Below are 1,144,701 nucleotides of genomic sequence, written 5' to 3' on the forward strand. Positions count from 1 at the left end.
ATTTCGAGAAAAATTTTAGTAAATTTGGCACTGAAACGGGAAAGGTACAAACAGGAAGTCTGCCTTTCCGGTCTTGTAAATAGATCAAAGCAAAGAGACTGTAAAGCTGCAACTTTGAAAGACGTCAATTAAAGGCTTAAAATCCAGCACCAAAAATGCGATCTCCCCCCTGTTTGCAGGAACAGAGGGGTGAAATTTGAGCAATATTTATCCTGCAAGAAAAGAGGAGTAAAGGTATATCTGCTGTCTTTAAAACCTGGGAACGGACTGCCTATGACAGGGAAGCCGATTACCGGGATGAACTGTCAACACTTTAAGGGTAAAGAGTTTTGACTTAACTCTGCGAAAGATACAGTGTCTCTAGAACTGCTATTGAAAGTAACTTTTAAGGACATTGAAATTGTGGCTTTTAAGAGATATTGGGGACTTATAAAGACCATATTTGTTTTAAAAGTTGCAAAGTGAAGTTGGAAGTGTGTCCCCCTAGAGGAGACTATGTTGCAATAACAACTAAGCCACTAAGTAACTAAGCTGTGGAAAATTCCTCTTCAAAACAAAATTTTCAGGCGTGAGACTGACCTTGGGCTGTGCATGAGAGTGTTATGGCAGATGGAAAAGGGAAGATAGAGCTGACACAGGAAAAAATCACCAGGTCTGGCAGACAATACAAGACTGATATTACACACCAGAGAAGGGCTTCAACATCCGGAGCAGCAGGCACAGCAGGAGCTGCTGCTTCGCAAGTAAAACCAAAAGCTATGTCATCTGAAGAGTTATTGGCTCAAGCACTTGGCAAGATTGATGTATCTTTGGAAAAATTAGCTAAACAGGTTGCAGAGACAAATAAACAAGTAGCTGAGGCCTCAGCAAAAATTGATTTGAACACTACAAGTATTAATGAACTGGGAAAGAAGGTAAATTCTAATACACAGTCCATTGAAAAACTATTGGAGGAATCGGCCTCGACTCGAAAGTTAGCAGAGGAAGCTAAGGAAATTGCAACCGTCGTTCAAGAGAAGATACCACCGGTATATAAGAAATTAGAAGAACACGACCTGACACTGTCTATGATAGAATTACAAAGAAAGGAGAGAAATTTAAGAATCAGAGGAGTACCTGAAAGTGAGAAAGACAATCTGGTAGACTTCCTTCCAAAGGAACTAATAGATTTTTGGCAACAGGACCTGGGGAAAGAAGAATTCAAGATAGTGAGTGCATTTAGACTTGGCAAAAGACAAGGAAAGAATAAAGCAAGAGATTGTTTGATCACCTTAAGAACAAAAGAAGAGATAAAATTTTGAATTTGCACTACCAAAGAACTCTGGAAATTGAAGACTCATTTGTGGAGATCTTTAAGGATATACCTAAACATATCTTGGATGTAAGGGCCTATTACAGAGATCTGGTTGTTCTATTGAGAAGAAATAGAATACTCTTCAAGTGGGAATTTCCCCAAGGTCTGTCTTTCAAATACAGAGGAAAGAAAATAAGAATAAGGACAGTAAATGATAAAGACAAGTTCTTGAAAGATCACGAGGAGGACTTACAGAAGGAAGCGGAGTCTGGCGAGGAGCCATACGCATCAGGAAAAGGAATTCTAGACATAGCAAACTTATCATTTGGACTCCCTGGCCCAGGGAAAGACAAACCACCGCCAGAAGAAGAACAACAACTTGGTGCAGTTGGAGGGAAAACTAAGTAATTTACCATGGTGCTGCAACTTTTAAGTTGGAATTGTAATGGACTTAACTCCCCTCGAAAGAGAAAAGGTGTTTTTCATATTTTAAGAAAAGAACAATTGGACTTGATATGTTTACAGGAAACACATGTAATGAGGCTACACAGGAAAATACTTACTAACAAGAGATTGGGACAAGAGTTTATTTCGTCTGACAAGGTCAAAAAGAGAGGAGTGGTGATATACGCAAAGGAGAAACTTTTACCGAAATTAATTTTCAAAGATGAACAAGGAAGATATTTGGCAATTGAAATTCAACTTCAAGGAGAGAAATTTTTGATTGTAGGGGTGTATGCACCGAACGAGGGGAAATCTGAATTTTTTAAGAAGTTACATGAGACCCTTTTGGACTATTTGGACTATAATATAATCCTGATGGGGGATATGAATGGAGTCGTATCTACAAACATGGACAAGGCACAAAAACAGGTAGTCACCAAAGATGGTAGACTACCAAAAACTTTCTTTGAAATGACTGACAATATGGACTTGATTGACATCTGGAGAACTAAGAACCCCCTGGGGAGAGAGGGAACTTTTTTCTCTGAAGCTAAGATGACATGGACTAGAATTGACCAAATTTGGATTACTAGAGGAATGGCACCAAAGATAAAAAAAAGTGGAAATCTGCCCTAAAACTTGCTCTGACCATAACGCTGTAAAGATGGAGATGAAGCAAACAACAACCAGCACCTTTAGATGGAGGATGAATGACACCCTATTTAGAGATGAAGAAGTATATAAGAAGGCCCAAAAAACTTTGAGAGACTATTTTGAAATAAATATGTCAACAAATGTTGAAAAAAGAGTAATCTGGGACGCAAGTAAAGCTGTGATGAGAGGGTTCTTGATACAACAAAATGCAATACAGAAGAGAAGTCGAAATGAGAAAAAAGATAAAATTTTGGAGAAAATAAAAGAAGGGGAGAAAAAATTGAGAGTAAAGCCAAAATCGCAGGAGATCTTGAGAGAAATAAAACTTTATCAAGTACAATATATGGAATTGATGAAATAGAATGGAAAATTAAACAAATGAGACAGAAGACATTTGAATCAGCGAATAAATGTGGGAAACTATTGGCTTGGCAACTGAAAAAAAGACAAAAATTAAATACCATCACAAATTTGGAAGTAGAAGGAAAAGACATACATAATCCAAATGAGATTAGAAATTGCTTCCAGAAGTACTTCAAACAACTATATGCACAAGGGCCACAGAATGAAATGGACATTGATTGTTTTTTGAAAACAAATGGATTGCAAAAAATCTCACAAGAAAGCAAACTAATGTTGAATTGCAAAATATCTGACCAGGAGATAGAAGGTGCCATTCAAAATATGCAACTAGGCAAGTCTCCAGGACCGGATGGGCTGACTTCCAGATATTATAGATCTTTGAAAGAGTGGTTATTACAACCTTTGAAGGAAGTCTGCAATGAAATTTTGGAAGGGAAAAGGGCACCAGAATCGTGGAAAGAGGCGTATATTACACTAATACCGAAAACGGAAACTGAAAAGACTCAACTTAAGAACTACCGTCCCATATCCTTATTAAATGTGGATTACAAAATTTTTCCTGACATTTTGGCTAAGAGACTGAGAAAAGTATTGATTGAAGAGATTCATAAGGACCAAGTGGGCTTTCTACCGGGAAGACATTTATCTGATAATTTGAGGAACATAATTGACATTTTGGAAAAGTTAGAAGTGAATATAAACACTAAAGCAGTCCTGATATTTGTGGATGCGGAGAAAGCTTTTGACAATATTTCTTGGAGTTTTATGAAAAAGAACTTACAGGGTATGGGGGTAGGCCAAGGTTTTGAGAATGGTATAGGTGCAATATATTCTGAACAAAATCCTAAATTAATTGTAAATAATGTGGTTAAGGAACAATTTAAGATAGAAAAAGGGACACGACAGGGATGCCCAATTTCCCCATTGCTTTTTATATTGGTCCTGGAGGTCCTGCTGAACATGATTAGAAGGGACCGGTTGGTTAAAGGTATACAGGTCGGAGCTAAACAGTATAAACTGAGAGCATTTGCAGATGACCTAGTTTTGACGTTACAGGAGCCAGAATCTAGTACCAAAAGAGTTTTAGAACTAATTCAAGAATTTGGTCAGGTTGCAGGATTTAAATTGAACAAGTCAAAAACTAAGGTTTTAGAGAAAAACTTAACATTGACTGAAAGAGAGAAGTTTCAGAATGAAACAGGTTTAACTGTTGTGAAGAAAGTGAAATACCTGGGGATTAACATGACAGCTAAAAATGGGAATTTGTTTAAAGATAACTATGAAAAATGTTGGATGGAAGTGAAAAAAGATTTAGAAATTTGGTCAAATTTGAAGCTTTCCTTGTTGGGTCGAATAGCAGCTATAAAGATGAATGTATTGCCTAGAATGTTGTTTTTGTTTCAAACATTGCAAATTGTGGACAAGATGGACTGTTTCAAGAAGTGGCAGAAAGACATTTATAAATTTGTCTGGCAGGGCAAGAAGCCCAGAATAAAATTCAAGATATTAACTGATGCAAAAGAAAGGGGTGGATTTGCCCTGCCAGACTTTAAACTTTATTATGAATCAGCAGCGTTCTGCTGGCTGAAAGACTGGCTGCTTCTGGAGAACACAGACATTTTGGATTTAGAAGGTTTTAACAACGTTTTTGGGTGGCATGCATATTTGTGGTATGACAAGGTTAAAGCACATAAAGCATTTAAAAATCATATTGTTAGGAAAACTTTGTTTAATGTTTGGGTTAGATACAAGGATTTACTGGAAAATAAAACCCCAAGGTGGTTGTCGCCAATGGAAGCGAAAGCTCAGAAAAAGCTCAATATGGAGGCCAAATGGCCGAAATATTGGGATATTTTGGAACAAGAAGGAGATAGATTGAAACTGCAGAGTTTTGAGAAACTAAAAAACAAAGTGCAAGACTGGCTTCATTACTTTCAGATAATGGAGGCTTATAATTTTGACAAGAAAATTGGCTTCCAGGTGGAAAAATCTAAATTAGAAACAGAACTGTTAGAACCCAAAACTAAGATTTTGTCAAAAATGTATAACTTGCTGTTGAAATGGGACTCTCAGGATGAGACTGTTAAATCTGCTATGATTAAATGGGCACAAGATGTTGGACATAACATTATGTTTGCTGACTGGGAACAGTTATGGACCACTGGGATGAAATTTACGGCATGTAATGCCTTAAAATATTATGAAAATGATATACAGGTGGTACATGACCCCAGTCAAGCTTGCAAAAATTTACCATTTGCCCGATAATAAATGTTGGAAATGTAAAGAAAATGAAGGTACATTTTTTCACCTTTGGTGGACGTGCCCTAGGATTAAGGCTTTCTGGGAAATGATTTATAATGAATTGAAAAAGGTATTTAAATATACCTTTGTGAAGAAACCAGAGGCCTTTCTCTTGGGCATGGTCGGCCAATTGGTGTTAAAAAAGGATAGAACTTTCTTTATGTACACTACAACAGCAGCAAGAATACTCATTGCAAAGTATTGGAAGACGCAAGATTTACCCACTCTGGAAGAATGGCAGATGAAGTTGATTGACTTTATGGGATTGGCAGAAATGACTGGCAGAATCCGCGACCAGGGAGAAGAGTCGGCAGAAGAAGATTGGAAGAAATTTAAGGACTATTTACAGAAATACTGCAATATTAATGAATGTTGAATGATGTTGGATTGAAATCAAGTGGTTTCTAGCTGTAATGGTATAAAAGAATATGAAAAAATGGTGTGTGTTTTATAAGTAAAAGTCTAAGCTACAATAATTTAAGATGTTGGAGAGAAAATAAGGTGTTTTTTAGCTGTAATGCTATGAGATAAGGATTTGCTGGACAAATAATTTGAACTGGAATACAAGAAGGGGAGGTATGAGGAGGTCAGGGAAATATGTTACTGAAAAATAAGTTGTGAACTTTATGTGTTTTTATTATTTTTTCTTTTTACTTTTTTCTCTTTGTTTGTATAAAATGGAAAACTCTAATAAATATTTTATATATAAAAAAAGATATGGACCACGATTTATGTGGTGTCATGAGACTCAGGGTCTCTGTGATTGTTACACTTCAGTTTGAAGGGATCCCCTGCAAAAAAACAGAGGATCCATAACTGGTGGTGCCCAGATTCATGCATGTTTTTGCACCACGATGACATCAAGTAACAACATAAGGAGAGTCCTCCTGAATCAGGCCAGTCAGTGGCCACTCCAAGGGCTTCAGCAAACAGAAAGCAAGTCCACTCAAGTAGAAGAGAGTCCCACTCAGAGAAGATCCATTGAAAGTCATGGCCATGACAAACAGGTCCATTAATTTCAGTGACTCTATCTACGTACTTTGTGTAGAGCATAGCTGGATAGGGCCCAGTGTCAGGTGGGACAAGGGTTAAGCACACCTCTTCATTCATTCCCTGCTGAAACTTCCCTCCTTCCCAAAGCTGTTAAGAATTAAAGGAAAGGGCCATAACTCAGTGGCAGAACATCTGCCTTGCATCCAGGAGATCCCAGGTTCACCATTAGCATCTCCAGGTTATGCTGAGAATGAACCCTGCCTGAAACCCCCGAGTGTTGCTGGAAGTCAGTGTGGACAATATTGAGGAAGATTAACCATTCACCTGTATTATGTGTTTTACAAAACATACCATTAGAAATTCTGCAAAGCAAAGTGTCATCATAAAAAATACCATCCCATGTTCTCCCCCACATGGGGACCCCCATTTTCTCCTCTTTTAATAAAGATTCACTGTTTCTGCATATGTTTTCTTTCCTTATTGGATTTTCCATGGAAGCCATAATCTGGATTAAGTGGGGAAATAATACAGGCCAGCATTTGGATGAGGATGTCATCATGCAGACATGGAGCAGCATAGAGTCCAGCGATAGACCCATGCATGGTGGAAGTGCCAATTATTTCCAAAAAACCAGGCATTGTAACAGTGTGGCAGTGAACATGTCAAAACACAGCTGCTTCCTCTTTCATTTCAATCTTCCAAAAGATTTCAGTCTTTCATGATACATTCCTTTTGGGTGCTTCATGGGTTTTTTTTAGCAGCTGAGGACTAGAGACTTGCACAGGCCGCTAGTGCATCCATTCCTACATGATGTGGCCAACATGATTGTAACTGAGGTGGCACGAAGAGTGTTGCAAGTGTTTATAGGGTCTAATTTTATTCCACAAGGAGCCCAGGAGGAGAGGGCACATTTTACTTCAACTCTCCTGCAGAGTCTGTTAGGAAAATTAAACCCCACAATTTGGTTTTCAGCTTGCATCCTGCTGCCTCCCCGCTCCAGGAAAGTTTCCTGTGTATGTATATCTTACCCTCTGCTCTGAGGCATTTTACAGGTGTGCAGGGTTATGCAAATGATCCCAGGTGATTCAGGGACACTGGCCTCAGTATTCCTCCTCCCCAAAAGGCAGAGTGCCCTTGTGGCTGCAACAGTGACTTCCCCTGGTCTGTTCAGGATGAGTCTCTCTCCCCCACCCTTTTCGTATTTGCTGCTTTGGGGCTTCTGTTGCTGTGCCAGTGGGAGCTTAAACCAGGGGATTTCTTCCCCGCTGAGGCTGGATGGAGATTATACCCTTGCAGGGCTGTTTCAGATTCACCGGAGTAACATCACCAAACCCCAGAAAACTAAGCCAGAAGTTGCCATCTGTGACAGGTAAGTGAGAGGAGCCAGAAATATTGCAAGTGCCATAGCTCAGTGCTTTGCGTGTAGAGGGTCTCAGGCTCAATTCCCAATAGCATCTCCAAGTAGGACGGGGAGAGACCCCTGCCTGAAACCCTGGAGAGTTTCTGCCAGTCAGTGTAAACCACACTGAGCTAGGTGGTCTGATGGGCCAGTGATCTGATAAGTCATCTTCCTATGTAGGATGCAGGTATCTGTGTTTGGGAAGCATGTGGTCCCAAGCTATGTTTTATCCTGGCAAAAGAGCAAATGAAAACGGCAAATACCAAAGTAACCTCTCCACGGTCAAGTACTTGAAGGAACATCTCCCATAGGCTCCTCTACTTGCTATCCCACCATTCTGCACAAGCAGAAGCAGCATTACAGGCAGCAGAGCCTTGTGTGTGGTGGCATCCGTCCTCTAGACTTTTTTTTTAAGGAGCTGCAGACAGGCCCATTCCAATGTGGACTCACAGTCAGCTTAAGACCATTTCTCCCCATCCCCCAACACACACACCAGGCTTGTATTGGCAACAGACAGGCATCCTACTTATTTGCAATCAGCTATTGTGTTTCGCATGATGGTTAATCAGTTCTGATATTTTCTAGGCTGTCATTTTTTCTTTTGTCCCTCTGAGAGGCAGTTCAGCTGAAAACCCATTAAGAAGTGCCATGCTGTGTCTGCTCCAAGGTAGCCAGGACTATTTCCCTTTGGAATATGGAGGATTCCATGCAGCCATCATGACTCACGGCCACTGATCGACCTCACCTCTTCCATGGATTTTATCCAATCTCCTTTGAAACAGTGTCTTGTGTCAACAAGTAACATACATGGGACAAAGTTATGTGTAGTGTATCCCTGACCCTCCAGCTTCCTCCAGTTTTATAAAAGATGAAGGGGGCTGGAAATTCCTATTCAATTTTTCCCAAAGAAGCTGCGTAAACAAATCAATAGCTCCAAAGTTGGAGGCTATGAGTGCCATTGCTCATGCAATCAAAACAGTGCCACCAGGGCACAAAAAGGGCTGTGGCTCAGGGGCACAGTAGAAGGTCCTCCAGGTTCAATCCTCACCATCTCAAGGGCTGGGAGAGACCCCCATCTGCAGCCCCAGAGAGCTGCTGCCACACCTTGCGGGGAATCTTGAAGCAGGTGGACCAATGACTGGACTAAAGCAGTTTCCAGAGATCACAATAAGACAAGTATCAGCAGGCAAGGAGGAGGAGGGAACTAAGGGGGGCAACTCTCCAAGCAGCCCAGTGAGAACTAAACACTTGTCCATTTGTTTGCAACCAATCTATGTTTCGTTTTATTTGTTCGACCATTTTATTTTACAGTTCAGTATTGTTTTTAGTTTGTGTTTTATAATCATTATTAAAAGTTTTAGAATGCAGTAAAAGCAAAACCGAGAGTAAAAATAAGAAAGAGCGAGCATAAGAAAAGGAAAGAAAATGGAGGAGGAGGAGGATGAGAAGAAGAACAAAACCTCTATAAAGGTTATATATTTACTCTTAATGCACACCATGGGATATAAATCATCCCAGCTCTCACCTGGGCGCTTCCCCCAGCCTTCCACCCTGGGAGATTCTCTCTCCCTTGCCTCTCACACAGAGCCTTTCCTCTTCCATCCCTCACAGAACATGAGTATAGAGTTAGCCAAAAGAAATGAGAGAGAGAGAGAGAGAGAGAGAGAGAGAGAGAGAGAGAGAGAGAGAGAAAGAAAAAAAGAAAAAGATGCTGACAAATTCAGGGTTGCAGGGCAGGAAACAAGGAGGGAGGGCATGGAATGGAGTATCATAATGGAGCCTGTTGCATAGGAGCAGTCTACCATGCAATATTTTGCTGCTGTCCTATTTGGGATCCACCCCCCCACCTGTCCTTTAGTTCCTCCTTCTCCTGTGGCTTTTCCCTGTTTCTGCAGCATGTACGACGTGAGTCACCACGGCTACTACCTGGTCCAGGCCATGCGGCTGGGGGTGGAGGAAATCAACAACTCCAGCCACCTCCTGCCCAACGTCACTCTGGGGTACGAGATCTATGACACCTGCTCGGCATCCTCCAACATGTACGCCACGCTGAGTGTCCTCTCCCAGGGTGGCGGAGAGGGCTGCTGCGGTGCCCGGCAGCTGGTGGTGGCTGCCAACTACACCCACTCCCTGCCCAAGGTTGTGGGCGTCATCGGGCCAGACACCAGTGAGAATGCTTTCACGACAGCCAGTCTGCTGGGCGTCTTCTGCATGCCAGAGGTAAGCCCCCGAAGGGCGGTGGGACTTCGTGGATTGGGAGAGCCGTCTCCTACTCTCTGCTTTCTCCAGCTTCCCCACCAGCCACAGTCAGCATAGCCAGGCCCAGGAATGAAGAAAATTATTGGGGGGTGGGCAGAACAGGCACCAGCAGCTGCCCAGAGATGTCAGTGGGTTGGTTTGGTGCCAGACTGCCCTTCCTGGTCTCTGTTTTAGGCTGTTGATAGCATGTTTCACAACTGTCTCGTTGAGATTCCTGCATCGCAGAGCCAGCTGAGCCTTTTGAGTCCCTTCCAATTCTGTGATTCTGCCTTATTTTTCTCACACGTCTTCCCCCAAACCAAATTACCCTCTTTGCTGGTGCAGGAGAGATCACTGCAAAGTAAAAGCGACGCAGTCCACTGGGAAGTTGTGTTGGGGAGAGGTTCCTGCCGGATCATGTCCATGAAAGCGTAGATTAGGCAGAAGAGAGCCTTCAGGAAATGTTGGGGAGGGCAAGGGCTGTGAATTGAAGCAGAGGGAGCCTCGGACTGACGATAAAAGACGTCTGAGGAGTCCTGAGGTGGCTGCTAGCTAGGAGACACGTCCCACCGGTGGCTCTGTTTCCGCCAGTGATGTACCTGGAGCAAGCTTGTTTTCTGCTGCTCCAGAGGGCAGGACCTGAACTCATGGATTCAAATGACAAGGAAGGAGGTGCCAGCTGAAAATTAGGAAGAACTTTCCGAGGGCGAGAGCTGTTTGACGAAGGAACAGACACCCTTGGAAGGTGGCGGACTCTCCTTCCTTGTAGCTTTTCAAACAGAAGGTGGATGGCCAATTGTCAAGGGAGCTGCTGTTCCTGGTTTGCAGGGGGTTGGACTAGATGAGCCTGGGGGGGGGTCCCTTCCAACTCACAGAACTGTTTCCATCTCCCCATCCAGCTGCATCAGGGGTGAGGGGATGTCTGTGGCCCTGCAGCTGTTGCTCCCATCATCTCTGGCCATGCTGGGAACAGAGAAGGGGTTGCTGTTGGGAGTTAAACTTCAGCAACATCTGGAGGACCCGATGTATGTCAAGAGCAGTTGCCTCCTTCCTGCCTTCCTCCCAGGTCAGCTACGAAGCCTCCAGTAAGATGCTCAGCAACAAGAGGGTCTTCCCTTCCTTCCTGCGCACCATCCCCACTGACCAGCTGCAGGTGGACGCCATGGTGCGCCTGCTGAAGACTTTCGGGTGGACCTGGGTCGCAGTGGTGGGCAGCGACAACAACTACGGACTCCAGGGCCTGCAGATGCTGCACGAAGCGGCCCCCCAGGAGGGCATCTGCTTCGCGTACCAGGGCATCATCCCCGCCAGCAGTGCAGAGGTGGCCCGCATGGTCCTGGAGGTGGTGGCTTCTGCCGCCAACGTGGTGACCGTCTTCGCCAACAAGCGCAGTGCCCTCCTGTTCCTCTGGGAGGCCACCCGGCAGAACGTGACCGGGAAGGTGTGGCTGGGCACGGAAGACTGGTCCTTGGCCACGGAAATCTGGAAGATCCCCGGCATTCAGGGCATCGGCACGGTCCTCGGGGTAACCATCCCCCAGGCACGCCTCTCGGGGATGAAGGCGTTTGAAGCAGCTTTTGCCGTATCAGAGGAAGCGGGTCCCCACAGGGGCGACGCTGGCTCATGTCGGAATTGCAAGGAAAGGTGCGGCCAGCGATTCTCCCGGTTCCGCAAGCTGCCCGACAGGCAGACGCCGTCGCCCTACGACACACAAGGAGCGTTTAGTGTGTACTCGGCGGTGTATGTCATGGCGCATGCCCTCCACCGTCTGCTGGGCTGCCAAACTGGTGTGTGCCGAAAGGGCACCGTCTATCCATGGCAGGTAAACCTCCCCATCTCTCTCTGTCTCTGTCTCTGGGCATTTATCCGGCAGGGACAGTGCCAAAATGGCATTCCTGCTGCAGTAAGAGTGGGGTCTCTCCATGGAAAAAGCAGGTGCCAGCCAGGGGTGGCTAACCTGTGGCTTTACAGATATTGCTCAGCTCTCATCAGTCCCAGCCAGCAGGATTCATGGAAGATGGAGGCTGCAACATCTGTAGGGTGCCACGGTGCTTATGCCTGCTCTGTGTTTTGTTGGGATTCCAGGATGCCGAAGAAAACAGAATAACAGCTGAGATTTCTCTGCATACTCTTAGCGCCTATGCCACACCATCTCTCCAGCTGAGCATGCTCTGATGGGCATTTGGGGTATGTGAGCTGGGATAGCTCACTTGGTAGAGCATGAGACTCTTAGTCTCGTGGGCATGGGTTTGAGCCCCATGTTGGGCAAAATATTCCTTCATTGCAGGGGGTTGGACTAGATGAACCTCAAGAGTCCCTTCCAACTCTATGATTCATCTTGTTAGAGGGCGACCCAGGAGACAGCAGCCCCCAAGTCGCTTGCACTGGGCACTGGATCTCTCGCCCTTTCCCCTCCCTTTTCCTGCTCACAAACCCTGCCTAATTAAAGAGTTCGGGTTTGGAGTGTGGAAAATTGCAGAATCCATGGGGAGTTTCCAGGATCAAAAAATGGAAGGGGAGTTCTTCCAGGGAATGGGACCGTTTGGTTCAGCCAGCTTGGGGATCTTCCAGCAAAACAAGGCCTCGTGCATTTAATTTTAAACATGGGGCGTTTCCACACTGCAGACTTAAAACTGGTTTAGCAGTTAATTCCTTCTCCCCAGAGAAACTCTGGAAAATACCTCCAAGCCCACAGTTTGGTAATATCTTTGGACCAACCCACAAGAACGTGGCAAGCTCTAGAGTCCTCCAGAACGCTTCACCAGATGAGATGTACTGGGGCTGACATGAGTTGTAGTCCAGAACATCTGAAGGATATCAGGTTAGGGTTGGCTGGATTAGTCTGTCTGTCTGTCTGTCTGTCTCTCTGCTGCAGCTCCTGAAGGAAGTGAAGCGGGTGAACTTCAGCCTGAACCACAGACAGATTTATTTTGATACCAATGGGGACCCCTTGGTTGGCTACGACCTGGTCTTGTGGACATGGGCTGGGCAGGAATGGAACTACACCGTGGTGGGCTCCTTTGACAGGAACCCGGACCGCCTGAGCATCCACAAGGACAGGCTCCTGTGGCACACAGAGGATAATCAGGTAAGGAGGCACACACGGAGGAGTGGGAGGCTCATACACCCAGGGAAGATTCTTACTGTTGAGATCTAGCCACCAGCCATGACGTTGGTCTGCCTGGAATTCCCCTTGGCAGGGAAAAATGGGAGCGAGTAACCCATTCTACTACAGGGGGGTTGTAGCATCGGCTCATGGGGCACTTTGGTCTACCTACACCCCTTGACACCAACGCTCCTCCTCCCGCCCAGGTCCCTGACTCCGTGTGCTCCAAGGAATGCGGCACGGGGGAGCAGAAGGTGCAGCAGGGCATGCACCAGTGCTGTTTCCACTGCGTGGGCTGCTCTCCAGGAACCTTCCTGAACAGAAGCGGTGAGTGAACTGTCAGCAGGAGGGCAAGGCCAGGCCAGCACCAGAGTCAGAAGCAGGCGGGCAGAGCCGATTCAACTCTTCTGCTTCCTGCCTCTTTAAACCCATGGCCTCCATGGCTTCAGGCTGGCTCGGCCCCCTTGCTGTCTGCCCACAGGGCCAACGCCTCTGAGGTCACATGGCTTCCTAATCCCGAAGCCCAAGCCTTGCATGATGTTCCTGAGCTTTTGAGGTTTGGGGGCAGGGTTTGTGGCCTCACCTGCATCCTCTAGGAGGAAGGCATGGCCAAGTGGCCCGTGACCAGAAGCAGGAAGCTCTCTTGCAAAGCATTCGGAGGGATGGAGAAACATGGAAATGTGCTGGAGCCACAGAGGGTTCACTCATGCTAGCCCGGGGGGTGATGGCAGTGGCAAAAAAAGGAGAGTTTTGTACCTGGTATACCTTTAAAGCACATTCTTTCCCTCGGGAAATACTGGGCACCTTAGTTCACCCCTTCACAAAGATACAATGTCCAGCAGACCTATAAAAAAACCTACAGGCCTCAGGGAGAGAATGTGCTTCAGATGCGTTTTTATTTAGAAGCAGGTGCACTTTTAGGACCCTGAGCGAACTAAGACGGTGGGTAGGCGAGGTCTAGAAGTTGGGCTGGGGAGGAAGGGGACGGGTTCAAGAGATGCAGGGATGAGTGCCAAAGACCCAGGACCTCCCCCTAATAACACTCTTGCACGCTGTAATATTAGGAGAGCAGTTCCAGAGTGCAACACACACAGACGGCGAGGCACCGCAGCAGATAGGTGCACTAAGGCTGAGCTGTGTTGATGGGAGGAAAGGCAACGTTCTTGCAGTCGGGAATCCAGGATTAATTATTTCATAGAATCATAGAACTGGAAGGGGACGCGAGGATCATCTAGTCCAACCCCCTGCAATGCAGGAATCTTTTGCCTGGCATGGGGCTCAGACCCACAACGCTGACATTAAGAGTCTTGTGTTCTTCCAGCTGAGCTATCCCAGGTGGTTATTGCATATGTATCCTAGGCTTTTCTCCAAGCACCTCAAGGTGGTGTACACATTATTCTGCTCCTCCTCCTCCTCCTCCTTTAACCCCCACAACAACCCTGTGAGGGAGGTTAGGCTGAGAGGCAGCGGCTGGCTCAAGGTTGCACCCAGCTGGCCCAGCGGAGATTTGAACCCTGGTCTCATAGGTCCTCGTAGTCAGACTCTCTAACCACTACACTGCAGTGACTCTCCTGTTGGCTGCCCCCCGGAGATCCCAGGGGTGGGGGAAAAGTGGCTTCCAGTTGCCTCCGCTGACTAGCCCTGCCGCCCCACAGATCCGTACACCTGCCAGAAGTGCCGGAAGGATCAGTGGGCGCCTGACAGAAGCGAAGCCTGCTTCGACCGCACCGTCGTCTTCATGCTGTGGGACGACCCCATCTCCGTTGCCCTGTTGGCAGCCAACACCCTCCTGCTGCTGCTGGTGGCCGGGACCACGGGCGTCTTCGTGCGGAACCGCCACACGCCCGTCGTGAAGTCAGCCGGCGGTTGGATGTGCTTCGCCATGCTGGGCGCCCTGGCCTGCGCCGGCCTCAGCCTCTACTGCTTCTTCGGGGCCCCAGGGCACTTTGTCTGCCTTCTGAGGTTGTCGGTGTACAGCACCTGCCTCACCGGGTGCCTCTCGTGCATGGCGGCGCGCTCGGTGCAGATCGTCATTGTCTTCAAGATGGTGGCCAGGGCTCCGGGCCTGTATGGGGCCTGGCGGAAGTACCACGGCTCCGGCCTGCTCATAGGAGCCATCACTGGGCTGCAGGGCACAATGGTCCTCACCTCCCTCACCATCAGCCCACCAGCCCCCTACAAGAACTACGAGGCCTTTGAGGAGCTGATTCTCCTGGAGTGCAGCCAGGGCAACACGGTGATCCCCGTTTTCTGGATGATCTTCAACAGCCTGCTGGGCGTGGCTTGCTTCACCATCAGCTACATGGGGAAGGACCTTCCCAACAGCTACAATGAAGCCAAGTGCATCACATTCAGCAACCTCATCTACTTCGTCTCCTTCATCACGTACAGCACTGCCGCGAGCATCTACAAGGGCAAGTACCTGGCGGCTATCCACATCGCCACCCTCCTCTGCACCCTCGCCGGGATCTTTGGGGGCTACTTCGCTCCCAAGGCCTACGTCATCCTCTTCCACTCCCATCTCAACACCAACCAACACTTCCAGATGTCCATTCAGAGCTACACAAAGAGGGTGAACGCAGCAGGCTGAGCGGCAGGAAGGTCAGGCGACCAAGGCGAGATGGGCTTTGCCGTCTCGGTTTCACATTTTTCCGGTCTCACGTTCCGTTCCGTACAATTCCACACCAATTTTTTCTTATTATTTACACAAAAGGAATCCTCGTGAATTCTAGGGCCATTTGCCTTCATACGGTACAATTGTGTGCAATTAACTTGCACAATTTGAAAGCCGGCTGGTTGAAATCCCACAGATTAAGCACAGGGAAGGCGGAGAGCTTAAAAGGTTTTCCTGGAGCAGAAAGTTTTTAAAAGCCTTGCTTACCAGGTTCTGGGATGTTCTCAGGAGATTTTCTGGGAATCCATTTGCCCCCACAGGAGCACCCCAGAGCTCTCTGCTTTGCTTGAAAGGTAAAGATGGTTGCATGAGGTTGGTTTGGGAATACAATGGAACCTTGGTTCTTGGTCGGCTTAGTTAACGAACAAATCGGCTCCCAAACGCAGAAAACCCCAAAGTAAGTGTTCCAGTTTCCAAACATTTTTTGGAAGTTGAATGTCTGATGCAGCTGTCGGCTATTGTTTCCAGGACACCTGCGCCAATTGGAAGCCGCACCTTGGTTTTCGAACATCTTGGGAGTTGAACGGATTACATTTGAGAACCAAGGTTCCACTGTACGTGTTTTTGCACATGCGAACTATCCCCAGAATGTAATCCCGGCATAAGACGCAAAACACTACAAATTCTATGATTCTGTTCTATGATTCATACCGTGTACACTTCTTTGTATGCAAGTTTGCTAAGAAACATACCGTATTTTTCGGCCCATAGGGCGCACCTAGATTTTGGGGGGGAAATAAAGGAAAAAAAATTCTTTCCCCCGACCCCAGCCCCCAGAACAGGCAGCTCTCCGCAAGCCATGGGAGAGCTGCGCGACTTCGTGCAGCCCTCTCACGGTTTGCAGAGAGATGTGCGAAGCCCGAAGCCTGGGGGGCGCTGAGCTCAGCGCGCCCCCAGGCTTCGGGGTGCAGGCAGCTCTCCCACGGCTTGCGGATAGCTTCCTGAAGCCTGGAGAGCGAGAGGGGTTGGTGCGCACCGACCCCTCTTGCTCTCCAGGCTTCAGCGAAAGCCTGCATTCGCCCCATAGGACACACACACATTTCCCCTTCATTTTTGGAGGGGAAAAAGTGTGTCCTATAGGGCGAAAAATACGGTATTTTCCTGCAAAAGAATTTCCCTTATATAATGCACTTTTGCAAGTTATTTTCATGGATATACACATTTATATGCATTTTTTAACACACTGCTTGCCTGGAGAACTGCATTGCAAGATTTGGAGGAGTGGGAATATCCAAGGCCGGCTGGGTTTCAGTTTCTGTATCGTTTCATAAAGTACAGATCAGATTAGTGTGAACTGAATCAAATTTCTCCTCCATCCCTTGATGGTATTAAGGCCAGAGTAACCTAATCCACACACAAAGAACTCCAGGGGCTCATGGCTGATGAGGAAATAACACCCCACCACCACCATTTCCCCGTCCCAGGCAATTGGATCAACAATGGTTCGAACTGTGGGGGTGACCGATTCTTTTTCACTCCACTCCAGTGAAAGAAGGGAGTAGAAGTTCTGTCAGCTGAGCAAGGGAAGGTCCTAGCATAGAAATTTTAGCGGCACCTGGGCTATTATTACACACTGCATTATGTTCAGAGTACGGATGTAATTGAAGTTCGGGTTTTCTTTTTTAATTACTCTCCTTTATTGGGGATGGGGCTTTACAATAGGGGCACAACGCTACGTCTCACAGTCATCTGGGATGGTAATGATCAGCGACTGTTCGATCACATCCGGGGGACCAAAGTTCTCGTTCGAAGAGAGTCTCTGTACAGGGAGCTCCTCGCTCAGGGAGCCGTGGCCGAGTGACTCCGCCACGACTTCCTCGGCAGAGCCTCCCTCCAGAGTGTGAGGGGGCTGCAGGGCCACCACCACGGCCTTCTCGTCCTCGATGATCAGGTTCCGCAGCTTCCTCTGGCGGGGGTTGTAGTTCTCCACCCGGTCGTGGATCTCCATGTGGCGTCTCAAGTGGGCCTTCGAGAGAGAGCAAGAGACGGTTGGCATGTTGGAATCCAGAGCCCACAAACGGAAGCGGGGAAGAGCAGCTAAGGGCCCTTTCTGGCGGTAACAGATGCACTGCTGGGCAAGGAGGCAAGGCAGGGGCTGAGCTGGGTTCCCTCAGGCAGGTCTGCCTCAGCCGTGCATCTGCAACAGAGGGAGACCTTACGGGTTTGGGGTGAGGATGACAAAATGTGTGAAGGTCTCTGGACAACTGAGAGTGCTTTATGGAGGGCCAGTGGCTCTCAAGGGGGTCACTTTTGAAAGTGTTTAGTCATCCTAAGGCAGAGGAGAATTCTCTTTTATTCTTCCTGTTGAGGGCCACACTCCATGAAGGATAATCTCTTGGGGGCAGCATTTAAGTGTTGGGAAGGGACCCAAGAGAAAAGTGAACAGAGCCACCCTCTTGTCTCTCTCACCTCCTGCCCCAGTTCCCACCCCAAGTTTCCCCTCTGCTAGGCACTTGCAGATGTCGAGGGCCACATGAAAATAGACAGAGGGCCACAGGTTGGCCACCCCTTTCCTCAGATGAAGGGGGGAATCAATGCAGGTACTGTAGGGAGAGGGAAGAAGGAAGGAAGAATTGCAAGAATGAGAAAGAAAAGGCATTGAGAGGGGATTTGAAGAGCCTGGGAGTCAGCTATGCACACACAAACACAAAATTCCTATTTCTTAAATGTGCCGTAAGCCAGACCACGAGTGCCGCATCGTACCTGCCGTGTGAACTTGTAGCCACATTCCGTGCATTCGAACTTCCTCACCCCTTTGTGCCGACGGACGTGGACACGCAGTTGCTCCACAGCTGGAAAAGCAAGACCGGGGGCCCATTAAGTGGCTGCCTAAGGACAGCATCCAGCCCAGCGCTGCCCGCTCCTCCAGATGTTTCTGACAACTTCTCCCAGGGGCTGTGCTGGCCATGTCCAAAACTTCTGGAGGGCAGAAGCCTGGCCAACTTGGACAGTAGCTCTACCAAGATTTATGCCCAGCCGTCCCGCCCTAGGTGGCCTCTTTAACTTGGCTTAAGTCTGGGGTCTCCCTGAATACAAAAGCTCAGTCCTCTGCCACTAAGCCAGGTGCAGACAATCTGGTGCCCCGATCCTAATCCCTGACCAAACCAGACCCTGGGGCTGGTGGGAGCTGTAGTCCAACAGTACCTGGAGGGCACCAGATTGGCAAAAGCCAAGCTGCAGGATCCGTGCTCCTCAACTGTGTAGTTCCATCTTACACAAAAGCCTTCGCACTGCGCGTTTTGAGACAGCAAGGCTTCGCCCCTCTTAACAAGCATTTCACTCATTCACTCAGTTGTTTCGGCACTCCCTCCCCTTACCTTTGAAAGTCTTCCCACAGATCTGGCAGAAGTGGGGCCTCCCTTCCTGGTGCCGGCTGGCAATGTGCCTCAGCAGGGGGCCTCTCTCGGTGAACTTTTGGTCACAAAACTCGCAGCTGAAGGGACGCTCGCCTGTGTGGGTCCGGTTGTGCTTGTCCAGGCTTGCTGATGTGTGCACACAGAAGAGAAAACCAGTCAAACAGGAGAAGAGGCCTTCTTTATATTTCTATATACACACCAGACTGTATTACAAAAGTGATGGGAATGGAAACATAGCTTTAAAAGCACCCACTATTCCTTCCTGACTAATGACTAGAGCTGCAAGATGTATCGGTAATTTGTCCGAAACCTGTATGAAGTTCACACTGCAATACTGGTTTCAGACTTTTTGAGGTGGCGATACATCACGGCTCCACGGCTCCAGCCAGCACAGTGCACCTCACTCCAGTCTGCCTGCAGCTTGTTCCTCCCCATTTCAACATCGTGGTGCATCGCCAGATTGTGTTGTTTGGCTGGTGATACATCACGGTGCTGAAAACCTGATATTGCCCAGGCCTCCTGCTGACTGAGAGGTTCTCTAGGTTCCCAGAGAGCTTGGGTGGGACAGGCCCAAAAGTCCTAAGCAGATGCCCTGTGCCAACTCTGCCCTTCAGTGGGAACGGCCCCAAGGGCCAGGCTGTACCCATACCTTGTGTGCGAAAGGTTTTGCCGCAGAGGTGGCACTGGAAGGGCTTCTCCCCTGTGTGGGTGCGCAAGTGCATGTTGAGGTTGGCCTTCTGGGTGAAGGCGTGCTGGCAGAACTCGCAGACATAGGGGCGCTCGTTCCTGCAGAGACAGGAGGAGGAAGGGCAATGCTAGAGCATACTGGGGCATGGAAGCTCCCCGTGGAAAGGGACAAAGCAGGCCACTTCTGCACACCTATGCTTAGCTTTGATGTGCATCTGCAACCCGTTGCGACTCGAAGCCCTGTGGCCGCACTCCTCGCAGACAAACAGCTTCTCCCCGCGGTGCTTGAAGGCCTCGTGGAGGTGTAGCTCCGTCCGCGACAGGAAGCACTTGGAGCAGGCAGAGCACTGAAGAAGGAAGAAGAGGAAGGATGGATTGGGGTCAGGGGGCTAAGCGGGCTAAGCAGTCTTGCGGAGGAGGCCTCAGGCTCAACCAATTCCTCGCAGACTTCCCCTTTCCCCCCATTAACATCCCTGGAGGTCGGCCTTCCCTTCATTCTCGCATGTTAAGGAAAGGTGCCATCTCCCAAGCAAACCACATTCCCTGTCTCCACTGGGCTTGCTGTAACAAACAGGTTTCAGAAAAAATAAGGTTGTGTTTTTTTAAAAAAAGATGACAAGTCGTAATCGCCAGTAACGAAGTATTGTATGCAGCTGTGTGATTTACTGGGTCAATAATACAAACATAGCAAAAAGGGAAAGGAAGTGTGGGTTGTGATGACAGAAACAAAGCAATTGCAAGTTTTTGTTTTAACAAAGAAGATGAAAAAGTAACCTTGGAGTGTACTAAACCCAGACACTTACATACTCCCTGTGAGGCCTGATTCTCCTGAGCTGCTGTGTTTCCATATAAAATAAAAATTAGACTCAATGGCGAAGAAACCATCTCAAGCACTTTGTCCCCTGGACAGTTTCAGCTTAGGTGAGATTTTCCCAAGAAGGGCGATTTGCCAAGTCTTGGCCAACACCGATACTCACCGCGTGCGGCTTGGGGGCCCCATGTAGCTTGATGAGGTGGCTCTGCAGGTCCTTCTTCTGCATGAACTGCTGGATGCAGGAAGAGCACTAGAACACAAGGGGACACAAGAGCCGCAGGTCAGTGGCGGATGAGGGTTGCTATTGTTGTTTGTTTTCATTTGAAAAGAAAACCCATTTCTCACACTGAACCACACCTTACAAAACCAACCTTCCCTCCATACAGTTATCTGAACAACATCCCACATATTACAAAGGATGTTAAAAACAAAAATGGAGATTCCGAAAACAAAGGATAATCCCTCGTATTTATAGGGTGAGGTGCAGAGCTGGAATAATTCTGAAGGTCTACTTTCTTCTCTTTTCCCCTTTTGTCAAGGCTGGAGGCTTCCCAAGTTCATTACTGTAGCATCCTTAAGGTTTTGTGGGAATCTGATAAAGAGGCGTTGCAGGGACGCAATGGCCCTCGGGGTCCCTTCCAACTCTACAATTTTGGATACATACACATTGTACTGAAAGCACCTGTCAATATTACTGTATAAAACGAAGTATTGCTGTGCTGAGACTTTTTTTTCATTTGGCCTCTACTTAAAACAACTTTTCCGTCAACCTTTCACCTTACTTGGTTAAACCATTCTTCTTAGGAACCCCCTCAAAACGCTTCCAAATCTTTCCAATAATCATCCCTGTAACTTTTAAGTATTCTGTTAACCCTTTTACAGGCTGCTCCTTCATTAGGGCTGTTCCCAGAAGTCCTACAGTAGCCATTGATAACAAAGGATACAGCACCATCCATAGAGCGGATCTGAGCCTAGAAGGGCGAGGGGAATGTCAACTCCAAGCCTCTGTGCTTAGCTGAGCACCTGGCCAGGGTAGCTCAGGTACAGCTTCTGTTCCCGATGCCAGCTTTCCCCTCCCTCCAAAAGTTCGGGCCCTCCATATGTTTTGGACCACAACTCCCATCAGCCCCAGCTGGCAGGGCTGCCTTGTAGCTTTGAAAGGAAGGTTGAGGATATGTGAATCGCTCCCCTTCCCCAAAGTAAAATGTCCTGTCACAAGGCAGCCAGCAAGACTCAGGGGCAAGGCAGGCTGACCTTATAAGGCATCTCTCCTGTATGGGACACCATGTGCACACGGAGCTCCATCCGCCTCTTGAACATCTCTTGACAGACAGAGCAGGTGAAAACCTAGACAGAAAAGGGAAAAGGACATTCAGGGAGCTGGGAGGAGGGGGGGGGAGCCCTGCATAGAACTGCCAGCTCCAAGGAGAGCGAGCAAACCTACAAGTTCGAGAAATGCAGCCAGAGACTCTGCTGCTTCAGGAAGCAGGCAGAGAAATTTAATAACAGCCCTGCTGGATCAGGCCACTCACCCATCTAGTCCAGCATCCTGTTTTCACAGGGAGCAACTAGATGCCCCAGGGGGGAAACCATAAGCAGGATTCAAACCCAAGGGCAGCACTCTCCCTTCCTGTGGCTTCCAGCCTCTGTGTCTTTTGAGCAGACAGCCACATGAGCCTGCACTGTAGGAGAAGGCAGCTGCATTGCTCCTCTTCTAGACATCACCCAACCCCAAACAGCCCCTTTTTGTCCTGACTCAATGCAGGCACAAATCCTTAAGTCACCCCTCTGCGGACGGGGCCTAGGGCTGCCATCTCTGTGGCTGGTGCGTTTGGAGCTCAATGCTGACAGGCTGTGTCAGGGACAGCTCCCTGGTGGGCGAGACAGGATTTGAACCCGGGTCTTCTACATCTCAACTCAGCCCTCTCTCTTGGGCACCACAGCAGCCTCCACCCACCCAGTACTTCACAGCTGTTCCTCCAACAGCACTGCAAGAGTGTCTGTGTGTGTTTTCCAGCTGTAACCCCCTCCTTCCCATAATACCTGCTCTGAACGGTTCATGCAGTTCCTGGCTTCGTGCTCCAGCAGGTTCTCCTTCCGGAAGTAGCATTTCCCACACTTTGAACATTCAAAGGGCTTCTCACCAGTGTGCTTCCTGCAGGTTACAAGGATATATTTTCAATTGCTGGTTCTAAACGTGTTTTGATGTATTTTAGCTATCGTTTTTAACTAGTTAGTTTTTATTACTTTGTATTTTGTAACGATGCTTCTAAATGTTGGAAGCTGCTTTCAGAAAGGCAGGATATAAATACATTAAAATAAAATAACATAAAACAGCAGCAACAGCAGCAGTTGACTGTCAGGAGTTTGTGACTCCCAATTGTTTAACAATACCAACAGATATCTTCCTTCCCCATTCCACAGCTAAATCTGGCTGCTGAAACAAAGAAAGTCTGGAGTAACCAGAAGTAGACTTCTGTCTGAGATGAATGAGTTCAGTCCAGTTCTGGTCCTGAAAACAAATCCCTCCATGCAGAATGTGCTCAAAGGCACCTGTCCTGGACTCCTAACTTTTGCACCTGGGCTCTCTGGCTTCTAATAAGAAACCAAGTTTGGAGTCTGCCCATTCCTGCTCCAAATGCTGAGCGCAGAGCCAACCGTGCCTCAATTCACAAGCTGGTTCTTGGGGCAAAACAGGCAGCCCGTATCAGCAAGGCATGTGAACTTGCCTGTTGTGCACCTTGAGATAGTACTTGCTGAGAAAGGACTTGTGGCAAGTGGGGCATTCAACTGGTCCCGTCGCACCCCTGCGGCTTCCCAGCACCCCGGCTTCCAGCATGCCGCTGTTCCCAGCAGTCTTGGAGCTGCTGGGCTTCCTGGACAGGTGAGTTCGCCTTTTGGTCCTCACGCTCTTCTTCCCAGGAATGTAATCCTCATCCCTTTCCTTGCTCCCTCCTCCTTCATCTTCGGCGGTCAGGTCATTTGAGCCGGGAGCCTCCTGCGTTTCCCGCTGTGAGAAAAACAGGGCAGTAACTTCTACACACCCACCCAAACACAACTTTGTGTACTACGATAAACAGAATCCATCACAAAGGCTAGCCACTTGACCAGTTAAAAAATAATAATACTTGGCCATATATGATGGTCAAGTATTTAAAACGTTCATTTAGTACAACTGTAAGAAAGGAACTAACTATAGGCTAATTTCAATCCTGCCAATTAGTTAAGCGTTCTAGGTAAAAGTTCTATTGTCATCAAGTGTTATTTTGTAGCCTAATCACATAGTGCAAATAAGAGGCGCAGGTGAAACAAGTTCAGGAGATTCAACCGTTCTCCTTTACTTGATCCCAGGACCTGAGGAATAGCCCAAACCATTGTAAATGTTGTTTAAAATGAAATTTTAAACTCACACAGCAGCTCTAAGACAAAGCTACTTTGATGCTTTCTGGGTGTTTTGGACCACACCACCGGGACAGATGGGAGTTGTAGCCCAAAAATTCTGGAGAGCATGAAGCTGGGGGAAGCTGCTATACAAACATAGTGAGACTATTTCACCCTTTACACAGGTCAAACCTGGTTTAGCAATGGAGCGTAGACTTGAGAAGGAGCTGCTGAAGTTGATAGTGGCCCCTTACACATTTTCAGGTGTACAATTCAAATATGCAGAGGGGTCCCCAAGACCCCTGTGAGCACACAGTCCTCATATCACCAGCTCTATCAGTTCCATTAAATAGACTGGCTGCCACCCACACAAATACATTTTCACCATCCCTGAAATTATCTGGACTGTTACTATCAGACTGTGGACTGTTAACTGGCGGTATCTGATGAGTGACCTCTGAGTTTCCCAATATTTAGACTAAGCTCCACCTTTTTCAAGTACACAACACACAACCAAACTACTATGGGATGGATGAACTGGCCTTGTCTCTCCCCTGGCCTCCCCCAAAATCCAAGGCAGCCCCCCCCCCATTTCCTGACAAGATGCTTATTCTGTTCAGTTTCTCAGAACAACAGCTGCCTGAACCTAGATCCCCAACAGGCAGCTCCCAATCTTGCAGAGGCAGCTTGACTGAGTAGGCCAAACCAATCCTTCCACCATTCTACACGGAACTACAGTTAGGTTTCTTCTCTAATATCCCGCTACCCATTGGGACTTTCAGCTGCAGTAAAACATTTTTAGCATTTTGTTAGAGAGACCTGGCCTTTGGGACAAACAAGAACGCAAACTGGACTTAGAAGATTCAGAAGCTCTTTGTTTACAAAGACTCACAGCTCAAACCTGCACTGTGTGTATGTGAGTGAGAGGGAACTTGCTACTGCAGTATGACCCCATCTGCAGGTTTTGGAGCACTAACAGCAGCCAGGCCTTGAAATCAGAGCTGTTAAGTTATTTCTGAGTTGCTTTTATTAGTCCGTGCTGTACTGGGACAAAGTGCACAGTTTTGTTGATGCCTGTTGACATATGTGATATTTCTGCATTCCCTGGATTTGCTGTACATGGATGTGTGCTGCTTTGGAAACAAGAGGCCTGCGTAGATCTGATGTTAAAACATGTGAATCTGCACCATGCCTCATTGGATTTATTTGGTGCTTTAACAAAAAGAAAGGTAAATGAAATGAGGATTCTGCAATTTAAATTCTGCATCATAAAAACTGCAACATGCACGAATCACTGATTCTAGCAAAGCTCTAAGTACAAGCTGGGATGAATTTGTGACTCATCCATCTTGCGTGTTTTTGTCATTGTTCAATATTATTAAAATTAGCAGATGGGAAACAAGGAAATAATAGTTTACCTACAGCCACTACGCCTATTTATACATACAGCAAAAAATACTATGAAAGATCCCACCCATCCAGAAACACTGTGTATAGCCCGATTCAAAATCCCCATGAATCAGGTCAAGGATGTTTAATGTACACAACTTTCAGGCTCTTGTAAATCTCAAAAACTTGCATTTTTGAATAGTTAAGTCTCTAGTCCTCGTGATTTCTCAGATAAGCTGGAGAGCTGCACAAAGACCAGACTAACTGAACACCTGTGGTTGCTAACTACAAACTTTCTGAGCCATTCCAGGTTGTTGGAAGATAGTCTACCATAGTAAAGCGTCTTGAATTTTTCAACTTTCAATTTCCAAAAATGAGGGGTGCTAAAAAGTTGTAATATCAAGAAGTTTTGGTTAAATTAATACAAATTAGTTTTGCTTGTTAAGTAAAAAGTGTGTAAAATTCCAAGGAAATCATTAAAAATGACTGCCAAGTACTTGCAGTTACATTATATATTAATATATATATATATTAGCATTATGACATTTTCGGAAGGTAGAATTAAACTTCTTTAGTTTTCCAAAAGCAGTTTATGTGCTTCTTCATTAGGCATGGACTTATCAAGCTCAATGTTGTCCAATCACAAAAACATCAGATTTGAATTCTTCACACCCAAAAACATATTTTTAAGACCCTTCACTGAAGAGATTTGCAATAATTGAAGAAACACTCCCTAAACTGACATGCCCTACCACCATAGGCATTTCTGATCTGACTAACCACATATGTACATTTGGGTTCACTGCAGTATAAACCAGATTCCTCAGCTGCTTTCTGGAGGTGCAGAAGTTTGGCAATTTGAATTACGGGAAACATCTATGGAAGCTTATTAGCAGTTCCATGCCTTAAAAACTGGCAATGATGGACAAACTGACTGGAACAGTTTACCAATCCTCCTGTAACATGTACAAGTGCAAGACAGACTTGACTACCTTCCTGAACATACTCCTGCCCTGAGGCCCTCTGAAAACTGAACATGCATGCCAGGGCGTATCCTAGGATCCTCTGCAAAGTTGTTCTGCACACCAGGAAAGGCTTCCCCAAGGACCCCAAGTTGCTTCCCCACAGCTGCGAGTCCCTAAATGCCAGGACATGCAGTAACCCCAGAGATTTTGAATTCCCCCACCCCAGAGACACCCAGCCCCTTGGTGCAGGTCCCCACAAATCCTCCCCCTGCTCCCACATTAAGACAAGCAGCAAAGGCGTTCTGCTGCTTTGTCCCCACCAACATTGCTCGCTGCTTTAAGGCGCCTTTATTCTCAAACCGGGACGGGGTTTGTCGCGGACAAAGGCAACCCCTTTCTGTTAGCACATGACTCCACACGCCACCTCATGATTGGCGCCCGCATCCTCGGCGGCTCCTCTTTTCAGTGGCCTTTTTAGGAGCTCCTTACATTCCGGGGCGCTCTTTACTTCACCTGCATTGCTCAGTGCTATTATTTTGGGGGACCTTTTCAGCCTTCCCCGAAGGAGACAGGGGCTCTCTCTTTGGCCCTGGGCCACTTTGCTGCCCCGGATGCAGGGGCTCGGGCTGGCTTCTCGAGCAGTGTCACCTGGGGGCACAGCGCCACCAAGGGCCGGCTCTCCCTGCGTCTCGGCTAGCGCTTGGGAGCGACCCCCAAGGTCCTTTGCGAGCAGAAACGGGCCATTCTGGTCGCCGCCGTCCAAGCTCCCAGGCTTGAACTCCTGGCAAAGCCTGACTGCCTCTGGGATGCAGAGTTCCTTGGCTGCCTCGAGAAGTTTCTCCCAGTTGTCCGCGGTGATGGCCAAGTGGCCTGTGTAGAAGAAGTCGAGGAGGAGCGTAAAGATCTCCACAAAGGTCTCTGGCAGGATGATTCTGCTGGAAGCTCCGTCGTACATGCTCCGGAAGAAGGAGCTGCAGCACGCCAAGACACTCCAGTGAGCCTTGAACACCAAGCTGCCCACTGCCAGGGTGGCATCGCAGTACTGTCCACTCTCCCGCTGCTTGTTGAGTTCCTGCAGGACACGCACACTGTGCTGGACAAAGGAGCCCTCCATGGTCTGCTGTGGGAGAGAAACAAAGTGCAGGAGTAGAAGGGTCAGGGATTCTTTAGCTAGGATTCCTGCATTGTGGAGTGTTGGACTCGATCAGGGTTTCCCAAACTTGGGTCTCCAGCTGGTTTTTTGGACTACAACTCCCATCAACCCTACCTAGTAGAACCAGCTGTCAGGGGTGATGGGAATTGTAGTCCAAAACAGCTGGAGACTCAAGTTTGGGAAACCTTGGACTAGATGAACCCTTTGGGTAATTGTAACATTCTGTGATTGTAAGTGGATGGAAACCCCATTGAAATCCAAGCTACGTACAATGAGAGGTAGGCTGCTCATCTTGGCAATCAGGCAGGGGTAGAGAACAAAACACTTATGTATTCCTTATTATAATTGTATTTATGTAATTGCTTTTTTCCCAAGTTCCACAGATACTGCTTTATGACATTTGTGTTGTATGTTGTAAACAGCCCTGTGGTCTACTGATGAAGGGCTGGGGCAGTATATGAATTTAATAAAGAGCAATAATATTTATTTATTTATTTATTAATAAATAACAAATAATAATGCAGAGGGGTGTTGCTTTAATTGTGTAAGGAGCCTCAAGTCCTGGTCTGGGAAAAGAGTGGGAAATAAATATAATAAAGATAATAATAATAATAATTAGAGGGTGTGGGCTCTGGGCACAAACTGAATTATTTAGCCAACTGCAATAACATCTGAAAAAATTGGTTCCTTCATACCCCAGACCCAAACAACAGCATAAAAATAGATGAAATGAGCAGCACTGTGACTGTCTGTCTTTCCTCCCATAACTTTTCAGCTAAAAATGAAAACAAAGCAAATTATGTGTCCACAGCAAAACTTCAATGTTCATTTGCAGGGAAGATAATTGGTGAGCAGAGCCCAACCAGTGTTAATATTATACCAATTATTAACACTCCCCTCTCTCAAAACATCAGGGGGCAGAACGCAAATAGCAAAGCCAAATCACTCCCCAAATGAAAAGGTCCCTGCAAGCCTGATCATAAGAAGAAAAACAAAAAAGCAACATCTCTGAGCAGGAGTAAGGCGTCCCCCCTTCTTCTGTGTAAAAACGCTTGGAGATAAACTAGTGCAGGGGGCGGGGGAGGGGCTGTCAGACTACAACTCCCACCATCCTTATCCACTGGCCTTATCCACTGCAGAGCACCCCAAAAAAATATCATGGGGGGGGGGAATGGGCTGTATTGGAGGGCTAATGACTGAAATGAAAGGAAGGCGTGGGGGAGCGGTATTGACATTCAGGCTAAAGGAAGGCTGCAGATGGCAAACTGCCAGTTCAGTTTAATTAATAAGCAAGCGACCAACAAGGAAGGGGGTTTTCACTGCCTCTTCCCCCACCCCCAATAGCCCGTGGTCTCCCTTTTATTATGGGATAGCGGAAACTTGGGGAAACATACCACAACTGGGGAAGCACTACTTTCCCCCACCCCGCCAACAACGGGCACTTTTAAATACCCCTCATCCGCTTACCTCGGCTCTGCGCTCCTCCCTCCCCTCTTATATCGCGCCCAGCCCAGGCACAGGAGGGGCAGAGAGGAGCCAAAGCACCGCCATCTTGGTCCGAGCAGGGACGTCGTGACGTCAGCGCGGCGGCTGCGGGATGGGACGGGCGTGAGATATGCTAATAAAGAAGGCGGGGCGACTGGTGACGCCCCGCCCCTCTCCTTCAGCTCCAAAGCGGCGCTGCCCAAGCGGCTCATCCGGCGCAGCACCCGATTCGAATTAAGGGGGGGTCATCGAATCACAGAGCTGTAGAGCTGGGAGGGATCTCAAGGTCCCTCACCCAGCTTGAAACCATACCGGACCCTGTTTAGTTTAGCAGTTTTATTGCTACACCTCCCTGCTTTTTTTTTAATCGATACGGTTATCAGCTACTTAGATCAATACTATTTAAATAATCATCATAATTTAATAATACGATGTAAAGCAAATGCAGCAATAGCGGTAAGAAAACCACACTCAGATCCCACTGAGGCGCAGCGCCTTTGTTTGCAATATGAAAGTATCATTGTTTCCAGAGTGATGGGTGCATAGCAGGCAGTTGGCAAAAGAAAGAAAGTTTCTTTCTTGCAGCAGCAGGATTAACAAAGCTGCCCTAGCCCACAGTAAAGCTGTCAGTCCCACTAGCACCATCACATGCCTTCCTTCTTCCTGCTGTCAGCCGTCCCATCAAATCAAGAGACCGCAGTCGCTGGTACCGAGTTTCCAACGTATTGGGGGGGACGGGACAGGCAGGGCAAGAGCAAACCAACAGATTATGCCAAGCCCACAAATGGCACTGCTTTCCATATTCGGTGAAGAAAAATCTTGGTCTATTGTAGAAAGAATACCTTACAATTTTAAATTTACTGCTGCAAGATGCCTTGCAAAAAAAGGGGGGAGCCCCGTTTCTAAAGAATAATAATTGCCCGTTAGCCTTGGTTGATTAGTTACCGTATTTTTTGCTCTCTAAGACTCACTTTTTCCCTCCTAAAAAGTTAGGGGAAATGTGTGTGCATCTTATGGAGCAAATGCAGGCTGCGCATCTATCCCAGAAGCCAGAACAGCAAGAGGAATCGCTGCTTTCGCTGCACAGTGATCCCTCTTGCTGTTCTGGCTTCTGGGATTCAGAATATTTTTTTTCTTGTTTTCCTCCTCCAAAAACTAGGTGCGTCTTATGGTCTGGTGCGTCTTGCAGAGCGAAAAATACGATATTTTGGGTGCCACATAGCTCTTCAACAACAGGGCAGGTGAAGTCCCACAAAGCAAAGTTGAGGTGAAGGAGAAAAACAAGCAATAGCTCAAAAGTTAAAAATGAGGCTAAGAGTTGCAGCTTTAAGAATGGCAAACTGGGGAGGCTGAAAATTATCGGGCAAGGAGGTTCTTGCTGAGCCAGGGATTCCCTCCCGCAACGTGTGAAGCTGCGATTCCTCTTCACCCTCCACCCCCCATAAAATGCGCCTGAAGTTTGGTGGGATGCCCCTGGGAGCCGCCTTTTATTCATTTAACAATGTATTATATACCATTTGACTGTTTTAAAAAAACACCTCTGGTCTGTGACATTTAAGTGAGGGGTGGGGCGTTGTTTCCTTGGCAACCCACCTACCTGGTCTCTGGGCATTGCTCCTCCTTGTTCTTTTTTTTTTTGTAGTATTTTTATTAAAGATTTTATTGATTTACAGAAGTATGTGTAATGTCTCTCTCTTGTATTTTTGCGTGTAACATTTTTACAAATCAGTTTCATTTCTTGAGACATTAGGAAGAAAAGGGGGAGAGGGGTGGAGGATGGGTGGGGGTGGCGATGTTTCTATTTTGCTTAATGTATGCAGGGTTTGGGGTCAGCATTGCTTGTGCAGGTTCTCTGCTGTTCACCTGTATTCCTTTGGTGATGAGAGAGGTTGGGGTTGGCCTTGTTTGTTTGTTTGTGACTGGCTGTGGTGATCTTTGTTTTCATGTGTGAGTGGGGTGGGTGGGTGTTTTGGATGAGGTAAGCCATATTGATTTGGATGCTGTTGGTGGATTGTTGTCATTGTCTTGTTGGGCTGTGTATGTGATAAAGGGGAGTCTTCTGTTTGTCCCCGTGTCAGTTTCAGTTTATTGGTTAATTTTTCTAGTAAGGCAGTTTCCCATACTATTTGGTACCATTGGTCCATGCTTACTCCTGACAGGTCTCTCCAGTGTCTGGTTATGGGGTTCCTCCTTATTCTTGATAGAATGTTGAGACACCTTGCTGCTCTCTCTGCTGCCTGGCTCAAACACCTCTCTCTTCAGGTTCAACTTTCCGTTTCTCTCATGAATCAGGTTGTTCTCCATTAAGCCACGTTTGCAAAGGGAGACCATCTCCATCTCCTTTTAAATACAGTAGAAAACTCCTACATCCCAAGTTGAGGGGGTGTGTGTAGCACAGTATTAGAAGATCTGCTTTTAATGCTGAGGGTGGGGCTGGGAATCTCCCCCACCAGAAAACCTGAAGAGCTGCTGTCAGTCTGTGTGGGCAATACTGAGCTAGATGGGATCAATGGTCTGGCTGGGTATAAGGCTGCTTCCTGTGTATATCCCATAATAATAATTCCACCCAAGCAACAGATGAGGAGGTGACATGAACCTGAAGGAATGGAGGTTACTTGTGTAAGGAATGCCTCTGAATACCAGGTGCAGAGGACCCCATTCATGCCCTGCTTGTGAGTTCTCTGTAACAAAACCCTAACTGCAATTCCCTCCAGTTGATTGCACCACCCTTCTCAACTGGATACAAGCAGCAGGGCTCCCACCGTCCTTCAGAAAACTCGGCTCTCCCCGGGGAAGCTTGCCTGATGTCATCATTACAAATAAAAGCATTCCATTTTAACCAGGCCTTTGGCTTGGGACTACTGCCTATGGCCTTTTTGAGGGGGTGCAATGTTTTAATACTTTTTTGGTGTGTATTAAGGCATGCATTTGTTCTTTGTTTCAAAGAAGAAAGAGCCACCACTGAAAAGGCCCATTCTCATGTTGCTACTCTCTGGATCTCTTGTGGAGGGGGCACATGAAGAAGGGCCTTGGATTACGATTGCAAGGTTCAGATTGGTTCATATGGGTGGTCCATGGTCTTTTTAGTGCAGCTGTGCAAGTTTTCCAGGTGGGGCCAGTAAAGACCTGAGTGACCCCCCCCCATCAGAAGCGCTGCCAGTCAGTGTACGCAATACTGTGGGATGCCAAGGACAGACTTTTTGTTCTACCCGAATCTGATCCCTGTTCTGCATTACTACTCTTAGTTGGATACCATGCGTTAACCTCCCGTGCATATCCTAACTTTAGCTGCAGATTTAGGTTCACAAGAGGCAAAAAAGCAATTGCGACTGTCAAAATCCTGCAATGTGAGAGAATGTGATGCTGGGACTGTTTGTTAGAAGCAGCCCAGAGTCAGGCTACCTTTTCCTTCAACGTCAATTTCAGGTTGTTGCTCAGGCCACTGCTACTATGAAAAATTCACTGGAACAGTCATGGTGTCTGGGGTTGATGGAAGTGGTAGTCTAAACAGCTAGAGGCACCCAGCTGGGATAGCTCAGCCAGCAAGAGTACGAGGCTCTTAATCTCAAGGCCACAGGTTTGAGTCCCATGCTGGGCAAAAGATTCCTGCATTGCAGGGAGTTGAACTAGACAACCCTTTGTGGCACCTCCCAGTTCTGTAATTCTATAATTCAGGCTTCCCCAACCTCGGCCCTCCAAATGTTTTGAAACTACAATTCCCATCATCCCTGACCGCTGGTCCTGCTAGCTAGGGATCATGGGAGTTGTAGGCCAAAAACTAGGAGGGCCAAGGTTGAGAAAGCCTGACGTGGTCTTCTTTCCAATTTTATGGCTAAGAAGTGTGTAATCAAGCAAAATGGCACCCCATATGTCCCCTGGCATAGAACAAGTCTCCTTAACACACACACACACCTTTACTTAACATTCAGCTTTCAAGTTTAAAAGAAAACAATAAAAAATATAAGAAATATCTTTGCTTCCAAGAGCATTATCATACAGTACTCTAGGTTAAACACAAGTATCTACATTAAAGTTAAAAATAAATAGGATGAAGGCAAATTCATCTGGTTCTAGAGATGGCACAGAGATCTTGGCTGTGAGTATAACAAAGTATCATGAAATCTATTAATAGACTTTAAAACAGCCCGGCACAAAATACTTAAACCTTACTCATCAAGTGAGACCAAAAGAAGATGTCGTAAGCGTAAGCAGCAGCAGCAACAGCAGGTCTGTAAACAGCTGGCAGAGTTGAAAAGGAGCCTCTCTTGCAAGTGTGTCTTTTCCTGGCTTAAAGAGGGTATATATAGGGGGGGAGGGACTTCAGTGTTTACTTGTGGAAAGCAGGGGGTTGCAAAAGAACCCCTGACTAAGTCTGAAGGAAGAGAAAACAACAGCTGACCTTAGTTGGAAAAGGGGAGGGAGGGTAAGAAATGAGAAACTGAAGCAGCATCACAGAATCTGGAACATGACACACGCGCACACCCACCCCGCAAGCAATGATGTCCCCACTTCCCCCAGGCAGCTCAGATGGAGGACCTCACTCGCCGTTCCTGCAGCAGATTTCCCCCCCCCAAGGGGTGGGGTACCAACTGAATCTTCTAAATTAGCGGCCATTCTACCTGCACAATCCAGAAACAGCCATGCTTTGCCACGCCTAGGGCAACCATACAGCAGCAGAGGCAGCCACCGTGGGCAAGGCCCTCTAAAATAACCTCCTGTTTCTATCTTTGCTAGTGCTGTGCCTTGGCAGCAACAGAGTCTCCTTCCAAATTGCACTGTGATTAAGGCACCGACCGTGAAGAGCACCTCAAAACAATCTACTGGAGGGCAGGCCCCCCTAGGTCACTAAACTGGCGATGCTCCCCTGCCCAAAGCTGGCCACTCAGACTAAGGATACTAAGATTGAGTAGACAAGAGCTCTTCTGTCTTGGGTCCCCCAGATCTGGGCAGACTATAACTCCCATCATCCACAGATAGCTTAGTCCAGGGGTCAAGGATGATGGGTGTTGCTGTCCACCTACATCTGGGGACCCAAGGTTGAAGAACTCTGTGCTGATAGAAACAATGATTCTGATGGGAGCTCCTGCAACAGGAATCAATGGATGATATTCCAGCAGCAACATGCAACTGAATAAATGGGCATCATTCAGGTTGCCGGGGGGGGGGGAGGAAGAGCAGCCCCCCCATAGGACTTTTCCCCTAGTAGGACTTGGTAGCAGACCCAAGGCACCAGCTAGTGACAGCAAAGATGTCCGGCTTATTCTTAGCCACACAGGAAGAGCCTTGCTGGATGCAGCGAAGGGTCCGTCTAACCCAACACCCCCATTTCTGACAGTGGTTAGCCAGAAGCTTCTGGCAAGCACAAGAGCTCTCTCTTGCCAACTAGCATTTAGTGGCACTCTAGTCTCCCACACAAGGACGTTTCACTGAGCTAACCTGAATAAAAACGGCCGCTGGGTGTCTCCTGCAGAAACGCTACAAGGGGACATCACATCTTGTGGCAAGGAGTACCATAAATAAATTCTCCTGAACCTACTGTCTTTCGATTTCATGGGGAGACCTCAAATTCTAGTGTTGAGCGAGGGGAAGGAAAGCCTTTGCTCTATCTGTGTTCTCCTCTCCATGCATAATGACTTTACGTGAACTGTGCTCATGCCTTCGTTTGGCTATTTTTAAGCAAAACAACACCAGATCATGTTAGCCTAAGGGGAAGTTTTCTGATCAGCTATTTTCAAACTCCTTGGGAACTGCCAGGAAGGAACCGGAGGAGAATTGGACACCTCCCTTTTCAGGGATTCCCCCGAAGACAGCACTGTTGATCTCAAAGAGCCCGCTCCTTGCCCTCCTCGCCACCCATGCAGTCCTCGCAGCCGAGGACACCCGCCTCCCAATCCTCTCCCAGCTTGCCTCCCCAAGAAGCGGCGCCACAGATTTCCTCCAAGCCCCAGAGACAAGCTGTCTGACTGCTAGCGCAACTCGTTCAGGTTCAGGTTGTGGAGGTTCTGGCGCTGGCGGTTCAGGCTGATGGCGTTGTCCAAGGGGCGCTCCTCGCCCTCTTCCAGCGTCTCGGGCATGAACTGGCGGAAAATGCTGACGCTGCTGTGCCAGAAAATCGGTTCGGGCAGCTGGCCAGCCAAGCTCCACTTGCGGGTCTCCGGATCGTAGGACTCCAGCATCGCCGAGAGTTCAAAGGTGTTGTCGTAGCCGCCGGAGACGTAGAGCTTTCCTCCCAGGACGGCCAAGCTCCCTCCAACGTGCACCTGGAAGAAAAGAAGAGCGGTGTACAAACCAAGCAATCTCTTATCTACTCTGCATTTTGGGAGGCTGGTCGCCTGCTTGCTATGCTTCCGGAAGCCTTTTAAGATATCGTAAACCAAATGGTGCAGCGTCGTTCCCGAGATCAAGGACCAGGTTTTTGTCTGTGTTCGGATGCAATTGGATGCCCTTTCAAATTGAAATGGTGGGCTGGACTTTAAAAAAGGCTTTTCTATTCTAATGAAAATGATCGGGGATTTGGTAGTGCTGCATTGTATTATTTATGCAAATTGATTTTCTCTGGAGTTAAAGATATGACTGGGACAAACCTTGTTATGTTGAGTTCGTATTTTGCACAATTTGTATACGGTGTCTGTTTGATAATGTGTGGTTTGCTATGCCTAATAAAGGATCTTGATTGACTATTCTAATAGTGGCGCCTTGAACTGGCAGCAAATGGGCACAGGCGTAACAGGAGAGTCTCTCTCCTGACAGCAACCATGCTGCAGCAATCTGCACTAACTGCGGCTCCCAGATCACGTGCAAGGGATTCCCCACAAAAAGCACATTGCAGTAATCCAACCCTCTCTTGCTAAGACTTTTCTCCATTGCCACCTTTGGTCTGGACTCTTCAATCTCCTCTCCCTTCAGTTCCAATTACCGCTCTTTAAAGACGCGAGACCCTCACCTGGAGCATTGGAGGGATCTTGTCCCATTCGTTCTTTGCTGGGTTGTAGACGTCAACTTCAGCAGAGTCATCCCTGCAGAAGGAAATCAAGTAGAGGTGACCAAGAAGAAGACCCAAACACCCCCTAGCCTTGTCGTGCTGATGGGAGGGAAGACACGGTCCCTGAGCGTCTACTTTATTCCTTAACGGGGCACGGGGACCCAATCTACTTGGACCTCATAGCGCTTGGCGCACACACGCAAAGTCTCAAGATTTCCAGGGCCTTTTGTGAACAACTTAGAAAATAAAGATTCTGGTTGGTAGGATTGATGGAAAGGAAGGTGAGGAGGAGGAGGTCTTTGTGCAAACACACCAAACCTGCAAAAAATGTTCCTTTCTCTGTCCTCTGCTTGCCTCCAACCTTCCAGAGATTTGCAATCTGCTCTTTCCGTAGCCTCTCTAAAAGCAGCATTCCTCCAGATGTTTTAGACTATCAAGACTTTGAAAAGCTGGTATCACTGGATCAAGTCTATCAGCTATGTGGAATTAATGAAGCTCAATCGTTTTAACTGGAACATGAATAAATGTGCAATTAATGGCTACTGTTTTGAATGCTATTTTGCTATATTACCTTCCTTAGTGGAGCATGAATAATGCTACTTATAGGGTGGGGCGCACAGGGGTGAGTTTATGGAGCCAAGGCGATGGTGGCCTGAACCACTGAGCTAGACTTTGGAAGAGGAGGAGATGCCTGCCATTTCCACCCATCTTTTTTTGGAGGAGGGGAAGGAGATAAAAGGAGAAACCCTAGAAGCTTCCTGAGCCGTTGCCTAACGCCCGTCTCCTTGCTCTGTTCATGAAACAGGGAGCCTGACAGCAACAGGTGAGGGGTGTCAATGACAAAAAGAAATGTGCTTTTTCTGACCCTCAGAATGGCAGCCTGGGAGCCCACCACGGCTATCACAAAACTCCCAGCCAAAATGAAAGGGAAAGGCTCAGAACCTTCTCCTGGGCTGCTTCCTCCTCCCATCCCAGCAAATGCCGAATGCCAATTGAATTCGTTTAACTTTGATGGGTAACCGTGTTTACAATGAAATGTGGCACTTAGCAGAAAAGTTTGGGGAGGTGGGTGCAAAGTGAAAGGGTGTGTGTGAGAGGGTCACTGTCCTGTCGGCTTTGGGAGCTGCAAAATGTTTCTGGAGCCTCTGCAGGAATCTGAACTATTTCTCAAGCCAAGCTCTGGAGGGTTGCAGAATGCACAATTGCTGCTGGGGAGTAGAGCAGCCAAACGCTTTAGCAAGCAACTGTTAAATCTCACTGGGGCTGGCAGAGACGGGGGGTGGGGGGTGGAATGGGCCAGAATGAATCTCAGCAGCAGGAATTCCAAGCTTCCCGTTCTTTGCCTGCACCAGCGGATTGAAGCCCCTTAAGATTCATTTCAAGCATCAGGATCAAGGGGCAATTCCTGCTTTCAAAAAAGGATTTTCTTTACGTCTGGGGAAGCGGGTTGCATGTCCTGCCCCCAGATTAGGCAGAAGCTAGCACTGCAGGAGAGAAAAGAGCCTTGCAGGGACCAAGTGGCTATAGTAAGCCGGACAGGGGTGCGAAAGCGAGTTTCACCATCCTGGTACCCTCTGACTGAGCCCTGATTGAGCCAAGAATCAGGAAATTGGACCCCAGAGCCATAAAGTCACTGGGGCCCCATGATGCAGCTGTTCATTCATTCGGAAGAGCATGCTGTACCTCCCCAACCCGCCCCCCGCAAAAAAAAACAAGATTGTCTGGCTTCTAGATGAAGGATGAAACTGAAGGTCACAAGGAAGCTCCCCACAGCCCCTGTTTACACAGGAGGAACTGAATGAGCCTTCACACCAGAGGAAGCCTCTTGGTGACTGTAGGGGCCACAGTTGTAGCAGTCCCTGGCCCCTGCCTGAGCAAGTGAATGGGTGACCGATGGCTGCAAGTGGGCTGTGGCAGCTACAGTCACATGGAGGCTCCTCAACCGATGGGAGTTTCCTGGAACAGCAAAGATCTGCCAGGTCTTTGGAACCCATTTCTGAAGTCTACAGAGCGTGAACTGCAACCTGAACAGAGCAGGTGCCCAAATCCCAACAAGGAAAGGGGCAGCTGATGCCTTCTCCTTCCTCCCCCCTCCTCGCCACTCCCCTTGGCCAACTTGAAAGATAACAAGCTTATCCGAACTATTTTCAGACCTTGCTCGATCACGAGCTCAGCCCATCACTGGCTGAAGGGCTCGAGTGCCTTTCAGATAGCAGGAACCTGACCTATGACAGCCCCTCTCGGTGAAGGGCACCAGGGAGCCGCCTCTGGGAAGCAACAGGCACTTGGAAGCTCCCGTCCCTAAGCTTTGCCAACTTAATCTGCAGAAAGAGCTTTGGAGGTATGAAGCAAAGCTCCTTCCAGGGGGATGTGGGGAGGGGGCAGGAGTTCCTTCCCACCCCCTGCCCAGTCTGGGATGTTGCACAACTGGACCAGCATCCCACAACCCTTCACCAGCATCCCACATTCACAAAGAAGTTTGTAAAAACTCCTATGCAGACACATCCCTGTTTGTGAACTAGTGGGGCTATTGTGTGGGTGGGACGAGTGGTTTTTTTTTACAATTCTAGGTCGCACGCTCCCACCCTCACCCCATCTCAAGAGGAGATGGCAGCGGCAACGGCAGCCCTTACCTGACAAAATACATCAGCCCGCTGAGAGTGACGGTCTTGGGTGCGAACGACCAGGGGGGCAGCTGCCCGCAGTTCACCAGGGACCACAGGTCCGACTCGGGGTCATAGCACTGCATGACCATGGACTCCTTGCCGGACAAGGAGCCGGTGGCATAGAGCTTTCCGCGGCAGGCGGTGGTGGAGCAATTGTCCATGGGGTAGAGCATTGGCTGCAGGGGCTCCCAGGAGTCCAGCGTGTGGTCGTAGCGCTCGGTGCTGTCGGAAGCTACCACATAGAGCAGCCCGTCCAGGACCACGGAGCTGTGGTATTCGCGGGCTTTCAGCATGGGAGACACCTCCGTCCACTCGTTCACGCTGGAGTTGTAGCGCCAGACGCAGTCGTAGAGCCTCGAGCCATCAGAACCTCCTAGGGGCAGAGCACCGCGTCCCATTAGCATGGAATCATAGACCTGTAGAGTTGGAAGGGACCCCAGGGGTCATCTGGCCTGACCCCAAAAAATGCAGGACTCGCACACAAGACTGTGGCTCAGGGCACATGGTTCACCCTAACAGTTCACTTACGTACAGCAACAGCTCCATCTAATTGAGCTCCTTTGTACTGTGTTAAACTGTGCCTTCTCACAAGCAGCAGCAAATCTCCTAAGATTTGGGGCAGAGATATTTCCCCTGGAGAATGCAGAACATGACTTTGGTCCGTGAAGGCTCTTCGCTACACACCAATGAATGCATTTCTTAATTGGGGGAGAACTGCCCGCGTCCCATGTTTGCTTGCAAGCCCAAATGCCCCTCGCTGAGACACCTCAGCATCCCTTCAAGCAAAACCAGGCTCTGATCAAACCCAGAAACAAAAAAGGGGTGCGCTAATTTCCTTAGGAAAAATGGGGTACACGGCCACTATCATCTGTGGCAAAGAGAATCGGCTTCAGGCCTGTGTCCAATGCTCTCAGACTCTGACAAGAACCAACCTGTAGCTTGGGGGGAGCCGATGGCCCTCCTGTGGCACAATGGGTCAGTGCGCCTGGCCGTTAACCAGAAGGTTGGTGGTTCGAGACCACCCAGGGATGGCTGTGGGCAGGATTTGGGCCAGATGATCGTCATGATCCCTCCCAACTCTACAATTCTATTCTATGATGGAGATGTGGTACCCGTCAGGTGTTTGTAGACTACAGCACCCATCAATCCCTCACCTTTAGCTGTTTTGGTTGGGGTGGATAGGAATAGCTGGAATGGGAGTATAGGCGACCCACCTGTGCTGTACACAGACTTCAGCTGCATCCTTAGTCTTAACCACACTCGCAAAACCTCAGCCTGGCTGATGGGGCAAACTTCATGGCTTCTCCCCACCAAGAGGAAGACTCTGTTCCTCTGCACATCCCAATGATCAGCTGTGGGCACGGGACTGGGGCCGCCAGCTACCCTTACAAACGCTCCTTTCTGGGCTCTGCACTTGTGTGTTTGAAGGGTTGTGGTGGTCCCCAAAGCTCTCTGGGGGAGGCTTTGCCGAGGGAGAAAACGTCTGCCCCAAGGGCAGCCGCTCGGTGGGAATGAGAGAAAATCCTCCTAATGTCCTTTGACAGCTGTATGGCGAACTCCCGCGGGGAGGATTCCCAGGAGGGCGGCTGGTGCTGGGGCAGAGCACAGGGGCGTCTCGGCTCAGGTGTCTCCCTCGCTGGCTCCTAGCACCCGCTCTATAAATAACTTGCAAAGCAACGAACAGGAAGGGGGCGTGGAGACTCCCACAGAGCCCCTTGTTCAGCCTCCTCTCTCCAGCTTCCCAGGAGGAAGGTCAAAACAAGCTGGCAGCTCCCCACAAGCTCAAAGGCAGATGCTGCTGCTGACACAGATCATCATCTCTGAGCATCAGCCACACACGCTGGGGCTAAAGAAGGCATGTAAGATTGTCAGAAGAGCCCTGCAGCTGGATCAGGCCCACTTAGCCCAGCACAGTGACCAGTCAGATGTTTATAGGAAGCCACAAGCTTCCCAAAAGTGATATGCCTGCAGTCTAACACAGTACAACGCATTCAGCCATAGGGCATTATTGACAAGAGGGAAAAGAGAGAGTGGATGGGGCCTGTGACCCTGGAGAAGAGCTGCCTGTAAGGTTTGGGAAGGAGGGTAGCTAGATCCTTAGGGCACAGACCCATGATGCAAACTGGCAGGTGCTGATATGCATGGGTCCCCTTAAGATAATAAGAGCTGAACAATACGGCTGTATCAGATCAATGGCCTATCTAGTTGCAACTCCTGCTTTCACAGGGGCCAACCAGATGCCCTAATGGGAAGCCTGCAAGCAGGACCCAAGTGAAAACTGCTACTCTCCCCACTTGTTATTGGCCAGCAACTGGAATTCGGAAGCATTGCTGCCTCTGTCCCCGAAGGCAGAGCCTAGCCAGGGTTGCTAGTAGCCATGGATACCCTTGTTTCACCATGAACCTGTCCAATCCTCTTTTAAAGCCGTCCAAGTTGGTGGCCATCACCGCCTCCTGCGGGAGTTCCGTCGTTTAGGCGCTGTTCGCGCACCTTTTAGATGGCACCCCTGTGGCAAACCCCTTCAAGCAGGGCTAGGGACCCTCCAGCAACTGGCAGCCCTCCCGTCCCGGCTCACCAGTAACATAGATGTCGTTGCCCAGGGCGGCGGCGCTGTAGCCTCCTCCGAGGTGCTCGGGGAACTCGGCCAGGTAGCGCCAGTGTCCCGTGCGGGGGTTGAAGCAGTCGACGGTGACGAGCTCGTCGCAGTCGCGGTCGCAGCCGCCGAGGAGGACGAGGATCTCGGCCAGGCCGGTGGAAGGGCGCGGGCGGAGACGGGCGCAGGGCGCGCGGTCGTGGCGGTCCAGGCGGCCGGCCTGGAAGAGGCGCGCCTCGGCTACCAGGCGCAGGCAGGCCTCGGAGCGCGCCACCAGCGGCTCGCCCTCGACGTGGGCCAGGAGGGCGAAGCGGCGCACAAAGGGCAGCCGGACGTGCGCCAGGAGCTGGGGCAGGAGCGGAGCGCGGGCTGCCGGCTCGGCGCGCACCCAGCGCAGCGCCAGCTCGAAGGCCGCCTCCTCCTTGGGCACGCGGAGCGCGTCGTCGCGCAGGTACGAGAGCAGCCGCGGCAGCGGGAGGCGCTCCATCTGCGCCGCCAGCTCGCCCTCGCTCTCGGCGGCGTGGCGCAGGACGCAGCGGCGGGCGGCGGCGGCCAGCGGGGCGCACGCGAAGGCCTCGCCGAACTCCTGCATCTCCAGGGCGGCGGCCGGCTCCAGGCGCGCCGCTAGCCAGGCCCCGCACGCCGCCTTGACGGCCGGGAATTGGAGCAGGTCGGCGGCGCGCAGCAGGCGCTCGGCCAGCTCCGGCCCGCCGGGAGACGCCACTCGGCCCGTGTAGGCGAAGTCGAGCAGCAGGGCCAGGCACTCGGGCTCCACGCCGTGCAGCCGCACCCGCGCCGCGCGCGCCTCCCGCAGCCCGCCGCCGAACATGGCGCGGAAGTAGCCCGAGGCCGCCGCCAGCACTGCCCGGTGGGCGCCGAACTCCCCGCCGCCCGCCAGCAGCGTCACGTCCAGCAGCGCCCGCTCCGCCCGTAGCGCGCACAGGCCCCGGAGCAGCGCCGACGCGTGCGCCGCCTCCTCCGCCGTCGCCTCTTCGCCCGTCGTCGGCTCCATTCTCGCCCGCCGCTGAGTCTGACTGCTGCCCGACGCCTCCGCGCACCCCTCGGCCGGCTCCTCCCTCGCCTGGGCTGGCGCCGGTCCCGCGCGCGCTCCGCCTCCTCCGAAGGGCGACGACGGCACGCCTGGCTGGCTGGCTGGCTGCTGCGAGGGCGCCGCTCTCAGTCGCCAAGCAGCTTTGGAGAACGCCAGGCTCCTAGCTGCGGCCCTCCTGCCTCCAAGGGGAGCCGGGGGGGGGGCTCTCTCGCTTCAGCCGCGGGAAAAGGGCAAGCCTGGGCTCTGGAGAGGAAGCGTCCGCTAGCTCCAAGCGAAAGGCCACAGACGCTCGGCTGGACGTAAAAGGCAAATTGCTTGGAGCCTTCCCAAGGCAGTGGCGGCGCCTTTCAGCCTCCACCTGAACCTTCGCTAACTCTTTGCCAGCGAACTCTGAAAGGCTCGTGGGTGCGCAGGAAGAAGGCCCAGGGGAAAGGCTAGCGGGATGCGCCTGGCGATAGCCCTTCTTGCATAGCTGCTCGGGACATCATAGCTACCTGCTGCGTGGCTACTAGTCACGATGGCTCTAATACTCCTAAGGCTGTAATGTTTCTGAATGCTTCCTGCTGGAAACTGCAGGAGGGGAGAGTGACTTTGTGCTGGGGTTTCCAAGAAGGCGACATCTTGGTGGCCCCTGCCAGAACAGAATCCTGGACTAGATGGGCCACTGGTCTCATCCAGCTGGCTTCTTTAATATTATGTTCACTGTCTGCACAACTCACTTCCTAGTGAACATGCATAAGGTCAGGCTTCGTGGTAACAGCTACAATTCCCTCTTGACATTTAATTCTGTTGAATTTATTTTACTGTATTTTATTTTATATATTGTAGATTTTTAGTATATTTAGTTTTTGCTTATAAACGTTCCAAAGCAGAGGTTAGCAACCTTTTTCAGCCATGTGCCGGTTCACCGTCCCTCAGACCATGTGGTGGGCCGGGCTATATTTTTGAAAAAAAATATGAACGAATTCCTATGCCCTACAAATAACTCAGAGATGCATTTTAAATAAAAGGACACATTCTACTCATGTAAAAACACACTGATTCCAGGATCATCCATGGGCTGGATTTAGAAAGTGATTGGGCCGCATCCGGCCCCCAGGCCTTAGGTTGCCTACCCCTGTTCTAAAGAAACAAGGCACTGAGTGAGCAGGGGTTGGGCCAGTCTTGTTTGGGGAGTAACTCCCTTTGAACTCAGTAAGGCGGACTCCCAAATAAACGTGAGGCAAGACCTTGTGGACTTTCCCAGGAAAGGGCCCGTTTCACCACTCTTTCACGTTCTGATGCATGCAGAAGATTATGATGCAATAAAGAATTAGTCACTAACACCCCTGTTCTAAATATAGTGGTTGATGCCAAGTAAGTCATACCCAGAGAGTGACTTAGCTGGATATCCCCTGTCATGGGGAATTAGTGGATCTGGCTCCTAAGCTTAGGACTTCACAGCTCCATAGTCTAGTGGTCCAATAACTCAAGTGCATCTCATTCTAGGTGCACTCAGGTGGGCCATTTCCAAAAAGCAACAACTTAAGCAGTCAAGTTCTTCTTTATAGTGCCAAAAGAAAGGGGGATAAACAAATCCTGTTCACACGCATGCATCCATTATTATTTGACAGACTAGGACACTCGCACACTTACAGAGGCTGCGAAACCCCTCTCCTAAGAACTAAAAACAAATGCAAATTGTTAATGGGTTTTCCCAATACCCCCACCCACTGTAACAACACTGCTTTATTAAGATCTGGTACCTTTTCTACCCAGCACCAAATATGGGGTTACAATCTAAAATTCACCCCAGCAAGTGGGAAGATTGCAGTAGGATAAATGGCAAAACATGACTTATTATTTCAGTTACACAAACTTGGTGACCTCTTGGTCCTAAGCAGGGCACGCCTTTGCCACGGAGCTTCCAAAGACGCCTGGTTTGAGTTGGAGCCTCAGCATCCGAGCAGCGCACTGCAAGAATGTTGTGCTGAAGCTCTCCAGTCATAGCCTGAGTGTTTTCTCTCACAAAGGCCTCCTCTGTTGCAAGGACACTGCTTCTCTCGGATCTGCAACTGCTGATCAGTACATAACCATGTCAGCTGCTTATATAAAGCACACCAGGCCAGATCCCGTGGCTGTAAACATCCCAGAAAAACTTAGCAGCAGAGACGTTTGCTTTCCTTAGCTGGGCAGTTTCCATTTGCTGTGCTGTTAGTACTACCAGTATTTGCCTCCCCGCCCCTCACACCAAAAGAAATACAGTATTTGGTTTTTTAAAATAATTTTATTTATAGTTTTCATTTATATACATTTCAATAGTTTAACAATAGTTGTAACATTTCAAACCTCGACTTCCTCCTCTTTCTGCAGTTCCTTAAATTTATTTTTATTTTATGTATTTTTATTATTTCCAGCATATTCTAAATTAACTTATTCTAAAATATTTGTTTTATTTTTTTAATTGGGCAGTATCCAATGTCACTCACACTCAGACGAGACCCATGGATAGGCAGAGGCCGCTTTTTGCAGTATCTGCATTTATTTACAGATTCCCCAATGGCTGGCATTAACATAGCAGACCCTGGATCTGTAGTCTCCCACTGGGAGAGGGGAATTAAATCCAGTGGTCCAGGGATTGAGAGGAATCTCCTTAACAAAGGGAAGGTGCTTGGCCACACTGCCAGGGCCTTTAAGGCAATCGCTGGCACTGCTGCTGGGTCCCATTAATGTAACAATCAGGAGTCACTTGTTGGCAGATGCCCTGCATTGACACCATCAAAAACCCATAAAAGCATAAGGTTCAATTAACTCTATATCTGCTGGTCTCCTCTACTGATCTCTCAAGGATGGAAGAACCCATCTTGTTATTCTTTGGATCCATGTTTTTAAAAAGGCATGCTTATTGCTGCTTCTGAAAAACTGAACCACCTTGTGTGCCACCAGAGGCTATGCAACCCCCTCAGGCTTTGCATCAGTCTGGGAACTGTTCTGTGATTTTTATGACCAATCTCATGGTTGGCACATTCATACTAAATATGATTTTATCTAGCAACGTCTATGAACAGCTGATATATTTTGGTATAAACACTGTATGAACTGTGCATCCTACCATGGAACATATTTTAGGCTATTCAGTCTTTGCAAAGCGTTTTTTAAATTTTACCTTGCATTTTTACCCCTTTTGTTTTTATGACTGTGTTTATGATTTAGTTTGATGTTTTGTTTGTTGCATTTGCAAATCTTATTTTTAAAAGTTTATAGACACACACACACCAATTACAGGGACCTCTGAAAGGGCTTCCGTTATTGCGGAGTGTCCTGAAACTTAATGAATTGCGACCTCAATTGTAAAAAACAAAAAAATTGCAAGACTTCCTGCGAACTTCCAGTGCCTCCCAAACCCCGACTGGGAAATTGCCCACCAGGATCCCTTAAAAGGTGCCAAGCTTCCGGGTGAGTGTCACAAGGCAGAAGCGAGCCAAGGGACTGACGCGCGTCTACCAGTCCTCTCCCTTCTTCTCCGCCTCCTTGCTCTCCAGTGGGCGATCGCTCGGTGGAGAGCTAGGACTACGATTCCCGGCTTGCCATGCGAGCTGCGCAGGCGCAGTGCTGCCGCCAGACAAGGAGGCTCCTCCCCACTCGGGCGGGCGGGGCGTGGCTTCGGCTCCCTCCCCCGTTGCCGGTCCCGGGAGGCGCCGCCGCCGCCGCTGCTGTTGGCTTGCCGCCTCCTCCTCCTCCACCTCCTCGCTCGGTCCTCTGATCCCACCCAGCCTGCCAGCCATGGATTCGGACTCCTGCGCTTCCCCGCCGCCCCCCGAGGTGAGAAGAAGCCCCCCTTGCCCTCCCATCTTCTGGGGGTACAAGGAGTCCCGCCCCCTCCCAACCCCCCTACCCCATATATACCCCCCCAGAAGCCCCACTTTCTCCTCTCTCCCCTCCATCTCAGTTTCGTGTCCCCCCCCGCTTTCTCTTCATCCTTCTCCAAGCCTTCTACCCGCCCCCAGCCCCAGTTCAGGACACCCCCATCCACCGCCCCCCCCCGCGCAGAACTGGGTCTCTCGCTTGAGGTTGGATGTACGTGGGTGGGAGAGGGGGAAGGCGTGGCAGAGTTGAGGGGGTGTCCGGAGCTTCTTTTTTCTCCATTTAAATCTCACCCCCCTCCTCCTCCAGCACACCTTTTCAAGCCTTCCTCGGCCACTGTTCTCCCCTCCTATCTTTTAAGGGTGCGATCCTTCTCTGGTCCTTCACCAGCAACCTGGGGTGTGATTGCCCCCGCCGCCCAGGGCCGGTTGGGATCCGGCTTGCTGGGCAGCCGGTTGCCCCCTCCCCATGCCTGACCCTCACTCCTAATCCCAACAAAGAAGCAGGCTCCCCTCCAGAAGAAACCTCCCCGCCCCCCCCTCCACCGGGCATTGCCCACTTATTGTGATGGCAGGGGGTGGGGAATGGGCAAAAGTCTGCAGTGTGGCGCGGCGCTTTAAGGGGGTGCTTGCAAAAGTGGGGGTCCCCTCCCCTGCAGCTCCTCAGCCAGTCACCCCTCCCTTTAGCAAAGTTTTTCTCAACGGGCCCCCCCCCCGCTTTTTCGCTCTCCGAGTGGCACCTCGCTGGCCCTGCCCACTTCGAGTCCGTGGCTGACGCCCCTAGTGATTACGCCCGCCTCTTCCTCCCTCCTTGCAGGATTTTTCTCCCGGATCCAAACGATGCCGCACGGTGGAGGACTTCAACAAGTTTTGCACATTCGTCTTGGCCTACGCGGGGTACATCCCCTACCCGCAAGAGGTATGGACGTCGGAGTGCGAGGTGGAGGCTGCCTTCGGTGCAGCTGGATAATCAGGGCGGGGGAGGGGAGGGGAGGGGCGGGCTCTGCTTCCCAAGATGCGGCTACACTCCGTGCAAGAGTGGGTGTTCTCTCCCCCAAAGGCTTTCTGGGTTTCGGGGCCCTGGCAGGCTCCGGTTCATTGAGGCAGGGGAGGGGAGGGGAGGGGAGAATCGTCTCCGGAGGGCGACGATCGGGGGAGCATGCAGTGAGTCAGGGAAAGGTAGTTATGCTGCCTGGGGATAAGGATGCGTTTGTGGGATGTAATGTCAGGAGGTGCTTTTTTGTTCTTGTGCAGATTGGCAGCCTTCGCCAACCTGGTGCCCTCCAGGCATTTTACACTACAATTCCCATCAGCCCCCATGGGCCATCATGTAGCTCTACTGCTGAGAGTTGTGGTCCGAAACCCCTGATTAGCCCCATGTTGGCTACACCTGCATTGATAGGGAAGTGGGAAAGGCTGATCTACAGCCCTTCTGTTCTGTCCACCCTGAATGTCCAAACGGACCAGCTGTAGTGTCAAAATGCAGGCAAAACAGATTCCTGCATTGCAGGGGGCTGGACTAGATGGCCCTTGGGGGTCCCTTCCAACTTTGCAGTTTTGTGAAATGGTACAGGTGCAATTTAAAACAATGGTTTGGGTGCTGGGCCCAGTTGCACCTTCCACTTAAAAGGCAGCCTCTGTGAAACTGATTTCTCTTTCTGCAGGACCCTTCTGTGCGGAGCACCCCCAGCCCCCCCAACAGCACTGGGGGCACCATCGACAGCGACAGTGGGGATGTGGGTGAAGCGAGGCTCCCCTCTGCCCTCTCCTTGTCAGGGAAAGCACAGAAGAGCTTCAGCCAGCTGACACATCGGAAAGCTTACACCTCCCTCTACCAGTGGGCAAAGCCACAGGGCTTCCTGCTGGGCAGGAAGAAAATGGGGCTCAGGAGGAAGAGGAAGCTGAAGCGGAGGGAGGTGCTGGGAGGGGAGGAGTCCTATGCGCAGGCGCCCACGAGCCCCTCCTCGGAAGGCGATGCCCACTCCTCCACAGGCCGCTGCTCGGCATGGGACTCGGACTCGCTCTCCAGTGCCTCGTGCCCGCCAGCGGCCCCACCAGAGGCTCCGCGCCTGGTTCAGACGGTGGGCAAGCGCACCATCATCCGGCAGGGGAAACAGGTGGTGTTCCGCGACGAGGACGGCAGTGCAGATGACGAGGACATCATGGTGGATTCAGGTATGGAGCAGAGAGGCTCTCAAACAAAGCACTGTCTTTCTGCATCAGGCGGAAGGTTAAAAGCAGGGGAGCCATGAAGGCTGGATGGCATGTGCTGAGAGCTCCAGCCAAAACTTGCAGAAAACATCTGAAGGGCACTAGCCTAGTGACTGCAATGCTGGTGGCACCACATGGGAGAGCTTTCTTGGTGGTGGCTCCCTTTATGTGGAACGCTTTGCCCAGTTCCCCTCTTGATTTGTGTTCTACTAGCAACCGAAAACTTTTTAAATGAGCTTTTTGATTCTCTTGCTGTTTCACGACCTGATTGCAAATATTGCCTTTTAACTACTTCAATCATTTGAGATTTTAATGGCTGGCTCACTTCCAGCTTCATATTTGTAAAACCACAAGAGCAATACCCTTGTGGAGGGGGAAAGCAGGGGTATAATTTTAAATAAGAATGTATATATATACCGTATATATATATATATTAAAAGGTTAGTGTATTAACAGTCCATTGTTGACAGAACTCTCACTATTAAAAAAACCAAACCAGTATTTTGAAATCATTATTGTGGTGTGACCAGTTGATGGCAACAAATTCTCTTGCCACAACAGATGAACTCCTTGGAGAGCCTGTGGGGGCCCTGCAGTTATTGCTGCCCTCCATCATCAAAGCAGCAGCAAGGGATGATGGGAGTTGTAGTCCAGAACAGCTGGAGAACTACAAAAGAGTAGCCAGGCCCTTTTCTGTGTCACCAGCAGCAAGTGTGTTGGGCTCACAAATAAGGCTTGCTCCTTGGAGGGAGCATCCACCTACAAACAGGCTTCCCAGGTAGATGAATGCGGTTGTATCTGAGGACTGGTGATGTATCTGATGAGGGTCTCTTACCTGGAACATGTTTCTCTCTCTTCCTTCCTGCCGCACAGATGACGATTCCTGGGACCTTGTGACCTGTTTCTGCATGAAACCCTTTGCCGGGCGCCCCATGATTGAGTGCAACGAGTGCCACACCTGGATCCACCTCTCCTGCGCAAAGATCCGCAAGTCCAACGTCCCAGAGATCTACGTTTGCCAGAAGTGTCGGGACTCCAAGTTCGACATCCGCCGCTCCAGCCGCTCCCGGATGGGGTCGCGCCGACACTTCCTGGATTAGCAGGGTGGGATTCTCCCCTAGCGCGTTTGACACAAGTGGACTTGTCATGTGAAACATGAGACTCTGGTTGGTGGGGGACAAACCCAGCTACAAGCAGGGAACATCCTCTCTGTGGTGAAGGGAAGCGTCTCAAAGCAACCTCAAGGGCCTAAATCGCCACTGGAGAAGGACCCGATTCCGTGCCCCAAAGCAAGTCGAGGAAAAAGGGCATCATTAGGATGATAAGAGGAAGTGGGGGGTGCTGCCTGGTGTGCACCTCACTTTCCTTTCTTTCTGTTGTCCCAGGTATGAAAGTATGGCAGGATGAACTGCCTGATGGGTGCTGAGCGACTCCACCATCAGGGAAGGGGATGCAGCAGTTTGAGAGCTGGAGATGCCAGCAGCTGTTGCACCTCCACAGCGCAGCAGCAGCAGCAGCAGCTCCAGGATCTCTCTTAAGGGTTGTGTGAAAAAGGGTCGCCTTCCCCATCCAGTGGAGAGCCAATCCGAGGTCGCCTCAAAGTGAGACAGCCCGTGGCTGCTTCTTTAAAAGCCACCGTCAGTGGAGGAAGCCATCTGCTTGTGCAGGCAGGGAGAGGGAAGGGCAGCCATTTCTCTCCCTTCGGAGGATGGGCTCAATTCCTACTCTGACGGGCTCCTCCTTCTCTCAGGTCCAGGATGGGCTTCCCTTCACATTGGCTGGCTCTGTGTTTGTAAAGTGGGAAGCATGTAAAACGCTTCTTCTGAGCTGATGGGGGTGGTAAGTCTTGGCACCTGGGGATGCTTCTATGCATTCAGCACAGAAGAGTCTTGCAAGCTGGGAAATGGGCGCAGAGATCTCAGGTTTAACAAGCCCAGTGGATTCCTGCCACCAGAGAGCTGATGCCTCCTTTGCAGGGACCAAATTGGCTTATTGCACAGATGTGAATCCTCAAGTAGATTCTCCCTTTGCATCGCTCCAAGCTGTCGACAGCGAGGAAATGTAGTTTTTGTGGGGAAGGAAGAGCAGCAGGCTCGATGGCGTGAGCAGCGCACCAAGACAGTTGTCTTACCCGAGTCTCAGCGTGGACAAGTATTCCTTTGGGCACCTAATGTGCGATGACCCAGGCTCTCATATGGTGGACTTGTGTTACAAGTGGTAATGGATGGGGGATTGAAACCCCTTAAGTCATTTACCCAGTTGGTTTGGTAGGGTTCCCATACTGCATTCTTCTGCCATGACTTTGTCCATTTATTAGAAGCAAGTATGAAGAATTTGATTCCTCTACACAGCAGGGTCTGCTTTCCCTCAGGCTCCCCCATTTGCCAAAGACAGTTCTTCTACAGAATGCCCCAGGCTGATGCTGTGATTACTTGGCAGCTTCAGCTACCATCTTGGGTTTTTGTTTTTTAAAAAAATGTCTGCAGAGTGAGACAAATCAGTGTAGGACATCTTGCGGTGGAGGAAACAACCAAGGAAGAAGTTTCCTGTTGAGCAAGCTTTCACTTGTATTTTGGCATTGAGCTCTAGGACCCAGTTTCAACCATTCTGCAATCAGGTGGTGTCTGGCAAGCCCAGTTAATTGGATTTTTCAGCAGAAGAATAAACATCTTGCATGTCTGTGAGTTCATCTTTGTGCAATCTCAGTTTGAGAGCTTTATTTTTTTTAATTAAAATTATTTGTATTATTGGATGAGGCTCCTTGTCTGTCTTTCTAGAAAAGAAGTAAAATCTTTAAATGGTGCATGGGTGACCTGTTTCGCTGCTCAGTAAGAGTGGAGGCAAAATCACTACAAAGCACTGGGAGAAGGAGCTGGGAGGTGATGGGGTGGTGGCGGCAGCTTGAACATAGATAGCATCCTTTGGGCATGACTTGTGTAATAAATGGGAAAAATGCACTTCCCTTTACTGGGGACGGGTGGTAGTTCAGTGGTAGAGTGCTTGCTTTGCATGTAGAAAGTCCTCAGTTCAATCCCTGGCATCTCAGGTAGGGCTGGGTGCAGACAATACTGAGCAAGCTGGACCAAGGTTCTGACTGGGCACACAGTTGCTTCTTGTTTTCTGAGTCTGGAGGAGCAATTCTACGTCAACACCATTGAATTTCTATTCATTTAGCTCACCCAGGTTTCCACTACAATGCTCAAACCAGCAGAGAGCTTTGAATGCAGGGGATCAGGAATGTCTGGGGATCATGAACACCTTGTTGGCAAATGGGCTCCTAGACAAGATGCCCCCCTTGGTCTAATCCTGCAACCAAGATCTCATTTTAGTGCTTAAGGCCCCAACTTTGGGGCTTCATCTCCAGTTACAAAAGGACCAGTCAGCCAAAGTCACAGCCATGGCTGATCAAGGTGCACCAACTGTCCGATGACAGGATGTGGCTTTGTAGGTTTAAGTGTAGGTCAGTGCCAGGAACAACCAATAGGAATCAGGTCCGTCCCCCCCCCCCCAACACTTCATTCCAAACACTGTTAATATTTCTGCTTGATTTAAATGTGATTACAGGCAGAGCTGTTGGGTGAGAGGACAGTAGTCTTCACTCCGATCACACTTCAGCCTCAGAACTTCTAGTGGCCTGAGATGAGTCCCTATTGTTTTGGTATTTCCCTAACACACACACACTCCCTCTCACCCATATAAAGTATGATAATATTGTCCCACCAGAGAGTGTTGTTGAGAAGCTAAGAGAATATGGGCAAAGTGAAACTGCTTTGCATCTGCAGAATGCTGGAAGTCCCCAATCTTGAGTTTCTTGAGTGGCGAAGCCACTCTTGAGGTAATAACTCACCTTGCAGGCTCACAAACCTCCAAAAAAGGGGCTTGGGAGTAAGGAGGCGGGGCGGGCAGAGACCCACCGCAGTTAGGTAAGAGAGGGGTCATCCCCAAGCCAAAGGGCAACATCCCCCACAGCTGCCACCTTTCTTGAGGCTGATGGGATGGGGGCACATGACTAAAGGATTCCCTTAGGTAACAGGCTCAATTTATGGGCATGACCATGAATGCCAATAGCTATTAAGTTAAGCTTGTCACCAAATTCAGCTGAATTAAAGAGGGGGAGAGCACTGGTATGCCAGCTAAGAGCTATGAGCACCTGGAACACGAATGAGAAGAGCATCAAGCACCTGGGTGGCTCTTACAGCCACTTCCTCTCTAGTCTATGGGAGCGGAAGGAGCAGAGGAAATAGAAAATACACACATTTCCAGACACCAACCATGGCTTCATCACCCTGATGGTGCCCTCTAGCTGCTGTTGGACTCCAACTCCCATCATCCCTTAGCTCTGGCCATGCTAGCTGATGGGAGCTGAGAACCTAACAGCAGCTGGAAAGTAACAGGTTAGGGAAGATTGACCCCTTGTACAAAGCCTGTTGCAAGAAAGAATGACTGATTAAGTCACCAGAAGGCACTATGTTTAGCCTCCCTGAAGGATCAGAGTAAGCATGTCTGGCTGTATCTTTTGCCTCCTTGCCCGTTGGGAGGCTTCTGTGCCCCTGCTTTAAGTAGCCAACAGTCTGGAGAAAATGGGTCTCTTTTATTGTCCTTATTTGTTACAGGAGAAACCAGAGGCTCTGTCCTCATCAGCGGCTCATGCACTTTGCAAAATTCCCAGTCACACGAGGCAGGGGCTTTGGAAAGCGGGGAAGGATTGAAGCGGAGGGGTGCTCAGGCTGAGCTGGGTTCAAAAAGCAGAAGGTTCAAGTGGTTATTGTCAGTGTTAATTACCAGTGTTAATTCTAGCCCGATTCTGGTTCTTGAAGAGGCCAGGTCACAGATTTCTGAAACCAGAACTCACTGCGATCCAGGAATAAATACTATGACCATACAGTGTATTTCTCATTCCATCAGCTCTGAAGGAAGTTGGGATAACTGGCATGCGGAAAAAGGAATGGGGCAGTCGGGTAGGGGTGTCAACATGAATAAGGATATTTACTTGAAGGTACCAAGGGTTAACCAAGGAGATGGATATTACTAGACCAGAACTTGGTTCAATGGAAGATGCGAGAGAAAAATATTTGTCCAACTAAACAACTGAGGAGCAGCAACACCTAATTTCAAGAGGTAAAGGGGGCAGGAGGGATGTAACAGGCTTCATGGAGTCAGTTATTATTTCACTTAGGGTAAGAGCTGAGGTGGGGACAGATTGGGGGGGGGGTATGATCTGGATCCAAAGGAGTGGGGTGAACCCAGTTATACAAACGAATAAAGTGGCACAGGGGATGCACCACACTGTGTGTTTCAGGAACCAGCAGTTACGACGAAAGGCTTGTTTTGGCATTCAACACCCCCAGGGATCCTACATAAATGTCATCAAGGAAGGTGTTCCAAGGACTAACAGAGAGGCAACTCCAGCCTCCTCTCTTCGTGTTTGTAAAAGGAGCTCTACACTGCCACCAGGGACAGAGGGCCAAAAATGGGACTCCTGCAACCTCTCCGTTGCTTTCTTGCAGCACAAGAACACCCCTGGTCTGCGGTGGGAGCAATCTTCCATCGAGAATGCTATTGCCTCTGATTTGGCACTCACTTGGCCCTCCCACTCCTAACTCCCCACCCTGCCTCCATCCGCATGACGCCTTTTGTGTACATCAAAACGCTTATGGCGACTTTTACTCCTTTTCCGGGCCAGCTTCTTGCTGTGCTTGGAACAAAGACAAGCTGACAGGGAAGCAGTTCCTCTTAGTGTATCATATTATATCAGCTGCTAGAGAGAGAGAGATGATGATGGACAGGAAGATTCAAACGTGTTAAAAGAAAGGCTTACAAATTTCCCAAAGTGCATTTTGATTTCGGAACGTGGATATGAGCACCGTGTTCTTTGCATTGCCAAATAGCCGCAAGGAGGAGGCCGTGAATGTGGCCGTTTGCTCCTTCACCTGAAGTAGCCCGCGCCCCCTCCACTTCCTGCAAGAATAAAATCGACACCTCCCCCGCCCTGCCCCCCCCTGGCCACCTGCCCCAAGGTTCCCCCCGCTGAAGAGGACACTGGTTGCTGCAGGGGAAAGGGGGGCTCCTAGTCTGCAGCCCGCCCCCTTGCGTTGACAGGGGCAGGCTGGAAATGCTGGCCATCGTCAGCTGTGCCAGTCAAGCAACGGCCCCCAGCTGCAGGGTCTGGGTGCCACTGTCTCGTTAGAGCAGATTCCTCTCATTTTGTCCCACAATGTTACGTTGGGTGTCAAACCACCTTCCGCGCCGATCAGGAAATAAGTTGCATCCCCACTCATCTGAAGACATCACCAAATCCAGGGAGGAAAGATGGTGCCATATCTGCTGGCTCCTGGGCACAGAACTCAGCACCTGCCCTCTTCCCCACCAGATTAGCTGTCTGCATCAATCCGGTGAGCTGTGCGGGTAGCAAAAAAAGGGGTGGGTGGGGAGAGGAGAGACTGTTTTATAGAGGCTGAGGTCAAGGCAAACTTGCAAAAGAGCCACCACTGAGGGAGGTGTAAAGGCAGTTTTTTTAATTAGCAGTGGGCAACAGTGGGTTCACCCCCAGGAGACCCACACTGTGCTCCTCCCATCCCTGTAAAGTACCTCCTGCAAAATGGCAAAGGAGAGCAGGAAGCAGTCAGGCCTCCATCCCTACGCAGCATGCCACATCCACAGGGGAAACTGGCAGGGAGGCCCCCAATCCAAATCCTGACACGGAAATCAATTTTATGGGCCATGGCTTTAAGCTATAATAGCTGCAAAGTTGGGGATTCTGAAAATCTGGGTTTACCCTGCCCTGCTGCAGCCGTGTACACAGGGGCATGAAGCAGCCTCCAGAGGGGCAGGGCAGGGAAATGCTGCCATTCCTTTAGGAGCCAGAAGCTGCTCCCCAAACCAGCAGGAGTCACACTGCATGGAGCTGGCCGGCCATCTCTGGGCACTCAGGACAGGCCTCATCCTGAAGATGTGCAATATTTCTGCCGCCTTGGGGATTGGAAGCTTCCTCTCTACTTTGTTGATTTTACCAACTTTAAATTATTATTAACTTTAATTTGCTACTCAAGCTATTACTTGTCCTCCACCAGCAGGCCCCACGGTGAGTTACAACAATTTCATTTTTAAAAAAGAGTTAAATCAGTCCCAGCAATATCTCCAGTGTCAAAGACCAAGGTACAAGAAGTAGGTTATTTGACAATGAAGTCAGGTTTAAGGGGTTCTCTGTGCATCCTCATAAAAGGTAAAGGGACCCCTGACCATTAGGTCCAGTCGTGGCTGACTCTGGGGTTGCGGTGCTCATCTCACTTTATTGGCCGAGGGAGACTGCATACAGCTTCCGGGTCATGTGGCCAGCATGACTAAGCTGCTTCTGGGGAGCCAGAGCAGCACACGGAAACACCATTTACCTTCCCACCGGAGCGGTACCTATTTATCTACTTGCACTTTGACATGCTTTCGAACTGCTAGGTTGAAAGGAGGTGCATCCTCATAGTCATGCTTAAATTGCTGGAGGAAAGTCTTGAGATTCATGCCTTGGCTCCATGCAACAGAGTGTGCTGTGGCCACAACCCTCTCAAACTCACAGCCTCTGTCAGCGGGCTGAAAGAACATGAAGGCAAAGGAGGCGGGAGTGATTTTGGAGAGGTGTGTGTGGTCGTCATCCCCCTGACCCCATGAGTCCTTGCAAATGCAATCTTCCCATCCCCTGCCAATGTGGCAGCTCCTCAGTGGAAGGCCAACGGATGCCTTTACCAGGCCTGTAGAGGGGCTGGAAGCGGAAGCAGCAGACCAGGGCTTTGCTACTTACACTGCTTTGGTATCCGAAGGGCCTCGTTGTCACCAGACATCACTTGATGCAGGACTCCTCGGAACTGGTAGAGGACTTTCAGGCTCTTATCTTCCCCGACACAAGGGTCGTAGAACCCAGGCAGGCCGGCCTGCAAGAGAGGAACAGTCACACGCTGAGTCAAGCAGAAGGGCGGTTATAGAGATCTGATCATTAAGTGACTGGTTGGGCCCATCTTGAAACCTCCTGCCATTGGAAAACTCTGGATGGAAAAGTTTAACACTCGGATATGGCCCCCAGCTTTGAATGATAAATTGACTCAGGAATGCAAGAGGGCCAGGGAGAAACACATGAAGGCAACTTTGCAGCAGTCTGGTGCCAGTTTATCTCTTCTAGAAACCTTAACAATACATCAATTTTACCGCCATCTAATCACCTAATCACCTAATTCCTTGAGTTCAGTTGATTCTTTTGATGCAGCTTAGTTTGCAGTTCTTCCTCTACAGTGGTACCTCGCAAGACGAATGCCTCGCAAGACGGAAAACTCGCAAGAAGAAAGAGTTTTCCGTTTTTCGAGGTGCTTCGCCAGACGAATTTCCCTATGGGCTTGCTTCGCAAGAAGAAAGCCCATAGGGAAATCTCTGGGGACCTCTTTTAAAATGCTGGCGGTCGGGAGCAAAGACTTTCGCCCACCGCCGGCCTTCAGAAGAGGTCCTGGACCTCTTCTGAAGGCCGGCGGCGGCCAAAAGTCTTTGCCCCCCCCCCCGCCTGCCTTCCCGGGACAGCGGAGACTTCTCTGCTGTCCCGGGGCGATTTTAAAATGCTGGCGGGCGGCAGCGAAGTCTCCGCTGTCCCGGGGGCTTTTAAAATGCTGGGGGTCGGAACGAATTAATTTCGTCTTGCGAGGTACCACTGTACTTGGTATTTGCTGTGTTTGGTGCTGTTTTTAACCCCCTTATGTTAAAAAATCCAATAAAAATGTGATTACAAAAAAAGGAAGAGATGATGGTGGTTGTGCAGAAGTATGCACAGTGTGTAAGGGCTAGTGAACTTGTGTGCGCGCACACACACCACAGAACCATTGTGAAGCTTGGCTTCTGTACCCTACTGGAAGTCCAATCAAAGGTTTACAAATCTCACCTCATGATTGCCCGGCTTGGGCTGACAACCACCCCAAGGCGCCCTCAGAAATGGAACAGGTGAGTTGTGTGGGCTTATCTGCTTCCCCACCTCCCTGCACACTGGCCGCCTCCTTACCTTGGATGCTTCTGTAAGGATGAGCTTGGAGTCTTTCACCAGGCACTGCAAGGGCACAGTCACGTCTATGACCTTCACCTTCTCGTTCCTCCTGCTCTGGTCATTGACGAATTTCCCGTACCAAGCATTCACCACAATCAGGCCTGCATTGTTAACGAGAAGAAGCTGTTGGTGCAGAGGACACTTTCAGGAAACAGGGGAGCACTCCCCCCCTTCCAGGCAAGAAGAGAGGGAGGTCTGCCCAGGCCGCTCACTACATAAAATCAAAACAGATGAGCACACAAATCCCTCCACCGGGATAGAGGCTCCGCTTTTGAGATGCCATATATTCTTCCACCTTAGAGGCTAGGACCTTGATTTATTTCTTAAAGAACTACTGAGGTTCTTGGGTTGCTGATTTCTGCAACTAGTACCAAACCCTGAGCTAGCACAGTACAATAAGAGGAGGTGCCTTACACTGAGCAAGCTCAAGCTCAGCTTCATCCATGCCAATGGGAATAGGCTCTCCAGGGATTCAGACGCTGGTCTTTTTTCTGGCCCTACCCCAGAGATGTCAAAGTATGAACCTGAGACCTTCTGCATGCAAAGCAGGTGCTCCACCACGGACCTACGGCTCACCCGCCACCCATATGGGAAGGATATGCCCTTGCAGATAAACTAGAACCAACTGGGCATTCCAGAATCATTAAAGCAAATGTTCTGGGGCACAACCTCTTCCCACTTAGTGTTTCCTGTTCCAATAAGAGCAGTAAGCAACACAGTAGCATTTATGAAGCCAAACAGAAGTGTGCAACCACCTCAAATGCCTGCAGGGCAGACTTGGGTGGAAGAAAAGGGAAATCAGCACTCCTTACCCATCCTGGCTTCTTCAGCCTCAATAATTCTCCGGACAGATTCCTGCATCAACCGCACCTAAGCAAGGGGACAGACCAGGATTCAGCATCAAAAGAAGAAGGCTTATTTATTGTGTTTGCAAATATTCTTAAAGGGAAAAAGGAGGAAGAGGCCGCCTTTATAGGGACTGCACTTGTGTAAAACCAACATGTGAACCAGGAATGGTCTAAGCTCTGCCTCTTCCATCACAGGAGGCTGCAGAAGGTTGCCCTCCAACTCGTGGAAAGCAACAGGGATGGCGGATCTTTGGGCATTTTGGGGTTGGTTTTCTGTGTGAGAACACCTGATAGGATTGCCCCGGGACTGTGTTGCTCAGAGGCACAGAGGCGAAGTGGGAGCTGAAGCAGTAGGACAATCAAGCGCAAGACCCAACTCCTCTCTGGGAATCTCATAAAAACAAGACCGGAGGGAAGGGCCAAGGCTTGGGGGTGTGTTCTCCTTCAACACACTATGCTACAAGGGGCACGAGGTGGAATAGGATGTCAGCAAGAGCAAGGCTTGCTCAGCAGCTGCAGAGGTTGGGCTGCCTACATGCTCCCAAGCATAACTTTGCAAGCACTAGAAACATGTTTCACAGAGAGAGGTGAATTTCTGCACTTGTGTGTGGAACTGCGTCACACTCGTTTCTCCAGGGTAGAAGGATGAGGTGTTCTCCAAAAAGCGGTGCCAGGTTCTCTCGCCTGCCTCTGATCTGGAAGGCCTCCTTACCACATGCGATTGGAGCCTGTCATTGTAACTCAGCCAGGAGGGATGCACACTCTGCAGCCTGCCCAGAGGCACTTAGATCGATTCTCCCTACACTCCTGAATGGATGCTGGCACTGCCCAGAGGTGACCAGGCAAAGTCTCTCTCTCTCTCTCTCTCTCTCTCTCTCTCTCTCTCTCTCTTAGCCTCGATAATGAAGATTTGATGTAACAATAATTACATTAGCAAGGGCTAGATTTACTAGTGGCCTTGTGGATGCTTGTCATCAAGAGGCAGGGTCAAAATATCTGAAATAAGTGAGAACCTTAGACGCTGAATGGGACCAAGGTGGAAACATCTAGCCCAGTACTGTGCATCTCATAAGACATCACTTGGAAGTGCACATACCAGGTGTGAAGCAGACAAATGACAAATAAAAAGAAGTCAGGGACTAAACCTAGGACATGTAAAGCATATGATATATGAGAGACATGGCCCTGGCCCCCAAAACTGGCTACAGTCACACTCTTGCACGTGTTCTATTTTTGAAAACACACACATTCTCTCTCTCCAGTAAAGGCAGGCGATGAGGCAATTAAAACAGACTCAATTACATAAAAACCTGATTAAAAACAAAATAAACCCAATGCTTTAAAAAATGAAGACAGCCAAGAGCGACAGTGAAAATTTGTGAGAGGGCTACGCAAAACTCACAAGGGTGAGTTAGGAAGCAGCAACTCACCAGACCTCCTCAAACACCCACCCACATTGTATTCTCAGCTGTCAGAGTGATTTCTGAAGGGAAGAAAAACCCTTGAGATGAAGCCTGGATCAATTATTCCAAGGAGAAAGTGCGCAGAGAACCCTAAATTATCCAGGAATGGGGAAGGAAGCAAGACTTGAGACTCACTGCGGCTTCTGCTTCCTGTTTCTTCTGGAAAGTGTCGCTGGCCGTGCTCTCTCGCTGCTTCTCCAATTCTCTAACGTTCGGACAGGGGAGAGGAAGGAAGAGGGTTTCATTGTCGTCTGGGCACCTGCCTCCCTTCCCACTTTCCCCCAACCAATTCCCTGAGAGAAGCAGCCATGCCGCACGAAGGCTGGGCCAGCTAGTGCATTAAGGATGGCAGAGAGACAGAACAACCTGACTCATGCAAGTCAAGGCCAGTGAAACGAGCAGGAGCTAGACAGGAAAGCTGCTTACTTCTCTGCTGCTCTTGCAAGTATCAAGGGCCCCCAAAGCAGGAGGGCTTCCTAATGATGATGGATTGCATCTCATGTTAATTGGCGAGAGCAGGAAGGTATCCTTTGGACTGTTTTCTATGCAAGTCACAGAAATACCCCCTTTGCAGCCCAGAGTCTGGCTCCTTCTTCTCTATCCAAAAATCCCTCCACCCTCACAGGAGAGCTCTGTGGAAAAGAGCAGGAGGGTGTTCCCCCCACCCTCTGCCAAACCACCACCCCTGCTTCCCCCACAGGGCTGGCCAGAAACTTCCAGAAGGACCACAAGCAGGCCGGAATGCTACAAACCTCGCTTGCTGCCCCGGCACCCCGGCAGCTTGTTTCCAAAGATGTACTACCTCTGATGTACACATGGGGCAGCCCTCACCTGCATCACCAGCTGCCTTTGCTGTGCTGTGCCCTGCAGCTCAGTCCCACCTCTATCCTCCCCCAGTGCATGCTGGGAGTGCTTTCGGGGCACTCACTTCTCCTTCTGCGCCCTCAGGTAGGGCCTGATGATGAGCCTGTGCATGGCGAAGTAGATGACGAGGGGCCCCGCCGTGGCGTAGAAGACCGCGCTGGGCAGCAGCTGGTCCGTCAAGTGGATGGGGAAGAAGTAGGTCTGGCTGGCTCGGTTCAGCCTGAGAGGCGGGGGAAAGAAGAGCAGTTAGCTGGCAAGGCAGGCCCAGAGAACCTGCAGGAGCCAATACACAAGGGGCCAGGGGAGGGAAAGAGTGTGCCCGACTCTCTGGTTCCTTGTCCTGCTCAATCATTTGCTGCCAGGTGGCAATGGGACTTTGGTGACCCTGGTGTGGCAAGGGATGCCTTGAGCGGCGGGAGGCCCACAGCCAGAACTCTAGAGCAGGAAGAGGAGGGCCCCAAACCTGCTGGGGCCCACCTAGATGACATACGTCTGCCCAGGCACACAAATTTAAGGCAATCCCTCCTCCATGTTTCATTACTCAAGGCTGCTGAGATTTTTCAGCAGGGGGCGGGAAGAGAGCGAGAGACAGGCTCTGAAGTCCGATCATTGATCTTCCCGCTTTTCCCAGGCCATTCTGCTGTGTTCTGGAGCCCTCTGCTGGCAAAACCGAAACATGCCACCCAGAATGACAGCGGCACACGTTGTGATCAGTGTCTCCAGCAGACACAGCTTTAACAGGTGTCTGGTTGTTAGACATACTGTGTTGCCCCGAAGGTGAACTTGCTCCAGAAGCTGTGCTGACACCATGTGAGTACTCAAAATAACCCTACAATTCATTGGAAGTAGCTATAGCTCATATATGTTTACAAATGCCTGCCTTGATAGCCTAACTGGCCTAGCTTTTATGGTACCCCTATCTGTGGGAACTGGGATGTTGGCCTCAGAACCCAGAAGAGGAACCCTGTAATGTCCTGGGTGCCTACCATCTGCACTCCTGGTCAGTTGGCTGACGTAAACTGCCTTAGTGTATAAACAATGCATGTGCTTTAGGCTGGGTGCAGACAGTCCATCGTCGGACAAGCCACCTCCTTGCTGTGGAGGCTACTTGCTGTAGCGTCCATCCCACATCTGCAAGGGCAAGGGGAACTGACAGGTTGCTTCTTGCTGTAGGTCTATTTCTCTTCTTTAATAAGGCATTAGAACTGATCTTCCCTGGCACTTCTGCAAATCTTGAACTCCTAGAGCCCTCTTCTGGCTCTACGGCCTGAGTGCAGGTCAACACACAAACATAGTGTGTTCATTCTGAACTACTAGTCCCGTGGAGGAGCAAGGCCCAGGGGCTTGAAGAGGTCACAGTGGGCATCGTGTTGAGAAGTGGGACTTGGCAAGGGGTCCCAAGCATGCCAACCCTTACATGCAGCTCGGTCCAGTGGCTTTCCATGAAGTCCCTCGGCAAGTAATAATAATAATAATAATAATTTATTATTTATACCCCGCCCATCTGGCTGGGCCTCCCCAGCCACTCTGGGCGGCTTCCATAGAAACAAAAAATACACTAAAGTACCAGCAGCAAAATGCAAGACCAGAGGCAGGAGGAGCAATTCCCTAGAGCAACCTTCCTCAACCTGGTGCTGATGACTGCTGCTGTCCAGGGCAGCCAGAGCGCACCAGTCTGTGAAAAGCAGCCCCAGAACTCAGACTGCCAACTCACTTGATTTTCAGAGAGACTCCCTGGGGTACACCCACACTGACGGTGGCTCCAAGGACGCTGTGCCGGGAGATTTTCCGCTCCGCCCCATATTCCACGATGGTCCCAAAGAAACCAGCTCTGAAATAAAAGCATTTGGGAACAGTAAGCAGAGGGACAGGCTCTGCCTCTCGGGATCCCCGGATCTCATCTTCTGCATACCTCGCCAACTCACCCCCTTGCCTGATGGGTCTCCCTTCCCCTCTAGAAAGAAAGAGGCACTGAGGCAGCACCTGGCATGTCTGCTACATCTGGTTTCCAGATGGTGAGCACTGCAGCTGCAGAAGGATGCCAACCTCTTGCCCATGCATCCTTAAAGCAACCGTTGCAAGAGGCTGACTCCCTTGCACAAACCCCTATGCCTCCTGCCTCCTAGTTATACCTGCCAGGGGCAACCCTCTGGGCTGGGACTTACTTGAGAGATCCTTTTACTCGCGTCTGATCCTCGTCCTGAAACTTGTGCTGGTAACTGACCATCATGAAGGAGTGAGGGATGCCCAGCTGTGGCATGAAAGAAATGGGAAGGTCAGTCAACCCTCTTCCTTCCTTTGCTTCCGTCTCCCTGGCTTTCACCCACATATGCCAACACACTTCCTGTCCCTTGCCTACTGGCGGTAGATCCCAGATGGACGAAAGGGAGCCACTTCTCCATACTATGCCTAATTCATTCATGCAACTCACTGTCAAGAGACGCAGTCGTGGTTTAGGTAACTTTATAGGCAGACTGGTCCATTTCATGCAGTAGGGTAGGGTTGTTCACAATAGCTATACATGGCCATGTTCAGAAACCATGCTCTGGAGCATGGCTCAGTTGGGTGGCTCACACAGATTCCTCGGGAGTGGATGAAGCTTCATTCTCCTCTTAACCCCCAGAATCACAGGCCAGCCACTAGATCCAAAGAGGTGATTTATCAATTCAAGTTGCTCCACTTCAACTCAAAAGACTCCCTGAGTTGCCAGCACAGGTCTCCCCCAGCCTCAAAGAGTGGACAGTCATTGCAAAGAACAGTTGGAGCCAAAGGAAGGAGGGCCACCCTACCTGAAACGCCATTGTGAAGTGGCTGGTTTTGGTGTCCCGGACGATGCTCGTATTCATTGCCGACTGAATGCCCCAGCGCCACTGCAAGTAGCCCATGGTGTTCTTGTCCAGGTTCCTTGCCAGGACGGTCGTAAGGCCTGGGCGGATTCCTCGGGAGGAGAACTGCAGTGCACAGTTTGTCGTGACAAAGCTGCAAACAAGGGGATGGCAGGAAGAGGCTTAGAAGGAAAATCCTCTCAGTGAAACTGAAAGGTTTTCCCCTCTCCTGGGAAACTGCTGCTCTCCTTTAGGCAACTGCTGCTCACGAGGAGCCTCTCTCCCCAGCTACACCCTGCTCCCTAGCTACAGCCACATCCATTTCCTTTTTAAGGCCAGGAGAGCTTGAGGTATGCAGCAGACAAGTTATCCCAGCTTCAATTAGAGCCTCCGACTTACAGATGGACATGAACGCCTCCTCCTCCTCCAGCAAAATCTCTTGGGAGTTGGGAAAGGAGAAGAGGAGGATTATCAGCTTGGGATTCTGGAAGCTGCTCAAAGCTCCGTCATGCTCTGATGTGTACATAGATCCCCACATACCAAACCAAGCTGCCCTGTTGTCTTCAGGGGCAAAACGCCAACCAACAGCACACTCTCTACCTCTGCTCTCTAGGAAATGTGCTGGGCCTGAATGGAGTCAGCTGCATGCTATGCCAAGGACAAGTCAACACAGGGGCCAGCTCAAGGGTCTCGGTTGGCTCTGCCAGAGTCAACCCACAGGGCGACTGGGCTCTATCCATTCCTACTGTTGCATGCCCACACAACAGATGCCAGGAATGAAACAGGAACGAGCGGCAGTTACTGGCCCCCATGTTGCAGTTCACTATTGTGCTGCCCTTCCTTCTCCTAGCCCAGGCATGTACTGTCATCTCTGCTGACACCTGTAGATCTAGGAAATGTGTGGAGTCAGTTATCAGCTTCTGTGGCAGAGCACAGGTGTTGCAGGCCAGTCCCTGGTGTTATAAGAATTCTAAGGTCTCAAATATAGAATAAATGTTCATAAATGTACAAGGCAAACATGCATACTTAAGTATATAAACCACGGGTCTGAAATAGTACAGGAGAGCAATCCTGAAGCCATTTTGACTGTCCCAAATTGACCTCAAATATTTCTCTGCAAGGAGGAAGGTAATGGGAAAAGCTTTCCAATTGTCTTTGGACTGTAGGGGCTTACACCTCCCTGAAAATACAGTCTGGCAAGTATCCGTTAGGCTGAGCAAACTATATCTGTAAGAAATTCAAGATTCAATATTTGTAAGAGATAAAGGAACTAAAGTATTTACCATCTCAAAGGAATGGCCAGGCTACTCAGAAAATGCAATCAAGTAAGGCATTATCAGGTATCCTGGCAGACAGGAGTGAAGCAACACACTCAAATTTCTGCTGGAGACTGCCTCCTTCTGTGATGTATGTATGATGTTTAGGAGGGTGGTCTTGGGCTTTCAAGAGGCTTTGAGAAGTCTTTACAGGGGCTTGTACACCATTGTTTAGGGTTCTCCTCCCTCCTGCATGTGGTGAGTGGTGACCCTGTTGTAACAGTTTATTTCCTTTAATAAAGATCAGGCTTACTAACCGCCTTTCCTTTCAATATTCTCTGGTTGGCCTCTGCTTTCTCTCTGACCGATAGAGATCTCCTGAGGGACTCTCTATGGGCTCTAGATACCCCATAAGGGAATTAAGAGGTATTTTCTTATAACACTGGCAGCTCCAGGCCAAAGACCCCAGACGGCTGCTGCCCCATCAATGATGACAGCACTGGGCAGCTTTGGATCAGCGGGATAGCTGGCCCTGCCCTTGCTGCCCACTAGGAACTGAACTGGAAGCTGTCAAAAGTGGCAACTTTACCAATATTTCCTTTTGGAAAGATCTGAGCTAAGGCAGAAGCAAAGGCCATCTTCTGGCCACAGAGGGATATTGCACCCCAGTAAAGAAGAGGCTCTTTACGATGGACAAGCGGGATTCAAGGGCAAGCACACTCTCCCCTCCTGCTGTTTCCAGCAACTGGCATTCAGAAGCATTTATTGTCTCCAACCGTGGAGGCAGAGCAGAGCCATCGATCCAAGTTTAGGCCTAACCTGCAACCCACTTTGAATATTTTAAACTTCCTGTGTAAGCTTTTCTCTTTCCCATACTACACTCCCTTCTTTTTGCATTTTCCTCTCTCTCACCTCTAACAAGCAAAATGACAACTGGAGGGTCAAGGAAAATGCAGCCGGAACAGAAATACAGCGGAATAAACGTGGGTGAGAAATTCAGGGATCCCTCTCTTTAGTAGTTGGCACTAACTCCCAGGGGTTGCCAGAGTAGATCCCTTACACCTGGCAGGGGAAATAGGGCTGGGGCTCAAGCAACACAAGGGGCAACATGGTGACCCCTGTTGTCTCTCCCAAGTTCAATTTGTTCATGCAGCCGGGGGGTGGGGGAGGTTTCCCTACTAATATTGACTTGTCCTTTTGAAAGAGAGAATGAAAGAAGAGGGAGACACTTGATCCTCTTTCCTGCCCTTTCCAAAATGTAGGGCCTACGAGAGGCAGCTGTTTGTCTCACTGGAAGGCCAGGGACACTTTGCAGGCACCTGCTCCTGTTTCAAGACTATACTTTGCGGCATCGGCTGAAAAGCACCTTCATATGGAGATGCTAGATGGACCTTGGCTCCACCATGGGCCTCTTTCATAAGAAAGAACTTAATACAGTGGTACCTCAGGTTACAGACGCTTCAGGTTACAGACTCTGCTAACCCAGAAATAGTACCTCGGGTTAAGAACTTTGCTTCAGGATGAGAACAGAAATCGCGCAGCAGCGGAGCAGCGGCAGTGGGAGGCCCCATTAGCTAAAGTGGTGCTTCAGGTTAAGAACAGTTTCAGGTTAAGAATGGACCTCCAGAAAGAATTAAGTTCTTAACCCGAGGTACCACTGTACAGCAAACAATTCTACATCTCTGAATCCATAGGTTTGGCATGGTTACATTATTTACATTTCAGCCTGCCATGTATTTTCTGAGAGAGACGCCAGGGCCCTGAAAGAAAAGGTAACCATAAGATGGAAAACTGGCTTCCTACTGGTTTCAGACTCTAAATGGCACTGTGGGTGGTTAATATCAGTGCCACTGTGTATGTTGGCTGGTTGCCTGTAGATGCAAGAGACACATAGAGATAGTGATGAATAACTGGTTGCATATTCTGTTTTTTAAGGTTTGATGTTTGGTTGTATTTTTATATATGCTGTAAGCTGCCCAAAGTGGCTGGGAAAAACCAGCCAGATGGGTGGGATATAAATGAAATAAAAAAATAATAATAACATCACAAAACAGTCCTGTTGTTTCTAGTGTTGGGAGGGTGTCCTCCGCCCCTTTTTAAGTCTTACCATCTTTGTGTAAGATTCCGAAACACCTTCAGGCCAAACAAAGGCCCCTGGAGGTCTCCAGCTCCGAACTCTATCTGCACAAAAAGAAGACGGACAAGAGTTAGGAAGCAACAGCTACAGAGGTGAGATCAGCGTGACTCCGTTAAGCTCTGGGGCTGGTCAGAGAGCTCAATGTCGTGAGCTGCTCACAGCCCTTCACCGGTACAAGCTGCCTTTAACTATTCCTCTATGGCAGCTACTTGGACACATGGATAGGCCAGGGAGAGGAGGCAGGTGGTGCTTCCTCCCCTGGAACACGGCAGTGCTCACAGCAGGAAATTAACTGTGCAAGTCCACATGGTAGCCTAGTCCAGCACAGTGACATTGCCCAGCTTCGAGAGAGTGAAAAAAAAGGGGCCCTGGGTGCCCTAAAAAAAGGAAAACCAGTGACCTCCCACCAACAGGGAAGGAATAGGTGCAGCAGCAGCCCAGAAGGCTCAAAACACAGCAAGAAACAGGGTGAAAACTGGGAGAAACCAGTCCTCTTACCTCTCCCCAGCCTTTGGCAGACGTCACACGCCTCAGAGCCAAGTTCACAGAGCCGCCTCCATTCCCGTTCTGCGTTGAGAGGTTTCCTGACAATATCGCAGTGTCTGTGGCCGTCAGTGGAGCCTGCAAGAGAAAGGCAGCTGTCTTGTTGCAGCTCATAGGAGTCCTGCACAAATCTACAGCAGGCCTAACTCTCAGTGGCAGGTGTCACCAAAAGCAGACCCACCTGGATGGCACCCCTTTACATTCTCCCATATAAATGAATACTTAAGATCCTGCCTCAACACCAGGTGGCCTCACCTGAGTGGGTACAGGGAGAGTGTAACGTAACTCTGTGTGCACTGATGCTCTCTGCACACAGGAGACAAGTTCATGGAGGAGAAAGCTATTGATGGCAAGCCATGACAGCTGTGCTCCACCTCCACACTTAAGAGGCAGCAATGCTTCTGAATACCAGTTGTTAGAAACCACAGGACAGGAGAGTGTTCTTGTGCTTGGTTCCTGCTTGCAGGTTCCCTGCAGGCATTTGGTTGGCCACAATGAGAACTAAACTCTATGCCCCAACACTGTGTGGCCTCATCTACGTGGGTAGAATGTGTGGTGCATGGATGCTCTCTGCATGTAGGAGGGGTGGACATACATGCCCAAGACGTGGAATCAGATTAACCAGTGAATTTGAGGGCAATCATCTGCTGCAGATACACACTTAGCCAAGACTCGAGGTGTGATGATTCAACCAAACTACTGAATAAGTCCACCATATGCTCTTTTTACACTCAGCCTCCTGGCATTCGACCCCTCTCAGAAACTGCGCTGTTGACTAGTTTTATGAATGCCCCTCTGCCGCTTGCTGTCCTTGGCGTGTCCCGGAATGTTCCATCATATTGCAGCTCAACTAACAGTGGGCAGGGGATGCTGACCAAGTGTGCAGAAGAAGAAGAAGAGTCTTTGGGCTTCCCCACTACTACTAACAGCGGGACGCAGGTGGCGCTGTGGTCTAAACCACTGAGCCTCTTGGGCTTGCCGTTCAGAAGGTCGGCGGCTCGAATCTGTGCGTTGGGGTGAGCTCCCGTTGCTCTGTCCCAGCTTCTTTCAACCTAGCTGTTCAAAAGCATGCCAGTGCAAGTAGATAAATAGGTACTGCTGCGAGGGGAAGGTAAACAGCGTTTCCGTGCGCTCTGGTTTCCGTCACGGTGTTCTGTTGCGCCCAAAGCGGTTTAGTCATGCTGGCCACGAAAGCTGTCTGTGGACAAACACTGGCTCCCTCAGCCTGAAATGAGCGCCACACCCCATAGTCACCTTTGACTGGACTTAACCACCCAGGGGTCCTTTACCATACCTTTCTTTTTACTACTACTAACACCCTCTGCCTGGGAAACAGCGTTTGAGCAACACACGCAGAGCCTGTGAAGACTCTCTGCTTCCAGAGATGGGAGGTGTGTGGCATACAAATGGGGTGCCCGAGCACAGCACTTGAGCGCATGAGAGACCCTGACAGCACATGGGCTCAGCCGCAAGTGAACCTTCCCTTCCCCACTTCCTCCAGTGCCATTTCGAAACAGATAATTGCATCCCTGAGCCAGATTTCATTTCCCGTTGCTCTGTGCTGAGGTGCCTCATTAACAGAGAAACCCTTTTCAATTTCTCTCTCTCTCTCTCTCTCTCTCTCTCTCTCTCTCACACACACACACACACACACACACACTTTACCTCAATGGACTGCGATATGTGCATTTTGTTAATTTCAACATGGGGAAAGCTGCTCCCTGGCACTTCTTCGTACTCCTCATCGTACCGATCAAAGAGGTCAGTGGCGTCTATTCCAACGCTAATTGTCCCCTGGAGAAACAAAGAAACAAGCCCTTGGTGTTAAATGGCATTGTGCTCAGCTGTTTCAGTGCCTTGCTCTTTTTGGCGCCCAGTCTTCTTCTGCCTGGAACAGCAAGAAAAACCTTTGCTCTGCCATTGCCTTTGCAAGCCCTTCTGAAAACCCACTCCCCTAGAAGAGGAAGAAGAAGAGTTTGGATTTGATATCCCGCTTTATCACTACCCTAAGGAGTCTCAAAGCGGCTAACAACCTCCTTTCCCTTCCTCCCCCACAACAAACACTCTGTGAGGTGAGTGAGGCTGAGAGACTTCAGAGAAGTGTGACTAGCCCAAGGTCACCCAGCAGCTCCATGTGGAGGAGCGGGGAAGCGAACCCGGCTCACCAGATTACAAATCCATTGCTCCTATTTTGGCTTAACCTCCCAATGCTCACTCGCAGCTGCAGTTCCTTACATTCATCCCTATCCCTCGTTGGGGAAAACCTTAGTTCGTTACCAGAGACCTTAACGCTGAAAGACATGGGCCAGTTTTAAGCACCTTCAAATGGTCATCCCTACATTTGTTCACCCCATGTAAGGGAAGCCTGCTGGATCAGTCTGGTGGCCCATCCAAGTCCAGCATCCTGTTGTCACAGTGGCCAATCAGATGCCCCTACGAGAAACCCTGTCTCCTCCTGTGGCTTCCAGCAACTGGCATTTAGAAGCATTACTTCCAGCTGTGAAGGTATGGCATAGCCGTCACAGCCAGCTGCCACTGATAGCCTTAAGTATTCGTCCAACCCTCTTTCCAAGGCATCCCAGCTAGTGGCTGTTGCTGACTCCTGTGGCAGTGAGTTCTGTAGTCTAACTACGTGCCCACCCTTATCTTCTCTGTCAAATTCAGCCTGTAAACTCCAAGCAGGAAAGTCTTGCCTCCTTGCTACGTTGCTCTAGAAATGATGGCTCTATAACGGATAGGAAAGTGCAAATGATGTTCACTATTACGAATGCATGAGCTGCATGCTCCTGTACCACCATCTATTTCAGAGAGTGGCCTGTGCAGATTAAAATACAAACCCTGTCCCTCCATCCCATTTTTAAACATCTCAGAAAGACCTGCTCACTTGGATATCTAGGGGGAATCCAGAAAAGCTCAGAGATGGCTGATTTGTGCAGCTGCACCCCTAATGCTGGCGCGCAATCAAAACGTCAATTAGGACCTCAGGATGTAGGCAAGGCCTGGATAAAATTAAACCCTGCACATGGCACTACTGTCAGAATGCGCGCAAGGGAAGACTGATTTGCATCTGACCCTCGAGAGACCAAAAATAAAACAAAATCCGCCTTAAGGCTCTTCTCCCCTACCATGCCAACCACCACCTGCAGAAATACTGCACTACAAAATGGAAGATGTCAACAAGAGGCAAACAGAACCACTTGGAACAGAAAGGGCTGATCGTTATGATGGGTGGGTCTGTTTGCATGAGCTTGGGAGTCCATTTGGCTTTTCAGCCCTGAAAATCATTTTATGAAGTGATGCATTTTTACAGCTCTTAGTAAGCGCTGTGCAAAAAATGAAGACATAACAGTCTCCACTAGTAGGCCTACAACAGGCTTCCTGAACCTCGACCCTCCAGATGTTTTTGGCCTACAACTCCCATGATCCCTAGCTAGCAGGACCAGTGGTCAGGGATAATGGGAATGGTAGTCTCAAAACATCTGGAGGGCCGAGGTTGAGGAAGCCTGGCCTACAATCTAAGAGACACAGTGCAAAACTGAAAGAGGGGCAGGAGAAGGAAGACAAGGCTAGGGGTGAGCAATGAGGCAACCGAGTTTTACTGGTGGTACCAAATTGTTCTGGGACAGAAGGGGAGCCTGTGTTAATGGCACCTCCAACCCAACCAGCCACTGTACAGAAAGGGTAGTAGGACCCTATCAAAGCATTTTTGCAGTTTCAAGTCCAGACCTGACCAAAGCTATCTAAAGACATCAGGGACATCTGTCTCAGAACCTCAACACCTTAAGGTCTGCCTCTCCCATACAAACGGACCCAGACCGTGCGCTTGGTGCCCAAGGCCCTTCTCTATGTCCTCCCTCCCAGAAAGGTTCGGGAGGCTGCAACAAGAGAACTGGCCTTTTCTGTGGTGGCTTCCCATCTGTGGAATGTTCTCCCCAGAGAGGCTCACTTGGCACCATCATTAAATGTCTTCAGGTGCCAGGCAAAAACATTCTTCTTTACCCAGGCCTTTGGCCATTAAATATTCTATGGCCTGTTAAAGGGGGGTGTGCTGCTACTACAGTTATTTTATTACCATGCTGTCTATTATTATGCTATTTATTATGTTTTCATTATTGTGCTCCGTAAAATGTGTTCTTAAATGTTGTTCACCACCCTGGGATCTTTTGACAAAAGGCGGTATATCAATTGAATAAATAATAACTTTTCCCCACTGCTTAGGAATGTCCACCTCTAACAGGGTGCTGTTTTGTGCTGGAAAAAAACCTAAGATGTGTCAACATTTTATTCGCTACGTTGCTCCCTGGAAGTGTGCCAGAGTGGCGCCCCCAAATCCATGCCTCTGAGAAGCAACTGAAGAGGAAAGGAGGAGCTAGGAGACCACTGAGCTCCTCTTGGGTGCCAAAGACACTTGATGGGAGTTAAACAGATGTTTGTTGGAGAGCAACTGATCTAGGGATAAGAGGGATCACTCTTTTTTAGCAGGTCTAGAGGCTTTCCCACTGTGCTCCTCTGCGGAGGAGAAAGATGCCAGCCATCTCTTGATCGCACATCATAATCCTATGGGAGCACATAATCTCACAGCCGCATCCAGCTCCCCGAGAGTCTCAGCCTGGGTTTCACTTGCTGTTCTTTTTTAAACTAAGCAAGTATCCAAGTTAAACAAAGCTGTAAAGAAACACCAGAAGGAATAGATTGTGATGGTCAAATAGTTGGAGGCAATGGTGCTTTTCTGCCTTGTGTGGACTGCTCCCTGCCCCACTCCCCACAAGTGGCAAGCCAGAATAAATGATATGAGATAAGAGATGCTTATGCAAAAATAATTGAATTGAACGGAATTCAGCTCTCCTTGGCACCAGCCCCCAGCAAAACTGGCCAATTCTACCCAGAGTGACTTTGCGAGGGGTATGTGAGCCACTTTCCCCTTCAGCTGAAGACGCTCTGGTGATATTTAAATGGGGGAGAGAGAACCAAACCAGGAAGCACCCCACCCCAAACTCCAGTAATGAGCAAGCAGAAACGCTCTTGGCTGATGATTGGGAATGAAGGCTGAAAGCTGCAGTCCCTGCAGAGGGAGAACACAAAGTGAGATGCCATAAATTAAGCCTTGGCGCTTGCCAAACGAGACATGTTTTTCGCTGCCTCAGTCAGTCCTGTCCGCTATTCAGGCCGCTATATACTCAGACGGCTGGCGGAGCTTAGATCCTGATTTGCTTCCCCCCACACCCAGCCTGCTTGCTCAAGAAATCTCCCTTATGGAGTGGGGTGTGTTTGTGTGTGTGTAAACCTGAGCCTTCGGAAAGTAATTCACTATAAACACTTTATTTCTTGCCACAAAGGGAGGAAAGGGATAAAAGGAGAGCTCAGAAATCTCTTCTGTGGTCGAGCAAATTCATCACTTTGAAAAGTCTCAGGACTGAGACCATCTTGTTGTTGATACTTTCAAGCTCCTCTGGAAGCCCTTTTCTTGCAGGAACGGGGGCCGGAGAGCAAGGCAAAAAATGCTTCAAATAAATAAGTAACTTCACTCCACACTCATTTGCATGGATGGAAGCAAATTGCTTTAAAATTTGCAATCTACATGCTCCCCCTTCTCTCTGATTTTAATGAGTCTTAGTGGGCTATAGACACCTCCGCAAGGTTAAGTCAACCTTACAACTTGCAAAAAAACCCAAACAAACCCCAAACTACATTTCTTTGTGATCTTCAGCAGAAATTTCTCTCTCACCTTGTCCTTATCCAGCTAGGCTGGACCTTCCATTCACACCTGGTGCCTGTGGTGCGAACTATTCTGAATAAGAGACACAGGTTATTTTTTAAAAAGAAAACCAGTGTGGTGTAGTGGCTAGAGAGCTGGACTAGGACTTGGGAGACTGGGGTTCAAATCCCCATTCTGCCACGAAGCTTGCTCATTGACCCTGGGCTAACTCTCTCAGCCTAACCTACCTCACAGGGCTGTTTTGAGGATGAAATGAGGAGAGGGAAAATTGGGTATGCCACCTTGAACTTCCTTGGAGGAAAGATGGGATATAAATGTAATCACCATCGTCATCGTCATCATCATCACAGGTCAGTGTGGTATAGTGACTAGTGTGGAGTCCCAGGTTCAAAATCCCCACTCGGGCATGAAGCTCTCTGGGCGACCTTGGGCCATCTCTCAGCCTAACCTACCACAAAGGACTATTGTGAAGATAAAAAGCAGGTACTGTCCTTGGAGGAAAACTAAGATATAAGCATAATAAATAAGATCAGCTGCAAGCCCTGTTTATGCAGGAAAGGCACCTCTCTCTCGCTCACAAAGACACAATTACATTAAATCCCTTTTCTTTCTTTCTTTCTTTCTTTCTTTCTTTCTTTCTTTCTTTCTTAAAAACAAACCAACCAGAAGGGTTGGGCTTTTTTCCTCAAAGGAAGACCTGCTTCACCCACCCATTCCCACAGCTCTTTTTCCAACCCAGATGAGAGAAAAGACCCACAGATACGTCCACAAGTTGGTCTGAAATGAAAAAAAGAACCAGTTCTCTCCCCAAATGATTAAAAAATCTCCATGCTTGGTCTTCTGGAACCAATTCTCACTCACCACAGGCTTCCTGGGAAATGGCTATTATTAAGCCTTCCCATGGCCTTGGGTGCTGGCACAGTTTAAGTGTCTGAGCAGCAGGAATGTTCATAGATATTCTGCAATATCTCCAGCAGTGGAGTCAGTAGCGAGGCAGATGCTAATTTCAATCCACAGAAGCCAGGGTTCAAACCAAGCGTGTTTTTAATTCAGTATTTCTCTCCAGTTGTGTTTCTTTGATTTGGAGGCAAATAATAATAATAATAATAATAATAATAATAATAATAATAATAAAAAATATAAATAAAATAAACAAAAACACACTACTGTTTCCCTGCACACCCAGATAATCTGTATGGGTATATTAGATATCTCATTAATCTCTCATTGGCCAAAAAATTGTCCAACATGGCTTTGACTTTGCAGAGTTAACACAGATTATTATTTGTTTTAACCCAAGCTCGACCTCACACTGTTTGACTATGTTCAAAGACCACCAAGGAGGGTGGCTGCTTTTTGCCCAGCGTTTGTGGGTGCAATAGATGGCTGCTTGTCTCCTCAGAGAAACAGCACAATTCCTCCAGGACTGAACAACCTTCACCAACAAATCTGAACGAAAGCATAAAAAGTCCCACCGATCTCATTCTACCAGCTCCTCTGGGACAAGTAGGTGGCAGGCTGTTTTTTTAAGCCCTGCTGTATTTGCTTGCCTTTCTCCGTAAGGATGCCTTTTGCCAGCTACAGGCCAGGCAAGCCCATCTAAGGGAGGTGCAGCTGGTGAGGTCACGTGTCAGAGTCCATGCCACACTGGCAAGGGAATTTGGCTTAAATGGAAGGAATTGGTGGGTGGGGGTCAGACTAGCAGATGGTAGGGGTTAAATATAGCACCCGGAAGATGAGAACACACCTCCTGTCACTGTATGAGATGCTGGGGGCGGGGCTGGCTCTTGCTAGCCACTCCAAATAGAGCAAACTTAAATCCTAAACTGGGGGTTGGGGAATAAACATGGGGGGATGAGACAGGGAGTAGCGGTGAGGTGATTATGGACCAGCAATGGGAAAACAAACCATGAAAGATAACTAGCCTGGCATAGTTCCTGCAGAATACATTAACTCTCTATGGAACACTGAAGTGCCAACCTGAAGCAAGACAAGTGCAGGTATAGTTACCTAGAGCTATATATTAAAAAAAAACCCAGGTCACCAGAGTGCCAAACAAGAGGCTCACACCGCTGTTTTGAGATGCATTTCCTTTAACCTATCTCTTGCACCATGAGTGCGTGCACACAGGATTCAGAATCCCTCTGGTTCAGAATCTAAAGGACTCCAGAAAGACTTGGAACCGGCGTCTCTTTTTACGGGTTGCTGGAGACTGAAAAATGCCAGCACAAGAACTACAACCTTCATAAGCTAGTAAAGCAATTTATTACGCCAAAGGAAGGAGATCATTCCAGGGTGGCAAATGGCGAGGCGTCCTTTCTGTGCTGAAGGGGGAAGACGCCCAGATACGTTCAAGCAATGTAATGTATGCAGTAAATGGGCTTCTCATGCCCTGGACATCCCTCAAGCTAAACAACCGTTCGATTGGAATACATGCACTACAGCAAAGAGGCTGCCTTTAGCACATTAGAAATGCTGGCTTCCAAAGAATAAAGTTGTCCAGCGCAGCAGGTCTGGGGTAGTTGGGAGAAAGGTGGGCATCTTGCCATTTGGCTTGGTGAATGATCTCTCTTCAGGTGTGCTGGCAGCCATGGGCTCTATACTTCCCCAGCCTCAAGAAAGCCAGAAAGCACACCCCATGGCCATCAAAGGCATTTTCAAGAGGAACAGGCTTTGAGATCATAACCCAAATGTAAGGTCTTTACTGTGATCAGCGTCCCATCCATCGAAAAACCAAACAGTAAATATTTTCAAATAAGACTGCTTGCTATAGTTTTCAGAAGTTTTGTTCTAATGACAATTTCTTTAAAAAATAAACCTTTTTACAAAGAACACAGATTTCAAACATGCAACAACTGGTTTCTATGTGTTTTCTCTCCCTCTGTAGAATACAAGACGACAGTCAAGCAACCCAGACAAGCCCTGGCTAGGGATAAAGTGGAAGGCCACGGACCAGGCTAATCGTGGAGGAAAGTCGAGAAAGAACCAGACAGCTAGGGCTGAAACACAGGCAGAGAGGGGGACAGTCCTTGCTCCAAGGTCACAGACGTACAGCGGAGACATGCTGGAGAGAGGCGGCAGCGGCAGCAGTGGCTGGGTTGGTGGAGGAAAAATCAAAGCAGAAAGAAAGCAGCCCTAAATTAAACACATTATTCCTCAAGGGCCAAGAGCAGGGTAATTATGAGTAGAGTGATGAAATTGGAGGACCCTAAGCTTAGGCTACAGCGACTCCACACCAGGTTTAGCCATATGGTCTAAATTAAAAGCAAAATTAGGTATTTTCACAGGTGAAATATTGTCAGAATAGGCAAGGGTTTGTGGTTCGTGAATCACCATGGGGTCCATTCAAGTGGCCTGTGGCATGTCTGTGGATGTGTGGGGTGAAGACAGGTGGTGCCACATTCATCACATTAAATATCCATATTGATTTTTAACTGTATTTTCATTGCTTCTTTTATTTCTTACAATGCATTTTATTGTGCTACCATGTGAATTCTATGGAATAAAATGCAACGTGTAATAAACAAAAGGAGAAATAAAAATACACTTAATACTGTACAGCATCTAGCACAGCACATTGCAATCAATGCAGCATGCAGAAGAGACATTAAGTGGACTGCCAAGATGCCTGGCGATGTTCAGGAGGAGGTTTGTGGGAGGCAAGAGCAGGGGGGAGCTTGGGGGACTCCTGAAATAAGCTAAACCCAGGAAGCAGAGGGAGCTGGCTATGGTAACTGCACTTATATCCCAATGACTAACTTGTACCACTAACAGTTACAGATAGGTAGCCGTGTTGGTCTGCCATAGTCAAAACAAAACAAAAATTTCCCTTCCAGTAGCACCTTAAAGACCAACTAAGTTAGTTCTTGGTATGAGCTTTCGTGTGCATGCACACTTCTTCAGATACCAATTGGAATTGTACCACTAATTCCAGCGGGGGCTTAACCTGCATCCCAGCCCAATATCTAATTATACAAGGAGGAACCAGTTTGGAACATAGGATGCTGTCACATTCTGTCACCCTTCAGAATGACCAGTCAACTGGTCTTGGGGCAATACAATGCAGAGGAACATAGGATGTTGCCTTACACTGAGTCAGACCACTGGCCCACCTGGATAGCTCAGTTGGTTAGAGCATGCTGCTGAAAACGCCAAGGTTTCAGGTTCGATCCCTGTATGGGACGACTGCATATTCCTGCATTACAGGGGTTGGGCTAGATAATCCTCAGAGTTCCTTCCAACTCTACGATTCTATGGATCAGTAATGTCTATTATAGACATCAGGCTTGAGAGATCTAGTGTGTTTCACCTGGTACAAAAGATAAATATCTTTCAGAGCCCAAGAATTTATTTTGGGCTCCAAAATTGAACAGAGCTCACAGGTTTTCCTCTCCTGGAAACTGCCCCCCCCTTTTATTTTCTTTTGTTAAGAGTTTCCTGAAGTCAGTTTTGCTGGTATTGCTGAACAACTGAGAATCAGAAATCCTTGCTGATTTACTTCACAGCACCCAGATAACCACCAATAGATCCTGATCCATCTTCTGGCCACCCCTGATCTATACTGACTGGGAGCTGTTCTCCAGGGGTTCAGGCAGGAGTCCCTCCCAGCCCTTCCTAGAGAAGCCAGGGATTGAATTTGGGACCTTTTGTATGCAAAACCTTGTGCTCTGCTCCTGAGCCATGGCCCTTGGATCACAACTGGTCCCCAAAGATCACCCCCCCTTTATTGCCCAAAATACACAAGAGAATTTCTACCATGGCTAAAGGCAATTTCACACATGCGTGTTGATCATTTGATGACTGCCAAATTATGGGGTGGGGGGAGGGGAGACATGGACTGATGGCTTGCCTGAGAGAATGGGCTGCCTTGCATTGCCTCCTACCATTTCAAAAGCACTGCTTTTCAAGAGTCGGTTTACACATCCAGTTGAGAGTCATCCAGCGACAAAAGGAGCCTGCCTCAACTAGCAGAACAGAACCCACGGCTGCAACCCAGAGAGAGGCTGAAAAGCATGCAAAGGCACACACAATTAATTTCTGCAGGACAGAGCCTGATGGAGCGCAGCCAGCAAGCAACACCAGAGAGGCGCCTCTGGGAAACTTAATTCAGGAGAAGAACATCTTTCTGCTAAACTAAATCCACCATTCATGGCAAAGGTGATATGAGAAAGGCAGGTCAAGGCATATTTTTCACACCGATATAGAACAAGGTCACTGTGCAATCTTCTGCCGCTTTGAGGTGACAGTCGAAGACGTGCTTTCAGAATCCCCAGGCCAACCTTTCTGCGTGCACCCTGCAATCTTATTTTAGAATTCTCTCTTTCGGGAAATATAGCTCTGCTCGTCACAACTCCCCTTTCATTTGCACCAGCCTGAAACTGAGAATGTGCGGTGTTACCCAAGATGGGTCCTGGCACACGAGGAGGAGAGGGAGGCTGCGCTTGCATCCAGAATATAACACGGGCTGCCGACGGCACACCACTGAGCATAACTCTGCTCACAGAAGCATGGAGTGGAAATAAACAAGGTTGCAATAGGCGCCTTTTTGCCAAGTGAAGATGCTCACAGCTGTGCAACCACAATGAGCTGTGTGCAAGTGTTAGAGGCTTTCCGAACCTCATGGGATTTTCGGCAACGGCCGCTCTAGGGAAAAGGAGGAGGACACAGTCCAATGCTCAGATGACACCCTCAGCCACTTTGTGGCATTTCAAGAAGAAACCATTTGAGCTACTGATGCAAATGGGGCCAGAGAGCGTGAAACTGAATTCATGTACTCTGTTGCTGCTCTCCTCTTCTCATTTTAAATGCCAGGCATGGAAGCATCTGTACTGAAGAAGGCCAAATGAACTACAAACTCAAACAAGTGGCCACACGATCCCTTGATCATGAGGGCATGGCAGGCGATCTGCAACCCATCCCAGATATTTAACAATTACAGTGTTTTGCTTTTCTTTTGCTCATGCACTTCATTTATGCTGTGCCCCCTCCCCCTCCCCCCTGAGAACACCTCAGGAGGTCCCCAGGTGCCTCCCCATTTAGATGCTGACGAAACTCAGAACGGCTGGGCTTCCACACTGCTTCTGCTGCATCATCAAAGATCTTCAGGCCATGTTCTAATAAAAAGAGCTGCCAGGCCAGTGCTTCACAAGGACCATATTTTGAACTGAGATAAGGGACAAGAGACCTGCAGCTTTGGCTCTGACCCACTTTCGGCTCCAACCCATTCCTGAATTGCAGGAGGTTGGACTAGACGGCCCTTTGGGTCCCTTCCAACTCTATAATTCTATGCACTAGAGCAGTCTTTGGTGTTCTCCAGATGTTGCTGGAGTCCAGCTACTATAATCCCTTACCACTCGCTGGGGTTGATGGGAATTGTAGTCCAAACAGCACCAGGAGGACTCCAGGTTTACGTCTGGCACACTCCTATTTCCATGTACTGGGGTGGGGAGGGGTGCAAGATCCTGTGGCCTCAAGGTATTTCACCAGCTGAGATGGAGCTGCCCTATGCCTGGTAAAAGTAATAATTGCAAAAACGACTAGTTTCCTCCACCATAGCCTGACCCTCCAAAGGCACCACCTCAGCTCATCCCTTGGCAAAGCTGCACCGCTTCTGCACATGGCTGCTACCTGCAACCCATGAAAACTGCTGTGGGAAACCCCCACCTACAGTCATCAAGCCAAATGGAGAACAGGCACAAACCACTGGACAGCCTGCAAGCCCCCTGCCCTCTCAGATGTTGGCTGTGATGCTCCTGCTCCTGCAAAAGGAGGCAGAAGTACCCTTCCTCTCGTACGCTGGAATTACCATTCAACTCACAGCAGGTCACTGACATCCTCCAACCCTCCAGTGCAGTGTCTTGAAACAGAGAAAGAAAAAGCCAGCAGAAAAAGAAAGGAAAAACACACGAGCAGACAACTTGCAGCCTGCCAAGCTGCCCGCATCTGCTTATTGCTCCCTATTTCTGGTTAGAAATGCTTACTTATTTGAAGCCCATTTTATAGAACTAATAAACCGTCGGAAATTTTAAAATAACTCGCGTTCTTGTATGAAACGATCACAGCTGTGCTACCTAATTCCACAGGACGCTGCCTGGAGAGACATTTCCATAGAATGCCAATAAGCAATTGCTGTAAACACCCAGATGGCTGATTTTTATCACCGGATGCAGAGGCTTCGGCTCACAATGCGGCTCTCCTCTTTATCGCTCAGCAGCCGCGGCAAAACGCAGCCGCCTCCTCACTGGAAATGTCAGGCTCCTGAAGTCAAGGGGAAGGAGTGCAGGGTGACAAGTGCCGCCCCTCACTTGCTCACCTACCCCCTTCCCTGGACTGTCCTCTCCCCATAAAGTCCCATGACCCAGTCCCAGGGATAATGGAAATCACAAAACATCTAGGTTTTCATGTGCCATGACCCTATGTATGTGTAAACTGCTGCATGGGGTGAACGAGATGATCGTTGTGGGATCCTTTCAACTTTACAATTCTGTGATTCTATGCAAGAGACAGTAGGAGCAGGTAAGAGTGTACAGGGTTGAAAAGAAAAACAAAACAGGCCAAGGTGGTCCCTTTTGGCAATGCACTTAACTCTTTGTTGCCATTCCAGACATACAGGGCTTATACCAAGGAGATGCAGGGACAGGATAACATCTCTGCCTTTGTGCACAGAACACCAGGGCCGTGAGAGCTTTCCAACATCAAACCTCAAGCTTAGGTTGCATGCCCTACTATCCACCCCACCCCACCCCACCCGCAAATCTCCATGAAATGGGTTCAAAGTAGGTGTGAAGTAGAGGCATCTGACCTAGGGCAAAGCAGGGTGATTCACAAGGAGTCGCTTCCAAGAGACACCCCCCCCCCCACCTCCATGTACATTTTAATATGTAATTTAGAAACATGGAAAGTGAGTAGAATGTTTGGTTGAGGCAAGGAAGCTGGGACTTCTCTGCACCTGCCTGTCTGCTTCATCCTGCCCTCTCTCTCTCACACAAACTCTTGTCTTTCAGCTTCCACTCATCTCCACGGCCTCAGACGGCCAACTCCCATATCCCAAGAGGAGGTGTAACTGGCAGAGTGCACTGGGACCACTTCCCCCTCAAAACAACCACCACCGCCAACAACAAGTGGTGAGTCTCCATTAATTAGTTGGTAAGGTACTATGCCATTTTGGAGCATTTATAACCAGGCATAGTACTAAAGGCAAAAACACACACACATCACACCCATATATTATGAGGATTACTGTTTAACATGCTTATATGCCGCTTTTTGTCAGAAGTGGCCTCAAAGTAGTTTACAAAATAAAAATAAATAAATAATGTTGTAAATTACATAATACAGTTAAGATAACAGTGAAATATCAGCAGCACCCACATCAAGAATAAAACCACAGAATTAAGCCACACATGTGACCTGTACATGGCTGGTTCCTGACCCCTGACCCCAACTTCACAAAAGAGCCTGTATGCAAGAAAAAGGGAGGAATCCACCCAGCTTGGCAATTCCGCGGCTGCGTTCCTTTCAATTGTTCTCGTGCCTCGGCAGAGCCTGGTGGATTGCTCCCTTAACAGTTTTAATTTAATTTTCCAGCGATAACACTGTTGGAGCAGAAGAGAGAAAGGCTGCCATAAAAGAAAAGAATTAAATTATATACTGTAAAACGGTTTGCATCCCCGGGGAGCGAGCAGGGAACAAAGAGTTGTTTGGAAGAAAGAGAGATGTCGATAGATAAACCTTTGTGTTCTTAGAACGAGTAGCCTCTCATTACCATTGCTGTGCTGTTGACACAGGAAGGGAAAAAATATTTAAATCTGGGCCTTGAGGAAGGTCTGGAGGCCATGAGGCAGGCCACTGGGGCTGATGGAAGCACAATCATGCTGGTGGCAACTGATGGGATTCCCAGTCCAAAACCATCTGGAAGGCATCAGGCTGATGATGGCCAATATCAGCTTTGCCCACATCAGCCAAACTATGGCTTGGTGTTAAGAGGACAAGCCTTCACAGAGACTTCATCTACTTCTATTACCTACGTCCTAGTTTGATCAAACCACAGTTTCTTGCTACATTTGAAACAATTTTTTGAAACTGTCCTCCAAACAGTTTGAAGCTGGCTGGGCCACCCTGCTCAGGAGGCAAGCACAAATCTTGCTTGCTGGTGAAGGTGGAATGTGCAGCTAGAGTCTGATCGTACCAGAAAGCAGCAGAAGATGAACGCTCATGAGGAGGAGGGGAGGGGAAGGGCATGCTCATGGGGCTTGCCCCCAAAGCACCACGGTTTGGCTAAACTGAACCATTGCTTTGGTTAAATGTTTGCTTGCCTTCTGATGCTGACCTCAGCAGACGCAAGACAAAAGGTACCCTGGACAGCTACTTGAGTTCTGCATGAGAGCAGAGCTTCAGGTGCAGTGAATTCTCAACTTGCAGCTTTGTTCCTCCTTCACTTAGAGCAGGCATCCCCAAACTCGCCCCTCCAGATGTTTGGGGGCTACAATTCCCATCATCCCTGACCACTGGTCCTGTTAGCTAGTGATGATGGGAGTTGTAGTCCCAAAACATCTGGAGGGCTGAGTTTGGGGATGCCTGACTTACGAGGTACTCTTTTTGCCAAAAGGGCACCAGCCTCTCTCTTCCAGTGGTCATTTACTCCAGTAGAGAGGGGAGACTTTAGTTGCACGGAGCCTTCTGAGATGGACTGCTCTGAGTCAGAGGTGGGCAATGTCTTTGGGTCAGAGGTGTACTGGCTCCTTGGGCTCTCCTTGCCTACCTCCAGCATGACACAAGCAGTGCCTGGCAAGTTCTTAGTTGGAACAGCACCTAGAAAAGTCACCATCATATCCACCTCTTAACTGTGCAACGAGTCAGACAGGAAGATGAAAGGGCAGCTACCCCATGCTGGGCTAGGTGACAAAAGGTATTTTGAGATATGTTTTATTTTTGGAGTCAGGAAGTGGGGTGGGGTGGGGAAATAAAACGCTCAGCTGTTTCTTTGTTGGAACTGCTTGGAACCTGAGACAAGTAAGTTTGCTCTCTACAAACCCTGGACCCCAAAACATGGTTTGGGACTCATGCACTAGTGCAGCCCATTAAAGGTGCCTTCTATTTAGTTGCAGAGTTAAAACCAGACACTTGCAGAGCACACCACCTGGTGAATTAGATGCCCTCGGGCCTTTCACCCTTCTACAATTCTACATAAGAGTTTAAGAATATGATAAATGTGGAAAAGTAAGGAGTTTTCAGCTACCTGGGAATCTCAGCTTGTATCGTAAGAAAAGGAAATTGCAAAGACAGCTTGGGAAACAAGGGAGAACTGCCTGCTAAAACCTCAAAAGCCAGTGGGGTAGAGGCCAAAGGTGGTCCCCAAGGATTCCAGCTTCTGCACACAAACTAGCAGAAACCAATATGCAAAATTAAGTGGAGTGATTTATGTGGGTCACAGAATCCAAAATTTGGGGTCAACAGCACACAGGTTACTTTTTGTTTGTTCAAATAATGTTTAACCCATCTTCAACACCCAAGGGAGAGAGAGCACAAGGAGGAAAAGAAAAAAACAAGGATATGTTGCAGTGTCACTGCCAGCAGCTGCCTGCTCCATGGTTCAGAATGCCAGGGGGGAAAGGGCACATGTGTGACACTGGCAAAAATGCACTTCAGGTTCTTTGGGGCAGGGATCATCCAGGAAAAGTGAAACCATGAACGGGTCCCAATACTAGCAGTTGCCTTGCAGTTTACCCAAATATGATGGTCCCAGCATTAGCTTTTTCTCCTCCTCTGACTGGTTGCTTTGCTACAGGGCACAGGCAGTGGGAGTCTTTACCAGACTTCCTACCCAGAGCCATCTAACCCAAGCCCTTCTGCATCCAAAGCATGTGTCCTTCCACTGAACTATGGCTGCTCCCCCAGGACAGGGTACCTTTCCAAGGATGCCAACCAAGGAGTGCTGTCTTACTCTATTTACACAAGAGAAGGTGTGCTCATTCATATTGGCCAGAAACAAATGCTCCCTGCATGTGATTTATACCACTCAAGAGGGATGGGGCTAGAGATAAAAGGACAAGCATATCCAACTCAGCCAAGGATGAACAAAAGTTGTCAAAAACAGCTGGGCAAGAATTCCTCTGCAAAGGTCCCACCTACATCAGCCACACCCAGGGTAGATCTGACCACCCTACTGTCAGTCTTGACACCAGATTCCTTAGGCCCAAAAGGAAATGGCTTTTAGGCTGCCCTAGAATCCAGACAGCCTCTTTGCTCTGCAAGTTCTGGGTGCTAAAATAAGGCATAGAAACTTCTATTGGACAGCAACAATGGAGCAGGTTTGGAAGTGCTTTTAAGTACCTAATAGGGAAAACAACCCGACACATCATTTTAGTGTACACAAAAACGATGCACGAAGTTCATAACCAATTCACCACACCACAACTAGAGTTAAAAAAAATAAAAATAAAAGAGCAGAACGCTTACGACAATGATGGATATAAAGCACCAGCTGTTCAGGGGGAAGAGGGGGGCAGATAATGAAAAGGAAAGGAAAGCCACATCTGAAAGACACTTTTTATTTGGGCAAGCTTTTAGCCGCAGGGAATCCGCATTGGTGTTGTGTTATTTCAGCTGCGTGTTTATATCGGCAATATATTTGGCATTTTATACAACTGTTATCTTTTAGGATGCTGTACAATGTTCCGACTTGAAGATACGACCAAATATGAATATAAAAATACATTCCATAGTTTGAAAGAAGACTTTGAAGAGAGGAAATGCCGCTGTGTTCATCAGCCCAGGCTGACTTCACCCGCCTGAGAAAGCTCAGGAATCTTTGCACCAGGCCACTGTCCAAAACATGTGACAATCGTTTAAAAAGCCAGGCAGTTACTGATCTGTAGCCATCCTGATCCAAGGAGGCTCAAGGTAAAGCTCAGCCCAGGGGCTTTAGAAGGTTAGAGATGTTTGGCACCGATTTGAGTCTTAATGCTGGAGCGCTTCGAGACACATTAGTGCACCTAGATGCTGCAACTAATTGTGAGCACAGCTGTGAGGCTAGATCAAGGAATCTGGGCCTTGAAACAAGGGCATATCAGGGTCTGAGACTAGATCCGGCTCAGTGAACTATTGCGGGCCTGGAAGCCTGACTCTCTGCTCTTCCTTGGCCAACATAGGAGTTTCTTTGTGCCTGCTGCGTGCCACGATCCAGCTCCTGCCACTGGACTTTGAAGTCCTGAACTAAAAGCTGCATGCCCCCCGCTGTCTCAGTAGTGCCAACCATGACCCTACATACCACAAGAAGGACTGGGGTGATGGGGATGCAAGCCCCAGCTCTGTACCACACACACTCCACTACTGTCTATTCTAATTGGCAGCAGCCCCTCCAGAGGTCTGGTGTGTTCTGCTGAAGATGCTAGGGAATGAATTTGGGGCCTCTGGCATAGAAAGCAGGTCCTCCGTCACCAAGCTAGGTGCCATCCAAGACCCAGTTAAGCCAGTACGCCAAGAGACTGGCCCAAGGGATGCAACTACAGCTCTGCAGCATGTGACTAGGGGCTGACTCTGCAGCATGTGACTAGGTATGTCCCATGGCACACCTGGGAAAGGGTTTCCCTGCATTGCTGCTTCTGGCTGACATTTTGACAGCTTTAAAATACACAAGCCTGAAAGACGAAAGTGCCTGGGTTTATTGGTTCTTGAGCTGGGAGCAGCTTCATCGATGACGGCCGTTTGCCTGAGAGCATGATTAAGTTATTTCGAAAACGGGCCCTCACTGTGCCTCTGGAGAGATTCCAAAGTTTCAGCACTTCTTTTGAAATTTTGAGTTGCTGCTGGAAGGTTCCTGTGACTTGGCACGGCTGGGTACTTCTCCTGCTTTGACACCTCCCAGCTCAACTTGGGGGGCATCCTGGGCTGCAACACTACTGCAGAGCAGCAGGCAGTGGAGAATGCTGATCCAAGAACCGTGAGGTTTCACTCAAAAGCTCTCAATGCACGTGCATCATTCTGTCCTCCACCCTTAATGCCCAAGCATTCCTGCCTGTGGCCTCTATGCTTCCAGCTCTGCCCCTCTTCATACAGTTCTGGCTCCTACACCTGGAACTCCAGAGCCAGTGTGGTGTAGTGGTTAAGAGCGGTAGTCACGTAATCTGGGGAACCGGGTTCGTGTCTCCGCTCCTCCACATGCAGCTGCTGGGTGACCTTAGGCTAGTCACACTTCTTTGAAGTCTCTCAGCCCCACTCACCTCACAGAGTGTTTGTTGTGGGGGAGGAAGAGAGATTGTTAGCTGCTTTGAGACTCCTGAAGGGGAGTGAAAGGCGGGATATCAAATCCAAACTCTTCTTCTTCAACACCTAACTGCATGGTGTGATCCCCATCTCACAGTCTCAAAACCTACATTGTCTGTAACTTAACCTTTTTTCTTTTTGGCCTAACTGCTTCATCCTTATCCCCAACCAAAAATGCATTGGCTTACTCACATTTAAACCTTGGTGCTCCAAACCTTCCCTTCTGTTGTTTTCCTTTGCTTCTGGACACTTACTAGAGAGCAGGCATGTGGTGCTACTTGGGGAGGAATATGAAGGCCGTGCTGCAGAGTCAGGAGGCAGCATTCACATCATGATGGTTGAGCTTCTCCAGGACCAAGTGTGTGCCCTTCTGGAAGCCTCATCTCACCTTTCATGCATTAAGGAAGTACCATAACTATGACCACAACATCAACCTACACACACACACACACACACACACACACACAAGCACAAGCTCCCAGCACCTGCTATCTCAGGAACACTTCCTCCAGGCCAAGAGGGCACTCTAGCCTTTTACCTTGGGGTTAGTCCGCTGCTGAAGCCTCCTCTCTTCCCTCTCTCTCTGCAAACGCTCAAATTCCTCCCTGATCTCAGCAGGTGTCCTCCTCCTTTCCACCACCTGCGGGAGAAGGAATCAAGCATTTAGAGGTTATTTGGCAGCAGGACAGCCAGCAAACAAACAAACAAACAAACAAACAACTGTGGGGCGTTTAATCAGAGATGCAACTGGAAACGCTCGAGGGCTTTTAATTCTCTATAGACAGGCAGGCTCGGAAGGGCTTTCTGTTTCCTTTCTTCACGCTGCAACATTCTCTCTCTTTCTGTGTCGTTCCCTCCTAGACAAAAGCACAGAGCTTTTATTGTTTTATTTAGAGTTACCAGTTACACTCCTGGCGCCCGGCTTCGTAAAAACAAATGCACGCAATATGAGACCCTGGCAACCCTAGTAGGGAGCCCACACAAAACATGACGTCCATTGAACTGACAGTGTACCAGGATAATATAACAAAACAAGGAGCACCATTCCAAAGAGAGACAACTGCTCAGTGCAGGATATGCTGGCACCCAGATAAATGAATTGCAAGCAGTAAGCTGAGGTTCTTTAGTTTCCTGAGAATCCATCTTACACCAGCAATTTTTTTTTGTTTTTCAGGCCATAAATGGCAAAGCAGGCACAAATTATAATAATGGCAGCACACAAGTGCATTCAAACATGAGGTTGCTTTGCTGAAGCTCAACAGGTCTGGATCCAGTAAGTTCCTGTATGGGAAACCACCACATGTCCCCAAATGCACCACCTTATGTTCTAGCATGGAAGGTAGGTAGGATATAAATGTAAGTGAATCTAAGGCCAGCAGCACAAGGCCAATTTCACAGGCACTGGGGGTTTTGCCCTTGTGATAACAATCCTCACTTTTTAGAGTATTTTAAAGAGGAAAGTATCATAACTCAGTGGCAGAGCATCTGCTTTGCATGCAGAATGTCCCAGGTTTAACCCCTGGCATCTCCAGGTAGGGCTGGGGGGAAAACCCTGCCTGAAACTCTGGAGAGCTGCTGCCAGTTGGTGTAGACAATACTGAGCTACATATACATACTGTCTAAGGCAGTTTCCAATGTTCAAAGTGCTTCATCTACATTTTCTCAGGAATCTGTACAACCCCACAAGTGACATCAATACTATCTTCCCCTATAATGCAGATGTGGCATGCCTGTGGCTGCGGCTGCTGCTGCTGCTGCTGGTGGGGCTTGTCTAAAGGGACCAAGTGAGTTCATGGCAAAGGTTAAATTGGGTTAGCCCTACACAGAGGAGGCCCATTGCATACAACTGAGCTTAGGTCCATTAATTTCAATGCCCTACTCTGAGTAGAATTTGGTTGGCTACAACCCTTAGTCACTACACAAGGTTAACTCTCCAAACATGTACCTATAAGACTGCCTAAGCTAGCCGTTTCTTAAGACAGCAACCCAGGCCACAACAGCTTTATTTGACAGGTGGAGATTTGCCTTTCCTAAGGAAGGAGCTGCATTCTGAGTGCCATGGAAATGTAATTTCCCCCGGAACAGAAACATTTCCTTGGCTGCAGAGGCCACCAACTCTGAAGACAGATTGTAGCAGAAACTTTAAGAGGCCTGAGTTTGGGGAAGAAATCACATCCATTCTCCCTACCCCCCAATACCAGGTTCTAAAACTATTTGATGGAAACGAGGGGATTAAATCAGCTGAGTCTGGCAAGGCCAGAAGGGGTGAGATTTGTTGTGGAGAATCCGAACCGCTTAACCTCTGCAAACCTGAATTAATGACTTTAAATTACTTTATCTCTGACATTCCTTGTGGCAGGAGGAAGCAAAAGAATGGCTCCAAGGGTCTCCATTCACTCAATTTCTAGGCATCAGATTATAGAGCAAGTTGCGCATTCCAAACACATCTGACAGGGCTAACTGCAAGGTCAAGAACACCTGCCCCTTGGCATCCCAATGAGGCCAGCAAGAGTTTGATCCATCTTCCGTGTTCAATGCAGTGGTTTTACTTGATACTTTTTAAAAACAGGCTTTCAATTTGTTCTTATTTGTTACATGTTGTATCTGGGTCCGTTCTCCAAAAATGGCTTTTTTACCTCTCAGACACCATGTGAGCTAAGCAAGCCTGGGAGGGAGGTTTGCTGTAAGCCGAACAGACACAACCTGGGTTATCTGCACACAAACCGGGGGCCACATCCTTTGTCTTTCATCACCATTGTTTACAGCCTCAACAGCTAGGCATAGATTCAAGTCTGTCCCCTAGCTTACAATCTAAATGGCAGCAGACTGGGAGCGGGGGCTGTTAGTATGCTACTGAAAACTAGCGAGGGAAAAATGCCAGATTATAATTGCAAGTTTTTAAAGGGTGAGGAAATGTAAAGACAACTTAACAAAGCTTTGAAACTGTTACACGCAATATTTAAGAAACACTTCCAGTATTCTGAGTGTGACTATTTTTGCTGCTGCTACTGTTCTGTCATTTTATGATAAATCATATTATCAGTGTAGCTTTCTTTTTGGTGTATTATTGTTGCAGTTTCCCCCCCATACATACGTATTCTCTATTCTGGAACCTTGAGGGGAAGGGTAGATTGCAAATGCTTCAAATAAAATGGAAGGATAAATAGAATTTTATGGAAATAATAAGATCCAGATTTTGCTCCCACAAGGTGCAGTGCTAGCCACTAACATGGATGCTCTTAAAAGGGGGTTAGACAAATCTGTGGAGGATAAGGACTAGATGGGCCCTTAGCCTTATTCAGCAGCAAGGCTCTTCTTAGGTTCTCATGACATTTCCTGCTCATTGTTTAGATGGTATTGCCACCCAAGTTTTGTTCCAGCAACTACATTCCCCTCTCTTCACGCCTCCACTTTAAGCTCCTTGTACTGTATGTACTTTCCAGTGTCTCCACATCCAATGCTCATCTAGAGCAACCTTCTCTCTCTGTTGGATCCTCTCTGGGGCCTTTGCTATACAGGGCCCAAACTTCTTGTCCAGACTAAAACAGCACTCTCAACTCTCCCTGTGCCCTTTTCTCTCTCCCTGATAGATGCTCCCTCCCTTTGCTCCCCCAAAGCTGCTAATCTTAAATAGTTAACTTTCAAATTCTGTACGACACTTAGCAATTTCAGGAACTTAGTCCATAATAACCAGCCCAAATGCTCTTGAAGGTACCAGCCCAAATGCTCTTGAAGGCAGGGGGATCAAGAGTGAGTGGCTAAGAATTTGCACTGCATAACAAATAAGCCATAATAGAGAAGATTACCACCCCAGGCCCCTCACACGCAGCCCTGGTGCTGCTCCACGCAGACCCCTTCCTCACCACTTCCCTTTCACCAGCAACTATACCAACATTGACAGGAAAGAAGCAAAAGGCAAGAAAGCTTGAGGGCTCTGAGCACAGGAGCACAGGAAGCTGCCTTATACTGAATCAGATCACTGGTCCACCTAGCTCAGTATTGTCTACACCAATTGGCAGCGGTTTTCCAAAGTTTCAGGCAGCAGTCTCTCCTAACCTTATCTGGAGATGCCAGGGATTGAACCTGGGCCCTTCTGCATGCAAGGCAGATTCTCTACCCCTGAGCTCCATCCCTTCCCCATGGAGAATATTGGTAGATGTTTTAAAAAGTAACACCAACTGACTCCCCAGAGTGAAAGCTATTACTGAAGTAGGGCAGGATCTATATTAAACAATTCATCCTGCAGCTGCAGGAACACAGAACCAGCCTTGATGGTGGCTCCATAAAACAAGCTCTGCTGGTTAGGTTTGGCATCAGAGTATGAGTCATGCAATGAAGCTTGTTTTTATCTATGGGGCACTATTCCTATACAGTATAACATCTCTGAGTAAATATGGAGGGGGGGCACTTTGTGTACCTAACAATGAAGGTAGTGAAGTCAACAGATGTTCTTATCACCATTAGATGTTAGGCTACGACCCTGCTGAATGAGAACCCAAGCAGCCAACTCTGCCTTTAACCATGCTTCCAGTTTCTTAAAATGCTTGGTTTTGTATCAATTTTCCATCACACAGCTGAGGGAATATAGGCTGTTTAGGATGCGTTTGCACATAGGTGTGTAAAGTTGCCTCTTTGCACTCCTAACCAATGGCCAACTTCCTAGGATAAATGAGGATGGGGTAGGATTGATGCACTCTGTGACCAAACTCCTCTTCAGGGAGTTGGGAGCCTCTCTATCCACAGCACCGCATTTCCAGGCTCAGAGTGACTGTACCCCCAAACCAAGGGTAAAACAAACATTGCTTCAACACATTGGGCAGAGGGAAAGAATGAACAATTAAGCAGTGGTGGGTTTTGATTTCTTCTGTTGTTTAAACACCACAGCACTGCCACACTGAAGAAACTCAAAAGTCACTTCTCAGTTAATGTTGGATCAGCTTGATGTCCAAGCTGGAGAGCAGGAAAGGATTTTCCACTGGATAGAGAAGGTCATCAGCTGTCAGAGGTGACAGCCTGAGCTTGTCCTGAGTAACATGGGCACAGGAGTCTTCGCTTGCACCTGCAGTTTGTCACGTATAGCCCAGACAACACCAATGAAAGTGGCTGAGAGGATTCCGAGACTGAACAACTTGCAGGTTCTATCTGGCTGCAATGGTCTTACCTCCCATCCTTCCATTTCGAGGCCTCTCTTTCCATATATGTCATAGATGGCTCTCGTCTGTGGGTCACTGAGCACTGAAAATCAAAACCAAAACATGTTCAGAGCATGAAGCAGTCAAAGCAGAGTTCAGACAGAAGTACATGCACGCGCACACGCGCACACATATACATACTCTCCAGCACCTTCCAAATACATTTTCAGGAAACCTAAAACCAAGCCACCAAGCACACATTCCACAAAGACAACGTGGCCACCTCAAGCTCACTGCCAAATATGCCTATGTGACACACCTCTTTGCAAACCTAGATTTACATTTTTAAATGCATGCACCTAGAAAACAAGCTGGGAGGCAGGACCTCTTTGCAGGAGAATGCCAAGCGCGTTTCTAGAACAGATTTTTCAAAGCACAACTCTTGGAATGCAAAGGGTTGAGGATTTCCCCCTATACAGACATCACCCATTTCAAGGTCTCTGCTGGATTTCCCTCCCGCTCTTCAAGCGTGTTCCCATGCATCACAAGGCCTAATTAAGAACGCTGTAAACGATTCCGCCCACGTCCAAGCCTAATGGGAGGAAAGGAATGCTGACCATTCAGAAAACACCAGAACCAAATTTCTTTAGCTAATCTCTGGGATTTAATAAGAAATCATTTATTCACCATTTCACTTTAGCTTCCCTTTGGGCCAAACCGCTGGGCGACGAGGACTGCCGGTGCTGCAGTTTTTCTACTGGGGTGGGGGTAGAATCCTGCAAGCTCCTAATTCACTTAAGTTTCAGTTACTTCTCCCCAAATTTCAAAAAATGCTGCAAACAAACTATCAATAATTCAGACGCATGCAAGATTCATTCAACCAAACCCAGATAACAGAATATAATCAAAAGGGCAACAGTTTCGATGAAAGACGGAGCGGAAACACACACAGCCCATCTGCCTGTGACTGCAGAGCTGAGAATCTGGAGAGATTGCATTATCTTGACTATGCAGATTTATCACCCAACACACTCCAGAGTTTCCTGATGGCTATTAACATCTAATTTTTTTGGCAACAACCCCCACCCCCGGCAAACTGAGATAAGAGATAAGCTTTTACAGCAGATTGGGGAAAGTCTTTATTTCGGAGAGGAACATCTTCTTCTATACTTAGTTAAGTCTAATTATAGGAGAATTGCATGCCAAGCATAGCAAACAGCATCTCGAGTGAATTATAGCCCATACTTTCGCTGGTGGAAGAAATTCTCATCTCCCCTGTAATCCTTCATGGGAAGCAAAACCAGCCTGATGAGAAGCACTTACAGTTACGACTGCTTCAGATGACTATTTCAGTGCTGACACAGTTGGATTTTTTTACATTTCCTTTCCACATCATGAACTTCTGTCTATTTTTTGCGCCGAGCAAAATAAGAAACAAAAACTAAAGAAAAAACCTCCAATGCCCCTATTCTGCAATTACACATCATCCCTGCATCTGCCACCAAAAAGGCTCACCAAGGAATCTGGTACTCACAAGGCAGCTCTAAATAAGGAAAGAAGGATGCGGCTGCAGTTGCACACAACAGGGAGTCAGTGGGGTGGGCAGACTATGTTCTAACGCTAAGTGGAAATCTGGGTAACCTTGGAGGCCTCCCCCAACCTCAGTTCTGTTGCCTGTCTAACAGAAAGATCTCACCTTGCAAAGGGTTCTGAGGTCCTTGCTGAGCATGCTCGGCTGACCGCTTACAACAGGGGTGTGGAATTGGATCTGAACAGGGGACCAGAGCATTATTTCCCCTATCCCCTTGCAGACCACACTTCAGCAGGAGCGTGCGGCCACCCAACTGGCAACCACTGGCATGACATCAGGTGGCCCATTTTAGCTCAAGTGGTTTGAAATCAAACCATTGCACTCTGCAAGACCTGACCATGAGCAGATAGCCAAAGCCTGCGAAGTACTGTGTGTGATAGTGGGTGCTGCTAACAGGCAGTGCCTGCAATCCCCTTTCTGGTCCACCTGTCGGAAATCACACAGGTTGCCAAGTTTAGGGCAGGTAGCAGTCATTCAGCCAGAACAACCTCATGGACCATGTTCAATTTATGGACCAGAGCCTCCCTGCCAGTGGCTTGCAGCAAATCCCAGAAGAGCAGATGTACTAGTCCTGTTACAGTCAGCACAAACTTGAATTCTGCAGCACCTCAAAGACTTCAAGAGATCCACCGAGGCACCAGCTTTTGTGGAATAGAGTCTGCTTGCCCTTGCAAGGCTGCCATCAGCACCTATTGAACTGATCTCCAATTGGTGCCGAGACATGGAAGGGTGTAACAAGAAAACCAGTGTGGTGCAGCTGACAAAAGCACTGGACTTTAACCTTGCAATAGCCCTATAGCACATTTACCATATTTTTCGCACTATAGGACGCACCCAACCATAGGACGCACCTAGTTTTAGAGGGGGAGAGCAAGAAAAAAATATATCTCCCTCTCTGCGCAGTGCCCCTTCAGCGAAGCGGCAGAAGAAACGGAGCCCTTTCCATTTCTCCTCCCGCTTCGCTGAACGGGCACTGCGCAGAGAGGGAAAGGTGTGCAGTGCCTCTCCAGTGAAGCGAAGCCTCCGGAGCACAGCAGGAACTCCCACTGCGCTTCGGAGGCTTCGCGTTGCTTTCGCTGAAGCCATGGAGCCTGCATTCGCTCCATAAGGCGCACACACATTTCCCCTTAATTTTTGGAGGGGAAAAAGTGTGTCTTATAGAGTGAAAAATAAGGTATGTCCTCTGCACCAAGCTGCTGGAAGGAAAGTGGGGTGCCGAAGAATATATAAATATACCTGTCTTTGGACTATACTCGTCCAGGGTTATAATCTTTAAACAGTGCTTTCGGCTTTATAAAAACTGTCCCAGGACCTCAGAAGGAGGTTTGAGACATGAAGCCTCCCTTGGACCAGGGAGATATACTTTTGGTGCATAAACACACAGTTCTGGGGTGGTCAAGAGAAAACCACATGATTTGAAGGGTGGTGTCCCTAGGAATCTGTCAAGCAAAAGAGGGATTAGAACAGGCAGCAACCATTTTGTGTGTGTTTGACTGGCACGTAACAGCCAATGTACATGCTTTTTCTGGCCCTTGAAGGGGGCGGACTTATGCGCGCTCCACCAACGTGCACAAAGACCCGGAATAAAACCCCTGTGCAAATGGGGAGTTGCCCATATAGCAAGGGAACAAGGATGAAAGACCTCTGGGGAAAGTTGATGTTTCCTCACCCTGCTTACTCCACGCTCTTGAGATTCAGCTGAAGATCTCATGGGAGATGCTGCTCCCTGGCCCACAGAGCAAAAAGTCCTCCACCGACTTGATGCAAGCATTCTGACACAGCCTGCCTCCTATCAACCATGTGTGTTGAGATTCTGTCCCATAATGACCAAATGCTGGCTTCATGTGCTGTGGAGGATCGCTAATCCTACATATGGAAGCCTCAGAGCTGCTGAATTGGTGAGTGGTATGAGGAAGGCAACTGACTGTGCAAGTTAGCAGCACCTCTTTTTTTTTTTTAATGTATTAACAAAGATTCCAGTTTATTGTGAATGCAAACAAGTTTTAAATACTTTGAAACACTGTACTCCGGTTCACTCTCTCTGCCTCCCCTCATCTCTAACTCACTCTGATTCCTATGCCTCCCACCCACAAAAAACCAATTGAACTAACTGCCAAAACCCCTGTGTTGAGCCTTAAACACAGTTAGGCTCCGCCCCTGGGCTTTCTTATTGGTCAGCCTATTAACCCTTTCTCTCTCTCCCCTAGTACAATGTCTCCATAATTAGTGAGCAAATGCCACACCCAGCAACTCCAATTTAAAGGATCTCAGGCAGCAGGCAGTGGGGAAGACTAAACAATTCTATTTTAAATTTTTTATTGATTTACAAATAAAAGATAAACAAAAAATAAGAAGAAAATAAAAAGAAAAGAAGAAAAAAAAATACACGTTACATATTTCACATCAAAAATTTCACATTTCCATCTCTTATAAGACTTCCTTCAGCTTGTCCGTAAATCATTCGTGGTAATAATTAAAATTACGCATTTCCTAGCTTGTATTGACAATATATATCTCTCTCTCTTCTATTCCCTTTAGTCAATAACTCTTCGTCTTTCACAATGCTTCTTTAAATCCCCTTAACGTTGTTTGTCCCTCACTTATATATTCTAGGTAATCTACATATTTTCCCCAATCCTTAATGAACTTTTGGTCTCTTAAATATCTAATCTTTCCTGTCAATTTATCCAACTCCGCGTAATCTAATAATTTTGCTCTCCACTCATCCACCGTTGGTATTTCCTGCTGTTTCCACTTCTGGGCTAGCGTTACCCTTGCTGCTGTAACCGCGTAGTACACAAATTTACAATCCTTCTTTTGTATCTCGTTCCCTAGTATCCCCAATAGGAAGATTTCTGGTTTCTTTAAAAACGTATATTTTAGAATCTTCTTGAGTTCAATATATATTTTTTCCCAGAATTCTTTCACTTTTCTGCACTCCCACCACATGTGGTAAAATGTCTGGTCGCGCCGGGAACCGGACCTTCTGGACACCCTCCAGAAGTGTTTTTTGGGGGCCTCCACGCCCTGAAGCCCCCCTAATCCTTCAAAATAGCCCGGGATCTCCCTCTCGGTAAGATCCCCACTTGCGGTGAGATCGCGCTACGCCGGAAGTCCCCGGAAGTTAGCAGCACCTCTGTTCAAGCACTGCATGGCCCTACCAAGCTGAAAGCTAAAACCTGGTGTCGGCTGCTGCACAGAGAGGTTAGACTGGAAGTTGCCTAGAGAAGCATGATTCATCAGGCAACTTCCAGCTTTCTAGTCTAGTTTGCCACTAGAAAAGAGGATTGGCTTGCTGGCATTAAGAGGTGGTCACTTCAAAATCCTTCCGTGTCATACTCATAGAATGAGACTCCGTGGTCAGAATCTTTATTGGCTTGTTAGTGTATATCCTTGGGACCCCCCAAAACCACATATCTGTTCACTCATAGGAACATACTGAATTGGGCCAATGCTTCATCTAGCTCAGTATGGGCTACACTGAGTGGCAGCAGCTCTCTGGGGTTTCAGGCAGGTTTCTCTCCCAGCCCGACCTGGAGATGCCAGGAACCAAACCTGAGACCCACCACATGTAGTAGATGCTCTACCACTGAGCTACAGCCCTTCCAACGACTCATTTGTCAAAAACTGATCGTCTAGGTATTGATTCTCTCATATGAAAACAGCAAAAACCAGCTACTGCCTTTAACAGCAAAAAGACTCGCTGTCTGGATTCCAAGCTAGAAAATCCATTGGCAGCTGCTGAGCCGAGGATGGCTGTGAATCTCTGGCATCCACTGACCTTCATAAGCCTGATGGAGAAGGTTGAAGAGCTGCTCGGCCTGCCTCTTGAGCTCTGGGTCCCTGTGCTTGTCAGGATGGTACAGCATACACAGCCTACGGTAGGCGGCTTTCAGCTCTTCCTGAGAGGCCTGTGAGAAGAAAAGAAATCCAATTATAGCACAATCAATGCAGTTAAGCTGCTATCATCTCAAAAATCTGCCCAGAAACGGGAACCCATCAGACGCACTCCGGCGCGTTCTGTTCTGCAGATCGGGAAGCATAATGAAGCTGTGATTTGCTAGGACCGCTTCTCTTGGCATGGTGCAAGAAACCACCAGTCTGGGGCATTAATAATCATAATTTATCTAGCACAGTTCGAGCATTCAAAGCACTTACAATTATCTCAGTATTCCTTACAACAGCCTCCTGGAAGCTCAGCCAGCCAGTATTCTGGATAAGAGTGCCATCAGCATGTATAGGGCTTTACAAAGCACAAGACAACAGGGCTCTGCCCCGGGAAACATAAAATCTAAAATAATTAACTATAATGCTGTTCTTTTGTTTTATTCTAGTTTATAATTTAAAACTGGTTTTATATCTTTGCAAGCCATTTTGCATGCACCTTGTTCTAAAAAAGCAGGCTATAATTAACAAAGATTTTGTTGCAAGCAGCAATGAAGATTCAGAAGTTGTGCTGGTTCAGGGGCCTAATAACCTTTATGTCCCTTGTTGCCACAGAAGGGGACACTGGAGGGGTAAGGGCCCTGCTCAAGACATGCTTGTGCACAGTCTCTTGCCTGTGGCAACTAAGAGTCAGCTCCAAAACTCCTAATGGCTGCACCCAAGAGGCTTCATATAAATGTAAAACAGAATTGGGGACACGGGGACAAGATTGTACCTTGTAGTGCATCACAGCATGAAGACTGTGGAGCTGAAACACAGTCTCTCAGTGCTACTCTCTGGAAAAGACCCTCTAGGTAGGAGTGGAACCAGTGTAAAACAGTGTCCCCTGATACTCATCCCACAGAGCCAGTCCAGCAGGATGCCTTGGTCTAGTATCAAAACCCGTGGAGAGAGACAAAGAAGCAGAAGCAGAAATGCATTCCCCCTGTCCCACTCTCTATACAGGTTATCCATCCAGGCGACCAAGGCTGATTCAATTCCAAAACAGCACCTGAATGCAGAATGAAGTGGATTCAGGTACCATATTTTTCCGTGTGTAAGACGATCCTTTTTACTATAAATAAATTAGGCAAAAATTGGGTGTCGTCTTATACACGGATAGTGAATGCAGAGAGAGGATGTGCAATTAATGGCAGCAGCAAGCAGGAGATTGGCAGCGGCGATTGGGCGGCTAACTGGTGGCTGTGGCAAGGCCTGTTGGTGATCGGCTGTGGCAACTGGGCAGGCGACTGGAGGCTGTGGCGAGGTGGGCAGGTGATTGGCGGCTGTGGTGAGGTGTGTGATCAGCAGTGGCTGTGGCAAGCAATCAGCAGTGGTGGGCAGGCGGGTGAGTGATTGGCGGAAGTGACCTCCCCCACTCCCCAAAAGAGCTAAACAACTTAATTTCTTAATTTTGAGTTTAAAAAAATAGGGGTCATCTTATACATGGGGGCATCTTATACATGGGAAAATATGGTAATTCCTGCAGGAACTCACTGCTTGGCCAGCACTTTACCCAAGAAAGGGGTATTTTTTATGGGTAGTAATTGTTATAAACCACAGGATCCAGGGTGGGTTTCTTCAGAAGCGGGTGCACCACCCACCGCCTGCTTAAGGGGAGCGGCACCACTCCCTCATGTCAATAAGCCTTCACCATACCCTGGGCCCATCTGGTCAACCCTTCCTGACAGGCTTTTATTAGCCTGGATGGGAAGGGAACAAGAGAGCAGGAAGCCGGTCATTGCAAGAACGCTGCATACATTATTAGGCCAAGTAAAGTGACACTGATTCCTTGGTGAAGGCACTGCATTGGACACTTCAACTGGAGTTGCAACAACACTAACATCTAAGGCACTATGGGGATGGGAGGAACTCAGCCGAAGCACATTTGCTAGCCTTCAAGGTGAAGGCAAGGGTGCAAACTCTGGAACTATAAAGAATGCCTATTTGTTACAAAAGACCAAGCCAAATTCCTTGAAATTCACCATGATTACCCACATGGAGGTACAGGAGCAAAAGAGAGGCTTACAAGGTTGAATGATTAACTTTCAAAGATGGGGGCAGATCTTTTTTCAACACACAAATGCATTCTAACAATATACTTCCAAAGGCCTTCTGCCTGCTCCTTTTGATCAATGCAGAGCTGTTTAGCTCGGAAACAGAAGGTCAGGGTGCTTCACATATAAGGCTAATCCTCTCGCTCATGAACAAACACAGCGTATCAGCAAAAAACTGCAGTTTTTAATACATAAAGTGGGATTTGAGCCATTTCTGGTGACAAACAGGAATTGAGAGATTTCTTCTGTTTCTTATTCATACGTCTTGGTTCAATGACAAAGGAATTGGACAGACCTGCCTGGCTCCTGAGAACGCATTGCCCGGTGAAGGAGTCATCCTTCCTGAGCAACTGCTGTCTCTTTCCACTCTCTTGGTTATTAGAATTAAAGTAGATGAGAAGGGAGTGGAATTTCGAGCTCGGCAATGACCTTCTTTAATCAAATTAGTGATAAATGGCTTAATGTGCTATTGATTAAGTAATAGAAACGAGCAGTTCCATTTTTCACAAATATCATGTTCAATAAAATGTTAGATTGGGCCTTTCATCATAAGTGAATCACTAAGGTCATTGGTTCAATATTTCAAGAGTGATAACCTCTCTCCAGCCACCGCAGAAAATACTGACAACATTTCAAATTCTAATGAGATACATAAGTCACTAATGATGATATTTTAAGTTACATTCTTATTACTTAAACTTGGGGCAAAATTAAGAGGCACGCCATCATGCTATTCGGGGGATTAAACTCATTCATTTCACATCTCAATCATCCAGTTACATCTTCGCAGCATGTAAATCTATTACAGATTAAATGGCCATATACTAGCAAATTGCCAGAGACAGGTTTTAGACGTCCTTCTCTTCCTCTTCCCCAGGCCCATAAAGTTTAGTGACCTATTATTCTCAGATTAGCTAGTGCTCTGAAGAGCTGAATTTGCCCTATAAGAAGCTGGGTACAAAATATGGAAACAAAGGCCTACAAAGGCAATGGAGAATTTCTCAATTTCAGCCCCAAAGTAAATTTAGTTATCTAGCAGAACTGGCTTTTGAAAGCCTCCAGAGAGCTCTGCTGAGAGTCCCTCAAGCCCTTAAGGGGACAGGAAAAGGACATCTGGGTACGGCTTGCTGCAACTAGAATAACCCTGCAACTTACATGCATTTAACTTGTGCACATTCAGCTCTACAGACTTGGCAAAAAAATAGTAAAAGCAGTGGAAACGAGGCAAGAAAAAAGACTTTGGCAATCCCACCCACCACTGAACCTATTAACGTTTTGACTATATGTGATTTTTGCTTCAGTCGTGATCCTGGGAACGTAACCTCCGTGTAAGTTGTAGACCTACTGCAAGATAGCTGAAAATTCATCTAAAGAGCAGCCTTCCCAACCTGACACCTTTTGGAAAACAACTCCAATCAGAATGGCCTTGCTACCTAGGGATGATGGGAGTTGTAGTCCAAAGCATCTGTTGGCTTCAGGTTGAGGAAGACTTTTTAGAAGTATATGTATCAGCCAGTTTTTCAGTTCCACTAGGGCAAGATTTGAGGGAGGAAGAAGCAGGGCTATGTTGAGTCTGGGTCACCTAAGTGGCTCCCACTGGGATCTATGGAGAAAATGGTTGCATTCTGAGACATAGTCAAAACAGAGCACTGGACCAAACACAGCTTCAACGACAATGGCATTTCAAGCACATTCACATCATGCAATAATAAGAGGGGAAATAAAGTGCTATACTACTTAGAGACACTGTTACAGGACAGGAGGGGAATCAAATCACAGGTACTCCATTGTAGAGGGAGTCATACATCACAAGCACCTCTGAAGGTCATTTTGCTAGCATATGTTCTGCTCAATTTTGGAGGGGAACAAAAAAACCCTTTAACTCTATTTTAGTGAGCAATACAGAATTACCCCTAAAACTCATATATAGCTGGTACCTAACCTCTAGGAAGCTGGCAATAATCCATCTTGGTGCTTCACCACATTGCTGGAGGGGCTGCCCTACACCTGGTACTCCTCTGCTCTCAGCATTTCTCCTGCAGAATCAAGTTGACTCGACCTCTGAGATCTAAAGCCACATTGTGACTCAAGATAGACCTTGTCAGCAAGTGGCTGTAATCTGTTGAGTACTACATGGTACTGCTGAGTACTGTGAAGAAGGCTGTCTTCACAGTACTGTACACAGCAGGGAGATTCCACAGTAGTTGTTGCAGTCATGGTAGTCACTTTTGTTCTTGTAGAAGGTCACAATGTTGGAGTCATGCATGTTTTGTGGCATGGATCCCAATTCCTAACATTGCAAGAGAAGACCGTAGAGGTGTATCATGAGAGAAGATGGCTTTCAGCAGTTCTGTTGGGATTCCATCCTGTCCTGGGACTTTCCCACATGCCAGAGAGTTGATGGCATTCTTCAGCTCATTGAAGGAGGGGCACCCAGCTCTTCCAAGACAGGCAGAGATTGGATACTGTCTATTACGATGTCAGAGACCATGTTTTCCCAGCTCTTGGTAGTGCTCTGCCCATCACTTCATCTGCTTGCTGCGGTCTGTGATGATCTCTCCCAAGAAGGTTTTCAATTTTTTTCCAGTTTTTATCTGATTGTTGGTCCAAAGGCTTTCTTCATGCCTTTGTACATTTTGCGAGTATTGCCGCTGTCAGAAGCAAGTTGAATGCTCTGACACAGCTTTAGCCAACAGTCATTGGCAAACTATGTGGCAAATCACTGGGCATTGCTCCCTGCCTTTCTCAGTGCAGCAAGCATCTTCTTGCAGGGCTCATGCTTGTAGTTCAAAACAGCCTCGTGCTTTGCAGGAATAACAGGCTCCATGTCCTTAATGCCAGCCTCAAACCAGTCAGGGATCTGCTGCTCTCTTTTGCCAAGAGGACATAGCTGTGTTGTAGGTTGCCTCTTTGATGTGGTTCCACCTTACGTCAATGCTATCTCTAGAGTAGTTCAGTAGTGCTTGTTCAACAGAATCAGAGCAGCACTCACAAAGTTCGGGTATGACTGTTCTGGCAATGCAGTATAGGTCCTCTTCGGCTGAATAAGAATCTTCTTGCCAGGAGGGAGTGAATCCGTGACCCTGTTGACACTCTGGTAGCTCCATGTGACACCAACAAAGCTTAGTGCCAATTACCTGGTGACAATCAAGTCCAGCTGGTGCCAGTGGCCTGACCTTGGAGGTCTCCAGAGAGCCAGTGTGGTGTAGTGGTTAAGACCGATAGACTCATAATCTGGTGAACTGGGTTCGCGTCTCCGCTCCTCCACATGCAGCTGCTGGGTGACCTTGGGCTAGTCACACTTCTTTGAAGTCTCTCAGCCCCACTCACCTCACAGAGTGTTTGTTGTAGGGGAGGAAGGGAAAGGAGAATGTTAGCCGCTTTGAGACTCCTTCGGGTAGTGATAAAGCGGGATATCAAATCCAAACGCTGCTGCTTCTTCTTCTTCTTCCAGGACGCTCACTGTTTTCCCTTGGTAGAGAAGAATGTGTTTGTGAAGCAGAGGCTATGGTACGAGCACAGCTCAAGCAGCCTTTCTCAGTTCACATTCATACCAAAGTGGCCTATGCAGTTGTCCTGTGTGTGACCTTCGTTTCCAATTCTGGCATTAAAATCTCCCAGCAGAAATAGGTGTTCTCAGGCTGGGACCCGCCTGGCAGCTTGGTCTAGTGCCTCATAGAACTTGTCCTTGATATGTATATCAGAGCATATAGTGGAAGCGTAAATGCTTGAGAAGTTAACTGGACCAGGGTAGTTGAGAGACAGAGAGGAAGCCCTCAGTCGGCAATTCTATCATAGACAAAAGTGAGTTTCTCACAGCAATGCTTATAGCTTGAATTTGTGGTTTTTCTGAGGCCTCCTTCCCAGAAGGGGTGTTTCTTCTCTGCCATTAAACATGAGTATGGTCTCCTGTAGAGTGGCAATGTTAATGTTGAGTGTTTTCAGCTCACAGTCAATGATGGTCATCTTCCATGAGTCATTGACCTGCAGATCGGTGGGCAAGCTAGGACACATGGCCATGACGTTCCAGCTTGCTAGGCACAAGGGGGGTTGTTTCTTTTCTTTGTTGTCTGGTGCAGTGGTTTGATCCGCTCACCGAGTGATACTCTGAGCTCTGAGCACCCATTGATGCAGGCAGACAGTAGTGGGTGAGCACCTTATTGACCAGAGGCTGCCCAGCTTAAGGTGGGCAAAGTGTTAGAAACTGAGATATGAAAGCTAAGAGCTAAATGGTACCTTAATCCTAGGTTATGGGCATAACAAGGGAATGTCTAGGCGCACTTTTTTATAACAGAAAATGAACTGCAGCTAAAATATTATGCTCATTTTTCACATGGTCTATCTAGTTCTTCCCCTGCCCACCCCCTAATAGTCTTAAGAGGGTCTCTTCTCCAGTCTTCAGAGAGAAGCTGGAAGTGGGGAGAGAAAGGGCCTCCTTTCCTTCCACTCTGAAGTTTTAATCTGAAATCTTAGGCGCAATATTGCACCCAGAGCTCAGAAACTGCTCACGCTAATGAAATTCCGTCGCAAAATGCGCCTAGAACAATGGGAGTTTCGAATGCTGGATGAGCAGTAGCTGACCAGTGAGACACGATAATTTCTCCCACTGAAGAAAGCAACACCCGCGCCCACCACACTCCTTAGACTACAAAAGAGAATGATGGCTCCTAAACTGAGGCCTATTAAGCCCCCAGAAGTTACTTGAGAGGCTGATGTCGAATAACTGGTTTGCAAAAATGCTACAAATTAACAAAATGATCACTTGGAATGTGGACTGTTTTCTTTTTAAGGCTTTCAGGGAAAGAGAAGCAATTACCTTCTTAAATCCCTTCCCCAAAGTCATCCTTCTGAGCTGGAATCACCTGGAAGTTGTACCTTGGTTCAGCTTTGATTTATGAGCTACCCAATTAAATGATCTGTCATAACACTCTTACATTTTGAAAGGACAATGACAAGTCCCATTTCTCAGTTCACATATATTTCACGTTTTCATCTCTGTTGGCAAATCACCTGGGAATCATGGAAATGAGTCCTCCCCGCTTCACTACCACCACCACTGCCTTTTCCATTTAATAAATGTGGTTTGTGTTCTAGTGTTCTAAATGGAAACAAAATTAACAACTATATGAAACATAACATTGACAAAATGTTTTGCCTATAAATCATCATGAATACAGACAGCATTCTGGGAATTGGCATTTTTTTTGGTATTTATAAAAAGGTTTTTAAACTGGCCTTTTAGGGTACAGTCCTTCTAAAGTGAATCAGAAATATTTGTTCATAAAAATCACTTTTTGTTTGTATACCAAGCTATTCACCAGTTAATGAGCAGACACAAGTAAAGTTCAAGGAAGCGCTAGCCCTGTCGCCTGAAGCAACGGAGAACGTCCTGAAGACCACTATCACCTCTCCCTGCCCTTCATCTTTTCTTCCCAAAGCTCTTTCATCCAAACCCGTCAGCATCCAGTTCACCCTCCCTCTGACATCCTCTACTTTGTCAAGTGCAGAACAGAGCTGAACTATTATTTCTCATGATCTAGACACTCTGCTTCTGTTATCACAGCTTAAGGATGCATTGGCTATTTCAGCAGCCATGCTTCACTGCTGATTCATGTTCAGCTTGTGATCAACTAAAGACATCAAGATGCTTTTCACGTATACCACTGCAAAGCCAGGTCCCCCTATTCTGTACCTTTGCCTTTGATACTCTGCACCTAGTTGCAGGACTTGACATCTACCTCTGCTGAGTTTCATCTTGCTGGTTTCTGCACAAGTGTTCCAGCCTGCCAAGATCATTTTGAATCTTGATTTTGTCTTCTGCAGTGTTATCTATTCCTCCTGTTTTTGTGTCACTTGCAAATATGATAAGCATTCTCTGCTCCTTCAGCCAAGTTTATAAAAAATGTTCAACAGAACAACGCCTAGGACAGAGTCTTATGGCCTCACTTAACTTGCATGACAGCCCCAACAATGAATGCTGTTGTGAAAGCAAAGTAGAAAACAGTTTAAGTATTGTATATAATAGGCAGCACCCTTGCCAAGCACTGTTTTAGTCTCAATGCAAGTTAAGCATAAAAAAAAAAACAATTGCCAAAGTTTAGGCAGGGAGAAGGGAGTTTTTCCTACTGCCACTGAAACCTATCAATATATACCCAAGAAAAGAATTGGTGGCTAATAGGCACCATGGAATAATAATGGCACAAGAACAAAACCATTAAGTGAGATTTGGCAACAACATTAAGTTTTCCTTTAAAACAAGCTTCTAGTGCATCTTTATCAACGACATGATTAAGTCGGATCTGACCTATGAACCACAGCATCACATTGTGTCAGTCTTTAAAGTGCTATGGCTGCTATTTTTCTTGCAATCTGGGTACAACTTTGGAATCAACCCATATTAGATGGCTACACTATCAAAATAGCTTGAGAGAGAAGAGAGCAATCTTACAAAAAAATAATAATGGAAAGCAGCCTAACAGCCGTCTTACACACTCAACTCTATGATTGTTTTCATTTTTGCTTCCACAGCACCAGGGAGTCACTCTGGTCCGTGGCACTGGATTCTCCAACCCACCCCTTTCCCCACTCCAACTTCCATGTGCTCAGCATAATCACCTGTTGTTTCTTGGCCATTTCCTCACCTGGCAAAATCTCATAAATGATACTGAGGGATGGATACAAGCAGCTACTAAAGGACACCACACTGGCATGGTACATTGCCCTACCAGCGCTGTCCCTCTACAGTGTTAAAGGCCCCGTCCACAAGGAAATGCTGATAGCTTAGGAGGGAGATGCCAACATCCATCATTCTCTTGTCACCATTCTAAGTAAATCCTGCAAACCTTTTACTCTGGTAGCAGTCTCATGGCAGAGAATATGGAAGCACACAGAGTACTAAAAATAAAATAATGTAAGTTATGCACAACAACAGAAATCAAAGAGATATTCTGGGACAATATAGCTAGGCTCATGCCAAACCCAAAGGCAAGGTATGCTATAAACCAGTGTGTGGGTGCTGAAGTATTCCTCCAGTTTTCCTAGTGAGACTGAATAGAGGTGGTGGCACTGAACATGTATGGTCGTACGACCTAGCAGCCCAAGGTCACACCAGCACTGTACTTCTGATACTCTTCAAAATTGTGAGGAGCTACCATAAAATATGAAGGAAACAAAAGCATCCCTTTGAACAAGAGCCAATCTAGGAAATGGTTGCTGTAGAGGCTGTGTTGGGGCTTGAGCGTGCAGCAGATGGTCAAAGGAAATTCACTGAAAGTGGCTGTTTAGACAGTTTGCTTGAGCTGCTCAGTTCATAAATGTTTATTACCTTCTCCTATGGTTTTCTGGAACACTGCCTGTGATAATATCTGGATGGCTGAAAGACCATGGTTTTATTGCATCCAGCGAACCCAACCTCAGGCCATTTCTGTCTACATTCTATCCTCTTTCCAAGGTAGTACATTCAGGGCAATGTAAACTTTCCAGAGTTCTGTAGAAGCTGACCCTTATAGCTTTCCCGGAGAAGCAAGCTAACACATAGACTGGGTTCTGAGATGTGAGGTTCTCATTTATGCAGTTTTCAAAAACAAAGGGGCAATGATGAAAGGGAGCCGCAAGCTTGGGCTTTTCATCACTTCTTTCTTCTTTCCAAAAGACTGCAGTGGTCTTTGGGGAATATTTATCAAAGTCAAGATCCCTGCCATTATCAACTTTATTGTGGTGAAAATGCAAATGACACGAAGTTGCCTCCCCACTGTGTAGGGAGAAGAGGGAGGGGATGGACAGGGATATTTCCTTCTCTTTGAAAGAAATCCTCTAAGATTTTTACTAGTTTTACAAACCTCTATGAAGCTTTTCAGCTGTTTACGGCTCAGATACAATAAGCCCTTAATTTAAATCCCAGACTACAGTATGAACCATCCCTCAGTGCTGTTGATGAAAAACTAAAGATGTTGAAGCCTCTCCAGTGATATAATGAATGTTTGTGCTAAGGTGGGGGAATGCTTAAAATTAGCAAGAAATCCTAGACATGTTCACACATTTCAACTTGAAAAGTATTTCTGAATTGCCCAAATTAAGTCCCATTCCCCAGTGGGAAGGAGAGACTCCTAGTGTTACCTGGGATGCCTGCAGTGGTAGCAGTTCCCGTTACCCCATTGCTCTTATTTTTCTTGTAATCTCGGGCTGTTTGCCTTGTAATTTCCTGCCTGGCTGATCTCCACCTCACCTTCATATTCTCTATTGGGTGAGTTAGAAATAGGAAATCCCTTGAAATTGGATCATTTCTATTTAAATAAATACAAATCTTAACACCAGCAAGCACATGTGATAATTAACAGATCTGAGGTCATAGTGGGGAACACAATGAAAATGGCAAATAGGGTAACCATAAGATGAAGGAGCTGCAATAACTCCACTGCTAAGGTTCCAACATTTGGGACATTTGGTCTGGTGAAAAAATGTGAGTTAAGAAGGAACATGATAGAGGTGTAAAAGAACAGAGAGAAAAATAAACCATTCCTCTCTCATAACACTAGAACTCATGAATATCCAATGAAGCTGAATGCTGGAAGATTTGGGAAAGATAAAATACTTTTTCATGCAGCACATAGTTAAACTATGCAATTGACATTCAGAGGAGAAAGTGATGGCCACCAACCTGGATGGCTTTAAAAGATGGACTGGACAAATTCATTTAGGAGAAGACTATCAATGGCTACTAGCCATGATGTCTATGCTCTCCCTTCTCAGTTGGAAGGCAGAAAGCCACAGGAGGTGAGAATGCTCTTGTGCTTGAGTCCTGCTTGATGGCTTCCTATTGGGGAATCTGGTTGGCCACTGTGAGAACAGGATGCTGGACTCAATGGGCCACTGGCCTGATCTATTTTCAGAAGGACTTTAACAAAGTGGAGGAGGTGACTGTCAGGTGGAGGGATGTCCAACAAATCCTATGAAGAACTGTTTAAAGACTGGAGAACAGAAGATGAGACATGACAGTGCTTCACATATCTGTCATAGAGCAGATGGAGCAGGCTTGCTTACTGTTACCTTTAGAGGCCAGGACTAGAACCAAGGGGTGGAAATTGGCTACTAGACAGGATGGTTCTACTCTGCCTCTGTGGCTGGACGTAGCATGCTGGGAATTACAAAGGAGAGTGCTCTCATTGTACTCAGGTCTTGCTTGTGACCTTGCTATAGGCATGGTATGAGTTACTAACCCTGATGGTTATGTTCTACCTCCACTGTTGGAGGCAGTAATGCTTCTGAGTAGCAATTGCTGGAAACCACAGGCAGAAAGAGTTTTCTTGTGCTCGGGTCCTGCTTATGGGCTTCTCACATTCATCTGGTTAGCATTGGTGAGAACAGGATGCTAGACTACATGGGCCATTGTGTGATTTTGGAGCATTCAGAGTCATATGCCATGGACTCTGAATTTCCCCCTATAAATGCACACAGCAGCTTTGTAAAATAGGCTGGTGTGATTATCCCCATGTTGCAGTGAGTTGACTGTGGACAAGCATGGCTTGTCTTGGGTCATGTAGTAACTTCATGGCTGAGAAATTGATGAAGGCTAAGGCTATCAATGGCTACTAGACACAATGACTATGCTCAGCCTCCATAGTCAGAAGTAGTAATACAGTGGTGCCCCGCAAGACGAATGCCTCGCAAGACGGAAAACTCGCAAGAAGAAAGAGTTTTCCATTTTTCGAGGTGCTTCGCCAGACGAATTTCCCTATGGGCTTGCTTCGCAAGAAGAAAGCCCATAGGGAAATCTCCGGGGACCTCTTTTAAATGCTGGCGGTGGGGAGCAAAGCCTTTCGCCCCCCGCCGGCCTTCAGAAGAGGTCCAGGAAGGCCGGCGGGGGCCGAAAGGCTTTGCTCCCCACCGCCAGCATTTTAAAAGCGGTCAGGGATAGCAGGGAGGCGCGCTGCGCTTTCCCGCTATCCCGGACCGCTTTTAAAATGCTGGCCGTCGGGAGCAAAGACTTTTGCCCACCGCCGGCCTTCAGAAGAGGTCCTGGACCTCTTCTGAAGGCCGGCGGGGAGCAAAAGTCTTTGCTCCCCCCGCCGGCCTTCCCGGGATAGTCTCCGCTGTCCCGGGGGCTTTTAAAATGCTGGTGGTCGGGAGGAAAGCCCTCCTGTCCCCGGAGCTTGCGGGGCGGGAGGTGGGGAGAAGGGCTTTTCTTCCCACCGCCAACCTTCAGAACAGCCTTCTGAAGGCTGGCGGTGGGAAGAAAAGCCCTTGTCCCCCCCCCCAGCCTTCAGAAGAGGTCGGGGGACAGACTGTCCCCGGACCTGGTCTGAAGGCGGTTTCCATAGGAACGCATTGATTGATTTTCAATGCATTCCTATGGGAAACCGTGCTTCGCAAGACAAAAAACTCGCAAGAAGAAAAAACTCGCGGAACGAATTAATTTCGTCTTGCGAGGTACCACTGTACTTCTTAACACCACTTTATGGGAATCACAGGTGCCGAGAATTCTGCTGAAACTGCTTTGACTAACAATGTTAATATAACATACACTGTTTAAATTCTTAACTCATATTTACAACCTCTCCTTGTTGTTTTTAAAAATAAATTTTAATAGCAAACAAAGGTAGAAATTGCATTCATGTCTCTCCTTTGAGGAAAGCTTGCCGTGTCTGGGACTCTTCAGCTTAGATAAAAGGCAAGTAAGAGGAGACATAAAATTTTGGAGAAAGTAGATAAAAGTTTTTCCTCCTCTCTCATGACACTAGAACATGAGGACTTCCAATGAAGCTGAATGTGGGAAGAAGATGCACGACAGATACAACAAATGACTTCTTTACGCAGTGCACAGTTTTACTATGGAGCTGCCTCCTACAGAAGGGGATAATGGCCAGCTTGGATGGCTTTCATAGAGGATCCGACAAATGCATGGAGGAGAGGGCTGTCACTGACTACTAGCCACGATGGCTATGCTCTGCCTTTGTGGAGCTGCAATGCTTCTGAATACCAGTTGCTGGAAGCCACACGAGGGGGAGAGTTGCTCCTGTTGCATTCAGGTCCTGCTGGCAGGTTTCCCACCGGGGCATTTGGTTGTCCACTGCGGGAACAGGACTATGGGATACATGGCCGGCCCTACGCCGCCGTGGCCTGGCGCTCCTGCTCCTGGACCTCTCCTGCGTCCTTCGCAGGTGCCCATTCTGTGACCCGCCCCTCCCCCGCTTCCCCCCTCAGTGACTCAACCGCTCCGCCTCTCCTACCCAGGCCTCTCCTTCCCCCCGAGCGGCTTATGAAGGCCGGCCGCCTCCGCCACCGACACCACCGCCCCCACCGCCGGAGCCTCACCTCCCGCCGCACGTTCAGCAGCGAGTAATAGTCCTCGTTGTCCGGCGCCTCATCCACTGACGAGGCCGCCGCCATCTTGCCGACCTCTCACCCGCACTCGCGCATGCGCCGGCGGGTGGCGGCAGCCGGCCGGCCGGCCGCCGTCCTGGTCGCTCTAGGAAAGAGCAAAGCTTAAGGAGGCCTCTTGGCTGCAGCGCCCCCTGCAGGCACGCCTTTAGAAAAAAGTGGCAGGGAATGGAAAGGGGGAAACGCAAGACAGCGGCGGGAGGGCACAAGGTCGGGCGAGGAGGACCGCATGCGCAGAAGCGGGAAACGCGGAGGGTGGGGGGAACGAGCGGCTCCTGAGAGACCTTTTGAAGAGGCCACCGCGTGGATCTCGGCGCGCATGCGCATCTCCCCTATTGCTTTCTCTGGCTTCTAGGGGAAAGCGACGCACCGCCCTCTGGTGGGCGGGGATATTTGTAGCCCCGCCTCCCTCAGACTCAAACTGCAAGGAGGGTGTTAAGTACAGTATTGAGCAGTTTGGGAAAACATTCTAGCAAAATACATTAATCGGTTTTGGAAAATGAAGCATCAGTGATGCAGCCCAGTCAGTAACCGGGGATCTCTACTGTAGCAGTTAATTAATGTGAATAATAATCTTCATGATTTAAAAGATTTAAAATATACTAATAATAATTATAGGGGATGCGGGTGGTGCTGTGGGTTAAACCACAGAGCTTAGGACTTGCCAATCAGAAGGTCGGTGGTTCGAATCCCCGTGACGGGGTGAGCTCCCGTTGCTCGGTCCCAGCTCCTGCCAACCTAGCAGTTTGAAAGCACGTCAAAGTGCAAGTAGATAAATAGGTACCGCTCCGGTGGGAAGGTAAACGGCGTTTCCGTGCGCTGCTCTGGTTCGCCAGAAGCGGCTTAGTCATGCTGGCCACATGACCCGGAAGCTGTATGCCAGCTCCCTCGGCCAATAAAGCTAGATGAGCACCGCAACCCCAGAGTCGGCCACGACTGGACCTAATGGTCAGGGGTCCCTTTACGTTTACCTTTAATAATTATTATAATCAGGATCCTTTCCACTTTGGTGGTAGGATGCAGCCCTGTGTTGGGGAGAGGATAGTCTGATGTGCACAATGTTGTAACATTCTCAAGAAACCCACACACTTTGTTCCGTATTGATAAATCCCTTGAAACTACCCGTGCCTGTTCTATACACATCCCTAACAATTTACACCATCTACAATCACTACTTCAACTGTCTAGAAAGGGGTGGGGGGGTTGGCGGCATCGGCATAAATCCGTCTCTTTGCCATCCTTTTAAACGCTGAATATCGTATACATTTCAAAAGGTGGTTAAAGTGTTTTAGGGTATATCTACACTGCAAACTGACCAGGTTTATATCAATTTCACTGTTATGGCTTGCTGTAAAGAGCCCTGAAGTTTGTTGAGATCCGTGATATAGATCTTTTGCAGATCCCGTCGGAAGAAGATATGTGATGGACCAGGATCAGACTAAAGGGAGCCCATCTACCAAGCATCTATCCTGTTACCAGGAGTGGGTGTAGTCTGGGATGCCCGCAAACAAGTCTGGCTGCTGTCCCTCAGTGATGGGCATTGCAAAGTGTTCTGGCTCAGAGAAGTCTTTAGGCTTGCCATCCCCACTGCTGGACACTTTCAGGCAACTTTTATTCTGATTGGTTTGTGCAAAGGTTATACAACAAGGGTTTGCGTTGCAGGAAGGAGGAGAGGGAGGGAGAAACCCTGTTACACAAGCAGAAGTCCTTGTGCAGGGCTTCTGCCAATGAACTCCTTAGCTCCATGCCACCCAAAATTATTTAAATACATTACTAGCAGAAAAGTAGCTTGGGAGGCAGTTGGAGCTTTGGATGACAAGGGATTCAAAGGTGTGCTAAAGTAGGAAAAGGGGACTGCAGAGAAGCTGAAAAGGAATAAAAGAACTACCAGGCTCTTAGCAACAATTGCTATCTTCTTCCTCCATAGGTCAGAGGCATCCTCTGAATACCGCTGGCTGGGAGAGTGCTGTGTTGCACACATGCCCTGCTTGCTGACTTCCCAGAAGAGGCCATTGTGATGGCTTTAAAAGAGGATTAGAGAAATTCATGGAGGAGAAGGCGATCAGCAGCTACTAGCCAGGATGGCTGTGCTTTGCTTCCAGGGTTGGAGGCAGCAATGTTTCTGAATATCAGTTGCTGAAAACCGCAGGAGGGGCCGTGGTGGGAACAGGATGCTGGACTCAATGACCATTGGCCTGATCCAACAGGCTTGTCTTACGTTCTTAACTTTGCTTCAAGCAATTGCTATCCCGTATTTTTCACTTCATTTCCCCATTACTTTCCTTACTGCAAAAAGCCCAAGGGTGTTTTTTTTTGTCCTCGCGGTATTATTATTATTATTATTTTGGAAGCAGGTTTGTTGGGCAAGAGCAGCAAATCTGCTCTAATTGCAAAACCTGGATTTATTGCCTCATGCTTGAATCTCACTTGCAAGAGAGCACCAATCTGGCAACAGCCTAATCTCCTTTTAAAGCCAGCTAAGCTCCTGCCCGCTGCCATCACCTGGCGGAAGAGACCTCCATAAATTAAGCATGCATTGTGGAAATAGGCCCTTCCTCCTCCCCGTATTTCCCGCCAATCAGTTTCAAATATCTACAGTTCCCAGAATTCTCAGGAGAGATGGAGCTGCTAGGAAGCCAATTCAAACTGATAGCATGTTACATGTGCCTAGATTCCTAGAGCAAGGGAACAGAACATAGCAGTCCTCCGATTGTTGCTGGTCTGGAGCTCCCATCATCTCTGACCATTGCCCACATTGGCTGGGGCTGATGGGAGCTGGAGTCCAGCAACATCTGGAGGGCCACAGTTTCCCCATTACTGCCTCTATACCTGTGTACACACTGCACCTTTGAAGCACATTTCCCCCCTCAAAGAATTATGGGATAGAGAGACTCACCTGCGTGGAAAGCTTGCATCAGTTGGGACTTTTTAGCTTAGAGAAAAGGTGAGTAAAAGAAGACATGAGAGAAGTTTATGAAATTATTCAGGGCTTGGAGAAAATGACTGGAGAATTATTGTTCTTTCCTCTTTCTCTCATCACACCAGAACTCGATGTGGACATCCAACGAAGCTGAACATTGGAAGATTCAAAACGGAAGAAATAAGGTACTTCTTCACACAGTGCATAGTTAAACTATGGAACTCACTGCCACAGGAGGCAGTGGTGGCTTTGAAAGAGGATTAGTCAAAGAGAAAGCAGTCAGTGGCCAAGATGGCTGTGCTTTGCTTCCAGCCTGGGTTGGAGGCAGCAATGCTTCTGAGTATCAGTCGCTGGAAGCCACAGGAAGGGAAGGTTGCAGTCGGAATACAGTGGTACCTCGTGTTACAGACACTTCAGGTTACAGACGCTTCAGGTTACAGACTCCGCTAACCCAGAAATAGTACCTCAGGTTAGGAACTTTGCTTCAGGATGAGAACAGAAATTGTGTGCCGGTGGTGCAGCAGCAGCGGGAGGCCCCATTAGCTAAAGTGGTACCTCAGGTTAAGAACAGTTTCAGGTTAAGAACAGACCTCCAGAACGAATTAAGTTCTTAACCCGAGGTACCAGTGTACTGCAATTGGAAGCAGTGTCTGGGCAGAAATCGCGGTGAAACGTCTGGGAAAACCTGGACATATGGCAATCGATGTTGGAAGTCTAGATTTTGGCAAATTTCCTTTAAAATAGCTCAAAAACTTCATTTATTTTTGAGATTTTGCAAAAAACATTGGCCTGGTCCAGCAAGCTGTTAGAGGTAAACTACAGAGCCCAGAATTCTTTGAGCGGGGAGGGAATGTGTTTGGAATGTGCTTTTAAGGTATCATGTGTACTCACAAACCCTTCACTGCCCTTTTTTTGGGTGGTGGGGTTTTATCATTGTTATTATTTATTGATTTTATATATCGCCCTATACCTGGAGGTCTCAGGGCAGTTCACAGAACAAAGGTTGAGTAGAGAAGAGTTGTTACCTCCCGGCAGCAGAAACCCTGAGTGAACAAGCATTGAAAGGAACATGGCTGTGTAAACAACTGCTTGCAGCCACCGCAGTTATGTAGCTCATAACATCCTCCGCTCCCCTTCAGGCTTGACCCTGCCATTCCTCATGTCCCTCCTCCCCTCTCCTTTCTCTGCCAATGGTGAAAGGTCCTCCTCATTACCACTGTGCCTTTTACAAGCACCTTTCTCGTTAGTTGTGCATGCTGAGGCAGCACCCGTTTTGTCTCCCTTCCTTAATTGCTTGGCGTACGCCGGCGTACCTACAGTCCTATATTTGGAAAGGTAATTTTCATGTAAATTTCTGCCTCTGGTATATATTGCATTGCGAGATCTAATTAATTAGATTGGGTGCCCTTCCTCGGGAAGATTACTTAAAAATCTGTCTGTTCTATAATTTAAACGTTCGGGGAAATTGCAGAGTTCTGAAGAGGGGGGTGGGGTTTGGCAGGGCTGGCCAACAGTCTGACCTTACAGAAGCATAGTAGTAAGTTTCAGGGGGACTTACGCCCAGGTAGGCGGAGATAAGATTGCACGTTCCAAAACCTGGCGTTTCTGAAAGGAGATCGGCTCTGCTCCTGCCCCCTTCCACATCTGTTTTCCATGCGCAAATCCTGGATCCCAATTCGGTCTCTGAGATATTTCCTTCCCAAGATCCCTATCTTTCCATTTACAGTGGTACCTCTGGTTAAGAACTTAATTCGTTCTGTAGGTCTGTTCTTAACCTGAAACTGTTCTTAACCTGAAGCACCACTTTAGCTAATGGGGCCTCCTGCTGCTGCTACGCCGCTGGAGCACAATTTCTGTTCTCATCCTGAAGCAAAGTTCTTAACCTGAGGTACTATTTCTGGGTTAGTGGAGTCTGTAACCTGAAGCATCTGTAACCTGAAGTGTCTGTAACACGAGGTACCACTGTATAACAGGTTTTTGTTTTGTTTTGTTTTAAAGGGACTGTAAGTCTCGCATTTGTAAGAAATCGATTTTTTGCTTGGTCAGACCACACCTGGAATACTGTGTCCAGTTCTGGGCACCACAATTTAAGAAGGATGATAGCCATCTTCAAATATCTACAGGGCTGTCACAAGGAAGATGGGCCAAGCTTGTTTTCTCCTGCTCCAGAGTGGAGGACGCCAGCCAATGGATGCAAATTAGAAGAAATTCTTAGGAAACATCAGGAAGAACTTTCTGACAGTAAAAGCTGTTTCATGGTGGAACAGTTTCCCTCGGGAGGTTGTGGACTCTCCTTCCTTGGAGGTTTTTAAGCAGAGGTTGGATGGCCATCTGTCATAGATGCTTTAGTTGAGATTCCTGCATTGAAGGGGGCTGGACTAGATGACCCTTGGGGTACGATCCAACTCTGTGATTCTGATTTCCCCCTTACAGGCAGGTTTGGGTAAGGGGATTGCGGAACTTTCTGCAATCCAGGAACTGCATCTCTTCCTGAGCACAGCTCGGGCCCAAGACATGTTTCTTCGCTTCCTTTATCTCCTGCAGAAAGAGAAAAAGCCAACCGTATCATTAAATGAGGGAGGAAAGGGCTAGCCATATACAATTTTGTCATGCACCTTCGTGGGGACGGCCAGCCGCATATTTCAGCGGGGGAGGGCCCTCGCCTTGCCCGACTTTCCGCGGTGCCTGCGCACTTTCCTCCCCACCCAAAGTGAAGTGGCAAAACAATTTATACTGCAGCAGTGAAGTCTGAAATCCATTATTGCCGGCGCTTATCTTCAAAACAGAAGTCAATTTATCCCAGCTGTTCCCCCACCTCCTCCTCTGCAATAGATCTGGGCTGCATGCTCATCTAGGGCAGGAGAAGCTGTGGGTGCTTTTGCGTTTTGCGTGGGACCTTCCCCCCCACCCCCGTGCTATCCCAGGGGATAGATGTTGGCCCCAAACAAAGGTCACCACCCGTCTCCATTTGAACGAGGGCTGCGCTAGCCGGGAGAGGAACATTGCAGAGTGCCACTGCCGAATCTAAGCCGCCCTCTATAATTCATAAGGAGAAATTACCTATAATCTTTTTATTATTCTCTTGTCATTGAGCCGGGATGGGGATTTAAGGCTATTTTTGTCGTTTTCTCCACTCCTTTGCCTCCGCACACTTGGAAAGCAGGCTGAGTTAGGAGGGAGTCGAGGATGGTTGGGATGCCCAGAGGAGCTCCCCACCCCGCTCCCTGCAAGCTGGAAACTGCTGAACAGGGATATTTCCAGTTCAGCCACCTCAGGGGTGTCCTGGATAATCATGCAGCTTGCAGGATATTAACCATGGAGGGGTGAAGCAGGGGTCCCGGTTTAGAATGCGGAGGGAGAAAAAAAGAAGAAGCAAAGTCTCCAGAAATATATTTGAGCAAAGGGCACCCAAGGTGCTCAGCAGCCGTTCATCAAAGGCTGGCTCTTGGGTTTATTCAAGATTCAGTGGGAAACACACAACCAGGCTGAAGTGACACCCGTCTCCATGACACCCCGAGGTGGCTGAGCTAGGAATAAGAGCACAACACAAGAACAGAAGCAGAAACCGCAGGATCAGGCCAGTGGCCCATTTAGTTCAGCGCAGCAACCAACCAGATGTCTTGGTGGGAAATCTGCAAGCAGGGTTCAAGCTCAAGCGCCCTCTCCTGTCCAACATCTGGTACCTAAGGGACCGCCTCTCCTGGTATGCCCCACGGAGGACCTTAAGGTCCACAAATGACAACATTTTGGAGGTCCCAGGTTGCACGGTGGTTAGATTGGTCTCAACTAGGGCCAGGGCCTTTTCAGTACTGGCCCCGACTTCGTGGAACGCTCTGTCATGAGACTAGGGCCCTGCGGGACTTGACATCTTTCCACAGGGCCTGCAAGACAGAGCTGTTCCGCCTGGCCTTTGGTTTGGACTCAGTCTGACCCTTATGTTTCCCTCCCCTTATGGTTTTGATCTATGGGCTACTTTTAAAATGAGGCTGCATTTTAAATTGCATTTTAACCTGTATTTTAAATTGGTTTTTTTCCCTTTCCCTGTTATGTTTTTACTGTAATTTTACTGGTGTTAGCTGCCTTGAGCCCGGCTCTGGCCGGGGAGGGTGGGGTATAAATTATTATTATTATTATTATTATTATTATTATTCAGAACCGTTACACTTTCTGACTGCGGAGGCACAACGTAGCCCTCATGGCTAGCAGCCATTGGTAGCCTCCTCCTCCACGAATTTGTCCCATCCTCTTTTAAAGCGATCTAAATTGGTGGCCATCCCTGCCTCCTGAGGGAGTGAGTTCCGCAGTTTAAGTGTGTTCTGCGTGAAGAAGGGCTTTCTTTTAGCTGCCCCTGAATCTTCTGCCGCTGCTGCTTTATGCCTCTAAATAACTAGCTATCAACATTATCAATGCGGGCCTAATAGCCGCTTTGTTTTATGCAAATAGATGGGCATGCTTTGCTGCCCAATGCAGGCTCAGCAGGGTCCAATCAGGATAGGACTGGCAGCTTTCAACCAGCTCTGGGAGCAGCTGCCTTTCCTGAACCACAGTTTAAAGCATCTCTCTGACCGCCAACGTGTCCACAGGCCTGGCTCCGCCCACTCAAGCTGACCATTGGGCCCTCCTGGATGGGAAAAGCTGTCAAGAGCTTCCTGTTGGGATTTCTGCCTTCCCGGCTTCTGTGTGTGTGTGTGTGTGTGTGTGTGTGTGTTGGTTCTGCATCCTGGCTTGCATTTACCGAAAACATTTTTTCCTTGCCTTTCGCCCCCCCCCCCCAGGTTCCCAGAACTGCTTAGAAATGTTAGCTTAAGACAGTCCCTGCCTTCAGGCTTAAAATCTGAAAGGCATGGCACAAAAGGAAAAGGGACTGGGAGGGAAAAGGAAAAAGGCAAGCTCTGGCAGTAGTGTTTAGTCACTTCTTGTGCTTGGGAAGGTTTCAAGGAAAACATTGCTGGATTTTAGCACAGCTGGTGGAGAAGCTCTGCACTCCCATCTCAAACCATTCTCCTATAGGAAGCTAGTTATTATATTCTTTTTTTTCTGTCATGGAGCTGATGATGGTGGTGTCTCAGCAGCCCTGATCCAAGAGCAGCAGTAGATCAATTGATGAGTACCTGCTTTGCATGTAGAGAGTCTCATATTCCATCTTTTGCCCCTTGAGAGATCTCACGTAGCTAGACCAGGAAAGAAGAAGAGAAGAAGAGGAGTTTGGATTTGATATCCCGCTTTATCACTACCCAAAGGAGACTCAAAGCGGCTAACATTCTCCTTTCCCTTCCTCCCCCACAACAAACACTCTGTGAGGCGAGTGGGGCTGAGAGACTTCAGAGAAGTGTGACTGGCCCAAGGTCACCCAGCAGCTGCATGTGGAGGAGCGGAGACGCGAACCCGGTTCCCCAGATTACGAGTCTATCGCTCTTAACCACTACACCACACTGGCTCTCCCTCTGAATCCTTGAAGAGCTGCTGGCAGTCAGTCACAGCAGCCTCTTCCTTAGTGCTGTCCCAGTGCTCTGGACTCTAGTATTCAGGGACCTGAAGTTCAGCAGAGCCTCGAAGCCGTCCGGCTGAGGAAGGCTCTGGCCTGGGTGGGCCAAACTCAACAGGAAGAGGCTTCGTACATTCAGCAGCAGATGTGCAGCCCTTTAAATGGTGCTCAGATCTTGATCACATGGTGGGTTAAGGGACACAGAAGGACTGGATCCTCCTCGATGCACCCCTCTGAAACAAGGGAGCAATGGGGCAGCAGCCTTCTTGAAGGGGCTGCAGAAATCATGACTTGGGCAGAAACTCAGGGGGGGTGGCTGTTTGTGGTGGGGTGGTGGGGAGAAGCTGCATTGTAGGGGGTTGGACCAGATGACCCTTAGGGCCCCCTAAGTTCTGGGCATCTATGATGCTAATGCCACTTTCCTTGCAGAGTAGAGGTTTGCAACACGGCTTGCAGACCCACTCCTCATTCTAACCCAGCCTTCCTCTGCCTCTGTCCGGCAACATCTGGAGGGCTGCCCAGATGCCTTCCAGATGTTTCTCACCCGCCCCCGTCTCCGTGCCAGCTGCTCTGCTGTGCCCAGACTCTTCTTTTCCACCCACCACCACAGTGTGATACTCGACCCTTTGCGAGATAACTGAAGAAAGAGACAAGGATGAGAGTTCAGAGGTCTGGAATTGCCATGGCAATGTGTCCTAGATTTCCCAAGAAGCCTGCAGTGTGAAAGGACGAACCATCCCTTTTGCGGTGGGGTGGAGGGGGGGGCTGCATCGTCCCCTGGCAAGAGGTAGCAAAAAAAATCACAGCACGTCCCCTCGCCCTCCAGACACCCCTCAACACACACACACACACACACGTGTTGCAATTAAGCGACGGCGAAGCAGACCCACAAACACACAACTGCTTGGTTGCTCTAGGAGACAGGGAGATTGTGATGCTTGCAAAGACTGGTTCTTGGAATATTTGCAGCCATGGGCAAGAAATGCATGATTTACCACAGGTGGAGGCAGCAATGCTTTTGCATACCACTTGCTGGAAACCACAAGAAGAGTGTATTGCTCTTGCACTCTGGCCTTGCATGCAGTCTTCCCATTGGGGCATCTGATTGGCCACTGTGAGAACAGGATGTAGGGCTAGATGGGGTCCCTTTGGCCTGATCCAGCAGGCTCTTCTTACATTCTGATGCCCAAGGAGCCTTCCAGTGTGGCTGTGATGGCCTGGGAATCTGATTCAGAAGCTGAACCTGAGGAGTCCCAGCCTGCGCAGGAGTCCCTGCCTCCAGGGCCGGCTGAGCTGGGGCAGGGCCTTGATTCTGAAGCGCCTGCACCTGTACCAGATCCTCAGGAGCAGGCACCAGGTGAATCCACTCTGGCTCCGGAGGTGATTGAGGACACATTGCCTACAGATGCGCCTCTCCCAGCCCTGTCAGGGGAAGGTGAGTCTCCCGCTGGGTCCAGTAACCCTCCAGCCTCTCCTGAGCTGCAGAGGCTCAGGGCAGAGAGGCGGAGGGAACTGGTTTCTCCCAGGAGGAGTGCTCGCCTTAAGGCCAGGAGAGGCGGGTCACCTGGGGGCCGGGACCGCCCCTGGCCTCAGAGAAGATAAAGGCCAGTCAGCCCGGTCCCAGGTTGCGGGAGCAACGTCGTTGAAGAGCTGTTTCGGCCAGCACCAAGACCTGTTCCTCCAGAGTTCCCATCCTTGCCCGGCTCCTCGCTTTGGACCCCACTTCGCCCGTGGAGGACAGTCTACAGACCCTCGACCCAGGTCCCTGACCTCGCCTCATGGTAACCTCCCCCCGGGACCAGCACAGTGGCTGACGTTGGCCTCTGGCTTGCCTGGATGGAAGAGGGACAGAGGGACAGGACAATCGTTCCCTCTGTGCAGTAAACCCTACCATCCATTGCTCCGCCCACTTTTGCTTCTGGCCCCGCCCACCACTGCCACATGGCCCTCAGGAGGTGGCCTGGGAGACAAGGCGAGCTGGAAATGGTTCTCCACACCTGCCCCTGGCGTAGGGTTTCCCGTTTGTTCCTATGCAGAATGCCTTTGGGATTCCTTGACTTTTCCTGTCACGGCTGTGAACAGGATGGTGCCTCCTGCCTCATACTTCCTGCCGTCCCCAAATGGACAATCTTGCCTTCGTTATAAAGATAATTTCTGTGAATGAAACTGCCAATAAGAAACGAGTCCCTTGGGTGGATATAAAGTGTTTATGCAAAATGTTAAAGAGAAAGAGGGAGAGAAGGAGGTAGAGAGAGAGGGGGGGAGGGAGGGAGGGAGGGAGAAGTGGAGTCTTGAACATAAAAGCTTGCAAGCCAGCCCGCTCTAACTCTCAGGTTGCAATCTAACAGAGAATCAGGTGCTATAATAAGGATATAATAATAATTTTATTATTTGTAAGCCCCCCCATCTGACTGGTTTGCCCCAGCCTCTCTGGGCGGCTTCCAACATATATAAAAACATAATAAAGCATTAAACATTAAAAGATTCCCTATGCAGGGTGTCTTCTAAAGGTTGTATAGCTACTTATCTCCTTGACATCTAATCCTTCTACCTCCAGGAACCAAAAGGGGGATAGCAGCCTGGGAGGGTTAGCTGGTTATTTTTCTAGGATGCTATTTCCTGAAAGAGGGGACAACATAAGATGAAGGGATATGGTTGTAAACATCAGCCCAGGTAGCAACATGGTAGCTGGCTGAAGATCTTTGGGTGCCCTGAGCAAAGGTCGAGAGGATGCCCCTCCAGGTCTGTGTACAGAAGTCCAACAAGCTGGCAGCTGAAGCCTACATCAGCAATGGGGTATTTTTTGCTTTTTATAACAACAACAACAACAACAACAACAACAACAACAACAACAACAACAACAGCTTATTTATACCCCACCCATCTGGCTGGGCTTCCCCCTCTTTATTTTTTTTAATTTCACCCCTTTTTTATAAAAAAAACCAAACTTCATTAACATTATTAATAACCCAAAAGCGCAGTAGCAGGCTATTACATCACACAATATACAAAATCAACAAACAATAAATGGATTCTGTTAGGAGATACTGCTTCCAAAAATGTGTACATTAGTCAAAATGGCCTGCAAAATATATATTTACAAGGAGGAATCTGCAGTGAAACGCTACTGAATTTTCAGGAGGATTTTTAAAAGAAAAAATTTCAAACTGGTGCAGAAGTGTGGAGAAGCGAATTTTAGATGGTAAAGCAACGAGAAACAGAGAAAACCAAAATGGAAAGGTCCTTCCATCCCTACTCACAGCCTGGGTTTGTTGGTTTATTTATTTATTTGGTCAACAGAAATGAAGACCACCATAGGGTTGCAAAGGGGAAGACTGAGAGACCATCTCATAGAATCACAGAATTGTAGAGTTGGAAGGGATCTCTAAGGGGCATCTAGCCAAACCTCCCTGAAATGCAGGAAATCTCATCCGTGAGCTTCCTCTGGGAGCAATGAAATGGTGGCCCAGTTCCCAGATGCCTTTGGCAACTGGCTAGTGGCAGTGAGAGAAAAGGATGGCGGAAAGGTCAGGCTTTTAATTATTTTGCGAAACTTTGACATCATGCGACTTATTGCTTTGAGCACTTGACATAGTGTGGGCTGTTGTGCAAAGAAGCAGACTTCTATTTTAGACCTATTGATATGCTTTTATAAAACACAGAAACCACTAAAAACAGAACAAAGTAATCATTACAACAACTGACCAGTCGAAAGGCTTGAAAGAACAGGAGAGGTCTGTCTGCATAGACAAGAGATGCCTGGAAGTCTATGAGGGAGGATGACCACGGGATCTCTGCCAGAAGAGTTTCCCATGGCATGGGACCAGTGACCATCAATGCCCAGCTTCCAACATGTTGCCATGGAAAAACAGGGCATGCATCTTCCAGGACACACTCCCGTATGAGCCGTGTGACCAGCATGAGATCACAGTCCCAAACATCACTTTCTTGGGTGCCACAATCTCTCATGACATCGCACCCTGAATATCTTTTGGGGCTGTGGCACCCCAAAACAAGATGTCCCGATTTAATCAGAGCAGCTGAGGCCAGTTGACACCGGTCAGGCATCTGTAACACTGAGTGGGCAACTAATAGAGCTCCTCTGGCCAAATCTCATAGCATAGGGAATATTGTGCTGAGGGTGTATTTTGGTGATTTACTTAAAAATATGCACCGCAAATGTGCACACTGATTTCAGAGTCCAGCTTTTGTGGGTGCAGATATTTTTTACTTCCTTCCTTTCCTTTCCTTTCCTTTTAAGCAAGGGGGTTGCACACAGCCGTTATGGCCCCTCCTGTATTAAGTCCATACAGAAAGATGCCCCTTCCTCTTCTGGAGCAGAGGGGCTTGGGCTGGAATACTCCAGGGTTCCAAAGGAAAAACATTTTTGCTCTTCCTTTTTAATGTTTTCCCTGCATGCTGCTGCTGATTTTATAACCTTGCTCACTGCATAGGAAATGAGGCTGCTGCTTTATTGCTGGAGTCCGAAGGCCTCCTCGTTTTCTATCGGCAGGGGAAAAAACCAACAACCCGCAGATCTTCAGAAAGGGAATTTTGAAACGCAAACGCTTTGTCTCCCTCCCATTCCGCCTCATTTTCCTGGCCCTGCTTTGGCTATTGCATCGTCCAGGAGAGCCACATTTCCTCAGGGGGAACCTTCCGGGGGCCACATGCCAGGAATGTGTGCGCAGTTAGGGCCGGAGGTAAATGGCAAAGCAATGGGCAAGGCTAGAGACCAAATTGGGAGGGGCTGGAACTCTGACTTTTGTACAGTGGGCTGCATTCCAGCCCTTAGTGTCAGGAGCGAGCCAGAAATAAATCACACAGACTAGGTGAAGAAACAGGATCTGCACAGGAGCTCCAGGCCTCATGAGCACAGCAACTCTTCTCCGGTAGGTCTTGCCCCTATGAGAGAGATTGAAGGTCCCTGCCTTCCCACAGCTGCTTAAGTCTCCTTCTCTGCCAGGTCTTTCCCAAGCAATCTGAGACTGTGCCAGCGTTCCTTTTTCTTGCTCTTCCCACTTCATGCCTCTGCTGGTCCTGGGGGACCACATGGAGGGGAGCTTGTTGCAGCAGGAAGGGGAGACACCCGTGCTTCTTCACCAGCCTGCCTCGTCTCTGCCTCTTGGTCCCCCTCATCTCCAGCCTCCGCTTCTGCCTCTGATTCTGGACTTCTCTCTCCCACAGACTCTCCCCGCTCACTAAACCCTGTTACCTCTTTCGACTCACAACTTCCGGCACCTCTTCTTCACAGTCTTCTCCCTCTTCTCTCTCTGACCACTCATCGTCGTCCCATCACCAGTCCCCAGGCTCTGAGCCTTCTTCCCTCGGGGCTTCCCCAGCTGGTTCCTCCCACCATTCCTTTGCGCCCAAGCAGCCCATGACACCCAGGCAAGCAAGTGCAAGGACATGTTCCAGCCAGGCACTTGAGGGCAGGTTGGAGTAGGACTGGTGTGAGGTGTGGCCTAGGAAGAGGGTGTGTGGCTTGGGGAGAGTCCTGAGGTCCTGATACAGAGGTCTGGCAGGCCAAATTTGCCCCCAACACCTTTGAATCTCTGCTCCTAGTGTAGCCCCTCACTTGAGAGTTCAGCAGCGCTTTCTGATAACCTCCACTGGGCAGATTTTCCCATATTCACCTGTATTTTACCAGCAGCTAGAAAAGCCTGATGAAAATCCTATGAGATCATTCTGGGACCCATCAGGCCTTGTGACACTGTGCCGTTAAATGACATCAGGAGTCACACACATGTCTTTTTTAAAAAAAAGAAAAGAAAGGCCCTAATATGTGAAAATCACCGCTTTATTTTTAACCGAGGCAGGAGCTCTAAGAATAACTCTGAAAGCCAGGCTTAAATGTGAGAAAAGATTCCATTGCTCAGTATAGATGACACACAATTAAAAATAACATTGGGGTGGGGGAATGCAAAAGAAGAAAATAAATCCATGAGCGTGAGGTAGGAAGGTCCATTTGTTCAGACCGATTTATTGTGGGAGATTCCTGAGAGGCTTAGCAAATTTTGGAAGAGAAAAAGAGATTATATTTTATGGGAAAGGATTCAATAACCATTTTTCCCCATAAAGCCAGTGATGGAAGATTGTCTTTGCTCCGCATAACCGTAACAGGAAATCAATAGCATCTTTTATGTGGGAAGAGACATCATCTCCGCGGACTTCTAAGACCAGCAGATATGACCAAATCATGACTTCACAAAAATTTAGCACTCGGCATTCTTAGCAGAGTGGGCAGGAGAGAATTCGGGACTTGCAAGTGCTTTTGGAGGTTCCCCCACCCCAATTAAAAGCAGATATGCCTGGCCTTCGTTGAGCATAAGAACATAAGAATAGGGTGCAGGATGAGGCCAGTGGTCCAGCTAGTTCCCGTTTCACAGTGCTTGACACTGGGTTTGCACTTTTGTGTGCAAACAGAAATTGTGCGGCTGTGCCGTGCTCCTGTCTTGAAACGCGATGAAAGCATCTCTTAGTTGAGAGTAAGGGAAAGCTCTTTGTTTAGGCTGATAATGGTACAGTGGTACCTTGGGTTACATACGCTTCAGGTTACATACTCTTCAGGTTACAGACTCTGCTAACCCAGAAATAGTACCTCAGGTTAAGAACTTTGCTTCAGGATGAGAACAGAAATCATGATCCGGCGGCACGGCAGCAGCGGGAGGCCCCATTAGCTAAAGTGGTGCTTCAGGTTAAGAACAGTTTCAGGTTAAGAACAGACCTCTGGAACGAATTAAGTACTTAACCCGAGGTGCCACTGTACAGGTTCAACAGGAAGTGCAGGATCCAGAAGCAGTGGCATGCGGTCAGTGGACTAGGGGGACTAGGCTAAGCTAGTCCCCTAAATGCTCCCAGTAAAGTACAATATTATAGCCTGGTGCCTCCTTCCCAAAGCCCAGAAAGCTTCTGCCCAGCTCAGGGAGGGAGGCACGATGCTCACGAGTGTGATGCTGGGACTTTGTGAGGTCCCGCACGCGACATCAGCCCCTCCAATCACCCTCACAATCTGGCGCCTCTGGCCCTAACTGTTCCCCTACGAAAGGTTTTTACCGCACGCCACTGCCGAGGCACGAAGGCAAGAGAAGAGTTGCAGGTCTGAACTGAACGGAGATACACACAGACCTCTCTCTCTTAGCCCAAGTGCATCTTTCTCCACCACACCCAGACACCCTTCACGAGGAGAAACAAGTGCCCACCATCAGCTGCACAAGTGGGCAAGAAACAAGCAAACAGGAGAGCAGGAAAGCCGTTTGTGCTGCTTCTCTTCTAGGGTTGCTACACTGGGTCGGGCAAAATAAAGGACAGATCAGGGTGAGGATTGGGGGGCACACACACTCTCATGACACCAAATCCTCCCCCCTTTTTGGAGGGGTGTTCCCCAGCAAGTGGGGAGGAAGGAGGGTCTTATGTACTGAAGTACTCACCCTGGGCCAGCAGGGGGATACTGTAGATAGTTTACACTCAGGTCCACATATGCAAATAAGGGATTGAAAGTGATGTTCAGTGATTGGATAGTAACAGAAAGTGGTTACAGTTGCGTTGTAGTGGAGCTCTATATAAGCAGGCTGGCTGAACCCTTCAGTTCAGTTCAGTTCTGGCCTGTGAATAAGCAAGAGCTGTTTGAAGAATCGCTGTGTCGTCTGATATGTTCGCCCACAACTTAACAAAGGGAGCAAATGAGAAAGAGGAGGTCTCTCCTTCCCCTTCTCTCTATTGCTGCTCGCGCCGGGCCAGGCTCCTTGTCAGCCACACCAACAGCGACACAACCCCCATTTTGTGCTGGATGAGTTCGACAATAAAGGGGAAAGGCATCCCGTTTGTAGTCCAAATGGGACAAGGGACACACTTGCCCAAAAAGAGGGCAATTCCATTTTTCTAGGGACGGGTGGCAACCTGGTTCTCCCCCCACAAAAAATGATTCCAAAGCAATCAGAATGTGAGGAGGCCATGCTCTTAGAGTTCTATCAACTGCTCTGCAACCTTCTGCCTTTGTTTGGGGGGGGGAGGGGAGAGTTAAACTATTGAGGATCACCAACCTGGTGCTCATGGGCATCATGGGGCCTGGGGGGTGCCAGGGAAGGCCTTTGCAGGTGTTAAGGCACCTATGGGCGCTTGGCTGGCTATCCCCATTGTAGGGAGTAAGAACCACCTGAGAATTCATGAGGGGGGTCAGATCTAAAGTGTGTCAGTGGGGACCAGTCCCTGAAGGAGCTGACTGGCTGGATGAAAAGTCTTTGCTGTACTAGGCAGTCTTTGATGTATGAGGAAATCAGCATCCTGTTGGAGTGTCAGGCTTCAGGGACTCGGCTTCCTCCCCCCCTTTGGCAGTAGATAAGCAGAACAAAGAGAATGAAGTCTCTTACCAGGTAGAAACTTTAATGATCACAGCAAGAGAACGAACAATCCATTTCCTAGGAATGAAGGTGCTCCCAATTAAGGTTTCCACCCACTTCCTCCCTAGTCACCTATGTCTTCTAACCTGATCTCGCAACCACTGTGCTTTCTGTGCTGCCACCTTATCTGCTCTTCTTGACCTTGAGCTGAGTGGATGAACACTTTCCAGTGGCAGTGAGTCTGTTAACTCCCTCTCTCTCTCCCAGTTCTCCTCCGCCTAGCTGTTCCCCATTCAGTACTTCCCAGCTTCTACCTTCTGAACTATGTCCTTCTACAAACCACCGTTCCAAATCTATACTGTCCTCCTGCTTCTGTGAAGATTCAGGATCCTGATCAGGAGCAGGGAGAGGCTCCCACCATTCCTCTTCAGTGCAGCCCTCCTCAGCACGGTCCCTGACATGGAGATGGGGGCAGGGGGGGGCAGGCTGGGGTGGGAGCATCCCCCCAAAGGTCTTGAAGGTTAACCCCCTGGGGGGGAGGCCGCCTGAGCCTCGTCTTCATTAGAGATCCCGCTCTCATCAGAGACCTTCCCTGTGCCCTGCTTTGCTTCATTGAGAGCCAGTGTGGTATAGTGGTTAAGAGCGGTAGACTCGTAATCTGGTGAACCAGGTTCGCTTCCCCGCTCCTCCACATGCAGCTGCTGGGTGACCTTGGGCTAGTCACACTTCTCTGAAGTCTCTCAGCCCCACTGTGATGGCCTGGGAATCTGATTCAGAAGCTGAACCTGAGGAGTCCCAGCCTGCACAGGAGTCCCCGCCTCCAGGGCCGGCTGAGCCGGGGCATGGGCTTGAATCTGAAGGGCCTGCACCTGTGCCGGATCCTCAGGAGCAGACACCAGATGTATCCACTCTGGCTCCAGAGGTGATTGAGGACCCATTGCCTGCAGGTGCTCCTCTCCCAGCCCTGTCAGGGGAAGGTGAAGCTGCCCCTGGGTCCAGTAACCCTCCAGCCTCTCCTGAGCTGCAGAGGCTCAGGGCAGAGAGGCGGAGGGAACTAAGTTCTCTCAGGAGGAGTGCTCGCCTTAAGGCCAGGAGAGGCGGGTCACCTGTGGGCCGGGACCGCCCCTGGCTTCAGAGGAGATAAAGGCTAGTCAGCCCAGTCCCAGGTGCGGGAGCAACGTCGTTGGAAACCTGTTTCTGCCAGCACCCAGACCTGTTTTTCCGGAGTTCCCGACCACGCCCGGCTTCTTGCTTTGGACCCCGCTTTGCCCCTGGTGGACAGTCTCCAGACCCTCAACCCAGGACCGGACTCTGGCCACGCTTCTCGGTAACCCCCCCCCCGGGTCCAGCACACCCACTCATGTCCCAGAGTGTTTGTTGTGGGGGAGGAAGGGAAAGGAGATTGTTAGCCGCTTTGAGACTCCTTCCGGTAGTGATAAAGCGGGATATCAAATCCAAACTCTTCTTCTTCATGCCCAGCTTGCCTCCAAACCTCCAGCTGACATGCCCTTCTTCCCCCTAGAGGCCCTGACTCCAAGGTGGGAGATGGGGACATCTCCCTAGTGCACCAGGGACCTCCCCTTTCCATGCCATCCCAGAGAGCCTGGGGCAGGAGGCTGTGAGCCAAGGGCCTGAGAGCAGGAAAGACAGCAGCCCACAGTGCGGAAAAGTCAGGCGCTTCCCCACAAATGCCACAGCACCAATTATTCCTGCCAGGGGACCCGCAGCCTCTTCAGCGTTTGTTAATCATGGTTGCCAGTGTAGATCTTGCTTTTAATGGGAGCGCAGACATGAGCTTTGGGGATGGCGGAGGGAGGGGGAAGCCCTTCCTTCGGTGTCGGGATAATGGCCCCGCGATTCGAGTTCCGTAAACAGAGGGTTGCGGTTGCCTTGCGCTTTCCTGACGAAGAGCACACTCTGGGATTAATTAAACTCTCTGCTTTCTGCTCGCCAGCGTAACCTTTCCCTTTATGCATTTTAGTGGGTGTACGGTGGAAAAAGTCAAGTCTATTATCTGCATGGCTCCGAGGAAGAGAGTTATGCACATCTTTGGAGCGAACGAGGCATTTAATGCTGCACAAGCGCCGTCGCTCCATGAGCGCCGTCGCTCCATGAGCGGCTCTCAAACATGCGCCGCTTAGAGAATCAAGTTTCAAGCTGGTGCCAAGCAGACCCTGGCCTGCTCCTTTTTGGGGGTATGGAGTAGAGTGTCTGGAAGCACCCTAAGAGCCTCCTGGGTCAGGATGGAGGAGCCCTGCATTCTACAAGATGTTGCCAAGCTCTGCCCCGAGAACAAAGTCCCAAACTGTTCGCCTGCTCTCAGGGCCAGATTAAGACCTTTAGACTCCCAAGGGCAGAAAAGGTTGTGGGGCGCTTGCCCCATATGAGATTCAAAACCATGGCAACATTAAACCATCAAATAAAATTTTGGGTGGTTTTTTACATGCTTGCTGGAATTAAGGTTCTAGGATTCCTGATGGCAAAATTCTGGATAAGTTGGTTGATTGAAAAAAAATAAAAGAATTAAAGTATCAAATGTCAAATTCTTTCAAAAAACGGAACCCAACTCCCTCTTTTGTATGTGTGTTTTCTGGAAAAGTCCCTGCTTTGCTGGTGCCCTAAACAGTCTGGCTATTAGGTGGTCCAGCACCATCCATCCTCACTGTGAAGTGGCAATGGCAGTGGTAGATGCCCCCTGGAACAAAGGCTGGCAGAGAGGGCCCTGCCTCCCTATGTCATTGGGGTGACAGTGGAGGGCGTACCTGAGGGAACAAGGCCTTCTTAGAAGTGGCACCAAAGTTATCAAACTCATGGATCTGCAATGCATTATACATAGGGCTGCCTTTGAAGACGGTTCGGAAACTTCAGCTGGTGCAGAATTCAGCGACCAGGTTGCTCACCGGAGCAAGACAGTTTGAGCATATTACACCAATCCTGGTCTAACTGCACTGGCTACCGATTAGTTTCCAGGCCCAATTCAAAGTGCTGGTTTTCACCTATAAAGCCTTAAATGGCTCAGGACCACAATACCTCAAGGCCCGCCTCTTCCCATATGAACTTACCCAGACCCTGAAATCATCTTTTGAGGTCCTTCTTCGTGTGCCTCCTCCGCGAGAGGTCAGGAGGGTGGCAACATGAAAACGGGCCTTTTCTGCAGTGGCTCCCTGTCTGTAGAATGCTCTCCCCAGGAAAGTTCACTGGGCGCCTTCACACCTTTAGGCGCCAGACAAAAACGTTCCTTTTCAACCAGGCCTTTGCCTGACTTCATCTACACATCCTATACCAGGCATAGACAACCTTAGCCCTCCAGATGTTTTGGGACTACAACTCCCATGATCCTTAGCTAACAGGACCAGTGGTCAAGGATGATGGAAATTGTAGTCCCAAAACATCTGGAGGGCCGAGGTTGCCTATGGCTGTCCTATACCCTTTTAAAAAATACTGGCTCTTTGGGGCTTTTTTTAATATTGGGTTGTTGGTTTTGTTTTGATTTTATGTATTTTATATTTTATGTGGACCACCCTGAGACCTTCAGGTATAGGGTGGTATAGAAATCAAATAAATAAATACATAAATAATGATGGATCTCTGATTTCATATTTTGTTGCTTTGCTGTTCCTGTTGGTTAATTCCTGAGTAGCTATTTGCTTCTTGTTGTCTTCTGCTGTTTAATTTTATTGCTTTTTAATATAGTGGTACCTCGGGTTACATACGCTTCAGGTTACATACGCGTCAGGTTACAGACTCTGCTAACCCAGAAATATTACCTCGGGTTAAGAACTTTGCTTCAGGATGAGAACAGAAATCGTGCAGCGGCGGCGCAGCGGCAGCAGGAGGCCCCATTAGCTAAAGTGGTGCTTCAGGTTAAGAACAGTTTCAGGTTAAGAACGGACCTCCAGAACGAATTAAGTTCTTAACCCGAGGTACCACTGTATTCGTTTCTGGTTGTTGTCCTGGCAATGATGGAAGTTGTAGTTCCAAACATTAGGAGAGTGCCAGTTTGGCCAAGGCTGACCTAATTATTATGGCAACATTTTGGACGGCCCTTTTGCCTCCGCTATTTAGTGGTTAGTTACGTATCGCCTTTCAAATAATCATGTATAAAGATGCTACAAAATTAGCTTTTGGTTTATTTGAAACAAGGGAGCCTATGGCCACACATATGTGTTGCTCCAGCTCCCATCAACCTGCACCAGCACGGTCAGCGATGGTAGTCCAACAACATCTTCAGGGCTTTAGCTTTCAAATCTCTGGTTTCAACCCTTTAATTGTCTTAGCAAAGGGAGGAGGGAGAAATGAACTCCTTAATTCTGGGAGGCGATGGGTGGTTATTACAATTCATCAATCAACAGCATATTTTTCTTCTGGCAGGAGATGGAGACCTGCCACAGTTTTTTGGTTTGCCAAGTAATCGTAGAAGAAGAGAAAAAGAATCAAAGCAGTTTTGGTTTTTGTTACTTTTCCCTCACTGGAGAAGGGATCCAGAAAAAGCTCCCCCTGCCTACCTTTCGGAGAAGGCTATTTTCTAAAGGATCCCATTTGCTTTCTCCCCATCAATATTTGATCGGGATATATTTCTTCCTAAATTGGAACGTTGAACTCTGAGAGGAGGCCATGCTGCAATGGAAATATTTTTCCAGAGGGAAGAACCTGAGAGGCGGAGGGGGGGAAACGGACCCTGAAGAGGGATGCAGAGAGGAACCTGGAAATGTCATATACGCCTCTGGGCGGCTGAAGGGAAAGATCAAGGAGGAACGATGGAGGGCATCTCTCCTCCGCTCTTCCCCACACCAAGGGTGTGTGAAACTATTTCTTGCCTCTCCAACAACCCAGTCTGCCTGAGGTAAATCTTCGGTCTCCTTCCTAGATGTTCCCATTCCTTATAGTTCACCTTATATCACAATACAGTGGTACCTCGGGTTACATACGCTTCAGGTTACAGACGCTTCAGGTTACAGACTCCGCTAACCCAAAAATATTACCTCGGGTTAAGAACTTTGCTTCAGGATGAGAACAGAAATCATGCAGCAGCGGCGCAGCAGCAGCAGCAGGAGGCCCCATTAGCTAAAGTGGTGCTTCAGGTTAAGAACAGTTTCAGGTTAAGAACACACCTCCAGAACGAATTAAGTTCTTAACCCAAGGTACCACTGTAGTTTTTTTTAAAAAAACTTATTTATCCTTAATCATCAGCTATCCCCTTGCCAATTCTTTCCTTATTTTTAAAAATAAGTTTATTTATCATTTTTCTTTATAACAAATAAGCATTCCAACAATAAAAAAGCGATTTAAACAATTCTCACATATCAAATCTCAACATCCCTCCCCCTCTTTCAGTGGTTCCATGAATTTAACCTCTTTTCTTTTTCTTCTGCATATCCCAATTAACTCAATTTATTCTTTTCTTCATCTATTTCATATATGTTTTAGAAATTGCAGGTTTTTACAATAATCCTGCTAATGTCTTAATTTGTTTACAAATTGTTTGTAAACATTCAATACACGATTCCCATTCCTTAATAAAACATTTGTTGTCTTGATTTCTTATTCTTCCAGTAAGCTTTGCCATTTCTGCATAGTCCATTCATTTCTGTAGCCATTCCTCTTTTGTCGGGACTCCCCTTGGCAATTTTTTGCACGTACAATGTTTTAACATTTGTAATATCTACAAGCAGTGCTATTTTTCTGGAAAAAGAGGTGCTGGAACACACCACGAACACCTCCCTTGTTCCCTTAGTATGGAAATGGTGCCCACCTGAGAGGTGCCAGAACTGAGTTCCAGCAAGTTCTGGCTGAAAAAGAGCCCTATCTGTTGTATAGTGGGAAGTCTCTCTGAACAAGAGTGAAGCTGGCTGCCTTATATAATGCTCAATTACTTGTAACAGTAACAAATTCCAACTAACTACCCAATCGGTGAAAGCAACTCTCAGTCCTCTCAATTTGCATACTGGTGGTCCAGAGTGAGAACTGCAGGACTTCCGGGTTAGCGCCATCGCCTAATGGCGGATTCCCTCCGAGTCGGGTCCTGAGTTGGGGTCGGGTCGCCTGCCGCGGCGGCGACACGGGGACCCTCAGAAACCTCAGGCGCTGAAGCCTGTGGACCTGGTGACTCGGCGGGCACCATTTGCGCCCCCCGACCCGCGAAGGAGCCTTTTTAAAGGCTCCGGAACGGGGGACGGAGAGCGGTGCGGTGCTGAGAGTTGACTGCTTCCCCTACTGAGTGAAGCCGCATGCCATGGACGGAGAGCGCTGACTTCTTTCTCTGAACATTTGGACTAAAAGTAACAACCCGTGAGTAATACGGAAATTGGACTTAAAAAGGGAAATTTTTCTTGGGAATTAGGCACGACCGGGTAAGGTGCAAAGAGGAAGTCCGCCTACCCGCCTTGTAAACATCTTAAAGCAAGGATTTTATAACTAAGGTTGAGAGAACACCTTTCTCTTTTGTGGATAAAAGCAATTAACTCCACGTTTTGGCAATATAAGTGATTGTGCTGGAGGATAAGAGCTAATATTGAGAGCGGAATTGACACCCCTCCCCCAGGACCCGGGAACGATCGGTGAGAGAGCCTGCTGAAGAGATATAGAAGACTTTGACAGTTGTCAAACTAGCTGTCAAAGTTGGGAAAAAAGGAGAACTTTGTTTCTGTTGTCTTTGCTGGTTATATTTGTTACAATTTGGTAATAAATTGTTAAAAATAAAGAAGAAAAGGCTAATTTGACTTTTGGGTGGGAACTGGAAGATACTAAGAAACCAGAACCCCTCTAGAGGGGGTTCAGGACATTACAAGAATGGCTGTAAGTGGAAAAACACTGGCTGAACTGGAGAGGACTTTTTTTCTCTTGGGAAAGTTACAAGAACAAAGTGATGTTTTGGCTATAAATGTTACAATATTGAATGAATCAGTAGATAAAACTACTGAGCCTGGAAGGGATTTGACTCAAGTTTTTGCAGCTGAACAAAAAGGTTTTGCAGCTGAACTAAAAATCTCTGCAGCTGAACAAGAAAAGAAATCTGAGAAATTTGAGAATGTGAGGAAAGAGATACATGATGATTTGAAGGAAAAGGAAGGAGGAGCTATAATGCCACAGATGATTAAGGAGAGCCAGAGGCCAGTTAAGATGGATACAAAGGAAAATAAGATCAGGATGATGAAAATTTGGTTTGAATTGAAGAATGGAGAATGGAGAGATCTCCTTGTGTGGAGATCTGAAGACCTATGGATTACAAACCTGGCTAAAGTGGAAACTGGAGCTTTTGGGACATTTGGACTTAAGAGAAGCAAGAAACAAGATTTCGGCTCCACTGTTAAATATGGAGGCCTGGCTGGAAGAAACATGGACCTTATTGGGACAGAGCTTCTTCGAGATTTGGTGTTCAATATAAAGGACTATCAAAAAAACCGGCAGAGAGGAATTGAGAGAGAATTAAGAGCCTCGGACGTGAGGTCGCCAGGCTGACAGTAGATAGACTGATGGACATTTGCTGGGGTTCGAAACCGGGAAAGGGGGGGTGGGGCTTTGGGAATCCAAAGGGTGTACAATTATACTCTGTTTTTCTTAATTTTGTTTTGCTACTAATATAAAAATGGGGAATTCGTGGAAGGGAATTGGGGTCGACCTTAGAAAAAGATTTTTAAGAATAAGTACTGATGTATAAAGACTGAGGTTTATAAGTTAAAATTGGTTAACTAAAATGAATTAAAGAAAATAAGGTAAAGTTTGGGGATAAGAACTTGCTGAGCTAAAAATTGGAACTGGAATACAAGAAGGGGAGGTGTGGGGAAGTCAAGGAAATTGGTTATTGATAGTAAGGAATGTAAATTTTATGTGTTTTTAATTGTTTTTTTGTTTTTTCTTTATTTTTTGAAAATTTCAATAAATATTTATATATATAAAAAAACAGAGTGAGAACTGCAGCCAGTCTGAATACATAACACTACAGTGGTACCTCTGGTTGAGAATGGGATCTGTTGTGGAGCCCTGTCCGCAACCTGAAAGGAATGCAACCCGCGCGATTCGCCGCTTCTGTGCATGACATCATTTTGCGCATCTGCGCATGTGCGAGCGGCGAAACCCAGAAGTAACCCTGTCCAGTACTTCCGGGTCGCTGCGGGACGCAACCTGAACAGACATAACCTGAACCAAATGTAACAAGAGGTATGACTGAATCTACAAAGGAGGTAACTCCACAAAATTATCAGCCCCCATAAACTAATGCGAACCAGGCAGGGAGGGTGGATGATGTGGAAGAGGAGTAGAAAGGCAGAAATAGTCAGCCATTACCTGGCCTTAGTCTCTTGCATCAGGGAAATTGTGTTTTTCCTGGGAAAAATAGAACAATTGATATTAGAGACTTGCAGGCCAGGGACGTGGGTGGCGCTGTGGGTTAAACCACAGAGCCTAGGACTTGCCGATCAGAAGGTTGGCGATTCGAATCCCCGCGACGGGGTGAGCTCACGTTGCTCGGTCCCTGCTCCTGCCAACCTAGCTGTTCGAAAGCACACCAAAGTGCAAGTAGATAAATAGGTACCACTCTGGCGGGAAGGTAAACGGTGTTTCCGTGCGCTGCTCTGGTTCACCAGAAGCGGCTTAGTCATGCTGGCCACATGACCTGGAAGCTGTACGCCGGCTCCCTCTGCCAATAAAGCGAGGTGAGCTCCGCAACCCCAGAGTCGGTCACAACTAGACCTGATCGTCAGGGGTCCCTTTACCTTAACCTACCTGGCCTTAGTCTCTTGCATCAGGGAAATTGTGTTTTTCCTGGGAAAAATAGAAAAATTGATATTAGAGACTTGCAGGCCAGGATAGGTCTCTGGCTTTCGGACGTTGCTTCAGAGCTGCAGTCTGCAGAAAAGGGTGAGATGCTGAAAGACCAGAGGTGGGCGAATGCTGCCCCTGTCTTCAAAAGGAGGCAGGGGAGGCAGATCTGGGAAACTTTAAACCAGGCAACTTGACATTGATACTGGGCAAAATTATTGAGCAGATTATTAAGTGGTCGGTCCGTGGGCCTCTAGAGAAGAATGCTTACTAGGAGTAGCCAGTCTGGACATATCAAAAGTAGGTTATGCCAGACAATTCTTGTCCGGTTTTTTTTTTTTTTTTGACAGGCTTGCTCGTCTGATGGATCATGGGAATGCTGAAGACATCGTGCATCTTGATTTCAGCGAAGCATTTTGCGAGCTGCCCTATTATGCCATTGACAAGAAGACAAAATGCGGGCTGAACGGAGCAACTGCTTGGTGGATCCGCAGTGGGCTGAAGAGCTGTTTCCAGCAAATGATCATGAATGGCTCTGCATCAGCCTTGATGGAGGTCTTGAAGGGAGGGCCATAGGGATCCATCATAAGCCCTGCACTGCTCAACATTTTATAAATGTGGGGTGCTTATCCAATTTGCAGGTGATGTTAAACTGGGGCTGATGAACGCCACACTAGACAGACTCAGGATTCAAGATTATCTTGACAGGCTGGAGAGCTGGGCCGAAACCTACAAGAAGAAATTCAGCAGAGATAAATGCAGTGCATTTTTTTTCTAGAAAAAGAGGTGCTGGAGCTCACCACGATATTCTCCCTCGCTCTCTTACAGTGGCAATGGCACCCACCTGAGACGTGCTTGGAGCTGAACTCTGGTGAGCTCCGGCTGAAAAAAAGCCCCGAATAAATGTAAAGTTTTTAAAATATATATAAAGGTAAAGGGACCACTGACCATTAAGTCGAGCAGTGGCCAACTCTGGGGTTGCAGCGCTCATCTTGCTTTATTGGCTGAGGGAGCCGGCGTACAGCTTCCGGGTCATGTGGCTAGCATGACTAAGCCACTTCTGGCAAACCAGAGCAGCGCACGGAAACGCCATTTACCTTCCCACCGGAGCGGTGCTTATTTATCCACTTGCACTTTGACGTGCTTTCGAACTGCTAGGTGGGCAGGAGCAGGGACCAAGCAACAGGAGCTCACCCCGTCGTGGGGATTCGAACCGCCAACCTTCTGATTGGCAAGCCCTAGGCTCTGTGGTTTAACCCACAGCGCCACCCGCGTCCCTTAAAATATATAAAACAAACAAACAAAGGCATGATGAACATTGGATGGGGTTCAGTAGTACCTGTGAGTAGGATCGTAGGCCACTTGAGCAGGAACAGAGACCACAAGAAGTGACTGCTCTCTTCTGCACCGGTCAGCAGGGTGCCCTTAGAGTCCTGTGTCCAGTTCTGCGTGCCACATTTCAAGAAGGACATTGACAAATTGGACTGCATCTAGGGAAGGGTGACAAGGATGGACTGGGGTCTAGGAACCAAATTAGAATACAAGAAACGGTTGAAAGCGTTTGGAGAAGAGACAATTAAGGGGAGACATGATAGCAGCCTTCAAATATCTGTTACACGAGAGATGGAGATGATATTCTCTTTGCTCCAGAGGGCAGGAGGACTAGAATGGATGTTTGAGAACTGCAGGGAAGCAGATTTCAGCTAAGCAACAGAATCTTATCAGTAATAAGGCAAGAATTAACCAGCAGTGGGACAATCTACCAGCTGCTCTCCCTCGCTAAGGGTATTGAGTCAAAGCCTAAGAAAGTAAGAAGAGTCTGCAGGATCAGGCCGATGGCCCTTCTAGTCCAGCATCCTGTTCTCACAGTGGCCAACCAGATGCCTGCGGGAAGCCTGTAAACAGGACTCGAGCACAACAGTACTCTTCCCTCCAGTGACTTTCAGCAACAGGTATTCAGAAGTACAGTAGTACCTCGGGTTACAGACGCTTCAGGTTACAGACTCCGCTAACCCAGAAATAGTACCTCAGGTTAAGAACTTTGCTTCAGGATGAGAACAGAAATTGTGCAGCGGCAGTGGGAGGCCCCATTAGCTAAAGTGGTACCTCAGGTTAAGAACAGTTTCAGGATAAGAATGGACTTCCAGAATGAATTAAGTTCTTAACCTGAGGTACCAATGTATTTATTGCCTCTGACTCTGGAGGCATCCCACAGGCATCATGACTAGTAGCTGTTGATAGCCTCCTCCTCCTCCTCCATGAATCTGTCCAATTCTCTTTTAAAGACATCCGAATTGGTGGTCATCAACTCACTGCAGAATTAAATTCCATAGTTTATGCACTTCATGAAGGACTTTCTTTTGTCTGCCACTCTATTCTGCCTTGCTCAGACCACACCTGGAATACTGTGTCTGATTCTGGACACCACAATTTAAGAAGGATGTTGACAAGCTGGATGGTGTGCAGAGGAGGGCAGCCAAGATGATCAAGGGTCTGGAAACTAAGCCTGATGAGGAGCGCTTGAAGGAGCTGGGTATGTTTAGCCTGGAAAAGAGGAGACGGAGAGGAGGTATAATGGCCATCTTCAAATACCTTAAGGGCTGTCACATGGAAGAGGGAACAAGGTTGTTTTCTCCTGTCTGGAGGGTAGGACTCGAATCAATGGCTTTAAGTTATAAGAAAGGAGATTCTGGAAAAACTTTCTGACAGTAAGAGCTGTTTGACAGCAGAACAGTCTCTCTCGGGAGGTTGTGGACTTCCTTTCCTTGGAGGTCTTTAAGAAGAGGTTGGATGTCCATCTGTCATGGATGCTTCAGCTGAGATTCATGCATTGCAGGGGGTTGGACTAGATGAGCCTTGGGGGTCCCTTCCAACTCTACCCTTCTATGATCTGTCCTGAATCTCCCAAAATCCAACATCATTGGACGCTCATGAGTTGTAGTGCAGCAAAAGAGGGGAGGGGAAAGCTTTTTATATCCGCTTCCTTGATGCTTTTATTGTATGCTGCATTGCGGACTCTACTTTGAGCAGGGGTTGGTCATGATGATCTCCAGATGTCTCTTCCAGTTCCATAACATGATTCCGTGCCCTGCTCCGCCAGCTGCCTGCTGGTCTCCTCGGCTTGGCCCAGCTTCTTTTTCTGCATTACTGTTTCTTCCTGCGAGGCTCCGGGGCAGTTGAGTAATGGTCCCCCATGTAATGTGGGCAAGCGGAAGCTGTAAAAATGGGTGTCGGAGTATTACCTGTCATCAGAGCCCATCGCATCTTGCAGCCTCTCCTAATGGGCTGACATATATCTTAAATAAGAGGATGCAGGAGAGCGCTGAGAGCCGCAGAGCTCACTATCGCAGAGCCTCAGTCTCTTGGCACGGCTGATGCATAAACAAGGCCCCTCCACTAAACAGTCTGTATTTTCAAGGTCTTTTAGCAACGTGGGGAAGAAATCGTCCCTCCTGCCCACCCATCACTCTCGTTTCTCCTATTTAAGCAGATGAATTGCACCAAGTACTTGGACTGTGACCCTCTGCATGGAACGATGGAGGGACTTTGGAAAGGAACCTGCTCACATTTCTGCTCAAAATGTGGGGCTCCTTTTAAACATTTCCTCACCCCCCACTCTTTGGTTTCATTTCAGATTTTCTCCGTTTGCTTATTTGCTGCATTTATAGACAATCTTTCTGCTATGGCACCTGGTGTGGTTCTTTTGAGTTATTCTTTTTTTGTAGTGCCAAAGACTAGATAGATAGATAGATAGATGATAGATAGATAGATAGATAGATAGATAGATGATAGATAGACAGACAGACAGATTCAAACAGCCGCACATGCTGTCTACATTGCAGATTTGTGCACAGGAAAAATTTTAAAAGTTGTGTACAAATAATAATTGTTATTATTATTAATAATACTACAACAATGACAATAATAATCATAATTGCATACAAATAAATTGTGTACAATAAAAAGGAAACTAATTAGGTGCCAGTTGTGTAGTGGTTGGGGGTGGGGGTGGGTGGCTGAACTTTGGGGTTCTTGGAGGGACCCCTCCCCCCAATTCTCCAGGCATTACACTCAGATCATGCACACCTAGTTCAAGAGATGCCTGGCATCTCAACTTGAGGCTGGCTGCTTTCCCAGAGGTCCGACTCAGGACACTTTGCCCCCTTCCATACAGAAGCTGGCTGGGCTGGTAGCTGACTCTCACATCAACATTGGCACGTGGGCTAGAATTTCAGAAGGCAGAAGTTTTTTTATGCTTCTCTTGACTAGGAAGTCAGCACAGCTTCCGTTCTTGATGGAGACTCAACTCTGGTGCTAGCTTGGTAACTGAGAAACTTCCTTTGCCAAGGCTGTAACCCTCAATCAGCCACTGACTAGGGTGAAGTCCTGTTGTTCTTAAAAGGAGCTCCCCCCCCCAACTTCCTTCTACAGAATTCCAATTGTTTCCTCCAGCCCCTTCAGCTGCACAAGAACATTCCAATTTGTGGTTCAACTTATCCCAGCAGGGTGGCCTGTCAGGGCTGGTCAGCTTGCAAAGGAACAGCAACACTCCATCCATTTCTTCGATTTTTACTCTGCTGCTTGGCTGAAGCCCTCAAAGGGGCTCACAAACAAATAATCAGTAATGGAAGCAGTGATGGCCACCAACCTAGATGACTTTAAAAGAGGATGAGACAAATTCATGGAGGAGAGGGCTGTCTATGGCTACTAGCCAGGACAGCTATGCTCTGCCTCCACGGTTGAAGGCGGCCATGCTTCTGGATGCCAATTGCTGGAAACCACAGGAGGGGAGAGCAAGTATTGCTCTTGAACTTTGGTCCTGCTTGTGGGCTTCCCATGGGGGCATCAGGTCGGCCTCTGTGAGAACAGGATGCTGGACTAGATGAGCCATTGGCCTGATCCAGCAGGGCTTTTCTTGTGTTCTTATGTCCACCAAACAAAACACCCAATGGAATAAAAAGACATGTTTTCAATCAGCTTTTCATAGTGACAACACACCCCCGTAAGGCAGGAATCCAGAAACCAAGCTCCTATAACCTTGATCCAAAATTTCCCAATAAAAACTCAATTGGGGAGCTTGTAGATCTTCTGTGCTTTAGTTTAGCATTGCAGAGGCTCAGACTGGATGGCCCTTGGGGTCCCTTCCAACTCTACAATTCTATACCAAGGAATGCGGGTGGCGCTGTGGTCTGAACCACCAAGCTTCTTGGGCTTGCCCATTGTAAGGTTGGCAGTTGGAATCCGCAGGAGTGAGCTCTTGTTGCTTTGTCCCAGCTCCTGCCAATTTAGCAGTTTGAAACCAGTGGGAGTAGATAAATATGTACCACTGCGGCGGGAAGATAAATGATATTTTCATGGGCTCTGGCAGTTGTCATGGTGCTCCGTGCACCAGAAGCGGCTTAGTCATGCTGACCACATGACCTGGAAAGATTTCTGCGGACAAGTTCTGGCTCCCTTGCTGGAGATGAGCCCTGCACCCCATAGTAGAATTCAACTGGACCTAACTGTGAGGGGGTCCTTTACTTTTACCAATTCTATGATTCTATGATACAGGAGCTCCAGAAGTCTGAAGAGAACACAGTGTTAAGAGTGAGTCCAGGATGGGTGGGTGGGTGGCGCTGTGGTCTAAACTACTGAGCCTCTTGGGCTTGCCGATTGGAAGGTAGGCGGTTCAAATCCCTGCAACAGAGTGAGCTCCCATTTCTCTGTTCCAGCTCCTGCCAACCTAGCAGTTCGAAAGCACACCGGTGCAAGTAGATAAGTAGGTACTGCAGCGGTGGGAAGGTAAACGGCATTTCTGTGCGCTCTGGCTTCCGTCACGGTGTTTCCATTGCGCCAGAAGCAGTTTAGTCATGCTGGCCACATGACCCGGAAAGCTGGACAAATGCCAGCTCCCTTGGCCTGAAAGCGAGATGAGAGCCACAACGCCATAGTCCCCTTTGACTGGACTTAACTGTCCAGGGGTCATTTACCTCTACCTTTACCAGGATGAGTGGGATGTTCTTGACCTGTTCTCAGTTGCTTCCTGTTTCTGGGACTTTTTCGCCAGCTGCCTAGGAAATAACACAGGTTTTCCTTGGATGACTCACAGGCTACATCAACCTTCTCCAATTGGGTGCCCTCCAGATATTTTGGACTAAAACTCCCACTGGCCCCTGGCCAAAACTGCTGTCAAATGACCTAGAGGGCACCAGGTTGCGAAAGTCTAGCCTCCAGGGAATGGTCAAGAACTATTGGTTGGAAGGCTGGTGGGGAAGGTTACATGCTGGCAAGGAGCAAAGAGAGTGAGGAGAAGAAATCGAAGGTGCTGTGTTTACTGAAATGTCAGCTGTGTCAGAAAGTACATGCCACATACAAAGAAAGATCACAGAGGAGATTCTTGCCAAGGTATTGCCTCTTCATCTCTGCAGCTAATAGTTGACCAATCCACCTGCCCCTCCATGTCTTTGTAAACAATCCCCACACCTGCCGCTCCAACAAGGTTTTCTACCCTTGCTCTGTCCCAGGCTGCGATATTTAATATTTAACCATCTTTATTCAGTAAATAATTGATGCGCTTGTCTCAGCAACCTCAGATCAGCAGCCGGCTTTATTGTTGACAACAGGGAAATGTTCTCCTGCTGTCCTTAACTGTTTGTTACATATGAACTTTGGGTCTCTGGATATATGAGAGCATCTCTTCCCGGTCCCAAGGCCACACACCTGGCTGCCCCAGCTCTGGGAGACGTGGGTGCTGGGAGGATGAGTGCCTGGCCCTGGAGGAAACACAAGAGGAGAAGCAGGTGGGCAGCCCAGCAGGTGGAGAGGGGAGGAGCTCGGCCTACACCTGAGTCTTGAGGAATCAGCAGATCTGTAGTGCAAAGCAGAATCCTATGGGCAGCCTGCAGTACTCCCCTCTGGCCACTTTCGGCTGTGGCACTGAAGAGCAGGCAGAGAACAAACAAGCAGGCTTCTCCTGTTTGTGCCCAGGCTGATACCACAGTGGTGCAGACTCCCCCATTCAAAACCTTTAATTTATTATTGGGAGGCAGAGAAGCAGTTGCAAAGGAGTGTGGGGCTTGGGCTGATACCAAGGGGTCTCTCTCTATTTGCCATTCCTTTCTGCCCCGCCATTTTTTTTAAAGATAGAGATGCATACCCTTCAACATTTCTCTGATGAAAATAGGGGCATCCTATTCTATTATTTGGGGACGTGGGTGGCGCTGTGGGTTAAACCACAGAGCCTAGGACTTGCCGATCAGAAGGTCAGCGGTTCGAATCCCCGCGATGGGGTGAGCTCCTGTTGCTCAGTCCCTGCTCCTGCCCACCTAGCAGTTCGAAAGCATGTCAAAGTGCAAGTAGATAAATAGGTACTTCTCTGTGGGAAGGTAAACAGTGTTTCCGTGTGCTGCTCTGGTTCGCCAGAAGCGGCTTAGTCATGCTGGCCACATGACCTGGAAGCTGTACGCCGGCTCCCCCGGCCAATAAAGTGAGATGAGTGTTGCAACCCCATAGTTGGTCACGACTGGACCTAATGGTCAGGGGTCCCTTTACCTTTATTCTATTATTATTACTATACCCCGCCCATCTGACTGGGTTGACCCAGCCACTCTGGGTGGCTTCCAACATATCTAAAAACATAATAAAACATTAAACCTTTAAAAACCTTCCCTATACAGGGATGCCCTCAGATGTCATCTAAAGGTTGCATTGGTACTTCTCGGCTCGGGGGGTCGCATAACTCCATATCTTCCAACATTTCTCTGATAGAAACAGGGACATCTTAAGGAATAGCGAGACGTTCCAGGATCAAATCAGAAACCAGGACGGCTTTTGTAAATCCGGGACTGTCCCTGGAAAATAGGGACACTTGGAGGGTCTGGAGATGTCTCCTATGAAAGAGTAAGAACACAGTGCAGACTTGGGGACCTTGAGAGGCAACAAAGGCTCATTCCCAGCACCCTGTGATATATAAAAGCACCTGCTGCTTTCCACTCCACTTTGAGTGATAGGCAATTCCAGGGTGGCCTTTTATATGGACATATCAGCACTTGTTTTTAAACCCAATGCAAACCGCTGCTTATCTGCTGTTGCCTGAATGGCCATATCTCCTGCCTCCCCGCCACCCACCAACACGGCTTGACAGGCATCCTTCCCACAAAACTATCACCTCAAAGGGAAGCAAGTTTTCTGGGCTGGGCTGAAAATGAGCAGCAAGCCTGCATTTACATTGGACTAAGAATGGAATGTGAGGAGCAGCTGAAAGCGTTCGGCCTTGGCACTAAAAATCTTGCTTTTGAGCGGTGAGAGGGAAATGCACTTTTTTTGAAAGTAACATCTGAACTGCAGCTCCTTTGAGATGGCACCCACATCCCCCCCCCCCAAGTCTGACATGCCTGCCTTGGGAGAGGGATTTGTTGTGCAAACGGCAACAGATGGATAAGCCAAAAAGTGTGAGTGGAGACTCCCAACTTTGTCATTGCACCTTTTAAATGGAATCCTTTTTGTTTTGTTTTCCTCGTGGATGTTCAGTTTACTAAACCTCCATAGCAAGTCTCTGAGAAGCACCCACTCTTCCCTTCTCATTTCTGCCATATCATCACATTAACCCAATTAACCAAGCTTATCCTACAGCTGCAACAGAATGGCAATGAGGAACAGGGGGTGGCGGGGGGGGGGATATCTTTAAAATTTTAACCTTTCCAAGAAAAGAAACTGAACAAGGAAACTAACACAAACATCCCCTCCTCTTAATTACTCATCCAATGAAACACCAGAGTCCTTCCTTTTTGGGCACCAGGATGCAGGCAGGTATTTAACCAGTTGCCTACATACCGTAAGCTCACGACAAAGTGGAGCCATCACAAACTTGCAGGCAAATTCTAGATCCTGGTGCAAACCAGTCCATGCATGGAACCAGAATGAAACAAGACCTTCTCTCCTGCCCTTGAAGAACCTCAGGACTGGCCTCAGCACATGGTGGGGCAGATCCCCCAATGCATCCCATTTAGAGAGTCTGCAGAGTTAGGAAATCTGATGCCTGCCCCCAAACTGGTCACCCCTCACTCTAGACCCTCTTTCACCAGACCTCAGCAGCAAAAGGGCCAATGAGCTGAGCTAAGACCTGGGAAGGGCCAGGGTTCAAGTCCTCAAGCGGCCATGAAGCACACTGGGTGTCCTTGGGCCAGTCGCTGTCTCTCTCAGCTTGACCTACCCCACAGGGTTATTGTGATGATTAAATGAGGAGGTGGGGGGGAGAACCATATATTGAGCCCCTTGGAGAAAAAGGTGGGATATAGAGTGGTACCTCGGGTTACATACGCTTCAGGTTACAGACACCGCTAACCCAGAAATAGTGCCTCAGGTTAAGAGCTTTGCTTCAGGATGAGAACAGAAATCGCATGGCGGTGGCGCGGCAGTAGCGGGAGGCCCCATTAGCTAAAGTGGTGCTTCAGGTTAAGAACAGTTTCAGGTTAAGAATGGACCTCCGGAACGAATTAAGTACTTAACCCGAGGTACCACTGTAAAAACGATAAAATAAATAAAAACAAACTGTGGGAGACTCCCTGCAAAAAGAAAGCGAATATAGAAGGCAAAGGGCAGGTTTTTAATGTTAGTTCTCTACTGGCAAGGTATTTATTTTTGCAAAGGAAATTTATATGGTCTCATTTTTCCTACCACCACCTCCTCCTGAGTTCAACTCACTGAGCTCCCAATTGCTTTGTGAGCAGATTTTCCAGACTGAGTCCACCGCCGTCTCTGGGCGCAGTTCTGACTGTCACTTCAAACAGGGGAAGCGAATTCTCGTTTGATCTCCTGACAAACAAGCTGGACGATTTCCATCTCCGACTGTCTGTCTTCCCTCCCTCTCTTCACCCCTCCCCAAATTTGCTTCAGTCATCAGCACAAATAATAATTTAAAAAAGCCATGAAAACCAACAGGTCGTTGAGAAAGGGAAGCTCGTTCTCCAGAGGCGCAGAAGGGAAGCGATCCCTTTTGAGCGTTTAGTCACACACATCAAAGGAAACAAGCGTTTCCATCTTCATTTGCATTGTGAAGGCATTTGATGTGGTCCAGTTCCAAAGGCACCGCTTGAGGAGGCAGCGAGTGCCTTTGACGGCGCTGGGGAGCAAAAAGCAGCCAGGCAAGGAAAAGGAGGAGAAGTGGGAGATGGCCCAGCAGTGCCAAGGCACTCTGCATCTCCAGAAAAGGACAGAGCAATTTGCTTCGTTACCGGGGGGGACTCATTGAAGCACGGATTCCTTGACATCTGCGATGGGAATGCTGGATTGGCACTGATTCTTCAGCTCTCGAAACGAAGGCAGTTTTAATCGCTGTCCTAAAAAATAAAATTAAAAATGCATCTGACTGTTTTCTACTCTGGAACAAGCTCTGTAAAACGTGGCTCCTTACTAGGGAACGCTGGTATGTTGGGTTTTTTATTTTATTTAAAATAGGATAGATAAAAGAAAGCCATTCTTCACACAGCACATAGTGAAACCATGGTTGTGAGTCGAGGACGCTCCACCCGCATAGGATTATAAGAAGACACACAGACACATTATTTTAGGTTAATGGGCAAAATCAGGCCACAACTTTTATTGGTTACAGCATGTGAGTAGTATTGGCTTTGGCACTGGATGAAACAGCAAGACAAGACTCCACCCTGGACAGCCGGGAGTCTTATCAGGGTTAACAACCAATGGGAGGAGCTTGTTGATGCAAATACAACTGGAAGCTCCCCCATGACGTCACCGGAGGTCGTGCCATGGCCCTAGCCACCAGCAGGGCATTGGAAAGGATCCATGACCACTGGATTCCTTTAATGGAATACCCAAAAGAGGAGGGGTAGATGATGGAGCATACCCAATCCTCCAACACAGCACGCTCCCACAGGTGGCAGTGATGGCCACCAACCTGGATGGCTTTTAAAGAGGATTGGACAAATTCATGGAGGAGAGGGCTGTTGACGGCTGCTAGCCATGATATCTATGCTGCGTCTCCATGGTCAGAGGCTGTAATGGTCCTGAGTGCCAGTTGCTGGAAACTGCAGGAGGGGAGAGGGCTCTTGGGCCCTGCTTGTGTTCTTCCCAGAAGAAGCGTCTGGTTGGCCATGTGAGAAAAGGAGGGTGGGACCAAATGGGTCTTTGGTCCAACAGGTCTCTTCTTACATTTTTTTGAAGTCCCACATGCCCCCAATTGGATGGCTCAGCCTTAGGCAGAGGAGAGGGACCATGGCAAGATGTGGCACATGTACATGCTTGGGATTCTGGGAAGTGTTGTTCATCTAGGCCAGGGGTCAGCAACCTTTTTCAGCCATGGGCCGGTCCACCGTCCCTCAGACCATGTGGTGGGCTGGAGTATATTTTTTTGGGGGAAATTCCTATGCCCCACAAATAACTCAGAGATGCATTTTAAATAAAAGCACACATTCTACTCATGTAAAAACATGCTGATTCCCAGGCTGTCTGTGGGCCAGATTGAGAAGGCGATTGGGCCGCATCTGGCCCACAGGCCTTAGGTTGCCTACCCATGATCTAGGCACACACAACCTCTTCAGGTGAGGTGTTGACTTCACCATGACTCTCTCTGAACAGAATGTGCCCCAGAAGAACTCCATACCCTCCAACATTTCTCCAAAGAAAGTAGGGACGTCCTATTCCATAATGATGATAATGATGATGATAATAATAATAATAATAATAATAATAATAATAATACCCTGGGCAGTTTCCAACACATATAAAAGCATAATAAAACTATATAGGGCTGCCTTCAGGTGTCTTCTAAGGTTGTATAGTTACTTTTCTTCTTGGCTCAGGGGTCACAGAACTCCATACCTTCCAACATTTCTCCAGTGGAAACAGGGACGTCCTAAGGAAAAGCGGGTCCTTCTGGGATCAAATAAAAAACTTTACAGCTTCTGTAAAATTAGGGTGGCCCTGGAAAATTGGGACACTTGGAGGGTATGGAAGTCAGCAGGAACTGTTCTGCCATGAAGGTGTAAAGCCATCATGGCAGAACAGCTGAACTTTTGTCAGCTGGCCTATCATTAGTGATCTCTCAGGGAACCCCAGTTAAAGATGCCCCTTAATACAAGAGACATTGAAAACATGAACTTTGAAAGCTTTGAAACAGAAGGTTCATGATTAAATAGATTCCCCAGCCTTCTCAACTTCCCCAGCAAAGAGATTCAGACAAAGCAGGAATGGCAAAGAGATTAAAATTTGCTTCCTCACAAGAGACATGACCAGCTTCCCTATTCTTTTAATTTTTTTTAGCCCTATTAGAAACTAAGATGTCAAAGAGGAGGCTGTAGAACAAATTAATACAGTAAACTGCAATTAATCACCTGCGCTAGATTGTATGCATTCAAGAATTCAGCAAGATTTTAAGAATTAAACAGCTGCGCGGCTTGAAGGGGAAAAAAGTAGAAAGTTAATCTATCATTAAAATCAGTTCTCATCCTGGAGTGTAGCCAGGGTTTTGCCGATCTGTTTGAAAAAGGCCTGAGGGTAATCTTGGGAATGGCAGACCAGTAAGCCTGACTTTAGAACCAGGTAAATTAGCTGCAAAAAATAATTAAAGATGGCATGGTATGATAGGGGCAAAGCAGCAGGGCTTCTGCAAAGGGAAAAGCTTTGCCTCTCCAGCCTAATAAGATTCTTTGAGGGAGCCAACAACACAGCGGATAAAGGGCTGCTGGCAGATAAAATTTATTAGACTTTTCAAAAGTCTTTGATAAAGTTCCTCACAAGAGGCTATTAAGAAAACTAGGTAGTCATGGGGTGAGAGGTAAAGATCTGTTATGGATTAGAAACTGGCTAGGAGATCGCTAGAAACAAAGCAGGAATAAATCTTCGATGGGCAGCAAAAGGAAGAGATTAATAATGAGGTACTCCAAGTATCCGGAGTCTGACGGCTGGTTCTAAATATATGAATATGTTATGAAAGCAAGTTGTTAAAATCTCATCAGCTTTGCAATGAAGAGTATTCTGCTGGTGCCTAGCCAAGCTATTCCTAAGTTTATGAAATAAAGTATATGGGGATGTTATTAGGCAAATTTCTGTTTGTGTATAAAGGTGCAAGCTATGGTATTACACAGGGTTCTTCAGCAGGGAGATGGTATCGCTCCAGGTGCCCTACTTTCACAGTCACTTTCCTGGTGAGGAGAGCAAACTGGGGCTTTATAATGTTAGGTGCCACCCCAATTTCTGGGGAATGAGAGATTCTAGGGGTTCCAAGTGGTTTTTCCCAGGGTTTGGTTTCCTTGGAATGAAGGTCAGTGGAGTCTGTGGTGTTTTTAGAATGTATGGATTTATTTACACAACCTGTGCAGAGGATGGAGGGGCTCACAGCATTAATGCCACAGCAGAACTTGCTTTTCTTTTAGGTTTCCAGAGAAGTACCAAACCCAGCTTTGGATCCAGCACGGAGCAAGATAAGGCTGTGTCTCCTGCTTCCAGCATCAGCCCAGCTCTCTCTCACATATTCCCATGCACAGCCCCTTGGGTTTTTCTTTTTTTCCATTCTAGGATAAGGTGGCATCCCACCCGGTGAGGTGAAAAAGACCCACCCATTTATCTCTATAAAAACTGAGCAACCTCTTTGGCTATATTCAATTGCCATACTTAAATTGCCAGCCAAAGCCTAAATTACCTTGACAAAGGAATTGGTTTGGCAGGCTTCCTCTTATACATTCTATGTGTTGGCAGCTTCAAGACTGCAGGTTTGGAAGGAACCCATGGTATCATCAATACTGACCCCTCCAAACTCGTAACGATAATATTTCCTTTCTTACACATAAGGTTTTTCCTCTCCCTCCCTCTTTGGCCATGCAGCTAAGACTATTATGAGGGGGGGAAATCAGCCTATGAGAGAAGAGGAAACCAAGAGGCAACAAGAGTTTATGTTGAGCGAGGGGATACAGCAGGGCTCAGCAGTATATATACATATATATATATCTATATCCCCATTTGGCCATGAGGTTCCCTGGGTGACCTTGGGCCGGTCACAGCCTCTCACGCACCTGTGGAGGCGTGCCTTGGATTTCACCTGGCATGCAATGAAATGTGGTCATGTTCAATGTAGGAGAGACTGAGCCAGGTCAAACTGAGCGGGAAAAACAAAAAAGCCTCTGGTGCACTGTGGATTTTGGAGGGGATATTCACTGAGACCTTGCACAAGCACCAGAGGAGAAAATGGCAGGGAACCCTGGGATAGAGATAAGTTTCTTTCACTCTTCCATAGAACCCCATGGGCTCATACAATGAAGCTGAATGAGGAAAGACAAAAAGAAGGACTTATTCACATATTGCAGAGTTACAGCTATGGAGTTATCTATGCAAGATGGATGTTACAATGAATATGATTTCCCAGCTTTTGAAGTACAGAAAACTGAAAAACATCTGTTGCAACTATGCATCCATTCCTGTGGCATAAAATATGAACATATTAGGGCTGCAACTTTAATAAATAGGGCAGATTTATCTATTAAAATATGTTTTGAGCCACTAAAAAGGTACTTGGGTTTAAAAAATCCAAAACTTTAATTTGAAAGTTTCCTATACAGTATAAAGCTAGCAGGACCAGGAGGTGCTTGGCAGCGGGTTGGAGGGCTCCTGAAATTAATAATGGTTGTACAGTATTACCACTACCACTGTCTGTCCTAAATGTATGCTTTTAAATTAAATTAATCTTTGCAACAATTATAATGGTGATAATACTAACAGCCGTCCTAACATTATCATTTTTAAATGGAATAGTTGCTATAACAATAAAAAAATATAATTGCATCAATAAAAAATTATAATTGCAACAATGAAATTAATCAGCGCAGTAATAAGAAAAACAGGCACAGTAATAAACAGATAATGCAATTAACACAAAGCATAATTAATTAATTAATTAATTAATGGATTAATAACGATCTTTTTATTTGCTTTTTGCAAATAAGGACCCATGCAGACACAAGCCCCTCCAGAACCCAGCAGAACAGCCAGTGATGGCAGGGACCAAGGGATATCCTCCAATCGGACAGAGATCTAGACACTTTCAACCATTGAAGTAAACCACTGAGAGGACCCCTTGGTCAATCAGAACTGCGGATTCGCTCCGCACCCCCTCCATTGGTCACAGTGCCCCTTTTGCGCCTCCGCCAATCAGAGCCTTTGTTTAGGGTTAACAAGGCGAGCAGGGGCGTGGCTGCCTGTCAATGCCAGCTGACCAATAGGAGCGCGCATCGGATTCCAGCCCCCGCCTTCATTCTCCCTCTCTGCTCCCTTCTCTCCCTTTGGGACGCGGCTCCCTCCCTCCCTCCGGCGTCGCGCTTCCTCGCCCTATTCGCTGCCTCGCATTTGCGTCACGGTTTTTCCCCGCCGCATCTATCCTAACGCCCTCATTTGGCACGGCTATTGGCTGAACCACCTGCTATCAACCCTCTCCGCACCTTTCTAGAGTCTGATTGGCTACTCTCCCCAGTCTAGAGAGTCCCTCTGCCTCTCCCCGCTCCTTTCATCATGGCCGCACTAGCGCCTCTGATGCGCCTCCCTCCTCTTCTCCCGCCCACTCGCCGACTTAGTCGCCCATAGGCCGGCGACGGTGCCAGTCAGGCCCATCCTCCCTTCCGGCTCGCCTCTGCTCAGCGAGGGTTGGTGGAGACAGGCATCAGTCCGCGAAAGGCCCAATGGGAGCGCCGCACTGCCTGTGAGGCGGCGGCTGGGGGGGTCGGTTGGCTGGTCCGGTGTCGGAGGCGGCGGCGGCGAGGGGACGCAGGCAGGCAGGCAACAACGGCGGCAGGGGCTGGAGGTGGACGGCAGGGGGGTAACAACAGCGGCGACAGCAGGGGAAACTGGTGGGGGGGCCTGAGAGAGAGGGAGCGGAACCGGAAATAGGTCGGCAGGAGGAAGGGGCGGGGGCAGCAGGCGGTGGCGGCAACGGCAGCGGCGCGCGCGCCTGCCTGGATCCCGGTCGCGAGGAGGAGGCGGCGGAGGAGGATGTGGCGCGCGGAGGGGAAATGGCCGCCGAAAACAAGCCGGAAGGTGAGCTGTGAGGGATGGGAGGGAGGGAACCGAAGCGCCGGCAGGACAGACCCGGCTGGTTTCACTGACTGATGGAGGGGACGGCGGGAGGGTGGCCGGGAGGGCTGAGGGGACACGCGGCGGGGGCGCGCAGGCGGGAACGCGCGCGCGCGCGCAAGGGGGGACAGCCCCCACTCTCGAATTCCGCTCCCTCCCCGCCGCCTCGCGCGCGCTTCCTCCAAAATTCTTCCAAACCAGCCCAACGAGGCGGTGTCTCGGCTCGGCGTCTCGGCTCGGTCTCCCGGCCCGAAAGTTTCGAGGAGCTGCTGCCGCTGCTGAGGGGAGGGGTCGGCGGAGAGGGCAGCCTGGGGGCGGGGAATGGCCGGCCAATGGGAGAGGGGGGGCGAGGAGAGAGGGGGCGCGCGCGCGCGCGCAAACCCCTCCCCCGCCTCCGCTCCTGGCGACCCTCCGGAATAGGATTCCGCCTCTCATTGCCTTGCATGACAAGTGAGGCGGGGGGTGGGGTGGGAAGAGAGAGAATTGGGGGGGGTCTTCCCTAGGCGAACGGGGGGTTTGTCCCTGGGGTGGTGGTGATGGAATGGGTGTCCGTCTTGAGCTGCAAGGAGAATGCTGGAGGGGCGCAAAAAGAGAAGAGTTCGGCGTGGGAACACAAAACACACATACACACGTCTGTGCCTCTTGTTTGTTAGGCTGGGGGGTGGGGTAGGAAGCAGCACTTTTAGGCAGAAATCAAAAATATTTGCCTTTAGGTGCTGAATACCTAAAAGAAAGAAAAGAAACCCCTAGAGGTGACGTCTGCCTGCTCCGTGGAGCGTGTTGGAGTTGGCATGTCCCGCGATTTGGGCTGGCTGGCCAGTTCTGTCAGTGCACTGTGATGACGTCCAAGTGGGGAGGGTTGGGTGGGTTAAGGTCCTGTGTGCTAAGAGAGTGGCTGTCTGGCAGCTGTGACATGCTCATACACCCCTGTGAGCACCAAAGGCATAAGCAGCATCTTTCTCTGTGTGAGGATTGCAAGCGGACAAGCCCTGCCTTTGAACACATGGTTCACCTGCCAGGGTTTGCCAGGCAAAGGAGCGACAGAGCCACCTGTTCTCCTTGTCAGTGGAAAGGTCTGTCAAAGTCACTCTTTGCATACTGGGGAAAGAGCACTGGCACTTTCTCTCCAGTCTCTGGCACTGGAAGGTTGCGATTGCCCTCACTTCCTTTCGTATATTTAAGCAGGACATGGGATTGGTGCCTTTTCGTGTTGGGATATTGCTGACCCACACAGTAATCTGCCAATGGCAAATGCAGCTGAAAGTGGGCATTTACTTGTCAGTTTGGAAGATCCGTGTCTGATTGCATACAAGGACACAGGCACTCTGCTGTACAGTGTTGGTGGGACAGGCCTGCTTACTGAAGGCAGGGTAAGGTTTGAGCCATAGTGAGGTCACAGCAGGCGTTGCTATTTGTGCAATTGGAGGGAAGGGATGTTTGACTTCTCCAGATGTAGGGAAAGAGAGGCATAATTTTGCCAGCTCTTTTGCTGGGCTGTGGTAAGATGTGGTGGAGTAAGGGGCAGGGGAAATACATACATCCAGCCTTTTTATGTGGGGATCTGGTTTGCTGTTGTCACTGACAAGGGCAAGGCCTTGGAACATTAAAAAATATAACCCTGTTGATCCTTGGTAGCTAGCATGGGCAGAGAAAAGTGCTGTGGTACGTGCATGATTAATATGTGCGTGAAAAAAACATCAGTGTTGTGGACCAGAGAAAGAGGCAATGTTCTGGGCAGCCAAGGGCATGCCTTAAAAAGTAAGCTGGAGGCCAGGTCATCCTTTCTGTTGGTGGGGGTGGGTGGGAAACTGAATAAATTGAGTGGAGGACAGGGCCTTGCATCTCATGGCAGCTGAGGCATTACCATATTGCTCCAAATAGTCTATCCTCTGCTGTTGTTCAAGGAGAAGGTATGGTAGTGCTGCTTGGAGGTGCAAGTGGAGGCTACAGCAGTGTCATGCACGTAGGTATTTGGCATGCACAAGTAGAGAGGTAGCCGTTTGTATAGAATAATGAATATGTGTGATTTAAATGTGTGCATGATAGCATTTTCACCCTTATGTATGCTCCACGGGCCATCTCTGGGTAGTACAGGCACACCTGTATGGCTGGACATTCGTCTCTCCCTCTCCGTATAGAGAAGTAAATAAATTTGATGGCATTTACCCAACTTTATGCTTAGGTTTGTAATTGACCCACATCTGCTTGTTTCCTTATGATGCTGCCCCTTGTTGCTTCCTCTCTGTGTTGTGGGCCTAGTGGGGCATGGGCTGGCTATTCAACCCTTGGTTTACTACCTCTTCTGCATCACGCTGTAAGACATCTGAGAGGGGACATGTTTTTAATGGGGTTGATTGACTGCTTTCAAATCAACTTCACCTCTTGGCACCATTTTGTTTCTCCTGTATATACTTCAGTCACAGGTGCAATATGGCCTAATTGATGCTGAGCCCTAACAATCTTAATATGCCTCCCTCACCTGTAGGCAGGTGTGTTGGTGCTATCCATTTAGGAACATTGGAAGCTGCCTTCTGTTGAATCAGACGCTTGATCCATTGAGCTCACTGACTGGCAGTGGCTCTCCATGCCTGGAGATGCTAGGGATTAAACATGGGACCTTTCACATGCAAAGCAGGTGCTCTATCACTGAGCTACAGCTTTTTTTTTGGCCTTGCATTATGGGAAGGGCTGATCCTGCCAGTGTGTGTTCATTATAGGACAGACAACCACAGTGGCCCATGCAAAGTGAAAGCTGGGGCACATGCACCCAACCGTACCAGTGTTTCTTAGGGAAAGGGGCTAGGCATTCTAGGTGTGACTTTTCAAAATGGGGATTGGTAACCATCTACTACAGAGTAGTACTAGCTCATTAGTAAAGCACATGCTTTGCAGCAGGCATCTCTGGTTAAATAATCTTAAGTAAGAAGGTTTGGGAAAAACCTCTGTCTGCTGGAGACCTTGGAGAGCCCTTGTCAGTTGGAAATGGTGTAGATCATATTGAGCTAGATGGACCAGTGGGCTGTGGTTCAGTGTAAGGCAGTTTGAGATGTGGGAATTGCCATTCATAATAATATGCCCACTCAATAAGCATACCCAATGTGTGATGTTATCAAACATTCTTTTCTAGTAGTACAGTATTTTGCCTTAGTGGCATGATCTTCCTTCCTTCTTTCCTTCCATCCTGTTGTTGTTTATTAAATTTGTATACTGGGCTTCAGCTGAAGATCCCAGGGCTGTTCACATGTGTGATGTGTGTACTTTTTTCTTGTGCAAATCAATCAATCTGTTCTAATGCTTCAAATATGTAAATGTGCATAACTTGTGTCTACATATCTCCATCAGAAGGAATTGCTCAATGCATATCTTCCTTGCATATGTCCTTATGTGCCTGTCTGTTAAAATATTTAGGCAATAATCCATGTGCATGCCATTTTCTTGGTCTAGGTTAGAATTATTTTGGTCCCACAAAATATTTGGAATGTCCAGTAAGCAGAGGAGTTTCCCTTGTTTTGAGTCAGTGGGTTTAGAGTTTGCTTTGGGGCATGTTGGTGCAGGTGAGATACTGGTGTCAAAGGCCTAATATTCAAAGTAGTCTAAAAATGAGAATGGAAAAAAAAAACCACCTGTGATTGGGATATGGTATCTGAGGTGCTACAAATCAATCTCAGGTGGCTCGTTTTATGTATTACAAATTAGCATTCAACTTCTTTTTTGATCGAGAGCTAAAACTTTTAGCTGAACTAAAATAAAGTTGGTATGGTGCATGTCTATGCTTTAAACATTACTGCACAATGGGAGTGGTGTAGTAATTGAAATGGTGGCAGTAGTAATCAAGGACTCTAGCCAGGGATAAAATGAGGGATCAAATTGTTTGTTGTTTACAGAATTTTAAAGCAATAAATTTTATATTAAAATCAAATTGATTTTGTTAATGAATTCTCCACAAGTGTTTGAACCTTTTGTGTGATGTACAAAAGTCTTATTGAGATGTCACCTTGGTCTTGGAATTAATTAAAGCTCAATAGGTAAAAAAAGATTACTTGTGACGGGAAGAGGTAAAGCCTGTAACTTTTTGGTGAAGTTGCATGAAGAGAATACGGTTTTGAAAATCGGAACACGAGGCTTTTATTGCATAGCCACAAGGGGGTAGTGATGTACTGTCAAAGAAATTTGTAGTGTATTGGCTGATCCCTTTAAGAACATTTTAAATATACACATTGGGCTGGTATATATGAATGCTAACTCTGTGAGATATTTAATTTTTTTTGCAAGTAAAGGTTTTCAAGGGTTAAACATGTCCTGTCTTTATATAGGCTGTGTAATGCTGGATGGTTAAATGTTCTTTTCTGTGCTTCTGTAGTCGTACCTGCGTACACTTGCCAAGGCATCGGTTGCAATCAAAGTTGTTGTTTTGCATATTGCATTTAGAACTTCAAAAGTACTAAGGTGGCATGAGGTGAGGTGGGAAGCTGTGCCCAAACCTTAATCATACAGATATGACAAGTAGGGGATGTTTACTCTTGAGATTAAAAAGCAGGTTCCAAACAGCAAAAAAACCCCAAAAACCCAAAACCCATATGTGAATAGTTTTCTTTTTGTTCAAGGCTTTCATTCATTTGCATAACTTTGTCAGAAACATGCAACATTGCCTTTATTTGTACAGTGCTAGCAGGGCTGGAAAGCAACTTGAAATTTCTAGATGTAGTCAATGGCTTTTCAGTTGGTAGTAGTATCAGATGTCACAGAGGACTTGCATCCAATCAAACTGTTGTGGCTGGGTACTTGGGGCCCTGCATGCTGGAATGGACTTTGGGGGTCTGAGGGAGTGAAATGGCACTTGTTCTCTTTCCTTATGGAGATGCTGCTGAAACAATATAGAAAGGGATGTTAATATGTGTTTGCCTTAATAGAGAAGGTGAAGAGTCTTTTGTTAACATAGTAGGTCAAAGGATGCCATTCAAAATCTTCCACCAGTTTTATAACTCTTGTGCTTTAAAATACCCCATTTGCAACTGCACATATTCAGCTAAACATGTACTGTAGTTATACAGTGAGCCACATCTTTCCCCCCATTCACAAAATCACTGACTTGAGCTCCCAAATTCATGGCTTCTGCACGTCCATTTGCTGTGCGCCGTGGAAGTTTCGGGATAATCGAGCTTGCGTGGGTGAGTAAATGGAGAGGAAGATGCTGGCTTTGCCTTCTAAGATGCGAATAAGCATTTTCCTCATGTAAAAGGTTGTTGATGTCCTGTTTTGGTACAGGCATTACTTGAGGTGAATGAATTTCATGTGGGCTAGTAGTTATAAGCCATAAAGTTGCTTGAATAGCGCTTAAAGCTTCATTCTTGTACAATGTTCAGGAAGTCTAGTTCTTTGGGGACTGCAACAGCTGTTAGTGTGTTGAGACGATTAACCTGCAAGGTCACTTGTTTCTCTGCTGCAGAAGGTCTGCTGTAAGCCTTGACTTGCACCCTGTTTAAGCAGGAAGGTGTCATGTAGTCTTGCCATGCCATGTGATAGTAGTGTTGTCATGTGATATTCATGCATTGGTGTTTAGAAATGTCTCTTCATGTATTGCCCTTCCTCAACTACATTCCTGGTCCTTGTAGATAGTAGATGTGAATGCTGGCATTTAAATTAACATCCAGAAAACTCTTGCTCATCATCAAACTCCTGTGAGCTCTCTGAGATTGCCATATTCCAAACTGCTTGATCCCCACCCAAAAAGAACATTTTACCTCCATTACTTTGTGTTTACTTTGTCTGTAAATTATTACATAATTTTAAAATGGGTTACACTGTCCTTTACAGTTGCTCAGATTGTTCTAAACATCCTGACATTAACTTGTTTTCCACTTAGTAAATATTTATTGTTATTTTAGTGAGCTGGCCTGTGGGTGGCCTTTCTCTCTTTCTTGGGGGGGGGGGATGGCAAAAATTCTTTTTTGCTTTGCTTAATCACATGATACTTAACCTCTGTCAAAAGTATAAAGGGAGCCATTTCTCTCCTTTAATGATTGTACAAAGACAAGTATTTCACTAGTGGTTTATAATTGCAGATGCTGTTCCGGTTAACTTATAAAACTTAATGTTTAATAATCTCTGGACTTAACTGCGTGTGAAATCAAGTGGGCTGACCATTCTCAGGTCTGAGAATCTGACTGTATTTTGTAAGCCATTGATGCACTCCCTAAGGCACCATGGATGAAGTGGAAAGCGCTGGTGCTAAGAAGGAAGTCATGTTTATCCATTTGTATTGAAGGGTGGCTGCCTCTTAACTGTTCTCTGCCACCCACAACAGGGGGGAATAAATGACAAGGGAAGGGTGTCATTATCAGTGGAGGGTTTTAGGGATGTTCTTGTAGTACTTGCCCCTGTTGTGAGAATGGTTTGAAATTATGGTTGTTAAATTGTTTTCACCCCTTAGTATTTCAGTCCAGAGTGCTGTACTGGTGGCTCACTTGGGGTGATGATGTACTTCCTGGGGGTGATAATGTTACCAGAACATAAGCATGGAGAAATAGTCGTCTCCACCAGGGCAGATAATTCAGCATTTAAAACTCATTTCTCAAACTGCCAGCCATATTTCTGGAGACAAAAAAGTGTGTGTGGATTTTGAAGTGTTAAGTATTCAAGTGAATATTTATAGCAAGGCATAGAATGGGGTTTTGGGGGGGGGACCATGAACAGATTAGTTAACAGGTGAACGCAGATAGCTGTGCTAAGTGGATTCTCTATTGTATAGATTTGAAATAGCTTCTTGCTGAGCTGCTTCTTGGTAAAATCGAGCATTTAATTTGAAAAATGAAGACCTTTGTGGAGTGTTAAAGCTAAGGGAAAATGTAGCCTGTGCCTATAGTTTAGGACTGGCAGTTATAAAACTTAATCTTCAGCGGGCTGGGGATTGGAACGGCATCTGATGACGTCTCTTGCAGAACATAGGCATGTTATGATCTGGTTTTTTAAAAAAGCATGTTGTTGTTGTTGTTGTTTGTGTAAAAAAAACCTCTCTGTCCAAAGGTCTTGCTCATGTTGGAGTTTGGACTTTGAAGGGCATTTCCTGTGGCCATCTACTTTGATTCTCTTGCTTGTAAAATGTACTGCATGACAGCGGTAGCTGCTGTTGAAGAACTGTTCTGGTTTTATTGACCAACCATAGGCTGGGGGCAGCAAATCATCAACAGAAAGATCTCTGCTGTGGAATTTGCTATTAGTTCAGCTGGAAGCCTTAGCTGCCCCTGAGGTTTTCATACATGACTGGAATGGGAGCAGGGCTTTCAGCGTTTAAGCAACAAATGGCTGTTCTGGAATAGGGTTCACTTTAAAAATGAAATTGTGCCCCCTCTTAAATTTACAGATTTTCGTCACTTGTAGAAATATTAAGTAACATCTAACTTTAAACTGATGGCTTCATCTAGAAGTGGACACAGATCAATTTTTGAGTATATTTAGAAATGTTACAAAATTAAAGGTTTAGTAAATAGGGTAGGAAACTTGGACTGGCAACTTTCCCCCAGGTTTTTTTTAATGGAATGTGACTTTCGCTTTGCATTTTGATGCCTAGGAACCTGGGAAATACTGTAGTTGATAGTCCAGTCAGGTTTTGTCTTTTGGCTCCAGGCCCCGACAAAGATGCAAGGAAGCTTCTTGGTTCCAAAAGGTCACTGTAGGGAAAAGAACTGGAGAATTTCTGTGACCCATTGATTTCTTCCAATATATCATTTTGAAATAACTGCAAGTGTATGGATGTGTATGTTTGTGTGGAAAGGACAAGTTCTTTGCTAGTGATTATCAGGAATCAAATGGGAATGAAAATAAGAGGGTACAGGTCTGTAAGGCTATTCTCTCCCGAGACCGGTATTATTTGGCCTAGTGCAGCTGCATTTGAAATATGGGTTACTGTTCTGGTTGCTTCATCTCAAAAATGATAACTGCTCTTTCCCATTTTTTCAAAAGGCAACCAATGCAATCAAAAGGTTTCAAGCACCTTTACTATGGGCAAAATATCGGGGGCTTTTTAGTTTAGAAGAAAAATGACTAAAAGGGGAATAATGGTTTTTAAAACTATGTAAAATGTAGAGAAAGTGCAGGTATATTTTTGTTCTAACTTGTAATACTAGAGCTTTGGGTTATCTAATAACTCAATGGCAGGAGATTCAAAACAGTCACAGGAAAAGCAGTTCACACAAACAGGAAGGCATAATAATGGTATGAAATTCAGTTGTGTGAGCCAGAAGATGTGGTGATGGCCATGGACTGATAATGTAGAAAAAGGCATGGGGTTGGAGAAATTCTGGGAGATGAAAGATGGTCTTAATGGTTCTTCAGAGTGAAATTTTGAATCATATAATCTACCAAAAATGCGTCAAATACCCTTAATTAATTGGCACCTAGTTTCCCATCTTCATTTGATGCTTTTTAAAGTTTAGTTTATTAAATATAGATGTGCAATCTAAATTTTATCTGTTCTATAATAATCTAAAGTTTCCTATAGCTAAATATATTTGGAGTGAAATATTTGATTAGGAAAAACATTTGAAGCACAATTACAGTGCAATCCTAGACAAGTGTACTTGGACAGAAGTCTCACTGAATTCTTGGGACTTAGTCCAAGCTAAGTATGTATAGGTTTGCAACCTTAATGTGGTTTCAGTGTTTAAACAAATCCAAAGCTTTCCCTGGAAATTATTTTTATTGCCATTCTTGTAAAGACATGACTATTCAGCAGCATGCACTTCCCTTGTATCATTTAAGAAGAAAATAACAAGGCATTTAAACCTATTAATAAGCTAGTTTCAATCTGCCCAAAGACCCACATATTGAATATTTTCCAGGTAAAGTCATCTGAGAAAGTAATTAAAATGTTGAAATTGCCCAAATGCAGTGGCATTCTATCTACTCATTAGATTAATCATTAAGAAACTATGCATTTCTAGAACTGGGAAAAAATTGTGTGGAAATAAAAATGGACATTTTCCTGCTCTGCTTCACTGGTTATTCTCTCTAACTGTTGAATGGAGTCTCCAGGATTGGAAACAATGGGCTTCTGAATACCAGTTGCTAAAGATACATAATATTGTACAGTGGTACCTCTGGATGCGAACGGGATCCATTCCGGAGCCCCGTTCGCATCCTGAAGCGAACACAACCCACGTTTGCAGGTCGCGATTAGCCTCTTCTGCGCATGCGCGTGACATCATTTTGAGTGCCTGCGCGAGCGGCGAAACCCAGAAGTAATGGACTCCATTACTTCCGGGTCATTGTGGAGCGCAGTGGCGTAGCGTGGGGGGTGCAGGGGGGGCCGGCCGCACCGAGTGCAACATCTGGGGTTAGGGCAAATCCACGGGTTAGGGGGCGCAAATCCACGGGTTAGGGGGCGCAAATTACTTGCCTTGCCCAGGGTGCTGACAACCCACGCTACGCCACTGGTGGAGCGCAACCCGAAAATGCTTAACCCGAAGCTACTTCAACCCAAGGTATGACTGTAGTTGATCTTGTGTGTTGCTTAGTGACTTCCTGGAAGCAGGAGGTTGGTTTGCTGGAAAGCCATTGGGGAATGAGGGTGTTGTCCCTGGGCTTCTCCCCCTCACATCTTCTTTTCATGCTATGTGTAGTTATCTTCTTCCTGCTCTTTTCTTGAAATTGACTACAGCTGCTGTTTATATCTTGGTTATGAAGAAGTCTTTCCTAAACATGCTGACATGCTGCCTGATGCAAGGGAGTTGTAGTCCAAAACATCTATGGGCACCAGCTTGGGGAAGCATTGGCAGAGTTTCTTGGTAGGGTGTCTACTACCTTACAATGTGAAAGTCGTACCTTAGAAGTTGAATGGAGTCATTCAACTTCCAAAACGTTTGGAAACTGAAGTGCGTTTTCTGATTGGCTGCAGGAAGCTCCTGCAGCCAATCGGAAGCCACGGAAGCCCCGTTGGACGTTCGGGTTCCAAAGAACGTTCGCAAACCAGAACACTCACTTCTGGGTTTGCGGCGTTCGGGAGCCAAAATGTTCGACTTGCAAGGCGTTTGGGATCCAAGGTACAACTGTACAGAGGTTGTTTTTTTTAATTTCAGTACAGGTAACTACTTTTTCTTGTTGCAGTTTTGTTCCTACACTTGTAGATTCTTATCTCTTACTACTTTAGCTTTTACAATAATTATGGAAAAGACAAGTGCCCTGTAAAAGGCGAGAAAACAATTTTGCAGGCTTTGAAAAACGACTGCCTGGAAGCAAACCTAAATGGTACAAATGCAGCCGCTCCAGGGCTTGTACAAAAAAGGCCAGCTAGGCTGCGTGGAGCTGGAAACTGCCCTGGTGTGTATTGCTGCTTTGTTCAGTTTTCAAGCACATGTTGAGCTTGCAGTCTGTCACCCAGATGGCTATTTTTAGCACTACTACTGCCGCTTTCAGAATTTCTCCCTCCCTCCCCCCTTTCCACTAAACCTTCTTGTTAAATAATATTCTTAGATGTATTTGATCTTACTTGGCGATTTGAGCTGGGCTTCAAACCTGTGCTATTCATTTTATGCATTTCGTCTTCACTCTGCTTTCTCATGCATAAACTCAACGGGACTTAAGAGATAGCAGCTTGAGAATGTACATCATCATCATCATCATCATCATCATCATCATCTGGATTTCTTACACACCCTTCACCCTGAGGTCTCAGGGTTGTATGGCAGTGCAACATTAGAAGCAGTTAAAACAGCTGAAAAGCAAAAGAATTTGGTGAGATATATATGTCGAAGGCCGGGGCAAAGAGGTGAATTTTCAGCATACGGTAAAACCTATATACTGAAGTGCAATAGAGACGCGGGTGACGCTGTGGGTTAAACCACAGAGCCTAGGACTTGCCGATCAGAAGGTTGGTGGTTTGAATCCCCGCGACGGGGTGAGCTCCTGTTGCTCGGTCCCTGCTCCTGCCAACCTAGCAGTTCAAAAGCACGTCAAAGTGCAAGTAGATAAATAGGTACCGCTCCGACGGGAAGGTAAATGGCGTTTCCGTGCACTGCTCTGGTTCGCCAGTAGCGGCTTAGTCATGCTGGCCACATGACCCGGAAGCTGTATGCCAGCTCCCTTGGCCAATAAAGTGAGATGAGCACCGCAACCCCAGAGTCAGCCATGACTGGACCTAATGGTCAGGGGTCCCTTTACCTTTACTGAAGATGCACCTCTGTGGGGAGGGAATTCTACAACTTAGGGGATGCCACAGGGATGTTCTCTCTTGGGCCAGCACCCCTCAAACATTTGTGGGTGGTATGACTACCCAAGAGGGCCCACACTCTCGAGATGGTCTATATAGGAAAGGAGGTAGCCTATTCAGATATTTGTGGCCTGTAGTGTTCGGTGAAGTATGGTGCTGCTGTGATCTCTCTCCCCGCCTCCCCCCCGCCTCGTACATATCCACCTAAGTCAGCTGGGAGACGAAAGTGAACAGAGAAGTAGCATAGTTTGAATAGGTAGTAGCAGTTAGCTGCATGAGAGTAATTGCATTGAGGAGTTCTGTCATCACATTATTATGTAGTGAGAACTTGATGGGAGTAATCAGCTTGTTTGTGATCCAGAAGAACTGTGTGCAGGGTAAATAAATGACAAGATGTTCAGTCCAAAATATTACTTTTCCAGGCTTCAGGAGAAATGTCTTGAATTGGATAATCATACTGCAGTATGTCTCCAATGACATCTTTATTTCCTCTCTCAAAAATATTTCCCTGAACTCTAAAATTGCTTAGAGGCATAATCTAGTGATTCTGCCAAAGAGCAGTAACATCATTAAATACTTTTCACTGTTTGCATTCATATCCTGGCTGTTGAATTTGTTGGGAGTATACCTGCCCATGCAGTGGCTTCCTGCCCACCGCCTGATCTTGTGTAGCAGATTGTTTAGTTCTAAAACAGAGGTTTTCTGCAAGCCTCGTTCTGGTTGTTCACAGTATGCCTGTATTAAATAATTGTATTGAACTTTAATTGTATTTTTATTGCTGCTTTTAATTCTTATTGTGTATATTATTGTATTACAATATGTATTCTTCGGAAGGTATACAGTAAAATACAACATAAGAAATAAAAGAAGCTGTAAAATACACTTGGAAATAATCCAGCACAGTGCATTACAATTGCTGCAATAGGCAGAAAAATCATTTAAGTAGTCCTCCAATACAATCAGCAATTTTTAAGTGGAGAAAAAGTTTGAGAACAACTGTTCTAAAACATAACGATTACCTTTTTGTGACCTAATCTTGAGTGTGTTGAAATTACAAGGGCAGGAAAAGACTTGACCTGACACAGCTGTTTGTCAGTGTTGGGAGGAACAGCCAAGCAGTGCAAGCGTGTTGCTTTTGTATAGTTGGAATAGACTGTAGGTAGAACAAGACTGCATGTTCTGTGCATTTGTTTTATATTTGTAAACCAGTTAGAAGCCATTTTGGCATATAAGTGGTATATAAATTAATAAATGATGATGATATTATAAACATGTGTAAATATCTGCAGTCACAGTGGCCAGTATAATGTTCTTAGGGATTTGTTCTTGTGTCCTTGGCTCTTTGTAGGATGGAGAGGTGGAATATAAATACAGTATGTTAAATGAAGCATTTTGAACCCGAATGGAAGGTCTGTTTTATGGGACCCTTTGGTGGGGGATGTACATTGCAAACAGTAAAAAGTTATTTGCACCAAAGCTTTGATAGTTAAAGGCCTACAGTTCCAAATCTATTGGATCACCAAATATGTAAGAACTGGTAAAAAAAAGAGAGAGAGGGGTATGTGTATGTGTATATAGAGGGAGGGAGGCATGTTGTATGTTTCAAATTTTTGTCTATGTTGCCTCCTTTGGGAGGATGAAGTGCAAGGAATGTGAATGAGGCTATAAAACCACCAAGACTTTATAGAGTGTAATTAATTCAGAATCCTTTATGGACTTTTATTGGTTGGCCTTCTCTCCCTTCCCTCACTTACCTTTTAGACTTTTAAGACTTTTAAGATTTTTGTACCATGGAGTTTGGATGATTGCTTTGCAGAACTTGGACTGCTGTCCAGTCCAATTTTCCAATTTTTAAGTCCCACTGAGTTCAGTTAGTAATTCCTAAGTTTTGGCTTAGTGTACTACACCCAAGACACTTACGAACGATGCCTTACCTGAATATGTAGCCGCTTTGTTATTTTGTCACGGGGAATTTTTTTCTGCTTCAGCTGTATTATTTTTTTTTTTAAAATGACGTGGAGCTCTTGTTCCTAATATTGAATTCAGTTGTGGTCTGCCACTTGCTGCTCCATGTTCTTGCCTCCTTTGCCCCAATTTTTGCATTTGTCCACTGTGCACATGAAATGAATAGTTCAGTGTATAAAGTGTGACAGTTTGGTTCTTAGCTCCATTTTACCCTTCCAGTCAATGTGAAGTTTGTATGGGTTCAAGAAATGGATAAGAGGCCTTCACCGGTTTGGTCCTTCATGAGGGTTGTTGGCTGTGCAGGACTCAAGAGAAGACTCAGGATTCACCAGCTGACCATTGGTTCTTTCTGAAAGCCCTGTGATAAGCTTTGAAGCTCTGACAATCAGCTGGCCAGCAGTGCCTGCAATCCCCCTTTTGGCCTAGTGCAACTTCAGCTGCCCACAGCTGATGCACATGGCTTTTTTCAAAATGGCCTTGTGGGTCAGATGAGGAAGCCTGGCTGGTCTAATTAATTCTGCAAGCTGGAGGTTCCCTGCCCCTTCCTGAAGCGATAAAAAGTTGATAGTTCTTGTAGGGACACGGATCCCGTTCGCATCCAGAGGTACCATTGTATATCCAGACCAAAGGCTCCATATTTTGGTTTGTACTAAGCAGTGACTCCAGTTGCCGAAAGTTGATAAGAATAAAATGACGCATGATCTCCATGTCTTAACAGTTTCTTTACTCTGGCATCAGAACATGTGTAACCCAACAGTACTTCCTTTTCTCTCCCTTTTTATGCTACGTAGATGCTTCAAAGAGGAGCAGCTTTGCTTGATGTTCTGTCATGCAAGTAGCAACTTAGTGTGAATTTGAAAGAATGAAAAGACAGTTTAGATCTGAATGCCAGATCTTTGCTTTAAATAAGGAGAATGATAAAATCGAGAGGCTTCATTTCTGTAATTTTGGTGTTCACTGTAGACTTAGTTCATCAAGGCAGCATGCATAGTCCTTCCCTCTCCCTCCCCACCCCTATTTTATCCTCATAACAACCCTCTGAGGTAGGTTAGGCTTAGAGTTGGTGACTGGTCCGAGTCACCCAGTGAGCTTTCATGGCTTAAAGGGGATTTCAACTTGGGTCTCCCCAGTTCTAGACTGACAACCGCTATACCACACTGATCCCTGAGTAAAGCTTCCCTGTCTGTCTTGACCTGGGTCTGCTTCGTGTCTGAGCTTAAACATTTTATAGTACTTTTTTGTCTGGTGAAGCTGATAGATGCTTATAATACAAGTCTTTCTTGAGGACTGTATTTTAGGCCATGCACATTATTCCTTGTGTAAGACTGAAAGTAGAAAAACATTTGGAAATGTCAGTGGAAGATAATCTACTTTTCAGTGGGATAAGATGTTATTTCTATGTCTGTCTGCCCCCCTCTTTTCTGCAAATTAAATGCAGCCTATATGAATAGCCGCTTGTTAAAAAGGTAAAGGTACCCCTGCCCGTACGGGCCAGTCTTGACAGACTCTAGGGTTGTGCGCTCATCTCACTCTAGAGGCCGGGGGCCAGCGCTGTCCGCAGACACTTCCGGGTCACGTGGCCAGTGTGACGAAGCTGCTCTAGCGAACCGGCACCAGAGCAGCACACGGAAACGCCGTTTACCTTTCCGCTATAAAGCGGTACCTATTTATCTACTTGCACTTAAGGGTGCTTTCGAACTGCTAGGTGGGCAGGAGCTGGGACCGAACGACGGGAGCTCACCCCGCTGCGGGGATTCGAACCGCCGACCATGCGATCGGCAAGTCCTAGGCACTGAGGTTTTACCCACAGCGCCAGCCGCTTGTTACCTACACCTTATTTTAGGCCCGGATGTGGTATTCTAACAAATCCTCAAATGTGCTCAATGCACACAACTAAGGCTGATAGTACAGTAATTCACTCCTAGGTTGCTTGTACTGCATTTATGTTTTCCTTTTTGCTATCCAAACTTCTTTTGCTTTTGCTTTCAGATCTTTGATTATACAAACATACATGCTGAAAAATCTGGAGAGAGGGCCATATTTATTTTTAACTGGTATAAGCTTTTTTTTTACAGCACCTTGGACAGTACATGCTGTAGAGTAATCATAAGAATTTAAGTTGAGAAGAACAAACCCTCCCCACAGCTGTGCAGTCTTCCTGTCCATCATGACTTGGGTTTGGTCTCCATGTAGGCGGTCATGCTCCAGCTCACTCTAGACATCTGGGAGACTTTGTGGTTTAGTAGCCGTTCAATAGCTATTGTGTTGCTTCAGGAGACTATAGCAGTTTGCAATGGCCAGGCCTCTGTCCTTTTGTATGTGAGGATTGGGATGCTATGGTTATATGGTTCATGCAGTGATCCAGAGGAGGAAAAAAATTCTGGTACTGTGCTTTCCCATGGAAACGTATTCATTTCTCAAAATGTGCTGTTGAATAAAATGAATAAGTAGCACAGTGGCCTGGGTCACATGTCACTTTAAAGCATAGTTAAAAACAAGCTGTTGCTTAATGAAGGCAAGCAATGTGCTGGTGCATTTACTCCCCCTATTCCTGCCTTCGTTGCATTGGGAGGGAAATAAACCAGAAGCTGGCTCAGTGTTACTTGCAAACAAGCGCTCATGATCTGTTTCTCTCAAAACATACCACAAGCAGTAAGCCAAGAGCAAACCTTGGCTAATGAGATTCCAGTTGAATTTTCCAATTCAGATTCTGTTTTTCAAGTAACCTGTGACTGCTCCAATCATTTGCAGAAGTGTCAAGAGTTGTTGTGGTATTACTGAACCATACATGATCTCTTATACTGACCTGACACTCTCAGCACTATTGAACTTGCTCTTCAACTGTCATACCTGATTTTTGTGTGTGTGTGGAGATAGTGAATAGAGAACATTATTTTGCATTATTTTCCAGTCTAGAACTGGAAGTTATTTGTTGTACTCTTTCTGGTTTGTGGTCAACCCTACACCAAACCCAGGACTCAGACTCTATTGCTGTAATCTAGGACTATTCATGATTTAAAAAATAAATAAATCCCCAAAGGGATTGTAGTTTAAAATTACCTCTTTAGCTCTCCCTTGTATAGAAGGCATACTGGGGTACTGGGAATGTCTTCTGTAGAAGTGGCAGCAGAGATTGGATTTGCTGTTCTGACACTTCATTTAGTACCACTTGGGAACAAAGCTGCTGGCAGCTTGTGTGGTTGGTTTGGAAAGATGTCAGCTCATAAACTTAGTCTCCGCTTGTGAGATCAAGGGACTATTATGTCTGTGGTACAAGCTTAGTTTTGTAGTGGCTCATAGCCTTATGGTCACAAGTGGTATTCGTAATGCGACAAGTTATGGAGATGAATTCTCTCTCTCTCTCTCTCTCTCTCTGTGTGTGTGTGTGTGTGTGTGTGTGTGTGTGTGAGAGAGAGAGAGAGAGAGAGAGAGAGAGAGAGAGAGAGAGAGAACTTGAACCTTTTGCATCAGAGAGGAGGAATAAGTTCTAAGTCTTGTTTTCTGATGTATTGTATTTACTTTTTTCCTCTTTGTAGATGATCATGGAAACAGCAATGGAAGTCATGTAAAAATCTTTTTACCGAAAAAGCTGCTTGAATGTCTACCAAAATGTTCCAGTTTACCAAAAGAGAGGCACCGTTGGAACACTAACGAGGTAGATACATCCAATTTCTGTGTTTTTCACTGGCTGGATTGTTTAAATCATAGCACATTGGAATCAAAATCTTGTTCAAAAAGGCTCTGCCACCATCAGTGTAAAGCCACTCCCCCTCCCCCAGCAAGAATTGTCAATCAAGTCATTGGAAACTTAGCACGAAGTTTGAATTGTTTGTGTTTTTAAAAACAAACAGGCAGAATTTGTGGGCTCTGCTGCATGTGGCAGGTGTTGGCATTTGTTTGCATGTCTTGCATTTTGCTTCTCTCCAAGGTATAGTTAAGATCTGTGTGAATCTGATGTAAATGCTCTTACACTTGTCAGGAATTAATGAAGACGTAGCTATGGTGCATCTTTGTCTCAAGTGTTAATTTGATAAAGACAGGAGGAAGATGATAAAACTTCCCAACAGCAGAACTGCTCTTGACCCTGCTTGCACAATAACTTGCCTGCTTTTCAAATTGCTTTAATATAGCATCCTCTTGACGGTATAAAGAATGAAATCTAGCCATGTATGAAACATTTGGTAATGTGCATAAAGGCTTTCAGAAATATTTAGTCTCTGAGGAATGTAGCATTCTCATGTCAATTTTAGAAAATCAAACCTTTTAAATTCCAAGATATAGTGGTCAAGTGTGGTGTGTTATAATGCAAAAATATGTGAAGAGATGTGAACTCTATCCAAGCTCTTCTAAGTTCTTTGTTGACTTCTACAGAGTTAAGCACAGGCTTAAATCTCTGCTGTTGAAATGGGTGGGTCTTTAAAGAACATAATCTTTGTTTGGATTGTTCCTTGCATATCAAGCATTTTGGTGTAACTTTGGGCTGAGCGCTGCGCTTAAGCAGTCACACTCTGCAAAGGTTCTACTTGCAGCTTGTAGAAAAGTATAGGTTTGTCAAGAATAAGTGGCTTGTAAGTAGTTGTGAATATATGCAACTAACAATCTGTGAGGGAAATGTATATTTGATAGTTAACTTGCTAGTTGTCAGAGTTTCTTCAATACCTTTACTGGTAACTTATTTCAGAAGGTTTCATCATAAATTGGGGGCACCATCTAGCTTAAGTTCAATGCTCTTAACATTCCATTTATTTTAGTGGAAATTTTTAAGCATGTGTGCAGTCAATGGGATTTACGGTACTTACCTTTGACAGGATTGTATCTGTGGTGTAGAACATGCACCTTCACAAGTTGGAAAAAGTGTTGATAGCAAAGTTATATTATCCTTGATTTCCCACTGCCTACCTTTGGTAACTTGTTTAGTATTTCATTGATTTTTTAAAAAAGCTTTTTGTGGTTCCTGAGTTCTGACATCTTAGGTGATAACTTCTGTTGGCTTTGTTGTAGCTTTTCTTGGCTATTTGTCTTGCAGCCATGCACAATTGGACTCTGTCTCGGTAATTAGTAAAGCTTTTCCACATAGTACTGTGATGCCATTTACAAACCATTTTGAATATAATTAGAAAGTTCTGCAGCTTTTAGCGGATAAGTAAGAAAGAGAAAAGTCAGTTCCTTCTAAAGGGAGTATCAAGCCTGTGGGCCAATATCTTTTGGTCTTTTTCAAAAGTGTTTTCTCTGATTTTAACCAAATCTCTGGTCTTTTCCGTTTCTGCTTTGAAGGATATGAAAATAGCCAAGTGCCATTCATAAAAACTTGTGGGACTGGCTGCCACAGATTAGTTATTCATGATATGTTGATTCCTTAGGCCTAGAACTTCTACATAGACTGGAGATTTGAATTCCTGTTTGGGTTTAGGCAAGAAGCAGCTGAGTGAGAAGCAACAATAGTACCTCAGTACAGTTAGATAGATATAGGGCAGGGATGGGAATGGGCCTGTGGTCCTCGATGTTGTTGGACTCTTTCCCCACATGAGCATCAGCCAGCATGGCGTAGTGGGTGTTGTAGACCAACAACATCTGAAGGGTCATAGCCTCCCTGTCCCTAATGTAAGGGCTGATCTTACTGTCATCCATACAGGATAGCAATGAGGACCCCCCACCCCCGAGTAAGATACAGAAATGCTCTTGCAGGTTAAAGATTTCTGAAAAATCCTTTTTAAAGAGTGCGAGGATGTTTGGAATAATCATAGAAACAAAAGGTGCCCAGATACATTGCCAGCTGTAGCTCTGAGATATAGCATGGTCCGTGTCAATCGGTTTGAAGAATGGCTTCCATTCATTCCGGGAGGGTGGGGCATGATGACAGAACAGCTTCTATTGGCTTGTGTACTGCTGGTCGGGGAGGGCTGGAGAAGGCCTCCAAGAGCCTGTGGACAGGAGTTGTATTAGCAGTTGTGTGGGAAAGATGACACATTATCTGTGTAAGCCATAGAACAAATTGCAATTGTGACCTATGCAGCAACTTGCTTTGTTCTTAGAATAGTGTTGATCACAAATGTGTGTTCTACTTTGAGTTATGCAGCATAAAGAGTTGTATGATCAGGCACGAAATAAATTGTTGACTTTGCAGATGGTGCTCTTGAAGTTGAAGATGTGTCTTTATGGAGAGATTAAAGCAAATGGTTTCAAGTTCTTCAGAGCTGCAGTTTCATTTTTACTGCACTCTTTCTCAAAAAAAGAGCAGTTGCTCTTTTATCATTGAGAATTCTTGGAGAACAGGTGAGGTCCCTACAGACTGGAGGTGGGCAAATGTTGTTCCCATCTTCAAAAGGGGGGGAAAGGAAGACCTAGGTAACTACCGGCTGGTGAGCTTGACATCAATACAAGGGAAGGTCCTAGTTAATTCAACAATCAGCCTGTGAGCATTTAGAAAAGGATGCTGTAAGTACTAAGACCCAGCATGGGTTCCCCAAAAATAAGTCATGCCAGACCAATCTGATTTCCTTTTTTGATGGAATTACAAACTTAGTGGATCAGGGAAATGCCGTGGACATAGTGTATCTTGATTTCAGTAAGGCTTTTGACAAAGTGCCCCATTATATTCTTGTGAGGAAGCTGGTAAAATGTGGGTTGAACGAGGCTTCAAGTTGCAAGAAAGAAGATTCCAACTAAACATTCAGAAAAACTTTCTGACAGTAAGAGCTGTTCAGCAGTGAAACAGACTCACTCCCACGAGAGGTGGTGGACTCTTCTTCCTTGGAGGTTTTTAAGAAGAGGTTGGGTGTTCATCTGTCAGGGATGCTTTAGCTGAGATTCCTGCATTGCAGGGGGTTGGACTAGATTCTATGGACTAGATCCAACTCGTAAGATTCTATGATTCTATGACCATACAGCACATTTTCTTATCTGTAAAATAGACAGGACAGCTGTAGCACAGGGTGGTTCAGATCAAGTCCTGGAAGGAAGAGGGAAACTTGGAGGAAGGATAGTCTCAAACCTTCCATTTAGTAAAGTAACATCTGAAGTTGTGGGTGATGGGAAAGGTATACAGCCTCCTGATGAGGGATTTGCTATTAGCTTGTGGAGATTCACTTAAAGTGTTTGGAAATATGTAGATACACAGTTGCCCAAATGCTGTCTCTTTTAAAATAAAAGTCATGATGTCTGTTCTTGTCAGAAAAAAACACTACTTGTTCATTTTTTCCCTTTGAAATTGGAGAAGGTAAATTATATCAGAAGTTAGTTTGATAATGTCATTGTGGCTTCACGTGGTTGAGACAGACTAATATACATTTGATGGTTGGGGGGAATAAAAGTTAAGGGTTTGTACAACCATCATTGCTTAAGTTCGCTACCAATTAACTTCTCCAGCAGTATATGATGCATATCAATTTATATGCCTTTTAAAGAATTCCTGTTTTACTCAGGCTAATACTGCTTTTATATGGCAGCGCCGCCTCTGGCTTTTTCAGGAAAGGAAGAGGGTGGTCGCTCCATTACTTGGGGTTGAAATTACAAACTACTCATACCACATTCTTGCGATTCCCTAACACTTGTTCATACCGCGGTGTGATTTTTGTCTGTACATGCAGTCTTTTTCTTGGAGTTGTGATTGGCTTCTATTGAGTGTTTGAGATTGGATTCAATTTTGATTTAATTTGTATGCTGCCCTTTCATTAAAAATTGTACTTAAAGCAACTTGTGATATATGCACATCTCTGGAGAAGATGTTGAAAGGAACCATTCCCATTTGACCATCAAAGCTGTAGTGGTAAACAATGATGTGGGACAGAACTTTATTCTTCCATGGAAAAAATTCCATTGCATAAGTTCATTAAGTAACAATGAATAAGTGTTAATAGCAAATACAATATTAGGCAATCATGGCTGTTTCAAAGCTATATTTAATGTCTTTGAGGTGATTATCCCTAGTAAGTATGTGAGAGAATATATATATTTGAAGTCAAATACTTGTGGTGTGTTGGGACGGAAGATTAACTTGGGGCACTTTTTAAGCTTTGTTCACTAAACTAAAGCGGATATGCTAAATGAGACCACCCTAGGGCATCAGAAAAAAATTCTGATGCAAATTACCCCAATCTTCAATAAAATAAAATAAAATCCTGGGAAACCCCTATCACTAATGCCAAGGATTCAGTTTTATAGCCACCAGCTAGGAGGGGAAAATGAAATGGTCAGACACCTTCACTTTACTAGCTGAAACTTTCCCTTGCATCAAATTGTATTTGTAGAGGCCCTGCAGCTCTGTGCAAGTACAGGTGTTTGCCAGCTGCTGGAAAACGTTTGGGGTTGGGCAGATGGGATGGACTTAAGTTGAAAATTAGGGTAAACAAAGTAAGATTTGGAAGAATTTGGATTCTTTGCTTGATTAAAAGGCAGCAGTAGCTGTTTCACTGATTTCACTGATATTCTTGAGAATTTTTTGAGAACAGGTAAGGTCCCTGCAAACCTGAAGTAGGCAAATGTAGATAACTACTGACCTGTCAACTTGATATTAATACCAGGAAAGGTTCTAGAACAGATTATTAATCAGCTGGTTTGTTAGCACTTAGAAAAGCATGCAGTGAATACTAAGAGCCAGCATGGGTTTCTTAAAAATAAGTCATGCCAGACTAATCTTATTACTTTTGAAATATTTATTTTTTATTTGATTTACTTTTTGACTTACAAGCATGTTGGATCAGTGGAATGCTATGGATGTAGTGTATCTTGATTTCAGTAAGGCTTTTGATAAAGTCTCACACAATATTCTTGCAAAGAAGCTGGTGAACTGTGGGCTAGATGATGTTGCTGTTGGATGGCCATCTGTCATGGATTCTTTAGTTTAGATTCCTGCATTGCAGAGGGTTGGATTGAATGACCCTTGGGGAATCCCTTCTATATCTCCAATTCTTTGACTTGCGGGTATAGGGTGGTATACAAAATTAATAATAATAATAATAATAATAATAATAATAATAATAATAATATGGTATTGGTAGCAAGTGAAAATGATGCCATGTTTCACAGGACAACATCAGTCAGGAACCTGACCTCTGTAAAGTGCAAGGTTCACAATGTTGTTCTTAATTGTAACCAGCAAGAGATTTGGTTTTTGGAATGTTTGCAGGAAACAAGGCTTCACCCTTACCTATAGTTAACTTGTAATATAGTTAATGATAGTTATAAGAGCGTTGGATGATTTGATTGGTTCATGAAATAGGGCATCTACAGTGGTTGGTGGACAATCTGTGCTGGCCAGGTTGGCTAACAAGCTTTCAGGGTGCATAGACATTTTTATTATGTGAGCTCACTCTTTTCAGGAACCAAATGCTAACATTTCTGAAATGCCCTTTTTGTGGGAGCAGCAAGACAAGCTTTGCAGTGATCTCCTAGCCAATATTTATGAAGGGCTATGTCCATAAGCTGGCCTTTATAAGGGAAGCCAGCAAAGCAAGGTGGATACTGCCCAGCTCTGTTGATTTCAAAGTTGCTTTCCCTGTCCTCACTGGAATGAGCAGATGCCTATTCCATTCTAGCAGCCTACATGGTTTGCTCCCTCTAAGTGTTGTATAATGTAATGCCATTGTGATAAAAAGATACAGAACATCAGTGCCAGAAGCTGTCAGTTTAATTGGGTCCCAATATTATTGTTTTTATTTGCAATGTAGTCCACACATTATTTTATATTGGAAGGAATTACTCTCATGAAGTTATACAGCGCAAACTCTTCCCTGGTGAAGTTTCCGAAATCTCTTTACACAGGGACTTCATGCCTCTTGGCTTCCACAGTGCCTTTCTGTCTTGGCAGAGTTCATTAAATTGACAGAAACTGAGGTTACCTGCTGTTAATCACAGGCGCAGCTGTCTGTTGTGAAGTTTAGAGCTGGAGTTACGGAATGTACTGTAGCAATCTCGTGTTCTCCAAGAAACATCAAAGCCACAGACTTATGTGTTTTAGGAATAGGTCGCGTAAGCAGGCACATTTGCACATCTTTAGTTCAGCAGTACAAAAGACACCCTCCTATCAGTGGGCTGAACACCAAGCCAATTTGTACTGCACATGATAGAAAATGTTTTGGTAAAAATACACAGCTTTGGTATTCTGAGAAACATTTGACTGCCAAGTTCATTTTCTCCTTTTAGTTTTCTTCATGAGAGCATCTTAGTTATGACCTATAAGTCTCTCTATAGTTTTCCATTGCCCTGTCTTGTAGCAACGTTCACACTTGCAGATTTCAGGCTTAATGTCCCCGGTCTGATATTTTGGTAAATTGCTTGTGCTGGTCATAGGGAGAAAGGAGAAAGTTCTTTCCCTTGCTACGGCTGTCACCAGAGAAAAGAGTATAGGGGAGGGATGAAGACAAAACATCTGGCATAGTGTAGAAATATTGGCGGTGCCCCCCCAAAAAAACAAAAGTGCATGTGCTTTTCTAGGAATCCAGGTTGATGAAGCCAGTTGCATCTAAATCCAAAGTTACTGTGCCAGTCTCCCCCACCCTGATGACTGTGAATGTCATTCTGCTTTCTAAGCAGCTATGCAGCAGCCACTGTGTGCGAGGAGCCAAGATACTGATAGATCAGGAACCCCAGAGGAATTCAGGAGGAGAATTCTGCAGCAATACAGAGAATCACAAGTGAAGGTCAATATCTGCCTACTGCAATTCTTCTGTTTGTGAGCACCTTGCAGCCAGCCTGTCACAGTAGCTTTAGGTATTAATCAGTAGCAACCTCCCTGTTACAGAAAGCTACTGGCAGAGTGGCTTTCTCCCCCTAAGCTATCCTATAAGGTAGGCTGGCTATGAAACATCAGTCCATTTTTTAAAATGGTGCCAACGCTGGTGTGTTCCAACTGCCCCTCAATGAGTCAGGTAAATAAAGTATTTTTCACATAGAAGGGTAGGTGAGTGGAAAGAGAAGCAATAGGCTGTCATGCTTGACTACTAATCTTAGTGAAACTAATTTGGTATATTCTGTAGTATCAAAATCAACTATTTCTACTTGGCTGAATGCGCTGGGGTTGTCCCCACCCCCAAAAATGTGAAAGTAGTGATAACGTCTTAGGCCACAGTACAAAAATATGTTGTGAACAATCCTCTGATGTCCTTTGTATGGAATGTAAATGCAATGAGTTGAGTGCTTTGTGGTCAAGTAAGTTGCTTGTAATGTTTTGGCAGCCTATATAAGGAGGTCATCAAAATACATTTTCCTCTTGGGCCTGAGCCTTTGTATTACAAAGTGCTGTGCAGACATTATGAGGGTCAAACTGCCATTGAAAGCATAGCACTCTAGCTTGAACATAGTACTTTTGCTTGGAATGGACTGTTGAGGTAATAGGTTCAAATCCTGTGTTTTGCTGTTCTCAGTATTTCACTAATCTGGGGTTTTGTTTCTGAGATAAGGTTGAGTTTTGGATGCCTCTGAAGCTCATTCCAACTGCAGGGGTAATTTTCTACCCTCCCCAAGTCAACTTTGCCAAAGAGGGTAGGCCTGTTTTCATAGTCAATGAATGTATGAACCTCAGTCTCACAAACTAGCACTGTACCCCTGAACACCTCATCTTTCACCTGAAATGTCAGCCAAAGCTTAGAGGTAGAGTTTATACTATGTATGTTCAAATCCTTGCATAGCTAATTAAAAGACAACAGAGTCCTACAATTTGGGTTTGGGGATATTAAGAATTACTGTTAGTCCAGTAGAGAACATATTCATAAATTCAGACCCAGGATCTGGGTGTCATCAACATATAGCTGATACTGAAATCTCTTCTGGGATATAATGAGGATATCTAAGGAAGGGAAAGAATAGCAGGATGGTAAGAATAAACATAAAGGGATCCCCAGCAAACAGCAGGAAAGCAGAGAAAGAGCTTTCCCTTTTGGAAACATTGAAAGAACAGGCAAGAGAATTGGCTGAGGACGGAATCGTGGAGAGCTGGGGCATAAAGGGAGACGAGGGGTGGGACAGGACTGAGGAGGGTATCAAAGTTGGAGAAGATGCTTCAAGAATTCCTGGTGTGGGTTAAAGAGGTGGTGTAGTCTTTTTTGGCTACACTATAAAACAGATGAGAAGATGCAAGGATGAATTGGTTGTGGATGAAATTGGTCAAGTCTTTTGTTTTCCTCCAGAGGGGTTCAGCCATGTGAGAACATGAATGGAGACAGCAGTGGGCCGGTCTGGGAATGAGAAGAGTTTGTAGTCTCCTGGAAAAGTGGGCAGATATGTCTAGCTGTGGGCAGGATGGAATGAATTGAAAGTGAAAACTGCAGAGTCTGAGAAGGAGGCAAAGACAGCAGATGGAGAAGATCAGTGGATTGGAGGTCTTGGGAGGAGCAAGAGGAAAAATGTGGGGAGGTGGATGAAGTAGATGAGGCATCAATCTGACAGAGGGAATTTCACTACAGAAGCATTTGAGATTGAGTGGTTTTTGGTGAAGAGAAACTCAAGAGTGCCCTAGGTAGTGAATGCGGAGTCTGTCCAAAGCTGAAGAAAGAAGAGGCCAGGAAGCAGTTGAGTCAGGGCAATAATCAACGTGAATGCTGAAGTCACCCAGGAGCAAAGTAAAAGTGTTGTCCCAAACTCAGGTCATGCAGGTCACATGCCTTTGAGCCTTCAGCTTCTATATCTGTGTAGGGACAGAGGGACAGTTGTGAAATTTTTGTTTGATTCTATACACATGCAATAAGACAAAGCAAGATCACTTACGGTAGTTGAAGACAAAATGGTCAGAACTTCCTAGAAGCAAAGGCTAGCAGTTATTCAGTGGAACGTTCTGCAGCATGTCAAGGACTTTAAATGTTCATACTTGATGGTTAACAGTTAATAGTTTACACAATAAGAAATGCCATGTATGCAACACCTTAGAGATTATGTCTAATTCTTGACCTTAAAATTCAGGTATTTTGACCTGGTTATCTCAGTTTTTGTCTATAAGCCAATGAGTTTAATTTTAAGAGATTTTCCACTGCTGGAAGCAGCTTATGTGGCCAATTGGCAACATAAAATAATCCAGAAAATGGGTGCATTAGGGAGATTCCTTTGGGAAAAAAATTTTTTTTGAGAGCTTGTTCACCTGTTCATGTATTTCACTTATGCTGCATTTGATGTCTGGCAGCTTTGTTGAGAAACATTTCTGCTTTTGAGAAAAGCGAAGGTTCTCTCTCTGATGTTATAGCAAGTCATTCCTTGATGTGCAGGGAAGCTTGAGTCATGCTTGTGAATATTGATGTGATGTTGACTTGCCCATAACAGACAACTATGTGTATATGTCCAGCGTGGAGGTGCAGTAGGTGCATCTGTAATGAAAGCAGACAGTTTCAGTCATGGCTGCGGTGCTCTTCTCCTCTTTCCTGAAATTCTGCTGAGTCATTTAGTACCCACTCCATGAGCTCAATCCACCTCATACTCAGTCCCCTGCATTGTGCAAAACTGACTTGGCTACTCCACATTTTGCCTTTAAAAGAACCTTGAGGCAGAATTGAAATTTCTTCGTGCTGTGTTAAATTTACATAGTGCAGAATTTGCTGTTAATGTTGTCCTGCTGTATGTTTCTGCTAATGTTTACCAAATTAGCAAACGTTCCGAGTAGGCACAGTAATTTCACACGATTGAAAGGTTATAATTCTGGCTGATTTTTAAACAAACACATCATACTAACTGTTGGGCTTCCAAAGAAGGTGATCAAAGCAGTGCTGTGTTTTCCTTAAACTGCTGCATGGAAGTAGCTTTCTTTTTTGCTGCTTTTTCCGGTCTTTATTATTATTATTATTTTAGCTATAGGTAATATCACCTAGTTACAGTTCCCATATAACTTACAACTTCTGCAGATCTTTAAATGTTTTTGAAAAATATTTAAAGGAGCTGTTGAACGAATGAATAAATTTGAAATGCACACTACCTAATTGTTATAAATGAATATTTCAGAGGAGTTTGGGATGAAACTATATTGTTGGGAACCATGAAAAATGCCTCTAGACAGACCTTCAGTTCATCATTATTTCAGTAAAAAGGGATTGGTGCCATGCAGAGTCAGTGAAGAAGAGAGAGGAAAAACCTGCCAGGCCATGTCTGAATTATCTCCCCCTAACCCAGTAGGAGGCAGGGCAGGGTTTGAAGTGAGCAAACAAACCCTTAAGCAACTTTGGAAATACTTCTGGGCCCTTTCATTGAAAGGGCAGTAGGGAGTGACTGGCAGATCCTAATGGACTCCTCTATTGTGCTTAAAGCCAATTAATAGCATAGTTTACGAAAAGTAGCCAAGGTTACCATTTGAAGTGCAGATTCCTTAGCTGATGGGGCCAATAAATCTTCCAATCAGTCTACTGTGATAGGCTTTCATCACTTTCTCTTTCTGGGAAAACTGGAAGACTAATTTTAGACTTGCCAGTGGCCTGGACTCAGAAGTGAGAGATGATTAAGTTCAGGACACTTTGCCTTTACGTACATGAAAAAAGAAGTGTTATTAACAAGGGCACCATAAAGTGCATGTGTGTGCACACTCCTGCCCCACAGCATTGTAAATTTAGTACAATTTACACAAAAGTTTGGGACTGCAGCTTTGGGCTGATGGTTGTCTGTTCATGGTTGCTCTATACAGTGACAATATGCCCCTCGGTTCTCTTTTCTGTGGCCCTGGGGTTCTTGGAACAGAACTCAGAAATAACTGACTGGTAGATCTGGCTGGATAGCCTCAGAGAGAGAGAGAGCATGTGGAAACTGGCCTATCTATTTGTATTAACATTGTTCCATAGCTGCTGCGAAGGACGTCCTCCTTTATTTTTTTGAGACTCAAGACTTCAACTGCTTCATTCCACTGGGTTTCTATACCATATGTGTCCCATTAATGGATTACTACAATCTCTTTAGTCTTGGGAAAATGACACCATATCATATACCCATGGTTTCCAGTAATTTGTGACTTTGTAGTACCTAGACCTTTTGAGGGACACATATGATTTTTGTGTGTGTGTGTGTGTGTGTGTGTTGGGATTTTTTCCTTTTTTGTTACATTATTCCAGTTCATTAAAATCCTTGTAAACGTTGAATAGAAGAGTGAAGAAATATTTGTGTCTACTGATTAACATCATCATCATCATTTTATTTGTATGTCACATTTCCATAGTTGCAACTATGCTCAAGGCGGCTTACAACATGACAAGATTTTCATAACTACAAAATTACATAATTACAAACATAGCAGAAGTCATAAATAATAAATAAAACACATCAAACATACACAACCAAATGGAAACAATTTCCACGTAAATCATAAGCTCTAAAACTAAAGATACAACAATGATATCAATAACAGGAACAACAACATGACATAAAAATGTGGTTGATCTCTGAAAGCATAGGTATTTGATTGTCAACCACTGCCAGTCCTTTCACTAGCAGTATCTGCCATTTGTTTGTGTCAAATATGTTGTGATAAGAAAGCTTGCTGGTGATTGTACCACAGACTCTAAAATTGTAGCCTTGCATTCTGAATAAGTTGACGGGAAAGAATAATTATTGAGCAATAGGATTCTGCGCAGAAAACTTTCAACTATGATTTTGGTTTTGCAGTATCTGTTGAACTGTATGGTACAATAGCCCACTTGGTGGCTTCTAGATGTTTTGGAACATCCATGACCATGTTGATTGGGACTGATTAGAGTCAGGCATCATTAAGAGAGTCGTTGGCTTCAGGATTGCTTTGTGAACTTGGATAAAGTGTCTATTTTTTCAGGGAATATTTCCTAAATTTTGAAGGGTGGAGGATTTGTTTTCTGTGGAGTGTGTGTCTGGTATGTGTGCACCGTAAAATTCATGTAACACTACCCCTTTGCTCAGTTTGGAGAGGGTTCTCTGTCCCGAATGGCACCTCTTTAACAGTATGTTTCCCTGACTGTATCCTTCTAAACAGGTTTCTTCCTTCTTTTCAGCTGGCATTGCTATAGTCTGTTATATCCATTTATTTGGTTCCAACAATTTCTCCACCAAGCTTTTAATTGTGCCCGTATTATCTTTTATGGCACTTTGTGCATAATATATGTGTTCCACAATATAGTTCACCAACTCTGATGCTTTAGACATCTCTCTCCCCAATTCATGTACCTTTTCCTGAACAGGCCAGCTAGAAAATTGACCTATCTCTGCTGAATGTCAGAGCACAGAATCTGACTGTTCTACCCATTATTATATTCCTATTCAGTTCCAGAAAGGGAGGGTCATTAATGTACTGAAACAGTGAAGAGACTTTCTACAACTAGAGGTTAGCCGCCTCATGAATAAATAAATAAATAATTCGGAGGGAGGCGTTTAAAGATGCTTGCTAAGAAGGTGAATTTGCTCTTCAGGTGCCTGAATATAGCTCCTGCTTTGCTTCACAGGTATCTTTCACCCTACCTGTCTTTTATGCTGCCCATTTTCCCCAAGGATTTTTTTTTCTGCCCACCAACATAACTTCAGTCTTAATTTCCTGCTGTACATTTTTTCACTCATTATATTTTCTCCCTCCTTGTTTTGCGGGCTGCATCATCTTCCCCCACATTCTCTACCAAAGACTCTTTCGAAGTCTTAGTTTCTCTTGACTTCCACCACTCTAATCCCCCACCCTCACCCCCATGGAATTGCTGTGCTGCCTTCCTACTGTAGAGGTCAGGAACTTTGTTCTCCAAATGCCATTATGTTGTAAATAATGGTCCACACCAGCCAAAGGTCATAAAAGTGGCTAGTGTTCTTAGAGCTAAGCTGCTGTATTCCTTATTCCTTTCTGCTCCCCACCTCAGCACTTAATGTGTGTGTGTCCTTTATCCTCAGGACTGTAACCTACTGAGTTCAATGAGATTTTCTAGTAGTTAGGCCTGGGGTTGCAGCCTTCCCAACTGTTTTGAGGGTAGCCATAAGTTGGAGGGTTGTATTCTACTAAGTAATACTTAAGTAAACCTATTGGGATGAATGCATCTAAGTGTGTCATGGCCATGAATTTTAGTGGGTCTACTCTGAGTCAGATTAGCATTGTATAGAACCTGACAAAAATGTATATATCAAAATACTTTATTTGAGCTTTCGTATACATCCATTAGCGTTTTTTTCATTGTTTGCTGATTGTTTGTATTTTGAAAAAATGCGAATAAAAACATTCTAAAAAGCACCCTAACACTGTATGCATCTGATACATTGCAAATCTCTCCCTGGCAGTAAATGAAAGACGATCTGCAGCCTTTTTAATGCTCTGCCAATTCCTTGTATCAGTAGGTACGTTTGCCTTTTTAAAATTCATCTCCTGCCCTAGCCATGTAATAGTGAATCTTGTGCTGACTAGTGGTTGTATGTGAAGCATCAAGGGTTGTATTAAATGATTCTTGAGTTTTGCACGTTTTCCAGTGGCCTCTTCCTTTAGGACTAATTCAACCCTCTTATGCTTTTATGGATGCAGGTAGTATTTTTTCAGCTTCCAGGTACACCAGCTTGTCTCTTGTTGCCCTGGGGACCTGTCCCGACTTCTCCTTTGCCACTCTCTGACCCATGCCCATTCCATAAGGATTAGTATTTCTCTAGGTGCTATTTACAGCACGTAATGGTAAGCAGGTAGTATTTCTGCTTCTTTCTTTCCTTTTCTCTCACTTTCAGCAGTGGCCACTCATTTTATGTGCAGCATTCTGTATCTGAAATATATTTAGAGCATCCACCCTTTCTCACTGAAATCAATTATTGAGTATTTTCTTGTATAGGCTTTTTTTCTATTTGGGCATCTCTATGCCCCACCCCCCTACTTCTCATGTTGCTTTTGTTTTCCATGTGAAATAACCCCCCTTGGAAGCATAGAAAGCGAGATTGAAAAGGCAGCATTTCAGCAACTTAGAAAATGTAATATTCTTCATTCCCAATTCATTTGATAAGTGAGCCAGTTCATCCGCCTCTTTTATTCTAGTGCCTTGCACAAAGATGTTTAAATCGACTCTGGAAAATAGTTTCTTTGTAAAATGCTGTGTAGAAGTACCAGGACCTGCAATACATATTGTAGAACATTTCCTTGAATGCTGATTTCCAGAGGCTGAGTGTTTTGTGATGCAGCAGCAGCTAATTGCTGCTTCTGCCCTCCAGATAAGCAGGATAAACACTTTGATAAAATTGAACAAATTACTGCATCTCTGCCAGGGTTTTGTGTGTGCGTTTATTTTTTTGCTAGCATGTTTTGAGATGTTTGGTTATTGCAGGAGGAATGGAATCATGGGTAATTTGTGATTACTTTTTCAGAAATAAGCAAATATTGGGAATTATTTCCAGAAATTTGAAGCAATGGGAAGGATGGATCCCCTCCATCCAGGGTATGTTCATTGCTGGACAGACTACCACCCCTCAAAACTTTATTGGCCATGGCTGCCCATGGGCTCTCTGGCAACCATGGAATGGTTTGTATCCCTTGACCTGCTTTAGGCCAATCTTCTCCATGGGTGTGGTAAGAACATGGCTGTCTGAAGTCAAGATACCTCTGGGTGTTGGAAAAAATGTAATAAATGCTTTAGGGCCAAGAAAAGTGAATACGAATCTTTTAAAAACTCTTGTATTCAATCAACAATTTAAAAACAGAATGTTGTTGTTGTAGCTCAAGTGTATTAACTTCAACGGGTTGTATTCAACATTGGTTCTACTCAGAGTAGACCCATTTAAATTAATAGACATGGTCTGTTAAATTCAGTGGGTCTACTGTCTGTTGGTCTAATGTTGGATACCACCCCAATTTTGTAGTTTGGATTTCAAGGACAATCTTTTTAAAAATTTCAAACTGCTCAGTTTCTACACACTTTAGAGTGAGCAAACGTGGCCCATACATTCCTTTTCATCTCCCCTCTCATGGAAAAGGACACAGTCTTTACATTTGTAGACATAATGGTGAAATTACTTACACTTATCATAAATATTTGTAACTCATATTGCTATAAAAAAGGAATTCATGGGTTTTAAATATATATATATAACAATAAAATAGAGATTGTCTACAACAGATAAAGATGAGATGACAAATACAATAATTCAGTGGTTTTAAAACTGCACAACAACGGGAGGATGTCAAAGATGAGGCAAGGGTGGGAAGCTCTATTGCTGGGCATGCAATCAAAGTGAAGCGCCCCCCCCCAAGCAATGTTCCAACCAAGTGCCACTCAAATGTTCATCACCCACACTTGAGTTTGATGGGAAAGAAAAGGTGTTGGGTGCCATTCTCATATGAGTTGCACCACACTACACATCCCCAGATGATCTCACCCAGTGGGTTTGCCAGCAGCCAAATTGTCAAATAGGAACCCCCCAGCCCAGCCTTCTGGAACTGTCTGTCCAGGAAGGGCTGAAACCAGAGTCCCATTCCAGTTGGATGGTCCAGAATGGTGCCATGTTCAGTGATATCAAATGCCATTGAATGGTCCAGTAGAACCAGCAGGTGGCGCTCTTACCGTTCTCTTCCCAGTGTGGTTTGCCCAACTGGGTAACAACAGCCATAACAGGACCTTAATCTATTTCATCTGGGAGAATGTGGACTGATGTCACTACCACATTTTCAAACACCTTGCTCAGAAAAGGAATATTAGTGATTACCTGGAACATGATGGGATTCAGTAAAGACTACGTTAGCAAAGTTCTTAACCACTATCTCATTTAATAAGGAAGTGTTTATCACTCTCCTCACCCACTTGGTCAGCCCACCCCTGGATATCTTTGTCCACCAGAAAGTATAAGGACAGAATATGTTCTTAGTTTATCTACTGACTCTGCCCTAACCATTATGGTTTAGGGACACCCTCCCCTAATGTAAGTTTGACACTGGGCCCTATTTAGTTAATTATTTTTTGTTATAATGTGAGAGGTCGAAACAGAAAGCTGCAATGATCTACAATGGTTCAGAACTCTGACAAACAAGAAGAAACATGGTGGTGTGTAGCCCTTGAGCCACATCACAACAGTGGTTGAATTCTTACCACACGATGTGAATAATGTTATGAATTAAGCTGAACATGTTTTCTGGAATGGTCTATACTCCAGTAGCTAATAAACTTCTGGCATTCTGGATTTTGTGTGTAAGCACAATTTTAATCATTGTGCCCCCGATCCCCACAAATCATTTTATTTTTTCAAGTTTTTTGTGGATTGTATCAAGTGTTGTCACTTTAAGGAGACTAATTGAAATCAATGGACATGCCTAACTCAGGTCCACTAATTTCAATTGGTCTATTCTGAGTGAAACTTAGTTCAGTGCAACCTTACATGTGAAATATTCAATATTTTGCAAAGTTTTGGAGGTGAATTTTTGTCAAAAGGCAACCAGCCATGTCCTATACCTTACATTGGGGCAATAGGGGGGGAAAGTTTAATTTAGTGAAGGTTAACTTAAGTTTAGTGAAGGTTAACTTAAGTTGTCGATTCGATAAGAACTATAGAAGGCTTTCAGTTTTACTCTGAAGCTCCTTAAAAAATGGGTGCATGTTGTTCTTAGACATTGCCTTGTAGCTCAGATGTTAAGACATTAATAAAGAAATGTTCTATGTATGCTTTGATATACTTGTTCTGAAACACCCCACGTAGGCATACGTTAAGCGCATTTGTGGCAGTTTCACAAGAAACCTTGCAGTTTCAGTTGTCAAAAGATTTAATTTGTCCTGTGTGAATTTGGCCTTAAGATATTCATCTTCAAATGACTCATCACAATAATCACCCAGCCCTTCACCAGCTAAATGTTCACCATCTTCTGAACCCAGTGCCAGTTTTGGACTGTGCACATATCAATGCATACGAATCCATTTTTCTGGCAGACACATTTTGGCTCATGGATGCAACCGCAGGCTAGATGATCAAGTACACCCTCAGTGTATTGTATACATATGTATGATTTGGGTGACTCAAAGCTTACTGTCGGGTGCATACCCCAGTTCCTTCATTAATCTGTTTGTGCATATTGAGTACTTTTAGCAAGTGAGTGCTGCATTTGAGTGTCTTGTGCACCAACAAAGTGTTGGCTTGGACAAGAGGCTGTGGTATCTGGTAGAGTTTGGTCTGTGTTTTCAGGGGGCTCAAAGTTTACTGTGGGGTGCACAAACCCAGTTCCCTATTAATTTATACATATTTTTCGCTGTTACTGGCAGTGCAGTATAGCTTGACTATGTTTGTTTCCTTTACAAAGCATTGGGTTGAATGTGATTCTGTGGCAAACTGTAGAAGATGCTGCACTGGAGATGTGAGTGAGTTTGCAAAGCACTCTGACTGTTGTAATTCCTTAACCAGATCGCTTCACCTTTCTGCATAATTTAAGTAATGATCACACACCAGCTGCATGATGCCTGCAGGTCTGCCGCCTATTTTCCATCTCTTAGGTTGTAGACCTTTCCAGGAATGATATACACAGTATTTTTAATCAGGTATGGTATGAATTTTCAGTGTGGTTTGTGGACTAATGTAGATAAATTCAGAGTGGGTGCTGTTTCATTAGCTGCCTGGACTAAGTCGTGTGGTGTTTCCTATGTAGCTTTTTATTACTTGGACTTAAATAGGGAAATGTTAAAAATGCCTTTTTAAGTTTAGCATGAATTTAGTTACATGGAATGTAATGTTTAGTTCTGGGGTCTGGATTTCTGTCTCCTTGAAGGATTCTTGATAGGATTGGATAAAAACAATGTATTGCTGAAATGTCACCTAAATGCTCTATTATAATAGTTAGGGATGCTTTTCAGCTTAGTTCTGTAAGGCCTCTTGTTCTTGGAGCTATGCAGCTGCTTCATTCTGGAGTTACCCATGTTACTTAATGATTTATCCCAGAAGTTATACTTGGGCTTTGAACTGGGCTTAGGGTTACTGAGGAAATGGTGCCAACTTAATCATACTGTTTTATCTGAAGTATGCGATCATTTCTCCCCTCCCCAAATAAATACAGATGAATCTGATTTCACCTTGCTTATATACTAGTTATCAGGCTGCTTAGCTCTTCCTCCCCCCTCTCCATTCAAAGACTAGAACAATACAAACAACAGTGCCTCTGAAGGATTGTGTGCCTCATACTGACATTGTGATGGGATATTGATTCTTGCTGTAACATTTAAAATGGCGTGCATGCCTCCCAGCAGTGAATACACATGACAGATGCAATATGAGATGAGAATTCTGGTAGAAATGAAATGATGTAGGGTTTATTTTCCTGTTCCAGTGGCATTGCTGAGTGGGGAGGGGAGAGATGGGTTGGGTTTATCTTTTGTTCTTTTTGTAGGCAGCAGCCCCAAGGAACTAAGACATTAGTTTCCAGTCCTGCAAGTGATTTTAATAAAAAAACTAATTTAAGGAGAGGATTGGGCTGACTCTGCTTTTGTTTGTGTGCATGTGTGTTGGTTGCTGCAGGATCATATTCCCAGAACATATTCTTATTTTGGCTCACTGTGTTTCCCAAGTAATTCCAGGGTTAACGGCTGGATGTAGAGGATGTGAGTAGGATGAAGATAGAAAAAGCAATACATGAATTGCAGTGAGAAACTTAAAAACTCTGGCTCAGCTTTCAGGTCCTGTGCAGATGTAGTGCTGCCCAGTTTCCTAATCATGATGCAGACTTTCATGCCACCTCTCTGCGTAGATCTTACCCTCTCCTTTTCGCCTCAGAGCAAAGTATGTCTAAGTGCTACCTTTTTGCCCATTCATTTCCTGACTATAGTTGGCACCAAGCCATAGTTTGCAACGATGGTCACAATTAGATTTGTAAAGCATGGTTTGGGCAAACTGTGAGTAGTGTGCTTGTGTAGACATTGCATGCTACTTGGCTTTGAAGTAGTAAGGTTTTTGTTTTATTTAATGCCTGCAAGAAAGGAATGGGTTGAGGAGTGACTATGGGGTGCTCCCCCTCCCAACCATGGTTGATCACCTGTTCAGAGTTGTATCTAAACTGAGCCTGGATCTGGTAAACTGACCTGTGATGCTTCTAAAACGTGAATGCCAAAAGCCTTTTATCCTGGTACCAGTTGGTGTCCTTATACTGGTACCATTTCGTGTAACTGGCTGTGTGGCAGAAACTAACGAATTCGTTTCTCTTTGCCTTAGCCCTGTTAGTGCTTACTTTTCATAGGCTACTGTGTTTTGGGATTGAGATGGAAAACCAGGAGCAAACAGCCACACTGACATCACCCAAGGGGGTTAGTGGAAATAGTATGCAAATACAGTGGTACCTCGGGTTAAGTACTTAATTCGTTCCGGAGGTCCGTTCTTAACCTGAAACTGTTCTTAACCTGAAGACCACTTTAGCTAATGGGGCCTGCTGCGCCGCTGATGCACGATTTCTGTTCTCATCCTGAAGCAAAGTTCTTAACCCGAGGTACTATTTCTGGGTTAGCGGAGTCTGTAACCTGAAGCGTATGTAACCTGAAGCGTAGGTAAAACCCGAGGTACCACTGTACATTGTATCTAAGACCAGCCGTCATAATTTCTGGTTGCCTGTTTGTGGGTCACTGTGTCCTTGCTGCATCCCAACATGAAGGACTGGTCTCTGATGTCATTGCTGAACTTTGGTGGTCAGCATGCAGCATGAGGTCAGGGATAATTCCCCCCTGCCCGCTCCAAGCCTTGGTGGGGGGATTTTCTTTGTTGTGTTATAAAAACATAGGATACTGTCTTATATAATGAGTCAGAACGTTGGTCCATCTAGTTCAATACTGTCTACACTGACTGGCAGTGGGCTCTCCAGGCTTTCAGGCAGAGAGGTCTTTCCCAGCCCTATCTGACAATTCTGGGGATTAAGATTGAGATCTTATTCATGCAAAACAGAAGCTCTATCACTGAGCTACAGTCATTTCCAAACTTGGGGTTGGGAGCTTGAGGTGCTTCTACAGTGAATTGTGACTTCAGGGGCAATCCCCATTTTTTGGTGTGTGTGTGTGTGGGGAGGTAGAGGTTTTTTGTGCTCACGAAAGGGGTGGGGTGCTTGCCATGACAAGAAAGTGATTGAGTTTCTTCCCCATTTGAGACTTAACTCTCTTTAATCTGTGTGGTGTAGTGGTTCGGACTTGGACGGAGGAGATGGTTTAAATCCCCACTCACTGATGATGCCCACTGGGTGATCTTGGGCCAGTCATAGTCTCCTAGTCAAACCTAGCTGGTTGTGAGGGTAAAATAGGAGGTGAGCAGGAAGAGAACGGAAAGTGAGGGACCATGTGTGCAGTCTTGAGCTCTTTGGAGAAAAGACGGGATATAATGTAATATATAAATTCATTCCCTTTTGCATTGGTAATCAGATTACTTTGTGTAGAGTCTCAGTTCTGAGAAGTCTGTAGCCTGTGGCTTGTTGTCCTGAACTTATACTTTTTACCCTCTCTGCCCCGTTCAAATATCTTACATTACCAATAAGCCAGGAAGCTGTAACATTTGCTTTTTAAATGCAGCTCTAGGTTGATCGGATGCTGCCTTTTAATATAATGTTAATCTGTACATTAAAACAAAACAAAACAGATTGAACGTAAAGTAAGTAGTAAGATGTGTTGTGCTTGGTGGTTGAGGGTTATGCAGTGTTTGTTTACCATATGAGACCAGCTGAACTCTTGAGGAGTCCTCCCCGCCACCCCCCCCTCCCCAGCAAAAGAAAAAATATTAAGTCTTAACAATTTGCTTTTTGTGGGGAATAAAATTTAGCAAAATGAGAAGAATCAACATAACATTCTTATTTCAGAATGACTTGGGAACTGCTCTGAGATGTGTTAGAATGTTTATCAAAGATTATTCACTTTATGTAGTGGAATTTCAATCACTTTAGATGTCTTTAGTACTAAACTTACTTTAGAAGACCTTTTTATTGAGTTAAAGAGCTACTTAAGTACTAACTTTAAACATGTGTGTTGGCTTTTATAATGTTTGCTAAATCAAGAGCAGCCAGATCAATAGTCCAACTGAGGTCAATATAGTGGGGTTACTGGGTTGAAATTGGAATCTGCTTCTTTAAAAATATATATGGGGGGAAGCATTTTTTTTGCAGTACAGTTAACAATATTATTTCCAAATAAATTGTTCATGCATTTCATCTATCACTGTGACAAAAACATAGTGTGGTTTTAACTTTTTTTATTTAAAAAATTAAGTAACTTGAGTCATCACTGGATATGTGCTGCATTCTTTTTATTGGATTTTAATAAATAAGCAACTACAAAACTAACTGCTAAGGCTGTGCAGAGCCCCTCCCCCCAAAAAGTAGTAGAAATATGTTTTGAAGTGAAGGTGACTGTAAATGTTGATTTGTAACTGATTGCAATGTGTTTGATTCATTTCAGTAAATGTGAATCTGTGCAACATACTTAGTTTTTTACTTACTGTAGCTCCTTTGTTTTGCAGAGATCTTGATGCAGCGCCATTTTGGATTTCTTTTTAATAATGTGTGACCCTTCACCTTTGATCCCTTGACCTGCATTATCTTGGTAACCATTTCATTTTTAATTTAATTTTCATTTTTTGATTTTTGGTGTGCAAGCTTGTAACATTTCACCTTCTTAAATTGTAACATTCTTTGATTTCTCTAAATATAAGTATTATGTTTACCTGTAAATGTTGTAAAATGTTAGTTTCATTTTCTGTATTAAAATTCATTTCAGTTTTAAAAATATGCAGTTCTCATTGTTTTTCTTTTGATGTGTAACAGTGTGCATGTTTTTATACAGTATGTTTTCTAGCCATGTGTTTAGAGCACTTATAAACTAACATTCTTTTTTTAAAATAATAATATGCAAGTTTTAAGCTTGCATATTCTTAAAACATTTTTCTTGCCCAAGTCATATGTTAGCAGTTTTGAGATCATAAGAGTATTATAGGGCTGAATTTTAAATCTATTTATCTGTCTGTTACACACCTTACTTCACAAGCCTCTTTTGCAAGTACAGTTTCATTTAAATGTATGTAAAGATGCACCTTTTAATTTTTGTTCAGCTAAGTTAATTCTCCTTTTTTCCTGTTCTGGAGAATATTTGTTTCTTTTATGAAGACTCCATAATTGTTGTTTTGCCTGATGATGCTGCCCATGCCTTGCTAGCTGACTTGTCCCTACTTGGTGTTTTTGGGACCTGCACTTCAAATTGTTGTTGGTATAGTGCAGCCTTCACCAATCTGGAGCCCTGTGGATGTTTTGGACTACAACTCCCATCAGGCCTAGCCAGCACAGCACCATGTTCCAGTTGCATTGAATTGCAGCCCAAAACATCCGGAAGGCATCAGATACATGCAAACGCTCCATTCTTAACTAAAATCTGATGTAAGAATTTACTATCACTAGACAGCAGATTTGTTGGACAAAATGAAGTGATCAGTACAGATTCAGATTACTTCTTGTCCTCATAACTGAAGTGGATGGACAATCGCTTGTCCTCCATATTACAGTTTTAATTTCAAGGGAACATGTTTAGCAGCAACATTCTTGACATGCACTGGGTCAGACTTCACGGAAGAGTTGACATGTTAAAATCTGAAAGGAACTGAGCTTGCAGATTCTTCTGAAACAGGTAGTTTTAGAAGGTTGGAGCATGCTCACAAATCACATTGTTTTCAGTGAAGTTTTCTTCCAAGTGCATAAGAATTATGGCACCAGTGGCACTGTTATGATCTAATGCTATTGGAATAATTCACGTCAAGAGTGAGTATCATTTGACTGTAGAGCTCCAGCATGTTTTTATGTATTAAAAAAGGAAAAGGTGTTGACACTTAAAGCAGTCAGCTAACTTAGGACAATGACTGTGACTTTGATAGGAATCTATTTTTGTCTTACAAATGATCTGATGAAATCTGTGCTGAGCATGGCCCAGTGGAGCACAGATTATTTTTTAAGTGCCTCATTATTTTATTCTCTAACATTTAATACTGAAGTTTTAATTGCACACAGCTGAAGCTGCTAAATGAATGCTGAAATGGGTTTAGGGCCTCTTGGAGCTGCCTTTGTCTATGAAACTGTTTTGTTCATTACAGTCACAAATTACAATTTGGGTTTGGTACTAGGGATCTTGAGCTCTTGCTGTCCACCTCTCCCTCATTTAGGATAATATCTTTGCCCTCTCAGCATTAACAAACTGCAGACTCCAGGATTATTTGGGGGAAGCCAAGTGATACGATGCTGTTTTAAATGGATAGTGCAGACGGGGCCTTTTCTCCTAGGAGTTATGGAAGCCATTCGAGGCTGTGAGAATGCACCCAAGGCTCCTGAGGCCTTAATGCTTGGAGTTAAGGAATCAGGAGTTGGCTATGGTATTGCACAGACCACCACCTCCTCAACCCATGTGCTAATTTTACTCACCATTACATCTGGCTGTTAATCAGGGTCTACGATTTTTGCTGGCCAACCCCCAAATTCTGGTTGTCTGGTTCCTCCCCGCACTGTCTGGCTGGCTTTGGCACCTCTGCCAAAGAAATCCCCCCCCCCCAACATTTCTTGTGGGAAAAGCAGGATGGAAGAAGCATTCTTCCTTCAGCTGGCGCTTGGCAATGTGGTTTGGAATCTTGCTGCTCAGCAGAGGCTAAGAGAGCTTCCCTACCTGTTTTCCTCTCCACGTGAAGAGCGAGGTGAGGAGCTTGCTTCTAACTCTCAGCCAGCTTTCCTTCCAGGATTGGGGTGGGTGGGAATTGCAGTGAAGTTGCTGTGACAGTCCCAACCCCACTCTGTAGCTTCAAAAGTGGGCGCAAGCTCGTCATGTTTGCCAGAGGGTGATATACTCATCATGGAACAGCACAGAGGACAAAGCCTGCTGTTACCATTGGTTTAAAATGCAAGTTAGAATCCACCTGACAGAACCACGACCATATTCCATTCACTTACCTCCAGGGAGCATTGTGTATACACCCCAGTGGATTCCACTGCTGCATAAATGAAGTGGGTTTTCTGCATTTGAACCTAGCACAATTCCTACCCCCCTTCTTTTAGTGGTTATAGCTGAATACTTTGCCCTGCCAAAGCAACCCCATTGCCTTGAGCTGCCAGCTGCAGCCCTAAGCACTTTGTGAGTTGGCTTCTTTGAAGTCAGCAGCGTTTTCTTAAGTAAATGTGCTTAGGAGCAGAGCATCAGGCTGTGAACCTGCCCAGTTAGCTGTTCAAGAGCCCTTATGGGAGTTGAAGGGACTTTCTGAGCAGGGAGCCAAAGGATGAATCCCGGAGGCATGTAGCTGGGGAAATGTAGGCCTTCCGCATGATGGGGGCACATGCTTTTGCAGGTTCTCATCATCAGATTTGCAAGAAGTCCGGAGGGTTTCAATATTTTAGAACAGTTTTTAAACAAGCCTTGTGGCGTGGCAAGCAATGAGATAGTCATGCTTTTTCTAAGTGCAGAATGAGCTTGCAAACACTATAGGTCCAAAGGGTTGTTTTTACTTGCAAATGAGAAGTCTTGATTATCTTGTTTGCAGCACTTTTAAAAGGCAGGGTTGAGAAGTGCTTTCTGCTGTTTTAGGGGACATTTGTTATTGAACAGCTATGTCACCCCCTGCCCCCCCAGCTGGTTTAGAGAACTCAAGGCCCTGAAAGTTGTCTGGGTTTCCTGCCTCCTTTCCAGATGCTGCTGTAGCTGGAGTTGGTCAGTACTTTTAAAAACTCAAACTGATTAGGGGCTTTTGCCCTGTTTTCAGCTCTTGGCAAACTCTTGGTTACCAGGAGCTCCTAATTATGAACATACCAACAAGAAAGACCAACAGCTCATACACACACACACACACACACACACACACACACACACACTAGTAGCAGAACCTCATTTAAACATGACTTGAATATACCCCCCTCCCCCTTTCCTTTAAGAGTCATGCATAAAAGCAGTTGTTATGCATTTGAAATGGAACCTTTTAAAACACATTTTTCTTCTTTTAGGTTGCTGCTAACATGACAGCATTAAAAGCTTGCTTGTGAAATAAAGCGGATTGTCTCTGTAAGCCCCCTCCATCCTACTTCAAATAATTGTGTGGGAAGACAAACGAAATAAGTAATGGAGGACATAGAAGTACACCAGATTTTTCACCTAGTGCTCCCTGGAAGTTTGCTGAAGAGATTTAATAAATGGCAAAATGTAATACAATGCTTGGAGAGAGCTGACATTCCTCTTTCAGAGGGGCATATTGTAGGTCCCTTGCAGGGCAAAGTTGGCACTCTTGTTGGGATCAGCCTATGGAAGTGAATCCTGCTAAAATTATTACTATTACTATTACTATTATATACAAATTACCGTAATTTATTTGATTTATATTTCACCTTTCCTCTAAGGAGCTCAAAGTGGTATGCATGATTCCCCCCCTCCCCATTTGATCCTCACAACAACCCTGTGAAGTAGGTTAGGCTGAGAGATGGGTGAATGGCCCAGGGTCATCCAGTGAGCTGCGTGGCCAAGCGGGAATTTGAACCTTGGTCTCCCAGGTCCACTACACCACAGTGGCTATGATTGTGGTACATGAACAAAAACTCCATTCTCTAGTTCATTTCAGTGATACCTGGCCTCGGCAACATATGGCTGATGAAGCCAAATAGTTTCCTCCAATATGGATTGGAGCCAAAATGGATTCCTCCAATTTGGAAATTCATTGCTTCTTCTCCATCTCCTTCCCCATGCAAAAACTGGCATGTTTGCCATTTCCATATCCGGGGTAGCACCAGGCAGCATAGTTAGTGATCGGGAATGATGGGAGTTGTAGTCCAATAATATCTGTAGGGCACCACATTGGCTTCCCTTATTCAATACCATAATAATGTTTACAGTAGTTGAACTGTCTGCTGAACCTCATATTCTCTCCAGGAAACCGGGGTTGAATGGCTCTTGGATCCCTCCGTTGGTACAATAACTTGGTCGATTACATTTTTATCCCCTGCTTCCTTCAAGGAGCTTGGGGTGGGCCTTCTGTCCCCCTCTCCATTTTATCATGTGCTCAACTCTGCTGATTTACTTTCCAAAGGAGTAGCTGTGTTAGTCTTTTGCAGGAAAACATCAAAGTGTATTCTGCCACCTTAAAGACTAACACATTTTATGATGGCATAAGTTTTTTTGTGGACTAAAGCTTGTGGTGTAATAAAATGTGTTGGTCTTTTAAGTGCCAGAGGACCTTAACGTTGTTTTTTCCTGTGAGGTGGGTTAGGCTGAGAGGCAGTGACTGGCCCAAGGTCACACAGTGATCTGAATGGGGATTTGAACCTAAGTCTTCACAGTTGCAATCAATATTTTATCCACCATACCAGGGTCTACTTAGGTGGTGGTGGTGTTTAACTAGAACTGCAAGATCTACCAATCAGATCCAGCTTGTAAATGCATAACCAGTTAAGGAACAGGCTGCCTCTATGTGCATTCTTCGCTGAGACATTTGTTTCTTGAACCAGAGAAATGAAGTGAGCCCAGAGTTCTTTCACCTAAAAATGCATTCCAGATTACTCCCAAGTTTTCAGAATTCTCATTTAAGGAGGAAAAGTCCTATTTTTTCATTGCTATGGTTCATGCATAGGGAACTTGTTTATGACTCTTCAAATGTTACAGAACTACAACTCCCATCATCCTTGGCCATAGGCCATGCTTGATGGGACTGATAGAAGTTGGGGTTCTGCAACATCTGGAGATCCAAAGGTTCACCACACCTGCCATAGTTGAAAGCTGAGGATAACCTACTTCAGCTCACCCGGAAATCTTCTGGTAGATCTTGGTCTACCTTCTCTCCCCACCTCAAGCCTGCACTGCAGCATACTGGATCTCTACTGAGAACACTGTGTGCAGTCTATAATGGTACATAAATTAACAGTTAAAACAAAGTAAGCATAGGGTATTAATCTCCATAGAAATCTTTTTTGCTTTCTCTCTCTGTCATGGCTAAGAAAACACAAAGAACAGAGACTGAATTGTGTGTGAGTCTCTTACTATTTCATGTATTGCCCATACTTGGCATCAGTTCCGATGCCAGGTTTTAATGGAGGCCATAAATTTAAAGCCAAGACCCTCATTTTCTTTCCTTGAGCGGGAAAATCTTCAGGTTGGCCCCAAAGATCTGGAAGTGTGTCCTTCACTCTTCATAGGACTGATGACCCAAGTGGTTGCAACTGGGTGGTGGCCATTATTGTCCAGTTTCCTTCTAGCTTGACCCTTGCCTCAGTGTTTGGACACCTTCTTTGGCCAGAAGCTTTGCCCTGGGGCCCACTGTTAAAGGTTGCTTTGGGAACCTTAGACCCTCTACCAATGCCTTGTTATGCTTCTACCCATGTCCCTCCATCCTTTCCTACCAGCTTTGAATCTTTGCTGCAACCAGCATATGGTTAAGGTTCTGCGCTTGGTTTGGAAGCTGATCAGTTCTCACTGTGTTTGGAAATCCTAATTAGCTGGTCTCACACGGGAGATTGGGGCGAAATTGGGAGGAGAGCTTGGGAATTCTTGCCTTGCATTGTGTGCAATAACTGCACCATCATTCTTGCTTGCACCAAAAGGGAACTGGTTAGCCACAATAGCTCTAGGGTTTAAAATGCCACATGAACAAGATTCATTCAGCTAATAAGCTTTGAGCCTTCTCCTTGGGTATCAATATTAAGGGGGTGGGGAAAACTATTTTCTTCACTAATGCAGTATTAAAATGGGTGGGAGCATAAATGAAGAGCTCTTTCCCTCCAAGCCAGTTTTGAGAAAGCCATTACGAGGTAACCAATGGCTCTTGTAGGTTGCTGTTCATACATGCCTCTGCATAGTCATAAGGTCTGCCTGCATCAGCAGCATGTTGTCTTGGCACATTGTATCCCAGTGTTTTTCAAGAGGGGGCTTCACATTCTGCATCCACTTCCAGCTCCTGTCACAGACAAGCTTTTTACTTCTGTGGCTCCTTTGTAAAGTAAGTGTCTTCGCATATTCTTATGCTGTGAACTGGCCTGAGATCTTTAGGTGAAGGGTGGTATACAAATTCTAATAATAATAATAATAATAATAATAATAATAATAATAATAATAATAATAGCAGCTCCACATGGCATTATATCATTACATTACATAAGCCTGCAACCTGTGCAGGGATTACGTTCCGGGAACCACACCTAAAGCCAGAATCGTCAAAACACATTGGGGACAGTAGTGGGTCGGATTGTTTAAGTATTTTTTCCCCTGGGCACCCGCCCCCCTTTTTGCTTTTTTTTTTGCCAAGCGCATTAAGCTCAATGCGCACAAGTTAAATATGCCATAAGTTGCGGGCTTACTGCATATATATTTAATGGGGTGTGAATCTTTTTGCCTTACAACATTTTTATATACTGCCTTTCCCCAGGCAGTTTATAATTTATAATAAAGGTCTTGCAATTTCAGAAGAGCCATGATACGAAAAGAAAGGGTATTGAGACAGGAGGAAGAAAATAAGCATGTTCAGGTGCCAGTTCTTTCACATGGTTGGTTCCAGAAGGATTGGGTTCAGTGTTCATGCCTGGAGGCAGTTCTGGGAGTGGAGAACCCCAAATCACAGTTGGTCCCAGGAAGCTAGGCTAGATGGGCCTTCAGGGTCTGTCTTCTTCCTCTGGTGCAGCCAGTTGGAATGACCACAGATGAAATCCAGGTCAAGCAATCAGTAGGTTGGTCTATTTGGGGCTTCATGTGGTACAACATTTTGCTTCCTGAAGAAGTCTTCTTCAGACAGAGGAAGGCAGCATGAGTGACACCATGTTGAGTATGGTGCTCTGTTTTCAGGACCCAGGCTGTGGATGCATAGCCCCCCCCCCCATGCCAGTGGATATGAGCCATGCTGAATGCAAGATGGTGGCACTTGTGGGACACACGGCCACTGCTGTTTTGGATGCTCAGCATGTGTAAATCTAGGTGCTTTACCGCACACACAAGTTGCATCAGAATGGGGAAGAGTGTGCTTTTACAATGTGGTTAGCTCAAGCAACGATATGAAATGTCAGTGCATGGAATGAGTTGCTAGACGACAGAGACAAGCAAGCAAAAGATGAAGGGTACAAACTCAACCCCCACGGGCTCTATGAAGTGAGGAATTTGGGTAGTGTCATATAGAAATAGACCTTTTTTTTAAGCACTGTTCATCTGTATTTTAAATATTTTGTTGATGGGTGAGAGAGAGATTCCCGCCCACTAAATACGGTACAGTAGCAGCTTCTCAAGCACTGCAAAAATCAAGACAGCAGTACCCAAACTTTTTAGCCATCTTGGTCACCTTGGATCACTTGTTGAGCAAAGCTTATTGTAGTTCCTGTGGGGGGAGGTATTGGGAGAAACCCCAAGAATACAGCTCACTCGTGTACATTTTTCAGATGAATGCTCCTAAGTTCCTTGTGTGCTGGGAAATGCTAAGTAACTTCTCCCTTTCAGTTGCATTTAATATTCTGTCCCTCATAAAATTCCATGCAGGGTCATTGTGGGTAGGGGTCACTGTTACAGCCTTCACCCTGGGCACAGGTCTCTTGAGTGCATTGCCTTTACAGCTGGTGAATGAGAACCATTCAATTATACAGCAGGGAGTAGAGTACTACACTTGAAAACAACATCAGAGACTGCATTTAGTGGAGAAATTGCCCTGTTTGAAAGCTTGTGTTTCCAAGGAGCTGGTGTTCATACACACAATGCACATATCTACAGACCTCAGATTCATATGCACACATTTTAGGCAACCCTATAGAGATTCTGAATGGAGGGAAGAGCTTTTCTTTCCTATCCTCAGGGCCTAGAGGCAGGCTTCGGTTTAGGACAGATACAGCACAAGCTGGAGTTTGCAGAATCAGCCCCCATCTTGCGTACTGCCTGGGGACTGTGGTCTCAGTGACAGGTGGAATGATGAAGTGTTGGGGCAAAGTAGGTGCCTCTGTAGGGGGTAAACAACCGGGCCTCTTCCCCTACTCGGTTTCCCACTGGTTCGTTGCATTGGCTGACACACACAGTTGGGCTTAGGAATTAATATATCCCACGCGAATCTGCACATTCATTGAGATCCTCTAGATGACCCTCGTTGGACGCAGGTGGCGCTGTGGGTTAAACCACAGAGCCTAGGACTTACCTATCAGAAGGTTGGCGGTTCGAATCCCCACGACAGGGTGAGCTCCTGTTGCGCGGTCCCTGCTCCTGCCCACCTAGCAGTTCGAAAGCACGTCAAAGTGCAAGTAGATAAATAGGTACCGCTCTGGCGGGAAGGTAAATGGCGTTTCCGTGCACTGCTCTGGTTCGCCAGAAGCGGCTTAGTCATGCTGGCCACACGACCTGGAAGCTGTACACCGGCTCCCTCGGCCAATAAAGTGAGATGAGCGCTGCAACCCCAGAGTCGTCCGCGACTGCACCTAATGATTAGGGGTACCTTTAACTTTACCATGGATGGGGAAAATGTTAGGGAGCAGCAGGGATAACATCATGGTCTCATCTGTGTGAAGTAGCTTTATAAGGAAGGAGCCTGCTAACAGTTCCTTTTTCACCATCTCTTCCTGTGCGGAGATGGTGATGAAACTCTAATCTGCCCAGAGTGAGCTGTTCTGCAGAGCAAACAGCACCGAAAGGAGGTGCCTTCCTCTTCTCTCACTACTACTGCTTCCGAATTCACTGTTTTTGTTTCACGGGGCCTTTTGATATATCCATATAAGCAAAAATCCAATAAACAATTTCAAAAAGCTTGCTCGTTAGGCTGATTTCCTCATTCTTTCACAATTCTAATTATCTGATGTGGAGGAAGTAACATAATACACCGAAAATCAAATGAGGAATTAAAATGGCAATAGCTTTATTGCTGGAGGTTTTTCCCCCCTCTTAAAAAAAAATCCTAATGAAGGTTTAACTATTATGGGTGGTGGGAAGTGGGGGAGAACTTGTACCCACATTAGAAAGGCAGTTTCAGAATCTAGTTTCACACTTGAGTCATACTTGTCATTTGTAACCAGAGGCTGACAAGATGATGGCTCATTTTACCGAGGCTGGATGTGTTTTGTGTGTTGGCAAAGCCATATAATTTCTCTCTTCTCTGGCATAGGCTTCTTCCTGGGAATTACCTTGGGGAAAGGAGACGAACACTAGAAGAGCCCTGCAGCTGAATCAGGCCAAAGGGGGCCCATCTACTCCAGCATCCACTTCTCACAGTGGCCAGCCAGATGCCCAAATAGGAAGCCCCCAAAGCAGGACTCTCCCCTTTTGTAATTCCCAGCAATTAGATACCACCTCTTTCTCTGGAGGTTCTGCACAGCCATGGACAGCTTTATCCTCAGTGGATTGGTCTCATCTTTTCATAGAATTGAAGAGATGGAAGGGACTACGAGGGTCTTTTAGTCCAACCCCCTGCAATGCAGGAAACTTTTGCCCAACGTGGGGCTTGAACCCATGACCCTGAGACAAACCCGTCCAAGTTGGTGGTCCTCAACTACCGCTGGTCAAAGCAAATTCCAAAATTTAACTGGGTGAAGAAGTTTCTTTTGTCTGTCCAGCAACCCGCTTCATTGGTTGACTCCAGGTTCTAGTATTCTGAGAGTGAGAAAATAATAATAATAATAATAATTCATTATTTATACCCTGCCCATCTGGCTGGGTTTCCCCAGCCACTCTGGGCGGCTTCCCAAAAAATATATTAAAATACTGTAATACATCAAACATTAAAAGCTTCCCTAAACAGGGCTGCCTTCAGATGTCTTCTAAAAGTCTGGTAGTTGTTGTTCTCTTTGACATCTGGTGGGAGGGCATTCCACAGGGAGGGCGCCACTACTGAGAAGGCCCTCTGCCTGGTTCCCTGTAACTTGGCTTCTCACAGTGAGGGAACTGCCAGAAGGCCCTTGGTGCTGGACCTCAGTGTCCGGGTAGAATGATGGGGGTGGAGATGCTCCTTCAGATATACTGGACCGAGGCCAGAAAATTCTGTATCCACTTTCTCCAAGCATGCATAATCTTATATACCTGCATCATATCCAAAGGTTAAAAGCTGCTTTGAATTATGCCCTGAAATAGGTAGCCCACTTTAAAACTGATGCATTGTGTTTTGAATGACCAGTCCCACACAGAAATCTAGCTTTTGAGGTGATTGTAGCTTGTCCGTAGTCTTTTGAAAGTCAGCCCCATGTATAACGGAAAGCTGTTGCCTCAGTCTGGATGTTACCAGGGCATGGATGACTGTGGCAAGGTTATCTCCATCTGTGAGTTGCTACAGTGGAACCTGGTCCTGAAAAGTATTTTGTAGAACCAAAAGTGCAACTCACATAGTGGTAGAGCATATGCTTTGTACTTCTAGGATCCTAACTTCCATCCTCTGGAAATGCAGACAGAAAGATCTGAGATGGCAGATTTAACCTTGTAGAGCTGCTGCTTCTAGTTAGACAGTGCTGGGTTTGCTTGATCTTAGTGGTTCTAACTCTGTGTCATCGGCAGCTTCACAGACTCACACATAAGTACTGAAGGAAATTAGTTCTGTAAATTATCCCGTATTGATGAGAACTAGAAACTTCAGTGAACTGAGGAAGGAATAAATTGCTTCAAACTTGTTCTCTTCCTACAGAAGCGCTGGCTCTTAAAAGTCATTAATTGATGCGTGTGACTGCCTTTGAAGATGAAAACTTGCTATATAAATGCTAAGTATTATTATTATAATACGTTGCGCAAATCAATTGATGCTCCTGCGTTTCTGGAACTCTACTATGTCAAGGCACAGATAAATTACTGCCCAATCTAAAGCACGATCAATAATTTAGACCTGAGATTTATTCAGCTTCAATTTAAAAATGATCTGAAAACCCGAGGATAAAGTATGGATCACATCTATTGAACTTCTTCAGTTCTGTGCTTCTGCTGTGAAACACTATGAGGGTATAAATAATTGCATTGCTATTATTCACAAACAGTTTTAATATTTAATAATTTGATAATTATAAGCTTTTAAAACATCCATTAAATTCCTGAGCCTTTGCTGTAGAATTGGGTGGTACACTCCGTTTTGTAAATAAAAATGAAAAAGAACAGGGCCCCATACAGAACATGGAGTTGTGCCAAAGATAAAACAATCCTTTATATATTTAGGCAGGGGTAACCCTATGAGTTCACCCTTCATCCCATGTTTACTGGATATAGGACTTCAGTATACAATGGTTCCAAGGATCTGTGAGCATGTAATACACCCTCTCTGGTCTCTCCTTCCCTGCACAAATATTCCTCACTGCCTTAGCCATGGTTATGATATGCTTCAATGTAACCTTAAGCTCCATGGTTAACATTAAGTAGGTAACTAATAGCCAGGGTTTTGCAACCAGCGTTAGACTCACAGACCTGGTTCAGCTGACACACTAAACCATTCCATGGCATAGTTTGAACACATGGGTTCCTAGGGAGGAAATGGTGGACACTTGCTCCTCTGGTGCTGCTGCGCTACTATGAAGTAAACCCATGGTTTGGCTTAGTGTGTTGACTGAATGCAGGCTGGTGCTTTGGCATTCCTCCAGAAAAACCATGAACTGTAACCATGGTTTTTCAGCTTGTGATTTCAGTAGAGGGAACAAACCACAAGCCTGGGTTTGGACAACTTACTGAACTTAACTGTGGACTAGCTCACACAGCAGCAACAGGATTAGGAAGAGCAAAGTGAGAGTAATCTCTCTGGCAGCCTGCATGTTTGTGTGTGGTTTAGTGTTACATAACACCTGTACCATCATTTCAACTGCTGGTTTATCAAATCATGGTTTGCCTTAATGTCAACCTTTGTTATTGTATGTGCCAATCTAAAGGGGGAAGGGCATTACATCACTGCCTATTCTTGATCCCTTAATCATGGTGCATCATTGTCTCAACAAACATATGATTGTACAATATATATTTGATTTATGGTGCAAAATAATAAGCCATCATGACAATTTTACCTATAGAACTCCCCTGTGAATTCAAGGATTGACATCCAAAACTGGTATACCATATATTAAGAGTCTGACTATGGTGTGAAAATGTTTGACTAGGAAATCTAGGGCAAGAACTGCCTTTATAGGGAGACTATTAGTCTTGGCAGGAAAGGCAGCTTTGGAAGGAGTTCTTTGAGAGATATTATAATTAAAAGCTTTGTTTAAATGTAGGGTTCCCCCCCACCTTCTGAGGAGTTTAAAGAAATCCCCTCCCTTCCTAAATTGATTACCTCTCAACATCAGAACTCTTTGGCATTAAATACAAACTAAGCAGCCGCCTTGCTGATTTGACTGTTCCTTTCTGTAAAAATGCAAAGTAGGTTTTTAATCTTCTGATTTAGATGTTTTAATAGAAAGGAAATGTTTAACTTGCTTTTGGTTGCAGCTGAACCTGAGTTTAATCCACAAGAAAATTATTAGAGGAAGAGAGAGAGAGAAAGAATGAATGAAACTGAATAGAAATATGTTATTTGCTGGACTAGCTGTTTTAAGTCTCTTGGAATATAATAAATTCCAAGCAGGGTTACTGTTTTTAATAGAAATGACAGCTTGCATTTACACACTTCCTATAATTTTAACTGATGGCTTATATGTGGCAATTTAGTAGTATATTTGTGAACTGGGGCAAAACCACTTGAGTGACGAGCTGGATTTCTTGGCCCATTCAGCTTGCCCAGTATCTCCTTAAAGAGTTGATCCTCTTGGAGTTTTCAAACTCCCTGTGTTCAGTTGGTCCTTCCTATCCTTTTTCCTTTGTGAATCTACCATGGACCCTCTGTGTCAGACCTGGAGTTTCCGAAGTGTATTTATCCAAAGTGCACCTTCAGCAGATGCTGGTTTCTGACCAAGCCTGTTAGAATACCCTCCAGAACAGCCTCTGCTAGTTTGGTGTTGTCAAATGGGGCTGTTGTAATCCAAAGCATCTTGGGAAGGCACCAGAGTTACAAAGGCTACTCTAGAATTTGCCTGACACTCATCCATTGGCTATCCACTATAAGAAATATTGGGACGCGGGTGGCGCTGTGGGTTAAACCACAGAGCCTAGGACTTGCCGATCAGAAGGTCGGCGGTTCGAATCCCTGTGATGGGGTGAGCTCCCATTGCTCGGTCCCAGCTCCTGCCAACCTAGCAGTTCGAAAGCACATCAAAGTGCAAGTAGATAAATAGGAACTGCTCCAGTGGGAAGGTAAACGGCGTTTCCGTGTGCTGCTCTCGTTCGCTAGAAGCGACTTAGTCCTGCTGGCCATATGACCTGGAAGCTGTACGCTGGCTCCCTCGGCCAATAAAGCGAGATGAGCGCCGCAACCCCAGAGTCTGTCACGACTGGACCTAATGGTCAGGGGTGCCTTTACCTATAAGAAATATTTGGTAACAATGGACAAAATGCTGGGCTTCCTGGGAAGCCTAATGCCATCATTATAATCTGCAGAGTTCAGATTTTTAAAGCCTGTAACCCACTTTTAACCTTAAGCCAGAAATGGGGAGCCTGCGTCCCTCCAGATATGATTGGACTCCCACTCCCATCACCCCCGACCCTTTGACACGTTGGCTGGGGCTGACTGGAGTTTGTAGCCATGGTGTCAGGTGCTGGCAGGATGCTGATGAGTGAGGACTGGATGGCGATGAGTCAGTGCCAGGAGAAGTGGGGCTTGAGGCTGACTTGGAAGAAGAGATGATCTGGGGTAGCCTGTAGCAGCCAGGAGATGAGAGTCAGAGGCAGAGAGTCAGAAAAGCTGCAGGATTGGAGAGTGAAGAACAGGTGCAGAAGGAGAGAAAGAGAGAGAGAGAGAGAGAGAGAGAGAGAGAGAGAGAGAGAGAGAGAGAGAGAGAGAGATCAGGCTGGCATAGAGTCAGGGGCTTTCACCTCTCCGCTGTCTCCCAGGAACAGGTGAGGTTTCGAGCTGCAGGAGTAGAAACAGGTTGCATGCAGGCACAGCTTGGGTTGGGGAGGTATATAGGCCAAAGTCAGGGGCAGGGCCTCTGTGCAACAACTTCCTCATCGGGTGCACACCTAGGAGTAGCTGGTGGGCATGCCTTTTCCTAAGTTGCAAGAGTACTTTTGACAATGAAGAGTCAACTGTTCGCTCTGGCAGCGCCGTGACACATGGTGGCTGAAGGTGATGGCCCCCCACCTCTGCCTTAACTTGCCACAGGGAACCCACTTTTAAAAAGCAAATGTTCGTCTTTCCCCTCTCTTCCAAGGAACAGGGCTGTGTGTGTGTGTGTGTGTGTGTGTACTTTTCAGCCCTGAAGGCTGTGTATGCTTCCCGCGAGTCACATTGCAATGGTGGATGGGGCCAGAGAGAAAAGTGGGCAGAGCAGCGATTGCAAATTTTATTTTTGTACAGGGGGCCAATTTCTAGGTACGCTCACACTCTCCTATCTGTCCTCCATTTAGAAACAGAGATACTTTAATCCTTTTTAATTATTTAAAAAAAAAATTTAAATATTATTTTAATATTTCTAGTAAACTGCTTAAGAGGTTCTGCTACCATCAAGCAGGATATTACTTTTGTTAAGTGAATAAAGATCATGGCAAGCAAGAAGGGTTTTTAGAGTTCAAGGACATACCTCTCCCAGGTGAAACTGCTCAAGGTGGGCTCAAAGTATAGGTGTGGCTTGAGAAAGTCCTGAGGGCCAGAGAGAGAGAGCGAGCAGTAAATGACTTCATTTAGCCCTTTGTTTCCCCATCTCTCCCCTGATGATGGAGCCATGGACATGATCCAGTTGAGTTGGATCAATGTGAAACGGCAATGCATTAAATCATGCCTGTAGGTCTCTTTCCCTTCTTTCTATCTCTCCCATCTGTTGCCCACCCCATGGACAATCATGTTCTCCCAAGGGCCATGGTTCCTAATGCAAAGTGGCCCTTCCTGGCATCTGGAATGTGGAGATGAAATGCCAAACCACCTTCATCTCCAGTCTAAGTGGTGATCTGCTAACGGACACTCTCACAGGCTTAAGTGTACAGATTTAGAATTTCTTGATGTTACCGTCTCTCCCCACCCCACCCCCCGGTTATAATACACACTGCATTGACTCCAGCTGGTTGAACTTCATTCCTATTGAAACGAATGGCATGCCGAGCTAGTCCCATTGATTTCAACGAGACCTAAGTTCAAGTAATAACTCAGTCTGGATCCAGCTCACAGGCTAGGGATCCTTCACATGAAACCCCAGAAGCTTATTATGGTGCTGATATGAAAAATCTTAAAATAAGGGAGAACAAGACGGCGGGTGAAAATCCTCCCCCTCTTCCTCCTCCTTCTTGCCAAACTAAAGGGAAAGAAAACATGTAATCAGGACAGTCATCTGATGGATGAAATCTTAGCTGGCTGCTTATATGATGATTAAGTGATTTGGAATCTGCATGCATTTTGCTTTTGAATGAAACAAGAATTCTGGGAGAAGGAGGGCAAAAAACCCAACAACTTACTTTGTGTTTAGGGGGTCTATTTGTCTGCCTCCACAGGTACCATCTTAGAAGGGTCATTTCTGTAGAGAAAAGGGGATGGCTCTTCTAAGTTAGCACACACTATTTGCCTTTTTCATTGTTGATTTTTTAAAAATCCAGTTAATAAGCAACACCTTTTCTAGCCAATGAATAAACGTAGAACTGCAGCCCTATGGTAAAGGACATCCCCTCTTCATTCAGCTTGGTTTGGGGGGAAGTCTGCAGGTGGGAAGGAGGCTTCAGAGTTCTAGTAGCCATTAAAAACACCTCCCTGAACCTTTTCTCTGCTTGCGTTCACCATATGGATGAAGTACTCAGGAATTCCCAGTGCATTTAAGGTACCACAATGGGATATAGGGAAGGAGGCAATCTTTTAGGTATGCCCAACCCAGACACATCAGCACCACATGGCCTTGTTAGCCTCCAGAAAATGGCACGTTTTGTCTGGCAGGTTTAGAGTTGCTCTGCAGAGAATACTTAAGGATTTCAATGATTTGTCATGCTCATAGGAGAATTCCAAATATTCCCTATATAGCAGCGGTTTTAGATTCATTACTGAAGGCAAAATCTCTCTTCAGCATTTATTGCGTTTGCTGTTGAAGTTGCAAAGTGCTCTGGCTCTGGATATTGCCTGGAAAAAAAAGAAGTACTGCTGTTTTTCTCTTCTCTGCCGAAAGATGATTGATCAGGCACTCAAACCATCTTGGATTACTCCGATACTTCGCTGGACATGCATTAATTACATGCAGTTCATGGCTGGATTGGGTGAATTGGCCGGCTGTAAAACTGAGCTCCACAGGCCTTCATGAGAAGCTCAAATGTTCAGAAAGTTTCTTCCAAAGCAGCTTCCCCAGCTTGGTGACTTCTAGATGCTTTGGACTACAACTCCTATCAGCCCCAGCAGGAAGGTTTGCGCAGGGAGGGAACAACACACTGGGTTTTAATTCAGGCCACATAGAATGGCTAAGTCGTAACTCCGAGTGTTGGAGGTAGTTTGTCATAAATACCACTTGCTAGGGGAGGCAAGAGTGGAGAGTGCTGTTGCACTCAGGTCCTGCTTGTGGGCTTTCCTGTGCAGCAGCTGGCTGACCACTGTGCAAAACAAGATGCTGGACTAAAGGAGCCTTTTGGTCTGATCCAGCTGCAGGGCTCTTATTTATGTATTGAATAGCCTTGCATTTTCCCCCAAGGTGCTCACGGTGGTGCGCTTGGTTCTCTCCTCCTGTAATCCCCACAGCAACCCTGTGAGGTAGGTTAGGCTGAGAGGCAGTGTAACTGGCCCAAGGTCACCCAGCCAAGGTTTCATGACTGAGTAGGGATTTGAACCCTGGTCTCCCATGTCTTAGTCCGGCACTCCAACCACTACACCACACTGGCTCTTCTTGGGTCCTGGAGGATCCCATAGGCAAATGTGAGTGGAGAGAACCATTCTGTCGCTGCATCCTGGCTTGGCACATGTGAGCAAATGCAGTCTGACCCAAAGGCAACCAGCTTGAGGCCTGGCAGTTGCTTCTCTGGGCTGGCAATGGGGAAATCTTATTTGGCTGGAGCGCCTTCTGGGTGAGGTTCAGAAGGCCTCCCACCAGTGGTGGGTGGGTAGGTGGGGCCATAGGGAGAAAGAGGATGGAGCAATGAATTTAAATTTGCACAGTAGGCTGGTTTCTACACCGATACACCCACTCACACCCTTTGGTATGCTTCACCTAGAAAAGCAAGAGGCGTATTCACAGTTCAAGGACATATTCCCGCCAGGCAAAGGAGCTCAATCAGGTCCAGAGAGGGGAGTGTTCTGGGGGCCAAAGGAAGAGGTGGGGGGCACATTCAGCCCCATACCTGAAATTCCTCCACCACTGCACTAGTCACTGCTGTCGATTCAGCCTTCTGCACCACCCTTAAACCTCCCAGGACTCCTGCCTTGGCGTGACCTTGGCTGGAGTGGACATTCCCAGTCACACTGCCCGCCTTTAATCTGGTGAGCACTGGGCTGTGGTGGGAAATGATAAGCAGCACTCAGACATCCTTCCTTGCAAGATTTCTGGGTTGAAGTTGACCCTCTGCAGCCTTGAGTTTGCAGCAGTGTGAAGTTGCCCCCCCCAGCTCCCCCCCTCTCCTTCAGGTTGGCTTAACCCAAGTTTTCTCGATGCTGTTCTTTCCAAATCTGCCTCCCACCTCCCTGCCTAAATCCGCTCTTGTTATCTAAGCAGAGTGATTAGGTTCTTTACTCCCCTCCTGTGGATGTTGTCAAATAACATGCAGATCCCCCCCAACCTGCTGGGATTACCCTGCAGGCACATTTTAAATGACCCAACAAAGATTGCAGCTGGAAGTGACTTTTCTTTGCCCTTGTTTCCTTCCCCAGATGATTTAGGAAACTTTTTTTTTTTTTTTGTATACATAAATACTTCTGGGAAACATTTTGCCTACGTTTATAGAAGTGCAAAAATTGGTTTGGAGTCTGTGGAAATCTATGACTCCCCCTCTCAAATTTTTCTAGTGGTCCTTGAAATTGTTCAGCCATTATTGGAAACTCTCAATGATACTTGACCCATTTAGGGTTTTATTCCCTACCCCAAGTATGCCGGTGTGTGTGTGTGTGTGTGTGTGAGAGAGAGAGAGAGAGAGACACCTTTCCAAGTGACATAACTATACATTGTAAAACTAAATGTTAGCATGTAGTCATTCTCCAGTTGACATTGAGGTCAATGTTGTCAGAGGAGACTGGACTTCTAGCACTGTATAAATTGCTGAAATATCTGGAGATGCAAAGCGCTCATTTCCCTCTCTCACTTGAGTGTAGTAACCAGGGGTGTTGCTAGGTGCTTAAAAAGACTCTGGGCGCAGGCCCATGGCACACATTTGCATAACATTTGCATATGCTAAGATAGATGTAAATTTAGACTGACTTTTACAGGGGAAAAACAAATTGTGCCTCTTGCTGTCAGGGCTTACTGTAGTCTATGGAGTGCAAACAGAATTTCCCTCTGGGCAAATTAAGTTGGTTGTTGATGGGGTCTCAATAGCCCTGGCTTTGTAGCACATCCAGCTCCCTGTAAGCACTTTATTTTAAAAATGTGACCACAAGTAAAGGAAAAAAATAGGGTGAGAATTGCAACCATGCATGTTGGCCAAGACCATGTCTCCGACCCTTTCACATGCAACTCATGCCTTAACCTGTAAAGGAAAAGAAGAGAAAGTCATAACAACATTTTACTGTTTCAACATTCTCATAGACCCTACCTGTTCCTGGAAAATAATAAGAAACTTGACATATACTGAGTTTCAATATTTAATGTATTAATGTGCTGCAAATGTATGGTTGCAAATATAAGCATTTTTTAAAAAGCTTTTTAAGCTTTGAAAATGGGAGGGGCAGGAGATCTGGGTCCGAGTGCAAAAGATTCTGAACCAACCCCCTACTGATGCTTCTGGTGGCCACAAGTTCAGGGGATATCTCCATGGGTCCATGGTTCTGTGTCACTTTACTTTTGGAAATGTTGGTTGCAACATGCTACTTCTGCGCTTTGAAGGAGCGGAATGCAGATGCCCCCTGCGACTTGCTACACACTTGTTCCAACCTGTTCTTTGTTAAGCTTGTTGGTTGTTCTTGTGTAGGCAAGTCAAAGTATCTGGCCAGCCAGAGGTGGAGGGAGGTTCAAGGTGCCAGTCTCTCTTGAGGTCCACCCACACCACCCACCTGTCCCTTGACCCAAACACTCACTCTGCCTACATTTGTACTATTTATTTACAAGGCTTGCAATCGTTTGCACTATTCATTTCCAAGTTATTTACTATTTGTTCACAATAATTTGTACTGTAGTTGGGATCTGTCTATCTCGAGACAATGGAGTGTGCCTCCTGGGGTGAAATCAAACCATTGTGTTAAGAGCACTGAAGTGACCTCCCCGGGGTACAAGCCTGGGTGCAGTGTGTGTGGAAGTCCTGGGCTGCCCACATGACAAGAGCCCCGTCTCGGCCTCGCTGATGTCGTCCAAAGGAAAGCAGAGCAATACATTTGACACCGGCTTGGCTGCAGGAATTGCCGGAAGGAGGCCTACAAGGTGCCATCCAGCCACCTTAGGGACTCCACTTCAGATTTGTGTAGGGTTTTCTCCTTGGTTTGTACTATTTATTTACTATTTGTATGCTCATCATTTGCTATTTATTTGCAATCGTTTGTGCTCTTTATTTCCTGTTTGTTTGCGCAAGGGAAGTCTCCTTGTTCATGGTGTGAGCCGGGGCCAAGCAGGGATTTTGCTGCCCTCCCAACTCACAGCTGCTTGGTGGAAAGTGTGTCTGAATTGCATATAACTGAACGGAGAGAAGGGGGGGGAGAGAGCAGTTTCTGCTATGCCCGAGCCCTTCCTCCTTGGGCCAGGGACATTCCCTTCAGGGGTTCCCCAGTTCTTCCTTGGGCTTCTTCCATCCTGATCTGTAAAAGCAGCCACCATCTCTGCTTCCTGCCTATTTGCTGGAGGGGCTGGTTGTGAGGCAAACTCTGCAATAGCTGCTGGGGCAAGGGGCTGGGGGACTGGGGAGAAAGCCGAAATCAGCAGTTTTATTTTTAAACCAAAGCACCTGTCAAAGCCCTGTGACAAATTGACTGGCCTTTCTCTCTCCCCCCGCCCACCCTCGAGGCTTCAGTAATTGAATCATAAACTTGGTGAAGTTTGTAATGTCATTGTTTCAAATGAAGATTTTTTTTAAAAAAAAAAGTTAGTTCATTTAAATCTCAAATGTGGGCTTCCCTTCCTTTTGTTTTCGTTTTGTGGGTGCTTAGCTATAATTGAGATCTTTTCCTGAGCCTGCCCACTCCCTCCGGCCTCCAAGGCTGAACACTGTTGGGCAAACAACGAATCCCTGAAGTCTGTTAAGAAAGAAAACAGAGAACTTTGCAATTTAAGCTTTGCACACCTATTTCCAAGTTAATTGTTTTCCAATCTGATGTATAGCAGCTACATTTTCTCTGCCTTTTGATTAATAGCTTTGCTAATTATGTGGCAAGGAGAGATGGCTGGATAGATTTTAGACTTCTCTTGATAATGTCCAAAGGGTCAGCCATGCTAGTGTCTTGCAGCAAAAAGATCAAATGATCTTGTGGCACTTGAAATGACTAGGGAATTTATGAAGGCATAAACTTTTGTGGGCAGCAGTCTCCTTCATCAGATGCATGGAGTGTTACCTGAGTTGTGTGTGTGTGTGTGTGTGTGTGTGTGTGTGTGTACACACCAGGAGGAATTGTAAAAAGTGAGGCCAGAGGAAGATTGACTGCCCAAGGTGCTCTGCCATGGACCTTTAAGTGGCCGTCTTAGGCTGAAGGAACCTCAAAGGGAGACTGTGGTGCCAATCTGCTGAATTAAAAGTCTATGTCAATAGATTCAATGTTAAAACTTGTAGCCTGAGCTGGGAGAAGGGTGTTTTAGCACATAGAATCATACAGTTGTAGAGTTGGAAGGGACCCTGAGAGTCAACTAGTTCAACTCCCTGCAATGCAGGAATCTCAGCTAAAGCATCCATGACAGATGGCCATCCAGCCTCTGCTGAAAAACCTCCAAGGAAGGAGAGCCCACAACGTCCCGAGGGAGATCATTCTACTGTCAAACAGCTCTTACTGTCAAAAAGTTATTCCTGATGTTTAGTTGGAATCTCCTTTCATGTAACTTGGAAGTCATTGGCTTGAGTCCTACCCTCCAGAGCAAGAGCAAACAAGCTTGTTCTCTCTTCCATGTGACAGCCCTTGAGATATTTAAAGATGGCTATCCTATCCCCTCTCAGTCTCCTCTTTTCCAGGCTAGGCATACCCAGCTCCTTCAACTGCTCCTCATAAGGCTGGGTTTCCCTTCTTGTGGTTTCTAGCAACTGGTATTCAAGAAGCATTACTGCCTCTTTCTGTTCCTGTTCAACATTTGCAAGTTGCATGTTAGTTTAGAGCAGGGGTCACCAACCTAAGGTCCATGGGCCGGAAGTGGCCTGTGGAGGTTTCTTTGAGTGGCCCACGAGCTCCCCCCAAACTGAGATGCCCGCCCGTGCGCTGCGCTAAACCAGCGCAACGCGGGGACTCGCTTCCGTGGTGCCAGAAATTGTGTCTATGCATGTGCAGAAGCTGAAAAATGCAGCTGTGCACGTGGTCTCTTGTGCGATCTGGCCCACAGAGGGATCTCTGTGGGACGGATCCAGCCCAGGCAAGATAAACCTTACTGACCCCTGGTTTAGAGAAAAGTTGAGAAAGAGGCAATATGATAGATGGGCCAATGGTCTGACTGCATCTGAGACAACTTATTTGTTGCTAATAGTCACATGGGAACAGGGTGGGGAAAGAGGCAGGTACAACCATCATTTTATTTGTATGATGTCTATTCACACACACATAAAGGGCAGCCAAAATGATTAAGGGGGTGAGGCGACTTCCCTAGGAAGGAAGGGGGAACATTTGGGACTTTTTAGTTTAAAGAAAAGGTGAGTAAGAGATGACATGATGGAGCTTTATAAAACTTTGCATGAAAGTGGATAGAGGAAAGTTGTTCCTTCCCTTCTCATAGCACTAGACGTCATAGAAATTCAAGGAAGCTGAATGCTGGAAGATTCAGAACAGGTCAAAGAAAGTACTTCTTCGCCCATCTGACTGGGTCGCTCCAGCCACTCTGGGCGGCTTCCGACACATATAAAAACATAATAAAACATCAAACATCAAAAACTTCCTATACAGGACTTCAGATGTCTTCTAAAGCTTGCATAGTTAGTTATTTCCTTGACATCTGCTGGAAGGTCGTTCCACAGTGCAACACTACCGAGAAGGCCCTCTGCCTGGTTCCCTGTAACCACACTTCTTGCAGTGAGGGAACCACCAGCAAGGCCCTCGAAGCTGGACCTCAGTGTCCAGGCTGATTGACAGGGGTGGAGACCAGTTCATAGAAGGCTATCAGTACTTTGCCTTCACGCTTGGAAGCAGTAATAGTTCTGATTACAAATTGCTGGAAACTGCACAAGGGGAGAGCACTCTGCTGCTTGAATCTTGCTTGTGGGTTTCCAATGGGCATCTAGATGGCCGCAGTAAGAACAGGACTCTGGGCTAGATGAGCTCCCTTTTGCCTGATGCAGCAGGGCTCGTATGTTCTTAGCGGTGGCAGTGATGTGTATCTGTGTGCGTGAGAGTGAGTGAGGGAACAAGCAGCTATTGCAGCAGTCAGAGTGCAACTCCTGTAATCTGAGAAACCAATTTTACTCTGGTATATGAAGTCCCAGAAGGTCAATCAACCAGGTAACACACTTTCTAGGTATAAATGTGACATATCTGTCCTTGCGGTCCGGCCTGTTGCTAATTTGGGTGCGCAGTCCGCAGGAATGGTTAGGAAAGTCGGTGATTGGTGCGTGGGGAATTCTTTTATTTTCAGCTTGCTTTTCATTACTGCCATGTAACAGGTGAAATCCTGTAGGTTCTCTCTCTCTCTCTCTCCCTCCCACACACACACCTTAAATAAAATGACACGTAGCTGTAGGGTGCAGCTCAGAGAACAAAATAAAATGGTTCAATTTTAGACTTGTTCTACCCCACTGATACAGAAAATGAGGTTAGGCTGGAGTTACTGCGGGCGGTGAAATAACCTTGCCGGTAATCTTTGTCATATATACATTAAGAGGTTATGCATTTTTAATTGATATACTTTAAATGGAGGCAGGTAAAACAAGATGATTATTTAAAGAGAGAGAGAGAGAGAGGAGGAGGAGGAGGGGAACATTTCATCATACATTAAGGGACACAGGGCGATTCTCTTTGGGGATTTCTTGCAGTTCATCAACTTGTGACATAAATATTCAGATGCCTCCAGCTTTTAATTTAACAAGCCCAAAGCAGCCTCCTGTGCTCTTTCCCTCATTAAAAGCAAGCAAACAAAAACAAACAAATAATGAACTGGCCACGGTTATAAAGCACAGGTGTTTTCCCTCTCTCTTTTTCAATGGATGTGAAAATGTCCACCAGGACCATATCAAGTTAAGGGTTCACATTAATCAGGACTCTTTGTGTTTGGTCGTTTAAAAAATAATTGCATGGAGGTAGCCTGAATATTTTGCCCAGGGAAAAAAACAACAACCTGAGCATATGCAGTTAACAAACAGAGAAGAGATTTGTGTCCAAGGCTGATGAGTATGAGAGATAACTGAACAAGCCACCAAGGAGGAAGCACAAAAGTTGCTTTTCTCTTGGGGGGTCTTGGGTGCTGACTCCATCACTGGGGAGGTGTTTTCCCAGTCTTTCCCACACAGTCATGATGGTCTCTCATGGTGGGATTGAAGGAAGATAAATCAGCAAATATCTTTGCGTATATGCGTCTGATGATTCCAAGTACAAAACTGAATAAACATGCAAGGCCACCAAAAGCATGTGGACCAAAATAATGTTGGCATTTCAAAGGTCATTTATTCAATTTATGGCATCCCACCTTTTTTTTAACCCAAAGAGCTCAAGGTGGCACATATGGTTCTCTGCCTTCTCATTTAATCCACACAACCACCCTACGAGGTAGGTTAGGCTGAAAGAGCTAGTGCCTGGCCCAACGTCACCCAGTGAACTTAGTGAGCGAGTGAGAATCTTAACTTTGGTTTGGCAGGTCCTATTCCAACATTCTAATCACTGCCCCACAGTGGCTCTTCCTTGAGGTAGCTTGGAAAGGACCACAACTTTCATATGAGAAGGGCTACTCAATAAACAGCCATGCATGTGAAACATAACCTCCTTGTCAAGATGCAGTGCACCTCTGTAAAATAGGTGCAGGGGCAACAAAGGCAGCTGGAGTGTTGGCTTCAGGCTGTTCTCGAGAGCTCCTCCAGGATTTAAACACTCACAGAAGCCCAGCTATGTGACAAAAGCCCAATCTGCATCTTTCAGCAACCACAGAGGTGGTGGCAAGCCTTTTATCCCGAGGCATATGCAGAGAAGGCCTTAGTCATGCTTTCCCTCTCGCCTTGTGGCCAGCGGGAACTTTAGAAGAGGGATGGAGAACTTGTGGCCCAGAAGATGTTGTTGGATTCCAATGTCAGTGTGGCAGAGAGTAGGGCCAAAATATTTTGGGGAGAGTGTTGGGATGCCCTGGTAGATTCAGGGCAGCTTGAGGCTTACAAGGGAAGCAGGCAGTGCCCAAATGGAAGCAAAGAGGACCAGCACCTTGGACAGCTCCAGAGGCCAAGCAGTCCTATAGCAGGGATGTCCCAACTTCCAAGAGACTGCCGTCTACTCCCACTAAGAAAAAACCTGGGAGTAATCTACCCATTGTATTGACCTAAGTTGTTGAGCTTTTTTGGGGGAGCATTGATCAGAGTTGGAATGGCAGGGGCTTCCTCTCTGGAGTTGCCTGGCTGGCTAAAGAGCTCTCTGCTTATTTCACAGTCTTCAGCTTCTGGGTAGCAGGAAAGATGATGTTGTTCCCTACTGCATATGGCAGGGATGTAACTGCCAGCTGAAAGGGACCCAGACAAAGTGCTTACAAATATTTGGAGCCGTGCCGTTTGGATTGTCCACCTTGGGGCCCAAAATGTTTTTGTGCTGAACTGGCATAGAGGAGGAACTTGCACCAACTCAGTAGCTTAGCGAGACCAGCACGGGGTCTTATTGAATTGTTGAGATCCTAGCCCCACCAGTCTCAGAAATTATGTTACAGTGGCTCTAGAATGGCTCAGTGTCCGGTAGGAAAAGGACCCCTGGACGGTTAAGTTCAGTCAAAGGCGACTCATCTCGCTTCAGGCCGAGGAAGCCGGCATATGTCCACAGACAGCTTTCCAGGTCCAGTGGCCAGCATGACTAAACTGCTTCTGGCGCAACGGAACACCGTGACAGAAGGCAGAGCGCACGGAAATGCTGTTTACCTTCCAGCCACTGTGGTACCTCTTAATCTACTTGCACTGGTGTGCTTTTGAACTGCTAGGTTGGCAAAAGCTGGGACAGAGCAACGGGAGCTCACCTCCCTGTGCAGATTTGAGCTGCTGACTTTCTGATTGGCAAGCCTAAGAGGCACTATCTGCATCCTGCTCATATGTCTCTCCCCACATTAAAATGCCCCATCTTCCACTTCCTTTCCTGCCCTGCTTAGGAATTTTTCTGGAGCACCAAGGAAGTGCTGTGCTGTTTTTTTTGGGGGGGGAGGGGTGGATGATCCCTGGTCACCCACTCCTCACTTCCTTTCTGCTCTTGGCCTCTGAGCTGCCTGGATCATTAGTTGCCCAAATCCCTCAACTCCCACCCTCCCTATTTTTCATTGTAAGCTTTTATATTGACAGCTGAACGTGCAGTACTAATTCGGCCGTGTTCAGCCTTCTTAAAAATAGCCCAACTATTGAAGTCAATGCCAAGAAGGCTCGGTCAATTTCAATTTAATTTAAAAGGCATCAGATCAAAGGATAACATAGCAAAGCCCAATAATAGCCCAGGGTATGGGGATCGATGCATAACGATGAGTGATTCGGATCTGAACCTCACTGAAGGACAGTTGAATGGAGCAGTGGGAATGGGCTACCCACAGCATGCTTGGAGCCTGAACCGTTTGGCAGCTGCTCCCATCTGAGCTGGTTTTGGAGGAAGCAGAAAGGAAGTGAGGGTCATAGCCCAGGATTCTCCCAACCCCTGTCTTTGTTGCTTTGCCTTCTTGCTCTCTACCTCCCCCTGCACCAATGGTTGTGTTGCAGGGAACTGTTTCCAGGTGAAATGCATGTTGCAAGACAGGCCCAGAGGGCTGCATTCAACCCCTGGGTCGGAGGCTTGCCACCCTTGCTGTAGAGGAGACACGTGTGTGCATTTGGGTATAAGAAAAGGGTTCGGCTCTGGAATATGCGGAAGCTACAGAGCAAGGCTTCTCCTGCAATGTTTACCTCTAATGGTGCTGAAACACCTGATCTGTTGTGACATCTTTTGAAAATCCATTTGGGGAATCAAACATATGTTTAAATGGCGTCAAAGCCGGGATTGATATGTGGTGGGATGTTTTCATTTGTGTGTGTGTGTGTGTGTGTGTGTGTGTGTGTGTGTGTGTGTGAATGAAATAGAAATCTGTTCTGAACTAGCACCAAGCGGTGCAATGAAACTTCTTTGTGCGAGTCTCTCTGTCTCTCTTTTTTTATTGGAAACTTGTCACTGTCAAGAAAGGTCACACCATTCCCTCAATCCGTCTCATGCTATCTGTGTTTTGCAAAATGCTGCAAAACAGGGTCATAAACCCAGATGGAATATTTTAATACTGACATTGACTCGCTCACCCACCAAAGGATTTCAAGCTTTTATTCCCTTGTATTCCTGACAAGGGGCGGGTGGCGCTGTGGGTAAAACCTCAGTGCCTAGGACTTGCCGACCGCATGGTCGGCGGTTCAAATCCCCGTGGCGGGGTGAGCTCCCGTCTTTCGGTCCCAGCTCCTGCCAACCTAGCAGTTCGAAAGCACCCCTAAGTGCAAGTAGATAAATAGGTACCGCTTTCTAGCGGGAAGGTAAACGGCGTTTCCGTGTGCGGCGCTGGTGCTGGCTCGCCAGAGCAGCTTCGTCACGCTGGCCACGTGACCCGGAAGTGTCTCCGGACAGCGCTGGCCCCCGGCCTCTTAAGTGAGATGGGCGCACAACCCTAGAGTCGGACACGACTGGCCCGTACGGGCAGGGGTGCCTTTACCTTTACCTTTACCTATTCCTGACAAAAGGCCAGAGTAGGTGTAGTGCTGCCCACCCATTGCAAAATACCCCCCCCCAACACAGCACTCCTCCTCCTGTGGACCATTTTCACCTGTGAAGGCCCCAGCTTTCCGAAAGTGGCTTTTCCTGCGTGAGTGACTCAGACATGTGGCAAAGGCTGCACGGATGAGTCATGCTTCTGAGGACAGGTGTGAGTCCCTCCCTCCCCCGTTCCCACAAGACACCAGAAACTCAGAAGGAAGGATTCTGCAGCTCATTTGCATTGCTCCTGTGCAATGTGGAAAGAGAAAGAAGTTGTCAGCTGTCCAAAAAGTTGTCTGTTTTAGGTGCAGTTGCTAAAATAAACATTGCTGGGGAGGGGGGAGATTTTCTTCTTTCTCAACCATTTTTAGAAAACTGACTTTATGCCCTCCAGATGCTTCAGACTGCAATTCCCATCAGCCCCAGCATGGCCATATGAGCTCTAGGTAACTTTGGCTCTGCTAATAGACCCTGAACCCTCCATGGGAGGGGTGGAAAGAGATTCGCACCACCACCACATGTGACAGTGGATGCTGGACATGCCAAGCCAGACTTGCTTGCAGTCTTGCTGCCTGTTGTGGACTTGGTAGACTCAGCGCTTTTAAGAACTTTTCCCTTTCCGCAAGGCTTGTACCACCCCTCCTTATTCCAATGTGGCACGGCGAAACTGCTACCTGGGTCCCAACCCATGTTTTAAACCTTCTGGGCTGCAGAGTTCATCTTCTCAAGACTCCAAGGTTACATTTTGCTATAAGCTTCCAGGCCTGGCAGCAAAGAAATTTCCAAAGCGAGTGAAGGGTGGTGCCTGCTGAAATCTCAGAAGCTGCAGGAGGGAGACGCTGGGTAATATTTCTGTGGGATCAGAAGGACAATAGAGCAGCCTCTTGGATCAGGCCAAAGGGAGCCCCATCTAGTCCAGCATCCTGTTCTCACAGTGGCCAACCAGGTGCCCCAGCGGGAAACCTGCAAGCAGGACCTGAGGCTTCCAGCAGCTAGTATTCAGAACCATACCTCCTCTAACCATGGATGCTTAGCATAGGCATTGCGGTTAGTAACCGCCGATAGACTTTTCCTCCTCCATGAATTAGTCCAGTCCATCTGTTAAAGCCATCCAATTCAGTGGTCATCCCTGCCTCCTGTGGGAGCAAGTGCCCTAGTTTCACTGTGTGAAGGACTATCTTATCTGTCCTGAGTCTTCACTGTTTCATTCAGTGACTGTATGAGGAGCAAACAGGTTTTGCCCAGTGCCATGCACCATAAGCCAAGGTTGGCCACGCACCTTGGTGGGCTGTCTAATCAGCATTTGTTTAGGATCTACACGTACACAGGGCTTCCCAGTTTCATGGAGTGGCATGCTCTCCCCTCCTGTGTTTTCCAACAACTGTTTTTCAGAAGTATTTCTGCCTTCAACTATCTAATCCTTTTTTTCAAGCCATCCAAGGTTGGTGGCCATCCAGTGGCAGTGAGTTCCATAGTTTAACAATGCCTTGTGTGAAGAAGGAATCTTTTTTCATGGGGGACTTGCTCCACTCGCTTGATTTTTTGGTTGCTCTTTCCTCCCCCAACCTTTCCCAACTCTATGATATCCTTTTGGAGGCGAGGTAACAAGAACTGTACAACCTGTGTTCTCCGAGGAGTGGAACGAACTGTGCCAAATGAGCAGTTTTCATGCAGGTTGCAGAATTCTTCTGGATGCTGAAAGTAGTCCGGGAGCTGCGGTTGAAAGGAAGTCCTTCGCTGGAACCTGGATTTTTGGCAAGGTCAAGGGCACACAACTGCCGTCTGTTTCTGTGTGGCAAGTGGCATTCACATGGCACTCTGCTGAAGCTTCTTCTGCTTTCCTCACCAATAAGCCCCCACCCAGTGCCCCTGCAAGCTTGCACTGAAAGGCCTAGAATGCTGCCCCCTGGCAAAGTCTTACACTCCAGGCTTGGATGCAAACTGCAGATTACCAGCCCTCTTCTTTGGCTGGTCCTTGCTTCAGTGGCTCTGTGCTTCTGTTTTGTTTAAGGTCAAGGTATGTAACCCACACAGCTGCTGGAAATGTAACTTTGCAAATGTCGCCTCGCGTTCGTAAAATGTGAATGTTCGGCTGAGCGGCAATTGCGAGCCGAGCCATAAAGTTCTGGGAAGTGGTGACTTTGTGTGAATAGCGTGAACTGGGTGGGTCGGGTCGTCTTTGCAGAACAGCTTTTCAAAGGGCTTTGGATTAAAAAATGTCCTTCTTTGTTTGAGATGTTATCTGATTGGCTTCTCCTTTTGTAGTTTTCTCATCATTGACAGGTGAGAAATGCCTGACCAGGTCACTTAGCCTGGTATTCTGCTTCCAGCGCTAGGCAGCCTGGTGCTTCCAAGCAAGGTATGAAAAGGATGTCCTTCCTTTATGACTATTTCTTTGCTTCTCTACAGCATCTTGTATTCAGGGATACTGCCTCTGTAAAGAGAGGTTTCATTCGACTTCTGTGGCTTATAGCTGCTGTTAGTCCCCCTCCTCTACAAATCTGCCACATTCTGGCAGAGATTTCCACAAGTCACTTATTTTGTATTTGATGCTGAACCCATTGGTTGGGGCTCACAGCTGCTTCAAGCAAGCCTCCAAGACAACCAGGTGAACCCACCCTTACCTCTGTGTGGGGCTGCCCTTGAAGACTGCTCACACACTTCTGCTAGATGTGACTGTAGAGAAGGCTTGCTATGGTGTTCCTGCCAGACATGGGCCTGGTAGAGTCTGCAGGAAAGCCTTCTCGGCTGATCTTAAAGGATGAGTGAAGATCATATGTGAGAGAGGCACTGCATCATGTCAGGGTTCTGGGATGGGCATTCCAGGCATCCATTGGACAGCAACAGAGGAACGGTGGAGACTTTTGAAGGAGCAGAGCTGGAGAAGAAATAGTTGTAGGCTGGAATACTAGGTGGAGGAAGTTCTTGGAGAACATGTAGCGGGAGAAGCCTTCTTTGAGGATGGGGCGCCCATCGCTGAAACCTCTGGTCTGCCCAAGAATGCACAGCAATTTATGCTGAGCTGAAACATAAAGACTACAAAGTATTTAATGCGTCAAATGGCATTCTCTCTCTTTCTCTCTCACACCCACTAATAGTTATTAGCCACGTTGAGTAGGAGTCCTGAGATATTAGAGGTGGATTCCCCCCCTTTTTCATTCGTGTAAATCAAGTGCTGTGTTTGCTTTGGGACTCTTCCTCTCCCTCTCCTGCTACTGGTCCTGAAATATCCTTTAGATTAAATTTTTATATTTGCCAGGAAAGGGCCTTCATAAAGATGATCAGATTAAGATAACACCAGATGCCAGGAACTTGTTGCCCCTGTGAGGAGGGATGTTACAAGAAGTTTCCCCCCTCCTTGTTATCACACAAATTGCGAACAATTTGCATACAACTGTGCTGGGGGGGGTTATGCTAATTTGCTACACAATCAGTCCAGTAGCAATTATTTCTTTTGTTTAATGGTGAGTTAAACTTACTAGATGCCTCCGTAAATAAATATATATATATATAATCCCTATAAATTAACTGCCCTGTGACCTCCGGGTATAGGGCGGTATATAAATTCTAACAACAACAACAACAACAGCTGTTTGAGGATCTTGCACCATCATTATTATTTGTTATTTATCAGATTTATAGATTTAATACAACCATTGTCAACAATGCTGTTTTCTGGGGCTGCAACCTCTAATTTGGGCAAGGGAGCTGTAGCTCAGTGGGTGAGCATCAGCTTTGCATGCAGAAGGTCACAGGTTCAATCCCCAATGACAGCTCAAGATAGGGCTGGGGGAAAATCTCACTGTAAACCTGCAGAGCTGCTGCCAGTCAGTGTGGACAGTACTGAGCAAGATGGACCAAACTTTCTGACTTGGTTTAAGGCTGCTTCCTCTTTCCCTATTTAAACCAGCCCTTCGCTCAGAACCATGAGGACTGAGATCTTGCTGTAGCTCAGAAGAAGAAGAAGAAGAGTTTGGATTTGATATCCCGCCTTTCACTCCCTTTAAGGAGTCTCAAAGCGGCTAACATTCTCCTTTCCCTTCCTCCCCCACAGCAAACACTCTGTGAGGTGAGTGGGGCTGAGAGACTTCAAAGAGGAGTGACTGGCCCAAGGTCACCCAGCAGCTGCATGTGGAGGAGCGGAGACTCGAACCCGGTTCCCCAGATTACAAGACTACCGCTCTTAACCACTACACCACACTGGCTCAGTGGCAAAGTGCCATCAGTTTCCTTGGTTCATGGCTGAATCTCCAATGGTATCTCCAAGTAGGGCTAAGAACTCTTGCCAGGCATAAATACGCTGCAAAACAAAAAAATAAACAACTCCTAGTTGCGCTTGATTTACAACATGGAATGCAACTACTTTATAATATGATCATGGGGCATCCAGAAAGTTTAAAACAATGCAGCTACATAAGACCACCAATCATTCCCAAGATATAATTATAAGCAAGCCTCTTACATATGTACCTTAAGTAAGTATACCAATTCAGTGAGAGGTGGGAACTTGATTTTGCTGGGTAATCTCATTTATATTAGGTCTAATTTGAGACAAACAAACTCTCATCTTCTCATCAACGCAAAGAAGCCTTTATCTCTTTTGATCCTTCTTAGGGATGCGGGTGGCGCTGTGGGTTAAACCACAGAGCCTAGGACTTGCCGATCATAAGGTTGGCAGTTCGAATCCCCGTGATGGGGTGAGCTCCCGTTGCTCGGTCCCTGCTCCTGCCAACCTAGCAGTTCGAAAGCACCGCAAAGTGCAAGTAGATAAATAGGTACCACTCCGGTGGGAAGATAAACGGCGTTTCCGTGCACTGCTCTGGTTTGCCAGAAGCGGCTTAGTCCTGCTGGCCACATGCCCCGGAAGCTGTACGCTGGCTCCCTTGGCCAATAAAGCGAGATGAGCGCCGCAACCCCAGAGTCGGTCACGACTGGACCTAATGGTCCCTTTACCTTTTTATTGGTCAGAGTTGAAAAATCTCTGTTCTCAGCGATCTCGTGGAGAACTGTAGAAGACCAGCCAAGGCTCTTGCTCTCATTTTGAAAAGATATCTATCCATATTCTGTAAATATAAAACATTCTTTTGATACTATATTACTATACTATACTAGACTGAAATGTTGAAATGTTTCTTCGATTGTCCTTGAATCTTCCTGCCACATTTGCCACCCTCTCCTGCCGCATCCTTTGAGAACCACTGGTGTTTTTATATAACAAGACCTTTCCTTCTAACTGGGAGCAGTAGCATTTAACCCCCACCCCCAATCAAATCATAAACAATCTACACCAGGGTCCCCTGGCATTTTTAGGAGTTAATGGGCACATTTAAAATTTTGAGAGATGTGGAAAGGCACCTTCATCAGTCACTGCTGCACTTGCTCAGAGAGAGAAGCTCTCGCCTGTTCAGTATGGATGGAAGTATTGATGTGTGGTCCTGGCATCCAGTGCAATGTGGGCTTGTGGTGTGTGTGTGTGTGTGTGTGTGTGTGTGTGTGTTTTCAGAACAGGAGAGGCTGGGGCAGTGCAAATGGGAATGGAGCTAGAAGAGCAAACAGCCTCGCACATGTTTTATTTATTTATAAAAAATATTTACATACCACTAAATCATTTACAAAAAGATAAAAACCATGCAATTTTTGAGGGAATATATGCAGAGATGCGTTGCAGGCACCATAGGGCATCCTGGCACCAGCTGGGTACCAGCACCTTAGTGACCCCTAAAATTCTGCACCACCCCCACCACCTCCCAAATCTTATGTATTGATGTTTTGCTGCTATGCAAAATTCTTTTTAAAAACCCATCTCACTGACATTGTATCCCATGTCAGTCTTACTCAGAGCAGGCCAGTTGAAATTTACAGACGTGGCTAACTTAGGTCCATGAATTCCAGTGGGTCTACTCTGAACACCACTTACGGTAGTTGGGTATCGCTCAATGTACGTAAAGGATAAATCAATGCAGCTCTTTAATTGACTGATAGGACTGGCTTTTGCTAACTTGTCAAAAGGCATTTCTGCCTGATTGGGGCGGGGGGGGGGTTCACCAAAAAGAGATGGCGTTTCTGCTGCTCACAATCGTACTCTGAGCCCAAATGCCTTTGTGTAATTTCACCAATGAAATTGGTGCCAGCCAGCTTTGCTGCTGGATGAATTACCCCAATTGACTGATAAATGAATAATTCTCCAGCCAATCAGATTTGCTTACTCCTGGTTGTACAGTGATTTTTGACTGAGGCACTGGGCATGCCAATTCTCCCCCCGCCCCAAACAAGCCAATAAAAATGTGCTGTTTTAAAAATAACGAGCCCAGTTGCCACTCTGGTCTACTACCATCCATCACGGGAAAATGACAAAAATTTGCATCGTTAATCTCCGGCTGCCACAACAAAAATGCAGAAAGCACCAAGAGAGAATTGCTCTGGGCGGCCAGGGTTTGGGTGCGGGGAATGAATGTCTCCCCACTGCAAATAAATGCTTTGCGCTCCCCCCCCTGTGGTGTTTTCAATGTTTGAAAAATGCCCCGGCTTCACAATGGCACTTACCTGGCACCAGGAGACCATTATCCTGACACAATGTTCTATTCTATTGACATAGGCTCTTAACTGCTTGCCTGCCAGCTTTTAAGTGGGCAGCTTTCGCCCTCCCTGGGGCAGGCAATGTTGAGGCAGGAAGCACAAGTGTGTGTGTGTGTGTGTGTGTGTGTGTGTGTGTGTGTGATTGTTACGGGTAAGCGATTAGCTGCCCGCCAGAAAATATTATGGGGGTAATATTTTGTAAATCACGTTGATTGTTTGCTTCAAACGAAGTTCACAGATGAATTAAATCTCCCCGTTTCCCAAGTTTCACCCACACCTGTAAATGTGTGGTGGGGAATTGACTTACTTATATTTATCTTATCATTGCATTTACAGTGGTACCTCGGGTTAAGTACTTAATTCGTTCCGGAGGTCCGTACTTAACCTGAAACTGTTCTTAACCTGAAGCACCACTTTAGCTAATGGGGCCTCCTGCTGCTGCCGCGCCGCCGGAGCACAATTTCTGTTCTCATCCAGAAGCAAAGTTCTTAACCTGAAGCAATATTTATGGGTTAGCGGAGTCTGTAACCTGAAGCGTATGTAACCTGAAGCGTATGTAACCCAAGGTACCACTGTATATCCCACCTTTCCTCCCAAGGAACGCAAAGTGGCTGATGAGCTTCTCCCACTCCCCATTTTATCCTCAAAACAACCTTATGAGGTAAGTCAGGCTAAGAGACAGTGACTGGCCCAAGGTCATTGCAGCTGATGGGGATTTGAACCCTGGTCTCTTGCTAGTGCAGCACTCTAATCCATTTGCTGTCTTACCTTGGAAGGAAGACACCAACCAAGGAATGCTGGAACTGCTATAAATCACAGTGAAGCCTTCCTGTGGACTGGTCTCTTTTGCCAAAAGAGGTGCAGGTGACTTGATTCCTCCTGTGTTTATGGTGTTGTGCCCCCAGCCTCTGAGCCTGTGCCCTTAGCTGGTTTTTTCTGGTGTGCTGCTTCAGCCTAAGGTGTTGATGGACTGTCCTACTGCACATGTTTAACTTCGGTGGCACACGTTCATGGCACTCTTTCGCAGGTGGAATAAAGCTGAGATTGCCTTTAGGTACAAAACCCCCAACTTCAGGAAACGTCTTGCTGTAGCTCAGTGGCAAAAAGTGTCATCAGTTTTCTTGGTTCATGGCTGAATCTCCAATGGTATCTCCCAGTAGGGCTAAGAACTCTTGCCAGGCATAAATATGCTGCAAAACAAAACAAAAATAAACATGTCTTTGCCATCAAGCCTCTGAGTGGGCTAATATATGTACCATCCGGAAAGTGTGTCAAATTCCTGCGCCCCCGCCCCAAACTGAAGAGAAACCATGGATTAGTAGCCCAATTAAGGCATGCTCAAGTTCATTAATTTCAATGGATTGACTTTGACTAAGACTAGCATTTGATACAACCCCATGCCACAATTAAACTTAAGAGCATAAGAAGAAGAAGAAGAGTTTGGATTTGATATCCCGCTTTATCACTACCCGAAGGAGTCTCAAAGCGGCTAACATTCTCCTTTCCCTTCCTCCCCCACAACAAACACTCTGTGAGGTGAGTGAGGCCGAGAGACTTCAAAGAAGTGTGACTGGCCCAAGGTCACCCAGCAGCTGCATGTGGAGGAGCGGAGACGCGAACCCGGTTCACCAGATTATGAGTCTATCGCTCCTAACCACAACACCACACTGACCCATTGGTCCAGCATCCTGCTCTCACAGTGGCCAACCAGATGCCCCAATGGGAAACTTGCAAGCAGGACCGGAGCACAAGAGAACTCTTCCTTCCTGTGTTTTCTAGCAACTGGCATTTCACAGCATTACTGCTTGTGGAGGTGGAATGTGACCAACACTGTAGCCATCAAACAGCCCTTTCCTCTGTGAATCTGTGCAAACCTCTTAAAGTCATCTAAGCTTGTGGCCGTCACTACTGCCTCCTGCAGAAACGAGTTTAATAATAATAATAATAATAATAATAATAATAATAATAATAATAATAATTTTATTATTTATTTTCGCTGACCATCTGACTGGGTTGCCTCAGCCACTCTGAGCTCCCAAACAGAATATTAGAAACCACAATAAAACATCAGACATTAGAAACTTCCCTATCTATACAGGGCTGCCTTCAGATGTCTTCTAGAAGCCAGAGAGTTATTTTTATCTTTGACATCTGATGGGAGGGCATTCCACAGGGAGGACACCGCTACCGAGAAGGCCCTCTGCCTGGTTCTCTGTATAACTTCACCTCTTGCAGTAAGGGAACAGCTGGAAGGTCCTCGGTGCCGGATCATAACATCTGGGCTGAACGATGAGGGTGGAGATGCTCCTTCAGGTATACAGGGCCAAGACCATCTAGGGCTTTAAAGATCAGCACCGACACTTTGAATTGTGCTCAGAAATGTACCGGGAGCCAATGTAGATCTGTTAGGACCAGTTTTATATGGTCCTGGCAGCCGCATTCTGGATTAGTTGTAGTTTCTGAGTTACCTTCAAAGGTAGCCCCACGGAGAGTGTATTGCAGTAGTCCAAGCAGGAGATAACCAGAGCATGTACCACTCTGGAGAAACAGTGCTCAGGCAGGTAGGATCTCAGTCAGCGTACCACATGGAGCTGGTAGACAGCTGCCCTTCACAGCCAGTAGACAGCCGCTTATAGTTTAACTAGGCGCTGAGCGAAAGAGGACTTCCTTTTGGTTTTAAATGAATGCATTGCAAAATGTCACACCGTTTTGGATGCCCCTTTAACACCTTGATCTGGGCCTGCTTCTTCTCCCATCCTAGTCCCTTCATGTGACCGAGCAAGACAGTTTCTTCCATTCTCAAAACCGATGCTTGACTGTGAATTACACAGCTGGGGGAAAAAAAGACCTCTGAAAATATAAATACCTTCCCCCCCAAAAAAACCTTCCTATATCCTTGAGATCCAGCGAGGTTACCCTGATAAGGGCAGGCTCATCTGGCGTCGTGCTGCTATATTAACTTGCGTGGCAGACATTTCCTTTGCAAAAGGCTACAAACTCCATTCCGCCAGGTCAGGCAAAAGGCTAAGCTAGCTTGGAGGAGGAACGTCTCCCATTACAAGCAGCTGACCTCATAGGAGAGAGGGAGCCAGCCCATCAATTGTCAGCTAGGAGAATTATCTCAGGTACTACGGTGGGAGGGAGGAGGGGGTGGGTTTGGCTAGAGGAGGGAGGGAGATGGCAAAGTTAAGTAATATTTCACAATGGAAATGTAATCACATCCTGGCAGCCCTTCTCTCTCTCCCCTCCTCCACATTTCCCTGGATATTTTAGCTTGAAATAATTAAAGTTATTGCCCAGATACTATTTTTACAGCTTGCAGGAGTAACATATGGTGAGACAACCAGCCTGGGTTTATTTAGGCAAGTGCCGGAGTTTTAACAAAATTAAAAAGAATAAAAATTCCTCCAAAAATATATATTTAAAAAGAGACTGAGAAGAACAGGCGCCGTTCTTATATATATAGCAAGTGTTTCTCAAAAAATAAAGTATGGCAAGCTCCCTCCGCATCTTCCTCCATGTGAGATGTGCTTTTGGTACTTTCGAGGAGTAGCAGCTGCACATTTCTCCTGCAGAGGAAGGAAAATGGGTCAGCGCCAGTTCTGATGCTGGAGGGAGGGGCCAGGAAAGGTGTTCAAAGAGCTGGCCTTCCCTAAACAAGAGGAGGGGGAGTTTGTAAACACCCCCTGGCCTGGTAGCCTGTAGCCAATGAGAATCGCCTTCCAGTAAATGATAGAACTGTAGAGTTGGATGGGATCCTGAGAGTCATCCAATCCAGTCCCCTGCGATGTGTGTTCAAGATCTCCTTTGCCACAGCATAAGGACGTTTGTTTACAACGAAGAAAGAGAGAAGACAGGTACAGTCAAGGCTGCGCCTATAACCCCTTCTGGCTTCAGGATTCAGAATGCTGCGTATCTCGGCTGTCAGTAAGAAGCAAAAGAATCAGCAATCTTCTAGTCGTCATGGGCTTGAATGTGCATGTTTGCGTGTGTGTGTTTGCCTGCTGCAGTCCTTGAAGCTGTCAAGAGGGGTCATTAATTGGACCGTTGTGTTCTGCAAAACCTCATGGCCATGCTCTATGGCAGGCACCCCCAAACTCAGCCCTCTAGATATTTTTGGGACTACAACTCCCATCATCCCTGACCACTGGTCCTGTTAGCTAGGGATGATGGGAGTTGTAGTCCCAAAACATCTAGAGGGCCGAGTTTGGGGATGCCTGCTCTATGGCTAGCAGGAATCCGGTAAGTTACACAAACTGAATAATTATAAGCAAATGCATTTAGTTTGCATAGTGTATACAAGTTGTTGGCACTTAGAGAGCGAGGAAAGAGCATGCTGTGTACAAACAGCTCTGAATGTGATTCTGAGGTCTGTAACTTGACATAAGAAGAGCCTTTTGGAGCAGCCCAACGGCTCACCTAGCCCACCCCACACTGCTGGTCTTTCAGCAACTGATATTCCGAAACGCCAAGGCTCCTCTTGCTAGGAATCCAAACCTGGATTTAAACCTCCGGCAGCCGACTCCTATTTCCCCAGCTTTGATTTATTTAAACTTATTTGACTTATTGCTTTTTCTGACCCTGGAGGCAGAGCATAGTCATCATGGCTCTTAGCCACTGATAGCTTTCTCCTCTGTGAATTTTGTCCAGTCCTCTTTTAAACCCATCCAAGGATAGCTCAGTCGAGCATGAGACTCTTAATGTCAGGGTCCTGGGTTCCAGTCCTAAGTTGGTCAAAAGACCCCTGCATTGCAGGGGGTTGGACTGGATGACTCTTGTGGTCCCTTCCAACACTACAATTCTGTGATTCTAAGTTGGTGGCCATCACTGCCTCCTGTGGAAGGGAGTTCCATAGTCTATGCGCTGTGTGAAATCTTTTCTTTTTATCTGTTCTAAATCAGCCTGGATAGCTCAGTTGGTTAGAGCGTGATGCTGATAACACCAAGGTTGCAGGTTCAATCCCCGGATCCGGAACTCAGGCAGATGGGTGGGGTATAAATAAATAAATAAATTATTATTATTATTAGGGCTTAAATGATCCTCAGGGTCCTTTCTGACTCTACAATTGTATGATAAATCACCCAGTTTTCAGTTTCATTGGCTGCCCGTGAGTTCTAATCTTAACTCATGCTGGCACCAGGTCAAAAAGACAGGGCAGTTTGCTCTTTGCACGTGCCCAAACCTGAATTTGCTTTTGCCTAAAACACAAAACTGCAGGAAGGTCCCTTTCTGCTTCCACTTGCTGCACAAAACACACTCTTCTCTTCAGACCACCAGACTATCAGCTGTTCTTCCTTTTGAGTTTCTGGGTCTCTAAATGTCTGATACTTGTCTTTCTCTTTCTCTCTCTTTTTTTTAAAGGAGATTTTTGCATGTTCTCGGCTTCCCCTCTTACTCCTCGGCTTTGAAATGTGTCTCCTGCGCTCCCCGCTCCCTCCCAAATAGGAGTGTGCTGGGCTTCCTCTGCGCTGTTGCCCTCTCTTTGAAATTTAAATTTCACCCCTAGCTCAGCTTTCTGCTGCCTTCGCTTTACTTTGAAGTATTCATGAGCGCAGTTATTTGAGGAAACCCTGGCGCTATGATTAGTGATAAAGTAAACCGGGAACCTCGGAGGTGAAAGCGGCAGCGACGGCGTCGTCGTCGTCGTTTGCTTCGGCAGCTTTTTCAACCTGCAATTTCTAATTATAAAGCTCTGCCACGTTAATCCAATGCAGTCTTGCAAGGAGTTCCAACCATGAAACGCTCGGCGGTGTCGGCGGCAGGGGACGCAATCTCTCACGCAAAGTCCATATCCTCGAACATTTCTCCAATGAAAATAGGGATGTCCTATTCTAATAATAATAATAATAATAATAATAATAATAATAATAATAATAATAATAATTTATACTCCACCCATCTGACTGGGTTGCCCCAGCCACTCTGGGCGGCTTCCAACATATATAAAAACATAATAAAACATTACACATTTAAAAGAGAGCCAGTGTGGTGTAGTGGTTAAGAGCGGTAGTCACGTAATCTGGGGAACCGGGTTCTTGTCTCTGCTCCTCCACATGCAGCTGCTGGGTGACCTTAGGCCAGTCACACTTCTTTGAAGTCCCTCAGCCCCACTCACCTCACAGAGTGTTTGTTGTGGGGGAGGAAGGGAAAGGAGAATGTTAGCCGCTTTGAGACTCCTTAAAGGGAGTGAAAGGCGGGATATCAAATCCAAACTCTTCTTCTTCTAAAAAAACTTCCCTATACAGGGCTGCCTTCAAGATGTTGTATAGTTACTTATCTCTTGGGGGTCGCATAACCACATTTGTTGTTGTTTAGTCTTTTAGTCGTGTCTGACTCTTCGTGACCCCATGGACCAGAGCACGCCAGGCACTCCTGTCTTCCACTGCCTCCCGCAGTTTGGTCAAACCCATGCTGGTAGCTTCGAAAACACTGTCCAACCATCTCGTCCTCTGTCGTCCCCTTCTCCTTGTGCCCTCCGTCTTTCCCAACATCAGGGTCTTTTTCCAGGGAGTCTTCTCTTCTCATGAGGTGGCCAAAGTATTGGAGCCTCAGCTTCACGATCTGTCCTTCCAGTGAGCACTCAGGGCTGATTTCCTTAAGAATGGAGAGGTTTGATCTTCTTGCAGTCCATGGGACTCTCAAGAGTCTCCTCCAACGCCATAATTCAAACTTCATAATTCAAACCACATACCCTCCAATATTTCTCAGATGAAAAGAGGGACGTCCTAGGGAAAAGTGGGATATTCCGAGATGAAACCAGTAACCAGGAATAGACCGCCCCTGGGAAATAGGGACACTTCTGAAAAATCCCGGCTCCGGGTTGTCCGCACAGTTGGTTTTACTCAGAGTAGACCCATTGAAATACAGTGGTACCTTGGGTTACATACGCTTCAGGTTACAGATGCTTCAGGTTACAGACTCCGCTAACCCAGAAATAGTACCTTGGGTTAAGAACTTTGCTTCAGGATGAGAACAGAAATCGTGCGGTGGCGGTGCTGCGGCAGCGGGAGGCCCCATTAGCTAAAGTGGTGCTTCAGGTTAAGAACAGTTTCAAGTTAAGAACGGATCTCCAGAACGAATTAAGTTCTTAACCCGAGGTACCACTGTAAATGGAAAGGGCTAACGTACATCCACGCACATCGGAACATAACAAGATGCCCCAATGGGAATCCCACAAGTAGGATCCAAACGCAAGAGCAACTCTCCCCTCCTGCAGCTTCCAGCAACTGGTATTCAGAAGCATTACTGTCTTCTGACCGTGGAGGCAGAGCATACCCACCATGGGAGTAGCCATTGATGGCCTTCTCCATAAGTTGGTCCCATCCTCTTTTAAAGCCATCTAAGTTGGTGCCAATCACTGCCTCCTGTGGGAGTGAGTCCCACAGGTTAACTCCGTGCTGCATGACGAAGGCCTTTCTTTTATCTGTCCTGAATCTCCCAACACTCAGCTTCACGAGCTTCATTGGCTGTCCACGAGTTCTAGGGTTATGGGAGAGGGAGGAAAACTGCCCCCGTCTTCTTTTTCCCTGCCAAGCTTCATTTTATAAACTCCTATCATGTCCTCTCCAACTCGCCTTTTCTCTAAATTAGCCCCTGTAGAAGGTACTCCCAGTCTAAGCAGAGAATATACTTGCAGATGGCCGTGTGGTTTGAATGGGTATAAGGTAGATTCATTTCGCTGTAGATTTTGCTGGCGTTCAAAGAGGATTGGGTAGGTTCACGGAGGACAAAGCTACCAATGGCTACTAAACCCAGATGGCTATGCTCTCCCAGCTGTAACTACAGATACCAACAGCTGCTGAACCTCCAGACCTTTCTGCATGCTGAGCCAGGGCTCTGAGCCGAAAGATGGGTCAGCCGCGGGATAAAGTCTTAAGAACCTAGTTGCCACGTGGCTCCCCACTTTGGCAGGTTCAGCAAATATTAGCAGCCTAGCAGTTCCCCCCCCCTCCCCTTACTGCGAGGCCCATTGGAGTTGACGCCTTCTTAATTCCGCCCCGGAGACCCTGCATTCAGCTGCCGGGTGCCATGAAGGAGGCGATTTACGACGCCGGCACCTGCAGTGGGAAAATGACGGATGAAGAAAATGCCTTTAATTATCATTCCGTGCCACGTCCCTGTCTGCTCTCGTCTCGGGCGCTGCAGCTGTTGGCGCGCACTTTATTTTAAAGCCAATGTGCTTATCTGGAGGAGAGGCTGATCTCCCTGGGCAAATTGACTTGTGGGAGACGGGGGAAATGGCGCAGGCGGCAGCGAGGCAGGAGCAGCGGCAGCTGAGCAAATGCAGATTTGGGGCTGCGTTTGCTCCTCTTAATTGTCTGATCCGTTTGACTTCCCAGCAACTTCCCCCCACTCCCCGCCGCCACCGGCTTCTGTAAATAAAACATTGGTGGGGACACCGAATCGAACACCTACGACCAAATTGCTTTGCAGAGGAGACTCCGTGCCAGATTCCTTCCCCCCCTCTTTGCTGCTATCCCCACCTCCCTCCCCCCCACCCGCGGCACAAAATGCATTCTCTGAATAAATAAGATTTATGTAAGTTTGCTTGCGTTGTGGCTGCCTTCTCCGCTGACGTGTGCTGCTGCTGTGATAAAACACATTTGTTTGGTTGAATTTGGGATTCTGTTGGCGAGGGGCGGTGGAGTGGGCCACAGAGGATGTGTTTTTCAGAGTGGAGGAAGAGCCTCCGCTGGATCAGGCCTGCACCCTGTGCCGCCCACAGTGCTTGACCAGATCCACTGAGGAAGCTCGCAAGCAGGACATGAGGGCATCAGCCTTCCCTCTCTCTTTGCAAGGGAATCCTGAAGTTGGAAGGGATCTTACAGGCCACCTAGTCCGTCCCGTCCCATTGCAAAGGAGAGCCCACCTCCTCCAGAAGCTGTCTCTACCCATGTCCAAACTGCTCCTTACCTTTAGGATCTTCCCGCTAATGTTTAGCTGAAATCTACTTCCTTGCCATTTCCACCCAATGGTCCTAGCCCACAGTGGGCAGGAGGGCTCCTCACTTCCAATGCAAGGCCTCTTCCTGTGGCTCTTAGCCTTTCTGCTGAGTCTCACCCACGTCTCTCAACGTCCAGCTCCCTGCTCACCAGGAATTTGATTCCAGAAACTTGGCTGCTCATAAAGTGTCAAGCACTGAGAGTCCCGGACCAGAAGCTCTTTAACAGAGAGGCCCAAATGCCTGGTCACCTGCACCACTCGGGCAGGGGAATCATAGAAATGTAGAGTTGGAAGGCTCTCTGAGCATCATCTAAAATCCTGTCTCGAATTCTTCATTGGATGTCCACAAGTTTGAGTGTTATATCGCTGCTGACTCTGGTCTGGATCCTGGGCTCTGAGCAGCTTGTTTTTCAGGCAAAGGCTGCCCATCTTGACGTGTCCCTTTTGCTGCTGCTGCTGCCCTCTTGTGCTGCCAGCTTGCCTCCATGCTGTGAGATGATGAGAAGAAGGGCAGTCCTGGCCCCTGGATCACTCTGCCGTCTGCACAGGTGTCCACTTCTTCCTTCGCTTCCCTCATCCCAAACGGGGAGCCCTTTACAGAGCAGAACTAGGCCCTGCCTGTTCTGTCTCCTCCTTTAGTGCTTGAGAGTCCCAGGCCCTGTCAAGGAAAACAAAACAGCTACTCAGCTCCAATTATCTCGAGAAACATCCCCCTTTTATCTGGTAATCATCGCGTGACATCCGAGTAATACCAACAGCAATTGTGATGATGTGGAGGCAAATATAATTAAACAATCATGTGGCAATAATTGACTGGAGCTGCTTAAAAAGAGAGGCACAGAAGCAGTTTTTTTAAGAAGGAGCCTTACAGATTGCATCAAGGTCAGGAAGAGATGGCAGCACTGTTACGATGCTCATCAGAGGAGCTGCACCACGAAAGAATTAGCACGTCTTTTTTTTCTGAGGGAACGCACCACGTACACAGCCCTCCTGCATTAATTTTTATTAAGCGTTTTATGTTTTAATACAAAGCCTCCTCACGGCGTTCTCCGAGCCTCGTATGCTTTATATGTGCCATATATTTCGGCGAAGGTTTCGCTTAGTGGAAATGTGAGATTTAGCACTGCACGAAGCCAAACGCCCTCTAGGAGGGCTGACTCGCTCCTTGACCTCTAAACGCAGTTGGTGGTTAAGGTGCCACGATCTTACCTGCTGATAGTTGTTGTTTTTTTACAGGGAGGCAGGGAGACGGAGATCTGTACTGGAAGCTGTACTGAGCCGCTATTGGCTGAGTTGTTCTGATGTCAGAGGGTGGAGTAGCAGGCAGCTAGGAAGCTAGAAGGAGCGTCTAGGAGAAGTGGATGCAGGGGTGGCCCAGAAAAACAGGAGAGCAAATAAGACAGGCTGGGTGGGTTGCACTGCAATGCTGCCTTCTACCCACAGACCATAAGCTGCTATTTCAAGGCCGTCTGCTGACTGGTGAAAAGGAAGAATAATCCTCATGAATAGCGGCTGTTTCCTCTATCGAGCATTGGATCCAAGTGAGATATAGACGCTTACATCCTTTTCCCCAAAGAGCAAGTCGGTGTGTTTGCCCAGCAGCAAAGCTCTCTCCCCTAGTCTCCCCACCTTCTCCTTTATTTTCCCAACTCCTGGTGCAGGATGAGGCACAGACAACCCTGGCCCCCACCGGGGAATGGCTCAGGTTCTCATGCTGTTTTTCTGACAACAAACATGCTTATCTCCTTTTCCTGGTTTTGGGTTGTCTGTGCTGTTTGGTTGGGTTGGGGAAGTTTCTCTCTCTCCAAGCGATGCAACAATACAGGCCTTTTGGCTGAATGAAAACCCCCTAATTACATGTGTGTCCCCCCCACAATTCTATGTCCCACAATATGGTGGCAATCACTTATGGCGATTTCAAAACACGCTCTGAAGATTGTTTTTGGTAGTGGCTGTTCAAATAGTGGCTTATTTCTTCTCCAGAGGGGGAGTCCCCAGCCTGGATGGACAGCAGCTCTGCCACAGAATTATGGTGCTTCTGGGTCAGGCCATCCCAGGGCATTCCTGCTGAATGAAGCAAAGGAGAAGATGACAGGGCCCAACCCCACACCCCAGTCCACATACAGAAGCTGACCTGGCTGGTAGCTGAAACAGTCTCCAGCACTGGAGATGAACCAGGGCAGTGGTGTAATGTGGGTTGCCAGTGCCCGGGGCCTAGTAGGAGGAAAATGGATGGAGTACACATGAGCATTCAACTCCTTAACGGCATCCAAGTCACCCAGGAGATTGCAGCTGCAGAGATAAGAAAAGAAGAGTTGTTCCATTGTCTGGAAATGTCACTTCCTGCTTTCATGGAGAAGTCCTTTTCAACGCAGCCCAGCAACGGAAGCGCACAGCTGTATTGAGGCAACACTGGGTGTTGAAATTTTGCACTCCCTACAAATTCTGCGCCTGAGGCAACCGCCCCTGTGGCCCTCTCCATGCTATGCCACTAAGTCAGAGTCCTCTGCTGGCCCTGGAACTAGCTTGAGGGGGTTCAAGGCAAGCCCCTGGCATAGTAACACCCCTATCCTCCAATGCCCTGGAACTACTCCCCAACATCCACCGCCTGAGGCAGTTGCCTCAACCTGCCTAATGATAGGGCCGGCCTGGTTGCTGCTGCTGGTTGATGGCATCAAGCCCTTTTGCCTCACTGTGGTCTCCTGCCTCTGGCTGATGCATGGAGCCTTACTTTTTCCCCACTGGAGAAAGGTGAGGTCTGCAGGTCTGCTGTAGTTTGATGCTGCTCTGTGTATGTCTGCTTGTAGTGCAGTATTCTGCTTCCCGAGAAAGTGGGCACCCAGTGAAGCTGAATGTTGGAAGGTACAGGACAGCTAAAAGAAAATCCTTCCACACACAGCACAAACTATGGAACTCGCTTCCACAGGAGGCAGGGACGGCCACCAACCTGGAGGAGAAGGCTATCTATGATTCCTAGCCACGGTGGTTCTGCTCTGCCTCCAGAGTTGGATGCAGAAAGGCTTCTGAGTACCACTCTCTAGAAACCACAGGTTTGGGTCCTGTTGTGGGCTTCCCATTGGGACATCTGTCTGGCCACTATGAGAACAGGATGCTGGACTTAGTCAGGCCTGAACAAGGGTCAGACGAAATCTCTGAAACGGGTGGCCAAATAAGAGTGTCAAACTTGGGTGGCTCATGCAGCTCTTTGCCCCTCCCCCCGACTAGCAGAATAAATTATGCAAATTTGCAGGGTGAATGCAAAATGGATTTGGGGCAATAGGAGAGCTGTGGTTTCGTTTGCAGTGTGGAGGTATTTTGGTGGAGCCTCTGGCTGCTTCTGCTACTGACCTAAGCTGGCAGCCTCCCCCCACCCTAAGCCGGGATAGGGGGACAGCGGGTGGCTCTATGCAGCTTTCAGAAAGCTTTCTGGGCTGCTGTGTCGTACAACAGCGTCTCGTGTTCCTACATCTGCAGTAGGGATTTTTAATGTGTGAAGCTGAATTTTAATCACTGCCTCAATTGACTATTAAAATACAGCACCGCACCGTAAAATCACTGTTGCTCTGCTGCGGGGATGCGTCCCAGAGCAGCAGAGTGGCGCTCATGCGGGTGGCGAGCTGATGATTCTGATGAGGGCTGCAGCTTCTGTCATCTGTCTTCTTCCCTAGCTTGGCTCCTGTCCCTGCTTCCTTTTGCAAGTGGGGACCAGGGGGGTGGGACGGGGTGAGTTGAAGGGCCATTGGAGCCCCAGGGCAGAGCATCTTCTGTGCATACACAAGGTCCCAGGGTCAACCCCCAAAGGCCTCTCCAGGGAGTTCTGGGGAAAGAACCCTGGTCCGAAATCATGGAGAGCCGCTGCTGCCAGTCAGTGTAGACAGTGCTAGATGGACCATTGGTCTAACTCAGCCTTCCTATGTTCTTAGGAAGAAATCCCCCACCAATCACTGAAACTGAAATGGCTTGGTAAGAAAGCAGCAGTGGGAGGGACCACCCACATTGCAGGAAGAAGGCCCCAGGTCCAGCCCTTGGCATCCTCAGTCCAAAAGGGACCAGGAAGGAGCAGGTGATGTGTAAGAGAAGCTCTACCCTCCTCTATGAACTCGCCCCCTTTTAAAGCTCCCTCTTTACCCCTTTGACTCAGGACTCATTACTGCAACTGGAGGTTTTGAGAGCTTTCCTGATGAAATGAGCACAGCATCCCAGCATTGGGTTACAGGTTACAAACAGGCAGAGAACTATGAGATAAGGGTAGGCTTAGCTAAGATGTTGATTCAACCATTGAGACATACACCCCCCACTCTCCTTCCTATGTGCCCAGATCTCCACCTCCCAATCCGCTGGGACCCTACCCCAGATTGAGCTCTTCCAGGGGTCCCAGCCCACCGGTGCTTTCCCTGCGGTCCACCTCCTCCAGCTCTCCAAGCTCCTTCCCTCCTTCCATGTCATCTGACTATTGTCTCCTCTATGTCTCCATGGGACTCACGACACCACGAGTAAGTTGGTGGCCATTACTATACGTCCTGAGGCAACAAGTCCCACATTTTTACCATGCCATTGTGGAGAAGTCCTTCCTTCTGCCAACATTCCAAGAATGGTGCTCAAAGGGTTTGCGGGGCAGACGGCCGCAGCCACAAATTCGCATAAATCGGCACATGCTCATTTATAGATGCTTCTGGGCAAATGAAGATGGCAGTTGGGCCTGGGGGTCTCACCTGTGCTGTGTTTTGCAAACTGTGCACCCAACCCTGCAAGCAAGCAGACATATTATTTATTTATAGTGGTACCTCGGGTTAAGAACTTAATTCGTTCTGGAGGTCTGTTCTTAACCTGAGCCTCCAGCTGCCGCTGCACGATTTCTGTTCTCATCCTGAAGCAAAGTTCTTAACCTGAGGTAATATTTCTGGGTTAGCGGAGTCTGTAACCTGAAGCGTATGCAACCTGAAGCGTATGTAACCCGAGGTACCACTGTATTGCATTTATAGCCTGCCTTTTCCTCCAAGTATCTCAAGGTGGCGTACATGGTTCTTCCCACTTCACTGTTGTTCTTTTTATCCTTGCAACAACCCTGTCAAGTAGGTTAGGCCAGGCATGAGGGACTGGCCTAAGGTCACTGCAGTAAGCTGAGCCAAGTGGGGATTTGAACCCTGAACTGTCCCAGCTCCTAGTCTGGCATTCTAACCACTAGGCCACCCTGGCTTTCTAATTTAATACATGAGAGAGTTTGAAAATAGGGTGGGAAGAGGTTCCGGGGTCCATACACTTGGGACTCGGCCACTCTTGGCCTCTGGCTAGCAATGTTCTGCCCCGTCCGTGCTGAGGAAGCCTTGAGCCTGGTCCATTTGCCTCTGAAGCGGTGACACAGCGGACTTGCCAGGGACGGCCATCTGATTCACGGTTTGTTGGCACAGACTTTGGCTGTGTCGTATTTACTTTTTTGTTTACTGTTGGCTGTTAACAACGGTAATTACCGTATAGTTGTGAGATGAAAACATGACTAAATTATGACAGCGCTTGTGTAACAATCTCTTTGAACGGGCTCGGAAGGCAACAGCTGTACAATTAGGCTATAAATTCTCTTAAATGAACTTGTCTCTGCCAATGGTACCTGGGTGGCAGTGCTTTGGAAGAGATAACTAGGCTTAATGGGCTCGGCGAAGGAGCCCCGTGAATCGCAGGAGAAAAGAAGGGGAGAGAGGGGAAACTTTGGTTTCTCTCTGCAAACCATCTTGCTCTCTCCGGAAAGCAAAATAACCTGGACCGGTTGGTTTCCTCGCTTTCGTTGTGGGATAACTGAGAAAGCCAAGAGTTACACCTTCTCTCCGCCTCGCTCTCTCCGGCGTGATATTTGCTTCAAAGCCCGGCTGGAGTCTCAACACAGGTTCTCTCTACAGATGGCAGAAGGGAAGTTGGGAGAGAGAAAGGAGGCCTTGCACTGGATTTGTGTCGGTGCCAAATTCCGCGTGGGCAACTGCCTTCGTCTGATCGTCTCTTGAAGCTGTGAGGCAAAAGCCAAAACGATCAAGCAGTGCAAAGAGACGAGTTTCCGCTGCACTCCCTGTATTGATGTGTATTTTGCTAATTAAAAAGAAGCTGCTCCAGTTTGAATTAGACTGCATTTCAGGCAGCAGTTGGGGAGCTTCAAAGCGGTATTTCTCGTGTTTGGAAAATAACAGCCGTCCGAGACTAGCTTCGTGTATCTTTCCTAGTCTGAAGCAGACAAGGGTAAGACCATGAGGGTGGAGAGGGTGATGGGTAGCTGTAGTCAGGGCTGCTTTCTCCAGTTCAGGTTTCCACCCCTGCACTCTGGCTTAGCATTGCCTACAGAAGATAGTCTTCTGTGTTATATCACTCATCAGCCCAGCGCTGCTGTCCTGGAGTCTCTTTCTCTGAAGCTTGCAAGCAGGGCATTGGTGCAATCGCATCATAGCATCATAGAAGTGTAGAAGTGTAGAATCGTAGAATCATAGCATCATAGAATCTTATGAGTTGAAAGGGACCACAAGGATCATCTAGTCCAACCCCTGCAATGTTGGAACCTCAGCAACAGCATCCATGACAGATGGCCACCCAACTTCTTCTGAACCTTCCATGGGAGTCTGTTTCACTGCTGAACAGCTCTTACTGTCAGAAAGTTTTTTCTGAATGTTTAGTCCTTTTTTCCAACTTGAAGCCACTGGTTCAAGCCCTACCCTCCAGAGCAGGAGCAGCTTGCTCCATCTTCCATGGGACAGCCCTTGAGATGTTTGAAGTTGGCTATCATATCTTCTCTCAGCCTCCTCTTTTCATGTAGGTGAAAGGAAGTGAGTGTGGCATTGGCAGTCCTAAGCAGGCCCCAAATTGGGGCTCTTCCCAGAGGGGGCAGCAAATCTCCCCATTGCCAAGGAGACCTTGGAGCTGGGCATCCTTGCCCCAGGGTGGTGGTGGTGTTTCCCCATACCAGCTTCCTGGCTTCCTGGCTGGCTCTCACCCAGGAAGACAGGAGGAGAGAATATGGAGAGACAGGCAGGAGATTCAGAGCTGCCATGGAAGTCCCCTGCCTGTGAGGCTACTCGGGAGGAGCATGAAGTACATGAAAGCACTGGCTCAGATCAGGACCCAGCTGAGAGCCAGGAAGGCCTCCAGGTCCTCTGAAAGCTCCTTATCTGAGTGGCTTCATTGCTGAAGCACTCGGGACAGGAGTGCAGGACATTGCCCTGGGTTGCCACTCCAGTTGCAACATCTTCAAAGGAGTCTTTTCAGTGTGGTGCAGCACTGCACATCGCTCCTGGCTGGAAGCTGAATGTTGGAAGATTCAGGACAGATAAAAGAAACTCGCTTCCACACACAACCGAACTATGGAAGTCATTCCCACGAGAGGCAGGGATAGGCACTAACTTGGATGGCTATAAAAGACGGTTAGCAAATTCATGGAGGAGGAGGCTATCTGTGGCTTCCAGCCATGATTGCTATGCTCTGCCTCCACAGTAGTAGTGATGCTTCTGAATAGCATTGTTGAATCACATGTGAAGGAAAGAGTTGTTCATGTGCTTAGGTTCTGCTTGAGGGTTTCCCATTGAGGCATCTGGTTGTCCACTGATGCTGGCCAGATCCAGCAGGCTCTTCTTATGTCCCCCCATTGAGTAACATGGTTGGTCACTGTGGAAACAGGATGCTGGATTAGATGGGTTAATCCAACAGGCTCTTCTCATGGTCTTATGAACTAGCTGCCCATAATAGTGGCTGCCTCAACTATCCTAAAGAACATGTGCATCCTTGCTAATATGACACACAACTGTGGGCTACACAAGGTTGAGGGATGAGTCGATGCTGTGTGTTGTATTGAGACACCCCCCCACCCACCCCATGAATGTGTTTAGTACAAAGAGAATATTGGTACATGTAATCCCAATCTCTGAGAGACTCCTGGGATCCTAGCACTTACCCAGGGTTTGGTTGGGTTGGAAGGTCTGTGGAGACTGTGGTGACTTACAGACATATGTTGCTAGGAACAACAGCGGGCAGAGTTTTCTCTTCTGCGCGGGTCCTGCTTACGGGTTTCCCATTGATGGATCTGTTTGGCCACTGTGGGAACAGGATGGTGGACTAGATTGGGCCGCTGGTCAGATCCCCATGTTATTAGAGGGAGCCATTCTCAAGTGCACTGGAGCAAGCTGGTTTTTGCATCAGCGTCCCGTTTCTTAACTTATGGATATTGTTATCTTTCTTGGAAAGCTGCTGTTTTCAATTCCAGTTACTCTGATCCCTGTAGTAAGGAGGGGCTGAAAATGTATTGGCAGAACGGAATGGAATTGGGTTTGGTCATAAGCTGAATTTCCTCCCACCCCCCGCCCCCGCCCAGCTGCTCCTCGTAGCTCTTTCATTCAAGTTATCTGATGGATGTCTGTTTCTTAGGGGTTTTTTGTGAATGGATGTAGAAGCACATTAGAGAAACCGGAGACGGTGAAATGGTGGGGGTGTCCCCTGAGGGTGTAGCCTTTCCTGAACGAAGATATTTTGTGTGTGTGTGTGTGTGTGTGTGTGTGTCTGAGCATGTGCTGAATTTTCAAGCGGCTTTGCTGATTTGACAGTTTTGCTGAAAGTTTCATTGAAAACCTCCTGATGTTCTGAATTGTGTGTGTGTGTGTGTGTATACACACATTCTGATTGCTGTGACCTGTGGTTGAACAATGGATGATGATGAAGACGGACATGTCAAACTCAAGCAGCAATTTCTCTGTGAAAGCACTTAGTTTGGAAATCTCTTGTGCTTTGATCAGAGTGCCTCTTTTCATTGAGCTCGGGAAATGTTGCAAAATTCGAGTACATTTCATTAATCTGCATTTTTATGTGATGTGTGGGTTTGTTTGTTTTCTTGTTTGCAATGCACTGCATTTTCTTGTCAAATGTTGAATAATTTTTTTTTTACTGTTTGTAAGTCGCGGGCCAGAGCAAAGATGGGCGAAATTAATCAAATCTCTTAAGTCAGGTGCAAGGCTAAAGGCCCAATCCACCTGTCTCCCCACCCTGGGGGTGCTTAGTTTTCTTTGCTCCTTCCCACACGGCAAGTGGATTGTAGGAGAGGTATCAGGTAACTGAGACTGGCATTGACAGATTGGAACACAGAAAGTTGCCTTCTATGCCAAATCAGACCCAGCTTTTTACTGACTGGCAGTGGCGCTCTGCGATTTCAGACCAGGAGTCCTTCCTGGTCTTACCTGGAGATGCCAGGGCCTTCTGCATGCAAAGGAGATGCTCTGCCACCTAGGTACAAGCCTTATCTTATAAGTAAAGCAAGATTCCAGTCATCATGGTTCTGAATGGAGGATCATCTCAGTATTGCCTGCACTGCCTCCAGAATTTCAGACCGAGAGTCTTTCCCAGACCGTCCTGGAGATACCATTCAGGATTGAACATGGGACCTTCTACAAGCAAACAGTTGAGCTTGGGCTCTTTCCCTTTTCTTACGGGCAAATACACTTGCCGATTGAAACCTTCCTTCTCCCTAGCCAGGTATGATCTGAGTTGACTTGGGGGCTCATTTGGTTCGTCATCCACTCATCCTGGCCATTTTCACACCCCACCACCCGCCGCATTCTCCGGCGAGAGAGCTCCTGCTTGCTTCTTGGAATAAATTGCCCAGCAATGCGTTTGTCCAGATTTATTCCCTCTTTATTTTGCTAAATCGAGATTTTCTACAGCGTTTCGTGGTTCAGGAGGAGCTCAGCTTCGTGGGGCCGTGGGCAGGCGCTGCCTGTTCCTGATCCAGCCTCCGAAATGGATTGGCTTTTGCTGCCACTGTTCCGGCACTGTCTTTCTAAGTCCTGGTTATTAATGGGGCTCTGCAGCTCCCCATGGAAAGATTCAGGCTGTAAATAGCAAGGCCAGGAAAATATGGCACCTGCAATCAGGCTCGCTTGTCTGCTCTCGGAAAGAGAAAGCTCTCCACGTCCCGCCATATATTGCTCCGGACTTCCCCTTGGAGCCACCTGATTGCTGGCAGGATGCTAATTTATGGGAGCATAACTCAAAAGAAACTACACGAGAAAAGTTCTCTTCTGCGTTTGGAGATAATCCACTTAAATCTCAGGGAATGAAGAATTAAGAGGGCGTCTATGGAGCAGTGATAATTCTTTCCCACAACCTCTCCTTTTTCAGAACCAAGTGAATTGAAAAGAAAAAGAAAAGGACAAGGGGACAAGGAAAACACACAAACTTTGCAATGTTTGAGAGGAGGTCTGTGGGATCTGCCTGGCTTTCCTTTTGGACTCTGGTGTTGCAGCCCAGTCCCTTGTCTTCATTGATAATGACCATGACCATTGCACTTTATTTAGAAACTGCAGTAATAACAAGTGGTGGGAACCAGGTTGATAGGCAACTGACCAATAATAATAATAATAATAATAATAATAATAATAATAATAGGCCTGCATTAGGGTGTGGCAGCTTCCCCTGTTCTTAGGTGCTGTTCAGAACCTGATCATTTCAGCTTATGGTTTACTGGTCCTCTTGCTAGGGTTTGGGATTATAGAGATAAACGTGAAACTCCGTGCAGGCTTGAATACAGTGCCCAGGAGAGCTTGGGGGTAAAGGTGCCAAGCTTTGGAAACTGAAATCTCGAGGAACATGTGCCAGTGCATGGTATGATTCTGAACATTATTTTGCATGCCAAAGGTATTTATTAAGGGTCCCTGAAGGGGCTACTATTGGCAGAGACAGAAAACATATGATTCTTAAACATAAACCATTAAGAATGTTTTATCTAAATCCCATGTACGAGGATTTTTTCATGCACAGCCCAGTTGGCACCACTGTCAAAAAACCCTGAAGTAAAGCCAGTGAAAACTTGGGCACATTATTATTTTTTAGTATTTGGTTACTGCCCTTCAGCTGTTGATCTCAGGGCTGTTCTTGGCTAAAGCCACCCGGTCTCTGTTCACCTGGGTCTTGCTGGATCTAGCTGCGTTTTTTCTTCCACTGTGATCTTCTTCAAATGGATTCCTGGAAATTAATGACCAGGGCCTCATAACAGCAGGGCATATCTCTTGAGTTGGGAAAGGGTTGCTCTTGTGCTCAGCTTATGCTTGAGAGTTTCCCATTGAGGCATCTGGTTGTCCACTGATGCTGGACCAGATGGGCTACTGGCCTGATCCAGCAGGCACTTCTTATGTCCCCCCCATTGAGTAACGTGGTTGGTCACCGTGGAAACAGGATGCAGGATTAGATGGGGTAATCCAGCAGGCTCTTCTCAAGTTCTTATGATCTAGCTGCCCGTAATGGTGCCTGCCTCAACTCTCCCACAGACTCTCTCCTTGCTAACATGATGCACAACTGTGGGCTACACCAGGTTGAGAGATGAGTCAATGCTGTGTGTTGTATTGAGACACACGCACACACCCCATGAATGTGTTTCATACGGGGTGCCCAACTTCTTTCAAAGAGGGCCGGATTTGATGAAGTGAACATGTGTGAGGGCTGACCAAAGTTGTTGAGCTTTGGACATGCCTGATTTAATACAAAGAGAATATGCAACCCCAATCTCTGAGAGACTCCTGGGATCCCAGCACTTACTTGGGGTTTGGTTGGAGTGAAGGTCCATGGAGACTGTGGTGACTTACGGATATATGCTTTTATCTGCACATATATACAACTTAGCAGAGGATGGAGGGGCTCACAGCATTAACACTTCAACAGATATCGGTTCCCCATTAGGAGTCCAGGGGAGCCCCAACTCACAGCTTTTGGTCCAGCGTAGAGTAAGATGTATCTCTGTTTTTGCAGCTTCCCGCATCAGCCAAACTCTCACACGCAGTACACGCACCCTTGGCCTATTGTTCTCCATCCTAGAATGATGTGGAATTCAGCCAGAGGAGGTGGGAAAAGGCCCGCCCATTTGTCTCCATGGCAACCTTTTTCCAACATGTAAATGGGAGTACTTAACCGGTCCACCAAGGCTATTGCCTTAACTAAAGAACTGGATTGGCTGGTTCAGCAGCCTCTTCTACTACATTCAAAACATCATTGGATACAGGATCCAGACCTGGAAGGTACCCATAGATGCCATCCAGACTGACCCCCCTCTCAAACCTATAACTCTATGAATTTCAAAACCCAGTAGCCATCAAGTAGAGAGTACTTGTCCTGCTTCCTTGAGTCTTGGGACTTGGTCCCTGACACCAGCTTGCCCTTCCCTGTAGGCGATTTGTCTCCAGTGGATGCTGGCCACTCCATTCTCCCCAGTTAGGAGGGCCACAGCTCAGTGGGAGAGTGTAAGAAAATTTCCCTGGAATTCCTGTTGTAGTTGGGCTGGGTAAGACTCCTGCCCAAGAAACTGGAGAACCACTTGCCAGTCCGAGGAGACAGCATAAATGGCTTCATGCATTTCTCAGAAGATCTTGTGGGTATGTTGTAGATACTAGGAGAGGATATATTGATTTAATAGTATCCTTCCTAACTCACACTTGTGAGTCAGCAGCAGAGCGACATCCCCCAATATATAGCAGGAAGTTAGTTGGTAGATTCATTTGAATCTCTTAAACAATCCAATCTGGCTTTGTTCAGATTGGAGTATATTCCTGGTAAGACCCCTTTTATCCCTCCCAAAAAGAATAAAGACACAAGAAGCTTCTTTTAAAAGTTATAAGAAGTTTACTCACATTCAGTTCACATTTGGATCCCTGAAGGCAGGCTTTAGCTTAGAGTTACAGAAGAGGGTTTGCGTTCATCCCATATGGGAATGAGCCCATGTCCTGGTGGCTGAGCATCAGCAGACAGCAAAATACATCAGTATCAGGAGAGCATGGCATGAAGAGAAAGAAGAAGAAGAGTCAAGAGAAGGAAGGTGGCTGCATGACTGGACCTTTTGTGTAACAGGAAGTTCAACTGACTGGATCATCCTCCTCCTGTCTGTGTCCACTCTAGGCAGACAAGGAATGTTGTACTTGACTGCTGCCATGGATTACATCCCACAGATCTCTCACTTAGAAGATCTGTCAGCTACAAAGTTCTCCATTAGCACAAGGGTGGAGGACTCTGCATATAGAATAGTAAGCTATTGAGAAGAAAGGGAGTCAGTTAACTCCTTTGCAACCTTGGGGGAATGCTGTACCCCATAACTCCAGTTCTCTTCTATTTGACCCTCTTGGGCAACCAGGCCTTACATTCTTGTCCTTCAGCTCAGTGGCAGGATTTAACCCCTTAAGGAATCCTGGCATTGCTTTCGAAAGCTCAAGGAAACGTCCTTCTCCCCCCCTCTCTCTCCCCACCCCCCCGTAATCCTTTGTTTCTTTCTCTTAAAAAAATAAATTATAGTAAAATTAAGCAGTTATTAGTATTCACGAAAAACGGCTTGTAGCAGCCGCCATGGAAGTAACGAGAAGCCACCTGCAGTTCAAAGCAGTACTTGATAATGCTGTAATTAGATTTGAGATGCAAAAAAGCTCATTAAAATTAAATAACATATTTGTCACTGTTTTAAGAGGTACAGATTGCCTCGAATCACGCTGGTCTCCTGACCTTGATGTCTCCCGCGCTGTCGTGGCTGTCAGAATTCAAAATGAATGCTGGCAATTTTACGCGAGGATTTCTGGGGGTGCCGTGGGGTGGGGTGGGGTGGAGAATATTTGAATGCAATGTAAGCTGTAAGATGAAACAGCCAATAAAAGCTCCCGTCTCAGTAGCTGGATTGTGTCCCCCCCTTTTTTTTTTTGAGGAGAGGGGAAGGGAAAGGGATGTAGCATGGAGTGAATTTACCTGGCCATTTGGTGAGGTCAGGTATTGGGGTTTTGGTTTTTTTTGCTTGCCTCTGCTTGGGAGCAGACAACTGGGGACTCTCTTCTCAAATGTGCTTCCGGGATGAAGTGAGTGGATGGGTCTCCATTCAACCACCAACACAGATGCTGACTCTCTGGGGCCCTGGGTGCCTGAGCACCCACAAAATTTGCCATGAATGGGCTGGGCAACCACAAATTTTGGCACCAGGGCCATGCACGGCCACGGGGCCAAGCTGGCACTCCTGACCACCAACAAGTGTATGCAGACCATGCTTGTGGGGATGCTGAAGATGTAGCCAATGGTGGCACTTAACCCATTGCTCACGAGGCTGCCATACTGCTGCTCTCCTTAGCTTTCTGGGCTGTAGTGGAGTGGGGAGACCCTAGCTCAGTGGCCATCTTCTTTGCATGTAGAGGGTCCTCAATTCAATTCCCAGCATCTCCAGGTGAGTCTGGGAATGTCCCCCACCTGTAACCCAGGAGGGCAGCTGCTGTAGACAACACTGAGTTAGATGAACCAAGCATGGCAGGTTCCTCTGTTTCTGTGATGCTTTGATTCTAGAGATAGCCGTTAAGTGAGGTGTTGCGTGGAAACGTAACATTAACAAATGTCCGATACCTGAATGGAAAGAAAAAGGTGCTTGTGAGGAAAATGAGCTCGGTCGTTTGAGCATGAGACTCTTGCTGTCAGAGTCATGGCTTCGAACCCCACACTGGACAAAAGATTCCTGCATTGCAGGGGGTTGGGCTAGATGACCCATGGGGTCCCTTCCAACTCTACAATTCTGTGAAGCAAACCTTTCAAGGTGGGGCCAGGGAGTCTATAGGTGGAGTGTTTGTCAGTGTGTATGTCTATCCCCACACTGCTGTGCAACCTAGTTGGCAGAAAAGAGAGCTCGTCAGTGCCTCCTCTTCAGGTGGCCAAAAGTTATCTACACAAAGGGGATGGGACGCGGGTGGTGCTGTGGGTTAAACCACAGAGCCTAGGACTTGCCGATTAAAAGGTTGGCGGTTCGAATCTCCATGATGGGGTGAGCTCCCGTTGCTTGGTCCCTGCTCCTGCCTACCTAGCAGTTCGAAAGCACATCAAAGTGCAAGTAGATAAATAGGTACCGCTCTGGCGGGAAGGTAAACAGTGTTTCTGTGAGCTGCTCTGGTTTGCTTAGTCATGCTGGCCACATGACCCGGAAGCTGTACGCCGGCTCCCTTGGCCAGTAAAACGAGATGAGCGCCGCACGACTGGACCTAATGGTCAGGGGTCCCTTTACCTTTGTCTTACACAAAGGGGATTTAGGTATCTCCCACTGGATTTCCCCCAGGCTCTCTGGGACTTTCTTAGCCTGGCTTCTTGGGCAGAGAGCAATGTACTCTCACAAGGCCAGACTCTCCCATTTCCCCTGCACCCCTGAGTCCCTGTTCCACTCCCAGCCTGGTTGCTCAGGCTTCCAGCTTTTCCAGAGCTATTGCTGGCTGTTGTAAAGATGGCTTATGCAGTGTTTTGTTTTAAAACGGGCCACCCTTTCATTATTTTGCTCCGGATGCCACGAAAAGCTAAACATGCTCTTAAAAACTCGATAAAACTATAATTTCATAAAAATCACCGCAAGAAATCATTCTGACGGCGGCAAATAAACTCAAGCAGTCGTTAAAACGCTTTCCTTGGGTGGGTTGGGGGTAAGGGGGTAGAGCTTCTGGGCTTTTTTTTGCTAGCTTGTGGAAAGAATATAAAGATGGCACATGACGGACACCCCCTGGGGAGAGGATGCCCCAAATTCTTCCTCTGTCTTCCTACGACGTTGGAGGACGTGACGGCCACTGTCCTGTTTATCTGCAAAGCAAGGTAGCAGGAGCCGAGCATTGGAGGTGAAGTCAAGGAGCCTGAATTTGATATGGAAGGCAATTTGGAGCTAGCGGCAAGGGGACGAGGACTAATTGTCTGGCTGGATTTGCAACTTGCTGAAATCCATACCATGACCATCACGGCAGGGGAAGGGCGGAGTGGAGTTTTGTCCGAAGGGCCCAGGGGTGTGTGTAGGGGGTATGGGGGCTGCCTTCTTTTTTTTGGGGGGTGCCACTCGGTGGGTGCTGCGTTTCCAGCTTCCCAAGGTCCTCGGAGAAAGGGGAGAGAATTGCTCTCCGAAATCTGTGGCCTCCCCCTCAATTGGTGCAGGACTCTGAGCTTTCCCTCTAGGTCACCCTCTCGCCACACGGCACGGTCCGTGAGCACCAGAGACATTACTTTCATTACAAATCTAAATATGATCCATATTAAACTCAATTGGCAATGCAGTTTTGGCCTCGGCAGTCAATTAAAATCATTTGCATTTATTACTAAACTACTTGTTTGCTTTCTTTGCCCCTTTCCACGCACACACAATCTCCAGCTGCTGTAGAAAATGTCCCTGAAGGTGACTGCTGTGATTGTGGGGGGCGGGCAAAAGCATCTGTTGAGCCCTCAAGTCCACGTGGACCTTTGAGGAGTGCCCTGTGTGTGTGTGTGTGTGTGTGTGTGTGTGTGTGTGTGTGTGTGTGTGTAGGAGTGAACTTGGCTGGGTTTGCTTGCAGCGATGTCAGAAAACAGTGCCTAGAACGAGCCAAAGTGTCCAGAGAGCTGAGAAGCTTCTGCAGGCAACCCCTCCTCTCCCTGTTCCAGGAAAGGGAGCACTTTGGGGCTGACGCCATTCACAATTTTAGCATTTCAGGCTGGTCAGTGAAATTGATCAAAGCAGGTTTCCAGCTTTCCAAGGGACTTGAGGCTTTGGAGATGTGGCATGGTTTATAGACTGGGCGGTGGTGGTACATGGAGGGGGCAGGAATTAATCTTAAGGGGTTGAGGATCCCAGGAAGAGAGGGGCTTGAGGTTGGCTTAAATATGAAATGTGCTGGCCACAGCATAAAACCCCGAGAAATCCCTTGGCCGGTTTCCTCTGCCCTGGATCGAGGGGCTCAGAAATGGTCTTCCAAACTGGAGAGCTAGTGTGGTGTAGTGGTTAAGAGCGGTAGACTCGTAATCTGGGGAACCAGGTTCGCGTCCCTGCTCCTCCACATGCAGCTGCTGGGTGACCTTGGGCCAGTCACACTTCTCTGAAGTCTCTCAGCCTCACTCACCTCACAGAGTGTTTGTTGTGGGGGAGGAAGGGAAAGGAGAATGTTAGCCGCTTTGAGACTCCTTCGGGTAGTGATAAAGTGGGATATCAAATCCAAACTCCTCCTCCTCCTCCTCCTCCTCCTCCTCCTCCTCCTCCTCCTCCTCCTCTTCTTCTTCTTCTTCCAAACACACACTGTTGTGGCATTGTCTGGGACTGACGGGAGTTCTAGTCCAAAATATCTGGAGGATGCTACTGTCATGTGCAATGAGAGTGGCTCTTGGAGGGCTTTTCCAGCCTTGCTACATGAGATCCTTTTAACCAGAAGGTGCTAGGGTGCAAACCATACCAGATTCACACTGCACCACAGTGCTGTGGTCCTCCTCTGATTGATGTTGTCTTCTAATCATTGCAGTGTTGTATCCATGCAGCTGTGTGCTTTTTATTGATGTGTTCTGCGTCTATCACATTGCTTTGTTTGGGAAGGGGTCTGGGGTCTTCTGGTTGAAGGGTGTTGTAGAAGGGCCCATATCCCTCAGTGGCAGACCAGCTGTTGGGCATGCAGAAGGTTGCGAAATCTCTAAGCCGGGCTGGGAAAGATTCCTGCCAGGAACCCTAGAGATCTGCTGTTGCCAGTAGATGTACTTGGTGAACCAGCAATCTCAGTATCTAAGGCAGCTCCCTATGACTCTCCAAAACTGCTAAACTAGCACACCTAAAAAAAGCCCCTTTTGGCTTTTGGTACCCACCATGGCTTCCTTCACAGCACCTCCTTTCTTTCTTCTGTCTTAGAGGGACAAGCAAAAGAACATAGGAATATAGAAATCTGCCTTCTAATGTCAGACCATTGGTCCATTTAGCACACTATTGTCTTCACTGACTGGCAGTAGCTCTCCAGGGTTTGGGGCAGGGGATATTCCCAGCCCTACCTGGGGAATCCAGGGGTTAACCTGGGCCTTTGGCATGCAATGTAAGTCTTTATCATCTGTCACCACAGGATTTGAGCTGGGCATGTAAGAAGATTCCTTGGCTGTTTGGGGGCTGCTGGCCTCTGATATCCTTGCCTCCAAACACTGGCTTGCTTGTGAACATGGTGTCCAAAAACAAGTGCAAAGACGACCTTGAAAGCCCAGATGAGACAGGGACGGCTGGAATAATTATGGGGGCCAGAACTGTGTTCTCATCTGCCTTGCCTTTGCATACCTTTCTGCAGCTTTATTTTAGGTACTTACTCCTTGTAAACCACTTAGAGCTTTTATTGCAATCCAGCGGTATATAAATTTTGTTAAACAAATAATTATGTTGCTGCGCTTTTCCTTGACTACCCCAAAGAGGGCTGGGGAGCCCCGGAATCTAATGACTTTTGCTGCAGCCAAAGTTCTCGCACCTCCTGTGAGTGCCATGTAGCTCTGATTCCCCTCCCCCCCCAATTTTTAAATATACAGTATATAAAATTCTTCTTCTTCTTTAAAAAATAGTTTTAATTTCATTTGAAGCAAATTATAAACCGCCTATCCTCACCAAAAAACAACATTGAGGCGGTTTGCAGCCCACTAAAATACAAGTTCATTAAAATCAATACAACAAGCAGCAATCAATAATGGTGGCAGCAGCGCCCGCAGAACTGGCTAAAGTGCAGTGAGATGGGCTAATGGACCCCAAAAGCCAAAGCAAGCAAGCATGTTTCTGACGAGTGCCAGGAGCACATCACCACTGGCAGGCTGTAGAGCAACTTACTGAAACGAAACTGAAGACTCCATGCATGGCTCTTAAAATATGACCCAGAAAAATAGCTCATTCTAGACATTACGTAAAGAGCACTTTAATGATTAAAGTGAGGCTGATGTTTCCACCCCCACCCCCTCGCCAATTGGCTTGATATTATTCCAGTAATCAGCAAAGAGCCTCCACGTTGCAGGAAACAGCTGACTTGAATGAAGAGTTTGTGTCTCAACGTTCCCTTTGGCATAAAACTCCCAGGGTGGAGGGCACCGTAGGCCAAGCTTTCCTTCACCCGGATGTTTTGGACTACAACTCCCAGCAGGCCTAGGCAGCATGGCCATATGATGTAAGGGCTGATGGGAGTTGCAGTCCAGAATCTCTAGAGGGCACTAGGTTGCAGAAGGCTGTCATATCCATCCCTCCACGACAGGCGTCACCTTTTCAATATTTCGCAAGCATCATGCATTTCAACTTCCCTGTCCATTGTCTGTGCCTCCTTCCACACCATTCTCAAAAGAGCCCAAGTTAATTACTTGTGCATGGAATGGTACCTTGTTACGGCTTACTGCCCTTGGGTGTCATATATTTTGCCAATATTTTTTAAAGACGATTTTCAGTTCCACAAGAGTCTGTGTTGGCCTCATAACAACAAAAGCAGCATCTTTCAGAGTTGTGTGGGTACATTAAAGGAAGAAAAACCCAAGGTGGTGCTTAACATGGTATCTTACAACTGCTGTCTTTCAAGGCCATTGCTGAAGAAAGCCTTGGGTCCATTTTACAGGCCTGTTTGCCCCATGAAACCGGGATTGCAGTTTGGAGATCTCTTCCCCTAATTCCTCTTCTATTTTGTTTGCAAGTACTTTTCTTTCAATATTTACAGATTAGAAGTGTGATTGCAAGGACACAAGGAAATTATAACCACAAATCTAATGAAGTTTGAGCAGTTCTTTTAAAGGGTTTCCTCTCTCAAATAGACAGTGTTCTTTGTCTCACCTCATTATGCCTGTTAAACTCTATGGTGGGGAGATGCCATAAATCTTGTTTTCCCAACCTACCAAAACCACTTATTTCCCTAAGTACTGCAAACTCTTTACTATGTATTGCTGATGCCAATGGTGTTTATGTGGCTTTGAAAGAGGTTATTAGACAAAAGGGAACAGTTGTTCCATCAGCCTGCTGGAGAGCAGGGAAGAGATGCAACTGCAGATCATCAACTTTTGGTGCCTCTTATACTTGAAATCTTTCCATTCTAGCTGGCCATTATAAGAATTCTGTAACTACAAAATAGTGCCTGAGTTTGCTTTTCTCCTCCACCCATCCAATTCCTTTTCCTTTTGTGTCATGTCTTTTCAACTGATATTTGCAAGCTGTTTGGGGAGTCTTTCCTCGCTGCCTTCACGGAAGAGTGGATTAAATCTGAGACTCCATTCCCGTGCCTGTCTTTGCTCCTTCCGCATCATGCCAGAGGCAGAAGAGGGAGCAGACGGGGGGAGAAGGAGGTCTCTGAAGCTGAAGAGGCAATAGGGTTTAGTGAGCAGGAAGAGGCTATGGCAGAGAGCAGTCCAGAAGAGTGGCTGGAGAGGAGAAGGGGCCAAGAGGCAGAGATGAGTCTGGCTGGTGAAGATGCCAGGGGGTCTTCCCCTCCAACTGACCAGCTCCCCTCCTGACTGGTCTTCTTCCTCTGGCCACTCATCATCATCCCACCACCAGCCGCCTGGCTCTGAGTCTTCTTTCCCTGCAGGTTCTCTTTGGGGTTCCCCAGCTGGCGCCTCCCACCACTCCTGGGTATCTAGCCAGTCCATGACAATTGAGGAGGTTAGGTTGATCAATATGAGCCATCACCTCTAAACAGAACCTCCTGGTTTAGAAGCAATGAGCCTCTGTAAATGTGTGTGTGTGTGTGTTTGCTTTCATTCCTTGTTTACAAGACACCAGGAAGGATCTGCCATTGTTGGAGTCAAGGCAATGGACTTGATCTTAACCAGCCAGGCTTGGTTATTTCTGTGTCAGTTTGGGAATTAGTGATACAATTAGTCAGAGGAAACACCCACACGCAGATGCAAGGGAAAGCTGTTCCACTGGCTGCCAGCTCCATCCGTTGATTCAAAGCTGTGAGGCACATCGCCACATCTGTTACCGGAATCAGCTGATTCTGCTTCCATCCCCAGGAGGGAGATAAGTCTACCGTGCCCTTTGGAAACTGGTCCTGCTCTGAGCTTGTTGCTTTCGTTTCAGTTGCACATCTGCCCGATTGCCATTTTGTGGAGGCCAAGGGAGCTCTCTGGCAGGCGCACACCTTGGACTACCTCCTTGGGTGGCATAGCTGCACAGAGAGCCACTATTTGCCTAATGGATTTTGCTCACATGCCCAGCATGGTGCGTCAGCAGAAGCTAGAAATAGTTTCTACCCTGAGACATGACTGAAGGAATGTCTCTGTTTTGAGATGGAGAAGGCTCTATGGCACGGCTTGTGACTGACCTACATTGCTTTTTCCTTCTGAAAATGTATCCCCCCAGGTTTGGCATTCTGCTGTTTGGGGTGCTTGTAGTAGCATCTGCTGGGCACTGACCTCCGAGACTGGTCAAATCTGTCCCTTGTTGGTTTTCATGAGAACCTAAGCAGAGCTTGCTGAATCGTGCCAGTGGCCCATCTCGTCCAGCCTCCTGTTCTCATCGTGGCCAACCAGCTTCTTCAATGGGAGACCCATAAGCGGGATTTAGGCACAAGATCAGCATTTCCCATGCACCCTGTGGTTTCTGGCAACTGGTATTCAGAAGCATTGCTGCCTCCAGTTGTGGTGGCAGAGCATAGCCACCAAACATTTCATTGCCCATTTGTCTTCAGGTTTAAGCTTTGTAGACGCTGGACATGTTCTAACGGGATTGTCCTTCACAGCGATGCCATAAGATGTTGAGGAAACACAGCTATTCCCTGGGCAGATGATGCCCACAGGAGAGATTGTGTGCTTGGTGGTGGGACAAATCTCTCAAGGACAGCCCAGCTCAGTATTTATGTTTGGAAATGTTGACATCTTTACACCTCTCTCATGAGAACACTGACGCTACCCGTTTGGCAAATCCTATGAGATCTCTGAATAGGGTGGTTACTGTATGAACTTTTAAAATGTCATTGGTTGCATAAAAGAACTTGCTGTTAAGACTTGCAATTGCACAATGTTCATTCATCTCAGGAGGGCCTCTAGAGCTGTGTTTCCAACCTAGTGCATCCTTAGATGTTTCTGGACTACAACTCCCATCAGCCCCTGCTCGCCTCAGCTTCAGCATTATATGGTGGTGCTGGCTGGGCCTGATGGTGGGGTGGCAGCCTGAAACATCTGGAAGGCATCTGGTTGTGAAAGCTGCTCCGGATATTTTCAGCAGAAAGGTTCTCCAATACCAGAAGTATTACCAGAAGCAAACGGCAATGATCAAGAGGTCTCGCCGAATATATTGTTTTATAAATATAAGATAAAGGAGTTGTTATAAGTAATGAGCAAATAACCCTGCTTTTCTGCAAAATATATTGCACAACTATGTGCTTCACATCTTTTCTCCACTCTGTTCCCACACTGGGTACTTTGGGAATCAACTTAAACCAAAGATTAATGCCATCAATTTGCACCAAGTCAGATTGTGATCTCAGTGCTCATGAAATCATGTCACAGCCTGCATTGCACCTTTCCCAGCCTCCAGGAAAATGGATACGGGTGGTGGTGTCAAGCTGGTGTTCAAATTTGTTCTGTGAAACTGGATACCTAACAAGCACACCAACATCCATTCTGTTTTTTCAGTCCAGGACAGACAGCCCTGGACAATGTATTTTGCATCTTTAATTGAAAATGGGTGTTGGGAGTTGGTGGTGGTGGGGTTCAACCTGGTGTTTCAACTGAAAACATGGAATCATAACAAATGTGGAATGCTAAAGACGCTGCTCTGCCCAGCCAGCAATGTACTGAGGGGCTGCTGAGAGAACAGATTGGCAGGAAATTGGGCTCTTCTGAGGATTCCTCTGTAAGACATCCAAGCTCTCTGAGAAAATCACCTTCCCTCCCTCTTCACTCCACAAACTTGGTCCTGCGTCTAGAAGCTTTGCTGAAAATAATGAGAGCTGGGGAAACATTTGCAGCAATTGTGCGGAGGACCCAGTTTGCAGTCAGGTGAGCATAAGCGAGGCTGGTTCCTGATGCAGTTGCTACAAGTGGGCTTTGCTCTTTTCAATATATAAAAGAGGTGAGCAGACTTTAGGCTCATCAGGTTTACTTTGCTCTTATACTTGAACCCTAAGATCTACTCACCAGAGCCAGTTCGCAAAAGACATGAAGATACAATTAAGAGCTGGGTGCCTCGGAGCACATTCTGAGCCAAGGAATTTTGTTTTTGGGCACTGGTGTCTGGTTTGGCAAAGGAGCCCACTTACCACAGCAAGGCAGCAATTGCAGCACCACGGTCAGCTCCAAGCAAGCCCTTTGCTCTGACAAAGCCAGAGGTGGACTGAGGGTTTTGAGTCTGTGGTCACATCCACCCCTTACGTTTAAAGCAGTATCCTGCCACTTTACACAGTCAGGGTTCCCCCCCAATTAATCCTGGGAACTGTAGTTTGTTAAACATGCTGAGAGTTGTTCGCAGACCACTGTTCCCCTCACAGAACTACAGTTCCCTGGAAAGAGGGATTTACTGTTAAACTCCTTTGGGAATTGCAGCTCTGTGAGGTTTGGAGGGAAGGAAGGAGGATGGCTCTGCCTTGTGCCCTGTGAATTGGGAAGGTCTGAGCAAGCAATAAGAAGACAGGAGCTTTAGACAACCAGGAATGACATTGTACTAAGTAACAGAAATGCATTAAAAAAATAAAGGCTGCTGCTGTGCCAGGGGGTGAGGGGTGGAATGGGACTTAAAGGGTCAACCTGTGACAAGTTGACAAGACCAGCTAAGGCAGCATCTCCTGTTCATCCATCACCTTCCATGCTTGGTTTGGATCCCAAGCTTTGTATCTAGCCAGGGCGCGAATCGATGCTGAGCAGAAACACATGCACACACTCATCTCCGTCTTTCCAGGCTTTGATGAAATGGAAGAAGACATGCTTGAAATGGCCACCCTTGCTTCTGCCTCCGAAGAAGCGGGAATCGGGAGTGCGAAGTGGCCTCCATTAGCGAAGCGTCGTAATTTTCCAAATTAATTTTTAATGGCTAATTTGTCTTGTTTCCCCCCCAAACATTTCAGAAAACATCTTCTCGTTTTTAAAGCAGTGCTTTCCTCTCTCCACAATGTCATCCTGAAGGAGAATCGGATTATCTCAGGATCTCCCAGTAAAGGCAGGCAGGCTGTTGAGCTCCTTCTCGTCTCTCTCGCAAAAGACTTTAAGCTGCAGAATAATTGCCAGTCACAATTAAATAGAAAGTGGTTGCGAAAGGGCCCTTGCAAAATGACAAGTGCAAACATGGGCACTGAAACAGCAACGCTCCCTTTGTGACATAAGCAAATGGGTTCTCCTCACTTAGATGGAAGGGAAAAGGCCACACACATCACCTCATTTCTTTAAAGGAAGTGACCAGCCGATCGTGCCTGGGCTGTGAGCCTGTGTGATAGACTGCCTCGGAGGAGAGTTCACAGGCTTCAGAGAACAGCAACAGGACCCTGGACAGCTCCCTCAATAGTCTCCCAAGGACGCTGCTCTGCCAACACTCAGCACCTCAGAAGTCAAGCCCTGTCTGGTACTTGAGGGCTTTGCAGCCCTGACTGACCACCTGGTTGCCTCCCCTGACTTGGCTGCTTGGCACTTCCAGGCTAATCCTTGGACAGCTGCAGAGTGGTGAAGCCTGACTCCTTGGTGGAAGAATCTGGGTCCCCAGTCCAGAGTCCAGGATCAAGCTCTCTCCCTGGCCTCTTCCTTGGGGCATGGAGCCTGTGTGATCTTTCAGGGAGACTCCAGTTGACTCACATCCCTCAAAGCCCCCACTGCCTCAGAAGTTGCATACAAAGCCCTATGAATATGGGATGAAACAGTCACACTCAACTGATCAGAAGGATACAAGAGTCTGGGATGGGTCATCCTGCTGCATCTTTTCAGGAAAATATCACTTCTTATGTCCACACAGAGCAGACTTATGCCCCTGAAATGTGCTGATGGGCTGTAGAGCCAGTACCATAGGCACTCCAAAGCACTGTGCTGCTCTTTGCAAGCCCTGTGGGGTGTGCTCTGAAGTCCTCTGGGACTTCAAAGTGCCCAATCACATAGTGCCAATCTGACATCAGTTGACTGATAAGCGGGCCACCCCACCCACCTGTCAAATTTGTCCTATGAGGCTAGGGTCTAATAAGGTTCTGGCTCACAAAGCCAAAAAGGTCTCCCCCTCCAGCATAAGGAATCCATAGACAACAAGGGTCAGTTCATCTCATCTTAAAGAAGACAGCCACTACAGCACCATCCACTTCAGCCTTTCTCAACCTCGGCCCTCTAGCTGTTTTTGGCCTACAACTCCCATGATCCCTAGCTAGCAGGACCAGTGGTCAGGGATGATGGGAATTGTAGTCTCAAAACATCTGGAGGGCCAAGGCTGACGAAGCTTGACCCACTTCCTCCAATGGTGTTTGCAGCCAATCCCATACACTGTGAAGCTTCAGGAGTCAGGGTGCTAAGGGGTGTGCTTAACACAACCGGCAGAGCACATCAATAAGAAGAGACTGAATTTCCTTCTGGTTCTGGGGTCTGCAGTGGGCTCCTCTTTTGAGAAGGTTCCATCTCAAAGGACTGTAGCTCAGCATCCCCAGGTGAAAGGCTCCCTCCCTGAAACCCCTAAAAGCTGCTGCCAGTCAGTGTAGACAGTATTGAAGGTTTGACTCAATATAAGGCAGCTTCCTATGTTCATCAGACTTGGCCTCCAGGAGCTGCCATTTCCTGCCACTGGGCTGCAAGTCTCTGCCTCTTGTTCCATCTCCCTGTCAACTGTTCCAGCCCCTGAAACCTGACTTTGCCAGTGCAGGGGAAAATGCCTGTCTTGGTGGACAAGGCTCCTTTTCGGAGTGTGCCGAGGCAACCCCAGACCGTCAGCGCCAGGCCACCTGCGCTGGCCACAGAGCCTTCTGTCCTGTGTTGCGGAGGCGTTTCAAGTCCACCCATGCAGCCCCCTTTTCCTGTAGAATTAATTGACTGCTGGTGATGCTAATCTGGGAGCCAGGCATAATCCTTTGCTGGGATGTGAAATTGACCAGAAAGTACATCCGAGAGATAAAGCCAGAGCCGACAGTCCCGCAAAGATGACTCATGGCCCTTTCCCCCCAATGTAAATATGTAAACATCACTTGCGGCATCCGGGTGACATTGCACGGCTATTAATTACAAATGCAGGCTTAAATATATGCGGAGTACTCTTACGTTAACCCAAAGAGCACCAATAAATTTCAAGATCTTTGCATTAAGCAGCCAGTGGCTAATGGACAGGCAGGCAGGAATTGTCTGTAATGAAATGCCAGGCAGCTGTTAAGCAAGCAGTGGGAATGAAAAGGGAGCCTGATGGATCGTCTCGGAGAGGCGCTCACCATGAAGTGCCCCCCCAGCAGTTTTATGCCCCAACTTCTTTCCTCTTGTGGCCTGCCTCTCCGCAGATCCTTCCGCTGCCTGCCCAGACTCTCCTGCGCGCAGCTTCTTACCTTTCCTGCCCATCAAACATCTCTCCATGGACTTACCTGCCCCCTTTCCTCTGTCTTGATTTCCTGCTTGCACCAGTGAGCTCCAATCCTCCAGCTCTGTTGTACTGGAAGTTTGCATGCAGCTCTACTTGCAGAAGTGGAATTTGCATGGATTAAAACAATAGAGTGAGGAACCTCCAGTTTTTCCAACTGTCCCTGTATCTCTAACCTCTTGAGCTGAGATTTCTATCCCTTTGTTGTTCAGATGGGTACCTCCTAGGTTTTATCCTGTTTCACAAATTCCTTCTCCGTCTCACATTTCTCTCTCTCTTGGGTTGGCCGCAAAATGACATGTCATCTTTAACTATCCCCAAGAGAACAAAAGAGAAAGTGTGGCTGCTTTGCTCTCCTCTAGACTAGTTAGTTAGACTGGAACTAGAAATTTTTGTATCCAAGTTATATATTTCCTACAACCATCAACTTCATTCTTTTTTACCTGTGTGTCTGCAACAGGTAAAGCCTGCCCTTTAAAACCATGATTCTCTAGCTAGAGGCTGCTGGTGCCAGCATCAGGTCTGTCTCTAGGGGTTTATCTACACACAGAAGGGAAAAAAGCTATAAATAAATCATAAATTAAATTGTTTTAACAAAAGGGGGGAGGGAAACCTCTATGTAAAATTGCATAGAAAAGTTTTCTGCTCCACATCGCCATCTGGTGTTGCATGTTTGTAACACATTTAAAACTGGTTTTTGACTAATGTAGCTGAATCGCTGATCTCTTTAACGCATCACCACTTTCCTCTCTGCCCTACCCTCCAAGTGCAGAACACCCACCCAAATACCCAGATATCAGTGGTGGTGATGGGGATTTTTTTTATTGATAAAAATGCTTGCACAGCGAAGTTTCATTTTTTAAAAGTCCAGCGATAATTACATATACACAGTAAAACCCACATACACATTTAAAATTACAGGTTGCCAACTAAGTATATATATATTTCAGCCAGAGCCCTGCATTTCCTTCCTGGGCAGCCTCCCGAGGGTCACATGCCAGCAATGGGCGGGGCCAGAGGCAAAAGTGGGTGGAGCAGCAAATTGTACCTTTGCTCTGTGGATTGGTTTCTTCACAGGCTCACCCACCAGTGGCTTTGGGCCTTCCTTGTTCACTTCCCAGAGGCATCTGCTTGGCCACTGCTGAAAACAGGATCTAGCAGGGTTCTATTTAACTTAGGATCTGGTGGGCAGGATCTGGCCCTTGGGGGTGGGGCTCAGTGCCCAGTCCGGATCAAGGCTGCTATTGCTGGCTGGTGGGAAGTCTAGTCTAAGGATACTCATCCAGCCACCTTACAAATCCTCTCCTTTGCTTAGTTGTCTGGGTGGCCTGGGGAATTAGGCCTTGCCTACAGGGCTCCTGGTTCAAGTCCTGACAGATCTCCTTTGTGGACGGTCTTCTGCTTTCTGTATGTCTTTTCATCACCAACATCAAAGATGTAGTGAAATGCTTGAGGAGCTCTTCATGTCTCCCTCCCTCTGCTGCCATAGGAAGTCCCCCCCCCCTCTGTGTGTGTGTGTCCCTTTTTTCAAGCATCTCCCCTTTAAGAAGAGTCAAATGCATGGCTGCAGCTGCTTTAGTCACAGAGGCAAGCACAGCTTGTAACACTTCTTGTTCCAGGGAGTGTCAAGGAGTGAAGAAAGGGAGGGAGTGGGGGAAAAAACCTTGGAAGTAATTAATGGAACTGGGGGCGGGTGGTGGGCCTCCAGGATAATAATAGCCCACTGGTCCCCCCCACCCCTATTTCCTCCCTCCTTCTTCATTCTGTGAGTGCAATTACCTAGAAGTTCCTTTGCTTTCCTCCCATTCCATCACTTGAAATAGGAAAAACTAACCAAGGGAAAGGTGATGTCAAGTCTCCAACTTTGGCCAGGATTAAACGGGTGCTGTGCCAAATTCTGTCCTCTGGTTTTTCGGAAGCTTGCTCCTTCCAGGAAAGTTGCTTCTTCCATTTTCCTGCTTGTTTTCAGGGCACTTCAGAATTCCTTGGAAATTTCAGAGAGAGTTTGGGGCCTTGCAGACCCTCCAAGTGTCCCTATTTTCCAGGGACGTCCCCGATTTAGAGAAACCATCCCAGTTTTTTGTTTGTTCCTGGAAGGTCCCATTGTTCCTTAGGATGTCCCTATTTTCACTGGAGAAATGTTGGAGGGTATGGAATTATCCGATCCCGGAGCAGTATGAAGGCAATCCAGAGGGAAGTGGTTTTTTTTTAAAAAAAAGCTTAATGTTTTATTATGCTTTTATATATGTTGAGAGCTGCCCAGAGTGACTGGAGCAACCCAGTATGATGTGTGGGGTATAAATACTAAAAATATCATTATGGAATGGGACGTCCCTATTTTCATTGGAGAAATGGTGGAGGGTATGGCCTTGGGAGGTGGCTGCGGGTGGAGCGAATGTGCTTCTTTCCAGAACACTTTTCTGTAGCCTCCCTCCCTGTCTGCCTTTTGTGGTCTGAAAAAGCCCCATGGGGAAGGAGTTCACCTCACCATTCCTCACCCCTAGGTAACTGGGGGAGGGGGGCTTTGAAGTGTAGCCCGCCAAAGAGATGATTTGTAGAATGAAAGAACAGAGCCCCACAAGCAACCCTTGGCCAATAAGGGGCACCCCACCCAGGAAAATTCCACCGAAACCTTCTTATCCCTTTAATAAAGAAATGCAATTTCATTTTTCATTAATTGGTGGAAAATGGTAAAAAAAAGGGGGGGGGGAATTATTTTGGATGCAAAATTAGGCAAAATCGCCATGTATTCCTAAAGGCCTTCCTGGACTATCATGGAACATTCTGCCACTCCACTTCCCAATGCACAGAGAGTATATTTGTATGAATTTAAGACACTATGCAGAACCATGGGTGCATAGGATCCCCAAGCTGGTGCTGCCCAGATGTTGTGGACTACAACTCCCACCAACCTCAGTCTCCTAGGACTAGGGAACTGTTGTACAAAGCATCTGCAGCTTATGGGAGGCTGGCTTAATCAGAGAGTGGCCGGCGAAGTGTCTCTGCGAAGCCCCAAAGTGGGTAAGGAGGTGACTCCACCTTTCTCCTCCGAAGAAGATGCAGAAGGACCCCTTTTGCGCTGGGGTCTCCAGGCTCCCCCGCCTCCTCCTCAGCTGATTCTTGTGAACCGAGAAAGCACCACACAGGAAAGGAACCCTATTTCTTTTCCTTGGTGCCTGGGAGAGGCCTCTACGCTGCTGCTGGTTTTTCCCTTGACTCCCTCCCAGGAGACTGGAGCTGTTTCGCAGTCCCTGGGGCACCCCGTTTCACAGGGAAAAAAAGTAATTTCACTTCTGAGAGAATCCTTTGATGTCCGTAGCCCAGTTTGTAGGCAGCTTCTTCCCCAAGCGGAGTTGCCTCATGTCATCTTCCTATGGGCTTCACTTGAAGTTGGGGAAACCAGGACACTTGGCTATGGGGAGCCTTCAATCAGGGTGCTTGCCAATTTTGTTTTTAAGGGAACCGTTCCTTTCCACCTTTTAAATCACCTCCCCACTTTTTAAATTTTTTTAGTCCTCACTTTTTAAAACTAGCAACAAGCAGCTGCCAGGACCATAAGAGGCAGCCTCCCAGCCTCTCTGTGATTACAGGGAAGCCCAGCTGAAAGTATTATGGGATTTTCAGGGAACGAGGGGCACCTGGGAGGGCTGCAGGATGCAGAGGACCGGAGGGATTATTTGTAGATTGAAAGGAAGGGTACTCACAGCCACCCTCCTTGAAAGTAAGGTAAGCACAACCAAACCCTGAATCCCACCCAAGGGACATTCATTAAGCACTTTCTTCTTCCTTTTGCTAGTTTTCAAATGGGTATTTTTGGAATTATTCATTGGTTGGAGAATCGTCAGAGGGAAAAGGAAGAAGGCTTCCCCCCCTCCCCTTCCCCTCCATAGTTGGTTTGGCGGCTGCCAGTTTTGTGTTTTGCTGCTATTTCCGTGCTTTCGTTTGGAAGGGCTTTTTGTTTTGTCAGGTTTTTAGAATGTACTTAACGATGACGCATTCGGTTGCTTTCATTTTTAAATGTTGACATTGAGTATCCTAGGACGGGGAAGTTTAAAATGTCTTTAGTAAACAAGAGTATTTGCCACCTTGCTAAGGTGCAGTGGGAAGGATGAATGGCGATGCAGACGTAGATGTCAAATACAGCTGTTCCTCCATCAATGTACTCATTTCACTCAGGCCCTCTTTGTGTGGGCTTCCCCTCTGGTGGCCTTCCTCTCTTTTTATTGCTTATCCCCACCAAAACCAGGCACCGTGGTACTCATGTAGATTGAAATAATGCAAGGAAATCGGATCCTGCCATGCGCTGCAATAAATCTCTTATTCGTTACTGAGATAATCTTCTGATCATGTGTACTGGATTTGTTTTTCTTCCTTCTTTCGTATGTGTGTAACACATATACATGTAAATAGTGTGCTGTGTAATTTGGTGTTGTTTTTAATTGTTGTTATTCTGAGTTATATATGGGAGCACCAGGGTGTTTTTTTCCTCAGCTAAAACTCACTGGAACTCAGTTCCGGCACCTCTCAGGTGGGCACCATTGCCATTCTAAGAGAACAAGAGAGCCATTCAGGATGAGCTGCAGCACTGGGGAGCACCATAATCTTCTCCATGCTTAGGGTCTCCACAGGTCTTAATCCAGCCTTGCTGGTTGGCCACTGTGAGATATTTAGGGCTGGGCTAGAGGGGTCTTCTGCCTGATCCAGCTGCAGAGCTCTCAGAGGTACATAGGAAGCTGCCTTATACTGATGAGTCAGGCCATTGATCCACTTAGTTTGGTATCATCACAGAATAATAGAATTGTAGAGTTGGAAGGGGCCCCGAGGGTCATCTAGTCCAACCCCTGCAACACAGGAATCTCGGCTAAAGCTTCCATGGTAGATGACCATCCAACACTGAATGGCAGCTTTCTGGGGTTTCCAGCAGATGACTCTTCCTGCCCTGCCTGGAGATGCTGTCTGCACTTGAACTCGGGACCTTCTGCACACAGTACAGGTGCTCGGCCGCTCTGCTATGTCACTTCCCTCTTTATGTTCTTAAGAAGCTGCACTGGGCCACTTGAGAGGGGTTTGCACTGGCCCAGTGCAGTTCCACCAGCTCTCTGCCCCTTTTGCACTGTAGGCTTCCTCTCTCCGCAATACCAACTCGCAAATAGTTTTCGGAACTGTTACAGTTACAGACAGCCCCAGCCTGTTGGACTCCAGCTCCCATCAGCCCTTGCAAGCAGCACTCCCAATGGTGAGGGATGATGGGAGTTGTAGTCCAACAACATCTGGAGGGCAGCAGGTTGGTTGGGAAAGCTGTGTCACATTTAGAGCCCTTTTGAGCTTGCTTGGCTAAGGCCCCTGCATCCTGGCTACGGAGGCTACTTCAGCGACCACCCTGAATATTGCATTTAGGGTGGGATTCCAAACCCCTCAATACTTGTCCTTTTGCAATCTGTAAATGAACAAGTCTGCATGTTTCCTGACAACACAGGGATTTGCCTCTGTGGAAGGACAGCCACTGGTGACTCAGGCCCCCTTGGCTATAATCTCTTAATTTGTATTTAACTTTGCAATCCGCCACCTGCCTTCTTCGCCATGTGGATGTCACCCGGGGTTAGGTCACTCCCAAAGGCAACTAGGCTAGAACAATTTTGGGGATTGAAAAAAATGCCTTCTGCCAGAGGGTTGATGAATTCTGTGTGACCTTGGAAGTCTGCATCCTTCTAAATCAGCAGTTTATGTCCCAGCCCAGGATTCTTCTCTTTGCATCTCTTGTTTGCCTTCCACTGAAGGAGGTGGAGGCAGGCCTCATCCTGTCAGGTGCACCTGCCTGTGGCCTAAATCCTAGGCTCTTAACCATCTTAGGAGGTCCAAGGAGCTGCAGACGGCGATACCCTTATGAACCACCTTCATCTCCTGTGACTTTAGAGCTCAGCTGCCTGGGGATAAAGATCTCACTCTACAGTTTTCCTTTTGCTGTAAGGGCCACATCCTGCCCTGGCAGAAGTCTTTTAGCTGGAGGTGCTGCCTGGGATTCCTAGCCCTCTTCTCATGCAGTAATAGGAAGCTGAAGGAGCTCTGCTAGAAGGACCAGCAGCATGCCAACTCAGGTTTGCAAAAGGGTTGAGCCACATAGCTGAAAGCAGCCACCCAACCAGTCTTGGGACATGATGGCCCGGGAAGGCCATAGCTTAGTGGTAGAGCATCTGCTTTGCATGCAGAAGGTGGCAGGTTCAATCCCCAGCACCTGCAGGTAGGACTGAGAAACGTCTCCATCCAAAAACCCTGGGGAGCTGCTGCCAGTCAGTGTGGGCAGCCCTCAGCTAGCTGGACCAAGGCAGTTTCCTCTGCTCCAAAATAATTCATTAGGATTTTGTGCCCAGCCTTTCATGGGGCTTCCCTCAAGGTGGCTTACAATAATTGACAGAAGTAACAGAATGCAGAGCTCCCAAACTCCCAACAGTAAAGCCATGGAGAAAAAGAAGAGCCAAGCCGGTATATGAAAATGGCAGCCAAAGACACTCAAAAGGGTCTTAAGAGAACAGGACAAATCTCTTCTGGCTCCTACAAGGGAACAAATGATGGCACCAAGCCCACACATCTAGGGTGAGGCTGGGTTTCTTCATTTGGGTGCCACTGCAGAGAAGGCACTGCTACCCTCCCATGACCCCAGAAAAGGGGGGGGCATTCAAGAAGACCCCTGGACAGATTGCTATTGGTAAAACTCAAACGGGGAAACTCAACCCAAGATGGGGCTGCTATTTTCCATGGCGCAGGCCTGTGTTGTCCTTTCCCTCAGGCAGTCTTTCTCAGCCTTGGGTTCGCAGACATTGTCAGACTACATCTCCCATCATTCCTCGCTAGCATGGCCAGTGGTGGGGGTGATGGGAGTTGTAGTTCAATAACACCTGCAAACCCAAGAATGAGAAAGGCTTCCCCTAAGACATCTCCAAATTTTCCCTCTTCCAAGCCTTCTGCTCTGCTCTTCATCCTTTGGCATTATAAAATAGGGTTGCCAACCCTGAAAGAAGTTGCTGCGCTTTTTTTAAGACAAACTCCCAAGTTGTTCAGATATATAAAAACACACATTTTTTTCGATTGACTTGCCTAAGATCCAGGACAAAGCACAGCCTTTCGGAATTTCGGAAATTCCCCCCAGACGTTAATTCTTCCTTTGAAATCCTGTAATATCTGGGAAAATCTGGACGTATGGCAGCCCTGTTATAAAAGGTGTCCCTTGCCACTTTCTGCTTTCTCTGTTCTTGGGGAAAACTGCAGCCGTTCTAGCTACTGGTATTTTACAGCGGGTGGCTTTACATGGGCATCTCCAGGGAGACAGAGAGAGATCCTATTGGAGCAGTGCACTTCTGCAGCGGGGGAGCAAGTCCTGAGTAAACAGCCTCTGTTTTGCAGCCGCTGGAAAACGAGAGTTGTTTCTCCCCCCCCCTCCGCTATCACCACCCCCAGCTTGGGAGCCCACAATTTGTATTCAGATGAAGGTCATCTGAAAGGTGTAACACAGTAAACAGCCATTATTTCATTTTGATGGTGGTAGTAAAATTATAGTGTTGGTTGAATTATTTTAGTGTGGGACCATTACCATCTCCCTAAAACACTTCTAAGGGGTTTTTTATATCGGCACTGCAGTCCTGAAATTAGAGGAAAATTAAAAATCACAAGGCTGAGGGAGCACCGGTAATTTTTTGAGAGCCTGCCTCGATTTTTATTAGGGTCCCTCTTGCAGCTGCTTCCACTCTTGTGCTGAGAAGGGAAGCGTCCTCCGTCCCTTGACAGGTTGCCATTGCTGGAGTCACCCAATGGCATTCCAGCTCCATCTTCAAGCCCTGCCCTTGTGTGGGGGGAGGGGGCTTCCATTCTGGCCCCCTCCACCTGCACCATAACTTGCAACAGCTTAACAGATGACTTGAGGGCTTCCACAAATATCTAGGTGGTGGTGATGGTGGTTGAGTTGACCCCCAAAGCAAGCAGAAGCAGCCCAGTGAAATAACAAGACCCTATCAGCCTTTCTCAACCTGCGGGTCCCCAGATGATGTTGAACTACATCTCCCATCACCCCTAGCTAGCAAGGCCAGAGCTCAGGGATGATGGGAGTTGTAGTCCAACAACATCTGGGGATCCACAGGTTGAGAACCACTGCGCCCTAAATCATGAACTTAGCAGAGCTGTGAAAAACTGAACCCACCATTTCTTGCAAAAGATGCTGGGAAATTCAGCCAGTCTCGCCAAATGAGGAGAAAGGGACAGTAGTTTGAGAAACTACCAGGAGTGGAGCTGTAGTCCTACTCAGAGTAGACCCATTGAGGCTAATGCATCTGACTTGGTCACATTCGTTACCTTTATAGCCGAGTGGAGGGGATTTGAACCCAGGTCTCTCCCAGGTCCTACTCTGGCACTCTAACTGTGCCAACCAGGCTGCCAGTCTCTATCCCTGGTACGTTAGGACTTCAAAGGTTGAAACCAGCACTTTGAATCCGGCCTGGAAGATCAGTTCAACTGGTCCGGAATCAGTGCCATGCACTCTGATCATCGTTGCCCGCATCAGAAACTGAGCAGTAGCACAGCCTGCGCCAGTTGGAGTTTCCAGACTGCCTGCAACAGCATGGTGCAGTGGTGAGAGTGTTGGACTAGGGACCTGGGAGAAACCAGGGTTCAAATCCTCCACTCAGTCATGAAGCTCCCTGGGTGGCGTTGGGCCAGTCACTGCTTGTCCTACCTCACTGGGTTGTTGATTAATTGAGATCAGGGAGAACCATGAACTCCTTGGAGGAAGGTAAAGGGTAAAGGGACCCCTGACCATTAGGTCCAGTTGTGACCGACTCTAGGGTTGCGGCACTCATCTCGCTTTATTGGCCGAGGGAGCCGGCATTCAGCTTCTGGGTCATGTGGCCAGCATGACTAAGCCGCTTTTGGTGAACCAGAGCAGCGCATGGAAATGCTGTTTACCTTCCCGCCGGAGCGGTACCTATTTATCTACTTGCATTTTGACGTGCTTTCGAACTGCTAGGTGGGCAGGAGCAGGGACCAAGCAATGGGAGCTCACCCCGCCGCGGGGATTTGAACCGCTGACCTTCTGATCGGCAAGTCCTAGCACCACCTTGGAGGAAAGGTCAGCCATAAATGCAATAAGGAAGTATCCAGGAACAATGCAGGTCAATATAAAGCCCGTCAGCATGGTGGCGGGTCGGGGAAGGCGAATGAATCTGAGCAGTGTACAGTATAGCAAACCGGCCAGCAGCTCTTAATCAGGGATGAGTGCTTAAGTTTGCTATACTTCTGTTATGGGGAGAGCTGACTGTTTGGAAAAATCCTACTCCTTGCAACAGTTACGAATCTGCCTTGTGGATAAACGTCCTGACGAGGTAATGCCACTTTTTATCAGGGCAGTTATAGGGAATAATAGCACAGGGCATTATACAGACCGCTTCACACATCCCCTGTTAACATTCATAGCAGCCTTCCTCAACCTGGTGCCCTTGGGGAATTCTGTCCACGGCTGCATTCGCAAGGCAGTTTATTTTGACATTTCCGTCTTAATTTCTGCATTATATTTGAGCTTTCAAACGACGTAAACACGGTTCAAGTTGAGCACTCCTTTCTGTTACTCCCCCCCCCCCAGGGGGCGGCTCCATTTGTACACAACACAGAAATGTGTGCTAAACTTGAGCTGTTTTTACGTCATGTGAAAGCTCAGATTAACAGTTAGAGAAACACCAGGAAAATAGAATAAGCTACTGTGTGAATGTAGGAAACAAGCAACGGGTGGAGGGGTGCAATACACCCAACCTGGGGTTAAAATGGCCCATTTACATACACCGCACTGGAAATGCACATTCTTGCACATTTTCAGATATGTGGACCTTATAGTACTAGCAAACAGTGCTGGAATTCTGCTAGTATTGATGGGATATTTTGAGAGGCTGGACTCTTGGGCATAGAGGGCAGTTTGCAGTCCCAAGCATCACGAACAGACATAAGCAAACTCCGGCCCTCCAGATGTTTGGGACTACAGTCCCATCATCCCTGGCCACTGGTCCTGTTAGCTAGGGGTGATGGGAATTGTAGTCCCAAACATCTGGAGGGCCGGAGTTTGCCTATGCCTGATCACGAAGGTACCAGCTTGGGGAAGGATAGGGATTCCATGCCTGAGATCATTAGGAAAAGGAACTGAAAGTTAAACTGATTATTTCGTGATACCGTTATATACTCCAATGGTGCAACTGTGTTTGGGCTACTGTGCACAGCTGTGGTTGCCTCACCTCCAAAAGGATATTGGAGAGTTTGGAAAGGTTCAGAAAGCGGGTGGAGTGACTTGCCTAGGAGGAAAGGTTGAGGCATTTGGGAAGTTTTGGTTTAGAGAAAAGGTGAGCAACGGGGGACATGATAGAAATTTACAAAATGATGCGTGGCATGGGGAAAGTGGACAGAGGAAAGTTTTCTCCCTTTCATAACACCAGAACTCGTGGGGTGGAGGATGTAAACGACGTGTTCATGTGGCACATAGACTATGGAACTCTCTCCCACAAGAGGCAGTGATGGCTACTTGGATGGTTTTAAATGAGGATCAGAGAAATTCGTGGAAAACCAGTCTCTCAGAGCCAGTGTGCTGTAGTGGTTAAGAGTGGTGGACTCGTAATCTGGTGAACCGGGTTCGCGTCTCCGCTCCTCCACATGCAGCTGGTGGGTGACCTTGGGCCAGTCACACTTCTCTGAAGTCTCTCAGCCCCACTCACCTCACAGAGTGTTAGTTGTGGGGGAGGAAGGGCAAGGAGAATGTTGGCCGCTTTGAGACTCCTTCGGGTAGTGATAAAGCGGGATATCAAATCCAAACTCTTCTTCTTCTTCTAGCCAGGATGGCGATGCTCTGCCTCCATGGTCAGACGTAGCAAATGCTTCTGAAAACTAGTTGTTCGAAACCCCAGGAGGGGAGAGGGCTTCTCTTGGGCTTGGCTCCTGCTTGCAGGCTTTCCTTTGGAGCATCTGGTTAGCCACTGTGAGAACAGGATGCTGGACTATGTGAGCCATTGGCCTGACCCAACAGACTCTTATTTTCTTATGTTCAGGGTGGCTGCAGTATCTGAAGGGGGGACTTACCTTCCAGCTCACAGTCCCTCCCAGCCACACCATTGCATCGGCCGTGTTTTCAGAAAGAGATCCCAGGAATGGTGTGATGTCCTCAATATAAGAAGAAAGTTGGTTAGATGGAAGAAGCAGGGCTTGAGAGGGAAATAAAAAAAGAGTGCTGAATGTTCCGAAATAAACAATCTTTTGGAAGCGGCTTTTCCCACCTGGAGAGGTAGCTTGGCATGGCTTGATTTCCATGACACAACAGTTTCCATCGCTGCAGATGACAGTACAAGTACAGTCAGACAGACAGCACCCTAATCCTACGCCATGAGCCAACATTGACTCACTCTTGGGAACTGAGTAATAGGGAGAAACAAATTTGACACTGCGCCAAGAGGACCAGGCATCTCTGTGAGTGAGTGTGTGTCTCTCTGTGTGTTGGGAAACAGAGTCAACTAGGCGTGGGGAATTCTCTTGGCAAAGGAGCTCATGAAAGCATTCGTTGCACAGCCATTTTCGGTTCAATTAGTGTTTTCTCACAAATGTTTGAATCGACCCCAACTGTTTGCTTGACGTTCCAACGTCGCAGGCGCAGCAGCTGAAAGGCAGATGAGAGGCCGCCGTGCTGTTTCAAGTAGCCGTCCAGAACAGGGGGATTAGTTGGGGGTGGAGAGAGGAACCACAGTTCATCGGACCTCTTTTCTCTGAATGCCGTAACCCCCAAAGCTTTCAGCTGCCTTCAAAACAGTGCACGCCTCTTTCTGTACAAAAAGAGGAAGCAAAATTGGATGGGCAAAATCTTTGCCAAGGCTCCCCGCACCCACTCTATTTGGAAGGTTGGGATGCTGGCTATTTGTGACGTTCAGCAAGAGGGGCAAGCAGTTGCAGCCCCCTCTCTTTTCCTTGCCTGCTGTTATACAAGGTCCCTTTTGTGTTTATATCCCCACCACCACCACCACACACACGCTTTCCTTTTCAGAACTCTTGCAATATAAATGCCAGCTTAGCGGAATGAAAATAAATTCCACCACCCCAGTTCTAGCGAATCTTGGGCATGCCAGGGTGGAGGTTGGCTAGACAGGCTCAGGCAATTACACCTATTATTAGGAGGACGTTGGAGGGGTTGATGTACTGTGGGCCAGGCGGAAACAGGCGTCTCTAGACGTGGGCTACATTTTAATAGTGGGATTCTCATAGATTATCGCTTCCTTCATTAACATTTTCACACCTCGCTGGCTAACAAACGAGGAGAAGGCCTCTCTGTACTGGTAGATTTATAATGCTTCAAATGCGCTCTCTCCTCCTGTGTGTGCCAGACTTTAATCTCCCCTAACCTGGAGCTGCCAGGGATTAACTCTCTCTCTGCTGAGCCTTTTGAGCAAGAGCCACACTCTGCATTTAAAGCGTACTCAGCACTACATTAAAATGACACGCACACACACCCTGCAAGAATCTTGGGAACTGTAGTTTCTCCTTCAGTTTCCAGCGCCTCTTAGTGAAGGACACTTCCCACCACGGTGCCTGGCACTTTCCAAAGTCCTTTAGGGTGGGTGACTGTGGCCTTGCGTGAGCCCCTTTTGGGGAATGAGTGGTTTCCTCTGCAGAGCCCTTCCCAGCCTCTTGATTCACCTGCCTCTTGAGCCTGAGCCCCTGGATGCACAGGTACTGTTTAACTGCTCTAGCACCAGCCCGAGATCGCTTTATGGCGCTTGCGGCAGTCCATAAATCTTGGGTGTACGTGTGTGAACCGCCTCCTCCAGTCTTCCTGTATCCAGTGTGCCTCCTCAGCACTGCCTTGACCCTGGACCATAGCAAGGAGCTGCATGAAGGGATGAGAGGTGATGCTTGTATAGTGCTGTGACTACAAATACCTGCTGCTCTCCGGAGGTTGCTGGACTACAACCCCCATGGGGTGTTAGGGGAGGGGTAGTGCCTCTGGTGGGGGACATGTCATGCTCCTCCTGGGGTAGCTTGTTCACCTTTGGTCCTCACCCTGCACTCAGCTCTCACCTGAGTCTCCTAGAGCCAGTGTGGTGTAGTGGTTAAGAGTGGTGGACTCTTAATCTGGTGAACTGGGTTTGATTCCCCGCTCCTCCACATGCAGCTGCTGGGTGACCTTGAGCTAGTCACACTTCTCTGAAGTCTCTCAGCCCCACTCACCTCACAGTGTTTGTTGTGGGGGAGGAAGGGAAAAGGAGATTGTTAGCCGCTTTGAGACTCCTTCGGGTAGTGATAAAGCAGGATATCAAATCCAAACTCTTCTTCTTCATCTAGGAAGAGGAGGAGGGGGCTACGAATAGCCGCTAGCACAATGAAGTCTATGCTTTGCCTGAACTGTCAGAGGCAGCAGTGCTTCTGAAAACCAGCTGCTGGAAGCCACAGCAGGGGAGAGGGCTCTTGTGCTCAGGTCCTGCTTGCAGGTTTCCCATGGGGCATCTGTTTGGCCTCCCTAGGTCTGATCCCCCAGGCTCCTCTTACAAAGGTTCTGTCTCTCTCTCTCTAGCTTTATCTCACCTCCTGGGTCTCTCTTGCATTCATCTCTCAATGGCTTTAAATCACTTTGGTATTTTAAGACCTGAGAGAGAGCTTGTACTCTCTTGCCAGTGTCATTATCTTAACAATGAATGGCAGGAGGTTTCTCGTATGTGTCAGGAGCTGTCCGCTAAGTTGCATGAATGCACACCTGTCCCTGAAATGACACCAGTGATACTCCACGAGGGGCAGACGGTGACACATACTGGCCCCACTAAATGTGTGGTTCAAGAGCCTTAGACCAGGACTCAGAATAGTTTCCTCATTGGAACATTTCCCCTGCCTCTGCTTTCTGCAAACTAAAAAAAAAATTGACTTGCGCGCAGTAACAGTTCTGTGATTGTGCAAAGCAAGACTTGTTGTTGTGCTTTAATATGATACGCTGCTCACGTGCCAAAATGGCTTCTAAGTGGTTTAAAACTGTAATATTTGTTTCCCCTCTCCATTTTATCCTCACAACAACCCTGTGAAGTAGACTAGGCTGAGAGACAGTGAGTGGCCTAAAGACACCACAGTGAGCGTCATTGCTGAGTGGGGATTTGAACGTTGGGGTCTCCCAGGTCCTAGTCCAACACTCTAACCCCTACTCCAACAATTCTCAGATGAAAATAGGGGTGTCCTATATAATAATAATAATAATAATAATAATAATAATAATAATAATAATAGTAATAATAATAATAATTCTCCGCCCATCTGACTGGGTTGCCCCAGCCACTCTGGGCGGCTTCAAACATATATCAAAACATAATAAAACATTAAACATAAAAACTTCCCTGTGCAGGGCTGCCTTTAGATATCTTCTAAAGGTTGTATAAGTTATATCTCCTTGGCTCAGGGGGTCACATAACTCCATACCCTCCAACATTAGGGACATCCTAAAGAAAAGCTTGTCCTTTAGAGCTTTCTGACTCCTCTTCCAAGACAGTCACCATCTAGCTCTCCAGAACAAATTGGCAGAGCAAAAACTGGCTGCTCCACCCCATGAGGGACTCAGGTCAATGAAGCACATGCAAAAAAGGGAAAAGAGAAAAGGAAACGGCCGGGGAGTAAACAGGACGTGTGCAAAATCTCAATGTAACCTGCACCCCTAGAGCACTGGCAAATATCTTGGGCCTCGGAGGTGCTGCGTGGCCGTGTGAAGGCAGGCTCAGTGAGGGAGGGGGGACACTGCGGTGCCTTGCTCATGCCCCCCACCAGAAGCTGGAGTTGACCCGGAAGCAGTTTCCTCCAAGGAGGTGGGGTGCTCGGGTTGATGAATTGCCCTCGGCATCGGCTGCCACTGGAGATAAGCATCACCACCTGTTCTGTATTTATTATGAGCCACAATTTGGCGAAGGGAGAATTTAGATTAATAACATTCAGCCCGAAGAAGTAATTTCCTTTGAGGAAAGCGATTTGCATGCTCTCTGCCCAAAAGAGCCGTCACTGTGCTCTCTCCTCGTGTCAGCTCAAATAATGAAGTTGAAAATAACATGGAAGGTTAATAGGTCCTACTTATCTCCTTAGAGCCAAGAAGGGAGATTTACAGCGTGGAACCTCTTTTGCATATTTCCTTCGGAAAGCAAGAGTGCTCTAACCCCCCACCCCCTGGACAAGATTTATGGGAACCCCTCTGGCAAAAGGGACCTGCTCTGTGATTACTCAGCAGTGAGGCTGTACGCCTCGCTATTTGCACAGACCAGCTGTCCCCAACCTGGTGCCCGCCAGATGTTTTGGCCTAGAACATCACAGCTGGAATGCACAAATTAGGCAAGGCTAAGAGCGTTTCACAAGGCAAAAAGACGTCTGTTTTATCTTCCAGTCACTGATTTGTGGTTTTGATTGCGAATCAAATTTTTGAAAGATAATGATAGCAATTTTGGGATGCTGATGGAATCACTCGATGGAGTGAGATCAATGGGTTGAAACACTCTCCATACTGAAAATGTGCTCTAATTCGTTTTTGGCTACAAAAAAAATAAATATCCCTGAGTTGATGGGCCTTATTTGCTGCAGATTAATGTCTTCTTCAGCTAGCCTATTGCCACAGTCTCTAGTCTAGCTGTTTGTAGCCTTCATAAAAAGTCTTGACTGTAAGATTTCTGTGTCTGTTCATCTGGAGGTGAGTATTATCTGCCACAGCTGACCAATGGCATGACTGTTTACAGGCCTGGGTACAGGTTCCTAATGTGCCATTGATAGCGCATGGAACACATGCAGAGGAGATGATCAACAGCTGGAAGCCAAGCCTTGTGAGGAACAGTTGAGGGAGTTGGGTATGTTTAGCCTGGAGAAGAGAAGACTGAAGGGGGGGGGGCATAAGATAGGCATCTTCAAATGTCTGAAATGTTGTCAACATGGAAGATGGAGCAAGCTTGCTTTCTGCTGCTCCAGAAGGGAGGATCCGAACCAATGGATTCAAATCACAAGGAAGGAGGTTGCAACTAAATGTTAGGAAGAACTTTGTGATGCTAAGAGATGTTTGACAGAGGAATGGACTCAGAAGCTGGTGGACCCTCTTTCACTGGAGGTTTTTAAGCAGAGGTTGGATGGCCATCTGTCAAGGGGGTCCCTTCCAACTATGCAACTCTACGATTCCATGAGTATTCAGGTGGAATCAGCTGGTGGTGCAGCAGGGGTCCATACCACTCCCAGGAAACCTCTTGGATACAGGAAAATGTGGAAAATGGAGCTCAGATGCTAAAAAAAGGTGTCCTCTTTCAGAACGGAGCAGTGTGGGAAGTCGTTCTGTACCTGTGTTTATGCGTGTGATAGACCATTTATCCAGCACTAACAGCATACCAAATTAAATGAAAATATGGCATATGTGGTATTTGAAGGTATTTAAAATCTATATAGGCTGGGGAGACATGACATAAGGAAAAGTAGGAAGGGGAAGTCCAATGGAACCATGAATGAGAATTGCAGATTCAACTTCAGCTGATCTGTTTTTCCCCACACATAAGTTCAATGGGATTTGGGCAAAGGGTGTAGGTGGGATTGTAGCCTGAGGCTTTGCCTTGCCTTGGGATGAGGTCAAAGGATTAAGCCAAAAGCTGGACAGGAAAGGTGAGGTTGGGAAGAGGGCAGAGAATGGGGGCCGACACACTGGAGTGACAGGCATGGGGCAGAGAGGGAGAAGGAGCAGAGCCATCATGCCTGGGGCTTCCCTGACCCAGAATACGAGACCCTGCTTTATGTGTTTGGATCCGCTGGATTTTTGTCTTCTTTGATTGCTTTTACATGTTTTTATTCTGCTGTTTTATTGGCTTTAGGATGTAATGTTTGCTTTAATAACATTGTTTGCTTTTTATCTTGCACAGCACTAAGAGATTTTTTTAAAAAAATATTAACACCATTTAGACATGCTTTTAAATAAATATATGCATTTATTTAAGAAGAGCAGGAAGCACTGGAGGGCATTGAAGCCGGGCGCAGGCTTGGGAATCCACGCAATGGGAAATAAGGGCAGATTTTTTGTATCCTCTTAAGCCCCTTGAATGTACCTGTAGAAGCTCCAATTTGTGATATGTCAGGTGCAGACAACTCTGACGGGGCACAAATACATTTGGGGAAGGGGTCTTTTACAGTTCTTCAACCGTGTTCTTTAACACGAGAAGGCTTCAGCCATAATTTCCAAAGTCTCTGATCTCTGAGGGACTAAAACAGGAGCCCACACTTTGCTTTTCAGCCCGAAGGGCTACATGTTGAGTGTGAAGAAGTAACCAAGCCTGCAGCTTTGCAGCCTCACGTGTTTTGGGATGCTTGGAGCAAAGACCGTGCAGAGGCACAACAGGCAAGCTCCTTTGAATGCAAGTGGTTCCCATCCAGATTGGTTGAATGAGCCAGTCCTGCTTTGGGGCGAGATTAACTCACCTGGGTAGCAGCAAGGCCAGATTGGCAACTCACACAGAGACATGACAAGTGCCCTCCTTTGTAGATGGGCATGTCAGTCTCATCGGGAGCCTTCCCTTATTTGGGGATTCCTGATCTAACCCAACACCCGATCCCTCTGCTTTCTAAAATGTGATGAGTGGGCCTGGTGGAACTGCCATGTCACCCAGAACCTCTCCTGTCCTCAGCAGGCAGCCCTGACCTTGCGGGAGCTGAGAGGAGGCCAATCTGTTATCTCAGCATAAAGGAGTATCTGGAGCTTGCTCGGCAATTGACCACTTTAAAAAAGAAATCCATCTTGCTTAAGCAGCAGATGATAACAGGCTGCGCAGGAGGGAGCACTTTCAGGACGTGCTCCCTGCTGTTCCAAATTATTAATTATTATTGGTGCTATTATTATTGGTGTTATCACTGCCCTTATTTTGATTAAATTCCAACGGGACCCAGGGCGCTTAGTTACGGACTTGAGCAGGCATAATTTCATTTTTAACAGCTAAGCTGTCCTTAGGTTATACAGACACAAATTACACAGAATTACCAGTTTCTGTGGTCCTCCCTCCACCACCCTACCCTCCCCCTCTGCCCGCTTCCACTTAACTTGAAAATGGCCAAGCATGGTTTTGTTTTGTTTTGTTATTGTTGATATTAAAAATGGAAGTCAGGGATTCTTGTAATTGGCTAGCAGAAAATACATTAATTTTCAAAAGAATCGCATTATGAAACGGCGTTCTGTTGCTCCAGATAATGACAAAGGGGGAAATGGATTAGTTGTTTTAGAAAGAAAGAAATTAACCAAGTAGGCAGGTCTCTACGGCACTTTGCCTGGCTTAACTTAACTCATCTTCCACTGCCACCTGGTTCCAATGTATTTTTGGTGTTTCTTTATTTATTATTATTTTTAAAAAGAGTTGCAGAAATTCACCTGTGTTGCAACACCTCCCCTGACCATTCCCCATTTGTTGCCTCATAAACAGGCACAATTTACTGGTGATAATACAGCTTTCTCAACAGCCCTTTCCTCCAACAACTCCTTCCGACCTTATGTGTTTATAGGGTCATACCCGCCAACATTTCTCCAGTGAAAATAGGGATGGCCCATTCCATAATGATCATTTTACTATTTATACCCCACACATCTTACCTGGTTGCCCCAGCCACTTTGGGCAGCTCCCAGCATATAGAAAAACATAATAAAACATTAAACATTAAAGAAAAAAACTTTCCAAAACAAGATGGCCTTCCGTCAGTTAGCTCAGGAGTTGAAAAATTCAACACCCTCCAACATTTCTCTAATGTAAATAGGGACGTCCTAAGGAAAAGAGGAACATTCCAAGATCAAATCAGAAACTGGGACAGCTTCTCTAAATCAGGGACTGTCCCTAGAAAACAGGGACACTTGGAGAGTCTGCTCACTTCTGAGCAGTTGGGGTTTCTGTGAATATTCTATAACGCCCCAGCGGCTGAGCCAATTGCTAGAAAGGGCTGGTTTCAGCCCGCAGAATCCCATAGCTGTGAAGGTTTTTGGTGGCTGTCACTTGCCTTTCCACGAAGTGTGTTTTTCTTTTGGTGAACTTCTCTAATTCGAGAGCAAGGCCCTGTTTCCCCGCAAATGTTCACGTTCTTGATTAATACATCTCTTCAGCTGTTAGAGCTCTTGACTACGTACCTCTCAAGCTTTGCTTGCTGGCGTTCCCTGCAGAGAAGGGTGGAGGGCGAAGGCAGAATTACCTTTGGAAGTGGGGCGAAGGGATCTTGAAGGCACCACCCTGACAATGAGCGTTGCGGGAGGCAGGATACAGAAATGCAAACTGCCTCCTTCTCACTTGAGAACATGCGTCTGCTGAGAAAATGTGTGTGTGAGTTGTGTGTGTGTGGAGGTTAATTCTCAAAGTCTTTCCCCTGTATTATTAAGGGGAAGGAAGTAGTGGTTTGGTTTTGCTGCGCTGCCTTTTTGCTTGAGGTGAAACCATTTGGGTTTTGCTAGATGAGGTTCACCCTAGACAGGATGGAGAAAATTGTGTTTCCAGTCACAAAGCACTTCCTTGGAGGTGAAATGGACCAGCAGTGCCATTTCTCCTTCAGGTGACTTCATTTACATGTTTTTAAGTTTAAGCCAAGTGTTACTGGCCACTCCAATCTCTGCCAAGATTCCAGCGGTCTTTGCACTTAACCAGGAGTTTGTGTTTTCTTCAGAAACGAGGCACAATGGAGGCTGTAATGTCTTTGTGAAATACGATTTATTTACACATATTTACACCTGAGCCTGCTGTTGAGCGGGTTAAAATTAAAAAAAAGAAACATGAGGAGCTCCAAAAGGAAGAACTTTCTGACGGCAAGAGCTGTTTAACAGCGGAATGGACTCCCTCAGAAGATGGTGGGCTCTCCTTCGTGGGAGGTTTTTAAACAGAGGTTGGATGGCCATCTGTCCGGGATGTGATTCCTGCATTGTAGGGGGCTGGACTAGATGACCCCTGGGTCCCACTCCAACTCCACAATTATATGATTCCTCGAGCTTTCCATGGGCAGTGAAATGGTAAATGCAACTCAAAGCAAACAAGCCATTAAGTGATGCACGTTGGTGCAGAAAGGTTCTTAATTTCACATATATTATAATAGGGTCTGAACTGGGGGCGGCTGGCCAGGAACGAGACCTAGGGGTGGTTGGTGAGGAGCTCGCGAAACTTGTTGAGCCCACGTGAGGGCATTATTGGAACAGCATGCTTTGCCTTTGATTCTCCCTGAATTCCACTCTTACCTGGGCATGGGCTCTGCCTCCCTTGCAAATCAACGCAGGAGAATATGTAGCCTTGGATTCGTCTTTTGCTGTGACATCTCATGTCTCTGAATGGCATGGAGCCTGCATTCTGCTGTTGTGAAACACATTTGACATAACCTTCACCCACCAGCAAATGTAGGGATGTTTCAAGCATCACGTTGACGGGAGAAGCATTTGCTCGGCGTGTTTACAAGGGATTAGGAGGACGCCGCGTTGAAATGGCAAGCACGTGGTCCTCCGCATGCAGCGTGATTTTCGAGAAGTGGAGAAAGGGGGTTGCAGCAGCGTGATCCTTTCTCTGCAGCTAAACAGAGACAGGTTCTGGTGAGATAAATCTGCTCGACCCCCACGCCCAACCCCAGTACTGTAACTGCCTCCTAGGGCAGGCCACAGGGCGGCCGTATATCAATCCAGCTCAGGCAAAGGCAGAAATCCAGTCTCTGTTTACATGCAGGCCTGGCCAACCCAGAGGCTTCCTGACATTTGCCAACATCATAGAGGACAAAGTGGTGCACCCCTTTTACTCAACCGAAGAGGGCCAGATGCATAATTCATACGAGCTCACTGGGCTGCAACAGCCTCAGACTCTTGAAATTTCAAAACAGAGAATGAACAACAGGCTTGTCTTATATAAATACCGACACCTAGGGACAGAAGCCAGGTATTACAATTGCCACCTCAACTTGGACAGCTTTGAAAGGGGATTAGACAAATTCATGGAGGAGAAAGCTGTCGATGACTAGTAATTCTGCCTCCTGGATTAGAGGCACCATCGTCTAAAACCCATTTGTTAGGGAACATGAAGAGGAGAGTGCTGTTGTGCTTGTGTCCTGCTTGCGGGCTTCCCATAGGCTGGCCATAGCGAGAACAGAAGTCTAGATGAGACGTGTGTTCCAATCTGGAGAGAACATGCATTTAGACTAGGACTTTGGCTGATAATTGAGGAAAAACAAAGCCCAAAACAGAATTGCACCCAGTATTGCAATTGCGGAAGGTTTTGGTGGCATTAATCAATTCCACAATGATTTAGATTTATTGACTATGTGTTCTCCTTGGATAGCGACATTTTCATTTTGTTAAAAATATCATGCTTATACTGGCAGGCAGTATTTTATGTATTTTTCATATTTATATCCCACTTGTGAGCCAAGAGTGGTTCCCCAAGGCAGCTCACAATTAAAAGCAACAACACTGATGGAACAGGAGGGATATATTTACAGTACTACCCTCTGGTCTCCAGCAATTGATGCCATAGTCCAGTTTCCAGCTTCTTTCCTCCAGAAAGAGGCAGCAGAAGTTGTAATTATGCTTGAGGGCTGAGGGTCCCCAACAAAGTCTCAAAGCAAACTATGGAGATGTGAAAACCCATGATGCAATGTGACTGTGGCAAAAATGTCCTGTCATTTCTGCAGTGTGAAGGCCAAAACATTACAATACTTTATACCAATGTCTGAATGTGTGTGAAAACATATGGACCAACCAGGAGCTGTCGAGATGTTTTGGACCCAATTGGTGCAGCCTTATGATGCTGGGGCTGATGGAAGTTTCATTTTTAAAAAAATAATATTTATTGAAATTTCAAATAATTACAAAAATAAGAAAATAATAATAATAATAAAACAAAAAATACAAAATACTGAAAAATAAAAACAATTAAAAACAAATCAATCCTCCCATTGCTTATCTTTCATTGGCTTATTTCCCTGACCTCCTCACACCTCCCTTTTTTGTATTCTAGGTCAATTATCCATTTCAGCAAATCCTTTCCCTCTTTTCAAATTATTGTCCTGTAAAATTATCTTGAAACTAATATAGTTTTACTTTCCCTCCTTTCACAAATTAGCAGTCTATTTTTCCTAAGTCTTTATAGCATATCTGCTAAAGTCACATAGATTCATTTCAACATCCTTCTAACATTCATTAATTTTACAATGTTTCTGTAAATAGTCTTTGAATTTCTTCCAATCTTCCTCCACCAACTCTTCTCCCTGGTCTCGGATTCTGCCAGTCATTTCCGCCAGTTCCATGTAGTCCATCACCTTCATCTGCCATTCTTCCAGGGTGGGTAAATCTTGTGTCTTCCAATACTTTGCGATGAGTATTCTTGCTGCTGTTGTAGCATACATAAAGAAAGTTCTATCCTTCTTTAGCACCAATTGGCCGACCATGCCCAGGAGAAAGGCCTCTGGTTTCTTCAGAAAGGTATATTTAAATACCTTTTTCATTTCATTATATATCATCTCCCAGAAAGCCTTAATCCTTGGGCATGTCCACCAGGGCTGATGGAAGTTTCAGCCCAAAATGTATTGAGGGCTCCAGGTTGGGAAAAGTTGTTCTGGAGAACAAATTCATTCCAATTTGCCTTTTCATTTTGCACTTATTGAACCAATACCTGAGCTGAAATACAGCTACCCTTGGAAATTCACACTGCTTTGAGTTTTGCAAGGCTGTTCTCTAACCAAAATATCCATGCAAAAAAAATGTATTTTAGGGAGAGGTGTACACATTGTTACTGGCGAAAACAATGCACAGGTATGCATTATGTTAGACGAAATTTCTTGTAAAATGTGTATATTAGGGTAGATTACATCAAAAAATGCACATTCAAAATGCAGATGGATTTCTGTGCAGGGTGTTTGTTTGTTTAATTGCAAACTAGTGTGGAAATGGAGAGGACCAAATTTAAGATTGGAAAAATGATCAACACAAAATGGACAGATTTCCCCCCGATTCCTGGGCTGACAGAAATGAATTTGAAAGCAACAACAGCACATTGACTGAAATAGGCTGGATACACAAGTGAATAAACTGTTATCCAGAAGGCAGTTAGTTCTCCATAGAAACTGCTTCCTCTGGCAATTGGTTTCACGTCTGACCTCCTGGGTTTTTTCTTTCCTTTTGCTCTGCTACACCTTGGAGATGATTCACTCCTTACTTTTGTAAAAAGAACGTACTTCTTCATGTGGCGAGAGTTAAATTACAGAACTCGCTCACACCAGCCAGTGACAGCCACCAAGTTGGACAGCTTTAGGAAGAGGGTAGGACAAATTCATGGAGGAAGAGAAGACTCTCCAGAATGCGGCAGCTAGACTGCTTACTGAGAGTGGCTGCCAGGACCATATAACACTGGTCCTAAAGATCTTCACTGGCTCCCGGTATGTTTCCGAGCACAATTCAAAGTGTTGGTGCTGACCTTTAAAGCCCTAAAGAGCCGTGGCCCGGTATACCTGAAGGAGTGTCTCCACCCCCATTGCTCAGCCTGGACACTGAGGTCCTCCTTCAAGGGTCTTCTCCTAGTTCCCTCATTGCAAGAAGCAGCAGGGAACCAGGCAGAGGGCCTTCTTGGTAGTGGCACCCTCCCTGTGGAACTCCTTCCCTTCAGATGTCAAGGAGATAAAGAATTGTACAACCTTTAGAAGACATCTGAAGGCAGCCCTGTATTGGGAAGTTTTTAATGCTTCTACAGTGGTACCTTGGGTTACAGATGCTTCAGGTTACAGACGCTTCAGGTTACAGACTCTGCTAACCCAGAAATAGTACCTTGGGTTTAGAACTTTGCTACAGCAGTGGCACGGCGGCAGCGGGAGGCCCCATTAGCTAAAGTGGTGCTTCAGGTTAAGAACAGTTTCAGGTTAAGAACGGACCTCCAGAACGAATTAAGTACTTAACCTGAGGTACCACTGTACTATGTTTTTATATATGCTGTAAGCTGCCCAGTGTGGCTGGGGAAACCCAGTTAGATGGGCGAGGTATAAATAATGCTGCTATTATTATTATTATTATTATTATTATTATTATTATTATTATATACAATTACTACTACTACTACTACTACTACTACTACTACTACTACTACTATTACTATTATTACTGGCTTTACCTCCAGGGTCAGAGACAGTAATTTGCCTGCATACCAGGTTCTGGAAGCCACAGCAGGGGAGAATGCTCTTGTGCTTGTGGGTCCTACTTCTGGGTCTCCTATTGGGGCATCTGGTCGGCCACTGTGAGAACAGGATGCTAGGTTAGTTAGGCCATTGGTCTGATCCAGCAGGCTCTTCTTATGTTCTGGATATTGGAAGTTAGTGAAAAGGCGCCTGTGCATTCAAAGGGCTATGCAAAACAAGCAGCTGCCAGCCTCTCACTTTTTGCTTAGCCACTTAAACTTCATTCGTTTGTCTCTGTTTTTCAGGCTTGTCTCTCACCCTTCATCCCAAGACCTCAAGGCAGGGGGCACAGCAAGTCTAAATACAGATAAAAACCACCCTGTGAAATTCAAAACTTAAAAAGCGCACCTTGGTGGTCTGTTAATATAGAAGTTAATTGCCAACACGTTAGCATTGAGGCAGGGGCTTTTTGGAGCCCAGGTTTGAAAAGAAAAGTGCAGATTAGCAGCCCACTTAAAAGACAGCTCTGGAAAAAAACACGGTGTGGTTGGAGGGGGGCATGAGGGCCTAATAAGCACCCCCTTGTCTCATGTGAAATGTAAAATATTAATTTAAGGTGGTGATTTCCCATTACCAGATAAGTGCAAAGAAAGGAATTAACTTTTCCAACTGCTTAAGGTATGATTCAATAATAACCGAAGCTTTTAAATGGATGAAATATTTAACATAATTTGCATACATTAAATGGCGGAATACTGGAATCTAACTGATGCATCGCTGGAATGAAAGGATAAAAACCCGGAGGGATAAATACGAAATTACCTGCAGAATAAGAGGCTTCCTTTCTTGGCAACAATGGCATTTGTTCCAGAAAGAGAGCTAGCCGAAGCTCTTTCTAGAACTTCTCCCTCCGGCAAAGGAAGGTGCAGGAAGATGCCTTGTACCAACCTAGACCTTTGGTCCATCTTTCAACAGTATCTGAATGGCACCACATTGACTATCCCTGGACTCTATGCTGGCTAGTAGAGGCTCTCCAGGTTTCATTCTTTCCTGGAGATGCTGAGGATTGAACCTTGGGCCTTTTGTGCTCAGAGCATGCCCTGCTCCTGAGCTGTGGCCTTTTCCGGGGTCTGAGAAGAAAATAAGCACCAGCAGGGTTGATGAGCAATGCATTGCAGAGATGGGGAGCGAATCCCAAATTTGTAGAATTGGAAAGGACCCTGAGGATCATCTCGTCCAACCCCTTGCAGTGCAGGAATACGTAACTGTCCCATGCGGGGATCGAACCTGAAACTTTGGTGTTATCAGCACCATGCTCTTACCAACTGAGCCATCCGGGTGGATTGAGCCACGTTGGGCGGAAGAAGACGTTCCTATTGGGTGGGCTCTCAACACAAGATGGCTTTGCTAGACAAGTGGAGGAGGAGCAGAGTTCAGTGCTGGTGTGTGACTACAGAAGGTGTCCATGGCATTTCCAGTGAGTCTTGCATAAGGCAGCGGATCTGTGCCTCTCCCTTGGGATGCCATGGTGGGTGGTTGAAAGAGGGCTTGAGTGCTACCCCTTTCTGAGGCCCATAAAGAGTGTTACGGCCACCCTCTTTTGGCAGCAGAGGCAGTATAAATTGGTGTTCTGGGAAACTGGTGCAGAGGGTGTGCTTTCGCTGAATCCTAGTAATGGACGGGATCCATTATGAATCCCCCTGTGAGGAAAGGCTGAAGCGTTTGGGGGCATTTTAGTTCAGAGAAAAAGTGAGCAAGAGGTCATGTGATAGAAGTTCATAAAACTACGCGTGGCACAGAGAAAGGGGATAGGAAATTTCTTCTCCCTCTTAACACTGGAGCCTGGTGAACATTCAATGAAGCTGAATGTTGGAAGATTCAGGACAGGTCAAAGAAAGTCCTTCATGTAGGGCAGGCTTCCTCAACATGGGCCCTCCAGATGTTTTTGGCCTACAGCTCCCATGATCCCTAGCTAGCAGGAACAGTGGTCAGGGATGATGGGAACTGTAGTCTCAAAACCTCTGGAGGGCTGAGGTTGAGGAAGCTTGATGTAGGGCAGCCTTTCTCAACCTGTGGGTCCCCAGATGTTGTTGAACTACAACTCCCATCACCCCTAGCTAGCAAGGCCAGAGCTCAGAGATGATGGGAGTTGTGGTCCAACAACATCTGGGGACCCACAGGTTGAGAACCACTGATGTAGGGCATAGTTAAACTATGGAACTCCCTCTCACAGGAGGCAGTGATGACCACCAACTTGGATGGTTTTAAAAGAGGACTGGAGAAATTAATGGGAAAGAATAAAGCTATTAATGGCTACACCTCCATTAATGCTTCTGAATACCAGTTGCTGGAAACCGCAGGAGGGGAGAGGGCTCTTATGCTTAGGTCCTGCTTGCAGGCTTCCCATAGGCACCTGGTTGGCCACTGTGAGAACAGGATCCTGGACTAGATGGGCCATTGGCCTTTTCCAGCAGGTTCTGCTTATGTTCTTGTTATGCAGCTTAACTGGCTGCTGGGGCCAGTTTCTCATCTCCCCCCACCCCGAAGAAGAGTGCCCACATGTTTGAAATGCGCTGGGAATTCCTTAAAAAACTTCATCCTTCAATAATTGGCTTTCTGGCACCGATTGCCTTTGCCCTCCTGCCTTTAGCTGCTGTCTTCTGCAGCTATATATGTATGTGTAAAAGAGAGGGAGAGGGAGCTCAGCTTTGCTTTGTTTCGGAAATTTCCCTGGTGTCTTCTTCTCCTCTTAGCACGATACCTTTCTTTAGCTGCCTAAGAGCAAAGGGAATTTCATGGTAAATACTTCATACTAAATATATTTTCGGAAATCTAATGAGCCCCGGTCCTCCCCACTCCCTGTGGGGTGCAAATCTTACACACACACACACACACACAGAGAGAGAGAGAGAGAGAGAGAGAGAGAGAGAGAGAGAGAGAGAGAAAGAAAAGAAAGAAAGAAAGAAAGAAAGAAAGAAAGAAAGAAAGAAAGAAAGAAAGAAAGAGAGTGCTTTAGTCTGAGTAGGTAGGAGAGAACCTTCATTTTTTCCAAGGATATCTAAGCTGCCCCATTTCAGAGGTTCAGTCTTGGTCATTATATAAACCCAAACTCAACATTCAAAGAAGAAATCATGCAACATTTCAGACCTTGCTCAGCCAAGAATAACATTTTCTAGGCTCCCAGTAGCCACCATGGCAAGGGCTTCCTAGTCCTTCTAAAATCCTGTTGCTTTCTTCCCATTGCTGGGGAGTAGCTGAAACTCAGGAGGTTGGGTAGTTTCTCCCCAGGCTTAAACTGGCTCAGTCATCATTCCTTTGGGCCTGGCTGTTTGGCCAACTGTGCATCACTCACCACCCAACCAGACTTCCTTAAGATAGCCAGGGTCACATACGACCGACTCTCTTTGCAACCGGTTAAGAGATGATCTAACAGAGGGATGAGCGACCTGGCCTCTAGCCCAAAGCAGACAGCATTGCAAGCCATCTGTATTTTACTAAGCTCATTAAAGGTAAAGGTACCCCTGCCCGTTCGGGCCAGTCTTGCCAGACTCTAGGGTTGTGCGCTCATCTCACTCTATAGGCCGGGAGCCAGCGCTGTCCACAGACACTTCCGGGTCACGTGGCCAGGGTGACAAGTTGCATCTGGCGAGCCAGCGCAGCACATGGAACGCTGTTTACCTTCCCGCTGGTAAGCAGTCCCTATTTATCTACTTGCACCCGGAGGTGCTTTCGAACTGCTAGGTTGGCAGGCGCTGGGACCGAACGACGGGAGCGCACCCCGCTGCGGGGATTCAAACCACCGACCATGTGATCGGCAAGTCCTAGGCGCTGAGGTTTTACCCACAGCGCCACCCGCGTCCCTACTAAGCTCATTAGTCTTGGCTTTATTCTCCCAGTACTGAGGCCTGGAAAACCAGCAAGCAACAGTTCTTTAGATTCTGCCCCACCTTCGCTCCTTATTTATTAGATTCTGTTTGGGCCCCATCCATAAGCCCTACCTAGCCTCACTCATCCTGGTATTTTCAAAAAACAAAACTTGGCAACCCCACAAGTGTGGGCTAGATGTCAACCAATCTGGCTACCAGCAGATGGAGGGAAGAAAGGACACTTGCCTTCTGCTGGTGCCTCTCCATCTTAGCGGGCATTTTTGGGGTTTGTCTGTAATCCTGACAGTTTGCTTGTGTATTGAAATACATTTCCTAGCTTTAAGGGAGCTTGGGGGAGGCCACAGCATGGAGGGAAAATTAAACACACCCAATTCCACACCACCATCAAATCTTTTAAAAAGCTTTTTTTTGTGGGGAGGGGTTAGGGGTTGCAGTTGAAGAACAGCCTTGTTGCGCATGCAAAGACTTTAGAATCACAGAACTGTAGAATTTGAAGGGTCGTCTAGTACAACCCCTGCAACGCATCCCTTGCCAAGAGCAGCCATTGCCCAGTGATGCTCTCTAGTCCCATTGCAATAGCAACAAGGCCGCAGAGGGGTTTAGATTGGGGAAACAGTACAGTGGTACCTTGGTTCTTGTACTTAATCCGTTCCGGGAGTCTGTTCGACTCCCGAAACCATTCAAAAACCAAGGTGTGGCTTCCGATTGGCTGCAGGAGCTTCCTGCACTCAAGCGGAAGCTGTGTTGGATGTTCGGCTTCCGAAAAATGTTAGCAAACCGGAACACTTACTTCCGGGTTTGCGCCATTCGGGAGCCGATTTGTTTAACAACTAAGCTGTTTGAGAACCAAGGTACCAGTGTATGGCCAGTGTATGGCCTAAACACACATGCACACACCAGCCAACCAACCCGGTGCCACCCTCCAATCTAATGAGGGTGCTTTGAACTAAGAATGAAATGCAGAAGACCCAGTCTCAATCCCCCTAGCATATTTTCTCATTTGGCTCTAAACGTTACTAGTTCCCATGTGACCATCAGGAATTATTTATCTCATTCAGAAGGTTCATTGGGGTGGGCCTCGGTTTGTTTGTTTTTCCTATACTGAAGAAGGTTTTATTTATTTATTTTATTTCCGATACACTGCCTAACATTCCAAATTTCTGAGTGGCGCCCCCTCAGGAGTTTTGAAAGTCCAGGATCATCCTCCTCTTCAAAACCGGGGTGCATTTCCATTGACTTCCCAGGTGCTCAAGCTGATCCCTGCAAGATGTTTTCTCCACTGGCAATGCCATCTCAGAACAAAGGCCACAAAGAAGCCCTTTGCCAAGCCTTGCTGCCTGCTGCCATCCCCGTTCCCCAAGACCCCAAGAGGGGCTCTCGGTGGCTTATTGCTCTGGTTCACCATGGGGCAAGGGCAAGAGACGCCACAGAAGTGCTCGGATGAGAGTGATTGCTGGCCGGTAGGAATTGGGAATGTTTGCTCCAAGGGTGCAGCTTACTCGAGTGAGGCAGGAGGTGTGTGAAAGGGCCTCTTTCCTTCCCTTGGGACAGTTTGTGCTCCTGGAGAGACAAGCGGGGCTGTTTCTCAGAAAGCCTGGCTGTTAAAGGAAGCCAAGAGGAAAGAAGATTAAGGGAGGAACTTGATAACAATCTTCAAATAGTCAAAAGTCTGCTGCAATATAGTTGCAACTCAATTGTTCTCTGCTGCCACAGATAATCAAGCAAAGAGGCTTATATTTCAGGAAGGCAGGATTAGGAAACACTCTGCATGTGTGTGCTTTGGCGGGCGGGCGGGCGGGAGGGAAACATCTCAGCCACCAGAACAAGCGCCAACAAAACAGGTTGTCAAATCTCTTTTATGGAGTTTTCAAAGCAGATTCTAACCAACGTGTGGGAAGCTTCAATCAGCCTGGCCAACAATCAGGGGTGATGGAATCCAGCAAAATCTGGAGGGAGCCTTGTTGCCTACCCCTGATATATCCCAACCTGATGACCAGCACTTTGCTGGGAGGCTGGACTTGAATTTGAGCCAGGAGGATTTCCACAGCTAGGAAAAGGGAGCTGTTAACACACCCAGCAAAAGCGCAAAGGAGACTGCTGCTGGAGTCTCTGCCATCTCCTCCTCTACTGAGTTGTTGCTTGCAGCTGGACATTCCCTCTCTTCTCAAGGTAGACCATCACTGGGTCTTCTCCCTTCCTCCTGAGTAGACCTCTGCCCAGCAACTCTTGGCTCCTGTTAGGTCCATTGCACCTTTGCTCCTGAGGCCTGGGGAAGGATGGGAATCAAGGCAGGGCTCATGGTGAAGTCAGAGAGGTCCTGGAGCTGGAGCTGTAGGTTCCTCCAGGTCTTAAGTTGGAATGAGGGTCCAATCACAAGGGTACAAGTCCCTCCTTCCCAGTAAGTATGGGATTGATGGGAGCACAGCCATGGTGGCTGGGGCAGACGGGAGCTGCCATCAAGAATGTTGGGCTGGCGTCAGGCTGAGGAAGGCTGCTCCAGAGGAATGTAGGCAGCGACTGTGTCTGGTCCTTTGAGTGATTGTTCCACACTTGTTGGTGCTGCAACCAAGAAGGCCCCGCTCAGTGCATCAGTGGACTGTCCTACTCCAAAAACATGACACAGGCTCTTGTCTCCCCAAATCTGCGAGCCCAGGGAGAAACACAGTGGCCGTCTCTCTCCCTAAGACAAAGCTGGGGAACTTGATGCCCTTCAGTTGCTACTGTACTCCAACTCCATTCATCCCTGACCTTGACTGTGTTAGCTGGAGTCTGACAGCATCTGAAGGGCGCCAAAGATTCCCCACCCCTACCCCTCACTGTATACTGAGCTTGAGAGGCAATAACCAGCACTTCAGTTGGGCTTACGTTCATTGAGGAGCAGGCTCCTAGCCACAATGGCTATTCAGGGAGGCAGCAGTGCTTCTGAATACCAGTTGCTGGAAGCCAGAGGAGGGGAGAGGGCTCTTGGCCTTGGAGTCATCTTGTGGGTTTCCCAATAGGGGCATCTGTCTGGGCACTGCGAATTCAGGAGAAGAGCAGGGGGAGCTAGTTTACTCTGAGTCAGTCCACCTTGGCAGAGTATTGCCTACCCTGACTGCCAGCAGTGGCTCCTCAGGGTTCCAGCCAGGGGGTCTCTCCCAGGCCTGCCTAGAGATGCGGCTGGGGATTGAACCCCCGGGACCTTCTGTATGCAAAACAGATGCTCTACTGCTCCTGGTGAGCTAGATGGGCCATTGGCCCAATCCAGCAGGCTCTTCTTCTGTTCTTAGGGCCCCAGGAACATAGGGGTACCTAGTGCAACTTGACCAACTGGAATTAGCACCAGGAGCCTCAGAAAGGGCTGTGTGTGTGAAATCCAGGAGGCAAATATAAGATCAGCGTTAACAAGCAGATAGTCACTGTGCAAGTGGTTCTCAACAGGTTTCTAGAAATTCCGTTTTGTTTCTACTTATAAATTGCAGTTCATCATCAAAACAGTGGTCAGGCTGGATTGTCAATTAGGCCCAATTAACATGAGATCCTCCCCCATCCCCCAGTTCTGAGTGAAATGCATTTTAGCAATTCATTATACTCTCTCTCTCTCTCTCTCTCTCTCTCTCTCTCTCTCTCTCTCTTTCTTTCTTTCTTTCTTTCTATAACCAGCTCTTTGCAAATCATATCCTGAAATTAAAAGAACGCCTGGGAGGAAAATGAATGTGGCTTTCCCAGTGGCTGGCTTTCGGTGCCTGATGGGGGGACGGGACAGGAAAGGCTTTTAACCTCCCAATAGCTTGGATGCAGAGCTAGAAAGGGGGAAGGACATGTGGGTGTTGGCTGACAGGAAAGGCTGCTGTTTGCTGAAACGGATCTATGCTTCTAACTGTGGGGAGTAAGAGCTGAAAGAGAGGTGTGCAGGTGTTTGAAACGGGCCAACATTTCTGATTTCCCCAAATGCTGAACCTGCAGCTTCAATTGTTAAAAATTACCTTATTTATTGAGACATGAACGCATCCAAAAATGAGAATCCTGCCTAATGGAACCGTAGAATTGCGGCATTGGGAAAGACTTCAGGGGTCATCTTCTAGTCCAGGAATCTCAGATGAAGAATCCCTGATAGGTGGCCATCCAACCTCAGCTTGGAAACCTCCAATGAAGGAGAGTCCACCACCTTCCAAAGGAGTCCATGCCACTGTCAAACAGCTCTTGCTCTTCCTAATGCTTAGCTGGGATTTCCTTTCTTGGAATTTGAATCCGTTGGTTCACGTCCTCCACTCTTGAGCAGCAGGAAGCAAGCTTGCTCCACTTCCCGTGTGACAGCCCAGGTATTCAAATATGGCCATCGTATTGCCTCTCAATCTTCTCTTCACTGACATACAAATACAATGAATAGAAACTGAAAGGGTTCTAGTAGATTAAAGACAGCATAAAGGTAAAGGTAAAGGGACCCCTGACCATTAGGTCCAGTCGTGGTCAACTCTGGGGTTGCGGCGTTCATCTCGCTTTATTGGCCGAGGGAGCTGGCGTATAGCTTCCGGGTCATGTGGCCAGCATGACTAAGCCGCTTCTGGCGAACCAGAGCAGTGCACGGAAACGCCGTTTACCTTCCCACCAGAGCAGTACCTATTTATCTACTTGCACTTGACGTGCTTTCAAACTGCTAGGTTGGCAGGAGCAGGGCAACGGGAGCTCACCCCATCGCGGGGATTCGAACCGCCGGCCTTCTGATCGGCAAGTCCTAGGCTCTGTGGTTTAACCCACAGCGCCACCCGTGTCCGTCAAAGACAGCATAACATTGACTATTAACAGTAGACTTCTTATTATGGCAAAACCTTACCAAAACCCACCCATTTTCCTATAGAATTATTGGTTTGATTTGCACATGCTGTTTTATGACAAGGGAACTTGATAAACATTACAATGGGCTAGATCTCTTCAATCCATTCAAATTCAGGAGGAGCTCTGCTTTTCTACCAGTTCTTTACAACTATTACCCTGACGGTGCAATTTCATATTTGAACATGGATGTTTTGGGGGCACCGTGAGAGCACAGCCCCTCCCCTCAAAAAAGCACATCTTTTGGGCTCTGTAATCTCACAGGGGTTACATAACTCACACAGCAGCGTGGACGGGAAGACGCGTACTCTGGTTTTGGGGCTCAAGATGTTGGAGGGTATGGCATTTTAGCTATTTAGCCCTCTATAGCCCTCTCTTCCATGAGTTTGTCTAATCTTATTTCAAAGCCATCTCAGTTGTGTTCTGTAGAATGTTAATGGCCATATCTCTCGAATCATCTGCAGCCATTACTTTGTAATGCACCTGGATCTCTCTGTGCAATTTAGATTATGTGTGTGGCTGGTTTGTCACCAGATCTTGCCTCGGGGTAGAAAGCTGGTTGATTTTGATGTCCCTTCTGCTTCTTTGCAAATTGCCATCTGGAACTGGGGAGAGAATCCTCAGGTACCCAAGGTAACTTGTGCTGACTTTATTGCTTTCAAAATCAATGGTTGTGTCACCTTTCGAGCTGGACAGAAGAGGGGGGGTGGAGGGGGATGAGAGAAACATTTTGCTTTCTTGCCTTGTGGCAAAGCCGACTTTTAAATTTTGAATGTCCCTGAAAATCCGATTTGAGATATTAAAAATACTTAAATCTCCTTTTGTTTCTTTTATGCAGTCGACACGCTGTGATCAGCACAAATTTGTGGCCTTTTCCAAAGTGACTTCCCACCTCTGGAAACAATTTTAAAAACAATGAGTTTGTTTTAAAATTGAATATCTCTTCCTAACATCTTCTGATGGCCATCGAGAAATGCCCCCTCACTTTTTTAACCCGAAAGCTAGAGGTGTTTTCTTGGTGGCTATTCATAGCTAGATGTTTTCTTAAATAGGTACTGGTGGCTTTTGACGATTCCGCTGTTGATATATGAATATAAACAGCAGTTCTTGCCAATAAATGTGTGGTGTGAGAGCCCAGGAAATCTGGTTACGGTCCCTGACCCAGAGCAAGTTCTGTCTCCATCGGGCTGCATTGGGAGCTTCTCCCAACTGAGACTGCTTTCAGTATATACAAGGGTAAAGGTAAAGGTAAAGGGATCCCTGACCATTAGGTCCAGGTGTGACCAACTCTGGGGTTGCGGCGCTCATCTCGCTTTATTGGCCGAGGCAGCGGGCGTACAGTTTCCGGGTCATGTGGCCAGCATGACTAAGCCGCTTCTGGTGAACCAGAGCAGTGCATGGAAATGCCGTTTACCTTTCCGCCAGAGTGGTACCTATTTATCTACTTGCACTTTGACGTGCTTTTGAACTGCTAGGTTGGCAGGAGCAGGGACCGAGCAACGGGAGCTCACCCCGTCACGGGGATTCGAACCGCCGACCTTCTGATCGGCAAGTCCTAGGCTCTGCGCCCCCCGCATCCCTATATACAAGGGAACCCCCCCAAAAGTGGTTTAGCACTTGGAGTGCTTGTGTTGCCAGAGCCTGTGCTTTAGTGGGTTGTGGGTGGGTGGGAGGTCAGCATCAGAGAGAGAAATCTCTGCAGGAGAGGGTCTCCCATTTCAATTCCATTATTATTATTTAAGGTTTTAAACATTTAAAAGTGCAGCCAGTCTGCACACAGGTCAGTGGAGCACAAGGCATGCTACTGAGTGTTTGCTATGATCACAGAGGAAGTTGAGGGGACAATTGGGCTAGTCTTTGCTGAAGCCTGAGAGATACTGAGGGTTTTGGACTGGGAATCCAAATCAGGCTCAGCACCACGCTGTTAACGGTGGACTATGTTGCGGTCTTCCAGCCTGCCTCAAACTTGGGTCCCCAGATATTGTTGGACTACATCTTCCACCATCCCTGATAATGGTCCTTGTAACACTTGCAAGAAGAAGAAGAGTTTGTATTTGATATCCCGCTTTATCACTACCCTAAGGAGTCTCAAAGCGGCTAAAGAATCTCCTTTCCCTTCTTCCCCCACAACAAGCACTCTGTGATGTGTGAGGCTGAGAGACTTCAAAGAAGCGTGACTAGCCCAAGGTCACCCAGCAGCGGCATGTGGAGGAGCGGGGAAGCGAACCCAGTTCACCAGATTACAAGACTGCCGCTCTTAACCACTACACCACACTGGCTGTTATACCCAATTTCACACTGGTTGTTATACCCAATTTCAGCCCAACAGTGGTCTCACAGCAGTGGGCAACAGCAAAAACACCCAGAGCCTGACCTTCAGTATTCAGTGTGAGCTATACTACAGGGCTGTGATAAGCCACTCTTTCTCAGCGCCAGCAGCAGTGTGGTTTTTTTGGGGGGGAGAATTGCATGTGCAGTTCTCCTTCTGCTACATTTGGGATTTGTTGGGGTGTGTTGGGAACCCCTCTGTCCCGTCTCAGCTTTATTAGAATGCTGGATTTCTCCATTAGTTTCTGTGGGCAGTTTACACTTCTGTCTTGCAGGATGCTTAAAAACAGCTCCCCAGTGTGAAACAGGAAATATCTTATCCAGACAATGAGATGGTCCTTTCTACCCTTTATATGCTGACTTGTCTCTTCCTTCCAGCCCCTTCAGTTCCCACTGAGTCTGTTCAGTCTTCATTGGGCTGATTTTGGTAGTTCTTGCGTCCCCCTCCCTTTAATTTTTCTGTAGTCCTGCAAATGTTGGGATCCTCCTGAGCCTGGTGACCCCCTCCCCATTTTCATGTGGGTGCAGCAGCTGTTTTGGCACTGGGTGCTGGATATTGGAAGTAAAATGTCCGAGGCTAGTTCTCCCTTAACTTTAGCCCAATTGAGCAAGAAAACATTAAGTAGCAGCTTTGTTAGATATACAATGCAGCTGGTCTCTTCTTAAACCAAAGATCTTTTTTTAACGCCACCATAAAGCATCCGAAGGTATTTCCGAGCCAGATTGCACCTGTATTCTTAGCAGACATTTTGATTGATCCATAAACCAACTTGCTGGTTTCTGAGAAGCCATGCAGTAGAATGTGATCTTAGGAGCACGGATACCTCCATCTGTTTTCCTGAGCACAAGTCATTTGTATCGGGATGCGAGGGAGTATACGGGAGGTGCATACGGATCTCCTAATCAGCTTAATGGCCCCTTGCGCAACCTGTGTGTGAATCTGTAAACAGGGGTAAAAAAAGGGATGCGGGTGGCGCTGTGCTCTAAAGCACTGAGCCTCTTGGGCTTTCTGATCGGAAGGTCGGCGGTTTGAATCCGCGTGGTGAGCTCCTGTTCCTCTATCCCAGCTTCTGCCAACCTATCAGCTTGAAAGCACACCAGTGCAAGGAGATAAATAGGTACCAGTGTGTCAGGAAAGTAAATGGTGTTTCTGTGCACTCTGGATTCCGTCACGGTGCCCCATTGCTCCAGTAGCGGTTTAGTCATGCTGGCCACATAACCCGGAAAAACTGTCTGTGGACAAACGCTGGCTCCCTTGGCCTGAAACGAGATGAGCGCCACAACCCCATAGTCACCTTTGACTGGACTCAACCATCCAGGGGTCCTTTACCTTTACCTTACCTTTTTAAACAGTTACCTCCCGTTCTTATACTGGGGCCTTTAATTGCAAAAACTTGGCTCTCTGGTTTCAACATGATTTGGAGTTCAGAACATATCCTCTAAAATGTTTGCAGTCCCTTCCAGTTTTGCATCACACATAAACTTGATGGGCCCATTCCTTCATTGGGAGGGTGATTTCATGCTCTCCAACATTTCTCTGATGAAAATAGGGATGTCCTATTTAACAACAGCAACAATTTGATTATTTATACCCTGCCCATCTGACTGGGTGGCTTCCAACGTATATAAAAACATAATAGAACATTAAACATTAAGCAGCTTCCCTATGCAGGGCTGCCTTCAGATGTCTTCTAAAGGTTGTCTAGTTACTTATCTCATTGGCTCAGGGGTTGCATAACTCCAGACCCTCCAACATTTCTCTGATAAAAATAGAGACATCCTAAGGAAAAGTGGGGCATTCTGGGATCAAATCAGAAACCAGGACGACTTCTGTAAATCCAGGACTGTCCCTGGAAAATAGGGACACTTGGAAGGTCTGGGATTTTAACATTAACACATTAAAAGAACAGCCAATCAAGGACCGGCCCTACAAAGAACTTTCCAGTTGGAGCGGGAATCCGCTAATTTTCAGCTTCTCTGCTGTTTTCAGGAGCGAGCCTTTCTGATTTAATTCTGTTTTTCAAGCTGAACAAGTAACCACAATAAAACAGAACGAAATCCAGGACAGTTACTGATGGAAGCAATTGATGAATTGCAAGCGGTTGGAGCATGGATATTAAATTGGCATCATCCTTATCCGATAGATGAAGAAGAATGACCCGGCTTAATAGTGATCAGAGGTAAACAGCTAGAGCCCTATTCATCTTGCTTGGAAACACACGACATTTCTCGATGCAAAATGATTCTATTCTTTGAGACACAGAAAAGATATGAGCTCAGAAAACTTGGGAGGGGGTGGGAGGTTGTTCTGCATTTGATCTGCCTCATCTTCGGAATTAACAAGCGCCCCAGGATGTTTCATGGCTGCACTTTCTCCTCCAACTCCCAGCAGCCCCAGTAGCCAGCATGACCAATGGTCAGGGATGATGGGCATTGTAGTCTGGCAACATTTGGAGGGCCTCCGCAGCCTCCTCGGTTTTGCCGTCCTGTCAGGGAATTCAGAGTATGGGGCTTTCAAAATGTTTTCCTTGTAGGCAGATGTTAGCCAGATCCTCAACCTCCTTAGCTTCAGAGGTGGACCACACAAGGTGGCCTTGCTATTTGTGTGTGTGTGTGTGTGTGTGTGTGTGTGTGTGTGTGTGTGTGTATGTGACGTTTTCCCTTTCCAAAGCAGGTAAGTTTTGAGAGAAACGACCATGTTTCCTCGGGATATGTTCTACAATGGAACAGGCTGATCAGACAGAGCTTAAGGACATAAGAAGTTACCTTGCTGGGTCAGAGGAAAGGTCTCCCTAGTCCAGGACTCTGTTTCCTACAGTGATGTTTCCAGGAAGCACACAGCTGAAGGCAAAGCCTCCAAGGAACTAGGATTCACAGGCTCACTGCCCAGCCCTGTCTCTCCATCCCATCTGAATCAGGAGAGGATGTTTTGGGGTAAGTGGAAGCAACCATTGGCTGAGTGACAGCTAATAAACTGAGACTGAATATGAAGGCACTGATGGTTGGGTTCCCAGATCTGAGAGGTGGCTAGGTGGCCTGTTCTGAACAGAGTCACATTCCCCCGAAGGAGCAAGTTTGTCAACTGAGAAAGCTTCTTCAGCAAACACAGCCATTAGAGGCCCAGGTGGCCTCAGGGGCATGGCACACCTAGTTCCCTCTCCAGCTGGTTTGCCAGCTGCAGCTCTTCCTGGACCAGGATAACCTAGCATAAGAAGATAAAAATAGCACGCTGGATCAGGCCAGTGGCCCATCTTGTCCAGCACCCTGCTCCCACAGCGGCCAACCTGACGCCACTCTAAATGCTCTGCTAACCTCCTGCTTAAATCACTGCAATGCACTCCGTGAGTCCTTGATGTCAGCCTGGAAACTGCAGCTGATGGAGAATGCAGCTGTCAGGCTATGTGGGATCATTTCACATTGATCACAAAAGAGCTTCTTTGGCTTCCCTGGCCAGATTCAAGGTGTTGACCTTAGTGTGTGAAGCTGTACACCTGTTGGGGACCCCTGCCCTGCCCACCAAGTATCTGAAGCAGCTCCTGGTCCATCATCTGCCTTGACATCTACCAGGGAGCTCTTACTGGAGCTTCCATTGATGACCATGGGACATTCTGCCATGCCATGGGACTGGGCCTTCTCTGTTAATGGTGTCTTGCTTGTGGAACTCCCATCCACTGGACCCACGACTGTCTCCATTTTACTGATGCCATTTCAGCATCTGCTGAAGACCCACCTGTTCCTATGGACTTCAGGGGAAAGCTGAGTCAGCTCTTCTTTTCGCTGTAGGAATGATGTATTGCCACATTTGTGGAAGACTCATCGGCGATTCCAAGGCATTAACGTAAAGCCTGTACACTCTCCTGGGTGGTTTGAAAATGTCAGAACATACGAAAGGCCCTGTTGGGTCGGTTTTCTGTTCCCACAGTGGCTCGAAGCAGGAGTGCAACAGCGAACTCTCCCCATTTACAGGCCACAGCAGCTGGCATTTGGAGGTATTTACTCCTAGGGACACCTAGGGACGCGGGTGGCGCTGTGGGTTAAACCACAAAGCCTAGGACTTGCAGGTCAGCGGTTCAAATCCCCGTGATGGGGTGAGCTCCCGTTGCTCGGTTCCTGCTCCTGCCAACCTAGCAGTTTGAAAGCACGTCAACTGCAAGTAGATAAATAGGTACCGCTCCGGTGGGAAGGTAAACGGCATTTCTGTGCGCTGCTCTGGTACGCCAGAAGCGGCTTAATCATGCTGGCCACATGATCTGGAAGCTGTACGCTGGCTCCCTTGGCCAATAGAGCGAGATGAGCGTCGCAACCCCAGAGTCGGCCACAACTGGACCTAATGGTCAGGGGTCCCTTTACCTTTACTCTGAGACAACTCAGTTGGCAGAGCATGAGACTCTTAATCTCAAGGTCGTGGGTTTGAGCCCCATGTTGGGCCAAAGATTCCTACGTTGCAGGGGGTTGGACTAGACGACTCTACAATTCTGCAGTTCAATGATTCTGCTGCCTACAACAGTGGAGGGAGAACCGAACTATCATACGATGATGATAATACATATAACTGTTCCTAGCGTTGTCTACCCACTGCCCTGCTTAATGAGGATTTTTATTTGTGTTGCATATGAACATGTAAGCAGTTAAGCTTGCAAATGGTGGGGATACTCTGCAGGAAGTTGCCTGTGTGTTTATGTGTGTTTAAAAGATGCATGAAAAGATATGTATCACTTAAAACAATCCTCATTTTGTTTTTGTTATGGCATTATTATTATTATTATTATTATTATTATTATTATTATTATTTGCATTTGTTGGGAATGCACTCTCTAAATTCTTAAAGTCATCCATTCTGGGACTGGTGGCTTAAATGGAAGGCGGTTAAGGCAACCTTCCCCAAAAGAAGCCCTTTCAAAGCCTCTCTCTCCCCCTCTTCAAATACCAAGAGCTTAAAGGTTCAGACCCAGTGAACTGTATGTAAAGAGGGATCATGTGAGTGAAGACTTTAAGATGAATGACGTGAAGGCGCCGTCAGAAATGCTTCAGCCTGCCTTGGCTTGTTCTAATGGAATCTCAAAAATAGCAGCGAGAGGGGCTTAAGGAAACCTGGCATTTCTCCAAGCACCCGTCTGCGGTGCTGATTTTAGTAGGCATGGCTTACTCCCCCAAAAGGACTGTGGGATCTGTAGTTTTGTGTCTAAGGTAAAGGTAAAGGGACCCCTGACCATTAGGTCCAGTTGTGGCCGACTCGGGGGTTGCGGCGCTCATCTCGCTTTATTGGCCGAGGGAGCCGGCGTACAGCTTCTGGGTCATGTGGCCAGCATGATTAAGTCACTTCTGGTGAACCAGAGCAGCACACGGAAACGCCATTTACCTTCCAGCTGGAGCGGTACCTATTTATGTACTTGCACTTTGACAAGCTTTCGAACTGCTAGGTTGGCAGGAGCAGGGACCAAGCAACGGGAGCTCACCCTGTCGCGGGGATTCGAACTGCCAACCTTCTGATCGACAAGTCCTAGGCTCTGTGGTTTAACCCACAGCGCCACCCACGTCCCTATGGCTTTGTGTGTAGTTGCCAGGAATTATCCATCTAACGGGTGAGGAACGGTCAACCTTTGAGGATCATGCCAGCAGTGAGAAGGGGCAGAGGCAAAAGTGGACAGGGTTAGACTCTTATTTTTTGGCGGTGCGCTGCATCCCACCCATGTGGAAACCAAGAGGTTGCTACAACCTCCTCTCTCCATCCAGCCCAGCAATAGGCATGATCACAACTCAGGGGCGCATTCTGAGCTGGTGTGGAGCAGGGCTGGTGCCAGGCTTGGCTTGGCAAGGGAGCCGAACAGAGAGATTGGGAAGGGAGGGCGCATCTGGCCCCTGCCTCTGTGGCTCCCCAACCCTGCATTAGATGGTTTCCACTTCTGCTCACAGCTATTGCTGTTGTTATCGTTTATTTATATAGTGCCATCAACGTATACGGCTCTGTACACAGTTAAAACAAGAAATGCTACCCTGAAGAGTTTGCAGTCTCAAACAGTTGTTATGCTACGGAAATGGCCGTTTGCCTCCGCAGTGCAGACAATGCGGAAACTGCAAGAGTCATGGGTCCAGCATGGCCATGCTTCATCCATGTAATTCTCCCCTTAGGGGAACTCATGTGCAGAAAGATGCTCAGGCGACATGAGCATATCCAAAAGCTGCTCGCACTGCAAGTTCCCCTTTGGGCTTTACAGGGAACATGCATGGAGCCTGTGTTGTTGTTGTTTGAAAGATTTTCATGGATAACAAGGGATAACCTACAACTTCTCTGTTTTCCATTCATAGAGTCCTTTCTACAGGTCAGTTATGTCGGCTTCTTCTTTGGCTATCACTCGTAGCCAAATAAGATTGTCTTCCATGAACACGGTTTTAACGAGTCCGTAAGTGACTGTGGAGGCCAATTCTGGATCTACACGTCCTTCCACAGTGTGGACATTGGTTTCTGGGTGGGAGTTGATCATGGTGTGGATTTGCCAAGCGTGCCTCCCTCTTAGCACGTTTCTCCCTTGCATCCTGAATTCGAGTGTCTTCAAAGCCCATGACACCTTTGGTAAAGGCTGTTCTCCAACTGGAGCGCTCGCAGGCCAGTGTTTCCCAGCTGTCAGTGTTTATACTACATTTTTTTTAGATTTGCCTTGATACTGCTGTCATAGACATTGTGAGCTTGAGGGGATGGGGTGGGAGAGAGAGAGTCAGGGTGAAAAAAGGGCAGGTAATGATCTTTCATTCTTTTGCTATGTTATGTGCAGAGTTTTTGAGTCAGCATCACCGGGGTAGGCTCTTTGTTTGCCTGTTTGTTTTTGTCAGTGGTGCGAGAGGTTGCAGAGCCCAGAGCAGGGTTGGTTGCATTCAGTTGACTGCAGGGATTTCGTTTGTGGGTGTGAGGGGATGAGGGGTGGTTGGGTCAAATCAGAAACAGCACTACTAGAAAAGCTAAGCAACAAATTGAAACTAGTGTGGAGACAAACAAAAGAGGATGCCTTCACCCCGGCGTGGCTCCCCATTATTTCCTAGACAACCCAACAAGACAACAACCTAACCTGTGTTCCAACAACATGGAACCTGTGTTCAAGAACCTCATGCCTCAGTGTGGGTGTGTTGGGAACATGGCACCCAAATCCGTTCTGAGGCCACCCATTTATTTGATTTATACCCTGCCTCTTCTCCAAGGAGCTTGTGGCTCTTTTCCTCCTCGTTTTATCCTTTCAACAACCCCTTGAGGTAGGTTAGGCTGAGAGAGAGCGCAACTGACTGAGCTGGAGGGATTTGAAACCTGGTTTCCCCCAGGGCCCTAGTCTGACTCTCTAACCACTACCAGGAGCCAGCAAACTTTTTCAGCAGGGGGCTGGTCCACTGTCCCTCAGACCTTGTGGGGGGCCGCACTATATTTTGAAGAGAAAAAAAAATGAACAAATTCCAATGCCCCACAAATAACCCAGAGATGCATTTAAATAAAAGCACACATTCTACTCATGTAAAAACACCAGGCAGGCCCCACAAATAACACAGAGATGCATTTAAATAAAAGGACACATTCTACTCATGTAAAAATAAGCTGATTCCTGGACCATCCACGGGCCGGATTTAGAAGGTGATTGGGCCGGATCCAGCCCCCGGGCCTTAGTTTGCCTACCCATGCACTACACTGCACTGATTCCTCGGTCTTGAAAAATTTTGCTTCCATAGTGGATGCATGGAAGCAGAGAACACCCCCCCCCCGCTCCCCTCTCAACCACCATCAACGCATGAGCAGCAGCAAGCCCCCAATCCCAAGTTGGAGTTATGACACATGGAGGGTACCAATGGGCTTAGCCTGGATTTGTGTTGGGGGAGAGCAGGCATTTTGTTGGGGGGGGGGGCAGAACCTCAGTTAGCTATGGATTTTTATTGATTTAGGGTGGCAGCTGCCCCTCCCTGCCCTCCTTGGCTATGCCCATGGAGGGCACCCTGAAACAGCTGGCTGATATGGGGAAAGTTGCCCAGGACCCATAGAGAGACATATTGCTAGTGTTGGACACGTGTGAACACCTTCCAGGGTACAGATATTCCCACCCGCCCCCGTCTAACATAATGATGCGTGCTTTGGTAGTGGTGGTTTCAGAGGGGCTGCATGCATTCAGTACCCCCAGTTTGAGACATCTGGTTCCCTTCAGTAATGACTGATTTCTATTCAGAAACAGCCCTTCCAATGAGCCACACTATGGCCACCTCCCTGCTGGGCTGCCCAGAGTTAAAAGCCCCAGCTGGATGGAACAGAGATCTGAATGCTGGTGGGGTTCCTTCCTTCCTTCTTTCTCTCTCTCTCTCTTCCCCCACCCCCTCGTCCTCTTTTTGGTAATGGTAATGATGAATGGTGTTTCAGCCCGGCCGCGACAGTGAAAAATGTGACAGCAGAATCCAGCAGGATGGAGCCGGGGTCCCCACTGAACTGGAACCAGATCAGCTGATTTGGAGACGGCTCTCGCCATGGGCACCTCTTTGAGTCTTGCCAGAAGCACTGGTGGACAGATGTTGGAGGCAGGCTTGGCTCCCCCCTCCCTCTCCCCCCTTTGCAATAATCAAAAGCAACCGTTTACGGAGTGTAGAGAACCTCAGAACATTTATCTAGTGCTTAACCTTTGGAAACTCTTCCTCTTGCATGAGCTGTTGTGTTGGGGATATACTGTGACAGCAGAAAGCTGGAAGCAAGGCCAATGATTATCTCGTAGTGTCTGTTGCCAGGAAGCAGGGGAGGCTGAACAGGACCAGGAATAAAGCCCATAGAAAATAGAGGGAAGCAGAACTTGGCTCCTTCCCACATGCTGGCAATGTATGCTGGGGAATTAGAGTTGTGCAGCTGCTGCTATTATTATTATTATTATTATTATTATTATTAATGTGCCCTTCACCAAAAGGCTCCAGGGCAGGTTACAGCCATACAAAATACAGCATTAAGACCAGTTTCAGACAAATCTCAAGAACAACTAGAGTGGGTCCAAATATATATACAATCTCATGTGTCAAAGGGCAGGGTAATGAGGTGCATCTTCATCATATGCAAAAAACTGTGTAATGAAATTGCAAGGCACACCTCTGTGGGGAGGAGGGGCTGCCTCAGGGATGCTGCGGTCCTGGGTCACTCCACCCTTCCTCTGAGGGCAGTGCAACCTCCAAGAGGGCCCATTTTATGCTGCTGTTATCACCCATGGGGATCTGTAGGGAAGGAGGTGGCCTTTGGGGGGCCTATTTGGGGCCTAAGGCATATTAAGCCCTTGAATTAAGCCCTGGTGATGGACTGGCAACCAGCGGGACTGTTTTTAAACTGGGTTTATACGATAACCCAGTCAGTAATCTGGTTGTTGCAATTTGGAGTGGTTGAAGGGTGGATCTACACACAGGAAAAAACTGCTATAAATGAGTCGGAAATTAAATTGTTATATGTGTGTGTGTGTGTGTGTGTGTGTGTGTGTGTATGGTTACGTGAAAATCTCATAGAATATTTTTTTTTGCTCTCCAGCGCTATCTGGTGTTGCATGTTTGTAACATGTTCAAAACATTGTCTTTTGACTAAGGGAGCTGAGTCCGAAGTTTCCAAGTCATCTTCAAGGGCAGTCCTACGTACAGTGCACTGCAGTAATCCTGTCTGGAAGTGTGGAGTACAATGCCCAAGTCATATTGATTGATTGATTGATTTAGTTAGTTAGTTTTATTTATTAAATTTGTATTCGACTCTTCAACCATAGATCTCAGGGCAGTTCACAACATAAAAATACAATATACATAATAAGAACAAGAACAAACCCATAACCCCCCTCGCCCCCACCCCTCCCACATCTCTGAGCTGCCTGAGGCCACCTGAACCTCCCATGAGAGTGCTGGGTATGGTAGCACCCACAAGCTAGAGACCTGCTCCTTCCAGAATAGGCTGTCTTCCTATCTCCCAGATGTAAGAACTTGGAACACCTCTGTCTTTTCAGGATTCAGCTTCAATTTTAGGGAAGTGAGGGGTCACACAGGCGGAGCTGAACCAAGGCTACTCTTCCATGCACCTTCCCATAACATTCAGCTCAGTAAGAGAGCAAATATCCACACATGCCCCTGCCCCCAGGCTTCCGAGAGCCAGTGTGGTGTAGTGGTTAAGAGCGGTGGACTCGTAATCTGGTGAACCGGGTTCGCTTCCCCGCTCCTCCACATGCAGCTGCTGGGTGACACTTCTTTGAAGTCTCTCAGCCCCACTCACCTCACAGAGTGTTTGTTGTGGGGGAGGAAGGGAAAGGAGAATGTTAGCAGCTTTGAGACTCCTTCAGGTAGTGATAAAGCGGGATATCAAATCCAAACTCTTTTCTTCTTCTTCTTCCACCGTTGTTGCTTGTGTGCGAATGTTGCAAGGTTTTGTTTGCAAAATCTCGAAACCATTCACAGGTTAGTAGGGCGAGCTTTCGGATTGGGGAATTCCAGATGGGGAAGGGCTGGTAAGCAGCGTTCCTTCCAGGGGAAGGAACGGGAAGGGAGCTTGGGGAAGGCGTTGCCTCCTCTGTGTCTCCTTAAAATGAATGGCATTGAATTAGTAATAGGGGCCTGCTTTAATATTCATAGCCTGCTACTTACGCAAGCCAAAAATATTTTCGCTTTCATGTCCTGCATGAAATTGTAAAGGAGAGGGCGATTTCATGGCAGCCGTGGGCGTAATGAGTTGCAGAGGAGCCTGATATTGTACATTAATCAGCATTTGTTAGCCACCTTCTTCCAACCTGACCTAGAAGAGCTCTCCCTGCCTTGAAAAAAAACAAAAGAAGACGACTTGCTCTTTTCTTAGGCTCAAAGATGGAGTTTGCCATTTATCCTCCCATGAGGATAAATGTGTTCCGCCCAAGTTCCTTGGTGTGTGTAGGCCTGCCAGATTGTCACCTAGGGGTCTCCCAAATAAAGTTGGGCATTTCAGTTGTGGAGAATAGCCTCCCTAGGGAGGCTCACCTGGCACCATCTTTGTCATCCTTTCAGTGGCTGGTGGAGAAGACCTCTATGTTCCACCAGGCCTTGGCCATCATTGGTCAAAGTCTGGGCAGCTCTGAATGAACAGATCTGCCTCTTCGATCTGAGGGTGCAGTGGGCTTTTTGCTTTCTTTGCATCTGTGCTCATGGCTTCATGCCTTACTTTGCATTTCAGTTTTTTAAAAAATACTTAATTATTGCAACTTTCCCAGAAAACTTAAGGTTATGGAACAGCCCGTCAATGAATAAATGAAGTAACAAATGCCTCTTGTGCTGAGGGGGTATTGTGTCGGCTGACATTCCTGGCTGCCCTCCTTGCCCAGAGACGACCCGATGAATTTGAAGCTGTATCTCTCTCTGTAGCCTTTTTTCACCACAGGAAAAAAGACAAGTTGTGGTGACGTGTGTGGAGGAGAGAGAGGGATGGGATCAGAAGAAGACCCGAAAGGGTTTGGCAAAGGGCAAAAGAGACCTGCTGGATGCTTTTCAGGGGAGCTGCAAGCACTTGAGAATATCCTTGCAGGCTGGTGCTTGGCTCTGTATTCCTTGAGAAAACTGCAAAGAGAAGGGCTGACGAAAGACAGAGGCCCTTTTTAGTTTTGCTTCACCATTTGGGACTGTCTGGTTGTTTCCTGACACAAGGCTCAGCAGCAAAAAGCCTCTGGATTCAACTCTGAGCCATAAAGTGTGGTGTGTTGTCATTACGGGAACGCGGAGGTTTTCCTTTCTCGCCTTAGTATTCACAGGGAATTTTGGCTTTTGCGTCTTTTCTTCAAGAAAAGCTCTTTCTGATTTTGTGAGCCTCCCCCCCCCCCGTTCCCTGTTGCCGCTCTGCAACTTGGTTGAATCCCCCCCTCCGACTTTCATCCTTTGTGCTGAAAGCAAGATGTATTTAATTGCCTTTGTAATGGACTTATTTATACTCTCTGTGTGTTGGGGATGGGGGGAGGTTATGAAGAAGGATTTTGCGAGGTTGTTGGCTCATATTATTCCACTGAGAGGGCAGCCAAGGGTCAAAAGATTATGGAGATAATGTATGTGAAAGGCTTTGATCTCTCCTGATGAAGCTGTAGGAAGGAGGAGGGGTGCTCCTCTTAATTTTGAGGCATTTGGAGGAAAAGGGAGTGGAAGGACGTGAGATGAGTCCTGCTGGATCAGGTCAGAGAGGAGCCCATCTAGTCCAGCATCCTGCTCTCACAGTGGCCAACCAGATCCCTTTTCTGAGAAAGCCTCAAGGAGGACCCGAACACAAGAGCTCTCTCTCCTCCTGTGGCTCCTTTAAGCAAACCTACTTCAAGGGTTTGGGACACTGGTGGCGCTGTGGGTTAAACCACAGAGCCTAGGGCTTGCCGATCAGAAGGTTGGCGGTTCGAATCCCCGCGACAGGGTGAGCTCCTGTTGCTCGGTCCCTGCTCCTGCCAACCTAGCAGTTCGAAAGCACGTCAAAGTGCAAGTAGCTAAATAGGTACCGCTCTGGCGGGAAGGTAAACAGCGTTTCTGTGCTGCTCTGGTTCGCCAGAAGTGGCTTAGTCATGCTGGCCACATGACCTGGAAGCTGTACACCGGCTCCCTTGGCTAATAAAGCGAGATGAGCACCACAATCCCAGAGCTGGCCACGACTGGACCTAATGGTCAGGGGTCCCTTTACCTTTACCTTACTTCAAGGGTTTACCCTATATAATCCTGATGCAGCATCCAGACTCTTCTGCTGATCTTCCAGCACCCAGTGCCTGGTTTTGCCCAGACTCCCCCCATTCCAATCCAGCAAGGTTCTGTTTATTTTTCTTACCCCCCCCCCCCATGAGGCTCTCTTGCCGAGATTTGCAATTTTGGGCTAGGCTTTGGAGTAACTTGCTCACTACAGAAAGCTGTTGCCCAACTTGTGGGAGTCAACACTAGCCTTCTCGCAAATGCTGATCCATTGCCATGATGGCTTTGCTCTGCCTCCATGGCCAGAGGCAATAGTGCTTCTAAATAACAGTTGCTGGAAACCACAGGAGGGGAGAGGGCTCTTGTGCTTGAGTCCTGCTTGAGGGTTTCGTTCTGGGGGCATCTAGGTGGAGGACAGGATGTTAGGCTTGATCAGGCATAGGCAAACTCCGGCCCTCCAGATGTTTGGGACTACAATTCCCATCATCCGTGACCACTGGTCCTGTTAGCTAGGGATGATGGGAATTGTAGTCCCGAACATGTAGAGGGCCAGAGTTTGCCTATGCCTGGGCAAGACGGGCCACTGGGTGATCCAGCAAGGCTCTTCTTGTGTTCTTAGGTTCTTACCTGGTCACTAAGCTTTATCCACCTGGCTGTGGTGTGATGGGCCCACTCCTGCTGTCTCTGGATTTTGGGTGCTCCAGTGCTTTTCACTGACCTCTGTCTGAGTCTGAATCCCAGGCAGCTGTGCTTCGTTGCACCTTCTCTGCCGTGGCTCCATTCAGCATACAATATTCCCCCAAGAAGAGTTGTTTTTAGCATCACCTGTGCTTGGGAGCACTTGGAAGTTCTTGCTTACGCATTTTTAGGGCGTGATCCCTGACCTTTGGTGATGCTCATGGGGAGCTGTAATCCATCAGCATCCAGACAGCACACCATTTGATGGACTCTTCTCTCTGTCGAAACACACCTTCCCCCACCCTCTTGCATTGGGGGGGGGCACGTTTCCTTTGGGATGCGTGGTTCTCTCCCTCAAACCATCCCATGCGCCGCCATACCAGGAGGCTTCATGCACTGGACAGAGCAGGATCTGGACCATGAAGATCCTCTCTCGGACTCAATGGCTTGGCCTTCCTTGTGACTCCTTGCCAGTTTTCAAATGGCATCTGCTCAGGAGAGATGGTAGCTGGCGGAATTGTATGGATCCGGGATTATATGAGTGTCTGGTTATAATGGCCCCTTCGGCGCCATTATGGTTTAGCCTTGTAAACAGCATACATTTTAAGAGCTGCTTTAATATGTGCTTATACAACGGCCGCTAATGGGCCCTCCATATTCATTAAATCTATCAAGAGCTTCGTGTAATAGTTTTCTTTTGAAAACAAGCGTAAAAACTGTTAACACCGAGGTTTTGTAGCCCTTGTGGTCAGGCTCCACCCAGGCCGCCTCCTTCCTGCCTTTTACCACCCTTCCCTTGAAACAAGCCAGTGCATTAGGGCGCATTAGGAGGGAAGCTAATGCTTGTGGCTTTGCAGGCAGAGAGCTGGGGACGAGAACAGCAAAGGAAGAGGCAGGTTTCCGTCACAGCAGAGAGAGCAGATGGTGCTTTTCCAGCATCTTGTTTGGATTTCATAGGGGTCAGTTCTTCTGGACGTGGGGCAGAACCAGGTCCAGCTGATCTAATGGAAGTTCTCAAGATGAAGCCTTCACCTCCCTCTCTCCTCCATTTCCTGCTGTTACAAGGCCCTTGTTTTGTGTGTGAGTCAGAGTGTGAGCTTAAGGCGAGATCCCTGCAGCTGGATGAAGCCAAAGGACAATCTAATATTTATTTATATTTATATTTATATTTATATTTATATTTATATTTATATTTATATTTATATTATTTATATTTATATTTATATTTATATTTATATTTATATTTATATTTATATTACACTGATATAGTATACCACCTTTCCCCCCAAGGGAACCAAGCTGGTGTAACATGGTTCTCTTCCTCCTTTTCATCCTCACAACAGCCCTGTGAGGTAGGTTAGGCTGAGAGATGGTGACTGGTCCAAGGTCGCTCACTGAGCTTTATAAAAAGAACCCTCAGAGTGCTTTATGAAAAAGTTAAAGCAACAAAAGCAAGAGAAATCGACAAGCAAGAGTTTAAAACATACACAAAGTTAAAATAGTAAAACAGGTTAAAGTTCCACATCAACTTTCTAAGCATCTGGGTGGGCTTGTCCAAACAGAAATGCTTTTAGCAGGTGCCAAAAATAATGCAGTGGAGGCGCCTGTCTGATATCAATAGGCAGGGAGTTCCAAAGTGCAGCTGCTGCCATACTAAAAGACTGAGTTCTTCCAAAATGTACGTCTGTATTCTCACAGGAAAAGAGAGACTGTCTTTAGTGCTTCTTGCTGAGTTAAGACACAACCCAACTTCTTCACACAACCCATCATGAATTTGCAGGATTTGCTGACACAAGATGCAGCGATGGCCACCAACTTGGATGGCTTTAGAAGGCAAATTCAAGAAGGATAATTCTAGCCCTGATGGCTGTGTTCCATCTCCAGGGTTGGTGAGCCTCTGAATGCCCATTGCTGCCAGAGATCACAAGCAGGATGAATGCTTGCGTCCTCATCCTCCTGCTTGCTAGTTTCCCATGGGCATCCAGTTAGCCTCTGCAGGGATGGATGAGATGCTGAAGCAGATCAAGTTATTACAAATGCAGAATGGGTATCATGCAGTGCCGGTAGTAGTGCAAATTCCACTAGTTGAAGTGGCCACATGTGGGGTAAGGCAGTCTCTTAGGTAAACTGGTCCCAAGTTGTTGACCTGTGAGATAAAGGGCCATCATAGTGTGTCAAGTTTATCTTTATTGTGTTTTAATATTGTAACCAGGCCTGGGACCTTATGGTTAAGGGTGGGACATTAACAACAACAACAACAACAACAACAACAACAACAACAACAACAACAACATGAATGGCAGGGGCACTGGAGGGGGGCATTTCACAGAGCTGGCCATCTTCAAAGGAACTGAGTTTCGGTCTCTTGTAGCTCTGATATGTCCCAGCACAATCACTCTTAACATAATTTTGGCAATGATTTAATGTGCATCCTCTTCTTCTTTTCTTTTTTCTTTTTTTCCAGAAAGCATTTTAATTCCCTGTTTGAAATGGGAAGGGGGGGATCCCTCTCCACCATAAATCAGAGGCTGAATCTTTTAACATTTACAGTTTTAAATGAATTCCTGCCGAGAGTCTCTTAAGCCAGATTTATATCTGATTTTGCATTGAACTGTGTCGTTATGAGGGCCTGGAAAAAAATCTCGTAGAAAATTAGGCGTAATGCGGAAACATGCTGAAGAGACAGTTCTTCAGAAATGTGGAACGTTATTATGTTTCAGGGATATTGGAGGAAGGATATGCAAAAAAGAACAATTACCATGGACATTTTCCTTTTAATGATCCTTGTACAATTCTTTGGCAGAAAGGTTTGCTGATGCCTCGTTATAGATAAAGGAAAATTGAGGGAGCGATGAGACTGGCCCCAAACGGTGTCCGAACAAAGAGGAGGGCATCGAGCAGAGCAAGACATGTGCGCTGAGCTCAACCAGTCGGATGAATGTTTGTTCCATGGACCAGGGATGGGTTGACGTCTCTTGCATGAGTCGCTCGTACATCTCGAGTTTACAAGGCTGTCTTGACAGTTGAGGCAGAGCTAATCTGCGCTGAGGGATCCTGAGTCTGCATTCTTGCTTCAGCAGATGGAGGAAGTGCCTTGCTGGATCCGGTTTTTACATTATTTTAAATATGTTTCTCCAGCATTCTTTGGAAGAATGCCAGATGGAAGTGAGGATCGACTTGGAAGCTGAATACTGGCCTAACCTTTGCTTATTTATCGCCTTCACATCCCACCTTTTTCTCTAGGGAGCTCAAGGCGGCATAATAATAATAATAATAATAATAATAATAATAATAATAATTATTTATTCCCCGCCCATCTGGCCGGGCCTCCCCAGCCACTCTGGGCAGCTTCCAACAAAATATTAAAATACAGTAATGCATCAAACATTAAAAGCTTCCCTAAACAGGGCTGCCTTCAGATGTCTTCTAAAAGTCTGGTAGTTGTTGTTCTCTTTGACATCTGGTGGGAGGGCGTTCCACAGGGTGGGTGCCACTACCGAGAAGGCCCTCTGCCTGGTTCCCTGTAACTTGGCTTCTTGCAGTGAGGGAACAGCCAGAAGGCCATTGGCACTGGACCTCAGTGTCCGGGTAGAACGATGGGGATGAAGACGCTCCTTCAGATATATTGGACCAAGGCCATTTAGGGCTTTAAAGGTATGCTGTTCTCTCCCCCCTCCCTCCTGTAATCCCCACAACAACCCTATGAGGTAGGTTAGGCTGAGAGACAGCAACTGGCCCCCAAGGTCACCCTGTAGGCTTCATGGCTGAACGGGGATTTGAACCCTGATTTACCACGTCCTAGTCTGATGCTCTAACCATTAATACACACTACATCTCCACCTTCTCTCCTCCCTGTCTGCAATATGCAAGGATCCCTTATGGCAGGGATGGGCAACAGGCCTTCTCAGGCCACACCCCCTCTCCACAGGCCACACCCCTTAACAGCCCTGTGTTCCACCTTCCCTGGATGTGTTTGCCTAGCTCGAATGCTTCCTTTTGACTTGGGATAAAGCCTCTTGCATGTCAGGATGGGGACAGAGATGTGCATAGGCATTTCTGACTGTCATGTGGTTGGAATGTGGCCTAATGTATTAATGTGGGTTGCTGCATCCCCTTTTGCCATCTGCGTCCACCCACACCCTTGTTGTTTTGGGATTGGAGAAAGGCACAGATTTTGCCCCCTATGATGACATTCCCCCCACATGTAGGTCCTCTGTCCTCCTTGGTTCTTCGCTGGAATGAATGGCAGCCCTTGAAGGCTCTGCTGGGAGGTGGTCTGGGATAAAACCCTCCACAGAGGTTTACTGGTGATTCCTCCCAGAGTGCTGGGATGGGCAGGGAAGCCAGCAGCCTTGAATCATGGAATTCATCCAATCCTTCCTGCATCCGGGATTACTTTCCTTTTGCCACACAGGTGCGTTACGGGGGAAATCCTTATAGCGGGAGCCTCGTTAGTCTCTAATACAGCCTTTCTCAACCTGTGGGTCCCCAGATGTTGTTGAACTACAACTCCCATCACCCCTAGCTAGCAAGGCCAGAGCTCAGGGATGATGGGAGTTGTAGTCCAACAACATCTGGGGACCCGCAGGTTGAGAACCGCTGCTCTAATAGACCTCATCACTGTACTAGTCTAATGAAGATTGCAATCCCATGCGAGGTGGGAGTAACTCCCATTGAACTTAATGGGTGTTCCTGAATAAACATGCCCTGGGATAGGCCTCAGAGCTTCCGATGCCATCTAAGGGCCATTTCGCCATTTATTGAAATACTGCTTTCTTTTTAAGCAAATGAAATGAGGAGTAGGCAGGGGGAATAATTCAGGGTTTCCCCATATTGAAAACACAGTCATTAATGATGTAGTTGATGCTGAGAGCGGGAGTCAGACAGGACTGGGAATTTCACACATTTCAACGAAAAGGGCGTAGGAAGAACAGTGGTCCATCTATCTCAGCATCCAGATACCTGTGGGAAACCTGTGAGCAGGATTCAAGCACAAGAACCATCTCCTCTCCTGTGGTTTCCAGCAACTGGTATTCAAAAGCATTGCTGCCTCTGACCATGAAGGCAGAGCATAGCCATTGTGGCTGGTAGCCATTGGCAGCTTTCTGCTCTATGAACTTGTCCAATCCTCTTTTGAAGCCATCCAAGATGGTGGCCATCACTGCCTCCTACAATCAACACCAAAAAAATCAAGGAAGGCAAAAACTGAAAATAATATAGATATAGCCTCCGAGCAATGGACACTCCAGGGAGTGTCTTTACTTTGCAGATAAATTCCATCACTGTCATGGTTATCCATAACTGTTTCCAAAGTGTACAAAGCATAGCAAGGGGAGGAGGAAGAGCTACAGTAATTTCTGGGCTGGGTTCAGATCGTGCTCTGTGTTTCGGATACCCAGCAAGCCAAATACATTGTGGGCATCACGAGGGTTTATAACTTTATTGACGCCAATATTTCCCATACATACACACATAATTAAATAAATAAATTCAGAACTCATCTAATACATTCTAGCCAAGTTGCAAACTCCAGTTTTCAGGAGAAAATATGACCCCCCCCCATCCAAGCTTGTTATTTAGAACACACACACACAGACACACACACACACCCTGCTGCTGAGCTGTAAATTAAGATTGTGAAATTAGCAATTAAAAAAAAAAAAGATAATTACAGCCACCGCGCAGTATCTCGATTCGACTAATTTAGAGTCACTCGCTTGTATTACACACTGAAAGTGATTTTGGACAGATGGTCCTTGCAGAAAGGTGACTGCCTCACCACGTCCTCCAGGGGGCTGTTTCTGCCGCTTTCTGAGCTGAGGAAGGGGCTGCCGTTTGCTCGGCTTTGGCTTTTCATTAGCCAGCATTTTTGAATTGGAAGCTGCTTTTTTTTTTTTTTTTTTTTGCTGGGGGTGAGGAGGGGATGTATTAAATTTCATTCTCGGGGATTCTCCGAGTGGAAGAATTTCTGCGATTTCTTAGCCAAATGGATTCAGCGACAGCTTGCGAGGCAGCAATAACAGCAAACGGGCTATTCCCACCTCTCCATCCTTCCTTGTGTTTCCAGACACTGAAAGTTGCTTGCAACGTGCTGGGGAGGTCTGTGCCTCGGCCCAAGTCAGGTGGAAGCCAGGTGCTCTTACCCTGTTTTGCAATTTGCCCGAGACAGATAGAGATTTACCTCCAGGAGAGTCGCAGCAAGATTCTGAGGACTTTAGTGGGGTTAAAGGGTGAGCTGGGGAGCCACAGAACCTGGATAACTCCTCGTTAAGGTAACATCCTTAACACAAAAAAGATAGTGTAGTAGGGAAAACTGCAGGAAAAGGAAGGCAAAACGAGGAAAGGTGGTAGCAATTGTGGTCCTTAAGTTTAGGAAAAGGGCAATTGAATAGGGGGCGTGGAAAAGGTGTAGAAAATTCTGCATGGGGTGGAGAGGATGGTTAAGGAAAACATCCTCTCTCCCAGGGCCAGAACCCAAAGGGACCGCCCACTGATGTTGAATGTTGGAAGTTGGAAATAAGTAGTGTGGCATAATGGTTAGAGCAGGGGTCAGCAAACTTTTTCAGCAGGGGGCCGGTCCACTGTTCCTCAGACCTTGTGGAGAGCCAGGCTATATTTTGAAGGGGGAAAAATGAATGAATTCCTATGCCCCACAAATAACTCAGAGATGCATTTTAAATAAAAGCACACATTCTACTCATATAAAAACACCAGGCAGGCCCCACAAATAACCCAGAGATGCATTTTAAATAAAAGGACACATTCTACTCATGTAAAAACACACTGATTCCTGGACCATCTACTGGCCGGATTTAGAAGGCGATTGGGCCAAATCCGGCCCCCGGGCCTTAGTTTGCCTACCCATGGGTTAGAGTGTTGGACTAGGCTGGGAGACGAGGGTTCCACTCCCCACTCAGCCATTGAGGTCCCACTGGGTGACTTTGGGACAGTCATCATCTCTCAACCTAACGAATCTCACAGGGTTGTTGTGAGCACGAACTGTGGAGGAGGAGAACCATGAGCTCCTTGGAGGAAAAGGTGGCATAAAGCGTAATAATTAAATAAGTTTTAGGACAGAAAAGAAAAAGTATGTTGGGAAAGACAAGTCGTGCAGAAAAGCCCTGCCAGATGGCTACTTGTGGTGCAGAAGTGAGCTTTCCTTGCTCCTCCTTGTGCTTCTCAGCAACTGAAGAAGAGTTTGGATTTGATATCCCGCTTTATCACTACCCGAAGGTTTGATATCCCGCTTTATCACCACCTGAAGGTTATCAAAGCAGCTAACATTCTCCTTTCCCTTCCTCCCCCACAACAAACACTCTGTGAGGTGAGTGGGGCTGAGAGACTTCAGAGAAGTGTGACTGGCCCAAGGTCACCCAGCAGCTGCATGTGGAGGAGTGGAGACGCGAACCCGGTTCCCCAGATTACGAGTCCACCGCTCTTAACCACTACACCAAACTGATATGAAGTTTCTAGCCAACATGCATGTTGACTGTCTGCACGTTGAACCATTTATGGATATTCACCACGTGTAAGAAAGGGAAGAGAACAACCCATCTTTTGGTGGTGAACCCAGGCATCTGACTTTCATCTTCCAGGTTCTTATAGTCCTTGAGAAACCTGATTTGGTCAGAGGGGACCACAAGTTATGAGAGATGAGTGAAGGTACCATGAGGAAACAATGGCTCTCCTCCTCAAAAGTAGGCCCTCTCACTCCAGCCTTGGTTACGAAGGATGGGGAAGCCCTTGTAACTCCCCTGTCACGAAAAATGGGGTCTCTCTCAATGTCAAAAGGGTCAGCCGAGGACTTGATGGGGCCGCGGAGAAGTGTCTTCACAGTCAGATGACTTCATTGGCTAATCGGAGCTCCAGATTCCTAAATGTCATTTTATAATGTCCAATTAAGGTATCAGTTTGAAGGCATCATGTTATTTTAATTGAAACCGGTAAGAGTAATCTGTTCAATTTTTCCAGCTAAATTAGCGGTACAGACCTTTTAATAGGACTTTGTTATTAATGGAAACTTCCTGCTGTGGGAAAAATCTAATGACTTGCCCTGTTACATAAATGGAAGTGGGTAGAAGGAGCCACCTATGAGTATGTAGTCCTCAGTGGAAGGTGGTTGGTGGACTCTGGAGCTGGTGTCCTATCTCCTTGAGAAGATCTAGACCAGGGTGTTTAACCAGAGACCCTCCATAGGACATTGAGCTCCATGTTCCATCAACACCAGCCAGCACGTCCAATGGGCACAGTGGTGAGCCCTGGTCACCCTTGATATAGACTTCACAACATTGAGGAATTCCGCCGCTCTGCATTGCCAACCCAGGGAGAGATCCAGTGTGGTGGTGTGGTTAGAGTGTTGGACTAGGACTTGGGAGACCTGGGTTCAAATCCCCAGGTGACCATGAAGCTCCCAGGGTCACCTTGGGCCAGTCACTACTTCTCTCAGGGTTGATACCTCAGCCTAGCTCACAGGGTTGTTAGGCAGATAAAATTGGGGGGAGGAGGACTATATACACTGCCTTGAGTTCCTTGCAGGAATGAAGGTGAGATATGGATGCAATAAAAGAGAAGGGGGAAAAAATAGGACTGCACGAACAAGCTAATTTGCCTAAGTGTGGCTAGAGGCTTTGGGTTCTGTGAAAATGAGGCCAGGGTGGATATTTCTGTGGTATAAGAGTGTTGGGAGACGTTTCAGATCTCCACTCAGCCATGAAGTGATCTTTCACCAGCCACGCCCTTGTTCAGCCCAGCATGGCATGTTCTGAGGTTAAAATGACTGCAGAATCATATGCACCGTCAGGAGTTCTGTTGGAGAAAAAGGTGAGATGCCAATGTACTAAGTAAGTGACTAAAATCTCTCTTAAGGGGCTGCTCCTGATCTGACTTGTTTTTGAGGCCTGCTTCTGTCCCGGCGGTATGGTAGGGGCTTTGTCCACACAAGACAGCACTGGGCTCCAGATCTGACTCTGCTAAGTTTTTTGGAGGGGAGCGGCACACCGGCTCTCAATGCACTTCTTCAGGATGAGGGAATCTTCCTGCACTCATGAGCAAAGAGCTGCTGCGTGGCTGTTCCTTTCGTAGCTTTTTTGCATGTTTTAGGATATCATGGTGAGAGAGAGAGAGGGAGAGAATGCACATTTAAATATGTACAGTGGTACCTCGGGTTACATATGCTTCAGGTTACAGACTCCGCTAACCCAGAAATAGTACCTCGGGTTAAGAACTTTGCTTCAGGATGAGAACAGAAATTGAGCAGCAGTAGCGCGGCGGCAGCAGGAGGCCCCATTAGCTAAAGTGGTGCTTCAGGTTAAGAACAGTTTCAGGTTAAGAACGGACCTCCGGAACGAATTAAGTACTTAACCCGAGGTACCACTGTATTTAATGATAAATTCATATTTAAGTATGACTCTTCCTATGCATTTAAGCAAAATTATCCTACTGATTTGGAAATGTATTGGGTTGGACTTACCAGCGAACCCAGGCAAAACTGCACATGAAAGTTAAATATGCAGGGTGAAATATGAGTGAGCTTGCTGATGACGTGTACGGCTTCCGTCCCCAAGGATTAAGCAGGATGGGCTCTCTCACATCCTGCCCTGCGTAGTGGGTGGGCTCAAAGCAAAAGGAGGTGCTGCCTTCCTTGTGGGTGGGTATTCTAGACCCCTTCCCTCCTAGAGAGCCAATATGGTGTAGTGATTAGAATGTCGGACTACTAGGACTTCGGAGGAGCAGGGTTCAAATCCCCACTTGGCTATGAAGCTCACTGCAGTGATCTTGGGCCTCTTACTCACTCTCAGCCCAAGCCACCTCACAAGGTTGTTGTGGGGAGAGGGGAGAGAACCATAAATGCCACTTTTTGGCTCCCAAATGCCAAAAACCCGGAAGTAAGTGTTCTGGTTTTCAAACGTTTTTCGGAAGCTGAATGTCCGACACAGCTTCCGCTTGAGTGCAGGAAGCTCCTGCAGCCAATTGGAAGCTGTGCCTTGGTTTTCAAATGGTTTTGGGAGTTGCATGGACTTCCAGAATGGATTACGTTCGAGAATCTTGGTACGACTGTGTGTGCCCTGTGTGGTGTAATGACAGGACGTCTCTGAATATTTAGTGCAGGGGACAAGGAACATGGAGGCTGCTATTGTCCTCATGACCTCCTTGCAGGGCTAGCTGGACCTTTGGATGGATCCAGCCTCAGGACTCCTTTTATGTTCTTACTGCTGGCTTAAAATCTTGATATTTATTTTTTTAAAAAAAATTCATTTTAATAGAAACTTGTCAAACAATAAAATCACTCTTATACGTGGATAAATTAATTTTTCTTTCTTCTTTCTTTTTCTTTTGGTCTTTTTAAAATTCTCCAGCCTACCCTTTCCTTCCAACACACACCTATTGAGATTGCAAATCCTCTGTGTAAAAAAAGAAAAGAAAAGAAAAAAATACCTCCTAATTCAAAATGATGGATTTTTATGAGCCGTTGGCACTTCCAGCAACGATTCATAATGACATGCACAGAACAAAGAAATATAATCAAATAAAGAGGAAAGCCCAAACGAGGGAGAGAAAGGGAAAGTAGTGGGGGTAGGGCAGGAAAAAATAAGAAAGAGAATTAGGAAAAGGTAAAATATATTTTCAGTAATGCAGTCCCTATAACCAGGTCCATCTCCTGCCTTGTGAGATGACCCCAACCCAGTTGTTGGTTGGTTGTTGTTATTTAACCACCCTTCACCCGGGTCAGGCTACAGCATCAAAACACATTAAAAACGCTTTAAAACAACTCAAAATCATGGAAATAAAGTGGGCCCCTGTTCTGTCTCTCAGCCTACCTTATGTCACAAGGCTGTTGTAGAGCATGAAGCTATGTGTGCTGCCCTGACTTTACTGGGGGGAAGGTTGGGTTAGAAATGTAAACGTGTGAATTTTCAGCTTTCAGCAGAACCCCACAGCAGCAGCAGAACCAGGCCAAAGAGGGCAGTTTCTGCAGTGGCCAATCTGGGAAGCCCACAAGCGGGACGTGAGATCTCTGCCTTAGGGAATTTGCTTATAGAGACCCAAGTTACTGCTGCTGCTTTATATCTTTATATCTTGGAAATAGGTGCAGGGACTGAAGCTTGAACTTCAAAGGGGGTCTTTTGGCCTTTAAGGAAGTCTCTGACACAAGATACAATGACATGGCGACTGGCTTAGACACATTCTAAAGGGGATTAGATAAGTTCACAGAGGAGAAACTCAATAAGGGAGGTGGTGGGTGGGACTATGGCGAGAGAACCCCTTCAAAGCTTGCTGGGAGCTCCCCAAAAGCATCTGGAGAAAGGTGGAGCCTTAGTCTGAGCCTTAGTCATGAAAGTGTGTTCAATCTTACATGCAGGTCTTGCTAGCAAACAGAGGAAAGAGGATGTGTTCTGTGGGAGCTTGAGGCTCCTAATGGAAGCAGATCAGGACCTTGGACAGCTCCCTAGGCCCTGCTGAGCAGGGAAACTGGAGTCCCTGAAGTCTTATGAAGGCTAACCAGTCTTGAGGGTTGGGAGGGTTAGAGTGCCAGGCTAGGACCTGGGAGACAAAGCTTAACAACAACAACAACAACAAACAACAACAACAACAACAATTTTATTATTTATACCCCGCCCATCTGGCTGGGTTTCCCCAGCCACTCTGGGAGGCTTACAACATATCTAAAAAAAACATCAATCCTTAAATACTTCCCTAAACAGGGCAGCCTTCAGATGTCTTCTAAAAGGCAGTTGTTTATTTCATTGACATTTGAAGAGAGGGTGCCAATATCGAGAAGGCCCTCTGCCTGGTTCCCTGCAACTTCGCTTTTCGCAGTGAGGGAACCAGCAGAAGACCCTCGGAGGAGGACCTCAGTGTCTGGGCTGATGTGATGGGGGTAGAGATGCTCCTTCAGGTATACTGAACCGCGGCTGTTTTGGGCTTTAAAGGTCAGCACCAGCACTTTGAATGGCCCTCGGAAACGTACTGGGAACCGGTGAAGATCCTTTAGGATGGGTTTGATTCCCACTCAGGTACAAAGCTCACTGTGTGACCTGGGGTGCTAGTCATTGCATTTCAGCCTAAACTACCTCACAGGGCTGTGGTGGGTATTAAATGGTGAGGGGGTGAACCACGTACGCCACCTCAAGCTCCTTGGAGGAAAAGGGGGGGGTAAGAAAGCAATAAATAAATAAATGAATACAGAGTCCATCTTCCAGAATCCAGGCCAATGACCAGAAAGACTCTGGGATGACTGGCAATCACTTTGACTCTTGGTACTTGCCCTTTTATTTTTCTTTGTTTTAATGAAATGTGTTATTTTCACAATGCAGTTGGCTTCTGCTCTTTCTGCATGCACGCTGATGCATGGCCATAAACTGAGCTGGCTGTGAGCCACGATGTTTGGGAGGGGAAATGTGGCTGCGGGGAATGTGTGTATATGTTTGTGCGCCATGGGGCTGTTTGCACCTGGATTGCTTTCCGTTTGCAAGGCAGTGGACCAAGGTCCGTGCTGAGCTTCCCTTTGCCCACCTGTGGCTCTCTGTCTCTCTCTCTTTTGCTGGCAGTGTGGGCCGGTTCCGGATGCTGCTGCAGAGCCTCTAAATGAGTCAATTAGGGATGGTTTCACATGTTGATAATAAAACCCCCGCTTCTGTCTAATTAGGTAGGACATTAGTCGGTGTATCCTTCTTCAATTAGGAAAAAAATACATTTTAAATGTAGTTTTAATTTATTTGTGCCTTTAATTCAGTCACAACAGGGGAAAGGGATGGCGGTAATTGCCTGGGCTTGCTCACGAGGTTGGCTGTGATGGGAGCCCCGTGTTTGGGCTGATGGAGCTGGATTTGCTGGGGATATTAAAAGTTGGTCTCGCATCTGGCATAAATGACCGTCAGCTTAGCCAGGAAGCACCTGTGCCATGCCAACCTGTGAAGGCACCTCCAGGATAATGATGGAGGGAGTGTTGTCGCCTGCAAATGCCGGACGGGCACCGTTCCTTGGCCATTGTGGGGTCTGGAGGCTTGTGTGGTACCCACTCAGGAGGTCTTTGGAAGCCAGGCCGTATCTTCAGGACAATGCATTGCAAAGGCATGTCCCAATTAACTCGGGACAGTTGAGGGGTATGCCAACATCTGGAAGGCCAAAGTGTACCCGCCCCATTAGAACTGAAGGGTTTTCCAGAGCTTGATGCTAGATCAATTTTGCATATTTTCCAGTCAGCACCTCTTACCCCCAGGGAAAGAAAGCTTCCTCCCAGCTTCGGAATCACAGTCCCCCCCCCCCTCTCTGTGTGTGTGTGTGATTCCAAAGCACTCCTGTGCTGCTTTATATTGTAAATGTCCAATGCAGTTTACAAACAGAAGAAGAAATACAACCAATAATGCAATTAGAACTGTGCAATAATGACACAATGTATGTTCACATAATGTCCCTGCTGATGTGAAAGACCTGTATCGGTGGTTATCATAGATGAGTTTGAGAAAGAAGTGTTCAGATGCAGAGGAGTGGGGGGGGATGACACCCACTTGTCCCCCAGCACAAACGCTGGATAAAGACATCTCCATTAATTGGAGGCGAGCTGGATGATGTCTCTTCGCATCAGTATTTATATTTCAAACTCGAATTTCCCAGATGCAGATGAGGGACACAGGTGAAGATTTTCCTCCTCTTCCTATGTTGTGGTTATTAAAAATGGGGAATTTAATTAAGAGAATTAGGAAAGGGGGAGGGGGACCTGCATGTCATTAAAGCTGTAGCAGAAAAGCAATGCCAATGCAGTCACAGTTCTCCTTCTGAAAATGGCTTTTTATTGCACAGAAAGGTGAAATTAATAAGACTTGGAGCTCAGAGTGGTTTCCAAGATCTCCTCTGTAGGTTTCTGGAGAGGCTGCTCTGCTTATGGCTTGGAATCCCTGTCCAACTCAGCAGTTGGTTCTTTATTGGGACAGTGTTTAGGGATGAGTGTTCCCTTCTTCTTTTCTGGGGATTTCTTGCTGTGCTTGGGTGGTGAGTGTAGCTGAAACCTACCAAGGGCAGCAGTAGTGGGAGAGTGGTGATGGCAGCCAAAGGGTTATTCATGACCTCAAGGAAAGCCAACAATAATCTCACAACGACTCCATCATTCCTAGTAGCCATCAATAGCCTTACCCTCCATGAATTTGTCCAGCCCTCTTTAAAAGCCATCTGAGTTGCTGGCCATCATTGACTCCTGTGGAAGTGAGTTCCACAGTTTAACTATGGGCTGTGTAAGGAAGTCCTTCCTTTGACGTGTTCAGCATTCAGGTCCAACATTCTGCTTCATGGGCTGTCCACAAGCCAAACAATATCGTCCCCTGTTCATCACTTAGCAGCTTGTGGTTATTATTTCTCTTTGATGCATCCAGACCAATCAACAAATGTAAGGAATGCAGAAATAATAAAAAGCAACAGATCTCTGCTGTCTAAAGTGCATCTCACCCACAGTGACAAAGTGTAAATTATCCCACTAAACGGGGTCCGCTGGGGAAGGAAGCGGTGGCGGCGAGTGTGTGTGTGTGTGTGTGTGAGAGAGAGCACCGTAAGCGAGGTTTTTCAACATAAATTATCTAATTGCTTTATACTGAGTTGCTATTAGCCAATTAAATGGAGCTGTCTGGTGGCAATATGTGGAAAGAGCCACAAAGGGGGGGGAGGGGCTTCTCTTTGAATTTACGTTGTACCATCTGCATAAGGGGCCCTGGACCCAGAAGCTCCCAAGTCACATTCAATCAGAGCAAGCACCCAGAATGAGATGGGCAGGTGCCATCTATCAGCCTTGAAACGTGGTAGAGCTTTTTTTTTGGGGGGGGTGATGTGGAGTTGCTTAGTTGGCACTTTCAGGGCTCTTCTTTCAGTAAAGTGCTTGGCAGGGGCTGGCGGAGAAGATGCGGGTGCAGCCGGCCCCCTCCATCCATCAACGGCCCTTGCCCGCCTCCTCGACAGCCGCGGCAAGTGGGCTCAGTGGCCTTGAATCATCAGCCAGCCTTGCTTTAATGCTGATGCCCTGAATAGCGAGCGAGCGAGCGGGTCCTCTTCAGCTGATGCTTGGAAACAATAACAACAACACAATCTGCGCTGTGCATATCGGGGGCTCGGATGGATCCATCTGCCAGCTGCATTTTGATTGCCTGGAATGAGGGCAAAAAATGGCAGATGACTAACCTCAAGCTGCTCCGAAAACGGGCCGAGAGAACACCTGCAATGACAGCCTCCTGAACTCCTCATTTTTAATGACTAATGGAAACGGCGGCGATGGCAAGAGGCGAATTACGTCGTGCTGTGTTCAGTCATATATACCTGCACAATCCTTTCAGCTGTCAGAACCCATCAGCGCTTGGAGTCGAGATGAAAGGATGCAATTTATTACAACCTGTTGCATGACCACCCTCGGCCTCTTGCTATTCGCTGGGGGATTCTTGTCTGCACACCGAAATACCACCCAGTGTGGCTGGAGGGAGTCGCGAGAGGGGTGGGGGGAGCCTTATTCTCAGCCCAGTGATGCTGCTCTCCCCCTCCCCAATGTTCATTGCCAAATGATTGATCTGTGCACTTGCATTCAATTCTCAGCGTACTTGGATCTCAGACACCCAAGATTCCAGCCCATAGTTCCTCTCTGCCCACTCTCCTCTTGGTTACTAGGGGTTGGGTGCTTCCTTAATCCTCCTCCATAGGCACTTCTCCCCTGGAGTTTGCAGTTCTGAATGGCCTGGGCTTGTTTCTGAAGCGGACGTGATGCATTAGGAATCCTCTGTTGTTTCATTCCATGCTGTGCACGCTTAGTTGGCCACAGGCTTTGGTTCGCTCATTCATGTCTGCCTCCCTCTCCTACAGCTGGGTGTGTGGAGGTGCCAGCAGGCATTGCTAAAATAACAGGGGGAAGGGGAACGCAAAAGGGGGGGAAGCTCAGCACCCTCTTTGACAAAAGGATCTTTGTGCCATGGGTTTTCGGGGGGACAGTCTGGATGACACCTGGGGGTCCCTTCTAAACCTGTGATCCTGTGTATGTGGAGATGGATTCTACGAACCAGTCCTTCTGAAGGGAATGGCCTTGGCAGGACAGTTAAGTACTGCTATTTGCATGCCTAAGAGGTTGCCATAGAGACAAATGGGGGTGTTTGTAATCCCCCCCTCCACCTAGTTGGAAGCCACATAACCTTGTAAGTTGGAAGGATAATACCCAGAGTTTTGGCTGATGCTGGAAGATGGAGAGACAGAGGCTTGCCTTGCTCTGTGCTGGACTCAAGAGCTGAGGTTAGGGGCGGTGTTAATGCTGTGAACCGCTCCATCCTATTTTCAAGTTGTATATATGTGCGAATAAAACCATATATTCCAGAGGCTCCAAAGTCCCCATCAACCGTCCTTCCAGGGAAAACAAACCCCTGGGTAAGAGATGGAACCTCTTGGGTTCTCTGGCTGCTCAGAGATGGGGGGTGCACATACCAATATATATAAAGGTAAAGGGGACCCCTGACCATTAGGTCCAGTCGTGGCCGACTCTGGGGTTGCGGTGCTCATCTTGCCTTATTGGCCGAGGGAGCCGGCATACAGCTTCCTGGTCATGTGGCCAGCATGACTAAGCCACTTCTGGTGAACCAGAGCAGTGCACGGAAATGCCGTTTACCTTCCTGCCGGAGTGGTACCTATTTATCTACTTGCACTTCGAGGTGCTTTCGAACTGCTAGGTTGGCAGGAGCAGGGACCGAGCAATGGGAGCTCACCCTGTCACGGGGATTCGAACCGCCAACCTTCTGATCAGCAAGCCCTAGGCTCTGCGGTTTAACTCACAGCGCCACCCATAGAGTCAAATTAAAGTGGCTTCTTTTGGGGACGGATAATATGTGGAAGTGTGCATCCCGATAACACTGAGAAGGGGAAAGATGCAGATGAAGTGATGGGACTGGAAGTTGGAGGGAAGTGTACAGTGGTACCTCGGGTTACAGATGCTTCAGGTTACAGACACTTCAGGTTACAGACTCCGCTAACCTAGAAATAGTACCTCAGGTTAAGAACTTTGCTTCAGGATGAGAACAGAATTCATGCGGTGGCAGCAGCGGTAGGCCACATTAGCTAAAGTGGTACCTCAGTTTAAGAACAGTTTCAGGTTAAGAACGGACCTCCAGAACGAATTAAGTTCTTAACCCGAGGTACCACTGTACACGCTTCAATGCCTTCTTTCAGTAAGTTCAGAAGTCCTCCTGGCTCAACAGGGGAAAGGGCCGTGGGTCAGTTGTAGAACATCTGCTGTGATTTGCTAAAGGCCCCTGGTCCTTGGCATCTCCGGGAAGGCCTGGGAGAGGCTTCTACTGCAAAACCTGAAGAGTCACTGCCAGTCCATGTGTTTGGTGGGTCAGTGCCTTGACTGGGTGTAAGTCAGCTTCTGGCATTCCTATGAACTCAGCAGGAGCAGGACACAGCACAGACCGCATCTCCAGAACCCCGAAATAACAGAATGAGCAAGCACATTCGTTCTGCACTCTTTTTTCCATAACATAGAAGGCTTATCCCGGCCCCTAGTGCTGCCCATCTCTTCCCCCAGGGAGATGCACATCAAAGGAGTTGCCCCTCCGGGCCAGGATTGCCTCCTACCTGATGGTTAGCTGCAAGTGGTATTCAGGAGAATATTGCCTGCCTAGGGAGGCTTCTCACAGCATAATGTAAACAGAGTTTGACTGTGTTTGTGGATAAGGACCTGGATGTTGTGCTGCAGTCCCAAAGAAAAAGGAAATTTGAAGGGATCCCCCGGAAGGTGGTAGACTCTCCTTGGAAGTTTTTTAATGGAGGTTGGATGGCCATCTGCCAGGGATTCTTCATTTGTGATTCCTGCATTGCAGGGGGTTAGACTAGATGACCTCTGCGATCCCTTCCGACTCTGCAATTCTGAGATTCTCTGAACAAGAGAGGTGGTAGTGGCACCTTCTGGAACTCAGGGCGAGGTATTCTGTAGCGGTTAGAGACCCAAGGGAGTGTGGAGAGAGGAATCCTGCAAGACTGATTTCTGAGGCGGCACTAAGACTTCTTTTTTGCCCTCTGTTTCTTATTTTCTTTCATTCTTCCATTCATGCTGCAGTTTCAGTGCAATCTTCACAGAGAGAGAGAGAGAGAGAGAGAGAGAGAGAGAGAGAGAGAGAGAGGAAGGAAGGAGGGGGGGTGTATAGCCACATTGTGCAGGAATTAGATCCGACTCTGGTGACCTTGGTACTGACATCCTGGCTTTTGTTTGCAAAATTGGGCAGAATGCAAGTGACAAATGGGGAGATAGGAGACAAACGCAAACAATGAGCCTCTCCTGGAAGGGACAATGGATGGGGCTTAATTGATTTTCCTTTTCTTCTTTTCCTTTTTTCTGCGAAGACATTGATTTGACCCTGTAAGACACACAGAGAGCCGATCATTAGGGGGCTTAATGCACATCGAAATGTGGTTTATTATCGCAAAAACCCTGACTGCACACGTGGCAGCTTTGTCTTTTAATTATTATTTTAATGACATCTTTGTTATCTCCAGGCCTGCAAAATCTTTCTCTTTCTCCTTCCCCTCCTCCTCCGCTCGCTCAGTCCTCTCTCCCTTGCCCCCCCCATAAGTACCATAAGCGATGGGACACTTTCGGAGACTGGGGAAGTTGAGGGTGGCGCAGCCAAATGAAAAGGGCCACCACTGCAGCTCTAAAGCCGGCGGGAAATTTCATTTCATTTTGCTGTTTCTACCCTGTGCAGTTTGTGAGAAGGAGAACACCCTCAGAGGTGCACAATGATATATTTTTAAAAAAGCACAAAATCCCCAAAGTTAACAATTGACAAAGCATGCAAACATCCAATTGCATTTATACTTGCAAAACACATATAATACGAGGATGGGTTGGGTTTTGCACAGAAAACCCAGATAACTTAGGGAAGGGCCGTAGCGCAGTTGCAGAGTATCTGCTTTGAGTGTAAAAAGTCCCAGGTTCAATCCTAGAAGGCGTTTTCAGGCAGGGCTGCAAAAGACTTCCTGCCTGAAACCTTGGAGACAATACAAAGTCAGTGTAGACAATTCAAAGCTAGGTGGCTTCCTCCAGTCCTATAATCTTCACTTTCTACAAGTTTCTAGACCTTATGGAAATTAATATCTTCATGCATGTTTAGGGGCACACTGCCTGTTTGCTGAAACTTATTTTATATGTTGCATTCATGTCCTACCTTTCCTCCAGGAAGCTCAAGGTGGCCTACGTACTTCTCCTACCTATTTTATCTTCACAACAATCCTGTGAGGTAGGTTAGCCTGAGAATGAGTGATTACCCCAAGGTCACCCAGTGAGCTTCATGGATGAGGGGGGATTTGAACCCTGGTCTCCCAGGTTCTAGTCCAGCACTCTAACCACTACACCACACTGGCTACCAGAAGGGGGACAGCAGCTGAGTCTTTGCAGTAGACAGCGGCTGTGAAGGTCTGGAGTGTGGCAACATGAGAACGGGTCTTTTCTGTGGTGGCTTCCTGCTTGTGGAATGCTCTCCCCAGCATGGCTCGCTTGACACCATCATTACATAGCTTTAAGTGCCAGGCGAAGCCATTTTTTCCCCTTAGGCCTAATTGGATTTTAATTATCTGTGTTCTCCATGAGTAGGTGGGATGTTCCAATACCTGCCTTTTTCTTTTTTGAAAAGGGCTGTGTTTTAGATTTTCCTTTGTTTTCTTTGATGCTGGTTTATTTTAGGTCACTTTGAGTTACCTGGGTTTAAAAGCAACTTATTGATGATGATGATCGTAATAATGCAATGTAGCATCAAGCAACTGTGACCCCACACTTTCCAGTGCATTTATGCATTAGAGTCGTACCATGGTTTTCGAACAGCTTAGTTCTCGAACGTTTTGGCTCCTGAACGCCGCAAAGCTGGAAGTGACTGTTCCGGTTTGCCAACTAATTTTGGAAGCCAAACATCTGACGGGGCTTCCACAGCTTCTGGTTGGCAGCAGGAGCCGTGCTTTGGTTTCCAAACGTTTTGGAAGTCGAATGGACTTCCGGAACGGATTCCGTTCGACTTCCAAGGTACGGCTGTACTTTCCTTCCTGCAAAATGTTGTGCGTGCGTGTGTGTGAGAGAGGGGTGGGGTGGGGTTTGATTTCACAAGACTTCCAAATCTACTTTAATTGTGCAACATGAATTTGCTGGTATATGACTGACACCTCCTGTCTTCAAAACAGTGGAAGCCTGGAAGCCACCATCGCTGTTAAAGTATTTTTATCCCACTCTCTCTTTTTATTTTTTAAAGCCTCCAGGAATGCAGACAGCCAGAGATTTGATTTGTCAAGTGAAAGAGAGGACATTCACAACCCTTCTCAAGATGCCAGTGCTAAGACAGCCCCTGTAAAACACACAACACAAAAGGAAAAGGGATATGGATGGAGGAGGGGGGGGGGAAGAAAAGAAAACTTACGCACTATTTCTTTGTTGGACCTTGTTCTGCATTTGAAGGCTGGAAAGCAAACTGATTCCCACAGGGAGCTCTTGCCATTGGTGTCAATCCTCCTGCAATGTCTGTCACGAAGGCAAATGGCGGGTTGCACCATAGACCTTGCACAGCAGACCTTTCTCATGGGAAACTTTGCTGGCCGCTTTTTATTTTCTTCTTAGAACACTTAGTAGGTTCCTTGCAGCTGATGGCATCTTGCACCCAGCATTGGCCATCACAATGGCCTTGTTGACTCATGCAGGAAGTGGGAAGGAGGTGGTCCTATGGGAGAATGGACAGCTACTCAATAAAGACTGCTGCTTTAGTCCCCAAACACAGAAGCACAGAGTTGGAAGGGACCCTGGGGATCATCTAGTCCAACTCCCTGCAATGCAGGAATAGGCAGCTGTCCCATACGGGGATCGAACCTGCAACCTCGGCGTTATCAGCACCACGCTCTAGCCAACTGAGCTATCCAGGATACGTGGCTCATGCCAAAAAAGATTACACCTTTTTTGTTTTTAAAAAAGAAAGATGTTCACTAAGGGTAGGGACCCTTAGTACATTTGGAGAGGAATCTGTTTATAGCCACTGAAATCCCAAGTGGGATTAGGCTGTAAATGTATACAGCGTGTTGAATGTGCTTGATCGAGGGGCCTCTTGTCTCGATTTCCTGGTTTTGAATCATAAAAAGCCACCCTGATTAAACAAATAAGGTAGAAAAACCATATCCGAGTTAATGACTTCCAAGGCTGACCATCAATTGGCCAAGCGTTAATCAAAAGGCCCCCATAAAGCCAGGCTTCAGAGGGGCTTTCACAGCCATTAATCTCTCTAAGCAGTTCATTTCTCTCCCCCCGCCCCGTTCCCCCTGCCATCCCCCCCTCCCTTGGTGTGTGCTTTTTTCTAATGTGGCAAAAAAGAACATAAATTTCTCTCTCATAACATTGATATCCCTTTATGGTAACCTCTCCAAGAGCGGGATCCCTTTATACGAGTTTGATAGAATATATAAATTGCATCGGAAGCAGCTCTGTAGGATTTCTGTGATTGACTACGGCACCAGGAGCGGATGCAGCGGTCCCAGCGCCGTAATAAGGCCATTACGCATTGCTCGGTTTTTATATTCTCCAGCAGAGCTTTGCTTGGCAAGGGAGGATGTGGTGGTGGGGAGGGAGAGGGGATCACACACTTTTTTTGCAAGCCAAGCTGTGCAGGGGACGGTTGCCGGAAGCTGGTCGCAGCCCTATAAGCCGCTTGTGAACTGTAACTCCTCTAACGTCTGTGCAGGGAGTAGGATCGCACCCGGGTAGGCTCTGTTCACACCTTTGTATCAGTGCATGGGATGTGGGGTGGTGCTGTGGGTTAAACCACAGAGCCTAGGACTTGCCGATCAGAAGGTCGGCATTTAGAATCCCCGTGAGTGAGCACCCATTGCTCGGTCCCTGCTCCTGCCCACCTAGCAGTTTGAAAGCACATCAAAGTGCAAGTAGATAAATAGGTACCGCTCCGGTGGGAAGGTTTCCGTGCACTGCTCTGGTTCGCCAGAAGCGGCTTAGTCCTGCTGGCCACATGACCCGGAAGCTGTACGCCAGCTCCCTCGGCCACTAAAGCGAGATGAGCGCCACAACCCCAGAGTCGGTCACGACTGGACCTAATGGTCAGGGGTCCCTTTTACCTTTACCTATCAGTGAATGGGGACTGTCCCATCACTCTCTGCCTTAAGAGGAGGACCCCAGCTGCTGGGTCAGACCAAAGGCCCATCCAGTCCACCAGCCCCAAATAGCTTTGGTCAAGTATATCTGAAGGAGCGTCTCCACCCCCATCGTTCTACCCGGACACTGAGGTCCAGCGCCGAAAGCCTTCTGGCGGTTCCCTCACTGCGAGAAGCCAAGTTACAGGGAACCAGGCAGAGGGCCTTCTCGGTAGTGGCACCCACCCTGTGGAACACCCTCCCACCAGATGTCAAAGAGAACAACAACTACCAAACTTTTAGAAGACATCTGAAGGCAGCCCTGTTTAGGGAAGCTTTTAATGTTTGATGCATCACTGTATTTTAATATTTGGTTGGAAGCCGCCCAGAGTGGCTGGGGAGGCCCAGCCAGATGGGTGGGGTATAAATATAATAATTATTATTATTATTATTATTATTATTATTATTATTATTATTATTATTATTATTTTGCTTCTCCCGATGGGCCAGCAGAGCCTGAGGGCAACAGCCCTCTCCTGCTTGTTTGCCCTTGAATTGAACATCTGATACCCAGAGGTAGACTGCTCCTGAAAGTGGAGGCTCTGTATAGCCCTCCTAGATTACAGTGCTGACCTGACTCTTTCTTCCCTCCCTTTAAAGCCCATGTACATCACCATGTCCTACGTACAGGAAATTCCATCAGATGCTCTAATTAGGTGTGTGCGGACTTGTCTTATGGCTTATATGTCAGACCTTGCTGATGAGCCTATCCAGTTGGCTCGGAATCGCCACCTCCATCAGCAATTCTTCAAGCAGCGTCTATCACCGCTGTGAAACTTTTTAATTTAGCCTTTCACATAAAAGTCTAATGAGAAGCCAGGAGTGTTTTTCATTTTCTTTCATAGAGGAGTGGAGAAACAGGCCTGACTTGGGTCATTCCTGCTCTTTACCTCTAGATTAGATTACTCTGATGCACTTTGTGCGGGGCTGCCCTTGAAGACTGCCCTGGTCCAGAAGGTGGCTGCAAAGGCTCTGAGAGGGTTGTCACTCCAGGCCACAACTCAAGCATTCCCTGTCAGAATGGAGATATCCAGGGAAGTCTTCCCAGTTTCTTCACTGCCTGCTCTCGGGGCGGCAAAGACCATTTTATTCAAGTGGGAGCATTTTAGAGAACATATGTTCTCTGCTGCCGTTTTAAATTGCTGTGAATTGGTATTATTCAATGCCGAAATCTATCTTGTCTTTTCTGCATCTTGACATTTCTGTAAGCCGCCTTGCAATATTTTGTTAAAAGGTTGGGGTGTAATAAAGCACAATTTTGCTGTTTCCAGGTTTTATCGAGTACCAAATAATTAAGTCGTATTGGAAGAGGAAACTTGTGCTGTCATAGTGTGCTGTTTTTAGTCGTGTTATTGTGTAATTTGAACTGCTAGGTCAATAATCTTCTAGAGGACCATCTCCTTTAAGAAAATATGTGCTTAGCCTTAATGAACTTTGGCTCTTTAAATTCCGAGGCCCTCCAGATGTCCTTTTCAGGGTGATTTGTTCTCATGATGCCATCAGAGTGCTTATAGGCAATACACCGTTCAATACTGTTTGCGTCTGCAAAAATGTCAGGGCGGACACATGCCTTTTTTCCAGTCAGTGTGCTCTCTGTTATCCTGTAACTTTTCAAGTTTGAGTTTCTCCAGAATGGGTTTAGATACGACAGACGGTAGACCCATTTTGTTTCTACGTGGATGGCAATTAAAGAAAATAATCTGCGTTCATTTAGGCTAACTTTGCTGAATCTACATCTTAACAAATTTGAAGTGGACTGTTGGAAAATCTCTCCAGGCCCCAGTAAGCTTTTAACTAGAGGGATTCCTCCCTCCCACCTAACACACAGTATTTTCTTAAACCATATGGTGTGTTCCACCTGGAATACGTTTCCCAAAAACTACAGAGGAAAAGCATAAGTAAGATTTTGATGTAAATTGATGTCATTTCCCCAAGAACCCTGAAGTAAACAAGTGTGAAATAATGCCCACTCTGGAGCAGATAAACCTGCTTATTACTATTTTGAAATCCTTTTTTGAGGTGATTTCTTGATTAGGTCAACCAAAATGTCACAAAACAGCATGGGAACTTGAGAGCCACCTGGAACTCTTCATCAGGCTAGGTGGTCAATAAAGTGGGAGACCTGGGAGCAGCAGTGGAACATGCCAATTGGGTGTCTGGGGTGGTGGGTGTGCCCTGGGCCCAGGGGCGAGGCCAGCTTCCCCTTGGGGGTGGGGCCAACTGGGGCAGGACACTCCGCGGGGCCTCTGAGGACTCAGCCACCCTACAGCTGAGGGGGAGGCAGCAGGAGGACCGTTTAGGGCAGTGTGGAGCCTGCGGGTGCCCAAGCCACTGCGTCACTCCCAGGAGAGATGTGTGGCTCGGGCGCACTGCAGGCCCCGTGGTGAGTGCTGCCCAGCATTTAGTCACCCCCCTCTGTGGTGACACCCGGGGTGGCCCGACCCCACTGCACCCCCTTCCTCCAACCCTGCCTGGGAGTGGCAGAACAAACCATGGGCTCCTGGTCAAGCCCTACATCTGCCCCTTGTGAACATTTTCAGGGAGAATGTAAAAGGAAGGGATGGGGCTCAGTCTCAGAAGCTTTGCAGGGTCCAGCTTTCTCCAAGGCCTGATGGACAGGAGAAATAACAACCACCTGATTCCTCCATCTCTGGAAATACAAATTCTAATGAGCCAACACAGTTACCTTTTTATTTAATTTTAAAGGCAACCACACGGTTGAAATGTGTTTAGCAATTTATTTTTATTTTTAGCTCACCTTTTCTCCCCAAGGAGCTCCCGGTGGTGTACATGGTTCTCCCTCCCTCTCCTCATTTAATCCCCACAACGACCTTGCGAGGTAGATTAGGCTGAGAGTGAGTGACAGGCCCAAGGTTGCTGCAGTAAGCTTCATGACTGAGTGGCGATTTGAACCCTGGTCTTTCCCAGGTCCTAGTCCGACGCTCCAACCACCATACCACTCTGGCTCTGGGGTATTGTTTATCTACCTCATGGTGCTTTTGAACATACTCTTGTCCTCTAGGCAATGTTTTATGGTGTCAAACGTCAATGCCAGGTGTCAAACGTAAGTTAATTATTATTATTGGGGGTGGGGGAAATGGCAGGGTCTTTTTTTAACGGTCCTAACTTTCCCATTATGTCTCAGTGTCAAGACGTCAGTAACTATTTCTGTCATTTGTGACTATTCAGGCTAATCAGAAAGCAAGGCCCCCCTTTGCCATTCACCATCCACTTACCTCCCAGGTGAGCTTGCTGAAGAATGGGTGGAATGATATCTTTAACCGTTGTTTTAATCGATGGCGCTAAATCATTCCTGCCATGTTGGAAGAGGGAAATGGCTTTGCCACCGTCTGGTATTTTTAAGTTGTATTGTTATTGATTGCATAACTGTGGAGCTGCTAGGTCAGTGAGCCTTTAAGAGGATTATCTCTTTTAAGAAAAAGTGATGTCGTGATGCCTTTAGGCTTTACGGAACTTAGGAGGCGCTGAAATAAATGTGCTGATGAATTGGCGGGATGACTTGGAAAAGCAAAATAAAATGAGGGGGGGGGGGTTTGAACCATTTCACGAAACCCTCCTTGAATTTCCTGTGTCACTTCTGCAAATGTTTAGGTCTGAATTTTGAGGTTTCCTGCCAGAGCCCAACTCCAGGATTAATTTAAGATGACTTGGTTTTGGTTCATCTGCCTTGGGACCCCTCTGCGCCATTCTTTTGTTGTGGGCGTCTCCTGCAACATGTTTTTTTTTATTCTGTCTTATTTGTTGTGCTGCCACGCTTTCCAAATTACTACCACATTACTGCTGTCTGGAGAGGCTGTAGAACAACAAAATCGGGACAAAAACAAGCTGGAACATCTTTAGCATCAAAAATTATGGGATTTCACCAGGAGGTTATGGGCAGACACTCCAAATGTCCCTATTTTCCAGGGACAGTCCTGGATTTACAGAAGCTATCCCAGTTTCTGATTTGATCCCAGAATGTCCCACTTTTCCTTAGGATGTCCCTATTTTCATCGGAGGTATGGAGTTGTGCGGCCCTGAGCCAAGGAGTCAAGTAACTATACAACCTTTAGGAGACATCTGAAGGCAGCCCTGTATAGGAAAGTTCTTTAATGTTTACTGCTTTATTATTATTATTTTAAATGTTGGAAGCCACCCAGATTGGCTGGGGAAACCCAGTCAGATGTGCAGGGTATAAAGAATAAAATTGTTGTTGTTGAATTCCTATTTTCATTGGAGAAATGTCGGAGGGTATTGAGGAATGTGCACTGATTGGCAGTGCAGCAGTGTGACCATCTCAAAAGCATTTGCAGACACAAGCAGTGTTGAGAGTGGGGTTGCGTGTGACTGCCCTGATAGCATCATGAGCCGAAAACCTTGTGGATGTGCAGTAAAGAGGCCATCTGGAGGTCCCCTTCAGCATCCGGTGACACAATCCCCTGGGAAACTGGCAGAACTCAAGACGTAGTTTCTGCTGCTGCTGGAGGTAGGGTTAAGGCTGCACCCTTTGGGTACATGATTCTTGTATTTTTCTCAATAGACATTTGCAGAATGGGGGGACTTCTCTGCTGGGTAACCATGTTGCTCAGAAGCCGTTCATTACGGCATCCACACAGCCCTAATAAAGCACAAAACACAGAGATCTGGCACCACGGGAATGCCCAGAGGATGTGAAGTATGAGCCTTAACACTAAGACTATTGGAAACAAGATATTTTTTGTGTCTCATTTGGGAATACTCTAATTGTATTTTGTGGCTCTGGCAGATGCCTGGGCCAGCTGGTTGGAGAAAAAAGTGTAGGGTTCTCTATCTGGAGTTGGTACACATAGGAAGCCTTTTGGATTTTTGTTTGAGAAAGACCGCTGCTTTTGAAACAAATCTGATCTCATGTTTCTGTTAGGCAGGTTCGGGAGCTTTTGGGTGGGCTCAAAAGAGACTCCAGTTGATAGTTGCAAGGGAAGGGAGGGATGCTGTTTCTATATCCAGCTCAGACTCTCTCTGGAACCTGCACTGGGATGTGATAAGAAGAGCTGTGGATCTTAAAAGGCAAGGTTCTCGTGGCACAAACTGTTCCTGGGTTGAAGCTGTTACTGGTGTCAGGCAGGTTTGGCCTGTGTGTGTCCCAGCTCCCTCATTCAGTTATCCCATGGCTGAATGCGATAGACTGTGTTAGGGCATAGCAGTGCTTGTATTCAGGGCCCGGTTGGCTGAGGTGGAGAGCGGGGAGCCTCCAGACCAAGAACAGACCCTACAAGTGTCACTATTTTCCAAGGATGTCCTTGATTTAGAGCAGCCGTCCCGCTTTCTGATTTGATCCCGGAACATCTCACTTTTCCTTAGGATGCCTCTATTTTCACTGGAGAAATGTTGGAGAGTATGGAGTTAACTGACCCCTGAGCTGTCTGAAGGCAATCCTGTATAGGGCAGGTTTTTTTTTTATAAAAAAAGTTTCTTGTTTTATTATGTTTTTGTATATGTTGGAAGCTGCGCAGAGTGGCTGGGGCAACCCAGTAAGATGTGTGGGGTATCAATAATAAAATTACCATTATGGAATGCGACGTCTCTATTTTCATCGGAGAAATGTTGGAGGGTATGCAAGAGCCCCCCAGGGAGAGCTCGGACTGGCTGGATGAAGAAGAGCAGTGGGTGCCTGCCTCCCAAAAGCCCCCCCCCCCCCCGGGAGGGCTCCACAGCTACCTTAGAGCCTGGAGCCTGGTGGTGGAACACTGAGGAGCAGTCAGCAGAAGGGGCGAGCTGGGAGCTCTTAGAAGCAGGAGATCTGAGCGATTGAGGGGTGTGTGCAGTGCTTTTTTCCTAAAAGAATGTTTAGGGGTACTCTCATTTTCCCACTCATATTGAAATACTGCCCCTCAATGAAGCCAAACTTAGATTCACAAAATGTTCAGGGCTCTGCATACCCCTGCGTCCTCCCAGAAAAAAAGGACTGTGTGTGTGTGCGCGCGCATTTCACCTGGTGCTGAAATGACTTCAGAGCAATCCAATACAATCTATTGCAGCCTAAATGGATGGCCCCTCCAGAATTTGACACACACACACACACACACACACACAGAGAGAGAGAGAGAGAGGGGGGGGGGATTTGTAAATCTCTTTGTGCTTTGCTGTTCAGAACTGAAATAGATGACCCTTCACACTCATGCAATACTGTACCATACAATACTTGCAGGCCTGGGGAAATAAATAAATAAACAGGGGGAATACAGTGGTACCTCAGGTTACATACGCTTCAGGTTACAAACTCTGCTAACCCAGAAATATTACCTCAGGTTAAGAACTTTGCTTCAGGATGAGAACAGAAATCGTGCTCCTGCGGCGCGGCAGCAGCAGGAAGCCCCATTAGCTAAAGTGGTGCTTCAGGTTAAGAACAGTTTCAGGTTAAGAACGGACCTCCGGAACGAATTAAGTTCTTAACCTGAGGTACCACTGTATTGTGGGGATGTGGGGATGAATTTTGTTCCACATGTCAAATTTATGAAGGAGAGGGAGAATACTGGGGGGGATGGGGACGGCAAGCCTTGTGGGGAGCTTCGCCTCCACCCACCCGCCTCTCTCAAATATTATGCAAGATAACTATGTTCAGAACTGGAGCTTCTGAGCTATACTGACATGAAACCACTTGTTTCCAGAGACTCAGACTCTGTTGCTCGTTGAGGGATGGGACCTGGCATTCCCAGGCTGCAGCCCTGTGCATGGTCACCTTAACCTAGCCGAAGCTGCAAGGCAGGGGTGAAACTAGGTTTTATTTCACCCGGGTCAAAGACACCCCTTCCCTGCATTTGTGTGCTCTCACACACAGGCTGAGAACCTCAGTGGCACCCCTCTGGAGGCTTCACCCGGGGCAAAAAACCTGGCTGCAGGGAAGTGGAAGGCACAACTGGAAAGCCTTACCCTGGTTGGCTCCTTCTTGGGGGCAGGATGAAGAGAGGGAGCAAGGAGGAAAAAGGAAAGGAAAGGAAAGAAGTGAGGATCAGGGAATGAGAGAGAAAGAGTTCAGCAGCAGAGTAGGAATAGGGGAAATACAGAACAAATTGTGTCCTGTATTGAATCAATACAGGATATAGCATTTTATACTGAAATAAGGGACAATCCTGTATTACACAGGTCAGGGGGTGGCGCTGTGGTCTAAACCTCAGAGCCTAGGACTTGCCGATCAGAAAGTCGGCCGTTCAAATCCCCGTGACGGGGTGAGCTCCTCTTGTTTGGTCCCAGCTCCTGCCAACTTAGCAGTTTGAAAGCACCTCAAAGTGCAAGTAGATAAATAGGTACCACTCCAGCAGGAAGGTAAACGGCATTTCCATGTGCTGTTCTGGTTCGCCAGAAGCTGCTTAGTCATGCTGGCCACATGACTCAGAAGCTGTATGCCGGCTCCCTTGGCCAATAAAGCGAGATGAGCGCTGCAACCCCAGAGTCAGTCACGACTGGACTTAACAGTCAGGGGTCCTTTTACCTTTAAGGGACAATCCTGTATTACACAGGTCAGGGGGCCGGGCAACCTGTCTTGGGGTCCACCTTGTGGAACACACTCCCTATGCACATAAGGCAGGCCCCGACTGTGGTGCGTATAGCTGCCACCCCAATGGATAGCTGGCCCTACAGAAATATTTTAATAAAACGAGTAAACAACATGACAATGCTGGCAATTCTATCTGTATGTCATCCAAGTCGGCGAACAGATACCCAATTAGCTTCAGAAAGGGGGCCGTGGGTTGCTGCTTCTCATTTTGGGTGTCCTGACTGGGATTGTTATCTGTGTGTGTGTGGGAGGGGGGAAGGGGAAGAGTCGCCTCTTGCCTTGCAAGGATGAAGGATTAAATCTCTTACAACACTTACCGGTGGCGATTTGTATTTTGTTCTCACGCCTGTTGACATGAAAATGTGTCTGTGGCTTCAGAGAAGCAGAGATGTCCATCAGCGTAATTGATGGATCACCGGCGTTTTAACCAAGCCGTTTAAATCTGCACATTATCCAAAAGTCTCAGCGCCTGCCCCCTTATTGAGATGTCGGAGGAAAGCTTAGCTCAGAGGCCCCTCTCACAGCTTCCCTTTTCGTTCCCGGTTACAGTAAGCCACCAGGAACGGCAGCCGCAAAGCACACTTATCGAGGGCGGCTTTCTGTTAGCTCTCTCAGCCCATTGATTAAAAATGGCACCGCTCACTCAGTCAACTGAAGTTTCAGTTGATTAAGCTGCTCGTTAGAGTTAGGAACCCTGCAAAGAAACAATTTGTCTTACTATAACCTTTCCCCGTCCTTGCAGTATTTTGCTTCTTCTGGCTGTTAATTATTCTCTCTAAACAAAAAAGGCTTTTCATTTCTGAGCAGCACAAAGGAAGTGTACAGAGCAGAGGATTGCACAGTTTAAATGTCAGCTGGGGCAGGTCTGGCTTGATTTATGTGGAGGGTGGGGGGCCAGGCAGGCGGAGGAAAGGCAGAGTCCCCATGGCATCTGGGGCGAGGAGCAAGCCATATACAGTGGTACCTTGGGTTAAGAACATAATTCGTTTTGGAGGTCCGTTCTTAACCTGAAGCACCACTTTAGCTAATGGGGCCTCCCGCTGCTGCCACACCACCGCACAATTACTGTTCTCATCCTGAAGCAAAGTTCTTAACCCAAGGTACTATTTCTGAGTTAGTGGAGTCCGTAACCTGAAGCATCTGTAACCTGAGGTACCACTGTACATGTGAATTAAAGGGATCAAAGGGGGTCGCATGATCTGCTTCAGAGGGGGCCCCTTGGATTCAGTTCCAGAATTGGAGTGCCCGTTTCGCCACTGCTCTCTGTTCCTCCTGTCCTCTTCCCTTTACCAATGGTAGCCAAGGTGTTGCCCCCCAGACGGTGTCCAGGAACAATTTCGGGGGAACCACATCGTCTTCCCCACTTGACATCATGGCAGCGCCTACCTGCAGGCTGCTCACCTGGCAGTGAGGGGAAAGACGCAGAGGAATGGAAGGAGCCTGTTCAGTCGTGACAAACCACACACCTGCAGTGCGCTCTGTTCAAAATTTGGAAATAGCAACTGAAATGACCGAGGTCTCGCTTCCACTTTGGAATGAAGATCAGATAATCCTGGGAGAAACCAATATGAGAGACCACGGCGCGCGCACACACACACACACACACACACCCCCTTCTTAGTCTGCTCTTTAGGCGAAACAATCAAACAAACATACCAGGTTTCCCTAGAACAGTTGTCAAATGTCAGCGATCAGACCATCGCCATCATCAGGTTCACAATCTAAAAGACATGACACGAAAGGAAAAGGTGTTGGGAAGCAGGAGGAAAGACTGCAGACTTGGGCGCCATTTCTTGGTTGACGGGATTATTTTATTTTCTCACAGAATTTTATTGGTCTGTGACTGTGATAAATAATTCTTCCCTCCCTGTCGTGACCAGCTGGAGCAGGAAAGACTTCAAGGACAGGAGGAGCCAAAGGTTGTCTGTTCAGAAGTTATTTTGAATATGTATTTTGAATACTTTATAGCCTGATTGGCCCCCAAAGGAGCTTACAATGGAAGTGTGTTCAAGGGTGTAACAAGAAGGCTACATGGGGAAGGTTGAATGTGGCCAACCCTTCTGGTGTCTGGTTGTTGATGTCCCAGTCCCCAGCTCTGGGCTCTGCTCTCTGGAGGGAGGGGGTAGAAGGGGCTGCGGAGGCTTTGGACTGGATTGGTGTGTGTGTGTGTGTGTGTGTGTGTGTAAGGCCTGGTGAATGATCAAGATGCAGAGTCATGATGCCCCACTCTTTGGTGATGTCAAAGTCCCCGACAGCTGATGATTTGCCGCGATCCCTGCTCTCATCAAGAGAAACGGTTTTTAGAGAAGTGAAAGCACTGATTTTTAATGGTTTTTCTTTTCATTTTCTCACCATTTGTGAGATGCTTGTGCGGTGCAATTAATAAGCTTCATTCACTCATTCATAATCTAACCCTCCCCTGTTTTTTCCTCTTTCAGGAAATTGCTGCATATCTAATAACATTTGAGAAACATGAAGAATGGCTAACAACCTCCCCTAAAACCAGGTAAGATTCTCCAAAAAGCCCTCCTTCTTGTGAAAATGCCCATTGATCTATTTTGCTCCTGATTTTACTTGACTGGCTAAATCAATTCATTGGTCACCCAGTGAAGGCAAAAGGCAGGGAGGGGCTCGATGGGGTGGGGGCCAGGCTGCAGAAGAACCAGCAGCCCACCAAGTCATGCTTGATAGCTTGTGACACCAAAGTCTCATTAATTGACTTAATGAGTATTTTATTGAATGAAATCAGACTGATTAAAACCAGGCCATCTGCAGTCTTGACAGGTGGGGAGGGGGGAGGCTGAAACCTGATGGCTTAACGTTTAATTGTTTCTGTTGAGAGGGATGGATTTCGAAGGCTTGGCTGAGCGAAGGGGTGTCGTCTGCTCAAGTCCGCGGCGTTCCCAATTGCTGCAAACCATTTTATACCAGACAGCAAAGGGAACCAGAACTGAAGGGAAAGTTGTGCGGGTGAATCTGAGATTGTCTGTTGTCCTGTTGGATTAAGCTTGCTGCGATAAGACCCTAACACCACCAGCCCCAGCCCGCTTTCCCAGGAAAGGCCACAACTGGAAGACCCGTTGTATACACTTTAGGTCGTAATTGCTACAAGGTCTTCCAGCTTTTAGGATTGTAGTAATTTTGCTCAGCCTCAGCTACAACAAATGAGAACAGAAGGTGTGTTTTCGTGCAGCGCAAAAATTGTGGACATTTTCAGTAGGGTTGAGAAGTATGTTGGGTTGGGTTTTTTTTAATCTGGTTGTTATTATTTTTCTTAACTCTATTCTCTGCAAAGTTTTGTGTTTCGGGAAGGCTGTTTTGGGTCATTTTCTTTGGGCCATAGATGTTACTGAATTACAGGCCTTCTTCAGAATGACAGGGACATAGGCTTATTGGAATTAAGGGTGACTTGAGAGCTCCTCTTGATAGCTCCACCACTTTCAGAAGTCCAGGAATGGTGGTGGCTCATGAGAGGGCCTTCTCTGCAGCAGCCCCTAAGTTGTGGAACTCCCTCCCCCCAGAGGTGCTCCTGTCAATGTCACTCTTTCCTTCTCGTGTTATGCTGAAGAGGCATCTCTTCACCCTGGCCTACGACATCTGAGATACGTATTTTAGGACCCATCCCATTCTCTTGATCATAATCTGTATTTTTTTTAATTGTTGTAACCTGCCCTGGTGCTTTGTGGTAAAGGGCCATCAAGAGATTGAAATAACAACAGATTAATGACACAATTTGGGAGGCGGGAGGTAGAACATCTCCCCTTCCATTTCTTTTTGCTCTGTAAGGAATTGCAGTGAGATTAACATTTGCAAATAGCTGACATTTCAGCAATATTCAGAGGTTGCCATTCAAAATGTGGAATTTAAGTTCCGTTTTGAATATGACGCTTTCATCTCGAAATGCGAATCTTTTCCCTAAGGTACATTCTGTTACATTCAGGGGGTCTTACGGCCAGGTAAGCATGTAATAAGAGTGTCATTTTAGAGGGACATCTCTGAGTGTATGTCAGATTCAGAAGTTCTGCGGCACTCCAGCTATCGCAAGGGGCCAAGCACAACTGCCTTCCAAACTCTTGAAGTGTTTTCAGGTATTGAAACTGGATATCTTCTGTCAAATAATCAGTGAATACGGTCAACGTGATTTGTTGCATATTAAAGTGTCAGAATTTGCAGTGGGGAGCATTGGATTTGCAGTGGGGAGCAAGGGATAGATTAATTTCAGCTGCAATGAGTTTAACCATAGGAGCTAACTCCTAGGAGCTGTGGGGGCTCCTGCCCCCACAATAAAATATTTGAGGGGGCCAGGCCGCCACAAAGTTGATAGGGATTCCCATTCAAATGCTGTGTGTGCACTGTGTCCTGTGACCAGTTATGTGGGGCAGGCCTTACCTTGGCCCCCGCAATATTTTATACAAGTTGGCACCTCTGAGTTCAGCATTTATTATTTGACACATTTTATAGCCAACTTTTCTTCCATGATAGAACTCAAAAGAGCTGGCGTGGGGCTCCCAGAAAGCTTCTCATGTAGCTGCTGACCAGGCCAATTTTTGAAGAAAAACAAAGAGAAAAAAATAGGGGTTACGGAGGGAGAACTTCCGCTCAAAGACACAATAATTGTGTTTGTGAAACCTCCCATTCCAAGCCCAGTTCTGAAACATCAGAAATTTTGGAAGCATCAGAAATTGGGGAAGAGGAGTGGACTGTCCAGATTGGAGCCTTGGGCAAGGCTTGGTCTTGCTGTCCTGAGAATGCCCTCATTTGTTGGGGTTTTGTACAGAGCAAAATAGTATTCCCAAATTCAGGGATAGGTGCAGAAGATCCCAGCTCGTAGGCAAACTTGTGCTGGGGTCCTGCTTGCAGGTTTCCCATTTCGGCACCTGGTTGGCCACTATGAAAACAGGATGTTGGGGTCCCCCCCAATTCTTTTTCTCTCTCCACTCCCGAACCCCATGACATGCAAAAGTGACGCAAGTCAAATTCCATTCTCTTTACTTGCCTGTTGCTTGGTTTGACATCTGATTCCTTGGCAATCAGTTAGTCAGGAGGACAAAATTTTAGCAAGACTCGAGAACTGCTGTTTGGAGTAACACATGGTTGTTGTTGTTGTTTAGTTGTTCAGTCGTGTCCGACTCTTTGTGACCCCATGGACCAGAGCACGCCAGGCACTCCTGTCTTCCACTGCCTCCCGCAGTTTGGTCAAACTCGTGCTGGTAGCTTCGAGAACACTGTCCAACCATCTCGTCCTCTGTTGTCCTCTTCTCCTTGTGCCTTCAATCTTTCCCAACATCAGGGTCTTTTCCCGGGAGTCTTCTCTTCTCATGAGGTGGCCAAAGTATTGGAGCCTCAGCTTCACGATCTGTCCTTCCAGTGAGCACTCAGGGCTGATTTCCTTAAGAATGGAGAGGTTTGATCTTCTTGCAGTCCATGGGACTCTCAAGAGTCTCCTCCAGCACCATAATTCAAAAGCATCAGTTCTTTGGCGATCAGCCTTCTTTATGGTCCAGCTCTCACTTCCATACATCACTACTGGGAAAACCATGGCTTTAACTATACAGACCTTTGTTGGCAAGGTGATGTCTCTGCTTTTTAAGATGCTGTCTAGGTTTGTCATCGCTTTTCTCCCAAGAAGCAGGCGTTCCTAAGGTTGCGTTGATGCCAAAAATAAAAGGAGACCCTGGCACAGTTCCTTCCAGTAGGCAAAATGGCCTCATGAGCCATTTACTTAAAACAAGGGGGTTATAGCTTATATATAAGTTTATGTCCCATTGTGTTTGATAACAAGGTTGGTGACAGGCTATGAAGTTGTGTCGGCCCCCTTTTCAAATCAGCAGGGATGTGTTGAGCTCACGCTTGGGAACCATGGCAGGCAGGGAGATGGGTGCTCCGGTCTTGCTACCTGGGAGACTTTAACTGGGGACTCTGTGGATATTCTTCATGCAAACCAGATGCTCTAACACTAATCACAGCCTCTCCCCCTGGCTGCTTGGGATAACTCAATGGCTGCAGGTGCTCTCTGCCCTGGGACCTTGGAGTGGAGTGCAAGCAACGAAGGCAAATTGTAAATAAATAGATTTTCAGCATAGCCCTTAATTCTCAACTCTGCAGCCTTGAGTTGCTCCTTGCCAGAGCACCAGTATACAAGGGAGGAAGCTGTCCGTGCAAGCATAGGATGGCCTGGGCCAGGATCAGACCCCAAGGGCTTCATGCATGGAGTCTGCCTTGCCGTTTTTCTTCCGACTGGTGAAGGATTTCCACCCTCTTTCTGTCTCCTCTCTCCCCTTCCCTTCCTTTCTGCTGAACAGCAGCCAAGGGTGGGAAATGCCGTTTCCTGACTTGAGAGTTATCGTGAAAGCGAAAGCAGATCATCCCGACCTGGTGCCGAGTCAACCTATTGAACGATCCAATGTTCTCTTTTGCAAAGTCGGGGGGTGGGGTGGAAACCAGCCGCAGCATTAAAATGTCTGATTATGGATGTATTTGCAGAAAGAGTTACTCCCCCTCCTCCCCGCAGCACCCCATAAAACTTTGAGGGTTTCTTTAGTCTGCTGAAGGCAAGGCACAAAAATAGCAGGATTTCTATTAATATTACAATATCCTGCTCCTTTGCGATTATACTTGAAAGCCCTGCTGTCCCGGGAGAAGGAGAAAAAAAGACTGAATGTGTGCGTTCGTGCCTGTGTGTGTGTGTGTGTGTGTGTGTTGTTGTGCGCACAATTGCTGTTCAAGGACCTTAAATTACTTGTTTGAATTTGCTTTGGAATTTATATAATATATTGAAATTAATTGCTGCAGTTTAGTGCTGAGTTCATACAAACAGGCCTCTTGGTATTAAAGAATTAATGACATTGATCCTGCACTGGACTGGAACATTCTTTTGGGTTGTTTCTCTCCCCCTCTCCCTGCCCCCACTACTAATTTTGTTTGAGAAAATTAATAAAAATGAATTGCACGGCCGTGACAGTTTCATAGAGTTTCTTAATAAAATGATGCATAATGTGAGCTGGAAGGATCCCTCTTGCAGCCGCTGTAGGTTCTGATATTATTATTATTTTAAAAAACCAAACATCCGCCCCCCCTTGCTGTTGGGGTGGCTCAAGAGACAATTAAAAACACAATCTATTAAAATGATTTCTAAATCAACACAACACCAATCAGCGGAGAAAATGATTGTGGCGGCAGAAACATCTACCAAAGCCTGTATGAGTAGCTATCCTCCAACAAACAGCAGCTGGATGGAGAATGAGAGAGCCTGTGTCTCCTTTAGAGCCCCATAAGGAGGACACCACCACTAAGAAGGCCCCGCTCCTTGCAGCCTTCTGCATGACTTTACAGAGTTTCCCCGATTTGTAAATGAAGTTTGCAACATTAAGAAATAAACAAACCGTCCATAGTTAAAGCTGTGGGATTCGCTTTCACAATATTAAGTGATGCCAACGACATCCAAGTGATGCCCACCAACTTGGATGGCTTTAAGAGAGGATTAGACAAGTCTACTGATGGCTACTAGTCACAATGGCTATGGTCTGCCTCCACAGCGGGAGACAGCAATGCTTTTGAATACCAGTTGTTGGAGACCATGGGAAGGGAGAGGGCTCTTGTGCTTGAATCCTGCTTGAGATTTCCCCGCAGCCATCTAGTTGACCCCTGTGAGAACAGGATGCTGGACTTGGTGGGCCATTGGGCTGATCAAGCAGGCTCTTCTTACATCTGTTTGTTAGTTTCTTCAATTCTGCATGTGACTTAGATTTTATTCACACTTTCTGTACCACCCTGGTATCTTTTGAAGGAGGCAGTTAACAAATATGTTATTGAACAAGCTAAGGAACAGCCTTGCTGGTGGGCCTCTTGGAAGCAATGGATCTTATGGATCATTGCAAGGAGGAGCATACTGAACTACACAGACCTTTGGTATGATCCCATAAAATAAGAATATATATATATTTATATATTTTTCACAAATAAAATACAATTAATCAAAGATTTTCCCATACACATTCACTTAAAAAGTCGACTTCCCTCCCTCCCTTCCATGGTTTTCTAATGGTTAACTTCTGCTGCTGCATATTATAGTTAATCTATACCTTCTTTTCTCAACTTTATTCCCAAAATAACTTTTACTGCTGTATTTACACTCCAAACCTGCTAGCAAACTTAGCTACTCTACAAGTCCACCACATATAAAATGTACTTTCTAGTTATTTGCATTGGGCCCTCCTAATGGATGGTGGAGGAGGGCGTTATTAGAGCACAAGACCAACAGGCTTAGAGGGTAGGCAGGAGACATTCCTCAGGAAGGTTCTGCAGAGGAAATTGATCTGAAACGTGACAGGCCGGATCTTGGGCTGCAGATCTTGTGCCAGAAACCCAACCATATTTCGGTGATAAATGACTGCTATTATGAGATTGCTATCCGAGATCTGCTATCTTAAATCCTTGCTTCTGATTGCATCAGCTTATTGCTGGAGTGAGAACTGCTCTGCTTGGGAAGTGGTAACTAAGCGGGGTGGGGTGGGAATCTATGAGAATAACTGCAGGCAAACAAGGTCATGTGACAGTGCTAGGACCATTATTGTGTGGAAAGCGACCTCCATGAAAATGAATGGCGCAAGGCATCCAGCCCCACACTGACAGCCATTGGGATTTCTGTTGATATCATCAGGATAACAAGAACACCAACACCACCACCACCAACAACAAATGGGTTTTCCACCAAGATATGGGAGGACTGTAGTGCCAGAAATTCCCATGGTGGTTCCTTTGGGGTTTTCCTTTTGGTTGTGGTTAGAAAATATGCTAATGCATTCAACTTGAGTATTATTAAAACTAATTAAAAACTAAATGCCACATCAAGATAGATCAACAAAGTACATTTCGCGATGCGTTCTCCTTGATGTTCCCTCCCTTGTAATCTCATTTGTTTGCTTGTTGTTGTGGTTGTTTTTTAATTGGCCAGCTAATCTACAGCAGAGCTGGCAGTCATTAGCATGGCTTGGGTGGGGGTGGGGGGCGGCGGCAGCAGCGAGGAAATAAATGAATACATGAAATGGTCGAGAAGTACAGTAGCATCACAGGAATCTGGAATACTTTGCAGTTTCTACACAAAATCGTGGAAATTAATTAGGCGTTCTTGCAGTGAACAAAAACGAGATTGGGGGGTGGGAGCCGTGGGGGGTGGGGGTGGAGATGTGCTTTGGGCCCCACCAGGTTCCTTGTCACGACTAATTTTGGGAAACATCAGACAGCTCCTCATTCTCCAGCTTCCATGGTGTATATTCTTCAAGGAAACAAACAAAAAGGCCTTCTGTTGTTGTTTTTTGGGGGGGAACTAAGTATGTGTGTGTGTTGTGTATGCACCCACACCCACTTGTAACATCCAGTAAGATGAGCCGCTTGTATAAGCCTTGTGTCATGCATAGCATTAATTAAAAGGCCATAATATTCTGAAATCTGCCACCCTCCATCATGCACTTCCTCTGGGAATAAGCTCCACAGAGCAAACTGAGTCTGCTCCTCCATGAATCTGCCTACCAACACCTACCAGCCAGGATGTCTAAACCACTGAGCCTCATGGGCTTGCTGATTGGAAGGTCGGTGGTTCAAATCCCCGTGATGGGGTGAGCTCCCATTGCTCTGTCCCAGCTTCTGCCAACCTAGCAGTTCGAAAGCACACCAGTACAAGTAGATAAATAGGTATCGCTCTGCCGGGAAGGTAAACGGTGTTTCTGTGTGCTCTGGTTTCCGACATGGTGTTCCATTGCGCCAGAAGTGGTTTAGTCATGCTGGCCACAGGACCTGGAAAAGCTGTCTGTGGACAAACACCTGAAGCGAGATGAGCGCTGCAACCCCATAGTCGCCTTTGACTGGACTTAACCATCCAGGGGCCTTTACCTTTTCCTCTTTTTTAAAACCTGTGTACTACTTCCACTGCTGAAGGTAGCAAATGGCTCCGAATACCAGTTACAAGGGGATATATGAGTGGGGAAAGTCCTGTTGTTGCACTCATGTCCTGATTGTGGTGGGCTCCACTTTGCAGCGTCTGGTTGGCCAGCGTGAGGACAGGGTGCTGGAGTAGATGGGTCTTTGGACTGATCCAGCTGCTGCAGAAATTTTCTGATGCTCCTTTTAGCAGCCGGGCAATATCAGTGTTATGGGACGCTGGTGGCACTGTGGTTTAAACCACAGAGCCTAGGGCTTGCCAATCAGAAGGTCAGCGGTTCGAATCCCCACAACGGGGTGAGCTCCCATTGTTCAGTCCCAGCTCCTGCCAACCTAGCAGTTCAAAAGCACACCAAAAAGTGCATGTAGATAAATAGGTACCACTCCTGCGGGAAGGTAAATGGCATTTCCGTGCGTTGCTCTGGTTTCGCCAGAGGCAGCTTAGTCATGCTGGCCACATGACCCAGAAGCTGTCTGTGGACAAACGCCGGCTCCCTCGGCCAATAAAGCAAGATGAGCGCCATAACCCCAGAGTCGTCCGCAACTGGACCTAACAGTCAGGGGTTCCTTTACCTTTACCTTTAAGATCAGTGTTGCACCGACACCAGCCTGCCAGCAATTCTTACAGCCAAACTTGCATCCCCAGCGAATTCCTGGTACACCAGTGGAGGGCCGTGATAAGATACCCTCCAATGTTACTTAGATGATAATAGGGATATTCTATTCTATGATAGTATCATGGTTGGTTAGTTATATTTATTGAAGTCCCCCCCTTCCCCACAACCCGGGCTTCCCTAATAACTTTTGTACTTTAAAAAAAATAATATTTCAGAGTATTTTATATTTAAAATGGTAGAGTGAGGAAAAAAAGAAAGTGAGTGAGTGAGTGAGTGAGTGAGAGAGAGATAATGAAAAAAAGAGAAAAAATAATGTTACATTACCATACATTAATATGCAGGTTTTTATATTCTTATTTTCCTAATACACAAATGATTGTGGGTAACTTAATATATTCTGTGTAAACCCATTCCAAATGTCATTGTATTGATCCAAAGAAAGTTTGCATATAACTTTCGTACTTGACCAGGAGGAAATGCTCAAGCAGTGATACTGATGTGGAATAGAATGTCCCTATGTTCATCTGAGGAATGTTGGAGAGTATGGGATCCTGGAGGTACTTAAGCCTAGGTCTTACTCTCAGTGGGTGAAGGAAGCCCCTGTGTTGTCCTTTTGACACAGCTTTTGATCTGCATCTGCTGCCGCCTTTGTTCTCGTGGCCCTGGGGGTGAACATTTGTGTGAGAGAGACAGAGTCTTGTGGCATAGTGGAAGCTCAGGCTGGGGTGCATTTCTGAGTCTCTGTTCTTAGTCTAAGGGCAGACATGCTACCTGGGTGCTGCCCTAGAGCTCTCCAGTAGTGTCTGCTGGCTCTTCCTGGTCCCGGCATGCACTAAGGGCTCTGTGTGGGGCAGGCTCTCTTCTTTTGAGGGGGGTGACACCCGGGAGTTAAGCATGCCAACTGTGTACCAACTCATGCAGATGGGTGCATGGGCACATTAGTAATCGGATCTGGGCCTTTGTTTACCCCACTTCATCCCTTGGGGAAGCAATTGTGGGCTTTTCATTGTGGGATGCCACTTCTGACACCACTTGTTGCACTCACATTACTACAGACAAACCCTCCTAGCCACTCTGTCCACACCCACCTTTTGGGCTTGTCTTGTCTCCACCTTGCAAAACTTCAGCTCAGGCAGGGCACAGCTGGCTGTTTGGCTAGAAAGAAAGGTAGACATGTGGAGGACTAGGAGCGATTTCCTTCACAATTCATATTTGCCCCCTTGCCATTCATTCGTTTGGGCCCACACAACTGCCTCCTGTCCTCGCTTCCTCTAAAACATACCTGTGTGTTTGGGGAGTCTGCACCAAGGAAGTTGCTGTGTAACATTTCTAGGCAGCAGGAGTTGGCAATGATTAATATTTCTGAAACCCCAAAGTTCTGCGGCACTGTACTCTGGCGAATCAATAGCAATTTACATGCGGTGTCAGTATCTATTTGTGGTAATTTAGTTTTACTTCGGCTACCTCCTGGTTTTATTTTTAGCATTTTAATTTCCCTCTGCCAGCTTTTAGGAAAACAAGAGTCACTTTCTTTCTCCCCCCCCCCCCGGCAGACAAGGGCTACTGGATGGGGGAGCCGCCTTTCTTCCTGTGATAAATTCTCACCTAATAAATCATGAAGCTTTTCGAATGGCCCGATTCCTAAGAAAGCAAATGTGCACCTCTCCCCACCTTCCAAAAACAACCGGCATCTTTTGTTGGTGGTCTCAGGGGAGACCTTTCCCTTTTGTGTCTTTTCTCTAACTGGTGCAAAAAATGGCTTTCTGAAATCCTTGCAGAGACAGGTGTATGAGCCCTGCTGGAATTATGATCTCTCCCCTAATCCCCTTCCTCTTCTTTTGCACTGGGGCAACTTGGAGACTTATCCTGTTTGATTGTGGGTAGCAGGTTGGTGGCTTTGCCGGCAAGGAAGAGATGTAGAAAAGAGACGGAAGAGAGCCAGTGTGGTTTGGTGGTTCGAGTGTTGGACTAAGACCTGGGTTCGAATCCACACTCAACCATGAAGCTCACTGGGTGACTTGGGGGCCAGTCACTGCCTCTCAGCCTAACCTCAGGGTTTGTAGATGGTCATAGAATCATGGTGTTGGAAGGGACCACGAGGGTCATCTACTCCAACCCCCTGCAATGCAGGAATCTTTTGCCCAATACAGGTCTCGAACCCACAACCCTGAGATGAAAAATCTCATGCTGTAACTGAGCTACCTCAGGTTGTCGTGGGGATTAAATGAGGAAGGGGGCGGGGAACCACGCACACCACCTAAAGCTCATTGGAGAAAAAAGTGGGACATAAATGCAATAAAGAAAGAGAGGAAAGGGATTTTGTGAGGTGGAGGGGGTGGTATTTTAGGGTCGTATGGGCTGTGGTCTAAACCACTGAGCCTCTTGGGCTTGCTGATCAGAAGGTTGGCGGTTCGAATCCCCACAACGGGGTGAGCTCCCGTTGCCCTGTCCCAGCTCCTGCCAACCTAGCAGTTTGAAAGCACGCCAGTGCAAGTAGATAAATAGGTATTTCCGTGCGCTGCTCTGGTTTCGGTGTCCTGTTGCACCAGAAGTGGCTTAGTCATGCTGGCCACATGACCTGGTAAACTGTCTGCGGACAAACGCCAGCTCCCTCGGCATGTAAAGCGAGATGAGCGCCACAACCCCATAGTCATCTGCGACTAGACTTAACTGTCAGGGGTCCTTTACCTTTTTATGGGTGTGAGGAGGAGGTTAACAAATGTGAACTGGATCCTGGAGGCAGGAGGTTGAGTCAGAGGCTCAGCTTGTGTGATACCTGGGGTGTTGTCTGAAAACACTGAAGCACTATTCATGAATTCTGTTTTCAGTGTTTGATGGTAGTTGTAACATCCAGGTGAGCCAGGAACCCACAGGCAGCAGTTATAATTTTGCAGATTATAATGGCGACACTTCTGACCTGATGTCAGTGTTCCTCTTGCACAGCGGTATCTGTTGCATTAGGGAACCGCGGCTTTTGGACTGACATGCCACCATGCTACACTAAATTTAAAATGTCAGGAAAGACCTGTATGCCGGGATACTGCTCCAAATTTTGTCACGTGAAATTACAGCGAAAAACTCCCATGATTTTCTGAGTCAACAGGGTTGCAGGTGGATTTTTTTTCTGGCAACAATGAACACGGAAATTATTGCTAAACTTCTACCAGACTCTAGTAGACTTCTAGAAATGGCTTTTATGTTGTGTGGAACATCACACATTTAACAGGTGAAGATGGAATAAAGTGCCATCTTAGTGCAGCCTAAGTCTCTCGGTTGTATAATAAATGCTACTTTTTAATTCCTCTATTTTTTGTTGATTGGATGAGAGTAGGGATGGAAGGCTCTGTCAGTTTTGGTTTGTTCCACTTTCTCAGTTTTTCAGTGTTAAATTTATTTCACATGTCTGTAGGAAGTTACGTTTGTTTTTGTTTTTTCAAATCCCCATGAAAATTCTTCAGAATTTCTATGCAGATTTCTCCTAATAAACACAGTTCTGACAAATAGACACATTTTTGAAACAATTTCTCTTAACATAATGCATTTTTGTATTCATTGTTATGCGTGCATTCCTCGAACACGTGCCTTTTTGTAAACTTTATTTGGTTGCAGAACTGCATCACATAGTTCAGATAAGTGCATTTCTTTTAATGCACTTAACTGGTTTTTCCCCCAATTCACATAATTTACCGTATTTTTCGCTCTATAAGACGCACCAGACCACAAGACGCACCTAGTTTTTGGAGGAGGAAAACAAGAAAAAAAATTCTGAATCTCAGAAGCCAAAACAGCAAGAGGGATCACTGCGCAGTGAAAGCAGCGATCCCTCTTGCTGTTCTGGCTTCTGTGATAGCTGCGCAGCCTGCATTCGCCCCATAAGACGCACACACATTTCCCCTTACTTTTTAGGAGGGAAAAAGTGAGTCTTATAGAGTAAAAAATACGGTAAATTTCTCCCCCATCCTTAGAAGGGAGCACCATCTTGCCTTTCTCCTCATGCAGCAAAACACCTTGGGGAGGCTGCATCTGTTGAGACATTATTTAATCAGCAGCCCCTTTGGGACAGTCACGGAATTGCAGAATTTGAAGGGACCCCAAGGGTTATCCAGTCCAACCCCCTGCAATACAGGAATCCTGCCCACAGCTGTCCCTGGGTGGGCTCGAACCACCAACCTTCTGGTTAACAGCCAGCTGAGAAAACAGCCGAACACTACCAGCGTCTTCGCCACCACCCCCATGACCAAAATTTGGTGTAGAATCATCACCCTTATGGAAACCCCATATGGACATTGACTCAATGCCTTTTGGAGAGATGGGTGTCTACTGGTATTCCAGAACCTTTGCAGTATATTAATTTTGCAGTATATAATTAATAGTAAAGTTAATTGATGAATTATTCATTTTTTTCATGTAAAAATAGGAGCAATAAATATTAATAACTTTTTTTTTTATTAAGGGACTTTCCATTTCCTGTGTCATTAAAGAGAGATTAACCAAAAGTTGGTTTTAAATGAAGATTGAAAACAATTGTGCTGTTGAATTAATTTACAGTGTTAAGGCCGTTATGCCGTGATCATAACTCCTTGCTTTGGAGAGATTCCCCTCCCATTGACTGGATTAGTAATATTGGAGGCGGGGAAAGAGAGCACTGTGAGGATCTACGGAGCATTCCACTAAACTACAGAGCATTCTTTGGGTGTTTCCAGATGCAGTTCTGCCTTAAATCAGTAGACGAGGCAAATGTGGCCATTTGAACAGGCCAGAAACTGTGGAAAGGGGAGAGAACCACTGAGATTGTTTGCTGAAGTGCAGCGCACACATCCTGGCATTGCAGGTGGTTGGACAAGACAACCCTTTAGGTCCCTTCCAAACCTATGATTCCGTGATTCGAAATCCCTTTCAAAACAGAGGGCCACTTGTGCTAACAATCTTGGGTGAGCAGTAGGGTGCTGCTGCAAATCCAACTTCTTGGACTGTCTAAGACAGATGTTGGATCTCCACTCTGTATTAGACTGGCTAAATTCTATTTCTCTTCCACGTTCACTCCTATACTAACAGGTTTTTTCTTTGTGAGTGGAGAGAAGTGGATCATAGCTGCTAACTAGCGGCAGCTAGACTGGTGACCAAGAGTGGCAGCCGGGACCATATAACACCGGTCCTAAAGGATCTTCATTGCTTCCCAGATCACAATTCAAAGTGTTGTTGCTGACCTTTGAAGCCCTAAATGGCCTCGGCCCAGTATACCTGAAGGAGCATTTCTACCCCCATTGTTCAGCCTGGGCACTGAAGTCCTCCTCCGAGGGTCTTCTGCAGGTTCCTTCACTGCGAGAAGCGAGGTTACGTACAGGGAACCAGGCAGAGGGTCTTCTCGATAGTGGCACCCTCCCTGTGGAACACCCTTCCTTCAGATGTCAAGGAAATAAACAACTCTCTGCCTTTTCGAAGACACCTGAAAGCAGCCCTGTATTGGGAAGTTTTTAATGCTTGATGTTTTAGTATGTTCTGATATATGCTGTTAGCTGCCCAGAGTGGCTGAGGAAACCCAGCCAGATGGGCGGGGTATAATTAATAAAGTTATTATTATCATTATAACCATACCCTACTAATAATAGCGTGGAGGTAAAAGGTAAAGGGACCCCTGACCATTAGGTCCAGTCGTGACCGACTCTGGGGTTGCGGAGCTCATCTCACTTTATTGGCCGAGGGAGCCGGCGTACAGCTTCCAGGTCATGTGGCCAGCATGACTAAGCCGCTTCTGGAGAACCAGAGCAGCACACGGAAACGCCATTTACCTTCCCGCCGCAGCGGTACCTATTTATCTACTTGCACTTTGTGCTTTCAAACTGCAAGGTTGGCAGGAGCTGGGACCGAGCAAAAGGCGCTCACCCCGTTGCGGGGATTCGAACCGCTGACCTACTGATTGGCAAGTCCTAGGTTCTGCGGTTTAACCCACAGCACCACCTGCATCCCAATAGCCTGGAAAATCCTCACATTTATGGGCTTCTGGGATAAGTAGCAAATGGCTCATTGAAGGCTGCCCGGAGGGAGCCTGATTCCTGTTGGTCTGTCGGTCCAATACCCCTTATAGCTTTGTTTCCAGAAGAGGATGAGCTGGACGGAAGTGGTATAATGGCCTTGGACTGAAAAGATTCCTGTCGCATGGAAGTCCAGTAGATTTGGAAAGCCAACAATGAATCCTTTCAGCAGCTCAACCCTCTTCCCACTTTGTTTTAAAAATGGCCTTAGAGCAGGCGCTCCTGAGCAGCCGAGATCCGTTCATTGTCTTAGACGATTTCATTTTGACTGTGTTTCCGATGAATTATTCAGCCAGGCGGCAGGTGAGAACGGGCTCCCCCGGACGGCTTGTTTTATTTAATATCTGGCTGGTAACCGAGGAGGAGAACAGCGTCGCAGTGATAGACAAGAGATCTGCTAACTTCGGCGTGGAAGGAGATATCCGTGTATCCTCATATGGGGATTTAATTGGTACAGATGTTGATATTTCGGTTCTGCTGTGTAAGACAGTTTGTTGAACTTAGGAGGCGGGCAAAGGAGGGGGGGAATTTCTGAATTGCTGTGGTTTTTGTTTTTTGAAGAGGTATATGCCTAGGTTGTCTTGGTTTGTGCATGAGAGAGAAAGAGTTATTTAGGAAGCAGGAAGTTACTACATATTTCTGGAGCAGCTGTCGGTTCCCTCTTCCCATTTCCAGTCATTTAACTTTTGAGTTGGCTCTGCCTTCTGCTCAGGTGGGTAATTTGATACTCCATACCCTCCAACATTTCTCTGATGAAAACATCTCTCCTCTTCCTCCATCAACATCATCATCATCCTACTTATACCCTGCACATCTGACTGGGTTGCCCCAGCCACTCTGGGTGGCTTCCAACACATATAAAAACACAAGGAAACATGAAACATTAAAAAACCATTCCCCAAACAGGGCTTCCTTGAGATGGTTTGAGGGTTGGATAACTCCATACCCTCCAACATTTCTCTGATGAAAATAGGGAGGTTCTAAGGAAAAGAGGATCAAATCAGAAACAAGGGCAGTTTCTGTAAACCCAGGAATGTTCCTGGAAAATAGGGACACTTGGAAGGTCTGGACTTAATAGTCTTACATAGGCCCCTCACTACCACCACCCTTACAGGTCGCCCTGTGTACCATTTCAGTTGGGTAGCACGCAAGTCATATTTCTCTACTTCCTCACCAACCACCACCATTTCAACCCTGTTGGCAAAGAAATGGAGGCCAAGGCTTTCAAAGGCTACTAGCCATGCTGGCTACCCTCTGTGTCTGCGGTCAGAGGCAAGCAATGCTTCTGAATACCAGATGCTGGGAGCCGCAGAAGCGTTGAGCATCCTGATGCTCAGGTACTGCTTGCAGGTGTCCCATTGTGGCATCTGGTTGGCCACTGTGAGAACAGGATGCTGGGCCAGAAGGGCCTTTGACTGGATCCAGCAGGGATCTTTGGATGTTCTTATCTGATCATCACAGGACCACCATAAGGACGACAGGAATAAAATGGGGTTTGCCTCTGCAGCCCTGATGGCAAGTAAATTTACTCAGGAAGAAACACTGGGTGGGTTTTTGTTGTTGTTGTTGTTTTGAGGAAAAGGATGACATGTGCTTCAAAAGTAGAACAGCGTGGGAACTGAGAGGCAGCCTTCCTTCGAAATTTGCACTCCTTCAGGTTTTGCAGGGCAGTTTTCTAGCTGAGTAATGGGTGCAAAACATGCACGCCCTAGTGTGGAGTGTGAATAAAAATGCATATATTAGTGAATACAAAAATGAATTCTATTGCGGCGGGGGGGGGGATATGCTTTTTCGAATGTGTATATTATACAAAATTGCATACAGGCAGTGTATATTAGGAAAAAATTACAGGGAAATGCTGGTAAATGTTCGCAATGACTTTTTTTTAATTGCAAGCTCAAAATGGGGAAAACTGAATTTCAGATTGAAAAAATTAGAAACTGAGAGAAACTGAAACACCTTTCAGTAACCCTGTACACACCCAGCTCCCCACCCTGTGTAAGATATTTGTTGTTGTTTTTTAAAATATATATGCCCATCTGGTGTTTTTTTTTTTTTTACATTTTAAAGAAAATGTCTGGGGTTGTTTGTTTGTTTGTTTGTTTTTTGGCTTGGGCGCATGCAGCTCAGGCTTAGAGTGCTCAGCATGCAGTGGCTGCTGCCAGCCCAAGTTGGGGAAAGAGGGGCACATGCATGGCATCCCTGTGTGCTTTCCCCCCCACCTCAGGCTGGCAGTGGCTCGGGCTGCCCTGTTTTATTGCTCTTCAAGATATGGCAACCCTATTTTATTGGGAAAGTCCAATTGAATGGCTGGTGACACTACTGCACCTAATGCTCTTTTATCAATGTATTATGAAGACAGGAGAATTGTCCACAACCCTATTATTATTATTATTATTATTATTATTATTATTATTATTATTTTGTACCCCGCCCTTCTGTCTGGCTTGCCCCAGCCACTCTGGGTGGCTTCCAATATAAAAACATCATAAAACATTAAACATGAAATAAAACAATTCAGCTTTGTTTTTATTTGGGGATTTTTTGTGGTGGTGGTCCGTGTTTGGAATTGATGGGCGCACCTCTTCTTCCTGGTGAAAAGTTGGAGCATTTCAGGGGGACCCAGCAAACTCATATTTATTCTTGATATTTAACGGGGGTAATAAAATTAAAGACTTCGTGGCATTTTAAATGCCTTACAGCTTAATTTATATTCTGGCATGCTAATGAAGAGCCAGCTTTTGTCCAGGAGGTGAGATATGCAAAAATAACCTTTAAGTTGCTCATAATTAACCTTTAATGATATTCCCTCCACTTTACCAGTTTTGTTTTTTTGCACATCAGGAAGTGAAATGTAAGAAGTTGGCCAGCCCTCTCTGCAGCCAGCAGAGCATGGCATTTTCTTTTTCTATTTTTTAAAAATCTTTTGTTTGGGGGTTTGTTTATTTATTTGCACAGTTTCTTCCTACATGAAACCTGGCACCAGAAGAGGGAATGCTGAAGAATAGGGGCAGCTTTCTCAGTTTCCTTCCAATCTCTCTCTTCTGAGGATGATAATTATTGACAGAGTTAGTAGGCATGAAATGGTGACTAAATGAACTTTCTCTCCCCCTGCCTCTCTTTCTCTGCAGGTTTTTATTTTGGGGGGACAGGGGGGGAAGGAGAATATGGACTGTAAACAGATAGGATTAGTGGCATCCCTGAGATCAGTGAACAACAGCAACTGAGCAGGAGGTGCCACTGTCACCAGAGACTTCCTGTGTGCTGCTGCCCTGCGACAGGGCCTTTTCGGTGGTGGCTCCCCGGTTGTGGAATGCCCTCCCTAGTGAGGTGCGCCTGTTCCCATCATTGTCAACTCTCAGGAGGAATCTGGAAACATTTCTCTTTAACCAGGCATTTGGTGGCTGGAGGGAGACTCTTCCCAGCAACCGTAAGATCCTTGCATAGAAGGATGCTTTGAATTGCTGTAAGGATGTTTTTCACTGTAGCCGACTTTAGATGTTACAAATTGTAATTGTTTTTAGAATGTCTTAATTGCTTTTAGAACAGGTTCTTTTTTTAATGTTCTCCAGGAGCAGGGCTGGGGGGTGGGCAGGAAAACCCACCTGGGCCTCTGGTGAGCTGGTGTCCGTCACAATAGACCATGCTCAGTTACATGGACCAGAGGCCTGACTCATAAGCCAGCTTCATACACACAGGAACCTGGGATGCATGAGACTCTTAATCTCATGGTTGTGGGTTCGAGCCCTATCTTGGACAGAAGATTCCTGCAATGCAGGGGGTTGGACTAGATGACCCTCGTGGTCCCTTCCAACTCTGCATTTCTGTGATAACACAGTGGATCATGCCAGTGGCCCATTTAGCCCAGCATCCTTTCTTACAGTGGCCACCCCAAAGCCCCAATGAGAAACTTGCAAGCAGGATCCGATCACAACAGCACTCCCCACCCCCTCCTGCTGTTTCCAGGAACTGGTATTTAGAAGCACAACTGAGTGTGAGAGCTAGTAGCCATCATTGGCCTTATCCTGCCTGAATTTGTACAATCCTCTTTTAAAGCCCTCTAAAGGTAGAGGTAAAGAACCCCTGGATGGTTAAGTCCAGTCAAAGGCGACTATGGGGTTGCAGCGCTTATCTCACTTTCAGGCTAAGGGAGCCGGTGTTTGTCCACAGACAGCTTGTGGTCAGCATGACTAAACTGCTTCTGATGCAACGGAACACCGTGACGGAAACCAGAGCGCACGGAAACACCGTTTACCTTCCCACCATGGTGGTACCTATTTATCTACTTGCACCAGCGTGCTTTCAAACTGCCAGGTTGGCAGGAGCTTGGACAGGGCAATGGGAGCTCACTCCATCGCAGGGATTTGAACCACTGACCTTCTGATCAGCAAGCAAGCCCAAGAGGATCAGTGTCTTAGACCACAGCACCACCTTTTAAAGCCCTCTGCATTGGTGACAATCACTACCTCTTGTGGGAGCGAGCTCCATAGTTTAACTAAGCTCTGCATGGAAAAAGAACTATATTTATCTGTCCTGAATCTTCTGACATTCAGCTTCATGAGATGCCCATGAGTTCCAGTCTTACGAGAGAGGAAGGCCCAGTGTCACCAGGACTCAGAGTAGCTGGGGTTGGAATCACTGGAAGCATAGAATTACAGGAAATCTGGTGAACTGAGGGAATGACAGGGCAGGAAAGAATGGTTTTTTTTATTAAAAATAAAATAAAAAAGGAGTTATTTTGAATTCTCGCCCTGTAACCTTCTGCAATGCTGTCATGCCATTTCCTCTGCTGCCTTCCTGCTGTGCCCCCCTTGCACCCCCCCAAACCCCATCATGTATTCTTTAAGCTACCAGGGAGGGTTGGGATGCTGAACGCCTCTGCCGGAGATGGATGTAACATTTGATCCGCTACCAGTTGTGACACTTGTAAGTCAGGCAAAACAGGGTGTTTTTAATTGGATTGAATATATTTCATGACCAAGAAAAGGCTTCATTGATTCCAGAGTCTTTTTGATGTTATCTGTAGGCACATTAACATCCCTGAAAGAGACTCGCCCCCAGCAGCAGCAGCAGCAGCAGCAACATCCGCCTCTCCCTGCCCCATTAAGGTGCCTGATAAACTCTGCTATGAGCTGCGCCTGGTGTTATTTACAAACACAAGGTGACCGCCTGGCTTCGGGAGAGGTGTCAGCCAGAGCCAAGGCCAGCTTCTTCTGCTGGGAGGAGGCTCTCGCACTCCACAAAGGGGTTTTCACGTCCCTCCATGTCAATCTGAGCCGTATCCACAATTGCAAAGACCTTCATTAACTGCAAAGGCTTCCTGATGGAGGTTGGGGATTTCAGAGCAGCCAGGCCAGCTTGCCAAGGGACAGAGTGGGGTGTCCTTGCCCTCGAAATGTTTGAAGCCGAATTGCAACAGGTGGGGGTAAGGCCGGGCCCAGGTGCTTCAAGGCGACAGTGCCCAGGAAAGGACTCAGGCTAAAAGAGACAACTGGCACCCCTAATTTCACTGCAGCTTTTAAAACTGTCATTGGGGTGACAGTTTCCTCCTTCTTTCCTCCCTCGTAACCCATCCACCCCCCATCCAAATAATAACACCCAGTGTCTTTTCATAAACCCATTATTCAAGCCCTATTTCAGAATGCGTTATCACTTAGAGCTACAGCATTTAAATATATTTAAATTGGTCAGGCCATTTACAAAAAAACAAAAACCTTTTAATTGACTTAAATAAACAAAAAACCTGATTAGTCTGAAAGCACTTTTGTGCTTGCATTTAATGTTTGTTTATTTTTTGACTTGTATCCAAAGTTAGCCCTGCTCAGAGCAGACCCAACTGAAGTTAATGGGCATGACTAACTCAGGCCCATTTATTTTAGTGGGTCTACTCTCAGCAGGATGGATGAGACCCGACGTTTGCAGAGAAAGCCCTCACACAAACTGAGGGTGTCGAGCGCAGTCGTAAGAGGCATTTTCCCTTCTCACCTATATAATGTTACTTTTCCCCCTTTTTAATTAATTCCCACTCAGCCCTATCATCCAAGGAGGTCAAGGTAACATATGTGATTCCCTGCACCCCATTCTATCCTCACAACAACCCTGTGAGGTCAGTCTGGCTGTGAGAGAGTGATTGACAGAAGGTCAACCAGTGAGCTTCATGGCCGAATGGAGATTTGACTCTTGGCCTCCCTAGTCTTAGTTCAACACTCTAACCCAGAACCTACCAAACTGTGTGTCACGATATGTTAGTGTGTTGGCTGCATTGCGTAGGTGTGTCACGCAAACACTCCCAGCGCTCTTCCCGGGGCTGATAAGGGGTTAGTTTAACCTCCAGTTTGCTAGCAAAACTGAATTACTGTGTCATGAAAATGACGCATGTCTAAGAAGTGCATCACCAACGTGAAAAGTTTGGAAAGTTCTGCTCTAGCCACTATGACACTATGGTGTCTCACAAGAGGAAATGATGTTTCTAAAATGCCTCCTCTGACGATGCATGCCTTGTTGGCAGCCATCAGTGGAATCCTGTGTTTCTCAAAGTAGCATAGGAGCATGTTCAGCAGAGAATAGGCCTGGCTCAACTCCCAGGAAGGCTCCTCTGGGATAGTTCAAACACTTCATAAGGCAATACAGGGCCAGGACCACTCCCCACCTGGAATTGGAGCTAAAAGACCAAGGAAAAGTGTTGGTGCATGGAGAGTAAGTTGTAAGCAAGCACAACTGACGACGTTAAACATCACTTCTGATCATGGGGATGTCTGCTGAGGCATCAGCCTTACTTTCCAGTTCCCTGGTTTTGTGGAGCAACATGGGGGAGCCTTAAATCTGATCTTAAACCACCAAGTCTCTTAAACCCTCTCACCGGACTGTTTTTACGCACGTGCAATTTATCTGTACAAACTTAACCAATCCATTGATTAATTGCCTAAAGCTCATGTGATCCATTAAGGAATGTTTAATTGGGTGTCAGTCCTGATTATTCGTGAGTTGGGCCCAAAGGTCCTGTTCCAGAATATGGAAATCACTTCTCCTTTTGAGCAAAAATCGTAAAAAGAACATCCCCTTGATGATCTCCTTCTGCTCAGTTGCAAGAACATGTCCTACGTAGTCTCTTTGGGACCCCATTTTCCTGCTGCTCAAGCTTCTTTTCATCCAACCCATTTTTTATTATTTATGCACCACCTTCAGCGGGCCTCTGCGTTGGACAGAGTCCTATCAGAAGAAGGCAGCTCCCTGTCTCAAGGAGTTTACATTCCTTTCTGTTTTGGTTTCACAGTGGATGGAAAATGGAGAGGGGAAAATGAGAGCTGCGAGTGACGGGTAGAACTTGAACAAGTGTTATTACATTGTCAGTTGCATGGACTTAGGTCTGTACCTAGAAAGCCAGCAGGGCCCAATCTGGCCCCTTGCAGATTGATGTTTTCGACTCCAGTCTCCCAAAAGGCTAGAGGACACCAGGTTGGGGAAAGCTGGGCTAAGCTAAGATCTGTATGGAAGGATGTCTGAAGGAGTTGGCACAGCCCAGGTGTCCTGGCATGGAGATCCAAGCATGAGGGGCAGGAGAGAGAGACTGTGTGTGTCAGAGACATCACTGAAGGAAGCAGGAGACCTTTTGGCAGATCATTTTCAGAGAGCTGGAGGAACAAGGGACAAGCTGGAGGGAGAACTCAGAAGAGAATGGGATGCTGTTGCTGGTCCCTCAGGAGCCACCACCATCCCTGGTCAACCTAGCAGCAAATGACCACCGTGCTTTTATTCAGAGAGCCCCTGTGGTTGGTTGGTGCACATGGTCCTGTGCCCCATGCTTGGGGGTCTCACTCTTGGGACTGCTGAGGTTTGAATTCACGGCAAAGCATTGATGGCATTGTCCTGTGAGGCTGCCGGCCTCTCTGATCCCCCACTTGGAGCAGCTTGTTCCACCGTTGAGGTGTGTCCTCTTGTTGTTCCTCCTTGCTGTGAGTTTTTTAGCTGCTGCGCTGGGGATCTCGGCGGGGCATTTGATGCTCCGAGTTCTAATGGCATGTGCTCTTTGGCTCCTGCTGGGGAGATGAATGTTTAATAAAGGCCTTCCACGGTGGTTTCCACCAGCCGCCTTTGCTGCCGCAGGATCACCTGTGCACATAAAAGTCTTCCTGCTCCTTGTTGGGAGTTCTGCCTCCCCTCTCTCCCTCCCCTCTTTATTTTAAGCATCTGATACTTGGGAACTTGTTACCGGAATGCTCCCGGCTGGAGATCCAAAGCCAATTTAAGCGGTGAGGGGGAAAAGCCGGCAAGGTAATTTTCGAGACCCATAAGCAAACAACTTGCGAGAGCAGCTGATGGGAAAGTGGGGAGCGAGATGTCGCCTACTGAGTTTACCTGGAGAGAAATCGTTCGTGCATCCCTTTATCTCGGCCTCTTAACTTATCGCATCCACTTTGCATTTAAATGGAAATATTCTCTCCACCCCCCCCAATGTTTTTAATACTCCACGTTGGACTTAAGCATTTCTTAAAGTGCAGTGAGTAAACAGACAGGGAAGCGCAGTGGGGTGGCTGCTGCTCGGAGGTCACAGGGAGGGGCAGGCTGTTCAATCTTTTTTGGAAGTCTATATATATCTGAGACCTCTGACTGTGTGCTGCCTTGGGTTGCCGGAAGGCCAGATGAAGCATTAGGCTCAGTATGTGGGCATCTTGATGGTGTCATCTACCGTATTCCACATCCGTTTCCAAGCTCTACTTTGAAGGCCTCTTTTCTTCATCTCTCCTGTCCTGATCCTCTTTGCGTGAGAATTTCCTCCCACCTTTGGTGAGGAGTGGAACGTGCCTCCCGCCCAACCTGAAGCCTTAAATGACACAAATTGGATGGCATGTGTAGTAGTCGATGCTAGTCCTACTCAATGTGGATTCATGGATGTTGACGGACATGACTAACTTCATTCATTCCAATGGGCCTACTTTCTCAGTAGGATTTAATTGAACACCACCTTATGCAATGGCCTGTTTGCCTTGGCTGGTCTTCTCCAATTGGAGCAAGCTGGCCTAGTCTGGGGTGTCTTCTGCACCTCCAAACCCTACACCACCTTGAAGATTGCCCAAAACCTAACTGTAAGAAGAAGGAGAAAAAATCTAGGCACCTTGTGGATTTGTTGTGGCTCCCTCAAGAGCTGACCAAAAAAGGAAGTGACCTGACATTTCCTTTTGGATATGGCCTTGGCTGTTTGAGAATTCACAGGTGTGGCTCTTCTTCTTTTTGAACACTTCACTTCCAATTTGCCCACCGCCTCTATTTGTTCCAGGCAATTGTGAACACAATCGGTAAAGTAAGCATCAACTAAGGCTTTAATTGTTCCGCTTAATGGACAATGACTGATGAGACGGAAGCTTTGGCCAGGCTGGTACCTTATACCACACTGACAAGCTGCTCTTGTGGCGATGGCAGCAGCTGCCTTCTGGCTCCGATCTCCTCTGGATTCAGAAGTCTTCTTTTACTTTGCTTTCCCAGAGAGTTAGTGGCTGTATCAGAGAATCCTGGGGTTGCGAAGTTGACTTCTCTGTCCACCCCAACCCAGAGACCCCTTTTGGGGCTCCCCTGGGGATAAGTGTGATGGTGAGATGGCTATGCCAACACCAACTTCATCTCCAGGGTTACAGAAGTGCCCAGCTGTAGCAGACTGTGCACGCCCAGCCTCCATGGAGGAGTCCCCATTTGCTTGCCAGGATCTGAGCCTCAGGGTGCCAGCTGTGCAAATAAGCTGTGGCCACCTGGCTCTTCAAAAGGAGTGCACAGGGGGTGTTCAAGTGTTGAGTCAACGCCTTATCAGTTTCCCAGACAGAAATGCATACAAAATTACATATATATGGGAAGGAAGGGGGAGTTTACAAAATACGCACAGTTCATTATACTGGGGAAATCAGCTTATTAAAATTCATACTTCAGGGGTAAACTGTGCACAAAAATGTGAACATTTAGAGAAATGTACATGGACATTCATACAAATTATTGTGTTGATTCATTCATTCATTCATTTACTGAGATCACAAACTGATGCAGGAATGCAGTGAACTAAGCCAAAGTTTGGACAAACAAGAAATGGACTGATTCTTCCATTCCTAGCAAGGCGGTATAAATGCCTCCCTCTTACCTGGGCAACAGCCCTGTGTGATGGGTTAGTGAGAGAGCTTCATGGCTGAGTCAGGATTCAAACCCAGTTTTCCTGGTCTTCACCTATCTACTCCACTGCACTGGCTCTCTTTCCTGTTGCCTCTTCGTCGAAACGTTTTGCCAGGCGTACAAACCAGAGAGAGACCTATTTGTGGCGGTTTCCATTTTGCAGTTGGGAAACTGAGTCAGGGTGCTGTTGAGCAGGTATCTGAACGCTGCAAGATCTAGGCTCTGGCTGGCTCGGAGCCACATGGTACGCTCAGCAATCTGAAGCACATCCCATTCTCTCCTCCTTCATGATCTGCCCTCTGCTTGCCCAAGCTGGATTTTTAGAACAATTAATAATAATGGAGGGGGATCAACAGTGCTGCTATTAATGATCTCTGCCCTTGCTGATTCTTTGGAGCCCCAAGCCTCTAGGGTTATTTCTGACTCTTATTATTAGAGAAGGGGTTTGGAGGCCACCAAAGGTGGAAGAAGGTGGGCCTGTCCAGAGACGTGGCGTTGGCATTGCTAATCGGGCTGCTTTAATTGAGGGCGAAGGCCTCCTTCAGGTCCCTGCCAAACCATCAAGCGTGAAGGTAATTTGGAAAGCTTTACAGTGCCTGCCTGCTTGCCTCCCTCCCTCCCTTCCTGCGGATGGTAAGCAGGTCAGCTCCTCTGCAACAAGGCCCTTGTTTTATGGCAGAGCCTCAAAACGATCAGCTGAACAGGAATGCCAAGGGCTGGGATGTGTAAAAATTCCCCGACCCCATCTTTAGGTTTCTTTCGCCGCTGCTGGCACTAACAAGTCCCAGGCTGTTTGCTAAAGACCGTAAAAAACACCTTGCCCTCCTCATCTATGGGCAGTGAGAGTGTCAAGCCTCTGTCGAAAGGATTTAGCTTCCTCCTGCTCACTAGAACCAGGCAGCCACCATCGAAATCAGATGCCTTCGGCAGCAGCATTTACATGCTCCTGGCTACTTTTATTTTACAACCTGCTGTAACTCTCTTTCCCCTCTCCTCCTCCTCAGTTCTTAGTGAATCTGAACACCCTTTCTTAATCTTGCGTTTTCTCTTTCTAATCCTCTCTTGCTGTTATCTGTCCCCAGTGATTAATTTTAGGTTGCAAGAGCCTTGAGGCAGGTTGAGGCAGTGACCTATGATTTCTCCCCTATTTTATTTTATTTTATTATTTTATTTTATTAATCTCCTGAAAAAAGGAGGAGTTTGGGGTGGTTTTTTTGCTGCCCCCAAAAACCAACAAATCACTGGGTCTGAATGTTCGCTACCCCAGAGTCCTAAAGGAACACAAATGTGAAATTGGTGATCTTCTTACAAAAAAATGTGTTACTTGTCCCTAAAATACCCAAGGACTGGAAAGTGGCCAATGTATCACCATTAAAAACAACAACCACCACCAGATCTAGGAGGGATCCTGGAGATTCTAGGCAGATTATTGTCTGCTCTTGGAAAACTGTTAGGAAGTATTGTTAAAGATAGGGTTAACTAGTATATAGAAGAACAAGCCTTGCTGAAGCAGAACCAGCATGGCTTCTGCAAGGACAAGTCTTGTCTCGCTAACCTTTCAGAATCATTTGGGAGTGACAACAAGCATATAGATGGAGGTGACCCAGTTGACATAGTGTACAGTGGTACCCCGGGTTACATACGCTTCAGGATACATACGCTTCAGGTTACACACTCCACTAAGCCAGAAATAGTGCTTTATAGAATCATAGAATCATAGAGTTGGAAGAGACCACAAGGGCCATCGAGTCCAAACCCCTGCCAAGCAGGAAACACCATCAGAGCACTCCTGACATATGGTTGTCAAGCCTCTGCTTAAAGACCTCCAAAGAAGGAGACTCCACCACACTCCTTGGCAGCAAATTCCACTGTCGAACAGCTCTTACTGTCAGGAAGTTCTTCCTAATGTTTAGGTGGAATCTTCTTTCTTATAGTTTGGAACCATTGCTCCGTGTCCGCTTCTCTGGAGCAGCAGAAAACAACCTTTCTCCCTCCTCTATGTGACATCCTTTTATATATTTGAACATGGCTATCATATCACCCCTTAACCTCCTCTTCTCCAGGCTAAACATGCCCAGCTCCCTTAGCCATTCCTCATAAGGCATCGTTTCCAGGCCTTTGACCATTTTGGTTGCCCTCCTCTGGACACGTTCCAGTTTGTCAGTGTCCTTCTTGAACTGTGGTGCCCAGAACTGGACACAGTATTCCAGGTGAGGTCTGACCAGAGCAGAATACAGTGGCACTATTACTTCCCTTGATCTAGATGCTATACTCCTATTGATGCAGCCCAGAATTGCATTGGCTTTTTTAGCTGCCGCGTCACACTGTTGGCTCATGTCAAGTTTGTGGTCAACCAAGACTCCTAGATCCTTTTCACATGTAGTGCTCTCAAGCCAGGTGTCACCCATCTTGTATTTGTGCCTCTCATTTTTTTTGCCCAAGTGCAATACTTTACATTTCTCCCTGTTAAAATTCATCTTGTTTGTTTTGGCCCAGTTCTCTAATCTGTCAAGGTCGTTTTGAAATGTGATCCTGTCCTCTGGGGTGTTAGCCACCCCTCCCAGTTTGGTGTCATCTGCAAATTTGATCAGGATGACCTTGAGTCTATCATCCAAGTCATTGATAAAGATGTTGAATAAGACTGGGCCCAAGACAGAACCCTGTGGCACCCCACTAGTCACTCTTCTCCAGGATGAAGAGGAACCTTTGGGTTCGGTCAGTCAGCCAGTTACAAATCCACTGAGTGGTAGCATAGTCAAGACTGCATTTTACCAGCTTCTTTACAAGAATATCATGGGGCACCTTGTCAAATGCCTTGCTGAGATCAAGGTAGGCTACATCCACTACGTTCCCTTCATCTACCAGGCTTGTAATTCTGTCAAAAAACGAGATCAGGTTAGTCTGACATGACTTATTTTTCAGAAATCCATGCTGACTATTGGTGATCACAGCATTCCTTTCTAGGTGCTCACAGACTGTTTGCTTAATGATCTGCTCCAGAATCTTCCCTGGTATTCATGTCAGACTGACTGGGCGGTAATTATTTGGGTCCTCTCTTTTCCCCTTTTTGAAAATAGGGACAACATTTGCCCTCCTCCAGTCTGCCGGGACTTCGCCTGTTCTCCAGGAATTCTCAAAGATGACTGCCAGTGGTTCTGAGATCACATCTGCCAGTTCTTTTTATACTCTTGGATGCAGTTCATCTGGCCCTGGAGACTTGAATACATCTAGACTAGCCAAGTATTCTTGTACTATCTCCTTAGTTATTCTGGGCTGTGTTTCCTCTGCTGAATCATTTGCTCCAAATTCTTCAGGTCGGGCATTGTTTTCTTTATCGGAGAAGACTGAGGCAAAGAAGGCATTGAGGAGTTCAGCCCTTTCTGTGTCCCCTGTTTGCATTTCACCATCTTCTCCTCTGAGTGACCCCACTGTTTCTTTGTTCTTCCTTTTGCTACGAACATACCCATAAAAGCCTTTTTTGTTGCTTTTAACCTCTCTAGCAAGCCTGAGTTCATTCTGTGCTTTAGCTTTTCTGACTTTGTGTCTACACGTGCTGGCTATTTGTTTGAATTCCTCTTTGGTGGTTTCCCCCCTTTTCCATTTTTTGTACACATCCTTTTTTAATCTTAACTCAGTTAAAAGTTCTTTAGATAGCCACCCTGGCTTCTTTAGGCACCTTCCATGTTTCCGTCTCGTTGGTATTGCCTGAAGTTGTGCTTTTACTATCTCCCTCTTAACAAACTCCCAGCCATCATGAACTCCCTTTCTTTTTAGTATTACTGTCCATGGGATCTCACCCAGCACTTCCCTAAGTTTTATGAAGTCGGCTTTCTTAAAGTCAAGAAATTGAGTCCTAGTATGCTTGGCTGCTCCTTTCCGCTGTATAGTAAACGTCAAGTTAAGAACTTTGCTTCAGGATAAGAAAATAATCGGGCTTCGGTGTCGCAGCGGCACCAGGAGGCCCCATTAGCTAAAGTGGTGCTTCAGGTTAAGAACAGTTTCAGGTTAAGTACGGACCTCCGGAACGAATTAAGTACTTAACCTGAGGTACCACTGTACTTGGATTTGGTATTGAAGTGTGACAAGACACTGAAGAGAAGAAGCAGTTGTGTGCTCTTCCTGTTTCCCTCCTTATAAAGGTTGTATTTCAGGGAAACCAGGACTGATTCAGTCCCAAACTTGGGTCTGAACACAGACTGAAATGGATATAGAAAATTGGTTTTCTCCAGAAACACCACAGCCCCCCCCCCTACCTCCCCAAAATCAGCAACTGATCATAGAATTGTAGTGTTGGAAGGGACCACAAGGGCCATCTAGTCCAACCCCCTTGCAATGCAGAAATCTTTTTGCCGGTGGTTGTTACATGCCATTGGCATCCAGCAACAGCACAGTGGATAGGGCCCCAGTCATATGAAGGTGAGAAGGTGGATCAGAAAGGAGCACAGAGCACAAGCAGTTCAAAACTCCACAATGAAATGTGTCCTTGGTGAAGCCAAGGAAATCCCGGAAGGCAACAATGCTAGAAAATCATGCTATACCTACCATTGGACAGAGTGAGCCAGTGAGGCCTCAGGCAGCAAAAGGTCTTGGGCTGGCTCTGCTGGGGCAGAATAGGGAGCATGCTTGAACCGGGACAGCTGGAATGTGTGCTCTTAGCCACAAACAACAACAACAACAACAACAACAACAACAACAACAACAACTTGTTGGGCTATGCTTTACATATTGTTTTGTATGTCTTGATTAACTTCTGGCTCTTAATATTGATTGTGGTCTCCCTCTTTTGCATGTCTTGGCAATATTTTGCTTGCCTTCAGCTCCCGTGAACACCCCTCTTTCAGGTCTAGTCCCTGCCCTTTGTGCTGCTAATGAGATTATGTTCCTTTTCTCTCCCTCCACCCACCTTTTGGCCTTGTTTTCTGCACAATCTCTGAGCTGAGGGTTTTTGAATTTGTGGGCAAAGATAAGATCCGGGAGCAGGGAGGGCTCATGCCAGCAAATGGCATACAAGTGGATAAACATTTTCAGGCCCAGGCTGGGTTGCTCGGTAATCGATAGATGGAGAGGGAGCCGTAGCATAAATCCACGTGTCAAAATGATTTTTCAGCCCCTGTGAGAGAAACGGATTTCAAAAGAGAGATTGACCCAAAGAAAAAAAGAAAGGAAAGGAAAGGACGGTTTTCTCCCAAGTTCCAGTTGGTTAGCATTCTTGCTAGGCACTCTGTAACAATACTTTAATATAATTAAATTTAAAATTCCATGTAGAATCTAGTGGGTAGGCAGATGTACTGGTATGTTAAACTTTATGTCGCTTGAAAATGGTTTTCAAGTACATCAGAGGGAGACCATCCAGCTGTAAAATTATCTGCTTTATGACGGTGCATCACAGCTTTGGTCTTTTCCCCCTCTTTTAATTAAAAAATATACCTTTAACAACCACACAGGCTGGCTTGACGGTAACTCCCACCACCCCTCCCTCCTTCCCTGCAACCCCCCTCACCCACCCACTATGCTTGTTTCTTCTTGGAACTGAGAGGTAGGTGTCCCATTCCAGGAGCCGCAGTGTGGGAATGGCAGGGAGGGAAGTTGTGGATGTGGCCTCTTGGCAGAAGAGGAGGAGGCCCCAGTGGTCTTTCCAGTGAGAGGGGCATGGTGGGGGCAGTGAAGGGTGCAGAGGGTGGCCGACACAGCACCAATTCCCATCCAGGCCATAGCTCAGAAAGTCCATGTTTGACCCAGGTAGGGCATCTTCAGGTAGGGCTGGGAGCAAATCCTACTGACCCACTTCCAGTCAGAGTGGACCATAGTGAGCTAAACTGACCAATGGATTGACTTGCTGTAAAGCCAGCTTCCTATTTTGGAAGGGACAAAGCTGATTGGCTGAGTGCCCACATTTCTTTCATTCAAAACGAGGAGGACTGGGATCAGGTGGGCAGGGTACAAGTAAAATCATCATCATTGTCTTGGGAGAAAGACTCAGTGGAGCAACTGCTTTGCATGCAGAAAGTCCCAAATTCAATCCCTGGTGGCACCTCTGGGTAGTGCTAAGGAGAGAACCTGGCCTGAAATCCCAGAGAGCCACTGCCAGTCAGTGTTGGCAGCACTGAGCGAGATGGACCAATGGCATCTGTCATTGACTGGCAGGGCATTGATGAGTGTGCACTGGGAGAAGGGGGGTTGGAGTCTGACTCGGGAAAGGGAAGCAGCGGTTTGTGGGGTACTGTACCCGCCAAGAGGCAAAGTCAGAGGCAGGGGTAGCTTTGGAGCTGGAGGAAGAGGCAGGCCCAGCAAGTGAAGGTCTGGGTGCCCCCCACCCTCTCCTGCACCACTGTGTCCCTGAACCAGGAGAGAGCTGAAGCGGGAAGAGCATAGGACGTTTCCATGCAGGCACAGTCTCTGGCTATGTGTGTGCAGCCCATCCAGGGAAAGTGCATAAACTGGTGGCAGGAGAGTTGTTGCCTGTTGCTGCAATTGCTCCAAAGAGCGCTGACCTGGGAATAGCTGCCTAGATGCCAGATTGGTGTCCGTAGATACCCAGAGCTGTAGAAGTGACTTTGAGTGTTATCTTTGACAGTAAGAAGGGTTTACCCTCTGCCATGTGCACTCCTTTGGCTGGCTAGGAAATGACCTTGATAGCATCTTCCTGTGTTCTGTCATCTCACTGGTACAAAGCCATAGACCAGGGGTCAGCAACCTTTTCCAGCTGTGGGTCGGTCCACCGTCCCTCAGACCATGTGGTGGGCCGGACTATTTTTTGGGGGGGGGGGGATGAATGAATTCCTGTGCCCCACAAATAACCCAGAGATGCATTTTAAATAAAAGGACACATTCTACTCATGTAAAAACACGTTGATCCCTGGATCGTCACAGGCCAGACTGAGAAGGTGATAGGGCTGCATCTGGCCCACGGGCCTTAGGTTGCCTACCCCTGCCATAGACTACTTCACTAGCAGCAGTTTTAAGCTACTGCACTTCATGCTGCCCAGGGATTCTGGATATGGAAAAGAAAGAACGGGTCTTTTTTGTGTTAGCCCCCCAGAGCTCACTTGCCTCAGGCAATTGTCATCTTTTCAGTACCAGGCAATACACACACACACACACACACACACACACACACACACACTGTATATATTTGCTGGCACTTGGACTGTATAAATGGCTAGGCTTCTAGCAGATGTTTCTGCTGGTTGGTCAGCAGATATAGATAATTCTTGTGTTAAATGGTTTTGGAAGAAAGCTTTTAGTATATCCGTTATTTGTTTTTATGGATATCTTACGACGCAATTTTCTCTCTCTCTTTCTAAAATTGATTTGGGGCTTCTTTGGATTACATGAGGTGATATATAAATTTAATAAACTGAGCTAAAACGGACTAAGTTCAGCAACCACCCTGAAATAACGAGGGCTATTCCAAAATGCTGTCGCACCATAGACTTGTTTAATGGCAGGACCATGCTAGTATTTTTAATTTCAAGTCATTTCCTAATGATTCCTTTCCTAATGCTTCTTGCCAGCTTGGCCTCTGAACCCTGCCCCACCCCTTGGTATGGGGCAGCCTGTGCCATCCGTATGTGCCGTCCCATATTCATCCCCACAGGGGAAACAGCTTGAGGATCGGGTAGTGCTGTAGAGCATCCACTTTGCTTTGCCTTGTGGTCATTCCTGTGGTCTGTCAGATCAGAAAAGAGAATAGTTGTTTCGTGTGTGTGTGTGTGTGTGTGTGTGTGTGTGTGTGTGATGGGCTGGACAGTCACATCCTGCTTTGGAAGAACCTTATCAGACCTTAGGTGTGCAAAGGAAAGAGGGAAGTTGGTTAATGGAGGCTGGTTGGAGCTGGGAAGAAGAGGAGACAGCAACAATGCAGCAGACGGATGAAGCTGAAGGCAGAAGAGGGAAGGAAGCAGATCAAGGCGAGGGCAGGAGAAGAACAAGCCGCGAGGGAGGGGCCCTCTTAACTAGCAACCGCTGACTGGCAATCATTTATTTATCCTTCAACAAATTCCCTGTTGCCAAGGAACCAGCAGCGGGTTGGTTTGGCAGGTATCATGGAGGGTTTGTTTTCGTGGACTTCTGGCTTACGGTTGCTCTGTATTTGGTAGTCCTTAAGCTGGCAAGATAAAAGGATAGTTTATCAGGGATGTGGGTGGCACTGTGGGTTAAACCACAGAGCCTAGGGCTTGCCGATCAGAAGGTCGGCGGTTCGAATCCCCACGACAGGGTGAGCTTCCATTGCTCAGTCCCTGCTCCTGCCCACATAGCAGTTCGAAAGCACATCAAAGTACAAGTAGATAAATAGGTAATGCTCTGGTGGGAAGGTAAACAGTGTTTTTGTGCGCTGCTCTGGTTCGCCAGAAGCAGCTTAGTCATGCTGGCCACATGACCCGGAAGCTGTACGCCAGCTCCCTCGGCCAGTAAAGTGAGATGAGTGCCACAACCCCAGAGTCGTCCATGACTGGACCTAATGGTCAGGGGTCCCTTTACCTTTAAGCTGGCATGATAAAAGGATATTGTTCCATTCAGGGTGCTTGCCAGCCTCCTGAGCACAGGACCTTGAGGCATCCTAGTCCCGACAAATGCCATGACTAGAAGGGAAAGAAGTTGGGGAGCTTTGATGGTTTTCAGGCTGGTTTATAAATTTGTGAAATAATCGCAACACCCGCCACCCCATGTTTTTGTCGAAACGAGCATGCGTAATTTTGATCCAAACAGTCCATGTAATGGTCTCAGACTGATGCAGGGTAAGCACATTTAAGTTCATTGATTTCCATGGGCTAATGAATCCTTCCGGTTCTCCTGCACTGCCAGGGTTTTGGTCAACAGGCCAGGAATCTTCCGTGCCCATTTTGGGAGACAGAGGACCTGACGGTTTCAATGTTCTGAGTCACATATTTCGAAACCTGAGTTATCTTAAACCTCACAGCTGTGCAGTGGGATCTATCACATCCTCGGCTGTCCCCATTTGCACTGGAAAAACTGGGGCAATTCCCTCTCACTGCTGCCTCCCCCCAAAAAAGAAAACTTTTTGAAAGTGGGTTCACCCTGTCCCATTACAAAACTTTGCAAGCCTCCCCCCTCCTTGGAAGAAACAAGGGCTAGTGACTTCTCCCCACGTGCCACAAGTAATGCTGATAGTTTGGCACATTAATTCTCCTGAGCTGTTGTTTGATGGGTTTAGGATTTGCCAAAGGGGTTTGCGAATGAACATCCAGAGAACCTTTGTGACATTTCCACATTTTAATTAACCTCCCGGCAGCAGGCGCAAATGTTATGAAGACGCAACCTGAATGTCAGTGACTATCTTCGAAATGCACAGAGGGAGAGGCAAGATTCTGACGGCCGCGGCCATGAGTGACAAGCCCAGGGTGCAGGAGGGGACCTCAGCTAGTGCCGGAAACCACCAGAGAGGATCTATTCCTTTGCCACATGCTGGGTTGGGACGAGTTCCAGCAAGGTGCATGGAGATGGCTTGCTCAACCACGAAGGGCCTTCTTTAGGGTGGGAAAAGTTTGTGGAAAGTACAGCCAGCCAAGATGATGGATCTGGAAATTGTGTCCCCTTCTCCCAACTTCCAGATCTGCCACCCAAGGACAGAGAGGAGATCCAGTGACAGCACCTTCCATTCCCAACAATGTGTATTGATGAGCAGCAACCCTGTTCCCACCCACCAGCTGTTGTCCTCCAAGCTCAGGCTCTCACTAAGAGATTGCTTGGCGCTTCCCATTTGAGTGGTTGCTGCTGTAGCAAGGTAGCTGAAGTCACAGAATCATATCATCAAAGAACTGCAGAGTTGGAAGGGATTCCCAAAGTCATCTAGTCCAACCCCGTTCAGTGCAGGAACCACAGCTAAAGAATCCCTGAGAGATGGTGATCCAACCTCTGCTTAAAAACCTCCAAGGGAGGAGTGTCCACTGCCTTCTGAGGTTCCAATTTTCCAACATCAGAAAATTCTTCCTAATGTTCCATCACAATCTCCTTTCTTGCAGTTTGAAGCCATTGATTTAGGTTCCACCATTTGGAGCAGCAGAAACAAGCTGGCTCCATCTCCCACATCACAGACCTATAGATATTTGAAGGTGGCTATCATATCTCCTTCTCAGCCTCCTCTTTTCCATGCTAAACTTTCCCAGCTCCCTGACCCATTCCTCATAAGGCTAGGTTCCCACAGCCTCGACCCTCTTGCTCATTCCAGCTTGTCAACATCCTTCTTAAACTGTGGTACCCAGAACTGGACACAGGACTCCAGCTGGGCTCTGACCAAGGAAGACTGGAGTGGCACTCCTACTTCCCTTGTTCTGGACCGTGTGCTTCTATTTAAGCAACCTAGAGTAGCATTAGCTTTTTTGCTGCTGCATCACACTGTTGACTTGTAGTATATTAAGCTTGTGGTCTACTAAGACCTCTAGATCCCCTAGTCATAGAGGAACTGTCCAGCCAAAGGGTCACATGGATCTGGAAACCGCACAGGAGATGCTTGTGCTCATAAATGCTGTACGGCCAACTGAGCACTTTTAATAATTGTCCCACCCCACCCTTGGGACATTGCCAGGACTTCTGCTCAGACATGCTCTTGGCTCTGTATCCTGCCGTGGCCTGGAGCTTGGTGTGTTATGTGTATGATCAATCAAAGTGCATCGTTCTTGGGTTCTCTGGATTCTGGGAGCTCTCCAAATGGGAGGTAGTTTCAAAGAGTTTGTTGGGATTATCTGACTCCCCAGGGAGGAGGAGTAGGGCTGGTCCTGATAGTAAAGTGGCAGTATATTTATTTTATTCCTAAAATCTATAGACCGTTTGATTGTAAAAGAAACCTCAAAGCAGTTTAGAAAAGGAATAAACCTTGAGAGGTCCAGAGGGTGGCAACAAGAGAACGGGCCTTCTCTGCAGTGGCTCCCCATCTGTGGAATGTTCTTCCCAGGGAAGTTCATACACCTTTAGGCACCAGGTAACAATGTTCCTTTTTAACCAGACCTTTGGTAGATTTGATTGACATCCTATGCCCTTTAAAAATGTGTGTTTTTGGGGGGGCGGTGTTATTCAGTTTTTATTTTGATTATATATTTTGTGGTTTTATATTTTGATTTTGTTCTGTAAACCTCCCTGAGACCTCTGGATATAGGGAGGTATATAAATTCAAATAACAACAATACTACTACTACTACTAATAATAGAATGAAATTGTCTGTAAAAGCAGTTAAAAACAACTGTTTAAAACACTCAAAAAATAATTAAAATCAATGATAAACTAAAAACAGATTCAGACATGTGCCATCATCCATTTGTTTGGATAGGATAGGTTTGACTAATCAAAGATGTTTTTAGCAGATGTCAAAAAGAGTACAGGGAAGTTGCCTGCCTGGTCTCAATAGGCAAGGAGTTCCAAAGTGTCGCTGCCACCACACTAAAACATTGATTTCTTAAACATGGGGAGTGAATATTATATGACCCTTGTAACAGTGCCGGTTCTGCGCATCCAAGCAGCCAAGTGGGCATTAGGGAGTTAAAGTGATCTCATAGGTACAACACCTTGATTGGTGAACTGATCTGTTGCCTCCAGCTCCTGACCCAGATCTGGAGAAAACAACACACAGAAACATCCCATCTGTATTTGGCCAGTGCTGCCCATGACTGCAGCCTGACGTTGGCTGCCCCTTTCCTCCTCTTCATTCTGATTGCTCTCTGATTGCTGTCAGTTCAGAGAAGCAACAGTAAAGTGAGGAGCAGCAGCAGTAGAAGCAGCAGCAGCAGCGTGAGGCTTTCTCTATCTGCTAGTAGGGAAAGTGACACTGAGTGATACAGATGGCAGGAGGACGGAGTGTTTACAAGGGAAATGAGGTTGTATATTTTAAGCCCTACTGTAAATACAAGTGACGGGCCAATGAATCAGAGTCCGTGGGTCAGGCAGAGAAAGTAGGATTCCCAGCGCTGATTTGTAGCCTGGTGTTCGGCCTTCCTATTGGCACGGGGAGAGAGGCTCTTCCTCCCCGCCCCCCCCCCGAATTCTGTACAAGTTGATGTACCAGCTAGATGCAGACTTTGCTGAATTAATATCTTGCTGACCTTTTGCATTCTCCTCATATTGGGTCCTTTCAGCCCTTGGAAACACTTGTTTCAGGGCCAGAGTGACCAGGGACCAGCTTGTAGGCTGGATCTCTCTCCCAAAAGCAATGTTTCTGTCTCTTGGTTGGTCTTACAAAATTTTAATTGAGGCCTGTTTGAGGTTTGTCCACCACCTGCCATTCAGAGGAGAAGAACGGCAATTTCAAGCTGTTGCAGATAGGTACATCGTACAGTTACTATACTTCAACCTTCCGTTCAATTTTGTACATGTGCACAATCTGGAAATGTCTACATTACAAAACGTTTTGAAGTTCTGTTGCGTTTTTTAAAATATAATTTTTTCTGGAAGATGCACAGAGTGGCCGGGGCAATCCAGTTTAGATGGGTGGCAGAGAAATAATAAAATTATTATTATTGCTGTGCAGTGTGGTGCCTGAATTTGTGCTCTGCGTTCTTCAAGCCACACTGTATCCACACTGAGCCACTTGGAGCCAGGGCTCAGAGCTGAGAGTTGGTTCCAAGAGTCAGAGTTGGGAGAAGAAAGCAGTTTTAAAATCAGAGGAGGTCCAGAAGCAGACCCAGGAAAGGCTCACCAGGAACCCTGACATAGAAGGGCTGACACATGTATTGATGGGGTATGTGCTGGTGGTGACTGACCAAGAATGAGACCTTGGGGTTCTAGTGAATAGCTCAATTAAAAAGGTCAGTCAAGTGTGCGGCTGGTAGCATAGGAAGGGGTGTGTGGTGGGTGTGGGTCGCCCTGGTGTAATTACTGAGAGGATGACCGCAGGATCTGGCCTGCAGTGCGCCCGAGCCACACGTCTCTCCTGGGGAGTGACGCAGTGGCTCAGGCACTTGCAGGCTCCGCGCTCCCCAAAATGGCAATGTGGGGCTTGAGGACTCTGTGGAGGTTCTGCACAGCATGCTCTGCCCCATCTTGCCCGGTCCCAGGTACAGGGCATTTGCGACACCCCGGGCGCCCGAGCAGCTAGCTACGCTGCTGTGTGCGGCAGCTATGAAAAAGCCAAATTCCAGACCCTCCAAGTGTCCCTATTTTCCAGGGACGTCCCTGATTTAGAGAAGCCATCCCGGTTTCTGATCTGATCCTGCAGTGTTCCACTTTTCCTTAGGATGTCCCTATTTTCACTGGAGAAGTGTTGGAGGGTATGGAGTAATCTGACTCCCAAGTCGTCTGAAGGCAATCTTGTAGAGGGAAGGATGGTTTTTTATGTTTAATGTTTGATTATGTTTTTATATATGTTGGAAGCTGCCCAGAGTGGCTGGGGCAACCCAGTAAGATGTGTGGGGTGTAAATAGTAAAATTATCATTATGGAATAGTCTGTATTTTCATTGGAGAAATGTTGGAGGGTATGACATGCCATGCTGGAGATTTGAGGGCCTTCTGGCAGTTCCCCTCATTGCAAGAAGTGGGGTTACAGAGAACCAGGCAGTGGGCCTTCAGTAGTGGCGCCCGCCCTGTAGAATGCCCTCCCATCAGATGTCAAGGAAATAAACAACTACCAGACTTTTAGAAGACACCTGAAGGCAGTCCTGTATAGGGAAGTTTGCAATGTTTGAGGTTGGAATTAGTTGGAAGCTGCCCAGAGTGGCTGGGGCAACCCAGTCAGATGGACATCATATAAATTATTATTATTAGTAGTAGTAGTAGTAGTAGGAAAGGGATTGAAAATAAAACTGGATGTTAAAGTTGAAATGCAACTGTATCTGTAGGGGGACATCTTCCCTGGCTCTGTTTCACCAGCAGGCAGTGTGCCTGCCTTGCTTTGATGAATGCTGTGCCGCCACCCCCACCCCCCAAAAGGGGGAAGCTTGGGTGCTCTGTGCCTCTACTCTCTCCCTGCTTGCCACATGCACCTCATGCTCAGCTTCCACCCCACCCAAAGTACACAGTGGCCTGGCCAAGTTTCTAGCCTGCTGTTCACAGTGTTGCCTTTCAGAAAGGTTTTACTGATCTGGCAGCATGTTAATTGACTATCTTTATGGGGAAATATATATATATGGGCATTTTTGAGCAGAGAGTTCGATTCAACATGCACAGGATGGTCATTATAGGAAAAAAGCACTGGTTAATAGAGCAAGGAAAACTGGGCTGTTTATCAATGGAGGGTAGTGATGGCTTTCACCTTGATTTGGGAAAGGACTGGAATGGGGTGGAGCATAGAGGGAGATCGACTCTTGGCTCTGCTGCCACCGATGGAATGCTACTGTCAGGGAGACTTTCAAAAGACTCGCCATCCAATTCCATCCCACATCCTGGAGTTCTTTATCTTCTTTCTGGAGTGAAATGAATGGAGTAGTCATTCTCCATTGCTTTGTTTCTTGTTTATTTATTTATTCCTACAGAGTAGTGAAGGGACACGAGTGGCACTGTGGGTTAAACCACAGAGCCTAGGACTTGTAGATCAAAAGGTCGCGGTTCGAATCCCCGCAATGGGTTGAGCTCCCGTTGCTCGGTCCCAGCTCCTGACAACCTAGAAGTTCGACAGCACGTCAAAGTGCAAGTAGATAAATAGGTACCACTCCAGCGGGAAGGTAAACGGCGTTTCCGTGCGCTGCTCTGGTTCGCTAGAAGCGGCTTAGTCACGCTGGCCACATGACCTGGAAGCTGTATGCCGGCTTGCTTGGCCAATAAAGCAAGATGAGTGCCGCAACCCCAGAGTTGGTCATGACTGGACCTAATGGTCAGGGGTCCCTTTACAGAGTAGTGAGCATTGACATATTCCTTACAGCATTTGGCTCTTTCCCCCCCCCCTCCCAAGCATCACTGAGCATTGGGGGGGAAAGAGCAGGTGTGGGGTGGGAAAAATCTATTTTGATGTGATTGTGCATATGTCTGTTTCAAAATCTTTGTGTGCGTGCGTTGGGTTTGGCCGTCGAGTTGCCTATGTGCATATCTGTTCAGAGAGCACTAAAAAAAAAAAGGAATTCAATGCAAAACCACACATTGATTCCTATCCGTGGCTTTCTTGGCAGGTGCCTAGAATTGTAGAGTCAGAAGAATAGACCCAGTCCTAAGTGTCTCCAGTTTTGAGTGCCTCAGCTTCTTAAAACTAGACCCTGCAGTTGTGTGGGGCATGTTGAAAGGGGAAAATTAAGTGAAAGCAGATGCACGGGAGCCAAGTCAGTCAGCAGAGAAGAACAATTTAATCTCCCGAGTATTTGTTTCTGTATGCTATTTAATGATACCTTTGCAGTGTTTGCCTGATGGCTCAACTGCTGAGGAAGGTTACTGTGTATTCTTCTTCTTCTTTTTATAAAAAATAATACTTGCTGCTGAGTGTGGCAAAAAGAAAAATTACACAACGAGAGGCTAAAAAGATTTGGGATTCTTTAACTCAGAAAGTGATGGCTAAGCGTCAGGGCAGCCCCCGACATCTCTACTTATAATGAACCTTTTGGAAGATAGGAATGGAAAAGAGATGTCTACTATTCACCCCCCACCCCCGCATCCTACTAGATTCGGAGGGTGCCCAACAAAAAGCTAATGAACCAGCGGAGAGATAAAAATTCGAAAAGTTGGTTTTTTTTAAAGAACTATTCTGGCTGCTCATCGCTTTCCAGGGCCACAATGCAAAATGCAAGGCTTTTTGATTTTATTTTTTAGACATAAATGCGGCCAGGGTACTTGGAAGCTCTGGGCCGGATTCAACTACAGTGGTACCTCGGGTTACAAACACCTCAGGTTACAAACACTTCGGGTTACAGACGCTACTAACCCGGAAGTAGTACCTCAGGTTAAGAACTTTACCTCAGGATGAGAACAGAAATCACACGTCGGCGGTGCAGCAGCAGTGGGAGGCCCCATTAGCTAAAGTGGTACCTCAGATTAAGAATGGTTTCAGGTTAAGAACGGACCTCCAGAACGAATTAAGTTTGTAACCAGAGGTACCACTGTATTTGGTTCCGTTAGTACAGGCTTCCTCAACCTCGGCCCTCCATGTGTTTTGAGACTACAATTCCCATCATCCCTGACCACTGGTCCTGCTAGCTAGGGATCATGGGAGTTGTAGGCCAAAAACATCTGGAGGGCCAAGGCTGAGGAAGCCTGCATTAGTAGAAGGTGGCAGAAGGACTCATGCTAATGCAGTGGGACTTCCCTCTCCCTAACGCACCTGGTATGTCTCCCCCAAATCCACTCTGGAGGGTTAGGGAGAACCTCAGAACAGCGAGGTGGGTGTGGCAAGGGAAGAACATAAGAAGAGCCTGCTGGATCAGGCCAGTCACCCATCTAGTACACCATCCTGTTCACACAGTGGCTAACCAGATGCCTTTACAAATGTGGCCATAGAATCACAGAATTGTAGAGTTTGAAGGGACCCTGAGGATCATCTAGTCCAACCCCCTGCAATGCAGGAATAGGCAGCTGTCCCATATGGGGATCGAACCTGCAACCTTGGCGTTATCAGCACCACGTTCTAACCCACTGAGCTGTACACACAACAGACTTGTATAATGGCATTATGGTGTTGACCTTCCCCCCCTCCCCCATTCCTTTCTTAGTGATCCCTAGCATAGAATTTGAAAGGGGAGCAGATGGTTCTCAGGTCTGGAAAACTGGCCCTTTTCCACTTCTGATTGGGGTTGCACCCCCCCGCAAAAGAGCAGCTGTACAGTCTGGAGCATGGGTAGGCAAACTAAGGCCCAGGGGCTGGATCCGGCCCAGTCGCCTTCTAAATCTGGCCCGCAGACAGTCTGGGAATCAGCGTGCTTTTACATGAGTAGAATGAGTCCTTTTATTTGAAATGCATCTCTGGGTTATTTGTGGGGCCTGCCTGGTGTTGTTACATGAGTAGAATGTGTGCTTTTATTTAAAATGCATCTCTGGGTTATTTGTGGGGCATAAGAATCCGTTCACCCCCCCCCCAAATATAGTCCGGCCCCCCACAAGGTCTGAGGGACAGTGGACCGGCCCCCTGCTGAAAAAGTTTGCTGACCCCTGGTCTGGAGTGTGCTCTTTGACCCAGCTGTGCTGCTGGAACATCAAGTAGCCTCATTGGCATGCAGTACGTTTTACCAGTGCTAGTTTGCCAGCAGTGGCTATTACTGGATAGGGATGGCTCACTCCCAGCTGGACTACTGCAGTGTATTGTATAAGGAGCTGCCCTCAGTACCTTCGATTACTTAGAATATGGCTGCAGGAATTCTGTCTGTTGAGGGTAGGCGGAGCCATGTTATACATTCCTCTGCTTCCGCCTGTGAGAATTTTAAAAGCCAATGGAATACATTGTTCATGGTTCCTTTCACATGGAAATTAGCACCTGAGCAGAGTGTGCATTTGTGAAATAAAACGTTGCCGTTTAAAAGAGGACTTAATATGTGGTTAAGTGGCAGGAGCAAGTCATACAATCTCAGGACACAAAGAGCAAAATATCAACAGGATGCTAAACTCTTCTTCCTAGATATGTGAGTGACAGAAAAGACGCAGAATGACAAGTTTATATTGTACTGTGAAATCAAGCTAGTGAGATAGGCTGCAATCCTAACTGCACTTACCTGGGAGTAAGCCCCACTGAATTCACTGGGATTTACTTTTGAGTAGACATGGTCAGGATTGCAGCTTCGTGATGGGTCGTTAGCTATTTCATTAACTTTGCCTTTAAGATGTCACAACAAGACTTTTGGGGTTTTGCTGCAAAAGGCCAATAGAGCAACACCTCTGGAAATTCATTAACTTTGAGAGGGAGCACACAGAGAAGGAGATTGCTTTGTAAATACCTGTCGAAGGCTGAGATGTGGATGTCTGGGTGCACTATGCTATACACATAAGATATACATTGCTTCCAGCAGGTGAAAGTTGCCCACAACTCAGAGAGAGGCTATAGCGGTCATTGCTGTAGCTGCCTTGCCCAATACACTTACCCAGTTCGGTGTCAATGGAAAGGTGGCTGGTTATGGTGGAGCCCAGGTAGACAAATTTGTCTACCACCTCAAGCATGTGCTCACCAATGTTGATGTGTAGAGCGCTTCCTCCGGCTGATGGTGAGGTTGAACTCCCTGCAGCCTTGGGCAAAAGCAGTTGATGAGTCTCTGTTGAGCTTCTCTGGAGTGTGCTGTCAAGGCTGCATCATCTGCAAACATTATCTGTTGCACATCACAGGTGCAACATATATATATAGAGAGAGAGAGAGGGAGAGGGAGAAATATATACAGGAATGAAAACAAACAACATCTTGCTTCCTATGGGAAATTAGGGACAGAGAGAGAGCTAAGCCAGAGCTCTTCTCCCTGATTGCCTAGCTGCCTGCTGGATGCAAGGACAGATCTGGTTGGTCTGAAGGATGCTTTTCTGCAGGTGTGACTATACCTTTCAGCCCCAACTAGCTGTGGGCGGAGCCAGATACCAAGGCAGGCAAAACATTGGATGTGATTCTTGCCTTTCTATAGTAGGGTGTGTGCCAGAGGTCCCCCCCACACACACACCCTCCACCCAGGAGAGCAAGAGAGACCTTCTGACAGGTCTAGAGCCCACTTCAGCCAGGCACCAGCATTCACTGATTGTCAGAGGTGTGGGCTGGGGAAAGGGGTACATCCTGGAATAGTCCCAAGGGGCCCTATAGAGAGTTCCTGGGGTCCACATTTGGCCCCTAGGCCTGAGGTCCCCCATGTGAATGTGCAGACCACACTTTAAAAGTCCTTTCCCTCCAATGACTGCAGCTGCACCCGACAAGCAGAGAACATCAGCCGTTGCCTCCCAATTGGACCGTTGTTTATTTTCATTTTTTATTTGTAATTTTCAGTTATATACATTTCAATAGTTTTACAGTCATTTTAACATTTCAAAACTCAGCTTCCTTCCTCCTCTTTCTGCGGTTCCTTCAATTTATATTCCCTGCATATTCTAAGTTAACTTATTCTTTTATTCATCTACTTTAATTATTTACTCTTATGAAACTGCAGGTTATTCCAATAATCCTGCCAATGTCCTTATCGGTTTGGACTGTTGTTTATTGGAAAGTGTATTTCAGACTGCAGTGCTCTTGAGTCATTCCTTTCCCTGCCCATCAAAAGTGGAAGCAGGGCCCTGGCCTTTCACTCTGCTGCTAGGGAAAAAGCTTTGAGATTTGAGTTCTAGGAGAGGCAGGGGAGGAGAGCCAGGGGCAAGCCATGCTTCTTCCTCTGCAGGGATATTTCAGCTGGACTTGGCCTGCCCCAAACATGACTGCTGGCCTGGTGGAAATGACCTTTGACAACCGGCTGTAGCTCAGCCGACGAGTTGGTCTTCAAGTTTGGCTTCCCAAAGGTCCAACCTCAGTTCTTCCTCTTCTGGGGAAATCCAGCAAATGGTTATGATGCTGCCGGTGAACTTATGCAGCTGAATCCCAGCAATCGGCTGCCACCTACACACACACACACACACACACACACACACACACACACCCTGCTTCTTGCAATTGTCTGCCTTCAGAGAAAACATTTTGTGCCTCTGCAGGCCGCAGTAATGGCTGAGAGCAAGGAGGAGATTACCATAGGAATGGCCCATTCATCTCCTGCCGTTGGTTTGGAATCAGCCTCCAGTGGAGAGCCTGCAGCCGAAAATGGCACACAGTATGGATCCCCTGTAAGAGAGGAGCCAAAAATAGCCCTTTCGGTGGAGTGGAATTTCAGGCCATGAGTCTCTCAAGCAGAGAGTCCAGGTAGAAATACAGGAGTTGATTTTCAAGAAAACGGCTCCCGTTAAGTTCTATGGGACAAGGTGTAAGGGCTGCCTCCTGAGGCCAAAGTGGCTCAACCGCTCCTACCACTTTGTACAGGTGTCTGGTTCATTTAAGGACAGGACAGAGCAGGGCCAGTCCCAGAACTTTAAAAGACCAGGTGGGGAGGTGATGTGGACGTACTGATTTTGTTTATTTTTATTTCACTGATGACCCACCTTCTTCTACAAGGAGCTCAAAGTGCCATAGATGGTTCTCCCTCCCCTCATTGTTTTCTTCAGAACAACCCGGTGAGGTAGGTTAGGCCCAGAGTGAATGACTGGCGCAAGGTCACCCAGTGAGTGGGGATTTGAACCCGTGTTCTGGTCTGAAATTCCAATCACTGCATCACACTGGCTCTCTCCTGTATGTATTGATGCAAATTTAGGCCAGCTTTAAGAGGGAAAGTTGCTCTATAAGTAAAGTTACAAATTGCGGTGTGTGTGTGTGTGTGTGTGTGTGTGTGTGTGTGTGTGCAGGAGAAATGCCTCTCCCAGGGCACCCTGGAGCAATGTTCCTGCGGACAAATTCACCCTCAGCCTCAGAGACATCTCCAGGAAACTGGTTGTTTTCTCCCATATAAGTGAATGGTTGTTACCATTCACCCCAGTGGAAAAAATTCCGTATTACTTTTATATATTAGGGGTGGGTGTGACCACCTGTCAGAGTTGACCCATGAATTCTTTGCTCATCAGGGGAGCTTAATCCCGCTTTTTGCAAGGTTTGGGTGCATCAGCAAATTACCTACGGGGAATTATCTCATGTACCTGAACCAAGCAGGATTGAAACAGCTGATGTGCAGGGAATTCTTTCAGTTCTGCATTTTTTGTATGGTAGGAAAAATGGGAACCCCAGAGTAGATCTTGCAAGTTTGAAGTTTGCTCACCTGGATGTACAACCTCTTTGGTGCAAATCTCAAAAAGCCGTCAAGAAATGCGACATAGCTGACCTGCACAGCTGTCACAACAGTGCTGACTGTGCAACCGTATTTCTAGATGCATAGATACCTGGGCAAGTATTCAGATATTCACCCCCACCTGCAGTCTTTGGTGTTACAGTCCAAAAACAGGTGCGTTACATTAGGCTGCTGTTCCCGTCTTCCAGCTTTGAGAGACGGCGTCATTTCCTTTCTTGACCCCACAAAGTCCTCTTGGCACTTTGCTACTTCAGGGATGACATGACTCAGGCATTCTCCTCTGTTGTTTTTTCCCCGCTTAGGAAAGTGGCACCTGCTTTTTGATGAGGAAACGTGGTACATCAGACTGGATGGGTGAGCCATGGGGGGGTGGGGAGCGGCGGAGGTTTGGTGCGTGCGTCGGCCTCTTTTCAAAACCAATTTCCCTTCCTTCACGGGATACACCAGCAAGGAGCTGCCATCCCTTGTCACCAGCTCCCAGGGAAAATTCATAGAGTTATAATTGAGAGAACAAACTGGGGATGGTGCTGCTAATATGCCCCGACAGCGCTAAGCTGAGTGAAGCCATATTATAGAGCTGGATGTCAAAATGGGTTATGTGTGTCACTCAGGTGGCTCTCTGGAAAGAGCAGAGCAGGGGATGCTGGCCTTTAACGGAGAGCTCCTCTTCTGCGTTCACTGCTGCAGCAACCCCCTCCCAGCAGGCTCTTTTGAGGAGGTCCTGTGGCACTCAACTCCTGTGCAAGCAGAGAGAGGGAGAGAGGTATGTACTCTGGTTTGTGATTAGCCATCTGCCCAGGAGGCAGATTATGGGAGAACTCAGCTGCAACTGGAGTGTGTAAAGCAGGTGAGACATGGAACGGCTTTTGCAATCTGTAGGACACCCTGGGAAATGGAGTCTTTTGTGTGTGTGTGGGGGGGGCTGCTCCTGTGACAAAGCCCTTGGCTGCAGAGATGTGCAGTCCTCCCTCCCTCTCTCTCTCTCTCTCTCTCTCTTTCTCTCCTGGCGATCTTGTCAAAATCTGTTGAACATCCCTCAAAATTCCCACAAGCACCTCACTTGTGACACTATCCAGTTTTCTCAGCTTCCAGTTCCAGGATTTGGGTCCATTATCATGCCTCCTGAGAGCTCCTGGACTAGATTCTGTTCTTTTCTAGCCCGCTGCATTTGCGCTGGCGGACTGCTGTAATAAATGTTTTCTTCTTTGCTTACATGTAAACACTTCTGTGGTTTGGTCTTGGGTGGGAGCCAGGGCAACATCACCACTCCTGGCAGGGTGTATCCCCAATTCCTGGCAGTGGTACCCCAGCACAGAGCAAATACGCTGTGTCAGAAACACCTCCCCCCTCGCCTGCCTGCAAGTATTTTTGTATGTTTAATTATACGTTATGAGGCAGGAAGAGGACTCAACTAGGGAAGGAATCATGCCTTTGTGAGCTGCTGGGGGGCTTCCCAGGAGACCCTGACTACCTCACTACTAGCAAAAAAGTGCTGGGCAAGATGCATCCACTTTGTTTGATAATAGCAGCCCTGCTGGACCGACCAATCAGTCAATCAGTCAATCAATATTATTGTTAGTGCTTCTACTGTTACAAGGTGGAACGCCACTTTTGGTAAGTTGTTTTCACAGTTGCACTTCCCTCCCTCTGCCCCCTCCCAGAGATGATGCTCTCTCCCTCTCTCTCTCTCTCTCTCTCTCTCTCTCTCTCTCTCTCTCTCTCTCTCTCTCCTTGACATCATTTGGGCTTGAATGACTTTCCTTTATCCTTCACACTAACATTGAACTCTCATTTCCAGGTCGTTTTGCCCAGCAGGGCAGCACAGCAGGTTGAATGAATTTGGAATGCAGATTTTGTTTGATAAAAAATTGCTTCTATGAATCAAGCCATCTAAATGATTTGCCTCAATTACCGGGTTTGTTTACCCTGGAACCGTTTCCTGCCAAGCAGCCTGGCACCGAGGCTCAGCAAGAAGGGGGTGCCAGTGGCTGGCCTGGTTATCAAGGCAAAAAGAGGTTTCGCTTCATTGACTGTCATCAGCTGCTTCAGCGAGGCGGCGATGCTGAGCCAAAACCGCAAGTCAGACGGAGTCACTCATTTTCCAGGTTCCAGCTGGGACAGGGAACCTGTGTTCCTCCATAAGAGCCTAGGAAGTAGCCTTTTGCTGAATCAGACCATTTGGTCTATCTAGCTCAGCATTGTCTGATTGGCAGCAGCTCTCTGAGTTTGCAGACAGATGTTCCAAAGTCCCCGTGGAGATGCCGGGGATTGGGACCTTCTGCATATGAAGCAGATGTTCTGCCAATGAGCTCTTACTCCAAATGTTGTTGGATAACAGCTCCAATTGCCAACCTAGCAGTTCGAAAGCGCATCAAAGTGCAAGTAGATAAATAGATACCGCTCCGGCGGGAAGGTAAACGGCGTTTCCGTGTGCTGCTCTGGTTCGCCAGAAGCGGCTTAGTCATGCTGGCCACATGACCTGGAAGATGTACGCCGGCTCCCTTGGCCAATAAAGCGAGATGAGCGCCACAACCCCAGAGTCGGTCACAACTGGACCTAATGGTCAGGGGTCCCTTTACCTTTAACAGCTCCAATAATCTTTGACCATCATCCTTCCTGGCTGGGGCTGATGGGAGTTTGGAGTTCACTAACACCTGCCATGCAGCAACACCCCACATGTTCACAAACCCCATTTTTGACAGTGACAAATGATGACCTCACTTTGATGTAGGCATGTAAGTAGCCACCAGCCATCAAAGGGCACGAAGCACTTCAAAAACCCAGAGAGGGTGTTTGGCATATCCAGGTATCTGGACTATTTCTGCAGATGCTGTATTTCATTGCTAATGGCCAAAGCCTCCTTCGCCATGCAGCAGCAAAGTTTACGGTAATCTGTTTCCTTTCCCAGAGAGCTCTGGTGCGATTCAGGCCACGGATTAACATTTTGCAGATTGTGGCTGTTTCTCCGCTCTCTTTCCACCGAACCTCGCTCCTGTGCACTTGGTAGCTATCCTGATAATACAGGAATTATTTCTCAGTCACTCCAGAAGACCTGCTTCATTAGGTTGGTGACTGTTTGGCAATTTGCAAAGTCACTTTCACAAGTCCCCCCCCCCTCTCCTTTTAATACTCTCTGGTTGAGAGTCACTGTAATAAATGTATTCGATCTTAAGAGTGTTATGATTCAGTTTGGAGTGAGAGGAGGGGAGAAGAAAAAAAATTAGTCTCCATAATTAGCTGTGACCTCAAGATAAGCTTGGCACTCTCTGGGAGATTGCGAAGATTTCCTGCTAGGAGCCTCCCCACCCCCGCTCTCTCTGGGTTGCAATTCCTGCAGATATCCTGCAGCTGCTGTGATTACATCTCCGTCAACCTGGAATTGGACCTGCACTGGCTAAGGTGGGCTTTCTGACTATATTGCTTAGCGGTAGTTCTTTCCCTCCAGCTTGAGCTGTGCAGACAAGTAAACAAAGGGGGGGGGAATAACACACAAGGACAAAGGAAATTAGGGACTTATGGGGAGGGTGGGTGGGTGGGCTCCTTGTATCTGTGGATGGACCACCTGGCTTCAATCCCAGGTCAGGGGGCTGCTAGGAGGACTTATGGAGATGTGGTCTTCCTCCCCATCACCTGCTTGGAGCCAGTGCACCATAGTTAGTGGGTGGCTTCAGGTGTTCAGCATCCTTTGACCAGTTGAAGCTGTGGGGTGAGGTGTAGGGACAAAACGGGAAGGAGCAGGTGGTGGCAGGTAGATGTTTGGCAACAGGGTGGCCAGCAGTTAGCCAGGTCTACGCTCTGCGGAGAACTTGCTTCAGGAACCTCCAGAGGAGGCCCAGAGGCTGTAACTCAACTGACGCACATCTTAGTGTCCTGAACCACAGGGTACCTGGCGGCCAGTCCTGCTGGAGGGCACGATCCCACAGCAGATGCTTGTGCGCAGTCCAACAGGCCAATGGGTCTAATGGGTCCAGGTTCCTGCCTCTGCAGCCGATCCAAGGGCCAGGATGCATGGAGATTAGTCCTGCACTAGCTCGGTCCCAAAGATCTCTCTGGACCATCCAAGCCGTGGTCCAACCAACGTGGGAAGTTAAGCAGACACAGCAGCTCAGCTCTGCTTCCCTTGTGTACTTTGCCTGCTGATGGCAACATCTGGGCTTGACGAGGCAGGTGACCCTCACCTGTCCTGAGCCTACTGCAGCTGAGGAATCACACCCTTCCTCTCAGAGCTAGCAAGCCCTACCTGAGCATCTAGGGAGCTGGGCTGGGTGCCCTTGTCTGTCTCAGCCTCCTGGAGCTTCCCTCCTGCTGCTCCCTATGCCTTAGACCCTGCCGTGTTTGGGGAGAAAGGAGCTCCTCTGGCTCAGGTGATGGGCCCTACTGCTCTGGTTCCTGTGCACTGACCCCCATCCCCTCTCCATCCTCCCATCACCCCATGAGTACTTCCTACACCAACCTCTCCTTTCCCACCCCCAGCTTGCCCCAGTGCGTCCCAGTCCTAGCTACACCCCTTGCAGGATCCTCCTCCTTCTCCCTGTCGTCAGTTTATGACACTTAAGGAGGAGTGGATCTCATAAAGAGATTGCTTTTGCTTTGGAGTCCAGAGCTCCTTGGCACCCCGTTTCCTTGTGGGGGATGTGGTGGGGCCTCAGTTGAAGGAGGATAAGGCTGGGCGGAGTGGACAACTGGTGACATAGCTCCACAGAGGGTTTAGCCTGGCTGCTTGGGAGGTCTGGGTTCCTTGGTCCCTGCACGGCAGAGGAGCAATTGCTGCTCATCCCCAGGTGGAGGGTTAGATCCTTGAAGCCCCATAGATACTTTCCCATGCCCATGTCTGAGGTCACTGCCATTGGTGATACTGTGGCACCTTTCTATGTATGGCTCACTAGTTCGAACCACAATGTCCATTTGATCTCCCCTTTATTGGTGCAATTCCCAGAAAGGATTAAGCTTCAAGAAACACCTAGTTAAACTAGGAAGCAGTGATGGCCACCAACTTGGATGGCTTTAAAAGAGGATTGGACAGCTTCAGATTGGAGAGCCAGTGTGGTGTAGTGGTTCAGAGCGGTGGACTCGTAATCTGGTGAACCGGGTTCGCTTCCCCGCTCCTCCACCTGCAGCTGCTGGGTGACCTTGGGCTAGTCACACTTCTTTGAAGTCTCTCAGCCTCACTCACCTCACAGAGTGTTTGTTGTGGGGGAGGAAGGGAAAGGAGAATGTTAGCCGCTTTGAGAGTCCTTAGGGTAGTGATAAAGTGGGATATCAAATCCAAACTCCTCCTCTTCTTCATTGAGGACAAAGAGGATTGTTGCTATTAGCCATAATTGCTGTGTTTTACGTCCACTAATAAAGGGTGTATGCCTCTGAATCCCTGTTGCTGAAAACTGCAGGGGCAGGGAGTGCTGTTGTGCTCAGGTCCTGTTTGCGGGTTTCCCATGGAGACATCTGGCTGGCCACTGTGAGAACAGGATGCTGTTCTAGATGGGACATTGGCCTGATCCAGCAGGCTCTTCTTGTGTTCTTAAGGTGAAGGCATGACTTGTGGCCTTTGGGGGTTCACCTAGACCTCTGGTCTTCAACTTGTGGGCTGGGACCCACTAGTGGCTCGTGGCCTGATCCCAGGTGGGTCACAACAGGAGCACTTGCTCCATGAAGATATATGGTCAAATGTTATGAAATGGATCCCCAAATGCATTTATGGGTTAAAAGTAGGTCCTGGCTCGGCAAAGTTTGAAGATAACCTGACCTACAACAATAGCATGCAGAAGATTTAGATGGGCTATTTTGTCTTATTCTGCTTTTTTATATTCTTGGAGGCTATTGGGTATGTTAATTGTTTCTGGGTTTTTTTAATGTTTTATTACTGGGCTTCTTTGATTGTGTAAACCATGTTGTGAAACAGTATTGCCTGAACCGAGTCCAGAAACTCTTGAAACAAAGGAAGGAATAATCTCTTTCATCCTCTGGGGCCAAATGGCCCTTCTCAGTTTCTTCCCCCCACCCCAAAGGGTTGTTTGTTTGCTCCGCAGAGACTTCCAGGCGTGCTCACAAAATCAAAAGAGGCTCTGGCTTGCCAAAACTGTCTTTTGCTTTTCTGCGTGTGAGTGGAATTCATACAATATTTTTGTCCTTTGCATAGATTTTTTTTTGGGGGGGGGTATTCTTTGTTGTTGTTGTTGCTGCCATAAATGGCGTTGCCTCCCTCGTCTGGAGCAAAGCTTAACAGCAAAATGGATTTTGACATTTTGATAAGGCTCGGAATCGTGATGCTGCTGATTTATGTTTTTTTTTCTTTTTTGGGGGAAAAATAATCTATTTTGAAAAGCTGGTTGCTTGATGTAAAAGAAGAGTGGAGAAGGAACCCTCCTGAGCTCAAAGGTCTCTCTAATATATGCTTGAAATGTATCATTTCTGGATAGATAATGAAATTTTGAGTTGCGGAGTTGATCGGGGGCAGGGAGGCAGCAGCGGCAGTGGTTTCATCAGGCTCAAGGAGAGGGAGGGAAGTGGGGCTGCAGCCCCCCTCCATCCCTTCTGCTGAAAGACCAGCAGCTTTTAGCTCTTCCTTTCCTTCTGCAGTCTTTCCATTCCAACTGCCCATAGCAAGAACTTTGCAACCAAGAACTGTTGCCTAAGTTTGCTTTCTGCCCTCCTTTTCCTTTCGTGTCGTGGACCGTGGCTGTCATCAGCGATATTTGCAAACTGTTCTGGGAGCTTCCTATGAATTTGGAGGCTTCATGGGAGTGGTGTTAATGCGCAGGAATCTGTCAAGAAATCGCCGCTGCTGCTGCTGCTGCTGCTGCTGCTGCTGCTTCTTCTTCTTCTTCTTCTTCTTCTTCTTCTTCTTCTTCTTCTTCTTCTTCTTCATCATCATCCAGCTGTTCAAGGCAGCTGTGAGCTGGATCTAAGCCAGTAATTATCACCACCTCTTGTGGCATGAGTTCCACAGATGAGGATGGAAGAGGGCACTAAAGTTTTCATCCTCCCATCCCAACCTCTGGAAATCTTAGTCAAGGTTTCCTTTGGCTCCCAACCACACCTCTGAAACACTTAAGGGTGAACAACTTACTTTAAAAATAAAAAATAAAAAAACTGAAGAAGCTGGATTTTGTAGCCAGTGCCACATTGAGGCAAAGGGAATGGGGGAGAATCAATGTCCAATGTGCCTTCTTTGTGTGCCTGCTCCACGATAGGTCTGGAGGGTGGCAACATGAGAACGGGCCTTTTCTGCAGCGGCTCCCTGTGGAATGCTCTCCCCAGGGAGGTTGACCTGGCGCCTTCATTATAAACCTTTAGGCACCAAGCAAAAACATTCCTCTTTAACAAGGCCTTTGGCTGATTGACATCCAATGCCCTTTTAAGAAGTGTTGCGGGGAGTGGGTTATTGGGTTGTTTTGTTCTTATATTGTGATTTTATCTTGTGAACTGCCCTGTGGGTATAGGACAGTATGCAAATCTTAAGGATAATAATAATAATAATAATAATAATAATAATAATAATAATGGAGCTGTCCCACTTGGAGGAGTCAAGAGTGCTGAATGCATCTAACATAGTGGCTTACTCTTTCAAGGCACATGCAATAACCTACATTCTATCCAACTGAGCTATCCAGGCTGACACCTCACAGCCCAGCCTAGTTTGCGAATTGCCTTGATAAGGGCTAGAAACCTGGTTTGTTGTTTTTTTAAATGAGAATTGTGAATCTTAGCTTGCTGAACAAGGTGGTGCGTTCTGAGAGTCCATTTCCATGGTACAATTTTGTAGCCATGGAATTCAGGACGACTGACCAGAACGCCATGGACCTTGCATAAATCACCTGCAATATTGCAACGTATGCTGGAAGCAAGAGACTGGGTTAGCCTGACCAGTTGGTCTGACAACATAAGGCTGCGTGGCTTCCCTCCCTCCTTCCCACCCCACTGCCGCCTTCCTTTTCTTGAGCTGATTGATGTTTTCCAGAGATTCTTTTACAATATATCAGCTTCTGCTGTAAGAGCGATGCAATTTATGAAGGAAATTACAGGGGGAACATGTCCTTCCTCTGACAGGTGTTTTCTTAACTGTTGCCTCCTGGATGACGGGGCTGATGTGGAGCTTCGATATGGAGAATTGCGGGGAAGGAAATGCGCAAGTGGTTAAAGAAAGTTCTTGCCATAACCTTGGAAGTGGCAGGGTGGTTTTTTGACAGGAGCCGCGGGGGCTCTGCAGTTGCCCCAGAGATCTGGGTTTCTTAGAAGCTGGCGCCTGACCAGTGCAATCAACCTGGTATGTTCTCGGATCGAGTATCATGCCATCAGTTTAATTTAATTTAATATTATTATTATTTTTTGCTAAAAAGGGTTATCTGCCCAACTCAGGGCCATGAATCATTTTGTCAGCTTTTTGTGCTGACTCTGCCTGTCTGCGTTCCGCTGTCAGAAATGGGACAAGCGGATTCAAGCCTGGGCTAAACGAGGAGAAGGAAGCGGTGACTCAAAAGAGCTCCCCTTGGATTTGGCTGTCCTGATCTGCTCTTGGCTCACTTTTACAAAATCGCCAGGGTGAGGGAGGGGGCAAGCTCGGGGCCGCTCCTTCTGCACTCCGCTAGGGACAAGATAACTTGTTCCGCTTCTGAATTTCCCACAGAGGAAACCTCTCAGGACAGACGTTGCCAGCCTCATGGTGAGGCCTGCAGCTGGGAACCCAACTGAATAAACTACCCAGGTGAGTGCACCAAGGAGACAAGGAATATTGGTGCCTGTGATTGGCAGGCAGTATGGAGCCTCTGGAATGGTCTGCTCTGGCATAAATGCAAAGAGCCATGCCTTCTGCCTAAGCTTGTTGACTACACCTTCTGCCTACTGATCTGGAAGGCTCCAGATTGTAGCTTTGCAATCTTTCTGTTCCACCAACTAGCCTTGGAGGACATTGGTCAGATTTGGTTGTGGGCTGACCTCCAAACACACCACTGCAACCACCACTTATTTCTCCTCCTCCTCCTCCTCCTCTTCCAGACAATGATGTATGTGCCCTATATCTTAAATAAATAAAATCTTGCAAGCCAAAAAGGAACCATGTTTTGGGGAGAACCTCCCCCTCGAAGGAGTTCAAGGTGACTTCCATGGTCCTCCCCTTCCCCATTTAATCCCCACAGCAAGCATGTGAGGAAGGTTAGACTGAGAGGCCCAAGGTCCCTCAGCAAGCTTCTTCATGCCCATGTGGGGATTTGAACCCCTTTCTCTCCCACATCCCAGTCCTGCTCAGTGACCACTATACCCACCCCTGTCCTGGTGGTGACTCAGCTTGCTGAATGATAATAAACTCTGAAAACATCAGGGAGGGAACTCCCCTGCCCTTCCTTTTCCACCAGGTGCTGGGGGTCCAGAAAGAAATGAACAAGGCAACTGTCAGGTCTGCTCTCTACAACTCTGCCTGAAAATGCTGCTTGGCAGTTCTAAATTGGAGTCAAAATGAATTTGGAGTTCAGTTAAGGGGGATTTTTTTGGGAGAGGAGAGCTACTCAAACTCACCTCTGCGCAGAAGTGTCTCATCTTATTGTGGGGCGGCAGAGGGGGACGGGTCCCCAAACTTGCCTCAACCTCTGATGAGATGCTGGCTGTGACCAAGGATAAGGCTTCCTCACTCCTCCACAGCCCTGTCTGCCCCCCTCCTCAGGTCTCTCCTTTCCACTGTGCCTTTGTCTCCGAGAACACCCTCTTCTGATGCAGGCTCCCCCTCCTCACTTTCGCATGGAAATGCAAAGTATCTGCTTTAAAAATAATCATAAAGGGAGTTATTTATAGCAGATGGCAGAAACCACCAGCAGAATGAATTCCCTGGTTGTCCTGCGTGCAAATTACTGACAAAAGTAAGAGGGAGACAGCGATAAAGCCTGGCTGTGTTAAATCACCACTTTCATGCCTTCCATAAGTACCACTCATGATCCAAATACGTTAGGCATCTCCTTTCTTGGTGCCCATCTCACCCCTTGCTCACCTTACAAGCCACCGTCTCTATTAAGGAGCCTTCAACATCAAAACTTCTGTCCAGATTCCCAGAGTCCTGAGTCACCTGTTCTTGTTTTTGAAGGGAGACAGGTCTATTTGGAATTCTCCAGTCTCCTGTTTGTTATTATTTCCAAACATCATGTTGTGAGAGCAGCACATGCACAGTTTCAGGGACTTCAGTTTTGTGAGATCCCCTTCTCTATTACCAATGTGCTCAATAAGGACCCTTAAGCAATGGGACCATTGCTTATCCTTACTTTGCTTCTTGGCTTCTGACTTATACATGGTCTAGAGTCTTTGGACACTTTGGCTAGAAACCTCCCCTCCCCCAGCCTTCTTGGGTAGAACTACTACTTGGGGCAAAACAGCCTGTTGAGGGAAAACAGCTGCAGGAACCTTGGCAGAGAATCCCTCAGGATTTAAGGAGAGTGCAGCTGCACTATGCCATCAGGGAGCAGATAGGCCCGAAAACTCTCCTTGCAACTCTGCGTCTGTTTCCTAGCAGAAAAGCCAGGAATGTTCCTTGCCTGAAGGAGCCTGCCAGCTTAACTGTCGGGGTGAAATATGCCATCTCTCTCTTTTGCATGGGATTTCTTGCCGCCTGCTCCAGGTAAGCAGCCCGTAGACAGTATCTTATTTGAACAGTTGGACGGGCTGTGCCTGATAACACAGTTCCATTAAGATGCTCCTATCTTTATCATAAAAAGGCAACTTGTAAAATAGGGCTGGTATTGTAGCAGAGTATAATCGGAATAAAAAATGCAGGGGGAGAGAATATTTGAAAGTGTTTATTTCCTGGGACGCTACTTTGGCAAATGTCAGCGGTGATGGATGCGGCATTCAGAAGTTTTGTCAGCTGGGTCTCCCCCCCCCCAAACGGAGTGCCATTGAAGGTTACATTTTCAGTATCTTTTCAGCACTGGAAGTATGCAGAATAAATCACTATTAAAAATGCTGGACATCCTGAATAAATATTCTGGCTTCATATTGGAATATTTTGATGGTGGCAATGCGTTTTATCTTACTCCTATCCAAGTGCAAGGAGAAGCAAAGGGAGGGAAGATAAAGCCATTTCTGATTTGAAATAACTTTAGAACAAGCCAGAGATATTGTACAATCTGTCAGTGGATGTGCCAGGGCCTGAGACAGGTTGAAGGGTTGCTCCTGAGCATGACTTCAGCCACACACGGATGACAAATGGAACAGGGAGAAGTGTGATACTCTCCAACTCAGTGGCAGGAACTGGACCAAACAGGTGCAGGGTGGGGGGAAAGTTAACCTGTTTCATCTCACAAGGTTCCCTTAAATCCTGTACAGACTTCCTCTCCATCGTGACACCTACCCTGTGGAATTGCTTCCTTCGAAAGAGATTTGAGGAATGCCTTCCACTTCATTCCGTATAGGTGGAATGCCTTCCGCTGCTGGCATTGATAGGAGGTGCTGTTGAGCAACTGTGTGGGTATCCCTGGTCAAGATACTTGAAGCTTTAAAGAACCTTGTTGGGTGATGTCAGGGAACTGCCATCAGTGCCGGAGGGAGAGAGCAAAATCCAAGGGATTCCAGAGAGCGTCCTGGGATTGGGAGAGGCAGCCCATCTTCTGGGGAAGAGAATCAGCGTAGCACCAGTGGAGAAGGGGGGCAGATGGGGGAAGTGGCAAGGCGTTCCCATGACTCCTTGCCGGGGACCAGCGGGGAGAGTAGAGGTCCTCCGCTGCCTACGCCCTCCTTACGCAGAAGGCTTTCGCGCAGAGAGAGTAGGAGGAGACTAGGTGTCAAAGAGCTTCTTTGCTGGAAGAAGTTTAAGAAACGCCCACTGACGGATTCTGCCAGCGATTGAGACAGCCACGGGTGAGTGGCTGTCCGGACAGAAAAGGTTCACTCAGGCAATACAGCCAGGTGTTTGCACTGGCTTACGCACGAGCAACCCCTAGAATCATCACAGCAATCCGTCAGTCACTGATGTTGCTTGTGCGCAGCACCGGAGAGGCAGCACGATGAGCCAAACAGGGCCGGCCAGAGAGACAGAGCAAGAAGCCATGGTGCGAGGTCTGGTCGAGAGGAACTGAGACCTGGAGGCGCATGTCGCTACCCTGTCTGCGCGGCTGGAGGAAAGACGGGCTCAGGATGCACAGGTTAGAGCCGATAGGGAGGAAGGTCCTGGGGCTGGTACACAAGTTTGGGAGAACGCCCCAAGACTACAATGCCTTCCGGAGGGAAATTCAATACACTTTGGAATTGCAGAAAAAAGACTTTGCGGATGATGGGGAGAGGGTGGCTTACATTATTGGACATCTGCAGGATGGGGCGCGCGAATGGATCAGGCCCTTGATGGCATCGGGGAATGACGCTTTGAAAGATCTTAAGAAATTCTACCTCGCGATGGATGCGATGTTCTCCAGTGAGATTGAGCAAAGCGTGACACGGAGGGAGCTGATGGGGTGCAAGCAGGGGAGCCTGACCGTCAGAAACTACTGGTCGCGTTTTGCGATGTTAGTCCACAAGCTCGGGTGGGATCTGGACTCTGAACCAGTACAAATGTTGTTTGAAGCGGGTCTGCCCCCAGAGTGAAAGACGAGCTGTCCCGAGCGCCCCGCCCGCGGTCGATGGATGAACTCACAAAGGCTGTGCTTGCGATTGGTGTACGCCAGGAAGCGCGGGCTCAGGAAAAGCGGGAGATAAGGGTGGAACGTTTCCATGACAACCGCATTCCGGAGATGCCAAGGGAGCCTTCCCAGGCGGCGGAGCCAATGGAAATTGATGGAGCGCGCGCGCGCGAAGTTTCAAATGCTGGGGAAGGTCAGAAAAGGGAGGGGAAAGAGTGGGAAACTACCAAGAAGTGTTTCCTCTGTCAGAGGCCGGGACATTTTGCAAAGGTCTGCCCTCAACCAAAAGCCTGGCAAGGCATGATGGGGGCTGCAGGCCACGACGATAAGGGGGAGGAAGAGCCGGTGCAGGGAAACGACAACGCCAGCAGGGGCAGCAGCCAGGCCAGCAACCAACAGAAGTGCCCCAGCCTGACCCCCCCAAGGCAGCTATCGCCATAGAGGTGGTGCTAGAACTCCCAAATGGGCACCCCATCAAAGTGGAGGGGCTGCTAGATTCTGGCAGCTCGTGTAATTTCTTCAGCAGAGACTTCGCTCTGGAGCACCAGCTCCACCTGTTGCCACTAGATTTTCCCTTGCAGGTGACCACCATTGATGGCAGGGAACTCCTGGGAGGGAAAGTGACACACCAGACACCGCCAATGCGAATGAGTGTCTCCAGACATATGGAGACCATTGCCTTTCACGTGGCCACGCTGGCAGGACCCCTGATAATACTGGGAATGAGCTGGCTGGCAATACATGACCCAGTGGTGTCATGGCATCAGCGGTCGGTCACCTTTGGGTCAGCTTACTGCTTGGAACACTGTCTGGGATGGAAGGAACCCAGAAGGACTGTGGCCAGGGGGGCTGGGGTGGCCCTGGAGCAAAAGAGGGAGGTGCCAACACAATATGCTGATTTGAAGGAGGTCTTCAGTGAGAGGGAGGCAGACAGACTGCCCCCCCACAGGCCATTTGACTGCCAAATCAACCTGCTTCCAGGGGCTCAGTTACCGGTGGGTAAGCTGTATGCCATGTCCGACTGGGAGATGCAGGAGTTGCGGCAGTTTATTGACAAGAACCTGAAGAGAGGTTTCATAAGGGAATCAAAGGCGGTGGGAGGCAGTCCAGTGTTCTTTGTGGACAAAAAAGAGACTAATCAGCCCAGACTAGTCGTGGATTACAGGGCCCTAAACCTGGTGTCAGAACCCGTGACTTTCCCAATGCCCAGGATTGACGATATTTTGACACGTGTGAGGCAGGGGAAGATTTTTACCAAGCTGGATCTCAGGGGAGCATACAATCTGATTAGGATAAGGGAGGGGGACGAATGGAAAACGACCAGCTTACGCACGAGCAACCCCTAGAACCATCACAGGTGCCTAGGGTTTCTGATTTTGAGAGATAGGTCTAGAAACAAGCTACCTTCTGCCTTGTAAATTATTCTTCCCCCTCCAAAATTGTTAAAGTAGCTGTCAGTCAGGGGGGGTTCAAACCGGTGCCTTCCGAATGCTGTTGGAACACACAAGTAAACAGCCCCCTTTGGCTGATGGTTCTCCTTCCTAGGGTGAGGTGTCATCTGGCTAAATGAGGTGGTTGGGGAAAATTCCTGCCTCCTTCCTGAAGAGCACCATCACTTAGTTGTAGCTCTTGCTGCAACCTAGCTCATTCTTTGAGATTCGGAAGGGAGCACTTGAGTGGCCAGCTAAGACCATTGTCTTAAAAGGAAAAGTGGCCAGTTCAGAAGGCTCTTCTACTGGATTCTAATCCTCACTGGAAACAGCATCATAGACCTGGAAGTGTTCCATGGAGACCACCCAAATGGCCACCCCCCAAAAAACATACAACAATATTATTCCTGATCTCCCATCTTGACTCACTCACTTCAGGGATGGGAGTGGGCTTTCTGGGCAATGGTGATGCTTTTGGGATTCCTGATGACACTGCTTCATTTGTATGTTTGTGGTTGGGGGTGGAGAATGAATGCTACCCAGGGCCTCCCCATTATAACTATGTGGACTGCTGGGAAGCATCCAAGCTGGTGGCTTAACTCCCCCCCCTCCCACTTGTCAGTCCCTCCTTTGGTGGCACTGCTGCTCTGGAAGACAAATAGAATTAATTTCTGCACCTCTCTTAGTCCTAAACTGAGTGTCATGTCCGGGCTCATTCCAGCGACCTTTGCATACAGCTTGATTGCTACATTTTGCTGGGATGCTTTGCACTAATGAAATCTGATTGGGAAGATAGAATAGATTTCCGCCCAAAGGAAAGGAAGAAAAAAGGGGGGGAAAGCCGCCTCCTGCTTGTTCTCCCTGCCTGGTGTCCCACTTTAATTGCCTTGTCATCATTAATTGATGTCTCAGAAGTGATATAAATAAATAAATGGCATTCCTGAGGTTCGTTTGGAGCCTGGGGCAGAGAGGAGGAAGGGGCCCTCTTTGGAGCCTGGATGCATAACAGAAGTAGCCCAGAGGCCAGGAAATGGGGCTCAAGGGAGGTAACATGGTCTTATTGCTGCGGCTGCTCTCCTTTGAATCCCTTTGTATCTTAGAAGGGCAGGACACGGGTGGCGTTGTGGGTTAAACCACTGAGCCTAGGACTTGCCAATCAGAAGGTCGGTGGTTCGAATCCCCGCGACGGGATGAGCTCCCGTTGCTCGGTCCCTGCTCCTGCCAACCTAGCAGTTCGAAAGCACGTCAAGTGCAAGTAGATAAATAGGTACCGCTCCGGCGGGAAGGTAAATGGCATTTTTGTGCACTGCTCTGGTTCGCCAGAAGCGGCTTAGTCATGCTGGCCACATGACCCGGAAGCAAGATGAGTGCCGCAACCCCAGAGTCAGCCACAACTGGACCTAATGGTTAGGGGTCCCTTTAACTTTATCTTAGAAGGGAGGGTGACAAAGTGAGGCACAATAGTGCTAAATATGGAGTTCACCACCCTGGCTGCATACTGAGCTCACACATCTCTTGGGGTGGGGGGTGGCGAGGGAGGGTGAAATGGAACAAATGGGTGCATGGTGATTGTGATCTGTAGGTAGCATGGAGGGCCAGAGCAGAGGGGCAGAGCAAGCAGAAGGTCCCAGGTTCAAACCCTGACATCTCCAATTCAAACGACAGAATCATAGAATTGTCATCTAGTCCAACCCCCTGCAATGCAGGAATCTCAGCTAAAGCATCCATGACAGATGGCCATCCAAGCTCTGCTTTAAAACCTCCAAGGAAGGAGAGTCCACCACCTTCCAAGGTAGTCTGTTCCACAGTTGGAACAGCTCTTATAGTCAGAAAGCTCTTCCTGATCTTTAGTTGGTTCTTGTAACTTGAAGCCATTGGTTTGGTTCCTACCCTCTGGAGGAGGAGAAAACAAGCTTGCTTCATCTTCCCTGTGACAGCCCTTCAGATGGCTGTCCTATCTCCTCTCAGTCTTCTCTTGTCCAGGCTAAACATATCCAACTCCCTCAACCGTTCCTCATAGGGCTTGGTTTCCAAGACCCTTGATCACCTTGGTCGCCCTCTTCTGCACATATCTCACATATCAGGGCATCTTCTGATAAATCTTGGATATCAGGGCTGGGAAAAAGTCTCTTTCCACCCAAGACGCTGGGGAGCTCCTGCCAGTGTGACTAATTGACTAGCCTTTGCCAACCTGTTGCCTTCCAGATATTTTGGACTGCAACTCCTATTAGCTCTAGACTGATTGGGGCTGATGCCAATGCAAGGACACAAGGAAAGCCTGGCTGCTGGATCAGGCCACAGGGAAGCCATCTAGTCCAGCATCCTGTTCTCACAATGGCCAGCCCCAATGGGAAGCCCCATAAGTAGAAACTATAGAACAGTGCAAGAGCACTGGCATTCAGAGGCATACTGCTTCACAGCACAGGAAGAACATAACCATTGTGGCTTGTAGCTATGGAGAGCTTTGTGTTTGTCTAATTGACTTTTAAAGTTTGTGGTCATCACTGCCTCATGCAGGAGCGGATTCCATAGTTTTAACTATGCACTGCAACAAGAAATGCTTTCTTTTAGCTGCCCTGAATCTTCCAACATTCAGCTTCATTGGAGGCCCGTGACTTTTAGTCTTAGGCATGGGTAGACAAACTAAGGCCCGGGGGCCAGATCCAGCCCAATCGCCTTCTCAATCTGGCCCACAGACAGTCCGGGAATCAGCATGTTTTTACATGGGTAGAATGTGTCCTTTTATTTAAAACGCATCTCTGGGTTATTTGTGGGCCATAAGAATTAGTTCACCCCCCAAAAAAAATATAGTCTGGCCCCCCACAAGGTTTGAGGGACAGTGGACTGGCCCCCTGCTGAAAAAGTTTGCTGACCCTTGGTCTTATGTTTCTCCATCATGTTTCCTGCCTACTCACTAAACAGTACACAATGCTGCAACTTTTCCTGATGGGGAGTTGCTCCACCCCCTTGATAATTTCGGTTGCTCTTTCCTGAACCTTTCCCCGACTCTACAATATCCTTTTTAACATGAGATGACCAGAACCATACATAGTATTCCAAATGTTTCCACACAATAGGCTTGTATTGTTGGCAATAGGAGGTTGGCAGTTTTATGCTTAATTCCTTTCCTAATGATCCCTAGCATGGACTTTGCCTTTCTCACAGTGGGTCAACAGTCCTGGGTTAGGCACAGGGTGTCATGGGCTTCAGACCAAGACATAGGGAAGTTGGGTGTAGGGGGGAAGCTCAACTCAACAGGAGGCAACTGTCTTGGGGTGGAGGTGGCAGCCCCACCTGCTTTGTAATGTGCAAACCCACCATGCACAACCCTTTCAATGCAATGGAATGCTGGCACCTGTGCACAGACTCTCAGAAATGTGGCTTCCCATTTCATCTGAGAAACTTCTCGCTGAGTTTCAAAGAGCGATAAATTGCTAGAATATGATGGAGAGGGGAGAGAGGAGAGGCTGTTGGCCCACCCCACCAGGGCTGATTTACATGTTGCACTGAACATCTCTCAGCCCTGGGTCAGCCTGGATTTATGTATATAATTAGTATTAATCAACAATCAAATGAGAGCTCTTGAGTAAATCAACGTTTTTTAATTAGATTGCTATGTTGCGTAAAATATTTTCTGACTGCGTGGAGAAAGGGAGCCCGCTGGAGCTCCTCCGTCGTGCCCTCTTCATTAGTGTTGGGGGCTCACATGTTTGCAGCCGCTCTTGGCTTCTGCTAATCAGGGGCTTTTGGTGGCTCTGCTGGGCTAGCAGTTGCATTCTGGGACAGCCTGGAGTGGAGTGTCTCGCTCTCCAAAGCAAGATTCCCAACAGCTGGATGTTGAAAAATCAGCAGGTGAATATAAAACCATGGGGCTCAGGCAAGCCATTAGCAAATGGAGCAGAGGGAGTTTCTTATTGATCTCAGAGCTGCCAGAGAGCCTGGATAACAAAAGACTCCTACTGGATCAGAACCAATGATCCTTCTAGGATTATGCTCATCGCAGTTGTCATGGTCTTGAGCCCTCAGAATCCCCAAGCAGTAGAAGCTTTACAAATGAGATGAACCCACCCACTCACTGGGCCATTCTGAGTAGACCTACTGGCATCCGATTCCAGAACAAACCAACCCCCAGTCCTCAAACCTGAGAATGTATGCTTGGCTATGGTCTTAGAGGAATGGATTCCTAATTGCTCCAAGGATCACAAAAGCCCTGCAGAGCACCAACAGCTCTGTTCTCCACTGCTCCAAGCCCTAGTGCCTAGAGCAGGGGTCAGCAACCTTTTTCAGCTGGTCCACCATCCCTCAGACCATGTGGTGGGCTGGACTATATTTTTTTGGGAAAATGAATGAATTCCTATACCCCACAAATAACCCAGAGATGTATTTTAAATAAAAGCACACATTCTACTCATGTAAAAACGTGCTGATTCCTGGACTGTCCGTGGGCCAGATTGAGAAGGCGATTGGGCCAAATCTGGCCCCTGGGTCTTAGGTTGCCTAGCCCTGGCCTAGAAGGGACCCTTTGCTTTCATAAGCAGCAGGCTGCAGCGCTCAGAACTCTCCATTCTGGAATTCTCCAGGTCAGACTACAAAGCTGTTGCCTGGGCAGTCACTGTCCATGGTGCTGAAATGCTTGCTGTTAAAATATGCGCTGCTGACGCTGTCCAGGGTCCTGACTTTGTGCCGCAGTGCGAAACTTACTTGGGAAGCCCTGAACCCATTACAGCTATCTTGACTGGGCCATCACCACCTCAGGAATCAGGACATGGGCGCAGATAGACCTCTCCTCCTCCAGCTGCATATGAATTTGCCAAGCCCACTTGAAAGTGTAGTCCAATCTAAAGGCCACCTAAGCCAGTAGTCTACGCTATATCTTGTGGCCGTGAGGCCCATACGTTTACCACACATTCCATGATGGAATCGGTTGAGTAGGCAGCCTTTGTGAAAATGTACTCAAGGTAGTTTTGAGAGAGCAGCTTCTGAGATGTGGGGCTGTTATGTTCCCAGACACAGACCTCAAAGGGATACGTCTGGGGATGCTCTGTGGCCTAGGATGAAGATCTGAGCAGTTCTAAATCAGGGATAGAGAGCCCTTTTCAGCCTGGGGGCCTCATTTCATCATGGAGGGCATTCCTGGGGCCACCTGCCAGCAGTGGGTGGCACCAGACGCAAAAGTTGACAGTGCAGCGGGGAACGGGGGACGGGACCTTCTACCTTTCTGCAGTAGGCTACATTCCAGCCAGAGGTTTCTATCTATTCTCTATCCGGGCAAGCAAGAGGCACCATCACAATGCAAGAAAACTTTCTAGCCACGGAAGAGCCTATGGAACAGGGCAAGTGATGAGTGTGGCCATGGGCAAAATTAACTAGGGCTGCATTTTACCTCTGGGCCTGAGGATTTCTTTTTCTGCTCTAAAGTAACACCCTGGAAGGATGTGTGAGCTGTACTGCCCTTGTCTAGCTGGGCAGGAAATAAACACCTCCCCGAAAATCAATGAGTAGTGGAGTGCCATCTACAACCTTCCCATAATGGGGTATAGTAGCGCTGAAGTGAGTCTTTTTCTTCTTCACCCTATGGGGTGCAGTGCTGTAGATGTCTGGATGACAGCAGCCAAGCAGGGTCTTTAAGTGGTGGTCTGAGTGGCAGTTCCTGAGTTTTCACTCTTTCCAGAGTGAAAGAGAGGAGTGGGGGTGGCAGGCCCGGATTGTTTCGGAGGCCCCTGTGATGCTCAGGGGGCAAATTGAGGTCTGTAATCTGTATCCATCCAGCCACTTTTTCTTTCTTTTCCTGGCTGTCATGCAGGAAGGAGTTTGCAGACTGTCAAAAATGTAATATTGGCTTGAAGTGCTTCTCAATTAAAATTTATAATTAACAAGTTATTATTCCATTTTCAAATATTTACTGACTTTATAATATCTCAAATCATCTGCCAGGCACGACACTTTGTTAGAGGGAGATCCAGGGACCTGGCGATGACAGCATTCCCTCGGTTGCTAAGCATGGAAGGTGTCTGAAAGTGTGGCGCTGGGGCTGTTTTCCCCCTTAAAAATTAGCTTATGTTACACAGCTCTCTGTCCCTATCCTTGTGTTTGTTGGGTCCCCCCCCGCACGTATTTTGCCCATGTTGCTACTATGGCAATGATTCTGGCATTTGTGAATGTAAGAACACAGACTCCTTTTCATCAGAATGCAGGAAAACTGAGTCAGACCACTGGTCTACCTCGCATAGCATTGTCTACACCAGATGAGTACTTCTCCTGTATTTCATTGCCTCCCCACAAGGTGCAATCCCTGCAGCTGAAAAGGTACTGCAGGAAACATTTAGTTTCTCAGGCCCTGGGAGAGGCACCCACAAGGCTCCTGGCTCAGGTTCTATGGACCGCGGAACTGTGGCATCTTCATTTCCAGGGGCCACTGATTACCTACATCAGCAGTGCATGTCCGACTGTTCAGCTTTTCCCCCCCTCAGTAGCAAACCTCCAGAATGACGTGGTTGCTTCCACCCAGTCTGCTAGCCACTTCCACCCCATTGGGCCTTTTTTTTCCCTGAGGATGGGTGAGCATCAAACCTGGGATAGCTGGTTCCCTTCCCTGGCTCTCCTCTCATCTTCTGGGAGACAAATTGGTCAAGGCAAGTAGGAATTGATGAGACCTTTAATCAGGTTAGTTGAAGCAGATGAAACCTCCCATTGCCCCCCGCCCCCCTGAGCTTGCATCTCTCCTTTTCCCAGCAAGGAACTCCAGAAGCAAAAGCAATTCTAAGTGCATTGTGTGTTAAACTCCTTAAAAAAAAAAACCACACACACAACCCAAAAACCAATTAGATTAATAATAAACCTCTCACAGCTCTCATTAGCTCCAAATTGGGTTAAACTTGGTTGTTAAGTTTCAGGGAACATGTAATTTTCTTCACATCTGCTGCAAAACGTAAGGGATAAGAATTGGAGGCTTGCAGGGGTTTTTTCCCCCCAGAATGATTGGTTTGGGCTTCCCTGGAATTAATGTGCTCTTTATTCTGGAGGTATTTGCCCCAGGCCTGCAAACGGCAATTTTTATCAGTGCCTGGGTCTTGGGTGGTTGTCCATCTTGGATGTTGAGAAGGCTCCTTTTCATTCTTTGCCATGAGGCTGGTAAGTTTTTTCACCCAGGGACTGCATTCCCTCATGGACCACCTTCTGGTAGGCGGAGCTAGAGGCAAAAGTGGGTGGAGTAATGGGTCCAGTTGTCACCTTTTTGCTGCTGTGCAAATGCACACCCACCCACCCAACCAACCACACCCATACCCCTTTTTGTCCTGAACCCCGGCAAGAAAGATGCATTATCTCAGTTCAAGGACACATTCCAGCTAGGCAGGAAAGATGTGCAGAGCATAACCCAGGGAGATAGAGAAGCCTAAAGGTAAAGGTACCCCTGCCCGCGCGGGCCAGTCGTGTCCGACTCTAGGGTTGTGCGCTCATCTCACTTAAGAGGCCAGGAGCCAGCGCTGTCCGAAGACACTTCCGGGTCACATGGCCAGCGTGACGAAGCTGCTCTGGCGAGCCAGCACCAGCGCAGCACACGGAAACGCCATTTACCTTCCCACTATAAAGTGGTACCTATTTATCTACTTGCACTTAGGGGTGCTTTCGAACTGCTAGGTGGGCAGGAGCTGGGACCAAAAGATGGGAGCTCACCCTGCCGCGGGGATTCGAACCGCCGACCATACGATTGGCAAGTCCTAGGCACTGAGGTTTTACCCACAGCGCCACTGTGCAAATTGGCTGCAATTTGGTCCCCTGGTCCTGAGATTCCAGTTCACTTAGAAAAACAACAACTTTAGTGTTAAGCATAGCATTTCTCTCTAGCCCAGAATTAACCTCTTTTAACACATCCACAACGGAAGGGATGTCCCTCATGCACAAGCCATCTGAAGTAAATAAGTCTCCAGAGCCTTTTTACATGTCTGGAGTGTGGTAGTGTTTTTTCCAAAGTGTCTGATTTCCTGTGCTGTGGGGGCCACCACAAAGAGGACCCTGTCCCTCATGCATGAGCCAACGCCACTCACTGAGGTGCTGAGCAGACAAGAGAAGCCATGATATTCACATGTGGGCAGCTCAGGTGGGTTCTTCAAATAACTCTGGCCCAAACCACTCAAGGTTTGAAAGAATAGAACCAATGTTTTGCAGTGGGCTTGGAAACCCCCTGCCCTTGCAACCATTGTAAGTGGTTTGGATTTGTCTAATGTGCTATTTTCAAAACTAATATCCAAATGTAAATATTTTGATGCACCTTTAATAACTCCCTCCTGCTAAATATTTGTGATGCTCTTAATGATGGGTTGTATCCAATGAAGTTCCGCTCAGAATAGACCCACTAAAACTAATAGACCCGAGTTAGTCATGTCTGTAACCTGCAATGGGTCTACCTTGAGTAGAATGAACTCTGGATACATCCCTATAAGTGTTTGTTTATTTATTAATTTGTTGCATTTATGGCTTGTTTTTCCCCCCTCCAAGAAGCTTGAGGTGGCATACACAGTTTCGCCCTCCTCTTTTAATCCCCCACAACAACCCTGCGAGGTAGGTTAGGCTGAGAGTGAATGACTGGCCCAAGGCCACCCAGTGGGCATCTCCTTGTCTGAGTAGAGATTTGAACATTTATGTCTCAGACCCTGGTCCAGCACTCTAACCACTGCACCACATTGTCTCTCTGGTGTATGTGTGTGTGTGCATCTATATCTATATATAGATATATGGGCAGGGGTAAATCTTAGCCCATTATTTCTTGGGAAGATGAATGGCCGTTGTCTTTCACAGCATATGCCGCTGCTGTCACAAATTTAAAAATGATTTCTGTATATGATCCTTCATAGACATTTATTAGTGTGGCAGGCATTGTTCCCTGCCGGGCGAGAGTGGCGTCTGGAGGATACCTCTCCAAAAACAAACCCAGGGATTTTTCCTTTTTTCCCTTTCCAGAATGAAATGTGAGAAAGGGGAAGACAGCAAGCAAAAGAGCACCTGCTGCATTTCATTTTACCGGTGGAACATTAAAAGGCCATAAAGAGAGGGGAGTGCCTCTCCTCGACAGCTCTCCTCGGAGCCCTTCTGTGGATTTGCCCACCACCAAATTGGGACCCAGGTAGCACTGTGGTCTAAACCACTGAGCCTCTTGGGCTTGCTGATCAGAAGGTCAGCGATTCAAATCCCCGCAGCAGGGTGAGCTCCTGCTGTTCGGTCCCAGCTCCTGCCAACCTAGCAGTTCGAAAGCACGTCAGTGCAAGTAGATAAATAGGGAAGGTAAACAGCGTTTCCGTGCACTGCTCTGGTTTGCCAGAAGTGGCTTAGTCATGCTGGCCACATGACCCGGAAGCTGTCTGCGGACAAACGCCGGCTCCCTCGGCCTATAGAGTGAGATGAGCGTGCAACCCCAGAGTCGTCTGCGACTGGACCTAACGGTCAGGGGTATCTTTACCTTTACCTTTTAAATTGGGCTAATGAAATCTATGCCAAGCAGAGGCACACCCCAGCAGAGGAAAGAGGACAACTTGCCATCTTCTTCAGCCCCCCCCCAATTCAGAGCCAGCTCTTAAGTTTTGGGGTTCTTGTGAGGGGGACACCCTCTACACCCTGCTCCCTTAGTGAGACTTCACCCTTAGCACCATGAATCTCCAGCTGCTGCTGCTGCTGCTGCTGCTGTTCCCCTTCCTCATTGATGCTCATCAAGCAGAGAGTCACTGAGCAAGCAGGCTATCTAGTATCTAGGCTCCCTTGCATGGCAAGGATCAGTTTGGCACCTCCAAAACCAGGAGAGACCATGGACCAGAAATTATTTTTGTTGCCTTTCACGCTCTGCCAGTGACTTCCTCTGTGGTCATTGGGGTCTGCTCTGCTCTGCTCTGTTCCACTTCCCCTCTTCCTCCTCTGACTGTCTGCCTGCCTGCCTTCTTCCCTCCCTCCCTCCTAGCCAAGGCAGAGTGGAGAGGCACAATTGTAGTGCCCAGAACTGGACACAGTACCCCACGTGTGGTCTGACCAAGGCAGATTTGAGTGGCACTCTTACTTCCCTTGATCTGGACACTATACAGTGGTACCTCAGGTTAAGTACTTAATTCATTCCGGAGGTCCATTCTTAACCTCAAACTGTTCTTAACCTGAAGCACCACTTTAGCTAATGGGGCCTCCTGCTGCTGCCACGCCGCCGGAGCATGATTTCTGTTCTCATCCTGAAGCAAAGTTCTTAACCTGAAGCACTATTTCTGGCTTAGTGGAGTGTGTAACCTGAAGCGTATGTAACCTGAAGCGTATGTAACCTGAGGTACCACTGTACTTTTGTTAATGCACACCAGATTCACATTAGCTTTTTTTTGCTGCTGCATCACACTATTGACTCATGTTCACCCTAAGGCCCTAGATCTTTTTCACATGACAGCAATCAGATTGTGCATTCCCCTGCACACACTCACACATAATCCAGGGCCTGCGTGTTATTTAATACAGGTCACATGATGATGTGAAAAGACACAAATGGAATTTTACAATGTGGTTTCAACTCATCCGTGCACCGCATGGTGATAAAGTTCTGGAAGGCAGATTTCTATGGCCAAATCCAAATTTCACAATGCGGATGTGTGCAGAAAATGTGCTCCTTTGCCTTGTTGTCTCTCCCTGTTTTCTCTTCTTTCCCACACCGTTTTTAAAAAAGTTTTTCAACAGTACATTTAGTCTGCCTAAAGGGATCAGTCTGGCAGGGTTTTATATAAAAGCTGTGTTTTTTCTTTCCATGGTTGTGGCAGCTAAAAACTCGGGTACTACAAGTGAAGTCTTGACGTTGCAGATTGACCTTTGCACCGTTTGCTCAGAACAGAAGTGTTCTTTTAAAGATTAAATCTTAGCTGTCATTTTCTGCAGGATTTTTTTTGTTTTAAAGGCAGGTGTGTTATTCTCTGAGTTCTTCATGTGTGTTTTCCAAAAAGGGGGAAACCTTTGTTTTCACTAATAAATAAAGCATTTATTTGGAATCCCACAAAGCCAGGATGATATGCAACATTTACGCTATGTTTAAAATAAGATTTGGTTTTCTTCTTTTCCTTTTTTTATTTCTGGAGGGTTTATCCCCCCCTACTTAAATTGGAACTTCAGGTTCTCAAGATAATGACTTGTTTCCGTGGAGAGAGCAATCAATAACTCAAAACGACAGTTAACACAAAGAACAGAAATCCTGTAGCTATATTTGAAAATATAGATCAAGCAGGCCCTCTCCTAGGTGCACTAACAGATATGTGAGTGATTTATACGAAAACAGTTTAAAACATTCACTTGCTGTAAGGACTAATTTTCAATAAATCAAACTGCATTCCCCATAGGAGTGTGAAATAAATGAGGGCAGGAGAAATTGCTGAAGGTTGTTCTGCAATAAAGAGATGGCTCCGAGTTCCCTTAAAATTATATTTAAATGGACAAAGTTGATTTAACTGTCTTTTCTCGTGTCTAGTACCAAGATTTAGGTCTATAGCACGTCATTAGAACCAGAAATTATTCATCAGCCGACTTTTAGTATTTCGTATGCATTCTACTTAATGGCAATTTTAATATTCCCATCTTCGGCCCTAAATCGTTATGGAGAGGATTCAAATTGCTTGGTATATGGAGCAGCCCATAAAATTCTTTCGGGAAAATTTTTCAAATTGAGTGGCAAAGATAGAATTATCAACATCTGATATTATCTGGTTGTTTGAAAACGGGAAAGGGGGTTTGGGAGGGGGGTTAGAGAAGAGGCCTTTTATTGTGTGTTTGCTGGTGGCAGTAAAATCTATATAACCCAGAAGTTAAATATCCCTGCAGTGGGTGAACGATTTGATATTTACAACAATCACAGTTAAAGTGAGAGTGGAACCCCATCCTTCCTCAGTGAGAGTGGTTGGCCCAGGGCCACACTGTGGCAGGCCACTGTCTGAGCTGAGTGGGGACCAGGGTTTAGGGCCAGAAGTGAAGAAACTGATGGTTTGAGTAAGCCAAGAGCCCGCAAAGGCCACCCAGGACCCCCCAAGTCCTTGCCTGTCTAGGAAAGCTGTATAGCCTTTCCTGTTCAGGAGAGCCAGTGGCCTCTTCCTCCTCTTCTCCCCCCCCCATTCCTCTCCCTCCTCCTCATTCCCTTCTTTTTAATTTTTTAAAAGAGCAATAATACAATTCTTCTTCTTCTTCTTCTTCTTCTTCTTCTTCTTCTTCTTCTTCTTCTTCTTCCTCCTCCTCCTCCTCCTCCTCCTCCTCCTCCTCCTAGACTAACACATCATTGGCATTCTATCTTGCAATGCAAAATAAATCTAAGCATTATAAAATGCATCACACCATGCTTTGGCCAAACTGGAAAGAATGGTCTTCATCTTTCCGCGTATAGTGAAGACCAAGAGCTGCCTGGGTGTTGTGAGAGTTTGTGCACTGTGCTTCTGAGTCACATAAGGGTATTTGAACCCTTGCTTGTAGGGATATCTGGGGGAATGGTAGCCATGAGGTCACTGCCGGCTGTGTCCTTGGGGTTGATGGATGGGGGGCGCTGGTGTTAACTTGTGTCTTGCGGTTAGTAATGCTGCTGCAAAGAGCTGAGCTGGGTCCATGTCTCCATTGGCATGAGAACCTAAGAAGAACCTGCTGGATCAGGGCATAGGGGGTCCACCATGTCTAACATCCTGTTCTCACAGTGGCCAAGCAGATGCTTGAAGGGAAAGTACAGGAAGACTCCTGCTTGTGATTCCCAGCGACTGGTTTTCAGAGGCAGGCTGCCTTGGCACGGGAGATGGTTGCATTGCCCTCAGGGCTAGTGGGTGTTGATGGACTTTCCCACCATGAATCTCTCCAGTCCTCTTTCAAAGCCATCCCAGTTGGTGACCATCCCTGCCTCTTGTGGGAGCAAAGGATACTGTATAGTTTAATTATGTGTGAAGGACTTAGGGAGAACATAGGTAGACCTTGCAGAATCAGGCCAATGGGCCATCTAGTCCAGGAGTTTAAGGCATGTCGTTTTAGGGGGCGAAACTTATTTTTTGCACATTTTTTTTCTCCAGTGAGGGGGGTCTTAAAAATATGCCTTTGGATGTAAGAAATTAAAATCTATCATTTTTGTGCCTGGACAACTTTTAGCTTAGTGAGTCTACATTTGATGAAGAAGCACCTAAACTGCTGTTGGAAAAACCAAAGAATTTTAATTTTGCTTTCTGAAAATATCAGGTAATGCTCAATAAGTGAATAATATATAATCTAGCTGCAAGTACTTGGCAATTATTTTTAATTATTTCTATGCAATTTTTTTACGTACGTTTCACTTACCAAGCAAAGCTAAATGATATCAATAGAACCAACAGATCTTTTGAATTCCCAAGGCATGTTGCAACTTTTTAGCAACCGCTCGTTTGGGGAGTTTGAAAGTTGACAAATTCGACTGGCCTGAGTCCAGCATCCTCTTCTCACTGTAGGTCCCCAGTGGGAACCCCCACCCCAAGCAGGACCCTGGCTCAAGAACCCTCTCCAGAGCCAGTGTGGTGTAGTGGTTAAGAGCGGTAGACTCGTAATCTGGTGAACCGGGTTCACGTCTCCGCTCCTCCACATGCAGCTGCTGGGTGACCTTGGACTAGTCACACTTCTCTGAAGTCTCTCAGCCCCACTCACTTCACAGAGTGTTTGTTGTGGGGGGAGGAAGGGAAAGGAGATTGTTAGCCGCTTTGAGACTCCTTCGGGTAGTGATAAAGCGGGATAGCAAATCCAAAATTCTTCTTCTTCTCCCCACCTGTGGTTCCCAACAACTGGTATTCAAAAGCATTGCTGCCTCTGACCAGTGACTACTGATAGCTTTCTCCACAAATTTGCCCAATCCTCTTTAATTTAAAGCCATCTGCCATGTGTTGCAGCTTCCTGCCCTTCTTATCTGGAAGCGGATCCAGCGCAGGCTCCCCTGCTCTGGCCAAGGCAGAGGTTGCCAGGATGCCCCACTTATTTTGGCACCCTTCTGTCTGTCATTGTGCCGGCCCCGATGAATGGCTGCCATTGTGTTGATGAAGCAGCCCTGGGTGTTTGCTGGAAGGAGGAGGTGGGGATTAAGTGCCGTGGCCCACCGCTGCTCCGCCAAGACACATCCAGGCTCCAATTAATGTGTCCTTGATGGGATTAGTCACTGCCTTGACTACGACTCCGGATAAAAATTGCCACGTCTGTTACTTTTAGGCTTTAACTTTCTCTAAAATATTGCAGATGCGATAGAGGCGCCCCGGCTTTCATCTGAAATGCAAATTGGTTTTAATATTGGCGACTCAGGGAAGGGTTGGCGTATTTACATTTCCGTGACGTGCCCGCGTGCGGGATTTATGTCGGTCCCTGCATGAGTGGAAGAGGATCTCATCGCTAGAATCTTAATTTCATTATACGGGGAGCCCAAAGAGCCAGGTGAGCGGCAGGCAGGCATAACTCAAGCTTCCTTCAGCCCCAACGCAGGCGCCGTGCTAACGAAAGGGAGCGGAGTCTTTAAGAGAGCGAGAGGCATATAACTCAGCTCCCCGCATAAGATGAAGCACCGCTAGGGCTCCAGCTCAGGCGTCAAATTCGGTGGATTTGTGTTCCGTTGCCGGAGCAGGTGGTGTGCTTTTGTTTTGTAGCTTTGCTACAAGAAGCTGAACGTAAACTAAGATATTTCTCTGCTCCCTGCCCCCACCACCTCCGCTAGCAGCTTGAACACAAACCATATCTCAAGGCCTAAAGGCAAGTGCTTATTTTGCAAAACAAACAGACAGCCGAGAAGTGATGGATTGCATGCTAGCCTGCAATGCCACAAGTTGCAAGCAGAAATCTTTTCAGATAGTGGTGTGTGTGTGTGTGTGTGTGTTTAAACTGACTGCAAGCTGTGTGTGACACGGTGGGCTGGATAGAGGTGGCCAGAACCAATTGCCTGCGTTAAGTTTTGAGTACAGTGGTACCTCGGGTTACAAACACCTTGGGTTACAAACACTTTGGGTTACAGACTCCGCTAACCCAGAAATAGTACCTCACGTTCAGAACTTTACCTCAGGATGAGAACAGAAATCGCATGGCGATGGCGTGGCGGCAGTGGGAGGTCCCATTACCTCAGGTTAAGAACTTTACCTCAGGATGAGAACAGAAACCATGCAGCGGCAGCAGGAGGCCCCATTAGCTAAAGTGGTACCTCAGGTTAACAACGGTTTCAGGACCTCCGGAACGAATTAAGTTTGTAACCAGAGGTACCACTGTAGATAGAAATGGCAGATAGCCATGCTGATGTGTTGAGGGAGGGGAACAGCAAGCAACAGTAGTGTAACAGGTGTGATAGCCTGTCTACAGTGACCCCATAACCTTCCACCTGGACTTCTGCAATCCACTGTATTGTGGGGCTGCCCCTGGAGACTGCAGCTGGTACAAAATACAACATTCATAGTGTTAACTACCCACACAGCATTCTGGGATTTGAGGCTGGATGAAAAGGTTATCTTGGCACCACCGCCAAGTTTTACTTTCAGACAACATGGAGAGTTTTCTTTTTCTCTGAGGCTTCTAGAGATTTTAGCCACATTGCCTTGAAGATTAGATGCACGACAGGTGAGTGAAACAGGTCAATGATCTTACACATGTCTTTGTTTTGCATGCTGTAAACATTTTGCAACCCGTTCTGAGTTCACTTGCGAGCAACAGTGAAATATAAATTCTATAAAACGAACAAACTTCACTGTTTATTAGCAACAGCGCCATGCCGTTTCTTAATTGCCCCTTGTTCTGAGCTGAGTAAGGTTGCCGAGACAGCAAAACAGGGACTTGAACCCCCTCCTTCTCCTTTTATCTGTCCCGAATCTTCCAGCATTTGACTTCATTGGATGCTTGCGAGTTCTAGTTCTATGACAGAGGCAGAAAAAAACTTTCCCCAAAATGTTATAAACTTATATCTTGTCACCTCTTACTCACCTTTCCTCTAAACTAAAAAAGTTTCATATGCTGCAACCTTTCCAAACAAGGGAGTTGCTCTATCTCCTTGATCATTTTGGGTGCCCTTTTCTGAACTCTACAATATCCTTTTTGAGTTGAGGCGACCAGATTTGCAGACAGTGCTCCAAGTGCAGTGGCACCATAGATTTGTATGACGGCATTAGGATATTGGCACGTCTTATTTTCCACCCTCTTCTTAATGATCCCTAGCATGGAATTTGCCCTTTTCGCAGCTGAGTTCCTTCAGTCCACTTTGACCTGTGTTTCACTCTTTCTGAATTCTGGTTTAAGCCAGGATGCAGTTTGCTTTCAGTTCCTTCTTGTAATTCCTCTCCCTGTGTTATTTAGCTTTGTAGCTTTCTTGGCTACATTTGTACCCTGACTTTCATATATATATATAGAGAGAGAGAGAGCGCTAGGTAGGCAACACCAGCACTATTCAGCTAACCCACCAGCAAGTAAAAATGGAGCAGATTAAATGGCAGCTTGTTGGTAACAAACATAACTGAATTAGAGAATTAGAGATACGGCTTAAAACACAAAGCAAAACATACTGGCCACTGACTGAACTCCTGTTTAAATAGAATAGATGTATAGAAACACATGTTTAGAAAAATAGAATTGGAGAGCTGGAAGGGACCCAATAATAATAATAATAATAATAATAATAATAATAATAATAATAATTTATTTATACCCTGCCCATCTGGCTGAGTTTCCCCAGCCACTCTGGGCGGCTTCCAATTGAGTCTTAAAAACAATACAGCACCAAATATTAAAAACTTCCCTAAACAGGGCTGCCTTCAGATGTCTTTTAAAGAGAAGATAGCTGCTTATTTCCTTCACATCTGAAGGGAGGGCGTTCCACAGGGCGGGCGCCACTACCGAGAAGGCCCTCTGTCTGGTTCCCTGTAACCTCACTTCTCGCAATGAGGGAACTGCCAGAAGGCCCTCGGTGCTGGATCTCAGTGTCCGGGCTGAACGATGGTGGAGACGCTGGACTTCTTCATCTGTCATCTAAAATACTTCACAGAAAACAACCTTGATGTGATCTTCCAGGCAGCTGCCTGTTTGGTGCAGAGCTCCATTCATGTCTTCTTACACATTGGCAAACTCTAGAAAAATTAGCATGATATGATCCTTTGGGGATGTGGGCCATAGCTCAGTGGGATTGCATCTGCTTTGCAGGCAGTTGCAGTCACCAGCAAGCATTTCGATATAGGGCTGGGAGAGGCCACCCCTGCCTGGAAACCCGGAGAGCGGCTGCCAATCAGTGTCGGCTATACTGAGTTGGGTGAACCAATGGTCTGACTCAGTATAAGGCAGATTCCTATGCACAATCACATCCAAATGGCTTTTCCACAGTGTTTCGCCAAGGCTCAAGCTGTGGGAAACTGCTAACACACACACACACGGATACCTCTCTGTGCTCAAAATTTGAAATATTTCTGCCTCTTCAGAAATCAGACCAATCACCGCAAAGTCCAAACTCCAGGGAAAGATTTGTCTGGGGAGGATTCCAGGAGTGCCTTCTGTTGAACATGGACAGGAGAGTTTTTGTCCTGGACTTCCAAACAGCAATGTCAGGAAAGTTTTACTGAGCCAAACTCTGAACCAGAGGTGAGCTTTTAATGGCTTCCTGGCTCGGGGAAGAGTCCTGGGCACTCATATCAGTTTTATGCTGATAAAAGCATATAATCCTTTGAATCCAATGCTTTGAAACTTGTTCCCCCCATACCCAGTCTTTTCAGATACTGGGAGATGATCAGAGGGATGCATTTTCCAACCTTCTCCTTCATCCTGATGTCCAAGATAAACATCTAGGAGCAGAATCCTGGGGGATTGTGGGCGATGTAGTTGTCCTGAGGGCTCTTGAGCCTACACTTCCCATGTTGTTGTTTAGCCGTTTAGTCGTGTCCGACTCTTCATGACCCCATGGACCAGAGCACGCCAGGCACTCCTGTCTTCCACTGCCTCATGTTGGTAGCTTCGAGAACACTATCCAACCATCTCGTCCTCTGTCGTCCCCTTCTCCTTGTGCCCTCCATCTTTCCCAGCATCAGGGTCTTTTCCAGGGAATCTTCTCTTCTCATGAGGTGGCCAAAGTATTGGAGTCTCAGCTTCAGGATCTGTCCTTCCAGTGAGCACTCAGGGCTGATTTCCTTAAGAATGGAGAGGTTTGATCTTCTTGCAGTCCATGGGACTCTCAAGAGTCTCCTCCAGCACCATAATTCAAAAGCATCAATTCTTCGGCAATCAGCCTTCTTTATGGACCATGTCAATAATCCAGGCTCCAAGTTGCTCCAAGTTGCAGGTGCCACAATAGTCCCCGAAGCCCCTGCTTCTGGCACAGTTCCCAAAGAAAGGTTGTTCTGTGGTTGCAATTGGCGGGACCCCTCCAGGCTGACAAAGCCTTGGAAGAAGCAGAGAGATGCCAATCCCTCACAGAGGATACGCCACCTTGAGTTTCTTGGAGGAAAGGTGAAATAGCAAATCAAATGAGTAAAGAGATTAATAAAGAGTTAGGGCCGGGGCTCCCAGGTTCCATGGTTGAGATATTCTCTCCCCTCCTCCTCCTCTCCCTGTCTTCCTAAAGCCGTTCTTAACCACAGCGGTGGAGAAATCAAGGCAGAGCACTTGGTGAGGCAAGAATGGCTCGTGCATTTGGTTTTTAATTTACAGCCAATCCTCAAAAGATTGATTCAGCTCTGGAAATAATGCCGGTTTCATTTGTTCTGCCGGTTAAAAAAAAAAAAAAGTGCCGCTATTGTGCTGTCTCGTAAATGCGCCTTGTTTCCAAAAACAGAAGCAGGCTCCCCTTCCTTTCTTCTCCGGGAGCTCGGGAGCTCTTGCCGTTGTAAATCTCCCAGAATGCATGATGGGCGCTGACATTTGCATTGTGCTGATATCCATGCGGGATGTTCCCTGGGAGTTTTTCTGCCACTGAGCAGCTTTGGACATTAATGATATGCACAAATGTAGGAAGCACCGGGGAGCCGCCCCTCCCTCTTCCCTGACAAATGCTTAACATAAAAACCGGGGGCCTGAAGATTGCTCTCTGCAGCCTTCAGAGCGGCCCCAGCGGTCACCAGGATTTCATCACTTGGAAACATGACTTGGAGCTGAATGAGAGTTGCGCAAGGTTTGGAGCAGGTTGGAGAATCTGTTTGGATCGTATTTTAGTGCAAAGCCTCTCTCATTTTCACTTTCTCGAACAGAAAGCAAGCCAAAATGCAGCTATTGGTGGCCCCTTCTTCACTGGAGATTGTTATGCAGAGGTTGTTAGATGGCCATCTGTCAGGGATGTTCTTTTAGCTGTGGTTCCTGCATTGCAGGGTTAGGGTTGGGGTGGGGTTGGACTAGAGGACCCTTGGGGTTCCCTTCCAACTGAACAGTTCTTTGAATCTGTGGTCCTTCAATATTCACACTTCTTTGAATTTTGTGCTGCTCTTCTCCAGCCAGAAAAATATCTCCAAAAGTGCATTAAGTTGGGGGAAAGTGTGTATAAATAGGTATATATATATATACAGTGGTACCTTGGGTTACAGACACTTCAGGTTACAGACTCCACTAACCCAGAAATAGTACCTTGGGTTAAGAACTTTGCTTCAGGATGAGAACAGAAATAGTGCGGCGGCGGTGCGTTGGCAGTGGGAGGCCCCATTAGCTAAAGTGGTACTTTAGGTTAAGAACAGTTTCAGGTTAAGAACGGACCTCCAGAACGAATTAAGTTCTTAACCCGAGGTACCACTGTATATATTAGTGAAAATAACTTGCACAAATTTATGGGGGAAATTGCATGCAAAAATATGCATATCCAGAGAAATCCGCACTAGACAATGGGAGATGCTTTGGGGGGACGACTTTTGGAAAAAAGGTAATTATCATGAACTGATGCAGAAATGTAGTGAACTTAAGACTGTAAAACCAACACATTTATCCATTTGTGGTGTTGTTTAGGGTGGCCATTTGCCTTTACTTTACAGAGGGCATTCTTTATTTGAAGGTGGCCAGTCCATGTTCTGGTGAAAGATAAAGAACCCCAAGAAGAAGGGAGAATTTGGGGTGGGTCTTGAAGTCACTCCTCAGCAAACCCCCTGCACAGGAGGCTTAAAAGAGCCACACTGGTCACATATAATGAGATGTGCTGCATTGCTATTTATTATCATAAAATCATGTCCAACACTAGTCCTCCTCAGAGTAGACCCGTAAAAATAATGGACATGACTAATTTTGGTCATTTCAGTGTGTTTACTATATGTAGGCATACAATCCAGGGTTATGATTTCCAAACTAGCATTTGATGTATGTAAATTAGCATACATGAATCTGCGTCTTATTTTGTTCACTTTTTTGGCTGATAGGTGAGGGCCACCCAAGTGTTGGGTTTAAGTTGGCAGAAGAATGTAGTCCCCTTCCTGCCCCTTCCCAGTAAAAAAAACCAAACCTCTCCTGTGGCTTTTTAACCTTATCCTGGCAGCACAAGGCTCCTGAACCTGGAGTCAACCCTACTTGTTTGTTACCATGATGATATTCGTGCTCCCTTAGAGAGAGGCAGCTTTCATAGCCTTGACTTTTCCTTCTCTGAAATGGAAATAACAGTAGAGCCGGTTATTTGTTTGGTTAGATCATTTCTATCCCATTTAATGTAAAGAAATCTCTAAGTAGGGCACAGAAAACTAAAGCAACAACAACAGAAAACTTCAACAAATGTTGCATTAATACAATTTAGAGAGAGAGAGAGAGAGAGAGAGAGAGAGAGAGAGAGAGATTCTTCTAACATGCTCAACACCTTTCTGCCTCCTGGCTCTCACCCAGGACTGCTCTCACCCAGGGCTCATACAAACTCACTGCTCGTCCCCCAAATCTCACAGAGAATAGGGTTCCTGGAAACCGCTGGCATCACCTTCATCTCTCCCCCCGAAGTTGTTATTATGGGCTGGCGCCCAGGTGGGATGGAGCATTTCAAGGCTTCCCACACCCAGGTCCTTTTCAACTGTTCTCTACTACACAGCCAGTTTCAGGCTGCAGCAAGCCGGGTGCCTTTTCCAGAAGGCATCAAGGCTGGCAGCTAACAGGACAGCCCCTCCACTTTGCAAAGGGAGATTAAAACACCTGCCGTGTTGTTTAGGAATGTTGTGCACAAATAAGGGCTGCAAACTTTAATTTGCTTTAATTAACCAAGATCTTAAAGTGGGGGGTGCGTCTTTATTTGATGCAACTGTGAGTTAACCGCATACGTGTTTGTATTTTTTGAGGCTCTAACACTGGTGTGTTTCTGTAATTGGGAAGGAAAACAGGAAAATATCTTAAGTTGGTTTATTAAATTCTGAATTATTAATTCCAAATTATATTGCACTTCAGTATCTCGGAGGGGGAAAAGGGGGTCCTGTGTTGAGGTTTCGATAATATGCATATTTAGTTTAAATTTAATCAAGTGATCAGCCAATTGACTGTCAGGTGATGACTCAACTAAAATTATTTTAATTAGTCAACTGCACCAGCATAAATCTAAATCTAAATCTAAATAAGTCAATGGAATCGAAGGGAAGCAAGGGGCCCCATACTCTTCCTTCCTCCTCTCTCCCCCCAACTGCTTCAGATGGCGTTTGAAGAGGATAATTCAGTGCAATGATTATGTTACAAAACCCATTTCTCCCTATCGAGCCCTCCTGTGGAGACTCCAGCTGCCAGGCTCTGCACCACAAGCTCTGGCCCCTGGGAATGGGAATGTAATTTCCTTTATGTTCTAAAGCCAAGAGTTCAGGTGAAAGGGGGACCTGCTTCCTCCCTCTTTCCCTTTACAGACCCACAACACCTTTGGCTTATAGGGACACTGGCCCCATGGGGTGGAGGGAGGAGGAAAGATTAGCGCCCAGAATGGTAAGATTACTGTTTCAATGTTTATTCCTTTGGTTTTGATGCAGTTTTAATTGCTGTGACCTGTACCGAGTGCATCCGTTCAAAGGAATACTTTTGCACCAATGTGATGGTGTGTGGGGTGCCTTTCCAAAGTGCTTGGACTTCACCAGTTGTTGTGAGCAGGCAAGTTGGCTCTGCTGTCACTTCTTCCCCTTTGAGTGTCTCCTGCCGCGCTCCTTATCACCCTGCTTTTCTGCCGGAAAACAGAAGGATGGACTTTTGACAATTTTGCAGGCACTCAAGGACACAAATTTCATACCCTTCAGCAATTCTTAGATGAAAATAGGGTAGTCTTGTCTAATAATTATTGTTATTGTTATTCTTATTATTATTTATACCCCATCTGACTGGGTGCTCCAGCCACTCTGGGCAGCTTCCAACATATATAAAAACACAATTAAACATTAAAAAATCTTCCCTATACAGGGCTGCCTTTAGATGTCTTCTAAAGGTTGTATAGTTACTTATCTCCTTGGCTTGGTGGTTGCATAACTCCATACCCTCCAACGTTTCTCTGATAAAAATAAGGACATCCTAAGGAAAAGCAGGATCAAGTCAGAAACTGGGATGTCTTCTGTAAATCCAGGACTGTCCCTGGAAAATAGGGACACTTGAAGGGTCTGATAATGATCAGAGGCTTCCTTCCTCCTAGGTTGCACATGAGACCACCAGGGATATGATCTATCTGACTCTCAAGACCCGGCGTTTCCGTTCTAATTGTAGCTACAGTTCTCCTTCGTTCTGTTTATTGATTTATTTCCATGCATTTGTTGTAGATGAAAAATAATATGAATGAAGTAACGGTGGGGAGAAGGAGTCGTGATTGGGGCAAGAGGCTTAAAACCAAGAAGGGTGTGTTGGGTGATCAGGCAGAGCTGAAGGAGAAAGCAACAAGTCTCTGAAGAATGGATCTTTTCTCAGGCTTGGCAGGTTGCCTGCCAAGAGGTTGTCCTCAGGCCTCCATACACAGGAAACATGGAGGTCTTCTTGAGGCTTGTTTGGTGCAGCTTGGCTTGAGTGGGCTAAAAGGTTCCTCCAGCAGTCTGTAGGCAAGGAGCCTGAGGGATGGAGGAGCAGGAACAAGACTCGCAAGGGGCTACGAGTTATGGCCTCAACCTGGATCTCAGATGTCTTCTGCTGCAGAGGAACAGCTGAGCCCTTCTAGAGAGCGGCAGGAGGATGTGGCCAGCCTTTCTTCATTGGTTTATTATTACTGTTCATTACCCAACCTTCACCTTTGGGTCCCAGTGTTAAATTACAACACTAACAACAATTTAAAACAACTTGCAGTCACAAAAGTCAGAAAGTAAGAGGAGCCTGTTGGATCGGGCCAATAGCCTGTCTAGTCCAACATCCTGTTCTCCTAGCAGATGGAAGGCTTTTCTGTGGGGCTGGGAAGCCTGTGACACTCCAACTCCCATCAGCTCCAGCTAGCATGGCCAATTGTCAGGAATGATGGGGCTTGGAGACTACCACCATCAACTTGAAGCAAGGACCCCATCAAAGAAAAGCAAGGAAGTACCCAGCCTGTGCTTGATTCTTTCCCTCATTTTCTGACATTGTCTATGCGGTGCCGTCATAAGCAAGCCTGAACAACTCATTATCACCTCATTCATTTGCCAAAGCGAGGGGATGCCGTCACTCTTGCTGTGTGTGTATGGGGGGGTTTGGGGTTGGGAAACATTCATGTTGCCGCTTCCCCTGCCATTTGCATGGTGTGCTTTGGAAGCTCGAAATTACTGTAAAATTGGAGGGCGGAAATAGCCGGTGGCCTGTTGACTTTGCTCCAGGCCTCCAGACAAGGGAAGTTTAGCCACATTAGCTCATTTTAAACAGCAGTATGGCCAGGTTAGTAGGTTTCAAAGTATACTCCCATCATCCCCGGTGTCATGCTTGTTGAGGCTGATGGGATTTGTAGTCCAATACATCAGGGGGTAGATCCAGACTTAGGAAGGCTGATGTATCGGCCAATAACTTTGTGACTAATTTGCAAGGTTGTTGCATTCACTTATTTAACAAAATGTATAAACAGATTATTAGAATGAAAAATCCCCCTATGCTGCTGACAGCAGACAGCCCTAAAATGTTCATTAAAAGTACCAATAAAAACATGCATTAAAAACAAGTTAAATAATGGACTTGCTGAAACAAAAGGGTTTACAGGTGCCAAAACCAATACAGTGATTGTGTCTGGCCTGATATCGGAGAATCTGGCTCAGTGTAGCATTTCGTTCTTTCCTGTGTCTGCATTCAGAAGACTTCCCACCACGTGAGACCTCTCTGTAACGTGTCTAAGATCCAGAGCATCTCATCCTGCTTTGGATATTCAGAAATGCTCTTTCCTCCAAAGACTGGATGGGAAAGGGGGATCCTAGCTAGTGGCCTGGGCTTGTTTTTGAAAAGCCTGCAGTGTTTTTTGTCCAAATGAGGAAATGATTGCTAATGCCTGCTGACCTTGGCCGTGTCTCCCTTTCAGAAGCTAATTTCTCGATTTTATGGCGATGGGGGCTGAGGCGTTCTGAGTTTCTTTCTCTGCAGACATCTGAAATAATTAGAAGGGTGGAATAGTAAAAAGGCGAAAGGGAGGGGGGCAGAAATCAATTTTAGAAAAAAGGACCTTCTCCAGGCAGGCTTTTGGATGACCTTACTCCTTTGTTCTAGAAAACTTTGAGTCACTGTTAGCTTTGCAATATTTACTGCGGACTCAGAGCTCCCTTGGCTGTAAAGCATAGATCCCGATTAAATTATACGCCTGACATTTACCAAATTTTTATGTGACAATTTAGAAGAAACTGGTTGCGTTAAACAGCCTTATTAATATTGCAGTAATGTGATTAGGGGGAATATTACGGTCATTTAGACCAAAGGGGCTTGTAATTTATGGCCTTGGCTAGCAAGATGCCTCTTGACCAAAATAGAATTTCTGCAGTGGCTGGTGGGCTGAGGGAAATAGGGTCTACCTTTTCTGGTTAACTTTGATCCTTATTAGTGTGTGCCATTTGCTCCTTAATACACAGACACCTGGCCCTTACTCTGGAAATCTCAGAGCAGCTTCTGGAGCAGGGTTTCCCAAACTTGGGCCTCCAGCTGGTTTAGGGCAACAATTCCCACCATCCCTGACCACTGGTCTTGCTAGCTAGGGATGATGGGAGTTGTAGTCCAACAACTGCTGGTGACCTTAGTTTGGAATAACCTGTTCTAAAGGTTCCCAGTGACTAAGCTGTCCATCTAAGCACTGGTGCTATTCACAACACCATGCACTGGAGGTGGTGGTGGCCACTCCCAGATCATTCCATGGCTTTTCACGCACTGGAGCAGCCCTGCTGAATCAGCATAAGGCGGGCGCATGGAATCCAGCATCCTGCTTCTTGCCAATGGCAGTTGCTCAGAGGCGCAAGCAGGGCTTTGAGACCATGCGCCTTCTCTGCTGTGGCTCGCTGGCATCTGGCATTCTGTAGCACAGCTGCCTCCAGGCGTGGAGACTTTGCGAAGTTCATCGGAATTCCCTCTGTGAATTTGTCTGGTCTGGTCTGGTCTGCCAGGGGTGTTGAATGCAGAAGAGTGGAGCAGATGTGCAGTTAAAGATAAAGAAAGCACGAATAACCAATGATGAAGCATCCCCCTTTAAAGCCACCCAAGTTGGTGGCCACCACAACATCTTCCAGAAGCAAATTCAGCAATCAGTCCCGTGATATTTTGTTGGGTGCAGGACGTGAGTGGAATTTCTACAGATGAAGTCATCGTCGGGCACATCATGGTGGCAAACGCAGTGCCCAGAAGAGGGGAGGTTGAGAGTATTGGCCCACAGCACACCTCTCCTCTCGGTTGTGTGCAGGACAAACAATTTCTCTGTTTGAAATTTCTCTCTCTCTCTCTCTCTCTCTCTCTCTCTCTCTCTCTCTCTGTGTGTGTCCCCTTCCCCCAGGCCCCAAATAAGACACCGGGAGATAGGAGCAAGCAGTTTTCCTTAAATGCCACGGAGCCATAAAAGGGAGGAAATTCAAAGTTGCTTTTGAAGTTGAAGCTTGCCCTGGAAATATCCTGTGCTGTCTTAAATAGGGAAAGCTATTTGATAGTGGGTAGAGAGATGGAGCTCACACCCAGGCCAGCTGACTGGCTGTGGCTAGGAGCTTCATTGATGGGAAGCATGCTGGAGGCTGGGGGGCAAATGGTGGGGTGCCCACTTCCTCTACTGCCAATGTGGCTACTCTGACTGACATTTGGGTTGACCCAGTGAAGCCAGTTCAGTTGTTCTATCTTTGTGCTATTTGAGTTTGGCAACGGCTGAGCTTGAAGATCCCACGCAGATCTTCCATGGGTGGTCCTTCCACTTTTATTATTTTATTTTAATGTCATGACTTGGTGGTTCTTCTCTCTTTCTCCTATGGAGTAGTTAGAGGCCATCCATTCTGAACCCCTGGCTCAATGCAGTGTCTGCAGTGCAGGAGACAATGACAGAGGCATTGCTAGTGGTCATCGATAGCCTTATCCTCCATGAATGTCCGTCACCCTGCCCTGGTCACCCTTTTCTGGAAATGCTCCCGTTTGACAATGTTCTCCTTAAAGTGTAGCATCCAGAATTGGACACAGCACTCTGGATGAAGCCCATAGAGCACTGAACAGAGTGGAACTATTACTTTTCACAATTTTCATTTCGCATGCCAACTTGTTACATGCAATGACTACTTCCTCTTCCTCTAATTATTAGTATCATCATCATTATTACAGTGGTACCTCGAGTTACATACGCTTCAGGTTACAGACTCTGCTAACCCAGAAATAGTGCTTCAGGTTAAGCACTTTGCTTCAGGATGAGAACAGAAATCGTGCTCTGGCGGCGTGGCAGCAGCAGGAGGCCCCATTAGCTAAAGTGGTGCTTCAGGTTAAGAACAGTTTCAGGTTAAATACAGACCTCCGGAATGAATTAAGTACTTAACCTGAGATACCACTGTATTAATAATATTTACATCCCACACTTACTCTAAAAGGACCTCAGGGTGGCAAACACATCCCCATTTTTTCCAAAATGAAGGGGGGGAAAAGAATCATTTTTAAAACAGTTAGAACATTCCAAAAACAGTCACAGTTAATAAAACATTCTTCCATCCAGTGATCTCAGGGTTGCCAGGAGCAGCGTTCCTCAATCACCAAATCCCTGGGTAAACAGGAATGTTTTCAAATTGCTCCTGGAGGAGCCGGTTCCAAGCTTTTGAACTGTTGCACTTATTGTTCATTTGAAATGCTGTGAGACATACAAATGAACAGATGCTGAGGATAATGAGAATAAACAAGGGGCTAGTACCGAGATCTGTAGGTTTGGCTCTTGGTTTTCCAGAAGACCAACGAAGTAAAAGACGCAAAATGAATACGATGTCAAAGGGCTAGTGAATTACAGAATGGTGAAACTGGAAAGGAACCCAAAGGGGCATCTAGTCCAACCCCCTGCAATATCTGTGTCTATATATCACATAGTATATTTACTAGCAAATCAAGTAACTGGAGATGTAAGCACCTGCATTCATAGGCAAAACCTCCTCCCTTTTTTTCGTCCCCAAGTCTGTGCTGTGTCTCCATGCTTGCTGAGGTCACTCGTCAAGAGTTCCAGAAATACACTCCAAATCTGTTGGAAGGTTGTGTCTTGTAGTTTATTTAAGGACATAAGAAAGGCCCTGCTGCTGGATCAGGCCATTTGCCCACCCAGTCCATCATCTTGTCCTCACAGTGGCCATTCAGATAATAGTAGTAATAATAATAATAATAATAATAATAATAATAATAATAATAATAATAATAATAAAAATTTGATTTATACCCCGCCCTCCCCAGCCAGAGCTGGGCTCAGGGCAGCTAACACCAGTAAAATTACAGTAAAATCATAATTGAAAAAAAACCAACCAATTTAAAATACAGGTTAAAATCCAATTTAAAATGCAGCCTCATTTTAAAAGTAGCCCATAGATCAAAACCATAAGGGGAGGAAAAACATAAGGGTCAGACTGAGTCCAAACCAAAGGCCAGGCGGAACAGCTCTGTCTTGCAGGTCCTGCAGAAAGATGTCAAGTCCCGCAGGGTCCTAGTCTCTTTTGACAGAGCGTTCCACCGAGTTGGGGCCAGTACTGAAAAGGCCCTGGCCCTAGTTGCAACCAATCTAACCACCTTGTGACCTGGGACCTCCAAAATGTTGTCAATTGTGGACCTTAAGGTTCTCCGTGGGGCATACCAGGTATGTGGGTCCTAGGCCGTATAGGGCCCCGTGGGGAACCTCAAGCAGGACCTAAACGCAACAGCACTCTCCCCTTCAGCAATCTGTTATGCAGAGGCATCACTGCCTCCAATTGTGGGTGGAAAATATTGTGACATGTTTTCACAGGTCTGTGCGCATTATCATAGAATTGTAGAGTTGGAAGGGACCCCAAGGAATCAATAATAGTAGTATGAACAGTTATATTTTTAAAAATCTGTTTGTTAAATATACATATAATTTCCAGCAGTTAGAATAAGCCCCCCCCCCCCCGATTTTGATCGGGGAGACACAGCTTGGGTTATGAAAGGGAAAGGGGTGCCTCTCTAATCTGTGATGTCTCTAAGCCCCCCGCAACCCAAGCTTCCCCATTCTGTGGAATAATATTTCTTTACCCCTCCCTGCAATATTCAAAGTGAATGGCCCGTGTGTCCCTTGGAGGGGTCCCCGGGGTAATAATTTGAGATAATTTTTGCTTCCGATAACGCTCTGCAGGCTGCCTCTCCATTTGCATATACTGTCCAGCTTCCTTGGTACTTCTGCTCTGCCCCTGAAGGGACACAATTAAATTACCTGATTCACCTCCTTCCCTTTTTGGATCTGTGGGGTTGATGAATGTCTTCAGCTGTGATGTTGTAAAAGCAAAAGCTGGTCTCTTTCTTGGCCTGTCTTCAAGGTGATTAATGAGCCGTTCCAGGACGGGGGCAAGGAAAGGGTGGGGGGGGAGAGATTTTCTCCAGCCTCCCCGTTTTTTATTAACTGCACATTGGGGAGAAAGAGCATTTAATATTCAATGATAAACAATTTAATAATTCAGTAGCAACAATGAGTCAATAATACATACCATTCCTTCTTGGCACCTGTTACTGAGAGGAGAGGCTGAAGTGTTCAGGTCTGCTGAGTCTGGAGGTGGCGGAAGAAGTTTAGAAAACTCATGAGTGGTTTGGAGGATGCGATGATGTCCCATTCCATCATTGCAGCATTCCCTGCCTGCGTTGTTCTCCACCTGTTTCCAGTTGAACGAGGAAAGTTCAGGATTGGTGTATGTCTAGTTTGCCACAGTGATTTAATCACAAAGCGAAAAGGGATCTTGGTGCAATCCTGGGGCTGCAGCAAGACTCACTATCTCATTTCATTTTATAACAATATGTGTCATGTGTGCCAACTCCTAGGGGCCGAGGCATTTTCGGCCCCCCCCCAATGCATTTTTTGAGGGGGCCAGCAACCTCCATGTTCAGAGGACATTTGGCCACACCCCCTGGTTTCTTGTGGTGATGTTGCACGTGTGACTTCAAGACGTTGTGGGATGTCACACATGTGGCATCAGAACGTCGCATGAGGCCCCCTCCATCAACTTGCGAAGATGGCGCCTCTGATATGAGTATCTCAATGTGCCCAGATGCTTGTCCACAGAAAAAATAGTGAAGTTGTGAGCCTTATGTTGTGGAACTCCCTCCCCATTGAGATGCGCTTGGCACCTTCATTACAGTGGCACCTCGCGTTAAGTACTTAATTCGTTCCGGAGGTCAGTTCTTAACCTGAAACTGTTCTTAACTTGAGGTACCACTTTAGCTAATGGGGCCTCCCACTGCCACCGCGCCACCGGAGCACGATTTCTGTTCTCATCCTGAAGCAAAGTTCTTAACCCAAGGTACTATTTCTGTGTTAGCGGAGTCTGTAAACTGAAGCGTATGTAACCTGAAGCGTATGTAACCTGAGGTACCACTGTATACAGCTTTAGTTGAATGCTGAACACACCTCTTTGTCCTGGCTTTTGACCCTTGTGGTGCATATTTGTAGAACCTGCCTTGCTTCTGTGATTGTTCCAAACTGATTTTAACATTGTGTTTTAATTGTTCTAACCCACTGTGGGACCTTCGGGTGAAGGGCAAGCAATTAATAATAATAATAATAATAATAATAATAATAATAATAGTTTTTACTTTTATTTGTTTAGAGCATTTGTGCCCTGCTTTTCAACCAGAAAATCTCCCAGAAAAGTTTGCATACAATCAAAATGAGACAGTCCCTACCCAAAGACTTAACACACAAACACGACAAACAAGGAAAAAGCGACAGGGAGGGAAGAGGAAAATCAAAACTCGGGCACCAATTTCTGAACAGTTGTTCTTATAATGACCAGCGGGCACAATCCAGGGGCAGGAGATGCCTGATGGAGCTGGACCCCCAGCAAAGCTGATGCAATGAGCCCTGCTGCTTTGCATCTCTCCCACTGAGACTGCCCTCAGATGACACTTGAGAGGAGGAGGAGGAGGAGGAGGAGGAGGAGGAGGAGGAGGAGGAGGAGGAGTTTGGATTTGATATCCCGCTTTATCACTACCCGAAGGAGTCTCAAAGCGGCTAACATTCTCCTTTCCCTTCCTCCCCCACAACAAACACTCTGTGAGGTGAGTGAGGCTGAGAGACTTCAGAGAAGTGTGACTAGCCCAAGGTCACCCAGCAGCTGCATGTGGAGGAGCAGGGAAGCAAACCCGGTTCACCAGATTACAAGTCCACTGCTCTTAACCACTACACCACACTGGCTCTCAGGAAGCCTGATGGAGCTGGCTTGTTGCAACAGAGCCCATGGAGGGAACCCAGCTTCACAGCTTTCTTACTGCTGGAATGACTACTCCTTGATGATGATGATGATGATGATGATGATGATGATATAATCCTGTGGCCAAAGGGAAATGACAGTTCTCAGCACCACTCAGCAAACAGAATTCGGTAGTTTGTAAACCCCAATTCCTGGGGAAAATTGACATGAGATGATTTTTTATAAAACATTTAATGAGAAGCTGGACAAGAAATATTTTCTACCTCCTCTGGCTGCACTAGATGGGCAAAGGTTGTGCAACGAAGCTGAATGTCAGTAGACAGGCAATAAAAAAGTTTTCTGCTCTCCCAATGTGGAATTTCTGGCACAGATTGTAGTGATGTTCACTGGCTTAAGTGGTTTGGACAAATTTATGAAATGGGAGAGGTCTACTCAAAAAAGTTGATTCACAGTGGAACCTTCCAAGCTCAGAGGTAATGTACCTTTAGTTACAGAGGCAGCTGGCTGGCCACTGTTGGCGACAGAACACTGGGCTAGCAAACCCAGGACATTTTTCTGAGTGAGCAGAAGCGGCCATTGCAAAAGCAGAGAAATACTAGGGGAAAGCACAGATTGGAAAGGCAGGAGAGCCTCAGCGCTCCCCCACCCCACCCCCAATCTCGACTGCGCATGGTATAAATTTGATGAGAGAAATCCCCAAAGGGAAGTTTACAGGCCGAACCTTTCGGTGTGATTAGTTTGCAGGGTTTGTGCGTGTGTGTGTTTTATTTTACTTTTTGGTAATGTAATGTAGCAACGGAGCCGTTTGTTTGCAGGATTTGTATCTGATCTTGATCTCGCCTTGCCTCCGCCATCAATTTATTACTCCTGGCCATGTTTGTGTTTGAGAGAGATAAGCGCGGGAGACATATTTTCTCAGCCTCCCTTTTCTCCCCCTGTCCCGGCCTCCCCTTCTTCGAAGCACAGAGAAAATCTGTAGGAATAATTCTGCAGCAGGCTGAATTTGACCCTTGTTTGTTATGACGCCAAAAACGAGTTGGCTTCTGCGAGGAACAGACTGACTTGGAGGGCTGTTGTTGAAATAGGCCATGGGGCTGATATCTGGAATTGGTTGCCTTCAATACCCTTCGGTCAAAGTTTGTTCATCATTGATTGCCAGGGAACAGCACCTGCAGGAAGCCTTGAGTAGGAGACCCAGGAATATGTAAAAATACTTATTAAGCAGCCGCAGGCAGCTCAAGCTCTTTGCCGAACAGCTGAAGGTCGTCTAAGAAGAGAAGGGAATCTGCTGGCAAAAGATAAAGGGAGTGAGACTTGCTGAAGGAAAGGGGCCTGAACCCACATCTCTGAGAGAGTTGGTGTGCCCAACTCAGTGTACCTCCTGCAAGCGATTTGGCCTAAAACTGTGATAAATGCTTCTTGCTTCGCAGGGTGGAGGTGTGTGTTTGGAAACCTCTAGCTTTGGAGTAGCTGGATTTGCGCCTGTTGCACAAAGCTAAGCACCATACCATACCCTCCAACGTTTCTCAGATGAAAATAGAAATGTCCCCATTCAACATTTCTCAGATGAAAATAGGGATGTCAAAAGCAGGACATTATGGGATCAAATCAGAAACTGGAGTGGCTTCTGTAAATCTGGGTCTGTCCCGGGAAAATAGGGACACCTGGAGGATCTGTCACGCCTGTTGCTCCACCCACATTTGCCTCTGGCCCCGCCTACCACTGACATCAGAAGGTTGCTCATGAGGGTATGCAGCTCTGAAAAGGGTGTACAGACTAGTCAGGTTCAAGAAGGATCATCCTTATGCGAAGGGTGGTCCACATCAAGACATTGGTCCCTCAAACCCAGCGTTGTCTGGTCCATATTTCTCTGTCCTGGTTGGCTCCAGATGTTTGGAATATAGGTTCCTATCACCTCTGAACATTGGTCATGCTGGCCAGGACTGACAGGAGTTGCAGCCCCAAGCCCACCATATCTGATGTAGGGACGTAGGCAAGGTGGTCACCGATGTGTGTGTGTATCTCCCTCTTTCCATTGACCTTTGTGACGGGGATTTCATGCAACAGGTCAAGCACTGCTGGCCTGGAGGAATCAAGGGTACAGATCATCCCACTCCACCTCACCCACAACTCTGCCACATTTAAGCTGTTCTGCTGGTGCATCTTCACACCAGAACAGGTGTGCCAGGGGTGTGTTCCACTCATATGCCTGGGGGTGTTCAGCTGCTATGTCCTGTGTGCTCACTATGCATCTCCTGTTAAGAAGATAAGAAGAACCTCCTGGATCAGGCCCATCTGGTCCAATGTCATGTTCTCGCAGTGGCCAACCAGATGCTCCCGAGGGAAGCCTGGAAGCACAAGAGCACAAGCACCACTTGCGATTCCCAGCAGTTGACATGCAGAAGCATTTGCTAGTTTAACTACTTGCTGCATGATGGAGGACTTTCTTTATCTGCCCTGAACCTTCCAGCATTTGGTTTCGTTGGATGCTCAGGAGTTCCAGTGTTAGGACAGAGGGAGGACAACTTTCACTGAGAGGGAAATGGATTATAGATTGGTCCCCTTCCCAGCCCCCTGTTGTGTGGCATGGTGCCTTGGGGAAAACATGGAGCTCTCTCTCTCTCTCTCTCTCTCTCTCTCTCTCTCTCTCTCGTAATCTCAATTTTGATCTCAGTGGGGGAGTAAAGCGATCAGCCTCCCTTTCCCGCCTGCTGCCTTCACAGCAAGACTTGGGCTGCCACACCTGTGTAATTACTCAAGGAGAGGAAAGATGGGGAACTGCCTGTGAGGTCCTTAAGCTTATGTCTTAGTGGGAGGCGAAGGAGGCCCTGGCCACGTTGCCAGCCATGGGGCAGCACAGCTGGGTTGCTTTTAGGTGGCTCTCGTCACCCCCCCATCTTTCTCAGTGGGGCAGCACCTTGAAACATCAGAGGGATGCAGGGATAGGGAAGAAATTCAATTCAGTTCACATTTAAAGGCAAACCTACCTATTGTGTACTTTCCCAAACAGTATGCAAATAGAAACATAAATCATCCTTCACATTTTGTGCTTCTCTGAATTTTGCAATGCAGTTCTTCTCCAGCCAAGTCTTGTCTGCAAAAAATTGCATATATTGGAATAAAGTGAATGCAGAAATGCACCGGTTAGTGAAAACAACATGCAAAATCGCTTTCCAGTTTGGAAAAAAATAATTGCAGTTCCAAAATTGTGTATATTAGACAAAATTGTGTACAGAATTAGGAGGAATTCACACTAAAATGCTGCCGAATTTCCACGAGGACTACATGAAAATGTGGAGAACTGAAGACTAGGAAAATGTGAAACTGAGAGAAGCTGAAATGGATAGATTCTTCCATCCCTACACTGACTCAAGGGGGCCTGGGATAGTCAGCTTTTCCTGGAGGTTCTGAGGGCCCCTTGATCTCAGCAATGAGTGGCTCGAGGCTGATGATGCCGAAAGCGCCTTTTAACTGGCACAACATTAAGATATGTGTTAGGAGGTGACGGTCAGAGAAGAGACTGGCACACTTACTGATCCAATGTGAAACCATGTTCCCATCCCCTAGCTTTGCTGGTGCCAGCTTTGAAGTCAGGGTCATGACTCAGACCTGTGAAAGTTAAAATCTATAAGACCATTAAAAAGAAAATAGAGAAAACAACAAAAGTTTCACAAATGTCCCGTTGTAAAAAATAAATAAAAATCTTGAGCAATCATCAGCAAGGCAGCAGGGACCAGACACACGAAGCTCTTGGGAGAGCCAGTGTGATGTGGTGGTTAAGAGAGGTGGACTTGTAATCTGGTGATCCAGGTTTGCTTCCCCGCTCCTCCACATGCAGCTGCTGGGTGACCTTGGGCCAGTCACACTTCTTTGAAGTCTCTCAGCCTCACTCACCTCACAGAGTGTTTGTTGTGGGGGAGGAAGGGAAAGGAGAATGTTAAGAGCGGTAGTCTCGTAATCTGGGGAACTGGGTTCACTTCCCCGCTCCTCCACATGCAGCTGCTGGGTGACCTTGGGCTCGTCACACTTCTCTGAAGTCTCTCAGCCCCACTCACCTCACAGAGTGGTTGTTGTGGGGGAGGAAGGGAAAGGAGATTGTTAGCTGCTTTGAGACTCCTTAGGGTAGTGATAAAGCGGGGTATCAAATCCAAACTCCTCTTCTTCTCTTGCAGGAGGGGTAACAGGAGAAGACCCCATTCCTCAGTAGGGAGATAGTTGGGCACTCATGCCAAGTGGGTTTGGAGGACTTGTTTGAGCAAAACTGAGAAAGTGCATGTACAATGCATGTAGCAATACAGCAATCATTTTATTTAGACAGCAATTGCTTTATTTTGCACTATTTGGACTTCCAGGGGAAAGGAATTGGGAGGCAGAGGAGCCCCATCTCACATGGCATCAGATGGTGGGCCAAGCCCTCTGAAGGGACAGTGTGAACAGCCCCCCCCCCACTGACCACAAAGTCTGGGGCAGATGGTATAGGACGATGCAGATCGGCAAACTTCTGGACCTCTTGGGGAAGGGCGTTGTGTAGGCTGGGTGCGATGTCTGACAAGACCCACCCACACCTCATGGGACGATGGTGTCATAAGAACATGGGAAGAGACTGCTGGGGTTATTTATACCTTTGAACACTGCTTTTGGATGCTAAACACCTAAACAAATGGACAAGAATATCTAAGGAGCCCTGCAGCTAGATCAGACCAGTGGCCCATCTAGTCCAGCACTGCGTTCTCAAAATGGCCGACCAGATGCCTTAAGGGGAATCCCACAAGCAGGATCTGAGCACAAGAGCTTTCTCCCCTCCACCAACTGCTTTTCTGAAGCATCACTTCCTTTTACTGTGGAGAGCAGAGCCTCCTCCATCATCTCTAGTAGCCATAACCCATGGATGGAGCTACAAGCAGTCCCCACCCCTCCCAACAGATCTCAAACCCGAAGTGGGTAGGTGCTCCTTCAGGCATCCCTCAAAGTACTTACCTTGCTACTTTTTGCTCCCTGAAAACAGCTGCCTGATCCTGAGCACAGAGAAAGTTTGGGGGTCTTTTACATTCTGGTTAATATATGTGTTTTGAGGTGTGCGGAGCAAGGAGAGAGTGACTTCCTTCCACCCTCAGTTCCTCGCGTAGATTTTGTTTCACTTCCACAACTTCAAGAGATTTACGTGCTCAAATGCCGCCAACTCCAGGTTTTTCCCCAGAAGTTGTTTATGGCGGCAACTGCTGCTAATGTTGTTGTATTTCTTTCTGTTCTTGGTGTTCCAAAGCCAAATTACTGTGACTAATGTACTTCTATAAATTTTTGCAGCCATCTCCATGGCTGCTGTCTGAAAATGATGCACAATCTCTTCTTTGTGAATTCTGGGTTTACTGAGGGCTGTTTTCTTTGTGTGGGGGGTGGGGGGGGAGAGGGAAGGATAGCTTGCACAAGAGTGGTATTTCTATTATATCAATTTGCCATATGGTAAAGCGATTGGGGGGTGGATATATAAACATAGGCTGAATGGACGGCGACAGATGTTTATTGGACAAATGGCTGCACCATCCCCTGTAGCTATGCCAAGAAGGACATTTCTGAAAGAGATCTGGGGGCTTCCCTGGAGCTGGAGAAGACAGAGCAAAAGCCAGATCTAACACCGACCTGTGTTGGGGGGCAGCAGTGATTCCTTTCTGTTCTGGGGGAAATTGATGCTGGGTTGTTGTTGTTTTAATCTGACTTCTTTATTACAAACTTCCTTTTTACCTAAATCATGAACGATGGGTTAAGAGAGAGAGAGACTCTTTTGAAAAGTATGAGATATTGTGTGGACCATAAACATAATTAGTATAACCCCCCCTTTTTCTGCTGCTTCCTCCCTACCACCACCCCTCCTGACCCCACCACAAGACTCTAGACAAGCTGAAGAGTCTTTGGACACATCACACAGAATGAGGCAGGAACATTTTTCACAGTTCCTTCTAAGATCACTGGTTAATGGACTGGTTACATTTTTGAATGTAAATAAAGTTATGTGTCTGCTTTAACTTAGCGTGTTAGGGAGAGAGGTTTTGTTCAGATCTAACAGTCAGGCTCCGGATCAAAACTCCCCCACTCAGAAATGCGTGTCCCTTTTCAAATGGGCTGCAGACCCCATTGAGACATCACTGGAAATGCTCTTTGCAGGCTGTGAGATTTTTTTTTACTGTTCTCTCTCTCTCTCTTCTGTAGGGATGGGAGACAAATTTGGTTTGGCCAACAACTTCTTGTAAATCTCCTTAATTTAATGCAAACCTGCCTAATTTGCACTTCCCAAAAACATATGCGGGGGGGGGGAGGGACAGCAGCTGTACTTTGAAGTTCGTTCATTCTTCCACATTTTGTGGTGGCCCGCTCCAGCCAAGAAATGTGTGCATGAAAATGCATGCAATTAGTGAAAATAACATCCAAAAACATTGTTGTTGTTGTTGTTGTTGTTGTTGTTGTTGTTGTTGTTGTTGTTGTTGTTGTTGTTGTTTAGTCGTTTAGTCGTGTCCGACTCTTCGTGACCCCATGGACCAGAGTATGCCAGGCACTGCCTCCCGCAGTTTGGTCAAACTCATGCTGGTAGCTTCGAGAACACTGTCCAACCATCTCGTCCTCTGTCGTCCCCTTCTCCTTGTGCCCTCCATCTTTCCCAACATCAGGGTCTTTTCCAGGGAGTCTTCTCTTCTCATGAGGTGGCCAAAGTATTGCAGCCTCAGCTTCCAAAAACATAGGAGGGGAAATTGCATGCAAAAAAATATGGATACTTGGGAAATGCACTTCAAAATGCTGACAAGTTTTTGTGAGGACTGTTTTTAATAAACTGGAATGAACTGACTAGAAAAATTAGAAGTGGAGAGAAAAACTGGAATGGGCAGATTCTTCCATGCCTGCTCCTCTGCCAGTGCCTGCCTTCCTTGACAGCAATCAGTCGCCAATCAATCAATCAATCAATCAATCAATCAGTTAGTCAATCAATCAATCAATCAATCAATCAACTCTGACTTTGCATAGTGGGAGGGGGAGGTAACCACCACCAGCAGGAAGTGCTTGGAGGCAGGTAGGCAGGTGCCCCTGTGGATGAATGGGTTGAAAATGATGTTCCTAATCATGATTTTCAATGTGAGTGGGAAGGTTGGTTGGTTGGTTGGGGAGGAGTGGGATGCGCAAAACCAGCTGGGGCCTTTTGAGCCCTTTGCTTGCTCAAAACCAAGTAAGCAACCCCTGGAATATTTCAAGAAGTTTGGGGGGATGCTCAAGCAGCCCAAATTGTTATTGAGACAAGCTGGGCAGGCATGGGAACATCGCTAAGTGCTAGTGCTACTTCATTGATAGGTGCAGGGAACACCTCCAAAATATGACCTCCCCACCCCACTGCAGTCCAGAATTCCCACACCTTCTGCAGCTCCTTCCTGGTTATGGGGAGGGGAGAAGGAGTTCTGCACAGCTTCCGTCTCCCCTTGGAAGGAGCTTTTGCTGTGTTGGCTTCCTGGGCTTTTAGGATCCCTCCAGCAAATTCTCCCAGATACCTCTTTGTAAAAAAAAGAAAGTGTGGCACTTTGGTTTAAATCCCTTTGCGTACATTGTCTGGGCAATCCAATTGTCTGGGTCAGCCTGTCCTCTTATTTGTAGATTGTGTGTGTATTGGGGGCGGGGGAGGACTTTGACAAAGGCCACTGAGCATCTCCATGGCTGTCCTGAGATTTGAACCGAGGGCATCCAGCTCGTAGCTCATGCTCTCTGTCACAATGCTATGCTGGCTTAGTGCGCTGCCTCCTCTGAACTCTCATTCTTAGCTGTTGCACTGCAAGAACTTTGATTGGCAGGTTTCATTCCTTAGGGAGAAATTTCCAGGTGGGTTTTGGGAGAGGCGCAGGGAGGAGGAATACTAGATAGGTGATAATTTTCTGCCGCACGGAGAATATTTCCTTTCTACAGTAACTGCCGTTGGTCACCATATAGGAGTGAGTTCTCTACCCCTGGTAATTGACGGCTGAACCTCCCTCTCTCTGTGCATGTGTGTGTATGGGACTCACTCACAGCTTTGAGGCAGCAGCATCCCAGGTGTTGAGTGTGAACACAGATTTGCTCGGCCTCCCTGATGAGCCACCTTCCTTTTGTTTTCCAGGCCTCAGAATGGCTCTATGATCCTATACAACAGGAAGAAGGTGAAATACAGGAAAGATGGATATTGCTGGAAGAAGCGGAAAGACGGGAAGACCACCCGAGAAGATCATATGAAGCTGAAGGTTCAGGGGGTGGAGGTAGGTGCACAAGGCGAGGGGGACTTTATTGCGGGGGCTGCCATGCCTCGTTGCATCAGCTGACCAAGTGGGATGTTGTTGTTTTTTTAAAAAATGTCGCGTCCATATATATGTATTTTAAAATGCTCTGCTCCACTTGTGAAAGGCTACCTTCATGTGTTACCATAATTCCTGTTATTGTAGGAGAGTCTCATATTGCTGTTAGGGTTTGGTTTGCGAGCAAGAGGTTGCTTCTGTTGGTGTAGGGCTAAACCCAGCACTCTGGAGCAGTGTTCGAAACTCCCATTGTTCTAGGCACATTTTGCGACAGGGAATTTCATTAGCGTGAGCAGTTTCTGAGCTCTGGGAGCGATACTGCGCCTAAGATTTCAGATTAAAACTGCAAAGTGAAAGGAAAGGACCTTTTCCTGCCTCCCCACTTCCAGCTACTCTCTGAAGACTGGAGAAGAGACCCTCTTAAGAATATTGGGGGGGGGGCAGGGGAAGGACTAGACCATACAAAAAATGAACATAATATTTTGGTTACAGTTCATTCATTTTCAGCTTTGTATTCTTGTTATATATATATAAAAAGTGGGCCTAGACTTCCTTTGTTGTGCCCTTAACCTAGGTTTAAGGTGCCATTTAGCTCCTAGCTTTCATATCTGAGTTTCTAACACTGCTCTGGAGAGTTCTTGGGACTTGGTTATGGGGCTAATGGAAGCCGCATTTAGGAATCTTAACTGGTTGGAGTTGGAAGGAGTTGTGACAGTTTGGAAGGGACTTGATTCTGTGCTTTTCTCTTGCTGAGCTTTTTGAGTTCTCTTACTCTGGTAAGGGGAGTGTGTGTGTTATCCTTGCGTCTTGAAAGATGAGTGATGCTTTGGGGAATTCTTGTCTCCCTGATGACAGTTTTTTTATGGAAGCTTTTGAAAGCTGTTTATTGCTTAACAGGTTAAAAAAAACCAACTACCCTTATTGTGATTGAGTTCATTTCTTCTTCTTCTTCATTATCATCATCCTTGCAATTGTGAATTACATCAATGGCGAAAAAGTTTCACAAGTGAGTTACTGGTGATACCAGGGTTGTGCATGCAAGCGAATTTCGATTCGTCCTGCTCTCGGTTTCCAAAATAAGTGCTTGAGAAGAAATGGCTTCTGGAGCCAGGGAAGAGCGACAGCTTTAAAAAACAAAACAGATTTGTTCAGATGTAAAAGAGAGTGTACAAAGTCCCATCAATATAGCAGAAGTTTATACGTTGCTGTATTTTATTATTCAGTTGCTTCACAAGGGACTGCATGTCGTGGTTGTGATTGATTCTCCTTGTATTTTAAAGTTTGAGCTTCTGCTACGTTGAGCTAGTTTTGACTTCTTCTTCTTCTTTTTTAAAGGATATAAATATAAAATAAAACATGTGCCTAATACATGTCAGGATTTTAAAGGGATATGGTGCCTGGTGGTACCTCTCATCCGCACTGAAATTGCTTTCCAGAATGCTAAGGAGCTGTAATGACCATTAGCCATTAGAGATGTGCTTTTCCCACTCAATACTTAATAATTAAACTGCCCCTAGAGGGATCTGTGGAAACACTGTGTGTGTCACCATCAGACCATCTTAAATTCTAACTCATCCCCCACCCCCGCTGGTGACGCGATTAATGACAGAGCTGAATCTAATTTGGAAAGAGGGTAGCCCCTTTTCATGGCACAAGTCAGATTGGGCGCTGCTGTGGTTTGTGGGGCGTACGGGGGGAGCATTTCCATTGCCACCCCCCCGGGTCCTTATTTGCATGTTGCTCCGCTGTGGATCTTGGCCCGAAGAAGTCTAAAGTCCTTTTCAGGCTGCAGATACTGCCTGGCCGTTTCTGAATCTTTGACAAAAGTGGCATTTGGGAAGCGATTGGGTGGGTTTTCTCAGCAGCAGAAGCACGAAGGACTGTGCTCTCTGTGTCTTTCTGCCTAATGACAAGGCAGTGACAAATCAATGGAAAACTCTTGCCGGGCACCCTTCTCTTGCAATTCACTTCGTTCTGGTGCCCATTAAGATGCAGATTATCCTGAGACTCCTCGTTGCCACAGACTCCCAGCTCCCAGACGCTGGGCATTGATTAGGCTGCTCATGAATATTGAAAGCTGCATGTCACTTGTCGGTTCCTCCTGACACAGGGCAACGAGGCGATGGCTGTGTCAGCCAGGCAAATACAACACCCAAGTGGAGAAGCGGGGAGCCCACTTGAGGCCAGAGCTGTAGCTGTCTGCTTTCATGACATACCAGTAGCCCACCCGCCATTTCCCTGTTTACTATGGTTTCCATTGCTGCTTCATCTTGTGGGAGAAGGACTTCTTACTTGACATTTTTTTTTGTGCTGGGGCAGACTGATATTATACCCTCCAACATTCCACTGATTAAAATTGGGGTGTGCATCTTTCATTGTTCTGTAATTCCAGGATGCCCTGGGAAATTGGGGGTGGTTGTCTGGTACGTGATACTACCCTGGCTCACGGCCACTTATCATTAGCACATACGTGCATGGTCGGATCCACTGCTTCCTCCAGGGTCTCAGCCCCCACTGCAGTGGGGTGCATAGCTTCTGCCAGCCTGTTTCCCTAGTAATGTGCAGAAAGAAAAACAAGTGCCTTCGTTGCACAACGCATATCTGAGTTACAAAATTCACTGTGGCAAGCTGTATTGCTGGCTGACTTCGATGGTTTTTAGAGGGGTTTAGACAAATTGCAACAGGGACGCGGGTGGCGCTGTGGGTTAAACCACAGAGTCTAGGACTTGCTGATCAGAAGGTTGGCGGTTCGAATCCCCACGACGGGGTGAGCTCCCATTGCTCGGTCCCAGCTCCTGCCAACCTAGCAGTTCGAAAGCACGTCAAAGTGCGAGTAGATAAATAGGTACTGCTCTGGTGGGAAGGTAAACGGCGTTTCCATGCACTCCTCTGGTTCAAGAAGCGGCTTAGTCATGCTGGTCACATGACCCAGAAGCTGTACGCCGGCTCCCTCAGCCAATAAAGCGAGATGAGTGCCGCAACCCCAGAGTCAGTCACGACTGGACCTAATGGTCAGGGGTCCCTTTACCTTAGACAAATTGCACTCATGCATCCGAATACCATTTGCAGCAAGCCATGGGGGGAAGTTCTTGTGCTCAGATCCCGCTTGCCGGTTTCCTACCGGCATCTGTCGAGAACAAGATGCTGGACTAGATGAGTCATTGGCCTCATCCAGCAGGCTCTTCTTAGGATCTTAATGGAGGGGATAAGGCTGTCTTCTGCCTCCACTGTAGAAGGCAGTGTGTCTCTGAATGCCAGTTTCTGGGGATCAAAGCTACCAAGACTGCAGTCGTGGTCAGGACCTGCTTCGCATCTGGGCATCTGGTTGGCCACTGTCAAAACAGGACGTTGGACCAGATGGGCCATTGGCCTGATCCAACAGGTTTTCCTTATGTTCTTAAGGGAGGGATCAGATACAATGGCTGTATTCGACCTGTAGCAGGCAGTATGTTTCTGAATGCCAATTGCTGGGGATCGCAACTGGGGAGAGCGCTACTGCATTCAAGTTCTGCTTGTGGAGCATCTGGTTGGCCACTATCAGGACAGAATATTGGTCCAGATCAGTGTTTCCCAGCCTTGGGTCTCCAGCTGTTTTTGGACCACGACTCCCATGATCCCTAGCTAGCAAGACCAGTGGTCAGGGATGATGGGAATTGTAGTCTCAAAACAGCTGGAGACAAAAGGTTGGGAAACACTGGTTCAGATGGACTATTGTGACCTCATCTCTCTGGGTATTCTTATTCATTTGTTCAAGTGTTTTTATGTAGCATCCTGAAGTGCGGTACAAAGGTATAAATAAATTAAACCATATTAACATTGCAAAAATACACAAAATGACAACCCTCCAAGTCATTGGCCACCCCATGCAGGGGGCACAGAAATACTTACCCTGATGATGTCTTTTGCTAAATGTTTTTTAGGAGGCATTTTGGGTGGGTTTCCCAAACTTGGGTCTTCGGCTGTTTGGGGATTATAGTTCCCATCATTCTCGACCACTGGTCCTGCTAACTAGGGATGGTTGTAGTTGTAGTCCAAAAACAGCTGGAGACCCAAGTTTGGGAAACCCTGATCTAGACTCTCAGGGTAATCAGGCCCTCTGCCACTCACACAAGTTCTCAGTCCCCCATCACATCGGGGCCACCAAGCCAGGGGAACCAGGCTGTTCAGTGCTCCTATGCTATTCGGAAAAGACATGATCCCCCCCCCGGTGGGGGGGGAGTATTTGCATGTGGGATATCTGTTAGCCTAGCATCACTCGGAAAGTGAGGAGCATCCTTGTGTATCAGCGGTGTTTGTCAGGTGGAATTTGCTCAGACTTTGGGTTGCCATTAGAGCTCTCTTGAAACGTCTGAGATGAAGGAGCGGAGGTATGCTTATTGAATTGTACAAGCCCGAAGGAGCTGAAAACACTCTGAGGGATTAGATTAAAAATCAAGCAAAGACGGATTTTGCATTGCTGCGGTTCCTTCCACATCGAGTTTACTTGTCGATTCAACAGGAGCAGACTGGTGGCGGATTCGACCGCCAGCTCCTTCTGCTCTCAGTCAACCTCTCAGTCAAAGAGGGACAGACATGAACTGGTGAGACCAGAGGAGAGTGTTTTTGCACTTAGTCCAACCTTTCCCAACCTGGTGCCCTCCAGGTCATCCCTGACCACTTGTCAGGAGGGCTGGCTAGGGATGCTGGAAGCTGGCGTCCCAACAACATCTGGAAGGGAGAAGGTTGGTCTAAGTGCTTGACATATAACCAGATTTAATAGTGAGGTGGAGTTGTTGTTGGGGTTTTTTAAGCACGTACATCAGTTGACATCTTTGAAGGGGTGGAGGGAGATATTGTCAGATTTCTGGATGACCAGAAAGTGTGTGTGTGTGTGTGAGAGAGAGAGAGAGAGGGGGGGGGCGCTGATTCTTTAGGAGGCAGAATGAATAAAATCCAGAATAACCTTGGACTGACTGGTAAGTGGGTTGGGACTAACCAAGTGGAATTCAAGGGAGACTGATGGAAAGCTCTGGATATAGGAAATCAAGAACCAAGGAGAGGAGAGCCCCGCCTTGGCAGTTTTCCCTGGGGCACTTGGGGCGGCAGCAGCGGCAAGGCGACCCAGAAGACTGTCTGTTGTCACTCTGCATGTGCTGTTTGAACGCCCCAGTAGATCTTCGTCAGAGGTCCATCTTCCTTGATGTGGAATAGGTTACCTGAAGGTAAAAACACCCTGAATGAAACAACGCCTTCAATTGCTTAGCAACTTGCCCTCCTCCCCACATTTACGCAGTCCCAGCAGTGACATTACGCCTTTTACGGCTTCATTCTCACTGTAATTGAATGAGATGGTCTTTATGTGGACTTTTACAGGGAGGACTAGCAGGGGAAAGGGGCTCCCATCTGCAGCAGGGCACTTGCCACATTAGGTATTAAGAGGGCTAGAAATAATGGCTCTGACAAACAACTCCGGCTCTGATTTGCTGCCAGAGGAGGAACTCTTTATTGGGGTTGCCAGAAGGCTCATAAAAAACACAGTGCTGAAGGGAGGCCAATGAGGAACATGGGAGAGGTGTCAGCTGATCCGAGGGGACCCCAAAGCTTTCAGAAGTACGACGTATCTTCTTTTCTAAAAAGATCTAAGGTGTGTCCCCTCAAGAAAAAGCATTACAATGAGGACTGAGCATGCTCAGTAGCCACGGAACGTTAAGCGTCAGTGGGAAAAGAAAACAGAAAACCCATGGAATGGAGGAGGGTGTCCCTGAACAAAACCACCCTTTGTTAGAGAGTCAGGGTGAAACACACACTACAATACTTTGTTGCAGGTCCCCGAAGAATTTCATACTGTGGGATAAATGCTCCAAGAAGACAGCAGGTTCACAAATACTAATGCCAGATTTGCAGGGGGTGGGGGAGCTATGCAAGCCAGTTGTGCATGTGATCCGTTGCGATGATTGAGACCGGCACTGCTTTGAATGGGGGAACACGATGTGCAATTAAAATAATTAATTGTGCCATGATGAACAACAACCATTTGTGTGCATGGTTGGGTTTGTGAACATGACGCGTGATTGCTGTTGTTTTACATTGCCTCGGGTGGTTTTATTTTTATTATTATTACAGAAAGGTGATTCATAAGCTTTACAAATAACGAAGTGCAGATTCTGCTCAAGTGATACATGAGAAGGAGCGGGATCAATCTTTTGACAACCACATCTCTGCGTTGGTGAAGAAATGCTCTAATTGTGTGATTGTCAGCCGTGTGTTGGGAGGTGGAGTTGCTCGTGAATAGACAGGGCCAAACTGCACCAATTGCTTTAAAGGTTTTGATTTGCTGTTGGAGGCAGGAGAGACGGCCAGAGCAAAGATCCCCAAAATTTGAAGTGGGCACTCAAGTGGCAGTTTGATGAGGCTTCTTCAAGTCAGACCATTGATCCATCTAACACTGGCAAGCGCTCTCCAGGGTTTCAAGACGATTCCCAGCCTTTCTGAGGCTGCCAGGCATTGAACCCGGGGTCTCCTGTGGTTGCAAAGCATGCTCTCTACCACAAGGAACAAATGGTTGCACACACCCCAATCTCTGAACAGTGAGAGCCTCCATGGGTGCCTGTACTTGCCCAGGGTTCGGTTTCCTTGGAAGGAAGGTCAATGGAGACTGTGGTGTCTTTAGGACATATGGTTTTATCTGCACATACATACAAGCTGAGCATCGGGTGGAGGGGCTCACAGCATGGCTCTCCCCATCTGGTTTCCAATGAAGCCACAAGTTTTGGGTCCAGCTTGGAGCAAGACAAGCCTTTGTGTCTCCCCAGCTTCCAGCATCAGCCAAACACACTCTCTCTCTCTCTCTCTCTCTCTCTCTCTCTCTCACACACACACACACACACACACACACACACAGCCCACCTTGCCTTATTCCCAGGTGGGGTGGGAAAAGCCCCCCCATTTGTCTCCATGGCAACAGAGCAACCTCCTTGGGTATGCAAGTGCCAGGTACTTAGCTAAGCAGTGAAGACTATTACCCCATCATTCAGCCCGGACACTGAGGTCCAGCGCCGAGGGCCTTCTGGCAGTTCCCTCGCTGCGAGAAGCCAAGTTACAGGGAACTAGGCAGAAGGCCTTCTCAGTAGTGGCGCCTGCCCTGTGGAACGCCCTCCCACCAGATGTCAAAGAGAACAACAACTACCAAACTTTTAGAAGACATCTGAAGGCAGCCCAGTTCAGGGAAGCTTTTAATGTTTGATGTATTACTGTATTTTAATATTTGGTTGGAAGCCACCCAGAGTGGCCGGGGAAGCCAAGCCAGATGGGTGGGGTATAAATAATAAATTATTATTATTATTATTATTATTATTTGTTTGACTTCTTTCCTGTTACAGCTTCTACCCCATGTAAACAGTACCATAGGCTTGGAAGGGGCCCATAGGTATCTTCCAGACTGATCCCCCGAATTCACAACACTGTGGAGCTGCCTTATAGTGAGTCAGGTCATCTTCTTCAGTTCTGCCTACACCAAGAATACCCAACATGCTTCCCTCTCCTTGTCCGTGGACCACAACTCCCATCATGCCTGACCATTGTCTGTGCTGACCAGGCCTGACCAGAGCTGCCGATTCTTCATCCTTGCTCTGCACTGATTGGCTCTGGTTCTGCAGGGTCTTTCCCATCCCTCCTTGGAGATGCCTTCTTCCTGCAAAGTAAGCATTCTACCCCTTCCCTTAAGGCGTTGGAAGCTGCCTTATACAGAGCCCCGGCTGCAGGTCCATGTAGCTTAGTGTTGTCTACACTGGCTGGCAGCAGCTCTCTGAGGTTTCAGACCGGGAGTTTTCCCAGTCCTTACCTAGGAGATGCTGGAATCTGGGAACTTCTCCATTCAGAGTAGGTACTCAAGCCCTGAGTTTTGACGCTGCTCAGTGAGTGTGTGTTGCTGTGGCCCAGGAGACTGGGAGATTCCAGGGGAAGGGTTCCTGTTCATTCCCTGTCTCCCTGTTGCTTTGCTAGCTTACATGGCCTGCAGTCCTATAAAACAAAACAAAAACAAAAAAAAGAGGAGAAAAGATTTTAGGCGGCAGCCCCATCCGTGAGGATTCACTTGGCCCTGCTGTATTTATATCTCTTGGCAGAAGCTGCCGAAGATTCCCCCAAATCATCGTCCTCCTTGAACTTCTAATTAGTTAGAATCCCTGGTGGTGTGTTCATAATCAATTTGCCATAATTAAAAAATTCAGCTAATAAATAGAGGTAAAGCTGAATGTTGGAAGGCGCACCGTCGTCTTTCTGGGCTGACACGGCGCTGAATTTACAGCTGGGTGGTTTAGTTAATGGGCCTGCCTTATTCTTTGTGCATAAAGTTCTATAAATATCCAGGAATGATGTGTTTTGAATGCAGAATGGACCTCCCCCTTCTTGTTTGGGGTGGGGGAAAAGAATAAAAGCATTGAGTGGTGGGTTGTTGTTTTTTAAATGTTAATGCTCGGTAAGAGATGCTTTTAATGTAGAAAACAACTAAAGAAATAAAGTAATAAGATGGATTTTGTCATTTAATTTGGATAAATGTTGGGGCCAGGCTTTCTGAAGGACCCTGCCTCACTATATGAGCCTGCCTGGGCTTCTGAGGTCTTCGTGGCAGGCTTTCTCTCAGTCCTGCCACCTGAGACAGGGCCTTCTTGGTGGTAGCTCCCAAATTATGCAACTCGCTTCCACAGGAGGCTAGGCTGGACCCCTCTCTGCTTTCCTTTAGCTGGCAGGCAAAAGTTGGAGAAGCAGGTGCCAATTCTGCAGAGAAAGAATGGTTTTGGGAAACTGGAGGGCAGGTTTAGCACAGCACTAGCTGGGGATTGTGAGTAGGGAAACTATTCTGGGGCGAGGAAGGAGGTTTTGCTAAGGAGAAAGCCTAGATGATGGCAGAGGAACACAACATCATGGCAATGTGTAACCTCCTTCCTTAGAGGCAGTGTACCACAAACTAAGCAGTTCTGTGAACATCAAATTGGTGCTGCTGCTGGTGAGCGTCCTGGAGGCAGTGCCGCAGCTACGAGGGGCGGGGTAGCCGGGTTTCTTGACCCGGGTGAAACCTCCAGAGGGGTGCCATTGAGACTCCTGGCCTGTGTGTGTGTGTGTGTGTGTGTGTGTGTGTGTGTACGCAAATCCGTGCAAGGTGTGTGTGCCAAACTGCGTCTTTGACCCAGGTGAAAAAAAAGCCTAGTTTTGCCCCTGCTGGAAGCATCAGGCTGATTGCCATGTGAAGAAATATATGGCACTAAAATGATCCTTTTGGCCTTACCAGCTGCAGAGCTCTTCTTGCATTTCTTTGGAATCTGGAACTAGAATCTGATCTCCTCCAAAGAGGCCAGACCAGGAACTTTCAGGTAGTAATTGCTTTTGCGGTTGTTGAATTGAATTGCTGGGTGTGTGTTGTGACCTGTCCTGGGAACGTTGATTGATGAAGGGCAGGCAAAATATACGAGAAATGTTGATGGATTCTGCCAGTGTCTAAACAGAAAATTCTCAGGGGGGAGGGGCTTCATCCCTCAAGTGGGACAGTTTGCCAATTTCTTATTCTTGCCTTCAGGGCACCCATGCAACTGGGAACCCACGTTTCTTTAAACGAGCTCTGGAGTCAGTATTTTGTGGCAGGTTCAGTACATTCTGCTTTTTTTATAGCTGCGCATACCTGTTTTGAACTTCATTAAAACAAAAAAATTCACTGAGATGGGGGGAAAGTGGCCACACGGTGTCAATTTTGCATGCAAGCCTTTCATTATTATTGTTACAATACAGATCTCACTGTATGGACGGATGCAAAAAAGAGAGAGAAGTTTTCTTATTGCTTGGTAAGCGCTAGAACATTTCTGTCAAAAAGGGGGTGGGGGGAGGGAGGAAACCAGCCCACAAAAGGCTTTTGTGGTGTTTCAGTCTAACTATTACATGCAGGCTGGATGTTGCATTGCCAGGATAACCTTGGTGATAATAGGATATTATTATTACCAACACAGCTTGGGAGCAAAGGAAGCCCTGCCTGAGAACACGCTGCCTTTTTATTTTATTTTCCAAAGCCACCCCCAGTTTGCAAGTGACCAGTGGGGCTTTTCTGGCATTCTGTATGTAAAGGATCCCCAGCTGGATCCAAAATTGCAGGAATATATGCTGGCATTACTCAGTTCCTTGCAGCTGTCGGCAAAACGCACTCCCGGGTTATTACCGGAGGACGAAGCAACTTGTGAGACCAGAGCTAATCTTGCAAAACTATTCCTAGGATGCTCTGATCTGCTTTAATTTAACATGGGTCTTTCTCTCCATCGGAGGTGAGCTGTGTAGTTTGCAAACTAATTAGGTTCATGTTGTTCAGACCGGCTGCTTAATGCATTTCAGCAAAATAGAATGAGGGCCACTTAGAGGAGGAGGCTGGGTGGCTGATTCGATGCAGCCACACTGAGCTGGCCTTTGCAAAAGATGGTGCTTGGCTCAACACCCAAAAGATTTTGTGTTAACGGAACAGCTTGGTCTCATTCCAAGACCACCTTCTGCCTCCCCCCACTAGGTTGCAGGCATTATGGCTGTGGTAACTGGACGTTTTTGTCCGGGGGGCTACGATCCCTCTGGGGGCCATGTGTGCTGCCTCCCCGTTCTTCCCCATTCTTAGCTCATAAGGATCCCTGCTAATCGAGTTATCAATCTAAAGATGGGGAGGAGGTGATTTGCGTCCCTATAAGGGCGCCAAGCAGGATGCGGGTGGCTCTGTGGGTTAAACCACAGAGCCTAGAGCTTGCTGATCAGAAGGTTGGTGGTTTGAATCCCCGTGACGGGGTGAGCTCCCGTTGCTCAGTCCCAGCTCCTGCCAACCTAGCAGTTCGAAAGCACATCAAAGTGCAAGTAGATGAATAGGTACCGCTCTGGCGGGAAGGTAAACGGCGTTTCCGTGCGCTGCTCTGGTTCGCCAGAAGCGGCTTAGTCATGCTGGCCACATGACCCAGAAGCTGTACGCCGGCTCCCTCGGCCAGTAAAGTGAGATGAGTGCTGCAACCCCAGAGTCATCTGCGACTGGACCCTAATGGTCAGGGGTCCCTCTACCTTTACCTTTAAGTGTGCCAAGCTGGCAGGAGAGTTTTAAACCTCTCTGGCTATCAACACGTCCCCCTTTCTGTCACCACCAACAAAAGCATTGGGGGGAGGGCGGTGGAAAAAACTGCTCTGTGTTTTATTTATTTTTTGGAGGGGCACATCATGCCTGTGGACTAGGAGTTAGCCACCCCATCATGGTAGAATATAGATTGCTGTCATCCAGTCCTAGGTAGGCTATAATCCATGGGGCACTGGTCAAGCACTGCAGGATACTGTCCTTGTGCAGGTAGTGATGGGACATTCCTTTCAGGACCAAGGACAGGTCCCAAAGGAAAGAGGTGTTGTCCTCCTGCAGACACTCAGGCACTAAAGCAAAGAGGCCAGCCTTGACCTGAAAGGTGTTGTGGCCTCCCGCTGAGCCCTCTAAGAGCTGCAGGGAGTCATCTAGGTGTGGACATGGCAGCCCACCTGACTCCAGTTGCCAGAGGACTCTTGAAGATGCTTCAAGTGCAAGGTCTCATATTGGTTTGGGGTCATTGCTCGCTCACATCTGGAGAGATCCCTCAACTCTGAAGGTGCTGTCATAGGAAGCTGAGGGATTGAGAGACATGACAACCAATGTACCTTTGTGGTAGCAGCAATGCTAGAGCCTGTGCCTGAACTTGTGCAGAGAGTTGTGGCATGACAGTTGAAATCGGGGTCTGGTCAGCTCCTCAAAATTCAGGCATCCCAGTTTCCTGTGAAGTATGTGGGTGGTATTCAACTACGTTTTACTGAGAGTAGACCTGTTGAAACTAACAGACCTAGCTAAGTTATTCTACTTAATCGCAGAGGGTCTACTTTGAGACAAAATTAGTTGAGTTCCACCCAATGTTTTCAGAGTCTCAGACCATGAACAAAGACCCTTCTCTCCGCATCACACACACACTGACAAGTTATGCAAATGTGAGGATAATAGTGCTGGCCTGCCTTAAAGGGTTATTTGTAAGGATTCCTCAGTTAACGCATGCAAAAGCTCTTAAAGTGCTCTCTAAATGCTAGGTGGTGTTATTACCCTATGCTCTGAATGTTCCTTTGGCCTGATGCAGATTTCAGTGAAATGCAAAAGCTTTCACATTAGTCTTGGTTAGCCAAATGCAGCAAACAAGTGGAATCCTGCCCATTTACGCAGGAGTAAGTCCTGCTGAACTCAGTGGAGCTTCAGGCTAGCCCAGGATTGTGCTGTAATTTCATTTACATTGTGCTCTTAATACACTGCTTTTCAAAATAGATGCATGAAGCAGTTTACAGTATAAAGACTCATAAGATGACAGGTGAAACCAGTAACAGTAGAAATAAGCAACTCAGATGAGGTTCGTCATTGGTATGATCTCAAAGAAGAGGTGGAGCAGGAGGGATTTTACCTGCATCTGAAAGCATCCAGTGAGGAGGATTCAGGTACACCTAACAGTGGAAAGCATCCCACATGTTGGGGCAATGACTAAGAAGGCTCTGCCTAGTAGATTTTGTGACCTTTCCCTGGAGATCTCAAAAAGGGAGTGGCTCTTAGGGTAGATTACACATTTAAAAATTGCACCTCAAATTAGGTTTGCAAACATAGTAATAAGCAACACTGTAGAAGAGACATAATGCACAGGTACTGTCTTGTCCAAGTCAAAAGATGAGCAGCAGTAATTTGAATAACTTGAATTTTACAAACAGCTTTCAAGGGCAGGCCTATATGGAAAGTGCTCTACAGTAGTCTAATCAGGACATTGCTAAAGTACCAGTGACAGTGACAAAGTTTTTGGTCAGCAGCTTTTGAGAGAAGTTGAGGGGAGGTGAAATGGTGGGAAAAATTATTATTATTATTTACTTAAACCATTTCCTCCCACTCTTCAGCCCAAAAAGGCTCCTGGAGTGGCTGACAGTCAGGTGTTGGTGGCAAGACATTCCTTGCCCACTGGCCTGCAGACATGGCACAAAAGGAAAGAGGACTGGGAGGGAGAAGGAGAAACTCAAGCTATTTGAAACTAAGAGCCTTTGTAGAGAGCAGACCAGCTGAAATAGAAAGTTTTCCAAGAGAGGAAGAGCAAAATGCCACACATATTTCCGAAAAGCTGATGGGGAGGCCCTGCCAGCTCCCTGCTCCCAAATTTTCTTCCCTCTCCTGTAGGGGCCCTCTGAAGTGAAGATGGGATTTAAAATTCCCAGGATTGGAGTTGAGAGGGGAGAGAGAAAGATAGAAGCCCCTTGCTTGCCAGTGCATTTATTAAGGAGAGAGTGCCTGCCCCTTAGGAAACATATATTAGTCTTTCCTGTTTTAAGCATTTACATGACAGTAGGAGAAAAGCCTCGGTCTGTTTTCTGTAATCTGCGTGGCCATAAATCCTGCACCCTCAGTGGTGATGGATGTGAGAGGCAAGGGTTTATTACAAGGAGTGTTTAAAAAATGTTGACTCTTCACAAATTGATTATTTGGGATTTATTTCAGAAAATATTTGCCACGGCGTGTGATATACTGAACTTACGGTCATTACGGCTCCTTAACGATTCACGCATCAAAGGGCACACCAGGGAAATCGGAGAGCTCCTTTTACAGTTTCTGAAGGGGGAATATGGATTATTATTAATTCTCAAATGGGCCTCCCGAGGATCTCTTCAGAAGGGGACGTGCATATCAATAATCCCCCTTTCTGTATTGGGGATCCTAATGTATTCATACATGGAAACATAAATTAAAAGCAAACACTTTTTCTCTTGTGGCAGGTTGATGCTCTAAGTGCTTGAGGGAGAATGTCTTTGAGCTTTGCCAAATACATAACACCCAAACTGTTTTAAACCACTTCACTTCCTTTTCTCGGAACTCATAATAACGTTTACGGAGACAAATTCCTGGGAGCTGGTGGTTTAAGGAGCCCTTTGAGCCAGTAAATGAGCTTCCAGGTTCAGGAGCAGTCTACCTCTGCTTGGCGCAAGCAGCAGGAAGAGGGCACTGCTTCTTTTTGCTGTTCTTCAGAGGATCTGCCCGGCGATGGTGGTGGGGGTGGTGGCGGTGGCGGTAGAGAGAAATGCTGAACTAGATGGGCCATTTTATTTCTATTGCAGAGCAGGGATTGCCTTTGAGGGACTGCTCTGTGTTTGTTTAGAAAATGAAAATACTTTCAATACCAGATGGAATTGCTTGATGGTTTTAAGCAGCCCCAGAAGGGTCGGAGATGGCAATAAATCCGCAAAGAAGTAAAGAGTCTATTTCTTTGTCTGTCTCTTTTCAACTAATTCCTCTTGAAACATATTGTGAATGGGCTGAGTTATAACAAAAGCCACAGAGGGAAAAGCCGAGAGGCAGGCAGAACCAGCCTCGACATGGGCTTTAACCGGGAGAAAGATGCAAAGCAACTTCTTTTTTGCCTTCCCCCACCCCACCCTTTTTACACTCAATTAGTTTCCACGCTGCGCCGGGTGCAAACTTCGATTGGAGAAGGTTTTTTTCTTCTTCTTCCCCCTGTTTGCTTTTTACATGATTAAGAGAGATGAGATGAAATAAATTGCATGAATTACCCACTGTGGTTGCTGCCTTCCAGCTTTCTTAAGGAAACCTTCCGGTGACTTTCTAATCTGAACTTTTGGAGCTTTTGGCGTTTTGCGTAGGGTTGGTTTTGCTATTGGTGGAGGAAGCGACAGCTGTTGAGTTCCAAAGAGGCATTATTGTCACAGACACCTACATAAGGACCGCATAAGCCACCAACTTAGATGGCTTTGGAAGACGATGGGACCAATTCGTGGAGGGGCAGGGCTATCAACAGCTGCCAGCCACAGTGGCTATGCTCTGCCACCACGGTCAGAGGCAGTAAAGGGTTATTCTTATGCTCTCACATTCTTAACTGCCTTGCTGAAGTCCAGCATCTGGCCAGTTTCCCCCAGATACTCATGAGCCAGGCATGAAGGCAGCATCCTGCCCCATTGTCCATCCCCTCTAAGGACTGGTGCCAGAGCCATGCAGCTTCTCTGGATGTTCCAGCAGACCTCTTTGCCTTGTCCTCCTCCATGAATCGGTTGAATCCCCATCCAAGTTAGCAACCATCATGGCATCTTCTGGCAGACAATTCCATTGAGTCTCTTTTCTCTTCCCTCTTCATCCCCCCCCCTTTGTCTATTAGATTGGCAAGAATGGTCTTGTTCTCTGTATAGCACTTAGAAAATTGTAGGGGTTTATTAAATGTGGTGTTGTTGTAGTCGATGATGATCTGCGGAATGCCTGCCAGTACCTATTGGCCAGTTCCAGTGCCACCACTGTTGACTAGGAACACAGTCATTTCCAACAAATGGTCCAGGTTGTTTTTGGTTGTTTTTGCGAGTTTCTTTTATTCTTAATAGTACTACTACTAATAAACCTTGGCTGATCCCTTCTTTGCCAAACTGTACAAGTGTTCCTGTTTGTCTTGTAAATGAAAACTAGAAAGCACTGTCTTCTCCCCCCCCCCATCCTTGGAAATGTGTCCTCCCTCTCACCCATTTTCTCTCTCTGCCTGTCCTGTTTCCTTCCAGAAAGTTTTCTTCTTCACTTAGCTGAGCTCCCCTGTAGCAACTTGACCTCATCTGCCCACCAGTTGCCGTGGGTTGAGGATGAAGCTGACATATGTCTGAAGTTGACATCAGGAGTGAGGGATTCACCCTGACTGAAAGCAGGACTTTGCTGGGAGTCAGCTCCTGAGTGGGTGGGTGGAAGCCAGACACAGATACCATCAGTTGCTGGAGACCTTGGGCATCTGAGTTAGCATCTTGCTCCAATGAAATCTGGAGTCCTACATAATGATGTAACCAGGTAGTTTTCACCAGCCACTCTGACTGTGATGGGTGTTAGGAATGTGGCTCTTAAGGGCATGCAGTGCCATGGGCGTAGCCAGGATTTTTGTGGGGGGGAGGGAACAGGCTTTTGTTGGGGGTGCAAAACCTCAGCTTTGCATTGATTTGTATTGATTTTGGGGGGACAGCCGCCCCTCTGCCCCCCTTTGGCTATGTCCATGCTTGCCTCTTGGTAGAATCCAGTTTTCCACAAACCATAGAGGTTCTTGTCTTGAGGATCTTGTATTCCTGTCTGGTGTGTCCTGGGGAGTGCTTGATTCAACTGGCGCCCAACCATTCCAGTCTCTGGGCTTCTTGTAGCTGAAATTGTGATAAAGGTGGAGAATCACCTGGTGACCTTGGAGGGTTTTTTGTTTTCTTGTTAATGGGTCTGCTTGTGCAAGAGCTGTTTTGATGGTGATGCTACAGTCCCCTGCTTTGATAACGAGCACGGTGGTGGCACACAAATGGATTCTGGGCTCAGGGCTCGTTTATACACCCCTGGCCCCCTCCCCATTGTGTTGATTTCCTGCTATGCAAGCAGGATGGAGGCTCAAGAAAACTGAGCACTCTGGAAAACATTCTCTCTGCAGCAATAAAGCAGAAAGGGGGGGATGAAGCCTCTGCACCCCAGTCCCACTCCCACGCTGGAAGAATTTGTCTCCTTGCTCTTGGGATGTTTTTTTGCTGCAGTAACATTTATGGAGGGATGTTAAGACCCAGCTCTAGTGCGCTTGGGCTGCTCAACATTTTGCCTTCTGAATTTCACTGAAGGATAAGCAAGCGAAGAGGCGAACATCTGCTGGAAAACATTTAAGCAGCAAAAAAGTGTTTGTCTTGCAGAATATTTCAGGAAGCGCATTTAATTTATTTTGCTTAATTATCTCTCCTTGCATTTTTAATGTCCTTTAATACAGTTACGTTAAGCACTGCAGTGTCAAGATACTTAGAGCCCCCTTCTAATACATCCCGAATGAGGTGATTAAATTGCTTCTCTAACATGGCTTTGCAAAAAATTTATATATCTGTATCTCTCTCTCTCTCTCTCTCTCTCTCTGTATATACGTTGTGCATCATCACAGGGAGTGGGGGAACTTGCATAACCCTTTGAATCGAAAGGTCACCGTAAGTTTATAGAAGACAAAAAGGGAAATGCTGTCCTCTTCCACTTAGGGATTTTTAAGCAATGAAATAATGCAATGAGTACATCTGCAAATTTGTGAAATAATTTTTTCAGTGCTGAGATCGATATATATTTTGTTAGTAATTTGTGTCTTGTAAATTTAAGTAATTTCTCTGGCAAATCCATTTTTAAACTTGTGAGCTCAATATTGAATGGATTTTCATTCTTTGCGGTAAATACTCGCCATGTGTCTCCCATCTGTGTTTTCAGAATTGCAAGAAAATTATTAATAGAAGGGGAAGAAGAAAAGAAGAACGCAGGAGTGTTGGGGAAAATATCCTGTCTCCCGTTTTATACTCCCTAATGCATCTCAAATAAATATTGCGCTTTCATGTTACATCTAGCAAATGTTTTAGGCAGCATAAATTATACAACTCATTATCTTTGCTTAGAAAACCCCCAGCAAAATTTTGGCTCTCAGATGCTGAAATTCCTGATAGGCTCCCTGTAATTTAGTTTATTACTGACTCACCTTTTTTATTATTAATTCCCAAGGAACTGCATCTCTGTTGCTCAAACCTCTGGGAATAGGGTTGTTTCCTAGAGAGAAATCTCACTTTTAAAAAAAATAAAAAAAAAATTTTGTTCTTTAGCACTAAGCATGGAACGGCACTCTCTGTGGCTCATTCTTCTTTGCAATATCCTTTTGCTGCTGTTCACTATTTATTGTTGGGTTGTTGTTGTTTTTTTGCAAATCTAGCATGCCTGTTAGATTTTTCTATTAACCGTCCATCCTTTTTGCTGCAAAGTTTTCCTGGTGGATTGTAGCAAGAGCAACAAAAGAGTTCTGTGGCATCTTAAAGCATAAGAAATTTTATTACAGCACAGGCTTTCCTAGACTACAGTCCACTTTATCAATCACATGAAGTGTTATGCTGTGTTCATAGCTGTACACAGATCCCCCCCTTTTTCCCCCTTTTTATCAGAGATGCAGTTGTAGAAAGTGAGATTAGAGGGAAACAAGTACAAACAGTGAAAAATAGCTCATTAACAGTGGTTAATTCAGAAACCCATTGTCAATGACACATACCTCCTGCCATTGGTAAACCAATTCACACATACAGGGTGCTAAAAATCCTTTCCCTTGACTCATTCCAGAAATGACAGCATCAAACTTCTTGCTGTCTTTCCATCCAGTTGTTTCCTTTCAATTTCCTTTGCCCTAGGGTGGTCTCTGCCAGGGTCTCAGGGTACTCTGGGAAGTTGAAATACCTCCCCCCACTTCCGATACATGGATACTGTCATTTCCGATGTCAGATTCATGTCCTTTCATTATTTTGTATCAGGCTGGCCCCTTTTGTGTGGAAGCTGCAAAGGGACACTGCTGGCAAACAATTCCGTATCCTAAAATATGACCTCTACTCCTTTCAGAATGGTTTAGATTCCTCAGTTGAGATTGGACTACCGTATTTTTTGCTCTATAAGACTCACTTTTTCCCTCCTAAAAAGTAAGGGGAAATGTGTGTGCGTCTTATGGAGCGAATGCAGGCTGCGCAGCTATCCCAGAAGCCAGAACAGCAAGAGGAATTGCTGCTTTCACTGCGCAGCGATTCCTCTTGCTGTTCTGGCTTCTGAGATTCAGAGTATTTTTTTTCTTGTTTTCCTCCTCCAAAAACTAGGTGCGTCTTGTGGTCTGGTGCGTCTTATAGAGCGAAAAATATGGTATATGGGTTAATAAAAAGGACTCCTGGCTTGTTTTGCTTTTAGGCTGAATTTTGTCCTGTTTTCTACCTGTGCGCTTTCATCTCTTTTGGTCCTCTTGTCAGTTTTGTGCAAGCTGTCTTCTGGCATTTGTCACTGTCAGTTGCCATGATGGCCACTCACTTAGGAGGAGTTTAAATGAAATCGCGGGGGGGGGGGAGGTCTATTAGTGGCCATTAGCCAAGAGAGCTAAAGTGGAACCTCCATGTTCAGCTGCAGGGCTACCTCTTCTCAGGGGAGAAACACAAGGAAATGCCCATATCCCCAGCCTAGAGCTTTTTGGAGGCCTGGCAGCCCCTCAGTCTCACATGACGTGGCTTTTCATATATTTCAGAGCTGCCTTCTCTATTCCTTGTGACGTATTTAAAATGAAGGACAAAGGGTGTTAACCCTTTGGCTTTTGAATGTTTAAAACTGCCTGGTACTGTGGTATCTCGGGTTACATATGCTTCAGGTTACATACGCTTCAGGTTATAGACTCTGCTAACCCAGAAATAGTACCTCGGCTTAAGAACTTTGCTTCAGGATGAGAACAGAAATCGTGCTCCGGCGGTGAGGTGGCAGCAGCAGGAGGCCCCATTGGCTAAAGTGGTGCTTCAGGTTAAGAACAGTTTCAGGTTAAGAACGGACCTCAAGAACGAATTAAGTACTTAACCCAAGGTACTACTGTAGTTCGTTTGCTAGCAGGATGCTGCAAGCTGGGGGAAATCCAAAATGCACCCCTTCTTCCATCTTCCTCCTCTCACTGATAATCATGGTGGAAGTAAGTCATGTCTTACTTCTGTAAAAGCCTTGTGCGCTCTCTAATAGTTGTGTGGAAAAGAATTCTTAATGAAGGAAGGTCAAAGGAAGCAGGTGTATTGAGCCTGGAGAAGAGAAGGTGGGGGTGGGGAACGTGAACCCCTGAAGGGCAGCCACACAGAAGAAGGCAGGCTTGTTTTCTGCTGCCCCCGAGAGAGGGGCAGGCCTAGAGCTTGTGGGCTGGAGTCAGAGGAAGGTAGATTGCAGTTGACTATTAGAAGAAATGTATGAGACGCAGGTGACGCTGTGGGTTAAACTGCAGAGCCTAGGACTTGCTGATCAGAAGGTCGGCGGTTCGAATCCCTGTGGCGGGGTGGGCTCCCGTTGCTCAGTCCCTGCTCCTGCCAACCTAGCAGTTTGAAAGCACGTCAAAGTGCAAGTAGATAAATAGGTACCACTCCGGCGGGAAGGTGAACGGCGTTTCACTGCTGGTTCCCTTCTGGTTTGCCAGAAGCGGCTTAGTCATGCTGGCCACATGACCTGGAAGCTGTACGCCGGCTTCCTCAGCCAATAAAGCAAGATAGGCGCTGCAACCCCAGAGTCGTCCACGACTGGACCTAATAGTCAGGGGTACCTTTACCTTTACCTTTATTAGAAGAAATGCATTGATAGCAAGAGGTTGAGAACAGAACTGATAATGCAGAGGGGTGTTGGGTGGGCTGTCTGCCTCACTGGGTGTGTCTTCAAGCAGAGGTGTCTCTTGCAGGGATGCTCTTAGCACTGGATCCTCTGACCCAAACAAGGGGTTGCACCTCAGGCCCTGTTGCATCTGGCAGCTGTGTGGCAGAGCCGGGATCTCCAGCCGGCCTCCTTCCGCTGGTGGCTCAGCGCTGGAGCCAGACCAACGGGGCTCTCACGCTCACAACCAGCAGGGCAATAAACAAATCTTGCATTATTTATAATTGTGGAGATTAATTATGAATTGTAACGGTAAGGAACGTTATAGTGATGGATCTGCAGAGACGAAATTGTTCTCATTAAAGGAGCAGGAGGAATAGATTAGGGGTCGGCAGTTGTCTGGGGAAGGTTTCTCCTTGGGTTCTGCTCCCCTTGTGGGTCTGGAATCCTGGTGTAGGGGGAGGGTGTTGCTCCCACTCCTGTGGATGTGGGTTGTGAAGGAAAGCCACCAAAAGGGGGCAGTTAAGAGGCGCCCACCCCAATGCAGCCTTCCCTCATCATCTGATTGCTATTGTGTACATTTATTTTCTGAATTAGAATTGAGTTCGCTGCTCAAACACCACTTCCTTGGTCTTGGGACCATCAGACAGCAGGGGCCGATGGTCCATTTTGGACCATTGATGGATGCTTCTTTATTCTTATTCTCCTTTAAGCCCTTGATGATTGAGCTCCTTGCATTGCTGGCTACCCGGTTTGCATTTGTAGATGGATGCCATCACCGTCATTGGGATTTATTCACACACCCCGGCTGCTTCTGCTTCACCATAATGTGCCAAAGTGGACCTTACAACAAAATAAAAATGCTAAATTAAATCAGTTAAAAGCAACTTACGACTGGAAGAATAGGCAGGGCAATATGGCGTCTTGGGGATCTGCTTCCATCTCTCCTCTGTGCTCATTAGGAGGCCAAACACCTAATGCTTTGCTGTCCTATCTGCAAATCTGCTATGTGGCCTTATCTTCCTCCCACGGTCCCCAGGGATAACCCTGGTGGCTGCAGTACTCCCCTGTCACTTGCCGGATTCTGTCACTCTTCCTGTTTCTGCACTGGAAATGTCAGGAAGACCTAAGGAATTATTTCAAGTAGACCTTGAAAGAGCATCTCTTCCTACCTGTCAAAACATCAAGTCCCAGAGTTCCTTGTGCAATCCCTCTCTCTTTTTCAAAGGGGGTCCTGGCCCAGCAGCCTCCTAGTTGGAATGTGGCTTCTGCTGTTCTGATGGTGTTTCTGATTGATGCATTGAGATCTTACATGTTCCAGGCATGCTCCTGTTAGAAAAGTAAACCAATGAACTTGCACTGGCACAAGCAAAGTAGGATGCCTTCATCCCATTGTTGTGTAGCACAGCAGGACAATGACCTACCCCCACTCCAAAAAAGTATACAAATCAGTATGGCTAATCTGACCCAAAACCACCACCCCCAAACCTCACACATACAAGCAAACCAGAATTCCACTCTCTCCCACCACATAGCAATTCCCTCCAGAAATAGAGGAGGAGTTAAAATTCAGATTGCGATGTGGCACGGGGCAAGGATATTTGTTGGTCAAGTGCAGGGGGTAAACCCAGATACAAAAATACTGTGTACTTCACACATGAACCTTGGGGGTGTTTAAAACAGGCTTAAGGATTCTAGCCCACATTTTTAAACCTGTAACATGTTAATAATACATTTTCCGGAGGGTGGGTGGATTCTGCGTTAAATCTGTTGCAGCAAAAGCGGCAGAATCTCATGGTGCCAGGAAGATTAACAAGCGGGTTCAAAATGGCTAAAGCTTATTCCAAAATAAAGGGGTTGGCCTTTCAAGTGCAACAAGAGGCTTTGATATTGTTTTTTACACGCACGTGCCAGAAGTAATGTGTGGCCCGTGACACACAGGCATGTGTCTCTTCCAAATCCGCCTTCCGGCAAGCTAGCCTTCGCTTGCGCTCCGTTGCATGCGCTGCAAATGCAGAGCAGGTACTTGAGAATTGGGAGCCTTGTCATCTGCTGGGAGTGTAAAATATGGATTTTCCAGCCTGGCTTTGAGGCTGCCTAATTCTGCCCGAAGCAAAATCTCAAGGGGAATTTGAAAGTCCCAGCTTGGATGAAATCGTCACAGCATTTTCAGGGATGGAAATGAATGTTTGGATAGCGAGAGGGTACCCGTTGCATCTCTCTGCCTGTCTCATGTCTCCAGGTTGGCCCCCTCCCAAGCAGCAGGCATGTCTTGAACCAAGTCACCCCCCCCCCGAGTTTTGCCAAAAGCATTTGAGGCCACTTTGGAGATTTCTTGCCCAGGTGAAGTAATGAATTCCTTGCAGCTTCTCGGCAGATACTCCCCACATGTTGATCCCCCTGACGGATCTCATTTTCCCATTCTGAGATATGGGTAGAGTAAGGATATGATGCTCCAAAAGCACCTCTGGCATGGCTTGAAGCCAGCCCAAGGGGAAAGAGAGGCTCCTAGCATCTCATTAGAATGTGGTCGAATCAAAATCAACCTGCTCTGCTTCCTGTGGCTTTTGCAACAGGCCAGGCTAGGGAAGGGGATAGGGGAGAGAAATTTGTTTTGCATTTTAAGGTGCAACCCCCCGTAATTTGCACCTTCTGAAATAACCCCTTGCAAAATCTCTGAAATGCACACTTTTTCTGAATGCAGTTCTCCAAACAAAAAAAGTATGCAAAAATGTTTCTTTTGGTTTTGAGAATAAAAAATGCATTTATTAGTAGACATAATATTTGGTCAGTTAGAAGGCAGAATAGGGAATAGGGATTCAGCCTGTGCTGGAGAGGGGTAATACTACCATTGAAGTTCACAGTTTGGGCATGCTGTCCTGGGCTCATACCTGAGCATGGATGCCCAGGTCTCTGCAGTAGCAAGGAGTGCATTTGCACAATTAAAGCTAGTGCACCAACTGCGCCCATTCCTTGTGATGTCTGATTTGGCCACAGTGATGCATGCCTTACTGTAGTTACAGCCTCTTTGGATTACTGTAACTACATGGGGCTGCCTTTGAGTAGGGCTCAGAAACTTCATCTGGCTCAAAGAACTGCAGCCAAATTGCTGGCCGTAGCTGGTTCTTGGGAGAATACTGACTCCCTTGCTAGAATAGCTGCACTGGCTTCCAGTCTGTTTCAGGGCACAATTCAAAGTGCTGGTTGTGATCTATAAAAACCCTACATGGTTTAGCCCCAAGTGATGTGAAATACCATATTCCCTCATTTGACCCTGCCTGGGTTTTCAGATCTTTTGGGAAAGCCCTTTTCTCGGTCCTGCTACCTTCACTGGCATGCTTGGTGGGAAAGTGGGAGAGGGCCTTCTCGGTGGCTGCACCCAGGCTTTGGAGAATTCCTTCCTGGAGAAGCTAGACTGGCTCCCTCCTTGTTGTCCTTCCACTAGCAGGGGGAGACCTTGTTCCAACTGGCTTTGGGGAACTGACTGCTTTTAGTTAAAAGGGCTGGTGCCGTGGTGTTTTTATTGTAATCATTGGTATGTTTTAAAAATACAGTGGTACCTTGGTTTGCATATGTTTTGGATTACAAACACGTCAAACCCGGAAGTGCATGTTCCAGTTTGCAACCTTTTTTTGGATGACAACCCCCTTTTTTAAAATTACGAACAATTTTTGGGGGGAGGTCCCATTGGCGAAAGCGCGCCTTGGGTTACAACCTGTTTTGGTTTACAAACGGACCTCCAGAACGGATTATGGTTGCAAACCAAGGTACCACTGTACTCTATGTTTGCATATAGTTTTGATTCTATCAATGTTTAATTATTTTTAAATGACTGATTCCCCCCCCCCCGTTTTTTTCACTGGCTCTTGTTTTTATCTGTAAACCACCTTGAGTCCCATGATTTTAATAGTAATATTTTTTAAAAATGCATAACATTATGAAACATGGATTGTTGAACTGTGTATATTGGACGAAGGTGTATGCAAAGATATCTCTTTTAGGAGAAACATGAACTAAAAAGCCAATGAATTTTTTTTGGGGGGGAACAGGAAATAAGAGAAATCAAAATGGAAGATTTGCGCCTCCCTTGCCTGGGCAGAAGGCTCTGAGCTGTTCCTGGGTGTCAGGCGACATCTGCTCCAGCCATAGGCTCCTCTCTCTACTTTGATTGGTCACCTGAAAATTCTCACCGGAGCCCTTGAGAAAGCCGCATCTTCCATTCATAAAACCTCGGGTCTCATTCAGCTGTTTCTTTTCCCAGGCCCATCCTTTCAGTACCTAGGTTTATAAGACAAGCATCTAGGAGGACAGATTGAATGTGCACCATCTGCACCCACACCAGGAACTGGATGCTCCTGACCTTGTTTTTAATTAATGTCCGTTTTCTTTGTTATTGGAACAATTCTGCGCTGCATTGTAAGAAGGAAAGCTAGCTCACCCAGGCACCTGTCTTTCACTGGGCCCACAAACCCCTTTGACCATCTCTTCCTCCCCCCCATTTTCTTTTTAACACAAGGTTGTTTTTTTTAAAAAAAATCCTCTTTATGCTTGTTCCGGGAGGCAAAGCATTTTGTCTGCCTGTCCTTTAATCGGAAGTGCCTGAGGGCTGCTAAAGCGACTCTGCCCAGATGGCTCAGGTCTCCTCTTTGCAAGATCGGCAAGGCCAAGGGTGCTTTGCGTCTCCTAAACCTGTCACCCGTCTTCCTGGCAAGGCTACAGCAGCATCCCAGGCAGAATACAAAGGATGCTTTTGTGCTGAGCGAAAGGTGAAGTGCTGCAGCTCTTCTCAAAGTCACGCAAACAAACACACGTTCGCCTTGTGGTGCATTTTCTTTCTGAACCATGGCTGCTTCTTGCTGTAGGACTACGGCAGACTCTTCTCCCCACAACCTGGTTCTTTGACACCTTGCAAGGTTTTATTTATTTATGATATCCTACACATAAGTCCTGACTTCCTTCCATCTTGCTGCACAGAGTCGTGCTATGTGTGGTTCCTAGGAGGTCTCTGACTTGGGCACTGACCAGACGCAGACCTGCTTAGCTCCAGGAAGGGGCCCACATTAAAGACCTTCACATCACCTGGTCCCATTTCCCAGTCACTCTCTCCATCTTGTCCGGGTTCAAAACACACCAAGCTTTCTTAAGTCAGGCCAGATGGTCCACATAGACCTCCAGTCGTGGCTCTCTGTGATCGTCTCGGAGAGAGTTTTGCTACTGAAAGTGTCCCTGGTGTTGGTGGGGGTACTGACCATGTACATGGTATCTTGCATAACCCTCCCCCTCCATATTACACCCTTTTCAATTTCCCATGAAAGTGGGGGAATTTGGGGCTGGCTTTTGGAAGGAAGATCAGGGAAACGCAACTGAGCTAGACGGACCTCGTAATGTGTGGGTGTGTGGGGAGAGTTGCATACCCTCCAACATTTCTCTGATGAAAATAGGAACATCCTATTCAATACTAGATAAAGGTAAAGGGACCCCTGACCATTAGATCCAGTCGTGGATGACTCTTGGGGTTGTGGCGCTCATCTCGCTTTATTGGCCGAGGGAGCCGGTGTACAGCTTCCGGGTCACGTGGCCAGCATGACTAAGCTGCTTCTGGCGAACCAGAGCAGTGCACGGAAACGCGTTTACCTTCCTGCCGGAGCGGTACCTATTTATCTACTTGCACTTTGACGGGCTTTCGAACTGCTAGGTTGGCAGGAGCTGGGACCGAGCAACGGGAGCTCACCCCGTCACGGGGATTCGAACCGCCAACCTTCTGATCGGCAAGCCCTAGGCTCTGTGGTTTAACCCACAGTGGTTTAACCCACAGTGCCACCCGTGTCCCTTATTCAATACTATGACTATTACTACTAATAATAATTAATATACCCCCACCCATCTAACTGGGTTGCCCCAGCCCCTCTGGGCAACTTTCAACATATATAAAAACACAATAAATCATTAAACATTAAAAAACTTCCCTATACAGGGCTGCCTTCAGATGCCTTCTGTAAGTTGTACAGTGACTTATCTCCTTGGCTTGGAGGTTGCATAACTCCATTCCCTCAACATTCCTCTGATGAAAATAGGGACGTCCTAATAGCAGGACCTCCCAGGATCAAATCAGAAACTGGGATAGCTTCTGTAAATCTGCGACTGTCCCTGGAAAATAGGGGCACTTGGAGGGTCTGGAGTTGCTTCCATAGTAGAACCACAGAACTGTGGGCAATGGAAGAGAAACCATGTGTCATCTAGTCCCGCTCCCTGCAATGCAGAAACCACAGCTAAAGAATCTCTGAGAGAAGACCATGCAACTTCTTTTTAAAAACCTCCAGTGAAGGAGAGTCTGCCACCTTTCATTTGAATTACGTCCCATTCCTAAGTTCAGAGAAATTTCAACCTTACTCTGTCTTTGGGGCCGTTTTTTACCCCTTCCATCACAAACAAACACCCTTGCGGAAAATATTGGGCCAGCTCTAAATTTTGCAGCTTTTTTTTTTTGCAGCCTGTCTGGCCAATGCTGGGGCTTCGCTCTGCATGCTGACGCTGCAGATCTCTGTTTCCTTCCGTACTTGTCTAGTCCCAGGCACCCCCTCCCCCTCCTCATGCAACAGGCCCCCTGCCATGAAGTTTCTGGTTTACTTGGCTGACCTTCCTGAGCACAGGCTCTGCGTGAATCAAGGCCGCGGCCCTCCCTCCTTCCTCTGCTGCAAGGCGTAATATTCCGTGTGCGGTATCAAGTTTGCAATAAAGGCATTGGTAATTGCTTTGTAATTGACTGCTTCACCTTTCCCCCCTCCCCCTCCCCCCATTTAATAAATAGCACGAATAAAGCCGAACCACATGTGGTAGGGATTGTAATTCAAATCCCATTCACTAAAAGCGGACCATTTTTCATTTAGCATGGAAAGGCGAGTTTCCTATGTAAATTATTCCAAAAGGATCTCGCTAGACTAATGACATTAGTGTCTGGATGGATTGAAGTTGTTTGAGTAATTGATGCTGGAGCACAGCTGCAAACTGTGCGAGGAGCCGAGGGCGGTAGCTGCGGGGCGGGAGACAGTGGGCGGAAGAGGAGAGTGCAGGGGGACACAGAAGTTCTAGCAGCTTTCACCAGACGGACTGCAAAAGCAGTAGAAGGCAGAAGCCGCCTGGAATGATCTGATGTATGGGGCAGTTGCCCCCTTTGCTACATGCAGAAGTGACCCCACAGCTCTAAACTTCAATTTGAACTTAGCCTGATCTTTTATTCCCCTTCCTTCCCTCCTCTTCCCCTTTTTATGAAGATTACCCGCTCTGGGATCCCACAGCTAATTCCCCCCTGGTCTCCTCGCTGGCCCAAATAGGACTAATTTAGCTAGCTAGCGCTGGTGAACATCTAATGTTTATTGGATGGATTGCCCCCCTAAATTGATTTTTGAATTCCGAATTTATTGTTATTCACATTTTATGCTGTTTTATGTTGCATCAATTAAGTATTTTAAATTTGTTGTTAGCCACCCTGAGCCCAGTTTTCTGAACCGGGAAGGGCGGGGTATAAATAAAATATTATTATTATTATTATTATTATTATTATTATTATTAACACATTAGCCCAGCAAGAACTAGGTCTCAGGGGCACAGATGGGCTGATGAAAAGCTGTGGCTGTGCCAGCGAACTCAACTTAAGAACATAATCAGGGCCCTGATGGATCAAGCCAGTGGGCCATCTTATCCAGCATACTGTTTTCACAGTAGCCAACCAACCATATGTCTTTAGGAAGCTTGAAAGCAGGATCTGAGCACAAGAGCATCCTCTCCTTTCTATGGCTTCCAGGGCAATGGGAAGTTGCACTATATAAGCCTTTGGTCTGGTCCACACTGAGTCTTCTTAGAGATGGAAAGTGGGGCTTTGGGAATTCCATTGCCTCTCCAGGCATGGGTTCAGTGGAGAGGGCCTTTCCAGCAACATTCAGGATGCAGGCTTCAAGATTACATGTGGGATCTGCAGCAAAATGTTAAGAACATAAGAAGAGCCTGTTGGGTCAGGCCAGCGGCCCATCTAGTCCAGCTTTGTATTCTCACACTGGCTGGCAAGCAGAATTTGAGCATAAGAACCCTCTCCCCACCCTGTGGCTTCCAACAGCTGGTATTCAGAAGCATTGCTTCCCCTGACCAATGAGGCAGAATATGACCATCATAGCAAGTAGCCTTTTCCTTCATGAATCTGTCCAATCCTCTCTTAAAGCCATCCAATGCATATCCCCAAACATTTCTCTGATGAAAATAGAGACGTCCTAGTCAATAATAATAATAATAATAATAATAATAATAATTATACCCCACCCATCTGACTGGGTTGCCCCAACCACTGGGCCGTTTCCAACATATATATAAGCATAATGAAACATTAAACATTAAAACACTTCCCTATATAGTGCTGCCAGGGACAAAGGTTGTATAATTACTTATCTCATTGGCTTGTGGAGTGGGGGGGGGGTGTTGCATAACTCCATACCGTCCAGCATTTCTCTGCTGGAAGTTGTCTACCTTACCCTCCAACATTTCTCCCATTAAAATAGGGACATCCTAAGAAAAGTGAGGGACGCGGGTTAAACCACAGAGCCTAGGACTTGCCGATCAGAAGGTTGGTGGTTCAGTCCCTACGATGAGGTGAGCTCCCGTTGCTCGGTCCCTGCTCCTGCCAATCTAGCAGCTTGAAAGCACGTCAAAGTGCAAGTAGATAAATAGATACCGCTCTGGCGGGAAGGTAAACGGCGTTTCCGTGCGCTGCTCTGCTTCGCCAGAAGCAGTTTAGTCATGCTGGCCACATGAACCAGAAGCTGTATGCCGGCTCCCTCGGCCTATAGAGCGAGATGAGCGCCACAACCCCAGAGTCGGCCACGACTGGACCTAATGGTCAGGGGTTCCTTTACCTTTAAGGAAAAGTGGGACAATCCAGGATCAAATCAGAAACCAGGACAGCTTCTGTAAATCCGGGACTGTCCCTGGAAAATAGGGACACTTTGGGGCCTGTTCTGAGGCAGGAGGCTATCACCCTCTCCTGTTTATGAGAGGAGGTGAACAGGTAGCTCGCCTGGGTCACATTGTATAGAGTTGGGGTGGGGAAAACTACCCTCCCCCCTCAAGCAAGCAGTCAGGGACACTCTTCACAGGGACTCCCCACCCCAATCATGGCGGAGACTCTCCGTCTTGTGTGCAAAGCATAGAGAGATGCTTAGCCAAGCCCCAGGAGCTGCTGCAATATTATTATCATTTATTACCATGGTTTAAAATATTTATATCCTGCCTACTAACTGTAGTTCTCGAGGTGGCTTCGCAGGACATTAAAAAGCGAGTAAGATAACAGGGAAAACAAACATCCACGTTAAAAGGGAATGGCCACCAGCCGATTAAAAACCAGAAGCTGAGTTGATTAATCAGTCACTTAAACTCACACAAAAGCCCGGGTAAATAATGGGTCGATCTGGCCCCTGTAGGCATGTGTGTTTGCACATTTATGTATGGGGTAGATTTATACCCTGACCCCCCTTCTCAGAAAGAGGGCATCGCGAGGGTTACAACAGCGATAATAAAAACAGCATAATCATAATAAACCAAGTTTTAAAACCAGCAAATAAAATAAAACACAACCGTAAAGCAGCAGCAGTAACATTCTGCATAGAACCACACTGCCACTGCCCGTCGCTTGAAAATGTCAGCAGTGGGGGGGGGGCAGGTTGGATATAATTTGGGAGGGGATTCCAGAGGTCTGGGGCTACCCCCAAGAAGGCCCTGCAGGCCGCCAGCAAAGGGAGAGACCATCCGCTCTAGAGAATGGGTACCATTGCTCAGCTGCCTTTCCCTGTCTAGAAGAGTCACCTATTGTTCAAGCATTGTCTTGGGACTTAACCTCTGGAGCAGCAGAAAGCTAGTTTGCACCATCTTCCATGTTAACAACCCTTCAGATATTTGAAAATGGATACCATGTCACACATAAACCAGTCTTCTCTTCTCCAGGCTAAACATACCCAGCTCCCTCAACTATTTGTCATAAGGCTTTGTTTCCAGAGTTCAGCCTCTCCCTTTCAGCTAGGACTCCTTCCTCCATCATGCCCATCCTTCCCAATATTTCTGTGATGAAAATAGGTAAACGTAAAGGCACCCCTGACCGTTAGGTCCAGTCGTGGACAACTCTGGGGTTGCAGCGCTCATCTCGCTTTATTGACTGAGAGAGCCTCCGGGTCATGTGGCCAGCATGACTAAGCTGCTTCTGGTGAACCAGAGCAGCGCACGGAAACACTGTTTACCTTCCCGCCAGAGCGATACCTATTTATCTACTTGCACTTTGTGCTTTTGAACTGCTAGGTTGGCAGGAGCAGGGACTGAGCAATGGGAGCTCACCCCGTCACGGGGAATCAAACCACCGACCTTCTGATCGGCAAGCCCTAGGCTCTGTGGTTTAACCCACAGCGCCAGACGTCCTATTCAGTAATAATAATTATTATAATAGCCAGCCATTCTGGGTGGCTTCCAATGTGTATATATGTGTGTGTGTGTGTGTGTGTATACACACACACACACACACACACACACACATATATATACACACATAATAAAACTATACAGGGCTGCCTTCAGGTGTCTTCTAAAGGTTATATGTCTCCTTGGTTCATGGGTTGCATAACTCCATACCCTCCAACATTTCTCCAATAAAAATAGGGACGTCCTAAAGAAAAGTTTGACATTCCGGGATCAACACAGAAACCAGAACAGCTTCTGTAAAACCAGGACTGTCCCTAGAAAATAGGGACAGTTGGAGGGTCTCGTCAGCCTGGTTTTAGATGTCCAAGGTGGGGGAGGATGTCCGATCCTAGCAAGTGCATGTGTGTGAGCTGAGTGGTTTCCCATTCAAGGCGATTCTCCAAGGAATACAAGGCCTCCTCCATCCCATCTCTACCTAGCCCAAGAAGGTCCAGGTGGGCCTCGTCTTTTTCACTTGGTCCAGGTAGGGAGAGACAATGAAGGGCCAGATTCATGCAGGGGAGGGAGTGTGGCCCAGGAGGTGGGGCTGCCCCCGCCCCTCAGAGGGCCCCATGTCCAGGGCCCCCTCCCAGCCAGCAGGGGGCACTGCACCCCGATGCCAAGAGGTCACCTTCGGCTTCTATCTCCCAGTTTAAACCTACCCGCAAAGAACATCTGTTTTGAGGCCAGCTTCTCTTTTCATCTCAGTGGTTTATCATTCTTTGCAGACATCTCCTGTCTGCAGCTATCAAAATAACCTGAGCAATCTTTTCAGGAAGTGGGAGCCTCTGGGAGGAGGGAGGGAAGGAGGGGAAAGGCAGGCTGCCCCTTGAGAATTGCTCTCCGCTTCTCCTCCTGCTCACTCTGGGGGAGCAGTTCTCTAGCTAGAATCGCCTGGGATTGTCACCAGCTCAAGAAACCTCCTGCAAGCAGCTCAGCCACACTTAAGAGATTCACCGCAACTCTCTCTCCCCCCCCCCCCGTCTTTTCCGGCCTCTTGAGAACCTGTCAGCGGGATAATGTAGAAATCAAAACTGCGGTGCAATTAAATACTTACTTACTCCTCTTCATGTCCCTTTAGACACAATCTCGCCTGGAAACTCTTGCTCCTTTCTATCTGATTACTTTGAGGCGGGGGGAAAGTGGTGGTTTTTAACTTGGGGGAGCAATAACTTCATTTCTGGAAGCAAAAAATACATGTTAATTCTTGGCGCGGCAGCCGCACACGTAACGCTCAGGGCACATCTTATTTGGGCTACTGTTTATGAGTCTCCTCTGACGACAATTAGAAAAAACCCTCCTACCCTGAACAAGAGTTCTAAACTGGGTCACAGGTGGTTGTTGGTCCCCCCCTCCCTTTTAAATATCTGGGTTGGGGGTTATTTTTGTCCTTGCAACTCAATCATTTCTGGGCCCAAAGATCTGGGTGAAGGCAGGAAAGGGCAGGGATTACGGAGAAGTGTTTATGAAACAGAACAACTGGGATATAAAATTGGTGGACACTCCTTTCTTGGAGGTTTTTAACCAGAGGCTGGATGGCCATCCGTCAGGCATCCTTTAGCTGTTATTCCCACATTGCAGAGGGTTGGACTAGATGACTCTAGGGCTCCCTTCCAACTCTGCAGTTTCTGTGATTCTGTGACTCCAACATTGAGCAGAAGTAGAGGCTCCATACTGCTCCACACAGCTGCAAGCATTATTTTGGCCCTTAATGGGTTTTTTTTTGGGGGGGGGGTTGCAGCTGGGTGTCCTTGCAGTGCAATGCTTGGGAACAAAGGTGTGGTTTGGAGCAGGTGAGCAGGACTCAGCACATGGTAGCAGGAGCAACTGCTGCTCTTCATGGTGTCTTATGCATTCCGAGCCCCCCAATTAGTTCCTTGAACTTTCAAAGTAAGGAGAAAGAGGTATCGGCCGCTGAGAACCTAAAAGAAGGCACCTGATCCAGCAGCCCCAGACCCTTCACTCTTTCCCTCATTCCCATATGGAAGAGATGCTTGATGCTGCAGATTGGTGAATGAGCAAGTAAGATGAAGAGGGCTGTATGAGTTTTCCCCACCCAAGCCACATGTGGCCTGGGGAACCAGCATTTTAGGGCATTTCCCCCCTAATATATTCAGTTTGGTATGCAGTTTCGTCCCCTCCCACCCCCAAATATACACAGTTCTGGTTGGATTTTTGCAAAATCCACAGAAGCGTGAATTCCAGAGGATCGGTGCTCTTCCGTTCATTATTGTTTCCAGAAGTGCGAATTAGGCAGGTTGGCTCGATGCAAAAACAGAACGGGGATTTCTCCCTCAACCCAGGTTGTGCGTTTGACGTCTGGAAAAACCGATGGCTTCCATGTGGCCAGAGACAGTCGAGCATCTCGAAAGGTTCCTTTGCTCGGGGTGAAGTGGCTCCTTAATCTGCTTGAATTGCTCACATTAATCAACAAGTCTCCTTCACTGCTAATGCTCCAAATGGCAGGCAGTTCACGTCCGTGACTCGGCCCAGGGATAGGCTGATAGTAAAAGCGCTGCCTTTAGCCCGGGGGGGGGGGGGCTGCTTCTGAAGACAGTTCGGAAACTTCACGTGCTGCAAAATGCTGCTGTCCAGAAGAATTTGCACTAGGATTGTAGTATTTAATTTATTTATTTGTTAAAATGTTTATACACCAGTACATCATGAGAAAAGGGACGCGGGTGGCGCTGTAGGTTAAACCACAGAGCCTAGGACTTTCTGATCAGAAGGTCGGTGGTTCAAATCCCTGTGACGGGGTGAGCTCCCATTGTTTGATCCCAGCTCCTGCCAACCTACCAATTCAAAAGGACGTCAAAAGTGCAAGTAGATAAATAGGTACCGCTCCAGCAGGAAGGTAAACAGCATTTCCGTGCACTGCTCTGGTTCGCCCGAAGCAGCTTAGTCATGCTGGCCACATGACCCGGAAGCTGTCTGCGGACAAATGCCGCTCCCTCGGCCAATAAAGTGAGATGAGCGCCACAACCCCAGAGTTGGTCACGACTGGACCTAATGGTCAGGGATCCCTTTACCTTTACCTTACATCACGAGAAACTGCATATTCAAATTTTGGTATGCAGTCCCGTCTCTCTCTCCCCCCCCCCCGAAATATATCAAGGTGGTTTGCAACAGTAAAATATAAAACTGTATAAGGAAACCATAAATCAAGTTAGAAACAGACATCAGTTTACCTGTGTGGAACAATGGAGTCTTAATTGCCTGCATGGGCCTGGCATTATAGAAAAGATTTCAGCAGGAGTTTAAAAGTTATAACAGAAGGCACCCACTGAATCTCTATTGGCAGGGTGTTCCACAGGACTGGACTGAAGACATAAAGCTCTGTTTCTTGCTGTTCTCAAATAAGCCTCACCAATTGGAGAATGACCAGCGATGCTCCTGCCAGTGAACTCAGTAACTGAGCTGGGATACAAGGCTTCTGGTGGCCCTCGAGGCATCCTGGACCTAATTTGTTCAGGGCTTTGTATGCAAGGACCTTGAAACTGGCCTTGTAGTAAATTCTGGTGCTTTAACAATGGTGTCCCACAAGCAGAAGCTCCCACCAGCAGTCTGGCCACCATCTTCTGCATCAGCTGGAGCTTCTGAACCAGACCAAGGGCATCCCCACATAGAACACACTGCAGGAATCCAGCCTCAAGGTTCCGAATGTATGGACTGCAGTGGTCAGTCTATTTCTGCCCAGGAATGGCCATAGTTGGCAAACCAAACACAGCTAGTAAAAGGCACTCCTAGCCACAGAGGACACTGCTTGGCACAGTGGTTCAGTGCTGGTAAAGGGTAAAGGAACCCCTGGGCATTAGGTCTAGTCACAGATGACTCTGGGGTTGCGGCGCTCATCTCGCTTTATTGGCTGAGGGAGCTGGCATACAGCTTCTGGGTCATGTGGTCAGCATGACTAAGCCGCTTCTGGCGAACCAGAGCTGTGCACGGAAATGCCGTTTGCCTTCCCGCCAGAGTGGTACCTATTTATCTACTTGCACTGCTGTGCTTTTGAATTGCTAGGTTGGCAGGAGCTGGGACAGAGCAACAGGAGCTCACCCCGTCATGGGGATTCAAACCACCGACCTTCTGATCAGCAAGCCCTAGGCTGGTAGTCATCTTAAAATCCCTCAATGGGTTGGGCCTAGGTTACCTGTAGGCCACCTGCACCAAGCTTCTGCTTGCACATAGCAATCTACTTCAGAGTCCCTGGCTGCTTTGGGGTTTCTCAATGGTGACATCACGTGGAATCCAACTCCTTGGGAGGCTAGACTGACTCCATCCCTCAATAGTTTCCAAGCTCTCCCAGAGCTTTCGGTGGAGTATCTTTGGGTGCTGAGTTTGTGCTGGGCTGGGCTGATGGCTTTTGTGCTGACTTCTTGGATCATCATGATAAAATGCTGCTGTTTCTAAATGCTATTTGTATCGGTCGTTTTCTTATTGTGCCCTACTTGGCAAAGAATGTTTTATTAAGAAGTGGTTTATAAACCCATTAAGCCAAACGAAACAGTGCAGCAAAGATGGTGATGGGGAGGTGGTTGGCAGCAAACTCAGTGGCGTTGGTTATCCTTTCGGGAAGTCACCCAAACTGTTCCTGTTTCGCCGGCAGCTAAAGATGAATAATTTCATAATGCTTTGGTTGTGTCCACAATTATATGATCTGTTGCTTAGGAAGGGATGGTGATTCCCTGAGCGTAGGCATCCCGAATCTAGGAAGCTGGCTGGTGCCATTGTACCCTTGGCCACCAGTGTGGTCTGCGCCATCCTGGTGCCCTGTGGGTGTTCTGGATTATTAATTCCCACCAGCTCCACCCAGCATGGCCAACAGTCAGGGATGATGGGTTTTGGAGGCAAAAACATTTGGAGGGCACCAAATACTGGGGAAACTGATCTCCTACACTGACTGGCAGCTGCTCTCCAAGGTACGCGACAGGGGTCTTTCCCAGCCTTACCTGGAGATGCTGGGGGTCAAAGCAGCCATAAAGTCAAAGCAGAAATTTTATTAATGAGCTACAACATCATTAGTGTGGAAATTGAACCCCCTCAGGACTACAATCCTAGGAGTCCTTGATGCCATATCTGAGATGAGCTCAGACAAAAGAACAAGCAGCAGGGTAGTCAACAGCCTGACATATACTCAATCCTGTCCGGATTGCCAAATACCAAGTAGCCAGCCCTTTTCAATTGGTCCAGGGTAAGGAAGAGCCTAAAGGGATGCGGGTGGCACTGTGGGTTAAACCACAGAGCCTAGGACTTGCTGATCAGAAGGTCGGTGGTTCGAGTCCCCACGATGGGGTGAGCTCCCGTTGCTCAGTCCCTGCTCCTGCCAACCTAGCAGTTTGAAAGTACATCAAAGTGCAAGTAGATAAATAGGTACCGCTCCAGCGGGAAGGTAAACGGCATTTCCATGCGCTGCTCTGGTTCGCCAGAAGGGGCTTAGTCATGCTGGCCACATGATCCGGAAGCTGTACACCGGCTGCCTTGGCCAATAAAGCGAGTTGAGCGCCACAACCCCAGAGTCGGCCATGAATGGACCTAATGGTCAGGGGTCCCTTTACCTTTACCTTTAAGGGAGAGCCTGTTTTCTTGGGCCACTGATATCCATTCTCCCCATCCACTGAGGCTACCACAAATACCACGAAGAGCCACTGGGCTGAGACATCCCTCTCTGTTGTCATCTGAATCAGGAAGGATTTTATTTTTTATTTTTACCAGAGGCAAATAGGGGAAAATACGGACTGTAATTTTCAGAATTTGAGTAATCCCATTTAAGTTAATGGGGCTGCTCCAAGCAGAAGCTGCTTGCTGCTTGTTGTCCTCCCATCTGTGTCTGAAGCCACAGACATTTTCCTACGGGCGAGTTTGCTCAAGCCTGCCCTTTATGCAATCGCTGCTGTGCCGGCAAACGCCAGTCAATTTTCTCCTGGAATTACTCTGCAATTAGGGATGTGGAGGCAACGGGAAGGTGGCATTCAGCTACGTGGCGCTGCGAAAGGCAGGCCAGGCATGTGCCAGCCACTGTCACTTGCAATCCAGGGAGACGTCTGCAGCTTGTCTCTTGGCAATCGGGACTGATTACAGCAGACACCAGGGAACAAATTAGTGCACTCTGTTAAGAACGAGGGACCCGGACAGCGTCTGATGGCACTTCTGAGCATCACTCAGGCTTGAGCTGGCAGAGCAGCTGTTTCCGCGCTTGGAGACCAGGGCTGTGGCTTCCACAGTTTCCTCACCCCATGACCCAGTCAGTCCTAGCCTGGAGCGCTGTAATCCTGTCCGCGTGCAACTGATCTTGAAGAAGAGTTGAGAGCGGCAATTGGTGCAGGGGTTTAGCTGTAGGACTCCTGCCCATGTCACACTGGGTAGCACAGTTGATTAGAGCATGGTGCTGGTCATGTCAAGGTTGCAAGTTCGATCCCTGTGTGGGACAGCTGCATATTTCTGCATTTCAGGGCGTTGAACTACATGATCCTCAGGGTCCCTTCCAGGGTTTTTTTTCCAGCTGGAACTCTCTGACGGGTGCCTTTGGCATTATAGGAGAACAAGGGAGGTGTTTCTGTTGAGTTCCTCTTTTTCTAGAAAAATAGCACTGGGACTCCCTTCTAACTCTACAATTCTATGACTCTGTGACTTGACTATGTTGAGTTGTCTCTTGCTCTATGACTCAATCCAAGGTGCTAGATTTACATCTCTGGACACCAGTTGCAGGAGATCACAGTAGAGCAGAGTGCTGTCATGCTCACGTCCAGCTTGCAGGCTTCTGCCACAGGGATCTGGTCAGCCGCCCCGATTCTGGCATTAATTTTGGAAATTCTGCTGCTCAAACCAGAACCCCGGAGGAACAGGATACAGAGCAGAGCAAACCCACAAAGCCACCCAGGGATGTTTTGGGTTACAACTCCCATCAGCCCGAGGGAGCGTGGCCCCGTCCTTTATCCAGCCTAAGGGAAGGCTTGGCCATGGGTGGTGTCAGAGGTGCACATGGGCAACCAACACATTTGTGAAACTGACCATAACTTCTGTATATCAAGCACTGTAGAAAAATTATTGTTGGGATATTCCAAAGCCTAGCAGCAAAAATAAAATAAAGCTGCAAGAGATTAATCCTATTAGGACAGTTCAAACAGGCTACAGCTGGGAAAGGTCATTCATCATCAGTGGTGGGTGAGGGCAGTTTCCAACTCTTGACAGTAGTCTTATTTGGCAGAGACATTGGCTGGCGTTTGCCTGAGTGAGGAGGCAGACCAGCGTGCTGCTGTTGGTTGCAGGAAGATACAGTGGTACCTTGGGTTACAGACGCTTCAGGTTACAGATGCTTCAGGTTACAGAGTCCGCTAACCCAGAAATAGTACCTCGGGTTAAGAACTTTGCTTCAGGATGAGAACAGAAATCGCGCGGTGGCAGCGGGAGGCTCCATTAGCTAAAATGGTACCTCAGGTTAAGAACAGTTTCAGGTTAAGAACGGACCTCCAGAACGAATTAAGTTCTTAACCCGAGGTACCACTGTATGTTTTTAGGACTTGGTCTGTGTTGATTTGAAGAATCACTTAAATATAACTCCCTGGGAAGGGCTGCTTTGGGCTCAGATGTTTTGACGGACATCTTTGTATGTAGGTGCAGAACTTCGGCCCCTACAATTCATCACACGTCCCGAAAGAGACCTAAAGGGCCAGGTATTAAGGGGAGCGGATTGTGTGGGAAGCGGGTTGTGGAGCAGAGGGAAGCGAACCGCAACCTTAGCTGACTTCAGATTGCAACGACGAGAGCAGCAGGGGCACTGACACACCACCCCAACATCTATATTGACTTTTTCACTTTGAACGGATTGGAAATGGGAAATCCTTTCCTTGCCGGCGCTCCAGGGGCTGGGATGGGGGGGGGCGCATTTCATAGAAACAAAATCCAATTGCAGATCTAAAGATTGAGGGCCTGAAATGAAATATCTCAGGAATAAATGATATGGAGATTGGACGGTTGGATCTGTAGCCAAGGATCGGATGAAGGGGAGCAAGGTTTATTGGCCGAACCTCTCGATAATTGTGTGAGCTGCTTTTCACAACTTGGCAATTTTAAAAGCGATTCTTTTGCTGTGAAATAAAAATGGGCTGTGGGGTGGAATGCTGGACCTCTCTCTCTTTCAATCTCTGTGTGTATACCTTAAGAAAACAACACCCTGAAGTATGTGGAATATGGAAAGTTAAACAGAGTTCCCTGTCTTTTCTGTTTCCTTTACAATTTGCTTCCAATTTAAACATGGGAGAATGCTTTGGTGTCCAGGGTTATGGGGCTTGAATTGTGGCCTTTATGGCAGAAAATGTGCTTTTAACTCATGGGCCTGCTCTAGAGGAGCCTTCCCCAGCTTGGTGCTCCCCCAGATGTTGTCAGACTACAACTCCCATCATCCCTCTGCTGGCTGGGCCTGATGGGAATTCTAGTCCAGAACCGTCAGCATGGCACCAGGTCGAGGAGAAGGTTGGTCTATGTGATTAATGGGTACTCTCCCAAAATTATTCTCATCTGGAATTCTGCTCTCCCTGCATTTTGAGATTTGAAAGGACCTGGCCTTGTTCCCAAAGTGGAAACTATGGTCCATTATTTTACCTCGAAGTGTTGTGCCCAGCACTGGGTGTGCAAAGTTTATGCAAAGTTATCAGCCTGCACATTTGATGAAGCACTACAAAAAAATTGATGAATACGATTTTTGAGAAGGGATTACTTTTGTGCTGTGCTTTACCATTACAAAGGAGCGTATAAACAAAATTACACAGAAGAAGAATACTGATGCAATTGTAATATACAGTCGTAAGCTTGGCTGTTAAACTTAATCCGTTCTGGGAGTACGTTCGACTCCCGGAACCGTTCGAAAACCAAGGCATGGATTCTGATTGGCTGCAGGAGTTTCCTGCACTCAAGCGGAAGCCATGGAAGCCACGTCAGACATTTGGCTTCAAAAAAACGTTCTCAAACCGGAACACTCACTTCTGGGTTTTCAGCGTTTGGGAGCCGAAACGTTTGGCGACTAAGCCATTTGACATCCAAGCCACGACTGTACTCAGAGCAACCTCATTCTCTCCCCCTGCCCCACTGTTCTGTCAGTACACAAGTGTGCACTGGTTAACTAAAGGCGGGGAGGAAAGTGGCAGCAAAGAGTTTGGATCAGACTTCCAATCCCAGAGTCCCAGAGGAGTGAGATGCAACGTGGAGCAAACCCACAGCAGGTACTAGGGAGAATGGGGAAGAAATTTGGTCCAGTTGGCATTTTAATACTAAACTCCCTCATTTGCACTTTTCATAAACAACCCATGATCCTTCAAAAGTCAGGCTTCTCTGAATTTTGCGGCGCAGGTCTCTCTAGTCAAGTAACTTGTACCAAAAAATAAATAAATCCATAAACTAAACTTTGCAAGAACAGGCATCCATTAGTGCCAATGACGTGTGAAAATACAGCGTATTAGGGAAGATTGTTCTGCAAATGTGTATTGGGCAGAACTGCTTAGGGGGAAAAAGTGTATTGTGCATTTGCACAAAAATGCTGATGAATTTTGATGAGGACTTCACAAAAATAAATCACAAACTGATGTGGAAATGTGAAGACTTGGAAAACAAGAACGTGAGAGAAGCTGAAATGGAGAGATTCTGCCATCCCAACTTGGTTTCCACCCCCTGTAACCCTCCCAATTTTTATTTTTATGCATTTTATTTGAGGGGGAGGTTTTTGGGATGGGGTGCTACCTGCTTTCTTGCTGGGTACCTGTTTTTATTCTTTGTTTTGTTTTAAAACAAAACCCATTTTTTCATTTGTTCTGGGGTACCTAATTGTTTTGCCTGTTTCTGGAGTTCTGAGCATCGCCTAGTTTTCTTCTGTGAAATGGGTACTAAGTTTCCTAGATTTCCAAACCTGTCCCAGGGATCAAAAAGTTTGTGGAGGCCTGTTCTAGTGGCACTGATGCATGTGTGTGTTTGGGGGTGGGGGGTTTCACATGGAAAAAACCCCAGCAACTCATGCAAATAACTTCCCAGAATCCCTGAAGGGTCTGGATTAGGCCTCTGGTTGCCCAGACTTTGCTCCATGTATCTGATTCCAATGGAGCTTTGAATTCTGGACACAAAACGGTGTTGGCCATTCCCAAGATTGTCATCCCCTCCTCCTTCCCCTTCCACCCTTTGCCTCTGGGGAGGATTTATAGGGGCAATATATTCTCTGTTTGCAGGCCTTCGCTGGCATTTAGGAAATATTCTTAAATCTTTTTGTCTTCAAAACGACGCGTCGAGTGGATGATGCACTGTCTGTGATTTTTGTGCAATTTGTCAGAAAACATGTAGCCATCTATATTACCAATGTCCAGCTGGGCAGAAAGATAGCTTTTTCTGTGGGGGGAAAATCTTGCACACCAAGAACATTTATGAACATCTGAAATATGAGCCTTAAGGCGGTCTTGGTGAGGAGGGAGGAAGCCTTTAAACTTTTGCCTCCTTTTCTTGGGAGCACACTAATCACCCATCAGAAATGAACACGTTACATGGATGGACCATTCTGATTTACGTACATAGCATGTACAATCCTTAGCAGAGCATCATGAGCAATGAAGAAAGGCCCTTGCCTGCAAGGAGCTTACAGTCAGTGAGGGGAATGGGTGGGCGTGAGCTGATGTCCTTTCAAGCGGCTGTATTCTGGCTTGATGAGCTTTTGGCTACAGTTTCAGAACCTCCAAAGGTCCCCAGGCCAACAATATCTGCCTGGAAAACTGGGAAGGGGGGAAAGAGATTTGATTTGACTCCCATATCAGTGCAGAGCTACCTAACATATTGAAGCAATCTTTGAACCAAAACACGGGCACCCTTTGAAGCAGCTCACCACAATGCGATGCAATTTTCCAACAGAAAAAGTGTTGAAAACGTCACAGTAGTTTATTGCTCCTTGGCCAACCAAGCCAAATGCATTGCACCCACACCCACCCCGCGGACACATGCATCACAAAGCAAAAAACAAGCTTGCATGAAATTAAGTGCATGCAGGATGCATTATCACGCAAAGCTGTTTAGAAACATTCCCTCACGAAAGCAGAGCTCCAAAGTTATTTTAATGCGTGTGATCTTCAGGTGCGGTCTGTAGCATGCGCCTCTCGTAGCCTGTTTGAAAAATCTGGGGGTTCTGTATGATGTGTCGTAACCTGTATCTGCTGCTAGGAATGAGTTTCTCTTAAAGGGAAGATTGCTAAGTGTACAGAAATGTGACTGTTGGAGGAAAGGGTGCGTGAAAACAAGTTTGTTCATGAAAATGACATAAAGGGTGCATTTTGTTAGGGAGAATTGCTTGCTAAAAGGTGCAAGGCAATAATTGCATACAAAAGTGTATCTTATTCTTATTCTTATTCTTAGAATTTATATACCACCCTATACCCGGAGATCTCAGGGCGGTTCACAGAATAAAATCAAAATATAAAACCACAAAATACATAATCAAAATAAAAACAGCAACCCAATAACACCCCCCAAACCCCACATTTTAAAAGGGCATAGGATGTCAATCAAATCAACCAAAGGCCTGGTAAAAAAAGGAATGTTTTTGCCTGGCGTCTAAAGGTGTATAATGAAGGCACCAGGTGAACTACCCTGGAGAGAGCATTGCACAGATGGGGAGCCACTGCAGAGAAGGCCTGTTCTCATGTTGCCACCTTCCAGACCTCTTGAGGAGGCGGCACACAAAGAAGAGCCTCAGAAGATGATCTGGGTAGGTTCATATGGAAAGAGGCAGTCCTTGAGGTATTGCGGTCCTGAGCCGTTTAAGGCTTTATAGGTCAAACCCAGCGTTACAGTGATTGAATGTCTTAGGAGAAGTGCACACTACAAAATGCTGATGACTTTTTTTGTCAGGATGCTTTTTTTGTTTTTTGTTTTATAATTGCAACTTGACATGGAAATGCGGAGAACTCAGCTGGAAAAGCGAGAGAAAAGCAAAGGGACAGATTTGCCCTTCTGTGCTGGGAAGATAGGAGCCACCACTGTCTGTATTCGAGTTGCCCCTCTGAAGTGTTTCTCTAAAGGCAGGTCCCTGCCCCAAAGTGCTTGCAGTCTAGAACTTGAAGCAGAGAGTGGGCAACAGAGAAAGGGATGGGAAACGGAGACTGTGGACAGGCAGGGGGAGAATCTAGACTCCTTCCCATTGCATGTACGTTGGCTTAGCAGCAATAGGGAAGTGAGGTGCTTCTGGTGGTTCCAGCTGCTGCTGCTGGATCTTCTCAGGATTGAATTCTGGGTTAACCTCTTCTGAAAGCAGCTGCTGGTGGGGAAATGCTTCTGCAAATCCTGCCCCCGGCCCCTTCCTTTCAAAGAGCCCTAGTTGGGAGATGCATTTCAAAGGAGGGCAGGATGACCAAGTGGCTATAGCTGTATCAGAGAAGTTCCCCCCCCTTCAAAACATAATCTCCCTTTAGTCATTTAAATGTTACGGCAAGATTTTTATTTTTATTCTTTTGTAAGTGACTCTCAGGCAGTTTCCAGAGAAGGGCTTTGCTGCGCAAGTGTTTGGATTTGGATTTGATATCCCGCTTTATCACTACCCGAAGGAGTCTCAAAGCGGCTAACATTCTCCTTTCCCTTCCTCCCCCACAACAAACACTCTGTGAGGTGAGTGGGGCTGAGAGACTTCAGAGAAGCGTGACTAACCAAGGTCACCCAGCAGCTGCATGTGGAGGAGCGGAGACGCAAACCCGGTTCCCCAGAGTACGAGTCCACCACTCTTAACCACTACACCACACTGGCTCAAGTGTTAAATCAGCAGCCTAAGCACAAATGATGGGGCTGTTTGACCAGTTTAACCAAGCTGACAGAACTGGTGGTGGGGAGATGAGGGCTGACAGGGTGAGGAGCGGAGATTTTACAGCCCTTGCATATTGAGCCTGCTGAGCCACAGGGAAAGAAGAGGCAGGGAGGACACCGTCTCCCTCTGAGAGCTGCAGCCAAAAGCATCTTGTTCACCACATAGCTCTTTCAAAAGCAGTCGGGCTTCCCTGGCAGGATCAGGCCACAATTGAGAAGGTCAGGGCCTGGGAACTCTTTTCAGCCTTCAGAATCGTAAGACCTGGAAGGGACCATGAGCGCCATCTAATCCAACCCCTTGCAGTGCAGGAATCTTTTGCCCAACGTGGGCCTTGAATTCACAACCCTGAGTCTCATGCTTTGCCAACTGAGCTATCCCAGCTGTCGTGTTGTGAGCTTGCTCCTTGCTGGTGCAAAGCAGAAGCAGCTCTGTGTGGCCCATCTGAAGAGGAGCTGCCAGCCGAGGCCAAGCAAGGAAGGGGCAGAGGAAGTAGGAAGTAGGGAGGAAGAAGAACCCAGCCAAGAGGTCCAGGGATCTGGAAGCCGGGGGGGGGGGGGGGCGGACCAGGTTGGTGCCGCAGATCTGCCTTTGGGGCTTGCCATGGTTTTGGATGTGCTTTGCGAATTGAGGAAGTGGAGCTCCAGGTGGAGTTAGGTAGATTTACAGTGATACCTCAGGTTAAGAACTTAATTTGTTCTGGAGGTCCGTTCTTAAGCTGAAACTGTTCTTAACCTGAGGTACCACTTTAGCTAATGGGGCCTCCCGCTGCCGCCGTGCGATTTCTGTTCTCATCCTGAAGCAAAGTTCTTAACCCGAGGTGCAATTTCTGAGTTAGCGGAGTCTGTAACCTGAAGCGTCTGCAACCCAAGGTAGCACTGTATGTATTTCCCTCTCTTGCCACTCTTTGCAGTCTTAAATGTTCCCCCTTCCCAAAAGCAAAAGAGATCTTCCTGCATCTCTCCCCCCCCCCCGCCCCTTGTAGATCTAATAGCATTTTGATTGAGGAAAGTGAAAGCAGGCACCCCCCCTTTAAAGCAACCACTTGGGGCGGATAATTAGGAAGGAAGAGAGAGCTGGAGTCGTGGGGGTTGCCAGCCTTTCTGGGGGCACGTTTGCAAGCCGGGCAAACTGCTGCACACACACAGCTCTGCAGCCAAGCACACAATGCAATCTCTTCTCTTGGCTGCAACAGAACGCTGCTTTCAAGCCAAACCTCCAGGAGGGGAAGGGGAGGGGGCCCTGTGGGTGTTGGGGAAGACGGGTGTACCAGTGAGAGCCAGGGGGACAACCTCTGACATAGATTATGAATTGCCCATGTTTTCAGCACCATGGATAGATCCCAGCAGATGCACCATTGGAGGGCAAAGCGAAGGCTGGGAATCTCCTGCTCCTCTCTGAGAGTTCACAGAATTATAGACCCACAGAATTGTAGGGTTGGAAGGGGTCCCAGCGCTCATCTAGTCCAACCCGCTGCAATGCAGTGCTGGTCCAGTGCAGTCCTGCTCCAGTGAAGGGTGTGTGGCTCAAAATCCCTGGGAAGGAGACTAAATAGAGCAGTTGTTCCCAAACTAACCCCAATGGACCACTTGGAAATTGCTGAGGAACTTGGCGGACCATGTAATGATTCTTTTAAAAATAAAATAAAAAATGCCTGCTTTAGCAATTGCAGTGTGCTGTGCTAGATGCTGTATGGTTTTTTAGCTGCGTTTTTAAAATTCCTGCTTTTCTTTCTTGCGCATTCTATCCTACTGCATTACAGTTTGAATTCCATAGGGTTCCAATTGTAACACAATAAAATGCAATGTAAGAAATAAACGAAGCAGTAAAAATACAATTAGAAATCAATACAGAAATTTAGTGCGAAGGATGCGCCGCCTCTCTCCTTCAACCACAAATCCACAAATCTATGCCGTGGACCACCTGAATGACCCTCATAGAGCTGTGGTGGACCACAGGCAGCAGTTTGGGAACCTGTGTCATAGATGAAATAAGCTGCACTCTGCCACCTCGGCCATGTGTCCCTGAGGGTCCACTGATCCCTCTGAGTATGGCCTGGATGTGGGCAGGTGGGGAGGTTTGCAGAGGATCCTGGAGAGGAATCTCTGGTATCTGAAGATGCCCAGAAGGTAATGGGTGGAGTGGAGGCTTAGTTGGGTGATCTGCCTCTTCCCCCTTTGTGATCTGCAGTGACTTTGTCTTAGGATCCCTGCCCCATACAAATCCTCTTCTGCAGGCAAGCTTCCTGAATTTATGTCCGGGTCCTGAGTCATGGCAGGACATTCCAGAGGCGATGCTTTTCTGGACACCAAAAGGCCTCTTAATAAAGATGGTGGGGAAGGACATTCCATGCGCTCTGTGCAGCAGAAGAAGCCATTTGTATGATTTAAAAGTGTGTTTTAAAAAAATCAAAATGCATGGAATTTGAATGCAGAGCTTTTCTGCGCATTCTCTCCAAAGATCTGCACAAAACGGGTCAGGACAGACCTGTGACTTGAGTGACAGTGAGACTAAAAGGAGATGAAATTAGGCTGCTGGGCATTCCTAATCCCATGGGGTTTTCCCACAGAATCATATAATTGGATGTGACCCCGAGCGTCATCTAGTCCAACCCCCTGCAATGCAGGAATTTCCCCCCCAACATGGAACTCGAACTCACAACCCTTAAGATTAAGAGCCTTGTGCTCTACCCACTGAGCTATCCCAGTCATTGCCGTAGGACCTCCTCCCCATGGGCTGTAGGAGCCAGGGAGGGGCAGGGTCCATGCTGCCACAGTCACATGTCGTAGAAATGCTCTTACTTTCATCTAGGATGAAAGACTCTTGATGGCTACTGGCCATGATGGTTTCTGCTTTGCATCTACGGACAGAGGCAGAAATGCTTCTGAATACCAGTTTGCTGAGAAGCGCAGGAACAAAGGGTTGCTGTGGGGCTTGTGGGTCCTGCTTGTGTGTGGGTTTTGCATTGGGGCATCTGAGAACAGTATGCTGGACTAGATGGGTCCCATTTGGCTTGATCCAGAAGGTTCTTCTTAGGTTCTGAAATGCTTCCCTGAAATCTGTAGGTTCATCTGAGAAGGGGAAGCGCTTCCTCGCACACCCAGATGCATATCCCTAGAGAGGACTCTACAGGAGAGACCTGAAGGTGTGCAGAAACTGCTCTTTTTCCTAGATGGTGGAGACACATTTGCTGTCCTTGGAGGGCAGAATTGCCCCTCTAACCCTCTCATGCGAGTCACAAAAACCTCCCTTGTGTGAGAATTTAAAAGAAAGTGTGGTGGGAGAGGAGATTTCATAAAAAAAAAAGATGTGCAGATGTCTCAGGCCTGCCAATAAACAGTGCTAGGAGCGCCCTCCCCCCCTTTTATTGCTCTGCAGATATCCTGATTTTACAGGTGTGCAAGCAGGTGAAAAGGAGTGTATGGACTGTGGGTCCTACGCCTTTCATAGCTTTCACGCAGGAGAAGCCTGAGGCTTGTCAAGACAAACCCCGCCATAGAGATCTTCCTTTTTTTTTTTTTTTTTGCAGCTCTTCACCCTCACTCGGCGTGATCCTTCACAGCCACTTCTTCATCTTAGCAGGTTTATAGTCGCTCTAGAGCAAATCACCTGGTGATATATATTCATCTTGTGTCTACTGCCACCTTGTGGTCATCCCCCGTGTAACTGCAGCCGTGCCAAGCAGATCAAAATAGCTTTTTTGGTGTGTGTGTGTTGGGGGGGGTGGCGGTGTTCCCCTTCCCGCTGAAAGGAAAGAATATGACTTGTCATTTAGAGGTTTCTCTATTCCATGAAGTAGCACGGAGTCTTTAACGCAGCATAGAAATGCAAGAAATCTGGAGATTTACTAGTTCCCATTTTTAAGAAACGAAATTAACATGTTTTTGTTTTGTTTCTTACATGCGTTTTACCCGTGTTAAGACGCACTCCTGCACCTCACTTGCAGTGGGGCTTACCTCTGAGTAAACATGCTGCTTGGAAGTGCAATATATTGGTTTGCACTCAGTGGTTATGTATAACTTAGCAAATACAATTAAACTATATAGAACATATCATAGATTCATAGAATTGTAGAGTTGGAAAAGACCCCTGAGGCTCATTTAGTCTAACCCCCTGCAATACAGGAATCTTAACTAAATCATACATGGCAGAGACCCATCTAACCTCTGCTTATAGAAATATCCCCTCTGGTAGAGTCCTCTGAACTGCTTAAGGTGCTTAAATAAGATATCAAAACTGAAAACCAAAAGCAGAATCACAGCCGTAAACAGAAAGGAAGGTTTGATTATCTGCGGTTAGGAAAGCCAAACAGAAACAAAAGGAACTTTAGAACAAGCTCTTGAAATAAACATCCCTCTAATATAAGAAAGCAATACATATTCAATTACACTTTATTATTTCCTATTCACCCCTATCTGGAACGAAGCCCTGTGGAACATTGTGGAACTTGCTTCTGCATAAACAGATATTGAGTTTAGGGATAATTTCCCTGATCAGTGCCCGCAAAAATCATTGCTGCCAATTCTGAGTTCTCACTTTCTGCTTTATGGACTTTAGAAAATGGAAGGTTTACACCAGTTGGAAATCGGGTTCTCTCACCTCTTCCCCACGTTAGTCTGCTCTCTTTAACATGCACCCACTCCATTGTTCATCAGTTGTTGGTTTTTTGCCTGTATCCCAGAGAAGGATGCTGATGCTGCTCAGTTGGGTTGAATTAAGGTCTTCACTCAAAGAAAGAAATCCCGCATGGAAACCAGCTCTGAAAATACATATGTTACTGTCGGGGTCTAGTCATGTTTGTGGGAGAGAGGAGGCTGTTCCTCCAGAGTAATGCAAATCATCCCACACTTCTTTAAATATTCTGTTGTAACGTGGAGGTCAGATTCAGACTTTGGAGCTGAACTCTCAAGGCTACCTTGCTTTCTTCAACTTCCCTGGGCTTGGATGACATTATCACACATGCACAAGCCTGGCTCAGGGTAGGTCCCACATCTGAGATGTTGCAAACATACTGGAACCATTGAAAGGGCCTTCTGAATTCTGCAGGCCCCATTGCCTAGACCTGGAGATGCTGTGGGATCTACCACAGGTTTGGGCATAAAATTGTTTTGTCTCTTTGCACGGCTGCTTTAGCAATAACAGTCTCCAAATCCAGCCAGCTCCCCATCTCTTTTAAATCCTTCCAAGCGGCTGCTTAGTTTTGGGATTGCCCTTCCTGTTATGTGTTGTCAGCTCCAGGAAGGAAGCTCTCTGTCTCTCTCTCCATCGCCTTCATTCCCACCGCCATCACCACATTGGATGCTATGACTTCCCCCCAGCAGCTAAGATGTGGCCAAAGGCTGTCTGTTTTACTCTGGCTGCAGTGAAAACTAGGTCAAGGCTGTGCCAGCAACTGGAGGTGACCTGTCGTTTGGGTGTTTTAATCTGTGTGCTTTATTGTCCCGTTGCTCGGTCCCTGCTCCTGCCAACTTAGCAGTTCGATAGCACGAAGTGCAAGTAGATAAATAGGTACCACTCCAGCGGGAAGGTAAATGGTGTTTCCGTGCACCGCAACCCCAGAGTCCGTGACACGACCTAATGGTCAGGGGTCCATATATATATATATATATATATCCTCCAGGGATCCAGTTTAAACCTCCTTTGGGCTCCAGGGGTGCTTTGCTTCCAGACAGCAGTCCAGAGCTGGAAAGTGTCTTGTGCCTAACTCAAATGGACTTCTTCAACTGAACTAACCCAACAGACTAATGCAGCTGGCAGCTCCAACAGCAAGAGCTCCACAGCTGTGGTGTCTGGATATACTCTGGTACAGCCAAGGCATCGAATCGTAGAGTCAGAAGGGACCCTGAGGATCATCCAGTCCAACCCCCTGCAATGCAGGAATATGTAGCTGTCCCATACGGGGATCGAACCTGCAACCTTGGTGTTATTAGCACCACACTCTAACCAACTGAGTTATAAATGGCACATGTTTGATACAAAACCCAGGGAGATGTAGCATTCGGGCTGGGCCTGCACCTGTCTCTTAAAACTTGATCTCTGCCGCCCCACTGTTCCTAGGAGTGAAACGGCTCCTTCTAATCACCACCTCCTGATGAAAACTCAGTAGGGGCAGATAAAGTTGCTTTACGGTCTAGAACAGGCCCTTATTTAAATGATGGCAGACTTCTCTTTGTTGCAGATGCATTTGGTGTGGAACACCCCAAAAACCTAATGTGGGAAGAGGCCCTTAGATTCCATGTCCATCGTGCAGGAACCACAACATCCCAATTTCCTCCAGTACAGCACCAGTGCTTGCTTAATGAATGAATAAAAAGTTATCGTGTACATTTTTATTTTGCCCATCCGCCAAATTGCTTGTGACGGCTGGGAGGTTTGCTGGCATTTGTTGCATCTTCCTGGTATCCCCACAAGATAGGCCGCTCAGCAAGCAATATGGCTAAGTTGGCGGTATGAACCTGGGTCTTCCCAGTGCCACCACATATCCATTTCTATAATGGGTTGGCCCTCCCCATTCCCCCGTCTCCTGTGCTGCAGGAGCCAGGAAGTGCTGGCTGAACACTCTGGCTCTTTTCCAGCCTTGCACACCATGGAGGAGGGAGGATAAGGGGCCCCCATATCTCACAACCACAAGAGTGTTTTATGGCGCAGTCTGCAGGGGAAGGGAAACCCCTTGGGTGCTTCAGTGGTGGTTCAAAAGTAGTGCCTGCTTGACCTTTGGGCGAATTTGGATGAGGCGAGAGCCACTTCTGCTGGAGGGCCATCATTGCAAATCATTGCCTTGCATCCCCTCCAGCTTTTCTCCCAAAATGGGTTTTTGTTTTTTTTGCAAGCTAGGGATGGAAGGATGCAGGAATGCCTCTGGATGCAGCTGTTGGAGCCCACACAATTGCACACATGGCTGTAATTTTCCCTGGATAATGGTGTCATGAAATTGAGCACTTAACTTCTCCTGACCTTCTGCAACCTCCGGCAGTCTCTTAGGACTCCTGTGCCACAGGTTCTGCTCCCACAATCCCCCACCCCCCCCTCTGCTGCCTTATTGGATCCCTGGATCCCCCCCCCTCCCCACAATTGCTCACTGCAACAGATATATTTTTTTTCCAGTGGAAAGGAGGAACCCTGTGTTGCTAAGGACTGCACAATTTTGCAGTACTATAAACCCGCTTTTGAGGATTATGACTTTTCTCTCTCTCTCTCATCTAAGTACATTTCTCAGCAGTGTGCTGGAATAAGAGTTTACGGCAGTGCTTTTGCTGTAATTTTTGCATCCCTGTTGTCATAAACAAGGAAAGTGGGTTAAAAAGGGCCCACCTCCTAAAAGATGGCATTCATAAAAATAGAAAGAGGCTCATGAAATCCATACACTGGGACTCGCACTACCCTTGCTGGTGTTCCTATTTCTGTAGCTAACTTCCAAACTTAGTGTATGCTTGCTGTGGGGCCTGCTCCAGGGGTGACCCAAGCACATGTGGAAGGTATGGAGGGTCTTGTTGATGGCTCTGGCCCCCCTTGTGGACTTCCCATTGGAATATCTGGATGGCCACGATCATCATCATTTTTAATTTGTATACAGTGGACACTCGGGTTGCGAACGTGATCCGTGCGGGATGCACATTCGCAACCCACAGCATTCACAACCCGCGTCTGCGCACGTGCGGGTTGCGATTCGGCGCTTCTGCACTTCGGCGCTTCTGTACTCGTTCTGGTACTTCCGGATTTCGGTGGTCCATAACCCAAAAAAACACAACCTGAAGTGGCTGTAACCCGAGGTATGACTGCACCGTCTTTCTATCTTACAATACTCTGGGGGGGGGGGGACAAAAAACAACAAAAATTGAAAAATGTACACCTTATAACAATCCAATGCAATACAAAAATGTGATAATAAAACATAACTTTAAAATAAGCTAGCTACATCAAAAAAGTAACATTAAACAATCATTAGAATAGTATAAAATAATAATACAGTATCAGCATATAAAAGTTAAACAGAAATTCACTCTTAACAGTTACAATGAATAATTTCTAAACTATAATCAATAAAACAACGGCAAGCCACAGTACATAAAATAATACAGTACAAATTGAGAAGCAGAGACTAGAGGGTGGGGCAAGCCGGGTGAAAGAGAGCCAGTGTGGTGTAGTGGTTAAGAGCGGTAGTCTTGTAATCTGGTGAACGGGGTTCGCGTCTCCGCTCCTCCACATGCAGCTGCTGGGTGACCTTGGGCTCGTCACACTTCTCTGAAGTCTCTCAGCCCCACTCACCTCACAGAGTGTTTGTTGTGGGGGAGGAAGGGAAAGGAGAATGTTAGCTGCTTTGAGACTCCTTCGGGTAGTGATAAAGCAGGATATCAAATCCAAACTCCTCCTCCTCCTCCTTCTTCCCTGGTGAAGTCTCTCCCCTCACAGTTCTTCTTCCAGGACCAGCTCCCTTCTGAGGACTCCTAGGGCCGGAGGGTGGGGCAAGGCAGGTGGGAGAAGGCCTTGTCTGATCAAGTCTCTCCCCTCACGATGAGGACGGGACGTTGGGCTAGCCGGGCCTTTGCTCTGACCCAGCCGCAGGGCTCTTCTTGTGCTCATCTGAGCATATCCATTTCCCAGGGTCCCCCTCTCCAGGCGCAGCCCCTTCCCCAACTGCTCTCACAATTCCCTCAAGCTTAAAGTGCAATTTAGAGGTTTGGCTTGAGAGTAAGGAAGCTCAGGATCCCTTTTGGGAATGTTGCTAGTGCTCTTGAGAGTTCCCTTGGTGTTACTTCAGCCAGCCGCCCTCCATTCTCCCAGTTCTCCTTCAAATGTCAGTTTAGATCAGTGTTTCCCAACCTTTTCCTGACCCTGGCCCCCTTCTGACCTTTTTTTCTTTCTGTGCCCCCCCTATTGGTGTAGCCAGGGGGGGCAGCTGTCCCCCAATTAAGTAAAAATCTACAAAAAACAATACAAATCTAAGGTTCTGCCCCCTAACAAAAGCCTGCCCCCCCCAACAAAAATCCTATGCCCATGCACTCCACTGCCCTAGAAAGGTAGCTATTTAAATTTTTGTTTGTAAATAGAACATGTTTTATTTATAATTTTTATAATTTATACAAAATACAATTACATAAACTGATAGGAACATAACGTAATATTGTTGAAGCAGAAAAACATAGAAATGTAGAATGACAGAACTGGAAGGGACCCCAAGTGCAACCTCTGCAATGTAGGAAACTCAGCTTAAGCGTCCATGACAGATGGCCATTCAGCCTCTGATTAGAAACCTTCAAGAAAGGAGAGGCCAGAACCTCCCAAGGAAGATCTATCTTCCATGTATTATAAAAATTAGCACTTATTTGACCCCAGTTGTTTGACCCCAGTTGGGGGAAACCTGCAGATACAGTCCAGGGAGTTCTGTATATATGGGAGAATTTTAAAAAGCAAGTGGTCCTCACCAACCTGCAGCAAAAAGATCTTATCATCTAGAGGAGCCCTGGCTGCCTAGATAAAACATTATAGCTCCCCCCCCTTACCTGGGAGCAAGGCCCACTGAACTCAATGTGGCTTTCTTCTGAGTAGACATTTTGTTATTTACTAGATGCAAGTCAGCAGCACCAGAGGACCTTGCTCTGCTAGATGCTGGGGTGGATTTCGCCCCGCGCCTTGCAGACCCGGGGCAATGCTGCAATGGGCCCTATGCCCATTGACTCGGGGGGGGGTGAGTGGGGAAAGAGGGGCACCAGGCTGACGAACTTGAGGAAGGGAAAAGAAACGCCTAGAGATTGGAAGACATATTTAAGCCTCGGGAGTGTCAAGTTCCCAGTTCAAGAGCACAAGGCTCACAATGTAGCCACCTTGCCAGACGGTTTAAGCAGACCTGGATCAGGGTGAGAGAGTGTTTGGGGCCCTCCAGGCATGTTGGGAGAAGGGTAAAGGTAAAGGTACCCCTGCCCGTACGGGCCAGTCTTGCCAGACTCTAGGGTTGTGCGCTCATCTCACTCTAGAGGCAGCGCTGTCCACAGACACTTCCGGGTCACGTGGCCAGCGTGACAAGCTGCATCTGGCGAGCCAGCGCAGCACACGGAACACCGTTTACCTTCCCGCTAGTAAGCGGTCCCTATTTATCTACTTGCACTTAGGGGTGCTTTCGAACTGCTAGGTTGGCAGGCGCTGGGACCGAGCGACGGGAGCGCACCCTGCCGCGGGGATTCGAACCGCCGACCTTTCGATCGGCAAGTCCTAGGCGCTGAGGCTTTTACCCACAGCGCCACCCGCGTCCCCTGGGAGAAGGGTAGGAAATAATAAATTAGCACTGTAAACTCCCTTCCCCTTAAAGGAATTGGATAAAAATTCAAACAGCTATGTAAAGTATGGAGTTATTTGCTCCTTGGCATGATTTACTTCCTTCCAAGTAATGTCTTCTACTCCTTCGTAACCCACCGAGCAGCAGGCAGTGGGTAGGCCTCGAAGCCTGTGGGGATTCCTGAGGCCCTTGACTTGCTACGGATCGCGTTGGGCCCAGGGCAAAAGCAGCGTTTATCGCCCTTGCCAAGGAGTTGTGAATGCCGCTCGCCCTGATTGCTACCTGCTCTCCACAGCTTAGGAGCTAATTACTGTTTTTGCCCGTCTCCTCTGTGTTGCGAAATTGCTAACTGATTAGGAAAATTGGTACGTCTCCCCGTCACCCAGGGCGGGGTTTGTGTTTGTGTGTTTTCTGTTTTGCCGAAAGGCCTTTTCTGAAGCGCCTGAGGGGGTCTGGCACCGATTGGCAGGCTCTGTTCCTTGCCGTTTGAGCGGGAGATGGCGGAGCTGATCTTTGGGGAGAGGGCGGCACTTCTGAATGGGCGACTCGGTGGCCAGCAGGCCTTGGGAGAGGGAAGGCACAGCTGCCTGCAGGGGAGCTGTGAGTGTGTCATTATCGGACCCTCAGAAACCTCTTTCTGGCAAAGTTACATGGATCGCGAGAGCTTCTCATTTTGAGATCTCACCTTCGGTCCAGAGAACGAAGGCCAAGCCTTGCAGGTGCACCAGAGCTGCATCCACTCCACCTTTGCACAGGTAGACAGCAACATGCCTTTAGGAAATCCACAAGAGGCACAAGAAGCCCCCACTCCTATGATTTCCCCCCCACACCTGGTATTCAGAAGCACGCTGCTTCAGATCGAATCCCTACTGGGTCACGAAGCTCACTGGGTGAGCTGGGTCCAGTCGCTGCACCTGAACCTAACCCACCTCACTGGGTTATTGTTGGGATTAAATGAGGAGGGGAAGAACCACCTTCAGCTCACTGGAGAAGAAGGTAGGATTTATAAGTGCATTAAATAAATAAACAATAAACAGGTCAATGGAAAGTTCAGCTTGTATTTGGACCAGTGCGGGGGTTTGTCCTATACCCTCCAGACTCAGGGAGCTGCTATTCCTGTCTCCATGAACAAGGGGTTCAGGGTGAGTCTGATTCCTACAATGTCAGAACTTGGACGCATTGGGTTGTCTCCAACTAAGTCCTGCTCAGGTGAAACACGTTGAAATTGATGGGCCTAAGTTCACCATGTTCATTAACCTTCCAATTGGTCTGCCCTGAGTAGGACTAGCACCGGGATACACAATCCAATGTCTCATATCCTGGATTGCCTCCCTCCCTCTCCATGGGCTTTGTTTGCAGTGGTTGCAGTGCAGAATTGAGCCAGAGAGCCGAGTGCATCGTCCTCTCTTATCCCATATTATCCTCATTTGTAAAATGGTGCGTCCATCACCTGAGTGCCTTGGAGGGGGGACGGGAAGAGACAACTCCAGGTTTGCAAATAGCACACGGATCACCTCTAGATGGTCAGAAAAACTGCAGAAGTTGTGTTGCTTCTTAAACAACAGCTTGCAGAGGAGGGTTATTTATTTAAATGTTTTAAAACAAATCAAAAATCGCAGCAGAGCTTTTTAAAAGTCCTCCTCATGCTTCTCTGGGCTGGGACCAGAGGCTCCCGTAATCCACTGTGAAATCATCAGCCAGTTTCTCCCATTCACCTTGTGTGGCTGCAAAGCACCCTTGATGGTTGCTTTTGTAGCGCCTTAATAGAAATCAATGGCACAGCCCAATGTGTGCGGAGCCTCCATTGTCCCAGTTCCAAAATGGAAATAATAGAGCAAGTGAAATGAAGAGGAGCAATTACGATCAAGGGCAGGAGACATCTCTCCCGGCACAAGGTGGGTTTGAAAAGGGTTGGGGAAGAGAGAAGGGAATAATTGTGGATGGGCAGGATGGCAGAACGGAACCTGGAAGGCTGGCGTAGACTTTTTCTATACCATACCAAGAGTGGCGGAATTAACATTCAACGGGTCTGAAATGAACAAAGGGAAACATCTCTTCGTCTCCCCGCCCCTCACCCGACATCCCAGGTCACAATGAGACATAATAGCGGGCAATTATATAGAACTTGTTCAGAACCGAACGAGATTTATCCTTAGCTGAGCTTTTGATTGCACAAAATTGGAGGACGGCGGATCTCCCTGCTCAAAACGAATTGCTTTTGAGGGTGTAGGAGCTTGGCTGAGCTGCGATGATGCTCATGAAACAATGGGAAGGAGACGTGCGACTCAATGGGCTGGTTGCCGTGAGAGCAACGTGGCTGAGTTTTCAGGCAACTTAACGTTGCTCCAGGACCGCTCTATTGGAAACACATCAGAAGGTGTGGATAAAGATGATAAGCAGTATCCAATAGATTCACATCCTAAAGGACCCCCAGAGGCAATGGCACTGGGGCCTAGCAACGCCCCCTTCCCCCAAATCTCTACAGCTAGACACAACTGGCCAGAAATCGCCCCTCACTCACAAGGTTTTGCCAGTGGCTCTCTTTTGAAGGCACTTGGGGATGGAGGGTGGGGAAAGGTAGGTGCAAATGACTATTCCCTGATGGTAGAGACAGTCTCTCTTCCCTCTGAGGACTTGTTGTTGTTTAGTTGTTCAGTCGTGTCCAACTCTTCGTGACCCCATGGACCAGAGCACACCAGGCATTCCTGTCTTCCACTGTCTCCCTCAGCTTGGTCAAACTCATGCTGGTAGCTTCGAGAACACTGTCCAACCACCTCGTCTTCTGTCGTCCCCTTCTCTTTGTGCCCTCCATCTTTCTCAACATCAGGGGCTTTTCCAGGGAGTCTTCTCTTCTCATGAGGTGGCCAAAGTATTGGATCCTCAGCTTCACGATCTTTCCTTCCAGTGAGCACTCAGGGCTGATTTCCTTCAGAATGGATAGGTTTGATCTTCTTGCAGTCCATGGGACTCTCAAGAGTCTCCTCCAGCACCATAAGTCAAAAGCATCAATTCTTCGGCGATCAGCCTTCTTTATGGTCCAGCTCTCACTTCCATACATCACTACTGGGAAAACCATAGCTTTAACTATACGGACTAGGAACTTGTAAAATATGGGTAACAGATGAAATGCCTTCCAGATGGTGTTGGGCTTTAACCAGTCTGGGACCCCAGCCTGCTCCAGCCCCAGCCAACATGGTCAACATGGAGAACAGGTAGGGTTACGGAATAAAACTAATTTAAACAGCACACACGTAGTGTTCTTAGACTGGCCACAGGGACCTTGTTTTTAAAAGGCAGGTTTCCATTCATGGTGATACCTGAGGAGACAGATGGTCACCTGTCTGGGCAGCCATGGAGAATTTGTGCCACTGTCCATAAATTGTCCAGATGTCTGCAGTCTGGCAGATGTTAATGGGAGCTCTGCAGGCACCAAATCATTTAAACAGAGTGACCCGACTGCATCCTGTTCCTGATCCACCAGGGTCAAAAACAGAAGGTCAAAAGTTTGGGAAAGGGTCACCCCCCCAAAAAAAAACCCTTAATTTGATTCCAAATATTAATTGATTGATTGATTACCTGCCCTTCACGCTGTGGTCTCAGGGTGGGTGACAGTATTAAAGCACCAGATTAAAAGCAGATTAAAACAACTTAAAATTAGAGGAAGTATGATGGGTCCTATAAATATACACCTCCAGGGTCAAAAGGCAGGGTGAAGAGATGCGTCTTCAGCTGTATAATGAAGGTGCCAGACACACCCCTGTGGGGAGGGAGTTCCACAACTTAGGGGCCTCCACAGAGGAGACCCTCTCCTGGATTGTGCCCCCCCCCGAGCCTCTGAGGGCAGAGGAACTACCAAGAGGGTTCCCTGCACCCTCTAAATTCTGCAGATGAATCATCTGTACCATGTACCATTTGGGCAGTATCATTCCTCAACAGAGGAGGCCATGGTATGGGTCTGCCCTTGTCTCTTCTCAGTGGTGGAGGGTCTCGTGAAAGAGCTTCTGATATGAATAATCACCCAGGAGGAGTTGATCCTTGAGGAGTCCTGGCCCTAAGGCATTGAGAGCGCTTTGAAACATCCCCAGAAATAGACAGGGAGCCAGCATAGCTGTTGCCCTACGGAGATGTCCTCTGTGAGCCGTGGCCTAGTAGTCCATGGACCCTCTTGCTGTCTTCTGTACTACTGCCTGTCCTTTGAGGTCCGTTTTTAAGGCAGCTCTGTCTTCTCTAGATGGGCACAAAGAACAGTGGCTAAGCTAACTGTTATGTACTGAGCTGTATCCTAGAACAATAGGATCCAGAATGCAGCAGTCTGATTGGTCTGCAGGAGCCACCCAATCCAGCTCTAGGTGGAAGTGAATCAGCGACCTGATTGGCCTGCAGGAGCAGCCAATCAGGTTCCTGGTTGAAGTGAATCAGCAACCTGATTGGCCTGCAGGAGCAGCCAATTAGGCTTCTGGAGGAGGTGAATCAGCAACCTGGTTGGCCAACAGGAGCATCCCGGAATTAGCCAATCATGTGGGGCTCATTGCGTAAATAATGTATATATAGCTAGACGTTTTGGGGAAAGCTTCATTCATTGCTACTATGAGCTGAATAAAGAGCATGAAATTCACACTCAACTCCGAGTATATTTCACTAACCTTATCTAGGAGAGGCTATAACTGAGGTCACTTGGAGTTTTGGATGGAAAGTCAGATCTAATGGCACACCTCCACTACCCGCAGCACGACCTGACCTTTAAGGGAGAGCGCAGTAGCTCCATTCGGGACAGCCTGAACACCATCTCCCAAATCAGATGAACCACCTCCAAGCTGTATTGAGAAAGCGCTTCAGTGTATTGGCCCATTATCAACCCCCGTCATCCACAATGACACCCAGATTTGATAAAAAGGAGATGCAGAGTTGGGTGTCACCAGCATAATCAGCGGTTTCAAGTGGATCGGGGTGAAACCTCAGCCTTGGGGGAGATGCAGTCCTCTTGACATTTGTTATCAGGCCCTCCCCAAGCCACTCTTCTCATGTTGCCTTTCTGTAGGAATGGCTGCTGTCGACATTCCAGGTGCAGCTGAGAGGCCAGCTCCTTCCTCGGAAAGGCTTTCTCCCCTGCAGAAGGAAGTCCTCTCAGGGTGCGTTCGCTGTTGGTTTGGTCCTGGGCTGTCATTACCAGTGGTATTTTAAGCTCATTTGATTTTGTGCCTCTTCCCTTTAGCAGAGGCCAATCTCATTCTGCAGAATAAATTTGCCATTAGATGTGAGTTGCCTGAGACGGTGCCTATTTTGAGTTCCCTCTGTTATACGTAGGGCTGAGCCAAAAATTACTTGCCCTGTTTCCTTTCTGCAAAGCATTGAGAAATGTGGTGATTTTCAGAACTTGCCACAAATACATTTGGGTTGGTTTAATAAAATTTTGGGTTTTCGCCTTCACTGCGTTTCGTCTCACTAGCCCACCCTGCCCTTTAATCCAATTGGCTGTGGCAGCCCACATGTTGATGGCATCATAACGCTACATCTGATGCGTGGTGATGTCATAGGTGTTGCAAACAAAACCAGAACAAAATGCGCAACGCTCCTTGAGCTGCTGTTGCATTTATCTTCCTCGAGAGCAGGGTTTCCCCAAACGTGGGTCTCCAGCTGTTTTTTTGACTACCACTCCCGTCATCCCTAGCTAGCAGAAACATCTTATTGTAGAAGCCAGATTTGTAATTTCAAAGCACTGGAGAACTTTGGTGAACTGCTTTTAGAACGGACACCTCAAACCTGGCCCTCCACCCTCGTGGAGAAATTAACTCTCAAACTAAGTGCAAGAAGGGAAAACTCAACAACAGACAATTTACGTATTATCTGGTCAGACTTTCTTTTGTGCGCAATGGCAAAAGAGCATGATTTTCGACTGCCTGTAGTTTGTAGAAACTTGTGAAAGACCTTGTTGGGATAGTACTTTTTTTGCTTACCATGTGTCCAGTGCAGGCAGAGGGGAAGGGGAAGGAGAAATGTTTATCTTCTTCTCAAAAACCATTTTTTTGTTTTGTTTTGTTTAAGGCTCAGATAAATGCTTTCGTATTGTCATGTAGTTCAGACATCTTAGTGGTGTCTCGCCATTGTAGTTTTTTTTTTAGAGGAGAAAGTAAATGTGGGAAACAAATAATACATTTTCATTAGATGTGATTACATACTCAGTTAATTGAAGATAGCATCTCACCTTATAAACTGTTTTAAATCTAGCTTCTGAAAACCTCTCTTTTGCATCACACACACACACTTTTCTCCCTTCCTGCCTCTCTTCCCTTATTTTTTATTGTTCCCTTCTCCTTTTTCTTTCTCTCTTCTATCCCCTGTCCTTTTCCCTTCCTCTCTTTTTCCCTTCTACATACCTTAGTTATTATCACTAAAAGGTACACCTCTCTATTATACTTTGTGTGTGTGCCTTTGGTATTTGGTTGTAGTAATATACCTCGCAATGGATGGGATAAGGAAATATTTTTCAGATGTACATTTTAATGTCGTATATGGCAAGTGGCCTTCAGAGCGCTCGTTGTTGCAGGTGTCTAAGAAACTGAAAACAATAATGTCAAACTAACCCCCCTCCCTTTCACCCAGCCTGAAGGCAGAGTTCAGATCTAAATAATAATAAGAATAATGTTCATATCTGCACTGAAGTGCAGAGAGTCCAAAGGTTGCTGATCTCAATATAAAAGAAGGCATTGGCACCACAATATTTTCTCTTTGCAATATGCAACTCAAAGTACGTTTTCTTTTTTTGAAACCATGAAACTAAAAAGGAAATACTCTAAAAACAATAAATATTGTTGTTTTATTTGATGTTTGAATGTGCTCTAAACTGCTTTGAGATTTTCCCCCCTGCCTTTAAAATCTAGAGCAGTAGAGAAATGAAATGGATAAGAAAAAGAATTAATAACAAATCTCCAGCTAAGTCGCACCTAGAGTATCGCTTGCTCCGGGGATAACTGGAGAAGGAGAGGAAGTAATCTCTGTGGTGGGGAAGTAGGGGAGACTTTTTCTCGGTGATTCTGCCTCTCCCCTTCCTTCCTTCCTTCCTTCCTTCCTTCCTTCCTTCCTTCCTTTCTCTCTCTCTCTCTCTCTCTCTCTCTCTCTCCCCATCCCACGTCAAGAGCAGAGCTGGCAACTTTGTACAGACTCCAGATTCAGGAAGGTCAGCATGCAGTCCACAAGACCGGTGCCAGCAATATTGTTTGAGAGAGATGGATTATCTGTCTTTGCTGGAGGAGGGATGGAGGGTCTGCAGAGGGCAAATGGAATACATAGCAGCACGCGTCAGACCGGCTGAAAGGCGAAAAGGGAAAGGTGGGTGTTTTGCAGAGCAAATCCCCAAGCAGCCCTCCCTCCCGGATCTGGAGTTGCTCGACACAGACTTTTCTCTCCCCCTCCCCTCAACCCGAGATGGTCTTCTGGTACAAATATGCCGCCTAGCCCTTCTCAAAGCTGGAGCAGTGCAAGAGGGAGGAATCTGAATGTCAAAAGGGCTGCTGATGGGCTGTCTTAGCGTTGTCAGGGCTTGAGATTTGGATTTGAAAAGTGTCAGAGTTTAGCAGGAGGCGGCAGCCCCCTGGTGCTCCCTCCGGCGAGTCAGAAACAAATGCTGGCAAATGGAGGGTCAGCCGATGACATGCTTGCCTCTGGAGGTTTCGCGGAGGTGGAGGAGAGGCCTGGATTTCCAGCTTCCTTAGCAAATTACGCTGATACTGAAACCTTGTGGATAAGGCCTGCGATTGGTATCACCTTAAAGGAGCTGATAAATATCACCCAAAGGATACAGAGAGCCAGTGTGGTGCAGTGGTTAGAGCAGGTTTAGGCAAACTCGGCCCTCCAAACGTTTTGGGACTACAACTCCCATCATCCGTAGCTAACAGGACCAGTGGTCAGGGATGATGGGAGTTGTAGTCCCAAAACATCTGGAGGGCCGAGTTTGCCTATGCCTGGGTTGGAGTGCCAGGTTAGGAAGACCCAAGTCAAGCATCCCATCTCAGCTGTGATGCTCACTTGGTGACCTTGAGCCAATCACCATTTCTCAGCCTAATCTCCCTCACGGGGTTGCTGTGAGGATATAATGGGGAGGGGGAAGAACCGTGCTTGCCATATTGAGCTCGCTGGAAGAAAAGGTGGGATATAAATGCAATAAATGAATGTATAAATGAATAAATATCCGAGTTGGGTGCTGCTTGAAGAAGTGTGGCCGACCACCTGTCTCCTTGACCCTTGCCTACTTTGGCTTCTTAGAGCTAGCCATAGAGACCTGACTGGGTGGGACCAGGGGGTGATTACTGCTTCAGTGGAGAAGGGAGAGCACCATCTCCCTTGAAGGAGGCGGTGGCGCGGCCTGCCTTTAAGGCCTCCCTGGACCCATGTCACAAACTCATGGAACCAAGATTGGCCACAGCTTCCTTGTCAAGTGGACACTCTCACTGTACAACTGGGGGAGGGGGGACGGTTGCTACCATGTGGTGTGTAGAAGGTCCCCTCCCTGCTGTTGCTCCGACATGACAAATTATATGCTCATGCGCTGAGTTCAGTTTTTTCTTGTTGCCAAAAATGGTGTAGATTTCCACCGACCCCCGCAACTGTTTCCTGCTTCATGGCAGCCTCCAGAACCGAAAATCTCCCTTCCCAAATATCCACCTCCCTTTTTCTTTCTCGCCCTCGCTCTTTCCCACTTCCCACTTCCCTCGTTGTCATTCCTCCCTCCCATCATATCCAGAATTTCAGCTGCAGAAGATGATGGCCTTTCTTTCCCATAGACCTTCCTTAGGCGCCTTAAAGCTCTTTGGGGACGAGCGCTGTGAGGGCCTCACCAGGAGAGGACTGCCTCATGGAGGAGAAGGCTTGTTGGTGGAAAATAGCCAGGATGGCTATGCCCTGCCTCCATGGTCAGAGGCAGTCATGCTTCTGAACACCAATTGCTGCAAACCATAGGAGGGGAGACGGCTCTTGTGCTCATGTTCTTTTTGCAAGCTTAGCATTGTTGCATCTGGTTGGCCACAGTGAGGACTGTGGGAATGTTCAGGGTGGCAGGAGAGAATATATTGCTTATTAATATCCTTCCCAACTTGCGTCACCAAGTTTCTTTACTTAGCAGAGTGCATTCCCCTTTACGCAGCAGAAAACTAGTTGCAAACTTGTGGGAGTTAAGACAATACGCAATTCAATCTGGCTTGTCCAGATTGAAATGTGTTCTAACATTTTCCTGGTAAGGCCCCTTGAATCCCTCCTAAAAGAATAAAGACACCACAGTTATTCATAAGCAATAAAAAGAAAGTTTACTCATGATCAGGCAGAGCACAGTGTGATCCCTGAAGGCAGGCTTAAGGCTTAAAGTTTCAAGCATATACAAACAGGTTTACCCCATATGTGGGTTGACCTAGTGACAACAGGCTAGCAGTCCAGCAGTTCACAGGATGAAAGGAAGATGAAAAAGAGAGGAGAGTGGCAGCATGCTCTGTCCTTTTACCAGGTCTGGAAAGGTCACGCCCACCCACTAGTCACATGCAAGGAAGGAAGCTCCAGGACAGGAGGAACAGGAAGTTTCTTGCATGTCCACTCTAGGAAAACAAGGAATGTTGTATTTGACTGCTCCCAGTGGATTACATCCCACAAGGACAAGATGCTGGACCAGGTGGATCCCATCAGCCTGATCCAGCAGGTTCTTCTTTGTTGTTGCAAAATGCCTTTCCCCCTACTGAGCCCTCTCCTGCCCCAGCTTCTCCTCCCAGTTCAAGCTGACGGCCTCTTCAATGATTTATCCTACTATCTGGCTCTGGTGTGCCTCTGTTCCAGCCTGCCTGGGAGCTCCAAAGGGGCTGGAATCTTTATGTGAGGGAAGCAACTTTGCAAAGGTGGATGGAGGAAAGAGGGATGGCGCCCCGAGGGCTGATAAAATGCTGGGGATTTAGAACACATTTCTGACGGCCTTTTGGTGGCAGGAGGGTGTTAGGAGTTACATGCCTGTTGAGATTACGCACTTTGCTTGTTGGTGTTATGGATGTCTTGCTGTGAGTTGCAGCCGGGCTCCAAGGTCTTTTCAGAGAGGCCGGTTTATATTGCTTTGAACTCACGAGAGCAGAGACCTTGAAAGGTGCCTCCATCCTTCAGAGGCATTTGCCACGGTGTTGCAAACCTAGAACTACAGACCCAGCACCGATTTTCATCTGAACGTTCTCCTAATGATTCTGAAAGAGGGAAGACAGCAAGGGGAGGCCAGTTTCTCTCTCAAGTAGCATATGTTGGGGCAGGAGGCTGACCTTCAGAGGAGGATTTTAACACTCCCCCCCAAAAAAAAAATCTTTTGAAAGAGGTTTGGATCACAGCTCAAAGGTCACTCTGATGTTTGACATCCTGTGCCAAATTAAAAACCTGACAATGGACACAAGGGCCAAATGTTTAAAAAGAGAGAGGGGGAGATTGTGCAGAACTTAAATGACAAGAGACATTACTTCTAGAATAAGCTGGCATAAAACAGAGATACTTCGCAATGTCTCCTGAAGTACCGTACTTTTCCGTGTATAAGACAAGGATTTTTTTAATTTTAAAATTATTCAAAAAATTGGGGGTCATCTTATATACGGATAGTGCATAGGGGACAGGCTGCTGCCACAACCCAGAGATTGTCAGTGGCTATTGGACATGTTATTGGTGGCTGTGGCAAGGGCTGGTGTTGATTTGCTGTTGCTGCACCAATTGGGCGGGCGATTGACAGCTTCTGCCAGCTAGGGGACAGATGATAGGCAGTTTTTGGGACGTGCACGAGTGGCAACGTAGGTCTGGCAGGTGAGCGATTTCCGGCAATCCCCCCATTTTCTCAATTTTGAGTCCCCCAAAACAGGGGGCGTCTTATACACAGAAAAATACAGCAGATCCAAAGCTCTAGACCTTCTAGGAAGAATCTTGATCCCGCAGTGATCCCACTATGAGGAAGAGCACAGCCTCTTTACCTGGATGGAGGGAAGTCCTAGCAGGTGCCACCTCTGCTATGAAATCTCATTGACATCTCACCAAGCTACGCGGTAAAAGGCTCAGAGATCAGGGCTCTATAGCAGCTCCTTTGCCTTCACCAAAATCTCTGTGGTTTTGTCCACTGGCATCCTGAACAAGATGTTCTTGCATTTTTGATTAACACATAGGCAAAACTTTCCCAGCAATTCACCTTTGCAAGGCTATGCGGAAGGGAAAACAAAGGGAAAGTGACTGATTCGGTGAAAGCTTAAAAGCACCAATGCCCTCACAGTGTTTTGTTTTTTGAAAAATTCCTTTGTACCCTACCTTTCTTCAATGAAAGTGGTTCATGTGGCTCTGAGCAGCCCCAGAGCTTCAGTAAGGGGGTGGCCTCAGGCGATATACCAGGTTAGGAGTCCTCCAGCCTCCTTCAGCTTGCTCACAACCTCCTAGCAGCAGGTCTCAAGGATGCATGCAAGTCGAGGGACCAGAGAAGTTCAGCGGAGCCACGTGGTTGGCTCCTTAGCATCATTCATCACCAGTTACAGGCTGTCAATTAAGCAGAGTGGGGAACAAGGTGTCCTGTGCTCTCAGCAAGTTTACTTAACACCCTGGGTTTTGTGCAAACGCACAGAGTTAGCGCTGTGGAGAAGAAGGCACAGTTGAGTTCTCAGGTTCCATACTCTGGGGAACCTCCAGATTCTTTTTTTAAAAAAACAAAAAAGGGCACACATCCAGTGTTCCTTCCCAGAAATAACCAGGTGGATTTAAAAACCTGCAGAGTCTCCAACGGGCTTTGAAAGCAACAACCCCAGCAAAAGCATATATAGCGATTCCACTTTCATACATGCTGGCGTCGCAGGTTTCAGACACCTGTCCTCAAAATGGGTTGTATGGCTTTCACGGTGCATCTGTCACACAAAACATGATGCATCTGGCTGTTTGTGGATCCTGTGAGTCCATGCATACAGTTTTGCACCTCTGCAAGCCATAGGGGGTGAGGGGCTGCTGGGAAGCTCCAGCAGCACTGCTTGCACAATGCCCTGTGTGTCTCTACGCAGAATACCCTAAGAATACTGGCCCATCATACAGTTAAAGAGATCCCATTGGTCTCTTGAAGCAGGAGTATACAGACCTCAATCCCTGTTGAGCATTGCCTGTGCCATTGACTTAGCTGCACATCCTTCTGATAACACCCTCTAACTTGCTCTCTGCTTAGGGCTTTCCCTGCACCAGGGGAATAGGTGGCTTCTGTTTTCAGAAGAAGGGAAATGTGGATCTCCTCAGCCTTCGTAGGCGGAACCAGGTGAGGTGGGATCCCTCTGTTATTTCTGCGGCCATTTGGATGTGGCACGATGATGGAAACTTGCAGAGCAACCACAGCTACCGGGCAGGCTTAAATTAATTTCTTTGCCACCATATGGCATTTAATTAGCTGAAACCAGGGGAAAGGATCCCGCTGCATTAATGGAATTTCTTGGACAAATGTTTTTTATCCGAGAGAGAGCAGGGGGAAAATGTCATAGCTCTGAGTTGCGGCAAAAGGCAAATAGGAGGGGATACTCATCCCCACCCCCTTCCTTTTTTTAATGCCAGAGGGGCGGAAATTGTTAGATATCAAGAAACACAAGCAGAATCTAAATGGGGGGAAGGACGTTCCATGTGCTTTTGCTTCTGTTAAACAAACAGAATGTTGAGTTGAGAAATGGAGGCCGAGGCAGCCAAAGTCCGCTGGCAAGAACCGCTGGCAGAGCAGATCAGCCTAAGCCATGCTCTGTTAACTGAGTTATTACAATGGTTCATCCTCCTGGAGTGCCAAAAAGTGAAGGTTCTGTAAATAATCTGGGAGGAAGATAGTCCTCACTCAGAAGGCTCACTGCCTTATGGCAAGTGTGCCACAAGTCAAGTCTACGACATGAGTGTGTATCACTCTTGCCTGCGCACACCATAAAAACTGCACACTTTTTTTTAACAACAGCAAAAAGTGGAGGGGGGAATTCAAATGAATGAGTACCCACTCATTGTTTTATGGGGTTGTAAGATGAGGTGGATGGGACGTGGGTGGCGCTGTGGGTTAAACCACAGAGCCTAGGGCTTGCCGATCAGAAAGTCGGTGGTTCGAATCCCCACAATGGGGTGAGCTCCCATTGTTCGGTCCCAGCTCCTGCCAACCTAGCAGTTCGAAAGCACGTCAAAGTGTAAGTAGATAAATAGGTACCGCTCCGGCAGGAAGGTAAACGGCGTTTCCGTGTGCTGCTCTGGTTCGCCAGAAGCGGCTTAGTCATGCTGGCCACATGACCTGGAAGCTGTACGCCAGCTCCCTTGGCCAATAAAGCGAGATGAGCGCCACAACCCCAGTCAGTCATCTTACCTTTTAAGTGATAGATTTCACAAGAGCCCAGATGGATGTGTGGTGCCATTGTTCTTTGTCGAGGTGGATGTGTTCCAGGCCTCTCCAGCCCTCGCTCTCTAAGAGATCAAATCGAACACAGAGAACACATTGTTTTTGCCCCCAGAGGGGGCAAGTGTCTTCTTGCTCTGCCCTCCTCCGTCGGCGGGAGGTCCTGGCTAGCAAGCGCTCTCATTTAATCAGTTCTTCCCCCAAACGATAGTTCTCTCCGGTTTTCCTCACAGCTGAATCTGCGTTACAAATGAAGACATCTTTAATCATGCCTAGGACAAGGGTATGGATTTGCAGAAAATATGAAGCAATTATTTAATCAGGTTGATTTGTGCTAATTGGTTGTTTTGGCTACTGGGGCCACGAGAGCAGCGAGTGATTTACGGGTATTTCCTTGTGGCTGTTTTTGATCAGTATGAAAGTTAGGACCAGTTTTTTTTGGTGGTGTTGTCAGATTTGCAAGGGGGTTGGGGCAGAGGAATTGTCCTCCATTTATATGGGCTAAGCAGAGGGTGCCATGCAGAAGCAAGCTAAGGTGGCAGACTCAGTGCTGTGAATGGCAGTTGCATGAATCAGGGAGAGACAGAGAGACAAGAAAGAAATGGGATTTCTGGGTCACAAAACAAGGGATTATTCTCTTGCATCAGTCCATTGAAATAACCAAGATCTAAGCAAGGGTACAGTAGACTCTGGTGGAGCTCCTGTTCCGTTCTACTGAGGTTTTTTTGCAGAAAAAGTTGATGTGCAATGCATATTTTCCAGTTCCAATTTTCAAGTAGAAACTTGGAAGATTTGGTGGAAGAGAAATTCACCCAAACACTTAGAGCCACCCAGTCAGGAATCACGCACAGTTGACTGGCACAGCACTGCATCAGCATAGCCAATCGGATGTGACTAATTGATGATGTCACAGCAGGCATGTTTAAGTGGACACTATCACAAAGTGCCTGATTGGGTGACCACTTGGGAACCACATGTATTCTGCCTTGAATTGCATGGTGGAATCCATGTGGAATATAAATGCGAGGAAATAAATTTTTAAAAAGGACAATCGGATGAGAGCTTGTTTTGGCACCACCCAAAATTTTTTGCAAAAAACCCAAACAATCCTATAAGCCATTTTAACTCTGCTCTCGGGAGGAGTTCCTGGTGGGTTGTGTCCACTTCACTTAAAGTGAGGTTGCCCTTTGGGATGTTGTACCTCGGTGCCAAGATGCCAGCCCTGATAGAGGTTGACAAGACACAGCAAAGGTTGCCAGCTTTGGGCATTTCAATAAGCAAAGGAAGCCAACACCGGCTGGCATGCCACCCAAACATCATGTCTGGCTCTAACCCTGTGGTTTTGGCATCTAGTGGATGGTAAAGATCAAGTGTGCTCAATAGATGTTAATGCAGTTTCATCACTGCTTCCTCTTGGATACGGCCAGCAAATTCCCCCTCTCAACCACCATCTCCCCCTTAATGTGATTTGATAAGCGATATCCTTGTGCCTTGATTCCCTTGGCTGGTCCTCCAGCAACCATAGAGTACTGGGAAGAGTGGCCGAAAAGGAAGCTCCTCTTGATCACTGTGGGTAGTGGAAAGTGCATTCTGGGAATATTTCACACAGTGCAGTCAGTGGCGCACTTTGAGCCAAAGGATGGGAAACAATGAGAGCGACTGGCGTGCCGGCACTGCAACAAAGGCAGAATTGCATATCTGCTCCTTGTAGGAACTACAGGCATGAACACATTAGCGGATAAAAACACAGCGAGGTCATTCCCCCCCGCTGTTTCTCAAGGTGACTTTTCCATTGCTGTGCATAACATTACCTGATTCGCTTCCCTGTGCCTGCAACCACCCCTGTGCTCTTATTCAATGAAGTCGTCATCTGAGCATGTGCAATGACTGTACACACCTCAGCTTAACTGTGGGGGTACATTTTCAAATTGGACAGAAGCTGATTTGAGGGGAAATGCATCAAACAGCAGCGTTTCTCAAGGAACGGCAGGATACAGATGGTTGTGGATGGTGCGGTGTTTTCTCGGCTTCAAATACCCGCCGTGAGAGTGCACAGTAACTGGAGTAAGGGGCAGTATGTGTGTGCAGCTTATGACTTCTGAAAAAATAACCATAGTTTCTCCCATGCTTTCTGGAAAACTGAGAAATGTTTTTGCATGGCAGGGTAAGGTAATGGAGCAAAAATTCACTCAGGAACACATGAGTCCCTTTGGATAAATTTTGGGTAGCTTTGGCATGACTTTTGCTTTGCTACCCTCAGCGTTCCCCAGAGATTCCACCTAACCAGGAACCTACAAATTTCCCTCAAAATGTCAGCCAGGAATGGGGAAGATTTATGGTCCTCCAGGTGTTGTTGGCCAGTGTGGTTGATGGTCATGGAGAGCCACCTGGAGGGTATCAACCTTAATCCTAAGATGCCATGAAAAGACCTAGTGGGTGCCCTGGCTTGGCTACCAGGCAGAAGGAGTTCATCTTGATCTCTCACCCCATTTTAGCTCCATATTTTTGCATCCAGGTATCCCAGTTGACATCAGAGGGCATACTTATTTTATGAATGACTTATGGGAGGGGATTATAAACCCCACCAGGATCCTCTCCGGGAGGCTGGCTCATATTCTATTTTGTCAGCAAACAAAAAAAAGAGAGGCAAGTTTAATACTTGCACGGGTCCTTTGGGATCACCCTGATGAATACAAGATGACAGTTGTCACAACACTCCATATAAATACAAGCAGTTTTGCAGAGCTCTCTTCTATTTTTAATGCAAAGCCCACCAAACTTGCTCTGGGGGGAGGCTGTCTGGGGAGCTGGCTCTGGTATCTATCATCCATATTGTGCCGTCACTTCTAAACACCCCCCGCCCCGCACTCCACTTTTATTAGTTCAATGAAAAAACAGTTAATCAGGTAATTCATCTGCCAGGTGCCATCTTGACAATCTGGATATATTTAACTGGCAGCTCAGCGGAGCCTGGCTGGGGAGGGTGATTGGTGCTACCCTCTCATTGTCGCTGGCATTTTCTGCATATACGGCTGTTTTGTTTTGCTCCCCCCCCCCCAAGTCGAGCTGAACATCCCAGCAGCTAGAATTTGGGCCAGTTCTTCCCTAGTCCTTGCCCAATACTTTAACCACTAGGCTATGCTCTCTTTGGCCCAACCCTGGCCTCTCCCTGGTGGCAATTTAAAACCTCAGAATGTTCCTGGGTGAAAATTGGGCAAAGTCCTAAAGTACCAAAAGAATAGGCCACACAGTCTTTCAAAAACTGGCGCCTTCCAGCTGTTGTAGGACTACAACTCCCATGAGCCCCAGCCAGCTGTGGGGAGTTGTAGTCCAGGCAGTGGAGGGTGGTTCATTAGGGCCAATGGGGCACTGCCCCATCAACCTAAGCCTGCCCTCAGCTAGCCCCCACCATGGGCGTAGACAGGATTTCTGTTGTAGGGGGCAGGCTTTTGTGGGGGGGGGGAGAACCTCAGATTTGTATTGATTTTGATTGCTTTAGGGGAGGCTGCTGTCCCCCTGCTCCTCCCTTGGCTACGGCCATGACCCCCACCTGCATGCCTTCTTCCTTGCAACAAGTCCAGGGGGTGACACCCCCCACCTCAAAAAGGAAAGTCCTAAAAGTGGGAAGGGAACAGGGAGCAATAGCAACATAATGATGGGGGGGGAGCGGTTTGCACAAAGAGCAATGAGCATTTTTAGTTTTGAGGAGGTAGGAAAACCCGGACACAAATGTTGTTGAGGGTTTCTTTGGCTCATTTTTGGCTTTGCTTCTGTGAGAGGGAGACAATGGAATGAGGGGGAATGGGCAAGGTTTGTTTGTAGATTTCCGGGGAGGTGGGGATCTACAAACAGCAAATCAGCTGATGAAGTACACGGACCTGCCGTGGTCTGATCCAACAGATCTTAAGAGCTCCCGAAAAAGCAAAAAACCTGAATGCTGATCACTGGTGGTAGGCTTGATCTCTTCTGCATTAGTATACTGTACTCAGCAAAAAAAATCCCCGGTCCCGCTGCTCTTTAAAACAGCTCAAAATTATCTTGCTTTGTTTACATGTTAATGGATGCTGCTGGAAGAAAGAGGTCTCCCTCCCGCCCTTTTTTATTGCTTGCTTTTAAAGTGGGGGAGGGGTTGCAGGAGACCATCAGGGATCCAGCTGCTTCTTGGCAGCCAATCCATTATCCTTCTTAGCAACTGACCCCCACAACTGCCTCTTCCGGATAAAGCGCCAAGGCTATTTTTAGCTCATCAAAGAGATGCCAAGGAAGAGACGTTTGGAAATGAGAGCTGAACTTTCCCAGAGAGGCTAATCAGAAGCAGACGCCTGAAAAGGGGTCCCAGCATCTCTGCTCCACCCCTCTTGCCTGGCGGTCGGAAGAATGGACAGATATCAGGACTTGACCCGTCAAGGTCTCTGAACACATCCGACCGCCTTCCTTTTGCATCTGTGGCGGACCTCTAAGCTGCTTGGCTAAATTGATGCATCTGGCTCTTTTTAGCTAGCCCTTGCCTGCTCACGTCTGTGGAAATGCACACTGGGAAATTTCTTTCAAGCTATCCTGCTCCTCAGTAGTCCCCCCCCTCCTGTTCATGCTCGCCGCCCCCCCCCCCGCCCATTCCTCCAGGCAAAAACAAAAAATTGCCTAACCACCATCTTTCTGGTGGGCAGGCTGACATGACGAGGAAGACCCCCGTTGCCTCGGAGCCAGGAAATCTGAGCTCGCCTTTGCGTGGAAAAGTTTAATAGCAACTTTCCTGAGCACAAAAAGGAGACTTCCTTGCATCCCTGTTGATTGCATAATAGAGGAAAATGAGTTGAGTCAGCTCCTGTACAACTGAACAGGCCCAAATGCCAGCTTTTGCCCTTAGGGAAAGCTTTCTCTATTCCTCTCCTGACATTCCCGGGAGATAACCTAATTAAAACTACAGATGCTGGGTTTTTATTATTATTATTATTAAAAAATGCTTGCCAGATGTTTGCTTAAAATGACCTAGCAGTGCTGGCAGATGAAAGGGAAAGTGCCGGCCCTGGACGCATCTGATGGCATGATGCAACCTTTTTTCTTTTCCCCCCTTTTTTGTGTGGTGGTGGGGCATTGAGAGGAGGCCGGCATTCTGTATGCTAATGAAGCCCAGCTGAATTTCAGTAGCAGGCCACTAAGCCATAAAGCAAATGGGTTTCTGAGAGCGCCGCATCAGTAATTCTTATCACCTGGCATCTGGAGCCACCAGCACAAGCAAGATGACTCTGGAAGGAGAGCCCAGCTCTGCATGACTGAGAGGACTCTGCAAGCACGCCCTCTGCGGCCGGTGAGCTGGGCAGGTGTCCTTGCCTGAAGCCAGTGACGTCAGCTGAAGAAGGACTTGGAGGAGGCAAGGGCCTTATGGGGTCTGGGATGGAGTCACCTTCCTTGCACTGCCGCCACCATAGGTAAAGGTAAAGGTACCCCTGCCCGTACGGGCCAGTCGTGTCCGACTCTGGGGTTGTGTGCTCATCTCGCTTAAGAGGCCCTGAGCCAGTGCCGTCCAAAGACACTTCCGGGTCACGTGGCCAGCGTGACGAAGCTGCAGCTGGCGAGCCTGCACCAGCGCAGCACACGGAAACGCCGTTTACCTTCCCGCTATAAAGCGGTCCCTATTTATCTACTTGCACTTAAGGGTGCTTTCGAACTGCTAGGTGGGCAGGAGCTGGGACCGAACGACGGGAGCTCACCCCGCCGCGGGGATTCGAACCGCCAACCATACGATCGGCAAGTCCTAGGCGCTGAGGTTTTACCCACAGCGCCACCCGCGTCCGCCGCCACCATAGCTGCCTTTAAAACTAGCCTCCGAACCACTCCTGTCGCTTGTGCTCCTCTTATCACTGGACTTCCTTGCTCCTGTATCAACAACAAATCAAAGTACAGTGGTACCTCAGGTTAAGTACTTAATTCGTTCCAGAGGTCCGTTCTTAACCTGAAGCTGTTCTTAACCTGAAGCACCACTTTAGCTAATGGGGCCTCCTGCTGCCGCCACACTGCCAGAGCACAATTTCTGTTCTCATCCTGAAGCAAAGTTCTTAACCTGAAGCACTATTTCTGGGTTAGTGGAGTCTGTAACCTGAAGCGTATGTAAGCTGAAGTGTATGTAATCCGAGGTACCACTGTACTTCGACGTGCAGCACATGAGCTGTGGCACTCACTGCCACAGGAGGCAGTGATGGCCACCGACCCAGATGGCTTTTTAAAAAAGATTGGACAAATTTGTGGATCAGAGAGGGCTGTTGATGGCTACCAGCTGCAATGGCTATGCTCAAGGTCGGAGGCAGTAAATTATTCTGAATACTGAATCACAAGGGGACAGAGTGCTGTTGAGCTCAGGTACTGCTTGTGCCCATCACACTGGGACATCTAGTTTTCCAATGTGAGAATAGGATGCTGGCCTGATCCAGCATATGCTTCTTATGTTCATATGTTCCTTCTCCTGCCAGCACATCCTTCTGGAAGCACCTTGAACATTTATGTTCACATGTTAAAGATGAAAATAAGAGATGGTCCGTTGCACAGACAAAATTGCTCCCCTCCCTGCCACTGCTAGAAATCTCCTTCGCCCCAGGAATCCTGCTTCCTGCTGCCTTTGCAGACAACTCACTTTGAGTGCAAAATTCATGAAAGAATTGTCTCCTCCCTTATACAGTCCTTAAGTCCTTCTGTCCAGCCATATCCCAAGAGTCCAGAGTCCTGGAGAATTCAGCACAAGAGAATCCAATCAGACCTTGCTATGTCCTCCACTGCGCCATCACCCTCAAAGGTGCGGGACTTTCCTATTTGGCGCAGTTCAAAGATAATAAAACAGGCCGGAAAGGGAAAGTGACAGAGACGATGGATGCCTGATGGGCAGTTGCAGTAACCTGATCTGATACTTTAGCAAGAGCAGAAGCAGCGGTGGTAGCAGCAAAAGGAAAAGTTCAGCAAAAGTTATTGGTGGAACATATAATTGCTATTCCGTCCCTGTTGTTTTCCGGCAAGATGATGAATATAGCACCCTTTAATCAATTTCTTTTAAAGCAAATTGACTCTCGCTTTCCCTTGGACCGACAATTTATAGGCAACAAACGTCTATTGGCACATTTATCAAAGAAAACATGGAGGTTAAATTACAGTTAAACTAGCAGCCAGCTGTCAATATCTAAGGATCGCAAACTATTTTTTGCAGCCTCCGTTGGGGCAGCTCTCCGAGCTCCCAACCATGTGAGGTCAGGATTATTCCTTTGTGCGTACACACACACACATGGATGACATATATCAATGTGTCATATCTGGAATTAAATTCAGCTTCTTGCACCTAAGAGACTTATAAATTGGTCCTGGGAATGAATCACTCCAGGCCCGCCCCCTTTTTAGTTTTTTGAAAAAAATCATAGAGAATGCAAGGAAGGATTCCCCCCCCCCCGCATATATGTTTTCAAAAAAAGGCACTAGAATTGTTCCTTTTTTACCCCTTCAAGGAAGCTTAAATTGTAACTGCGCTGTGTCACAAGGTACAGGTTGCGGGGAGGGCGTAAATTTGATCTGCATTTTAAAACAACCCGCCAAGCCTGATTTGCACATCAGGAAACAGTTTGCAAGCCAAATCACAGCTATCCGTCAAAATCCATACTTCTGCAACTGCAATGCAGTTCTCAAACCTTATTGGGGAAAGCGTAATCAGACGTGCATTTTATTACGGAAATTGCTTTTGCAAGAAAATTTCACATATTAGGCTAAATGTATTCAAAGATATGCATATTAGAACAAATCTACCCCAAAATGATTTTATAAGAAAGCATGCATAAAAATTTCTTTAAAAAGAAAAGAAAACTTCCAAACAGATGTGGAAAATGGGGCTAGCTGACTGCGAAAATGAGAATCTCAGAGAAACCAAAATGGTAAGATTCATCTTTCCCTGCTACTGCAGTTGGTGGAGAAACACTGTTTTGGGGCCATGAGGTGGAAGGAGCCCTCAGGCGACTCTATCCTCTGCTATGCACTCTTAGTGTGGTGCAGAGCAAGTTGCCCTCTCTGCCTCAGTTCCCCCACCCGCAGTATGGCAATAAACAAAAATACTCCTGCCTTACAGGGTTTGTCAGAAAGGTTATGACAGTATGATTTGTGTAAAGCAATCTGAATATTTGATGGAGGTCTAGAAAGCTCTGGCCACCTCGCCAGCATCCTTTTCTTTCCTTTTCCAATTCTTCAATGTCCGTTTTGAAGCTAGGTGACCAGAACCGTACGCAGTATTGCTAATGCGCTCCCATTAACGCCATTATGATATCCTGATAAGCTGCACCTCTTTGCAGGGAGGTTAAGAACACAGCTATTGCAAGTACAGCATGCTGACTGCACGTGTGGAGGTTGCAGGCTCCAGCGTCTTATTTGAAAAGACGTCTCTAACCGTGCAGCTAGGGAATGTGGTGCTTGGCAGATGTTGCTGGACTCTCAACTCCCATCCGCCCCAGGCAACATATCATGGATGACAGGAGCTGGAGTTCAGCAGCTTCCGGGAAGCCCCCATGCTGGCAAACCCTGATAGACGGATCACTGCTGCTGGGGGATAATGTATTATATGAGCAAAAATCAGGAGACTTTCTATTCAATGGGACTTACTCCTCTTAGAGACTAAAGGGCTTATGTTCTATTAGTGAGAAGATGTTTGGAGGGTTGAACAACCCCCAATTCCACATGTGGTTTTAAACAGTGCTTTTTTCGGGGGGGGGGAGGTGGAGGAACTCGCCACAAAGTTGGTTTGTTTGTTGCAGGCCTAGCCGCAGTGCCACACACCCCCACACACCGGGCAGTGGCTAAATGCATAAGATGTGATTAATAAACTCAAGCAGGCAATGATGTGGATTAGAAATGGCCACAACTTTATTGATTATGGATATAGGTGGCTTTTTTGCCTCAGGCATTGGGTGTATATCCATTCCAGCCCCAGACAAAAAATAATAATTATTTAATAAAAAATGGTAAGGGAGCTCAGTTCCTGCTCAAAAGACAACCCCCACCCCACCCCCTGGTTTTAAATATTATTATTAAAATCTGCAACGTGCATCAGTGCGAAAACACCACCCGTACCTTCCCAGGAGTCTTTGCAAAACATGGTCCCAGATCCATCTCTCCGAGAAAGCAGTAACCATCCTGATACAGTGGTACCTCGGGTTAAGAACTTAATTCGTTCTGGAGGTCCGTTCTTAACCTGAAACTATTCCTAACCTGAGGTACCACTTTAGCTAATGGAGCCTCCCACTGCTGCCGCACAATTTCTGTTCTCATCCTGAAGCAAAGTTCTTAACCCAAGGTACTATTTCTGGGTTAGCGGAGTCTGTAACCTGAAGTGTATGTAACCTGAAGCGTATGTAACCCGAGGTACCACTGTATTTGGCTCCTGTGATCGCTTTTTTAAAAGCTGCACGATGGAGGTCACCTGGCCCAGCTTCTCTGGTTCCTGTGGACAATCTGGCTCGGATTGTGTTCTGGTCCCAACACAGTGGCCCCTTCCTTCCTGTGCAGGCTGGATTATGGTGCCATCCAATAACTTTTGCTGCTTTTTTGTATCTTGGAAGAGAGGTGATAGGAGCCAATAGATACGGGGCGCTACTGACCAGAGGCATTTCTGCCCTGGAGCTGAGCCAGCGGCCCAGAGTGACAGGTCTCCCAGGGGAGAGGGGAGACCTGCCAAAGATGGCCACTGCTGAGTGTGGGTGATGGTGTTGTTGTGTGTGTGTTTTTGTGTGTGTGTGTTTTTAATGCCACCTTTGCCAGCTGCAGTGCCAAGAGAGAGAGAGGCTGGTGATGAATGTGGGATTGTTCTCCCCTCTCATAAGCATCATCTGTGTGCATTATCTTCCAACCGCCTCGGCTCCATCATTTGGTTGGCATCCAGCGATGCCTTTGCAGAATTTCTAGGAGGCATTGTCTCTGTCTGGCCTCTCATTCTCCTCCCCCCTTCTTTCCGTGGAGCAAAAGAAGAACGCGGAAGCCACCAGCGTTGCAGTCTGCGTGCCAAGCGCCAATCCGGATGGTGCATTAACAAAAGGCAGGGAAGCCATTGTGCCACAAGCTGCCAGCCTGAGACAGAGGGGATTTAGTCTGGTTTCACAGTGAGTGGCTGGTGGCTGTGCCGTGCTTTTCCTCCTCCTCTGCATGACATGTGTTAGTTACATCCAGCACCCAGAGATGTACCTGGTTCCTCTGCTCCCTTGGCAGGGAGCTGTATCTGTCTGCCCCCCCATCCTTTGCACCCTTGGCAAGGAGGTGTATTGGCACCTCCAAAGCTAAGAGAGGTCATAGACCAGAAACTCAAAAAGTTTTATTTTCACCACCTTTTGTGCTCCACCAGTGACTTCCTCCATGGTCATTGGGATCTGCTCTGCTCTGTTCTGCCTCTCCTCCTCCTCCTTCTCCTCTGTCATTCCATCAATTTGTCTGCCATCCTTCCTTGCTTCCTCTCAGAGTAACAGTAACAGTAACTGGTAGAGATGGATGGACCTGCTTGTATCTGGTCCCTGCCAGTTTTGTGTGTCTACAGTCATAAGGCACTTCCTGCACGTTTCCAAATGAACCTGTATTTAATGTTGTTAAAATCCACTCATTTTTTTGTATTTAAATATGTATTTCTGATGAGTTTTCTCTGAAGGAATTCATTTCTGAATGTGTATTAATTCTAAAATGCACATCTCTATAGTTACTTGATATTTTGAATTGCAGTGCAAAATTAATAGAGCATGGAAAGCTGCCTCTTACTGAGTTGGACCATTGGTCCATCTAACTCAGTATTGTCTACACTGACTGGCAGTGGCTCTCTTGGGTTTCAGGCAGTGGCCGTTCCCAGCTCGGCCTGGTGATGCCATGGAAGACTGAACCTGGGACCGTAGGCATGCAGAGCAGAATCCCTACCCCTGAGCTACAGCCCTTCCTCCAAGGGAGGTGCAAAATTCCGAGGGATAAACCACAACTGCTTTTTATTCTGGAAGCTGCAGATCAGGCTGGCTCTTTTTAAAATACAAAGTGACCAAGTTCCTTGTGCATCTCTAGTGACAAGTCTGCAAATGTGCAGAGGACCTCATGAGGATAGTGCATGTGGTTAAAAAAAAAATTAATGAAAAGGCAGGTGTTGAAAGTTCTTGGACTCTGCGCTGGTATAAATTTGCCCCTTCCCTTGAGGAAGCTGCAAACTCTCCACAAGATGCCAGAATTTCTTTGGAAGTTTTAGCCTCCTGATGCAGTTCGTTCACTGATAGCCATCTCAGCTGCAGGGCAGGAACAGTAACTCCAGCAGGGAGAAATTCTCCCACAGGGACCCCGTTTTATTGCTGTTCTGCTTTCTGGTGACCCGTCAACCGTCTCCTTTTCCGATAAGTGAAGGGAAGCCACTTTGCAAATCTGATTTGGCTGAGCACAGCTCGCTTTCCAAGCCCAGCAGAGAGGCGACTGGCAGTTTCTGGGAACTGAAGGGGCAGAGAGGAGAGGACTGTGTCTCCCTCTGCAAAAGTTTGGGAAGTGGATGGGGCTTTAGAAATTGGCATGTGGGCGGGTAAGAATCATACAGTGCTGGCCCGCCCTCGCTGGGGCAGAAGGCAGGAGCCCCAGAGCTGATGGCAACAGAACCAAGTTGAGCAGTTTTGCCCCAATCTTCCTCCCTGCCAGATACTACGAGGGCAAAAGGAGGAACATAGGAATAGCCTGCTGGATCAGGCCAATGGACCATCCAGTCCAGCATCCTGTTCTCACAGGGACCAAACCAGATGCCTTTGGGAAACCTGCAAGCAGGACCCAGATTCAACAGCTCTCTCCTCCAGCAACTGTTATGCAAAGCATTGCTGCCTTCGACAACTGAGACAGAGCATAGCCATCATGGTTAGTAGCCATTGATAGCCTTGTCCTTCACCCCCCCCCTTTGAAGCCATCTGGGTGGGTGGCCATCACTGCCTCCTGTGGGAGAGAGTTCCATAGTTTCACTATGTGCTTCATGAAGAAGGACTTATCTGTCCAGTATCTTCCAACATTCAGCGCCATTCGATGTCCACAAGTTCTAGTCTTCTGAGAGAGGGAGGAAAGCTTTTCTCCATCCACCCTCCCCATGCTGTGCATAATTTTACAGACTCCTGACATGTCACCTTTTCTTTCTTTTTTTATATATAATTTTTATTAGTTTTTTTAACATATCATTTTCAACAATAATTAAACATAATTTTACATCACATACGGTTTTTTTGACTTCCATCAATCACATCTGAAAAGTTTCCAATCTAATCACTTAATATGCATTTCTTACATGTCACCTTTTCTTACTTTTTCTCTAAACTAAAAAAATCCCAAACTCTGCATCCGTTCTTCATAGGAGAGTGGCTCCGTCCCCTTGATCCTTTGGACGAAGCAACCAGAACTGTACACAGTATTCCAGATGTGTTTGTGCCATAGATTTGTATAGCAGAATTATGATATCAGCAGCTGTATTTTCAATTCCTTTTCTAATGATTGGCGGACTGTGTTGATAGCTAAGAAGGCAGGGAGGTTGGGGGCTGCCTGAGGGCAACCTGAGGTTGGGAAAGTCCAGTGTCCCTTTTGTCCTCATGGACCAGCTTCCACTGGGAATGAAACTTCAGCCTGGACTGCAGCATGTTGAGAAGATGGTAGAAGACGGAGTGGGGAGGAGGAGAAGGAGGAAACAGGCAGCAGGTCCTGCTCTCCTGAACTGGGAAAGGGAGTCAAGCCAGGCTGTGGCACTGCTAGAGGGCCTTCCTGGTCCAGAGGTAGACCTTATATTTCCTGACCGTCACAGAGGCTGATGTTGGGCCCCCTGATCCGTTCTGTGTCTAATAGATGAGTATCAATGTCTAGTAGCCACAATGGCTATGCTCCACTCCTGCAGTTTGAGGAAGTAATGCTTCTGAATACCAGTTACTGGAAAATACAGGAGGGGGACAGTGTTCTTGTGTTGAGGACCAGCTTGAGAGCTTCCCACTGGGGTATCTGGTTGGCCATTATGTGAACAGAATGCTGGACTAGATGATATTGACTGCAAAACTAAGCTGATTCATTCATCTCTGGTAGAAAGCAACCACAAGGCCTCATCTTGTGAAAGGATTGGCCAGAATTGACTGTCTAGGGTCCACCTGGAGCCTTGTTCCTTTTAAGGCAGGGTTTTTGGTTTGTTTGCTTTTACAATCAAGTGCTGTAGAAATTTTATTAAAAAAATAAGGCAAGCCATGAAGGCAGCAATGCTTCTGGACACCAGTTGCTGGAAACCACTAAAGAGGAGAGTGTTATTGTGCTCAGATCCTGCTTGCAGGTTTCCCAGAGGAGGCATCTGTTTTGCCACCACAAGAACAGGACGCTGGACTAGATGGATGCTTTGCCTGACCCAACAGGGCTGTTCTTATGCTCTTATGTTCAGCTGCTCTTAGCTCTGCATAGAAGAGGGAACTCATGCGATACCATTTTAAAAAGGAGAAGAGAATAAAAGCTCCCTAGGATCATTGCCATGCACCAAGCATTTTTAAGGTTTTAGTAATCATTCCCACTCTTAGTGTTGACAAATGCTGCACAATCTGCCTTCAACCATTAGTAATAAATATGCAGGCAATTGAATCGATTGATGTGCAGAGAAGCAACTTTGTGAGAAGAGTGGGAAGGGAGCAAACAGTGGGGGAGATCTGTGCTTGGTGGCCTCTCCCCTGGGGGGCCAGGGAGTTGCCTCCTGCACCTCCCCTGGTGGGCTCCCTGGGCAAGTTGAGGTCAGGTGCGGGATCTGTAGGACCTGCAGGACCTGGGACAGCGCCAAGGCAGCAGAGACGTTTCCCCAGCGAGGTAGAAACAAAAAAAGCTTGCAGAATCCCTTTGCAGGATGTGGTGACGGCTGGCCCCTCACCATGTAGGATCATGGAAAGAACTCAGAGGCAGTCGCACAGGAAGCTTCCTTCTACCGAGGCAGAATCTTGGCCCATCTGTCTCGGCATTGCTCACAGTGACTGGCAGCAGCTCTCCATGCTCACAGAGAGGGGGCATTCCCAGCCATATGTGGAAATGCCAGGGATCCTTGTGCATGCAAAGCAGATGCTTTGCCACTGAGCTATGCCTTCCCGACCAGTCCTCTGGCTTGTCTTCACTCAGTCATCTTCTCAAAGGTGGAAGGTGAAAGCAGGGGCCCTGGGACACTCATTGGGGTGCTTGGAGTTGCTGGTCCCTGCTGAACCCCCTTTGTTCTCATCTTTTCAACCCTTCTCCCTTCCCAGGCAATTCTGCACCTGTGACATCAGTGCCCTCTGAATCGACTGCTTAGGGCAGCGTGTGTGTGTGTGTGAGAGAGAGAGAGAGAGAGAGAGAGAGAGAGAAACTCTCCTTCTCATCCATGATTCAGCAGGCTTTCCATTTCCCCAATCAGAAATTACGTCCTCTGCCCCCTCCCACTCCAGCTTGGACCAGCTTTACCCTCCGCTCCAGCAAAACTTTCTTACATGGGCCGAGCATCAAAAAACCCTCATGCGGGTGTCGTCTGCATCATCTTGGATGCACTGGCCGGCCGGTCCTAAAGAGTCCTTTAAATTGATACAAGCCCATTAACGGGCATTGTCGGTTTGGGCACACCAAGTTGGTGCCATGACAGGTTTCTGTTTGCACCCGCAGGTTTGTGGGATGCAAGAGGGGGAGAGTGTCATTATCACTGTACTGCGTGAGGTTGGGGGGGGGGAAACGGCTCGGAGAGAGACGTACGTGCTTTGCAGGGCAGTTGGCTTTCAAGCTGGCACAGGGGAGGCTGGGAGCCATTTTTCAGCTCAGTTCCTGGCTGATGAGCTGTTGAAGGACAAAAGGTCAGGCCATAACGTTGGCAGAGACAGAACCTCGGGCGGGCTGGCGAGGCAGTGGCTGCTCTTCTCCCTCCCTCTCTTTCTCTCCGTCTCTCGCTAGCTGTGTCTCGCTGTTGTGAAAGTTGCTCAGAGTGTCACAGGAGTGGGGGGGGGAGAGAGAGGGAAGCGGGTGACAAGAGAGACAGCTGTGCCCATCAAGAGATGCTCCTGTGTTTCTAGGAGACGGCAGTGCGTGGGCCTGTTTGGTGGCATTGTTTGGCAAATGTGGTGGTGTGGGAGGCACGGTTGCACTCCTCCACGTCGGGCAGCCCTTCGTTTCTTTCTCAGCAAATTGCCAAGGGGTGGAAGCCTGTCTCTCTGCTCTTCAAAGACTTAGGTGGGCAACGGGCTGAAGGCTAGGCATTCTGCAGATCATCAAGAATCATTACCAGTACAGTGGTACCTCGGGTTAAGAACTTAATTCGTTCTGGAGGTCCATTCTTAACCTGAAACTATTCTTAACCTGAAGCACCACTTTAGCTAATGGGGCCTCCAGCTGTTGCCGTGCCGCCGGAGCATGATTTCTGTTCTCATCCTGAAGCAAAGTTCTTAACCCAAGGTAATATTTCTGGGTTAGCGGAGTCTGTAACCTGAAGCGTCTGTAACCTAAAGCATCTGTAACCCAAGGTACCACTGTATTATCAACAACAAACAGGCTTGGGGGCACCTTATGTTTTTAAAACATGTATATTTTCAGATAAAACTACAACTAACCCAGAATGTGGCAGCTAGACTGGTGGCTGGGAGTGGCCACCGAGACCACATAACACCGGTCCTGAAATACCTACTTTGGTCCCAGTACGTTTCCAGGCACAATTCAAAGTATTGGTGCTGACCTTTAAAGCCCTAAACGGCCTTGGTCCTGTATACCTGAAGGAGCGTCTCCACCCCCATCGTTCAGCCCGGACACTGAAGTCCAGCTCTGAGGGCCTTCTGGCAGTTCCCTCACTGCGAGAAGCGAAGTTACAGGGGACCAGGCAGAGGGCCATCTCAGTTGTGGCACCCGCCCTGTGGAACATCCTCCCATCAGATGTCAAGGAAGTAAACAACTATCTGACTTTTAGAAGACATATGAAGGCAGCCCTGTTTAGGGAAGCTTTTAATACTAGATGAATCATTGTATTTTTTTTTATTATTATTATTATTATTATTATTATTATTATTATTATTATTACACTAAGATGCTGATTATACACACACACACACACATATATATAATTTTGACAAACATTTGTGAGGACTGTTTTATTTACAGACTGATGTGGAAATTTGGTGGACTGAGCTTTAAGGCTGGGCAGCTGGAGAATGGAGAGAACAGATTTGTCCATTTCTGGCTGTAGCTCTGAATCACCACAACGCAACACCTTTGCCCCGTGGCTCACCTGTTGCCTCAATGCCTTGTCTTTAAAGTGAGGAGCAAGTTCTGTAAGAAGAGGTGGGGGAGGATCCTGACCGGGAAAGGACATCCAGCTTCCCACTCAAACGCAGCAATTCTTTACGGAGCGAAGAAGGTGATCCTTCTCTGAGATTGGGAAGAACTAGCGGCAGCAAGAGACTCTGGGGAGAGGCAGGCCAGGGAGTTGGAAGGTGGCTTCCTGACTTCCACCTTCCTGATGGCTTCAGGACTACAGGACTTTTGAGGCTGGAGGTTTCGGCTAGTTGGCCTGAAGTGCTTGGCCGTTGTTCTCCTCAACCCACTGTCCTGGTTGTGCAATGATGAAAACACCCATAACATCTCTCCTGGAGTGTCTGACTCATGAAAAAAGGATGTGTGATCCAGCCCAAGTGAAGCAAAAATTCAGCATATGCTTAAGCATTCCCCTTTTAAATGAGGTCTACAGGAGACCCCAGCGTCTGTCATGCTGAAAGGTGCATATTTGGGGGGGGGGAAAGCAGAACTTGGGGGAAGGCTTTTGTTTGGAGTCATCCTTTTGAAAAGGGGGCCCCTGCTTTCTCCCCGCCCACCCCCGACTCGGTTATCTCTTGCCAAGATGAGACCCTGTCATCTCTCTGTTGATTTTCAACAGCTGTACCAGTTGGAATATTTTATTCCGTGCAGAGGGGTTGAGACAACAAATTGTAGCTGTGATATCAACTTAAAAGCCATTAGCATTCCATGCTTGCGCATGTTAATGACACCGCGGAATAGCGATAATTAGATGAAGCATCATTTAACATCATCGCCGGTGTACTTTACATTTATTTATACATCATTCCACAAGCCCCCCCCCCCGAAGTCAGCAAAATCGAAGCCCTCCATGGTGTTCAATAAGGAAAATATCCCATGGCTGCTAGTTAATTATGCCAGCTTATTTGTGTAATAATTCTCCTTATTGCATTACTGTCCGCTTGCAGAGGGATCTGGGGAAGTGACCCTGGCCTTCTCCCCCCCCCCCAACACCATTCTTTTCATTCATCACTTGTTCTTCTGTCAAGGCTCTGCTGCGGCTCTTATTGTCATTTTCTGCAGTGAGCCTGGCCGTGATGAAGCTGTGCCACGGTGCAGAGAGGAAAATCTAGCTGAAGGATGACAAATGAGAAGGGGATTATTTAGCTGCAAAAAGCCTGGTGGCAGCAGCAATAGCATGGGTTCTGGGAAGGTTGGAACCAGGCCAGGGGGCTGGGGGAAGTCTTCACTCACCTGATGCCCTCCAGATTTTTTGGACCACAGCACTCTTCAACCTCAGCCAAGACAGCACAGGATGATGGGAGCTGCAGCCCACACCTCCAGGCAGTGTACGACAACACTGTGAAACACGAAAGCAAGGCAATAAAATCAAAAGGCAATCTGCCATCCAAATAAATCCAAACTCGCAGCAGCAGGCACCCAGAACCAGAAAGGGCCATGAGGAACGGAAAGGTTTTCACTGTGCCCTGAAACTATGAGAACATTGATGCGTGCCTTATTTCCAGGGGGAAGGGGGCCACCACAGAGAAGGGAAAGTCCTCTTCCTGGTTGTTGCTGGATGGAGATTGGGAGGTTGTGGGCAAACTGGGAGGGCTTGAGCTGACTGCATCTTTAGTCACTTCAGGTCAGAAAGAACCAATTGACTTTTGGAAGTGTGTGAGAGATGGACCAGATATGGGAAGGCCCCACTTCTCATTCCTTAAAGGACCAGTTAGGGCACCACAAAGGGGCACAAGGCCACACACTGAGAGGCTCCAAGTTCAAATCTCAGCTTATCCAGACAGCAGGAGAATGGCTGTAAGGAAGCTAAAGATTCTCATCCAGCAGTATCTTCTGTGAAGGCTGTTGGCTCCCACCTGTTGGGACTTGAGTCCCCATCCTGGTTTTGGAACCCTTAGAAATGTTTCCCCACCAGCAGAACCCCTTCAGATATATGAGACAAAAACTGGGGGCGCCACTCAGGAGATGTGCAATGGAAGAGCAATATCAGAACAAGCATGGAAGGAGCATAAGGAGACGCAGTTGGCTCAGACTGATTTCATGGCATCACACTGTGTGGTGGTGGAGCCTCAGGGACAAGGGCAGTTCAGTCACAGTACAAGCCTCTGGATGGATAGCTCAGTAGGTAGCACATGAGACTCTTAATCTCAAGGTCATGGGTTTGAGCCCCACAGTGGGTGAAAGATTCCCGCATTGCAGGGGAGTTGGGCTAGATGTTCTTCGTTGTCCCTTCCAACTCTATAATTATATGGTTCTATGAAGAGAGCAGAGTTGAAAGTTCAGTGCACTCCAGCCAAGCCAAGGCCAAACCCTTGAGTCTAGACCCCAGAGGCCAAGGTCAAAAGCACAGCCAGGAGAGGGAACTCAACTTAGGAGCCAGAGGCCTGTGGAGAATCTGCTTTGCCCTCTGGAGTCTTGGGGTCTGGCACCAGGGTAGGGCAGGGCATAACACATGGTCAGAACAAAGCCTGGTGTTGCAACAAGGTCTGCTTGCACTTCAGGGCATCTTTGCCATCCCTTGGGAAGAAGACCCCCCCCCTCTGAGAGCAGCCTCTGGACCACCTTCTGTATGTCTCTCCTATTTTTATCTCATTCTTTCTCTCTCTCTCTGCCTTGCAAGGTTTGTAATTGCCCTTGGAACGGGGCCATACAGATTCTTGGAAGGGAGGATGTCAGATTCCCAGCATCCTCGCAGGCGAAAGACAGGCCCTGCTATGTTGGCACAACAGCCTCCTTCCCTTGTACAACATCCTCACAGGAGCATCTCATGTCTCGCGCTTCTCATGCAGCAAGCGCACCTCACTCACTGTTTGGATTTGGCATGAGAGATGAATGCAGATTTCAGAAAATGGCTCCTTCCAGGACAGACCCTCCTCCTCCTCCTCCTCCTCCTCCTCCTCCTCCTCCTCCTCCTCTCCCCATTTCTCCTTCTGAGGGTTCCCTTTAAAGTTCATTACTTCCCCCTCCACCCACCCCACACAGGTGTGAATCCCTAAGTGCTTAGAAATTGCTCCAGTTCACCAGATGTGGGGAGAATATGAAAGGTTTTTGGTGTTTCTCTATTTACGACCTCCTCTTTAATAACAGAGCAAGAGGCTCGGCTGTTCCCTGAGAGGTGGTGGAGATGGAGGGGGGGGGCATTTCTGGGTTTTCGACTCCGGCTGACATTTTGACACAAATGTCATCATTTGCAAATTCCTGCCAGCTCTGTTCGCAAGGCACCTCATCTGCAGGTTTAACAATTGTCGCTTCAAATCCTGAGGGGGGTGGAGAAGAGAGTGAGAAATCCAACCTTAGAATACAGTCTAAATTAGAATACCGTCATCCCTGACCATTGGTCCTGCTGGCTAATGCTGATGGGAGACAGAGTCCAGCAACATCTGGACGGCCGCAGTTTCCCCATCGCTCCTTGAGCTAAATACGAAATAAAATAATACTGGCCTACCTTACAGTGTTGTTGGGATACTGAGATTATGTGTGTAAAGTGCCTTGAGCACCTCATGTACTCTATAGAGATGAATCTGCTACTGTTATTATCCATTACCTTTTAAGAGGCTGTTCTTATTTCGGTTGGATGAGCAAATGGCTTTTCCCTCCCTCCCGTTTTCCATGCATCTGGTAGGCAGAGTTCAGGGGCAAAGCTGGAAATGGCTGTTTCTGTGCCTAAGGCTCAACATTCCTCCCTCCCTCCCTCCCCCCCCCCCTCTCTCTCTCTCTCTCACACACACACACACTGCTCCTGGTGGGAACCAGCACCCAGCACCAGATCAAATGAAGGGATGAGTACTGCTGCTGTTGTGTTCTCCCTGCCCAGGTAGACTGCTCTTGCTCAGAAGCTCTTGTGCAAAAACTAAGGAACAAAGCAAAATCCTTACCCCCCACCCTACCAATTTTTACCTATCTGTAACCACCTAGAGCAGCTGTTCTCAACCTGTGGGTCCCCAGATGTTGTTGGACTACAACTCCCATCATCCCTGAGCTCTGGCTTTGCTAGCTAGGGGTGATGGGAGTTGTAGTTCAACAACATCTGGGGACCCACAGGTTGAGAAAGGCTGACCTAGAGCCTCACTGCACCTACTCCCACAAGGAGCGGAGTGTGTTTTGCCAAAGGAGGGGCAGCAGGAATTAAGTGTCCCAAATGTGAAGCCTGCAAACACAAGAGCATTTCCTCCTCCTGTGGTTTCCAGCAAAACGTATTAGGAAGCATGACTTCCTCCAGCTGTGGAGACAGGAGCATAGTCGTCATGACTAGTGAGGGTTAGGGTTCTTATGTGATTTCACAGGAATTTCATAGCTGTCACTAGGATAACTTGAATCTCACTTTGCACCCTCTCCAGTCTGTGCCAAAGCAGGCCCCCTTTCTGCTTACCCTCCTTGTGAAGATTCACAGCAGGCTCCCCCAACCTGGTGCCCTCCGGGTTGTCTTGGACTACAGCTTTATCAGCCTCAGGTGCTGCCTGGGGTGGCTGTGGGAATGATGGAATCTGAAGCCCAAAACATCTAGAGGGCACCAGGTTATGGAAGCCTGATATATGGATGCTGACCAAGGATGGAAAGACCTGTCAAGTTCGATTGTCTCTGGTTTTCTTTTTCTTTTTTCCAACCTTAAATTTCAGTTCTCCACATTCTGCAGCAATTTGCAGTTAAAAACAAAAGAAAATTCTCATGAAAACCGGCGTTTGAGCGCCGTTTGAGCAGTTTTGTACCTATTTTTGCAAGCAATTTCCTCTAAAGCGATGCATTTTTGTATGTTATTCTCATGAATATTTTCATTTCTAATCACACTTTCCCCTAATATATCCATTTTTGTAAACACTGGTTGGCTGGAGAACTGCATCGCAAACTTAGGATGAGTGTGAATTTTGAAGGGTAACTGTGTTTTGGTTCTCATAATTGTTTCAGAAAGTGCAGATTTGGTAGGTTCATTTTTAGTATGTATTGAATCAAATGTCACATTTACCCCAATGCTGGCTGACCTGTCCCTCCCTATTTTTGAAAAGGAGCACGTTTCAGTTTTGCGAAAAGCACCTTGGACAGCTCCTTGAGAAGCCTGAGAGCTCTGCAATATTGCCCACCTCTCCCCCCTCCCCAACATTTTCTCTTTCTGCATTTTTGAGTTGTAGATAAATTCCCTGTGTGTGCACACACACTTACACACACACACATTGCAGGATCGGATGCAGTTTGCAATACATTACTCGGTCTTGACATTTATGGCGAGTCTAAACAGTGTGTGTTATTCCTGCCAAATCATCAGGCTCAGGCCAGGGGGAGAAACGGCCAGCGGCTAGAGGAGGTTTTATACAAAAGAGAGCAAAGTGATGCACTCTGGCTTTTCGTACTGCCAGCTATAAAACAGAAAAGCGAAGAGCAGAAAATTGAAACCATCATGAAAGTGTCAGGTCCAGGGGCATCTGAGGCAGAAACCTTCCTGACTTTCGGAAGTGATGCCTGCATGGAATCCTCTGGGTGGCTCTCCTTCAGAGTTTCCCCCAGTGATCCTTTGGGTTTGGCGGGATAGACCATGGGTGAGTTAAAGGGTCTCCCTTGCCACCCTAGCCCCATCCACACAGACACCATTGGGCATTTCTCTCTCCCAATTAAATGCTTCTGGGGTGAGGGGGTAGAAATGAAGGTTTATTTTTCTCAGGATGAAGCAGAGTTCTGTATGTGAGCTACTGATAGCTCTTTGAAATGGATGACTGAGAAGAAAGCTGCTATGATTAGGGATGGAATTGGTTGTAGGCTTTGACATTCTACAAGGTTGCCCTGTATTATTATTTTTTATGGCTCAACTCCTGCCCTGTGGAATAGTTAATTTTAAATATAAACTGTTATATATTGGTCTCTTATAAAACAGCCATGCTGATTGGGGTTGATGGTGTGTGTGTGTGTGTGTGTGTGTGTGTGTGTGTGTGTGTGTGTACAAACACAAACTAGGGGCCGTGTCTCTGCAAATTCTGTTGACCAGCCCCTATCATTTTCCCCACATTATGCAATGATCTCCTTCCCACCTCATGCGACTACTAAGCTCGCTTTTCACCTTCCCAACCTGATTTCTTTGTGCAAATCCAGGATGTGATGGGCACTACAAATACTCCAATGGGAACTGCGTGAGGACAGCCTTACATTTCTATGCATATAGGAAGATATCCTACTCTCATATCTCACATATTGTTTTGCTATTATTATTTTTTGGGAAATTTCTTACAGTGAAAGCCACTTTGGGAGAGTTTTGCTCAGAAAAGGATTCTATAAATATTTTCATATTTTACAGATTAAAACACAAGTCAACATTCTACACATCTGGGTAGACTTAGGAACAAACCCCACTGACCAGAAACATAGTGTCTGACCCTGTTCTTATTTAATCTTCAAGGGGCTTTTTGCTGAATGTTTATTTATTCCATACATACATATATGTGTATATATATATATATATATATATATATATATATAATATATCTCCCACCTTTTTACTCCAAGGAAATGGTGTCAATGGTTCACTCAAGATGGTGTCCATGGTTCTCCCCTTCTTCATTTAATCCCCAAAACATCCCGTGACGTAGTTTGGGCAGAGAGGCAGTGACTAGACCAAAGTTGCCCAGTGAGCTTTGTGACTGAGTTGGGGTTTTGAACCCAGGTCTTCCAGGTCCTAGTTCAACACGCTAACCACTACACCACACTGTCCATATTATGAATGACATCTCCAGGCAGCAGCTCCCAGGTTCCTTCCCACAGGGGGATTTCTCCTCTCTGAGTCCATGTCAGGGAGGATCTCTGAGCCTTGTGTAAGTTGTCTGAATAGACAAAGGCATCATGGCAACTCAGCCAGGTTTGCTAATATAGTCATGGTTAAATTTAATATGAAGTGGAAGGCCTTTGTTGGTTTCTGTACATGTAGTTAAAACTCCTGACTTGACAAATGAGATGTGACCTTGAAGTAAATTTGTCTATTATCTTGAAGTCACGCCGGCAGATATTAAAAATGGACTTCATTTATTTTACGAGGAGTCGGGGCATGTCAAGCTGCTCATAATTAGTAATAAACTTATCTTTGCCTGACTACTTTTTACACTGTTTGTATTTTTTTATTGATCTCGTCATGCTTCTGCAGCAATCATCCTCAATCGGCAGCAGCGGGGTCATTTATAACAAAACGAGTCATCTCCCAACTTGGGATAGAGATGGGGGAAGTCCTTTAACTAATTAGTGCCATTTTGTAGGCTTTCATTCAGCGCAAGCCATCTTTAATCATAACTGCCAGTCAAAACTGCTCTCTCTCTTCTCTCTCTCTTTTGGTTAAAACTCCTTTTTGCAGCTGGTAAACAAAGTTGAAATAATTTGTTTCCTCAAAGTGAAATAAAATACAATTGGCCAAGCCCCTCAGTCTGAAACAGGTTTGCTACACTGGCTTTGCTTCCTTTGGGTCTCTGTAACAAGACACACGAGACCTTTTTAGTTGTGCTGGAGTCAAAACCAAGAGAGAATGAAATGAATAAGCAGTGTAAAGATTAACATGTCTTTTTTTTTTTCAACTTTGGGTTGCGTTGTCTTGCTGACATAACTTTGCTGCATCAAAATAAAGAGACACACTGAATTGTTGATCCCAAATGATTCTAATCCTGGGAACCATCATTTTCAGCCTATAATGAGAACAGCCCAGCTAAATGAGGCCAAGCTAGACACCATTTATCCTGGTCTCTTCTTCCCAAGAGGTGCCAACCTCTGAGAAGCTTATGAGCAGCGGATGAAGATTGTGGCCTCTCCCTGTTGCTTGCCTCCTGCTTCTATAATATTCCGGTACACTGCTTTGACAGCTGGAAGCTCCTTTGGACTGTCCTTTTTCTAGCTGTTGATCGACCTTTCTGCCTCCATGATTTGTCTTGTCTTCTACTTCTTTTTTTAAAAGCCATTTGAGCCATCACATCAAACAGTGATAAAATATTTTATTGGCAGGGACCAAAGGGTCCTGGGCCCCTAGGAGTGGACTCCTATGATCTAATATGCACATTTTGCCCAATGGACCCATGTTTGCAAGCAATTTGCCCCAATACAATACATTTTTGCACATTATTTTCACTGACGTAAGCAGATTTTGTGTGCACACACTTCCACCCCATAAATTGGTTTGGAAAATATGGATCAGGTAGGTTCACATGAAGTTATGAACCAAATGGATTCCCCCCACCCCATCCCTAGCTCTGGTAAGAAAAACCTGGGGGGGGGGATAACTCTTTTTGTGGGTCCTGAAACTTGCCATGCAACCAGCCTTAACTTACCCCTTCCTAGTCGAAATATATTAAAAAATAAAAAAATTGTTTAGTTGCACCTTAGAGACCAACTAAGTTTGTTCTTGGTATAAGCTTTCATGTGCATGCCAGTGTGCTATAATGATTAAGAGCAGTGGACTCGTAATCTGGTGAATCGGGTTTGTGTCCCTGTTCCTCCACATGCAGCTGGTGGGTGACCTTGGGCCAGTCACACTTCTTTGAAGTCTCTCAGCCCCACTCACCTCACAGAGTGTTTGTTGTGGGGGAGGAAGGGAATGGAGAATGTGAGCCATTTTGAGACTCCTTCGGGTAGTGATAAAGCGGGATAGCAAATCCAAACTCTTCTTCTTCTATTGGAGAATTATATATATGTGTGTGTGTATATATATGTGTGTGTGTGTGTGTGTGTGTGTGTGTGTGTGTGTATGTATATATATATATATATATATATATATATATATATATATATATATAGTCTGCGTCAGACCAACACAGCTACCTACCTGAATCTTACCCCTTCCTGTATTCCTTCCTGAGTGGTGTTCACTGTGCTGTGGATGTTGTAGAAGGCGATGAAGAGAGAAAACAAATGATGAGTCACTACATGATATTTTTGAATCTATGGAGCTTGCCCTTTGATATCTCTTTTCATTGTTTTAGTTTATTGCTTTTGGTTTTCTCCTCCACCACCCTTTTTATTTCCTTTTAGGCATCATTCCTTATTTTGAAAAGTTCACTCTCCAGCCTGTGAATTTTTGCTCAAAGTTTGAAGGTTAGTTTGCGAGGGGCGGGGCAGCATTGAAAACAAGCAGAGGGGGGGGTTTAATTCAGGAGGTACCCAAGATACCCATGTTAGAGGAACATGGTGGTTGGTGCAGCTTTTAGAAGCTGCTGCCAAAAGAATGTGGGCGGAGAAAAGTTTTTGTTCCTCGTAACACTAGAACCCGTGGACATCCGATGAAGGTCAGTGTTGGAAGATTAAGGACAGATAAAAGAAAGTCTTCATGCATAGTTAAACTATGGAACTCCCCCCCACAGGAGGCAGTGATGGCCATCAACCTAGATGGTTTTAAAAGAGGATTAAACAAATTCGTGAAGGAGGATAAAGCTATCAATGGTTACCAGCCATGATGGCTATGCTCTGTCCCGAAGTCAGAGGCAGCAAAACTTCTGAATACCAATAACTGGGAGCCACAGTGGGTAGGGGAGAATGCTCTTGTGCTTAGGTCCTGCTTCCCGGCTTTCCATTGGAGCATCTGGTTGGCTGCTGTAAGAACAGGATGTTGGATTAGAGCATGGGTAGGCAAACTAAGGCCCGGGGCCCGGATCTGGCCCAATCACCTTCTAAATCCGGCCCGCGGACAGTCTGGGAATCAGCGTGTTTTTACATGAGTAGAATGTGTCCTTTTATTTAAAATGCATCTCTGGGTTATTTGTGGGGCATAGGAATTTGTTCATTCCCCCCCCAAAAAAATATAGTCCGGCCCCCACAAGGTCTGAGCGACAGTGGACCGGCCCCCTATTGAAAAAGTGTGCTGACCCCTGGATTAATGGAGCCATTGGCCTGATTCAGCAAGCCCTTCTTGTGTTATCATACAGGTGTTCTGGGGAGCAGATCCAAGCATCCTGTCCTGATCCAGTGTGGTATAGTGGTTAGCGTGTCAGACTTGGTCCTGGGAGACTGGGGTTCAAATCCAAACACTCAGCAAGCAATAAATAAGCCAAGCACTTTCAGTGCCAGATGGAGATCAAGACCCTGGACAGGGGCATGTGTACTGGGTCAGAGTGCAGGAACAGCCAGGGTTTCAGAGCAGTCTCGCAGGCAGCAATCATACAGGTAAATTAGCAGGAGGAAGTTGCCTCTTGCAGAGGATTATAGTGGGGAAGTTTGTAGGCCCCAGCATTCATCATCCCTGACCATTAGCCATGCTGGGTGGGGCTGATGGGAATTGGAGTCCTACAATGTCAGGAGGGCCGAAGGATTCCCTTCCCAGCTAGAAAGTCTGGTCTGGAGCAGTGACCTAGCATGGCGGAAGGGCGGAGTTACAGGGGTGGTTGCCCTGGGTGCAAAGTTGTTAAGGGAAGGGCGGAGTTACAGGGGTGGTTGCCCTGGGTGCAAAGTTGTTAAGGGAAGGGCGGAGTTACAGGGGTGGTTGCCCTGGGTGCAAAGTTGTTAAGGGAAGGGCGGAGTTACAGGGGTGGTTGTTAAGGGGCACAAAATTTCAACACCTGGTGGTGCCTCAATACAGCCTCATGCTTCTGTCGCTGGGCTCCATTGAAAATGGCTTCTCCATGCAAACCAGGAAGTGACTTCTCCAGACAATGGAACAACTCTTATTTTCTTATCTCTGTGGCTGCAATCTCCTGGGTGATGTGGATGCTGTTAGGCAGCTGTGAATGTGCATGTGTACTCTGTCCATTTCCCTCCCACCGCCACCCTCCACATGGCCCTGGCAACCCACGCTATGCCACTGGTCAGGAGAATCCAGGCAGACGCCTCCTGAGTGTTGCAACATGCCTGTTAAAGGGCTCGTTCTTGGCAGAGGGGGTTTGCGGGGCCTTGGCCAATGGAAGTTTCTTTGTCCTCAAGGCCATCAGTGGTCCAGGTGCCTCCTTGCGGGTTCAGGAGGCTGTGTGTCACATTTGGTGCTGGTCTAGTTGAACCACCTGTGGAACCTAAAACTGAGGTCTGTTGTGGGGCATATGTCAGAGCAGGTGGAGAGTTACAGGTAGGGGAATCCTTGGGGAGTAAGGGCAAGGAGAGGAGGGAGTGAGGCTCTGGAGAACTGGGATGAACTGAGGACTGGCTCTGCCACTCACAGGCATGTGAGGGAAGATTTTAGGGTTGTTTTTTTACAAGAAGGCAGCTGAGGCCTCGAGAGCGAGAGCTGGCTCAGCGTCCAAGGTGATATTTCTGTGTCTTCATTTCTGCCGTCATTCATCTCTTTTGCAATCTGGCCACAGGCCGGTTATTTCCTCTCTCCTCCCCACCCCACTCCTTTTTGCAAAAGGAAGTTTACTGCTGCAAGTAATAGGGTCATTTTCCCGCGGCCATAAATCCGACCGTAGTTTGCTGTGGCTTCTGGATGGGAAGAGTGGAGGCCTTAGTTAATGGGCTTGAGCCACTGAAAAATGCAGAGGCCTCTTTCAAGGCATGTGTTTGGTGCTGGGGGCAGGGAGGGACTGATTCTGCCTGTCTGCTTTGCAATTATGGCTTAGCGGAGGGGTGGGACTGAGAGGAGTCTTTGCCGCCCGTCCATCTGCCAAGCTCTTCCTTCACAGTCTTCTTGAGCCAGGACTGGAGAGATGACCCTGTAGGTGTGACCATTAACATTTCCGCTCTACGATAATGGAGGGAGGCAAATTGGTTTCTCCTCTTTCTCTTAGTCCCTGCATCTCATTTTCTACAGACTGTTGCAATTTAAAGAGGAGCTCTTTCCCCTCTGCAGAAGAGCCAATTTTCCCTGTGCCCTTACTTTCTCTGTGCTAAACAGAAGGGGGGAAGGACCATTGTCGTATGTGAAGAGCAGGAAGAAGTTCACCTGGTTTCATATCCAACTAAAATGCCTGTGCCAAAATGGTTGGGGAACCATTTTCACATTGGCCACTTCAAGGGGGTTTCGGGTGCTCAGTGTCCCACAGTGGCACCCTGTTGGTGAAGGCTCAGCCAGTCAGTTTGGGTCAAGAGTAGAAGCACAGGTTTGGCCCCCAAGCAGCAAGGCCTTGGCATGGGTGTGTGATCAGTTCTCTTCCCTGACCCTGTGATTCCAGGCATCAGTACCCACACCTTCTCCTGACTGCAGAGCCCCCATTCCAGCTCTTTGTTTCTTGATCATGCAGGTAAGAAACACAAGACAGAAGCTTAATTGTTCATCAGCCTTCTCCAACCTAGCACCCTCCAGATGTTTCAGACCACAACTCAGATCAGCATTTCCCAGCACTGATGGGAATTGTAGTGGACCCTACCTCTGGTCGTTCATATATGTTCCCCTGCATGTGCCATAGATAATCTCTCTTTATACCTCTGTATAGGGGAATGTTAATTGGAGCAGTTAATGTGCATAGCAACTGGTCATTGTGCACATGGTCCTCATGGAGTATGTGCACATAATCCTTCCAGGAATAGGAAATTTCCCAGTTAATATACATAATAGCCAACAGGCCTTGGGGAAAGCACGTGTGTTTAATTTCCATCAGAATTGTGAGAGCAAAGGTCTAAAACTCCTCTTCTTGCAGTCCCTCTTCCGCTGCTCAGCTGACTAGGGAACAACCGAGAGTGGTGAAAAGGGGGCTGGGATGCAGAGACAAAGTTTATTTATTTAAAATCTGGAATGCCCTTCTTCCTGCTGCTTAGCTGATCAGTGGGAGGATATGTTGTGGATACGTAAATCTAGGCAGTGGTCCAGAAGCAACCCAGGGGGTACAGATGGCACATTTCTGAACGGTAAACAATAATCTTTGGGAAGGCAGCATGAGGGCTTGGGTAGCTTCCCAGGGCTCTCCTGTGACCTTCCCAGAGCCCAGTAAGCTAGGGAACCCCACCGGGGTGCAGGAGTAGAATGGGGAATAAATAAATGGAAGCTGGGGAACGTTGGGTTTCCCCAGCTCTCCATTTATTTATCGGTATTTCCTCCACCCACAGGCAGCTGTGATTGTGTAACTCTAATAAGTGTAAGATGCTATTTACCTGTATCTGTCTATATCACTATATTCCTGTTGATCCACTGACTGGTTGATATAGATGCAGAATTGTGTTTTGTAGCTGTACACAATGCGTAAGTAATTTATGGACTCTGATGGCCTCTGGCTTTGGTGGCTTTAGTCAAGGTGAGGGGAAGTTCCATCAATATCTATTATTTCAATCGATCGATCAATTTATTGCAGCCAATAGGCCAGAAGGAAAAAAGCACACAGTACATATATCTACTGTTTTCTTTTTTATTTCAGCATCACTAACCCACATTGCTGTGTTGAAGTCAAACTGTGGGTGGCTTACAGATAAAAATATGTCAAACCAAGTTCAAAACAGTCGCTGAAAATAACAGTGCTGGTGGCTCATATAGAACCTTCATGTTCAGCAGCAATCTACCTTTCAACATCCCATTCCCAGGGGGCACAGAGTCATGGGTGGCTGTTGCCTCTCCCTCTGCTTGTTGGCTTCCCATTGGGACATCTGGTTAGCTGCTGTGGGGCATCTGTTGGATCTGAGAGCCCTGCCATCGTCTGATCCAGCAGGCATTGTCTTTTTTCAGCATACTCAAGGAGAGAGAAAGTCAACCCCTAATCTCTCGGTTTGCCCTGGCAAAGGAGGAGCTGAGAAATACCATTATTTTTTATATTCTGATTTATTTATTTTTTTGTTCTGCAGAGGCCAATTAATACAAAAGTGCATCGTTGTGGATTTACTGTTCAAAAATCAAAATTCGCCGGCTACAGGAAAACAATGAGACGTTAGCTAAAAATAACTGGATTACTTCTCACCTTTGATAGCTTGGTGGATCCTGATTTTAATGTCTGCAGCATCTGGGGCGAGTCTGAGTTTACTATGTTAAGAGGAAAATTCCACACTTGTTGTGCAACCCGTCAGAAACAATCAAAGGCACCTTATTTTAAATATGCCCCCCCCCCGCGCACCTTTTGGGATCCTGTCCTCAAAAGGCAGCTTCTGGCAATAGGCAAAAGCACTTAATGATACAAATAGAAAATTCAGACTGAAACTAAACATCAGGTAAAGTCGACAACTGAAGGCTTGTGTGATAGAGATCTGCTCAGACAGGCTTAAAACATAAAAGGTCAATTGGGGAAGGAAGTCTTAAGAGCCCATTTCAAAGCAACCAGAGAAGATCTCTGGCACATGGTGATGCTAGTTCAGGAGGCCCTTGTCTCTTCAGACCAGAAAGCTGAGCCACTATGACCCTTCTTAAGGTTCAGGCAGTTTCTTGAAATATTGCAGCAAGCCTGTTACATATTGATGAGTGTTTCAATCTCAGTATCAAAGGTGGGAGCCTGAGGCTGACCAATGGTGGCAATGTCCAAGCGAGATGTGGACCAGTAGGCCCACACAGTCACTTTACTGCATGACACCAATACCTTCATAGACTTGGGAGAGGGACCTCCCCCCAAACCCTGTAAATTAATAAAAGGTAGGATTTTGATTATTTGGGATGTGAAGGGAGAAATTCAAGCTGTAGAGGAATTCCTGGACTAGCCTATGCAAAACCACCTGGCCAAGCTAGGGCCAATAGAGGGTCGTTGAGAGCCATTGGCAATGCAAGAGAACTGTCCTTCCCGCTCGCCCTGAGGTATGAACAGAGACTGGGCCAGGTTTGGAAGGTTGCCAGGGAAACTGTGTTTGAGGTGACAGGAAAAGGGAATCTGGTGGGAAGGGCATATGGAAAGGAGAAGTAAGGAAGAAGAGGTCTGGAATCCATTTTGGGCAGGCTGGCTGAAGGCTGGCTGAATTCTATGGGGTACAAGCCCCTCTTGGAATGACCATGCTGTAAGATTTGGATTCCCTCCGTGCAGATTTAAGGTGTAAATAGGTGCATAAACCACATTTCTTAAAGCCATGGCAGTTTCCGCCGTGTCTCAATTCTCCAAAGGAGCAATTCTCCAAAGGGTGACCCCCATGGGCACTTGCCACTGCTCATCAGAGAGAGGGGGAGGCACCCAATTTTTGTAACCACATTCTTTGTGGGGTTTCTTCCTAAACTCAGGTGTGATTAGGATGAAAAGCTGCCCCGTCACATCTGCTCCCCAGTGCAAATTTAAGCTGGCACCTGGCACCACTTACACATTGGGATTACGTTGTCAGCACTTCTCCTTCGCCCAAACACACACACACACACATCTGGTTACACCTGTAGGGGACCTTGAACTATGAAATCATATTTCATCTTCTGCACAGAGCCAGACGATTGATGTAATGTGAATGTCGAAGAGGTTGTTAATAAATAATGAATTGCAGAACGAGCCAAAGGGTTGACCTTTTGGAGAACACCGTCTGTCACTGGGAGCTGTGCTTGATCTTTCGCTTTAACACCCATTTCCAAGGGTGGCAATCGGACTTCTCTTTTGCTCCTCTTCAGGCTACTGTAGCTTCTGGTCTTGTCTGTGCCTCGACTTGGACTCGCAGGAACTTTAATGCAGGCTTTTGGTGCAGTAGTATACGCATCCATTAATTCACCACTGGAGGGGTAGAACCGGGAAGGTTCCGTTGTGCAGATACGCTTGCTTTTTCCAAACCAAAAAGCTGTGTTTCTAGTCCTCATCATCCATACAAAGGTAATGAGTCCTCCCCGAACCCACTCACTGCCTGTGTTGATGTCCTTTGTTAACAAAGGAGGCTCCAGAGGGAGAGGCCCTCAGAAGTGGCTTGCTCCTTTCTGGAAAGGAAGAAGAGGAAGGAGGGGAAATTTTGGAGCCTCTGAATCTCTTTTTCCCACAAACTTAAGTTCGGTTCTTCCCATTTCATCCCTATTTCTCCAAATACATTTTTGTATGCAATTTCTCCTCATAGAAATATTTCTGCAATGCAAATATATAAATCTTTTTCGGGCTGTTTCCACAGATATGTGTATTTATATGCCTAGTGTATGCAATTTTGTACACATTATTTGGATGGATAACTGCACTGCAAAATTTGTAAGTTTCAAATGCAGGGCTGCATTTCAGGTCCTGTGTTGCTCTGGGGAGTGCAAATGAGGGAAATTCACATTTGAATGTGAACTGGATTGAATTTCTCCCTATCCCCAATTACTTCAGTTGTGAAACCAGGGGCATCTTACCCATAAAGGCTAGTGGTGTGGGGCGCCAGGGAAGAGGCGGAGACTGGATGCGGTGCCTCCCAGCATCAGCTCGCTGCTCTCACCCGCCTCCACCATGCCACGCCGAAGCAGCGCCATGTCCGGAGCCTCCATCTGCCATAGCCGCTGAGCCAGGAGGCGCCATGCCCAGCCTCTGCCTCTTCCCCGCCAGAGGAGCCACCCTCCAGCCGCTGCCCACCTTCTCCAGCCCCGCCTGCAGCGCCGTCCTCCCTAAAACAAGGTCGACAACTCTGGGAAACGGGGGGGGGGGGGCGTGCCGGAAGGAGCTTTGCACCACAACGCTGGATATGCTTAAGACGGCCCTGTGTGAAACACACAAGTAACATTTCACATGCCGCCATTGCGACCTTTCTTTACAAGTGCTTCTTCATTTCTGATATATTACAGCAAAATTAAACAATCATTTTTAAAAAAAGAATGAAAGAAAAAGGAACACCCTGAGCATGTGCAATTTTGCTTTTTAAAAACCCACTAACACCATAGCGCTGTCATGACTGCAGGAACGAAATAGGCTTTGCTTCTGCTGCTTCCCTAAACACATTTACTTGAGTCTGAGCACCATTTTGTTGTGGGAAGGGATTGTATATGTTTCTGAAATAAAAAATAGTGCTGCGAGGAGCATCTTTCACTATGGACATTCCCAACCAGCCACCCTCAGATTATGTATTTTAAAAGTTTTAACAAGAAGGGAAGCTGCTCTGCTACCCACCCCCATCATTTCCTGCTCTCTGGGTGATCATTTCCTCCTCCCCCCAGGTGGGGGTGGGTGGGTCTAGATGTAGAGGCACAGCTTCCTTCATTGAGGGGAATCTGTTCTGTTGTTTGGGAAGTATTAAAAAGCAGGAAGAGGAGCTCATCTGTTCCCCCATATGCAAGTGAATGTGTGAATCAGCCTCAGGTCAACCTGAGGAATCCACTTCAGTTTCAGTTTGCAGGGTGAGTAAGAGATTTCTCAGGGCTCTCTGCTGGGCTAGGGATGCTGCTGTCTCAAAAACAAGTGGGGTCCTTTGACTGTAGCTGCTGCCGCTGCTGCTATAAAGCACAAACACAGCAAAATCGACCGCCTAACTGCTTAGCAGAATTCTCGATGCTTTGCAATACATAAAGCTCCCCACATTTGCAGTTGCATTGAAATTTTGAAAGACATCTGGAAACATTTCTAGTTCCATCCTCTCCAGTGAGATACTCCAGTTTTGATAGCATTCATCCTAAAGCTAACGGCAAGGTTTTAAGAAGAAAAAAGAACAGCTTTGTTTGGGGGAAGAATGTCTCTCTCCCTGCCCCCCTTTAAATGGTGTCACAGCAACCATTTATTATTATTATTATTTTCTCCTCCGGAGGAGTAGAGTTCTTATTGATTTAGAAATCAAGGCACCTGAAGTCACTTGAACCAGAGTACGCAAAGTGCAAAGTCTTCCCACAGCCCCATCCCCTCAATAAAAACAGATGTGGATGGATAGATGTCAATAAGTGATGGGAGGGAGAGAGAGGGGGGGGAGAGGCTTAGTATCTTTTAATGTCACGGGCACATGAATTTCAAAAAACTGGCAACACGTTGTTTGGCTTGTAGTTGATACTCTGTTTAATGCAATGAGCTGCAGACTTTCATTTACAGAATATTATTATCATAAATAAGATAACTTTTAACCTCAAAACCTTTCGGACTTGGAAATATTTCCAAATTAAAGAACAAACACCCAGTGTCTGGGTATTCAAACTGAGCAGATATAAGCCTTAACTAAGGCCACATTCACACCATCCATTTAGACAACTAAATGACCACTTTAAACAGAACTAACTTCCCCCCAAAGAATTCTGGGAGCTGTAGTTTGGTTAAGGAGGATGAGAGTTGTTCGGAGACCCCAGCCATTCCCCTCCCAGAGCTGCAATTCCTAGAATAGTTTAACAATCAATCCCTCTCCACAGGGAACTCCAGAAACTGTATCTCTGGGATCAGGATAGGTTTCACCTAACAAGTCTCAGCACTGTCAACAAACCACAGCTCTCAGAATTCTTTGCTGGAAGCCGTGACTGTTTAAAGTGGTATCATGGAGCTTTAAGTGGTTGGTGTGACTGTGTCTTTAGAGTACTGTAGCTAAGCTTTAACCTACATTTTGGATTCTTTTCAAAACCTCCCCTCTACTTCGATGTGCCATTCTTGAGGCTTCTCTCCATCCACGGCCTTCGGTGAAGCTCTTCTCTCAACGTCCTCCGACAGCTTTTCTGACAGAGGTGGAGGTGGAGACGTCAAAACGCCTTTAAGTCCTTCTCTCCTTTGTCAGCTACTTATTTACATATCAGTGTTTGTGTCCGGCTGCATCCGGAGGAGTCTGAGCCTCAGATCGCCGGTATCTCTCTCCTCGTCTAGACCCCGGCTGCGCTTTGGCCCTTTTTTCCAATTTATGCAAAATGTAACCTTTGCTTGCCTCTCTCTCTCTCTGCCCTGCTCCCCACTCCTGTCCTCCCTTGGCAATCTTTTCCTCTTTTAAGGGGGGAAAACGCTGACAGGGCCTTTCTCCTGTGTCATTTTGGAAACTGTCAACAAATTCTATGGAGAGGTGACCTCCATTATGAGAAAGAAACCCGGTCTTGGACGGCGCCCAAGCTCCACACCGAAGCGCTCCTTTGAGTGGCAAGGTGACATTGTTTGTCATATCAGCATTCATGACCAGCTCCCCACTCCTCGGAGAGTAATTATTTCTTTCTGAAAGAAAGGTCCAATTTGCTGTAAAGAACAGAGCCCCAGGTGAGAGAGAGAGAGAGAGAGAGAGAGAGAGAGAGAGAGAGAGAGAGAGAAAGAGAGAGAGAGAGAGAGGAGCCTGCCAGCCAGTTCCCCTGGTACAAAATGAGGCAAGGAAACCGAACTTTGCATCACCCCGGCAATTGCGCGGGGCTTATTACGTTCCTCTCTGTGGCTTTCCCCCTGCCAGGTCCCATTAGAGCACCCAGGTGGCACTTTGGTTCGGCATACAGATCACAGGGCGAAGAGCACCAGCTTGCAGGCGTACGTGAAAACCCCAAATGCCTGAAGTCTAAATGGGACCCTTTCCTTCCTGTGAAATTTCTCAGACTCTTCTGTTTGCTAGGAAGTTTTGTCTCCACATTCCCCGTTAGCACCGGGTGCCACGGGGTGGGAATGCACAAGTGCACACTAGGAAATGTGGGCACTCTTTCCTAGTTGAGGTTATTGCAGTAATAATATCAGGGCAAAGACCCTCATCAAAATACCCTTCTCTTTCTCAAAATTGGCTTTGGAGAGATTGTCAGAGTCTGTGTGCCTCTGGGCATCACTTGCTGGGAATCATAGGACGGCTGAGTGTTGCTGTCAGGTTCGGGCTTGCAGGCTTTCCACCAAGGCATCTGATCAGCCAATGTGAGGACAGGGTGAGGGTCCCTTCCAACTCGAAAATTCTATGGCTCTGTGGATTGACCTTGGGGGCTTCTGCATGCAGTCCATGTCCGCACCCCTTCCTCAGTGGTCCCATTTAAAAATGCAACATGGGAATTGAGTCAAAGTGTTTTGCTTTCCCTGCTGCCTTTGTGGCTCTGGGCACTGGGAAAAGGAAAAGAGGGCCAGTTTATGAAGGTGCTAGAGGAGGAAACTTATCTCTCTTCTGTACAGTGGTACTTTGGTTCTCAAACTTTATCTGTTCCGGAAGTCCGTTCCAAAACCAAAGCGTTCCAAAACCAAGGTGCGCTTTCCCATAGAAAGTAATGCAAAACAGATTAATCCATTCCACACTTTTAAAAACAACCCCTTTGAATATAAATTTTACTATCTTACAAGACCATTGATCCATAAAATGAAAGGAATAATCAATGTACTGTACTATAAAATAAACAAGACAGTATTGTAGATGATTAAAAATTAAAATTATTTTTTCTCTTACCTGCACTGATGATAGCCATTGTTTGGATGGGGGGCTTTTATCCATTTCCGTAGTCACTCACTCACTCAATCAGTAGTTGAACTGGGTTCCACACAGTCACAAAAACAAATTAACTGAAAAAGCCTCAAAAAGAAAAACGCAAAATAAATAGCAAAAACAAAAGTGCCAAACTTAACCCGTTTCCGAAGTCTGTTTCACTTCTGAAATGTTTGAAAACCAAGGTGCAGCTTCTGATTGGTGCAGGCACCCCAGAAACAATAGCCAACAACCGTATCAGACGTTTGGCTTCCGAAAAACGTTTGAAAACTGGAACACTTACTTCCAGGTTTTCGGCATTTGGGAACCAAGGTACCACTGTATTCCAAAACCAATGGACAGAATGGAGTCCTTGGTTTCCTGAGTCGGTGTAACTGCCATCAAACGTCTTGTTTTTTAAAAACTTTGAACAACTATTTTGAATCCATTTGATATGGCGAGCATGGCTTTGCTATCATTTATCTAGCAGGGAGAAACTACTTGACACCCAACACAAACACACACAGAGACACTAGCCATTGCTCACCAGAAAACCCCAGTGACTCCCCCCCCCTCCATAATGCCCATTATGAGCTCTGTAGAAAAGGACAACATCACTTGGCTTCTGGGGTCCACAACGTGACACCCCTGGGCATCAAGCTGCCCTTGGACTCCCACTTGGTAGGACGCCTCCTACCATTAAAAAATGCCAAGAATTCCACGGCAAACTGCACAGAGCTGCTTTTGCAGAAAAGCATCCTGGACATGTAGAATGTGTTCTATTTTTTTCATCATGCCGGGAGGGTACAGCAGTAACCAAACGTCCGCACTTGTGTACAACAGTGGGAAGCTGTAGAAAACAGGGCCACCCGTGACTGTATATTTTAGATCATAACTCACATGTGCTCTTTTCTCCTGGTGGGACTGAGATGTGCTTCCAAATAAAAGCCTTGATGTTGCTTCAAACCAGTTTCACATCGTGGCTCACTCACCACTGCACTGGGCCTGGGAGGAGAGGAGCAACTCAGCCCAGCACTGCAACAGGGAGAAAGGGCCTTGACTTCATTGTAAGAGAGCCTTCTCGCCCTCTGATGCTGCACCATTGCTGCAAGGTCCGTGTTTAGGAAACAGGGAAGAACACACTTGGTTTCTAGAGTGCTAAGACATTCTGGCAATAGTGGCGGGTCAGAAAAAGAAGAGCTGTCTTTGCAAGGAAGCTGGGGACAGGAGGAAGGGGAGGGCATTTTAGGAGGGATCTGGCAAGCCCCAGGGAGCAGCTTGTGGGCCAGATGCCAGCTGCAGGTTCACCATACCGGATTTAAGGACTGCCTCTCTCCATAAGAGCCTCCCCATATGCCAGGATCCTCCTTGAAGGACCCATGTCATGTCCCCTGAACATCTGAAGATCTGGTGCATAGCAGTGCAAGGCAGGATCTTCCTTTCTGTGGCCCTGAGGTTGTGATGCTTCCTCCTCACTCACTCACTTCTTTGTTACTTGCTTTTAGATGCCAGGAAGCATTAGGGGTGCTTTGATGGCCGTTTTTCACCATGCATATTCACGGTACTTGTAGTGGGTTTGATGACTTCTCTCCCTGCTTGTCAAATGTTCAATCAAAGCAATGACTAGGAAGGAGCAATTTGATGGTCTTGGGTCCACCTTGCATGCATCTCATTGAGGCATCTGTGAGAACAGGATGCTGGACTAGATGGGTTCCCAGCAGGCTCATCCATCATTTCCCCTTTAGATGTCCAAGCAGAGGCTTCATATGCATATCATACTGCAGTGGAACCTCAGTTGTCAAATGTAATCCATTCTGGAAGACTGTTCAACTTCCAAAATGTATGTCAACCAAGGCTCAATGGGCAGTTGGCAAAGTCTATGGTGAAAATTGAGAAACACGCCTCGGAAGCAGTTTGACTTCCGAGTCGCATTTGAAAATGGAAGCAATTACTTCCGGGTTTTCAGTGTTCAGGTTCTGAAATGTTCAGATTCCGAGACGCTTGAAAACCGAGGTTCCATGATATTATTTTTGGCAAGCTGAGGTGGCAGCCCTTCTTCCAGGCTAGATACAACCTTCCCTGGCTTGGCTGTCATTTGATCAGGGGCTCACCTTTTTATCCAGTTTGAAAAAGGAATCTGGTTGGCCACTATGTGAATAGGATGCTGGACTACAAGGGCCCTGATCCAGCAAGGTTCTTCTTACGTTCTTATCCCATCAGTGTGCTGAGTTGGGCAAAGAGGTTGAAATCACTATGCCCGCCTCAGAACTGTGTCAATGAGATATTCTCTCTCACACACTCTCATTTTTAGCTGCTGTCAAAATCATTGGGGGCTTAGAAATCCACATGGGGATGCTTTTAGGGGGTGGGTGGGGGTCAGATCAGACTCAACATCTGGACCTTAACCATTCCTCCAGTAAGGACTGCTGTTGCCTAGTTAAAGACACATCCACTGCAGAACATCTTTTTTATACGTCCTGTCGGTAAAGGGAGCCTGTGGCTCTCACCCTGAGTCATTGGATTCCAGAATTCTGCACTAACCACTGCAGCTGTTGTTATGTAGACACCCTGCATCAAGCTCTAGGTCTGCTCCGCTTCATCCTTGGCATCCCCCCGCTCTGTGCATTCAGCATCCCACCTTGAGCAACTCCAAATGTTCTTACGTCGTCATGCAGCTTCCCAAACGACACTTTCCACATTCTGTCCTTTAAGGCCTCATGTAGGGAAAGATAAAAATCCTGAGAAGGCAATTGACTTCGGCACGGCATAAATGCAGCTTGGATATTATGGTGTATGCTAAATTTTAATGGCATTTAGAAAAAGTGTTTTGTGGGGTAGAAAATAGAACTGAACCTATCAAACATCCAGTGTGCTGTAAGCTTTATTGAGCAGAACCCTTTTGCTGCTACAATCAGAAGGATTTAAATGTAATAAGGTGCACCGGAACCCAAGGGTTTTTAAGTATACGTGGCGTTTTGTTTATTTTTTTATTTTTTAAAAAACGCACATTGATGCAAGAAGTAGAAAGAACAGGCCGATTTTCAGTGAAGGCAGAATTCAAGAGGGAAGAGGGAGCTTTTAAGTGGTACGTGTTTGACAAAGAATTATTTATTGACAAGTGTTATTAAAATATTACAGAGTTAGGAAGAATAATGCCATCTCTCCACCTAGGTTTCACTCCTGTAATTTCTGTTTGTTGGTTCTTATACCCAAAATGACATTTAAAAAAGAAGCCATTAAATTTCCGTTTTAGCTAAATGTGTAGTGGGGGGGAAGCTCCAGCAATGAACTGCCGCCACCTTTTACGGCAGCATGGAGTGGGGGATGCCCTGGGCTCCCCCTGCCACACTTTATAAAAGCGCAACATTGCTTTGCATATCTGTCCTGAAGAGGCTCAGCTGCTGCTGCTGCTGGCGCTGGGGTGCCTAGCTTTCCATTTTAGTGCCTGCCGTTAATGGAAGAGTGGTTTACATATGTCTACAAGTTTTAAAGTACTCTTTTATATTGCAATAAATGTGTTCTAGGCTGTTCCTCGTGAGTTGTGGTGAAGGGCGGACAAATCTGTCAGCTTCTGTTTCTCTTGGTTTCCCAATTCCGTTTGCCACACTTCAACATCAGGAAGCAATTTATTCCCCCCCCCCAAAAAAAAAGTTCTTATGGAAATTTGTCAGATCTTGATATGCATAATATAGCCATTTTTGTATGCAGTTTTGGGGCCTAATATATACATTTTGGCAAGTCCCCCTAATATAGTGTGAGGGTTTATTTTATTTGTATATGCATTTTTATGCACAATTTCATTTAATTTTGTTGCACATAAGCCCAGTCACCAAGCGGCGAGAGACTCAGAGGTTCCAGTGCTAACTCAGGGTGCATTTTACTTGTATGAAGGTCAATGGAGACTGTGGTGTCTTTATGAGATATATTAACACGTATATACAACCTGAGCCTAGGCTGGAGTTGCTCACAGCATTATCTCCCACCCCTATAGGGCTTCCTTCCCTGTTAGGCTTCCAGGGAAGCCTAAAAACATAGGCCAGCTTAAATAGATAAAACAGTACAATAGAAATGGTAGCCACTCAAGAATAAGTGTCTAAAATATAGCCTTAATTAAGAAATGGCAATCCAAAATAAATAGGGGCTGAGCAATTTAGTAATATTCATCAACATCAATGGGTCTACTCTTGGTAAAGGGACGCTGGTGGCGCTGTGGTCTAAGCCACTGAGCCTCTTGGGCTTGCTGATTGGAAGGTCAGCAGTTAAAATCCCCATGGCGGGGTGAGCTTCCGTTGCTCTGTCGCAGCTCCTGCCAACCTAACAGTTCGAAAGCACACCAGTGCAAGTAGATAAATAGGTACCACTGCAGCAGGAAGGTACACAGCATTTCTGTGTGCTCTGGTTCCCGTCATGGTGTTCTGTTGCACCAGAAGCTGTTTAGTCATGCTGGCCACATAACCCAGAAAGCTGACTGTGGACAAACGCTGGCAATCCGGGCCTCAGGAGCAAGTTTCTCTGCCCAGGCAGGCTCATGCAATCCTTCTGATAACATTCAAATAATAAGGTTGAGACATGCCCCCCAACCCCACATAACTTACACCAGATTTGGCACAAATGAACATATGAAGCAAATCTGGGAGTTCCTTTTTGGATGACACAACACCTGAGGGGGAAATGAAGGGAGATTATCATGTTTTGGTTGGAATGCTGGGTTTTCCCAAGTTATGTGGTTTTGTTTTGTATGTGGTAGTCCTACTCAAAGTAGACCCATTGAAATTGCTGGGCACGACTGATTTTGGTTCATTGATTTCAATGGGTTGCATCCTGTTCAGAGTAAACCCAATAATAGTTTAATAAGCCTAAGTGAACCATGTCTACTCATTTCAATGGGTCTACTTTGAGTAGGACTAGCATTGGGCGCATCCCATTGGATCTGCTTGGAGCAGTTGAATGCAACCTCTAGCGATCATTATTGGTTGTGGGAAGACGTCCTGAATGTTACTTTTTTTTGTTCATACAAAGCACCTCCTTTGTGGGTCTGGATTAGTGCCTTGGCTTTGCCCTAAGAACGGGGAACTAGATTTTTGGAATCAGTTTGGGAAATCAGCCTCGGTTCTTTGTTTGTGGCATCATTGTATTCCCCTCCCCTTCCTGCCTCTTAAATGCAAGGAGGAGGCATCTGTAATGGAGCCGAATTTTGCAGCATAACTCATGGAGTTGTACAAATACCCCATCAGCGGCGCAGCGGCTCATTTCATTGTCCTCAGTGCATGGAATCTTCATTATTTGCACTGTTGATAAAAGGCTGGGTTTCTTAGCAGATCTGCGCTACTCCATTTAGCCGGGAACAGTGATGTATTCTTCCCTCGCGATTGGACATCCTCTGTTTCCTTGGGTAATAAAGAACTCCCACACTGAAAGAGGAGAAAATGGCTGTTTCTCCCCTTGCTGGAGAGAGAGGGAGAGAACAGACCCAAACAATGCTTGGTGGGCAGAAGTCCCAGAGGGTGGGCTTGCCTGGAGACAGCTGCCCAAATGCTCTGCGTTTCTTTCTTTCTCTCCATATTTTGGAGTGCCGAGTTAGCTGGTTTCATTGCCAAACTGTCCCCGATGCCTGAGGGATGCTTGATCTTTCTGATATTTGTTTCCAAATTTGGGGGATGCCTTAAGGGTACAGCTGGTCGTGGGCTGGAGACAGAAAACAAAAAAAGTGGGACATGGGAAGATGTCGAATCTTGCCGTTACTCCATCAAGCTCAGCAGTGTCTACAGTGGTTGCATACCCTCCAACATTTCACTGATGAAAATACGGACATCCAGGTTGGCAGTGGCTCCCCAGGGATTTAGACAGGGTCTTCCCTGCCAAGCATGTGCTCTGCCACTGAGCTGTGGCCCTTCTACAGGTTTGCACAAAGTTTGCTTGTTACAGGGGCCAGCAGGTCAGGCAGCTGTCCATGGTCCTGACCAATGTAAGAAAACAAAAGAACTGGGTGAGCCCCAATGAATAGTATGAACTGAAGAAAAAATGACCATCGCTGATGCTAAGGAGCAGCTTCCTGGAATAAGATACTGAAACCCAAAGCATTTGCAGTGTGATTCCCTTCTTTGGCAGATATTGTCAGGTTGGGGGCTAATCCAAAGCAGCCCAGTGGAGGGTTAGGTACCTCTCTCAGCAGTGTCTCAATACCAGCTTCTTTGCTTCTGTGGTAGTTAATGAGACTAGCCTGGAGACCTGACAGGGCTGAATTCCCATAGCTGACCATCCTCGCTGGCCCTGCCTTTGAAATCTCCTGATGTGCACTGGCCCTCCCTCCCCCACCCCTATAGATAGCCAGCAGCCTTCCCTTGTCTACACAGGCTATAAACATGCTCCAAGTAATTACGTTCCTGGCAGGTAATCCTGGAGAGAGAAAGGGAGACCCTTTATCTGTGTGTGCAGAGCGTCTCTCTCTAGACTTTTATCAGCTGCAAACAGAAAGGATGGAGGGAAGGCGAGGTTTATTTTCCTGATGATAAGGATCTAGGCTCCTCAGCAGAGACAAAGGACAGACAGACAGACAGACAGACAGACAGACAGACAGACCCCAAACTTCATTGCGCAGGATGATCTGCCCAGCCAAGATCGCTCAGCAGATGGATGTTCTGGGTGGAGCAGGGGCAAGTGGGCCCTGCAGATTTTCTGGCATGTTGGATGTCCCAGCATTCATTGCTGCTCAGTCGTAATTCTTACTCAAGCTGTAATTGTAAACACACTTCCACAGTGCGACCCTATGAAAATAGGCCTTCTCAGAAATACGTCCTTCTGCATTCAGTGGGAGTTACTGCCCTGTAAGTAGGAAGTGGGTGGCGCTGTGGCTTAAACCACAGAGCCTAGGACTTGCTGATCAGAAGGTCGGCAGTTCGAATCCCCATGATGGGGTGAGCTCCCATTGCTCAGTCCCTGCGCCTGCCAACTTAGCAGTTTGAAAGCACAAAGTGCAAGTAGATAAATAGGTACCGCTCCGGCAGGAAGGTAAACGGCGTTTCCGTGTGCTGCTCTGGTTCGCCAGAAGCGGCTTAGTCATTCTGGCCAATAAAGCGAGATGAGCCCCACAACCCCAGAGTCGGCCACGACTGGACCTAATGGTCAGGGGTCCCTTTACTTTTTACTGCCCTGTAAGTGCTGCAGAGTTCAGAAGGGAAAGTGAGCCCAATGGATCAGGCCAGTGGCCCATCTGGTTCAGCATTCTGTTCTCTGCCAGATGCCCACAGAGGAAGCTCGCTAGCAGGACATGAGTGCAACAGTACTCTGCCCACCTGTGACTCCAAGGGCATAATGCCTCTGACAGTGAAGGCAGAACACAGCCACCATAGCTAACAGCCCTGGACTGCCTTCTCCTCCATGAATTTGCTCAATCCTTTCTTAAGATGACCATCTAAGTTGGTGGCCATCCCTGCCTCCTGTGGGAGTGAGTGTCATGGTTTAACTATGAGCTGCGTGAAGAAGGGCTTCCTTTTGTCAGTTCGTAATCTTCCAACAGTGATGTATGGAAGTGAGAGCTGGACCATAAAGAAGGCTGATCGCTGAAGAATTGATGCTTTTGAATTATGGTGCTGGAGGAGACTCTTGAGAGTCCCATGGACTGCAAGAAGATCAAACGTATCCATTCTTAAGGAAATCAGCCCTGACTGCTCACTGGAAGGACAGATTCTGAAGCTGAGGCTCCAATACTTTGGCCACCTCATGAGAAGAGAAGACTCCCTGGGAAAGACCCTGATGTTGGGAAAGATGGAGGGCACAAGGCGAAGGGGACAACAGAGGACGAGATGGTTGGACAGGGTTCTTGAAGCTACCAGCATGAGTTTGGCCAAACTGCGGGAGGCAGTGGAAGACAGGAGTGCCTGGCGTGCTCTGGTCCATGGGGTCACGAAGAGTCGGACACGATTAAACGACTAAACAACAACAACAACAAATCTTCCAACATTTAGCTTCATTGGAGTCCACCTGTTCTGGTGTTATGAGAGAGAGAGAAAACTTCCATATCCACTTTCTCACAGATGATGGGGGTCTTGAGAAGAGACATGATGGATGAATGAATGAATGAATGAATGAATGTAGAGGAGATTATTCTTCCTGTGCAGCCTTCACCCTCCTGCTGCCTTCCAGATGTTTTGGACTACAACTCCCATCAGACACAGCCAGTGTAACTGTATGACACTGGTGCTGATGGGAGTGCCGGTCAAAAACCTCTGGAGGACACTGAGTGGGTTGACTTCTCTTCTCATATTTCTGTGTGCGTGTGTGTGGAAAGAGAGAAAGATGGGGGTGAAGAGAGATCTTTTTTATTATTCTCTTTGTTCCTCTTGTTCTTTTAGTGGCTGAGTCAGCACTTTGTGTGGCATTTAAGAAAGTTAATAGGGAATGCTGGATAAATAATTTAAGGTCATAGATAGGCTCCTTAGAGGCCTGCCTTCGCTTTTTTTCCAAGCTTCTGTAATGTGATGCTTATGCTGTTCAAAGCAGGGAAAGCAATCCTAGAATGTTGGCAATAAAAACTGATACATACAATGATGGCTGCTTTGGTCATGCCCAAATGGGCATTGGGATAAATCCACATGGCTGGCACAACCCTTCTCCTACAGACAGCTGAAAATATCTAGCTCCATAGTTTTGCTCCCCCGCTCACTGTAAGGGTGGAATCAATCAAGGACTCAATACATTTTTAAGAAGAATTTGGTGGGCTGGTCAGAAGATAGAACAGCAGGCCAGAGAGGGGGCTAGTGGGGGCCAGTAAAGGGACAGATCCAGCATCCATGACATCTACCAGGGTTCCAAGCTCATTATTTTAGGCATAGGAAGCAGAATCCTGAGCCTCTGGGTTGTGCTGCATCAGTGTCGGCTGCTCCCTTCCCTACCTGGGTCAGGAAGTTGTTTCGCTGTCAGTGACATTTGGATGCAACCAGGCCTCTGTTCAACACTGGCAATCCCCCTTGCTTCTTGGTGGGTTTCCTCTGATAAGGCACAAAGAAATGCCCCCATTTTCTCCCCACATGCTGATGACTTATGGTGGTCTCTGTATTGGAAGATCATAAGAAGAGCCCCATTGGATTAGGTCAAAGGATATTTAGTCCAATATCCTGTTTCCACCATGACCAACCAAGCGGGACCAATGGGCAACAGCCACTCTCTGCCCCATTTGTGCTCCCCAGTTACTTCTATCCAGAGGCAAACTGCTTCTGAGAGCCCTTCCCCCCTCCTTAAAAAAACAGCTCATTTTACTCTTCCATGTGCACACACTGAAAAATGCTAATCTAAACATAAAAATATCTAAACAGACTTAATGTACTATGGAGCAGCTTTTTATCAGCTTGGGTCCTCATTCATTAACATTTGCTTGCCGAGGTGAGGGCCATTATTGTTATGGGATTCCTCGGCATGGCCATATGGATATGTTGGCTGTGTTGGATGGATCAGCATGGGAGCAGCAACAAAGCCATCTGGGTGGTGCTTGCCGTTCGCCTCGAAATAGCTTTTAAAGTGCAGGCATGGGGAGGCCCCCACATTTCCAGGCAGAATCTGGTGCCTTGTGTGACTGAAAGGCCCAGGAATTCACTTGCTTTGGTCTGGAAGTACCCAGCTCTCCACCCTCTCACCACCTCTTCTGATCCTACCCCTCACACCTCCCTTAATTCTCTCTCTCTCTCTCTCTCTCTCTCACACACACACACACACACACACACTTTCTCTTGGGTTGAAACTAGCAAGGTGTTTCTGACGATGCAATGGCCTTTGCACGCGTGAAGCTTGGTTAGCTAGCAGGCATTCAGGACCATGGACAGCTCACTGGTTAGCTAGCAGGCGTTCAGGACCATGGACAGCTCACTCGGGGCCATGATTCAGAGTGAAGCAAGGAGGGAACCTTGGAACATTTAACCTTAGCTTGGGGCCAACCAAGGGTCAAACTGGACCTTACTAGGCTTGGCAGCCAGATCTGTTTAAAAAGTTTCCACCAGGAATTGAGAACATAGGAAAAAGCTGTGATCCTGAAAAATAGTGCACCTCTCCCCACCCCCCAGGTCAGTTAGCACTTAAAAAGAAAATACTTCCCTCTGATATCAATGGGAGTCTTCCACCACCCCCACATGCGCCCACTAATTGTTGGGGAGGGGTGATTTTTGCCATGATTGCAACCAGAAAAATAAGTGTTAAAGTACCTCTCCCCATGTGCTGTGGTCCTAATGAAAATCAGGGTGTGGATGTCTGGTATTTAATTTTTAAAAAACTATACTGCAGGTGTGGTTGCTAGTCATGCAATTAAAGCAGGCATAAGCAAACTGTGGCCCTCCAGATGTTTGGGACTACAATTCCCATCATCCCTGACCACTGGTCCTGTTAGCTAGGGATGATGGGAATTGTAGTCCCAAACATCTGGAGGGCTGGAGTTTGCCTATGCCTGAATTAAAGTAACACTTGGCTGCCCTGCGAGGTTAGGTAATCCCCGAGGGAGGTGAGTTCCCCCAGTTTTGTTTTGTTTTTTAGTGTCCACTGCGTGGTTAGCAGTCATGTAACCAGCAGAGGCCCACAGGGTCTCTATGCCCCCTTCCTGCCCCACTCCTCAGCCCAGGCTCCTGTCTCAACCCTGTGCAGCGGAAACACACCATTTCATGGTATTTGTCAGCATGCCGAAAACTGCCCTGAGGTCCTGCATTTATGTTTGCAGACTTTGTAAAAATATTATTTCCCATTGCTACTTGGTTTTTATAATGTCAATATGTTCAGATCTACTCTTTGGAATTACATTTTATACACAATGCTGCTCCCTTTATGCCCTGGAGAATGTGTGTTGTCAAAGTTAGGTTTTTTAAAAAGGGGGTGAGAAAAGGAAAAGCCCCTTTTCAAGGGGAAATTCACAGGAGACTTGGGCTTTTGGCAACCACGTGGTGTGTTGTTTTTTTTATTGTGGTCTGGAGTGAAATGTGCCACAGATCCTTAATTGAAATTCACCTTTTTTATAATCCAGAAGCCTCTTCCCTCCACTTCTTTTTATGGCTGTGATTTGAAATCCATTGTTGAGGATGATTATCTTCAAAGATTAATTCTCCTTGGGGAGGTTGCTGAGTTGCTGGTGTAATTGGAAAGACTGAGAGATTTACAAAAAAAAATGGAGGGGAGGGGTGGGGGGAAGGAAAGGAAAGGAAATACACCTGTTTGCATCTCCCATCCCCATCATTGGCACTACTGTGCAATCCGAAGAACCATCCTCCTGGACAAACTAGTGGCTTGATTATGTGATGATGCAAACACAACCATTCTATTTAGGTCTATAGTCTAGTCAAAATGGCCCCATCCGCTGCTCTTAATCCCAGTGTCTCACAGAAGCTGCTCTGAAAATAAGTCCCTCCAAAAGGATCAGCTCTGCTGGTTTTTGCCCTTGCTTGTGGCTTTCCCAGAGACCAGGTTGACTACTATGAAAAACAGGGTGCTGCTGGTCTAGATATATCCATCTAATCCAGCTGGAATCTTCCTACACTCTTACAATATATTAGCTGTACAATCCCTGGCCTATCAGTGGCTACAACACAAGGATCCACCTGGAAGTTCCAGATGTTCACCCCAGTATTTTTGGACATTTGCAGGGCTGTGCAAAAACCTTGGTAACATTCTTCTCAGTGGATGTCAGCTGCCCTACCATCTAAAGCTTTCCTCCTCCCCCACCCCCAAAACCACTTGTGCAAGACTTATAGTCCTCCCTGGCTTTGGCTACAAAATCATTCCAGGTGATGACACTCTCCAAGGGCAACATCAGCACCAGCCTGTCATTTCCCATGTGGTGAGCAAGATCACTGCAGTTTCTTAGGGAAGAACCTCTTGGACTGACTCTATCCATGTTGGCTATTGGCTCCTCCTAGGCAGGGAGGAGCATAATGGGGTGTATAAGACGTCTACTGAGCACTAGTTAGGGTGTCTGGTCTTGGCCTTTAGTTCTGATGCTGGGCCAGAATTTCCAGTCCTGCCTCCTGGTTCGCTCTGTGATCCAGACTGCTCTTTGGTCTGGATATCCTGTGCCCAGTCCCAACAAACTCCTCATGAGAGGTTCAGTCTTGTATATAGTGTTGTAGATTGCCTTGATATTTTATGCGATGCTGGTGGTCAATACTGTGTGTGTGTGTGTGTGTGTGTGTGTGTGTGTGTGTGTAAGTAAGTAAGTAAGTAAGTAACCAATAGAATAGTAGATCACAGTCTCTTGGGAATTGGACGTCCAACCTTGTTTCAGTTTGTCATAGTCTGTTATTCAGGGGCAGAGGTGATTCTGGCTCCAAATGCTTGACTCTTGGCTTTCTCCAGATTGCTGCCCGCTGCCCAACACTGATACAGCCAATAGCTGCAATAGCCAAAATTGACCCTCCATGTTCAGAGGCACCTAACCATGAACACTGAGTGAAGGGGAAGCTCTCAACATGCCCTGCTTGTGAGCTTCCAAGAGGCATCTAGTTGACCACTCTGGTAAACAAGACAGTGGACCAGATGAAACTAGGTCCTTAAGTTCTGGTGTTTTAAGCATATGAGTGTCTATTTACAATTGCAGTCTGATGTGTGTTCTCTCCAAAAGTGGAGATGCTATGCTCTTTGGCTGCCAGGGCTGGTGGACTCCAAATGACCTACCTTGCATGTTGTGTATATAAGCTATCCATTCTGAAAATGTGTGCCACCAGAAATAAATAAAAGACTCAACTGAACATGTGCCCACCCACAGAGGAGGCCACCTGGCCAGCTCTAATCCTGCCTCCATCTGTGCATCATGTGTGCTTGGATCAGCAAGAGACTCCTGACATTGAATCAGGACTTCTTGCAAGAATGCTGGTCATGACTCATTGCTCTGGGTTGCCTCCTTCCAGTCTGGAGATGTGCCCTGGTCAGTGAATCATGCAGAAACACAGATGGGCACTCCTCTGTGGACACTGATTTCTTGCTCTTTCACCCTCGCTAGAAATTGGGGGTGGAGGTGGAGGGGGGCTTTCAGGTCCAGGAGCAAAGCACTGCCTACAGTTTGCTTCATAATAAAAAATTATGCTTCAGCTATCATAAATTTAGTAAATACTGCTCTGTAATCCCTTTTAAAATCCGTTTATACAAGTTGCAAACATGACATCCCATGGCAAGCAGTCCTAGGGGGTGGCGTTGTCCATTTTTTGTGAATAAAATGCTTCCTTTCTGTTTTCCAGAAGCAGATCTTTGCCAGTTTCCACACCACAAAAGCCTTTCTAGGATTAAACATTTTGATGGATACATGAAGCCCACCCAGTTGAGAGCTCTAGGGAGTTTTGGGATGAGAGTCAACTACAGGATGCAACAGGAGCAGCATTTAGGACCCATGAGGGTGGGCCTGTCTCTGATACAGCCCCCATTTCCTGATACCCAAAACTTCCCTTAGTTTTCTCCTTTCCCTTTGGTTACTGCCATTGTGTCCTTCCTGATGCCAGCTGCTCTGAGACTCTTGCTAAACTCTCAAAATTCCCCACCTTGTGAAGCACAAAATTAAAACTATGGTTCAATTATGGAAGGGGATCATTAGCTGGGAAGCAGGGCAATCCTTAATCAACTGCCCCAACTTAGGTAAATAGCACAGTCGTGCAATTAATTGGACTGTGCCTTTGCCGGCAACTGACTGGAGGGGAAGGTACTCCGGAATTTAAGGAACAAATTGTGTTGCACAATCCGGTTAAGAATCCCAAATCCCACCATCTTATGTTTTGACATGTCTATTATTTATATGCAAATGCAGTCTTTTCGGCAGAATTTCCTTGGAGATAAACTTTATTAAGGAAGTTAAAGGCAGAGGACACAATATGTTAATGGGAGATAATCAACATGTGGCTTGTGACTTTGGGAACAGGCTTGCAAGGAAAAGGGCAGATTAGCTGCTTCTGTTCACGTTTCCTCCCCTGCGGAGGCAGCTGGGTCTACAGCATCATAGAGGGAGGGGGCTCTTGGCAGTCCTCCTTGCATTTCTAGTAGGCACCCTCCTGCGCTGGTGATGAGGACAAAAACAAACCCAACAGAAGCAGCTCACTGAAGTCAAGTTCTCCATTGCTGGTGCTACCCAGTGTGTGCCCTCAATCAGCACAGTGTTGTTCAGATGGGCTTAAGCGAAAAACAAAACAAGAACAAACAAACCACTCTTTGCCCCAACCTCTTGCCATGTAAATTTGACCAAGGGAAACTTGTAACAAGGGAGTTGTTTGGGCAAATGTTAGAAGGACTTGGGATAGCTCAGGTGGTAGAGCATGAGACTCTTAATCTCAAGGTCATGGGTTTGAGACCCATGTGAGGAAAAAGATTCCTGCGTTGCAGAGGGTTGGACCAGACGACCCTAGTGGCCCCTTCCAACTCAACAATCCTGTGATTCTATGATTTGCATTGTGATTTGAAGAGGTGACCCTGTGTAAAGTCTGCAGTGCGGTGGGGGTGGGTTCGGCTGAAAGGAGCAGGGAGAGCTCTGCAAGGGGATCACAGTGTGGTCTTGGGGTCATGGCAGCCCAACGCTTTCCTCACATCAGTATACCAACACAAAGAGGCTGTGCTCCATTACAGTGGTACCTCGGGTTAAGAACTTAATTCGTTCCGGAGGTCCTTTCTGAACCTGAAACTGTTCTTAACCTGAGGTACCACTTTAGCTAATGGGGCCTCCCGCTGCCACTGCACAATTTCTGTTCTCATCCTGAATCAAAGTTCTTAACCCGAGGTACTATTTCTGTAACCTGAAGCGTCTGTAACCTGAAGCATCTGTAACCCAAGGTACCACTGTAATGGAATTTGGCAACAATAAAAAAACTTGATAACTCTCTCTATAAATGGAGACACTGCAGTTTGGGGAGAGTTCTCAGGCTCTGGGCACATCTCTCAGACATTCTGCATGAATAGGAACTTACAGATTCACCCCAACTTTGCTTTCACTGAGATTCAGTTGCAACCTGAAGCACCATTAAAGCTCTTAGTATTAGCCAACCCCTGGCACTTTCACTACACAGCTTCTGGTGAATGCTGAAGATGCACCTCTTTACCGTGGCCTTTGGCACTTGAGGTGTACAGTTTTAGGACCCACCTTATTTCTGTAATTTTAAGTTGTTTTAAACTGCTTTTAATACTTTGTTTTAATGGTTGTAACCCTCCCCTGGGACCTTAGGGTGAAGAGCAGGGGATATAATGATAATACCCCATGCGTTCCATTTGTGTGTGTGGCTTCCTTGCATGGACAGAGCTCTCATCCATCTGCGTGCATGCAATCACAAGGCCTTCTGTTTTAAAAAGACATTCTTCCGAAGCCCAGCCTGATGCTGATGGAACTTCAGTGCACATGCCCAGACCTGCCAAGTGTCCCTATTTTCCAGGAACAGCCCCAGATTTAAAGAAACCATCCCGGTTTCTGATTTGATCCTGGAATGTCCCGCATTTCCTTAGGATGTCCCTATTTTCATCAGAGAAATGTCAGAGGGACATGGAATGTGACGTCCCCGGGGCATTTTTTCCAGCCAGGACTCACTAGAACTCAGTTCCAGCACCTCTCAGATTGAAGAAGAAGAAGAGTTTGGACTTGATATCCCACCTTTCACTCCCCTTAAGGAGTCTCAAAGCGGCTAACAATCTCCTTTCCCTTCCTCCCCCACAACAAACACTCTGTGAGGTGAGTGAGGCTGAGAGACTTCAGAGAAGTGTGACTAGCCCAAGGTCACCCAGCAGCTGCAGGTGGAGGAGCGGGGAAGCGAACCCGGTTCACCAGATTACGAGTCCACTGCTCTTAACCACTACATCAGGCTGGCACCATTGCCATTCTAAGAGAATGAGGGAGTGTTCATGGTGAGTTCATATTTCTAGGAAAATAGCACTGGACGTCCCTATTTTCATCAAAGAAATGTTGGAGGGTATGCATGCCTTGCTCTGAGGAAGAGGGAAGGGGGTTAATGTGCATGATTTGTCTGAAGCCAGCTGGGAGACATAACAACCAATAAGATGAAGGGAATTGGGTTGGTGAAGCTCATGGTTCACTATGTGAGTGTTTGGGGGGGGGGCTATCTGCCCAAATGCCACTCTGTCCCCCAGAGTCCCACTTAACACAAGGTGACTTCAAGGAGCTCTCCAGAACTTGCTAAACTTTCTTCCAGGGTAGATGCAAACTGTTTCAGGCCTTTGCTGGAACATTTAATTTGAGGAGAGGAAGAGACAGATTGGAGGGAGGAGTCTCAGCTATCAGGCAATCAACCCTTCTGTTATTTCCACCTCCAAATTAATTTCTTGTAATTGTTTTGCACTTCCAGAACTGTGGCGGCTTAATAATGCTTCAAGAATGCCTCGTCTCCTCTCGTGCTTTTGCTTCTCTTTACTCAAAGGCTGGGTTCTGCGTCGCCTTCAAGGATTGAGCGTCCAAGAAGCGGGGAGGGCAGGGGAGGGGAATAAGAATGCCTTTGCAGGAATAACCTGCTCTGTCATGGCCAGGTGTTGAGATAAAGAGTCCTAGAGAGGGGTGCGCTTTCAGACTCCCAGCTGCCACCTTCATCCTTGGCCATTGGCCATGATGGTTTCTGGGGCTGAGGCAAGTTGGAGGCCAAAATCATCATTTTCGTTTTCTCAGCAGGACCAGACATATTTGTAGAAATGCCCATCAGGAAGACAGGGTCCCTGGCCTCTGGCTTCCATGGAAGGTTGGACTCATAAGCATTTATACAGTGTCCTATAAGCCTTGAAAGAGCTTCGCCCACAGCAGGGGGGGCTCATGCCCAGAGGCCAGAGGTGGCCCCCAAGTCCCTCTGTTTGTCTCTTGAGACTGTTCCCAGGCCACACCCTCTTCCCAGTGACACACACACACACACACAGAGAGAGAGAGAGAGAGAGAGAGAGAGAGAGAGAGAGAGAGAGAGAGTGTCAGTCCCCACTCTTTGCTTTGCTTTTGGCTGAGCTGGAATGTCTTTGTGAAATGGAATGTGGAATGTCTTTGTGTTAGGTCTCTTGCTTGCCTGGATGGTGAGAGAAGAGATATAGGGGTGGCTAGGAAACCCCTGGCTTTTGTGTAGCTTGGATCTCTCTGTACAAAGGCAAGTCACCTGTGTTGTTCCCTCCACTTTTGCACCTGGCCCTGCCCACCATGGAAGATTGCCCATGAGGGAATGCAGCCCTCAGGCTGTAATAGGTTTCCAACTCCTCATCTGGGTTTCAGGCCTGCTGTGTTTCCCAGCCCCACTTGGAGATGCCGGAGGTTAGACCTCCTGTGGTCTAAGCCTTTCCCCTAAACCCTTAAAATGCTTCACTATGTGTATACAGCCCATCATTAAATGGTGCTTAGTGGCCAGCTCCAGGGCTGAAGAGCGCTTTACGTTTGCTCAAAGTCACGCTGCAACATGGTATTTGAAGTCTTTGTGTAAAAAGCATTAAAGGAGGATACAGATAGCCGTGAGACTTCAGAAGGAGTATTGCAGTGTCATGGAAAGTACCATTGCTTACTGATGTTGGCATTTGACAGTGGGGTTGTCAGAACCTTCCTGTGTAGGATTGAAAGGGTCTTTGGAAGTTGAGGTCAGAGGGCCAAGGACAGCCCAGACTGAGTAACTGTTGGGTGGTATGTTTTGGACTTTGCTGCCCTTGTCTGTGTTTACTGCTTACAGCTCTTGCAGTCTGCAGTCTGGTTCCCATTTATACCCAGAAGCGAGCCTCAGTGAACTCAACAGGGCTTACTTCTGAGTAGACATGCATCGGATTACACTGTTAATCTTCCCTGGGAAGCTGCAGCTTTCAATATTTCACTGGCAAATAAGGTTGTTCCAATGTTTGCTCCAGGCTCTTAACTTCCAGTTTGAATATATTTATTTCTGTGTCCCCCCCTCCCGCACCTTCTTCTATTCATCTCTTCTCTGGGGGGATGTTGTGAATGTTTAATTTTCCCCGTCATAAGCAAAGCCTGTTAAGCAGAGTGAAACAGAAAGAGACATCTCAGGGAATAGCTCACAAGACCAGCTCCCTTTGCATGCAAAAGGGTAACTGGATCTCTCCCCCCCCCCAAGAAACTCTGAGAAAAGAGGGGTGGGAAGATGGGACAGAGGGAAGCTTGGAGAGGCCGGAGGGATTCAACCTGATCCCTCTGAATTCTCCAGCCATCCCACTGGATCCACACTTCCCGAATTATTGTGCGGATCAGAACCTAATTACCCTCCAGGTTTCGCATCACAACAAATGTGCGTTTTAGGATGGAAATGTTAAAAATGCGTACATGGAGATAAAATCTGCCACTGTTCATTTAAATAGAAATCTCAGAACAGATGAGTGTGTGTTTATGTGCATAGGTTTTAATGAAAGAATGCAGAGACTGCTGCAGAAAGAGGAAGGCGAGGGAGCTACGAATGAGCACCTGCAGAACCGGCCCTTCCACAGAGCCAGACATGCCAGGCTGTGAAGAGACAAGAGGAGTGGAGGGGGTGGGTGGGTGGACATGAGGCTACCTGAATGGCCCTTGTGGCTGAATCACACCATTGGCCCACCTAACCAAAACAATCAAGGGGGTGAAGCTAGTCCACTGTGCAGAAAGGTTGCAGTGTTTGTGACTTAGTAGTTCAGAGAAAAGGCAGGGAAGAAGTTCAAAAAAATTATGCACAACAAGGAAAAAGGTCCAGAAGGAAACATTTTTCTCCCTCTCATAACACTCAGAACTCGTGGGCATGCAGTGATGCTGAATATTGGAAGACTAAAGGTGAAGGGACCCCTGACCATTAGGTCCAGTCGTGGCCGACTCTGGGGTTGCGGTGCTCATCTCGCTTTATTGGCCGAGGGAGCCAGCATACAGCTTCTGGGTCATGTGGCCAGCATGACTTAGCTCCTTCCGGCGAACCAGAGCAGTGCATGGAAATGCTGTTTACCTTCCCGCCGGAGCAGTACCTATTTATCTACTTGCACTTTGATGTGCTTTCGAACTGCTAGGTTGGCAGGAGCCGGGCAACGGGAGCTCACCCCGTCACGGGGATTCGAACTGCCGACCTTCTGATCGGCAAGCCCTAGGCTCTGTGGTTTAACCCACAGTGCCACCCGCATCCCATTGGAAAACTAAGGAAAGATAAGAGAAAATATTTCTTCCTGCAGTGCATATTTAATCTGTGGAACTCACACTCACAGGAAGCAACCAATAGAAGCATCCTGGGATGGGGAAGAGCTGCCCATCCTTCAGCTCGCCCTCCAGTGTGCCCAGACATGCTCCCTGCTCTGCCACTCTGCCCTCCCCCCTCTCCATCAATCCTTTAAAGATGAGCTCATGCTGGCTCCACGTGTGATAGATTGGAAGGGGCAGCAGAGGGCGAGCAAGCATCTCTGTTTCCCTGAAGGCAGGACCACATGTTTCGCCTAACACAGGTATCTTTCCCAAAATGTCATCCCATCATGCATGGGAACACTTGCCCCAAATCATAAATATATTACATTGTCCTCCGCCCTGCCCCGCCTGCCCCCCCTACATACACCCCCCCCTCCACACACATCCTTGGCTGCTGGGGATCTTGCTCCTGAAGTTCTAGGTTAGACAAGCTCAGTTTTCTGACTGCAAAGTTTTTGTGGATGCTGCCCATTGTGGCCAGGTAGAGCATCTGAGCGGCCGGTGGAGATCAGCACCCACCACAGGTGGGCTTGGCCAGGCCCCTCACTCTTGACCGCCTGGCCTCCACGGCCGTGACGGCGAGGCAGCGGAGGGTGGCCTCATCGTCCTTGGCGAAGGCAAGCTCATTATGTATGCCTGAGCAGACGTTTGACAATTAACAAATGCAGAGGGCCTGGGTGGATGAGGAGGACCTATCCATCTTTTACTCCTCACTAATCTCTAACTATTCTTACAAATGGTCTGGAAAGTGGGACATTTAACTCAACGTGGCAATTATTTCTAACCTTTTCCCCCCATGCCGTGGGAATAGATTTGCTTTGACAAGGATCGTTGGCAGGGCTAATGGCGCTAAGGATGTGGGGGCAAGAGGATGGGGGCGGGGAGTGCGGCATGCTCTGGACTCAACCCGGATTGAACCAGCTGCCCTGCATGGTGCGAAAGAGCAGAGAGGGATGCCTCCCATTTCTGTCATTTTCGTCAGGGGCAATGGGGAACCTCAAACCAAGAGTCTTGCAGCCGGAGTTTGGGACGTTGCTGAGCCAGCTCCCTGGCGCTGTTCATGCTCAGGACCGAAGGCTACCTCCTTCAGCCATGGAAGGAGAAAAGCCTCTGTGAAATCAGCCACTGTCATTGGAGGGCAGAGGCAGGCTCCCTGATTGGCCAGGCCTTGGAGGAAAGACCCTCAACAGCTGATATGCATGAGGTCAGATGGTTCCCACTAGAGCAGCTCCCCTCCAACCTGGTGCCTTCCACTTGTTTTGGATTCCACTTCCCATCAGCCCCGGCCAGCAGCTTCATAAGTCAAGCAAGGAAGGGAGATGAGGAAGCAGGCTTGCTTCTTCACATTCCTGTCTGCATGAAGTTGATGCATTGTTGTCTTTGCAAAGTTGGTGTGAGGGAGGGGTGGAGAGTGGGGGTTCAAACTAGGCAGAGAAAAGATAAATTTCCCCCATCTTCTTCAGATGTAAAGGTAAAGGGACCCCTGACCATTAGGTCCAGTCGTGGCCGACTCTGGGATTGCGGCGCTCATCTGGCTTTATTGGCCGAGGGAGCCAGTGTACAGCTTCCAGGTGATGTGGCCAGCATAACTAAGCCGCTTCTGGCAAATCAGAGCAGTGCATGGAAACGCCGTTTACCTTCCCGCCGGAGCAGTCCCTATTTATCTACTTGCACTTTGACGTGCTTTGGAACTGCTAGGTTGGCAGGAGCAGGGACCGAGCAACGGGAGCTCACCCCGTCGAGGGGATTCGAACTGCCAACCTTCTGATCAGCAAGTCCTAGGCTCTGTGGTTTAACCCACAGCACCACCCGCATCCCTTTCTTCAGATGTAGACCCTGCATTACTACATAGTGTTGCATGGCCCCCTAATCTCTGAGCAGGGCAAGATTTCAGGGGTCCCAGGGTTCGTGTTTCCTTTGGGAATGAGGCTAGACAGAGATTGTGGTGCCTTTATGATATATGGTTTATTTGCATGTATATACAACCTGAGCCAGCGACGGAGGGGTTCACAGCATCAACCCCCCAAGAGGGGCTTGTTTCTCCCATCACTGCAGCCTTGGATTCAAACAGAAATCAAACATTTGCTCTCTCTCCCTCTCTGCCTTTTTGCTGCTTTGCTTCTAGCTCATATCACAGATCCCTCATCTCTTGCCTTTTGTCTTTTTCTACTAGCCAATTGAAGGGGGAGGGGCATGCATTTGCCATCTCATACAGATCCACTTCCTTTGTTTCCCTTAATGGCCCGTCACCCAGCCTATCACCTTATCAGGAAGCTAGACTTGGCTTATATTTTAACACTTGCTGGATCCAGGGGTTAGAAGGGTATTGCATACAGCCTGCTGCCTCCAAACTCAGCAGTACTAAGCGCCATGGCATAACAAGGGCATAACCTCGCTTTCTGGAGCAACCTTGACTGGTCCTTTTCCAACCTGTGGCTGCTATTAGGAGCCGGGCAGTGGCTTCAAAGGGGGGGGGTGTATTTGAAGTGAGATGTGGAGGGCTCTCTCTGTAGCTCCTGTGGCATACCATGCAATTTATCATGTTTATTCTACCTGGCAGGAAGGCACTTGGGGGTGGGGGCAAGGAGTGCTCTGCTCCTGCAGGGGCAGCCTGAGAGGTTTGCAGGCATCTGTCTGAAACTTTGGGTTTTGCTCATTTGAGAAGGTGCTCTTCTCGGAGAGTGGAGTTGGGAGAGAGCAATCTATTTTGGGCAAGATTGAAGCTTCTGCAACTGATAATAGAGAAAATGGTCTTCTTTGAATAAAATGCACAGGAAGTGTGAAGGTGTCTGCTCCACGGAGCGCCCCCCCTCCTAACTTTGCGGACTCTTTTCCCATGGCTGAAGGCTGAAAAATAGAAGCAGGAATAAATTAGTCCCCGTCGTTAAAAAGACTGCTGAGATTTAAATAGCCGTGGCAGGATTCCCTTCCTGCCTCCCATCCCCTACCCCTCCTTCAAAGAACAGTGAATTGAATTAACATTTTGGGTTGCATTTATTGCTCTTCTCTCTTTTATTGGCTGCTAAATAACTTTTACGGACACATCCATTGCTTCCAGCCTGCAGAGGTAACAACCCCCGTTTTGTCGCTCTGCCGTCAACTCTTTTATTTCACGCAGATGCTGAGGGAAGTTTAAAGTTCTGATAACGCATGCCCTGCCCACTCAACAGGGTGCGGGTTCAAATCCTGACTTGCAGTGTCTGGGTCCCTCTCTTGAGAAGTGGGCCTGCCTGATGCTTGTACCTCTCTAAGCTGCTCAGGTGTTTTGTTGGGGGAGGAGCCTCCATGTCTCTGCCAGATGTTTACAGTAACATCCAGTGCTGTCTTTGGGAGGTGGGGTAGGGGCCCCTCCAGCCCCACACCAGAGAAAAGCTCCCTGCCTTACTGAAATTCTTTCGGTTCCCCTTGAAATCCTCCAAGAATCACACTTGAGGAAGAGGCTTCCCTCCACACACAAACACAGACCATTATCTGAAATTACGTTTTTAAGTAAAATTTCCTTCCAAGTCTTCTAAGCCTCAGTTGGAAACTGGCTCTTTTGTAGCAGAGAGGTTTCAAAAAACCAACTCTTTTGAAGGCAGGGCAAATCCAATCCTCCTTTCTTCGATTTGCTTTGCACTGAGAGGAAGTCTCTGCACGCAGTATTAAAAGGAGAACGCTGACAGACCCGTTAGCCTGGTGATGAGGGTGCATTTGGGGAGAGGAAGCCTGGTGCATTTGGGGAGAGGAAGCCGCCCCAGGAACAGGTTGAGCAGCCAGATGCATTGCAGGGGGGGACATTTTTTCTCTCCTTATTGTTTCTGTTCTAACGTGACGCACATCATATGCCAGTGTCCCAAAGAGGAGCCGAGTTAATTGAAGCGGAAGTCTTTGCTGCTTGAGCGCTTCCGGATCCAGGCGCGAGAGGCTTCGTTCAAGAGCTGGCAAAACCCGCTCATTAGGATCGATGGGTTTGGAACTATTGAGTTTGACATCTCCTCCAAGCAGCCCACGCCCTGCTCTGTAAGGCAGTCAGGAGTGGGACGAAGGCAGCTGCCAGTCTCCAGGCATCTCCCGTTCTCCCACATCATGAAACTGGTCGCCCACCTCCAACCTTGTCAGCCGCGCTCTGCTTCGAGGGGCTAGAGGGGCATCAGGGTGTTGTTGTTGTTGTTGTTGTTGTAACAGCTCACTTATGCTTGCTAAATCTTTGCTGATCTTGGTTTTGGGCGTGTGTTTAGGAATAAGTAGGAGGTAGCTTGGCTATTTGCTCAATTTTCTTTCTTTTTTTCATATAATTTTTATTTGGTTTTACATATTTAAGTTTAAGTTACAGGTAGGTAGCCGTGTTGGTCTGCCGTAGTCGAAACAAAATAAAAAAAATTCCTTCCAGTAGCACCTTAGAGACCAACTAAGTTTGTTATTGGTATGAGCTTTCGTGTGTGTGCACGCTTCTTCAGATACACTGAAACAGAAGTCACCAGACCCTGATATATAGTGAGAGGGTGGGATGGGGTATTACTCAGAAGGGTGGTGGAAATGGGTGGTTGGCTGATAGGTGTGGTAAACCTGTTGACGACTGTTAACGACTGCAATTGGTCTTACAGGAAAAAGCAAGGGGTGAGACGGCTAAAAATAGCTTTATCATGTATAATGAGATAAGAATCCAATGTCTCTATTCAGACCAGGTCTCTCCATGGTTCTAAGTTTGGTAATAAGTTGCATGCACACGAAAGCTCATACCAATAACAAACTTAGTTGGTCGCTAAGGTGCTACTGGAAGGAATTCTTTATATTTAAGTTTATAATCATACCAGAACACATCCAACTTTACAAGATCCCCCCGAATCTCTGGACTTCCCACCATCACTTCCATGAGTTCTGTTGTTAAACCTTTCCTGCTACATCTTTTTTAAACCCCCCCCCAAAAAATTTGATTCTATCCATAGCTCTCGTTACATTACAACTCTTACATTACACCCTGCTAATGTTTTCAGATGTCTACAATGGTCTTCAAGGTAAATTATGAATTTTTCCCATTCCTTATTAAAGTTTTGGTCTTCCTGATTCCTGAGCTTTCCAGTCAGTTTTGCCATTTCAGCATAGTCCAACAACTTAATCTGCCATTCCTCTCTGGTAGGGACTTTATCTTCTTTCTGTCTCTGGGCTAACAGCACCCGTGCAGCTGTCAGCACATACATAAAAAGTATTGACTGCTCCCTTGGAATTTCAGCACCTACAATTCCTAATAGAAAAGCCTCTGGGTTTTTTGAATAAAAGTTATTTTAAACATTTTTTTCAGTTCATTATACATCATTTCCCAGAATGCTTTTATTACTTTACATCTCCACCACATATGATGAAAGGTGCCTTCTTTTTCTTTACATTTCCAACAGATATTTGTACCTGTCTTATATTTGCTCGATTTTCAGGAGGACCCTGAAGGGTTGGAGTAAGGCCACTTTGGGCTCCATCCAATCTCTCTCACTGTCCTCAGTGAGGTCTATCCCAGATTACCTGCATGCTCTCACCTGTCTCTCTTTCCCCGCAAACCCCACCAAAAAGAGAAAACCCAAAGATCTCAGGTCCAAAGATCTCAGGTCCTTCGCTTCTTCTTCTTCTTCAAAAAAATGCCCTATCTTGGAAAAGTTATTAAAGTGGGTATCAAAGCCCCATTTGCTCCTCTTCCAGCATTCCAGGCGATGCAGTTCAATTATCAGCGCAAAATTGCAAAACTGAAATAAGTAGGAGTCGATCCTATCAAACAAGCACATTGGCATGGATGCCCTCCGTCTGGGCATTCTGGAGGTGGGCGGAAAATTGGAGCCAGCCCTCTGTTTATTCATTTTAAGCTGCCTCCAACCTCCCCTTCCTTCCACCCCACGCAGAGTGGCTGTATCAGCCCCATCTCCTCGTCCTTTTGTGTTTCAATTGGCAGCAAGCGCTTTCCTCTCATCCTGCTGTGCCCTCCTGGGGATGTGAGTGTCTTTTGGTTCTGTCGATTCTATGAAGCTTTTAGTGTTCAAAGTGCTTTATTGTACTATGGTCCCATTCACTCATCCCCTGAAGCCACCCACACCCACACCATTGAAGCAGGGCACAGAGCTCAAGGGTGGCCACCAGATCTCACCTAAAGCTAAATTCCAAGGCAAATTTGGTGGTTTCTGCTTCAGGGGGAAGATCTGAGGACTATTATTATTTTATCTTTAGGGAAGAAAGAAAGTGATTTGGTGGGATGAGCTGATTTGCTCCAGGGAAGGAAGCGCTCTGCTTCCAACCCACCCAACTAGGACTTCCAACAACCACTGTGGTGCTGCAATGGATAAGCTTTGCTGGCTTACTATTGGGAATGGGCATATTAGTCTAAGGCAGCTGTTTTCAACCTGTGGGTCCCCAGATGTTGTTGGACTACAACTCCCATCATCCCTGACTACCGGTCATGCTGGCTAGGCATGATGGGAGTTGTAGTCCAACAAGATCTGGGGACCCACAGGTTGAGAAACACTGGTCTAGGGGTTGCCAGTGCAGTGCCTGAGAGCACCAGTCTGTCCGCTGGTACCACCTACGGCGCTTGCAAAAGGTCTCTGCAAATATCCCCTTGGAAATACACAGTGCACCAGAGATTCCTTGCTCTCCCTGCTCAGAGCCTGTTTGGAGCCTGTCTCAGCCTCTCCTATGCTAAACATGTCCATGATTTATTGGATGTCAGGACTTGACACCTGCCCTCCCATCCTTTCTGACCAGAGAAGAGGCGCAAAGAGCTTCTCTGCGTGGGGTGAGTGTGGTGGCTGCCCATGTAGGTGCCTCTTCCCCCATTGGTTTGAGGAGGGGCAGGATATGCCTGTACAATGTTGTCATCCTGCCTTCTTTTCTGCTCTGTTAGATGTGATGGGCATTTCCTGTACCATGAATCCAAAGCAGCCACTTTCTGACTATCTGAAAGACCATACCATCTCATACCAACCTGCCCAGGCGCTGAGATCTTAAGGGGAGTCCCACCACCCCCACAGGCATACTTGATGGAGATGCAGGAGAGGGCCTTCTTGGTGGCTGCTCCCAGACTCTGCTATTCCTTCCGTAGAAAAGCTAGACTGGATCCCTCCTTGCTGTCCTTGAAGGGTTTCTTGTTCCAACAGGCCTTTGGGAACTGACTAATTTTTACAGAAAAGGCTGGTGCTGATGATGTTTTTATTGTTGTTAGTCTCTTTATTTTAATAGGGTGGTTTTTTTAAAAAAATACTGTTTTAATTCTATTAGTGTTTAATTACTTTTTAATGGTGTCTGTGTTTTTAGCTTTGTTAATATTTTAAATGCTGTTTGTATCTGTAAACTGCCTTGAGTCCCAGTCTGGGGAAAAGGCAGTGTATACATAAATATCATGATGATGATGATAATTCTGATGGGCATCTCAAGGTGACTGGCAGCTCTGCGCTTTCCCTGCCCGGTTAACGTGCAAAACAGTTTTCGATATTTCATGCAGAATCCATTGGCGCAAAGCAAAATACTTGATAGAAGCCATTTTTATTGCCTCTAAGGTAGCAAACCTCCAGTGTAAATTAACTGCCTTAATTAATGATCAGCATAAAATCTCTCCCCCCCCCCTTTTTTTTTTAGTGTAACTGTAAGTTCTCGGCTAATTTTACAGTTGAGCCAAAGTTAAAGACATCCTTTAGAAGATGGATGAGGCTGATAAGTTCTGGCTGTCTGAGAGGCTTTCTCTGGACTGACACCCTTTGGGCTGGCCCTCACATATATATTTTTGCCATTTGATGAATTGGAGCTGAATGTGTGAACCGACTCAAAAAAAAGATCCACTCATCATACCAAAACCCAACCAGATTTCTTTTCATTCATTGGTAAGCAGGAGGTATAAATCTCTTGGCCAGCTGAATTTGCCCTAAGCCCACCATGCACTGAGGGAGGGGGGAATTCCTCCCATGTGCTCTCCAGCACAAAGCAATGGTGTTTAAAGTTTGGGACAGTTTAAAGAACAGTTTGGCCATTCTGTGGGAGCCTTCTTCAATCTGATACCTACCAGATATTTGGGCAATAGCTCTCAATAGCCCCAGCCAGCACAGCTCCTGAGAGGTAGCCCAAAGCACTTGGAGCGAAAACTGGCCTATAACCATACAATGAAATATTGAGAAGGGCCACCACGGCTGGTGCTTGTGCAGGACGTGCCTTTGGAGGTGGCCACAATTCAGGGTTGCCCAGCAATATGCCGGCTGATGCATGTAGAAAAGATTTGGTAGACTTCAAGATGAAAGGTGGCCGGTGGAAGTTCCCCGTTCCTAAAACTTGGCTCCAGAGATTTTTAAATACCTCCACCTGGTCCTGTCTGGAAACCGTCAGACCAGTTAGTTTGCTGTGTTTTTTTGTGTGGCACACAGTTGTATTTCAGTGACCCGGCTTGCGGCGCAATAAATAAAAGCTCCTTGAAGGTTGCCGACTCCTTCACGTCACCCCAACATAGATTCTGCGTGACTTATACGAAAACGTCGAGAACATAACAAAATGCTTCTCCGAGACTCATTTGTTAGTGCGTTGCTCTCCGGGACTCAGGAAAGAAATTTATTCTGGATTTTGCTTATTTTCTCTCTTTTTTTGTGTGTGTGTTGGGGGGGCGGCAGAACCCAGGAGTTTTGGCTTTCCCCCTCCCTCCAGTTTCTTTTCTCTTCCTATATTTTGTCGAGGATCGTTGATATATGTCCCGGTGCTCTGGAATCTGTTTGCCAAGGAGTTTATCTTGCTCTAGTCGTTGGGATAAAGGGGACAGGCCTGCTTAAAAAGAGATCTTTCATATTCTGAGCTGTCTGAGCAATCAATAAGCATTCGTGAGGGGCAGAGCCACTGACCTCATGACAGTAATTTCAGTCATTTTAAAGAAAGTGAGCCATACTTCACTCTTGACATGCTGGAGAGGGAGGAGGAGGACGCGCTGCTGCCGCTCCTGCCTGGGACTCTTTGTTGCTTTCAGGGTACAATACCTCTTCAGTTGCTCCCCCCTCCCTCTTCAGGATGGACGCCTTCCCACTCTGTGACTTCTGACTAAGGATGCTCAAGGATTTTGTCTGCTTTGCATTTCTCAAGCAAACTGGCCTGATTCTCACCTTCTGAACCAACACAGTCATACCTCATATTACGTTTGCTTCATGTTACGTTTTCTCAGGTTGCGTCCCATGGCAATCCAGAAGTACCGGAAAGGGTTACTTCCGGGTTTCACCGCTCGCGCATGCACAGATGCGCAAAATGACATCACGCACATGCGCAGAAGTGGCAAATCGCAACCTGTGCGTGCACAGACACGCCGCTGCGGGTTGAGTACCTTTCATGTTGCAAATAGGCCTCCGGAATGGACCCCTTTGGCAACCAGAGGTAACACTGTACAGAAAGAGTGGGAAGAGCGTCACCCACTAGTTTTCATACTCCCCCCCCAAAAAGAATTCTGCAGTAGCAAGCTGTCAGCTCCCCCCCCAAAAAAAAAAACACCACCCACAAACCCATAATGCATACTGGTGACTCTCAACTTATGCTGGGGTTATGTAGCCAAAATCACATCTAGTCAAACCATATAGGGTGTTCAAAGGCGGGTGGGATTGCTAAACTCCAGCTGCTGAATTGTGCACTAGCTGAAGTTTCAGAACTGTCTTCAGAGGCAGCCCTACATATAACGCTCATAACCATCAGGATGATCCTCTCGCGTTTCGTCCAAATCCCTTTTTTTCTTGTCATTTGAGCCCAATGGGGGAGGCAGATTTGGCCCATCGACTATGTGGCAGCCCTTGAAATGTTTGGAAATGGCTATCATATATCATCAGTGATTGATTCTCTGAAAGATGTCAGGGGTCTCCAAGAAGGGACTTGTCAGAGGAAGGAGGTGCTGAGTTGCCTTCTGCTGGGCTTCAGCACCCCCACTGCAGATGGTCAGAGAGGGGGGTTGCTCAGCAGGCTTCCGGGGATGCAGGAGGCCAGTTGGGCACCATATCGGGCACCATAAAATGGCTGATGTGGGGTCAGCCCAAGCTGCCCTGTTCTTGGATTGTGTACTTGACTTCCAGACCACAGGCTCTGAAAGTCTTTTGCATTTCGGTTTCAGTGATATTCATAATGATAATTAACCAGGGCTGGGGGAGAAATGCCTCCAGTTTAAACTTTTATGCGAGCCTACCAGATTTGCATTCTCCAGACCGAAATCCTCTGTGGAAATCTGACAATTAAAAAAGAAAAAACACACACGCAAAAAAGTGCGTATTAAGTGAAAGTGCCCACAAAAATGCATAGTTGTATGGGCAAATTGCTTGCAAAAATGCATAATGTATGGGGAAATGCTTGCTAAAAATGGCCTATATTGGGCAAAACGGTGTACAAAGATCTGTGTAGCAGGACTAACGGGCGCAAAACTGTGTCTGGACTCTTCATGCAGACTTTGCAAAACAAAACCACAAACTGACATGGAAAAGTGAGAGATTGACTTAGATTGGATATCTATGAACTGGGCAGTGTGGGCTGCAATCAGGGTCCCTGCCTTGTCTTTGAGGTTTGGTTCCGTATTTCCCACCCTGTAGCCGTAGTGCTGCTTTGTACATTTTGAATCCAAATTCATTTCATGGGCCTCGTTCCCCGCTGCCACCACGGGATCAAAAGCACTCTTTCCCCAGAGGGTTTCATGGGAGCTTCCCTGTCTTTGGGGGTGTTGCCTCCACCTGGGTGCCTCCCTGGCATAGGCAACATCTTCATCGGCCTCCCACAGCTGTAATCGGCTCCTGATTGAGATTAATAGAGAAAATATTTCCGTGCGCCTTTTCATTAATCTATGTTTGGGAAATTAATCTTGTGGGGCGACCTGTGAAAGGTGTTAATTGCAGTTTCACATGCGAATCTATCAAAAGTTTGGGAGAGGCGCGCTAACAACGGCAAAACAACAGCCGGCGGTTCCGAGGGGATTTCTGTGGCTCAGAGGCGCATCTTCTGCCTGCCAATTAGGAGCAGAAAAGGGTTCCTGATGTGGCACAAATCTGGCCCCTTTTGCAGCAGGGTGGATGCATTTCTTGAATGGCTGCCAGGGGCCGCCGGGGAGGTGGTGAATCTCCGCTTTATTTGCTCTATTCTGCTGCACAGAATCTAATAATTGCTCATTTGCCGTAATGTGCTGCAGCAGCCAGGCAGCTTGTTGTTCTGTGGCTTTCATCCATGTCCAGTGACTGCTCCTGCCACTGATGTTGTGCACATGGAAAAATGACACGCTTGTATTAAAAGAAAATTGGGGGGGGGGATAAGCACATTTGAGATCTCCTGCCTTTGGGACTCGTTACGTACTTAGAATCATAGAATTGCCAACTTCTTGCATTGCAGGAATCACAACCAAGGAATCACTGGCAAAAGGCTATCCAACCTCTGCTTTAAAAAACCCGAGGTAGTAGAGTCCAGCATCTTCCATGGGAATCTGTTCCACGGTTGAATAGCTCTCCCTGTCAGAAAGTTTTTCCTAATTATCACATTTACTGTATATACCCTTCCTCCTCCTCCTCCTCCTCCTCCTCCTCCTCCTCCTCCTCCTCCTCTTCTTCTTCTTCTTCTTCTTCTTCTTCTTCTTCTTCTTTATACAACACTAATGGCTCACATCAAATGCAACTGATCTGTAGTGAAGACTCTACAACCTGAAATAGAGACAATTCATGTACTTTTGTAAATCGAGGAACTCTTTAATAAACATTCTTTAGAAAGAAAGAAAAAGTTTCCTCCTAATGTTTAGTCAGAATTGCCTTTCTTGTAATTTGAATCCATTGGTTGGAGTCCTACCCTCTGGAACAGCAGAAAACAAGCTTGTTCCGTCTTCCATGTGGCAGCCCTTTTAGATATTTGAAGGTGGCTCTCGGATCACCTCCCCACCCTCTGTAACCTTTATTGCTATTACTTATCAGTGTGGGATTATAAAGGAAAACAAACCTTGCAGTTTTTCAGAATCTTTTTTTTTCCCTGCCAGAGCCCCCAAACACCTCCGTTCCTCTGTGTTTTGTGCCCTGCCTAATGAAAATATTCACTGGTTCATTCAAATTTGCCTTTGCGACATCATTGCATAGGGGAGCACGCGCCCCCCCACCCGAAGTAAGTGAGATGGTAGCTTCTTGGCAGAGCACCTGAATTGCATGCAGAAGGTCTCAGGTTCAATCCGTGATAGCATCACCAAGCAGGGCTGGGAACACCCCCTGTCTGAAAACCTGGAAAGCCAAAGGACTGTCAGTGTTGGCAAAAGGAGTTATGTGGACCAATGGCCGAACTCAGTATAAGACAGCTCTCTATTTCAAATGGACTTTTATTCCTGAACTTGAGGACTAGAATCTTACTTTCTTTTTAAGGGAGGGGCCACAGCTCAGTCATAGGGCATCTGCCTGACATGCCAAAGGTTCTGGGTTCTATCCCTGGCATCTGCAGGTAGGGCTAGGAGTGCCCCCTGCCTGAAAATCTAAAGGCATATCAGTGCTGACAATAATGAGCCAGATTTACCAGGGGCCTGGCTCAGAATAAAGCAGCATCTTATATTCTTATGAGGTCACCAGGCAAACAACAGTGCTAAAAAAAAGGAGCACAAAACAAGTTAAGTATTCTAAATATTTAAATTGAAAAATCCCCCCCAAAATCCACCAATTTTGATGCAGGAAGTGGAAGTGGTGCATACTTTCCATGGCTGTGTTAGTTATTTCAATTATCAACATTTTTGAATGAGTGTACAGTTGTCACTTGATTCCTCCCTACAACAAGGCAATTATTCCTATTTTACAGATTAGGAGACTGAACCAAAAAGATGACTTTCCCAAGGTCAGCAAAGGAGCACAGGACTGGGCTGCGATTATGTTCTTATCTCCATGTTCTAAACTTAGTGACAACAAATAGATTTAGATGAGCAGCTTCCTTTTGAAATACATCAGTGCCTGCCTGCCACACCATGTCAGGTAGATGGAACTGGCCTATTGGAAGCATATCTAACTTTTTCCTGGCTATGGAGTCCATAATGCCTTCAACCAGAGGACTTTGGTCAAACTTGGAAAGAAGCAAGAGGATGTTAGAGTGTTTCTTCCCATTTCAGCAGTCAACAGTTAAATATTTGTAAAAATAAATAAATGATGGCTGGTTTTTCTGGTTTTTGTTTGTTTTTTACTATTGAACCAAAGAAATAATAACAAAATGGAAATGTAAAAACAACCAAATGCATTAGCCATCATGCTAAGATGGGTGGCATTGTCCATGGGGATGCCATGCCCTCCAGCACTGATAGGTGATGGCCCAAGCAAGAGAAAGGCCAGGAACTTCAGGGTTTCATGCAGACGAAGAATGTGAAGCGAGGAATTGGGTCAGCACCTTGGAGAGAGGCCAAGGCATGGGTTTCAGGACCATGGCTAGCGACGCTGCAGTTGAGGCCAAAATGGACAAATTGCCTTAGCGCTGCCATGGAAGAAACACCTGGCAGATTTTTATAACCCATTTTGGCTGATTTCACAGATTAGTACCTTCATTTTCAGCTATTGGCTTCTATTAAGCTGTAGCTGCCAAGAAAGAGTCGGGTGCACTCTGTCCCTTCAGATTTTTTTCTTTCCGTTTTTTTCTTTTGGCACTTCTTGAATTTGACACCATTTTCATTTGCCTCAAGTTGACAGGAAGAAAGGCACCACATTCAAAAAGCACCAAAGTCTCCTAGTGGCTGGAAAAGAAGAACTGGGAACCCACTCAGTGTGCCCCTCCCCCAGCGCCTTTCTTTTTAGTTTGGTCCTGCAGGTTTTCCTTGTTTTGTGCTTGACACCAGGCATTCTGCAAGTGTCAGGTGCATCTCCACCTGTGCTGTAGCCTGATGTATCTGCATGAGGAAAGGTACATAGAGAGGAGCCCTCAACCTTCCTAGACCGTCCTTTGGATGACCTCTCAGAGTCGCTGGCCTGACTTCACTTCCTCCTCCTTCTCCAGACATGCTTGGAACTCTCTCCACCTGTGATGCAAGAGTGAGTTGTTCAATGCATCTGCACCTTAAATAGGATTGGGATCTTTCCTATCCAACATGTGCTTCCTGTCATGAACATGGCTTTCTTGTGTCCTTAAACTCTGAGCTTTGTCTAGTCTAAAGGGTGCTGCTCTAGCAGGGATCAACTTCAGCTTCTGCTGAGCATTTGACTGCAAATGCTATCAAAGTGATAGTTTGGACTAATGAGGGGAGCAGCAAGGTTTGTGAGGGGCCTAAGTAGACCCCTGTTCTGGAGGTCCCCCATCGCATTCCTAGGCCCTGGGGTCTGAAGGGGCTGTGAGGATACTACCTCAGGGCTCTTCTGATCCTCCCAGGAGTCTGTGGGCCAATTATTCAGAGTCTGATGTTGTTTAGTGGAGGAGATGTGGGCTTCAGTGGGTCGAGAAGTGGGACCATTTCCTCTCTGGAGCTGCTTTCATTAGAGGTCTCTGCCTCCAAGGATTCCTGTTCTGGAGCCATGTCAAAAAGTAGATCCAGCTTTGCCCTCAGGATCCTTTTCTGTTCCCAAGGAGATTAAGGTGACTCGTGTGTGTGTGTGTGTGTCCCTCTTTTCCATCTTTGCCATGCATATGGATGAGAATTGCTTGGGGAAATTTCGCTTGCAGTTCCTAAGGAACTCAGGGTGGAATTGATTCATATTTTCTGGTTCTGGCAGTTCCACGACCAGCAAAAACTTTATAAGTTAAGAAGATATAGGCACAAAGATGTTCCAATATTTGGACTAAGCAGGCTGTGTACATATTCTCCAGTAGACTGTGTGCAGAATAGTCCCAGGGGTTCCACTTGCAAGCTAAGCACAAATGTAAGGGTGGGGGCACTACACTCTGAGCAGCCTGCGTGCCCAGAATTAAGTGTCAGTATTGCCTCTGTGCAGAAGATTGCAGCTTGGGCTTGCTTCCCCGAAGAGCAAAGGAAAAGTTAAAGGCACTGCTAGCTGTTCCCTGTTGCCAGAGATATGAGTTGAAGTCCTCCTGCTCTTTGGAATTTAAAAAGTTCATTGCTGGGTCAGAACAAGGGGCAACCAGTCCAGGATTCTCCTTCATGCAGCAGACAGGCCCTGGAAAGCCACAAGCAGGGAGTAGAAGGAAACAGCCCCTCCCCCTTTGATTGACAGCATTGATTGACGCCCTCCAAACCAGGCAGGACATTTAGCCACAAAAAGCAGAAGTGCAATTCTCCCCAGGCAGATGAGAAAAGCAGTTACCCATCCCATAATGTGTATGGTGGTGGGGACAGTTGCCCATTCAAAAATAATAATAAAAAAAAATAATAGAGACAGCCCCATTGATCAGAGTTGTTGTGCCTGCAGCTGTTTAAAAGAGGACAACAGCTCACTTCTTTGGGTCTCTGGTGGGCAACTTGCATCTGGTTTCTTGGAAGGTGACCAGGGACTGACCATGTTGGGCAGAGGATTGAGACTGGAGTTAAGAGGTTGAAACATAACACAATAAACTTAACAAAATATTCAAAAGCTATTGGCGTATCCTGGTTTGCTTCTCTTTTTGACTGTAGTTTGTATAGGGCAGGGAGCTTTTTTTATTTCTATCTTTCAGAGATGCAGCATACACTTTTAGATGCTCTACAACTCCTCACATATGAGTTTGCAAAAAAAAAGTCTGTTGGTCATGCTGGCAACATCCTCTGCAGGGTGAGTGTGCAGCTCAGTGTGACCAAGAGACAGGGGAGGCAACAGCTTCCTCTGTGTAGGGGGTCCCTCCCCCTTCTCCATCTGGCCTTCAGCATAGGATGACAGGGGCAGGAAATGGCTGCTACCATGCCAGGTAGAGGCTCCCACTTCCTTCTTCCTTTTGCAAGGGATTGTGGGAAGAAGTTGAGCCTGGCTAAGGCTAAGGAAGAGCTGCCACTCCAGCACACTCAGCAAGAGAGGAGGGCTTTCTGGTGCCCTGTGGATCGGAGCTCTTTTCAGAAAGGAATTATTTATTTCCAATTACTGGTAATTAAATGTGGCATGGCAATAACCCTTGTTTACATTGCCCAAGCAGCCTCAGGATGATGATCTACGGTTGGCTATTACTTATGAAAGGACTCTTGGTAAATTTTGTGCAACTTGAAAAACTGCAGAGAACGTATTGGTGAAAATTGATGAATCGGAGGGCCGAGAGAACCGCTGTCTCCACTCCCGAGAGGCTCATTTTTAATGATACTTTTCCCCTGTGTTTGTTAGCATACTGCTTATCTCTGACTTGGAGAAGCAAACGGCAATCTGGGCTTTCACTTGAACCAGAGACAAACAGGAGTCAGTTTCAAGGGCGGAGGAAATATTACTCCTGATTTATTGCTATTAATAGGGCTGAAGTAAGACCCGGGACGCGGGTGGCGCTGTGGGTTAAACCACAGAGCCTAGGGCTTGCCAATCAGAAGGTTGGCGGTTCAAATCCCCGCGACGGGGTGAGCTCCCATTACTCGGTCCCTGCTCCTGCCAACCTAGCAGTTCGAAAGCACGTCAAAGTGCAAGTAGATAAATAGGTACGGCTCCGGTGGGAAGGTAAACGGCGTTTCCGTGCGCTGCTCTGGTTTGCCAGAAGCAGCTTAGTCATGCTGGCCACACGACCTGGAAGCTGTACGCCGGCTCCCTCGGCCAATAAAGCAAGATGAGCGCCACAACCATAGAGTCGGTCACGACTGGACCTAATGGTCAGGGGTCCCTTTAAGACTCAGGCACCTGGTCAGTCTCCATCATGTATTTCCACCTGACAGTCGGGAGGCCCTTGAGTGCTGCTCCCCTTCTTGGGCTGCTGGCAGAAAGCATTTTCCCGGAAAGGCCTCCCTTTCTTCTGTAGAGTCACGTAGCTGTGGAAGCCTCTGGGTGCCCATTGCATGCAAGAGCATGGTTAGCTGCGAAGCCAGTGTGTCAGACCAAATTAGAGGCATCTCCAAGTGGGTTGACGCATCACCCCACCTGTGTGGAGCACACAAGTGCACACACGCAATCCACCAAGACTCTGTTTGCATCCTTGCTTTCCGGTCTCTTGCTGCTGGTGCCGCCATGCACAGAACATCATGAGCAGCCCCAGCTTGGAACAGCCTCTGCCTGGCTCTGCTCTGTTCCCCTTGTGCAATGCCTGACCTGCTCTGGCCTCATTTTGCTCCCCTTGACTCGCCAGGAATGAAAACGCTGCTGCAGCACATGAAGATATTTTTGAAGGGGAGGGTGGGATGGGTGAGCCGTGGCGCCGCTTCCTTCCGCCAGGACTTCTGTGCATTTGACGGGCAGTAATACAGCAGGGTTGGGGAAAGCTTCTCTTGTTGAAATATCACCTCTCATGAAGAAGAGGAGCAGAAAAAGTGGTAACTTGAGCCCCAAACTACATCATTTGGACATGCATGTGCACAGACGTGTGTGTGTGTGTGTGTGTGTGTGTGTGTGTTCATTCCTACCTGCAAACACACAAGCATGCTCTCCCCATCCTGTCAATATTTGCTCAAACAGGATGTTATGTATGCTGATTGCCTGAATTATAATGTACTCTGATCAGCCTCAGAGTACCTGTTCTGTGTCCCATCATGAATAAGGCTGTGGCACAAGAGCCATGGACCCTGCCGTGGTGGCCCCTCGATTGTGGACACTTTCCCTGCAAAGGCCTGCCAGATGGCATCTTTGCTGGCTTCCCGGAAGGCAGCTAGAGTTTTTGTTTTTACCCTCAGATGATTGCTGTGCTCTCTGTTTGTGATCTACTGATGCTGATATTTAAGGGACAACATTAGGATGTTTGAATTTTATATTTTAAAAACAGATTTTTTTGTTTATTACAGTGGTAATTTAACACAAAAGATCTTCACAAGCCACTGCAAAGCAGCTCATCTGTTGAAGGTGAGCAAAGAGTGGTACAGTGGTACCTCGGGTTACAGACGCTTCAAGTTACAGACTCCACTAACCCAGAAATAGTACCTCGGGTTAAGAACTTTGCTTCAGGATGAGAACAGAAATTGTGTGGCGGCAGCAGGAGGCCCCATTAGCTAAAGTGGTGTGTCAGGTTAAGAACAGTTTCAGGTTAAGAACGGACCTCCAGAACGAATTAAGTTCTTAACCCGAGGTACCACTGTACATTGCTATACCACTGTTAATCTTCCAAGGATCTCAAGATAGTGTACATGCTTCTCCGCCTCCCCATTTCATCCTCACAACAACCCTGTGAGGTAGGTTAGGCTAAGAGATGGTGACTGACCCAAGGTCACCCAGTGAGCTCCATGGCTGAGTGGGACCCCTGCTCTCCCAGGTCCTACACCCTAACCATCACACCACAATGTTCATTCTTTACAAATGGCTGTTCCAAGTGAGATTGCTAAACTTAGATTCTTTCACACAGAAAAGAGATATATTCAGATAAATAAATCAGAATTGGTACATTGGAAGCTGTCTTAAACTGAATCAGGCCGTCGGTTTATCTAGCTCACTATTGTCCACAATGAATGGCGGCAATGGCTCTCTCTGGGATTGAGCCTTGGGCCTTTTGCACGCAGTGCTGCCTCTTGACCTATGAGCCTTGCATGTGACACTACAAGTCATTGGACAGGGATTGACTCACTAGATTGATCATTGGTTCCGTTCTCAGCGGCTTCCATCAAGACCTACAGAAAAATAAACAGATCGAAATTGGGAGATGATTGGAGAGCATCCTGACTTGGGGCGGGGGGGCTGCTTGCCAGCTGGAATTTTACCCCTCCAAGCCGTGTAGTCTGAAAATTCATCCTCCTGCAGAGGGAGGGGAAATGGAAACTGAAAAACTCCAAATAATTTTATTTGCTTGGTATCCAGTTCCAGCACCTACCAATTCTTTAGATAGCACTGTATTCTTTAAAAAGTATGGTGGTGGTGATGGGGAGTTGTTCTAGCTAGTGACCCAAAATATTTAATGGATTCAAACTGGCCCTTCCCACCAAGGATGTCAGGAGACAAGGATCTCCATCTACTCCTCTGTTCATCGCAACCAGCCCTGTTTCCATTCTGCTACAATTCGGCTTCTGCTAAAACCTACATTGTTGGTCTTGCTATTCGCTATGGCCAAAACTAACATAACTATGTATTTAATTATGCAATAAATTTCAATGGAAAGGAAACATCAAAAACAGTACAGAAAATAAATGTAATTATTTACATAATATTTGTGGGCTTTAAAAAAATGATAACGAATACTGTTCATATGCACTTGATGATTTCCATTCTTGGCCTTTGATGAACAAGCAGATCACAGCAGCTCCCATTCCCATTTTCTGTTGGTTTTCTCCAACTTCCGTACTTCCCACCCGGCATATACCTTGACCTCGCAATAGGTCCATCAACATACTCAGCACAGCTAAGACAACCTGATGTGTGAGTCCTGGAATCCTGTGTTCAGTTCTGGGCACCACAGTTTGAGAAAGATACTGACACGCTGGAACATGTCCCAAAGAGTGCGACCAAGATGCTTTAGAGTCTAGAAAACAAGTCTTACAAGGAATGGCATGTGTTGATTTATCATTAATAGCTACATCCCACACCTCTTTATACCATTCTTCCTTTTTATATTCTGCTTTCCCCCTCCACTTCCTAGGTATAATCATTCATGTAGCTGTCAATACATTTGTGAGCAAGTCCTTCATAGCCTGTGAACCTTCCCTCACTGATACATTGATAATTGTACATTGGTAATAATGCTACCTCTGGACTTTCGGTCAGCTTTAACCCAGTGATTTCTGTTATCTCCTTAAACACCCTTTGCCAAAAAAAATAAAATTGTACACATTTACACCTCCACCACATGTGAACATAATTCCCTGTTTCCTGGCACCCCCAAGGAAGGAGTTTCTAACAGTAAGAACTGTTCAACAGTGGAATGGACTCCCTTAGAAGACAGTGGACTCTCCTTCACTGAAGGTTTTTAAACAGAGGTTGGGTGACCATCTGTCAGGGATTATTGAGCTGTGATTCCTGCATTGCAGGGATGGGACTAGAGCAGGTTTCCTCAAACTCAGCTCTCCAGATGTTTTGAGACTACAATTCCCACCATCCGTGACCACTGGTCCTGCTAGCTAGGGATCATGGGAGTTGTAGGCCAAAAACATCTGGAGGGCCAAGATTGAGGAAGCCTGGAGTAGAGGGACACATGTGGTCCTATCCAATTCTATAATTCTGCAATTCTATTAGTTGCAGGCAAACTGGTTTTCACACCGAATAGTCACAGGTACGACAATCCACACACTGGCCCAAATAAGAGCTTGAGCTGTAGGAGAAGCACATCATCTCCTCCAGCCAGCAGCTGGGAAAGGCTGCTAAGCCACACAGTTCCAGCTCACTTAAATTTCTGAGTCCAGCTATGGAAAGGTTAATAGTGGACTGCTCTGTGGCTTAAGTCCTGCAGAGAAGAGTAGAGCTGCACTTCTGAAGCATGACCATCAGCACGGGGGCACTGGGCTGTGTCCTAGCCTTCTCCAGGGGCTTTTAGGACCATCCTGAGCCCGTAGGTCATTAAAAAAAAAAGTTTAATCCATTCCCACAAAAAATAGATCTCTCCCATACCATCCATTGCACAGAGAAAACAGAAGCCAAACAAAACCCATCAGTGAGAAAGAATTTAATCCAGTCCAAGTATGAGGGATAAGCTGTGTGGTATGTCAGTTTTAGACATGGGGGCGAGAGGAGCATTTGGAGGCACATGAAAGGAAAAGCAAGGCAGGACTGCATGATATTTGGTAGAGGCCCGTTTGCCAGCCCAGTGAGCTTCCCTTGCGGCTGGGAATTTTCCTGTTCCAGGGCACTTTGAAGGAGCCTGTTAGCCAATCATGGAAGACATGTTGATGATCACCCCATGCTGGCTCTGTAATCAGAATGCAGACATGGACGGAAATGACTCTGTGGGGAACTTCCAGACGGAAAGAGATCCTCCCGCCTTAATTGCGTTTAGTAATCAGCCTTGGCTTAACGAAGGGGATGGGCACCTCATATTGTACTAGAGTTGTTAACAGGTGGTCTTTCAGAGAGGGATGTACTGGCAATCTCCACCCTGAAGCTTTACTTTTCTTGCTGCGGGTAGAAGAGCCTTCTGACTCTAGGTGAAACCCGTAAGGATTTGCTGGGCTGGATCATGCCTGCTGCCTTGTTTTCTGTGTGCATATGTTGATCCTGGAGGTGCAGTGATGTACCTTTTGTTGTTGTTGTTTAGTCGTTTAGTCGTGTCCGACTCTTTGTGAGCCCATGGACCAGAGCACGCCAGGCACTCCTGTCTTCCACTGCCTCCCGCAGTTTGTTCAAACTCATGCTGGTAGCTTCGAGAACACTGTCCAACCATCTCGTCCTCTGTTGTCCCCTTCTCCTTGTGCCCTCCATCTTTCCCAACATTGGGTCTTTTCCAGGGAGTCTTCTCTTATGAGGTGGCCAAAGTATTGGAGCCTCCGCTTCAGGATCTGTCCTTCCAGTGAGCACTAAGGGCTGATTTCCTTCAGAATGGATAGGTTTGATCTTCTTGCAGTCCATGGTACTCTCAAGAGTCTCCTCCAGCACCATAATTCAAAAGCATCAATTCTTTGGCAATCAGCCTTCTTTATAGTTCAGCTCTCACTTCCATGCATCTCTACTGGGAAAACCATAGCTTTAACTATACGGACCTTTGTCGGCAAGATGATGTCTTTGCTTTTTAAGATGCCGTCTAGGTTTGTCATTGCTTTTCTCCCAAGAAGCAGGCGTCTTTTAATTTCGTGACTGCTGTCGCCATCTGCAGTGATCATGGAGCCCAAGAAAGTAAAATCTCTCACTGCCTCCATTTCTTTCACTTCTGTTTGCCAGGAGGTGATGGGACCAGTTACTATGATCTTAGTTTTTTTTGATGTTGAGCTTCAGACCATATTTTGCGCTCTCCTCTTTCACCCTCATTAAGAGGATCTTTAATTCCTCCTCACTTTCTGCCATCAAAGTTGTGTTATCTGCATATCTGAGATTGTTGATATTTCTTCCAGCAATCTTAATTCCGGATTGGGATTCATCCATTCCAGCCTTTTGCATGATGAATTCTGTTAAAGAAATAAATTGAATCTTTCTGGGAGCAGTCGCTGACCCCATAGAAGCTCCTATGGAGAGGACAGCTGTAGCCTTCTGCTGTTGGTTTGTTCTCATCCTGTCGTTTTTGGACATAGACTGCTTCTATATATTGAGGTTCCACTCAGATATCATAGCCATTCCTAGACCTCCCCTCCTCTGTGAATGCATTGCCCTTTTTCTAAACAAATTAGGGTAGAATTTTGTACGACTCTTTTTTTAAAAAAAAAGCAAAGTAGTTCTAGGAAGCTTCAACTGGGAAGCAAGTAAATGGGTATTTAGGTCTTTCCCTGTTTGACCCCTCAAGCCGCTTTGCGGTCTGTGGGTTGATGGGAACACAGGTCCCCCTTGCAACTCTGTGCAAACTATGTTTGACCCCTCGGAAGGTCCTTGCCTGGTCCTTTCTCTGGGGCTGATGTTGCTTCCCTCTAGTACCCAATCAACCCCAGTTACCTCCTGCATCCCCAAGAATGGGCTTCCAAGGAAATTGGCATGGCTGGGTTGCTTGCAAGGGAGAGCCAAGCATCTCTTGGTGCCCTCAGCTGGAATCAGAAGCCTGGAGAAACCCGACCAGGCAGCTGCCTTTCAGCCTGAGCTGGGCCCCATCTCAGAGCATCGATCTGCCACCTGAGCACGACAGCCTGGAATAGCCACGGTTTTGTGTGGAAAGTGCCGACGCCAGCCCTTCTGGCTGAGATCCTATTATCGCCTAAATAACCGTATTGATTGGATTGATACTCTTTTCTTAGCGTTTTCTGTCTCATTATAAAACATAAGAGGCTGTTGGATGGGGGGGCAAATGTGGACACCCCCCCTTCCCCACACTGCCTTTTCATGTATAGAATTTGTGAGATTAACTTACTTGTTGTATGGGGGCAGCAGGGGCTGGGAGAGAGCCCTGGTTTTGGCAGTCCGCATTTAATGAAAGGTGGATGTTATGTCCTGGAGTCGGTAGCTTGAGAAAAGCTACTTTTAAGAAAAGGAAGTGAGGATCCCAGCCAGCCAGCCAGCCAGCCACCCCCAGCCAGCCTTCTGAAGCCCCAGACCCCCCTGGGGATGAGACCAGGTTGTCTGAACTTCCCAGTTCCCTCTCTGAAGAGGCAAAGTTGCCAGATGAGAGTAGCAGGATCTGCCCATGGGCAGCATCCATTTCGGAAGCCCTACAACTCTGGTTGTACCATCGGCAGGGAGAAGTGGGCACCTCAGGACACTGAGTCTGAGACTCACAAAAGGGCAGCAAGTTGTTAGCTAATGTGTTAGGATTTTATTTCTTCTGCCAGGAAGATAGAAGCACTTGGGGAGTTTCCCACTGAAGGTGGCAAAACAACTTGCCTGACTTTGGGTGCAGTCAGGGGCATTCTGAGGGGGGACAGGGGGACGGTCTGCCCTGGGTACCATTCCAAAGGGGGGGGGTGACAAAATGCTGACCCCTGATTGGTGGCACCTCGTGGGACGTGCGCTGCTCCGGGTACCAGAGCAGGTTGCTTCGCCTCTGGGTGCAGTTCATCTTGGCTTGCATGGGGGTAGGCAGGGATGGATCCATCCCTCTCAATTCTCTCAGTTTCTCATTTCTCCCCCCCCCCATCTTAATTCCAGTTCTCCATATTTCTGTAGGAATTTTCAATTTATTTTTCAAAGAAAAGCCTTGTGCAAATTTGCCGGTGTCTCTGTGCAAATTTTCCCCCAATAAAGACATTTTTGCGTGCAGTTTTGCTTAACATACGTATCTTTTTAAAAAAAGTTTTCCTCCCATATAATAATATCTCTTCGAATGCTGTTTTCGCTAATATATGCATACTTAAGCATTCTTTGTCCTAGTGATGCATTATTATTTTTTGCACACTTTACTTGGAGGGGGCAAAGATAACTGCATTGTAAAAGTTGGGAGAAGTGCGAGTTTTGATGGGTGGTTGTTTTTCAGTTTTGCATCTTGTTTCAGAAAGTGCAGATTTGGCCTGTTCTCCTTTTAAATGTGAACTTAATTGAATTTCCTCTCCATCCCTGAGAGGGATTGAAAATGTCTCAGACAGCAAAATGCCCTGGGCTGACTGGATGTTTCTGACTCCCCCTGCCACATTCCTCCCCTGTATTTGATGGGGGCAGGTGGCTAAATGATGCTGTTTACAAGGTGGAACCGGCAGATTAGGAATTGTGTTTCCCCTACCTGGATTTTGTACAGGAGAACTTCTTCTGCCTGTGGAGTTTGCAGCAGCTTTTAGTTTCTTCATTTCCTTCTTATCTCTGCTCTGCAACCGAACACCCCCAAAATGTGAGTGCACCTTGAATTAAACAAGGCAAAGGAAAAGAAATCTCTGCGTGCTCCTGTGCACAATCACATTAATATTATATATATATAATTCTACCACTTTTCTTCTCCAAGGAACCTAAGATGGTGTACATAGTTCTTCCTCCTCTTTTAATCTCCACAACAAACCTGTGAGGTAGGTTAAGCATAGAGGCAGTGACTGGCCCTCTCTCAGCCAAATGCAAACTTGAACCCTGGTCGATATTTTATTTTAAAGAGTAGGGTGTGTGTGTGTTTTGCAATACTTTAGCACTGAGCACGTGGGAAGGCAGAGTAAACTAGAGGAGTAATAAAGGCGCAGAGAGTAAGAGCATATTGTCATCCCGCACACGAGGTTTAGGGCTGAGGCCTCTGGATCCAGCCACCAATGCACTTGAACAATCCTTGATGTCCCAGGCATTTTCAGAAAAAGCAGTGGTAGCCATTCTGGCCGCATAAGAAAAAAAAATCGAAAATCTGCATCAAATTGCGTGCAAAGATTTGAGTTTTCCAGAACTCTTCATCAGGTAAACAAAGGGTTGTCGAGTGCGGGGGGAGAAACAGCTGATGCTGGAGCCACCTAAGTCTGCAGCTAGTAGATCAATTTTCACTTTTGTTAATATAAAAACCGCCTCCTAGCCTCTCTTGACTTCTGCTTCCCACCCACCAAGGAACCCACCAAGGATGGAGACTCACCTGAGCAACCTGTTTCTCCTTCCCAGCAGGTCTTACTACCACTGAAGCCCTGCATGGTGTCTCACAGGGAACTCCATTGGTTTGGGTGGTACCCAAGTGTTAGGATATAGTTCCATTCCACCTTTAGAACAGGCATGTGGAGTTGTTGTATGTCACATGTCTGTTTACTTCCAGTACTGTCTGCTGGGAACTTCCGTTGTATATAGCTTTTGCCTCTGCTGCTGTTTGCTTGGACACAAAGGGAAGCAGACATGTTTTCCTTTGTCCTGATGCTGAATAAATGCCTGTAAATATGCTTACATATGCCTCTGTCCGCTACTTCCATTGCAAAGAGTTCTTATCTCTGCTGGCTTGCGTGCTCAGTCTCTAAAGGTTTCTGAGGCTTGAGTCGCAGTTTTTGATACTGTTCCGAGAACCGGAGTTTGCCCAGCTGCCGGCCAGAGGGCTGGAGCCAGCTGGAGGCCTGACAAATGCCCCCATCTCCCTGGACGCATCCCAACACTAAGGTCTCCTCAGAGAAGAGTCACTGAAATTCATGAAACCTAAGCCAATGGTGCTCCTTTGCTTCAGTGGGACTGCTCTTGATAGGAACAGCATTGGGTGTAACCCAGGGCTTGTCAACTCCTTTTACAGCCTGCCTTGAGACTCTATCCAGATGCAGTGTTTAGTAGCACCCAATCTTTTTCTCTATGCTACTCTCGGGCACTCTGCCTGTATTTTACCATCTAGCTGGGGAACTCTAAAGCTTGCAGATTTCGGAGTGCTTGGGGAGGGGCCATCTTGGCTCAGTGGCAGAGTATCTGCCTTGCATGTAGAAGGTCCCAGGTTCAAACCCTAGTGGCATCTCCAGGTTGGGCTGGGAGAGACACCTGCTTGAAACTCTGGAGAGCTGCTGCCAGCCAGTGTAGGCAGCACTAATGATAATGGTCTGGCTCAGTATAAGGTAGCTTCCACTGTTTTGTGCCACTTTGGTTAACCTAATAAAAGAATTACCCTACTACTGATAGTTGGAATTAAGAGTTAGTGTAATTTTGATTTGGTGGCAGTGTTGCTAGTGGGTTTGAATGAAAAGTGTACCCTGTTTAGATCGGCCTTTCTCAACCTTGGGTCCCCAGATGTTGTTGGATTGCAACTCCCATCATCCCTGAGCACTGGTCCTGCTAGCAAAGGATGATAGGAGTTGTAGTTCAACAACACCTGGGGATCCAAGTTTGAGAAAGACTCATTTAGATAGATAAATAAGTTACTGGTGATGGAGGGGCTCCCGCTTCCTAAGCCTTCCCCACCTGGGAGAAGAACTCAAGGTATATCTGCTACTTCTCCCTCTGGAAGATTCTTTTCCCTTGCTCAGCAGTCTCCGCTGAGCCTCAAACTCCGACAACTCCTGATGAAACAAAGCAGCCGTAATTTACGGGATTTTTGAGATAAGGTCGGAGCAGAAGACAAGGGAGAAGGGCTCCCAAGCCTTGCCATTTTTCATGTGGTGGAATTGACCGGCGCCGTATATCTTACGAGAGCAGCTCTCGGACAGCATTTATTATCTCCCATGAAAATGAGCTTTTCAGCTTTGATAAAAAATTAATACAAGTAAATGTCGACCTTTTTCTCTGCTTATTGAATGTCAAGAAAGCTGAGCTCCATGGGCTCGTTTTGAACTTTGGTAAATTTCTCCAGACTAATCAGAAGAGACGAACGGGCCCCCGTTTGGGTTTTGGGGAGGCATGAAAAATTTATTGGTTGATTGTGGGCAATGTAAACTTGGTATTTTCGCCGAGGCCTGTCCAGAAAAGCCTTTCTTAAAGGCTTACTTACTGTCACGGCTGCCAAGGGCCGGTGAGCTATAGCAGGAGGCTGGGAGGCTTTTAAATTGGAACAGGAAGATTTAATACAGGCATACACAATAATTTGCTTTTAGCTGTATAAATAGCATAACAAGCAGGGAGTTGTCCAGAGGACGCTTGAAGGTCAGACCTCTCCATGTTTGGAGCACACTTAGTGGTGGGCTACAAGAAGTGGCGGCAGGAAGGACCTGATCCGGGGCCATCAACTGCTTCTAAAGGAGGGCAGAGAGGGCTGAGGTGCAGCCTGGGTAGGCTAAAGAGGGGGAGCTGAACCCCCCTTGCCAACTTAACTATACTTTGATTTTTGATTTTTAGCCAGTTTCTCTCAGAAGGGAATTACTTATGGGCACTAAGTGAAGAACAGCTTAAGTGGGTTGGATTCTCTCCCCAGCTTTTGCCAACATCATTCTACTCTGTCGCCTCTACCTTGACCTCTGCAAAGCAGTTTTAAGCCTTTCTCCAAACCCTAAACTGACGTGACACAAGGAGGAACCTTAATAGTTGGAACCGCGTAAAAGTGAGAGCTGGTGTGTGTGTGTACACATGTGTGTATGTGTGTGTGTGTGTGTGCATGGGCTATGTACAATATCCAATATCCCTCTGTCCTGCCTCCTGCCTCCCCAACAACAGCCCCTCCCTCCCACTCAGGAGTTTAAATTGATCATGCCCAGGGAAGGCTTTGAATGCTGATAATTATTAATTCTCCAAAGTGTAATGACTTCTTATCTTTAAAGATAATCGAGGGGTAGGATGAAACTAAGGGCCATCAAATGAATTGGCTCACAGCAAAGTTGGAAACGTTCCATTTTCTTTTCTTTTCTTTCCATTCTGGTCAGAGGACAAAATGCATCACGGGCTAACAATGGGGAGGATAAAAAAGCAGCCGTAGGAAAAGAGCCAGAGACAAGCACACAAAACGCCAGGTGTGGAAGTTTACGATGCATTTCGGAGAAGTCCCTTCTTGAGCAAGGCTCTCTGTACCACAAAAGGAGAGAGGACATTATAATAGGAAAGAACCTGCATCTTCTAAAGCTAGGACTGTCTGGGCAGTAGGAACTGTGCCTTCCTTGAAGGTGCTCAGAGAAGAGTCCTTCCCATTTTGCTTTAGGCCAGAAAATAGTCTTCTAAATTTATTTCATCCCCACATGTGATCTATGGGACTGAGGCCTCTGGAAGAAGGGAAGGGACTCTCCCTGAGCTGGCCTGAAAGGACCAGGAGTCTTAGTGGGCAGGGAAAGAAGCAATGGGATCCTAGAATCGTAGAGTTGGAAGGGACTCCAGAAGTCATCTACCCCAACTCCCTGCAATGCAGAAATCACAAGTAAAGAATCCCTGACAGATGTTTGGATTTGAAGAAGAAGAGTTTGGATTTGATATCCCGCTTTATCACTACCCTAAGGAGTCTCAAAGCGGCTAAGATTCTCCTTTCCCTTCCTCCCCACAACAAACACTCTGTGAGGTGAGTGGGGCTGAGAGACTTCAGAGAAGTGTGACTGGCCCAAGGTCACCCAGCAGCTGCATGTGGAGGAACGGAGACCCGAACCCGGTTCACCAGATTATGAGTCTACCGCTCTTAACCACTACACCACACTGGCTCTCATACCTTTAAGCAAAGGTTCATCCAACCTTTGCTTAAAAACCTGAAATGAAGGAGGGTCCACCACCTTCCAGTGCAATGTGTGTCCAGCAAAGTCCTACCCGCCCCTGGAGGAGAGAACATCTTGATTTATGCATACTTCCACACAGCATCTGCCAAGATCCACCTTCAGGGGCCATAGGAGGAGGCAGGTAATGAAGAAGACCCTGTGCAATCCCCAATATCATCACTGCAAAGAAAAAAAGGTACCCATGGGGAATGTATAGTATGACCCATTTCTGTACCACCTCTGCCACTTGGTCACTAGCGATCAGCAGAGAGATTGGCAGTCAAGTCTCCATGTGTCTTGTGGATCCTGGTCACCCGGTTGTGATGCTGTGCTAGAAGTATACCACGGTTGCAATCCTATATATTCTTATCCTAGAGGATAGGGGAGCCCCATTGGACTCAACAGCCAGAGCTGAAAGAAAGTTACTCCCACATGTTCTCTAGATGTGCAAATATTTGGCTGGTACTCGATATGCTCAGGGCCGGCCCTCACATTAGGCAGAGTGAGGTGGCTGCCTCAGGTGGCAGGTGCTGAAGGGCGGCAGTGGAAGGAAGCATTGAGTATCACACATGTCCAGGCCTCAAGCGCCCTATTGCCAATGCTGGTGAGATGCAGCTCCCAGCGTAGTCAACTTCTCTATGTGAAACTGCTGGGAGGAGATGGATCTTGTCCTTCACCTCAAGGCAGCAAAACGTTTTGAGTCAGCCCCGAATATTCCAAGTCAGCATTTGACATCCAATGATATTTAGTGTCAATATTTCACTGCTGATGTGACTTGCCAGTTGGTATCTGATAGCATTTGACAGCTGATATGCAATCGCAGCCAGACTTTGACAGCATCTGACATGTCGCATGTCAACCTGTGACGATATTTCACATTAGGCAACAGCAGCAGCCTCAACGTATGTGACAGCCCCCAAGTCAGCTGACTTTCTGCAGCATTTAATATGGGGGGTGGGGGTGGGGGGAGGTTGCTCATTCATTCCATTTGCTCCCTGATCCCGAACCTCAAAATAATCTGAAAACCCAAATGGTTAAATCTTTAGTTTCATGCCAGATTCCAGCTTTGAAACCCAAATGTCAAGTCTTGGAGATCTGGCCCCAACGACACTTTCGATTTGTGAAATTTGAAATTTTGCGGGAATTTGAACCCATTAGGTCATTACAGTTTAATGATACTTCTGTGTATGGTGGAGGCTGGTACCCATTGTGGCTTGTAGGACAGAAGGCAAGGAGCCCAAGCAACAGATGGAGCAGGATCCAATGACAGACAGAGCCTACCCTTGCTCCTTTTGCTCCCATCCTCCTCCCTGCTGAGCTCCAGAAAGGGCAAGACTGAAACTTGTGAATGAGGAGGAAGCAGGCAGAGGGCCTGCTCAGTGGTGGCACCCGCCTGTGGAATGCCCTCCCATCAGATGTCAAGGAAATAAACAACTATCTGACTTTTAGAAGACATCTGAAGGCAGCCCTGTTTAGGGAAGTTTTTAATGTTTGATGATTTATTTTGTTTTTAATCTGTTGGGAGCCGCCCAGAGTGGCTGGGGAAACCCAGCCAGATGGGCACAGTAATAATAATAATAATAAATTGGAAGGCAGTTGGACTGGTTTTAAGCGAGAAGGCAAGCAAGTCAGGGCTGGCTGAGGTTGGTGGGGTAACACCCCAGGGATTCTTTAGCTGTGTTTCCTGCTTTGCAAGGGGTTGGACTGGATGGCCTTTGGGGTCCCTTCCAACTCTACAGTCCTATGACTCTGTATAGCAAATTTCACTCCACTTGGGAAGCATGCATGTCAGCAAGCAAGGTGGGCCAAGCTCTTTCCCCCTGGCAATGTGCCTGTTTGTTTTAGGGGTACCCACCCCATCTTTTAAGACGTTCCCAAGGCAATGTATTGAGTAGTCCCAAATGTTGGATCACCTGCACCCATACCACCCTGCTTCTTAGGTTTCTGACAGTTGTTTGCGCAAGAAAAGTGACGTTGGCAAGGTTAGGACACTCCAGCAGCTGCACCTCTAATCCATCTCCTGACATCCCTTGCGGCTTGTCCCATCACCTGGCCAGAGGCGCATTTGCCCTCCCAGGTATGGCAGCGTCTTGACTGTCGTCACAAGGTTAGGAGAATTGCAAGCAGAAGGCGGGGAGGGAGAGAAATCATCCCGAGCATTAAAGTCATATGGAAATACGGCTGCGATGCAGAGAACTATTTCATATTTATTCTCCTTTAGCAACCGTTATAAAAGGCATATAATGGGGATGTTGCAAATTAGACAAGTGTTTTCCTCCTAGCCTGACAATAAAAAAAAATACATCAGAGTCGAGCTGGAAATCCTAATATAAGGAAAAATAATGTTGGAGCTGAGCTGTGACAGGAGTTAATGAAGATTTTACTAGAAGGTTTTCATCATATCGGCAGCAAGAAAAGGGAAAAAAAAACACAACAGAAGCAGGGTGGGAATCAGATATAAACTTGCGGTAATGAACTGTGAATGTGCCGGTGGGTTGCTGAAGCCCTAAGCGATGGGTACCCGGCCAATTCTGTGCAGTGGGTCTCTGAGGCAGGTAACAGGCCCCACTCCGGGTCAGGTAGTATAAGGAAGGCTTCCTCAACCTGGTGCCCTCAAGATATTCTGCACTACAAATCCCGTCAGTCCCAGCCAGAAGGGACTGGTTATCTCGTCCTGTAGGGATATAGGGATATAAGGATATATATAGGGATGCGGGTGATGCTGTGGGTTAAACCACAGAGCCTAGGCTTGCTGATCAGGTCAGTGTTTCGAATCCCTGTGACGGGATGAGCTTGATCCCTGCTCCTGCCAACCTAGCAGTTCGGAAGCACGTCAAAGTGCAAGTGCAGGAAGGTAAACGGCATTTCCGTGTGCTGCTCTGGTTCTCCACAAGCGGCTTAGTCATGCTGGCCACATGACCCGGAAGCTGTACTCCGGCTCCCTACAGAGGGAGATGAGCACCGCAACCCCAGAGTCGTCCGCGACTGGACCATATGGTCAGGGGTCCCTTTACCTTTATAGCCATAGCTACATATGTTTGACCTTCACATTGGTTTTCAGCTTTTACTAGCATGCAATCCTGACCTGCTGCAGAGTTCAGCATCTGACAGCCAGCATGTAGTCACGCCATCGTAGCTCAGCGGGACAGCACTTGTGTTACATGCAGAACACCCCAGGCTCAATCCTCATCCTGGCCTGAAACCCTGGAATACCACTGCCAGCCAGTGTCAACCATACTGAGCTAGGCAGACCCATTAGCTAATTTGGGTCAAGGCTGCTTCCTTTGCCTCCATGTTTCTGTTCGCTGGTGTTTGGTCAATGGGATGCAGCTCAGGAGAGATCAGATCCAATGTCTTCCAAAACAACCGAGAGAAGCCAACAGAGCAAAGCTCTCTGATGCAGAGGAGTTTCACAACATGTGGTGTGAATCTGGTGGTTTTGGTGGTTTTGTGAATATTGGTTTTGAATCTCTTTCAGACAGGTCTCCCTGTCCTGCTTTGACATTTTATCCTGTCTGTTTTGCCTCTGGTTTAAGTCAGTTTCACTCTCCCAAAGGTTAGCAGTACATTGTCCTTGGCAGCTAACCCCAGGAGTCAGCAACTGAGCGCCTTTGGCCTAACCTGTCCCATTCACCTTCTGGGACCTGCAGCTTTAGCAATGCACCTGCAGGAAAATATGGGGTGTGCCCAGATTTACCTGCAGGTACATTGTGATTCCTGTATTGCAGGGGTTGTACTAAATGACCCTTCTACAACTATAAAACATGGATCTTTTGCCTTGGTAAAGCATGAAGCTCTTAATTCAGAGTCCTGTGTTTGAGCCCCACGCTGGGCAAAATATTCCTGCATTGCAGGGGGTTGGACTAGATGACCCTCGTGGTCCCTTCCAACTCTACAATTCCATGATTCTGTTATTAGGAATTTGTGGTACAGCGAAGCAGCTCAGGCTGAGAGCTTAAATGGGAGTTAGAGGCTCCAGACCTTCCTGGCTCTCAGCCAGGCCCTGATCCGGGCAGTTGACTTCCGGACTGCTCCCTCCTTACAAATAACCTCACATGGGGGTCTCTTCTCATGGCAACCATGATGCTCCTGCCTGGCTCAGCAATTTTTCTGCTCCTGTGGCCCTGGCAGAGATGAGGGAGGGCCCGATACCCATCTAGGAGTCCAGGCAGCCAATTTGGGGACATCCAGAGCCAGGGAACCCAGATCCAGCAGCTCTGGCAGTGGGGTGATCTGTTGTTCCTCTAAGGAGAACTCGGGGCTGAACCCTGACAGGTTGCAATACAGACAGACACACTGAGTCTTGATGTTTCTTTCTCCCCATGATATAAGAAGCAAAAGCCATAGCTGAGCATCTGCTTTGCAAACAGAAGGTCCCAGGTTTTGGACCTGGGAGAAGTTCCCTGCCTGACTTTTCTTTCCACCACGAAGGTCCTAAGAATCCCATTTGTTCTGTCTGTTGGAGGCTGGTTGTGGTCATATCCAGGTTGTGATGCGAGCACCATCAGAGTTATTGCCGAGTTTCCCCATCAGCTGCTAATTACCCGACTCCTCTTGGACTTAATTATTCCTTTTGCCTTGGCAGTGATGGATATTGCCTGTCAGGGCAGCAAACGCCGTTCCAGCCACACTGGTGGGATGCCTTTCGGTCTAGTGTTCTTGCTGCGGGGCTCATTCTGTTCTGTTTTTGCAGAGGCCCCCGGGAGGCCGAGCTGAATCGCTCTTCCTAATGAATCCCTGTGATGATGCAACTTGTGAAAGCGCCCTTTCTGGTGTGCATTGCAACTGCTTCAAATGCAACAGTATTTTATTTTTTTTAAGGTAGCTTTTTTGCACTATAATTCAGCATCTCAGTGCAATGCAGATGGGCAGCGGGAGAGAGAATTGTGTGACATAAGAACAAAAAAGAAAGGCAGTATGGTGCAGTGGTTAGAGTGTTGGATTAGGACCTGGGAAGCCAGGGTTCAAATTCCCACTCAGCCATGAAATTCCCTGGGTGACCTAGAACTGGTCACTGCCTCTCTCATCCTGACCTACCTCACAGGGTGGCGGTGGAGACTAAATGAGGAAGGGGAGAACCATACACACCACCCTGAGCTGCTTGGAGGAAAAGATAGGCTATAGAGGCAAATAATAATAATAATAATAATAATAATAATAATAATAAACCAAACAAAATGGAAGCCCACAAGCAGAGGATAATTGCATTCATCCTTCTTGTTTTCCCAAAACAACCAACAAAGGTAGACTGCTGCTGCTGCACAAACAGTTTCCATATACTGCTTATGTTAGTGGCAAGTTTGTCTAAGCCCTCTTCAAAACCGGGGATTAATTTTGTGTTGGGTTTTAAACCTGCCGCTCCCTCAAAGAAGTGTGTGAGGTCCCCCTTTGTATGTATCCCCACAACAACAACCTTGCGAGGTAGTGTAGGCCAGGGGTCAGCAAGCTTTTTCAGCCGTGGGCCGGTCCACCGTCCCTCAGATCATGTGGTGGGCCGGACTATATTTTTTGAGGGGGGGGGGGGAATGAACGAATTCCTATGCCCCACAAATAACCCAGAGATGCATTGTAAATAAAAGCACGCACTCTACTCATGTAAAAACACACTGATTCCCGGACCGTCCAAAGGCAGTTTGAGAAGGTGATTGGGCTGCATCCAGGCCCCGGGCCTTAGGTTGCCTCCCCCTGGTGTAGGTTAACGACTCACCCAATGTTGCATGACTGACAGTTTAAGACTGAACCAGAGTCCACCACTCTTGTATAGTGGTACCTCGGGTTAATGACTTAATTCGTTCTGGAGGTCCATTCTTAACCTGAAATTGTTCTAAACCTGAGGTACCACTTTAGCTAATGGGGCCACCCGCTACTGCTGCACCGCCATCATGTGATTTCTGTTCTCATCCTGAAGCAAAGTTCTTAACCCGAGGTACTATTTCTGGGTTAGCGGAGTCTGTAACCTGAAGCGTCTGTAACCTGAGGTACCATTGTATACTGGTTCTCCAAGACGACCACTTTGATTCCCGAGCAGACCACTGCACTCAGATGTAGAAATTAGTGGTTTGCCATCTCCCAAGGTTGTGAGGGGCTGGACAGGGGCCTTGTTGGTTTCAAAATCTAGTTTGCCACGGTGTGGCTCTCTTGCTTGAGATACACACACCTAACTGCATGTGTCTTTAGGTCTCTGCCATAATAGAATCATAGAGTTGGAAGGGACCCAAAGCGTCATCTGGTTCAGGAGTCACAGCAAGACTACCTGTCCAAAGAAACGTCACAATCCAGTCTTTCTTCATTGGCATAGCACCGACATTCTATCATATATATGAAATGGAGATTCAGGTCCCTGTGCCTATTGAGTAATTTATCTAAATTTCCTCTGGGAGGGTGACTTCTAAGGGATCCTCTCTAGCCTCTGTGGTGAGAATCTTGTTGCCTCCATAACATCCTCCAGTTTCTAGGCCCACATTCTCTGCAGGCCACCAGCCTCTCCCCTGGCACTGACAGGAACTTAGTTTTAAGAAGACTTGAGAGCTGCGGCAGACGGTAGCAAAGGACTCTGCATGTTTCTAGGCAGTAGAGAGGAGTGTGGGGAGAATGGGGAGAGATTCCAAGTGGCCCCCGTCATGGTCCACTCGCTGCCTCGGCAGCTTTCTGCTATGTGCCTGTGTGCTACATCCAATTTCCTGACTAAAAAGTGAGGCAACAAATATGAATATGTATTAACAAAGTCCTTGATTAATTGCGCTGTTCAGCGTGGATACATCTTTTAATGATTATTTCCCTTTTTAATTAGAATTTATCTCTCCCCTAACCACAGACAACAGGATTAGAAGAGGGACTTTTTATTCTGCCATCAATTCTTTCCCCTCCCTTTGATGCGACTGGCAGGATGCAGAGCGAAGCAGCAGCCAGTAATCTGCATTGTCGGGTTGTCCCCCCCACCCAAAATGCCGCCACTCTCTTTGGGTCTGCAGGGAAGCTGGGGTTGGGGGATTGAGGGGGGGAGATTCCTTCCCCCCCTCCCTTCTCTTCTCATTGTTCCTTGTGTGGATTAGGCAGTCTGCAGACTTGGATGAGAGTCCACAGCTTGGTAGTATCAGGAGTTTGTTTGCTCTCCTTTCACAAAAGGACGAGTGTTAAGAAGCTTCAGACTCAGGCAAGTTCAATTAATGACCCTCTTTGCCCTCAAGTACAAATGGAAGGAGGTTGGCTCTGACACAGACATCATCTGGCCAGCTTCAGATTCCTGGCTGATGGAGGCAGGTTGGTGGGGAATGTTGGACCAAGCAAGGAAGGGCATTTGGAGGTGTGATCAAACACTTGGATTTTGATTTCTCCTGTTTAGAATTGTGCTGACCAAATGTCTTCTGCAGCAAAGGGAGGGCTCTGACACTTTGTTCCCTGATTATTTTATTCAAGCAACATATTTATACCATAACATAACAGAGCATCCATGTAAACTTGCATCAATATTTTTTTAAAAGCCTTTAACTGCCTACAGAACCACCTTGGATGTTAATCCAATTAAGAGGCTGCTTTGTACTGAAGATACTGCTTTGTTTCACATAGCTCAATATGATTGTCTACACTGGCTGTCAGGGGTTTCAGACAGGGCATTCCCAGCTGTACTTGACATCTCCACATTCAGGAAGGCTGAATACCAGGGACAGGGAAACTTGTAGCCCTCCAGATGTTGCTGGCCTTGAACTCCCATCACCATTCCTGATCATTGGTTCTGTTGGCTTGGGCTGATGGGAGTTGGAGTCCGATAACAGCTGGAGAGCTATTGATGTTCTCCATCCCTGCTGTAGCTCTTTCAAGGTGAGAACCAACATGGTAAGAAACTGTGTCTGGAAGCAAATGGGTTGGTGTTCCTTAGAAGCAAATGGGTGGTGGTTTGGCTACTGCTAGTGCCAATTGAGAATCATATCATGGGCCAGCTGACAAACCTCTGGGTTGTCTTTTAGGGCAGACTCCCATAGAAGTAATGGTGATAGTCCAAATGAGATCTTCCTTGTGCACATGTGGTGGTAGCCATGCCTGATGACTTGGAGATTGGATCCCGGCCCAGGATTCAAGAAGGCTCATTTGGATTGTGGATTTGCTTGCTGCCATTGCCAGGGCTCCCATATGGAGCTGTCCCGGGTACTGCATGATCATGATGCTAATCTCTAGGAATGTGCATATCACCCGTAAGATGTGCCTTGCATCTGTATCTGTGCACTTAAAAAAATAAAATCATATCTGTTTCTTAGTATCTGTAAAACGAACCTCTGTTTTCACCAGAGGTTGAAACTAAAAATCTAAAATGTGCAAAAGTGGGTGAAATTTGCAGGTGCAGGAGCTTGCCCAGAGTAGATGTGGTCTAGGGAGGGGGGAGCATGGGAGAGTTGTCTCTTGCTCTTTCTTACCTTAAAGTCATTAAGTGGTGGGCAAAGGGTGTGCCTTCTTGCTTATACATTCTTTAAAACTTTACAGCTTCACACCGGCCTTTCCTTTCCGGGAGTTGTTTGTGTCCCCTGAAAATACACCTTACAACAGGCTTCCTCAACCTCGGCCCTCCAGATGTTTTGAGACTACAATTCCCATTATCCCTGACCACTGGTGCTGCTAGCTAGGGATCATGGGAGTTGTAGGCCAAAAACATCTGGAGGGCCGATGTTTAGACTCTCCTAAATGTGTCCTGCATAGTTCTGAAGACGTCTGCTTTTGTTTGCTTGCTTGCTTGCTTGGTTTTTTGTTGTTGTTGTTAAAGCCAAGCAACATATTTTTTTTAATGAAGTTTTTTTAAAAAAACAACAACAACAATCAACTGCTTCTGTGGTTCAACAAACAAAAAACAATAGCAACAATAAGCCCAAGTTCTCCCAGGTGCAGGCAGTGTTTTGGACAACCTCCCCAAGCCTAATAAGAGGAGGAGGATGGTGCAAGTCCAGAGGATTTATTGGCATTGCACAACAGCTCAGGAGCGGGGGAAATCCCCTTGCATTTCTCTCATGTACTTCACCACACAGCCGCTACATGGAGCCAATGCACATCCAGCTGCATCACTGCTGCCATTTTTGCTGCTTCAACCCAGCTCCCGACTATGCACACTTTGGACTTACTGTTTTCGCAACTTCAGAAACCCCAGCCAAAGAGTGTTGAGATATCTGAGGATTTGCAGGGGTCTGTGAGGATGCTCAGGCATCCTCAGGAACATCTGGCCGTTTGCTGCTAGACTGGGTGGGATTTTACTTTGAACCTATGATCCTTTCCCTTATGGGCAAGGCCAGAATTTTTGTATGGAGAGCCAAATTTTTTGTTTGTTTGGTTGGTTGGTTGGTTGGTGCTTTTTGGTTGTTGTTGTTGTTGAAATCACATTGAGCTTTTCTTAGGAAATCACAGCTAGAAATACCCTGTAAATAGGACGTTGCAGGGTGGGCAGGCTTCTGCAGCAGGGGGGACTCAGATAATCAAGTACTTTCCATGCTCCTCAATAATATTTGTGGATCTACCCCTACTTGGCTATGCTCATGGGTACAGGAGATGGGGAGGAAAGCAGGAGGAAATGAAGCTACAGGCATTTTTCATGTGAACAACTCCAAATCCATACCTAGTTTGGAGTGAGGTATCACTTATTTTTATTTCTGGACTGCTCTTTTGTGTAAGCGTAGTAGATCACAAAAGGTCTATGTGCACATGTAAACAAATACCCATGGATCTCAGGTTTCCTGGCTTGGAGCAACACAAACACACAAACAGAGCTGCTGTTTTGTGCAAATCTGGTAGATTGAGTAACTTGTAAATTTTAAAATAAATAAAGGTGTGTGCTTACAGGAAAACAGATACCAGTGTGCAAGGCCAGCCCACCCAGTATAGGTGCTGATATCCTGCTGATTTCTTGCAAGATCTCATCAAAGTTTTGCAAGATGTCAAGGAGAGCAAAAGATCTCATGAGATTTGGTTGAGAACTTGCAAGCCCTTTCAGGGATTTCCTTCTGATTGATCTCATCAAAGTCTTGCAAGACGTCAAGGAGAGCAAAAGATCTCATGAGATTTGGGTGAGATCTTGCAAGCTCTGAGGGAAGGCAGGCAAAGAAGGACAGCCCAGGTGGGGCTCGTTAGCTCTGGGAGGAGGTGTGTGATTCCTCAGTTGGAGTAGGCTCAGGTGAGGATCAGATGCCTTGTCCATCCCAATCCCAGCAGGTATATAACAGGAAGACCGTCCTGGCCAGGCCTGTGTCCTGGCCGCCGTTTTGTGGAGGGAGAGACCTGTTTAATTGGGATATTGGCTGTTTTGGTGCAATATACCTGTGGTCGGTGCTATTTTTCCTAGAAAAAAATGTGCCAGAAATCATCACAAACACCTCCCTTGTTGACTTACAATGGCAACTGTACCCACCTGAGAGGTGCCGGAACTCACTTTCTGTGAGTTCCAGCTGAAAAAAAAGCCTTGCCTGTGGTGATGTTTTGCTGGGTGCTGTCTCCCTCCATGTTCCCTACTTCCGTGTGTGTGTGTGTGTGTGTGTGTACGCCACTGGAATAGTCAGTGGCAGCAAATGTCTCTGAATCACAAGTGGGAAGAGTTGCTGTTGCACTCAGGTTCTGGTTGTGGGTTACATTTGCGGCATCAGTTTAGCTAGTTTGAGAACAGGATGTTGGACTCGATGCTCCTGAACCAGCAGGCTCTTATGATGTTCTTAGCAGAAAAAATGGCAGCCTTTTACTTGGATTAGGGCATACATTGTAATAGTTTCTCATTTGTTCCTCTGATCCAACTCCTTCTATAGGAGCCACTTTAATCTCTCCCCCTCCCTCCCTCCCTCCATTCCCCTCTCCCTCTCCCCTCTCCCTCTCCCCAATTCTCGCACATCAAAGTGAGAGGTACCTTCATCGCCAGTGTTCTCTCACCAAGGCTGTTGTGATTAAGCACTTAAATTGATTAATCAAATTTCCTGCAATGAGAACCACTGTCATTCATTAATCGGAGCTAGATTATAAATAAGAGGTGGTAGATATAAGCGGCAAACGTGTTGACAGACGCGGCGCGTCACCTTGAATACAAATGCGCCCAGTGCATCCAGTAGGTTCTTGCTATAGGCAGCTTCTTCCCCACATATGAAATCAGATCCAGGTCATTTTAATGAAGAAATACGCTGTGGCTTTTGCCTGCTTGCAAATTGTGGGTTGCTTTCAGTCCTGTCAGGAGATCTGATGCTGACATGATATGTAGAACTCCACATGCTCCCGCTTTGAGTTCACAGAAGGCTTGATACAGCTTGCTTTGCCCATGTCTGCACTTGGACTGGGGAGGAGACACCCAACTGGAAATGCCTCACCTCTCTGCCCTTCCTTCCATCTCTGTACAAAGGGGCTTGCAAGTGCAAAGACTCAAAACCAACTTTGAAGGGGCTTGCAACCGCAAAGACTCAAACCTTCTGGGTGCCACAAAGCAGTTGAGACTGCAGAGAATTCCCTGTTTTTTCTGGTTTTGTATTATCTTTCTCTCAGTTTGGGTGTTGGTGTTGTTTTAGCAATTCTTGTGTTGTCTAGATGGAGCTTCACTTCCTGTTTCATTTTGCTTTTGCCCACATTTGGCCACAGTGCTACTGGATCCGATTGGCTGAGGTGGCTCAGCTGACTTGGTCTGACACAAATCAGAACCACATGAGTTCCCACAGCCAATGAGAATAAAGGGCTATGGACACCAATTAGACCAAGGATTATACAGGAGGAGGGGAGGTTGCTAAGGAGAGCCAGCAACCAAGTCGCTTCCTTGACACTTGTTAAGTGTTTCCCCCTCCCGTGTATCTCATGTGCTTTTTTTGAAGCGAATATTGCAATTGGAGAACATGGCAATTAGAGAAAGCCTTGCTTCCCATGTTGTGGTGTTGAACACTTTTTGCATGTAGCTCACCTTATTGCTGTTGTTCTAGGCAGGTAGCAAGTGCCTCTTCTTCCTAATTTTATTATTATTATTAGCTGAAGTCCAATCACAGTATATGCTTTAAGGCACAGCCATTGCATTGCAGCCTTGGGATGTCAATGCGTTTTAGGAGTGACTGAATGATGAAAGCATTGAAGATGATAAACAATTGAGCTGGTGATCTGGGATGTCAATGGTGAGCAACATCTGAAGGGCAGCAGGTGTGGGAAGGCTGATCTAGTCCATCCTTCCTGTGGTGATCTGCCAGGCGCTTTTAGATGGGCCACCAGCAGGGTGTGATGTTTCCAGGCACCCCATCATCACCACCATCTTCACTGGTGACCCTCCAATTGCTGATCTTCCTTAGCACCCTGCCTCTGAATGGAGGCGCTGTAGACCCATCTTGGCAAAACGTGCATCTCAAAGCTTTAAGGCAGCACATTAATGAAGGTCTTAAAGAGCATTTCCAGCCCATTCAACAAGAGATCTTAAGTTAGTGATGCCCATTAACTTCAGTGGGTCTACTCTGATTAGCATATAGGGCTACAAAAAGCTGCTTTATACTGAGTACATCCAGTGGTCCAGCTTGCTCAGTATTGTATGCACTGACTGGCAGCAGCTCTCCGGGGTTTCAGACAGGAGTCTCTCCCAGCTGGGTACCTCAGTTGGTTGGAAAATAGTACTGATAGCGCCGAGGTTGCAGCCACGCATTCCTGCATTTCAGGGGGTTGGACAAGATCAGCCTTTCTCAACCTGTGGGTCCCCAGATGTTGTTGAACTACAACTCTCATCACCCCTAGCTAGCAAGGCCAGAGCTCAGGGATGATGGGAGTTGTAGTCCAACAACATCTGGGGACCCACAGGTTGAGAACCACTGGACTAGATGGTCCTCAGGGTCTCTTCCAACTCCAAAATCTGATTCTACCTGGAGATGCCACTGGGGATTGAACTTGGGACCTTTTGCATATAAGGCAGATGCCCTCCCACTGAGCTATGGCCCTTCCCCAAGTGGAGCTGCCATAGAAATGTGCATCTCAAACCTTTAAGGCAGGCTTCCTCAACCTCGGCCCTCCAGCTGTTTTTGCCTGCAACTCCCATGATCCCTAGCTAGCAGGACCAGTGGTCAGGGATGATGGGAATTGTAGTCTCAAAACATCTGAAGGGCCGAGGTTGAGGAAGCCTGCTTTAAGGCAACTTTTCCAGGCAATGCAATGAGAGGTGAGCTAGGGCCCACAGAGGCTGAGTTTCTCCAGCCCACTTTCTCTGAAGTCACCCACTATTGCTGAGAACTTGAATCACAGAAGCTGGAGCTTGAAGTACGGCAGGCGAGAAAGGTCTGCACTGTCGACTTAGATGAAGGCAGAAGGTGCGGGTCCCCATGAGCTATTGATATACCAGGCCTGCCCTGCTCAGAGAGCTTACAATGCCTGCAGTCACAGGGATGAATGCTGCTCCTGCCCTGAACCCCAGGGTGTTGGAGTGCCCAGAGTTGCAGGTGGACCACTGGGTGAATTCCCAAGTCCAGGAGTCTCCACTGCTCCCCTCTCCCACTTGGGGAATAAATGGCAGCTCTGCTCTTCAGCTCCAGCTTCTGGAGGGCATGTCAGTAAGTGGAGGGGGCCTTGCCGAGATTAAAGCTATCATTTCTCGCTGTGCAGCCTGCATGCCTCTGAGTCGTAAATATTTAAAGAACTCTTATTAAAAGAATTACCGTCGTAAAAGTTTAAGTGTTTGATAGATGAAAACCAACTTGGGTGTTGCTCTCGTGCTTTCAGGAGCGGTGGGAAGGGGCTGCTCTGGAGGTGAGGGAGCAAGTCAGGCTTGTGGGAAAGGAAAGTTTTTGTCTTATGCAGGCCTTCTTTCAACTGCCCTTATAATTAAATTGGCCTGTCCTTTCTTAGCACAGCGCCCCCTTCTGGCCTTGTTGATGTCTCCACCTCAGGCCCTTCCTCCACGCAGGAATGAAGGTAGCCCCGCAGGGAGAAAAGTCCTTGATGTGCTACATTTCTGTGCTTGAGTTTGGTGCATTCCCAAAATTCAACATCTTCCCTGAGGTTCGAAAGCGATGACCTTCAAAGAGGATTGGTCAGATTCCATACCCTCCAACATTTCTCCGATGAAAATAGGGATGTTTTATTCCATAATAATAATTTTATTATTTATACCCCGCCCATCTGACTGGGTTGCCCCAGCCACTCTGGGAAGCTTCCAACATCTATAAAAACATAAAAAAATTAAACATTTAAAAATTCCCCTATACAGGGCAGCCTTCATATGTCTTCTAAAGCTTGTATAGTTACTTATCTGCTTGGCTTCGGGGTGTTGGAAAACACCCTGGGGGGTGCCTGCAAGCCCCCAGAACTCTGAGCATCCTCTGGTATGCACAGCTCTAGAAAAGGCAGGTCCCTTCTCTTCCAGTGTGCTTCTAGCGACATACATCCTAATGATATATGCACACTAAGCTTCTGGCAGAACACAGCAAGAAGCGTGAGACATTGTATAGCTAATCTACTATTTATTTACACAGTATGTACAGACAAAAGCATAATGGCGTCCGTTCTCTCCAGCTCCGAGAGAAACAACAGGTACAAGTAAAAGTGAAAGTACAGTGGTACCTTGGGTTAAGAACTTAATTTGTTCTGGAGGTCCGTTCTTAACCTGAAACTGTTCTTAACCTGAGGTACCACTTTAGCTAATGGGGCCTCCTGCTGCCGCCACACTGCTGGAGCATGATTTCTGTTCTCATCCTGAAGCAAAGTTCTTAACCCGAGGTACTATTTCTGGGTTAGCGGAGTCTGTAACCTGAAGCGTCTCTAACCTGAAGCGTCTATAACCCAAGCTACCACTGTACATTACAAAGTACATACAGCGGAAGAGATAAGACAGTCTTCCGTTTCCCACACTCTTCTCAGACTGGCATCTGACCAATCACAAATGCAGCGTCGGAGGAGTGAAATTGCTAACAGGGGATTGCATAACTCCATACCCTCTAGCATTTCTCCGATGAAAATTGGAAAAGCAGGACATTCCAGGATCAAATCAGAAACTTGGGACAGCTTCTGTCAATCCGGGACTGCCCCTGAAAAATAGGGACACTTGGAGGGCCTGCAAATTCATGAAGGAGAGGTCTATTAAAGTCAGAGGCAGCAATGCTTCTGAATTCCAATTGCTGGAAGCCACAGGAGGGGAAATGGAAGTTTTTGTCCCACAGGCATCTGGTTGGCCACTGTGAGAACAGGAAGCTGGGCTGGATGGGACATTGGCCTGATCCAGCAGGCTGTTCTTATGTTCCTATAGTGTGTTTCTATGTCAGGAAGCCCTCGGCTTCACACTCACCAGAAGGTCAGGACTAGCGAGGTGCAGCTTCCAGCCCAGTAAAAAGTCCAGATGGTGCAGAATGGCCCTGGCAGAGACCTCTTGCCCGCTGGGAGCTTCCATCCTAGTGCCTGGCTGTTGGAAGAGCCAAGGGAGGGAAGAAGGGGAAGGTGATGAGGAGGAAGGGGGTGCCTGGGAGCCGAGGCAGGTCTGTGAGGACCAGGCCTCCCCGCCTCCCCCTCGGCCTGAGTGCCAGGCCCCTGAAAAATAAAGATTGATGGAGCCTGCTTGCTTCGGCCTGGCGTTGGCTGGGAGTCAGGGGGGCTTTATAGCGGCACGTTGGCTGTTCTCACTGAATTTTGATTAATGGAGCGGGCTGGAACTGCTGATGTCTCCCAGCTCCTTTAGCTGACAGGAATGAGGGTAATCTGGTGTTTAAATGGATTTGGGGATGTGTCTGTGGTTTTAGCCTCCGAGTCCTGAAGGGATGGCCATCTGCTGCATGATAGGGAAGCTCTGCATGGCTCAGAGGCGCTGGATTTCGGGTCCGCCAAAGACGAATGACACGTTTATAAAACAGGAGGTTCTGTGTCTCAGCGTTCTTAGGGTTCTGTTCTGTTTTAAAAGACTTTTTTTTCCAGATTTGGCTGGAGGAGAGTGTGAAAGCCGCAGATCAAAGGCCTCTGGTCCCCTCCCTACGCTAGTCTCTCCTTTCTGGACCAGTTAGCTGTACATGTCCCCCCGGAGGGATTCCTTCGCAAACACAGATGGGGAGGAAAACCTGCCCCTGAGTGTAATGTCTTTTGCACACCAGCAACCTGTTTGGCATTTTGATGATTTTGAGCGCACTGTTCCCTTGCCCTTTTAGAAACAGGTGCAACAAAGGCAGTAAAAGAGGGTCCTCAAGCATCGTGCAGATGGCATGAACCCATTCAGCCCGGGTATTATAAACAGCACAAATTGATGGGGTCGTTTTGCATGTGGCTGGACAATCCCCAGTGCCCAATTGCATTGCGCTCCCCATGGCTGATAGTTGGGCTTTTTCGAGGAAAAGCAGGGTGGAAATGCATTAAATAAGTCATGGGAAACCTGTGGCCCTCTAGGTTTTTATGAACTGCATAATTCCTGATCAAGCTGAAGAATGAGGCTATGTCACTCTGTGACTGTCAGGACATGACAGTCATAGTCATGGGGTATGCTGACGCCTTCTAAAAAGCTCTGAGAGGGCCATGGTGAAATGGCAACCCATCTGTAGTGGGTGGTTGAGCTGGACAATATATTGTCCAAAATAGTTTGAAGTCCATATCGTGATATCAGTGTCATCATTTTTGACCTGGCAATATGTAGTGGCTCATGGTGTGTATGTGTGTGTGTTGTGCAAGCATTGCAATGTGGGGAAAACCGTGAAGCCAGCCAATGCCTCTACATAGCTTCATCCTTATTTCGGACATCATGATATATCTCAGTGTTTTGTTGATGATATATCACATTGTTGAAAACCAGATTTTGCCCAGACGTAGTGGGTGGCTGAAGCAGGATTGGCATGGCGCTTGCCCTGATCACAGCTGTCTCCCCAAGCACCTGTGTTGATGTTGTCCGAAGTAGTGGCAGAGTACCTGCAGTAAACACCACTTTAGTAACCTGTTAGGCAGGTATTTTATTATATTTTGGAGTTTCTGCCTTTGAAGGGTTTGACTTCCAGTGAAAGAGGAAGCCAGGATGCACATCAATCTGTTGGCTTCTTAAGACACAATTCTGGAAGGCTGTCGCATTAAGAGAAGGCTGGGAGTGGGGTAGAGAGGGGGTTATCAGACCTTACAAATAAGCTGCGTTTGAAATGTGTATGTGTCTCCCCTCCCTGCCAGAAAACACCGGGGTGCCTTGGTAAGCATCATGGAAACAGGAGGGACTAAATTACCCGTCCATGCCTTAGGGGGCTCGGAGGCCCACCAGTTCCTACATTACACTTGCAAAATTCAATACTGCTGTATTTGAAGCCTGACTGCTCATATTTTAAAGCAGTTGCATTTTGTTGCAGGCGACAGAAACCCTGTTATACATCTAAGAAATGTGTACCCCATGCAGCCGACACGCCATTACATGTTTTAAAACGCAGCAGGTCCATCTTCTCCAAGCCTCATCCATAACGTAGCCAATAAGGTCCAGGGCCAAGGTTATGAGCAGCTTCTGATTAAACCCGGTGACAGCCTTTTAATTTAAGGGACCTGCATCTCGTGGCTCAGGTTAGGGCCTGGCTCCCCTTCTTCCCTGGAAGTTTCCTGCTATTGTACAGGATGTTGTTATTCCCCAAGGAAAACTCCTGGAACAATCGGAGGGATAAATGGGGCCGTATTTATACTGCAATTTCCCCAGAGTATAGAAGACTTTGAATTTGTCAAGAGATCCAGCTTCCTCACCTTCCTTCCTTCCTTCCTTCCTTCCTTCCTTCCTTCCTTCCTTCCTTTCTTTCTTTCTTTCTTTCTTTCTTTCTTTCTTTCTTTCTTTCTTTCTTTCTTTTCTCTCCCTCTCCCTCTCCCTCTCCCTCTCCCTCTCTCTCCTTCTCTCTCTGGATAGCTAGGTTGCTTAGAGCGTGGTGCTGATAATGCCAAGGTTGTAAGTTTGATCCCCATATGGGACAGCTACACATTCCTGCATTAGAGGGGGTTGGAATAGATGGTCCTCATGGCCCCATCCAACTCTTCAATTCTGCTCTGCTCTGCTCTCTCCTAAAAATAAGTTTCTAGTCCTTATGGCCATGAAGTCCTTGTTCCGCACATTTAAGTCTTTAGCCATTAGAACATAAGAAGACAACCTAAGGAGAGTCTGGCTGCTGGATCAGGCCCGCAGGGGCCCACTCTGTTCTCGCAGTGGCCAGCCAGAAAAGGGTGGGTATCAGGAACTGCCAGAGACCCGAAGTGAGTTCCTATTGAGCTAAACTCAAGCCTCAAAGGGTCAGCCCTTGACTCAGGTGGTCAAAATGCAAAAAAGAAAAAGACAAGGCCTTCCTGGTTGCTCTTTTCGTCAGCACCTGTCAATCTGTTTCATTGGGTCTTACAGTTCCAGAGTGCTGAAAGACAGCAACAAAATGCATGCCCGCCCAGCCTCTGCAGGTCAGGCATCATTTTATAAATGTCTCTCATGGCCCCCACTTGGACACGACCCTATGAACTGCCTGTGTGCGGGATGCATCACTTTGTAAGGGTGGTGGGAAGGTGGGAGCATTCCCCACGCCCCCCCCCCACAGTTACACCCACAAAAGAACCTGCCATCTTTGGATGTCTTGGTTGGGCTTGCAATGAGCTGCCCTGCATTGCTGGGAGGCTGCCCTGTCCTCCCTCTTAATCCTACTCCCTCCTTGCCATTTTCCATCCTGATTTGGTTTTCCCTGCTGAAAAGACGGTGGCGCCTAAATTGGCCAGTGCAGCCGGGTGGGAGGCAGGTCCTTGATGTCTCTTCCCTCCCCTGTGTGATGCTCCTTCCCTTTGCTGCTCATCTCAGTGCCTGGCTGTTCTCTTTGGACTGATTGCGGAGGCAGTTCCTTCCCCTTCACCCCCCACTCCCCAGATGCTGACAGATCTTTGCAAAGTAGATTTCACTGTCTCGTGGTTGTGGCGGTTGCTTAAACCCTGTTTCCAACCAGCTTCTTTCACTCAGAAGTTGCTGCGACTGTATTTATTGGGAAGTCCGTCTTGAGTCGGGATTTCAGTCCTGCATAGTTAACCCGAACCTCCCCTCCCTTTTTCTGCTATCAGGTTAATTCTTCTATCTCTTAGCCTCCTTTTGGAGAGAAGGGAGTTAGGCATGAGAAATTGGATGTCAGGAGGAGAGAGGAAGATTTGGGGGGGGCAAGGAAGAAATTGCCTGTTGAGGGAGAGGGGGGGATCATGTGCTGATAAGACACTGCTTGGAGAGGGACTCCAAGACTGCTCAGCTGGGTCAGGAGAAAGAAGCCTTTTCCCACCCCCATCATTATGCAAAGCATGTCCCTGCACAAAATAGGTGCATGTCAGCATTCCAGGGACTTCTTATCGAGAGAGGAGAGCCAGCCACCACTGTCTGCCAGGTTGTTTCCAGCACTGATGGATACTACAGGGATCTGAGTCGAATGAGCCAAACCACTGGTCCATTGAGCTTGGGGTGCTCTCCTTTGACTGACAGGGGCTCTCCGGGGTCTCAGGAGAGAGAGGGGTCTTTCCACATCACTTGCTATCAAATGCTCCTCTTGTAGCTGCAGATGTTGGGGATCAAACCTTGAACTTTGCTCCCCAACCCTCTGGAGCACCCCTATGTCTGATTATTACAGGTCAGGGGGACCACTGACATGGTGATCCCTAATACATTGCTATCGGACCCCAGCTCCCCCTAGCCGGCATGGACAATGGTCCTACCCCCTTCAAAAGCACGCTTGGTGGAGACGCAGAAGAGGGCCTTCTTGGTGGCTGCTCCTAGACTCTGGAACTCTCTCCCTAGAGAAGCCAGACTGGCTCCCTCCTTGCTGTCCTTCCACCGGCAGGCGAAGGCTTTCTTGTTTCAACAGACCTATGGGAACTGACAGTTATCAAGGAAAGGGCTGGTGCTATGGTGTTTTTGTATTGTTGTCATTGCATGTCTTTCTAATAGATCTTTTTATCTATTGTTTTAATTCCATTAGTGTTCATTTACTTTTCAATGACTGTATTTTCTATGTTTCTACCTTTTTTTCTACTTTATCTTATTTTTGTTTGTTTATCTGTAGGCCACCTTTGAGTCCCAGCCTGGGAATAAGGCAGGGTATAAATGAATACAATCGTCACCATCTTGTTTAATCGATCATTATGTTTACATCCCACTTTCTTCCCTCTGAGGATTTCAAGGTGGTGTCTGTGGTTCTCCCTCTCTCCATTTTATCCTCATAACAACCCTGTGAGGTAGGTTAAGCTGTGATATGGTGACTCATGGCTGAGTTGGGCTCTGAACCCTGGTCTTCTGATTAGACGACTCTAACCACTACACTACCGCTGCCTTTTTAAAGACCAGGAAGGGGGAGGTGAGAGTCGGAAACCTGACTCCAACTCAGGGGAAGGCAATGGATGGGAAGAGACAGCCTGGGAGGGTGACATACAGAGGTCCTTCCCTCTGGAAGGGATCACCAGCAAGAAGATAAATCCCTCAGAGTGTAGCCTCCTTACCTACAGCCCAGGTGTGCGGTACCCAAATGCTAAGACTGTGCTCCAGTAGCTGGAGCTCCACCTTTAGGGTTCCCAAAGTTCTGCACCCAATATAGGGACATCAGGACAGAAGTCCATAGTCACTTACCTCCCCCCACGCCCCACTATTCTGTCAATGCAGAGAGTGTTACGAGATGCATTATGGAACGCACCGGGTCCAGGATCATAATTTACCCACATCTGCATATATAAACTTTTTAGAGCAGAGGTTTTTATGTGATTTGTTCTCTCTAAAGATTGATTTAGCTTCTTATTAGGGGAATTGGGGAATTGCATATGGAGAAAACTAAACCTAATCCAGGGGGGGTTTTGAAGGGGGTGATTGTGGTGGAGGAGGAAATAGATTTTATTTAAATATATATTTCTCTCTCTCCACTGGTGCAATTCAGCAGGGAGTAGATTTCAAAGCTTGTCCAACCTTAGCTTGAATTTCTGATTTCTTTTGCTTTTCCCGTTCACATCCCCCAAGGTGGTCTCATTAAAGGGAAAACACCTCAGCATTATTGTATTATTTTTAAATAAGCCACAGAAACTTGGAGGGCTTCGCGGAGGGGCAGCAGGTGGGTGGGGAGGGGGGAGAGGGGGGAGAGGGAAATTCATCTCCTGCTTTGCATCCTCTTCTCTGCCCATTTTTACAAATGATGATCACGCAGGGATCAAAGTGAGTACACTTTGGAGTTGGGTCACCAGCAACCTTCATAGACACCTTTAACTATCTGAAGGGCTGCCACATGGAAGTCAGAGCAAGCTTGCTTTCTGCTGCTCCAGAGGGCAGGACCTGACCTAATGGATTCAAACTGCAAGGAAGGAGATTCCAACTAAACATTAGGAAGGATGTTAAGAGCTGTTTGACAGTGGAACAGACTCCCTTGGAAGGTGGTGGCATCTCCTTCATTGGAAGTTTTTAAGAAGAGGTTGGGCGGCCATCTGTCAGGAAATATTTAGCAGCGCATTATGAGGGGTTGGACTAGATGACTCTTGGTATCCCTTCCAACTCTACAGTATTCTAAGATTCTATAAATCAGTGCTTGCTTTGGGTCTCATAGGATTGTTCTTGTGCTCTATGTGGGGCTACCTTTGAAGGTGACCCGGAAACTACAACTAATCCAGAATGCGGCAGCTAGACTAGTGACTGGGAGCGGCCGCCGAGACCACATAACACCGGTCTTGAAAGACTTACACTGGCTCCCACTACGTTTCCGAGCACAATTCAAAGTGTTGGTGCTGACCTTTAAAGCCCTAGACGGCCTCGGTCCTGTATACCTGCAGGAGCTTCTCCATCCCCATCATCCAGCCCAGACACTGAGGTCCAGCGCCGAGGACCTTCTGCCAGTTCCCTCGCTGCGAGAAGCCAAGTTACAGGGAACCAGGCAGAGGACCTTCTCGGTAGTGGCACCCGCCCTGTGGAACATCCTCGCACCAGATGTCAAAGAGAACAACCACCACCACACTTTTAGAAGACATCTTAAGGCAGCTCTGTTTAGGGAAGCTTTTAATGTTGAATAGACTATTGTATTTTAATATTCTGTTGGAAGCCGCCCATCTGGCTGGGGAAACCCAGCCAGATGGGCGGGGTATAAATAATAAATGATGATGATGATGATGATGATGAGCGACGCTCATTGTATAGTATAAACCAGTGGATTTCAAGCTCTCATCTCTAGCTCAACTGAACCTGCTCCATAGCCCTTTTCACATTTTACACGCATGCAGGGCACTCTTGTGTTGAAATCATTGTGAGACCCTGGCGCCAGCATCACACAGCCAGCTCCATCCTAGCCTGGCATCTGAAAGCTGAACACTGAATTCCGGAAAGTAGAGGTGGTTGCCCTATGTCTCTCCCCACCCCCCAAAAATTGCTGCTAGACTACAACTCCCATCATCCTCTCTGGTCATTGGCCAGGCTGGCTGCTGGGAGTTAGAATCCAGAAACGACATCTGGAGGGGACATGCTGAAGGGGCTTCCAATAATCAGAACGCTCCATTTGCCAGGTCCTCCTCTGTATGCATGATCAGCTCTTCAGCTTTTAAAAACACAAATCAGGATCTGGAGGCAGTTATTGGGCTGGATGTGGGCCAACAAACTGAAGCTGGACACAAATAAAATGTAGGTGTTTTGGGCAGGTGGTTCCTGGGCGTGGGAGTTGGCAAAGCATCCCATTCCAGATAGGGTTGCACTCTCCTTGAAGGAGCAGGTGTGCAGTTTGGGGTTACTCCAAGAACCTCCTTGTCACTGGATGCCCAGGTGGCCTCAGTGGCTAGAGTAGCCAGCAATGGTTTTCCATGTTTGGGTAACCTCCAGGTTGGAGTACTGCAATGCGTTCTATGTGGGGCTGCCCTTGAAGACTGTTGCAAGTACAGTGGTACCTCGGGTTAAGAACTTAATTCGTTCCGGAGGTCCGTTCTTAACCTGAAACTGTTCTTAACCTGAAGCACTTTAGCTAATGGGGCCTCCCGCTGCTGCCATACCGCCGGAACACAATTTCTGTTCTCATCCTGAAGCAAAGTTCTTAACCCGAGGTATTATTTCTGGGTTAGTGGAGTCTGTAACCTGAAGCGTATGTAACCTGAAGTGTATGTAACCCAAGGTACCACTGTAGTGCAAAATGCATCAGCCAGAATGCTTGTGGAAGCGGCATGCTGCTTGTGCATGACCCTGCCATTACAAAAGCAATTGCACAGGTTGCCAAATATGTCCCAATCCCAAGTCAATGTGCCGATGTGACATTTAAAGCCATGGATGGCCTGAAACCCAAATACCGTATCTGAGAAAACGCACCCCCCATACCATCCTGCCTGGTTCTTAAGATCATTTAATGAGGTCCTTCTTCCTGGTGGTCTGTTTGATGGATAGGAATCATATTGGAGAGGGGGCTGCAAGGCTGTTTCAGTGGCAGCTCTAGAATTCTTGAATGATCTCCCACACATCACATCCGGTTAGAAGGCAGGTGAAGACACGCTCTGTCTGCTCTGCTTTTGGAGGAGAGGAGGTGCAATGAAGAAACCTAAGTCAGCCACGTCCATTAATTTCAGTGGGTCTACTATGAGTAGGACTAGATAAAACCCATAATGTGTGGTACCTGTAGCTGTCATCCCATCAGCCCCAGCCAGCATGGCCAATGGCCAAGGTTGAGTGGGGTTGTATCTGTTTATTTCGTTAATGCACACAAAACATCCCCAAGTGGCAGGTGCGCAGGAGGGAATCAGCCCAGACTATGGCAGGCTAGGGGTAGGTCATGAAGGAGGGCTCAATCAAAGGGATCGGGGCCCTTTCAGGCTAGCAGGAGAGCAAGGAGAAAGTGGCAAAGGAGTGAAGGCCAGACTCTGGCGCTGCAGCTATTCTCTGGCTTTGGAGTTATTTATAGCTTGGAGAGTCAATGGGGCTACCTGGGGTTAGCGGCTGGATGTTGCCAAGCCCTGGAAAGAGAAGAGGCCCCCCTCTTGCCTCCCCCTCAGAAAGGCTGCTGCTCTTTTCTCCGTTGTGAAATTTTTCTTTTATTTTTGTCAAGTTAAAAGAAAATCATGGGTCGGGGGTGTGTGGGTGTGTGTGCACGCGCGCGCATGGAATTCCACCCGTCTCTGTCCAGCCCATTAATTCTGCATGCTCAGGACAGAATTAACCTTGGCAAGCTTTCTAGAGGAGAGAGTAATTCTAACCATAAAAATCTGCTGATTAAAGCTAGTTTTAGGAATTCGATTTCACTTAATGCCTTGGCAGCCAGCCCAGCAGAGCATTAACAAAGCCACAGATACACAAACCTCTCTCTCTCTGTTGTTCGTTGTTGTTGGGGGGGTTCTTTTTTGTTTTGTTTTTTTTAACCTCTTCAATTAAAAAAAAAATCAAGCTAATGAAACTCCCTTTGCATGTTTTAAGCAAGAATTCATTTTAAGAACTCCTTTTAAAAAGTGCATTAAAAAGGAAGAGGAAGTGAGGTTTCCCTCCCTCCTGTTGCAAAGGGAAGGGGAGGGAGAGAGAGAAAGCCCTTGTGACAGTGGCGGGACATGTGCCCCCCCTCCAAACAGCATGGCATTGTGCCTTGCAAAGGAGGCCACCCAGGAAGGGAGGACTGTCAAGGAGAAAGCAGTCTTGGAATGCTCCAAACGGAGCCCGGAGTGTGCTGACATTTGGAGGAGAATTGCCAGCGCTTTTGAAGGCCTCATCAGCCTATGCCAAATGTTTGCTAATTTTGAAATTTGCTTCAAAATTAGCATCTTTGACACAGCCAAGCTAATTACTGCTGAAGACAGGATGGGATGCTCACTTCGCCGAAGATTTACGCTGCTATGGTTCTCTCGGCCGGCTGCTACTGCTTCTTTGCACCACCTTCCTCCAGCTTTTGCCCTCACTGTCCCTGCCCTCATTTGCCCTCAGCTGGCTTCTTCCTCATGCTGACTCCCTCTGCTGGGCACCCAGGAAATTCCTGGCCACACGAAGGTGGCCTCTATCTCTCAGCGATCATGTGATGTTCTCCTGAGAATGGGTAGAGCATCTTGGCAAAGGAGAGAGAGTAGATTAGCCTTCCTCCACCTGGTTCCCTCCAGATGCTTCGAATAAAAACTTCCACCGGACACACAGCTTTCCTTCAAACTTTGCACATCTTTGAATTCAGCACTGCAGTTCTGCAACAGCAACAAGCAATGCCCAGAAAAATGCATATATTGTGGGGAAAGGAAGTGCATATATTCGTGAAAATATTACGGAAATTCACAAATGGCTTGCAAAACTGTGTACACTAGGCAAAATTGCATACAAAATGTGTATATTATTATGGCATGCTGATGGGCAGGAGGATTTTCTGGAGGATTTCCGATAGATGATAGATAGATAGATGATAGATAGATAGATGATAGATAGATAGATAGATAGATAGATGATAGATAGATGTAGGAATGGAACAAAACTTAGACAAGCCAGAACTGGCCAATTCACCCATTACTTTCTGTTGCCCAAACATCTGGAGGGCATGGGGTTTAAGGAAAGGATAGAGCAGATCAAGTATCTTGAAAAGGGATAGATAGCTGCCTTCTCCATGCAAGTAGTTCCTCCTGCTATCAATGGCTGCTAGCCTGGGTAGCTATGCTCTGCCTCTGCAGTTGGAGGCAGTAAACACTACTGAATACCAGTTTCTGGAAGCTGCCTGAGGGGGAAATGATCTTGCACTCAGGTTTTGCTTGAGGGTTTCCTAGAAGAAGCATCTGATAGGCCAGGCATAGGCAAACTCGGCCCTCCAGATGTTTTGGGACTACAACTCCCATCATCCCTAGCCAACAGGACCAGTGGTCAGGACCAGGGATGATGGGAGTTGTAGTCCCAACACATCTGGAGGGCTAAGTTTGCCTATTCCTGTGATAGGCCATGGAGAGAACAGAATGCTGGCCTTCATCTGCTACAGGGCTCTTCCTTGTGTTGCACCTTTTGAAGTATTCCCTGTTGGTCTTGCGGAAGTGGGTCTTCTTTGTTTCGGATTTATTTGGATGTAGATTGAAAAGCGGAAGGTGGCCTTTGCAATAAAAAATGGAAAGGATCCTTGCTGTTTCTCCTTCCCTCTCCAACCATAGGGTGGCTGGAGAGGGCCTGCCTGATGCAGGGGGTGAGGAGCAGTGATTGAATTATGGAGGAGTGGGCTTTCTCTCTTTCTCCTAAGCTGCTCAGAAGATGCTGGTGGCATCAGTGTGTCCATCTGCATGTGTCAAACCAGAGTTCTTCTTGCCCCAATCCATTTGGTAACCTGTAAAGTGCTCCAGGATGCCTGGTTGTTTTTGCTGCCACTGTTGCAGGAATTTATGTATAGGTTGGGGGGGTTGCCCCTCCAGCAGATATCATGCACATGCAGCCCACTACCAAAACCAGCACAATCACTTTTGTGACTTTTGTGATTTGTCCCCACAAAACACTTCATCACAGTTTCTTCCTATCTATGCAAAGGGCCTTTGCTGCACGATACCAAATGTAACAATTGATTGATAAGCATCTCTATGTAATGGCTCACTGGGAAAACTTCAGAAATTCATATAGACATGTGAGCTCAGCTACTCAGCAGCCCCTCTGCCTAAGTGATAATTCCTGGCATCCTGATACCTGAGTGCCAGACAGGTAGCCATTCCAGAAATAACAAACCCAGATGAAGACAAAAGGGTGTGATGAACTTGGCTGGGAAACAGGGAAATGTAAATATCTTTTTTGTTAGACTTCATGGGTGTTTGGTTGAGGGCAAGGGGAACCATGGGGCAGGGTTCAGGATGCTCAGATTACTGCCACCAGACCTCCCCTTTCATGATGTATGAGTGATGTAGTTTGGGGGGGGGAGTGTAACATGGGGATTAGCAGCTAATAAAAGTTTGTGTGCTCTTTTGTTCGGGGCTTCCATCTTGTTCCACCTTGTGGCAGGTGGGAATCCTGTCGTGACAGTCTTCCATAAAGACCAAGCCTGCTGGCTGCTGTTTTGCTCTGGTATTCCTGGCTGGTGTCCTTTTTTTTTTTGTCCAAGGGAGCCTTCAGATTTGTCCATTAACACCACAGATGTGTAGAGCTGCTCCTCTGGAGAGGTTGCTTTGAGAATGGCTCCTAGCATGATGTCCTTACACACACACACATGCACGCACACACACGGCCTGTGGTCTGACCTGTGAATGACAACATGCTGCCCTGGGAGAAGCTTCCAGCCAAGCAAGATGTGAAAGACTAGACCTGGAGGTGAAAGGCCTCATCCCTGCCGGAAGGGCAGTCTTTGTTCTATGCATTTATAAATGACTCGCTGGCTCCCCGTGGCGAAGGAGAGGTGAGCAGGCTAAGGCTGGCTAATGGGGAGCACTTATCCCTGGCTCCCAGTAGCCCTGGCTGTGTGGCTTGACTCCTGCCAGGAATGGGCACAGAGCAGGAGAGCTTCCAGGGCTTTTGTCCAACATGACGGATGCGCTTGAAAGAAGCCCCTTGATAGTGGCTCTGGCCTTTGCAGGAGCAGCTCCCCCTCCTTCTCCTTGCCCTCTGCTTCCTTGGATGGGAGATTAGCCAAGGAAGACAATACTGTACATCAAATGGGTGGCAGGCACTCTTAGAAGGACAACAGATGCATAATTCTGTTAGAAATGCAAGAGTATTAAAAGCCATCAGCTGTGTTAGGGCTCAAGCAACTTATGGAGGCTGACTGCAAGTCCTATTCTTTCCGAGGGGGGGGGGAGAGATTTAGGGGCAGAGTGGCCCCTTCTTATTGCAACAGCCTGGAAGTTTAAGGATAACTTTTAGTGCATTTTTTTTAATGCCATGCTGGTCTATTAAAAAGCAACCCACAGAGGGATATTGTCATGAGGATCTACTGCAATTCATTATATGTAAGAACACAAGAAGAGCCAGCTGGATCAAGCCAATGGCCCATCTAGTCCAGCATCCTGTTCTCACAGTGGCCGACCAGATGCCCCAGTGAGAAACCTGCATGCAAAACCTTGAGTGCCAAGGACGTTGCATTTTATACTTGTGGTGTTCACATTGTGTACGCAGGCTGAGACCCTACCTGCCCGTGGACTGTCTCGCCAGAGTGGTGCATGCTCTAGATATCTCTCGCTTGGACTACTGCAATGCGCTCTATGTGGGGCTACCTTTGAAGGTGACCCAGAAACTACAACTAATCCAGAATGCGGCAGCTAGACTGGTGACTGGGAGTGGCCGCCGGAACCACATAACACTGGTCTTGAAAGATCTCCACTGGCTCCCCATATGTTTCCGAGCACAATTCAAAGTGTTGGTGCTGATCTTTAAAGCCCTAAACGGCCTTGGTCCAGTATACCTGAAGGAGCGTCTCCACCCCCATCGTTCTGCCCAGACACTGAGATCCAGCACCGAGGGCCTTCTGGCGGTTCCCTCACTGCGAGAAGCCAAGTTACACAGAACCAGGCAGAGGGTCTTCTCGGTAGTGGCACCCTCCCTGTGGAACGCCCTCCCACCAGATGTCAAAGAGAAAAATAACTACCAAACTTTTAGAAGACATCTGAAGGCAGCCCTGTTTAGGGAAGCTTTTAATGTTGAATAGACTATTGTATTTTAATATTCTGTTGGAAGCCGCCCAGAGTGGCTGGGGAAACCCAGCCAGATGGGCAGGGTATAAATAAATTATTATTATTATTATTATTATTATTATTATTATTATTATTATTATTACTATTGTGTTGCTGCTTCTTGCTCTCAGGAAGGGCTGCAGCTTTGCATGCAGAAGGTCCCAATCCATGTAGAGAATAGTACTCACTTAGATGGGCCAAGGCAGTATATTCAGTATAAGAACATAGAAAGACTCTGCTGGATCAAGCCAGTGGCATCCTGTACCCACAGTGGCTGACCCAATGCCTCTTCTGGGAAACCCACAAGCAGGACCCAAGCCCTCCGCTAAGTGACATGCAGGTTTCAGGTTGCCCCGAAGACTGATTGGAAAAAGAAACACACAGTGGTCGAGCCTTCCATTTTCACAGAATCATCTATCTGTAGAGTTAGAAGAGACCCTCAAGGTCCATCCATTCCAACCCGCCCAGCAATGCAGGAATCACAGCTGAAGAATCCCTGACAGATGGCCACCCAACTGCAGCTTACAAACCTCCAGCGAAGGAGAGTCCATCGCCTTCCGAAGGAGCTGAATAGCTTTTAAAATATAAAAACCCAGCTGTTCTCCAGATCTGCCTCCACCCTTAGGCAAAAAAAAGCCACACAGAAATTCTTTGCGGAGACTGATCTGTTGTTAAGGTCGATCTTCTGCTTAAAACAGACAGCTGGGATGGCAATGGGGGATACCCTTGCTGGCATATAAGGGAGAGAATGTTAAAAAATGCATTTGTAAGTTTGCATTTGAGGGGTCTGAGAATCAAGAGGTGGGTGGAATCTCTTAAGCTCCACTCTGCAGCACTTTCTGTGGATTTCTCTAAGTCTTGGCTTCCCAAATAACTTATGCTTGGGATATTGCAGCCTCAGTCTGAGATAAAGCAATGAAGGTGTCTCTGGAGGATATGGACACACACACACACACACACACACACACACACACACCAATGGGGACGTGCAAAAAGGGAGTGCGGTGCATGGCGGACACGTCCCCATTCTCAGAGGTGGCTCTTTAACGTCCTTTGAAGTTGGTCTCTTTGAGAGTTTGCCCTGGAGGGAGGCTGGCACACGCACGCGCCGTGGGGCCGGCGGAGATGGAATCCACTGTGAGAATAATTAAATCCTCTTCAGGGAGCGGCACGCATTTCCACCCCATCGCAGAGGGGCTGGGCCACTTTGCTGGCGTTGGTGAAACAGAAATCAACAAAAAGGGAGCGCGAGAGAGCTGATTGAAATATTAAATTATGGTAAGCAGGAGCCTTGCCAGGAGGCTTCACACAAGCAAATAGGCATTGATTTTCTAATTAGAGGAAGGGCTGCCCGGGTGCCTGCTCCGCTCCTGCCTGCGTGGGAGATTGATTGAAGGGAAGGAAGGGACCTTCTTTGTTGGGGAGAGAAGAAGGAGCCTGGGCTGGGCAGAGGGCAGATCTGTAGCGGCTCCCAGGCTGCCAAAGGAAGTCAAAGAGGCTAAGAGAAGACTGTAGCTCAGCGGTAGAGCATCTGCCTGCATGCAGAAGATTCCAAGTTCAATGCCTGGCATCTCCAGGTAGGGCTGGGGTAGACTCTGCTTGAAACCACGGAGAGCCACTGTCAGTCATTGTGGACAACACTAAGATGGCCCAAGGATCCAACTCAATAGAAGTTAGTTCCCTATGTTCTTATCCTGCCATCTTTGGAGAAATGCAGGTGTGCCCATGCTCAGGTAGAAGGTGATGGAGATGTACACAATCACCTGAGAGATTCTCATTGGTTTCCCATGAAATGCCCATATTCCGATACCTTCTGCAGCTTAATGGTGATCCTGTTTGGTCCCAATCCAACATTGCCGACAGAAACCTATTATTCCCTTACTCTTCCTCCTCTCTTCCTTGTCTCTCTCCCCACTGCCCAACTGGGGATGCTTCTAAACTCAGGAACCTAGAAACCCAGAAAGCTGTGCCTTAGATGCCATCAGGTTCCTGGTCCAATTAGTCCTATATTGTCTGTGCTTAATGGTTTTGCCTGTGTTTGCCCTGAAGCAGGATCTTTTCATAGGCTGTTGCTAATCCACCACCACCATCCCAACTGGAGACTCTGTTGAGCAATTTGAGGAGATGGTAATGGTCATTAGCAATCCAGCGTGAAAATGGGTGGGCTTTTGCTATCTTAAATGTAGCAATCAATAGAATGCTATAATGTTATACTTCATTTTATTATACTAGTTGGCAAACACAAAAATACATATCCTGCTTGCCTTTGCATTGTTCATTTCCTGCTGTCTCAAATTCCTCTGCCCACTTCACCTTGTTGCCTTTTAGAGTTCATAGAATCATAGAATTGTAGAGTTGGGAGGGAACCCAACCCCAAGGATCATGTAGTCCAACCCTCTACGGTGCAGGAATCACAGCTAAAGAATCCCTGACAGATGACCGTCCAACCTCTGCTTAAAAATCCTGATTCAGCTGCAGGGCTCTGTTTCCTTATGTGACTCTCCCAATGGGTCATACCTTCCACCTCTTGGAAGATGCTTCCTGAGAACCCTTTGGATGCCCACCCAATGCAAAGACAGTGATGCTGAGGACCCTCAGCAATTCATTTGGAAGGGCTGGAAATCCGATTTTTCCAGAGCGCCTGCTGTAAACAGAGGAAGGCTTTCATCTCCCTATCATTAATCCATTGCGATAAACTGATCAGAATCAACTCGTTTAGCATTAATGGGACTGTCATAAAAAGCAACGCAGCTAAAAGCTACGACTTCCATTGCAGGAGAACAAACTCAAGGCATCCTCTCTAACTTGTCGCTGAAAACAGGTGGAAACAAGTTGGGGCTCTTTTCTGGTTTTCGGTGCAATGTTCAGTCAAGAATGGAAAGTTGTCCACCACCACCATCACCACCTGGCAACCTTTGCATACCTGCACCTCGACACATCTCACCAGCACCCCCACGTGGCTTTCTGTTGTAGATATTTCTGGTAGTTATGTCAGGAAAGTCCATTGGGTGGGGAAGACTCAGCCATGCAAACAAGTCCATGTGGCTGCCTGGTGCTTGCCTTCTTGGATGTCCTTGAGTTCTAAACATTAGGAGGCACTTTCTGAGGGTAAGAGCTATTTGACAGTGGAGCGGACTCCCTTGGAAGGTGGTGGACTCTAGGCTTTTAAGCAGAGGTTGGATGGCCACCTGCCAGGGATTCTTTAGCTGTGATTCCCACATTGCCTGGGTTCAGACTAAATGGCCCTTGGGGTCCCTTCCGACTCTACAATTCTATGATAAGTGTTATGAGAGAGGGAGGAAAGCTTGTCTCTTTCCACTTTCTCCCCACTGTGCAGAACATTATGCACAGCAGCCGTTTGCCTCCCCCATACTAACAAGCACCGAGCATGGTAACCTTTTCTCATAGGGTAGTTGCTCTGCTCCGCTGATCATAATGCTTGCCTGCACCGACAAAGCATAAGGGCGGGGGGGGGGGGGCGTGTTGAAAGCAGGAAGCCACAACTAGTGAAATTCCTCCAGGAAGCTTTTCTGCCTTCCAACCTGGAAGATCAGGCTGAGTTCAGACTTTGCCCTTCAAAGTCCCCAAAGGAAGCTGCTGATGCCGGCAGGTTAACAGGGAATCCAAGGGAGACTCACCTGCAACAAGAGAGAGGGAAGTGTGCATTATCACCATGGGAGCAGGCCGAGGAGACACCATTAATGGCTGTGCCCGACTGTGAGAATTGAGAGCATCTTGTTGAGGATGCTATGCCCCAGTTCATGTCCTAGGAGCCGTGTAGAAGCAAAAGATCCATTAAAACCAAAACTCCACTTCCTACCCTCTGGGGCTGTCATTTTCATAGAGTATCTCTCTCCTTCCAACCCATCTTTCCCCAGAACATCGCTTTGAGCCTCTTGCCAATTAAATCCAGCCCCACCCCCAAATCACCACCACACATGCTTCCTGGTTCCCTTCAATCCAGTTGTAGCATGTTATCAATTTTTTAGCTGTTATTTCACTTTATAGCCCTTTAATATATTATTAATCTCGGAAACCCTGCTTCCTGCCCCTCCAAAAAAAGGAAGCCATCCACCCACTATAGATATAGATATATAGATGTATATTTTCATTTTCACAAATTTATGTCTTCAACATTATTTTTATGTCTTTTTATCTGGAAATGCATTTAATTTTTATTACAGTCTTCACTCATGTCGTCTTCATTCCAGCAATTGGATTTATTAAGATTTGTTTCCTCTGCAGCTGGTCCTCATCCTTCTCCTCCAACAGTGTTTGTTCGGAAGTTCCAGTAGCAGAGCAGCCTGGGCTGCCCGCATTTCATAGGAAGGCAGGGTGTATCTGGAGTCCCCAGGGAGCCGGCAAGCTGCCCCTACCCTTGAGCAAGCTTATAGGGCCAGCGTCTTTTGCTAGCTTTGGACTGTGGTAGGGGAAAAGGATCCAGGGCCGTAGCGCCATCCAGAGATTTTTGGCTCCTGAAGAGAGCCTTTTGCCTGCTAGCCACTTCTGCAGCTTCAGGGATGGGGTGTCATTTGTCTACTACAAAGCTCAGTTCCACCCCCATCCCCCATTAGCCCAATGCCCAGCCGTTCTCCATCCTCCTTGCACCTGAGGCAGAATCAGATTGGAATCCATTTAGTTAAAATTAATTTTGGAGCAATTCTCTCTTGGTTAACGAGTTCCATGCTCTCCGCTCTCAGTCAGGGGACAAATGGGATTTTAATCGGCTGGTCTGATCTACGACTTGCACTAGCCACAGCCTCAGAATGCGGGCGACAGCTTTGCAGGAGCCCGGTTGAGACAACCCAGAATATTGTTCCTCTGGATAATTTGTAAGAATAGACAAAATGAACATCGTAAAGTCCGAGGGGAGGGGTCCAGTGTCAGAGCATAAGGACAGCTTTTTGCTGGATCAGGCCTAAAGAGGCCCACCCAGAACAGCATCCTGTCCTCACAGTAGCCAACCAGATGCCTGTGGGAAACCCACAAGCAGGACCCAAACACAAGAGCCGCCCCTTGACTTCCAGAAACTGGTATTCAGGAGCATTACTGCCTCCAAGTGTGCAGGCAAAGCATCATCATCATCATCATCATTATTTATTATTTATACCCCACCCATCTGGCTGGGCTTCCCCAGCCACTCTGGGCGGCTTCCAACAAAATATTAAAATACAGTAATGCATCAAACATTAAAAGCTTCCCTAAAGAGGGCTGCCTTCAGATGTCTTCTAAAAGTCTGGTAGTTGTTGTTCTCTTTGACATCTGGTGGGAGCGCGTTCCACTGGGCGGGTGCCACTACTGAGAAGGCCTTCTGCCTGGTTCCCTGTAACTTGGCTTCTCACAGTGAGGGAACCAGCAGAAGGCCCTCGGAGCTGGACCTCAGTGTCTGGGCAGAACGATGGGGGTGGAGACGCTCCTTCAGGTATACAGGACCAAGGCCGTTTAGGGCTTTAAAGGTCAGCACCAACACTTTGAATTGTGCTAGGAAACATACTGGGAGCCACTGTAGGTCTTTCAAGACCAGTGTTATGTGGTCTCGGCAGCCGCTCCCAGTCACCAGTCTAGCTGCCACATTCTGGATTAGGTGTAGTTTCCGGGTCACCTTCAAAGTGATCATCAAAGTGCATCATGCCTTGTAGCCACTGATAGACTGTTCCTCTGTAAATTGGCTCTTCAGACATTGCTGGACTCCCAACTCCCATCATCCTTGACCATTAGCATTGCTGGCTTCTTGAGGTTGGTGCTGAACAACAGCTGGAGAAGGACCACTGGTCCCATCACCCATTTCAAAGAATCCTAGGAAGGGAAACTTCAAAGGACCACACAGCCCAACTTCAGGCCTGGGATGCCTGTTGGTGGTGCAAGTTCCTTGGGATCCATGACTGTATCTTCTCTACATCAGGGGTTGGGCCATGAGTCACAAGGAGACATCTTGGCCAGGCAGGTCAGACGCAGAGGAGGAATGGGGTAGCAGTGTGGAACCTAAGCCCAGTAGCTTAGACAGTGTTGAGCTGGATGCTGAGGAGAGTCTGAGCAGGCTGTCGGGAGAAATCCTTGCCTCGGTAGCATCAGATGTCACACGCGTCAAGGGAGAGCCACTTGTCTTGGCCCACCTGACACTCTCAAGCTGAAGGGAGGTGTTGGATCTTCGGTCAGACAATGAACAGACAGCTTCAAGGCCACCTCCATCTCCAAGGATGCCAGCATGAGCAGAGAAGGGTTGCTTGCCCAGTCCTGTGGCTTGGGGTGGGACACAGGGGAATGACTGTGCCCCCTCTGCTCTTCGAAAGGGTCGCTCGGGGGACATGCCAAGTGTTGGGACAAAGCTGACACCTAGCCGTGAATGCCAGAGCTCTGTTGCGACCACGTGACTCACACACCTTGTCACCTGATCTATGTTTGGAGATTGTAATGAACTCTAGAATAAAGCTTTTGGCAATAATTGAGTCCAAGTGCCACACCCACAAGTGGGAGCCAGGGCAGGTAGCATGTTAATGGCTGCAATTCCCATCTGCCCCAGACAGCATGGCCAGTAGTCAAGGGAGTTGGGAGTTACAGACCAACATTATCCAGAAGGCCAGAGGTGAGCTACCCATGCTCTATTGGAATTGTGAGCTCTATAGGGAAGGTTAAAGGTAAAGGACCCCTGACAGTTAAGTCCAGTCACAGACAACTCTGGGGTTGTGGCACTCATCTCGCCGAGGAAGCCGGCATTTGTCTGCAGACAGTCTTTCCGGGTCATGTGGCCAGCATGACTAAGCCTCTTCTGGCTCCAAAACCAGAGCAGCGCATGGAAACACCGTTTACCTTCCTGCCGGAGCGGTATCTATTTATCTACTTGCACTTTTGGGTGTGCTTTCAAACTGCTAGGTTGGCAGGAGCTGGGACAGAGCAATGGGAGCTCACCCCAATGCAGGGATTTGAACCGCTGACCTTCTGATCGGCAAGCCCAAGAGGCTCAGTGGTTTAGACCACAGTGCCACCCGCATCCCTACTATAGGGAAGGTTAGAGCTGGCTATGCACCAGCCAAAGGGTTACTGCTGTGTTGACCAAGGAAGATCACGCCCTGGACAGCCCAGAGGCATGCTGCCAGCCAGTTACAGGGGCTGGTGTTGCACACCCTTATTCTCCTTTGTAGCTCTGAGGTCCCACATAACGTACAAGACTATTAGTCTGACCAGTTTCAGAGCCTGCAGGTGAAAACCTGCAATGCCCCCCCCCTTCTGCCTGCTATGTGATAAGCTGAATTCACTTCCTTCCCTCTTTCAATAGTGGGATTAACGTGCTACACTTTCCTTTGGCTAACATTATCTGCTCCCTCCCTTCTTAGTCTTATTTTCAGCAGGGGGTGTCAATGTTTTTCCCCTAGACATGTTTTGGAAATATTATTAAGCGCTGGCATTTTGTGTTCATAAAAATAACTCCGTGACAGAAGCTGGCGGCCTTGAAAATCCTTCTTAATTCAAGCCAACCTTGTGAGTGATTATCTTGGGTGGCAAAAGGAGGCATTTCCTCTGAGTGTGCTCCCTGATAAAGCATGTCCTTTTTAATGACTCACCTGAATTGACATTTCCCCCCTCCCACTAATCCCGTTATGGGCCCAGCTAATGATGTAAAGCCAGGAAATGCTCTTATTGTTTTCAAAAAAAAGATATACTTCTTCTTCTTCTTTTTCATTGCGAAAAGGATCTTTGGTGCTGAAGAATTATACATCTGAACTGGTGGAGGCAAATATGTGGGGATGAAATAGCTCAGATTCCAGCATCAAGGAAGATATATGGGTCTGTGTGCATGGGCACAAGGATTGTAAATGAAGGCAAGGAGAGGATGAACAATTGAGTTTAAGGCTTTTGGTTCTTATCCTGTTCTGATGGGGTATGGTTTGTGGGGTGCTGGGCAAGACCAAGGCAACCGTGGGAAGAAGCGTGAAGCTGTCCACTGGCGGTGGAAACCAGAAGTATGAGCAAGTGGCATAACACTTGGGATGTGCAGGCTTGAGAAATAGCCAGGGCACAGTGAAAACCAGCCAGGACCAAGGACAGCTCAAAGGCCGCACCAAGTTGCTCCAACAAGCAGCAGAGCCCAACAGAACCTTTGTCTTCTGCTGCAGACTCTGATGATGGTGTGGTGCTCCAAGATCTGGCTTGGGCCACAGATTCCTTCTTAATCACTGTCATCTCCAGTGTCAGCTCACATAGGAGGGCACTCCGCAGTCTGTACACCCCCAGGAGCTTTTGGGGTCCTAGTCCAACCTCAAGCCCTCCACTTCATAGAGATCTGCACACACTTCTCCCACAGACGCTTCCTTAGCCAAACATGTGGAGTCAGGAGACGATGCTGGCCCTTGCACCTCTTGATATAGGTCTTCAAGGCACTAGCTGTATTTCCACATGATGCTAAGCCATGCAAGGGCAACCCTTGGGTCCACAGCTGGCATAGCTGCTCAGAGGAGGTCAATAAGCTTGTTTCCATTTCTGAGGAACCACAGTTTAGCATTACACTCTAAACGGTGGTTAGTCTTTCTTGAAACAAACCAGGTTTGTAACCCTCAGACTGAAGCTGGTTAGTCTCAAGAAACCATTGTGACGTTTAGCTGCGGTTTGTTTGTGTTCAGATGTCATGAGGTCAAAAATGGAAGCGGAAGCTTCTGAACTCTGCCTTGTGGCAGAGGTAGGGAAGGGGAAGCGTGCAAGCCAAGCCTCATCGTGCGGGGGTTCTGTGCAAGCACAACCACTGTTGAGGTTAGGGCTAGGGTTTGTGAGTATCCCAAATCCAATCTCCGATAATGCTTTGTATGTTCTGTATGTTGCATACATCTCTATGCTTGCCCATTCTCACTTGATCCTGTTATACAGAAAAGTGTCAGTATTTCAAACCTTCTTTCTTTTCTTTTTTGACATTTCTGCATGTTGGATTCTGAACCTGCTGCTATCAGGGAAAAATAAATGGGAAGGAGAACATCACCCAGAAGCAGGGTTAGTGACTGCAGGGTGATTTCCAGGAGAGACCTACGGCAGCGGGAAGGCATAGCATAGAGACAAGGCAGTGCACAAAGGCATGACAGCTGGTGGCTGATAATAAAGTCAGGGCATGATGGATATCCGTGATTTTCTCTGCCAGTGTGAAAGGCTACAGGTACAGATATGTGTCCCAAACAGGCAGCAGGGTTGAGAATGTTATCATCAGATGCATGAAATATCAGAAATGCTGCCTCCTTCCCTACAGACCCTCTCAGGGCCCTCTTGGTAGTTTCGCCACCCGCAGAAGTGTTGGGAATTATAGCCTGGACGAGGGACTTCTCTGTGGGGGCATCTGGGACTCCCTCCCCACAGAGGGACACCTTTCTTCTTCACTATGCAGCTTCCAGCGTATGCTGAAGATGCACCTCTTTATCCTGACTTTTGACACCTGTGATGTGTGCTTTCAAGGCCCACCCCATTGCTGTGGTTGTAAGCTGTTCTAACTGTTTGCAGTTTCCATTGTTGTAATATGCCCTGGGAGCTGCCGGTATTGATGATGATGATGATGATGATGATGATGATGCAGAAAGCAACTTGATGGTCAAGTTGAAGTGCAGCTAAGCAAGTTGCAGATAACGGACGGTTCTTTAGGTAAGCTTTATTCACAGTTGACCCGCTGAAATGGAGGAAGTCAAGTCCATTAATTTCTATAGGTCTACTATAAGTAAAACATAGCTGAATGCCACCCAATGATATATATTCTGTTGTAGTTGGCATCCGTTTGTCTCGAGATAGAATGGAGTGCACCTCCGGGGGGTGACTTCCCTGAGCTGTAAGCCTGGGTAGTGTGTGTGGAGGTCCTGGGCTGCCCAGATGACAAAAACCCCTCTAGGCCTCACTAATGCGGTCCAAAGGAAAACGTTTGGCACCAGCTTGGCTGCAAGAGTTGCCAGAAGGAGATGTGCAGTGAAATGTTTGTGATACTTAAGAATGATTCACCTCTGTGTGCTTAGACAGTGCTTGAAGAGGTGCCTTTCTGGAATGGGGTACATCGTCCTTTGTTAACCTGCTCCTTGCCAGATACTTTGGACTACAACTCCCATCAGCCCCAGCCAGCATGGCTGGGATGGATGGGAGTTGTAGTCCATAAAACATGGAGGGCACCATGTTGGGAACATGTGTGGTACACGGCGAACAGTTAAGCCAGCTACAAAGGACAATGTGAATTCAGATCCACCTTCAAAAAACACATCTGCCTTCTTTTGTAGAAGAGGGTCCCAAAGATCCAGTGCTAGCCTGCAGACTGCAGAAATATTCAGAGGAATCCAAAGAACTCAGCCCTCATAAAAACAGACACAAATAATCTCTCCCTCCAGAGCTGATGGAAGAGACCTCTGGCTATCACCAGCTCCTGGGATGATTCCTGAATGGCATCTTGTGCCATTGGGAAAACTCCTTAAGAAATCCAGAAATAACTCGGGTGGGGGAGTTAATATCTTCAGAAGGAGAAGTGGCATCTCATAACTTATTTAGTTTTGGTATTTATTTCAGAAGCAGAGAGGCAGGAAGCAAAAGTTTCTGCTTTATCCGAGACCTGCTTTATCTTAATCCTCTGCTTTATGGCATCCGGGTGCTGCTAATATTTACACAGAGCAGCTCGTTTTAAAATATTTACAGTGCATATAGCTCTTAATAGCGTTAATATTTTAAAATGCTTTGGCACTGAAGGGTGCTAAACTTGCTTGCTGAGGCAGTATTTAAAAAAAGGCTCCAGTGGTAATAACTTGAAATCCAGATCAGTTTGGCACCTTTTCCCTTCTCTTCTTCCCATGCAATTTTGGAGCAAATGCGGCTCCTTCTGAAATGGAAGCTTACATAATACTGCCCTGTAGATCTGTGAGCCTTTCTGGCTGCGCCTTCTTCCTCCTCGCTGGTGCAACTGGTGTGCACCAGGAAGGCATGTTTGGAAAGCTGAGAGTGAGCTGGTGACCTTTCACCTGAATGAGGACTGTGCCCTATATGCCCCTTCCCCAGAAATGCACGCACTGCTTTGCAGGAAAAGTCTATGTCTCAGTTCAGAGGCAAAAAGTCACCAGGCTCCATTTGCCAAGAGGCAGCCATGGAATTGGGGGTGGTTAGAGCTGCTGTGTTTGATGCAGATTCATGGTTTCCCTCTTATAACTCTGGATTTCTTTCTCTTCTTTCTCCCCGTCTTTAGTGCCTGTATGGTTGCTACGTCCATTCTTCAATCATCCCCACTTTCCACAGAAGGTGCTACTGGCTTCTTCAGGTAAGACATAGCCTTTGTATCTTATGGTGAGAAGCAAATCTCTTGAGGATTCTGGAGGGATCCCAGCTACCTCCGGTTTGGGGAAGCGTTTCCGTCGCACAAATGTTGTCACAGATGTTTTCTTTGCTACATGGTTGGAAATGAAATGGCTGCTTCTTTTTTGAAGAATTCCTGTTGGCGGACTCCATTGTTGTTGTTTGTGAGAAGGGATTGGATGAGGAGACCTGCGTTTTCTGTTTCTTGTGGTGTGTTGAAGGGACAACTGCAGAGGCATTGCAAGGCCAGTCAGAAAAACCAAGACTGGTGGCTTTGAAATGGAGCAATTTGCACCAATTGCACCAGCAAAGAAAGCTGGCTGGCATTGAACAGAGGTGGGAATCGGTGAACAACAGCGATTGGATTAGGAAGGAAATTATAGGGGAGAGTGCAATTTTATTTATGGTATCTTTACCTGAGGCATCAAAGTCAACTATCTTCTTTGGTGTCCAGTTGTAGATGAGGCAGAGAGGATGCAAGGCCGAGAAGGAGGAGAAAGTGAATGGCGGCCAATTCAAGACCTCAAACCTCACCAGAAAAGCCTTATTACTTGTGAGCGCCCAAGGGGCTGTAAGTCTGTCTGGTCCCCTCTTTTTGCCTGAGCCAAGTGGTGGTGGTGGGGCTCGTTGCAGACCCCCTTGACACCCATCCGATTCTGGTAGGCTGAGGCGCCCTTCTGTGCTCTGAAGTTCAGTTGTAAGCTTGGTGAATACTGGCTGAGCCTTGGGCGTCTTCTCCATCGAGCCCTGCCGACAAAGTTTTATGGCTGCTGCCTCTTTTTCCAGTTACGTCTGCGTTACTTACTGGCAAAGCTTCAGGCCTCGCCGTTGAGTGGAGATGATTTGTGACTGAGCCCAGGGTGGGGAAGCTCTTTCCTCACTCGCCCCTTCCACTGTGAATCCCTGGGCTGCAAGTGGTGCAGAAATTGTGAGCTCGAGAGTTCAGCATCTCTCTTAAAAAATAAATCTGGCCTGTGTGTCAGTTTGAAATGGGACGTGCAATCCTGAGTAAAAGGGAAGAATTATTGTGCTGCCACTGTAGGAATGTTTGTGGGTCTCCCGTTGTTACCATGTGACAGGCCCTGCGAGTTTGTGAGGAGACCTGAGGATGCTTTTAGAGAGAGGTGGCGTGAGGCAGGGGGTGCCAATAGCCTGTTCCATTTTGTAAAGCATAGCAAAATAAACTCGTATCTAGCCTCTATCTATCGGTCGGTCAATCTCCCATCAGTTGTTTTGAGGATTGCTTGCTGTCTACTAACCACAAATCAGCTACTTGAACATTATTTCCACATGGGATGCAGGTTAAGGTTTGCGGCTCAGTGTTTACTTTGATTTATTTATTTTTATTTTTAAAAGGATGTAATCCTGAGAAAATGGGCTTCATGGTCCCAACGTTCTGTCCCTTGACCATCCGTGGGATCTACTGGCTTCTAACAGTTGTGTGAAATTCTGTGTCAATCAGAGGAAACTGGCAGGTGACAGGGAGAAGATCCAGCACAGGGCTACAAAATGGGTTGGGTAGAGGACAGCGCTCTTTGCCCCTCCCTCCTTATTTGCTCTCCTTTCATCTTCCAGAGTAGTCCAAAGGGCCATCAGGCCAGACAGAATGTTCATTTCCAGCTCTGCTATAATCAATGGAGAAATAAACGTGTCAGCGTTTAAGAGTGATAGCATTTCCTTTTTTGGCTGACATAAGAACAGACGACTTTTTCCATAGCTCTGAAATCCAGGGTCCATTTTCTTCTCACTGCCTCCCTGAGTGAACTTTAGTTGAGTTGAGTTTTTTGTTTTTTTCCAAAAAAATTTATTGATTTTCACAAAATTATAAACAAACAAACATAAATCATAACCTTCTTAAAAATTACACTTATTAACATTGTTAAGTGACTTCCTCGCTTCCCCTTGGTTGAATTTCAATGCATAACGGTTTTCCAAATCACAGTTCTTATAAAATTTAACTTGAACATTAACATCCTTAAATCTTTTCATTTTGAAATTAAACATATTAATTCATCACTTAACTTATATAAAATCCTAAGCCAATTAATTATCTGTTGAGTTGAGTCTTGGCCTTCTCTTCTGAGGAACCTTGGGAGACCAGAGACCAGACTTCGTACCTCAGCAATCAGGCCTTTGGTCTGCCTAGGCACTGTCTAGATCAGCAGGCATGTGCCCAGCATGACCTTCCCCAGCCCAGCTACTGGAAACGCTTATTTAAGAAAGAAAACTGAGAAGGGAGGCCATTGAACCTGGAGCATTTTGCTCTGATTTCTTTCTGACCTGGGAGTTGCGGGGGGGGGGGAGCAAGCAGGAACACTTGGGCATTCTGAGGCTTGAGATGTTGTCAAAAGGAGCTCTGGGGTTGTGAAAGAGCCAGGAATGTGTAGCCAAGCAGAAGTCACAATTTAAGGGAGTGTGAGGTGGTTGAAGGGTGGCAAGGAGGGGCAGGCAGCTCAACTCACTGTTGGGCTCGGAAAATCCAGAAACCAGCTCAGTTATTCCAGTTACACACCCTTGCAGATTCTGTTGCATGCCAGTTTATGTCACTGGCAGCACGGCAGGGTTTAAATCCTGCTTTGTGCCTGGTTCTCCTCTGGTCACTGCTGTGGGGCTGGGGATCTGCCTCCTGATGGAGTGAGTGGGGGTGAGGAGGACAGAGCTCAACCACTGGTCCAAGGTACAGAGGCTACAGCCTGCACGCCTCCCAGCATGAAGGACCTCTTGGCCCTTGGGTGCCCCCTGTCTGCATCAGGGAGAGGGGCTGCTGAGCTGGTCAGTATCAGACTCTACCAACTAAGTTGGTATAGCCAGGATGAGGTAGGAAAACTGTCCGGGACTGTACCACTTTGAAGACGGAAGGCTCACAAGACTGAATGTTCTGCTGCAAACATATATTATCTCGGCACAGAAAGCTAGGATATCATAGAATCATAGAGTTAGATGGGACCCTGAGGATTATCTCATCCAACCCCTTGCAAGGCAGGAATATGCAGCTGCCCCATATGAGGGATCGAACCTGCAACCATGGCGTTATCGGTACCACACTCTAACCAACTGACCTACCCAGCTATCAAAATGGGAGAATGTTAGAGTAGGCTTCTTCTCTCTGACACCTGGTTTTCCACAGGCAGGGTTTTTTAATTTAGTTTGTTTTATTGACATCAGAGTCCAGCTGGCCTTAAGGAAGCCGCTGCTTAGCCAGCTTCAGCCCTCCTCTCACAATTGCAAAATGAGGATCATTTCCTGGCAGCGTTCTTGTTAAGACTGATAAAGGCATGCATGCAACTTCCTTCAGAGTACTTGACAAGTGTAATGAGTTCCTTAGAGAAAAAGGTGGAATATAAAGGAAATAAGTAAAGTAAAATAAATACAGTGGTACCTCAGTTTATGAACTTAATCCGCTCTGGAAGTCCGTTCTTAAACTGAAACTGTTCTTAAACTGAGGTGCGCTTTCCCTAATGAGGCCTCCCGCTGCTGGTGCCCTTCCACCATTCAGATTGCATCCTTAGACCGAGGTAAAGTTCGCAAACCGGGACACTACTTCCGGTTTTGTGGAGTTCGTAAACCGAATAGTTCTTAAACAGAGCTGTTCTTAAACCGAGGTACAGTAGTACCTCAGGTTACAGGCGCTTCAGGTTACAGACACTTCAGGTTACAGACTCCACTAACCCAGAAATAGTACATCAGGTTAAGAACTTTGCTTCAGGATGAGAACAGAAATTGTGTGGCGGCAGTGGGAGGCCCCATTAGCTAAAGTGGTACCTCAGGTTAAGAACAGTTTCAGGTTAAAAATGGACCTCCAGAACGAATTAAGTTCTTAACCCAAGGTACCACTGTACCACTGTACATTATGGCTGCAGTGTCATTGCTTTGGCCTCAGTTGAAAATGGCCGTTTGAAGGGGCCTCTAACTCTTTCCTTACTCCTGTCTCATGACTCTGTTCCATGGATCTTTTCCTTGGTGGGAATAATCAGCTCCTCAGTGAATCTCTCCTCTGCTTGGAGAATTGATGGGGATTTAGGCGAGCTGACCAAAAGCCCCTTTTTCTGGTGTGAGCTTGTCCATGAGCAGCTCTTGCCTCACGAAACTAAATTGCCTTAATCAGCCCCAAGGACGGGTTGTGCCTTTGTTGTGCTGAAGTGCAAGCGCGTGATTCATGTGAGCATCTTCCTGGCGGAAATGGGCATCCTTCGATCACCTCCCCAAGGTCAGACAGCTTTGCAAAGAGAAAGCGTGGGGATGGGGAGGCAGTGGGCAGAGATGGCTAATCCCCTTTCAGATACCTCCATGAGGCATCCATTCCGCGTCAAGGGTGAAAGCTGGGATAAGGAAGATGGAAAACCTTCGCAGTGCCAAATGAAGCATCCATGATCAGAGTCCTTGCTGATACCTCTATATCAGAGCATGACAAGGGAGGGATTTGGGGCTCAGGGCTGTGTAAGTGATTCTCGGGCAGCTCCCGGCCATACGTCATTCCAAACATGGTGTTCTGTGCCACTTTGACTTTTTGAAGCTGGAAATTTGGTATCTCTGTGGATGTCGGCCTTCACTTTCAAAGGCACCTGGCTGGTTCCCCACCTGAAAATCCTCTTGCAGTTTGGTGGGAAGGAGGGCAACCAGCGTGGAGAGCAAGAGGCCGAAAGGCCCTGCAGGCTGAGTATTTAACTTTCCCCTGGGTGCGTGCCAAGTGTTGCTAATGGTCAGTTGGCACTCCATCCAGGGGATCGCCACCTACATTCAGCCTGTCCGCAAAGCCACCCGCCCGAAGAGGGCAAACAGACTTCAGTGCTGAAAAACAGCTCTGTGAGCCTGCACGTGGAGTTTGCACGCAGCTTTTGGTGTCCTGACCTGAGCTTCTTTCAAGTTTGCAAATTTGCGTTTAGGCTCCCTAAGGACTTTTTTGTGTGTGTGTTTCTCCCCCCCCCCTTCAACGCAAGAGCGATGCCAGCCAAACTATTTATACACGCAGTGGCAGTTCGACTCTCTGTCCAGAACTGGGTTCCTAGTTCATGGCAACAGCTTGTTAAAATTAGAAAATAGCTTTAAAAATTCATGTGCCTCTTTTGCGTTGCTGTTCCTTTTGCTCTCTAAAGCCAGAGCTATTCTCAAGCCGGTTTTTACCTTTGATGACCTGTAAGCAACTCAACATTCATTTCTCCATTGATGTGTGTGTGGGGGGGGGTGCTGTGCCTGCTCTCAACACTACCTCCAGCTTCTGCCCCACAAAGGCTCTCTTCTGTGAAACTACTTACTTTTAATGCTGGTAGACAGATAGTTTATGTCAGTTCACCCTTGGAGAGAGGGTCAAGCCAGGCATCTGTCTTGCTCCAAAGGCGCTGAGGATGTCTATGATAGAGTGTTGTTGTTGTTGTTACTATTACTGTTGCTGTTGTTGTTCATTTCCTTTCTAGGTTGCGTTATATATTTTTAAGCAAAACATCTCAAAGCAGTTTACAGCACATCAAAACATCAGATTGGCTCACTCCATTAGTGTGAGGTAGGGTTGGGCTCTGGCTTTTATATAGATCTCCCTCACCTGCAATTCCTGAAGCTGTGCAAGGACCAGAACACCCACTTCTCTTTTGGAAACTGCTCTCCTCCATTGTTTGCAAAGCAAGCCTCTCCATGTTAAAAATGCATACAAAAAGAAGGATCTATACAGGTTGAGATTCAACATTGAGCTGCTACAGATGTTCATTTCCTTTCTACAGGCTTTTCAGCTTGCCAAATGGACCAATCCCTTCTCCACTCCCAACCAGCGCTGTTTTGGGGGTTCTTTTGATACCCCTCCAAGACAAAGAAGGTATCACATTTGAAATCAGAAGCTAAGGGAGATTGTGGTTTCCCCCTGAGCAAAACAACAAAAGAAGCCATTTCTTGTTTCTCGAGCCATCCTAAGCACCCTACTGTTGGAATCAAAAGATTGCGCTCGACAATGCCATCGGAACAGGACCCTCTTTGACAAAAGATGAGCACCAATTAAACAGCTATTTAAGAATCCCCAGCTTAATCTGTATTAGTGAGGCAATCAATTAATCATTCCGGATTAATGTTTTAAGCCCTACAATTTGCCTTTTCAAAGGACAAACGGTGATAAACAAAATGCCTGAATTGGTCGACTCTCCCAGCCCCCATGGAAGAGAGAGAGAGAAAGAGCCAGGCATCTGATCCGCAAACATTGATCATCTGGTTCTGGACTTAGATGTGGATTCCTCCCTGCATGTTCTGCTCCAACCTTGCGAGTTACCTCATCAGGGCAATGTTTCTTGATAACACCTTCTATGCTCTAGGTAGAATATAGGCATTAAATCGTTTCCTCCATCAACAGACACTTGAAAAAACATAATTGTGCTACCTCACCTCCAGATCTGTGGTTCACATTGAGGAGAACTGTTGCTGCCGCAAAGTGTGGCAATGGCCCCGAAGATAGATGGCTTTAGAAGGGGAGGCACAAGTTAATTCTTTTGAGGTGGAAATCCAAAGACCCAGAACCAGCAGGTATTTGTGGGCAACTGTACTGCTGCAAAGTGATTTCACAGAATCATAGCATTATAGGGTTGGAAGGGGTTCTGAGGGTCATCTAATCCAACCCCCTGCAGTGCAGGAATGCGCAGCTGTCCCATATAGGAATCGAACCTGCAACCTTGGCATTATAAGCACCATGTTCTAACCAATTGTCCTTTCTACAGATATGAGTTGTTTTAATCTATCTCTCTCTCTGGCCTCTTTATTGTTTGGTTTTTTATTTTTTAAATAACTTGGTGATTTTATGCTTTTGATTGTTGTCCTCAACCTCAGGCTTCTTGGGAATAGAAAGGATGGATGGATGGATAGTTGGCAGGCAGACCCAGCCAGCATCCCTTAGTGAAAATCTGTGTAGTCTCTTAGCGTTCTTGGATGCTTGGGAAGTGATCCTTCCTTCCTTCCTTCCTTCCCCCCTTCCCTCTCTCAGTCCCCCTTTTTTGCCCATGTTTAAAGGGTTTGCTCTGTGGAGCTCAGACCTCTTTATCTTTTCTCTGGGAAGTGCCATGTCTACTGGCGATGAACAGAGTAATAATTAATAAAAGGCAGTTGAGCCCAGAGAGAGAGAAACCGCAGGTGACTTTTTTCCTGGGCTAGGGTGCCCTGTGTTGTGTCTCAGGCTTTTTGCTTTCTCTCTTTGAGATGAGGAAGGGGTCAGGGTCTAGCTAGGAGGGTAAAACACTTGGCCGTTGGGTTGCAACTCTTCCAGCAGAGAAGATTGCTTCTTGGCCTTTACCTCTGAGATTTGAACCACTCCTAATTTATACCTTGGTAGGTAGGCTGGAAGGAAGCATCTTGTAATGAGGCTGCCTCTTGTACTTCCACATATTCTGTAGTGCCAAGAGATGCACTGCAGTCTGCGGAATAAATTTTAGTAAAAGCCCTGCTTTCTAGAAGGACTCGCACTCCCCACCAGCAAAGGGAATGTCTTTCCTTTGGATGCAATCTGTGCCAGTTCCTTTTCAAACCCTTGGAAAGGCTTCTGCGCTAAGAGACTTGTTTGACAAAGTGAAGGACTTGTCTCTGTGTGTAGAGAGAAACACAAGTTTGTGTGTGTGTTTAGACAGCACCAGACTTCTAGCAATGGAAAACAGGCCTGTATTTACAGCGATTAATACTGCCAGGAATGCGAGTTGGCTTTGCTGTCAGTTTTGGCCCAGCTGAATGGCAGAATGGAGTGTTTCCCTTCTGCTGTTGAGAATTAGTAGCTTGGGAGGCTCAAACACATCTGGCTGTTGCGAGATCGCAGGGCTGGCTGCCATTTGCCAAGCATCATCCTGCTGTCGAGTTCACCGTTGTGATGCTGGTTTTTCCCTCAACTGCACAGCAGATTTGTGGGATCTTGGCAGGCTCCGGTCTCCAGTCTTAAACTCAAACCATACCTTACTTCTATAGCATAGCATAGGGTTAGAGCCAATGTTGGTCCTACTCAGAGTAGGCCCATGGAAACGAATGGACCTGGCTAACATCTGTTGATTTCAGTGGGTCAATTCTGAGTAGGATTTAGTCAGATAACAACCTATAGGTGCTGGTTCAAAAAGAAGGGGGCAGATTTATTTAGAATTCATCAGTGTTATGCTCTAAAAAATAAATAAAAAATCAGTGTTAGGCTCTGTTCATTTAGGACTCAATCAAGACCTTGGGTTTCTTTTCCCATGAGAGCTTTTAAATTAGCATGGTAAAGCAGTATATAAGAAAATAGCAGACCCTCCAAGTGTCCCTGTTTTCCAGGGACAGTCTTGGACTTACAGAAGCCATCCTGATTTCTTATTTGATCCCGGAATGTCCCTCTTTTCCTTAGGACGTCCCTATTTTCATCAGAAATGTGTTGGAGGATATGCAGTTAGGCAACCCCCCCAAGCCAAGGAGATAAGTAGCTATACAACCTGTTTAGAAGATACCTGAAGGCAGCCCTGTATAGGGAAGTGTTTTAATGTTTAATGTTTCATTATGTTTTTATAGATGTTGGAAGCTGCCCAGAGTGGCAACCCAGTCAGATGGGTGGGATAATAATAATATAATGATGATGCTGTAATAGGACATCCCTATTTTCATTGGAGAAATGTTGGATCAGGCCAAAGCGGGCCCATCTAGTCCAGTTCTCACAGTGGCTGCCCAGATGCCTATGGTAAGCCTGTGGGCAGGATCCATGCACAACAGCTCTCTCCCCTCCAGCAGCCTCTACACACTAGTGTTCAGAAGCATCACTGCCTCTGACTACAGAGGCAGACCTTATCCATCCTGGCTAGTAGCCACTGGTAGCCTTACACGCCATGAATTTTCTGTCTAATCCTTTTTTTAAAGCCGCCCTGGTTGGTGGCCAGTTTATGCTCTCATGAAGGGGCACCATGTTCATCTTGGGTGCATTTGAGCTTCACACTGAAATGTCACGGGCCTCCTGTCCCTCTTTTGCTTCATATCCATTTTTCTGTGTGCGTCTGGAGTTGCATCCGGTGTCAGACCTCCTCAAAGAAGACCCGTTGAAAGGTTTACTCTGAGCAGAATGACTACTGGGTACAACTCTGTGTGCGCTCGCCGGCAGAGAGTAGCGTTTCACACCTCCGACAAAGCTGGCTCCGGTCCACGAAACGTTTCTGCCACAATAAATCTGTTCGTCTTTAACAAGTCGCTGCTGCTTTTGTGGCAACAGACCAGTACGTCTGGTCCTCTGGAAGTTGCTCAAGGAGTTGCTGCAAAATTTCCCTGTATGTTTCGAAAGCAATCGTCTTCCGCTTCATTTGGGACCCCTTCCAAACTGGTGGCAAAGTTCTGCTGTTCTTTTTTTTCAGGGTTTTGCAGCGCAGACCCCATGTTTTGCAACACACACACACAAACAAACAAACAAACAAACAAACTGAGTGGTAGGTACGGTACATCAAACTGGGGTTCATAGCACCCCAAAAAACTCTAAATAATTTTTTATTAAGTTTTCCATTTAACAATCCAATCATTTTCACATTAGTTATTCCAAATTATACCAATACATATTGAAAAGTCCAAATATTTTGCCAAATTTTAAATTTTTGTTGGGGATTCCCATGCTTCAAGTTCAGTAAAGGTCTGATCATCTCATATTTCTGCTGCTTTTGGATTCACAAGTCCCATCTTTTGATCTTCTTGTTGTTATCGTTTTTCTTCTTAATAATCTCTGAATTGTTTCCACAAGCGAGTTAAGGCAAGCATTATTATGTTTCTGTGTGAACTTTGTAAGGCTCTCCCTTTTTTAAAAAAAGCTGGTAAGTCTTTTGTTTTGCAGTAAATCATCACACACAGCATCCCAAAAAAATCTCGCCATCCCATTCATTCCTTGACCGTGCAGGCATCTGGTTGGCAGGCAAGTAGCTGAGGCAGGGAGTAGGCCGTCCGTGGTGCTGCAGGCGTTTCTCACCCCAACGCTCCTCACAGGGTTGTTCTGAAAGCAAGCCTGTGGCAGGAAGGGGCTCTGTGTTTCATAGCAGCCACTCTGAGCTCCTTGGAGAAGGAAGGGATAAGCATGCTTATTTGAACTGTGCATGGAGAATCCTCTTCTCTCCTCACTATGGTGCCGGGAGGTATAACAATGTTTTCTTTGCCCGAAGGCATTCCGAGATAGCTGGTCCTCCAGAGGCTGGGGTGTTGGGTTACTTTTATATAAAGGGGTGTAAATTCGTGCTGTAGATGGCATGTGTTAATTTACCACTCCCTTGGGAGAGAAGCACCATTACTGGGTGATAAAAGAGGCCCTAAGTGTGAACTCCTGCCTCTGTTACCCATAAATGTACAATAAAGGCACGTGTGTGCGCTTGGGTAGCTCCCATTACAATAACTCTAACCCATCTCCACAAACATGCCCTGTCCGCCTTGAAATCATGGTTGGTAAGTAGCCCCTCTGCCCCCCCCCCCACGCCATCATATATGTCTGCCTGATGTATAGGAGGGTGTTAAAAGCTCTTGTGAACTTAGCCAGAGGCTACATATTATCGCTTCATAACAAGGTGGCAAAGGCGTCTCAAATTGGCACCTTGACTGTAAGTGTTGACTTCACAGTATCTTAAATGGAGCTGAACTGTAGATTTTTGTTCCCTTTCACATTTCATCCCTTTAATTATTTGTCTTTTCAAAACTATCTCCCCTGCTTGCTGCGCCAGGCCGATAAGGTGACAAGGAAAGTCATAACAAAGGGAGGTCAGCAATACCTTTTTCCTTGACAAGAACATGGGCCAGGCAGGCTGAGGAAATGAATTGCCGGATGTTCATTCCGATTAGGCTGTTGGGGGGGGGGCGAAATACCAAGGCGCCCTCCCCAGTTGCTGAGAGCATGTTTGTTATTTGATTTGACCGTGTTGGGGATCCTTTATTTTCAAGGCGACAAGGTTTGCAACTGCATGAGAGAAAGGGGGGGTGAAGAAAGGCTCAGAGACGTGTTTGCCCTGGAAGTGCCCTCAGCACACCAGTCAACCCAAACGCCTGGCCAAGGAACTTGTTTTGGGATCTAGGAACATGCTGAGTGATGATGGCACTGACCTGCATTGTTCCCGGGGCAGGAGACTCATTTGCCCAGCTCACGATGCTTGGCGGTTTCCCTGATCTTCCTCCCAAGTTTCTCTTCCAGCTTGGATGGGTGAAGGAGGTTACAATGGTTCCTCAGGTTAAGAACTTAATTCGTTCCAGAGGTCCGTTCTTAACCTGAAACTGTTGTGTAGTGGTTAAGAGCAGTGGACTCGTAATCTGGTGAACCGGGTTCGATTCCCTGCTCCTCCACATGCAGCTGCTAGGTGACCTTGGGCTAGTCACAGTTCTCTGAAGTCTCTCAGCCCCACTCACCTCACAGAGTGTTTGTTGTGGGGGAGGAAGGGAAAGGAGATTGTTAGCTGCTTTGAGACTCCTTCGGGTAGTGATAAAGCGGGATATCAAATCCAAACTCTTCTTCTTCTTCTTAACCTGAGGTACCACTTTAGCTAATGGGGCCTCCCGCTGCCACCACACAATTTCTGTTCTCATCCTGAAGCAAAGTTCTTAACCCGAGGTACTATTTCTGGGTTAGCGGAGTCTGTAACCTGAAGAGTCTGTAACCCGAGGTACCACTGTAACACTCTTTGTTCACCTTCAACAGATGAGCTGCTTTGCAGTGGCTTGTGAAGATCTTTTGTGTTAAACTCCTTACCATCTATGGATCTCTTGACCTGCTCTAGAAGCTTTTGCAGGAGTCAGGCAACTCCAAGTTATACCCCACCCTTCCGCCTGAAGAAGCCTAGGGTGGCAACAGCACCGGCCTTGATCTGCTTATTGGTGTTCAGAAGGCATCTTTGCTAACTTCGTTTGTCACCTGCTGAGTCCAGAGTTTGGGGCCAACATTTCAGGAGCTTGGAGGTTCTGGACGCATTGGGCTTTGGGGTCAGGATACCCAGGCACTTGCTAGCCCAGGTTTCCAACCAGCTGCAGTCAAACTACAGTGAGACCTCCCCATGTATAGCCACCACTAGCAGACTAGTAATGCCATGATCAGTGTGGATCAAGCCTTGCATTGGCCAGATTCTCTCAAGCAGTGAACTGGCTCAGGAGCTCATCAAACAACACCATCTCCTCAAGCTCATTTGCCTCCTCTCTGTCAAGGAGCTACTAATGATACCAGCATGGCCAGTGGTCCACAGTGGTGGGAGCTATAGTTCAGGAAGATCTGGAGGGCATCCTGTTGACTGCACCCTATCATGGATGTGATGTAACTCTGGGGGTAAGGAATCCATTTACGGCAACCACCATTCTTTTCCATCCTTAGAACAGGGATAGGGAACCCGTGGTCTCCCAGATATTGCTGGACTCCATCTCCCATTATCCCTGACCATTGGTCATGCTGGCTAGAGCTGAAGTCCCACAACATTTGCAGAGCCATAGCTGCTATGGCCCACTCCTCCATTGCCTTAGAATGACACAGAGTTGGTGTCAGGAAAGGATTTTAAAAAGAATAATCTGTGGCACTCACACACCTCAAATGGACACACCCTGTTTAAATCTTGGCAGATTTTTGCACACCATTCCTCCCCTCCCCCCAAAAAAATATTTGTTTCGCATTTTGGACCCCAAATTCTCTGCCTGCAAAATGGAACAGCATACTTGGCGCCTATTTTTGGATCAACACCAAGATAGGTAGACAGACAGACAGACAGACAGACAGATCTCTGTACATAATTATGGTAGATAAATCTATTGTGGTACCAGAAAGGTGTACCAGTGCAATATCCCCTCTAGTGGAAATGTTGCCATTTTCTCTTCATCATTTCCCCTTTATTTACCTGCTCTGTAGGCAGGCAGCCCACTCAGGTTGCCCAATTTGCAGTGGGTTTTATTTTCCTGCTCTCTGTGCTTTGATGGCATCATAATGCTATAGAAAGAAAAGACCCCACAGCTGGGGTTCAGCGCAGAAGGCAGACAAGAGAGAGAGCATTTTGCAAAGTGTTAAGCAAGATTTGTGAGGTTTTCACCTTTTCTGTTGGTGTGAGAGAACAGACAAGCTGTTGGATACACGCAGGACTCTGCCTGATCGAGAGATGAATAAAATCAGGAAGACTTCTGACATCATGGGTTCCCTTGTGGCATGTGAGCACCCATTTGAGCAGGTCGGAAGGTAGCTGCTTCTAATGTCAGTGCCCCTCCAGAGCAGCACACAGGAACACCAGCTCCTTCTGGAAGAAGAGGAGGAGGAGGAGGTTGGATTTGATATCCCACTTTATCACTGCCCTAAGAAGTCCCAACACGGCTGGTGCTGTGGGTTAAACCACAGAGCCTAGGACTTGCTGATCAGAAGGTCGGTGGTTTGAATCCCCGCGACGGGGTGATCTCCCATTGCTCGGTCCCTGCTCCTGCCAACCTAGCAGTTCGAAAGCACGTCAAAGTGCAAGTAGATAAATAGGTACTGCTCCGGCGGGAAGGTAAACGGCGTTTCCGTGCGCTGCTCTGGTTCACCAGAAGCGGCTTAGTCATGCTGGCCACATGACCCGGAAGCTGTACGCCGGCTCCCTCAGCCAATAAAGCGAGATGAGCACCGCAACCCCAGAGTTGGTCACGACTGGACCTAATGGTCAGGGGTCCCTTTACCTTTAAGGAGTCTCAAAGCAGCTAACATTCTCCTTTCCCTTCCTCCCCGACAACAAACACTCTGTGAGGAGAGTGAGGCTGGGAGACTTCAAAGAAGTGTGACTAGCCCAAGGTCACCCAGCAGCTGCATGTGGAGGAGCGGAGACACGAACCCAGTTCACCAGATTACGAGTCCACTGCTCTTAACCACTACACCACACTGTCTGGTTCAGTGCCCACTAGCTTCTTGCACCCTTTCCCCCAGGAATGCTGCCACCCAATGTTGCCAGTGATGCACGGTGGAGACCATAGTGGAGAATAAGAGCCCACATTCATAGGGGATCTGCACTGCACTCCTCACCTGTGCCTCTGAATGGGGACCATTCAGTACTGCTTTACCATTGCTCCATTTCAGTCCATATTGCCTGCGACTCTCCAGGACTGCAGACTCAGGGTTCTCTCCAAGTCCTGCTTGGAGATGGCACTGGACAGGTGTAGGGGGACCAGATCTGAGGCATTTTGCATGCCAAGCAAACTTTTAACACGGACCTGCAATCCCTCCCCGTTTTTGAGCAGGCGTCCCAGACATGTGATTCCCATGTGCTGGAAGGAGGCAGTAGCGGGGTGTTCCACGTACCCCACATGCTTTATCTGAGGCCAGCCACGCCTCCGTCGATTCCTCCGGTCTTCCTTTCCAATCTCCAGTCTCCCGTCATAGTTTAGAGGACCGCGGCTGTTAAGCCCAGAGATAAAGGGAAGAGACAAACGGAAGCTGAATGAGATGCGGAGTCCTTAGAGATGGAAATTATTAATTAGACTTATTATCCGGAGCTTGTCAGTTGACTAATCCTTCGTGATGCTCAGGGCTTTGTGCTGCCAGGGTTGTGTCCCGTCAGCCTTGCGAAAGAATTGCTTTGCGATCAGAAGCACTAAGCCGGCTGCTTTGCTTGCTGTCTTTATTTGTCAGACCAAACAAGCACTCACCTCTCTTCCCCTCGTACGTGGCTACGCCACAAGCAAAGCGGCCTGGAAAGCAAGATGCGACAACAGAATCCGGTGCTGCATTTCCAGAGACAGAGCAAAGCTTGGTGTTTCTCATGGAGAGAGGAGTAGAAGGAGGAGAAGTGGATCTTTGTGGCCCCTTACCCACTCCTGCTCCCAAGTTGGCTTGAATCTGGCCCTCTTTCCACTGCAGTGGGGAGAGATGGGGGTCAGAGAGCCCTATTATGATGACCCAGTGCCTGACCTCCTCTCTGCGGCTGAGGCCAGGGGCAGAGGAAAGGAGGCAGGCTTGGTTTTGCGAACCTGGACCTTCCCTCTCTGTCTGTGACCTCCAGGCCCACAGATAGGAGATATGGAACTGTCCCCCAGCCCCAAACTGGAACCTGAATTCAGAATGAAAGGACAAAAAGAGCAGGTATACTTGTGAGAATGAATCTGCTCCCATTCCACGCAACTTTCTCATTGGTACTAAACCAAGGCAGGTGATGACTGCATTCTAATCAGCAAAGTGGAGGCATAGTCGGTTTGATACAAAATAAGTTGTTTTGGGTTGCCTTGGGCAAAATAAAGTGGTTGGCAAATTAAATTAATGATAATAGCAGAGATATATTGAATTCGTCAAGCATCTCTAAGGGGAACTCTTCCTATTCCTAAGCGTTAATTCATTGCTGGATCTGACAAAGGTCCAATTTGTCTGGCACGGCATCCCCAAAGTGCCCACCAGCAACATGTCTCTGAGTACTCACATTTCTGCTTTCTCAAGTTGTATAACATTTTCTTTCATCTTGTGGAGGAATCTGCCTGCTAAAGGCACTCTGAGGCACTGGAATGGACATAGAAAGAGTGGCAGCTACTTGTGCGTTGTTGTTGTTGTTGTTGTTGTTGTTGTTGTTGTTGTTGTTGTCGTCGTCATCTTCATTATATAAAAGGATGAATCCTGCTCACTCCACTAAAAGCATGAGCACAATATCAAATTAGTATCCAAATTAAGCTCCCAAAGCCTGGCTTGTTCTTGCCTGCTGCCTAGAGATAGAGAAAGGTGGTGTCTGGTGTTCTTCCCTGGGGAGAGGGTTGCACAAGAAGGGAGCCACCACTGAAAAGGCCCTGCCTCCTCTTGCCGCCCCCTGTGCCTCCCAGAGGGGACACTTAGAGAAGGACTTCAAATGATCAAGGCAGGATCCAGGTTGGTTTTGATGAGGAGACGTGTTGGGATCCTTAGGCTTTATATGTCAAGACCACCACTTAAAACGGAGTCCAGAAACTATCCAGTAACCAGTGCAGACATGCCAGTATCGATGCTGCTCGCTCAAATTTTCTCGTCCCAGTTAGCAGTCTGACTGCTGAATTCTGCACCAGCCACCATTTCTGAACCATCTTCAAAGGCAGCCCCACGTATAATGCATTGCAGTAATCTAACCTCCAGACAGCCATGGCTGGGGCCCCCAGTCAAAGCTGGTGGAAGGCTCTCCTTTCCACTGAGGCTTCCTGTTCCTCCTGCAACAGTAGTGGATCTAGAAGTGTCGACCCCCCCCCCCACACACACGCTGGCTGCACACCTGCCTCTTCAGAGGGAGGGTCAGCCTTGACCCCACCTGTCCAGTCCAATTGGCAACCTGCTCCGAGGCAGCTGTCAGGAAGGTGCAAGAGGAAAGCTCCAGCAGCCGCTTTGCAAGAGTTCAGCGGCTGCTGGTCTGGTCTTTGTCAGCTCCTCTTTTGATCATCCCGGCCTCTGCCTCAGGCGTGCCAGGCCCTGCGCATCTCGATCGCAGGAGGGGGCTGCGGCAGTGTGGAGTGGCAGGCAACTGTCTCAGCTGCTGCTTGTGATGGGCGTTGAGTGTCACCTGCTGAGACAGCTCCTCTTGTTCGTTCCAACATGCTCATTTGCTGCCGCTGGAAACCTTGTTCTCATTTGCTTGCTTCAAACGGGTGCGGGGAAGAGGGGGCTCTGTTGTGTGCCCATTTCCTCTGTGCAAGGGTCTAGGAGGGGCTTCCTTTGAGAGCCAGAGAGGTCAGTTGCCATGGGGGGGGGAATGGGGCTGGTTCACGAGGGTAGCAGAACAAAAACAACAGCCTTTATATGCCCATCTTTCATCTAAGGAGTTCAAGGTGGCGTACATAATTCTCCTCTTCCCCATTTTATCCTCACAGCAATCCTGTGAGGTAGGTTAAGCCAAGAGCGACTGACTGGCCTGAGGGCACCCAGCGAGCTTTATGGCTGAGTGGAGTTTTGAACTCTGGTCTCCCAGGTCCAGCAGTCTAACCACTAGGCAACCCTGGCAGAGTGAGGTTGGGAAGGGGTTGCTGAGGTAGTGGAACGGGCATTTCTTCCCAAAAACACACACACAGGTGGTGAGTCCCAGGTTCCCCCTTTGAAGCTCCCTCTTCCAGCAAACAAACAAGCCCAGCACCTCAATGAGAAAGATCCACACCCCTCCGGTTTTGTGCTTGCAAGGAGAACTTCATGTTGAGGAACCTTGAAAGCAATTATTGTCCCCTCCTACCGATGGAAGCAATGCAGGGAACAACACTTGTTTGATGCATTCAAGGATTTAAAGCACTCTGTAGTCCTTGTGGCAATCCAGTACGTACAGTAATTGCCTCAGTAGAAGAAGAAGAGTTTGGATTTGATATCCTGCTTTATCACTACCTGAAGGAGTCTCAAAGCGGCTAACATTCTCCTTTCCCTTCCTCCCCCACAACAAACACTCTGTGAGGTCAGTGGGGCTGAGAGATTTCAGAGAAGTGTGACTAGCCCAAGGTCACCCAGCAGCTGCATGTGGAGAAGCGGAGACACGAACCCAGTTCACCAGATTACGAGTCCACCGCTCTTAACCACCACACCACACTGTCATTGTCATCCCACACCATATTGCAGATGAGGTGACTGAGAGGGACTAACAGCTTTCTGCTCCCTTTTCAGGCTACATGTCTCTTCCCAAAGCAGCAGGATTATTGTAGGATGGCACATGCTTTTTTTCCAGCTGGAGTGCATCAAAGCTCAGTTCTGGCACCTCTCATGTGGGCGCCATTGTGGGCCGGTGGTCCCTCCACCCGCTTCTTGTCTTTGCATGCTTCTGAGAAGCCCAAAATTAACATTTCAAGTGCTGAGTCTGCACTTTGCATGCTTCTGAGAAGCCCAACCGAACATTTCAAGTACTGAGTCTGCACCGAGCTCCTAGCCATGATTGGTCAAGCTACAAGATGGGCCTGATTCATATTTCCTTTTCTTTGTTCCGTCTCCTGTGTTGCGGCAGCAGGCTTTAAGCTTTCCAGCAAGGCCTCTACCATTGCGCACACGCACATTTGCGCAAGGGCCCTTCTGAGCTGCCTTAGCCATCTGCCTGAATCTAAGAGAGCGAGAGAGACAGGGATGCATTCATTTGACCTGCACCAGAACCAGGGGTGATCGCCAGTCCAGCTAGGGAAACGGCTTCACCGTAGTTTTTAGCACGTCCGCAGGTGGAGAACGTGGCTGTTGTCAAACTGGCATCTGTTCAGGGTTGCCCCGAGTTGCCTGGCGACTTACTGGAGCAACTTCATGGAGAGTTCCGGCACCTGTTTTTCTTGAAAAAAGACACTGTGCCTGTACATGTGAGCATAAGAAGATCAGTGCAGCAGGATTGGCCTAAAGTGGGTCCATTTAGTCCATCATTCTGTTCTCAAAGTGGCTGACCAGATGCCCCCAATTGGCAGGACCCAAGAGCAGGAACCCTGTCCCGAGCCCCTGCAGTTTCCAGCAACTGGCATTCAGAAGCATCACTGCCTCCGACCTATAGGATGAGTAAAAACCAGGGATAGCATCCAAAGGTTGAATTGACCTTCTGTTGATGTTCTGAGTCAGGAAGAGTGAATGTGGGTTTTCCAAATGAGCCGCTCTTAAGAATACAGGACGCATTTCACCAAAAGGTGTGTGTGTGTGTATGTGTGTATAAAATTTATGGGAAGTTGTAATATATCAAGGCCTGCCTCTATGGACTGCACAGTGCAGAAATGAAATTTCCAACCTAACTTCATTTTTGCAGAGGTTTCCGCCACTTTTGTCTTGGGAACACACACACAGAGGGACAAAACCCATAAAGGTTCCTTCCCTGGGCATACAAAAAAACTGACATAAGTGCAAAATGAAGCCAGTGAGCCAGCCAGAAACTCAAGTCTCTGCTTAAATAAACCATCAGATGTACTTTCCAGTCTGCCCTGGGATGTGCCTGGGTTGCTAATTGCTAGGGGTTTATTATCGAAATCCCATAAAAAAGAGAGTACTGAACAGGGGTGATTCGTGCTGGGTTGGGGGGTGAGGGGACCAAAAAGCAGATTTAATGCTCCTGGCTCTGTGTGGAACCAAGGTATCGTTTGCACTTTTACACCAGACTCAAGAGGCTGAGAGAGGCCTGTCGTTTTATCGCTGCGGCTTTGCTGCCATTCACCGCTGGCTCAGCCAGTGCCACACAAAATAGCAGCACAGCATGAGAATTGCCAGCAAGAACTGGGGGAGGGGGGCAGATTTGGCCTGGTTGGGACAAGTGACAAGTTGGTGTTGGCTGTTTGCAGTATGGTAACGCTGCAGAGAGCTTGCTGGGGAGACCATGCATTAAAAAATAAAGGACTCAAAAATAACTTAAATAAGGTTTTAATAAGAAAAACAAAAACTCCTTTTACACTAAATACATTAACAACCAAACCAGACCCAACCACCAACCCATCCCCCAGGGTAATGGGAGAGCTAGGTGCTGCTCCTTATATACTACACCCAAATGCTGACACACCTTAATCAAATACAACTCAGCAGCACCTGCTACGTTTCACAGCTGTAAAGCTGGGTCTCGTTATCTTACTCTGGCCCTTGCTCTGGCCCCTTAAAGACATACACATCGGGTGCAACAATGATGAACCTTTACATTTAAATAAACCATTCAACATTTCCCCTGCGGTTCATCATTGTGGAACAAAAACATAAAGCATACTTTGTACATGTCTTTCAAAACAGAATGTCCACGTTGTGATGCATCTTTTAACAAAAGCTTAACTGTTTCAAATTTTACGCTTGGTGAATAACACAAATCATAATCTTCACCTGTAATTTGTTGAGAACCCTAGCAACTATCTAGCCTTGTACCTTACAACTTCATTTTTGTCATTCATTTTAACTCTATAAACCCATTTTGAATCAATAAGTCTCATATCTGGGGTTTGTGGTACAAGAGACCAAGTGTTATGCTCTTTTAAAGAAGCTATCTCAGAGTTCATAGCTTTATACCAATTTGCAGCTTGTTGCTTAGGTAATTTCTGAACATCATTGTAGCTTTTTGGCTCAAAAACTGCCTTATTGGCATACACAGTATTAAAATGTTCATCTGCAAAACGTTGTGGCTTCTGTCTCTTTCTATCTGAACGTCTCAGTCCGGAAGGAGAGTCAGACTCCTCAGACTTAATGGGACTAAGTGAACCACTAGTTTCAGGTTGTAAATCATTGTCAGATTGAAGAGATGCCTGTAAGCTAAGCTCACGGTCAGAAAACTCAAGAGAATCTAACCTCCCCTTGGGTGCCTGTGACTTTAAATCATCAAACAAATCAGATTCAACAGACTTTTTGTCTTTTTCCATTAATTCAGGATCATTATTCCCTGCTGCTGCTGCTGCTTCCTCCTCTTCTTCCTCAGTATTAGCTATACCATCAGTATCTTGGAAAACAGCAACTCCATTCCAATTTACAGTTTGTATCATGCTTCTGGTAATATGAAATTTGCCAGTTGCTGGTATGTAAATTCTGTACGCCCCCTGCTGGTAGCCCATTAATTTTCCCTGGACACTACGTTCACCCAATTTCTGCTTAGCGGGATAATGCATAATTACATCTGAACCCCAAATGCGTAGGTATTTCAGATTAGGGCGTTTTTTAAACAGCTTCTCATAGGGGGTGACATCTAAACCAGAATGATAACTGCGATTTCTAACATAACAAAAGGCATTAAGCGCTTCAGCCCAAAAGTCTTTGGGCAGATTAGCATCGTGCAGATACGTTTTAACCCCTGCCTGTAGGTCACGCTGCACAACTTCAACAAGCCCATTTTGCCAGGGACTTCGGGGGCAAGATAACTCATGAGTAGTCCCCTGCGCTTCCAGGAATTTCTCAAAATCCTCAGAAACAAATTCCCCGCCCCGGTCAGAAAACAGGTTCTTAATTGGTTTGTTAAAGTGCGTTTTTACCCAGTTGCAAAAAACTTTGTACTTCTCAAATGCTTGGGACTTCTCAGCTATTGCATAAGTCCAACAATATCTACTATACTGGTCTATCAGAGTAAGCCAGTACCTAGAACCTCCTAATGATGGTGGGAGTGGCCCAACTAAATCACAATGTACACGCTCAAATGGCTCAGTTACTTTCCTATCTGAGCACCTACCCTTGCGTGCAACCTTAATCTTATTCTTGCAACAGGATAGACATTGCATAAAGAATTTACATGGTTTTAAGTTGAGGCCATTAACAATATTCTTTGTCTTAATTACATCAGCAAAATTCAGGTGTCCCAGAATTCTGTGCGCCTCATGGACACACCCGGAATGTGGCCTTACATTCCTCAACCCCTGGCTTGACTGTGCTGCTCTGCAATTTATAGGCGATTGGGAGTAGGTGCGAAAATACAGTCTATATAAACCATCAGATTCCCGGGCATATAATAGACGTTTGTTCCCTTTGAAAAACTCACACATTGACTTTAAGAAACGCACAGTTATGCCTTGACGAGCAAAACACCTTACTGATAATAAATTGTCCACTGACGGGCAGTAAATGCAGTTCGCTATTGTAATGTTTAAAGAGTCAAGTTTAACAGTACCCCTGCCAAGCGACTGCAAGACTTGTGAATTGGCTAAATGTACATTACCAATTTCCTCTTCGAAAGAAATAAACAAGCTTCGATCGTTGCAAATATGCTGAGATGCTCCTGAGTCCACAACAAAAGACTTCCACTTGGCACGTTTAAGTCTTTTACAATCTGTTGTCCTAGCATGGAAAACTCGCGGCTCGTTTCTGTCTCTACTATACGATGTCGGCTGCTGGGCTGACAACCGTGACTGACGAACAGAAACAGGCTTGGGAGTACTTTGCTTTCTTTTGGATCTGCAGTCCTTTGCAAAATGTCCTTGTTTATTGCAGAACCAACAACGCTTTGCAGCTTTAAATGCAGTTGTATCACCACAAGTTTGCATATGGCGTTCCTCATTCTTTCTGGAAATAGGAGTGCTTATGGCACAAGCCTCCCTTCTATCCAACTCGCCCATTAATCTTGCCGTTACCCCTTCCACAGTTAATTGTGCTGGTGGAACAGCAGATATCTGGCTAGCTATACCATCAAAGTCCTCATTAAGGGAACATAGAATGATAAAAACATACTGAATATCAGGTATCTCCATGTCCCTTCGAATTAATTCGCCGCGTATTGCCTCCAGACGTCTCAAGTGTGCTGCCAAATCACCACCAGGCTGCAACTTCGTCTGGTACAACTGCTTGAAAAACGTCAATGCAGATGCTGACTCTTTTCTAACATGCACTGCTGCAAGACTGTCCCACATTTCTTTGGCAGTTTTCTTATTTCTTATATAGACTACTTGCTGGTCACTGACTGCCAAATTAATTATCGCCCTGGCTTTTGCATCTCCTTTCGACCAAGCATTAGTCACAGGGTCAGGAGGGTCATCAGTTACATAGGTCCATACTTCTCTAGAGGTCAAAAGCGCCTCCACCCGAAAAGACCATAAACTATAGTTCTCATCTGTTAGCTGTGGGAAGACCAGAGCCTTCTCAGCATCAGGAACCCGGTCAACCATTCTGGAACTCTTCCAGACCCACAGAACTACGCTAACAGGAGAAGGAGTTTTCAAACCTTTCTCAGAGTCCAAAAATATGCAGTCATCCACTCAGCAGCTGGGCCCATAACCAAAGATGTTGGCTGTTTGCAGTATGGTAACGCTGCAGAGAGCTTGCTGGGGAGACCATGCATTAAAAAATAAAGGACTCAAAAATAACTTAAATAAGGTTTTAATAAGAAAAACAAAAACTCCTTTTACACTAAATACATTAACAACCAAACCAGACCCAACCACCAACCCATCCCCCAGGGTAATGGGAGAGCTAGGTGCTGCTCCTTATATACTACACCCAAATGCTGACACACCTTAATCAAATACAACTCAGCAGCACCTGCTACGTTTCACAGCTGTAAAGCTGGGTCTCGTTATCTTACTCTGGCCCTTGCTCTGGCCCCTTAAAGACATACACATCGGGTGCAACAATGATGAACCTTTACATTTAAATAAACCATTCAACAGTTGGCAGTCATGCTTCTGAATGCCAGTTGCTAGAAACCACTGGTGGGGGAAGTGTTCTTGTGCCTGGGTCCTGGGATCTGGTTGGGGACTGCAAGAACAGGATGCTGGGCCATTGGTTATTCTTACATTTCTTCAAAGCAATTGTGATTCCCCAACTACCCCCCCTCCAACACACACACACACACCAGAAGGCTTTATTGAGGTGACCTTAGTTTGTTCCACCTTTATTGGTCCATAACAGGAGAAAGTTCCGTGGTTTGATATATGTTACTGGCACACATGCATACATCCCCAGATCTCATCTCATGATGATGCCCAGGTAGATTTGGGAGCCCTTTGCTCACAGAAAGGTCTGATGTGTTTGAGCTGAGTTCTGCTCGGTGCAATGACTGAGATGGGAGATGAATGAGATGGGAGAGTTGAGATGCTTACATTTGACTACATTGGCAAGACAGCAAGAAGGAGCCAGTGTGGTGTAGTGGTTAAGAGCAGTGGACTCGTAATCTGGTGAACCAGGTTCGCGTCTCCGCTCCTCCACATGCAGCTGCTGGGTGACCTTGAGCTAGTCACACTTCTCTGAAGTCTCTCAGCCCCACTCACCTCACAGAGTGTTTGTTGTGGGGGAGGAAGGGAAAGGAGAATGTTAGCCGCTTTGAGACTCCTTCGGGTTGTGATAAAGCGGGATACCAAATCCAAACTCTTCTTCTTCATCTGTGTTCCTGGGTTTCTTTTGTAGGCTGTTGCACTTGGATATTGGGTTCAAATTGATAGCTGTCTAAAACAGGTTCTCTGGGACAACTGAACTGACCAGGTGAGCTGTAGGTCAGTTTAATGTGAGTTCCCCTACACCCAGAAGTCCTTAAAATGACCCTGGTTTTTATTCCTTCACACCTGCAGATGTACCTCTTAGCTTGCTAGGTGCATATGCTTGCTAAACATTTGTCCTACAAATCCTCCGAGGAGCTTAGGGTGGCTCATGGCACTCCTTTCATATGCACAGTTTAAGTTCATAAACCAAACTCCTCAGTTCTGAACTATGGATGCTTCACTCATTCTTCCTCTGTTTCTGCCTCCTCCCCGCTGCTGCCGCCGTTGCAGCTCAGGCACCGCTTGGTCCCATCCCACCCGAATCTTTGATGCTTTCCATGAGTTATCCTCGCCGTGAGAGCTGAAGTCTGACAACAGCACAGCTCAGTGGGAAACAAAATCAAACTAAAGGCGATGTGATTTTTTATTGAGTTCTTGTACACCAAAGATTAGCCTCTCTCATTTTTGGCAGCACTTAAATTGCATTCTAATGCTATTTTGAGACATTGTGCATGGTAAATTGACTCCACCTCGGATCTCGGGTAAATGACTTATGAAATTGTGCTGTTTTCATGGAGTCAAATGCTGCGTTCTGTTGAGGATTGTTAAAACAAGAATTGGAGGTGGGGGTTCTTTTGTGCTCCTTTATCCACCCACCCCTTCCTTAAGGCTGCATTCCTATAAACGCCTACCTGGGAGCTTACTTCTGAGTAGGCATGTATAAGATAGTCCTGTAAGGTCCCTTAGAGAGCAGATTTTACCTTTGTAATAACTGTTTAGAAATGTATGGAAGTTGATCAGATATTATTCTAGGTGAAAAAGCAAGCGCACAGTAAGTGGTGCCAACATTAGCACAAAACTCGGAATTCTTAAAGATAAAAAACATATCTGTAGACTTCTTACTGATTTTGCCACACTAGTCCCAATGGGCAACAGCCTCCACTGCTTCCATCTGTCTGTCTGGAATTTCCCACCAATCTGTTTTCTTGGATGGTCCCAAGCCATATTTTTCTGTCCTTTTCTCTCCACTTTCTTCAAATTGTGCATAACTTTTATACAACTCCATCATTTCCTCCGTTAGCTGCCTCCCCACCCCTCACAAATTAAAAATCCCCAAATGCTTTGGCATTGTTTGCTTCCCCAGAAAGCTGATTTAAGTTTCCCCCCCGTAAATTATTGAGCATTCAGCTTTTGCATCACTGAAGTGCAAACAGGCCTCATGTTTCCACATGGCAGAAACACTTAACCGTTGACTCCTCACCTCCTCTCGTCCAGAAAGGACAATGCAGACTTTTGTTTTGATGCAGCAGGGCAGTCCTTGTGCTCTCAGAATATAATGTGAAGGAGAGGTTTGAATGTCCCGTGTTATATCTGGAGAGTGGCAGCACTTCCAGAAGGCACCAAAACGACCTTCCTGGTGAGTTTGCAATGAGCCCGGACTGGGGCTTCCTCACAGCCAAGCTACAAGCTCACCCTGACTACTGATGGAGGGCAGGAGGCGGCTGTCAGGCTGGTGACATGGATGAGCTGAGCGGTTGGTGCTGGTCAGAGGATGCCTCTGCGTGGGTGAGCAGGTGAGGGCAGGCGGCTGCCAGGCAGCTACTGGCATGCAGAGTTCATTAGCCAGCCTGTCACGCCTCTGACAGGCACGGTCAGGGAATAAATCCTGGCTCGGGCATCCAAGGCACCTTAAAATAGATTCTGGAATTAGGCCTGGTCTGAAACGAGGGAGATTCTCGTTAAAACGGTTCTGCTTTTCGAGAAACGATGCCATCACGCTGGCAGGGCTCGGAGATCGGCTGCTTGCTCCCGAGTGCGGCAAAGCAAATGAATAAATCAAACGCTCTTGCGTGCTTTGAAAGACTGAAGAGATGGCTGGCTGTGGCTCCTCATCTCCCAAGGGGTGGGGGTCAGGGTTAGTCATGCCTTTCAGATTCTGGAAAGGGCCACTGCAGCTGGGCAGAATTTTAGGTGTGCATGTTCCAAGGGGAGGAAACTGGGAAGACTGGAAGTTGGGAAAGCGAGAGGAATTTGCTGCCAGAGAATCCCCACCCCTCAACGAATTTTGGTGTGGAGTTTTCTCCCAACGTTCAGCAGATATCTCCATGAAAAATTAATTTGGGAGGTTTTACTTAGCCCCCTATTGGGATATTCTGGTTTCTACTTGTTTTGTGTTGTTTCCTGGGGTCGGGGGATCTATAAAGTAAGCAGCACCCACCCCATCCTCTCAGGTAAGTTAACCTGATTGCAGAAGTGCCGTGGTCAGCAAGCAAGGCTGTAATTGTCAGCCCAAGCGAGGGAGCGAAAGGTCAGAGGATCAGGTTGCAATCCATTGCGGTTTGCTTACAGGGCTTCTTTTAAAATCCATATAAAACTGTCACTGTTTGGAGGAGGTACGCAAGCAGCTGAAGAAGGAAGGACGTTTCCAAGAGGCTCTCTGAGTTCTGAGTGTTTCCAAGTTCCCCTTGGATGCTTGTAGAGGGGGGCTCATTAATGAACGTACCTGCAGGGGGGCGTGGAAATGGAGTAATTAATTTTAGATACTTGTGAAACCAAAGAAGGTTTAAAATATATATATATGAGTATGTTTTTTAAAAGAACGAATTTCTGGAAGGGACAAGAACCCAGTTAAAGGGAGATGCTTTGAGAGTGAGAGAGATTGAGAGAGAGTTTAAGCAAATATAATTTTGCTGCTCTGACCCCCTTTTATCTCTTGCTTTCAAGCCAGATAATAGCATTTTAGAAGAAGTCACCCCATGTGATTTTCTGTACAAAAGCTTGCGAGATGACGGGCAGATATTTGTTTGTGGTGCCTGAAGGGGCTGAGCAAAGTAATGGGATTGCCTCAAAGGCCTCTCCTCCCTCCCCCCTTTGTAGGGAGACAAAACGCGTAAGTATATCGAGAAGATCCTGCTGGGTCTCCAAATATCCGGCATTTCTGGGCATACAAAGGAAGGGTTTGCCTTCCTGCATTTATCGCTTGTGATCCCAATGCCTCCTTTGCTTCCCCACTCCTCTCTCTCTCTGTCTGCCCTTTGTCTGTGAGGACAGGAAACTGAGATGGTGACAGGCGACAGAACTGAGGAAGGCTGCTGGGCAAGCCTAGCAAAGGACTCGTGAACTTGACCCAGACCCCTCTGGTGCCTGCACACCTTGCACTCAGCCTCCCAAAGTCACTGGAAGGAAGGGGCCGTTGGGGTAGAGCAGGCATAGGCAAACTCGGCCCTCCAGATGTTTTGGGACTACAACTCCCATCATCCCTAGCTAACAGGACCAATGGTCAGGCATGATGGGAATTGTAGTCCCCAAACATCTGGAGGCTGAGTTTGCCTATGCCTGGGGTAGAGCTTTGGTAAGGCCTCTGCCTTAGCCAGCCCTCCTTTTTTTAAAAAAATGCTCTGGTTCCCTCAGCCCAGTGCCTCAGCTCCAGCAGGGACCAGGCTGGAGAGCTCCCACTCCCCACTTGGATTTGGGCATGGCTCCCAAAGAGTTCGGCTTGCTCCCTCTCACAGGGCAATGGGGGGCTAGGGAGTAGAGTAAACATTGTTACAGTGTTCAGGTTCTCTCCACCTCTTCCTTCAAACTCCTCCCCAGAAGCCACCTTCCCTGCGAAGTGAGCCAGTGTGGTGTAGTGGTTAGAGTTTCAGACTAGGACCTGGGAGGTCAGGGGAAAAACAATGCTGTCCAGGATTGTAAAGACTGCAGAGAGAATAATTGGGTGCACTCTTCCCACCTTGGATCAAATCTACGCTTCCAGGCGTCATAAGAAAGCTGCAGAGATAGTGCAGGATAGTACGCACCCCAGAAATGAACTCATTCAGCTTCTGCCTTCTGGAAGAAGGTACAGGATTATAAAGACTAGGACTAGCCGCCTGAGAAACAGTTTTTATCCAAATGTGATTTTGGTTTTAAATGCAGTGTAAGGTAGTCTCTGTGGGAGTATATTGTATTTAATTATGAGGTATCAAGAGTTTTTAGGGGGCTAACCAGGCTGGGATAGATGGGATATCAGGCTTGTTGGTTTTTGAATGTCTGATGTAGATTTTTTCAATTTCATTGTTCTGTATGGGACAATGACAATAAAGATTATTGTATCGTAGCGTAGCGTAGCATAGCGTAGCATATCGATATGGGAGATATCAGGGTGAACCTGGGCCAGTCACTGCCTCTCAGCCTAACCTACCTCAGAAGGTTGTTGTGAGGGCAAGACAGGGAGGGGCAGACGCATATACGTCACCTCGAGATCCTTGAAGTAAAAGGAAGGGATATAAATGCAATAGATGGATAAATAAATGAAGTCTTCACCAGGAACCTTGAGTGCGCCTCCTCCTCCTCAAATGAAATCAACCTGATGTACATGCTGCTTCCTTATGCCACCTTCATCCCTTGTGAACTTGGCCATGCCCTCCTTCTTCCTGCTGCCAAATTCCCTCCCGCCGGTGATCATTGTTGACATCAAAATGATACTGGTACTTTGATGTAGGCAACTGTCCATTGTGCTTCTCAGACTAGGTTGCAAAATCTTGTGTCCAAGTGTCCATTCATCCTTGAGAATCACTGGGTGGCTTTGGACCCGTCACTGCCTCTCAGCCTATCACACGGGGTTGTTTGCTTTTTGTAAAAAAAATTTATTCAAGTCAAAAGTCCAATCAAGAAAGAAAGAACCTAAGCGAACTGCTCCCAATGTTTGTTGGAAATGTAAAGAAAAAGAGGGCACGTTCTATCATATGTGGTGGATGTGCAAGGAAATAAAGGCTTTCTGGGAAATGATATATAACGAGTTGAAAAAGATGTTTAAAATAAACCAGAAGCTTTTTTGTTAGGCATTTTAGGCACAGAAATTCCAAGGGAGCAGAAAAGACTTTTTATGTATGCGCCAACAGCAGCGAGAGTTTTATGTGCCCTGAAATGGAAGGAAAACAAAGTTCCAACATGAGAAGAGTGGCAGATGAAGATGATGGACTGTGCCAAAATGGCAAAGCTAACCGGGAGACTCAGAGACCAAGAGGAGAAGAAATTTAAGAAAGAATGGGAGGAATTTATAATGTATTTAAAAGAGCATTGCAAACAATTAAAAACTTTGGCAGGATTAGATTAATACTTGTGATATAAAATAATATAATGGAAAAGAAGATAATATTAACAATAATTTAGATAAAATTGGAAAAGCTGTATGGGAAAAGGGAGAATAATGGAAACCAGAGCAGGGAGGAGTCAAGGGATTCAGAGGATCCTATGTGCAATGGTGAATGATGTGTTTTGATGGAACTTTTATTTGTGAAACCTATTAAAAATATTTATATATAAAAAAAATAAACACTGCAACGGGGGGGACGGACCTAAGCGAAGTTACAAAGCACTGGAGCAGAGCAGCAGAGGTTGCATTTTCCAAATAAAGAGAGAACAGGTGAAAAATAAAAGCAGCAAAACACATTACACAATCCAAATTCTGTGGTTTGTGGGCAGGCAAAAGTTTTGGGTATGTGAATTTGACACAGAAGAAATTAAACCCCACCAAATCTTGTAGAAATGTTAAAGATTTTCCTTTCTTCCAGGTCTACCCTTTAAAACCCATAATTTGTGAGTTATTTTCTCCACAATAGCCAGAGTGCACATATTTTTGTGCCACAATGAGAGGCTTAAGTCCTGTCATGTCTTCCGATTCTGGGCCTAGTAAGCTCTCACTGCAGCCAGCATCCATGCGAGAAGTTCCTCAGGTCAGAAAGTTGCTGTTTGATCACCTCACAAGCCCCAAAGGGCAAGTTTTAGAGAGGCTTGGGTGAGGCATTTAAATTTGTTTTGGGTCAGCCCAAAATTGAGATGCATGGAAAATTTAGACCATGGAAAAATACCCCAAGAACCCTGTGGAGTATTTGATATATGAGGAAGACACCCAGGTGTGTGGTGCAACCCTCACAGGGTTGTTATGGTGATGAAATGTGGCAGAAGGAGAGAGAAGAACCCAGTAGGCTACCTTGAGTTGCCTGGGGGAAAGATGTGATACCACTGTGTTAAATAAATAAAGTGCTGCGCATATTGCACAGGTCCTGTACTTCATAGATCCAATATTAATGCAGTAATATTTACAGCAAGGTATGCAAATATTGTTGTCCTCCCCCCCCCCCATAGCATATGGGGCTCGGTGTCTGAGGTTGATAAACATTGCCTAACACCACTTAATGTATGGATGAGGCACCTGGAGCCGCTTGGCTCACAGCTCACGCTCTCAGCACCAAGTCTAAATAAATAATCAGTGGAGTGGGTCTCTCATCGTCCGAGTGATTCCTCTCTTGCCTTGTTAGAATTGCCTCCCAGGACAGTGATCTTGCTGCTACTGTAGCTGTAGCCGTAGACTTGGCATTCTCGTGTTCCCCTCCCTCCCGATTCTCTTTCCCCACCAAATTAAGGCAGGAAACAGGAAATCTGTCTCTGCTTAATGAGCTGGAGACATTAAAACAAAGAAAAAGCCACTGCGTTTAATATTCCGCAGGTGTATCAGGTTCTCTCCCAGGTAGTCACCTGCAGTTCCTAAAGAAAACAAAGCAAGCAAGCAATTGGAATGTGGCAGAATTATGGGATGGCAGGACTGGGCTCAGGGAGCGGGCTCTTGCACATAAGCAGCATCCTGGTTCCTCCTCCACCCCATCCAGATGAAACTTTGCTCAAGAAACCAGGATGAATAACAGAAGGTGATGGGAGCACCTTCAGCCAAGGCTCAGAAATGCACAACTGATGGCCAAGATGCTAAATGTGGCACCCAGCTATGTATGGTGGTCTTTCTAACAGAATGGGAGGAGCCATTTCATAGTGGGGGGGGGATAGTGGTGGAAAGAGAGTTCAGAGAGTTCAGAGAGTTCAGAGAGAGAGAGAGAGAGAGAGAACAAAACAGTCCATATCTGAAAGCCATGGTGCAGCTGGAGGAGTAGCCTACAGAGCAAAACAGCTTGGCAGTTTCAGCACCATGGAGAGATCCAAGGCTGCAACTTGATTCAACAAGGGTTGGGAGATGAGACCAGAGGCATTTTGAACCTCTACCTCCTGCCCACTTCTCCTCCGCCCTGCACTCTTTGAAGGAGGCCTAGGTTTTGTTTGCATTTTAAGGAGAAACTACCTCATTTGCACTTCTTGAACCAATATGCAAACCAGAACACAGCTATCCGTCAAAATGCACATTTCTCCAAATGTTGCTATTCAGCAGGTGGTGTGTACAAAGATGCATAGAGGAGCAAAGTGTGCAAAGAAATGTATATATAAGTGAAAAACACACAGAGAGGTGTGTTATATTAAGGGAAAGTGCTTGTGAAATGTGTATGTGTCAAAATTGCATACAAAAGTGTCTTGATTAGGAGAAACTTGCATTAAAATGCTGGTGAACTTTCATGAGGATTATATATATATTTGCAAATTTATGTGGAAATGTGGAAGAATGAATTTAAGATTGGGGAAAAATCAGAAACTGAGAGAACTGGAACTGAGCAGTCTGTCCATCCCTGACACTAGAGAACCTCTTCAAGGAACAACAACCCCTCACTCTCAAAGGCAAGTCCTTCTCCTGCCTTCCATCATGGCCTCCTTCCACCTAGAGCAGGGGTCAGCCAAGTTTTTGTGGCTTGGGCCAGTTCACAGTCCCAAAGACGCCGGGGTGGGCCAGAGTGCACGGGCACACACGCACATATAAGCAAACGCGAGGCGTGCACAGCTTCCCATTGGCTGCAAGAGCTTCCTGCAGCCAATGGGAAGCCAGCCAGCATTGCGGAAGGCGGTCCCCATTCTGCTCTGCGGCAGTTTAGTGTGGCGCACTGGAGCCGCCCCATGGGCCTTAGGTTGCCGACCCCTGACCTAGAGCACCCTCTGCCCTTTTGGAGTGGCAAACATCTTGTGGAAGGCACCAGTCTTAGAGGTGCATTGAGATGAGATTGAGATATTATATATATATATATATATAAATAGTGAAAATTTAAGTGGGAATGGTCTGGAACCAGCTAATCACTTGAGAAAGTGACACAGACCAGAAAGAGATTGAGATCCATCCTTCCGTCATGGAGAAGCTGTTGTGTCCCAAACAAGACCAGAAGCCCATCTAGCATTTCCTCTCTCTGAATTCCAGGTGCTATAGACTCTCTGTCAGGCTTACAAAGAGCACATGAGCATGTGTCAAGCGCAGTGGCCACCAACCCCTTCCCTTTCCCTGGCACCATGGAAGGCAGAATGAGCTCTCCATTTGTGTCCCAACAAAGTGCAGCAAACAGCCCCAAATTTCCCAGCAGAGTTTGGTGGCCATACAAATAGCTCAAGATTCAGTGGCTGTTACTCTTTGAATTTTATTGAACATTAAATCCATCACGCACAAGGGAGGGGGGAAGGGAGAGGGAATGTAGGAAGAAAAATGAATGCAACATTTTTCAAGGTCACTTACACGGATTGTTTCCTCCCACTTCCCAATGCACAACGGACGGATCCAGGGCACTGGTGTGAAAAAAATCCTGCATCAATTAACCACAAGGCCTCTGATCCAGCAGTGTGAACTCCACATCATCACACTTGCATTTTTTTTCTCTAGTTCTATCTCAACTGGGCTACAGTCGGAATCCATTCTGGGGCCTTCAAAGTCCACCCCAGAGGATCAAGGTCCTCTGCTGTCCAAGGCTCAATCCATGCATTATCATCATCGGGGGGGGGGGGGCTAGATAAGTCATCACTAAATGCTCCCTTCCTGGGATGGCTGACCCTTCCATGAGGCAGAGCAAAGGTGGCCAACTCTGGCAGCAGATGCTGAGGGGCAGGAAGAAGTAGCAAGGTGACCAGGCATAGGCAAACTCGCCCTCCAGATGTTTTGGGACTACAGTTCCCATCATCCCTGACCACCGGTCCTGTTAGCTAGGGATCATGGGAGTTGTAGTCCCAAAACATCTGGAGGGCCGAGTTTGCCTATGCCTGAAGGTGACTCTGAAATTATCGGTTCTGCTCAGATATCAGTCCTAGGGGTATAACTGAATGTTGTCAATAATCACTGGCTGGCTGACAACTTGTGAATTTGTCCAGTCCTCTTTCAAAACCATTATAAGCCCTTTTGGGCATCTCATACTCACACAGTTACTGTTGCACGGGGTGGGACAGTGGGTCTCTCTTCCTGACACCAGCCACTCTTTCTGCATTCTTGACTCCTGGTCACATGCCTCTCACATCCTATTATAAGCAGTGCTTTCTTCTGGGGGGGGGGTACACAGGGGTATGCATACCCCTAAACATTTTGTTAATCTTAAGTTTGGCCTCATTGAGTATTTCAATATGAGTTGGAAAATGAGAGTACCCCTAAACATTATTTTTTTGGGGAAAGCACTAATTATAAGGATGTGTAAATAATGTTTATTCCCTAAGAAGGACTGAACCATGTCTTTGTTCTGGGGTTCTGGCACTTCTTCTATAGCTTCCACTAGGTTCAGCTTAGGTTGCATGCCCTTCTGAAATACATGTGTCCCAAATACATCACTGAGATGGTACGGAATGAGCACTTTCATAGGACTATTTTGTTGCCCTTCTCCTTACACCACTTTCGAAATGCCACCATGTTCCACAGCAGTTTTGCCATACACTGAGAAGTACACAACATCTGAGGTATTGCCAAAAATTGTATGTGATGCACTATTCTTTGAAGGGTGACGAGACTAATCCAAATGGCATCCTTTATGCTGGAACAGCCCTTCTGGGGTGCTAAATGCCATGTAGCCAAAGGAATCTGATGATCTGCTAGTGTCATAGCCAAAGATATAAAGGCTGAAGCCTACTTTGAAGTAAGCAGCACCTGCCCTTTGGAATTCCTTCCCCTCCTCTGTTGTCTTTTCTGCATCTGCTTTCCTCTTTTCCATCTTTCTCTTTCAACAAACCATTTAAGATCTTTCCAAGGCTGTATCTGTATTGGAATCATTTTAAAGGTTTTATTATTATTATTCTTTTATCTTCCTGTTCACTTCCCTGGGCAACTTTGGGAGGGAGAGCAGGATATAAATTTAATAAACAAAGAAGTTTTGTCAGTGTTAGGTAAGGGGAGACCACCTGCAACAACGTTAGTTTGCACCTCTCAAATCTATGAGCATGTGAAGAGTTCCATTCTATTTCTGTTATCAAGACAGTGGAAGAAACCCATTCTGATGAGATCTGGCTATTATTACAGGTATTACAGCCAGGTTTAGCTGAATTTTATGTCTGGAATGCTTGGCATAACATGGAGTGTCAGTGAAAAAAATGGGTGATTATGTCTGTACATGCTTCATTGTTCATTTGTAATGCAGGATCCACACTATTAGCATCCAAAGTCATGTGGAGATCTTGCTGCTGATTCCTTCCTTTTATGGGAACTTTTGCAACCTACATTTTACCTTCTGAAATAGGGTCCTTATACTCCAGAGCAGCTTTGAAACATCAATTGATAACACTAAGGGATCCTCCATAGTCCCCTGGGTTTACATCTGGAGCTTCCAAGTTAAAGCATAGCTTGTAAAATAGCACCAAATATAACTGAGCTGGAATTGTGGATTAAGGGGGCCTGAAGCCATTCTTGGTTCATGCCTATTTATTCTCACCTGACTGTGTGCGACGGGTCATGATCACACTTAAGAAATTGTCCGGAGGCATTTCATCCTCATTTCCATCAAAATCCCCTGAATCACTACCACTTTCATAATAGACTTGCACACTTTTGGCAAAATGTCCTTTATTTGCGGCATTTGTTACAAGTCACCTTTCAAACAAGACACTCTTGGAAATCAGCGTTGCGGTTTGGATCCCCCTCAATGGGAGCAGAAACAACTTTGCCCTGCACATTTGCCTTACAAGGCAGAACGGAAGCAGATTCCCTCCCCACCCCCACCCCCACCACCTTTGGAGAAGTTGTCTCAAACTCCCTTTCCCCTCCCTGGCATGGCTTTTCTTCTGTTTTTATACAAATTCGTGAAGGAGAACACTATTGATGACTACTAGCTATGAGGGCTACAGTCTGCCTCCCTGGTCAGAGGCAGTAATGCTTCTGAATACAGTGGTACCTCGGGTTACAGACGCTTCAGGTTACAGACGCTTCAGGTTACAGACTCCGCTAACCCAGAAATAGTACCTTGGGTTAAGAACTTTGCTTCAGGATGAGAACAGAAATCACGCGGCAGCAGTGGGAGGCCCCTTTAGCTAAAGTGGTACCTCAGGTTAAGAACAATTTCAGGTTAAGAACGGACCTCCAGAACGAATTAAGTTCATAACCCGAGGTACCACTGTACCAGTTCATGGAAACCACAAGAGAAGAATCCTGCTGGCAGGTTTCCCATAATGGGCATCTGGTTGGCCAATATGAGAACGGGATGCTGGAAAAGATGGATCTGATCCACGGGGCTCTTCTTAAGTTCTGATGCTCTAGTGGAGAAGCCCGAGAAACATGTGGAGAGGGATTCGGCACTGTGAATGGCATTCTCAGCCAGTTATTCCAACAGCTGTCCCCCTGCCCCCCAAAAAAGAAGCTTTCTTTCCAGTAGAAGTGTCTATTGACGTTCGGATGAAGAGGTTTTCATAACAATGCAGTCTCTAATCACTTCCTCAGCTATGTTGCCAAAATCACAAGTCACACATAATGCAATGACATAGCAATCTATTGGCTCTCTTGGTAGTTGAAGCCTTGAATAAAATGTGTCGCTTTCAGCAATCACACTCACAGGAAGGTTTTGAAAGGCCTCTTTGCTTGTGGAAGCTCCAAAATGTGAACCACCCCAAATTTCTCCTCCGTTCCTACTTTGGCCTGCCCTCCTTCTGAGGAAAGATGCCTCTTTTGCCCTTCTGCAGGAACACCATGGAGGAGCCTGTGCATGGGATTTATTCCCTTCTCTCAGCGTTCTGACTGGGTTTAGGGCAGTAGTTCTGAGCAGGAACGCATTCAATAAAAATTTGATGTGGCACTATAGCTCAGCAGAATCATCTTTTTAAGGATTCCACCTCTGGAGTATATTCCATTTTTAGTGCATTCTTTTTGGCACTGCAAATGAACTCTTAGCTTGTTAACCAGTTTATGGGGAAGAGGAAGAGGAAGAGGAAGAAGGAGAAGATTGTCTCATCCTAGTATTTCCCTGAGCAATATTTAGCTTGCTCTCTATGTGTCAGGGACTCTGGGGCTTTCTGTGGGGAGCTCTGGATCTGGCACTGAGAACTGTCTTGGCGAGTCACTGAATCCAGTGGGTTGAATCCAACTAAGCTTTGCTCCAAGTAGATCCATTGAAATTAATGGCCCAAAGTTAGTTATGTAAATTCGTTCCTATGTGTCTACTCTAACATCTGTAGAGCCCTCTTCAGGCAGGAAGGAGAACAGCTGTCAGCAGCACTGGCTCCTCTGAGGAAGCATCTGAACTGGTGAGGCTTGGGATAAAGACTAGGAGATCTGGGCTTCTCCTTTCACCTTCTGGCATGAACCTTCTGTCTGCAGCAGTTACTACTATGCAACCTTAGCATGCTCCAGAGCCAGACTTAGTGCAACCGGCCCTCATCTTGAGTCTTTTCCTTCACATCATCATTGCTTCTTCTACCACCATTTGTGAAGTGCCATGTAGAAGTCGCAAGTTTGGCTCTGAATGATACCAACGAGAGGAAGCCACCCCTGAGCCAATGGGCAGGCCAGACAAGAAGCCAACTCTTCCTGGTGGATATAAAGTTGTGAAGCCTGTTGAGAAGAAGTAATAAATTTGCCACATTTAGTGCAGCTGTAATAAATTTTGATTCTTTGTCCTCTGAGGTTCACATTGGTTTAGCATGCAAAACGAAGCCATTTGGGAGCACAAGGATGTGGAGGATTGAGAAATGGGCCAAGAAACAACAACCACAAGGCTTATTACAGCTCGTAGGGTCTTTCTCCATGAGGTCCACCACCCTCAGGGCATCAATGTATCTTGGGCATCCTTCTCATGGTGGACATGATGGGACTGTGCGGATTTTCCCTGGGTGTGCGCTGAAATCCAGATTAGCAGGAATTGTAGTGGAGTCGGAGAATATCACCATGAAGGTTTGACTTTGCTGCAGTTTGCTTGCAAGGGCTGGGTGGAGAGACATTCTCAGAGTAGCTCCTAGACTGCAGGGTATGGAAGTATGAAAGCCAGGTTGAGGAAAACTCATTGGGTGGCCAAGGGCAAGTAGTTGCCACATCTGATCCTGCCTCTCTAGTTGAGAGACGAGAAGTCCAGTCTTGGAAAAGCAGGATTCAGTTGTTACTGATAAGTAAGATGAAGCAAAAGCTGATGGTTTGTTTCCTGTCTGTCTGTCTGTCTGTCTGTCTGTCTGTCTCACACTTCCAGTAAGCTGAAGGTGGTGTCTCCACATATCTTCACAACAACCCAACAGTGTCATAACAATGGCTTGACTTTGCTACAGTTTGTTTGCAAGAGATTTGTAGCTAAGTCTCTGTAGTCACTAGAGTCTGGTGGAGGGACAGAGAACCTTTGGCGCTCCAGTTACTGCTGAACTACAACCCCCATCAGCCCCAGCAAGGATAGCCAAAGGTAATGAGACTTGTAGTTCAGCCACATCTGGACAGCCAGAGGTTCCTCACACCTGGTCAAGTGGAAGCATTGAGTTTGCATTTGGACTTTTGGTCAAAGTGGGAAATAATCAGCAGTTGCATTTAAAAGGATGCATTTTGTTGCCTATTGCTTTTGCTACAGTTCTAATGCTAAAAGCATCTAATTTGCATTACTGCTGAGGCTTGTGGGAAATTCACCATAAGCTAAAACGAGAAAGAAAGTGGAGCTTAAAGGGAGGGATAACAGGCTGCACGTAAGTCTTGCAGACTGGGGCATTCAGTTTGACAAGTTCAGAGGTTGCACAGCTGCTTGTCACCAAGGCTTCAGTGCTGCCTTAGGCTTCCCCACAGATCTTCACAGTCTTTCCTTGGAGGTATTTGCACTGCTCTGACCAAATTGTAATTGGTGTCACGATCAAGGCAAAAGAATAAAGTTTTGAAGGGCAGTTGAAAACAATAAAGTCCAGCCTATACTGTGAGTCACTTTAGATCTCTCAAAAATAGATGGTCTTTTCACCCCCTTGGTGCTCTCTAATGGCTCCTGAAATTGCTAACCCAATTTGGAACTGAGCAGAGGGGGCTTTCTCCCACAACTAACATCCGGTTTACTGGCCTGTGGTTTCCTAGTTCCACAATGGATCCCTATAAAAATGAGGATGCTGCTTCTGTCCTGCCCGCTTCCAACATGGAAACTGTTAAGCCAGCAAGTTCCTCTTGCCCTGTGCTCAGTTAGGCTTGGCCCTTCCTTGCAGCATCACCTGGGAGACCACAAATCTCAATCCCTGGGATACTAAATAAGTAGAAAGACAGTCCGGCTCTTCCATGTCTGATTTTGCAGTCAACGTCCTCACTGTGCATGACCTGAGCTTCTGACAAGATGGAATGAGGTTTGGAAACAAACTGGGACATGCTTGCCGCACCCTAGCTGGGTGGCATAGAGGAGAATCGACCCGTCCCCCCTCCCCAACAGACCACAGAGAGTTCAGAAGACAGTCTTCTGCCTTCTTCAGACTTGTGTAGCTTGTTTGTTTCACATCAAGAATGATGAGGCCTGCACCTTGGTCCTCTCAGAGACATTATCCGGCAGCTTCCTCTTATTCATCACAGCAAATGGCCCAGACTGACTGGAGAAGTGCTTCTGTGGGAAAAGGAACAACGTTCCCCTCCTCCTTTCCCGTGGACCTGCTATACTCAAGTGCTTGGCAGGGGGGGTGGGTGGGCTGGAGGCTCTGTCTGCAGACAGATTTCCTTGCTGCCACTAGACTTTTCCTTCAGGGGGCTCTTCCTTAGCTGAAGAGGAACATGGCCGTTTCCTGTGTGATTTGGGTCAGCTTGAAGTGGACCCCAGCTGGCAATCCACTCGAGCTCTTTTCAGAGCAAGGCAGAGACTTATCAAGAACGGGAACAGGATCTAATCACTCGCTCCGGAATGAGCTCGGTGTGGCAGCTCCCATGCAACCATTTGTTTCTGGAAGGACTAGGTCCCTCCTGAATAGGTTGATTGCCTGCTCATTTAAACATTTATTATGTTGTGCTAGCAAGGGGGGCACTCATGTGGTTGTAAGCAGAGCCTCTGTAGTCTGCCTGCTAAGCCACCACCAACCCAAAGATTGCCACACTGTTCACAGCCAGAGATGGGTGGGGTGGGGTGGTGGTATTTTAGCGACTTGGGGAGCAAGGTGATAAGAGGAATGAAGGAGTAACAGCACCAGTCAGAAGGTCTGGTGCCATTTCTTTTACCCTGAAAGAATGATTGCTTTGTGGAGATGCCATGTGGGGATGAGGCATTACCCTAAAGCCAGTTCGGAGAAAGGGCAGAGATTTCGTGCCCTCACTCTGTAGCCTTGTGTGCAAGCAAAAAAAAAAAAGTTGCCTCTCAGCAACTGGAACTTCTAGGGGCCCGGTTGTCATTTGTGACCATGAAATAGGTAGTGGCTAAAAAAAAAAAAAAAAAAGGTGAGCCACCTACTTCCGAACTGAATATAACTTTTGGTTCAGCACTAGTTTTCCTGGACTTCAGGAGGGTGGCCTGATTTTCTGTGTGCTCTCTTGGTAAGGCACATTGCAACGAGGTCCCTATGGATGCAGCTGACTCCCCCCCCCCCCCCATACACACACTCTTAAAGACACAAGAGCCTCATGGGCAGCAAGTGACACTGCTGATTTCCCAAAGTGCTGCTAAGATGCAGACAAACAGCATTTCAGAAATGGAAGAATAGCCACTCCCCACGTGCCTTCTTGGGTTTCAGGTTCTATCTATCTATCTATCATCTATCTATCTATCATCTATCTATCTATCTATCTATCATCTATCTATCTATCTATCATCTATCATCTATCATCTATCATCTATCATCTATCTATCTATCTATCTATCTATCTATCATCTATCTATCTATCATCTATCTATCTATCATCTATCTATCTATCATCTATCTATCTATCTATCTATCTATCTATCTATCTATCTATCTATCTATCTATCATCTATCTATCTATCTATCTATCTATCTATCATCTATCTATCTATCATCTATCTATCTATCTATCTATCTATCTATCTATCTATCTATCATCTATCATCTGTGTGTCTGTCTACCTCTCCAATGCCTTGTGGTTTTTATCTTCTGCCTTTGACTGTTAGATTGGCAACAGTGACACATTCTGGAGAGCCACAAAACTTCTATGAAGTCAGCACCAGCCATTTTGCCATTCCTAACTTCTGGTCCTGCCCTTTGCTGAGCAGAACCACCTGCCAGCATTTCCTGGGACAGGCACACCCCAGGCCCAATGCCGTGTGCCTCGTTTCTGTAATTTTCAATTAAAATGCTAAAAGGATGCTCCTTTCGCTCAGCACGCCACAGAGTGCCTGGGCAGCTGACGCTGTCGTCTCAAACTTGCCAGGGTCATCTGTCAGAAATCCTTCGCCCAAATCCACTTAGGGGATTAAGGCAGCGCTTGATGCCGTGAGGGGGTGTGGCTCCAGCCGGCATCCGTGGCCATCTTGGCAGGCCTTTCTCTCTCCCTACTTCTGCTGGTTACAGTGCAGCATTTTCTTAAACAGAGGCCGGAGCAGCAGCAGAGGCCTTGTATAGAAGAAGATATCACAAATTCACAGAGGAGATTGAGCTTGACAACTCCCAGCCATTATGTCTAAGTAGAACTTCATAGCTCAGGGGCAGTCTACCTCTGGGAACCAGACTGGAGTCAGGTGGCAGGGGACTGACATCCTTGTCTGGGTATCTCCAGTGGCACCTGGATAGTTGCTGCAAGGGGGGTCATTCTTCCAAACGAAAACCAGGACTGTGTTGTTCCAAACAAACCATATCTGGGCCCCATCAGTAGTTTACTGTTGTTTTGATAGACTTTTTCCTGCCGCTTGTAGGATTTTCAAAGAATCTTTTCACTGGGGCGGGAAATGGAAGAATCCCAATATTTTATGTATTTCTTAAATGTCTGGCATTAGATCAGATTTCCAGATACAGCCAGTGTAAATATTGGGGGAGGGGGAATGATACCCAGCAGTGGCTGGTGCCCATTAGGACCAGTCAGGCGGAAGGCGGAGAGCCCAAAGAGTTGGTGGCACCAGAGCCAAGTTATTTTAGATTTGTCCCCATTCTTCTCCACGGTAATAAGGACAGCACCTAAGAGGAAGGTGACAGGCAGGTCTAGCTCATGAACCAGTTGTAAGTCAGAAGGCAGGCAGGTGAGGGCTGCCTCAGGCCAGACTGAGGTTGTTGGGGCAGTGCCCCATTTACCTTGTTGAAGCAGCCTCCCCAGGTGAGACGACCTTCCCACCAGCTTCCAAGAAACCCACATCTTGACATGCCTGAGGAGGGTCTCCTGCTTGGGGTTTCATTCTATTTGCCAGGAAATGACGCTTTGGGCAAAATCTGGCCTCTTCAGAGCTGAGGCCCAGAGAAGTGTGCTAGTCTCCTTTGCCCAGGTACATTTGTGTGTGCGCGCGCAACCCACAATGCTGCATTGACCCAAGGAAGGCCTCAGGAGTGACTGAGAGAAGCTTCTTCTCCCAACCGGCCTTAAGCCCCAAGGAGCCCTGGCAGTGGCTTGTGCTCTTAGCATCTCAGCATCCTTTTAAAGATTTCTTGGAACAAGTTCCTGGTCAAGCTGAGGGAGGAAAACCAATGGTGAGCATCCCTGCTCCCAGGCCCCGATGGAGGTGATGGAGGACCTGCATCAGTGAGTGATTGCCTTTCCAATACCTCTTAGCGAAAGCTGGAGGACCTTGAAGAGGGAGAGCTCCTGGCTATCTTTTTGTGATAAACTGGAGTCTCCAGTGAGTAAACAATTGGTTTATTCTACACTGCCACCCCACAACTCCCTCCCTCCCCCACATTGCAGTCCTTCTTGCAGTAACATCTATTATGTCAACCCCCAAAATGTGTGGAAAGCATCCTCTGTTGCTGCCCCTCCCCCCCTTTGCTATAGAGAAGCAGCACCAAAGCAAGTAAAATGACCCGTCATGGGGGATGAAATATGCCCACATTCTTGGCAAAGCCTGTTTTTATTGCATGATGGTCCGAGATTCCGTGGATCAAGGCATCCGGCACTATTTCCAAATGGCTCGCTGGCCCCGGTTGTCGTCGCTCACAGGCGCTGGGGCCATTCCCCCCCCCTTCTGGTTTACTCTTTTCTAGCCGGATTATTATCCATAAGTTTTGAAACAGCAAAGGATTCCTGAGTGCTTTATAAATTAGGGCTGTATTATAGCTGCACCCAACAGCGCAGCTATATTTTTAGATGGTGTCAGAGTTTCTATTATAAACCCCATTTTTCAGAGCTTTATAACTTGGCCATAAAACTTTCACTGTGCGCCAACACCCAGAATAGACCGACTGCGTCTTGCACTTCGGAGAGGGAGGGGAATTAAAATCTTTTGGCCATATAATGGGGGTGTTTCTGTGCGTGAGACCGGGAGCAGGGCATATTGATTGTTGTGCGAAGTGAAGACAGAGAGGGCTCTTCACTTTCTCAGTTCATGAGTAGCCCCTGCCAGGCAGGAAGCAGCAATCATTAATGTCTCGTCAAGGTGATCTTGATATGAAACCTCATTTGCTTACCTGCAAAGTGGAAGCAAGTTGTAGGACTGTTTCACTCAGTCGTCAGAACACTTTTAGCACAGTCCTAAAAAGGTAACATGTCAATGGGGCAAATATGTGCTTGGGTATCATGCAGGTCCACTCACCCTGAAGGCAAACACCCCAACATTTCTCCGATGAAAATAAAAGTAAAGGTAAAGGGAACCCTGACCATTAGGTCCAGTCGTGACCGACTCTGGGGTTGCGGCACTCATCTCACTTTATTGGCCGAGGGAGCCGGCGTTTGTCCGCAGACAGCTTCTGGGTCATGTGGCCAGCATGATAAAGTCGCTTCTGGCGAACCAGAGCAGCACACGGAAACACCGTTTACCTTCCCGCTGGAGTGGTACCTATTTATCTACTTGCACTTTGTGCTTTCAAACTGCTAGGTTGGAAGGAGATGAAAATAGGGGCATCCTATTCAATTATAATTATATTATTGATACCCTGCCCATCTGACTGGGTTGCCCCAGCCACTCTGGGCGGCTTCCAACATATATTAAAAACATAACAAAACATTAAATATTAAAATAAAACTTCCCTATGCAGGGCTGCCTTCAGATGTCTTCTAAAGGTTGCATAGTTACTTATCTCCTTGGCTCGGGGGTTGCATAACTCCAAACCCTCCAACATTTCTTCGATGAAAATAGAGATGTTCTAAGGAAAAGCAGGACCAAATCAGAAACCAGGATGGCTTCTGTAAATCTGGGACAGTCCCTGGAAAATAGGGACACTTGGAAGGTCTGTGAAGGAGCTATGCTAACCTTCTGCTTCCTGTTCAGTGTAGATTCAGTGGCAAACCTGGAGGCAGGGTGGGGTTCTCAGTCCACCATGCTGATCAGTATTGGAGTATGATGCTCAAGTTTCTGCTTCGAAAGGCACAGCTTGCAAATGAAAGGGAGGCAAATTGGGAGTCTCCAGCCTGAAAGGTGGTGGGTAGCTTCCTTTTGCCTCCCCTTCCCACCCCCGTACATGAGGGAGGGGAAGGAAGAGTCCAGGGAGGGGCCCCTCCTCCCTTTGCTTCTGCATCCCTCTTTCTGCCTGGAAATGCATTTCTCTTAAGTTTATTACAGAGAGTGCTGCATTCATTTCGCCTCCAGAATGCTGCCTTGTAAGGAACACCCTATAAAATTTCGTTTCAGGTGCTGCAAACGCCACAAGAATCCATTAAAATGGGGGGGGGGTTGCTGCTGTTGTTTTCTAAGTCATATTGAATTACAGCCTTTGGGGAGGATGTTTTTACCGTCTTTCTTCTTCTTCTTTCTATCCTTTGTACTGCCCACTATTTCTAATCTAAGACCTGCTCCCCCCAAAAAAACAAAAAAAAGGAACCAACACATCCACTCTTACATGCATAATGCATAACGTAACTGCCGCAGACATTTTGGCAGGTGTAATGATGCTGGTTTTATAAGGAAGGCTCACCTTTAATCTCACTTCACCTGGGTCCAAAAGTCAATATTTTCCCACCAAGATCCTGGATTTGCTTGTCGTTCTTTTCTCTTTCCTTCTCATGCTGTTTAGTAGGGAGAAAGCAAGAGGAGGGGAAACTAGTTCCAGAATTGCTCAAGGCCCCTGTCCATCAGGAGCCAAGCCAGAATAAATTATGGAAAGTCATAAAGATCACATCATAAATAAATCACACAGTTAGAGCTGTTGTGCAAAATTCACTGGCTCACAGGATCCAGCTCGTTTCCCTTGGTGCAGGATCTTCAGATACTTTCCCACATAGAGAACTCAGTGCCAGGCCACTCTTGGAGGCTGGAAATGGTGGAACTGCCCATCCTTACCCAGGATAAAAGATAGAAACCTTACATCAATGCAGGCTAGCAGGGAGCACCTGAAAAGGGAGTGTCAGATGAGAAAGAGGCAAGAACAGAAAGCTTGTTTTTGAAGGTGCCACCATAAACCACCCATCTCAAGTGCTTGGGTTAGGTACAACATTCCTCCACCTCGCCTGCCATACCCTCTCTTCTGCCGACTCAAAGGCCTGGAAAGGCAATTGTTCTCTTGGTTATAGATAGACCAGGAAATCCTGGTTGTCCTACAATGGATGGCCCAAAGAGACCTCAGTGGCAACAAGGTGAGCCTAGTGGCCAGGTGGCCAGCTTTACGGATGAGAGTCTCATCAGCAGAAATTGCCCATCCATGGTCTCCCCCCCCCCCCCCGCTATGGGGAGATGTACAGTATACCTGTTTTGTTTTTATTAATTTTGAAATTTGCATCTATACATATAAATTAGTAAGTGAAGGTTTTGTGCAAATTTCTGGTGCTCCATAACTGCATATGTAATGGCAGACTGGTCAACTTCACACACCTACTTTGGCACTAGATGTGTCTGTTCTCCAGCCTGAGGTTCAACTCTCAGAGGCTCTAGCAAGAGAGTCAGAGCCTGAAGAAGAAGGGGAATAACTTTGCTTTTACTAACTTTAACAAGGGCCCCACATCCTACAGAAATTAATGGAGATGACTCAGATCCTTTATAGTGAATTGTGTCTACTAACAGGGGGGTGAGGGTGGCAGGCTTTCCTTACATCAGGGATTTCAACCCTTCTTCAACCCTTAAAAGGAAATGTAAGTTTAGCCTGTCAGGATATTAGCCTCAAACTCATATTACTCACACATGCAAATGTGAGAACCAGATCTCCTAGTTTCCCTTCTGCGTTTCCGTTTTCCGTAGCCACCATGAATTGGCCACAGTCCGAATCTGGGGTAAAGACTTATCTCTCACACTATCCCATCCTCATTTTCATTTCCAACTAAGGGAGAGAGAACTTCTCTTTGCAAAATCCAAAGGCAGCGAGTCAGATTCTGCCAGATTCTGGTGCATTTTAGCCCTTGGGGAGTCTTCTGTCCTTCTTTTCTTTTCTTTTTTTTACCGTTGCTGTACAGAAAGATGAAAATGCTTCATTAAGAAGCAAAACGCCGTTGTGTTTTATCTGGAGGAGATCCTAGAGGACTAAATTAGGAGCGAGAAACATCTGTTGCTTTCTGCCTTTGTTTTAGTGCTCAATCTGCCAGCAATTCTGGCCTTTTGTACCCTTTTTAATGCGTCCCCTTATTCTAAATATTAGGGCATGTTTTGTTCATTAACTGCCATCATGTTGCAACCTTCTGGCAGAGGCAGCTCAAAGACCAGCGAGGGAGAAATTGGGGGCTTTTCTCTCTCGTGCCAAGAACTAACAGATCAGCTTTTGGAAGTAGAAGCTGAGCCAAAAGTTGCTCTGTGAGAACTTTCCGCTCAAAATTTGGGGAACAAAAAACCTGAGCCTCTCCGCGCGCGCGCACACACACACACACACACACACACCCTCCATTCCTGGCATGCTGTTGTGTTTTTCTTTCCTTCTCATGTTTTGCTGCTACTGTTCCTGCCTCTGGTTTCTGGGTGGCTGCCATTTTTATTTCCCATAATCCCCTGGGAACAATTCTACATCTTTGTGAACGGTTGTTCCAAGGGGATGACTAGGGTGGGCGGGCAGGTGGAATAATGGCTTTTTGGTGCTCATAGGTTTGTCACCAGCAAGGACTCCTTATTTTGGCTCAGACTTATGAAACGGATGGCATTTTAAGGAATGAACAATGGTGTAGCGGCAAGTGCAGGAACTGATTTCATGGAGTGGGGCCTACAGGGCATGAACTGCTTGTGCTCATTAGGCCTGAAACCCAGCCAAGCCTGTGAAGTTTGTGTTTCTCTAACAAAGAGTTAACTTCAGCATTGAACCGTATGATTTACTGTCTGGCTTGCTCCATGACAAATACCAATAACAAATGCTTTTCAACAGCATGCCACGTGCGCCACCTAATGCCCATAGCCACACATACCCCTGCATGCAGGCACCACCCTCTGTGATCTTGAGCAGCTGGTTTTCTTTCAGCTGCCTTCCCACCTCCCACTACATGGGGATAACAACACTGGAAGAATTGTTAGGAGAATTGGTGTGGCGAACCTTCAGAAGTGTCCAGAGCCTGGGAGCTGTCCATTGTGCTGAAAGCTTTGATTCAGCCTGGATGGGAACCCTAGAACTCTGGCCTTTCCTGGCCAGCTGGAGAAGACCTGCAGTTGCCAAAGGCAGGTGGGTCAGCATCTCTTCCCAAGCCTGCCAAAGCTCAGCATCCTTATTCCTGCCTCCCCAAAAAACTTTCTCCTGCCTGCGGATCACCAGGAATGTTCCCATTGACAGAAAAATAAAGTCTGGCAAGAGCTGGCTTTTACATTCTGTGAAGGTCTGGAGGCAAGCCCTTCTTCTCTCTCAAAGCCAGATGTGCCCAAGACCATTTCTTGCCTGCAGTGAGCAGCCAAGGGCTCCCTGTTGCTCTCCCCAAGGCTTAACACCCAAGGGCAGCCAAGCTTTTCCAGCCCCGGAGGCATAGAAGCCCACGAGCGTCTGATGGTAAAAACACAGTAATGGCCAATTAAATAGCGTAACAATTCACTCTCCTTTGAGGGCGCCCTCAACCAGCTGCCCGAGGCGGCTCCTTCACTGTGCCCAATGACAGGGCTGGTCTTGAATGTGCCTGAAAGCATCCCGGGCTTCCTTCTCGGTGCCTCTGTGGCCATGGCAGTTTGTCTGCTGGAAGGAAAGCGAAAGGTTTACTTTGCCCTGACTGCTACGAATCTCCCTCCAATGGAAAGCTGGTCTCATTGTTTCCACATCACATCAAATAATACTTTGAGGCAGAAAGTGAGAAAGCTGGGGGGGGTTGGAGAGAGAGAGAGAGAGAGATTGTGCAGAAATATGGAGTGTGCCACGAAAGCAATATAGAGATGTTTCCCGTCGTTATAGCAACGGAAGCTAAACAGTTGACACTGAGACGAGGCGAGGAGTTTAGAGCCAGGGCTCCGCTGCGCTCCCCCCGCCCCCCGCCTTGTCACAGCCATTCCAGGACTTCTGCAATTCTAATGAATTTGACAAGAGGCGCTTGCTCTGCCGCTGCTGCCGCTCCGGCTAAGCAATTTTCTTCACAATCACCAGGCGGGTTTGCTTTCTCTTCGCCCCCACCTTGTTTGCAAAGAAGATGAGCCTGGGAAATTGAGACGGGTGCTTCTCCAGCCGAAGGTGCCTGCATGCAGAACTCTGTCTCTCTGTCTCTCTGTCTGTCTCCCTCTCTGTTAGACAACAGCATGGATGGTTCCCCTGCCTTGCTTGCTACCACCATGGAGGGATTTTCCCCTCCCTCTCTCATGCACACACAAGTGCAGGTAGTGACCAAAATGTGTCAAAGGTGTCCACGGCTAATTATGCATTAGGCGCGTAATTAGTGTGGGACAATCATGACATTTTAATGTTGTTAATTTTTATGCCATCCGAGGGAATGTAACGAGCCCACAAGTTGCAGGTGAAGAAGAACTACATTGGAGGCTAGATGGAGAGGGGGGAAGAGATTCTAGCAGGCAAATATCATTCAGACTGAGGTGCAGGCAACTGCATTGCAGGATCCAGCCCTGCCTGCATCTGCCCCACTGATGTCCGAAGGGTCAAAGAACTTTGGCTGACCTCTCCTTCCCCTCCAAGCTGTCCAATTTGCTAAGCCTGACTAACCAACTGTGAACTAGGGGGAGCAATTCATGGATTAAACCCATGAATGCCTGTGTTCTTCCCCCTTAGCTTATGTTGAATTACATACAGACCCCTCCAGAGTTTGGGCCCAGCAGGACTTACTCCGTCCCTTCCATAGAGAGGTCCTAGCATCAAGCCCTCCATGCCACCACAGCCTCACCCAGACTTACTCACCAGCAGCTGTGGGGGAAGAAGAGCCCTGCTGCTCCTCAATATGCTTTTGAGAGTGGCAGAAAGCAGTTCCTCACTTTCCCTATGACCATGGGGTGTACTGCAGTGCCCAGGCATTCACCTTAAGGGATGAGGCTGCTCCAAAATACTTCCAGCCATGCTACCTTGGCCAAGGTATGTATGGGACAAGGGAGACCCCAGGGCTCCAGTCCGGGGGGAGTGGCCCAACCCAAACTGATCCCCAGCTGAAATAAGGACTAAATGAACTAGCTTGAATTGGGAGCATTCTGAAATGACCCACCTGGAGCAGATGCAGCTCAGCCGCAGTGGTGACTGTTTGAGGGACACAGTATTTGGGGGCAGCAGTGGACTGGCCTCTTGTCGGGGCAGGAGAATGTAGCTGGCTTCTAGTTCACTCCCAGAAGCCAAGTGAAAGGCTGCTTTTCACCAGGGCTGGGCAAAAATTTCTCAACCCCTCACTTCTCTGCTTGATCTTTCTTCCGAACACAGCTCAGGGAGAAACCATGTGACGTTTGGGGAGGGTTTCTGTGAAGACACTTGACCTTTGAAAGGTGTGCATGTTCACAAGGCGTTTGGGAAAGGTATGGAGCCAGGGTGTGTGTGTGTGTGTGTGTGTGTGTGTGTGTGTGTGTGTGTGTGACTAGTCAGGCTGTCAGTTCTCTTAGCAGAAAACGCAGGAGGAACCCGGCCTGCCAATTCCTTTAGGGAGATCAGCAAAGACAAAGCTGTGCTCCTGCCTTGCTGCAAGGAGAAGGGCTCCCTCTTCAGGGAGTTCTCCACCTGCTGATGTGCCTCTTTGGCTTCAGAGTGTGCTCAAGAATCTTTCTCTTTGGCTATCACTCGTAGCCAAGTAAGATTGTCTTCCATAAATACGGTTTTAACAATGAGTCCGTAAGTGACTGTGGAGGCCAATTCTGGATCCACACATCCTTCCACAGTGGAGACATTGGTTTCCAGGGGGGAGTTGATCACGGTGTGGATTTGCCAGGCATGCCTTCCTCTTAGCACGTTTCTCCCTTGCGTACTGAGTTCGAATGTCTTCAAAGCCCATGACACCTTTGGAAAAGGCTGTTCTCCAACTGAAGCGCTCGCAGGCCAGTGTTTCCCAGTTGTCAGTGTTTATACTACATTTTTTAGATTTGCCTTGAGACAGTCTTTAAACCTCTTTTGCTGACCGCCAGCATTACGCTTTCCATTTTTAAGTTCGGAATAGAGTAGTTACTTTGGAAGACGATGATCAGGCATCCGCACAACATCACCATTCCAACAAAGTTGATGTTGAAGAATCATTGCTTCAACAATGGTGATCTTTGCTTCTTCCAGTACTCAGGCATTAGTTCGCCTGTCTTCCCAAGTGATGTGTAAAAATTTTCGGAGACACCGTTGATGAAATCTTTTGAGGAGTTAGAGATGGCGTTTATAAGTGGTCCATGTTTCACAAGCACACAGTAAGGTTGGTAGTACAATAGCTTTGTAAACAAGCATTTTGGTTTCCCTGCGAATGTCCTGGTCCTCAAACACTCTGCACTTCAATCGGGAGAAAGTCGCACTCGCAGAGCTCAGGTGATGCTGGATTTTGGCATCATTGTTGGCCCTTGTAGAAAGATAACTGCCTAGGTAGGAGAAGTGATCAACATTTCCCAACGTTACACCATTGAGTTGGATTTGTGGTGCTGCAGAGGGGTTATTTTGTACTTGTTGGTGCAGCACTTTGGTTTTTTGGATGTTGGGTGATAGGCCAAGCTTTTCGTAAGCTTCTGCAAAGATATTTAGGATGGTTTGGAGGTCATCCTCTGAGTGTGCACACACTACGTTGTCATCAGCATACTGAAGCTCTATGGCGGAAGTTATGGTAACCTTAATCTTTGCTTTCAGCCTGCTCAGATTGAACAGCTTTCCATCTGTTCAATATATGATTTCTACTCCGGTGGGGAGTTTCCGTTCGACAAAGTGTAGGATCATGGCAATGAAAATAATGAATAGAGTTAGGGCAATAACACAACCCTGTTTGACACCTGATCCCACTGTGAATGATTCACTTTGAGATACATTGTTATCTGCAATTGTTGCTGTCATATTATCATATAATATTATCATATTAACCCACTCGTTGGATCATTACCTTGTCGTGGTGAGTGGGCTTGCATGTTTCCTATGACCCTTGTGAGTGAAGCTCAAGAATATCAAGGTGGCCGCAAGGCTCATGTTTAGACTGTTGCTGTTTAGACTCTTTTGTCTATATGGATATGGTTTTTTTATATATATTATGCAATTTTAGTTCGTGTTTGTGTTTATGCAGGGCAGGGGTGTTTTTTGTGGTGCTCTTCAAAAAAAGGGGGGGTAATTAATTCAACTATTCTCCATCCATTTTTAATGAGAAAAGAAATTGCACTTGAAAATTAGCAAAAGGGGAGAGAAATTTTCAGTAAAATCTCCATGGGTGGGGGTTTGTGGGCTTTATTGTGCCTACCTTACTTTTAAGGTGACTGAGCGGGTTTTGTGAGTCATCGTCTTCTTCTTTGGCAATCACTCATAGCCGAGTAAGATTGTCTTCCATAAACACAGTTTTAACAGTGAGTCCGTAAATGACTGCAAAGGGCAATTCTGGATCCACACATCCTTCCACAGTGGGGACATTGACTTCTGGGTGGGAGATGATCACAGTGGGGGTTTGCCAAGTGTGCCTTCTCATAGCATGTTTCTCCCTTTCGTCCTGAGTTTGAGCGACTTCAACGCCCATGACACCTTTGGTAAAGACTGTTTTCCAATTGGAGCGCTCTCAGGCCAGTGTTTCCCAGTTGTCGGTGTTTATACTACATTTTTTTAGATTTGCCTTGAGAGAGTCTTTAAACCTCTTTTGTTGACCACCAACATTACGCTTTCCATTTTAAAGTTCAGAATAGAGTAGTTGCTTTGGAAGACAATAATCAGGCATCTGCACAACATGACCAGTCCAGCGAAACTGATGTTGAAGAATCATTGCTTCAACACTGGTGAACTTTGCTTCTTCCAGTACTCAGGCATTAGTTTGCCTGTCTTCCTAAGTGATGTGTAAAAACTTTCAGAGACACCATTGATGGAATCTTTCGAGGAGCTGGAGGTGACGTTTATAAGTGGTCCATGTTCTGCAAATCATCTGTCTGGTGCCTGGCTGCACTTTCTGAACATAAGAACACAAGACAATGCTGCTGGATCAGGCAGGCCAGGAGCCCACCTGGTCCAGCATCCTGTTCTCACAGTGGCCAACCGGGTGCCTCCATGGGAAGCCCCCAAGCAGGAATTGAGCACAACAGCAGTGTTCTCTCCATCTGTGATTCCCAGCCAACTGGTAGCCAGAGGCACACTGCCTCCAACTGTGGAAGCAGAACATAGTTGTGAGAGTCAGGAGCCATTCCTAGCTTTATCCTCCGTGAATTTTTCTAACCCTCTTGCAAAGCCTTCCAGGTTGGCAGATTAGACACCAACAATTCTATATTTCAAGTCCAGCTTCAGCACCCATTTCCAAGAGTGTCGGGAAACGTATAAAACATGCCATAATGTGATTGTTCCCTTGAGCGCTGCAAGTTCACGGTTAAGTTTGATGTGTAACCTTAACGGCACAATCCATTGTTTGGATCCCTGGCTCCCAATGCAGAAATGCATTGCAGTGCGATGTCTCCAGCGACGGCTCTCAAACCTTGAGCCTTGCCAGCGTTCTTGTGCCTTGTGGGACGCCACAAATAAATAAATAACCATAATGCGCTGCAAGCTTCACAAGGACAGGGAGAAGTTTAAAAAATAGATCATATACATAAGCCACATAGCTGTCAATGTTTCCCTTTTTTAAAGGGAAATTCCCTTATTCCGAATAGGATTCCTCGCAAGAAAAGGGAAAAGTTGACAGCTATGGTAAGCCATGTGCTAAATTGGGACACCTTCTAGCTTCAGTTTTTCCCTGCTCGTGTGCTTGGGTGAAAGTTATGGAAGCAAGTGTAAAATATAGGAAGACACAATTCTTTGTAATGTTGGAATGGTCTATGCTTCCCTGAGCATGTATGAAATGCCTTGCATAGAAGACAGAAGAGAGGCTAAAACTTCCAAGTGTGCAAAAGCGGTCATCCCCCCCCCCCCCGATGTTTTAGCTTACAACTCCCATCAGCCCTAGCCACAACTACTGGGTCTGGTGGGAGCTGTATTTCAAAAGGGCACATGGTTGGGCAAGGCTGGGCTAGAGGTACATCTAACTTTGCCAGTGATGAAATGCAGAATTCTCTTCTTCACAAGTCATCTTGTTTGAAAGGAGGGGGGGGGAACCTCTAAAGCTGCAGTATCCGTCTTCCTAATCACCAGCAAGGCAATATAAGTCCTTCAGCAGTGCGGCGCGATAAGAAACAGCAAAACAAGTTAAGAGATAAGAAATGACATTTTTATAGGCACGCAAGCCTGGCCTTCACGCCTGTTCACTTGGAAGTGAGTCTCACTCATCTCCAGAGGACTTGCTCACTAGTCTGTGCGCTTAGGATTGCAGCCTGCGTCACCTTAGAAGTAAGACCCAGTGATTTCAGTGGGGTTTCCTCCCAGGTAAGCAGGCCCAGGATTGCAGCTGTAGCCGCCAGGATCTTGAATTGAAGTCAGAAAGGAACTTTCTCATTGGCAAGGCGTGAATAACGACACTGGTAATCCTTGCACACACAATGGGTGTGTGTGTGTGTGTGTCCTGTTGCTGGTTTGTTGAGCTCTGTTTTGACACTTGTTAAAATTGTGTCTTCATGCTTGGGAGACAGAAGCCAAACCACCAAGCTTGCAAGCTCCTAAATGCCAAGGCCAGTTGTCTTCATTAACACAGCAATCAGCTTTTTTTGGAGGGGGGGGGAGTTGGAGAGAGAGAGAGAGAACACGTATTTGGTTCTGTTTAGCAGAAGTCTGATGAGCTTCTAGCTTTGCGGCTTTTTATGTTGCTTTCCTCCTTCTCAGAAAAGACTGAAATCGGCCTCCGTGCTGCTGGCTGTGCCCAAATGAAGGGCCAAATGGAATAAATTGGAACTGATTGTCATCCAATTAGCGGCCTGGGCAGTGAGGTGAGGCCTCGTCTCACAAGTGCTGAAGAAAGTGGGGGCTGAGCAGAGGGAGGGGGGCTGCCAGCTTTCCATTAATCATCAGAGAGGCAACAGGGAGGCAGGTTCCTCAGCAAAGGTCCTGAAGGGAGAACATTCTTTCTGGAGGACTGACAAGGAAGTGAATCCCAACAATGCCTCAGGGCCATTCTGCACAGTGCATAAGCCTTTCCCCCAAACCGGTCCCCTCCGGTTGATTGGGAGTCCAGCTCCCAGAAGCTCCAACCCAGCGTGCCCTATGGTCAGAGGTCACGGGAGTTGCAAATGGAGAGAGGCAGATCTGAGCTGGTCAACCAAGCTCCTTCCAAGGGAGTGCAACCCTGTCCAAGGTGGGCAGTTGTCCAGTTTGGGAATATCTGGGCACCCCTCAAAAAAGGCATGCATCCCAGGAGGGGACCAGTTGACTCCTCCATTCATCAGTGCAGCCTGCTTGGCTGAGACGCCAGAGGCAGGGAGGAGGAGGGGGAGGAAGAAGAAGAAGAAGAAGAAGAAGAAGAAGAAGAAGAAGAAGAAGAAGAAGAGGAAGAAGAAGAAGAAAGAGCTGTCGATGCCACAGCCTGTTTGCTCTTTGGTTCTCTGTGTGGCAGATGAGAAGGTGATAGGCCAGAGTCAGACTGACTAAGGGAGGGAGCTACTGTTGCCCAAAGCCCCTCCAGAAGCTGAGATTCGCATGGATTCATTCAGTGGTAGCACCAAAACCTTGGAGGTCCATGCCTGCTCTGGAAGCCATTTCCTCTTCATTAGAAGCTGTGTCCCGAACCTCCATTGAATTGGGGGCTGCTGACTACAATGGGCTGGGCTAGTCACCAACTTGGATGGCTTTAAAAGAGAGTTAGACTGATTCATGGAGGGGAAGGCTATCCACGGCTGCTAGACACAATGGCTATGCTCTTCCTTCACAGTCTGAGGCAGTAGTGCTTCTGAATACCAGTTGCTGGAAGCCACAGGAAGGGAAAGTGCTCTTGTGCTCGAATCCTCCTTGTGGGTTTCCCACTGGGGCATCTGGTTGGCCACTGTGAGAACAGGGTGCTATACTAGATGGACCACTGGTAGGTCTCTTCTTACATCTTTATCGCTCAGCGGCAGGGAGAGAGGAAGCACTTTGGATGCCTGGATGACTGCGATTATTTTACTCCTGAAGGGCTGTTTGCTCTTATTAAATGCTCAGCTTCTTCCACAGAGCAAAATGCTGGCGGGTGTTGAACGTGGAATCCCCCCAGCAAGAGGCCCAAGCACCCTGGACTCCCTGTGGATTGGACACTTCCCAGATTCACCTCACCAGCACTAATGGGGTGGGAGCTCTGGAGGCCTGAGAGACGCGCCCACCGCTTGCAGGCCTGCAAAGCTTTTCACAGGAGGCTTCCTTGCCAGCTGCCGGGATTCCTCTGAGGCAGAGAGCAGTCAGAGAAGCATGAAATGGTGGGTTTCTGACGGGGGGAAATCTGTCAGCAGCCTTCAGAGTTTTGCGTCTCCAGTTGTGCTCATTCTCGGCTTTGGATTGGGTGAGGTGGTGATCAGGTAGCTAATGACAAATGTGCCCAGATCTCCATCTCCACACTTGCCCGGAAGCCATTAGTTTGATGTGTTTCTCCCACCTTAGGAGTTGGGGATTTACCAGACCATTGAGCCATTTGGGGATAAGGATGCAACCGAAATCCAATGACACAGATTCCAGAATATCTGACCAGGTGGAATATTGGGTGCATGGGGGGGTGCAGAAAGCTCCACCCACACGGTTCCCCTTCCTATGGCCATTGTGCCAGCATGTGTTGGTGACGCCAGCCAAGGCGTAGTGATGGGGGGTGTCCCTTGTCTTCAAATAACCCCACAAGGCCCGGGTTATTTCAGACCAGAATGGCGTGGCTCCCAGCATTTCTCAGATGGAAGCCAGACACTTTTGTGGATTTGTAACACCTCAGATCTGAGGGACGCTGCCTCCACGTTGCATGCTGCCAAAAACTTTTCACCACTCAGCATGGCTTGCATTCATTTAATCCTCTGTAGAATGACCCTGCGTCGGCTTCTCAAAGAGATGTGCAGTGGTTTGTGTGTGTGTTTTAAGGGTGCTTGTCTTTCAGAACACAAGACTGTTTACTAGATTGTTTGGTTCACAATGGAGCTGGTTGTACTTATTATTGAAACCTCGCAAGGCAGATTCAGCTTCTTGGTGAGGTTGCTTGCAGGGGCTGGATAAAAATGGGAAAGGGTTGTGCTTCAAAGCACATTAAAGGGGTAATCCTTTGCACACTCCTAAGGGGGAAAGACTCCTGGAGTCTCCAGGGGAGGAAGCCTCACTGAACTCCACTGTGAGTCTTCGTTTTGAGTAAACATGCAGAAGAGTCTGCAGAGAATTGGGTTTTTTTTAATAATAAAATAGCTGGTCTCCCCCCCAATCTGTCCAGTGCCCCCCAAAAAACCAGAATGTGTCCAGAGAGTGCCCTGTGGTTTTCGGGAGTGCCCTGGCAGATGAGGAAAGGTAGCAAATGTTGAAGACCCTTTCCTCTTCACTGTTAGCGACTCTCCAAGATTTCAGGCAGTGGTCCTTCCCAGTTCTACCTGTAGACTCCAAGGATGGTGAGCCTGGAAGCTGGAACCTTTTGCATGCAAAGCAGGTGTTCTGCCACTGGACAGCAGTCCTTCCTATAAAATATGAAGCAAGATGCAAGCCCTCATGGTTCTGAATAAAGTCATTTCTTTTATCTGTCCCGAATCGTCCACCGTTTGACTTCATTGGATGTCCACAAGTTCTAAGGTTGCATTTGTCTTGGAACTGAGATGAAACCTCTCGTTTGCCAGGATGGAAAAGTGTGTGGATGGGTTGTAGAAACCTCTGGCTTTTGCACAGTTGACATAGCCTCCTGCACCACGGTCCAGGTCGTACCTCTTGGCCTCTGTCCATTTTTGCTCTAGCCTCCACCACCACCACCCAGAAGGGGAGTGCCCATGGGGGAATGCAGCTCTGGGGCTGAAAGGGGTTCCCCGCCCTTGACTGCTGGAGCTGTCTAGCATTCTTGACAAAATGAGTTTCTTCCCCACCAGCACCGCACGAGCCCCCTCCTCCTGGTGAAGACCAGGAGGAAGCCCTCCTCGCCACCATCCCTGGTGTTTAATATCTGCTGTCAGCCTGTAGCCTTCTTGCACGCGAGACCTCTATAGCTCTTCATATTGAGCTGTCAGCATTCATCCCCTCCAACGTTTTTTCTCCTTCTGTCGGGTGCTGGGATGGCACTCAGCTGAGCAATGTAGGAAGCTGATATGAACATTATACATATATATATATATATATATATATATATATATATATATATATATATCTCCCCTGCTCCCTAATTTGTGCTCAGGGATGCACCTCTCAGGCTGCATTGAGAAAAGGAGAATTATTGGATGTCATTCTGAAATGGCAGGTGGAAGCACAGTCTTGGTTGCTTTATCACCTGAAAATTTGGGGAGGCCACCGACAGCTTCTCAGCATTGGTGCTGCCCACTGTAGACCAGTCGACTTGACCCAAAGAGAAAGCCAGATCAGGACAGACAAGAGTCCAAACGTGGGAAACCAGGCTATGCCACTCCAGAGGAGCCCCCCTCCTTTAAAAAAAAATGCTTGCCGACTTTTATTTAAAGAAAAAGCACTCTCCAAGAAGGAGACAGAGCTGAACCAGAACATTTCTCCCTAGTGCCTTAGTTTTCTTTCATGTTTGTTTGGGGTGTTTTGTTTTGTTTTGTTTTCAACAGGGCACACTACTAAAAGCTATAGAAAGAGTCCCCCCACCAGCTGTCTGAATTGGTACACTTCACCCTGCTAGTTCAGGAGTGTACCATTCAATTATTCCACTGCATTATGTAGGCCAGGAGGTTGTGTGGTGGGTTGTTGCCACAAACTGCCCTGTACCCTTTTCACAGAGGGTTTTGGGTCCAGTTAATGAGTTGTGCAGAAACCTGGGGGGTGATTAAGAAGATAGGGACACAGCCAGTTGCTTTGTACCCAAGTCAGAGCATTCTTCCATCTAGTATTGTCTGTGCTAATTGTCAGTGTCCCTCCAAGGTTTCAGCCAAGGGGTCTCACCCAATTCTACCTAGATAATTCATTGGGGATTGAACCTGGGACCTTCTTTTTTTGCAAGCCAGATACCCTCCCACTGATCTGCAAAGGTCCTTCCCCTATATCATGGTTTGGTGTTTTCCATGAAGTCCAGCTCATCCCCACCAGGCAGAGCAGCAACACAAAGCAGCCTAGTTCACACCTGCCTTCCCTTTCAATGGCTTCATCTTAAAATCAAACACACACACACACACCGAGCACGGCAGGGAGCATCTCACTCAAGAGCTCAATCATAAACAGAATAACAGACTGGGAATTCATTGATTCTGCCGGCTCCCGATTCATACAGAAGTGCCTTTCTTCCAAAATGTAATAAAAGAGACAAATTGCAGCAATGTGCCACTGCTTTTGAGGCTGGGGCTTTGTTTGTTGAGAAACAAGCGGCTCGACGTGGAGCTGAGATGATGACAAGAACGGCGGCGGGAAATAAACCCCCAAACTCTTTTGTTGCCCATGAATGCAGCGCCGTGGTTGGCATACAACACTCTGGAGTGGCAGAGAAAAGCATTGGGTCTGCACCAGTTGCCTGTCCATGATGCTCTCAAAGAGCTGGCAATGCTGCAGGCAAAGGAACGAGGAGTGAGGGGCTCTGCTCCCAACCCACCTCTCTCTAGATTCAAATGAGCATCCAAATCTGGCAAAGGTGAACACTTCATTCCTTTGGGGTTCTTCTCCCAAGGCAGAAGAGCATGGCTGGTCTTCTCAAACAGGCCTTGTTCTGATGGACCACTGTCCCCCTGGTCATGGCTTGGGAAGGCATGGCTTGTTCCGTGAGGAGCCACGGAAGGTTCTGGAGCTGGTGGGTCTCACCAGCCCAGCACAAAGCTCTTCCACCTTCCTACAATTACTACTTGTTCATCTATGAGCCTGGCAGATGGAGCCCTGTACTTCAGAGATGCTGCAGGACCACTACCTCTCCTCCATCACCTGTCTCTGTAAAGCCCTCGAAATTTGCTCAGCTCACGTGCGGAGGCCTTGCCTGGTACAGCTGTCTATTACAACCTGACCTTCTTGTCGCAACACCTCCACCACCCTGTATCGAATGGCACCACCCAGCTCCTTCATTGGCTTCTTCTGAGATGTCATCTTTTGCACGTTTTGTTCTCCTGGGCCCTTTGCCTGCTGCCCTTGGAGCATCTTCCATACCCACCTTGAGCCACATAGCTCACCTCTGGGGCCTCCACAGTGACTCCATATCCCAGATCATCATGTTAATTCCACACAACATTCTTGTGGAACGTGTGCTGCATATTCTAAAGTTTCTCCTCCCACCCAAGTGCTCAAGCAGCCACACCCTCTGTGACATCACAGCAACTGAGCCAATGGCAGCTGGAAGGGCCATGACACTGTGGACTGAGGCAGGGATGGGATCAGAATATGAGAGCCATTTAGGCACTGGCACGCCAAGAGTAAAAGCAGGGAAGAAGAGAGGCCAGGAGGAGTTCTCAAGAAAGAGAGTGATTTACTCCTAAGTATGTTAGGTTTCAGATTGGTGCATAAATTGGCTTAAATGCTGGAGGAGGGGCGCTTGGGGCCATGAGGAAGGTGGTTCAACACCCCTCACTGCCTGTCATACTGATGGGCCCTTAGCTAGTACATTATATATAAAGCATATCTATTATATGAGAAAACTCTGAGTTTCCTGCAGGCCCTCTGTTCCATCAATATACTGGGAAGTGCAAGGAGGGCCTGGGGGAAATCAGAGAAAAGAAGAATCTGATTTTTCCTGGCATTAATCTTAATAAATGTCTCTTGTTCAGGAAAACAATAGTTGGTGAAAAACAGGCCTGCAAATTAGAAATATTTCTTACAAATAGTTTCCCTTCGAGCGTAAGTGTTGGGAGTGCGGCGAAGGACACCGATAAGCTGGGCGGTGGGAGGAGGGAGAGAGGAGAAATGATTTGCCTCTGGAAGTCAGTCCAGGTTTCCAGGAGAAGTTGGTCAGGGGAGGGGGCTTCTGCTGGCCCACTTTGGGTGGGGTGGGGATGCAATGCTCAGGAGCAGAGGGTATGCTTTGCAATGCAAGGCCCTCTCCCAGGGTCAGGAGCAGCATGAATAAAAGCCGCTCCCCACAGTCTTCAAGATTTCCTACTTGCAGATGCTAGGGATTGAATTTGGGACGTCCTGCATGCAAGGCAAATGTTCTGCTGTTGAGCTATGGCCCTTCCCCACACTCCTACCTGCAGAAGCCGTTCGTTTCATCAGGCGGCAGGAGAAGGACTGCAGGGCCATTCCATTGGCGCAACTGAGAGAGCAACAAATTTTGGTGCCTCTTTTGAGTGTCTTGCTTTGCTGCGGTATTGGGCCTGTGGGGGAGATGGCCATAAATTCCACGCCCAGGGAGCTACCAAGGCACCCTACTGGCTGCATTTGGAAAAATGTTGTCTCTTGCAAAGGCTTATGGTCACACCCGGGAGCCTTAAAGGGGCTGACAGTGTTGGATCTTCTGGGACTGGCATTCCTCCTTCTCCTGCAAAAAGAAGCCCTAGGGCAAATCCCTGATCCAAATGGCATCCTCCGTGGCACCAAAGCTGCTTTTTTTGAGAGGAAGACAAAGGAATGCCTTCTGGTCACACAGAGTTCCATGTGATGCAATGAAGTGGATTTACTTTCCCCCAGTTCCATTCTCGTCCTTCTGCTGCCGCCGTTTTGTGATCTGCCACCTGGATTTTAGTTTGAGCAGGAGAGTGTCTAAAACAAACATGAGAGGCGCACTCAGCTTAATTTATTTATCTATCGCGCAGATTTACTGCCCGTCCTCCATCACCGTGGTCCCCGGGGTGGCCTGCAGATCAGAAATTACATAAGAGCCATTAAAACAGCCATAAACTGTAAATCGGCATAAACAATAGGAGCAGCTGAAATAGCAGCTGAAAGGACCAAAGCCACAGAAACTGCACAGGGCTGCCTGTCAAAGCTGAGTGTGAAAGTGACCGTGGTGGGAATGTGCAATGTTCCCCTTGGAAGTACGCTTGGCGCAGATACTGTTATATTTCTGGTGCCAAGCAAAGACAGGCCAGTTTGCCTAGGCATTGTAGGGTGTTGGAGTACTTTTGATATAGATTCTGAATTAATGAACAAGGTATGATTGAAAAAGTGATCTTAAAATAGTGTAGAAAGCTGGTGTGAAAGGCGGTTTTGAGAGCCGCAGTCCCATGAGCCAGGATCCTGCCAGCAATGGGGCATAAGAATGTTAGACCATTGCTGGATCAGCCAATGCACCAGGGCCTGTTGTTTCACTGATCTGTCGGTGCTCCACCAGGAGAATAGCTTTGTATGTACAACCACAAAAAGATGACAGTTTTGCAGTGTTGTTACCGATGCACATTTGCGTTCATCGGTAGTTGTGAGTTTGTTGGAAGAGATGAATCATCGGAAGGTGGGGTGTGGCAAACTGCCTATCCATGAGGCTTTGTTGGGAAGCCAAAAATAAGAACAAACAGAACCACACAGAGCATTCCTAATCCCATCAGTTTCGCTTTGGGAACTAGGAGTTTTGGAACCCCTGGCTCTGCTGGAAAAGGGATTCAAGATTTTGGGGTCATTTGTAGCTAATACACTGGCACTCTGAAAATACTGAGGGATCCAGGCGGGCTCCTCTGGGTGATTTATAGGAAAGCCAAAGTGTAAGTCCTTCACAGATTATGCCTTTTGTCTCTGGAGTGGCGTATAGGAGCACAACTCCCAGGCAACATTATATGGGAAATGTAACTGGCCCTGAGTTACATCACTCAAGGGTGCTTGGGTGACGTTCAAGAGCTGTGTTTAAAATGAGAAAAAGGAGCATCCTGGACGCCAGCAATATTTGATGGAAGTAAAGGAAAGACACCTTCAGCAAAGGTTTTTGGTGTGTGTTTTTTAATATCAAGTGATTTCCGCTTGCTTCCCTTTATGTGCGGGAAGGGTTTTGATGTGCTGCGACATCCTCTTAAAGGCCCAGAAAGTTCCATAAAACAACCCCAAAGAGCGGAGGAGGGTCTTTCATCTGCTTTCAAGCCATTTCCCCCCAAGGAGATGGAGAAAAGGGGAGGGCGGCAGCATCGAGGCTGCAAGGTTACCACAAGGTCACTTGCTACAAAAAAAAAAGGGAAACTGGGAGGGGGGGTCTCCTTTCTTTTTAAGAAAATATCCCTATGAACCATTAATGGGTGAAAGCTGGAGAACGTTTGCTTACTGCTCCATTTTTGGATTTAAAGTTCCAGGGTTTTCCTTTCCTTTCCTTTTTTCTTTAGGAGAGATAAAAAGATGTGCCTTGAACTTTGGTATTGTTGTGTGCTCAGAAATAATGCCAGTCCTTTAAAGTTTGATGAGCTGGGAGCCTTGAGGGGATCAAAGGATTTTGAAAGGGAAGGTTACCATGTGCATTAACAAGGGCCCTTTTGATCCACGAAAGTGCAAGGCCTCCTCTCGCAGACAGGAAGGAAGTACTGGTGGCTACCCCTAACCACTGCTCCAATAATGGGGATGACGCCCCCAAATGGCCAAACTGCAGCCATTCATTGAAATGCAGATGATCCAACTGGCAACCTTGGATTCTGCAGCCAACAAACCCAAAGCCAGCATTCATGGGTGTCATGACCTGACAAGTTCACTTCTCTCTGATTCTCTCTCTCTCCCTCCCTCCCTCTCTCCCCACATCTTAAATTCAATTCTTTACATTTTGCAGCAATTGGGTTTTTTTGTTTTGTTTTGTTTTTTTTTAAAAATCCTCATGAAAATTCATCAACATTGTAGAGGGCTTTTCACCTTACAAACACATTATTCTTTGATGTTTTGACTAATGTGCATCTTTTTCCCAAGCAATTTCTCCTAATGTAATGCACTTGTTGTTGTTGTTGTTGTTGTTGTTGTTGTTGTTGTTGTTGTTGTTGTTGTCATTTTCTCTACTACCTTTATACACACTTTCCCCTAACATGTGCATTTCTATAAATGTCGGTTGGTCAGAGAGCCGCATCGCAAAATTCAGATGAGTGTGGGGTTTTCTTTTTAGGATGGCTACATTTCGGTTCACACGATTATTTTGGAAAGTGTGAATTTGACAAATTTGGCTTCTGCTGCAAACAGAATCAAACTCTAACCCTGAAACTATTCTTAGAGTGACCCCAAAGCCAATATTAAGGAGTGTCAATCAGGGTTAGGTGTCTTCTATGGGCCTCCTCCGGGTATCCTTCAACCCCCAACCAGGAGGAACCTCTGTGTCAGGAGCTTGTCCTACATTCGAGTAGGACCCTGGCAGAGACACATGCCCGACTGGCATGTTCTCTCCCTCCTGGTTGATTGTTTGGGAGCTTCAAAAGCTTTCTTCAGCCCGAATATCACAGTGACCGATGCCAACAGACACCGGCACACTTAGGGATCCGCAGAGTCTGTGCAGTTCGTGTGACAGACCTCAGCAACTCAACATTTTGGCTAATCTACTTTATTTACATATAAACACGCACAGGGCACTGTAACATGGCTCCCTCTCTCTCTAGAATCAGACAGCAAAGAGAAAAAGAACAAAGGACAATAGTCCCACTTCATGGAACACAGTAACACAAACATCCAGTAACACAAACATCCTGTCTCCATCACTTCCCACTTTGTGGAATCAAAACATATACCATCATGTGATAGACAACAATCCCATGACTGCAATCATGGAGCAGGAATTCTAACACTCTGGTACTGTAGCAGGGGGTGTCCAGCTCAAATGTCTCCTCAGGACCACAAGTGGCTGCATGGGAATGTACTGGGGGGGTCTTGCTCCCCCTGGGGAGACCTCAGATTCGAGGTCTGGACAGCACTGACCCCCTGACACAAGGATGGGACATCTGCAAAGAGCTGAATTGCTTCTTTCCTTGGCAACATCCCCCCCCCAGCCACTGCCCTTGCAAAAGTTCTCTGTGCCAGCTGTGGCTGGTTCTCAAAGGTGGTGAAAGTTGCCAAGTGAGGCCTTTCCTGTTTTGTCAGCAACAAGCTGAACTTCCCTGTCACCCCCTAATGTGTTCGCTCTCTGTCTTTCTCTCTCTCACTCTCTTTCTCCTCCCCCCCCCCTGCCTCAGTCAGTGGCACAGCAAAGTAATATCTGCCGATACTAAGCCATACATCTTGGCGGGTGACAAATCACTTTTTAATTGCCTCAAGGAAGAAATCCATTAGTCTTCCTTTTACGTGAGAATCATAATAACATCAGCTAAACGCAAGATGGATGGGAGCCTCGAGTCAATGGGGTTATGTGAGCAGATGAAACTGCCTCTGACTCGGCCAGGCCCCCAGACCCTCCTGCGGCCTGGCAGCCCCACCTTTTGATGGGCAGGGGCTCTCCAAGGGCTCAGGAGGAGAGGGGGCTCAATCAGCTCGGCTTCCACACACACACCTCAACACTTTGCACACATGAACTGCCAAGCGGGTGAGGAACTCGTGGAAGAGACTTTGAGGGGCACATGTACCTCTTCTAAACTGTTTCAGGCACAGCATTGATCTCAGCAGAGGACAGTTTTCTGCAGCTTTGTCCTGGGAGGAGGAGGAGGAGGAGGAGGAGGAGGAGGAGGAGGAGGAGGAGGAGGGAGTTTTAGCATTCATCAGGGCAACCTCACAGACCCAGCTTGTATAAAGCTCCACAGTACCCCTTTGTGTCACCTTCCAGTCCTCCACCTGCAATTGGGGACTTGGTGGAGAAAGACTTCCACTTTCCTTTGGCAGGTGCAGAAGTTGAAAGGGGGGAAAGGGGAAGGGGGAAGGGGAACACAAAGGTGGATTTGAGTTTCTTATGCATAGGTGAAACATCTTGAGAAATTCTAGGGGAAACATTATTTTATGGGATGGGAATTGCCTGGTCAAGAATGGAGCTGTTTTGAATGGAGAGTTGATGGCTATTTGTAGCCACTCCTAGGGAAAATGCACTTCAGGGCCTGGTGTTCACAAGCTAGTCTCAATGGCTGCATTCTCCCTCCTCTATTGGAGCCAGTGTGCCTCTGAATGCTAGTTGCTCAGATGGGGAGAGTGCTGCTGTTGTCCTCACGCCCTGCTTGGGGGCTTCCCACTGGGGCATCTGGACCAGCAAACAAACCCTTAGACAGCAGACAAGGAAACAAAACTTCCTGGGTAAACTACTTCCGTTGCATGTGATGTGGGTGCTCCTATTGCTGAATGCTTTCCAATACCCCCGCCTCAACATTTCTAAATCCTGCACGTAGAAAACTAGTGTACTGGGAGAACAGCTCTAGCCTTGCCTTCTTCTCTCCCCCCCCCCCCACCACTCAAGATATGCTGTTTTTCTATGTGCAGGGAACATTGTTTCTGTGGAGGAGCATTCTGTATTGTGACATCCCCCACACACCTGCAGTCTGAAGTGGTGCAATATAAAAATAGATTTACCCCCTAGTCGACTGCTGGCAAGTCTGAGGTTCTTCTTCTTCAGCATATAAGTGTGATGTTCGGATGTTTATCGGGTTCCTCATTATGTGTGGTCAGTTATCTGATGATGACACCCTCAGCTTGGTGTCAGAACTTTTACCTGAAGAGCAGCCTGTCACAGGTTGGACACAACCACACATGCTTCTCCTGGCCCACTGCATCAAATTAGCTGGAATTAGAGCACCCATTTTTATCTACAGTATGTTGTTATAGAGAAAAAGAGAGAGGAGGGGTCTCTCTCTCTCTCCCTCTCTCTCTCTCTCTCTCTCTCTGGCAGTAACATCTGTAACTTTCACCATCTCTCCATTCTGGATACGCCTGGGAGCTCATTATGTTTTGAAATATAGAACAAATTACATTTTTTTAGATAATTACCTTAAATGATTAGGCTTATGATATCCCTGATTAGTCAGAAATTTAGGAGGAATCATGAATTTTAGATACGATAATTGGAAACTAATTTTTTCTCTTTCTTGAAGAATGATGGACAGAACATATTTTTCCCCTCTTTTAAAACTTCCCCCTTTTTAAAAAAAATTACAGAATAAAATGTTTGCCCTAAATTTTCCTCTAGGGCTGAACTTGAGTCGCCACAGGACCAGGCTGACCTATCCAAGCAAGAGATACTTAAGTGCATTATGGAAATGTGTATCAGGCCCACCCCTGCCCACTCTGAGCACACTTGGCCGTGTTTTCCTCCCATGTGCTGGATAGCTGGCCATCAGGAAAAAACATCATTCTTTTGGCCTTAGCCTCTTGTGCACAGAGAGAGTATAAGGATACATGCCTTGCAAGCTACTGTGTGCATTGCTGAGACCTGATGTAGAATGCACTGAGCATTACTATAGGAAACACGGCATTCAGATGCTGAGCTCAACAGCATTGTATGGGGGAAAGGGTGTGACTTGTTGATGGAGCACCTCCTTTGCCTTTTAGAAGGTCATCTCCAGGTAGGGCCTAGAATGCCCCCTGCCTGAAACCCTGGAGAGCCACTGCCAATCAGTGTAAGGAATAAAATTGACCAGCAGATCCTTCTCTGTTTTGCTAGTGAGCACTTCCTCCTCTGCATTTGCCTTTCCAACACTTCCGGCAGGAAGGTCCCTCGTCTGCCATTTAGATTCATGGAGACCTCAGCATGGAGGCCAGAAGAAAGCAGTGGGGACCAGGGTGATCGTCCCAGGTGCATGGCTCAAACCACCCTCATGCCACACTCCCCGAGCTAGCCCTGCACCGCTTTGCGAGACTGGGATCTGCGAGCCAGCGTGGTGTAGTGGTTAAGAGCGGTAGTCTCGTAATCTGGTGAACCGGGTTCGCTTCCCTGCTCCTCCACATGCAGCTGCTGGGTGACCTTGGGCTAGTCACACTTCTCTGAAGTCTCTCAGCCCCACTCTCCTCACAGAGTGTTTGTTGTGGGGGAGGAGGGGAAAGGAGAACATTAGCCGTTTTGAGACTCCTTCGGGTAGTGATAAAGCGGGATATCAAATCCAAACTCCTCCTCCTCCTCCTCTTCTTCTTCTTCTTCTTCGAAAATTGGCTCAGGGAGGGTGACGTAAAAAGGACGCAGCAGCCGTGCACCCTTCGATCCCAGCCCCTCGAGGGCAAAGCTGGGATTGAAGGGCGCATGGTGTCCTTCTCATGCTGTCCTCCCGAAGCCACTTTGCAAAGCTGGCTTGAGGCTGGTGTTGCTCTGGCAGCTGCGAGGGCTGGGCTGGAGGGCAGTGGGCTCCGTTCACCCTCCTGGCCCCAGGCACCATGAAGACCTACTCTGCCATTGGGAGGAAGGAAGTGAGGAGAGCAGATACTGCTGCTGCTGCTGCTGCTGCTGCTGCCGCCGCCGCCGCCGCTGCTGCTGCTGCTGCTGGAGCTCCCTTTGTTCCTTCCCACATTCTGGGAAGTGGGACGGGAGCCTTTCCACCCGGCCAGAGCTCTTTCTCGCTGGAGGAGCGAGTTAGATCAAACTCTTAAGAGTGTCTTATAACGAGCAAATGACAGTTTGCATCCCAGGCAATCCCTAATGAAGCCGACTCAAGTCAGGCTGTTCTCACTGAAGGGTGCCAAGCTGTAGGGCAGAGAGATGGATGCCGGCCTCTTCCCTTAATTATCGTATGTCTTGCGCGCGCTCTCTCTCGGGTCTCTCCTTCCTGGTGCTTCCCTCACCGCGGCACAAGTCACCACAATCTGTAATTAATTACCGGAGCGCCTGCTGGCAGCTATTTTTGAGACGAATACAGGGGGATGTGGCTGCAGAAACAGACTCACAGGCCTGCAGACAGGGAGGGTCCTTGTAGATCCGAAGTTAATTTTCTTGTCCAGCCGACCCTGAGTTGCTTTTCATCTTTCTTTGTCCTTCCTGCCTGAAAGAGACGTGGCCTTTTTCCATCTTTGTTTTTGACATGCTGGCTGGTGTTATGTAAGAAGAACCTTCCGTGTATACAGTCCAAACCGGCTCGCAATTTGGGCAAGGTCTGGTGTGGCCGTTACTAAACCCAGGGCCCCTGGATCCAGGGGCCCCCAGAGGCCTCTCTGGAAATGGAGACACTGGAGTTTGAAATGGAAAAGAAGGTCCTGCTCTGTGGACCATGAAAGGGTCCAAGGCCTAATTTCCAGTATGTATGCAAGGCCTGTCCAATTCATGCTGCCTGCTACTAAGAACATAAGAAGAGCCTGCTGGATCAGCCAATGGGGGCCCATCTAGTCCAGCATTCTGTTCTCACGGTGGCCAACCAGGTGCATGTGGGAGGTCTGCAAGCAGGGCCCGAGTGCAAGACCAACACTCCCCACTTGTGTTTCTACTAGATGGCTCAGTCGGTTTGAGCCTGGTGCTGATAACGCCAAGGTTGCAAGTTCAATCCCCGTGTGGGACAGCTGCATATCCTTTCATTGCAGGGGGTTTATGATCCTCAAGGTCCCTTCCAACTCTACAATTCTATGATTCCCAGCAATTGGTATTCAGAAGCATTACTGCCTTCAACCGTGGAGGCAAAGCATAGCCATCATGGCTAGGAGCTGTTGGTAGCCTTCTCCTCCATGAATTTGCCTGATCCCTTGAGGTTGGTGGCCATCACTTCCTCCTGTGGGAGCCAGTTCCTTAGCATAGCTATGCCCTGAGGCTGATGCTTAAGATCCTTCTTCCATTCCTTTCTGGGCATAAGAAGGAACCTGAAAACAGAGGGTAAAGACCACCTTCCCCAACCTGCTGCCCTCTGTTTGTTCGCTGGGCTGATGTGAACTTTAGTCCAGAACATCAGAAGAGGCAGATTTGCAGCATAAGGATCAACTCTAGGTTCCTGACTTTTGCAGCAATTCCTGAGAAGAGGAGAGGGTTTCTGTGACCAATCAGTGATCTAAACACCTCTGCGTCCTCATTTCCTTTGGAGACCATCCCCATCAAGACAATTTTTTTACCAGAGCTGTGTGTTTGCTTTCTCTGTCCTTGAATCATTTCCTAAATTTACTTTTCTAAATGTCATTAACCTGCAATTTCAGGCCTTTCTGAATCTAATAATGTGCTGATGCCTCCATAATTGGTCAGCCAGACAGAATTAGGGAAGGTGACGGGAGCGAGTTTGTGGACAGCAAAATTCAATGGGAGATTCCCTCCTCTTCTCTACCTTTTGGCCCTGGCTTCCATAGCCTTACAGAGCATGAGATGGCAGAGCAGATAAGAGGAACCCACCATCACTGTTGCTGGCTGTGTGGATCCTGTTAGGTGGAAATGGTTTTTCTTTTATCCACAATGACTAAAGCTAGGAGTTCATCTCCAGCTCAGCTATGTAGCAGACTTCAGTGTTAAGGCTATTGGTCATCACAGCAACAAACAAACAAAATGCATTGTCTCCTATGTTAGTGACACTCAGAGTAGATCCATTTAAATTAATAGGCATGACTAACATAGGCCCATTAATTTTAATAGGTCTACTTTAAGTAGAACTTAGTTCGATACCACCCATGCCCGGTGACTTTTTCCCAAGTCGGGAAGCAGGTTGGTCTGATTTGCACATAACACGGTGCTATGGTTTGTTTGACAAACCACAAGTTAACCACATAGATGATCCAACAAATCACGGCTCACTTCTCAAAAATGTGGCTTGCTTTCCCACTGCCCTTTGTAGCTTGGCGATGTCTGGGGTGGAGTGGAGGCTTAGTTAAGGAAGGGTGCGATGCCAGGTCATCATTGAGACAAACCAAGTTTCCTAAGCCAACTGTGCTGTGCCTGCTCAGATTGCTCACTTCAAGGCCCCTCCTTGATGTCCCTTCTGGAGGTTCTTGATCTTGGATCTGACAGCCTTTCAACTAGGGGGTTGTCCTCAGCAAAATAGGACACACAGCCGTCCTAAGTTTGGAGAATCATCTTGCTCAGGTCTATATTAAGGGAAGCATTGATCAGCGGCAAAAGATCTCCCATGCCATCTCTTTCTCCCTCACCCCAATTTGGAAATTACAGGCCAGGGAAATGCAGTAGGCAGAGTGAAGAGGCCCACCTCATTCATGCATCATATTTTTGGGGGTGTCATGAAAAGACAGCAAATGATTAATTATTTAATTTGCTGTTGCATTTTCATGGGGGGGGGGAGGTAGGTGTGTGGTTTTCCGCCTAGTCCATTGCTAAAATAACTTGGCAGGCCTCCTCTGCCCCTTGGCTGCCCCACTTCAAGCAGCAAAATAGGAACATGGAAAGCTGCCTAGCTAAAGAGTCCAACTAGCTAAGGGTTGTTGACACTGATTGGCCGCGGCTCTTCCGGGTTTCAGGCAGGGAGTCTTTCTCAGCCCTACCTGGAAAGGCCATTGCAGATAGAACCTGGAGAGCCAGTGTGGTGCAGTGGTTAAGAGCAGTGGACTTGTAATCTGGTGAACTGGGTTCGCGTCTCCGCTCCTCCACATGCAGCTGCTGGGTGACCTTGGGCTAGTCACACTTCTTTGAAGTCTCTCAGCCCCACTCACCTCACAGAGTGTTTGTTGTGGGGGAGGAAGGAAAAGGAGAATGTTAGCCGCTTTGAGACTCCTTCGGGTAATGATAAAGTGGGATATCAAATCCAAACTCCTCTTCTTCTTCTGGGACTTTTTGCGCCATGGAGTTGGTACCCATCACCCCGCCAATTGTTTTGTGCCAGCACTGGGTGACTCGAGGCTCCTGTTGAGCAGTGATTAATTCAGAGGCCGAGGAGCAGGAATTCTTTTTTTTTTAAGAAATATTTATTAAAGTTTTACAAAAGCATGAATACAAAAATACATGAAAGAAAAAATAAAAATAAAAAATACAACATACAAAAGACAAAAAAAATTAAGAAAAATTTAAAAACAAATCCGTTTTTCATAACTTTAAACTCCTTTGCTTGTTTCTTTGACCTCCTCACACCTCCCCTTTTTGTATTCCCATGTACATAATCAAGTCAGCAAATCCTTACCCTCTTTCATTTATCTTAACTCTATATCTTAACATTTTTTAACTCTATATTTTCATCCATTATCAATTCATTTTTGCATATTCTTATTAACCTTGTTGCTAATGCCACTTATTTTCAATCCAACATCATTTTAACATTCATTGATTTTACAGTATTTCTGCAGATAGTATAGTCTTTAAATTTCTTCCAATCTTCTTCCACCAACTCTTCTCCCAGGTCACGGATTCTGCCAGTCATTTCCGCCAATTCCATATAGTCCATTACCTTCATCTGCCACTCTTCCAGGGTGGGTAAATCTTGTGTCTTCCAATACTTTGCAATAAGTATTCTTGCTGCTGTTGTTGCATACATGAAGAAAGTTCTATCCTTCTTTGGCACCAATTGGCCGACTATGCCCAGGAGAAAGGCCTCTGGTTTCCTCAGAAAGGTATATTTAAATACCTTTTTCATTTCATTATAGATCATCTCCCAGAAAGCCTTAATCTTTGGGCACGTCCACCAAAGGTGAAAGAATGTACCTTCATTTTCTTTACATTTCCAACATTTACTATCGGGCAGATGATATATTTTTGCAAGCTTGACTGGGGTCATGTACCACCTGTATATCATTTTCATAATATTCTCTCTTAAGGCATTACATGCCGTACGAGGAGCAGGAATTCTGAGGGCAGAGACTGGGCAAAGTCTATCACAGGGATGGCACAGCCCTTGCTCGAATCAAGGAAGCACAGTTCCCCATCACCACCTCTCCTCTCCCGCTAGCAGAAGCTAATGGCTCTGGAAGGAAGTCACATCACATTAACTTGATAACTGCACAGGAAAAGGGGCTCCGCTGCTCCTCCCCTTCCCCACCTTGATAGTTAGAGGAATGATCCCCAGGAAAGCCATAAATTATAACCCAATCACCAGCGAACTTCTGGCATGACCTATCAGGAAGTAACTCCAGTTTCCTGGGGATGGAGAAAGAAGTGGTGGCGTCTGGAAAAGGCAGCTGGACTCTCTGCACTCCTTAGTCCGAATCCTCGCGTGTATCGGCTCGCATCGAAATGGCCCCTTCCTCCTCCTCTTCGCCCAGTCCCTGGTGCAGGTGGCAAGCAGCTGGACAGTTGGTCATGAATAATGCACCGGGTTAAAGGCTGGCGAGGGACCTGTAAGCGGTCAGAAAGGTCACATAAGCGATTGTTAAGGCCTAAACACTGAGCTCCACTGTAGCGGCGTGATTAATTGACGGGATCGGGCGAGCTTCTTTGCAGAAGGGCCTCTCGGAAGTTTAACGAATTAGTTCATTAGTTACAGAAAGTTGCTTCTCTGCAGAAACTCTGAGAAGGTCGTTGCTCTCTCTCGGAAACAAGCCGGCCGCGGAACAGCTTGGCTCGGCGCCCTGTCTGGTTCTGCTTGCGTTAACCTCAGAACCTGGGAGTGGAGGGGAAACATCAACTCTATCGTAGGCACAGCGAGGAGGATGCAAGGTGACTTTCAAGGGCCACTCGACCTTGGTTTGCATGGCAGCATCATTACACTGTCACCATTGTGTTAATTTATTCCTTTCTTGCTCTCTGAGGTTTTGTTTGTTTTTTCTCCTCATTCCCTGCTTCTCCTCTCTTTTTGGTTCTTCTGCTTTTAGTGTATTAGAGCAAATCTGTGGTCCCTGCTAGGTGATTTATAGGGTGAAGAGGAGCATTAGCACTTTAAGAGTGGTGAAAGTGGTCTGCGGGCACCCTCCCTGCCCTCAAAAATGTGTACCACGCTTCCCTGCCGTGAGGCATGTTTGTGGTGGGAGGGAATGGCTTTGTTGTTTCCAGCTTGATTCAGTTTGAGCAGAGGAAAGGCTGTCTGTGGTTAGTGCCTACTGTCCAGTACTTGTGCCGTCACTAACACACCTCCCCCAGCTCCACTCCAGAGACAGGGAACCTTCCACCCCATTTAGAATCTTGGCTGGGAACATCCTGCACATTTTGTGCAAGCCTTGTGCATTTCTGGAAGGGCTCCAGAACTCACTGGGAAGCTAAAGATCAGGGGCCTGTTTCTTAAATGCTTCTATCCCATCTGGGATAGAAGGAGAAACTTGGTTCAATTTGCATGTTAATTCAAACCTACCTAAACCTCACTTTCCAAAACAATGCATGGAAAGTTGCACTTCTCTGAATTTTGCAATGCCATTCCCCAAACAGAGAAATGTATACCTGAATGCATGAATCCAGGGAACCACATGTTACTGAAAATTATTTGCAAAATGCATTTTATTAGGAGAAAATGTTTGCAGAGTGTGTATAAATTATGCAAAATTGCATACAATAAAATTTGTTTATACATGCAAGTCCTGCTATCAGAACACTTGTTATCTGAAATCTCAGTTATCCGAACACAAAGAATTATATCCAAACCTCACTATATGAACGGCTGATTCAGATATTCAAATAGCCAGAGTTCGCCCACTTCCTTACTAGTCTGAGGTTGGCTGATTGGCAGAAGCCATTTCAGACAGAAACCCTGGAATGTGGGAAGGAGATCAGACAAATTGCTTTTTCCTTTGCTTGGCTTTTGCTGGTTGGCTGCAGCAGTTTCGAGCAGAAATCGTGATGGGAGGGAGGGCGATCGGACAAAGCACAGATTAGAAATGATCCCATAGGAAATAATGAAAATCATCAGCTTGTTATGCAAAGACTTGCTTATTGAATGATGTTCTATTTGTATTAGGGAAAATGTGCACTGAATTAAAAAAGTTCATGAAGACTTTAAAACTGGTGTAGCAAATTGGACTTAAGATGAGGAAAGTGAGAATGTGGGAGAAACTGATAGTTTCACCCAGTTCCCAGTCTCTAACAGAGGACAGTTATCTGTTTGAAGGGTTGTCAGGCTCAAGTGTGGTTTAAAGAAAAAGAACAACTTGAAAGGAAAGTGGCCGGGGGAGGGTCTTGTCCCCTCCGAGGCCACTGGCACTCCTGGAATGGATGCTGGGATCCATTACGCCTGCAGCAGCCCTGTCTAGAATTTGGACAGGGAAAAAAAGGGATTTATTCCACACTGTGCCCAAACATTTCCAGGCATACTTCTTTGGCCATGGGAAGCATTTTACTGAGCCTGTGTATGCTTGTTTCATTTGTTTTACTTAACAATTTTCATATCATGCTTGATTGTAATAAAACTTTGAAGGGGGTTGTCAAAAAAGAAAGAAAGAAAACATTAACATTATCGATAAAGGACTGTTAAAACAGGGTATTGAAAAGCATTCAAGAGATAATTGAAATGAACAGTAGGCCAAAAAGAGATGTCTGGGAGCCTGGCCTGAACAAAAAGGTTTGATATGAAGTTCTGTAGGTATGTGACACCAGCTACAAAGCTGGGCTGGGGCTGCAGATGAAGAAAGAGTCTGTGCTGGTCCCGGGGGGAGGTTACCATGAGGCATGGTCAGAGTCCGGTCCTGGGTCGAGGGTCTGGGGACTGTCCACCAAGGGCAAAGCGGGATCCAAAGCGAGGAGCAGGGCAAGGTCGGGAACTCTGGAAGAACAGGTCTGGGTGCTGGCAGAAACAGGTTTCCAACAACATTGCTCCCGCAACCTGGGACCGGGCTGACTGGCCTTTATCTTCTCTGAGGCCAGGGGTGGTCCCGGCCCCCAGGTGACCCGCCTCTCCTGGCCTTAAGGCGAGCACTCCTCCTGAGAGAACCCAGTTCCCTCCGCCTCCCTGCCCTGAGCCTCTGCAGCTCAGGAGAGGCTGGAGGGTTACTGGAGCCAGCGGGAGGCTCACCTTCCCCTGACAGGGCTGGGAGAGGCGCACCTGTAGGCAATGGGTCCTCAATCACCTCCTGAGCCAGAGTGGAATCATCTGGTGTCTGCTCCTGAGGATCTGGAACAGGTGCAGGCGCTTCAGATTCAAGGCCCTGCCCCGGCTCAGCCGACCCTGGAGGCGGGGACTCCTATGCAGGCTGGGGTTCCTCCGGTTCAGCCTCTGAATCAGATTCCCAGGCCATCACAGAGTCCTTCAAATTCCATATCTGAGTACTTTGCTTCTCATAAGGAAACGTCACTTAAGAACGTCCTGGACAGGCCATGCTTTGGCCATTGGATTAAAGCTTCATTATGTCCTCAACAATGGACTACAAGAAGATCAAACCTATCCATTCTTAAGGAAATCAGCCCTGAGTGCTCACAGGAAGGACAGATCGTGAAGCTGAGGCCCCAATACTTTGGCCACCTCATGAGAAGAGAAGACTCCCTGGAAAAGACCCTGATGTTGGGAAAGATGGAGGGCACAAGGAGAAGGGGATGACAGAGGACGAGATGGTTGGACAGTGTTCTCGAAGCTACCAGCATGAGTTTGACCAAACTGCGGGAGGCAGTGGAAGACAGGAGTGCCTGGCGTGCTCTGGTCCATGGGGTCATGAAGAGTCGGACACGACTAAACGACTAAACAACAACAACAACATGTCCTCAACATCCAAGGTGATTGGGAGGAGGAGGAGGAGGGCCTTTCAGAAGGACCAGTCAGGCCATGATGTTTGTTCAATAACTACAAATTGATTGAAGTGAAACAGGTGCATTGTGACGGTCCTGAGCACATAAGCGGGGGGATAAAGTCACTGTGATCGGATGCCAGCACAAAGCAAATCCTGCCTTGCCGGAATTATTGTAGCATGTTATTGATCACGTAGCTCAGAGGCTCACACATTTTCCCCAAATGCACGTTTTATTCAGATGTGGGGTGTGGAAAGCACAGGCCCGTTTGCAGATGGCAAAAAGCAGGAGATGGAGCTGCCCAGGCAGGCATAAGGAGGGGGCAGGCTTAGGCTGCAGCTCCTGTTTCACCTCTTGAGTGCCAAACTGGAAGCTTAGGGGTGTGCAGGTAGTCTGCTAGGATCCATGGATGTGTCCCTCCACAGCAAAACCTGGTTATGTTTCCAACACGTGCCAAAGTGCTATTGGTAGCAACACACTCTTGTGCATGTTTCATAGAATTGCAGAGCTGGAAGGGCTCTAAGAGTCATCTGGTCCAACCCCTTGTAATGCAGGAATCTCAACTAAAGTGTCCCAGTCACAAGGTGGTTAGATTGGTCTCAACTAGGGCCAGGGCCTTTTCAGTACTGGCCCCAACTTGGTGGAATGCTCTGTCAGAAGAGCCCTGCGGGACTTGACATCTTTCCACAGGGCCTGCAAGACAGAGCTGTTCCGTCTGGCCTTTGGTTTGGACTCAGTCTGACCTTTATGTTTCCCTCCCCTTATGGTTTTGATCTATGGGCTACTTTTAAAATGAGGCTGCATTTTAAATTGCATTTTAACCTGTATTTTAAATTGGGGTTTTCCCTCCTATTACCTGTATGTTTTTACTGTAATTTTACTGGTGTTAGCTGCCCTAAGCCCCACTCTGGCCGGGGAGGGAGGAGTATAAATAAAATTTTTTATTATTATTATTATTATTATTATTATTATTATTATATTATTATTATTATTATTATTATTATTATTATTATTATTATTATTATCATCATCATCATCATCATCATCATCATCATGATAGATGACCATCCAACCTCTGCTTAAAAACCTCCAGTGAAGGAGAGTCCGCCCACTCTGGTGGGAGTCGGTTCCACTGTCGAACAGCTCTTACCGTCAGAAAGTTCTTCCTGATCTTTAGTCAGAATCTCCTTGAAGCCACTGATTCAGGTCCAACCCTCCAGAGCAGGAGAAAACAAGCTTGCCCCATCTTCCATGTGACAGCCCTTGAGATATTTGAAAATGCCTATCGTATGTTTAGCCTGGATAACAGGAGACTGAGAGGAGATATGATAGCCATCTTCAAATATCTCAATGCCTGTCACGCGGAGGATGGAGCAAGCTTGTTTTCTCCTGCTCTGTGGGGGTAGGACCTGAACCAATGGCTCCAAGTTACAGGAAAGGAGATTCTGAATAAACAACAGGATGAACTTTCTGATGGTAAGAGCTGTTCGACAATGGAACAGACTCCCAGAAGAGGCGACAGACTCTCCTTCATTGGAGGTTTTTAAGGAATGGTTACCCACCATGGGACCTTAGAGTGAAAGGCAGGCAATATATCATAACAACAACCACAGCAAATGTGCATATATTTGGAGAACATATGCATTAAAATTTCAAATATGAGTGAAAACATCATACAGACAAACATTGTATTAGGAAAAAGTACTTGCAAAAATGTTTATATTGGGCAAAACGGCATACAAAATATGCATATTAAATGCTGGTGCATTTTTATGAGGATCTCTTAAAAAAAAAAAGCAAATTGATGCAGAGATATGATGAAAACGTAAGACTGGAAAAACGAGAAATTGAGAGAAACCAAAATTGACAGAGTCCTCCTCCCCATCGTTTTGTCATTTATGCAAAGGAATTCTACCCTTCCTTTCTATCTCTTCTTTTTAGCATTTTTTTCTAATTATGAAATGCATGTAAAAAGTCGAATACAAATATAAATACAGATAATATACAGTTAATGATATTTAAGGCACTAAGGTTTCTATAATGTTGTTGGAAATAGAATATTCATAGTTCGATAAGGAATTCCATCAGTCAAGTATATGCATGAATCAAATATATACCAAAAAGAGATATAAAAAGAGACATTAGTCATTTTCCCTCCATTTTTTCATACTGCCTGATCTAAACTCCCACACTTCAGCTAGTTATATAGCATTAAACTTCCCCCAAGAATATGGGTTTGTACTTCATTGTTCCATTAAGAGATAAACAAACGCCAAAATTCCTTTTCTTAGCCTCTCTGACTTTAACCAAGTTGATTAACTTTGTCATCTATGTGATGCCCCAGATTGTAACTAACCAGGATTCTATAGGAGAAATTGTTCCCCAGTTCCAACATACAGTACTGCTATTCTGGCTTATTGTTAGCAAATGAGGAATCTTCCTCTGGTGTTTTAATCCTTGAGATATCCAAATAATATTACTGTTGGATATCTCAGGAGGTCACCATCTAAAATATTTTTCACTTCAATCAATACAGAATTCCAAAGTGTTTGGCTTTCTGGACTGATCCTCATAATGTGAGCTAGATTTTCTCTGGGCATTTTACATTACCTACTGTGGTTGCTGGCTTCTCAGTATATTTCATACAGTCAAACTGATGCTATGTACTATCTAGTTTGTTTGGGTTTTTTATTTTTAGAAAGCGTTAAGAGATACACGTGTAAGGTAGATCCAGGACCCTATCTTCAAACCTTACCTGTTGGAACTGCTAATAGCAACTCATGCTACCGTTTGCCTGATATTTACAGCATGAAGGTTCTAGATTAGTGAATGGCTTTTATATATCTCTTAGAACTCCCCTGGCTTGTCTATTAGACGTAATCAATATTTCAAAGCTTTTTGGATCTCTTAACGAGACGTGGATGTGTTGCAATTTATTTACTATCTTCCTAACTCGAAGGTATGTAAATCAAAGGTAACTGCACGTACTCCAGAGTTTGTTTAACCTGACAGCTAAATGTTTCCAAGGTTTCTCCTGTGAACATGCTCCTAAGTTCAATCAAACCACAGTTTTCTCTCCTAAAGAGCCACATTCCCCAACGACATCTCTGAGTAGGATTGGAAAACACCCTCATCTGAAATCCTGGAGAGCCGTTGCTTCTGGTCTGGTTTGTTTTGGAATAAGTTGGCTTTGTGTGTGTTCCTGTGATTCCCAGATCCGCCAGCCCAATAGATTTCTGTGCTGTCTTTTGTTGTCATGGGATTTTTTTTCACCCTATGAGGTATCGGTTTTCACACCCACGCGGCAGGAAAGTTATCTCAGATAATTTCTCTGAAGCTTTTCTGAGCAACTGCTCCAGTATTTCTGTCATCCAAACACTTGTAGGTGGTAACTCCTGGCAACCATTGGAAGATGTTTTTCTTTTCTTTTGGGGGGGTGGGGGTGGGGAGCTTGCTGAAGGCAGTTCTTTTCTTCATTCCCTTCCATTACAGCCCAAGGAAAGTCCAGAGAGGGATGCTGCTAGGCTCTTGGGGAGGGCAAGAAGTGGACCCCATCCTGCAATTGGCTCCTTAACGGGTTCAGGGCAACTTTATTTAGGCAGATGGCTTTTGAGGTAAACATTGCTGCAAAGAGAAATGACTCTGCTTTATTTGCTCTGACTAACTTGTGACGCAGGTGGCGCTGTGGGTTAAACCACAGAGCCTAGGGCTTGCTGATCAGAAGGTTGGTGGTTCAAATCCCACGATGGGGTGAGCTCCCATTGCTCAGTCCCTGCTCCTGCCAACCTAGCAGTTTGAAAACACACAGTGCAAGTAGATAAATAGGTACCGCTCTGGCAGGAAGGTAAACAGCATTTCCATGCGCTGCTCTGGCTTCGCCAGAAGCGGCTTAGTCATGCTGGCCACATGACCTGGAAGCTGTACACCGGCTCCCTTGGCCAGTAAAGCGAGATGAGCACCGCAACCCCAGAGTCGTCCGCGACGGGACCCAATGGTCAGGGGTCACTTTACCTTTAACTTGTGAATAGGGGGTGTTGCTAGGTACTTATGAGGGCTCTGAGTGTAGGCCTATGATGCAAATGGACGTGCATGTAAAGAGTGCCTCTGGGCAAATGAAGATGGCATTGACTGGTAGCGGGGGGAGGGGCACTCACCAGCCCAGTGCTTTGCAGACCCCCAGGCACCTTGGTGAACAAAGTAAAAAGGGGGAAATTGGTTTAAAAAGGGGGTGGTGTTTTTAGTTGAAAAAAATAAATTCTGAAAAATGGAAAGATGAGGTAGGAGATTTGGGGGTGAATACAGAAGACATGGGGGATAGGAGCCATCTCCTAGAGACCAAAGTCCTTTCGCATGCACCTCCCAATAAAATATTTGAGGGGGCTGGCTCTCCCCAAAGTTGATGGGCATTGACATTCAAATGGTGTACATCCACCGCATCTTGTGATCAGTTATGTGGGGTGGGGCCTTATCTGTCCCCCCATATTTTATTCAAGTTGGCATCCTTACATGGGGGGTGAGCCCCCTGGAGACCCTTGAAAATGCCCCTGCCTCCTTTTGACCAGACTCTCTCAAGTCCATTTAACAGGAAACAGGGCAGGGAGCTGTGAGGTCCATGAGATGACCTTTGCCACCGCCTCTCCTGGAAGGATTTGAATGGGCCTGGGAGTGCAAGGCCCATCTCTGTCTCCAGGCAGCAGAGTTCTGCTGGAATGTGTGAGTGAGAGAGAGAGAGAGAAAGAAAGATAAACAGAGCAACACACATACACAGGAAAACACCCTGCCCTGGCTTCCCTGTTCCCTGGGTGTCTTCTACCTTCCTCGATTCCTTCCAGAAGCACCTGCCATTGGTTTGGGGTCTCAAGCAGCCCCCTCCCTGCGTTTGACGGTGCCTTCAGTGGCTCAGTTACAAATGAGGGCTCTGCGGAGAGGAGCGCTCTCGGTTCCCCAGATCACCTTTTCCTTTCTTTTCTGAAGTGCTCAGAAATTGAAGAAACAAGCAGCGCGTCTGGGGAGTTTGACCTAGACAGCTCTATTAGGCTCGCATGTGGAGTTTGAAAAGAGGGAGCGAGAAAACAGTCACCTCCACCTGAATGTCGGGAGGGAGGGAGGTTTTTTCTTCCCTTTCAAGAGGCAGAAGAGTGACGAGCAGCACTCACTTCCCCCACCGAGGCACAAAGGATGAGTTCAGCCCTCGCTGTCCCTTGAAGTTTTAACTCCCATCCCCTTCCTCTAAGGAAGCTCATTAAAATGTATTTAGGGACATTTTTTTTTTGTCCTCCTAAATTCACATGCGTTAACTCCATCCATGCTGCTGAGATTGGAGGGTTTCTGATCCTGCCAGGCATACTAGGACTGCCCGCCATGTGTGAATGTGAGTGACACGCAGGAGGGGAGTGGCAGATTCATGGTACTCACAGCAACACACCCTCACAGCCATGCCCACTTCTGAGATTATGCAACCTTCTCAGAATATACAATAACCTTATAGTTACAGAATAATAATAATGAGGCATGCATTGCAACAGATCTCCACGTGTTCCCTTTCCACTACATCTACAACTAATCCAGAATGCGGCAGCTAGACTGGTGACTGGGACCATATAACACCGGTTTTGATAGACCTACAGTGGCTCCCAGTACGTTTCCGAGCACAATTCAAAGTGTTGGTGCTGACCTTAAAAGCCCTAAACAGCCTCGGTCCAGTATACCTGAAGGAGTGTCTCCACCTCCATCGTTCTGCCCGGACACTGAGGTCCAGCACCGAGGGCCTTCTGGCGGTTCCCTCCCTGTGAGAAGCCAAGTACAGGGAACCAGGCAGAGGGCCGTCTCAGCAGTGGCGCCCGCCCTGTGAAACGCCCTCCCACCAGATGTCAAAGAGAACAACAACTACCAGACTTTTAGAAGACATCTGAAGGCAGCCCTGTTTAGGGAAGCTTTTAATGTTTAATAGGTTATTGTATTTTAGTGTTCTGTTGGAAGCCGCCCAGAGTGGCTGGGGAAACCCAGCCAGATGGGCGGGGTATAAATAATAAATTTTTATTCTTATTCTTATTCTTATTCTTACAATTTCCTGTGCACATACATGGTTAAATGATTTGGACTACTCCAGTTTCTTTTTTCAGAGTGACTTAAGTTGCACTTTCCCCAAAGTTCCATTGCACATGACAGAATTTGTGCACTGCTCTCCTGTGAAACCCCCCTTGTTTTTCAGCGTAACTAAATGCTTAGCTCTTGGAGAGTACAGAATGATGATTCATAGAATCGTAGAGTTGGAAGGGACCCCGAGGATCATATAGTTCAGTCCCCTGCAAGGCAGGAAAATGCAGCTGCCCCCCATACAGGTATCAAAACTGTGACCTCGGCGTTATCAGCATCATGCTCAAAGCAACTGAGCCATCCGGTCTGATTCCTCTTTGTTCTTCCTGCATGCCTTCTCCAGAGAGTGGCCCTAGGAGCCAGTCCTCGCCCCCTTTCGCTCTGATTGGCTCCAAACAGCACAAGGAAAGGAGAAGACTTCTTCCTAGTGGCTAGAACGAACGCCTTTCGTGTTAATTGGGGGAGGCTCTAGGATGATGGAAACAGAGACTTAGCTGCAGAAATAGTACAGTGGTACCTCAGGTTAAGAACTTAATTCGTTCTGAAGGTCTGTTCTTAACCTGAAACTGTTCTTAACCTGAGGTACCACTTTAATGGGGCCTCCCGCAGCCACTGCGCAATTTCTGTTCTCATCCTGAAACAAAGTTCTTAACCCGAGGTACTATTTCTGGGTTAGCGGAGTCTGTAACCTGAAGCGTCTTTAACCTGAAGCGTCTGTAACCCGAGGTACCATTGTAATGGGTTTTTGAACACCACTACCCCAACGGGTGGCGCTGTGAGTTATACCACAGAGCCTAGGACTTGCCAATCAGAAGGTTGGCAGTTCAAATCCCCACGACTGGGTGAGCTCCCGTTGCTCGGTCCCTGCTCCTGCCAACCTAGCAGTTTGAAAGCACGTCAAAGTGCAAGTAGATAAATAGGTACTGCTCTGGCGGGAAGGTAAACGGCGTTTCCGTGCACTGCTCTGGTTCGCCAGAAGCGGCTTAGTCATGCTGGCCACATGACCTGGAAGCTGTACCCCAGCTCCCTCGGCCAGTAAAGTGAGATGAGTGCCACAACCCCAGAGTCAGCCACGACTGGACCTAATGGTCAGAGGTCCCTTTACCTTTACCTTTACCCAGACCTCTGGCCACATGAAGAACATGCCAAACCCTCCTCATCCAGTTAGCAAACTGAGGGACCACCAAGCAGGTGGTACAGTTGCAATGGGAACTGTGGTTTGGTCTCTTTTCAGCTTTGTACCTTGTGTTTTGCAGCAAGGCTTCAGCTGCCCCTGGGACCCGGGTCTCCCTTGGCTGGTAGTGGCTGGCTGGGGGTCCCCTCAGGTTGAGGGAGGGGCTGATGAGGGGGCTTGTTGCCCAGTGCCCCCTGGACATGAGGCCCGGTGGACGAGGCGGCCACCTGTTCATTTTCTCGCTCTCTCTCTCCCCCCCCCTTAATTTGAAGCAGTTTCCTTCCACCCTACCCACTTATTGTCACAGGTTGAAATTAATGTCCTCTGATATAGAGGCAGGCAGCAAAACAATACCGTCAGAATTAGAGAGTAATTTTGGTCGCTGTAGTCATTAAGATAAAAGGCCCGTTAATGAGCAGCAGAGCCTTATTTGGTTCTGGTATCTTAATTTAATTGGATTTAAAAGCAGAAAAGAAAACCCAGGAATGCGAGGGGAGGAGGCAAGGGGGACAGCACCCTGCACATTGTGTTCATTGAAGCCTTCCTTACACAAATCTCCACAGAATCAACACCAGGCACCTCTAAAATCAGCAAATTTCACCGGAGATGACAAGACATGTTTGTTTGCTTCCTCAGAGGAAACTTCCAGTCTGCTCTTTCTTTCTTTCTTTCTTTCTATATATTTTATAAAATTTCCACAAATTTCACATAAAATCCCCACACATAATAATTTTCCTTTTGTTTTACTGACTTCCTATCTCATTTTCCGTGGGGGTTTTTATTATTATTATTCTGTCTTGCTTTACCCCGTCTTCAATCTTTTTTGTCATAACTATAATACAATAATCTCTAATTATTTCTGTTGCTCTATAGTTCAAATCCTGCTCATCATCACATTATAATATTCATCATATTATAATAGGTCTTTAAATAGCCCAGAAAAGGCTTCCATTCTTCCATAAAACCGTCGTCCTTAAGTTTTCTTATTTTGGCTGCTAGCTTTGCAGGTCCAGCCTGTGCTCTTTCTGTCTGATGTGGAAGCACATGAAACATGGACCCGGTCGGATACCTGGATGGCCGCTTCTGGCTGCCCATTTATTTGCCCTGAGAAACAGCTCAACTCTCCTGCTGCTGTTCCCCCTTGACATCCTTGTAAGAGGAGCTGTCACAGATTGAACCAGGGGCCACCTGCCTGCCTCTCAGGTGCCCCAGGTGGGAGCTGTCGCCTCCACCCCCCTCAAGTAGATCTTCTCTGGAGATAAATGGTTTGCTTGAGGGAGAAGGTCAGTGAGGAGTGTGTCAGATCCGGACAGGAGCAGATAAAAGCAGCAGCAGAGCCGTCATTAGCAGCTCAGATGCTCAAGGTTCTGCATCCCTCCCCCCTGAGCCACGCAAAAATAAAAGAAACAGGGTGATCAAATGCAATAAGTTTTTTAAAAAGCAAGTTGTTTTAAGCAACAGTTACCTCTGCACCAACTCCTGTGGAGGAACGATGACGAGGTAGTGAGTTGAGAATGATCATGCTACTATAAAGGTATCACTGAACACTTGGTGGGGTGGGCGAATTTTCCAGGGGAGAAAGCAGATGGTGCTGTCGAAGCCCTGGTCTCATTATGGGATGGTGAGATGAAATGGGCTCCTCATTGGCATACTGGAGCCCAAGTGGTTTCCTGGTATTCTAAAAGCTTTGGGCTATGAAGAAGACCAAAGACTAGCGCTTGATTGGCACAAGTCTTGCTCCAAAGCCGACTGAACACTGGATAGTGTGAGCTGCAAAAAAGGCTCATCTCTGGCCAGTTGCTTGGAAACTGAGGTCTCTCAGAGAAGGAGCATGGGGAAGAGAGCCGCCGCCACCACATCTCAGGAGTCCTCCTCCCTGCCAATGACTCTGAAGGGTGCTTGGATCTCTAAATACTGGCCCAAGAGGACTGGAGGTCCTCACACCAGCTGCCTGGGTTCCTGCCCAGCTCCCAGAGCCCCCTTAACTTCTCCCCCCCCACCAGCCACAGGAGTGGAGGAGATGGTGAGGGAGGAAGGAGCTTCAGGGCTGCTGTCAAAGTGCCCAGCTGGCTGTGCATGAGGCCACTCAGGAGGGAGAGGAAGCACATGCTTAGATCAGGGCCTCAAACTCTTAGCCGAGGTCTAAAACCTGAGCTTCCTTGCTGAAGCTCCAGGATCCAGACTTCCTGACCTGGGGAAGCAAACCTTCCCAATGGCAACTGCTGGCTGCAATTGTAGTTGTAGTCCAATACAGTGAGGGCAAAAAGTATTTGATGCCCTGCTAAATTTGCCTGTTTGCCCTCTGATGAAGAAATGACCAGTCCATAATTTTAATGGTAGGTTTATTGTAGCTGTGAGAGACAGAATAACAAAAGGAAAAACCCCCAGAAACCCAGAAGACAAAAGTTAGAGATTGGTGTGCATTATAATGAGTGGAATAAATATTTGATCCCTTTGCAAAAGATGACTTAGTACTTGGTGGCAAAACCCTTGTTGGCAATTACAGAGGTCAGGCGTTTCTTGTAGGTGGCCACCAGGTTTGCACGCATCTCAGGAGGTATTTTGTCCCACTCCTCTTTGCAGATCCTCTCCAAGTCAGTAAGATTTCGAGGCTGATGTGACTCAAACCTTCAGCTCGAGTAAATGGGCAAATTTAGCAGGGGATCAAATACTTTCCCCCCTCACTGTACATCTGGAAGGAACCAAGTTGCGGAAGACTGTCTTTGAAGAGGGGTGGCCAATAAAATGTCCTTCAGGTGTGGCTTGGCTCCCAGCTCCCATCACCTCTGATCATGTGTTATTCTGGGCTCTGGGACTGGCAGATACTCAAGTGTCGAGTGTCAAGTCCCAGTGAGGCCTGAGCCACAGAAGACTCTTGTCAGCTCAAAGCAGGAAGGGAAGGTCTTCCCTTTTGCCCAGCAAAGGTGATGCAATAAAGCCTCCAGGCCAGCTAAGGAAGGGGGGTGAAGGAAGGGCCCCCACCTGCCCTGCTTGTGCAGCAACCAGGCCCCCATTCCACGGCAGAAGGCCATCCATCACTCCCCCACTGTTTTCTACTTCAGGAGAAATGAAATGTGGGACTGGAAGAATTATGGTGTTGACAGCTGCTTGGTGCCAGGTGTTTATGCAAATACTCACGGTGGCTTTTGTCCCTGCAGCTGCAAATGACAAATGCAGGCCTTGGAAAAAAAGACCCTCCCACATTTTCCCATCCAAGACTAGCACAAAGCGCTAGAGGCATCAACCTCCCCACTGCTGGAAGGTGTGTGCATGTGTGTTTCTGCATTGCATAAAATAATTGCAGCCTATAAAACCAGTTTCCATCATTCTGCCCAACGCTCCCTCCTTTATATCATAAGAACATAGGAAGCTGGCTTTTAGCATTAGGCCGTTGGTCCATGTAGTTCACTGGTGCCTACACCATTCGGCAGTGACTGCCTATGTCTCTGGCAGAAGTCTTCTCCATCCCTAACCTGGAGCTCACTGGGGTTCAGCCTGAGACATTCTTCATGCACAGCCTGGGATCTCTTAAGCCTCAGTGCAGACTTTTTGCAGAAGGGTGGTTTCAAAGCAACAGGTAGTTCGGCCTCGGAATGATTTGCAGCAGATCAGCAAAGGTTTCTGACCTAGCAGCAGCAAAATTAAATTCGTCTTTCAAAATAAAGGAAGCTAACCAGGAGTGTGGATGTTTTATGAAAAAGCGCTGTGAGCTCAGTTCTGCTGAGAAGAAATCCCTCGGTTCATACTAGGCTCAGTGGCGCTACCTGGTCCTTAAATTCTATGTCTTTTCACCTGGCCTCACTTGGGAGAGCTCAGAGTTCTATTGAAGGGGGGGGGAGTAGCTCCAACAAGCCTGAAACCTGCCTGTCTCCTGTTTCTTAGGGTCTCCAGGGGCAGACTAAACCTCAGCATTCACACCAGGGTTGTCAGTGTCTCTGACCAAACTCATTACTTTCTGCCCTGTAAGCAAATGGCTGTCATTCATCCCCATCATTCACACTTGGGGACAACATTATAGGAGAGGGGGGCAAGTATCCATTAGCCTTGATCTTGGGTGACCTGGGCTTCAATGACAAGGATCCCACAATGGTGTGCAAAGCGCCTCTATGGAGCACAGTGGGTCCAGTGGTGTCCCTTGACCTCCTGCTCAGCCCCCTCTGCCAGCACCTTTTGAGGCTTTTACAGAGCCGCTGGGTTTTGCGGCTACTATTTAGCTGCTCATACTCTGAGAATGCTCTGTTTAATAGCCATCCCCTGACAAAAGTAGCATAATCACACAGTGTTACACAGGAAGGGAGCAAAATCCAGTAGAATAACTCAGCATGGAATGGGAAGACACCATTCAATGGGAAACAACATTATTATTATTATTATTATTATTATTATTATTATTATTATTATTATTACAAACAGCCTCTATGCAATTCACGAAAATGAATACAAAATTGCAAATCAATGTAGTCATCATCATCATCAATGAATGAAACAGGCCTGCCCGTCACAAACTACCTTCAATATCGTGCATTTTCATTAATATACAGGTTGTATTTATTTTATTTTATTTATTCCCATTCAGCCAATGTCTTTTTTGTATACATTCATTGGCTGGAGAACTGCCTTGCAAAATTTGGAGATGGATGCATTTTTCAGGACAGGAATGTTTGGGTTTGCATTTTGTTTGGGGGTGGGAGTGTGGCTTAGGCAGCTCCCCCAAATTTCTCCTCTCCTCTCTCCCTCAGCACAATTTGCCACCTGGGCAACACACATACACACACTGTGGGCCTCCAGCCCCTTTGGCTCCTTGGCCCAACCCTTTCCCTTGCTTGGGACTGTGTTCTTCCACGGCTGAGATTGCCGGATCTCCTCTTCTTCCGGTAGGGATCCACGTATGCTTTTGCCGTCCCTGCCAGCCTCTGCCGTTTGCTCTCCTTGCAAGCCTCGGGCTGGGACCCCCGAGGGGGAACGTGTCTTCTGACACTAAATGTGAGTGATTCCCAGAAAACCACATGTCAGCTTGATGAAAGGGGTTGTGACGCCAGGAACGCTTGACAGCGAGAAACTGGGGGAGGGGGGGAGAGAAATGTTAATGTTCTCCTTCTGGGAGCAATTCAGCATCTGGATAGCGCCAAGGCTCACATCACCTGCAGGGAGCAGCAAACAGGACTCATACATCCCCAGCACAGTGGCTGAAACTCCCTCCCTGGCTTGGGAACAAATGATTTATGGCAAGCCAGGCAGGCAGGCAGGCGAGCAAGGACTGGCACGGCAGCGGCAGAGAGGTGCTTGTTTTCCATCCTACCATAGCCCTGAGTTCTTTGTATCTTTCCCTTCCTTGGGGACAGGCGATTCATGGTGACAACGACCCTCCACGCCGGGACCAAATTCCGCCTTGCAACTTCTGCATTCCTATCACGCAGGGTGGGGAGGTGGAAGTCGATTGTGTGGGTTGCAATGGAGCATTCCTGCACAAAGTGGAATGCAAATCCTCCCCACATCAAGGGATTTCCAAGGACTACAACTTGGGAATTGTTATCCCAAACTTGTACTGCTGGTTAGGTAAAAGGTAAAGGACCCCTGGACGGTTAAATCCAGTCAAAGGCGACTATGGGATTGCGGCATTCATCTTGCTTTCAGGCCTAGGGAGCCGGCGTTTGTCCATAGACAGCTTTCTTGGTCATGTGGCCAACAGGACTAAACCGCTTCTGGTGCAACGGGGCACCATGACGGAAACCAGAGCGCATGGAAACGCCGTTTACCTTCCTACCGCAGCAGTACCTATTTATCTACTTGCACTGGCATGTTTTCGAACTGCTAGGTTGGCAGGAACTGGGACAGAGCAACAGGAGCTCACTCCATCACGGGGATTTGAACCACCGATCAGCAAGCCCAAGAGGCTCAGTGGTTTAGACCACAGCACCACCCGCATCCCTACTGCTGATTAACATTTGCTAGCAGAGGGCCTACTGTCATTGTCGAATAGCCCTCGTTTTCCCCAAGTACCAAGTCAACAAAATCAACCTTGGCAAACCTGGTGCCATACAGATGTTTTGGACAGATGTGCTGGCTGGGGCTGATGAGAGTTGTAGCCCAAGGCTTTCTGGAGGTTGCCAGGTTGGTGAGGACTAAGTAATGACAACCCTGAGTATTCACAGACTGGCGCGTTCAGAGCCTTTGTTCATGTTTTCTTAGTGCAGTAGCCCTAGTGGGATCATCTTTGCGTTGCAGAGAGGAGACCGATGGCAAGCATGGCTTGTCTCAGGTCATGTGATGAAGTAATGGCTGAGAAATTCATGGAGGAGAAGGTTACCAGTGGCTAGTAGCCACCATAGTTATGCTCAGCCACCGCTGTTGGAGGAAGCCTGGAAATCACAGGTGGGGAGGCTGCTGCTTGTTGCGCGCAAGTCTTGCTTGTGGGCTTCCCCAGAATGGAGCCTGGTTGGCCACTGTGAAAACAAGAAGCTGCATTAGATGAGCCCCCTTTGGCCAGATCCTGCTGCATGGCTCTTCTGCTGTTCTTGAGGAATGGAGCGCCAAAGGTCCCCACCATGCTGCCCTCATCCAGCCTCTTCCAATGTGTCTCCATGGAGGGGAGGCTTTTCCTCTCTCTACCACTGGGGCCCCTCTGGACTCTATCATTTCCCCCTCCAAATTCTCCCTAGATGCCTTGCCCCCCACCTGGGCAGCCTCATCGTTTCCCAGAGTTTCAATGCCACCAATATATGCAGAAAGCACCAAGCTCTACTGCAGATCGTCTGCCCTCTGTCCATAGCTGTGATTTATTGGATGGGGATTATTATAAAGCTATTATCTCCTCGTGTGTTTTAGTTTGTGTACCGACCTGAGTTTCTTTGAACATTAGCCATATTTCTTTTTAAAATAATAATAATAATAGAAATAAAAGTTCTTATCTCTGCTTCACACCCCCACCTGCAAAATGTGAGTGATTGTAATGCTGGTGTAGCTTTCAGGGTGGTTGTTTGGGTGACTGAGATAGTGTGTGTCTGTGTTTGTTTGTTTGTTTTTGTGTGTGTGTGTTGGAACCCTCAAAAAGCTCATTGCGTGGTGAGTTCCCCCCCCCCCAGTGGAAATAAAGACACATGACACAATTATTAAGGTTAATGGGCTAAATAAGGCCACAGCTTTATTGGTTACAGGTGATGAGCGGTATTGGCTTAGGCATTGGTCCTAACCGACTATATCCGGCTTCAGCCCATCCGCTTGAAGTCCGGGAAGGGTTAACCACCAGTAGGGGGAGTCCTGCTGATGCACATCAACTAGGAACTCCCCCAGGGTCACTGCTTGGAGTTGGGCCTTAGGCTCTCACCTCCATAGGCTTCAGCTCCATAGGCTCCATAGGCTTCACTGCTGCTGCTTTTGCATGACTCAAATTCCAGGGGCTTTAGGACAAAAGCACCCCATCAAGAATTTGCATCCCTGTGCGCCTAGAGAGGCCTTGTGTGGGATGAAATGGTTTGTGACATACAGGCTTCTACACTTGGGATTATAATTTACTAAAGCAGCCTGCCAGGTGCTGTTGTTGGACTCCAGCTCCCATCAGCCCCAGCCAAGGGTCAGGGATGATGGGAAATCTAGTCTGCAACCATTGAGAAAGGTGCCAGGTATGGGGGAAGCTGCACTGAACCCTGCAGCAACCCTATTTAAACAACCTGCAGTGCACATGTCTTGTTGATCAAGATCTCTTCAAGAAAATCAACCCCCCCCAAAAAAAACATGGCATGGGGGGGTCACATAGCCTTAGTTTCTGCAGCCTTAGCTACAACCACTAGGTTGGAAAATGTATGCTCATATGTTTATTGTAGGGAGGATGGCTCAGTCAGTACAGTACGTGACACTTAATCTCAGGGTTGTGGGTTCGAGTTCCATATTGGGTGAAGGATTCCTGCATTGCAGAGGGTTGGAGTAGATGATCCTTGTGGTCCCTTCCAACGCTACGATTCTGTGTACATCAGACAAATGCTTTTCAAGCTTTGGAAGTCTCAACAACCTGCTTGAAGAGGCACAAAGGGGCTCGATTAGCTCAGTTTGATTTCAGCTCCTTTGCGGCAGCAATGCGAGGGGGACACAGCTGCGGTTGGTGTAATCGATGCTTTGGTTGCTTCAGAGACCAAAGGCTTCCTGCCACACCATCCAATCCCCACCTGCCTATGCGTTGCATATACTTAATCCCCCCTCCCTCCCACACCTCCCCCCCTGCCATTATGTGCATCTTACCTGACAGTCTGCTGTTGTTCCTCTGTCATGTTCCACACAATTCTCAGCACTGTTATCACCTCCCTTTTGGAGAGGCTTCCTTCATTCCCCAGTGTCATTTCCCTCTGTTTCCTCAATGTCTTATCTGCCTTCACTTTAGCACATTGGCTCCACCGTAGAGGTGAGGAATCACTTGAGAAGCCTGGTGGCTTCAGACTTGGAACGCCAACAGATCAAATCATTTTCTCGTTGATTTAAACACATTTGCATTTTCGTGAAACCTTGGTATAGGCAACAGATAGCTGCAGAGGCGGCGGCAGCAGCATCTGAGTGAGGGTGGCAGAAACAGGATGACTTGAGGACTTGTGAGCTTGCAGCGGGGAGGACTTCAAAGGGGGTGGAAGAAATCACAGTGGTTACTTCAGCGGTTCTCAAGCTGTGGGTCCCCAGATGTTGTTGGACTACAACTCCCATCATCCCCAAGCTTTGGCCTTGCTAGCTAGGGGTGATGGGAGTTGTAGTTCAACAACATCTGGGGACCCACAGGTTGAGAAAGGCTGGGTTAGTTGGTGGAAGACAAATGATCCCATGCAAAGATAAACACATTCTTCCATGTTGGATCATAACCAGTCAATAAGCACAGGAAGAAGACCCTTTGCCCAATTTGATCCGGTCTTGTCTTATCTGACTGACTGGCAGCTCTTTGTGGTCCATGAAGGTTACAGCGTTTTGGACTGTTTAGTTTGGGGGAGGGGGAAGGTGGCATGAAAGAAGTTTATAAAAGATTCACAGTCTGAAGTAAGCAGATAGAGAAAAACTTTTTCTCCCTCACTCTTAATATCAGACCTTGTGGACCTACTTGGAAGATTCAGGACAAGGGATGGGGGGAAAGGACATTCACACAGCACCAACCATGGAACCCCCTCCCAAAGGAGGCAGTGAGGGCCACCAAACTGGATGGCTTTGAAAGAAGACTGGACAAATTCATGGAAGCTCTTGATGGCTACTTGCCATGATAGCTGTGTTCAGTCTCCACGGTTGGTGGCAGTCATGCTTCTGAATACCAGCTGCCAGAAGCCACAGAAGCGAAGGGCTCTCTTGCTCCCAGGTCCTGCTTGTGGGTTTCCCACTGGGGCATCTGGTTGGCCACTGTGAGAACAGGATGCTGCGACAGATGGGTCTCCCATTGGCCCGATCCAAAAGTCTCTTCTTATGTCACTGGCAAAGAACTTTTTTCGACAGCCCTGACAACCAGGATCCTTTTAGCTTGAGATTCTGGAGACGAAACCTGCAAACCTCGGCATGCCAGAAGGCTGCAGTTGTGGCCCCTTCAGACTAATGGGGAATGTGATGCTAACAACACTCATGCAAACACACACACACACACACCCAAAAATGTTTGCAATATTCATGCACCCTCCCCCAGCCTGGCATTTAGTCTGAGTCCCTTTTGTATACTCTCTGTAAAACCCTCCTTCCAACCATGTGACTGTATTTTTATTAGTAGTAGTAGTAGTGATTAGATTTGTTACATGTCCTTCACTAGAAATTCCCAGGGTGAGTTACAGCAGTAAGTCATTTTTGGGCTTTAAACACTAGGGTGAGCGTTTTAAATTAGACCCGGAAAGTCACTGGCAACAGTGTGGCTGTTTTAAAACAAGGGTTAATTGAGTAAGAGCCACCAGCTTTAACTAGAGGGTTCACTGAATGCCGATAAAGGGACTCTCCATAAGATATACCTCCATAAGAGCTTGGAGCTTCCTGAGATTTGCTAGAAAAGCTCTTGGATTGCACAGTGTCCTTGCTTCTAAGAAACTTCCCAGAGCCGTGCCTTGTAGGTCATTCGCTTATGGATAGCCCCATTCTCTGAGCTATGATTAGGCTTGCGATTTGGCTTGGGCCTTGAGTGAAATTTGCAAGAAGGGGTGAGGGACAGTTGAAAACCCACCAAAGTATGGAGGTGCTTTTTGACCATTGATGAAGAAAGCTTTGAAAAGGGCATCAGTTCTGGGAGAGAGGTCTTGCGAGCAGAAGCAGGCATTTCCATGAGTTCCCTTTGAAAATGTCAAAAGCCTATTCCAAACAGAGCCATTCCAAGACCAAGCAAGGCAGGCTGTAGGCCACCACTTGGTTCCTCTGAACAGGGTTGTATTGAGGCAGAGGCATAGCACCGTCAGGTGGTACCTTGTGTGGAATTTATTCTTTTACTCAGACCCCATCGACGGCTTGGGGTAGGCTTGGGAGTCGCAGGCAGGCGGCGTGCCGAATGTCACCCCCCAGGCACGCTGCACGCCCACAACTCCCAATGAACTCCCACTTTGCTGCGCCATTTTGCCGACGGCCTTCCCCCTTTGTTTTGACAGCTTGGGAGCCGTGGGTGGGCAGCGCGCCAAATGTCGCCCCCCTCAGCGATGATACCCAGGGTGGTCTGCCCCCCCCCCGCCCCCCTACACCTTTGTATTGAGGGAGGGGATGAGGAACTCCTATCTGCTTTTGATCTGCAGTGGTGCATTCACACATGCAGAGAGACATCCATGCAGGTCTGTGTGAACCAGGCCTGGTTATCTTGATAAGACCTCAGTGACCTCAAGACCAAAAAGGCCTGTTTGGGCACAGTTGTTCTTTTCCCTGAACATAACCTGAGCAATGCATCCTCTGCTTTCATTTTCACCCACCCCAAAACTTAGCAAGTGTCTCAAGCCACATTTCCCTCTGGACTCAGCAAAATCTTCTGCGCCTTTCCTGCCCCACCTTTTGACTGTGTGCTTCATGAATCAAAGTCGGTTCCGCTTTCAGCTGCTCGGCGTTTCCCCCCAAGCATTTGGTAAAGGGGAAGGGATGCTCTTTGGTATGGGGGGAACCCCAGTGCTTGGGTATTCCAGGTGACATCATGGCAGCAGCAGCAACCAGGTAGGAAGCCACTTGGCAGCTGCATGACATGATGCAGGCAGATTTGTTCCAGGGACCCCTTTGCTGGGGGTAGGGAGGGGAGTGCAATCCTGCCTCAGCCATGAGCATTCAGAAATTAAGGAATCCTCCCCTGTGTTCTAGCCAAAGTCACAGCGCCCTCTGGTGCCCATTTGACAGAAACATTCTGCTTGGCAAGGCAGCAGAATTGCATTTCTAGCAGGGGGGATCCCGTCACGAAAGCAGCAGCTTGCTAAACTCGCAGGTCCGCCTTCATCGCGCACACGCCAGCCTTGTCTCACCCTTGCTGTCTGTTGCCCTTTCCTCAAGGTGTGCCATTTTGGTACAATCCAGATCAGCCACCTTATTCAGCTTCCCTCGTGCGCTCGCACGCGCTCGCACACACGCGTGCACACACACACCTGGCAGTAATCAAAACGGAGAATACAAAGGGGATGCAGAGTGTTATTTTTGTCCAAAGGAAAGGAAGTGACTCACTCATTGGTCGAGGCTGAGAATCTCCGTCCGGCTCACAGCGGCATCACCAGCTGCCAGGTGCCCACATTGGCACTCGGCCGATGAGGGCCAGGAGAGCAGAATCAAGAGCCGGGCAACAATAGCCGAGCATATCCAGGCATTTGCTTGGCATCAGGCAGAGATGAGGGAGCAAAGTCATGGCAAGAGGAGCTTTGCCTGCACAGGATCCTTGACTCCCAGGTCAATTGAGCCCTGGCGGAGAGGATGGGCACATTTTCCCCTGAGAGGCTTCCATTGGCTTGGACTAAATTTTGTTGTCCAACTCGGCTCTGGTTAAGGTCAGGTGGAGCTCAAAGTGTGTGGGGGTTACAACGAAGGGATCTCTCAGCAGCAAAGAGCACCAAGATCGGGCATTGACTCTATGTTGATCCAACCATTTTGGGACCCTTTGACAGAGGTCAGGGAAAGATTGCCTTGCCTGGCTGTGGTCTGTTGGGGCAGGGAGCCTTCCTGGCACAAGTGGAATTTTGCCTGGCATCCTTGAGGTTGCCAGTTCTGTGGGAATGTATTGAGGCACTAGGAGACGATATATTGTTTGTTATCCTTGCTTGCTCACGTTAATGAGAACAGCAGAGTACCATCTTTTGCAACTTAAACTTGGAAGCTAAGGCAAGGTTGATTTAACCTTCTCGGAACAATAATCCTGTATGCTTTAAGGCAGTATTGACTCTTTTTTCCTCTTGAAAACAACCATCACACACACATTGTTTTGTGAGGAAATAAAGGTCATATTTACTTACATAATCTAGGTCTTGAAGCAGGAGTTATGGTAACAAAATGAAGGCAGGTTTAAAACTACTAAGTTACAAAATGCTACAAAATGTAAGTTCAAAAATGGTGTCTAAACTGCAGAGCTCAGACACGTGCATGTTGTCAGCTTGGAAGCACGATGAAGAAAGATGAGGCTGCCCAGTCAGAAAGAAAGCATGCAGTATTAAAGCTTCCTGCCAAGGCAGACAAGGGAAGTGATCTCACTGAGTTCTCTCTAGCAAATTTTTCAGGAAAGCTCTGTGATCCTCAGCCCCTTCATGCGTCTATCTGGCAAAACATGAAGTCTTGGTTTGGCTATAATGATCTCCCACAAGTTCGAGACTATTGCAGCCTTGAGTTCCAACAGTCTACCTTTCCAGTGGAATGTGTTTCTTGAGGAAGGGGAGTGTTACCGTGGACAGAAAATTCTCAGCACTCTTGCCAGGCTTTCCCTTAGGAAGCCCAGTCCAGGTACATCAGCCCAAAACTTATGTAAGCCTGCTGTGTAGACATGACTATATAAAAGGCAATCCAGTTGAAATCTCTGGTTCCTTTGCATGCAATTGATGGGGCTATGGTTTCTGCCTCCAGTGGTGCAATGGTTGATTTTGAAGTGCAAGAGCTTGACACTATGATACACACACACACACACACACACACACACACACACACACACACACTGAAGAACAACTGTGTATCGAACAGCACCCCAGTTTATTGGGATCAGCATAATCGCAATCCCATAGCAACATGGGGAGTAAGCTCCATTGAACGCAGTGATGATTACTTGTAAGACACGTGGAGTTTTAGCAAAAGATCCTCAAGTGGTTGAAATGCAGCTGTTATATATTCATTAGAAAATGCAAACAAACTTGCAGAGAAGTGTCATCATTTCAAGTAGGAATCCTGTCAAAAGAAAAGAAAGTACGCAGCCTCTGCTTGCTTATTTTTCCCAATCTCTGATTTCCACTGTTTCCATCTGTCCCAAACAAATTTTGCCAGGTGCTGAAGCCAGCTAAAAGCATCTGGTTCCTGATGGTGGGCCCGGCCCTCCCATTGGCAGAGTGAGGTGGCTGCTGGCTGCCTCAGGCGGCAGGCACTGAAGGGCAGCTGTTGAGGACTGGCCTGGGTATGCTGCATGGCCAGGAAATAAGCTCCTCTACTGCCTTCAGGGACAAAGGAAGATGTTGCCCCATTCCCGGTGCTGAACTGAGATGCAATTCAGGTTCTGTACCTGGGATTTGTGCAGGGGTGTGCCCCATCTTTTCCTTCATAAGAATATATGAAGTGCATGCTGGATGAGACCAATGGCCCATCTAGCCCTGCATCTTGTTCTCACAGCAGCCAACCAGTGGGAAAGCAGGAAGCAGGATCTGAGCACAACAGCACGCTCCTCAACTGTGGCTTCCAGCAGCTGGCATTCAGGAGCTCTCCCTCTGGAGAAGAGCATCGCCATCCTAGCTAGTAGCCATCAATGGTCTTATTCTCCTCCACCTATGTTGGTGGGCATCACTTCCCCTCTGTGGGAACAGGTTCCATAGTTTAACTAAGTGCTGTTGCTTCTATCTGTCCTGAATCTTCCATCATTCAGCTTCATCAAACATTCTGGAGCTATAAGAAAGGAAGAAAAAGCTGTATTGGTCCACTTTCTCCATAATGTGCATAATTTTATAAGCATCAGTTGTGTCACCTCTTGCCTTTCCTCTAAACTTTTGTTGTTGTTGTTGTTTAATCGTTTAGTCGTATCTGACTCTTCATGATCCCGTGGACCAGAACACGCCAGGCACTCCTGTCTTCCACTGCCTCCCGCAGTTTGGTCAAACTCATGCTGGTAGCTTCGAGGACACTGTCCAACCATCTCGTCCTCTGTCATCCCCTTCTCCTTTTGCCCTCCATCTTTCCCAACATCAGGGTCTTTTCCAGGGAGTCTTCTCATGAGGTGGCCAAAGTATTGGAGCTCCCAAATGCTGCGACCTTTCCTCATAGGGGAATTGCTCCATCCCCTTGTTCCTCTTGGATGCCTGAACCTTTTCCTTCCCTTCAGGCAGCAAAATTTCTCAAGCCAGCCTTGCTCCAATGCCAACAAGACTAGGAAGATGTGAGTGAGTTTCCCTCCCCTTTTAGTTGCAGGCTGGTCCATATTTCAGATGTGAACTGAGCCACTGTACTCTGTCTCTATAACAGAGAAGAATCATAACACTGGCCTCCCATTTGGGGCTTTCAGATTACTCCGAAAATGTCCACAGAGCAGTCTGGCCATTTAAAGAAAGTGCTGCATAAATACCAAGCATTATTGATTAAAACCTCCCTTTCCCTTTTAGAACACAAAGCTGGGGTCTCCTGGCATTTCCCAGCATGCTGTGCTGATAATTAGTTATGCAGCTGGTTGCAAGCTGGGACGGGGTGGGGGGGGAGAGAGAGAGATGATTTAAAGCCCCCTTTTTTTGCAAGTTAGAGTTGCTGTTGCTGTTAGAACACAGGCTCCCCCAGCACCCTCCTCAAAAAAAAATAAAATGCATGCAAACCTGGGAAGTTTGGTTGAGTACAGAGTTCCTGAGGAATACACTCTTCTTTGCATCACTAAGCAACCGCAGTCCGTTCACTCACACGGAGCAAATTGAAACATTGATTTATCTATTTGTTTTGAAACCGGCACCAGTGGTTTCATTACTGCATCCCACGGGGAGACCCTCGCCCATGCTTGGCTTGGAAATTTACTCTTTTTGCCCAAGAAGCAGCTCTGGAATTTGCATCAGTGAACCTGTGCAAGAGCCAGAAGTGGTGGCAGCAGTGTGTGAGAGAGAAAGAGAGAGAAAGGGAGAGAAAGAGAGAAGGTGAGGGTTTTACCCGGGCACAAGGAAGCATGAGATCAGGAGCTGTGCAGGGCTGCTTTTGTAATCAAGGCAGGGCTGGTGAGAGCAAACCTGAGCTAAACAGATCCTTGCACTGTAGGGGCCCAAGTGAGATTCAGGTAGACTGGTGTAGGATATGCTAAATCTGGGACCTGAGGGTTGTCAAGGCAGAGATGCAGCCTGGGTGTTCCTCCAGATCTGGTCAAAGGAGGGAAGTACAGACAAAGTAAGGGATGTGGGTGGTGCTGTGGGTTAAACTACAGAGCCTAGGACTTGCTGATCAGAAGGTCAGCAGTTCAAATCCCTGTGATGGGGTGAGCTCCCTTTTGCCAACCTAGCAGTTCGAAAGCACATCAAAGTGCAAGTAGATAAATAGGTATCGCTCTGGCAGGAAGGTAAACGGCGTTTCCGTGGGCTGCTCTGGTTCGCCAGAAGCGGCTTAGTCATGCTGGCCACATGACTCGGAAGCTGTACGATGGCTCCCTCGGCCAATAAAGCGAGATGAGCGTCGCATCCTCAGAGTCGGTCAAGACTGGACCTAATGCTCAGGGGTCCCTTTACCTTTACAGACAAAGTAGGCAGGCTAGGAGGAAGTATGTTTCACCCTACAAAGCTTCCAGGACAGGTGTGGTCTACCTGATGACCCCTGATAGGGCTGTGCTGCTACTGCTCTACTGACTTGGTTAGGAGTGCCTTTTTTCAACCTCAGGACCCCTTTTGGAAAGTGATGACTTTGCCACTGCACTCCATGCTTTGATCACTTCCAGATTCAATTATTGCAATGTGCTCCATATGGGGCTGCTTTTGAAGACAATTCAGGAACATAAGTTGGTCCAAAATGCAGCGGCCAGATATCTGGCAGGGGTTCTGTTTAGATCTCATATAACCCCAATTCATGGTGCTCATGTTGGTGTTCAAAGCCCTAAACGGCTTGGCCCCAAATGCCTGAAATGCTGTCTCCTTCCCTACAGACCCTCAGCAGAGGAGCACCTTTTGGTCATTCCTCCACCCTCAGAAGCTTGGGGAGGGTGGCTGGCTGTGGAGAGGGCCTTCTCTGTGGTGGCCCCTAAACTGTGGGACTCCCTCCCCACTGAAGTGCATCTGCCACCTTCACTCTATAGCATTTGCTGAATGCTGAAGATGCATCCTGGCTTTTGACACTTGAGATGCATGTTTTTAGCATTTATTTCTGTGGCTGCAATTAGATTTAAACTGTTTTAATATTGTGTTTTAATCATTGTAACCTGCCCTGGGACCTTGAGGTGAAGGGCAGGTAATTAATACTCCTACTAATAATTTCACTTTACCCTCCCTTATCATCAGACAGTAGCTGGATCTCAAGATCTCTCCCTCTCTATCTATTTCTTTCTCTCTCTCCTCCTCCTCCTCCTCTTTCCCTCCTTCCTTTCCAAAGTTCAAGGTGATGTATATAAAACAATGCAATAAAGCACCATAAAGCTGTGATTTCACAAACAAGACACTAGCAGCACCAGAACTGGGCTGTGACTCCCTCCAGTTTCACAGGTAGGAAAATCCACAGATGCTCAGCCAGGTAGCACTTCCCCACTGAATTTCCCCTATAAGGGAATTTACTGTAGATTTTTAGGGCCAGCTCAATTAAAATATTGGTAGGAGTTTAAGGGAGGAGTGAAAAAGAGTTGTGGTGAGAAGATAATAGGAAGTTCTTTTGGAAGTTTTACGTATCTCCAAAGTCTCAAAGGTTCTCAGGCTTTGGTCCAATGCATGGCTGTTGTCAAGGGGTGGCATTGAGCCCCAGATCTCCTCCTGCCCTTTCTCCTCTCCCCAAAACTCCCCAAAGGGTTGTGGCACTGTGGGAGGGAAGGTGGGAGGGAGGGCATGGGAAAAGCAAGCCAACCACCAGCCTTCACAGGCACCTTCATCATTCCCAACCTACAGAGGACTTGAGGAGAGGTCTACTTGAGTTCTTTGAGTGGTGAGTTCTTTGATTGTGGGGAGAATTTGCATTGGCCAAAATTCCCCCCGCTTTAATCTTACATCTGTTACAATATAATTATTATATTTATATATTTGCGCTGAGGCTCTTTCTTCTCTCTTTAGACTGAGTCTTGAGAACTTGTGATAAGGTTGTTGTAAATATATGTGTTGGCTTTTTCAGATTCAGATTTCACTCCCTCTTCTGCTTTAATTGTGTTATTTACAATTCCTTATATTCATGGGGAAGGACTTGAGACTCGAGACTTTTAAAGACTTTGAAAATACATGATACACAGACCCTTAACTAATGTCTAAAAATAAGCCAATGCCATTTTAAAATGTGTTGGAGGGGGTTATTGGGTTGCTTTTGTTTTTGTTTTTGTTTTATTATGTATTTTGTAATTTTATCTTGTGAACCATCCTGAGACCTGTAGTTATAGGGCAGTATATAAAATTAATTAATTAATTATACTGGTTTCCCAATTACCCTAGATATTGAGCAGGATCTTAGCAAAACAGTATAAGTTAGACAAACACACCCAGTATTTTAAAGTCATGTTCTTCTGTGCAAACCCTTTCAATTCAGCCTGGCTGTCCAATGCTTGCCAGGGAACTGTATTTGTCAGGAACCCATGAGAAAGAAGAGGTCTTCTGGAAATGCAGCTTTGTAACCAAATAAATCCAACTCAAAACCTAACCTCAGATAGACATTTGCTGCACATGGAAGCTCTACTTTTCACAAACAATTTACTTTTACTTTTTCATTTTTCCTTTGGTCATACAGTCATAATACTTCTTAGAATTCCTCAAATTATCTATTACACTCTGAGGAGATCTACTTAAGGTTCAATGAAAGCCAGATACATACACAGACCCTTTTACTATTTGGAGAGACTATCTCTTCTCCGGCCTCTTTCAAATTTCTTTTTTATGCCCTTTGTGAACAAATGTGTTGAGTTTTGTGCATGTGTATGTAAATGTACATGGGGGGGTGTGCGTGCCAAACTGTGTTTTTGTCCCAGATGACAGAAAGCCTAGTTTTGGCCCTGGACACGCTATGTAATCTCACACCCATGATGCCTAGTCAGGGACTTTGCAGACTCTGAGGTTACTTTCTTGGCTGGGAGGGATTGTTATTTGGGGACTCAGCCCTGTCACCATCGTCAGATGATGACTCCTCTGCTGAACCTCTGCCTCCCCACCAACACAGAAACCACAGCAGCCAAATGAGGGGAGGCCTTTTAAGTAGCCAGCAAGTTCCTCCACATGCCCCATCCTGTAGCCACCTTAAGAGGGGAACGTTTGGCTACCTGGGAGCTCTCCAAGGTCCTGATCTTGTGTGATCTCTACTTTGTCCTGCTGCAGCTGGGAGCCTCATACTCCCTCGGTACAGAGCCCTGTATGAAGCAAGAGAATACAGTGGTACCTCTGGTTGCAAGCAGGATCCATTCCAGAGGTTCGCAACATGAAAAGCCCGCAACCTGAAGCGCCGTATCTGCGCAGGTGCATGGCGTGATTTGGCGCTTGTGCGCATGCGCGAGTGACGAAACCCGGAAGTAACCCTTTCCAATACTTCCAGGTTGCCGTGGGACGCAACCTGTAAAAACGTAACATGAAGCAACATGAGTTATGACTGTAGAGTGGTACCTCGGGTTAAGAACTTAATTCGTTTTGGAGGTCCGTTCATAACCTGAAACTGTTCTTAACCTGAGGAACCACTTCAGCTAATGGGGCCTCCTGCTGCCGCCGCCGCACCACCACTGTACGATTTCTGTTCTCATCCTGAAGCAAAGTTCTTAACCCGAGGTACTATTACTGGGTTAGTGGAGTCTGTAACCTGTAACGTCTGTAACCTGAAACGTTTGTAACCCGAGGTATCACTGTATTGGAATATTTGGCCATATCTGGCTAAGTAGGTCTACTCTGTGTAGGACTGGCATTGGATACAACCCAATGTGCATGTAGGGAGGGAGAGGGTGTGTGTGTGTGTGTGTGTGTGTGTGTGTGTGTGTGTTATTGGGAGCAACCTGGAGCATGAATTTTTCCAAAGGGAAGCCACCCCTGAGGCTTCCTGGGCGAAGACGAGGCACCTAGACATTGGCAGAGTCTGAAAATGAAGAGTGTAGAACTGCAGAGGGGCATTCCTGTTCAAGAAAGGTCTCCCTCCATCAGCAGAAAAGGAGGGGCAAGAGGAGATCATGGAAAGACGTTGTTTGCAGAGAACCAGCTTAATACATTAGCAGATGGGCAACTCTATCAATCCGGCCTTCTGGAAGATGCCACACCTCCCCAATGCCAAAGAGTCTTTGCTCATTATGCCCAAACTCCGAGCGCAGTTATTCTTTTCCTTCCAATGGTTCTCCAGGAAAGTGTCCGTAATTAATAACTGCTAAACTTGGGAGGCCGCCTGGCTCATCCCCAGATCACCTCTCCGGTCTCACCACAGATCCCAGCCGCTCTCCAGCGCTGCACTTCCACGGGCGCCACTGCACAGAGGAGCTGCATTATTAAAACGCACTTAGAGCAAGGAGCCTCGCATAGAGGGGGCTCAGGCCAGCTACATCAAAGGCAGCCGAGCTGCCAGAATCGAAGGGATGATGAAGTGTGAGGTTGTTTACAGGCTTGGTCTGGCTGGGCAGGGATGTGCTCGAAATGACGATGGTGCTGAAGTGAAGAGCATGTGCGGGGGGTAGGGAGGCGCAGGGTGCTGAGGAAGAGCCGCCGGCAGCTCTTTGCACCTTTCACAGCCCCATAAATTCTCTGCGGGAGCCAGGATGGTTGCACGAAAGAAAGGCTTTCGTTCCATCAGGCCTGACTGAGCTGCTCCACTGGCACCCTGGAACGCCATCAAGAGGGCAGCATGGTGTGTGCATGTGCAGAGTGTCTCTGTGAGCAGTGGGGGGCAGGGAGTACATCATGGCACCTGGAGAAACCCTGACAAGAGAGGACTCCTCTCCCTGTTTGATGCACCTGCCCATCATTGCTCAGGCACTGTCCGTACTGAGCTTCAGGCACCTGCTCAAAACCTTTCAGGAGGCTTTGGCACCCTGAATGCTTCTCAGATGCTTTGCTTATCATAGAATTGTAGAGTTGGAAGAGATCCTAAAGATCTTCTAGTCCAACCCCCTGCAATGCAACTGTCCCATATGGGGATCGAACCTGCAACCTGGGCGTTATCAGAACCACGCTCTAACCAATTGAGCTGCCCAGGCCCTCGTGTTGAGATCTTACATTGAGGTTTGATTTATGCTTTTAATATTTGTGTATTGTAAATTTCATCCCTGTAAGCCACTTGATACCTACTTGGTGAAACACAGGAGAGAAAGAAAGAGAGAGGACAGATTTTGCCCCTTATTACAAGAAGGCCCCAAAGAGTAGCTGTGTAATTTCCCTTACAGGACTGAAAGGGAAAGGAAGGGACACCACTGGGGTGGCCCCTGCCCCCCTCTCACCTCTAACTATCTACCCTGTTCATCTGCCCCTGCCTGGGTTCTGTTTCTTAGATGTGCTATGCAATGGAATGTTGGTCACACTATTGTGTGACTTGTGATCGCTTTTCATTATATCAAGAGTTATCCATGGCTTGTGGAGCTTGATAGAGCAACACTGTCATTAGCAATTTCCCCACTCATTTTTGTGGCTCTGCAGTGACTGTTCATGTACGTAGAATCAATACCAAAATATGTCTGTGGGCCAGAATAAAATGTCTGCCTTCCCCACCATTGATGTGGTACCTGGTGTATCCAAGACCCAAAACAGGAATTAATGATGCTGGAGTTCGAATCTCTGTGGAGACACTTACAAAAAGGTGAAGGGGTCCTCATCTGTCCCACAGGTCTGCATGTGCCCCCTTCTCCCCCTCCCCATCTCTTCTCTCTCTCTCTTCCCTTAAGCCCACAACTCTTCTGCCATGCTGTTTATGGGCTAGCCAAAATTCATCAGAACTCAAAACATGGCAAACTCATCAAAATTAAATAGTAATGCTCTCTCTCACACACACACCCTGCAAATTCTCGACTGAAGTATATCACAATGCAAGCTGTGGTTTGCACTCTTGGGCCACATCTACACTGTACATGGAAAGTACAGTGATACCTTGGGTTATAGCTGCTTCACGTTGCGTCTTTTTGGGTTGCGGACTACCGAAACCCAGAAGTACCAGAACGTGCTTTGTGCATGCGCAAAAGTGCCGAATCGCAACCTTCGCGTGTTCAGATGCAGGTTGCGAACGTGCATCATGCACAGATCATGTTCACAACCCGAGCGTCCACTGTAATCTTGCCATCATAGCTTCCCCCAAAGCATCCTGGGAGCAGGCACACAGCTCTGCACATCAAAAACAATCTTCTTCTTCTTCTTCTTCTTCTTCTTCTTCTTCTTCTTCTTCTTCTTCTTCTTCTTCTTCGTGAACTGTATTTATCTATTCTCCTTCAACTGCTCTATTTCATTACTAATTCTTTAAAGAGGACCCAAAGTCCTGATGGCTGTCAGGTGGGAGCCAGGCCAGCTGGGCTTATGCCAGGAGTGCCGAATCGCCACCATCCAGCTTGGATTCCCCCTCCTCTTTTGTTCTCAAGCTGCCCTAAAGTGGGTTAGTGGATCAGAGCAGATTCCCACTTTGTTATTCACAGAATGCTGCCTTTTGGCTCCAGCTGGAGAAGAGTTCCATGTTTTCCGCTCTTCTAAAAAAAGAAGCCCTCCCTGCACAAAGGCTGGCTATTTTTACCTCCCATAAATTGGTTTTCCCCCCCCATCTTTCTCTCTCACTCACTCGCTTTTTGTTCATCTGAGCAGAGAGCTTACAAGGCTCCCTGCTCCGTGCCCCTTGCCCATATCTAAAGATCCTCATGTGGCCCAGATGGCCCTGTGAAGATCACTGTCAAGACATGTCCATCTCTCTTTCCCCACCCCCACATCTCTCTCACACACACACAATACCCCAGGCAGAAGCTGCTCTCCTGACAGCATGGCCTGCGTCTCCCCCAAATGACCTTCCTTTCCATTGCAGGTGATGGGGGGCAGTATGGGAGAGGGGTGGACCAGCCATAGACAGCAGTCTTGGAGAGGCCCCAAGTGGAGATTCCGCCCAGAGAAGGCACAGTTGATGGGAGGCAATGGGAGAGAGGCATATCGCAAGATTTTTAAAGGCATCAAGGCATATCCAAGTCCAAGCCCTTGTCAACATGATGCCATCAGCACGTAATCAGAACCCTGCAGCTTTGATGAGGCCGAAGGGGACCCATCTAAGTCCATTATCCTGTTCTTGCATTGGCCAGCCAGATGCCCAATGGGGAATTGGCAAGCGAGACCTAAGCACAAGAGCACTCTCCTCTCCTGAAGTTTCTAGCAATTGGTATTCAGAAGCATGGCTGCCTCTGACCGTGGAGGCACAGAATATAGCCAGCCTGGTTAGTAGCCACCAATGAATTTGTCTAGAGAAACAGAGAAGTATCACCTGGATGGACATAATTTCTATCTCGCTTTTTCTATTTTGCGAGAGCCAACAATCCAAATCACATTATCTTCCAGGGAAGTTTACACCTCTGCCCTGACAGTTTGGATGTGCTCCTCTTTTTTTATATATATATAAGATATTTATTAAGATTTTTTATAATATTACAATAAACTGAAAAAAGAAAAAACAGAATAACAAAAATACAGAATAAAGAAACTTTTTAAGAAAAGAAAAACACACATACATTTTCAATTACTTATTTTCTTTTAACTTGTTTCCCGGACCTCCTCATACCTCCCTTTTTTGTATTCCACCCCAAATTGTTAGTTCAGCAAATCCTTACCATTATATTATTACCTATTTATATGGATGTGCTCCTCTTGATCCTGGTGCCTGTTGCTGTCAGAGTGTCAGAGATGCATCGCCCTAAATGTCCCTTTCCTCTTCCCCTCCTGCTCTCTTTCCTCCCTTGCTGACAACTGCCACAATCTCATTTCTAACAATGGTCTTTTGAGGCTGGGCCAGCTTGGCATCTCCATTTTTCATTCTCGCCAATGCTTTAGGGTTTGAGGGAGATTAACTGCCAGGAGGCCTGAGGTGCACAGGCAAGAAGAATGGGCTTGTTGTTGTTTTTTAAGTAGGAGAGTGGGTTTTGTCAGGGCTAAGAAGACGTGATAAAGCCATTCACAAAGTTGGCAGCATGAGGAGCTGTCCTTCTTGCACTTTCTCTCTGCCCTAAGAAATTCCTTCCAGATTCCTGGAAGAAAAATGTGATGTCCCACAGTACCCAGAAAGGAAATAATTCTTTATGGGGAAGAAAAGAGGTACAACGGAAATCTAACAGAATCCATTCCGGAAATCCATTTGACTTCCAAAATGTTCGAAAAGCTCCTGCAGCCAATCAGAAGCCACAGTGGACATTTGGGTTCCAAAGAACATTTGCAAACTGGAACAATCACTTCCGGTTTTGCGACATCTGGGAGCCAAAACATTCAACTGGTAAGGCATTCAACTTCCAAGGTGCAACTGTATTTGGGGCCAGCAGGTGTCAAGGGTTGACCTAGCCAAGCAACTGCAAGGCACCCAGGAGAGTTTATTGGGAGGTTGAATTTTCCACCCTATCAATGCCACATTTCTGCAACTTTTTGGTGTCCCTCCCTCCCCCAGGAATATGAGAACATAAGAAGAGCCTGCTGGGTCCAGCTAATGGCCCATCTAGTCCAGCATCCTGTTATCACAGTGGCCAAACAGATGTCCATGTGGGAAACTCAGGACCTGAGAGCAAGATCTGTGGTTTCCAACAACTGGTATTCAGAAGCATTGCTGCCTCTGACCACAGAGGCACAGAGTAGAGCCATCAGGAGATGAACAACATTCACATAGCTCTGATGGGTAACTCTCTAGAGCTGACATTGTTCTTTGCAGGGTCCTTGTGGCAAGATTTTGCACGGCTGGTTTAGCCACGGTCGGGGAGAAGTTGTGCACTCGTCTCTCCCCAAGCAATGCATTTTGAGGGTCTTGCATTTCAGAACCGGAGGCCTCTTGGGCAAAGTTGGATGAAGCCTCCAAGTGCCCACCAGGCCTGTGGACAGATATGAGCAAGTTCTCTTCTGAAAGCATCCTTGCCTTCTAAATCAAATTACTCTGGTCCCCAGCTAAAATGCACACCCGGGGCTCAGGCGCTCCTCTTGAAACATTAACTGTTGTGTTCAAACCCTGAGCTGAACACCCTTCAGAGTTATTTAAGAGCTCCTCTCCTTTCCATTTTGATGATCTGTTTCTAAATTATACATTAAACTTATCAGGGTGACTAATGCCTTGCAGCCTCTGCACATCAGGCCTAATGTTGCTTACTTGGCATCAACTCTGTGTTTACATGGAGAGGAGGCAAAGGGGCCGGTCTCCTCCCACCCCACCCCACCCCCGCAACCATCCACTGTGTTTATCTGGAAGGCTGACATCCACAAAACACATCCCCAGCGTCAGCACTCCTGGGCAATCCTTGGTCTGCATGGCAGCAGCAGTTCCTCATGGCGATGTTTGAAGGGCCTATGGAACAAGTCCCACTCCAGTCACAACACTGAGAGAGGGAGGGAGGGAGGGAGGGAGGGAGAGAGGGAGGGAGAAGCACCCTTTCTCTTCTCTGCAATAAGGGTGGTGCTCGGGGGAGCTGTGGGGATGATGGGCACCTAAAGTTACATTTCATCCATTCATCTCATGTGCATCCAAAAGAGAGATTTACCTAAGGACTGAGGCCACAACTCTTTGCAAAGCAGGTCACCCCTAAGCCCATTGAAAGGAATGGTACAGGAATAGGATTGGGCTGCAAGGGAGTGAACCACACATCTTTGCAGAGGGGATTACACAGGCTTCCTCAACCTTGGCCCTCCAGATGTTTTGAGACTACAATTCCCATCACCCCTGACCACTGGTCCTGCTAGCTAGGGATCATGGGAGTTGTAGGCCAAAAACATCTGGAGGGCCAAGGTTGAGGAAGCTTGGGATAACAGATCTGTTACTAGGAGTAGGGAGACACTTGTATCTAGCATGCTTCTTGGGGGCAGAAAAACACAAGTCTACACTGCCCAAGAAACCTGGGCCATGGAGCTTCTAGGTAAAAGGGACTACTTCCTCTATCTTCCCCTATTTGGTTCTGGGATGGCAGGGATGGGCCCTATTCAGAGTAGGCCCATTGAAGTCAATGAGCAGCCTGACCAGCTTAGGTCCATTTGTTTCAACAGGTGTACTTCGAGTAGGACTTAGACAACTGAGACTACCCATTGTGCCCTCCAGATGTTGATGAACTTCAGCTCCCATCATCCCTGACCATTAGCTGTGCTGGCTGGTGCTGATGGGAGTTGTAGTCCAACAACATTTAGAAGGCACAGCAGTGGTTACCCCTGTACTAGGGATATCTTGTACAATCCTGGGGTTAATTGTTCCTGTTCAAAGGGTCAGATTCCAGGTGATAATCCAACTGAGGGGGCCATGTGCTAGAACTCGTGCATCCAGATTCACGGGTCTGTGGTTGGGCTACACTTCTGGCTTAGCAGGAAGAGAGCAAGCCAGCTATGGCCAGCATGCATGCATATATATATATATATATCCATCCAAGGTCATGTTTAATTGCCATTCTCCTACCAGAAAGAATCAGAGTGGGGAAACACTATAATAGACTCTATTAATGAATACATTTATCTAGGACAAATGCCGTCTCCTCATCACAAGCTACTCGAAGAAATTAAATGCAAAATCTAATTAGGATGGTGTGTGTTTGGAAAGCTAAGCAGTCTAATGAAGGGAATCATCCTCCTTGTCAAAGAGAGAGAATATATTCACCCTGTGTGTGTTGCAACTTGTGTTTCTGCAACACTGGTATGTGTGTGCGTGCACGCATGCGAGCACATGCGCAGTTCTGTTATAGCAAGGAAGATGTGGCACTGAGTTGAGCTAGGGTCCAGCCTGCCACAGGAACAGCTTCGCATTGCTATCAATCATGGCTCGGCCAAATGAGTGGCTTTGACACATAGGCAGTTTTCTGCTCCTCCGGCTGATGTAAGCACTTTTCGCACTATTTAGGAAGGGGGTATTTGTGGGATGGGGCTGACCATTCCTAGATGGGGTCCTTTCACCTCTTCAGAAAGAGGCACAGACTGGTGCTTGCTTGTCATTCTTAACGTGGTCACTCGCTCCCAAATCAAACCTGGCAGCAGCTGCTCTGGACCCTTTGCTGGACTTACCTCTGGGATAAAAATTGGCGTGTTTTCAGCCACAACAATGAACAGTTTTTAGACAGTAGATTCCCCCCCCCCAAGCCTCCCCAAAGCATCCTGGGTATCTGTCCACCTCATCAGTAGCAACGAGAAATGCAGGCTATGTGAGACTGCTTTTGGAAGATGCTTGAAAGAATTCTCTTTGACCAATTTTCTCCCCAGCTCTTGGGAGTTCAAGTTTACCCAGCCAAGCTTCCAAAGCGAATTGGGCATTCTCCATTATTCCATTTTTGAACATCGCAGTTCTGTATGGAGGGCTGAACCTGTGCCATGAGCCACAGCTTCCTGCCACATCTTATGCTTTAATGCCATGTTTTGTCAGTGTGCAGAAGTGCGACTACACATCAGTGGAACATCGCACAGAAAGAATGGCAATCGGGCATTTCACAGCCAAATATTGTCGTTTCCCCCCTCCCCTTCTTTATTTCTGGGCATCTTTCCATCAGCGTGTACCTGTGCACCACTCATTTTCAAAGGTGGAGGGAAGGGAGGCAAATTGATGGAAGGAATCTGTGCACATTCTGCTTCTGAGATTAATTTTAGAAGTTCTCCAGATTAAATTGATATTCAGAAGGAGTGGAACCCAGGGCAGAGCGGACCTGGGGAACAATCTGAGCTGGGGAAATTTGCTCATCTCCATTTATGCTTCACAAATGAATCTTCTCTTTGCTCACCTGGATTGATCCTGATGCTGGAATGTTCTAGGGCAGCTGAGAGCCAGTTTCTTTTTCGACAAGAGCATAGTGGGAGCTGAAAAGACTTTTTGCAATGAGCAAACCCACTGGCTGTGCAAGCTGCAAGCAGGCGCCGAAGCAGGTGTTTTCAACCCCAAAGCAAGGCCAGTCCCTCACCCCACAATCCTAAGCATTGCCCATGCTAGCCAGAAACCTCTGAGCTATCCTGCCAGAGTTGTTTCGCCAGAGACAGCCTGCTTACTTTGTCCTACAGAACTCAACACACTGAGAAGTGTCAATCCTTATGCGGGTGCATTGCTTTTTGTTTGTTATTGTGGTATGTTGTTTTTGAGTTTTTATATTGCAAACCACCCTGGGTTCCTCATGTGAAGGGACAGTATAGAAATTTCAGTAATGCTAACGATGCTAATAAACCAAGCCCCTCCCCCTTCATCTGCATAGCGCCACCCTGGGCCCCATTCCTTAGCCATACAGTGGTACCTCGGGTTAAGAACTTAATTTGTTCTGGAGGTCTGTTCTTAACCTGAAACTGTTCTTAACCTGAAGCACCACTTTAGCTAATGGGGCCTCCTGCTGCCGCTGCACAATTTCTGTTCTCATCCTGAAGCAAAGTTCTTAACCTGAGGTATTATTTCTGGGTTAGTGGAGTCTGTAACCTGAAGCGTCTGTAACCTGAAGTGTATGTAACCCAAGGTACCATTGTATTTGACTGTGATGGAATGATGGGAGTTTGCATCCAAGAGAGAGGGCATTGGAAGCTGTCCATCAAACAGATGGATTGTGATGGCCTGGGATTCGGACTCAGAGGCTGAACCTGAGAAATCCCAGCCTGCACAGGAGTCCCCTCCTCCAGAACCAGCTGAGCCGGGGCTGGGGCCTGAGCCTGAAGGGTCCTCACCTGTGCTGGATCCTCAGGTGCAGGCACCAGCTGAGTCTGCTCTGGCCCCTGAAGTGATAGAGGACCCATTGCCTGCAGGTGCTCCACTCAGCCCTGTCAGGGGAAGAGGAGGTTGCCTCTGGGTCCGGTAACCCTCCAGCCTCTCCTGAGCTGCAGAGGCTCAGGGCAGAGAGACAGGGAACTAAGTTCCTGCAGGAGGAGTGCTCGCCTCCAGGCCAGGAGAGACGAGTCACCTGTGGACCAGGACCGCCCTATGCCTCAGGGCAGATAAAAGCCAGCCAGCCCCAGTCCCAGGTTGCGGGAGCAATGTTGTTGCTAGCCTGTTCCTGCCTGCACCCTGTCCTGTTATTCTGCCAGAGTTCCTGACCCCACCCGACTCCCCAAGCCTTGGACCCAGCTACAGCTTTGATGGACAGTCTCCATACCGCACCATTGACCTCGAACTGGACTCGGACCTCACCTCTCAGTTAGCCCCCGGGACCAGCACATGGATGGAGAGAGGCTCCAGAATGAATTTTCATTCTGCCCTGGTTAGGACCCCTGTGTATGGAGAAATATTGTGGTTCGAGTTGCATTTCTGTACCATTTGGAAAGGGAATCCAATGGAGTTGTGTGCGATTCTGCATAGCATCCTCATCTCCTGAGTACGAGGTGGAAGGAAGCCGAAACGGAGAGAGCATTAGGTAATTAACAGATGATGTCAAGGAGCTGGTTGTCCTGCCAAGAGCCCTACATGGCCACTGCCTACCCCTGGACCAAAGAGCCTTTCAAGCGAGGGTGTCATCTCCAGCTTCCAAAGCCCCCGCCTTCACCCTCGCTCCTTTGGCTGCTGATCTGCCTCTTTTGTTCCTCCCTGGGAGCAAGGCTCCGTCTCAAAATGACAAGCTTCAAGAGAGATTAATTTGTTATTTCAGCCCTTTGGAAAGTGCAGTTGCGCAGAAACGAGGTTCCCGGGTCGTAACGAAGTTCAGATCAATTAAAACAATTTACTTTGCCGCTAATGATTTCAGACCATTGTAATTTATTAGTAAGTAAATGACTTCAAAAGTGCATTCGTTCGGCAGCGGCACAGGGGGAATCTTAACAAGTTCTCGGATAAATTAAGGCCAGGATTTTGGGAGCTCGCTTTTATCGTGGCGTGTTTAAAGCAGGGGCCCCGCCACTCAGCTTGACGGCTTCAAAGTTTCTGGAAACAATTAAAACTTCTAATCAGTTCTTTGGGGCTTTTTAAAGAAATGCAAATGAAGAGAGGGGTGGCTCTTGTGTTGGGTCAGTTTAAAGCAACCCTTTCTTCTTAGCAGGAATCACATTGTGCTTCCCTGTTCATGCCATCAGTGGCTAGGCACCCCACTCTCATAACATGTGTTGTGGATGGGAGGAGGTGCTGTTTTGGCCCATGAGGGGGTGGAAGCTGGGGCTGAGGGTGCTTCTCTGCTGGATACTGTTTGGGAGCCACGCAGTGAAGTCACTTCACTTTTCATAGTATACTGATTAGGATGGACAAGGAAATCTCTCCACTGGTTGTTTTTTTCCTTCTGCCAAATGACTTCAGTGGCAATTCTCTTTGCGTTTGCTGGGGCATAGCTTTGAACTGCTAAAACCATAGCTGTCAACCTTCCCTCTTTTTGTGGGAAATTCCCTTATTCCAGCGCTGTTTCCCACTGCTTCCCGCTGCTCTCCCAGATTGTTAGATATCCCGTGGACTGTCCCCAGGACAGGTGAGGCTGCTGATCCCTTCTTTTCGAGGCTGCTGATCCCTTGTTTTCAAATCTGAAAGTTGACAGCTATGTAAAACAGGAAGGGCAAGTCTTCAGTTCTGTGGACGGGAGGAGGCAGGTGAAAACAGAGTTTTGCAAGGCTTTGGGGGGTGGAGAGGGCTTATAGCTCTGTGGCAGAGCTGGCAGCTTGCGTTGCTCAAGGCCCCACATGGCATCCATCACCAGGCCTTGAGTGGCAAAAGGGAAGGGCTTTCCCTTGCTCTAGGGCAGCCTTTCTCAACTTGTGGGTCCCCAGATATTGTTGAACTACAACTCCCATCACCCCTAGCTAGCAAGGCCAGAGTTCAGGGATGATGAGAGTTGTAGTCCAACAACATCTGGGGACCCACAGGTTGAGAACCGCTGCTCTAGGGCATGGATAGGCAAACTAAGGCCTGGGGACCGGATCCGGCCCAATCGCCTTCTAAATCCGGCCCACGGATGGTCTGGGAATCGGCTTGTTCTTACATGAGCAGAATGTGTCCTTTTATTTAAAATGCATCTCTGGGTTATTTGTGGGGCATAGGAATTTGTTCATCCCCCCCAAAAAAAAAACATATAGTCCGGGCCCCCACAAGGTCTGAGGGACAGTGGACCGGCCCCCTGCTGAAAAAGTTTGCTCACCCCTGCTCCATGGCTTTAGCTCTGATGGCATCCCCAGGGGCGTAGGCTGAAAGTGAGCCCCACCACTTCAAGAGGGTGGCACAAGTGCCTGGGATCTGGAGTCCCCATTAGTCGCCTGCAGCAGAGGTGGCCCAGGCCCAAATGTTCCCTGGAAGTCCTTCTCCCTTGTGGCTCTTCAGTCGAGGAGAATGAAGAAACAATCGTGTGAATCTGCTGACAAGACACATAGCTGTTCCTTAAAGCAAACTACCATCTGCAAGAGCCAGAAAGGAGGGGGGGCAGCAAACTGTCTGTTAAGTAGCCCTGTCCGTTGGCACCTCTGCATTGCATCATGGAGCGTGGGGGGGGGTGAGTTGGAAAGTTTCAAGCAGACCTTTGCTCTGCCTCCATTATTGCCTCCTGCCCCCCCTTCCTTTAAAAAAAGCCACTTCAAAGCCTCAGCGGCTAATCAAGGCATCACTGCACAGGTGTCATTCTTGGAGCACAGGTGTGGGACAGAGAGCACAGTGCCTATGTTCAGGTCTGCTTTATTATCACTCTCCGAAAGGGAATTAAAGAGCAATTAGTGAGCGAGGACTGGGTTGGATGTTAAGTGGCTGAAGGTTTAAGAAGCCACCTGGAGTGCTTAATTAGTGAACGGAGAGGTGTTGGGGCTCGTGCTCACCTGAAAGCTCTCAGCCCTTTGACCTAGAAGCTGGCCAGGTGTGGGGAGTGGATCTAAGAAAGGGTCTCTGCTGCAAGGAGCTTACAAGGAGCAAACCCTTGGCAAGGAAGGCAAAAGAGTACAGACGAAACATCTCGTTTCATTTCACTAATAATTTGTATGCCACATTTCTATACACAGGGCGGTACTGAAGCAACAAGGTATTTCAACCAAGATCACACATCCTACAACAACCCAATCCAACGCAAGTAAGCCAGAATAATAAAACAATGGCTTTAAGATAAGCAACTTACATCAAATAAAGTAATATTCAATAAGCCGTTTAGAATATAATACTACACAATTAAATTAACTCTCAGAATATCAGCAAGTCATAATTAAACAGTAATTCACTCTCACCAATTACAATAAATCATTGCTAGGCTATAATCAATAAAAAAGAACAGCGAACTTGCAATCCATGAAATGCCACAATACATTTTTTAAAAAAATGTAAAAAGACCAAATGGAGCAACAAAGTCGCATGATTTATGAAATTGCAGAACGAACATAACTGGTCCCCTAGTCCAGGTCCAGTATATAATCCAATCCTGCTTCTTACAGACTCTTTGGAATGTTGGAAGAGCCTCACATATACTGTCCTCCTTAAACAAGCCTTTAAGGTAGGGTAGTGTGATGATTCTTGAATTGTGAGGGAGGCGGAGACGCTTTCTGGGCTCGTGGGCAGATGTGTCTCCTCACCCAGGGGTGGGGAACCTTTCTCAGAGTGAGGGCCATGTTTCCCCAGGGGCAGTTTTCCAGGGTGCACATACCAGTGGTGGGCGGGCCCAGAGGGAAAAGTGGGTGGAGCATCAGACGTGCTGGCCCTCCAGGCATGCAGAAGTCAGATTTACACACATGCACACACCCCTTGCTCCACCCTCCAAACAAACAAGCAAGAGGCATGATTGAGGACATAGAATTGTAGAGTTGGAAGGGACCCTGAGGATTGTATAGACTCTAGTGCAACCACCTGCAATGCAAGGAATAGGCAGCTGTCCCATAAAGGGATCTGACCTGCAGGTGGTTGCAGGAATAGGCAGCTGTCCCATAAAGGGATCTGACCTGCAGGTGGCTGGGGAGAGGGGGAGCCTGGGAACAGCAGCGGAGGAAGCCGCTCGGGCGCCTGGGGCGGCGCGCCCAGGGGCGGGGCAAGCTGCCCATAGGGGCAGGCAAGGGCAAGGCAAGCTGCCCATAGGACCGTGGGTCCTCTGGAGTCTGTCTGCCTCCTCCCATTCAACCACCTACAACAGGGGGGGAGGCAGCGGGTGGACCGTTTGGGCCACACGATGCAGGCCCAGCGGTGAGTGCCGCCTGGCATTTTGTCACCCCCCTCAGTGGTGACACACAGGGCAGCCTGGACCCACTGCCCCCCCTCCTCCGCTCCTGCCTGGGAAGTCCCAAGAAACTGATAGAAAGGTGCAGAAGGCCACATTTGAGTGCTGGGTTGAAGGTCCCCACCCCCCCAATCTCTTAAGCGTTAGGCTCCACCAGCTCTTGCGAATGATTAATTCACTTACTCTAGTGCTGGGTCCCTGGTCCAAATGTCAGGCTTCCTCATCACCACCACCAACAACAACTTGAAGCAGAACTTACCAAAGAGCAAGCATTGCACAGAGAGAGAGAGAGAGAGTCTTCTTGAGGATTAACAGCCTGCGCCGCCATTCTCAGGGTCGCTGCATCCGCGGACACGTTCCGCCGCAGCTTCAATCTGCCCCTGGGTGAAATTGAGTGTCAGCTGCCAGGGCCGCTCAGATCCGTCAAGTGCCACTCGCCTTCCCCTTTATTAGTTCTATCGGTTTTATTGCCTGGCTTCAGCTCTGAAGGGTGATGGTTGTTTAGTGACAGGCGCCGGGAAAATCATTCAAGTTGACAGTGCTTTTTAGATTCCATTTCTCCCCCGCCAGCCCCTATCTCTGGATGCTTGTGTCTGCTCCTAAGAGGGAGAGAGGAGCATCAGGGGCCTCCTGCAACCGGTGAGGTGATATCACAAAGTTCTCCTATGTTCTCCCTACACCCAGGACTACAGCAAGACTCGGGGAGTTATAAGGAACACAAATTATAAGGAACACAAGCCTGAACACAAGCAGAATCCAGTTCCATCTCTGGATCATCACTGTTGGAGTGGGGGGTTGGACTAGATGACCCTTGGGATCCCTTTGTTTCTATGTCATACATTTTTATCTTGCCCTTCCTCCAAGGAATTTAAGGCAGTTTATGCATTCCCCCCCCTCCGCACACACACACTGTGTTATCCACACAACAACCCTGCGAGGAAGATTAGTCGGAGGGAGTGGGATTGGCACAAAGCTACCTAACACTCAAATTGCCACAGCATGCTTGACTCATCCTACCTGCAACTGGAGGAGGGAAGAGTCAAGGAATCCAAATGAGATGGGGCCATTTCACTTCCAGAAGGCACTCCTAAAATAGCCTAGCAAGTAACTAGTCCACAAGCATCATAGACAATTGTGCAGCTGGTTATATTGCCCACTCTAGGCTAAAGCTAAGTCGGATACAGTGAATAAACTGATGAGATCTCCAGGATTATTTGAGTTGAACCTGAAGGTTGTGATTTGAAGGGCTGTAATGAAAACGGAGGGATTGCAATATAAAAAATTGCTGTGAATCTGTGGATCAGCAACTGATCCCCTACATCAAGACCTCGGCCAAACCTGCTTGGTTTGCAAAGCGTTTGTGGGAGGGCAGTTCTTGATTCATTTTTGTTTTTGTTTCATTATGTACTTCTTGTTCTCATTTTGTATTTTTCTGATGTGAACCACTCTGGGATCTTCGGATGAAGGGCGATATACAAATTTAATTGTTGATGATGGTGGTGATAATGATTATGACAATGATAATGATGATAATAGCAGCAGCAGTGTGTTAGTCTGCTTACTCGCTGCCCAGGACTCAGAATTTCTGCATAGATAGATAGATAGATAGATAGATGATAGATAGATAGATGATAGATAGATAGATGATAGATAGATGATAGATAGATAGATAGATAGATAGATAGATAGATAGATAGATAGATGGATGATAGGGCATTAACAAAAGTTTAGTGTCCAGATCTAGGGAAGTAATTGTTGTTGTTTAGTTGCGTCCGACTCTTCGTGACCCGATGGACCAGAGCACGCCAGGCACTCCTGTCTTCCACTGCCTCCCGCAGTTTGGTCAAACTCAAGCTGGTAGCTTCGAGAACACCGTCCAGCCATCTCGTCCTCTGTCGTCCCCTTCTCCTTGTGCCCTCCATCTTTCCCAACATCAGGGTCTTTTCCAGGGAGTCTTCTCTTCTCACGAGGTGGCCAAAGTATTGGAGTCTATTCTGCCTTGGTCAGGCCACACCTGGAATATTGTGTCCAATTCTAGGCACTACAATTTAAGAAGGGTGTTTACAAGCTGTGTGCAGAGGAAGGCAACCAAGATGATCAAGGGTCTGGAAACTAAGCCTTATGAGGAGCGCTTTAAGGAGCTGGGTATGTTTAGCCTAGAAAAAGAGGAGACTAAGAGGAGATATGATGGCCATCTTCAAATATCTTAAGGGCTGTCACATGGAAGAGGGATCAAGCTTGTTTTCTCCTGCTCTGGAGGGTAGGACTCGAACCAATGGCTTCAATTTACAAGGAAGGAAATTCTGACTAAGCACACAGAAAAATTCTCTGACAGTAAGAGCTGTTTGACAGCGGAATGGTCTCCCTCGGGAGGTTGTGAACTCTCCTTCCTTGGAGATTTTAAAGCAGAGGTTGGATGGCCATCTCTCATGGGTGCTTTAGCTGAGATTCCTGCATTGCAGGGGGTTGGACTAGATGATCCTCCGGGTTCCTTTCAACTCTACAATTCTAATATTCTGGTGGTCCAAGCTGTGTGAGAATGGCACAGCCTGCCTCAGAGATTTCAAAGCAGTGGCTGGATTGCCCACCAACCAGGGATGCTGTAGGTGTAGGAGATGCATCTGTTGAGAGCACATTGTAAGACTGTTGTGTTTCCCTGCTATGTTTTCAGGCAGGCAGGCAGGCAGGCAGGCAGGCAGGCAGGCAGCTGGAGAATTGGAGCCTTCCACTGTGTGCCATGAGAACAGGGAAGGGGGTAGGTCTTTGGGCAGCGCCACTTGGCGTGAGGACAGGAGTGTGACACTTTGCAGAGAGGAGGACAGGACTCCAGGAGGGAAGATTAACTGGGCCATCTCACAGTTGCAAGTCGGCTGGTTGATCAAGGAAAAAACAAATGCCTGAGTGCCTTTGGAGTGTAAGAGTGGAGTGTCCCTCCCATTTTAGTTCAGGAAAAATAACACCCTTCTCCCCCAGGGATGAAAAGTTTTGGGAATGGTACCTTTTTTGGACACAGTTGGGACCTCACAGTAAAAAAAATAACCGCCACCCCACTCTCCCTGCTTTTGACTGGAGCTTAGTGCAAGTGACCTACTGAAATGGGTGCCGGGGGCAGGAAAACGGTGTCCAGCCCCTCCTTCCGAAGCCCAGGCTTAAAAACTGAAATCAGTAAATGAGCTCCATGCAGCAAACGGAGGGGGGAGAGAAAATGCCCCCGTCAGCCAAGCAATCCTATTCCCAGCATCTTAGAGAGGATTTTGGCTAACACCTGCAGTTCTGTCGCCATTAAATATTTATTCGTCGATGGCGAGAGTGGGGTTGGCGTTTTATTCTTCCCCGTGTTGAAACTAGGCCAGGCTGGGATTTAAAGAAGCAAGTGCCTACGTGCTTCCATTACCTTGCAGGATGTGGTACCTGCTTTGAGCGAGATGCAGGATTTGCGCTCTGTTTCACCGAACCTCCTCCTTAGACCTCTGTCGGCAGGAGCAAGGGCAGCAGGCAGAGGAGAGACATCCTAACCTCAATTATCCGGGAGGAAGCCCCGTTGAATTCAATAGGACTCGCTTTTACGGAGACACAGCTGAGGTTGTGCTGTCAATCAGAGAACCCACAGGGCCATGGGCAGCCATGCCCGGACCCGGGCACCGAGGGGGTCATATTCTGCTGTGGGTGCTGTGTAGGAAGGAGAGGCACACCTTTTCTTGGTACACCTTACATAGCGCCAACTGGTGTCATTACAGCTGCTACATTGTGCTAGATCGATGCCTGTCTGGGTTCAGGCCTAGATTTGGGGCTGAATCAGCCTTGATTGCCCTGATGGGCGACCTTTATAGAGGGAAGGGCAGGGGGAGGGCAACATTGTTCCTTCTGCTCAGTCTCTCAGCACCTTTTGATACTATCAACCATGGTATCTTTCTGGAACGACTGCAAAATGACCGACTGAGAGCCAGTGTGGTATAGTGGTTAAGAGTGGTGGACTCGTAATCTGGTGAACTGGGATCGATTCCCTGCTCCTCCACATGCAGCTGCTGGGTGACCTTGGGCTAGTCACACTTCTTTGAAGGCTCTCAGCCCCACTCACCTTACAGAGTGTTTGTTGTGGGGGAGGAAGGGAAAGGAGAATGTTAGCCGCTTTAAGACTCCTTCGGGTAGTGATAAAGCGGGATATCAAATCCAAACTCTATCAAATCCAAAATGGGTGTCCATAGCACACACTGCAGTGGCTCTATTCCTACCTGTGGGATCAGGTCCAGAGTGTAACCCTGGAGGAGTTCTCATTGGCCCCTGATTTGGGGTGCTGCAGGGCACTCCTTTGTCCCCAAGGCTATACAACATTAAGGGCAGCCATTAATGCTTTCATTAGTTCTTTTTCAAAGCTTGTCATTCTTTGTACAACTGAGCTGAATATTTCGGAAAATGTCCCCCCTTTTTTCTGCTTTGCAGCAGCAGATCCTTTTGCTACTCCTCCGGGCAGATGCCAGGCGCCATTTTTATTTCCCATAAATCACCTTCCCAATCCCCCGTTCTCTGCCCTGACTGTGCGAAAAGAACTCGGCAATCCCAGAGGAAGAATGCAAATAACGTCGAGGCGCAGCTGAACAGCAAGCCCTGATGGACAGCTATTCAAAGCCTTCAGACTGCAAGATGCCATTTGCATTTTGCATGCATGAAAATTGCATGAAGCGCAATTGCAAAATCTATGGAGCCTTTTTGCATATTTGCAAGGGACACAGTTGCCGCTCTGCTGAGTCGTTTCCCCCTTTCTACTTTGATCTTATTGCAGAAGATCTTCTTGCATCCAGATGTGAAATCTAAATCTGAGAGCTCTCATCTTCCCGCACTTCACACCTGGACCTTCAGGCAGAGTCCTGCTCCACCTGAAACAGTTTTAATCTTTATTTTCAAGTCCATCCCATTTCTGACCAGGAGAAGTTCTGCCTTATCCAGATATAGCCTCAGTTTGTTAAGTCCAGGTGCAGCCCTGAGAATACCCACAGCTTCCTCAAAGTAGAATGAAAAGAATAAAGAGAGGTAGCATGTTATCCATATGGTGGTGACAATGCAGCTCAAATCTCTCCGAATAACTCCATGGGGACATTAAACAGTGGGGTGGGCAAGTTGTGTCCCTGTGGGGCACCGGAATCCAGAATGTCAAGCAGGATCCCTCCACATGCTGGAACTGGCCCTCAGGGGAGGACAGGAACTCTTCTCAGCTGTGGCTCATCTTCATGATACATCATTCCTCTGTCCTCCTTTTCCCTCCTTTGCCCATTCTCTGCTGAAATACAGATTGCAGATGCCTTTAAGCAGGGCAGGCACCAAGGTGCTGGGATAAACAATAAGCCATTCATGGTTCATGTAGAACCAGTGTGGCTGTTTCCTTCTGGTGGGAAGCAATGGTAAAAGCAGAAAGTGACTTCCTGTCTCCAACTCGCCTCTTCCTGCTACTCCCTTCCATTCACAGCAGCCAAAGGGCTTTTTCCCACTATGGATGGGCTGGTCTGTTGATTTCTCTCTGTTTCTCATATTTCCCATCTTCAATTCCTTTCTCCAAATTTCCACACCAGTTTGCAATTTTTGAAAAATTCCTTGTGAAAATTTGTTCAGCGTCTTAGTGTGAACTTCTAATATCTGTGCACAATTTTGCCTAATCTACACATTTTTGCAAAGCTCTTTTCCTTAACTTAATGCATTTTTGTGCGATCTTTTCACCAGCATATGAATCTTATGCACTGCAGTATATGCATTTTTATACACTAAACATGGCTAGGGAACCGCATTGTAAAATTCAGAGAAGTGTGAATTTTGCAAGAAGAACATGGTTTGGTTCATGTTTTGTTTTGCAAAGTGTGAATTGGGTGGGTTTGCTTTTAAATGTGGACTGAATTGAATTTGTCCCTCGTTGCACTATGTCCCGTGATGTTTTCCTTACAAGAGCGTACCCTTGTGCAGCAAAAATGGAGCCATGTAAAGAGACATCTTGCCCAAGCCAGTCTTGGCTTCCCAAAGGCTGGTCTGAACTGTTGTCCAGGAGGCCATCACCTAAACAAGATCATGCCTGAAGCAATGTCAAGTCACTCCCTGTGTTTGTGGGAGGCTGAACAACATCCTCTGACTCCCACCCAACCCACACATCAGAAAAGCTCCTTTACCTTCTTTTGATGTAGCAGCCAGGGGGCTGGTGCTTATTTTGCTGCTCAGGGAGGAGAAGGAAGAGAAAAATATATATGTATATCCTGCACAGCTTCCCAACGCCAGCTGATTGCAGGCACAAAATAATCCCAGGCCAGAGTTTTCCCACTCACCAGAATCCCAAGTATTATCTGCTTGAGAAAGCTTCTGGAACAGCCTTCCTCCTGGCACCCCCAAAATCTGCCCCCACTGGCAAGTTAGAGATCTGAGCAGCAGCTGTTCAGCTCCTCTCTTCCACCCCCTGGAATTCCCTCTCCAACCTCCTCAACATCCTCCATTCATTTGAAACGGCCGCTGGGGAAGACCTGAGCAGTAAGGCAGGTAGACGCCACGAAAGGTAGAGACAGGCTCCCTTTCATATCTGCGTGCTTGAGCAAAGAAGAGATGTCAAGCCAGGAAAAAAGAGGGTATTTTAGGCCAGTGATGTCATCACATATGATGCTGAGCTTTTGCTTCCCCGAACCGCTTTGTGCGCCTCCTTTCAGTAATCGCTCCAACAACCCTGCAAAGCTGTTCAGCATTATTCTCCCCTTTATTGCAGATTATGATGAGAGGTGGTGGCTTATGCTGTTTCTTCTTTTAGTCATTATTTCACCGTTAACAAAGCAGAAGCACGTGTGAAGGCATTTAAACAAACAAGCAAACAAACCAGAACCAGTGTCAGAATAAAATCAGAAGAACTGAAACTAGGAGCAAGCCACAATAGGATAGCAATCATTCCAGGGAGATGTCTCCCAGCTGCTGCTCCCTAAAGGAAAAGGAGTGGTGCTCACCCAGTTTCCCTGGGGTGGCTGTACCAGAAATGGGGCACAGGAACTGGAAAGGTCCTGCCACTACCCACTTCCCCTCTGGAACTCAGAGCAAATGTGGTGTAGTGGTTAAGAGCAGTAGACTCGTAATCTGGGGAACCGGGTTCGCTTCACCACTCCCCCACATGCAGCTGCTGGGTGACCTTGGGCTAGTCACAGTTCTCTAAAGTCTCTCAGCCCCACTCACCTCACAGAGTGTTTGTTGTGGGGGAGGAAGGGAAAGGAGATTGTTAGCTGCTTTGAGACTTCTTCGGGTAGTGATAAAGCAGGATATCAAAGCCAAACTCCTCCTCCTCCTCCTCCTCCTCCTCCTCCTCCTCCTCCTCCTCTTCTTCTTCCACCAGTCATCTCTGCAGACTGAGAGGTTTGTGCAGAGCTAGGCAGCCCTTCAGGTGCCCTGGCTGGTCCCAGATCAGATCCTCACCTGCAGGGCCACTGCTGAGTTCATGGTAAGTGGCAGGTGGGAATGAGGATTCTGACAGGCTCCTCTGAATTTGCAGCATGGCCATTATCCTGCCCTAATTCTCCCTCGTCTCGTTGGCAAGAAAATCCCTCACCTGAGTTTTAAGTCAGCTTCTCCCAGCATGGTGCCTTCTAGGTGTTTGGACTACAGCTCCCATTGTCCCCTGCCAGCACCCCTCTGCAGTCCTAACTGGGGCTGATGGGAGTTGCAATCCAAAACTTATGGAGAGCAGAGGCTGGATGATTTGTCTCTCTTCATTATAAGTGGGTGCATCCTTCTTGGAGAGGGCAGTGGCTTCAACCCACCCATCTAAATTTTCTTAAGGTGCTGCTCTACCCCCACCAAGAGCATAGGCTCTTTTGTCCTTCCCCGACTCTTCCCTCTGGGAGGTGTCAAGGCAAGGATTTAAAAACCAACAGATGTTGTTTCCTTTTGTCTTGGGAGGAAAGAAAATGCTAGGCTCAGATATTTTCCAGCGCTTTGCATGTGAATAAGCCCGTTAAGAAAGTTAATGTCAACATTAATCCAGGCCCCAAAATTCCTAATTTGCATCAAGATGATAGCAAGCATATAAATTGTCCTGGCCCAGGGGGGGAAGCTGCCAGCAGCCTAGGGGAAGACCCCTAGTGGACCTCAGGTCTTTCTCCAGCCTCCTTCTTTGGAAATCAGCTGGAGGAAGTAATATCCAGAGGGGTTAGGCAGGTTGCTCTTCCAGAGTCAAATCAACAAAGAGTCATTAAGGCAGGGACAAATTTATGATGGCATAATAAGCTTTTATGGACTAGATTCCTTAGTTTGCTGATGTTACTGTGACTCAGCTTTTGAAGCAATGCATATGGAACCCACCTTAATGTAAATAACAAGGCTCAAGATGAATTCATGAGTCTTGCAAGTGGGCAGATCCACTGTTGAGTGGCTCATACTGTCAGGAACCTCTGGCCAAAGTCCTTTGCCTTGTAAGTTAAGCCCATGGTTTTGGGTCCTAACCTCTGAAGCAACAAGAAACAAATTTGCCCCACTGTCTAAGGGGCAGTTCTTTAAATATTTCAAGATGACTCCTATACCTTTTAAGTGCCTCTTCTCCTGGTGATAAAACCCCAACTGCTTCTACCTTTCATCACAGGGGGTTGTAGTCACTGCTAGTCTTACTAAGAGTAGACCCATTGAACTCGATAGACAAAACTAAATAGGTCCATTAATTTCAGTCAGTCTAGTCTGAGTAGGACTTAGTTGGAGTCAACTGTTACAAGAATTCTAAGGTCTCAAATCTAGAATAAATGTTCATAAATGCACAAGGCAAACACATACATAAGTATATAAACCACGTGTCTGAAATGGTACAGGGGAGCAATCCTGAAGCCATTTTGGCACTCCCAAATTGACCTCAAATATTTCTCTGCAAGGAGGAGGGAAATGGGGAAATCTTTCCAATTTTCTTTGGACTGTGGGGGCTAACCCTGAAAATACAGTCTGGCAAGTATCTGTTAAGCAACACTCTCAAATTTCTGCTGGAGACCGCCTCCTTCTGTGATGTATGCATGATGCTTGGGGGGGTCTTGGGCTACAGGTTGGGCAATTTCAAAAGCTTGTGCACAATTGTTCTGGGTCTCTCTTGTCTCCTTTGCTAGGAAGGGAGGAAACTCTGTTGCAACAGAAAAATAAAGATCGGCCTTGCTTTCTATGGATCTTGCCTCCACCCATTCATGTCTGACCGATCATGGACTTAGGGGACTCAGTCCCTTGAGGAGTTGGGTGGCAAAAGCCAAACCCCCAATTTTTTTTCTATAACACAACCCACGAGCTCCATGCCCCTCACCCTTGCCATGCTTCTCTGAGGTGGTACCCAATGTACCAAGTGGGGTCTCACCAAAGGAGACTAGAGCAGTGCTGTTACTTCTCTGGTCACTATACATTCCTTGACACAACCTAGAATTGCAGTAGCCTTTTTAGCCACCCCCTAGCACTGCTGACTCATGCTTAGCATGGAGTGCGCTAAAACCACAAGGTCTTTTTTGAAGGCACTGCTGTCACCACTGCTGTCAATCTGATTGATCAACACATAAATGCCATTTAGCTTCTCCACCCAACATGGTGTCATCTGAGAATTCTATGACCGTCCCCCCCCCTTTCAGGCCCAGCGTCGTCCCCCCCTTTCAGGCCCAGGGCAGAAGCATGAAGCTTCCACCTTGTCACTTGCCACCAGGTGGATGAGGAGCCATTGGTGAGAACGCTTGGGTACCGTCCATTGCTGGAAACTGCAGAAGGGGAGAATGCTCTTGTGCTTGAATCCTGCTTACTGGTTTCCCACAAGCATCTGGTCAGCCACTGTGAGAACAGGATGCTGGAATAGATGGACCACCAGCCTGATCCATCAGGGCTCTTCTTATGTTCTTATGTCCATCCAGCAGCTGCAAATCCACCAAGCAGCAGCATTGTCTAGATGGGAGGGACAAGCCACAAGCTGTCACCTGGACGCCCAGCACTTGCAGGCTTCCTCAGAGGCATGGCGTCTATTGGAAACTGTATTCAACAAGATGGGACCACCATGACAGTTCTGGGCTTCATCCTATCACCTGTTTCTGCACTATGCAATCAGGCACAGGCAGATGGAGTTTTTCTGGGTTACCTGCCTGCTTGGAGAGGGGAATGTTTGCTCAGCAAAAGGGCTATCCCATTGCACATTGGACTACATTCCTCTTCCCCCGGCTTGCTAAAAGACTTCAGGTAGCTGTTTATTCCTCTGTGTTACCTGCTCCTTCTCAGATGCTTCTTTGGATTCTGTGGATGCCAGAAGCCTAAAGGAACCTTTGATCTGCGCTCAGCCTCCCTTACATCCTCCCAACTTCAAACGCTCCCTTGTTAAACTTTAATCAGCCCTCCATTCCGCTCTGGGTTCGGCACTTACCGCTCCATTTCTGGGTTATCTCAGCTGTTAGCAGGCACTCGGCTCCTCAAGGAGCTGAATGGTCGAAAAGGAGGATTTGCCAGTCTTTGATGATGGGAGTCTTCAAGTCATGGAAGTCGACAGGCCCTCCGTGCGGTGGAGGTTGGGCCTGGGAAAGGAGGCTGGTGGCATCTAGTCCTGATCCTCTAGGGCCAGTGGCTTGAACTGGAAATCCATTTCATCCTTCCTCCATCCCTTCACGGTCCTGGCACTCATTAGCCTGCCTACAGAGATGGTCTCTCAGTGGAGAATCAGATCCAGCATAGCGCTGCAGACTCCAGCACAAGGAGGGTATCCCTGACCACTGGGAAAGGGGGACTGATGGGAGTTGAGAGCCCAGCAGCACCAGGTTGTGTTGGTTAGATTAGACTTATTACTAAATTGCTAAAAAGGTGATTTACTTTCATGAGGGAAGCATGCAACTGCAGAGTCGACTGTTGTTGTTGTTGTTTGCTATAATGCATGCATTCATTCACTAACTTCACACGAGCACCTCAAGGTGATCTAAAATAAAAATTGCAACAACAAAAAACAACCCCAGCAGTTATATTTAAGAAACAAAACAAAACCCAAGCCATCCAAAATAAACACGTGGCAAAAGATCCCTTATCCAACTGGGAAATCCTATCAGAATGAAAATGCCTTTGATTGGAGACTTCCGGGTTAGCGCCATCGGCTAATGGCGGATTCCCTCCGAGCTCCGGAGGGAATCGGCTCCGCAGGATCCGGGTCTTGCCGCTGCGGCGACGCGGGGACCCTCAGAAATCACAGGCGCTGAAGCCTGTGAACCTGGTGACTCGGCGGGCACCATTTGCGCCCCCCCGACCCGCGAAGGAGCCTTTTTAAAGGCTTCGGAACGGGGGACGGGGTGAGCGGCGCGGTGCTGAGAGTCGACTGCTTCTCCTGCAGAGTGAAGCCGCATGCCATGGTCGGAGAGCGCTGACTTCTTCTTGTGAACAATTGGACTCTAAAAGCAACAACCCGTGAGTTTATTGGGTAAAAGACATTAATTTCACGATTTGGCAGTATAAGTAATTTCACTGGAGGATAAGAGCTAATTTTGAGAGCTGAAGTGCCACCCTCCCCCCCCCCCCGGACCCGGGAGTGATCCGCAAGAGAGCCTGTTGAGGAGATATAGAAGAGTTTGACAGCTGTCAAATTAGCTGTCAAGAAGGAAAAAGAGAACTTTGTTTCTGCTGTCTCTGCTGGATATATTTGCTACAATTTGGTTATATTTTGTTGAAAACAAGGAAGAACTGATACAAACTAACTTGATTTTTTGATTTGAACTGGAAGGAAGATAAAGTAACCAAAATCCCTCTAGAGGGGATTTTGGGACATTACAAGAGTGGCTGAAGGAGGAAAAATTCAAGCTAAATTGGACAGAGTGTTTCTTCTCTTGGGAAAGTTACAAGGCCAAATTGATGTTTTGGCTACAAATGTTGCAACTCTGGACTTAACAGTAAACAAATTCATTGAATTTGATAAGGACTTGACTCATGAAGTCCATGCAGCTAGACAAGAAGAGAAACTTGAAAGATTTGAGAGTGTGGAAAAAGAGATATATGTTGTTTCTGAGGAAAAGGAAGGAGGAGATGTAATGTTGCAGATGACAAAGGAGAGCCAGAGGCCTGACATGATGGCTACAAAGGAAAATAAGTACTGGATGATGAAAATCTGTTTTGAATTGAAGATTGAAGAATGGAGAGATCTCCTTATGTGGAGATCTGAAGACCTATGGATTACAAATTTGATTAAGGTGAAAGTTGGAGCTTTTGGGACATTTGGACTTAAAAGGAGTAAGAAACAAGATTCGGGCTCCACTTTTAAGTATGGAGGTCTGGCTGGAAGAAATATGGACCCTATCGGGACAGAGCTTCTCCGAGATCTGGTGTTTAATATTAAGGACTACCAAAAAAACCGGCAGAGAGGAATTGAGAGAGAATTAAGAGCCTCGGATGTGAGGTCTCCAGGCTGATAGTAGACTAAGACTGATGGACATTTGTTGGGGATTGAAACCAGGAAAGGGGGGGGGGGTTTGGGAATCCAAAGGGTGCAGAATTATAATCTGTTTTTTTATTTTATTTTGTTATTAGTATGAAAATTGGGGAATTCGTGGAAGGGAATTTGGGTCGACTTTAGAAAAAAGTTTTAAGAATGAGCACTGATGTTTAAATACTGATGTTTATAAGTTAAAATTGGTTTTTTTAAAATGAATTAAATATAAAAAGGTCAAAAATTGGGGACAAGAACTTGTTGAATTAACAATTTGAATTGGAATATAAGAAGGGGAGGTGTGGGGAAGTCAGGGAAATATGTTATTGAAAATAAGGATTGTAAACTTTATGTGTTTTTAACTTTTTTGTTTTTTCTTTTTGATTTTTTAATGTATAAAGGTGGAAAAACTCAATAAATATCTTTTTAAAAAAAAAGAAAATGCCTTTGATTGTTTCCAGGAGGCACAGGCAGTGTGTGCCTGTTGTATCTCAATGGGAATTCTGTTCTGCAGAACAGGGGCAGTCACTCTAAAGGCCCTGCTCTGGGTTATCATGAAGGAGGCTTCAGCGATCTTTGGCACTTGTAGGAAAGACTCTCCCTCAGGGTGCACCAATTTCCTGGGTATTATATAAGGGATAAGGCTCTCTCTCAAGTAACCTGGTCACCTGAACTGTATAGGGACTAAGTTGTTAGCACCAAAGCCTTGAACTTGGCCCAGTAGCAAATCGGCAGCCAGGGCAAATCTCTCAAGCAAGTTTGCCCCCACAAGCAACCTAGCCACCACAATCTGCACCAGCTGCATGCTCTGGTCCAACCTCAAGGGTAGCTCCGCATAGAGTGCATTGCAGTGATCCAGCCATGGGTTAAAGGGGGCTTGCTATCCTCCCAAGGGCTAAGGAGCCACTGGGAGGGAAAGCCCTGACAGCCCCTTAAGCTCTCAGGTGACTCTGGCCTCTGCTTGAGAGACCTATCTTCCCTAATACAGCTAGTAGGAGCCAATGGGAGCTGTCCAGGGTCCTATTCTGTCTTGCTCTGCCTTGTCATGGATGGGGTGGTGCAGGGATGAGGCTCTGGTCTTCATTAGCACGTCATTTGCAAGCCCCAGTTGGAGGGACAGGGTGCTTAATAGAAAGGAGCTCTGCCCACTATCTCCTTTGAGTGGAGGTGGGAAGCTTTATTTTTTTTTTTATAAATTTTTTATTGATTTTCCAACATGAATTAAAACACATTACAACACACAATACATAGACAAACAAACATATAAACACGTATAATTTCATAACCTCTTTTTCTTAAGCCTAATTTCAACGACTTCCCCATGCCTCCCTTTTCTGCATCCCTGTTTTAAACTTTTTCAGCAACCCCTAATTTCAATTACTTATAATTCACTTTCTTTAATCCTTTTTCTCTTACCCAATCATTTATCGCTGCAATTCTGTTTTACGTTACCCATGACATTTTAGCACTCATTAATTTTACAACAGTTCTTAAGATAAACTTTAAATTTCTTCCAGTCTTCTTCCACCGTCTCTTTTCCTTGGTCACAGATTCAGTCATCTCAGCCAGTCCCATATAGTCAATCACCTTCGTCTGCCACTCTTCCAGCGTGGGTAGTTCTTGTGTCTTCCAATACTTTGCTAAAAGAACTCTTGCTGCTGTTGTAGCGTACATAAAGAACGTCCTATCTTTCCTTGACACCAATTGGCCTACCATGCCCAGGAGAAAAGCCTCTGGTTTCTTATGAAAGGTACACTTAAGAACCTTCTTAATTTCATTATAGATCATCTCCCAGAAGACCTTAATCCTTGGGCACGTCCACCAAAGGTGATAGAAAGTACCTTCAGTTTCCTTACATTTCCAGCATTTATTATTGGGCAAATGATAGATTTTTGCAAGCTTGACTGGGGTCATGTACCACCTATAAATCATTTTCATAATATTCTCTCTTAAGGCATTACATGCCGTAAACTTTATACCGGTGGTCCATAACTGTTCCCAGTCAGCAAACATAATGTCATGACCAATGTCCTGTGCCTATTTAATCATAGCTGATTTGACCGTTTCATCCTGTGTATTCCATTTCAACAGCAAGTTGTACATTCTTGACAAATTCTTAGTATTGGGTTCTAACAATTCTGTTTCTAATTTTGATCTTTCCACCTGAAAGCCAATTTTCCTGTCCTGTTTGAATACTTCATTTATCTGGTAATAATGAAGCCAGTCTCTTACTTTAGACTTCAATTTCTCATAACTCTGTAGTTTCACTTTTCCCCCCTCTTGTTCTATAATTTCCCAGTATTTTGGCCATTTAGATTCCATATTAAGTTTTTTCACTTCCTTAGCTTCCATTGGTGACAACCACCTAGGGGTTTTATTTTCCAATAGGTCTTTATACCGAATCCAAACATTATATAGTGCTTTCCTAACAATATGGTTTTTGAAACCTTTGTGAGTTTTTACCTTGTCATACCATATATATGCATGCCAACCAAACCTGTTGTTAAACCCTTCCAAATCCAAAATGTCTGTGTTCTCAAGAAGTAGCCAATTTTTCAGCCAGCAAAAAGCCGCTGATTCATAATACAGTTTTAAGTCTGGCAGGGCAAACCCCCCTCTTTCTTTTGCATCAGTTAGTATCTTAAATTTTATTCTGGGCTTTTTGCCCTGCCAAACAAATCTAGATATGTCTTTCTGCCACCTCTTGAAACAGTCCATTTTATCCACAATCTGCAATGTTTGAAACAAAAACAGCATTCTCGGCAAAACATTCATCTTAATAACAGCAATTCGGTGGGAAGCTTTAGATCCAGTGACTCAATGGAAAATCCAGATGCAAAGGCAGCCGAGTATTAATAGATGGATGGATATCAGATGCTTGTTGCTTCCAACACACACTCCCAAGTCCACCAAGGAGCCACTGCTGCATGGGAGGACTTCCTACATTGCAGGGGATGAACTAGATTACCCTTGTGGTCCCTTCCAACTCTACAGTTCTGTGGTTCTTTAATGGCCACATCATGGCTGGGACATAGAAGCTGCTTCAGAGGGACAACTGGCAAAGTCCCTTTGACTTTCTGTTCCTTGGCTGAACTTCTAGCTCCAAGTTTTTAATTATTATGGTTATTATTTCTCTCCGCTTAGCAATGTCTTGGTTTCTTTTATAATAATAATAATAATAACAACAACAACTATAATAATAATAATAATAAAGATTAACACCACTAATGAAGCCACCGAGCCTTCAGCTTGCGACTGATAAGAGGTGGAAGTGTCTGAATTGAAAAGCCAAATTTTCCAGTGGCGCCTGCTGTTGATATAAACCTTGAGAGCTCTCGGTGAATGTCAGCCCGGCTTTGAAATTAAAATATCTCCTGTTTTGTTGCGTCTATTGTTCCATCGCAACCTCGAGTTAGCTGGGGAAGGAAGGGAAAGAGCCACTTGGGGGCTTGCGGTATAATACTGGCATTTCTAAGCGGTGGAAGGGATGGGAGAGTTGCAAATGGAGCTCCATCTGTCTGAAAGGCAGAGTTGGGGGGGGGAGGCGGTGTTCTGCTCCAAATGGAGAAATGCCACAGCTGCATCCTGGGAGCTACACTAGGCAGGGCAAAGGCCGGCCAGCCCTAGAGAAGCAGCCCAGTGGGGCATGATCTAAGGCAGGCATGGGGGGCAGCAGGTATTTGGCAACCAGGTAAGAACATAAGAGGACCCTTTCTGAGTCCCATCTAGTATAGCCAAAAGAGACTTGAGAAGCCCAGAGCCAGGACATGGAGGTGACAGGTTCCCTCCTTACTGTTTGTTCCCAGGTGATATTCAGAGACATTCACCCTCTCAACATGGGGCAGTTAAGCTGCTATGGCTAACTACAGTGGACAGCCCTGTTCTTTTTCTTCTTTTCCCTTTGCCCCTCATACTCAGTCCATTATCAGGCTATCTCCATTGCCCTTCCCTTCAGCTTTGACACTGCCGAACTGAGCCCCTTTCTCGCTTTCCCCTCAGGAAAAGTATCTGGTTGCTGCCCAGGGTCATCTCTTGCCTTGACTACTGCTGTCTTTGGCCTTCCGTAGCCTTGCAGTAGTCTTCTTGTGTCCACTCTACACCCTGCTGCCCAAATCAGCCCCCTGGTCGTCTCAGCCATAAATCCTTGCCCTGGCTATCTCCCTGCTCCCAGGTGCTGCACAAGCATCTCTGCTTCTGTTGCCCTGTGCCCCCTGCCCATTCTTCCCTACCCATACTTCCCTGCCTGTGATCCACACTTGCCTACTACTCTCAATGGTTCAAATTCTCCTGCCCTTTCAAATCTTCCCACCCTTCTTCCCTGATAGCTGGAACTGCCAGCCAGAACTCCCTCTGCACGGCCCTTCAAATTCCTGTTTTAAACTCATCTTTGGCCCAAGCCTCTTGTCCTCAGGCCCAAGGTGTCCCACAGGAACTCAGCCTCACTGCATGTAACTGCAGCCATTGCATATTGTCTCATTTCCCCTCTCCACCCTCCCTGCCACATAATCCCACTTCCTTTGTCTCTCTCTTGGGACTCTTTTTCAGTTGTAAGACTTTTGGGGAAGGGACCTGTGCAGGCAGTCTTTGGAAACATCAGAGGTTGGCTTCATCAAAAAAGACTCAAGATGTTCTCCACTTTTGGTCACAGGCAAGAAGCTGTGGAGGGATGAGATGCCACCCAATATTGTCTGGGGGCGGGGGGCGGGACTGAAACTCTGCAACTGCATAGGGAGTCTGGTTATTCTTTTTATCAGAAAAATATTTCCCTGAAACATTTTGGCTCAGCCTCATCAGCGTTCAGTGGAGTTCCTTTCCTCCACAAAAGTTGTGTTTATTGCTGCTCGACTCACGCACATTGCAAAGTCAAACCCATAGAAAGTGTTTTGCTGCAGGCTCCCTGGGAACGATGCACAGCATTATCTAGGAGCAGCTTGCACTGGAGCGATTCCTTATGCAAATTCGGTGGAGGGGCCCCAAAGAGATTAATGAGACCTTTTTCAATTAGCGCACAGGGAGAAAAGGCAAAGAGTTCCCATTGTCATCTTATCTCCTGGGTTCTTTATCCAGGTGAAGAATGAAAGTCAGCTCTGTGCTAGGGGGCGGAGGGCGGAGGCATTTTTTGCGCTAGGTGGAGGGGCCACGGGAGTCTGCATGGCCTTGATGGTCCCTGTGAGCTGCCAGGCTGGTGGAGGGGCATCAGGTGTGGTCAGCATCAAGGGTCTGCCAGGAAAGACCACCATACTCTAGACCACCAACGTGAGGTTTCAATGACAGGGCAGACTTCTCTGCTCAGGCAGAAATTGCTGTCTGATGAAATGGCATTTGGGTTGCTAAGTCGACCCCCAGTTTTACTAGCTTCTTATGGGCTGAAGTGGGGAAGGGAGAAGCTGGGGCACAAGAGATCCTAATAAGGGGGCAGAGAGGCACCTATGGCACTGTCTGTGCTGTCTGTGGGTTGAAACAGCCCAGGAGGACTGAGCTCTGAGTAGTGAAAGCCTAACAACAGCAACAGCACACTCCAGTTATAGACTGAATCAGGGCAGCAGCTCTGAGCACCATCAGAGAAAACTCTTTTTTATGACTTTCTTTCAAAATCCTTAAAAAGTCTACTACAGTGGTACCTCGGGTTAAGTACTTAATCCATTCCGGAGGTCCGTTCTTAACCTGAAACTGTTCTTAACCTGGAGCATCACTTTAGCTAATGAGGCCTCCTGCTGCTGCCACGCCTCCAGAGCACGATTTCTGTTCTCATCCTGAAGCAAAGTTCTTAACCCGAGGTACTATTTCTTGGTTAGCGGAGTCTGTAACCTGAAGCATATGTAACCCGAGGTACCACTGTACAGTGGAACCTCAGTTTCCGAGCATCTCGGAAGTCGAACATTTCGGCTTTTGAAAGCCAAAAACCCAGAAGTAAATGCTTCCATTTTCAAATGTTTTTTGGGAGCCAAACATGCCACACGGCTTCCATATTGGGTTTTCCAGGTGTAAATGTTTCCAGAAATGCAGATTTCGGTTTTTGAATGTTTCGGAAGTCGGAACGGGTCTTCCATAATGGATTACATTCAGAAACTGAGGTTCCACTGTATAATGTTATGCTACACCTTATTATTTTCAACCACCCCTCAAAGCTGCGTCTATTTTTTAAAGAAGCAGGAGGAAGCTCGGGGACCCCAGGAAATCCCAGACGCCATCTCCCTAAACTCTGAGAAACACCCCAGTCCAAATGTGTTCTTTGCTGCAGTCCTCCTCCCCACCCCCTTGCCTCTGTTTTCTTGATGAGGACAAAAAAGCATTCTTCCCCAAAGCCTACAGATAACTACAGACTTCAGCATCATCTATAAATAAAGAGGGTGACCATCTCCTGCTCCCTTCTGCCTCAGTGTGTCCTTCAGGGCCCTGCACTGGGTTTGTTTGTTTTTAGTCAGTCCCACAGAGATTAAGAAAGAAGGCAAACTTCTACTGAGGTCTGTTTGGAGGCGACCTGAAAATTCTGCCCCTGTGTAAGAAACGTTTGGACAATGCTGCCTGGGAGGGCGTCTGAGTAGGGCAGGCAGCCCAAAACCTCCCTGCAAGGCGAAGGAAGAACTGTCTTTGAATTATTCTCTCCTTTGGAGAGTCAGTCTTTATGAATGCTTTTAGGGACTATTGATTGACTGACTGTTGTGTCGTTGATTATCCTGGTACGTTGTTCCCACCTTCTGTTCTTTTATAAGAAATATGGGGTATGCATTTTTAAAATAAGAAAAGCTTGTCATGCCACTCCCACCCCATGGCTGAATCAGAAGACCCATCTTGGGACCTGACCCGCCTCTCTGATGTCCTTTTCCCGTCTCTGAAAATGAGTGGCATGTCCCCTTGTTGGCATCTAAAGGAGGAGAAGCTTCTGAGCTGTCTTGGCTTTCGCACAAGGATGCAGATTTGCTGCCTTGTCCTGCCGGGAGGTTGTGGCAGGGAAGGGGGGGAGCTCGTGTCATCTGGGATGCTCAGATGGTGTTAGTGAGCAGGTATTGCCACAAATGGGGCTTGCGATGTGAAGGAAGCTTCCAGGTTATCAGCAAATGCCAGGAGTGACTGGAGGGAGCGTGGAGATAAAGAAGGATTAAGGAGGCAGCTAACAAGAAGGCAGAACTCTGATTTCCTAATCCGAGCCCTGCCCTGCAGCAGCTCTCTAACCCCTTAGTCATAAAATGTACAGCACCCTCCTCACTCCAGTGATTAGGCTTCCTTTTGTCCTACAAAGGTATTAAAAAGGAGCGCACGCCACTCCCATTTTCTTGAAAACAAATGCGGGCAATTCTGTGATTACCACGGAGGCGGCATAAACATCGCCCTGGGAAGCTGTCATTGCTGGCAGCTCCAGGGAGAGGCGGGCTCACCTGAAACCCAGGCTGGGAGGAGAACAGCTCGATTTCTGGGACGAGGAGAGAAAAGATGGGCTGGGATTTGCTCCTCCTGCTCTGTCATGGTGCTTTTGTCAGCCAAACACGTGATCAGTTGTTCTGGAGTAGCTCTGGAGTGACAGGGCACCTGCTCTGCAGGGAGAAGGTCCCAGGTCCAAGTGTCACTGTTCTCCAAGGACAGTCCCGGATTTACAGAAGCCGTCTTGGTTTTTCATTTGATCCCAGAATGTCCCACTTAGGACATCCATGTTTTCATGGGTGAAATGTTGGAGGGAATGGTTGTGGTTGTTGTTTAGTCGTTTAGTCGTGTCCGACTCTTCGTAACCCCATGGACCAGAGCACGCCAGGCACTCCTGTCTTCCACTGCCTCCTGCAGTTTAGTCAAACTCATGCTAGTAGCTTCGAGAACACTATCCAACCATCTTGGCCTCTGTCATCCCCTTCTCCTTGTGCCCCCCATCTTTCCCAACATCAGGGTCTTTTCCAGGGAGTCTTCTCTCCTCATGAGGTGGCCAAAGTATTGGAGTCTCAGCTTCATGATCTGTCCTTCCAGTGAGCACTCAGGGCTGCTTTCCTTCAGAATGGAGAGGTTTGATCTTCTTGCAGTCCATGGGACTCTCAAGAGTCTCCTCCAGCACCATAATTCTAAAGCATCCTTTCTTCGACGATCAGCCTTCTTTATGGTCCAGCCCTCACTTCCATACATCACTACTGGGAAAACCATAGCTTTAACTATACGAACCTTTGTTGGCAAGGTGATGTCTCTGCTTTTTAAGATGCTGTCTAGGTTTGTCATTGCTTTTCTCCCAAGAAGCAGGCGTCTTTTAATTTCGTTTAATTTTGTGACTGCTTAGGGAATATTAGGACATCCCTATTTTCACTGAAGAAATGTTGGCGGGTATGCAGTACTGGACTAGATGGAGCAAGGATCTGAGTCAGTATAAGGCAGCTTCTTATGTGTCCTCCCTCCAATGTGCAGGATGGTTCCAGGATGGAATGTGGATCTTGGCTGTAGCAAAATGCAGCTCTTAAGGTGATACAAATATTCTTTATTTGTGAAGCCAAAGCTGTTTTGAAAAACAAGATACACAAGACAAAATAAAACACATTACACAGGTAAGATAATTATTTAAACCAGGCATTCCATCGGATAGGAGTTTCTCTCCTGAAGAAATTGGCTTATCATCACTACAGACTTTTCTCCTTAAAACTGCCACTCCAAAAGATGAATCCGGATATCTTTTCAGAAGTGTAAAAGGGCCTGTTCCTCAGTAAAAAAATTAATCAAGTACCCAATCCATCTCTCCGCTGAGAGATTTTAAATCTTTGAGCAAGGCTGCTCTTAAGTCCTCGCAGATTGCAAGCAAGGAGGTACATCTTAAGGCAGATGACCCCACATGGACAGAGACTCTTCGTACAGAATCAGGCAATAGCGTCCTTCAACTATAGCAGACTGCATAGGTGGTACTTTCAGAGCCGCAAAAGCATTTCTCCATTTGGCGTTTGTAATACTGGTGTCATAGTGCTGTCAAGGAGTCCGAATGGGTAGTTTGGCATACCAAGGGGCATATTCAGACAAACAGGCAGAAGTACAATCAGCACAAAAAAATCATGTTTCAGAATACGAAATTTTATGTGGCAAGATGCCATCTCAAATTCTGACGAGTTCGAAGTGTCCAAAGAGTGCCCATACATATCAATAACTTGTAGTATTTCCTGATTCCAGGATGGAATTGCTCCATTTATTAAGACTCAGCATTTTCCTGAAAGCAGAAAATATTAAAATGGGCCCTATCCCGTTTTTAATTTCAACCAGTAGATGGTGATAATAAGGGTCCTGAAACAAATGGGTGCTGTGCAAACATTTGAGACAGAAGGCAGCTATTCACAGGGTAGATTCTCCTAATCAATTTTATAATAACAGTGATTATTTTTTAGCTCCCTGAAGAAGTCTACTTAATGTAATGGAAAGGTTCTGTTGGTGTGAGCACAGGCCCAGTTTCCCAGCTCTGTTTCTATTCTTTGGTTACCCACAAAAGAGGCTGGCGGCGCTATTTTCTTCCTTCTTTTCTCAATAAATTTCTCTCCTACTAGATCTCCATTGATGGTTGACTGGAGAACCTTCCCTGCCTAAAGGTCTTGGAGTTGAAATTCTCAGGGGTGAGGTAGCACCCAGGAACTTATGCTTGTCCCTTGCCACCGGTCGCCACCCCCCGCAAGCCGCTGCTGCTTCCATGCCAGCAGCTGTCAAATCCACTGGCCTTGGCATGCTTACTTATTCATGCCTTGCTAAGATGCCCTTGTGTCCTGGCGACTCTTGCTCTCTGTTTTATGTTTCTTATTTAAAAACTTAGGGGGGAAGCACTTTGCTTGCTCTGGGGCCTGGGGAGAAAGTTCCTCCTTAATGTGGGAAATAAAATGGGTTGGTGGAACAAACAATGGCTGATTTACTCCCCTAATTTCTACAGGCTGGCGCAGCCTAAAGAGAGCCTAGCGCATGCGCCTTCCTGCCGGCGCCTGTGCCAGGAGGTCCACAGCACCATTACAAGCCATTATTACTTTCTGGATAATGTATACATTTTCACTATCACCCAGCCCCTTGCTCCTTCATTTTTCATAAGAAGTGGCACGAGATTAATGACGCAGCCGCAGAAGAAACGCAACACCACGCCAGCTTGATTTATTGACCACTTAGCATTGATGAAGCTGCAACCACGACTCAAACAGCTGTTGCCATTGCATTTCTCTTTATCAAAGGGAACAGCTTTTTGCATTTTTAACCAGGTCTTGAGCTGGTTTCTGCTTATCGTGCACAACCAAGCTAAAGGGGAAGAGCACAAAAGTGGAGCCAAATATCTTCTTTGTGTCAGGAACTACCAGGTTTAGAAAAACAGAAGTGTGCTGCCTTGCCAGAGTTGAGCCTTGGTAAATGTAAAGGTGCCTCTGAGCTTGTCGCTTAAAGTGCAGCCCCGACGGTGCCTTGGCAAGCGAAAGCAGCTTTGGCTCTGTCACCAACAGCTGATGAGCAGTCAAGCCCAAGTCTTGGGTGCTTTAAGCACCACGCAGGGCTCTTTGCAAGACCAGCGTGGGCACTTTGAAGTCTCCAAGTCAGGACATCAAAGCACCCAATCACCTAATGCCATTGTGATGCCAGGTGATTGAATGGTGGGTCAAATCTGGTCAGCTGGGATCTGATAGGAATCTGGCCCACAGCACTAAAAAGGTTCCCCACCTCCTCACCCCATATCCTCCCACTCCCAGTGAATAATGCCACTCCTCCCAGGCAGTTCCTGCCAGTAGCAAACACCAGGCTGCATCAGGCAGAGAGCAGGACTTCGACTCACCCTGTGGCTCAGCCTGTCCCCTTGTGCCCCAACTCTTGTGCAATGGGAACCTCTTGCTCCCCTTGCCCCTGAGGTGTAACTCCTGGAGGACCAGAGGGTATGCTGCACAGGAAGCTCAGTGTGACCAAGAGACAGTTGCCAGACAGGCAGGTGCTGACATTTGGGTGCCTCCACCAGCGACTGAAAGCACCCCCTCTTCACCCTGGATTTTCCTGGCCACTAGTAGTACCATCTTCTGGCACCTATGGTTGTAATGGATGTTTTGTTGATACGGATTTTATTCTTATATTTTGTGTTTTTATGCTCTTGGCCTCTCTTTCAAAGGAATGGCGATACACTTTAATACATATATAGCTGATATGACACCATTTTGCCAGGGGCCACAGAATGCTTGCTCTGCGTCTATGAGTGATCAGTCTCTCAGTGCGACGACAGCAGATCACACTCTAAAACTCCCTGTCCATTGACTCCCGGTGGCTGGTACCTTCTCTGTGCTGTTTCTAAAGGTAAAGGGTAAAGGGACCCCTGACCATTAGGTCCAGTCGTGGCTGACTCTGGGGTTGCGGCACTCTTCATACTTTATTGGCCAAGGGAGCCGACAGCTTCCGGGTCATGTGACAAGCATGACTAAGCCGCTTCTGGTGACCCAGAGCAGCACACAGAAACGCCGTTTACCTTCCCGCCAGAGCGGTACCTATTTATCTACTTGCACTTTGACGTGCTTTTGAACTGCTAGGTTGGCAGGAGCAGGGACCGAGCAACGGGAGCTCACCCCGTTGTGGGGATTCAAACCACCAACCTTCTGATCGGCAAGTCCTAGGCTCTGTGGTTTAACCCACAGCGTCTCCCGCGTCCCTGTGCTGTTTCTAGCACCTGCTAAAAAGTTTTTTATGTTTAGGAAAGACTTCCCAGACATGTAATTTTATTACGTATGCTTGTTTTTAAATTCTGTTGACTTCCTCTGTGCTTTTGGATAATTTAATTATGTATATTTATTTTTTTACAGTTTGTTGATTTGATCCGCATTTTTATGCTCCGTTATGTGAGCGGTTTAGAGGGTCATCTTTTTTGATTAGGCGGGTCGATAAATCCCTTTAAATAAATAGATAAAATTAATCCTTTGTTTTATGCATGGCTCTTAAAGTGCTTTCGGACCTGCCTCGAATCCTCAGCATGCATTTCCAAAGGGCTCTGGCCTACAACTCAACTGCTGTTTGTTTGCCCTGCTGTGTCTCATGGACAAATGGCAGGTGTCATGAAATGCAATGTGCAGGAGTTTATTAAATGTTCAATGCAAGCAGCATCACCTGGCTGCTTATTATGGGGAGTGGGGTCGACCTTCCCCTCCCCGGTGGTGGTCCTAAGGAAAATCTCTCCTCTGAAACTCTAGCGCTTGCTTACTTGAGCCGTGTTCTCCCCCTGGGTCAATGAGAGCATGTGCACAGACACACTTCCCAAGCATGGGCAGATTGCGTTGAGACACTGCTAGCCACAATGACTATGCTCTGCCTCCACAGTGATGCTTCTGAATACCAGTTACTGGAAACCACAGGAAGAGAGAGGGCTCTTGTGCTCATGTTCTGCTCCCTGGTTTCCCACAGGCTCCATGAGAACAGGATGCTGGACCAGATGGGCCATTGGCCTGATCCAGCAAGATATTCTGATGTTCTTGTGTCCCAAGAACTCCTAGGTTACTCCTAAGGTAACTGGGAACAGAGGTGCTGCCTCAGCAGTGACTATATAACTTTATGACCACTGTGTGGGAATGTTCAGGGATGCAGGAGAGGATATATTGATTGATTATACCCTTATCCAACTTGTGCTAACAAGTTCCCAACATCAGCAGAGTAAAACATTCCCCTTTATTTAAGTTTGCAACGGCAGCGTGTGCTCAGGCTTGCTTAAGCCTCTATAATAATCACTCTGGTAATTTCCCCTTATTCTCTCTTAAAATAGAAGACATGACACAGTCCTTTACAAAAGTATAAAAAGAGTTTACTCACATTCTGTTCACATCAGATCCCAGAAGGCAGACTTAAACTTAGTGAAGTAATATACATTTGGATTCTATCTTATAAGAAGATAGTCCCTTTCTCCTCTTGGCTGGGAGCCAAGAGGGCATCTTTAGCTTAGCAGATGTTGCTTGTTCGATGGAAGAGAGGCAAGAGAGCAAGAGAGTAAGAGAGAGATGGCTGCCCCTGCCCTGTGCTTTTATCATTACCTGCACAGGTGAGGCCACACCCACCTCTAGTCACATGCAGAGGAAGTCTGTCCCAGGAAGTTTACCTGCTGGCTGGACAAACATCCCTCCCCATGTCTAAACATGTACACTCTAGGAATGTTGTAATTGACTGCTCCTGTGTTTCACATCCCACACACTGCTCCATAGCAATTGTTGTTATACTTTTCCATTCACCATATAGATGGGTTTATGAAGCATTTCTGTGTCCTTCTGCTGTGCTGAAGAAGAATTCTACGGAACAGTGGGTATATCCGGAATCACTGTTCACAACGTCTGTTTGCGAACTACTTCGGCAGCAACTGGACGCCATAAACAAAGCTTTACAGCCTGTTTTTACCAGATAAGAATCTGATGCATTGCTTCTTTCAGAGACTTGCATAGTCTTCTAAGGCTATCAGAGACTTATAAGACTTATGTTTATTTGGTTTTCTGTTTTCAAGAGAATCCAATAAGAGTACATATTTTGTGACTTTCAGAGATTCATAACTTTTCTGTTTGTGTGATTTCCTATATTTCATATTATATAAAGAGTGTACAGTGGTACCTTGGGTTACATACGCTTCATGTTACATACGCTTCAGGTTACAGACTCCGCTAACCCAGAAATAGTGCTTCAGGTTAAGAACTTTGCTTCAGGATGAGAACAGAAGTCGTGCTCCAGCGGCGCGGCAGCAGCGAGAGGCCCCATTAGCTAAAGTGGTGCTTCAGGTTAAGAACAGTTTCAGGTTAAGAACGGACCTCTGGATCGAATTATGTACTTAACCTGAGGTACCACTGTATATTGATATCGTATCATTGTATTTGGTCATTGTGTTGCCTTGGATATTACTCAGTATGACGGTGGCAGGTGTGGGAGGGAGGGAGGGTGGTTGACAAGGGAGCAGAGCTTTAACTGAAAGAGAGGGGTTGACGTGCAGTGTTGGAAGCGGCAGAAATCCGAACCGGCAGCTCAATTTTCTGCAGAAGTATTCCGCTCAAGAGTGGGTAGGGAAACTGAACTTACCCAGTGACTCTTGCCTGTCTGAAGCCTCTCTATCTGGGCTGGCATTTAGCAGTCAGAGCTGCTCCCAAGAAGGAGATGTTATATAGCTTGATATTTAACTAACATCCGTAGTGAGTTCTATTTTTAAAAAAACTGCACTCTGCTCCAGGCCCTCGGCATCAGGTAAATAAAGGGTTCAAAGAGGATGGGGCTTGCTTTGATTGGGCACCGTGGCGCCATTTATGAAGTTAGCCTAGGTCATCAAGGTGGGGTGAGCGAAGGACTCTGCATGATGAGGAAGGCGGGAGGATGCGTTTCAGCGATCGTAAAAGCCGATTGGGGTGAGCCGTTCCGCAGCCTCCTTGAAATACCTGCATCCAGGGCAGTATTAATTCACAATAACAGGACAATAAATATGATACATTTCTAATAACTCCCATTATAGTAAAACGAATGGAAGCGAGAAAGGAGATGAGGAGCTCTCTTTGCCTTTGGGAACTTTCGCGATTGCTTTTTCTAAACGCTGGGTTAGTGATTGCCTCCCCCCCACGAGCATTGGGTTGATTTGCTCACTTTATGGGTCTGTTAGGAGAGGCAAAATTCCCACCAGATGCCCTTCCAAAGCCCTTCAAATAAGGGCTGGATGAAAACTACAGAGGATAAACATCCTTGAAACTGAGGATCGGGAGAGGCAGCACGTCTCTTCCTGAAGCTGTGCCAGCAGCTTCGAGGGTCCAGATTTAAAGGTCCTCTTCTCCTCCAGCTTAAGACACCCATAGGTACCACTTCCCCTTCCTCAAGCAAGCTGAATTGCCTGTGGCTGCCATACACCGCCTTCCCCCTCTGGACGCATGGCTGGAGGCTCTGCTGATTGCTGGACCTGCTGTCCTCCTCTACTGATTGAAAGGTCAAGAGGTTGTTTCTCCTCTTTGGATCAAAAATGGGGAGGGCGATAATTGCCCTATAACCTTGGGAGGTGGTGGATATTTTTAAGTAGAGACTGGATGGCCATCTGTCATGGATGCTTTAGCTGAGATTCCTGCATTGCAGGAGGTTGGACCAAATGATCCGCAGGGGCCCCTTCCAACTCTACTGTTCTATGATTCTGTGAATCTGGAAGCTCAGCATCTACAGTGTGTCCAACTGCCTCCTGAGTGCATTGCAGGGTGCATTAAGTGCCCCACCTGCACCATCACATCTGGATGCAAGCACACTTGCAGCAGAAGAGGCCTCTACCTCCCCACTCGGATATTTCACATCTAAAGCCTCTGCCTGGAAAGGGGACTGAGCCATGAGGAGTTCAAACCACCTTCTCACAAGGCATCCCAAAGTGGGCATCTGAGGCCAGTTGCTGGAAGCAGGTGGAGAGTCCTGCTCTGGGGGCCAAGCAAGCTTATAGAGGGGAATCATAGAACCATAGAACTGTCGAGCTAAAAGGGACCTGGAGGGTCATCCAGTCCAACCCCCTGCAGTGCAGGAATCGCAGCTAAAGAATGGAGCCACACAAACTCGGTTTGTGAAGGAGAGTCCACCACCTTCCAAGGAGGTCTCTTCCACTGGCAAACAGCTCTCACCATCAAAAAGTTCTTTCTAATTCTTCCCGGTCCTCCTGGCCATTCTGCAGGCTGCATCCAATTGACTGGGGCAGGAGTGTTCACAGAGGGCTGGATCAGATCCCTCTCCTTGTCCTGAATTGAGAGTTGAATCACACCACCCAAATGCACGTTGAAGACACCCTCCTTCGGGGCAGGGAGATGAAGTGATTTGTTTTCTAATTGCTTGCCTTCGATGTCCTCTTCCCCCATCTGGGTGGAGAAGCAACCCCAGAGTGTGCTTTTCCTTGATAGCTTCTGTGGGGAAGAAGGCTGAAGCCCTCTCAGTTCCTGCCTGTGCCCCCACTCACTTGCGGCTTTCCCCACCACCCTGCCTCAGTTTTGTCCCCTTGGCAGTTTCCCTGCTGTCCTTGGTCTCAGCCTATAGTTCAGGCCCCCAGTGTGTGTTTAAACCATCTGAAGGACAAGCAATTAATTGCCTGGCGGCATCTTTTTCATTAGTGAAGAAATGCTCGTTAGTGTGGGAGCTGATTTGATGGTCTGCTACCTTCCACCAGCAGCAAAGCGACTCCCTTTTGGCAAGGGTCGGGGGGGAGGGGGGGAGCTGCTTGGTGCAGACACAGACCCCCCCATCCCCCTCCCAAGCCCTGCTCCAGCAACATTAATGAAACATTAGAGTTTTAATTACACCATTATCCTATTTATTTTTATAAATAATTCCAGAGCAGTCATTAAAGTTTGTGGAATTTAGGAGCAAATGACTTCAGGGAGAGGAATCAAGTTTTCAATCTCGTTGTTGTCTGTCGTGGGGGTTCTTTCCTGGTTGCCTTGTTGTTCTTAAGATTATTCATTTATCCACCATCCAAGTGGAAGAAGTTTCTTTGTTGGAAAGTTTGCTGCGGCGGGACCAGACTTTCTGTGGTTGCTGCCAGCTCTCTGGCCCCCAGTTCTAGGAGTATACTGAGGTGCTGCAAATGTCTGAGGTTGCCAGTCTTCCTGTTCTCTTATCCCCTGTGGGCTAGGGGTGCTGGGTGGCTGCTCAGACACATCATCATCATCATCATTTATCATTTATACCCCACCCATCTGGCTGTGTTTCCCCAGCCACTCTGGGCTGCTTCCAACACAATATTAAAATACGGTAATGCATCAAACATTAAAAGCTTCCCTAAACAGGGCTGCCTTCAGATGTAGTCTAAAAGTCTGGTAGTTGTTCTTCTCCTTGACATCTGGTGGGAGGGCGTTCCACAGGGTGGGTGCCACTACCGAGAAGGCCCTCTGCCTGGTTCCCTGTAACTTGGCTTCTCACAGTGAGAGAACCGCCAGAAGGCCCTCGGCGCTGGACCTCAGTGTCCAGGTAGAATGATGGGGGTGGAGACGCTCCTTCAGGTATACTGGACCGAGGCCGTTTAGGGCTTTAAAGGTCAGCACCAACACTTTGAATTGTGCCTGGATTCTGCAACCGGAAAAGCTGAGCATGACCAACCCTGCCTGGAATATACAAACAGAGCCCATTTGCAGAATTCCTCTTATTTCTCTTCCCATGCATAACTCATCCTGCCACTTCCCCTGTTTTACATAATTCAGAGCCAGAAACTACCTTCCACCTGCCCACCCCACCAGCTTCTGAGATTTCAGTGGCCATTGCCCTTTTCACACCCTCAGGCTTAAAAAAACCAAAACTTTCCTTTGGCTTCACCTTACAAGGGAAGAGCCCGTCAAAATGCCTCTCACGCCATGTTCAGCCAGTGCCTTTTGAAAATGTCCAGCCTCTCTAGAACAGGTTTGTCACATATGAATGAAGTCACCTTGGTTACGATGGTAAAATCTGGATTCTTCCTTTGTGCAATCTATATATTTTAAAACAAAGATGAATGAAACTTGGATTGCTATGAATAAGCTGTTTGCCACTTGCCCTCTCTTATATTTAAACATCTTGGGCCCCACCTAGTCTGTGTCAGGCAGGGATCCCCCTAGGGGAAAACATCACCTCTTTCCCACCACCGCACCCACGGGTGCCCTTACAGACTGCCCACCCCCTTGCCTAGAGGTGGGCAGGTAATGACTGTGCATTGGGCCCAGTTGTGGTCCTTACCCCCCTTGGTCATGTCCTCTGACCAGTGCCAGGTGAAAACTTTTTTGTTTTGTTTTACTGAGTCCTTGAATCTGCTGCTCTTTATATTGCAGCCTGGTTTTTCATACTGTTGCTTTATGATTTATTTCTTGAGGGAAAGGGGCACAAACTGCCCTGCAAGGATACACAGCTCTTGCAATTGCAGGAAGTCCTGAGCTCAGAGGAAAGGGGTAGACGTCCCTTTCTGGGACTCCCATTTGCATCCCGGGACCAAACTACTCTCACAGGTGCAATAAATTATTGCCACCTGGCTTGAAGCCAAGCACCATCAGCTGGAGATGCCTTCTGTGGGTCCACTGGTTCCTTGGGGTTCTTTGGGGCAGAAGCCCAAGGAACTTTCCATACAGGCAGCAAAGTTCTTAATGTGAAGTTCAAAGCCTGGGATAGAGCCAAGCCCAGAGTAAGCCTTGAAGCAACGGATAGGCTTTGTCAGGAGAATCAGGAGGGAGCAGCCTCTGGAACAGACAGGACGCAAGGTTCGATTGACAGTGGTTTGGGGATGAGAAAAGGGAACTCAGGGCTGGGGAGCAAATCCATGCCCCCATTGCATTTTAACACGAACCTCCTGCTCCCAGTTTCCAAACAGATACACCAACTGACACACAACCATCCTTCGGGAACCTCGTTGAATGTTGCAAGGCAGCACAGAAATGCAGATACCCCAAAGTAGCATAGAAAACTACCATATGTTAGGGGGTGTTCTTGCAAAAGTGTATATATATTCGCCAAAATGCATGCATGAGGAGAAAGGAGTACAAGACGGCCCATAAGTTTGTGTGCATACGTAAATTTGTGTGCGTGACTTCTTTCCTAAGAATAGTTTGCGAATTAATGCAGAAATGGGGGAAATGGAACTGAAGTGGTTTTGTGATTTAATGTTGTTCGCTTTCATTGCAAACCTCCTTTTAAGCTTTTATCAACCGGAAGGTATCATCATCTACTACAGTGGCTTTCAACCAGTGTGCTGTGACACCTTGGGGTGCCTTGAATGATGGTCAGGGATGCCATAGACAACACTGGCCTCTGTCCCTCTTTCCTTCCCTTGCTCCTCTGATGCCCTCTCACATCTCTGCCTCCCAAAGGCTTGCACAGCTGTTTGTTGCAGCAGTCCTGGCTACAAGCTCCCCAGGCGAATGGTGCCTCTGGGGCTGGCCAGGGGGTGCTGGTTGCCAGGAGCTGAGGCTGCCTTGGAGTAAGCAAGCAAGCAAGCAGGCAAGGGAGCCCAGCCAGCCAGTCCGCCAGCCCTTGCTGTTGGGAATGGACAGACAAGTCCCTGGCCCCTGTGGGGCAGTGTGAGGAGGCATCTCTCTTTGGGGTGGGCAGCTCAGAGACCAGTAGCGGCAGCAGCGGCTGTCCAGAGGACTCCCAAGGAAAAGGCAGAGGAGGCTGAGGGGACACTCAACAAGGGAAGGTGTTTGAAAAGGGGTGAGAGGCTGCCAGCTCTGCAGGCATAACTGGGCTCCTGAGCCCTGCAGGGGTGCTGCAGAAAGAATGTAGTTGGTCAAGGGAGTCATGGACTCAAAAAGGTTGAAGAACTCTGATCTGCTGTATATTCCAGGAAGCAGTTTGACTGCTCACTCTGTATTTGGACACTTCTTAAGAATTTAAGGTTACCATATTTTTTTCAAAGAATCCAGGGACACTTTTTTTTTTTTTTAGAAAAGAGAAACAAAAGGTTATTTTAAAAAGTTGTTGTTTTTAAAAAGAAGTAATATCTTCTCTTCTGTGGGCAGTCGGCCGGGTGGCTGGGCGTTCTCGCTCCCAGCTCGATTTGGGTTGCGGGGGGGGGGGCGCGGTTCCCCCAGTTGACGTGCCAGGCATCCCCGGTTCCCCCTTGGCAGTGGCGGCAGCAGTCTCAGCAGCCCGGAGCCAGCCTGATAGTGCAGTTGGCTCTGGCTGGCTTCAGGAGCTGCTCGCTGCCATGGTGCCTGCCATTTTGCCTCACCGGAAGTCCCTATATGATGTGTCTTGTGCCATTGAACCAATCACACAACATTCATTCCCTACTAATAAATCTACAACACTTAATGTATAAATCCAGGGACATTAAATGAAATCCGGGGACATTCCAGGGAAGGATTTTGTCTGACAGATTTGTAAATCCAGGGACTGTCCCCGGGAAATGGGGACATCTGGTAACCATACTTAGATACTGTGACCAAATTTTATATGATAGTTCCCGAGATGAAGGAGCAATTCTCATCTATGTTTGGATACCATTGGGCGCCATTTTGAATTAAGATGGTGGACTTTTAGCTTCTCATAACGGCACCTATTTCAACCGCTGGCTTCAAAACTGTGCTGATTGGTTTATTTATTTTGCTTTTATGGGGGGCCAGGCCTTAGAATTCCCTGGAGGATGCCAGGTATGATTTTGCTAAGAAATAATGATGCTAATAGGTCTTTTAGAATAAATTGGCGGTGGTGATGACAATGTGCGTTCTCTACCACTCTTCCTGCAGAACCCAGACATTGTGCTGGTCCACTACTTGAATGTACCCGCCATCGAGGACTGTGGAAAGCCCTGTGGCCCCATCCTGTGCTCCATCAACACCGACAAGAAGGAGTGGGCGAAATGGACGAAAGAGGAGCTGATTGGCCAGCTGAAGCCAATGTGTGAGTAGGGCCTGCTGCGCTTGGGGCCCCAGAAGCAGGAGGGCCCTGTGGGGTTTTGTTTGTTTGTTTGTTTGTTTTGTTCTTTGGTTGTTTGTTTTTTGCTGAGTGGGGACAGGGGACGCTCTCCCCTGGGCATGCATAAGGTAACTGATGCATTCTGCATACCCTTCAGTCGCAAACAATGCACCTTGCAGAATTTGCAGGAGGAGGATTATGGCTCATAGAATTGTAGAGTTGGAAGGTACCACAAGGGTCATCTAGTCCACCCCCTGCAATGCATGAATCTTTTGTCCAGTGTGGGGCTCGAACCCACGACCCTGAGATTAAGAGTCTTCTGCTCTACTGACTGCTGGCTGCCGTCCCATTAGACACCTATTTCAATTTCAGCAATGCAAGGGGTACAGAAAGGAGATGAGATAGACTCATGGAATTGCAGAGTGGGAAGAGACGCCCAGTGGGGTCACCCAGTCCTGCAATGCAGAATTCACAACTAAAGAATCCCTGGCAGATGGCCATCCAACCTCTGTTTAAAAACCTCCAATGAAGGAGTCAGTCCCACCGTCAAACAGCTCTTACTATCAGAAAGTTCTTCCTAATGTTTAGGACTGTCTTGCCATTTGGACCCATTGACTTGGGTCTTCCCCTCTGCAACGGCAGACAACAAGCCTGCTCCAACTTCCACGTGGCAGCCCGTCAGATATTTGAAGTTGGCCACCTCTCAGAGCCACAGATCCAGATTCCAAGGCCTACTCTTTTTTGCTCATTGAAGAACGAGCCGCAAACAAAAAGGAAAGCGTGTCTGAGGGGCTCCTTTTTATGCCCCCTGAGAGTCATGGTGATGCAATCAGTGCTTGCCCAAAAAACGCCCTCTCCAAAAAGCAAAAGGCTGTGTACGTTTGCTGTTCGTGAGAATCATAACATGCCTTGCAGACATCAAAACCATTCTGCCATGGATAACAACAGTTGCCTGCTGCGTCAGAGCAAAGCCAAGAATGCTGCAGGGGACCGCTTAGGAGGCTTCCTGACGTGCAGGACAAAATGCAGGGAGGCAAATGGAGGCGGCCTCACCTGCGCCCACACAGCCAGGGCCTCTGTGCCCCGGGCCCGGCCTGGCTCCCTCGCCTGGCCTTCACACAGAGAGATGTGCCTGTTCCATGCAGGTTTGACTTGTTGCCTTGACAAGCATTTCCTTGTTAGGCTTCTGCCTCCTGCTGCCCTCTGCGGGGGCTGCCTTGGCTCCTTCCCCTCCTGTCTGCCCACCGATTGAAGTGCAAAGAGCATTTTGGAGCAGCTCTTCCTCCCGTACAGAGAGCGGCTGCTTTGCTTTAGCCATCCGGCATCTCCCCCCCCCGGTGCAAAAGGCTCAGAAACGGGAGAAACCTCCACTCTGTCAGCAAGCCGGGCTGAGAATGAGCCGAGACAAAGTTGTCCCCTTCATTCCTTCTGAGCCTCGTTCCCAGGATATTGCAAGTGTTTCCACTCTGGATCCTGCTGAGCCCAGGACTGTGTTTGCAGAAGGAGTGCCTGGACAGATTGCAAGCAGACTTCAGGGGCAGAGCAAAGGGAGCACCATCCATCGGCCAACCCCAGCTTTGGAAAACCCAGAAAGTGCGGCCGCTTCCTTGCTGGGCTGAAAGTGGCAGAGGCCATAATGGGAAGAGCAGCTGCTTTGCATGCAGAAGGTCCAAGATTCATCAACTCCAAGGCTTGGAGAGAATTCCTGCCTGAAACCCTGGAGGGTCACTGCCGGTCAGCGTAGACTATTTATTTGATTTCTTAACAGCCTTCATGGTATAAGGTCCCAGGTGAGGGTTACGGCAATAGAAAGATGCAGTATTAAAACTGATTAACTTCAGAATCAGAAGGATAGGGTGGGTTCTAAAATATGTATCTCGGGTAAAGAGGTGCATCTTTAGAATACAGATATCATATATCATCAATGCACAATCCAATTGTGGTTGAGGGGAGCAGTCTGAGACCTAGGTGGCCCCATGCTAATCCACTATACATTCCTGAGTATTTGCTGCAACATCATTTTAAGTCAGAAGGGTGGGAAGAGATGGCAGGTTGTAGTTATCCATAAAAACCCCACCTCCTTTGCCAGAAGATCCATCCACATTGTGTCTGCGATCAAGGGACCGTTTGTGGTGATGGACCACAGAGAAAGACTGAGGATACTGCTAGTTTGCGTTCCAGTTTGCTGTATTGCAACCACAATGCCACCTCCCCACAAGGGAACTTGGTCCAGCGAACCAGCTGGGGATGTAGCAGCCTGGGCCGCCATGTCCTCTCTGTGAGCCTTTGGGGTGCGGGGAGCTGCAACTTTGCAAACTCTGGAAGACCCCAGTAAGGGAGATCAGGAGTACAGCTTACTTTATTTATTTGTTGGATTTCTATCTCCGCTTTTTCCCCAAGGAGCTCTAGGTGGTGTACATCCTCATTTGCTCCTTATAACAACCCTGTGAGGTAGGGCTGAGAGGCAGTGACTTGGCCAAGGTGGAGGTTTGAACCCTGGTCTCCCAAGTCCTAGCCTGACACTCTAGCCACTACACCACACTGGCTCTCACACGTGTGTGGCTGACGGAACAGGTGTCTTTTTGTCCTCTCTGATCCCCAACTCAGGCCCCTTCACAGACTCAGTTCTCGCCCAGTGGTGTTGCTTAAGCTCTGCAGTCTCCAGCATTGCTTGTGCAATGGAAAGTATATTCTGCAGCCGTTACACTTGGAAGACTCCCCTCCCCACAATGTGCAGAAGCCGAGAGTCTCAAAAAACTGGGTGGGCGGCCCTAGAATCCCCGATTCTGCCTTTTCCTGGCTGCTGCGCACACAACAGCTGGGGCTGCTGCTCCACTCTGCCAGAGTGACAGGCGGCGTCGGTGCAGCCCTGACCTTAAAGAGAGGGGCCAAACTGCCCCCCAGGGCTGGAGATGTGGAGCTGGAAAACTTTTGAGGGCATCTCTGATATCAATCCAAGGCCTGCCGGGCACCTCAGGAGGGGGAAAGTGGCAGCCGGCTTTAAAATCTGCAGTGCGTCAGGAAAAACGACGTGCGGATGACACCAAGCCGGCTGTAAATCTCTTTTATGCCTTGGGAGGGAAGCGCAAAGTTCTGCCCAATTATTCGGCCTGCTTAGGCATCTGCACGTCCCTGTTTATGGATGCGCATCCTGGGAGAGTCTCCCGTGGAAATGCAGCACGGGTTGGAAAGGGGATGTGTGTGTGTTTTTGTGTGTGTGTGTGTGTGTGTGTGTGTGTGTGTGTGTGTGCATTTGCGGGGTGGGAGCTTTAGATTCTGATCAGGCTTCCGGTGAGGCGGGGAGGGGGGAGTGTGGAGCTTGGCTGAGCACATTCCGGGGGCGCCAAGCGCTCTCCTCGCCAGGCAGGCCTGCGATTGGGTTCCAGAGCAGAGCCCTGCTGCTCAGTCCAGGAGCCAAGCCCATTAGCTTCATCACATTTCCACATAAATCACATTCTATCGCAGGCTTCACAGTTTGATTTCCTGATGTTTCCAAATTTCCCTGCCCTGAAGGAGATTAGCCCGTGATTGAATCTGAATGTGTTGCCTGCTCCTCCTCCTCCTCCTCTCCTCCAGGAGTCCAGGGCAGGCTTTCGCCGGAGAGGCTTCTTCTTTCTCCTTCTCCCCCCTCCCCCAATTCACCTGTTGCATAATGCAGCTCAATCTCCTTCCTCCCACCCCAATTACTTTCATTCTTCCAGGCTTCTGAAGCACAAACTTCTGCAGGTGAGCTTTGATTCCCTACCCTGCCTCAGAGTCAACCCTCTTTCTTCTGGTTCCTGGACCTGGCTGAGCCTCCACTGCCACCAGCCACTTAATTACGGGGTCCAGATGCTGCCTCCTTGGGGGCAGATTCAAGCAGAATTTATCAGCCCTCCAGAAATGGCTTTTAATTTCAGGCAGTAGAAGGAAACCTCCCTTGGCAAGGAAGGACGCCTGCTGTCCTGGCCACAGAGGAAGCTCACTGGGTAGGGCAGGGCAGATCATGCAGGTGCTTTGATCCAGTGGCGTAGCGTGGGGGGGCTGGCCGCACCGGGCACAACATCTGGGGGTTAGGGTTAGGGGGCGCAAATCCACGGGTTAGGGGGCGCAAATTACTTGCCTTGCCCCGGGTGCTGACAACCCACGCTACGCCACTGCTTTGATCTATTGAAAACGAAGTGGAATTAGCCAGCAGAAGAAGCACAAGATAAGGGAATCTGCCTCTTAACTTCAATATTTGTATATAGTGCCATCAGAGGGTGGCACATCACATCAAGGGTAGAGCTCACCTGACCTTGGACTACAACTCCCATGATCCCCCCTGTCCACTGCCCATGCTGGCTGCTAGGGCTGCTGGGAGTCTGAGCCCAACAGCAGCGTCTGAAGAAAGGAGATGGGGAAGGCTGGTCTAGATTTTGAAAGCGGGAGGCAGTGGGAAAGAAACAGGGCGTGTTGATGCGTGTCCATAATCACATGTGCACCCACACATGGATGCCGACACATGTCACTACCAGGGAAGGATCTCGAGCCAAGATTCACAGTAAGCCACAGGGAAGGAAGGCGCATTCTACGTTATTAGCAGGGGTAGATCAGCCATAGGGTACAGGCTAGCTGCAGCTCTTGGTGAGCAACCCAATCTGCATGTATAGTATTACAAAACAGGAATCGGTTAGCAGAGTGGATACAGCTGAAGATGTGCATGCTCTGAAGCTCAGATATGGCCTGAACTGACAGCTCAGTGGACGCGTCATGTGGAAAAGGGAAAGCCAGGAGAAAGGAGAGGGGCAGAGGGCAAAAGAGGTCTGGCAGGGAGCAACCAAGCCCTGGAGGCACATGTGGTGGGGAGGTGAGAAGAGAGACCCTGAGAGACATGATCAGAGAGAGAAAACACCAAGGTGGGCCTTTTCCAAGAAGAGCAGGAGTACGAAGTTTCTTTGTGGGCTAGACTTGTGTGGCTATCAGGGGTTGGGTGGCCAGGCAGCCTGGCTCTCTGATCAGAAGGTGGGTCTTGTAATGCACAAACAGCCAGAGGGAAGGCAGTGAGGATGGTAATGGCCGGAAGGAGGCAAGACATTGGAGGTTCCCTTGAGCCTTGCACAGGACAAGTGAACTAGAGGGTTCGCGTAGCACTGTGCCAGGCTGTTGCTGTTGGGTGGCACCCAGGGTGTGTGAAGGGGATAGATCTTGAAGCCAGGGTCAGGTGGCACTTGGGGTCAGGCAACAAATTTGGAAAGGAGGAGCCCGCTTCCAGAGAGTTGTAGAGGGAGCTGCAGGGAGGTGCTATCACAAGCTAGAAACAGCGCAAGTCCCTGGCAGTTGGCACCTGTCAGCTACTTCCAAGCACTCGGCCTTCAGCCTGCCGTTGTGCTTAATTGTTTCCCCTCCTGCTCCCTGCTATCCTTGCTTTGAGAGCTCTCCAAGCTGATCAGCAGATGCCCTTGGAGGCATCTGGTACCTGAAACAAGATTAGCAAAGCAGAACTCCGTGTGCTCCAGCCAGGCCATCTGATCAGCAGCACTGCAAGGCAGCTGAGCCAGGAGAGCTGCAATGGTGGCCTTGACACTGCCACCGTCTTTCCAGTTCTGTAAAGCGAGACCCCAGAGGGTTGCAGGTTCTGCGTCAGTTGTAGCTGTGGTGGGGCCTCTCCCAGGCAGGCAGGAGTCCATATTGGCTGAGGATGCTTGATGGTATGTGTGGAAATAGCCACCTAAACTAAAACGTTAGGCAGATTTGGATGGCTTTGCTCTGGCAGAACATTAAAAGAATGCAAGGGAAGGCAGAAGATAAAGGAAAGGCCAGCTGGGTTTTCGCAGCAGGCTGCCGCAGACCCTGAGATTTAGTCACACTTCCTTTTCTCTGGGTCTCATACCTTGGGTGCTGCTGTCACAAATTTTACCGACTTTACAGGTGGTTGTTGTTGTTTTATAATGGAATTGTGAAAATTTAGGGCCTGTGCTTCCCCTCTGCCTTGCCCTGAGGACCAATTGCCACTGTCACAGCAAATGTGGTGTTTAGTCCTGAGGAGTGCTCCAGTCTCAGTTCCAAAGCCCCAAGCACCAGATTTCCACAGACAAACAGTCGGCTGCTCTGCATCTCATACGGTTCTTCTTTAGCACTGCCGTTTTTTCACCCATCATGGCATCCAAGCATCATGTGGCCTCCAAAGTATTTGCTTGCATAACATGGATTTGTTGGGAAGGCAAGGAATGGGTTGATGGGAAGAGTCAGAAAGAGAATGCAGAAGGTGCACTAGACTTGGTGGATGGAAGTGAGATACCAGCGACAAGGATATTTAAGTCCAGGACAATGATATATATAGCAGTTAATGGATATCGTGGCAAACTTTTCAATGTGGCCATTTCTGGAGCAGGATTCAGAAGTTCTGAAATAGCATTACTCACCCATCATTTCATTGGTTGGTTGGTTGGTTGGTTGGTTGGTTGGTTGAAAGTATTTTTTCCATAAGAATCATCAACAACACAACATATCAACATTTATATAATACATTATAAAATTTCAAGCTTAAACAGAGCATATTTTGCTATTATTATGAAGGAAAAAATATTGTCCTGCTGAAGACTCAGCATTACTAACTTAATATAACACGATCTGGATCATTCTTAGGGAAATATAAACCGAGGCATTGCATTTGGCCACAACCACTAATTTTTGCTGTATTCAACAAAAAGCAGTTTTTGTCCCTTTGCTTCTGTTTCTGAATAACCAGAAATGGAACTCAAGGCAGCTCACAAAAGTTAAAACAAACACAAATAAAACACAGAAAGTGGCCACCAGAAAGGTCCTCTCCTGCGTCCCCAGCAAACATGCCTGTGAGGGGGGTGGGACTGAGAGCAGGGCCTCCCCAGAAGATCTCAGAGCCTGGGCAGGTTCATATGGGAGAATAATGTCCTTCAGATAGCCTGGGTATGTAAAGAGCTTTATAGGTCATAACCAGCACTTCCAATTGTGTCCAGAAACAGACCGGAAGGCAGTGGAGCTGTTGTAAGAAGGGATTCATATGCTATCCCCAGCTAATCGTCTGGTTACAGCTCTCGAGGCCAGCTGAAGGTTCCAAGCACTTTTCAAAGGCAGTCCCACATGCAGCACATTTCAGTATTCCAGATGTGGTGAAGCTAAGGTGTGTGTCACTGGGGCCAGATCAGACAAATGCACTCCTGGCCACCACAGAGACCTGGGCATGCCCAAACTGCCTTCAAGGGGCGTCCCCATCCATTACAGGCTGAGCCCTATTGTTCCACCTTCTGACTGACTAAGAGCACCTCTGTCTTGCCTGGATTATGTTTCAATTTGTTCACCCTCCTCCATTCTGTTGCTGATGACAGACGTTGGTTTAGAGCCAAGGCCGCTTCCTTGGATTTAGGTGGAAAGGTGAAATAGAGCTAGGTGTCATCAGCATACTGGTGCCACCCAACTCCAAAACTCTGGAAGACCTGTACCAGCGGTTTCATGTAAATGTGAAATAACCTGGAGGACAGGACAGAACCCTGTGGCACCCCACAGGCCAGAGGCCAAGGAATCAGACAGGAGTCCCTCAGCGCCAGCTTCTGGTTTTGTAAAACAGTGCTTTCAGGTCCCATCCCAGCAAGGTGGATCAGACGAATACCATGGTTGATGATTTCGAAAGCCGCTGAGAAGTCCAACTGAACCAACTGGGACACACTCCCCCTGTCCAATTTCTGGCATAAGTCATTCACCAAGGCGACCCCAAGCCATCTCTGTCCCAGAACAGGCCTAAAACCATGTCAAAATGGATCTAGAAAATCCATCTCATCCAGAAACCTCTGGAGATGCGGTGCCACCACATGCTTCAGTACCTTGCCCAGAAATGGATTATTGGAAGCCAGTGGATAATTATCCAACATGGTGGGATTCCAATACTGTTTTGAAACATCACATTCCCAGCAGATGGTGGGGATCACCTCTCATTTTGGCATTTCCAGCACATGGTGGAGTGATTTTTTATTAATCTTTTGTATCTAGACCAGATGGTTCTATATATTTTTTTTTAAAAAAAACCTACTACTACTACTGAGTTTTAAAACTCATCATTCTTCTGGGAGCTTTTGATAATGATGATGCTTCATTACACATATTAGTCGCCTTCTACCAAAGCCTCAAGGAGACTCACAAGAAGATGAAGTTGCTGCCCAGGAGGACTCCCCTGCTGAGTGCCTGAAGGCCCCAGTCCTGCCACTCACCACCTGGCCTGACGGGCTCCATAAAGGACTGCTGCTGCTGCTGCTGCTGGGCAGAGAGGGCTTCGTTTTTGTTTTTTGTTTAATTTGCTGCTATTTTTTACCTATGTCATTTTAAACTGTGATATTAACGCTGTATTCTTAGTTTTAGATTTTGATTTATGTGGAAATTGTTTTCCATTTGGTTGTGTATTTTTTTGGATGTGGTTTATTTGTTGTTTATGACTTTTGTAATTATGTAAATCTTGTCATGCAGTAAGCCGCCCTGAGCATTATTTTTAACTGCGGAAAGGCAGCATACAAATAAAATGATGATGATGATGATGATGATGATGTTTAAAACAATACAAACCATCAAGCACCACCCTAGTCTAGATGAATTCATGGATGAGAAGGCTCCCAACCACTGATACCATGGTAGCTAAATGGAACCTCCATGTTCAAAGGCAATGTACAGCTCTGGGTACCCCATGAACAAACGAAATCACCTCCACGCCCTACTTGTAAGCTTGGAAGAGGCACCTGGCCAGCAGCTGTCAGAAGATGAGACCCAGAATTGGACAGGCCTGGAGTGGTTCTGCATGAGATTGGATCTTGGAGGTCCTGCATGAAGTGTGTGATGTGAGGGGGTGGAAGTTCTCCAGACAGCTGAATGTTGGAAGACTTGGGACAGATAAAAGAAAGTTTTTAATGCCCCAGAGTTAAACGATGGAACCCATTCCCACAGGAGGCAGTGATGACCACCAACTTGGATGGCATTAAAAGAGGATTGGAAAAATTCATGAAGGAGAACAAGGCTGTCAGCGGCTACTAGTCATGGTGACCATGCTCTGCTTCCACTGTGTGGAAGGACATCAAGCCTTCGCATTGTGATTTGGGTATAGATCTGTCCAAGACTCTTGTTTCTTAAGGTTATTGCATTTTAGGATGCCCCCCCCCACCTATCAGCCACAATCTCTTCTGAACCGATCAATAGGGCATTCTGCTTACATATGGAGCTAACAGCTTTTTATATGGATGACAAAGTTGTCACAACTGGTTAATAAGAAACCACAGGGAACTAGCTTTACAGGGGAAATGCAGGAAAATCATTCTTGCTGAAGTCAAAACCTTTGACATGCCATGCTCTGTTCTTTCACCTACTCTCCCACCTTTGTGCCAACTTTCTTTTTACACACTAAGAGAGAATATAAGAATATAAGAACTGAACATGCTCCAGCCTATTACAGGCCCAGATCCTTGCAGACCCCAGGCCCTTACATTCTGCACCCACAACTATCAGAGGCAGTAATGGTTCTGAATACCAGTTCCTGGGAACCACAAGAGGGAAGAGTGCTCTTGTGCTCAGGGCCAGCTTCCCAGAAGAGGCAATTGGTTGGCCACTGTGAGAACAGGACGCTGGACTGGATGGGACCCCTTTGGCCAGATCCTGCAATCTCTTCTTATGTTCTCAATACCACCCATTGGGCCAAAGGGCTTCCCCGCCCTCCCCGCAAAGGGATCATCGCCATCTCAGCCCTCAGTGACGTCGAATGTTCAGGGAACTCTCTTGTCACACACGACGTTGTCTGCTCTTTCGCACAGCGTTGTGTTTGACAACTGAATCTCTCTCCGCCTTCCACGTTGCACTTCCCCGCATCAAAAGCCGAGCTCGCACCTCCAGCGAATGCTGCTCCGTGTCAGTCATCCGTAATCACTGTGTTCTTGTTTTCTCCTAATTATTCAAAGCACAGACCTGAAACAGCCAACGGAATTCTTAAGTCTGTAATCTTGGTGATTATAGAATATTTAAAGGGTGGGGGTTGACCACTAACAGCAAAAGCTTTCATTTATGTATCAAAGCAAGCAGAGCCTCATCATTGCCTGATCAAGGAGCTCCACCGTGTGGCTGGCAGTAAGAACAAATCTTTTTTTTCCCCCTATAAAATTGAGGCTGGAGGAGTAGGGGTTGTTTTCACACTGCACTGCTTCAGCACAGCTTCACTCAGTGAGCATTCATTCTCTCTTGATTTGTTTGTGTGCAAGTGAGACAATGTTGCAAGGATTATCCCCCATTTTCCTGTCCCTTTCCTTATCACATTCATGTTGAGCGGATGGGGGAGCGGATCTGTTGCTCAAAGTCTCCCACTTGACCGCTGCCTGAATTTGCTAATAGGCAATTGAATCCTACCCTGAAAATAATGACTGTCTGCAAGTGCCCTGAGCCTACCAAATCAGGATTTATTATCTGCACAGGGCATTCAAGGCTTGAAAACTGTTCCGGCTTCAGTTTCTTTCTAATCGCCGTGGAACCCTGGCATGGGCCACAATGCTCATTCATATTACAAATGCCTCTTTCTTTATCTCCCTCTGGGTCTTCTGTATTGGCAGCACTCGGGTATTTGTATAAATAGCAGGGATAGGGATGCCTAGCAAAGAGCTGTCAGAGATCAAGCCGCCACAGGCAGATCTTCCCGGTCAGGTCACGCATTCAGCAACATGCCCTGAGGTGTTGCAAAATCCAGGAATGTGCCAGTGTTTGTGAACTGTCATTTAGAGAAAAGGTGAGTAAGAAGTTGCGTGATATTTATTTGTTGATGTTGTTGTTTATTTCATATAATTTATACACCCGCTTGATTGGAAAAAGAAACCGACAACAACCTCAAAGCAATTTACAAAAAGACAAAACAAGAAAATCAAGAAGGAAAAATCACAACCATACTTTAAAACATGCAAATATTAAAATACTAAAATGTATTAAAATGACCTCAACTTTCTAAGTATCTGGGTAAAGGTAAAGGTAAAGGGACCCCTGACCGTTAGGTCCAGTCGTGGCCGACTCTGGAGTTGCAGCGCTCATCTCGCTTTATTGGCCAAGGGAGCTGGCATACAGCTCATGTCATGTGGTCATCTCAGCTGGTCATGTGGCCAGCATGACTAAGCTGCTTCTGCCAAACCAGAGCAGTGCATGGAAACGCAGTTTACCTTCCCGCCGGAGCGGTACCTATTTATCTACTTGCACTTTGACATGCTTTCGAACTGCTAGGTGGGCAGGAGCAGGGACCGAGCAATGGGAGCTCACCCCGTCTCGGGGATTAGAACCGCCGACCTTCTGATCAGCAAGCCCTAGGCTCTGCGGTTAACCCACAGCGCTACCCGGGTCCCCGAGTATCTGGGTAGGCTTGTCTAAACAAGAATATTTTACAGCAGGCACCGGAGTATAGTGAAGGCAAGTGCTTGCTCGCAATAGGCAGGGAATTCCAAAGTTCAGGTGCTGCCACACTCAACTATCAAGTTCTTGCAAATGCGGAACGGGTATTATGTAGCACCTATAATGGTGCCAATTCCTCTCTCTCCTTCTTCCCGTTGAGACATCTGGTTGGCCACTGTGAGAACAAGAAGCTGGAGGAAGAGGAGGCAGAGATGTGCCCCCTGTGGTCGGATCCTGATCCAGCTGCTACTGCTTCAGGACACTTCTTGTTCTTAGATGTGATGCTGGGAATCAAAAGCAACCAGCAGCTAATAACACTTGATTTTTTGAAAACTGTTTGTTTATCCCCCCCCCCCATTTATATGCCACCTTTCTGCCCACTTTGAAACAGAGGGAAAGTGCTCCTTGCTGAGATGTTTGCTTTATAATTTGCTCTTTTGATTTGAGAGCCAACTCAAAGAACCATTTTGTGATGGGGCAGCCTATAAATAACAGGCAAACCGGCCATTAGGCAGGCAGGCAGTCAGGCAGGGGTGGCCTCTCTTGTTTCGGAGATGCTTTGCAGGCTGAGCCTGCCTTTCCGGCCTGGAAGCAGGGAGAGGTGTCCCAGGTGTGCCACAGCCAAGCCGGTGCTTTGCTTTTGCTGATGTTGAGCTTGTGGGTTTGTGGGAAGCCATAAAGGGGCCTTGCAATGGGCACCAGAGGAGGAGGAGGAGAGAGGAATTAATGGCTCCTGCCGCAGGAGTCGTAAATGAGCCGCATGGCAGCCGCTCAGCACTTCGCCAGTTTGTGTACCTGGTATAGAGATTGAGGAGAGAGCACCAAACTAGGAGGGGAGCTTCTGCACACACACACACACACACACACACACACACACACACAATCCCCTGTTTGCCAGCCCAGGAGCAACTGAGCAAGGCCTCTGATGTGCCAGAGAGTAAGGAGGACCAGCTGTGATGTGGACATCACCACTGCCCACTGCTCCCCTGTGGCCCATCACTGAAAACCTGTGACTTTGGGATTGTAGTCCTAGGCCCACCTACTTAGGAGTAAACCCCAATGAGCTCACTGTCACGTTCTCCAGAATAGAATTGTGTACATGACTCAGAAGTAAACAACAGAACAGACATCCCCAGCCAAACCACAAGAAACACCTGTTTCTGCAGCTCACCCAACGCCACTACACACAGTATACACACACTATCTCAAAGGCACACACACACACCTTCCTGACCAAGCCTATTTCTCCAGAGCAGCTCTTCCCAGCCTGGTGTGCTCAAGCTGTTTTGGACTACAACTCCCATGATCCCCAGAGGACAGTAGGGGCTGATGGGAGTTGTAGTCCGAAAAGCCTGGAGGGAACCAGGTTGACAAAGGTTGTGCCAAAGGGACTCTAGTTGCCCATCTGGGAAACAGCCCTCTAGAGTAACCCTCGAAGCACCGTGTCTCCGAAGCGAGGACAAATCGTTTCCAACACTTTAATATGCTTGGAAAATTACGACCAGGAAAGGCTGGGTTGGGCCTGCAGTGCAAATCAGCTGAGAAACTTTAATAAGGAGTAAGGGCTGCTTGAGTTTTTCCACTCTCCTTGGTCCTGAAAGTAGAACTTTTAAACACAGGCCTCTCCCCCACTTACATGGGGTTTTGTTTCTGAGTGCCGTGTGTTTAAGTGAAAGCGTGCAGAGGAGGGAATACTATCTAAAAAACCTGTCAACGCCCTCTAAACCTCTGGAAACCCTCGGAAACCCCTTTTAAAAACCAGCAGCACTTACCAGACTGGCATGAATGGTGGCAATAGTGACTGTCTTCCTCATTGCTGGAGGATGAGGTGGAAACAAGGCGGGTAGACCAGTCCCCCGTAAGCGCTTGGCTGTGGTTCAGAGGTAGACTAGTACCCTGCATTGCTTGGCTGTGGCCATTTTTCCTCTTTTTGCCACGTTTTTGCGGTTTTCCTGCTCTTTTTCTGGCCTTTTTTGCCTTTTTGCAGTTTAAGTCAATTTACTTCATTATTTCTCAGCGCGTATACGCAGTTGTGTGCGGGTCGAATGCGCATAAATGGGGAGAGGCCTGTAAATGTAAGAAAACGGCAAGCTTCTAGTTCTTCTACTATCCCTTAACATTTGTAGTGTCTTTTCTGCACTATCAGGCCATTTTTTGGAATTTACTGTTTAATAACTGCAGCCCCTTCCGGAGATGGACCTGGCGTTCCACCAGAGGCTTGTTTCTCTCTCTCTCTCTCTCTCCCTCTCTCTCTCTCTCCCCCTCTCTCTCTCTCTCTCTCCCTCCCTCCCTCCCTGCCTCTCTGACACTCAAAATATCTGCATGTTATGGAAGCCTTCTTCTTGCAAAGTGCAGCCTATTCCCATTGTTTTCGGTGCATTCTCCCCTAACGCAAACCTTTTGTGGATAGATTGATAGTTATTTGTGTGCCCCTTTTGGAGACCAGAACTATACTCCTCACTCGAGAAGTGTGTAATCCAAGGGATCGTTTCATTCCAAGCAGGTCGAATTGGGTCAGTCCACTGCAATAAATGGATAGGATGACTTTCTTCCCATCCCTGGTCCCCACCAGTTACTTACTCAGAGCTCCGTGATTAACCTTGGTGAAGCCGAATGCTTTCGGCTCGGCACCACATGGCTCAGAAAGGGCAATCTCTTTAGGCACTTGGTTTGGGAGACGAACGGGATGCAGTTATAGCTGCAGGTCCCAGACCTTCACAAAGAGGCAGCTACATTGCTAATTGCCTTTTTGTAGTTAAAAGAAAATGCTCTGCCTTGCTTGACCCGCAGCTGCAATTAAGGAGCAAATGACAGACTCCGCCGGGTTTCTAAGGAGATCTTGGAATGAGCAGCGGTTGCTGGAAAAAGAAAGGCTTGCCAAAGGAACTCCAAACAGGGACATTGTTTCAAGTCTGCTCGCTCAGCAATGCACATCCAGGTGGGTTTTCACAACCCACAAAAGGGTGGGAGACACCTCATGCCAGGATTTGAAAGTTGTTATTGTGTAGGTGTTGGGAGGTATGAAAAGAGAAGTCTAATTAAAGTTTAATCCAGTGGAGAAAAACCAGAAGTGATCCCTTTATTTCTGTCAGTTAAAACTTGTGGGGAGTCTGGAATGAAAAGGCACATGCTACTTTCACAAATGGGCAGTCGCCAAGGAGACCCCGGCTGTTGTGTGTCCACAGTGAGGGACTTTGGAGGCTGGGTAGTACTTTTTTTCTTGGAAATGTAAGAACGCAGGAGAAATGGCGGAAGCTGCTTTATACTGAGACCAGCAGCCCCTCCAACTTCTGACCAGCAGTGGCTGCCTAGGACAGGGGTCAGCAAACTTTTTCAGCAGGGGGCCGGTCCACTGTCCCTTAGACCTTGTGGGAGGCTGGACTATATTTTGAAGGGGGGGGAAATGAACCAATTCCTATGCCCCACAAATAACCCAGAGATACATTTTAAATCAAATAACCCAGAAATGCATTTTAAATAAAAGGACACATTCTACAGTGGTACCTCAGGTTACATAAGCTTCAGGTTACAGACGCTTCAAGTTACAGACTCCGCTAATCCAGAAATAGTGCCTCAGGTTAAGAACTTTGATTCAGGATGAGAACAGAAATTGTGCTCCGGCGGCGCGGCAGCAGCGGGAGGCCCCATTAGCTAAAGTGGTGCCCCAGGTTAAGAACAGTTTCAGGTTAAGAACGGACCTCCAGAATGAATTAAGTACTTAACCCGAGGTACCACTGTACTCATGTAAAAACACGCTGATTCCCAGACCGTCCGCGGGCCAGATTTAGAAGGCGATTAAGCCAGATCTGGCCCCTGGCCTTAGTTTGCCTACCCATGCCCTAGGATTTCGAACAGGGGTTTCTCCCCAGCCCTCCCTGAGAGGGTATGCCAGGGGATGAACCTGGGACCTTTTCATGCAAAACTCGTAGTCTACAGCTGAGCTGCGGCCCTGCTTCTCACATGTGTGGTTTTATATTTCCCTGGAGGTCATAAAGACAGGAGTGGCTACATAAGGGTCATGGGGTAAGCCACAAAGTCCTGGTTTGAAGGTCAGGGAGTTTTAAGTAAGCCATTATTATATTATATTATATTATATTATATTATATTATATTATAATATAATATAATATTATATTATATTATATTATATTATATTATATTATATTATAATTTCCAAACAGTTGTAACCAGGTCTGTATTGACTATTTTCAATCCCAGAGCAAAGAACAATGAGAACAATATTCTCTCAGCATCAGCCCCAGAGGTGATAAAAAATGCTGCCCTACTTTACAGGGCTGTTGTAGATGTTACTGCAGTCATATATGTGTGTAGCACAGAAATGTGTTTCTCCCCAGCCGATATCCTATGTCCTTTTAAAATGTGGTTGGGGGGGCAGAAATGACCGGCAGAATCCGAGACCAGGGAGAAGAGTCGGTGGAAGAAGATTGGAAGAAATTTAAAGACTATTTACAGAAATATTGCAAAATTAATGAATGTTAGAATGATGTTGGATTGAAAGTTATGTGGTTTTTAGCTATAATGCTATAAGGAGTATGAAAAAATGGACTATTAATAAGCAAAAATCTAATGTTACATTATTTCTTGCCAATGTTCTTTCGCTGGTATTTCGTCGCTTTTCCATCTTTGGGATAGTAAAATTCTGGCTGGGTTTGTTTTGTTTTTTGCAAACCCAGCACTCTGAATTGGGCCCAGAAACTAATTGATAGACAGTGCAGTCAGACCAGGATCAGTATAACATGCTCAAACTGTCTTACTCTGGTGAGCAACCTGGCTCTGAATTCTGCACTAGCTGAAGTTTCCGAACTGCCCTCAAAGGCAGTATAATGCATTGCAGTAATCTAACCTTGAGATTACCAGAGCACAGACAATGGTAGTTAGGCTATCCCTATCCAGATAGGGGCGTAGCTGGGCCACCAGCTGAAGGTGATGGAAGGCACTCTGGGCCACTGAGGCCGCCTGAACCTCAAGTGGCAGCAAAGGATCCAGGGGGATGATTCTGTTTCGCTATTTATTCATCTCTCTACCCAAACTCCAATGAGATCTGCTGTGCTTTCCAAGCAGTTTTGATCTTCCAGCCTTTCCGGGAGGGAGGTGGCAATGGGCTGTTTTATTAACCTTCCCTTCATAATGCTCTCTCCCCCCCCCCACCCCTTCCCACTGATTCATTATGTGTCAGGAAGCCGAGCGTGACATGTTAAAAGCCATCTTGATAGTATTTTATATTCAGTGCTAACAACTCACTGGCTCAGAGGAGGTTTTCTTTAAAAAGCCGGGGGTGGGGGGGGGGTTGCGCTGCGCAAGGAAAGCGAGACAATCTGCATATTGGATGTGCCAAGACAGTCGGTAATTTACATTAAGCATCCTGAAATTCTCTCCTTGCAATCTGTCACCCTTCAGTGGGTTTTCATCGTATAACCTTCACAACAGAAGGGGGAGCAGCAGCAGAAAAAGAAGCTCATTTGGAGGAGAAGGAGCAGCAACCTAGCTTAGTGACCCAATGAGGGAAAGGTGGGGCGTGGGGACAGGATTTGTGGCCAAAAAACAGCAAAGTTGAAGGCCGGCATTGTTCTTCTTCAGAGAGCTTGGGATGGACCAGTGGAGAAACCTCTCCCTATTCTGTACAGACTCAGAGCCAAATTGAAGAGGCCTTGCAAGGGTTTCCCCCCCATCACCTCACAAAACACCGTCATACCTTCTTGAGCAGCAAAAAAGGGTCTCTTCCAACTTTATGATTCCGTCAACAGCAGGACGCAGAACCGTACGTGCACTGCAAGGGAAACATAACTCTGGAATCTGTGACGTGACACCTTTGCACTCATCCCAGAAGCTATCGCAAGCCCAAGGATTCCAGAGCCCCTGCAAAGTTGTGCAGTGGTCCCTCAGGCCAGCCATTGATTAAATATTGGCTCTGAACTATTTGCACACAGGCTATGCAAAGCTTAAAGGTAAAGGGACTCCTGACAGTTAGGTCCAGTCACGGATGACTCTGGGGTTGCAGCGCTCATCTCACTTTACTGGCCGAGGGAGCCGGCATACAGCTTCCGGGTCATGTAACCAGCATGACTAAGCCGCTTATGGCGAACCAGAGCAGCGCACGGAAACACCGTTTACCTTCCTGCCGGAGTGGTACCTATTTATCTACTTGCACTGCGTGCTTTCGAACTGCTAGCTTGGCAGGAGCAGGGACCAAGCAAGGGGAGCTCATCCCGTCGTGGGGATTCGAACCACCGACCTTCTGATTGGCAAGCCCTAGGCTGACAGACTAACCCCACAAGCTGGAAGCAAAGACATATTTCACAGATGTGTTTGAAGGACAGGTGTGGGCTTTCTGGGAGATGATCTATAATGAAATGAAAAAGGTATTTAAATATACCTTCCTAAAGAAACCAGAGGCCTTCCTCCTGGGCATAGTCGGCCAATTGGTGCCAAAGAAGGATAGAACTTTCTTTATGTATGCCACAACAGCAGCAAGAATACTTATTGCAAAGTATTGGAAGACACAAGATTTACCCACCCTGGAAGAGTGGCAGATGAAGGTGATGGACTATATGGAACTGGCGGAAATGACTGGCAGAATCCGTGACCAGGGAGAAGAGTCAGTGGAAGAAGATTGGAAGAAATTTAAAGACTATTTGCAGAAACATTGTAAAATTAATGAATGTTAAAATGATGTTGGATTGAAATTAAGCGGCCTTAGTAACAAGGTCAATAAGAATATGTAAAAATGGATTGATAACGGATGAAAATATATAGTTATAACGTGTTGAGATATGGAGTTAAGATAAATGAAAGAGGGTAAGGATTTGCTGAACTAACCATGTGAAAGGGAATACAAAAAAGGGAGGTGTGAGGAGGTCAGGGAAATAAGCAAACGAAATTTAAGCCATGAAAAAAATTGATTTGTTTTTAATTTTTTCTATATATTTTTTCTGTATTTCGTATCTTTTTTTTCCTATGTATTTTTGTATTTTTTGTATTTTTCTCTTTTTTTCTTTCTCTTGTTTTCTTTATATTCTGTAATTTTCTTTCGTTTGTAAAACCTCAATAAATATCTTTTTTTAAAAAAATGAAGGACAGGTGTGGTGCCTACTGGCTAGTGCATATGATGTCATGACTGGAGCCTAATGCTGAAGAGTCTTTAAAAATTTGCTTCCTTTTGTTTTTGTCTGTTGTTCTGTCTCCTGCCACTTCAGTGTCATCTTCTTTTCTCTCAAAACACACCTTCTCTTTCCAGGATTTCCTTCCTTTCTGGCCCAACGCCTAATATGCCCCATGTGAAGACAGATAGTTTTCCTTCTCAACTGCAAGTCTCAGCCTCTTGCCTGTTTATCTAAGCAGGGCTGCAACTAAAACAAGGGAGGCATCTGAAATTCTCCTTGTTTTGGTTCCAAAGTTGAACTGAAGGTCCAGGGATCCTCTGTAGTTCTCTTTTTTATTTCCAGGTGGTGTGCAAAGGGCCATGCATGCACACATCACCACAACCTTCAATGCATCACACACACATTTGCATTACTGACATGAAAACCTTGCACAAGAGCTGCTTCAGTGTGACCTGATTCCACCAAGATGCTCTTTGAGCAGAGGTTGCGTCTCTGCGCTTGTGTGCATGGCTGAAACACAGCAAAACTCACCTGCAGGAAGCCATGCGCACATTCATGCCAAGAGCGCTTTTTCAGGGTGGGTGGCACAGAAGAAAAAGAAAAAAAGAATTATCCCTGTACATATTTCCATAGGTTGGTACACAGAGGGGTGGGGGGAATGCAAAGAAGCTGAAGGGAGTTGAATATTTGGCAAAGGGTGTACACTCCTGTCCTGGGATTTATTTTAGGAGTTATTCCAGCAAAGGAGGAGTGGGAAGCAGGGCAAAGTCCCCTGGAGAAACATGGAAGGAGGAAAGGGGTATCCTCTCACTCCCAACTCTAATTACCCTAATGGGAATGAGGTGATCAAGCATGTGGTTCCACACAGTCTATCCCCAACCAAAGATCCTCCAGAGCAAAGGATCTGCCAAGACAACTGCTGGTGGTCGGCTGCTGCTGCTGCTTCTTCCACCTCATCTCTTGCCTTTCTCTCTCTCTCTCTCTCTCTCTCTCTCTCTCTCTCTCTCTCTTTCCACAGTTCATGGCATCAAGTGGACATGCAGCAATGGCAACAGCAGTTCGGGCTTCTCTGTGGAGCAGCTGGTGCAGCAGATCCTGGACAGCCACCAGACCAAACCACAGCCTCGGACGCACAATTGCCTCTGCACTGGCAACTTGGGTGAGGAGCAGGAGCTTGCAGGGCAAAAACGTTCTGCACTCTCCCAGTTTTGGAATGCCACAAAGTGCTGGATTTGTGGGAGGGCGGAATCAGGGTGGGATTGGCAGGGAAGCAAGGCACCTGCTTTGCATGCAGGAGGGTCATAGAGCTAGGAAGGTCCTCTGTCTGAAAAACTTGAAGAGCCACTGCCAGACCATATAGACAACACTGGCATGGATGGACCAATGCTCTGACTCTGTATAAGGCAGCTTCCTGTGCTCAGGGCCAGCCCACACCTGAGATAAAGTGAAGCAACTACCTCAGGTGGCAGAATCCACAGGGACAGCAGATTCTGGTGTAGACCGTTATTCCCCCTTTGTTCCTGATGTCAAGCTTCACTTTCCCCTTCTTCCCTGGTGGAGAGGGGAACACCATTTTGCGGTTCATTTCAAGTGTCAAAATGTCTTGGGCCAGTCCTGCCTGCGCTCCCCATGGGGCAGGAGGGTTGAAGGGCTCTTAGCCATAATACCTTAAGCAGGACCCTACATTAGAGAGACGGCAGACATGAGAGGTGGACAGATCAGCTGATTTCTAGGCAACTTGGGGAGGTAACTTCCAGTTCGCTACTTTACTGAGCATTCAGCCTGATTTGCTGGTGGGGAGGGCACACCCTTTTGTCAAAGGAAGTATTATCCTTCACTTCCCAGCGTATTTGCTGGTCACTTTGCTTAGTGCAAAAAGTCCAGTATTTTGAGGAAACAGGTCTGTGCAAGAGCTGGAAATTGACTATAGTTGCACGGCCTGCACTTGCCAGGATACGACTGAATCATCACCCCACCAATAAAAGGGGACATTCTGTATGTGCCCCAAATTTCAGACATACATTCTGTCCTGTTTCTTCTTCAGACTACAAACCTCTTTTAAACAATCACACAAAGAATTGCATTATTTTTTGTATATTTTATCTTAAAATATGTGTTTTGTACACATTTTATTTTAAAATGCTTACTTTTGAATGCATTTTAACCTAAACTATGAATCTTTTTTATTATTTTCAGATTTATACATTTCAATAATTTTACAGTCATTTTAACATTTCAAAACTTGACTTCCTTCCTCTTCTTTCTGTGGTTCCTTAAATTCTTTTAATTTATACTCTCCTCCCTCTCCCTTTCTATAAGTTGTCCACCCTTCTATCATATTCTTTTTCTTTACTGCTGTAGCTGCCACCAGTGAGAGCCAAAGTGGTGTTTTTACCTTTAATAAATGTTTGTATTTATCCCATACTCTATACAATTGTTTCCTAATTATATGATTTGTAAATCCTTTGTGTACTTTTACCTCTTCATACCATAAATAAGCATGCCAACCAAAAATATTATCATGACCTTCTAAGTCTAGAATATGTGAATTCTCTAATGCCATCCATTCCTTCAACCAACAAAGACAGGATGCCTCGTAGTATAGTCTCATATCAAAACCAATGAAAAGCTGAGTTCTCTCTGGCCCACGTCTTAGTCCAAGAGGCACAAATCCAGCTGTAGGCAAAACATGTTCAGGCTGAAGCTCTGAATCCCCCAACAGGTTGATCCTTTCATGGTGCTTTTGCCCATCTTGATCTTGCTCTAAGGCTGACGGCTGTAGAAAGCTTCAGCTGTTCAGTCCCAGCTATCCCTCTGCATTAGAAAGTAATACAGAGAAACTTCTGGCATAAGGACCAGCTGGCTTGTGTTCCAGTCCATGATTAACCTTCTGTTTCTGCTTGGGACAGGCGCAGGTAGCAGTGTGCACCACAAGTGCAACAGTGCCAAACACCGCATCATCTCACCAAAGGTCGAGCCGAGGTCAGGCGGGTACAGTGCCCACTCCGAGGTGCAGAACAACGATGTCTCCGAAGGGAAGAACGAGCACAGCCATGGCAAGTCCTCCAGCCGGGAGAAAAGGAATGGCAAAGTGGCCAAGCCAGTCCTGCTGCATCAGAACAGCACAGAGGTCTCGTCGACCAATCAGGTGGAAGTCCCTGACACCACGCAGAACTCCCCCGTGTCCATCAGCAGTGGGTTGAACAGTGACCCCGATGTGGCGGACAGCCCAGCTGTCACCGGGGTCTCCAGCATGGCCGTTGCCTCAGTGATGGGCAACCTGTCGCAGAGCGCCACGGTCTTCATGTCGGATGTGACCAGCGAGGCCGTCTACACAATGTCACCCACCACGGGTCCCAATCAGCACCTCCTCTCCTCGGACGCAGCTGCCCAAGGGCTGGTCCTGGCCGTGAGCTCGGATGGCCACAAGTTCACCTTCCCCACCGCCAGCAGCTCAGAGGGCCTGTCCATGCTGCCCGCCAGCGTCTCCGAAGAGCTGGTGCTCTCCACCACTCTTGACAGTGGCCGGAAGATCCCAGAAACCACGATGAATTTCGACCCGGACTGCTTCCTTAACAATCCCAAGCAGGGGCAGACGTATGGAGGAGGAGGCCCCAAGGCAGATTGCCTGGGCCCCAACATCAGGCAGTCCCCCACGACAGAGCGCGGGTTCAACTTCAGCGCAGCCCTCACCAAGGAGATTAAGACGGAGGACACGTCCTTTGAGCAACAGATGTCGAAAGAAGCGTTCTCCTCCTCTTCCTCGTCCAACTCGCTCACCCTTACGACTGGTTCCAGTTTGCTCCCGTCCGGCGGAGGCCTCAGCCCCAGTACCACCTTGGAACAAATGGACTTTAGTGCAATCGATTCCAACAAGGATTACTCCTCTGGTTTCAACCAAGCAGTCCAGAGCCCCCACGTCCACCAGACCCCTTCCCCCAGTTTCTTCCTGCAGGATGCCAGCAAACCTCTGCCTCTGGAGCAAAACAGCCACAACAACCTGAACGATGCAAGCAGTTCCTTTGTCAACCCTTTAGGGCTCCCCAACGTGAAGACGGAGGCTTCCTCCCAGAGCACTTCCAACTGCAACGGCACGGTGGAAGCTCGCATCGAGTCCACCTCTTCGCTCCAGCTCATGCAGTTCCAGGCAAACTTCCAGGCTATGTCTGCCGAAGGCGAGGTCCCGATGGAGACCTCTCCGCAGGCGGATGGGAACGAGAACCTGCTGAAGACGGGGGAGCTCCAGGCCTGCGGTGGGACAGAGCACTACATGCAGCCCGAGACCAACGGGGGCAGCTTGCGGAATGGGAACAGCCTCCCCATCCTCCAAGGGAACATGGTGCAAGGCCTCTACCCAGTAGCCCACCCGGGTCTGAACAACTCCTCCAACATGGAGCTGAGCTTGGACCACTTTGACATCTCCTTTAGCAACCAGTTCTCTGACCTGATCAATGATTTCATCTCGGTGGAAGGTGGGAGCAACACCATCTACGGGCACCAGCTGGTATCAGGCGAGAGCAGTGGGCTGTCCCAGCCAGAGGATGCCAACCGGGCCTCCTACAGCCAGGCAGAGATGTGTATCCCCTGCTGCAGCCCCCAGCAAGCCAGCCTGCACCTCAGCAGCAGCACAGAGAACGGGGCAAGCACTCTGGCCTACATGCACGTGACTGAGGTGGTGTCGGCGGCGGCAGCAGCCGCTGCTGCTCAGGGCACCCTGGGCATGCTCCAGCAGAGTGGGCGCCTTTTCATGGTGACGGATTACTCGCCCGAGTGGTCTTATCCAGAGGTGAGCTGTTTGGCTTTTCAGCCCTTGGTGGGTTTTTGGCAGTGCTATTTTTTCTAGAAAAAGAGGTGCAGGAACTCACCATGATGAACACCTTCCTTGTTATCTTAGAATGGCAAAGATGCCCACTTGAGAGTTGCCAGAACTGAGTTCCAGTGAGTTGCGGCTGGGGGGGGGGAGTCCTGGGTTTTGGAAATGAGATAATTTGGCTTGCCAAGGAGGGGAGGGCCCCACCTGTCTACCTGACTGTCCCATCTGTGCTCCAGGGAAGTTGGAAAGGAAGGAAAACCAAAACCACAGCATGCAAGGGAGAGGGAGCTTCTTCTGTCAGAAGTTGTATGCCTCTGAATGACAGTCCTGGGAGCCACAAGTAGGGAGGGTGCTGCTGCTGCTGCTGCTGCTGCTGCTGTGCTCGTGTCCTGTTTGTGGACTTCCCAGAAGAAACATCTGGTTGACCACTGTGAGAACAGGATTCTGGGCTCATTGGGTCCCTAAGACCTGATCGAGCTGCTGCTGGGCTCCTCTGGTGCTCCTATATTCTTCTTTCCAATAGGCATTACAGTCTCTCATTCCCAACAAGGCCCCTCCGTGTTTTAGGCTGAGAGAGAGATTGGGGTTATTGGGAGTAGGTAGGTGAGGGACGCGAGTGGCGCTGTGGGTTAAACCACAGAGCCTAGGACTTGCCAATCAGAAGGTCGGCGGTTCGAATCCCCGTGACGGGGTGAGCTCCCGTTGCTCAGTCCCTGCTCCTGCCCACCTAGCAGTTTGAAAGCACATCAAAGTGCAAGTAGATAAATAGGTACCACTCCGGCGGGAAGGTAAACGGCGTTTCCATGTGCTGCTCTGGTTCGCCAGAAGCGGCTTACTCATGCTGGCCACATGACCTGGAAGCTGTATGCCGGCTCCCTTGGCCAATAAAGCGAGATGAGCGCCGCAACCCTGGAGTCGGTCATGACTGGACCTAATGGTCAGGGGTCCCTTTACCTTTTAGGTGAGTGACACAATTGCCAGCTTCAGCCTAGAAATATTTTGAACCCACCCAGAATGCTGCCCTGCTACCCGCTCACCTGTGTAGAGCATTTGTTCGGGCAGAAAAGTGCAAAATGCACCTTGGATGAAAGGCAGGTAGAGAGCTGGCCTCCTGGCAGTGCCACGCAGCCAATCAGCTTTAGCCACATGGTGACATCACAAAACCAAACCAGACTGGGCAGGTGTTCACTGAATGGGTGAACATTTCCGCCCTGGTTCCTAAAGCCATTCATCTTAACCCCAGAAATAAACCAATCCATTCCCAGAGCAAAGTGCCTGCGTGTTGATGGGATGCCTTTCATGAAACACATCCTTCTGTGTTACCTTTCTCCAACTGCACGCCAAGACTCCCCGGGTGGACACTAAATGTGCACTGGCCAAGGAGCTGCAACCAGACCTGCTCACAGCATCCACACTTTTGACTCTTTAGAAAAGTAGATTTGGAAAGTATTAACAATGTGTGTGTCAAGGGCCTCCCAATCCAAGCTGGTAAAATCACTTTTTTGAAAAGTGTTTTCCTGCCTTTCTGCCACTGGGGGTCAGCACAGGAGAAGCATATTTCGGTTTCTCTCCAGGTTTTTAGATCTCCTGCCCAAATGTGGCATTTCCTCTTTGGCAGAAACCAATGCAGGGCGGCTCTGCAACCTGAAGATGTTTCTTGTCCTACTTGCTTGGACAGAGGCAGCAATGGGACAGAGGCCTATCCTTCCCCCGGCCCACATTTGATTCCCTCTTCCATGCAACTTAGGCTAAAATAAGTCCTCCCTTCAGAGTCAAGGGTCAGTTTTCTTTGCAGAATAAGCAGCAGCTGCAGCAAGCTACTGTGGCTTTCCCCATAGAGCCACTTCTCACTGAAAATGCCCACAGCGGGAAATATTGTGTCTTTTCCTCATAGTGAGTCAGGACACAATATTGTTCTGAAAAACAGGCGGAGGGAGAGTGGGTTAAGATGACCCTCCCCTGTTGCTGCTCCTCCAGGCTCTTTTACATTTTTTAGCAAAATCAGGAGACTGTGATCCACTTCTCTCTCGTACTGTCTAGCTGGGCCCTGAGAATCTCAGCCTGACTCAGGAGCTGCAGGCGAGCCGGAGAGGGACCTTTGCAGCAGCAGCTCCCTTCTTCTGGAAGGGCTTTGGAAAGGAAGTCTGAATGTCCCTCTCCTGTGTTGTGGTTCCAGTATTGATGGATTGGTTTTTATTTCTCCTGCTTCCTTCAAGGGGCTTTCCTTCAGGTGGAATGGCAACAAGCTTTGTGGTCCTTATTGGGGAGAAAGCTGGGCGGTGAACATGCCTGATAACATTCATCAGACAATAGGTTGCTGCATTTTCCATTCTTTCAGATGGGGAACTGAGGCAAAGAGCGACTTCTCTAGGCCACAGAGTCAACTGAAGCCAGGGGTGGTATTTGAACCCCTGCTGGTGGTGTTCAATGCTAGTCCTACTCAGAGTAGGCCCATTGAAGTTAACAGACATGAGCAACTTAGGTTCATTAATTTCAGTGGGTCTACTCTCTGCATAGGTCTTAGCTGAATACCAGCTCACATCTGCCCCGTTTACACTTAACTTCCTGTCTACTAGGTGGCATTGGTTACAGGACTTTGTTGGAGGAAATAAGGAAGACAGTATCTGACGGAGCGGCACATGGTTCTTCTCTGGTTCCCACAAAGCTAGCCTTTGCTGAGTGGTGCCTTTCCAATGTTTGGGGCTACAATATGGCCGTGACAGCTGGGGATGATGGGAGTTGTAGTCCAAAGCCTCAATTGGGCACCTCGAACCACACACAGCTCCACACTTCCAGTTCCCAACTGAAAGCCACCTCATAGATAGGGGAGGCCCTCCTACCTCGCCATGGAGCCCTGCCTGCTTGCCTTGTCTTGGTTGTCCCACATGCAGCAGGCATTGGCCGCCAGGGCTGAGAGCCCCTTGACATCTATATGACTCTTATTTCCTCTCTCTGTGGCAAATGCCAGTAACTGTGTGGAGCAGGAGGAGGAGGGAGCCCCCGAGAGGAGGCAGCCAAGAGTGATCCAAGATTGACTCCTCCTGACCCCCATTCCCCGCTCTGCTTGCTTTTTTCCTCTGCAGGGGGGCGTGAAGGTGCTGATCACAGGGCCCTGGCAGGAGGCCAGCAATAACTACAGCTGCCTGTTTGACCAGATCTCAGTGCCGGCCTCCTTGATACAGCCGGGGGTGCTGCGCTGTTATTGCCCAGGTGAGAAATCCAGGAGATTGTGTGTGTGTTTTAAAGCCACTGTGCTGGAGGCGTTGCATCAGAAAGAGCTGGGGCTAATAATAGTAGTAATAATAATAATAATAATAATAATAATAATAATAATAATATTTATACCCCGCCCATCTGGCTGAGTTTCCCCAGCCACTCTGGGCGGCTCCCAATCGAGTGTTAAAAACAATACAGCATTAAATATTAAAAACTTCCCTAAACCAGGCTGCCTTCAGATGTCTTTTAAAGATAAGATAGCTGCTTATTTCCTTGGGATCTGATGGGAGGGCGTTCCACAGGGCGGGCGCCACTACCGAAAAGGCCCTCTGTCTGGTTCCCTGTAACCTCACTTTTTGCAATGAGATAACCGCCAGAAGGCACTCGGCGCTGGACCTCAGTGTCCGGGCTGAATGATGGGGGTGGAGATGCTCCTTCAGGTATACAGGACCGAGGCCATTTAGGGCTTTAAAGGTCAGCACCAACACTTTGAATTGTTCTCAGAAATGTACTGGGAGCCAATGCAGATCTCTCAGGACCGGTGTTATGTGGACCCGGAGGCCACTCCCAGTCACCAGTCTAGCTGCTGCATTCTGGATTAATTGCAGTTTCCGGGTCACCTTCAAAGGTAACCCCACGTAGAGCTCATTGCAGTAGTCCAGGCTGGAGATAACTAGAGCATGCACCACTCTGGCGAGACAGTCTGCAGGCAGGTAGAGTCTCAGCCTGCATACCAGGTGGAACTGGTAGACAACCGCCCTGGACACAGAATTAACCTGTGCCTCCATGGACAGCTGTGAGTCCGAAATGACTCCCAGGCTGCGCACCTGGTCCTTCAGGGGCCAGTTCAAGCCTTTGGCTTCCAACCGCAGCATGCCAGGTTCCTGGAAACCTATGAGTTGGGGAGGAGTAAGGAAGCCCTCCCCGCCATTCGTTTCCAGCATCTGTTATTTGTAGGTACATGGCCTCTGAGCATGGTGGTTCAATTTGACTGTCGTGTCGATAGATTTGTCTTCTGATCTGTTGCTTTTCATATAGATTTTTCCCCCCATCTGCTGCTGCCGTACCAGTTTTATTGCATTGTTTAAGTTGTCCTATTGTCCAGTTTGTTGTTTAAATAGTCATGCTGGCCACATGACCCGAAAAGCTGTCTGCGAACAAACGCAGGCTCTCTCGGACTGAAGCAAGATGAGCGCCGCATCCCATAGTCAAGTTTCACTGGACTTAACTGTCTGGGGGTACTTTACCTTTACCTTACCACCTTGCAGCAGACAGAGATCCAGCCTCTGCTTCCAGAAGGTGGGGAGGAGAGGGAGTCACCACAGTCCCCAACACAATGAGATAGGTGTGTTTTGCAGGTGCCCAGTGAAGGCGTCCATGTGTTGGGATCACTTTCTTAAAAGCCATTGTCTCCTTTTGCCTTTCAGCTCATGACACGGGGCTCGTCACTCTGCAAGTGGCCTTCAACAACCAGATCATCTCCAACTCGGTGGTCTTTGAGTACAAAGCACGGGCACTGCCACCCTTGCCTTCCTCTCAGCACGACTGGCTGTCCCTGGATGGTGAGACATGCAAACATGGCTCCCAGAGTGGTGGGTGGTCTTGGGGGCAGGAGGTCAGACTGTGCAGTGGGGGCTCCAGTCTCCTGAAGATGGGGAAAGTGTCAGGCTTAATCGCTGGTGAATCCCTTCCTTGCAAGTAGAGCTGTTGCCTTCAGTTTTGTCTTGTAAAAGATATCTTAACCAGCCCATCCACCAGCCCCTGTGACTCTGGAGCACTCCCGAGTGATAAATCTCCTTCCAAAGCAAGCCCAGAATCTAATGATGTATAGAACCAGAAGTGACTGCAAGGGCAATCACAAGTGTTTCTGGGGTGCTTCAGAACTCTGCAGCCCCAGATGTGCTCTTTCAGTAACAGGTATGCCACAAGTTCTAGGATAGCTCAGTTGGTAGAACATGAGACTGTTAATCTCAGGGTTGTGGGTTCAAGCCCCACGTTGGGCAAAAGATTCCTGCATTGCAGGAGGGTTGCACTAGATGATCCGAGTGGTCCCTTCCAACTCTACAATTCCATGATTCCATGATTTCAAAAACAGTGCCTCTCCTGGGCCACCACATCCACCAGCCTTCCAAAGCTTTGTGCCCTCCAGATTACTGATGCTGGCCTCCAACTCAGAGCGACCCCAACAGCCAGCATGACCAATGGTTAGCGAATGTGAGGAAGGTTGCAGCCCAAACATTTAGAAGGCACCAGCTTGGGGAAGGCTGTGCAAATGAGTGGGAGGATGGCAGGGGCTCTGCTCCTCCTGCTACCTGTTCCTTTGTGGAAAAAGCCATGCTCTGCCAGAGGCTCGGTCTATTAATTTCCTTGGAGGTGGGGAAGCTGACCCAGATTGTTCCCAGGCGGCTCTTCAAAGAGTTCTACCTCCAGCTGACTCAGGCAACCTGGATTTTCTGTAGCTTACAGGGTGAAATGGGGGATAATGAAAATGCACTGCTCAGGTTTCCTGGAGGAACTGAGGCTCACCAAGCTAAAAGATGTGAGTGGGAGAGATGGAGGGTGCTACAGAGATCCCTTTTCTCCTACAGGAGACGATAGGGCACCATTCTGATTTCATCTAATCAATTTCATCTAATCAATTGCACAGGGGTGGTGGTGGGGTAGGAAATGATTACCATTCAAATGCAACAAGAATCAAAGCCATAAAAGTCTGCCAAACAGCAAGGCAGGTAAAAGACAGTCCAGGGAGCTTTCTTTTCAAACACTTCCAGCAAATCCAGGAAACCCGACTTGCTAGCAGTGAGGAATACCTGCCCAGGGAGGGAGACATCTGGGAGGAGGTGCAACTCCTGCAAAGCAGCTCTGCTTTGGGGCTCTGAGCTGTCTCTGGGCTGCATCACTCCAGACGTTTCATGGGGGAGCCACAATGACTAAATGTCCCTGCATGCCAAAACAACAAACTCTCCATGTGGAAAACTGTTGGGGAGAAGAAGGGCTCTGGCCTCCTTCTGCAGACATTTCTTTTTGTTGGGGAAGGATCAGTTAATCAGAGGATCCCTCAGGTACATTTAATCATGCAATCTGATAAGGCATAGCTGCAATGCCTTAGCAAGAGCTAGGCCACTATCCTTGCAAGCGTGAGGGTTGCTCAAAGACACAATGAGCATTTGCAGATGATGCAAAACTGTGAGGGAGAACTACTATCACCGCAGACCTTGAGAGAACAGGAAACTGGGCCAAAACTAATTTTTAAAAAATTACAGCAACAAATGCAAAATTCTATATTTAGTGAGATGCACCCTGAGGTTTTGTTGTTGTTGTCATTTGGGGGGAACCTGCCTTGGCAGCAACACATGTAAAAAGGATCTCAGAATTGTAATCAGCTACAACCTGAACATGAGCCAGCACTGTGATATGGCTGCAAAAAAAAAAGCCAAATAATTTTAGGCAACATGAATAGGATCATAGTTTCCAAGTCCTGGGAAGTAATAGTTCTAATTTATTCGGCAGTAGTCCAACCCGGTCTGGAGGACTGTGTCCAGGTATGAGTGCCACACTCTTAAGAATGATGTAGACAAGTTGTATTATAGACTTGGGAGGGACCTTGGAGACACGTGATGCCTGGCTCAGTGCAGGATCTGCAACAGCAGCCTCCTTAGCACCTGGTGACCGTTCCAGCTCCAGCCAAGGAGAGCCCTTCTCCTGAGGCAGCCTTCAAAATGGGGAGCGTGTCACACCCTGAAATGCAGGAATGCCCAAAGCCATTTCTCAGGCTTGGCTTGGCTGAGCGGGGCACCGGCATACGGGAGGGGGAGGCAGGGAATAATGGCTCTCGTGCGATTTGGGGGTGGGACGAGAGGAAGGTATATCTGATCTAGGAAAAAGGGGAGGATTGCCTTGCCGGGTCTGCCCCGGATGCTGAAGGGGACCTGCCCAAGGGAAGGCCGTCCCAACGTCGATCCCACCCCAGTTTAGCCATGCGTCCTTGCCGCAGACCCTTTGCTTCACGGGTGCCCCGGCACAAGAGTTGTAGGAGACTCCCAACAAAGCCCACCCGCAGGGATGGGGGGAGAGTGGGGGAAGCAGGGAGGCCGAATCCAGGGACGGCAGGAGCAACCCGAAGGCAAGCCGTGGGGGGGGGCACTTTTCAGCCCGCGGAGGAGAAGGGAGGAGGACGGCGCAAGGCACAGCGCCTTGCAGCTTGGAGGGCGACGGCCGACAGCCAGCCAGGGCCGGCGAAGGGGCGAGGCGGGCGGCTCAGCCCGGCGGGAGGGGGGCGGCGTTGCCGCGCGGAGGCGGCTCCAGCCGCGCTTTGTCATAATGCGGAGCGCCCCCTCCCCGGCGGCTGCATTGCGGGCGCAGAGCGGCGGCAAGAGCGAGCGGGACTGGCCAGGTCGCTCGCTCTCCGGGGCGAGCGCATCCTCCTTCTCCTCCTTCTCGTGCGCTCCGGCCGGGCATGGCGGGGCCGCGACGGACGGCGCAGGCAAGGCAGGGCTGGGCTGGGCTCCGCGGGCGAGGTGGGCGGCGGCGGCGCGGGGCGTCCCGGGCCGGGCACCTGTTGCGCTGCCCCGACGGCTCCTCATTGGCTCCGGCGCGCGTGTGGCGAGCGGACGCTCCCCGGCGGCAGCGGGGGCTGATGTCACTTTCCGCGCTGCGGATTGGCCGCGCAGAGGCGGGGAAGGAAAAGGAGGGCTGCCCAAAGAGCCCGGCGGGCTGGCTGGCCGCTCGCTCGCTCGGGCTGCGTCCGAAGGGACCCACGAGCCGGCGGGCGGGCGAACTGGCTGGCAGGTAAGTGCGCCTCGCTCCCGCCCTGCCCACTTTTTTTGCGCCACCGCGGGGCCCGCGCGGAAGGTGGGAGCGGACTCCGGGGGAGCGCCAGGCGCGGACGAGGAGCGGGGAAAGTTCCCATCCGCACGTGGGGAAGGAACGCGCCCTCTTCTCCCCCGCCCCCCACGGAAGTTCCTCGCTATCCCCTACTTCGGGAGCAGGCTCCCGATCGCCCACCGCCAGCAGCGGCTGCGACCTCTCCCTCGGGGCGTCCGAAATGTAAGAAAACTTGTTTTGAAATGCGGGGGACGGGGAGAGAAAGCGTTTGGAGCAAGAAAGTGGCGAAGCCTGCCCCGTCCCCCGCTCCAAGGAAGTGCCAGGCCTCCTTGAACTGGTTGACCCTCGGGGCCGCTTTTTAGACAATAGTGTGATTAGTATACAGCTAGATGGCGGGCGGGTGATTTTTGCAAACTGTGCTCCCCAAAAATAGGCTACTCAGCCGGAAGAGGTGGCCTGTGGAACCGCCTGCCTTGGTTTGCCACCCTGGAAGTGGAGCGAAATCCCAAGAGAGGGAGTGCCCCCCCCCGTCGAAATCTGACAGTGTCAGGGATCTCAGTCCCCAGCTGGATTCATCGGGGGCATGGGAGAGCTGGTTTTCCCCCAGGCAGGTTCATCACTTGATGACCACAATCTAAGGTGGAGCACATGGATTCTCTCCCTTGCTCCAGAGGGCAGGCCCAGAGGCCAAGGGTACAAATGGGAAGGAGGAATGCCCTTCATGGTACAAGCTGTTCCACTGTGGAAGCAAGGCAGCCTCTGGGATGATGGGCTTTCTCTATCCTGATAGGCTGCTGTCATGGGTGCTGTAGTTGCAGATCTCTGCCTTGCACAAGGTTGGGCTAGATGTCCTGCAACTCTATCATTCTATAATTATGCTGTACAGCAAAGTCCTTTCCCTCCAGGCTGCAGATATTAGGCCCTCAAACATGTGGGTGATGCCTGGAAGAATCTGGGGTTGGGGAATGGCCAACTAGGTTATATTTATTTGCTTGTCAAATTTCTGTCCCCTAGCACCACCAAGATCCCAGGGAGGCAAACAACAAAGCAGGATAAAACATTTAAAGCAATTAAGGACATCTGAAAACAACAGTGAATAATGTCAAGCTTGCTGGAATCAGAATTTCTCAGTTATCAAATAGAAATGTTTTTAAACTCCTCCTAAATGTTAGTTTTGAGAGAGAGAGAGGTATCTCACCAGGGAGGGCCACAGATGGGGAAGCACCACCAAAGGGGCCCTGTCGCTAGTCAGTGCCAGTTGAACAACTACCAGAAGTGGCAGCACCAATTGTAGGGCTTGAGATGGTTGATATTTGAAGGGGGGGTTACCTGGGTCCCGGCTGTTTAGGGCAGCGCTTTCAGGACTGGTGATGCTTGGCCCCTTGGGGCTACTCCACCCACCAATCCAGCAGCTGCATTCTGCATTTGAGTGTCAGTCTTCCGAGGGCATTGGTACCCTATATATAATTCCTTCACTATTCCCCCACCTGAGAGAGAAGCAAAGTCAATGACTCAAAAGTAACATGGTTGGCCGAATGGTTTCTACATGAAATATGGGCAAGCAAGATGCATTGTGACATTTCAAGGGCAGAAGCATCCTGAGAGTGCAGAGTAGGGTCAGTGGTGGGTGTGGCTTGTGCAGAGACTTATGTGGCCCTCTTGGTGCCAGATGCACCAAGAGGGCTGCATTAGTCCCCCAGGCCTGAGGTTCCTCACTGTTTCACTGAGGCGTTTGGAAGGATGCAAGCTGGCTGACCTCAGTGCCTTGGTATCCAAAGATAAATGCCTGTGACCTGGAGGGCCCATTTAGCCTACATGCCTGCTAGCTGTTGTTGGGTCTATCCATTGGAAGGTGCCAACAGGGCCAAAGACCCTGGACATGCATTGCTTTCTTTTTGAGAATGTTTAAATACAGAAGCTGATTCTGTTTTGGGTGGTTGAGAAAACCCAATAAAGCACTCAGAAGCAGGACAGTGTGATGCAGAAGTGCAGAAGAAGAATTGCTAGCACATTGATTCCCCCAGATTCCTCCACACACATCCTTGTGGTTACAGACTTCTCAAGACTTGGGAGCCTTTTGTCAATGATTTGCCGTTTGCTTTTGCTCCCCATGTCAGGAATGGGAGTAGCTCTCTGATTCACACTCTTTCTCTTTGTTTTTCTCCTGTATTGCCGCAGAGAACCAGTTCAGGATGTCTATCCTGGAGCGACTTGAGCAGATGGAGCGGAGGATGGCCGAAATGACTGGGTCCCAGCAGCAGCAGCACAAGCAAGGCGTAGGTGGTGGTGGGGGCAACGGCAGCGGCAATGGAGGTAGCCAAGCACAGGTACATGCTGAGCCCCCTGGCTGTGTTCCTGGGTGCCCCACAGGACTACTTTACATTCAAGAGACTTTTGCAGTCTCTTCAGACTTTTGTGCCACTCTAGAGAAGCTTCCTCCTCCCTCTTGACTTTGAAGTGGTTGCTGATGGTGCAAAACAAAAAACCACCAGTACCATCTGGGAGGAGGGGAACATTTAAGGTAGAGGCTTTGTACTCCATGATGCTGGACCACCCACCGTAGGTCAGTGGTAGAGCCCCTCCTTTGCATGCTGAAGGTTCCAGGCTCAGTCTCCAAGGTGGAGCTGGAAATGTCCCCTGCTTGAAACCCTGGAGAGTTGCTGCCAGTCAGTGTAGACAGTACTGAGCTAGATGGACCAATGGTCAGACTCAGCAAAAGGCAGCTTGCTATTTATCTTCTATGTTCAGTGTTGATCATGAAGATACACAGTTCATTTTGGGTGCAAAAAGCAGACCATTGGTTCATTTAGCTCGGTTTTGACTGTTGGTGGCTCTCCATAGTTTCAGGGTTTTTCCTGCAGTTTTTTCCTGGAGATGCCATTGGGGATTAAACCAGGGACCTTCTGCATGCAAAGCAGCTGCTTCAGCACTGAGCTATGGACTTTCTTCAGTTTATCAATTGCCCCTTGAAGACAACGAGTAAGGAGAGATATGTGCTACTATGTGGAAATTAAAGAAGCTAAAACGCTTAGAAATGAGAGCCACTAATATTGTAGTTAGTGTAATTGGTTGCTCATTCTGAAGAGGGAAAATAATGCATAGGCAGTTTAAAAACAAAACAAAACAACAACAACCAGAGTATCTTCCGCATTAGCTCCCTGGGCCCTTCCCAGCTGTATTCTTGGGGAAGGCTGAAATGGTCCTGAAGACAAGCACAGGGGGTGTCCTAGCTGGCAGCCTGGTCCTTTCTCACAAGCTCAGACTTGCACTTCCTTGTGTTTTCCCATGTTTGAGGGACATGACCCATTCATAGCACAGAGCCAACAAGCCCCAGCTGTTTGAGGACAGACTCTTCCCCCCTTCAAGCTGTCATTTGTTCATAGCAAAATCCATTAAGAAGCCTTAGACTCTACTCCCTCTCTGCCCACACTGCTTGGCTTGCTCTCCTGAGAGCTAGCCCCTGAGCCCAGCGCATCTCTCCCTTGCAGTGCGTCTCGGGGGCAGCCACCTTGGGGAACTGCTTTGAGAGCCGTGTGGTGGTTGTGTGTGAGAAGATGATGAGCAGGGCCTGCTGGGCCAAATCCAAGCACCTCATCCACTCCAAGACCTTCCGGGGGATGACCCTCCTGCACCTGGCAGCAGCCCAGGGCTATGCGACCCTCATCCAGACTCTCCTTAAATGGCGGTAAGAACCCGGGGGGTGCAGGGGCAGGTTCTGGGGGTGGGCACTTGGCTATGCCGCTTACATAGGAGGAGGCAGCTCCTGGGGTTCAGGGCTGTCCTGGGGACTTGGTAGGAACCCCTTAAGGGCTGTTGAAGCCCTCAAGTGACTAGTTGACTACCCCTTTTGCAAAACAAATTCAGCAAGACTAAAATAAAATTATTTGAAAATAATACAAAAATGACATTTAATGCCTTTTAAAAAAAGCACTAAAATCCTACTCAGCTGCTTGCTGCAGGGGAAGTCCAGTTCATGGTTCCTTCATACACATGTGGTGGTAAAGTGCCGAAGTTGCCCAGTTCTGGGATGAAATATTTGTAGAAGTAACAAAAATACTGGGAAAACCTGTAAAAAAGAAGAAGAAAGAAACCACTGGAAATAACATTTTCAGGTGTATTTAGCAGAGACGAACTAAGACTTAGTAAATGGCAGCAAGAACATTGCTAGCCAGAAATTGGAAAGAAGCAAAGTGTTTAAATGTATTAAAATGGTACAGTGTAATTTGGGAAATGGCACTTTCTGTAAAAAAAAACATTTTTCTTTATATTGACATCAGCAACCTTCGGACTCTCTCCACTCCAGTGCTTATACAAACTTTACTGTTATTATTTAGATCTAAACTATGTCTTTAGGTGGGGTAAAAGGGGGGTGCTAGGGAGTATGTTTAGTTTGTTATTTCCCCCTCTTCAATATGTAACTCAAAAGTACAAATTTTTTTGCAAGTAACTTAATAAAAAAAAAGCACCACAGTCGAGCTGCCACCCACATTGGGGGGGGCAAGGATTCCCCCCCTCCCCTGAGTAAGCAGCCCCAAATGACTACTTTCCTTCTTGGGCCCCCAGTACCAAGCATGCTGACAGCATCGACCTAGAGCTGGAAGTGGACCCCTTGAACGTGGATCATTTCTCCTGCACGCCGCTGGTAAGTAGCTATGCCCTGCCCACGAGGTGCTCAAAGTCACTTTTCTTTGCAGCTTGTGGTAACCAGGGAGAGGGTGGCATGAGTTTCCCACTGGGATCATTGCACAAGTTTTGCATCCTTAACATGCCACTCCCTTTCCCTGAGCATACGTGATGGAGTAGGCTTGCCAGCTGTGTCCAACTCCAAGAGACTTGAATGTGAAACAATGGAGCTGTCATATCCTGGAGTGCACACACCAAGACTTGACAAGCCTACAAACAGATAGTTCTTTGAGTGGGTCCTGTACTCTGCCACAGTCCCCTTCCCTTTTCTTCCTTGCCCACCCAACTTCTTTTTTCTTCCAGATGTGGGCATGCGCGCTGGGCCACATGGATGCAGCTGTGGTCCTTTACAAGTGGGACCGCCGCGCTATCTCCATCCCTGACTCCCTCGGGAGGCTCCCCTTGGCTATTGCTCGTTCTCGGGGCCACGTGAAGCTGGCCGAGTGCCTCGAGCACCTGCAGCGGGAGGAGCAAGCCCAACTCAGGCAAACCCCCCGGATCCCCTGTCCTTCGCATGAGGAACCCAGCAGTGAGAACTGGATCGCCCAGTGGCACAGTGAGATGGTGGCCTCTCAGGAGCCCCAGAAGGGAGTCACCGTGATTTCCAATTCCAATACAGGTAGGATGTTGTTGTTGTTTTTGTTTGAAAGGCCTCCATCACATTCCTTGGAGAAAAGGTTTGGCCCATTCTCCTCCTCCTTCATTTGTTTCCCAGAAACTTAGGACGATCACACAGTGGCTAACTTGGGACGTCAGTATCCTGGCTCAATAAGCTGAGCTATGCACAAACCTTCTACCTGCTGGCTCCATCTACTTCTTTCTTCTGCTCTTGCTGCACACCATGAAGACTTCCTGGGTTAACCATTATTTCCTTTTCTGTCCAAACCAGGAAATGCTGGTTACTAGGGTGGGGGCACACCAGATTTTGAGACAAACTTCTACTGTGGTTTCAGAACCTGGTTTGGGCCAGCTCTGGCAACCATGGTTTCCTGGTTTATATGGAAGCTATGGTTACTTTACACCTGACATCTGGTACTGAGGAGGGAAGGGGCAGTGCAACAGCAGAACACAGGCACAAGCCCCTCTATGTAGCCCAGCTTAACAAGTTCTTTTCATCCAGTGCAAGTGATTGAGTCCTCTTGGTTTATCACAACTAGACCCTTGCCTTCCTCTTATCATCTAGAAACAGACTCAGGATGAGGCCAGTTTAGAGACCAGTTTTGCTCCCTCTCAACAGTGTCCACCAAATGTGCCCTTTTATGCAGGGATGCTATTCACATATGTGGGGAAATTAAGGTGCCTGCCCCCTCTGTCATAAGGAGGGGGCCTGCGTGCATCTCCATACAGAGCTGATGCAGAGGTGCTCTGCTGTTCCCCACCTTGGGCACTTGCTTGCCAGGCCTCCAGAACCTCATGGTCCCTTTGGCAGACTGAACGCAGGACACATTTCATGGGAGCAGCGCATGCACATGCACACTCACATGGCTGAATCCTCACTTGTCTTCTGTTTGGTTCCAGAGCTGAGGCGGCCCCGGTCCGAGCCCTCCAGTTACTACAGCAGCGAGAGCCAGAAGGAGTACCCCGCGCCCAAAAAACACAAACTGAACCCCGACTACTTCTCTGCTCGGCAGGAGAAGCTTCTTTCCACCGCCCTGAGCCTGGAGCAGCCGAGTGCCCGGAAGCCAAGCTCCAGTGCTAAGCAATCCCTCCCAGAGACAATCAGCCCCAGGCATGGGGTGCGGGACTATACGCGGGAGCTTGTCTCCGAAGTGGCTGGCTACCACGGCTCCGGCACACAGGCAGGGGCCAAGTGGAGCCCAAAGGAGGCATATATTGGCGTGCCTGCGATGCAGGTGGCAGGCAGCCCCAAGGGGCTGGCGCTGGGGAAGGACTCAGGGGCCCAGAGGCTCCATCCGCGGGAGCAGATGAGCGTGCTGATGATGGCGGAGCGGGAGGCGGCTGACGCAGAGCTCCTCTCCTTCCGGGACGGCACAGAAAGTGAGGACTGCTTGCATCACATGGATGACCTGCAGGTGAGCCTTCATAAAACACATACCAGGAGAGTGAACTGTCCAGTATCAAAAGCACTGCAAACAAAACAATCATTAAAATGACTGGCTATGCAAGAGGTAGTTTAAACATTAAAAAAAAACTTCATGAAAAAGCTGGAAGTGAGAATGCCATTGCCAAATCTCTGCTGGAAGAGTGTTCCACAGCATGGAACCTGCTGCACTTAAACTCCCAATTTTTGGTTGAGGCCCATTGGGCTTCTGTAACATGGGGGAGCAACTAGCAGTGCTCACCTGGATAATCTCAGTGATCTGGCTGGGATATATGAAGGTTCAGACAGTCTTTAAGGTACCCTGGGCCCAAGCTGCTCAGGGTGTTGTATATCAGCAGAAGAACCTTGAACCTGGCCTGGAATATAAACATCTGAAATAAATAAGGATGGGAGGAAATAATGGGTGTCTATTAGCATGTATGTGAGTGTAAAGAAGGGCAAGTGGTCTGCCCACTGCATGCAGCCCTCAGTAGAGCAAAAAAGGCCAAGGTGGGTCAGGCGATATTCCCTGACCATTTAAAAGATTCTATGTCAGCCCTCCTTGCTATTCTGAGGGACTGGGAGGTTCTGCTTTTATTGCTGACTACAAGCTCTATCAGGGAACCCAATTCCCTCAGCCTTGCTGGTATAATAAAGGTTTAGGTAGCTGTGCTGCTTTCATTTCCCACTGCTACCACACATTCAGAAAAGCTTTCAAAACCTCCTAGTAGCTGATATAGCCAGCTTAGGGGTGAGGTAGACATTTATACTAGAGACAGGATGAACTCCTGACTAAGATAGTTGGCTTCTTAAGGGGAATGCTGTGTGCATAAGGGATATTTGCAAAGGGCTCTTAAAGGTGTTTGTTGACACTTTCTGAAGGCTCACGAAGTGCTGCTGTTGCTGACCCCAGCCTCTTTCACCTCAACCCAAATTCCGTAAACATCCACCACAGACAAATTTGCCCGCCACCCACTCCAGCTCCTGGGGGCAAACTGTACTCCTGGCTGTTTGGACTGTTTGGTCAACTTCAAAAACCTGCTTGTGGGAAGACACAGGGCAGCCTCTCAAGCTAACTGCCTTCCCTTCATTGTCATCAAATGAGTATTAATAACACACTGAGCAATAGTATTTATGCCTCAGCTTTCTTTCTCTGGTCTTTTCTTCACACACCTTATCGACTCCCCTTTTCCCTCAACTGTCAAAATTCGACGGGCTCTTTCTTAAGACCCAACCTGCATGATACATTTAAAGCAAAAAGATGTGACTTTAAACAGGCATGGCTTCTTCCCCCAAAGAATCCCAAGAACTGTTAAGTTTGATAAAAGTGCAGAGAGTTATTAGGACACCCCTTTCCCCCTCTTTCACAGAGATTCAATTCCCAGAGTTTTCCTGGGAAGAGGGATTGACTCTTAAACCAATCTGGGAATTATAGCCCTGTGAGGGGAATAGGTCTTCTGACAACTCTCTGCAGCCTTCGCAAGCTGCAGTTTCCCATGATGCTTTGAGTGAAGCCATGACAGTTTAAAATGGTTTAAATGTAGAGGGCAAATGGGGCCCAACTGACATTTAACTCCCAACTGACAAGAATCTCCAGCCAATCAGAGTCTGCTGTCAGCCACACAGACCAATCAGAATGAATTTACCTGAACCAAGCATAATAAGATTCTCTTGTCATCACCAGCTACTGCTAAATAGACTTGCAACATCGTGTAATGGGACAAGGCCTCGACCTTTGCCAATTGCAGAATACTTTTTACCTTCAAAACCCAAGCACAAGCATTTTATATACAGCGTTCCTCCTTAGTCTCACAGGAGCAGGTTCTGAGACTTGACAGGAAGGGAGGTGGTGGGAAGTGCTGTTCTCGCCTTGCCTCCACCCACATGCCCCTGAAAAGCTTTCCTTCTCACTTCACAGGTGACCATGATGACTCTGGCAGAGCACATCATCGAAGCGACCCCAGAGAGGATCAAGCGGGAAAACTTTGTGCCAATGGAGGCGCCACCAGCCGAGAGGACGGAGAGCGCCACCATTAGCACTTCAATGAGCTGGCTGGCCAGTTACCTCGCGGATGTCGACCATTTACCAAGTGCTGCTCAAATAAGGTCTGTGGCCTTGTATTACCAGGACTGGTCAAGCTTGTGATGCCCGCTGGCCCATACTGACTTTTCTGGCCCTCACCTTGCGAAATTGAAAACCCACCAGGGAGGAGGGGGGCTCCTTGTTGCTGTTGCATATTGGGGGGGGGGGAATCGCCTAGCCAGTGCCCAGCTGTTAGATGCTTTAGTTCAATTCTGAATTTTGGGTTACAGCAGCTAAAATTAATCCACTTTGTTTTTCTGAGTCAAGCCAGTAAAGGTTCAGAACATCCCTGAAACAGGTTCCATTCAGGTTCGCTGGGTGTGGAGCAAGTTAACTAGTTACAACAAAGTTTCAACCCTTAACCCTCAAGTACTGTGAAATAAACATCACTGGAATGCTAAATAGTAAGCTTGCAGCATATTTTCATGCTGTTTTAACAAGGGTTGGCGCATTCTGGGTCACCAAGACTTAGCCCCTGCCTGAGAGAGGGTGAAGTGTAGTTTAACGGTGCTGGAAATCATAGCTGTGTGAGGAGGTAAACTACAGCCCAATGATTCTTTGGGGAAACCATGTGCTTTCACTGTATGGCTCAGATGTGACCAACTCACTTGTCTCTCCCCACCCTTAATCTAAACCAAATCCAGGATTTGTTCTTTTTCTCCAGCCAGCCAGCATGTCTTGGTGTTTGTGCAGCTATGACCCTCTTCCCCCTGTGCCTCTTTTTGCAGAAGCCTGTACATTGGACCCCTGACCCCTTCTTCCAACACCAGCCTGAGCCCTGCAAGCTCACCAGTCAATGAAATGGCTTTTGAGAAGCCCAGCCTCCCTTCGGCAACAGACTGGACAGAATTCCTAAGCGCCTCCACCAGCGAGAAAGTCGAAAACGAGTTTGCGCAGCTGACCCTCTCCGATCACGAGCAGAGAGAGCTCTACGAGGCTGCCAAGCTGGTCCAGACGGTCTTCAGGAAATACAAGGTGAAGGGCAGAAGTTGCTGTTGGTAGGGGTGGGTGCAGGGAAATGGCATCAGGGTGCATGGAAGTCTCCGAACCTCCCTTTGGAATCAGTGGCACTCTGATGCCAGCTGACAGAAATAAGTTACTTTAGAGCACAGTGGCAAGTGAAGTGGAAGCCCAGGGCTGGTGTTTGGCACATGATTGTCCAATCTGCCCCTGCATGTGTTAAAGGGGGCAGCAACAAAAATGGCCCAGGAAGGTTCAAGGGAGGTGCCCTCCTCCCCTGTTGATGCTGCAAATACATTGTTCAGTTTGCTCTATGTTCTCCTGTAGTGTTTGTTTCCCCACTACAAAACGTGAACTGTCATTGGCAGGAGCAGGAAAATGCACTTCATGGTTGTGTCAGGTGGTGCTCTAAAGGCTTCTGCATTGGGCAGCCTGATGTTCTTTGCCACACTTCTTTCCATGCTTTGAGTTCCAGTTCTCACAGGGTGCTTCTCTGAGGTATTCAGAGAATAATCTACAGCCTTGACACAGTTGCACTTATGTGCTGTGGCACTCAGGTCCTGCTTGCAGTCCCGTTACCTCTACCATTTGTCCCCTTCCCTTGCAGGGACGCCCCCTCCGGGAGCAACAGGAAGTGGCCGCTGCTGTCATTCAGCGTTGTTACCGGAAATACAAACAGGTGAGCTGCAGACGGCTTTATATTGGTACCACCAGGCAAGTGTGAGAAGCTACCCTGGACTGCTTTGTTTCTTATAACTCAGCAGAGAGCTACTTCAGAAGTTTCAAAGATGGAGTGTGCCCAAGTTTCAGCCTCCACAAGTTAGGGAGCCTGGGTTACTCCTGCTTCCTTTGCCTCATACCTCTTGTGAAAAAATTAAGCATCCCAAAGAGAGAGGCCCTCTGATCCAACAGCTCATTGCATGGTCAAACAGTTTCAGCACCATTTCAGACCACAGGTTGGGGTGGGAATCAATAGCATGACACCTTTAAAAAAAGCTTGTTAGACCTCAGTCCTGTTCATCCTTTCTTCTCCACCTGAAACCTCAGAGTAATCCCCCAGATCAATGTGTTGAGTTGAACTTCTGTAAATATGTGCATGGAAGCTTAACTTGCATTTTTTCTGTATTTGAGTAAATGTACAGATTCAAGGTGGTGGCAAGGTATGGGAGCTAATGGGCCAGATAGGTTGTGAGGAAGGCCCTCTTTATGTGGAAAGGAATGTATAAGAAGGACTTTAGGAAATCAGCTATCGGGGGGAAATATTCTGTCCTAGCCATCTGTCTGACATGCTTGTCCCCAACCCCACTCAGTTCTGCAATCTTCACCCCACCTTGCCATCTGAACAGCCCAGGAACAGTTTCGAACACACGTTGATGGCCTTTTTTTGGCTTGAAGCCCTGAGATTCTGCTAGTTTTTTAGGTGTTGCATACATCAAGTATGTAGCTGTATTTTCTGTAGCCGCCAGCAACCTGCTTTTGTTTCCAAACTGCCATGCTTCATGCTGTGGTGTCATAATGTAGAGCAGCAGAGGTTATGAGGAGGACTCTAAAGATATCTACTCAGTGTGCACAGCACTTTGGATCCTAGCCATTGTCAACCACTGGTTTTGCTTGAGATTCACCACAGAGAGAGGGTGAGAGCTGGTTTATTTCCATGTTATGTTGCTGCAGCTGTCCCCAATAGCCAATAAAGTTGGGGTATTGCTGTGGTGTTTAACTTTCAAGGCAGGAGAGAGAGAGAATCTCTAAAAACAAAAGCTGAGGAATGGCTTCCTTCAGAGGCTTGGCAGTGGCCCACATATTTAGGCTGAGTTCTCAACCACCAATGGCAGAGCTTTTTCTGAGGAAATTGGTAAAGCTCAACTCTGCAGGCTCCCAAGCAAAGAGCCCTTTCCCAGCCATCTTACATTCACCCCACAGCAGGACTCCCCAGGGAATTGCTGCTGCAGCAGCAACTGCACACCCTCCTCCCTCCCTGTTGTGGTTGAACCTGAATGTGGCTGTTGGCCTCCAGCAGCACCCATTTGCTTTGAGAGAATCTCTTCTGGAGGCACCCACACCTCCTAAGGAGGCAGAGCCCCTCACTCTGTGCTGATGATGACTGACATGGCAGGCCGTTGAACGTTAATCTTGTATTTTCTGTTTCTCCCCCTCCCAAGCTTACTTGGATAGCCTTGAAGGTAATGACTGAAAACGCCCAGCATTTGGGCTCATGAGCTTTTCACTTTCATTCCAAGCCAAGGAGAGGGTCTGTCCATTTTGCTAGAGCACACGTGGGTTGCATCCTGCTGTGGAGCGTGCATGCCAGCAGTCCTGCTTTGTTATGAATGGCAACCTGTCCCTTATGAAAGGGGCACATCTTCAGGGCACCACAGAATTTGCTGGGGAGGGAGTTACACTTGGGGTGCATGCCAGAGGGAGAGACCGCAAATCACTGCAAAGCAAGGAAGGACTTCTACAAGTAGCTAAATAGGTTAAATTTAAAGTTGTTAAAATCATGAAGTCTAATTTAATTTCCTTAGCTTTTTCGTTTGTATGTTTTACACTCAACGGCCAAAGCTCTGGAGGGCAGGGAAAGAAACTGGCTCAGAAACAGCCTGCCCATTTTCCTTTAAGTTTATATAATTGAAGTGGGCTAGGTGCTTTTAAATTTAAAAATGAAAGCTGAAAATTCAGGGAAGTTGTCTGGTCCCTGGAAGCCCACCTCCAGTTTGGCACACTGGCCTTCCATTCCTACCATTTCACAGGCATGCAGAATTTGCCAAGAATGTGCCAGAATGGGGGCCTGAATCCTCTCCTGTACCCTCTTTCCCAGCACCTTCTTCCTTCACCTACAAGTGTGGTGACCCCCTAAACTGCTCCCCATATGGAGAATGTACCAGTTTGCTTCCTTGATTAGGAGAATTGAGAGAGAACATCATCTGGCAGCAGTGCAGATTTGGCAATTTGCGGGGAGAGGTTCAAGCACAATTTGGCGGTGGGTTAGGGTAGAGCAGCGGGGAGAGATTCCTCAGTCACAAACACCAACAGTTCTGTACACTTTGCTGGTTTAGAGGCACTCCACCCCCAAGAGGTAGCTTATGCGGCCAGGAAACTAGGAGTGGCAGCTTCATCTTGTCCAGTTTCTCCATTCAGTGACCCATGTGTCGGACAGTAGGGGCTAGATCAACCATTGGCCCAGTCTAGCATGGTGGCAAGCCTTGTGTGTCAAGTAGGCACAGAGCCCACTTTTTCTGTGTGGCGCTGGTTTACACATAATACTAAGCCAAGGCTCATGGCTTGTTCAGTGGGCTCTGTGCTTGTTCCTCTTGGCTCCAGGCAGATTGGAAACTCTAATTGTACAATGCCAAGGGAAGACAGGCGTCAGCTCTCCTGTGCATCAGCTGTTGGGTAAGAGAATGAAAGCCTGCTGGATCAGCTGCTCAGGGCTTGCAGACCACTTTGTGCACGGGTTCTCCGGTGCAAGTGGGATAACCCTTATGACATCATTTGATTGGCATCACCTACCTGTCAGAGTTGGTCCATGGGGGCCTGGCCCACAGAGCTGGAAATGTTGTCCACCTTGCATTGGATGCTGCCCATTCATGTTAAACATGACCAACCGCATAGCATGTTTGAACCACCCCACTATTAGGTTGAAAATTGGTGAAGTATTTGGCCTAGTGTGCAGGTTTGTGTGCTTTCTCTGTCTCTTACACGTGCACAATAAATGGAAACCAAGTCTTAGAGCAGATTAGATTTTTTTAAAAAAACATTTCCCCCCATACTCTGAGGAGTAATTAAAATATTTTTGTCATTGTCCATAGAAAGCACTCTTAATTGGGAAACGTTAATATTTGCTAAAAGTCCCAGTCCAGTCAGCTTCCAGTTTGTGGAACATACATGTGCACCATCCAGAGATGACTAACAGGTGTGGAAGGCCTGCCACAGATGATCCACCTTGCATTGAGATACATTCTGCATTTTCAGGGCAGAGCCTTTTTTGCATATTCAGCTGCCCATCCTCAAGGGATTGAGCTGCTTTGTGTGGAGAACTAGTGGAGGGGAGGGGGGTTAAGGGTAACAAGGAATGGAATTTATAGATGCAATCTTTCCCCCTATTATGTGCCTTGCTTAGTAAAAGTAGGAGGGTCCTTTTTTTGTTATTGCAGTGAAATTCTTCTGTGCCCATCTCTGGATTTTTCCCTGAGTGACTGTTATTTTTGCCTTTGGGAGTGCTTCAGCCTTTCTCTCTCTCTCTCTTTCTCTCTCTTCCCCTTGCAGTATGCACTTTATAAAAAGATGATACAAGCTGCCATCCTCATCCAGAGCAAATTCCGAAGCTACTATGAACAGAAGAAATTCCAGCAGAGCCGGAGAGCTGCTGTCCTAATCCAGCAGTTCTACCGCAGCTACAAGGAATGTGGGAAGAGGAGACAAAGTCGCAGGACGGCTGCTCTCGTGCAGCAGAAGCTCAGGTGAGGTGGGCATGCTGGAGAAGGTAGACGGGGCAAGGGGCTAGTCCTCACTGATCTTGGGCAGTCCCCCACCCACATTGACTTGCCAGCCAATACCAGGCAGAGTGGATGGATGGATGGAAGGGGGTGTAAGGCAGAGATTGATGCTTATGCACTTGAGTAAAAGAATAAATTATGCACTAAGGAAACCTAGATTCTGCCCGCCCCACGATGAATCAAGCAAATGCATAGGAACAAACATTATTGCTCTCAGAAGCCACGATTCTGCATCTGTTACCGAAGAGTGCCTGCCAGCTCACAATTGGAAGGGCTAAGAAAGTTAGGGGGCACTGATGGGCGAAGGGACCAAAGGGCAGCTCAGATAGGTGGGAGCTTTCTAATGCAAGCAGGCTGCAAGATCAGTAAGTACAATAGGAGGGTGGTATTCAGTCACCAAGGACAGAATGAATCAATATGCATCAAAGCAGGTGGCTGAAAAATTCTAGCCAAAGACCTTGTAGGAAGAAGGCCCATGTTCATAAAGTGTTTTGGTTTTTTATAGTTCTTTCTAAAAATAAATATATTAAAATTTTCTCTAATACAGTAAAATTACAACTACAAAAGATACAAATTGAATAAGTAGAATACAAAGCCCTCACTTAAAATTAATTATTAGCCTTTACCACTACAGAGGACAGCAGCTCCTCCCAGCTCTCACCTGGGATCTTTCCTTTCTCCTCCCAGCTTCTCACCCTGAGAGACCGACCTTTCACTCTCTCTCACCCAGGGTCCTCCATTGACCATCGACCACCCCATCAGTATGCAGTCTTTGGACCTTAATAAAGGCTCCAAATATACGACTCCAAAGAAAGAAGAAAAGGAATAAAAGCAAAGAATAGAAACAAAACAAAAAAGAAAGGAACAATAAAAAAGGAGGGAGAGAGAGAGAAAGTAAAACAGACAAAATAAAAAGAAACTAGCAAAAAAATACATGGAGTGTTTTGTCAGCCAGCCTCCCTTATTATGAGTAAAAGCACTAAAGTTTTTAGAGACATCAGCTTGGACAGTCTTCCTCATAGTAGCATTAAGCTGCTCTATATACCACAGGCAGGCAGTTGGTCCATATAGCGCAGTATTGTTTGCACTGACTGACAGAGGCTGTCCAGGGTTCCAGAAAGGGGGAGAGAGTCTTTCCCAGCCTAACTCGAGATGTCTGGGATTGAACTTGAGCTCTTCAGCATTGAAAGCAGATGCTCTACTACCACTTACTTAGATGGCCTTTTCCCCTCCCCACTTCCTCCTTGGTATCTCCTGGACCTTGATGTTCTCTTCCTTCCCTCCTTTCTTGCAGAAGCAGCTTGCTCACCAAGAAGCAGGACCAAGCTGCTCGCAAGATCATGCGTTTTTTACGACGCTGCCGCCACAGGTGAGACATCACCAGCGTTCAGTTTCTAGGTGTGCCCTCACCAAGATTCCTAGTTGGGGGCTACAGACCAAGGATTGGAAGGTAGTGGGGACAATCACTTGGGGGGCTGCAAATGGTTGTGGCAAGAAACAAAGTTCAGGTGCTCCCCAGAGGATTGGAGCCTGGGTGGATCATGAGTGTTGGTTTGTCCATGGATGTTGTCCATGGGAAGCTGACTTGGGCCTCTGAGGGCAAAGGCAGGCACAACACTCTTGGCTGCAGCCACGTGAACCTTTGCCTGCAGTGTAAATCTGGTTTTATAACATCACTGTTGAGTGCTAGATCTGCTCTTGATTTGGACCCTCTTACATGCTTCAGGGAGCTGCCTGCCTTTAAACATATACAGATGCATATTGTATATTTATATTAGTGGTTCCCTATACCTTAAAGAAATATGAATGATCATTTCAAAAAACAGATACTAAACTGCCCTGGCAGTTTATTGTGTGGTTGATGCTTTGATGATGTGGGCATGGTCAATAGGAACCCAGCACCTTTCCTGACAGGCTCAATGTCTGCAGAAATTTTTTTTTAGGTTCAAAAAAGCCCCCTGTGTTTCCCTCCCAGGACAGTATAAGTCTGTGGTACCCCCAGGTAAGGCAATAGGACATGCTTCTGTGGGATCCATCCCAAGAGGACTGTCAGTCCAAGCAGTGGGGTGTAGAGGGGGTGCTCCTGTTGCTTCAGGATGAAGAAAGGCCACATGAAATTTCAGAGTTTGGCACATGAGGAGGGGAGGCAAGAGGAAAGTGGCTGGGTGGATGTGCTAAGAAGGAACAGAAGGGGAACTAAGAGCTTTTCTGCATATGACCCAGGATAAAGTATGCCATTTCAGATTTAGGACTAGTTGGGTGATGCTGGAAACTGCAGAGTGCAAATGAGTGCAACCAACAAAGATTGTGGGGTTTGAATGGGCAGCCAAGCTTCAAGTAGAATTGCTGCTAGGCTGGAATTGTGCACTTCACCAGCAGTTTGGGCTGGGGTGGTGGGAAGTCACTTAAGTGCAGAAGCTGTCTTAGATTGACAAGCCTCTGTATGATGCCTTCATGGCTCCCAGCAACAGTTCAAAGCTGCTCAAGGCAATGAGTCTGCAATCCTATACCCACTTACTTAGAAGTAAGCTCCACTGAACTCAGTGGAGCTGGATCTGTAGAATCATATTGTTACCAGCTCCTTCTAGCTGAAACGGGGCCTTCTTAGTCTTCAAGTAAGTCATATTCTATGATTTTTTCTTTTCTTGTGCTCAGAGAGAGCAACAGGTTTTGTGGTACATAAAAGCACTTTTCAGTCACAGACCAAGATGCTTTAATGGTTATAGCAACTAATGAGTGTGCACATTTTTCAGGAAATACAACTGAGGAAATGAGTTTTAAAACTATTGAGTTGTGCCCTGCTCATAATAGACCCATTGAAATTAATAGCCATGGCTCAATTTGTTACCTTAATTTCAATGAGTGTACTCCGAATTGGACTAGCATTAGATACAACCCATTATTGAAATCAGTAATGCAGGCCTCTTCGACCCCCATAAATTTGCCTGATCCCCTCTTAAAGCCACTGAAGCCACATTTGGTAGAATCAGATTCCACAAGCTAACTACATGCTGTGTCAAAAGTAATTTCTTTTTCTGTCCTGAATCTACTGCCCACCAAGTTCAGAGCGACCCCAAATTATACTGTTGTGAGAGAAGGAGAAGGAAGGAAAACCCCCTGTCTAATTTCACCCCATCTCATCCCTACCTACTTCTTACTCTTCTGTTATCTAAAATAAGAAGCCCCCAAACAGTACAGCCTTTGGAATATTCCAACTAAGCTCTTTTTAGAGTAAGCCTGTGTAAATTAATGAACCTTAATTAGTCATTCCCATGAACTTCAGTGGGTCTACTCTGAATAGGACAGAGAGTTCTGGAGAATTCAAAGGTTTGCTTGGTCCATTCTTATTAGTCCTAACAAAAAGACCCCAATATTATCTTGATGTAATAACCATCTCTTGTAACACTAGAATACGTGGACATCCAATGAAGCTGGATGTTAGAGGATCCAGGACAGACAAACGAAAGTACTCCTTCAGACAGTGTATAATTAAACTATGGCATTTGTTCCCATGGGAGGCATTGAGGGCCACAAATTTGGATGGCTTAAAAAGAGGATTGGACAAATTCATGGAAGATAAGGCTATCAGTGGCAAATAGCCAGTATGGTTATGCTCCGCCTCCCCAATTGGAGACAGTAATACTTCTGAATACAAATCACTAGAGAACTGCAAGAGGGGAGACTGCTTTTAAGTCCTGCGTGTAGACTTCCCATAACCATCCAGTTGGCCACTGTGAGAATAGGATGCTGGACTAGATGGGCCACTGGCCTGATCCAGCAGACCCTTCTCATCTGATGTCTTTTGTTGTTTAACTGGATACTAATTCACCTGTATTGCCATCTCTGCTCCATTTACTCGAAGAATCTTTGTCTGACAGACTTTGTTAAAAGATTTTGGAGCTCCAAGTATATACTACCTTCAAAATAACCACTGCCCATGTATTAGTTGGCAACATTCTGGTTTATAGGAGTTGCTCCCACAATGGCCTCTGTGTTTGTTTGTGTATTTTGTACCATTCTTCCCACCATATGTGAGGGTGAGATGCAAACCTTCCCCCCCCCCAAAAAAAAACCCTCTTATGGAAGGGACAAATGGTGATATGACAAAGCACAGTGGTAGCCTCTTTAGCTTGTGATAGCCCAACTCCAAGGGCTCATCAACACTTCCACTTGTCTCACTCCTTTCCTACGGAAAACCCACTGCCTAGCTCTAAATCAGAGCAAACTTCAGTCCAGAGAAAACCCAAATTGCACTCCCATTAAGTGCTAAAGAGCGGTTTTCCCCAGAGGAAAGCAGCAGAACAAGAGGAAGTTTGGATAAGCCCTGAATATGCTTTGAACTTGACAGCACTTTTTAAGGATGTACACCAGGGGCTAGCAGGTTACCAATTGGCAGTCCAGATGTCATACCTGTAGCCCCATCTGCTGGTGTTTCTTCACATCCTGTGCACAGGAAATGACTAGTTTGGCTTTGAAACAAGTAATAAGGCATGACTAGCTTTTTCCAGCAGAAAACACCTCAGGTGGCAAAACGGCATATTGGGGTCAAGAAGCAGAGGGAAGGGGGCCCTTTGGAAAAGTGGCCAGCACCCTTCTGTTGAATCTGTTGTTAATCGGAATTTTGATTCTGATTAATGGATTTTCATTACTTAATTTGAACCTTGGTAAGAAAGTGAAGTTTTGGTCAGTGAGCCAAGATGGCTACAAGGTTTTGACAACGGCTTGGATACTTCTTGCTGCGTTCGTAGCCCACCATATCCCTGGGGTTACAGTTAAGGAACACCTTCTTTCTGATTATCACAAAGTCTTTCTAAGAAAACTTGTTCTAGTCTTCTGAGTCAGAGAAGGAGGGTCTTGGAACCTCAATGCTACTTCCCACCCAGCTCCAATAAAATAGACCCGCCTTTGGGTTTTGCTCAATATTGTATGGTGCTACTCAACCAGCCCCACCCTCCCAGCATGTAGGTTGTTGCAAGCTGGCCCCTGAGATCTGACACTCCCCACCTTGGCCACCCTCTCCCCTCCCTCCCCCTTCCCCAGAGCAGGCAGCTTGCCTATCCTCCTTGATCTGAAGCTGTTGAATAAAAGGTGTCTACCTGTTGCCATCTATATGCTAATAGCTCTTTGCTATCGTTTTGCGCATCTGAAGCCCTCTGGTGGACCATAGGCGGTACAAAAGGGTGAGTTTAGCTGCCTGCTGGACTGTTTCTCTTCCATTTAAAATGATATATCTATATATATCTCACTATATATATATACATATATACACACATATATATATGTCTCTCTCTCTTTGCTTTCTGCTTGCTTGCATGGGGCTGCAGCTGAGATGATGACCATGAAGTTTCACATCCATTGAATTCTCTCTGAATTGGGGAAACTGACCATGCCACAACTAACTGTTGCGGTTACTAACACCGCTGCTTCGTACTACCTGCAGTAGCTGTTACAGATGCATGAACGGAGCAGGGGTGGGGAGGGAGTACTCCTGTCCATCCATCATGGGGCATGCTGATCAACGAGAGGGAATGGGGCAGAAATCTCTGTCCCATTGTCCCCCACACCCAGTAGCAGCTGTACTGAGCCTACCTAGCTACATTCTCTGTGGACGGTATCTGCTTCTGTCTATACAAAATTGCCCATAGCCTGAAAGCAAGGCTCCATCCAGCACAAGGCCTCAGTGCTTTGTTGAACAGACTTTCTCCTCTTCTGCCTGGAGGGAAGAAAGGAGTGAGAGCTTCCTTCTCTAGCCTAGGAAGCACTGGCTCTCAGCACTTCAGGACAGGAATCAGGAACTGGGGTGCTGGGGGACGAGGGCTCAGCCAAGTAAAACATTGTGGGTGGGTGGCCCCTTTAAAGGCACAGGATCCGCCCTTGCCATTGGCAGGTAGTATGAAGTCTATGGATTTGATAAATACTGATAGCCTAACCGTAGCTGTTGTCTATTGTAGTTCAGGATCTGGGAGAAGCCCCCAGCCTGGATCAGGCAGCCCAGGTCTGACCTGAGAGAAACACACACAACTGCATTGGCATCATGCAGGCTCTCTTTTCCTTCCATTTCCTTACAAAGCTGACATCTTGCTCCATGAATGACTTCTGAAAGTCAGTGGAAATGTAGGGGCTAAAGAGAGGAGGGCTGGATGTGAGCTGCTGGGTTGCAGGACTGGGAAAGAGACTCAGCAGAGCCCTTGCTGCCAATCAGAGCAGGCAGCACTGAGCAGCAAGGAGGATCCACTGCCTGGCTTACAATCAGGTAGTTTCATGTGTCTGGAGCAGGAGAGCACATGCTTTGCATGCAGAATGTCCATCTCCAGCAGCAGCAGCAGTGCTGGGGAAGACCCTGGAGGACCAAGCACCTCATCTTATCTGCTTTCTGCACAGAGGATATGCCGTCCTTGTTCCTCATTTGTTGTGGGGGGTCTGTTCTCCACCCAGCCAATCTTGAGTTTGTTGGACATCTTGTTCTTGGGACTGCCTCAGATATTTCATATATTCTTTTAGTTATATCATTATTTTAAAATGTGAACCATATCAGAGTAGCCAGCAAGATTCAATGGCAACATTCCTCCTCGAAGCTGGCAGCAGAGATGAAGAAAATCATCCTTAAGATTTCTTGTATAGCTTTCTTTCCATTCCCTGCTGGGTCCTTTAGTGACAATCATGGGTTTGTCCACAACTGAGCATTATTGAGCTGTTAATACACTCCCCTCCCCCCGCCCCACATATGAATTAGTCCACGGCTGCATATACATGAATTTGCCTATGAGGAAGAACTTTTATCTTTCTTTTTCATGTCAGTAGGCATGACATTTTTGCGTTTTCCCCTGCCTTCTAATTTGCTGATTCAGTTGTGCCAAATAAATACTGACAGGGCATGTGTACAGATAATTTGGCGGGCAATTTTTAATTCTTAGCACACACTTTGGTAGTTTTCTGACTTTGTGCAAATCTGAAGGATCAAAAGAAAATATCTAAGGCTACACTCCTCCATTCAGGAGTGTGCCAGAAAAGAAATGAAAGCAATTGTAAGTTTTCAGCACATACTTTGAAATTGATACTGTGCAGTATTTGGTGCAGATGTGTGTGTGTGTGTGTGTGTGTGTGTGTGTGTGTGTGTGGTTTGCTTGTACAGTTTTCTGGTTCTGTGCAAATTTGAGAGATCAAAAGGGGAAAAAACCACAAGGCTGTACACAATTCAGGAGTGCAGTGGAAATAATTAAGAACATGACTGGAAAAGAAATGAAGGTATTGAGATAGTACTGAGCATGGAAAGGTGAGTAGCAGAAAGTGAAAAGAGATCTGCCCACCCCAAAATAAATAGTTTGGGCTCCAAACTACTGCAGTTGGAATTGCGCTTTCCCCCAACGTCACATTCCCCCTGTATCGGGAAAACTCGAATTTATAGGGACAAAGCATCAAGATTGGTGTTTGAGGGTAGCATCATGTAGATAATGCAAATTAAATGGAAAAGCAAACAGCTGCAAACACACAATAAACTCTGGTGTGAACAAACCCACTGATGTTTGTCCAGAAAAAAACCCTCTCCTCAAAAACAAACAAACAAACAAACCCACACACCCCACAACAGTTCTGAAAGTCTTACATCTCAAGTGGTGACCACACCTTCCCGGAATATGTCTTCCTATCCTGTTGCAGGTGTTGAGCTTGTCACATTTCTTTCTGTAGCTGTCTAGCAGGAGCTTATTAGCTACATGGTAGTTTTTTAATTGGATTAATAGCCATTCCCTCTACTCAGTGAACTCTTTGGCAGATAGTTCTGTGTTGGAATCCTAAAGTTCCCCATCAAGATAATTTCTCAACGCCACCATCAAAACAACACCCAGAATCCCTTGCTGAGGAACTTGTGATAGTTAATCTGACAGAAGGTCCATGCATGCTTATAGGGTTGATGTGCATATACAGAAACGGTGGGAAGAGCAATGTGCTAGAGCAAGTTCTTCTGGCTGATCCTCAGGCTGTGAACACATTGCTGGCCTAAAATGCAGCAAGGTTGACCCCAGTTCCCCCAGCTGCATTTCAGCTCTGTACTTTCTTGTATGCATCAGTATAGCTGGGCTGTGCTTCCAAGTTGCCTGCCTGTCCTCCCCAGTGGGCAGGGATGGCTTCAGAAAGCTTATGATTTCAGATTGAAGTGAAGCTGGTTTGGAGGGAATCCAAACACAGTATTTCTCAAGAAACTATAGGAAAGATGTGGATTGTGGCTGACACCATTGTGTGTGTGTGGCTTCACAATCCAGTGGTGGAAGTGTACAGGATGCTGAGCAAATAGAAGTCAGTCCACTGCCTCAGTACTGTGGGCAAGGAAGCCTCCCATTCACAAATGCAAGGCTGGGCTGATGCAGAAGAATTGCTTTTGAAGGGGGCTGGAGAATGGCCTCACACCTATGTGAACACACTTTGTAACAAGTGTGTGTGCGTGGCAGGGTCTGCTCAATGCTGAGTGGACACCGGTTTTGGACAACGGAACCCATTTTGATGCCATTGGACTCTCCCATTGCAAAATCTATTGGCACATTTGGTAAAGGTGAGGGAGCCTTCCCTTTGATACAATACCTTTAGAACAGTTGTGTGCTGCTGAGCTGGGATTTGAAAAAATAAAAAGCAACATGTTTGTTTACTGATTGTCCCATAAGTTTGTCGGTGATGCCATGTTTGGTATCCTACAGTAAAAAATGCCACTGCACCGCCTCATTCTCTCCCTTCGCCTGGCAATTTTTGCAGGGCTGCAAAATGAGGAGAATTCCCAGCATGCAAGGGGGACGTGGGGAGTCTCTCAGTTCAGCTAGGCCTTAAAGGTAAAGGTAAAGGGACCCCTGACCATTAGGTCCAGTCGTGACCAACTCTGGGGTTGGGTTGCACGCTCATCTCGCTCTATAGGCCGAGGGAGCCGGCATTTGTCCGCAGACAGCTTCTGGGTCATGTGGCCAGCATGACTAAGCCACTTCTGGCGAACCAGGGCAGCACACCGCCGTTTACCTTCCCGCCAGAGCGGTACCTATTTATCTACTTGCACTTTGATGTGCTTTCGAACTTCTAGGTTGGCAGGAGCAGGGACTGAACAACGGGAGCTCACCCCGTCGCGGGGATTCGAACCGCCGACCTTCTGATCAGCAAGTCCTAGGCTCTGTTGTTTAACCCACAGCGCCACCCACATCCCTATCAGCTAGGCCTTAGAGCAGGGGTGTCAAACTCAAATTCATCGGGGGGCCGCATCAGCAGTTTGGTCACCCTCAAAGGGCCGGTTGTTCAGGCAGCCGTTGGATCTGTCACATCACAGGATGGCATGCGCTCAATATAAAAACAAGTGGAGGTTTCCTGAATGCATGTAAAGTGGAGGTTTCCTGTGTAGAATGGCTGGCGCCGCTAGAGGGCAGACGTTCTCTGGCTTGTAGGCTGCCATGCATGCACTGAAGAGGCGGCTTTCTTGTGTAAAAAAAAAAAAGTGAGAATAAAAGGTGAAGGATGGTGGCGGTGGCGGCTACACGGGCCACATGACGAGGTCTGGCGGGCCGGATTCGGCCCGCGGGCCTTGTGTTTGTCTCCCGTGCCTTAGAGGCATGATAAATAGCTTCAGGATTGTGTATCCATGGAGCAGCCCCATAGCACAGCTTGTGAAGGGAGGTGTTAGGACAGCTGCTCTGAGAGGTAGAAACAGCTGCTGCTAGGACTAGGCACCTAGGGGGTGAGCAAAGAGAAAATTCACAATGCTGATGAGAGAGGGGGACATGAGAGTCCAGAGCCTGGGGCTGACTCAAAAACACATAAAGACAGGCACAGTAAGAGAGAGACCCCCAAAGTGCTGAGAGGGAGGCCTTGAGGCAGGAGGCAGAGTCTTTCCTAGTAGTAAGTGCAGGCAGCCACTTCCCAACCAAAGCCATGAAAGCTGCTACATTTGGCCATCAGCTGAGCATCTATAATATGGATCTTTGCTTTGCAAAGGATCTTGATCTGACAGCTGACCTAAAAGCATTCTAGGGGCTGAGCCCCGGAATCCCATTTTAGTTATTCAACTATGTTTCTATTTTGGCGGGTGGAGGAGAGTCCAATCAGGTCCTTCAGTAATTTTGCAGATTTGTTGTAGGGGAAGCGAGAGCTTTAATCTCAGTGGCAACCACAGGCCACTTCCACACAAATCAGCACCAAATCTGGACTTGCTGTGGCTCTGAATCCAATTCAGCAGTTTTATGCGAAATGAATATATAAAATAGGGAGTGAGTATGCAGATCAAAATGGAGATAAAAACACTATGCTAGAATGTTGGATAATGATGATGATTTTATTTATACCCCACCCATCAAATACGTTTTACTCAGCATAGGCCCATTGCTTTTTAAAAATACATATTTTAAGTTGTTTCTACTTCTCTGTAAGCTGCCTTGAGTCCCTGTCAGGGAAAAAGGTGGGATATAAATAAATATAATAATGAAAATTAATGGTCCTAACTTAGTCATGTCTATTGTTTCAAATGGGTCTACTCTGCCTGGGCATTTTGAGCCAGGGATAAAGGTGAGGAATAGGAGCCACCTGTGCCATGGTCCGTCCCTTCAGGGAGAATTGGATGGTTGCATGTTCAGGTGGCTTTGGGCACCTGATTTTAGCATGGTTCATGTCAGCCCAGACCCACTCCTGTGCCTCCACCTCCTCTTCACATTGCAACCCCCAGGGCTTCTGCTTCAGGCGGCCTTGACCATTTCTGCTGCTTTGATTTCCCCACAAGAGCGAACAAGAGAGAGCTGCTGCTGCTCTGCCCTCCTATACAAGGCCACACCGGTTGCGGCTGCCGTTGCTGTGCATGTGCGGGACACACTCACATCTCTGAATGCTGCTGCTGCTCCTTCCCAGTTGCCGTGAGAATTTGTACAGCCCCCATGCACCTCACAGCACAAAGCGTGCACACAGCTGGCCTCTTTCAGTTAGAAGCTCTGAGGCAGGCCTAGTCTGGCTTATCTTGTCCAGGTCTCTGCCCTGGTTCAGGAGTGGGCAAATGCTGCAGCAGCTGCTTTTGCCATGACAATGAGTCACAATGCATAGGAAGATTTTGAGGTTTGAAAACTGAGCCTAACCTAATAACCCATCCATGAGTATGTATATGTGTGTGCATGCATAAGCCTCAGAGTCAGTGTGATCAGCTGGGTAGATGAAGCCTCTGGATTGGACAGACGTAACGTAAGTCCTGGGACTCTGGGCTTTCTTCATCTGCCTGCTCAACAGAGCACTATGGTCTGCCTGCCCCAGCTCTCAGTTCCAGTGACTGACCTCCGAGGCATCTTTGGGCTTGAGAATATGCACCGCTGGTCTGGATACAGAAATAGCTGTCCACAGCTCAGACCTGGAGTGGAGAAGCCGTAGCTGGGACCTGATCTGTAGTTCAGCATGGCTGTTTCCAGAGCTCCTACAATGGGGTTTCATGGTTCCTCTGCCAGTGGTGACCCTCCATACCTGGTGCAATGGTGTTCTGGCACTGTCCTGTGGGCTTTGCACAGGAATGGGGTCCTGGCCCCTGCACTTACACACATGGCATTCCCTGGAAGCAGTGTAGGAGAGGGAAGCATGTAGCTCAGCTGTGTGAGGCATTTCTAATTGTTTGGGAAAGGTGTGGGGTTTCCCGCTGGCAAGGCAACACTGTCTTGGCCCCACAGCTTGGGGGCTGCTCAGGGAACATCTGTCATAGCTGTGTAAGGGGTTCCTTGCACTTTTGCATGTCAAAGCAGGCTTAGCTGTTGCTGCCATTTCATGTTAAAGAAGAAAAATGGGCAATTGGCGAAAAGATAGATATACTATGTTCAGTGAGTAAGTTTCCTTATATGTACAGCCCTTTTGTGAATATTGTTGAATAAAAAAAGACCTCTCTAGCCAAAGTGTACATCTTAACAGCTCCACGAAGGACATGTTTGAAGGGTTCCCACAGGCAAACCTTTCAGAGCTGCTCTTTTCACAGTTCTCTATTGAGTGGGGGGTAACCAACATGGTTCCCCCACCAAATTTTGCCGGATCCCAACTCCCATCATCCCTAACTTTTGGCCATGCTGGCTAGGGCTGGTGGGAATTGGAGTCCAACATTTTCTGAAGGGCAACCCATTGGCTACCTCTGCTGTGCAGCTTCTTCAGGTGCAAAGATAAATTTTCCAGATCTGGGAGTGGTCCCATTGATAGCAGCATCTGTATTTAAACAGGTTGTAGTATATTCATTGTTATATTCAATAAGGGTGACTGAGTACTGACAATAGTGTGTTTTGGTAAGTATGTCTCTTACTATGTTTGAAACCTGAATTAACCACTAGCCATTTATATATGACATTGGATTTTTGGTTTCTTCTGAAGTCTCATCAGCTTCCCAGTTCTTGTGCCACCTTGAGAGTGCATAGTTAGATGGTGTCTTTCTTTCTTTCTTTCTTTCTTTCTTTCTTTCTTTCTTTCTTTCTTTCTTTCTTATTTAACCTGGACTTCTCATGCCTTGGGCAAATACAGCATCTCCCTGCAGCATCAGGGCCTGAGATCCTTCAGCGAGGTGGAAACAACACCAGGGAGAGACTTTCAAAGGCCAAGAGGGAGGCTAAAGAGAATGGTGGATTTGTTGTTGGAAAGCTAATCTGGGGTTAAGTGCAAGAAAGCCACCCAAGGAGGCAGGGCAGGTGGGAGCACAGAGAGAAGCCAGTAATAGGAGCAGTAGGAGGAACTCTTGAGAAACTCTGAAAGGCTGGGAGGGAGGGAAACAGCCAGCAGACAAATGCCTTTCACTACACAAAGAAGAGGGATAGGAAGAGGAAGTTTGGCCTGGAATTAGGCTGGGGAGGCCCTGTTGAAGAAGGGAGGGAGAAAGGGTTGCTGCAGCCCAGTTCTCAAGAAGTCCATGTGACTTAAGACACCCGTCACCACTTGTCTAAACTTGTCCAAGAGAGCAGGGATGAGAAAATAACGCATCACATGTGGTCTGCGTCAAGGCAGCCACAGCCACCATTTCCAAAGTAATCTTGTTCCATTTGCCTCTTTCAGGAGCTGAATTCTTTCGAAGTACAAATCAGTGTGTTAAGTTGCAGGCCACATGCTCTGGGGTGTCTCTCTTATTGGGCCTTCTCTCTCTTTTTGCTTTGCAACCCAAATGAGAGATCTGGAAAAAGGGAGGAGCCCCCATTTCCCAAATTTCCCACGAGCCATTACTGCTCTAAGAGAAACAGGTAACTGATTCTAAAGTCCCACCCTGGGGCTCCACCCACTCCACTGCCACCCTCTCTCCTTTTCCTTCACCGGTCAGTTTCTGACCTTCCGCATTGCCCCAACCAGTTCTGCTGTCCACTTCATCCAGCATTTCTTTGGCTGGGCATTTTGGAGTCCGCTGTGATGCAAGACAGCTTTGCAATGTGCTTTTTACTCACTCAGCCATTTCTCTGCTCTTACAAAGTTATTTTCCCCGCCTAACTAGACCTAACTCATTTTGCTCACAATATCGTCATTTGAAGTTGGGGTGGGGAGGTGGATAATTGGGCAGAGGGCTTTGTCCGCAGGTGGCTTTTCAGGGCTTCCGCTTCTGCCATTGCTTCTTCAATATGTTATGCAACCCCCTTGTGATTCATCAAAGAAAGCAGCAAAGGAAATTCTCTGCTTGGAGGGGGAGTGAGGCATCTACTTGGCAGCGGGGTGTGGGGGTGTGACCACATCCTTTATTGAAAGGATGCACAGTGAAAGTGTTTCTAGTTTAAAGTTCTCAGCTGCATCCATATCATCTAAATTGTAAATGAAGCTTCTATCCCACAAGTAAGATGCTCTGGGTGCTACTGGAAGCAACCGCCCAACCCTCATCAGATTAGAATGGGGAAAGGAGATGGAAGATCCCACTCAGTATTCTGCTCTGTGTGGGGCTTGTTTAACTCTATGGTGTCTGGATGTCTGCCTCTGTTGCAGTGTAATCTTCATGCCTCAGGGTTTGACCACTAAGTGTACAAATACCCACTCCACTTTTTAGACTTTTCAACTAATCAGGGTGTTTTCAACTATATTTGAACCAGATTTCTCTTGCTACCATATCTTGTAGTTGATTCCTGGGTTTCTTCATCAGTAAATCACAGTGTTCTCCATGGTGCTTACACGGATGCAAGTGTGAATAGGATTGCACAATAAAACGTTGGAGAGAGTGGGTGGAATGGATATTTTTATGCCTATCCATTTGGGAGGAAAAAACATGCCAGTGTCCCCTATTCGGAATGGCCTAAGTGTTCTCCAAACTTCCTTCCTACTGCTGCAGAAGATTGGGGGATAGGTTTGAGGGTGTGCATTCCCCTTCCATAGAGTGCTGGCTAGGCCTGTTGAGCCTCACCAGCATCTCCACTGAAATGGTAGGATAGCTTGAGAACATAGCCAAGGTCTGCTGGGAAGGGAGGCTTTTTTCTGAACATATCCCAGAAAAGTCAAAGTGTTCTTCAAATGTTTGCAGCTTAATGTTTTTGGAAAATAAGAGAAAATAGCAACAAAACCAAAAGAAAGTGAGAGCAATGTTAGGAGATTTGACTAATGGTATATAAATTTTGCTGAATAAAATAAATTGGAATATTTAGTCTTTTGCAAAATGGGGAGAAGTGTCTTTGCATCAAGGAGGAAGGAGAGTAAGGATGTGATTTTGGCTGGTGGCATCATGGTCGTATTGAACCTGCAATTTCATTAGCACTATATACTATCGATTTAGTACTCTGCACATAGTTGTAAAACTGGATATAGTGTTTCCAACAAAGCATAAAATTATTTTAAACCTACCTATGTTTGAAACAGTTGCTCAAAGCAAGTTAGTATCACTCCCCTGCCCTGATACCCACACAGAAAAAGGGGCCTGATCCATCTCTAGCCCAACCTGGTTGCATGCAGCCAGCAAGCCTAGGCAGCAAGGAGCCACCCATCTATCGTCAACACATCCATTACATCAAGTTGAGTCTGCATCAGCGTTCTGTGTAGATCTGCCTGGCCTGGCCCAAGGCACAGGTATATGGAGGTGAGGCTCATGTTAAAGGTCATTGTTACATCTTGTGGTCACATCAGAAACTGCAGCTCTGGAGTCTACATCCATTTCAGCCAAGGAGCATCACAAAGCTCTTAATACCTCAAGAGTCAACAATTGTCTATCTATTAAGTAGTTGGTCTGGTGTTTAAACTTCAGCATTCAAGCAAGTCAGCCACTTGATTTGGTCCCAAGAAAGGCGTTGTGTAAATTTCTAGACGACATCTGTACTCGCGCAAATGTGGAATGTGGCGAGAATCCGCATGCATTTTCCAGACAATGGCAACTGGTCTCCACCAGTCCAGACACTGCATGCTGATGATGACAGATGGTGCCAACAAAGCATGACTTGCATCCCCTCCACTCCAGCAGAAGTGCTCTGTTAGCCTAGACTTTGCATGACTCAGCATGTCTGCAAAGGAGCCACCAGCTTCGATTGATCATGCATGTCCTCAATGAGACCCCATAGCAGGTGGGTCTTCTACCTCAGTGAATGGGTCCACAATGGGAAAATGTGGGCTTTGCATGGGAAAAGCACGCCTGGCCTGACACATGTATCTCCTCTTTCTGAATTTAACATGTCTATTGCCTCACCTCACTGTGAACATGGTGTGCCTAACCGGCCAGGTTGCAAGTCAAGAAAGAGGTGGGAAGACGCTTGACAAAAGGGCTTTGTGGACAGTGACAAGAACTATAAAAGAGAGGGAAAGGTTTCTAGCTTCATGGGGCAAAAAAGGAAAGGTCATTCCAACCTATGTCTTGGCCAAGGAGCCAGTTGGGAAGCCTGGCAGACCAGTGTTGTCTCCAACAGAGGCACATAAAGAGAGAAAAGACAGGATAAGTCCATCACCAGGAAGAGTTACTCGTCTGACAATTTCAGTTGGCGCTAGACAACTTGCCCATGGCTTCAGCCAGTGGAGGTGCATTGCTAGATGATATTTTCATCCCTTCAGCATGCTCGCTGTCCAGCAAAGATGGCCAAGCTGGTTGTGAGCAGGTTGTCTGAACCCACCTTGAAATGAGCATCATTCTTGGTCTCATGGAGAGTTCCTGTGCATACCTTGAGATCCTACATATGCAGCTGACTGCAACAGAAGGTTCAGGAGAAAGGCTGGTCTTTATGTTGAACTTATCTTGGCCAGCTTTTGACCAGAGGTGGGGCTGAGGGAGAGACAAGAAGCCCTTGCCATGTTGCTACCACTAGGTAGCTGTACCTTTTACGTGTAGCTGGTCTTTTTTACACAAAATGCCATGTGTCTGAAGGGGCAATCCAGATCAGGAACCTTGCTTGGTGAGCAGCAGGGAATTTGGGCGAAAACACCTGTTTGTTTAGATGAGAGCTTTATTCCTCCATGCAAACTGCAGGTATAGGGTCCTGATTGGGATCACAGCAGAAGGCAAAGGGTTAAAAGCACACAGACCATTACGTGCTACCTACCGGGATTCCAATATGGATCAAGCACCACCACCTCTCTGGATTATTTTTTTAATGTACATTTAAATGTTTTTTATTTAAACAATTCATTTATATACTACTTAACTACAATAGACTAAGCAGTTTACAAATAAGCAATACAAAAAGTATAAACCAGTTAAAACTATAAAATCAAACTTCAATTAAAAGACCAGCTGGGATTAAAAAAATATTTTTAGTAGATGCCAGAAGTTCAGTAGGCAGGGGACCTGTCTGACTGCAATTAGGAGTTTCATAAAATTGGGCCCACGCTAAATGTGCGGCTACATGCATCTGAGCCACATGGGACTGCTAACAGTGATGCCCCCTAAAGACCTCAGTGATCGAACAGGGATATAAGGGATTAGGCCATCCTTCAGGTGTCTTGCAGCCAAATTCTTAAAACACATTGTAAATTAATACAAGAATCTTGAAACTGGCGCGGTTGCGAATGGGCGGCCAGTACAAACTTGAGCACCAGAGGTTTGTGCTGGCGACAGTCGGACCCCCAACAAGTCTAGCCACAGTGTTTGGAACCAGCTGAAGCCTCTGGACAAGGCCTGAGGGTAGCTCCACGTAGATGCATTGCAGTAATCAAGTATTGAGGCTTCCAATGCATAAATCACCATGGCCAGACTGTCCCTGTCCAAGAACGTCTGTATTTGACACACCAACAAGGCTGGTAAAAGACATTCCTAGCTCCTGAGGCCTCCTGAGCTTCTGGGGACAAAGGTGGATCCATAAGCACTCCCAAACTGCAAACCTGTTATTTCAGAAGAAGCATAGCAGCATCCAGAACAGGTGACTGGCATATATTCTAGACATGGGAACTACCAGTCTACAGATAGATCTTCTGTCTTTTCAGAGCTCATGCTATTCTCCCCCCCCCCCAGCTTTTTCCTAGAAGCTGCTTCAAATGACACTTGCCTTTTGTGACAACTGGATACAGTTAATTTCTTTCTTTTCTTAAATTATTAGTGAAATATGGGAGAAAAATGAGGTGGTTATTTCCTCTGCCAAAAAATAACAATAAAGAAATGCATAATGCCTTTTCATTTTTCACACCAAGGGTTTTGGAAACAGAAACGTCATACCTTTCCCCCATTTTCCCTTTTCTTTCATTTCAGAGCGAAAGAATTGAAAAAGGCCAAGGAACTTGAAGAAAGAGGCGGCGGCGGCAGCATCCCGTAGCAATGTGACATTGCTTTTCAGACTGTTTTCATTTTCTGTTTTTAGCAGAAACATGCAACAACTACAAAAAAAAAATTATTAAAAAAAAAAAGAAACTGACTGCAGTGCCGAGAATTTCGGCTGCAGGATTTTAATGGTAATGTTTAGTCATTACATTTGCACTTTCATGGACAACTTTTAATTTGTTCAGCAAGACATCTTGGAACTCAAATCTTTGGTTGGATCATGGGGGGGAAAGTGACACCCGGAAGGCGTTTTCATGAGTTGCTTCGTTCCTCTCAAATATGAAAAAAAAGAGAAGCAATTAATTATCCTTTTCATATAGGGCTGTATTAAAACAAAACAAACAATGTGTGGAACTGTACAAATAATAATACCAAAAAAAGCAAAAACCCCACAACCCAAGAATGCTATTCCTGCACCTGTCAATCATCTCCAAGACCCGGAACCGTTGGGATTCCCTGTGGAAAGGCGCTGCTCACCTTCCTTCCGTCTTGCGCGGGGCCTCCATCTTCCCTCCTCCATCACCTCCTTTGCACACCTGTGTCTTTTTGTTCTTCATCGAATCTCTCTCTGCAACTTTTTAGATCTGCTGGTTTTAAATGTATCCCGTGGGACTTTTCCCAGAAAGCTGTCAGTGTTTTTAAGGCAAACGGGTATTTTGCAAGAGGGTGGGGTGCGGGGCGGGGGAGAGAGAATGGGTGAGCAGCTCAAGCAAAAAGATCCTTTTGGTTCGGTGGTTTTCCTTTTTCTTTCTCTCTGTCTCTCTGTCTCTCTCTTGTGCTCTCGCTCTCTCTCTCTCTCTCTCTCTTTCTCGAGCCTTCAAGTATCTCAGCTGCCATATGCACTTCTCATATTTGGCACTTTATTTTCTGGCCTTACTTCACGCAAGATTTTTACTTCTTTAATAACAATGATGATTTGTAAAGCATTTTGGTAACCTGCAGACCTCTTGTTCGACCGAAGAGTCACATGCAAATAAGCTGACTGGACATTTCTACCACCGAAGGGAGCGAGCAGTCGGGTGCTGCATTCCGGCCAGTAAATCTCTTGTTTTGGCTATTTCATCTCAAAAAAAAAAAAAAGAAAGAAAACCTAGGCAGTTTCTGTACATAGAGAGAAGGTAGAAATGGAAATGAGAAATAAATATTTGAAAGGGAATATATTGATTAATTGCTAACTATTTTATTCACAAAGGGTCAATAACTTGGCAAGAGAAATTTGCGTATTTGTATAGTTTTGTCTGAATGAGCGAGAAGAGTGTGGATGTTTGTACATATTGTATATACTAAAACAGATGTGCATGAATTCAAGGACAAAAAGAAGACATGAAAAAGCAAAGCATTAGTGGCTTATGGTCTGTAAAATGAAACAAAAAAAAACTTTATTTCACTATAAGAAACTTTATTTTAAATGTTCTTTAGAAGAACATTTTGCTAACGCATGACTAAACTGCAGAAGCAGAAGAGCTAAAATGTATTTAGACTTAGGAAAAAAATGGCAAAGTAACATTACTTTTAAAAAAAGAGTTATGTTTACATTTGATTTTGGCTACCAGGAGTTTATTTAAATTTCTTTTAACCTTCTTGGTTACCTTTTTAATATTTTATTTAATTTCTCCTTTTTTTGCCAATGGTGCCAAGTAAAGTGAATGCTAATATTGCTTAAGAAAAATTAAGTTATTTTGCAAAGCAGATAATCATAAGAATACAAAATTGTATCTAGCTTAACACCATACACTCTCACTCCAATAAAGAACACTTAGAATGAACATAAAATAAAAAATAAAAAATAAAAGAAAAAGAAATAGTATGAAAGTAGAAAAAAATATGTTTCACATATCCATATTTCCTGCTGGAAGTCAGACAATGTACTAAAAATTGCACAAAATTTTAAAAAAAGAGTAAAAGTTTAAAAGATGCAAGCAGGTTTTGTAGGGGTGTCATGGTATATTGCTATTTCCACATAGACAGGAGCCAAAGAAATCTGTTTTAGAAGAGTCATTTCGATATGGAAGCTGATGTGAAATGTAGACGCTGGGAAGTGGGGGTGAGGGGTGGGCAAATCTTGATTTTTGAACTACACTCCGCTGCGCCTGAAGTCAGATGGATTATTTTGGCTTTTGACTGGGTGTAGCTCAGGTCAGAGGTGGCGGCGGGGGGCCGCCAGCCTGCCCGTCCAGCTCTGCCTGGCTACCTCCGTCCATCCCGCACGCCTCCCCCCCCCATGCCCTGTATCCTGCTAGTGCCAGTTGAAACGTTGCCAGTGGGTTGGTCGCTTGGCCTGGCCTCTCTAGGCATTTTGCTTTATGGAAGAGTAATTGTTCTTGCTTGATCCCAGCCACCAGATGCAATGTGTAGTCTTTGCTCAGAGGCTTGTTGTGAAGCCTAAAAATACTCACAATTCTGTGAAGCTTTTAAACTGGTGTCTTTATAAAAGAAGAGTTAAAACACACAAAGACTGTGGCAACAAAAGCGAAAAGAAAGACAAAAGCCAACCTGGGGTCAGAGCTCTCCGTGCCTTTTCTCTCATTGAAATTGTATATCTCTCTCTTTCTCTTTTTTTAATTCCTTTATTTCACTGCCAAGACTGAAAAATAACTGCGGTGTGTGTGCTGAAGCTCCTGCTTAGACCCCTCTGTACGTTTGTTAAGTGCTGTTTTGTGGCCCAGTTCAGTAAAGGGGGGAAACACAGAAAAGCCCAAAGCTGGGCAGGCGGGCAGAGGAGACCTCAGCTCCTGCTGCTGCCCTCTCAGGCCAGCCCTGGGCTTCCTGGGCCCTTTGCACAGTGGGGCAAAGAGGAGCAAGGAGCCAGAAGCAGGCGCCAACTTGGCAGCACCCTCTGCTTGCCATTTTCAAACGGTGCGCTTGTTGTCTCATTTTGGGCTGACCCTTGTTGCTTTCCGTCCTCACCAGTCATGACCCGAGTGGCGATTTTGGGAGCCTGTCCCCTCCGTTTGTCCTAAAAGGGGGTTCTTCAGAGTCAGGGCTACCTTGAGGTGTTTCGCTTCAACCCTTCCAGATCCGCAGGCTTGGTGTTGCGTTGACCGAGTGTCAGCCTGGCTCTCGGGGTGCTGCCAAGGCTGGAGCAAGAAGCCCTTGCTTGGGACCTACAAGGCAGGCTGAGGGTCACGGCTGTCATTTCCCCCCTCCCCTTGTTCCTCAGAGAGCTCCAGGTGGGGTCCTTGTTGGAACAACCTGTGTGTTTATTCCAGTTTGACACGTGCCAAAAGGCCTTGCTGAATCAGGGCCATCACCTTTGGGCATATCAATGACCTCGGGCATGTTTGGTTTGAGAACGCTCCCAAGACAGTATATCAGTTTTTTTTAAATAAATAAAAATATTTTGCTTGCCCTTTCCTGGGTTGCGGGACTCAGTTAGAAACAGGAAGACCCCTCTCAGGGCCACCTTCCTGAATCATCGAGGTGCCTGAGCGCCTGAGTCCAGGACCCTCTTGTATGTCTCCCCAAAACCCAGAATTGCTCCTTTGTGTGACATCACGTGTGAAACGAACGATCCTGTGTGAACGAAATAAAGAATATAACATGAACCCCCTCTATGGTTGCACGCTTAATGGCAGTTCCACACAGCAGTTGGCGCCCAAACAGAGGGGAGGGGGGGTCCCCGAGACTTGCATGTAAACCTAGTATAGATGTCTCTTTTTGTAAGTTTTATTTTTGTAACTGTGCATGTTAAAAGCATCACTGAATCAATGGATCTGTTGAAGAACTCAGCTGCTGGAACCATGCAAAATGTTTTGAATTGCCCTTAAAATATGGAAAATGTTTTCTGAATGCTTTATATTCTTTCTGCTGTAAATTAAAAATGAAGAAAATTTCCCCACTTGAAGTCTGTTCTTTTTTAAGATATGCATGTATTAATATAGCTACTCCTATTTCAACGCACAGGGTTGCCACCGACTAGATCCTGCTCAGAGTAGCCCCACTGAAATCAATGGGCCTAAGTTAGTCATGTTCATTAACTTCAGTGGGTTTACTCTTGAGTCAGGCTAGCCTTGGATAAAACTCACTGTCAGGTTTGGGCACCTGTTCAGGAGTGCAAAGTGGGCATAAGTGAGATGGGATGTTATTAAAACTATACCCATTTCCATGATTGAGGGGGACATTTTTGCTTCTCATGAGCCCCTATGACAACACAGGACATGCCTCCAGCCACTGGCTATTTTTACAGGCCATGATTTGGCTTCCAGTTGCGAAGCCGCCTTCACAATTTTTCCAGCCTAGGAAGAACGGTTTGAATCCAGACTGCAAATAGGTAGTCCAAAAATTTCTATTCCCACAGCTGGTAGACTCCTTTCTTCCCTGCCGCTGATTTATGGCCAAGAGTCAAACACACACTTTTGTGGCTAAGGCAGGCTTTGCTCCATATTTTCAAAGTGTAGCGTTCCACCCTCTTCCCTCTCAGTTCCTTTCTCTCACACATGCAGTTCCAGTTTTGTTAAATTCCATATTTATATTCCAATTTCTTCCTCACTTTTTTTTTAAAAAAAACTTGCATTCCGGGAAAGGTTACTGTATCATAAACGTAGAGAAAAACTTTGATATAAGCAAACCGTGGGCTCCCATCTCCCCCCCCCCATCATCCGAATGAAATCCGCTCTCAATCCAAACCTTTTAAATCCTTGTGGCTGGGTTCGTTTTTTGCAGTTTATCATCTCTTTCACACACCTGTAGTTTAAAAAAAAACCCAATTAGCAGGATAACCTGTTCCTCCAGGAACGCGATTGGGGGTTGTGGCAGCCAGATTGCTCCATGCACCCAGTGCCTTTGTCTGCCCTCACATTCCATGGGGAAGCAAGTGCCAGGCAAACTGTGGATGAGAGCCAGGTTCCTCTTCCAACCAAAGAGGAACGCAGAAAATGCAGATTATCTGTCTCTCTTCATGGTGTCGGGAGAAGCGTCCATCCCCTGGCACACAGGAAACTAGAAGCCAGCAGCCCTGCTCTTTCTAGGCAGCAGATACATGCAATAAGTGCAGGTGATCAACTGACTGCTGACCCTCCCCACCCTGCCGCTTGAGGCAACTGTCGGTGAGCCGGCCCTGCAAGACAGCAGTCTGTTGGCCTGTCAAAGTCCTCATACCATCAGGAAATTTCTTAATGTTTCATTTAAAATGTTTCAAGCCCTGTGGTTCATGGCCTTCCCTCTAGAGTAGCAGGTGGAGAATCTACGATGTGGTTCCCATCATTTCTGGGCATGTTGGTGGTGGTGGTTCAACAATATCTGGAGGTCTGCAGGACCCCCAGCCCCCATCCTCCAGCTCTGAAGCAACAGAAAACAAATTGACTCTGTCCTCTAACATTTTAATATCATTTCCTGGCTAGACATACCCAACACCTTTCCTCATTGGACCTGTTCTCCAGGCCATACCTCTCAAAATAATCAGTGCTGTTCTTCTGGCATTAAAAAGGGCTCCAGCAATTAAGATTCTCAGTAGTATTTTGTACATGCCAGGCTTGAATTGCCCTCAGTGCTCTTTTCCATGCTGAATCACAGGAAAGGCTTTTGCAATGCAAATGCACTTTCTGCCCAGCCTAGGCTAGCTTTCCATTAGCACTGCAAAGGCCACGTCAGAGCTGCTTCTGTGTGGAAATACTCTCTGGGCTTTGGAAGACTGGCTGAGTGACAGGTTGTGCCGTGAGTCAGCCATCTTGCATATGTGCCCAGGTTTTGCCTACCTTCCATACTTAACTCTACATTTATCTCTGTTGAAATTTGTTTTGGCCACTTCTCTGTCTTCTTGTTTCCGTCTTCCAGTGTTTTAGCTACACCACCCAGTTCGGTGTCATCTGCAGATTTCCATTTCTTTGTTCAGTCATTTATAAAGGTGTTAAGCAACAGCAGACCTAGGTCCAAACCCTGCGTGGCACTCTTCTCCAGGTAAACAAAGAGGCATTTGTAAATGCTCTTTAAGTACAGTTCCTTAGATACCAGTAGATAACAAGTGTAATGGGGGGAAATTGTCAAAAGCACTGCTGAAGTCAATATGCAGTACTCCAATGTCCACAGCATCCCGCTGATCTACCAGACTAGGGACTCATCAACAAAAGGAGATGAGCATAATCTGTCATGCCTTGTTCTAAGAACATAAGGCTAGTCCGGCAGGATTAGGCTAAAAGGGGACCATCTGATCTAGCATTCTGTTCTCACAGGGACTGGCCTGTGGGAAGCCTACAAGCAGGACACAAGCACAAGGGCACTCTCCCTGCCTGTGGCTTCCAGCAACCAGCATTTAGAAGAATTATGAATGCGCCTAATCCTCTTATAAAGCCATCCAGGTTGGTGACCATCACTACTTCCCGAGAATTCCTTGTTAGCCCGTTCGTGGCCACAACCTTTCTCTAAATCAAAAGCAGGCAGGGTCCGGTCCCGCCCAACATGCCCACCTGCCCAGCACTAGGCATCATATTTGACATCAAGCGTGGTGCAGGTAAAAACGTGCCCCCCCATCAGGTACTCCCAAATGCAGCCGGTGATGGGCTGCTCCGTTCTTAACTTGAGCGGATCTCCTCTGAGTAGGACGAGCACCGGAGGCTCACCAGCCTCCCTCCAGCGCAATGCACTTAAGAACATACAGTAAGGAGAGCCCTGTGGATCAAGCTAGTGGCCTATCGAGTGCACCGTCCGGCGAAGCAGTGGGAAACGCGCAAGTAGGACCCGAGCGCAAGAGCTCTTGTAACTTTCAACAACTGCCGTTTAGATGCATTGCCGCGCCTGGGAGCGGGGAAGAGCCATCGTGCCTAGTAGCCTTCCAGCCACGGCCGTCCAGGGAAAGAAGATGCCGCAAATCAAGAGTTTCCGAAGAAGCCCTAAGAAGAGACTGACGGGCGCCGCGGCCAGCGGGTTCAGAAGCCCAGAAGCCGTCGGCTGAGCGCGCTCAAGCGCTTGCAAGGCTTCCCTGCTGCTCCTTGCTGTCGGGCGGATTTCCAGCTCCGCGGGTTGCGCTCTCGGAGGCGCCTAGCTGCTTCCCCTTCCTCCGCCTCCTGCTCCTGGGGCTGGCGGCTTTTCCCCGCCGGCGGGGCGGAGCTTCCCAGGGCCCCACCCAGCGGCCGCGCCTGCAAAAGTTGCAGCCCGAAGCGGCAACAGCAACAGCCCGCGGAGCAGCAGAAGTTCTTCGGAGAGAGCCGCTGCTGCGCCACCACCAGCCCCAACGTCACCATGTGAGCCCCGTTCGCAGGCGGAGGGGGACCGATCCTGATCTGGGGGCGGTGGGCGGGCGTCGGGGCTCCCCGCTAGCTGCCCTGCTTGGGGCGGCGCCTCCCCGGCCTTAGGCCCCGGCCCGCAGCTCGGTTGCTCTCCCTCCCTTTCGCTTTTGCACCCCGGCGCGCTGGCCCGTCCCGTTGCTCCTGGCCGCCACGGAGGGTAGTGAAAGTCGGCCGGACACTCTCTCGTTTCTTTTACCGGGCTTGCGTGGCGTGGGCAGAGGCGCGGCCTCTAGGCATAGGCAGAGTGCCTTCGGGGACGCGTCTCCACCGACGCACAGAACGGCTGCAGCCCTAAAGTGGCCCGCTGCCGAAGTTGCGTTCTCACGCCTCTCCAAGGCTAGTCCTCCTCGGAGTAGACGCTACTGGCTAAAGTGCATTAATTTCACTGCGCCTGCTCCAAGTAAAACTTTTTGGGCAGCAGCCCCATGTCTACTTGGCAGTAAATCGCCTTGAATTCCATGCTGGGTTAGGGCGGAAGCCTTAAAGGAAAGGGATGCAGTACCGTGCCTGTTCCCTTGTAAGGCAAACGAAGAGTAATCTTTCAGGCTTTCAGTATGGAGGGGGAAATTGGAGCTAAATTTGTTTGGGGGCTCAGCCCCTATGAATCACGGTGCCAGCGCTCAGGAGCCCTGACGCTCTCGAAGAATTAACCACAGGCTGAACTTGAGCAATGTCACCACTTTGCAAGAGGTGTTGTATATTCTAATTTTCTTTTAAAAACAAAGTGTTCCCTGTTGAATTTCAAGTGGTTCAGGGTGAACATGTGGGATATAGGTCACCCTATGAAATGAGGCTCTCCCTTTTCTTCTGGTGCCAGCTGTTAAACAGCTGTTTCTCTTGCCCACCTGGACCAGAATTCAGCTGGGAGGAGATTAGTATAAATCACACATTTGGGCTGATGGGGCCCAACTTGGCACGATGGCTCCGTGCCATTGAAAACCAACTAACCAGTGGGGCACCAGGAAGAATCAGCTAGACTCGCCAACCTGGCAAGTCCTTTCTCTTCTCTTTCTAATACTGCTGGGCAGAAACACCCCAGTGAATTTCCAAAACTCACTTTCGGAAGGAGATGGTTGTTCAGCTATGAAAGTGAAAGAGGCTTTCAGTGCTATCCCATGTTATGTTTAACCAGGATTCTCAGTGGCGTGGCCCCATCACCTGACTGTGGCCCTCCCTTGGGAAATGGAATTGTTTCCCCTCACTGATGGTCTTCAGATGCTTGCAAAGTCTTTATTTATTCACCCAGGCCTTTAGGAGTTAAATCCCCAGGGACCCAACCATTGTACAACCATTAGACTGCTTTTTTAGAAGCTTGTGCCCTTAGGTATTTTAATGGCAGTGTGAATTAGTTTGTGTTGATGGCTTTAATTACATTTTGCTCCTAACTGGGTGGAAAAAGCAATATAAAACTTGCATAAATGCTACTCCTAAGCAAGCCACAGTCTGACTAATGGGGTTTTCCTCCCTAATAACTGTGTCCCAGCATTGCAGTTAAAAATGGTTACAAAGCAAGGGTCAGCCTATTGGACACTTTTAGAGGTTGTTTATCAGTTGACATGGATAGGATTTTACACCATTGTTTTGGTATAGGGAGACCTGCACACAACACTGGAAGTTCCACACTTTCATATTAGCAGTTTAATGTAAAACCTCCATCAAACTTAAAATAGGATTTTCTTGCATATGTACGTAACACTTGTGTTAGGGACGTTTGGGGCAGCCCCCTTGGTCAACTGCAATGCATGCCCTTCTGTTAACAAGAGAGTGACCCTTTCAAAACTGGTTGCTTCCAGACAGGGCTGTCTTTAGCAGATGCGGCGTCGGGGTGCAAATATCCACTCAACGCCCCCAAATTTCCACGCATAGTTGGGGGGGCGAAGCCACGCATTGCCAGCTATCGGGCGGGGCAACTCTCCCCCATGCCGCTGCGGGAGAGCGATCCCTGCAGAGGCTTGGAAGGGAAGTTGCACGCCCACCAGCCATATGGTTGGTGGGGTGCAGCTGGCGGGCGTGCAGGGAAAGGGGAGGCCGCTGGCAAAGCCGCGCAGCTCCCCCACTCGCTGGGGCGCTGGTGCCCTGGCGTGACACGCACCACCAAGCCCTATGGGAAAGACAGCTCTGCTTCCAGAAGTTTTTTGTGGGAGGTGTTGCCCTGATAATTTAGTTTTCGGGTGGGGCTTTGATGCAAGAGAAACAAACCTGCAGACTTTAAAGGACTTAACTGTTATGGGCAAATCATCACATCCCGCCTTTGAGCCTGTTATGGGTCTGGCGGGGCCAATGTGTTGACAGCCTCCTGGCAACTTGGGGTGGCTTTCCCTTATTACAGGGGTGAGCCCTGTTGGACTCCCAAGACCCATCAGCCACACCCAGCATGATGGGAGCTTCAGCTGGTGCCCCCCTCTTGTGACTTTGCCTTCCACTTCAGTATCACAAATGGCACCTAGGCTGAGATTTTAATAACATGCAAGTGTCTTGACACTTAATTGGCAAGAAGACATGATTCAGCCATGAGCTGAAATCCTAAAGACGGTGAGGTCTAAGAGAGCTAGAGGTCACTTCCTGAAACTTTAAATCACTGTTTTTTTAAACAGTTAATCCTCCAGTTTGAAACTTTGCACTCTCAAATGCCGCTGACATTTGTTTTCATTTCTCCTTCCCCCAGTGTCTGTCTTTTGGAAGCTGCTTTTGTGGTTTTAATTTTTAGAGGTGTAAAGATTTGGGTTTTTTTTTAAAAAAAACTGAAATCTGGTGTTTTTAACTCTAAATGCTAATTTTGAGCTGCTTTCAAGACACTATTTGGTACAATGGACACGGATCTAAGAAGCAACACATGCCGGGGGAATTCTTTACCACTGGAATTCTGTCCTGGCCAAGCACACAGCAGGCCGTGATAACCTGACTGTTGCCTCTGACTTGCAGGTCAACCAGTGGCCCCTCAGGGGCTGCCTCTGCCCCAGGCAGCAACCGGCTTCATCAAACCCAGAACCAGGTGGATGAGGTAGGTGTGGCACCATTGTGGCTCCCCTGAGCATCCCTGTGTGGTGAGGTTCATCTGTCTCTTGCAAGACGTGAGCAAAGCTGACCATCATCTGCCCTCTTCCTTCCTCTTCTCTTTGGCTGCACTGCGTGAAACTGCAGCAAGATGCATACTGTAGACTACCTACTCTGTAGCAGTGGGGGGTGACCTTCAAGCGGGGGATGTAAACTTACTGTGGCTTCTAAGTGCCAAGCAACTTGGCACCCTGTTGCGGTTTTCCTGTTTCCAGAGGGGTTCAGCTTGGCCGTCTGCTGCCATAAAATCAACAAAGGGTCTTGTGTGGCCAACTAAAATTTATTACAGCACAAACCAGCCTTCCAGATGTTCCTCACCTCCCAACTCATCACTGGATGCTGGGTTTCGGGGTCCAATACCATCTGGAAGGCACTAGGCTATGGGCAAGGCTGGCCCAAGCTTTCCTCTGCCAGTGGACTTAATCTATGGAAGTATATACACAGAGACCACAGCTGCTGAATCTGGCCAAAGGGGGCCCATTCGACTTCCAAGGTATGACTGTATATACAGTCATGCCTTGGGTTACAGACGCTTCAGGTTGTGTGTTTTTTTGGGTTACAGACCCACCGAAACCCGGAAGTACCGGAACAGGTTACTTCCGGGGTTTGGCAGTCACGCATGCGCAGAAGCGCCGAATCGCAACCCGCACGTGCGCAGACGCCCCACTGCGGGTTGTGAATGCTGCTGGTTGCGATCGTGCATCCCACATGGATCACATTCGCAACCTGAGCGTCCACTGTATATAGAGGCATACACATGCATGCTAAGCATCATTCTGACTTCTCAGGTGGTGGATATCATGAGAGTCAACGTGGACAAGGTTTTGGAAAGGGATGAGAAGCTGTCCGTGCTGGATGACCGTGTGGATGCCCTGCAAGCCGGAGCTGCCCAGTTTGAGACAAATGCTGCCAAGCTGAAGAGGAAGTACTGGTGGAAGAATTGCAAGGTAACTCTGACTGGGCTGCAGCAGCCTTCGCCAGCCCGGGGCCCTCCAGGTGTTTGGGAATACAGCTGAAGTCCAGAACATCCAGAGCGAACCAGGTTGGCAGAAGATACGGGGTTCCCCCTGGGTCCCTGGACAGCTGCAAAGGATGACTGAGGGAGCCTCTTGGAAACTGAAGACCTGTAGGGGGTCAGGAAAGGGACACCAGTGGGATGTTTATTTTCTCCGGTTCCAGAGGGTAGGACCGACCCCAATGGCTTCAGTTAAAAGAAAGGGGGTTCCAACTAAACATCTGGAAGAACTTTCTGACAGTAAGAACTGTTTGACAGTGGAACGGACTCCCTTGGAATGTGGTGGACTCTCCTTTAAGTAGAGGTCAGATGGCCACTTGTCATGGAGTCTTCAGTTGAGATTCCTGCATTGCAGGGTTTACCCTTGGGGTCTCATCCAACTCTACAATTCTATGATTATGTGTTTTACTCCCTGTTAACTAATGCACACAATTTCCCAGTTCCTGAATGATTATTTATTTATTTTGGTAAAAGTATATAGTGCTATATTATATTGACCAGAATCTTTGCATTAGTAGGCTGCTACTTCTCAAAGAAATTCCCAGTTCCCAAATGATGTTAAATGCCAGTATCTGTTGAATGATTGCAATTAGACAAAACTAGGATACTAGATTAAACTTGCAAATTGTGGTGGTGACTCGCAGATTTAATAGTTCTGCTCTGTTTCTCTCTCTTGGCAGATGTGGGCCATTCTGATTGCAGTGGTGGTTGTTCTCTTAATCATCATCATTGGTAAGTGTTTTCAGTCCTGGCTAGGCATGGAATATCATCAACCAACTTTTGCCAACATGTTTCCCTGCAGTTTCTTTGGGCTACAACTCCCATCAGACCTTGCGAATATGGTTGTGGCTGATAGGAGTTGTAGTCCAAAACACCTGGAGGTTAGCAAAGGCATTCATAATCAGATAGAGGCCTTGGAATTGGAGACCCCTTGCTCCTTAGCCTGGGACTCACTGATATATTGGATCTCTCTGCTTCATTTGCCATTTGCGTCCCTGAAAAAGAAAGAACTTGTGATTCTCCACTGGAAGGCCACTGGTAATGCAGTCAAGTGGCTTTCTTCTGTCTCTCTCTCTCGGGATTTGTAGTAAAGAGGAGCCAGGTATTATATATTCTGTTCCGATCCCAGTGGACCCGCTGCAGACTGAGATCTCTTCTAAAAGGTTGTGTGTAAAAGCCCTACAAGATAGTATTTCCCCAGGTACATTGCTCTAGTAGTAACACTGCTCAAATAGGAAGATCTTTTAGCTCTTCTCAGTCGCCAGGCTAAGGAGTGAGGAGGGGCTTCCAGATGTTGCTGGACTCTCATCACCCTCATCCAGTATGGCCAATGGTCAAGGATGATTGAAGCAGCAGTTCAGCAGCCTCCAGAGGGCCACCTCTGTTTTCAGGAAAAAGAGTTCCCTGGCACTGTGGAATAGCTACCACAAATGCCTCTGTGCCCTGAGTCATGTACGAATTGACTCAAGACTGTGCAGATAACTTTCTGGTTTGATGGCTGTTGCTTCATGCCGCTGGAGTCCCAACAACATACGGTTTGGGAGGGTAAAACTGCTGCCCTAATTCCTTTTGTTGAGTTTGTTCTTAATGGGAAGTGAATGGCAAGTGCTTTGCATTCTGTGGCGGCCAATTTTGCTAGTTGCCCAGTGTCAGATGACGACCACTTTTTATAAAGGCAACACTATTCAAATATAAATAGTTTTGCAGGTATCCTTTAATTTGAAGCATAAAATCATATTTCTTCTCCTAACCCCTTGTGACTATTTTTTTAAAAAAAACTATAGTTTGGAGCGTGTCCTCGTGAGCCGTTTGAGGAAACCCTGGAACTTGAAGCAGTTTTCAACAAGAAACATCAGTCTCCTCCATACCAAGCTTTCCTACGGGTGCACAAATCAAACGTTTATTTTGGATAGAAATGTTAACTCTGTAGCCTATAGACAAATGTGCCTTTATTCAAATGATGCGCTTCAACTTGTAAATGCTGTTGCAGTTGGCTGAGACTGCTAAGACCTGTATGAGTGAGGGTGAAACATCTTAAGGCTTGGGGGTATCATGATCTATACTGAAGCTGTGAGTTTCTGGGTGGGTTTTCATAGATCATGAGTATTTTTTATCTGTTTCACCTCCTATACCTGGACAGGGAAGGAAACTAGCTTTCATTTGTGCTTTCTGGAGATTTTTTTTTCTCTTGTGCCATTTTGGAATCATTGTTGCCTTAATTAGATAATATCTCCTGATCAGGTGGGGAGCAACCATGAAACTTGCACACTCCAAGCACTTAAGTGCCAATACACCTTTTGCAGTATTTGGGACAAAACACTGTGCCTTCTGCTCTTCTCGTCGTAAGCTGCCATTCCTCAGTGCCTTTTGCCTGGACCCGAACAAATATTATAAAAGTATTTTTGAAAACATATTTCTGGTTGAATTTAACTAACGTTTCGGCATTGGGGGTTCCGGCAAAACTAAAACCGGCAAGAAAAGCTTCCTCAACATACCAGCAGAATATATTATCTGTTAGGGAAATAAGGGTCAAAAGCAACCTTGAAACTACTTTTGACTTGCATCTCATGTTGCTTAGGGTGGCCCATGCAGATGTTGGCCGCCCTCCTTGAGAGATTTTGCCAGAGAGTGCTTCTGTCCTCTTCAGTGTGCCAGATACTCTGGTGTGTCACAGCTCTTCATGAGCCAAGCAGTGTGTGATTGTGTGCCTTCTGGGTGATTCACTTTCGCTTCCCACCCACCCACCCTTCGCACAACACCCCACCCCTTTGGGTCTTCTGTTCTCCTTGTCTCCCTCTACTTATGAGCAAAAACTGCATATATGAATGAGACCGGGTTTGTACTGTTTACCAGCATTGCCAAACATGTAGTCCTCCGTTCCTTGCCAATCCCCCCCTTTTTTGTACATATTTGTTGTGCAAACTGCTAGAAAACTAGAGCTTTAAAGAGGTGGTGAAGATGAATGAAGAATAGGTTGGTCTGCCTTAAAGAACTCCAAGCAAAACCAAATTGGCAGGCACTTTATAAGGAGTCTTTTTCTTGAAACTTGTCCTGCGATAGTTGTTAACCTGCTAGTTTTAAAGTGAAGGTGGAATATACATCGGGAGGGTAAGAATTATGGTAATGATTTCAAAAATGTTTGATTATTCATGTGTTATCAATCCTCTTACTGTATAAAATGTTATTAAAACATTTCTTTAAACTTCAAGCTTAACCAAACACTGGATGTGAATTTTGCCTTGTAAGACTTGCCAGTGCCTTGACTGAAATCCAGCATTGTTGTGTGTATGTCTTGGCCAGGGCGCAAAGCTTCACACAACTTCCTGGCACTATTAGCAGGGCAAAGAGAAGCCTTCTTTACAACTGCTTAATAAAAAGTGGATTATAAGTCGCTTCTGGCGTGCATTCTTTTTTGTAAAAGTAATAAAGTAAAAGTGGAAGAGAAGCCGCAGAGGATTTTCCTCTACTCCACATTCACTTCTGCTTTCTGCTGGTCATGATGCTGTTGGTTTCAATTCCACTTTCGGAGACAGTATGCTTTGGAGGGCAGTTGCTGGGATTCGTGAGCGGGGAGAGCTCTGCTGTTGTTGCACTCAGGTCATTCTTCCCAGAAAAGTCATCCACTTGGCCCCAGATGCTCAACTGGGTAGACTCCCTTTGACCTTGTTATGAGAATTACCATATAAGATATAAATGTACAAGGCAAACATCTACATAAATATATAATCCACATGTCTGAAACAGTACAGGAAGACAGTCCTGAAACGATTTTGACTATCCCAAATTGACCAAATGTTTCTCTGCAAGGAGGGAGGAAATGGGAAAAACCTTCCCATTGTGTCTTTGCTCACAAATCCTGCCTTAAGGGCACATTTAAGATATGAATAGGGTGAGCCTGTGACCTGGACTCAGGAAGTAACGTACTGTATTTTTCGCTCTATAACACGCACCCGACCATAACACGCACGTAGTTTTTAGAGGAGGAAAATCCGTAGGCATGCCACCCGTAGGCATTTCCTCCATAACATGCACAGACATTTCCCCTTACTTTCTAGGAGGAAAAAAGTGAGTGTTATGGTGCAAAAAATACGGTAAGTATTTATCACTACAAAAGACTCTCCAGGCCAGGCTCTCCAGGTAAACCCATCAACAGGTTTCCTGCCAGACAGGATTTCTGCTGTAGACCACCCCTTCTGTTATGTATGTATGATGTATTGGGGGATGGTCTTGGGCTCCCAGGGTGGGCAATTTCAGAAAGTCTATGTAAGGGCTGGCACACCATTGTTCAGGGTTCCTCTCCTTCCTCCTGTGTGGGGGGTGGTGAGCACCCTGTTGCAACAGTTTAATAAGGATCAGGCGTACTAGCGTCTTTGCTTCTCAATATTCTCTGGTTGGCCTCTTATTTTCTCATACCGATAGAGAACCTACATAAGGACTCTGTATGGGCTCTTGGGTACCCCATAAGGGAAAGGGAGCAGTTTTTTTCTTGTAACAACCTGGTCCAGCTGCAAGGCTCTTGAAGTTCTCAAGTGAAGAGTGCTGTGTCACTCCAGATAGTGACAGACTAACTGTCCAGGAAAAGGTTCGTCTCACATTCTGCAACTTCTTTTCCTTTGAAGGTTCCCTTCCCCCCTTTTTAATAGCTAACTTTGTGCCAGTAAGCCTCAGCTTCTTTTTGTTGGCCAATCCTGGCTTGGTGCATGCTCTTGTAGTAAGGTTGCCATGTGCACAGAACAGCTGTGGACCCACCTAATGAGCCCTGCACCTGCCACAGACCTAAAAGTCCATCTACCCCAGTGTCTTCTTGGTCACCCAGACGGCTCCTGGCAGCCCGCAAGCAGAGGCTGGAGACCAATAGTCTTGCTACCAGGACTGGCACACTCATGAGGCAAGGTGAAGGACCACAGGAGCAGCCGATCTGGCCTCCAAGAAAGACATTGCATGCTGCTGCAGCGATAGCAACAGTTGTGCGGTGCTCCTTGGAGGCCAGATCTTCTGCCTCCTTGGCAGCACCGCCATACCACCTTCACAGCAGCCTGCCAGTGGATAGGAGGCACTGTCTGGTCTCCCACCCCTAGAAGGGCTGGTGCGGCACCTGTCACCCTCCAGATGTTGCCCACTGCCACCCCTGACCATTAGGCAGGCTGGGAGTTGGAAATGTGGCAGCAGCTGAGGAGCCACAGCCGCTTTCTCCATTCGGGGCCTAGGCCAGTCTTCCCTTCATCCCCCCAAATGGTGCCCTCCAGGAGTTTTAGATGCAAGCCAAGCACAGTGGCCTGATGTGGATGGCAGCTGAGAGTTTAAAACATCTGAAGGGGGTTCATGTAAGGGCAAGGTTGGCAGAAGTGCTTCTGTGGGCTGCAGCCCCCTTGACCAGATGCATGAAGGGCTGCAAACAAGGTTGGTAAAGGTGTGTGCGTCAGTGTTTGATGGCGGTGGGAGGCAGCGGGAAACAGGGAGGTCGGATGAAAATAAGAGGCAGGAAAATGACGTTGCATATTCTGTGGCCAAACACGACACACCAGCCCAGATGGGTCGATAATGCAAACATCCTGGCATTGGCAAGCCCACGACAGTAAGACACTTTCAGCGCTTGGAGCGAACTAGTTTTGTGAAGTTCGCTGAATTAGTTGAAGAATATCTGAACTGCAACCTCAAAATAGTTCCCGGGAATGTAATTGAAATAAGATTTTGGAACGCAGAAATAAAGAAAATCACCAAACCATCAATTTTACCACATGGGGGGCCACTTAAATTATATTAATCGGAATTTGAACGATTCGTAGTTGTAACTGTTTTCTATTTTGGTATTGTTATAATGGGGCTATTATTGTATTGTAATTGAAAACTATTAAAAATTATTTTTTTAAAAGTTTTGTCTTGTAAAAGGAGGAAACTGCGAAGTGGAACCAGCTCCCTTTTTGGAAATGCTGAACTTGGGACCAGAACTTTTGAAATTTTTATTTTTTTGTTTTTAATCGCCTTTCCAGGCTCGTGAGTTTTGCAGGCGGCCTTGGAGACCGACAGAGATTGGCAACGGGCAGCCAAAGCCGTCTGGACAGAAGATCTCTAGGAACAGCCGCTTCCGTCCTGAGAGGACACACTTGCGAGGAAGATTGCGCGAAGCAGCTGGGCGCGCCTCGCAAACATGTTTACGGCTAAGCGGCAGTTGCTGAGCATGCGCAGCAAAGGGCGCCCGCCTCCCTCCCACCCGCTTAACCACCGTTCGCTCTCGAGCATGCGCGCGGGAGAGCAGTGAGTGCGCGTGTGCACACCACACGTAGACCTCCCTTTTCGGCTCCCCTCGTTCCAAGAGCGGGCGGCGGTGGGCGTGACACCCTCCTCAGGCACGCGGCATGGAAGCGCGACTTCCCGCGGGCTCCTCCCTCTCGCTACCAATAGCAACTCCGGCCCTCTTTAAGACCCCGCCCTTTCGGCCCCGCCCCTCCGCGCGCCTGTCCAATCAGGACGCTGATTTGGATGGCGCGCCCGCCTACGGGCCTTGGGGGCGGGGCTCCTGTCACGTTGCGCGGATGTGTGTAAAGTGTGAGGGGAAAGAGCGAGCGGAGGCGAAGGTCGGTGCTGATGGCGGGTGAGTGAATGGGAGAAGTGGGGCGCCCAGAGCCGGGTTGCCCCCCGCCACCACGTGCGTCCTGAAGACTAGCAACTTGGCTGGACGCGGTCGTTTTTGTGGGGGAGCGGGGAGGAGTAAAGGTAAAGAGTTGCCAGTTGGTGTTTGTTTTGAGGAGGAATCACCTAAAAGACACGCACTTCAATTCAGCTCAGTCGGTAGAGCAGTGAGGGTCTATTAATATCAGGGTCAAGGGTTCGAGCCCCGCTTGCATTGTAGGGGGTTGGACCAGATGACCCTGGGGTCCCTTCCAACTCTAGGACAGATAAAAGGGCGGGGTTTGCCGTAAGGATCGCAGTCAAATATTTCTCCGCTCCGGTTGAAGCTCCCTGTGGCCGTGACCCCTTTTGTCTTGAGGTCTCTCTCCTTGCCTGGCTTTTGCTCTCTCTCTCTCTGCCCAATCGTGTGTCTGAAGATTGCGTTTACTCCCAGAGCCCCGACCCTCCAGGATAGGGAGCAGGAGAAATCTGTTTGGCTTCTGTGGTTTTTTTTCTGTGGGGTTTTTTGGGGGGGGTGGGGGCTGCTTTGCTTTCTCTAGGACGGGGTGAAACTTCGCCTGGAGTCGTTTTCTGCTGCTCGGTTGCGTTAAAAGCCTCCAAACCTCAAGGGGGACGGGGCGGGGAAAAGGGCTGGGAGAGACCAGCACAGCAACCTCACGGTGCCTTACGTGGTGGTGAAAAGATGCGCCCATTGTTTAAACATTGCAATCGAAAGTATAGAACTCCTCCCAGGTCTCCACCTCTTTCTCTCCCCCCAACCCACTTCCCAGGAATGATAATAAGCATTTTTCTGTGTTTCCTTTTGCCTCTCCACGATTCGCAGCATTGTATATGTTCCTCCACCAAATCGTACTGTAGTGGTGGCTATTGAGAATAGGGTGACACAAGGATGGGGAGGGCGTGATACCTTGTGTATATATAGTTTGATTTCTATCAATGATTAGTTGTTTTCCAGTTTTTTGTTGTTGTTTTACTGTGCTCTTATTTTTATCCATAAGCCACTTTGAGTCCCTGTCAGGGGGAAAAAGTGGAGTATAAATAAATAAATAAATATACTATATAATAATTAAGGTAAAGGTACCCCTGCCCGTACGGGCCAGTCTTGCCAGACTCTGGGGTTGTGTGCCCATCTCACTCAAGAGGCCGGGGGCACACTTCCGGGTCACGTGGCCAGCGTGACAAGCTGCATCTGGCGAGCCAGCGCAGCACACGGAAACACCGTTTACCTTCCCGCTAGTAAGCGGTCCCTATTTATCTACTTGCACCCAGGAGTGCTTTCGAACTGCTAGGTTGGCAGGCGGTGGGACCGAACGACGGGAGCGCACCCCGCCGTGGGGATTCGAACCGCCGACCTTTCGATCGGCAAGCCCTAGGCGCTGAGGCTTTTACCCACAGCGCCACCTGCGTCCCTATATAATAATTAGTATCGGACTAAGCCATAGGGATCATTGGGATAGGGCCCGCTGTTTAAAGGAAGATATTTTTCCTGCTGTGGAGTAGGATGTCCATTAAATATTTTGGTATGTACGTACGAGCACACACACTCTTTGTTCCCTTCATCTTTAACAGTTCTTTACAGGTATGGTCTTCACCTGTCAAAAGAAGACATGTATTTCAGATTAATTCGGGGGGGGGGGAAGAGAGGTTTAAATAGTTGGCTGCAAAAACATCTTTAGAAACTAAGCAATGGTCTCTGCATCATCTAATCTAGAGCACCAGAAAGTTCAGAAAGTAAAAATCTGCAGGTCTAATTTGCTTGGTCTTAGCTACCATGTCAGACTATTTAGGGAATGGAATTCCACTTCACCCATAATTTAAGATTATTCAGGAATGTGGCTCATTTGCTTTCTGTTCAGTTAGCCAGGGGACATGAGTAGTTGTGCAGGTAGTTATGAGTAGGTTCCTCACAAAACTTTGCTTCAGCACTTGTAGTTAAACACTATTTCCAGTTCCTCCATTTTAAGACACACACACACACACACACACACACACACACACACACACACACACACGTCTGGGGCACACTGCCCTGTTTCCCCCCACTTCTGTTCATACTAGCCTCATTCAGCTCTTCATGCCCCCAATGTTACTAGGTGCCACTCAACCCCTAACCTTCCCCTGATGAGACTTTCAGGCATGTTTAGGTGAAAACTTAAAAGCCTCTCCTCCTGCCCCTCCTCATTTAAGAGTCTCCTTTTAATAAGATGTGGAGTGCACAAGATCCCTTGCGGGCAGATCTGGTGTAAAACTTCTATGCAAGTTGTGTTACCTTGTTCAGGACTATTGCCAGAAAAGATCTGTTGTTCAGTGTTTCTCTCCCCCTCCCAATTCAGCTCGGATTTATTATTTTCTTGCTTAGAGTTGATTGCTCGTCTTTTGTGACATCACTGCCTGCGAGCATTTCTGAGAGTGCTTTTCAAGCTTGCTTTTCCTCTGTTGCACTGGCTTTGAAAAAATTATTAATCCTGCCTCCCAAGAGGAAGCCCACCCTGTTATAGGAAAATAAGAAGCTTGTTGCACAGTATGGACTTTGGGGTGTTGACAAAACATTACAATCTGCTGGAATTGGACAGTGGAGATGTTGGTGTTTATGGTCCTGTACCAGACTAACAATTAGCAAATCATTTTCACTCTTCCATTGCTTCATCTAGTGTTATATAAGCAAGTGAAAAAATGCCCTGGAAGTAATTCATAGGAATTCAAGGTGGCATGTTGGTCCTGATTGGCGTGTCTCCCTGTGGGCCAACTTGCAGCCTGGGAGAAGCCCTGAGGAGCTCCATCTACCATCTCGCTTGGTGATGAGTTCTGGAGCACTCAAAAATATTTTGTGATATTTTGGTTGCCCAAATAAAGGTCATGCCCTATGGAGGACTTGCAGGTTTGTTTTTCCCTTAACAGCCACCACAGCTACCCTTACTTTTTTGTGTTGCTTCCTTGGCAGAAGTTAATGCCCAATGGTTAGTGTTGTACAACATTGTAGAACAGTGCGAGGGAGTGACTGACCCTCCCAAGTATTGTTCGCCTCCAGCTCCAGACAACGTGGCTGATGGTCAGGGAGGGTGGGAGTTGTAACCCAGCAACACCTGGGTTTTTGAGACCATTTTGCTGGTCCAACTTTGCACAATGGAGGGGTCATCTCCACACCTACGCACTTATTTGCAGATTGAATCTCCTGCTTTGGTTATACTCCTGTAATAAGGTGTGGATTCCTTCCTCCCCCCCACTTCCATTTGAAGGCTTTCACTCTCTGAATTGCACTTGAGTCTTGGGGGGGGGGAGTCTCAAGTCCAGAAATATCCCCCTGAGCTCATTTTCTTCAACCAGGGGTGGGTCATCTGTGCCCCTCCAAACGTTTCAGGCCTGCAGCTCCTATTTTCAACCATCCTGGCTTCTGGGGCTGGTGGGAGCCGAAATCCAGCAGCAACAGGCTCCCCGCCCCTGCCGTATACAGTCATTGTTGTGACCCGAGGAAGCAGCTCAGCCAAAAGGCACTTTTACCAAACCATTTAAAACATGACATGGTCCTGTTTTTGTGTTTTGTTTGAATTTTATTTCTTTCTTCCACAAGTACTGTTTGGTTGGTCCCCAGATAAAGCTGCTAACAATGTGAAGCTGGGACTCTTGCGCATCATGTCCCTCTCCTTGGGTTTGGCAAGCAAGCCATGAGTCAATAAGAAGAATTTCAGGTTGGGTGTTAACAAGCATTATGTAATAATGGAGAGGAGCATGAGACTCAAGGCAGTGTCTCCTGGAGTGTCCTGAGAGCTGTTGTGAACAGAACTTGCAGTGGAATCTGTGGCAGTTTCAAAAGTTCCCTTTTCAGTAAACTTGCTGAGGATTGTACTGCATGTTTTTTGCCCAGATTTTTTTAGCATGTGGTGTATTAACTCGGACGGTCTATTTGAAAAAGCCTTTTATGGTACCTTTACATTCAGTTATAGCAGAATTTATTGTCCTTACTGTAAACTCGTCTTTTCTTTATTGAAGAATACCTTTCAAGTTGTGCTGTTCAGGAGTTCTAGCTTAGATACACATGATCATCAAGACACTTACTTTTTCTTTGGCTTTTGATGCATTTTTCTTGAGGCTGCCTAGCAAGGTGGCAACACCCCTCAATTTAATTAGAAAGCGAGTCTGTTGCCTGCAGCCTTTCAGCAGGTTGACTCCAGTTTCTGTTCACCAAGTATTGGTGAACCGCCTACAAGTGTGTGGTGGAGCAGCAGACTGAAGCACTGAGAACCAAGCTCTGCCTGCTCTTGTGTGACACTCAGGGGATGGTTCTGTGTGTGGGGTCAGCCAGCTATTCACCACAAAGATATATTTGAAAAAAGCAAGTTTGCTGAAATCCACCAAAGCAAAATCTCTCTTTGGGTGTTCTTTTCCCTCCTGTAATTGTGCAGTGAGCATAGTCAAAGTTCCATATCTCAGGAGGAGCCTCCAGGAGTGCTAGAAATATGGGGACAATTATCTGTCAGGGTGCTGGGCTTCCCCCTCCCATGGCTGCAGTGGTAATCAGGTCTTCTGATGGACCCAAATGTGGTTATGGAAATGCAGCAGTCTGGCTTCAGTACTGAGACATTTCAAAAGGAGTAAGATGCACCATCCTCATCTGGTTATGGGCTATTCTTCTCTCTTAGCTGAGATGTTCATCATAATTAGCTTGTCTTTCTCTCACTCACTCACTCTCCCTCCACTTGGCTTCTCTTTTACCAGGATGAAGCCACTGCAGGATGAAGGCGAAGGGGAGATGGAGTCATTGAAACCAAAGGCTTCTGCAGCTCTCAATTGGGAGAGCTGTCTGAAGCTAACTCCCCACAAAAATCTGGGGCCATTGGGTCATCTTCAGACGGAGAGGATGCAGTGATTCTGGACACTGTGCCCATCCAGAGGTGTCACATGAACACATTGTTTTCAACAGTAAAATGAAAAGGGGGCAATTGCTAATGCCAGATTCATGCGGTTTTCAAGGTGGCTTAGAAAGGAGAACTTGAATTTGACAGTGGACCAGGCCATGGCAATAGAAGCCTCCTTACTGTAGCCTTTTGTCCGCTCACTATGAATGAGGACTTGCTCCAGGATGACTTCTTGGACCAGCAGGAAAACTGGTTGCCGGCCAACTTGGCCGAAATTGAGAACCGGGAAGGTGATACTCTTGAGCAGAATGGTACCTGCGAAGAAGCCGCCGCACAGATACGTTGTGGTGGAAGTACAGAAAGTAGCTCCATTGGAAATGAGTCCATCGGGACCAGCACTCACTGCCTTGAATCAAATGGCAGCTTGGCCAGAAATCCTGATGGGCAGGACAGATCTGTAGGTGGCAGTGGTAGCAGCAGCAGCTGCAGCAGGTAACTCTTTTTGCCAGTTTGGTGAAAAGCATGGCCGCGTTCTGATTCTAAAGTTGGCGCTTGTAATGTCCCTGGGTTGAAACCAGGAGCTGCTGGAACTGCTGGGCCTGAATTTAGGAGCCAAGCACCATATATATGGGGCACATTTGGAGGTATTCAAGTATAGACCAGTAAATTGTGGTCACAGAGTGACACTTGGGGGATGAATGGATGCAAAGTTCCAGGGAGGAGCAGGTGACTCCATCCTCCCTTCATCTCCACCATCCAAGAATTGGGTGGGCACAATACCCCCCCATATCGGGTAACCTTCACTGATCCATGTAGTGCTTGCTTTGGGATGAAGGCATCCCCATCATATTAACCAGATTTGGCAGGAGTGAAATAAGAAAGAGTTGCCAGCTGATTTCCTCCACGCAGAGCAGAAATGCCCTTCTAAAGGCAGTACTGGGTTAATGCAGCCTTGGCCAGCCTGGTGCCTGCCAATTGCCTTGGACTAAAAGTGGGTTAATCCCTTAATCCACAGATCCTTTCATGCAGCAGCAGACTTCCCGCAATTGTGCATATGATTGGCATTGCGGGGGGGGGGGGGGAGTTGCAATAGAAATTTAAAACCACAATAGTGAGGCACAGCAAGTAAGTAAATTAAACCACAGGAGACTTCAGAAGCCACCAGAATACATACTTTTTTAAAATTCAAAACCCCGGGGAAAGAAAGAATTGTTCCTGGCCTTCCTAGAGAGGCCATTCTACAGCTCTGGAGGCAATTGCAGAAAAGGCCATGCTCCTAGCCATGCCTCTTGGAAAGTGGGGTATGGAGCAGGGTTCAAAGTGGGGGCATAGGAATACATACAGAGGGCGCTATTATCTTGGGCCATAATGGCTTTTAAAGGCATGCTTCAGTGCTCTCAGGTATTTTAGCTGAGGGCCAGGCAGTCTGAAGTGTTTATGGGGCTTGTGACAAGAAACGTAGAGCCTGGAATGTGCAAAGTGCCATAAACAAATAGGGTTCCATGCGCCAGCCTTGCCCACATACTGGTCCTGTTAGATGACAGAGTTCCAGATCCTCCTTTACAGCACAAGGAGCGACCTTTCTTTGTGCTGAAGCAAACGTGGCTTTCAGCTTCTCCCCACCCAAAGCAGATATCACCTAAGAAAGGCCCTTCTTTCTAAAATATGCTTTTGTGCATTTTTTTGTATTCATCTGCAGCGAGCTGCTTTGTTGGAACCAAAGTAATAATAGAAAGCTGAAGCTGCTGATCCAGGAAATGAAACAATATCTCCCTGCAGAGCAGGTGGAGAGTTGCAGCAAGGCCAGCTCCCTCTGTGCCCTGAACTACGCTCTCAAGTGTGTCCAGCAGATCCAAGGTATGTGGGTGCATTTGAAGAAATCCCACACTGCACGTGTCGGCCTGTGCCCCAGCTCCCATCCATTGGCATGGCTGTATGATGTTGGGGGTTGAGTCCAGTGTTCTGGAGGGTGCTGAAGGGTGGCACATGTAATGGCAGTTTCCTGGGTTCCATCTCTCTTGTGCTCTCTCACATGAGCAAGCAGTGTAACCCAGGAGGATGCACCTGCCAAGGGACTATGAGAGGGCACACAGAATATGTTGGGCTTTCAGGAAGGGGCCACTGGCCGCCCATGGTGTACAGTGACAGCATGACTTTGAATTCTTCCTTAGAAAGGGATCTTGAATCTGGCATGGTCATTTTACAAACAGGGTTACGTAAGAAATACCCAAATTTGCCACCTGCTCATTGCTGATTTCTCCCCTCTGCCTCTTGCTTCCCTTGCCTCCTCACCAGCTGACAACAAAGTTTCTAAGGCTTTTGGTAAGCATGGAGCACATCAGACCGATGCCCCTGTGTATGGAGTGGAAGAGCTGGCAGCCATCATGTCTGAGCACGCCCCCAAAAACACAGTAAGTGACCCAAATGCTAATTGGGGCTCTTTGCTCATTTTAGGTGTACTGGTCAAAGAGTTAGCAGCAGCTCAAAGATGCTTCATAAAACGTAACCACCACAAAATGGCTGTTGTCTTCCTTCGCTGTAAAGCTGCATCTCTGCTTCACTCTTAAAGAAGGGATGAGAGAGACCTCCCAAAAAGTAGTAATGAGTGATAAAAGCAGTGAGCAGGAGTTGGTGGATCTGTCCGTGTGCAGGTCCCTGGGACACTTTTGTTTCTCAGCCTCGGGAAAACACAAGGCCGCAAGAGTTCTGTGTTGATGTCAGTAATCTATCTCCATCCTGAATCAGGAGGGGGCGGGAACCTTTTAGATGAAGCAAGGCCACATTCCCTAGTAGGTGGGGCCAGAAGCTGAAAGCAAGGCAGAGCAAGAGATGTGTCGCTTGGCTTTGTACAGCTGGCTACACAAAAACAGCTGGCTACATTTCAACCAGAGAATTTCTTAAACGTGCATATCTCCATCTCCATCCTCCACCTAGGCAAGCAGGAAGTCTTCTCACACTTCAGGACTCATTGCTCGAGGCAAGAAGCACTTGGTGGAGGGCATGGAGTGGGGCTGCTGGTAGAGTAGCCGGGCTTGAGGAGAGTCCCGAGAGAGGGAGGCATGGAGGGCACATTTGACCCTTGGACCTTAAGGGCCCTTGCCTTTGGCGTAATGACATCCCGTGTAGCTGAGAAGCGGCAGGTGGCAACTGGATCTGTAATGTGAAAACTGAACACCTGTGTCTCTCTATGATCTTGTTGGCTTGCCAAGTGGCTCCTGCTGTTCTGGCTGTGCTTGAGGATTGTGCTTCTTTTTCTCCAGGACACCTTTGTAGCCATCTTTTCATTGCTCTCCGGGCGGACAGTGCATGTCTCTGAGCAAGCCGCCTCTGTCCTGAATTGCAAAAGGAAATACTTGGAGTCCTGCCGCTTTGCAGAGCTGTTGGCTCCCCAGGATGTGGGCGTCTTCTACACTCACACCAACCGGGCTCACCTGCCACTTTGGAACACGGAGGCCCCAAAAGGTGACTTGCTCTGCCCGGGGAAATTGCATCTTATGTGCATGGTTGTATAAAATGCAAAACACTTGAATGAGTTGTAAATATTGTGCTTCAGATAAACACAGAGAATTATCTGGTTTACCAGTAATTCTTGTGTTGCTATTACAATATTGCAGCACATAGTCACTACCTAACCCAATGGGGGCAGGGGGGAACACTCCAATCTGCAGGCCAGATTTGACCCGACATGTGTCCCAATTTTTGCGGGGCTGTTTCAGCTTCCACACACCTGATGTCACCTGTGACATCTGTATGGGACAGGTAGAGATGTGACTGAGTTGGCTGTGCAGCAAAGTTCCTCACAGGGCATTTGATTGTTCAGCCAGTCCCTGCAGAAAGCATCAGCTGAAGGGCACTGAGTTTACCCGCGCTGGGCCAGGCAACCAACTTGAGTTCTGCTCCTGGAACTTGATAATGCAGCTGATTCCTGCTGTTCCTCACCAGCTGGCTGCTGGGTGGTTGGGAAGGACATTGACAGGTGGACATGACAACCTGTCTGTCTGTCATCTGACAGGACATCTGGTACTTAACTCGCTCACCTATCATAGTTGGCCTGTGGGGTTGGGGACAGATAATGTCATTAAAAACTTGTGCACGCTCTCGCAGCACTGATAGTTCAGAGACTAATCCTGGGAGAAATGGGCTGAGGGTGGAAGGGTGGGCAGGTCAAGGGCACAAAGACGTAGCTGGTCTTCTTTGCATGCAGCTCATCTGACCATGGAATGGGAGCTGAGCGTGAGCTTTTAGTGGCATAGGAGAGCTGAAAATAATGCTAATATATTTCACATTTGGCAACTAATGCAGCTCTTTGGTTTCAGATAGTACATGGGTAGACGAGTCTAAAAAGTCTGAGGCACAAATTTTCACAGCCGTCTAGCAGCTATGGTGACTCATTTACCAGAAGGAATGTATTTAGCATTAACTCTAGAAGTATATACTCAGTTCTGACCAAACTAAGCCTGCTAGAGTGAAATATACTTCCACTCCCATCTTCTCTGGTCTTGGTGGGCAAAAAGGCCATCCTAGTTTTTGAAGTAGGTCCTGCGGGTGAGAGGGTAATAAGATGAACATGCTGAGAATGAGGAGAATTAATAAACAAATGTCTCTTTATGTATTTTTGCCCTTACAGACTCACTTTATGAATATGCACAAGTGAAGTCCTTTTTCTGTAGACTAAGGTGAGTATTATGCAGGATTATGGCAAGAAGAGGGGTGTTACAAGCTATTTTCATCACAACTTTTCTGTGTGCATGTTGATGCCCAAGCATTTTAGGATGGTAGTGGTGACATTTCTTCCTATTACCACCCTGCTTCATTTTATGAGACTAACTAGAAATAGTCCTTCTTCCCCCCCCCCCCCCCCCTTGGTAGTACGGAGTAGAATCTGTGACTACAAAGTGATCAGTTTCTTACTAAAAGGAAGCGTTTTGCTATAGACTGTTCCTACTGTTATAACACTTTGATGCTAAAATGCTGCTCTTCAGAGGAGACAAAGGAATCAAGCATCAGAGTGAATTAACAGGACAGCAGCTTCCTCTTCCTTCTAGCCAGAAACCTAGACAATCCCTTGCCATTTGGAGTAAACTTCACCTGTAGCTGATGAATCAATTGTTTTATGTTGTTTTGTTTGCAGGGGAGGCAAAGGTCAGGACCGAGAGAAGCACTACTACCCATTCCGGATGACCCCTTATTTGATCAACTTCTCTGTCTCTGACCCCAGTGGGCCGATGTCTTGTTGCTTGGCTCTCGCTGAAAAAATCCACTCTGGCTATGAAGGCAAGAAAAGGGGAACTCCAGTTAAAATTGGCTGGGCTAAAACCCAAGTGTATCATGCTAGATTCTGTTATGTTTCCATCCCATCTTCTTCTGGGAATTAACTTTGGGACTGGATTGCACCCAGCATCCCTGTTAAATGGTCTGTGTGTGTCTCATGGATGTGTAGGGATGTAGACAAGGCGGATGCTTTCAATTCTTGTGTGTGAACCAGTTTGACAGAACATTCCAACTTCCTGGTCAGCATGCAAGGGAATACGGACTGTAGCCAAGTAGACCCACTGAAATTAATACCACCTACCGTATTTTTCGGACGATTGGACGCACTGGACCATAGGGCGCACCTAGTTTTTTTGGGGGGAAATAAAGGGAAAAAAATTTCCCTTTATTTCCCCCCCAAAAGCAGGTCAGGGAAACCGAACCAGGTCGAGGAACAGCGGGATAGTGGCGCTGCGCCTCCCTGCTGTCCCCCGAGCTTGTGGGGCTGGCTGATGTCTGCCCGGCGGGAGGGGCGCTCTGATCCAGGGCGCCCCGCCCGCCGGGCGGCAGGCTGCTATCCGCAGCTTGGGGAGCCTTGCGGGGAACTCCTGCAGGGCTCCCCACCCTGCGGATGTCTGCCCGGCGCGAGGGGCGCTCTGCTTCAGGACGCCCCGCCCGCCGGGCGGCAGGCTGCTATCCGCAGCTTGGGGAGCCTTGCGGGGAACTCCTGCAGGGCTCCCCACCCTGCGGATGTCTGCCCGGCGGGAGGGGCGCTCTGCTTCAGGGCGCCCCGCCCGCCGGGCGGCAGGCTGCTATCCGCAGCTTGGGGAGCCTTGCGGGGAACTCCTGCAGGGCTCCCCACCCTGCGGATGTCTGCCCGGCGCGAGGGGCGCTCTGATTCAGGGCGCCCCGCCCGCCGGGCGGCAGGCTGCTATCCGCAGCTCGGGGAGCCTTGCGGGGAACTCCTGCAGGGCTCCCCACCCTGCGGATGTCTGCCCGGCGCGAGGGGCGCTCTGATTCAGGGCGCCCGACGCTCCGGGAAGCAGGCTGCTATCCGCAGCCTAGACATCCCTGCGGGATCTCCTGCAGGGTTGCCTAGGCTGCGGATGCGTTCCCGAAGCGCCGGGCGCTCTGCTTTCAGGGCGCCCGACGCTCCGGGAAGCAGGCTGCTATCCGCAGCCTAGACATCCCTGCGGGATCTCCCGCAGGGTTGCCTAGGCTGCGGATGTGTTCCCGAAGCGCCGGGCGCTCTGCTTTCAGGGCGCCCGACGCTCCGGGAAGCAGGCTGCTATCCACAGCCTAGACACGGCTAGCGGAGCGCTAATCCCGAAGCTTGGGGCTGCGGAGCTCAGCGCGCCCCAAGCTTCTGGGTGCCGGCAAGGTCTAGACGGCTAGCGGAGACCTTGCCGGCACCCAGAAGCTTGGGGCGCGCTGAGCTCCGCACGCCCCAAGCTTCGGGATTAATGCAGCGCTCCGCTAGCCGTGGGAGAGCTGGGTCTCCCACGGCTAGCGGATAGCTTCCTGAAGCCTGGAGAGCGAGAGGGGTCGGTGCGCACCGACCCCTCTCACTTTCCAGGCTTCAGCGAAAGCCTGCATTCGCTCCATAGGACGCACACACATTTTCCCTTGCTTTTTAGGAGGGAAAAAGTGCGTCCTATGGTGCGAAAAATACGGTAAGTTAGTCATATCCGTTAACTGCAGTGGGTCTGCTCTGAAAGGCACTAACCCTGGATAAAAATGCCATTAATCTAATTTTGTGAACGAAGGGAGGTTCTAGATGGAATAGTATCTCTTCCCTCAGCCTCTTTTGACAAGGAAAGGCTCCTGAAACCCAGAGAGAGAGTTCCTGAAAGTGTTGAGTGTTGTGGGTCCGCTGTCAGAAAGGAAAGTTGTTTGGGTTCACATGAACCTCTAAGTGGATCTTGAGCTATCATTGATGCTTGGTGTTTCTTTTAAATTGTTAGCTCCTCGAATTCCTGTAGAAAAGAGGATCTTCACCACCACTCACACCCCAGGCTGTCTCTTTCTGGAGGTGGATGACAGGTGATGACTTTTATCTTGCTCATACATATGAGGTGTGTTGCTGGCAATGCCAGAGAGAAATGCCATTAGGGGCTGATGCGTTGTCTGTTGCAGGCATGGGGTGCGCCCCTCTGTGGCCCTGCAGAGCTTGTTGGACTCCACCTGTGAACTGTCCTGGCAGGCAGCGTGGCCAGGGGTCCGAGGTGGCAATGGGAGTTAGAGTCTAGCAACACCTGGAGGACACAGATGCTCCAGACACAATGGGTGTATTGCTTTGTCTTATCCTAATAGTAACCAAAGAGCTGTCTCCTGAAGGCTTTTGAAAATACCCTGAACTCATGAAAGGTTCAACGAACAGCTGAAAAAACGCAGCCCTCCAAAAAATGTGTGGAACCATTCATGAATTGGTGGTGATGGGAATGGCCTTTCTGGGTGATTGACTGAGATCATAGCCAACATGTGCTTAATAGTGCCATTTTCTTGATGTTTAAAAGCCCCCCCCCCCCCAGTTTCTATGTCACAAAAGGCTCCCTTACAAGGTTGGTGTTTGCACTGTGCTTTTGTCAATTGGCCACTGCATTGCTCGATTTCAGGGCGGTGCCTCTGTTGGGATATCTGCCCCAGGATTTGCTTGGGACGTCCATCTTGCAGTACCTTCACCCGGACGATCGACCCATCATGGTAGCCATTCATCGTAAAGGTAAGTTTCAGTTTCTCATCTGCCTTTGGACCTGATGTGGGTGGAGGGAGTGTCCTCAGTGTCACAAGAGGAAGGGAGCAGGTTTTTCCCATCTCAGCTCCCATTCCATGGTCAGACGAGCTGCATGCAGGGAAGAGGGTGATGCTGTTTTGGAGCAATGAGGCCTTTGTGTGTGTGCTCTCTCCCCAGAAGTGGAGGCTTCCTCTCCCATGGTGTAGTGCCTGTAGGGGTAGCCAGTTCCTCATCTAAGGGACCATTTTGGGGGCCATTTGTTCTGCATGTTTATTAACTTCAACCCATTCTGGATTTTATTTCAATTTGTTTCTTAACCTCTTCATTCATGCCATAGAACTCATAGCAAAGGCTCATGGGATTGCAGTTGCAAAGGCTCCTGCGATTGCTAACCGTTTTACTGCTCTTTTCATGCCATTTTGAAATTTCCTGCTCTTTTGGGGCTGTTTTTGCCCTTTTTGCAGTTTAAATTGATTTAGTTATCTCCTGGTCACACATGAATAGAACACGTGTAAGTGGGGAGACACCTGTATTGTGTTCACTGACCAGCAACAGCTCTCCAGGATTTCAGGCAATAGTCTCTCCCAACCCTACCTGGAAGTCATAGAATCAGAGTTGGAAGGGACCCTGAGGATCATAAATCCAACCCTCTGCAATGCAGGAATAGGCAGCTGTCCCATATAGGGATTGAACCTGCAACCTTGGCTTTATCAGTACCATGCTCTATCCTATCCAACTGAGTTATCCTGGATGCCAGATGATGAGGATTGAACTTGGGATGTTCTACATGCAAATCAGACACTCTACCACTGGTCCCCCCCCCCCCAATAACCTCTCTCCTTCTGGCCGAGAAGAATGATAGAACTTTGCATTAAGCTAGTTCCACTAGGTGTGGACAGGCCTTTGTGTGCTTCCATTGGCTGCTGTCAATCCAGCCTTGTCTTTGTCTCTGGCTTTTACTCAGTTCTGAAGTTTGCGGGCCGCCCTCCCTTCGAGCACTCGCCCATCCGATTCTGCACTCAGAACGGGGACTACGTCATCCTGGATACCAGCTGGTCCAGTTTTGTGAATCCGTGGAGCCGGAAGGTCGTCTTTATCATTGGGCGGCACAAAGTCAGAACGTAAGCCTCCTGAAGCCAGCGTGTTTGGGGTTTGGCCACTTTTCCTTGACACCCAGAGCCAATAAGGAGAATTCAGATTGGATTGATACTGTGCTCCTGTGTGTGTGAGCCTGTAGAACTGGTGTAATAATTTGGGTTTAGTCCTACTCAGAGTACAGTCATTAAAATCAATGGCCGTGGATAGCTTGGGTCTGTTCATTTAAACGGGTCTTCTCTGAGTAAGGCTGATGTGAATACAACACAAAGATGGTGAGGCATGTGGCATGTTACAAGGGCTTTAAATAAAGATGAATGGAGCAGGTCCAGTCAGCATCTTGCATGGTGCAGCAGTAGCAGTTTCCCAGAAGTGCTAAGCTAAGGCACTGCTGTTTATTCTGGCTCTCTGCTCTCCAGGACCTGTTGAGATGCTAAGTGTTAAGCCTGGGATCATCTGTGTGTAAAGCATGTGCACCTTCCCTTTGCTATGGCCAGAGCAGATCTGGCTTGCATTGTTTTATAAGCCACAAAGTCCAAACGTAGGAAGATTCTGGCTAGCGAAATGCTTGTGGCCAGTACCTGGAAGCTGGAGCTAGACAGGAAGCCCAGAGGAGACTGCGGGCCTCAGATTCTTGTTGTCAGCTGACTTCTGACTGATCACATGCTGGGCGTTTCGATTCTTTGTAGACCCTTCCAAGAAGACCCTGGTGCTGGAGTCTTCTGGCAGGGAAGCAGGCCAGCAACTCTGAGCTTCGCACTGAGTCTGCTTCCTTCACTTCTGAGGCTGGGGAAGGAGAGTGTGAAGATTCAGGGATCCAGGCAGGGCTTTGGAGGGGCTCAGAGGGACTATTGGGGGCTCAGGTGAGGCATCTGTGAGATGGAGCTCTTCAGGCTGCCTCAGGACTGCTGGGCTTTGGTGCAAGGCCCCAGGCTTCTTCCTCAGAAAAGCATTTCGTGGGATTTGGGTTGGGCTGGATCCTGACGCTTCGTTAAAATTTGCCTTCGCTGCAGCAAAAGAAAAGATGCCATGCTGGATATTATTGACATAGAATTTTTGTTTTGTATGCAAATTGTTCATTGTTGAAATACTGTCTTCTCATGAGCCTCTCTGCTTGCTGCCAGGGTATTTCTTAGCCCTGCTCTAGCCTGTTTGGGCTTCCTTGGGTGGCCACAGACATTTAATTCAGGCCTTGTGTAGGAGAGCTCCTTACTTGGAAAAGCGTTTTGTTTCTAAGATATTCTGAAAATTCATTTTCAATGTGTGCCATTAGCAGATAAGGCTAGTTGTTTCCTTTTCTTTCCCCCCCAGCAGGAACAGATTTCTTTGAGTATCCAGCTAAGTACTACTCAGGTCTACCCTAAGTTAATCATTTTCATTCACTACAGTGGGCCAACTCTGAGTAGGACTTGCATTGGATACAACCCTCTGGGTTTACTCTTTCATCAGTCTGTTTTAACATTATCCAGCTGGGGAGCCAGAAGAACTCGGCTGCAGAGCTAATCCCTTTCCTTGAATAACTCACTCCTGTAATCTTGTGATACAGACCTTCCCTCATCTAGTGTCAAGATGACGCTCTGCTTCCATTCATGCTTTGCAGGAGCCCTCTGAATGAAGATGTCTTTGCAGCAAGAAGCAAGGGGATGAACAGGGTTGACAAGGAGATCTGGGAGCTCCAAGGACAGATCTATAAGCTGCTTCTGCAAGTAAGGAGGGGAATGCAGCTCCAAGCTGGGACGCCTTCTGTCGGGTGGGGGCAGGGTGCATGTCAGCATTTTCCTCTCCGTGTGATCCAGAGGCATGCAGCTGACAGGAACAATTGCTGCAACCCTTCCCAGACTTTGGAAGACCTCTGTTTTTCTTTATTTCCAGCCTGTTTATAGCAACGGTTCTAGCGGTTATGGAAGCCTTATTAGCAATGGATCTTACGAGCACTATATCAGTGTGGCGTCTTCCAGTGACTCCAATGGGAACTGTGCAGAGGAAATACAGAGAGAACTGGTGAGTCTCTGGTCATTCACAACCAGCCTGCAGTGCAGGCAACAGGGGGCGGGGTGTTGTGGAGGTGCCTCTTGCCTGTTAACCAGCAAGGAAGCTTGTGAAGGAAATGGATTTAGAGGGGTTTGAGTCAATGGGTATTCTATTCTATTTAATTTTAAAATTATTTGTAAACTGCTCTTTGTCAAAGAGACAGAGGCCCTCTGCCATTAAATATACCCGGTAATGGGGCGAGTCTACAAGCTGACCATGGCTACAACATCCTGCCATTTTTTTGTACTGCTGTTTGTGTTCCGCTGTTCCCTTCCCACCCACTGTTGCTTTTGTGTAACATCTTGCCTGTTGAAGAGGCCCAAAGAGAACTTGAAATCCCCACACACCTTTGCAATGGCTTGCTTGGTCTGAATGAAAGTCTTGACCAGCTGTGGGTTTGGGAGGTTTCTCTTATGGACCAACATTGCTACCTTTGCTTCATTCATCCTTTGTCCCCCCTGCCCCAGATGTCCTTACAGCAGATCTTTGTGGATGCCAACAGACTCAAGAATGTGGGTCAGCAGCTGTACATTGAATCACACAGTAAGCCTCAAGAGGAGACTCCCAAGGCAGAGCAACCAGGAGGTGAGTTCATGGGGGTGACAGTGGCCAGGGAGAGGAAGGGATGCATCGCCGAGGGTGCCTGCCCCAAGATGGGGGAAATGGTCCAAGACAGATTGATCTTTGGGGACAACAAACATTATAATCTGGAGCCAATGGGAATGACATTGAGACCAGGGGCAAGTGGCCAAGTGGTGGTGGTCGCCCCTCTCCATTGTAAGGGATGTTCTCTTTCCCCCTCCCCCCTCTCCCAATTTTCTAGACCAAAACCCGGGTGCTCCCCCTTTGACTCTCATTGACCCACCAGCTGAATCTTGTGATGTTTTGAGAAGCACCAACCACGTCCTGTCCTATCAGCAAATTAACTGTATGGACAGCATCATAAGGTAATAACAACATGGCGTCTCAGCAAGTGTCGATGTTCCTGAAGTCTTGACTTTCCTCCTCAGTCCCTGCTAGGCATTTCTCATGCCAGCAAAATTCAGTTTCTGTACCCCATTGTAAAAAGAAAAGAGTGATCTGTCTGTGACACCCTCGGAATAAGGTTGTGCTGCTTTCTCTGGTTAATCATGTTATTTCCCCTTTTTCTGTTGTTTTGGACTACTTAGCTTTCCTTTCTACAACCTCAGGGCTCCCAAAGCAGGTTGGGGCAGGGGGAGGCATAAAAATACAGTTGTACCTTGGTTTTCAAACAGCTTAGCTCTCGAACGTTTTGGCTCCTGAATGCCGCAAACCCAGAAGTGACTGTTCCAGTTTGCGAACTATTTTTGGAAGCCAAATGTCCGACAGGGCTTCCGTGGCTGCTGATTGGCTGCTTTGGTTTTCGAACGTTTTGGAAGTTGAACGGACTTCCGGTACAGATTCCGTTCAACTTCCAAGGTAAATAGAAATGTTTATCAAAATAAAACCACACTCAATTCTAGTAGTGTGGCAGAAGTTATATAGTGTCTGTATGGAACTAGGATTACATTCAGGCAATTCCCAGCATCATCCTAGGCACCAGCAGCTACCCCCACAGAAAAACCCCTTGAGGTCAGCGGGTGGGGCTGAGCAGCTAGATCTCTCTTGGCCCTTACGGGGCGCCAAGTTTGCTCTCCTGTTGGCATCATTAGACCATTCTGTTTGTATGTTTGAGTGTGGTGTTTTATGTTCTCCCTAACAGACCAATGTATTAAGCATAGAAGTGCTTGATAGAATTTCCCTACTTTCTAAAGTGTCAGAGGACCATTAAGGGGGGGGCGCAAAGAGAATACCTGCATAAATTCAATGAAACAGAGGGTTGGATTGATCCTGATCTTTGAAACTTGCCTACTCCTTCGCTCCCATTCTGACTGGCTGGGTGAACAGCCCTGCTTATATTCATGGACTTAGAATAGGAAGATGCTCATGCCAGACTCCTGATTGCAGATACCTGGAGAGTTGCAACAGTCCCGCCCTGAAAAGGAAGTGCGAGTCCTCTACCAATGCATCTTCTTCATCCTCCGATGACGACAAGCAGGCTCACCTAAGCCAGAATGACAAGCAAATCTTGGAAGGTGAGAGGGAGCTCAGGAAGGTTTTCAAGGGTTGCTTCAGTTTGCTGGCAGTGCAGCTGGAGGGTGCTGGTGGTAGCTGTGCTAATGGCCGTTTCTGCCAATATGTTCCAGCACTTCATGTGCTTTGTGGAAATGACTTCCTACACAGATACTTTTTTCCCATTTGAAAGCCCCACATTTATATTGATCAACTGGCTTGTCTTGGCTGTGTTTCTGTTGTGTCGTATCTTTGAAAGCATTTGCTTTGAGGTTTTCAACCAGAGCTTGGATAGCCATCTGTCATGGATGCTGTAGTTGAGATTCCTGCATTGCAAGGGGGTTGAGCCAGATGAAGCTCAGGGGTCCCTTCCAACTCGACAGTTGTATGATTCTTCTCCCACTAGATGCTGCCGAGCTGCCCTTGGTTGATTCCCAGCCACCTGCGACGCCCAACCTGGAAGGCGATGTAGAGCAGCAGGCCCCAGCGAGGGTGGTGGGTGGCGCTGCTGCAATGACTGACCTGGCGCTGACTGCCAAAGCATTGAGTGTGGTGTCCGCAACCAGCCAGTGCAGCTACAGCAGCACCCTGGTCCACTTCCCACACCCGGAGTCAGGTAGGTTGGCAGATGGATCTTGCTCCTCTCCTGAGAAAAACACACAAACCTCCGAGCTCCTTTGCTTACCCACCCACCTCCTCTCCCAAGCAAGCGGTGTTTGCCTGCATAAATCACATCCGGTTAGAACGGATGAGGCTCCAGGCAGGGCTGGTCGTTCTGCTCTCCCGTCTTGGGGTCTCAGCACAAACAAGTGAGCCATGCCCTCCTCAAAGGCATTGGGAGGATGGTAGCTGGATGCTGTCTCTGTCCTCTGGCAGCGGTGTAGGAACCTCACTCAGTGATTGTGGGGGACAAATTGCTTCCTGTTTATAGGCGACATCCATTGCAATGAGCACCAGTCACCTTGATTTCAGGTAGGGACCTTCCAGGAAGCACACTTATTCACAGCAGTGCTTAGAGTTCCTCTGGCCTTCCTTACTTTGCCTGGCTAGACATTTGGGCCTAAGTAGAAGAGGGAGGCCCCGTGCCCAACCAGCCGAGAGTCCCAAACGCCTTCTCCTCCACCACCACCACCACATCCTCCTCCTCCTCTTTTTCCCCATATCATTCCTGTGCAGCAGATTCTCGGCGGGATAACTTTGATTCAGATGCTGTCAATCAAACGGTATCTGAGTTGCCTTCCATGTGGCATGTGGCTCCCCCTTTTGCAGCCTGAATAATCCATTCCGGTAGCCCTGCACAACATCTAGGTGAATATTTGGGTGGCAGAGAAGGAGGTTCCCGAGTGTTGTCGGCTGCCTCCTTGGGAAAGTGTGGCTGACTGTCCTCCTACCCCTCGCAGAAGCCACGGCACTCGAAGAAGCCACTCTGCAAGGTGAGCAGGTGGAGCCATCGCTGGCCAACCCCACGCCCAGCGCAGCTGGGGCTGGGGCTGGAGCCACCCTGGAGGAAGTCAGGCTAGTGGGGCTGACCAAAGAGGTCTTGTCGGCTCACACACAGAAGAAGGAGCAGGAATATGTGGACCGCTTCCGCCAGAGGGCCTTGCTGTCCTCATACCGGCCAGCCTACCTCCAGCACGGAGCGGCCAGGAGCAGCCAGCCTCCTTCCCAGGACCAAGGTAGGAACCAAGTGAGCAGCAATGGTGGGGGAGGCAGAGCTGTGGCAGCTCCCCATAGTGCTCTTGCTCTCCTCCTCTTTGTGTTCAGGAAAATAGCCCTCCCCATATTCTTGAATGGTGTGTGTTAGGGAAAAATTTAGCTTAGGGGCTTAGAGGGGTCTCTCTTATTTGGCTAGGGAACAGGGTGCTATGAGTCTGCTAGAAGCCAGCTTGCTTGCCGCTGTACCCAAGAATACAGCCTGTGCCGCTTTGCAGTTGTAGCCTAGATTGTAGATTGCGCTCGTAAGGGAGCAGCAGAGGCACAGCCAGAGACACATCTTTACTGTGAGAGCAAAGTGAAAGGTAGTTTTTGGATTGACTGTCTCTGAGAAGGGAGGAAGGGAACAAGAAGCAAGCAGCAATGAGGCAGAGGAGGCTGGAAAGTAAGAGTTTCCTTCCTTATATCTAAGAAATACGTCGGGGGTAAGGGTGGGGGAACGAAGGTCTTTCAGCGGCAAGAAGAGGAGGCTTCTTGCAGGCAGGCTTTGCTGAGGGCAGAACGAGGCCCCCAAAGAGCCAGGCCAGGCTCCTGCAGTCGTCTCCTGACAGCGCCTTGAGAGAAGCAGTTCAGGGGTGCACAAAGAGGCTCCCAGGTAGGACTTCTGCAGGCCCAAGAGCCGAGCGGAAGAGGGTTTGCCAAGACTGCACCTAAAACCACAAAGTGGTGCCGCCTTGCCAGAGCTGTCAAACTGTTGCCCTCTAGTTGCTGTTGGGCTCCAACTCTCTTCTCCTGAGTGGGGAGCACCTGCTGGAGGAGGACTGCAGGAGAGGGGGGGGAGAGGACCTTAGGGTTAGGCAGGTGTCAGGATGGGCAGTGCGACTGCCTGCTTTCTATCTTCAACTGGGAACCGGTGCTGCTTCTGCGCCTCTCCTACTGTCTATGGCAAAAGCGCTCTTGGCTTAACCCCTTCCTTGAACCCTCCCGCCTGCCCCTCTCTCTCCTCACAATTTCCCCGCCTTTGGCTTTTTCCTCTGCAGACGATGTCTCTCCAAAGCAGACCAGGCCGGTGGGCTGGAAAAGGAAGACCAAGCCGGGGAAGTTCAAGCGCCAGAAACCACTGGGCTCCCCCGACAGCAGGAGTGGTGCTTGGGAGGCAGACGCTTCCCAGGGACCCCACCCTGGGGCCCCGAGCTTCACCCTCCCTGCCGATCCTTATGCAGCAACGCCTGGTTTCCCCGTCGCCTCTCTGGGAGGGGGCCCTGTCTTGCTGCCTTCTGCCACTGCAGCAGCCCCAGCCACACCACCTTACCTGCCCTGCAGCATCCAGCCCCTCCCAGCATTCCCTGCTCCATACATGGGCGGCTTCATGACTGTCCTCTTTCAGAATTTCCCAGCGTACCCTCCGCCACTTCCGCCGCCTCTTTTCGCCCCTCCGCCTTCCTTCCCTGCGCAGCTCTTCCGCTGCCCCTCTGCTGCTTCCTACCCCTGCCCTGTGATGCCCCCGGGCCCTCCTTCCGCTCTCCCCGTGGCACCGCCAGGCCCCATGGAGCACCCTTCGCCCCCCTCCACCCCAGTGTCTGCTGCCGAGGAAGAGCAGCCTGCATCCTCGGGGGACCCGCCCCACCAGAGGCTCTTCAGCAACTCCCGGAGCAGCTCCCCTCTGCAGCTGGACCTGCTTCAAGAAGAGCTGCCCAAACCCCTGGAGCTGTCCGGCACAGCACAGGCCCCCCTGGCAGGCACAGGAGCCATGTGTGTAAGTACCTGCAAGGGGGATCCTGGGTCAGGTTTTAGGAAGGGTTGGCTGCCAATGGTGGCAGATTCAGGGGGGAAATAGCGTAGTGCGCAAGGAGTGCCACTCCCCCCAACCCCGACTGTTTTCTTGCTCCATGGTCCACAGAAGGAGCTTCTCCGTCACAGATCTGTGGGGCCTTGTGAAGCTGGTGGTGGGGCATCCCACCCAGAGATCCCTTGCAGTCCATGCTGCTTATTCCGCTTGGGTTTGGGTGGTGCTCTGCACATGGGGCACGGCAGCTGCAAACATGGCGATTCATTCCTCCCCCTCCCTTTTCTGTCCTGGTCCTTCTGGCTCTTTTGGGAGCTGCCTAACAGCGGATGGTAGTTGTTCTAATTACGCCCTCTGTCTCCCAGGGATGCAGCTAAGGAGCGAAGAACAGGGACTTCCTGCGTTGGGTCGGTTTCCGTTCCGCTGTGTTCTCAGAGGTGGGAATCTGAGTTCTGCAGGCAAAGAGGAAAAAAATGTATTGGTTCTGAATCCAGATTGGACTGAGGAAGCTGGCACAGCCACACTTTGGATGGGTAGAGGGTCCCAGGCACATACAGCTGCTGTAGCTGTGAGTTGGGCGCAGCCGACTGTGGAAATGAGACCCCCTTTGTGTGTGTTGTGTGTTGTCGTCTACCATGTGCTTCGCGTCTGTGGCTGCATTGCGCCATATGAAACGGCAGCGGGGGAGCTTGTTTGGTCTCTGTTGGCAGGAGAAATCCTTGGGTTTAAAGCACCCACCCCTCCAGATGTTTCAGGCTCCTATCAGCCCCTGCCAGCCTGTCCGTAGTACACTGGGAGTTGTAATCCAAACAATCTGGAGGACAGGTTAGGAAGTTTGCAGGGCTCGCAGGCCGTATTCGCGTGACCACATTATCTGGCTCCGCGACAGGAGTCTTTTACTTTCAGAACCAGCTGAGCTGGTACCAGCTGCTAATCCTGACCCCACCTGGGTGCCTGCAGAAAGCACCGCCATCTCTCCTTGAGCCCAGCAGTGACTGTGTGTGGATGGATTTGTCCCATTTCCTTTGCAGGATGAGGACGGGGAGGACAACATGAACAATGACAGCCACTCTGTCTCCAGTGAGTTCTTCGACCTTTTGCTACTGGAAGATTCCCAGTCTGGAAGTAGCTCAGCGGCCTCTGGCAGTGGGTCTGCCGAGTCCAGCTCCTTGGTCTCTGGGTCCAACGGCTCCAGCTCCAACGAAACGTCTGGTTGTGGCACAGGTAAGGCAGGCACTCTGGGCACGAGAGGGAGACCCTGAAATATTTGATGGTGGCAAATGTTAGTCCATGGATGGGGCAAGCCAGTGCCTTACAATGCGCTGTGTGAAGGAGGACTTCCTTTGTCTGTCCTGAATCTTCCAACATTCATCTTCTTCTGATGTCCCCAGCAGCTAGTATTACGGGAGACGGAGAAGAGCTTCTCCTGATCCACTTTCTCCACTCAATGGGGGAAGTTGTTCCATCCCTTAATTATTTTGATTGCCCTGTTTGAACCTTTTCCTGCTCTGCAATATGCTTTTTGAGGTGAGGTGACCATACAGTACACAATACGGTCATACCTTGAGTTACAGATGCTTTGGGTTGCACGATTTCAGGTTGCGCACTGCGCCGAACCCGAAAGTACCAGAACGGGTTATTTCCGGGTTTCGGCGCATGCGCAGAAGCGCTAAATCACACTTTGTGCATGCACAAAAGCACCGAATCGCAACCCACACGTGCACAGACGCAGCTCGATGGGTTGCGAATGTGCTTCCTGCACAGATCACGTTCGCAACCCAAGCGTCCACTATACTTCAAAGGCACTCACACAACACTTTTGTATAAGGGCATTTGTGATATCAGCAGTTTTATTTTCAATTCCTTTCCTAATGATCCCTAGTGTGGAATTTGCCTTTTTCACCACTGCTGCACACTGGATCAATGTGTCTTCAGTGAGCTATCTGCTACAATCCCATTCTGACCCCATGAGCATATATGTGAAATTAGAATTTTTTGCTCCTGTGTGCGTCACTTTGCACTTGCTTACACTGAATGTCATGTTATAATTTCCTGCGCTTAGACCCTACTTTGGAGCTCCTCAGAAATCCCTCTTTGTTTTAACCACTTTGAACAATTTGGCATCAACAGCAAACAAGTCTACCTGAGTGCTCACCTCAACTCTAGATCATTTGTGAACAAGTTAAAAAACACAAGGCCCAGTACCAATCCTAGGGGGATTCTAGATCTCTCCTTTTGGAAGATTGCCTCTTGATTCATGCTGCTTAACAAGTTCCTTATCCACAGGAGGATCACTCCTCAGCAATTTCATGTTTTTGCTCTCAGGTGCATGTTATCCAGTGATTTGTCAGTCTTTAATTTGTCAATAAAAATTGCCCCTTGTCACTGCTGTTTGCTTCAGTTCCTCAGACTCCCTTCCTGTGAAAGTAGTTCAGGCACAGGAGGGATCTGCCCAGCGTCTCCCACTGTGAAGACAGATGCAAAGAATTTGCCTTGGGATCTCTGCAGCCCCTTTTTCTTGAATGACTGGGCCACAACTTAGAAGGAGAGGAAGTGCTGTGTGTGTCGGCTTCCACAGAAAGAGAAGCCCAAAGGGATTTGCTAGCAGGGGAACAGCCACCCTCCTCCCTGCCTTGAGATTGGCCTATGCAGAAACCCACATTTCATTCGTGTCCACCCACCTGTCTCCAAACAGGCAGCGGAAACAGCAGCAAATACTTTGCCAGCAATGATTCCTCTGAGGTCTCAAAAAGGGGGAAGAACAGCCAAGAAGGAGGAGAAGAGATGGAACGGCCACCGCGGCCAGCCAGGTTGGTGTGGAGGACAGTGAATAGTTTGCCCGAACCAATCCAGATGACCTACCAAATGCCAAAGCGGTGAGAAAACGCCTTTGCTTTATTACTTCTCCAAACTAGGTAGGCCCTCCTGCCTTCCAGAAGGCAGTGCTGGGAAAATTGGGATGGGGAAGGGCAAGCGGTTCAGGAAGGGGAGCAAAATAGGATTTCCATAGCTTAGTCACCAGCAGGCCCCGTGATGTTTGCCCCCTTGTGAGGTGCTGGACACATTGGGTTTTTCTTGTTTCTGGGAGTGGTGGCTATTGATGGAAGTCTTCTCCATCAAGGAAAATCTCCCGAAACTCTCACAGGCACCATCCCGGTCTGTCTCCGCACTGGAGCAGAAAGAGCATGTTCTGATGAGCATCTTAACACAATGGATGAAATGCGGAATGTTTTTGTTTTTTTAATAATGGGCCAGGAAGAGAGGTGAATGGAGGAAAAGAGAGCCATGTACAGCCCAGTCCCGGCTGGATGGATGGGTGTGTTGCCAAGGGGCAGATCTGCATTTCATGCAGAGTCTTTGGAGTTACAATTGGGAGGTCCTCTCATCACTCTGCTGCCTGTTCCCTAGGCTTTCATTGAGAAGGCAGAGGCAGCCCTGAAATGTCTTTGGAGTTGTTTTCAGGAACCTGAAGGGATGGACCAATTTGAGGAAAGGGTTATACAGAACAGAGAAGTGCTTTGGGTGGGGCTTAGGTTTTGCATCCAGGTGCAAAATATGGATGGCAGAGAGATTGTGATTGGAAAGCAGGGAAGATTCAGTTCAGAATGGATCTGTTGGGCCTCCAGATGTTGGATTATCTAAACTCCACCCTAGTGTCCAGCAGGATCAGGGACAACGGCAATGGGAGTTGCAGCCCTCCAGGCATGGCTGGGATATGAAAGGCCGGCTTTTCTGTAGCTTTTGCAGCTAATGTTGTTTCAAGGCTTCTAAGATTTTGGAGGGCGCCACACCTTCTCTGTAGGACTCTGGGTGGTGAAAACTAGCTGAACTTTATGCAGAAGATTGTAGGAGGAGGTGATGTCAGGATTTTGGCTTTGTCGGGCTGTTGCCTTTTTATCTAGCCAGCTTCTCATCTCTTGCAGAATTGCAGAGGAGGTGCTGAAAGAGGACCTGGAGAAGCTGGCCACCCTGGAGAGCAAGCAGCCCTGTTTCTCGGAAGGGCAGAAGGAGGAGCTGGCAGAGGTCCACCCCTGGATTCGCACCCAGACTGTCCCTCAAGAAATTGACACCCAAGTAAGGAAACCTGGATGCATGGAAGCTGGTACTGTGGGTTTCAAATTCATGTGCTCTCACTGTACTCTTTCCGGCAACTGCTCAAAACATTTTTGTTAGGGCCAGCCCATCTGAACACGTAGAAGCTGCATGCGATTTACTTCTTTTTAACCACTGCTGACTTCAGTCGTCTTTTGAATATTCTTAAATACCTGCTTTTAACTGTGTTTTATCAATCATTTTAATGTTCTGTTGTATATTTTTGTAAACTGTTTAGGAGCTCTCTTAGCATCACACGGTTTATAATATATAACAACAAATTCAATTTAAAAAACACACACACTCCTTTTCCTTTCAAATTGAGTTTGAGCCTTAGTGCAACAATACTATTCAGTAACTGTCCTCAAGTAGAGATGGGAAGGCCTGAAAAAAAAAACAGAAAAATTGTGTCGGGGGGGGGGGTTTCCCTCGGTTTTTTCCAAAGCCGTTTTTTAGAAGTCCATGAGAAAAATGACGAAGAGGAAGAAGAAATGGAAAATGATAGTAGTAGTTCAGAAAATGAGATAGAATAAACTGCATTGTGTCTTCCGTTTCTTTTTTTAAAAAAACACTACTCAAAGGGTAGATCTATGGAACTTAAATATTGAGTTGGACCTTAACTTTATTTGCTATTGGTGCTGTGGCAAATCTGATTATTTTTTTATGTTGATGGTTTCTTGCTTTTTTTGTTGCTTTTGAGGGAAAGGGGTTACCTGTTTTATTGCAATTCACATAATTTGTAAAACTACTCCACACTGATTTTTTTTTTCAGTTTTTCCAAAATTTCTATTTTTTCTGAGGAAAAGCGGGGGGAAGCAGTTTTTTTTCTCATGGCTTCAACATTTCTGGAAATTGTAGATCTCTAAGCTGGAGCAGGTGGACCTTTTGTCCTGCCCAGGAGGGCTCCATTCTTCCGCGTTACTCACCAACTTCCTTCCCTTGCTAGGGCTGCATCATGTGTGACAACAGGAATGCCGGCTTGACTGTTGTTGCCGGGCTAGAAGACAGAGATCCTCAAGAGGAGGACAGCAAGGACCTCCTTGATGAGACACTGCTGCTTCCACTACAGGCACCGCCCTAGAGAAGCCCGCCCTTCCTGGTCCCTTGACCCGGCTCATCTTTCCCTCTGGCTCTCCAAAATGCTGGTTCCAAAGGCTCACCCCTCACACCACTCCAAAATTTCTGAAAATATGGCAACTAATACAGTGGTACCTTGGGTTACATACACTTCAGGTTACATACGCTTCAGGTTACAGACTCCGCTAACCCAGAAATAATACCTCGGGTTAAGAACTTTGCTTCAGGATGAGAACAGAAATCCTGCTCTGGCAGTGCGGTGGCAGCAGGAGGCCCCATTAGCTAAAGTGGTGCTTCAGGTTAAGAACAGTTTCAGGTTAAGAACGGACCTCCAGAACAAATTAAGTACGTAACCAGAGGTACCACTGTAGTTGGTTCTTGTTTGAGACAAAGTGGCAAGGGCCCCTCTATAAATGACCAGTTGGTTCCCAGAATCCATGAGTAGTTAGGTGCGCATGTGCTCATCACACACACACACACACACACACACACACACACACACACACCGCCACCGCCGCCAATGGGGCTTCCCCATTGGAGCTGGATTAATGCCTGGAGATCATCAGGCCGGATCTCGTCCAGTCCTTCCTTTTCATGGCAGAGAGCCAGATTTTCCTCTCTCCCACCCCTGGAGGGCCACCCACCTGTCAATCACCTTAGGTCGTAGCAGTGTCAGGTGATGCTTTTCTGTTTGAAGCCAACTGCGGGGTTTTCAGGCAGTTCTGTGTAGACGGTGCTCCTCTCCTGCCACTACTTTTGTTGAATCAATTTTGGCTCACCATATTAGGGTTATCATCGTCGAGGGCTGTCAGTTTTTCAGAAGTAGAAATAGCAGCATTTTAAACTGACAAAACTCTTCCTGGAGTTCCCTCATTTCTGCCTTTGAATTACACCCAGGATCTGCCTTCTCATGGCTTGGTGTGATGCCAGGCAGTTAGCCGGGAAAGGAAGGGAGAGTTATTTTTCCCCTCCTTGGGAACCACTTTCTTAAAGAAGAAGAAGAAAAAGTTGTCACCAACTAAGTTTTCTTCAGAGTAGTCCCATTAATGCACCTAACGTAGCCAGGACATTTTAACTTCTGTGGACCTACTCTGAGTAGGACTCATGTGCTACAACCCAGTATATATAATGTTGATGCTGCTGATAGAGACCATGTCACCTGCAGCAGCTCAGGAGGATTTGCTCTAGGAATGGGACACACACACACACACACCCATTGCAAGCCACAATGTAGGATGTATAGTTCCAATTAGTTATCAGTGGGATTTATAAACTGGTTTTGGGGCAATAAACTTGTTTGTACCATACTTTTCAATATGTGCGTTTTTAAAAGGTGACCTGTTTGTGTGTGAGATGGGGAGAATTTTTCTCTTTTTGAAACAAAATAAAATGTGAAAATCTTCTTCCTGAGTGTCATTTTGCAATTTAAAATGCAGCCCCAGCACCACCTTCTTTCTTCACCACCACCAACAACCCCAACATGGTGCCTTTCTGCTGTTGGACCTTCCTATCATTGGGGAAGTGAAGGGGAGCCTTGTCAGAAGAAAAAAATAAGTTTAATTAGTTTCAGTCTTTACACATTTTGAGTGAAAAATGCAGGAGGGGGGATTGCAGAACCTGCTTCAGAATAAGTAAAGACTAAAATTGGCAGCGGTAATTTCATCCAAGTTGATAGCTACACTTAATTATTTTGATTCTAAGAAGGACCTTGCATTTGCTCGCTGTTCCATCTGAGGCCAGCACTTGTTTACTCTTTGAGAGACACTGCAAATCTTCCCAAAGTATGTCAAAGCCATAGAGAGGAAGTGCTCCCTTCAGCGGAGCTGGTTCTTCTTAAATCACATCAACTTTCCGTGCATTTTATCTGATTGCAGCATGATGCTCCCGCCAGAGAGGCAGAGATTTATGACGGGCATCTTCCAAAGAGCTGCTGCCCATTCATCATTGCCAGCTCCACTCTTCATCTGAGGTCGAGGGACAGGCTGTCATGTCTGTGCCTAAAAATGAGAGCGGAGGTTGCAGGGGGTAGAGAGCCTTTTAAAAAAGTTAATTGGGTTTGATTGTCATAAAGTCAGTCTAGGGACACCCAGTTCAATGCCAGCAGAGTCAGTGACATAGCTGAAGTCTGCCATTTCCACTGCTTTCCTTAATTGGGTCAGAAATGTCTGGCCTTCCTTTCCCAGTGCTCCCCCCCCCATAGAGAAACTACTAAGTGTTTTCCCTGCCTCCTTTCCGCTGACCTCGCAGAGCATAACACACAAAGAAAGATTCAAAGCCTATCCACGCGGCGGCCTTGCTCCCTGGTGAAATGCAAACAGGAACCACCAAAGGAAGAAAACAATTCTTTGCTTACAAGATCTTAGCAAACCAGATAGGATTTATTCCTCTCGCAAACAGCAAGGATCATAGAGGTTGTGGTCTGGAGTGTGATTTGTTTTTGCCAGCTTCACAATTCTTTATTTTAATCTTTTAAATATGGACAAATCTATATGCAGGGTTCTAGGATTCTTCTTGATGACATAAATAAAGGAGCTAGAATGGGCGGGGGGGGTGTCCAGTTGGCCATCAGCCGCTTCCAGCCATCAGTTACACACAGTATTTCCAGAAACATTCGGAGAGGTTGCCACGCTTCTTGTACTGCTTCCTGTCTGTGGCTAGCAAGCGGCTCAGCAGCGTGTTCTGGGGGAGGTTTCCGAAGAGTACCTGAGAAAAGCAGATGTTACATGTTGAGTCATGTAACAAAGGTTGACCAGGAGTCCCTGGCCGCACACTGAGAACCCAGCAGAGTCACAGCACCCATAACAAGGAGAAAAGCTTTCAAATGGCCTTGGGGCTGGGGGCTTCTCACCTCTTTGACATTTTCCCTCGATGGCATAAAGCCTCTGGGGTGGAGACCTGGAACAAAAAGAAAGAAGATACATCCAAGCATTGCTTGCTCCTCTGGAAAGGTCATGGTCTATTTTCCAGCCTTGGTTTGGTCCCCTTCCCCAGCTTCCCTTGGTGGGAGCTTTTGGACGTTGCTTCCTAGGACAGGAGTGGACAGAGAGAGTCAAAGGGGGCAGTGTGCCCATGCTCTCAGCTCATGGTTGGTGCTGGTCAAACCAGTTTGCCAACTCTTAATCCTAGAGGGGAAGAAAAAGAGCCTCTGCTGTACATTTCTTCTCTGGATGGGAGTTTTCCAAATTAAAAGTAATGAAACCCAGCCTTGCAGAATACCAGGCATTTCCCTATTATGCCCTTCCCCAGCAGCTCGCTTGTCAGGACTCTCCTATCTCACCTTTTCTACCCCCCAAGGTGACTTTCTTCCCACTTGATCCTAACAACAACCCTGTGAAGAGGAGGTTAGACTGAGAGGCAGGAACTGGCCTAAGTTCAGAGTTTGTGGCCAAGCAGAGATTCAAAGCCTGGTCTCCCGATTCCTGGTTTAGCCCCCTAACCACTACACCAGGGGTCTTCCGCCCTTTCAAATCCACCTGCTGCAGTTGCACCCAGCCTTGGATCAAACCATAGGTCCTGACCCATCAGTCAGAAGACCCCTGGCTCTGTTTTGAATGCTCCCTGGTTGGCTAGGTTGCATGGAGTGCGAAAGAAGGTGAATAGGTAGTCCTAAGGGCAGGTATGGCGTGGGCGGCTTCAACCCTTGGAGCAGGATCCACTGGGAAGCAGGAGCAGCAGCAGTTTGGTTGTCTGTGTTGCAAGTGCTGCAGAATGCCCCTGTCTGGCTTGCTCCTCCAGAGGCAAAAGGGGGTGTCTCTGTCTTACCTGCTTTCCTCAGAGTGTCTTCCATCTGTGCTCCCACTAATCCCTGTGGGGTCTGCATGAGGGAGGACCCTCTGTTCCTGCTGCTCAGGGCCTCCAGAGTTATCCTGGCATCTTCATCAGTGGCTGTAAGGAGAGAAGGACACGAGAGGGAGGCATCGCACAGCCTGAGGGGGACTCTATGCCTTGTCATGGGCCAACTGAGGCACAGTGGGTGGTTGGGTTGGTGGGATGCAATTGACACTCGTGTGGTAGCAGATTCCTCCCAAAGGGGCTCTGCACAATCCACCCACCTTCTTCTCTCTTTCCCTGCAAAAGAGAGTTCCCCCTGCCCGGTAGCTTTTCCCCTGCGTTATTCTGTCACCTTTAAGAGTGTAAGATCAGACCAAAGTCCTCCAGTGTCTATTGGGCAGCTTGCCCCCTGCTCACCCTCTGCTCTTCAGAGGGCCCCTGGATCTAGGGCCTACTATGGGGTGGGAGCCAGGAGGGCCCCTTGGCCCAGGGCCTCAAGGGCCCCCTCAGATTTAGATGCCAATTTTTGGACATTGGATAAACTTGCTTTTATGCACATCCAACAAAAACCTCTCTCTAACAAACACACACACACACACACACACACACACACACACACACACACGAGAGAGAGAGAGAGAGAGAGAGAGAGAGAGAGAGAGAGAGAGATTATAACTGCAAATTTAAGCAAAGAAGATACATGGTTTAGTAAAATGATATTTTTTGTTGTTGACTGATTCCTATTAACATTTGGGGGAATTCCAGATTCTGATGGGGTCTGCCTGCCTGTACTGAAAAGGGTGTGTGAACTGAGGCTGACAGGCTTGTGGCTCTGGGTTTGTGGGCTTCTGTAGCTTGTTGTTATTCTTGTTGTTTCTGTATGTGTTTTTTAATATATTTCTCACTTTTTATAAACCTCTGTTGGCCTCTTTCAAGACGCCTCTTGTTTGAATCTTGATTTTAAAGCTCCTCTGCATTAGTGCTGAAAAAGTCTCTGTTCTTATTATTTTCTCCCACTCTGTCTGCTTCTGATATGAATTGTGACTTTTTGTAAGAAAGCACATTATGTGCACACAAGGAAGATGCACAGACAGGTAATGGCGGTATGTGCTTTGCACACAAATTATAATCGCATTCCCCTGGGCAGTAGTATTCACAATATTTTTAAAATGCCATTTGCACAGCAATTTGCAGCACAATCCTAAACATATCTACTCAGAAGTAAGTTTTATTGAATTCAGTGGGGCTTACTCCCAGGTAAGTGGGCTTAGAATTGCTGCCAAAATATTTGAGAATCAGGAGTTTCCAATGCCAATTTCTCCCATCCAGTCTGTGCATTTAGTACTCAGGCAGATCATTTTTATTTACTGCTGTGAGTCTGAAGCAATAAAAGGAAGCAGCTTTTGGTTGTTGAATGCCCTATTTTGTTTTTCTGTGCGGGCTCGCCATTTTTAATTTTCATTATGGGTAGGGATGTCAAAAGCCGGGCCTCTGAGCGGCTCAGCCTGCCCCCGGACATGCCTTTTTAAAAAGGCCATCTAAGCTGCTTGTGGCAGGGAGTTCCGTAAGTGAATTAGGCTTCCTTGGGTCAGACCTGTCCTGCTGCAAATGAAGAACTGTGGCTCAAAACCTTTGCCTCCCTCCGCACCCCAGCCAGAAAGGATCATGTCAGGGTCTGGCGTTCCTCTGCAGCCACAGTCCCCCCCCCCCCCAGTTTCTTTCCACAGGGCTCCAGCAGCGTCAACTACCCACCTCATCCTTTGACAAGGAGCAGATCTCGGTAGCCTACAAAGGCTGCTACAATGGCCATTCCCAGGGATGAGTGGCTTTCATGGGCATTCATTTTCTTCTGTCATTATTAAACGTCGGGAGGAAAAGCTTCTCAATGAATGGATTGATGCTCTTTCAAAGATCCTCATATTTGGCAGAGCCAAGTGCAGGAGCCATTCCCAGTGGTTGGGGGGGGGTTAGAATAGATGACCCGCAAGGTCCCTTCCAACTCTGCAATTTTACGATTCTATGATTTTGTATCCTGACAGGTTCACGGGAAAGGGCTTGCCAGTTTCCTGATGTGCCTGTTGAGGGTCCATTTAGGGCACCAGGGGCTCCCTTAAGCCGACACCCAGCTTCTAATCCTCAAGCAATCGGCACACCTGCGTGAACTGGGATGTTTATCCATTTATTTATATTAGGAAATTTATATGCTTTGCCCAAAGGCCCTCAGGGCGGTTCCTGTCATAATAATAAATGATGCAATAACCACCCAACACAAGAACTTAAAACAATTGTATCAACCCAAATCCTATTTAAAGCAGCAATGTCGACCCATTCATAAATTTCTTGGCCGTTCCTCTCATTGGGAACATGAGAAGCTGCCTTATGCTGTATCAGACTGTTGGACCGTCTAACTTAGTGTTGTCCACACTGGCTGGCAGCAGCTCTCCAAGGTCTCAGGCCGGCGGGGATTGAACCAGGGACCTTCTGCATACAAGGCAGATGCTTTGCCACTGAGCTATGAGGGCAAGCTCCTGCTGGAAGAGGCGTGTCTTACCTGTTCCCTAAAAGAAGTGGTGTAACTGGATGCCCCGCATTGGGGGAGATAGTTCCCCAAATCTCTCTCCCTTGGCTTTTTCGGTTCTCCTGAACCTATTCTTCCACCACAAACCAATGTCTTACTGAGTCAATGGAAGGGAGAGGACTTACCTGGGAGCCAGTAGGACCCTTCACTGGCCACAGGGATTGCCCAGAGTGGGCCAGAGAGACTGGCAAGGGAGAGGCAGATCCAGCCCAGCTTGTCCATCATGCCTCCCCAAAACGTCAGCGCTGAGATTCCCACCTGGCCGATGCGTCTTCTCCTGCTGTTGCCCCCATCATGTGCTTTTATGCCACAGGTCCACCCGTGATGGCGAGTGACCTCATGACTCCACCCAGCGCGGATTCTCCAATGGCTGCCTCGTCCGTGGATGTGGCAACGCAAGCACGCTTTTCGCATTGATGTCATCTTTCAGAGTAGTGGTTCTCAGACAATAAATTTACTGTCTCGTTGGCCCGGTGGACAAAGCGAACATGATCTCCGACGAGGGGTGGGGTGGGGAAAGAGCAGGGGGAAAAGTTTATAAATCGGGCATAAAATAAAAGAGAGCACCTTCTAGCGATAAATCATGAGCTTAATGAAAGAGCTGGACGTCATTTGAAATGGGCAGAGTATTGAAATGGCTGATTTATGAACCTGGGCAGGCCTGACGCAAAGGATCTGGGACTGAACGGATTGCGCTTTTTCTCTCCTCCCCCCCCCTCCATCTTTTGGGAAGATGGATGAATGAGAATGAGAATCTTTGAAGCTGCCACGCCAAGACGGTGAAGCACACGAGGAGGGAATGACAGATCCTATTTCAACTGCTTCGCATCAAGGAAAGTTGAGATGAAGTGCTCGGTGGACTTTTCCCCATTTTGTTTTCTTCTTCTTCCCTTTCCCCGCTTGCTGATGCCACATGCAAGAGGGATATAGGTGATCTGCCACGGCATTATAAAATATCAACATGTATGCAACCGTGTCCAAAGAGCACAAGGGTGGTGTATTCATCTTGGGCTTCTGCAGTGCACCATGCCAGCAACGCTGGTCTTATGTGGGAATGTCAGCAACGACACTGAGCTGGTCGGTTGTCCATGCCTGCCCCACTCTTGAGGGCCGGTGAGAGTATGACCAGAAAAGGGCAGAGGCAAAGTCCCTCTAGCCAGGGACTGTGGGGTTGCCATAGATAGCTGAGTGCCTGTTATGTGAAAAGATGTACGCTTCCTCATGGTCACCTGGTGATGGTCCAGTTTCCCAATATCCTCCAACTAAAGATACCCATTTTTAGTCCCTGATTGGCATGGCTGACCCAAGATATCTGGGCACCTGATGCAGGCCCCAAAATGGCACCTCCCTCTCTGCCAGGGAAGAAGGGGTGGGGGAAAAGATTGATATTGGGATCTGCTGCCCCAGTGGATTCTGTTGCCTGAGGCGAGTGCTTCATCTTGCCTCATGGGAGAGCCGGCCTGGCTGATTGGGCCTCCTCTATGTCCAAAGATTGAGGCAAAGGGAGGGAAGGCCCAGAGGAGGTGCTGTGAGTGCCATGAATTGTGTGGAGTGCATTGCCCCCTTGCACCAACCTCCTGGGGATTGGGTTCCTGAGGATGAAACGTGGACCTTTTGCTTTCAAAGCAGGTGCTTCTAATTATTCAGGTCATTTATTCTCCCCACAAAAACAGTCCCACTGAAATATTCAGAAAACACAAAAGTTAAAGCTGGGGTCAGGGAGTGTCTGCAGCAGGCTTCCCCGGCCTGCTGCCCTTCAGATGTTTTGGATCACAGCTCCCATCAACCTCAGCCGGCACAGCTGTATGATGCTGCTGCTGGGGCTGATGGGAATTGTAGTCCAAAACATCTGGAGGGCGTCAGGTTGGGGGAAGCTGTTCTAGGGAGAGGAAAGGGCCGTGGCAGAACGGTCAGTGTGTGTGTTCGGGTGCAATACATTTATTCCTTCAGCCTGCCGTCATCTCGGGTCAAACAGGTTTGTAGGTTTTGTAGCATTTCAACAATCCAAAAAGCCTGTTTGACCAGAGACCAGATAAGTCACCAGCCAAACCTGCGCATAAATTCGATTCAAGCTTTAGTTTAACTCATTGACAAGGCTGCAAGTCAACGGCACGGGCTTTTATTTTGAGGGGATATCATTTCTTTCAGAAAAAATATCAACATTGGGAAGGGGGGAAATATGGCCACAAACAGCACAGGGTCAACAATACTTTGCTTACCATTGTGCTACAGGGACATGGAATGAAAGCAAAAGTATGGGCAATGGCCTTTCTTTCAAACAATGAGGTTTTGTTCATTTCTAAGCCACTTGAGACTTCAGAAGGTGAAAGAGGCACTAGCATTGAGGGTTTTTGTTTGTTTGTTTTTATTTTTGTGGGTTTTTTTGTTTTTTGTTTTGTTTTGTAGCCATGGGCCAATGTGGCTCCTGGCTTTCTCTAAAGTCAGTTTCTGAGAGTCACAAGTGAGGCAAACTATAGTTTGACAGGGCTCCCTTGAGAGGTTGTGGACTCTCCTTCCTTGGAGGTTTTCAAACGGTAGTTGGGCGGCCATCTCTCATGGATGCTTTAGCTGAGATTCCTGCATTGCAGGGGGTTGGACTAGATGACCCCTGGGGTCCCAACTCTACGATTCCAAGATTCCCATGTTGCCCACTGTAAGAACAAGAGGCTAGGTGGGACACATTTGCTCTGACCCAACAGGCCTCTTCTAATTGCCGCGGGAGTCGGAAAGTTGGATGATTAATCGGCATGCCAGTCTCAAATGGATTGACAGCTCTCTCTTGATGGGAGAGGAGCCGGCTGCCTCCTCCGGCCCGCTCCTTCCATCTCCTCCTCGGTGACTCATGGGCCTCATTTCATTTTGCTGTAGCGCAAAGTAATTAGGTCTGTGTGGAGACAGCGCGACCTCATTGCTCACAACAAACCTTCTTCTCCTTCTCCTTCAACAAATTGCCAGTGACAAAAGCGTCAACCTCCACTCGGAGGAGCCGCAGCGGAAAGCTAATGAAGGGAGACCTTCTTGAGAAGGTGCGGCCCAGATAGGTGCGTCATTAAGAGGCTGGCAGCGGTGGGTGGGGCTTGCCTGTGCCCTCCTGCCTTCACCTTGGCTGCTCATCACCTCTGGCCCATGACGGTGGCATCTTCCGACACAAACGGACGTCAGTCGGCACTGCAGCGGCACGGAGATGAACCAAGAAGTTTCTCCAAGTGTTGAGGTGGAGGACATGGAGGGAAGATCTCCAACAATAGCAGTGTTATAAGAAAAAAAACCCTGCTCCTTTTCTCTTATGGGGTATCTAAGAGCCAGTATAGAGTCCTTAAGTGGGTCCACTATTGGTAGGAGAAAATAACAGAGGCCAACCAGAGTACAGTGGTACCTCGAGTTACAGATGCTTCAAGTTACAGGCGCTTCAGGTTACAGACGCTTCAGGTTACAGACTCTGCCAATCCAGAAATAGTACCTCGGGTTAAGAACTTTGCTTCAGGATGAGAACGGAAATTGTGCGGCAGTGGTGCGACAGCAGCGGGAGGCCCCATTAGCTAAAGTGTTTCCTCAGGTTAAGAACAGACCTCCGGAACGAATTAAGTTCTTAACCCAAGGTACCACTGTATATTGAGAAGCAAAGCAGCTAGTAAGCCTGATCTTTCTTAAACTGTTGCAACGGGGTCCCCACTCACCACACGCAGGAGGGAGGAGCACCCCGAACAACGGTGTGCAAGCCCTTATATAGACTTCTGAAATTGCCCACTCTGTAGCCCAAGACCACCCCCCTAAAACACCATACATACATCACAGAAGGAGGGGTCTACAGCAGGGGAGGCGGTCTACAGCAGAAATCCTGCCTGCCAGGATACCTGATAATGGTCACTGATTGCTTTACCTGGTCAGCCTGGCCATTCTTTTGTGATGGTTCATACTTTAGTTCCTGAATCCAGGTCTCAGGCTCACCCTATTCATACACAAATATGCCCTGAAGACAGGATTTGTAAGCAAAAGACAATGGGGAAGCTTTCCCGTTTCCTTCCTCCTTGCAGAGAAATATTTGAGGTCAATTTGGGAGAGTCAAAATGGCTTCAGGATTGCTCTCCTGTACTATTTCAGACATGGGGTTTATATACTTATGTATGTGTTTGCCTTGTACATTTATGAACATTTAATTTATATTTGAGACCTTGGAATTCTTATAACAGCAGGATAAGGCCCAGAACAGTTTTTTGAGCTCATAGGTGGCAGGTGCCTACTTTGGGGCAACACCAGTGCCACGCTAGTCAGCAGCCTTCCCCTTTCGTCCATTTGATGCCACCTCTGCCAAGAAGCCAGGAGCGGGGTTGCACTCTGGGCCTCCATGAAGACTCACTGGTTCTTTCCTAAACAATCCCTCAAGCATCACACCAGGACGATGTACGTATAGCGAGGGGAGGGGAGACACAACTGCCCTGCCTTGGCAATACAAGCATCTCCTAAGAGAGGCCTCCAAACCCTTTCCCAGCTGCCAAAACATCGCTTTTTGTAGTGCCTTCTCTAGCAAGGAGCCCTGCTGGGCTGGCATGTGACCCGTATGGCCCCCTCTGCCCAAGCGGAGCCTTTTTGAGCAGCACGCTGGCATTTCACAACCAAAACCCTCCCCGCCCCGTTCACCATGAGGGAAAACAAGTCTGGCATGAGGCCAGAGGTGCCTCCTCACAGCCGTCCCTCTCAGCCCCCGGCAAGGGCAGGCCTCCTGGGACAGATTGAAGAGGCTGCCCCAAAAGAAGGCCCCAGTCCTCGCCGCCTCCCAAGACGAGCAGCGACTCTTGGGGAGACGGGGAGATATTGCGGCCTAGATGTTTAGGTTCCACTTGCTGCTCCAAAGGCAAGCCCAGGGGGTGCCACAGGGTATCGCAACTATGATGTAATGCTTGTTGTTGTTTAGTTGTTCAGTCATGTCCGACTCTTCGTGACCCCATGGACCAGAGCACACCAGGCACTCTAGTCTTCCACTGCCTCCCGCAGTTTGGTCAGACTCATGTTTGTAGCTTCGAGAACACTGTCCAACCATCTCATCCTCTGTGTATGTGTATGTTGAAGTAAGCCCTAGTGAGTTTAGTGGGACTTCTTGCTGTTGTTTAGTCATTTAGTCGTGTCCGACTCTTCGTGACCCCATGGACCAGAGCACGCCAGGCACTCCTGTCTTCCACTGCCTCCCGCAGTTTGGTCAAACTCATGCTGGTAGCTTCGAGAACACCTCATCCTCTGTCGTCCCCTTCTCCTTGTGCCCTCCAACTTTCCCAACATCAAGGTCTTTTCCAGGGAGTCTTCTCTTCTCATGAGGTGGCCAAAGTATTGGAGCCTCAGCTTCAGGATCTGTCCTTCCAGTGAGCACTCAGGGCTGATTTCCTTAAGAACGGATAGGTTTGATCTTCTTGCAGTCCATGGGACTCTCAAGAGTCTCCTCTGGCACCATAATTCAAAAGCATCAATTCTTCGGCGATCAGCCTTCTTTATGGTCCAGCTCTCACTTCCATACATCACTACTGGGAAAACCATAGCTTTAACTATACGGACCTTTGTTGGCAAGGTGATGTCTCTGCTTTTTAAGATGCTGTCTAGGTTTGTCATTGCTTTTCTCCCAAGAAGCAGGCGTCTTTTAATTGCGTGACTGCTGTCACCATCTGCAGTGATCATGGAGCCTACCTGGAGTAGGAACCGGCAAGCCACTCCAGTATCCCTGCCAAGAAAACTCCAATGATGTAATGCAGTGGTTCCCAATTGTTAGTCCCCAGTCCTCAGGGGGTCTGCATAACCCAACCAAGGGTCCTTGGCACCCATTCACATAACAAAAGCAACCACCGAGATATAAAGGTTTCTAAAGTAAAGGGTCAGTGGCTTTGCTTTTGAAAAGGGGGACGGGTCCGCAGTACTTGGCCAATTGGGAGCCACTGATGTAGTGAATAGAATAGAATGGAAGGCAAGAGGCAGGAGAGGTTTCAAATTTTGGCCTTGCAGAGGGTGCCGCTGAAATTTGAAAGGTCAAAGTCTGCCCCAGATTCCCCTCTCCACTTGGGTACTCTGGACTTTAAAATTTGTTTCAGAAATCTATTGCTCGGCTTGAAATTGCTTACACTACAAATGAGGAGGCTTATAATTGCTCTCTGCCAGCAGATGGCGCCGGTAACCTTGCTTGTCACTTATTTTTCCGCCCCAGATGGCAGAACCCAAAAAAAACAGGTTTGCATCTGGGGCTCTGAGGTCCCCATGCCCCGTACATTTTATAAGAGGCCATACATATATACAAACCTGTGGTTCTTAAAGGATCAAATACCGCTTGCTTATTTGCTTAATTTATGCATTGCTTCCCAAGAAACACCTCATAGCAATTAACAATAATAAAAGATCAACAGTAAAAGCAATTTCATACACAGACTTGGGAGGGAGCTCCGTAGGGTTGTGGTGTTGCCACACTAAAGGCCTGATTCCTGCATCACGTGGGGGTGGGACAGATCTTCTATCTGCAGCACAAAGTCTAGTCTGCAAAGCATGTTATAGAATCATAGAATTGTAGAGTTGGGAGGGGATCACAACGTGGGCCTTGAACCCACAACCTTGAGATTGCCTCAAGCTCTACTGACTGAGCTACCAGCTGAGTATATTAGGGGCAAGACGCTCTCTTAGATTATCCTGGTATCGAGCCGCGTCGGGTTTTGTATACCAGGACCAGCATATTAAACTTAGTCCTGCAGCTAACTGGCAGCGGGTTCAAGGCCTTAAGCATTGGTGTAACATGAAGCCAATACAGTGGTACCTCGGGTTACATACGCTTCAGGTTACAGACTCCGCTAACCCAGAAATAGTGCTTCAGGTTAAGAACTTTGCTTCAGGATGAGAACATAAATTGTGCTCCGGCGGCGCGGCAGAAGCAGGAGGCCCCATTAGCTAAAGTAGTGCTTCACGTTAAGAACAGTTTCAGGTTAAGAACGGACCTCCAGAACGAATTAAGTACTTAACCCGAGGTACCACTGTATTCTGCCCCCAGGGAGCAGTCCAGCTGCTGCTTTTTGCACTCGCTGCAGGTTCCAGGCCAACCACACAAAGGGCATTGCAGTAATCCAGCCTGGCAGTTTACCAGCACATGGTTGCAGCTGGTGAAAGGAACTCCTGGCCACTGTTTATTTGTTTATTTGTGTTATTTATAACACATCATAGAATTCATTTTACCTCACTTTTAGCAGTTTATCATAATTTTTAACCATTTTTTTATCACACTTACTTTTACCTTAAAAATCTTCACATTTTATCACTTACAAATAATACTTTTTTAAAATACACTATCTTCTACTTCTAACCCTACAGCCTATATCCACTTCCAAAGCTATTCTAAGATTTAAATATTAACCTATTTTTCCAAATATTCTTTAAACTTCTTCCAGTCTTCTTCCACCGTCTCTTCTCTCTGGTCTCGGAGTCTCCCAGTCAGTTTGGCAAGTTCCATATAGGAGGACAGCTGGCCTTCTAGCGACACAGATGATGCAGGCGAATCCCTGGATTTACAAGTTTACTCTTTCAGAGGGGAGTATGCAGGCAATTGTCCCAGCTGGAAAACTGGACACTCACATCACCTCTGCCTTGCCAGGATTCAGAATCAGTTTGTTGGCCCTCTTCCAACCCAACGCTGAGTCCAGCCACTGGTCCAAGGTTTGCACAGCTTCTTCTGATTCAGATGTTACGGAGAAATTGTTCCACCACCACACAGAGGACACTGTGCCCCGGATCGCCAAATGATTGTTCCCAATGGTTAGTGTGGGAGGTTAAATAGCTCTGGGAACAAGATGGTACCCTGCAGCACCCCACAGTACAACTGCTGCTCCCCCCCAAAAAAATAATAATCACCCAGTGTCAGTGCTATTTGTCTAGGAAAAAAAAGAGGTGCTGGAACTCACTTGGAAATGCCCCCTTTGGTAAAACAAGGACCCTCCTCAATACCCATCTAACAGAGTCAGTTCAAGAAGATTCCACCATCAGTGGAATATTTGCTGAGAGATCAAGCAAGAATAATAGGGTGGCCAGGGCTTTTATTCAGCCAGAACTCAGTTCCGGCACCTCTCAGGTGGGCACCATTGCCATTATAAGAGAACAAGGGAGGTGTTTCAAGGTGAGTTCTGGCACCTCTTTTTCTTGAAAAATAGCACTCCCCTTGTCCTTCTCCCCATGAAGTTCATCCATCAGAACATTTCAGGCCTTTAAAGAGCCAGGCCTGGACCCAGCCTGAAAAGGGACAAGGTGACCAGTTTCACCCAAGAGTATTTGCAACTGTCTTGCCACTGTCTCCCTTAATCGCCTTTCCCCCATGGAGGGTATTTGTCACAAGCCACTAGGTCCAGACTGAACTTTCTTCTCAGGAGTGGTGGGACCCCCATCTCTTTCAAGAGGTCCAGGACCACTCCCCTCGTGCCAAGATGTGTTCACCCACATCTGAATTATGTATTTAGACCATCTTATATACTGCCGATTTGCAATCGTCTTTAATTTTTTTCCCCAAAAAAATTTCCCCCCAAAATTTTATTGGTTTTTACAGTATTAACGACAAACAAAAACACAAAACGAACAAACATAACAAACATAAATCATAACCTTATTGCAATCGTCTTTAAAGCCATACAAACTTCAGACAAATTCGCTCTGGATCCTGGTAGGATGGTAGTTAATAACTCGAACCATACACACATTTTTTTCATCTTTTTTTTTAACCTAAACTAAAACAAGTTTTCTTGCATTTGCTGAAAACCTTTCACAACATCATCCAAGTGATCTCAGCAACTGTTTCGATTTCAAATACTCTGATTGTTCCTACTTTTAGTTAAGGAATTTTATCTCGCTTGCAGCCTTTGTGGGGGGGGGGTTGCTATTCGTGGAGAAAGGAACCTGGACAGCTCAGTTGGCTAGAGCCTGGTGCTGATCATGCCAAGGTTGCATGTTCGATCCCCTGCAGGGGTTGGACTAGATCTTTAAAGATCCCTTCCAACTCTATAATTCTACGACTTGCTTGATTTACGCCTGGCAACGCCTGGGGTCCCTTCGTTCTGATGGGTCTCCTTTGAGTAAATTTAGCTGGCTGCAGCCCCCGCTTCCTCCTCCGCCTCCTCCCCCCCTTGTTTTAATCCTACGCAAGGCCGCTTATCCAGGCGGTCGCCGGGCAGGAGGACGAGGTAGGAGCCGCTGCTGCAGCCGGATCCGCCCGCTTCCCTCCTTCCTCCTTGCGCTCCTTGGGGAGGCCTCCGGGACCGGGGAAGGCGGTGGGCCCCGTGGGTGGGTGGGCAGGGGCTGCGGGGGGGCTCGGCGGGGCCAGGAAGGCGGGGGAGGCGTCGCCCAGCCTCCCTCCCTCCTTTCCTTCCTTCCTCCCATCCGCCTGCGGAGCCGCAGAGCCGCCGCCTCCTGCCCACCAGAAGGCGGGGCGAGAGCGCCTTGGCCGCCCAGGCAGGCAGGCAGGCAGGCAGGTAAGTACTTGGATGGGTGGTTTTGGGGTGGGGGTCTCCCTCGTCCCTTCTCATTATGCGTCTTGGATGAGAGGTTGGGGGTGGCCGCCCCCTCCCCAGCAGGTGGAGGGAGGGGCCGGAGGGGCTTCGCCCAACAACAGCCCTGCGAGGTGGTCCCGCCTTTCTCTGGCCCGGCGTCCTGCAAGTGCCCGGCGTCCTACAAGGGCGGTGTCCATCACGATCAAGAGTGGAGACCTGGCGCGGCAACCTGGATGCGGGGCTCCCCTCCGGGCTTTGCAGCAAGGGTAGCTCAGGCCAGGCGGGGGGTGGGGAGGGACCAGGGTCGTGGCTATGCCCCCTCCCACCATGGGTCGCATGCCTGCCAGGTTGCATTGCCTCGCTGTAATCCTCTGGTCATGTGCAGAGTGCCGCCTCTTCCTCCTGAAAGGGATAAATCTTGCCGTCAGCCTGTCTGCATGCAACCCCCCCCCCAAAAAAAAATCACACACCCCCCGGATCTCCAGGTGAGACCTGGGGAACCTTAGGAAGGGTTGCAGCCAGCAGAGAACCTTAAAAGGAACAGAGATGCTACTGGCCATGTGCAAAGTTCCTCCCCCTGTTGTATATTTTAGCAAAGGAGGGTCCAGTCATGTCCCAGATAACATGAAGTCAGAACCAAACCCAAAATGGCAGCTTACTAAAAATCCTAGAGGGGCTGTAGAGGTCACCTAGTTGAAATCCACATCCCCACCCCCCACCCCCCGCTGCTCATTGCAGGAATTTGCAACTGCAGCAGTCCCTTGGGGGAGGCTGCCTATTCTACCCACAGCGAACGAGGGCCCACTGGCTTCAAAGGTAGCCTCAGTCTCTGTTCCACTATCAAATCATAGATCTTAGCTGCTCGGAGGTTATCTGCCCCCCTTCTCCCTTGGTTCTGGTCCTGCTTGCTGGAGTATCTGCAGGGGATTCCACTGAGAGCAGCTACACATCTCTTACCGTGACTTTACATTGCTTCACAAGAGCATCTTGCTAGAGGGACAAAATCCAAGCCGTTTGATCATTTTGGATGAATAGTGTGTGTGTCTCTGTGAGTGTGTGTGTGTTACGGTTGCATATCTTTTGATTAACTTCTAGGGTTGCCAGGCTTCTTGCATACTCTCTTTTGGATTCCTATGAGGGGCCTTGCTCATGTTCTGGGGGTCCGGAGGAAACGGGATTATGATAGAGGGGATTTGGCAAAGACTTTCCGAGCGCTGGAGGGACGCGGGTGGCGCTGTGGGTTAAACCACAGAGCCTAGGACTTGCTGATCAGAAGGTCGGCGGTTTGAATCCCCGCGACGGGGTGAGCTCCCGTTGCTTGGTCCCTGCTCCTGCCAACCTAGCAGTTCGAAAGCACGTCAAAGTGCAAGTAGATAAATAGGTACCGCTCTGGCGGGAAGGTAAATGGCATTTCTGTGCGCTGCTCTGGTTCGCCAGAAGCGGCTTAGTCGTGCTGGCCACATGACCCGGAAGCTGTACGCTGGCTCCCTTGGCCAGTAAAGCGAGATGAGTGCCGCAACCCCAGAGTCGGCCACGACTGGACCTAATGGTCAGGGGTCCCTTTACCTTTACCTTTCCGAGTGCTGGGTTAATTGATGGAGAAGTTGGGGCTGAAGTGAGCCTGCTGGGAATGGGTTGCAACTCTGCAATTGCAGATGTGTTCATGTTACCACACACACACACCATGTGTTTCACATCTGCACAGCTTCATTATTGTCAGATTTGTTACCTGTTTTGTGTGCGCACTGGGGGACATTGACAGGATGGGGGTGCCTTCACTCTTCCGACCTTGGGCAGAGATGAGCTTTGTGAACACAGAGGGGAAACCTAGCACTCAAAATGCAGCGAGTGCAGAATAAAGGGAAGTCTGGATGGAGCCACGATACAGAGAAATTGAGCAGGAGAAGCTCTACCCACCCTTTGCCTCCCTGAGAGGAAGCGCTTCACATTTGCAGTCTTACAGAAAAAAAATATGAGGCACATAGGGAGAGTAGACCCCCCCCCCCACACACATCAACCGGGCACATTCATATGCCCTTACTTGGGAAAAGTTGCATTCCTCTCTGGCTGCTATTTCCAGAAGGAATCCACAGTCTTCAAGCTCTCCACTGGGGAGTTTGTTTAAATTTAGGAATGAGCAGAGACTTTGCACGACCAGAACAAGCCTCGATGAAGGGGAGGTTGGTAGAGAGAGGTCAGGGGTCTTTTGTGACTGCACCTTCCATGTGCCTACCTCGAGTCAGGTCAGTTTTATATAAAGCTTTGAACCACCTTCTGATTTTGTGTGGAGTGGTTTTGGGGTTGTCTGTTGACAGTAAATATCATCCTCACTTTTCTGTGTTAGGTCATAAGTTCAGCTCCTCTTCTTCCATTAAGGGGAACAAGAGTAGAATCTCTGTTCAGCTATGCTGAAAAGCAACACATGGCTAGAAATGGTCTAGGGCTATTCTAGGGACAAATGACAAATTGGCAAATCTTGGAGTCTTGATGGTGTTCATCTAAGTAGGGTTCTTAACACAATCCTCTTCATGTGTATGTTGAAGTAAGCCCTAGTGAGTTTAGTGGGACTTCTTGCTGTTGTTTAGTCATTTAGTCGTGTCCGACTCTTTGTGACCCCATGGACCAGAGCACGCCAGGCACTCCTGTCTTCCACTGCCTCCCGCAGTTTGGTCAAACTCATGCTGGTAGCTTCGAGAACACCTCATCCTCTGTCCCCTTCTCCTTGTGCCCTCCATCTTTCCCAACATCAGGGTCTTTTCCAGGGAGTCTTCTCTTCTCATGAGGTGGCCAAAGTATTGGAGCCTCAGCTTCACGATCTGTCCTTCCAGTGAGCACTCAGTGAGCTGATTTCCTTAAGAATGGATAGGTTTGATCTTCTTGCAGTTTAGTGGGACTTACATCTATGTATTTTTTTTGCAGGATTTGGATATGAATTTGCTCAAAATATCCCACCTCTTGCTAAAATCTTCCCCCTTAGCAGAGAACTGGAAGGCAGGCAGCTTAACATGTATATTTATTTATTTTTTTAAGTGTATCCAGGGGTAGGGGGAGGATCCAGGAAATTGCATTGTAGTGTCCGTTTCAGGTAAATTGGTGGAAAGCATAATTAAAGACAAAATTGATCATGCACATAGAAGAACAAGTCTAGCTGAGAATGAATCAGCAAGGCTTCTGTAAAGGGAAGTTCTGCCTCAGCAACCTTTTAAGCGTTTGTGAAGAAGAGTCAGGGAGCACGTGGGTAAGGGAAATCCAGAAGATGTTGTATATGTCGTCTGACATCCAGCGTAGCCTAGTGGTTAGAGTGTTGAGCTATGAACTTGGAGACTAGAGTTCAAATTCCCTCTCAGCCATGAAGCTCACTGGGTAAGCTTGGCCATTCACCATTCCTTGGAGGAAACACGGGGTAGAAATGTAATAATAAGCACTCTCAAAAACCTTTTGACAAAGAAACACTTCACCGAAAGCAAATTAAATCAAATGCATTTAACAGTCATAGGATAAGACAATAGGCCTTTTTTAAGGAGTTAAGGTAAAGGTAAAGGTACCCCTGCCCGTACGGGCCAGTCTTGCCAGACTCTAGGGTTGTGCGCTAATCTCACTCTATAGGCCGGGAGCCAGCGCTGTCCGCAGACACTTCCGGGTCACGTGGCCAGCGTGACAAGCTGCATCTGGTGAGCCAGCGCAGCACACGGAACGCCGTTTACCTTCCTGCTGGTAAGCGGTCCCTATTTATCTACTTGCACCCGGGGGTGCTTTCGAACTGCTAGGTTGGCAGGCGCTGGGACCAAACGACGGGAGCACGTGGGGATTCGAACCGCCGACCATGCGATCGGCAAGTCCTAGGCGCTGAGGTTTTACCCACAGCGCCACCCGCGTCCCCTTTTAAGGAGTTAGTAACTAATTAAAGAACAGTAAGCAGAGGGTGGAGTAAATAAGTATTTCTTGCAAAGGAGGAAAGTAAAAAGTGGAGTCTGTCTGCCTGCTTACTGAGGGAATCGGAGCTTGTTGTGACTCTCCCCGGAGGGTGCTGTGCAGTCGTGGCGAATAGCTTAGTGCAAACACTGTGCGACAGCTGCGGAAAAGGCTAATTCCATGCTGGGGATTATTAAGAAAGGGACTGAAAATAAAACTGTCAGTATTGTAATGCTCTTAGGCAAATCTTTGGTGCAGCAGCTGCATTTGGATCTCTTTCCCCTTCTCTTTCCCCACCCCCATTTCAAAAAATAGAGTTGGAAAAGGTGGAGCAATCAAAAATATGTTGTGACTATGGAGGCAACTCCCCAAAGGAGTAAGGGTAAAGCTACCATTATTCCTGTTGAGACATCTTCCCCACCCACCCACCATAATACTAGAAGTTCAGGTCACCCAGTGAAACTTGCCAGCCAGCAGATCCGAGCGAGATAAAAGAGAGCCGTTGTTCACAGAGTGTGCAATTTTAACTTGTGGAATTTGCTTCGGCAAGAAGATGGCGGCAGGTTTAGAAAGGGGAATAGACATGTGGGGCAATGTTGGGGGAGAGGAAGGCAAGCTGTCCGTTGGAGGCTGGCAGCAACTGGAAGCCACCCCATGCCTTTGTGCCATCCTCTGCTGGGTCACCCATCTTGCCAGTCACCATGTTGGCAGCAGGAGGTACAGGGAGACAGCACTGGGCTCCTTTGGGAGGAAGGGCTGGGTTTAGATGTCATCAAGTGGAATGTTTACCCAGTGTTGATCATGAGTTCGCATGCCTACTTTTCTCTCAATGCCCTCCAGATGTTTGGGACTGTAACTCCTGCAGCTTAGAGTGAGGATTGCAGTCTAGAACGACAACTAGAAGGCAGCTAGAGATTATGAGAACGTCTCTCTCTCTCTCTCTCTCTCTCTCTCTCTCTCTCTCTCTCTCACACACACACACACACACCCCTTCCCTAAAACAGGGTTTTCCAAACTTGGGCCTCCAGCTGTCTTTGGACTACAAACCCCCATCACCCCTAGCTAGAAGAACCAGTGAAAGCCTTGCACAAGAGTTCTTTGGGGACCCTGCCCTGTGGGGTATCTCTTGTTTCTGGGCTTGGGGAACTCTACACAGAAGCATTTCCTCTTGCGTTGGCCCTGGGAGAGAGTTTTTTGGAGGAGCGTGCTCACCTGTCAGCACCGACACACTTTGCCAGACGAACCTCCCTGAGAGAGCCACAGAGATAACCCGGGCTTATGCAATGGGAAGACTTTTTCCTCCAGCATCTCTGAAACCCACTTAGGTTACCATCACTAGGCAATCCCAGTAACTCGTAGCCTCTCTTCTTGCAGGTTGCCTTTTCAGGAGTCCATGAGAACACAGCCCGGTCTCTGAAGATGACGGAAGTTCAGATTGACACCTCCCGCCTGCCTCCGGTGCAGGAAGGTAAGCCATGCAAGAAGCTAGGAGTTCACCTTGGTGGGTGGGTGTATGTGTGTATTAGGAAACACGAAGTGAAGCTTCTCTGAGGGTGATAATCCCACTTTACTGATCTGCAGCTTGAAATACGTGAAATTTCTAACCTTGAAAGGTGTAGGTTATTGTTATATTATTATTAGTAGTAGTAGTAGTAGTAGTAGTAGTAGAATTTATATACCGCCCTATACCCGGAGGTCTCAGGGTGGTTCACATAAAAGGATCACAGTATATAAAATAAAAATAAAAGCAATAACCCAATAATACCCCCCCAAAAAAGAGCCACATTTTAAAAGGGTATGGGATGTTGATCAGGTCAATCAAAGGCCTGGTTAAAAAGGAGCATTTTTGCTTGGTGCCTAAAGGTGTATAATGAAGGCGCCAGGCGGACTCCCCTGGGGAGAGCATTCCACAGATGGGGAGCCACTGCAGAGAAGGCCCGTTCTCATGTTGCTACCCTCTGGACCTCTCGAGGAGGCGGCACACTAAGGAGGGCCTCAGAAGATGATCTCAGGGTCCGGGTAGGTTCATATGGGAAGAGGTGGGCCTTGAGTATTGCGGTTGCATTTATAAGAGCAAAACCACAGCTTTGCCCAGGTGCCATCATGGCAAGGCAGGGACTTCTGGGAAGCCCACTTGCAGAGCCCAGGCAGCAGTCTGCCTCTGAACTTGAAAGCTCCATTCTTAAGGATAATATACATGCTGCTCTTCTACAAAAAAAGAGAAATGTACAAAATCATCATCAAAACAGAGAGCAGGTGTTGTGCAAGCCCCCAAATGCCGCCAGGTGCTGAGGTACGTGGCGTACCAAACAGCCACAAGCTCACCCGCTTAGAGATGTGTGCCAATTTCCATCTCCTTGCTTCTGCTGTGGGAGCAAAGGCCCAGGAAACCCACTTGCCCTCCGGGGTCTGCCATGGTCTCCAACTGATGGCTGGCAACTGTATGATACCTTGAGGCAGAGCCCCCTTAAAAAAAAGGAGAGGTCCAGAAGGGAGAGGGTCACGACAGACACCTCCTTTCTTTTGCTTGCTTTCGTTCCTCCTGCCTCTAATTAGACAGGGAGGAGAGAGCGAAATCCTGCCCCTGGCATGCGGCTGCTTGCTCAGTGTACTGGGAGATTTGCTTCAAACTTCACTGCAACTTCTCTCCTGCAGTCACTAGTGTCTAGACACTTGGGAGAGGAGGACTTCCACAATATGGAGAGCCAGCCAGAGTTCAGTACAGTGGTACCTCGGGTTACAGGCGCTCAGGTTACAGACTCCGCTAACCCAGAAATAGTACCTCGGGTTAAGAACTTTGCTTCAGGATGAGAACAGAAATTGTGTGGCGGCGGCAGCGGGAGGCCCCATTAGCTAAAGTGGTACCTCAGGTTAAGAACAGTTTCAGGTTAAGAACGGACCTCCAGAACGAATTAAGTTCTTAACCAGAGGTACCACTGTACACAGATCCAGTGGCTGCAGAATGATGGCCCCAGGTGGTATTTGGAAAGGTGGCTCAAGCTGTGGGAGGGTGTCAAAATCTAATGCCAGTCCCTTAAAAAAATATATATATATAAAATCCCCTCCCTGTGGCCCAGTTAACCAGGGTAGTCTTCCCCAGCCTGGTGCCCTTCAGGTGTATTGGACCAGGGGCAGCTGCTACACCTTGCCCTGCCAAGATCTCCTCTAGAATTGTGTGAGGATGACGATTGTGAAGGCCTCAGAAAGCACCTGCCAAGATGGGCGTAGCTAAGGCCTCTGAGAGAAGCTTGCTCTCTCCCCCCACCCAGCACTGCAGTGTTGGGGAGGGGCGCATTTTTTCCGCCACCGAGATTTGATTCCGGGCCAGTAATTATAATGCGTGACATGTCCCTTATTCACCTTGTAATGCGATACGGAGAGGGATGGGGAAAGGATTAAATGAATGTAATTTGGGAAGGAGGAGGAAAGCGATGCCAGCTGGAAATGAGGTCGTGAGGCTGAGTGGAGAGCCACTCGGGGAAGCGAAGCTCAGAGCGGCGGGGTTTCCACTCACCTGCGGCCGCTTGACCATTCAGCTGCCTCTGGGAAGAGAGGCCTCTCTGCTAAAAGAGCAGCAACTTCTGGGCACCCCTGGGTCGCTTCCACAGGGCAGCTGGTTGTGGCCTCAGTGCTGCTCACACAGGCAGATATTATTATTATTTTACAATATCCACATCAAAGTGCCCCACCACCACCTTTAACCCACAGTTCTGTTTTCTGTGGTGGTTTTTTTTTTTACTTCTCAGACGTTCTGCAGAAGAGGCAAGTCCACATTAATGGAACCAGAATAACATCCAGTGGCAATGAGTTCCACAGGTTGCCTTTGAAGGAGTATTTCCTCTCACAACTCCAATTCCAGCCTGTTGTTGAATTCTAATTGATGTTTGTTCTAGTTGCTGACTTCCAATTCTAATCCGTTGCTTTCAATGGTATGGAAAAAGGAATACAGTGGTACCTCGGGTTAAGAACTTAATTCGTTTTGGAGGTCCGTTCTTAACCTGAAACTGTTCTTAACCTGAGGTACCACTTTAGCTAATGGGGCCTCCCACTGCAGCCCATGCCGCAGCTGCACAATTTCTGTTCTCATCCTGAAGCAAAGTTCTTAACCCGAGGTACTATTTCTGGGTTAGCGAAGTCTGTAACCTGAAGCGTCCGTAACCAGAGGTACCACTGTACAGATTTTGGGCAGCCCCCTCCCCCAAAATGGTACCACTTGAGCCCTTGACTTCCTTACTCACTTGGAGGTTCCCTTGCCACAAGGGCTGGTGGTGGCTGCTGGCTTCAAGTGGCGATTCCTGGAGTTGGGGGAGAAGGGCCCTATTCATCATGATGTAAGGACAATAAACTTGAAGACTGGTTTTGTTGTTTCATTTTTGTTTTTTCTGTCTGGGTCTCCCCTCCCCGGTGCTCCGCAGAAAAAAGATGCTGAGTGGGGGCTGGCCTCCCTAGACTGGGTGTGTCTGACTTCTCATCTTTTGGAAGCAGAAGCTGTGTTTTTGCGCAGCACAAATGTGACTCTCTCGCCCCCACCGGCAAGCAGCCGGGCTCTGTGACAAGGCTGGCTGGCACTCTTGAGCAAACGAGAGCTTTGCCAGGCGCAAGAAGGCCCGGCGTGCCCAACACGGTCCTTTGTCGCCACCTTGGAAAAGGTTTTCCCTTGCAATGGGCAAACTTTATTTGCCGCCCTTTGGTTGAAGTGTGGTTGAGGCCTAAATAGCTTATTTTGGGGGGGGGATGTCGCATCATAAAGACTCTCCCCAGCTGGCATTTGCCACGGCACCCGGTTTAGGCTGAGAGGTGCGGCCCTCCATGTTCACTCTCCACCCTTTTTCTCTTTGTGTTGCGTAAACGGTGCGTGTAGACAGAGATCTTTCAACACCTTGTTAAGCTGTGCTGACTTGTCGGCCAAGTAGCTGTGGAATGGCTGGGTGGGCAGGGACTGGGTGTGCTACTTTGGACACACCCAGATTCTGGCAGGGCTCCTGCAAAGAGGCGCCTGTTGCCTTGGGCAGGCTGGCTGCCTTTTTGCCAAGGGAGCGCAGCTCACAGTCATCTCAGTGCTGCTGCCACTGCCACCTCTTCCTCCTCCAGTTAGGAAGGCAGAATGGAAGTCCTGGAGGCAGCATTGATGCTCTGCGGGGTTATAAGTATTTGGCAGCAACTACACAAAACATGAGGGACGCGGGTGGCGCTGCAGGTTAAACCACAGAGCCTAGGACTTGCTGATCAGAAGGTCGGCGGTTCGAATCCCTGCAACGGGGTGAGCTCCCGTTGCTCGGTCCCTGCTCCTGCCAACCTAGCAGTTCGAAAGCACTTCAAAGTGCAAGTAGATAAATAGGTACCGCTCTGGTGGGAAGGTAAACGGCGTTTCTGTGTGCTGCTCTGGTTCGCCAGAAGAGGCTTAGTCATGCTGGCCACATGACCCAGAAGCTGTACGCCGGCTACCTTGGCCAATAAAGTGAGATGAGCGCCGCAACCCCAGAGTCGGCCACGACTGGACCTAATGGTCAGGGGTCCCTTTACCTTTACCTTTACACAAAACATTCCTCCTCCAAATGCTGTTTCAGATGGCTGTGAGCTTCCTCGGTCCAAAACACAGCAGCCAGAGGACTGGCTGGCTGGCTATCCAGTCGCAACTATCTTAAAACAGATGCCCTGGTGGCTGGTTTGTCTTCAGGCCCAATTAAAAGTTCTGCTCACATTTGTGTTTAGAGCTCTATAAACAATTTAGGCCCCAAACATTTGAAAATCCCTCTACATCCCTACTGGCCTTCTTGGGTGCTGAGATTTGCTGAGATGCACCACCTTAATCTGGCCTATTTTGCTGGATTTGCATTGCTCTGTTTCCATTTTGAATGGCTTTCCCCCCTATTTTATAATTGAAAAGGCCTTCCCTGTTTACATAGCTGCAATGGTTGGTGTGATGGATGGGTAAGGAAACTTGCAGATAAACGAAAATATTGGCAGAACTGGGCTCTGCTGTTGTTTAATTGTGTGTTCTCTTTCCCCCTGCAGTTTGCCGAGATTTTGCTGTCCTGGAAGATGGCGCTTTGGCTTACAGCCTTCAAGAGCAAGAGAGTAAGAGCTGATGGGACTCTTCCTGCTCCTCTTTCTTGGGGCAAAGGCTCAGAGCAAGCCCAGCCTTGCCTTCCCTGGCCAGTGTTTTGGAATTTCTTGGGGTCTTTATCTACCTGGTCTGGCTGGGCCCCTGGCCCAACAACTTTATTATTTGTACCCTTCCCACCTGGCTGGGTTTCTCCAGGCACTCTGGGCAGCTTACGGGATACAGTGGTACCTTGGGTTACATACGCTTTGGGTTACATAGGCTTCAGGTTACATATGCTTCAGGTTACATATGCTTCAGGTTACATACGCTGGCTCCCTTGGCCAGTAAAGCGAGATGAGTGCCGCAACCCCAGAGTCGGCCACGACTGGACCTAATGGTCAGGGGTCCCTTTACCTTTACCTTTCCGAGTGCTGGGTTAATTGATGGAGAAGTTGGGGCTGAAGTGAGCCTGCTGGGAATGGGTTGCAACTCTGCAATTGCAGATGTGTTCATGTTACCACACACACACACCATGTGTTTCACATCTGCACAGCTTCATTATTGTCAGATTTGTTACCTGTTTTGTGTGCGCACTGGGGGACATTGACAGGATGGGGGTGCCTTCACTCTTCCGACCTTGGGCAGAGATGAGCTTTGTGAACACAGAGGGGAAACCTAGCACTCAAAATGCAGCGAGTGCAGAATAAAGGGAAGTCTGGATGGAGCCACGATACAGAGAAATTGAGCAGGAGAAGCTCTACCCACCCTTTGCCTCCCTGAGAGGAAGCGCTTCACATTTGCAGTCTTACAGAAAAAAAATATGAGGCACATAGGGAGAGTAGACCCCCCCCCCCACACACATCAACCGGGCACATTCATATGCCCTTACTTGGGAAAAGTTGCATTCCTCTCTGGCTGCTATTTCCAGAAGGAATCCACAGTCTTCAAGCTCTCCACTGGGGAGTTTGTTTAAATTTAGGAATGAGCAGAGACTTTGCACGACCAGAACAAGCCTCGATGAAGGGGAGGTTGGTAGAGAGAGGTCAGGGGTCTTTTGTGACTGCACCTTCCATGTGCCTACCTCGAGTCAGGTCAGTTTTATATAAAGCTTTGAACCACCTTCTGATTTTGTGTGGAGTGGTTTTGGGGTTGTCTGTTGACAGTAAATATCATCCTCACTTTTCTGTGTTAGGTCATAAGTTCAGCTCCTCTTCTTCCATTAAGGGGAACAAGAGTAGAATCTCTGTTCAGCTATGCTGAAAAGCAACACATGGCTAGAAATGGTCTAGGGCTATTCTAGGGACAAATGACAAATTGGCAAATCTTGGAGTCTTGATGGTGTTCATCTAAGTAGGGTTCTTAACACAATCCTCTTCATGTGTATGTTGAAGTAAGCCCTAGTGAGTTTAGTGGGACTTCTTGCTGTTGTTTAGTCATTTAGTCGTGTCCGACTCTTTGTGACCCCATGGACCAGAGCACGCCAGGCACTCCTGTCTTCCACTGCCTCCCGCAGTTTGGTCAAACTCATGCTGGTAGCTTCGAGAACACCTCATCCTCTGTCCCCTTCTCCTTGTGCCCTCCATCTTTCCCAACATCAGGGTCTTTTCCAGGGAGTCTTCTCTTCTCATGAGGTGGCCAAAGTATTGGAGCCTCAGCTTCACGATCTGTCCTTCCAGTGAGCACTCAGTGAGCTGATTTCCTTAAGAATGGATAGGTTTGATCTTCTTGCAGTTTAGTGGGACTTACATCTATGTATTTTTTTTGCAGGATTTGGATATGAATTTGCTCAAAATATCCCACCTCTTGCTAAAATCTTCCCCCTTAGCAGAGAACTGGAAGGCAGGCAGCTTAACATGTATATTTATTTATTTTTTTAAGTGTATCCAGGGGTAGGGGGAGGATCCAGGAAATTGCATTGTAGTGTCCGTTTCAGGTAAATTGGTGGAAAGCATAATTAAAGACAAAATTGATCATGCACATAGAAGAACAAGTCTAGCTGAGAATGAATCAGCAAGGCTTCTGTAAAGGGAAGTTCTGCCTCAGCAACCTTTTAAGCGTTTGTGAAGAAGAGTCAGGGAGCACGTGGGTAAGGGAAATCCAGAAGATGTTGTATATGTCGTCTGACATCCAGCGTAGCCTAGTGGTTAGAGTGTTGAGCTATGAACTTGGAGACTAGAGTTCAAATTCCCTCTCAGCCATGAAGCTCACTGGGTAAGCTTGGCCATTCACCATTCCTTGGAGGAAACACGGGGTAGAAATGTAATAATAAGCACTCTCAAAAACCTTTTGACAAAGAAACACTTCACCGAAAGCAAATTAAATCAAATGCATTTAACAGTCATAGGATAAGACAATAGGCCTTTTTTAAGGAGTTAAGGTAAAGGTAAAGGTACCCCTGCCCGTACGGGCCAGTCTTGCCAGACTCTAGGGTTGTGCGCTAATCTCACTCTATAGGCCGGGAGCCAGCGCTGTCCGCAGACACTTCCGGGTCACGTGGCCAGCGTGACAAGCTGCATCTGGTGAGCCAGCGCAGCACACGGAACGCCGTTTACCTTCCTGCTGGTAAGCGGTCCCTATTTATCTACTTGCACCCGGGGGTGCTTTCGAACTGCTAGGTTGGCAGGCGCTGGGACCAAACGACGGGAGCACGTGGGGATTCGAACCGCCGACCATGCGATCGGCAAGTCCTAGGCGCTGAGGTTTTACCCACAGCGCCACCCGCGTCCCCTTTTAAGGAGTTAGTAACTAATTAAAGAACAGTAAGCAGAGGGTGGAGTAAATAAGTATTTCTTGCAAAGGAGGAAAGTAAAAAGTGGAGTCTGTCTGCCTGCTTACTGAGGGAATCGGAGCTTGTTGTGACTCTCCCCGGAGGGTGCTGTGCAGTCGTGGCGAATAGCTTAGTGCAAACACTGTGCGACAGCTGCGGAAAAGGCTAATTCCATGCTGGGGATTATTAAGAAAGGGACTGAAAATAAAACTGTCAGTATTGTAATGCTCTTAGGCAAATCTTTGGTGCAGCAGCTGCATTTGGATCTCTTTCCCCTTCTCTTTCCCCACCCCCATTTCAAAAAATAGAGTTGGAAAAGGTGGAGCAATCAAAAATATGTTGTGACTATGGAGGCAACTCCCCAAAGGAGTAAGGGTAAAGCTACCATTATTCCTGTTGAGACATCTTCCCCACCCACCCACCATAATACTAGAAGTTCAGGTCACCCAGTGAAACTTGCCAGCCAGCAGATCCGAGCGAGATAAAAGAGAGCCGTTGTTCACAGAGTGTGCAATTTTAACTTGTGGAATTTGCTTCGGCAAGAAGATGGCGGCAGGTTTAGAAAGGGGAATAGACATGTGGGGCAATGTTGGGGGAGAGGAAGGCAAGCTGTCCGTTGGAGGCTGGCAGCAACTGGAAGCCACCCCATGCCTTTGTGCCATCCTCTGCTGGGTCACCCATCTTGCCAGTCACCATGTTGGCAGCAGGAGGTACAGGGAGACAGCACTGGGCTCCTTTGGGAGGAAGGGCTGGGTTTAGATGTCATCAAGTGGAATGTTTACCCAGTGTTGATCATGAGTTCGCATGCCTACTTTTCTCTCAATGCCCTCCAGATGTTTGGGACTGTAACTCCTGCAGCTTAGAGTGAGGATTGCAGTCTAGAACGACAACTAGAAGGCAGCTAGAGATTATGAGAACGTCTCTCTCTCTCTCTCTCTCTCTCTCTCTCTCTCTCTCTCTCACACACACACACACACCCCTTCCCTAAAACAGGGTTTTCCAAACTTGGGCCTCCAGCTGTCTTTGGACTACAAACCCCCATCACCCCTAGCTAGAAGAACCAGTGAAAGCCTTGCACAAGAGTTCTTTGGGGACCCTGCCCTGTGGGGTATCTCTTGTTTCTGGGCTTGGGGAACTCTACACAGAAGCATTTCCTCTTGCGTTGGCCCTGGGAGAGAGTTTTTTGGAGGAGCGTGCTCACCTGTCAGCACCGACACACTTTGCCAGACGAACCTCCCTGAGAGAGCCACAGAGATAACCCGGGCTTATGCAATGGGAAGACTTTTTCCTCCAGCATCTCTGAAACCCACTTAGGTTACCATCACTAGGCAATCCCAGTAACTCGTAGCCTCTCTTCTTGCAGGTTGCCTTTTCAGGAGTCCATGAGAACACAGCCCGGTCTCTGAAGATGACGGAAGTTCAGATTGACACCTCCCGCCTGCCTCCGGTGCAGGAAGGTAAGCCATGCAAGAAGCTAGGAGTTCACCTTGGTGGGTGGGTGTATGTGTGTATTAGGAAACACGAAGTGAAGCTTCTCTGAGGGTGATAATCCCACTTTACTGATCTGCAGCTTGAAATACGTGAAATTTCTAACCTTGAAAGGTGTAGGTTATTGTTATATTATTATTAGTAGTAGTAGTAGTAGTAGTAGTAGTAGAATTTATATACCGCCCTATACCCGGAGGTCTCAGGGTGGTTCACATAAAAGGATCACAGTATATAAAATAAAAATAAAAGCAATAACCCAATAATACCCCCCCAAAAAAGAGCCACATTTTAAAAGGGTATGGGATGTTGATCAGGTCAATCAAAGGCCTGGTTAAAAAGGAGCATTTTTGCTTGGTGCCTAAAGGTGTATAATGAAGGCGCCAGGCGGACTCCCCTGGGGAGAGCATTCCACAGATGGGGAGCCACTGCAGAGAAGGCCCGTTCTCATGTTGCTACCCTCTGGACCTCTCGAGGAGGCGGCACACTAAGGAGGGCCTCAGAAGATGATCTCAGGGTCCGGGTAGGTTCATATGGGAAGAGGTGGGCCTTGAGTATTGCGGTTGCATTTATAAGAGCAAAACCACAGCTTTGCCCAGGTGCCATCATGGCAAGGCAGGGACTTCTGGGAAGCCCACTTGCAGAGCCCAGGCAGCAGTCTGCCTCTGAACTTGAAAGCTCCATTCTTAAGGATAATATACATGCTGCTCTTCTACAAAAAAAGAGAAATGTACAAAATCATCATCAAAACAGAGAGCAGGTGTTGTGCAAGCCCCCAAATGCCGCCAGGTGCTGAGGTACGTGGCGTACCAAACAGCCACAAGCTCACCCGCTTAGAGATGTGTGCCAATTTCCATCTCCTTGCTTCTGCTGTGGGAGCAAAGGCCCAGGAAACCCACTTGCCCTCCGGGGTCTGCCATGGTCTCCAACTGATGGCTGGCAACTGTATGATACCTTGAGGCAGAGCCCCCTTAAAAAAAAGGAGAGGTCCAGAAGGGAGAGGGTCACGACAGACACCTCCTTTCTTTTGCTTGCTTTCGTTCCTCCTGCCTCTAATTAGACAGGGAGGAGAGAGCGAAATCCTGCCCCTGGCATGCGGCTGCTTGCTCAGTGTACTGGGAGATTTGCTTCAAACTTCACTGCAACTTCTCTCCTGCAGTCACTAGTGTCTAGACACTTGGGAGAGGAGGACTTCCACAATATGGAGAGCCAGCCAGAGTTCAGTACAGTGGTACCTCGGGTTACAGGCGCTCAGGTTACAGACTCCGCTAACCCAGAAATAGTACCTCGGGTTAAGAACTTTGCTTCAGGATGAGAACAGAAATTGTGTGGCGGCGGCAGCGGGAGGCCCCATTAGCTAAAGTGGTACCTCAGGTTAAGAACAGTTTCAGGTTAAGAACGGACCTCCAGAACGAATTAAGTTCTTAACCAGAGGTACCACTGTACACAGATCCAGTGGCTGCAGAATGATGGCCCCAGGTGGTATTTGGAAAGGTGGCTCAAGCTGTGGGAGGGTGTCAAAATCTAATGCCAGTCCCTTAAAAAAATATATATATATAAAATCCCCTCCCTGTGGCCCAGTTAACCAGGGTAGTCTTCCCCAGCCTGGTGCCCTTCAGGTGTATTGGACCAGGGGCAGCTGCTACACCTTGCCCTGCCAAGATCTCCTCTAGAATTGTGTGAGGATGACGATTGTGAAGGCCTCAGAAAGCACCTGCCAAGATGGGCGTAGCTAAGGCCTCTGAGAGAAGCTTGCTCTCTCCCCCCACCCAGCACTGCAGTGTTGGGGAGGGGCGCATTTTTTCCGCCACCGAGATTTGATTCCGGGCCAGTAATTATAATGCGTGACATGTCCCTTATTCACCTTGTAATGCGATACGGAGAGGGATGGGGAAAGGATTAAATGAATGTAATTTGGGAAGGAGGAGGAAAGCGATGCCAGCTGGAAATGAGGTCGTGAGGCTGAGTGGAGAGCCACTCGGGGAAGCGAAGCTCAGAGCGGCGGGGTTTCCACTCACCTGCGGCCGCTTGACCATTCAGCTGCCTCTGGGAAGAGAGGCCTCTCTGCTAAAAGAGCAGCAACTTCTGGGCACCCCTGGGTCGCTTCCACAGGGCAGCTGGTTGTGGCCTCAGTGCTGCTCACACAGGCAGATATTATTATTATTTTACAATATCCACATCAAAGTGCCCCACCACCACCTTTAACCCACAGTTCTGTTTTCTGTGGTGGTTTTTTTTTTTACTTCTCAGACGTTCTGCAGAAGAGGCAAGTCCACATTAATGGAACCAGAATAACATCCAGTGGCAATGAGTTCCACAGGTTGCCTTTGAAGGAGTATTTCCTCTCACAACTCCAATTCCAGCCTGTTGTTGAATTCTAATTGATGTTTGTTCTAGTTGCTGACTTCCAATTCTAATCCGTTGCTTTCAATGGTATGGAAAAAGGAATACAGTGGTACCTCGGGTTAAGAACTTAATTCGTTTTGGAGGTCCGTTCTTAACCTGAAACTGTTCTTAACCTGAGGTACCACTTTAGCTAATGGGGCCTCCCACTGCAGCCCATGCCGCAGCTGCACAATTTCTGTTCTCATCCTGAAGCAAAGTTCTTAACCCGAGGTACTATTTCTGGGTTAGCGAAGTCTGTAACCTGAAGCGTCCGTAACCAGAGGTACCACTGTACAGATTTTGGGCAGCCCCCTCCCCCAAAATGGTACCACTTGAGCCCTTGACTTCCTTACTCACTTGGAGGTTCCCTTGCCACAAGGGCTGGTGGTGGCTGCTGGCTTCAAGTGGCGATTCCTGGAGTTGGGGGAGAAGGGCCCTATTCATCATGATGTAAGGACAATAAACTTGAAGACTGGTTTTGTTGTTTCATTTTTGTTTTTTCTGTCTGGGTCTCCCCTCCCCGGTGCTCCGCAGAAAAAAGATGCTGAGTGGGGGCTGGCCTCCCTAGACTGGGTGTGTCTGACTTCTCATCTTTTGGAAGCAGAAGCTGTGTTTTTGCGCAGCACAAATGTGACTCTCTCGCCCCCACCGGCAAGCAGCCGGGCTCTGTGACAAGGCTGGCTGGCACTCTTGAGCAAACGAGAGCTTTGCCAGGCGCAAGAAGGCCCGGCGTGCCCAACACGGTCCTTTGTCGCCACCTTGGAAAAGGTTTTCCCTTGCAATGGGCAAACTTTATTTGCCGCCCTTTGGTTGAAGTGTGGTTGAGGCCTAAATAGCTTATTTTGGGGGGGGGATGTCGCATCATAAAGACTCTCCCCAGCTGGCATTTGCCACGGCACCCGGTTTAGGCTGAGAGGTGCGGCCCTCCATGTTCACTCTCCACCCTTTTTCTCTTTGTGTTGCGTAAACGGTGCGTGTAGACAGAGATCTTTCAACACCTTGTTAAGCTGTGCTGACTTGTCGGCCAAGTAGCTGTGGAATGGCTGGGTGGGCAGGGACTGGGTGTGCTACTTTGGACACACCCAGATTCTGGCAGGGCTCCTGCAAAGAGGCGCCTGTTGCCTTGGGCAGGCTGGCTGCCTTTTTGCCAAGGGAGCGCAGCTCACAGTCATCTCAGTGCTGCTGCCACTGCCACCTCTTCCTCCTCCAGTTAGGAAGGCAGAATGGAAGTCCTGGAGGCAGCATTGATGCTCTGCGGGGTTATAAGTATTTGGCAGCAACTACACAAAACATGAGGGACGCGGGTGGCGCTGCAGGTTAAACCACAGAGCCTAGGACTTGCTGATCAGAAGGTCGGCGGTTCGAATCCCTGCAACGGGGTGAGCTCCCGTTGCTCGGTCCCTGCTCCTGCCAACCTAGCAGTTCGAAAGCACTTCAAAGTGCAAGTAGATAAATAGGTACCGCTCTGGTGGGAAGGTAAACGGCGTTTCTGTGTGCTGCTCTGGTTCGCCAGAAGAGGCTTAGTCATGCTGGCCACATGACCCAGAAGCTGTACGCCGGCTACCTTGGCCAATAAAGTGAGATGAGCGCCGCAACCCCAGAGTCGGCCACGACTGGACCTAATGGTCAGGGGTCCCTTTACCTTTACCTTTACACAAAACATTCCTCCTCCAAATGCTGTTTCAGATGGCTGTGAGCTTCCTCGGTCCAAAACACAGCAGCCAGAGGACTGGCTGGCTGGCTATCCAGTCGCAACTATCTTAAAACAGATGCCCTGGTGGCTGGTTTGTCTTCAGGCCCAATTAAAAGTTCTGCTCACATTTGTGTTTAGAGCTCTATAAACAATTTAGGCCCCAAACATTTGAAAATCCCTCTACATCCCTACTGGCCTTCTTGGGTGCTGAGATTTGCTGAGATGCACCACCTTAATCTGGCCTATTTTGCTGGATTTGCATTGCTCTGTTTCCATTTTGAATGGCTTTCCCCCCTATTTTATAATTGAAAAGGCCTTCCCTGTTTACATAGCTGCAATGGTTGGTGTGATGGATGGGTAAGGAAACTTGCAGATAAACGAAAATATTGGCAGAACTGGGCTCTGCTGTTGTTTAATTGTGTGTTCTCTTTCCCCCTGCAGTTTGCCGAGATTTTGCTGTCCTGGAAGATGGCGCTTTGGCTTACAGCCTTCAAGAGCAAGAGAGTAAGAGCTGATGGGACTCTTCCTGCTCCTCTTTCTTGGGGCAAAGGCTCAGAGCAAGCCCAGCCTTGCCTTCCCTGGCCAGTGTTTTGGAATTTCTTGGGGTCTTTATCTACCTGGTCTGGCTGGGCCCCTGGCCCAACAACTTTATTATTTGTACCCTTCCCACCTGGCTGGGTTTCTCCAGGCACTCTGGGCAGCTTACGGGATACAGTGGTACCTTGGGTTACATACGCTTTGGGTTACATAGGCTTCAGGTTACATATGCTTCAGGTTACATACGCTTCAGGTTACAGACTCCGCTAACCCAGAAATAGTACCTCAGGTTAAGAACTTTGCTTCAGGATGAGAACAGAAATCGTGTGGCGGCAGCGCAGCAGCAGCGGGAGGCCCCATTAGCTAAAGTGGTGCTTCAGGTTAAGAACAGTTTCAGGTTAAGAACGAACCTCCGGAACGAATTAAGTACGTAACCAGAGGTACCACTGTATATAAAAACATAGTAAAATATCAAGCATTGAAACCTCCCTGATACAGGGCTGCCTTCAGGTGCCTTCTAAAAGTTTTGTAGTTCTTTATCTCCTTGACGCCTGAAGGGAGGGTGTTCCACAGGGAGGCTGCCACTACTAAGAAGGCCCTCTGCCTTTAGCATTGGAGTATTAACATACCCCCCCCCAAAAAAAAACCCTCATACACCCCACCCACTTAGAGGCCTTCAGACGATCCCTGGAAATAGGTCTGTCCTTCATGCTCAAGGCATCCTTTGGAAACACATTTAGTTTTCCTAGTACGGGGTGCCTGTTGGAGCCAGAGTTTTTACAGCCTTTTTTTTTTTTTTAGTTAATTAAATGGAGCCTAGTGCTTCAGTGAATCAACCTTGCAGATTTTAACGAGGAACAGGCTTGACAGGCACCGCTCTCTCCAGGGACGCTCTCAAGGTTGACTCCTTTTGGCGGCCCTTTGGAAGGGGACGGTTCCTCCTGCAACCCAGATGGGCTGCCTTGCCCACCCCAGCCTGTCTTGGCTGCCACAGCGGGTGCCCATGAATCATTCCACGACGTCATTCCCCGCTGCAGTGACGCACACGGTCCAGGCAGAGGACACTTCTCCCACCTCCCCCGGTGCCGCCCCCTTCGCCACCCACACCCTGTCAGCGGGGCTGATGGATGGCAGCTAAGATCAGGGCTGCCAGAGGTGGTGGGAGCAGCTGGCTTGCCAGCCAAGCAGCTCTTGTCTATGGCACCCAGGGGTGGTGAGTTAGGGTGGCAGGCCGAAGAGGAAAGAGCCTTCCTTCTCCGTCTCGCCTCACCAAGCACCCTTGAGAGGGCAAGAAAGTGTCAACAGCTACAGTGGTACCTCGGGTTAAGTACTTAATTCGTACCAGAGGTCTGTACTTAACCTGAAACTGTTCTTAACTGAAGCACCACTTTAGCTAATGGGGCCTCCTGCTGCCGCCGCGCCGCCGGAGCACGATTTCTGTTCTCATCCTGAAGCAAAGTTCTTAACCTGAAGCACTATTTCTGGGTTAGCGGACTCTGTAACCTGAAGCATACGTAACCTGAAGCGTATGTAACCCGAGGTAACACTGTACTGCCCAGCAGACAGGATCTGGAAGAGATCCAGTCAGATGAGCAGCTTGGCATCGCGCCACCTGTTTGGGCTGCTACCTCAGAGTCCTATTGCTCCATCTTGCCAGTCTTCCTTTCCCCCGTCTGCCCAGTGCCTGGAGAGGCGGCCCAAGGAGCGTTGCCCCCCGAAAGTGTGTCGCTTGAAGCAGGATCACACATGCCCTGCAGCAGCTCCTTTGCGTTGGGCCATGCCTCCTCCATGGCAGCCATTTTGCGACTGGCGCCCCCAGCACTCTCTCAAAATCCGGCCTACACAGACCGGCGGCAGCTCTCCAGTGTTCCGGACAAGGGAGTCTTTCTTCCCAGCCCTACCTGGAGATGCCCTTGAAGGTGGGGAAGGGAGGAGAGAGGAGGACAAAAGAGGCCTTTCCATTCCAACCCACACCGTGAAGTTTCCATCTCTTTGCAGTTGAACAGCATTACACTTCCAACATTCAGAAGAACCAGCTGGTCCAGAAGGACATCCGAATTGCCAAGAAACTTCAGGACCTGGAGGAGGAAGCCAGGAGGAAGCACCAGCTCTCTGAGCAGCAGAAGGAACTGTAGGTTTGCTTTGGAGTCCCAACTTCATTGCAGGGCAGCGGTGTCTCTTGCTTTGGGCGGGAGGCAGAGTTATCGTGATGCTTATGGGAAGGCATCCTAGTGGGATGGACAAGGCCTAGTCTTGGTTCTGCTGCGGCTGCATCTTCCAGTGTTTCCCGAGCTTGGGTCTGCAGCTGTTTTCAAACTACAGTTCCCACTGGTCCTGCTAGCTAAGGATGATGGGAGTTGTAGTCCAAAAACAGCTGGAGACCCACATTTGTGGATGAGCATGGATTGGATGTGGGGAAAGTGGGGCAGACTAATTCTGAAAGGACTCTTTTCCAAGCCTCTTTTTATTCATTTTATTCGCTTCTTAAATTTCTATACAGCCCTACACCCCAGGGTCACAGGGTGGTTTACAATATAAAAACACAAAAATACACAGCATGGTGACAAATAAAAGCAATGCCAAGTTTAAAAGGCCATAGGTTGTTTAATTAGCCAGAGGCCTGGGAGAAAAGAAATGTTTTTGCCTGGCACCTAACGGTATGTAATGAAGGTGCCAGGCAAGCCTCCCTGGGGAGACATTCCACAAGCGGGGAGCCACCACGGAAAAGGCCTGCTCACATTGTTAACGGTGTTGGCACCTCCAGACCACTCAGAGAGGGGCACAAGAAGAAGCGTCTCAGATTATGATCTCTGGGTCTGAGTCCCAGAGGTGGGAGAGGTGGTCCTTGAGGAATTGCAGTCCTGAGCTGTTTAAGGCTTTATAGGTCAAAACCAGCATGTTGAATTGTGCCTGGAATTGGATTGGCAACCAGTGCAGTTGAGCCAGGGTTGGCATTATATGCTCAGACTGTTTTGCTCCAGAGTGAGCAAACTGGCTGCTGAATTGTGCACCGGCTGAGGTGCCCAAACCATTTTCAGAGGCAGCCCCGCATATGATGTGTTGCAGAAATCTAACCTAGAGGTTACCAGAGCATAGACGGCAGATGTTGGACTGTCCCTGCCCAGATTAGATCAAGCTGTCCTTTGAGGCTGAGAGGGACATAAACTGAGGTTTGTTTCCCCCCCTCTGCAACTCCAGTCATAATCTGAGCTGCAGAAGAATTTGGGGCTCTATTGCTTGCCTCTTTTGCGGGGAGGCAAGCCTTACAAGCCCACAGAGCTTGTGTCTGACCTTGCTTGTGGCGAGCTTTGCACCTGCAGTGCAACCGGACAGAGCATACGGAACATGTTGATATCTAAAGTGTGCACCTGGTGCAGATGTGTATGCTAGAGGCAATGGATGACTTCTCTCTGTAACTCCCCAGGTGCCTTTGTAAGGTTCCTGTACACTTGAGGTCAGATAGGAGGCCCTCTGAAGTTCCTGCTCCGTCCCTCTTTCGTGCATCTGGTGATTAGCAAGGCCCAGACACAACGGGGACAGAGGCTTCCTGCTTCACTAATTGCCTCTTCCTTCCCTCTGCCCGCATCACACGCAGGGAAGATCGGGACTCCGAAATCGCTCGTGCCATCCAGGAGGACATTCGGAGGGAGGCGGAGGAGAGTTGCCAGAGGAAGGAGAAGGACCAGGTAACAGGAACACCTGGAGCCAGGTGGCAGGCTCCCTCACTTCCTTTGGCCCCCTCTCGGCAGGAACAGGACAGGGTGGGCTGCCTAGTAGGTCCTTCCAAAAAGCAGATTATTTTTAGTTGGGTCTAGTACACCCTGCAGCAATTTGACTCTGGGTCCGCTCACCCCCCGCCCAAGTTAAGTGGGGGGAGTAATGATGGACTGACATCAAGTTGCATATCCTCATTGCAAACAAATCAGAATGTTTTCAGGGGGTTAAAGGTAAAGGGACCCCTGACCATTAGGTCTAGTCGTGAACAACTCTGGGGTTGCAGCGCTCATCTCGCTTTACTGGCCAAGGGAGCTGACGTACAGCTTCCGGGTCATGTGGCCAGCATGACTAAGCCACTTCTGGCGAACCAGAGCAGCGCACGGAAACGCCGTAGAACAGTGTAAATGGGCAGGACTGGAAAGAGAGATTTATCTGGAGGCAGATGAACCAATGGCTGCTATCTTATGGATGTTTCCAGTGTGCGTTTGTTGGCTGACTTGGGCTGGGTTCTTGTACCTCCTTGTTCCTCCACTCGCTGGTCAGTGGGAAGCCGGCCATTCACTGTGGAGCGTTGCGGAAACCCACTTAAATGAGAGTTTCACCTTTGCAAAAACCTCTGCCTGCTCCCTGCCATTAGTGGCCAAGGGCAGCTTGGCTGCAAACCGCTTTGAGGGCGACGTTTTAATATGTAGAACAGGCTGTTCGGTTCCAAATAGGATTAGCCTGGAAAGAGCAGTTTGGTGGAGCTGCTGCTTGTCTGGCTAATGGATCAAAAGCAAGAGATCAAAGCTGGCGGGGTCACCTGAGGTGACAGAGATCCCTGGAAGAGGCTCTGCCTGCCTTCTAAGAACAGCAGTCCCAAATCTGGACTTTCCTCAGCCCCTTCTCCCTCACAAGGGATTGAAAGCCCTCTGCCCATTTCCACAGTTCCTCTGGAACAAAAGCTTCCCCAATAGAATATTCTCTTCTAAACCAATTTCCTTATCAGGCGGACAGAACAAAAAATAAAAATGCCATCTCTGCTCCATGGTTTCAGCCAATCAGAATTCTTACATATAAAATTACATTTTTTTGTGGCTGGCTGAATGTTGGCTTGAAAAAAACCTAAGGAACTTTGAAAAAGATGAAGGCTTGAGTGGAGGGACGGTGCTCAGGTCCAGAACAGCATTTCACCCTCTGGTTTAAAAATGTTCTCCAGAAGATAAAAGCAGGTACAATATTCCAGCTTTGGGCAGGAGACAGCTGCAGTGCAGAGTTCGCAGCAACTCCTGTCATCTCATTGAGGGAGGCTCTCTGTCAATACCGGGAGCCATCAACAAGCCTTGCTTCCACAAGAACCATTGGGAGGAGTGCACTTTAAGGCTGCTTTCCAGTAGCTCCTTTGCAAGCGGGGTGGGGTGGGAAATAAGGCCACAGAGGCACAATTAGTACCCCAGGTTTCCATTGTCTTCTTTCTCTGCCAGCTGAATGGGAGACAAAAAGCACCACAAAGTAGTGGCAGGGTGAAGCCTGGCTCTGGAATTCCATTTCCATCCCCTCTCAGTGAGTTTTTTCCTCTCCTCCACACAGGAAATAGCCAAGCAGCTTCAGGACTTGGAGGAGGAGAGCCTGCAGAAGAAACAGCAGCTGTGGCTCAGGAGCTCAAGTGTGACACAGCAAGAAGGAGGAGAAGGTATCTGGAGCTGGAGGAGGGGTGAGGGTTGCTCCAGAGAGGAGGGGCTTCTCTGTGGCCCTCCGGGGGCCGCAAACCAGACACGCAGGGCCTCCCAAATTTCATCTGACTGCAACTTGCGTCCTCAACTGGAGCGCAGGTGGCACAAGTCTTGTAAGGGCATCCCAACATACATGGGACCAAAGACTGGTGCCTCCGTTGCTTGGCCATCGCTGGTGCTGATGGGAGCTGTAGTCCCACCAGCATCCGGAAAGCAGCTGGTTGGGAAAGGCTGGTGCAGAGTTAGCGCCCGGCTCTCAGGGATGTCTCTGGACCCGAGGCTTTGGCGTTACACCACCCTGCGACTGGGAAATCTTGGCACCGTTTTCACGTGGGAGATTTCCAAGCACGAAAGCGCTGGAAGTATATCTGAAAGAGCGTCTCCACCCCCATCGTTCCACCCGGACACAGAGGGCCTTCTGGCGGTTCCCTCACTGCGAGAAGCCAAGTTACAGGGAACCAGACAGAGGGCCTTCTCGGTAGTGGCACTCGCCCTGTGGAACACCCTCCCACCAGATGTCAAAGAGAAAAACAACTACCAGACTTTTAGAATACATCTGAAGGCAGCCCTGTTTAGGGAAGCTTTTAATGTTTGATGCATTACTGTATTTTAATATTTTGTTGGAAGCCGCCCAGAGTGGCTGGGGAAGCCCAGCCAGATGGGCAGGGTATAAATAATAAATTATTATTATTATTATTATTATTATTATTATTATTATTATTAGCCTTTCAGAAGGGGACCAGGCCAGCCTCAGCTGGGTGGTCCTGTTTCTCCCCTTGGCCTTCAGCTGCCAGCAGAGGGGCAACCTCCTGCAATGAGCTCTCAGCTTGCTTAACCAGCAGCACATGCAGAGCTGCTCCTTCGTCTTCCTTCCCCACGACTCCATTTTTCACGTGTGTCTTCCTGTCTCTCTCTCTCTCTCTCTGTGTGTGTGTCTTCAGATGACTCCCTTGGGCCCCTAAACTGGGTGATGGCTGAACTTGAACTGCAGAACCAGCAGCAGCTCCAGCAAGATGAAGAACTAGCCCGGGAGCTGCAAGCTGAGGAAGTGGCTCGCCTGGTGAGCGTCCATTTTGTCCTCCTCCTCTGGGCCAGGAACTAAGGTTTGGGTGGCAGCAGTAGCTGGAGGCGGAGGGGCACTTTCTTGCCTGTTACAAACTGGGCCTGTCAAATAAAGAGAGCATGTGAAGGTTTTAAGGTTTCACATCTGGGGGGGGTGTGTGTGACAACTGCCCGGTACCTTGAAGGTTGTAAATCTCAAGCTGGGATGTGTTGGCCCCAGGAGCATTGGGGGAGGGGAAGGTCCTTGGAAGCCAAATACAGACTGGCATGAAATGGTTGAAATCCCGAATCTCCCAGGGCAGTGCTCTCCAAAGCAGGAGAAGTACCAGTTTCCTGCACTTAAGAACTTTCTGCTCACAGCGGCTTCCTCTTGTCAGGATTCAGTTTCAGTCACTTGGCCCTCATCCAGCACCCCTGCAGTGGGCTCTGGTGACAAGGGAGGGAGAGCCGAGTGTCATCAGCATTCCAGATCCCCAGCTGACCTCCCTCCAGTTGACTTCTAATAGACTCATAGAACTGCAGAGTCGGAAGGGACCTCGAGAGCCATCTAGTTCAACCATCTGCAATGCAGAAATCTCGACATATGGTCCCCCATCCAAGTTGAAACCATACCGGACCCTGCTTAGCTTTACAAACGCACTAGTGGTTTTATTGCTGCACCACTAGAGGGATGTTGTTAAAGAGCGCAGAGGATAAGGTGGGCCCCATGGGCCCCCGAAACACCAGTGCCCAAAGTGTTTGTTTGTGTGTGTATAGACCGGAGCAAGACGGTCTGAGCATATTACACCGATCCTGGTCTGACTGCCCTGACTACTGATTAGTTTCTGGGCCCAATTCAAAGTGCTGGTTTTTACCTATAAAGCCTTAAACAGGTCAGGACCTCAATACCTCAAGGACGGCCTCCTCCCATATTAACTTACCCTAAGATCATTTTCTGAGGCCCTCCTTCGTGTGCCACCTCCTCAAGAGGTCTGGAGGGTGGCAACACAAAAACAGGCCTTCTCTGTAGTGGCTCCCCATCTGTGGAATGCTCTCCCCAGGGAAGTTTGCCTGGTGCCTTCATTATACACCTTTAGGCACCAGGCAAAAAAGTTCCTTTTTAACCAGGTCTTTGGATGACCTGATCAACATCCCATACCCTTGTAAAATGTGGCTCTTTTGGGGGGGGGCATTATTGGGTTATTGCTTTTATTTTTATTTTATATCCTGTGAACCGCCCTGAGACCTCCTGGTATAGGGCGGTATATAAATTCTAATAATAATAATAATAATAATAATAATAATAATAATAATAATAATAAAGGAAGCTGTCCAAAAGGCAACCGCACCGCCTGGGAAGATGCTTTGTACTGAGCCACGCACCACTGAATCCTGGCTGGCAGCAGCTGCCCAGCAAATGGCCTGAGGCAGCGTTTATATATTCCTGTATATTCCGGCATGAATCAGAATTACAAGGGCGCCTCAGAAAAGGAGCAGGTGTTATTTTGCCTTCCCCGGGTGAGAATAGAACTTGTAGCTCCTTCCTTGGGAGAGCAGGGCTCATCCTCTGTATTGGAAATGCCTTGTGAAAGAAAGAAAGAAAGAAAGAAAGAAAGAAAGAAAGAAAGAGGATTTGTGGTGCAGACAGAGCTCCTCCTCTTCCATCTTCTCTGTACCGCCTTGTTTTATTAGCTTTTTCACTCTCATGCAGAAAGCCAGGAAGAACCGGGAACGCCACAATGACTACAGGGCAGCCCAGGTGGCTCAGGATGAGGTAAGGAGCTGATCGCTGGTCTCTTCGCTCGGCTTGGCTCAGCGGGGCTTTGGGGTTTGTGGGGGGGTCGCAGCTGTGGGCTTGCCCACTGGTGGAGAGGGTGGCATCAAAGCAGCTCTGGCGTGACGGCCCAGCCCAGCTCCAACAGCATCCAAGGATGAAAGCAACTCTCTCGCTTCCCTCCATAAACAGCCAGCCTCCCTCCTTCAAGCTGGACCGTGACTGGCTGGCTCGCAGATGAAGCCACAGTGCTGCCAAGCCAGCTGCTCTCACCATGGGCACCAGAGCGAGGGTTTGCTGCTGGGGGGCTCCTTGCCCTCTGCCCCACCCTCCTCTGAGTGTGAAGCAGTGTCCCAAGAGCCAGTTTGTCCTCCCCCCAGTGCCTTGTAAGCTGCTCAGGCCCTGCTCCACCAACCTCTTCCCTCCCTCCCTCCTTGAGTCCTTTTGTGGGTCCTTTTGCCTGAAGACGCCTGCTTTGTGGGTGGGGGGCTCCCTTCGGCCCACTCACGGCTGTGCGCCCATTCAGAAGAGCCCCAAGACCTCCCTATTTGTCTGGGCCTTTTTGGTTCAGGGTTGAGCCAGGAAAGACTGGAGTGTGGTAGGTGCTTTTGGGCCTGGAGTGTGGGCTGTCGAGTTACGAATGCCTCAACTCTCCTCTATGGAAAACAGGAAGACACAATGAGAGATAAAGGAGGTGCTGTGGGATTGGTGGAAGTCAATGTCTTGTGGTTGTTGTTTTAGTGTTTACAATATTAACTTGTAAGATATGGATTTGGGTTTTTTGTTTTGTGTTTGTTGTTGTTGCTTTTTTAGTTTTCGAATGTTGATTTTTGTGTGTTGTGTATTGTTATTTTCTGATATCTTTCATGTTGTTGTTGTTGTTGTTGTGTGGAAAATACTAATAAAATTTATTTTAAAAAACAACTCTCCTCTGTGGACACTGAAAGACTTCGAATCCTCTCATCTGGAGCAGAAACCGCCCAAGGCCAGTTTGTTAGGGTACATCCTGGAGCTAAGCAACCAAAGGGCTTGTGGGAGTAGAACATAGGTGGGTGGTTGGGGGACGCCATTTGGAAAGCCTCACAAGGCCAACGTCACTGGGCTCCGAGACAGAAATACCTTCAATGAGAAATATAGACTTGCCTTTTTAAAAAAGGTCTTTCTCCCTTCTCTATCCTCCTCGCAGGAGATTGCCCGCTACATGCAGGACCAGGAACTAAAAGCTCAATGGAGATCCCCCAGAAGGAGCAAGGCCATGACAGGGGCAAGGGGCAAGGGCGCCACCATGGAGGAGGCAGCTGCCAGCAGCATCCCCAGCCAAGAGGTAAGTGACCCAGCTGAGTGTGGGTGTGGGTGTAGCAAAAGTCGCCTCTGCATGGACCCAGCAGCTTGGAGCTGGCAGTGGCACCTTCCCCATGCATAGCAAATCTTGAAGTGAAGGTGCTCCTAATGACAGGTTCTATGCCAGGGGTCAGCAAACTTACCGCACCTCGGGCTGCTGATCACGCGGCGGGCCAGAGGGTGGGGGAGCGTGTGCCCATACGTGTGCGCACATGCTATTTCCAGCGCACTTCCGGGTCGGAGGAGCACCGGAAATAGGTTGTGTGCATGTGCACGGGCCTCCTCCGACCCGGATGTGCACCAGAAATAACGCATGCGCACAAGCTATTTCTGGTGCTTCTCCAACCCGGAAGTGGGCAGCCGTGCAGCGCAGTGCTGGTAAGAGCGGGTGGCAGCAGCGGGCATTGCTGCGGGCCGGATAAATGAGTCCCTTGGGCCTGATCTGGCCTGCGGACCTCAGTTTGGGGACCCTTGTTCTGTGCCCTATGACAATACAGTGGTACCTCAGGTTAAGTACTTAATTCATTCTGGAGGTCCATTCTTAACCTGAAACTGTTCTTAACCTGAAGCACCACTTTAGCTAATGGGGACTCCTGCTGCTGCCGCGCTGCCGGAGCACGATTTCTGTTCTCATCCTGAAGCAAAGTTCTTAACCCGAAGCACTATTTCTGGGTTAGCGGAGTCTGTAACCTGAAGCGTATGTAACCTGAAGCGTATGTAACCCGAGGTACCACTGTACGGCAAAACCAGACTTTTGACCAGCGCAGGCACAGTGACTATGGCTCCAGACGAGTTTATTTTTTCTTGCTTATGCTCCACTTTGCTTAACACCCCACCTGGACTCGAAAGCGGGTTTGCTGTTTGGCGATGTTTCAGCTGGCCTTTGGAATTTTCCAAAACAAAAATTGCCATTTGCCCCTGAGCCCATGACTTCTCCTCTTCCTAAGACCTCCGGAGTTCACACCCAGGTCCGAAAGAGAGCAGCTAGTCCCTTTGCAGGCAGAACGGTTCAGGGTCTGTCTTATGTGGCGCCGTGTTGCTTTCTTACCAGAAGGAGGCGCAAGAGAGCTGCGGAGCCGCATCGCCAACCGGACTCTGGTCCTCGGACAGCTCAGAGGTGCCCACCCATGGAGGCCAGCCGGACATCAGGTCAGTGCTGCTCAGATGGTAACTTTGCAAAGATCCCTTATGAATTTAATTATACAAATGGTTATTACGTTCTGCTCTCTCTCTCTCTTTTAAAAATTCACTTCCGGGACCCATTTATTGTCTTTATTAGAAACCAGATTTCCCGAGAGATGGGGGGGCAGGTTGGGAGGGAACGCAAAGAGCTGCCAGGGCAACTGGAGGGGGAAAGAACTTGCGAGTGTCCTGTCCTTCCTTGCAGGTTGTCCCTCAGGCCACAGCTGTGCCGGAATATCGCAGAGGACCTGGACCCAACCTTCAGGGCCCAGAGGGCAGAGGCCCCTGCTGGAATGGTTTCCCTTTGCTCCAGAGGTGGGTAATGCAGCTGGTTCTTCTGGGATTGCAAGCTGTTTCCCAGGTGCTGACTGAGGAGGGGGTGTCCCTTTGACCTCAGGTACAAGAGTATGGGACGCGGGTGGCGCTGTGGGTTAAACCGCAGAGCCTAGGGCTTGCTGATCAGAAGGTCGGCGGTTCGAATCCCCACGACGGGGTGAGCTCCCGTTGCTCGGTCCCAGCTCCTGCCAACCTAGCAGTTCGAAAGCATGTCAAGTGCAAGTAAATAAATAGGTACCACTCTGGCGGGAAGGTAAATGGCGTTTCCGTGTGCTGCTCTGGTTTGCCAGAAGCAGCTTAGTCATGCTGGCCACATGACCCGGAAGCTGTACACCGGCTCCCTCGGCCAATAAAGCGAGATGAGCGCCGCAACCCCAGAGTCGGTCATGACTGGACCTAATGGTCAGGGATCCCTTTACCTTTATGCACAAGAGTGGCCACCAGGGGGCAGCAGGGGTTGACGTGCTTGTTGTTTCAACGCCAAGTGAAGGCTTCGAACATTTGCTTGGGAACCACCTTTTATGTGGGTGACAGCGTAGCAGCCCCTCCTGCCTTTCCCAGCGGCCTCTCTCTGTCCTCTGTGTTCGTTTTGAAGCACTTGTTGTAGTGTAGTCAGGATGCACATTCAGTTGTGTTACGTTCGCTCTCTGATCTGTTAATGAAGGATGCTAAAGATATCCTTTTTCATAAACAAACCAGCCACAATTCTGATTGGTCCAGATCCGGCAGTGGGATCTAATTCCACGCTCAGGTGCTCCATAAAGAGCAAACGCTAAAGAGTAACATTTAATACTTGTCCATTCTATGGCTAATAATAATAATAATAGTAATAATAATAAATTTTATTTATATCCCACCCTCCCCAGCCGAAGCCGGGCTCAGGGTGGCTAACAACAATAAAATATTACACCATTCTAAAATCATTCTAAAAATCACCATTCATTATAAAATTAATTCAAATCAAATTGATGGCAACCATTGGGCTAGAGTGTGAAGATTGCCAAAGGAGGGAGTCAGGCTGTGCCCTGGCCAAAGGCCTGGTGGAACAGCTCTGTCTAGATGTTATAGTGTGGTTTTCTCAGCCCCATTTACCCTCCGCAACAAAAGGCTGGTGCCATTTATAATAATAATAATTTTTTTATTTATACCCTGCCCTTCCCGGTTCAAAAACTGGGTTCAGGGCAGCTAACAACAAATTTAAAACACTTTAAAACACTTAAATATAAAAGCAGCATAAAATACAGTATAAAAACACGAATAACAATAAAAATCAAAAATAAATTAGATAATCCCCAGGGCTAGGTGGCTGAATTGGTCCTACTTGGGCCAGCGAGGAGGCCAAGGGAGAATTAGCTGTGGGGTCTCAGAGCGGGTGATCTTCATAAAAGGGGAGCGGGAGGGAAGAGAAGGAAAATCAAAGATCAGGCTAAATTCAAATTAAAGGCCAGGCGGAATAGCTCTGTCTTTGCAGGCCAGTCAGAATCTGAGAGTTGGTAGGGACCCTGAGGGCCATCTAGTCCAACCCCCTGCAACACAGGAATCTTTTGCCCAGTGTGAGGCTCGAACCCACAACCTGAGATGGAAGAGTCCCATGATCTACTGACTGAGCTGTCCCAGCTGCAGTTGATGGGGAAGGGTAGCCCCAAGGCCCAAGTAGAGCAGGGAAAAACTCATCGCTGAAACCCTGGTGAGCCATTGCTGCCAACCAGAGTAGGTGGCACTGAGCTGCATGGACCAGTGGCCTGAGTTAGTGTCTAAGTCAGCAGCTTCCCCTGTTCCCATCCCTCCCCAACAGCACCCGGATGGTGGAAGTGGCAAGTGTTGCTGCTGATTCCTATCATTCTGTTTATCGTCCCGGAGTTGACACTTGCCCCCTCCAAAAAAACTCTCTTTGGCTCCCATGAATGCTCCCAAGATTATCAGTGGTGATAATTGCCAAAAGGCTTTGCAATGAGATGCGAGTGCTTCCTGTGTAAGAGGAAGGTGCTCACAGCCTGCTCCACTGGGTGCTTGGCACCCCAGCACCACCATGTCCGTGTACCTGGTTGCCTTGGGGAGGGTTCTCGTCCTATCTCAGCCGGTAGAGCAGGGGACCCTTAATCTCTGGGTCATGGGTTCCAGCCGCAGCAGATCCCTTCTCCCTGTGCTGCAAAGGGAGGAAGCCTCTTCTCCTACAGCTGTCTTGGCTATAGCACAACTGCCTCATCAGCACAGCAGGAGATGGACTTGTGAGCAGCCTCCTCCAGTCTGGTGCCCTCCACGTGTTACTAGACTACAAATCCCATCATCCCTGAGCACTGGCCGTGCTAGCTGAGGCTGATGGGCATTGTAGTCCAAAGCAGCTGGCTCGCTTGGGATGTGGGGATGCTGCTGCTGGTGATGCCATTACAGACAGATCTCTCTCTCTCCTCTCCTCCGTTCAACCACTTTAGCCGGTGCTGCCCCAGGAGGACACTCAGTCCCTGCGGGCAGCTTCTTCGACTACCCAGATGAGCTCGGCGAACCGGCCTTTGTGTCCCCTACAAAACGACAGCCAGAGAAGGTAGGCCGGCAGAAACCCAGGGACAAGAAGGAAGGCTGCAAGCAACAGTGAGACATCCGCTCCCAACAGAGCGGCTGCTCCGCCCAGCCCTTGCCACAACCCTCTGGCCTCTTTGCCACCTCTACCCATACCTGCAGTTGCTCGGGGGGGGGGCAGGATTTGCTATAACAAATCTGAGGCCAACGATGCAAAAGGCTGCCATTTCCCCCCACCCTTTGCAAAGAACGTCAATGTCCGCACAACTGCTGCATCCTCGTAGCTAAATGCGGCGGTCCCAGAAGGCTGCCGTCCCTTTTCTCCGGGACCAAAACATTTTAGCCATCTTGACTCACTTGTGTGACCTTTTTGCCCTGGTTGGGAAGATGGCTTTGCCAGGCAAGGTCTGCCGGGTGTCAAGAGGTAGAGCAGCGGATGCTTTGCAGAAGGGCAAGGCCCTGCCCATGGACTCCTTTGTGGGAAGACGCTCTTTTGCTGAGAGGGTACAGTTTTGCTGCAGTGAAAAATGGGGCAGCAGCGATTGGACGGGTGCGAGACTGGAAATGTCCTCCGAGAGGCTTGAAAGGATAAACGAAGAGCCCTGGATCAGACCCATCTAGTCCAAACTCGTGTCTTCATGGGAGCCAACTAGATGCCTTGTCTAGGGAGCTAGCTAGTACAACGTTCATTTTAAGCCTGCCACTGGTATTCAGGGGCATCGAGGTTGCTTCCTCCTCCATGAACTTGTCTTATCCTATTTTAAAGCCATCCAAGTTGGTGATTTGTCATCGCCGCATATTCCGGGAGCTCAGCTTCACCCCACCAGCTTTTTTCTCCTTGTACTGCATGACAAGTGGGTTCTGAGTGACCCCACTAGGCTTTTGAGGAGATCAGGCATTTCCAGAGGATCCTAAAATGAGGCTCTTTGATAAGAGAGAGAATATATTACCTTCTCGGGCCCTTTGCATTTCTGCAGCATTGGACACGGTGTGCAATATAAGCGGGCAAGGAGCAAGAGCACGAAACGCTTTCGGAGTAGATTTGGAAAAGGTCTTCCGCAGACACCCACCCCCACCCCCTACTTATTGCCAGGACTGGATCTCGCACTGCAAGGAGTGCAGTTTGAAATTGGTGCTAAATATGCTAGGCTTAATCTTAAATATATATAATAATCCCATGTGTATGTGTGTTTTAATGTACTAGCACCGTGAGCAGGATCTGTGCCCTGGGTGGCTGGTGCTCCTCAGCAGTTCTGCTAGCAAGAGTCTTGCTGAAGAAAAAGCTTCCTTGTGACTATTTTGTGCATTTTCTGTGGGGGCGGGAGTGGTGTGTGTTCAGGAAATGAGCCCTTGCTCGAAAGCTGGTTCTTGCGCACTTTCGGGCGGCTTACGTAAACTTTTCCCACCTGAAGGGTGCAAACCCGTTCACCTGGACCACATCTTCCGGGATGTGAGAAGGCTCCACAGGGAAAATCCTACAGGTTTGAAGGCCCTGCTCCCAATTGCTTCTTTCCTAGGTAAGCTGTATTTTCGAGTGTTTCCTCAGTTAAAGAACAGGGGGACCTCTAGAACTCTGTGACAACTCCCAAATGAGTTTTGCAGAACGGTTTGCTACGGCTTTATGGGGATGAGGGAAGTGTGCCGAGATGAAGTTTGTTTTTTGCCAACAAACGATGTTTTCAGACACATTCAAAATAACATTTTCATCATCTCTTCTCTCCCCTTAAGCTTCCTCTCAGCTTAATAGGCACCTTAGAGCATGAAGGTTCTCTTTCACACCTCATATTTTCAAGAAGAACAAAAGCACAGGGGAAAGTTGTTTAAAGCATTAATTTATTACAAAATACATATCTCTACGTAGCCTGACAGTAGCAAGTAACAGATGGAGCTTGTATCAGAGGTATATCAAAATGTTGTCGTCCCCACATATTATATATAACACTGTTTATGCAAAGTATCAAAGCTTTTGTTAAAAAAAAATATCACTTTAAAAAAATTCCTGTGGAAAAAAATAGAATTCCTGTGAAATTATCTTGAGGGAGAAACTGGATTCCCCCTTTCCATGCACCCTCACCAGCACACGATGCTGTGCCTATGCAGTGCCACCATTCATGTTTTGGGGGCCTTACAGCAACCTCCAAATGTTTGGGGATGCAACTCTGAAGCATCAGCCCCAGTGGGTGAGGGAAGGCTGCTTTACAGAGCACAAGGTAACAGATCCTGGCCACAAAGAGCTTACAGTGAGAAATCAGTTGCAGCGGTGGATTTAAAGGCACTTGGATACACAGATGCTCTCCGAAACACCCTTGAAAGCACTTCAAGCGAAGCCTCGGGGCTTCATACTTGGCAGATTCTGCCACCTTTCGGTCAGCCTAATGCAAAGTGAGCTGTTTTCTGGGAACTCTACAAGTCCCAGTCCTTGATGAACAAATAACTAACCCCTTCTTGGAAGAGCTTTCGGGATGCCACACATCAGTATTTTTTTCCAGAATTTGGCAATTCTTCTCCTGCCCTCCCCAGCTGCCCCAAAATCCTTTTTTTTTTTTTTGTAAACCAAGAAATATTTAATAAAAGAAATACGTTAAAAAATGGAGCAGAGTTAAAACCTTAAATCATATCTTAAAAGCATTCCAAGTCCTGGGATGGGACTAGGCCCCATCAGCACATTTAAAGCAGTATCATACCATGTTAAATAGCCATGGCTTCCCAAAGAAACTTGGGAACAGTGTTGAGAGCTGTTAGGAGACGCCATTCCCCTCACAGAGGTACAAGTTTCAGAGTGCTTTCACTATCAATCCTTCTTCCCAGGGAACTCTGGGAATATTAGCTCTGTGAGGAATAGGGCTCTATTCCCCTACGCTGCCCCAAAATTCCTGAAGTCAATAGCTGGTGAAATAGCAGCTGAGAATGCTCTTTGTTAACGAGGAGGCTGGGCTACATTGCGTAACCCAGGGCGGAAGCAATTCCAAACCCCTCTCGTGTCGGAGGATGCTCACATCCCCTGATGCATTGTGTCGCTACTACCACCCATAACAACAACTGTTTGGGTCGGGGTTGTTTTTGCAATCTAGGGATCCAAACCACAGCACCCATTTCCTGTGCTTCTAGGTTGGCTAGGGATTGCAGGCACAGTTGCCACCTAGGGAGAGCAAGTTTCACTGAACTCGGCAAGACAAAATAAATATAGCTAAGTGCCATTAATCTAGAAGAGGAATAGGGAGCATCCCAGGCCCACAGCTGACTGTGTTCCTCCAGGCAACACCCTTTGCCAGCCTTGTTCTACCTAAAGTCCTATGCTGGGGCTGTGATCATAACTTCCCTGACTAGAGAGAGGAGAAGGGAGGCTTTTAGCACGGCTGGAATACAACCTCTTGTACAAGAGGCCAGAGACACATTTGGTTCCTCTCTCTGCTTTACACCCTGCCTGATCTTGAGCATCTAGCAACTCTGGCTCAACTGTCTTGTACGCCTGATGTTGGGTTTGTCAGTGAGTATCTCTTAAAGCAGGGACGCAGGTGGCGCTGTGGATTTGCAGAGCCTAGGATTTGCTGATCAGAAGGTCGGCGGTTCGAATCCCTGCGATGGGGTGAGCTCCCGTTGTTCGGTCCCTGCTCCTGCCAACCTAGCAGTTCAAAAGCACGTCAAAGTGCAAGTAGATAAATAGGTACCACTCCAGCGGGAAGGTAAACAGCATTTCCGTGCGCTGCTCTGGTTCACCAGAAGCGTGCTGGCCACATGACCCGGAAGCTGTACGCTGGCTCCCTCAGCCAATAAAGCGAGATGAGCGCCACAACCCCAGAGTCGGCCACGACTGGACCTAATGGTCAGGGGTCCCTTTACCTTTATCTCTTAAAGCTGGAGCTGCTGGACTTTGCCTTGAGCAGGACAAACTCTTTCCAGAGGGGGTTATATGTGCAGCTGATGACAGGTGCACCTATTCATATTCCGTTTTAGCTTATTCCATCCCTAGCGGTTGGTAGCATAGAGAGAAACCAGGTCCCGGATCTCTGCCTTCTACACACACACGCATACACACACACCCCATGTGGCAATAGCACATCCTTCAAGAGGCAAGCAGAGCAAGGGTGGAAGAAGGCAGTTCACCAGCCTGGGTGCCCTTTGCAGATCAAAGACCTCAAACCTCAGTTCGTCACAGAAGTTTCCGTCGGCGTGGTCACCACAGCCGCTCCACGTTAAGGAAAGAGTGCAGAGCACACCGCCGTGAGTCATCTGTGTAACCCTGAGCAAAAATGGCAAAGTGGGAGGTAGGGAGGTTGGGTCTGGGAACTGTAAGATAAGTTATGGTCTTCACTGGGGTCTCGGGGGCTTTAGCTCTGGGGGGGTGGGGTGAAGAGAGGAGGTCTGCTGGACCGGCTTAGCCCAAGAAATGTCGGTGCCTCAGCTTAAAACACCTAGTGATAAAAGCAACCCTCAGAAGGGGCAGACCCTCATTGGATAGAGTGACGCCCTGGGGGAAGAGAGAGTTGGGCCGCTGCTCTGTCCTCCCCACTTAAAACCTACTGCTTGGGTCGGTCAGGGCTACTGGTGGGTTTTTGCCACGCGCTCAAATAGGAAAGGGCAGTTGCAGTGCAGGTGTCGGCCTCCAGGCCATTTCCCCAGCTCCTTCCCCTGCACCCCACATCAAAAATAAAATAATAATAAAGGTCAAAGCAATGTGAAGACAGGCTGGATGCTTTTGACCCTCCCCAAACTCCCATCAGAGGTCGCATTTTGAAAAGCATCCTGGGCACCGGGGCTCACTAAGGGATTTTTTCCATGAGCTGCCCTGTCAGCCCTGCTGTTTCGTTGCTTCCTCCCTCTTCTTCCTCCGGGTAGCGGTAGCTGCAGTCATCCACCTCCTGGGCCAACTGTCCAAGCGGCACTAGTGGGGGGCAGGGAGAGAGAGAGAAACAGGCGAGTGATTTGCACAGCTGCCCCCCCAGTTCCTATTTTGTGGATAGAATCTGATTTCCATTCCCAGTTTGCGCCTTCTGTGCTGAAGCTCCCGTCCATCTAGCTCAGGGCTGGCTTTACTGACAAGCCGTGAGGGTCTCGGGCCCAGGACATTTTGCAGCCCTAACTGGAGGTGCTGCTAGGAATGGAGAAAGGGGCCTTCTGCATGCCAAGCAGGTGCTCTGCCACAGAGTGGCACCTGTGTAAGGAGGAGCACAAAAATCCAACCCTGCTGCCGCCACCCCTGCCAGGGTCACTACTGACCATGTGAAACGCCTCCCCACCCACCCCTTCATTTGTCTTCCAGCACAAACATGGGGTGGGTGAGACAATTTTGTTTAAAAAGAAATCCCTGCTAACCTCAAGAGATCGGCTTCAAAGCCACCTCAGCACTCTTCAAATCCAAAACCAGGTTCCCGATTGCCCCAGAGTTAAATGGAGGCTTTGGCTAGACAAGAGGAAGGCCTTCACGGGCCACCACATCCCTAGCCTATGTGGTGGTGAGGCCGCAAGTGGAAAAGGGCTCCTTTCTACCAAAAAATGACAAATGTGTGCTCGTATCTGGCTTCACAGCTCGATGGGGACTGTGGCGATCACACAGGGTCCCCGGACGTTTGACGGTCTATTGATCCCTGTGCCACCACTGTGATTGGCTCCTTGCTGCCACCAACCCATTTCTCTCGGGTACACACGGAGTCCAGACAGTTGTTAACATTAACATGAAGACCCGAGGCTAAAAAAGGCTACAAACAAATAATCAAGCTTATTTTATAAGCATGAACAAGTTTATGGTTTCAGTTAATTTTTCTTGGCAGTTTCTTAATCTTAGTTTCTTTACTGACCTATACGTTCCTGACAACTTCAAACTGATTATCCCAACTATCTATCTGACTCCACCTAACAGTTCCTCTCACTCTCTCACATTAAAACTAGACCAACCCACAGACTTATCCTCCCTCTTCCTTCTCCAACTCCCAACTGACTTCCAAACAACTCCAACTCTAACTCTAACTCCTCCTCTTGGGTTCCCACTGGCCAATCACTTCATACTCATTTAACCCTTTCCTTATGACCCACTTAGGAGGGCAAACGCCACAGGGACCCCACAGCATTTAGAGAGTGATTGATGTGGCTTTTCTGACTCAAGCAGAGAGGCAAGCTGAAAGGCAGAAGTCGCCCACCTTTTTGGACCAGGGGGGCACGTTTTTGAAAGTGCGGGGGGCGCACGTCATAAAACGGCTGCTGTAGGCGGTGTGACATAACACAAAGTGAGAGAGAGTACAGTCATGGTGAGGTTTCTCCCATAATTGTCTTTTCATACGGAATCGTTCTGCCTAGGAAATAAGACAGCAGCAGGGAAAATGAATGAAAGGGAAGAGGGAAACAGCAGCCCTTTAAGTCGTCGGAGATTCCTTTCCACTGGTGTCCAAGCAGCTCGCTCAGTAACCACAGCTCTGACTACAGTCCTTGGCTAAAAACACGGACAGGCAGGGCCATGTTGCTGTGTGGAGGCTGAAGTGAAACAGGGAAGGAGGTAACCTCTCTGGGTCACAAGGCCAGAGGTGTCTTACAGGGTCAAAGCACAGCCCTCCAGTGATGGGCCCTGAAGGAAGAAGTGACCGGGGGACCAGGCCAGACAGAGGCAGGCCCTTGGGTGGTGGCTATTCTCAACTAAAATTTAAAAATTCTCCGCCGAAGCACGGAAAGCAAGAAGCGGCAGCTGCCGGAGGTTGCAGCTGGGACCTTCTGCCTGCTCATCAGTTGCCCAACCACTGAGAAGTGCTGATGTCTGCAGCCGACATGTATTGAGCAAAGTAATGTGATGGGTTTCCCCTCCCTATTTTGTACCGCATATCCTGCGATTTGGGCTAATTTTGCACAAGTCTGGTGTGGCAGTCATGCGGAGGGAGATGTGCTGCTCTGCAGAGCAACGAGGCCTCCCTAGCCCCCACCCCAGGCTCTGAAAGCCATTTTCAGACACCCTGTTTTGACTTTGGCGGATTCTGAAAAATAAGCCCACATCCTTCCAGAGGTGTCTTGGTGGCCCCGAATATGCTAATTCCTGTTTTTGTTTTTAGAAAGCAGAGGTTTTCAGGCAGATGAGCTCTGGGCTCACTACCACATTCCGTGCTCCTGTGGGGTTGGGGACATATTCCTTGGGTGACCGAGATGTGGTTGGGGTGGCTCAGCCCTTGCTTAGGAAGGAAAGAGAGAGAGATAGCTTCCGGTTCCACTCTGCCTTAATCGAGGCAGCCCCCACGACAGCAGGAATTTGTTGGCGAAGGAAAAACAAGGAGGGTAATTATCTTTGCAAATTCCCCCCAGGGACAGGGGGGAATGGGCTTCACTCACAGTTCGTCTTGGTACCTGGCTCTCACTCCGGCATGGTTTGCGGGAGCAGGGAGGCGCTGAGTGCAAAAGCACTTTGTCTGCTGAAAACCCATTAAGAAGCAGAGGTTCTCCCCTTAATTAGAGCTTAATTGGACTAAAGTACAGGCATTGTACTAGCAAAGATGAGATCACAAACTGCGGAACATAAACAACTGCAAGGACTTTAAGGTTTGAATTTGAAATAAAACTTCATTTGGTGCAAAAGACGATGGGGGAGGAGGGGAGCCTATGGTTTCTTTACTTAAAATTTTATTCTCTACATTTATGATTCAGCAACCCTCCTCTCACTGTTAGTTCAAGCTATATTTGTACAGTACATGCAAGGATGGAAGAAATTGGATTATAAATATGGAATATAACATCAAACAGAACTGTGTGTGTAAAAAAAGGAAAAAGGGAGGGAAGCTCTATATTGCAAAAGGTTTACAATGGAGACTTAGAGCTGACTTTTCCCCATCCTTTATTATTTACGAACTGAATAACACTAAAAGGACTTGGAATTTAATATAATTGGAAGTATAATTGTACATATACAGTTGGAAGGAAGAATGAAAGGAGTCTGTGAACTGCCAAGGAATTAATAAGGTTCTTTACTGAGTCAACTGCTGTTTGACAGACCGCTCTTCTTCCCAGGCTGAGAGGGAAAATGGTGACAACAGGTAATATTGACTGGGACAGAGTGACTTTTGCAGCTGTTGTTAAAGTTGCAAAACAATGAAGCACAGGACAGAGCGACAGAGAAATCTCTGAAACAACAAGGGGATATCAGCTCTGCCCAAGGCCTGATGGATAACAGCAACAACCAGGGGAAATAAAGGGATAACATCTTACAAGGACAGGAAGAAACACCATGGACAAAATAATTGCCACACACAGCAAGAACAAGGATATAGTTTGAGTTCCTCACTTGTAGCTTTATAAATCATTTAATGTGTCCACACAAATAGAAGTTATTAATATTGCAGTTGTTGTATAAGGGATTATTATTATGACCAGTATGTAATTGAAATTAGTAAGATTTTGGAACGCATAAATAAAATAATCAAGCCATCAAATCTAGCACAATTTGGTATCTGAACGATTGGTATTAATAATTGTATTATAAATTGGTATTGTTATAATGAGATTACTATTGGGCTGTAATTGAAAACTGATAAATATTATTATAAAAACAAAAAAGAAAAAAAGAAAGTGAGAGAGAAACTCCAGGCACTTGAAATAACATTTAAGTGTTGGAAATGTAAAGAAACAGAGGGTATGTTTTATCATATGTGGTGGGAATGTAGGAAGGTTAAAAAAAAATTGAGAAATGATATATAATGAAATGAAAAAAAATGTTTAGAATAACCTTTATTTAAAAAGCAGAAGCCTTTCTATTAGGTATTGTAGGAGTGGAAATTTCAAAAGATCAGAAAATAATTGTTTATGTATGCTACGACGGCCGCTTGAGTGCTGTTAGCCCAAAGATGGAAAGAAGAAGCAGTCCCAACTAAAGAAGAGTGGCAAACCAAGTTAATGGACTATGCTGAAATGGCAAAATTAACTGGAAAGCTCAGAAATCAAGATAACAAGAAATTTAAAAAAGAATTGGAAATGTTTATTATGCATTTGCAAAAGTATTGTAAACAGATAAAGACATTGGCAGGATTTTAAGAATACTTGTAATTTTAGAAATAGTATAGGAAATCTGAGGTTAGAAAAAAAATTGGAGCAGAAATGATACACATTTGATAAGAAATTTAGGGAACCAGGAATGGAGGGCGGGGGAGGGAAGTCAGGGGATTCGGAGAATCCTACTTTATGGAATTGATATGGTTTTATGTTTAATTTTCTTTGTGGATGTTATTGCATTTGTTACTGTTTGTTTTTTATTTTTGTTGTTGTTACTTTTGTTGAATACTTAATAAAAATACTTTTTTAAAAAAATGAAATAATATTTTTTCTAGGCCCAACATATTTCAGGAGAAAAAAAACGGCCCCAAGGAAAGCTTTTCTTCCTAGATGCATCAGGCCTAGACTAAAGCTTATTTCAAGTCTCATAGAATTGTAGAGGTGGAAGGGACCCCAAGGGCCATCTAGTCCAACCTTCTGCAATAGCTAAAGCATCCGATGACTGTCCAACCTCTGCTTAAAAACCTCCAAGGAAGGAGAGTCCACAACCTCCCAAGAGAGACCATTCCACTGTTCTGCTCTCCAGTGTGTCTCTTTTTCTTCCTGGGAGCCCTGAGCTGCTAGGAGACCAGCTGAACTTGCAACCTGGGAGGTTAAAAAAAACAACACAGGGCTTGTCTTTCTAAATCCTGAAAGAAAGAAAGTCCAGCCCTTTCACCAGCCAGGGTTTGCATGGCCAGAAAACCAAAAGGCTGTAGTGACCCAGGAATGCTGAATGGCTGCAATGGGACCCCCACTCACCCTGGACAAAGCACCCCATTGGTGATACTCCACGGCAAAGTGGTGTGTGAGGGGGGAACAGAGAGCAGGTTCCTGGCAGAGGATCACGCCTTGGTCTTACCTTTCAGGATCACAGCTGGGAACTTCTCTCGAGCCCAGGATCTGAAGAAGATGCAAAAGAGCACCAGGAACAGCACGCACAGAAGCAAGGCTACCGCCAAAGCGATACTGATGGGGACCAGATGGCTGTCCTGCTCTGAAAACAAGGAGAAGGCATCCCTCAGAAGTAGCCCCAAAACTAAGCCGAGCTCCTGTAGGAAGTCCTACAGGTGTGCTTGGGCTCAGGAGAACAAGGCTGAAAAGCCTTCCTTCACCACTGAATACTTGCCCCAGGACAAGTAGTTCTTAACCTACGTTTAGAACAAATATTAGGAAGAAATATCTGCGTTATCTGAGGCCTAAGGAGAAAACCAGGTACTCCAGCTCTGCATAAGAGAACAGGCCTGCTGCCTGGGAAGAGCTCTGGGATCTCTACCACCAGGTGCCTGGCAGCACCTGCCCAGTCCACCAGGTGCCCAGCAGCGTCACCACTTTGTCCAAGATGGAGGCACAAAGGAGTCAGAGACCTCCAACACAGGATGTGGCTGTAACAAAAGGCTCAGAGGCAAGCACACCTATCTACCAAGAAAATGTGACTCATTCCAGGAGAGGTGGAGATAACTAATTGTGTACCAAAACAATGGATGGTCATTATTTCAAAGCGGGCAGCCTCCAGAAGGCTGTGAGGCTGGTGTTGTATTTTGCCTCTGAACAGATGGGTACCTGGCCCTCACTTGAACTCACTTGAATGAAGCAAATATTTTTTCTGTTCTTACAGCCCACAATGGAAACTCATCATCACCCTAAGCATGGAGTTTTGAACATTTCAGGTACTGTATTTTTCGCTCTATAAGACGCACTTTTCCCCTCCTAAAAAGTAAGGGGAAATGTGTGTGCATCTTATGGAGCGAATGCAGGCGGGAGGCTCTGTTCAGCGCTCCCTTTAAAGAGCCACACACATGCTCCGCACGCTCTTTAAAGGGAGTGTGGCTCTTGGGGGAGCCTTAGCTGCGCGCAGCCTCTCCCAGACAGGGGATGAAGGCTCCCTTTGCCCCCGGGAGAGGCTGCGCGCGGCTATCCCATAAGCCAGGACAGCCAGCGGGATCGCTGCACTGCGATCCCGCTGGCTGTCCTGGCTTCTGGGATTCAGAGTATTTTTTTTCTTGTTTTCCTCTTCCAAAAACTATGTGCGTCTTATGGTCTGGTGCGTCTTATAGAGTGAAAAATACGGTATGTGTCGCTATGACCTCCAGGGTGAAAAGAGGTGGGCATGCTGGGCATGCGAGAACGTCAACTGAGGGGGCTTCAGGGTGACCAAGGATAGCTGAGGTCCAGTGTGCACTGTTTCTGGCCATGAGGACAGTGGCAGAGATAAGGGGTGTGGGTGGTGCGGATCACCCCAGGTGTCATCACTGAGGGGGGTGACAAAATGAGTTTTTTTAAAAATTGGGCTCACAAAACTTCAGGAGTGATGTGGTGGCTTAGGTGCCTGCAGGTTCTGCGCTGCCTAAAATGGCAGCGTGGGATTTGCCTCTGCCTACTGCCTCTCCCTCGGCTGCCTTACAGCGTCGGAGAGGCTTGCCCTGCCTCCATGGGTTGATCACCCTGCCCCCAGCCGCAGGACATGCCCCCAGGCACCCGAGCGGCTAGCTACGTCGCTGCATGCAGAAAGGCACCCGAGAGCTGAGTTGGAGGAGAAGAATGAGAGGCAGGAGCAGCAGACAAAGAAGAGGTGTAGAAATAGGATGATTTACCAGTCTAGAAGCTAAACGAAAAACAAAACAAAAAAACGTAATAATACGTCTTCCACCCAATTAAGGTCCTTGAAGCAGCTCATAGTCAAACCCAGCAATTCAGAAACTAGAACAGCTGCCAAAAATAAATCCCCCCAAACCAAGCTGCAAAATGACTGTGCATCAACTGAGTGTTCTAGCAAACGTTATTCTCCTCCCTCGAGAGAGAGAAGCCAGGTCTCTGATGTCGATCACAAGCATTTCCATCAGTGGCTATTAGTGTGACACAGAGTAGAGGGTGACTTGCCCTTATTTCCTTTTGCCACCCTCCTCTGCCTAGAGAGCAGCAGAGGCAAAGCCCTCTGAGTGACTTCTGCCAAGCTGCTGGTCGTTCAGCACTTAGAGCAAACCCTCACCTGTCTCCTTAGTTAAAACCGGCCAAGTCTGAGGTTTTGTAGGGCCTTCTGTTGTCGTGTTGCAAACCACATCAGTTTTCACCGTCCCAGGAATTGAGATCTGATTAGCTGGACATCTGCAGGCAATCACAAAGTCCCATTAAAACGCACACCAGCAACTATGATACTGAGAAAAAAATGTTTTTGCTGGTTTTTTAAAACGACTTACTGTGTCCAGTTTTGGCATTTACCGGATATCCAGGCCTTAAACTTCCCTTCAGGACACTCTTGGCAACCTTTGAGGAACAAGTGGGGGTTACTTAATGGAAGTAAGGCAACAAACCCAGCCCTGCCCTCTGGCCTGGTCGAACGGACTCCCAAACTCACCAAGCTTACAAGAGCTTGAAAACCTCTACCCCCTCTGCTGGCAAGGAAGGCCTGTAACATGATTTCCCATATATGTTGATGCCTTGGAATTCTTCTCAGTTGGGGAAATGGTTTAGTTTGGCCCTATAAGATGTTTCGGCTAAAACAGAAAGCACCTCTTTGCTGACTAATATTCAACAGGGTCACTAGATTCTCAGAGAACACTTGTAAGGTGTCATTGGAAAGTGAGGGGGCAGCATTGGGGGTGAGATGTTGTTGATGGAGGAGGTGGAGCCTCAGACACACTCCTCTGTCTTATTTCGACGACACCTTTTCTTCATGTTCCAAAGCCTCAAAAGTAGGTGCCCAGAGATGGCAGGAAACAGCCCATAACCTGGGAACAGCCCAAGTTTATTTCCAGGCACCTCTCACTTCTGTTCCCCACCCGCCCCTTTGAGCCTTCCAAGTCAGCCTCCCCTTCTTCATCTTCTGTCAGGCAGACCCCCTTCCCCACCCCATGCCTCTTTCCTCTATCTCTCCAAATCGTCTTTCCTTCCCTCTAGCACCTCAGAAGCACAGCAACCAAAGAGGGACCTTTCTGCCCACCCAACCTGTCTGTGACATGAGGGTCTCTCCGCCAACAGTGCCACATCATGCACACATCTCCAGACTTTGACGCATTCCTACCCATCCTAAGCCCTCACCTGCTCCGTTCCACTCCTCTCCAATACCACAGACGCAGCTGCCGCACTCTAGATCTCCGCATTCATATTCAGGGGCGCATTTGCAGACAGCATCGGAGTCTTCTGAGCAGCGTCGCTCATACTGATATTTGTCTAAAGAGTTAATGCATTTTTAGAGGTCCACATTACACCCAAAGAAGGGGCCGTTGGCTCCATCAAGCAGCTATGGCCACATGAAGTGGCAACTGAGTCAAAGGAGGAGTTCTGGAGGCAAGCAGGTGGGCTCTGCATGACAAGGTGTTTGGAGAGAGCCTTTCTGGCCTCCACTAACTAGTACCCTTGGTTACTAGTTAATCTGACAAGTGGGTGGGGCCATCCACCTGTCAATCACCCGGCATCACAATGATGTCAGGGGCAAGGTGCTTTGAACAATAAGAATATGAATGCGTCAAATGCTGTCCGCGGAAAACCTCTTTAATTAAATTGTATTCATTCAGAATTCATTGGCATTTGTATAATTGGGTTAATATTGGAAAACTAATAAATTTATTTTTCAAAGCACCCTGCAACATGGGCATTCGTGATGGGGCAGCTGCCACTCCTAAATCAAGTAAATAAATATAAATACTTAACTAGCTGACCAATTGCATTAGAAATATTTTGGTTCTGCCCCCCCCCCAACATAATGTCTGCCCCCCAAAAAATAAATCCTGGCTACGCCCATGCCCTGTAAGGTGCTGCTAAAATGAAGGGCTTTTCCCTCTGCTTGAGCAGGGCTTTTGTTGCAATCACATTCCTGAGGGTTTGCATTGGAAGCCCTGCTAAATTGGTGGAGGGCTTCAGTATGGCTCCGAAAAGCAGCTGCTGGGCATCATCAATGGAGAAAGTGTGCTCAGGTTCTCATTGTGAGAACATCCCTTTGGGGCATCTGGCCACTGTAAAAGCTGGATACAGGGCTAGACGTGCCACTGGCCATGTGATACAGCTCTTCCCATGTTTGTTTGGCTTTGAGGATGCAGGAAAGTGCTTACCGTCTACCCTGCTCTCAAGAAAATTTGCATTGCACCTCTCGTGTGCATGCCCAGCTCTTGTGGACTCCCCACACCCCTCACTGTCCACTCCTGTCTCTCCACCCCAAGCAACAAAAGCTCTTAAGATCTGGGTTGTGCCAATATTTCATCATGCAGAAGAGGCCCTTTTCCCAGGTGGCAGCATTACTCCACTTTCTAAAGGAAATTGGTCCAGCTCATCCCTGCTCAGAGCCTAGGATGTCTACTCATGAGCCATTCCGGGGTTGTCCTGAGCATCAGATGGCAGGCTTTCTCCCTCCCCACCACCACCTCCCCTCGGGATTTCTCATGCCCTGTTTGCAAGTTTAAGCCCCCTTCGGAAGCAGCAGGCACCAGCTGGGAGTGGGGATCGCGAACGGGAGGAGACACCTACCTTGGCACGGGGTGCAGGGGCTGCAAGTCTGGCGCTGGGCGTCCCGGTAGGTGCCTGGAAGAGAAGGGCAAAGGGGCGTCGTCAGAGGAACGTGCTGAGATGCCAGCTCCGGCCAAGCCTCCCCACGGGTCCGCCTGCCGGGGCAGCCCCCTTACCTTTTTCGCAGCCCGCCTTGGCGGCGGCGAAGCATCTCCAAAGGAGGAAGGCGAGGAGCAGGAGCGGCGTCGGAGCGGAGCGCCCCATCATAGCGCGCAAGAGGCGAGTACGGACTACTCTCGCTTCCTCCGGGCGGCGCCAAGCCTTTTGTGCGTCGGAGCGGGGCGCCAGCGACACGTCGGGGGGCGGTTCCAGGGCCGGGAATCCCCACCGAAGGCGGGGGCAGCCCCTCGAGAGCGCCAGGGAGAGAGGCTCTAGACTTGGGACCCTCTCAAAGGCGAGATGAGGGCGCGCACCCTTCCACTCCTGCGCGCAAAAGGCTTCCAGCTGGCCTTGGAGGGCACCAGCAGGCTTCACTCTCCTGCCCGCGGCTGCCGCCTGTTAGTGGGGGGGGGGGGGCTAGGTTAGACGACGTTGCGTCCAGCAAGGGCACCGTCCCTTCCAAGCACCTGTCCGGTTGCATTTTCCGCTCACTTGCCTTCTTCTCGCCAAACTTCACATGGGGGGCGGGGGGGGAGTGGGGCTTTGCACTAGAGCGCCAAATGCGCACTTATTTGACCGCACGTGATCGGATCCCACTCGAAAACTGGGTGGGGGGCACTGCTTTGGGCAGCACAACACACACCGGGAAGGAGGGAGAGGCCACACACAGCACAACACAGATAAGGGCATAGCTGCAATTTTTCCCTTTTTTGCGAGGAATCCTATTCGGAATAAGGGAATTTCCCTTTAAAAAAGGGAAATGTTGACAGCTATGGATAAGGGTTCAAGGCCAATCCAGGGAGGAGCATCCTCTTTGGGCTAAGGAGTGGAAAGGGGGGGGCGCACGGGTTTTGAGGACTGGGGCAATGGAGTCATTTGAGGGCACTTACAGGTAAGAAAGCACCTCATGCATAATTCTGTACATCATGAAGCTGCAATGAAAGGATGGATAAAGATAGCATCACCAATTTGTTGCGGTCCATTTTATTATAACTGGAGTGGAGAATATTGCTCAATATGTTATATATCACCACTTAACTATAAACACATTAATACAACTCATGAACAAACCAAATCATTACCTCCATATGCGATGGGAGGGACATAAGGTGAATTGGTGTTGACCAGTTCACTGATAGATAACAATACCATGATTACTGGCTGATGAGCCCTTTCTCTTCAGTAATATCCTGTTTTATGACATGAACATTTTTTGAGCTTTCTTGGAAGCAAAGTCCTCAGATCACTGTAATCCAAACTGCTGCCAATTCAACTGAAATCACTGCTAAGCCACCACTGCAAAGTAAACCCACCCAGGCAGCCACAGCAACCTCCCATAGCTCACTGCATCACTTGAGAAGCAGGAGGTGCAAGTTCGAGGCCCACCAGCCATGTCAGGGGCCAAAGTGAGGGAACTCCTGGAGTCAAAACCAAACTGGGTGCTCCACAGAGAAGTACAGTGGTACCTTGGGTTACATACGCTTCAGGTTACATATGCTTCAGGTTACAGACTCCGCTAACCCAGAAATAGTACCTCAGGTTAAGAACTTTGCTTCAGGATGAGAACAGAAATCGTGCTCCAGCAACATGGCAGCAGTGGGAGGCCCCATTAGCTAAAGTGGTGCTTCAGGTTGAGAACCGTTTCAGATTAAGAACGGACCTCCGGAACGAATTAAGTACGTAACCAGAGGTACCACTGTACTGTGACACTACCCAGCCATGGCAGCAGACAGGGCAGCGGGCATCAGCCTCTACACCAGTGTCAGGAACTATGGGAGGAGCCCCATTGAGGTAGAAGAGGGGACCCTGGTTCGAATCCAGGGTGCATTCCTACACTAGGAAAGGGGGGGATCCCACACAGGGACACCTAAGGAAAAGCGGTGACACCTAAGGAAAAGAGAGAGAGAGAGAGAGAGAGAGAGAGAGAGAGAGAGAGACAGTTTCACAGACCAATTATAATAGGGCTCCTGTGTGGGCCAACCAGACCTTTTAGCTCAACCCCCCCTCCCCGGCAACCCACCTGACCAATCCCCTCCCTCTATGTTACCTGATAGGTCAGTCAGCCATGACAGATAACATCCCCCCCCCTCATCCCAGCCTGTCCTCTCACAGCCCAGAGAATGAGTAGGCAAACTAAGGCCTGGGGCCAGATCCAGCCCAATCGCCTTCTAAATCCAGCCCAAGGCAGGTCGGAGCTAAACAATACAAATTGAAAGCCTTTGCAGATGACCTAGTTTTGACATTACAGGAGCCAGAATCTAGTACGAAAATAGTATTAGAACTGATTCAAGAATTTGGTCATGTGGCAGGATTTAAGCTGAACAAGTCAAAAACTAAAGTGCTTGAGAAAAATCTTACACCAATTGAGAAAGAGAGGTTTCAGAAGGAGACAGGTTTAACATTAGTTAAGAAAGTAAAATATTTTGGGGTTAATATGACTGCTAAGAATTTAAACTTATTTAAAGATAACTATGAGAAATGTTGGATAGAAGTGAAAAAAGATTTGGAAATATGGTCAAATTTGAAGCTTTCCTTGTTGGGTCGAATTGCAGCTATAAAGATGAATGTATTGCCAAAAATGTTATTTTTGTTTCAGTCATTGCAAATTTTGGACAAGATGGACTGTTTCAAGAAGTGGCAGAAAGATATCTCTAGATTTGTCTGGCAGGGCAAGAAGCCCAGAATAAAATTTAAAATACTAACTGACGCGAAGGAAAGAGGTGGATTTGCCCTGCCGGACCTCAAACTTTACTATGAATCAGCAGCATTCTGCTGGTTGAAAGATTGGCTGCTTCTTGAGAACACAGACATTTTGGACCTAGAAGGTTTCAATAATGTTTTTGGGTGGCATGCATATTTGTGGTATGACAAGGTTAAAGCACATAAAGCATTTTAAAACCATATTGTCAGGAAAGCATTGTTCAATGTCTGGATAAGATACAAAGTCTTATTGGAAACTAAAACCCCAAGGTGGTTGTCACCAATGGAAGCAAAGGCCCAGAAAAAGCTCAATATGGAGGCCAAGTGGCCGAAATATTGGGAAATATTGGAAAAAGATGGAGACAAATTGAAATTGCAGAGTTTTGAGAAATTAAAAGATAAGGTGCGAGACTGGCTTCATTACTATCAAATAAGAGAGGCTTATAATTTGGACCAAAAAATTGGCTTCCAGGTGGAAAAATCAAAATTGGAAACAGAACTGTTAGATCCCAAAACTAAGATACTTTCAAGAATGTATAACTTGCTGTTGAAATGGAATACGCAGGATGAAATGGTTAAATCTGCAATGATTAAATGGGCACAAGATTTTGGTCACAACATTATGTTTGTGGACTGGGAACAGTTGTGGACCACCGGTATGAAATTTACGGCTTGTAATGCCTTAAGAGAGAATATTATGAAAATGATATACAGGTGGTACATGACACCAGTCAAGCTTGCAAAAATATATCATTTGCCCGATAACAAATGTTGGAAATGTAAAGAAAATGAAGGTACTTTTTTTCACCTTTGGTGGACGTGCCCAAAGATTAAGGCTTTCTGGGAGATGATCTATAATGAAATGAAAAAGGTATTTAAATATACCTTCCTTAAGAAACCAGAGGCCTTTCTCCTGGGCATAGTCGGCCAATTGGTGCCAAAGAAGGATAGAACTTTCTTTATGTATGCAACAACAGCAGCAAGAATACTTATTGCAAAGTATTGGAAGACACAAGATTTACCCACCCTGGAAGAGTGGCAGATGAAGGTAATGGACTATATGGAATTGGCAGAAATGACTGGCAGAATCCGAGACCTGGGAGAAGAGTTGGTGGAAGAAGACTGGAAGAAATTTAAAGACTATCTGCAGAAATATTGTAAAATTAATGAATGTTAAAATGATGTTGGTTTGAAAATAAGTGGCATTAGCAACAAAGTTAATAAGAATATGCAAAAATGAATTGATAATGGATGAAAATATAGTTTAAAAATGTTAAGATATAGAGTTAAGACAAATGAAAGAGGGTAAGGATTTGCTGACTTGATTATATAAATGGGAATACAAAAAGGGGAGGTGTGAGGAGGTCAAAGAAACAAGCAAATGAGTTTAAAGTTACGAAAAACGGTTTTTTAAATTTTTCCTTCCTTTTTGTTTTGTCTTTTGTATTTTTTCTTTTATGTACTTTGTATTTATGTTTTTGTAAAACTTTAATAAATATCTCTTTAAAAAAAAAAATCCAGCCCGCGGATGGTATGGGAATCAGTGTGTTTTTACATGAGTAGAATGTGTCCTTTTATTTAAAATGCATATCTGGGTTATTTGTGGGGCCTGCCTGGTGTTTTTACATGAGTAGAATGTGTGCTTTTATTTAAAATGCATCTCTGGGTTATTTGTGGGGCACAGGAATTCGTTCATATTTTTTTTCCAAAATATAGTCCGGTCCCCCACAAGGTCTGAGGCCCCCTGCTGAAAAAGTGTGCTGACCCCTGGCCCAGAGAATGGTGTGAGCAGTGAGCAGAAGGACCACTGCCTCTGAGTCTGCCTCCTATCAGCTTAGAAGTTTCTCCTGAGGCTTACTGAAGCCTGTTCCTAGGGGATCCCTAGCTACCCTTCCTTGCAACTAGGAGACATGTTCATGTGAGTTAGTTCCATCACCTTCCAGCTCAGGTAAAGTGTGAGGAGGGCCCCATCCTTGTCTCATTTCATTGCAACGCCTCAACAACTGCATAATCTGTGTTTGTTTGTAGGCAGTGACCTCCCAGGTCTCACCCTCTTTTACCCGTTGGCCAAACAAGTCTGACCAGCGGTCTTTCAGTTTTTCACACCTACATTTCATCTGAGCATGAATTTGGGGGACCCACTTCTTAATCAGGCTGCAGTGAGCCCAAAACGTATTATCACTGGAACACAAGTGGTTGTGAAGAAAAGGCGTTTGCCTTCACCTGGCAAGCAGAAAGCCCCCACCCCAGATAATAAGCTGACCATGATGCCCTGTGCTGGGAAGTACAGTATGTGAAATGTCAAGGGAGGAAGGGGAGTTGGGTTTCCTGTCACTGGGCTGGATTAGAAACATGAGCGGTAATCTTGCAATCGTGATTGAAGATAGAGAACTGTTAACTGTGGCTTCAAATAGGATGTTGTTGTGATTTTGAAACAGATAAAGCAGTTTTTCTGCTTGATGATACCTACACATATGCAAGCAAAAATGTAAAGTGCAGTTTAGATAAGTTATCCTAGCTGATAAAGCATTGGCACCACTGACCCGGTTGGGCATGTTCATTTTATTTTAATTAGCTGCTTATACCTGTTTTCTTCAACTTGGAAAATAAGACTGTTTTCTCTTGGAAAAAAGTATGTGCAGTTGCCTTTATTCTTAATAGAAATTATTCTGAAATGCCCATGCACTGACTCTCCAGCTACTAAACATGGGGTGAAGATTGAGTGCACAGAGAAATCAGGTGCTGTGAATGTTACTGCTGCTAAAAAAATTAAACTGGGGACAGGTGATGTGCTGCTCTGGTTATATGTTAATAGCACATTGTCTTGATAGTTTCTTCAGTGGCACAGCCAGGCTTGATGGGGCCATGGGCAGGTGGGGCATACTGCTACCCTGCTTCCCCCGCCAATGGTTGCTCAGTGCCCCAGCCCACTTGCCAAGCAGTTGAAAGGGACTAGACGACCAGGGAGGAGCGAGAGAGCACACCCCTCCCCACCCCCGAATGTCTGAGATGGTTTGTATCACCAGTCTTTGGCTAGATCTTTTGATAATCCAAGAAATCACTGTGTAAAAATTTAGGAAACTGCAGACCATTAGCTTAATATCTGTTCTGGGAAAAGTGGTGGAAAGCATTACAGATATAATTCTGAATCATGCAGAAGAACAAGTCTTGCTGGAGCAGAACAAGCATGGCTTTTGCAAGGCCATCCTGTTGAACTAACCATTCTGAGTTCTTTGAGAATGTCAATAAGCATGTGGATAGGGGTGATCTGGTAGACATTGTGCATCAAGACCGTTAAACAGCTTTTGAGAAATTTCCTCAGCAGAGAAAGCTTAGCAGTCATGGGTGATGAGAACAAGTCTTTCCGTGGTTCAAGAACTGGAAGCAGAATTAGTACAGCCAAGGACCCACAAGCTTTGGTGTGCGTTATGAATGCCTACCCCATTATTAAAATGGCCATGAGGTTACTATGGGATTGCTTGGCCCAAGTTTACATTCCACAATACTGTCCTTCGAGTCTCTCAAAGCTGCTAAAAAAATTATAGCATTTGAAGATGGGCAGTTTATTGAATTCTAATAATGACTTTAACCAATGACAGCTATTTGAACCAACTGACACGACCAGATGATTAGTTGTAAGTCACTCTGGGTTGCTTTGGGCAATATAAAGTGACTAACAAAAGAAAGAAATAAGATAGTAAGATAGTCAGCCCTTCTAAATAAACCCTCAGTCATCCTGTGAAGGCACCCAGGCTTGAAATTTTGGATATGCCAAAGAGCCTGTTGAAAAAGCTGTGCCGTTATTCTTACCAAGTGACTGTGAAATGGTAAAATCCTAGTTTCTGGGAAATATCTTAACAACTTTGTTCTCTGGGAGTGAAGTTTAAGGCGGCAAAACTCTGATCAAACACTTACTGATGCCCGTACTCACACACAAGAGTCGAATAACTGGCTTTTCTGCTTTTACCACCCAAAGAAAATTTCTGCTATCAGAAGATTTCAGAAGTGGCAATCACATTACAGTGGTACCTCGGGTTAAGTGCTTAATTCGTTCCGGAGGTTCGTTCTTAACCTGAAACTGTTCTTAACCTGAAGCACCACTTTAGCTAATGGGGCCTCCTGCTGCCGCCACGCCGCCGGAGCACGATTTCTGTTCTCATCCTGAAGCAAAGTTCTTAACCCGAGGTACTATTTCTGGGTTAGCGGAGTCTGTAACCTGAAGCGTATGTAACCTGAAGCGTCTGTAACCCGAGGTACCAGTGTATTCATAAACATGGACCCAGCGTGTTGCCCCTTTGTGTTTGGTTTTCCCTTCACAGGGTCTGTGACCTTCTCACTCCTGGGGTTTAGTTCGACCAGAATCCGGAGCATCCATTTCCAGAGTTAACTCTCATAACGACTCCCCCGGGGTCCGACGCACAACGCAGAAGCTGCCTTTCCCCATTGGCTCCGCCGCTGCAGGTAGGCGGGCCTTGGCCTTCCGCCTCGCGCCGACCCAGGTGCGAACGTGACGTCAGCAAAGCCCCCTCAACTGCCAGAAAGCGCGGGCCGAGGCGGCCGCTCGCTCTCGCCTTTTAAGCTTGCTTCCCCTCCCCCACCCGCGACCTTTTCGAATGACGGCCGCTACGCGCAGGGCCTGAAAGCGAAATACGTCACGAGTCTCCTCAGATCAGACCCCCTCGCCAGGGAATTTCCACACAAGTTCTTACCAAAGACATTTAAAACACGCAACTCCCCCACCCTCCAAAAAGAAGAATATTATTGGCTACTGTAGTTTAAGGGCGCTGGAGACTGTGGCTGCGAAGGGGGCACATTGGTGGGGAGGAGGTGCCGGGTATCTGCGAAGCCGCCCCTTCCCCACTACCACCCTCTCGCCATAGGCCATGCAGGCAGCTTCGCGGTGAGCTCCCACAATGTTGTTAGGAGACTTCCCCTCCCCCTCTTTCGCGAGCCATAATTCTCGCAGTCGTTTAACGGCTTTCCCCTTAGGGAATTCTGGGAATTGTAGTCCTTATGGGGGGGAGCGGCGGAAAGGGGACTTCTAACGGTTCTCAGCACCCTTAACAAAATACAGTTCCTAAGATTGCTTTGGGGGGGGGGTAAGTCGCCGCTCTTTAAAGTGGTAGGAGATACCACTTGAAATGTGAGGGGCTGTTGTAAGAGGAAGAGCCGCGGCTGGCGCGGAAGGGGTTAAGGGGAGTCGGAGGCTCCCCCTCACGGGAGTTCGAGTGTCGCTCTCTCTCCGGCTGTACCATTCCTCCTGGAAGCGGGGGGGGGGAGGAGGAGGGGAGGAACCATTAAGCCTTCGCTGACGCAGAGCCATCGCGAGCTTCCAGCGAGTGGCGGCAGCAGCAGCAGCAGCAGCAGCAGCGCCCGCCTCGTCTCTAGAGGAGGAGGAGCTGCAGTTGCCGCCGCCTTTTGCACGTAAGAACGGGTGCATAAGCGTGCGGGAAGGAGGCGCGTGCAAAAGGTGGCGGGATGGGGCGCCTGGGTGAAGCGAAGGCTGTGGAGGCGGCGGGGCGAAATCCTCCCTCGTAGCCGCCGGAAGGCCGCCCCTCCGCCTCGTGTGTTCAGCAGCCTTCCTCCCTCTCTCCCTCCCTTAAGACTGAAAGCCGGGCAAATCCCAGCAATGGGGAGCGCGGCGGGGGAGGCCTGGCTGGGCGCGCATTCGCACGACTGAGGTGACCCGGGTTACGACATGCGCGTCAAGGTGGTCCAGGGGAGTGCGTGCCTCCGCCTCTCCGGGGCAGGCCTCCAGATGACCGACAACGTCAGCCCCGCCCCACGCCCCTTCTCCAGTCCTGCTCTAAGCATACAGGCAGACAGCAAACAGGTCTGCTCCTCTGCCCTTGCTTTCCATCTTTGGGTAAACCAGGCATCCAGATACCCAAGGCTGAAACCTCTAATCTGTCCCCTGCTTTCGCAACTGTGCCCGCTGACCCCAATTTCCTGAAAAAGGCCAATGCACTCGGATAACACAGGACTACACTGCTGGGCTGTAACTCCTTCCTACTCAGCTAAATAGGTATAGCAAAGCAGAGCTATTTTGCACTGCTGGCAATAAGCAGTGCACCCTCAGCTGCATAGCCGTCTTGATACTGGTATAATAATGATGGGGTCTTTTATGCATAGATACTGGCCATGGAATTAATATTTGAGAGGTTGCAATTTCCGCAGAGATTTGAGCTGCAAGCCCTTCACTGCGTATCTGCAAAGTGTCTAGCAATATCTTGCGGTTTTCCTCCTGCAACGTTTCTAGGGAGAAAGAGCTCTGTGCTCTTTGTGTCCTCCCTGACAAGAGGACACCAATTGCAGGAGCCATTTTACCAAAAAGGTTCTATGGTCCCTTCTGGTCCCTGTTTGTAGCCTTGAATTCATATGGTTGGTCTGTGGGCCTGATTCTACAGCTCTTCAAGTTTTATTTCCTTTTCACTTTAGCCTCACTGTGTTAGTGCTGTTCTTAATATTTTCTTCAACCCTTGCTAACTAATAGCATTCAAGCATTGTGTGCATTTCTCCCTCCTCTCAGTAAATTCAGTTCAGAAGCTATTTTTTTTCAGCATTATGTCTGAATCAGCTGCAACTGATGGGAAGCCTGTCAGTTACCGGCCATTACTGTACCACTCATAGTCAGAGCAGGCCTAGCTGCTGTAACTGCTGGCAAAAGTAATTGAAAATGTGAAAGAAACCTGTGCTCCCATGACGATTTACAGAATGTTTAAGTGTGAGATGTCTAGATTACTGTCATTGCAGTTGTTATGTAGCGAGCCCTTGGGTCATCTTGACTCTGCATTTCTGCATCCTCCCAAGGTGCTTATTTGACCACTGAAAAGTTGGAAAAGGGGCAACAGAAAAATGGTAGTCAGCCCACTGGGGTTTTCCCCCTCAGTCACAAATTGGTGGTTTGTTCGTTTGGGGCTGTAGTTAGAAGATCGCTTCTTCTTGCCTGGTGTCCCTCATAACCAAGGCTCCGCTGCAGTGGGTATCTATGATCTCTTGTCTCCCTTGAAGATTGACGTAGATTTAAAAAAGGGCTGAGATCAGATATGCAGCTGGCAGGAAGCTCCTATTTCATCACTCTTCCAAGAAAGAAATGCTAAACCAGGGCTTTTTTCAGAAAAGTGCTGTGACCTTTGACCTTCCCAGGATAGAATCATAGAATCATAGAGTTGGAAGAGACCACAAGGGCCATCGAGTCCAACCCCCTGCCAAGCAGGAAACACCATCAGAGCACTCCTGACATATGGTTGTCAAGCCTCTGCTTAAAGACCTCCAAAGAAGGAGACTCCACCACACTCCTTGGCAGCAAATTCCACTGTCGAACAGCTCTTACTGTCAGGAAGTTCTTCCTAATGTTTAGGTGGAATCTTCTTTCTTGTAGTTTGGATCCATTGCTCCGTGTCCGCTTCTCTGGAGCAGCAGAAAACAACCTTTCTCCCTCCTCTATGTGACATCCTTTTATATATTTGAACATGGCTATCATATCACCCCTTAACCTCCTCTTCTCCAGGCTAAACATGCCCAGCTCCCTTAGCCGTTCCTCATAAGGCATCGTTTCCAGGCCTTTGACCATTTTGGTTGCCCTCCTCTGGACACGTTCCAGTTTGTCAGTGTCCTTCTTGAACTGTGGTGCCCAGAACTGGACACAGTACTCCAGGTGAGGTCTGACCAGAGCAGAATACAGTGGCACTATTACTTCCCTTGATCTAGATGCTATACTCCTATTGATGCAGCCCAGAATTGCATTGGCTTTTTTAGCTGCTGCGTCACACTGTAGGCTCATGTCAAGTTTGTGGTCAACCAAGACTCCTAGATCCTTTTCACATGTAGTGCTCTCAAGCCAGGTGTCACCCATCTTGTATTTGTGCCTCTCATTTTTTTTGCCCAAGTGCAATACTTTACATTTCTCCCTGTTAAAATTCATCTTGTTTGTTTTGGCCCAGTTCTCTAATCTGTCAAGGTCGTTTTGAAGTGTGATCCTGTCCTCTGGGGTGTTAGCCACCCCTCCCAGTTTGGTGTCATCTGCAAATTTGATCAGGATGCCCTTGAGTCCATCATCCAAGTCGTTGATAAAGTCGTGGATCTGTGGGTGTTCCTGGCCATACTGACACTGGCTGCTTTAAGGTGCCTCTAAGGCACTTAACGTTGACCTCTGTCCAGCAATTCTCCTTTCTATATCTTTCTTCTCTTCAGTAACTCCTTAGTTTGGCTGCAACTTGGATTATTGAGCAGTGGTGATTGAACAATAAACTGTGCAGATAAATGTTGCTTTGCCTAACACTTTGTTTCTCTCTTGTTCTGTAGTGTGTGTGTGTGTGTGTGTGTGAGAGAGAGAGAGAGAGAGAGAGAGAGAGAGAGAGAGAGAGAGCGCTAGCCTTTCGTTATCGAGGTGAGCAAAACACCCAGTTTTCAACATGACTGCCAAAAGGGCTCTTGTGATCTTGGCCAAAGGAGCTGAAGAGATGGAAACCGTCATCCCCACAGACATCATGAGGAGGGCAGGTGTGAGTATGCCCTGGGGCTTCCTAGATAGCTCTTCCTTTCCTCCATTCCTCCTGGCATCGTTGTTGTTAACAATAAGACACTGTCCATGTGCAAGAAGGCAAGTCCCTTCCTTGGCATAGGGAGCTTACAGTAGCTGAAATGGTTGTCCTGTGCCTTTGCGTTGTTGCCTGCAGGTGGATTCCTCATGAACTAGATACTGAGCTGGTTGTAACAGGGTTGACTGTTTAGTCCTGGGACCTGGAGGACTCATGCACTGTTTAGAGTTGCATGGACAAGGCATGTTTAGTTGCTTGGCAATTGCGAAGTGGTTTGAGAAGCCATTTCTGCTGAGTTTCCCTTGCGTAGGCAAGCATGGGAAGTACAGCAGGCCACCTGTCATTTGAGAAATCCTCCATAGCGGAAGGTGGCTGAACCCGGAGCCTGGGTGATGGCCAGGGATGACGGGAGCCGACGCTCTGGAGGGCTTTGGGTTCCCCCCCTTCTGTTCCATGCAAACAGCACTTTATGTTCTGTATTAAGGATGGGTAGGTTTACATTCTCAACAGTCCTATCACCACCACTCCCCTTCCCATACCACCAACCCCCTCCCTCTGTTATTATGTTGGGGAGAAGGTTATATTACAATATAGAGAAGCAGACCCCCATCCCTGCAGCTTTCAGCCAGGAAAGGAAAGAGAGATTTATAGATACAGATGATCTAGATGTAAGTATATGCAGGTAGGTAGATATAGGTCTCTGCCTCTTCTGTGGGCTCAGAGGGATTTACAGTGGTTTTATCATTCTTGTCCTCATGGAGCTCACAAAACCAAATGTTTTGGCATGAAAGAAGCTCAAATAAATAAAAACTGTTCTTGTAAATGTTATAAACCCTGTTCTAATAAACAAAATAGTGAAATAAAGTCGAACCTCTACTTACCACTGCCTCTTCTTACGGTCGTTCCAAGGTGCGACCATGGCAAACCCTGAAGTAACCAGCGGGTTTGCCGCCATTTGCACATGCGCAGAAGCGGTGATCGCTGTTCGCACATGCACAGAAGCGGGCAATCACCGTTCACACATGCGCAGAAGTGGGAATCGCTGCCTGCGCCTGTGCACAATGGCGCCTCTCCTAGTGACCTGTTTCAACCTCCAGACGGGCCTCCAGAATGGATTATGGTTGCAAATAGATGTTCCACTGTAAAGTAAACCGCACCATCCAAAAAGCTATCCAGAAGCAGGCTGGCTGGCACCTGCTAGACGCAAAAATGATGTGCTGTAGAGCAGGGCTGGACTGCAGAATAGAGGCCAGTTACAGGGGACGGAGACAGTATCTCTTTCTGATTGGCCACTTGTGCAGACCAACCATTAGTCCTCTGAGTTTGATATAGCCGCTTAATTCCACCTATGCCTCTTTAACAGCTATTGTATGCTCACATATTTAGAGGGGGTATGCTAGAATGTCTGCAGACATTTATTTGGAGCCAGGGAGAGGTGGGAGATATTGTTCAATTATGGATTGTGTTGCTCCCTGTATAGATTTCTCTCAAGTGATTCTTCAGAGAGTTAACTTTTTGAATAATAGCGGGTGGGGTTGGTTACTTGCTGATGGATTGGGTGGGGGAGAAAACACGCTATATGCAAATTTACTAAATCCCCATTGTGCTGGGGACCACTAATGCAAAAATTTACCTCCTCCAAACTATTTCCATTTCTTCGGTGACTCAGTAGATTTTGGCAAATAAAGCAAAGCTGTCTGTTTTCTCACCAGATCTCTGTGACTGTAGCCGGCCTGACTGGAAAAGAGCCTGTGCAGTGCAGCCGAGATGTCTTAATTTGTCCCGACAAGAGTTTGGAAGATGCCCGGAAGGAGGTTGGTGCCACACAGATTCCATGTTGCAAAAAAATGGGTGCCCCGCCTCTTTCATATTAGGCCCGAGTTTCTTCATCATCATCTAGGGGTGGCCTAAGGGTACCTTCAGCTTGCACAGTGATAATAATCAGGAGAAAGGGGGAATTGCTGAGGAGCTGGAAACTCCAACTGGTAAAGAGGCAAATGGTGACTCTGGGAACTTTGGAGAAACCTCTCACGGTGCCTGCATGTGGCTTCATGGAATCATGGCCAGAGAAGGGAAATGCAGTGGTTGAACTTGCAAGTTTCTAAGTGGCGTTCCATTAGCAAATGTGGATAGTGATTCTCAGTGCCACTGAGTTTAAATAAACACTATGACCTTACATGTCAAACAGATGCTAAGAAATGGCACTATGAAAAAAACAAAACACCCCACAATATTTATAACTTTTGGAGGGAGGGGAAAGATGCTAGGATCAAATCTGTCTGGAAGTAGCACCCTCTGATCTGGAAGGTCTCTTCTGCCCACCCACCAACCCCAGAATCCTGTCGTTTTAATGATGAAGGGAAAACCTTCACACCAGAGGCGCTTATTTCTGTTTATTCCAGGATTGAGCCATGGCACAATACTGAGCGTTCGGTTGCCTGCTAAAGGATAGCTGCAAATAAGATGTTTGCTTTTGTTTTTCCAGTCTTCATGCTTTTCTTTTGCTAATGCTTTCCCCTATTCTTAGGGACCCTATGATGTGGTGGTCTTGCCAGGAGGGAACCTGGGAGCTCAGAACTTGTCAGAGGTAACAACTTGGGGAAATGTGGGAACTTCCCTCCTATTTGAGCAAATATTCTCCCGTTCTGAAAGTGAAGGAAGCAGAGTGCAATCATTCCAAAGTCCAAAGTAAATGTTGCAACAGCTTTGGTGTGTCTAAAGCCAAACTGGTTTCTTTTCTGGGGGAAATTGGTCCACGTTCCCTTCCCTTGTATAAGGCTGTAGATATAAAGCCACAATTGAGCCAGGCTTACTCGAGTGGTTTTGAAACAAAAGAGGGCCCAATGGCACGTTTTGGGGTGTTGGGGCAGGGGAAGGAAGAGGCAGTTTCCTTTAGTCATCTAGTAACAACAAAATCTTCTGACACCTTCCTTTGTACCCTTTTTCTTTGTTAGACGACCAGTTCTGATACATAACAGCCTTCTTGTGTGCATAGCTGGAAAAGGATAGCTTGTTGATCAAATAATATCTTTCCTTGCAGTCGCCTGCTGTGAAGGATGTACTGAAAGACCAAGATGGCAGGAAAGGGCTGATTGCTGCCATCTGTGCAGGTATGCTATCAAGGTCCGCACCCAACACTCCAAAGATCCAGGATACCAACCCTGCATAGAGCTTCGCCTACCACAGCTGGTGCCATTGGCTGCCTCACTTCTGAGGTTTGGCTTTCTTGTGCCACTGATGGTGTAAAGAAAAACACAGCTAATATTGGCACGCTGCAAGTCTTGCAGGTTTGAAAACTGAGAGTTGAAACGCTGTCTCAAATCTCTACCCGTTGAGGAGAGAAACTTGAAGATAACAATCCCATTAATTGTGCTTGCCCCCATGTGGAAAACGCTCTGTTTATACAGCGAAGCAGGCCTGGTTTGTTTTTCAAAGGGAGCCTTCCTTTAGGGGCAGCTTCTCTGAGATGGGATGTTACATGAAATAATACTGCAGAAATAGCTGCATTTCCCCCATGGAATCCTAGGTCCCTCTTCCGGTTAGCAGCTGCTGACTGATTCTCTGCCCTCCTTGCTGCTTCTGACAGAGTGGCTGGCCAGGCTGTGCTGTGCTTGCCATATGTGGTGTGGCTTGACCTTCTCTCACTGCTTGGCCTTTGGGTGCTGCGAGTGTCAGGTTCCGCAAACTCCTGAGAGTTGCTCATCTCAAAAGCATTTTGGGTTGGCTCTTGCAAAGGGATCTGTTTGCAGGAAATGCATGTGGATGTCTCAAGCTTGGCCTGCCGCTCCAGGAGGCCTCTCACTGTAGTGGGGATCCTTGGCTCAGTCTCTCCTTAGACACTTTTGCTGTAGGAACTCCTCTGAAGTGGGAGTGAGTGTCATTCTCCATGCAAGGGTTTCCCCTCTAGGAATTGGCTTCTTCTGGCCAATGGGGAACACCAGTCTCCCTCTACTTTGTGGCAGTAATAATCCTTCCAACTGCTTATTTGTATTTGCAAATGCAAGAACCAGCCAACCTCCTCGTTAGGGTGTAGGTGGGGCTGACTTTGACATATGGGCAGAGCCACCTACCTGTCAAATGACCTGCAGTCATGGCGACATCAGGTGACTGATAGGTGGGCAGCCCCAGCCCCCTGTTGAAGTTGACCCATAGGGTGTGAGGAAGAGTCAGCTTCACCAGCGCCTTCCCCACAGGAAACTTAACGGCTGGAGTGAACTCTGGGTTCTGTGCTAGCTCTACACACCCAAAAGGTGTTACCAAACTTCCTGTTACCTTCCTCTTCCAGTTCAGTGGTTTAACCAGGACTAATTTTTTAGTGACTTGTTAATTACACAGGGCACAATGGTGTTTTTGTCGCCAGATTAAAAGGCGGGAAATCACTTTGAAACTCTGCATAAAAGTTCCCTCTCTTAGTTATGTAGATCAGTTCAGTGTGTGTTGTACTTTGTTCAGTGGGACTTACTCCCAGGCAGATGGTGATGGGTGTACTACAAGCTGCATAACTTAATTGCTGGTTGTTTCCAACTGGGGAATCGTCATCCCACATATTTGGAAGTTTTGTTAAAATGGGGGGGAAAGGTCTTACGGTCTTCCTTCATTTAAACCTAATGCTATCATTTCAAGCTTATTAACTGCATACACTTAACCGTTCCTCCCAAGTCCTGGATGAGTAGGGTGTGTGATGGTGGTAATGGAAGGGTGAGAGATCCCCAACACTTTTGTGGATCTGGCCTCACTTGCCACTTCGATGCTGGGATGGCTTTCCAGCATGGTAAATGTGGCCCCGGGTTCCAAAAAAAGGGTTCCCGCTATAAAGTGTGCACAAGTGACGGCTCTTTGTTGATCTCTAGGACCCACGGCTCTGCTGGCACATGGCATCGGATACGGATGCAAAGTGACAACCCATCCCTTGGCCAAAGACAAGATGATGAGCGGAGGTAGGTGGCTGCAGGCGCACGGCAGAGATTGACTTGCACAGAGAGTGTTTTGTGAAGCACAGCTCAGGATTGTAATTAAGATGCTTTCCCCCCAAAAGGAATGTCGGGTAACGTATGCATATTATCAGAGACTTTGGTTTTGAGAAATCGCCAATTCTGTGAGACCTAAATCTGGCGGCAGTTCAAAGTTTGAGGTTTTTACTGCTTTGGGTGTCCCTCCCCCCTTACAAACCATCAGTATATAAATTTTATGAAATAAATAAAGGATGGGAATTGCAGCTTCTCTCCTTGCTACAGTGGATGAGGTTCATAGTTGGGGGTGGAGTTACTTCCTACACATTCAAGTCAGCTTCCTGTGGCTGATGCCTGCTGGAGTAACCTGTTCTGTTTTGGTTTTTTCCTTGTGCTTTCCTCTGAAGACCACTACAAATACTCTGAGAGCCGCGTGGAAAAAGATGGGCACATCCTCACCAGTCGGGGACCCGGCACCAGTTTCGAGTTTGGCCTTGTGATTGTGGAAACGCTGCTGGGGAAAGAGGTGGCCGCTCAGGTGAAGGCCCCCCTTGTCCTGAAAGACTAGGGCAGTGCCTTGCTGAAAGAGGAGAAAGCCTTGCGGCAGAAAGCCTTTTTTCCCTTTTATAGCAATAGCAACACACACTCTCACACAGGTCAGGCAGCCCCCTTAAGCGCAGCAGCAGCAGCAGCAGCAGCAGCAGAGATGATAGTTGCACTTAAGCCTGGAAACTTGAAGCAGCCTGGAGGGGAAGGTGCTGCTGTCCAAGTCCCTTTTGTGTTTTCCGAGACCCACTTGCTTTCAATAAAAGAGGAACTCTGTTGAAGAGGTTTGTCTTGTATTTGTGGCCCTGTTTATTTATTTAACAATCCACATCCCATTGTTCTTTTATCTTTTATCCCAATAAAACAATTTTAAAAAATCTGTGAGTACAACAGCAAAAATAAAACCACCGAACTGTAAAACTTAAGCAGTGACCACCTGCAACCCAAATGTGTTGCAAAACAGGCTTGCTAAGATGGTGGCCTTGAAGCCATATGAAGTTGGGGCTAGGTGGGCAGCCATCCTGGGGCTGGAATTCAGCTAAGCTTTATCAGATGAAGCCACGTATTTGTCTTGCAATGCTTCAGCATAGGCAAAGGGGTGGATTTGTTTCATTGTTTAAAAAGATGCAAGATTTCGCCAGACCATCAATGGAACAAGTAACTGACAAGGGATAGGTTGAAGCCACGGCCTCCATTCCCCCTTTCTAGCAAACCTTTTGAAGCCTAAATTGCAGAATCACAGGTGCAAAATGGCATTTTGACCTCCGTGCAAAACAGTGTTTGCTTATCAAATTATCTGGTTTGCCTAGTCAAGTCATGCAAATAGAAGACAAATGTTGAGGGAAGTGATTAAATAAGAGCGATTCTGAGAGAGTACTGCAGGGAATACATAGATGGTTGAGACATTTTTCATGTTGACTATGCACAAATGACTTCTAGGCTTAATTTTCATATTCACTATTTATAGATGTTTAAGAGAAAGAAAGCAGCTTTGGATCAATGCAGTTAGCTCAATTGTTTGAGATGCCATCCAACATAAAAACAGACACACACTTGTCCGCAGCAGGGGTACGACTGCCCCCCCCCCAAATGAAGGAAAACATTGCAAAAACCAACAAAAACACAATTCTTCCATGCACCCTAACTTGAACTTAAGGATTTTAATAGCATGCATAACACCTGAGTTGAATTGATGCTGAATCGAGTTTACTTTTGGCTAAGTGTTCCAAAGCATTGATTTATCCTATTTAACAAAATTTATATACCGCTTGGTTGTTTAAAAAACCCTAGCAGCAAACCTGTAAATTATTTACAAAAACAGTCAAATGCCTTGCACCAGGGGCACCTTACAGTGGGGATACCCCTTCATAGATCACTCCTACTGCACTTAAGGGTCAGTTTGTAAACACCAACAGAGAGCTTTGTAAAATAATTCTGCTGCCCTGGGTAGATGGTGCTGAAGTGAGAAGGAACAGCCCCCTCCCCAGATTCTCCTTTAGTTTGACTTTACTCCTCTTCACCCTCCTCCTTCCTGCTGTACCAGGAATGGGGACCTGCCCAATATTGTGTGAGCTCCCAGTTCCCATCAGCCCCAGCAGACCATGTGGCCAAGAGTCAGGGAGGATGAGGACGACAAGCATAACTCCAGCTGCATCTAGAGCGGGTCCCCCTAAGGCTTCCCTATCCCTGCCCTAATTCTGGAAAGAGGGTGTCTTACTTGGGCCTTTGATCTTGCCTTCTGATGGTGGTGGAAGGAAGAGGAGCAGCTATCACTTTCTTACATAGGATCCCTAATAAAGATTACACAGACAAGCGGCAGAGAGAGTTGCTTATGTGTGGACCAGTGCTCTTTGGCAGTAGCCAAGCAGCACCATCGACAATCCTGTTTTCATTGAACCTCTGCCCTAAAATCCATTGAAATTCTACACCGAATTCTCAGAAGCTTGGAATATATAAATGCAGCCTTGCTCTGTAGTTTCTGCTATTTGGCCCTCGGGTGCACAGACGTTCTCTGATTCCGAGCACCCGCCCTATGTTTACAACACAGGTGAAGTGTGCAGCCCCTGTCTCCAGGCTCCCCTGTTTCTTGTTGAAGCAGAAGGTTTCCCGCGGTCCTTCCGGGCTTTCTCCTGTGGGAGAAGCGGGTGCTTCAGCCTTTCCCCCCGCCCCAAGGAAAGCTTCTCACTGCTCAGTGTTTCTGACTGTGGCCGTGTAGGCTTGGATACAGGTCTGGAAATGGGCTACCGTGTTGAACTGCGGCCAGAAGAGGATCAGGTAGCATTTGGGCAGGAAGAAGGTGCAGAGGATGGCGTAGACGCTGGTCTGCACCGTGAACATCTGCAAGGCAGGGATCCCTTTGCCCTTCCCTTCGGTGGTGATGTAGATGAGCATGAAGCAGCCCCAGCCCATGAGGAAGACCAGCATGCTGGTGGTGAGGAGCCTCGCCTCGCTGTAATTCTTGGGCAGGTTGCGGCCCCAGAAGGCGAAGGCGAAGCAAGCGCCGCCCAGCAGGGTGATGTAGCCCAGCACCCCTCCTAGCCCCATGAAGTGGCCTTCTGAACATTGCAGGTAGACCTCCCTCTCGCTCACAAAATCCTCTTGCAATGTAGGCGGGGAGAAGCGGAGCCAGAGGAGGCAGATGAGGGCCTGCAGGCCGCAGCTGAGGCCGACCGAGACGTAGGTGCCTTTGTACTTGACCCAGCACTTGGCGGCTCCGGGGGGCAGCTTGCAGGCCATTTTGAAGATGAAGATGATCTGGAAGGAGCGGACCAGGAGGCAGGAGACGCAGACGGTGAAGCTGATGGCGAACAAGGGCTGCCGGATCAGGCAGGTGACCTCAGTGGGCTTCCCGACGAACAGGCTGGTGGTGGTGCAGGAAGCCAGCAGCGAGGCCAGCATGACGAAAGCCAGCTTGCCCCCAGCCGCTTTGACCACCGGCGTTTGACGGTGGAGGGCAAAAACCAGCAAGCAGCCAAAGAGCAGGAAGAAGTCGACGATGGTCAGGATCACCAGGGCCAAGATGGTGGTGGTGGTGATGTCGAGATACGTGATGAGCGGGGGGAAGCAGGTGCTGCTCTTCAGAGGGGACCACATCCCCGGGGGGCACAGGATGCAAGTGTCTCCACCTGAAGAGGACAAAAGGAGAAGCTCAGTCAGCAGCAGGACTGCTTAGAAGTAGAAGAAAGTGCCTTACACCAAGGCAGGCACCGACTAGCTCAGTGTTGTTGTCTCTACATTGACTCTCCAGGACTTCCGTGCAGGGATCTCTCCCAGGCTAGGGATGCACCTTTGCCGCATCAAGTAGTTGGTCCCTTACCTTTCCCGCCCCGACCTGGCCACAGTGATCCATGCGACGGTCACCTCCAGGCTTGACTACTGTAATTCGTTCTACGCGGGGCTGCCCTTGAAGCTGTCCCGGAAACTCTAGCAGGTGCAGAATGCTGCAGCGAGGCTCCTCATGGGGTCCCTGCCATGGGTGCATATTCACCCAGTGCTTTTCCAGCTGCACTGGCGCCCGGTGGAGTACAGGGTGTCAGATTTAAGGTGCTGGTTTTGACCTTTAAAGCCCTTCACGGCGCAGGACCCTCGTACCTATGGGACCGCCTCTCCCGGTATGCCCCAAGGAGGACCTTAAGGCCCATAAACAACAACACCCTAGAGGTCCCAGGCCCTAAGGAAGATAGATTAGCCTCAACCAGAGCCAGGGCTTTTTCAACAGTGGCTGCAGCCTGGTGGAATGCTCTGTCTCATGAGACCAGGGCCCTGCAGGATCTGATTTCTTTCCGCAGGGCCTGTAAGACAGAGTTGTTCCGCCTGGCCTTTGGCCTGGAGTCAATTTGATTCCCTCCCCCTCTTTCTTTTTTCCTTTCTCCTCCTGTGATGAGGCTGCATTTTAATGTTTTAATGTTGTATTTTAATCTTGTTTTTAAGTTGTATTCATTCAACTTGTTTTTATTATTGGTTGTTAGCCGCCCTGAGCCTGGCCTTGGCTGGGGAGGGCGGGGTATAAATAATAAATAATAATAATAATTATTATTATTATTATTATTATTGGAAAGATATGTTGACAAGCTGGAACATGTGCATAAGAGGGCAACTCAGATGATCAAGCGTCTAGAAGCCAAGCCTTACGAGGAATGGTTGAAGGAGCTGGGTATTGTTTAGCCTAGAAAAGAGGAGACTGAGAGGAGATACAATGGTCATCCTCAAATGTCCAAAGGGCTGTCACATGGAAGAGGGAGCAAGCCTGTTTTCTTCTGCTCTGGAAGGGAGGACTCAAACCAATGACTTCAAGTTACAAGAAATGAGATTCCGACTAAGCATCAGGAAAAACTTTTGACAGTAAGAGCTGTTCTACCGTGGAACTGTTTCCCATGGGAGGTGGTGGACACTCCTTCCTTGGAGGTTTTTAAGCAGAGGTTGGATGGCCATCTGTTTTAGCTGAGATTCCTGCATTGCAGGGGGTTGGACTAGATGACCCTTGGGGTCCCTTCCAGCTCTAAAGTTCTGCTTTTGAGCCCTGCCTTCCCATTGTGGACAGTGAAAAAGGCTTTGGCCAATACTCAGTCTCTGTGCAAAGTCTATCATCATCATCATCATCATCATCATACGTAATAATTAATTATTTTTTTAATCCCACTTTTTCCCCAGATGGTGTCTTATAGCTGGTGAGCTTCCTGGGGCTTTTCAGAGCCCCACACTCTGTGCAAAGTTCGGCATGGGCCTTTGCAAAGGTCGTGGAGTCACAGATAGAGACAATTGCTGGAGCCTGTGTTGCCGTCCACAAAGAGCCCTTTGCCTGAGTCTCTGCTTGGGGGAGAGGGGAAAAGGACAGAGGGAGAAGCTGTGTTGCGACTCAGAACAAAAACAAACCCTCCAGAGGACCCTTTGTCAGCCCATGAAGGGATAGAGGCAAAAGTGAACAGCAGAGGCCCTTTGCGTTCCTGTCCTGGACTGTTGTTCATTCGGCGGAATTGGCGCCATCACAAAAGACTTCATGAATGGGGATTTGAACCTAGCACCTTAGCTGACACTCTTAACTCCTACACCTTGGGACTCTTTCCTGCCTTCCGCCTCTGCCTGCTTGGCACTGATGTCCTCTGAGTCAAGGGAGGGAGCTAGAACTTGTCTAGCTCATAGCGGATGCCGGTCTTCAGATTCACAAATGTGGCTCCCTGAGCCACGCGGTGTTTGTACTCACCTGTTTCGTTTTGATAGGTGCCTTCCAGGCAATCGTCACAGCGACATAAACACTCCTCCAGCAATTGCTTGCTTCGGATTTGACCTACTTCACACACTGCTATGCAATATGATTTGGGGACCTAGAGCAGGAGAGTTTGGTTAGGTGGAGGCATTTGAGTTGTTGGCGACTCATGAAAGCCAGTCGGTAGTTCACTGCACTGCATCCAGTGTGGTATCCGTCATTAAAAGGTGTCATTAAAAAGGAATAACAAATCAGTCTGCCAATATCACAAGGCTTTTATGCAAATCTATGTTGAGAAAAATGTAGGATAATGTAGGATATTATATCAGAAAAATGTAGTGTGCTGTTAAAACAGAAGGAGGTCAAACCATCACAAGGGTGTTGAAATTTTGGGAGGCTGGATAGTTACAATGGAATGGTCTCAGTGGTGGGGTACACATGTTTATTCTTATTTATTTATGATTATTACTTTGTCTAAATGAATGAATGAAAAAAATTAAAATGTAGGATATTGTAAAGCTGGAAAAGGTGTACAAGAAAGCAAGTTAAATTATCCAGGAGCTGCAGCAACGCCTTGGATAGGCAAAATGTGGATGTCAAGGAAGCAGCAAGATGAAGCTTCTCAGAAAGATCTTTTTGGTCACTGAGAAACGGAATGCCGGAGCAGAAGGAGCCATTTGGGTCAGATCCAGATGGCTGCTCTTAGGTTCTTTTATGTCAAAGTAAGCCCCAAGCTGTTCCCCAATCTGATGTCCTCCAGATGCTTGGAGTACAGCTCCCATCTTTTGTAAGATCTAGCTACTGACTCACAGCTGTGTGAATGAAAGGGTTAACCTGAGCTCAGGTTCCTCCCCACCCCTTCTCTCTCTTTCCCCCTCTGTGCTTCCTGAAATAAGCAACTGGATTCCCTGCAAGTGAACTGAATCTCTCCAAAAAGGAGATTTTAAAGCCTGCGTCTTTACGTTAACAGATTGCATGATTCTTTTCATATGGAAACCAAGTTCTTTTCGGAGTCATTTGGAACCTTTTCTTTCTTATTTTTACTGCCAGTGGATAGAGACTTGTTTCTTGTAACTTCTGGAATCTCTGTGAGTAAAAGCTTCACTTATTTGGAAAGCTAAGTCCCTGTGATTTATTCTAGCCTGAGCATTTATGTGGGGAACATTTGTTTAAAGGTGGGCAGATGTAAATTGGAGCTTCTGCCACTGTGCTTAGCTCTGCTATGGAGAGTAAGAATCTCTTCCAAACTTCTCTCTCCCAACATCTATCATCCCCATCCAGCATCGCCCGTGTTTTCCTTCTTTCTGGGTGTTTCGCCTGGTATCTTACCTGATTCCCTGGTGCTGGCCAACTGATTTCAGACTTGTTGATATTCAGGGCTTGGGAACTGTAGCTGCCGATCATCTTGAAAGTAGCCGTGCCATTTTCCCAGCTCCAGGTGACGACACTGTAGCCCAGGAACAGATCTCCCTCTTGGCCAAATGTGATGGTGTTGTCTTGCAGAGGAAAGTTCACCTTGTACAATGCTTCATAAAACTGAAATGAGAAGATAATTGCATCTTGGGGGTGCAGGGGGAGGGGCTTACTGTGCTTGTTGAAGGATGTGTGGGTAGCACAGCTAAACATTGGCCTGAGAGATGATGATCCCTGTTGTTTGCTTTATTTCAGCTGGAGGCAGGAGACAATGTCAGCCTTCTCCAGAGATTCACGCTGAGCAGGATTTTCTAGAAAAATTATGTCAAGCGTTCTGGGCATATTTAGTTAGAATTTAAATGCCAAGTTTCTTTAAATTACAATGCTACCTCGGGTTACAGATGCTCCAGGTTACAGACTCCGCTAACCCAGAAATAATACCTCGGGTTAAGAACTTTGCTTCAGGATGAGAACAGAAATTGTGCGGCGGCGGCAGCGGGAGGCCCCATTAGCTAAAGTGGTACCTCAGGTTAAGAACAGTTTCAGGTTAAGAACGGACCTCCAGAACGAATTAAGTTCTTAACCTGAGGTACCACTGTACAACGATTTGCTGTTAAAATGCATGGTTCAAGGCATTTATTTTTTATGTATTTAAATTAGTTAAAATTAATGAAAAGGTTAAAAGTGCCCTTTTGGCATTATCACTCTCTTGCTCCCCCATGGAAATTCCTTAAAAAAAAGAAAAAGAAAGCATAGACACTACACCCACTCCTCTCCCGGGTGATGGGAGAGATCTGCTTCAAGTTTCTTCCCTTTCCTCCCATGACCTCAGGGCACCTGATCCTAAAGGCAGCTACTGCCTTTGACATCTGAATGCCACCCGCTTGCCTTGGGTCTCTGAGCCCAGTGAGCTGGGGAAACTGCTCTGGCCGCAGCCATTACTGCGGAGGCGCTAGCTGACACCTATCGGATGCTATTAAGTCACACCACCAATAAATAACAACAACAACAGCAACAACAATAACAAATTTTATTTACAGTGAGGGGGGGGAAAGTATTTGATCCCCTGCTAAATTTGCCCGTTTAACTCTATCTGAAGGTTTGAGTAGCTACGCATCAGCCTCAAAATCTTACTGACTTGGAGAGGATCTGCAAAGAGGAGTGGGACAAAATACCTCCTGAGATGTGTGCAAACCTGGCGGTGGCCACCTACAAGAAACGTCTGACCTCTGTAATTGCCAACAAGGGTTTTGCCACCAAGTACCAAGTCATCTTTTGCAAAAGGGATCAAATGCTTATTCCACTCATTATAATGCACATCAATCTCTGACTTTTGTCTTCTGGGTTTCTGGGGGTTTTCCTGTTGTTATTCTGTCTCTCACAGCTACAATAAACCTACCATTAAAATTACGGACCGGTCATTTCTTTGTCAGAGGGCAAACAGGCAAATTTAGCAGGGGATCAAATACTTTTTGCCCCTCAATGTATACCCCGCCCTCCCCGGCCAGAGCTGGGCTCAGGGCGGCTAACACCAATAAAATTTCAGTAAAAACATAATAAGAAAAAAAGAAAAAGAAAAAATTTAAAATAATAATAATAATAATACAACTAGACATGTTGCACATGGACACAGGAGGGAGGCGAGTGGCAAATGCGCTTTAGTCCCTTGGTGCCTCAAGCCGACTTCCTCCAGGCATTGAGGGTTGAGGACAGGCGCTTCCTTTGAGCAAAGGGAGATATGGAGCAGCCTGATCCCAAATATACCAGATGTTTGGGAAGGAGCAAAGGAGCTGAAAGGAAAAACCCGGGGAAAGGATGCTATTTATCAAAACAGCAGCAGCAGCGGTGTCATGCAACACCTGCTCCCCTGAACGTAGCGCTTACCTCCATGGGAGCATATTCACCCAGTGCTTTTCAAGCTGCACTGGCTCCCGGTGGAGTACAGGGTCAGATTTAAGGTGCTGCTTTTGACCTTTAAAGCCCTTCATGGCCTAGGACCCTCGTACCTAAATTGGCTTGGAGCCAATTTGATTCCCTCCCTCTCTTTCTTTTTTCTTTTCCTTCTCCTCCTGCGATGAGGCTACATTTTAATATTTTAATGTTTCAATATTTTAATGTTGTTTTTAAGTTGTAATCATTCAACTTGTTTTTATTATTGCTTGTAAGCCGCTCTGAGCCCTGCCTTGGCTGGGGAGGGCGGGGTATAAATAAAAATTATTATTATTATTATTATTGTTATTATTATTATTGTTATTGTTATTCTTACCTGTCGTGGCTTGAACTCCTTGCTTGCTGGACATCCTTGCAGGCTGCACCCCAAGTGGTTGTGGAGGGCCTCGGCCAGGATATAGACAGAAGCGTACGAATAGAAAGACCACTGCCAAACGGAACTGTTCAAAATGTTGGCTAAAGCGTCCGGAGAGAGCAGTTGGTTCTCATCGCAGGACTGGGAGCAAGCCTCCACCGTTGGGGCCTCAGAGAGCAAAGGGCCATCTGTCTTGTTTGACGGGGAGCGCTGTAGTGTTTTCCCAACAAAGTGTACAAATTGAGGCAGTTTGACTGGCTTGACGGTGAGTCCAAGCACAGTGCCTGTTTCCTCAATGTTCGGTATGGAAGCAATCGTGTTACTTAAGATCCAGGATTCGGGTGCAATCCAGACTTTGCCTTTGATCTTCAGTTTGATGACAGCGTGGAAGAACTTCCTGGTAATGACCGCATTGGAAAGGACGACGACAACGTTGGTTCTGGCTTTCTCTATGTTCTCAATCACCCTCTGCAGCCGGCTTTCCAAGATGCGGAGATCGGCCGTCATCAGCCCCTGGTAGGAAATGCAGATGCCCTTGGCTGCTGCCTTATCAATCAAAGACTGAACTGTTTTCTCGCTGGCTTTGGTGCCACTGTCCACAGCGGAGACGTACTCCCAGCCGAAGGCCAAGATCAAGGAGATGAGCCCCGAGACCTGATGGTCATTGCTTGGGATTGTACGGAAAAGCAGCGGAAAAAGCTTCTTGTCAGCAAAGATCTCTTCCTTGATACTGTACGAGACCTGGACAGGAGACAGGCACGTTTTCAAAAGCAGGAGGGCAATATGCAATGGTGTGTGCACAGCTCAGAGAGTGCCCAGGGCAGCGTGTGTTCTTACCAGGTGCAGATGGAGGAAGTGGGAGAGCTCTCGTTTATCGCATCCATTAGTCACCTAATACTCGCAACCAAGTTTAAAAACATTTACAACTACAGCCCCAAGGTGAAAGACTTCTGGGAGAAGATTTATAACGAATTGAAAAAAATGTTGAAATATACATTTATTAAGAAACCAGAGGCCTTTCTTCTTGGAATAACAGGTTTGGAATTGCCAAAAAAAGTTGTTAAATTGTTTTTGTATGCCACAACTGCAGCAAGAATTTTGTTAGCGAAGAATTGGAAAACACAAGAAATACCAACAGTGGAAGATTGGCAGATGAAGATGATGGACTTTTTGGAGCTGGCCAACCTGACTGGAAGAGTCCGCGACCAGAAGGAGGGGGAGTATCAGGAAGAATGGATGAAATTTAAAGACTATTTAGCTAAATATGTTAAGATAACTTAATTGGAAAAGCTTGCAAATAAATAGACAGGCTTAGGATTCAAATATGTAAGGATAAGTTTTAAGATGTTTAAAGTTAAATTAGAAAGAATGAAAGATGTTAAGTGACCAAGTTATTTTTTTTGAAAAAATAGATTTTGGAAAACTGTTATAATGATATATAATGAAATTCAACCAAGGGGATTTGAGTCACTTAATAATGTTACCAAGATTTAAACAGGATGTATGTATGTCTGTTTGTTTTGAAATTTTGAAAAGCAATAAAAAAAATTGAAAAAACAAAAACATTAACAACTACAACATGAGCAACCACTGGCCATTAAACAACGTATTAACAACATACACCTAGTTCTATGTGGTTGACACTGCCTGGCAGCAGGAAATGTTTCCTAGCCCTGCCTGGAGATTCCAGTTGCAAGGGGATTGTCAGGCTTCAAGGAATCTGTTTCCCCTCCCTCACGGCAGTCTGCCAGTAAGGGAAAGACAAGAAGCTCTTACCAATGTCTTTTAGTCAATATTCACAGAGAGAGAAATCGACAGCAGCGGAGCAAGCTGATTGGGTGCCTGGGGCACCCTACCCTACAGCTGAGGGGGAGGTGGTGGGCAGACCGTTTGGGGCAGTGCGGAGTCTGCGGGCGCCCAAGCCACTGTGTCACTCCTAGGAAAGATGCGTGGCTCAGGCATGCTGCAGGCCCCGCGATGGGTGCTGCCTGGCATTTTGTCACCCCCCTCAGTGGTGAAACCTGGGGCGACCCGCCCCCACCGCCCCCCCTTCCTCCGCCCCTGGACATAGAAATGCAGTCTCTCTTGGATAATGGCGTTGCTCTGAGTAAACCCCTCCATCTCTCCTATTATATGCCATCCCTACATTGGCTGATCTGTGCTTTCTGCCTCTGAGCTTTCTGTTTTACTTTCAATGCCCGCTGGGTCCTAGGAGGGGTGTGTGTGGAATGCTTTCTCAAGTCACTGAGTCTGTCAACTGTCTCTCCCCTGGTGTTGCTTCTTTTCTCTGTTCCTCTCCCAATATTTCCCAGCTTCTCCCTTCTGCAGCCTCTGAACTGTGACCTTCTGCAAACCGCTGTTCTAAATCTATACTGTCTCTCCCTCTTCTTTGGGAAGTGCAGGAGGAGGGGAGGGGAGGGCAGTCTCCACCATTCCTCCTCAGTCCAGTCCCTGACAGGGGTTGAACTTGGGACCTTCTGCATGCAAGCATTGTGGTAGTGGGGCTGTGCCCACTGAGCCATGGCCCTGAACAGCGGGCGCTGCCAACTCTCCCAAGCCGCCTACATTGCTGGGTGAGGCAGCTGCAGGCACCTCTCAGCCACCTGCTGTGTTTGCTATTGTCTGTCATTTGGATATTTTACATGTAGTGCCCAAGTTGCTTAGGGCTTTGTGAATGAATTAACATGTGAGCTTTGAACCTGTCCCAGCGGCATGCTGGCAACCAGTATAGCCCTGGGACATCCTCTCCTGGGAGCAACCTGCCTGCCGCATTCTGCGGAAGTCAAAGCTTCCAGACCAGTTCCACTTTACACATTCACCCAACTGGTGAGGGCCTAGCAAGGATTTGGCTGACTTAACTGCTGCCTTTGGGGTCTTCCTTCCCTCTCCCAGCCTAGTTGCTTGGTGCCTGAGAATCCCTTGAGGTTCATTCCACAGCTTTTCTGGCAACAGTTAGTTCACATAAACGCAAATATGGCTGACACCACAACGAACCAGACCATTTGTAGGCCCACCACCTCGGCAGAGCAGAGACGGCAACAGAGTCGGATGTTGAAACCATTTCTCAATAAGGCCACCGAGACTAATGCATAGCATCAATTTAGCAGCTCACCTGCGGAAGGCCGTAATAGGTGAAGACTCTTGCTGTCAGCTGCATCATTTCGGCTGAGTCAGGACCCACCACACCGATGACTCTCTGGGAACAGCCTCCTTGGTGTGAGCGGCACCACTGGTGTGGGGAGAGCTGGAAGGCGGCTTGCAGGTAAAGGCTTTCTTGACAGGTGTCCCATATGTGGTATCCCAAGGTGATGTTGGGGAGCAAAGTAGAAGAATTGTTGATTTCCTCAACAGCCAGCCTCATGGCTTGAAAATGAACATAGCCTGAAGGGTTTAGACTGAGGAAATAAATTTGGAGCTCAATTAAGCCTGTAGAAATGGTACCTCAACACACACACATTTTGTGGGAATTTGTAACCCTACCAGAGAAGAATGGCAGATCAAGTTGATGGATTATGCCGAAAGGGCTAAAATGACCGGAAGAATCAAAAATCAGGAAGACCAAAACTTTAACAAGGAATGGGGGAAATTTATAATTTATCTTAAAAACCATTGCAAACAGTTAAAATCATTAGTAGGATTGGAATAACACTTGTAGTTTAGCGGTGAAGTTTGGAAACAATGGAGAGGTAAAAAATTTGGATTATTATAAAAGATGCAGGAGGAAATGATTAACAATAGGACCCGCAAAGGGGAGGAAGGAAGTCCAGGAGATTCTCTGGAATCATGTTTCTATGTTGTATGTTGGATATGTGACTGTAAAATTTTAATCTGAAAAAACCAAATAAATTTATATATAAAAAAGTAGTTATTATTATTATTAATTTGATTTATATACTGCCCCTTATGCAAAGATCCCAGGGCAGTGTACAACATTAAGGACATAGTTTATGGAGCATAATGATAAAAAACATAATATGGAGCACAATTAAATAATCATAATAACAGTCCCACCCCCCAGCCCCCAGCCCAACACACATTTAACAGGCCATAGATTATTTAACGGCCGATGGCCTGAATAGAGGAATGTTTTCGCCTGGCAAGCTCTCTGTGGAGAGCAGTCCACAGACAGGGAGCCACCACAGAAAAGGCCACTCTCCAAGCCCTCTCATGGAGTGAGGGTATAGAGAAAGGCCTCAGATGACAAGTGCACATTCCAGCTGGGTTCACATGCAGAGAGGCAGTCCTTCGAGGTGTGGAGGTCCCAAGCCGTGCAAGGGTTTGTAGGTCAAAACTAGTTATAAACAGACTCCAAGTTTACTTGCCAGCAGGCAGAGAGGGAGGGTGGTTGGAGAAGAGGTCTCCTAAAATGGTAGGGGTGGGTGTCTCGGGGAGAGGCATGCCCAGGGCAGCTAGAGAGGGATGGAGGGCCAATTGTGGCCCACAGTCTCGATGTTGCACCCCCCCCCGATTCCTGGCCTCCCAGCTTTGTGACAGTCCAAGGAAAAAGTGTGTGCACAACTGTTAGAGAAAGATGCTGTGTGTTGCACCCCAGTCCTATCTGAGAGATTCTTGCTCTGAGCAGAGAAGGCTGGGCGAAGTGGACCTCTTTTGGTCTGACCCAGCCAGAAGCCAGACCCCCTTTTGTGTTCCTCAGCACCTTTTGCAGCCTCCTCATTGCTGCCCCCACAACCAGGTGCCCATGAACGGTCACCCACCAGCTGGCCAAAGACAGAGGAAGAGTCAAAGGGGGTGAAGCATGCTGAGGAAACAGCCCTGATTTCTGCTTCAGGGATGGGAGAAGAAAGAGGAGCCTCATCCCCACAACACAACACAAAAAAACCAGCCCTCTCACCTCTCGCAGGAAGGCAGCTGGAGTGGGCGGGTCCTGTTCCGCTCAGTGCTATTGCTATGGACTGGGTAGAGGCCCCCGATGATGAAGTCCCCTGGCAGGTTAAAGAGGGCCTGGCTAGAGTTGCTGGCAGCAGCCATGCGCCCCACCAGGAAGGCGGCCAGAACAAGCCCCACAGACATGATGGAGAGAAAAAGCTGCTCGCTGCCTCTCCCTCCTTGGGTAGGCTGGTGGCATGGGGCGGGCAGAGGCTTGGAGGAGGCTCACACGTTTCCGCCGACGCCTGGCTTTGCCACTGCTACCTGCCCCTCTCTGCATGTCGCCCACGGGTGCCTCTTCTCCTGCTCATTGGAGGAGGAGGCCCATTTGCTTGCTTAGAAAGTGTTTTACATGCAGCTGAGACTGCTTTGCTTAATGGTGCCAGCTGCGAGTGGGAGTGGAGAGGCAAGGGCGGGAGGCCCGACCAACCCAACCTCTCGGAGGGAGAGGGGCAGGCAGGCATGTTGGTAATATCCTAGGCAACACGATGCCAAGTACAACAATGCAATATAATAATAATAATAATAATAATAATAATAATAATAATAATAATAATTTATTTATATCCCACCCATCTGGCTGAGTTTCCCCAGCCACTCTGGGCGGCTCCCAATCAAGTGTTAAAAACAATGCAGCATTAAATATTAAAAACTTCCCTAAACAGGGCTGCCTTCAGATGTCTTTTAAAGATAGGGCTTGTACTGATATTTGGCACCATTTTGGAGTGAAACGAGTGATGCCTTTAAAAAATAATAACTGTGATTCCGTGGGTTAGGGTGCCGAGGACATCGTTTTGGTGGTCTCTGCGGAACACGGATTTTAGCTGCAAAAGGCTTCTCTGGGCTGTTTCCCAAGGTTTCACGCCATTTTGGACTGGATCCATCTACAATTGGGTGCCTGATGTCATATTGAATTAATATGGTGGACCAAACTAACCCTAGTTAAATATTTGCTCCCACCCCCACCAATTAATTTGGGGCTGGATCAGGTCAGGTCAGAGCTGTAGATTCACACAGCCCTAAAATTAACAAATAACACTATCCATTTTAAAATCACAGTATTTTTTAGGCTTCTTTGACTTCCAGGGCTGCACTGGAAAGTTCCTGCTTGTAAAATGTATGATAAATACGTAATATATACTGTACAATTAACAAAATCATATATAAAATGTATTATTATTGTATATAAAATATAAGATATTTTATATACAGTAATAATATATTAAATGTAATAAAACAATGTAATAGTGTAACTGAAGCCTCTTTTCCTACCCACTGCTCCCACCTGGTGGCATAATAGTATAAATGCAGCCTCTTTCTGTGGACTCCTGCCATCTGGTGCTATAGAAGTAAAGGGACCCCTGACTGTTAAGTCCAGTCACAGACGACTCTGGAGTTGCGGCGCTAATCTTGCTTTACTGGCCGAGGGAGCCAGCATTTGTCCGCAGACAGCTTCCAGGTCATGTGGCCAGCATGACTAAGCTGCTTCTGGCGAACCAGAGCAGCGCACAGAAACGCCGTTTACCTTCCCGCAGGAGTGGTACCTATTTATCTACTTGCACTTTACGTGCTTTCAAACTGCTAGGTTGGCAGGAGCAGGGACCGAGCAACGGGAGCTAACCCCATGGCGGGGATTCAAACCGCCGACCTTCTGATCAGCAAGTCCTAGGCTCTGTGGTTTAGACCACAGCGCCACCCACGCTGCAACCTATTTAAAGCCACTGCTTGAACTGTTCAGGCTCATAGCTTGGAGGTGCTGCTTGATCTGGTCCTCCTGTCGTAGTTGTAGGTGGCATCAGTGGCAAAGGGCACCTTTTCCCATCATGAGCCATGACTTTCCCTGACCAAATTGGACCATGACATCATAATGCATGTCCTGGGACCCCGAGATTAGACCAGTGTTTTCCAACCTTTTCCTGACTGTGACCCCCTTCCAACCTTGTTTCCTTCCATGATTGTAGCTGGGGGGGGGGGCAGGGGGGCAGCTGCAGCATATTTTAAAGATGAAATGAAATAATAACATAAAATAAAATCTGCTCCTTTTGCTTGAAATCACCAGAGCCCCGTAAATATGACTTTTGAGATACAACCGGTCTCTAAATTTGTGGCTTTTGCAACAGAGAGTTAATGCCTGGAACAAGAGCTCCTCCTGGAGGCGGGGAAGATAGGATTGGGAGTCTAGGTCTGGGTACAAGCTGCTGAAGTGAGGCTCAATATTCAGACCTCAATATTCCTTGTCTTGCCAAGCTTGCTTTCCCAACAGCCCAAACTATTTTCTAACTGGCTTTTTCCTTTGCCTGCCCTCACTTCCAAGCCTTCTCTGCCCTTATGAGGGGGGGGGGGGAGGAGATGCGCCACTCATCAAAATCATTAAACCTAAGGAGCACCGTCTATCGCACAACCACCTACTCACAAATTCCTCACCGTTCCCAAAGAACCTCCCAGGACCTCATTAATTTGCAATTATCTCAGGATGTGCTTGGAACTGAAACACTCCCAAAGTGTAGGCAGCCCAGGTACGTCATGCCAGCCTCATTCCTGGGCTGGAGGAAACAACAAAAGCCTTTGCCAATCATTTATATCAAGGTGCTCCTTGGAAGCACCGAAAAGCCAGTGTGGTGTAGTGGTTAGAGTGCCGGACTAGGACCGGGGAGAGCAGGGTTCGAATCCCCACTTGGCCATGAAGGGTGTGACTCTGGGCCAGTTGCTGCCTCTCAACCTAAGCTACCTCACAGGGTTGTTATCGGGATTAATTGAGGAGGAAACACACGTATGCCACCTCAAGCTTCTTGGAATCGGAATATGAATGCAGTAAATAAATAAAAACATTGTTCACATTATGGGGGGAAGAAAAGCTGGTGGACCAATGGGCATAATGAATGAATGAGTACAGTGGTACCTCGGGTTAAGTACTTAATTCGTTCCGGAGGTCTGTTCTCAACCTGAAACTGTTCTTAACCTGAAGCACCACTTTAGCTAATGGGGCCTCCTGCTGCTGCCGCGCCGCTGGAGCACAATTTCTGTTCTCATCCTGAAGCAAAGTCCGGTTTCTGTCCTGGTTTTGGGACTGAGACGGCTGTGGTTGCCCTAACAGATGATCTCCGTAGACAACTGGATCGAGGCGGGTCAGGACTGCTGATCCTTTTAGATTTGTCAGCAGCCTTTGACATGGTCGATCATGATCTTCTGGACCACCACCTCGCAGACGTGGGGATACAGGGCATAGCCCGTAACTGGCTGTGCTCTTTTATCTCTGGTCAGGGACAGAGGGTGGCACTAGGGAGGGAAATGTCGTCGCGCCATTCCTTGGTGTGTGGAGTGCCACAGGGCGCAATTCTCTCCCCGATGCTTTTTAACATCTTTATGCGCCCCCTTGCCCAGATTATCCGGAGCTTTGGGCTGGGCTGTCACCAATATGCTGATGACACTCAGCTCTATCTGCTGATGGATGGCCACACCGACTCGGCCCCGAACACACTGACCAGATGCTTGGAAGCTGTGGCTGGATGGTTTTGTGGGAGCCGATTGAAACTAAATCCTTTGAAGACAGAGGTCCTATGACTGGGTCGGGATGGCATGGGGATGAGGGACCAACTCCCTTCTCTTGCGGGGGCCCAATTAGTGCCATTGCCTTCCGTTAAGTGTTTGGGTGTAATCCTTGACGCCTCCCTTTCCGTGGAGGCGCAAGTTACAGCAACAGCCAAGGCGATATTTTTCCACCTTCGCCGCATCAAGCAGTTGGTCCCTTACCTTTCCCGCCCCAACCTGGCCACAGTGATCCATGCGACGGTCATCTCCAGGCTTGACTACTGTAATTTGCTCTACGCGGGGCTGCCCTTGAAGCTGACCCAGAAACTCCAGAGGGTGCAGAATGCTGCAGCTGTAATCATTCAACTTGTTTTTATTATTGCTTGTAAGCCACTCTGAGCCCTGCCTTGGCTGGGGAGGGCGGGGTATAAGTAAAAATTATTATTATTATTATTGTTGTTGTTGTTGTTGTTGTTGTAACAGGAGACGTGTCCTTGGTGTTCCCAGTGGTGATGAGGACAAAAGGTGGAGGGTGTCCTGGAGGCAGCTTGGGGGCAGCTTTGGACCCCCCAAATCTTAAGCACCTTCCTCAACCAATCAAAGGATGCCAATCAAAGGATCACAGTAGTCTTGACGGATACAACCCAATGTCACCATCCCAAACGAAACAAAATCAGATCAGCCCTCACCAAATCATGTGATTACAAAGAACCATCTTTTCAATGTCTTTCCTTATTAAGACTTTGGCTAATTTTCCTATTAATTAAATCATGGGTCATCTTGATCCAGCTCCCTGCGAAGCAGGAATCTCAGCTGAAGCATCCATGACAGAGGGCCAATATGTCTCCCAATATCATCTGTCTACAAAACAACTCAAAATTAATCACCCACGTAATGTGGAAAATATGAAAACAACGAGAAGAGGCAGGACTGAAGATTTGGAGATATGCTTCAGAGGTCCAGACTATGGGGAGCCCAGAAAAATGAATAATTGCAATTTGGATTACAATTTGGTCTTTTTTATTTTATTTTAGTTTTTTGTTTTTAATTGGATTATGATGTGGACATGTTGATTAGCTGTTTTTATTGGAAAATCAATAAAAATGCTTAAAAAAATTAATCACCCTTGTGGTCCCTTCCCACTCTGCAATACTAGTTGTGTGTGTGTGTGTCGGGGAGATAAGCCCATACTCTACCTCTACCCTTCCCCTGCCGGCCAGCACGAGCTTGGCAGGACCATAGCCGTGGTGGCCCCTCCGTCACAGCCTCACCCCTCCTGCAATCTTTGCAGAAGCGCTCTGCTCAGATGCTCAAAGATGCTGCCTCTTGATTCTCGGAGCTTGCTTCACGGCTTAACCACATCACATTTGACTGGCAGTGATTTATGGTGGGTTGCCCACCCCAGGAAGAACAGGACCCAAGGAATGCCATTGCGGGCGGAGTCCAAACTGTCTCCTCCCTTTTCATTCCTGAAGTCTTGTGTCCTCGGCTGCCTTGTTAAGGGGATTGCTGCCTCCTTCGCACATCAGGGCAAAGCTTGATTGTGTTCGCAGATAACAGAGCATGGTTGTATAAGGAACTTGCCACACGTAGTTGAGGGAAGGGGGTGGGGTGAGCAGCAAATTCTTTGCCTGTGGAAATTGGCACATGGGCAGGGGTTGTGCAAGGACCAAATTACCCTGCAGGACAGGGTAGAAGGGAACAGCCGCCTTTCCCCAGACGAGGTCAGCCGCTGAATTCATCACAGCCATGTTTATTACAGGTTAAAAAGTATGCTTGCCTCTGCCTGAGAAGCTTGCGTTTCAAAAGCAAGCAGTGATCACAGGAATGGCCTGCATTGGCAGGGATACCTGCCCACCCAGAGCTTCCACATCCCTGGCAAGAAAGACAGTCTTGCATAGTGGTTAGACTAGTGTTGGAGACCAGGGTTCAAATCCCCATGAAGCACATCGGGTGGTCTTGGAGGCTAGCCACTGCCTCTCAGGCTTACCTACTGTATTTTTGCTCTATAAGACGCACCCGACCATAAGACGCACCTAGTTTTGAGAGGAGGAAAGCAAGAAAAAAAAATATTCTGAATCAAATGTTGTACTAAACTACAGTGGTACCTCGGGTTAAGTACTTAATTCATTCCAGAGGTCCGTTCTTAACCTGAAACTGTTCTTAACCTGAAGCACCACTTTAGCTAATGGGGCCTCCTGCTGCCGCCGCGCCGCTGGAGCACGATTTCTGTTCTCATCCTGAAGCAAAGTTCTTAACCTGAAGCACTATTTCTGGGTTAGCGGAGTCTGTAACCTGAAGCATATGTAACCTGAAGTGTATGTAACCTGAGGTACCACTGTATTTAATAAACAACCGAAGGGTTTCATCAGGATACTCTGAACCTTGAAGATACTTATATCACCCCACCCCACCCCACAAACATCCAAGGAAGCTGCTAGGTAGGAGATCAGGACAGACAAAAGGAAGAACTTTGCACAAAGTATGGTTAAAAGACAGAACTTGCTACAAGACTGATCGACAGCTACTAGCTTGGGTGACTTCAAAAGGGGATTAGACAGATTCCTGGAGGATAAGGCTATCAATGGCTATCACACAACAACCTCATAACAACCTGGTGAGGTTAAGGTGGCCCTCTCTGCGCAGCACCTCTCCAGCAAAGCAGGAGGAGAAACAGAAGAGGCTTCGCTGAAGGGGCGCTGCGCAGCTCTCCCTCTCTGTGCAGTGCCATTCGCTCCATAAGACGCACACAGATTTCCCCTTACTTTTTAGGAGGAAAAAAGTGCATGTTATGGAGCGGAAAATACGGTACTTTGCAGGGTTGCGGTGAGGATAAATGGAGAGGTGGAGAATTACCTTCAGGACCTTGAGCTCCATGGAGGAATGGCGGGATGGAAATGAATTGAAGAAATAAAGAAAGGAGCCTCTTAGCAAAGCAGGTGTCTCAGTGGTCGTGCCAAGTGAAAAGTTCTGGCTTCCTCCCTCTGCTTGCTTCCCTACAGTTCCTTAGAAGCAGGGCATATAACTCAGCCTCCAAGACTATTCAAAGATGCCATTTGGAGTCCACTGCGGTGCTAAAGAGGGGCATTTCACCCGTGTTGGTGCAGGCATGGCTGTTATGTACTGAAGTTCTCATCCTGGGCCAGCAGGGGGATATGGTAGATAGCTTTCACTCAGGTCCACATATGCAAATAAGGAATTGAAAGTGACGTTCAGTGATTGGATAGTTACAGAAAGTTGTTACTGTTGCGTTGTAGTGGAGCTTATATAAGCAGGCTGGCTAAACCCTTCTGTTCTGTTCTGTTCTGGCCTGTGAATAAACAAGAGCTGTCTGAAGAATCACTGTGTCGTCTGATATGTTCACCCACAACTTAACAATGGCGCTGTACCAAGCTCAGCCTGTAACTAACCCTCACCCTTTCCTCTTCCATTTAGGGCACAGCTCACCTGTTGAGAGGGAATTGCAGCAAGGACAGGGAGAGCAAATATCTAGAACAAGTAAATCAGGCTTCTTCACAATTGTTATTATTGAATATGTGGACACATGAAAGTCTGGCACTCTAGGATCTCAATAACACTCGAAAAACCTGCATTTGGCAGGGTGGTAGAAGAACTTACGAACTTCGGCTATTGCCAAATAAAACTACACAGAAACTGCGAGTTTCCAGGGGTTTTTCAGGGATCATTTCCTGCGCTTCGGACCTAGATGCTCAACGTTCACCCTCCACGCCACCTCTGGGAATATGGATGTGTTGGTTTATATTGGCGCCATTACCTTTTCCTTCTCTTCTTGTTTATTGCTTGTTTGCTTTGTATGATGTAATTTTAACCTTTTGCTATCGCACTTTGGGGTTGTTTATAGCATCAATAAAAGAAGGAGAATGGGAGCAGCAGAAAGATGGAAGTATCGCTGGTGAGGGTTACAGCTCAAGGCATCTCCAGAAGCGGTGAGGCTTGTCGCATGGGAAACTGGTGCCCACCTCATGGACTGGAATTTTTAAGAAAGGTGACTTCCTACAAGGTAAAAGGTATGGTAAAGGACCCCTGGACGGTTAAGTCCAGTCAAAGGCGACTACGGGGTTATGACACTCATCTTGCTTTCAGGCCGAGGGAGCCGGCGTTTGTCCACAGACAGCTTTCTGGGTCATGTGGCTAGCATGACTAAACCACTTCTGGCACAATGGAACACTGTGATGGAAACCAGAGCGCATGGAAATGCCGTTTACCTTCCTGCCACAGTGGTACCTATATATCTACTTGCACTGGCGTGCTTTTGAACTGCTAGGTTGGCAGGAGCTGGGACAGCAACAGGAGCTCATGCCGTCATGGAGTTTCAAACCACCGACCTTCTGATCGGCAAGCCCAAGAGGCTCAGTGGCTTAGACCACAGCGCCACCCACTGTGGCTTCCTACAGAAGCAGAGATGGCCTACAGAAGCTCCTCCTCCTCTCTTTGGAGAATCTGGATTAGGACCACTGCTCTGGCTGTGCACTAGACAGGTTTCACCTGCAGATTTCATAAAAAAGAAAAGAAAAGCTCAAACTTTACAGAGACAACCTAAGTTTGCACCCCTCTCTTCTCCAAAGGAAAGCAACCCCAGGTAAGCACTGCACTGAGGAAGAGGAGAAAGACATTGATAGGATCATCCTCTTGCATTGCAAAATGGGGTGGGGGGTGCACTAATATAGCAGGGGGAGGGACAAGGCAAGGTCTGTGCTACTCCTGAATGAGTCTCTGCACCACTTCCCCTCTCTCAAAAACAGAGAAAATCAAGAAGAAAATCCCAGCCTCCATTTCTCAGAAGGCAGAAGGCCTGTCTATGGGAATTTGGCCCAATTTCCCCCACACTGATGCTGAAGGTCAAATCCTGCTCATGGTCGACTGCTGCTTCTGGGTGCCTTAGGACCAACTGGCCAGTGGTTCTGAGGAGAGGGCCTGGAGGCAAATCAAAGACAGAACAACCCATCCTCTGCTGGGGTTTTCAGGACCTTCAAGCAGCAAGATTTGGAGGAGTTTGCCTGCAGAGCCAGCCCACTGAGGGCATCTCCTTACCACCCACCCACAGAACGCTCTCCTCTCTAACAGGGAGGCCTCCTTCAGACCTCCTGGGGAGCACCTCTGCCTCCCCCTCCCCTTCCTGAGGCAGCGCCAAGCCCTCCCTGTTGAGTATCTGAGTAAGTGATCAAGAAGCTATTTGCACAAGCGAGACAGGAGGCCTGACAAGTCACATCCTGCACTGCAGCAGCAGGAGGAGGAGGAGCAGGACGAGCCTCCTTGGCTCACCGGTTATGGCAGTGCTGCTGCAGCATCAAGCAGGAAGGGGAAGGGAGGGCGAGGCAGAGAGACGGTGGCCCAAATCAGGCACCACAGCAACCTGCCAGGAGAGGGGAGGTCAGCCTTCTTCTGCCCATGGGCTGGGGCATCTGTGGCTCTGCCCTCAACCTGCAAATCTCAACCTCTACATACAAGAACCCAGATATCCGCCCACCAGAGCAGGGAAACTTGGGTCTCCAGCAGTTTCTGGGCTACCGTTTCCATCATCCCTGACCACTAGCTAGGGATGATGGGAGTTGTAGTCCAACAAGAGCTGGAAACCCAAGTTTGGGAAACCCTGCACCAGAGCCAAGGGTGAAAACACATACCTAGAATTAAAGAATTCTAAGCGCGGGTGGCGCTGTGGGTAAAAGCCTCAGCGCCTAGGGCTTGCCGATCAAAAGGTCGGCGGTTCGAATCCCCGCGGCGGGGTGCGCTCCCGCTGCTCGGTCCCAGCGCCTGCCAACCTAGCAGTTCGAAAGCACCCCCGGGTGCAAGTAGATAAATAGGGACCGCTTACCAGCGGGAAGGTAAACGGCGTTCCGTGTGCTGCGCTGGCTTGCCAGATGCAGCTTGTCACGCTGGCCACGTGACCCGGAAGTGTCTCCGGACAGCGCTGGCCCCCGGCCTATAGAGTGAGATGGGCGCACAACCCCAGAGTCTGTCAAGACTGGACTGTACGGGCAGGGGTACCTTTACCTTTAAGCCCACGATTTATTTTTTTAAGTACCATAACCAGGCACAGCTCAGAGCATCCTTCCACACAACACACATTTCTGACCATCAACTCCCAGTCTTCCTATAAATTCCACCAGACCAAATGTGTGGTTTTTGGTATTGCCATTATTAAATGCTTGGGAGTAGGATCTACCCACACCATCTTTTGCCCACCTTGCTCTGGCACCATTTAAATTGTCCGTGGCCTTCCCTCAAGAGACACTGAGAACTGAAGGCAGGTGCTGAGCAGAGATATCATCAGTCCTGCAAGGGGAGTCAGCCCTAACTATGTGGAGATGCAGCTAGCAGTGGTTCTCAACCTGCGGGTCCCCAGATGTTCTTGGACTACAACTCCCATCATCCCTGAGCTCTGGCCTTGCTAGCTAGGGGTGATGGGAGATGTAGTTCAACATCATCTGGGGACCCGCAGGTTGAGAAAGGCTGGAGGCTGCAAGGAGCTTCAAGGTAGTTTGTCTACAGGCAGTGCAATGATGCCTTCCACAGCCTCAGGTACTCAGGTGTTAATAACTGGGTGGCAAAAATGCTCCTAGGCTGCACACACAGTTTTCTTCTTAAAAAGCCGTGTAAGACGTGCCTGTTTTCGTTATGAGTAAAATTAAGACATCAGTTCAGTAGCTCAGAGGGCATCTAGTCATTGGCCCCTGCACACACATCCCCATTTTGATTCAAAAAAAAAAAAGTTATAACAGAAAATGAGGAAAAAGGGAAATGTTTTTCAGAAAGGGGGGGTGGTTTTCATGCACTGCCTAGGTGGGGGCAGAAGAGGCTTCATGGAAATCAAGCTGCAGCTTCGAGGATGGGGTGGGGAGAGGTGCCAACCCCTTGGCAGGACTCAAAATGCTTGAGCAGCGCTTCTTCCAAGCACCAAAACAGGTGATAGCAGCATTAATGTGGCTGCACACCATTTGCATGGGCACAAGCCACACTTGCAGATGGAAGGAGACGGGGTTCCTTTAAAAGTCAGAGAAGGGGCTTCCTCCTTCTTCTGCTTGAGTCCTCTGCTGCCCCCTTCTCTCCCTCCATCTCCCAGGGCTTTCTACCTGCCCCACAGCTCTCACAACGCAAACCCAGCCAGGGAGAGGCCTTGTGGGGTTGGAGGGTGGGGAACAGACTTCAGGGGTTGCCCACCCAATCCGTCCTGGAAGTGTCAACCCCTGCCACCAGCCCAGAAACCACAATTACAACGCAGGACAGGTCAAGAAACACCCTGGGAGTTGCACATCCTGCCTGCCCACGTGCTGGGTGGCTCTGGAAACCAAGCACCGGTGGCAAGCTGCCCAATCTTGATAAGCTGCATAGCATGATTCCAGGGAGCTTCTCATTGGCCAAGATGGGGAGATGAGGAAACACACCCCTAAAATGCACCAGGAGGGAGGTGGAGGAGGTGGAGGAGGTGGCGGCGGCGAGAGCTCGCTGCTCTGCCACTTCTGCGAAAGGGAAGCAGAGCCCCCACACAAGACGACGCAGCCAAGGTAGTGTTATCATAAATAAGTATATTATAACTTTATTAAAATCCAAGACACGGAAATATTCCAAAATACAAAGTGAATGACGTCATTCTTCCTCAATACTGTACACCTGATGCAGGACCTCTCTCAGTGCATTATTATCAATATTATTTCCAGAATGTGAACATTGCCTTCATTTAGAGTTTGTACTAGAAACAAGTCAGCTTCCCAGACGGTTTCAGAGGGGTGGGGGGTGGGTGGGCGGGAGGCAACAACAAGTCCCAAGCGAACTTTATTTTACACTGTAAACCGCAGTTGCGTCCATTGGGAAAAGCCAAGGCCACGCAGGACCCTGGCCAGAAAGCACCGTCCCCCTGGGGCCTGCGGGAACAAGTGGAAGTGTGTGGGTGTGCCTGCGAGTGTGCAAGGGGGGCGGGGAGAAAGACGGCAACACCCTTCACCAACCCTGACTGGGTTGCCTTCAAAGAAGACTCAGCAATGTGAGCCCAGCCTCTTCCACCATCCTGCAGAACACTGGACAAGACAGGCTCAAGACCAGCTTGTGCCTCACTGCTATGCATAAACACATTCTCCCAAACCACCTGGAGAACAGAAGTTGGTCCCATTTTTTAAAATATTGGGGTGGTGGGGAAAGGGGGGTTGCTGCTTCACCCGGGGTGCTGTTCAGCCTGAGCTCCAGCTACCCAACTGCAAGGACACACACAGTCGCGTGGAACCCACAAAAGCTAGCGCACAAAAGTCCTTCTCGGGTTTCATCAAAGCCAACTGCTGTGGGTACAGGAGAACCGGTTGAATTGTGGCAAGCATCTGAGTGGCCGGGTGTGGGTAGGTGGAGATTAGGAACCGGGGGCAAGATTCCCCACCCCAGACCAAAAGTCTAAAACATGTGGAACAGCCCATCCAAACTAAGGCGAGCTCAAAAAAAGCTCAGAAATGGGTGGTGGACTTCCCTGTCGCCCTCCCACCCCCAAATCTCTTCCCACTGCAAGGACAATTCTTGCTGGGATTCCCCACCAGTGGGAGAAGAGCAAATATTGGCAGAAAGGGTTTTTTTTTAAGGGGGCAGGGCGGAAACATACTGTGGCCACCACTGTGCAGAAAAAAAGAATACTGAATGGGGCTTCTCTCCTCTTCTGCTTCCAGCCGAAGCAGCTTGTCCCGTTAGCAAGAGTGCAATTCTTTCCCTACTTATGCAAGTTTGCTCTAAGAATATTGAATGACAACTGGCCAATGCTGGCTATGTATGCTCGAGTCCTCCTCCAAGTCCTCTCCCGGGCCAGAACCTCCAGAGGCAGGCAGCCGAGCCCAACGAAGGCAGCGGCTGCAGCACCAGACAGAGGGGCCTCCCCCGCTCCTCTCCGGAAGCCGGAGGGCTGGGCTTCTGCCCCTCTTCCTCATCCTCAAAAGGCCTGTGGCCAGCTCCCCGATGCATCCTTCCTCGCGAGGCTCCCTCTTCCCTACGGAGACACCATGCAGGGCAAGTGCTTGCGCTTGACCGGAACGTTCAGCATCCCGGCCAGGCTGGCTGCCTCCCCTTCCGGAGCCTCTGGCCACAGGGACGGCGGGAGCTGCCCTTCCGCGCTGAGGCTGCTGCCCTCTTCTGCTTCCCGGAAGAACTTCTCGTACCTGTCCAGGTAGGGGGGCCTTTCGGGCAGCAGGTAGTAGTGGGTGGAGCTGACCTTCTTGCCGTTCTCGATGATGGGCAGGATGCAGGGCACCCGGCTGCCCGAGCCCTCGCTGTGCTGCCGCTGCAGAGCTTTGCTGCTGACGTACTTGGGGTCCGGGGCAAAGCTCTGGGTGGGCGGCATGATGCCGTTGAGGTACGAGGGCAAGCTCTTGGGGCTGGGCGTGCGGGAGTTGCTGCAGGACAGAGGCTCCCTCGGGGGGACCTTGGGTGGTTTGTCCTCGTCGCTGTAGGCGCCCGAAGCCACTTCGGCGGACCACCTCCGGTAGTCGGGCTTCAGCACCCTGGGCGGGATGGGCACCCTGGGCGGGACCTCAGGCTTGTCGTCGTCTGAGCTGGGAGACGCCCGGCGGAAGTGGCTGGAGACCCTCACCACCGGTTTGTGGAAGGACCCGGCTGGCCCGGAATGCGAGCGCCGCAACCGGCGGTGGAGCTGATGCGCCGTGGGAGCCGGAGGAGGAGGAGGAACAGCAGCAGCAGCAACAGCAGCACAGACCCCGGCCGGACACCCGCTCGGCTTAGCGGAGGGAGGCTCTTCCGCCTTCGATCCCGCCGGGGCGTCGAAGTAAGCGTAGTTTATTTGCCCACAGCCCCGGAAGCTCCGCCTGCCATAGGTGGCGGGCTTGAAGGCAGGGCCGCTGCACTCCTCCAGCAAAAAGTCCGTGTCGGAGCTGGTGAGGAACTCCACCTCCCGGTCCACATCATCGTGCACGAAATCCTCCGGGATGGGCAGCGGGGGCAGTGGGCGGGTGCTTCGCTCGGCACCTGGAGGTGCCAGGGGGAAGGAGAACGACGGCCCACCCTTGGTGGGGGTGGGGGGAGCCACCTCGTTGGACGCGGCAAGGGAGAGTCTGCCGAAGGCGGGGACTAGGCCGCGATCCTCTGGCCTCTCGCCGTTGGGGCTGGGCTTGTCACTGCCGCCGTTCTGTGCTGGATTAGGGTCTGAAATGTGGCCTGAGAGGGAGAGGGACAGAAGGGTGAGTTACTAATCTCAAGATACAGGGCACCTTATGCGCAACTTTTCCCAAAGGGGAGAGAGAGCGTGGCTGCTGGATGAGGCCACAGAGGTGCTGCCTCTGCCCAGCACCTCACAGTGGAGAAAGCCAGATACACCCGGCTGTTCATTGCCAGCACATGGCATTTATTGAGACTGGTAGATTACTTCTGAACATGGAGGCCCCACTGGCTAGGAGAGATGGATAAACCCCACCTCCTTTGCCATGTTCTTAGATGGTTGTTGGGGTCCCCTGAGAACTCTGCAATTCTATTAAAAGGGGCTGGGTGGAGCCCAAGTAGGGCCCAGCCTCCAAAGTGGTCAACCGGGTGCCTCTGGGAGCCTCACAGACATGGCAAAAGCCACTCCTTGACTCCATCCCTCTCAGCACTGCTGGGTGAGGTATCACAAGCCTCCCTGACCTCAGAGCCATTTGGCCTCAATTGTGCACTCAGATGGGCGCATGTATATAGTCAGATCTAGATACACATGCATATAGTATTTATAACATATATGAGGAATGGAAGGAATGGATCTGGATTTCGGACAACTTCCATTCTAATATAATTTCAGGAGAACTACTTTAAAACCTTCGCTCGATGGTATTTAACACCTTATAAATTGATCTATAGATAGATAGTATCAGATAAATGCTGGAGATGTGGATTAAATAAAGCAGTTCACATACACATCTTTTGGAACTGCTCTCAAATAGAAATACCCTGGAAATCCGTTCAGGCCGGTATCTCCGATGTGTTAGGATATCATATATCATATGCCCTCGGAACCGAAAATATTTCTGCTTGGCTATCTAAAACACGTTATTCCAGTAAACAATCAAGAAATAGTGTTCAAAACCCGATTAACCGCTGCTAAGATTACAGCTAAAAAGTTCGGGCAAAAGCCTATCTCCTACTACATCTGAACGGACTGATACGATTTGGTCTGTCATAACTATGCTTAAGGTTACTTATTACAAAATAGTGCATATAAACTATCCTAACAAGTTTATGGAAAGAATGGTGTGGGGCTTTTTTGTATCTTTCTGGAACAACAAACTCGGTGGCAATGCTGTCTTCAACTTGCTGTAACAGTATTTCTTTATGTTCCTTATTCTTGGGTATTATTATTATTATTAAAAGCAAGACAGCATGGGGCACTCAGGGCTCTGGCTGCCAAGACTGCTGGTTTTTCTGCTGCCTGCTAACCTTCCTCTTCCTCTTCAATAATAATAAAAAAAGCAGGTATCTTCAGGAACCGAATTGCTGGTGGAAGGAGGAGGGGGATTCACAAGAGAAGAGCTCTGAGCTGCAACACAAATAATTTTGAGGTTGACGGCGGCGCCGGGTACCTACCGATGGACGTTAAGTGATGCTGTGCGGACGAGTTCAGATTGTAGGCCATTGCTACGGGCTCCATGTTAAAGAAAGGGCTGAAATAATAAATAAATAAATAAATTTTTATTTATACCCCGCCCTTCCCGGTTCAGAAAACCAGGCTCAGGGCAGCTAACAACAAATTTAAAACACTTAATTGATGCAACAAAAAACAGCATAAAATACAGTACGAAACGTGAATAACAATAAATTCAGAATTCAAAAATCAATTTAGGGGGGAAATCCATCCAATAAACATTAGATGATCACCTGGGCTAGCTGGCTAAATTAGTCCTATTTGGGCCAGCGAGGAGACCAGGGGAGAATTAGCTGTGGGATCCCAGAGTGGGTAATCTTCATAAAAAGGGGAGGGAAGGAAGGGGAATAAAAGATCAGGCTAAATTCAAATTGAAAGTCAGGCGGAATAGCTCTGTCTTACAGGCCCTGCGGGAGGAAGTTACATCCTGCAGGGCCCTGGTCTCGTGGGACAGAGCATTCCACCAGGTCGGAGCCATCACGGAGAAGGCCCTGGCCCTGGTGGAGGATAATCTGACTTCCTTAGAGCCCGGGACCTCTAAACTATGATTATTCAAGGAGCTTAAGGTCCTCTGCGGGGCATACCAGGGGAGACGGTCCCGTAGATACAAGGGCCCTAAGCCACAAAGGGCTTTAAAGGTCAAAAGCAGCACCTTAAACCTGACCCGATACTCCACCAGGAGAGAGAAAGGAGGGCATCTGTAGGTGAAGCAGGGACAGCCACAAAAGGCCCAACCACCATCACTAGCCCATAGCCATGTGCAAGAAAGTGGTGTGAGTGGGAGAAAAGATCTGGTACCCTCCCTGAAGGAAGACTCACTTTTCAAAATGGCCTCCCCAACAGGGCTTGAGGCTCCCAATGCCTTGCCCCTTGTGGAGGAAGCTGCTCTTCAAGGGGACTCTCATCTCCGGAGCTGCAATGCCGGCTGTGGACATGCTGCTTGGCTGACGTCTGCGCTTTCAGAAGTCCACTGTCCTCGCTAGGTAGCCAGCTACTTCAGCAGCCTTTAAAAGAGGGGGAGACAGACAGACAAGGGTGTGTTAGTCCCGTGCAGCAGAGCCAACAAAGGTCAACCCAGGAAGAACTTTTCAAGGCTCAAAACAGCCAGCAGAAGGAGAAGCTGGCTTGTGTAGCAATTCTAGGTCAAAGGCCCTCCTTGTAGCTCGGTTCAGTGGCAGAGCATCTGCTTGGCGTGCAGAAGGTTCCTGCGTCAATCCCCAGCGGCATCTCTGGGTAAAGGCTGGGAGGGAATCCTGGAGCGCTACCCTTCCTCCCCCATACACACCATGATTTGAGCCCTGGCACGATCATATTACATAGCCTGTTCAGAGCGAGGGCAGGAAGCATTGCCCTCACTCGGAGTGGGCAAACATTTTCACATATGCAGGAAACGCCGCCGTCAGGTCTCCTGGTGTTTTGTTTAAAGGGGAGGGTGATAGGGGAACCCGAATGGACACCTAGAAATTGCTGGGCTCCAGCTCCCATTGTCACTGGTTCACAAACCCTCAGGGTCCCGAGCCCAGATTTAAAGCTTCAAAGGAACCTCTTGGTGATGGTGGGGCAGGAAAATGGCATTCAGGGAGTCTGGAAGTGGCTACGGCTCCCCATATCCCCAGTGCAGACTCCTTCCCGGCACTGCTACCCGCACCCAGTCCCCCCCCCCGCTCCAGCTGCTTTAAGTGATGCTGGGTTTGGAAGGGTATAAGAGAAAGAGAGCGCGCTCCTTTGGCAGTGCTCAGATATTTAAATCAGCTATACAAGTTAGGCGCCAAACAGCTCCTTAAACCAGGGTTATAGCCGCCAACGTGTAACGCCTAGTCCCCATTTAGGGAGCCATGTTTCAATACGACTTTTCGGTTCCCGAAATTCATTCCGATTGTGCAGATAAAAAATAACGGATGGAATTCTACAGGGTGCGTTGCCAGAGTGTCAAAACAGTCAAGATCCAAGGATCCCCAGGCATGTGCCTCCAGACAGAAGAGACACCAGAGGCCAACCTGGGGCCCGGGCACCTTCACTTGGCCACAAGCGGCCGACAGACAGGTACAAAAAGCGCGTGGCGAATTTCAAACCCTGCTCCCTGCTCCCTGCCCCTCCTCCTCTCGGCACTGCAAATGGGCACTTTCTTTCTAATCAAAACACGGTATACAGTGGTACTTCAGGTTACAGATGCTTCAGGTTACAGACTCTGCTAATCCAGAAATAGTGCCTCAGGTTAAGAACTTTGCTTCAGGATGAGAACAGAAATCATGCGGCAGAGGCGTGGCAGCAGCGGGAGGCCCCATTAGCTAAAATGGTTCCTCAGGTTAAGAACAGGTTCAGGTTAAGAACGGACCTCCGGAACAAATTAAGTTCTTAACCCAAGGTACCACTGTATCAGCATTGCAAAATAAAGTGTGTCTCCAGCACAAGGCACAGGCCCACCAAAGTAAACATAAGAACCTCCCTCCACACCCCCTGAAGAGATGGGGCAGGTAACCTTCTGGGCAAACAGACCCCATTTGCCATCTTGCGAAAGCCAAGAGGGGGACACATGCCCCGGGACACTTGTTAACGGCCCTGCCCCCCCCCCAAGGTTGTGGGGGTCAGGCCAGCTGCACGCTCCTGCTCAGGCTCTATGAAAATCCCTCCGTGTGCTGTGCCAAACCTGGAAAGCACAGAACACCTTGTGCCAGCCTGCCCCCTGCAGCGCCCGCAGGGGTGTTGTGCAACCAGCTCTCGTTTTGAAACCATTCTGGAATGCAGAGCCTCCACTGCCATCAGCACATCTACGAGGACGGAAAGATCCTCCCACTCCCTGGCCTTTTTCAGGAGTCTGGCGGCTGTGGCGGGGGTGGGTGGGGTGGGGTTGGGGATGGTTTTATTGCCCAGTTCCTCCCTCCTCAAAAGAAAGTGAAGCAGACGGAAACCCATTTTCTACAAATGGAAGCCACCAAGAAAGGGGCACCCGCAATGCTATAAGAGCCAAACTGGGATGGGGGGAGGGCAGAGAAAAAGGGAAGGAAGTCAGCCCAAAGCTTACCAAAATGGAGGGACAGAATCACAGAACTGGAAGGGACCCCCAAAGGTCATCCAGTCCAACCCTCTCCAATAAAGCAATCTCAAAACACGGTTCCCTATCCAGTTTGAAACCACACCAGGCCCTGCTTAGCTTTGCAAATGTGCTAGCAGTTTTATTGCTGCACCATTAGAATGGTGGTGATGTTATTATTGATGCCGAGGCTGGCTCTCATCATCATCATCATCATCATCATCATCATCATAGCAGCAGCAGCTGACTTCTGGTGCTAAATATGGGTGCCTTATGTCGAGGTCGCTTTGAAATCATTAAATAACAGTGCGCGCACCCCCTGGGTGCAGGGAACCAGGTATCCGAGGCTCCCATGGCTCTGGGCACAGTTCAGGGATTTGCAGCAAATGCTTCCAATTGCCCCAACCTAATTCTTTTTAGAAGGCAACAAAATTAGTACCCTGAGTGCACATCCTGGAATTTCAAGTTATGCAACCAGGAAAAGACTCTGACGGTGGGGGATGGGTGGGTGGGATTTACAAGATACCCACAAAATTAATGCGGAAACTGTCGCTGAGGCAGGTTGTGCAGCAGGTGGCTTTTAAACAGTCTGTAAGCTTACAAGAAAACAAAACTTTCTTCAGGGAGAGGGGGCAAGGGGTTGCTCCCTGCAATTGTGGCCTCCTTGGGGCAGAGACTCACCTCTGCTACTCTGACAAGCGCCCGGGATGCTGATGACAAGTGTAACAGTAAAAGCAAAGGAACATAGAGGAAGGCACCCAGGCTCTGCCCTCCCCCTTGGAAGGGAGAGCCAAAACTACAAATTGGATTATGGCCCAGAAAATGCAAAAACCAGACCCAAAGTGAGGCAGCACAAAAACGCACAGTCAGGTGAAGGCTGAAAGCCCTGAAGGAAGCCGCTGTGTGTCCAAATTCTGAATACACAAGGTGGGGGTGGGGTGGGGGGAGGAAGTGTCCAGGCAGGCAGTCCATAACAACTTTGTCCTTTTGCGGCATCAAAGCAGCACAAGGAGGAAAGTTCTTTGCCAGGTTCCCAGGAGGTGATTCCAATTCCTCCTGCCCTGAGGTCCAGCCACTGCCTCTTTCCTCTCTCAATGAGAGCCAGAGTTTCAGAGAAGCTTCAGCTGCCCTCAAATCTTACAGTGCAGCCATGGGGGCAGCTCCCAGTCCACACCACTGACCACCAGCTCCCACCAATGGGATACAGACATTCCCGGAAGCCACATATCTCAGGTCCCCTTTGGGGGGCGAAAAAATTGGGTGGGATGAATGGTCAATGACTTGCGAGTCAGCTGAAATCCAAACCTATCTCAAGGATGCTTTAAACAGGCTGCCTGTACAGTGGTACCTCGGGTTACAGACACTTCAGGTTACAGACTCCGCTAACCCAGAAATAGTACTTCGGGTTAAGAACGTTGCTTCAGAATGAGAACAGAAATCGCATGGCAGCGGTGCAGCAGCAGCGGGAGGCTCCATTAGCTAAAGTGGTACCTCAGGTTAAGAACAGTTTCAGGTTAAGAACGGACCTCCGGAACGAATTAAGTTCTTAACCCGAGGTACCACTGTACTGTAGCATTTATTGCAGCACTGGGTTTTTGTTTTAACTGCTTGTATCCAATGAAACATATTCAAAGGCCCTGCGATGCTGTCAACACATAAAAGGAGTAGATGGAGATCTGCAAAGTAGGAAGGGAGGTGGGTGGGAATCTTGCATGAAGAGCCAAAAAAATAAATAAATCAGGCAGAGGACAGCCAGCCAAGAAACCTTCCTGCGGCCACAGCAAGTGGCTGGCAAGATAAAAAAACCCAGGATTCCTTCCTGTGGTTCAGCCAGGGTGCCGGGAGAGGCGCCATGCTGCCCTCGGGGGAACACAGAGCTGCATTTATCCAGCCTGCCTTTTGCACAGGGAGGAAGAGGAGGCGGAGGTGGAGGCAGCTGCTGCTTCTCTTTCTCTCTAGTGGTAACCTAATTTTGCCTGCTTAACCACTGAGTATCATGAGTAAATCTCAAAAGAGGGAGGGAGGGACCCATTACTAGCAGCCAACTCATCAAACCCAGCCTGCAGCTCTTCCCTGCTTGACAACCACATGACGTCATTTCCTCCTCCCTCCTCCTCCTCCCGTTGAGATTTATCCAGAGCTGAACTCAGAGGCACTTTCGCAAAACACGCTCCTGAGATCCCAATAAAACCCAGGAGAGAGGGAGTGAGGGAGGGAAGAGGAAACGCCCCCCCAGTGCAAACTGGACTGTTGGCAAGTAGCACGTACCATGTCCTTCCTAGAATTCATAAAAGGAGTGCTGTGCAGCCCCTTACGTAATCTCCAGTGGCGTCAGCCTTGCAGGATTTTGCTCACAGGTAGATGATGCCAGGACATCCGGGGCTCCAGGTTGCAACAGACACCTGGGCTTCTGCAGCTGCAGCCTGCTGGCCCCTCCCCTCCGTACCACCATTCAGTCCTGCTAAGTATCTTCCCACCCACCCGCTACTCTTTAAAATAATGAAGGGATCAGCCGCCCACAGCAAGCCACACCACTCAACACAAACCTCAACAGGCTTCCTGTTCCGTTCCCCCACCCCTGGACTCTTAAGGTGAGGAGAGCCTGAAAAAACCAGTTTCCTGATGCCGCTCAATTTCTGCGTTTATAATTTCCTGTGGTTTCCCCTCCAAGTGCTGCTTGCAAATGCTGGAGGGTGTTGCAGTGTTTCAAGGCTGCTTGCTCGCCACTTTTGAGTGTCGAGGGAAGGCAGTAAAATAAAAAAGCAGATTCCTGCTTTGCCCACACTTCCTAGGCACTTGGTCCGAGCGGTTTTGCCCAGGAAAGCCCTCTTCTTTAAGCAATAAATCAGAGCAAACGTCAATGCAGAGAAAACCTGATTGTTTGTTTGCTCAGATTCGGGAGTAAATATGAGAAGCGGTGGGGAAGTCTTGTGAGGTGCGAGTGCCCAGGGCTGTCCAGCTATACCTTCCAGCTCCTCTGCAGTCCTTCCACAAGACTGCCTGCCTCTGCAGAGCAACACAAGAAACCTTAACAAGACCCTGGGCCAACATGCAAGAGCCTCTCTTTATTTCCTGAAGTTGCTAGGGCTATTGCCGGCTGCAGCCACCCACACACAGAGGGGTGCAATTGTGAAAGGGGAAGCAGGTGTGTCCTGGTCCACATGTCTGATGCTCAGGAACCCAACAGGGCTTTTGCACGTGGGCCTATGTGCCTGGGCACAAGGCATGTCTCCTGCACGCTGGAAGAGGTGTAGCATACTGAGCATATGGAACAGGCTGACCCACAGAAACATCCGACTGCCTGGGGACACAGAAGGAGCAGAGCCCTAGAAACCCCAAAGGGAGCGGGGTTGAATTTTCAAGGGAGAAATGCACAGGTGGGAGGGGATTTTGGCAGCCAAGGAGCAGCTGCACAGATCAATGCAAAAGGCAGCAGAGAAAGAAGATCGGAGAAGATGATGGTGAGGGTTTGACAATGGAGGCAAAATTCGGCCACAAAAAGCTAAATTCTGCAAAACAACCAGCACCACCCGTGAAACTCCTGAAAATGCACCCAGATAACGTTACTGGACTCAAATACGTCATTTACAATTGAGGTTAGCTTGGTTGGTTAGAGTGTAGTTCTGATACTGCCAAGGTCACAGGTTCGATTTCCATACAGGACTCCTGCATTGCAGAGGCCTGGACATATAATAATAATAATAATAATAATAATAATAATAATAATAATAATTTAATTATACCCTGCCCATCTGGCTGGGTTTTCCCAGACACTCGGGGTCCCTTCCAACTCTAAGGGGCACTCGTGTTTTATGGAGTCCTGCGCCACAGTGCCTTTTGAAGAACTCCCCAGATATCCTCACACGCCAAACAAGCCCACAAGGGCTAAACCCTTGACTTCTCCCTACATGGACGCTGAACTCTGCACATACTTACAAACTCTGGTATGTCCCTCCCCCCCCCCAAACCTATGAGAGCACAAGAGCAAGCCCTGGGTTTGTTCAGAGATGCAGAAAGAAAACTTACATCTGAGGCAGAAGAATTGAGCAAAGCAAGACCAGGATTTGGGGTGGCGGTGAAGAGATAGACATGCGAGGCATGGGGAGATGGTCTGGTGAGTCCAAGAGGGAATCCCTTGCTGGATGGACAGCAACAAAGCAGACCTTTCTTTCTTGGGAGCTGAGAAGCTCCTGAAACCCACCGTGGCCTTTAAAGGTGGCAACCTTGTCTCAAGGAACCCCTTATTTAGGAAAGAAGAGCCACCTTTCCTCTTGCATTTTCAACACTGAGTGGCGAGCACAGTGGGGGTTTAGGCTGGATTTTGCTTGCAGAAGGACCCCGGGGTCATGGGCCCTGGCAATAGTGTGTACCCCTGGAAATGACCCCAAAAGTGGAAGGGGCTGCTTGGGAGGGAGAAGCACAGCTAAGAGGCTGACTTCTGAAGTCCCTGGTTCAAATCTTCCCCCTGGCCTGCCTCTGGGAGGAATCTCCACCGCAATTGTCCTGTCTGTGATATGAGCCTTAAAGCTACTACAAAGCTCAGAAGTTAGTTTGGCATCTCAGATGTTGAGAAGCACTGATGCCCAAAGCTCTCCCACCCACCCATAAATAGAGGATGTTTGGAGGCCAGTTTATCACCTTTGGCCTCATGGTAAGAACTGGAACAGACATGGGATATCCAACACAACAGAACTCAACCCACTTTGTAGATGCTTACATCTCCACAATGAAACTAGGGAAGTATATTGTGGCAAGTGTGTATTTTCTGCACAAGAAATGCAACTTGGACTCTCCAACATCTTTGTCAGATTGACTCTGAAGATGCAATTGTTTTTTTAAAAAATTAAATCAATTAAAGAAGAAACTCGGTGTGTGTGTGTGTGTGTGTGTCCTGGACGTGACAACTTATGAGAGCTCCCACATTAGACAGCAGTGATAATAGACTCCACATTTGTTGCCAAAGAAGCAGTAGAAGATTCTTCGCCCCTGTAGAGTTCGGGGGTTGTCAGATGCCTCCCTCTCCCTCTGACTGACCAGAATCAAAACCATTAAAGAACAAGGTTGATCACCCCAGGATACAAGTCAGCCTTTGCCCGCCTGCTGCCTCCAGATTTGTTGGACTACAAGTCCCATCAGCATCAGCCAACTACGGGAGGCTGGTCCAACACATCAGCTGCTTTCAAACACTCACCCCTTGCAGATTTCAGCAAGATAAGGCAAAGCAATTTTACACCAAAGTCTCTTCTCACTCAACTAGCCTGGTGCTTGCACACTTGAGAACATGGGCAGGCTCCTGGCCAGTCCTGAGGGGCCTTTGCCCACCGAGGGAAAGGCTGACCACTCTCTGTTTCCTGCACACGGAACTGGAACACACTAAATCCCCAAATCCACCCCCTTTCCTATCTGAATAGTTCTGAGCTAATAACCAACATGGTACCCTCAGCAATGTGTTGCAGAACTCCAGCTGCCATTATCCCTCAGTGACCACTGGTTATGCCAGCTGCTGCAAGTTGGGAGTCCAACAAGCACAAAAAGCAGTGCATACAAGTACACATATCAACAGTGCCCCTCAGCAAATGTGCCTTCTCAAGAGTAAGGGAATTTGCTGCACCAAGGGCCATCACAGTAGCAGAACCATCTTCAGAAATAACGCCCTGTGGCCTCAACCGCACTGTTCTGCCCCCTCGGAACTGGCCCTACCTTCTGCCTTGCCGAAACGTGCCTTTCTATAAACCGGCGGAGGTGCAGAATTCACCACAACCCAGCAAATATTAAGAACTGAAAACCTGCAGGCAGAGATGAAGCAGCATGCTGGTCAAGCCATTTAACGGCCATTGTGCATAAGACGTCTTGAGATGCAGCGAGGGTGCAACACCAGGTTTCAAAAATTAGGGATTTAAGGCTGTAGTCCTCAATGCGCTTGCACAGCAACCTTCGTGATGCTCATGTCCAAGCAGACATATGCAGGGGCTGAGAGACATCCTAACCTTAACCGGCGTCAATAGTCACCCCAACGGGACCAACCAGGGCAGCCCTATCTGCACCTAGGAAGAAATGGCACACATGCAAGCACCAAGCTTCCAAGGCCAGGGAAAACAGGCGCAGAAATCGCTCCCTCTTTCATGTTTGGCTGCTATAATGTGGATCACAGGAAAATACCAGCTTCTAAGGAAAATGTCATGGAAACCCAAGATGCAGAGGAGGCCTGGGGCTCAGTGGCAGGCTCAAGCTGCCACCCACCACCTTGCGCTGCTCCCGCTGCAGGGACCCCTCCTCTGCCCCAGCCCAGAGGCTGGCACCAGTGAGACAATGGCTGCCGTTTGGCCCACCAGCCTTTCCCTGCCAGTGCCTCAGTTTCCCAGCCAGGCGGCGACAAGGGAGCCTGACACCGCGCAGGCACAAGAAGGGGGTGGTGACGTCGCGGTCCAGGTGTCCCCCAAGTCCCTCTCCTCTGCATCCTGTGCAAAACGTTTTCGCCACTGCTGAAGGCACCGATCCTGAAGAGGTGGGAGCGGAGGGCGGGCTTGCGCTCCACACCTGCCGCGGCAGGAAGAGACCCGCCCGGGTCCGTGCACCGGAGAAGCCCTTCGGGAGCGGGCCAGGGAGCGAAGGGCAGGCGGCAGAGGAGACAGGGAGGCCCCGTCGGGCAGCAGCTCGCCGCCTCCGCCCGGGCGGTTGCGTGGCAACGGCCCTCGCCCTACCTGCGCGGCAGGTGCCCCGTCGCCCTCCTCTCCGCCGCAGCCGCCGCCGGTCCTCCTTCCAGGGCGGGGATGACTAAGCCGCCCTTCCGCAGGCGGAGGCTGCCTCGACGGGCAGGACGGCACAGCCCGGCCAACCTTGGCTGGAGGGAACCGAGCGGCGGGCAAGGCGGGTCGCGCTCTCGCCCCTTCGCAGTGGCGGCGGCAGCGGCATCAGCATCTGACCGACGAAGAGGGGAAGCCCCGTCGGACGCTCCGGAGCCACCCCAAGTCTCCAGCCCGCCCCAGCGAGGCGCCGCTGCGCTCGCACTGCCCCGGCCCGGGGCTATGCTGACGCCATCAAAAAAAAAAAAAGAAATCTACAAGTGTCCCCGAATCCTCACGTCCTCTCCGTTCACGCAGCCTGCCTCCCGCCCTTACCCGTAGGGCAGCGCCGGGGCTCGACATGTCCCGTCTCCCCGCAGCGTCGTTACTGCGCACGCGCCGCCGCTGCCATCTCCCGGCACCTCTCCCGACCGCGACTTCCTGGCTCAATGAAGGCGGACGAGAGACGCAGCCTCTTTTTATAAGGGTGGGCGTGGCCCCGAGCTTAGGCCGCGCCTCCTCCCCGCCCAGCGCCAGGGAGTCTTAAAAGGGTAACGGCTCGAATTTCCGGCGCAGGAAGGTCCTGCTTCATTCGCGCGCCCCACTCCCGCTCTAAAGCCACGGTACTATCTGGGTTACCGGTCCTCCTTCTGCTCCTCCCCCCCGCACAGGTTCAACAGGTGCAGCTTTCTTCTCGCAGCAACGCTTCCGTGATGCTGTTGAATTGTAGCCTGCAGGCAGCCGTTCAAAGGTTCCTTTCCCTACCTGCGATCTTCTATTTACAGCGTATTTTTACCCGTGATTTCCCAAGAAAAGCTCGACAGCTTGATTTCCTTAAAAAACAGTGCAACAACTTTGGCTGCCCCCTCAAAATAATAATAATAATAATAATAATAATAATAATAATAATAATAATAATAATAATAATATCATCATCCTGGGTATGTCCATGGCCCGCTTCTCACCTTTATCCCAAGGTTTTGCCAGTTGCAGCTTGTCATGGACAGGTGGGGAATTCTGTCTTTTGCATTGCCACTCTCCAATTTATAGGACCCCGGGAGCTGTTCCCTTTGCATCTTTGCCCACCCATTAGGACAGGTCAGAACATCACAGGAGTTCCAAATGCAGCATGTCAGACTGACCCCTGCCCATCTCCACCTTCCTGAAAGGACATGGACCTGCCTTGGCTTTTTCAGGACAGCCCAGTGGCAGATTTTGACCTGGTCACTGACCTTGATGATAGAAGAAGGATCTGGTGTTTACACACTGAAATCTGAAAGGTACCAAAACATCCACAGCTTTCATTGTGAGAGCCATGGAACTCAGGAATATTATTCTTCTGCAATGGCATTTCTTTCTAAGCCTGCTCACGCAGTACCCTGTGCGGTTAATGTACAGGGTGGTTGATTTTTGCTGTGCCCACCTGGCTCTGCCATTTTGCATACTCTGGTGGGTGATGTAACAGCCTTTGGGCTTCAGCGAATTCTTGCCCATTTTTAAAATTATTATTATTCCATCTTACCGTTGGGAGAGACCTCCCCTGCTTGCTGAGAGCATGCACCCAGGGGGGAAGGGCCAAAGGCATTCCTATCTTCCTGCAGTGAAAATGACCTAATTTGTGCCATTTCCCCTGGGGAGAAAGCTTTCTGCCCCCCCCCAAGGACTGCCTCCCTAGCAGAATGGATGCAGATAGCAAGGATGAAGAGACAGGGAGCCCCAGTCCCATTTTCTCTGTGTGGAAACATGACCTGTTGCAAGCTTCCCCAACCTGGTGCCCTCCTGCACCTGCTGCTAGGATTGGCTCTTCTGCCACCACAGCCCATCATCTCCTGGGAAGAGGCAGTCTAACAGGAGGGGGAGGGGGGAATGCAGAGGCTGCTCCCTGCCAGGAGAAGTGATGGTGACTGTTGGCTCAGGTGGCTTTGAAGAAGTCTATTTAGATTGAGGTTGAATCCTGACAAGACAGAAGTACTGTTTTTGGGGGACAGGGAGTGGTTGGTGTGGGAGATTCCCTGGTCTTGAATGGGGTAACTGTGCCCCTGAAGGACCAGGTGCACAGCCTGGGAGTCATTTTGGACTCACAGCTGTCCATGGAGGCGCAGGTTAACTCTGTGTCCAGGACAGCTGTCTACCAGCTCCACCTGGTACGCAGGCTAAGACCCTACCTGCCCACGAACTGTCTCGCCAGAGTGGTGCATGCTCTAGTTATCTCACGCTTGGACTACTGCAACGCGCTCTACGTGGGGCTACCTTTGAAGGTGACCCGGAAACTGCAATTAATCCAGAATGCGGCAGCTAGACTGGTGACTGGGAGTGGCCGCCGGGACCACATAACACCGGTTCTGAGAGATCTGCATTGGCTCCCAGTACGTTTCCGAGCACGATTCAAAGTGTTGGTGCTGACCTTTAAAGCCCTAAACGGCCTCGGTCCTGTATACCTGAAGGAGCGTCTCTACCCCCATCATTCAGCCCGGACACTGAGATCCAGCGCCGAGGGCCTTCTGGCGGTTCCCTCATTGCGAGAAGTGAGGCTACAGGGAACCAGACAGAGGGCCTTCTCGGTAGTGGCGCCCGCCCTGTGGAACGCCCTCCCATCAGATGTCAAAGAGATAAATAATTACCTGTCATTCAGAAGACATCTTAAGGCAGCCCTGTTCAGGGAAGTTTTTAATATGTAACGCTGTACTGTTTTTAACACTGATTGGGAGCCGCCCAGAGTGGCTGGGGAAACTCAGCCAGATGGGCGGGGTATAAATAATAAATTATTATTATATTATTATTATTATTTGCCTCCTGCTGTGAAACCTCCAAAAGTCTGGTAATAGCACTTGACCAGGGAGAACAAGGAACTATAAGGAAGCTTCCCTCCCTCTCTCCCAGGCCCTCTGGGTTTCCATCTGGCCAGCCCTGCTGATTGAGAGTGGGGTTAGCAGAAAACTGAAAGGCATATCTGCTGGGGAACCATCGGCTGGAAGTAATTCCCTCCCGTTCCCATGGCAACTGGAGAGTCCAGAAGAGGATGCAGTTATCACCATAGTCGAGGCTGCCTGGCAAAACAGCTTCTTTGCCCTCCCACAACTGAGTGGTTTCTGAGAGATGAAGATTGCTAGTCAGGGCATCCGTGACCCACCTTGAGTGAAGCACTTGGGAAAAACCCTGGAGCACATTGTGCATCTGTTTATGCCCTCCGATGACATACCTTGGCTCAGGTTTTCCACCTGAGTGCAACAAAGCTGTTTGGCAGTGGACAAGGCAAACTGGGCGGTCGGAAGTTCCCCTTGCACAGTTATTGATGATTCTTGGGTAGAAGCCAGGATAGGAGGACCAGGAGCACTTCACAATGTGGCTTCAGCCTGGCCTTTGCCTCTTGAGGTTCTCAAAGTGGCTTCTAAATTTGCCGGATGCTCTGGTCCTTCATCCCTCTGGGCACTTTTCCTCCTCTGGCCCCGGGGTCTCTCCTCTCATGCTAGCCAATATCCAGCAGGCTGCCTGGACAAGCCTGTGGGTTGCTGGGATTTCGTCAAAGAAAGCTGGAAAACGTGGGTCCGTTTCAACCAGTGTCTCGCAGATGAAACACACATCCCTAATTCTTACACTTCCTGAGGTTTCCTGCTCTCCCAGTTAAGACGAGCCAAAAGCTCTTTTCTTTTTTTAAAACATAATGTTTTGGAGGCCTTAATCTCACAGCAGATCTTGGTGTTGTGAAAGATTTGCAGCCAAGGCGCATTTTCCAGAGTGGTTGCAGCAAAAATAACGAGCAGCTCTTGAGCCAATGGACATTAAAATGGCAAATGCAATTCAAAGTGATGCACAATAGGGAAAGAAAGAAAAAATTAATTTCCCATATATGCTCTTGGAGTGTGAACTGACAGCAACTGACCAGGAACAAGACCTTGGGGTCATAGTAGGTAGTTCAAGGAAGATGTCAACCCAGCATGTGGCAGCTGTGGAAAAGGCAAATTTGATGCTAGGGACCATTGGGAATGGAATTCAGAATAAGACTTCCAACATCGCCGTGCTGTTATACAAATCTACGGTGCAACTGCATTTGGAATACTGTGTACAGTTTTGATTGCCTTACCTCAAAAAGGATGCTGCAGAGTTGGGAAAAAGTTCAGAAAAGGCAAGTAAAAACTGACATGCTGAAAGTTTAAAAAATTATGCATGGCATGGAGAAATTGGATAGAGAAACGTTTTTCTCCCTCTCACATAACACTCAAACTCCTGGATATTCAATGCAGCTGATGGTTGGAAGATTTAGGAATGACAAAAGAAAGTCATTTTACTTTATTTTACTAAAATATTTGTATGCTGCAATTCTGTAACAAAAAAATCAAGATGGTTCACAACAATTGCGATACAATAACAAGCCACACAAAAATTGAAGCAGATCACCAGCCATGGGTAGCCTCAACCTCCATGAATTTATCTAATCCTCTTCTAAAGCCATCCAAGCTGGTGGCCTTCATTACCTAAAGGGAAAGTTTCAAAGAACTGCACTTTCCCTCTTTGTCAGGAGGAGATTGAGGCTTCCTGCAGACTCAGGGACTTCTTCAGAATCCGTCCTCTGAGACGGCGCCAGGCTCTCCAGCTGACCACTAGGGTGCGCTCTCCTCCCTTCCCAGGAAATGGGCTGCTCTTCAGTAGGCAGTCCCAGGGACTGTTTGAAATGCCATGGTAGGGATGCTCCATGCTCCAGTCTGGCCATGCTCCTGGGGAGAGGAGTCTCGTTCCTCTCTTGCAAGGAGATGAGGGGCTGTGAAGGTGCGCAGCGTCAGCAAGAGCGTGGCTCGGCACCCACTGCAGTGACATCAGACGTGGGTGGCTGTCACTCATCTGCAACCTCACAAACCAAGTTGCAATCATATGCATTTTGCTAACAAGCTCAGTGGCAAACGGGATGTCTGCATGCAAGGGGAAGGTTTTTCTGCACAGCAGTGGCATAGCAAAAGGTGGGGAGGGAAAGGAAGAAGAACACCCTGCCCTGTGCCAAAAACAAGCTTCAGAAGTGCTGTGATACCGTGATAGATTTAAAAATGCCCCAAGCAGCCCATCAGCTGTGAAGCAGAGACAGTGGCCAGAGAGTTTGCTTTGCATGATGACAAAGCTCACTTTCTCCTTCTCCGGCCCAATGTGAGCAGTTGCCATAGCGAAGCGACGCCAGCCTGAGTAGGACCAGTTTATCAGAGAGCATGGACTCAGTGCAGCAAAGCTCTTACAAAGATGCATCGCCCGTTCTTCACTCACTGCCAGTCATTCTGATCCAGTGAGCCAGGGTTTCTCTAATGGCAGGTCACTTACTGCAGACTGTGAGGGGCGACCTGGTTGCCCCTTGCTGGGCATGAGGAACTGCCTTACATGGTTTCACTGGAAGCTTTTATCATATCTGACTTTCTGTATTTTGTACATCCTCCAGCATTATATCTGATGAAAATATGGACGTCCTATTCCATAATATTAATAATAATTGTACTATTTATTTGACAGGGTTGCCCCAGCCACTCTGGGCTGCTTCCAACATATATAAAAACATAATAAAACATTAAACATTAAAAAGCTTCCCTTGCAGGGCTGCCTTCAGATGTCTTCTAAAGGTTGTGTAGTTATTTATCTCCTTGGCTTGGGGGACTCACATCACTCCATACCCTCCAGCATTTCTCCAATGGAAATAGGGACGTCCTAAGGAAAAGCGGGACATTCTGGGATCAATTCAGAAACCAGAATGGATTCTTTAAATCCGGGACTGTCCTTGGAAAATAGGGATGCTTGGAGGGTTTGACTTGACAGTCGTTATATATATATCGATCGATAGGTATTTGACTTGATAGGGTTTGACTTGACAGTCGTTATATATATATCGATCGATAGGTATTTGACTTGATAGGTATTTGACTTGATAGGGTTTGACTTGACAGTCGTTATATATATATCGATCGATAGGTATTTCTTCAGATAGGTATCTGAAGAAGTGTGCATGCACACGAAAGCTCATACCAAGAACTAACTTAGTTGGTCTTTAAGGTGCTACTGGAAGGAATTTTTTTTTTTGTTTTGATAGGTATTTCAATTATTCATTGAAAACAGAAGTAGAGACAAAAGGGGTAATGCGATGGACGTGACTCATAGCCTTGCAAAAGTCGAAGGCCACTGCACACACACACCTCTGCACCCCTTAATCTCTCCAGCCTCCATCCCAGACAAGCAAGAGGCACACCCCTCTCCCTGGGTTCAAGGAGGGCCCATGCCAGCCAGGCAAAAGCACTGGAGGAGGGCGTGGCCTCTGAGAGGGGGTGTGGCCTGGGAAGGAACTCTGAGGGCAAGCTGAGAGCTCAAATCCAATTTGTACTATCCTATTAGGTTTCGAAATACAGTGGTACCTCGGGTTACAGACACTTCAGGTTACATACGCTTCAGGTTACAGACTCCGCTAACCCAGAAATATTACCTCGGGTTAAGAACTTTGCTTCAGGATGAGAACAGAAATCGTGCTCTGGCGGCGTGGTGGCAGTGGGAAGCCCCATTAGCTAAAGTGGTGCTTCAGGTTAAGAACAGTTTCAGGTTAAGAACAAATTAAGTTCTTAACCCGAGGTACCAGTGTACATTTATATCAGACCATTTGATGCAATGAAGTAATGGCACTTTGTCTTGGCGCTGTGCTGCTGTCCTCATCTCGCGTCAGCCACATTTGGGCATTTATAAAGGGAAGGGCTAAACAAATCCACGTCTTATAACAACACCTCTAAGAGTATTATGTGCTGTCCTGGTTTCAGGGCTGTGGGCTGGCAGGAGCTAGATTAGGGGTAGCGGTGATTTACTACTTTACGGCGTGGCCTGCAGTAATGGACGTGCTTGCTGGGGCAAAGCCGCTCGCGTTACACTCAGCAAATGAGTAACATCTGTTCATCCCACATACAGAGCTGACTCCATCTGGGAGGGCCTGTAATTTTAAGTGCTTTTCCTCCGAACCTGTTCCTAACAGTGGCTGGAAGTCAAAAGACGGGCTTTTGGGATGGGTAATGAGTTAAAACAACAACCCAAAGCAAACTTCCTGCAAGCTGGTAACTGCCCTGAAAAGGGGCAGGTCTTCTCCTCCTCCTCTTCCTCCTCCTCCTCCTCCTCCTCCTCTCACACTGACCAGAGCAGCACCTTTAATTGATGCAGGAAGATCTTGTGTGTCTCCTCTGGCTCATGACACACACAAGCGCGCACACTGAGTAACCCATGAAGAACGTGCTCACTTCCTCTGTGAGCAAGAGGCTATTCATGCCTCTTTCCTGGTTTCTGCAACGGGGAGAGCCCTGAGCTGGCCTCTTCCGTCCACTGTCTGCCACATGGCGACAGGCAACTGCTATTTATTTATTTATTGCAGCGAAGGAGGAGAAGGTAACCTTTGCTGGTTTCTGTGACCTCATGAGGAAAGAAACTAGGACCGTCTTCACAGAGTGCCCACCTGCTCGGCCACTCACCTTTTCCTTCCTGGAGGTTCCTTAGCAACAACCAAAGCCCACCTCCCTCCTAAGGGCAGATCCATACTGCAAGCTTTTCTACGTGTGTCACTTTAACTGTCATGGTTTCTGGGAACTGTGGTTACTGAAGGTGCAGAAAAGTCTCCTAAGAATGTAAGAGAAGCCTGCTGGATCAGGCCAATGGTCTATCTAGCCCAGAATTCTGTTCTCTCAATGGCCAACCAGGTGCCCCAATGGGAAATCCTCAAGCAGGGCCCAAGCACAAGAGCATTCTCCCTACCTGTGGTTTTTCAGATATTCAGAATGCGGGAGATATTCAGAAACATTTGCTGCCTTGAACTGTAGGGGCAGAGTATAGCCACCATTACTAGCAGCCTTAACGTCTACAAATTTGTCCAACCTTCTTTTAAATCCATCCAAGATGGTGGCCATTGCTGCCTCCAGTGGCGGTGAGTTCCATAGTTTGACAATGCGTTGTGCGAAGAAGCGCCCTCTTTTCTCTGTCCTGCATCTTCCAGCAATACAAGAGAGGCAGAAAAGCTTTCCTCTAGCCACATTCTCCATGCTGTGCATTCATAAACTTCTCTCATGCCTTTTCTCTAACTCGCCTTTGCTCTAGACTGAAAAGTCCCAAAGGCTGCTGCAAGCTTTCTTCCTAGGGGAGTTGCTCCATCCCCTTGAACATTTCAATTCTCCCTTTCTGAACCCTTTCCCAACTCTACAATATCCTTTTGGAGGTGAGGCTCCTTGGAGTGCGCAGAACCCTCCAGCAAAGGAATGGCTATTGAGCCAGTTTAAGTCTGTGACTGAGCCACGCCCTTGGAATGACCTGGCTCTTCCTGCATATAATTATGGCATAAGAGGATGTGCTGGAAATGAGAAGCTGGTGGCAGCACAGATCTGAGCCAATCACACCTCTCTCTTCCTCACCTTTGCTGCCTCCTCCTGCCCACAACGGGCACCTGCTGTTGCCCAGGCTCCGTTTTCCCTAAGACTCTCTCTGGAAAGAGAGATAACTGTCTACTTATCTGGTCTCCATTCATGTGGTTTGCTGAAAGACCAGCTATAAAAATGCAGTAATATGGTCTCCTTGTAGCAGTCCATCAAGCTAGTTTTACTTTGCCAACGCATTAAGGTTTGGTTTCAATTTCAATTTTTTAATTTTTATTTTGCAATCTAAAAATGAAATTCTTCTTGCAAACAATACGTGGAGAAAAATGCTGTTTGGCATGCCAGCCCCAAATAAGAGGAAGTTCTCTTGAAATAGCTTTTCAAGAATGGGTGTGTGTGTGTGCGCTTGTGAAGACAAGGTTGCTGTTCATTAACAGAATAATCTCCCTGCCGCATTTATGCTGGGTTGCAGATACACCAGCATGGCTGGTACTTACGAGCGTTCCCAGGAGGACCACTTAGGCAGCTTAATTCAGGAAACAGGATTTCCCATTTAAGACATTTTAAGGGTAGGTGTTGATCTGTAACATACGAAGCAGAGCATTGTGGGGGTGGGCGGATGCTGATTGCAAAGCAAAAAGCGTCCCAAAAGCAAAGGGCTTATTCCCACATCAAGGTTCCTTCGTCCCAGTCAGCTGTCGAAAATATTAGGCTTCTGTCTTCCTTTGGCAGCTGCGTTTCACCCACCACTTGATTGTTCCCAGCTCTCTACACAAGCATGTGGGGTGTTCTCAGGAGCTGCCAGAATTAAAAAGCCACCGGGGTTAGTGTCATGGGAGGCTTAGAGGACACAGTCATGCTCCCACAAGGCTAAACAAAAACTTAGCTGGGCCCCTCCAGATGTCTTTTTCATTGTGCATTCATGATGGTTTGTGTTCTTGATACTTATATGCCTTCCTACTTTCAATATTAAGGGACACGGGTGGCGCTGTGGGTTAAAGCACAGAGCCTAGGACTTGCCGAGCAGAAGGTCGGCGGTTCAAATCCCCACGACGGGGTGAGCTCCTGTTGCTCGGTCCCTGCTCCTGCCAACCTTGCTGTTCGAAAGCACCTCAAAGTGCAAGCAGATAAATAGGTACCGCTCCAGCGGGAAGGTAAATGGCGTTTCCATGCACTGCTCTGGTTTGCCAGAAGTGGCTAAGTCGTGCTGGCCACATGACCCGGAAGCTGTACGCCAGCTCCCTCGGCCAATAAAGCGAGATGAGCGCTGCAACCCCAGAGTCGGCCACAACTGGACCTAATGGTCAGGGGTCCCTTTACCTTTTACCTTACTTTCAATATTGCTTGAGCCTGCACATGGGTACCCATCCACCTGGTATAAGCCCACTAATTGCATCCATGACCCTGGCAAGGGCTGCAGAGTTCACCCACCAGTCTAGAGAGGCCTCTTGTCCAATGCAACTCACCGCTGCCTGTGGAACTGAGCAGGGTTGAGTTGCATCGTGACGCATCCCCTTCCCAGCGATCAGCCAGGCTCTCCCATCCTGCCTGTCCATGTCCTGCCCTTGGTGGGACCCTGTCTTGCCTCGTGAGCAGCAGCACAGTTTCGAATGCGGCCACACAAACACTGAGGGGGGGTGACATTAGGCACGCTGCCTGCCTGCGACTCCCAAGCCTACCCCGATCCATTGGGGGAAGGCGGGGAGCTGGACTGCTTTGCCGGTGGCCTTCCCCCCTTCCCCCTTCATTTTGACAGCTTGGGGGAGACTTGGGAGTCGCAGGCGGGTGGCACGCGATTGCTGCCCGTGCTCCCGGGCTGCTGGAGGAGGGCAGGGCAGGGCAGGGCTTTCTTTGATGGGGGGTGGGGGGGTGGAAGGAGGAAGAGGGAGAAGGCGGGATCTACAGTGGATAGCTGCCTGTGTGGCTTTCTTTGATGGGGGGTGGAGGGAAGGAGGGGAAATTTCAATTTGGGCATGACAAAATTTTTTTCGCACCGGGTACCATCTGACCTTGCTATGCCACTTCTCTTGTCTCTCTGGAACAAGAGCCAAAAAGCAACAGGAAACTTCTGACTCCATCCAGACACAACCAAGTCCAACCTGGTTCATTGAGCAGCAGGTGAGACTGTGGTGGCTGCTGCCAGCCTGACCAGTTAGCTTTGGCATAGTCTCTAGCCAATGAACTAGGTTTTCCCAGCACTGCTTGTGCCATTGGCAGCTGCGTCTTCTCAAGAAGAGAAAACTCTGTTGCTGGTTTCTGTTAACTCTTCCCTCTCCAGCCTTCTTGACCGAATATGACCGGGGTGCCCCGCTTTTCCTTTCCACAATAGCTGGAGTCCACCTTGTCTTTTCTCTCTGCCTGGTTATGAATTCTCTCTCTTTCCCCTAGCTAGCTCTAAATATCAACCCCACTCTTTGTAAAGCCTCTCTCAGCTTGGGAACCTGCAGCAGCAACTTTGTCCACATCAGACCACTTGGGGAGGAGCTGCTTCTTTCCCTCTAAGGTTGGAATTTACATTTTATATCCTCTATTTATTTTATCATTTCATTATTGTAAATTGTCTTGGTGCCTTGGTAGAACATCAATCAACATAGTAAATGAATAATGGTTGTCCTAATTTGCCCCCCCCCCAGCAGCAATTCAGTTGGTGTGGACCCACAAGTTAAAAGAGCACTAGCCGGTCATTCTGTCTCAATTTCTTTTCGGTCTGTATCTCACAGTGTGCTTGATGGCAGTGAGGGCTAGTGTTTAGGTGGCCAAAGTTGTAAAATGGCTGGAAGGAATGGAATTCATCTGCCATTGTGAGACACAAGACAGGGCCAAAGAAAACCTAATGTTTATGCCTGATATTTACACTTTCTTTGCCTTGTTAGGACTTTGTGATTTTAAAACTCGGTTTCTGGCACCATACTGTGGAAGACTGGGAGGCTGTATTGTCAGCCAGAAAGCTAGACAAGAACTTCATTGTCTCCCTGAAGAAAGATGAGGAAGCTCCACCCAGATCAACAAAGTCCGGTACTGCCACTTAGCAACTAGCCCACAATCTCAGCCGTGTAACCTAAGCCACACAGGTTAAGCAAACACCTGCTAGCCCCCAGAGCACATGAAAGGAACATCTTTATTTATGAGCAGGGGAAAAAAAGCCTAGCGAAAAGGTAGTAATCTTTGTACCACCATCACACCCCTGTCTGGCTACCACAAACATTCTGGGGCTTTCTTCTCCACTGTTGGCAGCCTGGCTGTAGAATAGCCTCCCCCTGAGGCATGGCTGGGGCTCCCCTGGGCTCTTTCAGGGGGAAGAGTGAGATATTACTGGGAAATGGAACAAAACAGTGCTGTCGCTGATTAGTTTTGGGCACCCGTCGTAAGCATCCCTCTCCCGACAGGCCTTTCTGGGGATGGAGGAGATAATAATAATAATTTATTATTTATACCCCGCCCATCTGGCTGGGTTTCCCCAGCCACTCTGGGCGGCTTCCAACTGAATATTAAAATACAATAACCTTTTAAACATTAAAAGCTTCCCTAAACAGGGCTGCCTTCAGATCTCTTCTAAAAGTCTGGTAGTTGTTTTTCTTTTTGACATCTGGTGGGAGCGTGTTTCACAGGGCAGGTGCCACTAGCGAGAAGGCCCTCTGCCTGGTTCCCTGTAACTTGGCTTCTTGCAGTGAGGGAACTGCCAGAAGGCCCTTGGAGATGGACCTCAGTGTCCAGGTAGAACGATGGGGGTGTAGCATAAGGAGCCACCCAGATCCCCCTTGTGTGTGTGTGTTTTGAGAAGGAACTGGTGGGATGAATTCTATATTGTTAAAGGTAAAGGTAAAGGTACCCCTGCCCGTACGGGCCAGTCGTGTCCGACTCTGAGGTTGCGCGCCCATCTCGCTTAAGAGGCCGGGGGCCAGCGCTGTCCGAAGACACTTCTGGGTCACGTGGGCAGCGTGACAAGCTGCATCTGGCGAGCCAGCACAGCACACGGAAATGCCATTTACCTTCCCGCTAGTAAGCGGTCCCTATTTATCTACTTGCACCCGGGGGTGCTTTCGAACTGCTAGGTTGGCAGGCACTGGGACCGAGCAGCGGGAGCGCACCCAGCCGCGGGGATTCGAACCGCCGACCTGACGATCGGCAAGTCCTAGGCGCTGAGGTTTTACCCACAGCGCCACCCGTGTCCCCTCTATATTGTTAGGTTGGTGCTAATATTTTTATTTTTAATTTTCTGGTGTGTTTGTATTTGTGTGAATCGCTGGGATAGAAGTGGTGCAAGCTAACTGAATGAAAGCTTCCCCTTTGGTATCCTTGGAGACTTGTCTAGCAAAGCAGTTTCCATGAGTGGAATGCAAAGGCTGACTCCAAAGCCCAGAATGGCAGGAGCACCTACTCCCTTGTATGGATGGGGAATGAGCTGACCTGCGCCGCTGTGCAGGGAGCATTCTGCCTCCTCTCTTTGGTCCCTGGGCTGTTGTTCAATGAGCCCCCCGTTGGCACTTTGGCAGGGCTCCCCAGAGATGCCCCCAAACCTGGCAGCCTGCTCTGCCCATGGCTTGCATCTACCATGGCTCTGGCTGGAAGTCACTTGATGGCTGGTAGTCCCCTGCTTCAGCAGCAGCGTAGCACATAAAAGAGCCTGATGCATCAGTCGAAAGGGGGCCCATCTAGTTCAGCATCTTGTTCTCACTGTGGCCCACCAGATGCCCAAAAGGGAGACCTGCAAGCCAGACCCCATCGCAACAGCACTCCCCTTCCCTGTGGTTTCCAGCAAGTGGTATTCAGAAGCATTACTGCCTCAGTTCTCAGCCAGTGTGGTGTAGTGGTTAAGAGCAGTAGTCTTGTAATCTGGTGAACCGGGTTCGCGTCTCCGCTCCTCCATATGCAGCTGCTGGGTGACCTTGGGCTAGTCACACTTCTCTGAAGTCTCTCAGCCTCACTCACCTCACAGAGTGTTTGTGGTGGGGGAGGAAGGGAATGGAGAATGTTAGCCGCTTTGAGACTCCTTCGGGGAGTGATAAAGCGGGATATCAAATCCAATATCATCATCATCTGTGGCTCCTGGAAGCTGTCAGCCTGAGACAGAGGCCCCACCCCTGAGACGAGCCGGCTAAACCAGGTGAGGGTACCCAGTGGGTCTCGAACCTTTGGTGAGTTAGGGACTTCCCCTGCATGTGATCACAGGCTGCTGCCAGCGGTCAAGAAGGAGGTTTCTGCATGTGCTGTAGAAGGACGTGAGAGGCAGGTGGAGCTCATCAGCCTGGGGAGGTAGCTCATTTAGGAGAAGGAAAACTCTGGTCCTAAGCCTCTCCTGCCTTGAGGGATATCTTTGGGAGAAGGAATGGCTAAACCCTACACAGATTTGGAGTGGAGTCTCTAAGATGGTTGGATACATGCTTCCTTCCAGCAACTCCTGCAGCCAAGCTGGTGCCAAACGTCCCGCTCTCCTTCCCTTTGGACCACATCAGCGAGGCCAAAAGGGTGGGGTGGGGGGGTCTTCTAAGCAGCCCAGGACCTCCACACACATTGCCCAGGCTTGCACCCCAAATAGGTTACTTCCTTGCTACTAACATTTGACTTCACCTCTGGAGGCGCACTCCATTGCCTCTCCAGACAAATGCAAACAACTGCCTCGGACTGCGGAGGCCGAGCGTAGCCATCTTGGCAAGCAGGAGCCAGCCACCGTGTCTAGTAGCCATGTACAGCCCTCTCTTCCATGAATGTGCCTGATCCTCCTCTTTTCAAGCAGCAGCGCCCCGCGTCTTTTCCCGCTGGCAGGTCGAGCCAGCCAGTTCCAGGCGCAGACGCCGCTGCCTGCTGACTGGAGCCGGGGCGCTGGGGATGCTGATGCTGCGGCTGTTCCCTGAGAGGCGCCTGCGCTCCGGCTGCAATTTCCTTGATACGCATCGGCGGCGGCGGCACCACTCCTCCGTCTGTTGCGAGGCGGAGGCGTCTCCGCTCAGCTTCTCGCGGCCATTCCTCGCTCGGCTTTGCCCTCGGCGGCCTGATCCCGTGCGATTGTCGCGGGTTAGGACGGAGGCGGAGGGAAGATCTGCACCCACGCCGACCAAGCGATCAAGGCGCATCCTCCGTCCCGGCTTAAAGTGGGGGAAGTGGGCTCTGAGCTTAGCAGGGAGAGGGCGACTCAGAAGCGAAGGGCGAAGGGCGAAACACAAGAAAACGAGGCTTCCATTAAAAATGATCTGCTCACCCACCCAGGTCATGCCAATGATGAGGAGCTGCCTGTGCTGTGCCCCCATCACATGTTGCTATCACCCCACCCAGCTCCCATCAGCCTCAAGCATGACCGTAATGGGGGAGCAAAGTAAAGGTAAAGGGACCCTGACCATTAGGTCCAGTCGTGGCCAACTCTGGGGTTGCGGCGCTCATCTTGTTTTATTGGCCAAGGAAGCCGGTGTACAGCTTCCGGGTCATGTGGCCAGCATGACTAAGCCACTTCTGGCGAACCAGAGCAGCGCACGGAAATGCCGTTTACTTTCCCGCCGGAGCGGTACCTATTTATCTCCTTGCACTGGCGTGCTTTCGAACTGCTAGGTTGGCAGGAGCAGGGACCGAGCAACGGGAGCTCACCCCATCATGGGGATTTGAACCACTGACCTTCTGATCTGCAAGTCCTAGACTCTGTGGTTTAACCCACAGCGCCACCAGTGTCCCTTAATGGGGGAGTAGCTGCCCCCTAAAATCAAGCAAAAACAAACAAACAAAGCTAACTGACCAATTGCGTCACAGGTAACTCGGTTCTGCCCCCCCCAACATAAAGCCGGCCCTTCCTGAAATAAGTCTTGACTACGCCCATGCAGCCTGGCTAGCCTTCTGTGATGATGCTGGGAGATGGACTCCTGCAACATATGGGGGGGGGTGTTCCTCGCTGCTGCTTGATGCTGAGCACATCTCAGCACCCATCCCACCCCCCACCAGCCCTGTGTCTCCCTGGCATTGATGCTGCCTGTTTCTTTGCACATCAACATAAACTGGATTGCTGGTAGTACATGTGAAAAGGATCTAAGGGTCTTAGCAGACCACGAGCTTAACATGAGTCAACAGTGTGATTCAGCAGGGAAAAGAAGGCAATTATTCTAGGCTGCATCAAGAGAGGGACAGTTTCCCAATCAAGGGAAGTAATAGGCCTGTTCTGTTCTGCCTTGCTCAGATAACACCTGGAGTGCTGCTGCGTCCCATTCTGGGCGGCACCATTTAAGATAGATATTGACAAGTTGGAATGTGGGCAGAGGTGGGTGACCAAGATGACCAAGGGTCTGGAAACTACTTGGTTGGTTGTGCAAAAATGTGGCATGCCCACATCCGAAGTTCCTCTCAGCTTATTACACAACCGTGAGTCACTGATGAAGTGAGCATAACTGTTTGGAAAGTGTTAGCAACAAGGTCAGGAGGATCAAAGCATCGAGAAGGTATAACCCACACTTCAGGTCTTTGAGATGTTTCCAGAAAGTATTCAGGTCATATGTTATCTGCCTCCCACCTACCCCCCCTCAACTTCCCAAGTATCGGCTGAGGCAAGCTGGAAATAGATGTGCTTTGGAAACCCAAAATATATCGCACTGAGTCACGTTTGGTGAATCAAGGTATGCAAAGTAGTATTTGGATTTCTCCCACCTGAACAATGCTCGGAAATGCATTGGCTCAGGAATCCAGCTCTTTCCCTCCTTATTCCTCTCTTTCCTCCCTCCCTCTCTCCTCTGTCAATCTGCAGCATGGAAGCCCTTTGGGGCAGAGACTTGTTTGGTTTTTCTCATGTTATTTGAAGTCAATGGATGGTGTTCTTGCTGTTCTGAAGAGCACCCACCACTCTGAACCTGATCCAGCCCCTGTGCTAAGGAGGCTCAGCAAGGGATTCCCAGGCAGAATTGCTGCACCTGCAAAGGGCCCCCAGATTCTCTGGTTGTTCTTCTGGGGTGACTCCCCAGCAATAATGCCATTGATAAAAGATCCCAGAAGATCTTTCCTTTGACCTCATTTCTTTGTCAGATCATCCACTTGGAATATCCCAATAGCTACGCTACATTCCTCCATGCAGCCTCTCTGTGTGCCATTTCCATGCTTTCAGACCCCCAAATTCTTTATGGGAAAATTGCCCACCAGTAATACACAGCCAAAGGGTCACTGACAAGGGCAGCTGCTCTGCTGCCTCAGGCGGACAACAGAAAAACCACCTGGCTGGAAGCAAGAGGAAGCCTGGAACTTGGCCGCCTCCAAGGGGAAGCCGGCCGGACATCTGTCTCTGCTTCTTCTCCCACACATTTACAAATGTTCTGCAAGCCTCTCATTTGCTTCCTAGGGAGAGAAAATCCATCACACTCACAAGGAGCTGAAACGAACTTAACCATTTTAACAGGTTGCTTCTTACAGAGGCCTTTTCCCATCTCTCAGCATTTTTATGTGTCAGAAATCGTGCTGGTGGGGAAAAAAAATCTGTGTCTGAAAGGGATGGCGGTCTTGGGATGCTTCATGTTTTACAGCTTCATGTTGGCCTTCCCCAACCTTGTGCCCTCCAGATGTTTTGGACAACAGCTGCCACCAGCCCTAGATGCCACGGCAGTTTTGGGGAGGAATAAGGGCCTCTTACTTTTAGGGCTGATGAGAGCTATTGTTGTCCAAAACATCTAGAAGGCATAAAATTGGCTGTTTTACAGCATTTCTTGTATTGCCTCTTATCATAGAATCATAGAACTGCAGAGTTGGAAGGGACCTTGAGGATCATCTAGGGTTTCCCAAACTTGGGTCTCCAGCTGCTTTTAGCCTACAACTCCTATCATCCCTAGCTAGTAGGACCAGTGGTCAGGGATGATAGGGGTTGTAGTCCAAAAACAGCTGGAGACCCAAGTTTGGGAAACACTGATCTAGTCTAATCCCCCTGGAATGCAGGAATATGCAGCTGTCCCATGTGGGGATCAAACATGCAACCATGGTATTATCAGCATCACGCTCTAACCAGCTGAGCTATCCAGTTGGTTATCATAATCATCCTCTTCATTTTAACTGCCTTCTCCCCTTGGAGCTATCACTGAAAGGTGGTATGAAAATAAACTATGTTAATAAAAGAAAGAGATTCATGCTAAAATATGCTTGCTTCTTTGGCAGCAGATGATGGATTTATAAGCATTGGTTTTGTACTTCCCTGTAGTGTGACATTTCAGGGGCAGCCTTTAGCAGAAGCTGCTTCCTGGTGAAGGGAATGTATTGGACACTCGGGGTGTTTTCTTAACATTGGTTTATTTATGAATATATACACTCTGAGTGGAAGTGGGTGAGAAGCAGACACACTGACTGGGAGTCCTCGTTTTGAAAGAATACCAGTCCCTAAAAGGAACAGCAGGCCCTTTCAGCAGCTGTCCCAAAGTGTGTTTTGCCACCCATCTGCAAAACCACAAATCCAAGTGCCAGGTGGTTTAAGGAGCATGGAAATCCAGGGACCGTATCTTTCAGCAATCAAATGCCTCAGTAAACAGGGACGTTTTGAAATTCCACCTAAAAGTGTCACAACGGATGGACATGAAACAGTTAATGCAACAATCAATAAAAGCAACCCATCAATCAAAATAAAGTGGTGTATTAGAAATCACAGATTCACACACACACACACACACACACACACACACACACTCAATAAATAAATAAATAAATAAATAAATAAATAAATAGGCAGAGTATTCTTTAAAAATGACTCCTGCTGAAATGGAAAGGTCTTCTTCATTAAGCACCTGCAGTTCAACAGGGAAGGGGCCTGTCTGATTTTAGCTGGTCCACAGTACTGAACGAATAGCTCTTGGCAGATATGAGTGCTAAAGTAGAGCTCATCTGCACCCAACTTTTGCCCTGTGTTTTTTAGGCACAGGCCTCTGCTTTAAAGCTCTGTGTCTGAAAGCTCCATGCCCCCTGCTTTCCCCAGGAAAACTTGCCTCTTTGCCACTGAATCGGAACAAATGGCAATTCGCATCTTCCATGGATTGCCATCTGTTCCGATTCAGCACTAAAGAGCAGGTTTCTGTGCAGAAATTGCCAGGGCGAAGAGGTGGGGAAAGTGCTTGGACAGAGCGTTTTAAAGCATGGACCTGTGCCAGGTAACGCGACACGAAAAGAAGTCTGGTTGAGATTGAGAGGCAGGAGCAGAGTCGCATTGCTAGTACAGGTCACCCATCAGGTCGACCAAGTTGGATTCAGTTCCAAAATCAAGCCTGAACCCAGGTTGAAATGAATCTGCTCTGCCACCGCTATCCACCAACTTGCTCAAGAACAGGGTATTTGTGACCAGGTGGCAGTTGTTAGCAGCTGCAAGATCCAAGGTGGGCTTCTGCAGGAGTACATACACTACCACCTGTTTAAGGGCAGGGGACTCACTTCATCATGTGTTCACCACACTCTGGACCTACCTAGTCAATTGTCCCCTGGACTGTCATTCGCCAGCCAGGATGGACAGGAATCAAGACAGCAAGGAGGTAGTCACTGGAGCAAGACGGTTTGAGCATATTACACCAATCCTGGTCTAACTGCACTGGCTACCAATTAGTTTTGGGGCCCAATTCAAAGTGCTGGTTTTGACCTATAAAGCCTTAAATGTCTTAAATCGATCCCATCAAGTATGTGAAGGTGCTACTTTAGACACTGGATTTGCAAGCCCTGCATCACCGAAGGTGCTGCAGACTGGAGCAACTTTCTCCTGGAAGTGCTGCAGAAATCGCTCACAGATGGCTGCCGTGCACTCCAGTCTCATTGGTTTCTCATTGAGTTGTTGTTTTTTTAAAATATTATTTTGTTCGGTGCTTTTTTTCTGGGGGGTACTGAATGGTATGCAGTATCAGCACCTTTTTTCCCCTAGAAGAAAAGCACTGATTGTCAACTGTTTAATTTTGTAAGCTTCCCCGAGAAGAGAAATACTGAAGGGCAGGATATGATTCTCTTAAACAAACAAAGATAGGAAGGTAAAGAGAGCAACTAGCTGGTGCTGTTTGACTTTTAAGCACACAGAGTTTTCAGCTGGCTACGGTGGAGTGGGAACGCGGCATCCAGGTCTGTTTCTGGAAGGATGTGATGAATTCATCCTCAGCTGTCAAGAGAGCGGATGGGAAAGGGATTCTGAAGCCAGTGCTGCACTTTGTCCCTTTCTGACACATTCCCAGACTATTTCCTCTCCTTGTAGATAACGCTGGGAGGTTCCTTGCCACAGTTGAGCAGAGGCAGGAGATGTTAAATCCAGCATCCACCTCTGTGACTCTGGGGAGCCTCAGCCGCAGACAGAAGGTTCCCTTGTGAAGCCAAAGGGTCCATAATTCATCCCAACAACCAGGGGCTTCTTGGCCCTGCTCTGCTGCATCCTGTCTCTGAGGCACCAGAGGACATGCAAGCAAGATGCTCCCGAGTCCTGCGGCTGCCCGACTGGCAGCATTTACAGATGTCTGGCTGCCGAAACAGATCTTGTCGAGGGGCTTCCCTCGCCCCTGAACATTTTTGAATTGCACAAGACATATTTCATTTCTTTCGTCGTGCAGCCAGCCTCTGGAAAAACGAAGTCGTTAAAAACCAAATGTACTTTCCCCCCTGTGGCCGAAGGAGAACCAGACTCTCTGAACCGCGAGAGATGTTTCTTGTTGGGAGGTTTAGGAGGGAAACAGCAGACTCCAGGAATACAATGGCAGATCTGTTTATGGACAAGGGAGAGAGTCAGACCCTGACTCCTGTGCTGCTGAAACTGGGGCAAGGAACAAGGGGGCAGGAAGGAGAAGGTGGCCCATCATTTGCAGCCAAAGCATAATCTCCAGTGTGCCCAGCCCAGGGAGGAATCTAGACATCGAACCCTTGATAGAATCCATGGGAATGTCAAGAGTAATTTATTACTGGGAACGTACAAAATGACCCTGAGAATGAATGAAATCAGGGAGGAATCCAAAAGGTGGACCTAGCCTTAATTGTCTCTATGTTTTGTTCAGATCATATCTTGTTCACTGATTTGATGGCTTTATCCTGTGAAGAGGTCTATGAATTTAGTTCATCCTCATCATCTAGGGACACAGGTGGCACTGTGGGTTAAACCACAGAGCCTAGGGCTTGCTGATCAGAAGGTCGGCAGTTCGAATCTCCACGACGTGGTGAGCTCCCGTTGCGCGGTCCCTGCTCCTGCCAACCTAGCAGTTCGAAAGCACGCCATGTGCAAGTAGATAAATAGGTACCGCTCCAGCGGGAAGGTAAACGGCGTTTCTGTGTGCTGCTCTGGTTCGCCAGAAGTGGCTTAGTCATGCTGGCCACATGACCCGGAAGCTGTACGCCGGCTCCCTCGGCCAATAAAGCGAGACGAGCGCCGCAACCCCAGAGTTCGCCATGACTGAACCTAATGGTCAGGGGTCCTTTACATCATCTAAACTAGTTGGCATCCATCTTTTCTTGGGATATTATGGAGGAGTGGGCCATTGGGGTGAAGTCAAACCATTGGAAGGTTGCAGCCAGGGGTGCCAACTTGAATAAAATATTTGGGGGGGAGGCAGGTAAGCACCACCCCACATAATTAATCACACGATGCGGTGCACACACACCATTTGAATGGCAATGCCCATCATTAGGGGAGGGGCTGGTCCCCTAAAATATTTTATTGGTGGGGCAAAGACCCCTCAGCCCCTTGAAGTTGGCTCCTAAGGTTGCAGCACCTGCTGCAGCTGTAGAGACCGATACGGGAGAGACATGCTTTGTTGCAGCTGGGGCAGATGGGGGCGTCGGGTTGTGCTGCTACAGATGCAGATCATCTGGACTACTGTAATGCACTCTACACGGGACTGCCTTTGAAGATAGCGTGGAGACTTCAGCTGGTGCAGAACGTGGCTGCCCAGGTGCTTGCCGGAACTGAGTGCACAGGAACTGTCACACCAATATGGTCCAGTTGTGCTGCTTACCAGTGGACTTCCAGGCCCTATTAAATTGCAGGTTTGACTTTGAAGGCCATAAGCAGCTTAGGGCTGGGTTATCTGAAGAACTGTTTGCATCATAGGGGCTGAGGCAGTTTTGGCCCTCTGAATGTATTTTTTGGAGAGGTCAGGCCCCCTTGATGTTCAGAGGGCATTCATCTCCAGCCCTCTGGCACCTTATAACACCAGGATTTTGCACAATGTTGTGTGTGTGTGTGTGTGATGTTGTACCGGGCTCCCCCAGTTCTCTGGAGAAGCTGGCGCCTCTGGTCTGCATCCCTACCTGGACACACGCAGATGCACCTCAGAAGTTCTGCTTGTCTTTCACATCTGCAGATATTGCTGGACTAGAACTCCAAAACTCACCCCTGACCATTAGCCACGCTGGCTGGGGGCTGCTGGGAACTGAAGTCCAGCATCATAGGAAGAGCTGCAGGTTCCCCGCTGAGGCTGTGCTGCTGTTGTTGTGCCAAGAACCCAGCTAAATGGGTGCTAAGGAGAGAGACTCATGCCACATACCTACTTCATATAGCCTGGTCTTAAGTGATGCAAGCCTGGTTGGCCTTCTGGACAGCAGTAGGCTATATCCCAGAGCCAAACTCTGAGGCTATGACCTCAAGCACTAGATCAGTGTTTCCCAAACGTGGGTCTCCAGCTGTTTTTGGACTACATCTCCCATCATTCGCAGGAACGGTGGTCAGGGATGATGAGAACTGTAGTCCAAAAACAGCAGCAAACTCAAGTTCATGAAACACGCTCCACCTATGGTGGCTCCAATTGACTGGCTGTGGGATCGCAGCAACAAAACCAGCAGCCTATCTAGAAGGATTGGCCCTGAGAGAGTCTGGCTGGCCTCAGAGAGTGCTAAGGCATGTCTTGTTCTCCCTTGGTGAGAGAAGGGAGGCCAACCAGGGCCAGGCCGGAGGAACTGAAGGAGTTAACTGAAGGCAGCTGCAACAGCAGCACCTGTGATGTGTGGCTTACACAACCTCCACACAGGAGGCCCCTGGCCAGGAAATCCTGTATTTCAGGTTGGGCTAGACTAAAAAAGAAGGCTGTCAAGGATATTTTCCCTCTGTCTGCTCAACTTCCCTCCCTAAAAAAAGTCTCTTGCGAAATCTGTGTGTTTGTGTAAAATAGAAGACTCCCCAAAGCCCTCATGCTTTCACCTTCAGGGCTGGCAGCCCAAGACATTTGAATGCCTCAGGAGAAAACCCAAATTGCAGGGGTCCCATCCCTTCCCTTCCCTTCTAGTTGACCCCATGGCTTGCACGCTACCTGCCGGCAACTTCCCTTCTATGACGGAAGAGAGCAGCCCCAGAGTTCCTCTTCTCAGTGGGTCAGCCAACACAACAGAAGCTATGGGGAGGATGTCTCCATGCAGCCAGTGGTGGAGTGGCAAATTCAGAAGTGCAGGTCTGCATCAGGATAGTCGCAGCCACGCCCCTTCTAAGATAACCTTATCCTTATGCAACAAGAATAATTAGGGACGCAATGCAATGATCAGTGCAGATCTGCCTTTCAGCCACATCTGCTATTCTCTGTGCAAATCATTTGAGGGACCACCATATCTTCTTTTGGAGGGTCTTAAATCTGTGCATTACCCAAAGTTCCGTTGTACATAATAGAACTTGTGCACCATTCTCTTGGAACTGAAACCCCCCTTGTGGTTTCCACATTCCCAAATGCTTAGCTTCGGAGCATAGAAAGGCTTTAAAAGCAACCCTTTCATGCTTATTGGGTGGTTCTAGGTTGATAGAGGCCAAGGGCCCTGCTGCAGATACTTTTCTGTGGTGGCTCCCCAATTGTGGAATGCTCTCCTCAGAGAGGCTTGCCTGGTGCCATCACTACATGTCTTTCGGCTCCAGACAAAAGCATTCCTCTTTACCCAGGCTTATGGCTATTAAGTCATCTGTGGTCTGCGAAAGTGTGGGGCAGAGAGGAGTGTTATGATGATGACTATTTTTTTATTAGCCTGTCAGTCATTGTGTTTTTTATTATGTTTTTATCATTGATGTTCTGTAGCGTGTTTTTAATGTTATACGCGGCAATGCTGGATTTACGTATAAGCTAAACAAGCTATAGCTTAGGGCCCCACTCTCTTGCCCCCCCAGAAAAATTAAAGAAAAAAAACACCTGGATGTACAATACCAAAATATAAGATAAAAAACAAATAAAATAAAACCTACATACAGCAACAGTGTTTTGTGTTGTGTAGGCTCCTATGATGTAAGTAATGGGCCCCGCCTGCTAGCCTGCTCCCTAAAATATCACTGGTTTGCTCATTTCTATATATAGGGTGCCTACATTCTGCATGGACTGGGTGCATGACAACATATGCAAATAGCTTTACATAGCTATTAGGTCCATAAATTACCAAATAGCATATATTTGACACAAAAAACAGCAACAATTTGTTGATGACACAGAGGGACATATAAAGGGCCCCATTACCTTCAGTAGCTTAGGGCCTCATTAAACCTAAATCTGGCCCTGACGCTGCTCTGGAATCTCTTGATAAAGGGTGGTATATCAATTGAATGAATGAATGAATGAATGAATGAATGAATGAATGAATGGGTCTTCCACTTTCACACACACACACTTACCTTGGCCCACTTAATATGGGGCAACACCAGCAGGGCACTTCCTCCTCTTCCCTCTTCTCTGAAAGTGAGGACAAGGTGAGTCCCAAATACTGGCGGACTCTCCTCATCATCCTAGAAGCACACCAAACAGAGAAGGTAAGCCCTCTTCAGCTCTGTCTTATTGTTCATGGAAACTGTCAGGCATCAGGGAATCCGACCCCCCCCCCACAGCAGGCTGCCAGGGATGGACAGCTTTGTGTCTTGTCTATGTGGGCCAGCAGTGACTCTCCAGGGTTTTAGACAGGGAATATCTCCCAGCCCTACCAGAAGGGGAAGGAAATCAGCGGCTGGGGAAGGAAATCAGCGTAACACCAGGGATAAAGGGGGGCAGATGGGGGAATCAGCGAGGGGGCTCCAGGACTCCTCGCCGGAGACCAGCGGGGAGAGCACGGGTCCTCCGCTACCCACACCCACCCTGTGCAGAAGACTTCTGCGCAGGGAAAGTAGGCGTAGACTTGGCATCAAATAACTTCTTTGCTGGAAGAAGTTCAAGAAACGCCCACTGACGGATTCTGCTAGCGACTGAAACAGCCACGAAGTGAAGGGCTGTCCAGCCAGAAAAAGGTTTAACCAGGCAACCTAGCCAGGAGTGGCGGCAACTTACGCACGAGCAACCCCATATAACCATTACACGTATGAAAGGCAAATGTTCTACCACCATTGAGCTATGGCCTTCTTCTCTGGTATGAAGGGTAGGCACTGTTACTGGGGGGTGTCTTCATGTTAGAATTCCTGCTCCGTGATTGCAGTCATGGGATTGTTGTCTATCACAAGACGGTATATGTTTTGACTGAGTGGAAACAGGACATTTGTGTTACTGTGTTCCGTGAAGTGGGACTATTGTCCTTTGTTTTTTCTCTTTGCTGTCTGATGCTAGAGAGAGAGGGAGCCATGTTGCAGTGCTCCGTGTATGTTTATATGTAAATAAATTAGATTAGCCAAAATGCTGAGTTGCTGAGGTCTGTTATGCAAACTGCGAAGACTCTGCGGATCCCTAAATGTGCCGATGTCTGTTGGTATCAGTCACTGTGATGTTTGGGCAGAAGAAAGCTTTTGAAGCTCCCAAACAAAAGAGCAGGAGGGAGAGAACATGCCAGTCGGGCATGTGTCTCTGCCAGGGTCCTACTGGAGTGTAGGATGAGCTCCTAACACTTCATACCTTCCAACATTTCTCTAGTGAAAATAGGGACACCATAAATAATTATAAATAAATAAATTATACCCCACCCGCTTGAGTGGGTTGCCCCAGCTAACCTGGGTGGCTTCCAACATACATGTTGTTGTTGTTTAGTCGTTTAGTCGTGTCCGACTCTTCGTGACCCCATGGACCAGAGCACGCCAGGCACCTCTGTCCTCCACTACCTCCCGCAGTTTGGTCAGACTCATGCTGGTAACCTCGAGAACACTATCCAACCATCTCGTCCTCTGTCGCCCCCTTCTCCTTGTGCCCTCCATCTTTCCCAGCATCAGTGTCTTCTCCAGGGAGTCTTCTCTTCTCATGAGGTGGCCAAAGTACTGGAGCCTCCGCTTCACGATCTGTCCTTCCAGTGAGCACTCAGGGCTGATTTCCTTCAGAATGGATACGTTTGTTCTTCTTGCCGTCCACGGGACTCTCAAGAGTCTCCTCCAGCACCATAATTCAAAAGCATCAATTCTTCGGCGATCAGCTTTCTTTATGGTCCAGCTCTCACTTCCATACATCACTACTGGGAAAACCATGGCTTTAACTATACGGACCTTCCAACATACATAAAAACACAATAAAACATTAAACATTAAAAAGCTTCTCTATATAGGGCTGTCTTTAGATGTCTTCTAAGGTTGTATGGTTACTTATCTCCTTGGCTTCGGTTGGGGGCAGTTTGCATATCTCCATACCCTCCAACATTTCTCCGATGGAAATAGGAATGTCCTAAGGAAAAGCCGGACATTATGGGATCAAATCAGAAACCGGGACAGCTTCTGTAAATCCAGGACTGTCCCTGGAAAATAGGGACACTCGGAGGGTCCGTGAGCATTTTGCTAGCTACTAGTCATAATAACTTTCACAGATGCTGGGCTCAGGGCTCGATCTCACCCCCCAAAAAGCACGCACACTCCCCAGGACCCGCCTTGCTTGGCACCTCCCTCAACTCACTCAAGAGACATTTGCTGCCTCTGAAAAAAAAATATTTTGCATGCTTCTTTCTGGCCCAAAGTGTGGTGCAGAAATGCAGTCAAAACTGGCAAAACAAAACACGACAAAACAAGTAGCAAGAAGTGCTTCCCTTCAGTTGCATAACAAAGAAAACTGATAAAAAAGGGAGAAAATAAGATAGTATTTTTTTTTATAAAAAAAACTCCCAAACAAACACGGAGCGTTTCTGAGAATGTGCTGTTCCGCCTCGCTCAAAATCTCCTTTTGTCAAAGCCTGACACTTCCCACCATGTCAGGAGCAAAGTCCTAGGCCCGCCAATCCCTTCTGGTTCACAGGAGGCTCGTGCTGGCAGAATTGCCTCTCTGTTTGGCAAAGGGCAAGGTCTACGTGCAAACCTGCAGTGCCAGCCACCGCTGAGGTCAGCGGCCCGCATCCTTGCAGCTTGAACACACAGCCAGGAAGCACTGGGGCTGGTGTCTCCTCCAGGTGAATGCGGGGGGGGGGACCAAGTGTGCAAAGCACACAGCCCCAGCCCCACCATAAACAGTGTTCCCTCCAAGGTTGCTAGAAGACGAGCTCATCCCTCTGTATCATAGCTGTCAACTTTTCCCTTTTCTTGTGAGGAATCCTATTCGGAATAAGGGAATTTCCCTTAAAAAAAGGGAAACGTTGACAGCTATGCTCTGTATCAGAGGGTAGAGTACCAGATGGCATTGGACTCCAACACCCATCAGCCCCACAATAGCACAGCCAGTTTCCCATCTCTGATCCTGTACTCACAGTCACCTGGAAAGTGGGTTGGCCATCCAGGTGCACTTTCATAAGCTCAGCCATAAGGGGATCCTGGCTGTTAAACTGGCTCCGACCCAAAGGGGCTTCACCTACTTACAGTGCAATCCTACACATGTCTGCTCAGTGGCAGTAAGAGTCCCATTGAGTTCAATGGGATTGCACCTACTATTGTTGACTAATCAATTAACTGATGGAATAACTGGTTGATTATTCAAGAAGCTACATTTAAATCTTTGCGTATTGCCAGGACCTCAGTATGGGGGGCCTTTTCGGGACGCTGAACAAAATGTGGGATAATAAACAAAAGCGTTTCCTTCCCTGCTGGGGTGCCAACTTGAATAAAATATTGCCGGGCCCAGGTAAGCCTTGCTCCATGCAATCAATTACAAGACATGGCACACGCAAACCATTTGAACAGCAATGTCCATCAACTTGGGGGGGGGGACACCCTCTCAAATATTTTATTGGGATGGCCGAAGGGATCTTGGCCCCTAGTAGTTGGCTTCTATGCCTCACTGCTAGAAGTGAGGAAAGAATCATCTTAAATATTTTATTTTTCGTTCCCCAAAGGTACCAAAACCATAAGGCACCATAACCAGAATAATCTACAGCGCTTTAGTTTATATACTAAGCTGATTAAAGTTTGAATTATTATTATTTATTATTTTTTACTAAAAGGGAAACGTAAAGGACCCCTGGACGGTTAAGTCCAGTCAAAGGCGACTATGGGGTTGCGGCGCTTATCTTATTTTCAGGCCGAGGGAGCCGATGTTTGTCCACAGACAGCTTTCTGGGTCATGTGGCCAGCATGATTAAACCACTTCTGGTGCAACGGAACACTGTGACAGAAACCAGAGCGCATGAAAATTCCATTTACCTTCCCGCCACAGCGGTACCTATTTATCTACTTGCACTGGCATGCTTTTGAACTGCTAGGTTGGCAGGAGCTGGGACAGAGCAACGGGAGCTCACTCCAACGTGAGGATTCGAACCGCTGACCTTTTGATCAGCATGCCCAAGAGGATCAGTGGTTTAGACCACAGCGCCACCCGCGTCCCTTACTGTTTACTAATAGTAGTAGTAGAGGTGGCAGCAGCAGCTATGCTAATTGTATGTTGCTCATCAGTGTCCATGACACTTCACATGGTAACATAATGATAAAATAGTACAAGTCTTGGCTTGAAGGAGCCTATACCCAAAGAGCCCCTCTGGACAGCCTTTTCATTGCACAGTCATGATAGTAGAATCATAGTTGTAGCGTTGGAAGGGGTTATGAGTGTAATCTAGTCCAACCCCTGAACTAGAACCTGCTTTGAATACTGTTGACCCCTGCCAAAGGTCTTGGGGCAGGCACACTCCTTCATTTCCAATCAGTGCATAAACTTCCTGCTGAAATTGCCCAAGTTTTCATACCACTAATGTTCTGGGGTATCTTTTAGTCCTCCACTGCAGCCTCCCCAGACAGCAATTATGCAACAGCAGTCCGGAAGCAGAGCGGAGTGACGAAGAAAGCAGAATAATATCTATTCTTGTGCCAAGAACCTGTTGCAGAAAACACCTGTGAGAAGAGCCCAGTCCGGACGGGCCCTACGTTTTGACAGCTTGGGAGACAGAAAGGGAGAAAAGGGGAGAGAGAGTGAGGCCCAGCTGCAGATTTTTAAAAATAATTTAGGTTTTGTTTTAAGTACCCCTTATGAGACACTGAGGGCTTGTCCACACTTAACACTTTCACAGTCTGTGTCTGAGTGCTTTTTCCCACCCACCCTGCTTTCCCCAGGAAAACCCCATCTTTAGTGCTGAATCGGAACAAATGGCAATTCGCATTTTCCACAGGTTGCTGAGAGCATTAAAGAGTGTTTTTTTGTGTGGGGAAAGCAGGCAGGGAGAAAGCGCTCAGACATGACTGGAAAAGCATAGACCTGTGCCTAGAAAATGTGGAGGAAAATTAGTGTGATAAAGCCCTTTTCATTCAAGGCCACAGCAAGGGTGAAAGCTAGGAGACCAGAGCGTTCACTCTCTCTCTCTCTCTCTCTCTCTCTCTCTCTCTCTCTCTCTCTCTCATTGTCCCACTCCATAACCTGTTTCTTCTTTAGCCCTTGTTCCAGGGATTTCTTGTGGCATCACATGACTTAAACACTAGAAGCCTTGACTGGAGGAGGAAGGCCATTTCCTCTTGACAAAGGGTGGGACTGTTGGATCAAGTGACTATTAAACACCCCAAACTGCTCCAGGGGCAGGAGGGGAATTGAGAAACCAATTCCTGTTTGGCTCAGGACTCACACCTGCTTCCTAAAGGCATCTAATTGGAACCACCTTCTCAGCGTTTCAGAGTCTAGCCCAGATGCTGCCCTGGCGTCATCACCCAGCTCTTGGCAACGGGTGCAAGATTTCGAAGCTTGGCCACAGCAGAGCCAAGGAGGCAAATTAACTACGAACCACATAATTTGGAATCTCCTCCAAACCTGTGCCAAAGTTTTGCAGGGTGGGGGGGGGGGGTTGCATCATTTTTTGCAAACCCCACGTTTGATCAATTGCTCAGTTTGTGGGGTGCTGCAAAATGCAGGGTTTTAGCTGCAAACAACAACAAAAAAAACCTGCAAAATTTTGGCACAGGTTTGCAGAGGATCCCAAATTTGCGGCTTTGTAGTTAATAGGACTGAACCAAAATTTTTGGCATGGTTTTGAGGCCACTCTTGTCTTTCATCGCATGCAGCAAACTGCTGTTCGGCTCAGTCACAGCCTCTCTGTCTGTGGCCCCCACTCTCAAAACTGACTTACATTGGCAGAAGAAAGCATCTTATGTTTGAGAGACAAAGATGCAGGGAGTGTTCGTGCCGGGGTGGGGAAAACTTTTGAATTTATTATCTGAGCTGGTTCTTTTTACCCTCCCAAACACACACTAAATGGGTGATGGTTTCTGCTTTTATTGGTTTTGGCGAGTGCACCTGGTCCTTTAGGAGCACATTTACCCCATTCAGGATCAGGGAATTCCCTACATCTGCCTCCCCCCCAGAAATAGTAATTCTGTCTTGGGATTCAGCCTCAATCCGTTAATGGCCAGCCACCCACTGGTGTACGAAGGGGGGACGGGGGAGTGTACCGCCCCGGGCACTATTTGGGGAAAGGGTGCAATCGCGGCTGCCCCCCCGGGACACGCGCTGCATGCCGCGCATCCCCAGATGCATGACACGCCCCCGCGAGCGACATGACATGCCCCCGGGATGCACGCCAGCCATGTCCCTGCCTGTTCTCTGCTCCAGGGGCTGCAGCATGTTGCTCCACCACTGCATCCACCCCCCTTCTGCCTCCAGACACCCACACAAGACGTCCACTGCCTTCACTGGTTCTGATTTAAACAAGAGGTAGATCTGGGTATCATCCACATATTTGTGAACACCCAGCCCAAACCCCTGATGATCTCTCCCAGCAGCATGTTGAAAAGCTTGGGGGAGAGGACAGAGCCCGAAGGCACCCAATAAGTGAGTGCCCAGGGGTCCAAACACTCTCACACACAACCCGACACCACTTTCTGGACACGGCCCACGAGGAAGGAGTGGATGCACTACATAACAGTGCCCCCAGCTCCCAACTCCTCTAGACGGTCCAGAAGGACATTTATGGTTGATGGTATCAATGGTCGATGGTATATTAAGACGTTCCTGCCAACCTAGCAGTTCAAAAGCATGCCACTGCGGCGGGAAGGCAAGCAGCATTTCCGTGCGCTCTGGTTTCCGTCACGGTGTCCCATTGCACCAGTAGCAGGTTAGTCATGCTGGCCACATGACCTGAAAAGCTGTCTGTGGACAAATTCTGGCTCCCTCGGCCTGAAAGCAAGATGAGCGCCCTCTGTGGTAAACCAAGTTATACATGATGCATTTTCTGGCCATAAAGTCCTAAAATGACTTTGGATATGTGGTTTAAAGCACCCATACCCTGCAATTTCCATCTCCCCCAACCAATTTTTCAAAAAATCTCCCCCAATTTTTCAAAAAAAATTGAAAAAGAAAAAAACCTCTCTGTCAGCTGATGCCAGCGTGGTGTAGTGGTTAGGAGCAATGGACTCGTAATCTGGTGAACCAGGTTCGATTCCCTGCTCCTCCACATGCAGCTGCTGGGTGACCTTGGGCTAGTCACACTTCTCTGAAGTCTCTCAGCCTCACTCACCTCACAGAGTGTTTGTTGTGAGGGAGGAAGGGAAAGGAGAATGTTAGCCGCTTTGAGACTCCTTCGGGTAGTGATAAAGCGGGATAGCAAATCCAAACTCGTCTTCTTCTCTCTGAGTTGACGGATTTGAAGAGTTCCCTGAGGCTGTTCTGCAAGGTTCCCTGCCCTGCCTACAAGCCCTATGGTTGGTCATTCACCTTTTCTATGAGCTCAGAGTGCTTCTGCATACCAATGGCCGGAAGCCAGAGGAGGAGAGAGGGCTCTGGTCCTGCTTGTGGGGCTTCCTAGAAGATGCACATCTGCCTGTCCACTGTGAGAACAGGACTAGATGGGACATTTGGCAGATCCTGCAGGGCTCTTCTGATGTGCTTATTTCCATCCCGTCAACGTTGCCTTTTATGCTTCCCAGGAGAATCCCTCTCCTTTGCCCGGAGCCGTTTCTCCTGAGCTAGCGGCACCCAGCCTTGAAACTCATCTTTGCTCCGGGATGACTCAGACGCAAACGGCCTGTGGTGACATGGAGACGCAGCTCTTGGCAACGGCGCCGTGTATCTTTTTACTGGGTCAAATGTTGTTCTGCATGGGTCTGACTCAGCCCCCGAGCGGGTACCGAATGCCAGTGGGAATCGTCAGCTCCTTACTCTAAAGCAAACATTGCTAAAATTAGAAAGCTGCAACCTCCCGCCTTAAACCAGCCTGATCCCTTTCGCGGCGGCGGCTGCAGAGCGAATGTGAGATCAGGCCTCCTGCATCACGTCATGTACGGCTTGGTGACTCAGATGCCCATTCAGTGTCTCCCAAGCAGCCAAGTTTGCCTAATATGGAAGAGGAGGAAACGATCCGCCCCTTTCTCCATCTTTCAGGCATCCTTTGGAACCTTATGGCCTCCGGCTAAACGTGAGGGCCTCCCTTAGTAAGGCAACTGGGAAGTGTGTGTACACTCAGGCACAGGAGGGGGAAGAAAGGCAATGTTATGTACTGAGTTGAATAGGATCCAAAATGCAGCAGTCTGATTGGTCCTAGAACAATAAGATTCAGAATGCAGCAGTCTGATTGGTCCTAGAACAATAGGATTCAGAATGCAGCAGTCTGATTGGTCCTAGAACAATAGGATTCAGAATGCAGCAGTCTGATTGGTCCTGGAACAATAGGATCCAGAATGCAGCAGTCTGATTGGTCCGCAGGAGCCACCCAATCCAACTCCGGGTGGAAGTGAATCCGCAACCTAATTGGCCTACAGGAGAATCCCAGAATTAGCCAATCACGTGGGGCCCATTGTGTAAATAATGTATATAAAGCAGACATTCTGGGGGAACTTCCACTCCTCACTACTCTGAGCTGAATAAAGAGCATGAAATCCACACTCGACTCGAGTATATTTCAGGCAACCTCAGCAGCCGCGAAGTCTCTGGGTCTGCCAGTCTGGCTCTTTCTTGCTGGGTCTTCTGTTGAATTTCAGGTGCAGAAACTGACCTCAGGGATCCTGGTCTAAGACTTCGGCGCTATGAAGCAGCTGTCCCCAACAGCCTCTCAGAACGCTGCATGAGGTCTCCCTGCTCATCAGGGCCATTTTGGCTTAGATTTTCCTCTTGCTGAAGGGAGCATCTCTAAAATGCTTCTCTAGGAAGAAGCAGCCCTGAAAGCAGATACAGCACCACCCATGTCCTCAGCTCAAAAGGAGCTGGTTCATTTCTTCTCCCACATTTTCAGCATCCATTAAAAGTTTAAACGCCACATTCTTTTCATTCCGCAGGTATACTTCATAGAACCGCAGAATTGGAAGGGACCCTTGAGGATCATCTAGTCAAGTAGAATTGGGACTAGGGGATTATCTGAAAAACGAAACCATTCTGGTAGCCCTACCAGAAATGATCCATCGAAAATCCGTGTAGGCAGAAGGGAGAGTGAGTCACTTCCTCGCCCAGCCATGCCTGCCTTCCTGTCACTCAAGTGAAGGAGCAAAATTCCAGTTTCTAACCATGACTCATAAGGAGGCCAGGAAAGGGTCTGGAGCAAGCAAACTCATTCGGGATGGAGTGCTAATGAGGACTGATGAGTGAGCGAGGTTGGCAAGTCTCCTGGTGCACAGGACTGCAGCCGCAGGGTGAAAAGGGACAGGCAGAGCTCTTCCTTCAGGCCCTCAACACACATAGTGCAGCCCACACCAAAGCCCACCTCCCTCCTCCTCTTCCTGCACTTCAGAGAAAAGCTATCACTGCTTTGCGGGGAGGGGCTTCAGCACCTTTGCACATCTGCAACCTTAGCACCAAGCCCTGCTTATTAAAAGGAGAAGCAGAGAGGGGGAGGGAGGGAGGGAGGGAGAGAGAGAGAGAGAGAGAGATATTGTGCTGAACTGCATTCAACTCTCCATCAGGTTTTGGATACTCTGGTGAAATATACTCGGGAGTCGAGTGTGGATTTCATGCTCTTTATTCAGCTCAGAGTAGGTTACAGACTCCACTAACCCAGAAATGGTACCTCGGGTTAAGAACTTTGCTTCAGGATGAGAACAGAAATCACATGGCAGCAGCGGGAGGCCCCATTGGCTAAAGTGGTACCTCAGGTTAAGAACAGTTTCAGGTTAAGAACGGACCTCCAGAATGAATTAAGTTCTTAACCTGAGGTACCACTGTACTCCTTATTTCATTCCATTCATGATTTCATTCCTATAAAATATATCGAAGTGATTTAACAATAACAACAGCCACAACATCCTGTTTAAACATCAATTGCAACCATTTCATTAGCAAAAAACGAGTTTGAATCCAATACAGATGCAGACTGGGAGGGAAACTGCCCCTAAAAAAGGCTTGTTGAAAAAAGGAAGGCTTTCAATAGGTGCTGAAAAGATGGTGACAACCTGACATATAGAGGGACGGAGATCCAGTTTTTTGTGGCAGATTTGTTGCACCAGGGCAACAGAGCACTTTAATCCACTTCAACCGTGTAAACCGCAAGTTACGGAATGCTCCGGAATCCCTCCTGCAAAATAGAGACAGTCCCAATGTCTGCAACAGCTTGGTTAACCCGCCAAGATTCACAGGCAGGTGGGTGATCCACAGACAGAGCGATGTTGTGTCCATCACTGCTGTCCGTTCTGGAAACTGAACAGCAGCCAAAACCCCAGGCCAGAAAAGGCTGCATGCAGATGTGAAAGTTGTCCTTGGTAGGATGTGAGAGTCCCTGAAATATTTTTGCCTGGCCTTTGCCAGGATGAAAAGAAAAATATCCCTGGACAATTTACTCACCACTAAATTTACTGGCCTGGTCTTCTCCTGCACTTTGGTTCATCATAGCAAGTGGTACAGGGTTTGATGATGGCTGCTTTGATTCACAGCTGCTTTCTAACTTTTATTTTGAATAGCCATCCATGAGTTTTCACTTTGTTTAAGGTAAAGAGACCCCTGACCATTAGGTCCAGTCGTGGCCGACTCTGGGGTTGCGGCGCTCATCTTGCTTTATTGGCTGAGGGAGAAGGCATACAGCTTCTGGGTCATGTGGCCAGCATGACTAAGCCGCTTCTGGCGAACCAGAGGAGTGCACGGAAACGCCGTTTACCTTCCTGCCGGAGCGGTACCTATTTATCTACTTGCACTTTGACGTGCTTTTGAACTGCTAGGTTGGCAGGAGCAGGGACCCAGCAACGGGAGCTCACCCCATCGCGTTGCAGGTGTTGGAGGGAGTTCTATATGGGGTCTTCTCCAGCCCCCTCCCCACTTGCCACAGCTGGAGAAACAGGCCCCTAATCCTGTTTTTATGTGCCAAAAGAGCTCAGACTCCAGGGCGGGCAGGCAGGCACGCAGTGCACCCTGACCCGGTTGGAAGGGCTGCCAGAGCATTAATCTACTACCTGACACCTCAGCTGACTTCTTAGAAAGACAAACAAAGCCAGAAGAGGTGGGGGGGTGGAAGGGGGTGGGGACGGGGCCCAGTCTGATGTCTCTTGCAGGAGGAGGAATCTTGGCCAGAGGTGAATAGCAGGATTTAAAACAACAACAACGCACAGAGAGAGAAAAGGCAGAAATAGGAACCCTTTGCTCCCAGCAGAGAAGGCATCGCTGACCTCTGGCTTCCTGTTTGGTTGCAGACCAAAATAAGTAAACATTGCACTGAATGGGGCTGCCGGGAACAAATGGCCACATTGTGTGGCCCCCACCCCATTTTTCCTGGTGAAATGAATAGCTGTGTTTTGGTGGGGGTGGCGTTCAGGAGAGAGAGAATCTCGGCTAGCCCCATTTAGTTAGGACTGGAGTCCGAAGCAAAAGCCAAGGATGGCTGGAAGCCACAGGAGGGGAGAGCGCTGCTCCAGCCCCTCCAAGTGCCCCTATTTTCCAGGGACAGTTCCAGATTTACAGAAGGTGTCCCTGTTTCTGATTTGATCCCAGAATGTCCCACTTTTACTTAGGATGTCCCTAATTTCATCGGATAAACGTTGGAGGGTACGGAGTAATGCAACCCCCCAAGCCAAGAAGATATGTAACTATACAACCTTTAGAAGACATCTGAGGGCAGCCCTAGATAGGGGAGTTTAAATGTTTAATGTTTTTATATATGTTGGAAGCTGCCCAGAATGGCTGGGACAACCTAGTCAGATGGGTGGGTAGAGAGAGGGAGCATGGCATTGGACCTGGGGTCCCCCCCCCACATTTTGCCCCTGTGCCCCTTAGAGAGCCAGTGTGGTGTAGTGGTTAAGAGTGGTGGACTCGTAATCTGGTGAACCAGGTTTGCTTCCCCGCTCCTCCACATGCAGCAGCTGGGTGACCTTGGGCCAGTCACACTTCTCTCTGAGGTCTCTCAGCCTCACTCACCTCACAGAGTGTTTGTTGTGGGGGAGGAAGGGAAAGGAGAATGTTAGCCACTTTGAGACTCCTTCGGGTAGTGATAAAGCGGGATATCAAATCCAAACTCTTCTTCTTGGTTCGAACCAGCACTTTAAAATGGGCTCAGAAACAGACTGTGATCCCATCCATTTTGCTGGTTATGCAAAAGAGCAGAGCAAGTTTTGCAAAGGTTCTTCTGACTCTTTCATCAAATTCAGTCTGCTTCTGTAGTGGGTGGTGAGACGGGGCAAGGAAGGAGCTATAAAGGCCCAGAGGGAAATCTGACAGCTGGAAAATTGACAACCCCCACCTCACCACAACCACCAGCTTCTGGGATCTCAGCAATCATTAGGCAATAGCCAGGCAGCTTCAGGCTTTATGGCATCCATGAAGGCTAGAATATTGATATGAGAGGGAGAGGGGGTGGGGACGGCTGCTGGTGTTTTGGAAAAAGAATCCTGTGCCCTTGGTGACCTCCAAGTGGGAAGCTTGAGAGGAGAGCAGGCGCTTGATACTTTTGACTGGCCTGATTCAAAGTTGAATTAATATGTGAAACCCAAGTCTGGATATGACTCTGCTAAGCTATCATCAGAGAATCATGACTCATAGAATCATAGAATCATAGAATCATAGAATCATAGAATCATAGAGTTGGAAGAGACCACAAGGGCCATCGAGTCCAACCCCCTGCCAAGCAGGAAACACCATCAGAGCACTCCTGACATATGGTTGTCAAGCCTCTGCTTAAAGACCTCCAAAGAAGGAGACTCCACCACACTCCTTGGCAGCAAATTCCACTGTCGAACAGCTCTTACTGTCAGGAAGTTCTTCCTAATGTTTAGGTGGAATCTTCTTTCTTGTAGTTTGGATCCATTGCTCCGTGTCCGCTTCTCTGGAGCAGCAGAAAACAACCTTTCTCCCTCCTCTATGTGACATCCTTTTATATATTTGAACATGGCTATCATATCACCCCTTAACCTCCTCTTCTCCAGGCTAAACATGCCCAGCTCCCTTAGCCGTTCCTCATAAGGCATCGTTTCCAGGCCTTTGACCATTTTGGTTGCCCTCCTCTGGACACGTTCCAGTTTGTCAATGTCCTTCTTGAACTGTGGTGCCCAGAACTGGACACAGTACTCCAGGTGAGGTCTGACCAGAGCAGAATACAGTGGCACTATTACTTCCCTTGATCTAGATGCTATACTCCTATTGATGCAGCCCAGAATTGCATTGGCTTTTTTAGCTGCCGTGTCACACTGTTGGCTCATGTCAAGTTTGTGGTCAACCAAGACTCCTAGATCCTTTTCACATGTAGTGCTCTCAAGCCAGGTGTCACCCATCTTGTATTTGTGTCTCTCATTTTTTTTGCCCAAGTGCAATACTTTACATTTCTCCCTGTTAAAATTCATCTTGTTTGTTTTGGCCCAGTTCTCTAATCTGTCAAGGTCGTTTTGAAGTATGATCCTGTCCTCTGGGGTGTTAGCCACCCCTCCCAGTTTGGTGTCATCTGCAAATTTGATCAGGATGCCCTTGAGTCCATCATCCAAGTCGTTGATAAAGATGTTGAATAAGACCGGGCCCAAGACAGAACCCTGTGGCACCCCACTAGTCACTCTTCTCCAGGATGAAGAGGAACCATTGATGAGCACCCTTTGGGTTCGGTCAGTCAGCCAGTTACAAATCCACTGAGTGGTAGCATAGTCAAGACCACATTTTACCAGCTTCTTTACAAGAATATCATGGGGCACCTTGTCAAATGCCTTGCTGAAATCAAGGTAGGCTACATCCACTGCGTTCCCTTCATCTACCAGGCTAGTAATTCTGTCAAAAAACGAGATCAGGTTAGTCTGACATGACTTATTTTTCAGAAATCCATGCTGACTATTGGTGATCACAGCATTCCTTTCTAGGTGCTCACAGACTGTTTGCTTAATGATCTGCTCCAGAATCTTCCCTGGTATTGATGTCAGACTGACTGGGCGGTAATTATTTGGGTCCTCTCTTTTCCCCTTTTTGAAAATAGGGACAACATTTGCCCTCCTCCAGTCTGCCGGGACTTCGCCTGTTCTCCAGGAATTCTCAAAGATGACTGCCAGTGGTTCTGAAATCACATCTGCCAGTTCTTTTAATACTCTTGGATGCAGTTCATCTGGCCCTGGAGACTTGAATACATCTAGACTAGCCAAGTATTCTTGTACTATCTCCTTAGTTATTCTGGGCTGTGTTTCCTCTGCTGAATCATTTGCTCCAAATTCTTCAGGTCGGGCATTGTTTTCTTTATCGGAGAAGACTGAGGCAAAGAAGGCATTGAGGAGTTCAGCCCTTTCTGTGTCCCCTGTTTGCATTTCACCATCTTCTCCTCTGAGTGACCCCACTGTTTCTTTGTTCTTCCTTTTGCCACGAACATACCCATAAAAGCCTTTTTTGTTGCTTTTAACCTCTCTAGCAAGCCTGAGTTCATTCTGTGCTTTAGCTTTTCTGACTTTGTGTCTACACGTGCTGGCTATTTGTTTGAATTCCTCTATGGTGGTTTCCCCCCTTTTCCATTTTTTGTACACATCCTTTTTTAATCTTAACTCAGTTAAAAGTTCTTTAGATAGCCACCCTGGCTTCTTTAGGCACCTTCCATGTTTCCGTCTCATTGGTATTGCCTGAAGTTGTGCTTTTACTATCTCCCTCTTAACAAACTCCCAGCCATCATGAACTCCCTTTCCTTTTAGTATTACTGTCCATGGGATCTCACCAAGCACTTCCCTAAGTTTTATGAAGTCGGCTTTCTTAAAGTCGAGAAATTGAGTCCTAGTATGCTTGGCTGCTCCTTTCCGCTGTATAGTAAACTTCAGAAGAGCATGATCACTCGCGCCTAATGATCCTTCCACTTCTACCCCACTAACCAGGTCATCAACATTGGTTAGGACCAGATCTAAAATGGCGGTTCCTCTTGTTGCTTCTCCCACTTTCTGGACAATGAAGTTGTCTGCAAGGCCAGTGAGGAATCTGTTTGACCTTATGCTCTTGGCTGAGTTTGACATCCAACAAATATCCGGGTAATTGAAGTCCCCCATTACTACTATCTCCCTTCCTTTTGCATGCTTGGCCATCTGTTCCAGGAAGGCATCATCTATGTCCTCCGTTTGGCTTGGGGATCTATAGTAAACTCCCACAATGAGGTCACTGTTATTCTTCTCTCCCTTAATTTTGACCCAAATGCTCTCACTTTGGCTTTGAGGTTCTAAATCTTGGATCTCTTCACAGGTATACACATCCCTGACATATAACGCCACTCCTCCTCCTTTCTTGTCTGGTCTGTTTCTCTGAAATAGATTGTATCCCTCCATTATTACATTCCAATCGTGGGACTTATCCCACCAGGTTTCAGTGATTCCTATTATGTCATATTTAGTTTGCTGTACCAAGAGCTCAAGCTCATCTTGTTTATTTCCCATACTTTGCGCATTAGTGTACAGACATTGAAGTCCATTAATCATTCCCCCGTGTCTCTTATTTAAGGATTTTTTCCTCCCACCACTAGGTCTGCGTGCTGTTTGCTCCATTCGGTCTATGACATTTGGATGATCATCTTCATCAATTGATAGACTCCTACCTTCAGGAGCACTGTCTCCCTCCCCCACATTAGTCAGTTTAAAGCCCTCTAGCTATTGTGTTCCACAGCGACCCTGTTTCCCCAGCTCCTTCTCCCTAAGTCCCCTTTTTTATATTCTTTATTAAAAAATAAAACAAGTACAAAATTACAAGGACACAGAGTAAGATAAGACACAAAAAGGAAGAAACAGGAAATAGTACCCATGCAGAAAACAAAACAAAGATATTTTGTACATTACAGTGGTACCTTGGGTACAAACACTTTGGGTTACAAACACTTTGGGTTACAGACTCCGCTAACCCAGAAGTAGTACCTCGGCTAAAGAACTTTACCTCAGGATGAGAACAGAAATTGCTTGGCGGCAGCGGGAGGCCCCATTCGCTAAAGTGGTACCTCAGGTTAAGAACAGTTTCAGGTTAAGAACGGAACCCAGGAACAAATTAAGTACGTAACCAGAGGTACCACTGTACAAAAAAGGTGGCAGCGGGGGAATTGTTATTGTAGTTAACCAGACCTTAAACTAATATGGCATGTATTTTTTTAAAAAAATTCTTTTTTGGCAGGAGGTCCTGGGACCTTCTGCATGCTTTCCCCACGGGCTGAAGCCCTTTCTAGGATTTCACTTCCAGCAAGGGATCTGAGAGGTTTTGCACTGTGGAAGCCTGAGAACAGCGCTAGACCTGGAATATGCCAGGAAGGGCCTTGGAGGAATTGCTTTGAGGTCAGCAGATTTTAATCTGTTATTTGTTACAACACTGGAGCTTTAGCAAGCTTAGCCAGTGTGTCTTATTTATATTGGCAGCTCCAAAGATAACAGAAGGGTGAGGAAACTGTGAACAAGGCATCTGCAAAGAAACTCCACCCCGTACCATGAAATGGACATTTTATCAGTTCTCAGAAGTTCCCTGCTCAGGTAAGGGACAGGAACCTTGAATCACCCCCTCCAGCATTGTGTGTGTCTCTGTGTGTGTGTGTTTACTGCACATGAGTTTACTCTGTGTGTGGCCTATAAGCAGATAATGCACCTTCACCACCACCACCACCCCCCGCCACCCCCAGGAAGCAATTATGCAAGTGCCTTCTGCAGGATAAACTCTCAAATGAAATCCACTAATGTGCACCTGTCATTACATAAGCTCTCGCCCATTCAAGATGTGTGACTCATTATCCCCTAATTAAAAACAATCAGGTGCCTTCATTTTCATTCCCCCTCATAAGTAAATTTAAGTGAAGTACATGTCTTCTGTGGCTAACCAAAAAGAGAGAGGGAGAGAGCTGTAATTAGCAGGGCGCCATTGGAGGCACCTGAGCTCTTTGAATTGAGTTTGGTGCTGGAAGAGGTGATGAGCCAGCCTTGCTGCCACGGCTGCCGCCTCCACGCGGCGTGGACCTCTCTGAGCCTTGAAGTTGGCAGCAGCCTCTTTCCAAGGGCGGAAGCACACTTTGCTTTTTTAAATGCTGCCTTTGAAGGAACTCCAGTGCGGATTATTATCAGGCAATCCTCAAGGGCTGACGAATGCTGGCTCCTTCTAGAAGGTGGCTCCTTGCCCAGTGAGACACCATGGCATTTAGGGGAACGGCTGCTGTTGTGAATAAAGAGGGACTGGATACCATTTTAATTATATTTAGGCGTTCTATCTTGAGAGCCCAATGCAGGCAGAATGGTGAGACAATAATAATAATAATCTCAACTGATTTAAACTGGGCTGCAGGTCTGCGGGTCTCAAAGCAAAACGGGGTGCTGATCAAAGGTAGTCCCATGTAGAGTGCATTGCAGCAGTCCAAGTGGGAGATAACCAGAGCATGCACTACTCTGGTGAGACAGTCTGTGGGCAGGCAGGGTCTCAGCCAGTGTACCAGATGGAGCTGGTAGACAGCTGCCCTGGACACAGAACTGACCTGTGCTTTTAAGCCAGGCATGTCCAAAGTCCGGCCCGGGGCCTAATCCAGCCTGCTGTTTGTTTTAATCCAGCCCCTGTGGCAGTTGGTTGGCCCTCACACATGTTCACTTCATCAAATCTGGCCCTCTTTGGGAAAAGTTTGGATACCTCTGCTTTAAGCAAAATGTCAGTGTGTAACTGATACAGAGTTTACATCTGCTTAAAGCTACAGTTGCATAGAACTAAACTAGGGTGGGGAATCATTTTGGGGCTGATGCATTATCCCAATGAAAAGTTGTTGCAGACCCTCCTAGTTTCCCTATTTTCCAGGGACGTCCCTGATTTAGAGAAGCCATCCCACTTTTTGATTTGATCCTGGAATGTCCCACTTTTCCTTAGGATTGTGCCTATTTTCACTGGGGAAATGTTGGAGGGAATGGAGTTATGCGACCCCCGAGTCGTCTGAAGGCAATGTGGTATTGGGAAGTGTTTTGTTTTTGTTCTTTTAAAAAAGTTTTATGTTTTATTATGTTTTTATATATGTTGGAAGCTGCCCAGAGTGGCAGGAGCAACCCAGTAAGATGTGTGGGGTATAAATAGTAAAAGTATCCTTATGGAATGGGACATTCCTATTTTCATTGGAGAATTGTTGGAGGGTATGTTGTTGGAAGCTGCGGTTCCACTGAACTGGCAAAAAACTAACAGCAAAAGTAAGAAACCAACATGACAGACTATTTATGGAAAAATGGAAGCACCTTTTGGAATATCTGAAAAAATATCATAACCAGATGAAATAGCAAGCAGGACTTTAAATATGAGCAGCGGAAGAAAAATGATAATATTTGAAATAAAAGAATATGTGTTAGGTGAAATGCAGTATGTAGACAGGATGGGATTAATAACAGCAGGGAAGGGAAGGCGGGAAGTCAAAGTTTAAAGAGAGGTGTATGACAAATTTAAAAGCTATATGTGTGTGTGCGGTTGTACAAAAGGCAAAAATAACTTCGTAATCTCCGAAAAGAACACAGAAAACGTGAATGCACAGCCAAGCTCAGACCTTGCCTATTCAAATCCTTAAGCTTCAAAAGGCAACAGCACCCAGAAAACTGCATGCATGTGATTGCAAAATGCTCAGATGACTTTTTGCTTATTTCCAAAAATTGCTAGTCAACCTCTCTGCAGACATTTCCATAGCCGCTTTAATCTTCTTGCAGAGGAAGAAGCTGCAAAAGCACACTTTCCCCAATGTCAAAGCCCTTCTCCCTTTCATGTGCCCTCGCCTCAAATAAATTCTAATATTGTGCTTTGAGTACTAGGAAAATGTCGTTTTTGGTAACAGCTCTGCAGGTATGATGTGCAAAGCATATTCATGTCAAAATGAGAAATGGATCCTGCAGGCAGCATCCTTCATTTTAAACTTGCACATACAACATCCGTGCGAAGGAAGAAACGTTTAGAGCTCAGCAAAGAGTTAAGGCAAACTCCACCAACCCGTCTGTTTAGGTGTCTCATGCAATCTCTAGGCCAGGTGAGGCATGAATACAAGGAAAGGGGTGGGGGGAGAGGGGGAGGGAGCTCTGGGATCTGAAAACACTTTCAGCTCCCAGCCAGCGTAGGCCCGTGTGACAAGATGTTCAAGAAACAGAGACCACGTGATCAAACAGAGCACACAAACAGCATATCATTAGCGAACAAAAGGCAGGGTGTTCAGTACACAGCCCCACCCGTGATCAGTGACCTGTGCAATTGGCTCGGGGGTGGGGGGAAGGATGGAGCAAATGGTTTTATATGCATCGACACAACAGATAAAATAATGTTGCTTTGACTGTGATCAAGATCCCAGACTGCTCCCTTGACCAGGGCTCCTAGGGAAGGAGGAGGAGAAAATTACCACTGTCCAGGGCATGCCACTGATGGAAAACACAGGGGGGGGGGAAGAAAGAAACCTCCACACCAGTTTCCAGTGCATGTGGACCCTTCAGGGGGGAGAATTCATCTGATTCCCAGCCCTTGAAAGCCAGTGAAGGAAGTTGATGAAGCCAGGACTCTTCAAGAGCACTCCTTGCCCCCAAACTTGCCCCGAAACCACACTCTTTGACATTAGCATCCCAAACGCAGGGCAATGTGAGGGATGCAGCAGGAGGAGGCAGGGCATCGCTTGGTTAGGCAACTCTGGACCACAGCTCAGAATGGCCAGTTTGTGGGAGACATCAGGGAGAGTTAGTTAGGAATGTCTTTGAGGACACCCCTTTTACGCCAGCTCTTTAGCGGACACAAACATCTCCTAGGTTTAGCGACAGGTAGGGAGATTGATGGCGATAGTGTTGCATCCTTTTGCTCTAAGGCTTTTCCTGGTCCTCCCTCTCCCTCCCACCTGCCAGACACCCTTCCCAAACCACGCCAACAACCTTTCTTGGGGCCCTGTCAGCGTAGGAAGCCAGTAGGGTCAGGGCTGGGGAAACAGCTTCAGTGACCAGGCAAGAGGCTCTGACCTTGGATCTCCAAGCTCTCTAAATCTGGGGAGAGAGATCTAGTATATTTCATGGCTTCTAGGATGCCCTCCCAGGTAGCCACAGGATTGGAGCCAAAGGTTGCTTGCAGACAACCTGTTAATTGAGCATGCATCCTGATTTGTTTGCACAAGTTTATGAGGACCTGCTTATGGAACTTTCACCCTGTTTTGGTTGCAAACAGGTAACATGAGGTTGTGTCTGTTGTGAGAAAGAAACGGATGGGGAATGGCCTGATTTCTTTCTCTCCCTTTTGCTGAGCTGCAGAATGGCTGGCTGCCCCAAGCGGTTTTAAACCTGGGCAGTGTCAGTGAGGCCTGAATTGCATCCACCTTTTTAACATGTGTTCCCTCCACAAAAAGCTTATGCTAAAAAAACGAACTGCATAAAGAAGTAAAGAATGTTATACTCAAAACATCGGAAGTCCCAGAAACGAGGCTTTTTAAGCACATCTCTCCATCCAGTCGGCAGAAGGATTCAAAATGGAGGTTCCGAAAGAGAAAATAATTACCGTATTTTTCGCTCCATAAGACGCACCTGACTATAAGACACACCTAGTTTTTAGAGGGGGAATGCAAGGGGGAAAAATCTTTAAAGGGAGTGCTGAGCAGAGCCTGTATGCATCCCAGGCTCTGCTCAGCGCTGCCTTTCACGAGCTGCGAGGAGTGTGTGTGCGGCGCTTGAAGGCTTTTCCCCAAGGAAAGGGAGTGTGGCTCTTGAGAGCTTTTCCGGGAGGTGGGGGGCAGCCCCTCTGTCCCTTCCCCTACCTCCCGGAAAAGCCTGGGATAGCCGTCCAAAGCCTCCGCAGGGCAGCGGGATGAAGGCTCCCCGTGCCCTGAAGAGGCTAAGCCAGAAGCTAGAACAGCAAGAGGGAGCGCTGCACAGCAATCCCTCTCGCTGTTCTGGCTTCTGACTTAGCTGTGCAGTCTGCATTCGCTCCATAAGACACACACACATTTCCCCTTTTTAGGAGGGAAAAAGTGTGTCTTATAGAGTGAAAAATACGGTAAATTTAAACTCAGGAACAAAAGGTGAAATATTCGTGCTAATAAAAGAAAAGCAGGCTGGGTGAGTCTTCCAGCTGGGAAGATTCGCCATGTGGAAAGCCCACAGCACCTGCTCCTAAATCTTAATTCTTCCACAAAGAAGCAGGCTAACCTGAGAGAAACAAAGAATGCAAAGTGCTTTAAGTCTCTCCCAGGGGAATGAGTTCATAACTAGGGGGCTTACTGGATCTGCTTGCTTAGCTTAACCCTTTAATGCACGCAAGAGGCAGAAACTATCTCACAGTGTCAAGCGCTTTCCACTGCATTTCCACCCCAAACCCCATCACTTTTCTTATTGCAAAAAGTCACACTTTGGGAGGGAAATGGGCTTGTTGCACAAGAGCTCCAAATCAACTCTCATTGCGCAATCTCGGTTTGCCTGTGTGTGGTGGAATCTTACCTGGAAGTAGCAATAGCTTGGAAGAAGCCCTGGAGACAGATTTCCATGAACGTGAAAGGAAATGACTTGAAAAGATGCAAACCACAAAAGCCTTGACATTAGGTTACAAACTGACACAGTGTTATTGGTTGGTACTTTGCAGATTGTTTGCATATATGTTAGAAATATAGTATCAAGAAACGCTGGGTTCTGTTGAACAAATAACTTGTTGCAAAATCCCTGCTGCTCCTTCCTTAATTGCAGATGAACTGTCCAGGAAAACAGATGACTGACTCAGAAATGGTTCTAAGCCTGGCAACGGCTGCCAAAATGACTACTGGAAGACAAAGGCTTTGTCTTGATTGGCATCTTCACGCTTTGCACCCTCTCTTCTTCTTGTCCCGTTAAAATCCACATTTAGCTTTTATCTCATCCCTGGGATACTTTATAGAGGGCAAATACAATGTTTGCAACACTTGCCTTTTAAGTTAGATAATGATTGGTGGCGTTTGGATTTGTGGGTTGTGTGTACAGTGCATTTAAAAACTTTTGAAGTTTTCAGGAAAGAGTTCATGGTTCTGGGGCTCACCGGGGTGTCGGGTCTGAGTTTTATGAGCCCCTCTCAAATTGCCTTGGGGGGCCCTTCGAGGGAAATGGGAACTGGCCCCTCTCTCCAGTTCTGTGGCTCCTAGGGGCTGGTGGATAGCAAAGGCTTTCCTCCACCACAGACCAAGGACAGCCACTGCCCAATGCCACCCAGGTGCGCCAGAAGCCTGGCTGACTATAAATGAGCCACCCTCCTGTGAAAAATGGACACCGTGTCCTCATGTGAGCATGTCAACAGAAGAGGCCTGGCTGACTGTATGCAAACTCCAAGGCTGCCCTACCTGATGTAACAAGCATTCTGGGTTGCAGATGCTCCTTTTCCTTGGAAACCCTCGACCGGCTGAATAACTGCAACGCTTGGCTCCCAGCCACAGCAAATTGCCAGAGCGACTGGCTGCTGCTGGAGAGGAAATGATTCAAAGGACACTCATACAGCTCTCCTGGTTTTGCAACCGGTGAGTCACTTGACTCCCTCACTTGCTCTCCCCTCCCAACCCTTTCTCCTTCCTTTTTCTCTTTCAGTTTTCCCTGTTCTGTTTGGGTAGCTCCATGGTGCCTCATTCGCTGGCAGACCCACACTGTGAGCAGTGTTCTGGGGGAAGAGGTGCCCTCTCTGCCTCTGCCTGCCTGCCTGCGGTTTGCCCATCCTAGGTAGGATGATGGTTCTCTACCTGGTGGGGCTAAGGTGCAACACAACTTTATTTCTCTAGTTTTGAAATGGCCATGTTAAAAACCCATTTGGCCCACTCTGAAACATAGGTTGGCTTCGGTGTAAGTTCACTATTGTGCTATTCCATTGACAATTATTATTATTATTATTATTATTATTATTATTATTATTATTATTATATTTTATTTTTTAATTTTTTTAAAGTTGCATGCCCACAGGTGAACAAATACCATATTAAGTGCTCACAATAAACCTCAGGTTTGCAGTTGCACTTAAATTTGTAGCCAATGCTAGGCCTTCTCAAGAGTAGACACACCAAAGTTAATGGACACGGCTAACTTGGGTGCGTTCATTTCAGTGGGTCTCACTGAATACTCTTGAGAGCTCTTGTGTAGACGAAAGCCCACAGAGAAAAATGGAATCTGTGCAATGCTCCCACAGCCATACACAGCTCCAGTCCCAGGTGGATCGCCTTTACCTGTGACAACTCTCCCTGCCCTAGGAGAGCAGCTTGGCTCAAGTGACAGCCGGAGCTGGATGTTGAGAATTATGTCATCTAGTTTCACAAGCTGTTCATCAGCCAGGGAGGTGCTCACGCCCTCCTGGGTAAACAGCTTCTGCCTCATTCCTTGAGGTTCCATCATTCAGCCCATGCGGAAGGACCAGTGATGTCATGCTCTGGAGCAGGAGCCTTTGAGACACGGGCAAGAAATTGTGTCAGGCTCTGTTGTCCTTTCTCTTTGTCTCTCTCTCTCTCTTTTATATTTTCACTTGAACAAATATTCTGATATCTGTCATCAGTTCAAATCTAATCTCCCATCCTGGTTGGTAAACAGGTCACGCAGAGGTTGTGTTTGCAGGGTGTTGTGAAATGCCTCTGGATTTCTTGCGGTGCCTCAGCTGACTGCTGTGAACACCACCCCTCCAGGTCCTATGCAGTCCTAGGACTCCTCCTATGGGTGGGTGAGCAGAGGGAAAGGGACAAAGAATCTCGGCAGGAATTCTCACACTGGACTAACCTTGAGAAACATAGAGCTGAGCTCCTGAAACATGGCTGTGCTGTGGGGACCTCCCAGGCTGACCTGGAAGTTCTGTGCAGATTCCCCGTATTTGATCAGATTACAGCTATCTTCTGAATTTCAACTCTGCTCCTTCAGTCAGCAGGGACAAAGAGGAAGCCTGAGCTCCGGTACATAAATTATCCTTTTCTCCCCATCTCAACTTAGAATTGTTGGCACCGGCCATTTTTTAATTGTGCTTTGCGATGCCCACAAACCACAACCAGAGCAAAAGATGGGGAAAGGACAGGTGGGTTGATGCCCTCAAACGAGTAAGGCATCATCAGTGTAACCGCAGAAGAGGAGAGAGGCAGCTCCCCATTTTCCGGTTTTGCCCATTTATCTAAAAGAAAACATGCCCAAGGCAACCTACCCAGTCTAGGCATGACCAGAGTCTTCCTGCAAGCATAACATTTGCTGAATTGCAGCATAGGATGCTCAATGCATTGTGGCCAAAAGAATGAGGACCCTCCCACAGCATGTGCTAAGCATGTGCCGGCTTATCTCTTCATTTATATACATTATATACATTTATCAACTGCCCCAAACAGGGATCGAACCTGCAACCTTGGTGTTATCAGCCCCACGCTCTAACCAACCAAGCTATCCAGTTCTCCTGAGGATCATGATATAATAATTTGTTTATTTTTATACCCTACCTATCTGACTGGGTTAACCCAGCCGCTCTGGGCGGCTTCCAACAAAATAACAAAGGAACAAAATGAAACATCAAACATTATGAGTGAAGGGAGTCATGTTGCCTTTGCTTCTGCTTCGCTATGTTCAGCTTTTGGGCATCCCAGAAAAGACATCTGCTTAGCCGCTGTGAGCCTGCTTTGGCATGATCACTTTAACTGAGAGAAAGATGATTCTTATTAAATGACAGAAGCAGTGACTTGCAGCGCAGATTCCGTTGCCCTTTTAAGACACAGCGAAGGGAATGGATGCTTGAGTCAGCAGCAGCAGCAGCAGCGCAGCAGCAGCAGGAACTGGTGGCTCAACTTTCACGAGCTGCTACACCCCCACAGTGTGACGCTGCAGGTCAGACTGGGCAGCGAAAAGCATGAATCAGTGGAAATCCACGCAAGGAGACTGAGAGCCTTTTCGACAGAAAGAGAGAGAGAGACTGAGCGGCACAGCATGTTCCTGGGCTCAGGTTTCCATCAGGACTCTCTGCCCGGTCTGTGTGTCAGATTTATTTTTACACATTCTCCCATATATTTGTTCAAGTCTGCACTTGTTCCTTCGACAAGGAGCGTTTTCATGAGTCCGCTGTGGTCTGGGGAGCACTTCTCCGGCTTACTTACGACCCCACAAGTATTTATAGCTTGCGCTCCTCCTGTAAAGTCATCTTGCCCCAGAAATAAAATAAAACTAGACTAAACGAATGGAGATTGCAGCCTGACCCCAGCCGCCTTTAGGGCAGCGGATGTGGCTTGCCCCTACCCTTTAATGCACTTTTTGCAACAGCTGGATGGGGGGGCAGGGAGTGGCTCAGATTCTGCTGCACAGAGGGGGAATCCCCCAGCACATATGGGGCAGGGAGCACAGGATCAGTACCTAAGGGGAAAATGGGGCCCACTGCCTCCTCCATGGGGGAAGAAACTCTACCCAGTGCCTCTGTGCGCATGTGCTTGTGTGTCACGCATCCCACACATGTTCGCGGTGAGTTCCAGTACCTCTTTTTCTGGAAAAATAGCACTGTAATCACATCCCTGTTTGAGGTGGTTGCCCAACTTCTCTGTCAAGGCCCCCACCCCTCTCCGCAGTCCACCATGGGCATTTAAGGAGGTAAAGGGGATAACTTATAGGCAGTTTTTGTGGCATTTGCTTGCCAAAAGCTCCTTCCGTGTTTCTGCCAGGCTGGGCTCAGCGAGAGAGCAGCTCACACGTCGCTTAGGCAACTGTAACCACAAGAGACCAGAAACAGGTTATAAAAAGAGTTTATTATAATAAAGAATCATCCCCGATACAAAAACAAGATGCCAAAGGTTAGAGGCACTAAGTCAAACAAGTGCGCTGTACAGTAATAACAAACAAAGCAGAAAAACGACAAGGGCTCTCTGGATAATGGGCATTCAACCCTGGGAGAGGTCGTTCTGGAGTGGAGAAGACATTCTCTTGGCTCCTTTTATCCACTAAAAATTGTCAACGCCACCCCTCCAGAAATATGTAAGTTGTGATGCAAAGTCTCCAGCATCTTTGAATAGATGGGCATCACCACACACACACCCCACGAGGGGTGCTACCTATTTCTGACATTTGCAAAGGCTACGTGAAAGTGAGCAAGATCCTCTTTCCTCACATCCTGATATGTTAACTCATCTCCTGTCCTGTCCTGTTTTGTTCACCCAAAACAGGTGCTTGTCCTGTCTAACGAAACCATGTCTGACCGCAACTCTTAGTAATCCGCCCCCCGCTGTACTGTGTTCCTTGTGTACTGGTTTCAGTTTCTCCCTTCTGCTGGACACCTGAGGTGTCATCCTGTTTTCCCAAAACAATACTAGGCTGTACTGTACCTGCATCTTCAGATCAACTCAGTACTTTTCCAGCATCCCAGACTTGCCCTTTTGCCCGGATTCCTCTGTCCTGATAACCACTTCCTCTGTTCTAGCTAAGTCCATCAGCAAGCTTGCATGTTGTTCTTTCTCTTCATGGTGAAATGAAGCCTGTCCTTGCAGAAAGCACCTTCAAAAGCAGAGTGTTGTTGTTGATTAGTCGTTTAGTCGTGTCCGACTCTTCGTGACCCCATGGACCAGAGCACGCCAGGCACTCCTGTCTTCCACTGCCCCCGCAGTTTGGTCAAACTCATGCTGGTAGCTTCGAGAACACTATCCAACCATCTTGTCCTCTGTCGTCCCCTTCTTCTGGTGCCCTCCATCTTTCCCAACATCAGGGTCTTTTCCAGGGAGTCTTCTCTTCTCATGAGGTGGCCAAAGTATTGGAGCCTCAGCTTCACGATCTGTCCTTCCAGTAAGCACTCAGGGCTGATTTCCTTAAGAACGGATAGGTTTGGTCTTCTTGCAGTCCATGGGACTCTCAAGAGTCTCCTCCAGCACCATAATTCAAAAGCATCAATTCTTTGGCGATCAGCCTTCTTTATGGTCCAGCTCTCTCTTCTATACATCACTAGTGGGAAAACCATAGCTTTAACTATACGGACCTTTGTTGGCAAGGTGATGTCTCTGCTTTTTAAGATGCTGTCTAGGTTTGTCTAAAAGCAGAGTATCAGAATATAAACATAGCTTTTCTGAATGCATTGGTTTTTTTAGGGTCCAACACCACCACCCCATGGTCTGTGGTTCTTGCCTTCAGGAAACTTTGCCTACTCTTCAGTAGAAATCTACCTCATGCTAGGATGCTCAAAGCCAGTTTAAAGAATAATAGAAGGGACCAGGAGGATCATCTAGTCCAACCAGCGGCATTGCAGGAATCTTTTGCCCAACATGGGTCTTGAACCCAGAATCCTGAGACTCTCATGCTTTACTGACTGAGGTTCCCCAGAACAAGTGACTTATTTGCAACATTGTGGTTTCCGTTGATCGTGGATGCAGACAAGGAGTCATCACTGCATCTCCAGTTAAATTCTGGGGAAATGCTTTTTTAAATAAATAAGTAAAATCACCAAACCACTTTAACACTCAGAAGTCTTCTGCCAGATTCAGGAAAACAGAAAGCTATTTTCCTTCTGTACATTTGTCTTATAATTTCAAAACTTCCAATAAAAATGATATGAATGAATGAATGAATGCCCTGCCAGACTCAAACCGGTTAGGACCTTAACCCTTTCTGTGCTTGCTATGTAGTTATAATGCCCAGCACTCAAGCAGGGCTAATTGAGCAATTAAGTTCGAAATGGGATGGAAAGGAAGGAGGAAGGGAGACACCCAACTAAGTGGATGTTGCTGCTCATTATCTTTCATTTCATTATGTAACCTGCTAAGAGGATGAAGTTGGCAGAGCTCAGCAGAAAGTTGCTGTCAGGCTCTGGAATGACTAATGAGCTACACGAGGGATGGGTAACCTCTCTGGTCCAGAGAGGCTGATTATGCCCCTCCACCTATTGCCCCCTCCACACACTCTGCCCAGGCAAAGCTCTTCCCCAGGCCAGGCCCATTTTGCCATTGGAAAGAGTATTCAGGTAGCAGCTTAAGGAGCCAGTGTGGTGTAGTGGTTAAGAGCAGTGGACCCATAATCTGGTGAACCGGGTTCGCTTCCCTGCTCCTCCACCTGCAGCTGCTGGGTGACCTTGGGCCAGTCATACTTCTCTGAAGTCTCTCAGCCCCACTCACCTCACAGAGTGTTTGTGGTGGGGGAGACTCCTTAGTGTAGTGATAAATAAAGATTATTTATTATTATTATTATTAAAGCGGGATATCAAATCCAAACTACTTCTACTTCTTCTTCTTCTTCTTCTTCTTCTTCTTCTTCTTCTTCTTCTTCTTCTTCTTCTTCTTCTTCTTCTTCTTCTTCTTCTTCTTCTTCTCCTCCTCCTCCTCCTCCTCCTCCTCCTCCTCCTCCTCCTCCTCCTCCTCCTCCTCCTCTCTCTCTCTCTCTCTCTCTCTCTCTCTCTCTCTCTCTCTCTCTCTCTCTCTCTTTTTCTCCCGGCTGCTGTCAGCTGCCCAGTCACATGCACAGCACCTTCCTAGGCACCTCAGGGCTGGCAGCCCATCCTGGGACTCCTGCCAGTCACAGCACCACCTAGGGCAGTAGTTCTCAAAAGGTGTGGCACACCACACTGGTGTGGCAGGAAGATTCAAGGACAAAGAAACATTTAAGCATTTCAGTGTAGCAGAGTACCAAGATCAGAAAGGATAAAGGCTTCTTTGTGTTGATGAGACGAGAGTTTGTTTGCCTCATATTAGACCTAATGTAAATGAGATTACCTGGCAAAAGCAAGCTCACACATCTCATTGAGTTAGTGTGCATACTTAATGTAAGAGGCTCGTTCATAAATATATTTTGGGAATGATACATTGTTTTATATTTTCTGGATGCCCCATTATCACATTATAAGTAGTGTTTTAAGTTATAAATCAAGCACTGCTAGTTGTTCATCTTTGTTTTCCAATGTATTTCTTATTAAAAAAAAAGAAATGGTGTGGCACAAGCAATTTTTAATTCTGAAAGTGTGGCCCAAAGAAAAAAAAATTGAGAATGGTTGACCCAGGGGCAACCACATGGCCTCCAGTCCAACAGGGATCTGAGCACCAATTTCATTGCAACATTCAGAGATGTGCAGATTTTGAGGACTGATGAGTTTCAATGTGCATATTGTTTCAGAAAGTGCAGGTCTGGAAGGTTTGCCTTTAAATGCAAACTGAATTGGATTTCTCCCTCCAGCTTGGTATGCCAATAATTTGATGGATTAGTTCCAGTTGCAGCCTTGAGTTTGTGGTTCTCCGCTGGGTTGCTGCTTAAACAAATCGCCCGAAGGACCCAGGGTGTGTCAGTGTGTTGGCTAGGATTTGGCATGGTCTTCTGTACTGGCCTTGATTGGATTGCCAGATTAACTTAGTTGTTGTTGATGATGATTTAGAAAATGTGTTTAGTAATAGGTAATAGTAGTAAAGTACATTTATGTATTTGTTTTCTCCTTTTAAGAATATCCTGTTTTCCCCATTAACATACCCCATTAAAATAATTCAAGAAGAACGAACAATCAAAACATCAAAATAAAACAACAAACACACATGATCTCCACCTGCACTCATGCAGCAATGGAGGAAGAGAGGGCAAAGCCAAAATACCCCTTGAGAGTTATATTGACTGGACCAGAATTCCCCTGCTATCTGGTCTAGTCCATTTTGCATCTCCTTTGTATTCTGCTAGCTGTTGAGGAATTTGGAAAACGAAGTGGACAACTCCAATCATGGACGTAGCCAGGATTTATGTTGGTGGTGGTGGGGAAGAACCTCATTTAGTTAAGTATTTTTATTGATTTGCTTGATGGGGGGGAGCTGCCCCCCATTGGCTACACGCATGATTCCAATCAGGTTCTTTGCAGTTCTACAATGAGTGGCTACCTCAGGGCAACAATACCTGTTGAGTTGCATTTCCATTGTATGAGAGAATTATGACGTCTTTGTAACATTTGCTTCATTTTCTGTGGTGCTGCTTAGGGTGTTGGAGACCAGGACTAAGGAGACCAGGGTTCAAATCCTCACTCTTTTTAAAATTTATTTATATTTTTCAAGTTTATACATTTCATTAGTTTCACAATCAATTTAACATTTCCAAATTTTGACTTCCTTCCCCCCTTTCTGTAGTTCCTTAAATTATTTTTTTAAAATATTTTCTGCATATCCAAGTTCATTTAACTTGCTCATTTTTTAAAAAAAAAAATTGGAAATTTTATTTACAACATAACATAACCCCCCCAACCCCAATACAGAAATACAACAAACATAACATACAACAATACAAACAACCAAATAAAAGACTTCCTTTATCCTGTACCTGGCCTCCTTATTTACTTCTTACAAGCTGTTTCCTTTATGAATAATTATTAAGATTTTTCTAATTATAACTTAAATATCCACAAAGTCTCCTGCAGACATTAATTGAAACAAGTCCAGGTACGTATTTTAGGGCACTGTTTTGTGAAGTATTCTCTGCATTTCCCCCATGCTTTTTGAAACTCTTGTCTAGTGTGATCTCTAATTGCCCCTGTTAATCTAGCCAGTTCAATATACTCTAACAATTTGTCTTGCCATTCCGTTTTTGTTGGCACAATTTCTTTTTTCCAGAGAAAAAAGAAGGGGGGGGACCTAAAAACTAATTTGCTCCTTTATTTATCTACTGTAAATATATACTCTTATAAAACTGCAGGTTATTACATGAATCCTGCTAATGCTTTTATCTGTTTATAATTTGTAAATATTCAATAAACCATTTCCATTCTTTTATAAAAAGTTTGTTATCTTGATTTCTTATTCTTCTGGTATGTTTCCTCATTCAGCCAGTGTAACCTAACTCACTGGGTTGTTGTGTGGAGGGGGGAGAATCAAGTCTGGTCCCTTGAGCTCCTACTATGGGAGATAATACTAGGGCAAGCAGAAGACCCCCTTCCCTGAGAACAACCTGGGCAGCCTCCCAAACCTCACCCCCCCACACATTTTGCCTAACCCTACCTGGAAACACACTGTCAGGGACTGGTATTGCAACCCAAATTCTGGAGGTCCCTTTCCCATTTATGTGGGGAAGGACCATCCATAGTCCTCAACATTTATTTGGTACAGGCCTGGAACACTCATTCATTCACAGCTATCAAAGAGCAAAAGCTACAGCTGCTTGAAGAGACCAACAGCAGCAAAACCAAGGCACCGTTAAATCAGAGAGTGGTGGTGGTGGGGAGCTGGAAAATGCTGTAAATCTCTCCAGCGGGAGGAAAATTAAGAGGTGAATATTATGTTTCCCGATTCCCCATTTCTTGACATTTGCCTCTGAAACAGTCAGTCTTAATGACTAGCCCAGGGTGACAGCAGCTGTGGGCTGAAGCACTAGATCATAATCACTTCCTTGGGCTTCGACAACCAAGGTGGACAAGCCAGATCCACATCCTGAAGGAGGATGCAAGGAAATTGGGACTTCCTTCTGGAGGAGGAGGCGGTGGCGGCGAATGTTGTCTTGCCAAGGCAATGCTTCCATCCACTTCAGTGGTAATTAGGTTTCAACAACTTATACACACAGTGACCTCTGTCTCTGAGCAAAAGCCAGTTCTTCTCCACTAGCATTTGAGAGAGACAGATGGCCTCCATTCAGGTTACCTGTAGCTCTCCCAAGTAAGGAAGGATTGAGTCCTAAGCTTCTCCTGGTGCACCCCTAACCCTGTGCCAACCTCTTTGCAATCTTGCCCCTCCCTTTCCCTGGTCAGTGGCAGTGATATTTCTGCTGGGAAGTCAATGATGCAGTTCTGCTCCAGTTCAACATGCAGACCCTCCAAGTGCCCCTATTTTCTAGTGACAGTCCCTGATTTACAGAAGCCGTCCCAGTTTCAGATTTGATCCTGGAATGTCCCACTTTACCTTAAAAAGGTACCCCTGACCATTAGGTCCAGTTGTGGCCGATTCTGGGATTGCGGTGCTCATCTCGCTTTATTGGCCGAGGGAGCTGGCGTACAGCTTCCAAGTCATGTGGCCAGCATGACTAAGCCGCTTCTGGCGAACCAGAGCAGCACACAGAAACGCTGTTTACTTTCCCGCCGGAGCGGTACCTATTTATCTACTTGCACTCTGACGTGCTTTCGAACTGCTAGGTTGGCAGGAGCAGGGACCGAGCAATGGGAGCTCACCCCGTCATGGGGATTTGAACCACCAACTTTCTGATCGGCAAGTCCTAGGCTCTGTGCTTTAACCCACAGCGCCACTCACGTCCCCCACTTTACCTTATGATATGCTTATTTTCATGAGAGAAAAGTTGGAAGGTGTGGAGCTATGCAACTGTCAAGCCAAGGAGATAAGTAACTCTACAACCTTTCGAAGATATCTGAAGGCAGCCCTACAAAGGGAAGGTTTTTTAAAAAATTGTTTAATGTTTTATTATGTTTTTACATATGTTGGAAGCCACCCAGAGTAGCTGGGGCAACCCAGTCAGATGGGCAAGGTATAAATAGAACACCCCCACCAGCCGCTGCTGCTGCTGCTGCTGCTGTTGTTGTTATTATTATTATTATTATTATTATTATTATTATTATTATTATTATTATTATTATTGAATAGGATGTCCCTATGTTCAGTGTTGGAGAGTATGTAACATGGAGGTCCACACTTCATAAGAAACTTTACAGTATCTTTTCAAACCAGATGTTTGAGAAGATATTGAATTATTTGAGTAGGTTTGAACAATTTAAAATGTTAAAAGTTAAATAAACCTTGTGGAAGGAGGAGTGTTAAGGTATAGAGGTTTGTACATATGGTTGATTTGAATATGTTATTATTGAATATTATTGAATATGTGTATTACTGAATATGTATATTATTGAATATTGTATACCAATGTATCAGCTGCCTGGAGGGTTTCATTGTTTGTGTTGGTGGTTGGTAAAAAATAAAATAAAATAAAAAGAAACTTTACAAGTCCTTTATAGAAACAGCTGTACAAAACCACTGCTACCATTAGGCAAAGTGAGGCAACATGATGCTGTGAGCTGAGGGCAGCAGTCACATTCTGGATTAGCTGTACTCAGAGGGGAATCAGGCTTGTGGGGTGGGGGGAAGCCCACTGCCCACCTTGGCTTTCTGCTGAGTCCCATTGCCCCCAATGTCCCCATCTCTCTCTGTCTCTGGCTTCTGCATTAACCATCTCAGCCCCTGCTGGTGACTGTCCCCACCCCCACATGCAACGCTTCCCAGTGCCGTTTGCTCAGAAGCCTGCTGGGCTGCTAACTCTCACCAAACTTCCGGCTGTATCCTGCACGTCGGATGTCCAAAGGTCACAGCTTCTGCCAGGCAGATTATTAGCCAGCTGACCCTGGCATTTGTTCTGTGTCAAATGCTCTACAAACAGTTGTGTTGACTTTACCTGGAACTGGGAGGTCAGTTTGCCGCCACCCACCACACAGAGGCAGCCATTGGCTCAGGGATGTTGGCATATGCCTTCTGGATGGGACACCCCGTCCCTACTTCCCTTTTCTCTTTGTAAGAAGAACAGAGAAGGGGGGGAAACGATGCCAGATGCTGCTTTCTCTTGCTGGGTCCTGAAGAACTCATGAACGTGAACCATCAGGGCAAAGGGGGTCAAAAATGAGTGTGGAGCCCAGAAGCCCCGCCTAGGCTTTCTCTATGAAGGAAGATAGCTCCGTCGGGTAGAGAACAAGACCCTTAATCTCAGGGTTGTGGGTTTGAGCCCCACGTTGGGCAAAAGGTTCCTGCATTGCAGGGGGTTGACCCTCGTGGTCTCTTCCAACTATGATTCTATGACTCCACTGCAGAGTGAAGACATGGGCTGTGCCTGATTGCCCATTGGGTGCATATGAGCATTTAGGCTTCCAGCAGATTGTCTACCAGAAACTGAAAATAGGCTCCAGAGAGTCTGACTGGTGGATCTGAGTGTTAGGGGGGCGAGGAGAGACAGAGGTCTACCATACAATGCAGCCATCTTTGGCCTCAAGAGAAATCCAAGTGTTTTGTGTGAGTGGGAAAACTAATGTGTGTGAGAAGTGCGAGGGAGAGGGCACATAGGTGGGGCTGAAATTCTTGGAAGGGTTCCAGGCTACCTGCCAAGCCGAGCTGCCCCCAACTGCCCCCTCTTGAATAGGGAGAGCCTGCCGCCCCCTGCCTTCCATGTTTTTGCAGGCCTTTTGCGTGGATGCAGGGACCTCCCTATGAAACCTAGTCTCTCTATGGCCTCACAGGTTTTTCTGGCTGTCTGGTGCAGGAGCAGCCTCAGCACTGCAATTAAGTCTGTCTGTCTCCGGTGTGTCGCATCCTGTTAAGAAGATCAAGATGGCAATCAGAGCTGGAATTGCACACCGTCGCCCTGACTCAGAGACCCGAGGAAAGAGCTGGGGCTGAGCGGCACGTAATTACGCCTGCAAACAAAGCAGTTATTTTGTCATTTCCCCTGCAATTGAGAAAGGGCCACCAACAGCAGGGACTATTAAGGACCTCAAAGGCTGGACTGCCATTTTCCAAGGTAATACGTGCTGCAGCTGCAGGATGGCATGTGCTGGCTAACCCCAGCACCCTGCCTAAATTTATAGCCCACTTTTAAAAAAAATTAAAAATGTAAGTCCAGGTTACATAAAAGTGTAAGATATTAATTACGGTAACACCCCTCGATAAACCGACGAACTTTCGGATGTGAGGGCGATCTGGCTGTGACATCTGTCACCCCATTGATCGCCAGGGTTGATTCGGCTGATCTGGCTGGCTAGGTGGGTGTCCCCTTCCTCCCTCACTGCTCCATGTGCGTCCCTCCCGAAGCTGCGCGCTCAGTGGAAGAGGACGACCATCCCAGATAGAAGGAGTGTACCATTCTTCTGTCAAGGGTATACGATAGCTGCGCTCCCCTGCTAGAACCTCCAAACAAGCTCAAGGATAAACCGACGAACTTTCAAAACAAATAGACATAATAAATTGATGAAAAGTACTGTCACACAAGTTAGCATGTGCACATTTCCTGCAAATATGTATCAGATTTGGCCTCATTTCTGACAAAGCCAAAGAGGGGGTCCAGAAAGACATTCAAAGAGTCCATGGCATGGGAGAGTTTTATTGGGGGGGGGGTTAAGCAATCACAAAGCACAACTTCTCTCCATTTGCTCTCTACTCTGAAACAGAGGCACAGGTGGCCATTAACTTAGCCCCCGTGTGGGAGCTTGGAATGAGAGCTAATGAAAGGTATTTTATGCCTTAGCCACTGTGGGCTTTGTAGATTATAAGTGGTATATTGTAGGGAATGTATAGCGAACATACAACACCACAGCCCTCTGCTTTGCCAACAGTTCAGGAAGCAAGAAGAAAGTATTCGATATTCTTTTGACACAGGGCCATGTGGGTTATCGGGATGCAAAACTGTATCAAGAAATAGCTCAGCAAGTAGAATAAAGTTCTGTTCCAGGCACTGTAAGCATGACTAGCAGAGGCGGCGGCGGCAGCGACTGCTGCAGAGGTTTACAAAGATGAAGATCTATTTTCCTGTACATGCAGAACTCCATGGCAAAGGGCCCGTGGCTACAAATGGATCTGGCTTGCAAGCAAAGAGAGGGGGTGTTCCACACACATGTATACTGCACAGCAGTGGTGATGATGCAAGGCAGGAACTCTGAAATCACCCAGGAGGCATTCTGCTTGCTGACTCCTTAGGTTTGCACAAGGATTCCCTGGACCTGATTGTTCTTGAGCCTGGCAGACTGTCAAAACCAAATCCTGTTAAGGAGAGTAATAACTAGGTACATTAAAAAAAAAAGACTAAGCTAGATTAAAAAAACAACAACTTCGTTTGTCTCCAGAACCAATTTAGAACATCAGAATGGAAAAAGAGCCTGCTGGATCAGGCCAATGGCCCATCTAGTCTGGTATCCTGTTCTCACAGTGCCTCCAAGGGAAAGCATTAACCTAAAATAATGTGTCTTTGTGTCTTATTATACTCCTATGCGGGTGGCGGGTCCTCGACTGAACTGGCATTCAGAAACATTGGTGTCTCTGAATGTGGAGGCAGAGAACAGCCATCATGGCTTGTACCCACTGATATCCCTCTCCTCCACCAATCTGTTGATTTAAATAGACATGGCAGGCTTTGGGCACTTGAAAGGTTTTTTGAAACTGCAAACAGGGTCTCTTTCCAAGGCTGTTGTACCTATTACCAGGGCATTCATATCACAGGTGGTTGAAGCTTGGAGGGTCTGATTTCATGCAGAGCAGAGGACCCGCCCGCCCCCCACTGCCTACTTTTGAAGGGTTGGGATTATTCTCTTCTTTCCAACCTGCTCTGAGCCATTGTCCAGGCTGCAGGCTTTTCAGGAGGCCTCAATGACCTCGTCCTCAATTGGTCTTCCAGAAGTGATATATATTGTTGCTTGGACAGTGGCGAAGTTTTCCTGGCTTCCTTGTGAGCAGATTGGAGCAGACGACTTGCTTGAGGTTTTAATCTTTTGTATTCCTATTTCTGGTTGTTTTTTTGTGGGGGGGGGGGTTGTTGTTGTCATAAGCAGCTTTCAGGAATTGCTTGGAAAAGTGGCCTGAAAGTATTTTTTTTAAATAAAATAAATCCTGTCTGTCACATAGCTGGATAGATTGGAGCAGGAGCTCCTTCATATGACGAGAATGCTTATTGAGCATTCCCATAAATCAAACATTTATGTCATGTTTTTAGAATCCTTTTCCCTGTCACTTTCCTAACAACAAAAAGTGTGGGTATTTTGAAAGTGGGTTTGTTGCACCAGAGTGCTTTAATCCACTTTAACTGTGCAAACTTAGATTTTGGCATGCAATTGAATTCCTCCAGCAAAATATTGACAGTCTGGAGGTAATCCAATCAAGATCTGTCACAAGGCTGCCCCGTTTCCTGAAAGTGAGCAATCAGGGCAAGCAAATAGGAAGGTTTTGCAACGGGGATAGGTGCAAAAGACAAACAGAGGCTGGATTTGTTGGGTCTGAGGAGGAGATTATGGCCTGCTCATCTTTTTCTGTGTTTGGTGCTTCCAACCCCTCTTTATGCTGATAACAGGAAACAATAGGCCTACTCAAGTATTCAAAGAACCTGCTGGGAGGGGCTCCAGGGGACACATTCCAGCCTTGCCCCTAACACCCCACCCTTCCTGCGTCAAATGGGATGGCTTGAAAGGAGATCCTTTACATGTTCCTCTGAACCCATTTAGAATCCTCCCTGCCATAGGAAACCTCATAGGATGCACAGGTTTCTCAGCTGCAAAAAGACCTCTTAGGCACATTTATTTGAATGCACAAGAAACACATCCTCGGCTTAAAAGCTTCAACATACAAACGTCAGGGATGGAGAGGGTCGCTGAGGAGGAGGGTCACATATGCCCCCCTCCATGTCCTCCTCACTTTATTCCTCCACCTGGATATCAGGTCACATCTAATGTGGCCAGTTCTGGGCACCTTATTTTAAGGCAAAACTGGAGCATTCGCAAAGGAGGGCGATCGGCCTGGAGCCTGGAACCTACATTTGGTAAGGAACAGTTGAAAGAACCGAGTATGTATAGGATGGTGAGGGGTCAGATTTTTTTGTCCACAAGCTGGATAATGAGACCATGTCAGAAAATCCCAAATCCCCAGAAATAATTAATAATAATAATAATAATAATAATAATAATAATAATAATACCCCACCCATCTGGCTGTGTTTCCCCAGCCACTCTGGGCGGCTTACAGCACATATAAAAACATAGTAAACCGTCAAACGTTAAACACTTCCCAATACAGGGCTGCCTTTAGATGTCTTCTAAAAGTTGTATAGTACTGGGAACAGCCACTGCTCCCTCTGTGACCTCCTTTGGAAGGCCCGGAAGTTTGCTGGCTGAGAAAGGGAACGCTAGACTAGAGGACCATCAGTGTGATCACAACGTTTATGTTCTTTTAAGCTTGCAAGCCCCTATATACTCTGCCTGAAAATATAATGGACGCTCCCGGTTAACTCTGAAACAAAATACAACACAGCATGATGAGATATTTTCTCTCCCCCACCCAACAAAAAAAACCCCAACAACCCCAGCATTCATTTTCTCGTATAAAAACACCCCCCAAATACACTTGTGTCAGAGCTGTAAAAGGGAACTAACTCAGCTGGAGCTAATGCTTCCTTCGGAGAAAGGATTATGGACTGCTTGAAAGGGAGGTTTCCAAGAAACAGTGCAATAAGCCCCAATCCAAGAGAGAGGGATATAATGAATGAAGGGTTTGTCTTTTGCTAAGCCAGGTTGCCAAGGCTAAAATGAAGCTGTAAACGAAGGGGAAAGATGAATACCTTGTCACAAACCATTTCATAGGGCAGCTACACAAAAGGACTGGGGCTGAATGAATACGGAACGTCTCATCTGGATGGAGGAGGCATCCTGAAGGGAGAAAGCATCAGGTATGCAAAGCCATGAGCTGACATTCATCCCAAAATGCCCCCTTTGTGAGAGAGGAACAAAGTTGGGTGTCACTTCCAAGAACAATTTATGTGTAAATCCACATGCACGGCAGCCTGGGGACAGCGCGAGAGATTTGTAGCGTCTCTTCTGTCTCAGCTTCCCCCAAAAGAATGAAAAAAGGTTGGGAACATTTTCGGTTCCCATCCTTTTTGGTAACTCTGGGAAGGCACAACCTCCTCACCTCCGCCCCTCCTTCCACACATAAAGCAACACCACAGAAAGGCCATCTGGCCATAGCCCAGTGGAGTTTCTGCTGGGTGGCAGGAAAAATCTAAGACAGTGTTCTGGATTTCCCCGCAACCCGGGATATGTCTCTGACAAAAGCCAAAGGATCCTCTAACTGGCTGGTTTTGCAAGCAACATAAAATGTCCTTCTTAGCAATTCAGCAGCTTGCTCTGTATTCATCCAGGGGCTTGAAGGCCCTCTGGTCTGATCAGATTGCTTATTAATAGGGTTGTCCAATGATTTGCTCATTTTTGATTAGTGAATTTATTAAATGGAATACACTTGCACATCACCACAATCCCAAAATCAGGAAGGTCATTTTAGTCACTTTCTTTTTGGATGCTTAACATGGGCTGCTTTCGTAGCTGCAGCTATCTCCTTCCCAGCTCTGTTTCTCTAAAGCAGTCTTCCCCAGCCAGGTGCCCCTCCTGATCTTCTGAGCTACAGCTTCCACCAGCCCCAGCTAGCGTGATGTTTGGGACTGACGGGACGTTGTTGCCCAAAAGATCTGGAGGGCGCCTGGTTGTCAAAAGCTCTGCTCTCAGTGCCTCTTTCTGTCTTTCCTGTCAAGCGCCACTTGCAGGTTACTGGGTTGTTATAAATAATAAAGTAAACTTAAAACGATACCCCAATTTTCTGTGAAGATCCAAGCTACTTACAAATAAAGATATTAAAAATACTTCAATATATTATCAAGAATGAATTTCATGGAGGTTCACTACAGTTCTAGTGTTGATCACAACCAACCAACACCCCCCCCCCCCGATTAGATTTTGAGTGATAGTTATTTGGATTTGCTTAAGTCCTCAGAGTCTGGTATTGTTTTAAATACTGCGGGTTGTACCCAACTAAGTCCTATCCAGAGCAGGCACAATGAAATGGATTGATAAGGGTCTACTGAACAGGACCAGCGCTGCGATTAATCCTGTAAATCTGAGTGCTTCCTATAGCATGTTTAGCCAATGTGCTGCTTTCCAGATTACGTTGGGTTACAACTCCTATCGTCTCTTACCACTGGTAATGCTGGCTGCGACTCATGGGAGTTGTAGTCCAACATCTGCAGGCCATCACTTTGGATACCCCTGCCATATAGGAATGGAAAGAATACTCCAAGAATGAATGATTAAACAGTTGTTAAAGAGCAGCATCAGCCCACGCTCAAGAAAAATGACCCTGTAAAGGTAGACTGCTCCTGGTGCTTGCCACCACATAATGAGTGTGGTATGCTGGCATACCACTCTTTGGCTGCTTTTACCACAAACTGTTCCATTCATATCCTCTGCCCCAAAGCAAATTCATCACTACCTCATGAGTGCCAATGAAAAAGCCTTGTGATGGGAGGTCATGTGACAGATCTGCTACTGCCCCTTCACACATCATGTGAAAGACCTATATTATCCAGACCTGCATGAGGAAGTATGATGCAAAGTCTTCCTCCATGCTTATGAATGTCATTATGTGGTCGCCAAACCTGGCTGAAGTTGTCATCAGATTTAAGAGGCTCTATGACAACAGGCTCCCATGTGGCTTGGAGTAAAATACTGTGCTTGTATCTGAAGAATAATTGCCAAGACTCAAAATATTACAGGTCAGTTAGCCTACCTGCCCTTTCAGTTAAGAAGCTGGTTTCTTACTTCTTAGGGAAAATGTCACTCTTGGGCCTTACAGTAAAACAGGATGGTTTTTACGAAAGGCTTTTGCAATAGGTAGCTCTTTCAGCCGTCAGAATTCAAGTCACAGATAAGCTGTAGGTGGCAGAAAAAAACCCTGTACACAACCTTTGTTGATCTAGGCTTGGCTTTTGATACCCTAACTGATGAACTAATAGAGCAGGAATGTCCTTAACACAACGGATACATTAAACAACCAATTCTTGACCTCTGGATGGAGATAAAGGCAAGTTAATGGTCCAGGTTTCTAACCGGTTCTTCAGTACTGCTGGCAAAACACATTAGAACATTATCAAGTCATCTTTACCATGTGCCTAGGCGAGATTAGTAATCATGAAACAAAGCTCCAGGTATTTTAAAGCTCAGCCATCCTCATAGTGACAAAGATCTAATAGCTTTTTAATTTTATGTCAACTTTAGAGACAGCAGCCAGGGCCCTCCATTTTTTAAGAGCACACTGGTATATGGCTGCTCCCCTAATACTACCAGCATAAAGGCAGATGACAACAACACAGAGAAGATTGTGCTCCACAGATGGAGTACTGATCTTATGTCACAAGGTGGCAGCAACACAATTTAAGAGACTGCAGGCTCAAGGATAGCACTTCAGTGGTCTGGATTTCACCCCTCTATATGCAGTGGCTGGGTCTGTGTGCCTAATCTGTGCTAACCTTATATGTGATAAGTCAATTTAGGAGCCAATCAAAGTAATTTTGTACGTGCTACGGTTGTTCACAACTGGCAGATGGAAGGCACAGCCCAGAGGGGTGGGTTCTGCCCTGCCCCGCCCCTCTTTTCATTCGTTCATTCTCTTCATTCAGAAGTTTTTAACGTACAGTACATCCATAGCTCATCGATATCAACACTGGAAGAGTAGCAATGACCTTCACTGAAAGGATGGCTGGACTGGCTTTCTGACTGCCCAACACTGCACTAGGTAAAGGTAAAGGGACCCCTGACCATTAGGTCCAGTCGTGACCGACTCTGGGGTTGCGGCACTCATCTCGCTTTATTGGCCAAGGGAACTGGCGTATAGCTTCTAGGTCATGTGGCCAGCATGACTAAGCTGCTTCTGGCGAACCAGAGCAGTGCATGGAAACACCGTTTACCTTCCTGCCGGAGTGGTACCTATTTATCTACTTGTACTTTGACGTGCTTTTGAACTGCTAGGTTGGCAGGAGCAGAGACCGAGCAATGGGAGCTCACCCCATCATGGGGATTCGAACCGCCGACCTTCTGATTAGCAAGTCCTAGGATCTGTGGTTTAACCCACAGCGCCACCCGCGTCCCCAACACTGCACTATACAATGGTTAAAGAGCTTAGGTCAAACATGGATTCATTCAGTGCTATTTTTCTAGAAAAAGAAGTCCTGGAGCTCACCATGAACACCCCCCTCCTTCTCTTAGAATGGCAATGGTGCCCACCTGAGAGGTACCGGAACTAAGTTCTGTCAAGTTCCAGCTGAAAAAAGCCCTGGAGTCATTCGTTCATTGTGCAGAAGCATCAACACTGTCCAAGTCCCCACCACCACCATTCCACATGCCACTTTATGAAGGGATTTGGCACCACATAAAAAGGTAATGGAGTCAAAGGGATAAGACAAACTGAACACAGAATGCCTCTTCGTCCTGTGTTGTCATTTGCATAGTGTGTATTTAAAACACAAAATGTACTCCAGGGCTGTTCCTGGATTCCCTGTTCTTTCTCTTTATTGAAAAGAAATTAAATACACTTCCAAATAAAAAATGAAACAGTAAGCCAAGCCAGGCTGAAGATGCTCACCCATGTTCAATATTTGGTAAACCCAGGCTGACTCTGAGAGGTTTTCAATAGGAACAAACGGATTCAGGATTTAGGATTATCACTAAATAACACTTGTAGCACAGACTCATACAAAACAGGAGCTCAGTTTATTCAGCCAGTTTGTTAACATCATTGTTAATGTTTGCTACCTTCATATAAGTAATTTCAATACCAGTTTGTCCTCACACAGGTGAGTACGTCAGAGCTACTGATGCGTATTACAAGATATTGCTTGCAAGCTGTTTCTAGAAAGCTCAAAGCCACGTTTGCCAAAGGACTCCCTCATGAAGAATATGTTGCAGTGCAAGGGCCAGTACAGCTGCCGGGGCCCATTTGTGACAACTGCCTTGGACCCCCCCCCCCCAATCTGTTAAAAAAAAGGGAGTTCTGGTCCAAGCAGAGCAAGGTGGCTGGGACAAGCTTCACACAATCCTAAGAGTGAAACAACAGGTGGGAGCCTGGAGGGAAATTTAAAGGGCACTTTGATCTAGCTTCTCAAGTGTCACAGCTGCCACCACTGCCTGGTATGTCAACCAGGACCCACCAATGAATGGCCTACCAGAGGGAAGTTTATCCAGAGACCCCTCAAGCCTTGAGATGGTCCTGGATGGAGCTCATGGACTGCAGGATGGGCAGCCGTGTTCTTAGGAGCAGGTTGGGTAGAGGTTCTTGTCCTCAACCACCTGCCCACATGGCAAGGCTGCCATGCTTCTGCCTTCTGCTTTGCCACTCTCTATTTGGATCACCATGTTCCCCTACGCCTGCTTCCAGGGGCAGAAAAATAAATGTGGCACCCAGGCCCTTGGGCAGCCCTCACGCAGCTCCCCTATTCATCTCATAAATGGCCTAGCGTACCAAAACAGAAGGGAAGGAAGCCTTAAAAAGGGCACAGCCAGGTGGAGAACAAAACCACACAGCCTCCTACGATGCCCAGAAGGGAGAGTCTGCCTTTCAATGGGCGCATCTGATCCAAACCTTTTCATCATGGACACCCTGTTTTTCTAGGAGTGCTTTTATCCCTGCTGTGCCTTGCTCCATGGCAAATGTTCAAGCAGGTTCCAGCCCAACAAAAACACAGGCTGGCACAGGCTATCCCTCTCCCCATCTCACATCGCCGTGACTTTTTCATCCAGCAAGTCTTCCGAATTCACCATCACCAGCTGTGCTCCACTTTGGTACCCTGTACTTCTGGCAATGTCAGAAACACCTGAGCGTCAGCAAATTCCGGCTCTGCCACGGTGACCACAGGCTCAGGTGTCTGAAGCACCTGACAAGGAAAGGACATGGATGTCACTGCTTCAGCTGGGCAGAAGAGTATGCTGGACATTCACTTTGCGGGCAGGTAGCCACTCACACTCAGCCTGGCTTTCCTCCCCACAGTATAATGGGGAGTGGGTGAAGTTGAGGCAACTCCAAATTGGCATCAGAAGAAAAGGGGTGACACTGTTTATATCCAGACTGGGGAACTGGATCTGACCGGTTGGCAGTCAATTGGGCCCATGGACTGGAGTTTCCCCACATCTGGCCTATATCGTAACACACCAGGAAAACCTTTGCATGTGGGGGAAGCTGTGTTAAGAGGCTTTGTCCTTCCTGATGGGATGACACAGAACATGGGCCCAGATGAAGGACTGGGAAGGGGTCAGCGTAACATCCCTGATGGGAAAGGTATCAGTGACCTGCACTACCTGGGCCATTGGAACTTGTGAACTGGCAACCACCACCTTTGGGTGCTCAGCACCACAGTGCTGCTCCAGCTGCTCTTGTCCAGGGAAGACCTCCTTGCAGAGTGTGCAGACCAAGGAAGGCTCCGAAGTGCTGGTGTGTTTGGTGGCCAGGTGCTGCTGCAGTGCCCCCTGGAGGTGGAAAGAGGCTGAGCAGTGTGGGCAGTGGAGGGGCTGAGACCCTAAGGGAGAGAGGGAGGGAGAGAGAGAGAGAGAGAGAGAGAGCACAGTCATAAGCAAGCAGGGAAGTGGGAACCTCCTGGGAGAGGGGCAACAAGGGGCAAATTAGGGGGACACTCACCCGAGTGCTGGCTTTTCTCATGGGCCTGAAGCAAAGCGACCGAAGGGAAGAGTCTCTTGCACTTCTCACACTCATGGAATGTCACTTCTAAAGGAAAGCCATGAGATCCCCGGTGGGTAGTTTATCAAAAAGAGGGTTCAGCTACAGGCCAGATATCCACTGACCTTCACCCAGCCCCCTGCTCAGGAGAAGGGCTTGCAAAGCCTTTTTGGGTGGCTCCTCTAATGCATTCTCTTCCAACCAACACAGCCTCACAAAGAGCCAACGGTAAGCCACCCACCTCGGTAGAGTGGATCCCACTCCCCCAAAACCTGGCTGTTGTGGGATCCGCCAGACTCCCGACACTTGTCCCCTCAATCCAAAACCACTGCCTAAAAATTGAAGTGTGAAGACAGCATGCACCCAAACCCCACCAAACTATGACAAGCAACGGAGGTTTTTTGGAGGTCCAACAGTTCCTAGGAAGAGAGTGGTGGATTCCATATACCTCCACACCCCCAGAGGAAGTCTACCTCTGAACACGATGCCGGGGGAGGGCAGGGACCACTCTGCTTTTGACTTTGCCAGGAACAATGGTAGAAAGACAGGCTGCCGATTGAACTGGACCTTGGTCTGATCCCACAAAGTTCACCTAACAGCCAGTGCTGAGCTGGAGGCGCCGTGCCAAAGAGACAAGACCTGTCAGGCACCAAGAGCAGAAGGCACCTTGGCCCTCTGAGTCCTTTACCTGCATGCTCTTCCTTGGTGTGTCTCCTGTGAGCTGCAGTGCTGGAAAAGGTCTTATCGCAGGAGCTGCACTGCAGCGAAGAGAACTTGGAGGACCGGTGGTTCTGAGCAGCAAAGATGTCCGGGTGATGAGTCCGATTGTGGTACCACAGCCCTGACAATTGCTGGAGGGAGCAAATCCATTCTGGTTATCACAACCCCCACACAGAGGGGCTTGGGCTGCAGGTTCAAAGCCTTGACTCTGGGATTCACACTGACTATGGGGATTCCACCCACCCCACCCACCCCACCCCCAGGTAGACAATGGCTTCTGTCTCCAAAGGAAGCACTGCAACATCAATCCCTTGGCTGTTGCTACCCCACATGCCCCCAATCACATTTTCTATCTATCCACAAAGGGAGGTCAATGGATGCCCACAGCAGAGCCTGATCTTCAGTAAAGGCAAGTCTTTGGAAGAAGTCCAAGTAAGACTTTCCTGGTGCTCCTTCTCTGCCATCCCTGGGTGCAAAGGAGTGGCCAAGTCAGAATCTGATTGCCTGTTGTAAACACAGTCTTTAGCACCAATGGGCTGGTTTTATTTTGTATTTTATTGTTACAAAGTCACCTTTGATTGATTTTTATTGTAAAACGCCTTGTGCGAAATATAGCTTTTTATCATGTAAAAAAAGACAAAATGTCCATTTTAGAATTCAGCACTTTTGGATTCCCAGAGACTCGGGGGAAGCAATGGAAGTTGTGTCTGTGTGTGCGAGGGAGAGGTGAGACCTAAGAATGGCAAAGGGGAGGGATGGTTGCCCTGTTGGCCACTGCTTCTGCCAAAGCAGACCCACCTGATAAGCTTTGTTGCAGATCTGGCAGCTGAAAGGTTTCCCCCCAACGTGGGTGACCACATGGCGCTCCAGCAGGGACGGTGCACTGAAAACCTTCCCACAGTTCGGGCATGGGTGGCACTCCCTGGAGTGGGCTGCATGGATGTGCTTCTGGTGCTCCTGCAGGGTGGGGAAGCTCATCTGGCACTTCTGGCAGTCATAGGGGTCGTCAATGTCTGAGTCCCCATGTGGAGGGGAGGGCAGGAAGGTGGGGCCAGGATACGACGAGTTCACATGCAGAGGGTTCAGGAGGAGCAGAAGGACAAAACAGGAGCTGGTTACAATCACACAACTGTTTCCCCTCAGATTATGACTGCCCTACCCTCAGGAGAGACTTTGCTCCCAACCAGGATCACATTCAGTCTTAGCTAGGCATCATGTCGGTGCTCCTCATGATTCCAGCCTTGCTGGCAGAGCCCATACCCTTGACTATACCCTGCTGTGTGGGGCTTTTAGGCAGAGACACCGAAGAACAGCTGCCACCGATAGAAGACCTCCAGCTTCTGGAAGGGCAGTTGGGGTCACCCTACCTCAAGGGCTCAGCACTGCCTCCTTCTCCAAAGCATCAACACATGCTAGAGTGTAAGCTTGAGAGCAAGAACTCTCAGATTACTCAGCATTATAAAAAAATATCTAAATAATAATAATGATGAGCAACTCCTGTAGATCTCTGGCACTGGTCCAGGAAGGGGATGCCCTCACAATAAGAGGCAGAGCAGGGAGCATCCTGCAACTGCTTTCTTCCAGGGTGTTTGCAGCACTTTTAAGTGCATGAGCAGTAAATGACAAAACTTACAAAGTTAGGGAGGGCAGGAAGCTGTTGCTGTCATAATTTGTTGTCATTTATTATTATGAAGCTCAAGGCACTCACTGTGAAAGGTGTGCAGGTGTATGGAGAGACCGTTGGCTTGGCGGAAGCCTTTCCCACATTCCCGGCAGACGTAGGGTTTGTCACCTGTGTGGGTGCGCACATGGCGGGACAGCTCAATGGACTGTGCGAAGACGGCAGCACAGTACTGGCAAGCGTACATCTTCCCTGCCAAGAGAGCCAATGCAGTGTGTTGGTATGAGGGCAAATATTATGGCACTGAGCCTAAGCATGGAAGGACTGGCATGCTAGAAGGACCACCATCAGCTTTCCAGAATACCCAAGCAGTGCCTGGTCTCGCAGCAGTGTTAGAAAATCAGATACATAAGCTAGGTGCCAAATGGCTCCTTAAACCAAGGTTGCAGTTGCCAAAATGAAACATCTAGTTGCCACTAATTGATTCTCAGTTAAACATCCAGCTAGTGCAGATGACAATCTTGAGCCAGGTTAAGAGCTTGGCGACCTTAAAGATGAAAAGTCACTTGACCCAGAGAAAGCCCACATATATATTGGCCTATTCTGACCTGTTTTTCTTAATGGTGACTGCTCCTGCTCAGGCTGTGCAGAAAAAGTATTTGGCTTCCTGAAATTCATTCCAATTGTGCTGATAAAATATTACCGACAGAATTCTACAGGAAGGGGTGTGATTGTGTGAAAACAGACCAGATCCAATGACCCCCAGGCATGCACCTCTGGACGGTGGTGTCAGACGCCATCCTGGCACCCAGGCATCTTCACTTGGTCGAAAGTGTTCAAAAGCCAGGTGCAAAATGCGCCTGGCTAATCTCAAACACTGTCACAGAGGATCAGCTGGAAAAGACAGCAAGAGGAGCCAAAAAAGGTGGTTGAGGGACAGAGGGCAGCAACCCACTTTGGGGTCTTCAAAGCTGTGATGAGGTCAGTCTCTTCCCTGTGGCCGGGTAGCCCCACAAGGGAAGCACTCATACGCCCCAACTTTCAGTACCCAGCAGCTTGGGCCTCTGTGAAGTCTGGCCTCCTCCATACAGCGGGGCTCAGTGCTGCTTGCCAACGTGCCTTTCCCTGACTCCCAGCCCTGCTGTGCAGCAGCACATCATAGCCCAACCCCTGCTCTACTGGGGAGCCTTGGCATATTTTGGCAGTGGGCTGCGTGAGATGCAGCCTCTGGGTGTGCAGGGGGAAATGACATGTGTCGGCAGGGCCCCCGGTTCTTTGCTAGCTTCCCTGACTCCTGTCAAGTTGCTGCAGTCGGAGGCTGACCCGGAGGGGCGCCTGGCCTCACCTTTGGCGTGCTTCTTCTTGGTATGGTAGGCGAGAGCCGAAGCCTGGGCGAAGCTCATCAGGCAGTGCTTGCAGGCGAAGGGCTGGTCACCCGTGTGCAGGCGCTGGTGGTTCTTGAGCGTGGAGTTGGCCGCAAACTTGGCGCCACACTCTTCGCAGGAAAAGGGCTTCTCGTCAAAGTGCTCCGTCAGCTTGTGGTACTGCATCCCTGAGGGGAGGCGGGGAGGGAGAAGGAAACAGCAGCAGGTGAGGTGGGAAGCCTTCAGCTCCCCAGCACACCATGTGCAGCCTTTTCAGATCAGCTTCTCGAGGGACACAGAGCTGCTCACCACCGCCTGCTCAAACTGGGCCTGGGCTGCAGTGGAGGGGATTCACGCTGGGAAAAGTCCCTGCTGTGGGAAGGGCCCTCTCTCAAGCTTTTCTTGGGCATAGTAAGGAAGTGGCATTCACTCACACAGCCCTCACAATGTGCCCAGAGAAAGTCATCTAGACTGGGCTAAGCAGAGTGGGAGGAGCAGGGCTTCTTCTCCAGCCTCAAGGCTTTGAAATGGGCTGCCAAGCCTGCTCCCTCTGCCTCAGCCAGGCTCAGCAGGCATCTGGATCTAGAGCAGGGTTTTCTCAAACTTGGGTCGCCAGCTGCTTTTGGACTACAATTCCCATCATTCCTGGCCACTGGTCCAGATAGCTAGGGACAATGGGAGTCCAAAAACAGTTGGAGGCCCAAGTTTGAGAAACCCCAATCTAGAGGATGACTGGACCTCTAGGTTTTCACTTCTGAATGCAGAGGGGGCCTGACTGTAAATGAAGAAAAAAGTGAAGCCTGCAGCTCCCAGCAGCCCTGTGGCTGGCCATACCTGATGTGTGTGCAAACTCCCGTCCACAAATGTCGCAGGCCACGGGGAGGCGGGGCTTCTTGGGCTTCTTCTTCCGGAAGGAGGAGCCTAGCTTGCCGTGAGCCTCCACCTGGTGCTTCTCCAGCTCTGCCTTGGAGGCCTTCGCCTCGCCACACTCTGGGCACTGCGCCGGCTTCTGGTGGGCCACCCGGCAGCGCTTCTCGTGCACCTTCAGGCGGCAGTAGAAGCGAAAGCTCTTCCCGCAGGCCTTGCAGGCAAAGCTCTTTGGGGAGGCGGCTCCCTTGAGGGCCTCTGGGCTTCGGCCCCCCTTTGGCTCCGCTTTGCCCACCGCTTCAACCTGAGACATGCTGTTCACCTTCCATTTCCAGACACTGGCCTTCCCTCCGTCGACAGCTGTCAAGAGCCCTGTGGAAGAACAAAAGGAAACAGTTGCTCTAAGGCATGTGGACCATGGCTTCAGGGCCATCAGCAGGAGCCAAAAATATCTGAAGAACAATATCCTGAGCACAGCTTCCAGAGAATCTTTGTAAGGGTGAAGTTTCTAGCTTCTAGCTTACTAGTTTCTATAAATGCTTCCAAGCATCAGGACAGTTCCAGAGGAATTCCCAGGAGTGGTCAGCCGTAGCAACTGCTTCAGCTTCTTATCTAACCCCTTGCCAAGCAAAACTTACACCAACTGTGTAAGACAATAGGAATTCTGAAGCGCACTTGAACGGGTGCAACATATGCAGGTCACATAGCTTTAATCTTTGTAGCACCTGAGGCAAAAACCTTGTACCACTTCCCTAAAGCTACTTGGAAAGTGCAAGATAGGCTGGGCAACGAGGATCAACTACCTCAAGGTCAGGCGGCTTGAAAGGAAGGAGAAGTCCTGCAAGGACATGCCTGCACCTGAGGGGGACACCACTCTTCCCATGCACTGCACAGCTCAGCAACAGCAGAAATGGGTTTCTGCTACAAGGGTCTATATTTTGCATTGTCTTACTTTTGTTTTCGGTGTATCTGTTGTTTTTTAAAAAACTTTTCTTGTTTTTCCTGTACATTGTCTTCAGATGATTGTGTAGAAATTGATTGATAATAATACTTAAAAACCTAAAAAACTATTCTACTTTTAATTAAGCAAGTTTCTAGGCCTTAAGTGTGCAAGGGGGGTGTCTGGTGGAATCTCTCATAATAACAATAATAATTTATTATTTATACCCCACCCATCTGGCTGGCTTTCCCCAGCCACTCTGGGCGGCTCCCAACAGAATATTAAAAACACAATAAAACACCAAACATTAAAAACTTCCCTAAACAGGGGACTGATCAGGGTTTTCAGGGTTAGAGAATGCTTCCATGGACTGCACCACTCTCTCCTCCTCCCCACGGCAGTAGAAGAAAGTAGAAGAAACCAGGCAAAATCAGCTGCCATGTGAAAGTGTCTTCCACACTTTCCTCTGGCTGCTCCCCCCTACTGGACCCTTGTACAACAACCAGGCCCCTCATGCAACAATCCAAGACCGTAGCCCTTTGAGTGTTACCTTTACGCTGCAATGAAAGGCTTCTTTTGCTTCCTTTTGTTCCAGCATCTCAGCAGCCCCTGAAAGAAGCTGGGAGAGGCTCTGGGTTGCATTCAGCCTCCTGGCTGTGGAATCCTGAACTGACCCACTGCGGGAGTCTCTTTGCAGTGAGCTGCTTCCCCCCAGTCTCCCTTTGCCTCAAGTTCTGCCAAACTGACCGCAAAACAACACACCTCTCAAGCATGCACACAGATGTGTATGTTGCCAATTTCAGGCTGGGGCTGGGCATGTCCCCCACCACATGCCTAGAGAGTGGCATATACAAGCAGAAAGATTCTCACCAGCTTGCTGTAGTTCCTGCATCACTGTCTGCAGGCCTGGGAAGGACTCCTGAATGCTGCAGAGGACCTGGCAGATCTGGGTGGCAGGAAGTGGCTTGTTGTTCCAGGCACTGCTCAGAGCTGCCCTCCAGGAGGTCGCAGGGGCCATCTCCTGCAGGCAAGTGCTCACCAGCTGGGAAAAGCCACAGAAGAAACACACGATGAAGAGAGTCCCCCTACCCTGCTGCATGGTGGGATTATTTGACCTCTCCACTGGGTGCCTGAGCAGGTGCAGATGCTCCCCATGTGTGGCACGGGGGACTAGATCAACCCAGAAGGTCCAGCGAGTTCAGCCACATGCCTCTGGGAGCTGCCGAGCAGGGACATAAAAGACAGCAGCCCTGCCCTGTCGAACTGCAGTCGTTTATTGACTCCTAAACATGCTCTGAGAGCCTATAGGACAAGGAATGGTTTTCATGTGTAGATAATAAATAAATAACCAAAATGAAATGCAACATATAAGCTCTGTTGAGCTACAGTGGTGGAGGGCTGCTGCTGATCAACTTCTTCCCTGAATGTGTCTGTTTGTATCTTGTGGCAGTGAATCACATAAGCTAATAATGCATTTGATGAAGAAGCAGCACCACCACCTTCCCAGTCATCGGGGTGATGTTGCGATGGGGTTACGACTAAGTGGTGAAGCACACATTCACCTGGCCATTGGTTGTCTGAATCTACCCAGCAAACATCCTGCTACAGACTTAACACACCTGAGATATACACACCTGGCATCCAGGGACAGCATCCTGAACCTCCTTGGCTGGTTTGGCCAGGTCTGCTTCTACTGGTGGCAACTCCTCTTCTAGATCAGCTCCCTGCTGGAGAGCCTCGGAAATCAGCTTGCGATGTCTCAGTAGTATTTCTGTGGCAATGCTGTCACTAGAGCCAACTATGGAAACGGGGTGGGGTGTCAAATTACCAACTAGAGGGCTACTGCAGAACCCCAGCTTCCCAACGGTCATGCCATTTCCCTGCCCCATTATGTGCTCCCCATTGTGAGAAATCTTCAAACAGTCTCTTGGAGCCTGAATAACCCAGATGGGATGGTTTCAAACCTAGACTAGAGGACATGTAGGAACAGACCATCCTGAGCAAGCAAGGAGACCAGCCGTACGCAGAAAGAGTCTATGTTGTGGGTGAAGACTCTCCTGCATGTCACAAAGACCATCTGAGGCCCCGTTGGACGAGGTGGGGGGTGGGCACCCCTCTGTGCCATGATGCTGAGCGAGAGCTCAGTTGGGGCCATAGCCTGCAAAGCCTTTTCTGAACACTCACCCCCGCCAAATTGTCACCCCAAGGGTACCTGTGCTGTCAGAACCAACTGCTGCAGCCACCCAACGGTCCAGTAGGAGACCCAGGCCAGGGAAAGGAGCTTTCACGGCCCCGAGAAACTTTGACAGGGCCTCTGGGCTCAGGATCTTCTCCTCCTTGAACAGATTCTCTGCAGCATCCCTGGGTGAGCTGCCCTCAGAGCAGTCCATGGCAGCCTGCAAGGACAATTACACAGATAAGCAGGAATTCTGAGAAACGTAGCAAACACGCATGCAATACTCCCCCACCACCATACACACTTTGATGCAGTTTGCAGTAGCTGAAATTTTGAAACACATACACTATTTCAAGTATGTTTCGGAAATCTAACCTGGCATGTTTGGCAGTGACAGGATCTGTGCATTCCAGGAAATATTTCAACTGGGCACCAATTCTGTGCAAAGGCACTACAGATGCTTAATAGCTATCAAGAGCAATGCAAACTGGGAAAACTGGCCCTAACTTATCTGTTTAATTCATTTATATACCACCTATTAGGGTACAAATCCTTGCAAGGTAGCTTACAAAAGATATATAAATGTAATATATGATAAACATTAAAAAGAGACAAACTGATTTAAAATAACTGACAGAAGCAGCAGCTAATGCATGAAGCCAGCTTAAGACCTTGAGATCATGTAGTCCCAACTCCCTTCCAATGCAGGAATATGCAGCTGTCCCATACAGGGATCGAAGCTGCAACCTTGGTGTTATCAGCACCATGCTCTAACTAACTGAGCTATCCATCATGAACTGGGCAACTCTGCCTACCTCCTTGACATAGAATTAAGTACAAATTCCTTGGCAGAAAGGAAGGAGGCATTAGTGGGAGAGGGAAGGGTGATGTGGGTAAGAAGGGAGTGGCAAAAAGACAGGGGCATGCCCCTGCCTTCCCCCTTTTCCAGTTTACCTGCTTTTCTGCCCCAGAGAGGAAAGCATCATCCTCTGATGTGTCCAAGAGCCCTTGGATAGGCCTCAGCTGTGTCAAATCCTTTAGAAGTTCTTCCTTACTTTCCTGGGGCACAACAGCTGTAGGCTTCACCTCTTCTGAGCTTCCTATGAAAAGAGGAAGCCCAGAAAGTCAAAGGGAGAAAGGCCAGTGGAAGCAGGATGATAGCAGGGGGCTGTTGTCTTCCTCTTCTGAGAATTATTCACCAAGCAAGAGAACACTGCATACTGTGCACACCAAGCATACATAATGGATATATGTGCCCAATTGATCACTGCACTCTGCAGCAGATTTCATCTGGGAGTGCATTCCATGTTGGCATCTACTGAAGACCTCCTTTCAAAATGCCTTGTAAGTGCAGATTTTTATCCCAGCCTTTATTCATCTAGAAATTGTATTCCTTTCTTCTTTGTTACTCTTGATGCCTTGTTGCTAAATTGCTTTGGGATGTTTCATGGGAAGTGAGTCACAAATGAAACCGGCACAAATGAGTGCAAGGAAGCATTCTGGTGGGAATGTTTATGCTAAAAAACCAAAATGTCTTAATTACCTATTAGGTTCTGCTGGAGGAATTTCTTGGGAAGAGCTTTGCTTTTCCCACCTGGGGCTCCCGATTAAGATGGTGCATCTCCCTCCTCTTGCAGACAAGGGGAAAAGCATGCATGGACACAGGCAGAAGCTCTTGGCTTTTGGCTTGCAACAGGAGCAGCAGCTCACAGCATCAAGTGATGACTTCCATGTGTGAAATAGCCATCACAGGGAAAGCACAACAAACAAGGCTGTCTCTGCACAGAGTCAAATGCAAACTTTTCAACTGAGGCAGTTCACTAATTGACCTCACAGTTGTCAGACAAGGTACATTCATGTATGAATCAGTCCACTGGGTAGAATTACAACAGGCAAAGTTACTCTATAGTTTATTAGGAGCAGGCAATGTCAAGGTGACGCTCTCACCTGTACCTCCAACCAGGTCTTTCGCCTCTGGCAGTTTGGTGCTCTCCCATTCCTCGCAAATGCTCTGGCCACCTGGACACAGAGGGAGGAGAACTTTGGGATCCTGGCAATGAGAATCAGGAAGCTGAGTTTCCTTGTCTGAAGCTTCCTGACATGTGCTCTGTCCTTGCACTCTGGTAGTGTCCACAGAGTCTGCAGAGCCAGAAGAAACCTGCTCAGGATGCAACATCACTTTGACACTGAGTTTTGCAGCATGAGAACTGTCCAAAGTGGCAACACCTTTACTAGATGCATCCCCTGCCTGAACAGAAATGTCCCTCAGCACTTCTTCTTGACTTGGAAAGCTCAGAAGGTCCCCAAGAAGGGTTTTGCAACTGACAGCCACATCAAACATCTGCAGACTGTCTGCCACAGATATGATGTTGGTGAAATTGTGCTTCCCAGGAGGCAGCTTGCCTGTATATATCATTTCTAGCAGGAGAGCAAATTCATCTGGGGCCACCACAGAAGCATCAATGGAGACTGTGTCTGTGCCATCCAGCACAGACTTGAACAACACACTGGCTGCTGCCAGCACAAGCTTGTGCGCTCGGAAATGCATCGTCCCAATCAAGATGTTACAGTCGCAGAACTGCTGTTCCCTGCAGAGTGTATGGAGCTGTTGAAGTAGTTGCTGGCTGTAGTTTGGAAGATCCATAGCTCCCTGGAAGTCTCTGCTCGTTCTGTATAGTTTTGCTCCCAATCAGCTGTACGCAGATGAGAAGAGCAGCAAATTAGTTGCGTTGACTGCACTTGTTCCCTTCCCCAAACTATCATTGTGATCAAACCTGTGGCGTTGCCACAAACAAAGGTGAACAGCCTTGGGACACTACTGCTTTCCACCTGTAACACCCAACTAGACTTTGAGTAAGAAGGTATTTCCCCAAACAGGGTATTACTATTTACAGACCTCTGCTCTGCTCTCTAGTTCTGTCTGCTGTGTCACACTTGCCTTCCTTCCAATCCTTCCTCAAAATCTACATTTTCTGGCTCAACCTCCTGGCTCTCATTCCTTACTGCAAACCTCAACATGTAAGGAAGCCTAGGGGGGCCATTTTAAGTGAATACAAATTGGTTTTGTTCCCCTGTCCCCGGCCTCTGCTGCTTTCCATGTGTTAAACTTCAGACTGTAAGCTCCTTGGGGCAGGGACCTGCCCTCTTGCACTCTGTAGAGCCTGGTTTTCGGAGGTTCAAGGAGCAGTGCAACGGCATTTGAAAGCAACCTTTGCAAGAAGCCCAGTACTGCTCCAGTTTGAAAGCATGTCAGTGCAAGTAGATAAACAGCACCGCTGTGGTGGAAAGGTAAATGCCGTTTCTGTGTGTTCTGGTTTCCGTCACGGTGTCCCATGCCACCAGAAGTGGTTTTAGTCATGCTGGCCACTTGGCCCGGAAAGCTGTCTGTGGACAAACGCCAGTGTGATGAGAGCCACAAACCCAGTCACCTTTGACTGGACTTAACCATCCAGGGTTTCTTTACCTTTTATTTTTACCTGCTTCTTAAATATCTGAAATGGTAGAGTTAAAGAGAAGCATGGGCCTGTTGGGGACAGGAACTTTCAAACAGCCCAGTGCTGTTCTGTGGACCTTTGGTTTCCCACTCAAGGGAAGCTTCTTGAGGAAGGCAAAGTCCCACAAACGATGCCAGATTACACCATGCCGGTGCCGCCCATGGTTCATCTAAACAACCCTGGAAGCTCCAGTTTGGAGAACTGCAGGTCTTTTGAGAGGCGAACTACAGTTCCCAGGATTCTTGAAGGGAAGTTATGCATTGGAAACATGTGATGGGCCTGAGTTTGTGGTGCCCCTCCCCCGTCGCTTTCGTGAGCTGTTTCTTATCACAAGCCACTATGGGAGCCTTTTTGTAAGGGGGGGGGGACAAAATGAAAGCGATGCTCCGGCCTCGAGGCATCTTTCCTCCCTAATTCCTTGCCATGTCTCACAGCCTAACAGAGCCCAACATGGGCCGAGTGCCCTTTCAAGGGAGATGCGTGGCCGGTGGCCAGCTGCAAGGGGCGGACGCAGAGGCCCCCCCCCCCGAGCAGACCAGCCTCCCGAGGGGCTTGTGCCGGACGAGGCCTCCCACCCGGGCGCGCTCTCTCCCTCGCCCGCTCGAGCCAGGCGGCGGCCTCCCGAAAAGGCCTCAGGCCCACGCAGAAGCCAAACGCAGGGGCCTGCCCAGAACCAGAGGCATCGTCTTCTTCGTGGCCCCCACCCTCCCCGGTCGGCCGAAGGAGAGACGAATTGGGATACGGCGAAGAGGGCCTAAATCGGGCGCCTAGGCCGGCTGTCGTTGCCATGGTTACCTTTATTGGGAGCCGAGCGGCGGCGGACACGGGCGAAGGTGGGCGCGAGGGAGGAGGAACAATAAAGCTTCAACAAGGACGGCGTCCCTCAGCCGCTTCTCCGGCCCCGCCTCCTCACGGGCACAGAGGCGGAAACAAGAGAAGAGTCGCGCTTCACAGGCGGGTCCGGAGGCGAGACTTCCTCTCTCGTCGCTTGTCTGTCAACGGAGGTCCCCCACCCACCTCGCGTCAAATGGTTAACTTCTGAAGACCGGATTGGCCGCTGCGGGAGCAACGAGATCACGTGAACAGCCACGGCCTGCTGTGGAAGAGCGCTCGGGGCTGGGAAGGGAGAGGCCGGTCGGCTACTGTTCAGGATTCCCCCAATGGCTTCGTTTGTTAGCACCACCCTCCCGCCTCGAAAGTAAAAAGTGGCAATAGGAGCCAGGACGTTATGCGTCTAAAGACAGGAGTGATCAGTCTACCATTTTTTTCTAAGTCTATGGTTCAGGGGTTATTTGCATGAGCTGAGCGACCGGATGTTGGCGGTTCCCGTCGCTCTAGGCAGCGCCCTGAAATTCTATGAAAAAACATCCTTTTAGGCCTCTTTGAGGTCATCAGACGTCGACAGGAAGAAAATTTTCTTCCCGGAAGTAGGACGGAGGAAGACACAAAATAGGGGTAGGAATGCTGTCTGGAGAGCGTCCCTTTTTCTGGAGCCGGATATGGTGGAGGCCTCCTGTGTTACCCTGGGGATAGGGGGCTGAGGGGTGGAGTCTCTTTTAGGGGTGGCTTGCTTGCCCTGGGGAATCCTGAGATTGGTATTGGCAGCTTGGGGGTGCTGCCGTTGTAGCTTTACTGATATACAGTATTACAGGAAAGCGACACTGGCATGAACTGACTAGCAGAAGAGACTGGTCCTTCACTTGTGGAACTGCCTGCCACATGATTTGACTCCTGCCTCAAGCAGCTTTAAAGTGAGATGAGCCAAATTTCATGAAGGAGAAGATAAAACTGTGGAACCATCTGGAAGAGGGCTGTGGTGCACAGCCCCTGTTTGTGATCTCCCCATTGTGAGAAGCACAATGCTAGTCTAGATGGGCCTCTGGTCTGGTACGGTAGAGCTCTGCTTGTTGCATTATTACATTTATATCCCTTTACTCCGTGTTGCTCAGAGAGTATGCAAAGGTTCTCTCCTGCCTCCACCCTATAATTTTGTCCTCCCATCAACCCTGTGAGGTAGGGTAACCTGAGAGATTGTGGCTGACCTGAAGTCACCAGCTGAGCTTGATGGCTGAGTAGGGGAGGGATTTGAACTTGATTAGCCTGATTAGCCTTGACTACTTTTATAAGTTAGTGACTGGAAGGTGGTTTGGAGAGCTGGATACTGGAGGTTTTTTTCTGAGGCACCAGTTGTATTTGAGATGGCATTGTGTATTGTGCCACCTTGATGGGTTTATTGCAGTATCTGCTTCCGTGGTCTACAACCCCTTCATCAAGTGTATAAAATGTCCTTCTTGAGTATCTAACTGACAAAACAGATTATAGTTTGCGAAAACTGGTGCCACAATAAATCTTCTAGTCTGCAGTATTCATTGGTTTAAGAATAGTCGATAGCCAATGAAATTCCCTAGGTGGGTAATAAAAAGAAATAAACAGTAGTGTACATTCACCTTGGTATGCCAGGTTAAAATTGCTATCTTAACCAAACTTTTAATGGCAGATTTGTGACCTGCTGGGACTGCTAATTTTTGATTTTATGAAAGAGTGAATATTTCTTCCTGTTTTATGATTGTAGGATGATTTGATTGATTTTAGGCTACATGGGGGTCTAATGAATCTATGTGAGCTGCTTTGTAGAGTTTAAAGAGGAAAAGCTGAACACAGATACTTATAATAAATGAGAAAAATCACATTCTTTCTGAATACGGTGTTGTATTTGAAGTTTGTATATATATTTGAAAATCAATTAAAATATATTACAAAGAAAAAGATAAACACATTCAAATCAAGAATCCACATCTAGAGAATAGTAAATCTGGTAAATAAAAAAGACAAATTTTCAGTTGAGCAGGACCCACAAATGAACAAGGCATGTTCTAGAAACTAGCAGCCATCAATATTGTTTTAAATATTAGTGTTATAAAAGGTTGTCATAATGAATGAGGAGACAGCTTGCAGAGAGAATTCTCCAAGTCATAAGAATCATTTATAAGCACCTATTGGGGTGCTTTCACAGTTACTGTATCCAGGCTGGATAGTTGCATTCTTTTTAAAATTCAGCTTATGGTAGCCGAAAGCAAACTTGATAGTAGCACAGGTAGGCTATTATGTGTTATTTGTTTCCAGAATTTTTACATATCTGAAGAAATCTCTCTTTCAAAATATCACTGTGCCCAGAGAAATTTCCCTCAGTCTGTTCTTGCTGTGTGTGGACTCTTGAAGGTTGTTGCCAGATGTACTCCAAATGAGTCTGAGGTGTATAATATGACTTGTGGGCAAGATAAGACACGTATAGACATAGGAGTAAAGTATTGAAATAGGATTGGGCAGTCTTTGGGGATATAGTGTTGCAGAGATTGGAGGCTAGGTTATTTCTAACCCTTTGTGCTTTCTGACTAAAGAGCCCCAAACCATTTTATTTTTCTCTTTCTAGGCATATATACCAGAGTTAGATTATAGCAATGGATGCTGCCGGACGTCCTTCGACGGGACAGGTGATCCTCCTGGCGACCAGTTCAGCTGTCACCGCAATTCTGTATGCCATTTACAGGCAAAAGTCAAAAATAGTTTACAGCTTGAAGGTCAGTTGCTGCTTAGAACAGGGCCACAGATAACCATTATTTTTAATTTTACGTATTCAGTATTTTTTCAATGTCTGTTCTGCTTCTCAACTGAAAAGTATCTGGAGCAGCTGCAACAGCCTTTAAATGTTGAATTTATAAAAGGTAAAGCCTGTTATGAACATTATAAACTAAAAGTATATTGGATCCAAAAACTACAAATGCCAAACGAAGGGAGGAAATCCCAAAAGGCGAGAAAGGAGTGGGGGGTACACAATTATTGTGTTATGGGTTGTAGTCAATTAATTCCTACGCAAAGTAGACCTATGCAAAGATTTTGAGTGAAGAACGGGCTCTTACCAATGTTTAATTCCCTCCACCCAGGGAGCGAAAAAAGTCACCCTAGACCAGGATTTGAAGACTATCCTTATGGAAGCGCCTGGGAAATGTGTTCCTTATGCAGTAATAGAAGGTAGGGTTTGTGAGTCTTGTGGGTTGCTGGTAATGGGGGTGGGAAGCATGTATGAGTGTTTGCCATTAGGTGTCTAGTTTGCTCCATCTGTCAGGGAGGATTATGGTATAACATGCACACTAAAATGCAACTCCCATCAGCCTCAACCAGTGATCATGGCTGTCCCTGCACTGCATAGTCCTTAGACCTGTGGGTAATTTAATAGGTTCCTATTGCTCTTGCTGTTCTGTTACACTGTGGTGAGTCTTCCGGTGTGCAATTAAGCTCTTTTCAGCTGTTTTTTCTTCCCTCTACCATCCAATAGGTGTAGTGCGGTCTATTAAGGAAACCCTCAACAGTCAGTTTGTGGAAAACTGCAAGGGAGTGGTTCAGAGACTAACACTGCAGGAGCACAAGATAGTGTGGAACCGAACCACGCACCTCTGGTAGGTACATTTCACTCCCAGACTTGAAAATGGAGCAAGAGGGTTGTTGCTTCCACTGATGTATTGGTGTGAGGCAAGAGCCTTTATTGGAGTATTTGGCTCAATCAGTAGGGTAGGCCAGGTGCCATTCAGATTATTATAATCCACCTTTCAATTTCTATTAGGGTGGAGTCTGCATGCAGTCCTATCTACTCCTCTGGCCCCCAGGGCTCTCCCCAGGCTATATCCCCTCACCAGGCTTGCTCTGTCCCCCCATGAGTGCTTTTGCCTGGCTGGAATGTGTTCCTGTGAGAATGCCTCTAGCTTGCCAAGGTGGAGAGTTGTGTATAAAGAAAATCTGGCTTCTGTCCCTGAAAAGTAGCCCCCATGCTAAAAAAAAGATCCTCCAGGTTTTTTCACAGTCTGCATCTAGCACCTAGGAAGTTTAATCAAAGTGTGTTGTGGCACCTTAAAGACTAATACATTTGTTACGGCATAAGATTTTGTGGACAAAAGTCCATTTCGGTATAGCATAAAGGATCATTTTCAATGAGCAGATATGGGATGGGGAGAGAGAGATGTAAAGAGTGAGGCGAAGTGTCAATGAAAAGCAAACAAAAGACGAAAACAAAACAGTTTGTGACAATTGCATTGCAGTTGGAAACAGGGGCAGGGAACCGTTTGGACCAGTGGTGGGCAGAGGCAAAGGTGGCAATAAAGAAAATCAAGTTTTACCGTGTGTAGCAGGCTTGATTGTACGCACACTCTGTCCTCCATTGAGAGAAGGAAATAGCATTATCAGAGTTCAAGAATGCATTCCAACCAGGCAAGACTGCCGAGGGAAGGGTGCAACTTGGGAAGATGTATGGCTTGATGAGAGGCCTGAGGGCCATAGACCTGCCCTGTCCCTGATCTGAATAGTCATGATACTGAAGGGGAGGGAAGAGAAGCGCAAGCAAATCCCAGCAAACTCAATCAAATTCTTCACTAAGTTTCTGTAGACCGAAATGTTAGGACCCGTTCCCGGGCAAACCTTTATGTGTGCAGCAGGTGGGCCCAGCTAAGTGGGCAACTCGTTCTGTGTTTCTGCTGCTGCTTTAAACCTTTTTGCTGGGTCCTCGTTCCCCAGGAGCGACTACGAGAAGATCATTCACCAGAGGACCAACACGACAGCCTTTGATATGGTGCCCCAGGAGGGAGGAGCTGATGTCGCCGTGAGGGTGTTGAAACCCCTGGACGCTGCCGAGCTCAGCTTGGAGACAGTGTACGAGAAGTTCCACCCGTCCGTCCAGTCCTTCACGGACGTGATTGGCCACTACATCAGCGGGGAGCGCCCCAAAGGCATCAAGGAGACCGAAGAGATGCTGAAGGTTGGGGCGGCGCTTACCGGAGTGGGCGAGCTGGTCCTGGACAACAACACCATCAGGCTGCAGCCCCCCAAGCAGGGGATGCGCTATTACCTAAGCAGCCTAGATTTCGAGGCCTTGCTCCAGAAGGAAGAATCGAGCGTCCGTCTCTGGAAGGTCCTGACTCTACTTTTTGGTTTTGCCACGTGCGCCGTGCTCTTCTTCGTCCTCCACAAGCAGTACCGCCATCACCGGGAGAAGCAGCGCTTGCGTCAGGTGCAGGAGATGATCGCAGCGGGTGGGGACACGCTGAACGCATGCGTCGTCTGCTTGAGCAATGCCCGCTCGTGTGTGTTCCTCGAGTGTGGGCACGTCTGCTCGTGCGACAAGTGCTACCAGGCGCTGCCGCAGCCTCCCCGTTGCCCCATTTGTAGGCAGGAGATTGCAAGAGTCGTGCCTTTGTACAACAGCTGAATTGGCGGCGGCGTTTTTTTGGCGACCTCACCTCGCCATCGGTCTTTCTCATTGAGGAACGTTCTTCCGGCTTTTGCTGCAGCATTAGAGGCGTGCAGGGCGTGGGTTTGGTGGTTGTGACCCTTTGCACAGACAGTTGGAGAACCAAGCCATGTTGCGTAGAGCTGCAAACAAAGATTCAGAGCTGTTAACAATTGCTGTGATTTGGGAAGTAGACTGTTGAGCACTGCTTGGGTGGATTTTCTTTGCCAAAACGAAGGTTCTCAACTGACAATTCACATGTAAACCATGGAAATTTGGTTTTCTCCAACCTGGTGCCCTGCAGATGTTTTTGACTACAGCTACCATCAGCCCTGGGGTTGTAGCGTAAACCACCTGGAGGGCACCAGGTTGGATAAGCTGCTTGAACTAATCCTTGTGTTTTCTTTCTCCTGTGTGAGAATTAACAGGATCATGTTTCTAGACTGGTACGCTTTTTTTGAGTTCTTTTTCACCAGTGCTGTGTGTGTGTGTTTTTTTCCTCCAAAACATTTACCAATCCCAATTCTCTCCTGAGAAGCTCCAAATTCAGTGCTCAGAATAAATTAAGTTTGCACTGCTTTGGTTTTAATTTTGCTTTCAGTATTTCAGAGCTCAAATCTTTTTCTTTCTTTTTTTTAAGTAAGGAGGTGGTTAGAGAGAAGAGGGAAGACTCTTGAGCTTATGGCAAGGGGGCAGGCAGGGCAGCAGCCCCAGGGGGGAAATGGAAAGCTGCACTGGCCAGTGAAGTACAACCTCTCCCCCACCAGGCACAACTCTCTGGTAGTTGCTGACTGTTCATTAAACAGAATCAGGCCACTTCACAGGGTGAATGATGATGAAAAGGGCAACCAAAGTGATCAAGAGGATGGAGCAACTCCCCTATGAGGAATGGTTGCAGCATGGCAATTAAAGGATTTAAAGTGGTTTGATTGTAATTATCCCTTCCTATAATTTTGAAGGAAACCATAAAGTGCTTTGTATGTCAGCACTTCACAATTTCCTTAATTTGGTGCAGGTGTTCATTTTAAGTATAAACAGGACTCCATTTTCATAGCTGATTGTATGCAGCAATGCCCTCTTTATGCACCAACGTGGTCTAAACGTGCATATTGTCCTCTAGATCCAAGTTTTGGGCACCTGTATTCATGCAAACACAAATCTATACATATTCACTCACAGAATGGGTATTATAAACTGTTCAGTTATAGCAAAGGCTCTTGTTTCCGAAAAGGACAAGACGGTGTTTGGGTGACAGGGACTGATCTCTCCACCACTTTTAATTGTTCTCTGAAATGTGGAGGGGAGGAAAAAACGGGAAAAAAGATGAATTATCTCTGCAAGCCCCTTCCCAAATTTGACCCACTTCAATGGATGGAAGGGAGAGGTCTCCTTCATTTACAATACAGTGGTACCTCTGGTTAAGAACTTAATTCATTCCAGAGGTCCGTTCTTAACCTGAAACTGTTCTTAACCTGAGGTACCACTTGAGCTAATGGGGCCTCCTGCTGCCGCCACGCTGCTGCCATGCAATTTCTGTTCTCATCCTGAAGCAAAGTTCTTAACCTGAGGTACTATTTCTGGGTTAGCAGAGTCTGTAACCTGAAGCGTCTGTAACCCGAGGTACCACTGTACCAGTAAGCAGTGTGTGTATCCAATGTAAACGAGATGCTACAGCTCTGTTTACAAAAGGCTAGACTATTGGGCTACAAGTTCGCAGAGCAGGAGGCTGATGGGTTTGAACTTCCTTTCTATTGGTTCCAAAGGTGGAGAGCTTCGAAGCTGTTCTTGCACAGGGGTTTCCCAGCCCAGAAACAGCTTTCAAGCTCTCAGACTTGCTTACCTTCTCTTAGAGGCTCTGGCGGGAACTCGGGCAACCTTGCGAAAGCTCGCGAGAGCCTCCAAGGGTTGGGTAAGCAAGTCTGAGCTTAGAAGCTTTCCGCTTGGGGGGGCAAGGCCTGCTCAGAGGCCCAGTTCTGGAAAGGGTAAGGATGTTTGCGACAGTTCCAAGGCGGTGGTTTAAGTATGCGCGTACCTGCATATATGTGACATCCCCAGAATGTGACTCACAAGGCACAATCACACTGTCCTCGCTGCTTTGGCACTTGCCTAAGAACGTGAGCTGAGCTGTACTGGATCAGGCCAGTGGCCCACCTAGTGCAGCATCCTGTCCTCACAGCAGCCTACCAGATGCCTGTCGGAAACAGCAAGCGGGACCTGAGAATGAGAACTTTCTCTCGCGCTGCCCCACCCTCCACGGTTTCTAGCAACTCTTCCCAGATAGCCTTGCAATGATATTTTGACCCTTTTCTTTGTCCAGGGTATGATTGGCCGACCTCAAGGTGAGAGAACAGGGAAGGTGCATTTACATCTCTGCATGAGTCCATGCGCAGAGCTGACTTCCTTCCAAGCGAGTGCGTACCCAGAACAATGACTCGCACGAAAATGTGGGCTGTTCCTGATGGTGGCTGGTTCTGTTGGGACTGAAACAGAACTGACGACGAATGCAGAGTTAGTAACTCTGTGTGATTGGTTAAAGCAGCTTCCTTTGGTCCAGATCTTCCCACTCTGCTGCTGCTATTTACTTAAGAATGCACCATGCAGTTGCATGATTCCTTGTTTTGAATCCTGTTATCAGAATCCCGTGAAGCAGGTTAGGCTGAGTGACTGTCTGTGCACTTCATGCCTGAGTTAGGTCACCCGCATCCTATTTCAGCACTCTTAATGCTCTACAGCAGGGATGTGGGTGGCACTGTGGGTTAAACCACAGAGCCTAGGGCTTGCCGATCAGAAGGTCGGCGGTTTGAATCCCCGTGACAGGGTGCCCTCCCGTTGCTCGGTCCCGGCTCCTGCCAACCTAGCAGTTCAAAGCACGTCAAAGTGCAAGTAAATAAATAGGTACCGCTCCGGCTGGAAGGTAAACGGCGTTTCTGTGCACTGCTCTGGTTCGCCAGAAGCGGCTTAGTCATGCTGGCCACATGACCCAGAAGCTGTACGCCGGCTCCCTTGGCCAATAAAGCGAGATGAGCGCTGCAACCCCAGAGTCGACCACAACTGGACCTAATGGTCAGGGGTCCCTTTACCTTAACGCGCTACAGCACGCTGGCTCTCGATGTGACAATTTGACAGGCATAACAATGGGAAGCAGGAATCCAGTTTGCTCTCTGGAGAAGACCGGCGCAATCACCTGAGATAGCTACTTCATTTCCTTATTTATTGCATTTGCATCCCACGTTTTCCTCCAAGGAGCTTGAGGTAGCATACATGATTCTTCCTCCTCCTCCATCTCCACAGCAACCCTGTGAGGTAGGTTAGGCCGAGAGGCCGTGACTGGCCCAGGGTTTAGTGAGCATCATGGCCAAGTGGGGATTTGAACCTTGGTCTCCCAGGTCCAGTTCTGGCACTCTAACCACTACACCACATCAGATGTGTGTACAACTGCCATGCCTTAACCAGTTGTAGAGCTTAAAACGATCTGCATGAATCCTGAAGCCTGTATTGTTTGGGAACCTATGCCTTGTGGTTCCTGAGATGCTGTGTTGGGACTCTAGGTGGCGACGCATCACCGTGATGGTTGCGCTCAGGTGGCCAAGCTCAGCAACCTTCCGCTGCAAGCCCACAACTCCATCTGCTGGCAGGCTTTCCTTCGCCGAGCGAAGCAGAGGTGTGATGGTAAACAGGGACAGCAAAGCAGAGAGAGCTGCCACTCTGGTCTATTTCTGTTTCTGCCGCTCCGTTTCACTCCTACGGTGATGATACTATTGGACCTATGAATCTGTTTTCCAAGTAAGAGGGTGTCTTCGGCAGCCACCTGTTTCAGTCCCAGAGTGAAGCAACAACACAAAAAATATTTCGACAGTGTTAATAAGCACAATATCCCATGCAAATGGTCCATATTTGTGTGCGTGTGTTATTTTCACACGTCCATCTTTGCTGGATTTGGAGACTGGTGTGAAGGAAGGCAAGATGGGTGAGAATCCATCTTGCATGTGCAGTAGTCTGCACATGCCCAGGACAGTCTTTTCTTCACGACATTGTAAGGCATTAGAGAGAGGACGGTGGCTCAGTTGCAGAGCACCAGCACTGCATTAAGAAAATTCCAGGTGCAATCCTTGGCATTTTCGGGTGGGTTTGGGAATGTCCCCTGCCTAAAATTGTGCAAAGCTACAGCCAGTCAATGTGGAAAATAGTGAGCTAGAGGGATAAATGTTCTGACTTTGTGCACAGTTTGCTCCTACAAGGTAAGATGGCCACCAGTTTTAAAAGGGATAAGACAAATTCATGGCGGTGGCGAAGAGTTTTTAGCATGCACCAAAAACAGTACTGCAAAGACATCTGTCTAATACCAATGGGCAGGGAGTTTCAAAGTGTAGGTGCTGCCACAACGAAGGATTCCTTACAAGTGTGAAATCAAAGTGATATGGCACTTGTAGAAGGGCTGATTCTGCAGATCGTTTAGGTGAATGTATACTGCAAGAAGCTTGTCATAGAAACCTAGAGTTGGAAGGGATCCTGGGGATCATCTAGTCCAGGCGTCAGCAAACCTTTCCAGCAGGGAGCCTGTCCACTGTCCCTCAGACCTTGTGGGGGGCTGGACTATATTTTTTTGGGGGAAATAATGAACAAATTCCTATGCCCCACAAACAACCCAGAGATGCATTTTAAATAAAAGCACACTTTCTACTCATGTAAAAACACGCCAATTCCCGGACCATCTGTGGGCCGGATTTAGAAGGCAATTGGGCTGGATCTGGCCCCTGGGCCTTAGTTTGCCTACCCATGATCTAGTCCAACCCCCTGCAATGCCGGAATCTGCAGCTGTCCCATACAGGGATCAAACCTGCAACCTTGGCGTTACCAGCACCATGGTCTAACCCACTGAGCTATTCACTCTGTCCTGATCATCCCCATGTGGAATTAGGTCAGAAATGGGAACCTGCAGCTTTTCAGAGGTAGCTGGACACCACTGCCCATCGCCCACCACCTTTGGCCATGATACTGTATGCATTTTGCCCCGCTCCTTTCAAAAGGCTAATGCACACCCTTCCTTCCTGCCCTCACCAAAAAACCTCTCTGCAGGCACTTTGTGGAAGGCAAACACAGTTGCCCCAATAATCTCTTATTTGGAGTCTTGATGCTTCATGTGCTGCTACCTGTTGTGAAAAGTGGGATCCATCGAGCCAATAGCCTCACGCTTAAAAATGGCACAAGCTTCTCTGGAATGAGAGAGGCAGAGCCTTTGCAATCTCGATGATGTTGCTTGCTCTTGTTTAACCAGAATATATATATGTGTATATATAATATTAAAGTGCTAGATGAACCCAGGGCGATCCATCTGCTAGCTTAGGTGGCGAGATGGAAAATATTTGTTTTACTCTCTTCGAAGTGAAGTTTGGGGGTGCGTGTGAGGTCTTTGTGTGTGTGGCGGTGAGGAGGCAGCTAAATGCACACAGTGCTTCAAGGCATGATAGAGCAGCAAATTAAATTAAGAAGTAAGCAGGCGGCTCTTCTTGCACCTCCTGCCCACCCACGCTGGTTGTTTTCTGAGTAAGGGCAACAAATCCCTCTTAATGTTTGCACCTGAAACTTGCCGGTCAAGAAACCGATCTCATGGTTCTCTATTCCGCCCTCCCACTGACTCCCCACTCATAGGTAGGGCTGGCAAATTCAACAGTCTTGGTTTCTTATTTTCCCCCCAAGGTGGGGAGTGATCTGGAGACTGTGACCTGCAGCTGAGGCAGAGAGAGGCAGGGAGAGAACAGAGCTATGTTTGGTAAACTGAAGGCTGCTCCCTGGCATTTCCAGGTAGGGCTGGGAAAACATCCTTGCCTGCACAGAACCATTGCTTGTCAGTGTAGATGAGGGGTGGGGAACTCATCTATGCACAGTTTCTTATTCCCCTGCTCTTATTCTCCCATCCCGGCCAACAATTAGGCTTGGAAAAAAGTCTTTTCACTTTTTTTTCAAGCATAAGGGGAAGGCATGTGATCTTTGGAGAGTCTGACTGGGGAGGCAAGAGTTAATCATCCCTCCCCCCCCCCAGCTGCAATCCTCAGGAGACTCACAACAACCCTGCAACAGTTAGGCTTGGAGGGAGCTACTCCCCAGGTCCCAATCACAATCCCTCCAAATCCTGCTCCCTCAATGCCGTTGAAAACCTCTTCTGTTGTAGCATTCTAATTTTCAAATCTAATTTCAGTAAGGGATGGGAGAATGGGGTCCTGTGGGCGCCATCTAGTTGTGTGTAAGACCAGAAGTGCATATTGACAACCCATGTTTTAAGCTGCCTTGATGTCCCTTTTGTTGCTTTTACCGCAAGAGGCGGCTTCTTGTGAGTGAGCATCTTTTCATGAGCACTAGTGATGTGCCCAGCTCAGGGATATATTTTTTTAAATGGAGTCACCCTCAAAAAGCATACAGCCATACCTCGGGTTACAGACGCTTCAGGTTGCGCATTTTCGGGTTGTGCACTGCGCCGAACCTGGAAGTACCGGAACAGGCTACTTCTGGGTTTCGGTGCTCGCGCATGTGCAGAAACACTAGATCGCGTCATGCACGTGCGCAGACACAGCACTGCGGGTTGCGAACGTGCCTTCCGTACGGATCATGTTCGCAACCTGAGAGTCCACTGTACATCTTTCTCCAACTCCGAAGATCATCTTTCCATTTAGACTTCATAAAAGTGTTCCTTTTCTAGCATTTTCTAATCTACATCAAGCTGCTTTTGGAAGCTGGGTTCCTTGAAACACATTTCTGCATGTGCGAGACCTGAAACGGGGAAACTGGGACAGTCATTTTTATTCCTTACAGGACCCTCAGCGGGAGACACTGAGGGGAGCTGGCAGCCAGAACTTTCTCCTGAAACACTTGAGAAAAACTGAGTCAGATTTCCCTGTGGGAAGCAGGGATAGGATAGCTGTTGGGGAAAATACCTTTAAGATGCTCTTGAATTACATTTCACCCAGTTGTCCTACTTTCCAAAGTACCCTACTTTATAGAGGACAGTCCTCTATCTCAAGGGATCTCAAGAGAGAACAGCCCTTTATTTGGAGATGTCTTCTGGGACTTCCCAGTCCAAATCTGGTTTAAAGATATGGAGGATACGCAGGAGAGGCCTCAAAAATGTCCATCAACATCTGGATGGCAGATTGTGGCAGGCACACAGGCCACGGTCTTCCCCACCAGGATGAGATTTGATTTCTATTAAAATGAGAAGAGCATAAAAGGGCCTGCTGGATCAAGCCAAAGGCCCTTCTAGTCCAGAGTGGCCAACCAGACGCCTGTGGGAAATGCAAGCAGCAACATGTGTGCAAGAGCACTTTCCCCTCCTGTGGCTTCCAGCAACTAGTGTACAGAAGCATTTATGGCTTCCAGCACTGGAGACAGAACAATAGCCATCATAGTTTGTAGCCAGATCCACCAGGGCTGGATTTAGGCTTGATGAGGCCCTAAGTTACTGAAGGTAATCGGGCCTTTTATAGGTCCAGTTGTCCTTTGTCAACAACAAATTGTCGCTGTTTTTTGTGTTGAATATATGCTATATGGTAATTTATGGACCGAATAGGTATCTAAAGCCAATTGCACATGTTGCCATGCACCCAGTCCATGCAGAATGTAGGCACCCTATACAGTGGTACCTCGCAAGACGAATGCCTCGCAAGACGAAAGGGTTTTTCGTTTTTTGCGTTGCTTCGCAAGACGATTTTCCCTATGGGCTTGCTTTGCAAGACGAAAACATCTTGCGAGTTTGCTTCCTTTTTCTTAAAGCCGTTAATACCCAGCGAATCTGCGCTCCGCAAGACGAAAAAATCGCTAGACGACACAACTTGCGGAATGAATTAATTTCGTCTTGCGAGGCACCACTGTATATAGAAATGCGCAAACCAGTGATATTTAAGGGAGCAGGCTAGCAGGCGGGGCTCATTACTTACATCACAGGAGCCTGCACAACACAAAACACTGTTGCTGTATGCAGGTTTTATTTTATTATTATTTTTATCTTATATTTTGGAAATGTACATCCAGTTTTTTTCCCCTTTGAATTTTTTTGGGGCCCCTAAGAGAGTGGAGCCCTAAGCTATAGCTTGTTTAGCTTATACGTAAATCCAGCACTGCTAACCACCCATGGATTTGTGCAATCCTCTTTTTAAAGCCATCTGATTTGTTGGCCATCGCTGCCTCCTGGGGGCGGGAGTTCCATAGTTTGTGAAACTGTGTGAAGAAGGACTTTATTTTACCTGTCTTGAATCTTACAGCATTCAGCTTCATTGGCTGTTCACGAGTTCTAGTGTTATGGGGGGAAAACAAGTCTCTCTCCACTCTCTCCATGCCATATATTATTGGTGTTATGTACTGAGTTGAATAGGATCCAAAATTCAGCAGTCTGATTGGTCCTAGAACAATAGGATTCAGAATGCAGCAGTCTGATTGGTCCTAGAACAATGCAGCAGTCTGATTGGTCTGCAGGAGCCGCCCAATCCAGCTCCAGATGGAAGTGAATCCACAACCTGATTGGCCTACAGGAGAATTCCGGAATTAGCCAATCACGTGCAGCCCATTGTGTAAATAATGTATATAAGGCAGATACTTTGGGGAAACTATTATTCCTCCTCACCACTATGAGCTGAATAAAGAGCATGAAATCCACTCTCGACTCTGAGTATATTTCAAAACTTCACCTCTTATTTGCTTTTGCTTTTTCTTTTTTTAAGAGTCCCAGTTGCTGCAGCATTTTTTCATAGGGGAGTCGATTCATCCCCTTGATCATTTTGACTGCACTTTTCTGAACTTTTCCCAACTCTAGAATATCCTTCCTGAAGTGAGGTGACCAGAATCGTACACAGTATTCCAAATGCGGCCGCACCAAAGATTTGTATAATGGCATTGTGATATTGGCAGTTTTATTCTCAATTTGCTGCCTAATGATGGAATCTTTCCCTAGCTTGGAGTCTTGATAATTATCTTTCCTATGCATCCTACGCACACTCTATTTTGAAGGCATGTCCCTTTTATTTATTTTATTCGTTTCAAAAAAGTGATACACCCCTTGATTGTTTACAAAGAGAATAAAGCAATAACATTATTGGTAAAAACTAAAAACAACAACAAAGAACACCTATTTAAAACATTTTTTTAAAAAATAAAATCAGCAATAAACTAAAAAAAAAAAGCTTGAAATGTTCTGCGTATCTGGGTAGGCTTGTCTACACAAAAATATTTTTAGCAGGTGCTGAAAAAAGTACAGTGAAGGCGCTTGTCTGGTGTCAATAGGCAGGGAGTTCCCAAGTGTAGGTGCTGCCACAATCAAAGTTCACTTTAAACAGCAAGAACCTTACGAAGGGAGGCCTATGCTGGGATAGTTCAGCCGGTAGAGCATGAGACTCTTAATCTCAGGGTCATGGGTTTGAGCCCCACGTTGGGCAAAAATATTCCTGCATTGCAGGGGGTTGGACTAGATGACCCTTGTGGTCCCTTCCAACTCTACAATTCTAAGATGCCCACCCACACCTGGACAGCAGACTAAACGGGCACACGGCTCACCTGGCCACTGTGGGGAGACGGGTTGTATGTCTATTTAATTTGTGGTCCTAGTTTCTAAATTTGAACCAACACATACTATAAATGCGAATTGTGTCATGAACGATGGGAGTGGAAGTTCAACAAAAACTAGAGGGCATCATGTTGGCTACCTCTGTTGTAGCCTTTTCTCCTAGGCCTGGGAAATTGTTCTGCATCTTTTCCATCTCTAACTACGTCATTTATTGAGATGGGGATGGGGTGGGAAAACACTACTCTGCGGGTGGTTTTCCTCCCCAGCCCGTTTCCCAATAACTTCTCGCATGAAGTTCTTGCTTTAATGTTCATTTAAATCACGTGAATCTGTTGTGGTGATGGGTAGATGCAACTTGCGAATTTTAGCGTTGGCCAAAGGTGCCAGACTTTGCAAGCTGACGTCTTTGCGGTGCCTGTGCAAAAATGAAAGGGTTGCAGAGGTGATAGCAGCCTGTAAATATGAGGTGTGCTGCTGCCAGTGTGCATTTAAAATACCGTATTTTTCGCCCCATAGGACGCACCAGCCCATAGGACGCACCAAGTTTTTTGGGGGGGGAAATAAAGAGGGGAAAAAAATATTTCCCCTCCAGGCGCTTGCGGGGCAGGCAGCGGGGAGAAGCGCTCTTCTCCCCACCGCCCGCCTGCAGACCAGGTCCGGGGACAGCGGGAAGACGCGCTGCGCCTCCCAGCTGTCCCCGGAGCTTGCGGGGCAGGCAGCGGGGAGAAGCGCTCTTCTCCCCGCCGCCCTCCTGCAGACCAGGTCCAGGGACAGCGGGAAGACACGCTGCGCCTCCCCGCTGTCCCCGGAGCTTGCGGGGCTGGCGGCGGGGAGAAGTACGCGTCTCCCCGCCGTCAGCCTCCAAACCACATCGGGAGACAGCGGGATGGCGGCTTTCCGCCTCCCCGCTGCCTCCCGACCTTGTGGGGCTGGCGCTGCGGCTCTCCTGAAGCCTGGAGAGCGAGAGGGGTCGGTGCGCACTGACCCCTCTCGCTCTCCAGGCTTCAGCGAAAGCCTGCATTCGCCCCATAGGACGCACACACATTTCCCCTTCATTTTTGGAGGGGAAAAAGTGCGTCCTATAGGGCGAAAAATACGGTACTTATCAACAGTCCTGCAGTTGGGTCAGGGATCAGAGCCTGTACAGTGGTACCTCAGGTTAAGTACTTAATTCATTCTGGAGGTCTGTTCTTAACCTGAAACTGTTCTTAACCTGAAGCACCACTTTAGCTAATGGGGCCTCCTGCTGCTGCCGCGCCGCTGGAGCCTGATTTCTGTTCTTATCCTGAAGCAAAGTTCTTTACCTGAAGCACTATTTCTGGGTTAGCGGAGTGTATAAGCTGAAGCATATGTAACCTGAAGCGTATGTAACCCGAGGTACCACTGTAGCTACATTTCCAGGGGAAAGGAATATCTGCAGGTTTGAAGGGATGTGTCAAACCTATCCATTCTTAAGGAAATCAGCCCTGAGTGCTCACTGGAAGGACAGATCCTGAAGCTGAAGCTCCAATACTTTGGCCACCTCATAAGAAGAGAAGTCTCCCTGGAAAAGACCCTGATGTTGGGAAAGATGGAGGGCACAAGGAGAAGGGGATGACAGAGGACGAGATGGTTGGATAGTGTTGTCGAAGCTACCAGCATGAGTTTGACCAAACTGCGCGAGGCAGTGGAAGACAGGAGTGCCTGGTGTGCTCTGGTCCATGGGGTCACGAAGAGTCGGACATGACTAAACGACTAGACAACGACAACAACAAGGGGGGGAAGCTTCCCTTCCCTTGGGAGGAATCTGTGCCGTGGAAATGAAAGCTGGTTCACCTACCCTTTATTTGCTTGCTCCTCTTCCCAGATCTTGGCTGTACTTTGGCCCATCAGCAGCGGAAAATTGTTATGCCTTTGGAAAACGGCCAGCAGAGAACAGCTCTTTCCATTTGCCGAGTGAACTCAGTGCCCCCAAGGTGGTCAAAGGCATATCAACTATTGCTTTATACAGCTTTAAACTTGCACTTTGAATTGTTTGTGGAAGAGAAGGAAGGAGGAAGCACATTGATGCAAGTATCTGACCCAGGGGTGGCTCACCTTGTGTGTGCATGTGTCTGCATATCAGTGGTGGGTGGGATTGAAAGGGTGTGTGGCTGCCACTCCCCTCCACAAAAAAACACCAAGCAGCGCTCTCTTCTCAGTTGATATGTGCAGATCAGCTGGTGGGGGTGGCTATATTTTCCTCCCTACTGGTCAAATGATTGACTTGATAACCAGGAAGGGAGGCAATTTTTACCTGGGCTCTTTCTCCATGCACCTCAGTGCCTTTTTTGGGTCTCCAATTATGTCTCTGTGGGCAGTTCGTGTGATTAGCCGTTAACCAAAAGGTTGGTAGCTTGAGCCCACCTAGCGAACATTTCTGTTTAATTCTTCTACTTGTTACAATGAATAGTAACAACATACCCTCTAACATTTCTCTGATTAAGATAGGGACATTCTAAAGGTAAAGGGACCCCTGACCATTAGGTCCAGTCATGGCCGACTCTGGGGTTGCGGCGCTCATCCCGCTTTATTGGCCGAGGGAGCCGGCGTACAGCTTCCGGGTCATGTGGCCAGCATGACTAAGCCGCTTCTGACGAACCAGAGCAGCGCACGGAAACGCCGTTTAGCTTCCCGCCGGAGCAGTACCTGTTTATCTACTTGCACTTTGAGATGCTTTCGAACTGCTAGGTTGGCAATAGCAGGGACTGAGCAACGGGAGCTCACCCCGTCACGGGGATTCGAACCGCCGACCTTCTGATCGGCAAGCCCTAGGCTCTGTGGTTTAACCCACAGTGCCACCCGCGTCCCTCAGGGACATTCTATTCCATAATAATAATGTTACTATTTATATAACTCTGACAGGGTTGCCCCAGCCACTCTGAGAGACTTCCAACATATATAAAAACATAATAAAACATTAAACATTAAAAAAAACCAATCCTTCCCTATTCTGGACTGCCTTCAGATGGCTCGGGGGTTGGATAACTCCATACCCTCCAGCATTTCTCTGATGGAAATAGGGACATCCTAACAGAAACTGGGACATTATTGGATCACATCAGAAACTGGGACGGTTTCTGTAAATCCAGGACTATCCCTGGAAAATAGGGACACTTGGAGGGTCTGTAATAATAATCCTTTTATTATTTATACCCCACCCACCTGACTGGGTTTCTTCAGCCACTCTGGGCGGCTTCCAGCTTATATAAAAACACAATAAAGCATCAAACATTAAAAACTTCCCTGTTCAGGGCTGCCTTCAGATGTCTTCTAAAAGTTGTGTAGTTCTTTATCGCCTTGACATGTGATGGGAGGGCGTTCCACAGGGAGGTTGTCACTGCCAAGGAGGCTTTCTGCCTGGTTCCCTGTAACTGCAGAGAAGGAACCACCAGAAGTCACTCGGAGCTGGGCCCAGTGAACAATGAGGTTGGAGATGCTCTATCAGGCAAATTGGGGGCTGCTTAGGCAGGCAACCCCCAATTTGCGCAGGGGTTGTATTCTGGTTATTATAAGAATTTTAAGGTCATACATTAAAAAAATTAAATGTTCATAACTGTATACAGTATATAAACCACATGTCTGAAACCCCACAGATTAGGTCCTGAACAAATTGACCTCAAATATTTCTCTGCAAGGTCCAAGTGGGAAATCTCCCCATTGTCTCTTTCCTCACAAATCCTGTCTTAAGGGCACATTCAAGATATGAACAGGGTGTGAGCCTATGACCTAGATTCAGGAATTAAGTAGTTATAATAACAAAAGAGTGGCCAAAACCCAGATAATGCAGTCAGGTAACTTGCCAGACAGGAGATAAACATCACACTCAGATTTCTGTTGTAGACCATCTTTTCTGTGATGTAGGTGTGATGTATCTGGGGGGTGGTTTTGGGCTACAACCCCTCTGTGATGTATATATGATGTTTCTGGGGGGTAGTCTTGGACTCTAGGGTGGGCAATTTAAACTGTCTATATTCGTAAGGGCGGGCACACCTTTGTTCTGGGTTCTCCTCTTCTCTCCTGCGTGTGGGGGAGCACCCTGTTGCAACGGTTAATAAAGATCAGGCTTACTAGCTGCTTTGCTTCTCAATACTCTCTGGTTGGTCTCTGTTATTTTCCTCCTACCAATAGAGAACCTACAACTTTCCTCATAGGGTTGTTGTGGGGATCAGTTGAGGGGGGCAGACCCTATTGAAGGAGAATTACATGAAGATGATGTACAGATGGTACACAACACCAGTGCAGTTACGGAAAATGTACAAAACTAGTTCAAATATATGTTGGAAGTGTAAGGAAAAGGAGGGGACATTTTATCATATGTGGTGGGATTGTAAGGTAATTAAAAAAATTTGGGAAATGATATACAACAAATTGAAGAAAATGTCCCATTTAACATTTGTTAAAAAACCTGAAGCATTTTTATTAGGGATTATAGGGAAAGATCTGCCAAAAAAACTGAAAAACATCTTCATGTATGCGACAACAGCTGCGAGAGTTCTGGTAGCACAAGGATGGAAGACTGAAGAAACTCCATCTAAGGAATCATGGCAAGAGAAATTGATGGTGCAAAAGATCCCGACAGAAAAAAAAGACCAACTAAACGTCCCAATAGAAGAAGAAGAGTTAAAAGAAGTTATAAGGAATTTGAAGAGAGGGAAAGCCCCAGGACCAGATGGATTTACAGGAAGTTATTACAAAGAAATGAGAGAGGTTTTAACATCACCACTGAAAGAAGTTATGAATAATATTTTAAAGGAAAGAGACATCCCTGAGACATGGAAAGAAGCGTATATCACATTGATTCCCAAACAAGACTCAGATTTAACACAAGTTAAAAATTATAGGCCTATTTCTCTATTGAATATAGATTATAAACTATTTGCAGGGATTTTAGCGAATAGACTGAAAACAATACTACAAGAAATTATACATAAAGATCAAGCGGGTTTTCTTCCAGGCAGACAGATGAAAGACAATATAAGAAATATAATCAATATTTTGGAATATCTGACTGCCAGGAACGAAAAACAAGCTATGTTGATGTTTGTTGATGCAGAAAAGGCCTTTGACAATATTGCTTGGGATTTTATGCTGAAGAATTTAGAATTCATGGAAGTGGGAAATGAGTTCTACAATGGGATAAGGGCAATTTATACAGATCAAAAAGCAAAACTAATTGTAAACAATGTAACCACAGAAGATATAAAAATAACAAAATAACAAAAGGAACTAGACAGGGATGCCCACTCTCGCCATTATTGTTCATAATGGTCCTGGAGGTTTTCTTGTGTTCAATAAAGCATAATGAACTAATAAAAGGGATAACAGTTGGGCAGAATGAGTATAAAGTTAAAGCCTTTGCTGATGACTTGGTAATTACGATAGAAGAACCATTAGAAAGTGTTCATGAAGTTTTGGATGAGATTGAGAAGTTTGGAAGTGTGGCAGGGTTCAGACTCAACAAAAAGAAAATAAAAATAATTACAAAAAAAATGGATCAAAATACGATAGAAATATTGCAACAAAGAACAGAGATAGAGGTGACTAAAAAGGTTAAATATCTAGGAATTTGGTTAACCTCTAAAAATATTGATTTGTTTCAGAACAATTACATACCGGTCGGGAATGAAATAAATAAAGACTTAGAGATATGGAAAAGAATGAAACTATCCTTTTGGGGTAGAATTTCCACGATAAAGATGAGTGTCCTCCCGAAGATGTTGTTTCTATTTCAAACTATCCCCATACTTAAGGGGATAACAATTTTCAAAGAATGGCAAAGAACGCTGTCAAGATATATCTGGCAGGGCAAAAAGCCGAGAATTAAATATAAATTGTTAACGGATGCAAAAGAAAGAGGAGGCTTTGCCCTGCCAGACTTGAAATTGTACTATGAGGCAGCAGCTCTTTGCTGGTTGAAAGAGTGGATAAAATTAGAAAATACACAGCTCTTAGACTTAGAAGGTTTCGACAACAGATTTGGGTGGCACGCATATTTATGGTGTGAAAAGAAGAAAGTACATAAAGGTTTTGGGAATCATATTTTCAAGAATAGAAATATGGGACAGGTATAAAAATCTGTTAGAACCAAAAGTTCCACACTGGTTGTCGCCATTAGAGGTTATGAGTGTAAAGAAAATCAATATGAGAAGAAACTGGGCTACATATGGCGAGCTGATAATTAAGGAAGGAGGAAAGTGGAAATTAAGGCCATATGAGCAAGTGAAAGAACATGTTTATGATTGGTTGCACTATTTCCAGGTTAATGAAATGTTTAAAAAAGATGTGAAAGAAATTGGTTATGCAGAAAAAGATTCAAGGTTCCAAATAGAGGTAATAAATAACGAATGTAAAATCTTATCAAAAATGTATAAAATTTTGTTAGAATGGAATACGAAAGATGAAGAAGTTAAGTCGGTAATAACTAATTGGGCCAGAGATTTTGGGTATAATATACAGGTTGAAGATTGGGAAAAACTGTGGAAAGAGAATTTGAAATTTACTGCTTGTACGGCATTAAAAGAAAATGTAATGAAAATGTTTTATAGATGGTATATTACACCGGTGAAGCTTGCAAAAATGTATAAGACCTGTAATAAGTGTTGGAAGTGTAAAGAAAAAGAAGGTACATTCTACCATATGTGGTGGGAATGTAAGAAAGTGAAGGACTTTTGGGAAAAGATCTATAATGAAATGAAAAAGATGTTAAAATATACATTTGTTAAAAAACCAGAGATTTTCCTTTTAGGAATTACAGGAAACGAAATAAGAAGGAAAGACTGTAAGCTGTTTCAATACGCAGTAACAGCAGCAAGGACTCTACTGGCCCAGAAATGGAAACAAGAAGAAACACCGACGATAGAAGAATGGAGACTGAAACTGACTGATTACTCAGAACTGGACAGATTAACTGGAAAAATCAGATATCTTAAAGACCAAAAATTCATCGAGGACTGGGGGAAATTTGTTGAATATCTGAAAAGAATATGTGATGTACAAACAACGCTGGCGGGGTTTCAAGAGGCACTGTAAAAACGGAGATATATTGTTAAAAAAAATATAGAGGCGGGAGGGAAGACGATTGGCAATATAATTAGAGAAATGCGAAATTGAGAGTAAAAATGGATGATTATCAGAGAAGTCGAAGGAAGTCAAAAATGAATCAAATGTGTGAAATTTTGGAAAGTGTTTAATTGATTTGGAAAATTAATAAAAAATTATATACAAAAAAGAGAGAAATTGATGGACTACGCAGAACTGGCAAAACTGGGAAGTCGGGGTGGGGGTGAGTGGGTTCTGTGGGGGGAGGGTGGGGAGGGTGGGGAGGGAGGGAGGGAGGGAGGGAGGAAAAAAGGGGGAAATAAGGATGATATGTTTCTGGATAATATGTTTTGTTTTAATTTTGAATAAAAAGTTATTTAAAAAAAAACAATTGAGGGGGGCAGGGAGAACCACATAAGCTACCCTGTGCTCCTTGGAGTGAGGGCAGGAGAGAAAAATTGCTTGAGGGATCAGGAAGTCTTTCCCTGACATCTCCCACACATGGAGGCAGGGCAGGGCAACCCAGGCTGGGCCAAGAACAGAACTCCTGGCTTCCTTTCCCTTCTGGCTGTAGGAAACTGACAACTGAAACTGATGTCTCAGGTAGACATGGGGTTGCATCACCTTGCTGTAACACAGCGATGCCTTTCAGTCACCTAGGAGGATTCCATCCTGAGACTGGATCTCTCAAGTTACACAGCCAACCCGGAGCCAAAGGAGAAACTGTATGGGGGTGTTTCAGTTCACTGCAGCAAGTAACAATGGATCAATGCATCAATTTTTGTCTCCCCACCTCTCTTTCAAATCTTAAATTCATTTCCATAACCATTTCCAGGTACCTCATGAAAACTCCTTGGCAAATTTCTCTTAATATGCAACTTTTCGTATGTAGTGTTGACCAATATAGATTTTTTTTGGTGGGGGGGCAAGCTGTTTCCACTAGAACCATAGAATTGTACAGTTGGAAGGGATCCTAAGAGTAATCTAGTCCAACACCCTGCAATGCAGGAATCTCAACCAAAGTGCTAACATGATTCATTTCTGTATGTTCTTTTCATTCAGAACATGCACACCTGAAGATGGTCTGGAGGCTGCAGCGAATGCAGAACATGGCTGGCATGTGGGGTAGCCCAGTGAGATCGTGCATCTTGATAGCACCTACCTGGCTGCCAGAGAGCTACCAGGCCAAATCCAAGGAGTTAAAACTAGCATAGGTAAAGGTAAAGGGACCCCTGACCATTAGGTCCAATTGTGGCCGACTCTGGGGTTGCGGCGCTCATCTCGCTTTATTGGCCGAGGGAGCCGGCATACAGCTTCCGGGTCGTGTGGCCAGCATGACTAAGCCGCTTCTGGCAAACCAGAGCAGCAGACGGAAACGCCGTCTACCTTCCTGCCGGAGCAGTACCTATTTATCTACTTGCACTTTGACATGCTTTCGAACTGCTAGGTTGGCAGGAGCTGGGACTGAACAACGGGAGCTCACCCCGTCACAGGGATTCGAACAGCTGACTTTCTGATCGGCAAGTCCTAGGCTCTGTGGTTTAACCCACAACGCCACCCGCATCCCGTAAAACTAGCATACAAAGCCCTAAATGCTTAGGACTCAAGTACCTTAAAGAACTAATTTCCCAATATCAATCATCTGAATACCCTACAATTGGCAGGTGAGGCCTCGTTGGTGGTGCAGTGCCTTTTTGGTGGTGGTTTCCCATTTTGAGGAATGCTCTCCCCAATGAAGTGCACCTTTCCCCCTCAGTATTGACTTTCAGGAAGAATTTCAAAGTATTCCTATTTACCCCGGCATTTAATGGCTGAAAGACACTGTTTCCCAAGATCACTGGTTGCAAATGCTTTAATATGTTTTGGTTTTTTTAGAATAGTTCCAAACGCTTTCCACTGTTTGTTAGTTTTTAAGTGTTTTATCATTTTCTTTTTATTTTCTTGAAACCACCTGCTGACTGAGAAGTGGAGTATACCTTGGGGCTTCTAAGCCTACAAATAAATAAACAAACAAGTGACTTTCTTTGCTCCTTTCAGGTGTGCTTAATAAATTGCCCCCTCCCCAGCCACAACATGCATGCAGTGGGGAAGACAGCATGGGATGAGAGTCCAGCTCATAACACTGCACTCTGCACATGCCCTGGAACAACCTCTTCTTTATGACATTACAAGGCGTTAGAGGGAGAACTGTGGCTCAGTGACAGAGCACCTGCTTTGCATGCAGAAGGTCTCAGGTTTGATCCTTGGCATCTCCAGGTCGGGCTGGGAAAGACACCCTGAGAAGCTGCTGCCAGCCAGTGCAGAAAACACTGAGGTCAATGGAACAGTGGTCTACCTCTGGTCAGCGTCTTAAGGATGAACTTCCAGTTTAAATTTAGCCCTGCTGCATGGGAAAGGCAAGCAGATTGGCCAATTCAGAGTCCTGCAGAAATGCAAAGATGCTTTGGGAAATGACATTATCCTGTTTTTCCCTCCTCCAAAATGCTGACGATCGTTTTCATGTGCTTGTAGCTTGTAGCCAATGTTGGTAGCTGTCAGAGTTATCCAATAGCAATGGATGGACTTGGCTAACTTGGGTCCATAATTTCCATGTAGAACTGAGCTGGATACAGTGGTGCCTCGGGTTAAGTACTTAATTTGTTCCAGAGGTCCGTTCTTAACCTGAAACTGTTCTTAACCTGAAACACCAGGGGCCTCCCGCTGCTGCCGCGCCGCCAGAGCATGATTTCTGTTCTCATCCTGAAGCAAAGTTCTTAACCCAAGGTACTATTTCTGGGTTAGCAGAGTCTGTAACCTGAAGCGCCCATAACCTGAAGCGTATGTAACCCGAGGTACCACTGTACAATCTATAGCTCTCTACTCATCCACTTTACCTTCATAACAACCCTGTGAGGTAGGCTAGTCTGAACGAGGCAGAGCGAGAGTTGGGAGTTGACCCTGGCTGCTCGCTTCTCCTGCTGACAGCAACTACTGCCATTGGGGATGCCGGTTCTGTGCAAGCTGTCACGTATTTCCTGTTTCCTGCTACTTAACTTTAATTGTTGTGATTGTTTTATGCTTTGTGTACTGAGTTGCACTTAATTTTTTTAAAATGTTTTTTCATGTCATATTACCTGCTATTTCCTTGGAAAAAACCCAACAACCAGCTGCTAAAAGCGCAATAGATACATTGGGCAAAGGAACGCAACACACACAGGGATTAGGAGAGCTATAATTTTTAAAATAATAATAATATAATTTTATATTTAAATTCATTTATTGCCGGCCACTCTGGGATTGTGGGACTGAAGGGTGGCTATGGGAAGTTTTAATAGAAATAAATGCAATTATTTTCTTGCCAAACCAGCCACTGAAAACACCATAGATGCATTTGGCAAAATTATTCATGCAAGCATTCACACAAACACAATGAGGAGTACATAAATATGTGCGCGTGCGCACGCTCACACGTACACAAGTTGTTTTACCCGTTTTTAAAATATCGGTTACCATAATCTGCCCTTAGCATGCTGAGCTGACAGGGCGGCAAAGGCAGGTTGGAAAACAAATACCATTATTTTCTTGCCAGCTGGTGAAAATTTGGCCAACAAATACAACAAGGCAGGACAAGGGGTGTCCTGAGTTGTTGTTGTTGCTGCTGTTTCTTAAAGGGTAATCTACTGTTGTTTTATTTCTTTTCCCACCCCCACCCCTCTCCTTTTGGAAAAAAAATAATAATGACGAAAAAGAGATGCATTTTGGCTGCTGCTCGCATTAACCGTAACGTGAGCATGCTAGTCTCCGGGAGTCACGAGGAAGGTCTGCAGGCTGGGCTGCAACATTTCAAAACAAGCAAGCATGGGCTGTAAGAACAACACCGTAGCAAAAGACGTGCCAGCAGCTGTTCCGAGATGAACACGCGAGATAAGGAGAGCGCAGGAATTTTCCGACGCGCTTTCTTCCTTAGAGACACGGATGAGCGCAAGGAGACACGGCTGAGAGAAGAGTGAGACACTTTCCAAGCAGCATGCATCTCTCTCTCTCTCCATTCCTCCTCCCTCTCTGACGCTGTAGCTTTTCCAGGGATCTCTGCCTTTTTCCTCCTCCCCTCCCTCCCCTCCCTCTCCTGTCTCTTCCTCGCTGGGCTTTGCCTGCCAGTCTGCTGAGCACCTTCCCTGCGCACCTTCCCGAGCCGCGAGCGCGCAAGCCCCAGGCAAAAACAAGCTAGGCAAGGAGCCGCAGCCTAGCCAGGCAGCCCCCCAGGAGCTTCCCGCCCCCCCTGCGCCTGATCATACTTCTGCCACCAGCCGCATCCCGGAGACGACCCCTGCGGGCCTGCCTGAGGGACTTCGCCCTCCCGGAGCTGCTACTTGCCGCCGCTGCAGTCTCGCCCGCCCGCCTGCCTCGCTCTCCCGGGAGCTGCCTCGGTGGAAGCGACGATGTCGGAGGTGCTGCCTTACAGCGAGGAGAAGATCGGGCCCTACGGGGACGGCGGCGAGGTGGGGCAGATCTCCTTCACCTGCCGCCTGCAGGACACCAACAACTTCTACGCGGGGGGGCAGACCAAGCGGCCCCCCAAGCTGGGGCAGATCGGCAGGAGCAAATGCGGTGAGCGCAGCGGGGCAGCGATGCGGGGCACATGCGGGGTAGACGCGGAGTAAAGGGGGAGCAGCAGGCGGGGGGAGGCTGTCGTTGGGCGCGCTTGGAAACTGCACCCCAGCCTCCCCATTGCTTTGAGGCAAATTGCTGGGCCCCTTCCCCCCCAATGTTGTGGAAGTTCTTAACTTTTCCGAGAGTGGGGTGGCCTGTGAGAGCTTGCATCCCCTTAGTTACAAACCCTTATTTGCAATTTCTCTGGGTTCTCCCACCACCAGGAGCTCCCATGGCGGAGTCCTAGGTGTGCTTACTCGAGAGTAAGCCTCATCATGTTCCATAGGAGCACATATACCCCCCCTCGATGTGCTGGGAGCACAGCAGTGAGGAACGACAGAGCAGCTGCTTTGAATGCAGAAGATCCAGGGTTCATTCCCCCCCCCCAAATATCGCTAGGTAGGGCTGGGAATGTACCCTGTCTGAAAGCCTGAAGGGCCTCTGCCAGTCAGTGTAGGTCACCCTAAGCTAGATAGACCAACGACCTGACTTTCAGTGCTTCTGTTAAAACCGGCCCCTTGATTAGAGCCACGAGGTCGGGCATCTTGCTTTGTTTTTAGAGGACGGGCCACAGCTCAGAGATGGAGCACCTGCTTTCAGTGTCGAAGTTCCCCGGTTCAGTTCTTGGCATCTCCAGGTAGGGATAGGGAGCTCCCTTATCTGAAACCTGGAGAGCTGCTGCCAGTCAGTGTAGGTAATAGAGCTAGATCAAACAATGGCCTGACATGATATAAGGAAGCTTCCAGTGTTTCTATGTTCCCAACAGTTCCTGTGCCCTTATCTGATTCTGCATTCGATAGGACCCCGGCTTAAAGCACCCTCCCATAGATAAATACACCCTTAAACATGATCCATCTTTTTCTCCAAAACCTCCTTCTTGCACAACAGCTGGGGTGAAACTTGTTTGTGCCGTAGTTCTTAATATGTTTTAACTCAGAGACGACCTATTGAATTGAATCGACTTAAGTGGTCCGTTCATTTCAGTGGGTCCACCCTGTGTTTGACTGACGTTGTACGCAATCTGTAACTGTTAATTCTTCCTCACCCTGCACCCGTTCACCCCCTCGCCTTTTCTCTGCGCTAAGCCCATGGAAAGCTTTCTGCTCTCCTTCTCCCTCCATCCTTCCGCAGACTTTTAGCTGTTCACCCCATCCACATATCCTGGATCCAGAAGCACCCGCAGCAGGGGGGTCCTTGACCTGGCAATTTAACCTTAAGAAACATGCCCAAGGCAGACTGGATGTGTGCTTGTGTGTGTCAAAAGGATAGAAGCTTAAAAAATAAATAAAAGGAGTGCCCATTCCCAAAGATGGTTGTGAGGTGAGGGTCAGGTGAGGAGGCGGGATTTAAAGCCCAATGCATGCAACTCCTGTCCAGGAAGAGTTTCTGCACTCTCTGCAGCAGTGCTGGGAAAGGGCCTTTGATCGGGGCTTCCATGGGGCCAAAGTGCTGAGTGAAAAAATCACCCCTCCTCTCTCTGTGCAATAAAAGGGCATGCACACACATATCTGTGTGTGGTTTTCCACAAGCTCCTACCGCACTGTCAATAATATGGAGTATAAGTCTGCGTGTCTCCCATTCCCATGTGCTCCCATCTCTCAAAGCCCCTATGAGACCCAGTGAAGCAAAAATATCTGGAGTCAAATGAATTTGCCGAAATTGGAAGTTGTTCTTCTCCTGCTGGTGTCCTCAGTGTATGTTAGCATATGAGAGAGAGAGAGAGAGAGAGAGAGAGAGAGAGAGAGAGAGAGAGAGAGATATCGGTCACTGTCCTCTAGGCGCTTACAATCTAAAATGTGGGAAATTAGCCAGTGAGAGAAGGAAGGCTGTGGTGGTGGCTGTGGTGGTACTTACAACTTTGGCTGCTGATGGTCAAGAACAATGTTTAAAACGATCAAGAGACTTGTGGCACTTCAGTTTGTTTTGGTGTGCAGTGCTTATGCCAAAATAAATAGGTAAGCCTTTCGGGTGCCACAAGTCTATTCCGTTGTTTTTGCTGGAACAGCATGACTGTCTGGAAATACAATAATATAGAGGTGTGAGGTTATAGACCGGGCCATTCTTCTTTTGTGTGTGTGTGGGGGGGGTTGGACCCCACCCCAACGAGGTGGGCCCACTGCACAGAAGCCATGACACTCCTTTCACCCATGTGCAGGTCCCCAGTGGGTTCCACTTGAGATTCTTATTGACGTAACAGTAGTAAGAGTTGGAGTTGCACAGCACTCTGCTCCAGGTGTTGAGTTGGGAAATGTATTATTGAAAGCCAGGACCCCTGTCTCCTCTTGAATCCTTAGATCCAGTTCACTTCTGTCAAATAATTTGGCAGAGAGAGGAAATGGGTTGGAGGTACCAACGTTCAAATTTACAAGATTTTAAAGAGGTGGGGGTGAAGGAAGGAAAATAGTACCCCAGTAGGGGACAGAGGTCATCAATGGACCCTTTCCACGTACAGCTTTCTGTTTCGCCTCGATTACATTTTTCCTTGAGACTGGAGGGTCTCACCCAAAATAATTAGGGCTTAATTATAACGAGTTGAAGGGTGTGTGTGTGTGTGGTCTCTTTGTGCTTCTGATCCTGCAATTAATTTTAGGATAGTAATGGGACTAGCCAACCTGGGACTTCATTTGCATGGGTTTTTTTGGGGGGGGTGTCGGTGCTTTTTTGTTTTGCTTACAAAAAGAATCTTAATTTGATACTCTATATAATCACCTTTGAGGTTGTAGATTTTGTGACCTTCGAAAGGGCAGATTCTCAGTAATAAACTTTGCAGGCACTCCTCTGGAAAGAACAGCACATATTTGGACTGAAATCATCTTTTCAGAAAGGAGTGTGTGTGTGTGTGTGTGTGTGTCTGTGTGTCTGTGTGTGTATACACTCTACAGTCATGGGGAGGGTGACAGCAGATTTTCTGAGTCACAAATAAAAAGCGTTTTGTGACTGCAACTCTAATTTCACTCACTAGGTAATGATCCCCTATTGGACATAATGTGACTGGAGATTAATTTTTATTTTATTTTTGCGTGGAAGAGGGATTAAAAATAATTGCAAATGATAAATGATGCTTTTCAAGGTGAGTAAATGGATGCAAATTCAACCCACACACTTTCACCCCCACTAATTCGCTCTGAGACAAATCCACCAGGTAATTCTCCTTTACAAGACCTGGGATAAATTGTTAATCTGATGCAGGGCTCATTTCTTTGGACCGTCAGCTAGAGAACTTCAGTTCTCTGGTTCACATTTGTCCCTTTCTCATTTTATCACCCATTTTAAAGCCCCGCCCCACCCTGTGGCTTCTTCCTATAGGGCGATGTCAGCAATTAAAATCCAAATAATGGAAGCTTCATAGAATCTTAAATGCTCTGCTTTCTTTTCTTTTTATCTGCTTACAGTTGTCATTGAAGACGACAGAATTGATGATGTCCTCAAAAACATTTCAGAGAAACCACCTCCGGGAGTTTAAATCTTTCCACAGAGACACTGAGTGAAAAGGAGGGGGAAGAAAATGATTGACCTTTTTATTATTGGGTAAAAAAAACAAAAAAAGGCAAGCAAACTAATAGCACTTTGAAGTTATTCCTTGCTATCCTGTGACCCATCTTGCGAAATCCTTAGGAGCAGGCTCAGAGACAGACGGTGTGAGATGAGGAAAGCAGTTTTACTCATGTGTGAAAAGATAAAAATAAAAAAATCCAAGCCCAACTAGATTCCAGGAACTGCAAAATGCAAACCGTACAAATTGAAATGTACGAAGAAGAGCTCAGTTGTCTAAATTAAGACTGGTGCTCCCCCTTTTTCCCCTCTGGGTGATGGGTAATTGGGAATCTGGATTTTAAAAAATCCCTTAAACATACAGAACAGAAAAAGGCAGGGAATCTAGCAGTGTTTTCTTGGAAATCTTGGGAAGTGTCACTGTTTATACTTGTTCTGAACAAGCACTTGTTTACATGGTAAAATATTGCAAAAACAATTCCATACATTTCCATACAATATGCTCTCCATCTCCATTTTTTTAAAAGAAAATGTCTGTATTTATGAATGTGGGTGGGGAAAGGGAGGGAAAAATAATGATATATAATTATAGTTATAAACATATATCTATATATCTATATCTATATTTAATTCTAGCTACCTTTTAAAGTTTCAGTGGAATGTACGGAACCAAAACTTTTCTAAGGAAGGGATTCTACAGGGAAGAAATTCTCTCAGTATTATTATTTTCTGAAAACAGATTGCAAATCTGGTATTTCACTGTTGCAGGAGGCAATTGTTCTTAAGGAAATAGAGAAATTTAATTTTATATGTGAAATGGGGGCAGAAAAAACAAAAGATGTGCATCGCTTTTTCTAATGACCACAAGCAAGCAATGTGGGCTAACTGCTTTCTTTCTTTTTTTAAAAAAACTGTGACTTTATTCTCTGTCACACAAAAAACACCCCACCCTGCAAAAAAAAAACCCCACCCAAACCACAATACAGTGACAAGTGTGCCAAATATTTTGAAATGCCAAAAGGCATTATTCTTTTTCCCTTTTCCCATTTTTGTGATTTTGAGTCCACGTAAAGTTGCATTTTTGTACCTGAATAATCCTCTTCTTTATAAAGGCTCTTTACTGACTCTTTTCGTGAAACACACATATACCTATGGGAAGCTGACTTTCGGAGTCTCCTCCATTTTCTCCTTTCTTCCTTTCTGGTTCTCCTGATTGTACTTCAATTTTACTTACTTTTTGCATGACCTGCAAAACAAGAGGGGAAATGCCTCTTCAAGTGAGGAAATATTTTTTTGCCGTTCTCTTCGCATAAACTCTGGAATGACCTTTCAATGGGTAGTCTTGTTTCCTTTACTTATAAATATTGTGTATGTTGCACTCCTTTGCACAGGGCTATTTCTGAAATGTATAATAAAAAAAGGAAAGGAAAAAAAAGAGAAAGAAAACAAAGTTCTTGTGTTCTCGTTTCATTTTATCCTTATAACAGCCCTGCAAGGTAAAACAAGCTGAAAGATAGTGGTTAGATCAGCCTTAGTAAGCAAATTTAATGGTTGGGCAAGGATTTGGATTCCGTAGCCCAAATCTCCCCATTTAAACACTGCATTAGTGCTGGTTGGTTTCGCCCCCTCTTTTACATTTTCTGGCTTCCATGACAAAAGTCCATATTGATTGATCTGCCAAGAAACTGAATACAGTGGTACCTCGGGTTAAGTACTCAATTCGTTCCGGAGGTCCGTTCTTAACCTGAAACTGTTCTTAACCTGAAGCACCACTTTAGCTAATGGGGCCTCCTGCTGCAGCCGCGCCGCCGGAGCACGATTTCTGTTCTCAACCTGAAGCAAAGTTCTTAACCTGAAGCACTATTTCTGGGTTAGTGGAGTCTGTAACCTGAAGCGTATGTAACCTGAAGTGTATGTAACCTGAGGTACCACTGTAACTCCTTTCTTGATTGAAAACCAATACCATCTGATCTTCTGCATGTGAAAACAGGAACATGCTTGTATGAGTCCTGGCCTCGTCCCAAAAATTACTTCTGCCATTACACATTCCTTAAGGCAGGGATGGGCAGAAAGTAGAGTGGGGTCTACTGGTAGAAGATCAGCAAAGATATTTGACTCAGAACTGTTTTAAAAACATCAACATCAGAAAGACCCCCATGGCCAAAAAAAAAAAAGGCTTCTGAAATCAAGAATCATAGAGTTGGAAGAGACCACAAGGGCCATCGAGTCCAACCCCCTGCCAAGCAGGAAACACCATCAGAGCACTCCTGACATATGGTTGTCAAGCCTCTGCTTAAAGACCTCCAAAGAAGGAGACTCCACCACACTCCTTGGCAGCAAATTCCACTGTCGAACAGCTCTTACTGTCAGGAAGTTCTTCCTAATGTTTAGGTGGAATCTTCTTTCCTGCAGCTTGTATCCATTGCTCCGTGTCCGCTTCTCTGGAGCAGCAGAAAACAACCTTTCTCCCTCCTCTATGTGACATCCTTTTATATATTTGAACATGGCTATCATATCACCCCTTAACCTCCTCTTCTCCAGGCTAAACATGCCCAGCTCCCTTAGCCGTTCCTCATAAGGCATGATTTCCAGGCCTTTGACCATTTTGGTTGCCCTCCTCTGGACACGTTCCAGTTTGTCAGTGTCCTTCTTGAACTGTGGTGCCCAGAACTGGACACAGTACTCCAGGTGAGGTCTGACCAGAGCAGAATACAGTGGCACTATTACTTCCCTTGATCTAGATGCTATACTCCTATTGATGCAGCCCAGAATTGCATTGGCTTTTTTAGCTGCTGCATCACACTGTTGGCTCATGTCAAGTTTGTGGTCAGCCAAGAAAACAGGAGTAGATTTGCCCGTGAAACAATTTGTGTGGAAGTGCCATTTATGTTACTGCAAACAAACTGAGCTTGTTCTCAGAGGCCTCTTAGGGTCTCCCAGATGTGCTTTTTTATTGCATATCATGATAATTTGCGCTCACAATGCTATCAGGCTGTTCATAAGCAACCTCCATTTCAATACTAATTTGTGCCTGCAAAAGCTTTGGGGCAACCACCTGGCTGAATTTCCATTCAGTGCATATGCTGTAATTTCCCACCCTACAAATATTCTGTTCCATTTTGTTTTGGTCCTGCCTTTGCTGCACTACAGCCCCTCTGGACAGCAATAATGTGGCATCGCTTGGGAAGCAAATGTCGAACAAAGCAGGATTTCTCCACCCACCAATGCACTATTACTGCATCAAGAATGTGTTGCAGAAGACACCAATTTGGGAGGGGGCCATATTCTGCAATTCTACACCTGTGTTTTTGAGCCATTCTTTTGCATCAGACCCTGGTTGGCGTACCAAGATCCCATGAGCTTAAAGTCAGTCCACTAGGAGCAGAGAATCTGTGGCCCTTCAGTTATCATTGTGATGTCCAGCTCCCTTGAGGCTCAGGTTACCAAAGGGATGATGGAATTGTAGTCTATCAACATCTAGACAGCAACAGATGTTCCCCGTTCCTGACTCAAGGTCTACCCTGTCTGCTATATTCATGCAACAGGCTCCTCTCTGCTGATTTCAGAGCAAAGACTTGTTTATCGTTTTGGTTAAACACATGCTTAAAGTGGGGAATTCCCCTGCCTTGCTATTAACCATTAGGCACCATTCAATATCCTTCCATCAAGTGTAATGTGAGATGTGGTGCCTTAGGGGACAACCCAAACCCAAGATCCGCCAGGCAAAGGGAGTTCGGATCTGGTGCATTCCCTGCTCACCCCACCAGTCCCAGCATGGCTGGGCTATGACAGCATAAGCCCCTCATCTCAACTCAGTCAGAGTTATACCAGCATAAATCCCTCACCCTGACTAATCTGGCTGAGCTGGGACTGCTGAATCTTATACCAGTGTATAGTCAAACTCTATTTAAACGTTTGTTTTCCCCTCTGCCAGGCCCAGATGGGCTCAAGCTAAGTGGCAGAAGCTTGGAACAGGGGTAATTTATGCCAGTTTAATTTAAACCGGTGTGAATCCCTCTGGCTTCCTATATTTAGGATTGCTCTGCTTGTAGACAATACATGTGCTCTAGATGGCAGGAAACAGAACATCTAGGAAACCCCGAGGCAGTAAAGTTTAGCTGTTGAATCCTGAAGGATAACACAACAACTGTTCAGACTTTAGCAAGACATCTTAAAGAGGGAAAAAATAAACAGGAAACTGGGACTTGTCCTTGAGAGTCTGGGACTAGGGTCTTTCCACTTAGCCATTGCCAAGAACCGGTAAATGCATCACCTGCAAAAAGAGATCAGGAAATGCCACAGTTTTGCATAAAATGTGCCTATGCTGATTTATATGTGTAGATGCAAAATTAGAATGACTTTAAATAGCAAGTCATGTCAACATAGCGGAAAAGTTGGTGGCTTGGTTAGCTGTGTGCCAGCTCAGTCCAAGTGTTTAACTGTTGATGGGCAATGTCAAGTCCCACCCATCAGTCTCACCAGACCCTGCTTTGAACCCTCCATGGATTTTGCTAGGCTGGATTGTGTCCTTGGACACTGATAATGCCTCTTGCTTGTTCACATAGAGGATAGAGAGGCAGTTTGGAGAAACTAGCCACCCGCAAACTTTACATTCATTGCTCCACCCACTTTTGGCTCTGGCCCTGCCCACCCCTGGCATCTGGCCTTCCAGAGGTTGCCAAGAAGGGGATGTGGCCGTCTGCCTGAAAAAGGTTTCCCACCTTTGCCTCAATCAATTGCTAAAGGCAAATCAATTAAGATGCTGCTTCGCGTTTCCAAGAATTAAGATACAGCCTTACTTAACTTGGTGGGTATAACTGGATCTAGCACTTCCCCAGTTGGCAACTTTGTGGATCTCACTCCATCTACCTCCATCCCTCTAAAAGGCATCTCAGCGTGTCAACAGATTATAACCTAAAATGGGCCTGCTGTAAAGCAAGCAGAAGCAAGACTCAGGGTGACACCTTACTCAACAAATATAGTAAGGAGAGAAAATCTAAGGGGCAAACCCCCTTTAAAACTTTCAAAGGTTGCTGAGTAGCCTCAAAATGCTGACTGAAAACTGGAAATCAATAATGGGTAGGAATGGAAAAGGAAAACTGGAGATGGAATGGAGTATCCTGGCAGAGGGCATGAGGAAAGCTCCTGTTAGGAGAGAAGGATAGACTGGAACATTTGGCTGCAGTTCCCACTTGTTCATTTAAGGGCAAAACCACAAGCTGAGCCTCCCTCTATAGAGCTTGGCTCTTGGGTTCTGGAACTGTAGCCCTTGCCTTGAAAATCTCGGATTCTGCAGACGAGAGAGGGAGCACACGAGGAGACAAAGCGTACGTGGGGCACACAGTGTTTGAGCAAGATCCCAGATGGACACGTGATGTGCCCTGCTCAAAGGGAAGGCACATTAAGCATGAGCTCTGTGTTAATTGCAGGGATTAAAAAGCCACGGCAAGCCTCATCGGGCTTGCAGGGAGAGCGTAAAAAGAGGCAGTAATGAGCATGCCGTGTGATCCTCCTGGCTTCAGAGTGCCAGAGGAAGGAAAGCTAGCAAGAGGCTGCTATTAGAAAAGGCACAAAAGGAAAGGAGACAGACAGAGAGAGAGAGTTGGAGGGAGACGGTGTGGTCATCTAGTCTTGCCTCAAATGAATGCCATATTCACAACTCAGAAACTGCTTTTGTGTTCAGTTGCAGCCAGCTGCTTCTAGTTTATGCACAGGCCGTGAAACCCTCCTCTCCTTCCCACCAGGTTTCTCTCAGCATCCAGCACTGAGAGGCCTTCTGTCTCTGAGCACAAGAAATGTCTTTCACCATCATTGCTCATGCATTTAACCACATGTGCACCAGGGACAAGGTGCATGGGATGCCTAGTGGATATCTGTAGATATAGGGTGAAGAGGAAAGGAATTCCAAGGCTGTGCATGCATACATCATACATTTAGAGCACATGACATCACCTCACCCCCAGAATCCTTGGAACTGTAGCACCAGTGTGGTTTGGTGGTTAGAGTGTCAGACTAGGAGCTGGGAGACTAGGATTCAAATCCCCAAATGCCCATGAAGCTCAATTGTAGGGCTTGTTTTTGGCACTCAGTCACTGCCTCTCAGCCTCATCTCCCTCACAGGGTTGTTGTGAGCATAACATGGGGGGAAAGAGAGCCACGAGGCTAGGGTTCAAATCACCACTTGGCCATGAAGCTCACAGTGATTTTGGGAGCCAGTCACTGCATTGTGCCTAACCTACCTCACAGGGTTGCTGTGAGGATTAAATGAGGAGGGGGAGAGACGTTTTTGCCTGGTGGCTGAAGGTGTTTAATGAAGGCGCCAGGTGAACTTCCCTGGGGAGAGCATTCCACAAATGGGGAGCCACCGCAGAAAAGGCCAGTTCTTATGTTGCCACCCTCCGGACCTCTTGTGGAGGGGGCACACAAAGAAGGGCCTCAGGTGATGATCTAAGGTAGGTTCATATGGAGAGAGGCGGTCCTTGAGGTATTGTGGACCTGAGCTGTTTAAGGCGTTATAGGTCAGAACCAGCACTTTGAATTGGGCCCAGAAACTAACTGGCAGCCAGTGCAGTTTGGCCAGGATTGGAGTAATATGCTCAAACCGTCTTTCCCTGGTGAGCAACATGGCCCCTGAATTCTGCACTAGCTGAAGTTTCCGAACCATCTTGAGAGGCAGCCCTATGTATAACAAATTGCAGTAATCTAACCCAGCTTCCATTCATCTGCAGGTGGTGAGGCAAGCCCCCAGTTTCCATGCAGGCATCTATTGCCAAAAGCATGCAATTAGGAGATGCAAACAAAGCAACTTCCTCCTAAATACCTCCCCATGTACCAGCATCAGAGCAGAAAGAACTGAGAGGAGAACCGTGTGCTTTAGCATGACGCTGATGCTCTGCCAGAGCCAAAAATCTGACTCTTCCTCTGGCTGGCAAATGAGGATGAGTGGATCTATCCATTTCATTTTCTTTCACTTTCTCATTTTTCCAATCCTACGTTCAGTTCTCAACATTTCCTCATGTGTTTGAATGTTCCACATGAAAATTCATCAGCATTTCAGGGCCAGCCTCTCCCAATATATACACAGTTGGCAAAGGAATTTTCCCCACCACAATGTTTTGTTTTTTTGTATTTTGGTTTCACTAATACATGTATTAGGGGACGTGGGTGGCGTAGTGGTCTAAACCACTGAGCTTCTTGGGCTTGCTGATCAGAATGTCGGCGGTTTGAATCCTCGCGATGGGGTCAGCTCCCGTTGCTCGGTCCCAGCTCCTGCCGACCTAGCAGTTTGAAAGCACACCAGTGCAAGTAGATAAATAGGTACTGCACGAGCGGGAAGGTAAACAGTGTTTCCGTGCACTGCTCTGGTTTTGGTGTTCCGTTGCACCATATGACCCGGAAACACTGTCTGGGGACAGATGCAAGCTCCCTCGGCCTGTAAAGCAAGATGAGTGCCGCAACTCCAGAGTCGCCTGTGACTTAACAGTCAGGGGTCCTTTACCTTTACCTTTAATACATGTATTAATATGCACACTTTCCTCTACCATATGCATTTATGTAGACCTTACCTGGCTGGAGAAACTGCAGTGCAATTTAGAAAAGTGCAGATTCTGAAGAATGGCTGTGTCTTGGTTTTGTGTACTGTTTCAGAAACGGTGCATTTCACAGGTCCACCTTTAAATGCAAATGGAATCAAATTTCTTTTGGGATAAGCAGCAGCCTTTAATTAACACTCACTGTCTTTAGAAAAAGAAGCCACAAAATGGTTAAGTGGCTTTTCTGAGCTAATCTGAGCTTTTCTCTCCCATTTCCTCTTTCCTTCCTCTATAACCAGTAATGGCTGATGATTGTAAGTAAATATCCAGTTTACACTTTACAGCTGTGTCTGTGTTTCTTGGAATGAGATCAAAACCTGCTCTGCAACCATTCCCCCCCCCCCGCATCCCTAATTACCACCTAAAAAACAAAAAAACAAACCATTGCACAGAGATGTAAGGTTAGGAGCTATTCTGAAATGCTACAAATCCAAATTTCTGCCTGGAGTTTTGGAGTTCAGAATGACTTGATTGTAAAATGGAACCAGTGGATTAGGAATTCAGCAGCAGCGTGCTGTGGTGGCTGCTGTGGCTGCTCTGATGGTGAGCAGTTTGCTCCTTGGAGGCTGGATCTGCTGCCCGAGGCAGCTGCCTCACCTCACCTCATGGGCAGACTGTCCCTGGTCCCAGTTGTATGTCCCACCTTCATTGAAAGGTGCCTTTTCAGTTAAAGTGGCCCAGCAGTCCTTTGCTCCAGGAGACTCTGGTTGTACTGGGGCTTCTGAGCCAGAGGAGGGTGTTGCAATGTCCTCAGGTGGGATGGGCACTTGTGCCATGGGCTCACATGGCAGTGGTGTTTCTCCAGGATGTTCTAAATCCTCATCCTCATCCCCAGAAGAAGGCGGATCCAACCCCCGGGACCGTGACAGTCACATGGACTTGCACAAGTTTAACGTGTCCACATTGCTGCCTGGGCAAAGGAGAGTGGGCCCACCCCAATTCTAAGAACAGAAGCTAACTGGTTTGGCAGCGGAATCTTCCTCCAATCATGGCAACAGCAGTACAGCACCACAACCTCCATCATAGCTGAGGGCAACAAGATAGTTGGGTATGTGGGGTACACCCAGCTCTGCCCCTTAACAGAAGGGAATGGTCAGGGGGGCCAGGAGAACCAGCTGTGTGTGTCTGTGTGTTGTCCCTACTGTCTCTTGTGTCTGCCAGCTAAGACAGTTGCTGCATTCTGCCTAACAGTAGGGCCACACACACACTCCTACACACCTGGCGCCAATAATCCACACAGAACACCTTGCACAGGAGGGGGGGGGGCTGAGAGTGAAAACAGTTCCTTGTCTCATTAAAAGCCTGCGAGGTAATTTTGCAAATAACATAAGAAGCCGTTCTGAAGAGATTTAGCATCTTATCCCAACTCATTTCCAGCCTCCGGAATGCGTTCCTTGAGCATCGTTCGAATATCATTAAGAGAGGTCAATCTGCAGGAAAGGCGGAGAAAGGAAAGGAAGGGGGGAGGGAATCTTGTTCTAGGGGTTGATTGGATTCTCTCCCTTTCCTTTCTGAATCTGTAAGGAGCCCTTCCACAAAATGCACCTGTTCGCCTAATGATGGGTTTGGGTGGGGATAGAGGAGAAAGAGAACAGGGGAGGGGGCTGCCCGCAGCAGAGCAGAGAAATTAAATTTGGTTTGCCTTCAGTAAAAGGCCTTAAAGATGCGTGCACAGACACACACACACACACACACATACACACACACACTACACAATACACCATACTCCCCAATTCTCTTCCCACACATAGAAGTAATTTTGTCAAATCTTTTGTCAACTTCACCAGGATGAGCCTATTACTTCGGTGTGCTATTTAGCTCATTCCGCTCTGAACGACCAGCCACAGACTATATTATATGCCTGGTATTCAACTAAAAGCTGCTCAGAGTTGACCCGCTGAAATGATCTAAGTTATATGCATTCGTTTTTATGGGTCTGCTCTGAACAGAACTAACACTGGATACAATCCCATGCTTTTAAAAAGGAAACGAATGTTTCCCATCTCAAACTAAATTCATCCTGAAATATTATTTATTGGGTTCAATCTTCAAGGGAGGGGGGAAGAGCGTGTGCCAACAGCATAGCTCGCTCCATCACAAATGTTTGGCATGTGAGTGCGTGTGTGTGTGTGTGAAATGAAATGCGGGGAGACAAACACAAAATCTGGTGCAGATTCACAAATTCATTAATTGGGACCAATTAAGAAAGGGAAGGATTTTTAAAGATAGAAAATACCAAATGGCAGCAAGCGTATCTCTTGCTCCAAAATCAAAGAAATGGGAGGAGGGCAATGTCTTTGAAATGCCTCAAAACAAGCCTAACTAATGGACCATCTAGTTTAGCACTATCTATCTCAGGCTTCCATAGCCTGGTAGTCCCACCCACCCCAGATATTGCTGGATCCTATCTCCCATCTTCCCTGACCAGTGGCCATGCTGGCTGGTACTGATGGAAGATGGAGTCCAGAAACATCTGGAGAACACCAGGGTGGCGAGGCCATTGGACACTGAACAGCGGCAACTCACTTTTCACCCCAACCCGAAGATGTCAGGGGTAGACCTTTGGGTCCTTTGCATCCAACATGAGCTACAGCCCTTCCCCTAACCCAGGAAGCTGCCACATCTGCCCCGAGGCATCACAAAATCCCATTGTCCCAAGGAAGTGGTGGCTTAGATGAGATGGCAAGAGACAGGCTGTGAGGTGGAGCAGACTTGGAGTGGGATCACATCATCAGGACCCTGGACAAAACTGACAGTAGCTACACTTCAGCACCATGGCTAGCGATCTTGGCAGTTAAGGCAAAGCCTAGGTCTAGGTGAGTGTTTCCCAAACTTGGGTCTCCAGCTGCTTTTGGACTACAACTCCCATAATCCCTGACCACTGGTCCTGCTAGAAAAGGATGATGAGAGTTGTAGTCCAAAAACAGCTGGAGACCCAAATTTGGGAAACACTGGGAAACAAAAAGACTTTTGCTCCCCTGGAACCAGATCATCCCTCCCAGACTTTGCTCCTCTCTTGAGGAGTGGAAAACCTTGAAGGGGCAGCCGGACAAAAACCACTTAAGGAGCTAGTAGCCTGTAGGAGAGGGTGTGGCCCATGGAGAGTCATGGGGCCAAACAGAGAGCCCTGGAATGCCATATTTGGCCTCTAGACCTGAGGTCCCTGCCCTGCACTGTTGCAGAGCAATGTGGCTCAATGGGAGCTGTCCCGGGTGCTGAAGCTGCCAGCTTGCTTGTTCCACAAAGTCTTTTTGTCAAGGGCAGAGCCACATGCCACACAGCTGTTTTTATGAAGATGGCATTGCCAGTTGGCCCTCGGTATTACAGAGGGAGGCAAGGGAGGCCTTTTCAGGTGGGTGACCCCCGTGCTAGTCAGATGCCTATGCAATTTCACAGGCAGAGTACAGTGGAGATAAGTCAGTAGCTGGTATTCAGAGGTGCACTGCCTCTGACCATAGAGTTGCCATTGAGCTCTTAGTCACTAAGTCAGCTAAATCATTTTATCCTGCTCCTCTGTTGAAAAGGGCACCCAGAGCAGGGAGCAATAAGCAGTAACGAGGCAGTCCCTGCCCTCAGGATTGCAATCTAAAAGACATGGCACAAAAAGATTCAGGAGGCATGGGAGATGGGGAAGCAAACCCAGGCATTAGTTTTTAATTACAAAATTGTTGTATGTGTTCCTTCTGGCAGGGAGTGGGGAAGCAAACTCCTTTCCACTGCTTCTTCTGTGGCCAATGGATGAGGCCTATTGGTCTCTCCTTGGTCCCGATGCTGGTCATAAAGGACCAGTCTCTCAGTAGTCCTTGGTCCCCTAACCAATGGTAGACACCAGTGTGTGCTCTCCTTCGGATGCAATGATGACAAATTCATGGGGGATGGGGCTATCAGTTGGCTGTATGCCATCTCTGATAACTGAGTTGGCATGCCTCCTGCCTATTGCTGAGAATCCTATTGTGGTCATGTCTTGTGTGTGCTTTTCCCAGAGACTGATCACTGTGAGAACAGGATGTTGGACTAGATGGGCCATTGTTGGACTAGAGAGCCAGTGTGGTGTAGTGGTTAAGAGCGGTGGACTCATAATCTGGTGAACCGGGTTCGCGTCTCCGCTCCTCCACATGCAGCTGCTGGGTGACCTTGGGCTAGTCGCACTTCTTTGAAGTCTCTCAACCACACTCACCTCACATAGTGTTTGTTGTGGGGCAGGAAGGGAAAGGAGAATGTTACCAGCTTTGAGTGATAAAGCGGGATATCAAATCCAAACTCTTCTTTTTCTTCTCTTCTTGTATGTTCTGCTGTCTCATGAGTCTCTATTTCCAAAAGCTAATGGTCATCACCACATCTTGTTGCAGTGAGTTCCCCCGATACATGATGCCCTGTGGGAATAAAAGGGCTTTCTCCTCTCTCTTCTGGAAGTCTCCCCTCACCCACATTCAGTCTCTCTCTCTCTCTCTCTCTCTCTCTCTCTCTCTCTCTCTCTCTCTCATGCACCCACACACCAGCACCCAAACACTAGTCTATCATTTTATATCCCCTGCTTATAACCCTCAGCAAAGCGCTTCCCTTCACATGCTGGAGTGCACAGCTGTTTCATGCACCTGACGACACAGAAGAGTAGGCAGAAAGAGCCATTCGCTGGTCTTTTATGTGAGAAGTGCCATTTGCACAAAGCGGATCTCGGATTGCTTCAGAGCAACATGAATAATGGAAGGCCTCTGGTATTCTCAGTTCAATTACTCAGATAAATAATACAGCCATCAAAGTGGATAACATATAATAACCAAGGAAATGAGCAATATGAAGAAGGGAGGAAGAAGGCAAATCATTTGGGAAGGGGGCAGCTGAAGGGTGGGGGAAGGTAGAGTGGGAAAAGAAACCAGGTGCTTCATGGTCTCTGCTCAGAGACTGAAATTTCCGAAAGGTACTTATTGTAATAATGGCTAAAGCCAACCCAGGGCGGGTTACATGAAATATTTAACCATCATCATCCAGAGGCAACCAGCATACCTCCTATTCTGTAAACCAGACAGGCATCTGAAGCTGGATTCCTGCAGTGAACTCTGTGTGGGGCTTTCCTTGTACTTGCTCCAGAAACTGTGGCAGAAATCCTAGAATCCTAGAGTTGCAAGGGACCCCAAGGGTCATCTAGTCCAACCCCTGCAAGGCAGGAATCTCAGCTAAAGCATCCATGACAGATGGCCATCCAACCTCTGCTTAGAAACCTCAAAAGAAGGAGAGTCCACCACTTCCCAAGAGAGCCTATTGTGCTGTCGAAGGACTCTTACTGTCAGAAAGCTTTATTCCGTATGTTTAGTCAGAATCTCCTTTCTTGTCACTTGAAGCCATGAGTTTGAGTCCTACCCTCCAGAGCAGGAGAAAACAATCTTGTTCCCTCTTCTATGTGACGGCCCTTAAGATATTTGAACCGACAGTTCTGAAACCCTCTCAATGTATTACAGTGGATGCTCGGGTTGCAAACGTGATCTGTGCAGGAGGCATGTTCGCAACCCGCATCATTTGCAACCCACAGTGCCGCATATGTGCACGCACGAGTCACGAGTCAGTGCTTCTGTGCATGCGCAAAGTGCAATTTAACACTTATGCACATGCGCGAGAGCTGAAACTCAGAAGTAACCTGTTCTGGTACTTCCGGGTTTGGTGTGGTGCGCAATCCGAAAACACGCAACCCAAAGTGTTTGTAACCCGAGGTATGACTGTACAGTGTATTGCTTGAAGATTTGTGTGGGATTCCCAGAGTTCCCTATGAAGAGGGATTGGCAATTCTACCACTCTGGCAACTGTAGCTCTGAGAGGAGAATGAGGGTCTCCTAAAAACTCTCAGCACCCTTAACAAACTACAACTCCCAAGATCCTTTGGGGGAAGCCATGACTGCTTGTACTGATATCATAGCGTTTTACATATAGGGTGCCAATATGGGCCAGGTCTCCTGCAACAGGTTGGGCCCCTTTCAGAGCAAAGTCTCCACTCATCCAGGACAGGGCTCCCTTCTCAAAGGAAGCTGAAGACCTTCTTAAGGCTCAGTCTGGAGGGGTGTGCGTTGAGGATTAAAATCGAAGCACCACATTGTTTGGTCTAGTTTCAGCAAATGCTGAACCCAAGATTCTGGGGAAGAATTGCATTTTCTCATAGCTTGGGTAGGTGAGTGGGACAGGAATTTCCACGTGTGAGAAGGAGAGCCATGAACAGAAAAGGGAGTGTGCCAAACCCTCTACTTCCTCCGTCTTCACTAAACTTCTGGCCTGATTCAGAGCTCCAGTGTTTGACAGCTGTGAGCGACCCATTGGCAAAAGACACCTGAGAGGCTGGGCTGTTTCAAAGGGAAGGTAATCTGGACTACTTGTCAATGCATTCCATTGTCTCCCCAGTGACCTTCTAGCCTGGGAGGACAGGGCTTTGCTGTCCGGAGCATATGATATCAGCGATCTGGTTACACTGCACCGGAGAAGCCCAGTCACTGAAACCGGAGGAAAATACCCTCCTGGAGAGACTGCAATGGTCTCGGGGACTTGGCAGAAGCTGCTCTGGATTTCCGTCGCTATAGCAACCGCTTCCACAGGCCAGTGCTTGGCGCTTCTGCTGGGAACTTGGAACGTGATGCAGAGGAGCTTTGTTGATTCTGCTTGCACAAACCACTGAAGTCTTGTGGGAATGCCTGGGGTGTTACCTGTGGCAACTGGGTAGGGGAGGGAAAGATGCCCCAAGGACAGGAAGGGTATTACTGGGGTGGGAGCCAATACTGTCTCACACTGACTGGCAGCAGCTCTCAAGGGTTTCAGATGGCAAGTGTTTCCCATTGCAGCCTTGAGATTCTGGGGACTGAACCTGAGACCTTTTACATGTAACACATGTGCTTTATCACTAAGTGATGTTTCTTCCCCGACATTAAATTACGATTCCAGTCTTCATGGTTCAGAACAAAGAGCTGATTTAAACAAGAAGCTGCCTAACACTGAGCCAGGTCATTGGTCCAGCAGAGATGCTGGAGACAGAATCTGAGACCTTCTACGTGCAAGGCATGTGCCCTACCATTGAGCACATGTGCTCTACCACTGAGGTGTCGGCAAGGGCCATTCTGAGATCCAAGTAGCCTGAGCCCTCCTTCCTTCACAGCCCTGGCTCCAGCAGATGTCTGCAAACAGTGAGAGAGGGATTCCATTGGCTCTCTGTTGGGGAGAGCATTCTGCAGTTCGGTGTCATGAGACTGAGAAGGATTCCATACCCTCGAAAATTGGGACATGTGTTAGCTGGTTCTCATGAGAGCGTGGCACCACCGCAAGTGTTGGCTCATGTCCTTTCCTGAGCTCAGTGGCAGCAATCCCTGAGGGGGGAAATGGGACACTCTGAGAACAAATCAGAAGCTGTGGTGGCTTCTGTAATTCTGGGATGTCCCAGGAAAATCGGGACCCTTGAAGGGTATGGGATTCATCTCTTGTAGTTGCCCATGCGATTCCACGGGGAATGGACAGAAGACTCTCTGACCTTGATCTTAAAGGTCAGGCAGCCAGCTAAGGAAGAAGGGAGTAACAGGAGCAGAGAAGGTGGACTTGTAGATGGGTGGGTGGGTGGGTGGTGGGGGCTGTGGCTCTCCAGAAGCTGTTGGACTCCAACTCCCCTCACCACCTCACCATTGCTGGTCGCTGGGGTGAGGATGATGGGCGCCAGAGTCTTACAGCATTTGGAGGGCTGCAGCCTACCCCACCCCTGGAACAGAGGAAAGCGAGCAAAGTTATTTTCCTCAATTCTGTTTTCTCTCCTGAGTTCTCACGGCACAGAGGAAGATGCTGCCGTTGCCACAGTAACCTGAAAGTGCATTTGAGCTAAAGAACTTAACCCAAGTTATTTCTGTGCTGAGTTTTTGGGGAGATGTACAGAAAACTTTGGTTCTCTTCCTTAGGTCGTTAGGCAAGCGGAATCCAAAATCCATTCTGCCCATCTCGCTCGCCCACCCCACCGGCTCCTCTATTGCGAGGGAGCACTGTCAGATCTTGATTAATAACACCCCTTCTCCCCCTTTGCACCTCCCAACCCATTTTGTATTTCTAATGCAGTAAGGCAATAAAAACACGAGAAGAGACCTGCTGGATCGGACAAAGGTTGCTTGGAGCCTGATCATCTTCCCCACAGGGACCAAACAGATGCCTTGTGAAGCCCATAAGCTGGAGACAAGGACAAATGCCCCTCACCCCATTGCTTGCCCCTAGCAATGAGCGTTCCTTTCCAATCTGCCTCAAAACATAACTCCTCCTAACAGTGAACTCAAGTGCTCAGTGTAGCCAAAACAGGGCCACTGAGAACAAGATTTAGCATATTTTTGGGTGGAGGAAACTCTGTTCCAGAGGGCAGAAGCTGAACCAATGGATCAGATTGCAAGAAAGGAGATAGCTCAGTCGGTAAGAGCATGAGACTCTTGATCTCAGGGTTGTGGGTTCAGGCCCCACGTTGGGTGAAAGATTCCTGCATTGCAGGGGGTTGCAATAGATGATCCTCCTGGTCCCTCCCAACTCTGCAATTCTATGATTCTTCAATTAGGGAGAACTTTCTAATGTAAGAGCTGTTCAACAGTGGAACAGACTCCCTCAGGTGGTGGTGGACTCTCCTTCACTGAAGGTTTTTAAACAGAGGTTGGATGGCCATCTGCCAGAGATTCTTCAGCTTTGATCCCTATATTACAAGGGGGTTGGACTCGATGACCCTTGCGGTCCCAACTCTATAATTCTATGGTTCTGTGATTTATGATAGTTGGGTTCTATTGCTCTATAGCTTCAACCAACTTAGTCGCCACATTGTGGTGCACCGAATGAATTTCTTCATAGGCAGCTATATACCTCCCCTGAGCAGGCAGATTTCATCCCAGCAGGTACACTACTGACTCCATCAGGTTCAAGTGGCTCAGGTAGTTGAGGAAGTCAAGATTACAGGCAGCGGCGGAGCAAGCCGATCAGGCGCCTGGGGTGGCGCACGTGCCCTGCACATAGGGGCGGGGTGAGCCGGGGCGAGCTGGGGCAGGACACTCTGTGGGGCCTCTGAGGAGTCTGCCTGCCTCCTTGCACTCAGCCTCCCTACAGCAGAGGGGGAGGTGGTGGGCAGACCGTTTGGGGCAGCACAGAGCCTGCAGGCGCCCAAGTCACCGCGTCACTCCCAGAAGAGACGTGTGGCTTGGGCATGCTGCAGGCCTCACTGTGAGTGCTGCCTGGCATTTTGTCACCCCTCCAGTGGTGACACCCGGGGCGAACCGCCCCCACCGCCCCCCTTCCTCCACCCCTGGTTACAGGTAACTTACCAGCACTCCTCTTTCTTGATGCCTTCAAAGTGTTTCATTGCATAGAATGGGGTTTTATTAACAAGGTGGCAGTGATTATCTTCTGTGGGTTCCCCCCCCCAGCATACATATAGGCAGGGACACCAAGCACGACACCCCCCTTGCCTCTCCTGTTTGCATTCGTTGTTGAGGTTTTGGCCAATAAGTTCAGATCAAATTGTGCTAGGTAGTGTTGAAGGGTTTCCCATATTGTAATGTGGCCCTTGGACTGAAAAAGTCGTTCTCTCCCCCCCCCCCCCGAATGAAAGGGTTGAATTAGATGGCCTCAGGCATACCCTCTCAGTGCTGTAGTTCTCATTCTGGTGCTGCTGAAGCCATTTCTCCTGTTCCTCCCTCTCTCCAGATCGCTGAGATTGGCTCCAGCACAGGAACATTGGCATGCCTGCTACCCAGCGCCCAAGAGATGCCACTGAAAAATCCAGCAGCTTGAAATAACCCACATAAGGGGGGGGGGGAGAAAGAGGTCAGTGTGCTCTGTTGTAAGAGGGCGGAAGCCTCAGCTCTTCTGGGGGCCTTGCACATGTTCCCTCTAAGAATTGAGGCAAAATAAAGTGAAATGTTCCGCCTGGAACAAAGATAAACAGGTTAATTATTCACAACTCCCCTTTCCAAGCTGTCTTCTCCCACAAATGTAGCATAATCTTGAAATATATAAATATTCATCATCATCATCTTTTTTTCCTTTTTTTTTGCTCAAGTAGGGCTTGCTAAACTAGGTCAGCTTTTTACTGTGAAATGATTTATTTATGATACAGGGAAGGAGAGGGAGAGCAGCTTTGTTTGGAAAGAATTTTTCTAAAGGAAAGCAAACCACATTGTCTCCGTGTGTAGAATAGCATGGAGATCCTTAGGATTGCCCACTTGTATTTGACTGGCAGGTCAAATACAACTTAGATTGCTTGTTCTTACCCAATTGCCATTGCATATTCAATCTTGGAGGGAAATAGCCCAGAGCTACAAACTGGTTTTCACATCTATTTCATGGTTGCCCAGACAGCACTTTTTCAGGTTGGGAACCAAAGTTTTGTTTTTAATTATTACTTCATTTCATAATGCATATAAAAACGGAGAAAACAATTCTAGCAACTGACAAATAATTAGAGATGAAAAGCAAAATTATAAAATAGGCATGCAGAATGAGTTAAAATAATAGCATCTAAGTAAAGACGATCAGCTTTACCAGATCAATAAATACAGTTCCAGATTTGCTTCATGTACATTCTCATACTTCACAACAACCTTCTAAGGTTGATTAGTGTTGTTTTATTCCTGTGTTGGAAAGAGAAAGCAGAGGGTGAGAATGTAAGATGAAAATAAGTCCTCTGATGGATCAGATCAGTGATGGCTTCCCCACCATCGCAAGACTCCTCTAGTCCACCATTCAGCTTCCTAAAATGCTAAAAACTGGACACTTTCTGAAAGCCCTTCTTAGTGTTTACCCCTAAGCTCACCCAGTGGGGATTTGAACCCTGGTCTCCCAGGTCTTATGCAGCCCGCCCAACTCTATTGCCCTCCAGATGTTTTGCACTACAATTCCCATGGAAATTGTAGTGCAAAACACCTGGAAGGCACCAGGTTGGAGAAGGCTGCTCTACACTGACATAATCTAAGACAGGGATCTTTCCCAACCCCACCAGAAGATGCTAGGAATATAGAACCTAGGACACTCTAACACTGAGCTCTGGCCCTTCATATCCCACATTTAAGAAATTAGGTAGAAGCTGGGACATAATCAAGCTCCTCCTCCCTGTTTGCACGTAGGACAGGAAAGGGAAACTAATTTTTGCCCCGGCCAGTAAAATGGCTTGACCTGGCCCTGTCTGCATTTCCTCCATTATTCTTTGGCATCCTTAACTCCCAGAATAGAACAGTGAAAAACTTTCCAGTTCCAGAAGCATTAGATGTAAGTCATGGGAATGTTACGCAAGGTTTGATGGTGCCTTGTAAACAGTCATTAAAGTGATTGAAAAGCCTGGGCGGATGTCTATGGAAAGTTAAAAAAAGATAACAGATGAATTCCAATAGTGATGACAATAATTGCAGTGTGGAAGACCTTCCATAAATTCTAGAAGCATTGCAAGGGGGGAATGGCATACTGCAGAGCGATTGCAGGTTAAAAAGACCATCAAAGACATATGGAGGAATTAGGGGTGGCGACGCGGTGACCTTTCAGATGTTGTTGGACTGTAGCACACGCCAGCCCAAATAACGTGGCCAATAGTCCAGAAGCATATGGAGGGTTACAGATTAGTCACTCTTTCCTCCAAGACTTAGGAAAAGGCTGTACTACACATAAATAATACAGACTGCATGCAATAAAGTTGCCTCATTTGTGCACAGAGTTCTGTTTGTGCCATGGGACTTCCTCTCCCTCTCCTCTCCTTGTGTGTGCCCCCCACAGATCTGATTTGGAGGGCTGGTGGAAAAGCCCAGAACAGATTTGGGGGCATACGGGAAGGGAGGGACGCGGGTGGCGCTGTAGGTTAAACCACAGAGCCTAAGACTTGCTAATCAGAAGGTCGGCGGTTTGAATCCCTGCAACGGGGTGAGCTCCTGTTGCTCGGTCCCAGCTCCTGCCAACCTTGCAGTTCGAAAGCACGTCAAAGTGCAAGTAGATAAATAGGTACCACTCCGGCGGGAAGTTAAACGGCATTTCCGTGCGCTGCTCTGGTTCGCCAGATGCGGCTTAGTCATGCTGGCCACATGACCTGGAAGCTGTATGCTGGCTCCCTCGGCCAATAAAGTGAGATGAGCGCCACAACCCCAGAGTTGGTCACGACTGGACCTAATGGTCAGGGGTCCCTTTACCTTTACCTTTACTAAGAGGAAGGGAAGTTCTGTTGCGCCAGTGGAAGTCTATCATTGGGCATGCTGCACTCACTGCAGTTTCTGAATCAACTGCAAGGAAAGTCCCACGTAGAGTGGCATGCAGTAGTCCAGTCTTGAAGTTACCAATGCCCCCCCTTTTTTAAAAAAGAAGCTGATAACCAGGGGGTTTGGAGGCTATGACTGGCCTTCATTTTTCCATGTCTATCCTTTCACAACCAGGTTCCCCCCACCCCTCCTACCCCAAATTCCAAATGACTGGTCTGATAGCGATTAGTTCTGGGCCCTTCACCAATGCAGTCCTCCAAAGAAGATAAGGCAGTTGTCAAAAAGAGGAAGAAACAGCTTCTATTTATGCATAAATATCTTGATCAACGATGAGAGCAGCAGCAGAAATATGTGACTGTTAAGAGGATTTGGGGGGAAACATTCTGGAACACGCCACATTGCACCAGCAAAGTGGCTATCCCTGGGCAGAAAAAGACCCCATGGAGAAGGAAAGACCTCCAGAAGGCATTGAAAATTGGGGAGAAGAACAGGGACAGTTAGAGAAGGCAGGGTTCTCCTTATTATGAAGGCTCTCCTCCTGGAGACAGGCAGAGAAAACTGGCAGGGATTATAGAAATGAACTGAAAATTTCTCAAAGGGTGCTATACACAATGGCATTGTGTGGAGGGACTCGGGGGGTAGTTGCCCCGGGTGCAAAATTGTTAATGGGTGCAAAATGTCAACACCCAGTGCTGCCAGAATACAGCCACACACTTCTGTCGCTGGACTTTGTTGAAAACAGCTTCTGCATGCAAACCAGGAAGTGGCCTCTCCAGACAATGGAACAACTCTTCTTTTCTTATATCTGCGGCTGCAATCTCCTGGGTGATGCAGACACCATTAGGCAGTTGAATACACGTGCATACCCCATCCATTGCCCTAGCTCCCACCCACCTCCTCCGCGTGGCCCCGGGTGTTGGCAACCAACGGTATGCCACTGGTTATACACAGAAAAGAAAGGGTCATAACTTAGTAGGGAAGCACCTGTTTTGCATGCCAAAGGTCTCCTGCTCAACCCCTGGCATCTCCAAGGTGGACTGAGAAAGGCTGCCAGTCAGTGCAGACCACACTAAAAGGATCATTGGTCTGACTCAATGTACGGCAGCTTCCAATGGTTCCTTTCAGAGACAGTAATACCTCTGAATGCCAGCTGCTGGGAATTGCAGGACGGGCAAGTGCTCTTGCGCTTGAGTCCTGCTTCAGGGTTTCCCACAGGCGTTTGGTTGGCCACTGTAAGAACAGGATGCTGGAGTAGATGAGCCATGGTCCTGATCCAGCAGGGCTCTCCTTTTGCTCTTAGGTACTCCAGGAGGCTTGACAGAAGTGGCAAATCCTGCTGGCTTGGTCATTTCCCCTTCTGGTCCCTGCATTCAGTGAACACATTTATGAAGAGTGTGAAACATTCCTCCTAATAACTTGGGAGTTCTCCAAAGGAATCAGCCTTATTTACACTCCTGTGGTCACACACGTTCCCTCGGTATCCATTTTCCTCAAATCTCGCTCTGTGTGCAGCTGGGCGGCATTAATTTCCACTTTGTTTCAAATGTCGGCTGAATGACTCTCTCCATAATGACACCAATTCATTTTCTTTCCCTCAAGTGGCTCTGTAGAAAATTGTTTGTAGTTGATGTCAAGCGGCTGTGGGGTTTCCCTTGTGTTGAAAATCCAGGTCATTTCAGGAAATCTCCCAGACCTACTCATCAGGTTTCCTTTTCAAGTTGGGCACACAGGCATTAATAAGTTTTGCATTTTATGCCGAAAGTGTAAAGACAAATTGGATGCGTGCGTTCGTGCCCTGGGAGGAGAATGTCACCTTTACTTTCTTTTCTCCATTTCCTTTCCAAACAACTTAATATTACAGCTGAGCTGAAAGTTCATAAGAATGACTTGCGGCTCAGTGTTTGAAGGGTTGGGAGTGGGGTTGGGGAGAGCAGTGGAGGCTGATCTTTTAGGGCAAATGGGCCACTCTCCCACCTTACCAGTCCCAAAGGAGCTCCTAGCCACCACTGCAAATGGGACCTGAATACCTGAATGCTCAACATTTCCTGTTATCATCAGTTTTGGTGGGTACCCTGATGACCAGCGGCTGGTGGAGGCTATTCCCACTTTCTCTCTGAAATGTAGGTGGGTTCCCACATCACAAGACACAGTGATAACAGCAAGAACCTTTATTGAACTAACAGAACTGGATAACAGGGGCAAAGCAACTGCTTATAAACCTTTCTGAAGGCCTGGGCCACTCCCATTCCCAACGTGATTGGCTGTCTAAACTTCCAAGCTGCGAATCATGACTTAGAGTTCAACGGCCAATGGCTGAGGCCCAAATCCTGAAATGTTCTGTGATTGGATATCATGTATCGAATCAGAACACAGGAGCTTAGATTCTTTAGTTCAGACTCAAGCTCATGCAAACACAGACCACTGAATACATAGCACTCTCCATGCCCAGACCATTTCCCAACAAGTTGCATAGGGATGAAAGTATCCTTATCAGAAGGATTAGACAAATTCATGGAGGATAAAGCTATCAATGGCTACTAGTCACAATTGCTATGTTCCACCTCCACCGTTGGGGGCAACAAGATTCTGAACACCAGTTGCTGGGAATCAAAAGTGGAGAGTGCTGTTACGCTCAGGTCCTGCTTCCCTTAGGCATCTGTTTGGCCACTGTGAGGACAGTGATGCTGGACTAGATGGGCTCTTTGCCTGATCCAGCAGCCCACACTCTTCTCACATTCTTAAAGGCTGAAGAAGGCTTATCTCCCCACCACACATCTTGAGCCTGAGATACCTGAGATACCGTCATAATTTCCACTTGCCCACTCTTTCTGAACTGTAGAGAGCCATCCCTGAGTCTCCCCTACCATTGGAGGTGCTGTGGGTGACTACCAAGGAGAAGACCTTTTCGGTGATGGCCGCGTCTCTGAATGCTCTCCTTGCAATGGATGCATTACCAATATCCAGCACATAGCCTTTCTAACAGAAACAACAATGATCCAGGAAACTAGCTCCTTGAGAGCTGACTCAGGAAGGCGGCCTGCCTGGGGAACTGGTATTCTGTGCAGGCTCCTAGAGCTCATAAAAAACAAAGTTCGTTCTACCATTATCTTAGCTCATAGTGAGTTTCTTCACAAAGAGCAGAAGACAGAAGCTTTTCTGGTGCTCAGGGCTGGGCAATGACTTGGAGAGAGTCAAGACCCAAGAGCAACCAATATCTGAAGACAAATTAGAAGTCAGGCACAAGACAGAACATTAGTCTCTCTTCTGTCTTGTGCCCGACTCCTAATTTCAGGCAAACTTTTTTGCTCAAGCAAAGCACTCCCATTCCTTCTCACCCAGCAGGAGTCCATCACCCATTTGGGTGGAGTCAGTCTGAAAGGTTCTTCCATGTGAAGTTGTAAAGCTACTGCTCACAACAAGAGGCAGTGTTCAGTATTTCCTAGTAGACACTCATTCTGGTACAGTGGTACCTCGGGTTAAGAACTTACCGTATTTTTCGCTCTATAACACGCACCCGACCATAACACGCATGTAGTTTTTAGAGGAGGAAAATCCGTAGGCATGCCACCTGTAGGCATTCCCTCCATAACACGCACAGACATTTTCCCTTACTTTCTAGGAGGAAAAAAGTGAGTGTTATGGTGCAAAAAATACGGTAATTCATTCTGGAAGTCTGTTCTTAACCTGAAGCACCACTTTAGCTAATGGGGCCTCCCGCTGCCGCCGCAGCGCCAGAGCACAATTTCTGTTCTCATCCTGAAGCAAAGTTCTTAACCTGAGGTAATATTTCTGGGTTAGTGGAGTCTGTAACCTGAAGCGTCTGTAACCTGAAGCATCTGCAACCCGAGGTACCACTGTATCTTCTTTCCTGTGGCATATTCTTTTAACCCGCTGTCCAAGTTATCAGCTTTTTAACTTCTAGTGATCCGTTTTAATTGGATGCCATTTTTGTGAAGTTGTTGTTGAAGCTTATTTTAGGGTGCTGCATGTGCTTTTAACATTTTATTATGAGTTGGTCTGGTAAGGGTGTTGTAGGAAGGGGGTATTCATGCAAATGACAGATGACCAACAATCCATGCACAATAATAAACCGAGATGTTTGGTTTGGGTTTTGCTTGGTTTTTTAAATAGTATTCCTCCATCACTACCATTATGTGCTCTGCAGCGTTTGGCTTTCCAAAAGGGTGGATTTAACTCAAGCAATAATAACTTGCCCTGTTGTCATGACAACTGTGAAAGTTAGGCTCCTGATCAGAGAGCGGCAGTGTGCATGTCTGTGTGTGAAAGTTTGCCATGTTGCTAATTGCAGATCTGGTGAATATGTTTGGAGGTGTCACAGGATAATAAGTCAGGAATGTTACCAGTGCAGGATTTATGTACAAGCTAAACAAGCTATAGCTTAGGGCCCCACTCTCTTGCCCCCCCCCCAAAAAGGGGGAAAAACTGGATGTACATCCCCAAAATATAAGATAAAAAAACAAATAAAATAAAAACTACATACAGCAACAGTTTTGTGTAGGCTATGATGAGATCTATAAATTACCATATAGCATATATTGAACACAAAAAACAGCGACAATTTGTTGCTGACAAAGGACAGCTGGACATAGAAAGGGCCCCATTACCTTCAGTAGCTTAGGGCCTCATGATCAAGGTGACTGGAATAGGCAGAATGTTGAGTACATTCCATTTGTACAATGCTTTACTAATAAATGTGTGCAGCAGACACCACACAGAAGAAACGTACAGTGAAATGAACAATTGCATCAAAATTGCTTTGTGGTTTCTTAGTGTTTTCATATTGGTGGTGAGGAAAAATAGGTATATATATAAAAGATGCTGTGGATGCTAAGATCCAGGTTTGGGGCAAGTACTCTTTGGTGAGAGAACCTCTGCAGAGACTCAAAATCACAAAATATGCAGCAAAATAAAAAATGGGAATGTAGGTTTTTAGTCCTTTAAAATATGCCCTTTGAGTTCCAAAATAGTTCCAAAATAGTCTCCTCTTCTCCCGGTGTAGGAAAAGTTCACATGTTTGACAAGTTAAAAATGGTTTACTTACAAAGTTAAAAAACATTTAATTACAAACTCGCCCAGTCAGATTCATGTGCTTCTCAATACAGCAGTAAAACAAACAAACAAACAAACAAACAAACAAAAACAGGCAGTGAAACTTTGCCTAGTTAACATGGTTAAAGTTCCTAAATTATTGGTATAGGAACAGAAGAGAGGCTTGTTAGAGCCATGCGGTCTGAGCTTGGAGCAACCAGGTCAGACCTCTATGCATGCTGAGGTTCTCAGGTAGACAAAGTTGAACAAAGGGTGAACAATGGCTCTGACAACCCTTCCTCCAAGGTGAGGAGGAGTGACCTAGTTAAAGCTGGCAGGGCAGCTTACTCTGGACTTAGCTAAATTAGTCAAAAAACAGTGTTTTGAATACATTATAAACATGTAACACCAGTTGGTGCTGTAGAGCACAAAACTTTTCTATGCGATTTTACATAGCATTTTTTTCTTTTGTTATAACAATTTAATTTATTACTTATTTATAGCATTTTTCCCTGTGTAGATCCACCCTCTATGGCATTAACTTCTTTATGCATTAATTAGACTTAAGCATGTTGGTTATATGTTATCCCACATTTATCACAGCGCCACTGCAGACCTTCCTACACACAGTACAGAGATCTAAAGTGGGTGTTTGAGTTAATGCACTTGGAGGTCTTCCGGCAGTTCTCCCACACACTGTACCATTGGTCTTCCTGATTGTTGTTAGCCCAAGATCCCAAACTTCATCCAGCTGCCCTTTGGCTCACCAACCATCCCCCACCTCCATCGCCTACCACTGCGAACAACAAGCCAAATGTCAGGGGTTATGACATACACATGATCCCCTCCACCTATGCAAACAAAATGCGTCCTCACAAGTTAATGACACATTCCAGCCAGCCAAAAGCACTCTGGGGGGATGTGGCTTTTGGAAGAGCATGTGATTGGCCTGGGAAGCATCTTGAGGACCAAGCAGAGAGGACAGTGTGGTGCAGTGGTTAAGAGCAATAGACTCATAATCTGGTGAACTGGGTTCGGGTCTCCACTCCTCCACATGCAGCTGCTGGGTGACCTTGGGCTAGTCACACTTCTCTGATGTCTCTCAGCCCCACTCACCTCACAGAGTGTTTGTTGTGGGGGAGGAAGGGAAAGGAGAATGTTAGCCGCTTTGAGACTCCTTCGGGGAGTGATAAAGCGGGATATCAAATCCAAACTCCTACTCCTCCTCCTCCTCTTCTTCTTCTTCTTCACATCTAGTATGATGGAGAAGTTATGGGGAACTGAAAACCTGGGACACATTTTAGTGATATTTTGGTTGGGCTATGAATGAAAAATAACCTTTTTTCGGCTGAAGAGTGGGATAAAAATGCTTTTGATAAATGACCAAAACTGAACCGGACTTGGATGATCATTAGCCTGAGAAGCAGTTAGGCTTCTGAAAGCCCGACTGTTTTACAGAGTGGCAATGGTTTAGCTTTTTTATCTTTTCCCCAACCTGCCCCAATTAGAGGATGATTCTCACCATGCTCTCGCTGAAGCCCGGAATCCAAGCGTTTTGCAGGTCACCCACGGATACTGGTTATGTAATGGGGGTGGATGGGAGGGGGGGTTGACTCTGCCTCCCACGCTGCTGAGATAATAAAGGCAAAAATAAAGACAACCTAGTGAAAAACTGTGGCTGCACCAGGTGAGCACAGATAGATTTTAAAATCCAAGGCAGGTAGGGGAAGTGGGAGGTTTAGAGTGAATCAGTCCATTTCAGTTCCTCATCTCTTCCAATCTTAGGTTCATTCCTCCCCTTAAGATGGAGGTAGAATTTCAATTTAGTTTGCATGTTAATCTGAATTTGGTTAATTCACACTTCTGCAATTCTATTTGGAGGTTTGGATAACCTGGGCTTGTTTCCATTGCAGACCTAATATATCAGGACATCTCCATTCTTCCATGTCCTAGAGTGTGATTTCAAGTCTTTGTATTCATTTGCACCCTGCCTCCCATGCTACTGATATACCCCTGCCCAGGGATAAAACACTGCAAGAAAGCAATCTTGATGCGATTCTGTGGGCAGTTACATCAATACCCATGTTTAGTGTGGTGTCTCTACATGGCCAGCTGCACATCGGTAAAACTCCACCCATGGTCCTACCTGCATTCACATCAAGGCAGTTTTTAGGACTCACCTGTTCACCATCTTCCTTGCTTTACTGAGCTGTTCCTTGCTATATAAATCAGTCATTCTAAATTTGCACCTTTATCACTTAACCTCTGCACATTTTGTGCAAGCCCACCTCCTCTTTTAGGTGATGGGTTTCTTCTTTTCTGTCAATGCTTAGGTGGCTGCTTTTACCTGAAGGAGTGTCTCCACCTCCATATTCTGCCCAGACACTGAGGTCCAGAGCCGAGGGCCTTCTGGTGGTTCTCTCACTGTGAGAAGTGAGGTTACAGGGAACCAGGCAGAGGGCCTTCTCGGTAGTGGCGCCCGCCCTGTGGAACGCCCTCCCACCAGATGTCAAGGAAATAAACAACTATCTGACTTTTAGAAGACATCTGAAGGCATCCCTGTTTAGGGAAGTTTTTAATGTTTGACCGTTTATCGTGATTTTAGTATTCTGTTGGGAGCCGTCCAGAGTGGCTGTGGAAACCCAGGGTATAAATAATAAAAGGATTATTATTACAGACCCTCCAAGTGTCCTTATTTTCCAGGGACAGTCCTGGATTTACAGAAGCTGTCCCAGTTTCTGATGTGATCCAATAATGTCCCACTTTCCCTTAGGATGTCCCTATTTTCATCAGAGAAATGTTGGAGGGTATGGATATTTTTACTATTCTGTTGGGAGCTGCCCAGAGTGGTTGGGGATGTGTGGGGTATAAATATATTATTACAGTGGTACCTCGGGTTACATACGCTTCAGGTTACATACGCTTCAGGTTACAGACTCCGCTAAGCCAGAAATATTGCCTTGGGTTAAGAACTTTGCTGCAGTTTAAGGGGATGCTGAAAAGATTGATAACAGGGATGCAGAAAGGGGAGGTATGGGGAAGTCGCTGAAAGAAGGCTTAAGAAATGAAAGGTTAAGAAATTATACGTGTTTATATGTTTGTATGTCTTGTATTGTGTTGTATTGTCTTGTATTATGTGTGGAAAAAACCAATAATTTTTTTTTTTTTAAAAAAAGAACTTTGCTTCAGGATGAGAACAGAAATCGTGCTCCAGCGGCACGGCAGCAGCAGGCAGCCCCATTAGCTAAAGTGGTGCTTCAGGTTAAGAACAGTTGCAGGTTAAGAACAGACCTCCAGAACAAATTAAGTACTTAACCCAAGGTACCACTCCATCATCATCATCATCATTATTATTATTATTATTATTATTATTATTATTATTATTATTATCATCTTTCAGGCCAGTGAGCCATTTCATGCAGCCAAGAATGCAAGCATTTATATTAATCTCTTTTAACCTCCTTTCCCCCCTTCAGGAATTGCTCTGTCCACTTTGTGTTGCTGTGCTGTGCCTTCTCCATTTTGCTACCATTCCTCTGCTCCTCACCCCACCATCATGGGTGGCCTGCAGCCAGCCTGGTGCTGCCCCCGTCTCTATGGGAACCAGCACAGAATATGCTCCCACCATAGATCTAAGCACCCACGTTCACGTTCACCTCCTGCATTTCATTGACCCACATTTTCAGCAGCGGCAAGTTCATCCTTCTCCACCCTCACCACCTGCAGGATGCAGAATTCGGCAGGGCTGGCCTGTGCTAATTCCAAACAGCAAATTGTTATGTCAGAGCTTCCTTCGTGTTCATTCCCTGGAGCATGTTTGTAAATGAGCTAAGACCCGTAAAGCAGAAACAATTGATCCAAAGCGAGCGAGGCGCAATGTAGACCTGTCAGAATCAATAGGACTAAGAAATCACTTGTTTAAATGGGGATTATGATGAGGGATATACCAACTGATGAAATAAACCTTTATTGATTAACCAACTACCTTTCAACCAACTAATGGAGTAATCGAGTGCTTTTCAGATAGCAGTTCTAGACAGGGATGAGCGGATTCTTCACATTGTCTTTGTTTAGCGATGCAGGACTTTGCTCTCCAGCTCCTTAATTCTGGTTCAACAAAAGGAATGGAGGAAGAATTTCTTTGGTCTGCTTTCAGCAGCAGACTAACCCAATTTGACATTCCCGGACTTGCCTGTGGATTGGCCTGCAAACCACCTGCTGGAGTGCACACTTCTCCAGATTCCGCAAAACGGTTTTGGTCCCAAATGCAGTGCATGTAAATCAGAAAAGATCCATATAAGACGTGTGCTTTAAATGCTGAGCTGATCCCTGCAAGGAGTTTTCTACCAGATTCACTGTTATCAAAATAATAAAGATTCTGTAATGCAAGGGGGTTGGGGAACCTGTGAACTTCCAGATATTGCTGATCTGCACCTCCATCTTCCCCGACCATTGGCAGGGCTGCCTGGGACTGGAGGGAATTGGAGTCCCATAACATCTGGAGGGTGTGCGGATATCTCACCATCAACATCCCATACTTGGCCCCCCTACAATTGTCATTGCAGGGGCGTCTGAAGGCCCATCATGCCCTGAGATGAGTGAAGAAGATGCATTAACAACCTTTTCTTAACAAACCAGTTGTCTTCTGCATTTTATTCCAACTTTTTTTCCCCAAAAAAGGGATGCTTATTGTTGCAATACAGTGGTACCTCGGTTTACATACGCTTCAGGTTACAGACTCCGCTAACTCAGAAATAGTACCTTGGGTTAAGAACTTTGCTTCAGGATAAGAACAGAAATCGTGCTCCGGTGGCGCGGCGGCAGCAGGAGGCCCCCATTAGCTAAAGTGGTTCTTCAGGTTAAGAACAGTTTCAGGTTAAGAACAGACCTCCAGAACGAACTAAGTTCTTAACCCGAGGTACCACTGTAATCGTATGTAAACAGCTTTGTGAGGCCCACTTGAAAAGCAGTATACTGTAAATAAATAATAAAAATACTTCAAGTTTCTCCTTTTTCCAGGTTTAAGTTCCGTTCTCCACATAAGTTTTTGTGTGGGGTTTTTTAAAAAAAAGTTTTCATGTTGTCATTTTGTTGCAAATGTCTCCTAATCTACCAGTTTTTTGCAAAGCAATTTCTCCTAATCAAATCTTGATCATTAAAGCCGATGACCAGCACTAAAGAAGCAAAATAAGAAGCATATAGAATAACAACATCCAAATGTGTACAGTGAGGTTTATATGAAAATAAAAGTAGTGTAAAGTAAAATAAAATGGGCACCAACAATTTAAAAGTTGTAATTATGCCAGGAACTCCAAAGAGGAAAATTACAAAATATTTGGGGTCAGCTCCCGGCGGGTTTCGCTTGCTGCAGCACAGAAATTGGCCACACTGAGAGCGATAGATGTATTTTGATCTGAGAGTCGTTTCCTAATGTTTGTTTGCTGTTTATGGTTTCGTTCTCCAGTAGTTTTTGTTTTCTTTTTTGCATCCATGTGCGCACACACACACACACACACACACACACACACAAACACACACACGGTCATGTGCACACATACATCCCACTGCAATCCACTGTCCGACCCACTCACCATCTGCAGCTTTCCTAACGCACAAGCAATTTCTCACTCTCCCACCCCCTGCTTTTTGCTACAGCCTCTCCTAGGTGCTGACAAGCCCCACCTCTGCCAATCTTCAGTTGACAAAGCATCCGAGCTTCTAAACAACAACACTAATGAGCTGATATAGATCACTGCTGTTTCATCTTCTCATGCCTAGAAGCAGGAGGAGGAGAAGAAGGGCTGGGGGTGGCACTGAGGCTCATAATCTCCCAATGGGCTCTAACACAGATTTGAAAATTTGAGCTTTTGTCTCTCTCCCTCTCTTTTGATCTCTCTTTCATATAGCTCTATCCCTGTGGAATGGGACACCCTGGGTTGCTTGGGTGTTGAACTCTTGGAGTTGGTTTGTTGTGGTTTATGTCCTGGCCCTTGCTGCTGGACAAAGAACTTGAACTCCCAGCTTTGTTTCCGCCAGAGGTTTCGATGAATGAATTAGAGGGGTACACAGGCAAGGCTCAGGTGTTGAGTTGTAGCAGATTCAAAAGATGCATAAGATGCTAAGCAAAAGCTAAAAGGATGATCCAACAAACGACTCTCCTTTTGGAGAGTGGCATGGGCACAGCTCTTACTGTGGTCAGTGGCCAGAGTCACAGGATGGGGCAAGTGAGCAGGCACTCCTTCCAATGGGCTGAGACTATGACGTTTGTTCATGGCAGTGTCGGCACCAGCTCATCATCCAATTTACTCTCAGTCACCTCCCCTGGAGGAGGAGGCTCCTCACCAACGGATGGTGGTGCCTCATTGGCAGGAAGAGGTGGTGGGGTTGTCCAGTGTCACTCATCTGCCATCCCAGTTAGTCCCTCACCTGCATCCAGCTCTGCTTTCCTTGGACCACTGGCCTGCTCCTCTGGGTCAGATACTTCTTAAGGTCCTGATTCCACTTCCTACCTCCCACTAGGACCTTCTGCAGGGTCACCTAGCTCCAACTCTCTGAGCTCTTCCCAGTCCTCCTCAAGACCCAACCATCCCCTCTACACCATCTCCACAGGACTCGTGACAGATTGTGAGTATTGCGAGAGTTGCTGTTGCACTTGGGTCCTGCTTGTGGTCTTCCCATTGGGGCATCTGGTTGTCCACTGTGAGAACAGGATGATGGACTAGTTGTAGCAACCAGGCTCCTCATACATCCTTAGGTTAGAGTGCGCCAGCAGGACTGAGTCACTATTTTCTCCAACTAAATGATTGTCTATAAATTACTACTACTTCTAATAATGATTGCATTCTCCTTTCAGTAGAAGGGAGATGCAATGTTGTCCTCTCTCTTGCAGCTCAGTGGTGGGGCACCTGCTTTGGTCCCCAAGTTCAGTCCTTGGGTTCAGATATTCAGTAGGGATGCTCTTGTCAAGGCACAAATTCTCGTTCATACAATCACTGCCTGAGCCCGTTGCCCAATCCTACGTCACTGATGGCTCTACACCACCTGCTAGACTAATTTTCTTTGCCAAAACTTATCCTCCACTGAGATGAAAGCCAAGAAGGTGCTTGTTCCATGGGTTCCACTAGTCCTACCATCTGTTACTGATGGTTCAAAATATACCTTGGCAGCTGTAGGGTGTGGCAAGGCAGGCTGTGCATGATATCTTCGTGTTCATGCACATGAAGTGACACAAGATGCATCCTCCCTTGGGCTGGAGAAAGAAATTTATCTGGAGGCTGCAATACTTTCGAATACCAGTTGGTGGAAGCCACAGGAGGGGAGAGTTTCCCTTGTGCTCTGGTCCTCCTTGGGGGTTTCCTACGGGCATCTGTTTGGCCACTGTGGGAACAGGATGCTGGACTAGATGGGCCATTGGCTTGATCCTGCTGAAGGCTCTTCCAATGTGGTGTGGTGGTTAAGAGCGGTAGACTCATAATCTGGTGAACCAGGTTCGCGTCTCCTCCACATGCAGCTGCTGGGTGACCTTGGGCCAGTCACACTTCTCTGGAGTCTCTCAGCCCCACTCACCTCACAGAGTGTTTGTTGTGGGGGAGGAAGGGAAAGGAGAATGTTAGCCGCTTTGAGACTCCTTCGAGTAGTGATTAAGTGGGATATCAAATATCTTTTTTTTCTTCTTCTTATGTTGGCTTTT

At 47.5% G+C, this 1,144,701-nt stretch overlaps 17 protein-coding genes, 2 long non-coding RNA genes and 1 other non-coding gene across 45 annotated transcripts; 11 read left to right on the forward strand and 9 right to left on the reverse strand.

Moving 5' to 3' along the window:
- Positions 1 to 9,347: 9,347 nt before the first annotated feature.
- Positions 9,348 to 15,640, forward strand: TAS1R1 (taste 1 receptor member 1). The gene is made up of 5 exons (XM_053400458.1): positions 9,348 to 9,671; positions 10,756 to 11,511; positions 12,565 to 12,777; positions 13,002 to 13,122; positions 14,451 to 15,640. Exons 1-5 carry the CDS (start codon positions 9,348 to 9,350, stop codon positions 15,383 to 15,385), a joined length of 2,349 nt encoding a protein of 782 aa, XP_053256433.1. The 3' UTR covers positions 15,386 to 15,640.
- Positions 15,641 to 17,076: 1,436 nt separating this feature from the next.
- Positions 17,077 to 28,813, reverse strand: ZBTB48 (zinc finger and BTB domain containing 48). Of its 4 annotated transcripts, none has more exons than XM_053400454.1 (11): positions 28,682 to 28,813; positions 26,486 to 27,181; positions 23,056 to 23,336; positions 22,370 to 22,481; positions 21,581 to 21,673; positions 20,490 to 20,576; positions 19,705 to 19,859; positions 19,475 to 19,611; positions 18,787 to 18,951; positions 18,173 to 18,261; positions 17,077 to 17,435 (listed from the first exon to the last, which is right to left on the reverse strand). In XM_053400454.1, exons 2-11 carry the CDS (start codon positions 27,173 to 27,175, stop codon positions 17,142 to 17,144), a joined length of 2,103 nt encoding a protein of 700 aa, XP_053256429.1. In that variant the 5' UTR covers positions 27,176 to 27,181; positions 28,682 to 28,813; the 3' UTR covers positions 17,077 to 17,141. The 4 variants fall into 4 exon arrangements, with proteins under 4 accessions (XP_053256429.1, XP_053256428.1, XP_053256432.1 ...); XM_053400453.1 differs by having other exon boundaries at positions 22,370 to 22,477; positions 23,052 to 23,336; XM_053400457.1 differs by having other exon boundaries at positions 23,056 to 23,321; positions 26,474 to 27,181.
- A 5,414-nt stretch (positions 28,814 to 34,227) lies between these two features.
- KLHL21 (kelch like family member 21) lies at positions 34,228 to 42,027 on the reverse strand. Its single transcript, XM_053400459.1, has 4 exons — positions 40,923 to 42,027; positions 38,315 to 38,720; positions 35,643 to 35,715; positions 34,228 to 34,959 (listed from the first exon to the last, which is right to left on the reverse strand). Exons 1-4 carry the CDS (start codon positions 41,950 to 41,952, stop codon positions 34,666 to 34,668), a joined length of 1,803 nt encoding a protein of 600 aa, XP_053256434.1. The 5' UTR covers positions 41,953 to 42,027; the 3' UTR covers positions 34,228 to 34,665.
- A 3,590-nt stretch (positions 42,028 to 45,617) lies between these two features.
- On the forward strand, positions 45,618 to 50,792 carry PHF13 (PHD finger protein 13). The gene is made up of 4 exons (XM_053400460.1): positions 45,618 to 45,792; positions 46,651 to 46,752; positions 47,498 to 48,008; positions 48,918 to 50,792. Exons 1-4 carry the CDS (start codon positions 45,754 to 45,756, stop codon positions 49,142 to 49,144), a joined length of 879 nt encoding a protein of 292 aa, XP_053256435.1. The 5' UTR covers positions 45,618 to 45,753; the 3' UTR covers positions 49,145 to 50,792.
- A 3,235-nt stretch (positions 50,793 to 54,027) lies between these two features.
- DNAJC11 (DnaJ heat shock protein family (Hsp40) member C11) lies at positions 54,028 to 110,164 on the reverse strand. Of its 3 annotated transcripts, none has more exons than XM_053400461.1 (16): positions 110,041 to 110,164; positions 96,531 to 96,660; positions 91,188 to 91,261; positions 86,565 to 86,666; positions 68,713 to 68,841; positions 67,003 to 67,125; positions 66,475 to 66,548; positions 63,076 to 63,265; positions 62,452 to 62,537; positions 62,001 to 62,117; positions 60,351 to 60,506; positions 59,558 to 59,627; positions 57,924 to 57,981; positions 57,070 to 57,212; positions 55,834 to 55,963; positions 54,028 to 54,441 (listed from the first exon to the last, which is right to left on the reverse strand). In XM_053400461.1, the coding sequence occupies exons 1-16, from the start codon at positions 110,113 to 110,115 to the stop codon at positions 54,416 to 54,418; spliced, it is 1,683 nt and encodes a 560-aa protein (XP_053256436.1). In that variant the 5' UTR covers positions 110,116 to 110,164; the 3' UTR covers positions 54,028 to 54,415. The 3 variants fall into 3 exon arrangements, with proteins under 3 accessions (XP_053256436.1, XP_053256437.1, XP_053256438.1); XM_053400462.1 differs by lacking the exon at positions 110,041 to 110,164 and adding an exon at positions 103,741 to 103,764; XM_053400463.1 differs by lacking the exons at positions 91,188 to 91,261; positions 110,041 to 110,164 and having other exon boundaries at positions 96,531 to 96,631.
- Positions 110,165 to 150,889: 40,725 nt separating this feature from the next.
- On the forward strand, positions 150,890 to 842,931 carry CAMTA1 (calmodulin binding transcription activator 1). Of its 6 annotated transcripts, XM_053400464.1 has the most exons (23): positions 150,890 to 151,627; positions 168,368 to 168,486; positions 340,164 to 340,231; positions 437,965 to 438,100; positions 628,758 to 628,829; positions 775,655 to 775,808; positions 795,350 to 795,490; positions 797,241 to 799,117; positions 802,228 to 802,354; positions 803,788 to 803,922; positions 809,363 to 809,511; positions 810,673 to 810,869; positions 811,748 to 811,826; positions 812,171 to 812,486; positions 813,386 to 813,900; positions 815,827 to 816,014; positions 816,720 to 816,966; positions 817,559 to 817,630; positions 819,111 to 819,131; positions 821,215 to 821,408; positions 822,739 to 822,813; positions 826,594 to 826,624; positions 839,029 to 842,931. In XM_053400464.1, exons 1-23 carry the CDS (start codon positions 151,603 to 151,605, stop codon positions 839,059 to 839,061), a joined length of 4,971 nt encoding a protein of 1,656 aa, XP_053256439.1. In that variant the 5' UTR covers positions 150,890 to 151,602; the 3' UTR covers positions 839,062 to 842,931. The 6 variants fall into 6 exon arrangements, with proteins under 6 accessions (XP_053256439.1, XP_053256441.1, XP_053256442.1 ...); XM_053400466.1 differs by lacking the exon at positions 826,594 to 826,624 and having other exon boundaries at positions 150,891 to 151,627; XM_053400467.1 differs by lacking the exon at positions 819,111 to 819,131 and having other exon boundaries at positions 150,891 to 151,627.
- On the forward strand, positions 804,289 to 804,363 carry TRNAN-GUU (transfer RNA asparagine (anticodon GUU)). The gene has a single exon. It is a non-coding gene; the product is annotated as a tRNA-Asn (tRNA).
- Positions 811,084 to 815,456, reverse strand: LOC128419588 (uncharacterized). The gene is made up of 3 exons (XR_008331877.1): positions 815,080 to 815,456; positions 814,171 to 814,300; positions 811,084 to 811,250 (listed from the first exon to the last, which is right to left on the reverse strand). It is a non-coding gene; the product is annotated as an uncharacterized LOC128419588 (long non-coding RNA).
- A 2,559-nt stretch (positions 842,932 to 845,490) lies between the features above and the next one.
- On the forward strand, positions 845,491 to 853,777 carry VAMP3 (vesicle associated membrane protein 3). The gene is made up of 6 exons (XM_053401927.1): positions 845,491 to 845,542; positions 845,930 to 846,272; positions 849,240 to 849,318; positions 850,160 to 850,318; positions 851,067 to 851,118; positions 852,171 to 853,777. The coding sequence occupies exons 1-6, from the start codon at positions 845,491 to 845,493 to the stop codon at positions 852,188 to 852,190; spliced, it is 705 nt and encodes a 234-aa protein (XP_053257902.1). The 3' UTR covers positions 852,191 to 853,777.
- A 3,103-nt stretch (positions 853,778 to 856,880) lies between these two features.
- PER3 (period circadian regulator 3) lies at positions 856,881 to 885,062 on the forward strand. Of its 5 annotated transcripts, none has more exons than XM_053400471.1 (22): positions 856,881 to 856,978; positions 861,730 to 862,361; positions 863,569 to 863,726; positions 864,165 to 864,280; positions 865,130 to 865,331; positions 866,497 to 866,545; positions 867,001 to 867,143; positions 869,084 to 869,162; positions 869,735 to 869,841; positions 870,818 to 870,974; positions 872,549 to 872,654; positions 872,821 to 872,949; positions 873,447 to 873,564; positions 873,803 to 873,926; positions 874,948 to 875,075; positions 875,459 to 875,668; positions 876,453 to 876,728; positions 877,746 to 878,461; positions 879,523 to 879,715; positions 881,187 to 881,367; positions 882,415 to 882,565; positions 883,530 to 885,062. In XM_053400471.1, the coding sequence occupies exons 2-22, from the start codon at positions 862,072 to 862,074 to the stop codon at positions 883,662 to 883,664; spliced, it is 3,768 nt and encodes a 1,255-aa protein (XP_053256446.1). In that variant the 5' UTR covers positions 856,881 to 856,978; positions 861,730 to 862,071; the 3' UTR covers positions 883,665 to 885,062. The 5 variants fall into 5 exon arrangements, 4 of the variants coding, with proteins under 4 accessions (XP_053256446.1, XP_053256450.1, XP_053256447.1 ...); XM_053400475.1 differs by having other exon boundaries at positions 881,187 to 881,301; XM_053400472.1 differs by lacking the exon at positions 856,881 to 856,978 and adding an exon at positions 856,985 to 857,100.
- Positions 885,063 to 886,019: 957 nt separating this feature from the next.
- Positions 886,020 to 890,263, reverse strand: LOC128419597 (urotensin-2-like). Its single transcript, XM_053400494.1, has 4 exons — positions 890,135 to 890,263; positions 887,423 to 887,545; positions 886,509 to 886,555; positions 886,020 to 886,363 (listed from the first exon to the last, which is right to left on the reverse strand). Exons 1-4 carry the CDS (start codon positions 890,232 to 890,234, stop codon positions 886,247 to 886,249), a joined length of 387 nt encoding a protein of 128 aa, XP_053256469.1. The 5' UTR covers positions 890,235 to 890,263; the 3' UTR covers positions 886,020 to 886,246.
- An 8,712-nt stretch (positions 890,264 to 898,975) lies between these two features.
- LOC128419599 (uncharacterized) lies at positions 898,976 to 909,616 on the forward strand. 3 transcript variants are annotated; one of them, XR_008331882.1, is made up of 3 exons: positions 898,976 to 899,191; positions 904,784 to 904,877; positions 909,425 to 909,616. It is a non-coding gene; the product is annotated as an uncharacterized LOC128419599 (long non-coding RNA). The 3 variants fall into 3 exon arrangements; XR_008331880.1 differs by lacking the exon at positions 898,976 to 899,191 and adding an exon at positions 901,683 to 901,740; XR_008331881.1 differs by lacking the exon at positions 898,976 to 899,191 and adding an exon at positions 902,421 to 902,504.
- An 878-nt stretch (positions 909,617 to 910,494) lies between these two features.
- LOC128419593 (coiled-coil domain-containing protein 50-like) lies at positions 910,495 to 933,120 on the forward strand. The gene is made up of 12 exons (XM_053400484.1): positions 910,495 to 910,546; positions 913,586 to 913,679; positions 918,227 to 918,289; positions 920,321 to 920,453; positions 921,918 to 922,008; positions 923,609 to 923,732; positions 924,693 to 924,811; positions 926,504 to 926,566; positions 927,753 to 927,890; positions 928,959 to 929,056; positions 929,295 to 929,404; positions 931,858 to 933,120. Exons 2-12 carry the CDS (start codon positions 913,631 to 913,633, stop codon positions 932,016 to 932,018), a joined length of 1,149 nt encoding a protein of 382 aa, XP_053256459.1. The 5' UTR covers positions 910,495 to 910,546; positions 913,586 to 913,630; the 3' UTR covers positions 932,019 to 933,120.
- A 3,493-nt stretch (positions 933,121 to 936,613) lies between these two features.
- TNFRSF9 (TNF receptor superfamily member 9) lies at positions 936,614 to 946,883 on the reverse strand. The gene is made up of 7 exons (XM_053400491.1): positions 946,552 to 946,883; positions 946,397 to 946,450; positions 944,975 to 945,106; positions 944,134 to 944,200; positions 943,926 to 944,041; positions 941,799 to 941,933; positions 936,614 to 936,824 (listed from the first exon to the last, which is right to left on the reverse strand). Exons 1-7 carry the CDS (start codon positions 946,640 to 946,642, stop codon positions 936,703 to 936,705), a joined length of 717 nt encoding a protein of 238 aa, XP_053256466.1. The 5' UTR covers positions 946,643 to 946,883; the 3' UTR covers positions 936,614 to 936,702.
- Positions 946,884 to 954,573: 7,690 nt separating this feature from the next.
- On the forward strand, positions 954,574 to 963,550 carry PARK7 (Parkinsonism associated deglycase). Its single transcript, XM_053400492.1, has 7 exons — positions 954,574 to 954,658; positions 957,583 to 957,738; positions 959,487 to 959,588; positions 960,302 to 960,361; positions 960,815 to 960,884; positions 962,625 to 962,711; positions 963,131 to 963,550. Exons 2-7 carry the CDS (start codon positions 957,649 to 957,651, stop codon positions 963,289 to 963,291), a joined length of 570 nt encoding a protein of 189 aa, XP_053256467.1. The 5' UTR covers positions 954,574 to 954,658; positions 957,583 to 957,648; the 3' UTR covers positions 963,292 to 963,550.
- A 1,885-nt stretch (positions 963,551 to 965,435) lies between these two features.
- LOC128419591 (taste receptor type 1 member 1-like) lies at positions 965,436 to 977,453 on the reverse strand. Its single transcript, XM_053400480.1, has 6 exons — positions 977,043 to 977,453; positions 975,303 to 975,585; positions 972,152 to 972,931; positions 969,802 to 970,008; positions 968,470 to 968,590; positions 965,436 to 966,394 (listed from the first exon to the last, which is right to left on the reverse strand). The coding sequence occupies exons 1-6, from the start codon at positions 977,219 to 977,221 to the stop codon at positions 965,451 to 965,453; spliced, it is 2,514 nt and encodes an 837-aa protein (XP_053256455.1). The 5' UTR covers positions 977,222 to 977,453; the 3' UTR covers positions 965,436 to 965,450.
- Positions 977,454 to 988,369: 10,916 nt separating this feature from the next.
- Positions 988,370 to 1,002,484, reverse strand: ERRFI1 (ERBB receptor feedback inhibitor 1). The gene is made up of 4 exons (XM_053400481.1): positions 1,002,366 to 1,002,484; positions 993,036 to 993,220; positions 992,159 to 992,235; positions 988,370 to 990,763 (listed from the first exon to the last, which is right to left on the reverse strand). The coding sequence occupies exons 2-4, from the start codon at positions 993,149 to 993,151 to the stop codon at positions 989,583 to 989,585; spliced, it is 1,374 nt and encodes a 457-aa protein (XP_053256456.1). The 5' UTR covers positions 993,152 to 993,220; positions 1,002,366 to 1,002,484; the 3' UTR covers positions 988,370 to 989,582.
- A 65,512-nt stretch (positions 1,002,485 to 1,067,996) lies between these two features.
- On the reverse strand, positions 1,067,997 to 1,082,076 carry ZBTB40 (zinc finger and BTB domain containing 40). 5 transcript variants are annotated; one of them, XM_053400477.1, is made up of 14 exons: positions 1,081,953 to 1,082,076; positions 1,079,611 to 1,080,356; positions 1,078,618 to 1,078,763; positions 1,077,700 to 1,077,883; positions 1,077,122 to 1,077,285; positions 1,076,358 to 1,076,529; positions 1,074,515 to 1,074,919; positions 1,073,662 to 1,073,868; positions 1,072,404 to 1,072,568; positions 1,071,494 to 1,071,708; positions 1,070,664 to 1,070,826; positions 1,069,937 to 1,070,023; positions 1,069,591 to 1,069,817; positions 1,067,997 to 1,069,178 (listed from the first exon to the last, which is right to left on the reverse strand). In XM_053400477.1, exons 2-14 carry the CDS (start codon positions 1,080,305 to 1,080,307, stop codon positions 1,069,065 to 1,069,067), a joined length of 2,946 nt encoding a protein of 981 aa, XP_053256452.1. In that variant the 5' UTR covers positions 1,080,308 to 1,080,356; positions 1,081,953 to 1,082,076; the 3' UTR covers positions 1,067,997 to 1,069,064. The 5 variants fall into 5 exon arrangements, 4 of the variants coding, with proteins under 4 accessions (XP_053256452.1, XP_053256453.1, XP_053256454.1 ...); XM_053400478.1 differs by lacking the exon at positions 1,081,953 to 1,082,076 and adding an exon at positions 1,080,873 to 1,081,454; XM_053400479.1 differs by lacking the exon at positions 1,081,953 to 1,082,076 and having other exon boundaries at positions 1,069,600 to 1,069,817; positions 1,079,611 to 1,081,454.
- Positions 1,082,077 to 1,082,446: 370 nt separating this feature from the next.
- Positions 1,082,447 to 1,087,436, forward strand: MUL1 (mitochondrial E3 ubiquitin protein ligase 1). 6 transcript variants are annotated; one of them, XM_053400486.1, is made up of 5 exons: positions 1,082,447 to 1,082,659; positions 1,084,588 to 1,084,735; positions 1,085,099 to 1,085,186; positions 1,085,491 to 1,085,611; positions 1,086,720 to 1,087,436. In XM_053400486.1, the coding sequence occupies exons 2-5, from the start codon at positions 1,084,616 to 1,084,618 to the stop codon at positions 1,087,408 to 1,087,410; spliced, it is 1,020 nt and encodes a 339-aa protein (XP_053256461.1). In that variant the 5' UTR covers positions 1,082,447 to 1,082,659; positions 1,084,588 to 1,084,615; the 3' UTR covers positions 1,087,411 to 1,087,436. The 6 variants fall into 6 exon arrangements, with proteins under 6 accessions (XP_053256461.1, XP_053256460.1, XP_053256465.1 ...); XM_053400485.1 differs by having other exon boundaries at positions 1,082,447 to 1,082,612; XM_053400488.1 differs by lacking the exon at positions 1,082,447 to 1,082,659 and adding an exon at positions 1,083,051 to 1,083,170.
- A 20,445-nt stretch (positions 1,087,437 to 1,107,881) lies between these two features.
- Positions 1,107,882 to 1,113,491, forward strand: CAMK2N1 (calcium/calmodulin dependent protein kinase II inhibitor 1). The gene is made up of 2 exons (XM_053400495.1): positions 1,107,882 to 1,108,624; positions 1,112,059 to 1,113,491. The coding sequence occupies exons 1-2, from the start codon at positions 1,108,456 to 1,108,458 to the stop codon at positions 1,112,127 to 1,112,129; spliced, it is 240 nt and encodes a 79-aa protein (XP_053256470.1). The 5' UTR covers positions 1,107,882 to 1,108,455; the 3' UTR covers positions 1,112,130 to 1,113,491.
- The last annotated feature ends 31,210 nt before the right edge of the window (positions 1,113,492 to 1,144,701 follow it).

The sequence above is a fragment of the Podarcis raffonei genome, chromosome 8 (genome assembly GCF_027172205.1).
Source record: "Podarcis raffonei isolate rPodRaf1 chromosome 8, rPodRaf1.pri, whole genome shotgun sequence".
NCBI classification, from domain to species: domain Eukaryota; kingdom Metazoa; phylum Chordata; class Lepidosauria; order Squamata; family Lacertidae; genus Podarcis; species Podarcis raffonei.

What these genes read in the sequence shown, in the direction of transcription:
- TAS1R1 (XM_053400458.1), top strand. Translation starts at nt 9,348, where the DNA reads ATGTACGACGTGAGTCACCACGGCTACTACCTGGTCCAGGCCATGCGG. An exon ending in GCGTCTTCTGCATGCCAGAG is followed by an intron (nt 9,672 to 10,755) that starts GTAAGCCCCCGA and finishes CCTTCCTCCCAG; the next exon opens with GTCAGCTACGAAGCCTCCAG. An exon ending in AACCTTCCTGAACAGAAGCG is followed by an intron (nt 13,123 to 14,450) that starts GTGAGTGAACTG and finishes GCCGCCCCACAG; the next exon opens with ATCCGTACACCTGCCAGAAG.
- ZBTB48 (XM_053400454.1), bottom strand. Translation starts at nt 27,175, where the DNA reads ATGGAGGGCTCCTTTGTCCAGCACAGTGTGCGTGTCCTGCAGGAACTC. An exon ending in ATGCGGGCGCCAATCATGAG is followed by an intron (nt 23,337 to 26,485) that starts GTGGCGTGTGGA and finishes TTTTTCTCACAG; the next exon opens with CGGGAAACGCAGGAGGCTCC. An exon ending in CACATCAAAGCTAAGCATAG is followed by an intron (nt 19,612 to 19,704) that starts GTGTGCAGAAGT and finishes CTGTCTCTGCAG; the next exon opens with GAACGAGCGCCCCTATGTCT.
- KLHL21 (XM_053400459.1), bottom strand. Translation starts at nt 41,952, where the DNA reads ATGGAGCCGACGACGGGCGAAGAGGCGACGGCGGAGGAGGCGGCGCAC. An exon ending in CAACGACATCTATGTTACTG is followed by an intron (nt 38,721 to 40,922) that starts GTGAGCCGGGAC and finishes CTCTGCCCCTAG; the next exon opens with GAGGTTCTGATGGCTCGAGG. An exon ending in GGGCTGATGTATTTTGTCAG is followed by an intron (nt 35,716 to 38,314) that starts GTAAGGGCTGCC and finishes TTCCTTCTGCAG; the next exon opens with GGATGACTCTGCTGAAGTTG.
- PHF13 (XM_053400460.1), top strand. Translation starts at nt 45,754, where the DNA reads ATGGATTCGGACTCCTGCGCTTCCCCGCCGCCCCCCGAG. An exon ending in CTTCCCCGCCGCCCCCCGAG is followed by an intron (nt 45,793 to 46,650) that starts GTGAGAAGAAGC and finishes CCCTCCTTGCAG; the next exon opens with GATTTTTCTCCCGGATCCAA. An exon ending in ACATCCCCTACCCGCAAGAG is followed by an intron (nt 46,753 to 47,497) that starts GTATGGACGTCG and finishes CTCTTTCTGCAG; the next exon opens with GACCCTTCTGTGCGGAGCAC.
- DNAJC11 (XM_053400461.1), bottom strand. Translation starts at nt 110,115, where the DNA reads ATGGCGGCGGCCTCGTCAGTGGATGAGGCGCCGGACAACGAGGACTAT. An exon ending in TCTCCATCAGGCTTATGAAG is followed by an intron (nt 91,262 to 96,530) that starts GTCAGTGGATGC and finishes TTTGATTTTCAG; the next exon opens with TGCTCAGTGACCCACAGACG. An exon ending in TCCTTACAGAAGCATCCAAG is followed by an intron (nt 55,964 to 57,069) that starts GTAAGGAGGCGG and finishes CCTCTCTTGCAG; the next exon opens with GCCGGCCTGCCTGGGTTCTA.
- CAMTA1 (XM_053400464.1), top strand. Translation starts at nt 151,603, where the DNA reads ATGGCCGCCGAAAACAAGCCGGAAG. An exon ending in CCTCTGCACTGGCAACTTGG is followed by an intron (nt 795,491 to 797,240) that starts GTGAGGAGCAGG and finishes TGCTTGGGACAG; the next exon opens with GCGCAGGTAGCAGTGTGCAC. An exon ending in CCAAGTGCTGCTCAAATAAG is followed by an intron (nt 816,015 to 816,719) that starts GTCTGTGGCCTT and finishes CTCTTTTTGCAG; the next exon opens with AAGCCTGTACATTGGACCCC.
- VAMP3 (XM_053401927.1), top strand. Translation starts at nt 845,491, where the DNA reads ATGCCCACCTGCCCAGCACTAGGCATCATATTTGACATCAAGCGTGGT. An exon ending in ACCAGCCCCAACGTCACCAT is followed by an intron (nt 846,273 to 849,239) that starts GTGAGCCCCGTT and finishes TCTGACTTGCAG; the next exon opens with GTCAACCAGTGGCCCCTCAG. An exon ending in ACTGGTGGAAGAATTGCAAG is followed by an intron (nt 850,319 to 851,066) that starts GTAACTCTGACT and finishes CTCTCTTGGCAG; the next exon opens with ATGTGGGCCATTCTGATTGC.
- PER3 (XM_053400471.1), top strand. Translation starts at nt 862,072, where the DNA reads ATGAATGAGGACTTGCTCCAGGATGACTTCTTGGACCAGCAGGAAAAC. An exon ending in AATCCACTCTGGCTATGAAG is followed by an intron (nt 867,144 to 869,083) that starts GCAAGAAAAGGG and finishes TTAAATTGTTAG; the next exon opens with CTCCTCGAATTCCTGTAGAA. An exon ending in TCTATAAGCTGCTTCTGCAA is followed by an intron (nt 872,655 to 872,820) that starts GTAAGGAGGGGA and finishes CTTTATTTCCAG; the next exon opens with CCTGTTTATAGCAACGGTTC.
- LOC128419597 (XM_053400494.1), bottom strand. Translation starts at nt 890,234, where the DNA reads ATGATGGACAAGCTGGGCTGGATCTGCCTCTCCCTTGCCAGTCTCTCT. An exon ending in AGGGTCCTACTGGCTCCCAG is followed by an intron (nt 887,546 to 890,134) that starts GTAAGTCCTCTC and finishes CTCTCCTTACAG; the next exon opens with CCACTGATGAAGATGCCAGG. An exon ending in CGAGGGAAAATGTCAAAGAG is followed by an intron (nt 886,364 to 886,508) that starts GTGAGAAGCCCC and finishes TGCTTTTCTCAG; the next exon opens with GTACTCTTCGGAAACCTCCC.
- LOC128419593 (XM_053400484.1), top strand. Translation starts at nt 913,631, where the DNA reads ATGACGGAAGTTCAGATTGACACCTCCCGCCTGCCTCCGGTGCAGGAA. An exon ending in CAGCCTTCAAGAGCAAGAGA is followed by an intron (nt 918,290 to 920,320) that starts GTAAGAGCTGAT and finishes ATCTCTTTGCAG; the next exon opens with TTGAACAGCATTACACTTCC. An exon ending in AGAGGAAGGAGAAGGACCAG is followed by an intron (nt 922,009 to 923,608) that starts GTAACAGGAACA and finishes TCCTCCACACAG; the next exon opens with GAAATAGCCAAGCAGCTTCA.
- TNFRSF9 (XM_053400491.1), bottom strand. Translation starts at nt 946,642, where the DNA reads ATGATGGGGCGCTCCGCTCCGACGCCGCTCCTGCTCCTCGCCTTCCTC. An exon ending in AAATGCCAAAACTGGACACA is followed by an intron (nt 944,042 to 944,133) that starts GTAAGTCGTTTT and finishes GATTGCCTGCAG; the next exon opens with ATGTCCAGCTAATCAGATCT. An exon ending in CCCAGCTGTGATCCTGAAAG is followed by an intron (nt 936,825 to 941,798) that starts GTAAGACCAAGG and finishes GCCCCCCACTAG; the next exon opens with TGCCGCTTGGACAGTTGGCC.
- PARK7 (XM_053400492.1), top strand. Translation starts at nt 957,649, where the DNA reads ATGACTGCCAAAAGGGCTCTTGTGATCTTGGCCAAAGGAGCTGAAGAG. An exon ending in GATTGCTGCCATCTGTGCAG is followed by an intron (nt 960,885 to 962,624) that starts GTATGCTATCAA and finishes GTTGATCTCTAG; the next exon opens with GACCCACGGCTCTGCTGGCA. An exon ending in AGACAAGATGATGAGCGGAG is followed by an intron (nt 962,712 to 963,130) that starts GTAGGTGGCTGC and finishes TTTCCTCTGAAG; the next exon opens with ACCACTACAAATACTCTGAG.
- LOC128419591 (XM_053400480.1), bottom strand. Translation starts at nt 977,221, where the DNA reads ATGTCTGTGGGGCTTGTTCTGGCCGCCTTCCTGGTGGGGCGCATGGCT. An exon ending in CAGCTGCCTTCCTGCGAGAG is followed by an intron (nt 975,586 to 977,042) that starts GTGAGAGGGCTG and finishes TTATTTCCTCAG; the next exon opens with TCTAAACCCTTCAGGCTATG. An exon ending in CCTATTACGGCCTTCCGCAG is followed by an intron (nt 972,932 to 975,302) that starts GTGAGCTGCTAA and finishes TCTCCTGTCCAG; the next exon opens with GTCTCGTACAGTATCAAGGA.
- ERRFI1 (XM_053400481.1), bottom strand. Translation starts at nt 993,151, where the DNA reads ATGTCCACAGCCGGCATTGCAGCTCCGGAGATGAGAGTCCCCTTGAAG. An exon ending in TGGGGAGGCCATTTTGAAAA is followed by an intron (nt 992,236 to 993,035) that starts GTGAGTCTTCCT and finishes TTATTATTTCAG; the next exon opens with CCCTTTCTTTAACATGGAGC. An exon ending in GCATCACTTAACGTCCATCG is followed by an intron (nt 990,764 to 992,158) that starts GTAGGTACCCGG and finishes TCTCCCTCTCAG; the next exon opens with GCCACATTTCAGACCCTAAT.
- ZBTB40 (XM_053400477.1), bottom strand. Translation starts at nt 1,080,307, where the DNA reads ATGGATCTTCCAAACTACAGCCAGCAACTACTTCAACAGCTCCATACA. An exon ending in AGTTGGTTCTGACAGCACAG is followed by an intron (nt 1,077,286 to 1,077,699) that starts GTACCCTTGGGG and finishes CCGTTTCCATAG; the next exon opens with TTGGCTCTAGTGACAGCATT. An exon ending in CAAGAAGAAGCACGCCAAAG is followed by an intron (nt 1,072,569 to 1,073,661) that starts GTGAGGCCAGGC and finishes CTCTCTTGGCAG; the next exon opens with GGAAGATGTACGCTTGCCAG.
- MUL1 (XM_053400486.1), top strand. Translation starts at nt 1,084,616, where the DNA reads ATGGATGCTGCCGGACGTCCTTCGACGGGACAGGTGATCCTCCTGGCG. An exon ending in AAATAGTTTACAGCTTGAAG is followed by an intron (nt 1,084,736 to 1,085,098) that starts GTCAGTTGCTGC and finishes CCCTCCACCCAG; the next exon opens with GGAGCGAAAAAAGTCACCCT. An exon ending in AACCGAACCACGCACCTCTG is followed by an intron (nt 1,085,612 to 1,086,719) that starts GTAGGTACATTT and finishes CTCGTTCCCCAG; the next exon opens with GAGCGACTACGAGAAGATCA.
- CAMK2N1 (XM_053400495.1), top strand. Translation starts at nt 1,108,456, where the DNA reads ATGTCGGAGGTGCTGCCTTACAGCGAGGAGAAGATCGGGCCCTACGGG. An exon ending in GATCGGCAGGAGCAAATGCG is followed by an intron (nt 1,108,625 to 1,112,058) that starts GTGAGCGCAGCG and finishes ATCTGCTTACAG; the next exon opens with TTGTCATTGAAGACGACAGA.